Raw genomic sequence first — 1,146,716 nt, 5'->3', positions numbered from 1 at the left:
TCTCTATGAACAGGACGATCTTTGTATTCACGAAGGTGCAGGTTCTTCAGTCTGACAAAAGATCCCTGGACTGACCTGACGCTATAGCAACACAATGTGCATGGTGTATTTTGGAAAATCTGACGGCACAGGTTTTTCTTCTGCGTTATGCTGATGAAAAATGACCTTCAAACTTGCAGTAGAGTTTTGTGGAATATTTTACTACAGCTATTTTCTTCTCCCCTGTTTCTCGCCTCACATCCTTCCCCCTTTTTCTGCTTCTAAACTTTTAAATCATCTTCTATTAAACTATTCAACACATGATCGGCTTCCATTAAACTATTTGACACATGATCCACTTGGTCACACCATTTCCTCCTCGCTTCCGTGCCATTCTTCCAAACACTGAGTCCTTGTTAATGGTGTGAAAATTGTGATATTAAGTCAGAGACCCCGTGCTTCCTAAATGTCTTTCTTTTCCCCGCCTGCAGCCAACATCCAGAGAGCAGATAAGCAGACAGTCGGAGAGGGCCAATCTGTCCTGCTGGACGGTAAATGATGGACAGTAATTAAAAGTTAGCTAATAACCTCTTCACACCTGACATTTCAACAGGGAGGTCTTGGACACCATTATCTACATATAGATTAAACAGTATAATTGGCAGGGAGATAGGGTTAGGAGGATCGCGAGAGGAAAAGGAGCGAGAGAGAGAAAGAGAGAGAGAGAGAGAGAGAGAAAAAGGCCAGGCCATCGCCAAACCATTAAGCAGAATATCTGAGTGACACTCTGATTTTTCTCCTCTTGCTAATGCGACAGGAATTGAGCTGAACTAAAATGCTAAATGAATGAAGCCTATCTCGGCGTGGTTATTACCAGGGCAAACATCGGCCATGGAAAATAGCTTTAATTTCATAATAATTGCTGGATGGACGTGACTCGTTAGAGACACAATGTGAGAGTGAAAAGTGAGGGAGAGAGGGAGAGAGGGGGGGAGGAGGATGGGAGAGACTCTTTTGAGGATGAATGCTGTTAGTTGGGCTGCATCATTTCTGCTCCCACACACTGCAATTTACACAAACTCATTGATAAATTACACAGTGGACTGAGAAATTAGTCGACCAGCCATTACGATTGTGGAAATACAACATTTAGAACAAACATGCTCAAACAGTTTAACACTTTCATGTTTCCCACAGGTTTGTACCCAACAATAATGTGGCATTACACATGCATCACATAATAATGTACAAAAATCCTGGTGGCTTCACTGATGAACGTGTAGTTTAAGAACCGCTCACTCTCCCAGATCAGTGGAAACTGCTGTCGTGATGAGATTGATACCGCACTGTCAAGTTGAAACCGGCAGTCAGTTAGCCTAGCTTAGCTCAAACACTGGAAGGAAAGGGAAACAGCTAGCCTGCCTGGGTCTGTCAAAACACAACACCACGTCTAACCAGATCACTGCTGCCCTTCAAAACAGAGAAATCTAGAATGTCACTCAGGAGTTCACAGCCCCCTTATGAAACCACATTTAAATTCACTAGATCCCGATTTTCATTCTGATCTGCACTAAATTGCACACACTCATAAATATCAGTCCTCTGCAAATACCAGATTTTTTCATCAAGATCCGTGAATTATTCCCTGAGAAATCAAGGAAAATGTTGACAAAAAAGGTCCTGGATCTGCCGCCTGATCCGCATAAATGGATTCTCCCCTGACCCAGACAACATCCTTCCACCAAGTTTCATGGTATTTTGCGTAATCCTGCAAAAATGTATTCCAAAACAATAGTAGAGTGGAGTAGATCCTGCAAATCAGGAGAAGTTGAACAGATGGAAAGACATTGTTCATTCAACACCTCTATAACAGAGGTTGAGATTGTTACAACTCTCCTAAGGCAGGGATGTAAAAGTTGTAGAGAACTCTCTGACAAACAACTATCTGTCTTGTGCTTCTCCCAACAATAAATCAAGTTGACGTTGAAAACTGAACAATCAAGATGAAAGCATGCAGGTACTTGATCCCTATAAATGTGTAACACAGTTAAATGTAACCTTTAAAAACCTGCCAGGTCACTGCTGTGTTATTCTCTGACTCTCATTATTGTTCAGTGATGAATATAAACCCTCTCCACAGCTATACGAGGGTCATTTAGTCCCATTTTTGGACAGCCTTTGATTTTTGGTCAATTATTTTTTCCCCGTCTGAAAAGGGGCAATTAACCTACTGCTTGACGCAATTGCTTTTACCCAATCGTTCTTCTTTATATTTTTCTGCACAAGCAGTTTATTGAGGGATAATAGTCCCCCTCTACCTCCAACCTCCTCAAAAAGGGAGAGAGAAAAAAGTATTTCAAATTGCAGATATTTGCCACTTGCTCACTTTAAGAATCAGTTGCTATATCCCACGGTATATTTTAGTGGTCAAATGTGATTGGCGGGAGACAAATAATAAACAAATAACATAAAAACATCTGCTGCTTTGGTGGATTTTGAATTTGTAGGAGAAAAAGGGAAGATTACTGTTGAATTAATGAACTAAATGTCACAATCTCATCAGTACAGTGGCCCTGAAGTGCAAATCACAAAGCAAAACAACAAATCAAAAAACAGAATGGCAAATAACAAAACACATTTTGTTAGTATTTGCTTAACTGTTAAAAAGACATGCAGTGGGAGCATACGTCAAATCAGCAATGAGCATTGTCCATCGAAAGTCACTGCCATTTCCGCAAGTCAATGCTGTTGTGCTTTGTATTTGCTGTTGTGTTTTACACTTTAGGTCCACCGTACATCAGTATCCTATAATGAAATGAACATGTCAACACATCTACACAAAGATCGTGACTCTGTCTTTGATATATGTTCGTCTCTTGCTCCTGTAAAACTGACAAAAGATTTCAACAACTAAAGCTCACTATATACAGTGAACATCACATACAAGTGTTAGACCATTGGTGTTACTATATTCTCAGTTTAAGAACATTTGCATACACACTACTTAGTCAGCAGTGCTCAGTTTTATTAAATTGTGTCACAGTGAATGTAATACTTATCAATTTTTTATTTTTTATTTAAATGTCTATAACTTGTCAACATTTATAACAATACAAAAATGTATAACATTTTTAAAAACAGACAAAAATTTCATCTCTTAATCAGCTAAAATGTTGATATCCTCTCTAAATGTTAAAGATACTGTTTGAAACATGACATTTAAAACATTTGTTTGAGAATTTGGGATTAAGTTTCTACCAGTTGAGGAATGTGTCGTTAAGACGTAGTTACCCTCTCCACCACTAGATGTCCCTCTTGCTTTAGTCTGGAGGCAGCTGTGCTGGCCTTGTGGAGAGTGTATCTGAGCCATCTGTCCATGACTTGTCTCTCCAGACCTCGGGTTCATCCATCATGTCCAGAGGTGCTAGTCTCTCTGAAACCAAACAAGAAAACATTTCTTTATTCCTCGGCTTCATCTGTCCTCTCGGCTCTTTCCTCTCACATTCTCCACATTCTCTCTCCGCCTCGTTCAGTCTCCGTCTGTCTCTTTCTGTCCCTCCGCCTTCGATAAAAGGATCACTTTACTGTTTATACAAGGGGATTGGTGTTGTTAACAGGTGTAAGGTAATGGGATCCCGACTGGCAGCCAGGCACAGAGAGGGTCGCACCCCCCCCTCTCTCCAACACCAGCGATACTCCTCTGATGGATTGCACCCACCATTCATCTAAATTATGTCACTGGCAATGAGCTATCAGTTCAATCTGGCCTAAACGAAGCACAGGGTTTGTTTCTGTTGACACTTCCTCAGCACTCACTTCTCCTCCTGATTACTGTCAGGGCCTGTAGGAGTTACAGAGCTGCTCAGCCAAGTTCTGGGCTGGGTTCCTATACTCTGTGCGTGTGTGTGTGTGTGTGTGTGTGTGTGTGTGTGTGTGTGTGTGTGTGTGTGTGTGTGTGTGTGTGTGTGTGTGTGTGTGTGGTGTGGCCCCTTTTTACCCTTTTACGCTGAGAAAGGATGTTGGGGACAAGGATGGAGACTTTGAATTTGCGTTCAGCTTCTACAGTTTGCTGTTATATGAACACATGCAATTACTTTAGTTCCTGCTTTATCTGGTAAATCTGAAAAATAGATTTTATCATTAACGTCAACAAGTGCAGTTCATCTACCACGGCAGAGTGATCCGTCCTGTACCACATGGAAGTTGAACCAGGCTTACATGACTAAGTAAATAGTAAGGTGCTTCTTTACTTCTGCCATTTTAATCGGATCCAGCCATTTTGGATCCTGTGTTTCTCTTCTCTCCCAGCCTTCTCCGTGTGTGCCCTCCTCCTCCTCCTCCTCCTCCTCGTGTTTAATTCCTTTTTCTCCTGTTGACCCTTAGAAATACTCCCAGCTGCAGAACAGATGTTCAATATCTCTTTCTTGCTTTCTTTCTTTCTATATAACTCCCTGATGACCTAGACAATGACTGAATTGATCATTCTGACCACACAGCAGGACATACCAGGTAAACCATGATTACCATAAAGGCTGGAACATCATTTACACTTCTTACAATTTTGTCCTTCTCTCTCCTGCCATTTCTTACCATTTTAATTTCACTGGATGTTTCTCTCAAGTTTAGAGTTGGCCTATAGGAATTCCTCCCTCCTCCAGTTCGTGCTTTTGGGAAGAGGGCGAGTGCTGGGGGAGCGCGGACGGGAGTGAGAGGGCCCCGAGTGCAAACAGCGAAGTTTGGCTCTGCTCTTTCCTCTCATTGAGTAAAATTATTCCTAAGGAAAGAACGAGTTTGATTCATTGAGAGAATTCCTGAAGCTGATTATTTCACGTGAAGCTTGTTAAAGATGAAGTTAAGTCTCTATTTTCCTGGTGGTTAAAAAAACGCCTCATGGTTCAGACTTCTTCACTCGAGGGGTGTAGAAAAGCAAACAAGCAAAAATTGACAAAAGGGAGAATTAAGAGAAGGCGCCGCCATTACACTGGTTTTGTGATTTGCTGGTTAATTGAGCCTATCCAACACATTGTTAGCTTGTTATTTCAGATAAACAACCCAATAAATGTTCCCTGGATTACATTATTACAGCTGTAAAAATGTACCCAGGGAATCGGCTCCTCGATATAAAAAACTTGTGATCATGCCTCCCCCATACTCATTGTTTTTTATTGAGTTCTTCATCCACAGGAGCCAAATATAGAACTAAAGTCGCGCTGATAGAAATAATACGCAATACTTAGTTTTGAGTCTACACTCGCAAGCGCTTTAAAATGCACATTTTACCCATGCCTGACAGCAAGTTCACAAGACTTACAAAAGAAAGCCCTTTCACAACATTTGCGTCATTCTTTTGATGTCTAGACATTATATGTTTTTCTTTTTTTTCCCCTGAGAAACTAAAAACCCTCCATCTGACAGGCTAGTGTGTCATCTCCTAAGAGAGAGGTACTTGACTGAAGTCACTGTGTAGACAGTACAAAGCTCCAGCGTTGGTCCATATTCATGAAGGTGTAGCTATTACTGACATATTTTCTTATGGGAACAAATCACCACTAGGCCGGGAAGAAGCTGCGGTGTAAACCATATAGTCTCTGGAGCTTTGTCACATCCAGCTGATCTGAGTCCAGTTTTTGTGCCGTATTTTGCCGTCTGGGGAAGTTCCCATGAACGGGACAGTTTTCAGTCCCCTCTCTCAGCAGAGTCAGCGGGTGGATGGTAAGAGGGAAGAGGGGAGGCTGTGTGTGTGTGTGTGTGTGTGTGTGTGTGTGTGTGTGTGTGTGTGTGTGTGTGTGTGTGTGTGAGAGAGAGCAGGGGTTGGGCTGACAGGAGCGAGGATGTGAGGTGAAGATCAATGAGGTTTGAAAGCAAAATAAAGTGCAGAAGTCAAAGAGAACTACAGAGGGAGCATCTGTTGTGTCTTCTGTTCGCAGCAGTTTGGGGTTTTGGCCTCCAGTGCGTCAGGGTTCAATCTGAATCTCATGATCTATTTCTGGGGGGGGGTGGGTGGAAATGTCAAACGATGGGCTGTGATTCGCAGACAAAATATCTTCTTTTGTATTAAATTAAGCATGCGATTCTTTCTCTTCCTTTTGCAAACTACAAATTGTCACAACATTACGACAATAGAGGGATTACATCAGAAAACCTCCAGAGAGGAGACACACATTCACAGAGAAAACTTTTTTTTTCATTAATCTTTTAGATTACTCCTGCCATATTTATATAGTATTCTTTCTTTCTCCGTGAAGTTACAATGGTTAAACAGACAAGCTGCAAAATGCAGAGTTTCATTTGATTCCAGCAATTAGTCAGTACCAAGGGTGAGTTTTCACAATTGCACTTTGTGATTAATGCAAATAACCGACAATTTTAAGTGTTTGCTGACCACTTACAAACACATGACCTTAACAATGGTGCTATTGATCAGTTGCACCGATTGTTTTTCTTGTGTTTGTTGAGACCATTCCTCTCTTTGCCAATATCCCTCCCTCCTGCAAGATGACATTGAGCATGCGACGGGTTGAGCACACACGGGAGTGAGGGTTAGCAACAAGTCAATAACTAAAACACAGCAGAACAGTGAAGGTTGTGGAGGTGTTGTATGCACGCAGACTGCTAAGTGCACGTCTACCTGTGAGCATTAGTGCTCTTGCATGGCAGGCTTCTGTAGTCTGTTCCAGGGCCCAGGTATTCCTCCTCTACCTCATTAGTACTGATTTACGCCACGGCAAGGTGGAGGCAGGCAGGATGGACCTCCCACCTCCCCCCACTGTACGCAAACACACACACACACACACACACACACACACACACACACACACACACACATTGCCCTGTACTTCCCCCTCTCCCCCTTTCCCTCCCTTCTCCCTATCTCTCTCCTTCTCATTCTCCTGCCGTGCACAGACAATGGGGCCCTGGAGAATACCGGCTTGTGCTGAATTATTCAAATCAGCAGTGGCAGCAAGCCGGAGAGCAAAGGAGAGAGGCAAGGAGGTGGAGGAGAGAGAGAGAGAGAGAGAGAGAGAGAGAGAGAGAGAAGCAGACAAGAGAGAGAGAGAGAAAGAGATTGATAGAGAGAAAAGCATTGTAGAAGTGGTGGATCTCGTCTCTGCATGCAAATAGCCTCTTGCTCCTCTTTCGCTCCATCTCTCTCTCTCCCCCTCTCTAGTCACCCCCTGCCCTTCACTGCTTCATTAATACACATCTGTACCCCAGCCCTCCCATCTACCTCCTGCCTCTGCTCGCTCCTAGTGAGGAGGAGGAGAGAAACAGAGGAGAGGGGGGAAGAGGAGGAGGAGGTGATGGTGGTGGGGAGGGTGGGAGGCGGGGAGGCACTCGACAGCAGCAGCACGCTGTTGGCAGGAGGAGAATGCGCCGGTAATTAGCCAGCACCGGTACAGACGAGAGAAGAAAAAAAAAACAGGAAGGAGAAAGGAGAAGAAGAGGAAAGGAGAAAAAAAAGAGCAAAGCTCTGAAAACAAGTCTCCTGCCAGGCTGAACTCCCCAGAGGCGAGACCTGGACATGACGGTGTGCAGTCTGGGAACAAAGGGAGGAGAGAAGAGCTGGGAAAGAGATGGGAGGCTGAAGAGTGGGCCCATGACAGCACCTGCAGAGATGGAGAATGTGATTGTGTGTGTGTGTGTGTGTGTGTGTGTGTGTGTGTGTGTGTGTGGGAATGTAGGCACTATTTTCTTTCATTGTGTATGCCGCTCAGTGAAGGATGCTGTCAGATGTACAGATACAAGATTCATCACCAGAATTTCTTCCTCACACTGTAGGGTAACAACTATGTTTATTTGCCTCATATAAAAAAAAGAATCTCTTTTAAAAATTACAAAGATATTCTGCTGTCAGGATCTCCTGTCACAATCCCTCTAACGCTGATTGGCTGTCTGCATCCACTTCCACACCCGGCTTCACCGAGGCTGCACAGCATCACATATTTAGACGAAAAGCCAAGAGGGGCCAAGGTTTACATCTGTTATTAGTCAAGCCATGAAGCATAAGTTCATTTATAAATCATACTTATAATAATCTTAATATTCTCCCCAGCAACATAGCTGTTGAACGGGTTGCTGGGCAACATAGTGGTAAATGGTTTCTGGCAAAGCAGATCATATTTGAAGGGGGCTGTTTGTGAATTTACTTTAAACATGACTCAGGTAATCACCATTATTTATACAAACATGTAACAGACAGTTTTCTCTGCCTGGTGTTATCAAACGTAAATGAGCTTAAGAAGGTAATGAAGAGACTCTGACCTGCTCTGACTAATTTGCTAAAAGCCTCTACATTTTGCTGGTGATTTTTTTTTTATATATACTTTGAAAAATGAGAGTAAGTGGAGACAAAGTGTGTATGAGAGAGAGAGAGAGAGAGAGAGAGAGAGAGAGAGAGAGAGAGAGAGAGAGAGAAGTTGACCCCTGAGTCCTCTGTTAGCCTCATTAGTGAGAGGACTTGGTTCATTAAATGATGAGAGCGAGCTGTGTGGTCTAAGCTCAGATCACACACTGAGAGCCTGCGTCCCCATGTTTCATTTCAGTTCAGTTAGTTTGAAACTTCAGATGAAATATGATTTAAACAATGAAATCCTCACACCTGAGACCTGTTCTACAGAGAAAGTTCAAGCCTTTCTCTTTGTAATCTGGCTTCACTAAACCTAACAAACGCAATCAGGCTCAACTTCAGCTGCTTTCAGACCTTTCAGACTAAACTCTGAATATTCTCCTGACATTCTCTGGAGGGGCTGTATGTGTGAAAGCAAATGTCCGAGTCAGTTGCTCCAGACATTGTCAAGAGTTTCTCCTGCCAGCCCCCCTATAAAAACACTGCATAATATCTGAGTGAGCCCATGTGCAAGTGGCTGCGTTGATGACGGATGCAAAACTTCCGCTTAAAAGCGGTAGCATATCTGCAAATGTTTCCATATCATGCACATTTGGTAAACGTGCAGCTAAGTCCAATGTCCTTACACGGAAATATTACAAACACTAAGAAAATGGGAAGTGGAAGTCTGACATGTTTAATATGTCAGAAATCACATTGATCAAAGCTCCTCCCTCGCTATCATTGATGTGTGGTGGCCTCTCATGACTTGGCTGTGGATCCATTCTTCCCCTGTGCCTGAGAGCGTCCGGCCCTTCCAGCCGTGCAGAGCCCCAGGAGAGACTGGCTGTGGTTTGACGGGCTCCGTGCTTCCCTCCAGCAGCAGCCATGGCATGAGCCAGCCAGCCGGCCAGCCTGCCCGGCCTCCCCACACACCGTTTGGAGTGTCAGCCCACCGTGCTCTACTGGGACCTGGGCTTGGCAGTGATGGTTATAGGGCTCAGATGGGCGGTTGATGGGGCCTTCTGCCTGGCAGCCCCATGAGGGCAAGTAGAGGGGGTGAAGGAGACAGGTGTGTTTATGTTCCACTTGTTGCCCCTCACCCCACCCTCACCCCCTGGACAGATGCCCATAACATTGATTTTTGGAAGTCAGAGAAGTCAAAGACGGGGAGTCAGTCAAAGGAAAACAAAGGGAGGCATGGGTTGGAGGGAGAGAAAGGAAAACATGAAACGATGGCATGAAAACTGATCTAAAAAGCTGCTCAATAAAAAATCAATAGAGGAGTCCTGTAGAGTGTGGTTCTAGATAAAAGCCTCCCTCCTGTACATAGGCCTGTGCATACGATTTCCTCCGCTAACATATTCCCAGCCTAGGGCGAGAAACACACTTCCAGGAAATCCATTTTTCACAATTCTCTCTGGGCAGTTTGAGCAGTCCCTTCATGGTCATCAGAGTCTTTTAGAAAATTATATGAACATTACACCATGGTCTTGGATGAAGCATTATGCGGGGTTGACGACTGAAGCGGAGTCAAGCCGTTCGGCTCAGCAGGTTGAACGGCTTTGAGTAATCAGGGTTTGGGGATTTTAATTAGGACAATTAAGTCCTAATTACAATGTAAACACATTGTGCTGCCAAAACCCCAGACCCCCAGAGTGAGGCCTCTGTACCGTAGCCTCCCATTTTGCTCCTCTGTCTAAAGAACAGCATGGACCCCATATTGGACAGTAAATGCTGTAAAGAACCTGCGTGAAACTACCTACGAGGAGGACACTGAACCTGTAACGTTGAGTAGGCCATGCGCATGACATAGATTCATCTAATACTTGAATGAATCCTTAGTGGAGTTTTATTTTTATATAACTCAGTCTAAACTAAAAGCTCTTGTTGAGCAGGTTATGTGTTCTGTACTTGCTGCTTCAGTTAGTGGACACAATGAAAGTATTAAGATCTTGTGCTGTCACATGTTCATGTTTAGATTTAGCTTTTCCAAATGTGAATATTCTTAAAGAACGATTCACCACTGGACTCTTAACATTGTTTGACTTACAAAGAACAGTTTTTTAAATTTTTTTTGTAAGATCAAAGTCAATGCAGGAGAACCAGAGATTACATCTTTTTCATTTCATGTTTTCTTTTTTCCTTTGTAGCCTACATTACCTACTAACTTGAGGACTCTCTACAACTTTTTTCAGTTATGCAACTGTGCTTTCCAAGACATATAAAGAGACTTAAGCAGCTTTCAAACATGCACTGAACTCCGGATAATCTCCTGAAATTATCTGGAGGGGCTGTATGTAAGTACGCAAATGTCCGAGTCAGATGCTGCAGACATTCTGCTAAGTTCTTACTGCCATCCCCCTGCTAAAAACTCTGGACCTCATCTGAGTTAACCCATGTGTCAGTTAAAGATTTCTGAATTTGAAGGGACTGAAGAGTTAAAATCCATTGAATTGCAATTTCTGAAAGGATTTGAAAAATTTTGGAGAAAGTTTTTTGTTCTGTAAAATACTTGACAGTTTTTAGTTTTTATATTTAACATTTTTGCATATAATCATCCATTACATTACATTTCATTTAGCTGATGCTTTTATCCAAAGCGACTTACAATAAGTGCATTCAACCATGAGGGAACAAACCCAGAACCCAACAAGAATCAAGTGAACACAATTCTACAAAGTGCTACATGTAAGTGCCATATGAGTGAAGTTTTTTTTGTAATCCAAAGTGTAGTTCGAAGAGATGTGTCTTTAGTCTGCGGCGGAAGATGTGTAGACTTTCTGCTGTCCTGAGCTCGTTCCACCATTTAGGAGTCAGGACAGCAAACAGTCGTGATTTTGTTGAGCGGCTCCCTAGTGAGGGAGCAGCAAATATTGTTACTTAAACACAGAAGAAATAGTACTGTCATGTATTTATTTCTGCATCGAATACGGATATATTTGTATTATTCCTGTTCATTCTGTACATGCAGTATGTGTACTATAATGTGCATATACACAGATGCAAGATCAGCCTAGGGTGATCATCTTTCTTCCTCTCTTGTGTGTACACAGATGCATTGCTTTTGTTTGTCTTTCTCTGAATTAAATATTTAATCGCATTATCTTTCATCCTATGGTGACTGACAATTAACTACCTTTTATGCCCCTGGTAGTTTGTAATGTAGCTGTATGCATGTGCACACATGGAGGTGAGTGGAAATGTAGTGTCAGAGTGGAGTTATAGGCCAGTTTAGCTATAAGTCAGAGTGAAATACTATTTAAAATACTACTGATGTAATGCTAAATGTATTGATGTGAAATCTAATTTTCAGCGCAATACCAGATTTGAAAAAACATGCAAAGAACACCACTCCATGTGATGAAAGTACTTGTGGCTGCTGCTGAATATGAGCGAGGGGGAAAACAGACAGGACAGTGCCGGTTGTTCTCTCATCAGCTCTGGAGGCTCAGAGATGAGAAGGAGGTCCTCAGAGAGGGAGCAGGGAGGTGACAGGGTGTCAAGGTGCTGTCAACTCCCACAGTCCCACAATTCTTTGCAGTAGAGAAAAAAAGGTCTGTAGAGGTCAAAAAGCCACGATGTAAACTGTGACTGTTTGTCTTTGAGGGGAAAAAACCTATATCCTCAGGCTCAGATTCCTGTTGATTTTAATTCTTGCATCATCGTCGTTCTCATAATTCATCATTGCCTTGTCCTTTTTGGCAGCTAGTCCCATGTGGATGTAATTGGTGGTGGGCCTCAGTATGATGAGGCTGTAAAGTGTTTTCAGTCCCTGATGTTCCCCACAAACGAATTACCTCCGTCAAGCAGGTTATGTTTTCTTCTGGGTTTGTTTGTCTGTCTGTTAGTTAGCAGGATTACACAAAAACTACTGGACAGATTAGCAGGAAACTCAGTGGACGGATACGTTGTGGGTCAGGAAAAGACGCCTTCATTTATGGTTCAGATCTGGATCAGTGGGCAGCTCCAGGAATATCTTTCACTTTCTTTAAAATTGTGAGATACGGCATTATTGAAAGTTGTCTTGATTTCTGAGAATAATTAATTTATCTTGATGAAAAAAGATGATTTTTATGGGTGTGTCATTTGGTGCAGATCCAAATCTAAATCTGAATCTAGTGTATTTGAATGTGGTTTCATAAGGGGACTGTTGATAAAGGACAATGAAATGCAACACATTCTTCTAACTGCTGACTGGTTTACATTTGTGGTTCAAACCCCTGCTGTAGTCCCATAGGAGGAGATATGTTCTACTATTTGTTGCTGGAGACCTATCGTGCCAGTTTTGAATACAGCAGGGATCCTGGCTGCCCTTCCTCACCCAGCTCACCTCCAGAACCACATAAGCACCCTAATTGTCATGCCACTTCCTATTACGCATGTCATTCCTCATGCCACACTCCCGGCCAGCTGCTCAAAAGGGGGTGCAACACGAGGGCATGGGCAGGATGCATTAGTGATCCCATCAAGCTTTGGTGTTAAATGCACAATAATCTGTTTTGGCTCATTTTCCCCCACCCAACAGATAAAACTATTTGCAAAGATCTGTACATATTGTCAAAAAGAAGCTGTAATCACTTTAACATGCAGTATACGTCTCCAAAATGACCCTGTATTCAGGCAATGGTTTACTATGTGTAACAGTTGTATTGAAGTTTGTGGTATTTCTCTTGTGTATGGTTTATTTTAATGTTGGAATTCTCATTTTGGATGCAACTTCACAAATCCCACATTATGGTTTCACACAGAGTACAAATATGATCACTGTTGGTTCTCAGCCTCTGGGCAAAAAGCAGTGTTAAGTACATGAGGAACACATCTGAATAACTTGATATTAGACAGCTTTTGTTCTGTCTCATTACCTTTGCAAATGCAATCTAGGACTCAAAAAGTCGACCATCCCTTTGAGTGGATGTGCTCCCTGTGATAGTATTTCCTCGGTATGCTCCCTGCCTCCTGAAAATAGCCGGACCTGACAACTCCCCCGCCCCCACCTGCCACCACTTGGACAAAGCAGAAACTATATTCGGCAAATGAGGCAGGGAGTGGAGGCAATGGTTGACTGGTCCTAAGGTGAAGGCAAAGGCTGTGTCCAGAGGGGCGGGATAGAAGGAACCTGAAGCCTTCTCAAAATGGGACTATTTCACAGCCATCATCATGATCTCACTTCTCGCTGGGCACTGGGCAGGTCTTGTGGAGCGACCTGTGATATTGTTGCTGAGGCTGAAAGGCCCCGGAGGAACAGAAGTTCTGTGCTGTGATACGGAGATAATGAAACAAGAAATACACACAGACGCAGTAATGTGTACGTGCACATGACCACAATAAGGGGAAACGACATAAAAAATATTAAAGACACTTAACCTCATTAACCAGCCACCATTATTAAATCATTCTCACACTGTGTGTGTGTGTGTGTGTGTGTGTGTGTGTGTGTGTGTGTGTGTGTGTGTGTGTGTGTGTGTGTGTGTGTGTGTGTGTTTGTTTTCTCGTGGCTAGGAGACCAGTGAGATTGATGTGTGACTGATGTTAACTGCTGCAAATGCTATTATTACAATGAGCATTTAATTGCTGACTTGTTCATTAACACTAAATACAAAATATTATCTGTCCCTCATAATGAGGATATACTGGGTGTCTGTGACTGGGGAGCAAGATGTGGAGCAGGAAACTCCTCATTCTATTACGTAGACATTTTTACTTAAAATGATCATAATTTTCAGTTAAGTTAATAAGGTGGAGGCTGAAATGCACCTACTCCTCCATAATCTAATGCACATTCTTACACTAACTACGGAACACAGGACTACTTGTAAGTGAACAGAATTGTTAGTGCTACCTGCTAAGCAGCAAAGAGCAGGGAGCTAGAGGCCCTGTTCAGACCTAACAAGTGGCTCTGTTTAAGATCCGATCCCTCGTGAACTGGTTCGCATGTGGGCACATTCTTGCAACAGTGTGACCATGAATGCATCCTGGGCCACATCGAAGGAGTGCCTACTCAACAGATTTCCTCTGGCCTGATACAGTGTCAACTTTGACCACCACATATTGATTTTCAATTTTTTATTTTTTTACGATTTCAAATTAGTAAAATCTTATTTCATTGTAGAGCCCCACATATAAATTTGATTCGGTCAGCATCCCCTTGCTCTGCTCTCTCTCTCTCTCTGTCTCTCTCTCTCTCTCGCTCCCTCTCTCCCTCTCTCTCTCTCTCGCTCCCTCTCTCTCTCTCTCTCGCTCTTGCTCTCAAACACACACACACACACACACACACACACACACACACACACACACACACACACACACACACACACACACACACACACTCATATTGACAATATGGCTGTCTGTCATTGCTGGACTGGCTAAAAACAACTACACATTTGGTCTTTTCAAATGGCAATGATATGTATTTATTTGCATTTAGCAACTAAGAGACACTTATGTTCATGAGTAGGTAGAGACCATTGAGATATTAGGCTCACACTCACCAGGTGGCCAATACTGAATAGGCAGTTGTTTGCTATCATATTTTCCACTTCAACCTGGCAACAAAAGTGCTAATATGACAATGCTGTGTTGATAGCTTGTTTCCACTGCTCCCCAGTTGCCTCAAAATCAGTTATTATATGGTTTTACATCTTGGTCACTGCTTCTCTTCTGGTGAACACCAGATACACTGAAAGGGTTTGAAACAATGTATGTTTGATATTGAAATCAACATCGGTAAGTGCAGTTTGAAGACAACAATAAGTGTCACTAACGGAAAGTCGACATTACATGAACGTGTGGTCCTGTGTTTCACTTTTTTCTTGCCAAGTTTTGGGGCTCTGGTAAGGAATCTGAAAGTTTAAAGCATTTATCTAATCTCATTTTTTCAAACAAAAGAAGAACCCATTTTTTTCTGATTGAAACAGCAAGGTTGCATTGATTTGAGATTGTTCTGTGGCTACAGAGTACAGACATTTAAGTAAAGATGATTATTCTGCAGATCAGCAGTCGTGTTGGCTGCAGCAGCTCAGATCATGTTCAGGGTTTACAGGCCTTTTGTGTAACATCCTGTGAATTTATTCCTTCTCAGAAAGTTTCTGTATAATATTCAGCAATGCTTGAACATGACTGGGCTGTCCCTGCAGCTGGACATAAACTTTTATTCATCTGAATAATCATCTAAGAATCGTGGTTCATAAAACAAATTGTCATTATAAAAGACATAAAGACATTTTGCGAGCAGGTTGTGGAGTGAGAGCTGGTTGAAAAGGGAGCGGTGCCGTTGCCTTGTGTGCGGAGCCTTTTCTGTGCTGCTTCCTCTTTTATGGTCTGACCTTTCTCTTAATTGGCTGCCATGTCTTTACACTGAGATTCTGTTGGTCTCCCAGCCAAGTAATTTCTCCCCCTCTCCCAGCTAAAGCGTTTCCCTCTGACCCATAAATTGGAAGTGCTTTAACCTTTCCTGAGTGCTCACTTTATAGTGCTCTCTTTATTCTTTTATTATGCAGATGAAATGGATTTTCAAATTTCAAAAAAAGTGAGTGGTGTCACTCACACCTGCGTTTTTTTTAATAAAACCTTTTTTATCCTCAACTTTGGTTGCAAAGCTTGTTTTCCGAAGCGAGCACTTGACAGAATGACAGCAAAATGTTAATTAGCACAAAACAGTTATCTAATTTAAAACACAGAATAACATGACTGTATGAAGACTGCTGTATTGCATTATCCCCTTCTCTTTATAGTCAATAATCACAAATTTACCTAAATCAGCAGGCGTGAAATAATTCCCACAAAAAACTGATGCATGAAATGATAATGATAAGAAATGACAGCCTAGTTTACCCATTTCCTCCAGTTATCTATAAAAGCCATTACGTGTGCATTAATCAACTATCTATTAGGCTAAACAAGGTTCATAATATATCTGTAAAAGTGTATGTGTGTGCTCGGGGTGTAATATACTTGATGTATTGATATGTTTATTTCAATTTATTTCAAGACCTCATCCTGCGAGTCTGACCCCGAAATCAATACCTTCATTTATGGTCCACCACCTTCAATCAATTCTGGCCCTGTCTCCTCTCCACGATGGACTGCCTCTGACTGGACACATGTAAGCAGAGCTCCATAGCTCTCTCGCTCTCTCTCTTCTGTGTCGCTGTGCAGTGGGAGGTAACTGGTCGCTCAAATCCTAGATTGGCTGCCGGTCATCATCCCACAGCCTTTCCCCGGCTCCTTACTCCTTTCTCAGCATCCTCCTCCGGCTCTCACCTCCCTGCTTGCGCTCATGACTGGCAGCTATATAGCTCTGATTCATGATAAACAAAAGCACACAGCCACGGGCAGAATGAGAGAGGCACACGCGGAACAAATGCAAATGGCCCTTAGTTCTGTCATGAGCTGCTTCTCTCTCCACACTGCGCTCTCTGTCTCACCCATTCTGGCAGACTTATCAGCAGAAATGAATAATCTCATTCCTCTGAAATATAAATGCCGTGTACATGCAGATGTGCTTTGGCATCCCTTTGACCACACCACACAATTGTATTCCTACCAACTTAAAACGAAGCTGTTCAGGACAGAACGTCTGGGCCTTGCGAGGGAGATTTAGCCATTAAGCCAGGTCACCTCCTTTTATAAAGGCGTAAGGTTGAGGAAAGCCAGAAGGTTTTATTCTTCTTAAAAAGCATGCATGAGCTGGCAGTATTGCTCAAACCGCCTCCTCTGGATTTATTAGCCAATTTCCACTACCATTGTCTTTCACTTCAATCTCAGAAGTGAGGGTGCACCGGGCAGAATATAGGGCTGCAATCATCCGAGTGTGTGGCGACAAAACCCCCAGCACTTGCACCTGGAACTCAATAGATATTCATGAACATTCGCGTATTTAGAGAAGGAAATAACTTAATACCGACAGTGTCGATGGAATAATAGCCATTTCCTGCCTGACTTGCAGCCCCTCAGAAAATGAGATTGCGCTGGCCGTCATTTTTCTTGTCTACTGGGTGTTTCCACGCAGAGGTCTATGGCTGCAGCTATGCTCCCTGCATTGGCAATGAGGTACAGATAGAGAGAGCGGCGGGAGAGAGAGGGAGGGCGAGAGAGGAAGAGCGACACAGAGAGAGAAAGCGAGGGTGACTGAGTGAGACAGGCCGACTCCAACAGGAGACAGAGGATTATTGTCAGCTTTACTATGAATAAAAATGAAGGTTAAATAGAAAATAAAAACATAAAATGTGACAGAATCATAATGTGTGCCATTTTCTAAAACACCAACTTGGTGTTCCTCATACCAACCTGCTTTCCTAAAGGTAAAACAGCTCCTGGGCTTCAGTGTAAACAGGACAGAACTCGACTGAGCTAAGAGATGCTGCTCCCCGGCTGAACAAAGGGAAATATTTCATTTGTACCATGATTAAGACTGATTACTTTTGCGAGACATGGGGATGCAAGTGTGTCCAAACAGGATAAGAGATGGGGGAAAAAAACAAAAACGGGAGAAGAAGAAAAAGAAGATAGAGGAGGGACTTGAGTGACATAAATGGATGCCTGACCTGAGAGACAAAGGAATCTTACAAACTATTCCTTACCATTACTCGGCCTGTCACGTTACCCCCGCCACTGCTCTTATAAATGAACCATTTCACAGAGGAGCTCAATCCTGCAGCCCTCTCTCTTCTCCACAATTAGGTTTCTCCTCTTTGTAAGCCTTCCTTATCTCTTTGCTTTTACTCAGGCCTTCATCAGCGCGGACATATATCACGATTTTCCTTTCCATTCCATTCTCATTCAGACCTTCATCCTCACGAGTGCACAGCATACATCATGAGTTTAGAAGGAGCTTATAAAGATTCTGGTAAAGGTTGTTGCTATAACTGTTTCTACGCAAAAGCTACTGAAACTTAAAGGTAGTGTTGGTAATTTGCTTATTTGTTGAAATCCTCTTCACGACCTGATAGCCATCAATAAATAAAGTCGTCTGAAAAAAAAAAGAAGAAGGAATCTGTGCCCCTCGCAGAACTGTAATAAACAAGACCAATCATTTAATTTGGTCTGAATAAAATTATTTGCTGGTGTACCTTTTGGTCACAACCTACCTACCTGTACTCACCCTGCCGGTGCTCACCCTGCCGGTGCTCACCCTGCTGGTGCTCTCACTGCGCATGACCGGAGTCTTCAGCCAGAGAGACATTCTCCGCTGTAGTAGAGACGATAGCTAGAAGTTAGTGAACGTTTCACGGAAAATTTCTCTTCTATTAGTTGTCTGTCAGTGCATGTTCATCTGTTTTGGGGGCGTAGCTTTTTTACGAGGGGTCCAGTGTGAGGGTGTGGGATGTATCGGTTGCAATTTTTCCGAGTGTAGCCTGCTCTTTCTGCTGTAGCTTTTCCAGGTTTACCTACCCTGGCTTTAAATTTGTGGCGTAGCTGAAAGAAATGAAATCACTCACCACACATCTTAACATATTGGGGGCCTTGTTTACTGCAATTAATTTGGACAAGCATATAATTTTTTAAACTGTTGAAAGGACTTCCACAAAGAAAACAAATATTACATGGCATAAAAGAGCAACATTTTTATTTAACCTACAACAACTTACTTCAGACATATTGTCAGACACTGCTCTGGGTCAAAAAGGATCCCGGTGAGGTGCTATAAACTTTGCTCTGGCATCCCAGCAGGACTTCAACTGACCAGCACCCTAAAATCAGTCAGGAACCAAGTCCATGGTAGAGCTTTAGCACCTGTATGAGCTACTGAAAGAAAATGGGAAATCTCTTCTTTTTTCAAGTACGAATGAGGATGAGATCATCCCTGGATGATAGAATCAGCTTAAAATATTATAGCAATGTGCAGTGCTGTTGATGTTTATTTGTTCAGGTCCCAGTAAATAAAGGCCTTAAGACAACGCCTCAAAACCGAAAATGCACTTTTATATCATCAGTGGACTAGCTGAATCCCGTCTTTCTTCACGGTTCATCTTGACCTGTCATGTCAGCCTTTAGCTTTCTCTCCTGCTGAAAGACCATCAAAAAAAAGAAGAACTTTTGGTACGAGCAGGTATAACAAGATTGCACTGCTGAGCACACAAGAGGCCTGATTCCCTCAGTGAGTATCTACAGAGAGTTAGTAGACCAAATCCAGGAATGGGTGGCTGAGCTTTGGCCATTTCAGTGCGTAACTCACGGGGCACACAAACAGCAGTCTGAGGAGGAAAGTCTTGCTATTTTTGGCTGAGTTGAGAGTCTCCTCTGTGGATTGAGAAACAGGGATGAGCGAAAGTCTGTGAGTGAGGATTTTATGTGGTATAATAATATGAATTTGCACCATGAGGAGAGATTTTTCTTTAGAGAGTTCAGAGTTGCAATAATGGGGGGTAGGGACAATGAAAGATTATGCGGAGGAGAAGTGGTGGTAGTACTTGGGGAGTTGGACAGGAGGGTGGTGGTGGAGGAGTGGTGCTGTTTAAATTAATCTGATCTTGGATGCCTCAGAGACGGGGCCGGTGTGAGCTCGCCACGAACCCAGACAGAAATCTGAGCAGATTGCACCACTGCTTTGTATTCCAAATTAATTGGCCTCTGAAGATCGCCCTCCGCCCCTCACAACACTACTGATCCACATTTTCCTCCCCTCAATTAAAAGTGTGTACCCCTCCCGTAGCCCTCTCTGCTCATTCCCGAAGACTTCTCGCTCCCCTTGTTACCAAGAACAAACTGGACCCCTACGTCTGAGCTCAGCAGGACTGTAGGGAAAAAGAACAAACTCAAAGGAGGGAGTAATTATAATAATCCATCACTCTGAGTGTATAGTAATTGTCATTAATTGAGCTTAAAAGGTGAGGCTGTCTCTATTTTACATTTATATCCATACTAACAAGTATTAGCTGTTGTTTATTAGCTGTTGCTTATTCCTCTGTGCCACAGCAGTGTTCCCCCGAAAACTATAACACATGAATGAGCCACATTGTTGCACGGTCTTCATTACACTGTACATGAATACTGTTTATTTTGAGTTGATCCCACATACACCCTCCTGCTGCCTTGACTGCACACTAAAGGTAAAACTAAAAAACAGTTGTGTCAATCCTGAAAAATAGTTCACAACAATTTTTCTTTTCATTCTTTTGTAGATTCTGTTTAATAAAATCTACAGTACCCAGCTTTCTTGCTTCTAAAAAGGCCTATATGTAGATTTTTGCATAGCCAACATTAGCACTAACAGCTATTCACTTACCATTCTCACAACAATATGGAGATTAAAGTATCCTGAAATTAAACATAGTTGGTCATGTTCTTTTCATTAATTTGATGATGGTAATAAAAATATGAACTCAGTTTTTAACATACTTTATAGTAATCTAACCGTCAGAACTGCCTATTACTATTTAACTGAAAATTTGATAGTTTGGGTAGAGAAGGTTGTCTGCTGATCCTTGGGTTGGTGGGGAAGCACAACCAATAAAATATATAAAATATTTATATAAAATGTCTCTAAAAGTCTTCTGCTCATTCTGGCCTTATCTACTGCTATTTAAAAGTTTTACTGACACTAGGATAAATATATTTTTACAAATATCTAGTCTGCTACCAGGGACTCTAACAGTGGTCAGTGGCTGGTACTAAGCGTGATAAACATGGGCAGAGTCAGTTACTATCCTAATATCCTACTACTGGCCTCAGAGGAATTCAAGTCAACACAAGAGCATATTATCATCTTTTGTTTTCTATTCCAGGGATAATTAATAAAAAACTAAGAGTAAAAAAACAGTTGAGAACTCTTTTTACTTTCATCATAATTTGTTTTACATTTCGCTGGATGCATGACAGTGAATTGCAGTCAACATAATAGGCCTGATTGTTTGGTTGTTCTGTTTTTGCTGAACTGTGACTATAGTTCCTTGAGCAGCAGGGGGCCACATGCTATTATTATGCTCCCCCTTATAACTGAAACTCAGTCATTATACTCTCAAGGTAACAATACCAGCCATAACAAAATGGTGATGATAAACAAACAAAAAGAACCATGACTCCAGTGTATATCCACGTTATGTGTTTGATGCTTTATATCACATGTTGGGAGCCTTCTGTCTGTGAGCCATGAATGGCCCATGAGACATTTTGATCTGCCCCATGAATAAATTCATAAATACAAAATAGCAACAAAGAAATACAAAAGAATTGTGATGTCAGCAATTAGTTTTTGGTCTGTGATAAAAGAAAACATAAAACAGTAGACTAACATGTCCTACATGGTGGTCCCTTTTGGGCCTGTCAGTTCACGGTCAAGGTGAAAAGAAAAGTGGATGCAGAATGTTGGGCCAAAGACAAAATTAGAAATGATGTAGACAAGCCAGTGTGCATAGTTTGCACCGGCAGTGATGAAGAAGGCCAATTTCAAGTTTCATCACAGTAGCAACACACAGCTAAACTGGCTGAGTTGCAGGACAAATGCTTCTGGATAGAGTGAACACTCTCCAGGGGAGTTTGGGTGCCCAACAAGCACTATACCACAAAACTGAGACAGTGTCATACAGGCAAGTTGTGTATTGTTGCTGATGTAGAGCTGCGAGTATCAGTTTTCCTGGCAGGGGTGAATAACTGATATGGCATCAAAAATAAAACCCTTAAAGGACACCAAGACATTTAAAGTTTTCTCTGAGGCCTGTGATGAAACAACACACATAACACATATTTAAACAATGTTTACAGAGTTTAATACCGGGGAGGCTAGTCTAGATAGTGATGCTGACGCCACACTGTTTCCAACTTGACGTTATAATGTCCATTGAATTTGTGGTGGCTGACACGTAAGCAGCCATGAAGTTTGTTTTGAAATTATTTTTCACATTTTGGAAACAATTGGAAGTAGGTTTTTTCTTTATATCATGCAATATGCAACACTGGCGATACAGCGAGGTAAAACCAGCTGTAAGTATCATCATCATTGTCGTTTTTATCATGATCATCATTATGAACGTCATCATCTCCATCACTACCATCTGACGTCAGACACTTTGCCAAAGAGAAGCAGGTCCAGTCATAAAAAGGAATAGTTCACCCAGAAATGAAAATGTAGAGATATCAGTGGACATTTAGTCTTAAAACGATGTAAACATGATGAAAACAATGTAAATAACCTTGTCTCAGCCACGACATTCATATTTGACTCGAAGCAAGGTCATTTACATCGTGTTTTAATCCTAAATGCCCACTGATATCTTCCGACAATGTGCATTCAGGGACCGTCGGAAATGCTAACGTCTGCTAGCTTAGCCACTTCCTGTGGACATTTATGCTTATAACCCAGTGTAAATGACGCCATTTCGACTTGAATATGAATGTCGGGGCTTGCGGACACTTGGGTGACAACACATGAGCAGTATGGAGGCATGTTATGTTTTTTTCCTGTTGTTTTATTACGTCTAAAGAATAGCTCACAATTGACTTCAATTGTATTGGATTCTGCTGCAACAAAGTTTACCAATGGTACTCCTAAAGTGTTTTGTGGACTCAAACACTTTATCCACCCCTTCATCGGCATAGTGGTGAGTAGATGATGAGTGAATTTCATTTCTGGGTGAACTATCCCTTTAAATCGAGTTTAGTGTGATATATATGTTCAATAATTAAGTTTGGCCTGAAGAGGCTAGAAATTGAGATGGCTTTTGATTAGAAAAAGGTTTGCTGCTTCAAACCATAACCTTCTCTGTAAAGTCAAGTGATGGAAGAGTGATCCATCTTGTCGTAAAAATACTAAAATTGTGCTCACAACTGACATATTTATTTATGAGAGTTAAGAAGTTTTGGGGGGAAGTAAAAATGTCGCATGAATCTATTTATTGAACAAAGGACAGCAAAACACCACAACAAACATCAGGCGCAAACACTCAACATCCAAGATATTTCAGTCAGGAGAGATGTGAAAATGTTCTCAGAGGAGAATTGCCCCTGCGGACGACAAATGCCAAAACAACTCTGACAAAGAAAGAAAGGAGAAAAATATGAGCGAACAGAAGGAACAACAATTATTTATGTAAATAATGTGCCATTGCTGCTTATAATTAGTGGGAAAATTAAGCAGAAAAGAAAAGAGGGGGGAAAAAACATCACGCATGTCACCCAACTAATTTTTCTCATGCAAATTAACAATCGAAATTATAAATGGAAATGGTGTTGTTGTGATCGAGAAAGAGAGAGAGAGATGCCCTGCTTTTTTTCCCCTCCCTACTTCACACTGTTTGGAATTCATTATCATGGTGAAGCAAGCAGAGGCAGATGTAGTTTGACACAAAGGGTGAAGTCGATAGCAGCAGCAGGAGGAGGAAATAAGTTTGGATTATTGTTTTGGACAGAATGGACTTAAAAATAAAAAAAATTATGCAAGGGGGCAGACAGAAAAGAGTTGAGGGATTTTAATACACAAAGAAATCTCCATCCATCAGTCCTTGTGTTGATTGTTACACCTCAACATCTCTTTGACATCATTAAACCTTTGTCAGACACACAACTCAGCACTGTTTCTTTGGTATATTTGTCCTGTTTAGGTCCATCAGTACTGTCCCTTCAGGGTTAGCAGCTGACCTCTCCACTATTTTTCTCTGTACGTAACGCAACAGAGCCAGTGTCCACAGATCAGATGTGCTCAGGTGCTGACACAGTTATCAGACACCAAAATCCCTGACACTCTCTCAGCGAGAGGTGCTGGTTGCAGGAACTATAAAGGTGGTGTCAATGAGGGTGTGATAACTGTGAAAGTCTGTCTACATGTGTCTCCCGTGCGCTCGTCTCTCTCCACACACAGACACACACACACTCTGCGACCTGCTTTCTGCCTCCCCTCTGTCACTGGGAAGTGTTTTTAAAAGAAAGAGCCGCGATCAAACAAAGTCGGAAAATGCCTGTCTGGCGTTCATCTGACAGCCCTGCATCCTGAACCCTTTTAAAAGAGGGTGCGGAGGAAAAAAGGGAGAGAAAATAGGACATGTTTCGCACGATTTATGCAGCGTTAATTTTCCAGCCCCCGCGTCGACTGTTTACAGAGTCCTGTGCATCTCAAACCTCTCTTGTTCTCTGCGCCCCCAACGCACCCCCCTCATCACAAACCACAATTCCTCCTTTACTTTTCCCTCCCACCCCTCACTTTTTTGGCTTATGTTATTCTGATTTTTTTTCTTTCCTTCCAGTCTTTTTGTGTCACTAGTGAGGATGCTCTCCCTTGGGGTGGCTAAATTTACATCTCTCCATATGACAAACACAAACAAAGAAGCAAATAAATCAAATGTGAGGTAGAGAGAGAAAGGAGCAGCAGAGGAGGAGGAGGGTGAGAAGCAGGATGTTTATCAGTCTCAGAACATATACAGTATATGCCTATAGCAGCCGATTATAGTTGTGCAACGCTGTTTGGATAATGAAAGGATTGAACATTGCACGTGCACCATTCTTAGCTTTGTTTTTTGTTTTTTCATTCAAAGACGATGTGGATAAAGTACCGGCATTAAAACCCCAACTGTCTTCAACAATGACACCCAATGACAGTTGGCTTGACAGCTTTTGGATAATAAGATTTGAAATAAAAACATAGAATAGAAAAGTTAAAAATAGATATGTGTGTGGTTGTTTTTCTAAGGCCTTGAGTGTTTGCGAGAACAGGGAGACTAGACTGGGCAAGAGGAGCCATTACCTCAACACCAGTGTCACCTGTCATCCGTCTCCAGGGACCAGGCTGGATGTGTGTGGGTGGGTGGGTGCGTGTCAGAGAAGCCTGCAGAAACTAACCTCCATCACTGCTCCCCGCCGCCCTCCCTATACACCAGCTAGGTTTACCATAAAATTTCACTTATGAAAATTCATGCAGCGCAAACAAAGCCCCAAAAGAATCAGCCTGCATTTGCTCAGTTCCTATTTGTCGCTGCAAGTTTGTGCAGTAAGTGTATACATGCATGTGAGTGTGGGGCTTCAGCAGGATGGAGAATTCATCAACAACGGACTGTGCACAAGTGTTCAGACCCTCTCTCCTGCTTCTGCACCTAAATACGGAGAGGAGATTTGGGTTGGGGGCCTCTGTAGGGGAGAGGTGGCGGGACCTGATCAGTCTCTTCTCAAATGTGTGTGTGTGTGTGTGCGTGTGTCACTGCTTGTGACAAGCAGAGGAGCCCTGCTGTGTCTCAGTGCGTCCTCTCTGATACATTATTAATTAGGCAGCGTTTAGAGTAACGAGCAGAGCATTTGAGCCCCCCCCCCCCACCCCTCCACTGGTGACACGCTCCCTGGGAATCTGACTGCAGATCAGAGGAAGAGACAATCCGACACTGCATCACCACCTTCCAGGAATACCAGAGAGCCAGGCTCCCAGGGAGCTGGAAGACAGGAAGTATCACAATACATCCAGCTGTATCGCTCAGCTCACACACACTGGCAGTGGTTTGTCCACTGTCGTGTTGGAACTATCTTCTGCAGAGGTGGAAAGTACAAGATTTAAAGGAATTATGTGCTTAAATACAATGTTGAGTTGCTGTCACTTTATTCTATTTATTGATTTTTTTCTGCAATTTGTAAATCTTTATACTAATATGTATTCTAACAGTGATCAAGCATTTTCTGTTACCTCAAAACTCTGGAATACTTTGCCCCTCACTATTGGATTGCGTTGTGCATTTTCTACATAATAAAAATCTGGAGAGTCCGATTCCCTGGTCAAACCACTGAATATGTGTTGCATGTTAATAAATCATACTAAACACATAAGGATCAGTAAACTACTCCATTTGTTTATACAGTGCACTTCACTAACAAGTGTTAAACCCTTTAACAAGTCTGCTCCTTGCCCAGGTCTATATATATATATATATCCTGAATCCCTATCACAGAGTGGTAAAAATAACTAAGAATAAAACTCAGGTTAGAAAATAAAATACCTTTAATTAAATATTTTTACATTTTGATAAATTTGCATCAAGCAACATACTATGTGTACATAGGATTACTGTAATAAAACTGTGACATAGGTCATGTGCACATTTGTGCAATATTTGGTAGTATTAACTGCAATTTACCTGTTGGTTAGGTGCAACTTTACTCCATTAAATTACTACGAATGTATGCATGGTTAAATTTCAAGAGTTGTTGTTATTGCATTTAACATTTTCAATCATTTAAATGATCTATATTTTTTATAAAATGTTTAAATCGTGTCATTATATTGTATTTATTGTGTAGGCTTAGTAGCTACAGGATTATCCCACAATTGTCTGGTTTGAAAACAACAGATAATTTATCACATACATCTAAAATTACACTGAAAACTTAAATTGTTTTTTTTTGTGTATGTGTGTATGTGTGTGTGGAAAAATGGTGGGCAAGCTTAAAGGATCAACAGCATGAGCCTCATTGAGCCACAAATCCACATCTATCCTCTCCTCTCCTGATTTTGATAAATGAAGATTTGACAACACATCTTTCTGTTAGTATACACCTCTCCCTCTGATAGATACAAATTCAGTCATCCACATGCCTTTTTTCTCTCAGCTGTTAATTCTTTTATTGTTTTGCATGATTTCATGTTTTGGATCATAACCCCCCTCCTCCCTCCCCCAGGTGCATGTTCACATTATACTCATCTCTTTCTGCTACTGTCAGACTAATTCAATAATTTTCTCCCCCCTTTGTCATCCTTTAGCCCCCCTCCTTCCTTTGTCTCCTCCGACTGCCCTTCAAGTCTTGTGGGTCTGGCTGGGTCTCTGTTGTCTTCCTCATTACTGACTGTTCAGCCATTTGATTTTCTGAAACGGCTGCTGTGCAGCCATGCCGGGACCTTCTCATCCCTATTATTCCCCACAACACACACATACACGTTTTGTTGTGCTTGTGAGGACCATGACCCTAACCAATGTTGTGAGGACCCCCTCTCTCTGCTGATACTAGGAACATTTTAAAAATAGTTTTACCACCAGGTGGAGGTAGAAAGTCACTTCAAATGTTAAAACACATGATGTTCACACAACACCTGAATTTAGCAGGTGTTGTGAGGACCAAGCGGTTGCTAGGCAATATCTATTTTTCTAGGTTTTTGCAGCAATCTTGGATAGTTATTATCTCCTAAGAGGTGCCAATCCTTTATAAGTGCAATGGCTTAATTACTAATGACCATATTTACCTTATTCGACTTTATATCTGGTTATATTATAAATATTTACTGTTTATATTTTTTTACAATCATATTTTGTCCTAACATGCTCTCAATACTCTAGTGGTTTGCCAGCAATATCTGACATATCCATGCTTATAATAAACACTCAATGTACAGAACGCACATATTGTCCATATTACATATTTTATTTTACTTTCTAAATCTTATAAGCTTATATTTATAATCTTGCATGGAGCTATTGGAACAAACACAATTTCCCCCTGGGATCAATAAAGTATTTCTGATTCTGATTCTAATTCTGAAGTACCCTTCTACCTAATCTGATAATCTCAAAACAATTTCAACGTATGTATGCAGTTTTAATTACATTTTTAAAAATTGTCATGGTAAAACTCATAGGACATATTCATAGCTTCCATAAATTATTATAAACCATTCTGGCTGATGTCCTAAAACAGTGGTCTGCAACCTTTTGACATGAAGTGTAGGTTTGACATTTTCTTGTTAATTTGTGTGCCATATCAATATTATTTTTAACATTAAGTTTAATTATGAAACCACATCAACATTTCCAGACATGTAATTTTAGTCCATCCATATTTAAAGAAAAATATTTATCTCTTCATTATCTCTTTATTATCTATATTTATCTCTGTATGATAATTATATTTCTGTCATTAACCCACCAACCACACACTCATCTTCAGAATTTTAGAAATAAACACCTCAACCCACCCAAAGACTTTTCTGCAGACTAGAGGGCCAGGCAGAGAAAGTCAGCAGAATCCTCGGACGCTCTCAATCGGACATTTGCATTCACATATCACCAGTGTTAAGTGCATGTCTGAAAGCAGCTCTGGAGAGGCAACATTTTAATTAAAATACTGTTTCTGATTTTTAAAACCTTTATTCTATTTTTTTTTATGCAATAAAGGGAGTATTCACAGTTTCTTTTCGCATTTACACTACATTGGATCAGGTCTCCTTCAAAACCCACTGTAGGTAGACTCGTCACTAGATTATCCTACAGAGGCTAAATATTCATTAAAACACTATTTCTGAGTAAAAGCTTTACTTTTTTCATGAAATTATTAGAAATAATGATCAACCTTTTTTTAATTAACAATAATTCTGATTATTATACCGCGGCTATGTGGAATTTCCTTTTGTGATGAGTTCTTTAAAACCTGGAAAAACAATCAGTACTACGTCCACTGGGTGAAAAGGTGGCCCTATCTGAGCAGTCTAGATCCAGGCCTGGACCCTGCTCTCTCCTGCCCACCATTGGTCTCAATGCCTTCCCACAATTGCAAGTCACCTGACCAGCAGACATCATCCTCAATACCCCATGATTCAAAAACTTTATACTATAGACCTGCATGGTAGCCTTGTCATTTACCACAATGTGAATAATGTTAGTTGTGGCATTGCAGCCCTTTTGCTTTCATTGAATTTGTCTGCCTAAATTTTGTGAGAAACAGGTGTGGCATGTCTCTTTGTTGTTATTTTATTTTATCTTTACAAATAAATTTAATTTTCACTAATCTGAAAGTGGTTTTCAGACAGCATTAAGGCTTAATCTGAAATGTCTAACATGATTTACGAGAGAACCAGCTTCAAAAGACACAGAATCTGACACTCAGTAAGTTTCCCTTAACTTTCCCCCTTAATATCTTCAACTGGAGTCTTCAAAGTGAGTTATAAAGTGAAAATAGTGCTTGAAATATTAATTGATTTGGCCTTCATAATTCTGATCTCTATGTAGCCCCTGGTTAATTCCCCAGAGCTATGAGTGTCTATAATAATAATAATAAAGTAATGCAGTAGCAACACTATAGGGTATGTCACTTTTAGATGTGTAACCGCTCTATAGTTTGTTTTGGAGGTACATCTCCTAACATGTGGGGTGACACACTATCTTGCTTATTTGAGTTGTTAACCTGTATTATCTGCCTCTGATTTGTCAATATAGAGAGACATCACTTTTCTAAAGTTTGATTGGTCAAGAGGGGCAGGACTAAGAAAGAGCGCAGGTGGAGACAGGGGTCTTTTTCCACAGCAGCAAGGAGTGTGTGTTTCTCCTAATAAGGCACCTAGCTACAAAAAGTCAAGTGTAAAATGTGATTATAAACTTAGGAGTTAGGAGGTGTTAACATGACAACAGTTTTAGTGTTTGGACTGTGGGAGCTCAGTCCTGCCAACTGTGCTGTGTGTTAGCATTTAGCTTATGCCACTCTAGCTTGGATAAATGGATGTGGGAGCCAGACGGATCACCAGAGAACTCACTGTGTGACTGGAAAAGCATGGTTGCACCTCTGGTTTCGAAGGGAGACCAGCCGTCACCCTTCTTCATCGCCGGTGGGACTGTAGCTTTTGTCCGTCCCCTGTCTTCAGAGTAAGGAGGAGAATTAACTTTTGGTGCTGAGTGAGTAGCCGACTGTGTGATCGCATCTAGGAATGAGGACTCCATTACACTTACCTCACACGTCGTTCGCAAGCTACATTCAGGCCTGCAAAGGTTTTTTAATTGTGTTTTATTGCTGGATGTTTGGTTTTCATTTTCTATGTGGGCCCACAATAGTAAAAACATGGGGTTATTGTTTTAATCTGACTGTGTTTTGAAGTAACTGTTGTTGCTTAATGCTACTTTATACCTGAGTACATTTATTATCTGTCAGGTTAAAGACTATTCTTTGACATAACTAGCTGGCAAGGGCCACACATTTTCAGTTGTCTAGATTTAAAGGACACATACTGCAGTTTGATTTTGTTTTGGGTTTTATCTCGGTGAGTTAATCCTGTATTTATTTTTGGGAAAGAAACTGTGAGAGAGACTTACAATCCAACAGAAGGTGATCTAATTCATTTAATTTAAATTTTGTTTAATAAATAATTTATTTAATATAAATTACCTCTTTGTCAGTAAAAAATCACCCTTTCATCATCCCAACCCGTTTTCCCCACACACACGCCACCATATCCAACCTGCAAGGGAATGGGATGCCGATCGGCAGCGTGACGTATGCAAATTAGACATATCTTCATAACATGTGATGTCATTACGCAATCTAGCAACTTTTAGCTACATTTCAGAGAGCCAATAGCTACTTCTGGTGAGATTGTTTTGGCAACACTGGTTCTGCAGCCCACACGCGCTGCTTATGCAGCCAGTGTGGACTGGGCATTAAAAGGGCAGGTTAATTAAATTCACTGGTATATTTCGCCCACGCAAACCTATTCTCTATCTATCAGAGATGTTAAGTTATACGACCCTACCCACCCCACCCACTGATCTAACTATTAGTATATACGGGTATAAACTATTTAAGTTTAATAAGTAAAAAAAAGAGAAGTTGTTTATTTTTCGCTCATTTAAAGTATACAATTTAATAGTCTGGATGCAAGTACACTTAATTGTGCTGTTACATAAAATGATTTAGTATACTTAATTGGATTTATTCACTAGGGAACATTTTATTTCAGCATTGTTTAAGTGTACAATTGGAAATATTGAAATATAATTGTACTTTAACTACACAATTACGCTAATTTGATGATATAGTAATTTAAGTATATGCTTTTCAAATATACTTTATTATTTTTTACTTATGGTTCTCAAATCTTAACAAATGAATTAATGATTAAAGAATATGTAATAACTTTTTCATGTATTTTATATTAAAATTGAGTGCATTTGCCATTATTATATTTGTGATTAAAATTATAGTTTTCATTGTTGAAATTTAGCTTGTCACAGGCTGCTGTGTGCCACCCTGCGCCTGCCCCCCTCATCCCCCCTCCACAGTGTCACCAAGAGACTGAAATAACAAATCAGAAAATTCCCCAATGAGAAAGGTGACAGCCAATCAGAAACATCGCCAGATGTCTGATGCAGTACACGGGTGTGTACTATAGGGAGAGCCCAAGAGCACAGGAGAAAATACAAATTTCCATAATTGCTATTCATATGAGGACTTTTGCTGAAATTTACACCGCATAAGGTATAGGCCATCAGGGGGCCATAGCAGTATTATTTTTGTGAGGGCCGCCCAAAAGGTCCTCACAACCAAAACTGTCCTCACAGAAAAGGTTGTGTCACAATAGTTGGTCCTCACAAGTACAGCAAAACCAACATGCACACACACACATGCACAGGAACATATAAAGACACAAGCAGCCTCTCCCATTTTCTGCTATGATACATGCAGCGTCAATGAATATGTGGACTTTCTGTGCTTCTGTTTGCTGCATGCAGAGTGCCCAAACACCGGACAGTGTTGTAGTGTAGCGTAGCGTGATAGTGACAGCTAAGATTTAGCTTTTATTTTTCCAGGGCTACTCAGCAGAATGTAAAAAGTGCCTCCATAAAGAAGTGTATCTTAGAGCGACTGCCTGTGATTCCACACCACAGTTGGCGATGACACCACCATTTCTCTTGGTGACGGATGCACTGTTGTATCCTCCCAACTCTCTGCCCCACTGTGGTTATGAATGTTGCTGGCAAAGCGTGGAAACACTGGGGCAAGGCCTTATTTTTTGTCCGAGGCAGATTTCTAGTCAAAACCAAATCAGTAAAAAAAAACTCAAGAGCATTAACAACATGACGAAAATTAAACTTCAGTGTCACCCTCATTTAAACACATTTTTTATCCTTGGCTTGGACATTCGCTGATCCCAGCAGGCACAAACCCTTGCATCCTGCTGGACCACTGCATGGGACATCTCAACACCCCCCCACCAACCACCATCTCACGGCCAACAGCAGGTTACACTATCTATAGGAATTTGATGGCAAGCCCTTGAAGCATTGCCAGATCTTCCTTTACATGTTTTGCTTTTCTTATATTTAATTAGCATACAAATTAGGCTCAAGTGATTGAGCAGCGAACCACAGGTTTGAAGGCCTCTTGTCTTTCCCAGTGACATGAATTTGACATATGACAGACGAGGAATCCTATGTTCATGTCCAATATCCACCTGAAATTCTGTTACCAGATTTAACATTCCAATATATAATAATATATTCTAATAATAATATACTCTAAACACAATGTTCAAACGAGACCATTAAAGTTGGTATGCTGCCAAATGAAACACTAAAAACATTTTATATTCATATATGACCATGCCCCCATTCAAAGCTGTGTGACCCACCAACACACACACACACACACCCCTCCTGCATTCAGTCTATTCATTATCTAACCCCCTAAAGCGGTCCAGAGGGGCAAACTGTGTGGTCACTGCAAGCCAAACATGCTTGGAGGCTGCAGGCCAGAGCCAAATGGCTCAGGCTCTGGCCTGCCCTAGGTGTCAACAGGCCCCCTTGGCCCTAAGTGCCAGGCTTCCTCCTGAAAGAGAAGAGGAGATGGAGAGCCAGATAGAGCGCCATCTCATTACCTACTCCCCGGGGCTGCAACTAAGCAGGAAAGTGTGAGGGCCATGTCACCTCTGTGGATGGCCCTCATGAATTGTGTTTAATTGAAATCTGATATATCTGAGTCCCCACTTGGCACACTACCAGTCAAGCAGCAGGCTGGGTTTCATCCTGCCAAGCGAAGTTGGAAAAAAAAACTGGAAAGACCTCCATTTTTCACATTTTCACATCTTCCCAAGCTCACATTCTTGCAATCCACAGACTTATTGATTTGTTTGTGAGATGTGAACATGGTCCATCGTTGGCGGGGCTCTAGGATAGTAAGAGCTGATCATAGAGAACAGTTTGATGCTAACTTGGTGTTCTCTGTACTGACCTTGGCTGAAGTACACAATGTAGGCTTGCTGAAATCCCAGCCTCTCACAGAGGTGATGCCAGGTGGGGATACAGGCAGTGAAGATGCATCCACACAAAGAGCTGTTTAACTGTCCAGAGGCCCTCTGGGTACTCCACCTTTCACTTTACCCTTTTAATATTTCATATCCTGGCCCCAACCACGCTCTGGCCAAATGCCTCTGTATGGGTTGCTGGAATATGGATGAGAGTGCACATTTACCCATTTACCTGGATGTCAGTCGGAAGCAGCTCTAAACAATACACCTCTCCCCTCGCAACCTCACCTCTGCTCACCTCGCTGGGTCCAGAGCTCGCTTGTTAGAGAGAGTAGGAAGGATCGAAAGGCGAGGAAAATAGACAGAAAAATCCTACAAACAGGAGCCCCGGGGATAACAAATACACAAGTGTGGAGAAGATGTTGGACATGGAGAAGGGGGATTATACAGGTGACTAACAGAACTAATGCATTAGTGACTATAGCACTTTAAGTAACATTTTAGAGAGGGAGTATTTATATTTTATGCTACTGTATAGTTCTACTCATCTAGATCTTTTTTTTTGGGGGGGGGGGGGGGGGGTATTTATACTCAACTACATTTATCCTACAGCTACTGTTGTGAATTATTTTACAGATTTATATTTTAAGATAATAAATCACATAGACTTAGTTAAGTATAAATCAGTGGTTTACAAAGTTTTTGGGCTTGTGATTCTTTACAAAACAAGTCTCATATATACGTGAATATGTTCCTGTGAATTCCTCTTGTATAGCTTTAAATTCTGAATCCAGCACAGAAACTGTGTCAATAAATTCCTATATACTGAGAGGTAATTATTAAATGTAGATGTAGGACAAATACTGACCCATAAATTGTGTCAAATATGTGGTTAAAAAAACTATTTTAACCAATGATAATTCTGTTCCTTAAGAGGTGTGTCTGTAACTGACACACACACCTCTTGCTCTGTCAGCTTCTTTAATCGGTGATGGATATTTCTGCGGCTTGCATCGACCATACACTTCTCCTGGTTTGCCACCTCCAGTGCTTGTTCTCCTTCCTTATATTTCTCTGTAGCCATCTGTTGTGGTAAAATATCAAATATTGTTTCCTCCATCACGCGTTGTTTACTCCATTACTTGCAGAGGGCTGTGTGATGTGAACTTACTTCGCTTAGGGACTCCAACTCCTGGACGCGTGTTTCGAGTCTCAGGCCTGTGCTGTTTAGTTTTTCTTTCTCTTGGTCTACTTCTTCTCTTAGTCTCTCCAAAGTTTCTTGCTCCTGTGCCACAGTCATCTCCCTCTCTTTTACCTCTTTTACCTGCTAAAGACTTGCTCAGCTTCCTCCTCCTCTCCTTCTCTTGGACATGGAAGTGGGCCCACTCAGCCGCCAGCTTCCACCTCTCTTCTGCAGAGAGCTTTTGCTCCTCCAGTAATGCGGCCTGATGGAAAGAGCGAGAGGTGAGGTGGAGACGTGAGAAATCAAGATAGAGCCCTTGATCTACTACAGTATCTGCACTAACGTGGATGTTTGTGTTACCTTAGCTTTTTCCAGCTCCACTATCTCCATGTTCATCTGCTTGGTAAGGGAATGCCACTCTTCTTCCAGGGCTCTTTTTTTGTTGACTCTGCCTTGGCCTGCTCCTCTGTTACATTTCTGCGCTCCTAAGGCATACAGAGAAAAAGTTGCATCTTCAGTTTTCGAGGCGAAAAGCATCAGTTTTGGTTACAGGTGTTTATATACATTTATTCTGTCAAAGCAAATATTCTATTTTTTTAAGGTCTGTCTTTATCCTGACCTTCTTAAGCAGTTTGTGCTGCTCCCTGAGCTGCTTGTCCATCCTGGCAATGAATTCCTTGTGGAATGTTCTCTCCTCTTCCATTGTTTTCTGCTGCTGATGCATCCAGTCCTGCATAACTGAAAAGTACAATTAGAGAACAATTAGTACAACACTTGCATTTGGATACAACTTTGCCTTTAGAAAACTTGGGTCTTGACCCTGGTATACAAAGTGTGTGTGTGTGTGTGTGTGTGTGTGTGTGTGTGTGTGTGTGTGTGTGTGTGTGTGTGTGTGTGTGTGTGTGTGTGTGTGTGTGTGTGTGTGTGTGTGAAGTACTTTGAAACTGCTTGTCTGTCTGCTGAGTCCTCTCCTCCAAGCCACATGCCACCCGAGAGGTAAGCTCTCCCAGCTGAGAGGAGACTCCTTCATCTGCTCCATCACCTTTTAAGAGACCTAAATAAAGACAGCGGAAAAACATCAGTAGATAAGAAACATTTCTTTGAAATCCTGATCAAGGCTGGTCAATACTAAAAATGTGTTTGTATGTGACGAGTTAGTGATAAGAATAATTCCCTGACTCACTCTCAAAATAGAATGAAAACTATCTTGAGTTGTTTGCTCCTGCTTCACTTATACACATCAGCACAACTATTATTTCACAAAAAAGTAAAGAAAAACAATACACGCCATATATATCTAAATGTAACTTTGGAGACTTAACAGTGTCCTCTCTGCCCCTGGGCACCTGTGAAGTGACTTGTTTACTGAAAACAAGAGCAGGTTATAATTCATCAGTTTCTCTTGCCACTGTATGGTATTGTATTATATTGTGTTGTGTTCCTTCAATGGTACCTGAAAACTGACAGAGCCTCCCTGCTGCTCTCTTTTCCTGCTAACAAATCGTTGTCCTCCTCTTGGATCAGTTCCATTATGGACTTTTGCTTAGTCTCTTTTTATGGGGCTGGGGCATGTCTACCAGCCAGGGAGGGCTTTTTCTCCAACCAGGTAGAGGAGGCTGGCTTTTCAGACTCTGTTGAACTGTCGGTCTCATCCTCCTCATGGCTTTACCAGTTAACTGAGTTGTGGCGTTGAGCAGGGATAGTTGTGACGTAGTTTGGTTTCTTCTCTGTGGTAGAAACACTGTCATCCAGATTGGAAAACCTGATGATAAGAAGAGAAAGTCATATATACTGTGGTATCATGTGCATATTTTTGGGCAGTTCACGCTTGGACAACACACACACACACACACACACACACACACACACACACACACATACACACAAACACACACACACCTGAGAGACTTTGTGCGGGACTGTCTTCCAGAAGTGGTTCCACCCGAGGGCTGATAGGACCCAAACTGTAACCACCTAAAAGCAGACATGCGAACTAAATTAACTTAATTATTTATGAAATACTTTTTTAAATGATCCTAGCTCACAGCACAGTCAAGTCACAGTGTGTCAGTCAGCAGATTTGTTGTCAGTGAGGCAGTTGCATGCAGTACAAAGTTGACAAAAACTCTCACCTGTCATGCCTCTTCTCATATCTTTCAGTGACATAAATCTCTGGGAACAGCTTTGATTATCTAACTCATTCTTCTTTGATGTGATGCAGCAGGTAACTAACTGACTGGTGGGTGGACTCTCTGGTAGTGGGAAGCACCTGCTATAAAAGGCACGCCTCCTGGATGAGACACTCTCTCTCACTCACCTGACTTTTATACCTCGTCGTTGCTTTGTTTCCCATCCATTCAACATCCTCCCCGCACCACACACACGGTTCACTCATGCATCCATGCACCCTAACTACTGATTGCACTAATCAACACACATCATTGCCTTCTTAGTTTGTGTTTTTTTTCGTTGTCAGATTTTATTTAAATAAATTATTATTTTTTGTCTTTCAACCAGCATCTCCCTTCCTGTTGTCTAGGCTTCTGAGCCGGGTCGTGACATGGACTCAAACACTTGACCCACCCCTCCATCGGCATCGTGGTGAGTAGATGATGAGTGAATTTTCATTTTTGAGTGAACTTTGCCTTTAAGGCCTTTGTTTCGGGTTATGAAGTCCTCACCAATGAATGAGTCAGCTAACGTTTTCTCTTCCAAGAGATTGAACATAACATCAATACAATACAACATCAATACAATATTTTGAAAATGTAGATGTTATATTAAATTCGAATCAATTTCATTTGTATAGCGCCAAATCATAACATACATTATAAGGCACTTTATATAAAGTTGAGACCTTAAAAAAATAAAGAGAAACCCAACAGTTCCTACAACGAGCAAAAACCTTGGTGACTGTGGAGAGAAAAAACCTCCTTATTAACAGGAAGAGACCTCTAAAGGCCATAAGCCCCCCACCCTCACTGCCATGCACAAACTAGTTTAAGACTGGACACTACACTTAATGCTGTTAGGCTGTGGTTTAATATTTCGTTAATATCTATGGATAAAGCCAATGTGTTACATAGAGTAATTATAGCTAATGATTGCAGTGTGCGAGAGGAGCAGAAAGTGTGTTGTGTTTTGAAAGAAACCAGTGAATTCATTTTTGTCTAATAGACCTTTTTTTTGAATTGGTCCGTCCGCATGTGATAAGGGTGTTAAAAAATAATGATTTATAACTGTTGAGCCAGCAATTACATTTTAATTAGGCAGTAATTTATGATAATTTGTCTTCTTTCACAGCAGAACAGTTAATAATTATTAATTAGCCGTTGATGATTGGTCCTTTGAACATGTACCCTAATGGCCAATTCTCAGCCTATGAGCAGAGACCTCTGCAAGAACCGCCGAGTATGTGTATAAACACGTATGAGAAGACAGACGTGGAAAGAATATAGAAATATTAGACAAAAACAGAAAACAGAAACATGTCATCCCCATCTGTACTGGCACCAGATTTGTTCACGTTACCAGGCTGGCTATGTGTGCCTGCCAAGTCCATCCATCTATCTGTGCCTCAGTGTGCCAAGCCAACAGAGAGAGAAAGATGACAGGAATGCACACCAGGAAGACTTATGCCAAGTGGAGTAAAGTAGAGAAAATTTAAAGGCACAGGCAGAAAACAGGGAGTCACACCTTCCCCAGTCCTTTATCAACAACTGTTATTTGTCTAACAATTTCAAGTGGTTGAAATTATCTGTGTCTTTGGCTTTAGATAATGACCCCGGGCTACTTTCACTCATAAGTGCTAGCAGATTGCTGTTGGTGCTTTCCACTTCATGCCACTCTCTCTCAGTGCTGTTTCTTATTTGCTGTCTCCATTTCCTCACTTCCCTTCTTTGCCTGTGAACTTCAGACCCTTTGGATTTACTTTAATATACTTGCACGTCTTGACTTGTGCAGCTAGATTCCCACAGATAAAGGTAGGGAGGAATATTCATCAGCACCTTTTTTGAAGACGCACATCAGTGAGGTAAGTTACAGGGTAGAAAACTACAGGAGGGACTGTGGCTTTGGTTTTGCTGGACAAGTCGAGAGAGGACAGAGCTTGTCAAAACACTGCATGTACTGCTGGATTAAAATCCAGCAAAGGTGAAGTCAAGCTAACCCCTTTTAAACCCTCTCATTGATTTGAACTATTCATTCGTTCCACTATTATATTTGAGTCTTCAAAGGGGCTGTGTCAAAGAGGCAGAGAGAAGGGTGTTCAAAAGGCTGTGACAATCAGGAAAGTCTGTGGCTATGAAATAAATGTGGGTTCCTTTGTGCATCCAATCCCTCTGTTGGCTGCTTCGTTTGATAAGTAAAACACATCTTTAAGATATTTAGCACATATTAAAATTAATAACAGCATTTTCCAAGTTTTAGATATATTAAACATATTTTTAACTTCTCCTCCAGGACATCTCCTTTTGATTAAATATCTCTCTCCAGTTATTGCTCATAATGCGTGGCAGATATGTGAAATGGGAGGGAGAGGGATATGGTGACTTTACTGTATATTCTAAAGACGTCTGTTCGTAAAGCTGGTTGGATCATTAAAGACAGACATTGTGTGAGTGTCTCTGCAGCGTTTTTTCCCTATCTGCTGTCAACTCCTCCTCCACCTCTGGAACTCAATTTGATGGACACAAAATCTTACTCTCGTAGGAGCGTGTTCCTTAACGTAGGAACTAAGAGTCTTTCATTAATTCATATGTGCTCACTCAGTTGTCAGTTTCATCCCGTCTTCACACGCTCACACCTTGTCCTTATTTCTGCTTCTCACCATTGCACACATTGGTTGTTTGTCTCCATATGGTGCAATCTTTCCACTTGAGGTCACTGTGTTAATAGTACTCGTTTGTCCCTTTGCTTTTCTTGCAAGCTCTGAAGTAAACACTGAAGTCAGTATGGTCGGAAGAAGTAACTGCAATGAGAGGGCAGCACAACAGAACCCATTGAGACAATTATTTCAATGTATTCACCTTCTGACGTTCGAGAGTATTTTTGCTAACACACATTTTCACATTTTTTTATGTGCTGCAATCCTCATTTGACAGTTACACACCAAGCGTGTGTTTTTAAAAAGTAGCCCATAATTATATTTAAATTCTTCATGACGTTGTCTCTACAACTCCAGCAGCATGGAAAACAAGAAGTATCCTTTCAGATATTTCCTGTTCAAATAATGTTTACGGCACAGCAGTTTACTTAGGGCGGCTGTGGCTCAGGGCTCTGAGTGGTTCGATCCCAGTCTTCACCATTCCGCATGCCAAAGTGTGGTTGGGCAAGATACTGAAACCCAAATTGCCCCTTCTATGCACTGTATAAATGTGTTTGTGGGAATGGGTGAATGTGGAACTGTACTGTAAGGTACATGTAGTGGTCATCAAGAATAGAAAAGGGCTATATAAATACAGACCATTTACTGAGAGAGCAAACGGGAACTTTGACTGCAGGTCTGTGCCGTATTGGTTTCAAGTCTGAGACGCACTGTTCCTTCAAGTCCGGCTTTGTGGCCTGTGGTCCAAATACATATTTATTTGTTTCCGTATGTGCAGAATTAAATGAGGCTAATTATAGTGACACAGCTAAGTGTTGTCATATGATGTGCTTTATTGACTAGACTCCCATACAGCGGAGTAAATGCATCTTTTGGCCCTTTTTGTTTAAAGACATACCATAACCCTACGCACACAAGGCAAGGCAGCTGCTAATTAAATCAATATGAGATAATGAAGTGCAATTAGAGGCACTAGCTGGGCTGATCCTGTGCTGTAAGCACTGTTTCCCTCCCTTTGGGCTAGCGCCTCTTTAGAACCTGTTTTCCACTTCCAGGAGCCACAATCCCCACAGCAACCGTTTGGAGGAGTGATCACTGAGCTCCCGAGGCTGCCAACGCATTCTCACACTCAAACAGAGTTCTGCTCTCCATTTATCCTCACCTTCCTCTCTGCAAGAACAGAGCGCACACATGCTGTTTACCCCCCCCCCCCCCCGCGCCCCCGCTCCTTTCTCCAGCTTCTCACATTTTCACCTCTGCCTCTTCATGCTTCCTCTGCCTCCGTCTAACCTGGCAACTTGTTATGGTGCACATTTTTAGGATCAGTGAATTTTGCATTCCAGAGAGTCGTTATAGCGTTCAACGGTTTGAAAGATGACGAGACATGCTGTGCTCTGCTGCATGAAGTCAGACTGTTAAACACTTGTGTAAATTAAACACACCGCCTGTTTTAAATTAAATTACTGGATTTGCTATTTACCTAAATTACAGATTTATTAATTACAAAAAAAGGTACCATATCACTGCCCTCAATTCTTTGATTGAGGCCTCCTGTTACTGTTCATCATCATTATTATCACTTTACATTATCACAGTAATTATCCTCTGGGTTGCCACCTGATTCTTACAAGTCACCAGATGGCACTATTTAGCTTCCACAAACGGCGTAAAGGCCTCAACAGGAGCATGTTGATGGTCGTTTCCTCTTGTGCAGAACTCCAGCAGCAGCTTCCTCCCTCAGTCCGCGGTTGACCTCTGCAGCTTCAGGATCATATTCAACCCTGTGGTGTTTCTCTCTGAGATGGTATCAGGCAGAACAAGGTGAGCATTTTACCAGCTAAACATCTGTGTCACTCTACGAATGTGAAGAAATGTCAAACCCTGATGTGAGATTTGCTGCCACGCTCTTAGATATTTACCACATAAAGTGATCTGAAAAGTCAACAAACATATTCAGATGGAAGTGAGCGGGGGAGTTGGGGAGGGGATGGAGGTTCAGGTGAAAACAGGAACTGTTCTGCATCAGGTCCTTCTTCATGCTTTCCCTTTGGCATCAGGAGCACTTAGCAGTGGCATCTTCAGCACCACGTGCAGTGACGTCTAATGGGCTTTTAAGAGCTTCGCAAGGGGACTATTTGTGTACCATCAGTGGAAGCCTGTGATCGCTATGTGACAACAGTATTTTAAGCTGGCTCCACAGTGGCGGAGGATGAGTACCCTGAGCTGTGGCTTTCCCCAGGGGAGCGCTACTGCTACTGAGATCTAACAGCTCAACTTCTCTCCCACTTTCCAACTCAGGTGTCTTTTTCCAGCGAGACAACTGAGAAGTCTTGATTCCTCCCTTTCACCAGAAAAATGCATGTTTGTGAAGAAATAGAACAAGACTAAACAGGGCGTTTTCGACAACTGCTCCGCTGAAGACGGGAAAAGTTTTGATTTGTCACAGGAGATGTTTGGTTTTCCCCAGAGACTCAGGAGTTAGACTTGTTTTATTTTTTTCAATTGACTTCCCTATGTTGAACTACTTTGCAGGTTAACAAGTGCATCTCAAGGACTTTAAACATACTAAGGAGTGATGTTATTACAAAGTATAGCCACCACGCAGTGACCTCTCTTTAAGACAACAAACACAATCCTCTTATTCTCAAAGGTAAAGAAAACACAATTTACCTGAGCAGTGTGATCTTCATTGTGGAACAAATGTCTCCGCTCCTCAATGTTTGTAAACTAAAGCTTTTGTTAGTCACTTATCGAGCTCCATTTATTCTTTAAAGATATCATTTTAAAGACTCTGGAAACTGTGGTGGACATTTTCTATACTCTTTTCTGTCTTGTTATAGACCTTTTTATAGAACAAAACAAATTACAATAATTGCTTGATTTGTTTTGGTTTTTCCTAAATGATTTACTTACTGCAAAAGTATAATGGTTTATGTGTATACCTCTCCAAAAAACTAAATATCTCAATGACACTAACTAACAAGTGTCCTGGCACCTTCAAACTCACAAGTCAATCAGGAAATGAAGCAATGAATGTACGACATAGGTCTGTTCTAAAAGCAGCATTCAGGAAACCACTGAGAATCTAGAACCGTTTTCAGACATGAACTCCGTCTTTTACGGACTTTCTCCTGCCTTTCGCCCATGAACAACACAATGGGAGATTCTCCACTCAGACACGTTCACAACAACATAGAAATCTCCAGAGCGTTCAGGTGAGGGGTGGTGCAGCAGGCAGGATGTAACGTATTAATTCTGCTGCGGAGCTTTATCACCAAGAGCTCGCTTGTCATCTTCGTCAGTGTCTTTTACATCTATGACACCACTTTTTCATCCGCAGATATTTTAATTTTTTTAATTTTTGTGTCTGTCGTGTGTTAAACACATCATCAAGTCACCCACTTGCTCGCAGTGAATCATGCAAAGGATCTTCTGCTGTGCTCTCACATCGGCTCCTTCGGACATTCTGCAGACTTATTACCAGGGGGCCGGCCGGAGAAACTCAGCAGAATGGTGTGATGGTGACGTCTATACGCCCGCTGCTTTAAAATATTCCATTGCAGCTCAGTGGTTATGAATTCTTGAAAGCGCGAGGAGGTGGACTCGGGCCGGGTCTCAGATGAGAGCCAATCAATTATCACCTCCAACATTACCTCATCACAGGAGAGGAGAGGAGGAGTGAGGGATGCTGGGATTGAATCTGACACATTATAGGACTCTAAATTACTCAGCAGTGGTTGAATGATGTCTGTCTGAACAATTTATAAGAAGTGACTTTTCTTTTTTGACAAACAAAAATATTACATTGCATTGGGGCAACGCTGCTTGTTTTGTTTCTAGATGTATGTTAACACGCATTTAGACTAAAGTGATGAGCATTATGTTTTGTTGTTTCATTTGTTCAAAAGGTCTGAGCAGTTTTAACTGCAACATAAATTAGGAGAGTTATCTCAGTAGAATTGCTTTTTCTAAGAAAAGATGAGACTAAATGACTTTCTGAGATGGCTATTTTTTCCTTCTGGTGTAAAGTTTGTAATAGCAACCCAAGACATCAAGGAAGCTGAACGAGAGACAGAGAGAGAGATGGGAGGGAGATTAGCAGTGTAGAGTGTGGGATGTTATCTCAGCTGTGAATGAGACAATATAATTATGATATGGAAATGATGCTGAAAGAGGAAAGTTGAGCAGACTGGAGCTTATCTTGTTAGGATGGCGCTGTGCCTACCATCTCCAATATCAATTACCAATGTCTCAATAACAATTACAAAATAATTCATCTATCTGGGACTCTATTCTGTTCTCCAGTAATAATATTATATACTTGGAATCAATTTGCTGTGCTTCTTGAAACAGATAAATGAGTTTGATGCGATTCTTGCATTGTTTACTCCAGTGACAGCCAATAACGCAGATTGTGATTGGCGATACGAGAGTGAGATAGAAACAACCAAAGAGAGTTTCATTGAACCTCTCTCACCAGGGAGAACTTTTGGTGAGTGTGAGCGCAGAATACACAAATAGGTCTCCTCTCAATCTTTCATTGGAGAACAAATTCAAACTCTTTTCACCCCGCATCTTAACACACGCACACACGAGCAGGCATACGCACACGCACACACACACACACACACACACACACACACACACACACACACACACACACACACACACACACACACACACACACACACACACACAGTGAATCTGCCATTTAATAATTATGAGGCGTAAAATCCTTGCCGACGGCGAGCATACTGAAGGATGTAATTATGACCTCTTTCAGAGAGCCCACGCTCAGTGGCAATGCCTACATTTCCACCCAGAGAGAGAAAAACACTCCCAAGGAATGACGGGAAAACATGCCCTTCATTGCAATTAAGGACAATAATTCTCTGCAAGAAAATTGTTTCAATTGCTTTTCAGCCCAGGAGCAAAATGGCATTGATGGGGGTGATGGTTTGAAATGGGGGTTGACTGTGGGATGAGGACTGACATTTTAGGTGGTGAAACTGTTGGTTAAGTGTGAATTAGGATTTAAACTATAGGAGAGTTTGAAAAAAAAAAATTATGTTTGCACAGATAAATCTGTATAAGCCTGATATGTATATTCTTAATCCAGCAATCGGGCTCAGGAGAAGTAGAGGATCTACAATATGTTCCTCTGATAAATAAATAAATACTTCTGATTCTGATTCTGATTCTGATTCTGATTCTCTGTTCCATTAAACTGAAATTAATCTCTGCAATCTCTCAGTTTTTACCTGAGTTCTTTTTTTGACATTTGAATTATGTGTTGCTTTATTGAATTTCAATATATCTTTGCAAGGGACTGGAAAACATTTATTATTAAAGCTACTGAACAAATTCAAATATGAAAATCATGTATCCCGGTTGAAGATAAAGATGAATGCCCACAACAAAATGTACAGTTTTGAGAATGTAATTTTGCAGAGCTTTTGAGCAAACATCTAGCTGAATCATCCTTTGTGCTGTACTGGTCTGCTGCATTTCTATATCACCCAGTTGTGTTTAATACCACTAGAAAGTGGGGGGGAAATTCCTTAAGTTTCTTTCCAGTGCTACATAACAAATCTTGTTTAGTAACAGCCACAGTGTGGGACTGAAGGTCTATTCCACTGAGACGTTGTAAGTAGCGCTCATGCATGAGCTGATAAATAGATGTTGGGGCAGCAGCATGGCCTGTGAATAAAGAGAAAATCCTTCACAGAGAGAAACCATACATAAGCTCCGGCAGTGGCGATCGTCTTCTCTCTGAATCTTCTGTGAGAAAGAATCCTGAGTCCTCAAGCTTCCAGAGGCAACGAGCTGTGACTGGCCCTGACCTTTGCCCCTGCTGCACAAGCGAAAGGAGAAATTCCTGTAAAGATCAATAGAGTATTGCATATTTATTGTTCTACAAAGACCACTAAATACAATCCTGAAATGATTAGGACGTATGGGATATCAGATATAAATAAAACAGTCATTTACTGCATTTTTGTGACGTCCATGCTCTTACACTAAATGAATGATTGATTTACTGTAATCAAGTAATGTTTTAAAGCTGCTGACAATCAACCAGCAAAGAGCAAAAGCTATAATTTCATCTCTCAGCTAGCTCTTGCTACTTTTGCTGAGTCTGCATCTCTCTGGTAAGCAAGCTGCAAAAAAACATCTGGTTTCTCAAAAGGACTTTCCATCATACATTCAAGTCTTGAAATTTGTCTTAATCTCTTACCAAGAGCAAAAGTGTTGTCACTGTTTTCTTTAGAATGAAAATGGTTAACAGTGACGTTCTGCATTCTTCAAATGAAGTGTTTTTATTGTTTCTGGAAACAGGTACGATTTTTTTGATTGTACATTCTTCAAATGAAGTTCAATTCACCTCCAAAGCAGGACAGTCTGATTGGTTGAGATCACTGACTGTATGTAAAGATAGATGACACAACGGCTCCCCAAATGTGAAGCCAAAGCGACTTGATTGCCACCTGGTGGCTGGCTGCAATATAGGTCATGAACCTCCTCCATGTTACATTGGATATGGACCAAATACATTTTTCTCAAAGATGTTTTTTGTCATTTTAGATTTAGATTTTCTTATCACACAGACGTATGTTAAAGTGTTAATTGTTCCTCCAAGTCTGGTTTTAATGTTGATGCTATAAGAATGGCATGAAACATCAAGATTGACACCTGAGACGATTGGTTGTACGTGTGTATCGATGGTACGTCAATACCAAAGCTCTGGAACCAAATGACATCATTGTAGCAAAATGGCAGCATTCGTATCCGGTATGTTTTGGCTTAGTTTCTGGATAGTTGGAGAAAGTAGAGAGGTATCATTATGTACAGCCTACAGCTGGGATCTAGAGACCTGGGCAGGTAAAACCAAAACTATATTGTTCGTAATATGGACAAACTATTAGACCCTTTAATTTAACTTTTTGTAGCTTTAATTTGAAGTAAAAAAAAGATACTGTTCTATTCTATTTGCTTCTAAAATATATAGGCTATGGTGTTGCTCATAGAGCGGGTGATTAAACATTTAGAATCCAATGAAATACAATTATGAAACAGATCTGCTCCATCTGACGGGCAATTTCTTCTTCTTTCTTGAAATGTGACAGTATATAAAATTATTTCTGACATACTTTTATTCTATAAGTATGAGATTTACCTAAAGCTCAGGCTGCTCTTTACAGCATGATGGTGAGGACAGCTGGACTGTTTGCGGGGAGGGCTGTAGGCAGGGGATCTGGATGCTGTGTTTGTATAGGAAATCCTGCGGTGGGATTGCATCTGTGGTAGCTGGCGGAACAAAGGTCTGAATGAGGAGAAATGGGCACCGGAGGGAAATGGAAAGCAGCTTTAGAGGAGGGAGGCATGCACACACGTGTGCTGGCTGTTTACATTGGGCTGGGACGCTACACGCCGATGCATTCCAGCGCTCACGGTGGGCTCACCAGATCCGGATCCATGTTTTCACGCTTGACTTTTCTTCACCTAAATGTGTGCATATGTGTCTCAGGATTCTGCGCTCAAAGCAGAAGGCTCTGTAGCTTCTTAGCTGGAGAATATGTAGGAATCAGGGGCCTCAGGTTGTAACACTTTACAGAACTTTTTTCTTTGTTTCAGGTCATTTTTATGCAGCGTGTCTGTCATCCAGCTCTGGCTGTTGGTGGTTTGACAGGTAGCGGGCCCGCGGTTCGCAGTCGCATGCATCCCATATCCCTTTTCTGTCTCTAAACAGTTAACACAGCGCTTTCCCTCCCCTCTGCAGGCAGAGGGTCCTTTACTGCAATCAAAATTCAGAAGAAAATGGAATCCTTTATATGCAAAACAAACAATGCGGAGGAAATAAAACATTCAGGCGAGCTGTCAGGTCCTTTCAAGAATCAATATGAGGCCTTTCATCTGCATCCCAACCTCTTCCTGGTAATTATCCTGCATATTTTATGCCCCCCTCTATGCCTGCTTACACACAAACATATAATATACCACACACATGCACATAAACACACACGTTGCCACAGTCACCGAAGCTTTCAAATGCACAAACATAGCCTCATGTAAACAGATGCACATAAAAAAAACTAGTTTGCATAAATCTCTGTAATATTTTTGTTTACTGGTATTTGTGCATTTGTTATTATAACACAATACTAATTTGCAACAATTATAGTTGTGTAACCTCAGTTAATTATAAACCAACATATCTTGAATCTCACTCACATTAGGTCACATACAGTGAGAACGCAGAGCAGTGGCCAGTCCGACACCTTGATCAGGATTTAAGTGTTGTCAGTGACAGAGTGACGTGTCCTTGAACAGAATCACCCTTAAAGTGTCCTGTCATCACATTCCTGCCTCCCATTACCAGGGCTGGGGGGGAAAGGGGGGCTGTGGGACGACAGAGTGATTGGGCAAAGACGTCCCTCTCCTAACCAGGCATGAGCACCCCGCGATGTCCGACCAGGGATAAAAAGGAGGGAGAATAGATGAGTTCTTATTGGTCTCGTGGCAGAGATAGTTAAAAAGCTGTGGAGCTGAGTGTAAACCTGAGTGGCTGCTGGGTGAGGAGTCACAAGTGACCAACTGGCAGTGGTGAAGTCTCATCATGCTACTGCTCGATCTATACTAACATGTTTTTTATTATAAAGCAAAAATCTAGTTTTTATTATAAATGCGTAGTTACAGCAGATACTACAAACGCGAAAAAGCCAATGGTGGAAAGTAAGAGCGGGAATTTATTTTCTTGCTGAGGTGTTACTGAAAGTGTTTACAACATTTTGCCTTCACTGCTATTCATCAAGTTTTTAAACTAAAATGGGGCCAGCAACGTTTCCAGACTTACCCATTTTAGAAGTTTAAAAACTTGGAGTAGTTTGGACGGCCAGAGTAAAGGTAGTAACAGTGATGTGTTTTAAAACTGAAACATAGCAGTGTGGATGAAGCCTGTCTTCAAGAAAATATTAAACCCTTTTTATTTTTCATCTGTAATCTGCAACCAGCGAAGTGGGTCACATGACTATCTAGTGTTACTGTTAGCAAGCTAATCTGCTAGCATGTCTTTACTCCCGGCTGAGCTACAGGGCTAATGTTCACTTTAATCTAATGAACCACACTGACTGTAAGTTCAAAGCTATTACAGGAAATGTTTCAATGAACATGTTTTGATGAGAACTGATTATTTTAGATAATTAGAATCATAATTAGGAAGTCTTTACCTGAGTAACAGATCAACACAGAAACACCCATTATTATTACATAACATTATGTTGTGTTTTGTCGCCTATGATGGAGTGAAATTATGATTAACATAAGAGCAGCAAAGGGAGTTAGGTAACAGTAGCCTATAGAACGACAAAGTCTGCCATAGATTGACAAAAAACTGAATTTTCACACAGGGGACTGCTGTTCATTTCCTGTGTGAAACCCATAATACCATTAATATTGATTCTTTTATCCATGACCGTTCCACAACCACATGTTTATTATTGTTTGGTCGAACAATGGTATAATCCTTCAATCCCTTTTTTTCTCCTCTAGTTCCGTATGTTCATGAAGTGGATTCTTAAAGCTTGAGGATATAAACTAAAAATCTACGATCAAGGTGACATATTTTCAACTCAGGTGAACAAATCGTCGCAGGGAATTCACATCTAATCTAATCTTTCCATTGACTTTGTCACGCCATGTCTAAAATGCTCAAGAAGTATGGATGAACACTTTTCCTTCTGCTCGATTATATTTGCAATTGTAAGCTGATGTTACCCAGTCAACACTCAAATAAATCATTTCAGTGTAACACTGACAGAGAAAACAAAAGCGTTCAGCAACTGACAAACTGAGAACGGAGGAGAAAAACTGCGTTTCTTTCTTGTGTCTTTAGCTTGATTTTCGGGGGTTGAAACTGAAAATCTGCCCAATGAGGATCCTCTGAGACACAAAGCCCACGTTGGAGTGTGTATGGGCCTGGAAGGGTGTGATGGAAGGGCTGTAATGAGGCATAGCAGACAATGAAATATTAAAGTTTCTAATTAAATAGAGAGACCTCTTCCACTCTCGTCAAGGTTGTTTGGACCATTATCTCTGCCATGTGATCAGCAGTGACCCGATCCATTTAGGAGTTCCCATGTGCTGGAACTGAAAAGAGCAGCACACACACACACACACACACACACCACTCAGTTATACTGTACACACACACACACACACACACACACACACACACACACACACACACACACACACACACACACACACACACACACAGCTATCTTACTGAGGACACACATTGGCATAATGCATTCCCTAGCCCCTTACCCTAACCCTAACCCTAAACCTAAACCTAAACCTAATTCTAATCCTAATCCTAATCCTAACCCTAAAACCAAGTCTTAACCCCCAAACATTAAAGGGGGGTCACAATGTGAGGACCGGCCAAAAGATCCTCAATTTCCCAAAATGTCCTCACTCCGTAGGTTGTAGGCTCAAACTGGCCCTCACACAAAGATAGCTGTACAAGACCACACACACACACACACACACACACACACACACACACACACACACACACACACACACACACACCTATCACAAATCTCCATCAACCTGCTGAAGAGATATCTGCAGTCTCTTCAGAGACTTTCAGACTGTCTACACTTTATACAACCAACAATTTTTTTTTTGCATTGTGCAAGATGCAACACTGGCAAGACAGTGAGGTCAGAGGGCATCTCATTATAAGTTGCATTTGTGATGTCGAACATGACTATATCGGGGGAATAAAAAAAAAACAAAGGCAAACTCCTCTACTGGCAATGGGAAAGGAGTCAATCGTCTCTTTAGCAGGTTTATCTGTGTTTACAAAGATGGCATATACCTGTTACTTTTGGTGTAAAAGACGTACATGACATACAGACCCGTGTAACTTTATGTTGTTTTCTGAAGGTGTTGAATTTATAAAGGTGAAGTCTATCTGAGAAAGAAAGACAGACGACAGACTAACAGAAAGAAAGAAAGATGCTTTCAGGTGCAGTGGACTGGACTTCGTGGATGTCAGAGGTGAAGCAGCACTTCTTCTATAAAACTCTCCTCTGCTGTGGAGCATGCATGTGTAAGCAGCTTGTTTTCTCCAACCTGGTGAAAATGTAAAAAGACCTTGCTCTTTACAAGCACTGAGGCCTGGGACAAAGAGACCTGGGGCCTGCACACAGCTGTATATTAAGCAGACAGCCATTGTGTGTGGAATAACTACCATCCTTGCTTGAATTTTAATCATACTGTTTTATTAAGCTCACTGGGATTTTTCCTTGACTTAGTTTTAATGATTTGTCCAGCATGTTGTAACCATATACACTGTATAGGTCAAAGTCACAGCATAAATGTATTTCTCATACAAAAATTATTGGATTTGTTCCTGTATTGACTTTGCAAACCTTCACTATATGTATCACACATAATTGAATGTACGAATCCTTCATCATATGCTGTTTTATTTCATGTATCTCTACTTGCTAACCTGTTTATAACAAAATTAAAAGACATGATCATTAACCTGACAATATTATATCATACCTAGACTATGCAATTAACCTGCACACTGCAATTACACAATGTATAGTGTAAGAGACTCTAAAGTGCTGATTCAATATTTTTTGTTGCACTGCTCACTCGCTCTGCACCTTGCACCCTAACGTATGAGCACATACACAGCAGGGAGGAGGAATGTAGATATTACAGCCAACTGGGCACCAATAGGTGGCACTCTGTCCCCTGCAGGAGGAGTGCCCAACAACATGCACATTTGATTTAAGTGTCACTAAAAACAATGAGCTTCTCTGCAGCATGGACACGAGACACGAGGCCGTTCAATTTATTTTTACATATGCAACTAAACATGTTCATGTTTTTTAAGATGCTATGAAGCAGTTGGATGTAATTCCTCGTGGATCTTGGCTGTAATAGTGACATGAATACAGTCTCAGAAATGATAAAATATTGTAAAATTCTCACGGGATAAAGAAGAACGTGCCTGAATTTCACTACAACCATCTATCCATCCATCCTTTCATCTTTCCTTTCATTCATGAATTGTCGACTCTCGCCAGAGACTCTCCTCCCCATTCACAAAGTGCTGTGAAGCAAACAAATCTGATCAGATCCAAACAGAACCCTACGAACACACACACACACACACACACACACACACACACACCTTTCCTGTGAACTGTCTTGATCTTGCAGGCGCATGGCAGCATCAGGCACGCTAGACTGATCACCCGCTGCCCCTGAGCACAGCTCCAGTGGCTGCGATGGCATGCATGGACATATACAGTGTGTGTTAAGCTCCTGTTGCTCCCTTACTCTGTGCTCCTAACTTCACTTCCTCCCCCTCCTTCCCCCTCCGCTCTGTTCTCCCTCTGGAGACTTCAGCCTGATTGGATTCTGAAAGAGAGATCGAACATAGAGGTCAAAGAGAGCCTCGAGGACGGTCCTCATCTTAGTATGTGTGTGTGTGTGTGTGTGTGTGTGTGTGTGTGTGTGTGTGTGTTGCCATGGGCCTCTGGTCAATTCATGTGCACCTTGACAGGAAAAAAACACTGTTCCATATCTTTTCCATGTAAGATTTCCACCTTATGAGCGAGTATCTTATGAACTGGAAACTTATATGAGTGCTGGTTATGTTGGAGTTTATTGGCATGTAGGTAACTGCAGCATAATGAGCGCAAATTAAATGCATGCATGTACATTATTAACCTTTCGTTTACAATGTGTCATCAAGGTGCTTTGTCACCATGTGATCACCTTATTAATCTCACTGTACGGGACATCAGGACACGTTTTTTTTTTGCTGACTAGAATCGGGCCGCGTCCCTCCAATCTTGAGCTCTTGGAACATGCAGTACAATACTAATAGCGGCTGCCGTGCCTGGGTTAAACCTACGCTCAGCGATATAAGGACCGTGAAGTCAATTAATTTCTGGCTGCTTAATGACTTGGAACCTCGGTGGTGCAGACACCCCTCCCCTCGCCCACATCTCCAGATTGATTGAGTGGATTTCATGGACATGCTGCAGCATCCACAGAAATGCTGTGAGGAATGATCATATTCAGTTTTCTTATTACCTCCATGTTTAAATGTCATCAGGATCCTTTACTTGCACTTAAAAAAATATCGGCTGAATTAATACATTCACGTCCAAAAGGTGAATTTCAAATAGGTATATTTTGCTGTAGGGAGAGCCAGCCAATCTTGAGGATGTTTGTCATAACCTATAAACTATGATGCACATGACATGCAGGTATAATGTGAAGGTCACTGTGTACTCTGTGTACATGTGTGCACAGACTGGACTTTTTTCCCCCCTGGATATCATCATTCTAACTGCGCGATGCAAGGAGGCGAATAATTACGTCACTCAGAAAACCATCAGTCCTCCACGCTTGGGTCACTTCCTTGTCCTCCCTCTTCTCCCTCTCTACCCTTCTCTGTTCTTCTGCCCCGTCGCCGCATTAATGTCCCCTTGACGGGGAGGAAAACTTCATTTCTGCATACTGTCCTCTTGTTTCTTTCCTGTGGTTCCTGTGAGAAGCAAAAAAAAATGCACTGATCACTATCCCTGCTGTTCAAGGCTACTCGAAGGTTCTTGTCCTCTCTGTCTCTCCTGGGCAGAGAAGGACGGAGGGAGGGGGGAAAGGCAGGAGAGAGAGCGAGAGATTGAAAAAGATGGGGAGCAAGAGAGAGAGAGAGGGAAGAAAGATACGCGTGGTGCTGAGGCAGGTTGTAAGTGAATGAACGTGTGTGGGTGAGGGAAGGCGGGGTGGGCAAGCTGTGAAATTGCTCCAGCACCAGCGACACCGCTCTGCACACCGCTTCCACCGAGGCCTCAGCCAGTCTCCTGCACTGTAGGAACCCCCCTCTACTGCCCCCCACAAACTCTCAGCTCCCAAACCCCAGACCCCCCTCCTGTCTGTCTTTTTTTTTTTTTTTCAGGTCTGCTGCACACGGAGCGGAAAAGATCGTATTTATCACCTGTCAGCATTTGGCAGCCCTGAGTTACGCGACGCAGGACAGCATAAAATTATCATACACAGGCATGAAATTACAAAACCGCCCGGGGACCCCACAACAAAATTATTTTATTTTCCCCCCCCCAAAAACAGGATGGAGGGTGTTTGGTTGCGAGGTGAGGAGGTGACAGGTGAGAAGTGGGGGTGACAGACCGGGGGGGGGGGGGGGGGGGGGGGGGGGGGGGGAATACAGTGGAGAGATGGGGGAAGTGACAGAGAGGAGAAATCCATGAGGACATTTTGGGAAACTGTCCTTCACACTCATTGTGTGAAAAAACAAAGACTGGCTCAGGCTCAGTTGGTCCAAACAATGTCCGTGAGGTCTCCATGTGCTGCCCCTGTTTATCTTGCCTTAATCCTGTTGTACTGAGTTTTACCATAAGCAATCAAAACATATATTAAATGTCACATTAGTTATAGACTGCTAAATGTTTTGTGTAATAAGGACAATGTCTCAAATTGCAAATGCAAAAATATGAGAAAAACTGTAACTTCCACTTTGGCAAAGCACTATCATATTTCATCAAGCTGAGGGAACAGGCCTTTATCAGAGTCAGGCCTTTATTCCTAATTCTCTCTGTTTGATCTGTCTTTTGGTCGGGTTTTGGTGGAAAGGTTTGTTCCGATCCGCTCCAGTTTGCCCTGTAAAATGTACCACCTCCCGCTGCTGATACAAACTCAACTCTTCTTTTTATCTTTTCAAATTGAGTGTTTCAGTAGACAGAGACATTTCATTCCTCCAGCCATTGAAGTGTGTCAACATGTTGGACACAAGAACACACAAGTCATGTCATGTTATATGATCATCCCAGTAGGATTGTAGACTCCAGAGCGTGAACAAAGCTGGGAAAAAGTTGCAGCCATACCATGTGCAACTAGAATGGCATTCAGAAGATCCCCTTGACTTCAATTAAGCTGCAACTACTTGTTCACACTCATAGATATCAGTTCCCTAAATATGGGTGATCTTTTTCATCAAGGTCCATGAATTATTACCTGGGAAAGGAAAATAAATGCCTCATCTCCTGGATCTGCGCCCTGATGCCAATCTGCACCAACATTTAATGGGCTCTTCCCTGACCCATACTTCACCCTTTCAAGTTTCACTAATCTGTGAAGTAATTTTTGTGTAATGCTGCAAACCACACATAAACCCAAAGTAAATGGAAAAATACTTAAAATAATACTTTTTTAATTTATAAATACTAAATAACTAACTAACAACTAAATGTTAAAAATAGCCTTATTATGTTTTTATTCAGTCAACTTAAACAGAATAATCAACATTAAATTGAACAGGCCTTTTGTTTAACAGAGGGGCCGATATACACGTCTGCTGATTGGGTAACATCCCTGACACACACACACACACCCAAACTCAGAATTTGAGAAAAATGTATCAAAGTTTGTTGCGCATTGAGAGTAGAGTTTATACAATTTGTTCATGTTTTAAAAAAAAAACTTGTTTCTATTTTACCTGCAAAGGCATTTAAACTGACCTTTTCAATCTGCATTTGTAAATCTGCTTTCTTGGCACCATAATCCATCTATTGTGGATGTGTTTGTGTGCGCGTGTGTGTGTGTGTGTGTGTGTGTGTAGGAGGGGATGGCACTGACAGAGGGAGAGGTGGCTTTACATAGGTCCTTCATAATGCTGTGGGTATACTAAATGCTTCATTAACGCCACACACAGGAAATGGCGGGGTCAATATTTATAGACCCTGCACAGAGCACTATGTAGATATGGGATCTGTTGGCTTGCATTCCAGGGAGGAGAATCAAATTAAGTCAACGAGGGACAGGAGTTTTTCTCTCCTGGTCTCTCTTCCTCTATGAGTCAATTTCCCAACGATCGACGGTGGTGGCTGGCCACCGCAGGCTTGACCCCAAATGTGTGGAGAGGAGAAAGTGCCACACTGATGCAGAAGGTAGTAAAGGTGGCACTTAAGATAACTCTTTAGGATGCTATTTTTTCCAGTGAGACATTTATGACACAAAAATCACAGTCACTTTAAAATAATATTTCTATAATTCCTTTCCTTCCTCTACCTACTTTCTTTACTTTGCCAGTTTTCACAAGTGCATTTTACATACTTCGCACATCTGGCAAAAACTCACTTAAAGTGAAAACTTTATAGATAGAGGGGAAAAAAACAAAAAAACTCCAGAGCTTTGACTCCAGAGGGTGAAAATGTGCAATGTAAATAGCTTTGGAAGAAGAAGTAGAGAAGATGAGACTCTGTGTTACATTCGCACAAAGAGAGGGATTGGGAAAAGGAGGAGGGGATAGGGAGAGAGAGAGAGAGAGAGAGAGAGAGAGAGAGAGAGAGAGAGAGAGAGACAGAGAGAGAGTGAAGGTATTGCCATAATTCCTGTGTGTCGGCATGGCTGTTAGGAGCTCAGGTGGTTGAGCGTTTGCCCCGGCCAGGCCTCATCAACGTGAAGGGCGATCTCATCCTTTCTGCATCTCTCCTCTCCTCTGCTTGATTAATTGGGTTCCAAATACGCCGGCGGAATACGTAATGTGCCCCCTCACAACGGTGCGCCCACCCCACCGGAGCGCCCCCCCTAACCCACCCCACCCCACATCACCCTCTCCACCACCGCCGACACCCTTTCTCTCCCTCCACCTGCCTCCCAACCTCATTGCCTCACCCCCCCCCCCCCCCCCCCCCCCCCCCCCCCCCCCCCCCCCCCCCCCCCCCCCCCCCCCCCCCCCCCCCCCCCCCCCCCAACCCTTCCCTCTGTCTCACCTCCATCTCCCACCCCTCTCCTCACCTCAGACCCTCTCTCATTCTCATTCCTCTCTCTACCTCTCTCCATCTCTGTGCGCGCTGGCAATCTCCAAAACACATTAGCATACACTTGATATTCTGCAGGCAGGCCGAGGTGGGGGGAGAGGGAGAGAGAGAGAGAGAGAGAGAAAAAAAATGATGAAATATGAAAAACAATTTAACAATAATAATGACGCTGATGATAAAATTAATTATGCCCGGGGAACGGCGGATGAGGAGGGGGAAAAAAAGAGAAGGAGGCCTCGGCAGCAGTCGCTCACTTAATTTGATTCCCAGACGCTGGCGGATATCAGGTGCCATTTGACAAGTAGACACAATGAGCGTGTACTGCAAAATCTCTATATGCCTATAGTGTGTGTGTGTGTGTGTGTGTGTGTGTGTGTGTGTGTGTGAGTTGCATTTGAGCGTCGTTATGAAGGTGCCATCACAAGCGCCTACGACAACACAGGCGGTCGTTCTTTCTCTTTCTCACAGTATGTGTTCATATAGTGACACAGTGTATGACGGCACACCCTGCAGACAACACGGCTAACGTACGTGTGGGCATGCGTACATGTCAGCCCACCCACATCTCTGCCTGCACATCCCTGTTTCTTTTTTTTCCTCTTTTTTTTTTTTTTTTTGAGAAGGCTGCGAAAAAGGAAAACACATTCTGCTTTTCTACTGAAAAACCACATCTGTAGCCGGCACACAACTCTGCAAACATGTTGCAGTGAGTGATGTCGCCTCCATCTACCAAATGTAGATTTTCCACAACATGTTTTTATTTCCCTAGTCCTCTGAAAACACGCAGCTTCTCCCCCTGGGACTTTGACTGACACATACAGGCTTTAGGGGTAGGAGTCAAGCATGACTGGCTCTCTTGGGGGGGTGGGTTTAACATTTTAGAGTATTTTTCTCCACAACTATACTGCCGCACTGATCTGTTCCGTAGAAATGCTCTCTGGCACTGCTATAGTAACTCATCTCATTAGGATAAACGATGAGATCATCCTGGGTGGGGTCTGTTTCAATCTCCCTGCATCTCATGTTGCATTAACACGCCTGTCATCATGAATGTGCCACGCTGTGTCCCATTGTGTTATTTACACTGAGGCTTAACAGTTCCACTTTTTTTCCCCTCCACAATTCCAAAACTGCACCGCGTAGGAGCAGAGTAATAAAAACATCCTTATCTTCCTTATCCAGACAATCTTCAAGGTTTAGGCTCTCGCTCTCGGTCTTCCTCTGTGGGTATCTTTACGTCTGCGTGCGTGTGTTTTTGTGTTAGTGTGTGTGACAGAGAGAGAGAGAGAGAAGAAAGATGAGAGTGGGAGAAGGAGGGGTGGGCCTTGATAGAAGTGAAAGGGGGCAGAGACCGGTGGCTGCATTGATTTAATTTGCGGAGGTTTGCACGACGGCGAGGCATCCCTTTTAACGATCACTAAATTGTTTTCTGACAGAACCCCACCAAGCAATTTCTCCCCCCCGACATTTGATTTACATATGATCTTTAAACACCGCCGAGGCCGTGCTAGCTATTTGGTTATCATTCAAATCACTCTCCTCTGTGTCACACTCCGGGATAGGTCACTCTCCTCGTGGCGGCTCCTGAGACGAGACATCAGAGAGAGAGAGAGAGAGGAGGCGGGAGAGGAATAAAGAGGAATGTATAACTAATGAAATAAATTGATTAAGGGGCAAAATCAATTGGTTTGCAGCCCGCAATGAAGATCTAGTGCTTAATTCAGCATGGACCCTGCAAGCCGGGGCATTAGCAGCAGAAAGGGAACTGAAAATCTAATTGGTGCTAAATGAAGTAGTGTACAGTAATGGGCGCAGGGACACTAAGAGGGGTTCCCATCTTTTACCTTTTCAAGCTCCAATCACTATCTCAAAGCACTCAAAGCACACCTCAACTTTGATTCTCCCTAATGCATTTAATAAGCCTAGTTTACTGGATTGAAGGTAAAAGACAGAGAGCGAGCTGGGAGCATTTGCATGTCTTTGAAGAATAAAAGAAGAGCAGCCCTTTAACCCGAGAAGCAAGAACCTCAGAAATTTGAGCGCGCTGATGAAGAATGATTGCGGTGGATTTTTTTTCTTCTTTTGGTGAACACATGAAATATCAGGACAGAGCTGGGTAAATTAAAATGAAATGCGTTTCTGACTAACAAGGTCTGCATGACAGAAACCCTTGATTTCATTTTCCTCCACAGGATGGCATGATGCACACGCGTGCATCACGCTTCTTATACCGTCGCAGGGATCCACGGAGGCTTGCAATGATTTCTCACATTGCGTTGCTTTACAAAAGATCCATTTATAATGTCGTTTTGACTGCTGCTCGTAGGATGAAGACGCAGAAAGGTTAAGTTAAGTTTAAGCCAATTAGAGTCCCACTGAGGACGACAGGGTCTTCCTGCACACTGGCACAATTAAGGATGATCTTTAAGATGAGACACACTGCCAGGCAAACCACTCCCCGTCAAAATGGAGTTGCTGTAAAGCACAGCGACAAAATGACATTATCTGTCTGCTTGTTCTACACCCCGGCTAATGTAAAGTGAGGTTCTGACATTAAGAGGAGTCATTCTGAATGTGCCTCTGCATGTTCCACAGCGGCCTGCTTCATGCTGACTCTTTCCATTTATTCTAAATGTTAACACTAAGAGGGAAAACTACAAATACACAATTTGGATATGATACTTTTTTTCCTCAGCATTCGGCGAGACCAAAGATAGTGGGAGAGGAAGAGTGGGAGTGGAGTACTCCCTGCAATTTACTCGTTTTGAAGAGCATTTAAAAAGTATTCAGAAACTACTTCTAAAGATGACTGGAAAGAAAAACAGGAAATGTGCTTAATTATATTTTGATTGTTCTTCTCTTCTAAAAAATCCCAGATGTGCTGGAACATGATGAACCTCGTGACTTTCTTGTGCTTCAGTAAAGTGTGCACGCCAACTTCAACCCAACAGTGTGTTGAGACCAAGTGATCTGTCAATAAAATTCAGAGGTCTTCTATGAACGAACCTTTCCTTCCCTGGCCGGCTTTTTACAAGACAGGTTTTAGTGAGTCGCCATAAAAGCAATGAGGAGCTACTTAAGTGCACAACAGGGACAGAGCCCTGTAAAGATCATCAACAACCGTCCCTTCACTTCCTTTAGAAGAGAGAGTGCGGAAGGAGGATATCGGAATGTCAAAGAAAAAATAGTAAATAAGAATGAAAGTAATCGTGAAAAAGCCGTTTTCTAAATCCTGCTTTTTAGTGCCTCGCTGGTGTTCAGCAGAGTTTCTGCGTGGGTTTATTCACACACAGAGGCAATAAACCACCTGGATGTTATCTGAAGCAGACCACATGCAGCCTGATTGAAACTGCTGGTGTTTGTTTCCATCTTTTTTAGATTACAAATGCATTTGAAACTCGTGAATTGCCTCCTTTTATTGCTGTTTTCTTTATCCACACGTCTGTAGAGAAAGCAAATAATCGTAGATTTGGTGATGTGGACTCAGGCTGCCGGTTAGGACGACGCCTAATAAAACTTTTACTTATTTGCTTTTAATTAAACGACTGGCACTTTTCTGCTTCTTGATAGCATGTACGTCGATCATCATTGTGAAGGAACGAATGCTAAAGAACACCTGAAGTTGGTCCACACCAACAGGAAGTTACATAACAATTATCCATTCAGTTCTGCATTTCTCTCTGCATCAGTAACCAAGAATGGATGGTATTGGACATGCATTCATGCCCGCACGCTCCGCAATAGTGATTTAGATAAATTATGAATCGGAGCGTGCCGTCTGTCGGGTACAGGATTTGTACAGTTGATTGTAAGTGTCTTTACACATATATATTTATAGGAATGAAATAATGAATGGTGTAGAGGGTCAGGTCGAGCCATTGGGATGGAGGGAGAAGGAGAAAAAGAGATGGAGCCGGGCGCTATTGCGAGTGGCTCAGGGTAGGAGAGTTATCAAAGTGGCCCTATGCATGTGAATGAGTCTATTGATCGTGGCGCGGATCGATGCTGTATTTATAACACACGGGAAGGCTGAATCAATGCATACTTAATGTGTGAAGAGGCGGGGACGCTGGGGCAGGGGTGCAGGACGAGGGCAGGGGGACGGGAGGGGCGTGAGGATGGAGAGGCGGAGGCTTGTTAAATAACCGGCGTTTGCATTTTCTGTTTACTCAGCACTAGTGGGTCCGGGGGTTTGGAATGAGTTTAGTTGCGGGAGGTTACGCGTCCCTCACATCAGAGCTTGTTATTCTGAGGGGCTGTCAGTCAGAACTGCATGTGGCGATCCATGTGTGTGTGTGTGTGTGCCCTCGAAGCAGCAGCACATCACAAGTCTAAACTTCTACAGCAGCGCATGCATGATGCAAGATGAAAAATATTTGAAAAATGCACAAACACCTCAGACGTCCTCTCACAGAGTTGCACAGTCTCCTCCAGCTCTCGCTCAGCAGAGGCAACAGTAGCCCATGTCGGACGAGGCTGGTAAGAAAGCCCTGAAGACTCCCCGCTCCACATGCTGGTACCATACAAAACAATTAGCATTTTAATTGTTTGGCATTTTCTTTCATTTGTCCCTCTTTGTTTTCTTTCCCCCTGCATGGGTGTGTACCCGTAAGGATGCATAATCATAATAATATCCTCTGGTTAGAGAATCATTTCCTTTAAATGAATCATTTTTAAAAAATCAATTTGAATGACTGTGTGCAGCAAAAAAAAAAAAAACGATACATAAAGTAGATTTGGGAGAAAAACACACACACACTTATTATCAATATTAACCTTGTGTAAAGCGGAATTCCACAGACAGTCAACTTTAGTTCTCACATGTCTCCAATAAGACAGGAAGTGACGGATGTTACCGGCTTTCGCTTCCCCGCGGGCACATCGCATGTTGACGACTGGAGCTGAGCTCAAGCTTCATGTCGTGTTGAGGTTCTTCCGTTCAAAGTGCTCCCAGAGAACGCATAACATTTTACTGTTTTCTCCTGGCTGGGAAATTTTTTGGTAAGACGAAGACTCCTCTGGGTCTGCTTTGGTTTTTGACTTTTATAGCATCCTACTGAAGACTGAAGGAGCGGACTCACTCACTGCCTGTCGTAAACATGTGCGCAGGTGGACACACTCACACAGACACACACACACACACACACACAAACACACTCACATATGTGACCATAGACACGCAAGCTGTATTTATAGGAAGGACTATATGGACTGTTACCTATACCTTTGAAATACCCTGAAATGTCAACTTTATTATCAGTGGAAGGATACCATCAGTGTTAAAGGCTGTAATGTTTCCTACAGTGACCATGACCTGAGGCAAGAAAGTCATTAAAGTAGCAATGCATCCTGGTTAATTGAAGGTTAAGTCAATAGAAAAAACAGGCCTTGAAGCAAGTAGAGCAACACCTGAGAGCTTTCCCGGTTTAGACGGGTTAAGACACCAAATATGACAAACATAAACATCTGGATTACATACATTTACAGTATTTGGCGTTACTGTTCATCATAAAACAATATGATTGTAACCTTGACCAACATGTAATACGTCCAGAGCCGTTAAGGATATAGCATCAGGCGCGTTTTAGTTTGACCTGGAAGCAGAGAGCCACCTCTCATCGCAGGTCGTCACAGGCCGAGGCCGTGAAAGAGGTGCTCGGCAGTCCAACTACTTCCCAGAGATTTATGTCCCTGAAAAGCCACAGGGAGGGTTCATGGAGAGCTTACAGAGGTCATGGAGCTGATTCAGTTTCAGCTCAGTGTTAATTTCTTTTCATTTGGTCCATGTGGACCTGATCACATTCTGCCAGAGAAAGGGTAGCAGAAAGTTTAAAGTTCTCAAAGCTGTGTGCAGCTTTTGTGTGCATACAAATGAGACAAATGGTACAGGAGACAGAGCTAAGAATAGTTTAGCATTTTACTTTGATAATTTTTTGTGCTGTAAATATGAAACTTAGCTTTGCACAAAGTCTCAAAAGCCTGGTTCTGTCCAATGGTACAAAAACACTATCCTTTAAGTTTTGTATTTTAGTCTAAATTTGAGTTTTTCTAAATGGGGCAGAGCTACACCACATCAGCTTTTATTTTGAAAGTTTAAAAGTAGGCATTTGTGTGTTCTTCAGGAGCATCATATACAGTAGCTTGTGCTGTAAAATGTTACCATTGTCACAGAAGGTTCAGAAGAGGAGGGAGTGTAACTTAAACATGTGTTTCCAAAAAAAACGAGCAGCGCTGCATATGTGCTTATCTCACAGGCCTTGACTTTGAGACTCAGTTCTGGACGTATGCTTTTTATAGCTCTCCCCCCATTTGAAACTCACATCTAAAAAGCAAACATTTCTCTCCCTCTGTTCATGCGCACCATCCGGGTCCCTGGTCTCCTGCACATGTTGGCGCCGCTCCAACGCCAGCATCTGCTTTCTGCGTCCTGAGCCACGTCCAGCACCAGGAATCCCTCCTCTGGACGGAATGTTTCTGTTCATGGGAAAAACGGGGCCCTTGCAAACTCAGCGCTGGTATTCAGACTGTGTACAGCATCGCGACGCTGTAAGCTGTTCATAATGATACGACCTTTCACAACAAGGAGGGCTTTCGCACACTCAGCTGAATGTGAACTGGCAGGTTCAATAGGCCATTAGTGCAATACGGGGGGAAAAGCGGCACAAAACATGACATAAGAAGTCATAACAGCTCAATAATACTCCCTGTTATCATGATACATTACAAGCAGCTGATGCTTTCAGTCTGTGTTCTGACTGATGGCGGCTGAGCTGCCTGTTGTAAATTACTGTATAATATATCAGGTCCAGCATTATTATAAAACAAGCCTTCATTACAGCTTCCACAACAACCTAGTGAAAACAACAAAACACATTCACATTTCTCTTTGTTTAAATGCCTCTAAAAACAGTTACATGTGGTCTGAAAGGTCAGATTTGACTCTCTCTTTAATAATAATATGACAGCAAAACAAAACTTACAGTTGTGAAATTCTATAGTAATGTTGGGTAGTTATATTAAGTTTCATGACAGGGAAGCATATCAAAAAAATGTAATTCAACTGTATGGTGGCTCGCACCAAATTTGATCCCCTACAGCCACCCCCCCAACCCCCATCTGACCCACCCACCCAGCTAACATGGGGCTCAAAATCATAAATTTCAAAAGTATTACTTTCTGGCCATCCAGGCGACAATCCTGGAGTTTTCAAGCTCTCTGTTATTTTGAAAACTAAAACGTAAAACAGGGTTTTTGCAGGTTTAAGAGGAATTTTTAAAGACTTTTTTAAGTTCAATATATATTAAATCTAAGATCTATGTAATTCTTTTCTCTGAAAACCCTCCTAATTTGAAAGCACAACGGGTGTAGCGTTACATTAATGTTAACTAATGTTAATTAAGACCTATACCTACATATATTGAAGACCTAGTACGTGATATTTTGACATATTTTAAACTTTCTAAGACCCCGTGGAAACCCTGGTATGTGTGTGGATGTTGCCTGTATCTTGGAAGCTACACTATGTGTCTTTTTGCCTGTTGTCATGCTACTTCTCACAAGGAGCCTGTGCATATCACACAGAGGTAGACTCAAATATGCATGTACAGTAAAGCACAACTCAGCCCACCCTCCTACAGTGCACACACACACAACACAAATACACACACACACACACACACACACAATGCTGCTACGTGTAACAGCAAACATTACCTCTATAACTCAATTTAGAGAGGGATGTTAAAGTGAATACACAATGTGAAAAATGAGCACGCAGTTACAGTTGAAATATGGATGTTCACAGGTATATATATTTGTCTGCACCCTGAATCATTTAATCTCACCTCTCAGAGTCTGGAAAATCTTTTCACAAGTAAATTTATTCTGTGATTAATCCTGGAACAGCAGAAAAAAAATTATTCATGAATTTTTCAAATGTTCTAAACATTCAAGTCAGCGCGTGGAGAAACTTGTGAGATGTGCTCGGCAGGTCTGAGGAATATTGGAACGGACTGAATTGAACCCACACGGAACCTGCCTCTGATCATATACGTCTTTAATCATTCAAATTACCTGCGCATGTTAAGGGTGTTATCTTCAAACTCCAAGATACGCGGCAAATAGCCATGCACAAATATTTCTTTAATCCAGCCATGTTTTGAAAAAATGCTAAAGTTGAACTAATTTAATGGGCAAATTAACAAAAGGAAAACAGCCAGACCAGCAGCCACTACTTGTGGAAATAATTATCCGTTTAAAACATATTAAAACAGCAGGGGTGAACGGGAAGACTTGAAGAGCCGTGCGTGGCTGACAGCAGACGCCTGATGTATGGCTTAGCAAATTTCATTAAGGGTAAGAATGGCCCGGCGCTAAAGCCTCAGAAATATCACTGGTGTTTTTTTAATTTGTCAGGTAATTTGTTACAGTGTGATTGAAGAAACTGCTCATGTAATTGGAAAGAGTCAATCTATGAGGGAAGAAGGGGGCGAGGACGGCTGAGGAGAGGGAGAGGAAGAGAGAGAGAGAGAGAGAGAGAGAGAGAGAGAGAGAGAGAGAGAGAGATGAAGGTGGAGATGGGATGGAGGAGGCTGGTGGGGGGGAGAAGGTGGGGCAGATAAATTGGAGGCAAAGAGCACGTTTAGCTCAGACAGCAGCAGACTGAGATATAGAGGACAGAATAAGTGAGAGAGGGGAGATAAATAGAAAAGCCATAGACAAAGTGAAAGTGAATAAAAGCAGAGCACGGATAAATGGAAACTCATTTTAATTCTTAACTGCAGACAGCATCTTCACTATAATGCCTACGAGGAAGACTCCCTGATACTCGCTCTATATACTGTTAGGCAAACTTTACTCAGTGTGTGTGTGTGTGTGTATGTGTGTGTGCGTGTGCTCTACACATGTCCCCAGGCTGTTTGGATGTGGTCACTCACAAGACTTTGATAGCTGACGCTCTCTCGGACTTGAAACATTTACAGTGGAGCTGAGATCATGGCGGTCTGCCCGAGGCTCAGGCTGGGAGTGGGCCGCACACTGAAGGACCAACTAGACTCCACTGATTAGTCACATTCAACCTTTAATAAAAAATAAAAAAAAGAAAGAAAGCAGTAACTAGACAGTGTGTGGTGGTGATTAGAACATTATAAAGTGTATATCGGCCAGTGTCAGTGTGGATGCCATAAATTACACTCAGTACACGACAGACATGAGCATCTAAAATCATAAACATAGTGTAATAATATATTGTGTCTCTCCGGCTCCTGTGTCCTTCACTGTGAATGTGAAGAGGTGAACTGCTGTTAGTTAGTCAGGATATGGGGGGAAAAAAGATTTCTGTGACAGTCTGAAACTCTTTCAAAGTCTTATTTCTGTTATTTTCTGAATTCCTCAGGTAAAATGACAGGTGTTTTGCATCTAATTCTTTCCAAATGCCGTCGTCTGGATGCCACTGATTGTAATCAGAAGGACTGATGACGCCGGAGGCCTTTTTTCTTTCTGTAACTTCAGGGGATCTTTCCGGCAGCAGGAGGCCTGGATGTTCAAGTGCTTTAACCAACAATCAGACACAGAACAAACACAAACTAACGCAGTATAGAGCGTACTCATTTTAAATTTATGATTAGAAAACAGCTGTTGCATAGTCTGAATAAAACAGTGCCACACTCGCTGCCAGTACACAACAAAACATGTTTGTTTATTTCAGCAGATCAATTCATTTGAATCACCTGCAAGAACATATTTTTTATTCTGTGAATACATTTTTTGTCATTAATGTGTTTCTTGCAAAGTTAAGTGGAGGTCGGTTGTAAATCATAAAGACATATTTATACGCTCAATTAACAGATAGAGAAGTTTACCCTATCCTTTTAAACTGCCCTCACAACTAGCTTCAGATTATTCTGTTCAATCTGAACCAAAAGAACAGGAGATCGGACCAAAATCTATTCCAACCAAAAGAGATGATCTCGGTCAGGACCAAACTGACCCATGCTCCAGTTTGTTTAGTGTTCTTTTTTTTTTTTGAATAGTCAGGGACCAATCGCAGGAGGTTGAAACAAAATAGTAAAACCATAATGATATAATGTGATAACAAAATTAACAAAGGGAACTGATTAATACATTTTTTTCCATTCAAACTGAAAGACTACCTTTTTATCTATGGACCTTGGTCAAAAAAGATTAAAATACAGAGGCCAAATTGACAACATGCCGACATCACACACCTGTCTACACCTACAAATCAATCAATGTCAGATAAGGTAGACGCAGCCCACACACGTGATGATGACATGACAAACATATATCATACAAAAGTCTTTAGTCCGCTCGCTAAATTATAATGTGGGAGTGAAACTAAAAGGTATCAAAGACATGAACCCTGGTTTAGACTTTCAAGTGTGAAAATGCTCTCGATCTATTATCAGGGATAAGACCGAAGTACCAGGTACTTGTGGTTAAAACATCAGAATATAAAGGCACTTTGCAAAATGTTATTTTCCATACAGGGGTGTATCTCAAACTATTATATTTTTATATTATTATATTATATTTCATGCTTTCAGATGCAATGATGTGCATTAATTAAAAGTAAAACCATTTATCACTGTAACTCGTGACATGGTCGTATCTCCTCCCAGCTTTGAACCTGCGGTGGCGTATTTGACGTGTGACAGAAAAACTGAAATATTTGAAGCTGTGGCATTGAAGCACAGTTTGTTGCATAACAGGTCGGCTGATTTGTTATGTTTACCTGATGCTAATAAAGTGCAACTCCTCCATTTGTGGTGAGTCATGCTCGCTCACATAGTGTGCATACCATTACATTTGTTTGCAACTTAGGCGAACAAAAATGTTTGTGGTTATGGATGTTTTGCTTTTAAAGCAGCTACACTTGGATGGCAAAGAATCATTTATATAATAATTTATATAAAATAATGACATACAAACAGCAGTCAGTCTATTAGGCTACTTTGATATTTGACCACAGTGTATTCATACTGAATCTGTTGTTTTTGACAATACCTTGATGGGATGGGTGCATTTATTAGGTTTATTCAAAGACTTTACATCCAGGAACTGTTGATGCTGCACAGCAACAATGCAAAGCAGGCGGCTGGGGCTCCGGAGGAAGAGCGAGTCATTCACTAACCAGAAGGTCGGCGGTTCGACCCCATTCTGTCTGCTGAAGTGTCCTTGAGGAAGAAACTGGACCCCAAATTGCCGGTGACGGCTTTGCCAGCAGTGTGTGATGTGTGATACAGAAAGTGCTGTACATAGATGCCCTGATTGTGTGTGTGAATGGGTGGAAACCTTAGTGTAAAGCACTCTGAGTGGTCATCAAGATAGAGACCATATACCATTTTATTTACCATTCTGGAACAGCATGTTTTGGTCAAGGCTCTTCCCCGGGCCATAAGTCATCTCTAAATCAGTTTTGTACTCAGGGAAAGATAAAATATACACATAGATTTTTATTTTTTTCTATTTCACATTTTATTTCACCAAGGTCTCCCCTGGTTGGGTTTTGTGTCTTAGCAGAAAAATGCGAAGTCAAAAAACATGGACTGCACTGGCATGCAAACAGAGAGTGTTCATACATTCCAGGGGGCTTAATAGGTTGTGTCTGTCATTTAAGTGTATGATGCAGTGGTGGCGGTGTGATATGTTGCTATGGAAACATGGTGGCATATCTCTTGCTGTGGCGCTCTGCACATTTCATCACATTCACAACAGTAATAAGCATAATAATGTGGGTGGCGGGAGAGTATTTTAAAAAGGATCAGATCGCCTCTAAATTGATGTCGGTTCGATCACAATGGCAGCATCTATCCCAATTTGAATCAACGTCACCGCTGGTGAAAAGTAAAGGCTTAATGCGTGGTAAAACGACGCTCCAATCACAGAGGGACAAGTCTGTGCGTAAAAGCTGTTATTTAGCTGTGGCTCCAATTTCGTCCTTCGCCTTCTCCCCCCCTCCGCAGCTTATTGGCCTTGGCCACCCTGTAATGTGTGGTGCCTACACTGCCACAATTCCTCCTGGCTCTCGGCTGAGTACGTATCGATTGGTTGCTGGTGTGTATTACGCTGAGGGAAGGTGTCAGAGGGAGAGGGAGGGGAGGGAGGTGGCGGGGAGGGGAGGTGGAAGACAGAGTGGGAGTTAGGTGGAGGAAATGTCTTGACAGCTCACTCATATAATACGACAATAACACCTTCAGAACTTCTGTGGAGCAGCGCTGATCTGTGCTGGGTGTTTGGGCTTATCTGGTGTATCTTCATCTTTCACAACTGTTAATCCCTTTGCAGCCGGAAAGATTTTGTTTAAGAAGAAACCTGGTGATTAGAGGAATACATCCTTCATTCACTGAACCACACCACACAGGAGAAAATTAATTGGAGTTGTTAGCATCTCCGTCTCTGCGCTCTCTCTGTCCTTTCTAGTCCAAAGACAGAGATGAGTTCTCCATTTATAATTCAGTGATGCTGAATCAGGCTCTATCTCCATGCAGCCCCTCTGCTTTCCACCGGCCTGTGATTACCACTGACTATATATAGGACAATCAGTGTACGGGACTTCCCTCATTGTCATAAAGGTAAATGAGGCGTGGGGATGGTGGAGCCTTGGTACGCTCTGCACAGCTCAGCACAACCTTGCATGCACACACACACACACACACACACACACACACACACACACACACACACACACACACACACACACACACACACACACACACACACACACACACACACACACACACACACACACACACACAGCCAGAATGCAGATGTGGGTAAAGAGGAGAAGATTCAAAGGGATTCATTTTTTAGATGTAGGAACAGGTATGAATAATAACCTTTATATGTATAACACTTTTCAGAACACGGTTACAAAGTCCATCAATCTATTATCTATACCACTTATCCTTTGAGGGCCGGGAGGAGCTGGAGCCAATCCCAGCTGACTTGAGGCGTGATGCGGGGACAAGTCGCCAGCGTGTCACAGGGCCAACATACAGAGACAGCCATTCACACCTATATGGTCATTTTAGAGTCTCCAATTAACCTAACCCCAATCTGCATGTCTATGTGGGTCGAGGAGCCGGACTACTTGGAGAAAACCCCACAGACAAGGAGAGAACATACAACCCAACACAGAAATAACAGGATTCAGGAACCTTCTTGATGTGAGGCGACAGTTCTAGTTGTGCCAACCACCCGCCCACACGGCACACAGTCAAGATAAAAACAGCAAAACTTGGAAGATAAGACCACAATGAAACAGACTGTATAAGATCAAAGCCTGTAAAATAGTTGAAATAAAAAAAAAAAGATAGACGCCATATTCATTGTAAAAAAAAAAAGGACTTCCAGTAAAAGCAGGTTTTGAGGAGTGATTATTAGAGTCTTGTAGGTGGCAGGTAAACTTATTATGATATTACACACTGGTGGGTAAACAGCCAGAAATGCATACTTACTTATAAATGTAAATGAATGTACTGTAAATGAATGCATGGACTGTAACAAGTACTTTTTATGCACATATTATTTTAAATAATTTTAACTCAGGCAAGATTGTCATACTTGTCTAAACGTTTGTGCAAATGTGTCCTGAGAATCGATTTTCATTTATATGTTACAGATATGGCAGGAAAATCATAATAATAACTTAAATAATACACTGTATTTTAATATAAATGTTTTTTTCAGTATACATTTTTTCTTATATTTTTTTCTACCACGTTAATGACCCTGTATCGCGACAGTCATCATCAAAGTTCCATCTAATCTGATCTATTCTAATCTATTATGCTCAGCTATGCAGAAAAAGGCCTCTTTTCCTTCCTCCTGTCTTTTCACCTGGTGCCTTCAGACTCTCCCACGGCAATCCAAGCTACAAAACCCTCACCACAATCAACCGAGGAGAGTATCAGGCCATGAGTATCCCTATGCAGCACACAGCGGAGAGGGAAGTCTGATTCATAGTGGGCCACTCTGCTCTTCATCACTTTAATAAATGGCCCGGGGGAGCGGGGAACATTTTTGCCTGCTACAGAGGTATACTGATCAGAACGGGGACATTTAAGCCCTCTGTCTCTGCCACTCCTTTTACCCTGCCCACTTCCTTTTGTCTCTTCTTCTCTCTCTCTCTCTCTCCATTTCTAACATCCTTCCTGGCCATGTCTGTCTGGGTGTCTGCCTTAAACAGGATGGATTCTCTCGGTACTTTAAAGGATGGCTACATCAGAGGGCCAGCTGGCCTCACTCCTTCATCAGCGACACTGACCTTCTGCTTGTCACCGCTTAAGCGGCCGTCACATCCACTCCACAGGCTCATCGGCCACTGCCACAGGGAAAAAAAGCTAAAGAGCTACCTTAATCCAATACAGCATCTGAGAGCCACGTAAACAGCCAGTGTTTTATGTACTGGGCCAGACACGGTCTGTGTGCAGAGCTGTGTTGGGATGTGTGCTGCTGTGTAAAGGGCCAGCAGTGACTGTCCACCAGCCCTCTTGAGCAAGATCAAAATTTAGGACTGAACCAACCAGTTTGGGATCATTTCAAAGCACAGAGCGGAATCAATGTCTATTACTGTGGCAATAATACCAGGTTTAGTTAAGATAATGTAAAACGACACATTCAACAAAAGGTGCCTCCATCATTTTAAACAAGGCGACAGCACCTTCATCAAACTTTAACCTTGTGCAATGAAAGCCGTGGAAAAAAAAGATACTGGCTCTTTAACAACTCCTTCGCTTACAGTGCCGGGGCTACCCTGGCTCCTGAACACATACTGACCTAAAGATGCAGTGACACAAAAAGCTCAAAGATAATTAAATATTGATTTTTGTTTTCTAATCCTATATAAAAATTGTCCTGAGACTCCCAGCGGTAGTTTTCACCCTCAGTAAAAGAGGGGGAAAAGTCTGGATTGGCGGTTAACCTCTATTTCATGTAGGGGGGGGGTGTCGGTATGGGGGTGATGGGATGGGGGTGGCAGCGATGCCGATACGTTCTTGGCTCCAGCCTTGAACCTGGCCCGCACCATTACTCTCCTGCTGCTGATGACACTGATCCCCTCTCTAATCTTTCTCCTGGAGCGGACCATGGCAGGCTGCCTCTACGCTGCATGCCCGATTGATATTCTCCTCACCCAGCTCCCCCCATGTTGAATTTACACCACCCCCCCCCCCTCCCCCAATCCACTCCTCCTTTTACTACCCAGCCCTGATACCTCGCTCCATCTCTTCCCGTTCACAGAAGCAGAACTTTGAGGTGACAAGGAGCTCTCTCTCTCTTTCTCCATCTCTCTCTCCCTCTCTCTTTCTGCATCTCTCTCTCTCTCTCTTTCAAAGAAGAAAAAACCTCTCCTTCGAACGTTCTCTCTTTCTCTTTCACACACACTCAGCACAAAAACACCAAACAAACTAATTCACAAACGGGTGCCTTTGGCCATGCAGTTGGGACAATTAAAAAAAGTTGGCGATCAATAATGTAAATAAAACTGCAATAACATTAATTCACAGAATGAGGCTGAGGGAACCTGGAAGCAGTTTGTTACCAAGTTTCGTGGCAAAGCTCAATCAAAGACGTGATACAGGAAGGTTAAGCTGAATGGAAATATGAACATCATGACTGATCTTGAGCTACATGGTCAAGTGGTGTGAGTCTGTGTGTGTGTGTGTGTGTGTGTGTGTGTCATAATTTCAGGAAATCACAATGTAGTAGCACTTAATCAGCATAAAGATGTCCACGGCTTATGTTGTTAAATTTGTCTGTCAAGAGACATGGAAACAAGAACAACAAAGCAAAAACAAATCTCCAACACACACACACACACACACACACACACACACACACACACACACACACACACACACACACACACACACACACACACACACACACACACACACACACACACACACACACACACACACACACACACACACACGTTCAAAATGGATAGAGCATGCCCTGCAGGGGGCAGCAGTGGCCAGCACAGTCTTCTGCTACTCAGTGCATATGCATCAACTTTTTATCCCCTCCATCATGCATGCAGACAAACAAACAGTCCTCTGGGCTTGTGGGCCGATAATAAGTGATGTTATTAGCACCCCCCCCACCCAATGGGCTCACGGCAGCGTCAAACCTCCTTCCCTCGCCCTGTGGAACATACAGCGCAACCTGCTGTCACCACCAACCCCCCCCCCCCCCCCCCCCCAACCACAAACATACACCAACACATGCTCTGAACTCCTGTAGCACCACCTGCACCACATCGTGTGATCGACGCCATGCATCCGGATCCTCTACTTCATTAAATAACACTCCAGCACTGCCACCATGGCCTTCACTCGCTAAGTGCTCCCCCATCGCCCCTCTTAACCCTGCTCTCCTCCTGCGTGGAACTGAAAGGATAACCCAGTTAAGAAAAGAGGGAGAGAGGGCGAGAGAGAGAGGGAGAGAGAGAGAGAGAGAGAGAGAGAGAGAGAGAGAGAGAGAGAGAGAGAGAGAGAGAGAAGTCACAGCTCCGTGCTATTTAGTCCCAGGTAGGTCTGTCAGAAGGGGCTGTGAAGGAAGTGGCGTCTCTCGTAATAGATTATGTTAATGCCATGAATACAGTAAAAGCAGTGTGCCTGGATTCAGGCGACATAAACACTTTTAAAACATTTCTGCGAGTTGAGACATTGCATCTTTAATTGCTATGACATTTTTTTTTCAAACTCAAGGAGATGTTTATTCAAGGCAGCATGCACAAGCACCCTCATGTTTTATTTACAAAGCCACCAAAGTCAAAATTAACTTATGTGGAAAAGAGTTTGTACAGGCGCCAAGGTGATCTGGGATAAGAGGGTTCTTCAAATTTCAAATGTTGTCCTCATCATTAGACAATGGCTGCAAAGCACCAGCCATCATCATCTGTTTAAATGACAGTGTCGACACTATACAGCATGTTATCAAAACACAATCCTGAGTTTTCTGGTTTGTCAAACAGCAAAATTAAATAAATGTGCGTCTACGTGTGTTGGTTTTAGGGTCTGATAGCAATTAGTTAAGTTAGTTTTAAAGTGTTTCTGTATTTTAGTTAATACAATGTCCCCACTTTGAACATACACACAACAAAGCACATAAGTCAGGTGACACATCATGTGAATTTAATATGCATCACTGTAGCTCTGCAGGCTGCAAGTTACCCTATGGAGAGATAATTCAGCTTGTTAACTGCTGCTGTTCCCTGTACCTAAGATGCCATTATTTCTCTGTTACGCAACATGTGCTGATGGGATCATTGTATGGAATCCTGTGAAAACATTGCATCGCAGTAAATGTAGAGTTTACGGAGGTGACCATGCATGTGAAATGCTCTTCAGCCTTAGAAACAGATGATTTGCGTTGGTGGGAATAGTCTATTATCTCATGACACATGACAACCAGACTGGGGTTACTGGACTTTTTTTTTTGTGGTAATCTCAATCAATTTTGATATATTTCACAAACTTTTAAAATGGTTTATTCAAATACTATATCAATTATTGAACACATACCTCAGGTGTTAAGAGTATCATGACTTTATTTCAGCTCATCTGACACCTTCATTTTATTCAATTAAGCCTTCTATTCATTCAAATTCCTTTTTAACAAATCTCATTCAACAATGTTCTCTTATGTCTTTCTGAAAATATGCAACATTCATGTGGGTTATTCTCCATATTGTGACACTAATCAGTATCTTCTACAGCTCTCGCTAAAGGTTCAAGCCATTGTAGTTTTACATCAGTTAACTAACAATTGATTTGTGAGCATATCAAAAAAAAACGTACTTGCATCATTGAATGGTTTTGTCTTACTAAAATAAGATTCACCAACTAATTAATCTATTCATTTTCCTTGTATCTTAGCTGTTATCTTAGCTGCTGTAATTACTGACCTGTCTGAGCTGCTGTAACTGCCGCCCCGTGACTCACCTCTTCTGTCGAGCTGTGATGCTTAACCCACAATGTTCTAGGTCTAACAAGAAATACAGTTAAATGCTGCCAATATAGATATTCAATGAACAACAAAATGAGATAGTGTTGAGAAGGTTCATGCTCCAAGGCTGCATCTTTGGTTATTTGCATTATTACAAATGACAGTGTGTTTTTGAATGAGGTTTTCTTACTTCTGCAGCTGAATCCGTTTCCTTTCGGCTTTCTGCAGCGTCTTTAGCGAAGGATAATACGAAGGATGGGTGACTGACAAGACAAAAGGACGAGGAAGTGCATATAAGCATACTTTCACAATAAATTCAGTCAGTTTGACGACAGTGCAGCATTTGCAGGGTTTGCTGATGGACTCTGGAGTTTCAGATAATCAGTGATAAATTAAGAAAGAGAGGAGCAGAATTTAAGCATTAGTGTGACAGTGCTAGCTCAGAGTGTATGTCCGTATGACAACAAGATTGGAGCTGTGATTTGTTATAATTGTGCTGAATAATAGTATGCAGCTGTTGACCAGTCACAGAAGGCGTTGTCTAACACACAATATAGACAGTAATATATATACAGATATACGTAAATATTCTTTCTGTCTTTTTTGTAATGTCTATTTTTCTAAATAATAATGTCTTGTAAGTCTAATTAAGGCTGGGCACATTATGCCTGATACAGCAATAAAAATCAATCAATCAATCGTATACATAAACAAATAAATGGTAAAAACGTTTTGGGTGAGTTTATTATTAAGTTCTAAAAAGTCCATGAGGTATATTTAACAATAAGGTCAATAGATGCTCTAAAATACACAAGGTGTGTCGACTGTTTAAACAAACGCACAACGAGGGTTAAATCTCTTTATATTCATAAATGTAAACTTCTTAACCGCATAAATTATATTTTACAGTATAAGAGTTTTTTTTAAATAATTTCTCTTTGGAGGCTCTCAGTATTGTGGCGAGGCATCTATCTGCTCCTCTGCCTCAGCGTGACCGCAAAGACCTTGAGCATGTGCGCCTATTATAGCAAAAGTCTGACTGGATCCAAAATGAATTTGTACATGACAGCTCTGTCAAACATCCATACACCTCCCTCTACCCCCACCAGCAGCTCGCCCACTCCCACCCACCCACAGCCCCCCTCCAGACAGGCAGACAGGTGGACGGCACGCGCAGGGGCAGAATGGTTCTGGAGGGGGTGAGTGGGTGATATTGATTCAATGTCCACTGTACTTGGAGAGAGAGGGGGCCAACGGCGCTTTTCTTACAAGGCTAACTCTGGACCAATCTCATCACACATTCTCTCAGGGGACTTTTCTTTCTTTCTTTTTTTTACCTATTCCCTCTTTTATTTTCCTTCCTGCATTGCATTTGTTCTTTCTTTCATTTTTATTCTGTTAAAGGCACAAAAAAAAACAAGGTCGACAAAGGTTGTCCTCCCTGCAGTCAACAGAGGGAGGAGGAGGAGGGTACAGATAGCTCTCTAGAAGACAGGCCTGGGAGCCGAGATATCCCACAATGCAGCTGATAAGAAAGTGGGCCATATAACCTTTGGTGGGCACGTGACAGGAATGCAGACGGCGGACAGCTAGCGTTGTGAGGAGGATTGGGTGGGAAGATTCTGCTGCTGCTGCTGCCGCACTTGAAAGATGAAGTCAAAGTCGGGGGGAAGGAGGGAGGATGAAGAACGAAGGCGGCGATAAGCAAAAGAAGATGTTAGGTGCCAGAGAGAGAGAGAGGGGGAGAGGATGAAAGAGAGGAAAGATAGATAAAGAGAAGAACTGAGGGGATGGAAGTGCAGGAAAGTGGTGGATGTTATGTCTCACTGAAAAGCAAAATTGCAACTGGCTTGGCTTTATTCCAAAAAACGAAACACGGAATAAGCCCGGTAGACAGGAAGCTGGAAAGAGGTAAAGTGAAAACAACATTTGAAGTATAATTTTATTTTCAGCTTCATTTAGAGATGACTGCTTTTAAACTCAAATAGTGACAGTGAAGTAACACTAGTTCATTTTGGCAGCCACTCAAAGCATCTTTTACTAAATTATTTTTATCTCACATGATATATGATACTTGACTCTGCAGAACGCTGTATTTTAATCCCTTGTTCGTAATCAGACTGGCTGAATTAAATTAATAGACTGTTGCTTTTCGCACATGCACTACCGTGGATCATATCCATGGTAATGCTACATTCAGCAGCTCCCTTCCCTGCCGCACGCTAACACATATCAGCATGATTTGCTCCAACGTGGGAATAATTGACCCTGAACAATTATTACAATGAGAGCTCTCATTTTTCTTCTCCTCAGTTTGTCTTGTTTCCCTTCCCTCTCCGTTATATACCATGCCGTGCGTGGCGAAGGCTCCCCTTGGTCTCTAAACCGAGGACTTGCTGCGGCACAGCAGAATCCCGGGAAAGACGCCTCACAAATGAAGTTCTCTCCATCTCAGGAGACTCCGCGTCATTTGTTTTCATTATTTTGACAACCCCTTTTTAAAGAGCTCTCCTCTTCAGCCTCCATTCGCCTCTCTCTCTCTCTTTCTCTCTCTCCAACGTTGCTTCTGTGCCCCCATTCCCCCCCATTTATTTGGAGCTCATCCCGAGTGAGGTGCAGCGATGTGTTTCAGTCACAGCTCTCTGCCTCAGAAGACATGAGGAGGGGGCAGGCGGGGGGGGGGGGGCAGAGAGGCACTTCCTTACCTAGATAAATAGACACCTCCTATCTCTCTCTCTCCACCCTCGCTCCCTGTCTTTGCAGCGAGACGTTCTGAATCAGCTCCGACTGGGTCAGGTCAGCTCTCCCGCTCTGTTTCTGGCCTTTCAGCAGCTTTCAGAACAAAATCAAAAAGAGACAATATAAGCTGAAATTCACTTTGGGGGGCGGGATGGAGGAATAAACTAATTTCTGCCATTTCCCTCTCGCTCCAAACTCATTATTTACTTTTCAGGAAACGTCTCCATCCTGCTGGAGGTCATACCATTCTACCAATAAATGGAGAATATGTTAATCATCCTTTTTCAATGAATATTCAATGCAGGTCATATTATTCAATATAACCATTACCTTAATTGTACTGTAATCAAAGCTAAATTGACATGCTCTTTGTTCATGTGCACGCTAAGAGAAAAGCAGCCGAAAGGGTGGAAAATATAATAGGTTGAATCTGTAACTGAAACAAAGCAATGCCCTGTTGCACATTCCCAGACGAGCTCGTTTTCAATCCAACGTTTTCTTGTTAGTCCCTAAACTGAGGTACCCAAAGTATCTCAAACAGACTGATTTGTATATTCCTGAAACAAAGACCTCAAACATCAACACTTCATGGTAAACAAATCATCCTTTCTCTCATCTGAGTTCACCTCCTCCGTTTCAAAGCTGGTCTTGATTTGTCTTTGGTTTCAGCCCTGCTTCACTACCACACTAACAGAGCAATACATGAACTCCAAAGGAAAAGTTGAAATCTTGTGGGAGAACAGGCTGTTCACACATCTGGCTCACTGCTCTACAGTCCAGTAAGTACTGTTTTTTTTCTTTCTAGCATGCATATGGATGGAGTTTTACACATAGGACCGTGTAGAGAGTGTTCTGACAAAGGAAACCAATTGGACGTTAAATTAATTTCACTTCTTTTTAGCGGCTGACCTGACCTGCCTTTGCTCTCCAGTGTCAAGTGAGTTAAAAAAGTCTGTGGTGTTTAAGTCCACACCCCAGTTTTAGATATGGAAAAAGTTACATGCAGCATTCTTTCTTATTAAATATATTAATCCACTTTCACTGTAACACTTTTGGAGATCAGCAATGTCTCTAATGTTTCTGCGTCCACGGTTGTGTGTTTGATTTATTATCTTGAACTCCATCGAGGAGGTTAGATTTTTACCCCTGTCTGTATGTTTCCTCTGAAATGAGGTTAGTCAAAGTGTTAAGGACAGAGGATGTCACATCATGTAAAGATGGTTAAGTCCTATGATGCAAATTTGGCAAATTTGGATCCCTGCAAAAAATTGCTGGGTTCCTTCTTGGCCCATGTCCCGTCCTTTCACCAAGTTTCGTGGAACGCCATTGAGTAGTAAGAAACCAACCACCCAACAAACAATACAGACGGGAATACCTAACCTCCTTGACGAATACAATTAAGCAAGAAAGTTTTTCTTCATTCTCAATCTTCAGGATTAACCACAAGGCTTTGGTTTCGATCCATCAGGAAGAACTCGACTCCCTCTATAACAATCCCACAGGGAGGAATCCATCATAGAGGAGACAGAAAACCTCCGTCATAGACCCCACTGGACCTGGGAATCAGCATCATCGTGCATTCCACTGTTTCAATATAACTGCACTGCATTATTGCAATACTCTATAACCTGTTGTTGATGCAACAACGCAAATCATTATCCCCAGCAAACCCGTTCATATTGAAAAAACTTGCACATTGAGATTTACATCAAGAGTCAATCCTTCAGTGCAAGGAGTAGGGGGGAGAGGTGGAGAGTCTTTCCCAAACATCAACCAAGTTGACCAAAGAATAACCATACAAAGAAAAGACCACATGACTGTTTGAAGACAAGGGACAAAAAAAAAAGTCAATGAAAGAGGTGAGTCAAAACGAAAGAGAGAGAGGCAGAGTGGAGGCAAGACAGGGATAGTTTACCACCAGCGTTCCTTTGCTCGGCGATGATAGCCAGTGAAGCAGAAAAGTGAATTACCCCTCTACTCCAGCATTTCTTAATTTAATATCTCCGATGAGTGGCTTCACTTCTGGATTGGGCCAGGGTGTGCACATTTGTGCTGTGTCACAAAACATTAGACACTGTCGCCGCTATTCATTTCTGTATGGTAATTCTGAGGCACACCTCTTACTCCGGGCATCAGGGGACGTCTCTCCACATTTTCTATTTTGAGTATTTTATTGGGAGAATTATCATCCACTGATGTATATTTAGCTGCTTTTGGCCGAACCACAGAGGACTATGTAATGGCTGATTGAATAAAAGGCCGTACTTATTTCAATTGTTCATCTATTTTGCTTTCGTTTTTGTTTCCCCGGGAAGGAACTTGTGCTCGAGGGTAATAAAGCAATATAAGTGTGAATGAAACTAAATGAGTTTGAGTGTTAGTCACCACTGTTCTAGTTCATATAACAACACAGTTTTCATACATCTTGCTTTACTCTTTTTTATACTAGCCACCACATTACCAGCAGTTCTGACTTAGCAAGTCAAAACAGTGGCAAAGTGCCAGCATACTTCAACGGTCTAATGATTGTGTGAAAGTGAAAAAGTCCCATGGTCGATTCACTCATCAAGAGTTAGAGCAACCATGAGACACATCAGCATTGCTCTAAGGACAGTGGTGACATGGTGGTATCATTGTGGGTGGTGACTTTCTCAGCGCTGCGTGCTAAGTGTTGCTGTATGTGCTTTGGGTGATAGGGCACCCCATAACCTGCCCACCCGATCCCCCCCCCCCACCCCTTCCTCATAGCCAGGCAATTGGCAGGCAAACAGCTGCTTGGTCTAAGCGGGCTGCATATCAATGGCTCTAATTAATTGGATTAATGGAGAGGGTTCTGGGATTTGGGGAGAGGCTGGAGGAAGCATTTCAGCGGAAACAGAATTGCCGTCCCTGAGGGCAGGGGGGTCGTGAGGGAGCTGGGAGGGGGCACACAGCTGAATATGGATGAGGAAAAATTGAGTTAAAACAGAGGAGACTGCAGCATTCATTAGACCGCCCACCCTCTGAAGTAGCTGCTTAATATGCGTGCTATTACTATGCAAATCAGAGATAATGAAACGCAGAGGATTTTTTTAATCAGAGGAAGAACAAGCAGATGTTGGGAGGGCTTGGAAAGAAGTGCCATGAGTGTTTGTGTGTGTATTTGTGTGTGTGTGTGAGTGTGAATGCTGTGTGTATGGGTGTGAGTATGTGTCACTGTCTGTGAGAATATGTGAGAGTATGCACATGCCAGAGCTGGAAGGTGTCAAGTCCTCCTCTGAAAAGAAGTAAAATAATGCAATCAGTTCAGTCAAAGCTACTGTGCACAAACTCCATGTGAACACGCTATCTGGGGGCCTCACTCAGACTGATTAATCTTCTCTGCAGGAGCTGCATTAAGAAATCAGAATTAAGAACAGGTTATTTATTGGAGAGATTTGTGTTGGTACCTTGGGGAGAGATAAAGCTTGATCGACTCATACCCGACCAATCTCTGCATTGCCCATGGTGATACGGTAAATCCCTGCAGCAGTCCTCCCCAACTGAAGAGTCAACACTGGGATATACCAGCTGTGCTGGATGGCCTAGTCCGCCTGCTGGCAACAGAGCAGTGTGTGTGTGTGTGTGTGCGTGTGTGTAGCTGTGCAATGAACTGAGAATGATGCTATGTGTTTGTGGCATCTCATATACATCAGTGAGTGTATGTATGCTCTGGTAAAGACTCCTGCATGGAAAGCTTCTCAGTGTAAGTGGCTCCCCATGGCCCCTTGCTCTCGCTGCCTAATCAAGGCGTTTCTCTGTGGGCCTGTTACATTAAGTGTTCTCTCAGCACAAGTGGAGGAATCAGGCAGACTGGATGAAGTCATCGATCATCAGGCAGCTGCCTTTTTAGCTGTAGCTGCCCTGCAGCACTAAGTCTGAGCAAGATGTTGGATAGGCTCAGGCTGCATTGACAGACCAGCCGGTGGTGTCACTCATGGGTTTTATTTCCTTTGCCGTTCAAACGGATACATGCATCCTACAGTGTTAATTGAGACGAATTAAACAAGAAACAGAGGTTGATTTTATCTGGAAGGGATCAATACTAAGAGTCCTGTGGATAACAGCAGACAAGGGAGCCAACATTTGTGTTGAGATGGACTTCAGTGGTGCAGTGGTGCAGGACAGTTGGTTATATGTGTCGTTGATATGTACAGGATAGAAAGAGGAGGAAAGAGGGAGAGTAAACAAATTAATGTGTCAGCCCCTTTGCCTCAATAGATTGTTATCATTAGACAGAGAATGTCAAGTGGGTCCTCCCTAGTAGGCCATATAGAATATTACAGGAGTGAATCTCCATCCTGTTTGACTCCCCATGGCACAGTAATAACAACAATCTAATGATGCACAATACATCAGGTGTACTGAAGTCCCACTATCCCGGAGCCAGGCTGGAATTTGATCTCAGGCTTGATAATGAGAATGGTGATGATGATGAGGTGGCTGAGTGATGATGATGGTGGTGTCCCTTGTTAGTGTGTCTCGGTCCTAATTAGAGTGGGTTATTACAAGGCTGGATTTAAGAGCTACAGTAGGTAGACGAGGCAGAGTCAGGCGAGTGTCGCTGATTAACAACCCCTAAATAAAATCAATTTCTGCGGTGCAGGCTCACAGTGATTATGGAAAATTATTTTGCATGCCCAAAATTTCTTTCAGCTACAAATCAAATCAATGTGTCATCCTGCTTGGTGTCTGAACACTCTTTAACAATGTAAGGAAACGGAGGTCACACACATAATCATCATGATATTTATCATGATGATTCAGTAACTTGTGACATGTTCATTCATAGTGCCACAATCTATAGTGGCACTATTCACTATTTATGTACAGGACTCTAAGTATTGCCTTGCACCTGCACAGACCCACCAAAGACCACCATCAACCCAAATATATTGCAAGCCTAAAAGAGACAGATTTAAAAAAAAAAAATTCAAAATCATCATCAGTGGAACAAATTTAGAAATATCCTGGGTTTTGCACCCGCGTCACACAGAGTGCTTGTGCAGTGTGTGAGAGCTGCGTCTCTGATCTACTTTGTGTCTGCTGTGGAGTCGCTACGTGAGGTTTCTGGTTTAACTACTGTATTAACTTGAATAAAAGTACGGCTATGTACTCAACTAAGTGCCAGGACTCTACAGTATGAAGCTGTGCATCTTCCACTCCTGCAATAACAATAAAAACCTTGTTAGAACAAATGAACGGTTTCAGTCAACAGAAACGTAAGAGTGCTTTTACTTTGAAAAGGGTACAGGAAGTGTTGCAAATATTTATGACATATTCAACAGATGGACATTGAAACTGTGGCGAAAATCTATTTTGTTATGAACAGTGCAGTACATGAAAGAAATAGGCGAGGCCTGGACTCTCTCGAGGACTTGCTCGTCTCAGGCGGGCAGTGTGGCTGCTCTAACCTGATAATATGGGCACCGAAATGAAAAGCAAGACATTCTGCAACACACGAGCCGCTCATGTATCCACTGTGGCCCGGGCATTAGTCCATATGGGAATTGCATGAGGACCCAACATATGAAAAACTGGATACTATGATTCCCTTAATCCAATTCTGTAGTATCTTCCATTATATTTCCCCTGCATCTCCATGCACTCCACACTTCAACATTGTAAGGTAGGCTTTATGGTAAAAATCCAGAGTCTCTAACTAAAATAACCTGATAACACCAGAATAATTTGGGCAGGCTTAAGTGATACCTTCAAAAACAGACATGAGACAGCTGTTAGGGCACTAACACACTTTTGAGTAAGCTAAGAAATACTATACGATACCATTCATAGCTCTCAGTCTAATTGCATTGATTAGAATATGTGTTTCATCAACATGTAGATTACCAATCAAACAACGGCACCATGTGTGTGCCCGCTCTGATAGTGAGATTCAGTTTGCTGGTTATAATCTGTAAATGTCCAGTTTATATATGATTAATGGGAGCACAGTTTTTAAACTACCTGACATCTGGGGTCATGACCAAGTTGTAGAGGCTGAAAGTCCTGAGAATCAGCGATGCACTGCACTTATTACACTCTGAGAATGAGCCATTGAGCCACAGCATTAATAAGCAGCACTTTGACTGCACCTTGCAACACAGATACCAACTCATTCAGCCGAGTGGCTTCAGACTGTGAAGGTCAAAGAGGATAAACCCTGTTTCGCTCCATCGCCCCACAGGGATATGTTGGTATGTGTGTGTGCACGTATGTGTGAGAGGTGTGTGTCAGGTGCTAGAAGCAGCACATAAAATCATCACACAGCTCAGCACTCCGATATTATACGGAGTAACTCCTGCTCACATTTTCCACCGTCGCTACCTCCAACACACACAAGCCGTGTATTGTTTTTAAAAGTTGCCAAATCAATGACAGATATAGCTGCAGCCTTTTTTCCATCCACATGGCAATGTGTTACTGCACCTTATTTCCTGCTCAAATCTTACTGTATAGTAAGAAATCCAGCCTCAGAAATGTGCCAAAAGGTTTAAATAGCAGAAGAGTGCTGCAGTTTGTTGGTCTCTACCATGATCCAGGAGTTTATCTAATAGTTTCTGTGTTTTTCAGGGTGTTGTCACGAACACAAAATCTGTTTGGATGTGTGTCTGTGTGCGCTTGCCTCGGTTTTCCTTTGTTTGCATGTGGCTTTGGCATGAAGGGGCCGGGAGGTTTGGTCGGAGAGGCGCGGGCTGATGTCAGCTGGCCAGTGGGCACACGGTTCAGTCGCATCAGATTGCCATCACAGGCTGGTTTTGGCGCAACTCTGACGCTCTCGCACTCACTCTCCTGTCTCTACTCCCCATCCCCCTTCTCTCCTTATTAACTCCAGCCTCTTTGTCTGCCTCTTCGTGTCTCTATGTGGATTTGTGTACTGGTAATGCTTTGGAAGCAATTCGGGGCTCATTTTAAAATTACCTGACCAATTATTGCTGGTGTAATACCCAACTAATTCTGAGCAGTTGCACACAAAGCCACTGATCAAGCACATTATCTTGTGCGATGTGCAGGTGGTTCACAGTTCCAATTTCACACAAGCCAAAGTCTATTTACTTCCAGTTGAGCTTGTTTTTTTCTGCATGGGGGGAGCATGGACCTCCTTGATATCTATTCAGCTTCAATTAGCAACAGATGCCTCCTCGCAGAGCGCTAACCCTAATTGTACGTGATGAGCAAAGCTAATCGCCCTGGTGCTGCCTGACCTTCCTACAGCTGTGAGGAGGAACTACTCCCCGAGCCACTTCTCAGACCTCTGCTGAACACACACACACTTGCCGGCGCACCGACACACACACAGTGCTCCCCAATATTTAAAATCAAGGGTGGCTGGGGGTACTGGGAACGGGGCTAGCTTCGATGACCGCAAATTAGCTGCTGTAATTGCATATGCCTCCCTGTGCCCGTAATTTCTCAGGCCTATTTGGTGCAGTGAGGAGAGTCTGTTTGTTTTGGTGTCAAGGCGATTTAGAATCAAAATGAGGACCTCCGGCACACATGTGGACCCCCAAGCCAAATGGCAGTGGCACAGCCTTAAATAGCCCCACCTCCCCTGACTGCACAGTGCAGCCCAGAGGGGGACAGCAAAAAAAAGAGCACGAGGAAGGGAAGAACCAACTGTGTTCACTTAAGCATATTGCTCGACTTTCATGGTTTTTGCTGCTGGCTAATATAAATAACCAGGAGCGCTGCAAAAAATTCTGAGACCCCCTAAGAACAATTTAACAGCAGCTATGATGTAACACATATCTAAAAATACCTGGCATGGTGGAGGGCCTCATCCAGCTGTGGAACCCCTGAATCATTCAGATGGTGGTAGCTGTCATTCTGTATATAGTGTACTGCCACTGGGCCTGCTGTTTTTAACAGTGTATGGTGTATTACGTTTGCCCTTTTACTATGAACAAATGCAGAATTTGAAGTATTTTCTAAGTGGTTTCTCCTTGTAAAGTTATTCAAACACCAATAACATAGTCATCCAAGTTAGAGGGAAATTTGATCCTTGCCAAAATGGAATTTCACAAAGTCTCGAGCTTATGGTTTTGCATTAAACGTGGTAACTCTTCAGAACCCTCAGGCTTATTGCAGAGGCTTAAGCAGAGCTTACATAAGTGTGCGAGGCAGAGAAAAGCAAGCGTTGTGAGCTTGTAGACCACCGGGCGAAGGAGTGAGCCAGTGTTCGGCTCACTTGAAAAGTTCAATTTCTCTTATTTACCAAAGACAATGACTTGCAGATGATTTTTGCTCTCCTCAAAAATTTGCAAGCTAGCAAGCAACCAAACAAACATAAATCACATTAATTAGCTTTGCAGCTGTGGTGCAGTCCTGTTGATGCCTCAGTGGCTTCAGTGAGATAAGGAATCCTTATGCCATAGTGTAAATAGAAACAGCAAACCAAGATTGAACAACAAAGACCAATTAGTGCTTTGGGTTGATGATTTAGGCTCATATTTAGATTAATTATACTCTTGAGGATCTGAAAGTAAACATTTGATCTCATCCTATCTTAATCAAAGACACTAAATTACCTGAGTAAATCCTCTTTACTCTGTTCTTTAACTGGGATTTAATCTTGTTCAGTTCCTCTGCATTGGATTCTAAGAATAGATAGACAAACATTTAAAGGGTAAATATTTCTTTAAGCTTTAATTGTATGTGAATTAGTGTTAATATTACATGGATGTGTGCTCTGTCTCAGTTTGACAGTGCTTCCTCCGTTTGGATTACTATACCTGCAGCATGACAATCAAATAACAACATATTACATACATATACAGAATATGCACTTCACAGGGAAAATGGACAGTGCACTCTTTGCATAACACATGTTAACATGGACAAAATATTCGGGGGTTATGCCCTATTTCACATGAAAACAATTCAGTTTAAATGGCTAATGAAAATGAAAGTTGCATTATATGAATAAATACTTTGATTAACAGTCGGAGCAGCTTGTCCCAGTCAATAGAGGAGTTTTGTTTGTGGTCAGAAGTTTGAGCACATGCACATTTTAAAATAAACTTCACTCAAAGTTTAAGTTGCTACATAAAAACATGAGTAAACTCAACATCAAGATAAGCTTTGATTTCAACTCACAAAGTTAAGTTTTACAAGTTGTTTAATAAAGTATCTGTTACTGTTTGAACTTAAGTTTTGAATGTAATATATTTAATTTTTTATCCCTTATCTATATTAACTAATAATGGTAAGTTTGCAACTTTCCTTAAACATCACACTGAATAAACTATCAACTCAAAACTTGCAGATATCCAGAATTCCAGAAATGTGGGCTTCTCTTTTTAACATGCATCTCAGGCCCCAGCCTAGTCTAGCTGTTTTGTGTGCAACACAGAGAGCAGACCGTAAACAAGAGGCAGTGTTGCAAACTGCCATAAAAACACGAATTTAGATGCATATTCAGAATGAGCTCCATGTCGAAATAATGCTCTTAAAACCGGAAATATTAGCATATCCCGAATGTATTCATTGGAAAATGCTGAATTCAAAATATCCAAACTGAATATGCTGTTTACATGAGGTGTGTTCTACCCCAAATATCCTTGGAATATACCTGGAATCGTGCAATATTAATGTGCATGTACGTTGTATATGAAACTAACAAATTGCAACAATGGTCTCACAGACTTTTTTAATGATCAGTTTTTCTGACCAGTATAAACAGCATATAATAATATATCTTTTTATCATTATTATTTTCACACTAGTAGAAGATTTAGATGACTATGACATTGGTTGCATACAACAAGCCCAATTATGTATTTAACACTTCCTTCTTTAAAAATCCTTTATCAATAGTTAACTCAGAAAAAGATGTCGGTTTGTGTCTTTGTCTACATTCTGTCGTGTGCAGAAAAACACAATTTTCACAGTTATATTGTCGTCCGGTGCTGAAATCGTGGTCAAAGTTCAGGTCAAGGTTTTATGAACAACAGCTCTAACAAGTCTTGGTAGCAGCAAAAATCTCTGATTAACTTTTTTATCAAAGGCTCAGTGGCTGATTAACTGTTTTCTATGGTATATGTGTCGTTATTTCAGTGTATGGAGTCACTTATCCACCATCAGCCGTTACACAAGTCGAAACATTATGCACGTGTACTTATTACTTTATCTATACATGAAGGAACAATATATATATATTTTTTATTTGTAGCCTCGCATAAGAGTAAAAATACATAAGTGACATCAAAGCATGTCAATATCTTCAAGATGATTTCTGGGGAAGTCACTGCCAAACACTCAAGCTTTGAATGTTTGTCACTGAAGCTGTTGCCAGAAACCACAAAAACAAAAAATGTCATGGACGTCATTCTTCGCTTTAAAGAAGTTCAGCACCACCCAGTGTTTTCCTTTACTACCTAATGTTTTTGCTAGAATTTAATGGATCTCTTACTAAAAGCAGGGTGTAGCTGTGCAGGATTAACTCTTAACTGACTGACCTGGATGTGACTCCACACAGTGCTCACTGATCTGTGTGCCGTGATTAAAAAAAAGTGGAACGTAAATTCTAGAGCAGAGTTGCACTTGATCCTCACACAGTTTAAGCTGTGTGGGCGTGACTGCTGACAGTGCACTTGTCAAATGTCCAGTGCTTGACACACGTCGGGGGAATCACTCACACAGATGAAAGGTTTCCAGTGAACGCTCACATGTTAATGCTGGTCTCTGGAGCGAAATGAAGCCTGGGCACACACTGCTCATGGCCGTATCCCTTGGCCACCACAGTTAAACACCACATTGACCACTGGTGGTCAGGACTCCCACCACCATGGCCACGGAAAATTCTCAGTGGTCAACGTTTTCTCTTTTTGTTCCATTGCACTATGAAGCAAAACATATTTGCCTGTTCTGAAAAGATTAGAAGTTTACGAGAGCAAAAAAAAGCTGCAGTGAAAGTTTCACAGCACACAGCGTATCAAGTGAAACCACGAAGAGTATTTTCATGATTGTTGAAAGTTTGATGTAAATATTTTGATTTTGAAAGCAGCCATTTCTACCAATAAGCCATAGTTGTGGAGTCATCTCATTTCTGATATTTTCCTCATAAACCACGTTCTGTTGGCAGATGACTATCAGACATGAGGCTCCCATCGATGCACAGTTTGGAGTCTCAGCATCACATGATGGTAACATCATCTCATTCTCACCCTGATCTGCTCTCTGTGTTCGTGAGAAAGATGTAGCCCCAAAATCAAAAGTTGTTTTGAGCAAATGTTTTGAGTTAAATGAAAATTGAAGATTCACTTTACATAGATATAAATGTAATTTCTTATGTCTGGTATAAATAAATAAATAAAAAACCTAATTGTGATACTCTTTGCTGTAAATGTATGTGTCTCCTAAAAGTAATTTGAAAAATTGTTTGTTGTGTGTTGTGCTTCAAAATGTATTTCACTATTTATGAATGTGTGTAACCATGGATTGTGGTGTGATCTCTCCTTATGACATACATTTCTAATTACTGGTAGATGCATGTAAAACATTTTAGTCACATACTCTGTTAACATATAAATGAATCATTTTGTCATAATTGTGTATTATGATCAGTATATGACCTTTAAAACAAATTCTTTCAAATGTATTTAGATGTTCGTATACTACCAAAAATACTACCAGACTACATTTAATTAATATGAACCATGTTAATTAATATATTTTGCAGTAGTGTTGTGCCACATTAGAAAACAAGTTTGGAATATTATCGGTATTTATATTTCACAAAAATTGTGACAAGCAAAACAAAGACGTCAGGATGGACACTGATCAAAATATAAATAATTTGAGTTTTGTTTACATCGTTTTTTAGGTTTTACACTTTGGTTTGTTTTGATTGTGCCAATTTAATTTGAGACTCTCTAAGCTAGACTCGAAAAGCTATTAAAACACTCTTGAAGTAAAAGTGAAAGCTATTTAAAAAGTTAAATATCTCCATTAGTAATTTCCCCACTCTTTCTCTGTATTCTAAGGTAGACGGTGTTTATGAGGGGAAGTAATTAGTTGTGACTGTGTTATAAAGTGGTGACTGTGTGTGGTGGGTCATGTTAAAATGGGATTAACAGAGTGAATTTATAAGAATATTTCTTCATGAGTAAAGGGCAGATGACACCTTAAATCTTCAAGGTAAAGTTACCACATACTGTTGATGTTCCATGTTGTGTGTTGTTTTCTAACCAGCATGCGATGAGTCAGTGAAGGGCTGTGTTGTTCAGCCGTAGTGAAGAAACTGCTCTACGTGTGATTTACAGTGGCTCATAACAGTAATTAATACAGACCTTAATGATGTTGAGTGTAGCAAAGCTTCTCACACCCTTTGTATAATTCATGACCTCCGTGTCGTCATTCTTCTTCTTTTCCACTCGTCTTTCCCTCCTCTATTTGTGTTTCCTGTGAAAGTTGCCGTTACCACAGAGATGGAGCAGAAAAACACATTTCTCTGGAAGCAGCTGAGAAACAGATGAATGTTAAAGACTCTGCACCGGAGTCAGGCAACTTCTCTCGTTAACGCTCTGCATCTTTCTGTTTTTCTCCAGCCCATTTATCATTCTCCTTTTTTTGTATTTAAAATGAAAAATTGCAGAAGTGGGGTAATAATAAATATGTTGTTTTCCACTTTGTCTTGGAGGCACAAACAGCATCATGTGCTTCAGGGCATAAACACCCAAACAGATGTTGAATTTGTAAAGATTGGGAGCCAATAGCCTTCTAGCTTAGAGAACTGCAGTGATAATCACAAACCCGTTTGTTCAACTCCAAAACCGAGAGTAAATCCTAATCTGGGACGGAACTCAAAGAAACATTAAAAAAAGTGATCTCATCGTGCTAATGACGGCTGTAATAATTTTCTAAAAGTCCCCTTGAGTTCTGCCAGTGGTGGTGCCTGTGCTCTAAAAATGTCAGTCACACTGAAGAGGTTAACGCGAGCCCTATAAGAGAGCTGATGGAATATTACACAAATAGAAGGACTGTATCTGATCCCAGCTCAGCATGTTGTAAGACCGTCCCATTCCAATCTCGCCTCTCTCTGTCACCTCATTAAAAATACAAAGAGGGCAAAGAAGGGCCAGTCCTGAGCAATCTCTGTTAAAGCTGCCAGTGAATGCAGCGGCGTTAATGTCATTTAATGCTGTTTCATCTGAAAAGCCACATTAGAGTCAGATTCAGTAATCTGGGTTTGCCCATGCTCGTCTGTATGATGTCATTATGCTAAACTGACCTTTATAGCCAGATTAGGAGGGTTGCAGGGAATAGAAGGAGGCTTTGGAAAAGGAATTAACAAGAAATGAAAAATGGTGTATTTGGCATATGGATGAAGAAGTATTCAGCAGCATTTTCAACCTAAGTGCCAAATCAAAATGGGGGTGACAAAATGCCCCTTTGTGGTTTGATCAGCTCAAACCCATGTCTTTAAATTAATGTTTAGCTCTTTCAGGAATTCCTGGTGTTAAATATTGGTCTTTCTCTCACCTTAATAATCCACTGCACAAGAAAGATAATCGTGTATATACAGTATAAAACCTCTGGGTTTTTCTACATCCACTGCACTTTTTAAGTGCATTTGTTCCACTAAAAGGTTTTCGGATTATTTTCCGTCTGGCTGTTCTCCCTGCAGAATTATTCCTGTTCTCTTTATATTTGGACAACATCTATTATTATGAGCCGGCTGAGCTTCTCCTCATCCAGTACTGAGACGAGGAGGTGCAGCGCACGAAGCAATCCCTCACTTCCAGAGTCATGAAACAGGATCAAAACGTACACACAGTTCTCTTTGCTTTATACACTCAATCACAACAGGCAGACAAAAATGGGGCGGGAGTGAAAAAGGTTGTTTTTTTTGCAAAAAGATTAATAAAGCCATACTTAATCTTAAAGTTATGCTCCTATTGATCATCCAGAGTTCTCTGAGGCCTTGTCTGTGTAACTGCGCATGACCTTTGTTTTGAGAAACATCTCCACCAAGACGAGAACAAAAACGAGGTGACGATAAAGTCTACATCAACGATCCTTCACATACCAGAGAAGAACATTGTGAGCACGAGTCTATTCTCATTTGGTATAAAGTCGCCATTGTTGTTATTTTCTGGCGCATGCTAATGACACAAAGCAACATTGGGCATGTGCAAAGTAAGCTGTGACATCATCCTTTCCCGAATGTTCTGTTTTACATATACACACAGGTGCATAGAAACCATAGTTTTTGAAAATATTTGAAATGTTTTGGGAGGCATCCTTAAAAAGTGTTTTAGAGACACTTTAGAGTGTGTGGACGAGAGGCCCAAACACAGAGTAAAACATTTTTGCTTTGTAAAATATCCCAATTAGTTTGGACAGAGCTGGAGAGCCAAGCTTGGAAAGATGGATAGACCAATCAGCTGCAATCACTACTACCTCCACCCATCCGAACACTGGTTTAACCTCACACAGGGGAGGGAAAAAGAGATTTGCACATCCAATAAACACAGAGACACAGTGTGGGAGAGACATTAGATGTGACCCTGTTCAACTTTGGTGGGGTTGAATTACTGGGTGGTGAACTTACTTACTTTCCGTCCTTTTGGCACAAGGGGGGACTCTCCCTTTTCTTCTCTGCTCCTGGTGGCTGGAGACGGGAGGTTTCACTCTGATGGAGTTGTCTGCTGGGCTAAAGGGGAAGAAATATTGTGTTCTAGTGGAGCTTTGACACATCAACACCAGCATCACTCAAACAGCCCCAAGGTATTGGAGCAGAGGTGAAATGAATGAAGGAAGTGGAGGCAGAACAGTGAAATGTACATGTCCTCCTTTACTATGAATAGCAGTAAACACATTCACTTTACACGCCAAGTCCGTATGTTTTTTTATCCATGATCCAGTCAAAATTGTCACGCACAGAAACCTTGGACTTTGAGTCCAACGCGTTTAATTATTGTATTAGTTAAAAAAATTTGCAGTAGGATATAAAATGAAGTCATGCAGTGAGGAGGATTTCTTCCTGAAAAAAAAAAACATTAGCTCCATCCAATCCTGAGAATCCATCAAGTAACAAGGAGAGTTTCATCTTCTGATCAAGGAGCTGCGAAATTATCCCGATCGATTCCAAGTCTATTTCAAGATGTCAGTTTGAAAGGAAGAAAACAAATTTCCGTGATCCAATAGATCCCAAACATCAGCTGGCAGCATGTCTGAGATAAGGACACACACACAATGACACGGACGCAACAAGTACGGTGGCTCTGAGTGCTCAAACAACCTCCTAAAACGCCTTTGACAAATGCAAAATACACCGACTGCGAAAGTTGTGCAAAGACCTTAACTCTAAAATAAATGTCAAAAGTTTGGCACAGAAAAGGAGAAAACTCATGTTAAAGTATTGATTACAGTCACTTGATCAGGCACATGTCAACCATACATAAATGTGACACTTCACACACCTGACATATACCCATATTTTTGTACCTACAGACACTAAATGCATCTCTTGTCAGATCTGGCTCCTCCTCTGTTGACATGATAAACGTTTACTGCACAGGGGGCAGGTTCATCTTACACTTTCTTATCATATCATTATCACACTGTCACGTCATTATCATAATCATTATCACGTTAGGTGCTACCATGGAGAAAGTAAATGACGGGTCAGCTATATTCCTCTCTAAGGAGAAGGCACCACCTTGTTAGTGATCCCGGAGAAATTGCCCAGTGAGCATGTCTGTTGACTTGTCTGTGACCGAGGTGTGACCGTCACCACTGAGCGGGGACCAGCAGATGGTAACACGTTCGATTTGCGGAAAGAAACTGTAAAACATACTCAGCGCTTCAGAAGGGAAATGGCAAAACAGAGCAATTTCCCACAGACCACTACTGTGCAAGCATAAGAGATTCCAAGATCTGTTTACTTGGCCCTGTGGGATTCTGGGTAAATGGACCGCCACCATCCTCCAGCAGAGCCACACCGCCGTTCTATAATGGCCAATCTCCGAGTAATTTGGGCCTTTCTGACCTGAAGCTGGACCAAGATTCAGAAACTATCTATTTGAGGCTAAATCCATACTTCTAATTATTTACTTTTTTAAGTAAAACAATCTCCGTCTACACAAGTGTTTTAGCTCTGCATCCGATGCTTTGCTTAGCATTAGAAAATATCACAAACGAGAAAAAAAAATGGCAACGAGGTGGAACTGTGACTGTTGGTCGAGTCAGGACTAATGAGAACCAACCAGGAAATGAGTGCAGGTGACTGAGTCCACATCCACATTACCTTGCACCCTTGGAGTTTTCAAACAAAACAGCCCCGAACTTCAACTACATTTCTAAACTTTTCCGATACTGAGGACAGCGTAAACGTGGTAACAGTGATGTAAAACTAAAACGTATTGCGGATGACACTGTGGGTTGTTCATACCAGTGTGTGACGACTGATATAACATATCTGTGTAAATGTACATGATGTTTTGTATTTGTAGATGTAGAAGACAGAGGTTGAAGACAGGCAGGTAAAAGATGCTTTAGATTCTTACGCTTTGTTGCTACACAACATGATCCTGTTTGAGTCACAGTTTATTTTGTCATGCTAAGCCTGGATGTTCTCTGTCATTCTGTCTGCTGCACCAAAACAAACAGTAATGCGTTGTGGGAAAAAAACAACAACAACGTGTATGCTTCTTTTTTACCCATTTCTTTCACACCGCTTGTCAGAGATGCACTCGTCTAACTGTCGAGCCTCAGCAAAGTGCAGAGTGACAGAGACAATGACAGCAGGGGGAGTGACAGTTATGGGGACAGGAACACTCCCATGCTCAGTGCTCGTGCACTATTCCATCATTAGCCAATGAAGCCCTCATAAAAGTGAGTTATGTGCCACCAGAGGGGAGGTTCCATATGGCACAAGTGATCCAGAAAGGCAACGTGTCGCAAAAGACCCCTAGAGCCCAACAAGTCAGCTTTTACAGGGGCCTCCCTCCCCGTCATTAATTGATTTTAATAACAGGCTGCGAGGGGGCAGAATGCTCTCATTCATTGGGCTGATGGGGCTTTTCCCAGGTCCCTCAGCGAACACTGCAGCACTTAGAGCTGTTTGTTTGGATTGCCTCTAGTGTGTGTGGCTCTCAGACTGGCTCGGTTACTCAGTCAGACACATACTCAATGTCCCGGCCGCTCACTCGCTCGCTCGCTCAAACATTTGTTCATTTACCAGCTCAATAATTTCTTCACTCAATCACTGGCCCAGTCATTTATACACTCATTTATTCATTCCTCCTCCCCACAGGCTCACCAGGGCCTATCATGCTTTAAAGCAAGGTCCAAGGGGATGTGATTGGTGTTTTTAACAGGTCCTGTAACTTCAGAGACAGACAAGATCCATGTAGTGTCAAAATTTGTGGAGAAAAAGTCAAGAATACATGAACAACACTCGTACTTTCTTCTCCAACTGAAACCAGGCATCCACAATCCGGTGTGAGTTTATAGGAAGGTGAGTCCTTTCTTTACTCTTCCTCTGATCATGTCTTTGTCTCAGTCATTCCAGAGACTCAAAGTGAAAAATCCCTCATTTTGCATATTTTTTACTTTGATTGTTCAGCAGTCTGACTGAAGCTGGGTTTGGGGAGTGTGTGCCAGATGATGGGGAGGGATAGGGAGGGAGCTTGGCCTGTCATAACTGTATAATACACCCATTACTCCTGTGCAGCAGAATTACCACTGATGGAAATGGGATTTTGGAAGATATATGGAATGTAATTATTAAATACATATATGCATAGGCTTTTTTACTCTGAAAAGGAGCTTTGGAGTGATATTTTTTCAGGTGACAGTAGCTAGTGTGTGTGTGTGTGTGTGTGTGTGTGTGTGTGTGTGTGTGTGTGTGTGTGTGTGTGTGTGTGAGTGAGTGAGTGTGTGCATGTATACGCCATCTCTATTTCTGTGTGCATTGGAATGACTGTTACCTTATCTTGACAAAAGTGAAACCAGTACTTTGGCATGTTGTTTCTGTTTTTTGCCTATAAAAGATTGCCACAGTGCTTCCCAGTGTCTGGATCCCTGTGACCGGCTCGTTCAGCCTCTTGCCTCTGCGCCTCTGCAGCATCCTTCCTCCGGGGTTGACCCTGTGCTGAACATCTCCCAGGAAGCTGAGGTCTGACACTCCTAAACAGGCGGAGGGGGTCACGCTGACTCATTCCAGCAGTGAAGCTGTCTGAAGAGTTAGCCGCCTCCCGAATACCAATTTTTCAAGCTCTCTCAACCAAATAGCACACGCAGAGAAACCAAATTCCCCTGCAGTGAGTAATGCGAAGATAAGAAACAGAGAATATTTGCTCGCGTACGATCACTATCCACGTGAGCAGAGAAAAATATTACTTTTTCTTTGGATATAAATGCCATGCCGCGCGCTTCTGCCATAATGTCCTATACTGAGTTTCTGTATTATTCTAATGAGTGGGCTGCTGAAGCATGCAACACGACAGCAGGAACATGAGGCAGTGTGTATGGTTTTCTGTGTGGTGTACCTTAGGCGAGGGGCCTCTGCAGGAGGTTTTCTTTGGAAAGCCCCTGGTGTGAAAATAGGGCCTCCCAGTCTGGCCTGAGAGGCTGTGTAAACACAGGATCCAGTCGGGCCAGCCTGCTCTGGACTGGACCTCTCCAAACAGAAACCATGAGTCAGCCTCAGGAACCCATCCATATTCCTCCTTCAGGGATAATCAGCCAAATGCGGCCTGGAAAATGTTCACGCTATAGGAGTGATGGAGGAACTAGGCCGTATAAAACATGTAACTATTATCCATATAGACATTTTGTATAGAAATTTAGGATAGTGTGCTGATGTTGGACGTGATTTTAGACCAAAAAACAGGCCCCTCTCTCATATTTATTTTCCTTTTCATTGAAACCACAAAACCACCAAGCAAATACTTTTAGTTTTAAAAAAGAACCTTATGACTTCATACATGACAGCCACTGCACAAATTGAGTCAACTGAACAAAGAAGACTGAACTTTTTCTAAATCCAAGGAGAAAGCAAAGGAGTCTCTGCAGCCATCTTCACGTCAGTGTCTGAGTGAGTGGAAGACTTTATTAGGGCGTTCGGGCGTCTGAGCTCTGCAGAGAGGGAGACTTTCCCCCCTCATCTCCGGTCTGCGTGAGTGGAGGGGCCGGGGCCTCACACTCCACTAAAGAATATTTATCTTTCCAGCTGGTTAGATGGATTAAATGACCATCCCGCAGCGAAGGGAGAAGGAAAGGGAGTTTGAGAGGGAGAGAGAGAGAGAGAGAGAGAGAGAGAGAGAGAGAGAGAGCGAGAGAGGTGAGGAGACGGAGACGGAGAAAGTTTGGTGGAGGAAATGTGCCACAGGGAAAGAGAGCAGAAAGAGGGCGAGGAGTGGAAAGACGCTTTAGTCTTCTACTCAGAAGAGAATAAAACAATAAGAATGACTAGGCAAGTCACATTTACCCCCGACTGTGACAAATATGATTGTGACTTTGTCTTCTCTCTGTGCTGGAGGGGGGGCGAGACATGCAAACCCAAACTCACGCACACACACACTTGCAATTACAAATGTACGTGCACGCTCAATGACATACAAACACACAGAGCTAATTAACTTCCTGACACATTCACAGAAATTCATTTCAAAGACAGAACGCATATGTTCATGCAAATGTGATGAGAAACCGTTAAATGCTCAAATATCTGAAGCAAATGGAAAATATTTCTCAATCACACACCCCAGCATCAATTTGTTCTCGACTTGACTTTCCTTTTTTTTACATTTCACACTGAAAGCACACCTGCTGCTCCTCTGTGTTAAGGTCACCTTAAAGTCATACTTAATGATATTAATTGATTTGCTGTATATTGAAATATTTCTTTTATATTATTGAACTGGTAATTAGAAGAAGACTGGGACAAAAGGAAAGAAACACTATTGAAGAATATACAGATAACAGCTCCTCTACAAATACACAAGATAGAGAAGCTCAACCTCAACAAAGCAAGTTTAACAAATGTTTTGCAGGAGATAAAGGACTTCTGCCAAGTCAAACAAGACAATAACTGAAGAATATTAAATATAAGCTCAACAATGTTAAGCAAAGAATAAAGAAGACAGAGCAATTTATCGAGAGCACCGTCAAGACATCAGACTGGTGCTGAGCAAATAAATTAAGTGATGATACAATAAGAAAAGAAACGACTTGATGAAGAAGGAAAATTCTGACTCCGAGAATTTATGGATATATATATATATAATGATGCCGAGGGAAAGTAGAGGTTGACTACGGTGGAGTTTGTGGGAAAGTTACTGTAGGACACATCAGAAGCTCCCCCAGCTACAGAGCTTGACATCTAGAGGGCACAGTAGGACTTGCCCTGAGAACCTCCGAGGACAGGAAAGACAAGCCACAGTCAATAGAAGTCAGATTCCTCCGACTGAAAACTAAAAGCAGCCCAGCGTAAATTATACTTAAAGGTGAAGCTAAACCAGAAAAAGAAGAGAAGAGCTGAAGTTCTGGTTAACCTCAAAGGTATAAGCTTAGCAAAATCTAAAACAGATTGTAGTATATCAATATCAAGAAAGACATATTGTAAGATAGATTTTCTGCTATTTTCTTTACATTACTGCATTCATTCCAAAAACGTTGATGGAACAAACTTATTTTCTTTAGTCTTAGCTGAAGGTTTTATCCCTTAAAAATTAATATTTTGTTAAGATGTTACATCGTTTCGAGTGCGAGTGTGTAGGTTTTCTTTCAAAACCTTGCAGTTAACCAAAGATGAGAAAGGATGGGACCAACCTTCTGTTAGAGATTATCATTCTGCAGCACAGACAAAAGATGCTCAATGGAAAAACAGGTCTAAAGAGAAAATACCTTCCATCCCCATTCAGCCAATCGTAATCTTAATCATCAAAGATCATAATTCCAAAACATTACAATTCTTAAATTATGTGCATATATCTCAGTTCTATGCAGTGCAGGTAAAGAAGGAACACGGCTCAGTTTTCGAATGCCTAAAGGTATATACTTAGAAGAAACATGACTTTTATCAATATTTACAAATGCAACATTATGTCAATATGTAGGTGGAAAAATGTGAACCCAGGGGAAATACATGTCTAACAGAACTGTTAAGAGAAGCATGTTGGTCGTAGAATTATTTTACGAATCTATAGGGGTCTGATAAATCTACTAATAGGTCTTAAAGGCCTGATTTAATTTTGATAAATTAATTGAGAAAAAGATCACTCCTTTTCATGTGTAGATATATGACAAATATGAATACAAGGTATGTACATTCACTCTGATATCTATTTAAAAACTTGGAATATCTATATACACATAAATATTTACATTCAGACATATAAAATACATATATTTGTATTATGTGGAAGTAAATGTCAAGGTAAAACTACTTTTAAAAATGTGTGCCTCCACTTAATCGACCTAATAATAATCACCTGCTTAGTTTTATGCAAAAAAAAGTCTCATTACAAGGGTTTTTTATTTTCCCATTCATTCGCTCACTACTCCATTTAGCGCACTGGGCAGTGAATATAATCACCCCACTGATATAAGCACATGAACCACTAATAAAGGAGGGTAATAACATCAAAGGCCGACCCTGTGAAATGTGATGCCGGGGTATTCAGACAGGAATGTTGAATGGATGGCAGCTATGTGTGCGTGATTGTGGTTTTGCAGAGTGCAATCTAAGAGGAGAGCTGAAGTCATGGAAATTTCCCTGTGTAAAAGTGAAGCATGACAATGGATTTGGAGCATCAAGGCCCGTGGGATTATGGGGATCACATAAATCCCCCCCTCCCTCCTCGCCATAATTTCAGCAAACCACATCAAACTCCATGTTAAGGGTTAATAATCCAGATCCCCACCTCTTCCTGGTCCCCTCGCACCCAAACTCAAATCCCTAACATTAACACGTGTATCCAGATGTACACTCACAGATACACAAACATGGGGACACGCAACATAAACAGACCCGTGCTGGTATTCCATGCACAGGCGGCTAACCTGGCACCACAGTGAACCACACACGCATGCACACACAGCTATACACACATACTACGCCCCTCAGCCCCCACTCTGCTCCCTCTCCTCACAGTGTATCATCTGGAGCTCTGAGGTATAAGAGCAGAGGATTTTGTCGGAGGAGCCTGAAATCAATCGATGCGCTACAACAACCCCGGCTTCTCTCCACCCCTCCAACACTTCACTTAACCACGTGTGTGTGTGTGTGTGTGTGTGTGTGTGTACGTGCACATGTCTGTGTGTGTTTCACTTTCTCTCTCTCTCTCTATCTCTCTCTCTCTCTCTCAGTCTATGTCCACTTTAACATCTGTACTAGCAGTAATCAACACACACACACACACACACACACACACACACACACACACACACACACACACACACACACACACACACACACACACACACACACACACACACACACACACACACACACACACACACACACACAGCACTGCAGGGAGAGAGGAGCGTGCTATGCGGAGAGCTGCAGCTCCTTTCCTCTATTAGCTTGCTGTCGGAGGGAAGGCAGGGATAATATATAAGCCAACAGGATTAGGAGGCAACAAAGCATCAGGCTGAAGAAATCCCTCACAGCCTTGGGGTCCAACTGAGGCCTCTGCTGCTCTTCGGCCGTGCAGAGGCTAACCGAGCCTAGCCAACCAACACCCGCATGCGTGTCTCCAGCTGTCAACCAGTCCAGTTTTCCTGGACACCACCATCATCACTCCTACTTACCCCTCCTGCTCCAATCATGATCTCTGAATACCACACATGCTTCAAATAGGAGGTCAAACCCAGCATAGGCGGCCTTGTTTTCTGTTTCACAGACATGATTATAGCTTTGGGCCTTCTACCTGTGGGAATCACTTCCATCTGACAGTCTAAACTGCTGTAACCACGTACAGTGCATCTTGTCCAACATTTGCATTTCAAAGAAGGGGCAAGCACCTACATCATGAGCTTGATGGCTGCCTAACAGCAGCGTGGCTCCCTATATAAGGTGTTGAGCTGGAAGTAAATCCATGTGATTAATCAGGTCTGAAGCTAAAACATAATAATAACCCCCTTTATATTAATGTGCAGCTCATGGCTTGAACAGCTCCATGGAAAGGCCATTAGTCACCAGCTCCCTGCAAAGCCACAATTAAGCAGTCACATATTCCTCTCTCTCTCTCTCTCTTTAATCACAGTGCTGTCTCCTTCGTTATGTATTCTGTTCCTGGGTGATCGTGTCTCCGGGCGCTGACTTGGACAAGGAAATGATTTTATTTTCCTGTTTGTTAAGCTGCGTATTAACAGAAGTAGCACAATTTCCTGAGCAAAGGTGAAGAGACACTGGGTTCAACTTGTAGCTGCCATCAGAGTCACAGTTTGAGTTCATTCAATATATTTTGAGTTAAAAAGGTTATTAAAGAACCTAATTTATGTTTTAGTTAAATCATATCTTCTCTTAGTAAATATAAGTATAATTGGGACGAAAGGGATTTTTTCAATATTTCCATTGCAGAACTAATCACTGGCATGTAAATGTGAGGTTGGGGTTTTAATTGTTGCGACACCCTGTGCATGTATTCGTCACTTGGGGCAGGACACCTGTTGAATTGGAAGAAGATTCAGATTATCTGAAGAGTTGAAAAGTTTGGAGGTTTCTATTTTACTACCCTCAAGTAACGCGGCCAGAGAGGTATGTATTCATGTGTAATCATGCGGATTGATATTAACATGATAGCTGCTTGACACACTTTCATTTACAATGAGTGAATGAGCAGGCTAATCATATGTGAATTTGACTTCTTATTATGTAAGCAATATTTTCTGTTGAGTTTGGTGATCATTATCCTCCATAAGAATGTTCTGAATTTAATGGTCTCAATTTATAATTTTTTGCATTTTACTTTCATAAAGTTCTGATGGTATTTTGACAGCATTTTGATGTTTGTTGGAAATAAATGCCTGTAACCAAAAGAACGTTTCAACTGGAGTTGAAGTTAAGTTAATGCACCTTTCAAGGTCAACACGATCTGCAGGACAACACTGAGACTTTTTTTGGAATACCTTAAAAATACATAATTATAGTTATAGATATGATTTTAGAACATTTTAGTAGTGCACTTTATCACCCACTGTTCTTTCATTTGAGACAGTGGGTGTATGAAAAGGGGGAACTGACAGTTTTTATAATTGTTATAGAAATCTTATTTAAATTCAGGAGCTTACTGGGTTTTTTTCTTGTGAGGGACACTTTAAAAAGCTGTCATGCACACCAACCACAGGCATTTCCTCCTCCCTCCCCTCCCCTCTCTCCTCGGTTCTCCTTTTTTGTGATATCCTCTAATTTTGCCTGTGCCTCTGCAAATTTGTCGCGGCGCGTGGGCCCGTTTGATTTCATTAAACAGAATATTTAAGCATAAAAATTGTTTAATCGTCTCATGTCATTAGGAGATGGATTTCATTTTGCATACATTTGCATACTTCCCCCTCAAATTAAAGCAGGCAAATATGCAAATGCAGAGGCCCAGGTTATGGCGGAGGTGTTTATTGTCATCACTTCAGGCAGTTCCACACTGCGGCGCCTCCGCAGAACAGGGGTGACAGCAACATCTGGAGGCCTGGGGGTTGGGGAGGGAGGAAAGGGTAGAGGCAGAAGGTGTAGGTGTGGAGATGAAGGTGTGTAATAGGCTGCGGTTCCGTTTTGGCATTTTCAACAGCAGAACGCACTGATCCACCGCTGCAACTGCTGCAGCATCTAGTGCACCTAAAAAACTGAGTATCTGTCATCACACCATACTGGCTGCTCTAATTACCAACTTCATCCCCAGTGCTTTGGACGTCCCCGCACTAAAATGTATAGTGAGCCGATGAAGACATAAAACGCAGCACTGTTCTTTCAACTGTAGCCTCTGCATGTGTTTTTATCAGCTGTTCTGCTGCTATTGTCCACATGGCTAAGCACTGCTGCTAATGAGGCAGTAATTAGCAACAGCGTAACGCTTCTTCACCCGTGCTTAAGTCCTCACTCAATTTTTCTCCCCCCTGCACTGTAATTTTCTCATGCTGCAATTTCAGGCATCACAGCAGAATTTGTTCTGGCACAATAAAAAGGTTTAACTGCAGATATGAACGGGGCAGAACATTAGCACAAGGGATTGCAACTGCAAAAACGTCCGTCTGGATCAAACCTCATTTCATTTACCATCAGGACGAGGCAATGCTGGTGATCCAGAGGAGGGCGTCACCTTTCACCTTATATTCTATTCTCACTGTATCACACCCCAGTGTTGCTGCTTATTAAGAATGGAAACTAAAGGAGCGTGCCATTGTGTGCTGTGCAAATATATACTGTACACAGCAATTGAACATGATCCTGAGGAGGTTCACTAAAGACAAGGAATAATCATGAATGAGAATCTGGGGAGGAGGCACAACCAGTGTGTTTATGTATCTGGTTAATACCCATGTTGATGCACAGCTTGAAAAATTAATGAACAACAGGACTGTGACCTGTTTGTAAGACCAACCACAAGAAAGAGGGAGCGAGTGTCCAAATAGAAACAGACTAAACATACCTCAGCAGGACCTGCCTCAGAACGTACCCCCACAGCTTTATAAACAAGCTGCAGAGACTAATGACAGATTGATTGCTGTGTGTGTGTGTGTGTGTGTGTGTGTGTGTGTGTGTGTGTGTGTGTGCCACTCACTGAAATGGACATAATGCCATACTCAGCATCCCACATAATATTCCTCTTCATGTGGTGATAGAATGATTATCTACGTTAGCATAATGAATGCTTCGGCAACATTTGTGCAGGATGTGTGGACTGAATGACCCCCGCTGACTCTGTGTTGTAACCTTCACACGTCCGCTCTGCGTGCGCCGCCTCTCAGTCTGCAGTTACAGATGAAAAGAAGAAATAAAGATGCGACATACTGTGAGCAGCTCAAGTCTCTGCTTCATTCAGGACATCGCTGGGAGACGGATGCTTTGGCAAAGTTGTCATAGGTGTGATTTTGAGAGCCTTACCTAAAAGAGAAAGGGTTTATTTAATTTGTTTTTAGAATTAATTCTTTCCCAAGGTCTTTCTTACATTTCATTTATTAAGTAAACTGCTGATACTATGTCTATTTTCTCCACATATCAAAACGCTTGAGGAAGTGAGAGTTCTGGACTCTGGCAAGAAGAACATGCTTCAGTTGTTTGAGAAGCGTGAACACAAAGCACAAACCTGTCTCATGTTGGAAATGCTGGACAGGAGTTTTTTTTTAATTGTTCACACACTGACACTGGAAGCTACCATCTCAGTGAGATATGAACAATAACACACCAGGTGGGACTATGTGGCTTTATCTATTCATCAACAAGTAGTGAAAGTATTATACTGAAATTATCCTGTATTTCCTGTGCTGTAAACTGGGTTTGTGTCAGTTGTCTCTGCAGTTGCTGAGAGACTTTGACACCCTGAAGGACATCAGTGCTGTTCACTTGGACCTGAAGTCAGAGACTATAATGCTGGCAAGCCACCTGTGTCAGGCCTTCAGAGTGAAACCAATAGATTTTGGCGTGTCCTTCACTACCTGAGAAGAGACACAATTCCGCCTCTGGGTTACAGGTGTGGATTAAATCTGCAAAGCTTATCTTTCATGGCACTTTCACACCTACTTTATTTAGCCACAACCATAATAACAGGCGTGAAAGGTGCCTCGGACCACGCTACGGTCCATCAGGACAACATTTTTAAGAAGTGTGAACAAAATATTTTTGGACAGTTCTGACTTACGGACCAATTGCAGAGAGTTGAGACAGCATAAAAAAGTAGAGGAAGAAAAAGAAGCCTCCCTGTCTCTCCAGAAATTGAGTTGCCCAGGTTCACAGGATTGCCTAGTCTCAATGTAATGTTTGATTGACAAGGATGTTCAACTAGTGTTTGACCTTTGTGCTGCTGAAAGTCAAAACATAATGATATTTCAGTGTTAACGAAATGAACAAAAAGTTAATTCATTTTCTCCATTCAAGCGGAAAGACGTCTTTTTCTTAATCCACTTTATTCAGTAAATACAACACGCCAACGTCAGACACACGGCCGTCTACAAATCAATCAATGTCATGTGGGCATAGATGCAGTCCACAGAGGTGAGGACGACAGGACGCACGTTTGTCATACAAAAGTCTTTAGTGCGCTCCCTAACTTACAATCTGAAACCAAAACAATAAGAAGATCAAATGTAAACGATGTAACAAAGACATGAACTTTAGGTGCGGATCAATTTAATTATTGTGTGTGTGTGTGGGTGTGTGTGTGCGCGCGAATGTCTACCTATAATTATGAGGGCCAATTTAGTTGTGATTGTTAAGGTCAGGGTAAGGGGCTAGGGAATGCATTATGTCAATAAGTGTCCTAACAACTATAGAGAGGCGCGCATGTGTGTGTGTGTGTGTGTGTGTGTGTGTGTGTATGTGTGTGTGTTTGTGTGCGTGTGCTCTTTTACTACAAAACAAGTCTGTTACGATCAAAGAAAGGCGACACTGAGAGATTCTGACAAAACCACTAGCTCTATATGTTGCTATCTGCCCAGCATTACCTTGTTGTAACAGGTTAGACAACTGCAGAGAGCCGGAGCCCGACATGAGGTCTGGGTGAGAAACCAGGGCCCTGTAGTGACTGTGCAGAGTGGCAGAGGCCTGATGACACTCAGCCCCAGTGGCAGGGACTGGGGTAATAAATCATGGGCAGTGGCAGTCAGATAAACGGTGCTCCGAAGCTGATTGGGAGAAGAAACTATTGTGACGAGTGTGAGGTGGAGAGGAGGCATTGATGACCTGAGTGAATAAGGGTCACCACTTCGCGAAGGCAGACCCAAACAGCTCCCTGCGTCTTAATTTACCCTGAAAAGCCATTACAGCCACTCGGCTTGCTTCTTCCTGACCCTCCCCTCCGCTCTCCTTCTCCTCTCGCTCGCAGAGGAACAGTCATTCTCCGGGACCTCAATGGCCCTTCAGCACAAACTCTGAAATAAGCTCTGCTATCTGGAAGCAGACGTTGTTCCACACCGAGGAGCCGGTGTCTCACAGAGTGGTGGCCCCTCTGCTGGTCATTCAGGTACTTCTAGACTAATTCATAATGATCTCAGAGATTGTTTATTGGTTGTTTCAAGAGCTGCTTGCATTGGCCAGATATTTTTTCCAGCCCCTCAAATAAAATGTTGATTGCTCAGTTTTTCATGAAGATAAAATGTTGTCATGATTGTTGTTTAAAAACATGCTTTTATATTTAGTAAAATAAACTAGCCAATTTAATTAAGTATTTATTTGAGGCACTGTGTAAATGCCGTTTTTATACTAAAACATTACTTCAACTCAACTGCGTTAAGGATTAAATATTACACTTTTTAGTCGGTATATGCTACAAATTAAGATTTTGTAAACAAAACATTTGATGAGCTTATTTATATTATAGATACCGTAACATTCAGTTCAACAACCAAACACCTACATCAAAAAAAGTCAAATTACCCATTAATGCATTTAGGAACATAATTCCAATAAAAATATATCTAATATTATGATATTTACAGGGCCCATTTTTCTCATGAGTACTTTTGTTTTTGATACTTTGAGTAAACTTATATAATTACTTGTGTTTATAATAACAAACTTCACTATTAATAACAAAAGAATTCTACATTTCCTTAAGTAAATGGTCTTCCTTCATCCTTGGTTTTTAAAGTAAAATATATTTTTATAAGCACAAAAAACTGCAATAACATAAAGCAAGCAACAAGCCTTTTTTAATTGTGTAACCATAATGCGGAAAAGATGGATGATTTTACATTAATTAATATTATTATTATTATTATTATCTTTTTGTCAAGATGCTATCTTCCTCACTAAAAACAGCTCTACCTCTCCAGGCTCAGCTTGCTCACTGGTGGATAACTTTTTTCTACAAGGGGATAAATTCGATTTTTATGTTGTCCCTAACAGGTTTCAGTCACTTGTATTCTCTGGAATCGTATTTGAAAAATACATTTATTTACATTTAAAAATGAAGTTTTATTCCTAAGGAGTGATGTGTTGGCTGGTTGGCTGGTTCAATTTGGAGCCGACTCCTTGTTGTTGTTCAATAATTTGTGCGACTAAAAGTAAAACAGTTTTAAGCAAAGCTCCAGTGGCAGTGTAGAAATTACAAAGCAACCTTTATGACTCACAGTATTCATCGGAGCCAGCACTAACACAGGTGCTGTGTGCTGCTGTGCCACCTGGCCGAGCTAAAAACTACTTAGTAATCCTTCTTGATTATTAAAAAACAATTCAAAACTACAAAATAGCTCTAAGACTCTATTTGACCAGTAAATCAGTACTCCCACTTGATGTCATGAATAAAGGACACAGTTTCCAAAACAAAAACAGCTATTAGTCTCATAAGCAAACCACCTGATATAACAGAGAGGTGGCAAAGAGAGAAGCTGATGTCAAGTATCAAAAGATTTGTGTAAAACGATTTGTGCTTTAAAAACCTGTTGTGTTACCACATGATAATCCACAGTCATGGTAATATAATCCTCTCACAGCTGACAAAGGAGAAACCTCCTGCTTTTAAAGGAAAATGGTGAAACAGGTAAAAGGTATAATATATGTTATCATCCCACAGTATGCACCGAATAGTTTATAAAGGTATAAACTAAAACGACAATACACTTAAGAAATAACTGAAAAATGCATTGTTGTTTTTTTCGTAATGAAAATGAGCTAGAGACGAAATGTAAAGCTTTGATTGATCAGAAAATTGTTGCCCATCATATGATATATAAGATGTGACATCATGAAGAAATTACATAAGAAGTCAGACGATTACATCATGTATCCTTCAAGATTACATTTTTTCAAGGTATCTCTGCATCCTATTGGACAATAGACCTATAAAGAGTGAAAAAATAATTCATGATCATATGGCAGGATATCATCATGACATCATTATGAGGTAATGCATTAGCTTAAGAAAGCAATAAGATTACTGACACGACCTTAAGCTTAATTAGATAAACCAATCATCCATAATCATATGAAAAAGATGATATCATGATGTTGTCCTCATGAAATTACATTATTACAATATACAAAAGTTAGCATTTCCTGCTTGGAGTATATCCGCTGCGTACGTGTGCTGTATCACCCCTCTGATGGTTTTAATTATTTTTTTTTTGCTTTACTCTGCAGCTACTACGATAACATGCCCAGAGCAAAAGGAGTAAAAACAGATTTTTCTGTTTTACTAAATACTTTAATTACTGTTAGTCTAGTGAATGTTTCCAGCAGTCCAGTCCAGATTACAGTCCATCACTGGTCCATAACAATATGGGGACTGAAGCTTGTGTACAGCGCTGTGCAGAGGAGGAATTACAATGTTTGCAGTGGCTCATCCAACCAGCGCCCTGGAAACTCTCTCCCCTGAGTGACGCCTGTCAGTGACACTCTATCAGCTGCCTACATGCACCCAGCTCCCCTCTGCTCCACCCCTCTCTGAGTTCTTTCTCTCTGTTCCCTCTATGTACTATCTTGCCTCCTCTTCTCTCCTAGCATTGTTTCTCTCCTTTTCTGCTCTCTCTCTCACTCTCAATCTTTTTTTTTCCTTATGTGTTAACGCTCCTTCTCCCTCCTCTTGTCTTTCCACTCCAACTGTCTCTCTTTAAAACTCTTCCCTTATCCTCCTCTCCCCAACTTACTCCTTATCCAAGCTTTTCCTTCCTATTCCCCGTCTCATGATTAGATAGCACTGGTGTTTGTGCATTGGCTCCCAGCGGACAATCACGCTGGGAGAGAGGACGGTGGGGGGAATGCAAGGGTTCCATTTTCTATTAGAACAAAACATGCCTGTGGGGCCAGCAGGCGTCAACTGGAAATGCAATCTGGGCCTTTGAGCTGACACCCAGAGTGAGGTAGAGGTGTAGCGTGGGGAGCGGGTGCTGCTGTTGTGTGGTGGTACTCCAGAGTGAATGTTATCATTCTCTGGAGATCCAAGGCTGCCTCCCCGGGCCCCTCCCTCAAACCTGGACACCTCTGAGAAAAACTGGTCCCAGTGGCCTGCAGGGAGAAGTGCTAATTCTGAGCACGGTGCCCTCTAGCATTTCCCCTTTATCACAGCCACATGCAATGTTCAGAAGTGTTTATTGATCGCAGACCACTATTTGTTGAAAAATTCTCAGTTTATATGCCTATGTTATCAGATAGGAGTGTCACCCTCCACAGAGCAGAAGATAGGTGAGTGGAAATGTGTAGGAAGAGGAAAGAGAAGGACAGATGAAGGGAACATATAGGTGGTTGGTCTCAGCAGGGCTGGTGTGAATGCAGATAGGGAGTTCCTGGACATGCATAATTCACCACATGGGAGATAGGAGAGGTGGGTAGGAAGAAAGGGAATAGGAGGGTGGGTGGGTGGGTGAGAGAGAGAGAGTGAGAGAGAGGAGGGTGGGAGAGAAGGAAAGATGGAGAAAGGAGAAAGAGGAAAATGAGCAGTGCGTCTCAGGCAGCGTCAGCGTCTACAGTGAGGAGGTAATTAGGGAGCTGTCACTTGTTCCTGTCAGGCACCACTCCTGCTGAAACATTGAGCGTGTGTGTGTGTGTGTGTGTGTGTGTGTGTGTGTGTGTGTGTGTGCGTTAGGTTTCTCTTGTGGGGGAGGGCTGAGCTTGTGTATGACTGCGTGTATGTGTGTGTGTGTGTGTGTGTGTGTGGCGTGAGTGCATGAGTGTGTATGTTTGTGAATGCATGCAGGGTTGCATGTGTATATAAATTGTGTGGAAGCGAGTGGGGAGGGTGCGGCGCAAGTTGAATTCAAATGAGACAGAAACACCAGAAGAAAAACAGAATAAAGTAACAGATTTACTGTGAGGGAATTGTAATAATGGTGGATAAATATGACTCAGAAGTGCACAGCTGAAAGTATTAACAGAGGGGCTGTGGAAAGACGAACTATTTGGACGGGGACAAGGACAGAGAGAGAGATGAGGGCGGATCACATTTGATAAGGGATATTTGTGCCTACCATGGATTATTACACACACACACACACACACACACACACACACACACACACACACACACACACACACACACACACACACACACACACACACACACACACACACACACACACACGTGCTAAGTCAGGATAAAACCCCAGAGCAACAGCCAAGTGATTTGTTGTGGTAAACATATTCATATGCATGCATTATTGACACGACTCACACACACATACACATACTCAGTAGCCAATGTGTCTACTGTCACCCCTCTGCATGCTGATTGTAATCTCAAGTCAAAACAAAAAAAAACACGAATGTTTAAACAGTCTACTTGTCATATCAGTGTGGGCAACGAGCATATACTTGACAGATCCTTAAGGAAGAAAGACAGAACACGCAGAGGTAGGTACATAAACACAGACATATATGACACACACACAAATGCACAGTCAGTCAGGGAATGTGATGCATGGGTATTTAAAGCTGTGAATGCCTTTATAATCTGCAGCCCCTCAGGAGACAGTAGCTCGCCATATGAGTGAACCAGTGTGGGCCTGTCTGTAGAGTTTTCACTGTGACACCGGCACTCATACCACTCACTGGGTGTTCCAATTAAAACCCACCCCTGCCAGGAGAGCAACGGCTCTCCCACAATACTCCGCTCTCCGACACGCACGCGTACATGTGCACCGTGCACGCGCACACACACACACACGCCGCTGACAGACCACAAACACAGTCAGGCTGACGATGATGGATGGTGTGCATAACCTGGCTGGTGATATAGACTTTGGCTAAACAGCTCAGGCCTTCACCAGGGGTTTGTCCTCAGGCAGGTGGCGGGCTTCTTCCACACAGGTGGTTCACTAGTGATGTGGAGGATAATTATCTCACAAGGAAAATTTACATAGTGCGAGGAATGTTTTTAAGCGTTGGCATGCAGCACAATAATGCATCGTGACACCATTAAACTGTTAAAGTTTAGTAGGACTGATTTGTACTGGTTGCTGTTTTCTTTCTGGCAATAAATGCTGCTGATTATTACATGAGGTTACTAACAGGCGAGTTGGAAGACCACACAAGTTATCAACGACAGAGACTGTCAGCACAGAGTAAACAAGTTGATGAGACAAAACAAAACATGAATGCACGTTCTTTTCATGGGGCGCATGGAGAGGAGCATAATAACCCCGATAACAATTTGTAAGGACTTCTGTGCATTGGTTTTCTGACTTGCCGATTCTGTGTAAACAAGGCATATTGCGCGCTAATGTCACAGAAAGAGATGTGCCATTTTCCGCGGGCTGGCCCATAAAAGGCTCATTAGGGCACTTGAGACGTATTTGCTCTGCAAGGGGCTGCCATTAAACACATCACAAGGCCTAATAAATACATTATTTAAAAGCTGTGCTCCAATTACTAATTGATTAGAGTCGAGCACCTCATCAATAACGCAGAAGCAGCCCCTTCAAATCAAAACACACATGATTTATACATGAAAGGCTTTAAAACGGATAAGTTCTCTGCTAATCAGTCATAAATGTTTTAAACACCCAAAAAAAATTTTCCTCGCGTTTTGAAAAAAAATATGAAAATTGAGGACCTGTCAGACAGCTTTGTGTGTGTGTGTGTGTGTGTGTGTGTGTGTGTGTGTGTGTGTGTGTGTGTGTGTGTGTGTGTGTGTGTGTGTGTTAGGGGAGAGGTTCAGTGTTTGAAATGTGCACTACAGACAGAGAAACGCACACCTTTCCCATTGGGAATCAATTTCAATGAGGTGGAAAACATAGAATGAAGTAACCCTTCAGCCAAACATGACAAGTTTATATGAGACCAATTTTACTTTAATAAAATAAGATTTTAACAAGTGAAAAGTGAAAATGGCTATCATTTGCTTTTCGTTCCATCTGTATTAACATTAGCGTCCCTATAGGCAGAGTACTCCTGTCTTTGAAGGCAATTGTTCCATTAACACTAATGCAGTATTAATTACTAAATTATTTAATTAAACGTATGCTTACATGTGTCTTATACAATTGGAATGAATTATTTAATAATAGGCTCAATGACATTCATTAATAAACTATACATATTTCAATGTGACAGACCAACTGCAGCAGACCATGTCAAATAAATTGCTATGAATAATTTTAAGAATATGTTTGGTGATTTTTTTTCTCAATCTTGGTTTTGTGAAACAGTGCAGTATATATGGCGGATGATTATCAATGCCCTGTGGGAGGTTTTGCCATTTCAGTGTGCACAAAGGAAGGCTGGTCATCTTAACAGAGTATGAAACATTATATGAAGCACAAAAGAAAATTACCAAAGCAGCATAAATAATGCAATAGACAGTTTTTTGTGCTTCACCTTTCAAAGAGACATTGTTGTATATTTTTCCAGACATTTGAGCCCCTGTGCATAGCACTTGTTCTACGGCTGATCATAGCTGGGTAGCGTACCTGGAGGAAAGCAAGAGAGTACAAGCAGTAGTGTAATGAAAAACAAGGAAGTAATCAAAGTCTCCAGATGAGCAGGAGGCCCAGAGGGGAGCCCAGAAATCGAGAAAAAATGCCTTACTATGGATATCAAACAGAATACAATGTAAAGAGAGATTAACATGGTTATGTCATGCATGTAATTCTTGCATACATCCGGCCCTTCTGCTGCTCAATGTTATCATCTATAGTTGCTGATGACTGACGAGTAAAGAGTGTTTGAACAGGCCACCATCACATATGGTGTGTCAGTTAAATAGGCTGAGACAAGCTCTCAGAGAAGATGTACAACGGGAATACGTACAACTGAACTATGAGGATGGTAACAACTTTATGGACGATGGCAAGCATGCTGCAAATAGCGCTGCACACAGCTAGACAATGCAACAGAGCAATAAGAATTGTCTAGAAGAATTGGTTCTTTGTGAAACTGTGGGGGGACAAATTAGAATATGCTGGGCTGCCACAGTCTAGATAATTACTGAGAAACACTGGTTTGACATTACAAGATAGGAAATAAGCCTTGATGGAGGTATGTGTCCTCAGGACGACCTTCTAGCTTATTTATTTGTTTGTTCCTCTTTGTTAGCTCGCAGGATTACACAAAAACTACTAGAGGAATTTAGCCCGGGACGTTTTTTTCACTTTCCTTTACATTGTGAGACACTAAAGACAAATGCATTAATTTAGGTGAAGAAAATCTGGCAGATTAAGGGGACTTGATTGAATTGAACTGTTGGGCCTTGGTGGAGGTATGCGCTCTACTCAGTGTCATTCTAGTTGGTTATGGTCTTTTTATGATACTTATTGACGATATAATAAATTCCAACAAGTTTTGTGTTGGATGAAAGCTTTAGATTTGTGTGTACAGTGCATCCTTAGAAAAAAAGGTTTCACATCGGGTTTCCGTGGGAGAATCTAGTGTCAAGCCTGAAAAGTTTGATTTTGTACAAAGTCAATAAAACTGTGGCATGAAAGGCTTCCTGTAAATAGAAGATTACACGGGTATAGACAGTCATTGGGTTTTGTGTGAAAATAAAATGTTTAGAGAGTTTGATTGTTTACTCTTTATCACCTTTTCAGTAACCTAGAACTAAAGACTGGAACACACACACACACACACACACACACACACACACACACACACACACACACACACACACACACACACACACACACACACACACACACACACACACACACACACACACACACACACACACACACACACACACGTTACAGCCAGCAGCTATCTGATGCTCAACAAAGCATCCCAGAGAAATAGGTTAAGTCAGGTCATTCAGGTTCCTGAATTGACAGACTGGAAGGATGAAGAAGAAGAAGAGGGGAGGGAAGATGAAGAGGAGACAGGGGTCATGGAGCGGCTGAACCTTTGGGGGCCAGCAGACTGTGTACTTTACTGGTAAGAGCATTCAGACGTGAATGTCTCTATATCAGCCAACCTGAGTACACAAGACCAGTCAAATCCATCGCACCCTGTGAACAAGCTTTACATCAAGCTGCACCTGTCAGTCTGCGTGCGTTCAGACCAAGACGAGTAAGACAGCTCAGATCCTCAGGGTAGGTGTCATCGCTGATCAAATAAACTGCTTATGAGCACCACCACTGACTTTGCTAAATCATAAGGTACCTACTGTTTGGAGCCCATAAGAGGGTTAGCTCAGTTTTAATATATATAGTGAGTTGCTATCCTCTATGCTAATGAGGCTGAACAACTATTTTGTGTTTACTGCAGCAGCAGCGTCAACACTGATGATAATGATACTGGGATAATATCTGAAACTGCAAGTGATGGAGGATGTGATGATTATATAGCAATGAATGGTCAGGATGTTAAGATGAAGGGGAAGAGGAGGATGATTGTGATTATGTTGGTGATGGTGATGGAGGTTGGAGAACGTATCGCCACTCTGGAGAGTCAGAAGCAGCTGGTCCGAGGAATTGACGAGCTGAGCGCGGCGTGCCACGGGGGGTTGTCACTCTGCAATGAAGAGACAGGTCCATGCCTATGACGGAGTCTCCCAGCAGCCACCGCAGCGCCCCATGGAAGCTAAATCTAATCGCCTGCGCTGGTGTTGCCCCCCCCCCCACTGTCAGCTCACTGAGCTGGCTCCGCATCACCAGGGAGCTCCACATACACACAGACACACACACACACACACTGCCATACACTGACAGCAAGCGCAGCACAGGGACATACGAAGAGGAAGATGGTGGATGAAGGATGATCCTGTGGAGTTAGGATGCACATATTCACCAGCATGCATGATCCCCCATGTGTGTGCAGAGGTGTGTGTGTGGTACGCATGCTTCGCTGTATGCACATGCACATGCACCCACGCACGTTCACACATTTCATGATGACACTAATGTGTGATAGTACTTTAAACATAGGCATATCATTTGTCTGTTAATGAGTAGAGGGAGATGAGCATGTTGAATATGGTAATTTGCTGCCGTATTAGCCTCCAGAGGATAGCTTAGAAAGTGTGAGTGTGTGTGTGTGTGTGTGTGTGTGTGTGTGTGTGTGTGTGTGTGTGTGTTTAGTAGGTAATGTACATTGGCCTTGTTGCTCTTTGAGTCTTGATACTTGGGCTGCACCCCTTGTCTTCCCATGCTACGGGAACTGCTGGCTCATTATTCTGCTATCTACCACTGCCTCTGTTTGCTTATTTAGGATGAGACGCCGTGCTTGTGAATGTGTCCAAGGATGTCCCGTGATGTTTGCGTTGCCATGTTTACATGCCTGCCGCAGGGTTTATTTATCTACGGGTCTGCTAGATTTGTCTTATAGACTGCTTGTGTAGTTTTTAACTGGTTTATTTGAGTTTCAGCCCCGCCTGCATGCATGAGCTTTAATGTGAGAGTCTGGCTGTGCTCCAAGAAGTTTTTTTTTTTTATTATTTAGCACGGTGTTGGCCATTTCTTTTCTGTAAGCTTTTATTGCGCTTGAGCTGGAGAAGGTGACAGATTTATGAATTGTAACTCTCTGTTGTCAGCCATTGCAGCACCACAATAAATTTTTTGTTTGCTTGCTCATCAGCTAAAGAGTACAGGTTAAACACTGGTGGGCCATTGAAAAGATGCATTAGCTTTTACAGGAATTGTTAACAATCCATTGTACATCTCCACAACACTGTTAATTCTTACAATAAACGTTTGTTTTTCCCCCAAGTGACCCAACAGTCATTTGTCCAATTGCATTGTTTTTAAAAAGCTCAAGTTGGCACCAGAGACTCAAGCAATCTAACAAGCTGAATGGTAAGATGATTAGCAAGTGCACTGTCGTGTAGATACCATAAACAGTCTCTCTCCTCTTTTTCTCAATACAAACGACCTTGTGTAAAGGCTGTCACCCTGGAGGCTGAATTCTATGGATGATATACTTGTGTAGAACAGTGTCCTTGTCTGCAAGATGGAGCCTATGGTGGTGGTTCATATGGATGAGAAGTGACAGGGGTCGGGAAGTGAGGAGGTGTCTGTCATATGTGTCTGTGCCTTTGACCTCATGTTCTCATAATAAGGGGTAAGGACTCTGCTTTGTCACTCCCAGGTCAGGTGACAGCGTGGCAGGCTTGGCATGGGACAAGCAGACGGGGGTGAATCTAAACAGCTATGCAGAGACAGACACAGACTCACAAGGGTGGTGAGACATACAATATACTGCACACAAACACACACACTGACACTAAGAGCAATACAGATATTTTGCAAGTTGCTTTCCTTAATCCTCTTCCTTAAGACCCAAACGCCTGATGTACCCTTCCTCTTCTCTCCCCCCCCTCCCCATAGGTCTCCTTAATATTCCAATTGGAACACATTAAAGCAATGGCCGAGAAATGGAAGGATGCCAGGCGGCCAAAAGGAGCATTACTCATCAGGGTCATGCTCCACTGCACAAAACACAATCCCTCATACATCATCATAACTGCCACCCAGTGACAATTACAATTGAGATGGCAAGAACTAGGAAAGAGCTACTTAATTTAACATCCAATTATTACAAGTTATCACCCCTTGATCAATGTAATATAACAGACATTCAATGTTGCATGTGACACTAGAGGTGGAGGCCTGCACGGGTTGGTTGCATTAAGGGTGGTAGGTGGTAGAGCCGGTAGGTGGGGAAACATACAGCACCTCTAGGATAAATACGTTTCCTGTGATTCTTCTTATGAGTCAGTCGACACCCTTGGTGTGCATCACGTGACAAACAACGAGGGTGGAAGTCTATAAATAGGTATTTGACATTATCACATTTATGTATATGCATAAATGCTGTGAGCCAACTACCTTGGGAGGTGGTTTAAAAAACAAAGGAGTAAGTTAGGCAGGAAATAGTCGGCGTATATGATAAAACTTTAGCAGTAAATATAGCTTTTTCAAGATTCCTTTTGTATCCGTGGCTGCAGCATCTTCAAACACTTAAAACTGACTGCAGGTTGTTGGGAAGCACTTGATCATAAGACAGCGGCTTGTGATGGCTTTCTGTGTGATATTCTGCCCGTCATTGCGACGGCAGCGAAATCTTCCACATCCTCTGTAGATCAATCCAGAACAGGTCTGCAATAACATCCCAACATCCATGCTATTGATTATTTAGTGGCACAACAATAAACCGATATGACCTGTAGCCGAAATGCGTTACCACAAGAGATTAAGTCATAAAACAGCAGCCTGTGCCAATAAACTGCACTGTTTACTGGGTTGATATATTCAACGGAGAGGGAGACTTTTCCTCTGTTTCTAATAGGGCTCGACACGGGCGTGTATAGCTCCTCTGGATTACACATAAAGGTTGGTGACATATTATAGGAGGATCATCGTTACCCTAACTACTGTAACTAATGAGGCAAATTAGAATGATGATGTAGATGATTTTGAGGACGGCAATAATCATAAAGATGAGGAGGAACTGTAGGACGGGCTTTTATTGTTTCAAAGAAATGGGAAACCAGCCAAAATCCGGCAAAGTTTATCCTCTTGCATTAAATGGAGGATGTGAGTTCCTGTAAGCCTCTTTGAACATAAACTAAAACAAACATACTTGACTCACTGTGGCAAAGAAGAGTAAAATCCATTTAGTAAATCTGCATATCAATATTAGCCACTATTAGCATAGTGTATTAATGTTGAATATACAAATTCACATCCCCTTTTCAGAGTGATCCGAGGTTGGAGTCATAGTGGAATAATCAAAATAGGCCTTAAAGCCTTTTAAATCCTAATTCAAATATATATGCTAATTAATCTGGATTAATGTATAATTTATGTTAATTATGTATCTTCTGTTAGGATTGTGTCTGTTGTTTTTTTTCTTAGTAAATGTAGGCGGCAGCACCACTGACTGCACTGAGATGGTAAATGTTTATATCCACAAGTTCCCTTCCTTCTTCTTTGCCTTTTTTATTATAGCTGCTCCAATTTTTTAACTTCCTCTTTCTTTCTTTCTTTCTTTCTTTCCCTATGATTTTATCACCCTCACAACTCTGCTCTCTGAGCCCAGTGGCAGATTCCTTCAGCATTTCAATCAGGTGCTAAAAATAACCATCTTTTCTTTTATTCACACTGGCTTTGCTATAATGCAGCCACTCTGCACTGGCAGACTAGAGGTCAATCCATTATCTCACCAGTACCCATACAAGCTGCTGTCTGACTCCTCAGCGCCAAACACAGAGACAAACCTCGCCTCCCTCAGTCTGGTACACAATCTTCTCACAGATTTAGTATTTCCACAACCTTCTTCAAAGGCAACCATCGCCATATACGCCTTTTTAGCAAGAAACCATATGCAATTTTTCAATTCTTATCCACAAAGACAGTTTATTAGCTCTGTGTTTTGCAGCACCCTTAATATATTTTGCATTATCTCAACAACAAAAAAAAGATAATATGATTGTGCAAGGTTTCATGCGTGCCGCATTCACTTTGCATTCAAAATTATTGCTTCCTTTCTGTTGATTTAGCTGATAACCACAGCATGTACATTATTTATGTGGACAATGTTGCAAATCAGCTGATCCAGTTATACTTATTAGGGAGATAAAAGCTATTAATGTTCTGACATGTATTACTTTACGGCTGCATGCCACCGCTCCCTATGCTTTAATTTCCATATGGCTGTGGCACTTTATTCTCCATCTGCAATAATGTGATCCTTCCTCTGGAAAGATTAAAGATCAATATCCTCTCAGGCCTGTGAGTTAAGGGGGAAAGCAAGAAAAATAAGACCATCCACTTCATCCCTATTGATATATGTCATAGTAAGATGGTGTAGATGATAATGAAATTGTTGAAAATGTACAATTTATGTGTCAATGAGTTACCTTATGTGAGGTTTCCACCATACTCCCCACAGGCCATTGTCAAGCCCAAACCATTAGCACGTTCTGTGGGTAACATTAACCTTTCCACATAGGCTTACCAATATCTCATCACAGCCCAGGTCTCACTGCCCCGCACCTTTAAATACTGCTCGTTTATGGGACTGGCCGTCTCACGGGCCTTTAAAACATATATATGCATTAGAAAAATGATCATTGGTAAAGTCCATCATCTGCTGCTTTTTATGACAATTTCTTTGAGTTACAGCCGTTTGTCTGGCTTCCGCCTGCTCGTCTCCAGGGGCCTGGAGGAGTCAGGCCACTTTCAGCCCTAAGACACGGGGTATTTTTCCACAGCCATCAGCGAGGTGTCATTGTCTTTAAGAGCATGTTGCTCCTCATGTTTGGGTCAGGAGCTCGTCGGAGGGAACAATGAACAATGAGGGAAGAGTATTGATCTGTGAGCGTTTGGCTGCCACCAATTCATGCACGTTACCACTGGCTGGACAAGGTGAAGCTGAAACATCACATGCTACATCCTAAACAATTTTCAAAAGCTTTAAGGCAGTTAGAGGTTTCATTTATCAATATTCAATTCATTCATTTATTCATTTTTCAATTTTATTCTTCAATATTTTATTTGCATTCTTGTTATCTATGTAGTTAATAAAAATGGATTGTAACAATGAGTGACCAGTTTTATATTGAGAACCAGTGCTTATTTGGGAGTAGCTTACATGCCAGTAGGAACATTTTGCATTATTAGTGTGCTGTATGCTTGTGAGCCTGTGTGTCTGCCTTGGTGTGTGTGTCGGTGTGCGTGTGTGTCAGGAGGTTGATTGTTGTGGTGGTCGTGATCGTGGCTGCAGGGCTCCTAATGAAGGTGTGCGTAATAAAATCAGTGCACTGGGTCCTCGTCTGCGCCCCGCCTCCCTCAAACTCCATCTGATTGAAAATGGAACAGCTGTGATGATTTAATTTACATGTTAATAACCAACGGGCCTCCAGAAAATCGTCCAATAAATGCCTTTTTATTACCGCCTGTATCTCCTGCGACGCAGGGGAATGAGTGAGTGGGGGAGAGAAGAAGGAGAGGTGTATGGGGGGGGGGGGGGGGGGGGGGGGGGTGAGAAAAGGCGACTGTAATTAATTGTTTTAAGCGATTCTATTTAAACAAAAATTATCTGCTGGAGATGTGCGCGGAATGAACATGGACTAGTTGGTGGAGACGAGCATGCAGGGCTTGGAGAGCGGGGGTGGGGGGGGGTGGCGGCGCTGGTGATGGTGTGTGGGGGGTGGGGGTATGGGGGGTGCAACGGTGTCTCTTCTAAAGCTTAGACGTGAATTATTCTATTCTACAGATTTTCATGAGCTCACATTCAGTCTGGATTTTCATGATATCCTGCCAATCTGATTCCATCTTGTTGCCGAGGCTGAGACAGCATTAAGTTGTCAGCTTGAAGGGAATATAGACTTATTCACAGATGTGTGTGTACATACTATTATACACTTATTCAGTACGTGTCAGTGGTGGCTTCACAGCAGGATGTATATTTTTATGACATTCAGCAGGATGTTACAGCTCAAGTTTGAATAGTTTAACTGCACGTTACTAACATCGCCAACTTCATCGTCGTCACCATCATCATCATCATCACCATCGCAGTCTTTACACTTTCTTCATTAGGGAACTCAGAGCAACACTATTCAGTGGTTGCCATCCTGTTTTTTCTGGATCACCAGTACTTGCTATAGGAATAAATTCTTGACCAGCTGATTCAAAGTCTTCCATGGAGCTTGACTGGTGGCTAAATAATCCTCTGTCATTAACTTTTATTGGCCTCTGGGGCAAAGCTGTTACATCACCAAGGCTAAAACAGTGATAGAGAATCGGGATTTGTTGAAGTTCTGCCTCTTGTGTGCCTGTTCTCCTCTGTGATTTAAACCTCTTCCCCTCCCCTCTCCTCATTCCACCTTTCTCTCTAAAAACCACCCAGGGAACTGAGAATTCCTTCCCAACCACGGAGAATAGAGGACGAAGAAATAAGGGTTGAACCAAGGCTCGCTCCGCTCATCTTTCCCACCCCCTTTTCATTCTCTCCATCTTTTCTCCTCCACCTCCCCAGCCCCCTCCTCCCCCTGTGTCCCAGTCCTTGGAGAGGTGGCCCTTCCACCGTGGCCATTCATGTCATTGTCAGCAAAGCCACATGGTCGCGTCTCCCCGCTTCTCTTGGGACATGGGGGGCAACGGAGACAGGGCCCTCGCTGGGTGGGAACAGTAATTAAAGAATAGAAGCAAAAAATATAAAGAGAAAGAACAAAAGGCAAATGAACAAAAGGAATAACAGATTAGGCTGGGAGGGGAACGAGAGCAGGCTTGAGGTCCGTGGAAACCATTAGGGAATATTCCCAGGCAGTGTACAGTACTGCACAACAGCTCAGTGGTGGGATCTATTAATGATCCAAATACCTCCAAGCCCTTTTACCACCACTCACATAGAGTGCTGCAGGGAAGATACGTATGCAAAGGGTTTGCATCACTGCCTTGTGTTGTGTTGTAGAGAAACTTGGAATTTCATCCAACTGTCACAAGCATCCTTGTCACCACTTTGATCACTGGGTGTTCATTTTATTGACTTGGCTTACTGCTGGTGTGTGACATTAGAGAACACAGGTTGGCTGGGGTCCTCCCAGCCCTCTGAGATTTGACACAGTTAGAGCTGTAATGCACTTGGTGCCCTGAGGCCTTGTCATGCCAAGACGGAAAGCCAACCCACAAACAACACCTAAAGCTGTTTACCTTTCAATCCTAAAAGCAACGCGATCTGACTGTGACACTGCAGAAAGGCAGAGAAACAGAACCAAATTTATGCTAATAGAATATTGTTTAGTGGGCTTTAAAAGACATTCGCCTGCTATGTTGTGTTCGCAGTTGGGACTGCCAGGGGGAGAGGGATACAGACAGAGATACTGAAGAAGAAAAACACCGAGATAGCAAGGAGAGAGGGGAGGTAAACAGAGAGATCATGCCTACGTGTCGCACATTCCAATACAGATCGGAGAAAAGTTCTGGGGTGGTTCCCAGGAAGCGCTAACTTTGGAGAGGTAAAAGGTCACTGTATCTGGACAATGACGCCAGCTCAGCGTCTATTGACGGGGAGGGGCCAGGGGCATTGTGGGAAGGGCACAAAGTGGCTCTTACTGCCAGTCATGGTTGTGTAGTATTTGCATGGGCTGCCAATCACCTCAGAAAGGAATGCACTCGGGTCAGGAGGGTCAGGCAGGCGGAGTCTGGCCGAGAGTGAACACAACAAGCCCTGACGCATCAGGGATGATGGGCTGGAGTGTGTCTGCGTGTGTGTGTGTTACTGCTGCAGATAGTAAGAATAAAGGCATCCTATATACATGTATAGCTCTGAAAGTTCTCTATGTAAAAGTCCTATATCTTTTTTGAATATAATCAGTATTTGAAGGTAGGACTCTTATCAGGGTGGCCATACAACACCGGCACATCCCCTGGAAGCAAATTCTTTGCCCCTCCAGCTACTTTAACTCTGGCACCCATTTTAAAGTTTGTGTGACAATTCTAGCGGAGCCTGCAGCTCACCCTAACCATCCTCACCCCCTCTCTCTGACCGTGAGCAGTTCTGTGAAATGGAAGGAGGAAGAAAGCAAATTGTTTGTGCCGTGGGCCCTGACAGGAGGCAACAGCACCCCAGTATTAGCTAAGGATAAAAGTAATGGGATTTGTAGTGGTGAGGCAGCGTGTGTCGCAAGGTGCTGTTGATGGGTGATAGGGGTGAATCGCCGCCTTTAAAAGCTGATACGTATCTATGTGAGAGAGGGGACAGAGAGCAGGGCAGCCGGCAACAGAGCCTGCCGCAGATAAATACCGTTTCCTGTGACTACTCCTGTCTGTATAACTTGTTATCCATGTATTAGGATTTCTTCTCCCATCAGTGATTAAATTACATTATATCAAATTTATTTTTATCAGCGAAGACATGTTCAGTCCACCATAATTCTGCCAGTATAGAAATCTGCATTTCACTTACTAAGCCATAACAAAATGATTTTGTTGTCATTCAGAATTATTCATATACATTTTTAATCCTTTTTTGTCAGCTGCTATTCAGTTTATTTCTATACTTTCCTTTGTTACAAGCCTATTCACATTATAATATATTACAATATATTTATAATTACATCATTTGTTATTTCTATTTGAAATTTTTAAAAATATTACAAGAAACTTTCTTCCACAGACTACCGCCACGTGTCTAGTTATATAACAGCAGATAATCGTCTATCACATGGTGCTCTGTTATAACAACTACATACGGATTTATTATATAATGACACAATAATTTTGTTTTAACAGGTATATGTTCCATCATATGTAAGAATATAAAGTGATATTTGTTTTGATAGGAAAAGTTTGGGATATTATGTCATAAAAACATGATTTTGTTACATGAGAAATGTCTCAATGGCCGTGACTAGAAGCACCATTTTGTTTTCATGGGGGCAGCAAATACGTAAGCTGACGTAGGCAGCAACTCACAGGATTCACCCAAAAAGAAATCACAATTTGGTACAATTTAATTAAATTTAGTTTTTATTGAGTTGGTATCTTCTGTTTATGCTTCAGGTCTTTAGAGAATAGAGCTGTTGAATCAACAGATAAACAACATAATAGTACAGTAATATATATGTATAGTAAATCTGTCAGTTTGCACTGTTCTCTGACACTGTCTGCACTGAGTGTTTCCTCTCACACTGTAGCACTTCTATCTCAGCAAAGACCATAATACCACTCTGATTACACAGATGTGACCAAATATCCTGGAGGACGGGGCGGCGAGGTGCTGTCGAGCTGGGCGGTGAGTGCCGGAGTCAAAGCGGTGAAGTGAGCCCTCTGACCACCTCGGTGGAAAAGGGTCAGTGTTGGCCGGCCTGTGGAGTTCCACACTACAACCACAGCGGCTGCATCTGTGACTCCACAGAGCGAGAGCTGAACAGCAGGTGGAGGCATGGCCTGTATTCACTGCTACCGGAGCTGCTGTCCAACCTGCAAGCCAAGTGTGTCAGGTCAGGTGGCTTTCAGTTTGTAAAATGATTGTAAAGAGGAAACCTGAAGTTAATTGAAGTTCCTCTCATCAGCTGCAGATAGATTGTAAACTAAGCGAGGATTCATCAAACACTTTTTCTGCTTTTGAACTGAATGCGGTGCAGAGCAGAATGGCTGCAAAAACATGTCAAATATAAATAAATACTACAATTACTTTAATAATATCAGATGAACCTTTCCTCAAGTTTAATCAAACATCTTAATGTCTTGTGTTTATTTTCTCGGGACACCAGAGCAGCGTGTCCCCTAAGAACCTATCTCGCTACCGCTCGGCTTTTCTGTCAGCCACAAACTGGAAACATTGGTTCACTCCGCAAAAAAATCTCATCCTTTTTAAATTAAACCTACAAAAGAACCTTGAACCCATATACTTGAAAAATATACAGACATGTTATCCTTTGCATTCAAAAATACACATACTATCAGTGAATGTTTGGAGAGAGAGGTGAGGGAAGAGAGAAAAAAAAAGGAAAGGGAGCAGACTTTTTCATATTGACTCAGCGGGCGCTTCGCCACGCAATTAGTCTAAACTACGAAGAGAGCGAGAGGCGGGGGAGAGTGAGATAACCCAAAAAATAAAAAGCTGTCTGTGGAAAATTTGGAGCACTTCCCAAAATACACAAACTTTCCCGACGAGCACATTTCTTAGGTATGCTGTAATCTCATATGGCTGGCCTTTTCTGAGCCCCTCCGTGAGACTTCTCTCTCCTCTCCGCTGAGCTTTCCAAGCTCCCCAGCCCCCAGACCTAACCAGTCTACTTCACAGTCTGGCCTACTCTCAGGCCCCCAGTCCCTGCCTCCACAAAATCCCCTTCCAAAACCCACTGTCCACACATGGCAATCATTAGGCAACTCTCTTAAAGAGCAACACTATACCACCAATTGCAGCCTTGCATGAAATTTTGATCACTTAAAACCATCTTAAAGAGGCAGCAGCCACTTTCTGCTCCACAATCTCCTTTTCCCTCTCTCCATGAATGGCAATGGTAACCCCCTCTCCCTCATTGTACCAGCCCAACAAAGCCAAATGAGGCTTGTAGCCACTTAAAAGAATCAGCACCATTAAGGGACACTCTTTAAATAAACCTCACGAGGAAAAGAGAAAGAAATACAATGCTTTGTGATATGTGTCGGTTAGTTAAACTGCATTTTCTGCTGCATTTGCTGCCCTTGAAGTGGAATGCAAACAAGAAAAGAGCAGCTCCTGGTACAGAGGAGATGACTTTTTGCCAAATTCAAGCTCTAAAAAGCTAATCGCTATTTGCAGGACGTTGTCAAAATACCATATCGGAGATAATAGCATCGCGCTAAATGAGTAACAAAAGAATTGCGGGTATGCCGCTAAATCGGGCCTAAGTGGAAGGTGGAGAGAGAAGAGAACAACAGCCAAAAACCCTGCGGAGCTAACTCGTAAACAATGATTAAGGCACCTCAAGCGGTGGCATGCCCACTCTTTGACACTCACCTAACACCACCGGTTCATTAGCTCGGGCTTTTCCTTTACTGCTGGCTTTAGTGTCATAAAATTAACACATTTTGCAAAACAGCAGAAACAGGCTCAAACTGTGGTGAGGGTTTAACAAGCCTCTCCTTGGTGAACCGTTTGTCTCACATAGCGGAAAGGAACAGGGTCCCTGCAGGCCAGCAACTGCCATTTGTGGGGCAGGCGGAAACAGAGAGAGGAGGAGAGAAAAGAAAGATATAAAAGATGGAAAGGGAAAGGGAAAGAAAAGGAAAAAGGAAAAGGAAAAGGAAAGGACAGGAAAGGAAAGGAAAGGAGGGATGGGTGAAGAGGGGGATTAGGGCTCCATGTGGAGCCGTTTATCCTGAGGAGCACAGGGAGGAGAGATAAAGCTCCAGAGGGCCCCACACGGCCCCTCAGACAGACCCTGTGCCAGGGGAACAGCTTACCCTGCCTTGTGCCCAGCAGATGAATAGGATTTAAGCAAAAGTAGATTTTGCTGAACTCTTCCCCTTCCATTCATCTTCTGTCTAAAAAAACTTTCCCCATTCTGAAGGGGGAGCCACGGTGGAGATAATGCTTTGTTGTAGATGGGTCGGGGTGGAGAGGAAGACGTGGCCAGTTGCTTTACTGGTGGAAGGGTTCAACTGGCATGGCTGCCACATTGCAAACACATTACAATAAAACAGACTCATAATGAAACACCCAGTGTTAATATAATACAAAGAGTAATGTGAATCAAATGATGTTTTTTTTATTTTTATGTCTAACTGTAGTATTAATAGTGGAGCCTGGAAACAATAATTTTACCATCATCACTCTCAAGTCTAATTACTACACAAAATGAGCCTGGAGGAAACATGGGTTGTACAAAAAGAACATCTTAGCACAATTACATTCTATGGGTCTTCCACACACAGTACACACATGGATGGTAAGAAGGGCATTGAATACAATGACATCTAATCACTTCATATCTACACTCCGCTGCAGCAACACTAGCACCGGGCTTATCCTGCTTTAACCTGTTTGCAGAAGATTGCAGCACAGCTCTCAGCTTTAAATCAGATATTCAGCCCTTACTTGGCCTGTTCGATTTTCCCCGCTAATTTTTTTTTCTTGTGTGGCTGCATATTAAGAGGCACAACGTCGTTTGGAATGCTGGTTTCTATTTTTGAAATGTTCTGAAACGATGTTTGCATACATTTGCATAGCCAAGTGCAAATTGAGCCATGAATATGCAAATGCAGAGCTGATGTCTGTGGCAGCCTCCGCTCTGCCAGGTTTATAGAAGAATTCGTTTACACACACACATGCATGCATACACATGCACGCGCGCACCCGTGCACACGCTCACACACTTGCACATGCAGATTTTCTCTCACCCCTTCCAATCTCGGCACGTTTAGGGAGGACTACTTGTTTAAAACATGATTCTGAAAATCATTCATTTGCTCGTACTGCCTTATTAACTTGGTATTTTCTGTGTGCTGTTTTTCTGTTGATGCGTTGCCCTGTATGCTTTTCCATTGCCTCATTAAGGCGTGAGATGGACTGCGTGCTTGCATAAAGGTCCTCTAGCTGACACTGAGACCAGACGCCAGCTCATGCCTAGTGCAGCCGGCCCCTCAAAATAAAGTCTGACTTAATTTGTTTACTGTATCTGTGGGCGCTCACTCTGCCACCCTCTTAGCTGCCAAATCACCCCCCCCCCCCCCCTCGCCAATTCTTCCACTGTCTTTCTTCATCTTTGAACCTCTGAGCCAGTAGACGCACATGAGAGTTTTAAATAGAATTATTGCGAGCACAAAGTCTGCCTCCTGCTGAAGTTGTAGGCGTTGTTGTTGGACCTTTTGATAAAAAACACTTGAGACACGGTACGTATTATAATACCTCTTTTACACCAAAATTACCGGGTACACGTGGGTTTTTTAAAAGCTGGTAAACACGCTAAAAACGTCTTGCAAAATAAGCACATTCACCCGACTGTCACCTTTCCATCACTGCCGGTTGGAGCCGTAGCCAATTAAAACCTGTGTCTACTGCAGAGTCATTAGACTAAATGGGCATATCACAGAAATTCTTATAGGCTTTCTTTTACACAGTGAGATAAGGCGTTAGCCTGGGCTCTCTGAACGCCCTTCTAATTTTCTCTCTTAAGTAGTTGTGCTTTTAGCTTTTTAGAAATCTGACAAGTAATCATTCCCCCTCAACAATTTTCTCAAGCCTGGTTGCTGTGAAAATTTTGATCTATGTTTTACTACATTTTTTTATTTTAGAGACAAAATAATTTCAAACGTCTGCAGTCAGTCTGTAAATGTGTGTAAGCCTAATGAATCATTTCTTCTCCGCTTAGGTGGATTTTCAATGGCCCTCTGATTACGGGTGGTCCAACATTTGTAATCCTCCATCCAGCCCTTAATGGCTTAAGTTGCAGTTCCTCACTGATTGGCACCAAGTCTGTGCACAGTGTTATTGGATAAGGGGGAAAGACAACAGTTTAATTAGGGAATAGGGAGGAAAAAAACAAATCTTGCATTTAAGTTTTCAATTAACCCAATTAAGGGCAAATGGATGAACAGCCAGAGACACAATAGGAGCTGTGTTGCTGGCAACGCTCGCCTTTACTGGTGCACTTACGCTTCTGTAACATCTCGGAGGTTTGTCTTGTGATTCTGTGCTTCCATTTCAGATCTCAGTGGGGATCCCAAACAAAGCCGACGAAATCTGCACATGTACTCCAGAGAAATTATGCTAATGAAGGGAAAACAAAAAAAAGAACCTTATCATGACGCTCCATTCCCCTGAGCCCCAGATTAAAAACTCATTCATTTGTTAAATATTTGACACATCTATGCTTGAGCTTTGAGCCGAGGGATTTGTGGAGTACTTCATATCAACGTGTGTGGGAGAAATGCCCCCCTCTGACACTGGCACAGACAGCCTGGCACGTTTACAGAAGGCCAGACGAGATGCGTGCATGTGCATATGAACACAGAATCCACTATAACGCGCTCTGAGCTGCGTCGATGCAGACAATCCTTTGTTTACGGAAGCGACAATGTCTCGACTGTGTGTTGATTGTCTACAAAGTGTTGTCTCAATATTTATTTTAACATCATTATTCAAATTAATTTTTGTATGTGGTTGCTGAACATACAGACTTCACATAGGACATATTATGTGATGTGTTCTATACCTACAGGTTTTGACCTATAGTCCCCCTACAGTGACATTACCTAACTCCCTAGTTCCTTCATAGTGGGTGGTGTGTAAATGCTGCAACTAAACATGAGCAACTTCACCATTTGAAACACATCAGTTGCTTGTAGCTCAGGTTAGCATGTGAACCAGACACAGAGCTGCGCAAGCATGAAGGAGGGATGAGGAGAAACATGGGAGAAGTAATGCAGCAGGGCACAAAGCCATTACGCCTACCCCGAAAATAATTCACAAGGGACAAAGCAGCTTTACGGCTTCATTCCTGGATAAGAATAAAAGGAGGGGGTTAGGATTTTGTGTGTGTGGGGGGGGAATCAGGGAAGGGTAGGGAGGGGGTGGCATAATTAGATGATCACAAACTGTACCAGCGGCTCAGTTTTCAATCTGTGGTCCAAATTACAAACCGTCATATTTTTAAAGTCATGCTGACATTCTTTCGTTCCCAGCAGCTGCCAAGAACAACCGACGCCGGGCTTGTCTTGGCGCCGGATCAAAAAGAAGGACCTAGCTCCAGTCACACAGCAACTGAAAACATTTACACAGCTGGGACCCTCGAACCCTGAGGCTGCCCTGCCCTGCTGCAAGGACCTGTGCTGGGGCAAATGGGAGAGAATAGAGGGAGGGGCTGGAGGGGGGACCAGGTGCTTCTGGGGAATGTAGGAGGTCCGAGGATGGAGCAAAGGATAATGACTGCTATGAGCTCACTGTTACTCACCCGCTGTTCCCCCTTGTCCCAAAAGTCATGTTTATCTACGCCCCTGTTCTGATGGCGGTACAAAATACAGAGCGCGAACACAAAACAAGTGTCTGCAAAGACATGCACAGACAAGCACACAAGCATCCATGCATATTTATATTCTACGAACCAGTTAAGAAAACAGGTTTTGATAAGATTCTGCCATTAGTCCAGTAAATCTGTATTTATATTTATAAGCGCTCATGCATTAAATATACATTTGTGTGCTTGTGCTGAGATAAGGTAAGATTTCTTCCATTGCACTGCATGCAGTAGGTCCGTAAAGTGTATGCATACGTTCATAATTATACCAGATGTTTGCATCAATGCCATTTATGGAGGATTTTGACTCCTTCACATTGTTTTTCTGCATAATGTGAAACCATCAGGATGAAATATAATATTGCTTTGCTTTCCTCCCTGAACAGTTACATACGTACCGACACCTGTTATAATGAGCACTGAAAAACATGGGGCCAAAAGTGAGAAAGTCCCAGCAAAGCAAAATTGTATCCTCCAGTTCAGTTTTGCGGAAATTGTTCAAATTTGATTGCTTTAGCATATGAGTGCATTCTTAAAAGCCAAGCGAGGAGACATCCACAGGACCGTATTTGGATTTTTGCCTTGAAGCAGCCCTCCTTTTACCTGTCAGTCCTAAATAAAGAAGGGGGCTCAGGTTTAAGTCTGGGTTTAAACACTACAACCTTTGAATCCAATCCAGGTGAGGTGGAGATGGGTGAGGGGAGACCTCTGTATGAGAAACGTCTGGAGAAGAAAGGTAGTGTTTAAGTGGTAGTGGAGAGGAGGGGGCAGAGAGGAGCGATGAATCCAAGGTTGTGCTGACCCCTTGTGACCTCATCCCAGTAACTCTAAAACCCCAGAGGAACAATGACATCACTCCCTCATTCCAAGACTGAAAATCAAAGCACTGCGGTGATGAACCATCAGTCGGCGCATGCACACACACAAATACACACACACACACGTACACACACACACACACACTAAACTATTAAACCCAATTTCTAATGTGCGTATGTGCATGTGACCATTCACCGCCATGGAAACAAGAGACGAAGAGGGCGGGAACTTCTCATAAGTAGAACCAGATTTGAATTTTAGGCATTTATGCCCAACACTTCTTTTATGCTTGATCTCCCCCTGAAAGCTTCTCATGTGAAAAACATTTCTCAGTGAAAGGTTCAGACGTATAAACTGACACGACCATGACCTGTCGCTTCAAACACCTTAGAACTTTTCCCCCTTATCTATGTTTCCACAGTTAATCCTATAAAAACAGGCATACGGTGTGTGGTGATTTACGATAGCAAAAAGTGAGAAGACTTATATATCTCAACACCCCAGACCACCAGTCACCAGATAAGTTATGTATTGTTGGTCACTGTAAAACTATTCAACTGATTTTATCTTATTTTCATGTAATAATTTCACTGTTGTTTCTCTGCAACAGAGGAGTTCAGAGCAATTGTGAAATTGTGTACGCATATGGACCATTGTTAATGTGACACAGATGAGTATCATGCTGGGACATGAACCTTGAACCTTAACTTGTTATTTTATTTAAAGTTCATCTTCCCATCTTTAAATATGATCATACGGACGACAGTGTGTTTAGAAAATCTAGAAAACATCATTGTCTTTCAACTGAGGTATTTCATTCACAATTCCTATGTCAGTGTTTACTATGACACGGACACAATTAAATGGTTGAAGCAATGGACTTGTAGTAAATGTATTAGTCCTGTCCGTGTCTGAACACAAAAATCTCCACGCAAGTGTTCTGGCTCCTCATCAGTTTTAATTCCTGTCTGAAAACACATATCACGTGACCACTAACATACACTAGGCATGTGCGTACCAAGGCAAACAGAAATTACTCAAATAACAGCTCATCTCCTACACATGTAAGCAGTTGAATCAATGTAAAAAGCTGAATTTAACTACACAACAGCTGTTAGCAAAGACAACAGGTTCACCAACGCCTGTAATTGATCATTAATGTTGTTCTGCACAGGTAGATGACGCTAATGCTGGTTGTTTTCACCTGGAGAGGGTCATGTGATAAGAGCCTGACTAATCAGCAATGGCTACATCGTGACTGAAAAGACACAATAAGCAAACGCTTGTGAGTGTCTACGTCGTCGTTTCCAAATATTTACAAACGTTCAGCCTTTTCAAAAGTTTTCAAAATAAAACGGCGTCAGCAGCATTTAAAAACGTATCGGTTTTAGCGGCTCCTATACTCCAGAGTAGAGTGGACGCCAGGTGTATCCGTGGTAGAGTTAATGCGTTTTCAAACAAAAATGTAGTAGTTTGGATGAAGCCTAAGAGAAGTAGGTTTCAAGGTGAACAGGATTAAAAAAAGGTCTCTTAATTGCGAGAGTAAGATTAGAAGGATTGAAAATGTCTCACCTCTCTCCTTGCTTAGCTCCAAGGGATTTGGGCTTTTGGGGCGCTGGTTGGCGGAAACTTTGTGATAATTTCTGTAATTTCATATTTATCAGACAGATATGAGAGTCATTTCAGTCTCCTCAAATAACTCTTGGCAGGAAAGCAAACTAGGTATATTTCCCAAAATGTTAAACTTTTCCTTTGAATAAAAGGCCCTGAGAACACATCATTTAGGAGGCGAGTAGGAAGATGTATAGGAATAAAAATCCATAACCCCAGACATTTATTAAAAATGTCTGTTTCACAAATGTTAGTCTCAGTGCGCAGAAAAACACAGAATTTATCGTAGGTTTAACACAGACTTCGCTGGAACGGAGCAAACATTGTAACCCTACCAACACAGCATGCTGCACACGGCTTCATCCTCACCTTCAGTGGAGATGGTGTAGGCCTGTGACAAAGAGCCTTGCAAATGGCAACATGCTAATTGTCGTAAGTATCCGATTGGTGTAATAGCGCTTTACAAGTTATGTGGTGGGTAATAAAGTGACAGTGCGTTTAGCTCCAAATCATGCGGAAGACGCATGCTGAGCTGTCTGACGCTGGCAGAAAGGACTGCTCAATTAGGGAGCAGATTTAAGATGAGAGCGTTCATTCCCCAGCCCAATTAATTAGCACTAAGAGAGGAGAGGCAGCCAGAGAGCAGAGGAGAGATTTAGCCAGGAAGTGCCCACCAGGGACTCGCTCTCCTGCTCTTATCTCCTCACCCTTACTCTATTCCATGCTCTATTTCCCTCCGTGTCCTGCTCATTCTTTTATTCTTACACTCTGTTCCTTTGACTCCTAGCTCACCTTATGCTCCCCCTCTGTCATTAACAGTCTTATAGAGGTCCAACACACCAATATAATGGTCTGTGTTTGATTACACAACCATTGCAATTTCTCATTAGATCACCAAGTTAGGTGCATCTACAGACATTGAAGCTTTCTTCCAAAACCGCTCAGTCATTTTGCTGTCCCTGTAAACACATGTGATGCAAATAAAACATTCTTTAAGCTCACATTAATATTAGTTTAAAGGTTCAGTGTGTAGAATTTAGTGACATCTAGTGGTGAAGTTGCATGTTGCAGCTGATTACGTCTCATCTCACCCTCCCCTTCCAAACATGAAAGAGAACCTGTGGAAACCTTCAGTTGTCATAAAACTCAAAAGGTGTTAGTTTGTCAAATTTGGGCTACTGTTAAAAACATGGGAGCCTCCGTAGAGGGGACCTGCTCCCGATGTAAATATAAAGTATTTAAATATAAAGGGGCCATTCGAGGGTAAGGAAAATAACAATTTGTACAATTTAGATGAAACACACTAGTGAAAACATCACTAGGATTCGTTTATATTAATTTATTCATTTTTGTCAATAGATCCCTTTCACCTAAATCTTACACACTGAACCTTTAAGCTCTAGCCAAGCTCTAAATGCTCTTCAAGGCATCACATGGCCAAATTTACTAGAGATGTCTATAAAATCATCTAAAAATCTGCATCTAATGTAATGGCATATTGGATTGCCAGAATGTAAAATAACTTAAAATGACCCTTAGATATTTCACACAATATATACGCATATGGCTTGTGCTTCAGTGAAGTCCTGGCATAAGCAGACAGAGAATATATGTATATGTTAAATCAAACACCCACACAGAATAAAGTGTTTCAACTATCTGGCACCACTTAAACCTGCAGTAAATTATTTTATGGGCATCAAATTGATGTGTAACATGGCCATCGCAAAGAGGGGCTTATTCATACATCTACTCAGTCTGTCTGATAAATACAACTCCAATTACCCTCATCTCTCACCTCACTTTTGCTCTCCACCAACTCCAGAGGGAAGCGCGTGACTCCTTGTAAAGCTTGATTCTTCGCTAACTAGACTATGCAAAGTTGCTAACAGGTAGTGCACAGGGGAGTTAATCCACATCTGGCTGCCTGACACATGTACGAAAAAGACACCGATTGGTTGAAGAGAACCACAAAAGTTAAGTTGCAAAGTAAAAAAAAAAAGGAAAATGATCTTAATGCTCACCATAAAAAAAGACATTTGATCGGTTGTTACAGTGGTTAACAGCTTTTAACGTTACTTCAGTCACTAGGGATCTCTCAATGAAAACAATAACAAAAGAAGTATTGTTACATATTATATCTTTAAGGGGACACTGAGGTTCATGTTTTCACAGGGCCATGCGAGCAGACCCTAATGCCAAGGAAATACTATGAAAAAGTTTGTTTTTTTCATCTTCAAATGTTATATTTTAGCATATACACACACCATCCAATAATATGAAAAACTCCCTCAGTTGCTAGATGCACAGAATATGTAAAATGCAGTGGCACAACATATTTAATGGTTGTTCTAAAGTCATTCATGTCTTTGTTGTCAGAGTTAATGCAGGTTTCATCAAACCAGGCCATACATTTGTTATCATAATGCTTTTCAGATTAGTTTATGATGATGTCAGACCTTTCCCTTGGGCTGGTATTTCAACAACACACTGGAAACCGATTATTTGTGCCTAAAAGAAAAAAAAGGAAGAAGCATACATATTTATAATGGGACGTAGCCGATACCTGCGATGGTTTGTCAATAAGCAAGGGCTGTTAATATATTGTGTCTGGACCCGTGACCCCGCCTGCCTGAATGTCAGATAACTTACACTATTACTGCCACTGCCCACCGGCCATCTATCAAAACACAGCAAAACATCAATATCAGAAGCTCGTCCCAAAACTCTAAAAATTACCCTGGTTAGAGGCAGGAAAATAAAAACCAATCAATGTGTGGTCTGAAAGGAAGGGCCAGTCCTCACTGTGCTGTATGAATTTTTGATGCCTCTGCTGCTTAAGCTCCAGACTATCAATTACGAGATAAACAGGGTCTAGGTGATTGTTGTCATGGTGCACGGGGCTGCCATCCAATTAGATCTCGCACCGATTAATGTGTTAATATCTTACATAATTGGTGTTCGGGGCTATTTTTTTCTCCCTCTCTCAAATACCACGCTGATCCTTATAGAGACTAATATTACACCATTAGCACAATCTTATCTGGGCAAAGTAATATAGATGAAATATATAGAAAGACAGTGTATAATTCAAAAACCCATTCCGGTGGCTTGACAGACTATTTCTGCATGTTTCCTAATCATCACCTTTTTTAGGTCCCACTTTCTTTCCGATTGTTAAGCCAAAAATTCAATCAATAATATGAATATAATGTTCGTGCTGCAGATCACTTGATTGTTCACAGGAAATAAATTCTTATCAGTTTTATCACTTAGCTGTGAAAAGGCTCACAGATAAAACAACACCGGCTTTGTTGTCTGTTTTTTAGGGGGGAGGCTGGAATAAAAAGAGACAGGGTGAAAAAACATTTGGGACAGAAATAAGCAATGAGAGAGAGAGAAAGGAAAGAAACAACAGAGGAGAGAATATTTGAAAAGAGCCAAGGAAGAGTCCGAACAGAAGAAGGATAAGGGGGAAAAAAAGGAGAAAGAGAGACGAGAGCGAGGGATGAGACGGCTGCCTGGAAAGACAATTAGTATTCATGCGGCGTGGCGCTCCAGAGAGGATTAATGGACTCTGATGCCTAATATCCTGGAGAACAATTAATTTGCCCACAGTTTTGTCATGGTTGAAAGTCAAATGCTGGAACAGATCGATGCGCACAGCCGCCAGTGAAATCGCGGCAGCCCCTTCTGCCGGGCGCAGAATTTTAATTTCATCATCATCATTTTCCCCGGCTGCCACCCTCAACGAAGCTGTCCCTGACATGGCTGAGAGGGCCGCCACGTCCCGACAGGCACGGTGCACAAGCACACATAAAAAGCACAGTGCACACACACAAACACGCAGCAGCCACACGTGCACATGATCGGTGTATGAAACCCTCATGCATGCATACTCACAACCATACACACACACACTCCTTGATACAAACATCCACACAAACCCTTTTCTATACACTTTTGCATCAGAAATACAGACGCCACGTGCCACTGTGAATCTCTCCTTTGTCCTAACTGCATGGCTGAACAGACACAGCATATATCTTTTACTTTCATCCACCACAATTCTCTGAGACGGCCGAGAGTCTAACTATAAAACACAAAATCACACCACTGATTACTCACTCCACGGTTAAATGTAACTGACGTACAGTTAACAAAAGACATGGTGAAAAGAATAGAAAAAACAATGGGAATTGATAGTGGATAGTGGTGGAAGGTGAATGCTGTGTTACTGTGATGACATCAGTAGAGATGGGCCTAAGTCACATGGCACCGTCAAACGTCTACTGTCAAAAGAACAGGGCACCAAAAAAAAGGAAAACTCTCGGACAATCACATTGCAGTAAGAGTGACAACTAATAACCAAAAAGCGGCGTGAATCTAGATATTCTCCAGGAGCGGGCCTATGCTAATAACATCAATAACACAATCACATGTCGACATCACCATAGGCAACACAGCGCTGATCGCCACGCGCCGCCGCACCATCGTCAAAGGCGGTAAATATTTCATCAGGGATGCAGATGTGTCAATTAAAGATATGTAGAGACACAGCAAGAGCCCTCTTCTGACTCCTCGCTTTATTTGTCTTTTAGCTTCTCTGCCTTGCTCAAGGATATTCTCATTAGCACATTAATGCAACACAAATGAGAAGGACACAGGAAACAAGCAGGAAGACAAGTGGGAAAAAATAAAGATGTGCTTTTGGAGGATGTGCATCGCTTCCGATGAGCTAGAAGATTCACCCTGACTTCATCTGACCGGTGTAGTAATTAAATCTTAACTCAAGAGAAATAAAACATAACAACAACAATACACATGAATTATTTTAAAATGTAGTGACAATCTCAGAGAATATGTGGTTTCCAACCATCAACAGACCTGTTTTTATTTTTTCTTACTGGTGAGAGTCATCCTGTCCTCAGAACCGGCCGCTCTGCTCTGTATTATCATACGGTCCTGGTTTTCGCTTCCATGGTTTTTGTCACAGTTACCCTCCGAGGGGGAGAAAAAAAAACGTAGACATCACTCTATGAATTATTAAAGGCGCTGGTGCTAATTTATTTAATGAATTAAGAAGAGTCCAGTGGGGGGTATTTCAATAATGGAGCACTGTTAGTAGTGTTTTAATAAGGATGGCACACACTGATTGGGTAATTACATCTCAGCTCTCCCTATGCTGCTCCACTCTGGGGCCACGAGAGGAGGAAGCGTTGTGATGGTGGAGAAGTTGTCTGGCTTCTATATTTATCATAAAACACACATCCCGACACCGAGTCCTACTCACTGGCCTCCCATTAGAGATCGAACTGGGCTGTGCCCCACAGCAGTCAATTGAAAGGGTTATTGGATAGATGGGTGCAGAGCACAATCAATCAGCAAGCAAATGTTTGTGAACATGAGCTTCTATGCATATGTAGTGTATAGTATACATGCCTGTATTTTGTATATTAAGGGATAGGGTGAATGCTTGTTTGTTTTTGTTAATTTTGACAAGTGAAATATGTTTTAAGAACTATTTTTTTCCCTGTCAATCGACATAACTTAAAAATCTTTATCAAACATAAAAAACATTAATTCAAGCAGAAGAAATAAACATGTTTTTTTTTGTAAAATATAACTAAGCATTTTGTGCAGTCTAGCCTTTTAATTAATACTACCAATTTAATGTAATGGTGCATAGCGATGCAGCCCCATTGGTAATTTCTCCGTTATAACTATGAAATAATCACCGTCATTACAGTGATGTTCAATTTAACCACAATCAATCACAGAGGAAGAGTTCAGGTGAACCATGGAAATCAGTGGCACTAAAAGGTAACGTCAGATAACAAATCTTTACGGTAACTATGACTACCGTGCAACAGCTCACAATAAAGACACTCATATTGTGCTATTGGCCAGAACTCATAATGCTCATTGATGCATTATAAGTCCTGTCATAAAACATTAAGCATTGGTGACTTGAAATGTTTGAGAATAGTAATGCACTGTTCTAAGTTTTTTTTTCAATTTAAGATCTGTTCGGCCTCTCGTTATGAGCAGATAACAGATGAAATATAAGTGCACATACAGCTCAGCATCATGATTTACCACAGTACGAGTTAATCAGTTTAAATATGACCATCTTAAAAGTCTTTTTTTCTTGCTGTTTGCGATGAGATTTAATCTTTTAAAAAGGCAATGAAGAAACAAGAGTTGATGTGATGAAATAAATTCGCTGTTTCTATGTTTAGCTGTATTTCCATATTTATAGAGATATATTTATGTAACCATATTACATATGGAGATTAATTACATATGTATTATTTCCTTTGTTAAGAAAAGTAAATGTTAACAAGTTGCATATGTAATGTCAATGTGATGGTTCCACCTGAGTTTACCACTGTCACTGTGTGAAGAGGACCAAAGCACAGAAACATTAAAAAAATTATAATAATATTAATCTAAATGAAGTCAATAGTTTGCACACCTGACAACAGCGCTGCTGCAATAAAACACTTGTTTTAAATGGCAGGGGTAATAAAATAAATACACTAAGTGTTAAAATACACAAGCCAGAGGATTACAGTAAATATGTCTAACCTCATATAGGTCAGAAAACTGATCAATCCTGTTGGTGCGTGATTTTTAACACTTCTGCCACTTAAACCCAAAAAAATGAGAAAGATCACAAAGGAAAGTAGATGGAGGGAGGGAGGAAAATAATCATTTCTCAGCAAAAATGTCAGCCCCGGTTATGAATTTTTTAGAAAGCAATAAAGCCCACAAGCCTCGTCTGGCTCTTGTCTTACCGTTCAACACATTCAATAGCTCGCAGTGAGACACAGGGAAGGAGAGAGGGAGGAGGAGAGAAAGAAAGACAGAGACCAGCAGAGTGAAAGAGAGAGAGTGAAAGGGACTGTATATAATGGGGGCTTCATTGGTCCAGGCTGGGCCTGTAATGGGACTGGATCCCGATCAATAGAGACGCTCCTCAGGCCATTCGTTGGCGTAATGACTTTAGGTTTCTCAATAATTAAGATATTGTCACTGTGCTGACTGCAGGGTCAGCCAATCATTAACCCCATGTTAAATATGCCTTTGTTTTAATTGCTTTGCCTTAACTCCTCCAGATACGCAGGCAGGCAAATTAAAGGGACAGCACCTCTTTTCCCTGTGTGTGTGTGAGTCAGAGAGGGAACGGAGGAGAGAGATAGGAGCCCTGAGGCGTACTTGTATATGTACTGTTGAGGTGTCTGTGTTCCGCACATCACCAACCTATTAACTGCCTCTATTTTTAGCTTTCAGAATAGAATCTTTCTTCTAACAAAGGCATCAACTGTGCCGTGGCATATATTCCTCTTCTCTTTAAATATAAAGATTTACTTCTGGAGGTTTGACAAGAGAGGAACCAGCCTCTTTTATTTTCTTTTGAGCGCTCACTCTATTGAGCAAATTCTTATGGAGGCTGTGTCATTTGATTTTCATTTGGGTGTTTCAAAGATAATGCGAGCTCTAAACATTTCAAAATTCTAGGCAGCGAGGCTGAATGAGGAGCCGGGAGCGGCACAGCCTACTTAGACAGTAATATTCCTACCTCACTTCCCCCATCCCAGCAATCACTCCCACCCATTCCTGCCCCAGCTGGGTGATGAGAAACAATGAATTTATATCTGACGTGCTGCCATTCTTTTCTCCCTTCCACACAGAGTGCTGTGCTTCCCTCTGTCCCGTCTGCCGCCTTGCCATTGGCTGTTGGTAAATGGAGTAAAGCGCCACTCAATAGGCCGATGCACTCCGTGAAGGCGAGGGGGCTTGACCTTTCCTGGCGTGGGGAAACGCAATTCATATCGGCCCCAGACCAGCTGCCCGCTAAACGAACATCTATTCCAATTTCCAGACGCTTGCAACACAAAAAAACGGAGTGGGGTAGGGGGTGGGTGGGCGTGCATTGGGTGCTGGGGTAGGTGGGGTTCGGTTGGGTGGGGTTGAAGGAGAGGGGATTGTGAGAAGGGAAGTCCTGATGGATTTTAGATTGGTTTCTCAATTTCTCCTCACTCAAGAGAGGTGGGGGAGAGACGAGACAAAGAGGAAAAACAAACAGCAAACACGTGAACGTCCGCACACATGCACACAAAACAGCCTGAAAAAAAAGGAGCTAAAACTGACCCGGTGATTTACTGATTATTTATTTACTTGTCGAGGTGTTTATTATGCCAAGTTGTTAAATGATTTTATGGGATTTCACTTGATATATTTGACTGCATGCTTTTTTTTTAACCGAGGCTAAATCATCAACACCAGACAGACTATTAATGACGGACCACCAAGAGAGACGGTTACTGTGGAGACCGCATTCCCCCAGGACCTACTCATGACAAACACACAAACAAGTATGAACACACAACACAGGATCCCACAATCAGACACTCACCGAGTGTACGCACACTCACACTTTGGACGCTTGCAAACACACAAACTCTCACGCAACCATTTGCTGTATATCGGGAAGTGTTGTCAGCGTGTGCAGCGGTTCAGTCAACACTTGGCTGCTTTTAAAGCATGATCATTTATTAAATCACAGAAGTTGGTGCACGCTGCAAAAAGGCAGAGTAAATTAAACGTTGGATTTGTCATCATATACACATGCGACTAAGACAAGTCCATTCAGATGCAAGGCAAGCAAACTGTCTGAGAGAGAAATGAGCATCTGCCCTGAACACGGGTCTATTTTTTTTTGCAAGTGGGTGTCGGTGTGTGTGTGTGTGTGTGTGTGTGTGTACGAATGTGTGAAAGCAAGAACACCAAAGCAACACACACACACACACACACACACACACACACAAATTAAAATGAAAGTGGCTTATGCATTAAAGCAGTACTGTGGCCTTAACACTACATCACCACGTTGAGTCCCTTCTCTGTCTTAAGGATGGCTGCATTAATTGTGCTGCTGTCTATAAATATGTACTGTATAAATATATATGTATGCCTGTCTTCAGTTCCTTCTATTTTCCTTCTTACTGATTGAATATTTGACGCATCATATATTATTTATCAGACACTAGCTTCATTTATCGAGTGGAAATAATATGGTATACATTTCAGTTTTGCTATGGCTGATCTACATTTTACCATTCGCTGCAGGGGATGTAAGAGACCTTGGTGGCAGAGCTGGAGAGGGCTGTTACAAAGACGCCTATACTGAGGCATGCAGACAAATGCGCTTACGCATAAACAGAGACGTATAAACAAGCACACAAACACACGCAGGCACAAGGAGGTAAACAATTCCCACTTTTGAGAGCTGGAGTTATGCCTTGGGCAACAAACCAATCATAGCTCTGCTGTATGAGCATGTTTTTTAGATAAACAACTGGTATTGGTAATTTGGCACAGCTCCCTTGGACATAGCAATGTGTAAGCAGTGTGTCCTTAAACTGTGAGTACACCAAATGAGCCACACAGCAGCACCAAGTCAGATACGAGGACGCGGTGCCTGAGGTCTCTCGGGTGTTCTGCTTTTCCCCGTAGCCCTCTGTCTGTCTGGCAATGTCTGCATGGCATTGTAAGGCCTGGCCCAATTAAACCTATTTAGAGAGCCTTCAGCCTTGGGCTCAGCGGGGACTCAACATGTCATCCTACCTTCCACAGACATGTGACTTCCTGCCTGTAACAAAGACGGCTCATGCGGTATGATGTAACCATTCAACATTGTAGTGAAATATGCACTTTTCCACACTCGGAGTTAATGTTTGTTATTCTTATTCCTAAAGTATCAATGATACCTGTTTTAGCAACTCTCCTCGTAGCTCCCTTCATTCTTGGTGGTACTGATGGGTGGGATGTGGGTTGGCTACATGGACGGAGATCAGATTTCCTACACCCCACAAAAGCAAACACAGCTAGTCGGCAGTGTGTGCCGTGCATCCCTGGAGTCCAACTGCTGCTCTGAAACCAATTTAGCAGCCCATGCTGGATAGAGTAAACCTCAGCCCCCTCCCTCTTTTCTTCTATCCATCCATCCTTTCCCTCCCTTTCCTTCCCTCTCCCTTCTGTCTTTACTCAGTTCTCCTCTCCCTAAGCGTTACTCTTTGGAAGACACGATGAGGCCGAGGGAGAGGGAGGGAGGAGAGGGTGGGAGAGTTTTGGGCACAAGAAGGGGGAAAAAAGAGGGGAAAGGGTTCTCTTCTTTCTGAAATCATGCTCTGGATCAGTCTGGAGAGGCCTTGTGTGTTTGGATTGGCATGGCGGCTGGCAGACGACAGGGGGAGGTGGAGCTGGAAGAGAGTTATAAATAAACATTTCAACAGGGCTGGGGAGAGGTGTCGGCAGGCCTCAGGCCACGGACCTTCCCTGGGCTCCTTGGCGCCCCTCCAGGTCACATTACATGAGTAAACTGCTGCACAGCAACACCGTGTGTGTGTGTGTGTATGTGTATTCTCAATGAAGGCCTCACTATGCCAACCTCGAAGCTCTGAGAGAATTAGCATATTATTACACAAAGACAAAATGTTCCAGTCAAACTTCCTTGAGTGAAGTTCTGGGACTCTGGTGAAAAAATGTCATTCATTCATATCAAGATAATTAATAAATTGGAAAAAATGTGTTTTATGTTGGCTGTATATATCATTAAAAATTGATGTGTTCATAAAGTACTATTTTTCCTGATATAAAATGTGTTTATGACACTATTATTCAATGGTGCTCTAGGAAGGAATTTTTTTGTTGGTTTTGAAAATGATTTTTGAAAGGCCATCATCTTAGCAATCCACTTTGTGGTACCACACTTTACAATCAATCTGTATTAGGAGTTACATTCAATATCACTTTCCATATTGCGCCTTTGATTTCCATCGCAGACATCAGAATAATTAAACACAGCATAAACAGTCCTATGAAAAAGAGACAATGATACATTGCATTACTGTGTATATCAACATATGCACACAATTGCAAGCAGGAATTTTCTCTGATCCATCACTGTGTTGAAAAGACATAAGGTGAAAATGAAGACTCTGGCAGTTCTGCCAAGCAGCTAACAGGCATTTTGAAAGAAGCCGCGGGGGTAAAGTGCAGCACAGTGAATCCAATCCTGGGAACGAGAACAGACGCCCAGTACTTTGCCCTCCTCTGCCCAGGCTGAGAGCTGGAGTTGGGCACTGGGCTAAGAAACCCTTGGCAGCAACACTTTGCCCTGCTCTTACGTGGTTTGGAATGCCAAAAATTGGATATCAGACTGTGGAATGAGGAATGGTTACAGTTATGCGCTGTATCTGTGTCTGTATTTACAGATAGCACCTGTACACCTCACAAAACCAAAGGTTCCTGTAAGTATGTACCGTATGTGTAAGTATAAACTATGTTTTATGACTTTGGTGTGTAGATTTCTTTGTCCAGTATAAACTCACCCTCCCAGATGGTTTTCCACCCAATCAGGCCTCAGCACTCCCCTCGAGTTCCCCTGTGTAACTCAGGTTCACGCTTGATGGACAGATCCCACAGTTCTGTTATAGGAAAAGAGGCATTTTGGTTTCATGGTTACTTATTGCAGGCAGATTTTTATGGTTGTATTTTGGCATAGAGCACTGGTGCTTTTGGCTTGAGTTTTCCACATCTGTGCTCCACGGGGGTCATCTTGTGCCTTCACTGCAACCCCTCGAAAAGAAAAAAGGAGCATGGTGATCATATTTAGTTACATAGGTGTGGACAACCACCTACAGAATGGTGCTGTAGGACAAACTATTTTTTGTGACTGCACCATTACAGCAGCTAACTTTGGGACTTCTTGAACACATTAAGGCTCGGGTGAAAAATAAATCTTCCAACGGAGGGCAGAAATGATAGACCACAGTTTTTAAAGGGCTGAAACAAAGAAAACTATTAGGAGGAATGGTGGATCCAGCTGCATTTTAAATTAAGATGAAAGGGGGGGAAAGAGAAGGGAAAGAACTCTGAAGGAAAAAGAACTCAAAGGGAAATGTCGACCACAAAATGCTATGAAGTCAGAGCGAGCCTATCTCTTTTTAGTCAATTGTGGTTTTGCTCCACGATTTACTATAAAAACCTGGCAGTGTCCTAGGGGGCTAGTTAGCAGTTCCCATTGATATGACTGGAGCTGGGTGGCTTCACCACATGCTTGGCCAGGGGTGAAGTGACTCATAAACACTTGGAGGCTGAGGGGTGGGGGCTGTTGGGTGGGGGGGGGGGCATCCACCTGTGGAGAGACTACACAGCCTGTAGTCAAAACAGACACCACTGACCCTCTGTTTAGGCGGCAGAAGACTGGAGGGTTTCACATAGTAACTTTTATTTGTCGAGTATAATCATGATAGAAATCACTCATAACTGATTAACTGGCACTGAGAACAAACTTAATACAATGTGATAAGTTAGCAGTGACAAAACCAGTGACTCTCAAACAACTTTCCAATCGACTGCACTGTCTAAAGGCAAAAACAATCAAATCTGATTATTCCAATTCTGGTGATGAAAACTACTGGGTAAATACAAGCTTTTCTTAAACTATACAGTCTGTAACTGATGAATTATTATATAGCATGTACCAAATGCTTTTTCATACATGGACTGAAGTAAGTGTAAAAACTCAATATGTACCTTTGCTGTGTTTTATGGTCTGGGTCCATTTTTCCACACATACATGTTATTACATGTCTGTTTTTTCTCCTTTTTTGTTAATTCAGACAGAGAGAGGGAGAGAATTGGGGATACAGATAGGGGGAGGGAAAGCAGTGCAATACTATTACCATTTCCTGTTTCTGTGGAGCCAGGGGTCTTCAGGGAGCGAGCTGAGAGGAGTCCTGGCAGCCAGCCGCCTCCATTGGGCCAAGACACACTGTGGAACGGGGAGAAAATCGTGAAACCTGCCTGCAGAGAAGCTACTTTTAAATAATCCCAACACAAGGCTCGGAGCACTCATTATACACGACTACGACCTAATGAGAAATTAACCTAACATCAGATAAGCACTCAAAATATTTACAGGAATGGCTTCATAATGCAGCTTCTTAACTGTAGCCACATTTTCTGTGATAAATCTCTCTTCCTCCTAAATCTGGATAAAACTAGTCGACTAACGATATTTGCTCTCGGCATCTCATCTTCACAACAGTAAGGCAACTGTTTCTAATTAAATTTTAGTATCATTTTCTGGATAGTCTTTACCAAGAAAACATTCTTATAACTCTGAGTCTTTTACACTGTGGCTTTTCAATATAAACAGTCATAATAATACACCACAATTTTATTGCCGAAAGAAAAAAAGGGATGCAGAAATAGTAGCAGTGGAGTTCGGAGGAGGATAGTGAAGCATTAACCTACGTGCTCAAAAATACACTTTTGATGCAAAACTCCATACAGTTAATGCAGCAGTAGCGCTGAAGTTATTGCTACAGAGATTAGTATTTCATGCTTAGTCATTACACAGATATATTGAGTATAAATATTTCCACATATTATTTTGTTATAATACCAGCATTAACACAAAAAGTTGCGTTTTTTTTGTTTTGTTATTACAGCCCAGGGTAAGGGTTTATACACTGAACCATCAGGTAAATGTTTAACCTAAAAATATGTACTTGGAAATCTGTCTCGTAAGGGATCACTTAAGTAAACACATATAGTCAAATAAGAGGCAAATGTCGAAGAGCCCCCGAAACCCCTGGCCCACCCTGGAGGAGACCCCCTTTCTCCGGTGCTACCCAACACAACCTCCAGCCCTGCCAGCATGCTGTTCTCCTGACAGGCTCCGGCTCTGAGGCCTTAAGAAAACAAACTGGCTCTGATTGTGAAAATAGTGCCGTAGGGCCCTCCCAGTGCCCGCCGCTTATCTCACACAAGGCGGGCTTTGTGTACTGAGGGGGCTCCTTGATGGCCCTCAACCACCCCACCAGGTGGAGACTTCTAGGGCCAAACTTCTCATCCACCATCCACCCCCCATCGTTTTCTCTCTCTGCCCTCATGCATACAGTGCCGCCTCCTTAGAGACCTCTGTGTATATTTTTAAAGGGGAGCATCAGGAAATTGATCCACAGGCCCCACACTGGTCTGTTGGCAAAAACCAGTTCCTCAACAGTTGGAGATGATGAGACTTTCCAACCACGAAATGCCAAAACGTATTTCATATACAGATTATAAATAATAGATGTTTGATATCTAATCGCACTTACTGAAAATAACCATTAATAAAGCTCAGGATAAAAAGTGTTGGTAGTTATACTAAGTTTTTCACAAGTTTTTCAGTAGCATAGATATTTTTAAATTACCCTACCTAGCCTTGTAAAGAAAGTGATTTTAAAAAAACTAGATCTACGCCTTCATTTGGATCTGCATCAACATTGAATGGGTTCTTTATTGGCCCATGTCCCATCCTTTTACCGAGGTTCATGGAAATCTGTTAAGTAATTTGTTCGTAATCCTGCTGACAAATAAACAAACCAAACAACAAATGGACAGGTGTGAAAACATAACCTCCTTGGCAGAGGTAAAACTAAAATGTCTTTGTAACGCAGCAGCACGTTCATACAGAAGATCAAGTTATTCTCAAAACATTAAAAAGTTACTCCAGGGGACACAGGAATGATAAAAAGTTGTTTCAAGCTTTCAGTTTTACTTTAAAACCATCATCTGGAGTAGGCAAAAGTGATAAGGAAATACCAGCTGATTGCTTAGGTACATCTATTAGCCTCATGATGTAATGGGCTTACACAGCTTGTAAGATATACAGTAAAAAGACATATTATTTAGCATGGATATACTGTACAAGCATACACTGCATAATAAAAATTAATTTTATGACAATCATTCTCTATATGTATTTGCTTTTTAAAGGGTTTAACCTAAACCAGGTCCTACACCAATGATAGCAATCACCACATTCCTACAGGGTTAGGACCATACAGCTGTTAATATATTCAAGTTGTTATCGGATTGGTACTCAGTATCTCACAATACGCAAAGTCCAATAGATGCACTGTATGAATGTGTGTGTGAAAAAACTGTACTGCTTTGAGTGGTCATCAAGACTAGAAAAGCGCTATATAAATACAAACCATTTACTTCTGAAACATTTCGACAAAAAGAATAATTGAAAATTCGACAACTGATCATGTTTATAAGAAGAAGAAAGAAGAAATATTGTGAAAATGTGTCTCCAATCAACCAACACGGAAGAGCAAAGATGTTAGACCAGTAATACTCTAGCATTGCCACTGCGTTTGATGGGTATTTCTATTGGAGTGATATTTGACAACAATCGCACGGCTTCCTGTCCATCTGATGTTCAGCCAAGACAAATTGTCAGCATAAGAACAGATGCTCTAGTTCACTGGCTTCAGAAAAACTGGATGTGAAACTTGTATTAGCATCATTGGAAAGTCAATAATAACTCACCCACAGCTATGAGTGAAGTTTTCCCTGAGGTAACAAGCCAAGTCAAACTACCTGCTATGCCAAGCTGCCTGTATAATAATGTCCGTTACCCGAGGCAAATAGGTAACAACAAAGGTTTTTTTTGCCAGAAACTGATGAGTTTCCATAAGTTACTTTACATGCAATCAAATAAGAGTATCTATGACAAACACAACCCACTAGTTAACACACACGCGTATCACTTGTTGTAACATCAGGGGTGGAGGAAGAGAAAAGGTTCTGTTTCTTCTCTCTATTCGTAAGTATGCTAGTTCATAACAACAAAGCCTCTGTGAGAAAAATCACACATGGAAAGCCTGTTCTGCACATTTAGTTAATTGTGTGTGTTCTATTGGCCTGGGGAAGAGGAACTGCAGATTGGCACTTGGAAGTTTCAATCTACTCAGACAGTTTGTTTTGACACAATTAATCATATTCAAAAATTAGATCCATTTAGTAACTTCTGGCACTTCATTTCCAGCAGTGAATTATTGCAAACTACCAGAAACTGCTTTGTACTGGGGTAAACTTGCCAGGTGATGGATAGAGATTTTAGTTTAAAAAAGGTTTCGTATTTCTTTGTACAAGGGATGAGACAAGTACTGTAGCTGCAATACTTTGCATGCTGATGTTAGCATTTATCTCAAAGCTGTTTATAACCCAGTGTCATACTAGACTCACATCAGTGGACCATCACAAAAACCATAAAGTTTTTACCATCTGTGTCTCTCTGTTTACCAGCTCTCTCTCTGTAGTTCAGGGTGTTCATGAGTGCAAGCATGTCCCAGGCCTCCAGAGGTTTACTGGTCAGTCAAAGCCAAGTTTCAATGCAGCGTTGCTATACAGCTTTTTACAAAACCACCTGTCAGACTCAATGGCCCGAAACCATCCATAAGCTTAACCACTTGATTGATGGAGCAAGGTGTAAGCTGTACACAGTCTTTAAACAGGTTTGCATGTGGATGGACAGAGTTCTAACTGTTTGATAATTGAAGCAGTTGTTGGTGAATAAATTGGTGCGTTTTAAAAAGAATCTCTATTTGTGCTAGAACTACATTCCTATTTTTAATTAAAGCTCAGTGAGCAACAGTTTGGATATTGCGACAGAATCAATGGTTGCTAGCGCTACAAGAATCTTCAGATGCAAATGGTACCAATAGCTCAACCTTACCAGTACATGAGCTCACACAAGCCAGTTGTGAGCTTTCACTTGAGTATGAAAGTAGACAGCTCAAGTAAACAAGAGGCTGTTAATGAGTCAAACATTCTCAGCTTTATAACCAATCATATCCATTGGCAAAGACCCTCTTTTATCAGATACATGACTAATGGTCTCCACTAAAACAATTACCTATTTTGATATGAATGAAGTGGATCTTTATCTCTTCACTGCTAGTCTATTTGTGTTTATTTGGAAATACCAACTGTTTCTGTAAGCATGTGCTTGAGTGTTTGTGTTGAGTTTAGCCTCTGACTAAACTAAACTCACCAGATCACACTAGTTCGTCCTGCTATTTACTTCCAGTGTGCATCCCTCATTTCCATCTTGTGCCTGTATGTTAATGGGGTGGATTTGTGAAGCCCTGGGATACTTGTGAAGTTTCCACTTAAGTTAGGACATATCTAAGCTTACTTGCGTGCTTACCATTATGTTGTATTAAATTGTGCTGCCTCAAAAGTTCCCCTGAGCACACATTAAGGTCACATAATGACGACTGGGAAAAAAATCTGATTGGTCTACTTAGTGTCCATAAAGTTCAACTTGTTAAAAAAACATAATTCCTCCTTCAACGACATATTTTGAACATCCCTTGGATTCAGGTGGAAGCTCTGTCAACAGGGAGAAAAATCTGCCTCATAATTGATTTAGTCTAATAGCTGTGATTTAGCACAGCTGCCAGCTGTGTAGACACAGACAAAGAGCACAACACAGAGAGCACCTTCACTATTCACTTATCCAGTCAACTGCAGATACTGAAGTGGGGGTGGATAAAGAAAACAGCTAAAGATCAATGGCGAAGGCAAATAGTCTTTCTTTGAGGTCTTTGAAAAGTGGGCAGCAAATATATAAAAAAATAAAGGTGACACGTTATTTATTTTCTAATTCTGAGGAATCTTCCCATCTTATTCTCGAAAAATAACATGCAATGATGAAATTTGTACAATGGCATAAGGGGAAACTAATATCTTCCATATGGAACATAAACTGAGCCTTGTTTGAGGTGGATGCTGTTGCACCAACCATATTTCAGTTGGAATTCATTAGGAAGCTGGGGTTACATTTTTCTTATGGAAACCAAAAGAAATGAGAAATGTGGATGAGGTTGTTTTTTCCAAGGTCCTTGGAGAGCGTGTATGTGATCTGAGACACTCGGGGTGGCGTCTGGATGAGCATGGGTTTGGATCAGGACCCTGCATCTGGGGCACATGTGCCGTCAACAGGGACAGAGAGACGGGGATACAGAGCCAAAAACTCTCTCTCTCATTTTCTCTCCGTCTCTCTCTGTCTCTCTCTCTCTCTGTCTCTTTTCCTTTGTCTGAAAAAAACCTGAATGACTTTCCTGACGATGCCACAAAACTTTAAACTTCCTAATGTAGTTTTAAGGCTTATTATGTGAATACGATCAAATTAGTTTTGAACAACAGTCGTTATGAAACAATGCTATTGACACGGTCAATTGAAAAATGATCTCCGCAAAGAGCCGGTTTTCCCTGTGGTTGAAGTGGTTTGGTGGTTCAGTGGAAGCGCAAATCTGCTATAGACAACCAATACTACTAAAGACGAAAGGAGCAAAACTATAGAGCAGCGGTAAACAAAGAAAAGGCTGTGGTTGTTGTGGTTCCTTGGCTGAAGGAACCGCATCTAGTCCCCCCTTGCAGTTTCTTGGCATCTCCCAGGCTCGCCGTCCATTAGCAGCATCAGGAGGCCCGGGGCAGCCGACAGGAGTGTGACCGGAGATTATTGTCCTGTGTGCTTGTTTGGGTTAAGGCTTTAGATGGGGAAATGGGATTAGGATAGGCCCGGCTGGAGGGACACACACTAATGGGAAGCAGAGGAGCACTCGCCTGATCCTCCTCGACTCAGAGAGAGCAACCCTGTTATCCCACCTGATTGGATTAGCCCCCTGTTAAATGTGCTATGATAAGGGAGGACCACTGCTGAGACTCTCCTCGGTGCTGCTGGGGTGGGAGCGCACAGATACATGTACAGGGAGCAAATAGATTCCTCCACACGCTTTCGAATATGTGCTTCATGTTTGGCTCTGATTTGGTTGTGACGTGTAACTTGATTGTAGCATACGACCCTTGGACTCTCACTGCCCTGCCTCGTAGATTTGTTTTTTTCATATTTATATCATTTTTTGCTTTCAGATATGATAGATAACAGTTTTTCAACTACAACATCTTTCATGTACCGTAGCTGCTTGGGCGGACCACTGAAGTATATATAGCATCATTTACAGTAACCTCACCTTCCATCACGCATCTTTTTATATGTATGCAAATCTTTCGAGACTCAAACTTGCTAATTGCAGCCACTCCACCAATCAGACAGTAATTACTGGTATCCTGTCTGACTTTCCTTCCAATGGCTGAGCAGCTAATTTGAGCCGTGGTTTAAACAGCTGGAAAACAGCATCTTATGACAAAACCGGCGGCCTATGTTTGACTGTGCATGCATGCGAATGTGTGATTGTGTATCTGTGCTACTCTTTATGTGTATGCCACTTTTTGGTGTGTAAGGTATATTGAAATAAACTCAAAGTAAAATCTGCCTGGGCAGATGTGTGTAATGTAATATTTCAGCAGGATCTCCTTCATACCTGCAGCTCTGCTCCTCTATCAATATGTTAACTCTATCTGACCTACCTGCCAGATTAGTCCCCCTCTCCGTGATTGATTAACATTTTATTAATGTTTCCATTTGCCACAGGTTCAGGTGATACAGCATGACACACAGTGCCTACTCTAGGTGATGATTGGATTAAAAAGGTTACTGATCCCATAATTGCTTTTAAATTACCCTCCATGCGAGTGTGCGTCATTAATGTAATGATTATCCACATCAGACCAATGTTACCTCAGTGAATCTTTAGCCATTTAGCCTTGATAAGGTGACATGTCACACTCATCATCAAACACAGACATAATCTGCTCAGACAAAAAGATTCAGAAATCCTTTTCCAGAAAAGTGTTATGAAGAGTGAAAGCAGCGACCGCCAGTCTGACAATCATTTCGCCCACCTGGTCAACTGGTCATTTTGGTAAAGTACAACCCCACAGCCATACAACAGTTACAACAATTAGCCCAAAGCCCCCACATGTCCAGTTGACGGCTGCTTACCGAATTAGTCCTCTGTATATAGATCACTGTTACCTACTTAACTAAATTGTTGCTAATGGCTCGCTAATGGCCAAGCAGCTACAAATGGGTCTGATTGCTTGCAACAAAACAGTCATAACAAAGCCTGGTTATCAAATGTTTTTCATTTCACATTGTTTTTATAGCATCAAATAACTCATTAAAAACCAAACTTTACAGAAAAATTTGAAAGTTAACAAACATCATCGTGACAAGAACTACCTACCTAACATGGAGGAGGCGGGATTTGTGGCCTATCCTGCAGCCAGCCACTAGGTGGCGATAAAGATAGTTTGGCTTAACTTCTGGGGAGCCATCATGTCAACCCCCCTCCCCTTCCAAGCATGTAAGAGAATCTACAATGGCTTTCATGGCAAAAATGCGAAAGGCTTTACGGGCACCATGCTGGTTTCAGGCTCATGTAGAAGCATGGTGGTGCAACATACCAGACTCCATTGAACAGAACTCTCTCCAAATGAATGTATAAAGGGCTCATTCTAAGTGAACAACACTATAACAATTTTTTGTTTCAGGTGATTATACACCAATTAAAACATAGGTCTGAAAAACGAAATCCTCTTACATCCATTCTAACCCAGGAACTATGACTGAAAAGGGTTTTCTGTTTATAAACTGTGACCAAACAAGTACAACATGGAAATGAAATTGCTTGAGGCTGTACGCTGCTGTCATGTGGGCCAGTTGTGCATCAGGCGGTGGGCAGGATTAAAAAAGAAATGTTGCAGCCTTTCCTATTGCAGCAGAGCATTTTCCACCAGCTTGTGTTTTGTTCATCCAGTAAATTCTTGGGGTAAGAAGTGTTTCATGCTTATACAACTGGATGTGTCAGTGGAGTTTTTGGGCTCCGGTAGTCAAAAGAAATGGCTCAGGGTACAATTACTGTACTTGTATAATGACCCGGAGACTGTTCCGGTGTTTGGGTTTGACGTAAACCTAACTTGAACCCAAAACACACAGATAACTTGTTGAACAACCTGAACAACAGCTTATTCTTCACAAAATAGATGTAGGAAGATTGATAATACATATTGTCTTAGCAAGTGCATATTAAGACTAAATCTGTATTTATTAATATAGCAGTCAACATGGATTCCTTAGTTAGGAGGGTCAAGAGCCAAAAAACAACAACAGCCTTGCTTTTCTGCTTCAACGATGCCAGAAGACGTGCAGCAAACTCTTTCTGCTTCCCTGCAAACACAATCTCATTGGACGTTTTCCACTGGAACTAATACAAAACAGTTCTGTTTAACCTATGACTGTTTTCCTCATTGTTGTTGTTTTATTAAACTGGATAGTTTCGGATGCGAATGCTGAACCTTTCTGACACTTCACGAAATGTAAAGAAGCAAATGTTTTTTTTAAGAATTAGATGGTAGCGTAAGCATTTTACATGGGAATGTGCACAAAGATTGGCACGGAGGAGAAGCAACAAACATCTCTAACAGTGTTAAATGTAAAGTGTGAGTCATGCTGAGGTGAATAAATGATGGGATGTTTCTCGATCTATTTTGTGCAGTATATTCATAGTAAAAACCTCTATCTGCATCCAAATGTGTGTACCTGTGTGTTTGGAATGGGTGTGTGTTCATTCAGTGTTCGGTCGAGCTGCGTATGTGTGCGTGTGTGTGTCTGTGGGTCTTTCTCATCCAGAGCAAGTCGTGAAACCTAATTGCTTGCACATGTGGAGGATTTTCAAGTGTTTAGAATAAAGTTGGTTTCAAGAAGAAGAAAAGAAAATGTAAGGAGGGAGAGGGCGGGTGGGGGGGGGGTGAGCAGTCTTCTGCTAGAGACAGCCGCCCTGAACCCCTCCCTCTGCTGAAACCAATGCCTTTCTCTTTCTCTACTCACAGGAGTAAAGGTCAGGGGTCACGGGGGGAAGATCTCCGTGATTGGACACAGGCATGTAGTATCTAACATGGAGGACACAGTAAAGTTAGAGAGTGAAACGTGAGACTCGCTCGCATCAGATCAAAGTGATGTGAATGAAAAAAAAAAACACAGCTAAACTTCTACCTTGTAGTCACTAAATGTAAAAGTACATACAAAGCAAATGAGGCGAAAAAAGAAAAGGCACAGCAAAGGAAGGAAAAGCCTCACATACCTCGCCTCACCCCTCCTCTCACCCCTTAGTCCTTCTTAGGGGGGAGATAAAGTGTTCCAGAGACGGGGAACCCAGCACAATTTCAAAGATGTATCAGAGGGTAAAGATGGAAAAGTGCTTTTAATCTTGTGTAACCCTATAGGGCCCTAAATGGGAAGGGCTTCAGAGAAGGAATCCTTTAAAGAGGACATATAATCCTAATTAAAACACAGAGCAGAGCTACCACTTGATCTGCTGGGGCCTCAGATTGAGCTCGACCACGCTGTAGTTGGGGATCTTTTATCGTTGTTGAAGACACACTAATGAAATAATGGTCTATAGAAGCAAATCAAATGATCGTTATTGCTTTCCTACATCGCTCTAATGAAATACCTTTACTTTGCACAAACCGCTATTTGTAGCACACGCAGGCTTCAAAGCTCCAAGCATGAAAACAACTGCAATCTATCAGACACATTACGGTGAACATAATCTGAAAAGAGGCTTCATCTTTAACACAGCATCCAATGAGGTTTTTGTCCTCGTAATCTTTGGAATCCTATCAAAAAAACATACTATTGTCATAATTACCTGTACAGACTTTCAGTGAGGCTAAAAACTCTAAACTCTAAAACATAACGTTATGGCAAAAGTAATATACCCCCCCCCCCCCCCACACACACACACACACACACACACACGCACACATCCTTTAAACAATCTCTCCCCAACTCTCTTTTGTCTCATTTTTAACAATCTGTGTCCTTTCTTTACAGTGGTGAGTCCCCCCCCCCCCTTCCTCCCCCCCACTTCCATTGATCAGGGTAATTGAGAACAGTCATGTACCCCCACCCCACCACCACCCCACTTCTCTGCTGTCCTCATCCCCACTGCCCCTCCCCAGCCTCGTGAAAGCCCAGACATCTGGTCCACATACACCCAAAAGTCTTCACCCCCCCCCGCCCCCGTCACCTCCGAGCCCGTGTCCTTCTCGGGAATAACCAGACGGAGTCCCAGGACATTTGAGTGGAGAACAAGAAAATGTAGAAGAAGAAAAACACACGAATCCAACGAGGACAAAAAGATGGAGAAACCGAACACGCAAAAACAAAAGTGAGGCAGCAGAAAGCCTCACGAAACATGTTGGCATGGTGTACATGTAGATGACAGACCTAAAATAATTAGTTGTTTTTTTCTTATTACATCATTTTAATGTTAATGAAAATGCCTCCACTTCTTCCTCACAACGCGGACTGAGAAAACACCATATGAAAGGCGACTGAGAGGCCTGGTTCTCCAGCAGCAGGATCATTAGCCTTTATGCATATAATATGAGCATAAAGGCTATGGTGTTAGGTATTATGGGACTATAAAGAAAAAGTGACAATATCACCTATGAGAAAATATACTGTGCCACCCTGTAGTTCTTTTATGTTAGGAAATGTGTTTTCTCCCCAAGTCTGCAGTAGAAAATGTAATGATAGAAAGAGAAGTGTGGGATTTTAAGTTGTGTGTGTGTGTGTGTGTGTGTGTGTGTGCGTGCGTGCGTGCGTGCGTGTGTGTGTGTGTGTAGCGGTGTAAGTTACATGTTACAGATAGAGATCAGGCAGGGACAGATTTAATTAACAGATATCTCTCCTTAATGTAGATTCTTTTGGCTCCCTCAGATCCTCTTGTGCTTATCCAACCAGAAATAACTTATCTTGGCTCCACACTAGTCATAATGTATTTCTTACACCATTTAAGGGAACAGGGGCTTCGGCAGAGAGACTACACTTTCATGTTTACTCACAGCAAACGGCAGTTGACAAGATTAGCGCTCTGAGAATTGTCGCTAATATCTGCAGTATGTGTTACATTCACATACATTCCACATCCTATGCATTTCACACATTGTCTTTGGAGACTGTGTGTGTGTGTGTGTGTGTGTGTGTGTGTGTGTATTAATTTGCTCACCATAAACTAAAGCTAATAGAGATTTGCCCTTTTAACTATCTCTCAAGGTGACCAGATTACTGACATCAATTAAAGCAGGTCCTGCTGGCTGGATGCCCAAAGCACACGCTCACCCTCAGAGGAAGAGAAGAGATCATCATCCAATAAATCACACGAGGAAAGGAGGGAGGGGGAGAGAGAGAGAAAGAGGGAGGGAAAAAAAGTGAGTGAAACTGACAATACAGCAAAACAGACAGGGAGACTTTAGAGAAACTTCGGTTTCCTCGTAGAAGCTATTTGCCTGTTTCAATGATTCCTATAAAGTAAATAATGAAATAAAGTTTAATGCTTATGGATTTTATATACGGATTCTACACTAAGTACAGTCCTACTACAGCTGCCACAGTTCAGTGATCTGGAAAGAGTCAATGGGATGGAAGAGGAAGAGAAGGAGAAATTAAAGACAAGTAGATGAGAGTGTAAAAAAAAAGAGAAGGTCACAGACAGTTTCTTTTTATGCTGCACTGAAAAACTCAATTATCAACACAGTTGTCCATACAACAAATGTGTGTTTTTGTTTGTCTAAGGGCATAATTTCACATGCCATACGCAGCATGCATGGGTGCATTAATAAGTGTGATTATAAGAGTATATGTATGTTTATTGACTTACATTTGCTTACAGCAATCTCTGAGCCTATTGGCGACAATGAATCAGCCACTGGTGGCAAATATTTTGAGGTTTCTGGTTTAGACAACGGGTGTCCAGCTGTTCACTGAACACTGTTTATAGTCCAACTAGTTTCTTTTAATAAACGAGTCAAAAGTTGCTTCACACAAAACACAAACAGCATTTTTTGTGAATATTTTAGGTCCAGATGACATTTTGGCTCGTAAATTAATAGAGATAAATCAAAAAGGCTGATAGCTGATGCAGTTCAGTCAATGTGTTCCACCTCTTTTGCTCTCCACGCCAAAGCCTGCTTGAACGTGATTGGTCAAACTTGCGGTTCCAAAATCTTGTCTCTACAGATTCTTATATAACATATAGAATCTGTTCATATAGAGATTATGGTTATAGCTATTCACATGTAGTTCATGTGACTCTATGCACATTTATATGATGTTAGAAACATTTAGGAAATTTTGAATGTTTGTGTATGTCTGCATGCATGTGTGTCATTCTATGTGCGAGTGTGTGTGTGTGTCAGTCTAACTCTCCCCTAGGCATTTTTTCATGTCCGCTCATTAACACTTTACACCGAAAGTCGAGAGCTAAAGTTGCCTAAGCGTGAGTCAGATTCCCTCATCCAAGTCCACCGGCAGGCAGCCCGCTCCGCTCACTCTAAACTCTGTAGATTCAAAGTATTACACATCATTTTACAGGAATGTGAGGGCCTGTGGCTTAGTGGCTTGTTCAAGAGAGAGATCCACGAGTGGAGCTCCTGCATTCACCCCCGGTCTCTTCTTTTACAGTATTTCCCATTTGGCCGCTGGTGTAGGGTTACTTGAAACCAAATCAGTGCCTGGTGAATTCATTATGCAGGTGATGCAATGTCAACTTCTTTATGTGGGTGGGATAACTGATAGCAATCACTCCCTTAAGGCTATGTAGACTACTACATAGTGCTACTGCTGCGAATATATTACATTATGGAGCAACACATGTCGTTTTGTGCAAGATAGACGAATTTTAAAGTATCAAACTAGGCATGCACGCATCGTGTGTGTGCACCAAGTGATGATCTAAAATGCTCAGCATGTCCATCCGGTTACACCCACGTGCGCAGACACAATGAGTCCATCATTAAAAGGACTAAAATACAATCCAATGACACATAGCACTCTGTTTAAAAGCATACTTTAAGGGGGGGATGAGGAACTTTAATTAACCTGGGCTGCAGATAGGAGGGAAGGAGCAGTTATCCACTGGCCTCTGGCATGGTGCCTGTGCAGCCCGGAGAGGTGAAATATATTCTTATGGATCCGAAGTCAGCCCCGTGCAATATTCTCTGCCTTCACATACACATTAACCTTGCAGGTGCGAATGCGGACAAAGATTGGGACAGATGATAGAGAGAAGGGATACAAGAGATAAGAGAGTCAGATGAGAGAGAAAGAGAGAGGGAAAGGGAGAGGAGAGAAATTGCCTGATCACTTCACCGCACACCGTTAGCAATTTAATCAAGGGCCTAACAAACATGGGGTTATTTCTCTAACTGCATTGGAGTCTTCCGTTAATACAGTCGTCCCTAATTCAAAACAACGCCTGGCGATGCTGCAGACACGAGTATGAGTGAAAAGATAATTGATTGTTTTTAATCATTAAGACATTTTCCTTGCTTCAGTGAAACTCCCCCCCCCCCCCTGTCCTAAACTTGTCAGTTCTCAATGTAACACCTGCCCCTGTGGCCTATCCTGTCTCTGTACCCCCCTTTCTTCAAAACACCCCCCCACCCACTCGCCCTCTGAGTTAGTGACTCCGTAGACCTCGGGTCCAGCTTTCCCAGACGGTGATTTAAAATAACAATTGCATGCATATCAGGTTTCGGGCCTCTGAAATACATGTGAGATGAGGTAATGTGATCAGTCCAGAGCGCCATCCAAGCCTCTTACTCTCTCGCTGTGTGCATGTGTGCGTGCATGTGTGCACGTCTTAACTGTCTTTATGTGTATGTTTTGTTAAAAGGACTCTATGTATTTTAAATGCAGAATGTGGTGCAGGGAGAATAAATAGTGCACAGAACTTTAAAAACAGCCACTCTCCGTCATGCTGGACATTGTGTCGAGCGTGAGAGCTTAGTGCCTGTTTTCAATTAGATCCCGAGTTAAAATGGCATTAAACTCTTACATGGTTTCATTGAGTCAAAATTACAACTCAATTAATACCCCATAAAATGGTCACAGAGTTAACGATTGAGCAAAGAGACAGAGCCATAACGTTACCCATAACATTAAAATCAGAAGTCAGGGCTGCAGTGCCTCGCTGCACATGGAGAGGCACAGGACGCTTGTCGACCCAGTAAGTGCCAGTGAGTAAACACTAATAATAGCTTCCATAAACCCACTCATATGGCACTGTGGGCCAGGCCTACGGGGACCATTAAAAAATGCTGCGGCTTAGGGCATCCCTTGCAAAAAAGACCTGTGCAGAAGTATTGTGCCGCGCGTGACACTGGTGGATGGCGGCAGAGCAGGGTGATAAGAGCGACTCCTGGAAACAAAGAGCCGGAGGGACAGATACGACAAGCAATTAGAGAAGAGAATAAAAGCAGCCATTATGCAGGAAAAGAAACTACAGATGAATGCTCCGCAGTGATGGAGCAGCGCTCTGATTAACAGTAATACCAGGAGAATTGTTTTTGTGATTAGGAGCGACTGCAGCTTAGCATGGCAGTTCCACTCTCCGTATGATTTGTGGACTTCTCAACCAGCTTTGCATAAAAACGCTAACAAGCTACCTGGATGCAGTAAATAAAATATTAGGAAAGAAGGCAAAAACTACAAAGTTATCCAAAGAGGTAAAGCAGCATTTGCTTCATCCAGTCCCCGTACCACCCCCCCTCGAACATTCTCTATAATTCTCTTCCCTCATCTCTCTCTCACCCCCCCCCCATCTCTACATGGCTTTAATAAACACACACTCCTGGTTTAATCTCACCGCAACACGTTCATCTCACCGCAGAGACAGGACCAAAATCACTCACTCCTATCCTCCCCCACATGTCCCTTTTTTATTCTCCCCCAGCCCCTTCCCTCCCATGACAGGTACCTTTCAATCAGGTAATCACTGGTTAAGTAGCCATTTTCCATTTCTGGGCCTATTGAGGGCTGGCCATGTAGAAGAGACAGGGCCTTGTAGGTATGGCTGCTAATGGGGCAACAGACAAGGCCTCCCCATTCTGTCAAGGGGAGCTGAGAAGGAGAGTGTCTTATCAGCGAGCCACAGCCACCATCCCTCACCAAATTGGCTTCTCCTTACCATCTCCTCCTTTCTCCTCCTCTCTCTTTCTGCTGGCCACCGTCCCCACCTGCTTATCCGTAACTTCTTCCCACCCTTGTAACTTTGTATTTTGAAAAAGTCGCTTCTTTTTTTCCCTTCAGATCACAGCGCTGTATGAGGAATGATGACAGGTTACTTCACGTATTTCATCGCTGGCTCCACGTGTAATCCGCTGTGCTGGAGAAGGCCATCCACAAGCCTCAAGTCTCTCTCAGTGCTCCCTCACTCTGAGAACTACAGAAATGCACTCAGTAGTTTTCCATAGCCGCTTTTCTGGTTCTCATTTTTAATTCCTCTCCATTTTTTCTTTCGCAGATTCCAATTTTTAAGTGAAAACACTGAAACAACTTGTGCCATAATATGCAATCGACCATTACACATAGCTCCCTTTCTCTCAGCATTTTTTCCAAATATTCCTGCTCATTCCCTTTTATCCCGGGATGTGCGCAATTAAAGTGCAATCTCCTCTCCTGCTCCCCCCTCAGTCCCATATGTTGTTGAGTGGCGAAGCTGTTGAGAAAGAGAAGTGTTAACCTCCTCTCCAAACCGCAGGCAGAAGGGCTGCATTCCTCCCCGAGTACTCAACGTGCTGTTTATCTGCAACCATGCACTCAGTCGCCATGGCAACCCCAACCAAATACACTGGCCTGTTCAACTCTGTTTAATTTTTTCCTCCCTTTTTTGATTTCATCATTGGGCTCCCAAGCTCACTCTCTCTAAGATAAACAGAGATGGAGCCTGTACTTAGCCAAGCCTGCGTGAGTTTATTTTGAGTCTCCGCCCGGCTCGGTCCATGACGCTGTTTCGCCATCCCTCTCACTTTTTCACAGCTTGAAAATTGGAAAATGCTCAGCGCTTGTGGAGCAAAGGAGACCGGGGCTGCGGTTGGAGTTGGCCCGGCTCATCTGAGACATAACGCCCCAAATAGTTTCGGAGCAGCGTGTTCATTGCATGGCTTACGACATGTCAAACTCGGAGATGAGTCTCGTCTTATAAAACTGTGGCCTCTGGGAGCACTGAAGATTCATAATTTATCTGTTTACACACTGTCACCACCGACCGAAATAAACAAATTTTATCACTCGCTTTCATACGCGGAGCACTCATACGCAATCACACACAAGCTTGTCATATTCAGGAAATCAGTGAGATGAGCCCTAAAACTCACATTAACGGACTATAGCCTGTAAGACGACACTTTGTTCTCTTAATTAGCACTTCTTCTACTCCGTTCAGCCGACGTTCCAATGGTTGACTATTCCTTTATTAGGCAGGATTCCATCTCCAGCTTTCCAATAGGCACTTAACTCCTGTCTAATAGAGGATTTTCCCACACTTCCTCTGACAAGTCATTCAACTGAGAAGAGTTAATTTGTTTCTAATGCTTGGCTAATGGAGGATCCCGATGGCAGGAATTGAGTGCTGGATTTTTTGGGATTGACTTCCTCGCCACATCCTCGTCTAAAATGAAGTCTATAAGATGAGGATTTTTTTTCCCTCCTTCAAACCACAGAGTTGTAGCAAGAATCAGTTTACCCGAGGTCTTAAGAACGAGGGAGACGGAAAAATGGAAATGAAAAACTATAAGGGCTAAGTTACACTCCACTAAACATTAAGCTGAATTGAATGTTGAGCCCTTAGAGTCCAATCAGAAGTCACAATACTGCAGCGAGAAAGGACTGCCCTCCTGCAACGGTGCATACATTGTTGGTTTTTATTATTCTCTCTTTTTTTTTCTCACTGTGGATGTCAGAGGGGGACTCTGTGGGACTATCTCAGCCCTGCAGTGGCCAGTCAGTTAGCGTGTGAGTGACAGCCTGTGGCACTATCAGCTGTCCTGCTGCACAGCAGAAGTGTCAGAGAGGGAGAGAGCCGGGGTGAGGGTGAGGATGAAAGTAGAGCCATGCCAGGCACAGGGGATGAGGCTCACCAAGGGCTATCTGGAAATAGCACTGTGGCCCAAATATGGCTCCTCTAATCAATCTAATTCCGTCTGCAAGCTCTGGCCTTCTCTCTCAGACGTTTCACTGCGTCAAGATAACCTTATCTTAACCTGCCACATCCTTTACAATTAGCGCTCGTTCTATAGACACACACAATAGCACACACCAGCACAGTGAAAAACACACACAAATCTACAGCCTGTGTACTGCAGGGTAAATCAGCTTTTACCAATTTCGTTACTGCTTCATCTTTAGATATAGAACATTTGTAATTGAAAGTTGTGTTTATTAGATTTGCAAAACCTCACGTCACTACACGAATAATGCAAACCACGTGAAAACCCTCTTTTTCTGAGCTTTGCATGGTTTCATATCTTTGCTAACGTCCGTAGCAGCTGTCAGACATTTAACGTGATCTGGGAAGCGAAGTGCATCCACTGGGACGGTGCATGACAATAGCTTGAAAAAGCGAGCGTTGTATAACAGAAAAAAACTTCAGCTCTGCGCTGCTTATACTTCACACCTGTGTTCTGGAAGAGCGAGCGAGCGCTAGTGGGGCATCGTATGCCGGTGATACATGATCATCAGAGCATTTTGGTATGGCTAGTGTGGCGGAGGGAGGGGGTGACGATGAGGGGGGGGGTTGTTCAAAGTGCTGTGGGCTCTGTCACGTCATCTTAGATTGGGGGGGGTAGAGGACTATGAAGATGAGACTTTAATGAGCTAGCACTCAACATGGCGACACTCACCACACCTGATCAGCTCCTGATTGCCATGGGAATCCTCTGTTCCCTAACCTGCCGGGAGGCAAAGCAGAGACAGCAAATCCTGCTGGAAACATGGGCAGATCAAAGAGAATCTGCCAGAAATGAATATGTTTATGCTTGTGTGAATTAGCATAAGAGAGGGGAAGGGATTTTTTTTTCTTTCTTTATGAGCGTAACGATCAAGTATTGGAGTAGCTGCAATTCTTTTGTTCCATTTTAAACTTGCTCGGTGTTATCCGGGCCAATCTACAAAAATATCTCCACAGAAGATAAATCTCAGCAAGGTCAAACTAACAAAGACTTTACCTCCTCCCGGTTTTCTCTTCCCTCTGATAACTCTTTGGATTTCAAATACATTCTCTGCTGCCTTCCCTGAAGTCAGGGACACAAGCCGCCTATTGATCCGTCGCTCCGCTGTTTTATGTCTGTGCATTCAGTGTATGTTGGTGTCTGTGCCAAGAATATATGCATGTGTGCTCCTGTGTGCTCTTACAGCTCTTTTTGTGTCTGTGAAATCAGGACACACGCACACACACACACACACGAGTCAATGGTGACTTACCAGGATAATTAGGACTAGTAATGATGTGGTGGGTGGAGAGCCTTTCCCTCACCAATGCTGATGACCAGTGCCCTTGAAATCCATCATGGGGATGAAGGTGGAGAGATACAGCCTGATCAGCACGCAGTCAGTCACAAAGAAAACACAGCAGCTACACCACCTTACATCACGTTCAAAAGATGTTTTATCTTTTTACACTACATAATGAAAAGGAAATGATTAATCACGTCCTTTGCAGAACTAAAACTACAATGATTGCATATTGCTCTGAAACACTGATAATCCCTGCCTCTTTAACATTTCTATAACAATGACGTGATTTAATGGACAAGCATATTTGGAGCTGCTCACCTCTGAAGGGGGCAAGATTATTTGAAGACTCTTAACAGTAGCACAGAGAGCAAGAGAACCAAAGCGTTTAACCCACAGCAGTTTGCCCCTCATTTGACACCGCACCAAAGGAAAAAAAGATTAAAATAATTGATCAATTTACTCAGGGGCCAAACTGATCAATAAGATACATTATTAAAAGAAGGCTATTGATCAGGATGGAGGCAAGCCGAGTAAAATGTTTACCGCAGCAGAGAGGCCGGGATCAATTGTGCGGCCAATGCAGTTGAATAGAGCCCCATGTGGATCAATGCAAGATGGAGCAATAGGGCTTATGGATCTGCCCACTCTCCAATGTCTCTTTGTAGCAGGCTGGAAATGAAAAAGTGAAAGTTTGAGATACAGTAGAGATCAAGTCAGAGGCAGGACAGGCTCTGCCTTCTCTACTACCACAGCAGACTTTTTTTGTGAGGAAGAAATGGATTTAATGCAGAGCTTTTATTTTGTATTTGGTGAGCATTCTGTGCATTACGGATATTAGCATGACTTTTTTAGCCTCTGACATCAATGTTGATATCTATTTGAAAAATGAGTGTCCTACAATTGCATGTTGTATTATGGAATATGACAACACAATTCTTACAGCAAGAACTATCTTTCTCACAATATCTTCTAACTGCATTACAGTTTAGCGGCTAACTGTCACATTCTCAGATTTTGTCTGAGTCTAAACCAGTATTTACTGTAAATGCTAAATTAGTCAGTAGACATTTCAAATGAGTCTGCACTTTCAATTGCTTCACCACATAATGATGAGGTAACTTTAACAAATATAAATGGATTTCTTATGACAGTCAAGTTTCAGGTCTCTGCAAGTCGAAGGTGGGGAAATCCCACGCATCCGTTTGCAGCTATTACATGTAAATACATGTAAAAACAATGCAAATTTGGTCTTCAAATACATACATATAATGTTGAATAAATATATTTGACAAAGCTCTGTATGTATATACTGTATTGATATATGTACACATAATGACTGCATGAACTCAAATTTCCATGTACATTCCTATGTGTTATGTGTGCACACAGTACTGTACACTCCGTGTGTGTGTGTGTGTGCATGTGCGTGTGCGTGTGTGTGTGAGAATGTATGGGCTGTTGACTGTGGACAGGAACATTTTTAAAAAGTCAACACAGACCACTACTCCGCCATCAGTTCAAGGAGCTATTTTCCACACAAAAGAAAGCTTTGAGGAGAGAAAAGAGAAGGGCAGAAAAAAGAAACTGATTTTAAAATGTGCTCTAAAGAAAAGCAGACTCAAGGCTCCTCTCTTCGCTCCCTTCTTTTCTGGCTCCTTTCTTTGCCGCTATAGAAAGGAACAGAATGATTGTGGGGTGCAATCGGAGGGGGGAGGACGGGGGTTACTGAATAGACCTCAACGCTTTTACAGATTTCCTCTCTCCCCACCATGGAGGACATCTGACCTTTGAGGGGGAAGGATGAGGGAGACAGGGGGAGACAGAGATAAAGAAGGAGGGGTTGTCGGGAGAGAGGGGAGGGAAATCATAATGAAAAGTGGTAATTCCTTAGAGAGTGAGTGAGAAAGAAATGTCTAAGGGCCAGTAATGAGATCGTCTGACTAGCGGGTTGCTATAGCAACCACCACATTATTACTATACACTACACTGTATGAATGAGAGAAAGACCATCTATTGTTGTCACAAGTGGATGGGTCAGAGAGAGAGAGAGAGACAGACTATGAGAAAGGTGAGGAGAAGCAACTCAGAGTGAAATGGCTGATGCATTAAATGCCAATAATGGCAGAAAATTAATATAAATTGTACGGATACATTCTTTTGACCAAGTAGAGTCCACTATAATGTACTTAAAGTTATCTTATCTTATCTTAAATTGGTCAGTCACATTTAGGGCTGACTGCAGGGAGCTCCACCTCCTGGATGATCCAGGTGGAAGACAGTGACTGTGTGCCCAGTGTCCGCGGCGTCTAATTGGTCGGCCAGGGATCCAGGTGGGGGAGAGTTAACCGTGAGCAATTGTTTGGTTGGTTGGTCAGCGCTGCGCTGCGCTCCCCCAGCTCTGAGCTGAGCTGCAGATCTGATTACTGTGGTCTCTTTACAAAGCCCGCTTCCACCACCTGCTCCCACTCCACTCCTCCAGCCTCTGATAAACTATCATCACGGCAGATTGAGACAAATGATCTCCCTCTCCCTCGTAGTCCCACTGCCCAACTGTTTGTGCATGTGTCATTGTGTGTGTGTGTGTGTGTGTGTCAAAGAGAAAGAGAGAAGGGTAGAAGTTACAGCTATAAAGAGATAACTTAAGTTTTTAAAGTGAATTACATTTATGCCTCGCTGTGTGAATAAACTTGGAATAGTTTGGATTCCTGGGTGAAAGTGAAAATATATCCAGGGAGACGGCACAAAACATTTGTTTGCATACGCATTTTTTCAGTCAAACTTGCCTTTTTGGGTCTGCACGGTGGAGTCGTGTGACACTGGCCCGTGGGTAACGAACATTTCCTTCCTTGGAGGAAGTACTGGTTCATGTGAGCCCCGGAGACAGGAGGCGGTGCGGGTCAGCGATAATCATATTGAATGGACAATGCTGCAGATAGGTGTGGGCAAGCCAACACGCATGCCTGGTTTGACAGTGAGGGCCTGCAGGAACTGGCCACGAATACACACTCACGCTACGGGGTCAACAACATAACAAAACAGCCAGATAAGGAGCACAGACATCCCACTTCCATTTCTTTTTTCCGTTGGTTTGTGTGGGTATCATGGAAAAGGCACAAAGACATGGCATTTAGACAGAATGAGCAGGCATCATGTGCTATTCCTGTGTGTGTGTGTGTGTGTGTGTGATTTGGATTTATATCCCAGTGGGGATATTAACCTGAATACACACTAACCCATGGGAACGTGTGATACCAAGTGACACCCTCAAAAAGCAGTTTCCACTATGGCGGGCGGAGACTTACCTATGGGTACCGACAGGATTTTGAAGATTACGTTTAAGGTTTCATTGTGATGGTTAAGGTTAGGGTAAGGGCCAGGGAAAGCATCATGTCAATAAGTGTCCCCCACGGGGATAGTGAAACAAATTGTGTGTGTGTGTGCATGTGTGTGTGTGTGTGTGCGTGTAAGAGAGGGGTGGGGAAAGGCTCCAACCTGCTCCCTTCAGACAAATGTAATATTTAAATACCGGTCGAATGTTTCTCTCTTGTGGGAATGATTGAGTTTTTATTTGGAGTAAAACTTTCATCTCCACTCTCCACACAGACAAGCTACCTTAAACACAAGTTGAGTGGAAAGTCACACTCACCATATATGGCAAAACTGTAATCGACCACCTGGCATGAAATGTATTTACAGTTTGTATGCATATTTTGAAATTTTTACTCCAAAAGCGAGTCACACGAATTATAGCTGTTTGGATAATCAGAGTCGTATAATACGACAATATTGTCACAAAATAAGACATTTCCAGTTTTACATGTGGGAGGAGACGGAGAGAGGTCAGTGTGGAAGAATGGAGGGAAGAGGAGGAAGGGTGGACCAGCCACAGACACTGTCAGATCTGTAGATAGTCACACATATTTACTTCAGTAGGCCATTTTTTTTAAATAGAATGGCATAGTTCAGAATAATATATATAATGTTGATGGATTTTAACGAGTGTATTAATGGTGGTAGTAACCTTATGTATAGCAGTGTAGCTTGTGCATTTCCCAGAAGATCTTGCAGTATTGTCTTATCTTAATTTAATTTGATCCTTCAGAATTTCTACATTCACTGAAAAAAACATACTACTATGTATTGATAATCTGTAGTTTGACATAAATATAACAAATGTACCTGGTGTGGTAGCACGGTGCTATTATAAATTGTATAAAAGATCCTCTCTACTGTATTTTATAACTGGTATTCACATAAAAGTATATGGCTCTTAAATTGATTAACAATCATCTGCTGATATTGGTTTATAGGTCATGTTGTAACTGTAGAGTCATGATCCTCTTGATATTGAAAAAGCCGTACAGTGCTAACATGGAACCATTTGGACAGTAAGTGCAAGTGGTTCCATGTTAGCACTGTACGGCTTTTTTTACTGGATTTACACTAAGTATGACCTGCCAACCATGAAAAACCGTTGTGTAATTTTTCTAGACGTAATAACCAGTAGATTTTTTGTGGCACCCAGCAGTATATCAGGAGGTTCATCAACATTGCAGCAAATAAAGCAGTAATAAAGCACTGATCTTGACAGTTCAACATAATAAAAGTTAAAATTATGACTTTTATTAAACTAATGCTATCAGGTACAACTGGGTGCCGTCTATCTGTGTGTTATTCAAAAGGAACATGTTCGAATGTGGACAGTGTGCAACCACATCTCTTCGATATCTCGTCCTCTGTTAAGGGCCCCAGGGAGTGCAGTGTCTAATTTGGTGCAATTTGGACACACGATACATTCAATATTAAAAAATTTGAAAAATCATGCGACCAGCAGCGGTGGCTCCCTGGTTCAGCAGTCGGTTTTTACTTGCCGCAGCTCAATAACTGCAGGTCACTTTTGCAGTTTCAGAACGAAATCTTAGCATTACCACAGGGGCAGGAAAACAGTCCAATTCAAACAGGCAGGTTTAGAACTGCACTTGTTAAATATAAATACGGACCCCAAGGTTGCAAGAATAATTCTTCCTGCTGTTACACTTCTTGTCAATGCTGCCACCACACCATTGACTTAATGGAGGAAGATTGTCTCGCGCTACTCAAAAAGGCAGGCGGTGGAACCAGAGAAGAAGCACCAGTCCAAAAGCTACAATCTTCCATACAGTCCTAGTGGATGTCTCTGATGAAGTAGGCACAGTGAGTAAAGGGAGTGACAGAACCAGTGGAAAAACTAGAGGGATGCCGAAGTGTTGGAGAAAACTCTGTGAAGAAGGGCGGTTTTTCTATTTACCGGAAACGTTTGTGAGATATATTATTTTTCCCAGCCCATGGAATTGTTGGTCTTCCTTGTCTCATGAAACAAAGGAGCGATTTGGTGAGAAACCCATATTCTCAACCCCTTGGACATGTGATATAACTTTGGAGTGAACACTATCACTTGCTATTTGCCCCTCAACGTTCAATGAAACGGGTAACCACGGCAACCCCAGGATGTTTTGTTTCCCCAAAGCAGTGACAGGGACATAACTGCCATTTCTATCTATGCTCTTATCAGCCCTGGACCGGAGGACACAGACTGCCCTTCCTTGTCCCTGCGACTACAGCCTCTTTTAGGAATCTGGGGCCACCGCTTGCCATTGTGCTGTCCTACAGGAAGTACGGTTCACTGCTCACTCCCAGCATTCAATGGGTTTCCTGTGTCAGGTTACCACTTCCTGTGTTTATTTTCTTTGCTTTTTGTCTGTATCCACCCTATAGGACTTTTCTAACATCCACCAAAGCATACAAAGGGAGATGATGGCACTATCTCAGCATTTGGGAGGTGTTCCACACTGACAAATGTGTCTTTATCTAGTCAGGGATATACCTCTCCCACCACGATGGGCTCTGCCTTGTCTGACTGTGACCTGTCTTCTGGTGCGGCTTTAAATTCCCAAGTCTCTATCGGGTCTGCGGAAAGGAGTTTTTCCCCAGCTAAACCAAAAAGAACCTCAATCAATTTCAAATTAAGCAGTTCATTCAATGGACATTGTCTTTGACAGATAAGCTTGTTACACCTTGAGAAAGGGCTAAAGGAAAGACTTTAGAACAATCTCTTCAAAGTAATTATTGCTCTGCTTTGAGTTCTTTTTCTTTCTACTCCCCTAAAACAAACAGCTTTGGAAAACTTAGCTGGGTGTGATTGATAGAGAGCATGAATGATGTATAAAGTCTATTTTACCCAGATCGATAGTGAATTTCATTAGGACACACGTCTTGTGCGCACACACACAAACACACACACACACCTCCTTTACTGAGGACATTGCAGGGTTTTCATTCTTACAAGCCCTCCATTGTATTTTCATTGATGAACATAACAGGGCGAGTATGTGCCTGTTATCATTCCATATCACCGCCTCGAAACAAGGTGCCCTGTCTAATGCTGACTCTCTGAATTGGCTTGATATGGTTAGGCTTTCCACGTGCTCCCTGCAACGAGTTCACCTGCATGCTAAGCACTGACCTCTCAACCAAAGCAACACAAGCCTTTTTTTCATTTACCCCCGTGAGATTCCCCCTGAGGATATCTCACCTCTATTGTCCTTCCTCCAACTCCTCTGTATGCCCTCAGTGATGACCACGCTGATCCTACATTCACATCCCACGTCCACCGCGGTGACTAACATCCAACTTGACAGGAGGAGTGGAAGCTGAATGTAGGTGATGGATGTATAGGTGATTATATATTGCACCATACGTGCTGAAGTCTTGGATATACATGTCTAAATCTTTTCTCCCTAGAAAGTGTTAAACAAGGGAGAGACTAAACACGCATGGTGGACGGGGGGGAGCGGGGGGGGGGGGGGGGAGCGGGGTCTGGAAATCATTTCCTACTTAGTGTTTATATACACAGCCAGTGCTGGTCTTTAGATGGTGTTCAGACTCAGTACAGTGTTATGGGACTTCATACACCCTGGCCAGACACACCAGGGACACTACCGGTGACAGATGAGGACATGAGCATTGACTCTTTTTGGACTCACTCAAACAGTTTTTGCTTTTACAGAAACAGCATTTTTATCCAACGGCTCATTTCCTCTCGGCTTATTCCTGCAATTCACGATGGATGGAAGGATAAAGAACGCAGATCACTGAGCTCAGAGGGAGAGAAACCAAATCAGTGGCATGCTTACTCTAAAAATCTGTCCACACATAAAATGATCCGTCTACATAACACAAAAGAACAAGCTTTGAAAGACGCTCTTTTTAAACAAATAAATCAGAAAAAAAATTGCAATCTCCTGAAATATTTGATACACATGTGCTGAAGGGTAAATATTCCCATTTGGATGGTTCCACTTGCCAAAGAATATCAAACAAAATCGGAAACAATCACAAACATACCCCACAAAGACCCACATGGCTGCACTGTACACAGCACGCTGTGGATCTGTGGACAGACAATGTCTGAACATGCATTACACTTGGCGTTTTACGACAGAGGTCAATAACTCTGACCTCGGCAGGCCTGTATTTCATGGCGGGACACGGGCAGCGGACCGTGAGCTGCTGGTGGTGGTGGATGGGGTTTGGGATGTTACCACTCAGGATCTCATCTCCACGACTCCCAGTGGATGCTGGGCCAGTAATGAGAGATTTAACTTATTTTACATTGTGCTTGCATGTATGTGTGTAGAGGTGGGGGTGATGGGGTTGTCCACTCTGTTATGTCATGATAAATAATGACCTTGTATCTGTCGCTTGCCAAAATGCCATTTGAAAGAACATGGTGTTTTTCCTGCACCGTAAATCTCAAGCTTTGCTCCTTGTTTTTGGTGATATGTGACAAACAGTAACGGATGCAGCGTTTACAGTTAATTAAAGGAATTTCATACTTTTTAATTCAGCTCTTTTTAGGCAATTCTATATAATTAATCATTCTGTCCAGATAAAGCAGTGAAACAGCATCGTGACACACCATCAACCACTTGCATACCTTGCACGCCGTCTGCACAGTTTTTCTAGTTTTCTTACTTATTTCTCATCTTTAGGTTCCTTTTAGGTTCCTGTCTTTTCTTTGAATTACAGTCCTTGCTTCTTAATTTGCTTTATCGTTCCCCCTATTTTTCGATTCAATATGTTTGTTATGTATTAAACACTTGGCGATAAATCTGATTCTGATTCGGTTAAGCATGCCAGGGATGTTTATTGACAAAACACATTTGAATTAATATGGTTCAGTGTATCTCTTGGCGTAAAGGTTTTTTCATTTCTAGCTGATACATACAATCACATCCTGACTTAATTCGAAGCCTCGGAATAAGAGCACAGACACAGAGGGCAGAAATGCTGTAGGAGTCAGTAGAGAGCAGGCAAATGCATCACTGGAAAAAAAAAAAAGGGTGCCACAGCCACAGGAGTACACTCGGCTGCTCTTTCCGTAATGTTCACTTGTGTCTGCACACAAGCAAAAGTCTTGATCTAAACTCCATGACACCAGTTATTATATCTGTTAGGTAAGTATGCACAGAGGCGACAAAGCCAGTGAGGAAAGAGAGCAGAGAAGCCAGGGTTTACACACGTATACTCCAAGATCAGCTGCTCCACTTGCACTTTGTATCCCCCCCTTCTTCCTTACCTCCCTGCTTTCTGGGAGTTACATTCCACGCATAAAATATGCAACCCAAAAGCCTCTGGGCCCCCTAAGAAATAAAGAGGACAGTTACCGTGGCAACCTTGAACAACAGCCGCACACAACATCCCGCTGATGGACAGCGCGCTCCAGGAGGCTAGTGCACAGGTGCTATTTTCTTTCAAAACATAAAGAAAGACAGAAAGATCAAAAATTGCTAATGTTTTTAAATATTAAGAAGATTACCTTACCAAGTGCTCTATTTTTTATTACTTTCGCAGTTCAGATGTCTTGTGTCCACTGAACATTTGTGCGTCATCAGGAAAAGAAATCATTACTTTTCTTATCGCCGACCACAGATGTTCAGACTGTTTATACTTAGCAAAGCAAGAGTTTGGAAGGCTGTACTGTAAACTCGAATTATCAAACATTTCGGCAATCATTAGTTCTGTTGATTATCCAGGAGAAACAAAAGCGGTATTCATGTGATATTTCAACACCTTTCAGGTAAAAAAAAACATCCCTTGGCAGGCAGTAAAAATGTAGCACATGTCTCCAATGCGATATTAAAAGCAGATAACAACCCTAAAGGAAGTGTGTGAAAGATAAAGGGATGCAGAGTGGGAGTGGGAGTCGTGCTTGAGGGTTTGTAAATGGCATGGAGCATGGGTCCGGTTCCCACCAAACACTTGATCAGCCTAATTAAAAGAATCTTGGCGTGATGGGTTCTGAACAGTGGGGCGTCAGGCCACGTGCCAATTCTGCACTCACCTCCTCTCTCCCACACACTTCCAGGCGCTGCCTTCAACCACAACAACACGAGGAATTAAAGGAGAGAAAGTACATTCTGGCAAATTCTCAACATGCTCTGCTTAGTGATGCGGCGAACAGGAAAATGTATTTGAAGCACAGCGGAGGCTCACTGTCAAAGACGTGTCTGCTGTAACTGACCACTGGCTCTCCTGGTCGTCCTCTTAAGTCTGAAAAGAGCATTCAGAGTCCGTTGGACAGAGTATCCCGAGTGCTAAAGTGAGTCATCTTTGGCAACTCCTGGAAAGAAAACCAGCCTTTTGGAGCACTACTGTACATATGAATCAAACTTATGTATGTGGAGGGGCTGCCAGGACTTAATGCGTTGCACATTGCTGGAGCATGCAAACACATATGTACTGTATCCTAGCACACGCACGCACACACGCACACACACACACACACACACACACACACACACACACAAAGACACAACACACACACACAAAGACACAACACACACTCGTACAAACAGTTATCCATGTTTGTTTAAGCGTTTTTCTTTTTCTCCAAAATAGACACACCAGGGTTGCTACAACAGTAGGACACAATCTACAAAACAACCTTGCTCAGAAGAAGAGTATCGTCTTACATGGGGGGAAAAAATCTAAATTTTTATTGGGTAAGAAAGTGGAAAATATTAGAGAGGCCTCTGGACACTTTTTATGAGTTCAAAAGGAGAATCTTTTCATTTAATACTGAAAATGATAAAAAAAATATGTATATTAGGTTATAGCAATTTTATTTAACTGCAAGGCCATCTTTTGTCAACTATTAAGTTATTAAACATTATATATGCATTTTTATTGAATCAATACATTTTTAGAGGTTTTTAATTGATGTGATTCTGTTTTAACAGAATCTATTTAAATCATAAAATCTTCAGCCATGCAAAAAGAAATTTGCCGAGCAGCTTCTGGTGAGCTGTGCATCGGTGACACACAGTGCATCAGTGACACACGGTGCATCCATCCACTGTCTGACCTCCATTATCTCCACCCTCTACCTGTACCATGAAATCTCACCACACGGTTGTAATTTCAATGGTAAGTGGTTACACAGCAATGTATATTGTTCCTCGGCATGTCACCTTGCCCACAGCACCACCTGTCCATTTAAAGCCCTGTTCTTCCACCGTGCTGTGGTGAGGAGACAGCAGAGGACAAGCAGGTAATGGGATTGCCACACCCTGTTTGGGCTCAAAGACACAGATGCTCTCAGCTGTGGGACAGCACGCAGGGATGTGTCTGGGGAGCATCACCTGGATGCTGGAATCACTCAACCTGCACAAGCTCATTGTTCGCCGCTGTCTCCATCCATGTAGGAGAGGAAAACGAAAGGACAATGTAGAAGGAAAGTGTCCCCAAAAAAACAGTGTGTGTAAATGTATGTGCATACTAGCATGTGCATGTGCATGTGCATGTGCATGTGCATGTGCAATGTCATGACATGGCCACTTTCCCCTGAGTCGACTTTCAGGGTCTGCACCTTTGAGATAAAAGAGAACAGGAAAGCTTGTTGTTTTTTTTTCTGCCAGTTCTCTAATCCTTCACTTTAACTATTATTCCCCTTGCGCTCCTTGGGTTTCTCTATCTATAGAACAGAGGTTCTTACAGTTAAATTTCCAGTTTCCCAACAGCACTGAAGACCCTCGAGAATTACCTATGTTCTGAGATTAGGAGCCTATAATTCCTTTTATTGTTAAGGCTATAATGAATAACATAAGATGCTTATTTTGTGAGTATCAAGTCTGAAGGATAAGCATTTGGTCTGGGTGGGTTTTCTTCTTTTCAACCTTGCTTCGTTCTCACCCTGATACCCCACCTTCCATACAGCAATAAATCCAACAGCTCCATGCTGCATCCAGCATCGTTCTGTCCTCCCATCCACCTTAACTTAAAAAAGAAAAAGAAAAAACTTTTCCATCTTCCAAATCCCTTCATCCATGGCCTACAGGTTATCTCCCCCTACTCCAGACATAATCCTGGCCCCTCTGGCAGAAAAATAGAGGTAGAGTGAGTGAGAAAGAAGAGAAAAGACCATATAGAGACCGAAACAGCAAGACAACAACACAGAGACACAGAGGGGGAGACACACATAGAGACGGAGAGAGAGAAGTAGCGACGGGGAAGAAAGACAAGGAGAGGTAAAGATACAGAGAGAAACAAGAAGTATGAAGACAAACAGCAATGCTGTTAAGTCAGTGGAGCAACAAGAAAACGTAAACATCTTCCCTTTTCCAACAGCCTTTAGCAGAGGGGGGGTGGGGTGGGGGGGGGGGGGGGGGGGGGGGGAGGGTAGACCTGTCAACAATTGTTAACACATGTGTCCAGGCTTCCTCTAGGCCGTTTACTTGGAGACTGGAGGAGGCTCAGCACCAAAGATTTATGGCTCCCGGGGAATAAGTGGAAGTGTGTTATTGATAAGTTGCTGAGAGGAGGTGAGGGGCGCCCACACTAGTAATTAGACGATGAACTTGCAGCCCATTGATTGAATGGAGTCCTGGACAGACACCAGAGCCACTTCATACAGTACCAGAGTCACAGTGTGACCTCACTGTGGACAGGTGACCTCACCTCTGGGCTGAGAGTCTGAAGATGTGTATCGTCATAGATAAGGACCTAGAAAGTGTCTGATGTGTCTAGGTGTTGAGTTCGATCAACAAATGAGCCTCTACAGCTGGTGTTGCATCAGAACTTAGTTTTGAGCAGTCAAGCCCAAATCCGCCTTTATGCAAGCTTTAGAGTACGTGTGTGCATGTGGGTGGAGGGGGGAAGAGTGCTGCTTCTGTTAAAGCCTAGCATTATCCCAGCATTCACCAGTGTTTCCAGTGACCACAGCCTTGGAGGCTGGCCCAGTCCTTCTAGACACTGCTTAGCAATGGGACCCACCATTGTTTGATTTGGCTGCATATTCTAGTGTTTTCAACGTTGCCTGAAAGAGGAGGGGTCAGCTGAAGCAGTGAAGAAGTCTGGACTGAAAGCGGGAGGAGAAGTGAGGCTACAGTCTTCCAATTCCCTGGCTTTCCTAGAACTGAGGAAAAAAACAACAGATGCACGAGTTGACTTCAAGTTCTGCTTCTTTCCTTTTTTTCAAATCCTCCATTTGGAACCAAAAGTAATTCTCGGCTTGTTTCGATTGGCAGTTGCATCAGATAGGTTTACTTCATGAGATGACTAAGATAGTGAAAGATATCCTTTATCAAGGCAAAGTAATGCATTCCTGTGATACAGGCAATCATTGGGTTATACCATTTGCCAAAAGTCCCCACATGTATGGATTTCTGCTTGCTTGACTGTCCTGTTTGTCTTTGGGTTTGCAATGTATGCATTACATTAAAAGACTTCCACTAATAAATAATGAATCCTTTCTATTTAGTTTCCCTATTTTGGTGTGTCATCTGCATTGCTGATACTGTTTAAACAAGACTCACTGAAAGTGTTATTTATATTTTTCTAGAAGATTACCTACTTTTCATAGTAGACGTTATAGAGGAAGTGTTCCAGTGCCTAAAGAGTGCTCAGTTTGAGCTGTTCATTGTAATGAACACTGAAGAACTTCCAGTACACGCACCTACCTGAATCCTTTTGTCCCCCAGAGTCAACATTTTAACAGTGCAGAGCTCCCATGCGTAGCCAGGAGCTGCTCTGGAAATCTGAATCCCTCCATCTCATTAATAGTAGATGCCCTCTATCCAGGGTTCGAGATGCCTGAATAATTCTCTCTTGGGTTTTTATCATTCAAATGTATTCCACCCAATGAGACACCTGTTCTGCAACTTGGGTCTCCATGACTTCGGCATGAGCCTTCTTCCTGCAGCACCACAGGGACTGTTTTTGCTCACTGAGGGACCCATAGGCGAGGCAAACTTTTCTAAGGACACCTAAACATGCCTATGCTATTATAGGCCGTCTCTTCCTCCATCACAACCTGGAAGAAATCAGCATTCTGCACACAGCAGAACTCCTTCAGCAGGACCAAACCTGAATGAATCCACTCTGACTTTAAAATAGATTTCACTAACGGCAGTAACTAGAGTGTACTCCTTTAACCAAACACACCACCACCCCACCACCACACTCTCCGTAACTCCCACTCGCATCACGCATCCACCTTACCCTCCCCTTCTGCCCAGGTGAGTGTTGTTCAAGCTGCACCAGCAGTGGAATTACACAGGCAAGACGAAGAAAGCGGACAATTATCTTCAATATCTGTCAGACACATGACAGCAACAGCCCCCCCCCCCCACCTCAGCACCACCACCACCCAACCCACCCACCAACACACCAAACACACACGCTGACAAGCCAAGGGAAAGTACAAAGAATGGGGGTGTGCTGCTCTTTTGATTGTTCAGAGGCATAGAAATTGTCTCTCGCTCTCTCTCTCTCTCTGTCCCTCTCTCTCTCTCTCTCTCTCTCTCTCTCCTTCCCCCTCTTTCTCAGTGCCTTTTTCTGCTCATTACCCACCACATTTGCATGCAGGCTGCCAAAGAGCACGTAACGATGGGGAGGGAAATAAAATAAAAGGATTAGAACAATGGTAATCACTTGTGCTGTGTGTGTGTGTGTGTGTGTGTGTGTGTGTGTGTGTGTGTGTGTGTGTGTGTGTGTGTGTGTGTGTGTGTGTGTGTTTGCATGCGAATGTGACAGAAACTGAAGTATAGAGAAAGCACCTTACTTAAAAAAAGCATTTTGAACGATAAGAGAAAAAAGGATGAAAAGCTGCAGGTGTAATTAAAATCCGGGGTCAACTCCTCTTTTTGTGTCAAAACAACTCTAACACACATTATTTTCTCTAATTCGAAAAATTAGGGAAATTGTACATTAGATCCACAGTTTTGGTCTAAAAACTAAAAATTGTAAGTGTGAATGATTAACATGTGTAGCTAACCTTTCAATATATGGGTGAAGCAGAGGTACAGAAAAAGTTTACAGTTTGAAACATGCATAATTAGGAAAGAATTTATTCCGGGCTTCCCAGCACTTTACTGAGAATGTGGACTAAGTTATAATAATTTCCAACTTTTCAGTATGTCCTTGGGGTCTTTACCTTCCAGAGTTGCCAGCTAATGCCCTCTGGGCAGAGAGGCTCGGTAACTGACATGAGCTCAAGCATGCAGACAAGAGCTAATAGAGCTGGGCCATATCAGCAGGGTTGGAGGGATGGTAGGGACTAGCCATATCGCAGCCCTGGGTAAGACCTGCAGGAAAGACTCTTTCAGAACAGGGAAGGTCGATGAAAGACCCCCATGAGCCACAGAATGGATTATGTCTCCTTCCCTCTCAGCGCACTGATAACCACATCAGCTTCGAGGACCCCCTCAGGGCCAGAGCAGGTGAGGCTGGCTATCTCTCTCACTTACAATCATGAATCCTTGATGCATTAACTGTGTTTCAGATGCATGTGAATGTAGAGCGGTTCGAGCAAAAAGGAACAGATGGAGATAAAGGATGGAATGTGTTACTACGGAGGAAGTGGAGAGAGGAAACAAGAGACCAATCAGCAGACGCACAGCAGAGCTAGGGAATGCTAACCTTTGAAGGACTCGCAGTTTGAAAGAGGAGGGTGAGTGGGGATCTGTGATAATAGCACACACTTGATCACGCCATTACCTCGAATTAGGGATAATTAGCCTTGGTAAACTGGGCACGAAACACGCCTATGATGTTGGGCCCAGAAGGCATGCTGTGGTACCTTTTACAGCCCGGTGGCTGATTTTGGGCACACGCAACTGCTGCTTGCAGAACGGCAAGGAAGTGATAAAGCGAGTGGGCCCGGCTGGCTGGTAGCAAACTGGGAGCAATTATCAAAGAGAGCTTATAATCAAACATCCGAATCGCAAACACGGACTATAAAACCCCCTTTGGCTTACATCCAGGAGTCATTTTATCCAATTAGGTAAATGGCTGTAATGTGGGGGATTGAGGTGGGGATGAGGGGGGGGAGCTGAGGCAATAAGCGCATGGAGCTCAACAATTATACATGGCAGAAGATAATTGTCAATATTTTTGTCTTACAGTTATTATCTTGTTTTCTGTTGAAAGAGCAGGAGAATTAGGCAACTGAAAACCTGTTTGTCAGGTACACATTTTTGTCACTTCAAATCTGGCGGCTGCGGCTGCACAGCCACAATTGTTTTTGGCAGTTCCAAATAGCATTCGCTGTATTTGTATTTAATTACCAAATGTTACAGCAGAGGAAAAAGTCAATCAAACTTCTAGATTGTTTCAGATAAAAAGGTTTTTGGCTCCGGACAGAACAGGATTACACCCGGTCAAGACCTGCTGACCAGTGAGCAGATGCTGGATGATCCCTGTAGCCACATTATCTGGAGCTAAATTTAGTCTCCTTGAACACTATGTGTACATACAAATCACCATCAGCCATAAAACAGCTGAGTGGGGACTGGGAGGTAAACCAGTGACTTCAGCTCTCATTTGAAAAGGTCCTGGTGGTTTTGATGAACCACAACCCTTGTCATTCCCTTTAAAGATCAGTATTCAAACACTGATTGCGACAGCTCTCACTTTAAAGAGCTCTTGCCTCACTTACCTCTCTCCGTGTGAGTTAATTGGGAGCAGGATTGTTCAGTGGTGATGAAATCCAGATACAACCTAGTGTGTGTGTGTGTGTGTGCGTGTGCAACAACTCTCTACCACACCAGAGAGGAATGTACCAGGCAGGGTAAAGGGAGTAAAGATGCTGAACACGTGGCCTTCAGAGCTCCTAAAACCTGAAAGTCACATTCCACATCGTCTTGACACTTCGTGGGCTACTGAACGATCTGGGGTTCCCTCTCTGTGAGTGACAAGCGCTGCACTAAGGGCTGTTGCCATGCACTTGTTAACCCTGCTCTTCTTCCCTTCTGCCATTCAAGGAACAGCTCACACTGCAGCAATACTATGTTAAGAGCTATGCAAATAGCAATTTCAGACACCACAAGCGAGAGTGGGATATTTATGGAGAAGCGTCAGAGTCGCAGGGAAAATGCAGTTAACTGGCTGACATGGTGAGACCAATGTGAATGGACAGCACAAATGTGGGGATCTGGTTTCATTCAGGCTCATTTAAACTATACAAAGCATGTGAAGTTTAAATTTGACAGATGAAAGTTATATTCCAACATTTTGGGAGGTTTACTTATTTGATGTTTTACCACAAAAGTGCAAAGATCAATATTGATCTGCATTGATGTCTTAAGTTTTTATAAATTCCCCCCCCCGCTCTGAAAAAAATAATCTGGACAATTTAAAGGGGTGGACCAGTTTAAACAAATCTTCACTTAGATTATAATATACATAATAAATACTAATATATTCAGAATGATCTAAATTGAAATGAGCCTTACAGATTAAGAATACACCCAAAACAATAACCCTAAACAAAATATAATCACACTGAGGTAAATATGATACCGACAGGTGTCTGTTAAATATCAACAAAACTGCTGATTATGCATGAAAGTGATGATGTGTAACCAGTCACCCGAGGTTACAAATAGAATGGGAAGCAGACTGCAAAAGACAGGTGAGCAGTAATGAGAGAGAGCACAATGGTGTGTCTGTTTTTGTGTCTATGCATTCCCTTTAAGTGTGTGTGCATGTGTGTGTCTATCAGGGTTGAAACGGTACAAAACAAATCACGGCTCGGTACGTTTTTTTTGGTAGAGTAGAAACAATGATCAGAAAACATTAAACGGTTTTATTTATTTTTATTCAACCCTGGTCTTTCTTGCTCTATGTAATTTTTACAAAAGTAAAATAACAAAATATGCATTCTCTCAAATAACTACATTAATAAAAATATTAAAATAAATAAATCTCCATTAGGTGCAGCATGCAGAAAATGAATTATACTTAAACTGCACCGTTATTGTAATGTATAATTATCATAATTAAATAAATGTATTTTGTTAAATTTTTTCTTTTAAAAAATGTACTTGTCCACATAGTGTGTAGAGTGGGTTTAATTTATAAAGGGCTGGTGTGAGAGGGAACATCGTAACGGGGCTCGATTACTTTCAGTGTGTGTTTGAACCCTGCGTTCTCAACAACAGAGAATGGTCGCATGTCCGCTGCTATAAAAAAAAAAACATATGTCGCTCATTATTGCTTTGAATTATTTGCAAGCGGCAGCTTTAATGCCGCAGGGAGCTGGGATTACACAGAACTCGATTTTTCCTTGTCCCACTAATGTTAGTGCTATTCCCAATGTTAGTGGGACATCACTCTGGTGATGCCGTTTCAAACGAGTTGGCATGTTCGATGTGCTACCAGCTACATGTCCTATAGTAGCTGTGCAATGTCGGCTTTTGTACGATCCACTTGCCTTTGTCCGTCGTCATTATAGTGACTGCGACGCTGAAGTGTTCCCACACTGCAGACTTAAATGATGAGGGAGGGTCTTCACATTCCTGTTTGTCTGCGGTCGCTATGGCCACGAGCCTACAGCACATCCGGTCCTTCGCTTAAGTTACGCACGTGGACTCACTGCATTCGTTGGGTACACGTGCGTACCCAACCGAAAGGCCTGTACCGAAAAATTTCGGTTCGGATACATGTACCGTTCCACCCCTGGTGTCTATGTGTGTTTGTGTCAGAATGTGTGTGTGTGTGTTTCTGACAGAGAGGGAGTCTGACTCCTCCAGATGCGAACACCTATGCTCTCAAACTCCAGCTCCTTCACTAATAAACTGCAATATTAGTTACAGCCTCTAAACTCAGGAATGTGGCACTTTAACTCTTTCCCGCCCGTACAGGCTGCACTCGGCAGCCCTCCCAGCCCAGGGCCCACCAGCAGACTCACTCAGGCATGAGATGCTGGCTGTGCGTGCGTGTACGTGGCATGTCCTACATGAGCAGACACATACAGGGGCTGCTCAATAGTGAGGTGGCCTCTATCCCCCAGGGGGCCTGGACAGGCGAACACAAGAGCAACAGGGATGGTGTTTCCTGTAAACAACTTGGTGCTACAGTGAAGGTGTCATGCAGGAGGCAGAGCAACAGTGTGAGAGAGAGAGAGAGAGAGAGAGAGAGAGAGAGAGAGAGAGAGAGAGAGAGTGTGTGTGTGTGTGTGTGTGTGTGTGTGTGTGTGTGTGTGTGTGCCACTCCTTTCTTTATGCTCTAAGAGAAAAGAGGGGATTCTTTTTGCATAATGTTTGCAAGTAATGAAGATTCTTTGTTAAAGTCATTTAAAAATTTGTTACAAGTACAACATTTACCCTTAATCACACGTTCTCCTGGCTATACCGTACTGCAAGTTTTTTTTAATAAAAAATAGAGCAACACTAGATCTCTTCTGGTCTTGCATACAGTAGTTTGTGGTCATCAAATCACTTCATCTTTCTCCACACTCCATCAATTTGTCGTCAGTTGATGAAGAGGAGAGGCCCGAGTGATGATTGATGGGATTTACTGCATAACCTCAAAATATTAAATCACATCCTGCTTTAAAAAGGCATACAAGTCCTCTACAGCGAATAGCCACACTACTGTCCTATACAATTACTGGTGGCTGCTTTGGCATAACTGCGGGCACAGATCAGAAAACATGCATGTATCCTCTGTGCCATCACTCATTGGTTTCTAACAAGTTGTTGTCAAGCCTTGATGTTTATCGCTTGCCCCTGACATCATGGTGGAGCCACAGGAGAGCCGCAAAATCTAAATTTGGTTGAGAGGAAGGAAGAGTTAGCGGAGCAGAGGTCGGAGGAACAAGTGGAAGCCACCAAAACAGATTGTGATTGGGCGAACACATCACGTGAATCTGGGAAACTCAACCCAAAAACATGATTCTTTCTAAGGCTTAAAATGTCCTTAAAAACTACGACACACATTTTATCGACTTTTATCAAGAGTTTTTTTATTATCACCAAGGATGTTGCTTTTTCATTGCTGTGTCTGTTTGTTTATTTGTCTGACTGGCAGCAGGATTACGTAATAACTACTGAACAGATGGTTAATGTGTTTTATTTAGTTTTGTTCATTTCTAAATAAAAATAATGTAGAGATCTTGATGAAAAAAATCCGGCATAATTTGAGGACTGATATTCATGAGTGTGTGCAATTTGGTGTGGCTTGATTAAATTTAAGGAGACTGTCGGGCATTGGTGGAGTTTTGCGCTCGACTGAGTGTGACTCTTTATTACCAATTTTATACATTTCAGAGTTTATTAATGTATCAGTTTTCTGTGTATAATCCCATATTTGGAAAGGCTACGGCTTAATTTTGAAAGAGACATGTTTACATTCATGCTCATATCTACACATAAAGTATATTGTATATGAGCATTTAGCCTATGTATACACATTTGCAAGTAAATGATCCTATAGCCTAGTACACAGGGCTTTTTGTTTTCGTGTTTTTCTGTGTAAGACAATCAGGGCATCTAAAATAAGGTCATTGATCTGCACACGTAGGCAACAGATGCAATCGATGACAACTTCTGTAAGAACTGTGGAGGTGGGAGGAAGAGGCTGAGCGTGAGAGGTGGGAGATGTTTGGACATGTTCAGTATTATAAAGATTATTTATTAGATATGTTTGACAGGTAGTCTATGGGGAACAAATAGTCAATTTGATAGTCAGGGAATTTGATCTGCAAAAGGTCAAACAAATATTGCGTGTAGTTTTTTTCCCGGCTTGTTTCATGCTCATGTTTGCGTGCGTGTATCCACCTCTCTCCGAAGTGTGCAAGCGTATCACAGCAGATTTGTAAAAGCATGAAATGAGCGCTACACTGATATTGAAACGCCATTTCTGGTTGACATTCTTGAAACGAACCGACTCCACCCTCAGGAAAGGCAGAGGAAGGATGCTCCCGGCCCTGTTGCTTTAAAGAGAGTCACGTTATGATTCAGCTTTCGCTCCTTCAGAGGTGGCAGCCAATCTGTGGGCTGGTGGTGGTGTGAATCAGGACTGTTGCAACTCCCACTATCACACTTTGAGACTGAAAATGTGTCCCCTGGATATCAAGTAAGTGTGACTATCGATGCTTGAGTGTTTTTCATGTGGCCCTAATGTGACAATGGAAACACATTTCCGGGAAGCAGAAAAACATTCCCTTTAGAAAAACAGTGAAGTATTCAGAAGATTTCATAACATGTCTTATGTAATAGGAGAGACACAGAGGAATATTATGGTCCTTTTTCTTTGACGTGGACAGTATCTCCATTTAGTGTTAATGCCAGACTGTCCCACAGTGATATTCTAACTTTGGGGGTTCCTCTTCTGTTACGGCCCCGGTGCTTTAAGTGCTTGTTTTTGCTGCCTTTATGTCAAAAAAGAGATGAGTCATTTCAAACGATTTAATTCTTCACATGCCCTGTATGTTGGCATAGTTGTTAAGCAATGTATCCACTAGAGGGCAGCACAGAGTAAAGAGTTTCTGACAACAACAAACATGGCCGTGGTCGAGGAAGTTGTGAGGATGTAACTCTTAATAAAGAGGTAGAAACACACCATGTTTTTAGCCTAAATGTTCGCTGATATCTTCCTCGGAGGCGCGTTCACGTACGCACAGGCACACTGGAAACCAGCACACATTCGCCCGAAGTCACGCACGGGGTGCGTGTTCATGTGGCTATGTCCACTAGCATCGTCACTTCCGGTAGTGGACTTTTAGGCTAAAAACATGGTGTAAATGATGCCATTTCGAGTCGAATATGAATGTCGGGGCTTGCTGACACTTGGATGACACCACACGAAAAATATATATTTTTTCTATTGTCTTATTACATCTGAAGAAGAGGTCGCCTTGGCTGAAACACTGTTTACCCCTGAAACTCTTGAAGTGTTTTGTGGACTCAAACACTTCACCCACCCCTCCATCGGCATAGTGGTGAGTAGATGATGAGAGCATTTTCATTTTTGGGTGAAGTATCCCTTGAACCCAGCAGAGATCAATAGAATTGTTATTGTAATACCGGATCAAGAATTGCCATGTAGGTAAACAATCGGTTCAGACTTTCAGAGCTTGTTCATGCACCGAGGAGCACAGTGTGCATGCATGTATGGTGAGTGGGGATATTTGGGTGTCAGATGGACTGAATGTGTCCTATGGAGCAGGCTCAACATGTTAAACTGCAGGGCTGCAACAGGGCAGGCTGCAGAAGCATGACTGATCTATTGAGAGGAGCATCAGTGTGAACGCAACCATGGCTCCAATCAATATCTCCTTATTTGTTTGTGGGCATGCAAGTGTAAAATTGTGTGTTGTCTCTCTCTCTCCGTCTCTCTTTCAAGTCCTGTAAGTTAGGGCCTTGAATTTAGGGAGCGATGGCGGAGAGCTGAGAGCAACGAGGGGTGGAATAGAGAGATGGTTGGCATTTCAATGCCGCATAGAGCCAATGTTGTGGACAGTATTCACAAAATGAGCTCAGCTTCATTCACAAATACAAAAGCGACTTGCTCTCTCCGAGGTGACAAAGAGGCCAGCTCATTCTTTTGCATTTACCTATTTAGCATCTGGATTGTATTCCTCTGGTTTCCTTCTGCTGCTGCTATCAAGTGGTCTCTCTTGTGCCTCTTGAAGACTGAGGCTTTGAATGAGGATGAGCAGCCAGGGTGCTATAGCTGCCACCTGGGGAACCTTTAGTTTTACATCTGCTGAGGGAAGAGCCATATCCACATGATGGGTCTCAAGCCAGAGCAGTGGCCTAGAGAGACTACACACAAGCTTAACTAAAGGCTTTCTTCAGGCCACTCTTCAACCATAAATTGGATTAGAAAGAAAACACACATTACTTTGTTAAATAAATACTGCATTACACTATTTTCTCTCATTTACTGTAACACCAACCCAGGGCCTCAATTAAGTCTTCCCGAATGTCGTGAATATCAGGGACTTAAATGAATCCTTTGCTTTTGCCCGAGGCCCATGTCTAACAGAGACTCGTTGCTTGTAAGCAACATGAGTTCACATCTTCCAATGAGGTAATTTAAAACAATGGCCTTTTCAAGGTTGCAGTACTTTCATGAGGCACGCACCGTCACGAGGCAAACCCAATTATTCATCACAGAAATCTGATTTATTATATTATTTTTATTGTTACGGTGCAAAGTGGTAAATACAATAACTAGAATGGCACTCAGTAGAGCGCATACCTCCACCAAGGCCCAACAGTCCCCTTAAATTCAATCAAGCGGCACCAAATTGCACTCACAGATATAAGACTATCCTAACTGTTCCTGGTTTTTTTCATCGAGATCCATGAATTATTCTCTGGAAAATCAGAGGACATGTCCAAAAAAACCCCACAATGTTAAAGAAAGTGAAACAAAGTATCGTAAGAACAATGGCATTGGACCAGTAGTAGTTAAGTAATCCTGCTAACTATCAAATAAATAAGTGCAAATGAAAAAATAACGGCAGCGGTAATTATTTATTATTAATTTATAACATATAAACACTTATTGTGAATGTATGCTTTTATTTAATTCTTGTTTTTGTTTCTTAAGATTCTCACTAAGTCTATATATTCTTACTACACTGTTTAACAATCACTGATTTACTTTTACTTGTTGGTCATTTAACTTTTGAAGTTGTATAATTATTAGTTTTTTTATTTTATCAAACTTTTTAAATAACTATTGCTTAAAACAGTCTGGTGTCACTGTCTCTTTCCTGATAGAGAATCTAAACAAATGTAGTGTATCATACTGCCAACTTAATTAAAAAAAAAAAATTGTCATGATGTTTGTACCCATGCACGTATATAAAAACACAACAAGCATAATGTACACTTGTGTGCTCCACAAACGTACAAACGCACACGCACACAAACACACACACACACACACACACACACACAGCAGGTTACTATGCCATGATGTGCGACCGTGATGACAGCCCCGTGATGAGAGCGGCTCAGTGCTGTAGAGCACATGACAGTCAAAGGTAGTGTCCTGTCAGTCAGCCAGCGTTACAGTGGGATGCCAGGGCTGGGAGATGGCAGTTGGTGAACTCTGTGAACGACATGCTGAAACCTGAAGCAGGCCCCCTCAAGAGCAACTCACAGAAAAAAACAGGTGCCCTGCATCGGGCGCACTGACAGTGGTTTGGGGGGGTGACAATCACCCCCTATTCTCAGCATTATGCAATGTCACCGGGCTCATGAGCAAATGACCCCCTCAGGAATAGCTGTGAGCTGTTGGGACACAGTGTTCTGATGAAATAACATCATCTTATAAACTCTATGAACTCCAGTCCCTACAGACAGTGTCAGTGACTAACCTTTTCAGATGGTAGTATTTAAAGGCCACCAAAGTATGCATTGCTGCTCCGGACCATTTCAGTACGTTGACACAACCTACACTCAAGTAGCAGAAAGCAGCAGCCCAGCGTGCCAACACAGCCCCACAATGTGCTGTCAGACCCTCTGCTGTTTCCAGGTCTCTGATGGAGAAGACAGGTCAAAGGTCAGGGCTGGGCACACACAGAGGGGATCTCCCTGACCTGTGCACACATGGCCTCTCACCTCATTCACGTCACGGTAATACCAACAGCATACAACCTTACTGAAACATTCAGTGGCTATGAGAGAACTATTTCTGAGAATGATGAGGAGCATCTATTATTGGCGTAGTGGTTTGACCTTGCACCTGTTCCGTGTGGCATTAATGGAATGGGGGTTAGCTGTTCATGTGAGCGCCTGGCTGCGCACCCCTGTGTCTTTCCCTTTTATATCCTTGTGTATTTCACATAAGTGCATCTTGACACCGCATTTCAGAGTGCACCCATGCAGTACAGTATGTTTTTATGTGCATGTGTGTACTGTATGTGTGTGGTGCTCCCCCATCGGTAAAGCTTCACTACCACCGTCACCCCCCACCACCCCAACAGGGACAATGCAATCAGACATCACCACAGGAACCTGATATAATGATCGCTGTGGAGTGTGCTAATTAACACTGAATAGAGCTCATAATCGTGGTGCCTTTGCCAACAAAACCGTCGACAGAAGAGCACACAGGCGTTTTGTCAATGAGCCGAGCAGAGACAGCCCTGCACACAAAATCCAGCTCATTCCATGGAAAGTGCACTGGCACCTAACGACACATGTGCAGTACATTGAGAATACATGCTCCTTTATTAGGGGTGTAAACTGCATGACAGGGCACAAGACTTCGAGGGAATCGTGTCCTTATTCAAGTGCCCTTAGGCTGTTTTCACTCCCGGCTGCAGTAAACAGTATCATTATTTATATCGCCGATGCCTATGACGGTGTGTGCATACACGGGGAGAGCACAACACTAGCTGTTAGCACACAAATCCAAACGCACAACCGCTGGTCTCCTTTGAGATGTCAGCGATCTGCTCACGGTTTGGTGGAGCCATTGTTCAGAAGGGCTCATATTCTTTAACGGGGGGCCTTTGGTTGTTGTAAACAGCATGAATTTTTAATCCAGCCCAAGATTCTGGGCTGGTAATGAATGTGTCTCGGCAGCCAGTCTCTCTGGGGAGGGAGGCCCCTGGCTCCTGTTGCTAAGTTTCAGCAATGCCTGAGTTCTGGAGGAATCGGCCTGTTACGCCCCACCAATCTAACACACACACACACACACACACACACACACACACACACACACACACACACACACACACACACACACACACACACACACACACACACACACACACACACACACACACACACACACACACACACACACACACACACACACAGCTTATTTTCTATAACAAATACAGTATGCATTATACTTGTATTGTAACTTATAGAAAATGAGAATGAGCTTTAGAATGTAAACATAAACATATATATATATCCATACATATACACACATACATAGATACATAAATTATGAAGCTTATTGTAACTACACTGTAACAAATATACGTGTACACACAGGAAAAGATACATGTTTGCAGAAATAATGCCCTGACACACTCTAATTGTTGCCATCCAAAGAAAGACAGCCTCATTTTTCAATGAACTCCCTCCCTTTCTATTAGGTCTCTTCCTCTGGCCAAGCTGATTTGAAGAGTGGTTCTATGTTTTCGTTCTTCCAGCTTGCTGTTTTTTTCTCCTCAGAGGATCCATATCTTCGATTCTGCAGCGAGAGGCTGTCACTCATTTTATTAGTCTAAAGCCTGCTCGTTCGATAGTGTCAATTCCAAGCCATGGACATTGACCTGAAGGAGTTCCTCCTCAACACCCAGCCCCAAATCAACCACTTTCTCGGCAGAAATTCTCCCCCATCAAGCATTTTTACCATCAGCAGCAAAATGCCCTCAAACTCCTCCCAAACAGCTTCACTCTGACCTCAGAGCTGCGGCTTGAGGAAGAAGGAGCCTATTTATCTGCATCTTTGCAGAGTTACAGACACTCTTAGATTACCAATGATGACTGTGTGCAAGCTTGGACAAAAGCAGGAGCATAATTAAAAGCGGAAGTTCTAAAGTGGATTTTCTCATTTATGCCTTACTCTATCCCTGACACATTAGCCAAGTCTTATCTAAGACTGTAGAGATTGTGTGATCTTGAGACTGAAAATAGATGTGCTCCCATTGGGGCATCTCCTGTCATAGAGAAAAGCTTCAATAAAACTGAGAGATGTATATAATATGTCAAAGGGTTAAATCAAAGTGCTGCTTTTTTAAGTAAAAAAGCGGTGGAATTCTCTCGTCCTCTTTTTTTTCTGTCTCCCCCTCCTGAAGCGATTAAATTGCTGATTGATTTTTGTATCTCAGCTCAATTCCTTGCCCCTCACTCTCCGTCTCTTGCCATTGATCGTCACAAGGCTGCTGACTCCAAAGTCAGAGGACCCATCCTCTCTGGCCTCCGGAAATGAACTTGTTAGATGGGCTGTGCGATTTATTGCTCATGAGGCCGGGTGTCTGCGTGTGAATGTGTGTGTCTATAGGGGCTAGAGTGTGTGTGTGTGTGTGTGTGTGTGTGTGTGTGTGTGTGTGTGTGTGTGTGTGTGTGTGTGTGTGCGCCAAAGCTGCTTTCGCAGGGTTTAAAATTTATTGCATGTCTGCATTTCTCTGTACACCAGTGCATGTGCGCGTCCCTGTTGAGGGAGTTAAGTGTTGAATTTACTCCACAATGTGTACGTGTGTATGCATGTGTGTATGGATATTATTCATCTTTGACAACATTACATATGCCACACGACTTCAGGTTGTTTTCTGATATTCAATAAATCAGACCCATAATAAATCTTCTCTTTTTATGACAAGTTATGTCCCGTTTAACTTTCATTTTGCCTGATCTTCTGTTGTAGCAGTGTAACATCCAAAATGCAAAATTATTGATCATGTTGAGGTTTCGTTGAACAGTTTTCTGCTGATGCAGGATGTTGAGACTTCCTCTCAGTATTCCTCGGTGTCCTGCTCGCTGATCTACCCCGTCCACCTGTGTGTGGCGTCAGACACGGCCCTGTCCTCTGCGGCAGCCTCCTCTGACATATTGATTGGGTTCCATTTAAAAGCCCTGTTCTCCCACCGTTATTTACTCCAATAGTAAATCTTTACAATGCCGTAAAAAGACTGTTTTACACAGTTAGGTTATACAATCTCCCTGCTGCAGCAGCCAGACAGGCGTGTGTCAGGAGGGGAGAGGAGAGGAGAGGAGAGGAGAGGAGGTGTGGGCTCATCTCTCCCTATAGGCAGATGCAGTGGCACTAGAAAGGGCCTTGGCACTACTTTAAAGGGTGCTCCAAGAGAATGAGCTGCCTGCTCTCCCTCAACTTCCCTCTCCTCTCTCCAGTGCGCTTTGGCACTTCACCATCCTTTTGTTTTAAGCTGCTGATTTTTTTTTTTTTGTTGCTCTCTGTACTGTAGCATTTAATTTGATGTAAGTGCCAGCCTCCGTTATTAGTTTATTAGTTTGTATTCTGCAGAAACCAATCTTGCTTAACTGACCAAGACCTCAAATTGAAGTATTGTCTTACACTATCAAACTTACTGAAGGTTTTTTATGTGCACATTCACACCACCACCAATCATGAAAAGCACTCGAGTCTCGTTGTCTTTCCATGTTGATATTTTTGTCTGCATCAACCATGTGTATGACTCTTTTTCATACAGAGATATTTGTATTATTTTTGTTTGTTTGTTTGTTTTTCAGTTTTGCGTCCACAGAAACGTGGCACCCACTCGCTCGCAGTGAATCCTCCTGCTGTATTTTCACTTAGGCTCATTCCGACATTATCCAGGGTTCTTACTAGGGGGATGGCAGGAGATACTCTGGATAATGTTCACAGCTACTGACTCAGATATTTGCGTTCCCACATAAAGCTCCTCCAGACAATTTCAGGAGATTATCCGGAGTTCAGTGCATGTCTGAAAACAGCTGCTACGATGATGATTCATTTGAAATGTGCACCACAGTCTAAAGTCTAGAGAGACAACATAAAACTGGACTAAAGGACAGAATAATTAGTATTAGGACATGCGTGCCAGGCAGTGAGGAAGTCATGCACGAGCTTTGACTCATGAGTTCTCAGAGGTCACCATGCAAGCAACGTAAATCATTCGACTTGGATAAAGCCGAGGTCTTTATTTTTATTAGAGGACATATGCTCTGCTTGTTCCCACCAGCTCTCCTCACTGCAGACCCCAGGCCTCCAGCCCTGTCCAGGCGCAGTACTGCTGTGGTCCACAAGTCACACCAGAGGTAATAATTACTTAATTTAGGAGCAGGGAGGCGGGCCATGCCGCGGCGTTTATTGGTGTTGATGCCGAGCAGACTTCAAAAAGCCACTGGGCCCATAATTTATCTCTCTCCACGGACCCCGAGTGTTTCAGGAACAGAGCGAGGAAGACATGGAGTAAACGAGAGGAAGAGAGAGAGAGAGTGAGTGTCCGTCTTTCAGTGGGTGTTTAATGCTGCTTGGCTGTTGACTTTGGTGTAGTGATTCTTTGATGTCAGTAACATGATCATCAAGGATCTTTTCCCCAACCCCCTGCAGTAGTTTTGCACCAGCAGCCATGCGTTCCACCTCGCAAACTCATCCAAGTTGAACTTGGCTATCCAAATCATCTGCTGCCACGCGCTCTCACATGGGATACCCAAGCTGAAAGTGTACACTCGAAAAAAAAAAGATCATTTGGAATAAACAATAAATAATTCAGCAGAGCGGTTAAATAAGTAATAGTATGATATCTATTTCTTTGGTGGCACTATTGCCTTGCTTTATTTATTAATGGGCTTAATAGACACCGTGTCTTGCCATGAAGAGCAAAGTCTAAAAAGTCTACAGAGAGTCTCTTGAACCGAGTTCTTAAGGGAAAGAGAAAGTTACGGCTTCGTTTATCTTGTCTGTCCCTCCATATGCCTTTTTTCCTGTCTCTGTGAAGTGGCGAGACGCAGAGCGCAGTCTAGACTTTTTATTTTGTGGGGGAAAGGGTCAAGGAGTGACATGAGCCAGCTGTGGAATCCTGATCATAGTGGCTCCCCCAAATTCTTACCTTCCCTCCCTCACATCACACTCACACACACACAGGCGTATTCCCATTCCCAGGTCTCCTGTAATAGCCATGAGATGCTCCAAAAATACCCTCCCCCACCCCATCCAGAGAAGGGTTATCCACCCGACTCTGGGGAGATAGAATGTCTCTCTCCATATCTGGCAACCATGACCACAAATTAAGTGAGTGCTCCTGTGAAATATTCCCTTTGTGTGGCTCTGGGTTTATAAGTGCCTGGAAGGATACAGAAACTCCTGAGACTTGAAACAAGCATATGTGTGAACACTTGATCATCAATGCACAATTAAGTGATACAACAGCCTCTTCAAGCCCTCTCTTACTATAAGGGCTTACCGCCTGTGAGCCACCCAGCTTTGACTCACAAAGTTGGGATAAGAACATTGGGATGAATCCAGCTCGCCACACAGCACACCTCTGAGCTGAGCAGATGTGAGAAAACACTGTTACTATAATTTCTACCATGTGGGTCGAGACTTTAAGGGCACCAGCAAATTGTGAAAAGTAAAATGTGAGTAGTTAATGTTTTTTTCTTTAAAATATTAGAGGATTACAAATGAGTTCATTGAAAGCTAATTCATTCAGAATTAACCGCAAACCACAAAACGTAACCCTGCTTTTAGCACCTTCCCTAACAGGCTCCCCTCCCTGTAATTCTTGAGTTAATAAAGATGAAAGGGTGCGAGTAGCTGTAAACTAAGGTGGGTGGGCTGAGGGGCTGTTGTTCATGTGTTGACACCTTCTAATATGTTGATAAATGTGTGCTTCAGTGGCCAGTCAACAACTCGCTAATATACGGCCACAACACTTTCTGCTGCTGAGGAGGACTGAGGCGGGAGAGACTGTGGCGCAGAGCTGAGGAGTGTAAGCGTTTTAGCAGATAGGTGGACGAGAACATGCCGTCATCCTGAAACATGGCCGGCTGCAGCCAGAGGCCGTAAATCTAGCAGCGCCTGAATTTCAATGCTGGCTACAATGTGACCAGGCACCTGCAGTCTGCAATGTAGGTACTGCAGTAACCTGACGAACACACACCATAGATTACTGCATAGAAATATGCACATTTCTTTAACTCTACTATTATTCATGCACTTTAAGTTGTTGCACGGTTTGTGGCAACAAAAAAACACATGTTTGAGCATGTGCATACCTGCAAATGCATGCATGGATACTCAATGCACACATGCACTCACTCACACATGCAGACCCTCACCCTGTGAGATTACCTGGGGTGGAGAGAGGATAAGAAAACACAGCCAGGTCTGCCCCCTATGGCCTACGTCTGTTAGGAGAGGATGCCTCTCGACTCCCATTTCCCCTGGTCCACAGGAGGCCCATCTCCACACAGCCACTGACCCATCTGTCCCGCATGGCTAACTGGGCTCCTGTGTATTCACTGCAGCAGAGAAACACTGAAGGGAGGGAGGGGTGAGGGGGCCTACAACATCTGGGAACCATCAAGCCAAAAGAGCCTTAGATCCTGAGATTCCAGTCTCCGACCCTTCTCCTCTCCTCAGCTCCCCCCCTTGCCTCTACTCAACCCCTCCACCACCTTTCCTCTCCATCTGTCTCCCTCCATCTCTCCTCTCCTCTTCCACCCGTCTCTTCCTCTCCTCCCCTCGTCGCAGCTGCCCATCATTTCCATGTCTCTTCGGCAGTGGGCCTAATCCAAACAGATTGTCTAACTGTTTCAAAAACATACTCCCTTTCTCAGCCCCCTCTCCCTCTCTGTCATGTGTTCATCCCAAGGAACAGACACTCTCTTTCATAGCAGAGGAGGTGCTGGTGTCAGTCTGGCCTGGGTTAGCAGGTTACTGCTGCACAGAACCATTTCAGAAGGAATGATCCGGCCAGGCCCCAAAGCACTTTGGCAGAGCTCAGTTTAAAACTCACTCCTGAAACTTAACACAACATCCCTCTCCTCTCCCTCCACTTCCCCATTAGGTCTGTATAGGATCGGCCACAGCTGGCCTTATAGGCACACTGTGTGTGGTTCAGAGCCCATTGTCTCAGGCATATTGTCCAGCTCTGCCACCCTATTCCACAGGCAAATGCTGGGCCAGGGAGAGCCTTTAGGGGGAAAGCCCCAGTAGGGGGTTAGGGAGCTGGTAGGTATCCCTGGAGACCACCAGGCCTCCCACTGGGTAGCCTTTCTACATCAGAGGCTCCCCCTGCCAATGCCTGCTGAACTCCTGCATATTGTGTTTTGTTTAGAAGGAAGCTCCATCCCTATTTACCATAATTGAATTAAAAGGATTAACATGGTTCCAGTGTTGCTCACATCTGTGTTTTCTATGATTCCACCTCTTTCCCCGTGTCTTGGATTCTTGAGGGAGGGGGCTGGGGATTTGTAGCTATACTTCAACATTTTCCTGTGAAGGATTTTTAGAACCTGTTTTACGATGTGCAAAAGAGCAGCATGTGCTAAAACGCTTTATCAAAATCTAATTAAACCAATTAGGAAAACTTGATTTTCATAATTACTTTGTGTTCAAATATAAATGTGGAAGCTATTTATTCTATATAGAGACATTTTCAGGGATTAAAGACGGAATCAGTTACAAGGTGAGGAGTGAACCTAGCAGTCAGATTCTCTGTGTTGATTTTAGCCCTTTCGTGAAGCTGTCCCAATTGGAGCGGATGGATTGTGACTGAGGGTCAGGAGAGCAGTGGCCTGCAGATCAGAGGCTGGATTAATTGTTGACACTCTCCCAGTCCAAACAAAACCCTCACAACCCCCATTACAAACACACACACGCGCACACACACGCACTCTCTCCCTCCCAACTACACTGGGGTCCTGACAGACACTTTGATTTATGTCTAGCCACCAACAAAAAAAGAGAACAAAATCAATTGGCTATTACCGCACTTAGCACTGGGCTGTCACCACCTGGGAGTGGAGTGTTGAAAATAAAAGACAGAGTCCATACAACACTTCCATACCACTCCATATACTCATTCCCACTGGGGAGACCAGATCAGTGCTCAATCTCCATATACACAGCCAGTCTCCAAACTGTGTGTCTGTAACACTTGTGTTAAGGGGCAGCGGTAGCTCGGAGGTCAGAGAAGCTGGCTTGTGACTGAAGTGACGATGGCTGAAATTACCAGACGGGCTGTAAAACTATGGGTGGAGAAAGCAGCAACCGCTGCTACAACACCCCTGAGTAAGGTTCTGTTCCTCATCTGGACATTTCCAGGTGTCTGTAACTGTGAGAATATGGAACACAGTGCTGAAGAAACAGATCAGACATTCAACGTTTATATGAAAAATCCTGTTGCACTGAATCTGTAAAAGCTGTGAACTCCAGATGATGTCCAGACCTTCTTCAGAGTTTGCCTTTTACACATAATCAGAAAAGCAGGAGATTCTCCGCTCAGACAGTTCCACAACACAGCGATCTTCAGAGCATCAGGTGAGGGGTGGTGCAGAAGTCAGAGGCAGGACGTAATGTATAAATTCTGCGGAGATCAAATGTTTTTGTTTACAGCACATGGACATCTCGTCAGTGTCTTCTATGGCACTACTACTACACTACACAAAAATCTGTTCTGTTCCCTGACATAGTACAACCCTCTGAGCTGTGAATGAAACACCCTCTCCTAACTGTTGCTGTTCCCCTTCACCTTCCCGTGACCCTTCTGTCTTACACTCATAATTGTCCTGCTGTATTTAGATATTTTGATTCCCAATGGAAGCTATTCCAGACATGCATCACCCAAGCAGTAGAGGGATATTTTTATGGTTAAGCTTCGGGGGGTGGGGTGCAGGGAGGTAGAGGGTTAGCTGCATGGAAAGGCCAGGGATGTTTGATTTAGGGACCAATTTCGTTACAAAACTGAAATAGAGAAGCTCTCAAGCTGTGAAGCAAGTTGTATACAGTGGGAGACTGTGAGAAAAAGTGATCGCGACTAGAAAAAGTTTAAAGAGAGAAAGTGGAGAAGTAAAAACAGGCACTACAACACCTTTTTTTTTCTTTTTCCCCATATAGGGGCGTGTAAAATGGAGTACAGTTGTCAGCGGTAAAATGGGCCACACTGCATCACTATCTGCCCCCCCTCCATGTCATCTTGTCCCTAGCCAGCACAGGAACCATGTCTGACCCAACAACTGTGTGTCTGCCAACTGGAATGCAGACCAGGGTCAGTGGCGGGGGCCTCATGGCCTCCAAGGGACTATTCTGAGAGAAGGAGCTCATCTCTGTTCTAACCCTATACTGGCGTCTTGTGACTGTGGTTAAAAATGGCCCTATGTGCTCACTGACTCTAAAACACAATCACTCGCTCTCTCTAGTCCTCTCTCTTGCTCTCCCACGCACAGTCAGAGACACACGAATACACATGCATGCGCTCACACACAAACGAGACATCACTGGTGAGCGGCAAATTGGAAACTTGGGGATGTGAAGTCACAGACACTTCATGTGTTTCCCTAAGTGTGGATTATTCTACGTTTTTGCAGTGTTTGTCACAGGCATCATAAACTAACAATGACTGGGTACCAGGCTAATGATCATTTTGGGGGAAAAGTTCTATGATAATATCTTATCGTATGGTATCACTTGTACAATCAATCACAGTCAGCATATCTTCAGAGGTGTTAAGCCAGTACAGCTCGTTACTAGGTGTATGTACAGCTACAGACACGTGGACACACCCACACTTGTGGTGTGTGTTTGAGTCCAAGCACAGAAGCACATTTTCAGCCTCAGAGACATTACGCTCATACATGTCGCACAGTTAAAACTTACAAATCAACTTTGTGTCCGTCCGTATAGTACCAAGTACCAACCAACCCACTGACTATACACTGTAATCACTGTGTATTTAGCGTTATCTTTAGAGGGCTGGCCCTGTGAGTTCTCTTTACGACACTGTAAACTTTAACTGCCTGGGTCTTAGTGCTTTAGCTCCAGTCCAGCCACCCGAGGGAACCAGGGAGCTTACAGAGGGAGCTTATGGGATTGAATAGGAGAAAGCCACTGTTGTCCATCTCAACAGCAGCAGCAGCAACAGCAGTGGCAGCATGACAGCTCACGGCCAGCTATTCTGACACTGCCATGTAGTTTTTAAGGCGACCATTTTATTGGCAGCCAAGCATAACCAGAAATATATACTTGTATGACCGGGCTGACCAATATGGCAAAAATTCAAAAAAGGAAGAAGCATCAGTCGATATTGATAATTGTCAAGATCAATGTCAATTAATCATTTCAGATTTTTGCTCCTGAATGAAGGTTGAAGTTTTAAAAAAAATTTTATGAGCAGAAAATAACAAACACGTGATAAACCCCAAAATATTTACAAATCTGAAGAAGATTAATTTATGTGTTATGTCTCCTTACTATACTTGCATAGATAAGACTTACATCGATAATTATATTGCAAAAATTATTGATATTGTTTTGTCACCCAGCCCTCCATACACCTATTAACATGCAATAAGGTATATAATATTGCTTTGTTTCACTTTTGCACAATGAATCTCAATACATACAAAAGGACAATATGAACAGAAGAAGGAGTTAACTCGTTCTAACCTCCCAGACATGTTCAAACAACTACTACCTGTAATCTGTTCATACTGGATAATAGTGGATGGATAAACTGATGCCCAGTCCCATAAAATGATAGCTCAATGCCTCTTCAGCTCCAGTTGGCTTTTATTTCCAACTCTGCGTGTGATGAAGAGGCTTCTTGCTGTTAAATCATCTATTTCATGAGTTGCTGGCACTCCAAGGAAAAAAGAACCTCAAGTAGGCTATTAGAGCCTGGCTGTGTTAATGCAGCCACCCATTAAAAAATCCCCATAGAGCTGAGGAAAGTGGACTCATGCACATTATCTGTGCACATACCCACAGAATCACACTCTCGGAAAAATATGCATCCACGCGCAAAAACCTGCGCATATATATCATTACCTTTATAAATATGTGGAATCGCGGTCACGGTCCACTGCGTCCTGGTGTATAATTACAAACAATGCACTGCACAAAATATTCAAGAAAAATCTATATTTTGTTGAATATTTTTCTTGCACACTAGTGATTCATATATACGTTGGGAGTAAACAAAATCTGAAACAATGATACAGTACATACACACAGAAGTTGTGCAGCACATACCCATAGAGACACCTGTTGTGACACTCAGATTGCCACAGCCCCAAGATAGTCGGCCAACTCTGAGAGGGCTTGCTCATGTGAGTGACCTCCTGGGGGCTGGGACAGAGCCGCCTTCTGGTGCTATACAAACAGGACTTTTATAGGCATGTTTACGAGTGGCTTGTCGTAGTGTTTTGGGACAGGCTAGGCTGAGCCAGGTTGAGCCGAGCTTGGGGAGGGGGCAAGGTTTGATGTCAGGCAGGACAGTACAACCCTGTCTGGGCGTCTGGGTCATATACCATGGCCTCTGCTCTCTCTGGTTTCAGCTCAGGTTGCTGTTTCATGTGCGCTCTCCTGCAGGGGGACACTAACTATCAACATAGCTCCTCTGTGAAAGGCATAGGTCATTGCACACATGTGGTTGTAGGGTGTCTACTTGGTGCTCGCAATGGATCATGCAAAGAACGCACCCCACTGTGGAAATGAATCTTGTAACTAAGAGCTAAACACGCTGCAACTCGAAAAAAATGAGAAAACATGGCTATATTGCTTGGGTCGATGCATTGATGTCACAATGGCAGGTTTACATTCGAGGACAGGACGAGCTTTGAGCCAGGGCACAGTTACTTTCTAAGCCTCAATGTTGTGTAGTATTACCACAGCTGTGCTAAAGGCCAGATGAGGCCCTGACCTGTGGGCTGAAGAATCATTATGGGCTCATAAAGGGGCCCTGCGCCAAACCTCCACTCAGTAAGCCTGGATCCACATGGAGTCAATGCAGCTGATTAATTAGTCAAGCAATCAATGGGCTGTGCCTTCCATCTACTGATTTCCTCTAGTATTTTGCCCAGGTACTGCAGCAATTACTTCGCACGTAGAAACATACACACGCAAACACCCACGGACACACACACACTGTATGCAAGAAAACATGCATATCTGTAGACACACAAATGCACACGCAAGTCATCACATGCGTTTCCCTCCTTTACAAACACATACTTGCCTACAAAAATAATAATGAGACACAAAAACAAAGAAAAACACTTTGAATTGGGGATAAGGGGCGACAAAGGGAAAAAAGCTGTGGGAATAAGTAAGAAAGTTCTCACCTTCAAAGCAGTGAGAGCAGGCTGGCTGTCAGTCAGGAGAGGGAGGTGCCATTTGAAGGATCAGTCATCCTTGACAGTGCTGTCATGGAGAGCCTTAATTAGCCAGGATTACTTCCTCACTTAATGAAGCATGCGCTTCTTCGTCTCGGCCCGAATACCACTCTCCCCTCTCCCTATTTTTCCCTCCCTCAGGTTTTCTCCTCCGTCTATCTCCCTCACTCATCCTCTGTAGCTGCTCTGTGTGCTTCTCTCCAGGCAGGCTGCTCAAACCGCTCTTCATATTGGAGACTTCTCGCATCCCCTATCATAGACGCTCTGTCACTTCCACTAACCCAAGAGGGTGTGTTCACTCCCCCTCTACTCGCTTTCTCCCTCATGCACCCTGAATTCCTCCTCAAGTGTGGCTAAGACTTTGCCAGATTTTTCCTCCACCGCTGTCTTTGGACAGTCTGACTGGCAGACCAACACGTAGCCTGACTAACAAACTTATTGAATAATTAATTATGTGGTCTTTTCCAGACACTTCGCAGTGGTGTCGCACCAGGTGATGTCATCTTTGGTGAAACTTCAGAGGTTTCTATTGCCTCTCTCGTCTCACATGCCACTTCTTTTTTTTTTCACTTATAAAACACACATGCATTTCAATATGTTGAAATCATATGAAGTATTTAAAGCTGTAGGAGAGCAGAAGAAGATGTAACAGTTGAGTGTGAGGATGGTGTGGGAAGGGAGTTGAAAGTTGTGAAAGAGAGGGCTGACTAATAAAGTAGTGAGAGGATGGGCAGAGTATGAGGAGAGGAGCAGGAGGAGGAGGAGGAGAGAAGTGAAGGCGAGGTACAGGCTCAGAAGAGCAAGGAGAGCAATTTGCCGCCACAGCGCACACAATGTCCCCTCCATGCCTGTGGGCCATGTGAAGACTGCTCCTTCAATTACACTTCACACTGGTCAGGGGGAAAGAGATAGACGGAGAGAGACAGACAGACAGTGAGGGTAGGAGATGGAGGGAGAGACAAAAACAGATATTGGAAGAGAGATCTCAATGGAGATATAAACAATGAGCTTCCGATAAAACAAGGCTAAAAGAGCAGATCAGACAGGATGTTCCTGGGTCCAAATATAAAGTAATATTCTATGAATATTCAGCAGTTAGCATTGATGAATTAGCCTCGATGAAGATACAGAAATGTTTGGCTGTTCAGTTAACAATTGTCCAGACAAGAAAATCGGTCATTTGTTTTCCTAAATTCCGAAAACTACTGACAAATGTTACATGTGCCTGACAAGGACCTCTAGTGGCCATGCATTTCTGCTTTGATTTGATAGTGAGAGGTTTACAGCTTGTGACACAGGAGACGGCTAGAAGTCAATGTTTTCTTCTAACCACAATCGTAACTAGGTTACAGAGCTTGTGGAAGGCAAATTTAAGGAACCGACAGAGTAGGGCTCAGCAATATGGCCAAACATTATATCAAGATAAAAAATATTCATATTAGGTCTACATCGGTAATTATCACTGTTAATGTCACATTGTCATTTCTTTTAAGTTTAAGGACTGATTTTTGCTTCTAAGTGAAGGTTGTGGTTTTAAACTCTTGAAAAACAGCAAAACATTTTACAAATCTAAGGTAGATCAATTATGTGTTGCATAATGCATCAATAAATTTCAATATATGTTGAACTTTTGTTATATTGATGAAAATTAGATTTGCAATATTGTTTTATTGCCCAGCCCTACAACAGAGCACATCTTGAAGATAAGAGCATAAGATCAGAAAGTTCTTGTATTTGTTGTTTTGAAAGTTATTTAAAGTAATTAACTTATTTGATAGATACAGTGAAGGAGACAGTGAACGGGGTACAAGAGTTGGGGAGAAACACACTAAATGGTGCAGCAGGCAGGGAGTCTGCTGCTCAAGGTATATGTGCACATGTGGTGTACGCCATGATTATTGTAGTATTTTCTGTGTTGTATTTCAGCTTTTGTTTTGGGGGATTTCACTTCAGCAGGACCTCGGCACAACATACAGTCCTATAATTTTGGACTTAAAGGGGTAATTGAGCCATTTAGTATTGCACTTCCTTAAAGTCCAATGACATACAAGAAACAGATTTTTAAAAAATGGTAAAAAATAGATGCAATACAGACAAACTTTTAGTCGCTTGTATGGGTCACACTCCTAAAACAGCAGATACTATATTTCCCACAATGCAGCATAACTGCGTATTTCCTGCCAAATAAACCACCACATCTATCAAACTCTACAGGCCAAAAGCGTAACACAGATTTTCCGTTGAACATTTGTTGTCTCATAGCTCAAACCTGGTGACATCATCAGGGTGATTTTCTCAGACTTAAAAAAAATCTCCATGTGTGTGTCCTTTTAAAACAATATCTAGGGCCCTGATCATATCTAATATTAACGTTCCTGTTAGGTGATCCGTTCACTAAGTAGACGCTGGAATGTACAAAAGGTTAGAATGCATATGAGATCCAATTACTCATACCAATGCGCAGAGGTGATCTGGGATGTATTTGGGAATATTGTTATAGCAGTGTCAACACAAATGCTTCAACATTGAAGGACTGACTACTGAGCAGACGTCCTCTGGCCTGCTACAGTTTTGGATTATCTGAAAATAGCATTACACTTCTCAGTGTTTCACATACGCTGATTTATTTGTGGCCACTTATTTTCTCAGCCCCTCCTGGCTGAGAAGACCACTGACAATGGACACATCTGTATACTCAGACTGGCTCAAACATAATTTGGTCTTTGGGAACAGAAATTATATTAGTGTGTATTTGCATATAGAGCAGGGAAGTGAGATCTGATCACAAGTGATCACAGGAGACACTTGGAGAGGCATTGTAATGCCAGGTGTGAACTGACGTAATGTGTTATCAGACCACTTGCGATGTATGTTAATACCAGGTCGGAGCAGGGTTTGGGATTTGATTTCACCCAAATGCATCGTTCCCCTCTGTAATGAAGGAAACAGGACCACCCATGGTCCAACATGCTTCTACTGCATCTCACACACACAGGAGAGTGAGACATCCAGGCCACATTGGACAGGACAACAGGCACAGAGGGACCATGAGCAGGCTGCTGTCAGCAAGCCAGATGAAGTGATACAAGGACCACAGTGAGGTCGCTAACATGGCTAACAGATATGAAGCCAACAGAGTGGCTGAGTGAGGGTGACAGGAGGGCATGTTCTAATAGAGGCCACAGTCAAGATGGAGGCTGGCTCCCCGTCTTCCACCGCTCCCTCCCTCCTCAACACGTCTCCTCTAAAAAATGCCCACCAGGCATGGGCCAGCTGCTGAAGAAAAGGAGGAGGGATGTAGAGGGCTGGAGGGATTGAGGGATGGAGGTGGAGGTTTGGGAGTGTCGAAGGGGCGGGGGTCTGGGGGGTGTCTGTATCAATCAGTCACAGGCTGACAACTGACTCCTGTGCCCGCCATGGCCACGGGCAACTGACCAGAACCAGGCCAGAGCTGGCCAGCTGTGTGCGTGCATGACTGTTTGTCTCTCATACATACACACATACATACACAAGCACACAAATATATATGTCTCATCTTCCACCCAGCACTAACCATATCCTCGCCATCTCTCTACCTCACCCTGCTCTCCCTGCCTCCCCAACCTGTCCGTGACATCTTACAAGTCAATCAATCAGTTTCAGCGAGCTGGCATGAGAGCACTGCATTCATCCAGAGCACACCCTGCCTGTCATACTTGCTGAAGTATTTTTATTTAAACTGACCTTCAAACCAATCCACTTTTCTGCCTCTGTAGCACCTCAAGTATGTGCAGCAACATAAGAGAGTCTTCGGCGAGAGAAGAATGGCAGAGGGAAGGCAACATCTGGTGTCTTTCAGTTCCACCCTCAGCTGCTTTTTACCTGGGCTCCTGGTGTCTGAAAACCTGCTTCTGGTATGCCCTCAAAAAGTAAAACTATTGTTTCATCTCTATCCATGAGTGTGTGTGTGTGTGTGTGTGTGTGTGTGTGTGTGTGTGTGTGTGTGTGTGTGTGTGTGTGTGTGTGTGTGTGTGTGTGTGTGTGTGTGTGTGTGTGTCATGTTCAGATGCTCTTTGAAATTAAAGTGGTAAACCAAAGGGATGCTGCTTTGGTGGTTTGTCTTTAGTGTTGTACTATTGTGTAATGCCATATTACACACACTTATATGTATAGATATATAGACATATAGTCAAATGTTATGCAACAATAGGCAGAAACAGTGGCAGTTTAATTATCATAACTAGATGTTGCCTGCTGCAATTTGTCAGAACTGTCCACCTTACTCCCACTTCCATCGAGATTCTTGAGTTCCATATGTTTCATTGTTTATTCTTCGCTCTTTGCTCCAATCACACACACACACACACACACACACACACACACACACACACACACACACACACACACACACACACACACACACACACACACACACACACACACACACACACACACACACACACACACACACACACACACACACAGAGAGAGAGAGAGAGAATAGTTGCCCCCTTCCCATCCTCCCCTCAGATTTCGGGGGACCTTGTGATCCTCAAGTCTGTTTTTTGGCCTGATTTTACCCCCCCTCATCCCCATTCTTCAACAAACTCCCCCCCGGCCCCTCCCTGTCGCGCCCCCACAAGCCTCCCCTCCACCACCAACACCCCCTCCGGCTTCTGACAGTACCTCAGCGGGAGAGCGCAGCACTGATGGATGCCACAGATGGGCCTTTCCCTTGGAGCTCCCAGCCTCCGCGCAGTGTGTGCTCGGCAGGGTCAGAAGCCAGGCCTCCCCATGAAATGCATGTTGTAACAGGAAACAAAAGAAGGGTCCCCCCCATCCTCACCAGCAGCCATTGCAACCCCCTTTAGCCTCCTATCCCCCCCAAAAAAGAGGAGGGAAGCTGAGGAGCTGGTCAGGGAGGAGGGGTGCTGGAGGGTTAAAAGTCGGAGAGGGAGGGTCACGGAGAAAAAGGAGCGGCACTTTAGGATGAAAACAAGAGAAGATGTAAGAGGACGTTTTCAGCTGGGGTGTCGCATGGACAACTTTGCTCTCTCACATGGAGCTTTGTTTTTTTGGCTCTTTGTTTGGTGTAATTGTGTCCCTGCCACTGTGTGGGAGCACAGCTTTCACACTAATGCACAGAGTGTATTTTTAACTGGCCATCACCAAGTGTGTACATGTGCACTTGTTGTTTGTTGCACTGTGACATACAGTTGTTGTTCTGTTGGAAGTCCGCCCACACTCCATCCAGTCCTCAGCACTGACATTGCCTGTCAGTTTGCTGAATAGATACATTGAATGACATTGAGAGACAGGCCCTCAAAGTGCATCTCCTCCAGTGTGAAAGAAAAAAGCTTTTGATGCTTCGATGTAGCTGCTAGCAACACTTCACACTCACTGAGGGAAGCTGCTGGATAGAGCCTCGAAAGGATTATATAATTGCTCTTTACAATCTGATACTGTGGATTAATAAGATTGATTACTGATGGATACATGTAGATGGATGCATGGATAAATAGTCTAATATGCACCAGAAGAATCTGAGGGACAGTGAAAACTAATAAGTAATTAGGTAACAGGTAAATACACATACAGCCAATATTTTAATCATAAAAATAGTGGGGGGGGGGGGGGGGGGGGGGGGGGGTCTTGCACTCAAGTACATAGGTGTATGTGTGTGTGTGTGTGTCAGTACATCAGGTGTGCAGCCTCTGCTGCCGTTTGTAGACACAAAATCCAGAGAATTGGCGACGGAGTTTACTCGCAGTTTGCCTTTCACAGATCCACAACAAAACAGGATGTTCTACACAGATGCGTTCACAACTCTGTTCTTAACTCCGCTGCGGAGATCACGTGATTTTCTTTACAACACACAGACACCGTTGTCAACTCTTATCACTACAAACTCGCTTGACGAAGCATCATCAACCCCACCCGACTTGCTTGTGGTGAATCCAGTGGGGATCTCCTGCTGTGTTCACACATTGACTTCTCCTGGATTTCTAAACACATTATACTAGGAGGCTAGGCAGAGAAAGTCCACAGAAACTGTGGATCCTCTTACTCGGACAGCGCGCACACGCGCACACACACACACACACACACACACACAACCCCCCCCCCCCCTCTGGAGAACATACACTGGAACTACGGAGTTCAGTGCATGTCTGAAAGCAGCATAACAGTCATTGTGTGTTGTCAAAGGAGGGAGGCGATTTACTTCATTTGCTGGTGCATTGTCCATTTGCACATTACACAGATTGATGCGTACATATAGTGCATAAATGGACCTCCCACCCTCTCTCTATCTCTCACTGGGTGGGTGCACTGCGCTTTGTGTGTGTGTGTTTGTGCTGCATTAGGTTGAGCTAAGCTGATCCTAGTTAGATTCCAGCCTGTTGGAGCTGTGAGTCGCACCAGGCAGCATAGCCAGCCTCTGGCTATCCACTAAATTAAAGGCCTAATGCACAATCCTTCGTGCAGGCTGACAAACTAATGAAATGGAGAAGTAGGGGCCCCTGGGAGGATTGGGCGGCAGATGAAGACGGCTCCAATGAGGGATTCAACCCAGGAGCAACCTCCCCATCATGTCTTATCCATCCACATCTTCCTATCATACTCTTACTCTCTTGCTCCCTCTCTTAGTTGTTCTTTATTTTCTCTCTCACATTCTCTTGCATAAAGCGGGGGGTGTCAACAGCATGTCTCGGTGTACGGGTAAGGAGCAATACAGTTCTGCAGTGGGAAGCGTGTATGTTTGTGCGTGGACAGCACTGGATTTTCAACATGTGTATGATCATCCAGAGAGATGGGTAGGTGGGGCCGATTTTTTTTGGCAGCGGTCTGTTTTTTGCCACCAAACATGATGGTGTGCCCACAGAGGCCTGAACAGACTTAACCCACTAACCTTGAAAGAGGTGCATCGTCTATAAATAACTTCCACCAATTAAAGCTGTTTTTCTGAGTCCTCCCCACTGAGCCTGGCACCTCGGAGTCCCCGACGACTCATCTCTGGAGCAGCGCAGCACAGGAGCCACCACCCTGCTAATTAGAGTTGCTATCATTCACCTGCCCCTGTCTTGCTGCTTGGCCCTGCTGTCTCTCTCTCTCACAGACATACACACACACACACAGCTATTATACATGCACATGACATATAAATGCAAAATACCTGTGTTCACTCACAAAAAAAACACAGCTATACCACAATATCTGAGGCAAGGATTAGCCCTGAGGAGATGACTCAGTTCTTTGCCCACTTGTTCGACACGGCTGTTTTATCAAAACTGCCAACAACAGGCTACACTGAGAAATTTAACATTAAAAGAGGATGCGTCACAGGCCTCCAGTGCTTTTGGCATGTGAGAAAAGGCAAATGGAGGCAAGAGAGAGAGAGAGAGAGCGCTACAGAGGGAAAAGGGCTGCATTACGCTTTAATTGCCATCGCTATTAATTAGAAGTCTTGGAAATCTGTTGCGGTTTGGGTCTTTTCCCCCCTCCTTCCCTCCGGTTTGTCGTCCTTATGAAGCTATCTATTAACATCTTAATTGCCGCCTGGTCGGCCGTGTTGTGCTGTGGCAGCCACACTGAGTTAAACACAGACTCCCTGACATCCAATTCTGGAGGCTGGCTGACTTCTTTGCTAGACGACTGGCTGACTGGAGGAACTTTTTGGCTGGATCATTAATGCAAACAACAAACTATCTAATCAGCAGGCCTGCATGGTGCAATGGCTGTCTATAAGCAGAATGAGTGAATATTTGAGACAGAGAAATGTACTGAATGGGGTCTCCTAGGAGGTAAAAAGGGATAAAATGCCTCTCGCTTCGTTCATCCCTCCACTCATGTGTTTGTCATTGTCACGGGTGTGAAATTGGTCAGTCAGATGCTGATGATGAAGTGGCTGAAATGTAATGAATTCTATCTAGCCCATAAGTGGTTGACCTAGGGTTGATCAGAGGTTAACACCACTTCACCCCTAAGACAGGTCCCATTAGCAATTATATTGTGCATTAACAATCGCCGTGTGTGGGTTAATCTTACAGTTTGTGAATTGCCTCACATGTGTGTGTTGGAGTGTCCTTTTTTGGGTGTGTTATCACTGCATAACTTTTGCACAAATATGATGCCGGCTTCATGATTGAGCCTAAGCATGAAGAATGGTTTGTGTGTCACTGACACCCACAGACAGACCCCAGCCGGGGACTGTCAGTCAAACCCTATCTGTCTATCAGCGTCCCCTCACCAGCCTGCAGTCGGATGTGTTGTGCTAAATGGCATTTTTACACATTAATGCATTTGATTACACTGAGGGATGGATGGAAGGCTGTGGCAGCTACACAAGATGCTCTACCCCCCCACCCTCACCAACACCATGCACCACGCCCATTAACACACACATGTGCTAATAAGCCTTGCTTTGACATTTGAAGTAACATTATTAAAGGGCTCATTTGGAGCACAGAAGCCCCAGGCAGGAGGTTCTTTTCATCAGGTAGGCCAGGGCAGCTTGAGACTGGAGGGTCAGGTAGAGTAGGGGGCATAAGGAGGGAGTGGGGGGGGGTGGGCTTGGTGTCACCAGAGCCCCTGGGTTTGACATTCACAGCACAACAGACAGCAGAGCTGGATGCTGGGTAGCATTCCATCTATGCACGCATGACAGAGACCCTCCCTGCACACAGCCGCCTCCAATCCCACATATGACCTTTCCAGAAAACTGGGGTCAACTTCAAGTTTTGGTTGTTGTTGTTGTTGCTGCTGCTGCTTCAGCATCGACTCCAAAGAATAGACGACAATATCGTGGCTTTAAACTTTTGAGGTCGTTGTCCTCTCAGTAGATCTATTGACTTTTGGCTCCACCCTGGACCTGAGAGTTGGAGAAGTGGGCAGGCTGTCTGGATTAGTGCCGAGCTGCACACTTTTAGAACCAGTTCTAAATAGTGGCAACATGCTGGGTTGTGGGGATCAGGATCAAGGTAATCACCTCACTATGGCTCCCTGTCTTTTCCTGGTCTTAAATTATTGGTATGTTTCGCGCGCGTGTGCATTCGTGCGTGTGTGTGTGTGTGCGTGCGTGTAACAATCATTCAGGCAGGAAAACAAGTGTGTACATATTGTGTTGCTGCTGCATTTTGTGTATCCAAATGTGACTCTCCGAGTGTGTTTTCATGTGCCAGTGCATGTAGTGTGTGTGTGTGTGTGTGTGTGTGTGTGTGTGCATGTGTGTATACAGGTTAGATGGGGCTCACAGGGTCAGGAGATGCTGCAGGGCTCTGCTGACGGCTGCAGGAAACCAATCAACCTTGTCTGTGTATTCCCCGACCCGTCGTTTTCTTAATGACCTGCCCTGACAGGCCTGCTGCAGCCCTGGCCAAACCTCCCTGCAACGCTCAATGGATGACCGGCCCCCATCAGCAACATGCTAATGACCCAAAGAGAGGGAGGAGGGAGGGTTGTAGGGAAGTGAGAGGAGAGGAGAAGCACCCTGTATATACACTATATTACCATAAGCGGACCCGTTGTAATTCCGCCTACGCTTGCTTACACTGAACCAAACTAGCTTGCATATTTCCACCCCTCGAGTGTGATTTTAGATCGCATGCCAAAGTTCTGGAATCAGAGGCATGACACGTAGTGCCACGGCATCAGCGTGTGTCCCGCTGTTCTGGTTCTAGTTCTGATGTTCAGATCTTCCACGCAGACATTCATTCATATCTTTTATACAGAACGGCATAGTCTAACCTTGTAAATGTAGCTGTCAAATGATTTTCATTGTATGTTCCACCGGTTCAAAAGTTAGGGTTTGGATAACATGGCATCCTGGTGTCTTAATTACCTTCTTCTCAGAAAGCGCCACCTCCATCACTTACACACACTGTGTCTTCATCTATGTCTTTTGGATCTGGGTGAAGTGAAGAGATGATCAAACATCATGTCAATATTTATAAGTAGTAGTAAGTATGAAAGTAGAAACAAGATGAACTTGACTTCTTGTAACAAATTTAATTTCAAGGAGGTCAGGACGCTTCTATCACTGGTGAAGAAAACACTAAGGTGGGTCTACCTATCACAGCATTTCACTGTGAAGAAATGAAGGTCAATCATCAAAGCCCATAATTACTGCTTTTATATACAGCCACTGCCACTATAGTACATGCTTTAAGGTATTGACTGTGTGTTTTAATTAATGTCTCTCCTTGAAGTTGCCAATTTAGAAAACCATCATCTCTATGTCATTTGTTTTGATCTGTCCGTCTACAAATAGCACAAAGAGAAAGCACGATGAAGGTGAACTCCAGCCGAGGATGCAAGTGTAGCGGAGCCCAGAGTGCTAGTGACATTGTAACATCAAGACCTTCAGTATAACGGTACCAACCAAATCCAATGCTTTTTATAGTTTTGACAAGTTATAGGCTTTTAAAAATATCTGTATACAACGATAAGCATTGGAATATTTTTTTGTGTTTAGCGTCTGCTCTATAGGTCTGAATTCCTGCCTATTGTTATATAGGTTTATACCAGGACAGGGCTCCAGAGTGCGACCATTTTAATCGCTCATACGACCAAAAATCGGTGAAGTGCGACTAAACATTTTCCTTGGTCGCACCGGTGCACCAAACATTTAGCTGGTGTGTCTCTGTATTTGAACGAGTCGTGTGGCTTCCTCATCTCGTCTCCTCTTCTGAGTTTACACTCGCACACAGAGCAGACGCAGCGGTCAGTTTGTACCATGTCAGAGTCTCTGTCTGAGTGTCCTCCCTCCACACTCCTGCTGACCTGCACTCACTTTACACTTTAACAATAAACACTACCACTAGTCACAGGTTATCAGGACCTGAACAGCACTGAAGTTTACTCTGTGTTTGTTTGATTCGCTCCACAGTTCACGAGACACGTATTTAAACACATGGAAAAGAAGTCCATCATTTTGCGCACACTCTCTGCTACACACAAGACAAGATGCACTCAGCCAGGACATCAGTGTTAAAGTGACCAGAACGATCCGGATTAATGATGCGACAACATCAATTAATAACTAAATAAATGTGATTGTATGTGTGAAGAGCAACAGAGACGAGCAAACACAGACACAATCCTAGAGCAAACGCTGGAATACTAACCTCATCAAATTCTAATAAATCATAACCATCCTGTTTACTGTTTATGTTGTGTGAATAGCAAATCCACACATTGTTGCTGCATTGCTATCTTAAAGCAGTAGAAAGGGATTGCACGACTGACCAGCAAAAATCAATTGGCCCTTGTTTTCAAGTGCAATTAGCAAACAATATGCCATTATGACAGGTGCATATTATCCATACAGACAAGCACCACAACCAATTGCCAGGTGATGACGCACTGTGGTTTAGCAAAACTTGAAATCAACTTTTTTTCCCCTGGACAAATAGCCGACTGTGGTCGGGCTATTATGTCTCAATGTTTCAATGCTTTTATTCCCCTCAGTTTTATCTTTTGTCTTATGAAGCCTTCCGTTGTGGATTTTTATTTTATAGCCACAACCTAACATTTTCCAACAGGTGCCTCCATAGTGAACAATACCAAGCCATTTATATTGCTGCCACCATTAAGCATCTCCTATTGCGATCCCTCCATCCTTTCCCATGTCAGGGCATCTATCCAGCCAGCCAACGAACCAACCACACTGCTCTCCACTTTCCATACCTGTTCTGGGCTGTCTGGTCATTGAAGTCATTGACCTGAAATCTGATAGCAGTCAATAAGCCACCTAAAATCTCAATCCCGCTGCAAGCACACACACACACTTAATAATACTGTTTACATTAACAGCATTAACACAGAGGAGGAGAGAGGGCGGCTGGAGGGAGAGAGCGAGGGAAGTAGAGAAAGCATGACTGGGGATGAAAGAAAATCTTTATCCTTAAAAAAACCTTATCTATCATTGAACACGGAGATTTTTTCCTGTTGTACGAGACACAGCTGCGCATGCAATTCATCATCTTTTATTTAGAAGATGTAGGGAGACTCATAAAGCCAAGTAAGATGAAATGTGTCTCTGGAATAAATTGTGACTATTCCATGTTTTCTCTCAGTGATAGAACTGTATTTCACTCCCTGTCATTATGATGTTGCCAGAATCCCCTGGCAGGCACAGGGAGGTTTGGGACTTTTAAGCCGTTTGTTTCATCTCAGGTATTAACCCCAATTTTATACCTACGCAGTGAGATAATCATGGTTTCAAGCTGTTAGTGTTTTCTTCACTCACCAAATCTACACACTTTTAATCCCTGGAAACTAATTAAGATTTATATAATTATCATTTTCGCCAGTTTAGTTAAGTCAGTGCGTGTGTGCCTGAATTGTGTGTGTGTGAGAGAAAATCAAGGGAGAGGAAAAAGGAAGGACGCTGCATACGAAGAAACTGGGGGAAAAGCATATGGAAACCCAGCATCTTTGAGAGGAAAGTGAATGAAGGTAGAGCGTTAGACAAGGCTTCCTTTATGTGTTTTGGGAAGGCATCATGCTGCTGCAGTGCTTTGGGTGGGCACTGACTGACCACCCTCCTGACCCCCTTACCACACAAACACACTCACAGGTTTACGCAGCTATCCTTATTAGGACTTTGCATTGACTTCCATTCATTGTGAACAGCCAAACCACAACCTTATCCCTAACCTTAACCATGACCAATTCATGCCTAACCCGAACTTTAACCCAACCACAATTCAAATCTTACCTCAGAAATGACATTTTGCCTCATCCTGGTCCTGATAAGGTCAGTGTTTATACTAGAAAAATGAGTACTCACATAAATACCTCTATCTCTGTGAGGACATTCATTGACATAATCCATTCCCTAGCTCCTTACCCTAACCTTAGTCATCACAACTAAATGCCAAACCTCAACCATTGCTCTCACCCACACATTAAACAAATTCCATAACCGTAACCCTAAAACCATGTCTTAACCCTTCAACAGCCGTTTGAAATTGTAAGGAATGGCCCAAATATCCTTGCTTTCCCCAAAAAACCTGACTCCATGTCTCCACTCACATAACTCAAACTGGTTCTCATAAAGATACAAGTACAACTACACACACACACACACACACACACACACACACACACACCCCTGTCAGACCCTGGAAATACCTCACATTCCTTCCACTTCACTGACTGCTTTACGGCCAAGGAGAGATAACAAAGGAATGGGCAGGCATTGAATACAAGCCCGCAGAGTGGACTGAGAAACCTCATTTTTCCCGACTGAAACCAATGGACACCACACCGTATCTCGCCCATCCCACACAGTGATGGAGTGTACTGTACCGAGGTGGGGTGTACTGCACATCGGAATAAGCCACCAGCTTGGCTCACCTGTTAATCCTATTGAAGTGAAACCTCATCCTACTCTGAGCAGCATGTTGGCTCGTCCTCGTACCTGGGCTGGACTCATACCCGGCCTGACTCCAGTCCTACCACTCTCCCCTGGGATTAGGTTTTCTCTTGGGCTCAAGTTGCCAGCTCAGGTATCCCGGATTCCCTGGGTCTCACTCCTCCTGTTTCACCTCCTGTAACTAGCCTCCTTTCCTTTTGCCAGGCTCTGGTCATCTATACTATTCACCCCATGAGTCTTCATCAGGATGACAAAGAGGGATGGCAAACACATGCGGTGCTATTCATTCACTTGTATGTTTTGGTCCACTGATGCACAATCAAGATCAAATAGATGATATTGCTTGCACAGGAGACAGCAGATTGATTTCCAGGGCTAGTTCATTATAGTGTAAGGGGAGAGCTTCACAGTCAGGTGATGTTCCGGCTGAAGTCTCTCCAAACCTCTGCTGTACGTTGGCCAGAAAGCAGGACTGACAGTGGACGAGCACATAGCTCGGAGGTGTGCTTCCCTACGAAACTGGCAGGTGGAAATTCACTGTGATTCAACCATCACTACCCAGCTCGAGCTGTCTCTCATCCTCACTTCACTTTCTCACCCCTACAAGACATGTGCAGCCTACCTGGTCACCAATGAAACAGAACCACAAAGCACTGTCTATTTATATCTGTCTTTAACACCGATTATACTGGGATCAATTTTCATCCATCCATCAAATCAATCCATCCAAGGCACTTTCTAGTGTGTACTGTAAACTCCTGCAGGATCAGCTGCCCTATCAAGTCTGTAACTGCCAGTGCAACATGTAACCTTTACCTGGGTGGAGAATCTAAGCTGCTGATCCTGGGTTTAGTATCAAAGGTATCAATATCTCAGATTTTCTAAAATGTCTTAGAGAGCTTAGAGCTGTGTTTGGTTCCAGGTTTACTTGAATCTCTGGGTTCACTACATTTACTAAGTTTGGTAAAGAGAACACACAACCACAAAAAATACTATAAACATATTCTTTTAAAGGTTTTCTGTTCAGTATCATTTCTCTGGAACACACTATTATAAGATAATAGATTAAGATTAAATAAAGAAACCACATAAGTTTCACATACAAACACTTCATCCACCCATCCATTAACTACACCACTTATCCTTTAAGAGTCAGTGAAGCTTATCCCAGCTGGCATTGGGGGAGAGGCAGAGTACACTCAGGACAGGTCGCCAACCCATCCAGGGTTTCTGTCAGTATCAACAAGTTAAAGACTTTTTGAGACCTTTTAAATAGTTAATGTAAGAAATTCAAGACCTATGTCCAGAATTATTTGCACTTCCCCATTATTAAAGAAAAAGTGAAGTAGCCTGAAAGAGAATAACCCTGGAAACGCTACGTTATCTCTCAAACTAAAGACAGAGACACTCTGTCTCCATTGTCTTTCCCACAGCCAAGCCAAGTGTGCTCCAATAAATTCTGAAGTGTGCTCCAATAAATTCTGACCAGGGTGTTCGTAAACAGCCAGTTATTAGTTCCATATTGGTCTAGTTGATAGTTTTAGTAAAGCATGCCAATATCTGTTATCTCCGAGAAAGAGAACACACACAGAGCCATTACAAACCATGCATGCTGCCAAAGCATTTCTCTTGAAAATACAAAATTTAAGTGTGACGGAAGAAGCATTAAATGAACATTGACATATTTAAACCAATATATATAGACCAACCAAATATCTGATATTTTAATGTATTTAAGACTTTTTATGGTCAAAACTTCAGATTATAGATTTCTAGACCTAACGGAAACCCTGCCATCACAGGCCCAACACACGGAGACAACCCAATTCACTTTCTGAGCGAAACAATTCAATTATCCGTCCTCTCTTTCTTTTTACATTCCCTGAAGTTAACAGACTCAGGAAAAACAAGTGTAAATAAAATTGAATTCTCCTGAGTGAAGTGTCCTTTCACTTGTTTCCTACCTGTCCTTTGGACTGCAGGGAACATCCAGATGTGTCAGCGTCCAGACAGGATCCTCGAGCAGCAGTGATGAACCAGATGACAGACGAAGAAGAAGCTCTATGTTGAATCATACAGTTTTTTCAGGGTCACTGTTTATCATTATAGACTTTAACCCTCATGATAACTTTTATGAACTCCATTGTTCTATACTCCCCTGGTGTGACTTAACCTCATTCTAACACCTGGATCAACACACCTTTATTATTTCTTACAGTGTACACAAAATTATTATTATTATTATTATAAATAATCAAATGCAGGTTTACTAGATCTACAGCTGCAGGATATGTCGCACTTAGCTTAGCTTTCTAGGCCGCAATTAAACCAGCTGAGTGTAAAACAACTGAAGCTGATGAGCATGTTTACGTCACGTCACACACACATGTCCGCACTGCGTCTGCTTCAGAAACACGATATTCAGCTCTCAATGCGAAGCTTTGGGCCGCTGACTCACCAGGATGATCCACTTAGTCCGAAAGAAACGACTCAACGAGTTGGACTCAAACACAACTTCTGATCTGTCAACAGCGACTCCACTGCACGGTGAGGCGTTTATGGGACATCTGTAAATTGTAGCTACAGGAAAAAAAACGTTTTATATTGGAGGGGGAAAATCGGTAAAGTGGAGAAATGGGTTTTGTTGGACATTTAAGGAAACTTACTTTCTTGAGTTAGTTTTTTTATATATGTATATATAATAACTTAATTTTCAATAGTAGATATGAAATCAAATATAAGTGTAAAAACAATAATTTATGTTTTATGTCACATGACCCACCATAAAATGTCAAATTGTTATTTTAGCTCCTCATTGGTTGTTGTATGGATTAACCAGCCAGGCTAACTGTTTCTACCTGTTTCCAGTGTTTCTGCTAAGGTAAGCTGTAGTCTTTCTTATCCAACTCTCCACCATTTCCCAAGTTGCTGAACTCTTTATTAGTATGTTGAGTCTGTAAATGTCTCAAATCTCTTTGAGGAGAAATCAGCTGTTATTATCACAGAGAAAAATCTGAATTTCCCAACCTGGGGGACAGGACCCCCTTCAAGAGGTCTCAAGATAAATCTGAGGGGTTGCAAGTTGATTGGAAGGTAATACACAATTATATAAAAAAATATGCTAGAAAATCTGGATGGCTTATTGATTATTTTCATTAAAAAGAAGATTCCTCTTTGGTTCACTTGGTCAGAACAAGCAATTACAAGTCACAAGTAAGCAATACTTAATTTTAAGAGGTCACAAGCCAACAGTTTGAAAACCTCTGTTCTGTACTATAGTTATGATGATAGCCAATGTATATCATGAAATACAGAAAAAATGCATAATGTACAATAACAACAATACTTTCACACCAAGTCAAGAAATGTCACAAACAATTTCTTTGTGTGCACGAAAAATGTCATTTATTCGTGTTACTCATGTCCTCAGAAGATTTGAGGGGACAGACAGAGAGGAGGAGTCACTCAGATTTAGCAAAATTTGGGAGACGCATGAATAAATTGGGAGGGGGTTAGCACATCAAGTGGGGGCTGATCTGTGAGCCCAGCAGGAGGCCATGTCCCCCTGGGGAGGGGTTTCCAGGCGTGGCAAACCCTAGGGCCAGGCGCACAGAGCCACACAGGGTTAACATGATGGTAACACTGGCCGGCATCAGCCTTGCCTCCTCGCATTGCCACGTCCCTGTAGAACTGCCAGACCTTTGAGCTGGGTAGGAGTGGGGGGTTTTTGGTTATTTTTTGGAAGACAGTGGGTGGGTAGTGTGGTGCTGACGTGGTCTCGTGGTAATCCCAAATGGCACAGGCAAGGCCCCAGGAAGTGTATTGGGAGCGCAGTGGCGGCTCCGTGTCATGGCCAGCCGGGGCTAATGTGTCAGCTGGGTGTTTCCCCAAATCTTCCTCGTCGTGCACCAGGACAGCCCTCAACCACAGTGGACCGCTGAAGATGACATATGCTCAAGGCAGGGACTGACGCTGTGCGTTTGTGCAATAAGTAATCTGTGTCACTTCTCACACACATGCATGCCTACATCACTTTTTTTTCTCATAAATAGACGCATTTATGAACGTGTATATCTGTGTGTAAATATCTGCCTGCCTGCCTGTCACTGCATGTTTGAGTGTATACAGTGCATGAGTATGAGTGTGTGTGGACCCAGACGGATGGTGGAGAGAGTCTCATTGATGTTGATGCAGTCCAGACATCTTTATTTAAAGCTGATGTGGTTAAAGTAGCCTCTTAAGTCGCTCTTTCCATGCCTCTGTGCTCTAAGCCAATGTGAAGAGGTTTGCTAATCGCTCTGCCATGTCTGCGTGCAGGACAAGCAGAAGCGTTCCCTGTAGCCTGGCAATTTGATCACAGCTGATTAAAGCCTCGCCTATTGCCTGGAGGCGAACAGGTAGCGCTAGTAGGTTAGTGCTGAAAAGTATATAATAACAGAGCTGTTAGCTCAAAGGCAAAATGTGTCCTAAAATATACTTATAGTGCCAACCTGACTGAGCTGCAGTTGTGGTCCAGGACTGCAGAGCATTGCAAACATCCAGTGGGAAATCCATAGAAGTTTGACTTTTGCAGGAGCAGCAGCTCCTTCCCCTGCTCGCTTGCTCCTCTCCTGACAGAGCTGCTGCTCATCGGGCTGCCTCAGGCCTGTTGTGGCTGGATGCTGCCGTCCAAGCCTACATGTCAGTGTGAGACAGGCTCTCCCTGACCTCTCTAGCGCTGGGGGCCTCCCAGCCCCAAGGAGGGGCCCCCTGCTCCATCACATCCCTTCCAATTACTGACATCCTGCCGCCTTTGAACACACAGGAATCATAGTGAAGAATAGCAGAGGTCAGACTGCAGATGGAGAGGGGTGGAAACGGCAGAGTCTAAGTAAGAGAGAAAGAAAGAGAAAAGGGGGGAGAAGAGTGAAAAGCTATTTGTGTCATTGATGCCTCTGTAGCCCCCTCCACCAACCCTCCATCTTTTTCAAGGCTTCTGACTGAACCCTAATCAGGAGCAACTGTTTCAACAACAAAGACCAAGGGGCAGTGAGAGTTAAAAATGGCCCTCCGATCAGTTAAAACAGAGAAAACAAAGCACACTACATTCCTGAAAAGTGCGGGTCAGTTTAACTGTGCAAAACATCTGAAAGGAAAATTTGAGGATTTTCAATAAGATCCAACATTAGGCCCTCTAGAGGGGATAGGAAAAACTACTTATTGCTTTTTTTAATTAATATGAAATGACATTTCACAGAGTAGTGGATTATAGGGGTGGGGGGGGGGGGCATGTACTGTAAATAAGCAGTTTGGTTATGGGAATGACAAGAGACACACAAGCTGTGACTGGTTTCAACGTACAGTATGAATGAATGAGTGACTGTGCTCGGGGAAGCGAATGGGGGGGGGGCATGCTTGTGCATGTCTGCATGTAGGCTTTGGCATATGAGATTGGTTGGTGCGCCTGGCAAGGGCCCAGTGCCCTTAAACCCAAATTAGCCTTTCCAAACCCATATCCCCATGGCACAATGAAAAATCCCACTCATACACATAAGCCCACACACTCACCAATACAAATATGCACACACGCACACTCTTAAAAAAAAACACCAATGACCTCACTTTCCCAAACTGTGGTGAACACTGCCAGGCCAGAAATCCCTTTAAGGCCTCCCTTTCAGACAGTAAGCACTGTGCTGCTGAGTAGCCATATCAAGGGTCATATTGGGGTCAGAGTGGGCTGCTATTAGACTGCAGCAATTCAAGCATAACAAATGTGCATCGTATTTGTGGTAATAGCGTTGCATCAAAGTAGTTTTGACATGTTCACTGTAGTGTGGAAAGTATAAAAATAGCTTCCCTTTATGAAATAAACCTAACCATGTATGCTTTTTTGTATTCTTGCCTTAGCAAATTAGTTTTCGGTGTGTGTGTGTGTGTGTGTGTGTGTGTGTGTGTGTGTGTGTGTGTGTGTGTGTGTGTGTGTGTGTGTGTGTGTGTGTGTGTGTGTGTGTGTGTGTGTGTGAAAGTAGAGTTTAAAGAGTGTTGAAAACTATTAGCCTGCTGCGGAGAGGCACTGTGCAGAGAATGAGTGATGAATTATTGAAGTGGCGCTTTGGTGTGAATGAAGTGTTGAAAATGTCCATTGCCACGGAGCACTCTGACGTTCGTGCACACGGCTTTCAATAGCATGTGAGACGATTCATGCCTTGGTCCAGACAACGACCCTTCCACGCCTGTTTTTTTGGAACCCTCAACAAAACGCGTAAAAGTGGGTACCTACTCTTCCACCTCTTTCATGAATCTGCACTACCCTCTCCTCCTGTCATAACATTTCACTTCATTTCTTTGCCCTTTCTTCCTCCTTCTTGCTCCTCTCACTGTCTCTTTTTCTGTCTGTCTCTCTCTTCGCCCCGCTCTCTTCCAACAGGATCCTCAGAATTTCCTCTTGTTACAGCACATCCAGTGATCAGTCACAGCGATTCCACTCTTTCAAGTCTCCCCTGTTTCAAAGAGCCATTGCCGGTGGGGGGAGAGTGAACAGGAATTTGAACCAATGCTTCTCGACAGCAGGGCCGCTCCTGCATGTTACACCCCAACAGCACCAACGGAGGAGGACGGGAGGGCGAAAGAGAGAGGGAGGGGGAGGAGGAGGAGGAGGAGGAGGGCTCTCAAATACACATCGCACATGAAAGTCACCTCGCTCCAACCGGGAGAAATCACGGGCCCTGACGGAAAGGTAACAGCCGGCCGCAGGCACTGGACGAGTTGCTAGGAGACAGGGAAGCACTGTATGGTTGACGGGATGCGCGGGCAGGCTGGTGTGCTCACTCAGATGGAGCCCACTGACACGTACAGACACTCTGACGACATACAGCTAAATGTAAACACACTGACACATGAAGGGAACAGGCGTGTAACAGAAATACAGAACATGACAACCAGATTGCATTCCTGGATTTACACTGCACAAAGACTTTTTTTTTTTTATCATATGCCTTAATGTTGATTGGTTCAGCCTCCTGATGTATGTGTCATCGACTGAAGGTGAATACAAGGTGTTGATCAGCACTGTCCACAGAGATGCATGGGTGCACACATACAGGCGGCCCTCTTTCAAGTAGTAAGGTGTTTTATGGTTGTGGATAATAAGATGGCTGCCTGCCTCTCTCCTTGACCTGCCGCTGAACCTGCCATATTTGACAACTACACTGGAGAGATGGGAGATGGCAAGAGACCAGGCAACTCTACCTGACTGTGTTCAGTCAACAAGAAAGCTCCAGCTCCTGACTCATTCAAGCTCTTAATTTCAATCTCTCCCTCCGACCCAGAATTCCTTCCCCTCAATTCGACACGTTGGGTCCTGCGAGGAGAGCATCCTGGGGATTAGGCATGACATGATGTGTTTCCGATGATTTAGCCGCCTCACTCCGGTGGTGAGAGGTGCTCTGTGGAATGAGCCAGCCTGCCCACAGATAGTGCTCTTGGATGCAGCAGTGGGGAGGCTAACTAGCCTTATCTAAAGTATTTGGAGGGGAGGACACAGGCGCCTTCGCTTCCATTATATCATTATGTAAACACAAGGCTGTGCCACAGGTTGACGGGCTGTATTTCATAAATCGGCAGAGAACAAGCCTGTCTTGATTAAAGCAAGCTTACATCACTGGGAGAAATCAATCTATTTAATTGGTCCACTTTTGTCAAATATATTAGCTTAAGACCTGCATGAGACCATTATATTGAAGCGTGTAAATGAATATGCTTTCAGCCGATGCTGTTAAGATTCACTGAGCTTGTTGTTGAGATTTATTGTGCTTACTAAACACGTTCTCTCTCACTTGACCATAGTGCGGCTGACAAGGGAAGAAAAGATGAGAGAAAAGGTGTAAGGACCAACGCAACTCATCTTCAAAGTGGTTCATTTCATGATTGCAGTCATAATGATGCAAGATTGAGGAGTGTGGCAACACTGGCCCAACTGCATATCAAGGCTTCAAAATGTCAGAAAGTCTATTGTACGAGCTGTAAAAAAAAAACTCTATCACCTGTATTTGACGCATAAATCTCCCCTGGCCTGTTTTGCATATGATCTTCTTTTATTTTTTTTCAATGAATCAGACCGGGTTTATCTTCCCCTCCATGGTTGTGAAGTCATGTCAACCATTTTAGCATTCATGGCAGGCCACAGCAAGGCACAATAACAAGTGGTCTATTCAAATTAAATCAGTAATGGCATTGTCCATATTTCAGGCAGGTCATGCGTTTATATTTATTCAAAGAATGAAGACAGGTCGGTTCCTCTCACAATTATCTCTTTTCATTTAAAGAATGAATGTGCATGTCAGGGCTTCTTTTACTCTCTTTCTCTGTATTCTAAGTCCCCCCCCCCCCATCCTCGCTGCCCCCGCCATCACTGGGCGACAGTAGAGGTCGTTAGTGGAAGAGGGATGATGCCAAACTTGACTGGAGTCGGGCCTTATCTCTATTCTTTACACTCTCGCTTTTGTTTCAAGGGCTTTGTTTACACACGCCCCATTAATCACCTTCTGCCTTCCCACAATCCCACAGCATTTAAAGTGGGTGCTCGTCCGGGGGGACAATGTGCGGCACAGGTGCCAGTGTAAATCTCTCTTTCTTCTCCTCTTAAGGAAGGAAATGAAGATTCCCGGACCTCTGGTCACCTTCTCCTCTCAGGTTTCTCTATTATCTTTTCTTTACTCTGCCCTTGGCCTTGATCACTATCTCGACATATCTCTACAACTCGGCCCAAGAGAGTTCTGATTACCAAACATTTACACGCTGCGCAACTGTGCACAAGTCTATCGGGCCCACCAACGCCACCCTATGCGATGTTTAATTCAGTCTCAACAGCTGACTGACACTGCCCTCATGTCTTGACAGCCGAGTGTGAGCGTATGCAGACAGGATGTTGTTGAACAAACATTAATCACACCACAGGACGCCACAGGCAGAGAGGAAGATGGAGGACAGAGGAGGAACTGCCCGCCAGTGGCTCCAAGGACTGCAGGGTCACCTCTGTGAGACACCTCTCCGTAAAGTGCTGTAAACCCCAAACGGTGCAGACAGTCCTCCATCTGCCTCACTGTAGGATGGAGGCCACAGCATTGTCTGCCATGTTCCAAAGTGACCACATTTTTCCTCCCTGTCTTTTCAGGGATGGGAATAAGAGACACTCAGACCCCTGCATTCATTGCTGCAATGACTTTGATACTTAGAACATCAATGAATGTGTGAAAATAGGTGCAAACAGGAGGCCTTGTTATACCATAATGAGGATGGAACATGTGAAAATGTGTGAATAATTTTTCGGCGTGTGCTTCTTTGCAGATACATTGCTGAATTTGAATGTCGGTCTGCAAGAGTATATGTGCAGTGCATGTACGGGGGCTCAGTGGGAGCGCTTTAATGCATAGCCCCGTTTAATTGCATAGTCAATGCATTCATCATTCAGAATGCAGAGCCTGGCTAAAATGAATTGAATTATCTGGCGGGGAGAACAAAGAGATGTACATTGAGTTTGTCCGTAATTTATTGTTGCAGAGTGTAGCGAGCGGAGAGCATGAGAGGCTGGGAGAATTAGAGGCAGAGGGGAAGATAGAGAGACCTGGTGGAGGACAAGAGGGAGACAGAAAAAAAACCCGGGAGAGATGGGCAGAAGGAGAGAAGCAGTGACGAATAAATGGGAGGAAGGATAGAGGGGTCTGGGGGAGGAGAGAAGAGCAGAGAGACAGGGAAGGAGAGAGTGAGAGAAATGTGTAGGAGAGAGAGGAGATAGGGAGGCCGTAGAGGAGCGGAGGAGGAACAGCGAGTGAGAGAGGAAGGTAGGGAGGATGAGGAAGGAGGGAGATAATAGTGAAGCCCCGGAGGAGGAAGAGGAGAGATGGCGGGAAGAAGAGTGAGAGAGAGAGAAAGGGAGAGGGGCGCTTGTGTGCTGCACCAGAGATAGACCAGAGACAGACCTGACACCTTCCTCCAGATTCCTGAGGGGATAAAACATAAGCAGTGTGTGTGTGTGTGTGTGTGTGTGTGTGTGTGTGTGTGTGTGTGTGTGTGTGTGTGTGTGTGTGTGTGTGTGTGTGTGTGTGTGTGTGTGTGTGTGTGTCCATTCCCACATGCCTGCACAAGTATGGAATTTGACAGAGGTTTGTGGGAGATTTCTTGTGTTGTTATACATGTAAATGTTGAACGAGTGGTCGACACCTTTCCCAGGGTGAACACCTGGACGTGTACACCTACATGACCCCCTTCATTAAATCACTGCTTGTCCAGGGTCCCTCTCACTCAACACACACACACACACACAGACATTGGCACACATTTACTCTGCCAAGGCTCCATCTCCCTCCGTTGACTGTGAAGTAATTGCAGCGAGTATTGAAGGGAAAGCTTGTGCAGCCCATGGTGGTGGTGGTGGTGGTGGTGGTGGAGAGGGGCGGGGGGCGGACTGAGGAAAATCTATTTCCCAATACTATCTAACTGCAGCTTTCCTCCAATGGACTTGCATTCCTGGTACTGGCTGTGTCCCATTGATTCTTTCCCAACATCATCTGAAAATCTATGAGCATAAAGGGCAGCTCCGCAAAGTACAAAGCACATAAGTGCACATCATGTTCTATACCGGCCACTGTAGGAGGAGACTCTCACTTTCACCTTTCTCTCGTTCACTTGCTCTATGTTCTTCCTCGCTACCTCCTACCATTATTCTCACCCCCGTCCTCAAACGGTGGCGGGGGGGGGGGGGGGGGGGGCGGCGAGGATGGATCCAGACAGAAGAGGGGAGGAGAGGTGGAGGTGAGTGGGAGGGAGGGAGGGGAGGCACCGGGGGAAAGGCCGTATGGATTATTCTGCACAGGTTGTGACATCTCCTGACAGTGCATTATACGGCAGGGAGCTAAGAAATGCATTTCCACATCCTGTTTCTGTGGAATAACTTACTCCTGGAAACCGAGCAGATCAGATTTTTGGCTTCGAGACCGGCTGATTGTTCCGTGCTTTACTTAAACAATTCTCTTGTATTTCGCCGTCTAATTTTCTGTCTTCACGTTTCCAGATGAGCGACACGAAACACAATGGGTGCCTCTTCAAGCAGATATATGTGTGTGCTTCTTTTCTGTCAAGATGCTGTGTCTAGACCTAAACCCCAGAATATGATCGTGGCAGCGGTACAACATTCCTTGGACTGATCCATACTGTCCAACACACATTCACACGGCTGGAGTGTGTGCCAAGCAGCTCAGTGCTTAGACTGGGAGCAGACTACAGTTCCTCCCACTACGAGCACTTGCCAAGGACTTAAAATTAGACTGTGAAAAGATACACATTGTACTGCATGGTTTGGAGCCACGGCCCGAGCATAACACAACCTTTTGATAACACGGTCTTGAAGCAAACACTCGGAGAGGGGGCGAGAGTGAGGGGGTGCATTCATAATTCCTGGAAAATTGACGCCGCTCAGAGAGTGTTTCAAGGGACCTTAAAAAACATTGGTATGTCAATCAGAGGCACGGCTATTGATTGCCTATACCATGTGCTACCTAATGATGATTATTTCCTGACTGCAGGCTCCCTTTAAGGCATTATAGGGAAAATATAAGGAACACTCTAATATTTATGAGCTGTAGCGGTGGAATACCGCAGCTGTGTTCAGGTGGTCAGCGCAGCCCGTGTACACCTTTCATTTATTTCCTCAGGAAGGGTCATCTGATGTGCGCCTGGTTTATTAAAAGGTCGTAGCTCTCCCTCATTGCATGGTGCACTGTAAGCAAAATGCTCTTCACCTCCATGGTACTGAGGTGGCAGCAGAGAGGCTAATGGTACAGACCTTATCAGATAAAAGCAACATTAACTGTATGGCTAGATAAGTACGAAGGTGTTTTTATTCTTTGGAATAATGAACTGACCCTTTCAAGATAAGGTTTGATAGTAAAGGAAATATGCCTTTACACTTTCTTTCAGAGAGTTACTGCGTATGAGAAGATTAAAACCACTGTATGAAGTTACAGCCTGCAGCCTGTTAGTTCAGTTAGACTGGAAACAGGGAGGAACACTTGGCCCTGCTTGGGCCAGAAGGAACAGAATCCACCAATCCACTCAGCATCTCTAAATTTCATCAACTGAAAAAATAAAAAGATAAAACTGTATTTAGCCATTTTTCAAGGCCGTACATGCTGGACTATTGTTGGCTGAGACCAAGAACTTCTTCAAGGAGTTTCTGTTGTATTACTGGCAAACTCATAGACTGAATATAAAGATGGACAAAGGGTCTCCACTAGCCCTAACCCCACTATCCAGAAATTAATCCAAAATATCCCAGATATGAACAATGATAATAATAATAAACTTGATTTATGCAGCACTTTTCAAAATAAAGTTACAAAGTGCTTTACATAAAGAGGGATTAGGACATGTTAGGACTAAGGCAATTAAATTCAGGCAATTAAAACTGTGCTATCTCTGTGCATTTGGAGCCAAAGTCTGCACAGAAGTGATCATGGAGGGGAGCCACGGAAGCGGCATCCCGTCAACACACGCGCTCAACCAACCACGAGTCTTAGCTGTCAATCATGACGTTTCACCCGAATAAAAAACAAACTTACTCTAAAAACAGATTTTGAACATCAGTGCTATAAAACTTCCTAAAATGTTATAGACCAACTTTGAGAAGATTTATTTGATGTGTATTTATGGAACTTGTTTATTTTAGTCCATGTCCCATCCTCCAACATTTGTATACAGTTTATGTCCATCTTTGTATCCAGTCTATGGCACAAACTGCTCCCAGCCAATAAATAGTCTTATACATAAGCCCCTCTATTGTCATATTTAACTTACGATACACATAAAAATTAACTTTTTTCTTGTCTTTATAATTGTCTCCTTGCTGTAGCCTTCTATTTAGCACACAGACACTTTTGCACAGTTATGATGGGAATACATTATTCAAGGTGGGACACAGAATTTGTCTCCACCTTTACAGAATATGCGTTTTTCTGTCACTGCTAATTAGCCCATATGGGGGAGTCGGACATGCAAACAAAGGGGTGTATACAGTATGTACTGTATGGTATGTAAATATCACATGCCACTTAACTCACAAGCAGAGGAATAACAGACAAAGAGTGTGTACATCATCCTTACTCTGGCTCACCTCTGTTTGCTGCTTTACCCCCCAGGGGACATTACTGCCTCATCAGAGAAGGGAAGAGAATGACTTGCGCTAAAATACCCAGAGGCCAGAGGTCATTTGATGAACAGAGTGAGATTAAGATGCATGAGAGGTTGGAAGCTCAGTTGCTGACGGGTCAGAGTTCGTCAGCAGCGCAGGTGTCCGTGAGTCAGGAGCAGCCGTACAGGTGAGGTTGCATTCCCCTTCACAACAGGAAGCTTCCTGTGTTATGAGCCTGGGGGTAAACCAAACACTAAAAGGCAGTGTAGGATTTTGTGTGTTTAAAGGTGAGGACATGAATGTGTCAGTGTGTGGATGTGTGGGTAGTTACACGTGGTTACGTATCAGTATGTGTCATATGCACACAATGTTCCACATCCAGAGGTGTGGCTTCAACCCACTAAAACATCTAATTGAAGACACTCCCCTACGTCACATGATTTTAGTGAGTGAGCCTCTGTCTTCATACCTTGTTATATGTTCACTGTTACCGCTTCAAAAGTAAGAGTGATCCATTTTTACACCCGTGTATGCACATGAATGATATAATGAGTTTTGACACACCCAACATGCCTACAAAATAACTATCATGCCCGATGGAATAGTAACATTGCCCTGCCTCACACACACAAATACACACACACTCCAGGCACCGATAAACAACGTGCGACACGACCAAACCACCCCGTGGTGAACAAGCAGGCATGGAGCCACAGCTGTGTCCCACACGATCACGTCGACCAGGGGCCTCAAAGACAACATGTCCGCGTCAAAAAAATGACAAAGCAGTGTCATACATGGCTAAGAGCTGGAGCAGGGAGACGGGGGAAGAGTGAGCTCTTGTACAGTGACTTAAAGCTGCATGGAGGAGAGAAAGGGAAGATAAAACGAGATAGAGAGCAAAATGGAGAGAGGAGGTCAGTGGGCGGACAACCACCGGCCCTGTCAAAAGAGTTTAGTTAGACAACAGCGATCACACTGTAGGTTTAGGTTAGCCGTGTTTGGCTCACCGCTTGTGCAACTTATAGAAACAACTCTCCTGCAGTTTTCTCTCAAGGAAAGCTGGTGTTTTCAGAGAGGCTTAGACGAGCAGATGAATGGGGAGGAGAGAAAGAGAGGATCTTGGGCCCAGAGGAAGAATGCAGAGGAAGGATGAGTCCTTTCTAAGAAGATGGGGGACGGCCAGAGCCGGGCGCAAAAAGAAGATCCTGTTTGCTGTCCCTTGATACAGTATACACACTAAATAGTCTTTGCAGCAGATTTCAGAGACAGACCCTTGTCTTTGTTCGGCTAATAGGCAGACCACTCTAAATGGGCTGTTTTTCAACCCTCTGACACAAAGACACTTTTTCATGACTCCTCAGTGCCATCGTTTTCCTGCTCCTCTTCTTCAGATATCTGGAACAGAGCGCTCTCTGTGTCTTGATGTGTCGCTCCCACAGCACCGGAGCTTTGAGCAAACTCTCTCACACTGCTCGCCATTGCCGAGCTCACATCCCTATAGTAAAACCACACTGCACAACAGACACCAGCCAGGAGCTAGCGACTGCAGGCGCCCTTGCAGGGTCCCACACAGTGAATACGTGGACCATTAAAGGACCAAAATGGTCAGTCATAATACCCAATGGATGAAATCAACATTTTACTGCAGCCCATAAAGTTTTTGCTCATAAAGATGGAATCAATAGTAGAAAGTGATGTCCCCATGACAGCCTTATTATGTATTTGTACCATCCACAGAGTGGTTCCATGACATGAACCATCATTCTGTACAATCACGATATACATTTTAATGAGGTGTGTTGCCCTTTTCCGAGTCGGTCTGCACTCGTCGTCGTCAGCTGCACTGTAAACCTGAGAGTTGTGTTCCTTGACTGCTCTGAACCCTCAGGCTGCTTGGCACCTACCGGAGGTGAACTGAGTTCATTATCTAATAGCAATTCCCACCAGTGGTTTTCAGCTTCTATTCCTGCACGCAAACAGTAAACAGAGAAGCCCCCGACAAATACAGGTGTAGAAAAAGTCAAATTACTTACATCTATATATTTTTTATCTCCACTAGCACTGCAAGTAGTAACAGAGCACGGCTGTCAGGTACAAATCACCATTATATGTTGCTTTTCTTCCATTTCAACTTTGGATTTCAGAGGATTTCATGGTCCCCAGAGTCATGAAACCTGCTCCACGTATAATGAAATGTGCAAATATTCGACACAAGTAAAAACTATAAAACTTACTAAAAGTCAAGTTATGGGGGCTTTCCCTGACAACAGCTTCCTCCTCAGAAATATTCACTTGATTAACAAGTTGTTCAGTCTAGAATTAAGTCTGAAATGTTTTCACCGCCGTACATTTGTTGGTTGGTTGGTTTGTTTGTTTGTTTGTTTATGAGCAAGGGGACTGATCCATTTTCTTGAACATTGTGAGGCGTTTTTCAACATTTTCCTTGATTTTTCATAATAGAATTCATGGATCTTGATGAAAAAAATCAGACATGTTTAGTGAACTGATATTTATGAGTGTTTGCATTTTGGTGCACATCCAAATAAAAATTAATTTAAATGCAGTTTCATAAGGGGACTGTTGGGCCTTGGCGGAGGTATACTCTCTCTCTCTCTCTCTCTCTCTCTCTCTCTCTCTCTCTCTCTCTCTCTCTCTCTAGTTATTTCTACTGAAGTGATTCAGTTCATTAAATTATTTCATAAACAAGGTGAATTATTAAAGAGAAGATTAAAAAAAAAAAAAATCAAAAACTGCTGCAAAGATTATCAGCGTTGCTATCCACACTGTGCCGTATGAAGTCTTTGACCATCGATATGCTGTTTCCATGAGTTTGGAGTCAAATGTCACGCAGGCTGTCTGTGGACTTTGATAGATCAATCTCTCTCCCACCAGCCATCCCCGGGGCTTTCATCTGCTTATCTCTGACCACTGTCTGTCTGCCTGACCGCCTTTACTCATTCACACTCGGAGGCTTCCGCACAGCCCTGAAGCTCTCACTCCGAAAAGCCCACATACCACACTCAGTGACCACAGCTACCAGTGGAAGTGAAGCGTCCCCCCCCCCCCCCCCCCCCCCCCCCATCTTCACACTCTTTTGTGTGTAACCTATGTGGTATGAAGACATATACGTAAGCATGCCTCATTAAACGACTACTCATTGCTGTTGTTGAGCCTCCCTCAAGCCCGTTCATGTCTGTGACTGGAGTCATACGTGTATAAGCAATTTGTCATCATTTTTGCGGAAATTCAGCAGATTCCATGCTCCCGCTCCTTCGGGGCACATCCAATATTTTTGGCACCTTTATGGCTTTACTCTGCACTCATTAGGACCTAAGCATGTTTGCTTCATCTCTAATTTGTTGCGAAAACTTTGACTCATGACTTCATTTTGTTGCCGCTCCTTCTGAGACCCAGTTACTAAATGCAACACTTACTAAACTTACAGCCCCTGATCTGTCTGTATCCCACACTCGCTCACGCTTGCACCCAATGTCTCTCTTTTAAAAAAAAAAAGAGATTCTCATATAGACTTATTTACATATCCTACAGAGGCATATTCTACATGTGACTGCTGCTGCTGGAGGCTTTCCCGCCCACTCCAGAGGGTCTTTTCAGCCCCGGGGCTGCTGGAGTGATGGGATTAGAGGAGGCCTGGAGCGTGTCCACGTCTAGAGCCGAGCGGGACCGTGCTCCGACGACCCACCAACCTCAATGCTATTGTCCTGCTTCCCAGCGACCCACTCCAGGTGCCAGGCAATAGAGAAGATGCTCCAAACTTTCCCAGGAATGAGGCGGACTGACAAAAATAGTTCATTTAGCGCCGCAACCTGCGCTGCTCCCCGCCTCCCCCCTCCGCTTCCACCACCACCAACTTACTGAGAAGCTGAAAAGGAGAGTATCGTCAAAAAAGAGGCAGAGGGGATGTCTTTCTTGCTCTTTCTCTCTCTTCTCTTGCTTACTCCCTCACTCTTTTAAAACTAAATTCCCCTTTTTTGGTGGGGTGTGGGGGGCCGGTGGGAGGACAGTTGTTTTGTGTCCCTTCATTGGCTGATTTACATCTCCACAGCTTCTCTATCAAAGTGGCCATTGTCAGTTGTGACCTATGAAAATTACAGGGGACACTGGGGGCCTTTCTCCTTTGACAGGCTACTTGCTCGCACACAGACAAGCATCCGCACGCGCGCACACACACACGCATGTACACACACACAAACATAGACAAACACATTAAAGAAAACACACAACATACACCCTGTGCTTTCTTTTAATTTATTCAGATTTTACACTGCCAATAGCCATCGTCTCCACTCCTTTTTCTAAACATACAGAGGATCCAGAAAGGAGAGATGAAGGGAGGGAGGGAGGGAGGGAGGGAAGGAAGGAGGAGTCAGGTCATCCAGGAGTAAGGGAGACACATCCATTTGCACACCAATTGTTTTTCCTTCTCCCTGGGCCAGGGAGAAGAGAAAGACCACCTCTCTACCTCTGAGACCACCGTCCCTCCTCCTCCTCCTCCTGCTTCTCCTCCCCTTCATCCCTCCGCTCCACCCTCCCGCCCTCCCTCTTCTGTGAAATCAGCATGAATGGAGAGCCACATTCAGTGGGGATGAATGGGATGGGGTGGAAATGGGTAGGGGGTCATTCTGACCACCGCAGCCCTCCAATGCCAGAGCCACATGTGCAGCATATTAACATATGAAGCCTTGTCACTGCTGTGTCCACCCTCCCAACTGATCTCATTCACATTCACACACACACACACACACAAACACACACACACACACACACACACACACACACACACACACACACACACACACACACACACACACACACAGACTCAGAGCCATTGGGTCAGGTGCGATGCCGTTTTATCACCAGAAATCTCTCAGCAGCTTAGGAGGATTGGGCACAAGCGGTGGGGTGAACTTATGGGCGACAGGGACACAAGGGTGGCGGAGGGTGAGTGGGGCCAGGGTAAAGCAAGTGGGACTCTTGCCAAAAACATAGATTAAGGAGAAAAAAAACAGAGTGAGCCTGATAATGGCAATAAAAGACAAAGCTTCCACGACTGGAATTAAAAGAGGAACTGCGCAGCAATCTGCAAATCCGAAAACCATTGAACTGTAGTTAAGCAAATTTGAAAAACAAGTTCAAAAAAATGTGAGGAGAGGGCCAAAGAAAACGTACCTTGGGCCCTTGCTGCACAGGGACCTTTTTTAGACTGCCTTTCCTGTTAGACTTTCCCTCATCGAGACAGTGCGTCACACGCAGGGAGTCTGCGGGCCCAACAGATGTTAACCCTTTGCAAGCTAAACAGCAGCCTTTCCTGAGGAGAACTCCACAAGGCCTGTTCACACACTGTCTGCAGGCCGGGTCCGCAATGTTTGGACTGAGCCTCTCGCTACTCCGCCATACTCCCCTCAGGCTCTAATCTGTTTTACAGCACAGAGGATTTAATGATCATATTACAGCTTCTACCTCTCAGGAGTGCTTGCCTAGTATTTAAAAACAAAAAACAGGTTTGGATCCAACTGGCACATGTTGAGCCGTCGTAGCCCAAACAGTTGCATGGTAATATCATAATGCGGAAAAAAGTTGCACCCCTCACCGTTAAGTGTTGTGTATATGCATGCATGTGTGTGTGTGTGTGTGTGTACTGGTGGGGGGGCGAGTTATTAATCACTGCCTGAGAGCTGACATCAGGCAGCCAGTAAACGTTAATTAGGACCACCCAATGGCCGGGCCAGTGTCATTAGCTAATTGAGTTTGTTTATGTGTTTGTGTTTGCAGGGACAGAATAAAAAAAGAAAAAAATGAGAGAGCAAGTGTGTGGAGGGAGGAGGTGAGGGAGGGAAGTTGGGAGGCAGAGGGAGGAGGAAGGAGGGAGGAAGGAGGGAGGGAGGGAGGGAGGGAGGGAGGGAGAGAGAGAGGCTTGTCTCATCCAGTGCCCTGTTGTGGTGACATGTCCTTCAGCTCAATCCATAGGGAGAGAGACAGACAGAGGGGGAGAGAGGGATGGTGCAAAGGAGAGGAGGAGAGGATAGAAATACAGCCCCCCCCAACCCAACACCACCACCACTCCTCTGTCTCAGCAACCTGAGGCCTCAGCCACGACCGGAAACTTCCTCCTCAGGCAAGCCACAGAAAGAAAGACATAAAAGAGGCATGACAACACACACACACGCACACACACCCTGAAGTTCACAGAATCTTCCCAGATTCGTTGCGTTCTTGCCCCACTGATTTCCACAAGCATGCATGTTTGTGGAAATCAAATACATTCACACATAACACTGACGCACACACACATATGTGAGCTCACGCAGCCCCTGGTCTTCCCCTGGTGTGTGTTTCACACACTCTGCAGCCTCCCCAGGCTGTTTAGAGTGATGCTGTGTGCATAGAGCAGCCATGCCTCACTGCTGCATGGTCTCAGATGGCCTGGTGTGGCTGGCTGTGGTTACGCCTGTTGAGTCCGCCTGACCACCACATGATGAATCACATCCCCGCTCTGTCCAAAACGACACACACACACTCACACACTGGCCGACCCACCAGTGCTCAACACAGCTCAGAGCGGTCCAGGCAAGAGAAACAACTGTCCTCTTCCCTCGTCGAGCAAGGAGATTAATTTTAACAAGCCAAGTCGGAGCTCTCAACAGCAGTACAGAGAGCAGGAAAAGCAGAAAATCCACCAAGGAGCAAAGGGGAGGAGGGAAAAAGCTGAGCTGCAGCCCTCCGCTGTCAGGGTCTCTCTTCTTCTCTCGCTGTGATTTGTGCCCTTGGCCAGGTCCGATTCATGTCCCACAGATAGCTCAGCTCATGCCCCAGTAGGCTTGTTAAAGCAGTTGAATGAATGCCTACATGTAAGGATTTGGCCCAAAAGCTAGGACAAAAACAACAACAAGAAAGCAAATCCAGGCGGACAGACGACAAAGTGAGACATTGGCCAGTTTGTTTTGTAACTTTCTCCTGCTGCTTTTTATAGGCAGCACAGCGGTCATTGAGATTATTGTTGTCTGCTGTTGCAAAAAATAAAACACTTCCAATTTCAATTACAGTCTACAATACAAAAGAAGCGTGATAATGTGAAAGGAAGGCAATTCCAGGAAAGCATGACGTTTTACCACTGTGTTTTCAGGTGTATAACTTTTCTGTGCAGTTACCGTCAAACCAGTAAGAACAAAACTCACTGAAAGTAAAAATCACGTAACACAATTGTCTGTTACCCATTTGTAGCAGACAATGTTTGCCCCTATCCAAGTAATTTACAATTAATCTAAAAATCAGGCGCCAAATGTTGTTTGTCATCAAACTAAATTTTGAAAAATCAAATCAAATCACTTCAGTTTAAATTGATATCTCTGTGTTTTTGGAATCAGTGTCAACCATTACAGCTATTAGGGACAGAGACTCCTCTTTTCCACTGTTCGGTTATCAAGCATTTTATTTTGAAAGGTCTGTTTTATTCAATGACAACCGCAGCTCTTAATGTTTTACGTTCAAGGTAACAATGGTTTTACAGGGAACATTTCAGGAATCCTGTTTCCCATATCCTGCATAATTACACATATTGTGATTAATATTACTTTACAGCATTTTACCCTGTTAACTATCCAGGTTTAATGCTCACATCCATGCAAGTGTGTAAATTGTGTTTTACTTGTGCAACGGGGCGTCTTTCACTTCACTTTGTCTGACAGAGATATGCTTCTAACTGTTCACCAAACTATTTGGTGCAATAACTGCTTTTATATCACCAGGGAATCTGCTCAGCCAATCACCTGCAAGCATACACTCCTGTGTGGAGACTGTGTTGCACTCTTCCAGTGAACGGTAAAGAGGAAAAAACAAAAACAAAGGAGTAAAAAAATGAGAAAATCATCCATGAGACAGGTGGATTTCTGTTACCATGGCACCTTGGCATGGTTGAAGAGCACGGAGCTCTAAGCTAAACTGCCTCCACCTCACACCACCTTTTTCCAATGCTCCACCTTCCCTTCCCCCCAGCACACCTTCTCAAGCCCCAGAGGAGGGTTGGCGCACTCTATGGAGCACACATCCATGAGAGATGCTCCCGAGCAAGGACGGGAGGAGAGACACCTCCAGCTGGATGCTGGGATCCAGGGAAGAAGCTCTAAAATTAGCCCCAGCATGGGGTGTAAGAGCAGGGGAGCGGGGAAGGGCTGTGGGAGGGAGCGTGGAAGAAGAGAAGATAGAATGAGGGTGGGAAACTTGTGGAGGAGAAGGAATGCTGGGAGGTGGAGGGGGGCGGAAGGGTGGTGACAGCACACATCCACTGAGACGCTTCTCTGCACATTCACTCGGCTGTGGCAAATTAAATGTCTGAACTAGCACTTCATAAATATACAGGCATACACACACCTCTCCACACACAATTATGCATGTTCATAACACCGAGTCTCACACATCCACACATTCACTTCCACACATACACTTTGCACAGACAAGAGCAAAAGCGCTCAAATACCACACCATTAAACCATTTGCTCATTGTGAGATCACTACGCTGGAGCTTAAGCTCCATGAATGGTCCAGTGTCAATGGGCATCTGTGTCCCCATGTCCCACTTAGTCCCCTGCTGAGGAGCCCAACCTGCAGCTCAGTGTGGGAGAGCAGAGGGCAGATGGGTAAAGTCCGATTATAGAGTTGTCTGACCTCTCTCATAGGCAGCTCCCTGTGCTCCGTGCCCAGGGCCGGCACAGAAAGAGTGTTTGTTGTTGGTATTAGGAGCTAAACGGCTTAACGGTTAGCAGACGTGCTTGTAGAGGGTCGAGCACGTAGTTTTGACTTGCTGCCAGATTCTGGGAAACAAGGCAATTCAGGGTCGCTTCAGTGGGCTAAAAGGGGGAAAGGAAAAAGGAGACGGAGAAGGAGAGCCAGATGGAAGAAGGACTTAGAGGCACAGGTGTGTGTACAATGAATGTTGTTCTTCAGCAAGGGAGAAATACATTTGTCATTCATCATGATCATACAACTTACCAGCCCACTCACAGACGAGTGTCCAGCTACACAACTGTTTTATGATCTGTATATCACTGCAGAAAGACATGCAGTGTTCTATAAAACAGGAAACTATAAGATGTTCTGCCGCATCACCACTTTCTGCTGCGCCGCCTCCGTACCTCACTACCCCACCTGTCAATCACTCTACCGACTTCCTGTTAAATCCAATTCTCTGGATTTTACCCGGAGGTCATGTCTGAAAACGGCTCAATTGTGTTTGGGGTTGAGACATCAGATTCATCAGAGACAAACAAGGCTCGTCAGAGACAAACAAGGCTCATCAGAGACAAACAAGGCTCATAAGAGACGGCTTCTGAAGCTGAAAAACATCAGCTAAGTTGTGTCAACTTTTACTTCAGCTAAGCCAGTTAATCACATGTGTGCTGCATGTGGTTGTAGATGTTGATAATGTAAAATATAGTGCTTCCAAATATGCACTGATACCTGAACTTAACTTGACATTACCCAGAAAAGGTTTATGTTAGAACGTAAATGTCCAAATTAGTTGGACAGGACATTAGAATGACAAAATGTTAATGTCAGTTTTCAAATGTGAACTCTGGAAAACAACAGGAAAGAGTCCGGAACATTCAGGCGAGGGGTGGCGTCCGGGTAGAGCATGTAGGAGGCGGGACATGATGTATAATTTCTGCTGCAAAAAAAACTGTTTTTGTTTACGGCACATTGACACTAGAATCTGCAATTTATGCAAAAAAGCTCTCGAAGAACCAATGAGACATTTCAGTTGGCATCGTCTATGTGTTTGGCTCCTCTTTTTCACCCTGAGATATTTGTTTTCTTCCAGTTTCAAGTCTGTTGCGTGTTAGAAATGTCAACACTGGCTCGTTGTGAATTTTACTGAAGTTTTCCAGCTGTATTCTCACATGGGATCACTCCAGACGTTTTACTAGTGGACTGTGAGGAAAAGTTCCAGAAAACATCCCAAGCAGCTGACCTGGACATTTGCTTCCTCGCATCTGCTTCCTCACCCCTCCAGAAAATTTCGGGGAAATGTCTGGACTTCAGTGCATCTTATGTATTGTCTGACCAAGCTCATGTACAGCAGGTCATTCTGCAGAGACTTGACAGTGAGCTAAGGAGTGTGTTGGTGATGTAACTGGCACACAGCAGGAAGAAAACCAGCATCCGGGGGTGAAGAAGAAGGATCATCGCAGTGTTCCTTTTGCGTCACGTCCTGACTCTTGTAAACCAAACAGTGTTTCCAGAAGGTAAGAACATGTCTGACACAAACAATCTCCTGTTGCGTGCTGCAAGTGTGAAAGGGCAACTCAGGACAACATCCAGACCTGATTCTCTGGAGATTGTCCAGAAAAAATGTGAAAAAAAATGGCCTGTGTAGTGTGTGTAAATGGCTGGTTTCATGCCCATAACACATGAAACTGACTACGTCTGTTATTTCTGTGGATTTTGCTACAATTAAGTCTATGTACAAACATGGCTAACATAAGCACACAGACTAAAAAGTAAACTGCACTCAGATTAACTTGAAGTACTGCTAACAGACTGTGTCAACTGTGAGCGCAGGCCGAGATGAAAAGGCCTACAGTAATCCCCTCTAGCCTGTCAATTTCCCTAATCTCCTGCTTTTGTTGTTGCTGGAGCACAGAGGAGGGTGTGACGGGGTCAGGGGTGAAAGTTAAGAGCCTAGATGGATGGAGGAGGAGTGGACAGATGAGGTTTCATGTCCTGAGAAGACTCTGTGCCTTTGGCTGAAACCACTGCTTCCCCCTGCAGAACCCCCTGCTCTCTCTCTCCCCCACCACCACCAGGCTTGAGATAAGAGCGAAGGAGGAGGAGGGGGTCTCTTGGAAACACAAACTAGTTTCTGACTCACACAGGTCAAGGGTCAGTGGGACAACTTCCAGCAGTGAACACCTATCTGCATTGTACATCACACACATGCACACACATGTCCTCTGACTATGGGCTTTTGTCATTTCCTGTCTTTTGTTGAAGTTCTGTTCCAGAGAAAACTACACAGCTCTCAGGCTACATCCGTATGGTTACGTCTTCATCAGAAAACAGAGTTTTCAAGCCAGAACCTTCTTTGTCCTCACAAGTGTTTTGGCTCCATTTCAGTTTTAATCCGAGTCCTTACTAATTCTTGAAAACGCATGCATGAACACTGCACATGTTGGTGTCAACGGGAAGGCATGCGTGTGCCGGTGTTCACTCGAAATTGCTTGACAAATGGCTTGTTTTCAGCTGTTAGCAAAGACAACAGGTTCAGAAACGCTTGTAACTCACTATCCATGTTGCGTTCAGCACTGGTAGCCGAGGCTAATGTGATAGAAGCCTGACAAATCAGCAAAGGCAACATAAGGACCAAAAAGACCCAATCATCATGCAGTTGTAAGTGTCTCGGCCATTGTTTCCCGACATCTCAGTTTCTGTCAGTCCAGATTTAACGCAGCACCAGAGTTTTCAAACTAAAGCAGCCAGCAGCATTTCCAAACTTCTCTGTTTTAGCGTCTCTCAAACTCTGGCGTATTTGTGGATGCCAGGAGTATCTGCAGCAGAGTGGATGTGTTTCCAAACAAAACGTAGTAGCCTCAATTGTATTTACAGAGTGATTACACGTGTTTGGATGTTTTAATTTTCTTATATTTTGTCAAACTAGTTTCAAGCTTGTTGTGACAACCGTAGAGACAGCAGAGCTGCGAGGCAGAATCCTGGAAAGACTTTGACTGTGTCACTAGTTGTACTACCTGATAGAAATATCTCCTGAATGTAGACTAACAGGAAACAAAAACAGAAAAGACAAGCAGAATGACGTCTTGGCTTAAACACCCGCTGCAGGCACGCCCACACTCTTTTTCACCCTGCACCGTTTTGACAGAGGTGTGAAGGTCCCTCCCTCCAGCCAAATACCTGTGGGATTATTACCGTGCAGCCTGAAACACGTCTGGCCCAAAGGACCAACCCACAATCTGGGTAAAAACAACATATAAACCAGGGAGCTGGAGAAATCCCCGGCCTTTATGTGAGAGGCGACTGGAGGAGATGAGGTTGCACTAGCATGTCTTCTCCTCTCTGACCCCGGGGGGTGATAGGTTGAGAACAGTGGCTTGCATTGTTTGACTGTACCACCCCCACCACCACCACCCCCACCCCTGCCTCCTCTTCACCCTGTACCCCACCCAGCTGAAGATCGAGTTAACTCTTGCCTGCGGTCACTCCACCTCTCAGGAACCCAATCCTGCGCCGCTCTGTGTCTCTCTCCTGGGGCTGCCGGTGAGAGGTTAAAGCGTCAGCCCCTTTCTCTTATATGATTCATTACCAGCAGAGCTTCGCTGATGAGAATAAAGGCCGTAAGTGCGAGCTGCTGCACCACAGCAGGCAGATATCAATCAGCCGTGTGTGCTGATATTGTGCACTTTGAGCTTTGGCACTCCTGTGAGAGCTAATGCACAAACGTATTCCTTGGGCATTGTGTAATTATCAGTTTGCGTGTCGACGTCTCAGAGTTTGCACTGTGCGAACGTGCACCTACACTTATCTGTGGGTTGTTGTATGAGTGTGTGTGTCACATGTGTACAGAGGGAAGAGGTTCCTTTGTCTTGTTCCCGATGCTAAGGGGCAGAGCAGGGGAGCAGGGCTGGGCCAGTGGCTCATAAATCACAGGAGAGGATAGAGAGTAACAGCTCAAATTAAGATAAAACCCCCTTAATTATCAGCTAAACAGCCTGGTGTCCCCTCTCTCCCTGGGCTATCTGTCACCCAGCAAGCAGGCACAGTCACCAGGGGACAGACTTTAATGCTCCTCACACACAGAGTGGAGCTGCTGACACACGCACACACACACGCAACACACACGCAACACACACTGTCTCGCCTCTTCTCTTTACATCAGACACACATAACAGAAGCAAGGATATGACCAAAACTTCTTCCGTGCATCTAGTTCCACCCATATCACCATCCGACATGTGGCTGTCAATCAAATTAACTTGTAACGTATCACCTCTTTGCATCTGTTGGAACGCCCCCCCTCCCCACATCCACACACACACACATGCACATACTCTCCTCCGCCTTTTCTCTCTTTGCTTATTCACCGCGCCAATTATCATTACCCTAATGACTTCTCAATGGCCCTCAGTCCTCTCCCTTTTCAAAGGCTATCTCTACCTTGCCCTCCTCCTCTCTCTCAATTTGCAGCCCAATGAGATGTCCTGACATTCTTGTGTGTTTTCAGTGACACACACACACACACACACACTCATATACACAAGCAGCAGCTCCCCAGAGGCAGTAGGTGGGGAAGTTGGGCAGCCTGGGTCTACTCAAAGCTGGAGAGAGTGGTTGAGGCGCACTGAGGCAATGTGTGTGTGTGTGTGTGTGTGTGTGTGTGTGTGTGTGTGTGTGTGTGTGTGTGTGTGTGTGTGTGTGTGTGTGTGTGTGTGTGTGTGTGTGTGTGTGTGTGTGTGTGTGTTTCGGCACACATTTTTGTGTCAGAGTAAGTGCAAGAGAAAGGGGAGAGGAGGGTGGGTGGAGAAAAAAGGAGAGACCAAAGAACTCTTTTTTGGCATTGGTGGTGTTTAAATGTTTTTTGTTACAACGACTCTTCTTCTTCTTCTTTCCCCCCTCAGTTGTCTTGCAGGCAGCGTATTGATTTTATATTAGGTCTGCGCTACCATCTGGCTGCTTTTCATTCCTCTGTTTTTATAAAGCAAAGGGAACCGAGAGAGAGAGAGACAGATAGAGAGATCGAAAAGGCTGGGCACAAAATTCATTATGCTTTAAATAAGGACGGTGACAGAAAGGGGAGCATACAGATTAGTGTGTGTTTTTATGTGTGTGTGTGACAGAGACAGAGTGTGTTTGTGCTTCACCACATAGTTTATGTTTGTGAGCATTATATGTGTGTGTGTGTGTTTTATTCGTGCATGTGGATAAAGAAGGAATGGTGGCAATAGACAGCCAGCCTAACCAATAAAGTGCAAAGAGTTGAATTTGACAGCAGAGTATTTTCACTGAGGGACCTCTCCACACACACACACACACACACACACACACACACACACACACACACACACACACACTCATTCACACACCCCGACCTACAAGTCCTCTCATCCATTTCCTCATGGTTGCCCCCGTCCACTAAAAAAGAAAAGGGAAAAGAAAACAGATAGTCCCCGAGAGAAAAATCGGAGCCCCTGAGAGCAACAAATCTCTATCTCCCTCCATCTCTCCGTCTCTTTTCCCCCTCGTTCCCTCAGGAGCAAGGTGACTGGCCAGTCCCCCCCCCCCCCCATCATCCATTGATTTGTTTCATCAATGTGTGATTGTCTGTTGACAAATATTTAACATCCTGCCACCGTATTGATCTGAATACTGTGAGTGAAAAGGGAAGCGAGGACGCTGTTGTCCTCCATCACATGGTCAGACTCATATTTGTTCTCCGTCTATGGTACATTCTGTAAAATGCATGCGTGTTTGCCAGCTCATCGATGTAAAGCATTGGCGAGATGGGCTGCAAAGTTCAACTGATGCTGTGAAATGGTACATTTAGAATTTTATATCTATTTCAGATGCCCAGAAAATTGTTTTTAATGTGTAAATACCACAGATACCAGAAGGATTCAGTGTTCCTGGAGGAAAGAAATTTAGGAAACCTCTGGATGAGATGCAAAAGACAGATGAAATTCCTGTAATGCAAGATATAATAACTGGTTTGCTCATCTTGGATAAAGTAACTGATTTCATTTCTCTACAGCAAGTACATATTTCTTCGACAGATTTGAGCTATTAGTGACCAAGACTTCACGAGAGACACAAAAACCAAATATGTTGGCTATTGCATGGTCATGCTTTATACAAGGATGCCACACCGACATGCGGGGTGCTGATGCTGAGCAAGTTGTCACAGAGCGCCGTCGTCCGGCACTGAGCCTGCGCTGAGATCCGGGACTGTTCTGTGATTAATGGTAGGGGACGCGCCCCACTAATTGTGGTTCCTGACACAGGCACACGTCCCCAGACAAAGCAGGACAGAGCCGGAGCAGGGTGCCATGCTCAATCACCTTCCAGCAGAAAGCCTGTGTGCTGCTGCTCTGGTGGGGGGGTTTCGGAGGAAAGAGAGGTCACAAGAAATCTGGCGATGACAGTAGAGGAGAGCTCAGACGAGACTCAAGTATCCAACCAATTTCGGGAAGAGGGGAGAATGCTGAAAGTCTCGCCATAAGGCTGGGACGGGGATTTACTTGAGACAAACGGAAAAGAGGGAGTAACAGAAACTGTAGAGGTAGACCGTCCTGACATGGAAGAGGGAGATTTACTGTAGGCCCTACTTTATCCTCACTGGATTATCCTCATTGGATTTGAATTTAAGTCTGCTTCTGTGTAACTACATGCACCTGTTGCAGCAATTTTGTATCATTAGAGCAGTATTGTATTTGCATCATTATAAGTCTTGGAATCTTCAAAAATTATAAACATATTGAATTCATCTTTAAATATGTTGTTCTTTATGTTTTAGATTCTCAGAAGTCAGTGTTTTTGATGATGTACTTCAACTTTTACTTTAATTTTACAACATGAGTAAACTTTTTACTCAACTGACCAATGGACTCTGAAACGTCAGGATACCCCCCCCCCCACCACCATGCAAATGTCTTGTGCCTCTCTTCCACCTGCCGGCATCTTTTGAGAGCGAGGACAGATGGAGGTTGTGAATTGGCTGCAGCGAGGGACTCTTCACACTCAGCTCTATCAAGAAATCCCTTTATAGGGGGAGGGAGGCAAACTGTTTTCTTATTGTTGCTATCAGCAAAGAAGGTACTGGCCAGTTCCTCAGAAAGACAAGATCTGCTGAGTCGTTGTCTTCATCACCTCGGGACGTGTCATTGAAATTACAGCCTGATGATTTTTTAACATATTGATATATTAGTGTTATAAACAGCCAAACTTTTTACGTCAGCATTTATGTGTTGGCATGCGGCTACGAACGTTTCTTAATTGTACCTCGGCCTCTCCGCAGCTCTATCGTCCCTGGGTCCGAGTCATTCAGGCAGAGCCCCCCTTGGTCCCTCTTTGGCCCCTCAGGCCCCCCAGGCCCCTCTGAGCTTCCCACAAAAAGTCCACAATGCTATTCAAACAATAGGCCAAGGGACAAAGAGCACATTTACACAAGTGGAGCTTTCTTTGAAAGCATAAAGGCACTGTTTGGAAGATTTCCAACTAAACCCCCCAACACCCCCCCAACCACCCTAAAAAAAAAAACAGCCCCATTTGCCCCTCTACACCCCAACTCTCCGTTTGCGAGCTTAAAAAAAGTTCACCATTCTAGTGATGGAGACGTGGGAGCCAAGTATACTACACCAAGCCCAATCCCACCCGCCAATCCACAAGCACCCCCAATTTAGCCAAACCCCCTCTTTACAGGACAAAAGCCTTTTAGAGGCCGAGTGTATGTGAGGGGTCTGGTGGATACCATAGTGGCTTAAAGACCGTGGAGGCCTCTAAGAGACACTTCTTTTACTCCCAGTCTCCCTCCATTCCTCTCTCTCTCTCTCTCTCTCTCTCTCTCTCTCTCTCTCTCTCTCTCTCTCAGGCACTGAAAGGTTCAGCAAGGGGTAGAAAGAGTTTGGAGAAAGATGGGAGGGGGACAGAGGAGAAGGAGTGGGGGGTGTAGAGGGTGCTCTTATGTCAACATTGTGGTATTTTCCCAAAGATGCATATCGCCTCTATACAAATAGGAGATGTATTTATAGGAGTACATAGAAAGCTGCATGAGAGGAGAGTGTTTGGCCAAGCTTTCTGGCCACGGCCCCCATGGCTCCATGGATGGTCTTCATGGCTAGTGAAATTGTTATTCTTTAGATGCGCGTTGGCTGGGAAACACACAAGTTCTCAGGCGACCACACAGTACTCTCCTTCCCCAATATGGCTGCCATGCAGAGGAGGGACCATTGAAGGAAAATGTCCAGCACTATACATCTTGTCCGGAGTTAATATCACAAGGACTCTTTGTCACCGGTTACATCCACACTTCTATGTTTTCGTCTAAAAACACATTAACTCTGTTATGAACACACCTGGCGTCCACACTACTTCGTAGTTTTAGAGCCGCTAAAACTGAGAAATTTGCAAAAGCCACTGGCTGCATTTTAGTTTGAAAACTCCAGGGCTGCGTTTTGGTCTGGGTGGGCAGAAACGGAAACAATCACGTAGACACTAACAACCCCTTGATGATTTGGTCTTTTCAGTTACGACGTAGCCTTAGCTGATTCGTGAGGCTCCTATCACATGACCCCCTTCAGTAAGAAAACATTATTCTCAACTACCAGTGTACAGCGAAACATGGATAATCAATAACAAGTGTTGCTGACCCTGTTGTCTTTGCTAGCAGATGTTGTGTAGTTAAATTCATTGCATTTTACAATCACACAACAGACCACTTGCATGCGTAGGAGACAAGTTTGTACGCTTGTACGACACACCAGACAATGAATGGGCAAGTTGGGTCCAAAATAATTATCACATTCAGATACATTACAATAACACATTCTTAATGAGGCCGGTAATTGAGCAGCATGTAATTTTAGACTTTAATTCATTTCCATGAAAGCCTCACGTACACAACAACAATCTGCAATGCACAAACTGTGTGTGAGCATCAGAGACCTGTCTGCACAAGCCCTTGTCCTGCCATAAAACAGGTCAGCTAAACCAGACAGGCAGGTAATGTGTCACCACAGGAGTCTTCTGGCATAAACACATACAAACTGAGCTGATCTGACTGTATAAGGAAATTTAGCACCTTGGCATGAAAGCACAAAGCTCAGCCTGAGCATTAGTCAACAATAGCAGAAGCACTTGAACCCTTTTTGATCCCTAAACCCAACCTGGCTGTGAAAATAACAAAGCTTTTGATCCATTAAATGTTCGCTAGTCAGGCGTGCCGTTGCTATTGCTAAATACTAGTCAAACCAGTATCATCAATGACTGTGAGCTTGTGCGTTTGTACAATGTGTCCTCTGTGAACAATGGAAAGGCGACAGATCTAATTGTCGCATGGAATTGTGACCAAATGCATACAATATTTTGCAAGGATTAAGTGCTTAAACATATCTGGTAAACATAATCACATACACAAAATTGTCTAAACATAAAGGCACAAAAATGGCTTGCAATATTTTACTGATTCCGTGACTAAACCTAACAAAGAATCTCCGGCTTTAGTTTCACAGTGAGCAGTGTAATCAGCATTTATTCCCCTGCCATCTCCCACTTTCTCCCCCCGTTCTCCCTCCCTAAACAGACCCTCCCAGGTGACATGACAGTCTCTCATATAACCAGTCTCTGCTGTTTGCTAACGGTGCAGCTCTCTGTGCATCACATTCACAACAGGCTCTGCAATCCGACACAGCAGGCGCCCGCTACAGCAGCAAGCACAAATACACCTGAATAACACAGACAGGGTCCTGCAGGGAGCTCCTGTGTGTGTGTGTGTGCGTGCGCTTGTATCCTAGACAGCAGTGATGCAGGTTGATCACTAGCCCTGTTAGGTAGCATTGACGTCTCCACCTCAGAGTTGGCACACAGGGGAGTTATTGATTAGCATTAAGCATCCATGCAGATGGCCAATAAAGAGCAGGTGAGCCAAAGAGGGCCTGGGGAGTGGAAAGAGGGAGGGGTGTGTGTGTGCGTGTGTGTGCGTGTGTCTGTGTGTGTGAGAGAGAGTGAGTGAGTGAGTGCAAGGACTGAAGGTGGAGGAGGGGGTAGTAAGATGGTGCTTCGAAGCCAAAACCAGCAGAGATGATGAGGAAAACAGAAAAAGAGAGAAGACTCGTCATATTAAAAAAAAAAAGCCAAAGAAACATAACGATTTGCATTTTCATTTTGGTTTAACACTTCGCAGTTTGACTAATATTGTAATCATTATCTTGTAGTTAAAATTTGTGCCACTGCTTATTTATCGTAGACGCGGAGGTTTGGAGCAGAGATGTCAGAAAAGATTGGTGGATAAAATGCGACACCGGTTTCGAGCAGGAGAACATGGAATTAATCGTCTTGGTTCCCTAATCCACCAGGAAACTACTATTCCAGCCTTCTTGAAGTTGCGGCTTCCTTTAATATGGTGCAGGTACCTGCATGCTTGTCAGGTAGTGTGCATCAGTTCACAACATCCCTGTCATATCTGTCACTTGGAATATACAGTACAGTAGACACCTCTGTAATTCACAGATGATCCTCAGGGTACACAGGCTTCTACAGGAGTGACTATTTCTTTTGAGTTGTGCACAAAATAAAAAGCTACACAATGTTTGATTTCCTATGTGTGAATAATAACCAAGTAAACACAAAAGACACCTTTAACGTCATATTTATTGTTATTTAGTTACTCAATAAAACATATACAGATATATACAATATGCAGGAAAACAGACGACTGCACTTTACATATTATTAAAAAAAGAAAACAAAAAAAAACAAAATCAGTTTGTAAATTGCCGTCACAGTCCTCCATCTATTGTTTCAGAAATTCAAATTCAACAGAAGCTTTATTTAAAGATTACAAGATTGCCTAACACACAGCAAATTTTCTCTTATTATACATGTGCAATACCAAAAGTTTTTTTTTTTCAATTCCCTTTTAAAACGATCCCTTGACCTCCATCTTCAGTTCCCATTGGATGGATTGTATACGAGTGGTTGAGCTCATGAGGATGGAGAAGAGGAGAGAGGAGAAGAGGAGAAGAGGAGAGAGGAGAAGAGGAGGAGAGGAGAGGAGAGGAGAGGAGGAGAGGAGAGGAGAGGAGAGGAGTCGAGGAGAGAAGAGAAGAGAAGAGAAGAGATATTCTGGCCAATATTAAGAACAGAGAACTAAAATAAATCTTAAATGATAAAGTTTAACATTTTCTTTTAAAAAGAGGGGGAAAAAAATTGTTGGATTACATTCATGCATAATCATCCCTCTTCCCATCTTCCTCTACGTCTGCTTCTCTGGGGTCAGACCACTTCTAATGAACCAGTGGGCCTCATTAGAGATTGTGATAGTGTGTGTGTGGGGGGGGGGGGGGGGGGGGGGGGGGGGGAATCCAGATTTCTGTCAAATAGTAGAGTTACATTGACTGGGAGGTTTTATACATTAGAGCTGCAACCATGTAAAGTAAAAGTCATGAGATCACGGTCGCGTCACAAGACTCAACACTGGTATACAATCACAACCAGCGACAACTGGACAAAATCTTTTCTTCTGGTTTTCTTCTTCCCCTTTGACATTTCTTTATTTTTCTTCAACAAAGAAAAAACAAACCAAAAAAAAATATCGATTTGAGGTTTTCCAGAATTGGGCCTTGTTGAGTGGAGCCCAAGCTGTATTGTCCAGCAGTATGTGAGCGAGCTTCCTAAAGTGTGACTGCATGTGTCAGAAAAAACATGGTATTTTTGCGTGTGTGAGTTTGTTCTTGTGTGTGTGTTTGTCGTGTGTATGTGTGTGTTTGTATGTTCATGTTTGCATTTATGAGTGTAAATGTCTTTCTCTCCCTGAACAGGCATCATCATCATCATCATCATAAGCATAATCATCATCATCCTCTTCCTCATTGTCTTTTAATCTGTCATTCTTTTTATGTTGTAATCTTCTGTACTGCTTCCTGCTTGGCCTTCTGCTTCCTGTTCAAGTCAGGGCCGCCACAAATGTCCCGAATCGATTGGAGATATCAGAGTGGAGAGAGCGCCAGGACGAGACGGGGCCCCCTCTGCCCTTACTGTCCCCCAGCTCGTCTGTGCAGTGGACGGACAGGCACTGCAGGTGGTTCCCTCCGCTGCTCCCGCCACCGCCACCGCCACCTCCACCGGCGCCCGGGGCACCAACTCCAGTCTTACTCTGGGACAGCTCTGATTCTGTAAACAAGCACAGAGAGGAGAAGGTTAATTGAGACTGTGAGAAAAACAAAAATAAAAAACTTTAAGCAACTGTCATCCTGTGATACAGATGAACCACTTAAAATACAGACTTTTAATTCCCGTGTCATCTTCACATCCCACTCTAAATCTGCACTGTGAAATTTATTCAACACTATTCCACCCCCCCATCAATACAACCGGAGAAGGAGGCTGTAAGCAAAGTTTCCTCTCCTCACACTCCTCCTCCTCATGCCTCACATACACACACAAACATGCACGCATTCATTTGCTCTTGGTCAGGCGTGCAAATCAGGAATGCTCCTGCACGACCTCCAGTCAGGGGTCAAAGAGCGCAGAGAAAACTGGCCTTTGACCTTGCTTGACCCAATTTACTGGTATAATGGCCATGCCACGGCATCAACCCTGTGTCACAGAGATGTGGAGCCTCATATTAAATGGTTGCACCATGCTTCCAGAAAATCGATATACAGGTTGATTATACGTCATATTAAAGAGTTAATGCTGACGCCCGAGATGCATTCTTCACATATGGACAAAAAAAATCACTTTGTGCCATGTAACGAAAAATTTGTCAAGGGGAAGACTGACGAGGACAGGAAACGCTTGGCTAAACTATACATAAAAGCGCAGCGACACACTTTATCTGCCGAGGTACAGACAGACGCACGGGTGAGGACAAGAGGATAGAAATTAAGAAAAAATTTGAAGTAGACAAAAGAAAAATGCAGGAGGAAGCGAAGCACGGCAGGTCGGGTTAGGTATGACACTAGTGTTGCACTGTGTGCTTTTGGTAGTGCCTCCGAGCGAGCCCAGAGCAGAGAGAAAATACGTGTGAAGATGTTATGGATCCCTCACTAAAATCGGCCCGATTATTCTCCCATCTCCTCACCACACAGAACAGATCACTGCCTTGCTCCGTGTGGATGGTTGAAACAGATCAGTGTGCAGCACAAAGACACAGAGCTTTAAGGCGCAGGGACAACTCGGTGTCTGAGTGTGGAGACAGGTAGAAAACAGCTCTGACAAGCAGAGTTACGTGTGTCAGAGAGGGAAGAGGCTGTGATCGACAGTCTGGGCGCAGAGGCTGCAGATCACAACACTCCAGTCACTGTGCTGCTCACCTACGAGACAAGAGAGGTGCCACGCAGACCCCCACATCATCCACAACCCCCTTTCCCCTTTTTTTTTTTAGCTCAGCTTAAACTGTTTTTATTTTTTGCTTTGCTTAACGTTTCCACACACCCCCATCCCTCTCGCTCTCTCTGATTTTACAAGCCCTGAGGCAGCAGTGACACGGTGTTAACAAAACACAGCCAGGGAGGAGAAGGCCGGCAGCCCTGACCAGGCCAGGCCGAGCCGGGCAGCTATAGGACGACCAAAAGAAGCAAGCAGAGGCAGACATGCAGGCAGTGAGGCACGCTTGCCCCCCAGCCTGTCTGGGCTGCGACCACTGGAATGGAAAAGTGAGGGGGGGGTTTGGTAAAAGGTCAGGCAGCCAGTCCTCCCGTTGTTCCCTGTTTCGTCTCTCTCCGACTGTTGGTCCCGTCCCCCCCCTCTCACTGGAGACGTGGCGTAAGTGGGGGCTGAGGGGTGTGGGGGTGAAGGAGAAATGAGGATTTGGAGCAGTGTTGCGGTGGTGGTGGCAAGGAGATCTAACATTTGCCAGAGGGTCCAGTCACACACCTCAGCATGGCGGATCCCCACCCCCTGCCAGTATCGCTGCCCCCCCCCCCCCCCCCCCCCCCCCCCATTCTCCTAGCCCCCCCCAAAACCCACCCACTCACACTCCCTCTCTCTTCCCAGCGCTCTTGCCCTCGAGCACCCGCCGGCAGCTCATGCTAGCTGGGCACAGCAGGGTCCGCACCGGCCTGAATAGGCAGCCAAGCGTTCCCCTGGCTCACTGCTGACACACAGCAAACTGACAACACGCACAGCCAAAAAACACACAACACGCCAGCCACTGCTGCTGCTGTATGCCCACATCAGCCCTCAGCTGCTGCTCCACATGAGCACGCACGGCCACATGCATATGGACGCGGACGCAGAAACAAACACACACGGTCCCAGCTAGACTCATCACTCAGTTTCAATGCAAGGACCAGAGAGGGAAAAACAATCTACACATCACAGCTCTAATTACCAACACGCTGATTCTCTTTTCTGCCGCACACACTCACAAATGTATCACCTGCATAATCCCAGTATTCACTTTGAAGCTCAAGCTCATATTTGAAAAAAAAAAAAAGGTTTTGCATTTAGAACATAATTTAATAAATAATGTCTATTTATTTTGTTTTCGTTTGCTAATTATTTTTAATCACATCTTCAAGTGTACGACCTGCAGTCAACATAATTCATATTTGTTACGTTGCACTTTTTCATTAACAGCGCCTGTAAAATCCACTACTCTAAAAATAAGCCCAACACTTGACCACCAGAGGATTAAAATATCACCCACTATTACAAGGTAGCCGAAGGGGGGATTCAGGGAATGGGATTTTTATGGAAAAAAAAAAATCGAGACACTACAGTTAAATTGTAAGCATTATCCATGGCGGCGCATTCGTTCAAAAGTGGAAACGGCAGTGTGAAATTCTGCATCACACAAGTCTAAATCCCAAATCACCATGACATTTTACAAACAGGGAAATCTCTCCCTTTTTTTCTCCAATAAGATCTGCCTTGTTATGGCTGTTCATTGACTAACGTAGGATTCATATCCACGGTAATATCTCAATAATAGCCTATTCGTCTGAGGGGAACAAGTGCTTAGCATCAACAAGCGAGGGAGAAAATACCTAATAAAAAAGGAACAGTAGCAGCACAGGCAGCTGCACCGAAGCACGGATACACCTAAATATCCTTAACCACATTACAGCCAGAGAAGATTACCACAGTGATGTGTTAAGTAAATACTGAATTTAATGTGATGCACTTATATATCGCTGTATCTCTCGCCCCCAGTGCTGTACTTTGTTATTTAGTGTCTGGGGTGACGATTTCACACACAAACACCCACACACACACACACACCCACACACACACACACACACACACACACACAGCAGCAGGGTTTGGGAGCTGTCTCACAGACACAGCCAGAGACGATTTACAGAGATGAGTAGAGCTCCGAATGCCATGAAGGCAGGGAGCACGGCGCTCAGCACAGCTCCGGTTGTCTGGTTGACACCAATGTGTCTGGGAGCTGACGGCCTGACATGGGTTTACATGTCATACCACACACACTCAACACACTGGAAGCAGCGCAGGAAGGTAAACAATGGCTGCTCGCAGACTGCTTTTACTATCATTTTAATAATCCCTGCAATTATTTTCTCAATTAATCATAAAAAGAAGGGAAAAAAACGCAGTTCGTCACAGTTGAAAATTTAAATTTTTGAAGCTGACACAGATATTGTGAGTAATAAATTTGTTCCTTTAATGGCAGAGGAAGATTATTGAAAAGCGAGCCAGAAGGTTTGAATCTACGAGGCGTTGTTCTGCTACAAGTTCCTCGGAGCCGTCACACTGATTTCCCAGGCCCCACAATCCCATGCGGCAGGCCTCTGCCCTTTCTATCCCGAGCTCTATACTTCCATGACGACACTTCACCTTTGACCTTGTGCTCCCGGGGCCATGACCCCATCCTCTCTGAACACAAACCAGCCCAATCAGAATGCTCTGCTCGCTGACAAAAACACCCAAAGGCCTGCGCTCCTATGACAGTGTGTGTCATCAGGTCAGATTCCTTTAGCATAACAACTACCACTATGGCCTTGTGCGAGGACTCTGTCTTTGTCAGCACAAAACACCCGTCACAATTCACAGAGGAAAAGTCTGATTTAAAAAAATAAATAAAAAAACGCCACGAGAGAAGGTCTGATTTTAACCAGCAGGGATGCAGAGCCGGAGAAAATGTTTACTGTCTGGCTGAAACATAAGACGTCGAGGTTCTCCCCATGATGTCTCCCCTCAGTGTCAGCAGTGACAGGACGTGCAGGTCGGTGCCAAAACAATGATAGGAGGTAATTAAGACCCCCACAAAATCAAATAACATCCTTCAGCTACATGTGTGTGTTCAGGGAAGACTTCATAAAGTGCATTGGGACTAACAGGGGTATTAGCCATGTGTCTCATGCCCCAGGGTGAGCGGGGGGCATGTAAGGCTCCCCTGCAACCCCCGCCCCCAAAACCCACCCATGTGCCTCAGTGCGACCTTTCCCTCAGTGCAGGGAGCCGATCTGTGGAGAGCGGGGGGCACGTTTCTCAGGCGCGGGCGCGGGGCTTATTTAGGTTTAAATTCCCCCCATGTTCTCTGGCCTGCAACATACAGAGAGGTGGGGGGGGGGGGGAGAAAAAACTTGCTCAGGCAGGCATCGCCCCCAGCGTTCGTTACCTTTTTCTCCCGCAACACACCCATTCCCTTTGCCTCAAACACACACACACACACACATGAAAACACACACCCCTCTGGCCACAAGAAGTGCTTAGGAAACCAGACACAAATCAGAACATGGGAAGTGATTTAATGCCTCCTTCATAACTCACAACCATGTCCAGGACCTGTCCAGCATGTCATCCAAGTCAGTGACATATTGATCTACTACGCTGTCTCTATTTGGTTTCAGCACAGCACTGCACACTCTTGTTTCCACCGTTTTGGAAAAGGTCAACTGCACATGAAAACTGTGGCAATTTTCAGATCAGGAGCGACACTTTTATTCTGAATAAAATGATGTGTAATTATGAATTAAACTACAAAATATCGAACAAGGAACAAAGAGATCATTTTACACACGGTGATTAAATACATAACATTTAAAACTGATATTGTTGGATGACTTATTAAGAAAGGACATTTTAAAAAGTTATAGGCACATATATATATATATATATAAATAAATATGTTTATATCTTCTACATAGAGACGAGAATGAACAATAGTCATGGAGCATGAAAGTGATGGAAAAAACAGTTTTGAAATATATCATTTTCTCTTCCATAAATGAAAATGGTAGCTATTACCCAGCCACTCGTCTCATGTAGGAAACTACAGATGTTCTCTGAAGAGAGAAAAAAAACCTTCTCTCTATCTCTGTTACTTTCTCTTTCACTCAATCAGTCTCTACTTCTGTCTCCCGGGAGAAACAGCTCCAGTGTCATAACTCATTTGTCAGTTCCTCCATACAAATTAAAGGCGTCTGACGACTACCTGTATGGCAAATAACATAACCGCTGCTGGCAGCGTGACAACATCTGCACCTCTGAAAACCTGAAAACACACCCACACACACACCTTTTTAAATAGTGCACTTGCATCACTGGCAACATATGAACCCAGTAGCACCTCTCAGGAGCTGTGTGTCCAACTGATGCCTTTTTTTTTTTCTTTGACCGGCTTGGCCGGCTCTGGCAGACGCTCAACAAGACAGTGGACATTTGGAGGCACGTCACATACGTCCACAATCGAAGGTTTGGAAATCCGCATTCTGTGCATCTCGCAGCTAAATTCAGCTTTGCATTCGCTGCTGCATCCAAGCAGAATATTTACCACATGCTGAGACAAGTTTTATTCTATTCCAACACCCTTCCCCAGGGAAAACAAAACACCGGATGAGCTGCTATTTTGAAGAGTCGAGGATCCAGCAAAGCAAAAGGCCTGACACCTTTGTTCATCTTCCTCTCTCTTCATCAGTCACAAGCACGCTTCTTTAAAAGGCTTCTTTGAATGTCAGCAGTGCTCAATGTCTTGCAAAATCCCAGAAACATAGGGCACACATGCACACACACACACACACACGCACACACACACACAGACACACAGACACAGTAGCACATAAACAAACAGGATTGCAAACGCGCTCGCAAACACATGTCTTAAGATTCCAGACACTTTAAATGCATGATAGGCATTTTTCAGTCCTGCACTATTCACAAGTCGAGTAAATGCTCTTAAATATTTTTCAACACATTAGATTTAAGTGAGCGTGTTCCACCGAGCGAGACACCTGAGATCTGCAGGCTGAAGCCGTGAGCCTGACACCGAGTCTAAATAAATCAAACTTTATGTCTACAGCTGACAAATCCACACTATCAAGTTGCAGTGTCTACAAACCTGCCCTTCGTCACACGCTCACGTGCACGCCATGGCGCACGGATGCACGCAATCACAAACATACAGCAGGGAGGAAAAAATACAACGTGATAACATTAAAACGAGCGTCATTTTCTTTGTCCATGATTAGACAGGATCGTGTTGAGGAGGACATGAGTTTCTCGGATGCTGCTTTGTCACGACAGGACTATGTTGCTGAAACCAGCACTTACACACATAAGCCGTTCTTTGTGGCCCTGATGAACCCGTCAATAACCAAGTCAACTAACAGGAGTAACCTGAGGATGAATTATGACTTTTGGAAACAATATTACAGAGGCTAATTGCTATGATTATCATAATGATCATCATTACTGCAGCACAGGGATGTGCGAGAGGCTCGTGGATGTGTGATGTTAAAAATGTCGATATGAAACACCTTGTAATGACAGGTAAAGAACACAGACGGCCCCAAGCTGTTTTTTTTTCCACATTCAAGCACGTGCCAATCACTTTCTTCTTTTTTTGTGTGTGCGTGAAAGGAAATAGAAATTACTGGTGTGATTTGTGGGATTGTTGTCACACTGAAATGTCAAAGCCAGGTAGTCTCACAGGACTGTTCACCACGGTGGAATATCAATACGGTTCTTTCTGTGGATTTAAACGCTTTCTAGTGGCTGCGATAAGACGCAAGTTCCCTCTTTTCAAACCTGTCAAAGTCCCAGCGACGGAGATTTGATCATTATTAGAGCTGTTTAAGGCCTGATTACTGAGAGTGAGGAGTGAAACTATTCCACAGGGTCAACTGTGAAGTGTTTGATAAAAAATAAGTCACTCACAAGGAGCCAAAAGTAAAAATAAAAATAACCGAATCACTTCCTATGCCTGCTGGTTGCCTGTTATCAAGACTATGCACAAGTTTCCAAATGAACGGTCGACTTCTGGCTAAGATATACACGAGTGAAGGGAAGAGGAAGAGCGTAAGAGAAAAAAAAAAAAATTCTTAAAAAGGGGAAATAATATTAACTGACAACGTACAGGCAAAGTTGCTTGTGTGCACCTCAACTTCTCAGGGGCAGAAGATGCCGCGTAGCTCTGGAGAATCTGCCGGCTGTAAGATTTGGTAGGAGGCAGGTATGAGGAAAACTGAAAGTACGTGCTGTCACAGAGAGAGGAGGCCACAGAGGGCCACCGCTGCAGCTCACATCGCTTTACAACAGGCACACATGGACCGCAGAGAGGACGAGCTGGGCGGACGCACGCCTGCACTCTGAGGGAAATAAGCGCATGTTTCAGTTTTATTGGCTCCTCGTCTGCACATTAAAACATTCAGAGCAAGTTAGTGAAAAATATATAATGTTGAATTTCTGCGCTGGGTCTTATTCGTATCGTAGCGAGACCGGTGGCTCCGAAACCGAAACCATCTGGTTTCACTGAGCGATGGACACATTCACCTCATATGACGAGACTGACCCTTGACCCCTTCATCAGCTCATACTGAGGAAACTCCTGAGCATCACCAAAGTTCACCTGTTTCACTTCTCCAGCAGACAAACTAAACTTCATAAAGTACAAACACTAACTGTAAAAAAACCACAAATACTCAGCGTGTGTTATCTCTCGACAGAAACACATCATCTCAGCTGAATGTCTGACAAACAAAATTGAATTTGACTGTAAATAGTAAAAGTTCTCTTTATTATTATAATAAATTCAAATGCCTTTTCATCTAGTACATTTTCATTTTTCACCGTGCGTCTAAGATAAGGCAGTCGTGTGTATTAATTGCTGAACATAAATATTGAACGTAATAACTTCTGAGTGCCCATTGTTTAATAATGACGCAACTAAGTGAGAGAAAAAATAAGGCCCGTGTGTATATATATCAACACATATTTGATCTGCCTATGGTTAAGACGTATTTATGGTTCAGATAATTTCAGGTGATGTCCTCCTGTGGTGATAATTAAAATGTTAAATTCATCTTGTAAGTGGGAAGAAATTATTTCCGCTGCTGTTAGAATTACACCCATTAATTTCAACCTTATGAAAAACATCTTTTTCTTGACCACATTATATTTGAATCTATTGGACTAATGAATTTGCTTAATATATTTCAAACTAGAGTCACTGATATTATCCATTAGATTTTTGTTCAGGAGGACTGAACACTAGACTAAGGGGGATATTTTTTTGCAGTGTGAAAAGCCAGTGGGATGCTGGCTCTTCTGGAACTACACTGTGGGCTATGACTTTTCTTAAATTATTATGTTATTTTGCTCCCTTCTGTGTAGCCTAAGCATTAGATTCAATCTCAAAATCCCCCTCCCCTCCCAAATACACCTCCACCCTTTTTTCATCTTTGCTGTCTGAAGCACTCAAATGAGAAACTGTCAGGAGCCGTGATTTGTGCTAACTAGCTATCGATCGCTCCAGAGCTGCAAGCCTCCTGTCCATGTAGGGGGGGCTGAGAGGGAGCAGAGGAGACATGGAGAGGGAGAGAGAAGGAGGGAGGAGAGGAGGTGAAAGGAGAGCAGAAAAGACAATATTCTGCTTTTAAATACCTACTGTTTTTGTGAATTTGTACTGTCAAATGTGCTATCAGCCCCCAGAGATAGTGAGACAGTGAAAGCAACAGGGCGAGTGTGGCTGACTGCTTATCAGTGTTGGGTTTCCTCCTCAAAAGAAGACTCATTAATCATGATCAGAAGTAATGATGTTACATATCACTCCCTGGCATCACCCTTTTTTTCTTTTCCAGCAATCCCCTGTGCTCTGTTTTTTATAATATATTATTCTATATGAAAAACATATCTCAGTTACCTTTTTTGTTAATGACAACGGAAGGAATGACGGAAATAAAAAAGCCACAATGTTCAATGACCTTGTCATTTGTCTGTTAAATTAGCCGAGAGGACCAGAGGGGACAAGTCAAGAGGAAAACAAATAGCTGCATGAAGGAGAATCTAGTTTTGATCATTCTGCCTTAAATTAATATCTTCACTGATTCTTATTTTCTATTCATTCATACCCAGGATGAAAGCTGAGATGAGCTGAAACGGTCATTTACACACAGCTTCGTGTTCCAGCCTCAGTGTGACTCTGTGTCTGTCTTTTAGAAACAATGCGCCCGAGTCCAGACTCGGCGGTGCGCGCCCCCGCGCCTCTCTGCACCCGCACTAATCAGAACAAAGAGGCGCTCGAGACGCGCAAGGCGCTTTCCACAAATTATATATATAAAGATATATAGACATATAGATATATCTATACAATATATATGCATTTTAACTTTCACAGTGGGTTTAGTTTCAAATAATTTATAAATAGCCAACGTTAAAAAATGACAAGACAAGAAACGCAAGAGGGAAATAAAAAAACATATAAATCAATATATCAATTACTATATAAATAAATAAAACCAGACGACATATTCTGCTACATACAGCTACAAGGCTATTATACTTTTGTAACGTAAAATAATGCATTCGATTTTATATTACGAGTAAGGCATAAAATATAATATTAATAGAATAAAAATATAGCCAAATAATGTAGTCGTAATAATATTAATGATACATTATAATAATTTATTGTTTTATTTTTATTAATTATTATTATTATTATTAAGGCAAGATTCTGATCTGCAGCTGAACAACGTAACACTCAAATGAGTTGTATTTTGATTTAGAGTCACCATTAAAAACATTACAATTAATCTACACATAAATGTGCAGATTATAGTAATAATAATAACATCTGTTTCTAATAGAAAAACGGTCTTCTAGCCAAAAGATAATTTTTTTTAATTTTAGTTACGAAACCCTGACCTGTAAGAAACTCCCAGTTTACCCTGAGTTTGATAATAGTATTAATAAATAATTTAAAAAGTGACAAAAGTGACGAAAATAAATAATAACAAGTGTAACAATAAGCAAATACTTAATTATTATTATTATAACTATTATTATTTAGTATGGAGGGTTTTCTAAATGGATATTAAAAGTAAAAGTTAAAGGCTGTATTAATGTCACGGTGAAATTTTAATCCTAGCCAATCTAAAGCTCAGTCCACTCTCAGCAGCTCGGTACGATCCCATGATAATAACAAAAACAAACACGTAACAAGGCGAAGGAAGCCCCGCTGCGCAAACGCATATCCTCAAAAAGCTATTAATCTTCTCAATGTAGTTGTTCACCCTGAAAACCGAGATAAAGAACCGCAGGAAATGTTTACTTTTCTCCAGCAGGTCTTTGTACTGTGTCTCTACGACGAAGAAAACTATAAAAAATACACTGTCGAGGAGGCGCAGGCTTTACTGCGTTCACTCACTATTTAAAACCGTTCTGATCATCACTTTACTTCACTAACAGCGCAACAGAACAAGAACAAACAACAAAAGAATGAAAAAAATACATTTAAATCATTTTTTTTTTCCTTTTTAAAGACTTGAATGCCTCTCATCATCATTAAATTAATTATCATCCTATAGGTAAACCCCCTTAAATTCAAATAGCCCAGTTAAGAGAGACGGCTTCTCTCTGCAACGCACAATATGCATGAGGTCCTCTATTATCAGCTCTTTGTACCTGTGTGGTGTGACCATGCATTTCAGGTTAAGTAAAAAGCTTTTTTTTAAGATTTATAATACACACGTTTTAAAGGCAGAATGGATCCGTTAATGAAGCCTGAGCTGCATGTGTGAGAGTGTGAGAGACAGAGAGAAAGTAAAAGTCATATAACTATAAGATAATGAAAACTGTTCAATTACCTTCTTTACTGTTGTTTTGGCTCTTGTTTTTTTCCCAGGGTCCCATGGCCTTGTCATCCTCTGACCCATCCATCATGGCCTTGTCGCTGGGCACGTACCAGGTGGCGTGCTGCTCTGCCATGAGGGTGTCAAGGTCAATAGTGCCTATTGAGCCCTTCCCAGCATCCGGGCTGCAGCTCACCAGCTCATTGTCTCCATTCTGCGAGGGACAGTCACCATTCTTTTTGCCATTTTTAATGGCTAAAGGCTGGTCCTCAGAGATACTGAATTGCTGTCGCTGTAGCTGGATCTGGGCCTGCAGAATCTCCAGGGGATGGATATCTTCCTGGCCAGAGGTGCTGGATGGGGTGCGTACCTGCTCCACCCCAGGAGTGCCCGGGTGGCTCACCCCACTGGCCCCTGTGCCCCCACCAGCATTCAGTCCATAGCTGTCTGGTGTCGAGGTAGTATGATTGTTAATGCCCATGCTCAGGGCCTTCTGTCCATTTATCAACCCGGGGTCACTCCTCTGCATTTTGGGTGAGCCGGTGATCATAGGGCTGCGATTAGGCTTGGTGACCGGGGCCCCTCCAGCATCTGAGCTGGAGGACACCTCATCCTCGTTGCCATAGTGGGTGCTGACATCGTCAGGAAAGTCCACTCGTGGTGAGCTACTGTCAGACTTGGCCACACTTTGAATGCCACTGTCCAAAGAAGACATCAGGTCGGCCTGGTCCCCCAACATTAGGTCACCTCCTTTTCCCCATGAGGGTGACTGGAGGTGTTTTTCATGGGGCGTGCCCCCACCCCTCTCCCCAACGCCAGCTGAGGGGGTCTGCTGGCCTGGACTTACAACAGGGTTACCATTGTCAGAGGAAAAAAAAATTCCAGGGCTCACATGTCCACTGTCTCTTTTTCTCCTCCCTCTCCCTCTCCCACTCCCTGTTGTTGCCTTCCCCTCACTGCACGGGGTAGCGTCCATGTTGTAATTTGGGGAGAGGGCACTGGCTTCCCCCTGCACCGTCTGGCTTTGACTTGCAGGCTTAGAGTTGCTATTCCCGGTGCCAGGCATCTGGCTGTTCTGGGAAGTGCTGCTCTGAAAATATTCAGGACCAGCACTGCCAGTCCCATTAGATGTGCTGCTATTAATGTCCTGCTCTGTCTGACTCAGTTTTCGCTTGCCCTCATTTTGGTTCTTCTTGTTGAATGTTACGTTAAGATTGGGGGCCCCTAGGCTAGCGATCATGTTCTGGCAGGCCGTGGAAAGGGCCGCCAGGCAGCTCTGCCCGAAAACACTGTCTTTAGCACTGGTTTTGCTGAAGTTCCCAAGGGACAGAGCTCCAAGCTTACTAACAGACGACCGCTGGCCTGGGGGGAACTCAGACTGAGGAGGGTAGCTCCCTGGTGAGGTGCTCACCCCCTGGGGAGCGCTGTGGGCTGACCCCTGACGGTTGGCCCCCCCATAGGGAAACGTTGGCTGTGCTCCCATTGGAGGTGCAGGGAAGTCAGCAGGCCGCCTCTCTGTCGGTGCATTCGGATGCCCTGATCCTGCTCCTGGAGACTGCATTTGTGAAAGGTTACCCATGTTACCGCTGAACTGTGAGTGAATGCCCGGGGAATGGAGAGCCTGTACATGCCCATCTCCTGGTATCCTCATGGGCTCCTGCATGCCCATGCCTGGCCTAAACATCATCCCAGCCCCATTCTGCTGCAGACCCATGTCATGCGGCCCTGATTCATTTCCTGCTCCACCCATACGCCGTGACATCATCTCCCCAGGTGGGTGGGACCCTTGGAACCAGGAGTTCTCCTGAGTGACATGAGGATTTTGTCCATCAATGTTGGGCATCCTGCCACCAGCCTCTCTGTCGAAGTTGGGCTGAGGCATGCCCCCCACTGGGCCTCCGTGAGCCATCGGGCCAGGAGGCACTTCACCGTGGTGGCCTAGCTGCTGCAGACTAGGCTGCCTCATCCTCTGCTGCTGGTTGCGAGAGGCCATCTGTTTTATCATCATGGCTGCGTTCTGGCGCTGCTGCAGAGACTGCTGCTCAGGCCCAGGATGCTGCAGGGGACCTGGTGGGAAGCCTTCACTCACAGGTGGGGTGAACTCTCCAGGCAGGCCGGGGTACGCAGAGGGAGAGAGGTGGTTATCCATACCACCACACCAGCCTTCACCCCCATGTGCATTAGGGAAGTCAAATCTTGGCCTTTTCGCCATGTTCATATAAGGAGAGTCAAAGTGTTGAAGCCTCTGATTCGGGGGCTGTTGGGAGGGAGGAGGAGCTGGCTGTTGCATATTAAACATGGGGTCCCCATAGGGGTGCAGACCCCTATTTTCCAGTCTGTGAATGGGATATTCAAACTGGTTGTGTTGGCCAGGAATCATGACCCCTCCATCCAGAATGTTAGGGTTAGTGGAGCCGGGCTCAGCCTGAGGGGGTCGGGGGAGGCCAGGGGGGCATGAGTTCTGTCTGGCTATCAAGCTAGCCTGTTGTTGCTGTTGCATGAGAGGATGTCTTGTATTGACCCCCGGCTCCATTCCCACGGGCACCTTCCGGCCATTTCCAAAGCGCTCAAAAAACACTCCATGCTGAGGCTGCTGGGGTTGTGGCGGTGGCTGATGTCCCTTAGAGATGCCCTGCATACCTGGTGTCCGTGGCATGCCAGGGTTCCCTGGGAAATTCCCGCCAGGAACAGGCCTTCCTGGCCCAAAATGGGGTAACTGAGATTCTGATTCTGATGGGGAAAATACAGGTACATCAAAATGTCCAGATGGGGGCTCACTAGGGAAGTTATACTCTAATCCCTCCACAGCTCCCTGGTTTGGCATCCGCCGAGACTCCAGGCCATGAGACTCAGAGGAGGAGGATGAAGAGGAGGGGAGACCGTGGAAGGAGGCTGCTCTGTTAGGGGACTGATCGAGGGGTAGACAGGGAGCAGGGACAGCATGGCTGCCACTGGGAGGCCCGTGATGTTGAAAGTCAGGCATATTACCAGGCCGCTGCTGCTGCTGCTGCTGCTGGGGAAAGCCATCCCCTGCCTGTCCCTCAGCGAGAGGATCAAATCCTTCTCCAAAGCCCTGCTGTGGTCCCATGCCATTGTTGTTGAAGCCCATTAACCTGCCACCGTGCAGGCATGATGACCCTGGCTCTGGGCCTCCAAAATTCCCACTGAAATGTGGGTGATGTTGGTGGGGGTGAGGTTGATGGCCGTGAGGATGTCCTTGATGAGGTTGCTGGTTGTTAAAAAATCCATGCATGGGTCCTTGCTGCTGCTGCTGCTGCTGTTGCTGCTGCTGCTGCTGCGGCTGAAGTCCGCCGCCTGCATGCATGTCCGAGTGGCCCCGCGGGTGGAAGCCGCCGTACTGCTCTCCGTTCATGTTCATATTGAGCCCCAGCATTTGCGGCTCGCTCAGAGGGCCCATGCCGGGTTCTACTGCTCCCGGTGGGCCTCCAGCGTGAAAACCTGGGCTTTTATAGTGGGATCCCATGTTCAGTCTCTGTTGGTTTATGTTTCTCTCTGACTGGCCAGGGTTTCTGCTATTAATCTGAGAAGTGAACTGCTCCAGCCCAAACATACTCCCTTGCAATCAATCCCACATGACGGCCAGTTGGCCAGTTTTTCCGTCTGTCCCCAAAAAGAAAAACGAAAAAAAACATATACAAGAAACTATTCAAATGTTTGTATAACACTGGTGAATAAACTGCTTTGCCCGCTTTAAAATTTGAAACTCACCAGATAAGTTATCATTGTTGTGGATCAATTGTTTTTGTTTTTCCAACTTCTCCAAGTACGCGTCGGAGAGAGGGGACAGACTGTGTCCAAATACGCACGTAAAGTGTGTCTCTGTCCTCGTGTTTAATCGTGCACTTGACTGCTTCTCTTTTTCTCTTTGCTTAAACAGACAAATATAAAACAATTTTACTTAACTTGCTGCACGAGTGACTTATAATATTCCAAAGTTTTTCTGTGCGTATTTCTCCGGAGCGAACATGGCACTATCAAACTAAAAAAGGAGAGCGCTGGAGAACTGGAGCGATAGAAGTGGGAATATGAAAATTTCTGACAGCTAATTCATTATTCCAGTCCAAAGTCAAATGTCCCAGAGCGACTTTTTTTTATAAGGTCCCATAGTAGAAACAAGGGAAAAGTCCAGTCGCAGCCGTGGATAGTAAAACTACCTCTGCGCTTTTGAGGGGGAAAATCTTTCTTGGAATAAATACTGGCCACGGATCTCCTTCAAAAAAATCTCATCAACCGCTGAGCAGGCGTGAAACCAAAAAGTCCAGTGTGATGGAAAAGTCCACGGACACGGTTCTTCTCCTCTCCAGGTACCGGAGAACCGGAGCGTCCGTTTACGCGACCTGAACCCGGAGCGGAGCGGTGCGCACTACCCGCACTCCACAACCACGGATCGGCTTGACAGCATCCTCCACCCGCTGCCGGTCATGCGCTGAGCAGCGACGCGCGGTGCCTTCAAGTCCTCCCGGTGCGTGTCGCTCCTGGCGTGTGCGTCTCTCCGTTTACCGACTGCGGTCTGGTGCGTAGTGAGCGATCCACAGACTCTCTCTCTCTCTCTCTCTGCTCTGCCGCTCTGTGTGAGACCGACGCGTCCGGAGGAGCCTGCAACAAGTTTTGCATTTCTGCAGCCACTTCCATCCGCGAGGTCTCAGCCAATCAGAGCGAGCGGAGAGAGCTTCGAGGGCGGGACAAGCGCCTTTAAGGTGGTCCGCGGAGTGAATGAGATTGTATTGTGTCTGTAAATCTGATTTTTTCAAAAGACAGATTTCACTTTAAATGTAAAGTTTTGACCTAAAGAAACAGATGGTTTTGTTTAACAGTAAAAACATCATCAAATACATTTTATTTATTAATTTTAAGCCAATGCAGTAACCTTTTTTTTTTATCATCAACTCTAAGATCCTCCACTAAAATAAACAGGGCTTCAAGGGAAATTCTGCACAATCCGGTCGGAGCTGCTCTCGACCTCTTCACCTAACAAACTTTTTCCCTGCTTCCATGAATCCATGATCGGGGATCAGCCACAGTTGGAGTTGTATCACCATTGCATCATATTTACAACATCACAACAGTTACACCAATACAACGCTGTAATTGAACACGCAGCTGGTTGTTTATTGTGTGTTTAACTGAGACATGGTGGTTCCAGGTGAGTCTGTATCACTATGTATCTATGTACACACTACGGAACACTCATCAATGCTGCGCCCACATGCTGGATGTTAAATTTGTTATCCTGTGGTTGAACAGTCAGAATCGATGCAGACTAATGAAACCACACATCTGAGCGGATGTTGGGATGGAGGAATGAATGAGATGTATCAGTGTGTGCATCACATCACTGTCGCTGATCAAAAGTCTAAATCCCAAAAGGGGAAAAAATCCTCCTTAAAAGACCATCTGAACTAAATCATGTGGAGGATATTGAGCCCTGGTGCCGATAATCAATAGAGTTCTCTTAGTAATATGCTCACTAAAATGGAATATTTTGCCAGGCCAAATTGGTATAATTTACTACATGAATGAATTAACTGTATTGACCTAAATCAACTGTGTGTGGTGAAGTGGGGCTATAACATATCAGGTAAGACATGAAATAATTGAAAACAGCTCACGTGAAAACTGTTTCGTGTTCATGTGAAGTTTGAGAAACAAAAGTCCCATAATAACAAAATGTGTATATTCATATTTAAGAGGACAAATCACTATATTTGGATTTTATGCTTTTTTTTTAAATAAAGTTTTTCAGAACTATTTTTAACGTGTGATTATGTATTTTATATTTTCATGTATTAGCTTTTACTGGCTTTTTCAGTTTTTTAACCTGTGTCAAGTGTATTTGAACATTGTTAAAAGTGCTTAACATATAAAAAGGATTATTATAATGTCCGTTTGTTCAAAGGCATGTTCTTCTGTCATGGGTTCTTTTGATTTTTTTTTCATCTGTTGTCAATTTTGAGCGAGTTCATTTTCCTGCAGTATGGAACTTTATATCCACTTAACAAAAAGAAGGATGAATTTTGAAGATTTAGTGTGTGTGTGTGTGCGTGTGCGCGCGCTCCACGTCCAGCCCTCCTCTGAGCTTGGTGTAATTATTTGAAATGAAGGAAACACTTGCGATTAAAATGTACCACCATTGATATTTTCTTTGGTGAAAGCAGAACTCTATAATATATCTTTCCGACATTGTGGACAGTGCAGTGCAGTGCAGGGCAGAGAGAGAGAGAGAGAGAGAGAGAGAGAGAGAGAGAGAGAGAGAGAGAGAGAGAGAGGATCTGGTGTCAGACAGCAGCTCTGGTTGTGGGGGTTGGGGGTGGAGGCGGAGGAGGTGGTGAGGGACAAGGAGGACTTTTACCAAACAGACACAGTGCCACCTAGCGGCTGGCGTCAGTGACTGTGGAGGATACAGTTGAGACATAGTTTCATAAAAGGTTGCATGTGTCTGAAGTGGTGCATAAATACAATTATTAAATATAAACATGGTTCTAATGCAAACACATATTACACACTGGTTCATTCAGCATTTAAAATAATTATATTTAACATAATTTACCAGTAGTCCACTAACAGATAGTAGTAAAGCAGGACATTGTTATATTATGAAAAAATAAAAGATAATCAGATAAATCATGTTCCAACACAACAAAATTTGTCATGTTAATTTTAAGGGAACTGAGGGTTCAAGTGTTCACTACACACATTTCATTTTACAATTTCTTTAACCACCACTGTTGATGTCTTATTTTTGCACATATAATATCCTGTAGTCTACATGTCAGAACATTATCTAAATTACTTCTTAGTGTTGTGCATGTTTCAGCCAATGCATGGAGTATATAAGATAATAATTCTGGCAATAATGTGTGTATAAAGAATAAATAGCACACACCACTGTCTTACAGAAGCCAAACAATGCAGCCAGCCCTGCACCTCGAGGAGAGGGCTTTATGTCAGGGTTTGAGTCGGGAAACAGGTCAGGACAAGGCAGTGAGAGGTGCAGGGAAGTGTGTATATTTGGAATTTTGGGGGTGTGGATATGCACTGCTTGAAGCAGAGAGGACAGCAGCTCAGAGCGAGCGAGGAGGCAGGGATAGACAGTGATTGTGTTTTTAAGGAGACATGGTGTAAAGTAGCTGTCTTCCTGAGAGCGAAGGAGAAGCTTGTGGAGATGTTCTGAAGGCTGCTGTGCTTGTGTGGTTGTGTTGTGAAAAAAAAAAAAAAATAGATCACACTCTGCCTCAGTATCACCTTGGAGGACCGCCTCCATATCTGAGAGCCAGCTGGATGGAGCATCATTAGAGCTTTAACCAGACAAACACACACGTGTGAGCACATCAAACAGTTTTAGCTGCCTCTGCCATCACCGCTCTGTGAAGCCCCTTAGAAATACCACAACTCATGTTCACTCCTAAAATGATAAACGGGCTGTTGTATCACGGAACCCCATTAACAGCAGTGTACAAGTGTTCTGCAGCTGAGCAGCAGGAAACATCAAGATATTGTTCTGACTGTAAGGTTAATACCCCTGTGATAGAGATCCTGCAAGCAACGTCTCCAGTCTTCTCAAATGGAGACAGACAAGTTAAGTATGACAAACCGATGGCGTGGTCCCTCTCCCCCCCCCCCCCCCCCCCCCCCGAGTCCCCAGTGATGATAAATCCAGCTCAGAGCTGCTGCTCTGGCGACTTCATGACAATGGACAGTCTACAGGCGTTCAAGCGCTGTCACAATGCCACACTCCTCTGCAGTGATTTAGTGCTCAATTTGTCTCAATATTTTACTCAATAGGACAAGATAGCAGAAGTGGGTGTACTTCTCTGCTCTTAATGCGCCATGTTAAGCTTTTCCTCAGATAGACATTTATTACCAAGGGGTAGGGGTGGTGGTGGGTGGGGGGGTTGCCCAAAGAGACAGTTCCTTCCCTCGATGGGGTGAGGTGGTGGTGGGGGTCATCCTGTGCAGTTGGGGCAGTGTGAGGCACAGCCTCTGTGTGTGTGTGTGTGTCCTCTATGAGCCTGTCACTCAGCTGAGCCATCACAACTCTGTGGGTCAGGGCAGGTTAAACAGCATCTGTCATCCAGAGAAGCGCCATTGTATTAAGGGGGAGGGAGATGCGACACACACACACTCTCTCTCACCCACCCACACACCCACGCACACACAGTTGTCTCCACACCTCCTCCACCTCAGAACAACAGGAAGGACTGAGGAGAATCTCAGGGGCTAAAGTCGACCCGGGACCGAGAGGATGAGGAAACACTTGTGACATCACTGCTAACCAACGACATCCAGAAATAACTTTCCTCTCCAAGAAAAACCTGAGTGAACGTGGCCCCAGGGGAAGGTCACAGATGCACACAAACACGGTGGGGCCGGCCCAAACTGTGAGTTTAATCTTCACTGTGCCACTTCCTCCCTCTCACCCCAGTGTGTTGTCTTGTGGCAGGAAATGCAGCCATGAGCTGCCATAAACACTGGAACAGCTTTTTTTCCTTTTCTGTGTAGTCTAGGCCTTAACTGTAAAATCCATTTTGACACATTTAAGAACGCTGTGAGTCGTGCTTATGTTTTGAAGCAATGAGGCTGGACGTTCTGGCTCTCACAAAGTGTTTTCAGCTCTGAACATCAAGTCTTTCTGCGGCAACATGCCTGGATGTCCTGCTGAGTCTGGTCTTGAGCCTCCCTTTGGGATTTATTTCTTCTCTTCATCTGTTGCCTCATCTATTTAAACGACAGGGGCTCACTCATGACATGTCCCTTCATCTTCTGTGCGAGCGAGACACATGGATGGATGGATACATGCCGACTGTAGACTACTGTGGAGCTGCCACTTACCAGGAGGTGTGTGGGCGAGTCTGCCCATCTCCTCTTTTAGAAACAGCATCATTTGCTTGTTCTGGGGCAGATACGACCGGTTTCCTTGCAGCGGGCACATATGACCGTTCCTCCGCAAACAATAAAAAAAGGCGGATATCTCAGGCAGCAGACTGGCGGCTCTTCCTGCTCTTTAGCACAAATTCCGCTGTTATTGTGGGACTCCTCTGACCTGCGGGACACTGGAGGTGCAGTCCACGCCGGAGTCACCATTTGCAGAGGGATTGTTATTCTTATCTGATGTGCATTTTACAGTCGAAGAACTAAAGCTTTCGATCATCATCATTATCACTTCAACCTCCATCTACAATCAGAATCCGTTAGTGTATATTACAAGACAGTTACTTATACAGTGAAGACAGTTTAAAAAGCTTAGGTAGCTATTGCTAATAGATGCTCTGAGGCTTTACATGAGAAAAAAGGGACGACAACCAGTTTCAGTCTACATACCTTTATTATATCATAAGGCCATCAGAGTATACAAAAGCTCTCGCATTACCTTGATAAGCACCAGGTGCTGGATTGAAGTAGCAAAAAAACTTAAAACTATGTCCGAGGTAATGTTACAGGCACAGGCCCCCACGGATTGCTTATCAATTCATCTTTGAGTCCAAATGACAACTGGACAAAATTAATCTTAGTCTAAGTGAACCTTTGTGCCAATTTTGAAATGATTCCCTCGAGTCAATCTGAAGATAAAACTTTCTCAAGGCAAATTAGGGTCTGAGAGGTCAGTGACCTTGACCTTTGATCTCAAACTTCTAGTCAAGTCCTCCTAGAGTTCAATAAATGTTTGCCAGATGACCTTTGACCCCCGACCACTAAAATCTGATCAGTTTGTCCTCGAGTCCATGTATGGACATATCCGTCCTCAGGGCCCAGAGTCTCCAACAAGGAAACAATCAGACATGAGCACAATGTAAACTAGATAAACTTTTTATTTGATATTTAGATACAATAAGAAGATGGCACACAAAGATTGACAGAAAGAGAAAAGGCACAATATATCATACATTCACTACCATGTCCCCTGAATTTCAAAAAGCTGATCAGAAACATTTAAAAGCAAGCAGCTCAGAAATTAAACAATTGTAGATTTCATAAATTAGGATAAGACTGTAGAGTGGCTATGTGAACACTTCCACTCCCTAATTTCATCATCTTAAACAGATGGAAAACCACTGATGGAAGTTATTCAATTTAGCCACTGGGTTCTGTATTCAGCAAGAATCATTAAGATAGACTTGGAAACATGGATTTTATATTTTTACACTCTTTAAATGCATACTGCTCCACCAGGACAGTTACAAAAGACCAACTGACTGACGCATTTACTCCAACTAGACTGTATCACAACCAGGTCCTGTCATATTCAAACTATAGTACCACATTTCCCACAGTTAACTATGGAACGGTGAGGGAAGTCAGTGGTCTGGGGCAACTGATGAGCAGGAATATCAAAGAGATCCTTGCGCTGCATTGTTCACCTGAGAAGATTTGTTGTTTTGAAAAATGTTGCCTCAGACTGAAATTTTCCTATGTTTAAAACGGTGTACAGTTGCTGAATACATGTAAACATATCAGAAATCCATTTATGCTGTTTTGTACAAGCCAATAACCCATTACGAAAGGAAGTGATCGTATTCCCTCGCCAGAAAGAAAGAAATAAAAACATCTTTGAGCAAAGTATGGCTGCATCAGTGTCTTAAAAATGTGGATAATAGATCTCTATAAAAACAAACCCCAGATTGCTGTTGCACAACTGGAGACACACCAGGAAAAAAAAACAAAACAGTAAGAATGAGCCAAGGAAACCATTTGTACTGTATACAGTTATGTATATAACACTAGTGATGATCAACACTGTAGGCCAGTGCCACGAGTCTGAAGCCTAAGGGGAGAAAGTGCACTATGGAGTTGAAGTCGTGTCATCAAAATGGCATATCCATTAACATGGCTGGTTTGAGGCACAGAAGTAAATCAGCCCTTTGGAGCAACAACAGTGCACACTGGCTGTTCCAGCACAAACATACAGAGTTCTTCTTGCTGAAGGAATTTCATTTGCTCAGGCGCTGTGACACTTAATTAAGAAACAAGGGAATCACATGGCATTCCACACCCTGAAGAAAACAAGGAGTCATCACAAATCAACTTTGCTCTTGGAGCTCTGTGTGATATGATTTACTCCCATCAAGTGGCAGCTAAAAGCTACTGCTAACATTTAGTCGTTAGGTAGATTGCCCGTCAGAAATAGGGGAGGTAGCTAGAGCAATAGCTGGCAGCAGAGGTACAAGAGGTTTGATAGGTCCGATAAATATAAAAAGGTCTGGAGATCAAGGCAAGCAAGTGTGTGGTGCTGGCGTCGTGTGCACACTGGTAAGGCAATTATGAATCTGTAAACACATGAAAACAGAAGAGGCCATTTGGAGGTGGTTGTCCTCGGAGAACCACGTGCGGGACAGGCCTTTTGGGGGGGGGGGGGGGGGGGGGGGGGTTGGGGGCGCGACAAGCCGTGTGGTTTGATGACAAAGAGGCTGGAGGGGTGCAGCACCATCTGTGGCCGTTTTTCGATGCCTGTTATCTCAAGGGACATCAGTATGGAGGGGAATGCTGTGTTGTACGTTGTGTGAGAATGTCTTCTGAATATGGAGTGTTTGTGGAAGGGGGGGGGAAAAAAGTCAGCGTGAGCTGTAAACACTTCCAAAGTAACATCCTTTAGCTGAACAAGCTTGCATGGATCTGCCCAGTCTGAGCTTTTAGGAGATCAGTCACCACAAAGGCATCCGCACCTGCGAGTGTGTGTGAAAATGAATTCACATGTTTACCCTCATGTGCGCGATGTATGCGTGTCATATGGACGTGTATGTGGGGGTTTCTATTAAATCTGTATGGGAGTGGGAGCGAATACCTGTTCGGGCATGATTGTCAGTGCTAATAAGATGCAGTGCTTTGGTTAAAGTGGGGGGAGGATTGCAATGGGCCAAGGTGCCAAGGGTGTTAGTAATCTCTTAATGGAGGCTGTGGCAGGAAGGAACATGAGTATGACAAACAGACAGACTCATGCCAGGGAATGCAAACCACTGAACCACGCTGTGTACAGTTAAAACCAAGGAGACAAAGATCATCAAGAGAGGAATGTTTTGGAGGATAAACATTAGCAAAAAAGGAAGGGAAAAAGAAAAAAACAAGAAAGTACAGAGGACATTTTTGGTCCTACACCTGCCACTGTGAAATCAAACCAATGAATTGCTTTTGTAAAAAAACAAAAAAAAACAACACATCTCTACTGCAAGTAGCTCCTCTTCACATCTCTCCAGAATGTTGGGTCTCGTCAATAACATGGTGCTGATACCTGGCGTTTCTCTGCCCAGGGGATCAAAATTAACCAGAGTCTTATCAGCAGGGATCATGCTGGTTTCTAGAAATCAATTCCTCAGTGGATAGATTGTCTATGATTGGGTGCAAGCCAGGGATCCGCTCTATTGATTGCAGGTAGCAGTGCCCCCCTCCCCCCACAGCATGATCAGTTAAGGTAAAAAAGGCACCGAAGGACCATTGCTGCTGTCATCATGGGTGTTTAAGATCTGTTGCCTTTTCTTTATTCTGCAGCGCTGGTTCCTCGAACTTCACCCCGTCTGCGAAGCTGTGGGGGGAAATAAAAAGAAGAGCGTTACGCTTGTGTAAGCTGAACAGGTGAGGGCAGGTTTGGTGGATGTGTGCATTCAGTGAAAATCTTGAATGTTTGCTAGTAACGGTGCAAAGGGATTCTAAGTTTTACTTGCATCACAAACCATTAAAAATACAAGTGTATTTTTACAAGTTATAATCTAAAGCGTTTCCTCAAAATCTTCTCCGAAGTTATCAATCGTCTTGTTTGTAATCCAGCTGGATAAAAGCATCACTTTCCCATTCTCCCATCCTGAGGCTGATGGCTTTGGAAAGTCAATTAGTGCTACGATCTGATAGGCGAACACCTTAATGGAACAGTTCAAACCAACAGTGGCTCTAAACAGAGGAATAGACAGATCTGATGAAATGGCACGAGGATTCACCCTCCCACTTCCTCCCTCCCCTCTTGCTCAATCACAGCACAGATTCCTTCTCAACTACAGAATTCCATTTGTATGTTAATGAGGACAAGGGAGCCATCTTGAAGCCCCCCCCCCCCTTTCTTGCCCTTTTTCTCATGCCTCCCCCTTCTTACACCAACACCACCAGGCTGGTATATGCAAAAAGCCAACATGACTGCTGGTGCAACGCAGAGTTTCTCATTCACGCTCTGCCTTGTCAACAACCTGAATGGTCAAGTTTGTGCGTGTAGGCTTTGGCTGTAGTCACGCAGTTTGGTCCGAAACAGTCTCGACTGTGACCCTGCTAACCCTAAAGCCCAGAGGTTCAGGCCTCGTCGGCCTCCTCACCGCAGCCTTCTTTGATGGTAACCGCCTGTTTACTTACTCCAAGGGAAAATGGGAAACACATGCTGAATTGGGCGAGATGGGGGTGGTCGGCCCGAAATGCTGTATGCTGGTAGTAAGCCAGGAATGTTTGAGCCAGGTTCACTTTGGCCAGTCCGGCCTGGATTCCTCCCTTTTACTCCTTGTACGGCCAAACGCTGCCAGATTGATATTTTGATTTGTTCCAAAGAGCAAACCAGTGGTCAGACATTGCAGAGGCTGACTCACAGAAATTAAAGCCTGTGATTTAAAAAGAAGAACCACTTCTCTGTCTTGTGTTCCTCTTTGGGGAGGCTCTAGATTGCAGGTAACAGTCTTGAGCAGGTCTTCTGTGGATTTTTTTCTTCAAACTTCTGGGCCCCTCTTAAAAAATAGCATGTGTGATTCCAAGAAAGTTTGCCCAGATGTCTGGACATATCCAGAAGACAAGAACTTGCACACATGTACAACACACACACACACTCTCAGGCAAACCATTTTTCACTGGGTCGGCATAAGAGTGAACAACATAGCATATACACGTCATACATCTCTACGATCTGGTGTTATTGATTAACTAATTCAGAGCGAGTTATGGGGTTGCATGTGAAAGCATACAATCATACGCGTGCACATATAGACATAGATTAAAAGCCCTTTCACAACACCGAAGAGTAGAGAGTGAGAGCAACATAGACGTGCAACAACACAGAAACCCCATAGTGAGCAGAGATCGGCCTTTACCAGTGACAACTTAGAGAGCAACACTCAGTTTCTACCTGGCCTAGCTACTCGTCTGCAGGCTTTGTACCTCGCACAGAGCCCTTCTTACGCATCTGGACAAAAATAAGATACAGGAGATCAGGGACAGAGCAACGAGGAAGCCTGTGGTGGGCAGCTAGCCCGGTGCCACGCTACGTGTGGTTTCTTTTAGCTTGTTATGAATCCTAAAATTCTGAAATATAAAGATTTAACATTTATAGAGCAAAATGTAAAAAGAGAACCATTCTCATGCTTTATATTTTAATGAACAAAAACTCATATTTTGCTACCCACAGACAAGCTGAGAGCCCACAAAGCAAAAGATATAATGCATTCATAAAATATTGGTATTTACTATTGGCAGTACGAGAAATTTAGTTTTAATAGTTTTATGTTAAACCATAAATTCCACACATTTTAATGGATTATGCAAACGGAAACATGAATATTCATCGTATAAAATAGAAATACAAGTTATTTGAAAACAATGGCACTTTTACTATTGCTAAATTAAGAAATTTCATTAATATCTCCAGTATTAAAGGGTTCAGTATTTTCAAGATGTTTATTCAGAAAGAGGGTTTAGATAAAAAAAAAATAATTGTATACTTTAAGCAGGTTTTCTGTTTAACATCACTAGGACAACTCTGTATGATAAAAAACGGAGACCATGTCACACTTGTTCATCTGCAGCCTGTAAATGTTTTGAGCTCAGAGAGAGTTCCCTGCACAAAGCCCAACAAGTACAGGGTTTATTTGTAATTATGGGTCATTTTTACTCACGTCCTCCAACTCATTCTGCGTCTCTGCCTCCATCCGCCGGATATCCTCCATAGTCAGGTCCACCCATTTATCAATCCAGCAGAAGACTTGGCGGTGAAAGTTAGTGAAGATCCTCTTCTCTTGCTGAGGGAGACAGTGATGGACTCGGTTAGAGTTGGATGACATGAATAAAATCAATATCACATGATTAATTCGGCCATTTAGAAAGATAAATAATTACAATGCGGAAATTGAATGAAAAATTACAATAATAGACAATCAATGTATTTAACTCTGAGCATTAATTACAGGCAAGTCATTGTGGAATTACACTTGAAACGATAATACCATCATGATAGATTCTACATTCAACAATACTGACTCATCACCCTGCACTAGTATTGGTCAGAAGACCAAGAGGAGTAATACTTCTGCAAACTGAAGCTCCCAGAATCTGAATACATCTCATGTCCCATGATAAATAGACAGGGTGAAGTGTAAACCTGTCACTTACCTCATGGATTATGTTCTCCGCTTTGTTCTGCAGACCCCACCACTTGAACTTGACTGTGACCAGTTTGTAGGCACACATCTTTGGGCAGTCAGTCTGACTAACCAACTCTCTCTGTTGGGAGAAGAACAGCAGACTTAACAACCCATCACTTTTTAAAAAGCTCAGTATCAGAATAAATAACAGCAAAAACTTTCCAAGCAGAAAATAATTGTGGAAAACTGCAGCAGCAGACAGAGAATATTATTTTAGACTAATCGTGGCTGCATTCAAAGCTAAAAATCATTAATACATAATGCTTTGGGTATGGAGCTTGCTGAAATAATTATAAATATGAAGATGTGCTCTGCACAGATAAAAGTACCCTAATCTACAACACACTTTCTAAATCCATCTGCTGCTTGCACTCTGCCTCCCTCTAAAGAGAAGAAAAGGAAGAGGGGGGTTGGGGCAGAGCAAAGTGGATAAACTCCAGATAAAGGGACAATTTCTCTGCCTCCGCCCTGACAGCGACACCTTTCCCAACAGGCATGCCTTTGTGGCCACGGAAGGCAGATAAAACGCTGCTCGCGAAACGATAAGGGTGTCGCGGTGCAAAGCTGGTTACATTATTAACACCTAGGACCTGCTCGCCCCCAGAACACACACACACTCTCTCCCTCAGAGAACACCTGTTTAATTAATCACTTCATTCTGGCTCGGCATTCCAAGCGAAAAATGCCACAGACCCGCCTCAATCACCCTCATCCCACTGCCGTTTGATGCCGCGATCATGGTGGAGAGCGAGAGAGGGGAAATGAGAAACATTTCTAAATTTGCAGTGGGTTTAGAAAAGTTGTCATCGCTAAAGGAGAACTTCACATGAAACGGATTCTACATCAAAACATTTACGGTGACATTTCTTCTCTCCCTCTCTGTGCCCCACTCAAAGGAGAAGAAGTTTTCAGAAATACAAAGGGTACTGATATGCAAGCATGTGTGCATGCAGAGATAGACAAGAGTTTTATTGCTCTGAGAAGCTGGCAGAGATTGTGCCTCTGTTGTCACATAACTACTTCGTTTTTTTTCACCTTTTCAAAAACAGTCTTTTTCCCCATGTCCACAGCGGACGGGAAAGTGATCTAATTAAAAACACAAAATAAAAAGTTGTGCTTCTTTATTCATACTTTTTAAAAGCTGTTTGGCTGCCTTTGTTCTGTGAACATTCTTGAAGCAGAGGAAAGTTTCCCGTGGTGAACTTTGAGGGCTCCACTGCAGAACAGAAAATTCTCAGTGCTGTAAAAGTGAGCAGGACCCGTTTGTGAGGCTGTGGGTTGTGATGGGGTTTAGAGGGGAAGCAAAAAAAACTCCTGACAAAGTTACTCCGAGTGGATGAGCTCCGTCTTATTGACTTATTACTTTTAATCAAAAGTACATCAGTCTTTATTCAGAAGTGCTGCTTGTCAAATTTAGAATCAATGTCAATACAAACTGTCCCATTTCTGTCTTCATCCTCTGTCTCACACAAAGGATGGCAGACGGAGCTCAGAATAGAATCTTTATCTGAGCTGGTGACTTAACGTTTCTATTACGTCCAATTAGAGCGAAGAAAGAGGTGATTTGTCTTCATCAAACTGTAGCTACAGAGCTACGGACACCACTCCAACCTTCCACCAGCTCTGATTACAGGCACTAGTCTGTGTGAAAACCAAAACTACTATCTACAAATGAATCTAAATTAAATACAAGACAAATACTGTGCAAGTTCAAGTCTACATGAATATGTTTTTGCTACACTACAATTTAAAACATCTCCTTTTTCTTTGAAAAACTGCTTAAGTTCAGTCAAGTTTCATAGTGACCAGGACTGAAAACACTTTCCAAGTCCAGCCACAAATTCTTGATTTGATTGAGGTCTGGACTGTGACTCCGGAACTCCACAACACGAACATCATTTTGTGTTTAGGCATTTCCTGAGTAACTGAGTTTATTTTTGGGGTTGTTGTCTTGCTGGAAAATAAACCTCCCAAGCAGCAGTTCTCTTGCAGATCGAGCAGCCTTTCTTCCTTCTTCTGCTACATTACTTTAACCTGCCATCTTCATAAACCCTCAGAGAGTCAGTGCAAAGAAGCGTCCCCACAGCGTGATGCTGCCACCAGCAGAAAACAAAAACACAAAGCTCAGTGTTTGGTCTCAGACCACTGAACTTTCTTCTACTGTATTTCAGAGTCTCCCACATACCTTCTGGCAATGTCATGTGTTTTGTTTTCAAAAGTGTCTTTTTTGTTTCTTGTGGGTTTCTTCGATAGTTGTATGCATGTTGTCTCCCGACCCTGAAGCTTCTTCAGAGGTGGCATAGGCCTCGCTGCGGGGAGGACCTTCTGCTCTACACCGATTTATGGATGTTCGCTATGCTTACATCTTACTTTGACCAACTTTAGTTTATTCACTACCTTAAGAAACTCTAAATATTAAATTACAGATATGCTGAATTTTTCAGATGAAAAAACTCCAGCAACCATTTTTAAATCATGAGGAACTGTACAGAATTATCCAAGATCAGACCTGGGTCTAGTGTGAATGACAGTGACCTGGCATACACTTTTTATTTATTTATTTATTTTTTTAAACCATCCGAGGTGGTCCATGCCCCACCCTTACTCAACCTCTGATTGGCTCAGTCTTCTTGCCTGTATTAAACACAATCAGAGTCATGGTTGGGTCTTTGCCAACGTTATTTGGGTAAAAATATATGTATACTGCCTTCAAATAGTCTGGTATACAGGTTCTAGACATTGGTTGAATTGTGGGGCATTAATCTCTATTTGTGTGTGAATGTGATAAATTGAATTTCCACAGTTCACAAGTGCATTACCTTCCAGTTGGGCCCAAGAGGTCCTCTGCCCGTCTTAACCGACTTGAACTTGGTAGGATCCTCATCTGGCTTGTAGTCCTACAGTGAGAACAATTTATATAAATCAATCAATACAAAACATCACATATTACATTATATTAAACTGATAAACACAGTTCAATAAATTTCTGTATTACTGATTTTCGGTTATTCATGAATACTGCTGCACCATGAACAATTGGGTTCAAAGAAAAAAGGGAAAAAAAGAAAGAAAGTGTGATAAAGACATTTCTGTAATTTAGTTTCTCAGACAAAGCACTAAGAAAATTACATTTTTATTTCATTATAGCATTCAGTATGTCACTGAACTGGCAGCTTGGAGGTTACGACTAAGGGGCACTGATGCCACTGGCAATGTTTATTCAATTAAGGTGACAGAGGAGCCAATGTGTCTAAGTGAAAGTTTCTATCTACCTACACGAGTAATGCTTGTGTTGCTGTACTTTCAAGTATGCATGCGTTTGAGTCTACTGCTGCTCTAACTGCCACCGCACTATTTATTCTATACATTCAGTACAAACAGTAATGTCTTGTCAAACCCATTTTACTGAACAAACCACTTGGACCCTGGGGTCCCAAGGCAAAAAGATTTAAAAAAGCATTTAGAAAAATACAGTGACAGTGAGTGCATATGCCAAGCACATGAGCACAAACATGACAAAGTTGACTTCATAAAGCAGCAGAGAAATAATATACAAATAAATGAAATGGCTTTCAAATTATCAACAGCTCAAGGGCCCAGCAATTTCAAATAAATCATGATGCGCCTGCAGCTAAAAGCTACTTTTCAGGGCTATCGGCCAACAGGAGGGTGCCCAACGTGTGGAGAGAGATAGAAACCCACTCACACACACACACACACACACACACACACACACACACACACACACACACACACACACACACACACACACACACACACACACACACACACACACACACACACACACACACACACACACACACACACACACACACACACACACACACACACACACACACACACACACACACACACTAATTCGGCTGTTTTAATGCTGAGAGCTCCATCACTATAACAATACAGTGTGCTGCACTAATGAGGCCTGTGAATCGATGTGCCGTGGTAGACGAAAAGGAGCTACTCCTCGAGTTAAAGAGTGTGTGTGAAGAGCGCAAGTGTGTTTGTGTCGTGCGAGTGTGTGTGTTTGTCTAGTTCCAGCATACGAAGCACTGTGAGCTTTAATTACACTAACAAACTCATCTGTGCTGGCGGTGTGCCTCAGGCCCTGCAGCCATGCCCGAGGCTGAGGGCTGATAGGGCCCTCAGACACAACACACTGCTCCAGAAAGGCAAACACGTCCGCCTCGTTAACTACCCACCGCAAACAAGCACGTAGACACACACACACACACACACACAAACTAATGCTGCTTAGTCAAATAGCCACACATGCACACAAACACACAGCCACGGTGAAATGAGGCAATGGGATGTCAAATAACAGCAATAATGTGTAACATCTTCAAATAAGATTTCAGAGACTCCAAATTGAGTATTAAAACTCATTTATATTCTGAATTATTGAGGCAATTTTCCATGGTGTGTTAAATTTCTAAGATTTCTTGATACAAATTAGCTGGTATGCAACAATATTTACGAACATAAAACAGCGAGTGATTGTTAAGCTTTGTAAATATCAAGAATTTCATAAGAAAATAAGCTTAATTTTAAGTAGTCTACAGCTTTGATATGTCATTGTGACAAGAAACATACATGCACACACACACATTCATACATATATGCTATTGAATCAACATTTAATCAATGTAAATAGAAGTATGATGCTGTAGTAGGAATTGGCAGATACCAAAAATGAGATTCTTGTGATTACATCAATATTCTTTAACTGCTCGGTTCTAGCAATCCACTAACGATGTCAATATGGTATGTTTATTGTACTTCAATATGCACGCGCACACACACGCATGCCTTAGATCCACTCCAGTTCCACTAAAAAACAGCCCTAGTGGATATAAGTGATAAGTAGTAATACTCCGATGCATGGGCTCAAAGTCTAGATAATGACCCGATTTGTTTTTCGAGTTAAATTTGCTCACTCTACCAACTGCCCGTTTGACAACCATGGGATCTAGAGCCTTCAGCCACTCTGCTCCCCGCATCTGGAACTCTCTACCACCAGACATTCATAACGTTGACTCTCTCTCCATTTTTAAATCTCATCTAAAACCTCATCTTTTTAAAAACAGACAGTTTGATACATTGTTTTTTGTTGTGTTTTTATCTCTGCCGTGTAAGGTGACCTTGAGTGCTCTGAAAGGAGCCTATAAATGAAATGAATTATTATTTAGTTATTATTGGTCTTTTGGAACAAACAATAACTTACTCCAACAGTGGATCAACTGTGCATTCAAAACAACAATGAATTAAATGAATCAAATTGCTTACTTTTATGTCAAACATCTACAGATACTAGTTTCTCCATTGTGATGATCTGCAGGTTCAGAACACAAAATCTCTTACTTTTGAAAAGAACGAAAGTATTTTGTCTGTGGACGTTTTTTAAGATGTACTTAAAAAGGTAAATCACGGCTGGTCAAGAACATTTTAAACATTCATTGATTTCTGGATTAGGATTGGATGTTAGCTTGGTAGTGATCAGGATTCTCCACATGAAGGCGCCAATTTCTCTTGCACATAAAATGTGCTGATCGGATAGATTCTACTTACGGCAGCCTCCACTTTTAGATTGTCTGCGATGTCAATTGGCACGACAGTAACCTTGTCCCATGTGGCCTGGTCTAGTTTGTGCACCTTGAAAAAACAAAACAAAAAATGCAATAAGAGCATATAAACTCAAATCTGCTGGTGAGATTGATGTTTGATATTATGCAGAGGTGCTCACGTTTTCTTGAGTTCCAACGTCTGGTTTGTGCCACGTCTCGATTTTAATGAAGAAATTGTCTTTCATATACTCGTTCTAGAAGCATCAGGACATGAGTAATAATGTATATCAGTGGCTTGAGCAACCTGAGAAACATTAACTTAGTTACAACTACAATATTTTGACAATTTATGTAATACAAAGTTTATTTAAGGAGACCTACCGTCACAACTGGATCAAGGTCAGACATGAGCAAACAAGGGAAAAAACACCATTAAAAATGCATACAAACCACAAAAACAATAAATTCACACCAACAGAACATGCATGCAAGTAACACACGTGCGTTTAACCGTGGAGAGGACTAAAGGGTTTCAAGGATAAAGCAAAGGTAAATTGATATGGCAGGGGGACTCACTGGTTCTGCAGTAGGGGTAGGCATTCCAAGCTTTTTCATGGAATACCATGGCACTCTCTGGGGCCAAGTACCTGATAAGCCCTGGTACTCTACTGTAGGGTGGAGGGAGAGGATGGGTAAGTGCAGGTAGAGAAAAGGGAAAAGAAGACACATCACTACACCTATTAGTGTTTCTAGAGGAAAGACTGCAAAAGAGAAGGCTAATGAACTACTTGGAATGTTTCACAACAAAGCTTAGACAACACTGCCACTGCCTGGTGGCACAGTGCTATTGCACTGTGCCACCAGGCAGTTATGAGGTCAAATAATGAAATTTTAAAAATAAACGCACATACCTCTTTAAGTGGTAGATTTTATGTGTATACTGTCCTTTCTCTCCATCTTTTTCATAGGGCTCGTTCTTCAGTACCTGAATGCCCTCACCACCGCCTGTCTCATTTTTACTGGCCTCAGCCACAGAGAACAGCTGCCCCACTTGGTACTGTACAAACAAAATTAACATGAACAACTGTGTGCAAAGAAAATACATGAAAACTGTAACTTGCTTATCCTTTACATTCAATAAAGTATACAATGTGTTCTGAAACTGGACACAGCAAACAACGACCTTTGAATCACCAAACAAGTGAGATAAAAAAGTTTGAATAAGCATTTTTAATACAAGCTTCAGGTGGGAGCAAGGTAGGCGTCTTTTTTTATTATACTGCCCTATGAACCAAATAGAATAAAGGGCAACCTGGAGAGTGTAATGTGTATTTCACTCATCTGCAGACCAAATTAACTGCAACAGAAGGGTAGATGTTTGCTTATGTTATCTAGCAGAACTCAGTGTTTTTCACTGTAAGAGAACACTTGGTTTGCATTTATTCGGAATGAGCTTTAAAATGCGACACTAATGGCCAAAAGAAAGAAAGAATGAACTGTGGTACAAGTGGAAATAGTTTTAAAACTACAGTTTAGTGAAACTGAAATGAACAGACTACTTAATTCATAAAAATATCTTTACTCAAATGCAAGTGCCACTCTCCTGTCACCACACATGCCAGTTATGACGAGGGCAGACTGGTGAAAAGGCTCTAAAATTTATATAAATAGAATAGTAATTTTATCAAAATAATCATTAGGGAGATAAGAAAACAATTACTCACCTCCTCAACAGTACAGGGTAAAACCACACGGCTGCAAAAGAAAGTGAGAAGGTTAGTATAATTTTTTAAGTTACACTGTTCAATATTAAACAATTCTGCAAGATAACATCGGAATTTCTTTAACTCAGAATGAACAAGGTTAAGTGTAACCTTACACCAAAAGTAAATTCAACTATATTGTACTATACAAAATGTATAAATTAGAAAAATGTATAAATTGATCAAAACAGTCAAAACCCACCAATACCATAAATAGCACAACAAATAAAACTGAGAACTCATTTCTAAACCATAAAAGGTCTCCATATCGAGAAAGGTGAAACTTCTGTAAATTTTGGTTTGCTTTTCCATATGCATCGTGTATCTATACTCACCAACATTTACACAAAATCCATTATAAATGGCTTATTTACTTTAAATATTCATAATGATTGTGACCTGTTAATTGTCGGTTACGGTCCACATACTAGAAATCAAAACTCCATCACAGCATTAGAAATAACCTCCATAATGCAGAGAAAGATTTGAACTACGAACTAAGGCACAAAAAGCTGGTTGTGGTCACTCCCTAATACTACAGCCCAGTTCACCGTACTGCTGACTTCAGCAATAGGAGAGGAAACCAACATTAGAGCAGAGTGGAAAAGTTAGAGCTGAGAGAAGCCAGGTTTGGATACAGCCACACCATAAGGAACAGTCAATAGAAAAGAGGCGTGAGAGGAAGAGTAGTAAAGGAAAATGTGAGAGTCATTTTGGGCTAAAAATCACACACACGCACGCACACGAGGGCAAAGAAGGTTAAGGACATGGTCGCCCATATGTGAATGCGATGCGAATATTGCAAGTCAAAGTTCACAACAGTTGAACACACTAAGCAGAGCTATAATTTGCCGTGCCATAGGAAACAAATATTGTTTTTATGTGACTGGGCCCTAATCCTCACAATGACATCCATGATATTGTATCAGTCCGGGGGCCTCATCTATAAAACAGTTCGAGCAGGATTCATACTAAAAGTATAAATGCTAAAAAAAAAGAAGCAAAAGGGCATACGCAAAATAAATGTCTGATTATAACCGTGCGCACGCACACCTGAAGGCAAAGTTATCTTCATAGCTAACATACCACCTGCAACTAATGAATATTAAACAACCAGGGTGACCAATGGTCTTCTCTGGTGAATCATGGCATCAAGCGACCGACATTGAAGAGCTTGTGAGTGAGGTGGATGTGAAGAAAGACAGAGTTTGGTAGCCACAGCAGTGATATCATTAATAAAAGAAAATGCACTGAGTGCCGCGGTGACATGACAAAAATAAATTATTTTCATCGTCAGAATGTGAGGGGACTTCTTGTACTGCCTGTATGTATTTCAATCATCCCCAGGATTATTAAATTCAGAGACAGCCGCAATATCCCCATTATTGTGAAGAGTTAAATCAGCGTCACAGAAGGCATCCAGATAGGAACTCTTCTCTTTCAAAACAAACTAACAAACAGAAGAAACTTAAACGATGACACAATATATCATCTATACAATGGACTATTATCGAGCAGTATCAAATGGACTAACCATGCCAGGGCCACCCATGATTACAAAAAAGCAACAGAACAGGAACAGAGTAATCATTATCCCACCCCCACCCCCCAGTGCTACCTATGGATGTATGCCGAGTGGGTTGCGTGCCAGTTTTAAGGTGTTTTAGCCTTTCAAGTAAGAGATAAAGGTGTCCTCTCAAATTCCCCGGATTGGTTTTTGAGAACAAATCTAATGCTCTACATGAAGAAATGCACATAACATGAAGTGTGTATCATTTCATTTAGCCAATGTTTTATAGTGGGTACTTCTTTATTCTTCCAATAAAGAAAGATGAGCTACTTGGCAGTGAGAAGAAAAGAAGCATTGTTGAGACATCTGCAGTCTGCTCAGCCTTTCTGATACTCCTATGGGGATTAGTACCGGATCAGGTTTTAACTCCACCTCCAAATATCCCAATCCCGAAGTTCTGGAAATTAGGACATAGGGCGGAACTGTGTAATAGGGCGGATTCTGTTGAGCCACATTTATCACACTGTGCTGAGACATCCGGAAACAATCTCAGTAGTTTCATCTTTGAATAGTGCAATCTATGTAAAATCTTAAATTGTATTAGACCGTGACGTGCATTGACCGAGCAGGCATGAATATATCTCAGGCTTTTATCTCAGATATCCTACAATAGTTGTTCACCAAGCTCAACTTCCCATTCTGCCTTGATGGTGTGGGAAGTGGTCTGAGATATATTCTGCAAGGAATTCTAGAGAGAAGAAATTATATTTCAGACCTGGCGAAAAGTTTTAGACTGTGATCTAATTCATCTGGCCCTACTCTCTCAAAATCAGGGAGATGTGTCCTCACATAACTTCTGACCTGAAGATAATTAAAAAACTCCTGTTGTGGAAGGTCATGTTTATCTTTCGGAAAGATGCAAACGCCCCTCCTAGCTTATTCCCAAAGGGGCTTCAAGCCCAAAAAATGTTTACAGTGTAATTCGTATCAAACACATACCTGTCTGCTAATTAACAGTGAGTGAGTGAGTGACACACGCGCTTTAAGTTATCTTTTACAATTTAAGGTTCTTATGGAACAGTTGTCGTCCAAGGGCAACTAAAGTGGATCAATATTATGCTAAATAATCACCTTATCATCGCCACTTTCTCCATCTCCAAAATGTGTACGAATGGATTTAAGTTTGTGAACAAGTGCACAAATTCTCCCATAAACTTTCTGCTTACCACATTGCAGCTGACTGATGTATAACGCCAATATAATATTTTCACATCAGATAAAATAATAAAAACATTTATTTAACATTAATGCATCATCACCTTGACTAAAATGTTTTATTTGACAGTGAAAATGTGTATTATCTCTGTTTGCTTAAATAGAGCTGCACTTAACTTATTTACTTATTTTAAACTAGGTGTTAAATACACATTCATGGAAGTATGATATACAAAATAGGTCTACACAATCACTTAAGTGATTAGTATTAATGAATTAATAAATAATTTTAATATGCATTTATACAAGTAAGTGACTAAGTTGCATGTGTAGAGGAAACAAAAGGTATGGATTTAAAAGAAATACCGTATAGACAGTATAATAAAGTTCAAATGTCCAAATCAAACCACTGATTATTTGATCAAGTATAAATTGTGGTTTTCAATTTGAATGATTATACTAAATCATTTTCATCCCAACGAAAAGGTAAAAGTCACTGCTTGACAAACAGGTGAGAAGAAGTCTCTAACAAACTTCCTGTCTGCATTCAAACGACCACCAACTCATTTACTGGTGACGCCAAAGTTGAAGATCAGAAACCATTACCCCAAGGTACGAAGTAAGTTAACATAACTTTATAAAAGTGTTAAAGAGACCATTAGCTAAACACGTAGAATCAGGTCTAGTTGGATACACTCATGCTGTTGATGCTGGTTTAATGTCAACACGAGCATATTCTGAAACAACTTCATGACAACTAAAAGGTAAGTTAGCTAGCCTTACCTGGAAACTACCACCGCTAGCAAGCTAGTTTAACGCAAGCAGATCCGATGAATTTACATTATATTCAAAGTCTTATCTCAGGGGAGATTAGCTGGCGTCAGCACGGGTTTACGAGTCGATGTGGCCGAGATAACATGAGCGGCGCTGCAGACTTCCCGTTCAACTTATGCCTTCAGGTTAGCGAGCGTTAGCAAAACGAGAGCTAGTTCTTAGCTCGAGTCAGCTCAGGTTGTACAGCTTGAATGTGCTAATGTGAGCGCGGTGCCCTTTGAAACCCACAGCACACTCACGGGCTGACGCGCTGGAGAGCCCGCTGCTTGACGTGGACGTTAGAGAGGCAGTGAGAGGAGCGGACGTGTCTGTCAAAGCCGGTAGGCCACAGCTGCTCCTGGGCGAAGCCGAGCTCCCCTCGTGTGTCTGACACACACACACACAATAAGACAAGGTGAAAAGTTCCCATCAGCTTCCAGCCACTGGAATAACCCCCCCACCACAGTGAACATGTAGAAACCCCAGCGGGGGTCCGGACGGAGGCGGTTACAGGTTAGTTAGTTAGTTAGAAACAGGACTTACTACTCCTTGATGAGAGTCATCTTCTTCCTCTCGACACAACTGGCGCTGCCCCGCTACCTCAGCGCTGCTGACGTCATGAGCTGCTAAGAACTGCGCCCGGGCCCGCCCCTATGAGCGCTGATTGGTTAGAGGGAGGAACAGGGGAACTACGCGTCTGTATCGACCAATCAGGTCTAGATATATGGATAGACAGGCAGACAGGCAGATGGATAGATGGATAGATGGACAGACAGACAGATGGACAGACAGATGGATAGACAGACAGACAGAGAGATTGACGGATAGATAGATAGATAGATAGATAGATAGATAGATAGATAGAGAGACAGAGAGACCGAGAGACAGACAGATAGACAAATAGACAAATAGACAGATAGACAGATAGACAGATAGATAGATAGATAGATAGATAGACAGACAGATAGACAGATAGATGGATAGACAAATAGACAAATAGACAGATAGATAGACAGACAGACAGACGGATAGATAGATGGATAGACAGACAGGCAGACAGATAGATAGACAGATAGATAGATGGATAGACAGACAGATGGATAGACAGGCAGACAGATAGATAGATGGATAGACAGACAGACAGACAGACAGACAGATAGACAGATAGACAGATAGATGGATAGACAAATAGACAGATAGATAGACAGATAGATGGATAGACAGACAGACAGACAGATAGACTGACAGCCAGATCAGTAGGAAGATAGATAAATAAATCGGTGGGTAAGAAGGAAGATAGATAGACAGACAGACGGATAGATGGACAGACAGACAGATCAGTAGGAAGGTAGATAAGTAAGTGGGTAGATAGGTAGGTAAATCAGTGGGTAAGAAGGTGGGTGGATGGATTGATAGATAGATAGATAGTTAGATAGTAGGGGAGGTAAATCGGTGGGTAAGAATATGGATGGATGGATAGATAGATAGATAGATTGGTTAAGTGGGTAAGAAGGTTAGCGGATATGTGGATAAATAGGTAGGTAGATATCTAAATGGGTAGGCAGGTGGGGGGTAGATAAGTAGGTCGGCAAAAAAGTCGGAAGGTGGATAAGTAGGCGGGTAATGGGGTAGATAAGTAGGCGGGTAATGGGGTAGATAAGTAGGTAGGGATGGATGGATAGATGGATAGATAGATCACATTGTTTTCGGAAGACACAATCAAGGTCAGTAATACAAGAAAGCAAACATGATGTTTTTATTGAAACAGTTTACTGATAAATGACAGATGGTTGTCATGAAACTTTCAGGTTTAATCTAAAAAAATCATGGGCTAAAAAGTCATACATGGTACTTAACATTGAATAGCAAGAGAATCCATGCTTCAGAGCAGACAGTCAATTCACAAAGAAATCAGGCAAAGTGCCCTTCTGATTTCAATAAAAAATATTAAATCTTTTTTCCCCACTCTTTCCATCTTTACATGATACAGGTTTGTTCACTTTTTAATAATATAAAAACGCTTAATACTGATTGTGAAACACTGGAATTAATTTACAAAACATAATAATAATTATTATAATATTAATAACAATAATAACAATAACCATTCAAATTTAAAACAAAAAAATAGAATGGAGAAAACCAGTCATAGCTGTTGCATCTTGGCCCACACAAACAGTTTTGGGGGAAAAATACCAAATGGCATTTACATCTACCTGACACACAGTTACACACAACCACAGTATCAGGTCGTTGAGTATTTCTCATTGCCATTTACAGTGTTATGGGCACATAGACAAGACACACCAAAGCATTCATGTGCCTCTGCAGGATCGCACTCACTGACCCCATCTAATGTTTCTCACTGTCAGTCAAGCTTGGTGGGCCAATAGTGGTCCTGAAAAAGTTCCCCACTCCTCCAGCACACAGGATAACAAATTATAGGTAAAAGTATAGGACCATTTTAAATGTCTCAGCATTTTGAGGATGGGAAAAATCTCCCAGGTGACAGAAACTTGTATCCATTGCCAGCAGGTAGTCGGATAGAACGAGCACCAGGGCTACTGCTTGTGGAAATAGTGGGTGATGGAGCCACTTTTCTACTGTTGGAGCAGTGGTGTCCATTGGAAGAGTTCTTGCTGCCCCTGTCCAGTGACTGCAGCCCCAGCTCCCGCAGCTCCAGGCTGTCTTGGGTATCATTAGGGGAGCAACGGCGTGGCGAGAGGTTCAGAAGGCTCAGTACATCCCGACTGGCAGAGGCAAGGGGTCCAGGAGAACTGTGGACGGCTCTGACAGGACGTAGATGATGCTGATGCTGGGCTGCAGCGTTAGCCCAAAAGGTCTTCAGATTATGGATAGCTTGGACTTTCTCATCAATCACCCCTCTTCTTAGCCGGTCCAAGTCTGGGGGATCAGCTGATGTAGAGCAGGCAGAGCCTGTAGAGGAGTAGGACAGGGCAGGGGATGGAGCACTACCAACTGGGGACTGGTGACCCGAACTGGGAGACACATTACTCGGTGAACGCGAAATGTGGCCACTGTATGGGGAGCTTGGGTACTTAAGTTTCATTGCATTGCTGTCCAGAGTGGGCGAAGGATGGCTGCCCTCCTTTTGGGAAGACTCGGAAACCGCAGGACTATTGTAGCCTGAACTTATCTTCTGCAGTGAAGAGGAACGTGAGGGAGGTTTGGGTTTTGGGGAAGTCTGAGCTCGGCCACTAGCACTGCTGTTAGGACGGCTAAAAGCACTAGTTTCAGAAGATCGGAAGGCGCTGCTACGTGCTGAGGTTCCTCCAGCTGTGCCACCCTCTGCCCCAGCTCGCTGAAGGCTACCCACAGCCCGTAGATGGCTCTGAGTTTCCTCCAGAATCTTCTGGGCCAGCTCCTGAGGATCCAGAGGGACAGTTTTTTCTTCCTGAGACTTGACAGTGCTGTCGGTCTCAGTGCTGGACTGGTCAGATTCACCTGTATCTGAACTGCTCACCTTACCCACCTTCTGGAATGGTGAGTTTGGGCTGGGCACCAGGCTTGTTTTTACTGGGGATGTGGGGGTGCTGACACTGCCCCTTGATGATATTGACACAGTGTAGCCTCTCCCTGCTCCTGTGCCAGATCCACCGACGACCCCCCTGCCTCCACGGTGGTGGCGCTGGCTGTGGCCTGGCGGCAGAGGCAAGGAGTCACAGTGACTTCCCAGCGGCTCGCTGCTGATGATGGAAAAACCCTCATATTCCTCCTCATCCCCTCGGGCTCCTGCCACCGCAGCAGCTGCCCCATGAGGGGAGGAGCGACTGCGGGGAACGTGAGGGTGTTTGTGGATGGAGTAGTGTGCTGTGGCCCCACTGCGTTGCCGATGACTGAGGAAATCACACTCTGTCTTGGAGGCAAAGCTCATGGTAGAGGCTACAGAGCTGAGGCTATAGACAGAGATGGCATCTGATGCCTGATTGTCCAGGCAATGAGAAGAGAAGGGAAGGCTTGAGTATCCCATGGGCAGCGGGTTGGACACAGACTGGGCAGAGGCTAGAGACTCAAGGGAAGATGAGCTGTCCAGGCTCAGACGCTTGGGCAGTTCTGTGGAGTCTGTAGAAAGAGATGGAGAGTAATGGAAAATTGTCACATCGGAAAAGAAAATCACTAAAAAGGTTGCAGTGTCTGGAATTTTCTTATATACAGTCAAATAAAGGAAAATGTAACAAGGAAGAGAAATGATACAATGAACAGGAACAAATCAGTGTACTTACCGAACAATGCCAGCAGAGACTGGAGGGCAAAGTGCAAGGTGCGGCGGTTGGCTAGCTTGCCTGTCTTCAGCACCACTTCTTCTTGGCCGACCTCACATAAGTCAAATCCTGGACACACAGGAGGACAACAGTTTTTCAATGTGTCAGCATGTATGTGAGTCCACAGGCACACGTAAATGCTTTGGTGGGTTGGAAACTGAAAGGGAATCTGCAGTTTCATTAGTTAAAAGTTGACTCACCAAGAGCAGCCAGAAACTCATGGCATCCTGGCAGTCTCCATAGCTGCACACTAATGGACACCTGAATGGGCAGGAGGGAGAAATCCTGCTCCTTCTCTCCTGTCTGGAGTTGGACGAGCACCTGGTGGAGCTGCAGAAGAGGAGGGGAAGACAGATCGGACAAGATGCAGTAGTTAGGAATAACAAGCAATCAACAAACTAATGAAAATTAACAAAAACAACAATTTCTTTTTTCTATCATGATTTTGAATTATCCAAGGGCAAAGTTATATAGTTCTTTGCTCTCAATGAACATTTCCTTTTATCTATTTAAGTTCTATGATGTAATGCCAACCACATCAGGTGTAAATATGTTTCTTAACATGTTTGAGTCCTATTCATGAGCACTCAGGGCCACAGAACATCAAGCGGAGCTGAAAGGGGGTTTACACGTGCCCTGTGAGCACACTTGCCTGTTTTGTTTGGGGATTAACTGGTTTAGAACAGAGACACCTTTGTCAACTTGACGTAACAGTGCAGAAAGTAGAAACATGCCTCTTCACCACACTTCTTTATTAATTTTTAATTTTTTTTTTTACATCATAGCTCAATCGCCTCTACCAACCCCTAAAAATCCTTAGATACTCAAAATCCCTAAGATCTGATTGCAGGAACAAGAGATGGGAAAAATATGAACAGCACATTAAATGTTTTAGGCAAACAAATGCAAAATGACACGAAAACAAGAAAACTTGTAATGCAGGTTCTACACAAGAAGACAAGAAGTGTTTAAGAGAGTTTGACAGGACAGACGATGGAGAGTGAAGGAACAGGGCTGAATGGGATGGAGTGCAGGAAAGGTGAAGGCACACTTACCATTGCCACCATATTTTTAACAGCCTTCAGATCGCATGTTAGGGGAAGGGGGAGAGAGAATAAGCTTTTAATTGCATGCACACAAGCCATTCACAAAGGGTACAAGGGTTCAGGTCAACAAGAAGGATAACAGCAACAAGTAACATACGTTTATAACATATTTAACATATGAGTTTGATGGAATCAGGAATCATAGATTAGGTTGAGCATGTTTTCTGTTCTGTGCATTGAGACCAATATTTGCACGATGAGGCAACAAAAAATGCTAATCACCATTTAACTGGATGGCCTTTCACTTGGAGCATGTGACAACCACATGTTACACGTAAACAGGGATAAACCTCGGCAGCATAAGATTAATTCTCTGCTGTCACGAGTTTGGGTACAAGAGAACAGCACTCATTGTAGCTGAGACTTCTCTAGTTAGGCTTCAATGCAGATTAAGCTGCAGCTTAAGTTGCCAGTGAGTTAGCGTGTGTCCATTCCTGACATAACAGATAGTTATGCAATGATTTATATAAATATAGCAAGTGGTACAAAGAGGTACCTCTTAACACTAAATAATAGCAGTGATATTTGTTGATTGAGCCAAAGACCAATTTCTATTGACGGCATTAGATTTAAAAATACAGCAGCGTTTGGTCAGAGCATCTGGAGCCTACCCGGTTGATGAGCTGCTCTCCTGCCTCTGATGCTGTGATGAGTTTGCACAAGGCCTGGAGAGCTGGTGGCGGTAGACCTGAGGGATGGAAACAGAGGAAGTTCTTCATTATTCCTACACAAGGCACAATCTCTTTACCCCAAACTAAATAGCATTGTAACTAAAAAGGTGATATCATGTGAGCTGATATGAAACATGGCTGCAAACATCAGAGAACTGTGTCTGTTATATGTGGAAATCAATAAAGATTCATCTAAAATGAACAAATCAGTAAAACAGCAGATTCAGATTATACTTTAATGTAGAGCTTGTCTCAGGTATGTACCCAGTAGTGATTGTAAAGTAGTGCTGCACTGCTGAAGCCTGTCTCCTGGGTCTGCAGTGGGAAAGAAGACAGCAGCAGGGATACCAGGGCCTGCAGAGTCAAGACGGAAGCCCACCGCTGTCAGCAGCGCCTGCCAGCCAGGGATCCCCCCAACCTTGTTCTCCACACTCTGCTGGGATGTGTACATGGAGTTACGCTGGCCGTTCTGTATCCTCTGCAGAGACTTCTCGACCTGCAGGAAGCATGGCAGTGCTGTGTCAGTATGCCTGGTTGCAACATTTTGTGTGTGTGTGTGTGTGTGTGTGTGTGTGTGTGTGTGTGTGTGTGTGTGTGTGTGTGTGTGTGTGTGTGTGTGTGTGTGTTAGTGAATGTCCATGTCTCACCAGATGGAGTAACACTCTCAGAGCATCACGCACTCGGTCTGGAAACTGCAGAATCTCTGCCAAAGCTTGGCCGATGAGGGAAGATGGGCTGTTGAGCTTCACATCATTGCCAATCAGCATATATCCTGCACATAAAAAAAATGTAATTAAAACAGCTCCATTAAACAGACATATTTTTTTATGGGAATGTAGAATTAATATGTAAGTGAGTGGCATCTCTAACCTGCCCAGTTGGAGGGGTGTGAATACTGCTTGCTGCTCTGAACAGTCTTCATGGCATCTGCCAGTGCTGCACTAGCCTTGGTCCCATTGAGCAGGGCAGTGTAGAAGGCATGTACGAAAACCTTGGAGGCCGCGACAGGGACGGGCCACAAGGACACGAGAACACACTGAGCCCCAGCGGCAAGGAAGGCCCTGGTCAATCCCACGACACCGTCTGCTGTGACCTTGCTGCTGGACTCCTGGTATGAACTAAAGACACAATGACACACAACATGAGACACTGAGTAAGAAAACTATAAATATATGTACTTGAATAACGTATTTAATTTGTCCCCCTTGTCAGTCCACCTACCCCAGCACCACCAGCTTGACAGGCAACCTCAGGTCCAATATATCTGCAGCTGTAAGGAGGAACTCCTGCAGCGGTGGACTGTCACAGATACTCTCCACATCACTGCTGTCATCCTGCATGTGGAGAGACTCTGGGATGGTGTAGCTGGTTCCAATCGAGCCCTTCCTGCCTCTGCCACTGCTGCCTCTACTCCCACCTGCCCCTCTGCCCACAGTTCCCACTCCCACACTAGCACTTGCCCCACCATGCACGCCCTCAGGGTTTGGGGTGAGCACCAGAGCTGCCAATTTCCAAGAAATGTGGGTGGCAAAGTGGGCGCACTCTGCTTGTGTGAGGGCACTCATCACCCTCTCCTTGGTTGCGAAAGAGCCAGCCAAGGGTTGGCATCCAAGCAGTTCAGCCACCATCAGAGCTTCCTCCTCCGCAGAGGGCATGGGTCCCCACAGCCAGCGGTCCATCACAGGCGAGGGCAGGCGAGGGTTCCCCACCACTGCTGCCATCGAGACACCGCCACATGGAGCTGGTCCTGGGCGCCGAGAATGAGCCTGAGAAAACAATAATAAGGGTTAAATCCTTGCGCAGTTGTGATAAGAACAGAATTCCTCAACAATCAAAGAGAAGATATACATTATTTTTCAGTTATCTGAATGAGGAGCACAACCTTTAGATTGGATCCAAGGCCATGGATGGAGGGAACAGCGATGAGGCTGAAGCGTTCATACAGATATTCATTAGAGGAGCTTCCTTTTAGCAGAGCAAAGGGGATGAGGTACAGTTCTCCCTCCAGCACCATCACCAGTTGTCTGTGTCTGCCAACAGGCCCACTGGAGTGCATCAAGCCCTGGCACACAACAGGATTATTGTTAAAAACACATATATACAAGAGAGTCTTCAAAACGTGGTGCTTTCTATCTCATAACTGGATTTTCTCTAATGCTCGTCTATCTACCACAACTACATGAACAGGCAGGCGATGGCCCATAGAGGAAGTGCTCACCCCCTCCATAGGTGCAATCAGCAAATCATAAAGTGCCCGGAGTGGAGGTTTGCCGAGGTTGCTGGAGCGGCGAGTTAGGGAAGAGTTACCATCTTTGGCAGGAGACATGGTGTTACTGAACAGGCTGGTCATACTCTGGCAACTCCTGTACAAACACAGCACAAAGCAATGCATGTGAAAACAACACTTTCACTTTGTGCAGAATGCTGCAAAATCCTAAGGCAAACACACTGCATTTACAGAAATAACTCCAATACCTCCATATATATATATATATATATACTGCTATTTTCTGTAAGTTACAAAAATGACTTTGATCCTCCACATCTACAGATAAATAAGATCTCATAGTAAGTCTCCTTGAGTCAAAACCACTGTGACACTGTACAGATATTCTTCATGCCAAACCTAAAAGTCATTGAAATAAATTGTTTAATTTAACTTTAAGTTAGATACTTTAAAATAGGGCCTAGTGGGTAGTAATTAGTTTGAAAACAAATTATTATATTCTGAGAAGAGCATTTGAGATTGTAATACATTTTACATAGCGCTATTATTTCATCTCAAAATGTTCATATAAATACATTTTCACAAAAATGATTTCATCTTAAAATATTCCTTGGGTTCCTCAGTTCTGTTTTGATTTTTCCCTCCAGTCACCCCTGCAACAGAGATCTCGTGCATCAAACTGTCCGTTAACGCCAAACCGCCCTGCTGCTCCTGATGAGCTCTCCAGACAATGCTGGGAATGTGGTTTCAGAGCTCCATGCCTAACTTGCTGCGTAGTGTTACATCAGATATGTCTCTACCAAGACACTGTAGCTTCTGTGAGTTTGTGTGTGGTAGTGGCACAAAGCTGCAGCGGAGCAGAGTGAGCCATCACTCTCAAAACATAGAGGCTCATCTTTCTTTTTCTGACACACTCGCTCTCCAATCTAAGCATCAAGTACGAGGCAGATGAAGGCAGATGTGCCAGATGAGCTGCAATACCTCTGTGAACACAAACAGTCAGGGCCAAAGCTCTGAGACCACCAGAATGGGAAAGTGAGTATAATTTAACTCGACTTGAGACAAAACCAAAAGAATATCATGTCAATACATAGATCTACACTAGATGGCAGTGTTGCACTGTGGTAATCTGGACTTTACAGACACATGAAGTGGTGAATACCATCAGCCTGCCAGAATGCCAGCAGGAAGAGGAGGTAAGCAGGGTTTATCCCCTCTTTACAGGGACCTACTCTACATATTGTAAAACTCAAAGCTCACAGTTAATAGAAGAAGAGTTTGTGAGCGTCTTTGTTTCTGAAAAAAATGAAAAGAAAACAACCCAGTGTGTTTGAGGCATGTCTGCTGCGTGGCTGAGGTGTCAGCTCCCTGCTCAGGCACAGACTCACAACTGAGAATTGTACTAATGGTGGCTGAGGGGTTAGAAGCCCGCACAGCACCACACTTTATGGTTGTGCTTGCCACTGTATCCATCTGTTCAGCTAGAGTTTCTTCCTGCCCCAGCCAACAGACATCTCCCCTGCCCTTCTGGTAGCCCGAGGCCAGGCTACTGGCTTCCCTCCAGCCTCCCAACACTCTGTCTCTCTCCCAGGCCTTGGCATGAGCCTCCATGGGAAAGCAAACAATCATTTGTTAGCCTGACATGAAGAATGAGAAAGGAGGAAAGGAATAGGCCAAGAAAAGGTGAGTGTCAAGTGTAGCGGTAAACAGTGAAAAGAAAAGACTGAAAGCAGGGAGGCTGAAGGTGAAGAAGGCTGAAGGTTTAGTTTGGTCTGCAGCCGAAAGACTTGCTTTAAGTGTTATCTGGGGGGGGTGATACAAAGGTAGACAAGTTTGCCAATTACACACTTTTTACACCAGCTTTTTATACTGGCCTAATTTCCAGCGCTGATCTAAATTATTGCTTCAGCTAGTGGCCACTCAGCTCTTTTGATGCAGGGATCCTCTTCACTCTGTGTGTACTTCTTCGTTAGTGACAACTTCATCGAGATCATCAAACAATCTCATTATGCTATCACCGTGCATAAAAACGTTTCAATTACACACTGAGGGGATTAGACACGAGGAGACTTTCATTATCACCTTCTCGTAGTAATCCTTCAAAGCCCCCTGGTGAAGATTAGATCTCGGTGTTAAAATAGGGCAATCAATGATAACACCAAACGATGATACCGCAACATGAAGAGCAGACCTTTTAACGCTAGGTGTTTTGTTCTCGCACCTATTTTGATTTAAATGCCATTCATTTAGATTTCAATATAATTCACATAATTATGAGTAACTGTGGAAATATAGCAGTATTAGCTTAAAATAACGGTGATTAGGGAAAGGGAAGTGGAAGAAAGCCCTTGAAACGTACATACATTTACGTTATCTGACATCAAACCCCAAGATGTATGACTCAAAACGACAATGAGGTTTCCTCCCTTTTCTCTTGCTTTAGCATTGTGATAGACGATAGGCTCGAGCATGAGGAGCTTTATAATTCAGAGATTTTTTTTTTGAGACCCAAAAGAATGAGTGGATTATTACCGGCAACCCATTAAAGGGGCTTAATGAGCACCAAGACTCAATTAAAGCTGGAATTACCCTCTCATCAAAGAGCAGCTCAACTGTGGACGAGGACAGGGAAATATGACCCAGACACACACATGCACACGCACGCACACATTCTATTGGTATACATAACCGATCAGCACAATGTAAATTAATACTTTGCATAGTATTGTTGAATAATACTCAGAAGAAGCCACTGGGAGAGTCACAGAAATCTTTGCACACATAATTCTGCACAATAAACACAGACAGGGTAAACACCACAAGGGTCTCAGTGTCTGTGTCTGACAAACACACAAATACTTGCACACTGCACACACACACACACACGCGCACTGCACACACACACGCACACTGTGCACACACGCACGCACACACACAGTGGCAGTTGATAAGGGTTTCAGCAGCTTGGCTCTACTCAGTCTTTTTAATAAGAAGGATTCACATGCTGCCTCTGCGCTGGCTAAACAATGGAGAAAAGACTCCTTTCACAGATGAGCCACAATACCCACGAATCTCCTTACCCAAGCAGATATTTTGAATCTTTCCCTTTTTTCTATTCTTTGTGGAAAAAGTAGGTCTGGGTGACGCTTGTTGATTAGAGCTCTCTGCAGGAACATGCAGGTTATTTGCAACAAACTCGTACCTGTTGAACAGGTTGTTTCTGGACACCATGCGCAGGAAGCCTGTTGGATCGGTGACCGAGTTAAGCTTGTTGTTGAGCTCCTCGAATTGTTGGTCCAACAAATCTCCAGCCTCGCTCTCTGTCTCGCTGCTCGAACACCCTCTGAAAGAGAGAGAGAGAGATGCAAACAGAGAGAGAGATGGAATTAGAGACATGCGCTGAAATGTTGGCAAGAAAAAGGCACTTCAGCAAAGTAGACAATACACAGACTTAGATTGTTTCTCCGCGGATAAATCAGCCGCACACACACTCCTGATCTGCCCGAAATACACACCCACACACACTTGGCCTAATTTCCCAGGCTCGGTCCAACACCCTGATGGTAAGCAGAGTTAAATCCTTTCATTATAATGCTCGGGATGTTGATCCAGTCTGTGGGGAGTCAACCACTCCCACCACCACAATCATTACCTCGCCACCACTCTTCTCCATCTCTCTCCTCTTGCTTGAAGAACCCATATCATGTAACTATTATGTTAGCTTCTTGCTCTCATGGTAGATGAGAGCAAACTTACAACATGGGATCTCTTTTCACCTTGTCCTCCCACTACCACCATTTTTTTTAAAATCTTGCAGTATGCATCACTTTTGGTTTGCTAATGTTCATATACTATCAGACCTAGTACATAAAATCCATATATTAATGAATAGATTACACTGTCACAGCAGCTGCTGCCTCCCTTCTCTCTATATCATCATTGCTTTCACATGCATATACTCTCTCCCCATTCTTCTCAGTGCTGCCTCCCTCTCTCTGCACTATGGAGAATGAATGGCCTGGTAAGTGGTGCCATATTGTGTCCATCCAGGCGCGGTGGTGTGTGTGCAACTTCCTATTGGAGTAGTAAATGAGCTGCTAATGGGGCAGGAGGGCCCCGGCTGCTGGGGTGGCAGAGGCTGGCACTGGGCAGACCAGCTGGGCCCTATGGATCAAACACCAACTAGAGAAACAAGGCTAATAATGTGAAACATGGTGTACACCCATGGCTGTCAACGGGAGATATTCAGTCAATATATCTCACCCCATTTTCAGTCTCGTCCTGCAGAGTCCCTCAGGCTACGTACCCTGTTGTTAGGTCTTTATTCATCAGCCTCTGACTTTTAGACTTTCACCACCTCAACTCAATCTTCTTCCCATTCTCAGTAAACCCAATGCTCTCTTCCTTTACTCGTCAGGTTCGCTGTCTGTAAGGTAGGTTCAACTGCCTGGCTATCCTAAGAGCCATTATTCTGTCTCATTTATTCCCACAGGGAGAGAGTGGAATACTTCAGGCAGGTAGTGGAGGTCTGTCATCACAGGGTGCAATGGGGCAGAATAACACTCTGATACACACACACGCACACTCACTCACACGCACACGCACACGCACACACACACACACACAGGATGATAAAATAACCCTTCTTCAACTAACTTTGGGGAAATCCAGTTTCAGCCCAATGGTTTATCTTGTTTCTTTGTCTGGACCTCATTTTGATGAGGAAATGTTGTTTGTTGTGTTTACAATACCTTCCGATGACTGGTTATCAAGGACACTCCAAAAATGCTTCTACTTGTGAGGCCTGTTCTACCTTTCCTTCAATTTTCTGTCAGCAAACTTTCACAGATCACAACTAAAATATCAAGGAATGTGTGGAGTTTCACATTTATTTAACATCTGTATCATCATGGAAACAATGACCATAATGGAGGCAATGAATTCCTTTGCATGCAAAGAAAAAAAAAATGGAGCTGCCATAAGTTCTTACATTTATCAAAATATCTCAAAAGCAGATGTCAGTAGCACAAGCATGAAATACTTGGAAAAGAGCGTTGGGCTTTGTGAGGGCTGATCATCCAAAATGTCACCATCAGACAATGTTGCTTCTCGTGTCACTTCATTTATGGTGAATTCAATGATTCATATAACATGAGTGGCAGGGGAGGAGGTTGTTAAAAACCAGCAGTCACATCATGTATTTGCTGTAATATAATCCCCCAAAAAACTGATACTCTTTAGCACAGTTTCTATTAATTACTGATAAATAAGTATTTGACGATATGGATAATAACCTCATCATTCAAACCAAGAGTTTTCATTTCACTGTGACAGCTGTAAACATCTCACCGGCTGTAATAAGACTCCACTCCGAGGGCCTCCCGGGCACTGGCAATTTGCTGCTCCAACGATGAGCCGCTGACCACTCCACTGCCGCCGCCCTCCTGGAAGTCTGACCCTCCTTCTGATAAACCCTCGCCCAAGTACACCTCATGAAACTTCAGGATACCTGTGGAGAGAGAGTGAAAGGAGAAAACGTGGGCAAAGGTGACAACAGTTTTCAGGGTGATGAAACAACATTTTTAATAACACTATCAAAGTGACTAACCAACGCAAATATATTGAACCATTTTCTTTTTCTAACACATCTGCATCACTCACTCATGATGTCGTGGCTTAGCTGAAAGCTGTGAGTGAGGCCACGTGCAGCCGTACATGTGTGGAGCAAAATGAATAAAACAAATAATGTTCAATAAAAGATAAGAGTAGACTGCCTGTGCCATCTGCTGCCCGCCATGGGAGCTCCGCTGAGCATCGAGCAGGAACATCAGAGGGGGGCGGGGAAGTGTGTGTGTGTGTGTGTGTGTGTGTGTGTGTGAATTTCTGGGGTGTATCAGTGCTGTATATGTATTATAGACATGTAATAAATTATTTTAAATGGGCCAGAAATGTGATTCAGGAGTATATATATATAGGTGTGCGTGTCTGTGTTAGTTTGTGTGTGTGTGTGTGTTTGTGCACAATCACTAACTGAAATAATGAAGTAGTAACTAATAATTAGTAGCCCCTTTTGCTGATTGCAGGCTGTTTGGAGAGGGCCATGTTCACGTGCCAGCTGGATGCCAGGGAATGCCAGAAAGTGACAGACAGACGATTAGTGAGCAAGTGGCTCCCTCTTAGCCTGAGGCAATATTCAGCGCTTTGAAGATCTCCACTGGTGCCTGAACTGTTACTCCCCTCCGTAGGACTAGTGTTGGGGGGTCAAGTTCATGCTGTTGCCTGAGAGCTGTGTTTGATCAAATGTTCAGGTCTGGTGGCGGGGCACATGGGTCGTGGCTTTCTTTACAGCAGAGAAAAGAAAAGAGCCAAAAAACAACTAACAGCACTGTAGCTACAGGAGTCGTGTGACACACACTGTATTTCACCGGCAGCTCTGCCAGTTCTCTTCATGAAACTGGAATTTCACGAGTCATATACTCAAATAGCATCTCAACCTTTTTGCCTGCGTTGGTGTTAATCAGCGTGTCAACACAAGAGACAAAAAACGCTCTACCAAAAGAAAATGAGAAGAAAGGCAAAGAAACGGAGTCATTTTTTAATTTGGTGTAACGGCAAAGTGTTTTCCTGTTGGCATGTGTGAAGATGTTGCCTGTGTTGTTTGGCTGTGTCACTATCAATTAGCATGGTTCATTGGCAGATGCCTTCTGGGGGTGTGGAGCGAGGCAGGGGGCAAATCCTAACAGTGGAGTGGCAGGTGGCACTGCCACTTGGTGTTAAAGCTGGCCTTCTTACCCGGCAGCTGAAAACAAGCTATAGCCTCTGGGCCTTTTATCCGCTTTGATTCCAACAAGCAAATGTGTGTATATGAGTGAGTGCATTTGTGTGTATGTTCTTGTTGTTTCATTTCTAAACATAAAAGCTGCATAAATTCAGGAGGAAAATATTTTTTGCTATTTATGTCCATAAGGACCCATGCATGAGCGTGCACTGTTTGTCTTTGAATATGCTGTGTGCACAGAGAATAGATCAACTTAAAATTAGAGAAAAATGACTTTGCATTAACTAAGCCTGTAGTTTTAATGTGTTCTATAAAGATCATTGTGAAATAGAGGTAGGTCGTAGGTAAATGGCTGAAGTGTAAATTTGCCAGTCAAAGTGTCACAAAAAGGCCAAACGTTCTAACCGATTTTACCTGAGTAAAAGCAAATGATTCTAAATCTATCCACTAAGACATGATGCTTCCACAACATGTGAATTCTGACAGCAGAGAGATATTTTAGGGCAGAAAAAAAAGGACCACAAGACAACAGCCAGACATGTTCCTAACAAAACAGTTCACAGTCTGAGCGACGCACCAAGCAGAGAGTCAAATCTTACCTGCTCCTGGAGCCAGCAGCCAGCTGTACAAGTAACCAGCAGCCATGGAGAAATATAGCACCAAGGCCCTCTGGCTGTTGACATTGTCCAGGATGTGCTCAACTGTTACTGGGGTGTAGGGGTCTGTTTCCTGCTGGCCGGTCTGCCTCTCCACCAAGAGGTCTGCGAAGGCTCGTGTACGACCCCTCTCCGCCACCGCCAGGGCCTCATCGTGGTGACCTATGGAGTTCAGAGGTCATTGCTGATTAATAATCTACATTACAGGCCAAAATCAAAAGATGACTACAATGTAACAGCAGGAAGATTTGAGGATATGAGAAGTATGTGTGTGGACATACCTAGGCTGACGAGGACCCTTTGGAGTGCCTGGTAGCAGGAAGTTTGCAGGTCAAACAGGGAGAGTTTATAGTCTGTGCTGTGCTGGGCTTCATGGCGGATTGTTTCAAACAGTGCAGATGCCCGGTAGAGCTGAAGATAAGCAATAACATCAACAATCAGACACTTTCAGCTACATTTTACTTGTTGGTTTTACATGATTCTGCTTTTATTGAGGGTCAAGAGTGGTCCAATGCATTTTAAATGGTAGGGCATGACACTGGCAATGTGTCTATTGTATTCAAAGTGAGGAAGTCTCAATAAATAAGCAGTCGAGAGGCTTTAAAAATTTCACTTTGCATAAAAATGTCCACAAATGTGTTAGAATGAGATTAGATTTGAAGATTGAGGATGATTTTGGCCACTAGGTGGTAGCATCCCACCTCATGGTGATCATAGATCGCCCTTGCTGCCTTCCAATTATGTTTCTCGTTCACCGGAGGAAAATACTGTAATGTAACTTGATGAATCGCCACCAAACACAAGTAAACCTCTCTTCAGCTCTTATTTTCCTGGATGTGGGAAAGGGCAATGAGAGGCTAAACCATTACCTGGGCATCATGGATGGGCAGCGCCCAAGGAAAGACATGCTTTGTGGACTCAATAGGCCTGTCTGTGTTATTGGACCTTTCTATTCAGTGCCAGACATTGGATTGAGAGAAGGAGAGAGAGACAATGGAGAGGTGGGGCAGCAAGCAGTGTTGCACATTGGCCAGGCGGAGCCGGCCAGGATTGCTGATTCATGGGAGCCTTTATTGATTTCCTATTTCTGTCCCTACGACAGCCCTGTAGCTTGACTGGGGCTGCTATAGAGCCACTCTCCAGGAGCCCGGGGCCCAGCAGAGACGCTGAAGCACTATGCTCACACTGCTTGACCACAGTTCAAGACAAGACAAAGAACTGCAGAGGAGAAAAGGTTGCTGGTATGGATGAAATGGATTGTATCAGCACTGGGGGTTTGGTGAGAGAAAGAAAGGAGAAAGAGTGTGTGCGCACATATATATGCATACTCTGGAGCTCGTCTGGCATATCCCAAGGTCATGCAGGAAAAGTGTGTCATGGGGAGTGAAGGGGGAGAGCAGCGATCGGCAGAGAATCTGTGAGCTCTGCTGCATTAGTGCTAGTAGACGGAGCCCCTAGTCTCAGGCTGATTCTGCCGATTGGGCTGTGGGCTGATTGCTGCACTGCTAGTTTAATCTGTTAAACTTGCAGACATCCCTTTAAGAGTGAAACTAATTTCTCACAGTGCCTTTCCTCTGGCCTGAACCCTCCTGGCACAGATGAAAGGGAAACAATCCCAAATGTGCTGCGTCCGCAGTGACTTGCTTGGCAGCGGTAAAGGTAAAATCTGCTATATTCCTCCGCTGCTGTGCATTCAGATTGCACTATCATGTTCTAGAGTCACTGACACTGACATGGCTTTTATCTGACATGTTAAGTGAATGTCAATGTCACACTGAATTGGTAACGTGAGTGTTTGCTGCTTACACACACGTCTAATGATTTTTGGGGAATAACCTCTCTGGGGAACACTCATCCTCTGTGACAGACAATATCAGAGATTAAAGAAGTTACATCTACAGTCGACCACTGATATTTAAGATAACTGAATAGCTGATTAGAATCAGGACACATTCATAGACTGCATATAAAGATGAACGACATGGCGGCTCCCCATGGGCATGATCACACATATATACGAATGAAGCGGTAACAAACTTTTGCCTCCAGTTCACTTCCACAAATACACATCGTGGAGTTTTTGTGGAGTTCAACCTTTGTGAATGGTGATGTCACAGCCTCAACCTAATGTGTATGTGGCTGGCTCCTTATCACACTGATGTTTGTTCAAGTGGTCATGTTTCCAGTAAGTTTGCATCATATTTCTTATTTGTCATGATTGAAAGCTGAGACGGACACCTGATTGGTGGAGCGCGTGTGTCGGCAAGACTTTGCTACTGCAGCTCCTTCATACTCTGGTACCAAAGAGCGTATTTGGCGCAAGATGGCTGCGTTCTTATCCGTGATATTTCAGCTTTATTTCTAGACAGTGGTGGGAAGTGGTCTATTGACATATTTGGTGGGTGTGAACATCAGGATAAAAGCTGGGGCATTAAAGTACAATTGGGTTTAAATACATGCAGAACATAAGGAACATAAGGTCAAGTACAGAGAGTCCAGAGCTATGGATGTTTTCATGAATTTCAATACAAGCCAATACAAATGAGGTTTGAAGTGGGTCGAGGTATTTAACAAGGTCATGTGCAGCAACATGAATAAACATTTGAACCACACTCTGAGGACAACAGTGTCCCTTTTCACTTTCAACTCACCCTGGGAGCTTAAAGCTGACGTACAGAGAACAAATATTCTAACGAAGGTCTTTTGATTAAGTGTTAAACTGTAAAGTTGACAATATGTGGCATCAGCTCTTTGGAATAACATTTTTGAACCTAATTTCCTCAACATGACTCAGGGGCCTCAGCCCATGTCACCACCTCGGTTCAGTCTTTCTTCCCAAACTCTTGTTACAGATAATTGCAAACAGACAAAGTAACTTTTTTGAAATGTATGATGCAGGGCCCAGAAACAAAGCTATCTGGGTCACACAGATGTACGTAGTCTGCGTATGTCACAGCCGAAATGTTCTGCACTAGATTTTGGAAATGAAAGCATCTGAATAACATCCCTGCAGACACACGTGACAGCCACTGCTGCTGGCTGACTGTTCTCAGACTTGTATGTGAATAGACAAGCACAAGGGTAGGACAAAAATTCTAATCTTGAGCCAGTGCGGACAGACTGTAAAGAGAGATGTAAGGGGGATATTCCATGCTTGCCAGGTGGGCAGTGGGCTGAAGAGAAGTGGATGTGTGTGCGATGCAGAGGCTCGGCACTCCTGAGACCATGCACACAGATACAAAAAGTGATCTGTCGCCTGTCTGCTGAGATGACAGCATTCACCAACTCGACAGACTCCCCCAGCATATTGCCAGCAGCCGTGTGCAAGCTCTATAGCCACCTGTCCTTTCTCTTCTCCTGCGTTGTTCTCTCTCTAAAATCTTAAAATTCCTCTCCCGTGTCTTTGGACATCTATTTCCCCCTCTCATTTGTAATCTTTGCCAACCAACAGATGTGCGCTTATTGGAGGTCAGCTTTAACTACGAGAGGTGGATTCGCTGGAAGGAGTCCAGATGGAGGAGGAGAGGAGAGGAGAGGAGAAGAGAGGAGAGGTAGGAACTGGAGATACTTCACCTGATGTTGGGCTTCCTCCAGATTCCCACTGGCCCATAGAGAGAGCCCGAGACGGTGGCGGATCTTCGCCTCGTCCTCACGCCGAGCCAGCTGCTCCGCGAGCCGCAGGCCTGTCAGGAGTGGAGGAAACAGGAGCAGATGAGAGAGGGAGAGCAAAAGTTATTCAGAGCAGACAGACTCTTAGGTATCTTTCAGAGTAACAGATGTAAGCATAGCACGGCGCTGATTTTCTGACAGCGAACAGGTTTGGATATTTGGCCTCAGCTGTAAGATAGTGCTCCCACTGGGACTTAAAACCCCCACACACACACACACACACACACACACACACACACACACACACACACACACACACACACACACACACACACACACACACACACACACACACACTTCTGCCACAGAGAGAGGCCGTTAGAGCACTAATCGGACTGCATAGTAATCAATGCTAAGGATCGACTGGCTGAGCAAACACAAACACAAGCCTGATGCTTGCATAAAAGAAGCCACACAATAACATGAAGACATCCGCAAATATTTGCACACCCACACTGATGAGGTAATAATGGGCTGTATGCAAACACACAGTGCTTTGTGTTGTTTTGTTTGAGAGACTTTCCGATTTGTCAGGGAAGCCAGGGGAGGTTTGTGTGTGTGTGTGTGTGTCTAGGTGTGTATGCTCAGTTAGAGCGCCTGTGTCAGATCACCTGGCGAGCGCACAGTTTGTTTTTCACTTCCAATCCCTCAAGCAGTGATGCGTATGTCACATCTTTGCATGTGTCCTCAGTCTTCCTGCCGAGTACTTGGTTCTGCCCAATTACTGAGAAGAAAATGCCACTCCGCAGAGGACAATGATGAAAAAAAATTCGACAGCTGCTGCGCCACACACTGCCCACAAGGTGCTAAATGCACAGCAAGCAGTCTGCAGTTTTGAATGAGGCCATTGCTCATGCACAATCTCACTTAACACGGACTCTGCATTTACAAGTCTCTCCGCTCGCTTGTGTGGTTGTTGAGGGGTCTAAACATGCTTTTGGTCAGAAAGAGTAGAAACTGGGCCAAGCCACCCCTCGTTCGCTTTTCCTCGGCATTCCTGGAAAACTGTCTGTGGCTGGACCAGATAAGCCAAGAACAGAGAGCGTGACCCGAAAACAGCCAGCCGATTCCGCAAGACCCGGCACACCACGCAACCGTAGACTTCATGGCTCCTCCATGGCCACGCTAGCCGGCAGCCTTTGAAGCCTGAAAGTCTCCCTACTCTCCTTATCTTTCCGCACACCCCTCCCTCTGCCTGCCCGCCCGCCTGCCCTCTTCCCCCATGCATCCACTGAGCTCCTCTCTCCCTCTACCTCTGTATTTATTTTTTCATCTTCATGCCTCTGTCTCTGGCCCCCTCCACTCTCTCTACCTGTTTCATCTTGACTGTGGTGGCACTGCTCGCGGGGACTCGGCACTGCTTAGGGCTCATTAGGCGCTGGAGCAAGAGAGAGGAAACAGATCTAAATTATCCTTTTCATTTTCTGACATCCTCACCCCTCACTCATCTCAGCTCCAGCTCGGAGCCTTTCATCTGCACACACGCACAGAACATGTCTTTTTCTGGGCCGCACTATGATAGTTCTTTATGATCAAGCCTGAATGTCAACCAACTCTATGTTTTCTTTATTCTCCAGTTGACAGTGAAATAATACATCTGAGTTATGACTAATGCCGATCTCTGCCTCTCCCCTGCACCCGCCTTCCATCTCCTTTCTTTCTCTCCATCCCTCCTTCTCTCCCGAACTCCCTCATTCCCTCTGTTCTCCTGCTCTGTATCATTCCGTGTGTGTCACTGTCACCATGCACGCCTTTGGTGCGCCCCGCAGGCACAGTCACGTAGCAGCGGCTGACATGAGGATGTGGCCGTGGCTGGCTGCACCCCGAAGAGCAACTAGAGAACACTTTAAAGGCTGTTTGACAGCTGGGTGAGGGATTCTCTGCAGTCAAGAGGCCCAAGCACCTCTGCCTTCGGACACCAGCTTTACGTGCACACACCACATACACAAACGCGTTAGAATACAGGCATGAAATGTCACGGCCTGTGAAGGAAGTGCACGGTGCAATGAAAAAAATATCCTCACCCATAGACACAATTAATTCAGTGCCCTTTGATCATGACCACATGTGGAGAAGAACAGTGTGTCACATACAGCGAGATGGTGACATAAACACAAATATATATCTATAGATCTATATCTATAGATCTATATATATATACAGACAGACAATAAACCTGAAAACTGAGGGGTCCCTATATGATGATGACGACAGATATTTCACAGTGTTATACATATCACATTCAACTGCATTTAGTTTTATACGCCCCTAGTTTTTATACGCCCCTAAATGACTCTTCTAAAGCCTAAATGTTTTATTTAATTTCCTGTGATAATGCTAATCTTCTATTTAACATGAAAATATTTTCAAATTTAAATTAAATCGTTTTTATATAAATGTATATACTTAATATATGAACCTACAATGTTGGTCTGCTCTGTCTTACACATGATGAAAGCAGCTTTTTATAGATAAAACTGATATCTATTTATACAAGTTACAAAATTATATGATGCAGGTGTTCATTATTCTAAATATGGTTGATTTGCACATCATTTTGTATGAGGCACATATATAAGGAAGGATAACAAACATGTAAGCCACAATACTATAACTTACTAACACATAAACAAGAATATCTATAACAATTTTAGTATATACAGTATATTCCCTATTGATTTACAATAATAGATAAATATGTCACCTATTTATTTCTGGTTCACATATCAGGTGCATTCCTAACATTCCTAGCATGGCCTGCCATTGTAGGTCAATACTGTTTTTTCCATTAGTTGTTGTTCCATAAACTGAGCAAGAAGAAACTGTAATACCTCCATTATCTGCTACAATGACGACATTGATTTAATGACACTGTTGTGTTAATCATTTAAAAGTGCATCTCGGTGTGAAATGCCTCCCTCCCTGTCTCAGATTTAGACTTCGCTGTGAAATGTCCTTTGGTATAAAATTACAGGAAGATAACTGGGGAAGTGGTGTGAACACTTGAAGTGACAGAAATGATGACTTCCCATCAGCAGTTAATTGGTATCTCTGTGTGTCTTACACACACACAGACACATATGAATGCACACACACACACTTGAGTTGGAGGTCATGTTGTCAACAGTATCTGCACTAGTTTGGAGCTGCCTTTCTATCACTCCTTCCAATTAATCTTTTTCAGGAGACAAAAACAAAAAACAAGTGCAGCATGAAGAATGAAAAACACAAAACCAGCAGAAAAAATAGAAAAACTGAAGAGAAAAAAAAAACCTTGCCAACTTTTCGGTCTGGGTAGGTTGGCCAGAAATAATTGGCTGTCAGCGATAGTGAAGGCACCGTTCTTTTTTCGCAGCCAGACCAAGGAACAATACAAGGACAGTGCAGGGGACAACAGGAGGACAGGGTGGAGACAGAATGGCCTGTCGCCTTTGTTTCCATTAAAGCTCAACAAGCAGGCCGGCAGAGGCTGTATGGGTCACTGCAGGCCTGCCTAACTCTAATAAAGCGGACGGAGGAAAGATGGAAGAGAAGCATCCCTGTATTTTTGCATTCACTCCCTGCAGGGTGAAATATAGAACTGTCGTTTCACGCAAGCAGCAATTTTCTGGGATTCAAACAGGGTTTGGGTCGTCACACGGTGGGTGTGCCTGCACACAAGGTCTATCACTGGGCACATGCGAGGCTGGTGGCACGGACATTTAGCTCACATCCATGGATGCTTCCACTTATCACATCCTCGGCGACAAACACTTCCTGCACTGTCACTAACATAATGAATATTTGAGGGACCAAGCAGCAGGTTTTTATTTCACAGTAATCTGTAGGGGACAATGAATCGTGAGAGGCAGGAGTCTGTCAGCCGCCGTGTGAAAAGATCCTTTGGCAACTCACTGCAAAGAACCCTCTGAGGAAAGTAGATACAGGGGTGTGAAGAACAGCTAGCGGTAAACAGGAAAAATGCCTAGGCGTGCATCCTGATAGGTTTGCACAGACATACACACAAATGCTGGTATACCTTTACACAACAGAAGACAACACAGACGCATAATGCACACACAAAATCCCCCTGTGCACTCATAACACATACGCACAAAAGCCCAAACACACACATACACACAAGTACACTTCCTAATAAAAATGTGGCAAAGGCTTAGCAACAAATAGGCTCTGAATTTCATATTCATGAATTCACATACTCTAAGCCTATCAGCTCAGGCAACAAAGGCAATCCTCTCTCATGCTCCCCCCTGACTCACTCACCTTCCTGCAGGTACATGACAGCCTGTGAGTAGTTTTGCAGTGCATGGTGTGTTCTCCCCAGGCTGCCATAGGCCAGAGTCTTGGCAGCCAAGTCATTAGTCTGTGCTGCCACACTTAGGTGCTGTTCTTGGAACACGACTGCCCGCTCGTAGTTTCCTAGCGACTCATAGGTAAGGCCCAAGTTGCCGTAGGCGCGTGCCTGGCGTGTGGGGCTGCCCGTCTCCTCTGCAATCTCCAGGTCACTTTGGTGGCATCGCAGGGCTGTCTCATACTCTCCCATAGATTGATATACAACACCCAAACCGCAGCTTGCGTCCCCCTCCAGTAGTCGGTCCTGGGTGTCACGGGCAATGGCCAGCTGACGCTCCAGACAGGAGATGGCCTGCTCGTAATTGCCCAGTTGGCTGTGGAGAGCACCTAGTTCACCGTAGGCGTGGGCCTTGCCTCCGCACTCCCTGAGCTCGTGAGCCACCACTAGTCGCTTCTCAAAACACACCAGCGACTGCTGTAGGTGTCCCATGGCCCTGCAGACGAAGACAGAAAACCAATGAGTGTTAGAGTGAAGCAGATTAGGAGCTAGATGTGTGAGATAACAACCTAACAAGACAAACTAAAGGAAAATCTGTCATTGGCATTTCCTGTCCAATTGAACAAATTGGGAGGCATCTTACAAGGTGACAACATTCAAGAATTTCTCTGCTTATCTCATATGAATAAATTGAATATTAATATGGAAACTAGACACATACAGATACAAATCTAGTCCATACAACAGGGAAAGGACATAGCAGGAATACTTTCATTCGGGGGTAGATCCAGGGGTGGGGACAGGGGGGCACTGTCCCCAGCTGAAATCTGAATGGCCCCTGAAGTGCCCCTGTCCTGTCAGTAGACTTGTTTTTTTAAGAAACTGACAATATTAACAATTAATATGACAATTTGTCAAGTATACAATGTGATATTAATATATAAATTCAATGATGTGTGGCTTTCCTCAAAGCTATACATTTAACAGTAAATAAGGAATGACTTAAATGTGCACCTTACTGAATCAGGAATTGTTCACGGATGTATATCATATAATTGTCCCGTGTGTAAATTATGGCCCCTTTATGTCCCATGATTTAGAAAGATCCGAGATCAACCACTGGTTTCATTAAAAAAATAAAGACAGAAGTCCCACACATTACTGTTTAGCTGCTGTGTGTGAAAGGATATGAGAAATGTTTGAGCCATGATATTCAATTTTAAATTCAAGCTGTTTTTTCTGAAGGGTAACCGTTTTAACCACCCTCAAAAATACGAGATGGGTCATCTGTCAAAAGATCCGTGCCTCCATCCTCTTGTGTATGTTTTGACAGAGCGGCATTCATCCCATCTTGACGTTTTATTTGCCTTCACAGCCTTCCAGCAGACTTTATTCACATCCTCATGCATACCAACTACTGACAGATGCAGGTTCAAATGGGGCATTAAAAAGAATAAAAGCCTTCAGCTTAATCAGTCTTGTGTGATAATGTATGAGCTCGACTAAGAGCTGTCGGGAGACGAGAAAGGTTTTGGGTGTGATGTCTATTATTCCCCTCTGAACTCATGCACGGCTAATACTTCTGTGTGTGTGATTGCCGCGGTGCCACGCTGATGATGCACAATAAGGAGAAAATCATCTCTGAAATGAGGATTTCAGCAAGCTTTCCATGTTTTATTTTGCAGTGTGGTATCCGAGGATGCTATCGTCTCTCTGATGCACAGGCAGAAATAGAAGAGAGAAGAGATGCAAGACGTAAGAGGTTGCCTTGAAATAACTGTGCTTCCCCTCAGTTTCAGACATCTGTGTGCCAAAGCCTCTTTGCATACAGATAAGGCCAGGGCCACAAGGCTGCTGCTGAGACAGCGAGCACCAGGCTTACATCCAAGCTTTGCTCACCAGCAAGGTGTCTCCAAACTATGGTGGTCCTTGATAGTGAATGCAAGGAGAAAAATTATATGCAAAGAAGGATTACTGTGATTATTAGTAATACTCTGTCAATACAATTATCTGCTGTGGCAACGGCTGAGGGGAATTGATACCAGTGTGTTATGCAAAGCCTGAGAAGTATTTCTCTGACTTTATGAAATAGTGAATTTGAAATATAACGCCAGACTCACCTGTGTCCATTGCCTAAGCCTCTGTAGGCCTTCTCCTGGTCCTGCATGCGGTTGAGGCTCTGGGCCACTGACAGATATTGGTCATAATACTTGATGGCTTCCTCAAAGTCTCCCAGAGCCTCATAACAGTCTCCCAGGTTCCCATAGGCCCTGCCCCTGTCCATGACCGCCTCGTTGCCACTCAGCTGCTGTAAAGTGGCCAGCTGCTGCTCCAGGTAGCCAATAGCCTCCTCCATCACCCCTACATTCATTTTAGTGATGCCCATGTTCCCGTACACCTGAGCCTCCACCGCAGGATCTTTCAGCCTCCGCCCGAGCTCCAATTGCTCCTCGTAGCTCTTGAAGGCCATGGCGTATTTCCCCAGGGCCATGTAGACAGCTGCCAGGTGACCGTGGGCTTTGCACTCTCCAGGAACATCGCCCAGCTCTTGGTACACCTCCAGCTCCTGGGTGTGGTAGCCCAGAGCTTTGTCATATTTCTGCACAAGTCTGTAGGTGGCCCCCAGGGCGGCATAGGCACAGGCCTCCATCCTACGCTCCTTAACCTGAAACAAGAAAGAATTCCACAATACCCGCATGAGGGGCATGGGTGAATGATACCAAAATTACATTTCACATGACATATCCTATTTATATGATGAATTGTTCTAGAATACACACATACACACATACCTGGTGAGCTAAGGCCAGTTGCTGCTCATAAAACTGAATGGCTCCGGCCACATCCTTCTTACAGACAAATATGTCTCCCAGGTTTCCCAGAGCTCTGAAGCGGGCCTGTGCGTTGTTCAGAGACTGGGCCAGTGACAGGAGGTATTTCTGACACTCCTCTGCCTTAGTAAAGTCTCCGAGGGCCTTGAATGCCAAACCAAGGTTACAGTAAGCCTTCGCCTGACTCAGTTTGTCATGAAGGTCCTTGGCAAGAGCTAGGTCCTGCTCATAGTATTTGACAGCATCCTGATAGTTGCCCAGGCAGTAGTGGGCATAACCCAGATTGTGACAAACTTTCCCTTCACTCTCCATGTCCTGGAGGTCAGGGGACAGCCGGAGGTACTGCTCATAGTAGGGCACGGCCTGGGGGAACTCTCCTCGCGAGCAGTGGAAGTTGCCGAGGTTGCCCAAAGCCCGTGCCTCGCTCTGCACGTCTCTGAGCTCACGAGCTATGTTGAGGTGGTTCTGGTAATGCTGCAGAGCACGGTCGTGGGCTCCCAGGGCTTGGTATGCCACAGCCAGGTTGCCATGGGTGGATGCCTGCGAGGCCCGGTCATTGACCTCCATGGAGATCTGCAGCTCCTGGCGGTGGTAGCGAACAGCCTGGTCGAAGGCTCCCAGGGCGTTGTAGGCGTTACCCATGTTACCATATGCCCGGCCCTGAGCGGCGTAGTCGTTCAGCTCCTGAACAATGGCCAGGTGTGTTTTGTGGAGTTTCAGTGCGGTCTCATAGTCTCCCTTCATCTGGTGGATAATGCCTGTGGAGAGAGCGTGAGAAGATGGAGTTAAAGACCCATTGCGGGAAAAATTGTAATTGAGTAAAATTCAAGTGCCTCGTCAGCTCTTCATGTACAAAACAAGTCATTTGGTTGTTAAAATATGCTCTTTGCGCCATCTGTTCTCTGCTTACACGACACACTCTGCCACAAAATGATGGTAATTAAAATGTAGTGCCATTAAAGACAGTTATTACAACACCAATATTTAGTCTTTTAGTCTAGTAACGTCTTTTTGAGAGACAAAATCAGCAACTTTTCCACAGGGTTGGAAATAATTAAGAGAGAAGAAGGAAGAGAGACACAGGAAGTAAAAGTGAAGGCGACTGTGAAGTGCTGATGGAAAGCTCAGCAAACAACTTCAGAAAAATGAGATACGTGTGGAGAAACAATAAATAATGGCGAAGCCAGTGCATTGTGCGTATTATCTCAGATAAAATACCATCCTATGAAAAATAATAGCTTTACCCTACAGCCAGGCAACCATCTGGTGCACGCACACACACACACACACACACACAAATACACACACACACACACACACACACACACACACACACACACACACACACACACACACACACACACACACACACACACACACACACACACACAGTTGTGTCTCTATGACTTCAGAGGACATTGCATTGACTTAAATTCATTTCCTAGAGACATACTACTTAAACCATAACTAACATTTATCCTTAACTTAACCTAAACATAACCTTAAACGACCTTAAAACATGTCTTCACCTTAAATTGTAATGATTTACATTATGTGGATTTGCTTTCTATCTCCATAAGAACGACATCTCTCTACAATGTGAATGTGTAAACAGATTTTAACAGATACACCCACACACTCAAACACACTGATAAACCCACAGCGGAGACTAAAGAGCCATGACAGCATATCACAAGTATCTCTTCTCATTCCCTCCAAGATTCACTTCTAATCTCTGAGTCTCTCCCTCTGCTCTGCCACCCAGCTTTTAACAGTCCATGAAGACAAAAAACGGCTTTAGAGCAACTAACTCACTTCTCCATCCACCATACGGCCTTGCCGTCGCTGCTTTGCTGCATCAGCATGGAGACTAATAAGCTACAGTATAAGGTACTGGGGTGCAGCCACTGATGGGACACCAGGGATGGAAACAGTTCTGGAGCCAGAGTGGGTGGGAACCAGGGACGGCGAGGGGCTCTGTGGCTTGTGGCGAGTATGTGATGGTGCCGCCGGGATTAGTTACCGCCATGTGTGTTTTCCCATTTATTTCATCCGAAACCTGCCACATTATGGGCCTGAACACAAGCTACATAAACAGTGGGCCTGAAACTAAACAGACAGCTCAAACGACTGCAGATGTAATACTGTGATGTGGATATGCGTTCAAACGACGGCTCGATCAAAAGCAGCACTTTATGTCAGAGAGAATGGAAAAGAGATTTGGTGAAACTACAGTCTGGGTCACTTTACTGCATAATAGTTTGACACATTACCAGGTATGCAGTCTCAGAGCCCATCGGCTATCGTCTGATGGTGAATTAGCCTCTGGGGGCAACGGCCAATATTTTGGGGTTTCTGGTGTCGATGGTGGATAAGACTCTGATCTTACATATTTGTACACTGTATACAGTCCGACTAGTTTCGTTAATCAAACCAGTCGAATAACATTTCTCCACACAAAACACAATCAGTGTTTTTGTAGGTGTTTTAGGGCCAGACGATATTTTGGCTAATCTCTAAACAGCTATGTGGATATGAAATCAAAAAGGTGATGTGTGTTCCACCTCTTTTGCTCTTGACTGTTTATCTGCCGGCAACCAAAGCCTTCTCAAATGTGATTGGTCAAACTAGGAACAGAAACCAAAAGGCTTCCAGCTCATCTAGAAATTACCAGATATATATAACATATATATATACATTGCATATACTTTTCTAGGTTGATGGAGATGGAAAAAATACACATGGCCCATGAGTGTGAAAAGTGCATCACCAATATTTTTGCTCGACGTCAAGTCTAAATGAAATCATTAGTTTCTAAATTAACCTGCCTGAAGTGGTTGTCTAAACATTATACACAGACAAATAAAAATCCAAGTTCTCCGCAGATTGGATTTTGCTGGGAAAAGAAATCAAAGATCTTCTGCCTACCATTGTTCAGCCTGCAGCAGAGACCTTTAAACCTGATTTGCTCTTTGTTTTCTTCCTTGTGTTCTCAGGGTAAAGTGATACAACCTGAACTGACCTTGTAATCATCATGTCACTGCCCTAAGGCGTTGGTATGCAAGACGCACCACAGACAGAACACAGACAGAAGCAGTGTTGTCAGATAATACAGGAAGAATTCAGTTCACAATGAAGACTTTCAAAATGAGTGAAATCCACGAGGGTCTTTGGACCGTGCACAGTGCCATAAAGTGAAAGTGTTATTTTCTGAGGCCAAAATAAAGGAATGAGGCGAAGGTCATGACGCTTTTAAGTTCTGAGTTTCCACCTTGGACAAACCCCTCAGCTATGACTTTCCTCAGAGTGGGAGCATGTTAAGATTCACTGCAGGCTAGTTGGAGGAGCAATGACAGCTCTCGCCACAAAGTCACTCCCAAGGTTATGCTTTCCCCAACGGAGGCTGATCTTACTCCAGATATAATGCCTACTGATGTATTACTAGGAAACATGTTCCCTGCTGCAGGCTAAAAATGGATGAGGGGGCCAGGCAAGGGACGAAGGGGCGGAGGAGACAGCTCGGACAGAGGCTGGGGATGCACAGGGTTTAAGGTTGGGTTAAGAAGCTGTGGCCAAAATTGTCATAAGCCCTAGGCTATGCCTGGAGGCACACTTGAAGCAAGAAGATATTTTCTGTGCCCCCCCATATGGTAAGAGGATTATTGAACCCTCTGGGTATAAAATCCAGCAAGATAGTAAATAAAACCATACCAAACATGCTGGTAAACACCGCTGGAACACAGAAATTGGGAGTCAGAAAGGAGGGTTCTAGCTGGAGAGAACATTCTGTCCAAATCAAAATCTAAATGACCTCAATCAGGGATCAGTGTAATTTTAACGACACAGTGATTCTGTGGTGCATACTAAATTCACTTGACTGTAACATATTGAATAATATTGCTCATCTGTTTTCCTTTTGCTTGGAACAAAGACAGTGAGAAACCAGGATAAAGCACAAACACATCACATAATTCAGATGCTCTCTTACAGAGGCCCTATCCATCCAGAGCCCTATCCATCCCCCCATAACCAACCACATTAAAAGCATGGCGATGTGTTGTCACTTTTCATTACACGGCCGGCTGTACATAGAGGGATATGCTGCAGTGACGACTTTGAGGGATGGTGTCGTGTTCTGAGTAAATCACTGTGTCATTCTTCCAGAAGCTATAGGGAGGTCCAGAGCGCTGCTGCCGTCACTTAGCTAAGAGGACTTTTACCAACGATTCGGCTGCTGCTGCCACTGGGCCCGGGTGATACTAGAAAGAGAGTAACGTTGACCAGCCTGAGCCTGAAATGATGACTTGGGCGTGTTCCTCCTTTTTATTTGAGAGTGAAGTCAACATCATCATTTGTATTCATGTTTGAGAAATAAAAAGAAACAGAGCAGGACACTGGAATTGAGGCGATTATGGACATTTAGATGCTAATTTGAGTTTGACTGATCTCAGAAGGATATTTCAAAGAGGTTTACCGAAATTAATAAAAAAAAGAACTAAACCACAGCTAGCATGGGTAGTTTAGTACCTCTGAACACATTTTATATTTGTGTTCACCACTGTCCATTTGTTTGTTGTTTGGTTGGTTTGTTTGTGAGTGAGATTACACCAAAACGGATTTTCCAGGACAGCTTGGTGGAAGGATGCGGTATGGTCAGGCAACAACCCATTAAACTATCTTATAATTATTATTAAAACCCACATCAGTTGGCAGATCCAGTATTTTTGTGGTATGGCAAAGCATTTTCTAAAACATTTTTTTTTACGTTTTCCCAGAGAATAATTCATGGATCTTGTAGAAAAAACTAAATCACATTTAGGGAACTATTATCTATGAGCATGAACAATTTGGTGCAGCTTGTTTTGGGGACCGTTCGTCCTTGGCAGAGTTATACGTATTTGCCTGAAGTTTTTTCTCATCACCAGTCACCAACTGTTTCCTCGTTGAGGGAACTGTTGGGTCTCTATAACAGTGTAAGGTCCTGACCTCATTATGTGCCTTGAGATGATGTATGCTGTGATTTTGTGCAATACAGATAAAACTGAATTGAATCGAATGCGCTCTACAGAGTGTCATTCTAGTTTCTAGATAATTTTGTGAGTGTTGCAAGTGTTGACAAAACTGCTTGAACCAACTTCTGCTCAAAGAAACAGATTGAGGGCTATTACTTATAGATGCAATGTGTCTGACTGCAAAATCAGTTCTGTCACATTACATTACAGTGGTTTGGAAGTTGAAAGACTCCTTAATCATATGCAAAGTGATTTAACTGAGCTGTAAGCTTGCACGATGTAAAACAGTGTCTGGTAAGATCTGCTGGGGGGAGTAGTGAGCAGACGACACCAGATCCTCCTCTGGTCTGCAGGAAGGGGCAGAGTCAGCAGTCTGGGCTTGAGGTACCAAATCCCCACATGCAGACACAGACATCTACAGTCTGAGGGACAGCGTGAAAGGCGGACGGAAGATTGAAAACAACACATAGTATGGATAGATGGACACATGCTGAGTGGGTGTTCCTCCAACTGGAACACACGGACACAGCTGCACTTGTCGTCCTGCAGCAACAGCTGAGCTGCTCTCCTCTCCGCCCCAGCTGACCCTCAGCTGCCCTTCAGCTCACTAAACCAACTGTCGCTGCACTGTCCACACGCATGACATCTGATTCCTCCTACCACTTAAACCAACAATGTTCCGTCTCTATGTCTCAACTCAACTTTTCCTTTTTTGTGTGCACTGCACCGTTTAGGGACAGATCACATTTCATGCTGAATTTGCAGATGTGCTGAAAAAGGGGCACAGTTGCTTTATGCAGAAAAATGCTACACAGCTCTAATAGCTCTGCAGTGTGCAGAATAATGAATACACACAGTGAGCTGCTGAACTTTAGTGTAAGCACAAGCACCAGGAGAGTTTGTTTCACAGGGCCTCTAGTCCAGTTTCTGGCATGCTCCTCTGTTGGGAGATTGAAGGGGGCCGTGCTGGGGGAGGCAGCAGGCGTCTGCTCAGGTTTTCCATCAAACAGAAATTTCAGGTCAGGCTGCAAAGATCAACTTGCTAGTAAAAATCTCTCCAGGACGGTAAAACAAGCTTGACGTCCTAATAATTTCACCACAACTTCTTTTCCAACCATTGTTCCCTCTCTCCTCTTTTCTCCTTTCCGAAAGTATTTACTCATCAATGCACAGTTGAAGCTGTCACCTTTCCTCAGATAAATACAGTTTTTCCTGTACTTGTTTGGCTCTTTCTCCGTCTTCCTCCGAACAGCATTCTTTCATTCATCCTGTCTGGGCCATTAGGCTTGGTTAATTCCTCCGTAAATTCAGCGCACTGCTCCATTTCCTGGTCAAACTAATAACATATCTACAGTCACAGCAGTTTCCAAAGGCTTAGGACCAAAAGTGAATTATGCACTATGCATCGTGGCCCCAGGCCAGTCTGGTCCCTGACTTTGGTTTGCTCCTGCTGTGGGCAGTCAGACAACAGTACTGGAAAAGAGCAGGATGTCAACATGGACATTGGTTTAGTTATTGTGGTTTGATCATGTCACTGACAATGAATATATGTCATATTTGCTATTATTTGATTATTCTAAATATTTTTATGCCACTTAATCTAATTCCTCTCATAATCAGATGTTTATGAGCTCTCCAGTTCAGTGACACGAGTGACAAAAAGTGTGGCCGAATAAAAACACAAATCATATGCTTCCTCTGCTGCTGTCAGACATGTAATAAAAGATGGTAATCAGATGTCTGGAAAAGGCAGATTTTTCTGGACTGTAGATTCCAGCGCTCGTTCTCACATGACCTGCAATTGGAAAAAGCTGCATTTGCAACACGTGGGTTGATCATAATAAGGTCTGAAACTAATTTTGTACAGATGATTTTTGGCAAGCAGCGAGGAGGTTTGAATACAAGGCGTCGCACGTCGTCTGATTCTGTGTTGTCTCTTCTTCCTGTTGTTTTCATCTCTCTGTTGCTTTATTTCTGTGAACAGCAGGAACCATCTCTCGGGACATGGGATGAGAAAGAAGTGGGAAGAAAACGCTTAATTAGGACTTTTAGCCGCGGCCTCTTACAACTGACAATTGGAGTGACTTGACTGTGACACATGTGGTGTGCATCGAGACAAAGAACAGGCACAAGAGAGACCTGGCTTAAACTGAAATGCTCCCAAACAAACTTATTTAAAGTCTCTTTGATGTAAAATGAAAGGGAAAATAATACAATTTAGATTCTCTTTCATGAATACCAGAACTACATGGAAACCCACCGCTTCAGTCCTCTCTCAGATATTAGATACTGCTGACTAGGGGGTAAGTTAGCCAATTAATGAATAATAAATGCGGCTGGAATGCAACATTTTCATATCCTTTATAGGTCAGAGAAGGCTCTGCCAGGGCTGCTGGTACCGCTGGGCATCAGGATTAGATATTATGGTGATCTCCATACAGCTGTACCTCACAGCAGTGTCAGCTGCTGCTCCATCCACATTACACGCAACATTAACAACACGCTGAGAGGGCATAATAAAAGTTTGTTCCTTCCTTTTTTCTGCAACTTCTTCTTCCCATCTACCGAACACTGGTTGTTTCGCTTTTATCGCTGCTCGTTAATCTTCACTCCATCATCCTTCCCCTCTTTGTGCTCGGCGTAAAGGCGGCATTATTATTTTGAAGTGTGAATCAACATCCTGTTAGTTTTCGCCCGTATCTTCTTGTGCTAAGCAGGCTCGCGGATGTTGATGACGGAATAACAACGCACGTCTCCCTGCCGCAAACAACAACAACAACACCACAGACGACAACAATGGGGCAATTACAGCCTGATGCTCCTCAACCTCCTCTTCATTCTCTGTTATCTTCATTATTCAGCTCCTCTTGAATCAGCTATTAAAGGTAATTAAGCGATTCATCAAGTCAGTTTCAATTACTGGGAGCTTGACAGCTGCAGATTACAATCAGGAGGAGTGAGGGGAGAGATGGAGAAAGTGAGAGAGGGCGGCGTCAAAAAGTGAAGGAAGAGGAGAGAAAGAAATCAGACATGTTTTCAGACATGCACTGAACTCCTGATAATTCCCTGACATTCTCCAGAGGGGCTGTATGTGTGAACGACAATGTCAGAGCGAAAACAAATATCTCAGGATAAAAAAGCAGTGACATACACGTAGAAGATGCAGACGAAGATGTCAAAAGAGCTTTTGGTGAAGGGTCGACGCTCGTGTCCATGTGCTGTAAACAAATTCATGTGATCTCCGCAGCAGAATTAATACACTACGTCCACTCCTACCTGCTAAACCACCCCTCATGTTCATGTGTGAAAGGCAAACTCCAGAGAAAGTCTGGACCCAATTGTGCGGACATACTCGAGTCTGAACAACGGCTATGAAGGACCAGAACTGAGACAGACAGCGAGCTTCCCCTGCGTGTCAAGGGTTACCGTGAACAATGTCCAGGCTTCGTCTCATTTAGCTTCTGCTCCGTCACCAGCTGGACGTCTTTGACACTGCCTCAGCTACACTATCATTACTCTGCCACTGCAAACCTGTAATGTTGGAGCTGATAATGAATAAGAGTGCTCCGGCCTTCATAACAAACATAACACAGATAAGTATAAATTTGCCTGACATTTAGTGAACACTTCAAATAAAGCTCTCGTTTACTGTAGCATCGTAAAATGTTCTAATTTATGACTACCACACTTCGAAAATCAGGTGTGTGCTGGAGCTAAGAGCGACGCAGGATGTGCAACCATTAGGCCGGTCAAAGGACCACTTCAATTCACGTTTGGTTGATTAACCCCACTCTCTGCCTGCACACTTTTACGAATTGGGTTAAAGAATAATTCATCCGGAAGAAACTATTATGCCTCTTACTTGTCCATTAGAGTCAATTTTATTACTATCTTGATGGCCATCATAAGTCATCCGGCGTAGGTTGTAACGGCTGGACTAAATACAGGAGAAATGCCCACACCGTATATATCTCACAAAGGGTCTTGAATATCCAGGGACACTTTTATCCCTTGGCTTCTTTATCCCTAGGGTTTCTTTATCCCTAGGGTTCCTTTTGACACTATATCAGCAGAATCCACAAGGTTACTTGGATCATAATTTGATTTTAGCAGGATTTGCCTATAAAATACTGGTTTGTAAAATGGGACAATAATTACATTTTAAGTTTCAGTCAGGAGACCTGGTCGCACATTGGCTTTCCCCTCATCCCGCTTTTATTTATCTTCCCGCCGTTCTTCATCTCAAGAAATGATTCATTTCGAAGCAGTGTGAAAGTGAGAGCACAGCAGATTAATGTGGAGACATCTCCCATGAAAAATTATACATTTTTATGGGGTTTATTTACAATGTGTGTTATGTGCTTGCATCCCATCGCCATACATAACTTCCTCTAATCATGACCGTTGGCTCTGACGTGCACTCTTTTCTTCCCTGGGTGCAATGTAGAGGCCCTACACTCAGCTTCCTTATGCTTACATAATCTACAGGGTACGGTTCAATGTAGCACATGATGCAACCACTAACAATTGCATCACAAACAAGTTTATATAATGTAGTGTTGATGCAATAATGTACGACTGGCCTCTGTCTACAATGAACAAAACACCGTTTGTATCCAGTCAATGCAAGATTTCACATCATTGACAAATTCTCCGATATTGACACATCTAACAAATCTGAATTTATGTTGTTGACAACGTTCCTTTTCAAGTAGTGTAGTACCAGAAGAACAACTTCCTCCTCTAGCTTGTCTGATATAAAGTTTATTTATGGATTTAATAAATATATTTGTCTTTAGCTGTTACTCACAGTTATTCTTCTCTTTAAAAGGACAAGATGTAGCTGACTTGAAGTAAGAATCAAGCAACAGGTAACACAACTCCTAACTGTTTAAACAATTGTGAACTGAGCTGGGACTGTTCACAAACAAACAGGACCCTCCACAAATGAAATACTCAAGAAACACGTCCTGAAGCTGCTATGGTCCAATTAAAGCTCCTGAACCAAGCAGTGAAATTCACCAAATTCATCTCTCAAGGACCAGATCATCATCGCTTGATGTTTAACTTGCTTTTCCCGAGGTGTGATTTGTTTTGGTGGAATTTATTCACTAAATCACAACGCACTTAATGTCAATAGTCAAGTGCATCGAAATTCTCCAACAGATTATTCGCTATTTAATGCCATTATTTTGCATCGTCATTGATGTGCAAAGGCCTTTATGACAACAAACATCTATGAGAAGAACAATATGTAAACAGCTCATTTAAATGGAGACAAACTCAAAACTGCAGCCAGCAGAATTGTGAAAATACCAGAAGGAAGTAGAAGCTCTTTTACTGTTGATGTACCATAATCAACCAAAGAACACATGTGCTATTGATATAAGTGAAACTCAGTTTCATCATCTTATCTCACCTCCCTCGGTCAATCTTTAATTTATAGTGTAGCTTAAATAACACTTAAAATCCCTTTTGAAGCAATCATTCAGTTTGAAGATTTGGTACCATCTACCCACCGGGTGCCTTCTTATCTTGACACAGATTTATCCTATGTGCTGCTGGACATTAACCTTCACATTGTCCGCAGCTACAAGGGTCAAAGGGGAAACTCAAAGGAAGACATACATCCACCACCATACTGTACATGCCAAGAGTGGAATTCGATCTGAGGCGGTGGGATGACACCCACATCCCACCCACTCACCTCTGCAGAGACACATGACCAAAGTCAACCATGTGTCCCTGTGAGATACAGTCCAGTGATCGATGCTCACACTTAAACGGCGACAGTATTGACTGATAGTGTTCAACTGGCATATTAAGAACATGTTCAGACCAGCAATAAAAAAAAATAGACTGGGACTGTGCATGTGTACATTCCTGGTAGATTACTATGTATCATGGAGGACATACTTCTACAGTTTACCTTGTTATTTTTGAGACGGACAATAAAATGGCTGATGCTGTAATAAATCCAGAGTTGTAAAATCCAGTCTCATGACATCGAGAACCACTATGCAGTGTGTAACTGTCTGAAAAACGTATGGATGTACCACTCAAAATTTGATTTAAACTAACTGGCCACTGAAGCTACACACAGACTTATGGCTTAGTTTATTTCATTTTATAACTAGATTAGAAAGTACTATTTGATATAATTTCCTCAAATTTGAGTTAATGATATTTATATATCATTATTCAGCATACTTAAAATGTAATCACAGAGAGAACGTAATCTGCAAAGGAAGACAGACGTTGATGTCAGTGTTACTAAGGCCTTGTTTAGACCCGGAAGTAACATCCGTCCTGAGAGATCTGATCACAAGTGGACAGTGTTAAGTTTGTCTGTTCACACCTGGTATTAAAATGTGTCCTGAGGGTGTCTCCTGTGATCATCGGCTCTCACTTCCCTGCTCTATATGTAAATAACAACAACCCTTATTTAGGTTTGCAAAGACCAAATTATGTTGTTTTTACTCAGAGTTTACAGATGTGTCAGATGACAATATGTGTGTGTGTGTTTGTGTTAACACAAGCAAGAGAAAGAGAGCGAGCTGAGTGAGGAGGGGCCGAATTAATTAATTTATTACTCTTGTGCATCTATATGAAGAAGGATTTTACACATATGAAAAAAGTATCAGTCATCACATGTTGGTAAGTGTCGATACTGTGGCAGTGGCTACAAACAAATCAAAGTATGGTCACCATGAAATGTAAAAATACGTTTACACTCAGGCGTGACGTTTATACCAGGTCTGAACAGGGTCCAAGTTATCTTTTAGATTTGATGTTCTTTAGTACATTGAAGACATACCTAGATTGGAGGAGGCCCTTCCCTCTGCGGCCCTGTCCTTCAAACCCTCAGCTATAGACAGCTGCTGTTCATGGTACTGCTTGGCTCTCTCCAAGTCCTGCATACAGCGGGCTGCGTGGCCCAGTCCCGCGTAGGCTCTCATCTCAATGGACTTTTCCTCCAGCTCCTGGGCGAGCTCCAGCACATGCGTGTGGTAGGACATGGCCTTGTCAAAGTTCCGGTGGTAGTGGTAGGCACTGCCTAGGTTACTGTAGGCCCGAGCTTCCTCGCGTTTATTTTCCAGGGCCTTGGCGATGCCCAGGTGCTGTTCATGACACTGGACAGCGTTTTCAAAGTCTCCCATGGCGATGTAGACGGCCCCCATGTTTCCCAGCTCGCGCGCCTCAGACAGCTGATCCTTGGACTGCTTGGCCAGCAGGACGCACTGCTTGTGGCTGGCCAGGGCGTTTGGATAGTCTCCTATGGCTGTATATACATGGCCCAAGCTGCTCAGTGCCATCGAAGCAGCCTATAAATAGAGAGACAGAGAAAGGCGCAGTAGTCAGCAAATAAGAAAACAGCAAGGTAGAAAACTGCAAGGTAAAAAATAAATAAATCTCAAACAGCCCCATTAATTATACCCACATTGCATCAACAGTGAGTAATTTTGTTGCCTTTGCATCACAGATTCTCCACCCACAGTTAAACATCCCTTTAGTCAGAAGCACTGTACATCAAATGAAAAAAAATGAAAAAAAAGAGAAAAACCTAAATTCCCAAACCTCTTAGGAGGCTTATAGCTCCGAGACCAAACAGCAAACTAAACCTGATTTGATTCTGTCTTTGCTGAGCGAGGAGGGGGGTAAAGCCTGATGCAGATCAACACAGCAGCAGACTCGCTTTAAAGCCATCAGTTTGCCCACTGCAATCACGCTTCATGGCGTGCCACCACCAACGGAACAAAGACAATGCTAATCAGGAGGGGGAGCAGAGGGGTTTTAGTTTCACACCAAAGAGGCAGAAGAGGGGGGCTGACTAACTGGCTGCCCACAAGACCCCTAAAGCCAAAAATATTCAGTGTCTTCTCATCTGCTCTCCCTTCCATTTACTCAAGCAGTGTCTACTTGCAAAAAATAAAACTAAGGACAGTGATGGCTACAAATGCCAAAGGAGATGGAGAGTTTTTTACAAAATGCAGTCATGAGCTCCTATGTGACATATTCGCTGCAGCTATATTAGCTGTTTATACAGGGGATAAACAGCTGGGGATTGCGGTCAGCTGGCTTTGCGTGAACAGATGTTTGATTAATCAAGGGCCAGCTAATAAAGCATCTCCTTCCTGAGGTCCTGCGCTGCATCCTCCAGCCAGGAAGGAGGGTTGGATGGAGGCCAGGAGAGAGGACAGACACCCCGACAGTGAAGGCCACAGTGCCCACCATCGTGTCCAGCTTGGAGCCTGAGACGACATCCACACAACTATGTTTTACTTTGAAAACGCATCAACTCTTCTACTGATACGTCTGGCGTCCACACGACTCTGGAGTTTTACAGCTGCTAAAACGGAGAAGTCTGGAAAAACGCTGGACCAGTTTCAGTTTGAAAACTGGGGCGGCACTCCAGTCTGGACGGGCAGAAATGGAGATGTTTTGAAACAATGATGTAGAAACTCACAACTGCTTGCTGATTGGATCTTTGAATCACATGACCCCCTTCAAGAAGGAAACAAACGCCATTACCTGCAATGTGGGCAATCAATTACAAGAGTCGCTGACCCTGTTGTCTTTGCTAATTGCTGTTACACAGTTAAATTCAGCATTTTACTGTGCTACTACTGTTAGCATGTGTAGAAGATGAGCTATTATTTGAGCAATTTGCGACAAAGACCTTGACCAGCGGGTCGCGGCTGCCCTCCTGTTTACACCGGCACGCGTATATATGCCCAGTGTATGTGAGCGGTCACTTGATATGCGTGTTCGTATTGACGAGGGTTAAAACTGATACAGAGCCAAATCGCGCCGTGTGGTCATGTAGCCTGAGCTCGGAGCCTGAGCAGCACAGATGACCTGGCTCGTCTTGGGGCCAAAGGGGAAAGTCAGCTGCAGCCAAGGTTGAAATACACATTGTAGTTTCCAGTGGTTTTCATCGCCATGAGTCGCTGACTACAAAACCGGCCACTGATAAATGCATTCAGTTTTAGAAGAGTTGAAATTTACATAGATATTATTCCACAAATACATCAAGAAGAAATTTGAAGGAATGTGCCTACAGGGAAGAAGATATTTTTGCTCTCGCGCCAACATAATAATATTGAGCCTTGTGAATAAATGAAAAGCAAAGCATGTGGTTGGGGAAAAAAAAAATCAATACAACAGAACGCTCCCATACACACCTTTCTTTGAATCGTTCATACATTACTCTTCTAAATGCACATTTGCACCACACCTACCTATCTTTCCTTCATTTCACATAGCTGCCGATGCCTGGAACCAATTACCTGCTGACATAAGGACTTCCAGCAATTTGCTCAAGTTTAAAGACTCGACAAGGCATTATATGGGCCCAGGGAGGCAATTACCCTCCGTCACAACTGTTGCTGTTTCATGTTCCCAGATAGCCTATCTAGGGCTGCTCAATTACATGTGCCTTTTGAAGCTTTGCTCCATCTCGCCGACTCAAACTTCCACTTTTCGGAGCAGAAAACAGAGAGGATTCCTCATCCCTGTCTGTCGTCAAAAGCAGTGCAGCGGGAGGGAGAAAGCCAGAGGAGGGAGAGCACAATCTTTCTCCAGTTGAGATGAGTTGCTCTTGTGATCAGTGTCCCTCCAAAGTGAGACTGCAACGCTGCATTTTCTTCTCAGATGGGAGCCAAGATAGGCAGATAATGAGGAGCCAGCCTCGCCAGCTCACAGAGGATGCTCTGTGTTTGGCTCGGGGACAGTCACTGGGACCGTATCTCTCTCACTTCTGACTGCAGCCCCTCTCCCACCAGGCACTGCTCATTTTTCGACTCCCCAGCAGAATGGCAGAATAACAATCTGTCTGGGAGAGAAATAATTGCATACATAATTTCTGCCAAATTCACTTCATTCTAATTTGATTCCATTTCTTCTTTGCACTTATCTTTCCTCCCTCCCTGTTTTTACACCCCCCACTTCTCTCAATCCATCTGCAGAGTCGGATCTGATTGTGTTTACAGAGTCCAGCCCCTCTCCAGATGTGTGCTGATTTGATTAATCTTAACGCCGTCCTTTATAAACTGTTGATAAACCGCTGGCTCTTATCAGCAAACACATTTTGCACCGAGGGTCTCCTAATGAAAGGTAAACCAGTTCTGCCGAGGAGAGAGGGGAGACGGAGAAGGGAGTCGGCAGGGGAGGGCTGAGATGACACGTTAATCAGAAATGCCCGGCTCCAACAACATTATTCCATTTCTTACCTCTGACAAGGACACTGGTTTAGGGTTTCTTGCTGATTCTCCTCTATCATCCTCCTCCACTAAGTATGTTTATATTCTGCAGCACATTAGAGAAATGGTTGCTTTCATAGCACATGCTAGAGGTAATGTATTGTACTTAGCATAATTAGCCCCTGATGTCATACAGCAGTGATGGCTGGGCTCGGTGGTGTGCGGGTTTTGTGACTCTGAGCCCCTGGTGTGGGTTTTATTTCTCGCCCTAAAACAGCGACATGCTGCCCACCACTTCACTGCTGCGTTGAGCTGTGTGGTTTGGCCTCGCCTTGCAGCTGTGTGAATACTCCTTTGAAAATCCTCCTCATTTCACTTTGGCCCTATGAGCTGTGTGATGTACTCCAAACATCCAAGACTATCATCTCAAAGTGCCGGCACTTATGGGACATACCTGGTTGTCATGGAGATGTAAATAGTTGAATTATGGCCAACCAGGCCTTGTAGGTAAGACCACCACTATAAATTAACAGGGGTGTGTGGAACCTTCCTCTGTGTGAGCAGTACATAGACTTTATATAAAGATAAGATCAAAAATAGATAAATAATAATAATATTATTCTTTAATACAACATGTACTTTGACTTTTTACGTTTAGTTCATGTTGCATCCACTAACACGAAGGTGGTGGGATTTATGACCTATAATGCAGCCAGCCACCAGGTGGCGATCAAGACGCTTTGGCTTCATTTTTGGTTCCATATTTATATGTCGTCCATCTGTATATTAAGTGTAATGGACAGAAGCAGGAACATGTTTAAAAAACTTTCATGCAAATGTTCCTACATGTTTGTTCTTCAATGGTAATACCCACTGTTAGTAAGAAGTACTCTTCATAATACACATTGGTAGACAAGTTCACTGATCATTGCAGGGAAAACTGCAAGATAAGATACGTAACCAGTATTTTTCATAAAGATATTGGGGTTGAGAAAGAAAGAGAACAGTACTAGATGAGTGAACAGAGAGAGAGAGAGAGAGAGAGAGAGAGAGAGAGAGAGAGAGAGAGAGAGAGAGAGAGAATAGATCGGTGGAGTGTGTGAGGTGTTAAAGAGCCCACAGTTTGCCCTCTGTCCAAACTGCATGCCCTGCAGGGCAGACACTACTTCAGTAAAGTGCTGTTAATGGGATTATTCAGGAGAGGAGAGGTGTCACTCTGTCCTGACAAGAGGAGGAACACAGTGGATTGTATTAGCAGAGAAGTGGGAACAACCCCGTCGTCTACTGTACCAACACAGTTTAGCTTTTAGCCTGAAAATAAAAACAGTGCCTGTACCAGTGCAGACACATGCAATAAATGCATTGACCAGAATAAAGAAATGTATGAAGTTACATATCTATGTAACATCTTAATTAGAAGCACAAATATTCAACTCTGTCCGTTGGTTTGTTTGTTTGTAAGCAAGATTCTTTAACAGATTCCCCTGACACTTTGTGGAAGCATGAGGTGTGTGTCAAGGAATAACTCGTAAAATGTTGGTGCGGATCCGGATCAGCGAACATAAGATCTTTCATAAGATTCAAAGATTTCCTTTCAGTTTTTTTTCACATTTTGACAATTTTTCGAGTGTGAGTGGGAATAATAAATGGATTTTGAAATAAAATCAAATCTGTCATATTAAGGGAACAGTGGGAATTTTGGTGCAGCTTGATTGAATTGAAGTGGACTTTAAGTGGAATGTATCATAATTCAGAAGCTTGAAGGTGCTAATGTTTGCCCATAAATGACTAAACCAGTTAAACAAACACTTGATTGGTTATCCACACATCTCTGCCGATTAACTAATTTACATATCAACTGAAAACCAGCTACATGTTGGATTACATTTCACTGCTCTGAAGTGCCTGACATCAGAGACACACGCACACACTATGATACCAATCACTTCAAAAAGATGACTCATGTGGCCTAAAAAAAATCCAGCCCTCTGTACAAAAAAAACTACACACACACACACACACACACACACACACACACACACACACACACACACACACACACACACACACACACACACACACACAGCTGTCTAATTAAAAGGCAGTGCGGAGGGAAGGTGAGGAGGACCGTGCTCCAGTGTTTCCAGTAACGAGCTGGGCTCAGGCAGCAACAGGAGCTGGCTGGCAGGGAACAGAGCTGCACACTGGAGGGAGCTGGGTGTGGGGGGGTGGCAGATAAAAGGCTATGCGAGAGATTGTGTTTGAAGGATGAGAGAAGAGAACGCTGGAGACATCCCCAGGGCGAGAGCGTCTTTAGATGTGAATTCACCTGCAGAGATGAGTTTTGACAAAAAAGGAAACATCTCAACTGTAATAAACTCAGAGAAGGAAGCGAACAGTCAGAGACGCCCTCAAAGAAACATGAATGATGCCTTCAAAAGGTGCACGTGCAAAACAACATGTATGCGTAAATGAGAGCGAAGGGGGGGGGGACTAGTACCGAAGAGGCACACTGGTGATGCCAATGTAGAGGCAGGGGGCGGGGATGTATATGATAAAATATTCAGCTGGTTTTATGGGTGTATACTTCATTCTCTCTTCTCCCGCTGTGTTTGCACACACACATGAATCCTATGGGAGCCACCATTAGATCGGCCAAATGACTGCCTCTCTGCCATATCAAAACCTTCTGTTTTTTGAGCAGGCAAATGCTGTGCTCTGCCAAGCGAGGGCAGGTACAGCTGTGCCTGATTGCTCACACATTACACACACACACACACACACACGTACACACACGCACACACACGCACACACGCACACAAGGACTCAGTGGTCCACAGCGGCTGATAAGGCACAGGCCTAGCCAAATTCAACTTTTCTTCTTCTGCAGCCAAATTACACCCCCCCCCCCCTTTATTTTCCAAGCTTAAAAATAATATTAATGAAACTCATAACTCAGAATCACAAATCAATGCAAAACAGGCTGCGTCCTCAAACTCATTTAGCAAAAAAGGCTGTTTTCTATTTGTTTCAGAAGTAAACAACTATGGATTCGTCAAGTCACCGTGGCTGGTGACCAAGATCTCTAATGAATCATCAGATCTAATCTGATCTATCATCGGTGACGTGATACCACTGGAGCCACTTGTTTCTCTTTGACCCGTGTGACCTCCAGCTTGTAGATAAATGACGCCAGAGGGCCCGGAGCTTGATAATTCCTTTTGCCTTCACAGGGCACGTTCACAAAGGATTGATTGTCGCTTAAGGTCGAGTTACGGGTAAGGGCACTCGTGACAGCCCCTTCGCCGTCTGTCAGACTGTCTGTTGCTCAGACGGTCACACGCTCACACATCCACACATACTGTATAAACAGAATCCAGCACGTAGACACACGACACACCCGTAAAGCATCACATTAAGTGAAGTACGGATACAGATAACTAGTGAGAAAGCCTTTATTGTCAGTGAGCGGTGCACTGGTACCCGGCAAATGGTGGATTATTTGTGGTTACTCCAGAGACCCGGTGTATATCCACTCACACATCCTTACACAGAGACGCAAAGTAATCCACAAATACACCAAATATATCCCAGAGCTTTGTGAATTCTGTGTGTGAGTGTGAGTGTGTGTGTGTTTGCACATTAACACGAGGACATCTACGCTCTACAATGTGCCTGTGTGTTTGTTTGAGGCGACACTGCAGCGAGATGGTGGCAAACAGGCTGCAGAGAGGAAGGAGCACAAGAGGCTCAGAGTAAAATTGGATCTGACAGACTCTATTGGCGTTGGTGGAAAATTTGACTGTTCCCTTCAAGTGGTCTGGGGTTTTGATATTTCAAGCTCCCTCGCTCTGTCAATACGCTCGACAAAACCAGGTTTGCAGAAGTGGCCATATGGTGAGTGAGGAGAGGAGAGGGAGGGCGACGGGGGGGCTGAGACGGAGCTCTGCCCCACCTCTCGAGCCCCCACAGCCTCTGCCTCGGTCCCAGCGCTCGTCCCCTGTGACAGGATGTCAGCATTGTTCAAATGGAAAAACAGCCCTCCTGCCTTCTGATATAAACACATGAGTCTAAAGTCTGGTTGAGGAGGAAATTGAAGAAGTGGCACACGGGGGACGCAGGGCACTGTGGATGAATCTTAATGTACTCTAAATCAGAGCAAAGCCTTGAAGGGCTGCACAGGGCTGCTGTTTATTTCTGTACTAAAGTCAAATCTCCATGGGCATAGCTGTGTGATGCCTGCTGGTGCAGGGAATCAATTCTTGAGAGACCTTGTGGTGACAGAGGGGGAAATCACAGTGGTGTCTGAAAGTCATTCCAGGAGGGGGGTTGAGGTAAACATCAAGGTTTGCCACTTTGCAAGGCCTCGCAGCACGGCCACAGCAGAGGGAGGGACGCTGTCGACACTCACAGACAGCACTTAAACATTAATAGGGGTTAGTGGCAGTTAAAGGGACCCTGTTGAATGTGATCAGAAATTACTGTACTAATCCTGATCATGATACTTGTTGGCAGCAGAACTCCTTTGAGCCATGCCAAAGAATGCCACAGTTAATGCAGGTAGGATAAGCAACATGCTAACTGCTCTATTTTAACGATCTAAGCACAAGGTCTAAAGCACAATTGATTCGGGGCATGTCCAAATCTATTTTTTATTAGTTTAAGGGTGAAAATAAATTCTCACTGCATCAGGTGCATATTTCAAAATGGTTGTATATGGTTTCTTGATTAATTATGGGTGTGTTTAGGGGTTTAATGCAATAAAACAATCAGAAAACAAAAGATTTCTGGACAATGGAGATTCAGGAGATTCTCTAGTCTGACACATTCACTGAAAAATCCCCCAGAGCATTCATGCTTGGTATAGCATGCATTTTTCACACAAGCACACCATCTGTATGTGTGTAACTGCATTGCGCCCCGGCCTGTGTCAATATCTTCATAATGCACATATAAAATAACAGAGAGATTCTGCACCACTGACTTCAGACCACGTGTTTGTTGCCTTAAAGCACAAACGCTTTCCACAGCCTCAAGATAGTGAAACACAAACAATGAGCCTGACCACACCTCACTTTAAGATCAACACATTTATGACCGTTCAGACAGGCGCAAGTATATTTGCTATTTAAACAGCTGAATGAGAAAATGACAACCGCGTCAGTCTGAAACTAGAAAAGAAACTCGCGTAGTCATGCTTTCCGCCGCTTTGTGTCTGGTGTAGGATGCTACATCTGACACAACATCACTTTAAAACACTATCCATCAAAAGATAATTAGCGGTTGTTATGGCTTCCTGTTGGGTCTGAGGACACTGTGCCAAACATAGCATAGCTAGCAGGCCCCCACTTACATCTGAGAGCTTTCAGCAGGAAGTCGGGCAGCCGGTCCAAGGACGCAGGACTTGAGGGTTATTCAAGGGCATTTTGGAGGCCCAGGGAAGGGAGGCACCGTCCCTGTCAGCCCACACAGCTGGATAAATGAGGTCTGACATATGTGACTGCATAGTCCAGCCCTTTTCAATGGGTTAGAGGAGAGGAGAGGAGAGGAGAGGAGAGGAGAGGAGAGGAGACAGGCTAAGGTCTGCGAACCCAGATCAATATAATCTGACCAGGGCTGTTGCCTGGAGCAGCCTGACACAATGAAAGAAATGAAGAGTGACAACCAAACGTCCAGCCTCTCAGCACCTCGCAGTTGTGTTTGAGAGGGGACACAAAGCTTTTGTGTTGCTCTCGTCTGATCCATCTCTAACTGCAAGTGACTCACATATAATAGGGTTGGACCACATCATCAGATTTCTGTGGCAGAGAAGGATGTTTTCTCTCAATTGCTTTGCTTTTAAGTGAATTGTTTTGCTGTGATACAAAAAGATGAGATTGACCTTTTTTGTTTTAGTGTGAATATAAAGTAGTGCAAGTTGAAAAGAGTCAAGAGAGAAGGTCCGACTCTTGAGCTGATATCAGACATGCACTGAAGGAAAATGTGCAGAAAATTCACAGCGAGCGATGACACATCTAACACTACAAACCCGAAACTGGAAGAAAAGAAATGTCTCAGGATGAAAAAGAGGAGATACTGACGAAGACCTCAACTTGGAAAGACAAAGAGATTTGAGAGCTACTGGCGACTAGGATCAAAGCCGAAATTCTCAACCACTGCAGCTGAAATTATACACGGTGTCCTGCCTCCTGCATGGTTTACTCAGGCACCACACTTCGCCTGAATGTTCTGGAGATTTCCCTGCTGTTGTGAAGGTGTCAGACCTGCTGCGTTCTTCATGTGAAATGGAAACCGCAGACCGATTTTCCTGAGTTCTCAGTTCTGTTCGTGTCTAAGGAATATTTAAATATCTAGAGCTGCGGGCAGTAAGTGAGTGTTTGGGTCTGCAGTAGTGACAGTGCGGCAGATCTTTAGACTGACCTGTTCCCAACCGTTGCATCATGTACGCACGCCTGCAGCAGTGGTGAAACGCATGCAGGTGAGGTTGCTTTTCCTATTTCCTGGTTAAAATTATAAACTGGCGACTGCCACAGGCCACAAAGCTCAAGTCTCTCTGTAAATTATGAACTAGAAACAGTTGTTCTCCTGTGGGTGCCCTGAAGAAATAAACAGGTTGACTGTTTTGACACGCCTTTGTACTGTGCATGAGAGGAGGAAACTATATCTGCACAGCATCCCATTCCCATCAAGATGCTATAGATTTACTAATCAGGGATTTTTATATCGACAGTGCATCAAGTGATTATGTGTGAAAGGTGCTTCTTGCAGTGTCAAAAATACACAGAGTTGTCAACTAACTCTGCAGGTCTACACAGATTTTAAGCCTTTTTCATCTGATTGTTTTTGTTTCCTGACGCACAAAAAGCAGAGATGTCCCAGTTAAATTTTTTCCTTCCTGAAACAGATATAGAAACACTGATGTATCGGCTGATCCATACATAGATTTATGCACGATGATGCCTGCTGCAGCATTTTTGGAGACATTTGGTATCGGAACATCTCTACCAAAATCTCACTGCTGCCACCCCAGGATTTTGTGAATTCTGTCCTTTGTAAAGAAGCACAACTCCAAATAAGCACTAACATTCCTCTGTGTCAGATCGATGCATCTGTTTACGAACATGTTCAAATAGGTATTTCAGAAAATGTGTTTCTTCTTCTCAAATAAGGAAACTAGATGGGATAGCCTTTCTGAGGGAACAATATAAGTTTACAAATATATGTTCTGCATGCTTAAGAAATTCAAAGGTGGCTCTGAAAATTCAAGGCACACTCTCTATAATGTAAAAAAAGTTGTAGAAAAGTCAACATCGACTAAAAAAGCAACCTCCATGAAATCCGCCTCCCATCTCTCACCTGTGAGTTAAATAGCTAGCTCAATCATGCTGTACACTGACTCAGGTCCTCATATTCTGAAGTGGATGGTGAATAAATCCACAATGACATGCAGCTGAGGGAGTGAAAGGACCTCGTTATACCTCCATCCCAGCACACAAACCACTTAAATCCCTTCCTCCCTCTGTGCCTTTATTCCCTAAATGTAATTACAAGCCTGCTGAGGGTGTCTACAGTGGCCCGGGCAGCCTGCAGAACACAGCTTCATAGCACCGACGCTCGGTTGGATCCGAAGAAGGGGCTGTCCCTCCAAAGCACCTCTGTACCTCACTGCTCCACAGACTGTGGCTCTTCCAAGATATGCCAGACTAACCTCATGCTTTCAGCACCGCTGGCTCTTTCACTTTAGCCCCGGGCGAACAGAACTGGCGAGCCTGATAAAGACTTAAAAGAGGATCTTCCTACTGGGCTGTATTATCAAATCCATAAACACATTATGCACATATGCACACACACTCGCTCAGAAACACCCGTGTGCGCACACTGCCTCCCACTGCGAAGGAGGTTTAAGACCAGGAGGATGGTAAGCTCCCTCAGTGTGGCATGATGGAAACCAAATCCCAGGAACATTCCTTTCCATGTCCCATGCAAGACTCATCTGCCTCCTGGGGCGAATGCGCCCCTTTTCTGAATGTGTGTGTGCGTCTGTGTGAGCAAAGACAGGAGGATCAAAAACATAATTTTCTAATTAGCTTCCTTAAGTCCCAAATTTCCCAGGACAGTACAGCCAAGCTGCGTTGATGCCTTTCAAATGCAGGTAATATGGACTACTGACAGCCAGCCAGACGGAAATATAGAGATTATGGCAGATGAGAGATCAAGGGCGTGCCAGGCTGCGTATGGATGAGACGGGTCGGGGCGATCGGAAAATAATCATGGCTTTTAAGGCGTGTTTTCCAGAAGATGCAGGGGCCACCTGCTAGTGATGCCTCCAGCTGTGAGCACACGCCACAGGACTCTGATTGACAGGGAGGGTAAATAGTTGCTAGCAGGAGCCCTGATTGTATCTTTCGCCTCTGGCAGGATAGAAGCCAGAGTGGAAAGGTGATTGGCTTTTGTTACAGCCCTTCAGCCACAAATTAAGTTGGCAACTCGACCGAGCCACCCGAGATACACGTTTGCTGCTCTGCGCTCCTACAACCCGCGCCGTGCCCACAAACACACACATCTGTCTCTGCTCCTTTAACAAAAGCCTTCTGAGGAAATGGGAGTAACACATCCTAATGGACAATGATGCATGGAGGGAGAAGGGGTGTTCGGGGAATGAGGAGGCAGAGCTAGGCAGAGAGAGAAAGAGAGCAGAGAGGGGAAAATGTTTACCAAACACTCTGCAGGGACTGTGTTGGAATTTGAAGGCCTGACTTTTTTTTTCTGGGTTGCCTGTTATGTTGAGGTCACGCGATGTAAGAAGGAGGCTTTGTCAGAGTGGGAGGAACGCTTGGCTCTGCTGAACTCCCACACTGAGGACAAGCTGGAGCTCAAAGACGGTGCTCCAGGTGGGGGGAACTTTGTATGTTGAGCAAGAGTCAAATACCTCTTTGACACCAAAATTAAGGGAAATATGCAGGATTTAAAACACTCGCTAAAAAAGACGATTCCCTCCTTTCCCCAGTAGAGGAGTTTGGCTTTCTGTTTTTTCCCCAGTGAGTCATGTTCGACGCCACCAAAACAGAGGCGCTGTCTTGCCAGATTAGTATGTTCAGGTGTTGTTTCCATTACTGCTGATCATAGCTGATTCAAACCCTTGGCTACTGCAGAGTCATTTGACATGTGAGTGAATGCCGATTGCACCCATTCCCATTCCAGACAAAGGCCAGATGTTAACCCTCACCCTTTTTTTAGATCAATGGAAAAGGAGCTTAGGTGCGTCAACAGACACACGAGCACCCGTCGAATTCGACTTCCACCATTCAAAAGAAACAATGATAGGAAAAACACCAGTGTGGCTTAAAAGCAGATTACTGTCTGTGTCCGTTTGGCCTCTCCACACTGGAGAGCTCGAGCAATCACTGACCACTTTCGCACAGCGCCATTAAGAGAGAGGATGTAGGCTTTTTACAGCCATAACATTCGTCTACAGCCGCTGCTCAACAATAGCGAGCAGCTTTAGTTGAGAGGACCTGAGAAAAAGAGAGCGAGGAAAAAGGGGCGGAAATGAGTAAGGAGGGGTGGGAGGGAGTAGAGGGCTAGTAGTACAGCTGAGCCAACACAAACAACTATTACATGACTCATCCCACATCTGCAGCAGCGAATGGCTCAGGCCTAAACTAAGGTGGACTGTAACCAGAGCCGAGCGAGAGCCTGCTGAGCAGCACAGCCAGTGGACGCACTGCTATGTAGAGTGGAGACTAAATAAGACTTGACTCATAACATACATCCTCCCATACATTACATTACTCTTACCTGTCCAATAATTCTCTGATAATGTTCTCTTTAAATTTTGTTTTCTAGTGAGAGGTCTTCTAAATTTGTCGAGTGCCACACAAAGGAAGGTGGTTTAATGACACACTGACCCAGACATAAAATCCCATTTGTGCAGTCTTCTCTGTTCACTGTCTGCCTCAACGTACCACAGTGTGTATAAACTGCACGGTCTGCAATAAACAAGCAGACTACACACAGGAGACAAGCCAATACAGAACTCATCATCTCTGGGCATGTGAGATTCCAACACGGCGCGGATAACATCCATAAAGCGATTTCTCTCTCGTGCATCTCTTCAGAGCTGCAGGCGCACATGTGCAAACACACACAACACTGCGCGCACATACAGAGACAACACCGAAAAGGTCCCTTTTGTCTTCCCAGCGCTGATGAAAAGCTACCCACTGCGAACTTCAATCACGCCGGAAAATGAGTCGGAGACGTGCTGTAACCCCGACAGTGTCATTAAGCCTGTCAGTCAGTCCCCTGGAGTGTGTGGAGAGAGGGAAACCGCCATTGGCTTCCATCACTGTGCCGTGTAGCCCTGAACTAGACCCGGAGGTACCGAGAGCGCCTCCTGAGCTACTTCCGTGTCTGACACTGGCATAATGAAGCTATATGATTATGGATTCTGCATTGCGTGTCCATAAACCCCCACATATCAAATATCCAGACAAAGGAATCATACATATTCGAATGGTGTGGATGATAACAAACACTATCATGTGAGAAATGATAGTTGAAATCCCATCATATATGTTCCCACGCATTAAAACCCATGCGTTGAACACACACACACACACACACACACACACACACACACACACACACACACACACACACACACACACACACACACACACACACACACACACACACACACACACACACACACACACACACACACACACACACACACACAATACATAGAGCAAGATAAGCCCCCGCATGCTGTCAGAGGCTGGTGTATGATTGGCCTCTGTGGAGCTACTGCTTCTCTCATCATTAACTCTTCAGAGGATCACACTTCTCTAATCACACTAAGCCTCTCTGAATGGTGATGAAGTCAAAAACGTGCCCATGCACACATTCACAAATGCCCAACTCATTACGGACACACACAGGCACACACTCGCGCCACTTTCTGCATCACCGCAAGCACAAAACATAGTACATACAGGCAACTGTGTGTAGTCCGTGGAGCAATTCTGATACCAAACACTATATGAACCAATTATTCCTGAAATATTGCAGTATGGAGGGAATGTGTCCCCCTGCATTTTTTTTTTACTCTGCTCTTGCTTTTGCGTTTAATTTCTTCCCTAAAATCTCCAAATCATCTTCTCATACTGCTCAACTGCTAAGATAGACAGGATCACCCTGTTAACACTCTCATCTGAGTCACCCCTCATCATTAAACTGCACTCATACCTATAGGCTTTATGAGCAGAAATTAGTCGTTTTTGAACTCTGGTTTATTTTCCTCATAATTTTCCTTTATTACAGTAAAGTAATAAATTAATACTTTATTTATCATAATGTCTTGAACATGATGTAGAGTTAGTGTATTATTGATGAAGTAATTTCCACAGTATTTGTACTTATTATGAAGCCTTCGCCCTCGTCCAAAGTCAGTGAACAGCGCCTCAGTTTTTGTGTGTCTGCATTTGTGTGTACATGTGTTTGTGGCCCTGCACCAGAACCGTGTCCCTCCAACCTGAGACAACAACACCTTGCCACAAGCAAATGGCTGCAATTAAATCTGCTGACAGCATCAGCAATATCTACTAACTTCTCAAAATTGAGTCTGGCTACAATAAAATGCCAGAGCAGTCTTTACCTCTGGGCCCTCTAATGAATATTTTACAACCTGGACTCTACGTGGTCCCTTTCTCGATCTAAGACGGCACATTCAAGAGCATTTTTTTTCCTGAGGTTGATGTGTAGTCGGCTAAGGCCTGTCTCGACTGTTATTTAGAGACCATACTCTGTGTGCTGCAAGGTCAATTATAAACAGAACCCGTAGGCCTCCTTCCTCCTCCTAAGATGGAGTACTTTCATTTCACTCACTCGGGGCCTCGTATTTTCGCTCCATTTTATTGCTTTCTCTGAGAGCTTTCCACAAAGACACATTCCACCTCCTCATACAGACACAGGGCTCCTGTCCAAAAAAAGAGTGGGGAAGGTCTGGATACTGTGCCATAGGGACAAGAATGCTGACAGTGCTGTAACTCGGGACAAAAGCGGGAGATGAGAGTGGAGTGAGAAAGAGAAAGAGAGCAAGTCTCAGTGTATAGAAGTTGTTAGGAGGCTTGAGCCAAGCCAAACTGAGGAGCTATAATCCCCGTCTTTGGCGTGATGTCAGGGAGTCTTGCAGAAGATCATTTCCTCACTCTGCAAAAATGCTGTCTCTTACATCCCTGCGTGTGCCACAGCTATATATAATGCAAACATCAAACGCTTGTAGCTGCGCTGACCTCTCTCCCCCTGGAAGACCCCTTGTTCTCTATTAATACAGAAACCATTCCCCACACACACACACACACACACACACACACACACACACACACACACACACACACACACACACACACACACACACACACACACGGTCTGAAACTGCACCAGACCATCTGAATTTCACCTTATCTCTAAGGACAAGCTCATCTCTATTTTACAGCCGGCCGAGTGGTGAGGGCTAATCTGGTTCCTATCTTTAAAGGTCTGAGAAGGGGAGAGAACAGAAGGAGGAGGAGCGTTTCTTCACAATGCCTCCTCTTTCAGAAACAGGAGAAAGGAGGAAGAACAAAATACACTGCACCATGGGAATGAACTTACTGTACACTGTTCCTTTCTGTTACAATGTTTCTCAAGGACTGGTAACAGGAATCAAGACAAAGATATATCAAGATATATGATATGTCATCTCAGGGATGATACATTGCTTATGTGTGTCTTTAATTATTTATTTCTTACTTTATGTATATATATATTATGGTATCTAGGCAACATCAAAAGCCACTGAAAGGAAATAATTTATCAGAAATACATATATATGTGGTATAATCCACATAATGATCAGTAGCTCAGCTGACAGTGGAGAGGGAATGACATTTAATGTTGCTTCCTTTAAAGGAGACACATACTGCACATATTCAGATTCATGAATATATGCAGTATGTGCTTTATGCAGGGCATCGAGATGATGTTATGATGCCCAAGAGGTATCGGCCGGACTTATGACGCTTCAGGAGCAGTGTTTTCTGTGGGGGACATAAAAACCTAACACACCATAGTGGGGAAAAACTGCAAAAAGCATATGTCTCCTTTAAAACACTCATCTTTACACATGGTTTTGTTTTGGGTCCTTTGTAGGTTTTCAAAGTAAGTTTTCTCTCTGTTTGAATGTCAAAATGATGGGTAAAGCTCTGGCTGACAAGAGGAGGCATATGGCTCTGCATAAATCGACAATCATTTCCACAGTCGCACTGACTAATCAGGACCAGTAATTGCTCCAGTAGAAAAAAAGGCTTCGGCCAGGCCATTGCCCAGAGGACACGGCAGGTCCACACTCCTGGTTGTGCACAACCTGTGACCTCAGCTTCTAATCACCAATTAGCATGCAGCCTTTTCTGCATATTGACGTAAAAGCAAAAGGGAATCAGCTCAGAAATCCTATTAAACAGGCTGGAAACAAACAAAGTGCACCATCAACATGATCACAAATTAAATGTCTGCTCCAGAGGACATCTTCTAAATGCTAATGTACACGAGTCTTTTGATGCGAGCCAACGTGTTGTCGAGGGCAGCTGCGCAGGGAGTTGCCTTGGATTTGTGGTCCACCCTTGTCACAACAATATCTTTTTTACCACAGAGGAGCTGACATGATTCATGAGCCGGAGGAATTGATGTGGTGTTGGTGTGCAGGCCAGATGAAATCCCCTCAGTCCACTAATATAGGTTTCTGTGCTGGGCTGTGCCTTACAAGTTACTGTAGCTAAGGAGCCATTTCACACTGCTGAGCTAGAAATAGGTCTTACTGTAGCTAAATCAACCCAGTCCACCCCTCCTCAACCCCTGTCACTGGAGACAGTATTACACACACGTTCAATAAACACATACACACATTCCTTCTCTTTCCTTTTCTTCCCTTCCTTACTACCTCCGGTGGCCCTCTCTTTCTCCATGTACCTCTCCTTCCTTTGCTCCTTCTGTCTCCTTCATTAAAATGGACTTCCTAAAGCCTCCATCCGTCTTGCTGACAGCTCCACTATCGATCGGGCTGGGGAAAGGGGTGCAGTTCCAGAGCTTTAAATGGCCAGGCTGGATGAGGGCTGGACGGGGCCGAGGCCGGAGGGAAGGAGGAAGAGGGAGTGCCAGGCTTAGCCGGGAGGTCTGCCCAGGGTCTGGTCTCTGATGCTTTTTTTGGTCACTAGTGAATACAACTTAGATTGCCCTGGTGGCAGAGATCTGTATTTCAATGAAAATGACTCACCATCCCTGGAGTAAGGATTGCACTGATGAGATCAGATAATGAATTAATCACACAGGTTCAAAGCCAAGACATTATCCCGCCTCTCTGGACCACTTGTAAGCTTTCCTCAAAGTGAGAACTATGGGACCACTCAAAAATACTGGGCAAAAGAAAAGGAGGTGGGAGTGTTTCAGTTGGCTACACAGACAAGCAATTCATTTCAATCAAAGCCAGGTGAACACACATTCTGCCGGCTGACGCCTTCAATCAGGCTCCGTCCCTTACTGTCACCAGTTATGTGGAGAGGATGTGTTGGCACGTTCTGTTTTCATCCCGCTCATCGTGTGTCAACAAATCCCTCTGCCAAGATTAATGATTGGACATTTGATTGTCCTAATGATTACAATCTCTGTGGCGTTCTCTGTGTCCTGCGGTGCGGCGGAAACCTCAAGGAGCCGGCTGGATCCCCTCCTCCCCCTGATGAGCACTATCTAGGAGTCTGCTGGTTGTCATCTATAATCATATAGTGCACCGCGGCAGCGTATCGGAGAGCGAAGGAGTCTCCTGTGACCATGTCACTGTTTATTTGTTATCTAATCTGTCCCTCTGTATAGCCATTGATTGGAGCAGCACGGGGGGAAAAGATAGACAAGGTGTAATATTCCAGACAAATTACACAAAGTCCCAGATGTGAGCAGTTCAATCTACACAAAGCACTGCAGTGTTTAGAGTAAGGATTTGTTATGTGTTGATGCTTCATGCAGAAGTCCAAACCTCTGACAGCAAAGAGGCGTTTAAAACCGGACTGAGTCTGCTCTTCCTCAATGCCGTCCTCACACAAATAAACGGTGACACGGCCTGAGTTTCTGTAAAATGGAGAAAGAATGAGACATACAGGGACAGAGAGGAGAAAAATCAGATGAAAGGAGGGGAAAAGGAGATGTGGGGAGGGTGGAGGAGAGGAAAAGACAGGAAGCTGAGGTGATGTGGAAAGGAGAAATGGAGCATGGGGCAGTGAGGAAAGAGAGAGAGAGAGAGAGAGAGAGAGAGAGAGAGAGAGAGAGAGAGAGAGAGAGAGAGAGAGAGAGAGGAGGCGGCGGCAAAGAAGCAGAGCAGTAGTCGGTATAACGGCAGTCATTCATCTCTCTGACAGCCTTCCAAATGCTCCACTGGGGGAGACACAACGCTGCGTCACCTCGAATGCAGCACATGCACAGCGTACGTGTGCACAGCTTTGCATCTACATGTGCACACACACACACGCAGAGGAAATACATGTTTATCATCCCGGGTTTTCGCTCTGCACGCACACTCAGAGCTCCATGCCGTGGGTCAATGGTATGTTGGGGGACACGGTGAGTCAGTACATACACCATTACACTACAACCTGTGCAAGCACCAATCATAGCCACAGGCGCCAGACACTCACACACATGCATAAACACACACACACACACACACACACACACACACACACACACACACACACACACACACACACACACACACACACACACACACACACACACACACACACACACACACACACACACACGCACGCACGCACGCACATCTGCTGATTTGTTGAAACGTTGTGTATTCGCTGCAACAATCCAATCAAGAGTAGTAAATCTCAAGGGCAGTTCACACAAACATAAAATGTGGAAAACCATCTCGTTTTTTTTTTTACACAGATACGCTACATTATACAATCCTGCACTCCTCTGACAAAATGTGCTCAACGTGTCGTTGCAAACACTGAAATGTTCCAAGACAAACATACACATGTACAGGATATGACACAATCACATGACATTGGATTACAGGAACACAGATGGGTGTGTGGGAGTGTGTTTGTCTGTGAACATACACACACCCTTTTCCCCCAGCTCCGGTCATGGCCCATTGGCTGATGCCTGCCGTCCATCTCTCATGATTCATGGCAAAGCGAGCTGCTGTAGAGCAGTTCTAAACCACTGGGCCGAGGAGAGTCTGTGTGTCATTAAGGCACAGCGGGCTGGCCGTGCTGTTAGAGCCGCTGCACCGTGGACAGCTCTGTGCCCCGGTCTAGCACAACAGGCGGCGAGGAGGAAGCAGGTAGTTCTATATGTGGCACTACTGCTCATAGTGGTTTTACTGCAATATCAACAGCTGAGTGCACTCGGACACTATCTTGCCCTATTAAGTGTGCACAGTCAGCAAGTGTTGCTTTTTATTTAGTCGGACAGTGTTCTCCCTCTGGCCCCACCCAGCCTTTCAGCTAAATTAGCCCCTCTAATCATCCCCAAATCCTCCTCCTTAATCAGCAGTGGAGGTTAAAGAAAACAAGGACAAGGGTGCCGAGTCCCACCCTCTGCCCTCCTCTATTAACATGAGCCCCATGAAAGGCGGCGGAGGCACGCGTCCATATCTTAATGACTCCTTAATGATCCTCTGCTCTGCCCGAGTGCTGACAAGCACTGACAAACCCTGATCGTGACAAGAGGAACACCCACACTTCACCCTCTTCCTCACCCCTTCCTCATCTCTCAGCCCTCAGCCTCATAACACCAGCGACGGTCTGGCCGGGTCCATACGGCCCCAAACTAGCAGCAAGATAAACAGCCATGATGAAATAGTCTGTGTCACTTTCAGAGACAAAGGGGCAAAGTTTGAGTAAATTCCTTTCGGCAGATGGAGCGAGAGGGGCAGAGAGAGGATAGATAAACAAAGGCAAAGTTAAAAAGAGGAGCAGCAGGAGACAGAGTAGAACTGCAGAGCCTATGGAAAAAAAACTTTGTTTGTGTCCTTTTTACTTTTCCCTGATCGTGATTTCCACTTCAACTTGGGGTTGGGGGAGTCCGCGGCGGAGACTCTTTCTACATCACACGAGACATAATTACAGAGTACACCGCTGCCAGCCCGCCTCAGTTTCTCCTAAATACTCAACACCCCAAATTAGGGGTTACCTCCTTCTAGTCAAACCTACTATTTAAAAAAATGAAAAGTCACAGACAGAGGGGACAGCTAAGCGAGCGTGGAGAGGAAAGACCTAGTTGAACAGCTTTGTTCGAAAATGACAGAGAAGGCCTTTGTTAAAGATGGTTACTGGCAGGCCTTGGACAAAGCCAGGTGTGGAAACTGGGTCAAAAACAAAAATCGGAGAAGAGACACAGCTTGAGAGATTAGAGAGTGTATTTATGTTCTATGTGCAGTATATATGGCAGCTGAAACTCTGCTGAGAGTATTTCCAAAGGCAGCAAACTAAAAGAAAAACACTAACTTCACGTCAGGCTATGATCTCACTCGCTTGGACCGCAGTTCCCTGTCCCAGTCGCGGATGACAGAGCGCTTGCTCTTTTAAGCCTTTCCCCAGCCCGGCCTTATTTTCTTTCATGTTATCTTTTTTTCCAGTTCTTTGTCTTTTAAGAAGAGTGTCCTGGACAGATTCACAATGATTCATTACTGTCATATAGTCCGCTGGTCAGTGGCAGGTAATGGGCCAACACTGTGCCTGGCTTCTTTGCTGCACTGTGCCGTAGAGAGCCACAACAGAGATTACTGGAAGATGAAAAGAGATCCCATACATGGCCGCTTCACTGATATAACAGGACCCAGGTTCTGTACTTCCTCTTGATTTATAGAGAACACTCACCTCTGCCTTTTCTCTCTCTCTGCTCCTTCATCACACAGAGGCCACTGTTCAGCCGGCAGTAGAGACGAGTAGCTGAACTTTTGTGGGAAACCAGTGTTGAGTTACATCTCTACTTAGTAGTAGTTCTTTAATCACTATGACTATTACATTAGCAGACACTGATACTAAAGGTGCCTAGTAAAATAGTAAATGTTCTGTATTAGTTTACAGTTTTGCCATTCACCCATGCATTCAAACAGTGCATCTATGTCTGTTCTCTATTATACATCACCGACACACTGCCACGGTCAATTTGTGGTTCAGTATCTAGCCCAAAGACACTTGGGCACGTGAAATGGGGGAGACTGGGCATCGAACCGCCCACTCTATGCTTTGTGGATGACCCACTCCATCTGCTGAGCCAACACCCGGCCCATAGTGACAAATATTCAATTGCCTTTAAGGGATCAGGTGATATTCCAGTTTATTACAGGTGTGTAGTATTTTCTCTGTGTTTGCCATTATATGTTCACACTGATATAATGGGGAGTGATGAGATATTATCTTAACCCCCCCGGTTAGAGTCTAAAGGTGGATGCTGGAGTGGTGGAAGGACTGAATCAACAGGCACCAACCCTAACACGGGGCAGCAGAGGCATTGACAAGCAAAAAGGAGAGATGGGAAATCTTTGCAGTTTTAACAGACGGACAAATTGGGAGGGTGTGTGTGAAAGAGGATTAAGGAGAGTGAGGCACGTCACATGATTAGAGCGGTGTGGCCTGAGTTTAACTTGCTCACTAGCGTCACTCCATGATGTGATCTGGGAACATGGTGATAACATCTCAGTGACCACCAGTGTGGCAAGAAACATGAGCAATCAAATGATCTCAAAACATCATCCTCATCACAATTCTAAACTGGGGATGTAAGATATAAGTTAGATAATACCTGATTTGAGAAGCGCAAATAATTCCATACAACTGACGTGACTTTTCTTTTTGCAATTTTGCAAATCTTCAGATTCAGAAAGTTTTTCTCTTGTTCCTCGCTTAATATCAGGTTGTCGTCGATAACTGGCAGGGGCGGGGCTTGTGTTTGTTTGTTTGCATTTGTTTTGATTAACTCATCCTGAGTTATTGTGATTGGTGGTTCACTGTGGACGCAGAGCCTGCGTCTCACTCAACTAACTCCATGTATCCAATAACCATATCGGAGTTTTTAGTTATGTAATATCAGACAGACTTCTCTGTAAATTAGTCATTTTCCTTGTTTGAAGCACCAAAATGTTGCAGCGTGACATGTTTGAGTTAATCTGCCATAGTTGAGAATGCACATCCTGCAGTGTGACCATTAGACATGTTCACATCACAGCTGTTTCAATACATTATGCAGCTCTTTTACAAACCAAACCCTAACCTGGAGGTCAGTGTTTATTTAAAGAGTGAAAGAAGTTTCCAACAGACAATTAACATGATGAGTACAGGCTTATTGGAATAGATAGGAGTGATGTTCTGAAAAGACGGGTTACGCACACACAAACACAAAAACTGTATCAAGTTCATAGAGTTCAACTAAATGTTCCTGTTATCATCCTCCAACATTTTTTACCCACACAATCAAAACCTAAAGCTCAGCAGAATCAAAACCCACACCCCACGTCATATCAAAGCCACATGCTCCACCGGTCCATTTTATTGGATCAAACATTTCACTATGGTAATTCCCAGTAGCTGAAGTGCACTTTAATCAAACTTGTTTCAGTTGAAATTATGGCACAGATTCCTTCATCGCAGAGGAGCGGAATGAACACCTTCTGTTCAGGTGCCTGTTCTGTCTGCTCCACGCTCAGGGACTGTGGGCAGCACACTGGAAATCCAGTCAGAAAACAACATCCTGTCCCTGGCCTCTAGGAAGTGACCTCAGCTTCAGAGAGGCCAGATAAAAAGTCCACATCAGAAACAAAAACACAGGGCCAACCGTAATGAGCTATCCACCAGGCTCTAGTGTGTTCTGAGGGAGACCAGGTGGTGTGACACACATATGACTCTGATTAGGGGGCCTTCAGAGGAACAAGAGGGGGGGGGTTGAGTAGAGTGCAGGGCCAATAGGGGCAGTTTTGTATATGATGCAACTCTGTGGAGCTCAAGGACTTCAGCTGGGCACCAGCACACTCTGGCACTCAGGAGGGGGCCGTTTGCCATTTATGCAGTAAGTGTGGGGGAGCTGCAGTTTGGGTGTTATTTTCATTCATGAAGCAACATGTGAGCAGCACAGGCCTCGGTGGCTGAAAGTGTGGTGTACTGTGGATTACAGCAGCCTGATACTGATATAGTGATACGCCTCTGCAAAGTCTTAAAACGCCATTAAGTGCAGAAAAACTCATAAAAGTATTGGATCTGGTAGCAGGCGCGCAGTATAAACACTCGCACGCCAACTGGCAGCCTAAAACATCCAATCAGTCCATTATTGCTGCAGCCAACCTAGTAGAGGAGTCCAAGCCTCAGAGCAGACACTGAGGACCTTGTCTGTGTCCTCTCCCTTGTCTTAGCCCATCTCTCTCCCTAACCTCATTACATGACAGAGGTTTCTGGCACTGGCGTCTGTAGACTCATAATCATACTTCTGCTCAAACTGTGGGAGGGAGAGATGTCAGGGGGACCTCCGGCCTCATTCTTCAAGCGTCGGTTTCATCCCGGCACATTGTGTTTGGCGTTTGACTGGCCCGTTTGAATGTCTCCTGATATCAGGCAACACAAACAGGCAGCACCGTCGGCCTGCTGGGGAAGGATAAGGAATGAAGGGGAAATGGCGGCCATTCTTCTCCGCGTGTGACGGGAATTGTGTTGGAACAAGCACCTGTCAGCCGCCAAGCCCCCCCCTCCTCCTCCTCCTCCCTCCAACAATGACCACAGAGGTTGAGAGGGAAAGTAGGAGACAGAGCGAGGGAGAGAAAGAAGGCACCAAACAATACAGAAAAGTAGATCAATCCGTCTGACTCGTCTCTGCCTCTCCTTCACCTTTCTCCCTCCAACTCTTCTTTACTCTCTCTTGTCCATATTCAGACAACTTCCTCTGTGTAAATAGCGCCCCACAACAGGCATAGGTAGCACAGCCTCAGACTTACTGATATATGAACCGAATAAACATCTGCATAAAATCTACATAAACGGTTTGCATTGATAATAAGTTGATGCAGCTGCCGAGGCCGTCCTCTTGGCCTCTCCTTCACCTGCCTCTCTCTCTCCTCCCCATCATCTGTTCTCCACACCGCCTACACCTATTTCCTTTTGTTTGGGACAGACAAAGAGCAGCAGCATCTCAGTGTCCTTCACACTCCTCCTTCAGATACCCTCTAAATAGCCACAACTGAAGAATGCTGGCCACAGCACAATCCCACACCTACAACAAGATGCTCAGAGACAAAAAGAAAACTTTGTAACCTCAATTCGCCTTCCTCCGCAATGACAGTTAGCGTGCTCTCTCCGTTTTAAGCCTGCAGTAACCCAGCTTTCAAACCCAGCAGGTGTGTGTGCTCCTTACCTCTCTGTCCTTTAACTTCATGGCCAGAACCAGCTGGTTGCGATGGTTGGTCAGCGCTTCACGGTAGTTTCCCTTGGAGAAGAATGCCGAGCCCAGATTTCCATGAGCGCGGCATTCCCCTGTTTGGTCACCTGGAGAGGGAAAAACCCAAAACAGAGTATTAACAGAGCAGCCTACGTGATTACAAAGCAGCTGGTGTTTATTTCACATCATCCCACCACCACCACTGTTAAACTGTGATGTGATGAACCACATCTACGCCACCAACATGCCACTGCACCCTTAAAAGGGAAAGTGGCCGTTGGTTGCTCTCCACAGTAGAACGGCTTCCCTGACAGCTGGTAGTGGTGATCTCAATGCTCCAGAGGGTGAGAGGGGAAAGCCTTATTATTTCTGCCTGACAGAGAGGCCCCACAGAGAGGGCCAGAGTAAAGCGCCAGTGCTCTACCTGAGAACCAGAGCTCCTTATCTCCAGCTGCTTTGCCCAGTCATGTGTCAAACTGTGTGGGGGTGAGAGGAATGGAGCCAGTCAGTACTGCTCTCCGTTTTTTATTTTCTTTCATTTAGTGTCTTTTAAACCTCCTTCCCTCTTCCTATAACTCCCACATCTAACATCTAGTGTTCAGCTAAGAAATTGTTGCATTTTTTTATTTCTTATATGTACACAATGTTACACTGTATATGTTCTGTTTAAATTGTACATATTACTTTTCTATTTTTTATAGTTCCTTGTTTTAAAATATTTTTTATGTATTTATTTGTTGTAACATGGTATATTTCCCCATAGTGCCACTAATAAAGGTCTTATCATATCTAATCTTAAATTCACAGAAATCTTTGTGATTTTCTTGCATTTTTAAATCACCTTATAGTTTGATGCAAGATGCCTAAAACAGGGAAACACAAAGAAACAAAGGAATGATTAGTGAATTACTGATTAAAGTTTATTTCCCCTATGCTACATGGTTACGCTAACATGTATAATTTGCACTGGTATTCTGCTCTCACTGTGATACACAAGTACAAGACTAAGCATCTACAGCCTTGCTGGCAGCTTAGATAAAGCAGTGCCTTGACCTAAATGCGAGCGATAGCATGGCCACAATGATCCTGCAAACATGCTGATGATTAGCTGATGTAATGGTTACGATATTATTACCTCCAACAAGGAGATTATGTTTTCTGTTCCCTGACTGTTTGTTTGTTTGTTTGTTTGTTTGCTTGTTTGCTTGTTTGTTTGTCAGCAGGATTATGCAAATCTTAATGAATTCCATGAAAAATCCAATGGATTTCCATGAAACTCACTGAAAGAATAGGACATGGACCGGGAAGGATGCCCTTCGATTTTGGCGAGGATCAAGGATTCTCTTTCTTTAACATGCCGTTTGTTTTGACATTTTAATTCATTGATCTTTGCGTAAAGAAATCAGGATTATTTAGTTGACCGATATCTATGAGTGTGTGAATTTAAGGGGACTGTTGGGCCTTAGCGGAGGTTTCGCTCTACTGAGTGCCGTTCTAGCTGCCTTGGTTTAGTGTGGTAGCATGCTAATTTTGAGAAGTAGCAAACCAAAAGCTTTAGATGATGGTAACGACATTACTTAAGTGATACTTAAGAACCTGACAAATTAAGATTTCTAAAAAGTATACGCATGTGGATTAATCTTGTGATAAGTTTGTCTCTGTTTTATCTAATTCAAAATTCTATATCTTTTGACTCTTTGAATCTTGGTTGGACAAAATTAGCAACCTCAACATGACACATTTGGCTCTAGGACACAAAGTAAATGACTAAGTAAATAATGATTATTTCCTCTCCACCAGTTAGTTCCGACCTCTTACCTAAGGTCTTGGCCACCTCTAAGTCCTGCTGCATGTAGCCGGTGCTCTTCTCCGTGTTGCCCAGGGACCAGTGGGCGCTGCTGAGGGCAGAGAAGACGGAGCCGCGTAGCTTGAGGCTGCACGTGCCGATCTTCAAAGCCGCTTCCAGCACCACAACAGAAGCCGTGTGGTGGCTTGCTGTCAGCAGCTCCTGGCCAATCACAGACACCACCACAAAGGGACTCTTGTCCAGCTTCATCTTTTGCAGCTGCTGATAGGTGGGCTCGAGAGATTCTGCGAAGGAGGGACATGAGCAAAACCGAGATTAAAAACAGATTCCAAAATATGCTAAAACATGACCATGTGCTGACATGGCAACTGACAACAATGTCTGATGTTGATTGCGGTAACAGTGTTAGGTGTTTACCAACCCTGGCAAATATGACTGCCGTCTGAATTTAGATTCCACTTCTCTCCAGTAATGGGTGTGTTTTGTCTGCCTGGATAAGCATAGCCTGTAGCCTGGCTGAGTGACGCCTTTCACTGACAATAACTCAACATAGAAGCCATTTTTCTCTTCCATCCGCTCCGAACGGGGTAATCTCAGGCAATTTTCAACAGCGCTGCATAAAAACGGCACGAGTTTAGACCATTGTGGGCAACTGTCTTCGCAAACCGCAGAGCGAGATTACATTTCTGCCTTTCGCTTCGTGTCAGTTGATATGGTTGTTTGGGGGAACAGAGGAGGCTGAGTGGGTTTTGAGACAGACTTTAAAGAAAGAGTGACGGGGAAACTAATGCAGCTAATGCACAACAGTAGCAGCAGCAGAGGAATGCAGAGTGAAGGAGAGACACAAGGTGACCTTTGAAGAGGCTGAAAATGCACACAATGACATAAATCAATGGCGGGCCGCGGCGGGACTCAGGATCCACAGCCCCACCAGATTACAAAGCCCTCTGGCAGACACCGGCATCGAACAACAGGAAGGGAAGGCGAGAAAGGCACGCCCAAGTGTCCGTGTGTGTGTGTGTGTTTTCATGCATTTGTATGTGTCACTATATATTTGTATTCATGTATAGGGTGTATCAAGGGGATGCTTAATTCTCATGGGCCTCCATTTGCCTTGCGGAGTTGCTGCTAATTAGGTCAAAGCTCTTTACAGACATTGTACATTGTATTACTGTGCCTGCACGAACCTACTGTGTGAGTGTAGTAACTTTCATTTGTGTAGACAAACATTTAGCAGCAACAAGTGCACAGTCACAATATCTGAGCAAACTCAACGGTTCTTCGAAAACACACAAAGATGCTTATTCACCTAGAAACACACACATACACACACGCACACAATATGAGCTGCTTCCACACACAAGCACTCAAAAGCATAACTGATGATGCTCTTTCAAGAGCATCGCTTGTGTTCCAGCACTTGGCAGAATGTCGTGCTTACAGAGACAGCGTGTGCATATAATATCCATTCATAGCTTGTAATTGCCTTCAAAGTGACACGGAGAGCTGAGTCATAAATCAAACACTGAGAGAATGCTTTTTTAAAAAGGTGTCATGGCCACTGCATTCATAAGCAGGTAGTTATGACAACATCTCAGTGTGTTGTTTTACATGCACGCACACACACACACACACACACACACACACAGTCAAATGCTGAAGCTAGTGTTTACCGGGCCTTGTATCAAGATATAAAACAAGACTTACAACCTTGTATCTCATTGACATGCACACAGCAAATAGAGAGTCATAACAGAGATAATGTCTACCCTTTGTTTTGGAAGAGAAAATAAATATATGTACCTGTAACGTACCACACAGTTATTCTGTATTCTACCTTACATATCTTGTGAATTAGGACACAAGGCATGGAGTCTCCCTCCTGTTTATGAGGACGTATCCAAGTGGGATCAAGTCATGAAAAAAATAAATACTGCAAAACTTTAAATATTCTAAACTCTATCCCTGGTATTCATGCTAATTAATAATACTATAATTTCAATGACTTAAATGAACACCACCATTTCAACCTTTTACAATATTAATTGTAAGTATTATGTGTGGTATTTGTGTCTATGACAAGATACAAACTAAAGCTTGTAATATTATCTGTTGACATTAAAAATGTAAAATATTATCTTATCCTTTAACAGAAAATGTGACAACAAATTGATCTTGATGTCAGGGTTACAGGTTAGCAGAGTTTAACAGTAGAGCCCGACCAATACTGAATTTTGTCTGCAGCTGCCAATACCAACATTGGGGAGTAGAAAAATGTATAAATACCCACATTTTCTGCATTATATATTCTGTAAAAGAACAGTTTTCATATTGGTACATATTTGCAAACATGAACGCTGATCTGTCTGTGAAAGGCTCTTATTAGTGATGTTCTGGTACTGATACCAAAAAGGCCAGGGCGGGCAACGGCAAACTCTAGTTTCACCCACGTAAAAATGTAATTTACTTTTCCTGGAAATCCCTTCACCACTTCAACACTGTGTGCTTGTGTACTTTTTCAGTTACGACTGCCACACTAGATAATACAATAACTTCTGTGGCATTCATTCTCTCTATGAATTTGTTTTTCAAAGGGTTTAACCTGAGCCAGACCATACAACAATGAGAGCAATCATCACTTCCATAAAGGGTTAGTAGCATACAGATGTTAATATGCGTTGTTTAAATTGTTATTTTTTTAAATGCACTGGTAACAGATCAGTACTCTGTATCGCCTGATACACAATGTCAAGGGATTTCTATCGGTATCAGGAAGGGAAAATGCTATCAGAACATCTGTAGCTCATATTGGTCAGGCTCTGTTAAACAAAATCACTTTGCTCAAAGGCACCTCAGCAGGACAGATGCGATTAAACACAGGGTCCAGACCCTGCAGTTGAAAGACAATCTTTTCAACTGCAAATGATCAAGCCTGGGTCAATAACTGCGACGCTGTGAAACCATCTCCTCTATGGTTTATCTGGAGAGATCTGCCAGTGAAAACCCATTTTAGCATATGTGGGAAACAATTCAGTAATTAACAGCTAAACGACCCTTTGCATTCTCTCTGGCCCCAAGCAGATGAAGGGGAGACAGAGCTGGAGCAGGATGAATGGTAAGAATATTACCCATGTGAATACATCCATACTAAAACACAGCTTCCAATATACGAAAACTGTGAGAGGCAGATTTCCCACAGTGCAGTCTATGACACAGATGGAGAATGCTGATATCGGAGGAAAAACTGCTGCCAGCGTGATCGGATGTGGCAGACGGAGAGACACAGATACAGTACGGAGAGGGAGGTGAGGCCGCGCCGCTTTCCACTTTGTTGTGGGGAATACAGGGTGAGTCACAGGAGAGCACAACATCTGTGTACATCTGCACTAACGAGAACGAACCTTGATCTACTAGGAGCAGCATGTGAGTGTGAGTGTGTGTGTGTGTGTGTGTTTTGTGTGTGTGTCTGAAAGAAGTGGTTGAGTTTTATATAACACAGTAAGATTTGGGGAATTATATAATATTAAAGTCACTGTGGAAACAAGCTTTGATGGAGTCACAACACACTCAGTCCTTGAAGACATACGCCGTGGTATTGTTCTCTCAGGTTCATTATTTGTCTTCCTGTATCCTGAATTATTTATTCGCCTGTTTTGGTAGGAACGCAATCAGCTGGCTCGCTTTGCTCTCAGGCAAAAAATAAACACAGAGGTGCTCTGGGACGAGTGAGAACATCCCAGTGTGTCGAGATGTTTGGTGGCATGATAAATGAGTGAGATAAGTGAACACTGCAATCACAGCTTGATCAAATCGACTCTTTCTTGGCAACATGGCAGCAACATTGAGTTTATACACAGAAGGGAATAACGTGGTGTTTACAGACCTGCTATAAGAGATTTAAGTGTAATTACAAAGGGATTACAGGTTTTCAATGTAATTACAATGTCCTTACAAACCCCAAACAATCAGGTGAAAAACCCCTTTAAGTACAGTTGTATGATGTATCTGTGGGTTTGCTATATTTTTGCTTCAAAGTAAAGAACCACTTGTCCAAGTTGTCGGAATAAGTCTTGTTGGGCGTTGCTTAACTCCAATAAAATTAGTGGGAGAGCTTCTCAAAGAGCTGGATCCTGGCATGAGTGTGCAGTGGGATAAACAAGGATGTCAGGAATGTGACGCTCTTTCGCCTTGAAGGAGAGAAAGCAATGCTCGCCTACCTTTTACTTATCAGGGGACCTTGGCTGAGTAACACTGATTATCCTCCCCTGTTTGCCGGCGTAACATTGATTATCGTCCCCCTGTGCCAGGAGCCCTCTGAGAGGATCATTGCTCTTAATCCTTTGACCTAGCTACCTCTCCTCAACACACCTTGGATTAGGTTCTCTGATGGCTGCTTGGCACAGTGGGAAACAGGGTAAACAATTAAGAGATTAAATGGCTCGGGCTAAATGTTGGGTCTTCCCCTACTCAGAGGACCCATTCTGGTCCATAATGCACGGGCCTGGGCTCACACCCAAACCCTTTTCTTGTCTTGGTTCCAGTGACAGGCTTATAGTCTCTGTTGTGCTGAGATGGGCCCTCCATTCTTTTTTCTCTTTTCATAACTCGTTTTTTTCCCCTTCTGCATTTTAGCGAGAATATTCAATCAAAGAAAAAACAGATTCCTCACAGAACAAAGCCCTTCAGAGCGGCTGATCTCATTGTACAGTTCAGTAAATTTTGAATTATAAAACAAGGGCACATTGATTCACAGGCGCAGTTTTCAGCACGGTTTGGATTGGAAGACGACAAAGTAAGACAGCAGGATGACTCAGTCTGCGCTGGCAGTCGGTGCCCAGCCACATCTGAGGCATATTAAATCCTCCGCAGTGGTCATCTGAAGTGAAATTACTGCCAGGTTTGTTTTGAGGCTCATTAAGCTGGCCCATGCTGACTACTCATGGACAATCGGGTCAACGCAGTTGGCTGATACAACGGACGATAATGCATAACAGAAAAAAAAAAACATTTTAGCAACAATCCTGGCTTGAATGTGCCACTTATAAATCCACTCAGCTGTAGGAGAAAGGCTTACACAGGGGGGGCAGACAGACAATGGCATTAGTGTTGGATGCTCATTAAGATAACGGCCTATCTGTGCGTGTGATCGGCCCGACTGACAATAAGATATGCTGAAGCCGCAGGCGTCAGGCCTCAGAGTCCGGAGGTAAGTGCTTGACACCAGCAGTCAGTCACAGAGACAGAAAGAAGGACTGATGGAGAGAATGGACCGCCTGGCCACCGGGTGAAGAAAAAAAAATAAAGTGACAGGTAAAGTCACCCCGACACGCTTATTGACTGACTGAGTGTGAGGATTATCTATGTAACAGGCTTTTAGGTAGCTGGAGGAGAAAACATGTGGAGATGGTGCAGCAGAGAGACAGAGACACCCACACATGCATGAACACGCTGTCAACACAAACACAGTAAAAACTCAGTTTGGTATTTCAACCCCAACTGCTTGTTCTCTAAACATGGAGGCTTTAAAAATGTGTTTTGATTTGCAACTGCAATGTTGAAAAAATCCTATTAAAGACGTCACATTTCCACAAACAAATGCTTCTTTCCTGGTCATTCATCTATAGACATATTTTTTCTCTTCACGGATACTACATATGGAACAACAGAGACATTTTATATAAACACAAAACATTATTCTTGGAAAACTGGTTTGCATGTGGAATATATGAGGTTATCCCGCTCTTTTATTCTAGGAATTCATTGATATCATAATCTGAATTTCTATATAAATATGGACTTCCTACTAAAGAATATGCTTTAGTCTAACAAAGTCCCTTCAATGCTCCTTAGAAACTCTGTAGTCTCTGATTTGATGTTATTATCACTGGATCCTGGTGTTACTGTTGGACCAACCTATTTTTCTTCAAAAAAATGAATTTTTATGTTTGTTAGAGAGCAGGACTTATTGGTTTTTACGTTTTGTTCCCATAATGTAAAAAACTTTAGATCCTTGAGTTTGCTCGTCCATGGATCTGTTGGACTCCTGCTCCTTTTTCTTCAAGCACACCAATGGGAAGCCTGTGTACAGCTGAGGAAGGTGCGAGAGCATGAACCCGGTTAAAGTAACCGCCCGTAAGGGACTCTCAAAGACATAAAGCTAACACACCCACAGTGAGGGCGGGTATGAGAGCGAGCGCAGGGTTTTTAGCGAGAGCAACGAGTCCTGCTCCCAAACTGAGAAACCAGGCTCTGGAATTCAGAAATAAATTGATTCAAAAATATATATATAAAATGTGATATACATGTTTTTTTAAAAGATATAAAGGGAAAAAAGAAGGTCTCTGTTCCAAATACTGTTTCTTATTGGAATAACCTGATAGAAGATGTGGACTGGAAGAAAATCTGGTGCCTACCTTCCAAATACCTTGTTATAAATAAGGTTAAGGAAATTACTTTCAACATACTTCATTGATTTTATCCCTTTTCTTTTTTAATATATAAAAGGACATTGATGTGAACTGCTCTTTCTGTCATCTGACTCTAGAAAGTACACTTTATTTGTTTTGTTCTTGTCCCTGTTATAGCTTTGACAAGATATTTGTACATTTACTTCCATATATAGCCTCTGAATTCTTTATCTTATGAAAATATTTGTTGATAATATATAATATATAATATTTGTTTCCTTACTTTCCAACCAAACCAAAACCATACCATATAATGAATTTGATTGTGTTACTTTCTAAATCACATATTAACAAATTTAAACCTAGTAATTAAGCCACCCTTTATTATTTTTGATGAAATGAAATATTATATTAAACTAATTCTAATCTTTAAATATGAAAGTGATTAAACTCTGAAAGTATGTTCCCAATATGATATTTTTGTAAGACATGAACTTGTATGGCATTGACCCCTGGATGTATGTTGTATGTGTCGTGTGAGTGTTCTGAACATGTACTGTTGAATGTTCAATTTGTTAATAAGATAAATCACAGCATCTGAGTTTCTTACCTCGTAGTGGCGACTTCATGGCGGCTTCGATCATGCCCACCAGGAGCTGTAGGCTCTTGGGGTCTTGGGCCAGCCCGGAGGCGAAGGCGGCCAGAGCGTCGGCATGGCGACCAAGGTACTGAAGGGCAACACCCTGTCGGAAGTATGCCTGTGGAGGGAGAGAGGTAACAGGGAGTTAAAGAGTCATCGCGGCTCCAGTGTAGCGCCACAGCATGGGGCTTTATACAAACACATTACCAGACACACTCATTTCACGCCATTTGCATTTTTTCCACATGAGTAGTTTTCGGAACATGGCACCTCTCTCCTTTGTATTCCCATAATAGCGTGATCACTGGCTTTTTTGTACTTGTTAATTGGATTATAAGTTTTACATAAATGCACATGTTACACTATGGCTGGCTGCTTTCTCAGGAGCAACTATTGTTTTTCTATTCAATATGTTATTATTTCGGTTTGCTGCACACAAGTATAGTGCCTGGGTTTCTCTTTGGCTTTGTTTGGGGAAAAAAAGTCAAGAGGAAGAAAAAGGGAATGAGAGAGAGATAGTCAAGTCTGTCTGTAGCCCAATGAAAGAACACCCATAAATACTTCAGATTGTGCATTCCTTTAGTCGGGACACGGTGGTAGAATGATAACACAACTGGTCGGGCTCTGGTTTTGCCGTAGTTTTACATCTGATGTGCGCTGGTGTCATGTTTTGGATAGGTGAACGGCTCTTCAGGCAGGCAAACATGAAACACATTTGACATCCAGTCATTTATTCACAGAGCAGAGAAAGTCACATTGTTGCTGGTAAAAATAATTCAGTACAAGTGAGACATAAACTGCATGCGGCTGCTGACATACTGCATCTTTCTGTGGGAGACCCAAATGTTTTGGAGCATTCGTCAGATTGAAAGCTAAAACAGACGCTGTCCCTAGGATCCAAAGCTCCATCAATAACAATGTTCTTTTTTCTCTTCTTCTTCAACATGTCTGTTTGGATACTCCAGAAGAAGAAGAAAAAAGGTTTCAACCAGGCAAGTTTGTGACTCAATGTGTTTTTGTCTTAAGCCTGATCAGACAATAATCTGCTGTGAGTTGTTAAAACCTGACTCCGGTCCAGTCTAACAACAGCAACAAAGAGAGATGGAACTAGATCCGGCTCATTGTCCTCGATCCAAAACACTAAATCCAAACAAGAGAAAGCAAACTGTCTCTTAGAATAGTCCTAGCTGTGTTTGTGTGTCAGAAACGTACAATTACAGGAGCGAGGCGTGGGTGAAAATGAGGGATCAGCATTGTGTGAGGCTTAGAAACGACAGACTGTCTGTGGAGTTAAGAGTCCTGACCCCCCCGGTTTTGTGTGGTTGTGCATGTGTGTGTGGTTGTGTGTGTGGGAGGGGGCAGCAGAAGTCCGTCTGGCCACCTCCTCACACTCACAAGTTCCAAAAGTGACACAAGGGCCAATTTGCCATTAGTATCTAAGAGGCCTTTTCATTAGTCTTCTCTGTTAGCACGGCGAGGAAGTGAGAGGGGCGGGAAGGATTAAGGAAAATGAGACATGACATCGAATTTATAGAGACCAGTAATTAATTTTGCTTCCGTCCAAGCCCCCTGCTGACTACCAATCTCTCCAGACCTGCTGCCCCCCCCCCCCCCTCAACATCTCTACCTCCCATCGCTTGCATCACAACTTCATTGAAAATGACGAGGACAGAGATTAGATTCAAAGCATTAACCTTTGTTCTAACACTGTTATGATATAAGGGGAGTGCAGGCCCGGGTTTCCGCTCAATATTAATTGCATCTAGTGGCGGTGGAGTTTGAGCGGGATGCACTGGCGGGAGCGGAGAGGCCCACAAATGTTTCGCCCAAGGGGACAAAAGACATTTAAAAGCATTTCTGCCTTTGATTAGATTTAGCCTACAATATGACTGCTCTCCCAGAGGTCTTTCTTTCAATGCCTTAAGCAGCGTGCCCTGACTGAGATGACCAGGCTGAGGGAACAGATGAATAAAATAAAGCTCCCCTCAAAGAAAAATTGGAATCTTCTTTAATCCTTTTATTTCACCCTCTCCATTCCTACATAAGGCTGAAAGAGGAGACAGTGCGGAGAGTGCATTAAAATACACATGCTTGAGAATAAATGCATAAAAAGAAAGCGCCACGGCAAAAACTGACTGAAGCAATGTGCCGTAGAACATAATACGTTTTTTTCCCCTCCATTATTCTCCCACTGCCTTCAGAACACATCATATGTGGCTGCACACAGAAATACACACACAATATAACCGCAGCGTTTGCATAATCCAACAAGTCAATTCAACCAGCTGCACATAGAACAGAGGGTTCACTTGCATTTACATGACAGTGGTTGAATCCTAAATCAGCACAACACTGACAGTGACGGGCTCCACATAAACTGAGACTGACATATTTAGGTAAAAGCCTGTATAGCACCGAATGCGTGCGTACAACACTTGGTAGGTTGGCTATGCTATTGGCGAAGATTTTGCCACTCCAAAAAAATGTGTTTTAAAATTCACACTTAACAGGATCTTCTCTAAAAACACAGCAGCATCTGTTTAGAGCTGCTGCTACAGTGATTAGCACAGCCTCTAGCCACACAGAGAGAGGAACTGAGAGAGAGAGAGAGAGAGAGAGAAATGAGAGAGGTATAGTAAAGGGGTGAAGAGAAGGCTCCTCGGATTAACTCTGCCCGTCATCAGTAATAGATAAACAACTTGTGTGGTACAAAGTCAGAGCTTAATCTTTCAGCCAAAAACTATCTCCACAAACAGGATGCGTATTAGAGAATAACAAATCCAAAGGCGAAATTCGCACACAACACAGGTCCTTCTGATTCGTGATGCATCTGTTAGGCATCTTGTTCAACATGACGTCCACAAACCAAGACTTCTAATGACGTGTTTTGCCTGAAATTCTATCCGGGCTAAATTATTGAAACTTCCCGCATCTTTGCTCTCCCATCTGTTTAATGCAGCAATGTGCTGATGCCACAGAAGAGCGGATCGTGGTGGGAAGGTGTGTCGTTCTCACCCGTGGGTAAATTCTGGAGGTGCACATTATGCGCATGCGTGTCAGCAAATGTGTGTTTATGTGTGTGTGTGTGTGTGTGAGAGTAAAAGAGAGAAGGAGCAGAACAGAGAGGCTTGAAGAGACGTACGATTAAGAGAGAGGATAAAAGCTTTTCTTGTTTCTCGAACATTTTAATATTTCATGAATGCTTGTTTGATGTAGCTTTAAATATTCATGTTTTTATGCTTAGGAGGAAGAGGGAAATGATGCAAAAAAAAAAGTTATTCACTCCGGTACACTACACACTGTGGGGACCCAACATTCTCTGCGCACATATGCACCAACAAGCTCATGCACACCACAGCCGCATTTGCTCTCTTTCTCTCTAACGAGACACTTACAATGAAACATGGACAATTTTCTCCCAGTGACAGCTCTGTTGTTCACAATAAGAGCCGCAGTCGGAGCAGCTGAACAGAAAGTTGACAAGATTAAGACTGGGAGTTTGGAGGCTGCTTTCATATTAGCAGATTAATGCCTCAGCATATGTCCTTGCCCCCTCTGCAGTGCACTGTAGCCCCAGGGGTGTCCTAAGCCCCTGGGAGCATGTCTGTGTTTGCACTTGTCTCTCCGTGTTTGAGATCTGGGTCTAACAGGCTTAAAGGAGGGATTCACTCAAAGTATTTTTCAAGTAGATGTGCTGTTACACACCAAATGGAGATGAGGAATGGGGGGGTATGGTTCAGCATATGGCGATGTGGATGTGCTGTCAGTTGTGTCTCAATGCCTGTTGTGTCTGGCAAGGAGAAACAACTGACTGAAAATGGTTCCTAATCTAGCTTCACAAAAGAGAATGCACACTGAAAATAACACTGTCTCCCACAGAAACAACATGTTTGGTCAACAAGTTGTTGCACATTTCCATCTAACTTAATTTCCCCGAGCTCCACCATCAGATCTATGTAGCATTCCAAGATTAAATGCTTGCTAAATAATGTGTTATGCGTTTGTTTACCTGATTCTGGATCTGTCATTTTCAACGAGAAATCAAATTGCCAAGGTAATTTGTAAATGCTTTGTATCAAGGGCACTGGAGCTGGAAACCCGCCCATGTAGTCAGGTTGTTTACAGACAGTTGAGGCTGTTTTCTGCCACACATTCAGAGCTGTAGAATCCCAACCACGATGATGTCTCTCTAAACAGACAACATAACTCCTCGCCCTCAATGCAGGTGGCCTGTCACCGAACCGAGCGCTCCAGCTTTGCTCCAGTAGCCTAAAGCCTTGTGCGGCTTGCTGTGCCCTGAACGGTGATCAGCAATAATAGAGATGCTCTCAAATGTGGAAATCAATAGAAGCAGTGTAAGCTCCATTAAGGCCGTGCCACACCTTTCACTGCAATAGTGTGTTTAGGATACGCCTTCTGCAGATGGTTTCTGATCGCCCACTGGGCAGTTGGTGCCGGCACCACGACTCTGAGCAGAGCCCCGCTGGCGACATAATGGAACCCAAATCAGACCATCAAGCAGGGACAGCAGGCTGCAAATTCACTGCACACACACACACACAGAACACAAACTGAAGAAAAATACATCAATAACTCCTCAAGAAAACCACCCATCTATTCAGAGCAAACTGGTATTATTTCAAATCAGCCCTCCACACAGGCCAGGGGGCTGGGATCAGATTATTACAAATGGTGTGACCTGAACAAAGGGATCGCTGCTTCTCTTCCCTCTGTTTCTTGGCTCTTTAACCATAGTTGTTGTTGCCTGGTTTCCAGTGTGACCCAGATATGTCATGTGTTGACCAGGGTTTAAGACATGTGCCTCCGCCATCACTTGCACGTCTCTGCCACTACACTCTCAAGGTGACACACACACACACACACACACACGATTCGCAGGGTACACAAAATGTCAGCTGCTTAATTTAATATCCAGGGATAACTGTCGGCCATGACAAATTAGCTCGGGAGTACAGCTGGAGAAAAAAAAATACTGAATCAAATGATTGCCCTTCAACTTGACAAGCTGAAAGCCATAGGACAGCACAATGGAGAACTCTTTAATTAAATCTATTTCTGAAGCCAAATCTGTGAGTTTCAATTCATCTCTCTGCAGGTACGGATGTCTTTCCCCCAGGACCCAAGAGGTCTGAGGTCACTTCTCACAGGGGGCGGCAGTGGGGACATTACAGCCGTTCGCTTTGGGCCAAACATAAACCTCTGGCCCCGGGGTCACAGGGACAGAATCATGACACAGCTGCCTGTCTATTACAATCTCCCCAATCTAATAAGACCAAACCCTAAACCAGCAAATAACCCTGACCTACATCGATCAACTGTGTGTCCATCTGTGTGTGTGTGTGTGTGTGTGTGTGTGTGTTGTGTCAGTAAGAAAAAACAGTGACAGCCTCATTTTTCCTCACAGTGAGTGAGAGATTTCTGCCTTTAATCTAGCTAATCGATGAAAAATGTTGCTTTTTCAGGATTTTGTTTTGCCTTATATGCTTATTTGGAGGCCGTTTGTACAACAAGACCACTCGAGTCTACAGTGATTTTATGTTAACAACATAAGCCACATCAAAGGTGCGTGTTAAGCACTTATGCAAGTCAAATTGAGGCAACTTACAATCTGCATGTAGGTAGATGCAGTAAAATATTTATGATGCATTGATGTATTCCTCCCTAAGGGCGTTGTAGACTGTGGTGATTGCTGTTCCATCCAAAGCCCTTAATTAGCCCATTAGATTAGATGCCTTTAATGAGAGCAAATTAAACCGATCATTCTTTGTGGAACCGGCAATTAAAGGGTAAATGTTTCATTATTCAGTGAGCGGCGACAATAAAACCCAGGTAAAACCCAGGTTGCAAGGTAGAGGCCTCAGTGCGAAAGACGTAGTACTCTCTCGTGGCTGTGAGGAATCGATTAGCGAACTCACATCAAACTGGCAGCCAGCGCAGGACTTCAGATTGGAAAAGGTCATTGTCAGGTATGTGGAATCAATGCTGAGCACTCTGTATTCACTGTGTCTCGCATTATCTGGCTGGGGGAGGGTTTAACGTTTTCTAAAAACAATTACCAAAAGACAGCGAGAACCTTCAATGAAGAAGGTCAGGGCTTGTGATCGGGGAAGTGTCATGTGGTGAACATCCATTGTGACAGTCAGTGAAAAAGAAGATCAAACTGATATTGTTCATTTATCCCAAACAGATGAAACAGCACAGTAGCGGCAAGCTGTGGGGTTGTGACATGCTGTCACAATACACTGTTTAGAACAGGGAATTCAATTTTCTCTCTGCTACATGAGTATCCAGCAGAAATGACGCTTTTCACAAAAGAAACAGACCAATGGAAAGTGATTGACCAGCAAAACTGCAAAATGCCTGAGCTCATTCCACACATTTATTCCAATGTTAGGAAAACCCTGTCACACTCCACTGCTATGATTTATAGCACAATTTGTCACATGGATGCAGATAGCATACTCAGATTCTTATTAGCATCTTAAGAGTGTTGAGATGCGAGGCTGAGAGGGTCAGGATGCTAAACAGATTTCCGTGCCCCTCTCGACTAGATCCTTGGCTCAGCTCTGGCTCAGCGTCGCGCATAAACCCTGCAGCCACAGGGGCTGACTCTCAATTAAATTAGGCATTAATTACTTAAAGGAGCTTTAATCAATCAAGGCCAGATGGTGAACCTGAGAAAGAGAGCAAACTCTAGGCTACAGAAGTGCTTTCCATCCGGACCAGGCCAGAGCTGGCCATAAAAGGCTTTAAATAGAAAATACCTACAAGGCTAAAGCTTTCTGTAACCCCAACAAGGTTATCAAGACAAGAGCTGCGATATCCACTTGATCTTTCATGGTTTAATTGTCGCAACTGAAGCTCCCAATTATTAAAACCCATGTAATTCAAAAGTTCAACAAAAAAATCAAAATTTAAATTCAAAATTTAAGTCCTGATTATTTGTAGCCGATGGCAATTGAATGAGCAGCCCTGACCATATGTGTCCCTGATGTGTGTAGCCCCACTGTGATGGAGGAGGCTACTTGGCCCTGGTCCTGTGCTCTCCTGGCCTGAGGCACCACATCCTCTTCGATCTTCGTTTGTACTCCCCTAATTGGCTTTGACGGTGAACTCAAGCATGCCTGAAAAATACACTCTTTTGAGTAAACACTGGCTGAGAGACACATGTTCTCAACATGGGAAACCAAGCATCTCCATTAAGCATTACAATGGGTAGTCACGTCCAACCGGCCCCCTTCTCAGCACCTTCCCAACACATGACACTCTGAGCTTCACATCTCACATTACGTTGCTGCCACCTCAAATGACGGATTGAGCTTCTAATGGGAGGCTGAAGCTGTCGGGGTAAAAAATGCAACATCTTATCCACAAACCATTTTATGTGCACAAACTGAAATATGTTCAATCTGTCCTTCTCTGAGGATTCCCAAGATCCTAAAGAGAGACCAAGTCTACCAAGTCATTACCCCATGACACCGTCACACAGTAGGTACAGCTCCTAGTCAGTGTCAACACTTGAGAGTGGTTCATTTGGTTGCTCTAGCCTTATGCAGAGGTTGCTTCATCAGATAAGAGTCAGCAGTATACAGGCCGCCTGACAGTGTGGTTTCTTCAGAGCTGCCCTGCAACACTTCAAAAGACATACAGTCAGCCTTCATGGACGGCTCTAAGGAAGAGCATAGCACGAGCCCTGCTGCTTTTGATACGGCCAGTAAGGAGTCATACATGATTGAGTAGAGGCAAGCTGAATCACAGATAAGGTGCTGAAAGGCTGAGAGAGCTGAGGAGAGGAGAGGACAGGATGAGGAAAGACAATGGGGATGTAGCCCAAAGGGTTAGACATATACCACGGAGGAGGTGGAGAGACAGAGAGAGATAAAGGTTAACACGTCAAGGAGATGCCTCTTGCTATTCCTTACTTGTGTACTGTACATGTCTATTGCCATCCCGGCTATCAGAGCTCTTTATTGCATATGACCTGTTTCTCCTTCCAATCTCCCAGTGCACCAGCCGCATCAGTATACGAGGCTGTGGTGGCTGCAGCGCCATTGCTTTGCCATGCTTGTGGATGCGGAGATCTCCCCAGCGATTACCAGATAAATGCACTTCAATTCACAACACATGCGGTGCGGGTTTATATATAGACTCGCTAATTCCCCCACGGCCACACTGCAATATGAACTCCATGCTGCACCAATTTAAGTGTGAGATGAGTCCCACGTGGACAGGCTCCTCTGCTTATCATATATATGACATGCTCTGGCACATTGCAAGGCCAGGGAAAATATTAGAGGCTGGAAAAGAAGGATTACGGGTGTACCGCTGTGGATTTTCCATTATTAATGAGGAGAGTAATTTTCAGGGCTGCTTTCCCATTGAGAATTATTGGTCGATCTGATATGTAGTTGAGCAAAAGCCTAGTACCCATTTTCACAGGAGATATGTCACACCCACTGAGGAAGAACACCTGCATGGTACCGCAGCGTTTTAACAAGCACAATACTGCGAATGCACATTTTAGTAACAAGACCTCACTATTTTATCCTGCAGTTCTCACAGTCTACCCCCATTAATAGAGCTAATTGGCAGAGTTCTCCTGAAAGGAGGCGTCTGCCTCTGATAACACTGAGTGGTCCGGTAGCACATCTGCACAGACTCTGTGTTAGCTCATTAAACAGCTAGTTCCCTCAGTGTTCTTTGGCCATCACCATGCATCATTAATTGTGTCCGCCTGGTTATCACGTCAGCTGTGTTTCCCTGGCTTTGATATCTATCTCTACTGTATGCATGCTGCGTGACTTGATGGTCTGTCCAGTAATAAGATGAAGTGAACATACTGTTTTACAAGTGCAGTGCCTCAGGCTCTCGCTATGTTGACAGCAGTAGGCGATTTGTAGTGGGATAGGGGGGATGCCCCTTTAAACCAAAATGACCAAAAAAACACCTGTTCTGAAAACCTGAGTATTCTGCCATCCTCTGTCAGCCATCACATCCCCTAAAAGAGGGAGGGTTGCATGTGCAGATAGAGAATTTGTGTGAGCATCCTATTGTTAGTGCCACAGATTATTTTTTTAAAGATGAAAACGGAATGGCACAAAAGAAGAGGAAGACACCACTATTTGTCCACCTCCACCTCCCACACAAACATAGTGACCGTCTGTCACAGTCTGATTAATCATCAGCAGCAGATATTCTACCCATGTCACTCGGCGCTAAAACATCCATAAAGGTTTCACCGTCTTCTGCATGTAGGCAGGATTCAGCATTAACTCACTTTTGCGCTTTCACACGACAAGTAAATGGTTCTCTTCTGCAGGGGTGTCACCTGTCCCGACCACCCCCCTGGAGAAATTAACAAATCTCCTACTGGTTGACAGGTCTATCATTTTGGTGTCCATGTCAAACTTCCCCATGGGGACAATAAAGCATATATGCAGATCTAAATCCCTCTTCCTTACCACCTGTGGAAGCTTTATATGATAAAAAAAAGTAAAATATGTTAATCGAAACTCCTCTGGCAACTGGTCTCAACATGAAAGCACCACACCACCCAAATGCATACACACACACACACACATAAACACACAGCGAGCCAAATAAAGACACTCGCTCTGAGCTATGAGTCATACTGTGGGTGCCAACAATCCATGGGGCTCGCTGCACCCAGCTGGCTATAGTAGCAGAATGTATTAATTTTCTCATTTAGAAATAAACATATACAAATAGATTAATGGTGTTTGATCAGCTTGGCAGAGCGATGGCAATTAGTATGCATGGGTGGCAGGAGGCATGATGCATGATTTTTGTATGTGCTTAGCGCATGTGGCAGCTCTTAAAAATGAGATGGAATGATAAGCCATTTGACAAATATGTTCATAAGCACTATAGCTTCCAAGGAGAGGGCTGTACTACGAGGAAAAGAGTTAGCGATGCAGGGGAAGAAGAAAGGAAGGGGGAGAGGACAGTGGAGCCATGGGAGCTAAGAGAGAGGGAGCGCAAGCGTATAAAACCAGGGCGAGGGGAAAGCAGCCCTCATTTCATACTACACAGAGTTTGGCAATTACTGGTGACAGGGGCTCGCACCAGAATGGGGAAAAGATTGTTCCGGACAAGCAAGACTCTGTTTGCTTTGTTAAAAGTAATTAATCACTGTGGCCACAGAGGAATGGTGCCCTGAGTGTGTCGGTGTGTCTGTGTGTTTAGCCATATGTGAATACATGTCCGAAACAGCTGAAGTGAGAGAAGAGGAGGAGGCGTAGTGAAGAGGAGAACTTTGGGGAAATAAAAAAAGAAGTAGATGGAGGAAAGAGGGAAGGAAGCGAGGAACATGCGTACACTGCACCCATTTATTCACACCCATGCCCTCCAGAGAACCTGCAGAGCAATCCATCATAAGAGCCCAATCCGCACCCACTGAGCAGAGAACTACAGTAAACTGTGGATAAAGGAGGCAGACAGGGGGGAAAATAAGGAGGAATTCTCCTTCTTTCACCTTCACTTTGCTCTAAGTGAAATGAAGGTGTTACATCTTCTGCTGCAGGCGACTTACACCTCCTTAATATCAAACAACATTTGCTCTATTTTACACGTCTCTCCCTCTCACAAAGTTACTTCTCTCTAAAATGAAAAACAGAGTATTTCAGTGCAGTCCTCGAAAATTCTGTAATTCTCCATCCAAGATTTTAATTGCTCATACAACCAGATTTAATCTAAAAATGTTCTTGTTTTTATCACATTAGACACCCTACTCCTTCTTGTGATTACAGTGATTCTACAGATCCTGTGTAAACTCAAAGCTAATTCCTCTTCTACTGCTGGACAGTTATCGAGCTGGCAAACCAAGTGGGTCATAATTATGTTTTAATTGTGTTAAGTTTTGTTCTTGCAGCAAATATAAAAAAGCAAAGAGAGGAGAGAATTTAGACTGTGCCTACTGTAAATCCCATTAGGTCTCACACACACACACACACACACACACACACACACACACACACACACACACACACACACACACACACACACACACACACACACACACACACACACACACACACACACACACACACACACAGAGAGAGAGAGAGAGAGAGACAGATACTGCCCCGAAGCTTTCAGTGCTGTGAACCACACTCCTCCACCCCACCCTCCACACTGCAGTGATAACAACAGCAGGAGCCCAGAACCACAACCTTGATCAATAAGACTACACGTACACACACACACATACATACACACAGACACACACACACAGGGAAGTCCAGTGATCCCACAGTAGCTGGGGGTGTTAGTGAAATGGGTGTCACTGGGACGGTGGGAAAATTGGATAAGAAATTGTGAAATCACGAGTGGAGTAGAGGGAAAAAAAGATAGAAGGTTAGTGCATGAGAATACTATGGGTGTTCTCCAGTGTCATATTTCTATCCCTGAGCTAGAGAGTTGGAAGGGCAGCAGCTGCAGCAGAGAAATGGCCAAAGCTTTGAGAAAGCGCTCATTGAAGTGTTGGCTGTGCAGCCGCAGGCCTGGACACTAATAGAAACAGAAGCCAGGGACCTATCTGTGTCAGAGCCTCAGCTGAGCAGAATACTAAATCCTCCCCCCGTGCTAATGATTACCCCGAGCAAGGTGCAGGTCCTCAACAGCACTTTGCAAATCACCAAACCTGCAAATTCAAATTAGCACATTGTCCGGGCCCGCAGGTCTCCACTCGCAGCTCTGTGGTGCAATACCTCGAGGACTCCGTTTGGCTAATAAGAGCAATGATTATCGGGCTGAAGCCAAATACTGAAGGCTTTGTGTCTCCACACTGGGCTTCTTGCATCTCTGTAATGATGCAACAGTTTGCCTGAGCAGCGCCAGCCTGTAGGGTTGAGGGTGGGGGTTAGGAATACTAGTGGCATGATAAATGGTGAGAAGGTGAGAAGACCCCCCCCATTCTCCATCTAGAGTGTATGAATTACCTATCAGGCTACCCAGGGAGTGATGACCCCAGTCGATGTAGCCAGCCCCGCCGCCATCATTTACTGAGCCACTAGCCCCTGTTTCAGACCCGGCCATAACTTACAAACACACACACACACACACACACACAGACACACACACACACACACACACACACGACCATTTAAGGAGGACTCACTCTCATAACTTATTATTAGGCGCCACGGTGTGTGAGTGATGTTCTATTACTTAAGTACAATACAGATATTGAGGTATATTATATCACGCTTACTGTGGTAATTATAAAAGATGAGCAGAGGGTCCGTGCTCTCACATCTGCTACATTTAATACTCTGTTTACCTGCAGAGTGTGAGCCCATATTAGTCTTAATATGTCGGCGCACAACAAAAGCACAGTTACACACTTTCTTTTTTTTTTTTTACTTATATACTCCTCTCTACAAACTGTGGTGCGTCTCGCTGTGCTGGGAAATAGGTTACTGCACATTTCCTATTTCCTAACACTATCCTTCCTGTATCATTTATCATGTTGTGGCATTAAGATAACATCCTGCGTTAAGCCATCTTCTAGTGCTACTCTATGAATAAACTTTCTAATATCAGCCAGTGATGGCTCATTATGCTGGCCTATCATGCTGGGCCTCTTTTAAAGTGTTTTCTCTCTTGGGTAAAAGAAGAGAAAAAAGCTACACACGCTCCTATGCTTTTTCCATGCTGCTGGATTAAGCATCCTGTTTTAAACATTTTTCTGCTGCTTTTCCCCAGAGCCTGTGGAGATGAATAGAGCTTTGGAGTGTTGAGAGAGAATTTCATTCAACCTGTAGTGCTTCATGTTCCCCTGAGGCAGTTTCCCTTCCTCTGTCAGGGGTCTGAAACCTAAACAACCCTGAGGAGAGGGCCAGGAAACCACTCATCTACTGTACAAACATGGTAAGCACAGACATGGTGCAGCAGCACGCTGTTTACAAGCAGCTAGATCACTCCAGATCATTCTCTGAAGAGGTCTGATGAAGATATATTCATATACAGCAATACCATTAGAACATCAGGTTCAGAGATGCTCGGAACTTTCTTATAGATCAAAATCAAGATATACCTTTAAAATAAATGTTATGTTAAAATACTAATTGTGACAAATGGCTGCTGAAATAAACATCAGATTTAATGTTTTTTTTACTTTGTGGAAATATAAACCAATACTTAGAGCATGGGTTAAAAGAGAAGATAAAAATCATGTCTCTGGTGCAGTGCCCACTTTCAACTTGCCTGTTTGGAATGGGCTGATTGCTTGTCCTATGTGGTAAAGCTGGTTGCAGCTTTCTTTCTGAAACTGAAACAGTAACCTGCAGCAATTGTCCACAGAATCCTGAAGCTGCTGCACAAAGAGCTGTTCACCTTTTTATTCAAAGTTTAATAAAGCTCGAATTAGTACGCAGAGCCCCGAACTGGAGGATCAATTGTTGTTGCCATTAATCGACAACATCACTAAAGCTGATGAGTACCTGCTGGGGCAACTTCAGAGCGCAAGTCGCCTGTTTATAAAACTTCATATTTATATTATCGTATCACATGTCTAAATCGCACCAAATTTGACACTTCCTTTGGGCCCTTAACAACACACACAGCAATGGAGAAACTGATTAGATGAACAATTCTCAAGATATACACATATATTCCACAAACTTTCATTAATTAAATATTAATTAAAATCCTCTGTATCAAACACTACGTGACAAAAAGCACATGCTCCTAAACAAACTAAAAACCAAAACACAACTATGCAAATTATGTGGACGGATTTAAATGTGCGTGTGTGCATGTGCGTGCTCCCCTTTTATCGGTGAGTCGTCTTATTGAACCATCGCCTGGAGAGACCAGAGTAATTACCCCGTCCCTCACAACACCTTTTGGACGTTGGGCAGGATTCGATGTGCTGCTCCAAATGTCACACACCTCAGCTGGCAATTAAGCACCACTTTCTCTCATTCTCTGGTTTAATGGGCTTCCTCTGCTGAAAATAAAAACTGTGAGGTGTTCTCATATCACATTACTCAAAGGGTATAGTGATTTTATAGAGCATAATTTGCAGGTATTCACAGGTTATTACGCTCAATTAGTGCAAGGGGATGTAATTGATTGGTGGTAATTTAACATTCACCTGTAAATACGGATGGTACATGGCATTTTCTATTTGATTGGCATTTGTAAGCTGAAAAACGTTCGACTGCAATGAGAGTCTGAAGTCCCATCCAATATTTGTCCTGCAATAAATCATCAAGTTTCTAAAAGAAATCCATCCATCCATCATCTATACTGCTCATCCTTTTTTGAGGGTTGTGAGGGGAGTTGGAGCCAATCCCAGCTGACATTGGGCGAGACATGGGGTAAAGTCATGGACAGGTCGCCAGCGTATCGCAGGGCCAACATCCAGAGACAAAAAACGATTCACATTCACACCTACAGGTAATTTAGAGTCTCCAATTAACCTAAACCCAATCTGAAAAACCCATGCAGACATGTTAACATGTTAAACTCCACCAGATTTCTTGCTGTGAGTGACAACCACTGCAGCACCATGCAGCCCTTTAAAAGAAATACTAGATTTAAAAATGTTAATGTTGTTTGCTCACATTTCAAAGATTTTATGATTCTATTTTATAAAATAGAACATTCTGTCGCCTAAATGGTTTCAAAGGGTTATTGAAACAATTGGGTCACTGATGGAGAATTTGCATATCATGTTTGTCGCCAGAGCAGAAACATTAGGTGATTAATTGCCCACAACAAATCAAAACAGCAGGTCAGAGAGCAGCCACACTTAATGCAAACACCAGCCAGAGCAAAGTTTAACACCACTCTCCTGTCAATGCTCATTCAGGGAGACCTGAGTCACATCCACTGTACTCTAGTGAGGCTGTTCACCCCAGTGTCACCCTGCAATGTGTAAAGTCCAATTAATAGTGCTGTATATGCATGTGTGTCACAAAGGCAGCTGCCATACCCCCCCCTTCTTCCGGGGCATGCCTGCAACGGGTGCTCAGTGTTTATGTCACCTCTTAATTGCATTTTTTTCCCATGGTAGAGGTATGGCTTTGTGCAGACGCCCCGAGGAAGAAAAAGAAGGTCAGGCTGCCAATTTGGAGTTGGCAAGTCTAGAGTAGCGGCAGCACTTAGTTTCGCTTGAGAAGAGAATGGAGAGCTGCTGCTCATCTATGGAAACCAGGACAAACAAAAGAGATAAGTGAAGGGGAAAGGAAGACAAATCTCCCTCCTCTCTCTGCTGCTGTGAGGCTCTGGGGGGAGTGACACCAGGCTTAAAGAGAAACCCCATGTTGCCCAGCTACCTGTGAATGGACAGGGACAACACGGAAGGGACGGATTTTCAGAAGGACAACTTAAAGTCGCGTACCGCTGAGAATATACAAAACAAATAAACCAGAATATCTCTAATATCCATTTATTCAGAGTGTTCTCACAGAGGAATGCCCATGTCTCTCTCAATAGAAGCATAATTAGGTAAATATATTGATTCACTACCTGAAAAACCAATGAACTGTCTCATCTCTGGCCTCGAAACATGTCAACTTCATCGACAATGATGGTGATGCATCAAATGACAGTTGGTACTAAATCACAGCTCTTATTCTATGACCCTGACTTTATAAACATGACTGTGGAAGACCTAGAACTAACACCGGCTTTCAAAGTCACTTAAAGAACAAACAGGGAAGCTGAAGTAAATCATACCGGCACCTTATGATAAAATGTCATGTAGCCCAGAGGCGTTTTCATCTGCCCGGGGTGATTAATGGAATTCACTGATCTGTTCCTGTTCGAGACGGGGATGCTCTGTAACCTTAAATAGATTTTTCTTTGCAGAGGAAATAAATTCCCCCCAAAATCTCAAAGTGAGAGATAAAAAAAAACTAAAAAACTAAAAAAGGAATAAAGAATATGAGCCATGGGCACTGGCCTTCATTGTTATAGGTGGTGAAAGTGTTACAGTCATTAAAGACTCCACTGCAAGAAAATGAAATACAGTGCTTACACTGCCTAAATAACAAATGGCCTTTCAGCAATGTTAAGGGATGTGTGCCCCAGTTGCAACTTTGCCTTCTCCAACTTGAACGGATACGGTTTGACAAAGAGCCAGTGAACCCTGGACTTTTCGTTTCTTTCCATTTCAGAGTAATTTCCATTAAACCATCTCATTGTGGCAGGAGGGCGGAGGAAAGAGAGAGAGAGAGGGCGAGGGAGAATGAAAGGATAAGGGGCAAAGGTAGTTAAGAGGCAGCCGGTTTGGGACTGCATGCACACAGAAGAAAGGATAAGATTAGGGCCAACAGTGTACTCTATCTTTCACCACTGCACTCTGTTTGAGCCCCGCCAAAAGTAGAACCTAAAACTAGGGAAAAAGAAAGAGAATAATTTCCTTGTGACGAAAAAATCAGTTCCAGGGAAACTACATTTTGCAACATGAAAAGAAGAAAGAAGTCTACTCTATGACCAGGCTTCTCTCGCAGGGGTGACTTACACAACAAAGGACGGAGGCTATTTAAAAAAGCAGGCAGCATAATCTCCATAGATCCCCCTTTTTGCATTCCAGTGTGTCTGGGTCAAACTGTCGGTCCGTCTCCCGCTCTCGCAGACTGTCGGTCACAATCCAGAGTGTCACTGCGCCAAGTCAGGATGACATGGCAGCTCTGGTCAGGAGTTCATCATGGGTCAACAACTGGGTCCCACCCAAGGGGACATCGTGTTGTTTATGGAAAGGGAAAGTGTCTGCAGGAAGTCAGCCATGAAGACCTGGTCTTATTTATGCAAATATATCTGTATTACACATGGCGGAGGTGGTGGAATAATTGCCAACTGATACAATTAAAGCTTGATATTTTTTCTCTTAGGGTATACAAAGATACATCATCGGAGGTGAAGGATGGGACAGGTAGGTGGCAGGTGAAGGGTGAGGAAGTCAGGTCACTCAACAAAAACACAGCCATCACACCAGTGGTGACCCATCTGACCTGAATAATGTGCCCCCCCCCCCCCCCCACACACACACACACACACACAGCACAGTTACACTACAGCAGTGTCTGCCACACAGTTTCTGCAGCTGCCTCTGCCCTTCAGTCATGAACTAACATTCACTGAATCCAGACAAACAAAAAACTGAGTGGTTCCTGACACCCTGCTCAATTGCAGAGGTATATTTATCACAGCCCCCAGACAAACCTCAAACAGCAAAGCTCAATCCAAGTGCTACACCACAACTACTATCTCCTAGCAGCAGATGTGAATATGGCAATTACAGGGTAGTTATCCTCAAACAGCGCCACCTTAAAACCCCCTCGTCCGCTCATGACCCAAACCACACTCATGACCTTGCGCGGGAAAGGATACAGCCATTACTGAGAATCACCCTAAACACTTGGCTTTCAACTGGGCTGAAAATTGGTGGAGCCTTTGAACATTATGCCGCATGCTGAAAAAGAGCCTCAGTGCTGGCCCTGGGGGACCCCAAGGCTTGGCCTCACTCTCTCATGTTTTTCAAAACACAACCATTGACATAAATGAAAAGAAAATACGTTTGAGAGGGGAAAAAAGACTGCCAAGAGGAAAAGGACATGGCAGTAAAGGGGCAAGAGATTGCAATGACCCTAAGGACCTAAGTAAGACATTTGAGGTCATTTCTGAGCAGATATAAAAGTTATTAACACAAACTGAATAAATGTCTCTTACTCTTCAGTCTCTCAAGGGTTCCCTCCTCCCATGCAGCATTTCTTTCCTTATGGGAGCAAATCCCTTTCAGAAGTGCTCATTTTGATGATGCAGACTCTTCTTGGTCTCTGAGGAGCAATTACAGCTGCCCTGTCAAATACCACAATCCTCTAAAGGACCAGTTCACCGCTTGAGGGGCCCACTCGTACCCCTTGAAACCCTATTTTCAACCTCTGTGAAAGTTGGTGCACACTCACCCTTGAACTCAAATGAACACAGTCCAAGACAACACCAGGGCGATAATGAAAATAGCATCCTCGTCAACACTGGGATCCACCGCCATACCTCAACCTATCAACCCCTACCATGACCCCAGACCCCCCAAACCCCTGCAGGCACACCTTTCAAAGACAACCTCTATCCATTTTTTAACTCCCTGGTGAACAAACCCTTATTAGGGCAGGGAATCCAATTCTCTTTCCAAGGCAGACCTTGAAGTCCCCAGTAGCCCACCCACATCTGTTGAAGAGGGTTGCCATCATTGATGCCTCTATTCAATCAGCTCCATGGCTAGGAGGTGAGAGAGGGCGGCAGGCCAGATGGGTGGTATCTCCTCATCATTCCCGCTGTGTGTGGTTTCTCGTGGGCGTGAAGCACTGGCTGGCCCTCAACCTTAATTAATCACCTCCTGAGGCCAGAGTGGCACAACAGCAAAGGGTCCAAACTCAGCCCACCTAACACCAAAGCTCCCTGAAGGAGGTGAGAAGTGTAAAGCAGCACAGCCTCCATGCTAATGACAGTGTATGCAGTTGGCCGGCTGCAAGACCTGAACCCCCAGCCAATTAAATGCACCCACAGAGGGGGCTGCAATGAAATACTAGTTGCATGAATATCACATCACCATTGCTTGTCTGCTGCATGTCATTAGGTTCGATACTCATGTGGACCATCACCTGCCTACCTAAGGAGTCCATGCGAGTGGCCTTATAGTACGTAGCCGTCATAGCATCCTTCCAGAGTGGATATCGTCATTCTTTTTTGCAGCACTGCAGTGATGGAGCTAATTATCAGGGCTGATGAAAGACGAGGCTGGACAATGTTAACGTCAGTAGCATGAGAGAGAGGCTCTGAGCTCTCATCTGAATTGGGAGTACAGGGTACAGAGCCAGGCCCAGTTAAGTGAAGGTTAGATTACTTCATACACCGAGAGAGCTGAAACATTTAAACCACTGTCATCTACAATAAGGAGCCTTTGTCCAGTTTCAGCAGCTTCGAAGACTCCACCTCTGGATCTGGAGCTCTTAAACTCATGTGCTAAACCAAACAGAGAATTACATTTAAGATAAATTAGCATAATAGAGGTGGGCGATATACTGCGGCTTGTTCTACATGGGATGTAGTGAATGAATACATCATGAACATCAATAGTAGCATAATATAATATAAGCTGCTGGCATGAGACTGGCTTTTATGTTTTGCGTCTTGCTCCCTCTCTTTATTACATGTACCAACTGCTGCTGTGCGACAATGCTACTGTGCATTAACCAACTTGGATGCGATTGACCTGTGAGCCCAGTCTCAGTGCACACACAATACACTCTCATGCACACCCTGAATGATAGGCACACAGAGAGGGCCAGTACAGAGTAAGACATGGTGGGTAAAAAACATTATGGATTTTTGTGACGCCCCAAGGCCCACAGATGCACAGGCCCATCTGGATTTGTCTGAAAATGGCCACAGCTGAATCTGACCTCTCAGGGGACCTTTTGAAGGGGGCCTCTTACTTGACCCATGGGCCATGTGAACCATTTACCATTGTCACACAGTCACACCTGACACCCCAGTGCTCCCGCTACAATTCTACCTCCTTTAAAACAGTTGCTCCATCTGTCTTATAATACGTTGACCTGTACAGAACAGATTGAAACAAACAATATTTTCTATAGAATCTTCAGACAAGGGAATATTTTTGAATACTATATTTCAACATTAACAACAATTTGTGGAAATCATAAACTGATGTGATAACATATAACACAGAGCTTTTGGCTTATACAGGCTGATGATCCAGTATCTGCTCTTACACTAAGCATAGTACGTGTAAATTATAGGTGAAAATAAAATTAATAACATGATACAGCCTCAAAAATATCACAATATCATTTACCCCGCCATTTTTCAATCTTAACAAATTAATAAACAGCTATCATCAATGTCTTATAGGAAGCTAAACCTGTTTTTAATGGTGCTCTGATGAAGTTTTAATTGCACACCTTGCAATTCACTCACCATATCTCTGCACTTTCATGTTTCTGGCCTTGGCGAAGCAATTCTACACAGCAACATGTAACTGGCTGACACACCCATTGCAGCAGACCCTCCTCCCACGATGATGGAGAACCCATGTGTCTGTTTTCTGTTTCTGTTTTCAGGGATTATCTCAGAGAATATAAAGGCCATGACTAGATTTATAAAGTGTGCTTGTGGGGGGTGAGTAAATGTAGCCCCTGTGCTGTGTGTTTCAATCAGATTGAGCGGGTGCAAGCGCAGCACATTATTCTCCTCCTGCTCTGCATAGCGCTGTGCTAGGCTATGTCCTCCTGCTGTATTAGCGTGATGTATGACCCAAACGCTGTGCTGCGCCACACCACACCGCACACACTCCTCACACTGCTGCAAACACCCTCTGCGGCTTTTTCATTTCACCTGTCAGGCAGTTATTCATCTCTCCCTCTCTCCTCTCTCAGTCGCTGCCTCCCTCACACTTGCTTTATCTTTTCACCCAACCCTACATCTCTCTGCCTTATTGTATCCATCATTTTTACTTTGTCCCCATGAACATTTCCACCGCTTTGTTTTCCTCAAAAAGAGCACAAGATTGCACGTAGCTTACTGTGACTGTGGTGCCTGCATCAGTCGACCATGTTCCGGCAGCAGCGATGCCCGCCAAGACTTTGGATGCATGGTATAAATTACTGTTAAAAGTGAAGTGACAGTGATGTGCAATTCAAACAGGATCAAAGCACCAAAGGTGTTTGTCACATTTGTCCACTTTGCGAGGCCGCTCTGACAGCGAGTGACGACTCCTTCCTTCACTGCCACTGGAGTGTATGACAACCAGTTTAAGAAATAGTGCCTCTTAACTTCCGCAAAGTAACAGTGTATCTGAATAAAAGTACTTGTCAGCTCAATGCCGCTGTGCTTAAGAGAACTGAGGCTCCCTAAGAGGAGGAAGAAGGGAGGTGCAAAGGTTGGAAATGTAATCTGAGAGAGACAATTACTGTCACTTATGGTGTCTTTTGTGAAACAGGCCTGTTTTTATCAGTGACGCTAATTTATCTCAATGGTATTTACAGAGGACCAAGAGGACGGTGCAGCAGGAGCAAGAAACACAGAGAAAAGGCTGTCAAACCAATTCCCACCAACCCCCGCTTCCTTCATTATCTATGGCTGTTGGCTACAGAAATACTTAATTAGGTGGCTGGATGTATTCGACTGCTTTGTATACCTCCTTTGTTCTTTTTGTGTATAATAAAACAAAAAGAAAAAAAGATGTGAGGTGATGGCTCCTTTTGTTCTAAAAGACGTGAATTAAAAAAATATTTTGAGTTCTATTTACATATGTGTGAAAAATACATACAGGCAATGTGAAAGATTTATGTTTTACATCATAAATTCCCTCATGAGACAACATGGGAGTAATTACTTCATTACTCAAATGGTAGTGTCACTAGTTCAAAGACACTTTCCTTATTAAAAAGACTGAACACCAAAAGTATTTCCCTCGAAACTCCACTAAACCTGCAGCAGTCAAGTCTCCCACTGAGCGGCTTTGATCATGTGTTTGAGCAGAGACAGGTGCTCCAGGCTTCAACTGAGCATCGGCCAAGACGTCTCCCCTGAACTCCACTAAACCTGGACGGCTCTGCCAGAGCTGGAGAAGCAGCAAAGCCTTGCACAAGACACCCAGGGCCACCGTCTCCACATTCTTAATCACACTCTGGAACTGACTCAATTCATTTGGCCTGGGAGCAGATATGGAGCCATTACGGCCTTATTAACAGAGTGCGGAGGTGGAGCCACACCTGAATGCTCTGGAAATGGGCAGAGCGCTCAGCCGATTCCACCGCAGGAGGGACGCTGTGGAGGAGGACGGGAGGGAAGGGGAACCGCTATTTAAAGACAAGGGGGCTAAATTTGATTAATCCATGAACTGATTTGCTACGTCTGATAATGTGCTGGTAACACATCCACACAGGGACTGCTATGATTATATCAGTTATGGTTCACAGCCATCTGAGATAAGGTTAAGCTTGGGGCTCACAAGACAGAAGGGGCATAATTGAGTTAGCATTAGGTCAATACGATGATATGATTTAAACAAGTGTGTATTCAGTGTCACGTGTAGTTTGAGGATGAGCTGCCCGCTGTCAATCATCAGCCTTTTTGGTTATTCAAACCCAGGAAGGGAAAGAAGGAACGTTATCATTTCCTTAGTAACTAGACTGATTTCCTGGCTGTATTTTGCCTCCACCTCAAAGAATAATGCAGTCATTTTTATGCAAAACATTATGATGTAACAGTGAAACTGACATTTGACCTTGCGGATATAACATTTTGTCACATCATCATTATATCACTTTAGACATTTGTGTTAGATAATGTCATAGTAGCAGTATGAATACTTGAGTTGTGGCCAAAAACTTGAGTCCAAGGGGAGAAGTCAAGAAATTCCCTGAAGGTGTTCCTCAGATGTGAAGTTCACAAGAATAGGATGAATCAAGGGATGTATGAACAGAAGTACGGATTGACAGACAGCCCAAAACATAAAGCCCCTGGCAATGGCTGCTACCGTTGTGAATGCATAAGAATCTGACTGTGCAGTGTGCTCCTCTAACCTTATGTTTTTCCACTTTTAATGTTTTACATAGTTGAACTGGAGGGGTGCTGGGACATAGCACATACAGTACCTCGACACTATCTGGCCACGGTAAAGAACATTTATAAAATGTTGCCTGCTTATCTAGATCCACCGCGAAATATCATCGGTTCAGTAGATTCGATTTTCTGCTGACAGACAAACGTCGAATACATCTCCTTGGTGGAGATACAAGGAAAAAGTTGCTACTCTTGACTATGTAACAGAAAAAAACATCTAGAATTGGAAGAATTTAAAGTCCAATCTGAGCATCACTATATGATAAGACAACATAAACTGTTTCCTCCCCTGAAAGAGAATATACTGTATATATATATTGAGTGACAGTTATAAATAAGACAGGAGTAGATGGATAGAGCACAATATGGCAGCTGATCAGTTCCCTGCATGAGGGAGCTGTACACACATCACTAGACCTCAAGAGGAGGAGGAGCAGGAAGCCACTCCTTGGATTGGTGGCCAGAGACGGATCGCCAGGATGGTATTTCCGGAATGTTTAACCAAAGCCTTGGGGAGCTTGGATGCTGAAATTACACACTCCCGCTCACAGGCTGTATAAGTCTGCGAGCTGTTCAGAAGAATGCAATTTATCCATCTGTTTACTAACACAAGCACTTTGTTCTAAACCCCAGGAGGGTCACGTTCCTCCACCAAGTCAGTTTCAATTCCCCATCAAGGTAAATACTGTGTGAAAGTGTTCCCACACACTGGCACAGTATGATGGGAGCTGGTTTGAGTTTTCCACCCTGATCAAAGAGAGAGTTTGAGAGCGGAGTCTCTTCTGTTCCTACGCTCACATGATATGTGAGGCTTCACGGTTCACGGCGCCCCACATGCTGACGTCAGAGAAGCTCAACACATGGAGCAGAGGGGGACTCATAAAAACAACACAGGCATTACATCAGCTGCTCCACAGCAGACAAAGACTCTGGGGCACATATGCACGTATTTACCTGACTTTCTGCAAAACCAGGGGGACTTTGTTGTGTGTTTGGTTGTGTGGTGAACATTGTACATCCACACAAGTCCAAAAAGTACCGCTTTTTTGGGAAATAGGTCTTTGCGTATTTTTCGCATGCATTGTGTTAATCTGTCATTAAAAAAAATCATCACACACAGAAACCTTGCACACCGCGTCCAATTTATTATTATTCTATTCGAAGTAGGAGATAAAATGGAGTCGAAGAGTGAGGATGATTTCATAAGAAGAAAAATAAAAGATTGGGTCGATCCAATCCAGAAAGGCCGTCAGGGACAAGGAGAATTTCATCTTCTGATCAAGAAGCTGGGATATTATCTTGTTCACTTTCAAGTCTGTTTCAGGATGTCAGAGCTCCAGTTCGATAAGCTACTAGCAAAACTGACTAAACAGATTTCAGTGATCCAATTGATCCCAAAAGGCGGTTGGCAGTATGTGTGAGGTAACAAAACACACACACACACACACGCACACATGAGGCCTATATGTTGTGAGCCTTTATCAGCGCGACATGGCACAAACCGCACACAGGGAAATCTCAGTGAAATATCTCAAGTCAAATGCCAGACGGCGCAGGTACGGTGGCTCTGAGTGCTCAAACGACAGAACGCCTTTGGCAGATGTGAAAAATGCCAATCGAACCTGTGCCAAAAACTGTAATGAAGGACAAAAGTTTCAGAGTTGTGTAAACACGATTGACACAACATAAAGTTGTATTTATTTTCAAACGTGTGAAAATTTGGGACGAGAATAAAGACTTCTATGCAAAGACCTTGAACTAAGGAGAGCGAGCTTAGATCTTCAATTAAGATCTGAGCATCAACTAATAATTACAAGTTGTGAGATAAGAGGAGCAAACAAAGAGAACAAAAAGTGCATCTTTGAGTGTGAAAGGCAGCTACACCGGCACCATCCCCACCCACCACCCCTGCCGGCCTCCCTCTCAGACACATGTGTCATTAGCCATCCCTTCTCTCAGGCTTGATTGATGTTCCCTCTCCTAACACAGCCATGCGTCACTAATCATTTCATATGAGACTACACGCAAAAGTGGGAAAATTGACTAACCATTAAGAAACCATTTATTGCCAAAGGATGGCATTAACTGGCTGACATTGACTGGCGCTTTCATTTAAAGTTCACCCTCATCAACGGCCAAGGAGCTGGAAGAACATGTGCTGTGTATTTAGGGGAGGAATATAGAGATACCTCCGTCTGCAGTTGCTTTTTTTACTGTTGTGGAGGCTTTTCAGGTGCTTGACCAGTAACAACTGCCGATTACTGTATTTTTTGCTATTCATTTTGTCGTCCATACTATTCAGTGTTTTGTCTACCGGCGGGCATGATGTACACTTGAGCTGAGACAGTGCCCTCGCGTTCCAGTGCAGTTGCTGAATGTGTGGGAGAATGATAAGCTCAGACTAGGGGAATCCTGGGAAGGCTATGAGGCATTTTGTGAGTAATCTGACCCAGAGGGCAGGCTTAGGCCGAGCCATGTAGTAAAGGACAATGAGCCAGAGCAGTGGAGAAACTCATACACAGCGGCTTCCCCCCCCAAATGACTTTAGACACGCTTCCGTCCGCGGAAACAGATTATTGCTGTTTATCCTCTTTTCATTTGGAATTTTTACATGTGTGAATTGGAGTCTTTGGCCTGATAATGGCAGTTCTCCACACCTCCCTCTCAGCTATCGGCAGTCCAGACGCTCCTATGTGTACTTAAAAAAATAATAAAAAAAATCAATTCCTACAGCTGTGAGATGAGAGTGTAATACTGAATACATTTTGTGTTTCCCCCTTCTAATCTTCTCCCTCAACATGTCAGGCAAATTGTGCTGCCTCTGCCAAATCTAATATAACTGGCGCCCTTCTCCCCGCGATGTGTGCATATATATACACGCACACATACAGGAGGACAGACTGGAAGTGGAGAGAGATGGAGATTGACAATGTGGAGAGTTTGTAATCAAAGCCAAGAGAGGATCAAATATGGATGAAAATACCGTGTTAGAGAAAAAAGCCCATTCTTCCCACCCCGGAGGATAGAGCACGCATGTAATCTGTATGCCGTCTGTCCCCAGGTCCCCTGTGTTCCCGCTCTTCAAACTCATTCACCCACACCGGAATTATTTGTGTTTTTGTATTGAAAGATAACAACTGCCCACAAAGCATTCAGGATTCAACCATTCAATGCCATGCTTCCCCTGTGTCATGGTTAAGTCTCCCATCACATTTCGCATCCAATCGTTTATCCCCTCCCCCCCCTGAAACGCCTGCACTTCCCCTTTTTCAGCAAAACTGCATTTCCACCTCTCCAGATAAATCATGCAGGGATGTATCCCACCACATCTCATGACCACCTGTCATTTGGAGATAAAACTCTTAAACCCAACTATTAATCCGATGCAATTACCAGACGGGGGTCTCTGGTTCAGTCAGCATCTTAACACATAGCAGACTTCCACCTTATGACTGCACAAGCTGATATTATAAGCAGGTCTGCCGGTGCCCAAACCACTGACGCACTGACATAGATGGGAAGCTTGAGTGTCTCAGACCGGAATCAAAGAGGAACGTTGAGGAAAATGAGCCGTCACCAAAGCACGTGTGAAGGCTGCAGGTGCTGCAGACGGCCACTGGAAACACCGGGGTGTCGGCGTCTTTCTAATGACAGCCACGTTAATTGAAAATCCACCTCTCTGTCAAAGAGCAAAACATTCCAGTGTTGAGGAGCAGGCACTCAACTTGGTGGATCACTAGTTAATAATGAAACACCAGTGAGAGAAGGAGAAAAGGAAGGAAGCTAAAAAAAGAGAGGAGGAATGAGAAATGGAGCAGGTGGAATAAAAAGAAAGCAGAGAGAAGAAAGGTAATAAAGGAGGGCACAGATATGTTTGGAGGAGAGGGAGAATTACAGATCGGACTGAGATAAAGAGGCAAAATAATGTGAGGGTGCGAGGGGGGAGATGGAGAGATAGAGGGAGCGGGTGAAGAAAAGGGAGGAGGGGTAGGCGAGTAAAATCCAAGCTCAGCAGTCTTCCTCAGGCTCAATTTCCAGGACATGATTAGTTTAGAGTGATGACATGTAATGGGCGCAATAAGAAAAAAATAGGCTGCCTCTCCTACACACATTCCCTAACACTCTTGTTCTCTCAAAGAATCATTCTTCCCAAAATAGAAGGCTGCACAAAAAGCTTAAAAACTCCGGGGACTGGTAGCCTTCATTTCTCCTCTTGTTCCAGCGCTGCCATGCTTGTAAACCGCGACTAAAACAACCCACTAAGTATCTGTCAGTATCTCTGCGCCTTTCACTGGAAAGCACCCTCAAGTGGCCCTCGCCAAGTTGTTGTATCATCCCTTAATTCTCAACTTGAGAGCCGCTCCTAAAAGAAGTGTCCTCGCTGTTTGCCTTTGGCAGGAGAAGATGGCCACTTATTTTCAACCTGCACAGTCATCCGACCGCTGGCTGCTTGAACGACGCCTCTCATTTTCCCTTTTCTAAGGACAGCTCGCTCACATCGATTTTTATGGATCCTGATTAGCAATAATCACAGCAGTCTGGCTTGCCTGACCTCTTCAAGACTCATTTGTTCGCATTTGGACAACAGTAACAGGCCTTGTTATCACAAAGGGCAGCGTTAGGAGCCGGAATGCATATTGCTTTCAACAGGGATTGAGATTTAAAAATAGGGCAAACATTCAATAGAGCTTTTTCAGGGAAAAATGTATAAAATGGAAAATTGGTGTTGTCGTAACCTTTGGATAAATTGTGCATCCGTAATGGTTCAAAATGCTGCCTTGAAAGCATGATGTATCTATTTTCAAATGGGAGAATGCGGAGAGGAATAGATATCTGAGGAACACATAGAGAGACAAAGAAAGATTTGGCCACTTCCCCAGGGAATGTGATGGTTGGTTGACACAAACACAAGTCTTGCCTAGAAAAACACTACACCCAGCACCCTGCGGAGGACTTGGGACCGCGATAACCAAGCGAGGGAACGGAGAACAAAGAGAGAAGAAAATACATGAATATATCAGGAAGAAGGGCTAATTGACTTCAAAAAATTGCAAGGGCTTTTGAGTCTGTGAGCTCTCCTCACATGCCCTCCCTCTTCTCATTGTGCTTGTTTTCCGCAACTTATAACCAGAGGTGCAGTTCTATTTGTACCAGAGCTCCACAGTGCACCATGTGACAGGCGTGCATGCTCGCATTAACAGCTAATCTGCAGCTTGGGTATATAACCACTGTTCAGACTGTTGAAGTTTACATTCATTACTCAACTATAACCGAGCACGTAATCAAATGTAGGATGAAGTGGGTTTGAAGTAGCGTGGCATGAAGCAATATACGTGAATAAAGTAGTTTGTGTTTTAAATTTATTTTTTGTGAGCTGAGCAAATTTGGAAACATCCTTTCTGAGGAAAAAGTTGCAGTGCAGGAAGAGGTCAAGCTCGTCTAATAGGATAGTCTGTGAAAACGTAAGCTCTCATCCAGCAGGCGCTGCAGATACAGCACAAGTTGAACAGGCTGGATTTGTAATGTTTCTTTGCAAATGCAGATAACAAATAGAGAAACTGTCAGAAGAGTGAAGGGTGAATAAACATTTGTTTCACTGCCTCGTTATAGTTAGCTTTAGCTAGTTAGAAAAAAGTATTGAATTCACTGTTTAACTGTTGAAAGTAGGAGTAGGAGTGGAGTAGGAGTGTAACAGTACATGCATTTGAACCAAAATTTGGTATGGGCCTTTCCGCACACGTGTACCGAATGCAGCCACTGCACGTGCTGAGCTTTTTGTGTGTGTGGAACTCAGTTTGACACTCTGCTTTTCCAGGAGTGCAGTGCTGTTGTGTTGAGTATACAGGTTTTAAACACATGCTCAAAGCAATCGAGCTGCCCGTGTGAAGTACAGTCAAGTTTAAGCAAAGTTAATTTTCTAAATGCTGCACCTTCATCGAATATTTATTTTGATTTACTTTTGAAAATTTACTTTTTTATTAGTAGCACGCAGCCAGTTGCAGCAGTATTACAGACTTAGCATTAGCCTGTTCACTACACTTGGACCAGAGTTACATCGTGGTTCAATGTCCAATGTGTGCTGCCTTTTCTACATCACACTTAGTATCAGGCACTGAACCTAGAATAACCCACCTGTGCTCCTGATCTCCTTAACCTAGACAGACTGAACTCCGGCCACACTCAAACCCCCTGCTGCTGCAGCACAGTCCCAGACAGGGTGTCCTGGCTTGGCTCTGCCCAAGTGAGCAACAACCTGGTCGCAGCCCTGCACACCAGATTGACTCTGTCTGTGTTTGCACCCTGTGGCTACTGCAAATACAGTCCATCTGCTAATTCTAATCCATCCACCTTCAATTGAGGTACAGGCACAGACGCACATGCTTTTGCTTATGTGTGGCTGTGGCATAAACAAAGTCTGAAGGGATGGGATCACGTGCTATCTGATAGAGCGCAATACATGTGATTAATTGATAAAATCACAAGCATTATGAAGCCTTTGTGCATCCTATCACCCTATGATCAATGATAGTAAAATGAATGCCAAGCTGCTGTTGCAGAATCTTTGAACATATTCTTGGGTCCTGCAGGGCACACACGCATCAGCATCCTCCGAGATAACAACCTCCACAGGAATTGAAGTGCACACACGCAAACACACATGTACGCAGGTAGACGCACACATGCATGCACTACCACACGTGCAGAAACATCTACACATGCACTCACACAGGGCCTGAGGGAAAAACATGGAAAAGAGATAGAGTTAAAGTGTAAACATGCAGGGGGAGGGATCATGAGAAGTCAGCAGTTTGCGGATGCTAGGAGATTAGCTGCGGTTAAACTGAGCAGCTACATGTACTAAATATGCTGCAGAGTTGTTAAGCTAATCGCACACATCCTGGGGATTAGCCCATACACTTATGTTAAGGGAACCCTCGCAAGCCACTGCTGTAAACACATTAGTGGGCAGAGACAGAGTCAGAGGCAGAGGATGCACTGTCACTGCGAAGAAAGAAAGTCGTCGTCTCTGCTCATGAGGATGGAGCAAAACGCAGGGGAACGAGCCCCAATACACCGGGGCCTATGAAAGTAGGCCAAGTGTGCATGTGTGCATGTGAATGTGTAAGTGTGTGCAGCATATTTGCATCTTTTTTGTATATGCAAAATAGCTCACACTACATGAGCACATGTGCAGCAAGTGCGAGTGTGTGGATGTGAGGGAGTAGTTGGTGTGTGAGTGAAGCCCCTGACTTTCCTCATCTCACGCATGCTGGATGAGTTATTTCACGATAATCTCATTTAAATCCCCTTCACACACCATAATTCAATTCTCTCCTCTAGACAATGACCATGTCATCTTAATCTGGCAGGTAGATTATACAGCATCCCACACAAGACTGCTAATGCTGAGGAAACGGCTCTGGCTATTGTGCGCTCCTTCAGGGTTGGATGGGCTGCTATAGATTGCTTTAGAGGATTGCTTCTGCCACTCAGTTTGTTTTCCACCACTGGTTTCATGCCTTTAATCTGAAGAAGTGTTTTCCCCCTTCTTTCACCGTCTGGAAATCCCTAATGTTTTCTGTGGGTTTCACTGGTTTAACTTCAACAACCTTGATGGCACGCTGCTCCCAATACTTTTCTCTGCTCATCTATGTCCTTACATGTCTGAATATTCATTATCTTCAACAAGAAGCCCCCAATGCGCGGTCCCCTGAACACAAGAGTGGATCTTGTTCCAACACTACAAAATTTGAAAATCCAACTGACCAAGAAGCAGACCTGTTGTGAATGCTTGCAGGTGTTGAGGCGGGGGAGCTGTGCCGAGCTGCTGGAGATATCGAGCTGGCACAGCTCGCAGTTTACAAGCTAAAGCTCCCAGGAGAGAAGTGGGTAATTAAGACAAAACAAAACCAGCTAATAATCTGTATTTCTACAAATCCTACTTGATAGAGTCAGATATAATTAGAATTTTTTATTTCTGCCAGTAATCAGCTCGAACATTGAAATGAAATGGAGTGGCAGGTGTGAGTGCATTGGTTGTCTGGCTGAGGACTTGATGCCGCCCCATCGAGACTCCCCAGCCTGCTAAATCAGATTATAGCTAAACCATCCAGCCATAACAGGGCCTATAATGCTTCCTTCATGCCGTGACCACTTGATCCAACCAGCAAAGATTCCCAAACACTGGGCCCAAAATCCCAATTTTTAAGTTTAACTAGAAAAACTAAGCCAACTTTGCAGTGTACCACACATAAAATTAGAGCAATTTAAACATGATGCGTGGCAGCACACTTGCTACATGGCTCTGGCAGCAACAACATTCACCAACAGTTAGCTAGTAGCTACCTCAAACCGGAGTCAACACAACAACAAAATGCCTAAAGCTACACGATCAAAAGTGTGGCTGTGTTTCACGCAAAAGGATTTCAAAACTGCCACAGATATTTGAAAAGTATTGTGAAACCCTGTATTCACACTCTTTGTCGCCACAGTTCGACATTTACCAGCTTGTTCTACGCCTCTTCTCTATGTTTCACTTTCTGTTTCTGCCTGTGTGAGTGAGTGGGGCGGGGCCAGCCCTTTGTAAACTCTGCAGAGGAGTTGAGAAAGTGACACAACTCACATGACCTCACAGATTTTTGGTCGCATGTACATTTTACCGGTACCGTTTTGAAGGTAGCGATTTTCCACCGAAAAATAACGATACCCAACCCTACCAATCAGTTGTGTGGAGGCATTAACATATTAACAAGCACCCCCCGAGAAAGCCTTCTCCTGGCATCCAGTCCAGCTTGTTGCTGACCTCAGTCTAATGCTGGAGCCGCAGACTCAGGATCCTAAGGGACACTAACAAAGTGTGATGCAGGCCAGCGACATGAGATGCGAGACGGCATTACAATAGTCTACAGGATTTTTACCACTCCAATCCCTCTTAAATTACAGGTCACAATTTCCTGCTGCAGTCTGGCTAATGAAAAGCAGAGACTCAACAACATTCCTAAGAATGGCACAACAAACAAACAGATACCAGCGCAACCAAATAACCACACAATGAAAATAGCATTACAGTCCAACCACAAACCTCTGGAACATCTTATAACAGACAGTGGGTGCAGACAGTCATGAAATTTGCTTATTTTGTGTAAGACCACGAGAAGTCACACACAAATCATGAGTTTAGTTTTTTTCTGTCAGCACATAAAAGCCATAAGCTGTAGGCCTCATCACAGACTAGCCTGTTGACATGTAGCCACTCAAAAGCTCCGTGAACTGGAATTATCTGTTGAGTAATAATTCAAGGTGAAGCCAGCGAATACACACCAGCAGCCAAACACCACTGAAGCAGAGGCTGCTGGAGCACATGTCAGGCTATGATCCAAGCATCTACGTATATCATGTGGCATTACTGAGCTGAGGCAGTGATCACATCAGTAGTAGAGTCTACTTTCATCCGGGGAGCGTTTGTCTCTTCAGAAGTGCATTTGACTGTGGAGCAGAAGGTTCCTCCTGCCTCCAGGCTGTTCCTGTGGAGGTCCTCTCCTCCTCTGATCAATCCCCCGTGTCCCTTTGTGGGTCGTCCAACAGGCGAGCCAAGCAGCCAGCCTCAGTCAGACATGCTTTTCCCTTACTTTCGTCTTTCTCCCCGGACCACAGCGAATGCTCTCCAGCTGGACTAAGTTTGCCTCCCCTTTATCTCCCCAGTTGCAGGCTGCAGTTGTTTTGGGGTGACACACTGCGGGAATTGTCTTTGCCATGTGGATGTGAATATGGATGTGTGCGCTGGGGAAAGTGCCAGGGTGCTCAGTACATCGTAACCTCAGAGGAATGCATCGTGTCTCTGCAGAATATGCCTCTATGTGCAAGTCTCCATTGTGAGCTTCTCAGAACAATGTAGTCCGTGTGAGCCAGCGCCGTAAAGTGGTCTGTGGTGCGACCAGGTGTCTCCCGAGTATATCCCAGGGGTCCTGTGTCAAGATATAGATCTGATATTCTAACACCTCTCCAGTGCTACTGAGGAAGGAGAATATGGTAAGCAGGGGGCAGACTGGGCAACCTGAGAGGCCCCTGAAGACCACATCTCACCACAGAAGAATGCTAAACACACGGAAAGTCATCTGTTCAATTTTGCATATTCCGTGCAGCACTGTATTGTACAGATTGTACAGACTTTGTCTGTCACACAACACACTATATCTGGACACATCTTCATTCATTTAAATTAGCTACTGGGATTTATTCAATAGATTTGTATCAATATAAATGTGAATTACATTATTGTTATGATTACAACTGTGCTCTGCCTATAATACAGTCCAGTGAATACATGTGAAGAACATGCTATTTCATGTTCTGTTGCCAACGCTACGAAGCTAAATATGGTAACATCGCTGTCATCTCCGCAGAAGAAACTAGAACCTCTGCCAAGGCCCAACAGTCTCCTTAGAAAACCACATTTTAACTCACGAGAGCCAGATTTTAATTTGGATTGACACCAAATTGCACACACTTAAAGATGGGACTCCCCTAAAGATGCCAGATTTTCTTCCTCAAGATCCCTCTGTGAAATCAAGGGAAATGTTGAAAAACATCATATTTTGCAATCTGCACCAAAATTGAATGGGCAACTCCCTGACCCATACCACATCCTTCCACCAAGTTTTGTAGTAGTCCTTTCAACCGTTTTTGTGTAATCCTGCTTAAAAACAAACAAACAGACGGGGGTGAAAACATAACCTCCTTGGCAGAAGAAATTAAGACACTTCATCTACTAAGCAGCCAAAGAACTCAAAACGGATCTGAATAAATTTCACTTTCATTTATTGATATACAGAACCGGTTTCGTCCACATTCACTATAAAGCTTTATCAGCAACTGATAAATCCTCCTGCTTTGCCAGTCTTTTTCTCTTTGAGTGTGGACGAAGATGTCAGGTAAAGGGATCATGGAATTTGGTGTGCGAGCGGCTCTTTGATTTTAAGGTATTAATCCAGGCCGGACTTTGTAGTTGCGCCTTGCTGGTTTTTCCAGATGGAAACTGAAATACCCTCAATCTCCTTCCTTTGGAGCAGTTTTACTGTAGTGGGAAACACAATTTTTTTTATTTCAGTGTTTTAGTGTTTCAGTGTTCAGTGCGTCTTGTAAGAAATACAAGACGCACAGTTGTCTGCAGATAAATCTAAATTAGGTCTGTGTGCCAACCCAAGTTGGCATGTTTTATCCTCATCTAGGACAAAGCAAGGTTCTCATAGGAGGCAGGGGTCTTCTGTAAAGAGAGGAAACAGCTTTGTTTGGAAGGACGTGGCTAAATATAACGTCCCCTCTCACCTTTCATTCTGTGTCTGCCACCGGTTTTACACAGCTGAGGTCCCAGTTGTAGTCACGACCGAATAGGCAGCTGGCAGTCACTTATGTTCCCACACTTCACAGTGCGAACAAGGTCCCTCAGCACCTAGCAATGTCAAATGCACCATTCAGACATCCCTAAATATTTAATCAGAACAAGTAGAAGGCAATCTTCTACATCCACTAGCATTAAACATTTAATACCCGGCTGACATGATATCTAGTCAGCCGAGACTTAGTCAGGAGACACGTACAGTGGCGAGCCACAGACACTTGTTATTTCCTCATCAAATTACTCAAACAAATCCCACAGCAAAAGATACAGACAACACTCATAGGTCACAGCCACCAATCTGACACACACTTACACGGTCTAACTTGCAAAGGTAAATTTCTACACTAACACGTATCATCTGTGAGAGGTGGAGCAGATGGGTGACTTGTGAATCCCATCAGTCATGGCTTTAGGCTAAGGTTACGAGCAGGACAGAGCAGTCACTGTCAGTGCACGCAAACCGACCAAGGACAGAGAGGGAGGGCTGAGGGCAACATGCTGTACACGCTAAAGATATAACACAGCATATGCACACAAGGGCAGAGTCTGTTATAACGCTGGTGAATTACAGACCAGACATGAAGTTAGCCTTCCCAGTTAAAGGGAAATTCCTCTGATTTCACACATCAAAGTCTGTTTACAGGTGCTGGGAAGTATGACCTCATATGTGAAAAGTAATAAGTTGTATAAAACCTTTTTGTGGCTCTGGCTCTGGCTCATCTAAACATCTACATCTAAAAATATAAATAAGCTTGTATGAAACCTAGTCAGCCACAAGGATTTGTTTTACTGTGAAACCTTATGACCACCTCTGACCACTTCACTTACGTCAAATAACGTTGTATACCGACACAGAATTAGCTAGTGCATAAAAATGGATCAGATTAAGACAACAATAGCCAGTGGTGAATACGTACTTAGTGGCTTTACTATTTGTAAATAGTGCCACAGTGTATTTGCTTTTGATAGCTACAAGCTAGGCACACCATCACTTAGGAAACACACTGCAGGAGCTCTGATAATTCCAAGAGCACAGCTCAAACACCCATTTGATGTGATTTAATGTGCATGAAGCGTGCGTATTCTATCATGGGTGATGGGATAGATGCTGAGTCATATTATATTGGTTTCCGGGCGGGTCCAGATTTGACTTGGACATAATAACGGCTAATGGGTTGGGTTCGGTACGGAGCTTTGCGGGTGCTGGCGTGTGTGGGTTTTTCAAAATTGGACCCATGCAGGACTCTGCCTCTGTAGCCCGCTCCTTATCTCTGGCTTATCTAGGAGCTTGAGGCTAGAAAAAAAAGAATGTGTCAGATTAAAAAAGGACATCTTTAGATCTAATGGATTGATTTTGACCCATTTCACTGTGTTGTAAGTGAAACAGTAAATAGATGGAGCAAAATGCTGAGCTCTACATTGCGATAACTGTCAGTCACTGGTGGCCCAACCCCAGTCTGTATAAAACTGAATATTCAAAACATTCGTTTAGCTTGATAGAAGCAGGAAATTGAAATCGTCTTGCTTTCAGTGAGTCATGTAGCCTGATGTGGAGTTGACAGAGGAGTGGAGACACGGCTGTGGACAGTGACTGTTAACCTGTCCAGCAATGAATCATCTTTCCAGGACTCAGTGAATATATGTGGCAGTCAATTAATTACTCAGGCCCTAATTCTGAAACTGAGAGGAACACACAGGTTTGGATGCTGGTCTACAAATGGTAGATCTGGAGGAAGGTGGTGTGTGTGGTCCAAGTCAATACTATCGAAGTGGTATCACCTATGCTCATGTATATAGTTTACACTATACAGGGACAAACACACACACACACACACACACACACACACACACACACACACACACACACACACACACACACACACACACACACACACACACACACACACACACACACACACACACACACACAGAGATACAGATGCAGATACTGGAGGTGACCCAGTGCAGTGACAGGATGGGACGTGACTTGATTAAGAATGGTAAGGTAAGAGTGATAAAGTACCACCTAAATCCACCCACATCCTGTGACCCTGCAATAAGTCAAACACCAACGACAGGCACATACACCATAAATAATCCTGTCTGGAGTCAGGCTGCCGCTGCCCTCCCTCTGCTCAAGTTCAGATTCATTGTTTGACTAAAAAGAAGAAAACTTTATTCTCCTGAGAACAAACAAGAAGCAGATATATTCCGTAGAACAATAAATATGTTGGGCTCAGACTTCAGGAATTTCTGGCTGATTTAACCCGTCCCAATAATGATCAATCACGTTTGATATTTATGATTTAAAGTCGTGATGATTACGTCAGAAGTTTCCAAGGGGAACCACAGCAGCCAGTGTGAGAGGCCGAGAGAATGGAGATGCTGACGGTGTTGCCAAGCAATGGTGAACATTCTGAACGTAAGCTAGCATGCTACTGTAAACAGATATTGTAACCTTTATTGACCACGTCTCTTCGACCATTTTCTCATCCAGACTTGTTTAGCCTGGTGCATTTGTTTATTAACATTACACCAATGTCGCTCCACGCAAATCCCCATTTTGTTTATATCTGCTTCCCGATGAGGTCATGAGAGACGCAAGTTGGTGCCATAGTCCTAATAATATTCTGTAGTGTGTGATCATTATCTAATCTTGTAGTGTGGGTGTGTTTGAGATTGTAGAGAAGAATATTGTCAAGATACTCCTTATGACCGTGATGCAACCAGATTTCATAAAGGATAAGGTTTTCAAAACTCCTGTAGTCTGAGAACATCTTCAATGTAACTTTCGGCTTTCTATTATCCGGCCTCCTGGGTGACAAACACAAATAACACAACATGAATTCTATCACGTACTTGTGATAATTCCTGCAATCACACTCAGACACATGAACGCATCATGTGGGGTTAATAGAGCAGGTGTCCACTGCAGAGCCCTCTCTGCACCCTTGGCTCCAGAGCCAATATTCTGGGCTAATTTGAATAAAAAAAAATCTGCAAACATTTGCTGGACCATTCAGGCTAATGTTCAATCTGCTGCTCTTTGACACAGTGCCACCACGCATCTCATTTCCCTTCCTGAAGCCTAACCACAAACCTGCCAGCACTGCAGTGTCATGTGGTGAAAACAGAGAGGAAGAGAAACGGGGAAATGCGGAGAGGAGGAAAAGGAAAGAAGAAGGGAATGACATGTTTCTTTTTGTTTCGAGTAGAAGAAAATGCCTGAGTAGTCAGATTGGAAAAAGAAATGTCTCACACACACACACACAAACACACACACACACACACACACATGCCAGCAGCTCATCATCAAGGTCAAGGTAGAAAATAGAATTCTGTTTTTAAACATATGGTAAAGGTGCAAGAAGGTGCCAAACAAAAGCACAGATATTTGACAGAGAAGTAATGGTGTGGAAAATACATGAAATTGTCTGCGGAGAGCGTCTTGTGATTTGAGTAAGCACTCACCATAGGTATGGGCACTGTCAAGATGCTTTAGGAGAAACACACGCATACATACATACATACATACATAGATATATATATATATATATATATCCCAACCAATGTGTAAACGTTTTACATAAACAAGCTCACAACTCCCATCTCCCAGCCCATCTTCAATGAAAATTGAAACACAGAAGCGAACTGACAACAGCACAGCAGGATGGTCTCTTTTGGAGAAAAAAACTATAAATGAGGAAAGAGGATGGAGGCAGGGAAAATACGCTCCCATGACGATATACCACTCGCTTTTAGAGTTTCCACTCAATTTCCTCCTCTCATTTCAGCACCGTCCTGGAGATAATATCTCTCTCTGTCTCTTTCTCTGTTTCAAAGGCATGATGAGGGTTGCATAAAATTAGCTGCTTGATAGGGGGAACGTGTCCGGGGGCAACATGGAGGACCTTGTTTCCAGAGAGTCTCGACACACTCAGCTCAACCCCCCATATCCCCGAGTAACAACACGAGATCAGATAGAGGAGGGAGAGGCCTGTTAAAAAAAAAAAAAACGCACCCCACAGACACGCTTCTGAAGATTTCAACTACCAGCAAAAAAAACAAAAAAAATAACAGAGCATAAAATTATCTACGCAGCGCTGACATTTTCTACAGGCTTGGTCTGTCATGTATAGGCTTCTGCATTCCAAATCCATTAGGAATTAAGCGGATGTATTGTGAATGTTATGTTGTTTATCGTGGTCAAAATGAAGTTGAACCTCCTGTCAGAAAACCACAGAGGTGAATCTGTCATCCCGCACCCTTCATGCACTGAAAACAGACAGGTCGAAACCTTAAATGCTTCATCTACTCTCTGGTATCCCAGTCCAATTACATCTCGTCCCACCAAGCCCTTTCTTTCCACACTCTCACGGGCTGTCAGACTCTGATATGGAGGGCGTTGCAATATTGAAGGTCGGTCAGTCTGCACACTTAACCTCATTTCCCAACACTCTGCTCTGCCTCTCCCAGAAGAGCCTTTTGATTGGTGTCCATTTGAAAAGCGGGGCTTTGGGTTTGACGGGAGGGGTGCGGAGGGGTGCGGAGGGGTGCGGAGGGGTGCGGAAGGGTGAGGAGGGGTGAGGAGGGTAGCGGGGAGATCAGAGCAGCGTCAGCGCAGCCTGAGAAAGGAGCTTTTTGGAGCAAGACTCCTGACTGCAGTCGGTTATAATGGTTTTCAATTAACCAAGGGAAAAGACTGAGAACTAATCTGGGTTAGCGCAGGAAAAGCAGTCATGCAATATTCATGTACACAAACTAATGCAAGCCCAGATTAGCCTACATTTTTACACGGGGTCGTTATTGTGTCGTCCACACCTTTAAGGAGTCTGCTGCCAAGGGGAAAGAAAGAAACTGAAACAGAGAAAGGTGAGGATGGTTACATTGGGAAACGGAATGAGAAAGAGAAGCGATAATGGAGGGTGGGAAAGAGATCAAGAGGAAGAGAAATCAGGGGGAAAATGAGAGGTCAAAGGGACACCTGGAAGACCTTGAGCGAGAAAAGGAAATGGGATCATGAGATAAAGAGGTGAAGAAAAGCAAGAGGAGGTACGAATCCTCAAAAGAGATTAAGGATCATCTGCATTTTGCCTTTTCGTCTGCCTGCGCTGTAATCATCATCTGTCAGAGCAAAAACGGGGCCCCCCCCACTCAAAATGACACCAATCTGAATGAGTGATCTTGACAAATTGGGCTCCGAGAGAAAAAGAGGGTGCTTTTTGGGCTGAGGAGAGGGGCTGCAGACAGTGGGGAGTCTACGGCAGGACCGAGATATATCTGTAATTGCCTGCTACACTCTCCCACCCCTAATCTTCTACCAAGGAAAAGTGGGAACTGGAGAAAATGGGACGGCAAGCACGAAAAGGAATGCCTCAATGGCAAAAAACAGTCTGCGGACATGAGTCTCAATAATGTCTCAAATGTTATGTACATGCATCAGAACAATATGGGAAATTCACTCATAATCCTCAGTAGGTCACAAAAGACTTAGACGACTTCAAAGCTGGATTAATGTGTGACTGGACATACCAATTCCACACTGAGTAACTTCTTACCAAGCATTAACATTGTATGTCAAACAAGAAGCTAATCATGGGTTTAGTTTGAAAATATCCTTTGACCTTTTGTAGAGGTCTCAGAATTAATTTTATGCTCCACAGATATCTAATTTTATGCTTTTACGGACTTACACATTTTCAGAATAATGGAAATGTCCTGATATTTCTCTTCACTTAGGGAACCGCTGAGGCTGGCGTGCTGCAAAATGTTCTGTGCTAACTGTCTGCTCCTGTTTCATTTCATGACCAGTATATAAGATGATTGTGTGCACGTGCTGCCGGCTCTACAATGAAATGCAAAACAGGTTAAAAACTAGATTCCTGGCTGATTTGAGAGAAAACCCTCCCTCGTTTGTTTCAAGGACCCACGGAGACTAATGAATTCTGAGGCTAGCCGGTTCTCCCCCCCACTCATCTCTACCTGCCTCAACTTTTGGAAATGAAATGTGAGAAATGGGCCAATTTACAGCTGAGGGCTGTTTCTTCCTGAGAGACACTGAAGTAAAGATGGAGCACAGAGGATATGCAGAGGAAGATGGGGAGAAATGGGGGGGGGGGGGGAATTTAGACAGAGAGAAAAAAGGGAGGAAAAGATGCGAGACAGGAAAGCAAGACGTTGGCAACTCGGCACTAATATGAGTGTCATCTCCGAGGGTAGAGAGAAGTGCTTGAATTGCATTTTTGGCCTTTAACTAACTTCTCTCATACAAAGAGAGTGGAGTTGAAGAGCGTCTCTTGATCTTTCCAATCAGCTAGCATGACAAGAGCTGCTCAGATATTCAACAAGCAGAAACAAAAGAGGATGTCAGCATGAAGAAGTTCACTACACACGGAGAAGTTTGAAAGCAAAATATAAAGAAGTTGGAGAAGAGGCAGGCAGGGGAAGGACGACGCAAACGAATATGACAGGTCCTCCGCCATCTGCTCATAATTATGTCTGGAGTCCACGCTGCAGCTGAAAAACTCTGTAGCCCAACATTTCCTGGGGTTGTGCCATAGCTCGGTTACAATATCTAATCACAATGCTTTCATCATTTCCCTTTATAGCGAACAGCATGATGCAATTTGGGCTGAACTAGTCACGTGTGTGTGAATTCTTGCCTACAGACAACATGCGGAGGTGTTAGCAATCTGAAGGCACGTACAGAAAGCAGGTCATTGTTTCTTCCACACATAACTGTATTTTATTATAAACACATAATGATGAGATACCTAGTGTATATATGGTGGCCCAGGGAGCTCAATTAAAATAGAGACAACACATGCAAATGAACATGCAAATGAACATTCGTGGCAAAAAGAAAACGCACTGCAAATACACAAAGCTAAAAAAATACGCACAACACAACCAAATGCTCACAACCAAAACTACTCACAACACTACCCAAATACTCACAACACAACTAAAGACTCACAACACTACACAAGCCCACAGTACGCCTAAATACAACACAACCAAATACTCACAACACAACCAAATACTGACTAAAAAGTGAGTAACACGACTTTAGCCTGCCAATTCAAGTAATCTGATGAAATACACTTAATTAATTCCAGGCAAACTTTTTGTTAGCTAACTATGTAACATGCTAGCTTCATCTCTCTCATATCAACATGTAGTGTCTTTACTGTGCTGTTGTTGCACGTGTTGTGTCTATTTGCGTGTGTTTTCTTAAGTTGCAAACATTGGACATATAGAGGCAGCTTCATTGCGTTTGATGGAACACCATAGAGGCAGCAGAACGACAGAGACAAAGCTTTCTGATCACATCTGTTAACTCCTCAGTGGAGAATGAGACCAGGAGGTAGAGGAGTGGGTGGGTGAGTGGGCAGCTGGGAGGAGTAAAGTCACACCCACCCCCACCCCACCCCAATGGGACCAGTTACATTCTCATTTGATAGGAACTGGAAATCTGTAATAAGATTACACATAGATGAAACGAGGAAAAAAAAAATCTTTAGTTAATTAACTGAAACCATATTCTGATCAGGTTTCGTAACTCCCCCCTCCTCTCAACAACCTCCGATTTGAATCCTCTCACGAATCCCCCCCGGGACTCACCATCACACAAGCCAAGAGGAGACGGGCACTCAAACAAGATCATTTGACGTTCATTTCCCAAACAGGAAAGCACTTAAAGACACACTCTGATTGAGACAACTAGGCATGTGCATCAATACCTAATGAGAAAAGAGAAACGGAAGCCGCAGAATGCGCACTGGATGCAAGGTAGAAAACATCTTTCTTGTGTTGTGTTGTTTTGTGTACGTTTCCTGAGACGAGAGCTTCCTGCGCCAGGGCAACAGTTTCCGTCATCGCAGGAAACGAGGACAAGGAATTAAATGAGTCTCTCTTTTGTGGGAACTGGGACGAGGAGCTGTGATAGCAGTCAAAGAGGTGTCTCAGAAAGAGATCCGCCTGCCGCATTCACATTATCTGTCAACCTGCCAGTCCATCTGTCTGTTTGCCACGCGGTGCAAAGAGGACTGACAAACTCCATTTACAAAAGAAACATGTGTCACAATAAAGCTGCAATATTGCTGTTGTTCAACCTTTTTCATGTCAGGGTTTTATCACAATCCATCAGACGGATCAATCATGCACCAATTACATCTGTCTATCACTCTGACCAGGAAATCTCAAAAGGTTGAGTCACTTAGAATTTTTAGCATGATGACAAAATGAGAGAACAAATGACATTAAAACAAGAGATCGGATGTCAAACTGTTACTTCCAGTGCAGTCCCCATGAAACAATTAATCTGCATGTGGAGCAGTGCCCAGTACGTCTGCACAGATTTATACAAAATGCCTTCAGAATGAACCAACTTGTTGTTTATCTTACAAAAAATGCATTTACGCCGAGAGATTTGGTCAATTTCTATTCATTACGGCCCTGAACCATGTAACTCACCACCTGCAGCAACAGGGACAAACCAATTTACAAACCAATTTATTGAATTAGATTTTTAACACAGTGCCAAAACGACGCACTTCAAAACACCAATTGGCAAAGAAACACGCAGCATTGTCTACAGATTAGCAGCGAACAGGATTTTACCAGAACAAAATTGTTCCTATGGGACCAAGAGCACGCTTGCACACGGAGTACTGCTTTCATTTACAAAACACCTGCTCACTCCCAACTTGGACCAGAGAATACAACCAGCACAAAGCTTTTGTCCTCCTCCTCTTCCTCCTCCCCGACCAACAAACCCGGTCTGCCATTTCACTGAGAGTGGCACCGCGGCTGGCCCATCTCCCCCGAGTGTGCCCATGCATGTGTGTGTGTGCGAGGAGCCATCACAGCAGCCTGCACCTGCTCTGCCTCAGGCCCTGCTCTGCTGGCTACGAGCACAATGCAGAGATGGAGGAGTGAGGAGACGGAGGGATAGAAAGCTGGGGAGAGATAGAGGTGATCGTGTGAATGTCAACATTTACTTCAAAACTACTATAGTGCATCTGAGCAGCTAATTTGGATTCATATGAGTTTCAAGCTGAGAGGTGTCGAGCTTGTGTGCACTGCAACACTATAAATAATATAACGTCCCAGTTGTGTGGAGGAAAATAAAACCCAGGGCTTCCAGGTAAGACGTTTTGTGCGCAGGTTCGGCTGTGCGTCTGCTAAAGGCGAGCAGCTTAGCCTGTTTGAGGGCTGCTGCTGCTGCTGGTGGTCAGAGCCTGATGGACACATGCAGTCGTGTTCACTGACAGACTCGGCCACGGATAATAATTCACACGTCCAAGTGCCAGCCAGTATGGCTATGTTACAATAATGTCCCCTGGGCACTGTTGTAAAACTGTGCACTGCCCAGCAGCAACAAACGAGAAGCATTCAGTGTCTGTAAAGTATAATATATCCATTCATTATAGCACCAAGCTCAGCAGTTTGAGTCAGCACCCCAGAACCTGAGCTGTACCTTAGCTTCACCAACACCTAATGGGGCAGCTGAACTACACTGTACTGTCAAAGGTACTACTGCAGTGTAAGATACTAGCACAGCAGTCTGAGGCTTCTCTGCAAGTGGAAAAAGACAACAATGTTCACAGTAAGATAAAGACGAGGGGGCTTATACATACTCCCAAATGCAAATTGGGTGTAATTTTACACCTGAAGCATTGCACCAACTGTTGTGTGCCAAGTTACAGTCTTTTGTTCCAATGAGTGATTACATCTTTTTTTTTTTCTGCATCCCTCACTGGAGCAGCTGGAGCGAGTGCATATAGCATCTTTTTTATTGCAGAAGACAGAGTAGCATTCATAGGACTAAACATGTTGTGTTCAGCAGGATTTCATCATGCAGAACACCCAGACAGGTGGCACAGGCCGCAAACACATTTTACATGGCTATAAAGGAGTCATTATTTTAAATAACGCAAAAAACGTCACCCCGTACAAATTGTGAAGTGCCTGTCGAGCCCCTGTATCAGTGTTCAGCCTCTTACGGTGTATTTAAACAGCTAAGAAGCCGCTGATGCTTGAGATTTCACAGTGGTAACTGGAGCACTCTCCAGACTGCTGAACAATACGTGCTCTAATGTGGCCTCTCACCCCAGTCACAGGAATATACATCAAGAGAGAGGACTGGAGGAGGGGAAGGGCAGGCTGGGGGAGAGAGGGAGAAGATACAGTATTTTCACTATCTCTGATGGATGATAATATTTTACAGTTTCCATCAATCACCTCCTATCGGACACGAGGAGATCGCTCACCTGTCAAGATGAGCGTTTTCCAAGAGACTTCAAAAGGCACACAGAAAAAGGGCCTTTTAAAATGCACAGATACACACAGCATGTGGGATAAACAAGCTGACACATGCTGCAGATTCATGGGCGCACCAAAACAGATTGTTTTTCTTTCTACACAGCTCCTTTAAAGAAATGTGGCGACGCAACACACGGGAGGCAGGCAGGTGGGATAAGCATTAAGGTTCAAGTCACATCCACAAATGTAGGCTACAGACATCGGCGGAAACAAACAAACAAACAAACAAAAACACTTTTATGTTGTAGTCACAGACAAGCAGGAGAACCTGCGCGACAGGGGGGCAACACTGTTGGGGTGAACCCAGACAGGCCAGAGAGGAGCCACGGTGAAGGGGAGGAGACAGAGACGGCATTATGATGTAAGTATGGCTCTATTAGACTGCAATAGAACCCCTAGTTAAATATATAAAATCTATGAGGCATGACATCATTTGCGATACTGAAGCATGGGGGGGTGGACCACAGAGGTTTGTTCTGGGGTCCTCATTACTGAATCTCTCTCAGCATGCCTGTCAGTCACCACCTGTCTGTGTGCCTTGTTAAGGTAGCTGGAATCATGAATCTCCCTTAGGAGACCAGCCCACGGAGGATATGGAAGTGCTCCTGGCCCACATATCTTAGCAACTATAAACATATGCCTGACATAAGTGTCTCGGTATAAGCCTCATATAAATAACTCCAAACTTACGAGAGGGAACCGGCGGCTGAACCGAGCTTTGAGAAGAGGAAAGGGAAAAGGCGCAGTGGGTCGTGCTCGGCACCATTTCTCTTTTCCTTCCCCGCAAGATTTTTACAGCTGGCAGTAAAAAAAAACATTCTCAGCAGCCCTCACCGCATTCAGCATGGCAGGAAGAGTAAGTAGAGGCCGGACCGGAGAGGTCAGAGTGGCAGTGTGAGGGGAACTAAAACAATCTGCTCTGGGCCTGGTTGTTACTGTGACCCCTGGAGGAGCAGTTTGTGTCTGCTGCACCGTTTGACTACAAAAACACTGCGCAGCACCTATTCCTTTTCAAAACCTAGATGGAAGGGCGAGGCTCAGACTAATCTTGTTTGCTTCTCTCTTGCACTGTGTGTCATTTATACAAGTGGACAGAACGCAGAAGGATACAGAGGTTAATTGACTTTTTTTCTCACTCAATAATCATCAATAACCTACTCAAGAACCAAACACTGATCACTCAGGTGCCAAACCAGATGGTCAATCTGAGGAATGGAATGTCTAGTCCTGGCTACGCAAAGGCTAGAGCTAAGCCACGGACACACTCCTGGAAAATTGAGCCTTCAAAGAAGAGCTTATAAATCCCGTCTCTGACAAAAGAAGAGAGGGAATTAGTGGGATCTAGGGGCGTCAGTATGAGGCAGGCTGGTATTAGCCGTGCTCTTCACACGTCTCCGACCAGGCTGGATCACGGGCCGTCTTTAGAACACACTAGCAGCGAATGTCTGTCACAACATACAATGCTGCATTGGACTGAGGACAGCTGCAGGGCCTGAGGACTGAGCTGATACTATGCCCGGCCCACTGGAACCAGTCCAGTGCAGAGTTATAAAGGAATGTAGGAACAGCGGTTTTGGCAGCTGCACTCTGATAAATGTTGTGGAACAGAGAAAAGTATGCATGTTTTTCAGGCCATATGCTGAGGAGATGTGTCTCTAATGCCATTGACAGCCCCTATTCAAAACAGCCAGATTATGTCTGAAACACTGTCTCTCCTCAGTATACAGTATGCGAGACTGAGTACATAATACAGAAGCTTAAGTGGTGAAAAGAATGAAAAGAATAGGGCTCAAGTCCTGCACAGGACTGTTCCACCTCATGGAACAAGTAAATGTGTTCCTATTGATGTGGTCCATCAAGTCAGGTCTGTTTTATTCCCCGTGGAGGCACCGAGAGCCCAGAGAGCAGCTGACCACACCCCTGGAACAATGACCTCAATAAAATCCAACATGCCTCCATTTGCTCCAACAGAAGCACTGGGGGGTAGAGGAAAAGCCACAGCATATCAGAAATGAGTGCTCTGAGGCTCGGAGGAAAACATTGCAAATGGACCGCTCTACAAATAAATCAATCTTTGCATTTGCCACTTGCTATCCCAAAATCCATCCGCACGCTCACAGTGCAATGAGAAGGTCCGAGCAATGAGGATTAATGAGAGCAGGATGGCCCAGTCACCATCGTTTCCATTGTTTCTCCTGTTGTATTTTGACAGTGGACTCCCAGGAGAGCCTCACCGGGCATATGCCTGCAGTTTGTGCACACTGCAGACCACTGCATCACAATAAGAGCGAGCGGAGCCCTGCGTTCCAGGAAGCTCTTCCTTCTCTCCTCCATCTCTGTCCAGCACTCCCAATGGGAAGCTGCGGACTGGGATTAGCAGAGCGAGCGCAGCCCATACATTTTAGCAGTATTGCTGAGTCGCTGTACCACCCCCCTCCTTACCTCACCCAATCCCTTGCCCCCACAGTGTCTTCCCACACCCCAGGAGGATGGGCCGGGGGGCTGGCCACGCAGTCGCATCCCGTTGCACTCGGCATGCTGGGCGGTAAACACAGCATCAGGAACAGCAGGTGCATCACACCCTATCATTAATTATCCCTGCTGCATCCCTCCAGGGCCTCTCACTCCTAAACTCCAAATTTCCTGCACCATCTTTTATCCTTTAGTCTCCAAGCCCTCGCCCCATTTTCTTTCACTTTTCAAATTCCAACCATCTCAAATTCTATCAGGGGCGCACCGCTCTACAGCAATTCCATTTCTTCTCTTCGATATCCACCCACCTTACTTTAGTCCTACAATCTAGCCCCCATTTATTTGTCCCCTGATGTATGTCAGTCTTTGTCCAGCAATCTCGCTCACTCCCCTGTCCCCAGTGACAGCCTTTCCCACTTTCTTCTTTCCTCAGATGTGAATCCTCCACTACTTCTCCTCACATTCTGACGGCTTTTCCCCCTGCTGTAAATGTATTCCAAAATCTGCTGCCAGCCAGGAGACGTCACAGGGACTGACTGAGCACTGGGGGGGAGAGATAGCCCATTCCCCCCCCACAGAAGAGCTCATAAATAATACTGAATCAAAGAGGAGAAGAAGCATGAGAAAGTCCCTGAGGTGAAAAACCGGTGAACATGGTCAGAGATGTAAGAGTGTGCGCCCGCCGATAGTAAAAGTCAGAGCTCCCAGAGAGCCCGGCCTAGGAAACATGAGCGGAGTGTCCTGTCCCTCTCAGGTGAGAAGTCTTTATGTCAACTGAGTGGAACCCGTATAGAAACATCTGGCATGGCCGCAGAAAGCAAACAGTCACTTCCTTCTGGCTTGGTCACAGTGCCACGAGGCATAATGTGAGCTCTAAATGCAGAGCCTGGATTCGTAACATGAGACCACCCAACATATTAACAGGCTGCGAGCAGCTCGGCTCAAGATAACATGGGGTGATGATGACTAAAAAACACATCTGGCAGCAGAAAAAGAAGAATGGAATGTTTTTCAGCTGTTGCACAGAAAATTTGTGGACAAGGAAAAAACCACAGTCAAGAGACAAAGAAGTCACAAAGAAACTTGCCAAACCGCAGGAGTCCATAACCCACGTCTACACCACTTTGGACTTGCACCCATGTAGACACATAGACAAACATGTGAGGACACAGCAAACACCACAGGTTCCTTATCCTTTGAAGGCAAACTGGAGGCTTCTGTTCATCTCAGGACACTTTGAGGCACGCAGCCATGTCTGACCTGAGATAGCTTTCCCCCAGGACAGATACTGTCCATGTTTTCTGATGCTTACCCAGCACAACCAAAGAGGAGGGCCAGGGCTGTATGATATCTTTGTTTGCAGAGTATTGGTGCTATAGAGGTTGGTAGTTTTGTAGCACAGGCCACAAAGTTGTAGCATGTGTAAACATCTGTTACTGCAATCACAGGTAGTACAGTCCATCACCTTAAACAAGTATTTGACAAGCAAATGACTTGTTGCATTAAAGTCACAAAAATAGTGAATAAACAATACGTAACACAGCTTTTTGTTTCAACAACTGTTGTATATATGATCCACAAACTTAATAATTGCTCCAGAAAAATATAGGGGGAGGGGGTTAGAAGATCAGAGACAGGCTTGGGACTGGTGTGTTCAAAGTGACCAATCGAAGAAGGGGAGCATCAGCCACTGAGTTTGCTTGTTTCAACCACTTGCTCCCGGAACTGCAGTTGTGCAGTTGTACGGAGCAGAAATGCAATTTGTTGGTCACACGTGCAACATATACTGTATGTCCAACACTATACAGCTCTGCCTGCAGTGGCCGCCGCTGCACACCCACCCTACTCCACTTATCATGCACAGCAACAGCCATGTTTGCATTCCTGAGCTGCACAGACACAAAACAAAAAGTGTATCTTTACTTTAAAAGGGAAGGAGAGCCAACAGCGCATTGTTGCACTTAAGCTTTTAAGCCCCCTCCAAGAAAAGCTGTCTGTGCAAAAAACATTGATTATCACTGGGCCTACAGCCTTAAGAAACCATCTTCAGGAACCCAGGTCTATGGCGGCCTTTACTCATGTGCCTCCCCTTTTTTAACATTGTGTAACAGATGAGCTCAAGTGTTTAGAGCATCTCAGCCAAACTACAGGAAGTAAACGTTAATCACACAAATCACCTGAAAAAATAAAGAAATCTCTTTCTCAATCTGGTTCCAGAACAGAAACGCTATCTGTCGGAAGAACTATGAGGATTGATCTCTCATTTATTCATCGCTATAAATTTGAAATTGTGACTCATTAGTGTAATCCATTAAAGAGAGGTGGACTGGACACCTACACAATTACACTTTTTATTGATTCCCATCAACCTACAAGTGGAGTAAAGAGCCAGATTGAAAAGCTGATAAAGAAGAAGCGGGGGCGGGGAGGTTCAAGGACCTTTCCGCGACATTATTGTGTATTTGTGTTTTCTAAAGAGAGCGCTGGAATCTAAAGAAATCCCTTTCCTTGCAACGTGGAGCACAATAGCTGTTTCTTTTTCATTTCAACGTCCTGCCCGCTGCGTCAAATATCTGAGTCAGAAGACATCCTTGCCAATGAACAAGAGTTCAGGGTACAAGGAGAATGTCAACCACACACACAAACACATGCATACACTGTGTGGGAGGCAAGTAATTCAACATACTGAACACAACCCTGCAGCTTTGTGTCTTCTCATCTAAGTGCTTGTGGTCATACATATGCATCTCGCGTCCAACATCCCCAACAGGTTAATAAATTAACATCACACAACAACACAGGGTGACCATTCTTCCCCTTGAGGAGAGCCACCACCATGAGTGATGTTGTGCGCTCACCTCACTCTGATGGAAGGAGAATTTGCACATGAAGGACAGTGTTACTTTCAGCATATTTTCAGCTTGAGCACATGCACACGACTGCAGTGTAGCCGGGAATGAGTTCCTGCAGCGAGGAAAGGCTTTTAGTCCTCAAGGGGTGGGGGTCTCGTGGATGATTCTGGCAGATACACTGCACAGCTGTAGAAACCATCAGGGCACGCTCACAGCTTTTATTTTTCTCTGCTGATGATTCGACATTAAAGAGCTGGGTTTTGATCATTCACTTTCATCTCATCTTTCAGGATGAGATTATCCACGTTAATGATTCCTGAGGTGGAACAAATGACATAGCGAAATTAATTTTAGGCAAAGGGAGGCAGAGGTTAGTTAAACCATGCTCAGTGAAGAGGCTTTCCATGAAAAGCACTGACAGTGGTTGTGGTTACGCTACCTGCGAGAGGCAAAAATATCTGGGCCACCAAAGCTTGGTGTTTTGCCACTGTTGAATGGTCTTTGGGGAAAAATAAAGTTTAAAATGATGCAGTGGAGGAAAGAAAAAGAGTTGAACATCCTTTCATTTTTCTTTCCCTGACTCCAGACTCTGGGAGTAAAAGCCCACTCCTGCACAGGCTGGCTGCTTCTTGTCAGACAAGTGCCACCTGCTGGTAAAAATCCCAACCATAAGCATTTCAGTGCTACCAATTTTTTATAGACCCCAGATGAATCTCAGATATTTTCCATGTTGTAATTCTCAGAGGCCATGAAAACGGAGCACTAACAGAAACCAATAAGAGTTGAATTTAGGATAGAAAATGTGCGTCTAATCATGGAAACAATAAACTGCACACACATTCTATTGCTCACAGAGCTTTTCTATGAGAGATGGAGGTATTGGAAGAGAGGTGCCACTTCATTCTGAAACTTCGTGTGTAAATCTACAAAAGCTTGTTTTTCTGTTTCGACACAGGACTCAACATTGTCTGTCTGTGTATATGTGTGTGTGTGTGTGTGTGTGTGTGTGTGTGTGTGTGTGTGTGTGTGTGTGTGTGCACTCCAGAGATTCACTGCAGGGAACATTAATCACTGATGTCTTGATTAGTCCAGATTAACAATGTAGGTCTGATGCTGTTCAGAGGTGCAAGACACACAATGCACCGGGGTCACAGAATAAAAAAATAAATCAGCATAGCGGCATATTTATAAAGCTTGGGTGTGTAACATTAATATGTAAATATATTATAGGTGGCCTAGAGCAATGCACAACAGCTGAGTGCTGTGTCTCTCATAAGCAAATAGATGTGAAAACGCATAAATAGGGAGAAAGGTCCAAGTGGAAAGGAAACAGAAACTTGCTTTTTGTAATTGAATCTGCTTTGGTTGCAGTTTAGTGTAGTACAGTGTCATTCTGATTATTGCAACTGCATTAACAGGCTCGATCATATGTATTAAACACACAGAGAGAGGTCAGCAATCTGTATCGGAGCCCCTTCTCTCCAACTTGGCATTTACATGACAAACGTTATTTATCGCCATGATTGGAAATACTATGTACATGAGACCGACTCACCTTCTTCCGGGGCTGCCATTTCATCATATTTGTAAACCAAAATTGAACAGCATTAAGATATTATATGAGAAGGGAGTGTAGATTCAAAGAAATCCAGAGCGCGAGTCATGCCGCCTCCCGACTTCCTTCGCTCTTGCAGCAGATTTTCTCCAAGAAGCGACGCATGGTGATGTGGTGCTGGGAGTCTCAGCTTTGCGGCAATTTAACTGGGCAGACGGCGCAGTCCACAGGAACCACACGCCGGTTAAATCCACAGTTGGGCTCGGGGAATACAATCAGAGACGCATGCTGTCGACTGACAAATGTTCAGGGTGAAGGTTCCTGTGCGTAAATCCCCCCCAGAAAAGTGCGAGTCCGGTATGAACCCACTCTTCAGTCGACGCGCAGTGATCGGCGCCTCCAGGACCAATCCAGACTGTGTGTTAGGAAAAAATATATTCTTAAACTTTTCAAGAGTCGTCCTTGTGAGAAGGCTACACCGTCAGAAAGAAGCCGAGGCAGAGAAACAGTGTCCAATCTGTTCTCTTTGGTTCAGAGGAGACGCTTGAAGACTGTGCCGAAACGAGGAAATATTCATCACAGTGGTCTGAAACGTTGCCGAACGCACTTTTCTAAGCGTTGCTGGAAAAACAGAGTCAAACACAGCCCGACGGAGACATGTAGGGAGATTACTTCCAGGGACAGGAGAGGAGGAGAGCAGGAGGAGAGGAGGAGGGGGTCCAAGCACCAAAAAAATCCCTGGAATTCCTGCGAGGAGCTGGAAGGAAATCCTGAATCCTGCAACAGCGACAGACTGGACTACGGCTCCCTGATCACTTCCTTCCCTGCGCTCCTGCAGCCTCGCAGTTTTTACAGACTTGGAGCAGTCGAACTGAGCCGAGCTGAGCCGAGCTGATCTGAGCGGGCAGGAGGCAGCAGGGTCATAGCGCCGCCGCTCACACATCTGCTGAAGAGAAGTGCGCCTCAAGTTTACGCACAGAGCTGTCGTCCAGACGGAAGCAGGGCTGAGGTGTGACGTGTTGCTCAAGGACACTTTTCCAGATACTGAGCCTCTGTACAGGCTCTGTAGCCACATGTCCCCATGTCGGTCCTACACTGAACATGTGAGAGACATGTTTCATTCGGATTTGCAGCTGGAACGTGTTCACATCTGGATCAAAACTAGATTTGGTTACAAAGTGAACGCTGCGAGTAAACTTTACACATAATTGTAGTTTAAATAGCATTTCGATGACAAAACTACAAGTGTAGTGGGTCTTCTAATAAATCTGCTTCAAATATAAATCAACCATAATCCCCCCCCCCCCCCCCCCCCCCCCCCCCCCCCCCCAGTACGGGTCAGGAAAGAAGACATTGTGGGGTTAATCTGTATCAGCGGACGTGTTTTTAGAACCCTACGCTAACCACCAGGGAGGTTATGATTTTTTAACCCAGTCCATTTGTTGTTGTTTGTTGTTTTGATTGTTTGTCAGCAGGATTTAACAAAAACAACTGAAAAGATTTCCACAAAACCTGGGGGAAAGGTGAGATATGGGCCAAGAAAGAACCAATTAAATTTAGGCATGGATCCGGGGAAAGGGGGGGGGGATCAAGGATTTTTTTCTCACTATCTTTAACATTGTTTCAAAGAGAATAATTCATGGATCTTGATGGAAAAAAAATCAGACACATTTGGGTGACTCATATCCATGAGTGTGTGTAATTTGGTCCAGCTTGATTGAATCTAAGGGGAATGTTTGGCCTTGGTGGAGGTACAGTTTGTGCTCTAAGTTTCATTCTAGTTCAACATCTAATGCCCATATTTATTTAATCTGGTCCATCATCTCTCACACCATTACAAATTCATTTGACACCCCTGTAAGAAACGCTTTGCTAAAATTCTAACATACTTTTTCCCCTAAGATCAAGTGCAGGATTCTTACAGATCTTCACTTCAGTGCATAACATTGCAAACTTGACTGACAATAAGGTCAGGAGGTCCATCTGCTCAACAGCTCTATGTAAACCATGCAACAATCTCACCACAGTGGGAGATTCAAATAACCTCATGCAGCAGTGCTCAATAGAGGCTGTTGTCCATGATTGTCATTTTTGTGGTTATAATTTGGATTCCTCCATAAAACAGACAAAGGACTGAGAGCCCCGGACGCCGGAGACAACTAAAACCCTGTTTATGCACGTCCCCTCATTCCACCCAGCTGAGAGCAGCTGTGACACGGAGTTTACTGCAATAATTCACCACACACAGCCACAGATACATAACCTTGTTTTTTGGGGGGGTTGGCTGAAATGAGAAAATATCTGCAGCGTTTCCATTGTTAAAAACTGACTTTTCATCATTAATTGTGGAAGCGGGCGGAATCAAATTCAAAACAGAGGGCATGGTTACTCTGGTGAGAACCCACTCACCACAGTCACTGCCACAGTGACAGAATGAAAACAGTTTCAAAACAGAGCTATCAGCAGTTAAAACAGATCGACTGGTGCCGAGCCCGGCCGCTGCGGCACTAAACCATGAGTATTTAACCGTGACAGCATTAATACAGTAACTGCATTACTGTGGATTCACCGGGAATTATCCCAAAGTAAAAGAAAGGTGAATTAAAGGTGCAGTCGATATCGAGTGAGGTGAAATCAGTTTATACAATAGGCCTGTGATTTAAATTGGTTTAGGTAATGGACTCTATGGAGCTGCGAGTCGGTCAATAAACTGGCGTGTCTTCAGGGTCAGCAGGGCCGCAGTGCACCTACGGGTCACTCAGATAACAAAAGACAAGAAGGAGGAGGGTGACAGGCTGACATATGGCCTCATGGACAAACTCCTGCTGTGCACAGGGACTCCATGAGACACCCACTAATCCGCATGGATGAGCAGGAACAAAAATGTTTGACACTACCTCCAGAACCACAGCTGGCACCCAAGATGGATGACACACCGTGGTCAAGCGGCGCGATCAAAGGATGCGTTTGTAGTCAATCAGGAAGCGGTTATTGTTTCACTTGTGTTACACTATCTAGGTTTTGTTTCACTTGATAGTCGATGACACTTCATCACGTCTTTTTTCTCCCCTATGGCCGGCTGATTCCTGTTACACTATAGACACACACGGCACTAGAAGATACAATTTACATTTATGTTCTCTTTCAAGCGCACGCTCGCACTCAAGACACTTTAGTGGCAGCATCTAAAACAGGTTTACACAAGAGACGGCTTCATAAAAGGCCCGTGTGATGATCAATCAAAGGCCACTTCAGTGCGCTGTTCAGCGACAGTCTGTTCGTAGTGAAGCCTGTCATCTGGCATCTCCATACAGAAGCAGGGCTCCCTGTGCGTGCCTCTGCTTTCCCAATCAGAGCTGCACAGGAAATCGGACTCCGGCCTTCAGAGGGAAACAAAAACCCCCCTATTTCATTTTCCACAACTTGGAGCTGTTTGAAAAGTTTGTGCTTCTTTCTCTTGTTCTTGCCAATCATGCCCTAAAAAAATGTCTCCACCGTGTGTTCTGATCGGGGAGGAGGAGCCGGTTCCGTAAAGATACGTTACAAGGGACTTAGGGGTCAGGTTTGATTTAGAGTCATGTAAGTCAGACAGCTCCACAATAAATAACCACCGACTCGAGTTACGCAACAAGAAACGTCCCATCACCCCTCCTGCCAGCTATCAGAGCTGTGTTTTCAATGTCCTTCAGTGTCATTGAATGCTTTTTTTACGACTGACAAAAAGAGGAAAGCACGGCTGATTTTGTGGCGTGCTATAAATACTGTAGACCAGGCAACGACCAGGGAAATTGTTTTTAGAGGTACCAGTAATGCTTCAGGAATGCTACCGCCATTGCTTCAATGAATCACAAAAAAATTTCAGTTAAAGATGTCCTTGTAACCGTTAAATTTTCTCTGCTGGAATGAACAGAGGCGAGCAGCTAAGAGTTTGTCCGCTTTAATTCTCCGACACGTGGCAAATCAGTTTCACATAAAGGTAGCCGAGAATGTGTTTGAACTGAAATTTAACTTCATGAAATCATCCCCTCTGATGCGGGCCAATACAGTTCTCTGCACAGATGCTCATTTGCTTACACGGATCTGTCTGCTCGCCTCTTTATTAGTCCATATGATGTAAAAAGTGCATCACCCACATGTCAGTAACAGAGGCTGTTCGGAAGAGAAATGAAAACTGTCAGAAAGGCTTTTAAAAACAGGTGCAACCCTCCAAAAAGCTCTCCCGCCTGTCTGAGAGTAATTTAGACTCTCTTCAGTGGAGTGTCGCTGTGCGCTGTCTGTACCCCCCCCCCCCCCCCGTTTGAATTAGCAGCAGCCTTCTAATTACAAGGGCTTCAGTTTCAAGGCTCGAAATTCACAGAGTACAGAGATACAGCATGTACCCAAATGTAATATATGTGCAGAGCCATATGCAAGAACCTATGAGAATACACCATAGACTGTATACAAGGATGCACGACATGACTGCTCACAAAGCATCTACATCGCCCCATTTAATATCGCTGGGCGGGGGGGGGGGCCTCGCTCACCTCGCCACTTGCCTGGTCAGGTACCACACCTCATCGCTGAAGAGATGCATATTAATGAATATAATATTATACCATATATTATAACACCTATTATATATTATACTATATTATAGGGTATATTCAGCTTTATTATAGGTTGTATGCATGTATTTACTTATTTATCTTATTTTATTATGATCATTATTATTATTTACTTATTTATATTTGTTTTGGTAACATACATAAAATACCGTCATATATTTATAACTACCAGAATACAAACACCACATCCTTTCGTCTCTCCACTCCACATTCCTCACTTAAGACCACAGCTTGTCCCAGCCAATTAAACATGGACATGTACCATGGACTCACACACACACACACACACACACACACACACACACACACACACACACACACACACACACACACACACACACACACACACACACACACACACACACACACACACTATTTCATTTCTACTGAAGAAACTCTTTTTTCACTAGATTATCATAGATATCACTTTAACTGCATTATGTTATGTCTGTCTTATCTTTATGTACATGTATCTGTGTTTCTTGTCTATCTTGTATGTCACTTTCTGTTATCATCATTTCACAAATATTTAAAAAGAAAAAAATATACACGTATATATACGTATATAGGTATATAGGTCATTAACCTCCATGTTAGTGGATGGGACATACACCAAACCGTTGCTCCTACAGATAACACAACCGGCTGGGACCTGACCCGGTGCAGTACTCTGGCACAAACTCTATTTTGGCTTCACTTCTGCAAAGTGGGAGGAGGCAGAGGCGTGTTGTCCATCTTTGTGCGTACAGTCTTTTTTTTAAAGGCCTCAGTTGCATATGCTCCTGTGGACGATAGTAAACATATTAAAGATATAGACATTACAAAATCAATGGCAGTAATCCAACATTCGAACAAAGGAACCGGTCTTGAAGTCTCATTTGTTCTATTTCCAGCATGTAAATTCCCTAACATCAGATTCTAATTTACAGTGTTTGACAGAGTGCTTCCACAGTGAGACATGGCAGATGGATGAATCTGTTCTGAAATGCTTAACAACATTACAGTCATAAAAGTGTTAAACAGCACTGACATCCACCCTCTCCGTTGTCCCGTACATCACTGAAAACAAATAACCCTCATCAGAATTCATTCAGTCACCTCTTTTACACCGCTCTATTCTTGGATGATGTTGTGTCAGAATTTAGCCTGCTGTGGACTATGTGCACGGGGGGTGTGGGTGTGTGTGTGTGCGTGCATGTGCATGGGCGTGTGTGTCTTAGTTGGAGCTTGGTGTTGATTAAGTGTCTGGAGCCTGAGGGGGGATAATGAGAGCCTCTAATTAATGAGCCTGTGCATATCTCGGAGTCACAGGGCCCTATCTGCAGAGAACAACTCTACACACTTACACACACACGCACGCACACACATACACGTACACACCTCAGTGCACTGTGGGGATCTATCCGTACACTGCAAAGCATTTTCTCAAGGGAAGCCCAGCTGGGAGTGTGTCACTCCGGCTGCTGTCCTGATAAGTGTCCTCTAATCGGGATGGATAGGGGTTAGGGGGCCCTACTGTGAAAAGGTCACACGCACTGACCACCCAACGTGCCCCGAGCAAAGGCTGATGTTACGGGCCTGAAAGCCATTCCAAATCTTGTTTGTTTGCCGGGTCCAGTCCGCGGGGAGCAGAGCGGTTCATCTCGAGAGCAGGCTCCTGGCAGGAGGAAGAGCGACTCAAAACACTCACTGACACCAGGGTGAATCAGTCGGGATGGTGTTCAGCTGGAGGCATCACTACTCACTGTGCAGTTTAATAAACAGTTCAAACACTGTGCTGATTTGGTCCAGACTAACAAAAGGTCTCTTTTTTCAGTTCAGCCTCTGGTGGTCAGGTGGTTGTACTTTCAGCAGCAGGCAGAACACTGACACTGCCTAGAAGCACATGGAGGAACTGTCAAATAGCAAATATGACTGGCAGTCTTTCTGAGGGGGAAGTTGCTGCACTTGCTGTTTCCACTCTGGAACAGGAGTCTCTCAGCAAAGGAAGTAAATGTCTGCAGAGGATGTAGTTCAGTGCGGACGGATGAGTCGACATAATGTTCCACTTAAACACTACATATAGCTGTTCCTTACCTCCTACTGACAGTATCAGAAACTGTCTTTTAACTATGTTGTTTCTCATCCTTAACCAAGTGATTATTACTGTCACCATGACAACAAAGGTCCCCTAATAAACCAAATCAATAGCCCCCTTTGAACCAAGTCATGGTCTTTCTCCTACAGTGACCAAGATGTTTTAGGCGCTAACCCTACTGCTGTAATGGCAAGCAAATCGTTTTATTCTCAAACAGCAATGTCATTCAGACAAAAGTGGCATCAGATCAGAAAATACATCTTTTCTTGACCAACAGCATGTTCATTTGTGGATCATCTTGGAGAACTTGAGCATATGGCTTTCTACAGGTAGTTGTGACACAGGCTGCAGTACAGGAGGATTGGTGATACAAAACAGGAATTTAACAAAACATCTCCATCCATCCATCCATCCATCCATCCATCCACTGCTTATCCATGGTCACATGGGTAGTGGGTGGGGGGCTGATGGAAGAAGCCTGGAGAAAACAGAGAAAAGCCATGCATACACAGGGAGAACATGCAAACTCTGCACGGAAAGCTTTTGGACCTTCTTGCTGTGAGGCTACAGTGCTAACCACTGCACCACCATACCGCACAGACATGCTGTATAATTAAAACAATGATACGGAATAAATGTATCACTGTTAATCACTAAATTAATCAATCCGTTTCGGGTTCTTTTATTTCTTTCGCTCATGGTTGAGCACAACTCCAGGAAACAAATGAAGAAAAGGACGATTGCCACAACAGAAGAGGAGCTCGAGACATAAATCAATCTCTCATCTAGACCGCTTATCCTTCTGGGTTGTGAAGGTCCCAGCAAACATTGGGCGAGAGGTGGTGTACCCCCTGGACGCAAGACATAAATGATGAAACTATCTAAAAGATTTAATTTTAGCTGATGCCTAGGTAAATATATTCACATCATTTGTATAATTATCTGCACTTATTCTTCCTCATTACTGACAAATGTACTATTGGTAATGTCTAGACAAGAAAAATAATTGATGGAAGTTACAGAAATACTGACTAGTTATAATTTAATTCAGCTAGTTAAGTTTTCATTATGTCCTGATGAAGCCAAAAGTCAATCCTTATAGTTCGAAAGAAAAAGCATAAAAACCCTATCTGTGTTTTGTTAGGTTATAATGAAAATGCTATTGAAAGCTCGTTTCTTTCAGAGTATTACAGTGTTTTAACAGTGATTCTTCACAGCGTGATTAAGAGATATGATTATGATCTTTTTATTGTCTTCAAGTCCCATCCCCTAATTCCCCCTTATTTCCTTATTATTCTCCCAATTACACCAATGAACAAGAGCTTCTTTATCCACTGGAGTCCCTCACACAATGGATTTGCGTGAAGACATCAGGCAAAGAGAGGGACCTTTGCTTTAGAGACGTGTTTAATAATTCAGTGGTCTTGGACATGGATGAAACAGGCTCCAGCATATTGTTTAAATCAGGCCGACAGTTAAATAGGCGCTGGGGTTTGACGTCTGCGGCAGGATCAATAATAACAGCGTTGCCACATTCTCCGACGCATGAGACAGAGAGAGATCCTGTGTGGTCCTCCTCGGCCGACGCACTAAACATAGAGGTGGTTCAGGACAATGAATTCAGATGTGTTTGTGTCTGTCTGCTTCCACGAACACACACGAACACACACGAACACACACAAAATCATGCGGTCAGACCCACCCATCTCAAGGCCCTCATTTAGAAAAACCCCAAAACCAAACTCATGCCTCTCTTTTTCAATTACCGTTCTTCCCGCTGTCGTCACCACACCAAATTCATCTGAATTCTCCCACAGTCTCTCTTCCCCCCCCCCCCCCCTTTCTCTCTCATATCAAATGTATCCATGTGTTACCATCACAAACACACACCCACACCCATGCACACACACTGAAATTTGGTTATCATAATGAGCACTTTAAAGCATTAAAGCCACAGTTTATGACTGATGATCTCTGGAACAGGCTTCAATTAATAGCAAATAACTGCACAAATATTTAACTAGGTCTAAGATCCTCTGCAGCGCCTCGTTTGGTTTGCTGCGGTTGTTAAAATGCTGATTCATAAAAGCTATAAGTGTGGCTGAGCAGAAGCCAGACACAGTTTCCTTTTGCATTAAATAAACAGTTTTCCTTCCCTTCGATGATCATACTATAATAAATGCTCCTGGAGTATTATGCCAACCACAGCTCTTCATGCCCTTAATAATCTAACCCTGTGAGAGTGCATCAAATGTGAATTAACCCTTTTGAAGTGGAGTTAGGGGCAGGGGGAGTGATGCACAGAAAGATTCAGAAATGAATCAAACCCTTCGCAAAGTATCGAAGGAGAAGAAAATGAACACAGAGTTACACAACATACTGTAGCATGAAGCCAGACGCTCCATCGGGTACCTGTAGTTTCTGGTCGCCGTTGAGAAGGGATTAGGCCAGTCCACTCCTCAAAGCACTCGGAGTTCAGATCAAAGGGGTTAAAGCAGGATTAGGATTAATCTGTCTTGGTAGAACAGGTGTTAATCCTTTAAATTAGCCATGGAGCACAAGCAGGCCTCTCTTTCATCTCAACACCTGATTTATGGGTTGGAATATAGAGAGCTACCAGGAAGTACAGCGCTGCTGTTGCCCCATTAGAATTAGTTGTCCTCCCTCACCCTGGCTGCTCAGATAACAGGCCCCTCTCTCATGTAACAGCAAGATGGCTTCATTTGCATGCAGCCAGTGTGTTTTTGAGAAGGTGGCTGAGTCAAACAGCTATGCTCCCTGCTTCCTTTCAAACGAGGGTTACGTAAGGCGCACTTTATGATTTGTGATCCTTCATTAATGGGTAGCTTACAGGATGGCCTCGGGCAAGGTGCAGCGAACGCTTCCCAAGAAATAAGACAGCACCGTGCTATTGATACACGTCATGTAGCGGCTCAGGAGCTGATGTAGCGGAAGAAAGAAGACGCAGGAGGTTTAACTTCACTCCAAGGACAGAAACTCTCCAGTCCTTTCTGATCAAACTCTTCCAACACACGCCGCCTCTCACCCCCACCAGCTTCCTCCCCTGCTGTCAAACCTCCTCATCATCAGTTTGACTTTTCTAGTCAGATCATCTTCACCCCACCCCAGCACAGCCTCCTGTCAGCTATTAGTCTGCAAAGAAACTGTGTAAGAGCGCTGGGACCAAAACTACACTCACTAAACACTAAACACTAAACTGAGTCTCAGGCCACATTCATATTACTATTTTCTCGTAAACAATATCTGTCACCACCATCGTTTGGGCTCCATTTCAGTTTTAAATCCTGCCCATACTAACACACCTGAAAATGTATATCACGTGACCACTCACGTACACCGGTGCCGATGTCAACAGGAATTACTTAAATAATAGCGCATCTCCTACGCATGTAAACAGTTGTATCATTGTAAAAAGCAGAATTTAACTGCACAACAGCTGTTAGCAAAGACAACAGAGTCAGCAACGCTTTTAATTGATTATTCATGTTGCGTTCTACACTGGTAGACATGGCTAATGCCAGCTGTTTTCTTCTGGAAGGGGGTCATGTGATAGGAGCCTGACGAATCAGCAAAGGCTAGGTTGTGACTGAAAAGACCCAATCAGCAAGAAGCTGTAAGAGTCTATGGCATCTTCATTTCTGCCTGTCCAGACTAAAACGCTACACCAGAGTTTTCACACTAAAAACGGGGCCAGCAGCGTTTCCAAACTTCTCAGTTTTAGTGTCTTTGTCTTTGCTGAAATAGTGTAGAAACCAGACGTATCCATAGCGGGTTAGGGTTAGGGTTAGTAGTAGTTGATCTTTTTTTTAACAAAAACGTAGTAGTGTGGATGTAGCGTAAATATGCACTAAAGCTGAAGAATCCAGGACTGTCAGTCCACCTCTTCCCACAGAGCTGCTGTCTGCTGCTGCAGTCCCCAGTTTGGTCAGTGGGTTTTCCCCAGCCCAAGTCTCTGGTCCCAGCCTATAGACCCTGCCATCTGGCTGGTCTGGTAACAGCCGGCCCCTCTCCCCTGCTGTCCTGTTGAAGACAGGAAATCGACCCACGGAAGGTCAAGCCAGACTAAGATGGCCAGAAAGAGAGAAAGAGGGAGAGAGACCAGTAGATGGGCTACTGAGAAGGGATGAGGAGTGACAGATAAACTAATGGATGAGAAAGAAAGTAAGAGAGGGACTGCAAGAGACAGAAAGGACGCCGCTTCCTTTCACACTCGGTGTGACTCAGTGACTGATGAATCCTTCTGTCTTTGCCTCCATAGAGAGTGTGTGTGTGTGTGTGTGTGTGTGTGTGTGTGTGTGTGTGTGTGTGTGTGTGTGTGTGTGTGTGTGTGTGTGTGTGTGTGTGTGTGAAAGCACGTATACTGCATGTGAGCATGTGTGCACGCATGAATACAATCCCGCCTTTCTCAAACAGATCATGACAGCTCACAGCCGGAACGGAATCTTCATTTACCCACAATTCAGCAGTAATTTGCAGATTCTCAGCAGGACTTCCAGTATGGATGACCATTTGGAAGGTCATTAGAAATGTGGCACACGGGAGACGCTTCTGTTCTTCAGGCCACAATGAGAACACCAGAGTAATTAGGTTTCCATCACGATGACACTGTAAAGAATGTGAATTTGTTTAATCTTGGATCATCCTCGAAATAAGACTTAGGGAAAAAAGTGTGTGAATCACACCACCCGTTGAGTTCTTTCCATCCCAGCGTGAAACCATTCTCTTCATCTTGAATAGCAGTTCTCCTGCTCGTCCATGCATATTGGAAAGCATGAGAAATCAAGTAGAACATAAAACAGCGCTGTCTTGATTTCCTCTGGTATTTAGGTGCTATGCAAATCAAAGACCTCAAAGATCTTGTAATGTAAAAGTGTATATAGCCTAGTTATTTCATTTTACCTCACAAAATGTGTAATTGTTAGATATTGATCAAGACCAAAAGGTTCAATGCTCACTGAGATTCTTAGCAGAAGTCTCTCGGGCAACAAATCAAATGCAGCTTTGAACCGAGCTTTAAAGATTTATAAAGAAACCACAATGTCAAAGAGATATTTTGCTCCAATGAAAGTAAAATTCCTCAAAGTTCAAAAAAATATATCTTTATCTAAAGTTACAAAAGGTTTGCACTGACTTTTTCAAAGGGCCATCTACGTCACCACTCATACTAACACACAGCTCCTCCAAGGCCAAACAGTCCAATGTGTCTGTGGGAAGTCGTCAGATAATCTTCAGCAAACTGCTCAAACTCATAGATGTCAACACCACCAATGCACTTTATATATCGGCCCGATACATTATCGCCTCGTTAATGGGAATTTTATTTTATTATTTCTTGATCGGTTAATGAAATTATAGCCGATAAAACGTCCGATAAACACAGCATGTGAGGTCGTGCTCATGACGTCCTACATCCGCCCGTGTCCATAACAGCGAAATGTTCACGTCGGAACTGAAAAATAGCGGCGCCGGTGGGGAAGTTTTTCACACTTTCTGAGAGGGACTGTAGGATTGCAATTTGCAACAAATGTGCAGAGGTTCCGAGAGGGGGAAAAACATTTGCAAGTTTTAACACTACCAATCTCATAAGTCACCTTCAAGTCCGTCATCGCGACAATGATGTATGGCAAGAATACGAGGCGCTTGCAGCCAGCGTTAGAATTTTTTTTTTTTAAAAAGGCTAAAGCGAGTGTAAGTGCAGCAGTGCTTATCCAGCAGGCATTTGAGAACTGCAGGAAGTTTACTAGATAGAATTAATGACAGAATCGCGGAATTTATCGCTCTTGATGACCAGCTGTTTACCGTTGTAGAAGACGAAGGTTTTCGCCGGCTAATGGCACGTTTTGAGCACGGACATATGGACCTCAGACGTCTGTCAGTGAGTATGCTTAGTGTGACGGCTCAGTGGCTGGATGATGATTTTCAATATGTGCTGGAGTGTTCCGGCTCGCATACAGCAGCCTTTCATTTCAAGAGCCTTCATTTTTTAATGAAAGATCCACTTTATATTTTGTTTCAACTACTTGTGTTTAATAATTGACATTTCTGTTCAGAGATATTGTCAGTGGGTTTCATTTATTTAGAATTTGTATTTATTATTTCCAAAATCTACTCAGTTCATCCTTGGGTCCAAGTGAATATTTGTGCCAATATCGAAGAAATTCCCTCAAGGCATCCTTGACACATCCTGTTCACTGGAATGGGACGAACGGGCAGAGAACCCGAAAAAATAATGCCACCGGCATGTCTTTGGTGGTGGGAATAAAGGATTTACTGTTTTCACTCTTGTTAGTTAGCATGACATTTAAAATTGTCAAAGAAGTTCATCAACTTTTCAGCCTTTTTTTAAGCTCTGGAAAATGACCAGGAAACGGGGTCCAGCCTTTGTGCTGTTTGCCTTTCACAGAGGAGATTCTCCTGTCAGATGCTTTCACAACAGCACAGAAATCTCCAAAGAGATTTTCTTTTTGTTATTTATTTTTTTATTTAGCATCCATCAAAGCACCTACTCCCTCGTGGTGAAATAATGTCCTGCTGTGTTTTCACATGGGCCTGTTCCGATAATATCCAGAGTTTTTACTCAGGTGCCTCTGACTCAGACATCTGTGTTCTCACATGGAGCCCCGACTGATCATTTCAGGAGAATGTCCGGAGTTTAGTGCATGTCTGTGTCTTTTAGTCACTGTGAATAAAATACCAGAGATAGAAAAATGCTTCCAAATCTTAGGGTTGTGGTCAAAAAGTGACAAGCAGAGATTTCTGTGTTGCCAGTGTCTCCATTTTCTTTTCCATTGACATGTTGACCTTCACTGGTCTGACAGCAGTGATAGAATTCTTCCCTGATACACTCACCTGATATTGTCTGAGTAAATGCAGATTTAAGTGTGAAGCCAAAGCGCGGCACAGAGGAGCCAGCATCAGCAATTTTGAGCGCAGGTTAGTTTCTCTCTGACCCTCATTCTTTTCTTCACTCTCAGTCTCTCCATCTCTGTCTCGCAGTCTCCTTCCCCCCCCCTCCCCGAGCCGGCCAGGACTTCTCTGTCCTTCATCCTCATTCTATTTCATGCCTCGTCCTTCTCTCGCTCCGTCCTCATCCATCAACACACGCCCGCACGCTGTGCTGCATACCCCCACCCCCCGACACACACACACCACACCTAGTATCCAGCCTGGCCGGATACAAATACAGCCTTCACTGCTGACACACTCGTCTGTGACTCATCACTTAATCGGACTCTGTTTGGCATTCATCACATTACAACATCTCTGTCACTGTCCAGCTGAAACGCCATCAGCAAAACAGTGACTCAAATCAGACCTATTTTATTTCTTAACTCCATCATGGTGAGAACACGTGTGCTGACCCATAACTAAAGGCTGCACATTGTTATGATACATGCAGCGGAGGTTGATGTGAACAAAATCTACCATCACAGCTTTTTCCCAGCACGGCCTTCCTGATCCCTCCTCCCTCTTCTCTCTCTTCTCAATGTAATGAATCAAGCAAATGGGGGAGAAGGAGGGAGAGATTTCAGTCAGTCTCTTCTTCAAGGCAATCATTGTGTTGTCAACATGACGGACGCAGCAACCACCTGCACTCATTTGACTGGACAACTCAGTGGGAAGCCGGATGGCAATGTATTGCACTTCAGAAAAACTTGAGCTGGTTTCAATTGTGTTGTTTGTTTGTTTTGCTAGATACTCACGCTCTGCACTCTACTGTATATGTGCATTATTGTTTCATGCACTGCTATTGTCAATGTAAACATATAATTACAGTGCATAAATACTGTATGGGTCCGATTTTGATTCCACAGGTGCCAGAGAGCAGGAATACCAGGAAAACCAGGTCTCAGTGCAACCAGAAGCCCGGTGGAGCCCATCTACTGGCCTTTCCTGTAAACAGGCCTCGCCTCAGGACTGTTTGATGTGGTTGGAGGGGAGAAAAAGAAAAAGGCCACGGGATGATGTAATTCTAGTGAAGGCTGCGTTTGAGAGTTGCAGAGTTTCCAGGCCGCGTCCCGACTGCAGCTTCCCACACCCCAGCACCTCTCAAAGGGGCTGGGCATCCTTCAACTCTCCCCCTGAGGAGCACAGCAGCTGTGTAGATGCTCTGTGTGCATCAATTATCCATTGTCTTTCATCACGCTCACTACTCGCAGTGTGTGGTCCGTGCGGAGATAAGCAAAATGATGTAATGCGCGAGAGCAAGCAACTATAATCCCAATACTTTGTCGACTACATGCGCGCTATACATAGAGAGAACACAGTCATGAAAAACATACAATTATCAAGAAGATACAATCTGTGAAAGTTCCCTGTGTTTTCCTAAGGGTAAAAACAAAAATACAATAATAATTTATAAAACAGAACTAAACTAGGATTAGAAAATATACCTCCCAAGGAAGCAGACTAGATCTGATGATACAGAAACTGAATTTCACTGCCAAGTTAAAACTATCAGCATTACGACACCGTGTAAATCAGCATCTGGCCTTCACAACCCACACTGACAAAAAAAAAACAACCATCCGGCGAGTCGACTCTCCGAGCGCATTAAGAGTGGATTATCTGCTCATTAACGACACAAATTTTATTAACACTTGTGTGTGGAATCAAAAGGTACGATAACTGGCATCACAGCTTCACCCGAGAGGTGCGATGTTCATTTTCACCTTCCACTTGGGATGAGTGCTCCACAACAGGCTGAGCAGAAGTGGTGCTTGAGCAGCGATTACTACAGTAAATGGCATCTCAACAAGAAGTGGATTTAGGGATGAAAGGGGGGGATTTTCTCATCAAATGTATTCACCATTCAGGCTTTTCTGTTCCGTTGGCTTTATCAGAGACCCTCTTAACCGCAGAGAAATGTGAGTCGCATTGAGGCAGAAAGAGGGAGAAGCCAACGCTTTCAAACCAGCACCCAAATACTCAGTGATTTCTAAGAATGCGAACGTGCATTACACCTCTCTGAAATGTGAAGAGAGCGCACTGTCTGTAAACACTTTCATTGTTCAGTGTTGAGCCTCCATCAGGCTCCACTGATGAGCTGTGACCGAGGCATTAAGAGCAGGGAAGGTATTGGGACCGAGTGGAGTCTGGACGTGGCATGACTACAGTGACATGAAGGGCGAGGACCCCGATCACACCTGGGACTGACATCCATCCTGTGTGATGCGATATTATGTGGTCAGCGCTAAATTCAGGTCTGAGCGCACCCAAATGTGTCGGGATTTCCTACCACTCAAACCACATTCACAGGTGGTGTGGGACATGTGAGGCCACATTCTAATTGCTGTTTGGACGCAAATGCGTCCTGGGCCACATATGGGGGACCGTCCACTCAGCTGACGTCCTCTGACCCACTACAATTTCCCAATGAAACCGTGTCCATACGTTAGTTTGTTTGTGGCCACCACCACAATATCAACATTGATCAACACATTATTTCAGTTTTTTTCATACGCGTAATGTTTTTCTTCATAGCAGATCTGTGAGCTGCGTATTAATTCCTTCATTCAGTCCCTCCCGACTCCACTCGCTTTCTTAATGTTTCTCTCTCTCGCTTTTGCAGACACACGACAACACAAACACACACGACAACACAAACACTGGGACATCGGACACATCTGTAAACTCAGATTAGGTTAAAAACAACATTATTTGGCCGAACACAAATGACATGCAGAATTATTTGTTTCAGGTGTGAACTGACAAACTTAACTTAACTCCACTTGTGATCCAATCTCTCAGGACAGATGTTAATCAGACGAATTAGATGTTACCAGGTCTGAGTGATTGTGTATTCTCAAGTCCTGACTGTTGGACACTTGGAGACCATTCTGCCAGGTTATGTTTGTATCAGTGAGAGCTGTCAGCGTGTTCCCTGGTGAAAGTGGATATATGCATGTGGACCACAATGTGGAGGAGAGCAGTGATGTGTCCACCTGAAGTTTGGCTTGCATGCACCAGAGGTGGAGTAGCTTCTTGCTATGCAGATCCTCAACAGTTCTGTAAAGAGGATAACTGGCTTTGCAGCACTATCAGCCCATCCAGATGGTATACAGGGCAGCTTTGACAGTCCAGAACAAGCTCTCCAGCTGCTCTGCCACCCCCCAAATCTCCCTGACCTAAATCTGCTGCTCTCGAGCAGAGAAGAGAGCCGAGGAGTGGACCCCATAACTTCCCACTCAACACAGGGCAATTAAATCCCTCTCTGATGAAGCCTGAATAGACACTGCTGTCCTTTGACAAGTCAGATGAATGTATGTGATGGTAAAACTCACTTCTCTGTTTTACATTTTACAGATGAAATATACAAGTGAAGCTTGCTGGATAAAATATGCTGAAGTGTGGGAACCCCTTCGGCAAATGTTGGTTTTTGAACTGAAAAGAAGTAAATACAACCCCTGCAGCAAAGAGAAATTACAAAATTTACTTTTCTTGAACACTGCACATCTGCTGGGTAGAGAGGCGAATCTTCCTGCTGCGAAGGAGCTGTAGGAAGGTTTAGCTGACACAGGGGCGGTGATGTACTGTTCCAATGTGCACAAACAGAGTCTAAATGGAAGAGTCATCACAGGGAGACCTTGGCCGTGAGCTCATCACAAAAGTCAACACTTTTTTCCGTGTTTTTCTGTTTCAGACATGTCCACGGGAGGATCTCCAGAGAATTGGGTCTGGACTTTCTCCTTAGTTTGTCTTTCACACATGCACAAAGCACCTGAACACTCCTGCTGTGTTTTAACATTGGCTCCTCTGGATTTTTTGCAAACTTTATACCAGGGGGATAGACGGAGATAGTCTGCAGTAACTCTGGAGGCTCTCACTCGAACATTTGCATTCACACATACACCTCCTCCTGAGAAACTATAGAGGATCTCGGCTGTTCAGTGCATGTCTGAAAGCAGCTCAAATCAAGCTGCAAATCAATATCTAGCACAAATCAATAGAACAACTGATAAATGGGAAAAGGGAATTGGGGAGGGGGTCGGGTTGGAACATCAGGGGGGAAATATTCTGCTGGTTTCAGTGGAGAAGAAGGAACACTGTACATAGAGGGAAGACTGGATTTAATGATGTCAGCAAATTCTGGATACAAATGTCCTGAAGTCAGTCGAAAAAGTGAAAAGAGGCTGATTTCTACAGCAGGACATATAGAGGAGTTGTCTCAGAAAGAAAATTTAAAAAAAATCTGGTATACTTTAGCATAAATTGTCATCCTCATGCCATTAATCTTGTCTTGCCTGGACTCTTCATACTCTCTACAATGTGGACCACTTGGATCTTACACAATTATATCTTGATTGCAACATCTATTGCACTTCTGTCAGTCCTGGTAGAGGAATCCCTCACTTGTAACTCTCCCTGAGCATTTTGTTTTTCTTTAAAGTTTTTCTAACACTATTTGAGAGCTGAGGGTGTCAAGGATGTTGCACCTTGTACAAATTACAGTTACTCCCTATGAGGCCATTTGTGATTTGTGAATATGGGCTACATAAATAAAATGTGATTTTACTTTTGGCTGTTATCTGGTCTTACTCTGGAAATCCCTTAAACATATTTCACACTATTTCACCATAAACCTGTCAAAAACATGGAATGTCATCCCACTCGTGAACATTTAGCGTCAGGTTTTTGGAGCGCTTCGTAAATGTCTTCCTCATCTTATTCAAACTTCTGCTTGATTTAATGTGACGGGCCAGATGTGTTTGCTGCCCTCTGCACGACGAGAAGAGGCAAAATATATGATAATAAACCCAGAGCAGAAATTTGTAATTTATGTGCTCCAACTATTAAACTGAGAGCATAAATTATTCAATTGCGCACGCGGTTGTTTTTTTTCCTCTAGTAATAACCAACTGTGTATATATTATAGTATTATATTTATCAGTGAGATTAAACAACTCTGTCCGTAGTCTATGTTCATCCATCACCAACATTTTTAAAGAAGGCAAATTAAGTGGCTTTATTCTGTCAAGAGAAAAATATTATAAAACATATTTTCTAGGACACAGCAAAGCTAACAAAGTTCAGGTCGATTAATGAAATGCTAATTAAATTATTTCATCCTGCTTCAAGTGTAAAACTTCTACAGTTGTGCTCAGGAAGCCGCAGGTTAATTTGAAATCTGATTAATAAAGATAGAAGCTATACTCAGCTTTTTAAATCTAAGATCTTTTTAAGAGCATAATGAATGAAATGTCCGACCTTTGCAGTAACGTACGACAGACACGAAGGAATATTGGAGTCCCAGAAATATAATAACCCTTGATATTTATGTCTCCCAAAACAGTAAGTATTCATAGCCAACATTTCTCTTCTATAAATTTTAATGACAGACGTAGCATTAAATTAACAAAATTAAGACCCACCCAAACATATTTAAGACCTAAAATAGAATCTTTGAACTTATTTATGACATTTTAAATCTTGAACTATAGACTTTTTTAAGACCCTGCCAAAATCCTGTATAATGTGCCAAAGTCTCAAACTACAACAAATGACCCAGTCAAGGAGAGTGCAGAGCGAAAGTGTCAAAATATATTTGAAGCATCCATCTATACCAGCACTGCCATCTGACAAACACGTGCCTGGCACGGAGCCCAGAGGAGACGGAAAGACAACAGATGCCATCCAAAGCACACCATCCCTCCTCTGTGAGCCTGGCTGGGATACATAAAAAAAACAAGTGCACCCCCAAGAGAACAAACCCAAAACCAAGAGTCACCTAGTTAGCAGGGGTTTAACATAAAGTTCTGCACACACAGGCCCCAATACTGACTGTACACACGCCATTTCGGAGCTCGAGTCTCTTCACAAACACATGAAGGATGGTGGAATCTGGTAATTTTCGGTCACCTGCCTCTTCGCCTACGGAGCCAAGAGAAGGTTTCTGAGAGCATTATTAAGAGGGACTACGAGGGGACTTCAAAGCTGTACTCCAGCACAGTTTGGTGGGTGGAGACTGAGTAAATTAAACCATATGTTGTTGTGAGGCCACTGCACCATGTTCAAAAGGTAAAAACACATTTGTAGTTATGGTATTCGTAGAACCGTTTACAAGCAGTCATTTGTCCAGGCGACCAGACAAGAGGCCGATCACACAGACATGGATGAGATTTTGAAAGCAGAAACATTAAGAGACGTATGATAGACTGTTGTGATTGTTATTCTGCACACTTCATTTACTGGCACTTTACATATGTGGTCGGATTTTTCATTCAACGTGCTCTGGTCATGCAACAAAAACTGCATAATGGGATGCCAGCCTCAGCAGCTCCAGCGGAAAATAGTCCTTCTGCAAATGTAAAAAAAAAAGAAGTCATCTTGGCCGCTAAAATAATTTAAACACTCACCCCCCACTGAAAATGTGGAGTACTTTCAAATTGGAAATAGTGAGAAACAGAACAGATCCATTCAGCCGCCGCAATCCTGTGCAAATTAAGAGAAGTGGCGATGTGCAATTACCACCCCAATAGTCAGTTCAATAGCCACAATGGCACAGGCCCGGCTGTCACAGCTCGACAGAAGGCGCCTATGGAAGTCCACATGTGCAAAGACAGGACGGATGAAGCTAGAGGAGCGACTTTTAAAGCCCTGTGGGCTGACATAAGGCAGTTAATACACAGTGGGGGATAAAAACCACTGTTGGAGAAACCCTATTGACGTGTTTGACAGTGGCATCTGGGCTGATATTGATCAGCTATTGACTGCTGCTCCACTTCCCACTGTGTTTTTTTGCACATGCATTCAAAGCCCTTGTTATAATTGCACACACACAGAGGAGGAGAAAAATACAACGCTTAAGACTGAAAAGAACACGTTCTCAACAAACACACACACGTCCAGTGCAAATAGCGCCAGTGATCATCAAGCTACAGCACAAATATCTACAAGAGTGACTGAAGAGGAGAGGAGCAGTGAGAGCAACTCCTTCCACAGGACCGCCATTATCACTGGTGCACATGAAGTAACCCACAGATAAAAGCCTCTCCAGATAGATGGAGATATAGTCGGCACACTGTACTGCAAATAAAGTGCTTTCTCAGTAGCCGGTTGAAAGCACACACACACAGTGCCTCCTGCTGGGAAGCAGCTGAAACCCCTCCCTGGAGTGCCAGCCCCACAGAACAGAAAAAGACAGAGCCACCCAGGGACAAACACTCCTCTCACACAACGCTTCATTCATCTTTTCTGCAAGTTAATAAAGTGAACAGTGAAGGAAATATGATGTATCTACAGCAGGCACGGCCCCACATTCTTCCATCTTGTATCCATCAGGACCCTCGCCTTCGTACACCGGGGCTTTTACACGTCGCCCTCGGTGCGTTCACTGCTCACCTCTCAGGCGCAAGATTTTTTTCAACAGGAGACCGAGGCTCACCAAATGGCGCGTGAAATAAAATAGTGACACACGCCCCAATGAAACCTAATAAGACATCACATTACAAGAGATGAGAAACTCTATCATTACCATGGCAACTGTGAGGAGCACAGCCAGAGGGCTGGCTGGGTGACAAGAAAAGAAAGGGTGGAGGAGAAATGGATGGAGAACGAGGGGATTTGTAAAGAAATATGTATGAATGAAGAAATGGATATAATTGGCAGAGATGATATTGACAGAGTCGGCTCCCCCCAGAGTGATAAGTGTGTAAAAGATGGCATTAGCAGCCAGTGTCGTCTGTGTTCCCTGTCACATTATAACACACCAGTTCACTATTTATCCTTGACACCACCAATGCTAACCACTAATTAGTGCAGAGCATAATTCCAGTGTAAACCACTGCCATTCTCAGGCAATGTCCTGATGAGTGGCAGGATTAATTGGCGTGGTAGGCTCACATGACCCCCCCTCACTGGACCAGAAGGACTTCATGTGTGAGCGAATGTCAAAGTGAGAGCGGAAAAAAAGAGACGGATCCTTTACATCTTATCTGTGTTGTAGTAATTGGGCCGTTTTCAGGAGGCCCTGAAACATTAAAAAACCCCATCTGTGCCCCAACATTCGCTTCATTCATTATCTAATTCAAATGTGTCGAGAATAGCCTTTAGAAGGGAGCGCCGAGCGGATTCGGGTGTGCTGAAACTGCAGTAAATGTAGTTTAATTTTGTGCACGCTGCCCGTGAAGAAACGCCGACTGAGCGTCTATGAAATCCCAGCCTTTCAGTGGCAGCTGCGAGCAGTCTGGGGGAGCGAGGGGGGGGGCTGCAGTGCGGATGGCGTAATTTCTGAGCATCTGGAGCAGCAGGCAGCTCTGTACGCAACCTCCGACCCACCAGAGCAGAGTGGCACTGCCAAGCACAGAAACTAGTAGCCCTGTTTATTTTTAAACCAGCTGGTGACGGAACAGGAGGCTGGGCGAGGTGGCCAAGTCATTCACAGGCTGAACAATAAGTGGGAAATAGGGGGAGGAAGGTGAGAGTCTGTGTGAAATGAAGTGAAAGGGAGTGAAAGAGGCCGAGTGCCCTACATCCAGTTACAGGAAGCCAGAAAAACAATGGGCGAGTTGGTGATAGATGAGGAGCTCGGGGTGTACGTGGAGTAGAACATACTGAAACTAAAAGTAAGAGAACTAGTTTGAATTATTTATGTTCTAATGTGATGAATCAAAACGCTGCAGCTCCCAGACAGACGGTGGGGGCGAAGAGGCCAATACATTACATCACTGACCAATCAAAGTCAAAGGACAGTTATTATTGAATTCATTGATATGTTAAATAATGGAGTAGACATTTCTGGTGCTACATCGCTCCAGGGCTGCGGCACAACAGGGGTACGAGCACATGACACTTTATCGCCCGTGAAAAAAGAAGCCGCTAAAGCCGCTAACGTGACAGACGGATGATACGGAGGGGCTGGCAGGCGTGCGAGGGCGTCTGTCTCCGTGTGCACCGCTTTGCCCCACGTCAACACTCTCTCCGGCTAAAAACAAATACGAAGCAAATGCAAATGAAGCGAAGACGCTGAGAGGGCCCGAGGTAGGCAGCACTCTGTTTTGGTGTGAAAGAGTTTTTAATATGTATGCAAAAAAAAAAAAATGTTTACTGTGCAGATAATGAATTTCATATGAGGTCACAATGCATTACTGTGAAATGCATTATTGGCTGAGAAGTGAAATTCAATTAAGAATGTGAATGGCGCAAATGTTGAGAGTGAGAAAATGCAATTCCATCTTCTATATGAGAATTTGTCGACACGGTGCCGACCTCAGTCTACACAAATAATCCCATTATCAGTTACCTCTACGGGGATTTCTACAGCTAAATTCACCTCTAATACCCGAGACGCCACGCGTACAATGAAGTAGGCTACTGAGGTCAGAGAAATATTGTATTTTTTTCATAAAAACTTTTAATTGTTGAGTTTAAGTTTAAATACTACTGCTGATCCAGTAATGGAGGAAGCACTCAAACATTTCACTGATGTAATAGTAAAAAGACCAAAATGTACTCAAGTAAAAAGTACTGCATTGACTTTTCTACTTGACTAAAAGTAAGTACTTGCTTTTATATATACTGAAAGTATTAGAAGTAGAAGTACTTGCTGAGTTTAGCCTATTCGCTAATGCAACGTTCTACTACATCATTAACTGTAGCGTTGGTTACTGCAATCCAGTGCCAATCTGGCACCAGTCCTGCGTATTGTTTTACACTTAACTCTGTAAACAACACACTCTGCATGGCTCTGTCAGCACATAATGTTCGCCTGCAGTTAGCTAGTAGTCCAAAGTATTACATGCAATTCTGACGTGCAGCAGATGTCCGAGCTATAGCCAAGAGCCGGGATCTGGCAGCTGCTGCTACCGACACACAGATACATTTGAAAGAAGAGAGATGCTCCTTGTTTGAGAACTTGTGTGACCCCGTGTCAAGCACATCAGCTGGCAGTGTGGGCGTCCCTGGCCAGTGGGCAGACGAGTGAAGAGATTGGAGCTGGAGTATTTTTCTGTATTAAGCACTGGAACTGTTAGTTAGTCTTATTGTTGTGTGAATTTGTACAGAGTTTTGCACTTATTCATATTAGTGTATTTAACTTAAGTATACGTTAAACTGTGGACAGTTAATATGTTAAATTTAAACATCTAATTTGCCTTGGCAATGAAAAAGTCATTTTTATCATCAACTGTCGCACTGTTGTACTTAAGAAAAAAATGTAAATATTGCAGAGCTAAAAACAATGAAAATACTTGTAACTTTCATATAATAATTAGCTGAATCTGAGTGTCAGTCACTTCTGAATCCATTTCAAGTGTTCCTTCTTCACCAGCGATGCTGCTGCTGCAGGAGGCGGGGTCTAATGTGAACTGCTCTGCTCTGATTGGATCAGTGAACCAATTTCCCTCTCGTTGTCGGCTACTTTTGAGGAGTAGAATGTACAGTAAGGTCATTTTATGGGCCTTAAATCTGTGTGTATTTCTTGTATAGATTTGATGCTGCTATTTATGTATATGTTTCTTTAACTGCACACTCCTTTAGAACTGCTAAACAGATTTTTGCTGGTTTTAAACCAAAAAAAGAGCTATTCTAATCTATATCATGTAATATATTCGAAGTATAGATTAAAATGTACTTTATTACAGTAACTATGTAAATGTACTTAGTTTCATGCCAATACTGGTTGATACAATCCTTCACAAAAAGGATGAGTGAGTCAGCGACTAACTCAACTTTGTTCATCTTTAACACCGAGAGAGGAAAATGAAATCATGACATGATCTTCTCCCTCCGCAGAGCGTGTGAGGTTGTTGCTGTAACTGTTCTCGAATTGCATCATCAAGTGAGCAAAATTGTCCGTGGTAATATCAGCCGCAGAGAATGACTCTCCTACTGTACCCTCCTTTCAGCCACTGTTAAATTACACTCTGTGTTTGCATCAGCTTTTTGATCATCCTCTGCATGTCGCCATCTCCTTGTGCAACACTCTGCTTCCAGCGTTAAAGAGCAGATGCTTTGGACACATGCTGTACCAAAATGCTTTTGTCAAAAAAAAAAACACAAATCCCAAGAACATGATGTCAGAAACACCATAAAGTGATTATGACTTAGAGTCTTTGTGTTTAAACTCAGCTCTAAGTGAGTGTCGCTGCTGAAAATCATCAGCCATTTAAGACGAGAACATTTGCTTCCAGAGCAGGTTTGTATGTTGCTGCAAGTTTGTGTTGAGGTGGAGGTATCTTCATTTTTATTTGTGTCTACCTCAGGTCTTTATTCGAGCTAAGATGCAAGTCTTTGAGGTCAGTCACTGTCACAGCTCTGACAGCAATATTCATGGAACAAAATTTGTTTCAATGGAACCGCTGCAATGGGAGTAAAACAGCACAGAGCTTCCTCACAGAGTTGTTAGCTGCTCACACGACACACTGCAGCAGATACAGCCACAGTGTGTCAGCCAGCTTCAAGCACCATCTATTTTGAGGAGGTGCAAGAGAATTTCACTCTGCCACTTCCTGGCACTCGAAAGACTTGTGCCTGCCAACCATAACAATGACACAGCATTTAAACTCTGTGTTTTGATGTTTTACAGACACTGACAACAAGTATAACGTTTTAATAAAACTTTTATGAAGTCAGAGTTTGCACGAAACAATTTCTCTGATGAAAACATTTAGAATTTCAACACTCAACATTTTCATGACATCCTCTTAAAGTTTCAACTGCAAAGCTGAAATCGACATTGTTTACAAATATGTTTTGTTGCTAGCAGTTTCCCTGCCTCTGCGAACGCACTGATACTTTACTTTGATTTATATTTTTATTCTATTTTTTTCATACATTTTTTATCATCCATAAACTTTTAATTTTAAACATTGTATTTTTAATTCATTTTAAACTCATTTTAATTGATATAACCATTCATTATTTTAAAGCTGCTCATTGTATTCACTGTATTTTTGCATTGCTGTGCCTTTAAAACCATTGAAAATAAGTACCTCAATGTGTCTCCCGAGGTTTTAAATAAATAAATGATGATACGTATCTTGGTGCATAAATGCCAACTGTATATAAGTGTCCTCATTGTCCTGTCCCCCCCGGTGTCTGTCTCAGCTCCTCCACCCCGGCACTGGACGCTACAGTCATCAGATACCGGTCCATTCACCATCCCCTGTAGTAGCCTGACAACCTGAATGGGGACAGGGCATCAGTGTGGCAGCCCCCTCCCTCTGGATCTCATCACCTTAAAACCCACCTCTTCTAAAAGACTTAGGACCACTCGTTGTTGTTTTTTCATCTACAGCTGCATTTTCACTATTATCTTTCTTTCCTTTGTTTTATTTTTAATTCTCAATTCCTAGCTCTATAAAGCGGCCTTGGGTACTTTGAAAGGTGCTACATAAATTGTTTTTTATTACTTCAGCATTTTTATCAGCGTTGGTCCGCCTGGTAGTTAGAAGGGTTACGCCAAAACCACTGAACTTGGTAGAAAGACGTGGTATGTGTCAGGGCAAAACCCATTAAATTTTGGTGCAGATCTGGATCAGGGGGAAAATCCAATTTCTTTTACATTGCAAGATAAGGCGATTTTTGACATTTGCCACAAATTTACTAAGGAACAGTCCATGGATCTTGATTAAAAAAAGATTCAGGCGTATTTAGCGAACTGATATCTATGAGTGTGTATAATGTGGTGCAGCTTGATTGAATTAAAGGAGACTATCGGGCCTTGGCAGAGGTATGTGCTCTACTGAGTGCCATTGTAGTTAGTATTAAATTGATTTAGAATGACCTTGGAGCATTTAAAAGCAGAACTAAGTCCACAGAGACTCTATTTAATGATTTGCAGGTCAAAAGCTGGTGAAGTGATTTTAGATCACTAGGTTACATATAACCATACCAAGGAGGTGATGGTTTTAAACCTGTTTGTATTTGGTTGGCTGGTTAGTTAATTAGTTTGTTTGTCAGCATGTTTAGGTAAAAAAACTGATTTCCACCAAACTTGGTGGAAGGAAGTGACATGGGCCAAGAGAAAACTGATTTAATCTTAGCATCGGACAAAGAGAAGAATCCAGGAATGTTTTTATATCATTCTTTAGTACTGCAAAATGTTTCATTTGTTTTACATTTTCACTGATTTCCTTGGGATAATTCGTGGATCTCGTTCTCCTCGTTCGTGCTCAAGCTTGTGCAAGAGCAAACAAATTGGCATACGTTAAAACACAGCTCCACAGTGCTGCTAGTGGTGAGGAGCCCGACAAGGCAGCTTTAAGTTGAGGTCTGGTGTTTGCATGTATCTGTAGCCTATGTGTCCTACAGGACCTAATTAGACTCAAGAGTAGTTTAAAGTGAAATGCAGCCCACGACAGAGACTCCACATTTGCATCTGTCAGAATAGCAAGAACCATGTAAACTGCAGATGAGTGCTCCAAGTTCATGTACACAACCACAGGCACACACACACACAGGGAGGTAGCAGCCCTGCAACTGGGCGCTTTAAGTAAGGGAATCAAGATGAGTTTTCTGAGAGAAGGTCCTGCACTGCATCAATAATTCATTGGCTTGGTTATTTACTTTTTGCTGGGATGCTAACACCAGTTCATTGTTCAACAGGAATGGCTCAAACTGCATTTAAAAGACGGAGAATAAAGGGAGAGGAGGAGGAAAATGGTCCAAGGACAGTGCAGGATGAATAAGAGAGAAAAAAAAAAAGACAGTGAACATTTCCAAGACAAAACACTGCATTTAATCACCTCAGAGGAATGAAGCACTGATTCTGAGCAGACTCCGACTGCTCGCCTGCTCCCACCCTGGGGCCAACCCACACGTTGTAATGGCATGTTATTTCCTGAGATATATGTACTACAAAATTATGAGGTCTATATGCAATAATATGATGTATGATGCCCCTGCTCAGGAGACATATTGCATGTCTTGCTTTGCGGTGGGGAGGCAGAAGAGAGATGTGACATGGAAAGAAACATTATATAGAAGTGGCAGGTAGGAGAGGGGGCGGTTTGTGTGTGTGTGTGTGTGTGTGTGTGTGTGTGTGTGTGTGTGTGTGTGTGTGAGGGGGGGGGGGGGGGGGGGGGGTCATTCCCCAGCAGGCTGAAATGGAGTAGAAAAAGCTTTTTTTAAACACTTGACTGGAGCCGAGTGTGTTGTGCCACGTTTAAGGGTCATCTCAACCAGACCCCTTCTTTGTACTGGTGTCATCACTCTCCATTTCACTCTGGCTGTCATTCTGGCACGCTGTGACTCAGTGTTTGGACAACATGGAAGCTTATGATCTATCTGGTTGAACACCATGTCCTTGTGCCTGACCGAATATGAAGTCAGAGAGCTTCATGAATGAGTAATGGGCACATCTAACTGCTTGTATTTGTACTTTAGATGGAGGCAAAAGAGGAAATGAGAAAAGAAACGTTTTTTAGATTTTTAGATTTCATATTATGGAGACATTGACTTTTCCATGCTGACATAAAGCAGACTGTCTCCAGGTGAAGTGGCACCACTACAGATGCATTTATGCATAGTGTTTGGTATAATAATTTTTTTTAATTATGGCATAAAATGTTGCCAACACAACCCTCATCAAAGCCTATGGTCAGTAGTGTAGTGCAGGTTATACCCAGGTATACGGCATATACCTATTTATTTTTCAATCAGCACAGCATTTACCCACTTCTGAATCGCCTTTGGTGCACTTCATTCATTCTAAAATGAGCTCTAAGCCAACTCTGCCTCTGATTAGTTACTCCTCGTTGCCTTAGTTGGTTGGGTTTGGTATGAAGAGTGGCGATTGGTTAGTTAGGATAAGAATATTAGAGTAATCCAATCAGAGGAGGAGTAGGATGGGTCGTGTCTGTGTTTGTCTTTCTGGGAAAAAATATGGCCTGTCCTCCTGGTGAACTCACCTCATTAAAAAACGCAACTAAATACAGCTTTCAATGAAATTTAAACATGAAGGGAACTACCCAAGTAAAATATTCGTTTTAGCAGAAACAACCTGGTGTCGCTGCCTCTGTGCTGTCCGCCAGCAGCTCCAATAGTGATGGTATTCTAGCGCCCTCACCGGTCCACGCTCCGCCCCCCGCGCCTCCCACCCCCGTCACAGAGGAGGCTGATGGTGACAGAGATGCTGCCTCTTAAATAACAACTCAAAGTGAAGAGGTCAACCACAGGGAGCACTTTTTAGAACCAATTTAACATGCATTAAAGTTATTACTATTGTAATATTTATTTGCAAACTGTAATGTTTATACAGGGATATTTACAAACTGCCCAATGACAAATAATATTAATTTCATAATGGTGTCACACTCTGGCCACAAGTGAATTACATTTACATTAAAGTTAGCAAATTACATTAACACAATTTCAACTTGAAAAAACTAAATTTATTTGTGTAAAGTTGTTCAGTTAGATTATTTTACAGTTATGAGCCCAGTTCACTTAAAGGTAAACGATTGATATTTGTATCATGTAGTTTGATATGATTTGTCATCTTATTTAATTCCAGCTTGCCTTTCAAGAACTGCCTATAGACAACAGATATCAACCGACACAGCCAAGTCAGGCTCATTAATAGTAATTTTGTCTGTTGATCAAAGAGCACTGTCCTTATCAAATCAAATAAATAAACTAACAGTTGATCGCTGTAAAAGAAACTAATTAATTATGACAAAGCCTCACGCTGACTAAATAATTTACTGTTAATCAAAGATAAAGTTGGCAGCCACGACCATGTCCAATGTTGGTGGCCTTTGGGATAATGGGGAAACTATTTTATATGCTATATCTAATCAAATTAAAATGAACATCAGCTTTCTTTATGAGAGCTGTGGACATTGGACTGAGGTATTTAAAAAACGAGCACCGAACTCCAGACATTTTTCTGAAATTTTCCGGAGGCGCTGCATGTGAGAAGACAAATATCTGAGCCATTTGCTCTGAACATTTTCCAGAATCTCTCCTGCCAGCCCACTATGAAATGTCGGGGAAATGCCTGACTGAGCCCTTGTGAAATTCACTGCTAGCAATGGGGCATTTTGATGAGGTTTGTAACACACAAAAAAGAATACAACAATCTCAGAATGAAAAAGATGAGTCATACACGTAGAGGACGGCTATAAAGACACATGTGATTTCCCCAGCATGTATACACATTGTCCTGCTTCCTGCATGCTCTACCCAGGAGTCACAGCTCGCCTGATTGTTCCAGATATTTTCCTGTTTTTGTTAACGTATCTGATCCGGACAATCTCCTGCTGCGTTCTTCATTTGTGAAAGGCAAAGTTTGAAAAATGTACAATTTGTCTGAAAACAGCTTTACTTCACCATTCAGGTTTGTTCCACCACTCAACAACACTGGGTTGTGACCGACAGAATGAGTAAATGGATGAAACCTTGAATCATTTTTGCAGTTGGGTTGGAGAAGAGCCATCGATGGCAACAACCTGCCAGGATTGACTGGTGCTGCTTTAACTCCCTTTAATAGAACGGGCAGAGAATCACACAGCACAGCTCAAATGTAATCCTCCGCTCCCTCCTGCAGTGACACAAACAGCTCACTGTCGGCTGCAGACACACTTCTCACGTCTGCCCTCAAAATAAACACACAGGAACAGAGAAAACTAATCAGATCTGACTTTGCAAAGAGGAGGTATGTTCAATGATTGCTCCCATTAATGGCAACCTAAACCCCTTAACAACACTGAATTAATACACGATCATGAAGCGAATGACTGTGAGGGAGCAGGAGGCAGGTTGTATTCACAGTAATGCCTTGTACGTGCCTATGACCTAATGTGCCTTAACTACCATTCCTCTACTGTGTGGAACTTCATTATGACTGGAAACAATTAGTGAGAGCAACGTATGTAATGGGCTCTCAGCTTCCAACAGCATAGTCAATAGCCTGGAAATGGAAACTCTGCTCTAATCACTAATGAGAAAATTGTGGCGGGGCAAGAGGGAGGGAGAGAGTCCCTGGGGAGTGGGGATAAGACAAAAAAAATAATATAGAGCCGCTAGATAGTACAGAGGGCTGCGTGATAAAGGTAGTGTTATGTTAGGATAAGTCCTGCTTTCATCATCACAACATAGATCCATGTCATAATCGGATTTATCAACAAAAAAAAAGCATAATCATCTGACTTATTACTCCTCATCTGATCGTGATATCCCCGTGAGTAAGTCGTGCATCCACCGCCTGCTTTGTAGTTGACCCAAACCTTGCATATAGGGCATGACACAAATCAAACTGGCAATCAGCGCGGTAATAGATTAAGCCTATACCCATAACAGGGAGCAGTGGAAATGAGCAGCCCAAAAAACACAAGAGGGAACGCTTCAGTAGAAGAAAGCCCATAAGCACCTGTGGTGGAGGCTGCGAAAGCTGCAGCTAATGCGTGCAGTTCATCGGAATCCCTCTGTGTTTCTGTTTTTAATGACACTCCTCAACTCCTCCCTCCCATCCGAACACAAATCAATGCTAAGGAAACACTCGAGTTTCCGCCGAGCAATAGCAATTTCTGCCCCAGACAGCTACGGGGCGGGGAGGTGTTTTATGGTGGTAATGCCTTTGCACCACAGGCTATGATTGGAAATTTAATAAGCAGGCAGGGGGAAGCAGCCCCACGCTCTTTTGGGTTCCCCATACCGTTCATGCAGGGTTTATAAAACCAGAAGCCTCAATGCACCAGTAAATTAAACTCTCTGCTTGTGGGACACGAGCTGAAAAAACAGCGCCTTCGAAATCAATGCAATCATTACGCATTTTTATGGCCTCAATACATTTATATCGCTGTGAAATGCTGTGAAAATAAATAGCAGGGGCTCAGGGCTTCTTCATTTGCACGGTGCTTGGAGAGCTGTGCGTTGCTCGTATCGGTGTTACTCCCCTATACCTTCACATCCTGTTTCCCTAGCAATACTGTTGTGAATTATTGATGTTACCACCATGTCTCCCTCCCTCCCCCAGTCCCTTACACACCAGCCCTCTGTAAGGATCTCTGAGCTTGACTGAGTCTCATAGGAACACTCCCTGCACACAATCCCGGTGACGATATCCAATAAAGCGGAGCAGGGGGAGGGGCGAGATGCTCCCTGACATTTAAATCAATTGCTTTCTTACACCAACTCTATGATTTTTAATTCATCTTTATTACCATCCTCACTTGCAGCGCCTCAAGCTACTCCCTGCTTTCTCTCACGGTAGAGAGACACAGCAAACGGCTAAATGAATTCCTCAATATCTGTTGTGGTATTTCAGCACAGATGGCAAAAGCCGGAGTCTTAATATTAATATAACTTAGTGCGGTAAAGCTCCTTGTGTTGAAATTCAAACAGGGAGCTCTAGCTCTGGGTGTCACTTGTTTGTTAATGTTTCATCCTGAGATCTCTTTCTGCAAACAGTGTGTTTAACAGTGTGTGCTAAAGAAAAGGCACAGATGTGTGCGAATTCCCAAGGTCTCTGAATGTATGTTTTATCACTCTGCCTCACAGAGGCTGTGGAGGGGGGGGGGGCCTGCCACCCTGAGTGGAAAACAACAGTAGCTGCTGCTTCTTGCTCAAGTGTAGAGAATAACTACAACAACAAAAAAACATAACAACTGTGCCATTTATACAATATAATCAACTGTAAGTAATGTGTTGCAGCTAACTGTATTGTTTTCATGAAACATTGCATCTCATTAGTTAAGTGGAGCCAGATGTCAATGGTCACCAATGTCCCTGAAATCAATCCAAATGATATCCAACGCCTGTATCTGACTTGACACGTCCACTAATCCCTCTGACAACAAGACGCAGAACATGCAGGTTTTGAAATGTCGCCTGTATATATTTAACAATGGACGACGCATCACCACTTCCTCCCACTTCCCCAAAAATCCTCCTCCTGTCATTTGGACCCCGAGTCTGTGCAGTAGTGATTGAGATCCCGTCTACACATGAGCTCGCCCAAACGTGAGCCTTTCGCAGCTAAGTCAGTCAATCATGACATTTCAGCCCATTTTTATAGCATCAAGTAACTGATTGAAACCAAACCTAACAAAAAAAGTAACACTTGAACTAACATCTATGTGAAAGAAGACAGAAACAATCATAGTTGACGTGTCCTTTGTCTCGTCCACTAACATGGAGGAGGCCGGGTTTATGAGATATACTGCAGCCTGCAACCAAGAGGCGACTGAGATGCTGGTTTCACTTTTGAGGAGCAGTAATGTCATCAATGAAGATTTATGATGGTTGAAAATGTCAGCTCAGTTCAAAGTAGTATTACTAAATCCATTGTCTTATTATAAGTGGTCCTTCTAAAATGTCAGTCTTAGCCCCATTTAATATGAAGGAGCTCAGTATATTACCAAGCACCTGAACTGTCTGAACTATGTAATGATCTGGGTGACGCACCTGACTTAGCAAACTATACCGTATTTGGTATTTGGTGCATCATCAAAATCTGCAGGCTTCCCTTCCATTGCAGTATAATACTTTTGAATTCCACAGAAAACAAGCATAACATAAGTCCACATTTTCCACAGTTAACTAAACACTGTAACAAAAGAACTTCCAACAACACAGCCGTCGGAAAACCCTTCCCCCTTCCAAGTGAAACACCTGACCACATCAGTAAGGTTCCTCCCCAAGTACCTGAAGAAAACCTTTACTCCAACACGACACCTGGTGTAGGAGACTGTGTTGTTTCAGCAACATATGTGGCTCCTTTACAATATTAAATATGTGATTCAGATTTCGAACCTACACTCCATACACAGCTAGGTTTCATTTTCACAGTTTCACTACTAGTCGCATCTCCAGTGCGACTAGTACAGCTCAAGGAAGCTGTTTTTAGGACTTTCAGTGCCTCTGATTAAACATTGTTGTTACCTTCCTACAATTACAGCCAGCAGTCAGGTTACAACAAGTGTGTAAATGCAATCAGTGAGAGATGAAGGTCTGAAGCAAAAGCCTATTCTATCACTGTTATCATTTATTATTCATTCTTCTTGTTTTACGATGCTGTTAGCCAAGACAGTGAACAAAACATGGCCGGCATGCACACAGACATAACTTACGCCTGTGCTTTAATATTTGATGAAGCTGAGACAAATAGTTCCCCAGTGTGAAAACCAATAGACAACATTAAGGAGCCGGCTCAAACAAAAAAAGTGAAATGTTCTAATGGATGTGTTTGTTAATGGTAAGTGGCAGCTGATTTACACTGACAACTTGTGTCCGGGGTATATTGGCATTTATTCCCAGGTGGGGCTCCTTCTATATAACCTCTCCGGCAACCAGGCACTTTAACCAAATTGCTTAGGTAAATATCCAACAATATATATTGATCACACATAAAAAATGTGCACCAATTAGTTAACGTGAGATTCACACAGAAAAAGCATGAACAATGCAGAAACCTCATCCTGTGCCTGAGTCGAAACACGTAACACGTAGCCCGCTTTGTTGTCTGAGGTTTCAGAAAACGCAGCGCGTCGGTGGCAGGATGCAGACGCCGGTGAACATTAAAACAGGTAAGGCACAGAGGGAGAATCAAAAAAAGGCTTTATGTGCTGGAGCCCCATGGCTGTCGAAGAAAAACAATAAACCAGCCGCAGCCCGGAAAGACAGAAATTAATAAATGGACTCAAAGTTACAATCAGCGGGAGGGGTTAGTGCCGCAGTGACAACTCCACGGAAAGGAGACAGGGAGGAGAGGGAGAAGGTGAGATAAAGGAAGAGCAGAAAATGCACACAGCACATTAATTGTTCATGAGAGGCTGAATACAGGCAAACAAAGCGGTGATGAATGGTCTCATTTGTGGGATGAGAAAGGCCCCGCCCAGCTTGTCTGCGATCCAGCTCCGGCCCCCCTCTTTACTCAGGCTTATGCAAATACGGACCTCCATTAGCTGTGTTAACAGGTAACTGCTCGCAGGCGACCCCCTATTGACCAGGAGGTGATGGATAGTCCACCGATACTTGGTCACTGTCACTCACTTTATCCCCTCTTAAAAATCGGAGAGATTAAAATATGAATAATAACAATCGAGCACTTACAATAATGGTTTGTTAGACACGTACTTTTACTCTCACCCAAGAATCACACATAAACAAGAACACACACATAACCCATATCCTGTTGCAGGTTAACTTGAGGCAGGATTAAATTATGAATCATTAATGACATGATGATTCTCTCTTCCCATATCCCCCATACAGCAGTGTCTCTGCAGGGCAAATTAGGAACCCCTAATACTCCAGACCCAGTGTTTCTGCACCCGACGTGACCATATTAATAAGGAGAAATCAGACAAAGCTGTTTATTAAGGGAAAACATGCCCCGTGAGACCTCACTAGTGGAGTAATGGGACAGGAGTGTCTGCATAATGAGATGGAGAGGCAGAGATGTGTAGGCGACATACTTAAGACCAAAAAAAGACAAAGAAATACAAAAAATATGATGCTTTTACTTTTATTCTCATCTATTTATAATACAAAAAAAAATAAAATAACAGAGAATGAAAGGTAACAGGCATTATATAACCATTCTGTGCTCTATCAAAATTGGCAAATAAAAAACATGCAACTATTGTATTTTTAAATATTTATTATAACTTTTTATACTTAGTATTTTTAAAGAAATTTCCATTTTATCTCAACACAACTGAACAGCTCTTGTATGATGTTTTATTGTTATTGTTTAGTGGATGTTTAGAGGTCTTTTTACAACCCTAATTGCAGGATAAATAGAGGTTGTATTATATTGTGAGGAACAGCCAGGTCGCTGTCCTGCTTTTACCTCCAGATCTGCTGAGTTAACGAGTAAAATATGTGCCTAAACAGATAATTACCTCTAATTATGTACCACAATGTGCTCTAATTGTATTGAACAGACAATAATTTGATGCAGACGATGAGAGAAATCAGGTAAAATGGTGTCCAAATAACAGCAAAGCGATGAGAAAGCTCGTAATCCCCGAGCATCTGTTTGCACAGCTACCTTCATATATTATTGCAAGCCGCTGCACTGCTGCGGGAGGCCGCTGGTTTTGCGGTTGGAGCTAGCCGTCTTCTGAGCCGATGTCGCCAGGGGTCAGATTGACACCTGTGTCATGAATAATGCATGACCATGTAAAATAGCTTTTTTATAAATAACAGAGACACAAAGGGAATAGCCGGAGTGAAAATGCCACAAAAGCTGCAGCGAAGTCCTAATTAGTGCAACCCCCCTATGCCTGCACCCCCAACAACAACACCACACACTACAGGAAACAAGTATGAAACATGTATCACCACCGCCTCCGCTACAGAGTGAGGTGAACAATCCATGGCATTAAAAATGTGTGTCACATAGCCACGAGGCTAATAAGTCATGTGCACGCCAGCTCCACCAAATAAAGAAACACCTACAGTAAGATGCATACAGATGTGCACAGAGGCACAAAAGGTCCATAAGTGAACAAAGAGATTCTGGCTTAGTGCACATTGCTGCTACACCAGCATTTATTTATTGTTTTATTATAAAGGAACATTACCCAGTGGTCAACTGTTCCCTCAGTTGTTTTCTCCTGTGTCACAGGACTGTATAGATTTACTGAAAGCAATATGATCCGAGCACGGAATCTTTTCATAAATAAATCGAATGTGCACATTGCATGAACAACACATAAACAGGAACGTAGTAAATGCTACCTGGACATCATGTCTTCCATAGACTGTATATAAAGGTGGACGACACGTATCCCCTTCTTCCCACTATCCGGTGCCATCTTACTCATACGGAGTCTGCGCAGTTACAATTGGGGGATGGAGCAAGGTCCTGCCGATACCTGCGCTCAACCGTGAGTTTAACTTTGCCAATCACCCCATTTTTAGAGCCTCATATAACTAATTAAACCCAAACTTATTGGAAATAATGACCAAAACCATTCGTAAGTAAAAATGTATTTAATGTGTTTTAGCTTTTTTGTTTGAGTGGAGGAAGTAGGGTTTATGTATTTCAGCCAGCCACCATGTCGTCCATCTTTATATGCAGTTCTATGATGTCTATCTATGAGCAGTCTGCAAAACACAGCTTCTTTAAATATTGTCATGTGAAACATTATTACTGAAAGATGATTCATAAATGTATATAGTACCTATCATCCTACTTTATTTGATATACTATATAAAATATTTCAGGCTGAGCCCCATCAGTGTAGTGTTTATTATATAATAATATCAAAACGTTTCACATTACTATAAACATATATCCGACTCAATGTTATACTGTTATACTGTATATATTATATTCTCTATTGTATTTGCAATACTCTATATATCAATGAAAATGCAGATAATCTAAGTTATATTTTATAATCCAAACTGGAACTGCTTACAGCTCCATTAACATTCACTCTACTCATCTCATACTTATCTGCATCAATCAAAGGAACAACACAGGGGGATTTATTTGACATGTAAGAGTGATGTCTCTCTTTGCAATCTGATGGTTAGTCTCATCTTTTTAATAATGTGCCATGTGAGAAATGATATTTTAGAGTTATCTCTTTCATCATCACCCCTGGCCCTCCTGTACGTCTCGCCTCCTTCTCACACTCTGTCAGCACAGGAAGTGTTTCTCCGTGAGTGGCAGGGACACGGCGTTGAGACACTGTAATCCCAGTCCAGTTTTCCCCTCTGTCCCCTGAGGATTTGTGGAATCTGAGCCCGGCTCCATAAGATGCACATCTACCCTTGCACACACAGGGACACACACAAAATCCTATCCCTCCTCATCTACACTCTTATCACCAGCTTCGACCCTTCACCCTAACTCCAAAGCAAGACTCTTTATTAGTCTGTCACATCCAATAAGACCTATATAAGAGGATGAAACCCGCCCTCCCTTCCTGCTGCCAAGGGATCAGAGGAGGGGTTGAGACAGCTGTATCAGACGTTCTGCAGCCATATCATAGCACATCAAGATGCACTGAGAGGGTCACGTTGCTAATCACTCAGAAAGTAACCACAGACGCTTTAACTATACCCGGAGTGTAAAATACTTTCAAACATGAAATATCTTCACATACTGATAGTCTCCTGCTCAATTTAGTGACATACATAATTTAAGGGTTATTAGCAGATACATAAGTTATGATGTATTTACCCTCAAATTATCAGTAAGAATCTGCCTGCAGCCTTTTACCTCCAACAAGGAGGTTATGGGGTATGGGCCAAGGAGGAGCCCATTAACTTTTGGTGTAGATTTGGACAAAGGGGCACATGCAGGAATATCTAATCCCTTTCTTTAACTTTGTGAGACAGGGCTTTTTTTTTAACATTTATTACTCATTTTGCCAGGAAATAATTCATGGATCTTGATGAAAAATGTGGCATATTTAGGTAACTAATTTCTATTAATGTGTTCAATTTGGTGCAGGTTGATTGAACTGAAGGGGACTGTTGGGCGTATGTGCTCTACTGAGTGTCATTCTAGTTTGAGGACGTGTTTAGACTCATGTCATGTCAGTGGTTCTGAATGTATTAGGAGGTGTTAAGTGAAGAAATGAAGGGGTTGACAGTGACACTGACACCAGACATTTCTACATGGACACTTTATATTCCAATATTACCCGATTAAGAAGAATAGTTTCAAGTTTAATTCAAGTTTTATTGGTCATATGCAGTTAACACAGGGTCAACAGTACAAGGAAAGGTGTTGGACAATAAGAAACCGGTCAACTCTGCAGTGCAATAGTTGAATTAAAATTAATACAAAAGCAAGGTAAAGAGAGCTTACTATAAAAAAAGGCAAATACAATACAAATCTAAGACTATATACATTCAAAGGTGGAGTGTGGATGAACAATAATCTGACACTGACATGTAAACAGCACATCTTGATTACATTAACCCAAATAATGTCCTACTCACAGTAAGTAAAAATTGTATTAAGATATGTGGAGTATTCCGACCTTAGTCACATTATATGTCGACTTCCTAATCACATTAAGTGTCCTATTGGAGTTTTCACAGCATTCTGCAACATCGACATACGACAGTTAACAACTGCTTGACGACACAAGCCCCAAGTATAAACAAGTAGCAGGACATAATGTTGACACGAGTCATTATCCAACTATGCTCTGTAACATGTAAACAGGAATATGAAAGGAATATTCTATTAGTAACTCATGTTAACGCCATAATTGAAATATCTTATTTAGAATTAAGCCAATAGTCGTAAAGAGCTGTTCATGTAAACGTAGTCAATGAAAATGACTATTCTTCATCCTGAGGAGAAGAGGGAAGTGTGTAGCAACATTCATGGTCAAATTCATCCAAAAGTGGGAACATTTAATCTAAAGCCAAAAATGAAGGGATCACCGAGTCCATTGAGATCCGTCCTCTGGGGATGATGATTGTCTGTACAACCTTTATAGTGATGAACCGTCCAACCAGCAATTGGCATTGTCATCCTAAGAGTCACGCTTCAATAGAAATCACAAGGAGAGCACGATCACTCAGTAGTAGACTCATGGTCACACAGTATGCAAAAAAATACAAACAAGTATTGTGTCTTTTTGAAACCCAATCCGTTTGTGTGTCTGTATTTTGTTCCAACATTTCAGGCAAACGCAGACAGATGCCCCCCAACACACAAACTGATACACACAGATGGGTTACATTTCGCCCGTCATAATAGAACCATCTCTGTGAAATGGCACCAAATGGTCCAGGGTATTGACCATTACAGTGCAGCCGAGATAAAGATGAGAAACGGCGGAGCAATCAAACAATGAGTTACGATTTATCAAGGGAATAGATCAACAATGATCAGAATGAGAGCAATGAGACAAGAGCCTTTTATCCCAGTTATTGTCAGCGCTGGCAGCAAACCGTAGCCGCTTTGAGCTGCGCTAAAGCCGTTACATTCAATTATACCCACATCCATCAGAATTTTCTACCAGAGTATCACAAAGACCATCGTGAAAATGCTTGAGCCTGACAAGCAGGTCGACTCTTCTAAGTGAGTCATATGACACTGAAACTTCGTAACAGTCAAATAAAAATCCCGTCACACTTCTGCTTGTAATTAAATGTCACGTAATGTAGGGTTTCAGCTACAGGTGAAGGAGATGGTTTCATTATTGTACGGACTAGAGAAGAGTTAAAGTAATCCTTAGCACAATGTTCACACAGTCTCTGAGCTCCACAGTTCTCTGCGGAGTGAATAGCAGTGAAATGAAAGAGGAACATAACCTCCAGTGAATTATCAGTGGTGCTTTAGCCTTGAATTGCTTTAAGGCCGTCTTCATTTAGGATTTAAACCACACAATCGAAAGCCTTTGGCAATTCACCAGGGACAATGTTAGAATGTTCCATATTATAATTAATATGGCTTACACCGCTGTAAAACATACATTGAGATTTCTGAATGGGCACCGGATGATTTCAGCCAAGGTAGTAGTATTATAGTAAGAAGAGTGTGACATGCTAAAACAACGACGTACACTGTGTGATGACAATATTCAGATTCATACTGGTGCTGTGTTGACCTCTACAGACCCATCAAACGATCCCAAATGGCCAATTAAAAGTGTCAGACCAAAGAGATTCCCCGGAGAGCTGTGCACTGCCATATAAGCATCCCCTTAAATCATGCTTTTGTGTAATATCAACTGTGCCAAGGACTTACACAGGAACTAAAATGTCATTATCTAATTTAGTACCCAGGCAGCTGACGGACAGATGAGCACAAGCGCGTGTACTGTATGCAGAGAAATATGTAAAGCATTGGAGGGGCCAGTGGACGGGCCATGAAGGGTATATGTATGTATATGTATATACAACACACATGCACAAGTTCTTATTCAGTAGGTGCATGTTTAAATCTGTCCTTGTTTACTGTCTCTATTGCTTTAAGCAAAGCCACACATCATTAAACCTATTTTGAAAATTGTTCCTTGTTCAAGCACATTGTGTTCTTCAAAAAAATCATAACAAATTTTCATATTTATTGTTAGTATTGTTCGTATTGTCGGTTAATGACTGACTGACAGGACAGAGGCACTTAAGGGGCCCATTATATTTCAGCTGGTGCCAGTGCCCTCCTGGCCCCACCCCTGGATCTGCCCTTGGGAGGGGCGATGCATGACCTACACATTTGAATATGCATATACATCAGGCAATGCAAAATGTTATATATAATATAATGATGTCAAGTTATCATAATATTTGTACCACATGACAAATGATTAATCTAGATAAATTGTAGATTGTGTCTCTAATGTTATTGGTTGCAGAAGTTAATGCATTACTACACTATGAAGTCATTTTCTGGCTTCATACTGACATCTGTTATTTGCATATATTTCTTGAATAATACTGGTACTGACAAGTATTTATAATGGGAAATGTCCCTAAAGAGGCAACAAAAACAAGTACACACACACACACACACACACACACACACACACACACACACACACACACACACACACACACACACACACACACACACACACACACACACACACACACACACACACACACACACACACACACACACAGGGAGAACCATACCCTGATTCCAGCTACAGCGGCACACAGGGTAAAAATCACATAAAATGCACATTAGGACAGATACACATTTGCTTGTATTTAGCATATTAACCTGGGTGTTAATATAACAGCATGATATATTACATTAAATGACATGATATATTACCTACCCCATACCTCTGTCGCCCTATTTTGCCTGAAATGAAAACCAAATGTTTCCACAAACAGAGCCACGTATATAATGTAATAGAGTTTAACCACAGGCTGTAATGGTGAAATCTCGTGTGGTGTGGATGAATGTGTTGTGCCATAAGTGATGCTCGGGGAAATGAGAGCTGTGGTCGTACTGCGGATGCAAATATGCAATTACATGAAGTGCGCAGATGAAATAGAAAGGAGACTACATCATAAATAAACATGTCAGTGCTTAGGGTTAAATGTGTAATTTATTCTATTTACGAGTCAATGAAAACTGTGGAGGTAATTAGAAACATTCTGATGCTCCATACAAGTATATTTCATTATGAAACTCAGTGTTTGTGTGTCTGTAAACAAACTTTGGAAGGGATAGGACATAAACTACGATAATAGCTTTACATCCTGTGTGTTCACTGAATATCAACAGTGCGATTAAACCATATGAGCCTTTAAAGCAGATCAGTGCACAAAGTCATACATTCACATTAGTTCTAACATCCTATATGTTAACTGAGTATAGCGGATTTCAAACATTCAAACAGTTCTGGATATTTTCCTGGAGGGGCTGTATGTAAGAAGGGAAATTCCCCAGTCAGTTGCAGTGGACATTCTCCAGGGCTCCTCCAGCCAGCCCCCTAGTAAATACTCCGGATAATGTCCGAATGAGCCCATGTGAGAACACAGCGGTTGATTCTCTGGAGGATTCACAACGAGTAAGTTGATGAGGTTTCTAACATGTGACGGATGCAGAACTTGAAAAAGGAAACAAATATCTCAGATGAAAAAGAGGTACTAACGTGTCGATGTGCTATGAACAAGCAGAATTTATACGAATCTCCTGCCGTGTTCTTCAAAAGGGAACGACAAACCCCATTGTGCAGACATTCTCCAGTGTTCATGTCTAACAAGGGCTTATGTTTGAGTCTATCTAAACTCCTGAGTTCACTTTGTGTCTTGAAATACACACTCATTATTTTCAAGTGCGATGTTAGATGCTGATATTTGAAAATATAATCCATGTTTATGTTTTCAAGTTGAAAGTAAAAATTTCCTCAAAATGTTTTGTCTTCGTAAAACTACACAACCGTGACCCTGACAAACCAAACAGGGTCACTTCCGAGCTTTGTTGACAAACTTCCAGAGCAGTTTCCTGTTTTCAGCACATTGTTAGATATGAGTTTCCCAAGGACTGTGTGCACGGCGACGGCTCTGACCTCATTTTCATATGGGTCACTTCACACATGCTCTTTGATGCAACCGAGGAGACCATTTCATGTGGCACACCCAACCGAAAGAACTGCCTCTGCTCTGTATCACATCTCCAGTTCTAACGGGCGTAAATGTCGACACGACGAGAAGGGAGTCGATGCTGCGTGTGCGACAAAAACAGATGAAAACACGAGAGTGCTTCACCCCCTCGCGGAGTAAAAATAACTGCATTGCATTCGCTTTCACACACCGACGTGACAGGTGGGTTGTTTTGCTCGGCAGAGATTTCAGTGGCTGTAGCAGTTCTCTGCGAGCTGTGTTTACTGGAGCGCAACCTAATCACAATTGGTCGAAACATCTGACTGATTCCACCATTTAAGCAGCTGGAGCACGCGGCGGCGACCACATGCTGCTTCAATTACATCTGTGAGGAGGTCCTGTGCAGCTACAAAGGTCATGACAAGCAAATCGAGTTTTCTTCTTATTCTTCTTTTTGCAGCTTTCAGATTGTCTTACACAACCTTACATCATTTAACCAACATAGTCAGGAGCCAGGCACTAATTGGGTAGCATTAATCAATAATAAACAGAAACGCTGGAGCTCACTAGACCCCAATTATGGATGTAACCGTTCTGTGGGATTAATTTGACACACTTATTCCTGCAGCCTTTCAAATTAAGCTGTAACAAGCTCAAATGAAACGACTTAAATCTATACAAGGCACAACACAATCTACCTTTTTAATGGATAACAAAGCCCGAATTAAAATAGTGATTTGACATTAGTGTGGAAGATGAAGAGGCACAAACAAATGCATCCATCCGATCACAAGATTGCTTGTGAGGATTCAAATGGAAGCAGCACTTCAAGATCCATCTGTCCATTATCTCTACCACTTATCCTTTAAGGGTCGCAGGGTCTGGAGGCAATCCCAGCTGACATTTGGAGAGAGGTGAAGTACACCCTGGACAGGTCGCCAGCAAATTACAGAGACAAACAACAGTCACGCTCACATGCACACTTATGGTGAATGTAGAGTCTCCATTCAAAAGGTAGGGTTGGCAAGTTCTTTCACGTTTATTGAAATCCTCTTCACGTCCAAATAGCAATCAATAGATAAAGTGGACTGAAGAAAGCAGGAAAAAAGCTTGTGTATGTGAACCTTGCAGGACTGAAATTAACAACAACTGTTTCATTCAGTCTGAATGAAATGATTGACAACCTGTCTGTCACATATAAACATAGATGTAGATGTTTCAAAGGATGTTTTTCAATGGGTTTTTATATTCAATGACCAGAATTCAGTTGGACTACTGCTCCGCTGATGCTCTTCGGTGTATCTCTAGATGTAGGTTGACATTAGCATCATGGTCTTTCCCCCCACCTCCACTGGATTATTGCTTTAATTTCCACTGTAATGACATAATAGCATCGGTGTAACATGACATTTGCTGACTGTCAATTCACTGTTAACTCCATCAGCTGCTCCCACGGTCCAATGGGGAAACATTGTGACAATTACATGTGTGCAAACAATCGAGTAGATTCCCTCGGCAGAGATGCTTAACCTTTCCTTTCCTTCAGACATGACTAATGTACGGTGCCTATGTATTAAGTTAGACAGGAGAAACATGAACAGTAACTCAGCCTTTCTAATTAAGCAAAATATTATATCGGGATAGACAAATTTCTACTCAGTAATTTAAGATTGCCAATTTACAAAAGTAATTTTCCTCCTCATGTATAGCTGGTATATAGAGTTTCAGTGAACAAGGAGGATAACAGGGTATTTTATATCTGAGAAATCATTTTAATGGTAAAACGATTCTCATTCAGCATATTTTCATTTATGCATTTATTTCAAAATGTAATTTGCACTGATACTCTTGTCTACACTGTGTTCTAGCTGCCAACGTCTGCTAAGCATGGATTAAAGAATGATGTTGTTTTGTAATGTTTTCTTCTTTTGCTTCATAACTTAATGCTTTCCCTCTCATTCGCTCAAGTGGATTTTGGCACAAACAAAGGGAACAGAGACTTTTCAACACAAAGAAGTTTGCAAACAGAGGCAACGAGACTAAATGAGGTGGCTGTCAGTCGTCCAAATGTGGTTGCTTTGCCCAGGATGACTGGGCAATCATTAGTGATGAGGGCTGAACACAGCTATTATGGTTAAAGAGCTGTTGTGGCTCAGTCCAACACCCTGACAACCAAAAGCCTGGATTTACTTCATTTGTTTTGTTAGAAACCAGGAGTCAGTGATAAAATAAGTCTTTCACTGCAGGGGGAGGGTTTTTATGCTTTTAATCACTTGAAAATACAAAAAAAAAAAACGTCCCTGCATGGGAAGTGCAGAGGCACTATTTGCATTTGTATCCCTACAAAAGCAACTCCAATTCCACACTTGCATGTGAATGAGTTTGCAGAAATGGGTTTAAATTATTATTGAACAGACTTTGAAAAAAAGCATGATTGTGGGTTCCAGGAGGGACAGGTTTGAATGCTGCCAAGATCCCAGAGTGCCACCATTTTGGTTACACATTAGACCAAAAATCTGTCAAGTGTAACTAAACGTTTTCATTGGTCGCACCGGTGCTCCTGACATTTAGCAGGACCGTTTCTGTGTGCGTTATTGTTTTCCCGCCCCTTCTCTACTCTCTGATTGGCTCTGACCCTGATATTCTTCGCTGAATGTAGGTGGGGGGAATACAATTCAGGTGATTATGTGTGAAACTGTTCCAGTAATCCTTTTCAAGAAGACATATTGTGTTCTCTTCTGTGTTATATTTTCTTCTGTTCACGAGAAGAGAAGACGGGTTCATGAGACTGAGGAAGTCAGGCGATGTGATATAAAGAGCAACAGAGTCTGTCAGCAGGAGGTCGGAAACACAGGACTTTCAAATGGAAGAAATGCTCTTTATTTCCAGAGTGAAAGATTTTATACATGACAATTCAACAACTTTAACCAAGTGCTTATTATCACAACCATGATGATGAAGGTCCTCTAAACTAATTGAACTACAAAGTGTATGAGTGTGGACTGACCAGACCAAACGCAGCAGTACCACCAGAAAGCGTGGTTGGCAGTGTGGATGACAGTTCGAGCAAGAGGAAGGAAGAAATTTCAACAAAGGCCGAACTTTTTGAGAAGAGACTTGAGTTGATAAGTTGTGTTTCCTCTTTTACATTGTCACAACCTTCTCCACTGTCGAAATGTTTTTGATGTTGTCCGAAACTCTGCTCTCTAGTGGATGTATCCACTTTAACAGCTATGGCAATGAAGGGGACACATGGAAGTATTTGGGCAGGGACGGTCACATCGTTTGAAAGGGACGTTTATTTCATGCGTGAAGGCAGAATAAATGAGCCTTAATGGTTAACGAATACACACAGGTACTGATTGAATGATCGAATGATTTTGTTTAATTACACATTAAACACCGGAGATGAATTCAGTCGACCATCAACAGACGAGGAAAGCCAGATTCAGCACAGCATCACAAGGGAAGCTACAGGTGCCTCCACCACAGTGTGTGCCAGCGAGTATCACAGCCAAATACAAGACCATTGAGTGTGCTACAGAGATTTATGCTTTTTTTCTGGTCACTGAGTTTATATGTGATTGTCCAGCTCATTAAGACAGCAACACACTCGAGTTCTGTTGAAGACCACGTGTGGGTGATTCTTAACGCTTGACTGGAGCAGCTCAGCCTCTGGTCAAATGCTGAGATTATATCCAAGTCATTTATCAGCTTTGCACACATAAACACACCACCTGCATTCCATGGTTTTTGAGCTAATACATCTCCCCGGGCATTTCCATCTTGCTACTGTCGTTGTTGCTGGTGCGTTACCCTGTAAAACTCATTATGAGAGAGAGGGAGAAAAAAATCGGAGGGAAGTATCTAGGTAAGACACGAAAGTGCAGGCACTCAAACAGCTAATTGTAATAACCTGACACAAATGAGTAATTTAGCTGCCTAAACATGGGCCCTGATATCGAGAAGGAGCACTTTAGAGGCAGGAATTGAGCTGGAGGCCATTACACACCAAGACACTGAGACAGAAAGAGATGATCCATCTTTTACTGGGATGGATTTGAATATTAAATGCTCCTGCTCACCGTCTGAGGACAGAATCTTTTATTATCATCACAGAAGTTAACATAATATTGTGCATGCTGCATGTTTCGTTCCACACTGCCCCCACCAACTCCTGACATCCATTATTTATTATGAAACATCTATCATTAATCATCGATGACATGCCAGTTAATTGGGTAATAACTGGAAAAAATTGTGTCCACGCAGCTCTCACTTAACGGACAAAATTAGGTCATATTTAAACTTAAGCCTGATTACATTTCATGTTATGGTTCCACATGGGAGACGCTGATAAATAAGACTTTGTTTTCTCCTGATGTTTTAAGTGATGGCTTCTGAACGAAACAGTGACACATTGAAGTGACATATTATTGAACAAATGTGTTCTATTAATGTGCACCGACATTTTACACTGGTGGAATACGGAGATTTACAAAGTAATGTGGCCTGTTTCTATTTGCAGTAATGAAGAAAGATGACCTATAATCACTCTTTTCACTTAAATATACACTGTGGAGCTTTCAATTTCAAATGGAGGCTTTAAAAAAATACAGGAGTTTCCATCCAAATGGGCCACACATTGTAGCCTAATTTCATTATTTTTGCCGAGAGAAATCACTGATCGATACGCTCATGCTAATTAAGTAGTCGGAATTGGTTCGCCAGCATATACACTTGGAGGTGCTAATTCTCTCTAACACACTAAACAATTGCAGAAGAAGAAGGTGAAACAAGATGGAGTAGAGTAATTAAAAGAGCGACAGTAAAACCTCAAATGGTGAAACATGTAGTGGATGAATCGAAGGAACGTCACAGTCTCAAGCAGACACTATTTTCATGTATATGATGATTGCATGCATGGCTTCTGCACTAAGCCTGTTTCTATTGTACTTTGTTTTCGTCAATACAAAATCTTTTCCAAATCAGCAAAGCAGAAAAACCTTTTTGTGATCTTTCAACATGTTTTTTTTAATTTCCATCATTTTCACTCTGGTTTTGTTGATTCACTATGAGCAGATCAGTGTATTGTTTACATCATGTCCTACAACTATGCTCAAAACTCAGAAGCACAATATGAGCATGATGCTATAAGAGCTTCTGCAATCTGTCCCAAGGTTCTGCAAATGTATATAATTCATATTTAAGGCCAGAAATATGCTACTTGGGTCAGAGCCTCAATGCTTTGAGAAGGGCCACAGTCATTATTAAACTCACAAACAAACACTGTATTCAGTAAATTCCTACCCTTGAATCAACATTATGAAATTATTTGACCTTGAAATAATTTTTGATAATATTCTGACTTGGAAAGGGGGAAATTGTGCCTCTTTCATTTCCACTATGCAGCCAGAATGCCTGTTCACACAGTATGTAACTTAAGTGAGTAGGAACGATCTCTTGTGAAAGTGTGTAACTCTTATGATAGTCAGCAGCTTAAACCAGAATCAGGCCTAGCAAATGCAATTAAATTAAAAACCAGCATTTACCTCCAATATTCACAGGGGAAACAAAATAATCAAGAATTCTCAACAGAGTATGGAGTGTTTGTAAAAGTGCCTGCACTTCTGGTTCAGAAAGGCAGGGATCCGGACTAATATCCACCATTCAGCCTTGTTTCTGTTCAGTGAAATGGACTCGGAACTCCAGTCAAGCGACTGATGGGCTTTATTTTCTGGACATGAAATTCACTTGACCGCTCGGACTCTGGAGCACAACAGAATTAATTGTGCCTGCTAAGGCTGGTGTTCCTCAGCAAAGCGTACAGTGTTTCTTTGTAGGATATATAAAATGCATTTCACTTATTTCAGGCCATGAGCAATTTTGTAATCCCCAAGTCTGACATTGACGTAATAGGTTTATAATACTAGAACTGCACTCAGCAGAGCGTATATCTCCACCAAGGCCAGACAATCCTTCACATCTATGAGTATAATCAGCACCAAACTGTAACAGAGTAAATGTTTCAGATTTTTCCAAGAAAATTAAAAAAAAAAATCAGAAAATCTCCAATCTCACTATGTTAAGTGATTAAAATTACTGGAGCTGCACCAAAATATAAATGAGTCATCCCAGAACCGTGTCCCACCCGTCCACTAAGTCTGATGTTGATCAATTCAGTACTTTTAGTGTAATTCTGTTCACAACCCAACAAACAGACACGTGAAAACATTTAGGCGAATAACGTAAAATGTTCTTTTGTTTTAACCATTTTTAAATAATATAATACACAAAGCTAACTGGATGAGAATATATAACTGTGACTAGAAAAAAATGAAATATTCAGAACAGGAGATGAACCGAGGAGCAGAAAGATGAAAAGGTTTCCCAAACAAACACACTCAGGTCTTGACCCACTTGTTTCATTCATTTCAGGTAATAACTACTTAGAGCTACTGCACTGCTTCCGTCCAAAGATGCTATTCAGCCACCTGGAAATAAAATTAGTGGCACCTTTATCCACACCAATTTATTATTCTGGGAAGAACAAGGCATATGACTCATTCGGGGAAGGAGGTTACATCATGGGAAGGGGCCGTATGAAACATTTAAGAGAGGGACAATTTCAACTGAGATGGAAACACAGACCAAATTTTGCACCTTCGTAAAAAGCTGAAAGATATCAAATTTATCAGTGTAATAATTTTCCTTTATTCCAGTCTGCTTTGTTGTTTTTTTCGGTTCTTATGTGACAAACCTGCCCGCACTGACACATGAGACAAACGAGAGTGGACTCGTCACCTAAAGGTTAGAGGTGAAGACGGAATCAGGAAGCAGATCAGAGCCGGGGAAACAATACGCTCTACTATTCATCTTGCCGTGCTTATGCAGTGTGTACTAATGGGCTTCTTGCAGGTTGCTGTCTGCTCTACCCCATTCCCCCGATGGGAGTGCTTCCTCCCTGCAGCAGAGTCAGGCTGTGCTAATTCTGGAGACATCCAGGTCTGGGGCCCGAGCCTTTGCCAAGCTCCTCAGGTGGGAGGGGCCAGCACAATTTGAGGCTAACAGAAAGATGAACCCCTGCAAGGCGAAAAAAAACAACAGCATCTTGAACGCAAGGGGTTACATGCTCAGAGAATTGTGCAATTGTTTTCCTCATTTCCTCCGGCTTGTAAAGCTGATCCACTATCAACGACAGACTGTTATGCCACGAGCATGACAATGAGCCTGCTTTCTCTGGGCCGTTTGACATTTCTTGCCATGTAATAGCAAGCAAAAACCTATTAAGCCGGTAATCAAATGATGTATCCGCAGGGAGAAAAACATTCTGAGGCCACAGATGGTCTTTATCGTGATTGAAAGTTTCTAGTTTAAAAAGGTGCTTACCTCGGCTTTCATATACTTTATTTCTTCTGGGACAGAGAGACCACCGCATTTAATTTTCTGAATAGCTTATCTGCAAAATGGCACGACAAAACAAAGAGATTTATAAAAAACTAAACACACAGTAAAACCAAATTAGCAAAAAGAAAACAACAGAATCCACTCAATGAATTTGGATCCAGTAGTTTTTTGGGACGAAGACGGTCTTAAAATCCCGTCTGGACAGTAGGTGTTGAGAGGCCTGACAGATTATCATGTGGGTGACATCAGCACCCAGTTCTGACTCATCCATGGCCCCCGGGGGCAGTCTGGAGACAGACAGCTGTGAGGTGAGCGCGAGGTCATCACACTCACATCAAACCACGTTACATCATCTGACCCTGAAAACCTTTTCTTTATTAACTATTTAGGATACAGCAAGATAAAGTATATAATGTAGAGAGGTTATTGTTACTGGTAAGAAAGAAAAAGAAGACGACGGGCCAATTTTCATTTTTTTATATGTGTGTGTGCTCCTGGGGTTTCTTGAAAGCAGATAAAATTTTACTAAACACTACAATTTGGTGGGGCGCCTGGGTGGCAGAGAGGAAAACCACTTGGCCGCCATCGCAGCAACCCCGGTGAGCGAGACTTTAAAGACTGAAGAAAAGGAAAATATACTACAGACATCAACAGTATTGAGTTAACAGACTGAAAACAGCAGCACAACTCGGAGTATAAATTCCACCACTTATATCGCTGGCATAATTTACATGTTGTGCCGAGCTCTGTTACTCACTGACAATTCAACAGACGCAGAGGCAACAAATGGTGATGTGACCTGAGTGGGACAGTGTGTGTTGAATGTTGATGTGTCCAGTGAGTTCGGATGAAAGAAGGTCATTCATTAGGTGGATAACAAAACAGTAAATGCATGTTGCATATTACTGAATACTATCACTTGGGAATGGGATACAAAATACTAATCAGTAAGTCATGAAACAAGCCTCTTAGTAGAATTTCTTAGCAAAACTCAGATATGTAGTTTGGTGTGTGTGTGTGTGTGTGTCCGAGGAACTACTCATGTTGTGGGGACCCTCATTTGTTTACACAGTCACATTATGGGACTAAAGGAACATAAATCAAGTAAGATTAATGTCAAGACATGTTTTAAGGTTTGGTTTAGGATTAGGTTAAGGTTAAGATTAGGTTTAAATTAGGTTATGGTTAGGTTTAGTGTATGTTAATGTTTAGGTTTAGGTTTGGATAACGTTAGATTTAGGTATGGTTATGGTTAGGATTAGGTTAGGTTAAGGCTAGGTTTGGGTAAAGGTTCGATTTAGGTTGAGGTAAGGTTTAGGTTGAAGTTAGGGTCAAGGTTAGGCTTGGGTTTGGGTTAGGTTACTGTATGTTATGATTAGGTTTAGGTAAGATTTAGGTTTAGGTTAAAGTTAAGACTAAGTTTAGGGTGAAGACGTAGCACCCCAAGGTTACGGTTAAGGTAAGGTTTAGTTTGAGATTAAGTAAGTAGTAACTATGGTTAAGGTTAGTCTCCAGAAAATCAATGTAATATCTTCTGAAGTCATGAAAACATGAGTGTGTGTGTGTGTGTGTGTGTGTGTGTGTGTGTGTGTGTGTGGTCACTTTCCCTCCACCGTGGTCCGTGCACATGCGCGGCGCTGCTTCGCCACAACGGCACTCCAAAGGGGAAAATGACAGAATTTAACTGCTCCCGCTCGTTTCACAGATTTTTCCAGACAAATAATTTCAGGTTTGTGCCCACTAGCGCCAACCCTCTGTCCGTCCCGCTCTCTCTGGCCTATAATTACATGCCATTCATTTGATTTGTTCATTAGTCCAAGCCTCGGCTGGGTAGAAGCAAAGCGGAACCCTCTTATTAGTGGTTCATGACTGTACTCTCTCCATGGCGAGTGCTGGCGCTCTGGTGGAAAACAGCAGCGGAGCAGTGGGAAGAGGGGGGAAAGTGGTGGGAAGACCTTATTTTAACCCAGAGCACACAAGAGAGACAGTGGGGAATGCATACTGTCATAATAAGAGTATATCTGTAAAACCTCTTACATAAAAACTCTGCTGTGGTCTTCAAAAAGGTCAACAAACTCATGATCAGCACAGACTGAGATTATAGATAAAATAAAGTGAAGGCATCAACCAGCTTTATGAGAAGAGGCTCTATTTTCCATTTTATACAATCTGGTGTTTTCCAGACTAATCTAATCAAAGCAGTTTTAATCCACCAAATAAACAGTCACATTTCCATGCAATTCATCTGCATCCAGACTATTGCATATTATAGGATGCTGTATGCCATCAAAGATGATGGGTTTACTTTAAAAAACGTATAATTCTATAAATTCTCTACTTTATGCAGGTCATTTCTCGCTTTTTTTAAATTTTAGGGCAAAAAGATTTGTTTGCAATGAATATTTTTCGGGTTTTTTATGCATGGAACTCCTCCTATGTCAGCCTCAATGAATTTAAAGTGTCGGTAATTACATCTGACAAGCAGGAACTTCTGAAGGTTGTGCATAGATAAGTAGATGAGCTTCCTGTGCCCCATCTTTCCTCTAAAAATAATTTGAAAGCACAAAAAGGCAAAAACGAATACATCTGATTTGAGATTTCTACCTAGTGAGCAACTTTCTCTGCACAATATCATAATGAGCCTGGGCTGTCTGATGGGGGGGGGCTTGTGACTAACTATACGCATTCATATTTTATGACTGTCTTCTTAACCACAGGCAGGTATATATGCAGGTTGATGTCAATTAAATCAAACCAGATCGTGCTAGAATCATACATATGCATTAAGGGATATTTTAAATATGAATTAATGCATAGAATGGCCCAGATATAAATATAGAGTTCAGAATTCTGCTTTTCTATTTCAGAATCAAATAGGTATGATATGCCATTAGTATCTTTAAATTTGCTCAAGCTCTCTGAGGAAATATAATGTAACAGTGCTGTTAATGTACAGATTCAATTATTGCCACTGGAATCCGTAACAGCTCAAAACAGAGAGGACAGAGGAATGAAAATGAACTTGAGCCATGCTAAGTGAGCCTGCAGTTAGCCACAGTGGTCCTTCAACCTCACAGCAACATGCTAACAGTGCTAAGATTGTGATGTTTAGCATGTTCACAGGTTCACAATAAAAACAAATCACAGCGGAGGTCGATGGGAATGTTTGGCTGCTGACCAAATACTTGCTAAATTGGACAAATGAAAAATTCTGACTTGATTATAGCTGTAGATGAAAAGTCAGGGGATCCTAGAGGACCGTGAATGTCGACAAAAAATAAAAAAACAGTGGTGTTAGAGGAAAAGTCAAAGGATCTCCATAGTCAGTAGGATTCATCCTCTGAAGACATAGGCTGTAGATAAAGATGCACAACATTGGCTCCTCAAAAGTGAAGCCAAAGTGTCTTGATCATCATCGGGTGGCCGGCTGCAGTTTAGGTCATGAACCCCGCCTTCTCCATGATAGCGGATGGTACATGGACTAAATTTAAAAGTAAGGGTACACATCAAATAAATCTTTCTCAAATAAGCTTTCTCTCATTTTAGGTAGTTCTAATCACACTGATGTATATTTAAGTGTTATTTTTACGGTAAGTTTGGTTTTAATTATTTGATGCTGTAAAAACTGGGTAAAACGTTCTGTTTGACAGATGAGACCGAGTCCCGATCGGCTGAGCACGTGTATCACAACGACTTCGCTATTGCAGCTTCATCCTCCGATCACTACACCCTGTGGACTCTGGCTTCAAATGAGCAAGATGGCAGTGTTTGAATCCAGGATATCGTGTGGTCCATCTTTATATACAGTCGGTGTTGCATGTCAGAGATATTTCAGTCTGGTGGTCAGACTGGGATTACCACCCATAGAGGATGGATGACACCTTTAGAAGTGAAAAACTGATTCAGAGAAAATTATGTAAAAAAGACAAACATACATAACAGTAATACAAATGAAAATATAACTCAGTGTTCTCATAATGCATCAAAACAAACAAGCCACCTGATAAATCCTTCTGCTCTGCCAACACAAATACACCCATTTTTTAGCCTATTTTCTGCAGCCTCACTGTGAGGTTTTCACTTCATTATTCAGCAGGAGTCAGAATAACAGGACAGGTCATCAAAGAGGAATGAGATAAATATTTCAGATGGTGCAAATGAAAGCAACAAGAAAGGTACAAGAGCTGTAATCACTCTCCACACGAGATCAAAAGAAAGGTTTCTTTATTCTTTAAACACACCGAGATCAGATGAGAGCCAGTTTAATGCACTCTCACACCGACAGGGGAGCATTTACAACCCAGTGATTTTCACCCACATGAAAAGCCGAGCGCTACCGAGAGTGCCAAAAGGATGAGGTCTTCAAATCACAAAAGCAATTCTTCTCGTTCTGTTCCGCACACGGCGGCAGCGACAGCCGGTGTCATCGCCCCGGCTCTTCAAGGTGTCAGCATCCACTCGCTCACACAATTACTGGATATGCTGCTGCTGTAATTAAAGTCCCCTTTCAGCACTCCACACACAGTGACCTTTTCCAAACCAAACACTCATTGTCTCAGTTAAAGCCAAGGCCCCTCCGCTGGGATGTAAAAGGACATTTTTATGTTTGTGACAAAGGAGAATGTATACAAGCAACAGCATGCAACTGGAAAAAATAAAGACCCATCTGAGAAACTAAGCCTGATGGGTTTGTTTTTTTTACCCATCATTATGAATGGGCGTCAGCGTCAACTTTGGCAATTAACTCTTGAGGAGATGGAATACCCTTGATAGGCACCATCATAACCTATAATCAGAATATATGTAAATGATGGAGATGTTTCCCCTGACACTGCAATGCCAGTTGTCTTGTGGTTCCCTGGGAGCTCGGCTGTCAGCGCTCAGGCAGGAGAATGGGAGTGATAGCAGAAAAGGCTGTTTGTTTAACATGTCACCAGAACAGCCGTGCAGAGAGCGAGGGAGCAGATGGAGGCAGCAGAATAGACAGGGACACAATCAGAAACGGGTTTAGTCCCCTCAGTCACTCGTATACACCTAAAAAGCACAAACGCTCACTGCAAATAGAGGCTGGCAGTAGATCTCACAGACGTATGCCTTCAAAAAGACGTTTAACAATTTGCTTCAGAATCACTCCTTTTGTACTTTCAGGCACATAAAAGATTATACACCCCATTTTCCCCCACACTGGCTCATAAAGACAACGCACGACCAGACACACACGACCAGACACACAAAAGTGTGGCCCCGTGTCTATGAAACGACAACCTATTTTGTTCTCATTTAAGCTTTTTATATTCAGTAAGAGGGTGGCGTACAAAGGGGCCTAAAGCTGTCTTGGGTCATTAATCCACACATTTTCTTTCTTCTTTCACAGTGTGTTTTCTGGCAGGGGAAAGCTGACAGATCAGACAGGGGCTTCCTTCACAGGCTGCATGGCTGCGGGCTTCAGGAGGGTGGGCTGCTCGCTGGTGCTTGGGGCAGCAAAAAAAACGTTGCCTGTCACCGTTTGACGGGCCGGTCCAGAAGTGCAGTCATACTCGGGAGGTATGATTGATGATTTTGTGTACGAGCACTGGATCTGGATGCCAGCACACTGCCTGTGATTTAATCCCTGGTCCTTCATTAAACATCCAGGCTCAGCAGATGGACTGTACAACGCCAAAGTCTTTCCCTGCGGCCAAGGCGTTGAGTGTCAAGACCACAACCCTAATCAGGTCTTTGAGGCAGCACTAACTGAATAAAGGAGTTGTGATGTATCCAGTGTATAAAGTCAATTTGAAACTACAATTAGACAATTAGACAATTAAAAGACTAGTTTATTTTAAGCAAATTTCAGATTTATTTTTCTTGACATATTGGATGAATCTGTTGTGATCTCGAACTCCAACTGTGCATTTATCAAGTAGAAACACACTTCCCACTATATTCTGCATGATGTTCAAGCACATTTCTGCTATGAAGATGAAAGCCAGCCATGATGAATATTAACATTTCCCAGAATGCAGTCAATGTAAAAAAGAAAAAAAAGACCTGGAAACTGAATTGCTTAAATGCATTTTTGTCCTGTGCAGGCCCAACACGTGAGTAGAGCTTCTTCTTTGACAAGACTGACCCCTAGAGGTGATTCAAGTGACTTAAAACATGAGCATGCAATCCTCTGTATCAACTATAAAATTGTCAATTCCACAGACATAATAATCCCATTGTCTCGTATTACCGGGTAAAAAACAAGGGTCAGGCTATACACCAACACTGAGTCTGCAAGCACAAGCTTTAGCATGAGAGTCGAAGCTGTCAGCCGCTAAATCCTGGAATAAGCAGAGCTACACTGTCTAGATTAAGCCAAACATCCCCCAAGTCAGACCACAAAGAGTTCATTGTGCTTGGATAGCATTTAAAAGAGAAGAAAGGAGAATGATTTTGGCCGTGATTTACAGCTATAGTTTGGCTATGTCGGTCTCAAAAGTTTATGAAATCTCTCCCGAATGAACAAGATGTACCACTTAGATGCTGCAGAGTGAGAAGTGATGACATGAAGTGCAGGCTATTGTTTTCCAACTGGAAATCAAATGACAGAGAAAAGGCACTGTTCTGAAATACATGTAAATATAACATCAAGACAGCGAGTTTCATAACAACAAAAATATGAAGAACTACAGAGAACAATAAGTGCTGGCAGGATGAATTTTGTGGCAGATATTTGTTTGCATCTTTTATGTCCTTTTACCAATGATAATCCGATGGGGAAAATGCAAAAAGAAAACGACCTTATCTGTGTAATTACAAGTGACAGTGTTGGTTCCCAATGCAGCGATGCATGAGAGAGGTAAACCTACCTGAGCACCAAAGGTACAAGACATCAGATCAAAGAGAGGTGGCCACTGATGCATCATCGGTGGCGAACAAATCATCGTCAATACCACTCTACCACATTATCATCAATCTCTCTCTGAAACGACAAAAGTATCGCTCCACGCTAAATCATGGGATCAATGCGTTTCTATCACTGTGAGGAATTGGTCTCCGAGTGATCTCTGTGGCTGAGTAATGTGAAATCTATCGCAGGTTAGTCCACACGGCCTGGACAAGCTCAAAGACAAGACCCCAGAAAATTGTATTGATCGGCGACCACGAGAATGAAAACCGGAGGACTGAGAATGTGACGAGAATCTGAAACACAGAAATGTCACTTCTGAAAGCAACACTTTCATTTTTATCAACATTCAAGTATGTTTGTAAATGTGATTTCTCACGTCTTAATTATAGCAAGTCCCCATGTCAATCATGCAACTAAAAGCCTGGTTCACACCACACGATTTTCAGCCCAATTCGTCCCTGCGTCACAGGCTCAATCAGATTTCCAACCTGCTGAAAATCTAGTCATAGTCGGCTACAACTCCAACCAACTTCAGCCAAAAGGAGCACAGGACGGGGTATATGTGGTGAGACTGGGTAACACAAAACTCAACTTTTATAAACCTCACTGGGCTCGGGTTAGGTCCGGACAAATTAAATAAAAACAAAAAAACAAAAAAAAAGACATCAGTTACTTTTCTCTCAGGCTCGGGTCTGTACTCTTTACAAATGTGTTGTCCACTGAAGTTTTTCACCTCCTCCTGCTTGACATGTCCCTCTGTGAGCAGGAGGATCAGTCAGACTCACCGTGTCTCTTCCTGTGTGTGTTTTCATGATTGATCTGTCAGTCATGTAGTATGAACTCACAACAACTGCAAGACTCCCGATCATAAGAAAGGAAGTCGTGTAGTGTGAACTGCGCAGTGTTCCACAGTATGACCTCAGGCTATTGGTGCACTTAAGAAAATTCAATCCTTTCTGTCTTATATATGCAGCATGAAAAGATCAGAACGAGGTTGCATTGTTGCAACATATTATCTCTGGTTTCCGTGTATGCATAGTTTAAGCCTTAGACACACACTTACCTTGGGCCACTTGGGATTAAGCTCACAAGCCTTTTCAGCATCCTCCAGAGCCACTTGGTGTTGTCCCATTTTGAGAAGAGCTGCCGAACGGTTACTATACAGGATGCAGTTCTGTGGGTCGGCTCGCAGGGCCTCACTGTACAAATTAACCGCCGCCTCAAAGTCACCGCGCTGACACGCCTCATTGCTCTGCTGCACTTTCTCCATGAACTCTGCTTTGCTGAGACCATACCCGACCACGTCGTCCCCACCAAGACACCGGATCGGTCTGCCCGCTGCCCGAGAACTGAAGATTGAAAACTGGAGAAAGGAGACAAAGAAGAGTGAAAGATTGAAAGATCAATCACTGCTCTACTGGACCTTCACAATGTATAGAGATCATGCAGCTGAGAGGAGAAGGAATATCATAATAAATGCAAAGGGGGTTTGTATGTGTGGTCCAATGTGATAGTTGAGTTCAATAAACATTTTTGTACAACAGAAATATTGACATTTGATAGCAAAAGCATGGTGGTACTAGTAATGTCCAAATTCCATTTAGTTTTGCCAGTTTCAGGATCCTGGTACTGTGTGTGCCGGCTCAGTGAAACTAATCTAATAGAGCCATTGGTATTTGAACCTTTTTTTTTTTTTTCTGTTGACAAGTCAATACCAATGTCTGCTGTAAAAGAAGTAGAGTGGCACTCTGTGAAGGGAATACCTCCACCAAGGGCCCTTCAATTCAATTAAGCTGCATCTAAATTCACACACTCAACAGTTCCCTAAATATACCAGTTTTTTTCCATCAAGATTCAAGAGTCATAAATGATATCTCTGGGAAATTTATGAAAATATGGAGAAACAAACCCTATCTTGCAATGTTAAAAAATCCCGAAGTCCCCAAATTGAATAGGTTTATTCTTGGCCCACGTTCAATCCTTACACTAAGTTCTGTGGAAATCCATTCAGAAATGTTTTACACAATCCTGCTGAAAAACAAACAGATGGACTTTGCGATCTTTTGGGGTATATTCTGTCAGAACTACATTAAAAGAAGGTTTCCAAAATAAACCATTTCTCTCTCTAAGATTGCTGTTTTTTTTCTTTTACATCCAATTACTTCAAAATAAAGTCTGTGCATATACAGATTTTCACAGCTATTTACCTGCTACTCTTATACACAGAGGTTTCAATACAAAAGTAGTGTAAGTCTAATAGAGACATCTTGATCACACTGATAAATCTCCCACCACAACAAGATAATACCTGCCTTCAGGCAAGGCCATCAGCATTAAAGTGGGACTGAATCTATTATTGTTCCCCACTCATTTTCAACTTGTTACAGTCCTCAACCAAATGACTGGCAAACAATCTGAATGCAAAACAATTACCTTATTGATACAAGTCTTACTGTAGCTGCATCCAACCAATACAGTCTGATTGATTAAGCGGGTGAGCGCTGTATCCATTTAACATGGACGCTTTGCTGAGTATTAGCGAATCATGAAATTCATCTCGGGTTGCAATGTTTTTTGGGCCGGCTTCCATTATACCTCTTTCTCACCACACCTCCTCCTCAGACTGAATTCTGGGAGAGGGCAGGCTGGGTAATTACTTCCAGAGGCCCAGGGAGTTGTAGCAGCAGCAGCAGCAGCAGCAGCAGACATGAGCGCTGTGGGTATAAAGGAGATCCAACAAGTTTACACTGCCATACCGAGCTGTTGCTTTCTCGCACACCCTTTGACCTCTCCACCTTTTCTACTTCTTCTCTTTGAGATCATCAGTTATTATGTTTTTCTAGGACAAGACAATAAAAGATTAGAGGGGACTGACTTCCTGCTTTTCTTTGGCTGGACCTTTTAAGCGTCCACTCTTTCATGTTGTGCAGCTAATCACAGATTCAACGCCCACAGATTAGCAAAAGAATAATAATGCTGCAGAAATCACCTACAGTACGTGCCATGAGAGGTTCTCCCCACCCCTCAGGAAACAGACAAGAAGACTGAGCGAGTGAAGCCAAAACCACAACTGACAGCACCGTCATGCATACTGACATTCAAAGTCTTGATCTCAAAGAAATGTCAAGAAAAGCATCCATTATAGATCAGTGCATCCAAGGGCCCTGAGAGCTCGTAGGTTCACCCTTCAACCAGACGCTGGTTTCAGCTGGTTGGCAGAACTGCAGGTGGGGGGGGGGGGTGACTAATCAAGAGGGTCCGATCTGTGTTGTCTCATCTGCTTCAAAACACTGGGAGCTGCCTGCAGTATGCGGGCAGAGGTGGGGCAGGAAGGCTGGAGGGTGAGAGATAATGAGGGCCTTACACCAACACAGAGGACAGGACAACCCTACCAACCTAATCATAAGGAGAGAGAGAGAGAGATGAACTCAACTCTCCGGAGGCAAATATACTCTGGACTGCACTTATCTGTGGAGATCCTCGGTCATCCAGGTCATGGTTTCTTAAAGACTTGTACAAGTGTGCAAAGGACTGGACTTGCAAACGTTTCACCTCTCATCCAAAAGGCTTGATTAGTTCTAGACAAGTCCTCTCATACTCCCACAATAGTCGAAGGGAATTCGTTCCAGAGTGTGTAGCAACGTATCTGTGAAAGTTCTCAGTCATCCAGCTCGTGGCATCTTCAGGGGTTGTACAACTGCACATAGGCAACTGGACTTCTTGAGGATATTTCGCCTCTCGTCCAATAGTTGTGAAGAAGACCTTTTTCTAGAAGTGAAGAAGCCTTTTGGATGAGACGTGAAACTCCTCAGAGAAACACAAGCTACTCCTGAGGATCTGGACTGCACTTATTCCCAGTCTTGTGGGAATTCTGTGGATTTACTGCACACAAATTTACTGCCACTGTGAAAATCTGTGGCAGCTCAAGCTTCTCTGTTCCTGCAACAACTGAATAAAAGGTTGATGTAAGTTTGCAGACTGACATTAAATCTCAGTTAAGAGTTGTGTTTAACAGAAGAGCCCTCACACACACACACACACACAGAGAGAGAGCAGCACAGGGCAGTTTGCATGACTGGAAAATCGATAGAGCTCCTTTTTTTTTTAACGAGGTTTTCGCAGGAATGGTCATTTCGGCATTTCCTGTCAAGGAAAAGTTTTCTTCAGGAGGCAACAACGTGCCGAACGACCACAAACACGGCAGCCGGCTGAGCAGCGGGTTGTTTTCAGTGTATTTACCTTTCCTTTGAGAGTCGCTGGCTTCTCCATCCTGTCTGCCTGCTGTGGTTTGTGCTTCTTCTCGCCGCTCTCATCCCATCACCCTCCTCGTTGGCTTGTTGTTTGTCATCCGCTGTTTGCTCCGAGTGTCGCCAGAGAAAACACGTCCACGTTGTAGCGCGGACAAACAGCGAGGAGAAGGCGCCGAACCGAACGCAGCCGTGGTGTCGTTCAGGGGAAACTTTTCTCAGGGAAACTGCGCCATGTTGTCAAATCTTTTCCTTTTTTTCCCCTGCTCCCTCTCTTCCCCCTGGTGCCATAGCGGACTTTCTGAGCGAGGAGGTCTGAGGGAGTCTGAGTCAGGACTGTATGAGTTCTGCTGGGGAAGTTTACAAAGTTGCCTCTTGTGATTTGTTTTGTTTGTCAACTTCTTACAAGTCCTTCAAACAGTGGGATTCAAACAGAGGCGTTCATAGACTCTGTGAGGTCAGGGGCGGCGATGGAAAAGGGACACCTGTATAATTGGTGCACCAATCTGGGCTGAGCAACACCTGTACATTTAGACAAGTGGGGAAAACCGTTCAAATAATTTCATCCCAGAGGTGTAATTCCCAGTATGAGTCTAAAGCTGTTGGACAAAATCACCAACTCGTTCACTTACCCTAGTTTTACTATATAGTTCTCTATGAAGAAGACTATAAGCTCGTCAGCAAAATACATTTTCTCTGCGGCAGTAACTGTAGCAGGATTACAGTGTACAACAACAACGTCGGCCGGAGGAAAATGCCACAATAAATTTTAAATGTTTACTTTTTACTTAGCATTAATACTTTTAGATAAAAAACATGTTGAATGATCATCTTTAAATGTGTCTTAAAATCTGCTCTGCTCGTATTTTCATTTGTGAGACAGGTCGGGCTGTTCCTGCTGCCCTCTCTCTCGTCTCTCCGCCGCGAGTGCAATGCATGATGGTATATTTTGCTCGGTTAGTGGCCATCAGTTGTACACTAATACATAGTGATTAGTGAGTGATTTGGACACAGCCATAGATTTGTATATGACTTCCTCTTCATGACTGCTCACCGAAAAAGAGAAACCCAAGCATCTTGATCGCCCCCTGGGTGCCTGGCTGCTGTATATGTCATAAATCTTGCCTCTTTCATGTTAGTGGAAGGGACATGGACCAAACCAAAAAAAGTCAAAGCACAACAAAATTCTCTAAGATGGTTTCTGTCATTTTGGAAGTTTGGTTTCAATTAATTTGATGTTGTAAAAACAGGATGAAATTTTAGACTCTGGCTACAAATCTGCAAGACGGCAACATTTATATCCCACATATTTTGGCTTAGCTGGACAATGGGAGGAAGTGTAGATGTGTCATCCCTCTTTATATACAGTTTATGGCTTGGATCAGGAAGTTTGGATGGCCACTATCATTTGGTTAAAAAAGCCTTGTAATAATCCAATATTGATGCTAGTACAACCAGCTCGACTAATTTAAGATGAGCTACAGAAGGTTGTGTATGGGTTTAGTGAACAAATCACTCCAAATACATAACAAAGCCAAAGAACCTAATAGAGACTATATACTATATTACTGTGAGACTGGTATCGTCTTGGATTAATGCATCAACACTCATTTGGACAAATGACGCCATTGCACAAATGAATGATTCAGGCGGAAGTTGGTCAAAACATAGAGACACCTTGAAGCTGTATATATTTATATAAACAATATATCAAATGGCTAAAGTGGAGCATCTAACAGTTACGGAGCCAGATCCGTATTAACCTCAGCCGAGTTGGTGGAGACCAAAACAGAGCAAAAAGAGAGGTGCATGCTGTGCCTACAAAGTTTTCAGAAACATATTTACATATTACACTGAACTCCCCCTTCAAGGCACATTTAAAAATAATAACTGCAGCCTGAGTCTTAGGTTTAGCAGACACATCAATAAATGACTGTTCCTGGGCCCTGAAGCCTGAGACTTTTATCATAATTTGCAGACATTGTACAAACATAACCACAATGTGTGTCTCATAGTGACAGGAACTGTGGCAGACTGATGCAACCCAGGAGACAAACTGTATGTGCAGCTTGTCACCAGCAGATGGTGGAACAGTCCTTCCCAGAGAAGCCTCTGACAGCAGTGTCTGAACTCCCCAGGCTCTGAGAGAAAGTAACTCAGGTCTTGTAATAGGCCTTTTTTCACAGCAGGCACTTTCTTATGAAATAGCAGGAAGAACACACACGTAATTAACAGCAGTAATGATGGCTGAATTGCTGTTGTGCCATGGGGGGTGGGTTGCCTGATATTGTGCATGCTGGTTTATTGGATTGACTTTTAATGGGACATTTAAATGGAATGGATTCATTGTTAATGTTATTGGCCCCACATGTGCTTTTCCTGCTCTGACAAGTCAAAATGTTCACTCTAGAAAAAAGCCTATAGCTCTGTAGGTTTTAATATGTCACACATTAGTTATTGTTAAGTGTCAGCACTGAGGGGAGACAACCCCTTTTTTGAGTTCACCCAAAGGTCATGAAATGCTCTGATTATGTGTAATCTGCCCCCCCCCCCCCCCCCCCCCCCCCGCCCCATGCATTGTACTTTGTACAAAATATCATATTGATAACATGATAACACAACGCGATAACAACCTTTTGATTTTTCAACACGCACCACTGATTGCATAGATATGTAACTGCTCTTGTTCTGACTTTTTATGTAAGGCTCCTCTTTTGTATATTTTGATCTGTGACCGTGAGGCAGCAGCTCTGCTCCACCGGATCGTTCAGGTTTGAGCCGTCCAGGCTGTCCCCCGAGAGGCCGAATTAGGAAGTTGAAGATCTGGGCGAAAATAGTAGCGACTCTTTAGGTAATGTCCGCGGTGTGTTCCGGTTTAGATGCGAGAGTAAAATGTCAGGGGTGGTCTCCGAGGAGCAGAGCACATGGACCGTTATGTTGATACGTTTGGAGAGATGACACTTTAAAAGCTTTGTATCTGTGGTGAGGACTGAGTAAAGATATTAGTACAATATAATGTGCTTTATTTGATTTTCTGGGGCACAGCTCAGTCTCATCCGAGGACACTCCATTCGTCCTCGGCCCGTGTCATCCTCACGGACAGGGGGAGGGTCTGGGGCCGGGATGCCTGACGCTGATTGGTCCGTTAGTGGGCCTCCTTAGCCGAGCCCACAGCTCGAGCAGGTATATATGCACCTCAGCTGCAGGAGAGACAGGAGTGAAGAAGTGTGGGATCATTATTTACAGCACAGCGTGTCTTCCTGTCGTCCACCTGAGTCTGGTAAGTTAAAGCAAACATAAAAAAAACCCCATCTATGTTGCCTTTTTTAACTTTTGATGATCAGTGGATAATCAACAAGCAAACAGGAAATAGGCCATTTTGATGTGGACATTCATTTTTTTTGTTTGTTTTTAAGTATTTGGAAGTTTCTTGGATTAAAGACAGTCTGGGCTTGTCTTCTTCTTGGCAGTGAGATGAAGACCCAGCAGCCTCTCCATGTGGCCACTCCAGTGAGGCAGAGCCTTGCCCTGACCAAAGTGGCTGGTACCTCCATTTACCTCAAGCTGGACTCATCTCAGCCAACAGGGTCCTTTAAGATCAGGGGCATCGGGCACCTCTGCCAAACTGTGAGTCCCTTTCCCCTGATTTCATGACCTAGCTCTACTTTGTGTTGATTGATGTGTGGCTGAGATGATGGTAATAGATCCAGTGTGGAGCGCTTTGAGTTTCTCATCTCCAATCTGTCATTGCTGTGTTTACAACCTGTGATTTAAAGATTATTCACGGTATTATCTTTTGTTTTTTTAATATAGTGGGCAGAGCGAGGATGTGAGCGGTTTGTCTGCTGCTCAGGTGAGCACCAAAACAAAAAAAAACGACCCAATGCTCATCTTTGGCCCTGCTGGTGTGTTTGTGAGTAACCTTTGACCCTCCTGGTCTCAACAGGAGGAAACGCTGGTATGGCTGCAGCTTACTCTGCCCGTCAGCTCGGGGTTCCTGCCACCATCGTCGTCCCGAGCGTCACACCCAATCTCACAGTGGAGAGGCTGATGGACGAGGGCGCCACTGTGGTCATTCATGGCAAGGTTAGTTTCTTTCCGTATTATTCCGATTTTAAAATAAGGGATGGATTGTCTGACAAATGCAAGGCACCATTAGATATATGATGAAAAATAACACTGAATATGACTATTTGGATAATCAAATAGATTAATGGGCAAATACAGACGTACAGAAGGGATTATTAGGAATCTTCTATGTTCTTGAAATATTTTGAATACATCATATTAACTTAAGTTGTGGCTTGTCTCTGTCAGGCTCTAAATGAAAGCATTGAATATGGAGAGCAGCTCGTGGCCAACAACCCCGGCTGGGTGCTCATCTCTCCGTTTGACGACCCCCTTATCTGGTAAGGCAGTGTCAGTCTGTCTGTTACTGTGTCAGCATCACCATGTTCTCTTTGAAGAAATCCCTGCGTAGTCATTTATCGGTCATCGGGAGGGGAGGGGGGGGGGGGGGGGGGGGCTGGGGAGGGGGGGCTGGTAAGATAAGACACTTTCTTGTCGACGCTAAAGGAAATTGAAATTATTTTCAAAGGACTGATAGCAACACTCATATCTTACAATGTCAGTCGCACTCATGCACGGAGATGATTGCAGGGTGAAATGTCATTTCAGATACATTGTGTCTTATCACAGCGCTAACGCTAAGGGGGGGTCGACAGATAAGTCATCGGACGCCAGTCAAAGTGTTGAACTCAATCATAAATTACTTAATCATAAGAAGGAGAATGAGAAACTAGGCCACAGTTTGCACATTTAAAAAAAAATGTTGATATTGAATCTCCAGGAAACTTACAGGCAGACTGTGTTTGTGTGTTTCAGGGAAGGCCACACGTCTCTGGTGAAGGAGCTGGAGCGAGACTTAAGGCAGAAGCCGGGCGCCATCGTGTTGTCGGTGGGAGGTGGAGGCCTGCTGAACGGAGTGGTGGAGGGACTGCGGCGCGCCAACTGGGCTGATGTACCCATTGTAGCCATGGAAACCATTGGAGCACATAGCCTCAATGCCGCCATGAAGGCTGGCGAGCTGGTCACTTTACCTGCTATTACCAGGTACCTGATCACACATGTCGTTACACACAAACAATGACATTTGTGTGGATGTGACTCCTTCCTGACGTTTTATTTTACTCTCCAGTGTTGCAACCACTCTGGGCCTGACGCGTGTCTCTGCACAGACCATGAAACTGGTGCAGGAGCACACAGTTTTCTCAGAACTCGTCTCGGACCAAGAAGCTGTAAAAGCTGTGGAACACTTTGTAGGTTAGTACGACCCACCTGAACAGATGCACACTACATCTAATGTGGCCATGACACTGATCGATCCCCCCCGTGTCTCCTCTCCCTGCAGATGATGAGAAGGTCCTGGTGGAGCCGGCCTGTGGCGCGGCCCTGGCAGCTGTGTACAGTGGCGTCATCAAACGGCTGCAGGACGAGGGCAAGCTGGCGCAGAACCTGGGCCCCGTGGTCATCGTGGTGTGCGGGGGCAACAACATCAGCATGGGGCAGCTGTGGAAGCTGAAAAAACAGCTGGGTATTATCTAGCACGGCCGACTACCTCCTGACTTTCCTTCTATTCCTCCATCGGCTGGTCCCAGTCCCTGCATCCCACTGTTCATGTGCTCCACTGCCCGAATCATTCCAGACTGTGAAAACCTCCTGAGCGCTGACACATGTGAGGGGAGCAGCTGGAGGGATTTTTTTTTTTTTATTGTTTCAATAATGTTGTGATTGTGATGCTGCTCAGGTAGAGGTAGTTTGTGACTAGAGAGACCTCTATAGACCCTGGGGAGTTGACATTTGTATTTAGCAGGCTTGCTTTTTAACAGTGCATGTTTGTTGTTCCTCTGCTTTTGTACTTTTGAAATTTAACAATGAATAAATTATATTTATGACTATTCTGTCTGGGGAATCATTTCAATGGCAGTCTCTTATTCCTGCCTGCAGATGGCGTGTAAAACAAAGCATTAACTTGTATCAAGAGAAGCATGACTATATCATCAAACTTTCTTTAAAAAGCACGTTTCAAAAATGTAAATGCACGTCAAAGTGCTTCACATGTGAGTGACAAAACAGGCAGAAGGATAAAAAAGATGTTAAAAAATGAATTAAAAGCACTCAGCTTTTGAGACCAATGGAAACCAAAGCAATCAATTATAGAAAAGACGATAATATAGAAAAGTTATCATAGTGAAATATATATAATCGACACAAAATGTTGTAAAATAAGATAAACAACAATGATAAAGGAGCTGCAGCTTATTAACAATCTCTCCTGTACCATCAAGTTATTCAACAGTTCATTAACAGCCCTGGTCTCAGTGGCTGTCTTTCTCATTAAGCTCCACACACCTTCGAGGATTCACGGTGCCGTCAGAATTAGATCTGTGAGCAGCTCTGATCATTTGTGTACAACAGAGAGGAATCACAAAATTTCAAATGTATCCTCTAACTTTATATACAGCGGGTGACAGTCAACACAGACAGCTTGTTTCCTCTCCACCAAGAGAGATCCTTACATCACACAGTCGTGTGCTCCAGCAGGTCATATGGCCACTCTGCTGTAAAGATCTGTAGGTCAGGGAAGAAGATTTATGTGTCTGTAGTAGATTTTGCACAACCATAGCGGATGTCCCCACACCTTTTGCTGGACTTCCAAGCTCTTGATTGGCCGGGCTGTTAGGGATGTGGCACTTTTCGTGGCTGCACATTGGTCGGCGGGTCATTAACATGTGGGGCGTAGGGCCCTTATGTCAGAAAGAAAAGAGAGGGGACAGCTGTATGTATAGGACACATGACTGCTCCCTTTGAAAAACACCCGTGTCAACATGCTGGAGACATTCCTGAAATAACAACACGCTAATGGTCTAGACATGGTGTTAAAAATGAGAAACCTTGCTCTAAATATGAGGCTTTAAACTGATATATATATATAACAAGAAGAAGTAGAATTATACAAATTATAATAAAAACCACTGTACAGGGTTAGGGTTTTTGCTACCCATCCTATAGCTGGAGGAGCCACACACCCATAGGCCAGTTATTGGTTTTAATGTGGCTGATCTGTATATACGTTTATTATACATATATATTACATTTTCATCCGATTTTTGCTGAAGAAACTGTTTCAACATCGCTTCTGCATTTGCATACGATTCCCTTTGCATGTGGCACATAATGGAGCTGAAGGTATAGTGTGACTGAGTTGAGGAGCATGACTGGAGATCCGGCTGGAACTGGCCTGGTCCGGCACTTGCCCCTTTGAAAAGGCGTCTGCTTTACAGCCCAGTGACGTAACCAGAGCTGGTAACTGGGCCTTATATGAAGAGCATGTCCTAACGCAGACAAAAACAACGGTCACAGGAATCATTCATCATGATCACCAGTCTATATTGTCTGTGTGGACAAGTGACGGGAAGGTACACGAGGTCATGTCAAATGACTCCTTTTTAGGGCTCCTAAATAAATAAAATAAATCAGCTCCAGAAACTTGTTTTCTCAACTTCTCTGGATGTTTATCAGTTATATCTGATTAAAAACAGAAACATCCTGCAAGTGTCTGGGTCAAAAATGTAAAATACATAAAGCAGAACAGTCGAACGGTGTTTGTACATGAAGACATTTTCTTTATTGTGACACAGAAATCTCAAATGCCATTTGATTCTTTACATCTGTATAATCCATTTTAGATATGTTACGTTTCTGATGTGCAGAGGTAAGACAGTAAAATTTAAGTTAATGCAACCATAAATAATTGTAATAAATATCAAGTAAATGTACAGCACACGTTTTCGCAACACCTCTTTGAATGGATATGTCCTTTTTTTCTAACTTTATCTACTCCCCCAGAGGAGGAGGAGGAGGAAGCAGAGGAGAGCGTCCCCGTTAGCAGCGGTATATCACCCTTCAAAAGAACTGAACCAAATCCAAAACTCGCAAGCAGTTAAAACGATCCAGTGGGCGTCCAGTCGTCATGTCTGTTGTTTTTCAGTTCTATCCAAGTAAAATGGCAATTTCACTCACACAAGAAACATGTTTCACCATGAGTAGAAGAATTGAATCCATCTGAGTACAAGACAAAAAGGTGATAAGATTACTGGTATTTTCCAAAAGTTCATAAAAAATAACAACACAACAAACTGGATATCCAACAGACATCACCGAGTTTGCTCATTTTTAGAATCTTTTTCTTGCAGGAGTAGTGCAAACCGAAAATCATAAGGTGAAGTGAATTAGCAAGTAATAAAAACTGCAATCAAACATAACTTCAGACTATTTACATTTTTTCTCTATTTCATTTTTTACAAAGCTAAATGTTTGATTATGGATAAAATAAAAATAAAAAACAGCAGAATCCTGTTCATCGTTCGTCAAAGACTATGAAAAGGCAGAACTCAAGATGACGCACCGCCCCTTCCCCAGTGTTGTAGATTGTGTATGTTGGAGCAACAGGGGGAGTGGGGGGGGGGGGGGGGGGGGGGGATCTGTTGCACATTCAGTAGCAGTTTCACACAAACAATGTTGGAGAGCAGCTCATGAGAGCATCATCCTCTTCTCCAGTTTCACAAACCTGAAACGTAAGTTTATCAGAACCAGCAGGCCTCTCCGACTGTCAGCTGACCTGCCATGTGTCCGCAGCTACTTGGAAATCGAAAAATCAAAGAGCAATCCCATTAACTAATAGATGAATATGACTTTTTAAAATATGATAAATACCCTCTCTTCTGAGACTTGAATAAAATGTATTCCGTTTATATAGGCATAAGTTAGTTTGTCCTTTAGCAGTCATATTTTTTAAAACAGGCAGTAAACTACATAATATCCTGTACAGCACTCGTTCACATCTTCTGCCTGCTCGTAGCTCACGTGGTCTAAATCAGGCAGCATCACACATTGTCCTCTTGTCTGGTAGTAGTCGTACCTCTGTTTAAAATAACTCAGTGGAAGTTGTTCAGGGATTTTCTTTTCACTCACACAACCAGCGTCCCCCTCTAGAAGAGAGGCTCCTACCGTACAGCAAAGGCATGTTTCAGAAAAATCAGCCCCGCAGAGGGGAGACCGAGGGAGGCAGCTGGGTTAAGCATGAGGAGAGTAACAGGTTTGTTGCCTTTAACGTCACAACTCAGAGTAGAGATAGTTTAGCTGAGAACAGATTCTGGAGTTCAGTAGTCATGAATTGAAGAAGTTACAGCTGTAAAGATGAACTTTGTAAAGTTGTTGTATTCGCAGGAACCCTTTGGTTAAAGTGAAGGGAAAAGGCGAACATTACATTTAAATGGTGTCACAGTCGTTTCACTTCACTGCCATCCGCAAATTCAGTGCATCCAGAACAGACACTGGTTATAAGTGTCAGTGCTAATTCAGATTATCTTCCCTGAATTCCTCAAAAAAAAAAAAAAATACATCCAACACAATCATGAAGCATTTGTGTAAACGGCAATAAAAAAAAAAAGCAGGGATAAACATGCAAAGCATTAATAGCCTAACCTGAAGAAATGTTAAATGTGTGGTACAGTTGGAGCAGCTGAGCATAAAGGATCGTGGTCTGTCTCAGAGGAAGGTCCAGGGGTGTGGGGAAGGAAGCAGGGGGCAAAATAAGTGGGTGGGGGGCAAGGGGGCAGGTATATACGCTTGGGAAACGTGGGAGTTGTCGAGTCGTCTTAGCCGCTGAGAGGGTCCTCGCGGTAGTGGATGGCGTATCGTAGTTTCTCCAGCATCACGTCCAAGGAAGAGTACTGGGGCAGTTTCACCATGAACATACAGGTCTCCACGCGAATGTAGCGCGAGTCCGGCTGACCTGGAGAGCACAAACACACAGGGAGCTGGATTACAACCAAATCAACTAGTGCTCAGTCTCGTTATGTATGTTTCTCACCTAAGCTTTTCATTGTCCTGCAGATGGCCAGTGAGTTGTTGTTTAGCTTTTTTAGCAATAAAAGCCTTGTCTAGGTGATAAAAGTGAGTATCTTATCTGCAGTAAACCCTTATAACCCTTATAAATAAGGACTAAGGAAACTCAGGACAATCACACTTCTGTGTATGAGAACATCACATGTAGGAAATGTAACAGTGTGTCCTCCTGCATGGGCAAGCACACTTTATCACTATGATTCACTCTTACTAATTCAGAAAAGGCGGTCGAGCTGCAGTAAACAACATGTTCAAAGTGTGTCTTAGGCTGCAAGACAAGACGAGCTGCATTGATAATCAATATCAGTAGTTTCTGCACTGATGAACGTCACTAAGATGGACTTCACACTAAGATAGCATCCCTCATGTCCAATCACAGCGCTGTTGAGGCCGTGTCAGCCGTTACCTGCAGCACCGTCAGGAGGTGCAATCTTCATGGGGTACGGCGGAACGTGAGCAGTGTCAGGGCCCCCGTCCTTGCAGGGGCAGGTGAATGGGATGCGCTCCTGGTTGCACGCAAACTTGATGAACTTGCAGAGCTCCTCCTGAGTGAACATCTCCAGGGCGGTCCAGAAGAACTCGATGTGCTGGTCCGTCTCCATCAGACCCACCTGATACATGGTGTGAGCCTGCAAAGGGAAAGAAGCGTTGGGTGTACTGAGATCAGATTATAAAAATATCAAGTGTTTTCTCATCTCACAGGTCTGAGACAAACACGTCTGACTGAAGAAATGTTTAATCCCTATATAACAAATCCCTCCAATTTACTTAAGCTGTTTTCAGTACTTAAGTCTGGGCACTAAAATGTCCAGAAGTTAGTCTATGTGAGAATACAGCAGGAAAAAGTCCAGATAATTCATAGCAAGCAGGCTTGTTCATATGATGGCTGCAAAACTGGAAGAAAACTAATTCTAAGGAAAAGGACATGGACACAGATGTCTGAAAACAGCTGTACAATATCTATCATGTATTAACATTTAAATCTACAAGATCTTCATTAATGTGTGTTGTGTGGTTGGCCCAGAGCAGGGGTCTCAATATCACCGTTGCGTACGCACAAAACGGGGCCTGAAACATGCGTACGCCACTTCTCACGCAAACGTTGGGATTTATAAAAACAAACTTGACGGGAAAATTTGCGTATTTCCACGCAAACTCTGACCCATGCGTACGAACGTTTTGGAGACGGGAAAGTGGCGACGCAGACGTGAGGTGGTGAACTGAAGCCAGATTATTGATCCAATTCATAATTTACATTAAAACCAACAGCTTAGTTTTGCTCGCGCTACATTTCTGTTCCACACAAACCTTTTAATTTAAAAATATATAAAACAACTTACAGCAAATTACGTTTAGATTCCATTTAACAGTGGAGTTACGGAGCCGAGTCATTAATAGGTTTTAATAATATCTTCTAACACTGTGCGTGTATCATCAGATCACTGCAGTGAACGGGACTGAGCCGTTAGGCGCACAGAGCGACCTGGAGATCACTTACAAGAAATGAAGAAACTTTCCAAATAATATCCCAGAGTGGAGGTTAGGATCCACTGATGTGAGGGAATTGGTCCGATGCTCTAAATCAATAAATACTGCCGTGACACTGGTGCGGGGTTCTGCGTGATGTGTGCATGCGAATGGAAGGATGAGGAGGAAGCAAGGGTTCAGCGATGTCTGATCAGCTGATATAGATTCTATTGATCTGTGATCTGTGATCTTTTTTTTTACTTCAGGCTTGGTTCTTTCTATCGTCTCCACTCTCACTCGCTGTGTTAACAGCAGCAGCAGAGTATCAGTGTATTTTCTTTATTAGTGACATCACTGCTGTCCCATAAAATCACTCTTCACCTCCACCTCACTAACAAACACCTCGATGTCAGTGTCAGAAAGTTTCACTTCCTCTTCTCATCGCTTGATGCCGTGACTCCGTCATGACTCGCATGGAAACCCATTGGTCAGCAGCATAATTTAATATTCATGCCGTGCTTTGCATTGACCATTTATGGTTGAAAGTGGGCGTGTAGAGGGCGGAGTTTGAGGCAGATCCACATACGAACTTTTCCAGGTGGACTGTGATTTATAAAGCGAACAGTGCGTTCAGGTGTGCGTGCGCACGGTTTTATAAATCGGAATTTCCTTTGGCGTACGCCATTTCCGGCTTTTGGGCGTACGTACACTTTTAGTATGAATCCTACGCAATGTTTGATAAATGAGACCCCAGGTCTGTATCATACGTGGGGGGAGTTATAATGTAGCATAAACAGATTTCAGATAAAAGTAAGCTTTACCTTGAGGAACTCCAGGTTGATGTAAGGCAAGCCGCAAGTACGCAGCTCGATCTCTAGGGGGCTGAGCATGGTGAGCAGCTGCAGGGGAATGATGGAGGCCAGCCCTGCACTCACTGCTGTCATACACTCAATGTTCTGCAGCTCCCTGAGACGAAGGCTCCGCACCGCCCGCGCATACACATCCTTATTCTCCCAGCTAACACGCACATGAAGAAGAATACAACACATCCAGAGTGAACACAGACCAATGTACAAGGGTTTGTGGGTAAACCCAGTTCTATATCAACACAGACATGAAAATCAGCTGAGCAGGTTTCATGTACCTGACAGTGAGTCTGCGACCTCCCTGACAAAGCTCCACCTCCTCGCCAGTCATAGTGATGTAGGTGAAGGTGCAGCAGGGCCTGCTGGGAGAGTCCGGACTTTCTCCTGAGTGGTGCTGGGAGGAGATCTCTGCACACAGGCCCTCCAGCTCCGTCTCGTCACTCACCTGCAGAGTTTAAGAGCAAATAAAATCAAGTTGTCATGGCAGCAGGGAAAGGAGCCTAACATCAAAAAGCAACGATGCAGAAGACATCAAGGTAGCCCTTACATTTTCAAACTTTTTGACGTAGTTGAATGTGAGAACGTCAGCGTCTTGCAGGTCCTGCTCTGGGTCCAGGGGCTCGCCCACCAGACCCTTCCAAAAAGAGCCAAGTAGGTCAAGAGGAAGTGGGACGTCTGCACGGATGGCTATGCCCAGAAGTTGACCAAAGAAGTGCAACAACTGTTCCTCTGCATAGCTTATAGGGCATGGAGTCAGTATGTACTTGCCCTGAGGAGGACAAAAACACAATCATGACTCATACTACACTGTCGGTGATTAACTTTGTTGTGGCAGATAGGCTTCTTAGAAAGACTGTTGTTTGGATTGTGATATTCACAGAACTCTCCAAACTCCAAACATTTAATGGTTAAGAGGAAACTATGAGATTACAGTATCGCGCCAATCCACACAGCATATATCTTGTTTTGAAGAAAAAAAGTTTGTAAGCCAGGACAAACTGAAAACATGTCAGATACTAAAAGACGTTACCTTGTTACGGTTTGCTGCAGCACTGGGGCAGGGGAGCAGCAAAGAGAGGGCAGAGCTCTGTAACTCCTTACACACCTGCCACAGGAAGTGTCTGAAGGAGCCACCTAGAGACACAGATCCATAAAAGCATCAGTCGGGTTTGTAATAGAAACATTATCTTGACAACTAAGAAACTGTCAGATGGTGCAGAAGAAAGATGTGAAGGAGAAATTCTAACTTGTGCCATGAACTTCCTCTCCAGTGAAGCGGATGTTGAAGGCATAGGTTGGGTCGCCTCCGCTGGCCAGTTTCACACAAAGCTGGGACGACGGCACACATGACAGCTGGCGTGCGGCCTGACAGAAATACGTGTTCTCTGATGATCTGATCTCACCTGAAGGACAAACACCAGAGACACAGAGAATGTTTGCATGAACCAGTACGAGTGGTATGAAAATGTAAAAGATAAAACAGGCAAAAGGAACAACTACCTCCCACTATCTCTAGAGGGTCCAGTGTAATCTCTGGAGCGGCGTGGTCAGCTGTTCGCTGTACTGTGGCATTTAGTACTCTGTTCATTACTGTGACCTTAGTGTCGTAGAAGATAAGACCTAAGAGGACAGAAACAGTTTGTGTTGTTTTAGGTCAATACACTGTCACACATCACAACAATGGCACACATAGTAACTTAGCATTCTAGACCTGTGCTGAGATCCTGCTCACCTTTGGCCTCACACAGCAATGCTGCAATGCTGTTCTGATAGGTGCTAGTTTGTCTTAGCTCTACCAGCGGCAGGAAGAAAGTCTCCAGGGAGTTGTTGAGGGACTGCAGGAGAGCGAAACGCAGACGCAGGCTCTCCACAGGCACGTCTGAAAACACACAAACAGATAAATATATAGCAGACAAAACAACGAGTGAGAGTGTGGGCATGATTTACTGCACAGGACGGTTTCTTACTGAGCAGGCAGGCCACACGGGGATCAGCAGTGTCACTGGTGTCCAAGTAGACTTCATGGGGGTGTAGTCTGGCTGGTGTGATGGCCAGGTGACGGCACAGCCTGTTGATATACTGGACCAACGCCACATCCATTTCCAAGCTCCACTTCCTACAAGCCTTCTGGGCGTGACGCGTGTCTATACAGGTGCATCTGTTACAGAAGACAGCTGCTGTTAAACACAGATCTCTTACTCTTAGACATGTATACCCTCTAGAAAGTGAAAGAGTGTTTTTATGAGAACATAATTATATATATATCTTGTTAAGACGATCAGGATTTGGGTGAAAACATAAGCAAAATACAAAAATCAACTGCATTAGTTTACTTTGAGTACACTGCCATCTTAAAGTTTCTTAAGCCTCCTGTTGATATTCTCTCTCACTCTGCTCTGATCCAGCACATTCTGGTTTGGTTACTTTTCCCTGAGTTTATCCTTCTGCTTTGCTTTGCATTTGACATACAGCTTTTTCACTTATGCACATCATACAAAACTAAATTAACTGATTTACAAATCATTTAATAAAGCATGCTGTAAATGTTTATCATGGTGATGTCTACCTTTTTGTTCTGACCTCCTGAGCCAGGTCATTACAAATAACACAGCCATTAAATCTGACAAATCAAATATTACCATTTCCTTATAGCAGTGTAATTTCTTTCAGACATAAAATATACTATATACACTGCAGTTGTTGTAGACTGCTGACAACAATTTAAAATCATATTGACAATTTGTCTCTGAGTGACCATTTACTTATTGTTATTAATTACTTATAAAGCTAATTTAAGTTTTAAAAAAGGACAAAAGTTTTTGTTTTGAGTTTCCAGAGAGCCTGTGTGTGTACGACAGTATCTGGGTTACAGCAATCTGAGTGCTGGTTGACATTCTCACCTTTCAAAGTGGAGGTCATAACCACAAGCCAAAATTGCCCTCCAGACGCTGCGGATGTCCTGCTTAGCCCGGTCAACAGCAAATTTATGGAAGCCTTCCAGTGTCAGGTACTTCTCCTCTGGGACTGAAGGAAATACGGTGGTATGTGAGGCATGTTCACGGCTCCGGGTTCCAAAACAAGACTCTATTCTTGTTGGGTAGTAAAGCATCATAGTTTCTAAAAATGTAACCTCAACTACTGTAAAAAAAAAAAAAAAAAGAGGACACAATGGATTTGATGTCCAGTGATATTAAAACAAAGATAGTAGCAGAAAATTCAGACTTTTCTTCTGTTATTAAACCCTATTTTAAGCAACAACAAAACTTTAACCTTTGCAGAGAACATATTGTAAACACTACTTGTTAACCCCAGCATCAAACCATCCATCCAATAACATATTCTGTGATGTGTGTGATGACTACCAACCTTCAGTTTTCTTAGCAGGAGATTTCTCCACATCTTTCTCATCAGGTCTGCATTTCTCAGGAGATTTGGGCTTGAGGACTGTTTTCTTCTCACTCAGTGCCGTCCTGACAGATGCAAGAGACCAGGAAATTAAAATAAATTACTGTGTGTAAATAAGTGCTTCCTTTCTAAAGTGTTGTGTAGTAAATGACTCACCTGACACTGTTGAGCACAGACTTTTCCTTGGTGGGAGGTTTGGTGATGGGCCTCTTGGTGCTCACCACTTTGCCTTGATGCTGCTCTTTTCCAGCTTTACTGTATTTGTTCTTATTGGGCTTGGGGGTACCATACTTTCTGAGAATCTGAATAAGAACCAAATTATTGTGACACACATAAATGCACATGTAGTATTAACAATGGGATCATGCAATCCATCCACTACTGTACACCTTTTGTTCTGTACCTGTGTTAGTTGATCTTCGAGTACTTTCTTGGGAGGTCGGACATTAGTGAAGAAAGTATGCAGGAGGTTTCCAGGCGTCTGAGCGTTGATCTGCTCTTTGCTGAGATAAATGTCAGACACTTTCACTGGCTTGGCCGGTGTGAGGCTGAGCATCTGCTCCGAGTGCACGCAGCTCTTAAAGATGTCTGTGAGGACATCCCGCGCTCCAAGGACAAGCTTCTCACCTTCAAATGAGGTCACAGATCATTTAAGATGTTAAACTGCCAGAATAAATGTCACAGAAGCAGAAAATATCTGATCAGAGTCAAACACCAACCTCTGACGGATTTGTCCAGGAAGTAGTCTTCAAGGGCGGAGCTTCCCTGTGTGTCAAACAGGCTTTGGTTAACGCTGGAGGCTGTGAGGATCTCTTCATTGGTCAACTCCATTAGCTCCTCTTCACCTTCCAGACTGGACAATCCTATCAAGTCACTGCTGTTGAAGAGACTGGCACGGATTTTTTCCACTTTGGCCCGAGACCGAACCTATAACCCACAAAAGAAACATAGGCATATTTACCCAGAACAAAACAAAACTCAAAACAGCCAGGATTCATTATTGTGCTCTTAATTATCCCACCTCAATGACAGCATAGCCCTTGATGGGCCGAGCCATGACGGCGTTGCTCTCCAGTGAGGTGACTGTGTGCACAGAGCCCCCATCTGACACCGACGGTGTATCTGCGTTGTCGAGAGGCTCCCCCAAACTGCCGAGACTCCCCAGGCTTCCTGTACTACACAGGGAGGTATCGAGACTCTCCTGACTAGAAACAGTCTGGGGGTCTTGGGGGCCTTGCTGCGGGTAAGTAACAGCCGAACCTGCAGCAGCAGGAGTCAGAGGTTGGACAGCCTCCTGATCGACTGAGAGTTCACTGGCAGTGCGGGAGACTCCCTGAGAGGAGCTGCAGATGGATGTCTGGCTGGTGGAAGCCGAGGCGCTCACACTTAAAGCTGGAGTGGCGCTGCTGGAGCTGTCGGGACTCTCAGGACCTCCGTTGTTGGGGAAAGGGCGCTCCGGTTCAGGGCCTGCTTTGCCATCCTGAGGGCTACAAACCCCAGCTCCAGCTTTGGGCTTCTTGGGGTCCTCTTCCTGCAGAGGGATGAAGACTTCATCTTTGAAGAGCCCTCCATGTGCGTTGCAAGCCCTGCGGATAGCATTTCGAACCACGGCCTCCTCCAGGTGCGTGGGGATACCTGAGAGCACCAGCAGGCGACTGTGGGCAGTGGGGCCCACCAGAGCCTGGCAGGCATCTGTCACTGCGTCACTGGTGACACTTAAACCCTGAGGGTCCTTATTGGCAAGATGTCGTAGGATCATGAGGAGCGTGAGGCAGCGATGGAACCACAGCATGTCCTCAGGTTTACTGCCCGCCATGTTCAGCAGCGCACTGTCACTCTCTGACAACCGCGTACCTCCGCTCCCACGTTTCCCAGAGACTGCTGCTGCCACCGCAGCTGCTGCTCTCTCGCGCTTCATCTTTACCTTCTTGCGTTTGGAGAGTAGACTGGGGCTCTGTGGCGTCTGACCTGGGGACGATGAAGAGGACGAGGAAGAGTCACTGAGGTTAGGGGCGCTGGTAGAGGACAGGGCTCCCACTGAAGTGCCACCAACGTTGAGAGGAAGCGTCACCTCTGCGACAGCCAGACACACCTCCATCAGAGCGTGGAAGTAGGTGGAGAAGCGGCTCTGCTCTGCCCCCAGAGCCAATGCAATGCCTCCAGATGAGGAGCCCCCTGCTCCAGCCCCTCCAGCAGACCATCCCTGAGTCTCCCTGTCATAGAGCTTCCGCAGTTCTGTCTGCAGGGCCATGAGCACTGCGAGGCAGGGGTTAAGCAGCAGAGCGATGGAGCTGGAAAGACCAGCCGGGCTCTTCCTCTGCTCCAAGTGGTGGATCTTCCGCAAAACTTCAGCCAACAAGTGAAAGGTGAGTTCTTTGATGGAGGGAGCCAGATCAGTAGTCCAAAGCACACCACCTAAAACAATAACAACAATGACATAAAAAACACTGAAAGTTGTGATTCTGGAACACCTTAATGTATATTTGATGTAACTCACAAGCTTTCAAAATTCTTCAATAATTTATGGAGGTAGCAGCTAAGAATAATCAATATGTAGGTTGTGGAGTGATGTTCGAGCAAGGACTTGGTAACGTATCTCTATGTTTTTACTTCTGTGCTTTTTTAACATTTAGGAGATTTTAATTACAATGTTATAAAAATTCCAAACCAATAATTTAAGATTTAACAGTTTAAATCCACTTTTGTGTCTGTTGGAATGGTTATAGAATAGGATTTCACTATGGTTATATTATAATATTGTACTAACCAACTACACTAACAGGTTAATAGGTTAGACTTGTTAAATGTGGTAATAATGAGTGTTCAACCTACCTAGTAGTTCTACCACCTGCAGCAGCACAGACGAGGGCACGGTGTCCAGCTCATCCTCTGACTGATCAGTGCTGTCTCCCAGCTTCCACGTCAACAGCTGTTCAGCAAACGCCATGGCCAGAGGAAACTCCAGTGGCAAGGAGTGCAGCACCAGCACAGCACCAGGAGGGGGCGACACCCCTGTAATCAAGAACATGGGATATTTAATTTATTTGAATCCTGTCAGTAGAGTATTTTTTATGACAATTAAAGCAGCCTGTATGAATTTCCTTTTTGGAGTTACTCACCGAGTTTGATGTGCACCTTATCAGCGGGTATGATAACAGAGGGGTATTGATTGGTGGTGGGAGGGGGAGTAAGGCCTGTGTTGGTAGGTGAGGCATCCAGAGGATAACACACAGCCTCCATCAGATTTAGCTGGCCATTTCTGCGCACTTTGTGACCCTGCCCATACAGCATGACCCGAGCCCAGGGAGCCTTGTACAAGCTTGAGCTAATGGAGTGAAAAAGGTAAGAGAGAAATAAAAAAATTTGGATTGCAAGAAATCCATTTTCATAAAAAATTGCTGAGGTGATGAAGCAAAGTCACTCACTCTTTGCGGCAGCCTAGCTGGCTCTCCTTGCAGGAGACAATCACAAATGCAGCACCTGGAAAGCTGACATCCATGCTGACCTTTGACTCTGTCACAGGAAACTCCTCAGATGTAAACTGCTCTGGAGCATTCTGTCAAAATGAACACGTATATAAAAGGACTTTAGTGTCTTTGCAAAGTGGTATAAGGTTTATTAAATCAGGGAATTGATTAGCAGAGCTGACCTGGAGGAAACAGCAGATTTGCTTTGTGAGCTCCAGTAAGCTTTCCTCTCCTTGATGCAAGGCACGGGTGATGGCCACCGTCAACCACTCCCGGATGGGCTGAGCGTTCCCCTGATAGAACAGGTCTGTGGGAGAGCAGCTTTGGCCCTGGAGGTTATGAAGCAATGACTGGGCCAGGAGGATAGAACTAGAACTAATAGTGCCATCTGCAGGAAGAACAACATCACAGCATTTAGCACAGAAACAGAACAGAACAACTACATCACAATGAGAAATCCAATTCATACTTTACACTCACCAGGGAGGGGTGGAGCCAGCAGCTGATTGGACAGAAGCTGCAGGTGTTCCAAGGTGATGTCACGGATGGCAGGTATGTGGAAGAGACGGGTGAAGGTGTGGGGACTCTTGGGGGCAAAGATGTTGAGCAAGGCCATGCGGCAGTATAACCGAGCCAGTGCACTCTCACAGCGAAGAAGCTCCCTGAAGCAAAGTAGGAAGTTAGATGTGATTCGAAGCACAGTGTAGGAATATGAATCATCCTCATTAAGTCCATACGTTACCTATGAATCTGAATGTTGCTGCTGTCTAGTGACACTAAGCCGTTGGCCGCAGTGCGTCGAGATCCAGCAGGCGGGCGCTCCAGCATCTCAATAGGATACCAGTACCTCACCAGCACCCCCTCACTGCGCAGATAGGTCTCCACCTGCACAAGTTCATTCACCTAAAAAAAACACACAAATGCACGGAAACAAGTTAGTTTACTGATTAAAGTAACAGAGGGTAGTGAAGCATCCAGTACTGTACTTACAGAGTCCACATCCAGCACCACCCCATGCAAACCAAATGTCTTCAACATCCCCCGGATGGCAAACTTCGGCAGAGCTGTTCCCCCGGTCGTGCTGTTGGTGTTGTTGCTGTCTGGGCAGCGGATCACTACCGTCAAGCCTGTGTTCAAAAAGCAAGTTATTATGAATGGTTTTAATGCAGCTCTTACAATATTCCCCAAGGTAAGATAATTTCAGCTTCTACAGTAATGAAGGCGAGTTGAACCTTTGCGAACTTTGTCAATCGTGAACTTGTTGGCCTCATCCTTGATGTCTTCAATGGTCGGGAGATAGAGGTCACGAGGGATTCCACCGTTCTCTTCATACAAGAACTCCACGGTCTGTCTCGCAATGTCCACCATGCCTGTTTCCAATGAAACAAGCCACAGAGATAAACAATGTTAAAGCTTTTTAAGTTTAACCTGTATTAACACAATTTGGGGAAAAATTCTAAACTCAACGTGAATATAAAATATGCATCGACTCAGACTGGATATGGCATTCATTAAATAAAAGAGGCTTTTAACTTCTATCAGTTCATTTAATGTCATTTTTCATAAAGGATTTTTTTCATATTTAAAACTGTGCCCGTCTATATAATGTATAAGTGCACCGTCATTATTAGTAATAAACAGTAGAAAGCATTTCAACAGTACAAGCGTGACTCTGAAAATGGTGCCAACATGAAGTGGAGGTCCAAAATATTTTCAATTTCTATTCCATTTATTTCTATTCAATAAAAGTTCTGTCCCATCATATAATAGTTGCTGATGGCAACCCACTCAGGATTAGATTCAGACACAAAATGCTTTCACAATCTTTTTAGAAACCTTTTTAGTTTATGGATCTACTGAGCAATAATTCCTTGACTTAGTCATTAATGATAACAATGAAATTCTTTTATTCTTTACCCAGCTGCAGAGCTCCTTTGATTTGGTCCAGGCCAGATTTCCTCTCGGCCTCGTTACGGAACCTCCTACGAATGGTAGGAAACACTTTGGTCTCCCAGGCCTTGACCAGCAGGGCATAGTGGTCCTCCTAATGTCAAACCCAAAGCAGAATAATGAATAAAACATACAAGCACACAATGTCTTCTGGACACAGCGTGGAGAAGCGGGGACAGTCTTTACTCACCCTTGGGACATCGTCATCATCCTCGTCGTCACTCTCATCATCTGCTATAGGTGGAGGATGTGGGTCAGGCCCAGAGGTGACGAGGTTCTCATAGCTCAGCTCAATCTTGTAATGGCACGACAGGTCACTGTTGTACTCTGTACCAACAGGGAAAGACCAAGAGAAAATACAAATTTACCACAATAAACAATGATAAACAAGTGTAAAAAGTGAAATGCATATTTTTATTCAAACTGAGATGAAGATGATTGACATACGTTGTTGGGGAACGGCGACAGCAGCGATCCGACAAGGCGGTCCATGGGAGCCAGAGTCTGATGTAACACTTGCACCTGCGTCGTTATCGCTGTCTGAAGCCATGGCAAAGGGCAGTGCTTCAAAATTTGCACTTATTTCCTCTGCAAGGTCGACACACAAGTCGGCCGCATTTCTGTGTGCTTGCCCCTCTGCGTACGCAAACGGCCGGCTCCCAAAGTTGGCACGGATCCTTGAGTTCTACAAAACAGCAACAGTGAAGGCAAATTTTACAAGAGCTTAACAACAAAGGCTTTCAAAGTCATTTTAGTCAGCGGAAACTCACCTTCTTTTGAATGTGCACCAGGGGCCACATCCCGCCAGCTACATCATCAAGGATGGGGCTGAGCCTCTGGCCACAGTAGGTAAAGTAGACCCTGCCTTTAGGGGCCTGACCAGGGGGTGGAGGCGTGCCCTCAGAGCGTTCCCAGCCTATTCCAGCCACGTCACCTATGTTAATGCATACGTAAGATCACATCTCAAATATGACACTAACATACTTAAAAACATACCAACACTGGATATTGCTTGAAATGAAAACAGTATATGCTAAGGTTGTGTTGAAAAAGCAGCCAGTTAAGATACAATGGTCTTAAGGAGTTTCGCTAAAATCCATAACACACAGTACATTGAAGAGTTGACTTAATCAAACAACAGAGAAAGCCGAAAATGTAAATGTGGAAAAATCTATTTATCCCCAGTCTCACCAGGAAGTAGAGCCACATCCAGCCTAACACTCTTCCACTGCAGCAGACTGGAGCCATTGTAATGCACTGCCCTACCATTACTGACACACACACACACACACAGACAGGAGACAGACGCACAGAGATGGAACAACACAAAAGAGAAGAAAGCAGTCAGCACTCAGGTCAGAAACAGAGCAGTGAAGAAGAGATTGAATGTGCAGCTGAACATACTTATGAAACAGACATGTGCCGACTGGATTGGTCCATGCTCCGTCTCTCTTCTCTGCCTCAGTGGCAAATCCAAAGGACACAATCGGACCACTGTCCTCCTCAGAGTCTCCATAGGAGACAATTTCTATCTCCCAGTAAAAAGATGGGGCCTTCAGGGACAAAGAGAAGTAAATGAAAGAGTGTAGAGCGAAAGAAATATGATTGATTTAATTGGACTAATGACTAACTAACGAATGTTCAAACAAACATATGGAAATACCAATGCAGTACTGTGCATATTATTGTAATGTGAGCACCTGAATTGGAACAGCAGAGGTGGCGTAGATGAATGTGCCTCTAGGAAGACCTCCTCCAGCACTTGGATCAGCCAAGAAGGTGACAGAAGTCAGACGGGACGAGAACATGCACGCACGGACTGGAGGGAACACTCTGGACGGACACCAGGTGATCTCCTTGGGCTGGTGAGGCAAACGCATCAAAAGGAAAAGGACTGTTAAGTACATTAAAATGTTACTGAAGGTTTTCAAATTTATTATGAGTTAAGGCTTGTAGACAAAAAAGTCTACAATAAGATTTTTTCAACCTCCCTCCAAGATAAATGTGTATTTTCTGCTGCATACAGTCCATGTATGTTAAATGATGGGGGGGGATTTCTCTTATGCAAGAATTAAAGTAATAAAAACTAAAACTTTTCTATAAACTTGTTAACTCCCACCTGGCGTCTGTCTGTCTGCAGTGGTGGAGGCGGTGGTCGAGCACAGTCCCGGTACAGCATTCTCACTCTTTCACACTGAGCCTCAACCATGCCAAGACGCTCTCCTGCACAAGACGACAGAAATGTGTCACACACACACGCTACTGCCTAGTGTAGGGTGTTACAGACTCAGTACATTTTTATAAATGATTACAGATTTGTGTGAATAAATGCTCACCAGGGCTGCATTCCTGCGCAACCAAGTTGAGAACCTCAACAGCTGCAGGACACTGCTGAATGAACTCTTCACAGAAGGAGCTGTCCTCTAGGAGCTGTGCCATCACCAGACATGCCCTGGGGGGAAAAAAATGGGAACCTTGTGAAATTTGTATAATCTCTGGTTTTGTGGTTTTTTAAAGCATTTTTAACATGATTACATCACATTGACAGAGTTACATTTTCAAAGGGTCTTCTCAAAATAGGAACAGAGTTCTCCTTACAAAACTGAACTGAACAGATTTAATATGGATTCAATGAAATCTGCCACTTTGTCAAGAAATTAATTAAACCATTGTCAACTGACCTGGTTCTTATTTCAGCCAACAAGCGCACTGCAGCCATTACTGGGCTGGAGCCATCTCCTGTAGCTGGTAGAGAGGTGTGAATGGAGAGACTGCCCTCCTGTGGCAGAAGCATGGACTGCACTGCTTGCACCACCTTTTCAGTGATAGAGAGCTTATAGAGGGGCAGAGCCTGTTGGGGGTGAGTTAAGGTATAAAGAGAGACGCAGGTGAGTTTCAGGAAGATGAGCAAAACAAGGACCGAGACTGATGTCTGAATTCTTACCTCAGATCTTGGAGTGCAGAGGCGTGATATGGGGACTGTCAGGATGTCTGAGGCTTTACAAGCTCTCCTGTACTCACAAGAAGGAAACTTGACTGTAGCGATGCCCTCCTGCTCATTTATGGACATAACTATGCCCACGCTGCCCAGCACTCCCTTACCTACCACCTGCAAAGCAGAGGAAACAGAGGAAATGTGACAGCAGTTAACAATTAACTGCTTTCAATAAAAATAAAAAAAGAGGTACATGTTGACTTATTTACAATGCAAATTACAGCCTGTATAATATACTGTAAGCATAGCATTTTCACTTTTTTACAATTGTATCTCCTTTAACTAACCTGGACCTCAGAGCCGATCTTTATAGTTTCTTTGAAGCCTCCAAGGGCACAAAGAGCAGCTACAGCCTGTCTGCCAATAGCCTGCAGTTTAGCCAGTTTCCTGCCGCTGCTGCTGCCATTTTCCAGAATACTTTCAGCGTACTTCCCCAGCTGAGGGATAAACATTAGCGCCCGGGAGAGCACCTACCAAAACACCACAAGGAAAAAGCATTATGGTTTCGGCAAACAGCTTCATAAACTATCAACCTAAATATAGATTATTATAATGAACCTGTGGTAACATTTATAATATTTATAAATAAAGTTTATTATTGTTATTATATATTCATTGCTATGAAGGTAGAAACGGGACAATCATTTACTTTTTCAGCAGTGCTTGTCCAGATCTGAGCAGTGTTGGACTCAGGAGCAGTGAGCAGACTGTGCAGCAGAGCAATCACCTCGGCGGCCATACTGTTGGCAACATGGCCACTGATGAATGGCCTGACAGGGTCGGACCTATTGAAGGCAGGTTTAATGAAGAGACGTTACAAACACAATACAGACTGATGTTGTCACATGTTGAACAAAATATGTCAGCTCTCAAACAGTACCTGGCCAGCTCAGCGTTCCTGTCCCGACAAACAGCAGTCTGAGCAGTTTTCTTCTTGTCACCAGTGGTGATGCCTCCAGCAGCCTCCTGGACCAGCGTCTCCACAGGTGGACCAACGCTCACGATCAGACCAGACTGGGCCCACTTGTTCGCCTTCCTAAGGGCAGCAGATGCCTCCTCTGTGATCACCTCGCAGTTTCCACTCTAGGGGCGGATTCACATAGTATGGAGGTAAGAAAAGATGACAGTAACACAAATTGTCATAGGGAGAACATACACTGTTTTAATTTTTAGTCTTATCAACAGCTTTTACCTTTGTCATGTCTCTGTCCATCTTTACCACCTTTTCCATGTTTGCTCCAGTGCCAAGCCGAAAGGGACGTCCCTCTGAGCTGCTGCATTTCAAAGACATTGGAAGAACATTTGTGTCAGAGAAGCAGAGATTGGGCTTGCTGCTTTGAAGTAAAAACAACAATATTAGGGGCAAACCTTACCTGAGCAGTGGTTGTAGAACCTCATGAGAAGACTGGTCCTCTCTCTTGTGGATAAAGATTGAAAGCTTGCCGTCAACAGCCTCTCCCTCCTCCCCAACCTCGTCAGACTTCAGAGCTCCCTTGGAACTGGCTCGGGACAGAGATGTGTCCGGCTCAGAGGAGCTGGGAGAGAGCAGGGTCTGACAGCCTGGTGAAGAGGGAATATAGCAAGTATAGGAATTATCAGGAGAAAGCAACTTGTTTATCCAGTTTAGCAGATTCCCTATCACACACACATATATTTAGTACTCTGAAGGAAAAGAGACAAACCTGGTACTACATAGTCTGCTAGCTTGGCTAACAGCAAGGCAGCAATGCGTGAGGCAGGGTCACTTGCATCTTGCTGCTCAGCATCTAGCGTGTTAATAGAGTAGCTCCACGAGGGCAGGGCCACGTTACCACAGTCCTCCACACTCATGAGAGGCAGGGCAGCTCGGCATAGCTGCAGGATGATAAGTACCAGCTTTGGAGAGGGTCTCTGATCCAGTAGCAAAGACAAGAGCTTAGAAACACAGGCTGGCTGACTGAGGATAGCTTTTCCTATGTGGCTCCTGAAACATAAAACACAGGAACATACATTGTATGAATATCCACAAATATACACATACATGATATGCACACGTACAGGACATAAAGCTTTACCTGGAAAGGTCATTGAGCAGACTGAGCACATCCTGTAAGGCATCATTGCCAGCTGCCTGATTTCCACAGCACTCTGTGGCTCTGGCCAGGTGATTGGTCAGCAGGCTGGACACCTGCCGTGCCAGACCAGAGTGCACAGCATCTGTAGACCCACCTTTGAAGAAGAAAAAAAACCCATTACAACAAACAACTAATCATTTAATTTGATGGTGTAAAAAAGCCTCAACACCTTAAAGTGCCCTCATTCAAAGGGTACAACACTGGTGATTGTTCACACATGCTAAGTAACTTTTCTTACCTTCCACCTTCTCCCACTCAATACATCGGTTGGCCAGCACCTGGAAAGCAGCCCAAGCCATGGTGGCCACCTTCTGCTTTTTGGTCTGCTTCTCATTTGAGCTACATTCCCTCTGACCACTTAAACTACACAGACTGTCCATGAGCTGGACCAGGCCACTCCGAACCAGGCACTGCTCCTCGCTCCTATGACGACATGGACGATAAGTGAGGGTTAACAATCTGAGGGTCTAGCAATACTGGAATAATAAACGAGACAATGCAAGGTGGATTCTCTTGCCTGGTGTAGGGGATTGTGCAAAGTAAGCCAATACTGTTGGCACACGCGAGGGGATAGCGAGCACATAGTGACACTACAGACGTCATGGTCTCCCCAAAGGCTTCCTGCACCTGCTCAACCATTCCACCACAGGTCAGCTCCTCAATCCTGCACAGAGGAAACAGAAACAACCAAACACTGTTATTCTGTGCCATTTAATTTTTTATCATTTATATAATATGAGGGACAGAATCTTGTGTAGGTTCAGATTTTAATTGTGGTTCAGCCTCTCCTCTTACCTTGGGCCACCTTGCAGTACCATAGTGACAGGCCCCACCAGGTGGGTGACACCACCTACTCTAACAGCTGCAGTGAGCAACTCCCTCATATGAACCAGTGCCTGCTTCCGTGTACTGCCACGTCTCCAGCGTGTCTGTGCAGCAGACAGGAAACTGCTGCTTGACACCTACGGACATGACAGATATAAAATTATAGAATCCACCTGCTGATTCTCATGCAGCTATGACAACAAACAACCGGGTGTTGAGTCAGAAACCTACAGATTGATCAGGTGTCGTCCCGATAAAGGCAAAGAGCTGTCCCAGCAGCACACTGTATGTTGGCTTGTCTCGGCTGTCCTCTATAGCCAGAGACTGCAGCAGAGTAAATGAGGTGCTGCGATGACTGGTGGGGTGATGTCGCCTCCTATAGATAGAAAAAAAAAAGAAAAGGAATAAATTCCGCCATTCCTATGATTTTCTACTATGAAATCCATCAAACCAACACAGACCTTTGTGAAGCGTGTGTAAACTCCAAGTCTTGATTAGCAATCATCTCCAAGTCAGAGGGTGCTGACATGCTGCGCAGGAACACTGGCTGCTTCACCAACGGGATCACTGTCTTGGCATCTGACACCGACTTAGAGGCTGAGGCAAGAATGAGAGCGATTAGGAGAAAATCTAACTGGTCTCCCATCTCTAATGTCTCTGGGTAACAAACACTTGTAAATCATGCAGGAATTAATAACGGACAACTCATTCACCAAAGAAACAGAGTAAACGTGTTTACAGAATTTCATTAAGTCTCCCGTGTGAGTTACATAACTGTACCCATACATGTAATAAATCAAAACAAGGCTTAGAACATAGCAGCTGATTAGTGACACAAGAAGACACATACAAAGATGCGTACCTGGACCTGGTGTGCCAGCAGGTGTGGTGGTTAGGCTCCTGCAGTGTGGAGCGATGGTAACATGGAGCAGCAGCTCAGTGCGGTTCATTAGACTTTTTACCAGCGCCTTCGTTTTGGCGAGTGGGGTGCAACTTCTGCTGTGCGTGGTGTTGACATCCTGGAAGAACTTCTCCCTGTCGGTACAAATACATGTTAGATAGAACACTGCTTTACCTGTGACTGAGATAATGAGGTAATTTTGAATTACTTGCCTCAATGCAAGAACAACATTTTCCAAGTCACTAAAATCAAGTGGGACCTCCTTCAGGGAGCAGAGCAGCTCCAGCTCCTTAATTTTGTTCTGGTACAAAGAAAACATGTCATTAAGACCACAGCAAATATTAGAGGTAATGGTTTAATCTCTTGAGCAAAAGTTATAAATTGTGTGTATGTGTATGGTGAAGGGTACCTCAAAGAAGTGGTAGTCGTGGAAGAAAGGAGTGTTGTTCTCCAGCTTTCCCTGCTGGGCCTCCTCCACCTCATTCTGCCACTTTTGTTCCAATTCCGCTACACTCTGAAAGCAACACAGGACAAAATTGGCACAGAGACACAGTCTTCTTGGAACTTTCCTTTTTTTTTTTTATAGCTAAATTCAGGTCTCTTGTCCATCTAAATCTGGTCAATCTTATTTTAACTGATAACCTATTCTGCTGGTTTTAAAATAGTTCTCATACTTCCTAATGTTGTGGGTCATATTTAAGTATAAATGGCTAGTGTGTATAGTATTGCGTATAGAGCTCACCTGCAGCTGACGCTCCATAGCATTGATCTTCTTAAAGGTCTCGGCCATGATCTTACAGACCAGGTCATACTCCTCTGCATGATCCTCGCGGTACTGGTAGTTGACGAGTGACTGAAGGGCATCCACCAGGCTTAAATGTTTTATGACACAAGATATGATAACCTCCTCCATTACATCTGGTCTGATCACCTCCCTTACAGAGAAAAAAAATGGTTGAGTATTAATGTTATGGTTTGCTTTTGATAAGAAAACAATGAGAACTTTACTTCATAGTGTGTATGCATTCACGTCTGCAATATTGCTTCTATTATCCAATAAACACACAAAAAGCAATGGGATCATCAACCAGACTAACATGTTGAAAAACACCTTTGGAACAGAACAAAGAATTTACTCTATGAGCTGAGCCCCGTGGTTTACAAAATCCTAGATTGCTGGTCCTATTTTAAAGTTTAAAATGTCTGCCTGAGGAAAAATGTGATGATTGGTGGACTGTATTCAAATATTTATATTTAATGTCAATTACAAGAACCAGGATGATTGTATTTGCCACTTAGGGGATGCTACCACTGTAATTTCTCCATACAGTTCAGAGGTGACACATGCATACCCTCTATTACTGACACAACATGGATTTCTTACTTGATACTGGGGCGAAACTGTGGTCGAGCCCTTCCAGACACCTCTCGTAGCCTTCCCATGATGCCTGGAGGGAGGCGGATACGAGGCAAGTCAAAGTAGGACCCTGGCATCAGGCCTGGGGGTGGGATGAGCACATCAGCTGGGTAGATGAACTCCCGGTCCTCCTCAATGGTGAGAGGCAGAGGTGACGGGCTGGGTGTGAGGGCAGGGGAGATTGCACCGTTTGCTTCCACCTGCCACTGGCACCTAGAGAAAGAACAAAATCTTCCATCAGTCTGTCATTTCAGCTGCCAGCAGTCTTGCCGTCTTCAACTTCATACCACTTTAGTATAGTACAATGTAAGAGTTGGTACATATTCTTATCGCAGAGGACGTTTTGTGCAGCTTTCATTTAACTGTCACCTTTGCAGCAGCTTTGAACAGAGCAAATCGTGGCAGGCTTCCTCCTCCCTCGTCACTTCTGGTCCGTTGTACAGAATACGAAGCATTGAACAAGCCAGCACTGACAGACCCAGTGCAAGGTCTGCCAGGAAGGGGAGGCCTCCTGAGACATCCTCAGATGACTCCTGAACACAAAACCAGACAGCATCTTCCGAATTAGCTGATGTTCTTCATTTTTCCACACTGTCAGTATGACGACTACAGATGTTCCCACATTTTACCTGAGCTCTGACAGTGCAGGAGAACCCCCACATGGCTTTATCAGGGGTGTTGTGTTCACGTCCACTCCTCATCTCAAAAGAAAAAGTCACAGTGTCTCCTTCCACCTAAAACAGGGAACAGAAAAAAGTATTACTTTAAAAAACTGCTGTGTGTACTGTGTGTTTACTGTGTATGTTTGCACAAAAACAGCTTATTGTACCTTGACGAGGTCTTTGGGCCATCCTGTCCCCAATACACTGCGACTGCCGTATCCCAGAGTGTTCCCTCCGTACTCCGTTACTTTACGACTGTTCGTGTTGGGACCAGCATAGATCACCAACTAGAATTTCAGAAAATACATTTAATCAAAATCAATAATTAAAAGTCCCTAAACTAAATATCTGCTATAGTTTACACAAAATACATGTAATAGCTACAAAGAGCAACAAAATTGTGATGGTCATTACCTTGTCATAGTCATACTGTGATGAGCAGCGAGAATCAAAGCGCAGGTAGAGGCAGCGAGCTCCTGGGATGTGAACTGTCTCCTTGAACTTGTAATTGTCCCTTACAGGGTGCACTGTCTCTACGGTTTTCCCAGCAGCCCATGGGGCTGGGATCTTGAGTCCAGTCAGGAAACCTGGCTCCTCACGCTCGTCAAGAATTCTAATATACAGGACACAAAAAAGAAAGATTCAGAATACTGACAGTCAGCTGGCACTTACGTTATCATTAGTTCTGTGAACACAGTGAAATCTTACTGTTCTCATTAAAATGCTAAGTTATGCAGAAAATGTATCCAAGATATGATCAGATGAATTAATTTGTGAATTATGAAAAAAGAAAACGTACTTGTCATCAATGGTACATGCCTTCGCCCCCTGCCCGAGAGTGCCACACGTAGGTGGAGGCTCTTCAGTGAAAAGCGGAGACTGAGTCTTTAGTAACAGGGCAGTCTGAAATGCAGAGAGTGTAAATAAATACTTCAGTAAGAAAAACTTTTATTTAATGCAAAACTTGTCTTTGGATTTGCAAGATGCCGACCTGGCTGGTATAGAGGACCAGCTGCACCAACTGAGGCATGAGGGCATCGGCAAGAATGAGGGTCTGCAGGTTGGGGTGCATCAGAGAGGTGAGCAACACTGGCAGTAGGTGCCCAAGCATGGTGGCCTTGGTTACCTGCTCCAGGCCTTTCAACCTGAGGTTAGCAAGAAGGGAGAAGGTAAAAATGTATCTGTGTTGGATCCTCGGCAGAAAAATATGACAATTTTAAAAGCCTGCACCCATAAATGATTTCCCATGGCCTTTTATTCCTTTCAAGGAAGCTTCAGCATTACTCGGCTTTAGCTAAATCTTGTTTCATGGTGAAGTACGGCATTAGAGCCAACTATGAGAAAACCATGTCTGCTTTTTTTTTTTGATAGTTACATTATGGTTATACAGCTGGCACCAAAGTCTGGTCATGGATTATAATAAAATAGGTCTCAGGGCATCCATCCATCACTGCTGACCAAAAGAACATTTAAAAAAAAAAAAAAGTTCACCTTGTTTCTCTGTCAGGGATGTCACTGTTTATCAGGGCTGTGGTCACCTGCTGCAGGGTTTCCAGTACTTCATCACATCCCACCAGGATCTTAGTTGCCAGGGACAGTATGCTACCTTGCAGCTCCTGAGGACAACACACAGAATAGGAAAACACTTACGTAACCCTGCTTCAGTAACCATAAATAGAAATATTTAGAAATAAAACAACGTAAGTCAATACAACACTGTTAACTGATTTCATTAAAACTGCAGTAGGCACAAATTATTAAGCTGTGCTATAAACAAGAATTGATTTCTTGTTGCTCTGTTCCACCAACAAACACCCGAACAAACTCCATGTGCAGAGGTAGGGGTATTTAAAGGGGATGTTTACCTGTACCTTCATTGTTTCCCCTTGTATGGAGCTGTCACTGTCGTCATTATCATCTGGACGGATTAGAATGGTGTTACTGAGGAGGTGGTTCTGAACGGCCATGAGGTAGCGCAGACTAGGTGAGACCACCTAAGGAGAGAGGGATACCATTTTAAGTTTCTATCTCAAAAAAACCTGTGATCTTGGTCAGCATGAGTAAGTGTTTCTGAAAAGATATTCATACTGGTACAGTGGAGAGCAGCTTCTGGAAGTCATCTCGGGCGACAGTCTGACATTTGGTAATGACGAGGCAGGATTCCCGCACTACAGTCTTGAGGATACAGTGCAGCAGCTCATCATTCAATCTGAAAAACAGAGAGATTTCTACCCTTCAAAAACAAGAAGATACCCACAAGGAGCCAACTTAGGTTTGTAAACTAGGACATGATATCGTTGGAACAGTGTTGCCATTTACCTGTAGTGGTCGTCTTCTTCACTCCCAAATCTATTCTTTTGCAGCTGGTCTGCCAAGTTGGTGAGGATGACGTCCCGAAGCTGAGACAGGCCAGTGTTTCTTTCACCTGGGTATCACATACAAACACACACGATATGGGATTTATTGCCACAAAACAACAAAGGTGCCAGTTTTATTATAATGAGCATGTTCAATAATCACCTTCAGTTAGTACAAGTTTCAGTAGTTTGTTGAGTTCAGCCTCCCCATGATACAAAGTATTCAGGCCTGAGCTACAGAGACGGAGGAAGTAAAAAGAGACAAAGGGTTCATTTAAATATAAATATGATCAAACAACATTTTAACTGATTGGTATGTATAGTATATTGTGTTGTATTTGAGAATGATCACTTACCTGATGGCCATGCACACCTCTCTCTGAATCTCTGCTCCTATCTGATCCACTGGAGCCATGAGTAGCTGCCACAGGAGGAGGCCGGAGCGGCGCACACTCTCCCTATTCTGCTCCGACTGAGGATTGAAAAACCTAAACACCACCTAGAAAAGACAGATCGAAAAAATATATATATATGAAAAAACACCAAAAACAGTGTCAATTCTGTAAAAACATCCCAAGCTGCACCGTACCTGGAACACCACCAAGATGCACCGGATGATGCAGGTATCTCCGTTGACCATGGCCTTCTCCATAATGTCACAGATGCTGCTGAAGTGACGAGCCTCGATGGGATGTTGTTTACCCAGTAAGGCACCCAGAGGCAAGCTGTTGCTGGTGGCTGCCAGCAAGTTGAGCTGGTGGATACACATAGCACCAACATGATGAAGTAGCTGGTTGATCACCTCGCCAGTGGCCACTGTTTCCTCTGTGAAAAGACAGGTGTTGCAGATTAGCAAACTTTTAAATTTGACTTTATAGAAAGGAGCAACTTGGGGTTTCAGTGCGGTTTGTGTCTACCTTTGGGTTCTTTGATGACATGGCTGACACCGAGCCTATGGCACACATGATGGAAGGCTTGGTTCCCAGGGTTGCACCACTGATCTATGTAATCACTGGAGCAGGTCCATATCAAGTTGTTCAGTGCATCGTAACATGCTCCTATGGCGTAAAAGATTGCATAATTAAGTGTCGCTTACGCTGGCAATGCACTGTGTGACCATCTTCTGTGAGTTTTAAATACACCAGCAGAAAGTGACAGAAGTTGAGCTCACCTAGCCCTGCCACCTGGGCTCCCCTGCCGAGAGAACTGCCAGGAGCATCAATGAGGTCTGCGCGGCTGCTGAACTGACCGTCAGCCAGGTTAAACACCAGGCTGGAGGCTAAAACTGAACAAAAAAACAACAATTATGTTTAGTGAATAAACCCATAACTAACAATTCGGTACAAGGTGGTCTCTATTTAAAATCTATCTCTGCTCAAATTAAATGTAATATAGCTGTCCCTACCATCCCTCCTGATTTAAGACCTCAATTTTAAATAAACGTATATGGAATATTTGTTATCTGCTGGAACATGATGTCAAATGTTTGTTGTTGTTTTTTTTACTTAAGAATAAAGAAAAATCACAAGATAACTGTCAGATATTATGGGGAAAAAAGCAACACAATGAGGTTTTAGCCCTGTCTGTGTGTGCTCTTACTTTTGAGAGAGGACAGGCTGCTGGTACCTCCAAATAGCGAGCGTGTGGCAGAGCTCCCAGATACACCCGGAGGGGAGACCAGCATCACAAGATAGGTTCCACACACATACATTGGGGTCTTCCTCAGAGTCTTCAGAGGGAGTCCACAGCTGGTGTTGACAGCTATGAAAGAGGTAAGCAAAAAGCTTTTTAATGTATTCTCTGATCCAAACCTTTTTATGTATATGATCCATTTGATTTTCACGTTAAAAATCGTTTTTGCTGATGAATTACCTGACTGTTCCTCTTTGACAGTGTTGGTAATTGCGGAGCCTGTGAGAGCAGCCAATGTGGCAGAATGGGAGGCCCGGAAGCGTGACATTCGACTCAAGAGAAGTTCATTCAAGCACTTGGAAGACTCGCCTTCTTTGCGAGTAAGAATAACTCTCTCCTGCAAGATGTCTGCGACACATAATCCTGTCTGTGTCTGCACCATTCATAGGGAAAAGAAAAACAACAACAAAATCAAGATGCTATCCGATACATAGTGAATACAGCTGAATCTGCTGTATATATCAGCGGATGAAGTACTCACAGACAAGAGAAAGACATCCATGAAGACAGAGTGGCCTTTCTGCGTCTTCTCGTTGAGACTGGCCGGAGACCAGACCCAGTACAGGTAGGTTCCATCTGAGCAGAGGTGCAACGTGGTCATGCTGCTGCCCACAGGAAAGTGATGGGCTGGCATGGGCACAATCTGGCACACCTAAAAGTGAACATTAACATAAGCTATGGCCACGCACAAAGACGGAGCTGGTTGGATGTTTATGGCCACATTTTCACAGAATATAGATTTTATCTAGTGCCTGTCTCTGTATGAATTCATGTATGAATCCATTACAATTCCTCAACCTGCCTCTTCATCTCTTGCATTTGCTTTCCACCCTTTTTGGTCCACTTTAAGAGGACTGATTTCGGTTCATTTAAAGAAAACTATGTATGAAAACAGCCTAAATGACAACTACAATTATAATTTTCTGTGAACAGATCAGTAAATTCAAAAGGATTTACAATGTCAAAGGCACTCAATGAGGCAAAAAAATAGTGGAATAATGGAACCGTACCTGGAGAGTGAAGGGGTCAATGACCTGGCACAGCTGATGAGGCTTGGCATCGAAGGAGGAGGGACGGTGGAGGAGGCGACCGCTGCTGAACACCACCCAGCCGGGCTCCAACTCCTCATTTCGACAGTACACAAAACCTCTACACAAACACAGAGCATACATTACACTGGTTAGTGTGGATGTTTTAATTATTCTACTTTTATCTTGAAAGATCCAGAAGAGACACCTGGGTTTGATTAATTTAAAGACATAAATATCTCCAAACATCCAAACACAACAATACACAACAAATACACATTAGCTGCAATATGACGTATGTTGAAAAGTCTCCATAGAATAATTTCTACTATTGCTTACTCGACTGAGTGCTGACTACAAGGTACTGACAGCACGTCCTCTAAGAAAAGCAGTGGTGAGCTACTTCAAATCTATTATGGTCAAATCTACACAGATGTCTGGCATGACTAAGAATTGTGCTAGTAGCTATAGGTTATTCAATGGTGGCTCCAACTGTATTGGAATTCATTTCCCCTACAGAGATGTTTAGTTTGGTTATTATTCCTCACATTGGATTAACAAACCTTGGTACTTCTAAGTACAATTGGGTTATTCACAGGTCTAAATCTGACACATGTATCTTTTCTGGAAGTTATTCAGCAAGAGAAAAAAATGTACTCTTTGAATTCTAAAAACATATTGTGGAAGGAAGCTGCCCTCTACTTGCTAATAGGGCAATTTGCTGTAATTGCTTGGCATTATAATGCAGAGCACACATCACCTCTCTGTCCCTTTCATAATCAACCAAGTCAATCACAGATGGTCATAGAGGATGTGACGTGTACAACAGATATTGGTTTACAAATTGCCAGGAAATAACGTAGCACCACTGTTGCCTCGGGATGGGGTAAGTGATCAGGGATATTTTTAGTGTTTCACTCGCTCTTTTTGTCTTGCTCTCTCACTGTTGTCTGAATGCTGCAGATGAAGAAAGGCAGGAGGGGAAGAGTGTCACGTTACCTCAGTGTCCCATGTAAACCAGAGCCCAGCTTGCTGAGTCCTCTCCCAGAGGAGTTAGTGGTATACAGATAGAGCCCGTCTGTGGCGAGACAGCGCCCCAGGTCAGTGTCTGCGAGACCCAGGCACACAAAAAATAAGATTTAGCCGGAGGTTATTAACAGACACGTGACATACAGAAATGAACGATAGAGGGAAGTATCATCAGAAGAGTGGACGAATCCTGGCAGGAGAAACAAGGTGGAAGCATTTCGTTGTTGTGTTTCCTTATTGAATTTTAGAGATCTGGATAAAGCGGTCTAATATTGATCGAGTAACAGGTTAGCTTATCATATGCAAATCATGCAACTTGCTTTGTGGCTGATTAGGTCGTATAAGGACATATGCCCCGTCCAGCCTCCGTCACTCTACAAGGTCAGCTTATCGATTGCTGGAGAGTGAGACATCACTTTCCACTCCTCTGCTTTATCCCCTAAACTCTCTACGTCACAACTCCTGTCGTTAGTTTGAGCTCAAGCCCGATTGTCTCCACAGCATCTATGTTTATACAATGAAATGAGGCCTTAATGGACCCAGTGCTCAACAGCCTTTACTTTTACTGGCATTTCAGAGACTTAATGCATTTCGACTGAATGAAGGGCAGTATTATGATGGCAAGTGTGATACTCTCAGTCTTCACCACAATCTGCAAGCCAGAAAACTACATATGCACAAGTCATTATAGTCAAATGACAGAATTGTATCTACTATTCATACTCGTATTCAAATTTGTTTTACAAAAGTAGAGAATAATTACACAAATGTTTGGAGTTTTTTTTTTACCTTTGCTCTCTGCACCTCCAGCAGAATTATCTGGAGTGGGTAGCATGTCCTCAAAACCCCAGGACACACTGTGCTTGCCCCCCAGGAGGCAGGATGGAGAGCCTGGGCCTCCTTCCAGGAGCAAAAGTCTGATGCAGGAGAAAAACAAGCGTGGTCACAAGTTGGAGAAGTAGCTAATAAATCGATTTCAGATGAAGCAAAGTAATGCCCTCACCTGTACAGGACATCTGACACCGGGAGCTGGCCCAGATCAGTTTGTTTCTGCAGCAGGTGAACTGTGTGAATGAAGGTCTTCAGAGATCCCCTAGAAAATAGTTTGGCAGATTAGACAGGAGGCTTCAGCATGAAACACAAGCAAAAGCTCATTGTTAAGCATTTCTGGAGCTGTAAGTGGAATAATAGCTGGCAGATATTATAGAGAGGATCTGATGTAATCTGCTGAGAATTAATACATATTCTTCTTTGAATTTGGATTAAAGAACGCCAGATATATTATTTTACAATGCGACTATCTGCAGGGTGTAATAAGCAACCGACTTCAGTTTGTGCAGGGTTCGTTTGCTGCTTCTCCTCATCCAAGACTGTATCTATTAACTGAACACATGAAAGTAATTTTTAATTCAGGGAGAGGATCTATGCAAAGAGTGAGAGTGGTATTCTAGCATTCACTGAGGTTGGTGTCTGTAGCATTGGAAAACAGCCTGGACAGGGCATTTAAAAAAAAAAAGGAATGATAGATAACATCATGGTGAAACAGATTCCAATGTCTACGGTGATAACAGGTTTTTATAGTTGCTTGTATCAATTAATAGCAAGTGTGTGTTACAGCAGGGGGGTTATAAGCTAAAGAACTTGACAATCAGTTTATAATGTTGCTTTGAGACTCGGGTGATCCAGTGAAATCCTACAATGTGCTGCTGTACAATGTGTACGTTCGATTCAGTATTTAAATGTTCCGCAGACAACAGACAAAATAAATGTGTCAGCCTTTGTCAGTGTCCCCCCCTCTACACCTCACTTTGTAAACATCAACAGCTGATTTCAATGCACATGGATATGCAGTCTATCTGCTCAGTGGATTTACAAACCGACCCCACCAGAGGCGAGGGGGGAGTTAAGCTGATAGCTCTTTAATTAGCTCCCACTGTTGGTGAAAAAGCACCCGGGCTGGATGGTTCCCCACAACAAAGGCCTCTCAGCCTCTGATGCTGAACAAAGAGTGGAGAGTTCTGGTTTTGACAAGTCAAGATCATTTGTCACCAACAGAAGCCAGAGATCAGGCGCAAAATACAAGCACATTCTGCTCTGCTGTGGGCTCAGTGCCAAACACAAGATACATCAAAACAACTTACACATTTAACTTGTTTTCTTGTTACTGGGGTGTTTTTTATTTGAGCAAATGACAAGGCAAATACTGTCACCCCACTCTGTGCTCATACACACAGTGCATAGGGCCCTGTCTCTCCACACAAGCCCTCTGATACTCCCCGATTGATTTCACCAACTGTGGCTGAAGCTACAGCGGATCAGACGAAAACAAGCTCCACTTATTAACACTAGTTCGAGGTCAGAACATCAGAACACGATAATGACACTGAGCTGACAGCAGGAAAGTGTGTTTACAGCCAAAGGTTTAAGATAAGAATATATGTAAACGGCATGAGCATTCATGCTGCACTGAAGATAGAGTAAGGAAAAACAAATCAGTTTGTCAGTTATGTGCTTATTTGAATTATGGATGGGAGGAAGCAACTGAGTCACTTGTAGACTTACTGATGTTTTCACTAATAACCGCTTTACACCAAGATTAAAGTGTATACACAGACGATTGACTCCTCTCCTATTGCCAGCAGAGGAGTTTGCCTACCTTTTTGGTTTTTTGCAATGAGTCACATTCAATGTCTATAATGCACCATATACAAAGAAGCTCTCTCACCTTGCTGTTTTGCCAGTGATGCATCTTGTACGATATGACTTTTTTTTTTGCTATTGCGTGTTTTCTCAAAAACAAAAGGGAACAAAAAGGAATAGGTACGAGTGTCATGTTTTTCGATCACTACCGATTAAAGCCAGAGCTGATTAAAACCATTGTCGACTGCAGAGTCATTTGACCTGGGGGTGAATGACAATTATGTCCATTCCCATTGCAAAAAAATGCTAGATGTTAGTAGGGGGTTTTGACCAGGGAAAAGGGGCTTAAGATAATTTCCTAATAATGTTTATAATTATAACTTACTAATATTTCACTTAGAATGCTTTTGCTTTTCAATTCATTCTTGTTATTTGCTTAAAATATTACAATGGGCCTTCTGTAAAGTGTCCATAATAATTGTGATGGTGGGACAGTAAGAAAAGAGTGTAAGGCCTCACCTAGCACAAGCAAGTGCCACAAGTGCAGCAGCAGCATTTTCCCTCTGTCTGTGTGTGTGGAGGATCTGCATCTGAGGCTGCCCCTGCTGCTGACTTGACTCCTGGGCACCATCTTCCAACCAGGAGCAGAGCAGCCCCTCCAGACCATTGAGGCAATCAGCGGGCTCTTTGCTGAGACTGAGCGGCTGGCAGTCCCGGAGGCAGGCCAGCAGTACCTCTGCCGTGACACCGCAGAGCGCGGGGTCGCTGCGGGTCTGGGACTGCAAGAGTGGGAAGACCAGCAGCAGACCAACACGCGAGGTGAAGGGTGCCTGCTCAGGTTGCTGTAGCAGACCTTGTCTCTTGAGCAAGGCCAAGGTCTCCTCATCAGCCCCTCCAGTCCCCTCTCGCTCCTGCTGCTCCTCCAGGGCCAGCTGCCGCTGCGCCCCCCACAGGCCACGCAGTGCGTTGAGCCGATACTCCAGCAGACGGGCGTATGCATTGCTCTGATTCCCACAGACAGCACGCAGACGTTCAGCTAGCTCCACCGGGTTCTTTGTCTCAAATGTTAGAATCTGGAGTGAAGGACAGAGAATGAGGTAAAGAAGAGGAGAAGAGTGAACGAATTATAATGACAGTAGTTACAAGTGTGAGCATTTGTCTGGAGCTTTATAAAAGAAAAACTGAATTTGGGTTTGTGAGAGGTATCTCCAAAATTTCACTGGAGGGGATATATATATATATTATATCTTGTATGTTAATATGCAGTCAAGATCTTTGTTTAAAACTATATTATTTCTAGCATGCCTATAAATTAGATTGGATCTACAGTATTTCTGCAGTGTAACTATGAATCACTTCCACAGAACAAATACTGCTACCCACCGTTTCTGTGGACTATGTAATATAGGTTATAGATTGCAATGCACATTTGGGGTAGCCTATCACCAGTGAAACAATGTGCATCATGTGCACTTAGGCAGCATTTCTAATATTGATTACACTCTGTGGCCCACGAACCATGGGCTAGGAAAAAAAAATCCATTATACCATTTAGCAGGCACAATTTGTATTGATTCAATTTCAGAAAAGCTACTAGTGTTACAGTAACACTCCTTAACTGGATGCTGCTGGGCCTTCTCCACCTTGCTCTGCAAAACACTGCTGCAAGTGGATAAAAATAGTCAGCATCAGTACACCTACGAAAACAGCACTGAATGACCCAGTCAGTCTTAAGGCTGGACAGGGAGAAGGGTAGAAATGTAGAAAACCAGACACTAAAAATAAGACCACAGGCCTGGGTACTCATACAAGTCTCACCCACATGCATGTTACCATTTTTATTTTATTATCCTTGGGATCTGGTAGACATTATCATGGGAATAATGTATTATGTATGTAGTTATCACGCTTTATATTCAATAATGTATACGCAAAAATGTAATGATACATAAGGAAGGTACAGATTCTGATTATGTAACCTGTCATTTGCCATACTTTTCTGCACCTAATTAAGCTTCACAGTGTTTGGTACCGTTACAATTCTTACACGGTAGCAAAGTCAAAGATTAGACCATCCTCTGCATTTTCCAAAGTGAAAAGTCGGACTATTATTTATCATGCCTTCACCAGCATGGCCACATGTTTCTTCTTGTTCTAGAGCAGCTAAAACAAACAGCACAATTTCATAAGCTGGGTTGGTCAGTGTAGGTCAGATGTGGAGCTTAACAGACAGACAAAGTTTGAGGGTTCAAATTTCGAACTTGCACATTCACTTTCATTAATGAACCAATGGTTAGTCGAGTTGCCGATACAGTATATAGTTAGATCAGGCAGCTAAACAACAGGAAAAAGAGCCATCAGCACATCTTGTGTCTCCAACGCTAATCTAATAACATAATAGATACCTGATTATGGTCCTAATACTACCAGATACAATGTGGTATTGTGAAGGAAAGCAGCTAACAAACTGGTCATTTATAGGACCAATTACATACTTGGTCAAGAGGAAAAGAGGAGGTTATGTCATAGTAATACATCCAGTTGCATGCACCACACTCTGCTTTGTAAAAACTAAATCAAGCAGGCAGTGTCTGTTAATGAGCACAAAAGCCATTCACCAATCTCAGCATAGTTCTTATGCAAAATTAAAACACTTCCCACAATAAACTGTGGAAATTGCACCTCCTCCCATCCTACAGCTATGCATTAGAATATGAATTTCTTATGGATCATAGGCTAAAGCGCTGTTCATTCCCTTTACTAAAAGTCCAATAGTTGCAGAAAATTAAGAGATGGGCCGATAGTGTTTTTTTATGTGCCATCAAGTAGATATCCTGAAATGGAAATGTTGGTTTGAACTACTGTACAGATAATTCACAGTGAGTTGGACCAACTAGAGTTTATACTTCATTTAAAAAGAGGTTGAACCGATAATATTAATCAGTTTGATTAAGGCACATTCCTCATCTTCTAGAGACATGGCAAGAGTGCTGTGGTAAATGTAAGCCACTCTACAGATTTATGGGTAATGCTAGCACTAGTTTGTTTAGTGTAGATGTCAGTGTACAGAAATATGCAGGATGTAAAATACACATTGATATTGAATCAAGTTTCTTTCAACTCTAATATAAAGTTTTCACATCCTAACTATGGAGACACAACAGAGTTCCCAGATTTTGACAATAATATAATAATTGATTCAGATGTGTTAATACACATTATGTACATGAAACCTAAAAAAGTTGCAATAACTTATGCCACGCACAAAACTGAAATGAGGGTGGACGAGTTCTGAGTTAGGGGCTACTTAATGTAATCGTAAATGTGGGAGAATAGCCAAGTGAATATTAATACTAAAGATTTCTATCTGAAGCTTCTTTTTTTTTTTACTTCAGTGCTGCCCATTTCTACCAGGACTCACTGGAAGAAGAGATATTATATCTCAATGGGACTTCCTTTGATGGATGAATAAATTAAAATAAAGCTACTGAATACAAATACCCACCTTCTGTTTAAGACCAAGCACTGGACATAACTTTGCTTTGAGTTTAGAGACCAAAAAGCAGGACATAAACGATGGCATTACACCTGGCGCTAATCGGAAACAATTGACAGTATCTGGTGACGCTGCAGTTACAAAACTTCCCGAATGTTTACGTGATAGATGCTCACAAACGCTTGGTTTATAAAATACTGGTCGGCACTCTGCTGTGAGTGCATGCAAACGAATGTTTACAGTTTGATGCAACTTGAGTAGTTGTCTGCATAGGCAAGCTGCTGCTCTGGCATTACTAATAAAGTTGTGCAACTTGACACCCGAGGTAGAGGGACATCATGCAAGCGAGTGCAACACCTCAGATGCAAAAAAAGAACCATTTGAATAGAATATAAGGCTGCAAACGAACCATAGCTTCCACTGAACTTGTCATTAGATGGAATGATGCACTGACTGACCACACACAATCATATACTTTGTACACTTCTGCATGTATGATTAGATTGAAGTCAATTCAGTTACAAGGTGACACCAGTATATTAGCAGCAGTTCTGTGACAAGGCAGTGGACTTGCAAACGTGAGCGCGACCTTTGTGCCTGATGGTTTGCAGCAGCAGACACTGAAAACACATTTACATTAAAAAAGACACTGACACACACAGCTAGCACAGCAACGAGCGTGTGATTCTATGTACAAAACCTTTGTGTGTGTGTGTGTGTGTGTATATGTGTTTGAGCGAGAGATGGATTTCACCCACCTCCTGCTCGGTGTCCCCCTGCTCCGACACTCCGATTTCACTGGGCAGTTCGGCCAAGTCCGTGACCCGAATGAGTCCGTCGTGGAGGAAAATCGTCTCCTCCTTCACCGAAAGCCACTGGGACGAATCCACAGCCCCGGAGCCCATCGCTCTCTCCTCCGACAGTGATGCCAAAGGGGTCGAACATTAAAAATTCAGTGACGGGAGTGACAGAAACGCCCTAGCTAGCCGGCTAGCGAGCTACAATAACATAACCGGCGATACCGTCTCCGTGCTAACTGTCAGTCGTGTTTGAGGGTTGTGTGCTAACGGGGCGGGGGAGCTATCACACGGCGGCCGTGCAGTGAGCAGGCAGCGGCGGCGTCTCCGCTTCACATAATATCGCTGCTCGTGTCGTGCTAACAGCGGATGCTAGCTGTCTGGCTGGGTTAGCTTAGAGCTAACTTACCGTACGGTTATAACGTTACCGAGCAGAGTGGGCGTGACACCCGGGCTGAATCCGTTATCGCGCCGCTCTGTCGGGTTGCTCGGGAGGAGGAGGGCACCCGGAGCGAGCCCGTACCGCGGTGAGGGGCTGCGGGCAGACGGCTCGGCTCACGGTCCCGCCGCTGTGTCAGTGGCTGGAGCAGATAATGAAAGTCTCCCAGCTGTCAGCGCGACGCCATGTTTCCAAGGCCAACGAGCCGCTCCCAGCATGCACCGCGGGGCCAGGATGAAAGCTGTCAAAAATTCATGAGTTCATTGTGGTGTCTCACAGAAGTGACCACTGCAACAAGCATTCACAGACAACGCTGTTTCGTTCAGAACATTTCTTTATTTGTTTATTTTACTGTATATAATTACTGTATTTATACTAACTGTATTTAACTTATATAATATTATTTATAACTAGGGCTGAGAGCAGCACTGTGCGGGCCCCAGCACGTTGCGATCTGGGAACCTGATGCGGCCGTGGGGGAGGGCGAACAGGGGCCGGGCGAACAGGGGCCGGGCGAACAGGGGCCGGGCGAACAGGGGCCGGGCGAAGCGGCTTCGTGTTGCGTGCGTTTCGTGCATCGCGGGAAGGATAAACACGTCACTTCCTGCGTCCGTCACGCTGTGCTGGACCACTCCCACTAATCACGCGTTAGGGTCCACGCCATCAAGTGCGGACCATGGTCTACTGTAGACTCTACACTAATGGCGTGGACCATCAGGTGCACGACCATTCATTTTATGTAAATCAAATTAAAGTTGTAAAACGAGGCTTACCTCCCTTTGGCAGTAGGTGGTGCTATCATTATCATCTATAGATCAATAGATCTGTTCAGGTCAAAAACACTCTTGTTTCTCTTCACATCGTATAAATCTTTCACCTTTGCAACAGTCTAAGACATCGAAGGAATCTAGGACCACTGACACTGTGACATAAAATCAAACTGACAAGGAATTATTTGCTTAATGAATCCTTTGTAGTGTTCTTTTATATAAAACCTGGGTGGAGTTAAATTGTAAGTCACACACAAGTGTTATTCTTTCAGAGTAATCACCTGAACAACTAAACTCAACACTGCAGTAAATCGAGGAAAAGACCATAATGGCACATGAGATGAATGACCAACAGCTGATACATTTTCCGCTGTACCTTGCAGAACTGAGGGCAAAGGAGAATGAAGAGAAGAGCAGACAAGAACTGCAGAAGATGAAAGAAATGTTCATGATGTACGATGGCTATCAGGAGCCCAGTGAGGTGGTGAGCGGGAATCGGAACTCAGACAGGAGAAAGACAATCTGCTAAATCAAAACCTGGAGCTCTTTGAATTGCTGGTGAAGGAGAAGAGTTTCAGTGCTGACCTCAATATCCAGCTCGACAAAGAAGACTCTGCTGAGTTTACAGACAGACTGGATTTGATTCGATTACGATTCAGCAGTGAACGATTTGATTCCAATGTTCCTGGATAAATGGGGCGTCGCTTCTTCTGCAACAATGAAGTTAAAACCCAGCGTTGAGTCTCTGATCATGTGACAGAATCTTTGTGCTGATTGGACAATGCACAGAGAAGTCATAATAAATCCCTCTTTTTTGGCAATCATCAAAATTTTACGCCACGGTCTGACCGTGTGACATACACTAAAACGTTTAATCTCCAAATTGTTGAGATGACAATCACTGAATCTAAAGTTGATCTGATGAAATCTCTAGGAGGAGTTAGTCAAAACATGTGTAAATGGTCAATCCTGCTAACTAACAGGCAAACAAACGCAGATATTTTAAGATCCATGAATTATTCCCTTGGAAATCAGTAAAAATTTCCTTAAAAAAATCTTGTTCAAAGGTTAATGGGTTTTTCCTTGACCCATACCTCAGAATCGGTTTTGAAGTTTTAGCGTAATCCTTTTGAACAAACAGCAATGAAAACCAGAGTGAGGTAATGAGTGAAGATCCTTTTTTTTTATTATTCATATACTTCATGTATATTGAACCCTGAAAGTGTTCTACACTATGGTGCCCCCTAGATCTTGTAAATTTACCCTGGTAGTGTTTTTGAGAAGGTAGAAACCTGATGATTGTCCAGTTAAACAGGAATCAATCATTGATTTTGTTTCACATAAGTAATATAGCCATTTCCGATCTCTCTTATCTAGCAAACAACATGTCGAAAAAACACTGATGCAACACATTGTAAGACTCTGAAATGAAAGGGCAGATGAGGTGCACATTTTGCATCATATATAATGAGAAACAGGGACACAGTAGATCACACTGAATACATGTAGCAAGCAAATAATCATCACTCCTATAGTAGAAAGGTAAACCAAGATTTTGTTTGTTGTATAATAAGTTTGTGTTTTGTTATTTTTCTATTAAACCAGTGAACATAAAAATGCGTCAGCCACAAGATTTTCAAATAAAATAACAGAATAAATGAGTGCATTACTTTTTCATATAATTTGTATAACAGTTCTTCAAATATATATTACATTTACATCCATGGCATACTTACAATAATATTACCTTATTCAAGGGTTTGAGTCCTTTACTATTTTCATCAGACTTTTCTTTGTCACCATCAGAGAAACAGAATCTGCTGCATGAATTTAAAGCTTATAAAGTCATTGCCGGTGCTGCACATAGCAGCTTAGTCTGTAATCATGTGAGCTGTGCCACAATATCAGCTTCTCTCTCCAGCCTTAGGCATCGCTTATAAAGGCGAACAGGAATCCCTCTTTTCCTCTCATTGCCTGAATTTTGCACCCCGCCACTGTCTTTTCCCTCCATCTTCTTAAGTGTTCGAAGTAGGTCAGAGGCTTTAATGAAGCCTCCAGAACAGCTAGAAAACAAACACATAACAATATAAGAAACAGAACGCAGCCTATTCATCTTTTGCATAAAGACGAACTGAGCTACCACATCAGACCGGTAAATCTCTAACCAAAAGTTATCTGAGATAATCACGAATATTCATATCTGTGTTTCAAACCTTTTTCTGCGACGGCATTTGTTCTCTTTCGGCAGTTTGAAGCAGTATTGGGAGATGAAATCCATCAGCAGCGTGGGGAGAACCCTGGGCTGCTTGGAGCTTTTGATCTGAAGAACCAAGCTATAAAATTGACAAAAACAAAAACAGAGTTTATTTACAACCTTGCATACAAGGCAGTGATGAGACAATGTAGCAGGGTATGCATTTGTGTGTGACTCAGAGAGAGATGCACAGACAAAGAAGGAGAAAAGCTGCCTGTGGAGACAGGCCTTCCTCATTGTTTATAACATACAGTAGACAGGTTTGAAGAATAATGGTGTTACCATACATGCATGACGGTAGCCTGAGCAAGAAATGTTTTACACAGCAGTAGGCGGTATAGTCAATCAAATCAAATGAAATCTGATAAATGTAAGTATTCAAAAATTACAGGATCGTAAACCTGCCATTACTACAAGATCGTTTTTCCACAACAGCTAATTCAGTCAATAACAATAATGATGCCTCTGTTCCATTAGGTGTGGCAGTTAATCTATAGGTAGTTTTCAAGACCTTTTGACATGTTACAGCAGGAAAAGCAAGAATGTAAATAAAATTATGGATGGCTGAGTTCCATTTAGCTGTGTCACTACAGTTTTAGCTTAAAGGGAATGGTCATATTATACATATAAATAGATAGAAATAGATATCAAATAATATTCGTAGTTATACCTGTGTTAAAATGACTGCTGTAAAAAAAGGTCTACACCTAAACCCTGTTAAACTTCGATCACATCTAGTTTTCCTGCTCAGTCCTGCCAAAACTGTTGTTGTTTGAAACTAGGAAACAACTAGGGCAGTGCGGTGGTATAGTGGTTAGCACTGTCTCCACAAAGCAAGAGTGTTCCCTGTTCAAATCCTAGTTCTCCCTGTGTCTGTGGGGGTTTCCTCCGGCTACTCCGGCTTTCTACAACTCACCCCACAACCCTCAAAGGAGAAGCAGTATATAGATGATGGCTAGACAACAACTAAGACCAATTTATTAAAGTAAAATTCTGACAAATTTTTGACAGAAAGTTTTGACAAATGTGAACATTGCATTCCCCCAAACATTGAGAACATGAGCTTGAAACAATGCAATAATTGACAATTATTTCCAAAGGTGCAACTGTTCTTTCAATAAAACAAAACTCCTGTACTTCAGTCAAAACGTCAACATTATTTTATTTCATCCCACTGCAACTTGCAGGGGGGGGGCATGGAGGTAGCTCAGGAATGCAAAATATGGTCACAATGGATTACTAGTGGAGTAGCATTTAGTTTTGACTGGTTTAAAAAGCTGTATAAGTCTCATGTTTCCTAAGTTGTAAAGCTGCTTCGGAGGGGAGCCTAATGTCATGCTGAACTTTTGATATTGTGATCCCACCAGATAACACAAAGCAAAAAGTCCCACACATGTGACACTGCAATAGAATCCTCTTTCAAAGTTCTGACACTGTCAACAAATGTAATATTCATTTCTTAACATCTGCAGCTCTGCACTGTAGAACAGGGACCTATTAAAAGAAGTGGGATTAGAAAGTTGTAACAACGGTTCCTTAAATAAAAAAATGGACTGAAGAACAAGTTGTTTTCCAGGATTTACTCAGTGCAGTAATCGAGCTACTCTTTGCTTTGTGAAACAACCCCTGGCATAAATGTCAGAAATTACAAATACAGGACGAAAACTTAATGTTTACATACACTACCGTTCAAAAGTTTGGGGTCACCCAGACAATTTTGTGTTTTCCATGAAAACTCACACTTTTATTCATCAAATGAGTTGCAAAATGAATAGAAAATATAGTCAAGACATTGACAAGGTTAGAAATAATGATTTTTATTTGAAATATTAATTTTGTTCTTCAAACTTTGCTTATGTCAAATAATGCTCCATTTGCAGCAATTACAGCATTGCAGACCTTTGCCATTCTAGCTGTTAATTTGTTGAGGTAATCTGTAGAAATTTCACCCCACGCTTCCTGAAGCACCTCCCACAAGTTGGATTGGCTTGATGGGCACTTCTTGCGTACCATACGGTCAAGCTGCTCCCACAACAGCTCAATGGGGTTGAGATCTGGTGACTGCGCTGGCCACTCCATTACAGACAGCATACCAGCTGCCTGCTTCTTCCCTAAATATTTAATGTTATCTTCATTGAAAAAAACAGTGCTTTTCTTTGAAAAAGAAGGAAATTTCTAAGTGACCCCAAACGGTAGTGTATGTGAATACAAAAATACGGAGAACCAAAAAGTGACTAAAACACAAAAATGCTGTTGTGTTACCGGGTGGTGCAGTCACAGTGGTAGGCCGTCTTTGACTCCATGTTCTGCAGATCATACTTCTTCTCCAGAGGAGGGATTTGGTATTTACAGTCATCCAGATATCTGAGGCTTCCACACAGGAGCTGGCTATCTGCAGGAGCAATAAATAAGCTTGTATCATGACACAGGTTATATAACTGCACCCACATTTCTTTAATTACTAAGCAACAGTGGCCCATTGATGTTGTTATGCCCTTTAAAAGCTTATTTTCAGATTTTTTTGTGAGTTATCATTAGTGGTGTGAGTTAGCATTCTTTTCCACCTGTAGGGGGCGTGGTAGCTCCAAATAATAACCCAGGCCACATGTTTATCACAGTAATGTCACCAAAAGGTTTGTGTGCTCTTTCAAGGGCCATAATCACCACTTTTGTAGGACAGCAGCATGACTCATGTCCTAATGCTAATCTAAAAAATAAAAAAATAATTTTAACAGTGGTATTTTGTTCTTTTTGTCAAATTTGAAACATGCTCATTTATATGTAAAATGTTATCAAGGTCATTTAAGTAATTGTTGTTATAAGTTGTCAATATATTATATGACATGTAAAATTCTAAAAAAATTATATTAAAATGTTTCCAGCCCGAATAAAAAATGGTTCTACCTGACTTATTGACACTTAGTGCTGGCCCTTGATAATTATATATGGTCAATAACCAATATAGATAAGTTATAATCTAAACATTTGACAATTTGTACGTCTCATTATGTATCATAATAATTACTTTTGTGCAGGAGCCTCTTATGCAGCAAAAGTGTAAAAGTGATGGGAGCTGCATGCACTCACCTGTGACTGTGTTATTTTCTTTAAAGCTTATTCCCACAAGGGGACTTTGTGTTGTGTTACTACCCATGTGCTTCTGGCTTGTGTTATTCCCCAGTAGGTGAGAGTCCATCTGCCTTAGTGACTCTCCGTCCTTACGAAGCGAGGCTGTGGTCTTTAGTTTCGTTCTGATGGGTGTTGCAAATGTGGTTGTATTCAACTGTATTTTCAAATTGTCTGGTTCTGGTGTGTCTGTTCTCTCTCTTTGCTGTGGGTTCTGAAGTTTTGTCACTTTGTTTGGCGGGCCATCTGTAGTTGTTTCTTGCTCCAGACAACGTTTACAAAGCGGCCTTAAAGTGTCGGCCCTCCTGAATCCACAGCAGCGACTTTGCTTTCTACCTTTTTTGTGACTCCTCTTGGTTTTGGTCTCTGCTGTGGTGGCTGCTGTTGGATACAGTTGTTGCCTCCGTGTTACGGACAAGGAGCTTTGTGTTGTAGATGATGTCCGTGGATTAGAGTTTGTAGACGCCTGCTTTGGAACTTGGCGTCTCTGTGTGGTGGAAACCAACAGGCCCTTTCTGTTTCTCTTTTTTTTCCCAACTCTTTTTTTATGTGACACCACAGTGATAAGTTTAGTTGCATTTAAACGAGCTGTTTCCGTTGAAGGAGTAGTGGTGCGTGCCCTTGATATTGGGGCCATTTGAGAGGGTGCGACTGTTGATGGTATCCGGCGTGTTTTACATCTTCTCCCTTTTGTCCTGAGGTAGAAAGTGTCTCCTCTGGGTGGGGCCCTGGGGCCACATCTATGTTTTCTTTTGGGTGACTTTCTGCGTGGGCTGATCGCTGGGCTTTTGGTTACCTGCTGCCTCTCACTACTTGTTAAGTTGCTCCTGGTGGCACTGTCCCCATATTTGCTTGAAACATCAGATGTTTTGTATGGGAGTGGGCTTTTAAAGATGGCAAATGGAGCCTCTTTGGCTACTTTGCACCTATAGAGAATAAACATGCATGTTAAAACCAAGCCAGGGAAATTAAGAATACATTTTGAGCAAATTCCTTGCATATTTATTCATAAGAAGAGGTACTATTATGGAGTATTATATGTAATTTCAAGCACCTTTAATTTGTATTTTTCTATGGAGATAAACAAACCTTGAATTATAATCATTACAGAATGGTGTGTCAATACCTTGACAAAAGGTAAATCATGAATCATTTCATGTTTGTGTGACTATTTGTTAGAAGGCTGACAGTTAAAGAGGTGCAGAGCAGAGGAGTAGCACAATCGGAGTGGCATGATGCCTCTCATAATTTTAACAGGCTTTTCAGATTGTCAGACGTGTTTCAACAAGCTGCCGAGCTACAATTGCTGCTCCAGCTTCCCAGGTGTTCATACCTGCATTTTCCATTGAGCAAATGTCTTGCACCTATGGTTGTCTAACAATATAATATAAAAGTGTTTCTCTTACATTCCCCACCAGTACATCTGGGTGCATCGCTTCTGCTGTTTGAGCTCAAAGCAGGGAATCCGCAGGATGTTGAAAAAGCTGTAGCTCACCATACTAGAAATGGTGTCATTGACCTCAAGAAGACACTGTCGAAACCTGGTGAAAAGCGGAAGAAGAACGAGCCATGGTCAAGCAGCAGTCTGGCAGCATGGTGGGTAAATATCCATAAATAAAACAATGTGTAACAATATGTTACACATTCCAGCCGGGAGGTGAATTCCTAAATTGTGTGTCATTTACTTGTGGATGAACCCCGAGTGTTTGGATTGCAAACAAAATACACGTGCACCTGTCAGCACTGGATGTGAGAATCAAACGCATCTTTTCAGGTTTAAATAATAGATTGTGTAGGAGGAATGGAATGCTCAGCAATAGCTAAAATAATGAGCAGCATGTTCAGTCTTGACATTAAAAGTTTAGCTTAAGGTCTGATTGCATTGATGTATTTTTATTTTGAATTGTAACATAATTTGGCCCCAGGTTCTTCAACTTGAGTCGCTTTACATTTATTGGAATTGTAATATTACACTCAAATTCCAGACTTGAGGACGACTTTATGTGTAAGAATTGTAAGTCTCAGAAAGCACAGACTACCACCACACTTAATCTCTACTTAGATGCCTGCACTGAAACGCATCGCTATAGTTTCTATAGTAAAATTTCACAATAACTTTTCTGAGATAATTTTTCTGTCATTTATCACAGTTTAACTGTATATAGGAATGTATCATGGCCCAAATTCATTACAGCAGCTGACAGTATTTTTTCCACAGTAGAATGTTGTGTGTTCTGATTAAATATTATATTTTGAGATACTCCTCATTTTGAGTTTGTACGTCATTCTTTTTTATTTAGGAAGTTATTATCTATTTTGTCTTGGGTTAAAGTCATGTTCTTTAGTTAATAAGTCATTGTTTTTAGATACCAATAGCATTTCATGTGCATTATTCCTCTGCTGAGTCTCACCTTTGGTCACAGTCACAGTGTGAGAGCGTGTAGAAGTAGGAGTTGAAGACTCCATAATTCACGGTGAAAGAAGGGATGATGTGGGAGCAGTGGTCGTGTTCACGGCAGCATCTGTCTGCGTTCTCGAACATCCCTGTGCATGAGAGCAAGATCTGAATTCAATCACAGCAGATTCTTTGCATCAGTTGTAAGCAGAGATCTTTAATGTAATTTAAAATCAATAAGCTTCAAAGACAGTCATTTGAAAACTAAAAATGAAGTGGCCATCTTTAGACACATTTACCATATAAAAGCCCAGGAGCCTTTCTAGTTATGAATTTTGTGTAATGACTCCATGCACCCATGAGATAAAATCCCCAAAATGTTGAATTCTCTATTAACTTTGATTTTCTTAATGCTTTCGGGATAAAAAAATTAATTTAATACAACGAAACTCAGCAATAAAAGTGATCTTTGTTTGTTCCATAGCAAATATCTGTGCAAAATGATCATTATGGTTTATAATGCTTTATCTAGGCCTAATGTAAAAGGTTATGGGGCTTAAAAATACTGTATGCACCATACTTGATATTTTCATCTTCTAAAGAGTATTTCAAGAAACCTCTTAAGTTAGAGGTGCTGATGGGTTTAAAGGTTCAGTGTGTAAGATTTAGGTGAAAGGGATCTATTGGCAGAAATTTAAAATAAAGTAATCCTAGTGATGTTGTCACTCTAAATTGTACAAATTGTTGTTTTCTTTACCCTAAAATGGGCCCTTTATATTGAAATACTTTATATTTACATCAGGGGGGGGGGGGGGGGGGGGGGGGGGTCCTCTCTATGGAGGCCGCCTTGTTTTTTACAGTCGTCCAAACTGGACCAACTAAACACATTTTGAGTTTTTATGACAACTGAATGCTACCACAGGTTTTCTTACATGTTTGGAAGGGGAGGGTGAGGTGAGGGGTATATAGCTGCAACATGCAACTTCACCACTAGATATCACTGAATCCTACACACTGAACCTTTAAGGGCAAACAGCTGGAGGGGGGGGGGGGGGGGGGCTGAAATTCTTGCAGGCATCTGAGGGCCTATAGACTCTGGCTGTTATCTACTGTAACACTGTGATCTCTGTACCCGTGACCCAATCCATACCAGTCTGGCCAGCTGACCATGATGGAACCAGAGTTTTTGCCTCCTCACCTAACTGTTCGTATCTGACCGCTTCACTTCCCCTGCCGCACCACAGCGTCCCCGGAAATAACCATCCTCGCTTCCTCCGCACTTTCCCCTCGGTCCCGGTTCTTCTGGTGCGCCTGGAGACCTGTGGCGCGCCGGAGGAGGAGGAGAAAGGCGCGCAGGGAGAATCCGGGGCGGCCAACACACTGAAGTTAAACCTCCGGGTGAACTCCTCGTCCTGCAGCTGGGTGTCGCTCCTCCCGCAGAGAGTGCGGTAACTCTCCGTGGCCAGTGGGCTGCTGTTCACCTCGCAGGTCACCAGTCTCCTGTCCTCGGACCACAGGCTGAGGTACAAGGAGCGCGCGCCCCACGCGTCCTCTCGCAGGAACGTGACACGTGTGTGTCCGTCCCGGGCCGGACTCGACCTGAGGCAGGACTCACCTGAGTCCCCTGATCCCATCACAACCTCGGATAGAATGAGCGATGATAAGGTGAAAATAAGTCGACGGAGGAGTCTGCTATGCATCTCAGTGGGACAGTAAAGATTCCGTCCAGTTTAGGATCAGCTGAAGTGTTGGGATCAGTGTTGGTTCTGCACCGGCCGGTTTATCAGAGGCTTCTGACAGAGGTAGACATGTTTTCGGTGAAGGCGTCACCTGATTGGTGAGTCGACACGAGGCTCGTCAGAAATATGATCCACCTGACTTTATATTTTAGTTTGTGTCTCATGAGCGTTTGATCTGACTCCGACAGGCAGGAACCACGCTAGTTGTAAAGGTGATGAATTGTATCTCCCTTAGGAAATAACTTTAGATCTATAGGTTTTAGGAAGAAAAGTGCAGAGCTGCCCTAACAGGTTAGAGAAGATGCTTTAAAGTTAGTTAGTAAGTGATCATCTTGAGTGAGTGATTATCTTGAGTTAGTAAGTCATTTATTTTAGTTAGTGAGTCATTAGTTTGAGAAAGTAAGTTGAGTTAGTAAGTGATTATGTGGAATTAGTTAGTCATGGTATTGAGTAACAAAGTAATTTTATGGAGTTAGAGTTGGGTTAGTAAGTGATTAACTTGAGTTAGTATGTCATTATCTTGAGTTAATAAGTAATCAGCTTTAGTTAAAGAGTGAATATCTTGGGTGATCAAGTGATTATCTTAAGTTAGTAAGTCATTATCTTAAGTGAGTCATAATCTTGAGTTAGTGAATAATTATCTTAGGGTAGTAAGTGATTATCTCGACATAGTAAGTCATTATCTTGGGTTAGTGTGTCATTATCTTGAGATACAAAGGTATTACCAAGTTATTCTCTTAAGTAAGTTAGTTATTATAATGAGATAAATGCTGTAAAATAAAAGATAGATATTTTGATTTAATACCTACACTATGAATTAAAACCATAAGAAATGCAGTGGCTCCAAAAAAAGATTTTGAATACAGATGACATCACATTAACATTACAATAACATTTCCAAGCATTGGTGAGGAGGCATATATGTTTCCCTTTTCCTTTCATTCCATCTTCTGTGATTATCTTTACACACACACACACACACACACACACACACACACACACACACACACACACACACACACACACACACACACACACACACACACACACACACACACACACACACACACAGAGAGAGAGAGAGAGACTTGTCATTTTTCATTAGTTTTTATTGATCTGTGTAAACTCTCTGCAAAATCTTTACATGCAAAGTTATTTGCAAACATACATATTCCCATGCATGCACTATCTATTTACAATTACAGAGATAGAACCGAGAACATTCCACTGAACTGGCAGAATCAAGTAGAAGACAGATATAGGTTTAGCTCAAAGAGAAGCCTGTTCAAAAAATAAACCAAAAATATTGATTATAATTTATGCCGATCATCATCTGATGATGTCTAGCTGACGTAGTACAACATTGTATGTGTGGTGCTACTGGTGGTTGTTTTGATCTCTGCCACAGGGGGCAGAGTGGCTGTACAGAGAACACAAGACACAGGAGAGATTTGAGTGTGTATGTACATAAAGTCTCGTTCAAAGAATGAAGTTAATCTTAGCGTCTGCTACTGATAGAGTTGGATCAAGTCTGATCTTTTTGTCCATGTGCTTAGTTTATTATAACTCTATCCAGTGAATGCTATCAAACCGGATTATTCAGATTACACCAATAGTCATCATAGTCATGCAGCATATGTCCTCTTGTATTTAAAGAATTAACAGGAATGTTATGGGGAAGAAGTGTAAACATTAATGGAATTACAATAGCATTAATTTCTTACAAAGTATATATATATATATATATATCTTGAACCACAAGACATTTCATGCATAGGTTTTTTACTTTTCATCTTTGTGACGTTGGAATAACTTGCAAACAGCTGTATAAATTGAGGTCATTCCACTTTGTAAGGTGTGCTTTCCTTGGTTTGCTGTGATCAGTGAACAAATATACACTAAAGCCTTGAGTGATTGGGATGTGGCAGAGGGAAAGAAGCGCCCTGCTTTGTGCAAAGGATTGACGTAGAAGTGGGCCTTGGCCGCACCAGGCACAGTGCATGCAGGTAAAGCTGCACATTCTTTTGACATAACCTGTTCCACCTTCTCTCTTTGTTTAGCAGAGCTTCCAGGTTTTTAGTTTTCTATTTTTTTTTTTTTAAGGGAAACCTGTAAGAAACGTGACCATGTAAACACTGCAGTAGAAAACCGCCAGCTTCAGGAGAGAAGAGGTAGCAGGAGGAGAATCTGTTTTCTCCTGCGAAACCACAGCTGAGAGATAATCTGAAAAAAAGAACGTCGTCGTTCACGTTTCAGTTCCTCTAATCACACAGTTAATACTTCCCACTAACTTAAAATTCACAGCTTCAATAGACATACATTAAAACTCCTAATCTTTAACTAGGTGTGCTATAGTTTTTAAATCACAAATTAACAGCAACTGATGACAGACTCATCAAGCTCATGGTCCACTCATGTATGCATCATCTGTGCATCAGATGTCTATCCTAACCTGAGCAATGTATCAGTATGTAAACATTTCTTCTTCATGGAAATATACACTATGTTCAGGACAGTGGGCACAGTTGAAATATCTTAAGGTGCAGCTGCGTGTTTTCTTATGTCTGTGGCTTGGCATGCTTAACACAGTTCACTGAGCGTGATGAAATCACATGAAAAATCTAAAATAATACCCTGACAGTCGAACAAATTTCACTCACGAGCTTAAATGAAATTAGTTTTGACCTCAGACACCGAAAAAATATTGCTTTTCTTGTTCTGTGCCAGCGCAATTCAAACTCTTAAATACCTTTAGCGGAGAATTCATCAAGTTCGGCACACTATTTAAACATCAGGCATGATGGTCTTTATGCAGCTGTTGGTTGATAGATTTCTCGCTTACATTAATCAAATCTCGAATTCATTTCTGCCATGATTTGTCCCAGAGGCAGATTAGGTATCAGCACAGGCGGGTAAATTCGTTAATAAGGGGACGGGGAGTGAGTTTTCTACATCAGGGAGAAGGAAGGATGCGAGCAGTGCCTGTGTGATGGTCAGGTAGAGAACAAATAGATAAACACAACGAAATGAGGGGGAGAAGGTGCTTTAGGAGATGCCAAGTAGGGAGGAAAGGTTTTAGCTCATGCTGTGGATGGGGTGAGGCAAGTGGTTAATCGCTAGCGACGTGGTTCTCGTTGTACAGGGTGTGCCAGCGCTCAATCTTCTTGTCCTTGTTCTTCAGACACTCGTACCAGTGCTTCAGCCGCTCTCCTTTGGCGGTGATTCCCAGCTGACACCCGCCTGTCAGAGAGAAAAGTGAGGCGTGAAACAGCGAGGTGGTGCACAAGAGAGAATTTCATTTTGACGGCATCAAAGCAGTGATCATTTACCGATGTAGTCGTTGGACTTCCCGATGTCGTAATCCCACACAGAGATGTCTAAAGACTTTTTAGCCAGGTCACTGTGTTTGATGTCATAGCTGAATTCCTGAAATTGGATTTAAACAATTAATCATCACTTCCAAAGCCTCTTCAGAACTTTTTTCAAACCCGATTTTGAAATATGATTATATAATAATATCTTGGGAATAAGCTGATTTTATCATTGTCTTTACAAACCTCATTAAACTCTGGGTTTAAAGTTCTCTTTTTGATTTGTGTTTTGCTCTTGCCCTTCTTCCCCATGTCAGGTTTCAGACATCTGCAAATTATACACACACATAGAATCAGATTAATGCCGTCTCAAGAGTCATGTACAGTCACAATGTTCTTCTCATTCTGCTTCACCTACATTTTGACATAAGGGTCAGAGTATCCATTAGCATCCATGGCAGCCAAGTGAACGCAGCGCACGACACCCACAATGAGGCGGTTCTGCGGGGAGCTGTACATGAGGGAGATCAGGACCCGGCCACGCTCTTCTACCTCGCCGCCCTCTTTCCCTTGCTGAAACAGAGCAGAGGCAGAAAACATCTTTGTAGGATTCTTGGTAAGATTTATATCTACTTCTGGTGGAATCTGCCACGTTTAGACATGCTCGGGAAATAAAAAAGACTTGCCTCATCTTCGTAGAGAGCTATGCCTCTGGCCGCCCCTGCTGTTGCGGTTTTCTTCGTCTGCGAAGAAAGAGATCACAGCCGCTCAATAAGAGACTGAGACAAGGAGAACAGAGCCTGGTTTGCATGTAACTGGGTTTCACTCACAGGGATGACTCTTTCCAGACACACGTTAAAGTTCTTCTTCTGGTTCATCTTCAGTTTCTTCAGCGCCACTCGGGTTTCCCCAATAAATTCATTGTGCCCGAACTTGTCTTCATCACAGACGGAGAGCCTGAGGAAATCAAACAAGAGTCTTAAATCATGCAGGGTCAACTGCCGGCAGAGTTTGATATGTGAATGTAGGTTTGTTGCAGCTAAGTGAGAGTTAAGTATCCACCTGAGGGTCTTGCGCTGCATGTCCTCATCCGTCAGGCCGTGGTAGGTGAGCGTCTCATTCCATGCGGGGTTGCGGGTGTTTCTCAAGGTCTTTGTGCGCAGCTTGTTAGACTGATGCAGGTTGGATAAGGACAAGGAAATTGAATCATTTCGTGGCACGTTGCCACTGCACAAGATCACACACATCTGTGGTTTATGGTTTATGCAGCTCAGACCCGCCCCATTATCCACTCCACAAATGATATAGATATACATTTACTGCAATGTCTCCATGTATTTCTAGACATCATCCGTGAGTCAATTTTATGCAACGTGTTCATTTAAACCACAAGGTGTCAGGCTTGAGCTTGCAGAAAGGCCTCTCAGCCTCCAACAGGGTCTAAAATCACCACCCTTCCTGTTTTGCTTAGCAGGATATTAGGGTCATAAATCTTTCAAGAGAAGTAAAAGCTTAATGTAGGAAAGGTGAGTCTTTTACCTTACTAGCCCCCGGCAGCAGATGAAGCTTGACATAAGGATCTGCCAACCCGTTGGAGTCCATGGGCTTCAGTCCCTGAGGAGGGAGAGATCACAGTGTCAGTCACATCGTCGAGAACGGCAGCGAGCAATTAAGCTAAAGAGCCGCTCAGGAGCTTTTTAACATAAACCACTTGGCTGTAATGATTCCTTTGTGCGACAGAACGAGGAGGAGAGTGGTACCTTTCCTTTGAGGATGCTGCAGTGGAGGCTGTTGCTTTCCTGTTCGTAGTGCAGGCTGAACTCCAGAGAGCCCAGAGTAGCTGAAAGAAACACCCAGAGCAATCGTCACATTAGACTGCAGAGACATAGAAAAATATGCTCTGGAATAATTAAAACAAAGAGAGGGACAAAGGGGATATAAGCGAGAGAAGCTCTTCTAATTAAACACTCAACATGTGAATAGGAGTAAGAATTAGGCACCAGCCCGGAATGGACAAGAGGGATTGATAATGAATTCAACAAATAATTCTTTACCTTGACTCTTGTAAAACATCCATATGACACATTCACAGGTTTTTATTTACCTAAAGTAAACCTAATGTGAGCTGGAGAATCTCCCCCAGGCCCATGATGTAAAATAAATCAAATAACAAGTCTCAAAGGAAGACGTTCAGAAAGTAAGGTTCTGGATAAGAAAAAATAATTAGTGAAGTGCTGCCCACACAGATTTTCTTTGGAGGAGTTTCATTGCCTCGCATTTCTGTAGGGGACAAAATAATCAAAGGTCATTTGTTAATTTTTTTATGTAACTGTAACTTTTCTGGGCTGAGATTCACCACAAAACTCGAGAAGTTATAGCCGCCTGAGCCACTGAGACCAATCAGTTCTCATCATCACAATAGCCAAATAAGACCACTGCTATTTCTGCCATTTTCACTCCCAACACAAGGGACTGGATCCAGCACCAGGGGGAATCTAAATCCTGCTAGCCCTGTTGTATCTCAAATTATTTGCACAGCTCCATATTCCCAGATCTCAATAAAATAAATTAACACCCAGTCCCCCCGAGAGGGAATAAAGGCCGTTAGACGCTGCAGGCGCAGAACATGAAAATGGCTTGGCACCAATCTCATCATGAAAATGGGATACGGGATATATTTAAAAAATAAATAAAACTGCACAATTACACAAAGTACATTCAGAAAGTATGCAGACCCTGTCACTACATCATTTTTTACTGCCTTAAGACAAAAATGAAATGATTATTAAAAACATAATAATTTCCACTCAATACTTTCGAATAAGAGAATTTCCAAAGTTTAGTAAAAAGATAAACAGAAATATAATATTGACATAAGTATTCAGCCTCTTTGCAACCCCTGATGGTCCCTCTGGCTGAGCTCCAGAGATGCTGTGTGGGGATGGGAGAAGCTTCCGGAAGAACAACCATCACTGCAGCGCCGGGCTCCACCGAGCTGGGCTTGGCCAGACGGAAGCTCATCGACAGTGAGAGACACATGAGAGACTCAGACTTAGAGAAACCGACTCTCTGGTCTGTTGAAAGACTGAACTGTTATGTTCCCTGACTGTGTCAAGGGGAGGGGGGGGGGGCGACGACAATGTAATTTAATTTTGACCCAGGCAGAAAAAGAGAAAACGGAAACAGATTTAAATGGGCAAATTCAATTTTAAGTTTTATTTAACAAATAAAGCAAACAATTTATCAAATAAACCAAACAACCAAATCAAATCTGGATTAATTTAGGAACTGTAGCAACACAAAAACTTAATCATAAACCTCAAGAAGAACATCAACACAAATGGACAATTAACAACTAAAGATCACCGCGAGAGAACAACTTAATCCAACACTGCAATTAAGGGAAAATTCACCCTCCTTCTCAAAGGAGTAATATACAAAAAATACACCGCCTCACTCACAGCTCTGAGCTGGCAAATGGGCACTGGCCCTGTCTCTCCTGGTCTTAGTAGGTTTGCCAAATTGGTAAGTGGGTCCCGGTGTGCTAGCTCACTCACCAATGGAGGGAGGGGGGAGGGCGTGACCTGGATAGGCACAGGGGAGACGGTGAAACAAATGCACAAACAACACCCACCGCCATGACAAGGGCGGTTAGAATTGGTTGTCCTTCTGGAAGTTTCTGCAGCTCCACACAGGATCTCATGGTTCAGTTTTCTCTCTGCTTTGTCAGCCGGGAGACCTTAAATATGCCGGTGTGTGTCTTTACAAATCCTGCCCAACAGAAGGTGATTTGTTCATTTTTACCCCCTGCACACAACCAACTAATGCAACCACCTGTTCAGTACTGTATATTAAAGTACAGAGTCAACATGCCTTTGAATTTCACAAAACTACACACACATGGTCTCTATGTGCACATGCAGCACTTATAAGGGGTGGGGGGCTGGCTGAAAGGGGATGGCAGCATTGGCAGGATATTAAGGGGGATGGTCTTTGGGTCGTTTTGGTTTAAAGGGAATAGCAACTCCCCCCATCCTCCTGCAAATTGCCCACTGACGTCCTATCAACGTGCTGAGACGTCTCAAAGATGATGAGATGAACTAGGAGCGCCATAGCAAAGTGTCTGAAAACGTCATATTTCAGTTTTTCCATTCAAATAAATGAGTAAAAATGTCTAAATCCCTATTTATGCTTTGCCATTATAGGGTATTGATTGAAGAATGATAGAACTGTCCCTTCCTTGATGCTCTGTAGCTCATGTATCACATTGATTTAATGATTCTCATTCTGATACACACTTCCTCTGCATTAGATCCTCGGATATCGATTTTCATGCTTTCGACAACATATGGTGCTTATCATTTGTTATTTTCTACCCGGCTCAATCGACCCTGCCTGAACAATACTTGCTGTTTGCTCCGACTATCTGGATATTTAAAGCTATGAATTATTACCAGCAGACTAAAAGGGAGACTCAAGTATCAACGCAGAATGACCCAGAATCCCTGAGGGGAACATAAATGCTGCCAAATTAATGACATCAATGCCCAACAATGTATTCTGCATGACTATATTATGTTTCGCTTCATTAAAAGGAAAGAAAGGGGCTATTTACCTGGAATGGTTGAGAAGAAATCATTAATGTCAAACCGAACATGAGGAGAAATCAAAGCAGCCACATTCGTCTGTGAGAGGAGAGCAGTTGGTTAACTCACTGGCTTCATCAGAGTCGTAGTCGTTGGCCTCCTCCTCCTCCTCGGCTGGGGGAGCTTGCTGTCGGACAGGAGCAGAACCATATGTAGCCGGCTGCCTCCTCTCCTCTCTGACTCCAGGGGGCGCTCTCTGCTCTGGAGGAGCTGCAGCGGAGGAGAACGCACCTCCGTCTCCTGCCACTTGACCTATGACCACATTAAAGCAACCAAGTCAGCGGCTTCTTCCTTCGGAGGCTACATTTGAAGAACGATTACGTCACAGCGGAGAGACTAGGCGGTGCCTACTTGAAGGCTCCTCCAAACGCGGTCGACAAATGGGTCCTTTTATCCCCAAGAAATGAAGGCTCCAACAAGTGGATCCTTCCCAGCCAATGCCAGGATTAATTTCGCTTTGGTGACGAAACAAGTAATGTCGACGGGAAGCGACAAGATGTCCAATGCTTGTATATCACGCTTCAACTCAACTGAACAGCTAACGGTACAAACCAAGGGGCGTTAAAATGATCTCGTCCTTTCCAACTTCAGCTTTGTTGCCTGGCAACAGCAACAAGGGGCGGTACGAGCTGGTGACGCTAATCACGGAACACCTCCGTGGCCTAGGCCGTGAGATTTTGGCTCGGCCTTCGCAGTATATGCAGCCTACTTAGACTGCCTCTGTAGTGGGCCGGGTAGACTGCGTCCTCTGAAGGATGCAGCCACTGAACTGAGACACAGCTTCAGTCAAGTGAGACGGCACGAGATGACACCATCAGGGATTCAATGTTTGATTAACGCTTGTGACTTTCATAGGAAAGGGGGTACTGTCCTCGCTGTCTCTCACCCTGCTGAGCCATGGCGAGCGATGACGCCGGCTGCGGCCTGGAGCTCTGCACGGGAACCATCTTCTTCATCACCACAGGGCCACCCTGCCCCGCCTCCTGGGGGCCAGCCCCGCCTGTGGCCGTGTGCACCGCTGATGGTTTCGGGGCCACAGGTGGGTAACCAGCACGGCCCTGTGGCTCTGGGCCTAAAAATGAGCATGAATAGCATAATACAGTAAACACACAGACACAGGATACATGAGGGAGCCGCACATAATCACACCTCTCCAGGCTCCGACTGCAGTGGAATCTGTAATAGTCTCTCTGCATACTTTTGATGTTGCGGCTTTTTCATTGCGAAGGCATTGACCTACATACGTTACAACAAGCTGTGGCAGCTGACTACTGTACATGCAGCAGCTATATACAGTCTGTCTGTCTGCTCAAGCTACACTCTCTACTTGGACCCATCATGCCAGCACCACCTGGAGGCTCATCCCATGACACAGCATGCACCTTCCGACAGCTTAATTGAGCTCTTCATCCACCCTCCTCTGCAACAGTAGGTGGTGCTGCCATATCTGGGAAGCAAATAAAAGGTCTGATGTTTGGGAAAAGAGCAGCTAGGTGGATTAAAGTCAGACTGAAATAAAATTAATTTCTGCTGTTAAATTAACAAATACAAATCCTGGTGTTTGTTTTTTATAAGTGTGCTTTGAAAGGGGGAAAAGTTGAAAAACCCTCCTTGTATTGATGTTGTAGTGTACTCTATATATTATAATGTTCTGCTCTCAGGTCATCGGATCTTAGACCCTGTTCAGACCTGGCATTGACATCCGTCCTGAGGGATCTGATCACAAGTGGTCGGTGCTAAGTACGTATGTTCACACCTGACATTTAAATGCATCCTGAACGTGTCTCCTGTGATCATTTGGGATCAGATTTCACTTCCCTGCTCTACAGTGTGTTGTGCAGTTATTCTGCGAAGAAAGTATCAATTATTTTGTAGTGGTCAGTGATGATATTGTGGTGGTGGCCACAAACAAATCAACATATGGACACAGAGAAGCATAAAATATGTTTGATTCATTGTGAAACTGAAGCAGGTCATAGGACGTCAGCTGAGTAAGTGGTCCTTCATATGTGGTGCAGGATGCATTTGCGTTCACACAGTGAATAGAATGTGGCCACATGTGTCCAACCACCTCGGAATGTGGTCTGAGTGATCAGACCTCAGGACACATTGAGGATACATTTAGGTGCGTTCAGACCTGAACTTGTGATCTCAGGACGGATGTTAATACCAAGTCTGAACAAGGTCTGCCATGTTTCCATAATATGTCCTAATATGGTTTTATCCTATTATATTGCAAAACATTTAAGTATTTTGTGTATTTCCTTTTACAAAATAATAAAGAGAATTTAAATTTCAGATCAACTTTAAAAAATAACATGCAGCATTGCTGAGGATCAGTTTCTAGACGTTAAAAAAATTACCTAAATCTTGCTGCTCACAGGCAGGAGTCTGGGCTAAGAGATGTAATGTTAATCAACAGTTTGTGAGAACAATGTCACTGTCAAAAAAACCTGCTGGTCGCCTCATGTAAAGATTTAGATTCAAGAAGATTCAAGACTGAAAAAGAAAAGCTGAGTCTTGGCTTTGTCTACCTGCAGGTTGTGCTTGAGTTACTGCCGCTCTGGGCTTAGGGGCCAGCGGCCCCTTGGGCTCTGGGGCTCCGGCCTCTCTTGGTTTGGATAATGGCATCGGTGACGGCAAGAAATGTTTCGGAAAACCTTTGAAGAACCAGGCCCCAGACCTCTTCCACACCTGAGAAAAAAGAACAAAATATATGGGTTATAAGCTGTCAAACACATAATTGAATTCTTTTATTTGTTCACTGCAGTGAAGCGCTCACCTCTCGCTGCTCTCTGCAGATCTTGCAAAGCCAAACAGCACGTGGCCGACTGCCACACTGTGTACCACACTTGGTACACATGTTCTACATAACAGGAGAAAATAAAGATTTCCAGCTGGTTGTCATTTACGTTATTGTAAATAAACAGCTCATATAGGACGACCTTTCTCTGTTATTAACAGCAGTGTGTTAGTTTATGTCTTTATGTCCGGCTGACTCATTGCCCACCTTTTTGCAGTCCTCACACACCACTGAGCTGACCCCAGGTGAACCCAGCTGCTCCCCACACAGCAAACAGCGGGACAGTCCATCCCCACACACCGTCTTCTTTATGTCGTCCAGGCGGTTTATCAAGCGCCTGCAGCAGCACAGGGTGAACTCTTACTTAAAAATGTCACTGATAATTATCCCAGGTCCAAGTGTGTGCACGTCATCAGTTTTAACGGGCGGTTCTCTTTTCTTTTTGACACATATTTGGAGAAATTGCTGCATGTTTTACAATCCCTTACCCGATTCTCTCCTGCTCCATGGCCTCCATTTTCTCAGCCCGGGCAATCACGCTGTTTATAATCTCCTTCTCTTCATCTGTCAGGTCTGGATTGGAACCAGGGCCTGGCTGCATGGTCCAGTTGCCCCTGTCAGGCAACAAAGTGTCCACGTGAGATTACACTAGCTCTGTGGTTTGTATTCAAAGATACACAAACGGAGCAAACACAGGGAATGAGAGAACATGCATTTACAGAAACAAAACACGACACTGCTCTCTGGACAGAGATAGAGCAGAAACACAGTGTAGGAGATGAGAGAGGTGGAGTAGGAGCTGATCTACTTACTTCTCTTTTTCACTGTGTCACAGACGACACATCAGAGAGATGCAGATGAAACAAAGGAGGACACGGTTTAGTGTTGATGTCGCCATTAGAAATTGACACGAACAAAACCGTTTTGACCGTCATGCTTACCTAGAATGCATGTTCCTCTGTCTGTCGTTAGACATCCTCATCGCCGTGTCCGTCATGCTGCACAGTCACACTCTGCCAGGAAAAGAAAGACGGCGAATAATTCAGCCTAAGTCAAGCGAACTCAGAGATATCCTCTCTCTTTGTTTCATGCTTATGCAGCACTGACTTAACTGCAACTGTGGACAGTGCTGAGCTCATATTGGCAAAACACCAGACACACTGTCTTTAATTGCCACTCTGATTTAATGCTAAATAAAAGGTAGAATGACCCCACAGTCGCAATCATCTTGAGCGACTTCTTCAACGACCTCTAGAATAAACAGAAATCAATAAAAATTTCCATAAAGGTGATTATGACTCTAATTTTTCCCTTCAGCTCCTTTCTTCATATGAATTTACTGAAACAGCAACTAAATGTTAGAAGTGGCAACATGGGCACATTTCCTGTTGCAGAATCAGAGCCATCTCCTTTTGCCAAGCCATCAAATTCATACCACATACATATTCAACCAGAACCAGGAAAACATCATTAAGACATAAAGGCAAAGGATCTGTAAAAAACAAGCCTAGACTATGCTGACACATACTGGTTCTAATACCAATACAGATAATTGCTTAGTGTATGTGTGGCGGAAAAAACAGGACGAGCCCTCCTGTACGTTTGGGAGTGGTTCATGCTTATATCCAGGAAGAGGAGGTGAACATTTTTCTGAAAAAGGATAACCGAGTGTTTGTAATTGTTCATAGTATGTTGGTTGAAGCTGAGCTTTTTATGATGAGGGTGTGTTATGAGGAGGCTGATGAGCCATTTGTTAGATCTGTGGGAAGTTTAATGTCACTCAATGTGGTGAGAATGGAGACTGGAGCGTTTGTAGCTGAGAACAGTCTCTGAGAGGCTGCGTTGTCTGAGTATTTCTCCTACTTGATGTCAAGAGATAAGCTTTTGCACTCACTTGTGTGCAAACAGGCCGACGACGCATCCCCGCACTAACGATGACAGTGGGAAACAGCGAGCTGTCAGCTATTAGCTCTTATCCATACGATACAGCAGCAATCTAATTTACTCTCAGGGTGACATGGAAAAGATGGTGCAAAGGATGTCAACAGAAATCACTGAAGTCGGCTGAGTGTGTGTGTGTGTGTGTGTGTGTGTGTGTGTGTGTGTGTGTGTGTGTGTGTGTGTGTGTGTGTGTGTGTGTGTGTGTGTGTGTGTGTGTGTGTGTCTAGGTCGCTGACTTGGAGCTTTGTATCTGCCTGACAGCACCAGGCTGAGGGAACACAGCAGTGTCCTGAGGGCAAGTACCAGCAGCCGGAGACGACCGGCGGGCTCCGAAAAGGAGCAACAAGAGGAACAAAAAGCTCTGTGGAGCCTCAAATGTCGAGAACCGTGGTGGTGTAGTAGGAGGAGGAGAGTGCAGGCGCTGAACTGGAGAGAGATACAGTCAGGAATACGTAATGATCACGCTAAAAGGGAAATCAATAATTTTCGCTTGTCTTCAGCTTTTTTCACAGCAGTAAATTCCAGCACTAAAGAACCTTGGAGAAAGTGAGAGACGGGGGGTGAGGGAGGGGTGCGTGCGCCACCGTCTCCCTCGTTGGGCTGCTCGCGTTCTGCTGCGTAACATCAGGCTACATACCTTTTTCGAGCTGTAATCTGTTGCTGCACCGCCTGCGGGACTCGCAGAATAACAACCCATTTTCCTTGCTATCAATAGACACTCTGGGTGTGGGCCCTCTCCCTCTGATGCTGCTGCTGCATTCAGCCAACAGTGAAAACACAAGTCTTCAGGGAGTAGACGTTACTCTGACTTCACAGGGTGTATTGTAGACACCGAGGCTCTTGAGCGTGGCCCTTTTTTCACTTCACCAAAATTAATTATCCCACTTTTGTGTAACACGATTGTCCTGGATGAGGAGAGGCAAACAGATTGGAGGGGGGGGGGTCATTCAGACTTTGGGCTGGGTAATCACTGACTCAGACGAGTCCCAGCTCTCCGGTGCTGGGGACGGATGTTACTGCATCACATCGAAGTGCACTCTTTGCTCGGGTGACAATCCAATTAACATTCAGGAGGTAGAGTGTTGGAGGATCCTATCCACACTTTTTCTCATAAAGAGCAGTCAGCAGAGGCTTTGATGTGCGGCGTGGTTTCATTATTGGTTCAGTCGGCGAGGGTTTTACATCTCAAAGTGTACATATTCTAAAAATGTGCCGCAGGCCAATTATAATAGACTATCTCTCCCAAAATGCCATATTGATCTTTGTATTTCTGCAGTCGTGACACCGCTGTGACCCTCAGTCTGTCATCCTCCGTGCTGTTATGTTATAAATGCGGCTAATCTGCGTCATCCTCTCCGTGTTTTCCTCCCATAGATGATAATTCAGTCAGGTGGTGGGTTCTGCTCTCTCTCTCTCTCTCTTTCTCTCTTTTTTCTTTTCAAAATGTCATGACAAAGTGACGTGTCCCTGGGCAAAGTGGTGCCCAGGAGCATGACTAGGAACAGATCATGTGTGAGATGACAACAGCAGAGACCATAGGGGGAGCAAAGACTGGAGATAAGTCATCTTGCCTGATCATTGTAAGTCATCGACCCAGTGGGAGAATTTCACACGGAGGTGGTGAGGATCAATTTAGAAACCTAGCTGCGTCTCCTCCTCGGGGCCCGAGAGGACGAACCTGCATCTGTGCATCTCCAGGGACGTATGCATACACAACTCCGAGAGCACACCCTACACATTTTTTTTTCCATTTTTAGAAACACAGTCATGCGCTCTCCTTGGATACTTGAGAGTGAGTGTTTAGTATGAGTAACTAGCATCACGTCTCTTCAGACACCTGCACAAATTAGTGTTATTACATGACTTTCAACAGCAGATGTATGAGTCATTACTACAGATTTTATGAAGGGGGGGAATGTAGACTGGAATAAGAATACCTTATGGCCTGTCTTTTTATTTCAAGATTTTGGTGCTTACTTGTGGAAACTGAAAGAGGAGAAAGCAGGTGACAGCGGGACATTGATGGATTGATCCAACATGGATCATTATGGACACTGCGCTGAGAGCAGCAGAGCGGAAGAGAGCCCTCTCCCTTTTTACTGAGATCAGTAACAAAAACAATGTGTAAAAGGTTTTACTCCAATGTTTTCATGTCATTATCAAGCAATTTGTCCTATAACAACAAGTTGACATGTATTCACCAATATCGCATTAAATTTTGAGAAAAATGCCAAATATAAGCTGTTTCGGGGGATTTAAATGTTTGCTCATATTCCTTTTTTACCCTCTTTATATAATCATACACTGAATATATTTGGGTTTTAGGATGTGGGACTATTTTTGACTATTTTCTATTATTTTTACATGTTTAATCTAGCAGTTTTAAAAAAGTACACAGATTTATCAGTAATGAAAATCGGCTCTATGCAAAAAGCAATTTTTCTATCTATCAAACATTATATGTGCTGCTTTACTTAAATTCCAGGGCGACAATTCCCTCGCCATCCTGCAACAGGGACACCTCTAAAAATGGGTTAATGAGAATCGGAGATCAATGATTGCACGGCCCCTCACTTTAATTTATCTTTCACCAGGCCCCCATTTGTATCTTAATGCCTCTGGCTAAAACATACATAGCTGTAATGGAGGTCACCCTAAAGCACTGCTGTAGCCTGGCCATCGCAGTGTCCCTGTGGACTCAGATCAGCACTTTCTTCCAAACCATTTTCCAAGGTGCTGATGCTAAGTAGATTCCACGGTTGATATTCATATCAGTGCAGCATAGCCACCCTAGCAGTGATTTAATAATCCTGGTGAAACCAAACACATTGCTGTGACCATAAATGTTTCATCAGCTCCAACACTCTGGTTTCCTATTAAAGACTCAATATTCTTGCAACTCATACACATTTTTTCCCGATGCTGCAAGAATCCAGCTCAGCTATAAGATTTTTAAACACATAGTCATTACCAGGGTTATATTGTGTGACTTTTTATTTGAATCTTATCATGTTAGCTATGAACAACATGGTTACACCAAGCACAGCAAAAATGTTTCATCCAAACTGATCATTATTGTAGAGAATGAGTATGTGGTATGAGGTTAATGTTATACACTTTTTTTTTTTACCATACTGAAAAACGGGAAATCTAAAACTGGTGTTAAACTGAAATACAGTCTATATATTTTCAGGTTGAATGTAGAAAAATATCTTCATCTGAATAGCTGGCTTAAAGAAGAGAAGGAATAAATAAACTATTTTGTTTCATTATAATATTTCTCCCTCTACCATCTGGCCTGGCAGTCACTCACATTGTTTTATGTATTATGAAACACAGCCTGACATCCAGGAGAGTCTTGGCTCGTCCACAGTCTCAACTTAAGTCCTGTGGTGATCTGGAACATCACGTCTGAGCAGGGAAGACTGGAAAAAGTCAATATTTCTTCTTTTATAGCTCCTCTACATTCACATCTCTCTATCTAAGACAGAGCCAATCAGATGTAACCTTTTCCAATAAAAACATATTCTTGGACAGAGGAAAATTGCAATTACAGCTAATTGCAATTATAGCTGGATTAGCTGTTAGCCCACAAGTTCATATTCATCAATGCTACTACCTCAACCAAAAACAGTGCCTTACTGATAATTAGAATCACAAGACGTGTATGATTGAATAAAGAAATCAAAATAAAGGAACTTGAATCCTCTTGAGTGGAAAGTAAAGCCCATCAATGGTATTTTTATGTTGTTGTCAAATTATGAGTCATCTATAGACCTTCATTAAAATCTTCTAAGTAACATAGTGATACCTTGACTCACATGCAGGCTACATTTCATCAGAAAGTACCACCTCCACATTCTGTAGTGAAACGTGGGGGCTAGTGGGTGGTAGTTCTACAGAGAAAAAGAAATTCAAGGTCTGTGCTGACAGATTTCACAGACAGCACATCGTATCTTAAAACTGGACACAGCTGACCAAGCCAGAAACACACATGGAAAACGATAGACCGTTGGAGTACACCCAACTGAAAGGGTAACGAGAGGTGATCTGAGTTTCTAGTTGTTCCAGCAGCAAAAAAAACACAAGGTGAGGATTTGTGCATGAAGACCTGCCATGTTTGGAGGCCTGCAGAGGGAACAAATGCTTAGTATACGAAGAAGAGTCTACATATGTGCTACAACCACTCATACATGGAATCAAATGGCCTTAGATTATAGTTTGACTGCTCCTTTTTAGCCACACTCACTCATGGAGTGCCTCTATTGAAGGTATGGCCTAATGTTAGTCCACCGCTTTGGTCCAGACTAAAATATCTTTGACGGAATTGTCATGGGCAGACAGTCATACAGTATGTGTTGACTAGAAAATAAAAAACAAGTTTATAAAATATATATAATTTGTCAAATGGTTCTCATCTCAGCTTAAGTTTACTTTGTATTCAGCACTAAATTCAAATCAAGCTGCACCACATTTCACTCACTCATGAAATCAGTTTCCTAGTTTAAAAAAAAAAAATCAATATCCATGAATTATTCTCTGGGAATTAAGAGAAAATGTCCAAACGCCCTATCTCACATTGCGAGAAGAACGTGATAAAGAATTATTGGATACACACCTAAGTTCATTGGGTTTTTCCCTGAGCAATACCACATCCTTCCACCAGGTTTACTGATAATCAGTCCTGTAGTTTTTACGTCATAATGCGTACAAACAAACAAATGGATAAAAAACCCTCTTTGGCAGATGTGATAACAGATGCTAACACGCTAAACTTACCTGGTGAACATGGTAAATTTTGAACCTGTTAAGCATGTTAGTATTATCAGTGTAAGCATATTAGCATGTTGACTGAGCAGTTAGATCAATGCATCACATGCGCAGTAGAAACATTTTCAAGTTATTTCTTAGCTCATGCTCTGTATATGGTTTACGGAATTACAAGCATCATTTGAATGCATCATTGATTTCTCATACATCAACAGAAATAGATCGCAATAGATTTATTGGACGTAAAAAAAAAAAAACAGGCTGAGTGGGGGGGATGGGGCAGCTCGGACCAGAAAACACCGGGGAGTCACCCACTCATAGTGGAATGGCACAACTCCATCCCTCCCCCACAGAGGACTGCGAGATGCCAGCACACTGAGGGGCCGGGACCTGGGCAAGAGTGTAAAAGCACTGCACCAAGAAGCCCTCCACTGCAGGAGGAAAACATCACTCAGCATTTAATTATTTACAGCTCCCACCCACATTGCCTTTCACTGTTTTAAAGGTATTAGAACAAACTGTATGTACTCGCACCTCCTATCAGCAGCACGTACAGAACAGAGGGTCGGGACGGAAAAAGACATCAAGGCCAGAAAGATTGAGAAACTGACAGATGTCTATTTTGGGAAACGGCACGGATGTTTGTTGGTGTTTTAGGTCTGTGGCGGTCGACAAATTATCCATGTTTTCTCTCAGACAATGGTGTTGACAGGGACCATCTGTGGAACCATCTGTGAGGGCTCCTCACCTCTCCAATGTGAGAATGTTTTGCCATTTCAAACACACACCACTACGTCTACTGGGTAGGCACGGCTCCAGGTCTCCGCATTGTTGGAGAACAAACAGGAAAGACCATCCAGCGACCGACGAGCCACCGGGCTGTTATCCTGCTATCACTGCTGGTGCTCTCCAGCAGACCTGAGGGGGTTGGGTATAGTGTTTTTTTCATTCTTAAATCAACACACACTGAATGAGCAGTTGACCCTCTGTACTTGTCATTTTCACAGCAGAGAATGGCCCGCTGACCCACAATTTCTCATAAATTTCAATGTAAGACTTTGATATAAAACGACAGAATTAAAAAGCTATCGGACGTGGCGCACTCAATTAGCTGCACTCCAGCAAGAGCCTGCAGTGAGTCTTAGATTTGCTGGGCTGATGGTGATTCATCCTTCTATGCCCCAGAGGTAAGCGGTGGGACTTTGAGAACTGGCTGCTGATGCATTGAACAAGTCATGCTCCTTCAATTTCCTCCAATCTTATCTCGGGGGAAACAAAAACTACCAGACAGTGCCATTAAATCAGCGCAGTGAAGGTCTGTTATAAAGACACTCTGCGTCTTATTCCCTTAACCTGCAGCTGGTGGTCTGCAGAGATAAAGAACATGCTTCCTAACATATAAAGAAGCAAGTCTGGTCTCATCATCGGTGCATCATTGTGATTGGCCATTAGTCTTGTCTCTTTGTTGCTGTTGAGGATCTGGCACAGTTCAGCAGCTGGATATCTGACTCTCCCACTTGGCCCGGCAGCAAACTAGCAGGTACAATACCCCCGGGTGTTTTTAGCGGATGTCAGTTGGCAAATGAGAGCCTGTTCTCGTCTGGAAACACTGCAACTTTGGAGAGAAAAAAAAAAAATGCTGCTTGGAAGTTTGTCTATGGGAGATGCAAAGTTTGTTTATTCAGACGTCACTGTGAGAGTTTGGGACAAGAGCATTAATGCAGCTGCAACATGTGCACAGAAGTAATTATAACCAGCTAAATATAGCAGAGCCGGAGATCTAGATTCTTCTAAATCAGGGGCGATAAAGAGAAAACTATTTAAACAGAGGAGCCAGTAATTGTTTAACATCCATTCACAATTCCTGTTGCAGTAATGTGCACATTTAAGTCATTCCTTATTTACTGTTAGCTCTATAGCTTTGAGCAAAGCCACATATTAATGAATATATTTTGACAATTACTCCTTGTTCAAGCACATAGTGTTCTTCAAAAAAGCTTAGAAAATATAATAAAAATCATAACAAATTGACACATATACTAGTGATTTTTTTTTTTACATTTTCCTTGGCACTTCGGGGGCCAATCAGGTTTCAGCTGGGGCCAGTGCCCCCGTGGCCCCGCCCCTGGATCCGCCCTTGAAATATAGGTTTCAGAGATAATGAATCGCAGTGGAGAAGAAAGATATGTTGCTTTGTGGTTTACAGATTCGATCACAGCCTGACTCTGTTTTGTAATTTGATTCAATTTTTAAGCTCTTGGGTAACTTTGTGTAAAGGCAACATTAATTACATCTGTCTTTTCCAATATGCCACAGCGTTTCCTCAGATCTAATCACCAGTTTCAGACAGGCCGTGTGAATCGATTCTCAGCCATCGCGCTGATGAGAACTTAAAGACGAAGCCACTCCCTATTGAGGACTGGTCACAACAAATGGCGGAATAATGTCGCTGTTGCAACAAATCAAAATGAGTACACTCACAAGCAGGGAACAGAAAGCCACAGCCTATGTGAGTACAACCTAAGATTTGGGTTCTACGCTCCATGTATGGATTGTGACGAGCACAGAGGAACATGGAGTCATGCACCTTCACCAACTGTGGCCATGGAAACAGCAAGATCAGAAGATGAGAATCAGAATGATTAAACGCAGTGTGTGCATGTGTGGGTCCACCAGTGTGTGTTTGTAGTAGACTGTACCTGTGCCAAATTTCGGGCCATCGGATCACCAAGAAACATGGGCCGCATGGTCATGGTTGAAAAGACAGTACGGCTAGAGAGGAGGACAAGCTGAAGACGTGGGATTATGGGTACAGATGCCTCGTATTCTTCATCTTTAAATAATGCAGTTAGCATACAGAGCACTTACTCCATCCCTCCATCTTTTTTTCACCTTTTCCCTAAACACCCACATTCTCTCGTGCTCTCCATGTCTCTCGTTTTACGTAATGTGACCCAACAAACAATTTCCCTCTTTTCTGTCCTGCCTGATTCCATTCTTCCTCCGCACAGAGGACGACGTGAGGCTGGCGATCACACAGAGAAATGTACAGAGAGAGAGAGAGGAACCAGCAGAACATGGGTGTCGTCCAATCACTACTGTGGCTGCTCATGTGAGAGGAGGCAGCTGCAGATATCTCAGTACGTTCATTCAGTCTTTTCTCCCCTCCCCCATTTAATCCCCATGCTTCAGGTCTGTGCAGGAGGAGTTGGAGATGGTGGAACTGGGAGGCGGGTTCCCAGCTTCTTCTATTCTGGCCTACTTCTGTTCAGGCATAGGCGGGCAATGCACTGGACAGGTCCACAATAAGTCTGTTTACAACACACACACACACACACACACACACACACACACACACACACACACACACACACATGCTCTGACTATGCAAGTGTAATAATAACCCACTGGTACAGGAAGCGCCTGGCTCACCTGTCCTGTGAGCACAGCTGGAGTCAGGAGCTGAACCTGAACCTGAACCACATCAACATCAGGGGCATCACTGATGTTTTTCCTTCCTATAGTCTGCAGGCACATCAAGCCCCAGTGTGCACTCTAAAAATCCTGCAGCAACGCCCAGGGGCCGCAACCACCCAATCTCCCACATGACTTACCAGGTCTGTTTTCTGTTTTCTTATATCAGATCTGCACTCGTGTTGCAGTACAGTGCACCTCTCTTTTGTTTAACTCATCTTCAAGGGGGGGGGGGGGGATGAAAATCAGCGACATCAAGAGTTACATTCATCATTCATGAATAAACTGAGTGCACGAGGCATAACACACAAGCATGTTGTTGTAAACCACTGCAACAATTCAAAATGAGAGGCAACCTCTCTGCATGAATGGCAGGACGATTCTGCTGCAGAGGGATGTGTTCATTAAAACATGTTTTCCCCTAAAACAAAGGAATCACTCAAATGGTCATTTGCATAACTACTACCTCTCAAAGATTAATTAACAGCATCTCAATGCAATCTGAGTGCTGCTGCACACATTCACACATCCTCCCTTTTCATTCAAGGGACGCAGAGAGATAATAAAAATGAAATTAATAAATAGAGGCAGTGGAATATGGTCCCTCGTAACAGATCAATTCCACTTCCTCTCTCTCTCTTGTGAATGAAATGCTGCATTCACTCAACTTGTAAATGAGAAATTGTAATGCACCGAGCCACTGGCCAAACGCGCTAAGCTCTCAGTGATTTCATGTTGAGGATGTAATGTTTGAAGGAGAAACCTTCGAAGGAGATCGTAAAGCCTACCTGAGTATCCAGCCCTGTGTCTCTCTTCCTCTCTCCTCTCTCCTCCTCCTCTCTCTGGGAGCTGTCAGGGAATGATGCGGACTAAATATCTGTGCAACGCCTGGATCCTACCACAGAGTCACTCATTGCGCATGGTGCCTGTCACCAAAACCCCTCTCTTCTCTGTGCCTGGGCTGAAGGGGCGTTCTTTGGCCGGAGGCGCAGCGGATCTCCCTCTACGGTGCGTGGGAGCAGGTCCTCTATGATCCTGCGTGAAGGAGGCTGGAAAGCCCTTGGTACCCTGGGAAGGAAACCCCTGGATGTGAGGCGATAACAGGGATAAGTGGACAGTCATCACCTGATCCACTTGTCTGGAGAAAAGCGCAGTGGCTGGATCTGTCTCATCATGATCCTGTTGAGGAATCACCGTCGGTTTTATAGGATTATTGACTGTGGAGATTTATAACTGTGCTTTAAACACGTGCCTTACAGTAAGACATGGCTGCTCAAAGTTATGTTGACATTTAAACAGGCCTGCAAAGGTTTATTAAAGCATTGAGTTACTATTCAGATTTTCTATTTAAATAGTCACATTACTTAGTTTTTTTGGGGTAGTTTTTATTCTGTAATTTTTTTTGCAGACATTCTCTAATATTTGACAGGAACAGAAATACTGCGATGTTTCCCGGTGATGAATTTTGTTGTCATTTAAATGTTGTTTTACATCATCGATTTCATCCCCAAGAAACAACCGCTGATCATGAGCGTCTTCCCCACTTTCTTACTGTGGAGACACCGCGCCACCTAGCGGCTACAATATTAATCGCACAAAATAAAGAATGAAATGCTACGGAGATCAAATGTGCCAATTGTCTATGAATGTAGGGTTTATTACCATGTGACGTGGATGCAAACATACTAACAGGGGGAATAATCTGGATTTACTGTATTTTAAGCGTTTTTAGTGGTTCTGCTTTATGTTTGCCGCACCTACACACAGAAAAAGACTGCAGCTGCAGGGGGAGTTATCTCCTCGTACTTCCGTGTTCGTCTCTCACTTTAAGACTCAAAATGGTGAAAATACTCCTGGCACTGCTTCACATCTACAAAGAAAATGTTTTTAAAAAATGTAATCTTACCGATGGTTACAGTAATTTATGACTCATACATCCCATAAACTAGTTTTAAAGATGTGATTTATCAATAACCTACTGCGCATGCGTGTTATTTTAGGGGTGCAGCAAGTCAGAGGTTGAAATGAATCCTGCAAAAAGAAAAAGTAAAACACAATCATCCTGCTGTTTACCGTTATTTAATATAGTTTTCAGATCGTTGTAGGATGGTGCAGACTAGAGGACATGAGGTTTACAGAGTTATTTCAAAGAGTAACATTTACGAGTCTCCCGAGCTGTGCCGTGGTGTGAACTCTCTCAATCTTGTTTCATCTTTGGTCATGTGACAGCCTTGTAGCACAGTGGTCACATGACTCGCTGTGTTGCTAATAAGGAAAAAATGGCGGCCCACCTTTCTTACGGTAGAGTCAATTTAAACATTTTGAGAGAAGCGGCACGAAAAGAGCTTCGAGAGTTTCTGGATAAATGTGCAGGAAGCAAGGTAAAGAACACTCCAACATGTCGAACAGGGCGGAAACTGTGACAGCTACAGTGTGCACAGCCTCAACGCTAACACTTGTCATGTCATAATGTCGCAGGTTATATTAGGAGATGATGGGTTTTGTTTGTAAATATAGTTTAATCCTGACATAATACCAGGGTGTTGGGTTTAGTTTGGTTTTGGTGTTGTTGCTGATCAATTTAGCAGGGTAACCATTAGCTAAACCCTACATGCAGATGTTTATAAACGGTTTCCTGGTGCTTTTCAGGCCATTGTCTGGGATGAATATCTGACTGGACCGTTTGGACTCATAGCGCAGTACTCTCTCCTGAAGGTAAGTGCTTTCTGCTGCTTCTCTGTTCAGTTTCCATGTTTTAACCCAGTACACAAGCTCCAGGTAAAGTGTCAGTAATACACTATATGTCTTATTGTGTTAACTGAAGCTCCCTCATGTTTGTCACTGGGTATTTGTTAGGAACATGAAGTGGAAAAGATGTTCACCCTCAAGAGCGGCAGGCTCCCCCCTGCTGATGTCAAAAATATCATCTTCTTTGTCCGTCCCCGACTGGAGCTTATGGACATCATCGCTGAGAACGTATTCAGGTTCGTTTATGACCCTGTTCAGACCTGGTATTAACATCCGTCCTGAGTCATCCAATCACAAGAGGTTAGCAGAAACCTGATCACTCAAACCTCTTTGGGAAGTGGACTGGGACGCATGTGCCATATTCTTTTCCCTGTGTGAACGCACGTTTGTGACATATCAATATCTACATTGATCACTACATAATGACAAATTACTTTTGGTAAACATCTTTCTTTCTCCCCCCAACACAAACACACACAGACAAAGTGACATTGGAAACTTCAGTACTACTCGAACAAGTGCGAAAAACATAATAATTCGGTCTTTGCAAATCGAAATGACAGTTGGGATTATTTGCATATGGAGCAAGGAAGTGAGGTCCAATCAAACTTTTTCACAGGAAACACAATCAGGATGCATTTTAATGCCAGGTGTGAACAGACTTGTGATGGGATCTCTCAGGACGGATGTCTCTTTGTAAAGCTGTTTACCGTGTTTCACACTTCTTTCCTGTACTCTGCGCCTTCAGCGAGGATAAGCAGCATTCGTCACGAGACTTCCACATTTTATTTGTGCCTCGGAGGAGTATGCTGTGTGAGCAGCGGCTGAAGGAGCAGGGAGTGCTGGGCTCCTTCATCAACATTGATGAGTATATCCTGGACTTGATTCCGTATGATGGTGACCTGCTCTCCATGGAGTATGAAAGTGCTTTCAGGGTGTGTTCACCTTCTGCATACCAGACACACACCAACCACCCTACTGCTCTATGACGTATTTACAGGATGAGTTGTTATTAAATGAAGATTATATTTAAAGTCACTAGGTATTCAACCATAATAACACATGGACATATGGATTGTTGTCAGATCTCTAGAGGGAAATATATAAGATACATATATTATACACGTGACCCAAATTTGTAGCTCTAGTTTCTAATGGTCACAACATATTTTGACTCCCTTTTGTCTCTTTCAGGAGTGCTACCTGGAAAATGACCAAACAAGTCTTTACCACACAGCCAAAGGCCTCATGACCTTACAGGCACTGTATGGCACCATTCCACAGATATATGGGAAAGGAGACTGCGCACGGGTGAGTTTGGTGTGAGGTGGATTGAAATTGATATTTGCACATGGGCAGGTGCTCAGCAGAAAGATGATGAACACATTTGTTTGACAAAGAAATGCCACTGCTTGTTCTCAGCATGTTGCCAACATGATGCTGAGGATGAAGAGGGAGTTCGCAGGCAGTCAGAATCAGATCCTTCCCGTGTTCGACACCCTGCTCCTCCTGGACCGTAATGTTGATCTGCTCACCCCTCTGGCCACACAGCTCACCTATGAGGGTCTCATTGACGAGATCTATGGAATCACCAATGGTCAGAATAAACCTTTTGGATTTCCTCTGAATGCACAATTGCTCAAATTTTAACTGATGTCTTTATATCTTCCCACTTTATTGTGGATGTTGCTACAGTTTAAGGGCAAGAAAAGAGGTTGCCATGGGTAATGTTATACTTAAACAGAATAGGGGTCTTAGAATCACAAATATTATGGGCTACAGCTTATTGTCAATATATGTTTGCCAATATTTTACTTATTGATCATATATTTTTAATTTAAAGGTTAATTTATCTGGACAATTAATGATGGCTTCCTTGTTAACAGCATGAGTTTTTAATCAGATAACAATCTGACTTGACCTTAGACTTGAGTTTGTCTTTATTTGTATATTTCTTCAGGTATATTATAATAAAAGAGAATTCAATTCCTTTTTTGAAATTTGATTATTAGTCTGCTCCCGTATTTATTCATCACCAGTTCTAATTTGTATTCCCTCCTGCCTTACAGGTTATGTCAAGTTGCCCCCTGAGAAGTTTGCGCAGAAGAAGCAAGGTGAGGCGAGTAAAGATTTACCCACCGAGCCCAAGAAGTTACAACTCAACTCAGCAGAGGAACTCTACGCAGAAATCCGGGACAAAAACTTTAATGCTGTTGGAGCAGCACTCAGCAAGAAGGCCAAAATCATTTCTGCTGCCTTTGAGGTTGGTCTTGCTTCATCTCTTTCCATCCTGGCACACTAACCTGCTGTAAAATCCTAAAAACAATCCAGAAATCTATCTTACTGTGTTTGGGCCTGTCCTTCCATTTTTCTCATCGAGTCATTATTCATTACTCATAACTAATTACCCCCATCAGGCTATTTTTGTAACAATGACATGCACCAACAGGCACATTTTTAATGGGCAAAAAACATAGTTTTGTGTCTTAGAAATGTAGTTACAGCGCTTTGCACTTCCTGGGAGCTGCCATTGATTTCCTTCGGACATCCTTGCTAATTTGATATGATTGTAATCTCTGTGGCATCTTAGTGCAAAGATCCTAAAATAAATCTATAAGGTTAGAGAAGTGATGACAATCACAGAGAGATAAGCTAAAGTAATAATTGTTCCAGCAGAATGCCTAATGAGACCAAACATATCATCATACTATCTTCAGCTCAGAACTTGGATATGCTGATTTTAGTAAAAACTGAATTATTGGAGAGAGAATGTTAATAAACAGTGTTGTGCTGTGTCAGAAGCATCCTGACCCTGAAGGGGAGTGAGGTTGTGCAGGAATGGAAGTTTATAGGGAAGTGGGGTTTTGGGGAACTGTTTTGTCTTCAAATATATTAATATTAATGAGCAACAGCTTCCTAACCTTGTTTTTGGTACATTTACAGAGTGGCAGATGTGCCCACATGTGTTGTACATGTAATTTAGTTTACTGATGTGCTGAATGATTGACCTTTTGTGACTATTGATTTCATGATGTGAAAGTTTTCTTCTTAGCTGCACAATCAAATAGAATTATATCTCAGTAAGTAAAAGTGATGTTTTTTTGTCTCATCTCATAGGAACGCCATAATGCCAAAACAGTGGGAGAGATAAAGCAGTTTGTCTCTCAACTGCCTCATATGCAGGCAGCACGAAGCTCACTGGCTAACCACACTTCTATAGCAGAGCTGATCAAGGACATCACCAGTGCGTAAATAATTCAATGTTTTTTTTTAACATTTTATTGCATTTATTTATTTTAGATTATAACACCATATTTCGTAATTACAAAATAATGGTTTGTAAACGCTGCTGGTAATCAGTACTCTAATTAAAGAATCTATTGTCCCTCAAGTCTCTAACGTCTTGTTTGTTTATATTAGTGTAATTTATCTTTTTCTAATGTATCCCCCAAATGTAAGGATTATGATAATACTGTGTATTGTTTCCTTTTACTATTTTGTGTATAAGCTGACAAATACATTGAGATTGAACTAAGTCCTCTTCCCTGTTCCAGCTTCAGAGGCCTTCTTTGACAATCTGACAGTGGAGCAGGAGTTTATGACTGGAGTCGACACAGACAAGGTATTAATCTGTTTAACTGTTACTGATTTCCTGCAAAGCTAAAGAAGAGATATTTAGAATTGCTATCAAGAAATGTTGTATTGCATGTATGTATTTCAGCTCCTGCTCGTGTTTGAATGTAGGCAAATGGGGTATCTTATTTTTAGACTTTTATCGATCTATTATTCCATTCCTCAGGTGAACATATATATAGAAGACTGCATTGCTCAAAAAGATCCACTGATCAAGATCCTGCGCCTGGTGTGTATGCAGTCCGTGTGCAACAATGGCCTGAAGCAGAAGGTGTTAGACTACTACAAGAGGGAGATTCTACAGGTAAAGTCAAAGACAGAATTATTTGTTTATGACGGTGGTGTCTGTTCACACATTTTTCTTGCTTCAACAAAGAAAAATAGTGGAGCTCTTCTGTTTACTACTTTTTCTTTTTCGAGAATTACTCAGTTGCCTTAAATGAAAGCAGAATTAATCGGTAGGTGACTGATATGTTCAATAATGCTTTTTTCCTTTTTTTTTGTGAAGACCTATGGTTATGAACACATCCTGACACTGAACAATCTAGAGAAGGGGGGTCTTCTGAAGCCACAGACAAGCTCAAGGAATAACTACCCCACTATTCGGAAAACCCTTAAACTGTGGATGGAGGATGCTAATGAACAGGTACGACATTTCAGAAACAACTTTGAAGATTAAACGTGAACTTTTGTGGGTTTGAAAAGGACTAACACTGTGTTTTTTCCTCCTCAGAACCCCAATGACATTTCCTATGTGTACAGTGGCTACGCTCCATTGAGCATCCGACTGACCCAGGTACTGGCCAGGCCCGGGTGGCGCAGCATTGAAGAAGTGCTGAAGATACTTCCCGGTCCGCACTTTGAGGAGAGACAACAGCTGCCTGCTGGTCTTCATAAGAAACGTAAGGACCATGACAAACTGCTGTTTGCCCTGCTGCTCCCTGAACAGAATAAAAGTAAATAACCTCCTGCCTGCTGCTTGCAGATAAGACACAGGCTTTGTTTCCGATAAGTCAAATGCACAACAGCAGCAGATTGATGGCACCGAAGCTGACAACACCACAGAGCCACTGTCAGTGTTTGTTTGTCTGTTTCATCTGTGTTGGAGAGGAGGCTCGATAGAAACACACTATGCTCGATGTGACCATCAGTGCTTTCCTGCAGCTTTCCTTCATCTTTTCATATTGGCTGTAGTAGGTGTTACACTGATGTGAATAATGAATTTAATCATACACTCAATATGAAATGTGATAATCAGAAATGAGTTTGGGCATTGGACAGTGGACTTGTTACTACACGCCTGCCTAACGATGGATTGTAAAAGGTGATAATGGAGGACTGTAATCTCGGGGGAGGGTGATTGCTCAATCAGCGTTTTCACAGCTCCGTATTGTGGCCCTGTTTTATATTCAGTTGTGTTTCGTTAAAGTGAGCAATGGAAGAATCTTGATGGATTTACCATGTCAGAAACAAAGGAAAACGTTTATTGAAATCTGTCTGCTTCTATTTGGTTTAGCTTTGGCATTTTGTTTGAGTGACATGCATCTCTTTTTACTGCCATACAGGCCAGCAGGGGGAGAATAGGACAACGCTGGTGTTCTTCCTCGGCGGAGTGACGTATGCAGAAATAGCCGCTCTGCGTTTCCTCTCTCAAATGGAAGACAGCGGGATGGAATACATTATAGCCACCACAAAACTGTTAAATGGAACGACTTGGATCAAATCCCTCATGGATCGGCCTGAATCTCAGAGCCCCTGAGTCCCCTGCATGTACACCTGGCCACATCAAACACCCCATCCATCAGAAAACTCTCAGCTGTTGTTTTTATCTCCGTATCAGTGCACTGCAGGTGTTTCACTGATGTCTGCTGAATCAACAACCACTGGCTCTTTACAGGTGCCCTGTGGAGTTATGTTTACATTCAGTGTTACTGACTAAAAAACATTGTTTGTAACTTTCAGGCCTGGTAAACATGCTGATAGCAATTCCTTGCTGTGTGTCGCTTCTTTTTCTACTATCTTGAATCTTTCCATGTTCCACAAATGTCTCTTGCTTTACTTAGCTTCTTTGTTTGTTAGCCCCACCGACTGTTACTCAGTGGAATAAAGTGAAATTAACAGCTGGAATGTGTATTTTGTCCTCTGCAATCTCATGCATGTCCATGATACAAGCAAACTGTTAACCCACTTGTAGCCAAATTGCTCCATCGCACTTTTACTGGACACAAACTCCACAGGGTACCATCATTTTTTTTTACTAGTTCCTGATTTGCAGCCAGATAAAATGCAATTCAAAGCTGGTTTAGCACTGCTTATTGTCTCCTGGTTATCTAATATGGAGCTACTGTATATATGTATGTATGATTAAAATCTTCTCATGTACAAAATGATTAAAGTTGCACTTTGATTTGTGTTTTTGAAGGCTTTTGTTAGTAGCCGGGATAAAAATAGGTAAATTAAGAGTAAGTAAATTTACTCTTGTGTCTTTTGGTTATGCAGCGAGCCATCTTGACTTTTGTTTTTTTGTAAGGGCAGTCTGTGATGAGTGAGAGCTGAAGAGAGGCAGACATTGGAGTGTATCCGTCAGCAGTGGTCCAGCTCTCTGAAAGAGCAATTAGCGCAGTAACAGGCCCTCTGATCAGCCGATAATGGCCCTGTGCTGTCTGGAGAGCGCAGCCCACAGCAGCCCATGATTTGACAGCGCAGGACACTGATTGAATTAGGAGGCCATTTGCTCCGTGTTCCGGTCGAGGATATCTGTGCTGCATGAGGGTGTTTGATCTCTGTTTCAGTCAATACCGTCTCCGTGCCTTACACTATGAACATAGGGAGGACCTGCTGACTGCACTCAGATATTTTTGGTGAACTCTTCTTGGGTAAATCTATGTTAATTTCCTCCATTTATTGATTGTCTGAAATACAAATACTTTATTCTGTAAATATAGCTCAATGGCCAAAATCAGCACAGTACAGTTTCTCTCTTTGTGGAGCAGGTGCACTGAAGACTTAAACTCCCATTAGATCTCTCCCAGGAGATTCAGATCCTTGTGATCAGTTATTGCGTTTGGCTCCTCCTCTGTCATAGGGGCTTGAAACGCTCAAGGCAGCACACACCAACTTGGACTTCAGGGCTGGAAGCACAGGAGTCCCCTTTCTAACCAGCACCTGCCCTGCTCCAATAACACCAAGGTACACCAGGTATTTATCTTGTTTGTTATTCATGGTGGTTTAAGTTTTATTTGTCTTTTAAACCTCTACCAAGATATTTATGCTAAAATGTGGTATATTTATATCAGAATAATATATTCTGACTCCTCTAACATGGTTCATATATTCACTTTAACTCCTGTAACCTGACGAAGAGCTACTTTGTAGAAAACTTGAAATGAGCATGTTAGTGTTATTGAGCAAGTTGCATATCCTGCAGGTTCAGCATGTTTTCTCTGAAAAGGGTTTGAGACATCCTAAAAGGTGGATGCTGAAGATGTTCCACAGTTTGTCGTGTTCGATCGATACTGAACCCCCTTACTGTAGTTTACAGATACATTATTAACAGTGCTCTTGTGAAAACGCAGCCCCCTCAGCTCCTACAAGGCAAAGGACAAATCACTTTGCACATCTAACACAGATAAACACATTTAATAATACATAGCACTACAAATACTGTGTCGCAAGAATTAAATTGTAAAAAAGTTGCAATTTATATCAATGACTCACTTGCGAGCTTTTTTATATATATATATATATATTTTTGTTTTTTGTTTTTTGTTGTAAGAGAAAGTAATAGAAGTGTGTATAATCTTTCACATGGGCCACCTCGGTGGACATGACATTGTTACCTGTTGTATTTGTGTTTGCAGAATGGGCCGAGGTGAGAACATTGGACACCTGACTCCACCTGGTCGCAGGCAGAAGATGCAGCAGCTGCATCTGGACGTGGATCCCTTGTTCATACGCTTCCTCCGGACTTTCAGAGAAGTCCTCAAATTTGTTCTCTTCAGCTACACGGTGCTGTTCGGTGCCTTGCTCCTTGCCAGATGGACCACTTATTTTATGGTGGGGAAGTAAAAAAGGAGAAGTGACTGTTGAAGAATGAGCCTCTTCCCACACTCAGAGCTCATTGATGAAGTTGATCAGGCAGACCTTTTTGGGATTTGTGGCCTATGCAGTTCCTTTGAATTATTAATGTCCCCATACTCGGCTTGAGTATTCATGACTTTTTTGGGTTTTATTGAATCACTCTCTGCATTAGATCTCACAGCTTTAGTGGATTTTTAGACATTTAGAACCACTTAACTGTGACACTCATTTGCATCTGTTGTGTTTGTTGACAATGTGTTTGACTGCATTGTGCAAGTGTGCAATAAAGAAACTGTGATATCTGCTGAGCTGCAAAGTTAACACAGTGAAGCTATACAATATGTGTGTCTATCATCATGTAGCATACAAAAGCAGTATTGTGTTTTCATTTCATACATTTTTTCTTGGGAAGCACATGTAAAGTTTGACAAAGGTACATATAAATAAGACATATCAGCAGTCATGTTATCAGTGGGTATGCTTTTTTTCTGCTACGGTGGTCTTCAGGGAATTTGTCTGCCTTTCGGGCAAAATCATGTGTATTAATCAGCAGGTGGATGTGATGGGTAACTGCTATTATTATGATAAATGTCACATTATTATTTCTTGGAATGTAAAAACTGATTTGTGCTCCTGCAAGGTTGAAGTTTTAAACTATTCTTTCTGTGCAGAAAATGGCAAACACTTCAAACATTTAACAAATGTGAGGTAGCTCATTTATGTGTAATATATCTTGTAGCTGTGCTTACACAATGCATATTCCATACAGGGACGTATATTGAACTTTTTGAATGAACATTATATTGTTTTATTGCCCAGCCCTAACCTTTAGGCAACATCTGCAGTATCACCCAATCTTGAGGCCCTACCTTGCTCAGTTTAAACGTTTTAAGGCCTTGGTGACATTGTTACACTGATAGGATTTACAGGGGCATGTGAATATAATATAGTCATTTATGTGAAGACTCCCACTTGTGCTTTTCCTACTATGACAGGAATGAAGTATAAAAATGTCTGCAGTAAAAAAAAATACATATAGGGGCCAACCAGTATTTTGCTCTGGGGCTGTTTGTGGGTAAATCTGGGCCGGGCCGGGCGATGGGAGCAGTTCGTTTGTCGCTAGCTCTTCACATCTAGAAACTGAGGTGGACTTCATTAGACTGGTATTTAAACTAAACTGACTGATGTCTGGCAGGTGACCCCAGAGGTGCCTTTGTGTTCTGTTTATTTCCATATGTTGTCAGAACAATGAGTCTGGATGTTACTAATATCTGAGGCTTAATGAACAGCAAACATCCAACTTGATTTTGTTTTTGTCAAAGAAATCAATTGATCTAAAATGAATACTTAATTGAATTCAATCAATTGAACGTTATTTGAAACATTATGAATCGAATTCATTACATATGATGTGAGTTTAAATTAAAGTGAAATTAAACTATTTAATCTAGTTCAGTTTTCTCACTTCACTTTTGCTGAATTCACTGTGCGGGCGCGGGTGAGCTCGATTCTTTCCACTGCCACAACGCACACGGGCGGGGTTCAAGCTATTACAGGGTTTTCACCCAAAAAGTCCTTTTGGATTTCCATTGGGGTCGAAACGTGCAATAAATCAAGTGACCCGGGGGGGTTTCAGTGACAGTAATCCCCCCCCCGTGTTGTTGACGGTTTGAGAGCCAGCCGGGTTCAAATGTCCCGGTGCTCCCCCGCCACCGCTCCCTCACGGTGAAGGATGTTGAGCGCCGCCCGAGTTGCGCCATTTTGAAAGTGTGAACGCTGGGAGAGGCAGAGGCGAGGGAAATCTCAAAGTAGAGAGCAAAGTCTGAAAGCCACCACTCGGGTCTGTACTTTAGTTTCCTCGGTCGGAAACTGCTTCGGTACGTCTGTGTCGACCGGGGCCTGGGACTTGTGCGGCGAGCGGAGTTCCGTGCGCCACTTCCCCGCTTCATTCCTCCGCTGCTCCTCGGTCAGAACCGCCCAACCGACCCGGGTCAGCGGCACTGCTCTGCTCCGAGTCCAGGGCCCGAGCCCGCTACAGAGTCCCCCTCCGTCCGAGCCATGGCAGGTAAAAGCTCCAGAGTTCAGACGGTGATCGTGTCCGAGGTGTCGCTGTTATTCTGCTGTGTCCGTCCCGTCACGCACAGATGCTGGGTTTGTCTCCTGTGTTGTGGTTACCCAGCGCAGGCTAACTGACAAGCTAGGATACTTTCAAGATGCTAGTGCGCGTGTGTGTATGTATGTATGTGTGCGTGTGTGTCACTGTCAGCGTGAAAATGAGTGTTTTCTACAGCAAACAAGTTTAAAGTATCTCCCTGAATAGGTAGCTCGTCCAATGATAATATGTGATAAGTAAAAAGTTACACAGCGCCTTGTTCTGTTAGCATAAGTCATTTAAGACCTTTTTTTTATTAGCTTAGTTAGCACCGAGCTAACGCGTGTAAAGTTGTCCTAAACGGTGTCGTTGTGTTGAAACGTGTTGTTGTGTTGTGCAGGGGCCGGTGGTGGGAACAGTGATGTGCAGTGGTGCTTCTCTCAAGTCAAAGGAGCCATAGATGATGATGTCGCAGAAGGTAAGTCCATGTGGTGGTCACTGAACTGAAGACCTGCCACAGTGAGCTGTCTGTACGGCACCCTGTGTACGCCTCTGTTTAGTTAGCTTCAATGCTAAAGGGTTTGCGGTATTTATACATATGAAAAGCTTTATGACTAATGGCTATTTGTGAGCACCAGTCTGTCTGCACTGAAGTAAACGGGTCAGTGGTGTGTGACACTTGCTCATAGTCCGGTAGGCCTGTTTATAGACTGGTAAAACTTTCTATTTCTGACATAATTGCTGCAAACTGTCAACAGCCACTACTTTTATAATCCCCTGGTTTAGATTAGTCCAGTGTGTGTTATTTAATGCTTGCACGCTGGAGAGTGCAATGCATATTGGAACTGAAAAGTCACAGGTTTTAAACTCTGCAAGACAAGGACATTTTGCTATTTAGAAGTAAGTTCAAAAAGTTATTTGGTTGACTAACCATTTTACTTGACTTCTACTTCAGATTTGCTTCATAGTGCATGAATGTCCTAGAACTAAAGGGTCTGATCAGCCAAGTCAAAAGGAAAACTTTCCCTACTTGGATTCTGTTGGTATTTAGCCATGCGGTTGGAAATGGACATATACTGCAAACCCATTACAATAGAGGTGACTGGAACTGCAATGTGATCAAAGCATCACAGTATGAAATGAAAACCCTGGCAGGAAAGTGTCCTGACAGAATGTTTTGACCTAGTTCCTTGCAAGCAAACCTTCTTATCAATAGTGGATTTTGGATTTGATGCATTACAACCCAGGCTTAAACAGTTGTTTAGATTATTAACAGGAGTTCATATCCGCACAGATATTTTGAGCCGAAGTGATCCTCAAGCTTGCACTTATGGCTCGTCACACTCTACTGACCAGTCCATGCTTGCAGACATTATCTACAGCAATCAATGCTGTACTATGACCACCAACCTTTCCATGCTCATAATTTGCTCATGAAGTAGAAATGTATCTCCACAAGCTAGTTGAGTTTTTTCTTATATATGTGCTCATTGTAGTTTTTGTATCCATATTAGCATGAAGACCAAAAGTGAAAAAATAACTAATCACCCTTTATTCCATTGTCTAATTAGTAAATTCACAAATGCCCTATACACCTATGTTTACAGTACATGATGATGGCACAGTTGTTTACAGTAAGCTTTGCCTGAGAACAAATATATAAATGTGAGCCTCTCCTTGTGTCAATAGTATACATAGCCGTACATAAGCTGAAAACACGACAGTAATGTTGCAGTTTTTATTTTACTTCTACTGAAATAGTCTGCTTCACATTTTGTTTTTATCTGTGAGCTTGTGTGGAGTCAGGCAGTCCCAGGCACTTTGTTCTGTGTTACGAGAGGAACAACACCATAGTCTATATTAAGGCTTGCTCTAGCTCAGAATAGTGTGAGTCAGTAAACAGGGATTGATTGTTGTATTGTAGGATTTGATGAGAATGCTTGTCTTTGAGAGGCACTGAATAGCAGCAAAGTTTGTTTTCCACCTCATCTTCAAGTTTCATTGCACTACCACGTTGTAGTGTTTGTTTAGTTAAACATGTACAACACTGATCAGTTGTGTTCTCACCGTGGTTGACAATGTTTTCTCACCTCATAGGTTTTTAAAACAGCAGTAAACATACAATATTGATATATCTGCTGGAGGAATATCAGGTATCATTGGGAGGAAGTAAATCGTTCAACCACAAAACCCTTGTTAATCAGTGCGAAAATCTTTTCATGTCGAACACACCTCAGATTTACACAGTTGGTGTCCTTACTACAGTTGTAATAAAAGAAATTGACATTTAAAATTAGGGTAGATAAAAAAAAATAGATGATTTGATTGATTCTAATTTCTCAACTTTATTGACAGCTGACATAATTTCTACGGTTGAATTCAACCACTCTGGGGAGCTGCTAGCCACTGGGGACAAGGGAGGTCGTGTTGTCATCTTTCAGCAGGAGCCAGAGGTAAGTTTTGGTCACTCATCTGATTAAAGTTAATCTGTGATCATTGTTTTTCACATCAGATTATTCATACTTTGGTCACATAGGCTGCACATTTTATTTCATTCAGAATTTAAGAATGAAAGGCTGGTTCCTGCTGTCAGTAAAGGTCTTGAACTTAACTCTTCTGTTTTTCTTTTTCAGAGTAAGAATCAGCAACAGTGCAGAGGAGAGTACAATGTTTACAGCACCTTCCAGAGCCATGAGCCTGAGTTTGACTACCTGAAAAGCCTTGAGATTGAGGAGAAGATCAACAAGATTCGATGGCTTCCTCAGAAAAACGCTGCACAGTTCCTTTTGTCTACAAATGGTGATTAAACCACCGGATGCTAAGCAAACTGATTCACTGAAATAATAATTAATTGGTGATAATGAGCTATTCTTAAACTGCAATCTTTCCGACTGGCTGCTGTAGACTTCGTTTGGCAGCAACTAATCTAAATTTATACAGTTTATGTTATTTATGATAATATTTTATGATCTCTGCTCTTTGACTTTGGCAGACAAAACCATAAAGCTGTGGAAAATTAGTGAGCGTGACAAGAGACCAGAGGGCTACAATCTGAAGGAAGAAGATGGCCGCTACAGAGATCCCAACACTGTCACAACACTACGGGTGTGTATAATTTACTTTAACACTGTCCCAATAATGTTGAACATGTACTTGTTGTTAAACATGTTTTATATGTCGGATTTGTAATTAATAGCGACAGCAAAAATTATTTACTTGCTTCCCATCCATTCCTTAAAGCAGTAAATCAAGGTAGTGAATTAAAACTGTGATAATTTGCTTGGTTGCCAACTACATGAAAATAGTCATTGCAGCACCTTCTGTCAAAATTTTGATTCATGCTGAAATCCAGCCATCATTGCCACATGTTTAACTAATGCGGCCTTTTGAACGGAAATTGAGCGCTTGTGGTTATAATGTGGGAGGTCCTGTACAAGGTGTGCTTGGTGCTCAAGCTGTTAAATGACGACAAAGCTGCAAATCAACAGCAACATTGATGCTGTTATTAATGTTACTGTGGACGTCTGGGAGCCACAGAAGCAGTCGGGTAGTCTAATGTAGAGAAAGTAAAGGCTTAATGACAGAGGGTAAACATGAGGCCATGGAAAATATCAATATTTTGTTTGGACACTATGAAGTAAGACTATAAAGAAAAACTATACAACTAAAAATATAATATTAACTTATCCAATGATATATTAACTTCAGTTGCCTTCACCATTTCTGAAAATGTCAGCAAAACGTGTGAACTCAAAGTTCTCAGAAATTTCTGAGATTGTGAATGGGTGTCATATGGAGTCAGTTGGTGAAGTACGGTAAACTTAACCCCATTTGAAGGCAACATAATAACATTAACAATCCATTCATGGTGCTCCTGCACTGGAGCCTTTAATTGTCCACTCTGGTAAAGGTCTATTCCGCTCTACATGCACGTAACAGTTTTCTGTCTGGTCGTCATTTCATAAATTGTTCATCATTTATTTATTTAAAACCTCGGGAGACACATTGAGGTAGAACCCTCATTTTCAATGGTGCCGAGGTACAGCAATACACATCCAAACACATTTGATGATGATCCTAACCCTGCTCCTCTCCGTAGGTACCAGTGTTCAGGCCCATGGACTTGATGGTGGAAGCCAGCCCTAGACGAGTGTTTGCGAATGCTCACACTTATCATATCAACTCAATCTCAGTCAACAGTGATTGTGAGACCTACCTGTCTGCAGATGACCTGCGCGTTAACCTCTGGCATCTGGAGATCACAGATCGCAGCTTTAGTATCCTTTTGTTGTTTAATTGTATGCTACATCATCTTTTACAGATCACAACATTTTTCATGTTCTGTGGTGGAGATGATCATTCAAGTCTCTAAACAGTAGCCTCTTACTTGGAAATATGAATTTGTAGTGTCGGTATAAGTTGACTAAGAAAACATGTCAAACTTCTGGTTGATTTTACGAGAACATAAATAGCTGACTCACTGTCAGTTTATGATGTGACCTTGCGTACATCCGGTTCACCTACCCACCACACATCACACAGGATATAGTCAGACTGTCCCTGCTGCAAAACTGAACTTCACTGCATATAAGGACACCTTTTCTGATCCATGTCTGTAAATTCATCATCAATTCATTCATCAGTTTTATTATATAGACCATGCAAGCAATGATCCAATTTTTGTGTTATTGAAATATATTAATTGGTGTGATATTTAATAATACCACCAGATGTCCCCAAAGTAAGGATTTTTAAACTTCTAAACATATTGTAGTGACTCTATAGTTGAAATGTTGTATATGATTGACCCTGAAGAAGTTACGTTGTGAAAATGTTTTCCTGCATTGCCCTGACTAAAGATGTGAAGTGTCCTAACTCTCTAATGAGGGTAAAATGAATTATGCGATGGCCAAATGCTACCATTGTGCGTGCATTCCCAAAATAAGCCGGTATTGATGTTTGTACTGAGCATCTGTCATAGATATGATAGTAGACTAACTGAATACATGATCACAGGCAGAATTATTCAAACTTAATATTCTTATAACCGTATTGACCTCCAAAAATATGAATTATTGGACTTAGAACATGTGGGGGAAGTTCTGATTGCAGGTTGTGTGTACTAGCCCTGTAGCAAAACCTTTTTGTCTGATTCCTATTTTGGAAGTATCTCTTTAAGTTGTGTAAATGTCTGTTAAGCCACTTGACCTTAACCGCACTTCTTCAGATATTGTTGACATTAAACCAGCCAATATGGAGGAGTTAACAGAGGTGATCACAGCTGCGGAGTTTCACCCCAACCAATGCAACACCTTTGTCTACAGCAGCAGCAAAGGCACCATTCGTTTGTGTGACATGAGGGCATCAGCCCTGTGTGACAACCACGCCAAAAGTAAGCCAATTTATTTCATGCTGTGTGCCTGCAGGGGAGCAGTTGCACTCTGAGGTGTGTGCTGAAGGAAAATGGATGATACACAATGAAATAGGTTTAAATGTCTAAGTTCTCTCTCAAAGTGGAAATACTGTGCTTAATGCATATAAAGAGCCTAAACGTTCTTCATCAACTAGCTACTATTGCCTGGGAAGTTTTTCTAAACAACACAGTGGTCTTCTGGAACTTAGAGCCCTCAAACTATGGATTGACTTACCAGATGACATTGGACATGCCACATCTAAAGCTGCATTTAAATCCCTTCTTAAAACTTATTTTTTAAATTTAATTTATTTCAGAGTTTACATTTATTTAAATTAATTATAATTGTATCTTATTATGTTATTGTTAATGTGGTGAAGTTACATTGTAAGTGTTATAAAAGTGCTCTACAAATAAGACTTATTTTTAATTCTATAAAGGCATATGGCAGTATTATCCTTATCAATCTACATGCTTTCAAATCCCAGATATTTAAGTTGGGAAGTAGCTTTTATAACATTTCAACTACAACATTTGCCAAGAAAATGTAAGCTTTAACCAAAACTTCAGTTTCCTGTGAAGTCTTGTCACTCAACCACCCATTATCTTGGAGTGGAGAGGGAGGCATGGAAAATGATTGCACAAGGAGTGCTTGAGAAATTTACAATTTGAGTTGCAGCACAATAAACAAATAGAGTTTAAAAGAGAATGATGGGAGTGTCTTAGGTCTCTCTTATCACTGTTTGTTTGACTTTTTTCAATTTTATAAAAAGCTGGCTTGTAGAAACATGATGTTTATGATGGTATCCGTACAGTGCATCTTTACAATGTTTCTGCAATAAATTCTACACAGCTTTAAAAAAAATGTGTAGTCTGTTATTGTATTAAGTAGAAGTCAGGGTAAAATAATGTCATACATCCTTTTCTTTTTTTTAAGTATTTGAAGAGCCAGAGGATCCGAACAATCGCTCGTTCTTTTCTGAAATCATCTCATCCATCTCTGATGTAAAGTTCAGCCACAGTGGACGCTATATGATGACCCGAGACTACCTGACTGTCAAAATCTGGGATCTCAACATGGAGAGCCGACCAGTAGAGACATATCAGGTGTGTAACTGCTGCTGTGCCAAGACAAAAGATATGTTTACTGTTTCTCCACAAGAGAGGAGTGTTTCACTGAAGTCCTAATGTCAATATCCAGGTGTCTAGTAATGTTATTTTACGCTTGCACAACTGTTCTTTACTTTCCTTAAACAGGTGCATGAATATCTCAGGAGTAAGTTGTGTTCACTCTATGAGAACGACTGCATCTTCGACAAGTTTGAATGCTGCTGGAACGGGAACGACAGGTGAGCAACTTTTTTTTTCTTAGACCGATCTATCTCCACATCGCTGTCAGTGCTGGAGAATGCTCTGGTTGCACCCATTATCATTCTGCAGCAAAACGCTTTGGCTTCTTTTGTATTTCTTTAAATCAATTTACTGTCTTCTTGGGCAGGTCCCTTCCTAAATGGTGTCAGGGGAAAATAACTTGTTTCAGTTGAAGATTTGCACATGAATGAATGATTCAAATTGTCGTTAAAACTTGATGACAAAATAGCAATTACAGAGTAGTTTGCTAGCTTAAAGATTGTTGTTTAGAAGTGAATGGTATTTTGAAAAAGGCCGGAAGTTGAGAAGAATGCAGCATAAGACTTGTACCAGTCTACATCTGGTGAGTCAGACTCAGCTTCAGGAGAACTGTTTTAAGAATTTGAATGCATCATCTTTGGTTTCCCTCACACATTCAACATGTATGATGCATGCCCATGTTTTGGGCTGACCCTTATTTGAAGATGTACCCGGTGACGCTGGTCTTATCACTTACTGGGGTTATCTGTCCCCTGCAGAGCATAAGGCTGCCCAGAATGTGGTGTGAGTGGAAGGAGTATTCTGTACATGCTCTGAATAGTCTTGCATAAAATTATACTTTTGCCTTTTATTCAGTTTTCTTCATAATTGTAATTTTTGTCATACCTTGTCTCTCTGCAGCGTTGTGATGACGGGTTCCTACAACAACTTCTTCAGGATGTTTGACCGAGGCTACCGGCAGGACGTGACCTTAGAGGCGTCACGGGAGAACAGCAAGCCGCGATCGGTCCTGAAACCCCGCAAAGTAAGCACGGGTGGGAAGCGCAAAAAGGATGAGATCAGTGTTGACAGTCTTGACTTTAACAAGAAGATCCTCCACACTGCCTGGCATCCTTTGGACAACATCATTGCTGTGGCCACCACCAACAATCTATACATATTCCAGGAAAAACTCAACTAGCATCTGTTGAACTGCTCAGATCCCAGTTTCTGCTTGAGCCCCACTGCTCTGATACACACGCAAAACAAACATCCGTCTGTCTTTGACTAAATCCCCAAGTCTTGCTATGATCTGCCCGTAGTTATTTAAGTTTTGAACTTTTACAACAACAAACAGTGGCATTAACACAGTACATCCAAGCTGACCCCCACAAGCAAGTTTTTCATGTGTATTACATTAACCTTACATAAACATGCAGATCTGAGACCAGGCTTTGGGACTTGGTGTCAAGGGTTCCTCCACTAGAATCACTCCATTCACCAAGTTTCTGTTTGCAACTCCACTACATCCCAAACCAAAGGGAAAACGTGTTCCACACACACACACACATATTTGGTTAGTTTGTTCCCTTATTCTTTTGTGCCATTGTGACATGATTCATTTGTATGTCATAGCTACCAATTGTCCATTAGTTTTTTGTAGCTAACATGTTTTATTATTTTCAAAAGGAAGTTCTTCTGTTTATCTGTCACCATGCTCCTTTTCACACAGACCTGAAACACTGCTAATACAAGCTGCCAACACTCCATAGCCAAGTATTTGTCTTTTTGCCAAGTTCACGCAAACTTTATGTACACAAATGATGGCCATGTTTATTTGCATATAAAGCAGAGAAGTCAAATCTTAACTCAAATGTCCACAAGAGATGCATTCAGGATGATTATGTCAAAGTAATTGTTCTGTGGCAGTGCATTTGCAAGCAAGGAAACTAAATAATGAAAGAGTAGAATCTGCCTTTTGAATGCAGGAAATAATGAACTTCATTCAATACCTTTAATAACATGTATGTTTCAAAAAATGTGTCTCCAGGGTTAGAGTTTCTGACACAACTGAGATGCTGTAGTGAGTGTCCTGAACAGAGTCCGGTTTTCAGAACATTCCCTGGTCTCAGTTGCATTAACAGAATCTGACTAAACGTTCACTGAGAACTGGATTGGTCTATTTAAACTTGTGGACAGGAATGCATATGTAATTTCTTGTTAATGAGCTAGAACATTTAAAAAGAAGTCTTATGTAGTCCTTTTAACATAGACACAATAATGGTGTATGCTTGTCTGGCATTGTGTTTTTTGGAAGTTGAACAGGGGCTGATCATGCCAAAGTAACTAGTCCTCTACACTCTGAAGTTAGAATCGCTTAAAACTGTCTTTTAGAAAAGGTGCCGTCGGTCAGATCGCACACCCTCGCACATGTGGGGACCACCATTAAAGCTCAGGACAAAAGCTTATAAACGTGGCGTGCTGTGGCCTGATCTTCTTGTGGTTAGTGGCAACATCGTTGAGCGCCGCCATCAGCTTCCCCACAAAGAGCATGTCATATAGATTGATCGCTTTACCCTCTGGATCTTCTGTTTGTAGAGTTGTTTTTTTTTTAAATGATGTTTTGTACTGTACCTGATAAAAGAAGAATAACCACTATAGCTGATTTATTTTTGTATAAATGAAAGCAATAGGATTACAGTCTGATCACTGTAGTTTCTTTAGCTGTCTATCTCAGACTGATTGTAGGTGGAAGGTCACTTGACAGTCAGGTGACCTTTTTCGTATTGACTGTATGACTTTGGGACGTTTTGTTCATTCTGGCAGGTATTTGTTTTGAAAGCGAGAGACTTTTTGTGACATCGGGGAGGTGTTGTCGTTCCTGACATGGGATGTCCGAAGAAAAGTATTTTCAGTATCTCCGTAGTCACAAGCACTATAACAGTTTATTTTTTTAATTTGGCTGACTAACTGTTTGTAGAACTTATTTGGACTCTTCAGATATATATATCCTGAGATGATTAAGATCTTAATGTTCTGTTTCTGTGCCATGGTTCTGTTTATGAATAATTTTTGCTTGCTGTGAAAAGAATGGGTCCTTGTGGGGAAAGGCATTTTAATCAACATTTAATATTAAAACTGTTAAATCAAGCTCTCTCTAAAGCTAGTCAAGTCAATTGACTAGGTAGAGTTACTGATTCATGAAATGTCTTCTCTCTCCTGTGATGCAGGGGTAGCTCTCCTATACAAATGTGTTTATTTAAAAAGGAGAATTTGTGAAGCACTTAGTTTGCGGACAATTATTGTATCAAAGATGTCATTAACAACTGTACTGAGCAAATTAACTCGGCTGTTTCTCTGCTGCACTATGCTTCAGTCATATGCTGCCACTTTACTTTGGAACAACACTTTTCACGTCATTACATTGTTCTGGTGATTGCTTAAGCCATTGAATCAGGGCATGAAGGTCCACTGGACCACAATTATGTGTCACTCCTACAACGGAGAACTGATTTCCAAAATAACTACCCATCTCCAAATGTGGGGGTAAGCTACTGTCTCTCTCTCTCAGGGCTCTGGGTTACGTCCTCTGGTAATAAGACACTTGGATTTTTTAATTTTCTCTTGCGACCTTTTAAAAAAACTTTTCTTTATTTTCTGATGCAAGATTGTGTGAGGGTGGTTAAAGTTATTTGCCTCATGTCATATATGTAAAAACCTGTATAATGTGGCACCTTTGTCCCATTCCACAGTCAAAGATAATTCAGTCAGTTCGTCAACAATCAAAAGCTCTGGCCTGTCATTCATATAAATGAAGCATTTACTCACTCACTCACTATTGAGTAATTATTGTTCTAAACATCTGTTGTGAGAAATGTTTGAAAATGCAAAAATCTATACAGAGAGGTTACACAGATCAGAATTGAGGTTTCTTTTATTAAGTAAATATTCTCATTGGCTTTTCCAACATCCCATCTTTGCAGACACAGCGACAAAATAAACAAACCAATCTTTTTCACTTTCCCCTCATGTCTCCATAGCTTTTATTGAATGCTATGGTATAAACCACAAAGATGTTCACAACAACCCAAATTGCCTTTCGTATAGCATTAAAGAGGAAATATAATCAAGTATGTTTCTTGAACTTTCTGGCACGCCAGACACGAGACTGCTCAGGGGAATTTACTGCTGCTCCGTGATCAAACCTTGTACCTGCAAAGCCGGCAGCTTCTCAGGAAAACTGCCTTACTCAGGTAGATCATGGTAGATACTTTTTTTTTTTTTTTTTTTTTTTTACATTTAAGTTTTCTGTAATGGCTTTGGAACATGAACCTTGCCCTACATACAGTATAAAGGATCATTAAATCTCAAGGAAACTGTCTAAATTGGAGTAATGAGTTTTTTTATATACATGTCTAATGTATCACAAGAGCAAAATGCACTTTTCTTTTTGTGAATTTCATTAATTTGTATTGTTTATTTCTTTCAAGGGGCTCTTGAATAAAGATTGTAGGAGAGCTTTGGTGATCTGTTTAAATGGTTCATTGTACAGCTTGGTTTGTCTTTGTCGAATGGAATAAAGAACAATTTAGATGAAAAGTAAAAGAATTTCAAAGAACATGATTTCTGAACAAAATGAATGTTTCTCTGTGGTTTTTGTATAGAACTTAAAGTAAAATGATCAGATAAATACAAGCTTTACCAAAATTTGGGGCAGTAGGAGGTTTATCCCTCTGCGTCAGTGACAGCTGAGGCCAGACACGTTATGTTTTCAGGTTGTCTGTCCCTCCCATTCTCCTGAACAAGCTATTTCAGGAATGCCTTATGGGAATTTCTCCAGTGTTCACTTGGACTTGAGGTCACAAAATAATTTTGGTCCTGACTCACGAATGGATATGCTCATTATGACAATTTAAAGCAAATGTCTAACGGGATGAAAGAGGTAAAATTTGATGTCCAAAAGGTTGATGGCCGACTTCCCTGTGATGTCAATGTTCTGCTAAATCCCTTTTCTGGCCGTAATTCAACACCAACAGGAAGAGGAACACGAACACTTAGGAACAGGAGGGGAGATTATGACCACACTTCCTGCAACATGACAGGTTGGCAGAGGCACACAACTGTATGGCAGTTATCCATGTTATTGTTGGGCTTTGAATGACAAGCCTAACATTTAAAAAAATCTTTTCAAAAGATGGTTAGGCTTATTTTGGACCTATCTCATCACCAAGGCAGACAAAACATTTTCAAATCTCTGCAGTGGTGTCAGACAGTGCTGCTGCTACTAAAAAATGTTGACTCAAAATGTAGTTACAATTGCAAATCCCTTATTACTGCTTGTTGCTCCAATATATTCTGATCTCAACACCTGATGTGCATCCATCCAGTAGTTCTATCATGGTATATAGGTCTACAGTTGTTTTATGATTAGTCTGCATCTGCTCCTTTGACCCAATTGGGTTCAACGGGGAAGAGGCAGAGGGTCACTCAAGTGCTCTTCTTCTGTTCAGCTGCTCTGAAAGCTTACGAATATATGATCCACTGCCTGTTATTACACAGTACTGTGGAAATGCATCAGTTAATTTACCTAAATCAAGCTGTTCATAATGCACTAGGACACTTTGAATAAGCTTTTGGCGCAACCATGCACTCAGTGGATATATTTCAATCAATCAAATTTTATTTGTATAGCCCATATTCCCAAATCACAATTTTTCTCATAGGGCTTTACAAGGTGCAAACATCCTCTGTCCTTAACCCTCAACAGGAGTAAGGAAAAACTACCCAAAAACACTTAACAGGGGGAAAAGTGTTAACCTCAGAGAGAGCCACACGTGAGGGATCCCTTCAGAAGTGCAATATATGCAGCGTATAATAGAGCATCAGTAAAATAACAGTATTTACAACATTGATTTAGAAGATACAGTTTGCAACATAATAGAAAGGTGCGTCAATGTTTCAAGTATTCATACATAAGAAAATGTCTGGGAGCAGCAATGACAAATGAATTAAGGAGTTGTCAGTAATGGTAGAGGATGTGTGTGAGGAGTGAGTGACAGGAGAGGACTGGGGTCAGCTTTATTACTGTCATCAGGGCTCAAACCCTCCTCACACTGGGATGACTCGGACAGAAGAGCGGGTCTACTGGCCTGCTTGAAAAAGGTGAAATCTTTCACGTTTGCAATTGTCTAAGTAAAGACATCAAAGATCCCTTTGATCTATGACGTTATACAGAGCTCCCACTGTTGAAGAGACACCTACACTCTAGCGAAGCCCTCGAACAACGTGGGATTGTTCAAAAACAATAAACCCTGTCTCTGAAATAAAAACACCGTCAGAATCCCAAGACTTTGCCCAACGCACAGGTTAGAGTTAAGAACTGGGACCGTGGGAGCGAGTTAGAAAAGTATAACTTCAAGGCTCATTCCAGAAATGTTCTCTCAAAATTAACATTAGACTCAATGGAGAGGGCCCCCGGAGAACTAAAATTCTAAAAAAGGGATACAGCCAAAAGTTTAGCTCTGATATATTTCATAGTGAGATGTCTGCGAAGCTAACTAGTTTTCCTACGTTTTGATGTAAAAATCACGTATGACAACCTCCATTTGTGGCTTTGAGAGCAGTTTAAGCACAGAAAAAATGGCTGAAAATCGGTCATTTTCTCACTCGTTCCTTTGATAAAGGCTCCCATAGACTCCCATTCAAAAAAACCTGCTGTTTTTCGCAATTTACGAGCGAACCGTTAGGCGAAAGTCTTAGAATAGGCAGATCCCACCATGTGTGTCAAAAACTGCGGGACGAGTAGCGGGACGAAATTTATGGCAGAGGAACGAAGAATAATAATATATGTGGATTCATTGCATTACTGCTGACATAATGTTTGTTTTCTGGATCTATATTTTATGTCTGGTGTGGACTCTGGACTGACTCGGCGCATGCGCACTGTGCACTCTGCGTGTCCCGCAGCTGAGATGAACGCTCAGGCTGGTGGAGTCAACATGTCCACCGCTGCTGCTCAGCGAAACAACAACGAGGAGCCCGGGCTCCACGGTACGTAGCGGCTCCGCGTGTCTCTCCGTGCGCCGCGTCACAGAGGACACGGTGGCCGGCATTAAAAAGTGTCTGTTTCTGATCATATCCGCGTATTTTCGAGTTTATTGTAAAAGTTGCATCGCTAATGGAATTTCCTCTTCGCCTGGGAGGGGCGGAGGGTGTTGTTCAGCGTCACCGCGAGAGTCAGCCAATTGCGTGGCGAGAAACGTTTGATCGACGGCTCGGCAGCCAATCACGTACGCCAGACGACCGTTGGGTGGGCTCAGGCCAAATGAAAACAAGTTTGGGACAAAAGACCAAATACATATTGTTTTTATTCGTCGTTCTGTTTCTCATTTCTGGTAGAAGCTCTTATGATGCTGACGCCTTGTGTAGTCGAGTTGTTTTTTATTCAGCTGCCGTTCGTCTGTCTGTTTATTTAGATGCTAGTTTTAAAGGGAGACAACGGCACCATGTTAGCATAACGCCTGAACACCAATAGCACCTAAAATACATAAAAAACACACCGTACTGATTAAAGGGGATTTGACGATCAACATTTTAAGGGTGGAAACAAACGCTCGCAGAGAAATGTGTATTGTATATGTGACAAAACCATCAGAGCTGGAACAGAACAGCGACGTGCCTGGGCACATTGTGTCACACTGCTCTCCACAGTTATGCAAGAGCTCACATGAGAGCAGCTCTGACTGCAAACTGTGTCTGTGTCTGTGCAGCCGATCACACAACAGACAACATGATCGAGTTACACGGTTTTTATTTATACTCACTAAATCCTTCATAGGGGAAAGGGGAGATTTGTGCTGCAAGGTTGATGTTTTGTTTTCACCCATGCTCAGATTACATAACTCATTTAGAAAAAAATGTGCAAGCTGTTTGTGGGGCAGTGGCACAAAGAAATGCACGCGCTCATGGATGCAGTGCACATCCAGTGCACAGCGCCAGTGTTTCAGGGAACGTAGGTCAGCAGTTTCCTTATAGATAGAGGACGGATGCATGTTTCTGTTTGGTGCACAATCTGCTTTTAGGTTTGCACTTTAACACAACAAACCAAATCTCCCTTTCTTCCTTCCTTCCCTCCTCTTGACCTTCGTGTTGCCAAGGCTCTTGGGTGGAGCTGGAGCTGAATGGGAACCCAGGGACCACGGGCGTGCAGGAGCACCTGCACATGACACCCTTTGCTGACCAAATAAATGCAAACGCAGAAGCGAGCCAAACCCTGCAGACCTTGGAAGTGGTGCCCGAGAATGATGAAAACTTCATCGGAGGATTAGAGCATGTGCCGTCATCCTCCTCCATCCACAATGGAGACATGGAAAAGATCCTCTTGGATGCACAGCATGAGTCCAGCCCAAGCAACTCTGCCTGTGATAGGTAGGAATAAAGGGCATTACATGATATATGCATGGAGATAAAGTGCACTTTGTACTGTACTGTTAAAAAAAGGAGGTTTTGACTTTTCTCTGATGTGTTGACTCAGTCCTCACAGGCCTCAAAGTCCAGATCAGGATGAGGGTCAGATAATGTTTGATGTGGAGATGTCCAGCTCAAGAAGTAGTCAGGTAAAACACCATGATACACTCAGAAGTTTCAACCCTTGTCATGTGTTTTCATTTCATGTGAAAAATAATATTGCTTTACCCCCTTTTTTCGCAGTCAGAGGAAGATGGTTCAGAGAAGGACAGAGAGGAAGACATCCTAATGAACAAAGAAGTCGACTGGGTCGCTGACTGGTCCAGCAGACCAGAAAACATTCCACCAAAGTAAGTAGACTCTCATTTCCAGTATCATACTGCTAATTGTCATTCAGACCATTCTGACATGATTATTAGCATTAATTGGTTGACTGATTTCTCCTCACAGGGAGTTCCACTTCAGACATCCTAGACGTTCTGAATCGCTCAGTATTAGAAAGAGCGGCGCCATGAAGAAAGGTGGCATCTTCTCAGCTGATATCCTCAAAATCTTCATCCCTTCCTTACTCATCTCACACATCCTCGCTATCGGCCTCGGGTAAGTCTATATTCACGCAGCTCCGTCTTCACGGAAACCAAGGGTCAGCTTTGCAGTGGCTTGCAGTGGTTGGCCCAGACCTGGGGCCTCATTTATAAAACAGGGAAAGTGGTGAAGAGCAGACCCCAGCAAATCAATCCTCCTAATGATGCACCTCTGACCCACTTACTAATGAGCAGAATTTAGCTGCTTTCATGCGCTGAAGTCTGGACATTTTCCTGAAAGTTTTTAAAGGCGCTGTATGTGAGAACACAAAAAAGTCAGTTGCAGTAGACATTTTTCTGGAACTTTTGCTGCTAGCCTCCTTGTAAAATGTCAGAGTGAGAATACACATTTCTCTCGAAAATGAGTGAAAAGTAGATGTAGACGAAAATGTCAACTCAGACAATGAGATTCGAGAGCTTTAGGTAATAAGGGCCGGTGCAGAAATTCTAAAACAAGTTGCAGAGCGGGCAAGAGACAGTCAGCAGCGATTGAGGGAGGAGCTGCTGTCACCAACAAGTTAGAACTGTCATCTGAAAGAACGCGTTGGATTCAGAGTAATGAGTTGGCCTGCGTGCTTTTGAAAATGTGAACCTTATCATTTATTTATCACTGTGTTCAAAGCATTATTTTTAATCATCTCTTGTTTTTTCAGCTGCTTTATTTCCCTGTTTCATGGATGTGTGTGTTTTTGTTCTAGGGTGTACATCGGGAAGAGAATTGCCACAGCCTCCACCAGCTCCTACTGATGAGAGGAGGAAGCAGTGCCTGTGTGTTCTCCTGTCTCCAACCATCGTCCTGTGGTCAAGATGTCTCCCTGCACCTATTGTACACCCACACTTCCTCCTCCTCCTATCTGCATTCTGTTCCATTGTAGTTGTTATAGAAGTAAACACATGACGTTATGTGGTTGCACTCCAACATGTTTTGACACAGAGTAACGTTGTACCCTAGCAGTCGTCACCAACTTGAATCCCGTAGATAACTGATGCTGTTAGAGCTGGAATATATTAGTCATCTTTTTTCAACTCAAAATGAGTACGTGACAAGGATTTGATGTCGGACGGCTTCAGGGTTTTGTGTTTTTTATTTCTGAAATTTCCCCCAATTGTTTTTGATTTGATGTCACAAGTAATCTGGCCTCGTCCTGAGCTGCACGTCTCCTCTGGTGTCTCAGCAGGCAGAGTGTGTATGCGCCATATCCCAATACAAACCAACTGAATTGGCTCTGGGAACAGAAGGGGTCTTTTATTGTCGCCTTAACTTTTCATTCTTTTAGCTTAACATTCGCGGTGCAGTTAACTGAGGGTGGGCAACAAATTGTGCTACACAAGTGGGATTCGTTTTTCAATTCCACAGATTTTTGAGCATGGAATTTGAATCACGTTGACTCCTGAGCGTTTCTTTTAAAAGTTTTTAAGGTTGGAAAGCTTCAACACTGGCTCCAAAACTAGACAGTGTGGCTGTTTGAGTATATTATAATATTGGAACCAACGATTGATGGCAGTTTACCAAGCCATTTGCTATTATTATTATTTTTATTTTTTTTGCCTACATATCTTCTTTAATAATATAGCAGCAATGGCAAAGTGCCAAATTAATAATTTTCACCACCGCACATTGGTGATTTAAGACTGTTTCTCATATGTTTAAGTATTTAAAGATGTAGATGTGAAACTTAATTAAAACTGTGATCTGCCCCATGTAATAGACGCCTTCTTGATATTGTTTAATTTCTATTTACGTTGATAATAATGCATATTATAGCTTATGCATAGTGGCAGTGTAATTAACGTGTCCTTGCTGTCATTTAATTGCTCAAGTGTCAGTTGCAGAAACCACCGCAGAGGAAGGTGTTTGCAGGGGCCTCATGTACAAGTGTTATACAACTTTAATCTAGTTTTCACTGTGCAATCCTTTCACATAGTATGATACAATGAACAGCGCATATAGCGTGTTTAGAATGATGACAGAAACAGATATGTGAAGCATTCCCTGAAGAAGATGCATGTGATTGCTGTTTATTGACGCTGGTTGGAAGACTGGATGACTCTTCTGTCACTATTTGTGGATTGATGACATTGTAACCGTACAACCATAATGTACAGTACACTAGTTGTAGTGGCAGTTTTGGTTATCAAGCGCTCAACGTGCATTTAGGCTTTAATGCATCATAAGACATACTAACTTATAAATCATATCAGGCTTATGTACAGGTGATCAGTGTGCAATACATTTTGAAGTTGAATAAAGTTTGTACTGTATACAGTCGCTGAGATATAAATACTAAGGAAGTGAATAGAGCTTGATGCATTATTGAAGCCATGATAACTAATAAAATGCACATATCATCATTATGGGTTTTCTTACATCTGATTAGTGACCTTATATGGTTCTGTTGACTGAACACAGAGGCTGGGACATACAGTAAATTACATTTCATTAACATGATTAGAATAATGCGTTTAAAGGAGAATGTGTTGGATTGTAGCTTGTCCAGTTTTTTTCAGGATAAATCTCACAGGTTCCCGGCTCTCACTTTCTCCTCCCTGGTTATTTCAGGTATCACGGACAGTGTGTAAAAAGGCGTCACTTCTCCTGTACCCTCTATTACTCCCCTTCCAACTAATTATCAGTTCTTATCCTTCTAAAACGTAAGTTACTTACATTAGTAGCCAACATATCTACAAGCACTGTGGGACCCTTTTTGAATACAGGCAAGTTCCATCAAGACTGGACACCTGGAAGCTGCCGAGCACATCCACAGTATAGGTGCTACACAGTAATGGGTTCAGGTCTTTGCTCATGGGCTCCTCGGTGGTGGTAATTTGTTCCTCCTCTTGCTTGTTCGGGAATGGACCCTTTTCAACAAAGGTTCAGTTCGTAACTGTTTTTAAGCCACGAATACCCCAAGTCATACCTCTACAAAGCATCTATTTCCTTTCCTTTTATTTATTAATAACAGTGTAATGATGACAGAGGAGGACCCCACGCATTCACAACAAATCAATGACAAAACTTTTTTGCAACATTTTTCTGTGGTGCACAAATGTCTACCTGCTGTCTTCTTCCTGTGCTGGATGTGCCTTGATAAACAGGTATCTAATAGCTTTGCCAGTTACAATGACAACTAGGGCGACGTTGTAGCACTAAGGGGCCCGAGCACAGGCATTTTCAAGCCTGTTGCGGTTAGTGGAGAGAGCGATCAATGACCAAGCGCACGTCTCCACGTTGCACGCGTTTTGCGCACTGCGGCAAGGACAAACGCTTCACTTCCTGCGTCCGTCACGCGATGTCGATCCTTGCCTGCTAATTGCTCATTACGGCCCACGCTATCAATTGCACATCACACTGTGAACATTTAATGTAAATCGAATGATAGTTGTAAAACAAAGCTTACTTCCCGTTGCCAGACTAATAGATCTGTTCAAGTAGGGGCTCTGATGTAACGTGAGCAATTTTGTGTCAATTGGACAATGTAACAACAACTTAATTATCACACTGATCAGTAGGTGGCGCTATGACCCTGCACTAATATTAATATATGGAGCTGTGCAGGTCAGGATTGTGATTATAGGTCAGCATTTGGGGGCCGGTTGGATAATGCAGAGTGGATTCACAAAGTACTTCCTGTTTCATGGCAAATCAGTAGGTGGCGCTATGACACTGAGGAAATATTGACACGTAGAGCTGTTCAGGCTTGGTCTCTGATCATGAGACAGAAGTTTGGCGGTGATAGGACAATGCACACTGGAGTTATGACAACATCGTCTCCTTTGGCGAAGGATGAACCTTCGCCGCACCTCAATGTTTACACGGTTTGAGGAAATGTCACAATTCTGACCATGATCCAATGACTTGACTGAGCTCTTATGAGCTGTATATTGTAAAGCAGCCAGGAGCAGTTCATCAAAGTATAAAACATGTCACTTCCTGTAGCCAGCAGGTGGCGCTGTAATGATGAGTCAATATTGACACATGGATCTGATCAGGGCGGGACTGTGAATGTGTGAATGAGGTTTGAGGCTGATGGAACAATGCACAGTTATAAGAAATCCCTCTTTTTTAGCGAATCATCAAAGTTTCACGCCACGGTCAGACCGTGTAACATACACTTTAAAAATTATCAATTTACTCTTAATCATGAACTGAAGTTATCTCTCAACATTAATTGACACACATCAGTAAGTTTAATTTAGTTTCCAACATATTAACAATGTGTGAACAAGCTCTTCAGCCCTGGGGAAGAGAATTTGTGCCTTGGGCAAACCATAGTCTTACACTGCCCTCTAGTGACCAATATTGCAGCTGCAGCTCAATCATCTTGATTTGATTCATCAAACTTTAATGCCACGCCACGGTCACACCGTGTGATGAAATCAAATATACCAAGGTAGTTTATATCTCCATCTTGTTGAGATGACATTCCCAGAAGTTGAAGTTGATCTGATGAAAGCCCTACGACAAGTTCGTCAAAGTAAAAATGTCTAAAATGGTCAAAATGGCCACTAAAGCCAAAATGGAGGGCTTCCTGTTTGGTCTAGCATATCTATCCAAGAGACTTTTTTGTTTGTTATGAAAAGACACATTGATTTTTGTACATGTCGGCCAATCGTGGTGCCGGGGCTGCCCTTTAGGGGGCGCTATTCAGTTATTTTGCCACGCCCATTCCTTAAAACCATCTGAATGTCTGCAGGGGGGCTGTTGTTACACAAATGTAGTTTGAGGGAGGTTGAACCTCCAACACCGAAGTTTAGCAATTTCGTGTGTCACGGCAAGTGGATGAACTTTGACGCCACGCCACTATTATGGCGTTTGACGAAAAGTCACAGTAATCTTATGCCTTCATTAACAATGTCTTTGATTTGATACAGTTTGACATGGCTGCGGGCAGTGGGTGAGGAGGAATACCTCCAAGTGTAAGACGTTCAAAAAACAAGACATTTCCTGTTGCAAACAGGGGGCGCTGTGATTTTAAGTCATGATTTCTGTGTAGATGTCATCAGGCCGGGACTCTTGTCTTACATGTCTAGTTTGGACTTGATTGGACCAAATAAGAGATACAGAACCTCGTGTTTTGATGGCGTGTAATCAAACTTTGATGCCACGCCACGGTCACACCGTGTGACGAAAAATCGATCTTTGAGGTAGTTTTCATTTCCATCTTGTTGTGATGACACTCATCTCCATATGAAGTTGATCTGATGAAAGCCCTGGGACAAGTACATCAAAGTAAAAATGTGGAAAATGGCCAAAATGGCCACTAAATCCAAAATGGCGGGCTTCCTGTTGCTTTTTTCCCCATTGCACCTCTGATAATTTTTGTTTGTCTGGTCATGATACACCTGGGCTACGATTTTTGTGAAGATCGGTGAAAGCTAACTGAGGGGCTTTTCCTTAGATGGCGCTGTTGAGGCCTCTCACCTTCGGTGCTCGGGCCCTAATAATAAAAATCCTTTCAATTTCAATAGGGCCTCCCACCGGAGGTGCTCGGGCCCTAATAATAATAATAATAATAATAATAATCCTTACAATTTCAATAGGGCCTCCCACCGGAGGTGCTCGGGCCCTAATAAGAACAATTAACCGTCCATCAAATAAACATATGAAAGAAGCTTCCATTAAGAGTTCATGATGAGTATAGGTCGAGTTCAGATCAAGTGTGAGATTGTGTGTGTGGGGAGAGTGTTCAGGTACAAAACCGTTTGTATATAATATGCCATTCAGTTCATAATTCGATTTGTAAAGAGGGATATGTGTGTGTGTGTGGGGGGGGGGGGGGGGGGGGGGGGGGTTGTTGGAGAGGGGAGTTAGTGTCCAATGAAAAGGTAAAGTGAGGGAAATGTGTGTTCTTTATGGCGGTCCTTTAATCTCCAGGTAGAGGGAAGATGAGGGGTGAAGTTTCTAGAGGCCAAGGGAATTCGGTGAAGCCAGGAGAGTTTCAATAGGGAGACTTAGCTTGTTTGGTTCATCCAGGAAAGAGGGAATCACGTTCCAATCCGAGCAGGTTAGATGTTTTTTTTTTAAATCCACTTCAGGCTCCAGGGATCAGCTTTCTTTCCTCATGGTCCAGGACGATTGTGAAATAAATCCAGCCGGTTCTGGGATCATGCTTTCCAGAAACTAGTTTATCTTTTTTATGATCTCCTTCCTACATTTTCTCTCACTTCACATGCTTCCACTCCATGCTGCCATTGTTTGAATTTCCCTCTTCTCTCTGGCTCACAGGTGTGTCCCATTCATCATCTCCCTCGCCCCTCCTTTTCCTGTTGAGGAGTAAAGGGCCATTCTGTCTTTTTAGTTTTCTCCTTTTCTGCTACAAGGTCATTTATTTATGTTCTAGATGCCCAAAATAACCGAGTCAGAGATATGTGACCCCCATTATCCCAAAGGATATTTTAGCTGAGCTTGTTCACAAAAAATCTCCCATGTGCAATGTTTCCTGTGGTGCTGTAAACTGACCTGCTGCAACTGATGCTGTCACTCATCTGTCATAATCACCATGCATGGTTATTTACATGGTTTTATTCTAACAAGTACTTTTTTTAGCTTTTGGAACAATTATGGCTAAAATATGATATTGAGAATTGCATCTAAATTGTATTTGATGTCTGTAAATCACCTTGTGACCCTTTTGTGTCTCATTAAAGGTCATACTTCTTCTAACCCGTTAAAGGCCTCGTCCAGATCTTCACAGTCACAGCAGCATCCGTACTGGTAGATATCACACTCGCAGCAGCACATGGGATCATCTGGCTCCGGAGGCTTTAACTTCTCCCATTTCATTATGGCTTCCTGAAGTTCACAGGGCAACTTCGTTCTCTGGAGCGATGCACAAATGAACTACACCATTAAAACAAACTATTAGTGCAGGGAACATATCTATGGAAATGTACTGGCAGAATCTATAACACAAAAACACACACACATGATCTATAACTTTGAAAAAACACATATATACATACATATCAACATGAGCAATTATCGTAATTATAGAGGGTTTACTTTACATCTGAATTGGCAGCAATATTTCATCTATCTTACTGTCTATAATGATATAAAACCACTTATCAATTAAAAGCAACTAATTAGGGCCCGAGCACCGAACGGTGGGAGGCCCTATTGATCGCTCTCTCCACTAACCGCAAAATGCCTGTGCTCGGGCCCGTTAGTGCTACAACGTAGCCCTAGTTTTATATTTTTTTTCCCGTCCGTCCGTCTGTCCGGAAAGACGGACGTGTGTCTGTCTGTCCATATTATAATTTTTTTGGGACGGACGGACGTCTGTCCGTATTTTAAAAAAATAAATAAAATCCGTCCGTCTGTCCGTCCAAAAAAAAAATAATAGTGATGGAGCCACCGACTGGCAACAGGAAGTAAGTTTTACAACTATCATTCGATTTACATGTAAATCTCACCGTGTAATCTGCAATTGATTGCGTGGACCGTAATGCGCAATTAGTAGAGAAGGATCGACGTCGCGTGACAGACGCAGGAAGTGAAGCGTTTATCCTTCCCGCAGTGTGCAAAACACATGCAACGCGGAGCCGTGTGCCCGGTCGCCGATCGCTCTCTCCACCAACCGCAACAGGTCCCGAGTTGCGTGTGCTCGGGCCCGTTCAGTGCTACAACGTAGCCCTAGTATTTTTTATATTTTTTATATTAATATTTGTATCATTTTACGGCCCCTGTGTTGCTCTCAGTGTTGATAAGAGGCTGCGGTTACACAGAAAGCATTGACTATTTATCTAACTCTCTTTAAATGTGATCATGATAAATAAAAAGATCTAATATGACGCAGCCATTGGCGCTGAACTTGCCGCAGTGCGCGCGCCACCGCGCCTCCACTCGGCGTCGCGAGCTGTTTGACGGTTTCCAGGACAACGGAGGGAAGCGTCTGTCAATCAGGAATCAGAGCAGCAGCTGATCCGCAGAATCGAGTCTCCTGGTTTGTTTCCTCAGAGTAAGTTTGATAAGTTTGTTCCAGAGCAGCTATGGAGGAGGGATTTAGATTTTAAATGTGATGTATGTGTTTGTGTCTGAATATATCACAGCTATATAAGTGAGTGAAGCTAGTTTGACACAGAAAAGCCTCTGAATTCAGGTTAACTGTGTGTTTATGGTGAAGCTACATGCTCGTGTGAAACTTTACTGTGTTTTTAAAATCCACTGATTATAGAGTTGAACAGTGTGAAACAATCTTCTGAGTGACGTCTGTGAAGAAGATATGTGTAAAATGCTTTTTTCCGTGGTTATTTAAAGTCATTGTGGCTGACGTTAGCTAAACATCTGAGAAGAGAGATCCTTCATTGACCTGCGCTTGATGTTCATCCCGGTGGAAGAGGAACAGACTCAGGAATTTATGGTGCTCTCAGTGAAAAGAAGTCAGTTTGTCCTGCTAACAAGCTAAATGGTCTTGGTTTCCTGGACAACTGAGCAACATAAACCCCCCCCACTCTTTCTGACCGCCCAGTCAGCCGTCACCACTGGTGGATACTGGTCGTGTTGTCTGTGTGACTGCTGAACGTCTGCACATTTGTCTTAATGCAGCATGGCGGACAAACACCATGACAGAGCAGAGGCGGATGCAGAGGACACTGATGAGCTTCTCTACACTGGTCTGATCTTTTATACATTGTTGTAACATCTACTTCACACTAATGTGAGTTTAACCCTGATGTCTGACCCCACAGATCTGGATGTCAGCAGCAGGGTGTTGGACCTGGAGCCTCGGCCTCTCAGACTGGATCACTGTGACCTCCTGATGGATGCCATCGATGCTCAGCTCGGTCAACTGCAGGTTTGTGACTGTCACAGTCTGTCTGCTTCTCTGCATGTGTGTTCAGGAATACAGCTTTTAAGCAATAATGTGATTACCTCCAATTCCAGGTCCAGCCCCACAAACATCAGGACATTTTCAGGAACCATGACTGCCGCGATACCGGTAATTCATGTCATTATAAAACTTAATATGATTTTTATTTTGAATCTTTATAATAATCTGTGTTTTGCTTTTTTTCTAGCTCCTCTTCAGTGGAGTCGATCTCCGAGCAAAGACACAGGCCTTGGAAGTACAACTCAGACACATGACACACCCATGTCTTGTCTTGATTTATTACACACTCCGACAATGAAGCAAACATTAGGTAATATTTCAATATTGTTGCAGGAAAAACTGTTCTTTTAATAGTTAAGAGCCAAATTCTTCTAAAAGGATTTATCGGGAAATTACTTTTTTTTATCTGGTTGAATCTGCAAAGACAAAACAAGTGAAGTGAAATGAGTGAGATGTATACATGTATATACATGTATATACATATATATATATATATATGTTTATATTTAAGGCTTCTCTCCTTACTGCAAAAGAGAAAAGTTTTCCCTCCACAATAAAACAACACATCTTTCCACTCCTGTAACCCAGAGAGGAACACAGGCTGCCGGGGAAGTCCTGACACTCATGAGGACACTCAGAAGAGGTTGGACAGAAGAACAAGAGACAAAGAGGAAATGGAGTCTCGGAGAGAGGAGGTCATCTGGAGACTCGGGAGGCTGCTTGGGGACACTTGTGAGGAGGATACAATGACAGGGGAAGCACACCCTCTTTCAGACAGTGTCTGCACTGAGGACTTTGTCATGCGCTTCGGTGAAGAAATGGTTGAAGTGGCATTGCCAGAGAGTTATTTTCAAAATCAAGACATAGGAGAAGAGGCTGGGAGGACAGAGACATCTGACAGTGAACAAAAAGGACAAAGTGTTCTTCATGTTAAAAGACGAGGTTCTGCAACACAGGGGAAAAGCAGTAAAGAAGCAGTGACTGCTCACTATTCCCTGTTAAACAACCCAGTTCAACGAAAGGAAGTGGAGAAGTGTTTTTCAAATAACTTTGGAGTGAACACATCACATAGTGAGAAGGCTCCACAGAGGCTTGGTCACAATAGCAGCTGTAAGTAAAACCTTCCATCTCTTTGGAAGACAATAAAAGAGCTCCAATTTGAGATGTCTGTTAGGATTAAGAGAAAATGATTCATCTGTCTACTCGTACATTCATCCATCTGTCTGTATGTGTGTCCCACATTTTGATCCAGAGCAGGTTAACTCAACCATTACTTGACAGGCTGCCATTAAACATGTACTAATACTAGTATTAATGCTCCAGGGATGTTTCTCACCCACTTCGTCAACTCTAAATTGTCTTTAGAACAAAATGTATGTCAAAAGTCCCCTCCACCAACATTAACCAGGCATTTAAAAAATAAATCTTAATTGTAACTAGAACATTAAATCTAATGCACACAGAATTTCTCTTCCTACAACTAACTGAAAATCACTGAACACATTCATTATCCCCAGAGGATTAAAGCTTTCCATTTTGTACATGAGCTTGTTTACCTCACGTGGAGATTTCATCAAGAAACACAAAAGCTAATTGGTGTAATCACCTCCTCCACGGAGGTTATGTTTATACCGCTGTCCATTTGTTGTTATGTTTATTTGTTTTTTTGTGAGCAAGATTACACAAAAACAGATTTCCACTAAACCCAGTCGAAGTATGCACAATGGTCCAGGAAAGAATACATGTTGGTGCTAATCTGAATCAGAGGAAGGATCCAATTTTTTTTTCTCTTTCTTTAAATATATTTTTTTCCGGCAAGAATTCATGGATGTGGATTTTTTTCAGGCAAATTTCGGGGACTGATATTTATGAGTTGTGCAATTTGATGCAGCCTGATTGAATTCAAGGGGACTGTTTGTTCCAGCATGTTTGTTGTTATCGTTGCCTCTGGGCTCTGCTAACTTGGCTCTTGACTCTTGCTCATGATCCCATTACGACCCAGTTACACCTTTTGATTCTCTCACTTCCCTCTCAGTGTCTCACAGAACAGAGGTTGTAACAGAACGTGAAAACAAACAGCACAACAGGAGCTGTTCTCCTGAGGCCAGGTGCCTGGCAGGTACTACACACAGATTACACTGCATCTGCTGCACAGTCCAACTGATCATCCTGTACATCTGTTCACTGCAAACAGTGACTGGAGGTTGCATGTGTTTTACAGGAGTACCTGTGAGGAGTTTTGATTCTGTGTCCATTGCAAGTGACCTGGACTCAGTCAGCACAGAGCGAGTCAGACAGCACATCCACACACGGCCGGGTGAGAGACTGCAGAACCTGTGAAAACTAAACATTACAGGGGCCCTGGAGTGCAAATCACAATGTGAAAACACAAGAACAAATCACAAAACACAACAGCAAGTAAACAAACACAACAGCTTTAAAAAACGATGGTACCCGCCATCAACAAGGCTTGTCGCTGATTGGATGGAGGCACTGTCCGTCCAATCAATTTCCCTCCAATAGGAAAAGTTGACAATACATGTTTTGTGATTTTCTGTTGTGTTTTCTTATTTGTTGCCACATTATATACAAAATATCACCTGTACAAACTACTAAGAGCTAACAATGATATGTAGAAAATATTTAGAACATGAGAGAAAAAGATATGTATTAAATTGTAGTTAACATTGTTAGTGTCACCCCACCCCCCCAGGATGGCGCTCTCTCATTCAGTCTGTCACGGGCGTGGATGATTACTTTACTAACCAGAGTGACGATGACACACCCACACTGGAAGAAAGTGACCCTCAGTCTACATCAGGTAAAGCAAGAGTTCACTGTTTATTCTTTCATTCAAAGAGGCCGTGGAGACTTAAGAATAACTTCATCTCTGAATTTTCTTAAAATCAACATTGTATTCTTTGTTTTGCAAAGTCCACAGATCCTCATTTGGCAGTTGTCAAAAAAGAAAACTTCGGAAAACTCAGCATAAAAAGAGAGAAAGTTGCAAGTAAAGCAAAGGGAGCAACATTTTAAAACTGTGTCTTCTCTGCAGTCTTTTCATTCAAAGAATTACTTACACAATTTTTCAGTCTCATACACTGAGTATTTTTTACATCTCCCAGACTCAAGTTTTCTTTGGGAGACGACGACAAAGACACAGATGAGGAAAGTTCTGAGAGGACATCCGAGAAAATGCAGTGGACAAAAATGAAAGAGCAACTCACTAATCTCCGACAAGTAAGAATTTACTTTATTATATTATTTAGTGTAAGTTTTAAAAAAATATTTCCGATCAGCTTTCTAAATTCTTCCATGAACATGTGCATGCGAGTTGACATCATGTTTGTGTGTGTGTGTGGTTTAGAAATGTGAGAACGAGGAGGAGACACTCAGGTTGAAGAGGACTCAGTTAAAAGACGTTGAGCTCTGCCTTTCTGAACTTCGGCAGAGAAGAAAGGTAACGTGCTGCACCTTCAATAGAAACTCTGCATAGAAGTCTCACTCATAAAAACATACTCATAGGCTATGTTTTTTTCCCCCAGCATGCCTTGCAGGAATTAGAGCGAGTGACTGTACAGAGAGCACAGGTGGAGAAGGAGAAGAATACTATGGAGTCCAGTCTGAGAGACAGCAGGATAGAGAGAGACTCTCTCAGGTATCCCAATACTTTATACTTCTAATTTTAATAAACAGAGGCAGTGTGCGTTGAGATGGACAACGTCACACTGCACCAACAGGAGTCTGGTCTTAAATCAATCTTAGTTCTGTCAAAGAGTAACACAACAATGAATGTGTTGTAGTTGCCAAGTGGAAAAGTTGCAGAGACAAAGAGATTCTTGTCTCCATGAGATCAGAGACATGGAGGAAGAACTTGAAACTCTGAGTCAGAAGACTCTAAAGGATGGATCCTGCTCGAAGGTAATGAAACCTGTCCAAACCAATGGATCAACTGGTTCTTTGGTCAAGTCACATGTTATAATATGTCAGATTTATTGTTCTTCTCGATGCCCCACTGTTCCTCAAACAGAACAACGTCATCATGTCAGTGCTGGAGAGGGAGGAGATGGAAAGACAGCTGGACGGTGCAAAAACTCAACTGTTTGCTGAGCAGAGACGTGCACGAGAGAAGCTAGAGTCCATGCAAGAGGTGAAGTATCAAGGCCCAGTCATATACTTTTAACGATGTAAATTGTAATCCATAACTATTTTAATATTATTGAAGTAATTAAACCATTGCTTATAATGTAAATAACAACATAAACATGTTATAATACATCCAAATTTCTAGTTATAACATTTTGGTTTGATGTTAGTAAACGTTAGAAATAATTAGAAATAATGTTAGAAATAACAGTAATGGTTTTCTTTGCAGTAGCCATGATAATAAACTCATTTATGTATTTAAAGACTTTGAAGGTGTGAACGAACTAAATTCCTCTTCACAATCATGCAGCATCAGAAAAAATAAATGTTTTTGTATCAAAAGACCTGTCAATCAATTCAAGTGCAATAGCAAACTTTAAAAAAATCTGGATTCTGTGTTTTAAAATGTCTTTGTGTTTTCATGTATGTAATTGGAGCAGAAGTTAGAGCAGACTCGTGAGGAACTCCAGAGGGCCACAGAGGCAGAGAGCTCACTGAGGAACAGATGTGTTTTTCTGGAAGAGAAACAGATCCAGAAAAAGGAGCAAATTGAGGTGACACCTTCTTTCATCAGACTAATTATCAATTTGAATCTGTCAAGCCCATAGTTATTTGTAGGCCTCTGCTATCCTGTACTTCTTATTCTCCTCTATTACTCTCCTTAATATAGATATTTCAGTATTTCAGTGCCAGACATTTTGACATGAAATAGTAGGTAAACACTGATGTTACCTGAACAGAACAGATCCTTTATGCCATTAATGATCGTTGTCTCTCTTATTCTTAGGCACTTGAGGTTCAGGTAAGCGAGCTGCAGGTTGAACTGGGAGAAGGTAAGATCAGGGTGGGTGCTCTGGAGAAGAAGTTGGCCCAGAAGGAGCTGCAGCTGCTGGATTTCCACGAACAACATGGGGCCTTACAAACAGAAAGAGACGGACTGAAGGGGGAGCTACAGCACCTGAAAACCCAGCACTACAAAGCAGTGAAGGAAGCCGAGGAACAAGCCTACAGATCAATGGTGAGTGCTGAGGCTTTCTGAGGTTTTATTAATTCTACAAGTCACTTTTCTAACGTATAATTTCCAATATATCATCTTCAACTTCAGCAGCAAATCTAAAAGGTGACAAATTAGTCTGAAAAGTTAAAATCCTGATTCAACTAATTCCTCCCCAGGTTGATCAGCAGGCCGAGGAAGAGAAAGCAAGTGCTTTGAAAGAGCACACACTGGTTCTCACGCGATGCGTTGAGGCAATGCAAAGCTCCATTCAGGTCAGTGCGTCACCGGGAACATGTACAATTTTCTACGGCACTACAGTACATTACTCTGTCAGGAATCTACATATACTTGGAATCCTCTACTGGCGGTTAAACCAAATTTTTTTCTGTGTTGTTTTCATTTGTGTTATACTCTAAATACAAAGTGAGTAAAAACAGTACACATGGTTACTTTCAAAGTCCTCCTCTGTTCTGGCAGATAAAAGAAGAAGAGGCAAAGCAGCTAAGGATCTCTCTGGAGCAGCAGAGGGAGGAGGCAAAGAACCGCGAAGAGGAGCTGCATAAAGACGCCTCTGAAAAGGTATTCTGATAATCCATGTGCCTGAAATATGCAATCTTTTTCAGTACGATTACATGATATGGACGGCATGCTCTCATTTAGGCGAACAAAGCAATAGACGAGGAGAGGAGGAAGTGGGAGGCAGAAAGAGTGGAAGCTGTGCAGGTGCACTGTGGGATACTGGAGGAGCAGAACAAAAAGAGCCAGGAAAGCATGAGGAGTAAGATGCAGCGAGAGAAGAGTAGAGCACAAGCTCTTCAACATAAAGTGTTGGAACTAAAAACAGTAAGGGGATTCGCAAACATGAAATGCAACATTACCATCTTAAATAAATCAGAATACATTTTCAGTCTGTTTTTGCATGATTTGCTTTCTCTCTGCAAGAGGATGCAGGAGTTGGAGAGTGAACGTTGTGCACAGCAGAGAGAGCAGGAGTCTTTGCTGGCTGTTATTTGTAGATCGCTGAAAGAGGAGCACCAGGCTGAGCTGCAGAGGTTGAAGAAACAGATGGCACAGGTGGAAACCACAAAAATGAATCAATTGTGGGCAAAAGGAGACGCTGTTATAAAAAGGGTTATCATGGTGTTGTCTGTGGTCACAGGAGAACCAGAGGACGGCGCTGCAGCTTGAGAAGGCTGTTCAGCTGGCAAAGAAAGAGGCTGACAGGCTCCGGGTGACGCTGGAAGAAAGGGAGCGAGGTTACAACAGAATCACTGCTGAGCTGGACCGGCAGCACAGACACTGGGCCCAGGAGCTGGGAGCAGAGTGCCAGCATGTGCAACTCTTAGTGGAACAGAGTGGAGCCAAACAGAGAGCTGTGACGCTGCCTGCCTGGTATAATGTCCTGCTCCTGCTTACATCTCTATCTGGTTTAGACAGAAGTGGATACTTTGTAGGCCACATGCTGCATTAGCTTCTGCTGCTGATGCCTTTGTATTGTGCAGTCCTACAGTAGCTGAGGCTCTTACAACCCTGAGAGCACTGAGAGAGCAGCTGGAGCACTTGATTATCCATCTACACCAGGAGCTGGGTTCACAGAAGCAAACTACCGAGCAGCTGAGAAAAGACAAGGTACAGTTTGGGCTTTACATACTGCAAAGGGCCCGGTGTTTGCAAATACAGCTTTTTAAATGTGCATTTGTTTTCAGGAGCGAGAATTGAGCGCCCAGAGGCAGCAGCTCAGGGTGGAGAGAGATAGAGCCGTAGACTCTGTGAAGGAGCGTCTCATTCAGGTAACGCTATTCTATGTTTGGTCGAAAACACAACAGTTAAAGCGTCACAGCAATGTTGTGCCTCGTGACATTTGTGCAGGAGCACATTGAGGAATTGAGCAGCCTGAACAGGACTCAGCTGACTGATGGAGGAGCTGAAGGAGGAGGAGCAGCTGTATCTCTGCGCAAGCAGTTGAAGGCCAAAGACGTGGAGCTCAGGCAGGTTCAGAGGAGCATGGCTCAGTGGAAGCAACAGACTGCAGCTCGTCTGGCATGCAAATTTGAAGAGGAGCTGACCGCTGAACTGGAAAGGTAACAAGCTAAAAATAAAAACAACCTTCTACTATGTCAAATAACAGCCACATCATGTTGGACAATTTAAAGTTTGAAGCAATAATTGTCGATACTTTGTTTTCTCTTCATTTTGACATTCAGAATCCTATTGGTCCACACAATAGAAATCAAACAGTGCTCTAATTTTTGCCGTCCCACAGGTGCAAGGCAAAGTTGTTAAGAGGAAGGTAACTGGTTTCTGTGTGTGTGAAACATGGCTGACATACTAACTAGCTCCCTGTCCATGCAAGAGCATGATCTCACCTCGACTCACTGTGATATGCTATTTAGACTTTAGATTTAACAGTAACTAAACATAAACCCATCCCAACCCATCTCATGCTACCATTCCTCACCTGTGAGTTCAGGACCTTTCAAATGTAGGTTTGTGTGTTTTACAGAAAGATATCAGTGGCTCGGGGGGAGGACCAGAGAAAGTCAGAGAGGCCTGAAGGAGGGAAGGCTCTTAGTGTAAAGGTAAATGTTTGACTGTTCCCATGTGAGCATTAACGTAAATAATATCTTACACTGTAGGTACTTGCTGCTCTAATGTTACATCTCTGCCTGTGTGTCCCTACCACCAGGATGCCCAAACGTTGGTTTGCTCTCCCTCCCTCCATGTGGGGGACTCTGCAGCCTCCCACAGCCCCTCAGACGTGGCTTCATTTAAGCTCCTACGTTACCTCCAGAGCAGAGTGAAGCAGCTCCGTCTAGAAAACCAGGCCTACACCTGGAACTCCTCTCCTCCTGACTCAGGATCCTATCTTAGGGCAGTGAGTACATTCTTCTACTGGCAGAGTACCATTGGTTCTTGACTTGTCCTTTCAGGGTAACCACTTGCTCTGTGTGAAGAGGTGCTAAACAAGTGAACTGCAAACATTAGTACATGTACCTTAAGGCCATATGAGCCATTTCTGTTCAGATCGGTAATCCTCGAAGATGTGTTCCAGCAGTTGCAATAATAATAATCTTTATTTGTAGAGCACTTTTCGGAACTCAAGTTACAAGTGTGGTCACAAAGAGCAGCCAATTAAAACCACTGTCACAAGATTAGAGGTAAAACTAGAAGAGTGCATACCTCTGCCAAGGTCCACCAGTCCAATTAAATTCAATCAAGCTGCACCAAATTCACAAGTCATAGATATAAGACCCCTAAATATGCCTGATTTCTTTCATCAATATCCATGAATTATTCCATGGGGAAATGATCTGGATCTGCACCAGAATTGGAGGAGTTCTTCCAGCAAGTTTCGAGAAGTGCTGTTCCTCTAACAAAGTGTTTGGAATGCTCTAGATTCTAGAGTATAGAATATAAAACTGTTCAAGACCAGGGAAATACTACATCAGCATTTCATTATCATTTCTGTGCTTGTCATAATAATATCAGTTAATATTGGTCTCTCCTTCACAGATCGCTCATGGACAAGACAGTGCTGGAGCTCTGAGCCAGGCAGCAATCAGGACCGTCCCAAGTTAAAGAAAATGCTTTACAGAATGTGTCAATGAACGCCATTTATGAAACATGATTAAAGTCTGCGGACCACAGAGGTGAAACATTTACTGTCACACGTGCTTAAGATTGCAGATTAACAAGCAGGTCACGTTGACAAATGACACAACTGAAGAATCATGACAATCACCTCCTTCTGTATTAAGAAAGTCCACATTTTATGGTTGACGGTTACAGTGAACTGTGAATGAGTGATGAACTGACATTTTACTAGAGACGTGAAGATCATGTGAGTTATGTCAAATAACCTCATAAAGCTGACAGAGCTTTCTCGAGGAATCCCTTGTGTAACCATAAACCTCATGGGGAAGTTTAACTGCACAATAAAGTTCAGTAGGTTTCTGGTACGAAAATTGTCTGTAGCATCTACTATGCCTAATTTACATGAAAATGTTAAATCTTGATGTAAAACTGTGATGGACAATAAACTTTAAAATATAGTTTCTCCTTGACATTCGCTATCAAATGTACAGTATTTCATTTTCAATTTGTTGAAAATTACTTTTCCTAATATGCTGTATTTAACAATGAAAAAAGAAACTTTCACTAAATTCAAGCTTAATGTCTTCCCATAAAAAACGATACATAATCTTTACAATGACAATTTAAGTTTATTTAATATAAACAAATATAAAGTGATAATACTTAATGGCTGGCTGCAATTCTGGTAACGCATATTGGAAAATACAATTGAATCATAAAAAGGTGCATTTCCACGACTTCTTTACAAAACTCTGAAGGCTCACGGATAGCGTACTCGCTAAACACTGTAGGAAGATCATCTTTCTACCACAAGTACAAGTGCAAGCCATGCAGCGAGCTCACAACAACACATTTTAGTGTCTCGTTAATAAAGCCCACGAGCTGAATGTAAAAACTGTACAAATTCAGGGGCTGCACACTGATGTGTCACTCAGAACAAACTCATACTCATAATACATCAGTGGACAATGGCCAAGCTTTGGCAATATCCTATACAAATTATCTTATTTGTAAGGGTAAAGGGCAATTCTCTCAGTAATAAGAAACTGGTCATGTAAGGCTGTCATTGGGACTTGACCAAACTTACCTTGGAGATATAAATTCACTAATTCCTTAGGTAAGTGCTATTCTTACATGTTACATATGATTGCCTGGGATTCTAGTCAGAAAACTGAAAATGAGTCATGATACTGAAAATGAAAATACTGTACGTGTTGCACAAACTGTCCAAAACAGCACAATATTCATGTAAAGCCCAACATACTTTGCCAAAGTGACCAACTCAAAGTGGTTCTGGGTCCTTTATGTCTTTTGTGTTACTACAAGTCCCCTCTTTTACTTTGGTGTGGCTTTTAAAGTCATTAAACAGAATCACATTTCCATGTCCTCCTCTCCAGAGCTGTGGGCCACAGGAAAGCTGTACATGAGAGAGTGTGAGTCTGCAGGAGCACTGGGGGGACTCAGAGGACTGTGAGGCACAGGAGACGGACACGGAGTTGGGGGTTGCCGGGATACTGTCTGTTGTTTACGCTGTTTTTGTAAAGAGCCTTTTAGCCTCCGACAAAAGGGGTCGTCCGGTGGCCGCCACAGCACCAGCTCCATGCAGGAATGGCTCCTAAAAGTATGAGGAGGTGCCAGTGAGACAAATAGAACCAAGAAAATTTAATTTTTAAGTGCAAAATAAAGATTACATACACAGACTGGGCTACTTTGTGGGGGAGGATGTCGCTGATGCCGCGCTGCAGGTCCTCTTTCAAACTGTCTGACATCACCAGCACTGGCCGTCTTGGGGCAGGCTCCACGTCCAGATCCTCGTCATCGTCTTCCAGCGTTATTCTGTGACACATCAATATCACAGTATTCACTGAGAGGTAAAGAGGGGACAGTGTGTGTTGATGTCAGCTTTCAATGTGACACACATTCCCAAACTAATCATGATCCCTGAGAGGAAAATCAAACCCACTGTGGCTGAGAATAGAATAGAAGCCTTTATTGTCACTGCACAGCTGTACAACAGAATTTAGCAGATAAATGGGTTGAGCTGAAACCAGCAGATGTCTTGACAATGTATAATATACCAGGTCTTTAAACTGTATATAGAACAATGTTTCATGATCAACACATACTGTAGATGCACTGGATTTGCTTGTGATTAAAGTTAAGAATTCATAATCAGAAATGATCAATTTCTTTAAAACTAAATCCTACAATTAAACGATGCTCTCCAATATTTAAGACAGATGTAAAAGACAGTCGTTACTTATTCCAGCAGTGTAGTATATGGTTTTCATTCCATGTAAGCACATTACTGACAGATACTGACACTGTTTGTGTTGGCCAGTCGGTGGAGTGACTAACGACTTCTACGTACAATGATGCTACATTCATACCCTCTGCTGACACAGGAGGTCTATATAGTCTGGAATTACTGGGACAAGTAATATCTTTATATATATTATACCCATAAACAACAGGGTAGGTGGAATTGGGATCTCTCTTAAGGAAGTGTCCATCCAAAGTCTAATCCCGGGAGGCCTTTGTACACATTTACAACTTACTTACGACGACACCGTGACCCGGACGACTGAGAATTTCCCAACTGCATACCTGTCTTCGATCTCCTGAAGCTTCCTCTGAGCGGCCTCTACCTCCATGCAGGAGCTCTCGGCCTCCGGTCGGGACAGGGCAGCGGAGGGATGCGAAGGCGGGGTCCGCGGCTCTGGCTCCGGGCAGGGCTGTGGAGGTGCTCGCTCCGCAGACAGGGGCGGGCAGCTGTTTGCTGTGGGCCAGTCGCAGCGGGCGCTCCTGTTTGAATCCTCTACAATATCCACTTCAGCCTCCACCATTAGCCTTCTCCTTTTGGCACTGCATCCCCTGAACAAAACACACACTCCTGTAGTGAGTGATCCAGGCATTGGGTGAAAGGTCAAACTGTGCCTCTCTCTCTCTCTCTCTCACTTACTCATCATCCACTCTCCTCCTGTGCTTCCTGAGGCACCGTGTCTCCCAGCTGCTGTGAGACAGATGTGTCCAAACAGAAAACACGTGTCAGGCTAAGGCCAAACACAAGGGGTTAGCAAACCACAACCACCAGCTACCTACTTGTTAGAGGCTGATGCTCTCTGCAGGTGACCGGACGTGCTTGGAGGTCCGAGGTCAAACTCGGGCAGGCTGGTGGGGCCTGAAAACGAATACATGGCCGCCAGAAAGCCCGGTTCACTGCTGGAGGGAGCAGAGGGATGCATGCTGGTCATTGGAATTGAAAACACTGGGAGATCGACAGGACTCAGCTGATAAACTGGATGGGCTACATGACGCCACACAAGTTACACGTCTGTTCACACTGGGCTAACTCGCTGCTTGTTTAGCTAGCCACAACGCGAAGCACGTAAATGTGATTAAAACTACAAATATAACGTAACACGAACAAACACACAACGCACGCTGCCCGTCGTGTCTGTGGCGAATGACACGAGGGGAACTTCTAAAGTTGGTGTTGCAGTCCGACCTGTGCAGCCGTCCCGCCCCTCTCTGTGTCTGTTGTTGTTATGGATGTGTGGCTAGCTTCACTCCGCTCACTTCCCATTGGTTTCCATTGAGCTGTTAGCATTAGCACGCAGCAACATTGACACCATGACACCTCCTGCGAACACAGACATCCCTCTCAGCTGCAGGTGAGACAGGTTCGAGGGGAGAGCCGGGTTAAGATGACGTGAGCGAACTATTCTGGGGGGAAACGAGTCGAGCCAGAAGAGTCGTCAAAATTGTAGAAGTGCGGGGGGGGGGGCGGGGAGATCATGGGAGTTGTAGTTCCAGTACGTAAACGTCTTGTTAAGTCAAAACTCGTTTAGAGTAAAGATGCTTAAAGTTTTCCAAAGATAATTCACCTACTTGTACGAGATGTAAAACAACAGAAAGAACATTTATGCATCTGGTTTGGAAATGCAACCTGTTGAAATGAACGAATGAATGAATGAATGAATAAATGAATAAATGAATAAATGAATAAATGAATGAATGAATGAATGGATGGATGGATGGATGGATAGAAAGATAATTTAGGATTTCGATTCATTCTTTCACCAAATCCGTTTTGGAGATAGAATTTGACTTAAACCCTTGTGTATATGTATTAGATGTGATGCCTGGTCTCCATTTAGATGAGAAACAAAACGCAGATTATTGATTACAATGACAAATTTTGTGAAGAAATGCTAACTTTTACTATGTAATGAATCCCCTCAAACCTTTAAGCTGTTTTGGGATCAAATATCAGAATGTTATCTTACTTTGAAAACTTTTCTAGAGTTGATAAATGAAGGACATGGATAATTTTTGGACCCTAAGCCACTATGGGTATTGCACACCATAAATTATAGATGCATTATTGCAAATTGCATTTATTTATATTTGTCGCTCATTATTGTTATTATTATTGTTTTTTATTATTATTTTCCTCTTTCTTTGTGTTGTGTACCTGGGTGGTTGGGGTGTATGGAGGGGCTATAATTGACTCAGTGTACTTGCATGCTTGTAACCTGTTCACCTATTAATCCTGGCTATTGTAAACTTTTGGAAATAATAAAAGGAAAAAAAGAGAGAGTGAAGCAGAGTGAAGTCTGTGCGCATGTGTTCTCAGTTTAGTTTGAAAATATAAACAATAACATGCGTCAAACAAGATAGACCCCTGCCTTCCTCTTCTTACCAAAGACTACAAACTGCCAACAAGATAGTTCTCTCCCACTTCCTGCTCCTAGCCTGAGCCACAGCTGGATTAAAGGCTCCCGTTGCTTTTTTTTCCTCCTTCGCTTTATATCATGTGACTAGTCATGTGACAGTGAAATACTCGAAGCTGTTGTTTTCTAACTCGGCTCAGATTTCTCATACTGGAATCTCCATGAGGAGGTAAGGAGCTGCTCTTCACTCAAGAATTCAATATGTATACGAGCTAAATCCCTGTAATGCTACATTATTTGTAATTGTAATGTAATACAGATCCAGTAATATGTACATAACACGGGTGAAGAGATTATGTGTCTAATCCAAAAGTTTATTGAAATTATTTTCATATTTACTGTTTGACATCTGTGTTTCTTTCTCAACTACATAAAAACTTTAATACATTTTTGAATCTCTTCATTTTATAGTGTATTCGTGTTGTTGCTTTATCTCTTTACTCAAACATATTGATTTATTTCCTCTGTTTGTGTTATCCAGCAGGTTATCCACCACAATGCTGTCCTGGGTCATTACAATATGCCTGCTGGCCTTTGCCTCTAGCAAACCATGTGGTACGTAACGTTTTAAAATAAATACAGCTATCACCAGTCATTCAAAAAAAAAAAACTCACTGTCCTTTCTCAATCTGTGTCTACACTGGGGAAAACCTAGATTCCCAAATACACTGACTCACTGATCTGGACACTGGACACAATGTCTTTCATGTTGCTTGTTTGTCGACACAAGTTGTGAAATTGTCAAAATGCGGAGAATCATGATGTCTGTTCGGTCTTCAGTGCTGAGGAGAAATATTGAGCAACATTAAGATATTTGGATGTTGAACACGGATTTGAAAGTTATTTTCACTGTTAAGTCTCCACGGCCTTTATTTCCTCGTGTGTCTGCTGATGCTGCACTTCTGGTTTTGCAAGGATACAAAAGTTCAAGTTGGTGTCAGCGAGAAGCGAGAGTCACTGAGCACTTTCACGCTTGTTATCACAATGTCTGAGAAACATTTTCTTTCTTTTTGAAAAATGTTAATCCAGATAATGAAGGATCCAACAATGAGCTGTACCTGTCACTCAACAAGGATCTGCTCCGCTCTCTGGAGAGGCAGGAAGGACTCCCCAACCCCAGTGTGCACTTGGCTCTACGCATTTCTAGCTACCACAACCTTGCCAAGGAGAGCGAGCACCTAATTAGACTGAACACCCATTTGCACAATGACATACAAAAGTAATTCAACATTTCCAAATTCTTCAATTAGTCTTAAAACTATTTCATATATTCTTCTCTTGATGTTCTCACCTGACCCTTTGCCTCCTGTGCCGTCCTCAGCTCTCTCTCTAGCAGTCCGTCTGTGGTCGGCCTCTTGGCGCTGTACACTCTGGCTTTGAAAGCCTCCTGCTACGACCTCAACACAGTTACCTTCACCGTCAGCGACACGAGTGAGACGCTGCTGGCACACCTGAAGAAGCAGATGGAAAAAGAAAAAGAGCACCTTGCCTGTAAGTTTCCTTTGATTTTTTGGGAAGTGAACAATTTTCATAAAAGGTTCCTACCATAATGTTTTACACTGGGCCACACAATCCTCTGTAAGATATTTCTTGAAAAAGAAAATCCACTCAGCATTTATTGTTATGTAGGCTATTTATTAATGGCTGTAATTTAGCTTGTTAGCTGTAATGGCTCCTGTGTCTCCAGTAATACGTATTTGTTTGAGTTGTGATTGAAATCAACAGAGCAATTGGAGAAACTATTGACAAATTCTATTCTAAGTGAAATAAGAAAATGTTGTAATGGCACTGGAGAAAATAGAGGACCTAAACGTAAGTGGGAAGTCGTGATTTAATATAATTTGTTTTCTTTTATTTGATCACTCCTTTACACAGTCAGCCACCGCCCTTTGACCAACTATTACCAGTACTCTCTGGGTGTGCTCGCTCTGTGCACGAGTGGCATCAGGGTCAACAACCATGTCAGCAACAAACTCATCCAGGCGGTGGAACACCAGTACTTAGAACATGGAGAGGCTGAGTGCATCGGTGAGTGAAACTGGCCTATATTTTATATGTTGTATAAATGACTGTATATACAGGCAGGGATGTGTCTCAAATCTTATGATAAGAATCGTGTTTTCTCTGTTTAGAATTAGTTTGAGATACTATATTTTAAGTCATATTTTAGATGGATAAATTCCATGAAGTTGTGTAAGATTCTTTTTTTCTGTTAGGTCATCACACAGAGTGAAGGTTTAGTGTTCAGTTCTGGGAAAAAATGTAAACATTTTTAAATGTTTTGTGAAAGAAATCTAGAAACCTTACCTGTAACAGCTTAGATTCTCATGCTTTAAATCTTCCTATGTCGGCCACATTCACGTTTTATGTGAATCTCTCTCTCTCTCTCTCTCTCTCTAGATACCTATGCAATGGCTGGGATGGCACTTCAGTGTGTGAAGGACGCTGGCTTCCATGTGCGAAACGCTGCTGAGCTAAACACAGCCCTCGACAAAACCAAGCAGAAGCTTTTGGCCTCTAGGCGGGCCGATGGCCATATTGGGAATGAGTTCAGCACAGGTCTTGCAGTCCAAGTAAGAATCTTTTCCCGTATTATTTATTCAGCTCACTTTGTCTCTTTCACTGCATGAAATCCTGCAGAAAGAACTCTTTGTACCTTAAATCTACTTATTCAATGTGATCCAGGCCTGGTTGGCAATGGGCATCCCGGTTGCAGAGTGTTCAGCCTCAATGGAGGCCATGAGGACAGCCGCCAGAAGCAACACCTACAACAACCCCATGGCCATATCTCAGATCCTGCCAGCTCTCCAGCAGAAGTCCTACCTGACAGTTAAAAGCAAGGAGTGTCTCAACGAGGATGGTATGTGCAGCATTATTTCCACCCTCTGTGGTCACTGTTGTGTTCCATCATTGTTTTGTAATGGCATGTGCCCTCCTACAGACACTCTGGTGCTGGAGCCCATAGACCCTGTGGCGGTTTTACCAAGTGAGACCAAAGTGACTGTGATAGTGGAAGTGGTGACGTCCAGCGGGGAAGCAGCTCTTTACTCTGTCAATGTGGCGAAGGGCAGCTCTCTGTTGGAGGCCCTGGAACTTCTCCAAGGGAGAGAAGTTGGCTTCATGTGAGTTAATTTAATGTAACTCTATGGATTTCAGATTTGTTTTATATGATTGTCTATATCTAGTATTATCTGATGCTGTTGGCAGGTTTGAGATTGAGCCCAGCCTGTGGGGAGCTTTCTTAAGTATGGTGAACGGAGAGCAGGCCAGACAGAGTGACCGCAGATACTGGCACCTCTCCTCTGATGGCACCACACACAGTCAGGGTAAGGTCACGCACACACACACACACATATACTGTATATATTATACTGTGACTCATTAATATTCAGTCTCTTTGTTCATTTGATCTGTTGCTTTAAGTTCACTTTGGTTGAAAAATGCTGGTTTGCTCCTTCAGGTATCAATGACTTCAAGATTGAGGAGGCTCAGAAGATCACCATCAAAAACACCAGCTACTGAGAAAAATCTATTCACTCTTAGGTTTCTTTCCATCATTTCTCATTTCAACCAGTGATAATACTTCAATTGTCTCAGATATGCTGCATTTCAATTAACCTTGAATAAAACTGACTGAACAAACTTCTGTATGTAATTTGTCAAATGTTGTTCTTATATAATTTAGCTTTTTTTTTTTTTTTTTTAAGTAGTGATGGCTTTTTAAATAAAGAGTTTCTGGAGGTTTGTGGACTTTTTTGTTTTTAAAAATAAACTAATTATATATACAAGTGAAAGTTTCATTATTAACTCATAAGAAAAATGATCCAGATGAATCTGTGACGAGATGTAATGGCCAGTACAATACATAATAAATAGAGGGGAAATTTATATCATCTAATTTTGTGAAGATAAGAAAATATTTTTTTTGATTTTGTCTCCTGTAAATCTTATTCTCTGCATAGACTAAATAAAAACGCTTAACCTTGTTATCCATCTGTAATTAACTTCCGGTTTGTCAAACAAACGCATACTGTAAAACTGTAACCACGGGTAACCACCTTAATCTCTTTACACCACTGATTGTGTACAAACACATAATACACAACACAGTCATTGTATCACTATGTTTAGTGTGTCAAATAAAAAAACTATGAATTTTACCTATATAGTTAATTCTGTGTTTGTCAGGCGGCTTTTATTGTGAAAGTGAAGAACGCGTGAACCGGAGGTGCATGTGTTCGCTACTGTTTGTAGCATTTGAGCTCACTTCCTGATTAGCTTAACTTGACCAATTCTACCTGCTAACAGCAAATATACGAAACAACATAAAGTGGACGCCACAGGAACAACTTAACCATCCGATCGTTACGTGTAAATAAGTTATATTCACATAAACAGCAGTCACATGACTCTCTCAGTTTGCGTTGGACCATAGAGAGGAAGCTGCCAGGAGCAACTCAGCGGTAACTGCTCACTAACAGTAACAGAGCAGCATGGCGAGGAGTGTCCCTGTGTGTCTGTACCTGTGATCATGGCTGCCGGCCTGTGTCGATGCGTCCTGTTCAACCCTGTGTTTAACAAACACATCGGTTTGACACAGGTGAGGAGGTTCAGTGTTCTTCCTCCTCCTCCTCCTCTTCCTCTTCAGTGGAAAACACCTGGCAGCTTGTTACGAGCTGGAAACACACAGACAACTACCAACACACGTTCTGTGGCGAGGAAGGCATACATGATCAGTGCTTCTTGTTCCAGGAGTCTGAGTACAACCTCAACTCCAGATGCAAAATCCAAAGTGAAGAGAGTTTCTATTGAAGGCAACATAGGTAAGATCACACACCATAAAACAAAACACGTGTGCTTTAGTTTGGTGTTTATATGAAATGACTTTAGATAGTTCTGTATATACATAGGTATTCTGTTGCTCATAGTTAGGACCAGGGAATCGAGTAATGGTTTCATATATCTGATTGTTGTATTGTCAGGCAGGTTTGTGTGTGTCTTCTAGTCCTGTCCTGTTTATTTCATAATATTTTATTTTATGATGTAAGTTCCGACGTAGAAAGAATTGTCACACGTAAAGCTTTTGTGGACCCCAAGAAGAAAAGGTCCTGCTGAAGCAAATGAGAAAAAACTAAACTATAAACTCACTATAATCTTACACACCTCCATGACTTCAGAGGACATTACATTAATTTCCTGGAGACTTACTCTAACCATAGTTACTAGTTACATAATCCTAACCCTAAGCTAACCTTCACCTTAAAATGCAATGGTTTACGTTGCATTTTGTGCAACGTAAACCATAAGGGTGACATAATGTGTGTGTGTCGTGAGTAATACCTGGAACACACACACAGTTTGTGGCTTGGCTGTTTAAGATCCTTGCTTTATGTGATGTCATTTATTAGCTGTTGGAAAGTCGACTTTTGCCGGACTCCTGCAGTCAGCTTGTCCGGACTGGGAGGTGATGGCAGAACCCGTCAGCAAGTGGCAGAACATAGAGAGTGGGACGTCAAAGGTGGGCGCACTCTCCCTGAAATCCTTATCTGTTCAAAACAAAAGAACCAAAGGAGGCCAACCATCTCTGCCTGTGTGTTTGACAGGGGGCAGACTCGTCCCCCCAGACGACAGTCAGCAACCTGCTGCAGATGATGTACCAGGACCCCCAGCGCTGGTCCTACACATTTCAGACATATTCGTGTATGAGCCGACTGAGGACACAGCTGCAGCCTCCTCCAGCTCGCCTGCTTAGCTCGGAGGGAACGCCTGTCCAGGTGTACGAGCGCTCAGTCTACAGCGACAGGTGAGTGAGACCGAGCAGGACAGAAAAGTGTAAGTTTGATCCTGTTGGTGGAATTATAGTTCTGGGTCTTTCAGTTAGACAACACATTATCATTCATTATGGGTGTGAAGGGGTTAATGTCCTCTTTAACCCAAACTAGATCAACCCGGCTGAGTTTGGCAGCAATACACTCACTCCGCTGTCCCGAATTCAAACTATATTACCATATTATTATTGTCTTTAATAATTAGGATAGAACTAGTAGGACATGTATATATGAACTATTTCACCTAGAGAATACATTCTTTTTTATTTTGTGTTTATAAATGAACCCTGACTCTCTGTCCTGTCAGATACATCTTTGCCCTGAACATGTTTGAGTTGGGTTGCATCAACTCGACAGAATGGGCCGTTTACCAGGACTGGCACTCCCTGCTGGTGGAGCAGTTTGGACACCAGGTGGAGCTGGAGGGCATCATCTACCTCGCAGCTCCACCAGAGGTATGAACATTAAATATTCATTGTTCCAAACAGAATTATACGGTTAATATTTCCGTCAATTCACTTTTGTATATGTTGTAATTTAAATGTACATAATTGACAATTATGTAAAAACAATATTCAGTTTCATCATGAAAACAATACAAACACAGCAGTTGTGCATCTCTCAGATATGTATGGAGCGCCTGGCGAGTCGGGGAAGGTCCGAGGAGAAGGGAGTGGAGCTGGACTACCTGGAGAAGCTACATGTCCAACACGAGCGGTGGCTGGTTGAGAAAAGTACTGAGTGAGTAATGATCACGTGGCTGTCGTTTCCAGACCGTTTTGAATATTTTCCATCGACCGCTGAAATGTGTTTTTGAATAATCTAATCATAACCTCTGAGGTGCAACATTTAAAGGTACTATTATGGAGCTGAGCTCAACAATGTTCAGTCAACTTTATTATTTGTTGCTTCCTATGAATGCAGACTGCAAATCCTCCCTCCGTAATCTGGTTTGAAATGCTCAAATGAAATGAAATTTAAAACTGAAATCAAAGACACCAGCAGTGGCGCAGTCATTGTATTACAGGATGCTCTGCTCAGATTCCTGTTTGACAGTCTGTGTTCTACATGGCTGTCCTCGCAGCTGTTTGCTGCTCAGCTGTAAACAGATGACGGTCAGCAGTGTGTGGTCTGCTGCTGTGGTGAAGTGTCTAACTGGCTCGGCTCTGTCTTTTCAGAATACACTTTGAGAAGTTAAAACAGATACCTGTGTTACGACTCGATGCCAATGTGGAGTTTCAGAGGGACCCTGAGGTGCGGCAGCAGCTTATTACAAAGGTATGTGTTCGTTTAGTGGATCTTATATGTGCTGTGCCATCGTTAACCACATGGGGTCACTGTCATTTTTCATGTGCCTTTGGTTTAGTGAGAGCTCATTGCGCTGGTGCATTTGTTTTCTGATTGGATGTTTGATGTGTTTCCCGGTTCTGATCTATTGTGATCTTTTTATACACAGGTGAAGAACTTCTTCAGCTCTTTGTGAGGGAACAGTCTCCAGACAACATCAACAGACCAGCCGTCAGTCATTTAGTTAAATGACACATAAACGCATACGAGCCAATCAGAGTGAAGCAATTTTATTATATTATGATATAATACTATTATAAAGCAGACCTTATAAACCTCCATCTCTACATGACACATGAACGTTTTGTCTGTATATGAATGTTTGTTGTAGAGACTTTTACTGTTACATTTTTCAGCTTTTTATTGTTTATTTGATAACTTGTTTGTTAGTTAGAGTTTCGAGAACCATTTTTCTCCTTGACACAATAATTCACATATTCCTGTGATTAAAACACAGATCGGCGAATTTGTTTTGGAGCCAGTGTAAATTATAAACTAAATCTGTGTGATCACCACTGGGTCCATATGGAAATACAGTTTACTGAACATCACACAGTTTTTGAGCATGTTACAGTTTTATTCCTTCCTGACTCACAGGAACTAGTGAACGCGTGTGTTGTAGTGTTGTATTTATTCTTCATTATTAAATAAAGATTTATAAATTTGTTCATTTTTTTGTTGTCATGTATCATCCATTGAAACCTCACGGAACTTGTGCCACTGATACGAAACAGATAGGTGCTAATGGCTATACGAGATTTAAAGTGTTATTTGTTAATGGGTTTTTACATTTGAAAGGGAGGAGGCTGAATAAAAAAAGGCCGGGTCAGCTTGACAGGACAATGACCTTGGCTAAATGTTTTCTTGTCTGTGGCCCTCTGATGTGCTCCGGTGATCAGAGGGTCTGCTGAGATGCCTGGCGTGGTCAGGGGTCATCAAAGGGCAGCTGTCCACTATAAAGGGGCCTGTCTGGAGCTCCGTCTGCAGCCAGCGTCAGTTCAGCCTGAGACCAGCTGGAGGAAGGAAGGAAGGAGCTCTCACCTCTCTCTCTCTCTCTCTCTCTCTCGCTCTCTGTGAGTTTCAGTCAAAATGGAAACAAGAGTGCTGACAGTTTTCTGCACACTCCTCCTCGGCTCTTTGGGAAATATTTTCTCCGGTCGGGCCCACAGGTCTCGCGCCGGCATCGAGAGAAGTCTATCATTCAGAAACCTCTCAGTTAATCATCGCAGCAGATACCCTCTGTACATGATGCAGCTGTACCGCTCCTTCAGGACCGTCGATTCCTCGTCGCCAGTAGCTGTCAACGCCGTCAACACGCCAGCTGACAACCCATCAGCGTACAGCTCTGACTCTGTCCTAAGTCTGAAGGCTAAAAGTGAGTAAACACTTTATTATTATTTTTCGAATAAAGCTTTATTCTGGGCATGAACTAGTTAGACAGTGTATGTGTCTGTTTCTGTTTGTGTAGTCTCTGTTGTCCAGCAGCTCTTTGGCTGCTGCACTCTCTGTGTTATCAGACCCTCCCTTTTTACAACCCAGCAAGTGTCAAAATGCTTATTCCACTTTAAAGGCTTTCTCTGTTTTATGTGACAGGGTGTGTATATTAGCCCTCAGACGATCTTTGCACAGGGGGGTTCAATACACATCCTGTTCTGTTCACCCTCCCACTCCACTGTTTTGACATTTGTCCAGGGATCTGGTTTTCCCAGAATCCCCCAAACTGCTGACTGTTTGTGTGTGAGTTTGAGTTCTCATTTACACTTCTCTTTTTTTCTTAGGTTGCCACCAAGTGGGTGACAGATGGACAGTAACATTTGACATGTCAGCCATCTCTGCCAGCGAGCTCGTCCAGCTGGCCGAGCTTCGGATCAGTCTACCAGCCTTCTCTGCCTCCGAGCGAGCCACTGTGGATTTATATCACTCCCGGGAGCAGAGCTGTGACCCGGGCAGCACATCATGCCAGGACAATCACCTTTTCCTGGGGAGCTTTGGCACGTCGCCCAGCAGCACAAAGTCTTCCTGGAAGGTTTTTAATGTGACCGCTCTGTTGAAATTCTGGCTGTACCAAGGAGACAGAGTGTCAAGCCAGGAGGCCTCCGGAGAGGCTGAGACAGGCAGTGGGAGCGGTGCTGGGGAGGAGAGGCAGACAACTGACAAGTCCCTCTTCAAGAATTTGGGATTGAGGCAAAGAAAAATAAACCATTCAATAACAAACCGGGTCATGATGGTCATCTTCTCCAAACACAACCTGCCTCAGGAAGCCCACGCTGCATACAGTCTCATTCACACTGTGGAGAACTCCAAGTATGTGACCGTGGACAGAGTCAGCAGTGACAGCCAAAGTCGACGGCACAAAAGGAACCGAATGGAAAGGATGAGAGTGGCTGGTGGAGCTGCACCGACAGCGGAGCCGGTGCAGAGGCCGCTGTGTCGCAAGGTAGACATGTGGGTGGACTTTGACCAAATTGGCTGGGACGAGTGGATTGTGCATCCCAAGCGGTTCAACGCATATCGCTGTGAGGGAGACTGCCCGACACCCCTGGATGAGTCCTTCCAGCCCACCAACCATGCATACATGCAGGTAAGATGGAAGCTCTGGTTTTACTCCAATTGAGTTCTTTAGAATCTTCAGGTTTTTCTGAAGTTGTTTGTTTGTTTATGTGAATTCTTCTTCTATCTTTCAGAGCCTCTTGCGTCATCGCCATCCAGAGAGAGTGTCTTGTCCGTCCTGCGTGCCAACGCGGCTCAGCCCACTCTCCATGCTCTACTATGAGAACGACGACTTGATGCTGCGTCATCACGAGGAAATGATTGTTGAGGAGTGTGGCTGTCACTGAAGGCCCCCCCCCCCCCCATCACTGTGTGTTTCCCTGAGTCACAAGAGCGACTTCTGACAGAGCATAAATATGTTTCTTTACTGTTTTCATGACAACCTTAATGTTCAAATATTAAAGTGAGACTTCCGTTTCATGGCCTTTTCCAACAAATAATCAGATGAGGCTGAATGACTCAAAGTATATTTCATCCATACTGGGTGGTGCACAAATGTATTTTCTATCTTTGGTGTGGAGTAAGCTCCATTATACAAGTATTATATGTTGTATCTATTTATACATTGTAATGTATATTTTGTACATAATAATAAATAATAAACATTTTATTTTGACAAACATGGAGTTTTCTGTCTTTTCAAACACTCGGCTATTGAGAACTTGACTCATTTAAAAAAAATGGATACTCTTATTTTAGGTTTGAATGAATTTGGTGAAATTACAAACATGGAAACTACAAGTCAAATGTTTGAGAACACCTCCATTGTTGCTGAAGTTTGTACAGTGTAATGTCCCAATGTTTCTGAAAATAAAACATAGAAAACTATAAGAGCAGTCAGCAGAGCACAAACCTCCACCAAGGTCCCTTTACAGTCCCTGTAAATTCAATTCAATCAAGCTGCACCAAATTTCACATTCATAGATATCAGTTCCTTGAACATGCCAGATATTTTTCATTAGGTCCAATGAAAAGTTCCTTTCTGCCCCATATCGCATCCTTCTACCAAGTTTCATGATAATCCCTCCTGTAGTTTTTGTTTAATCTTGCATACAAATCAACCAACAAACAAATGGACAGGGGTGAAAAGATAATCTCCTTGGTGGAGGTAAAAATATATAAATAAAATAAATAAATTTGAGTTTGATTTACTTATAAGATAAACACATTTATGGTGTTTTCTCTGCAATGTAAAGTAAGAATTGTTTTTCCTGACAAAAACCTTAAGCTTCACTTTCACCTCCTGTCATCTCAAACCAGCTCGGTGGGTCTCGTGTCTGGAGACTGTGTTGTTTGTCTGTCTGTAGGTTGAGGCCCTGAACAACCTGTCTGCCCAACTTTATTTATTGGTCTTTTTCTTGCCATTCTGATATCAATACACAATATTACCTCCTGCAGTACAGTGTTGTTCCAATGATACATCAGACACTGCCTTTGGACAGGGAGACTTTGTTAGTTTGTTGTCACCAACAGAAGTCTGGGCACCTGTAGAAATATCTTCATTTTCTTCCACTGCTGCAGAAAACTTTAAATTCAGCAAAATCTTAATCTGTGAAAAAGGCCTGTTTTTTTATGAAATGTAGATGATTATCAGTTTTTTGACAAATATATATTTTTGTATCTTTTAGTGTTTGTCACAGGACGTCAGGATTCCGTCAGGCTGCTTGAACTCTATTAAAAAAGTGGAGAAAGGGGATGATCAAAAACATATACCTATACTGGGAATAGTTAGGGAAATTGCACATTTTATAAATATTCAAAAGAGTAACAGACCACATAAATGAAAAAGATGATTTTCAAAGTAAAATCTTGTGGCATCTAAGTTTCAACAAAAATAGAAAGGTATTAATTTGCTTAATCTGCAAGATTTAAAAACTTACTATTTTCTTCCATACACAATTTATTTGTTGAAAAATGAACAGTCTTCTGTCAGTTTCATTTGGAGCAATGTACATTCAACCTCTCAACTCCAGCTACCGTGCGTCCACACACCTTGTTATAAAGAATCCCTCTGTATTAACAAACTCCTCAGACCCTCAACCTGCTCGTAGATATTCATTCACATCTTAATCCCACTTGTCTTCTCTCCCTGGTTTACCATCAAACAGTTTAGTGTATTTGCCTTCCTCACCTCCAATCCACATCTCTGGTCCTCACAGTGCAAACACACACATCATCATCATCATCAGAGGTCATTAGCTGCTCTCTGGCCAGGCTTCTTTTGTTGATTGTGATCAAACAGGCGCACTGAGTGGAGCCACTCACAAAGTACACTGAAGCACGGATCAATGGGGGGAGAGAAGAAGCAGTAGCACTTGTTTGTTTTGGAGAGGCGGGGTGGTGGTGGGTGGGTATCAGGAAGCAGAGGTGACAAGTGGACCCCAAACAAACAGACAGCAGTGTGAGGGGAACGGAGAGAGTCAACGTCTGGATGCTGAGGCTACTGTGGAGGAAGGACAGGGCAGACTGGAACTGATCATCTGAAACTGTTCAATCCACACTGAGAGACGAGACACGTCCCGACTCAGCTCCCTCTGGCATTGTTTCCTTTTCTGTCCTTGCCTGTAAGATTTCCACCACTTTAGAAAGGTTACACCATCACAAATGGAACTATGAGTTTTCTATTTCTTAATTAAATAACAGTAGTTACACAGTCCAGACCAGCAGCACATTGAATAAGAAAAGAAAGAAAGAATAATGGTCCCAAATCTCATCTTAAAAAGCAGTTGAACACTAACCTATAGACTGGCAGTTTTATAGCTTTTATTTTCTTAAAGTTTTAATGTTGATCTTTTATCTGTTTTGTTTCACTGCAGTGCTGAGTATGATCTGGCTTTATATCCTCGCATTTGTATTTCTATTTTGTGAAGCACCTTGTAACTCTACTTTTGAAAGGTGCAATAGAAATATTCTTCTTCTTCTTATACAACACAGTAGATTGAGCTTGGCGTCATCGCCTCCAAATCATGTCCGGTCCTACTCATCCTGAACAAACATGGTCAGACCACGGCAATGGCTCACTACCGTCACCCAAAACATTTGATGATCACATTAAATCATTGAACATTATTTTATTGTTTTGTTTACTTTTATTGGAGTCATAGACATCTGAAGCCTCTAACATGTGTGAAAGGGAGATACCCTGGAAACATCACTAGTCCATCACAGGCTCAATATAACTCCTCACCTTCATACATTGGGAAAAATTGGTGTCCAGTCCCAAAGAATAATTCATGGATCTTGATGGAAAAAAAATCAGGTACATTTAGGGAAGTGATGTGTGTGAAATCTGGTGCAGCTTGATTGAGTTTAATTAGACTGTTTGGCCTGGTGAAGGTTTTAATAACATGTATACAGTAAATCAACAAAGGGCAAGCCACATACATGGAGGTCAAAATGTTGAATGGAAGGAAAAGAAGGAGTTTCTCCCAGTTATGCAGAGTTGTATATTGACCTCTCTTTATACAGTCCACTGACTGAGGTTATCAGGGAGCCGCTTGAGGAATTCCTGATTCCTAACTTGTGCTGAATCAGGGGAGCACAGGAAGTGCTACAGGCTGCAATGCAAGCCCAAGTCAAGAATCATCACTTGAAAATGTATATTAGGTTTTCACTCACTTTGATAATTGAAAAGCTAATAATTCAGTTTTCACCAAATCTTTTCTATTCATTTTATTCATGAAATAACCTAATGTGTCTTTTAAGTCTCTTGGATGGCACCAAGCAAAATAAATGTGTATTCAAACCAGTGAAACACTGAAGACATTGTTCAAATTATGTCAGTGGAAGGTATTTTTCAAATCCAACATGATAGTACGAGACTCATTAGTAGCACACACTGAACACACACACACACACAAAGTGTTGTTTGCTTTTCCTTTAATGCTTTTAATCACTCTTCAAACCGTGTGAAAATCTGTTTCAAAATGTCCTTAACAAAAATCTATTTTACATTCTCTGTATGACACTTCAGGTGAAGTACTTTTTCAAATTTTTAAGAGCATGATCCAACTGTACCTAAACTTATACAGAAACTTCAACATGATCAAGGCAACATCTGAGGAGAGGTGTCTAGAAATGTGTGGAAATAAAAGCACATCAAGTGACGGACTTCTCCTTCTGGAATGCACATAAATTCTGAAAAATCTTATTATTATTATTTTCTCTCTGTAACAAATGATGAGGCTTTGTTGGTGTTAAGTACTTCCCAGTGTTGATTTCAAACTCGTAGCCACTACAGGAAGGCACACTTGTTGTCACACGTAAATCAGGTTTGAGCTTTGAGGCCTGGTTTCATTACACATTTGTTTTGGGCAAAACGAGTAAACGAGACTGACGAAGACTTGAAGACCATAAGATGCTGTGGATACTGAAGGTGAACCTCTGTCTTCCTGGAATGGATGATGGGAAAGGTGCTCTGGAACCTTTCTTCACAGCATCACGATGGTTAGTCTGACATCTTAATACTCATTCCACCTAGATGTCCATTTCAAACTGCGCGTCGTCACCTTAAAAAGAAAGATAAAAACATATGAAAAATTGTGGGCCGTCCATTCACCAGAAGGATGGTGGTTTGAGTCCCAGTTCCTCCAGTCAGTATGCCAAAGTGTCGTGGGGCACGGCACTGAACCCCTAATTGCTCCTGACAGCTGTGCCAGTGTGTAAATGGTTTATGAGGAAAAAGCTCAATAATGTGAAACTACACAAATAATCTTTATTTCTCATCTTATTTTAGACAGCAAAGAGCGGCATTGTATGATCTGATGGTTGATTCACACGACAATAGGACTGAATCCCTCCGTCTGTATGTCACCCTGTGGTGTGTGTCTGACGTGTAAACATACCAGTGTTGCTGCTCTCAGGTGAAGCAACATTGTTGTTCAGTAGTTCTCTGTTTTTGGGGTCTTTGGTGGTAGGACTGGTCACCCCTGGAATGTTGGGCAGACCTCGCGGAGGCGTCTTGGCAGCCGGAGAGCTGCGACGCTCCAGCAGGAACTTCCGGTCATAGATGATCCTGGTACCTTTTGTATGAGGAGGCAGGAAATGTGAAGGATGACCACCAGAAACAGAGCACTGTATTCACTCAGATGGAGCACTGAGGTCACAGGCGCATCTACTGACATCTACAGCCATGCTACATATGTATGCAGGTGTCCAGTCTTTTTTTGACAATTGTCCCCAATAACTGCAATTAATTGGGAAATCAATCTACCAATTACTTATTGATTAATGATAATAATTAAATAAAATTATCATAATGATAGACATCAGGAAAATAATTTAAAATCATAGGGCATCACAATTAATCAAAACAGTTGCTTTTGATTTTCTGACACTAGTGCTGCTCTAGTCACTAAAATCTATCCAATCAATTAATGAAGTCTGACTATGAAACACTGAAAGGACAAATAGGTGAGGGCAGTAAAGAGATAATATATTATAGCATAAGATAATATATTATAGCATCAATGTGTTGTATTTATATATTATATGTATTTATACATAATTAAGTAATTTTGTTGTCGGAGACAGAGGTGGACAGTAAGAATCTTTTACACACATATTTCACTAATATAACCATTCGATAACTTCTTAGACTCCATTGAATGAAGATATATTGTGTAAATTGAATCTTGGTGTGAACTTTGACAGCAAAAATGTCATTACACATTGTAAAGATGAGTTGTATAACATTGAGTTCTTTGAAAACGTGATGATCCTGTACAGTTAAGTTTATATCCATAACTGCAGAAAGGCAAACAATACCCCCAACTTTACAGGAAATATATATATATATATATATATGAAAACTCTACAACTTGTAGACACTAAAACGTAACTGTCCAAATGTACAATGAAGTTATCAATGAGCAATACGACATATTCATTTGTCGACATGACTGTTTAAGTGTAGCTGGGTATTTTCCGCCATGTCTGTACACGTACAATTTTGTAAATAAAGTTGTATCAGAGAAAAAAGTGCCAGGATCAGCTGACGAAAGCCACAATTAAAAACTAAACACGCGTCCCTTTAAAATGAGAAATCAGTGATACAAGTACATATCACAGTGGTATAAGTATGTATTACTCACATGACTGTGACCGTCAGTACTTTATTGCCTCAGAGTCTGAACTTCATCGTGTTTATTGACAACCTGACACTTGCTAGCCACAGTTAGCTGTTAGCAGTTAGCTGAGGCGGAGCTAGCCCTGTGTGGTTTGACAGGAGCGGACCTCATGGAGTTAGCTTGAGCCACTGCAGCACGCGCGCGCACACACGCACACCACACACAAACACACTGCAGTAGTTTGAGATTATAACTCATGCGTGTCTAAAGTTTAACAACACACACACGTAAACACGATGAAGGGCACCCACCTCCAGGGGTCGTGCTGAACAGGGTTCCTCCCGGAGTAGTGCAGTAGTCGTGGGGCATGTGCTCCGCGTCGTTGACCGTCACCCTCCTGGTGGACGGGATGGCCTTGGCAGTGGTCTTCTGACAGTCAGTGGACATCTTCTCTCTGCGGCGACTGACTCAAACTAGTGGAAATGTACAAACACCTCACAGGCTCCGAGTCTGTGTCTGATGTGCGGCCACTTCAACGCTAAGAAAAATAAATACGTCTTTTTATCATAAGTGCAAACGAGGAAAGATTGTATCACACATCACAACACACACGTCTGTCTCGCACAGACACACACACAGCGTCCAGGCTCTTTGTTAAGCAGGAGCTGAGCACACGTTCCTCCTCTTCCTCCTGCACTCACTGCTGCGTGCAAACAAAACAACACACTCAGCTGCACACGGTGGGCTTACTGCGCCCCCTACTGGCACATTAAAGGGATGGTTCCCTTATCGGCCACATATCACTGAAAATATTTAGAAAATTGTTCCAATGTTGAAGAAAGTAAAAAATAAATGAATCCCCTGATCCTGATCTGCACCAAACTTTAATACATTCTTCCCCTGCTGCATTCCTCCACCAATTTTCTAGGTATTCCGTCCAGAAGTTTTTGCTTAATCCTGCCAACAGACAAATAAATAAATAAATCCAAATAAAAACATAACCTCCTTGTCAGAGGAGCTGTAACCTCCAGTAAACACAAGCAATACCTGCTGTTTTTGTAAAAATGCATTTCTTAAATTTATTCTGAAAATGGTGCATTTCTCATTTGACTGTTTTTCAGAAAGTCAGGCTATGTATATACTAGATTACATACTATACTACAAGTCGTATGTTTATATGACTTGTAGTAGACACTCATGCTTATGCAGAGTTTGAAAGAGTAACTCTGCTTGAGACCATATCATGTTTAACGTTGGATGAAAAGAAGAAGTTCTCCACACGATGCACGGGACAAAGCCTGTGGGCAGCTCAGTGTGTTTATAACAATTGGTCCATTCAAAGCTACAGTATGATCATCAGTAGCTGGGTGCACGTGGATTTAAGTGTCTCACACAATACACATACACGCTGTACACAAGGACATTTCATTTCTTTATTAATTTTGTAAATGTTGAGCTGGTGTACAGAGTAAATTGTCAATAGATGTCCTCGGATTTGATTGGATTAAAAGGCTTTTAACATGTGTATTTTAAATTCATGTTGGACTCTCCAGAACAATAAAAAAAAGCAAACAAAACAGGTTAAAATACCCACAAGACCCCAATTTCTCCCCAGGTTACAGGCATTACCCAGAACTCAACAGTCTCTTGGTAGCTACAGCTGTATGATGCTAAAAGTACATCCATAACATAACTAGAATCCCAGTTGACGAATAAGGGTGCATAGCATTCTAAGTAAATATATATATATTTTAATATATTTCATATATATATATGTATATATATATATATAGCCTTTTATGTTAAAAACATTTTCTGTGCATGTGCGCAGTTGCATTCCTTAGTATTGAGTAATATGCTATTGCGTTAATAATGTCTTCAATCCATTCTAAGGGAATATACATGTGTTCTCTAGTTTTTGCAACAGTTAATATTTTTGCATGAACTTGGTGCATGGCATCGTCTCAGTCGTCCCTCAGTGCAGGGCTCTCCATTGTTCGTTTCCTCCGATGTGACCACTCCTCCCTCTGCTTGCACTTAGTCCGACTCCTCCGTTCAGACTGTGTTCAAACTGTCACCACGTGGAGGCCTTAGAATGGGCTCAGTCTCGTGTTTGATAAGGGGGCAGAAATAGATCAGGAGTGGGCTGTGTTGAGTAAAAATGCTTGTCATCTCGAAAGACTAGCCATCGAAGCCACCAAGTTTTCCCACAATTCCATGCAGCTGCCCCCCCCCCACCCCCTCGCTCCAACCCTGACATCAGTTGTGCATTTAAAAAACAGCCCCCTGCTTCAGAAACCAAGCACACCATAATCATGAGCCCTTAGAGAGCAAACCATAAGACATGAGGGGTGCAACACCATTACACTGCAGTGTAATCTTCACTGACATCAAACCTTTTGTGGTTCATAGAAAATATAACAAAATATAAATTATATCTGATGAAGGGATATTTTGTTAAAATGTCAAAAAAAAAAACAGAGGCTCTTAAAATCTCTCTTCTTACATGATCTGTGTGCGTGTTTGCAATGAGATGACAATGAACTGACATGAGCAGATACTGAGTTGAAACAACAGAGTGAAATACTCTATCATCTACTAAAGTACAGAGCCAACACAGATGTCTACTTTATAACAAGACTTACAGTTTACCAAGACTTTACATTCATCATCTCTGGCTGTGATGCCAAACTAAACACTTATTATTGATGGGTGCTTATTGCAACGGTTTTGTGACTTGCAACTTTTCCCTTAATATATTGTTTGATGTCTACAGAAAATGAATGCATGTAATCAATATCATGTGAGATGATGTGCTTATTGAGGTAAATTAATGTTTAAAAAATATGTGAATTAGAATTACACGTCTATTTATATATAATCTGAGAGCTGCTGCTCTTTGTCCATTTGCAATATTACTTCCTGTGATATTATCACAACATTGACATGTCCCAATATCCAGGATTGAATACATGATATTAAAACCACACACACGCGCACGCACGCACACACACATGCACACACACACGGATTCCTTTCAAGGTGCATATGAATGTTATTAAGGTTTAAAAACCATGACCAGACAGACGCCGGGCACTTTGCAAATGGGATGGCTGGTACATAAGTCATACCGATACTTCTTAAGTGTAAAACTCAAGCGTAATAGTTTTCTTATCTAAAGAGGAAGAGTGATGAAATGCAGGATACTAATGTACTGACATCATTTCTGAGTGTAGTGAGGAGAAGGCTAAAGCTGTAGTGAACAGATCGTAAGCTATCAGAAGCTATGATCCTAAAATCCTCTTTCTCTCCGTCTCTTCGTCTGTCACACTCGAACACACTCGAACAAACAATCCTCTCCTTTTCCAAGCAGTTATTGCTTCTGCTGAAGTACAGTTAAGACAGTAAACCATGAAAAAATAAAAGACGTAAGAGGAGGGGAAGGGGTGAGACACGCTTCAGGAGGGGTCAGGCTCACAGTTGCGGGTCAGTATTACAGTTTCTCATCACAGTGATCGTTGACTGACTGTCTTTGCTACACTACCAAGGAGACAAACACCACAGCTCAACACGTCTGTGACCCCTTGACACGCGTCACTCCTTGTCTTCTACCCAGTCAAACCAGTGCTACATTATTATTATTACATTATCAACCATCATCTCAGCTGCTGCACCCTCATCAAGTCACACCTTCTGGTGGTGGTAAGATGGTCTGTGAGTGCACCTGATGGGTGTTGGCGTCAGATTCTGCACGATGAGGTCAAACAGACACTGCTACGAGCCGAAGGTGGGATCCTGCCCCCTGCTGGAGGGGGGCAGGACTGCTACATCTACTCTGAGAGGCTGACTGAAGGGGCGAGGGGGTGAGAGGTGGAGGTAGGGCAACATGGAGTGAAGAGAGGTATTGGGACTTTAGACAGACGTCGGATTAACGCAGACCTCACAAGGATACAGCGAACTGTGGACCAAAAAGGGTGGAGGGTTGGGATGGTAGGTTAATCTCTCATAATCTGTCATCTGTCACTATCAGACAGGTTCGCTGCAGAAACCTGCCTCCAAACGCTCAAAATCCAACATTACTGAGAGTCATGATCTACACTCTTCCCTCAACAGTTTGACACGTCCAAAGCAAAAGGGTGAACGCACATGAGAAGCACAAAGAAACAAACAGCCGGACACACAGAAATCTTGACATTTAAAAACAGGCAGAGCGACACAACATTTGTATGTTCTTGTACCCACAAAGATCTCGAGATATATAGAATAATACATAGGTTCAGACCAAACGAACCAAACGAGAAACGAACGAACAAAAAAAACAAAACAGGGAGGAATTTCTTATGTACCTGAAACAGCAGCATCAGTGGCGTCGCTTAGGGATCTTAACATAAACAACACACGTAACACAGTCACGCAGAGCATTTTAGTGCATAAGATATTATGTACAACACCAATATCCTTGTGATAATTGTAGCTTTACTGGACTTTGAGAGCACTGGGACAGGTTTGTGCTGCTCAGAGGAGTATGGCAGGTCGGAGGGGGAGGAACCTGTTGCCTAGAGATTATGTAATCTTCATTATTTTATTCATCTCCCTTTTTTTTTCTAAATTTTCCCCTGTTGGTTTAGAAAACGGGTCAGTGATTGACCATACCCTACAATGCATGCCTGTCCCATATACAGCAGTGTCTCCTCCCCGTCCCACCCCACCCTTACACCCACCCCTGCGTTCCCTCAGTATTTGTAGTTTAAGACAGGCCATGCGGCAGCAGTCACTCATGCTGATACAGATAACAGGAAGCACGTTTTGGTTGCTAGTTTTTTTTTGTTTGTTTGTTTTTTGTTTTATACGAAATCATGCTTCTAGCCTAGTAATAGATGTTTTTTTTACCCACAGTTTCTTAAAAAAAAGGAAAAAAAAGTAATAAAAACTACAGGTAAATCTGTATCCTTCTCTTCTGGTACGTGCTGATAGTCGGCAGAGCCACTGTGGTTGTCAGTAAGTTGTTGTCTGTAGCTGTTCGTTTCTGCCTGTCTGCTTTTTTTTTTTTACGTGTTCTTCCTCTTGCCAGCTGCTTCTGGTCATGTGTCCATATAGGATGGGTTTGGTGAAGGGGTTGAATCCTGCGAAGAAGTCTGTGGGGAAGGAGAGACAGGCTGAGTCAGGACGAGAGAAACGTTTGTCTCAACAGATCAGAGAAAAACTTCATACAAGGCAGGTGGCATGCAAGCTGCAGTGAGTCGGTGCAAAAGTGAACATGTTTAGCAGATTTTAACAGCTATGTGCATTATTTAAAAAGGTCCATCTGAAGTTGATCCAAATTTGTATCACTCACTGTAGAACTACAACACAGCACATTAGTTCTGCAAAAGCCATTCAAGCAAAATGGTTGGCAGAAGTGTTTTAACATTCACAAGTGAGTCGCCAGAAATATCAGTAATGTCACGGCCTTTACGTTAGAAAGGGCAAGTCTCACACACACACACACACACACACACACACACACACACACACACACACACACACACACACACACACACACACACACACACACACACACACACACACACACACACACACACAGGCTCCAGCGTAGGGAAACTGGCTGTGCAGCTGTGACCTTGAGATCCTTCTTGGTCGGTTGTTTTGCTGAGTGCACGTTGTGCCAACCCTTTTCCAGCTTGTTACGACATGCATGAAGACACCGAAGTGACCTGGTACCATTTATTGCAATATTATTTATCTATTTGCATCAAACTCAATCTCTATCATACATCTGTATGGAATTATATTTGTGTCTAATTTCTGTTTGCAAAATGTGACCATTTCAACAGAAATTTTGTATTCACCTAAAGAGAATTCAACAAATAATTTATTGGAGCAATCAAATTCTGACGCCAACACATTTAGATATTCACATATATATCTCCATACATATGAAGTAAACATAAAGCAGCCTGAATTTGTATTGCTTATCCAAATTATTAGATTCATAAAGACTGAAATAGGCTACTCTTAATACATAAAGTACCATATCAGGTTTCTATGGATTTATCTTCATATTGCCTGTAGTAATACTGACTAAATAAAAGATAACAATATCAAAATCAATTTCAAACTCAACATTGGTCATGAGTTAGCAGGTTCTTTTTCAGGCAAGTAGGGTTTTCTGATGTTTTTATATTTTGAGAATGATACATTTATCTTTCTTTGTGTCAATTCTATTTTAATTATTACTTAAAAGAACTATGTAATAGTCATTTTGCTGTGCCAGTCTCACATAACATATCATTAGTATTGAATTAAAGGTACATTCAGATGCATTTAATCCAAGGAGACTGGATTAAATGGTCTAGCCCAAAGGTCAGACGATGCACCGTGGCTCGGTCCCGTACCTGAGGGGACGCAGCGCTCAGTCTGCCTCACTGCTTAACTCTCCGCAGACTGGCGCATTTCACTATCTGAGCACCTTTCTTCACATCCACAGTATCGGGCTACATCGGGGGGAGAGGAGGGTGACGACAGAAAAGGTGCGGAGGAGGATCGAGGAGAGGTGGGATGACAGGAGCAGAAGAAGAGGGTGAAGGGATGTTAGTACAGGATAGTTAGATCAAGTAGAGGGGATAGAAAAAGACAGAGGAGAGAGGAAAGCAGACAGAGAAAATAGTGCCACAGGGAAAGAGAGGACAGTAAAATAAGAGAGAAATGCATCAAGGGAGAAGAAAGAGGGAAGAAAAGAAAGAAATCATGTATAAACAATGAGGCAAGGACAGAAGAGATGGATGGCAGTTGAAGATAAGATGGCATCAGAATCATCTACAGTATTTGGGAGTCAAAAATATTTGCACAGACATTTTTGATTTAGTTCCAAAGTGTTAGGTTTCACACTGAATGATCTTGATTTGTTAAAGCCCAATCCTCTGCTCCTTCCTGAACGTTAAATACAAAACCACTGTCTGTATATCATATTGGACCCAGCTCTAGTAGGTTTGAGTGACACAGCACACAGTCATAGTTGAGGGACTATGAACTTTAATGAAGGCAAAACAAAAAAAAGACAGAAAAGGTGAGAAAGCTGCCACAGTCAGTTCAGGAAAACAAACAGGTGCAGCTTAGTGATGACAAGAATGATGACACTGATGATGAGTGTGAGCACCTCAACCAAAGCAAGACATGGATATTTAAGTGTAGCTTAATGTTACAGAAGGTCAGCGACCAAACACACATCTCACCATCTTCTTCACATAATGAAACAAGGCTCTTGAACACAAACATTTCTCCGTCTGTCAGACTCATGCAGGTTAATCTACAGAGGGACTAATGGGGGGGGAAACCATGACGAGGTGAAACTATGAAGCTCACTGCAGCACAGAGTCCCCTGTTCAAAGAGACGACTAAATCAAACGGGGCCTCAGTCCATCGCTCCCTGCGCATTTCTTTAGCTACATAACAGAAGCCTCGGGTGTTGTGAGGCCATTGCGGCCGACAGAGAGCGGCCGGCAGATCAGAATCCCACCTTGCTGCTGTCCCGGCCCAGGATGGCGTAGCTCATGAACTGCTCAGCATCGACCTCCAGCTCATTGGTGTCCTGCAGAGAACCCTCCATGCACACCTCCTGAACCCCTTCCTCACCCGAGCCCTTCCCTCTGCGCACGACCTTACGCACAATCTATCACGTACACACACACACACAGCAGCACACAGGAGGGTGGGAGAGAGAGATGGATGAAAGGAGAGTGGGAAAAAGAGAGTGTTGGTGAAATACAATTTATTTTTGGGAATAAATCCACTGATGAAGGCTGAACTGAAAGTAATGATTATTAAGGTAATAATCATTGTGTGGTGAGATGCTATGAGAGTATTGTGACACTGACACAAGGAAAACATGTATGTTTGGTTATGTTCAAACTAACAGACTAACTGACCTTTTTTGTGACAATGTTTCCATGTTCATCCTCGAACTGTTCCTCGCTTACTTGCTCCCCTGGAAGATCTTCAACCTCATCGCCCTGTGGAAACATTTGGACCATTTAATAATATTGTTGCTTTAAATAATCCAAGAATACACTTCCCTCCTCAGCAAAGTCCCGATCTTAGTGGCAGAAAGAAAATTAGCACTAAATTATGGGCCTACAGTGTGTTGAAATAGTTGCCACAGCAGTGTAATTGTGTGCACACCGTAAATCCAAGCACCCACTAATCAGAAACCCAGAGGAGGAGATGAACGACAGATGGGTGAGGGGTGTGAGCATTGTTTTAGAAAAGCATGTCAGTCCCAACAGCTGGGAACATATGGGGCTCATGGATGTTTTTTTGTAACATTTATAATTACAGTTCGTGAAGTTCATGACAATGCAGTTATAGAACATGATAATTTGCAGCATGTGTGCACAGCTATTTTTAAGCTCAAACTAATTCCTGCAGCAAGTGAAGTGAACAAGAGTCAACTGCGCTGGTGAAGTTAAAATTCAAACTGTACCGACACCGATGATGTTTAAGATACATCTTTTCAGAAAAGATTTTTTAGACAGGTCCCGCTGAGCCCAAAACAAATTGACATCTGTTACAGCAGAGGAATCAATTAAGTCCCATTCTCATAGTAGTTTGATGGTATTTTCAAAGATCAAAATTAGATTGATAATGATTTGACTTATAAGTTATTTCCCAGTACATTTACATGCCCTTATTTACAGTGTCCTTTTTTAATCCTGACAGACATCTTGCTCACCATGCCTACATCACTACAGTAAAATCCTTTACGTCCTGCATCCCTCAACCTTCCACACAACAGATATTTTCCTCCCTCTCTTTCCTTGTTTTCCTGCCCGTTAGCTTTTTCTCAGAGTCTCAGCTTGACTCTCCTCTGCCCCCCCTCTGTGTACCTTGAGGATGACCCTGCGGCGCACCACCCTGGTGGTGACGTTCTCCTCTTCGTCTGCAACCCCCTCGACCTCCCCGAGTTCCCGGTCCAGCTGAGCGTGTATGTAGGTGAGCACGGACCGCACCGAGCCGCTGGCTATGTGGAGGACGTTCTGGCAGCTGATCACCAGGAAAGCCAGCAGCACGAAGCTGAAGAGGAGCTCAGTCACCAGGGCCCACATCGCCCCACTTTGATTCCCAGCAAATCAATCACGGCCTGCACACGACAATGCACGACTTCACGCCACCTCACCCTTCCACGGCTGCTGTATACCCACGCAGTACGTCTCTCAGCTGAGAGAGAGGGTAACAGCTGCAGTGCTCGGCCTCTTGTCACTTTGGTTTTGTGTCCTTTAGTTCATATCCGTCCTCCTCTTGCTGGGACTGTGGACCCTTTTCCCTGGTCTCTATTCCCTGACTGTCCCACTGTCCAGTGAGAAGTAACCACTCAATAACAAATCTAACCTTGGGAGGCTTCTATTCCCACCTCTCTCTCTCTTTCTGACCATGTGACCTTTGGGCTTTAAATACCTCTGGCTGCTCCAGTAGGGCTCTGTATGCTGGGGTAGGAGCACTGACAAACTTGCCCCCTCACTTTAAGCATACACTGGTTACTTAGTTGTCTTTCCCCATGATCCTCACAGCCTTGAAGGTACATTTCTCCAAAATCAATCATAACTCTACGCAAACACAACAATGGAGCACACAATACAGCCTTTGTGGACTTTTTAATCAGCTGTATGAGCTGGTTTAAGGTTTATCAAGACCACGGAGGCCCTAAACACAACACTCTATTTTTAGTTTTATTTAGAGTTTCATGGTAGAGTTTGTATTTTACAGTGTGAGGTGTCTGTGTTGTCCCAGAAAGTCAACACGTGGGAATGAGTGTGGTGGGGATCATGTAACATGGGTGGGACAGTGAGAATACGCGCTATATTTGGCTGGACATACTGTTTGTGCCCATCTTGGGCCCGAGACTGTGTGTGTGTGTGTGTGTGTGTGTGTGTGTGTGTGTGTGTGTGTGTGTGTGTGTGTGTGTGTGTGTGTGTGTGTGTTTACTGTCCAGTTCTAGTATCATTCTATCCATTATCTTTATTGTATCTGCAAAAACAACCTTGAAAATATGTGTTCAGCTGATTCAGTACTTTGTTTATTTCTAAAGGCAGAACAAACATTCCTCTTACTTTGCGTCGAAGGAGCACCACACTCACCTGGCCCTTCAGGCGGACGTCGTCCCAGGCCCTCAGCTCTGGTACCCTGTGTGGGAAGCCCAACCCCTTCTCGAACGGCTGGGTACCTCTGAAGTGACCCCGTAGGATCTCAGAGTGACCCATGTCCCTCACAGGCTGAAGCAAGGACTCCTGGGACATAGGAGATTGGTCTCCATCCACTGCGTTACGTACAGATGCCATCATGGTGTCCATGGCCTGCCTGGGCTGACTGCCCACCCAGGCCTGAGTAGGGTCAGTAGCAGGGATCCAACCCGGGCCTGCCTGTTCCTGCAGGTAGGAAATGAAAGAGCTTCCACCGCCTCCGTTTCCACCATTACCTGACCTGGAACGAGAGAACAGATCAGTGAGGACATCGTGCATGCACTGCTACTCACTGCATGGAAAGTAAGACAACTCTCATCAACTTTGGGGATTCACTTTCTCTTCACGGTATCATCGGAACATTATGAAGGGATAATAAGGACAGATTGTGAATTTGCAGGGGCAACTGAGGGGCAGACAGGGGTCTTACTCACCTGTCTCCATTTCGATCTGCAACACAGCTCAGACCAGGTGACTCACTCAGCCGAGCATACACCCTTTGTTGTCCTGCAACAAGAGAAATCCCTTCGTCTGAGCCCGTCCCTCCTCCTCCTCCTCCTCCTCCAGCTCCTCCACCACCAGTTGTGCTGGTGACTCCCGATACCTCCGAGCTTGCCTCTGACCCCTGACCATTGTTCAGACCGTTAAGATTGATTCCAGCGATGGTGCCCCCAAGCGAGGCTGGCGTGGCTGTGCTGAGCGATTCAACGCCCATCTCTGAATCGTCTTCGGGCAGCTCAATGGAACCACTCAGCACCCCACCCCCTCCACTGGCTGCGCTGGCCTGACTGGCCGGCCGACCCAGACTTCCATACGGCAGCCCCAGCAGACCTTCTGAATCGTCCGCATTGCTGCACTCCAGGGAGGAGTCCTCCACAGGCACCAGGGAGGGACTGTTGCCTGAGGGCCACACCTGCACATCAGACATCTCCATGAGGGTGTCTTCTTCTGTGGTAGCAATGGGTGCACAGTCCAGACTGGAGACTTCCTGCCAGTAAGGCTCAGCGCCCAGCGGGGAGGGCAGACTGTACTGCATGGAGGCCGGCGAGAGAAGCTCATCCTGCGCGAGCCCATAACCTGGAGCGAGACAGAGAGAGGCATACTGACACCCGGCCCCCCTACCTCGCTCCCCACTTCAACCCCACAGCACCGGGACCCTGGGAGGGGATAGGTACCCCTGCCCAGGAGCTGGGCATCTAGGGGAGGAGTAGAGGAGGCTGAAGGGACAAATGGGAGAGAAGAGGGGAGGGAGAGAGGGGGAGGGCCAAGACAATAGGAGCTGAAATAAAGGTGCAAGGAGCTTAGGACAAAAGAGGAAGAGGGGGTGTCAAGCTCGATCAGCCAGCGCTGACGGTGAGGACAGCAGCGGCAGCAGCAGCAGACACGGCCAGATGGACCGAGACAGAAACCGAGGTTCAAACCCAGCAATGACTGGTGCTGCTCTGCTGTCTGCCACCTACAGGGAGACGGACAGGAATTACTGCCTCTGCCTGAGGCTGGGACACACACCTGTCCAACAGTGACACACACTTTGTCACACGTACACATGCCGTAAACACACTCTCTCACTGTCTCATTCTTTCTCACACACACCCTGACTCTCATGTATGCATGCATTCAAACCCTCTCAAAAACAGGCAGGTTGATATCGTTGCCAGGCTGGATAGCATGCATGCAGGCAATCTCATTCTGTCCTCACACACATTGTCACACACATCAGCTCACGCCACACAGCTGCTGACTCTCTCTTTGACACATAGAATTTTCAAAATGCACCGAATAACACAGCTACACTTAGTTGGCAGTTTATCCAGTGAACTTACCAAAACCTAATGCAGTCTTACACAAACAGTCCTGTGTACATCCCTCCTTTGATAGAAGTTATTTCAGAGGGTTGTTGATTCAGCAGCTATGATAATTACATAGGCTGAAGAACGTTGTGCTGTTGAATTGTATTTCATTAAATATTTAGATGTGTTTCTGTCATTGATACAATGGGTGGACAATGACAAAATCATGTCCATGCATCACAAAACAAGTCAAACTGCCGCCTCCAAAATGACCATTTAGGATTAATAGCAGGACTTTTTGTATTAGACTGTATCAGTTTGAGGTATATGTACCCAATAAACTGCCAACTGAGTGTATTAACATATAATTAACACACATAGGCTAAAGTAGCCTCATGGTTGCTGTCTCAAAAATGTTTTTGAACATTTATTTCAAATGAAGCAATGTCACTCATCAAAACTGCAAACTGTTAATGTGCTGTGGACTCAGGTCACTCCTACAAGTGTTTCTTGAACACACGTTCATAACTCCTCCTGTTTGGAGAGGCAGATCTGATGTGATATAGCTCAATGTCACAGCAGCCTGGATTATTGTTTTGTAATATTTTAATATTTTACATTAACTCCAGTTGAAGTCTATGAAGAGTGTGCTTTTACTCTTTAAGCGAACAAATAATCTGCCTTGTATTTTTCTTACTGAGTTAATTATGCTGAAAATTACTGACTAACCTGCACATAGTTTATTTGAAACTTTTAATACTTTTGGCAATGTAGAAAAATCAAAGTGTGAGTGGTACTGTTACAGTATAGAAATATATTAACCAGAAAATGAAACAGGAGATTTGGTGCAGGACAAGAAGAGGAAGTAGAGGATACTCCCCTTCACGAGAGAGAGAGAGAGATGAAGAGAGAGAGAGAGAGAGAGAGAGAGAGAGAGAGGTGTTGAGAGAGAGTGACTGTATGTGTACAGTTTCCACTGAGGAGAAAGCTGTGCAGGGTGTAACATGACTCATGTTTAGCACCACTGCTGTTGAGCACTGCTGAGAGTGCAGGAGATATTTGTGACACCAAGCGGCCAAGAAGACGTCTTGTCCTACTTTCTGTTGTGTCTCTCAGCCTCTCAACTACTGTCATTTGTCTATAGAAACTGTTACTTTTAAATATCGTTTTTTTGCAAAGTGCATTTTCCCAAAAGGGATTTAGAAGGTTGAAAGAGTTGATTTAAAATCAGTTTTCACTGTATATTTCATGAAGATATCCTTATACAAACCTATTCTCTATATTTTGAATGACTTGTAGTCAGTTTTTTCAGTTGTTTTCTGACGAGGCAACAGTCAGAAAAGAAAGACCTTCGGAGAGGAAGAAATTAATGGAAGTGTGAAATATGAAAAAATGTGGCTTTTTGCGACCCCATCGATTGAAATAAATAAATACAACAACAAAGCAGTGAAGCTCACATAAAATACATATAAAGTAAATATAATCCTTTTGCACATAGACTTAAACACTGGCCACATATGTGAATGAAAGACACAAACACTTACAATTTAAAATAAAGATGCTCACACTGATAAACTCACACGGACTGTTGATGAGTTTCACATCAAACAATGAGCACGTTTACAATAAACCCACTCTTGTACAACACTCACAAAGACATTAAAAACATATATTTTAAATAACCCATCAGATGGACAAAGTTTACATAGAAACAACCGCAACATTCATACATGAACAGAGCAGACGCAGCTCACAAAAAAGGTTTGTGGCCTTTTTTAACCCCAACAGACCAGAGCCCTGAGGAGGAACAGAGACAGACTGTAGGATCATTATCTGTGTTCATGCCATGCAACAACACACGTCTGTCGGTCAAGCAGCATTAGGTTCCAATGCAGTGTTTGAGTTGTCCAACATGCCAGTGATACTCCTCATCCCAGTGTCACCATGCAAACACAGGGTGAAATGAGCGATGGAAGTCAGACTCCATGCACATGCAGTCAGGCAGGAGGGGAGGGAAAGAAGGGAGAGGACAGAGTCGGAAAGAGAGAAAAGAAAGGTAGCAAAAGAGAGAGAGAGGGAGAGAGGGAGACAGAGAGAGAGAGAGAAATATAAAATAGGGGGATGAACACAGAAACGGTGAGAGACAGAGAGGGTCACCTCCCCCCTCCCAGTGGGTGCTGAGTACACAGTCTGTGTGAGGGGGTCACAGAGCAGACACTTAAAAAGGTGGGGTTTTCAAGAATACAAGAAATAAAGAAAATGCACGACTGGTCGCAAAAAAAAAAAGGGAAAAAAAAGAGATAAATATGTGGGTCAGAGGTCAACATGAGGTCGGCATGAGGTCAGAGTTCGGAGAGGAGTGAGAAGGAGGAAGAGTAGGGCGGCTAGGCTGCAGATGACATGTCCAGAAAAACACAGAGAGAGGGACAGATTCACAGGGAATGAAAACAGGGCTCCCAAAAGGACATTCAGTGCACCAACATTAGCCCTAAAGAGTCTCACACTACTCCCCATGCAACCACAGGCAGACAGCACTTTAATCTCCTATTACAGAAGCCTGAAAGAAAGCTTCTTACTGTTTTATATCATGTATTTTTATCTGTTAACCTGGAAATGGTCTTGAACAAACCATAGAAATGTGCTTACCTATAATAGAGGTGCACTAGAACTATAGAAAAAAGACATGTAAAGATAGAATCAAGTCTGCAGTATAATTTACTTCTCCACTCTATTAGCAAATATGCAGGTTACTTCTTCAGCACCTCTAGATGTATGGAGGACTGAACCTGACTTAATTAAAATATAAATATATAGTATATATATAATTTAAAATCGGTGAAAATGTACCTATTTCCTTTCATGCCAAAGAGTTCAAATGCAGAGAAGATGGACACCACTGTCATCTCTGTAAGGTAAATATGAAGCCACCGCTAGCAGCTAGTTAGCTTAGCTTAGCATAAAGACCAAGCTCTGTCCTTTTTTTGAAAAGAACCTCTTTTTTGGACAGGTACTGTACCTCCATTTTTTTGGCAAGAAGTTAACATGTCAAGAAATACTAAAAGTACATAACCTCCCTAAAACCACAACTTGTTATCGGATTAAACAAACGATTATTACTTTAAGTCAGGCTCAGTCCTCCATATATTCTTGAACAGTCTCCTGGACAGAGCTAGGCTCGCAGTTTCCAGTCTTAATGCTAAGCTAAGCTAGCTAGCTGCTGTCTGTGGCTTCATATTCGTAATTTTTCGGCAAGAGAGGAAATTAGCATATTTTCAAATCTATTCCTTTAATATAAAGTGAATAAATTAACTCGTGAGACAAATTGAGAAATAAGAAAACTATAAAAAAATGTCAGAATAAATCTAATGCACAAGGAAATCAAGAATAATTTCACATTTTTATGTATTTTAAGGAGTTACTTTCAATTTCTTTGAGCATTTATGATTTATTTTTCATTTCTTTGCGTGTTTTATTCATCTATTTTAAGATATCTCATTCATCGGACTAATTATTTATCGATTTATTTATTTATTCATTTATGGCCTTAAAAATCAGGTTCGGACTCCTGCTTGGTAAACAAACTAAACTGGAACTGTAAGTTACGAATCTCTGAAAACCCGTCACTCTGAAATAAACAGAAGACACAATATCCTAGTATTCAGAGCGGCACAGCGTTTTTACATTAAATGTCAAAGCGGGAACGGCCTTTGGGAGGCAGATAGGCGGACAGATAGACAGACAACACAGATACACGCTTATCAGATTCACTGCAGCTGTGATCTGAACGTCTCCCTTTTTTCTCCCTTTGACACTCATGGTCATATCGGTATGCATGGTTACATCTCGGACTATTGCTCCAGTTTTCACAGAGAGGACCTTTCACCTGTCGGACGGACTCGTCGCCTGCACCAGAAGCTGCTCACACCAGTCCAGAGGTGAAAATGGAGTCAATAAAGATGTAGGTTATGCATGTGTGAAGGAAACCATGAGGAAAAGGAGTAAAAGACTGAGGACTGACAGTTGGTAAGAAGCTCAGTAATGCTAAGCTATACTTATGATCAACGTGGACTGATCATGTATGACAAAGTGTGGTTTTCTAGACAAAACATCCAAACTAAAGTTAAGTCCATCTAAATTAAAACGATGCTTAAAAACTAAACTATCAGCGGACTTATCTTGCTATTCAAAAGGAACACACATCTTTACCTCAACAATGGTAATACTAATAAAAACACTAATAAAACTATAACTAGTCAAAGTTTTAGGTTTATAAAATAATTTATTGATTTCTATGAGGAATAACTTAGATCTCGAGTGTTATGATCAATGGCGATGGAGTGCTGGATGACACCCAGGCATTCACCATTTACGTTTCACCTCCATTCACTATAACCCTTCATCATAATAAATAAATGCAGTGTCAAATGTATAAGCAGAAGAACTAGAGAGGCTGTAGTAGGAGTGTCCTGAGTCCCTCTGCATGTTGCTGGAGGTAAAGTCCTGCAAAAGTTTGACGTTTGTGGAAGCTTTCATACCCAACAGCATCATGGGGAATAAATAAGAACGACAAGGGGACAACACAGGAGAAATCAAACTTCACTTTACCTTCAGGGGATTTTAGGGAAAGAGGATTTGTTTTTATTGGAAAGGTGGCTCGGGGTTGAGGCAAAAAGGGACACAGGGACGAGGCTGCACTGGGGGAGGACCTTACCATTGGTCATACCAGGGGAGAGGTGTTCTCTTTCGTTGTTTCGGCGTCGGCTCAGATCACGGGAGCCTCGTCTCGCAGGCTGAGGCGGCTGGCCCTCCAACATGCTGACGATGTCCATGCGGTCAATGCTCTTCAGAGCCGTGTACAAGCTCTCCACTGCAGTAACGACACATGCCGGAGACACACAAGCAAAGCAAGGAAGAAGGGGAAGGAGGAGAGGGGTTCCCGGGAAAAACAGCAACAAAATTACAACACCAATCTGAACTTTGACTGGATTAAAAAGGCAGAACCTTAAAGAATATAGAGCGTAACCATGACAGCCCACTTTTAGAGTGGATCTGGTTCCGGAAGTAAACTTTAAACTTCCTTGACATTGTGAATAAAATAAGTTTTCAGAAAATGCACTTGATATCATACAGACTTGTGTCTTCTACAGGATTTTTTCATAGTTTCATAGCTTGTGGTAATTCTACCTTGGATGGTAACAATATTATGGCTGATCATCAAAATCTCTTTTCTTTTTTTCTTTTCTTTTTTTAAATGAATGGGATTTTTACTTCCGGATCCACGCTGTTGAGCTCTATCAAAATTTTAAACTCATGAACTCACTCTTGGCCCTCTTGCCCTCGCGGGTGGCCCACACGTTGAGCAGTGCAGAGCTCTGCTCCAGCAGCGAGTTGGGATTCTCCACACGGATCTTATTGATGTCGTCCACGCTGAGCTGAAGCTCACGTGCCAACTCTGTTTTTAAAAAAGTGAAGGAGAAGATCTGGATCAAGCAGGGGCAATATTTGTATAATATATCCTGTGTGACATGCTGTCGCAGCATTCACTGTGCTGTTCTCGAAATAGAACCCTGCTTCACAGGAGCTCTGACCAGACGAGAACAAATATTCTGTCTGTTAAAAAGCCACGGCTGGAAAACAGACAGTAATTAGTTTGAATGGCCGGTTGCCATGTTATAACTTTGTTTAATCAGCAACGAGCGAGGAAAGCTTGTCAGACATAAGGTAAACATGGACAGTTTACAGCACGCAGCCACGCACACACACACACACACACACACACACAGCTGTATATTACCAGCCCAGCTCAGTCCCAACTGTTCTGCAATCACAGCCATTTTCAGCTCAGTCCTCTCCATGGCACTCATTGATGCTGCAGAAATTAAAACACAACAGAAAGTTAAACATCCCTGTCAATTAAATGTAAAGTTGAGATTATCACAGAGTATAGTGCTGTGAATGGGGTAGAATGATGCTGTGGGACAATTGAAGTCTCATACCCATTGCAGGCTCATTCAGGGCACTGTATCTTTCTCTTAAAGCCAGCGGGGTCAGAGTTCTCCTCCGGTCTTCACTTCCCACAATCTGTCAGTCACATGCAAACCCCACAGAGGTCAGACATCTCAGGGGAAAAGACTGTAAATAAAGATGCCTAACATGTTGTGTTAATGTGAGCTAAACTTCAGAGCTTTACCTTGATGCATGGAGGCATGGTGATGTTGAGGTTACAGAGCACATGTTGACTGTCCTCATACTTGGTGGTCTTGCGCAGGAAGGACAAAAATCCAGTGGGCTCTTTACTGCTGTCTCGCACCTTAGAATCACAGACACGGGAGAGATCAATGAAGACACAGCGAGAGAGAGAGATTGGGAGATTGAGCTGGTGGTGTAATGGTTAGTAACAAAGGAAAATAAAATCCAGGAAAGATTTGTGAGAGAAAATGGAAGTACCTTAACAGACACAGGAAGTCTGTTATCTCTGAAGGCCTGGAAGCTGAAGCAGCGAGGCTGCTGGGTGGCCTTCCTCACCGGCACCAGATTTCCTGAACACTCCAGATGAAGCGGCATTCCCTCCATCACCTGCAACATGTGACGCAGACATTAGCCAAAGTGCCAATAGAAACCATAGACCGCATATAAAGATAGCCGAAACGACAGCTTGCCAAAGGTGAAACCAACCCGTTTGTGGCTGGCTGCAGTGTAGGTCATAAAATTGGCCTCCTCCATGTTAGTGGATGGGACATTGGCCAAACAAAAAGCTTTTCTTAAGATGTTTTCTTCCATTTTAGGAAGTTCTTATCACATTGATATATCTTCAAGTGCTCATGTTTCTGATAAGTTTGGCTTTACGTAGTTATGGGATGTTATAAATGATTGACAGCTTAAAATGACTTGTGATTGGTCGAGCGTGTGTATGTCAGCGGGACCGTGGCTCCATCCCCTGATCGCTACTGCACAGACTCTGGCTCCAAATGACATGTGCAAGATGCCAGAGTTCGTATCTGGAAAATGTTGGCTTTAATTCTGGATAGTTGGAGGAAGTTGAAACGCGTCGTCCATTTTGTATACACAGTCTATGGTAGAAATGCATGGCAGAGCAGTACCTATGTTCACCGTCATTGAGTTCAACATACTCAATGACGTCTCATGTGTTTGACAGTGGTTTTGAAAACTCGTCTCTGGACTGACCTCTATGTCTCTGCTGCGGGCCACCTCTGTGAAGTTCTCGTGCTGCTCCAGGGTTTTATCCATCTTGTCGTCGGTCATGCAGTAGCAGCGCAGGCGACCCTCGCGCAGCTCATTCATCTTCGCAAACACCACAAACTTGGCCATGTAGGGTACAGCTGACAGCTCTCTGTAGAGCAGGTTGGAAAAGGAGACGGCCTCGGCTGTCCGAGGACAGTCTGCCAGCCAGAACCTGAGAGGAAATAATGAAATGTAATCACAGCATTCAACATATATCTTTGTCTTTCATCATCAGATTGACCGGATAACTTGAGATGGCACAGGGACATTTAAACTTGATACATAACGGCTGATATTTTGAATGCGTTGTGCCAACTGAACTTACCGTGCTGATACATTGGTTGTGAAACCGGCACAGTCATTAGCATAGACAAGTTTGGTCGTGCCAGTGATGTCCTCCCATTGGGCCGGCGCTGTGCCACCTGGGAAACAGGCAGGGTGAGGAAGGTCAAACTGGTTAATCTAGCTTCAACACAAACAATAAAGAGAAAGTCTAATGGTTGTTCTAAGATAGAACAGAAACTTTTTTATCTAACGATGGCACTGACATCACTACTGCGAATCAGCAATGTTACCTCTCAACTTTCCTCGTAATCGAAAGAAACTGCCCGTCAAAACAGAGACACACACACTTACTCATCCACCCACAAAACTCCCAGTCATTGCATGCAGTACCTATGACGGAGCAAAGCAGACGCAGACTGGTGGTGTCACCCTCCCCGGCATCTCGGGGGCTCTCCTTCCAGGATGGGGGCAGGGGTATACGCAGGCCAATGGGTCGGTGGAATTTGCGCCGCCGAGGCTCCACAGTGACCACAGGGCTGAAGTTTGCCTGGCTACCTAGAAGCTTTGCAACCAATTCATCTGGAACTGGCTGGGCCTGAGGTTGAGAGTAAACGATGGGGAAAGGGGGAAACGTAACAAGGGCACAGGTTTGATGATGTGGAAGAAAGAAGTGATAAAATAAAATAAAAGATATGAGCAGGTAATTGAGATGTTTTGGGGATAACGTAGAATGAGAGATGGACGAGCAAAATGGGGTCAAAGAGAGGACAACCGAATGGGGAAAAATTAAAGATGAAGAGAGAGAGAGAGAGAGAGAGAAGTGAAGAGTGAATAATATTCCTCAAGGTTTTAATAAATACATTTGGAAAGACAACACACATTGGTTGTAGAACTTAATCATCATCTTTTATTGTGAAAAGTATCAGCGTGTGTTAACAAGAAGCTTTTACAATCATTAATACAAAAAGGACATCAAAGAAAAAGGCTCTGTGGTGTTTCATAAGGCCACATGATTAATCTACAGCAAGATTTAAGTTCAGCATAATGTGATTCTGAAAATGACGAAATGGTTAAAATAAAACTGCAGGATACAAATGCGTCTATTTTACTTACATTTGGTTATATTAACTATTTTCAGCTTAGAGGTAATAACATGTGTGGTATCTTCTGTGTTAGTTTCCAAGAAATATTTCACTTTTAATGAATTCATCTGTATGTCTAAAGTATAGCTGTAGAAGGAACATTCAAACTATACCATACTGTCGTTTTGGTTTAGAGAAAAATATTCTGACTTTGGAATTTAAAGTTTCTATGATTCCTGCTGATTAATATTAATAATTTGCACATCTGCATATTCATAAGGGATTTAGAATTTTTTTTTCAACAGTGTGGATTTTTAAACTGTCAAACAGAACTCAAGTGAACACAAATGGAACCTTGAGATCCCAAATCAGCAAATCTGTGAAAATGGTGTGTATTTAAGTAGCAAACATTTCCAGACTGCAAATTATTTTGACAGCAGAAAATATGTGATATTTATGGACCCTTTCACTTTTAAACCTTAATAAAGATTTGAAATTATTTCAAACTGACAATGGTAAAAGTGAAAGGTATCACTGAGTCTAAAATGACAAAATACTTGATTTTCGATTGTACAATCTGCAATTTAACCCTGTTAAAAAAAAATTCTGATTCCAAATGTTCTGATTTTGAATTTACAGCTGACAGTCCAATGAAAGTCTATTATTTTATGTTTTGAATGTGGGGACAAGACATTAGACAGCTAGCACCAACAGCTAGGCACGGTCACACAAGGGTAGCTAATACCGCGGGTCACAGTTCACCAAAGTTGAACTCTATGTGAAGCCACTGTGTGATTTGCCTTGCCTCAGGAAGCAATGGTTTTATTCACCCCCTCGCTCTTATGGACTGGAAGTGAAGAGGAGGGGGGGGGAAGGTTCGCCACTGAAACGTTTGTGTATGTGTGGCTGGGTCCTGTTGGATGGATGCTTGTGCAAAGAAAACTGGTTTCATGTGACAGGATAGGCAAAACGGTGAGATTGTTGAAAAGTGCTCATTTCATAGGTTCCTTGTAAATATGTCCTCTTATTAACAAATATTTGCTGTATATAAGTGTGATAAAGTTTACTAAAAAAGTGAATTCTCTTATCTTTGGTGTGTATATTTGAGGGAACCTGAACTTGACACTTGAATAGTGTTTGCTGTACAAACAGAGAAGGTGCTCGGGTGTGGGAAACACTTCAGTTCTTATAAAAAGGCTCTTTAGTACATTTTCAGACATTCATGATAACAAAACCATTGGACAGTATAAGTATAAACACAAACAGTTGTTGTACTGGTTGTACCATGAATGCAGATGCTTTCCCATTAGGTCATGTTTGAGACAGGCATCTCAAATTAATCTGTTAAATATACTAAATACAGGACTTCACCAGTGACATAAATGCATTAGTAAGAAAGACATCGCTGAAGATAACAATAACATATCAGCACTAAATGAGCAGTCTGTGTCATATAAAGGTGCCGAGTGCATGCACTGTGTGAAATAAAAGGAAAATAGGTCCTCTAGAAATACCAAAAGTAAAATAAGCAAACAGAAATAGAACGTCATATCAGGAAAACTCGGCTGATATGATCGGTTCATTCCAAAATCAATCAAAAATCCATCCAACATGCTTTTTCTTTTCAGGCAACACAGGCATTAACGATTCTGTCTCTCTTCTCCATCCTTTGCCACATCGTCCCATCTCACCTGCAGCCCCAGTCGCACTCGCTTGGTGACTGCCGTCTCTGGAAACGTGGCCTGGACCAGCGGCACCAATTTACTTGTCAGAGAACCTCCCTCCGGACCAATCAGATCGCTCTCTTGCTGGACGCGTGATACGACAGCAAAGTAAAGGGGGAAGTCGGTGGAGATGATTCTGCGAATTCGCTTCTTCCCGAGCTCCTCTTGACTTTCTAAGTCTGGGGAGAGAAGAGAGGAGGTTGTAGTTCTTCAGAATCGATACCAAGCACCATCAGTTTGAAATCAAGCATGACGCGTTTGAACTCTTACCTTCATCCATCCCGTTGAGGATTGTTTCTAGCACCTCATCACCGTAGCGATTGCGATGTTCTTTCCAGACAGAACCGTTCTCGCTCCTCAGCACCACGAGCTCTCGGTCGCCACGGCCCAGAGCGGCAAAGTGGGGGATCTCCACGATCACTGGTCTGAACAACACAAATGAAATTATTGTAATAATCAGGACTTTTCCAAGGAAGATAAAGAGAAGAAAGTTTTTGTCACTGCCCCCCCCCCCCCTTATAGGCAGTATTTACACGTAAGAAAAGGAACACGTAGATATAGGCGGCTCTAACGCTTCCTCACCCCAGAAACTGCATCCCAGCTGGACCCAGGGAGATGATCCTGCTGGCCAGCCCCTCTCCCTCCACCAGTGGAGGGGGGCTGGTCAGCTTCTGTGGCTTCACCAGGCGGCAGGTGATGCGGGTGGGGGCCGCACAGGTCCGCGGAGGTATGATGACACGCAGACCATTATGCCTGCTGCCTCGCATGGAGCCACCCCGAGCATCCACCATGAAACTGACTAGGAACCTGCCATCAGACGTGGGTTGTGATAATCAGCTGCCAGATCAGATATCAAACAGAGATTAAGTGAAATGAAATGTTTTATTTTTCTGCAGTACTGCTGTGCTGACCCTGTGTGTATGGGACTGGCGACCGGGCTGACATTATCCGACGTCTCAGTCGCTGGGCTGCTGGGAATCAGTGAGTCATCATCATATTCTTTGGGCAGTGGAAGTGGAGTGTGCTGCTACAACAGAAAGAAAATCTATTAATTCTCAAAGGAACACAGTTCAGCATCATCTTTTATAGGAACCCGAACTGTATTACTTACACTATCATCTGTGTATAGGAGAGGATATGGAGAGGGATATGATAAAGGATGTGTTTTTGAAGTGATCATTTTGACAGTGGATAGTGAAGATGAAACATCTTTTATCTTCAAATGACTGTCGATGAGGGATCCTCATCCGCAATGATGTCATATTACAAAAAATAGAATTTGTAAATGACTGGATCACGGTAAGTAAGTATCCTCTTTAGTTTGAATATCAAAAATATGTTTTTAGATTAAAGCCTCTCCACAAAATCACAACCCTCAATATATATTAAAAAAACATTAAATCCATGCATGCTGTGAAATTGTATTCTTGACTTTAGATAAAATGCAAGAAGTGGATGTTTACTCAAGGTCCACTCACTCCCTTGTTTCTGGGCTTTCAACTGCATCTCACGGTCCTTGTCTATTAGTTTTCATAGTGATTGAGACTTAAGCAAACTTTTTCCACTGAAGAAGATGGAGATTTGTTAAACTTTGACGTAGTAAGTGGACCTTTAGTATAAAGGGCACTCGGCTGATTTGAGTCATTTCATCTTGGGCTTGGACACTTTTATACCAGAAATTCTGCTTTGCAAACGAGTTGACAAGTTGGTATATGCCAAAATGTTGGCATATAACACTTAAGGAAGGTCTAATGAAAGATGCTACTTTTCATTATTTTATGGCAAATGAAGGATCCAGTGTTGGCATGTGCTGCTTTAATGTGAAAATTTTTTATTTTTAAATCTGTCTTTTCAGTCACCCACAATTACAGAGGAGCAATAGTAAATTGTTACTCCTTTAATATTGCCATGTTGCTGTATATTCATCATGCTGGTCAGTACAGTACCTGATCCATCTCATGTTCTTTCAGGTTAACAGTCTCTGGAGAGACTCGTGGGATCCTGGGAATCGCTGGCGAGTAATTTCTGTTGTATGAAAAGAGAAAAAAAACAAGTCAGATAAAAGAAGTTTGTCTACGTTTCACCTCCTCCCAAGAGCTCATCCCTGGTGTTCAGTGATTGTCGATGGTGTGCCCCCCTCTATCCATCCATCCATCCATCCACTTATTAGCCTGTGGCTACCAGCTCAGCTCTCTCCCCTACTTCCCCACCCAGCCCCCCTTACGCTGTGCCCAGCCCTCTCTCGTACTCCAGTGATTTCTTGGGGGAGAGGAAATCGTCATCATGGTCTTTCATGTCATCCATCTTCATGTACCTGGCCCCTTCGGTCCCCAAGAGCTCCTCTCCTTCAGAGAACATGCCAAAGAGAGCGAACAGACCGTGGTCAGGTGGGTAAAACAGCAAAGGGAAAGAGAAAGAAAAGAACAAGATGGTTAACCGCTGGTTAGACGGGTTAGAAAACATGATGACCCAGGATTTAGGTGATGGCTCTGTGGTGTGGACTGGTGAAATGAGCCATTAGTGATGATGATCTGTACACTGACCTTACTGCTCTTACCAAAGCAAAAACTGATATACATTCACTTCTACAGATCACCTAAAACACTTCAACAGTCCAGCAGGTCACTGTTTCAGGCTGCTGAATCTGGTACTTCAACACATCTAAACATCACTACATTGAAACAGGAGAGGACTCCTGGTAAACGTAGTCTGGGTAGTTGTGCACAGAGCAACATAATATCATTCCAGAAATCTGCTGTCTAGAGAACAAACAGTTATTGAGCTTTAGGTTTCAGAGGTATCGTCTGGCTCAGAGTGATGTGTGGGGAGATTTGCTCTAAAAAAAACACATGACTACAAACACAGGCACAATCACAACAGCATCAGGACACTACAACGCACACGACAGGAGCACAATCTGTTCCTTACTCCACTTTGAACGCACAGCACAGTATTATCCTGATGTGAGCTGAGGTGGGTTTTGGTTACTTACCCCCCGAAAATGGTTGTGATTTTCAGAAATTCACCAGCAACGAAAGTCAGTCTCCCCTGTGTGTTTGTAAATGTGACTGTATCAGCTCAGCCTGTGTGAGTGGGCGTCCGTATGAGCTGCAGCGCCAACGTGATACTGTAGGTGTCATTACACTATGAGTGTGAGTGCACTTCCCACAGGTTCGGTTTTGTGTACCAGGTATGTGTGCAACGTCGGGTAGGCGAAGCATTGCAATATGCTATATATCGTTTTACCATTCCGGATGTGAGATGTGTCTTTTAGAAGGCAACTCAGCTACTTTCTATATTTAGAGTAACAGTGACAATCTGTCAGCTGAATTATCAGGGGGTCTAAAAATATCAAGACACACTGTAAAGTCCTCCGACATCATTGCCTGTGGCGTTGTTAACTTCAGGCATTACTTAATTAAACTTACAATTATTGATCTTTTTGACCATGTGGGGGCAACAGAAACAAGTCGTTAACCATGAGCAGACATTATGGCAACATCCATACTAATACGTTTTCGTTTTAAACTGGGGTCTCTGAAGTATAACAATCTCTGTCGGCATGAGCGTTTTAGCTCCGCATCAGTAATGATCCCTGTCAGTACTAACACACCTGTACATGTAGATCATGTGTGTGCCGGTATAAAAAGGAAGCAGATTGTCTTCTCTGAAGATGGTTGCATGTTTACAGCAAGAACTACGAACAACAATCAGTCTCCTTTAAGCTGCTTTTGGTCTCTACCAACTCATGGGGGGAAATATCTGGCTGTTGAGCTACTAAATGCTACATGCTATATGTTCACAAAGTAACTGTAAAACGTGTCTGACTGCTGGGAAAGTAGAATACATTTGATTGTTCACATTTTTTTCTTAAAAAACAACTCCTACATTACAGGTTCGAAAACCCACAAAAATGACTGAAAGTCGCTGAAAGCCTCATTCTGCAGTGCTGAGGGTAACTGGCACTGGGTGATCCGAGCAACTCCTTTTATATACAAGTAATCACATATATTGTTTATATAAAAATACTGATTATAGCAATATATTAAATTACGATTCCTCCCTAATGTCAACAAACACAAATCACACTGATGCACAATGGAGACAGATTTAAAGGCAGACTCTACTTTAGACATTAAAAAAAAGAATGACTGAAGAATCCACTATGAACTAATAATGCTCACAAAGCAGTAAAATATTCAATTGATTTAAATGTGATATCGGTAACAATGATTATAGGGCTGATACTGAATAAAGCTATGACTGTAAAAACAAGAACTGCTGTTATATAACCTGGAGAGTCAGAGGATGAGGGTGTTATCAAAGGGGCGTTTAGAGGTTACAGACATGGGTGCTATGGGAGCATGCCAATGAGAAACCAGAGCCACCATCACAGTGAGCACCACCACAGAGGGGACGCGAGAGAGAGGCAGAGAGGTAAAGATGGAGAGAGTGCGCTTGAAATGGAGCCAAACACTTTATTACAACAACCTATGAATGCCGCACGAAGAGAGAAAGAGACATTCATACCTAATGTTAGCTGTGCAATTCCTAAAAAAGGGTAAAGGGCAAAAGAGTTGAAGAAATACATAAATGTATCTGACGAGTTTAAACATAATAAAATCAGACTAGTAATATAATGACAATTTTGTTGCTCTACCTTCATCCTCAGAAACGTCTAGTATCTCATCCACAGTTTCAGGGAAACTCATGCGATGTTTCTCTGTGGTCGTCTGCAGGGAACAGAAGAGAAAGAACCAGTTACACATACGACTTGATTTCTTTTTGTAAAAAAAGAGAAAAAATGTAGTATTTCCATGTGATTATCATGGTCACATAATGCTAGGACTGAACCGAGAGACGGTAATAGCAATTCAAAACTTCTCACCATGGAAACCGTCTCCTCTGTGACGAGCTTCAAGACGTCAATCACAGAGATGTAGCCCAACCTCTTAGCAATGGAGAGGGCCGAAGTGCCATTCTAACAAAAAGAGAGAGAGGCAGACTGATCAGATCACTGGCAACCAAACTTATTAAAGAGCTTGAGGGCAGAGATGTTGTGTTCATGCTCACTGTAGTGATCTCGTTGGGCTGAGCTCCGTGCTTCAGCAACAGCGTCACAATGTCTGTGTGTCCCTGCTGGGCCGCCTGGTGCAGAGGAGTGTAACCCAGCTGGACGAGCGACCAAAGACAATGCAAAACAAGCAAAATGTAAATGTCCACTTGTCGACCGGGCTGCAGGAACCTATGATGGATGCTTTTTCACAACTTTCTGAGATGAGCAGAAATTATCTTTCGGGCCAGACTTTCTAGAATAGACTATTTCTAATCACAACACATTTATCATCATATAGATATTAGTAAAAAACAACAGTTTATAACCACAACTGTTTTTGAAATGTTTCTGAAACAAACAGCAGATCATGTTACTCTGACCCTATGCATTGACGCGGTGTTGCTCTGTGCCAATTCTGTTGCAGTTTTGTTCAAAACCAGAAGGTGGCACTCACCCTTGTTTTGCTGTTGACATTGGCCTGTTGCTGCAGGAGGAACTTAACCATCTTGATGTTGCCATAGTGACACCCTACATGGAGAGGGGTGTAACCCATCTGAGAGTAGAAAGAGAAATAATAGAAACAGAAAATCATCAATGTCATACAGCATTATTGTCATTATGGATTTTTATTATCTTAACCACATTTTGATCCCATTATGTAGATTTGATCCTATTTGTGGTCACGCGTCTTAAATATTACATCAACTGATTAAATTTGAAAAGAAAGCAATAATAAAAATAACATTCAGAAAGAGTGGATCAAATTGTTTCACATTTACAGTATATAATAAAGTGCAATACAAGAGCCCTACAGCAAATACTACCACTTAAAATCCTATAAAAACCCTATACTGTCCAATAGGTGTCATTCTTTAATGCTGTAGTTTGTGGATCTGTTCTTCTGATAACATTATATAATTTAAGACATAAATTAATCATTACAAACTACTAATCTCAACTCTATGTCAATACACAGCTGTAAAACCAATGCACCAGGGGTGTGAATGATCTGAGTCTCACTAGGGTCTGCCTTGTATTGATGGTAACACGACCCTCTGCCGTGACATCATCAGGCTATTTGTGCTACCGGAACTAAGACGCTATCCGCTACTGAAGTATTTTCTACACTGATAACCCTGACCTCAGTTTAAGGTGAAAACCGGAACCGTAATAGGTCAAAACCCTTTAACACCACAAAGGAGGTTATGTTATAGGTTATGTGTTTATTTGTTTGTTTGTCTGTTAGTTGCAGAATTACACAAAGAATATTGGGCGGATTACCAGGACAATTATTGGAAGGATGTGTTAGCGGTCAGGAAAGAACCCATTCAATTTTGGTGCAGACCTGGATCAGGGGGCAGATCCAGGAATATTTTTTTTTACTTTTTAACATTGTGTTTTTTTTATGTTTTCACAAATTTGCCAGGGAATAATGTATGGATCTAGATGAAAAAACTCTATATGATATCTATGTGTGTAGCCTACAATTTTGTGCAGCTTGATTGGATATAAGGGGACTGTTGGGCCTTAGTAGAGTTCACTTCTGAGACCTCTTCTAGTTCTTCTTTCTTTTGTTTTGATTATAGGGCCATGAAAGGGGTTTTACCCGTGTGGCAGCGCAGACTGACGCTCCCTGCTTCACCAAGATATCAGCGATGCCAACATGTCCTTCCTGAGACACCAGGTGGAGAGGGGTCAATCCACTCTATAGGCGAGAGGAGTCAGAGGACAAATGTCAGACATTATAACAGTACAAATTAAAATAAATACCGGTTTCAATCATTCTTTCATTGTTCTTGCCTTGTTGCCGAGGTTGACATTGGCCTGTTTGGAGATGAGCAGGGAGACCATGTCGGGCCGTCCCTCCTGCGAGGCCAGGTGGAGAGGTGTGACCCCCTGCAGTGACTCAGCATTGGCTGAAGCTCCATACTGCAGCAGGCTGTTGGCGACCTCCACCTGGTTCTGCTTGGATGCAATGTGCAGGGCAGTGTAGCCGTTCTGGAGCGCACACATGACGAGTGGTCAGAAATAGAAACAAGCACTAAACATTCCGGATTGTGTTTGCATTTGTGTTTTTATTCTTTTACCCTGGCGGCACTGTGCGGTGATCCTCCCTTGCTGACAAGCAGGTTGACCACATCGAGGTTGTTGTGATGTACAGCAACGTGCAGCGGAGTCAGACCGTTCTGTGAAAACAGAATGAAACCTTCATCAGCATGTGTTACATTACATCCTTCCTCCCACACATCCAAGACCGTTTTGTTTTATTTACCTTCCCTGCAGCATTAGCGTTGGCTCCTCTCTCCAGCAGCAGCTCTGCTACATCCACCTTGCCGTACTTGGAGGCCACGTGCAGCGGAGTGAAGCCTTTCTGTAGAGGCAGCAAAGGGAACACAACGTTATGGATGACTTAGGTTCTGACTTTGGAAGATATTGCTTTGGGTGTGTGGAATATGCAGAATGGAGGCCTTACCTTGGTCATCTTGGTCTGCTGAGCCTCCATGTCCAATAGGATGCGGACGGTTTGTACATGACCTTCCCGGGCAGTGATGTGTAGGGGGGTGTGTCCTGCTGTGGTGGTGGAGTTGGGATTGGCTTTGTGCTCCAGCAGCAGCTTCACTATCTCCTTGTGGCCCATCCGAGCAGCGCAATGCAGAGGGGTTTGGTCGTCCTGGAGGAGGAGGAGAGAGGACTTGAGATGCAATGTAACATAGCCTAGTGTATTAGACACCTGAAAAAAGGTCTTCTATCATCCTGCTTAAATTTTCTTAGTGTCTTCACTGTCATCTCCACTACCAGTCAAATTGAGGCTGTGTTGAAACAAAGCTCTGCCGCATAAATCTTCAGGAGAGCAAAGGTAAGTTTTCATGGCTGTGGCTCAGGAGTTAGAGAGGGTCGACCACTAACCAGAAAGGCGCTGGTTTGATCCCTGCTCCAGTCTGCTTTGGGCAAGACACCGAGCCTTTAATTGCTCCTGACGGCTGTGCGGACAGTGTGTGACTGGTGTGTAATAGAAAAATCACTGCACATAGAAGTATAAATGTATGTGTAAATAGGGGAATGCATCTTGTACCGTAAAGCACTTTGAGTGGTCAACAAGACTGACAAAGTGGCACATAAATATTGTCCATTTTCCATTTATCAAAACTAGGCTTTCAGCACATTTATGATATGTCAGTGAGGAATCTTTTGCACGTGTCCATGGATACACAGATGGTGCTGTGTGAAAGCTCTACCTTGGCCTTGGCGTCCACCGGTGCAGCATTCTGCAGTAAAAACTCTGCCACCTCATGGTGTCCTGCCCGAGATGCCATATGGAGAGGAGTCTCCACTTTCTGCTCACACACACACACAGACAAACCACACAGTCAGAGTCCACACAAACAGCAACACTACAATGTCATTTGGTCATTTGTGTGGCTCTTGGAAATTCAGATGGGAACTGACCACGTTGGAGACGCTGGGGGAAGCTCCTTTCTGCAGCAGGATCTTCACAACGTTGAGATGACCCATAAATGATGCCACGTGCAGAGGGGTCAGGCCCGACTGTTCAGAAAGAGAGCAGCATTAGAAGAATTTTAGATTTATTAAAGCACCACCACACATTGAGGTGCTTTTACTTTGAACCCTTTTTTAGATAAATGATCCTCATTCCTTTTCTTCCTCCTGATCCCTCACCTCAGTCACAGCCTCTAATGATGCAGAGTGTTTGAGCAGGAGATCCATCACACGCATGTGGTTCTTTTTACAAGCAATGTGCAGAGGAGTGAAACCATTCTGTAAAAACAAAAGGAGCAGTTATCACCACTAAGACAATAAAGAACTGTGCATTAACTGTGTGTTAACCTCAGTGTCTGTCACTGACCAGTGCCCGAGAGTTGGGTTTGGCCCCTTTGTCCAGAAGTACTTTAGCCATGCGGTGGTGGCCACAGTGTGCAGCCACATGCAGAGGAGTGAGGTGGTCCAGTGTGACGTCATCAATCTCTGCATTGTACTGCAGGAGCTGCTTGACGCAGTCCATGTGGTCGCCCTGCGCTGACATGTGGATTGGAGACAGGCCGTTCTGCAAAAAAAAAAAGGAAAGCGTGTTGACTCTCTCATCCTTGGTAAAACAGGAAGTAATTTATCTTGTAGTGAAAACAAACAACAGCCTTAACAAACCATAACTTTAACTTACAATATGTAACCTCAGTCGGTAAGGGTCTCTGAATCAAAACAATAACTAAAGACAACAATTTTTTGTCCCATAATCCTCCTGTGTAGTAGAAGGTGATGAATATTAATCGTGATCCATTACAAGTCACCAATTAAAACAGTGGAAGGAAAAAATAGCCAGCTGACTAACTGGCTAGCAATGGGTTTTTCCTCCGTATGTCTAGTTTTTTTTTAAGACACGTTAACAAAGAATTGTTAACATATTATATCTTCATTACTTAAAGAGTAAAAAAACCAGTGAAGGAGTGAATCCTTTTCTTCATGTATCTACAACAGATGGTTTACCTTGGTCTTTGCCTGGATGGGGGCCCCATGGTCCAGCAGGATCTCTATAATCCTGACATGACCGTTTCTGGCCGCACAATGCAGAGGAGTCAGCTCATCCTGGAAAGAGACGAATGTCCGTAATTAAGTTAATGATGCATCGAAGGCATTAAGTGAATCAAAGAGTTTAGGAAACAGTGGGATAGGTGTCTGCTGTACCTTGGTTTTGGCATCTATCTGCGCCCCTCTGTCCAGCAGGAGACGGACCATGATCACATTCCCCCGTCTGGCTGCAATGTGCAGAGGCGTGATTCCGTTCTGCACAGAGATGCACATGCACTTAGACACACGAGAGCAAGGACAAGAGATTCACATTCTGTCAGTTATTCTCTACCTTTGGGGTGAAGTTGACATTGGCTCCTCTGTTGAGCAGCAGTTGAGCTACATTCAGGTTTTCATAGTGTGCAGCAATGTGGAGGGGTGTGAATCCAGTCTGCAAGGACACGTCAGGGTGAGTGCACGTCACTCTCATTACCTTTGCACTTTAGAAACACAAAGACAAACCAAACAAGGACACCAAACGTGCAGCGATGGGTTCTGTTCACCCACACACCTTGCTGAGCACATCAGCATTGGGGTCGTTCTGCAGAAGCACCGCGGCCGTGCGCGTGTCATCGTTGCGTGCCGCAATGTGCAGCGCGGGGAGGCGGACCTTTCCCTTGGTGCCATAGTTGATGAGCAGGGCTACAACATTTTCATGTCCCTGCTGCAGAGCCACGGCGAGAGGAGTAAATCCATCCTGAAGCACACAGGAGAGGAGGTTAGAAGACAGGTTCACCCAGGGAGAGAAAATTGGAGAGATGTGAGGAAAGAGGCTTTTGAGCACAAAACAGAATGAGAACACAGCAAGACCGGATCAGCGAGGATGGGGTTGAGGGGTTTAGAAGATTGCTCTTCTCTCAATTCTTTGATACCTCAGTTGGAATGCTCTGATTGGCTCCGTTCTCCAGAAGAAACTTCACAACCTCTAGATGGTTTTCTTGCGCAGCCATGTAGAGTGGAGTGAAACCCTTCTGTCTCAGAAAGACACAGACACACGCACGCACACAAACAGCAGCAGAGGGGACACAAGCACAGCAAGAGAAAGATAGGAGGACGGTCACAGATCCACGCACAAGGATGAACAGAGAAAAGAAACAAACAGAAATATAGGAACAAAGACCAATGTTAACTGATGGAATTGCTTCACAGTAAAGTTGACATAGTATTGACGCATGGCCTCAGTGTGTCCTGTGAACACCGCCACGAGAGCGGCGCTCAATCTCACCTGGGACTGAGCATTGACATTGGCCCCGTAGTTAACCAGCTCTGCGACCACCTGCTCCTGCCCCGCCAGGGCCGCAATGTGCAGGGCCGTGTTCCCTTTCTGTTCAAACACAGGGATGAGCACAACCATAAATTGAAAGTATTAAAAAAAAAAAAAAGAACATGCAAACTTGATGTGTAGATAATGTATGGATGGATGAATAGAGGGCCATATTTGAGCAGGTTTTACATGCCAAGTTTCAGTGTTTCACAGATTTTGATTCTCAGACAAATTGTGCTTGGTACAAAACAGGTAGGTAGTATTTTTTTTACCTTTGTGGTCGTCTCCAGAACGATTCCATTGTGGAGTAGCTCCAGCACCATTTTGACGTGGCCTTCTTTAGAGGCCAGATGCAGCCCGTTGAGCCCATTCTGAGTGAGAGAGCAGAGCAGACCTCACACTGAAGGGTCCGAAACACACTTGGAATACAAATATTCTCTCAACTCAAAGAAACAACCACATGTATACACAAACGCATGTAGGCCATGCCAAACGAAACAACTGGGCTTGTTATCACAGCGACTGAAGAACTCACAAAACATGGCAGGCAAATACTTACACCAGGCACCAGGCATGCAGCACTCTCAGAATCAAAGTGGTCATTAGCAAAAACGACATCTACGGGGATGAAAATCAGGATGTGAACATTTTCATTTGATTAATGATGGGGAGAGGAGGAGGAGGAGGTGGAAGAGGAAGAGGAGGACGGGAGGGGGATGGCAGGCCGCTGGTCTCGTGGCTGGGAAGAATACAAGCCGTGTGGAATAGGTCTGACCTCACACAGCCTTCCTTCAGCCGCACAGGACATGTGAGGTTGGACCTTTCCCACACCACTGATATTATTCCTCTGAGTGGGGGGAGACCACAGCACACCATCACTCTACTGCAGACAGAGGAGAGAAGGAGGGAGGGGAGAGAGGGAGGAGATGGAGGAGGGGAAGGCAAAAAAATAGAACAAAAAAAAATAGAACGGAAGGTGAGTTAGTAAACCAGTGACCCGATCGGAAGAGAGAGGGAAGTTGTGAGGGTTTAGAGGAAGAGAGAAAACACAGTCAGGGGAGGAGGAGAAAAGGCAGCGTGCTGGTGAGTGAACCATGGCAGAGGTCAGACATGTGAACAGCAACACGACCGCCACAGTCAAATCCACACACCACTCTGTACACCAGCATCAGGACAAACACAAACCAGTGCTAAAGTGACGGTCTGCAACTGTTTTCATGTGATTATCATGTTGCTCTGTGTCACCAAACAAAATGTGGACAGCGATAAGTGTAGAGCAAAAGTCTGTAGACAGAAAATAATTCTACAACTATTGTTTCAGTAGTTTTTAGTTTAGCTGGTTCTATATTTTCAGATGTAAAGATGTTTGATCATTTTTTTGTCTCGAAATTAAACTGAACAAAATATTTTTGGCCTGGACTTGATGGCCACCTTATTATTAGATTTTTTTTATGATTCATTGAGAAATTCATCTAAACCTTAATGATAATGGAAATCAATAGTTGCAGCATGTGGGTATTGAACCTGTGTTTTTAATTATAAAGTAAGAACGTGGAGATATATAAAATAGTATAGCCGACATTTACTGTCCTTATGCTGCAGTGAGCCGGGGCAAAATTTGTAAAATCCAAATTCTGCTGCCATCTGGTGGTGAAATCAAAAGACTGTAGTTTGACTGACAGCAACACAAACAGTAGACTGCACCAGTTTTCACAGTTATATTTTTCTATGAACAAAAAGCCAGCTAATATTTCAATTATAGGGGCTTGAAGTGCAAAACTGTAAAACAATATGTGTGCAAATGTGTATGTGTGTTGTAGACCATCACTTTAACCCAAACACTCAATTTAATATGATGGATATCATCAAAACAATGAAACCAAGAGAATTCATCTTGCATATTCTGGAATCATACTTTATGCATGTAATTCCATTTTTAATCCATGAGGTGTCTCCCATCACATTTCCCAACAACGGCCACTGTAGAGTCACTACAAATGAATTGTGACACCATTGCATTGTGGGGTCTGTTATGAGGCTTATGAATAGACCTCAGAGAAAACCTGACAGAATCATTAGCAGCAATAATAACAAAATTTTGGGGACAGCATTAGTGAATGCAAGGGAAACCATGACTAAGTTAGATTAATGAGCTACATGAATCTCTGTCACACACAGTGTTAGGCCTTGTTTCAGTAGCCTGAAGGCGGTGGTCCTAGCCCACTGGCGCTGCCTCCTCCTGGACACTCTGGGAACAAGTGTCAGAGTAAAAGAGGCAGGATGGAGGAGACGGGGCGAAGGAGAAGATCCTGCTCCATTTAACACCTCCCCCGGAGACTATGTACACTCCACCCGTCACCTCCAGCCACTGATTAAGTCTACCTGAGCATGCTCATGTAGTACAGTGCATGACTGAGTGCACAGGCAGATGAATGGGCACAGTGGTCAACTCAGACACATCATGCACACTGGACACTCAAGGCACATTTATATAGAAATACTGTTACAACAAATGGTGATATACATGGACAGTATATGAGCAATAGAAAACTGTTATTAACTAAACCCTTAAATAAATTATATATTTGTTGTATAACTTTTCCATGTGGAACAGATGTGGAAGCGTACTTCAGGTCATTTTTCTGATTACATCTGATCACAAGAGTGTAAAATGGCTCATCATTTCACTGTAAATAAATTAACTCCTCTTTCCTTTCACACATTGCTGTTCTTTTTTTCAATAAAAAGTGGGCAGCCCAGCCGCCTCCTGAATTTTGATTTACTCAGATTGGCAGATAGTGAGAAAGAAGACTAGATCCTGGCAGGATTCAATTGTGGGCAAAAGAATACTGAATATTTCTGTTTCTATTTCCGCTATGCACGAGTACAACTGAAGATCATTTTTGCAGATAGGCAAAAAATGAATATGTGAATTAAAAAGAGTGGTTCACTGGCTGATGAGTTTTCCAGTCACAGGTTATAACTTTCCACCCATTTCACTCTGGGGAGTGTGCAGCTCTCTCACCTGATTGGCTGTATTTATATCAATGCCGTTTTTGATATGGTCCAGGGCCTTGTCCAGGTTGCCAGAACGGGCCGCTCTGAGAAAACTGTTGCCAGCATCTGCCTATAAGTGAAACGGAGAGAGGGAACGAGAGGGGGGATAAGGGGTGTAAGAGAAAGTGAGAGGCACATAAAGTAGAGGAATAGAGAGGGAAAATGGAGAGGGAGACAGAGTTAGGTTATTATTTTTCTTATTAAAAACAGCATTTTAAGACTGAAAACGTTCAGTAGCGAGCAGTTAGCCATCAGTTTTCATCTCATTTCATTCCTCCCTGGTATTTTTGGTAGGCGCAGTTTGAGAATCTGCATTTGTACCTTGAGTTTTGCATGTTGTGGGGTTTGGTGGGCACGCCAGTGATGTAGAAATAGCACTCAGAATGTAAACTGGTCTCTTGTTTCCATAAAACCTCCATAAAATTGTTCCTAGGTTTATTTGATGCTCTTTATTCAGGCAAGTGTGATAATACCGACAGTCCCTGGTGTGTCGGTCTGAATGAAAGAGAGACACAAGGTGAATGGAGAAAAGAGAGAGAGAGAGAGAGAGTTTGGTGAGTCCTGGCTCACGGGCCGGCACATGGCACATTTTTTTCCCAGCGTTCTGATAGTGTCTGAGCGCTTCATGCCTCTCACAGGCAGCCAGGAGGGGTGCTGCTGAAACAGGATCACTCATGCGGCACAAGGGGGGGAGAGAAGAGGAGGGAGAGCGGGATCTGCCGAGGGAGAACCACAGGGAGAAACTCGACTGCGGCAAACCCTGCACCTTTTAATTTCATCTGCATAATCTCCTCACTCCTCGTCTCCATCCCTGCCCTTCATCTAACCAGCTATCTCAGAATGCTGGTCAGGAAAACTCAAACACCCATCCAGTCATTCAGCGGATGCTTTTATGCACGACTGCAGACATTAATGAATGGTTTTCTGATTCAAATGAAAAACAACAAATGCTGTCATCACACACACAGACACACACACACACACGCCAAAGAAACTGCTTTTCTCAGCTTCATAACACAGAGCTTTAAGCTGTGCTGTCTATTGTGACGGGGTTGTTGGTCGTCCTTTGACAGAGAGGGAATGAAAAAGAGAGAGAAAAGATCCACATGCCGGGAGTAAAGGCATAGCAACAAATGACACAACACACACTCAGCATGACACCAGTGGCAGAGCGCCGGGCAAAGAGAGAGGTCACTTAAAAAAAAGAAGAATAAAAGTAGGAGGCAATGGCAGGATCTGAATTTTAAAAGGAAAAGTTTCCTCCAGCTGACTGAAGTAGCAAAACAACCTCTGACAGTTTTTTTCTTCGTATCTGGGATGGCTATACATTTATAAAGTGTTCCCACTTATCAGATATAGTAGAACACGGAACATCTCGTGTGCAAAGTCATAAATCCTGAGCTTTTGTGTGAGAACATTGACTCATGTGGAGCCTCGGAGTCATTGTCTCCAGTAAACGTTTGTTTTTAGCTTCTGGTCACAGACAATTGAGAAGCATGTCATTCTGCAGTATAACACAAACACACACAAACACACACACTTTAAGTTATGCACTGAATAAAGATTTGAATGACAAAACACTCTTTACAGATGGTGACTGCAACTCTTTTGATAGGTGTGTGTGTGTGTGTGTGTGTGTGTGTGTGTGTGTGTGTGTGTGTGTGTGTGTGAGTCCATATAGCATTACAAGGGGGACCCACATGAAAAAAAAAATCTATTCCATAAGATTTGTATGTTCTGCAGTAGCCTATATAAGTTGGGCTATATGCACGTAGTCAATAAAAAATATTCTATAAATACAATACATGAATAGATTTTATGTTTCATAATTGAAACATTTGACCTTTTTCACACTGTTAACTCACTTGTGTTTGTTAAAGCTAAGTAGGAATATTAAAGGGCACAAGCTATGCACACTGCAGCAGATTGTTGCATGGGATGTTTGCACACTCTGCCATGGTGAGACAAGGAAAAACCCCATCATCAAAGCAGGAGCAAATACAGCTGACGCAGAGACACCCACAACTTCACATTACATACATGCTCTCAGCATGGTGGCATGGTAACACCGCACTGACCCCGACAGAGGCCCCTCTACAGGCGTCCCACCCCCTCTGCACTCAGACCACTGCAACCTGCTGTAGTTTACAAGACGACTCTAATCCCCCAGAAAAGACTCCGGGGAGAGGTTGCTGGTTACAGCAGATTTTCTTTCTCATCATGATGAGGCGTCCCCACTCGTCAAACCTGCATGTTTTTGTGTGTGTGCATGTTTCTGTGTGTGTGTGCGCGTGCGTGTGCTTGCGTCATTAAGTATGTGTGGTGTGGTGAGATAAAGATGCAGGGGAACCACACCCTCACTAACTCAGACGTAAACAGGTACAGTGCAAACGGAACATACCAGTGGAAAAACACATACAGAGCAGTGTAGAAAAGTCCTGTGGTAACCGCTCTGCTGTGTTTTGTCGGACTCTGGTATGATTTAGATGAATGAGCCCCTCTCTGATTATTGCCATAGAGAGCAGACAAGCTTCAGGCTCTGGGGGCTGAGCATGAAACGAGCGAGCACATTAATCATACTGTTTGCAACAATGGAAACAACACAATAACCTGTTAAGCAGCTATACGGTTAATAATAGCAATATCAACACAGACTGTCCAACGATTTGCATGCAACTGTCCTCAGGGTGAGACAGCACCAGGCTCCTCATCATGATGCGCTAACAATTACCAAGTAATGTTATTCCCCTCATCTCTTCACAGAAAACCCTCTCTTCTGAACTCTCCCTCTATTTTCATCCTTATCTCAGTTTTCCTTTCCTGTTGCCTTCTTTCCCTTCTCCATCCCGTGCCTCTTACGTTTCTCTCTCTTTCCCCCCTCGCTTGTCTCCTCTGCTGGTGCTGCAGCAGAGAGAATGACGTCACCGCCTCGCTGGTGGACTGCAGTGTTTGAAAACTCAATGTGTACATACAGCGCGTGAGGAGGGACGTCTGAGATCTACGTCCCGGCCACGAGGATCCACTGCAACGTACAGCTAGACCCGAAAGATCATTATTGTCACCAGAGGGTTCGATTGCGTGTTTGTGATGACTCTGAATGAAACCAGATTGAATGTGTGTGTTTGTGTGTGTAAAGGGGGAAGCGAGTGATACTGGATTGCAGAAACCAGACTGACGATCTTAAAACAGAGTCTGTGATCGGACTGTAAAGATCCGGATTTGAGGACAAGCTGTTCTATGTCCACACTGCAGTTTGCTATCTCTCCATCTGTATGAGATATAATATGTAAAAAGGGTTAGGGTTATATATTACATATATGAGGGTTATTTACTCAAGCCTATGACTATATTCATATGGATCAAGAAGAAGCTGTTCCCCACTTGCAGCTTGAATTTAAGTAATTTTTCAAGACATGAAAGCTTTGTCCAACAGAAATCTCTGAAACGAGCAGAAAGAGAGAAAAGTTGTAATCATTTAACCACTAAGACTTATAGGATCTACTGTTTTAATGTGTCCTCACAGTCTAGACAGGTCACATCATAGTCTAAATCTGCACCAGGTCTACTTCCAATAGACGATGCAATCGAGACACAAAGCCTGGAGCTCTGCCACCGAATGTCGATGAAGGAATCTGTCAGCCAAAGACCAGGGCGGTGTTTCTGGGATATGGATCTACGTTCTGCTTCAGAGAATCTCAGTGTTTCTATTAAAATGAACACAAATCCGCAAAACACAGAATCTCTCTCTCTCTCTCTCTCTCTGACACACACACGCACATGTACACACACGTGATGTTGCAGACGCAGCACCAGGTGCAAATCATAAATACTTTAAGTGCCACCACAGCTCTTTGTGCCGCCAACACAAAAGGTGAAAGTAAGGTGCGTATACGTGTGTTCAGCATGTCACAAATCCTGCTTGACTTGCAAAAATGTCCTGAACTTTAAATAACAGTAAATGAGAAAATGCACAACCCTCTGCCTGCTGTTTTTCTCTCCTAAACCTTATGTACTAATGTGTTTGAACTAAACGGCGTGATTTGACGGTTTATAGACATTTTAGGGGAACACCTAACAACGGATATGGAAATTTCCTGCAGAGTGCTTAAACAGCTATTTCATCACCCATTTCTGCTGACTTGCATTTTCTCTGGAAATTGATTTTCTGCTTCTCTGTCCTTTTCTTTCCTTAGGCCTCCATCACCGCATTCATCTCTGCGGCTGTTTGAAGAGGTAGAGCGGGCTGGGGCTGTTGCCGGATACGGAGATCTAGTAAGTGTAGAGTCGGTCCGACTGAGACCCCGTGGGACTGCTCAACCCTGGACACATTTACAGGAAGCGAGCGAGCGAGGCCACTGGGATGAAACTGTTACATTCCCCCTACTAAACACTATCTGTATGTAAATCTGTCTGTCCATCCCACCATTAGTCCGTCTGCCTCTATTCCCTGTATGAAGCATCCTATTTTTACTATTTACTTTCTCACACTCCCGGCCTCCCCCCCTCTGTATCCCACTGTTTGTCCCTGCCATACTCATTGTCTCTTTATATCTGGCCCTGCTGCAGCCTCGGCGCCTGTAGATGAGATTGTCATGGTTACTGTGATCTCTTGTGGGGATGACAAAGAGGGTGAAAGCCATAAGGTGGCGATAGTTTGAAACCTATGGAGCATGGGACCAACAAATTGTAAACATGCTGTTTTACTGCACAACAGTATAGTCATACAGAATAAAAGCATTTGTGGGGTCATAGAGAATAAATAAGAATATAACTTCTGTCAAAATAATGGACTGCTCTTAAATCTGTAAAACTTAATGTCTAGCTCTGAACTAAGTAAGTTTTACACACACACGAGGAAAGCAACTAACATTTTGAGATCTTGTACTTTGCTTAAATGCTTCTTTATCACATTTTAAAGACATCAGATCTATTCATTTGACTGCTATAAAGGCTCACTACTTTTTCAGTTTATGAATTTACCTATATAACATTCAATTTGTTCATAAAATACTGTCTATTATAAATGTCATCACTTAACAGTAAAACTAAAAGTAGTTGAAATTAGTGCCACCTACCCCGTTAAAGCATTAGTGAATGTAAAACAGGGCTGATACTGACAATCACTCTGACCATCTCATTAAGAATTTTAAGATACTGGAGTAAAACTTTAAATTAAATACCAAGACTTGGTTTCAAGACACTTCCCGTTCTTCTGAGTCATGAAAATACTGATGGAACTAAAAAAGGGAACTAAAAAAAACTATAAAATGCTATAAAATGCAAGAAATTAAGAGTTTGGAATAAAGTTTTCTGACAGTATTGTAAATTGACTGTAGTACATCCGCACACTGCTTCACTATAAACACGACAGAGACATTTCTACGAGTTGCATCGACACTAAAACCTCAAACAAACGGCGTCTTCCATCACCTCAGGTAAACTCCCGTTGACAAAAAAATTTGCTCATGTTCAAATCCACGTAGCGGGGCCTTGTGATCTCGTGCCCTGTGCTGCCATTACCTCGGCTGGTTCAGTAGATTAAGAAGTCTATAGTCTTTGGTGAAGCCACGCTGAAAAGCATCTCATTAATTGACCCGCTAATCAGTTTACTGACCTCTGGTTTACTTACCACAGCTAATCCTGGTTGACATGGTACAATCTGAACGTCAAACAGTGGAATGAATAAAGTCAAAAACAAGATTAAGGAGGAAAACAGAACATGATACACACCCACACCAACACGCACAAAACCCTAATCTTGGACGTGCACACATCACAACTTTCAGAGATACTCTCAAAGAAATTGAGCTCCCTCCCTGTGGGAGACGACGACTGAAGAGTTCGATCAAGTTTCTGTTTGCGTCTGTACACTATGGCTCGCTTTGTGTTTTTAATGCTCAGTCAATTTTTTGTGTTTTTTTAAATAGTACGTTAGTCTGCAATAAGAAAGTGACACATCACTTTCGTATTAAGCAGGACCAATGTCTGTGTCCATGACCTGCATCTCTTTTTTCCTGTCTTTCATTTATCTTTGCCAGTGTCAATCTGAGAAATGACGGTAAATTCAGAACAAATAGTCTCTAAAACAGTGGACGTGAAGGGACGAAAAACAAGAGTACTACTTGGTAAACAGATGGCAAACAGAGAGACACACTGAATAAGAAAAAAAGAGAAATATCAATACATTCATGTACGAGAGAGAAATCAAGTGATGGAAGTCTTGGTTCATCACTGTCTGATGTGGTAGAGACAGGAAGCACTTGCAGGTGCTTTACATCAGAAAAAAATGCAACCATGGATTTTTTTTTAGACTTTAACAAAAACAAAAAAAGACATCAACACAACAAGAGTGATGGAGAAGCTGATTGGTAGAGAAAGGTATATGAAAAGAGAGAGAGAGAAAGTGAAAAGGGAAAGAATGAGAGTGTAGATGGAGGAAGGTGAAGAGGAGACGGACAGCAGGAGAACAGCAGAGTTTGTGGTACTCACTCCAAAAGTGACGGTCTTGACTGGCATGCCTGTCGGCCCTCCACTCTCTCTTTCTTACGTTTTCTGTTTCTCTCAAACACACAGCTGTCTTTTCTGTTGCCCCCTGCGAGTGCTGCATGCGGGACCGGGCACGCAGACCCCCCGTCCAACGTAAACACCAACACACACATGCACACACGCCCAGACACACACACTTGAGTAAGCATGGTGGGTGGAGAGACCGGGGAGGGTGGGGGTGGAGGGGCCCATGGGTTTATCTCTGGAGGAATGCTGTCTGTATCTAAAGACACACATTTCACACACAGCCAAAAACAAATGGGTGCCCCACACTCGCACCACAGGTTCCCTGCCAACATCCTGGTTACTTTTTTCCGTTTTCCCTGGTCCTTAGTCGCCTTCTACCTCAAAGTCCTTTTATTTTTCCCTCCTCCATCTCCATCTTTCTTTCCTTCCATTCTCCACCACACTCTCCACCTCATCTGTCCTCTTCACGTTTTGTTACACCCCAACACTCTGTGTCACCCCAACTTTATCCCTCCTTTCTCCCGTCCCTTCTTCCCCCACTTGTCACACCCGTCTCTGCGTCCCCTGTATGTTTTGTGACACTCACACAATCATTTTTTTCTTCACGGACCAGGCAATACCAGAATAACCCGGAGTTACTGTGGAGAATGGGTTTGTTTTTTTTGAGTGGGTCTGTTTCGGTCTGTGAGGTGACTTACAGTGACAAAGCGCCTGGTGGAGGGGGTGGGGGCGGGTGGGGGTGCTGCCACTGCCCCGTGACAATGGGCCAGACACGCAGGGCGGGGGGAGAACGGAGGGGCCAGCCTCTGAAAAGGCCCTGCCTCTTTTAATAAAGCGTCCGTCATTCCCCGGTTGAAAAGGCCTCCTTTTCTCTACCTCTCCCCTCCTCTCTCCCTCTCCTGGCTAAATGCTGGGAAAAGCACATCGATGCCAAAACCATGCAGAGAGATAAATGCTCGTTGGGGAGGGGGAGGAGGGGAGGTGTGTGGAAAGGAGGCTACGCACTACTTAGTGCCATTGGACCGTGACCTGGGCAAAAACATCACGTGGGACATCTCTCCTGTCCACAGCATTGAGTTTGGACAGTGATGAGAGCTCCGCTGCCAAAGAATGTGAGGCATGGGTTTACAGGCACTAATGTCCATGAAGACATGACAAATTATCCCGCGGTCCTCTGTGGTGAGGGACTGCATGTCTTCCCCTGTGACATGAACCTCCTCTGGCTCAGCCTTCTTCTCGACTCCTCTGAGGAGACCTTATCAGGTCCCAAATGATAAGACCTTCTTAAGGTGTGGCACAATCGAGTGAGCGATGATGGAGGTTTTCTCTGGAGGTCTGACTAAAAGTCCTCCTCCAATCAAAAATGTGTTACTTCACCGCGATGATGCCAATGTACAGATGGGCTCTAAAATGTTGTTTTCACATCCATCTGTAAAAGGAGGGAGATTTCCCCAAGGTTTCTCTATGCTCACCTTGAATCTGAGTTTAAATTGTGTTTGCACAGGCATGAGTGTGCGACAACAACTATTTGGGGACTGGTCTTCACTGCAAATCAGTTTTGTAGTGAAAGACATCTTGGCTGGGTAGGGATATGTGTCAAGAGTCAAGTGCACATTAGCACATTGAAGAGGTTTATTCTTGTTGTATTCCCTGTGTTCAGACTCTTTATTCAGTTTGTCTGAGGCTAAGATAAGTGTTTGGCAAATGTACTAAAGAAGATACTTGACTTGTCTGAACTCAGCACAGAAACACAATTTGTAGATAGATTAAGCATGAAATTGATACTAATAGACTTTGGAATAAACTCTTTTGATCAACTTAAAGTGCCAACGACCAAACTAACTTCAGACACTGGAATCCATTGTTGTACAGAACATGGACTGTGTATTATGTTAGTTTGTTAGGAAGGGATCTTTTTAAGGTGAGTGTAGACAGGAGGGATGATTATAACAAGCAAGAAGTGCAAACACAAAACTAACCTTTAAACTTTTGAGATTATTCTTTTTCTATATTCCTAAATTTATGATTTTTCATGGCGAGAGGAGTAGATGACGTTCTAAGACATTTTTAGGCGACTAATTGCACATTTTTAAGGTAAAAATATCAAGCATAACATATCTTTCACAGAAAAACATGTGTATAAACCATTATAGGTCAGTGAACTGATATCTATTGGCATGAAGAAAGAAACCAGGGTTGCATATGATGCAGACTGGCTGCTCACAGCATCATCCCAGCACCTCAGCTGTAGCTCGGTGCCAGCATGGAGTCTAATATATTCTCTTGAATAGACGGGAGTCTCACTGTCATTCTGTGGCCCAGTGTTGTTTCAAGTCATTATAAAGTGCAGGCCACACTCCTGTCTTTTTGTAACAGGGTTGATTTAGTTTTGGTACAGACGTGCCCTCTGCACCCGGTGTCGAGCCCCTCTTGTTGGCAGGATAAAGGGCTCCAGCTTTCCACGTGTGCCGCTTGTGGCGGTTTATTGCCCATGTCCTGACGGTGGTGGTGGCGGGGGGGAGGGATCGACATAAACACTGACAGTCTGTCGGCTGTCTTTCTTCAACCTGTCACATTCTTTGTCCTCCTCTGGCCTCTATTCTCTTTGCCTCTAACACGCTCACATGATGCCTAACACTGCACAGATGAGGCAGTTATAAATTTAAGGTTTAAGCATCAAAAATCAAAGGGACATCTGGGTGGCACAGATGAAAATCACTCGTCCAACACCTGCACCTCAGAGTGTGCAGCAGGTCTGAGCTCAGGCTGCAATATTTCATGCCGTGTTTGACGCTTCAGGAAACCAATATAACAAAGTTCCTGGCTGAGATAATGACGCAGGTTGGTCAGTTCATCACTCTTCAGTGATGGAAAAGTTAAGGGAGGAATGCATGAACCTTATTGTGCCATTCATCCTGCTGGTTAACATCCTCACTGCCAGGTGAAGAGAAGTGGCTAAGGACATGTGAATGGCAGGAATGCAATATTCTACACACTCTCCAAGGCAACAGAGGGAATGAGAAACAGGCAGAGCAGGGAACATAACGCACATGGAACTGGATTTGATTCATTTGGACAAAAAGGGGGAAAATGTCCAGTGTATTGTGTAAACAGACGTGTTAACAACTCATTTAAAGATGCAGGTTCATAAAGCAGAAAACCGGTGTAGGATTATTAACTTTAAAACTAAATATTCTGTACAATATTCCTAGTTTTGAATTCAAATGTGTTAATGTTTCTAAATGTGAGATTGGCCAAATGGCCATCTAGTGGCTGTGTGATACTCTGCAGTTTTAGCCTGCAGCAGCTGCCAAGGGAAGTATGGGCTGGGCCGGACTGATTACTGCAGCCCTGGCACAAAACTCCCTCTCTCTCTCTCTCTCTCTCTCTCTCTCTCTCACACACACACAAACACACACACACAAACACACACACGCATACACACACTCACGTCTGGTCCCTGAACAGTCAGAGGCATAGTTTTAAAAGCAGCCGGTGTTAAAACACACCCACACGCACAGATGCATGCATGTGAACAGTCAGAGGTACAGTTTTTCAAGCTGCTGGTGGAAAAACTGCATTCACTTTGCATACAGTTTACATATCACACGTCAGAGAACTGCTTCTCAGCCACTTACAGTATATCATCATACATACGGTATATTAAGCAGCGTCAACAAAAGCACATGCGCCTCAGCGTGACAAAGGCAGACTGACCTGTGGGAGACAAAAACAGGGTGTTAGAAATGCTCGGACGAGGGAGAAGCGCTGAAAAGATGAAGGCAATAGAGGAGAATGACAGCGGCAATATGTCTGTGCAGGGTCAGGCTCCCATTCATCTTCATAAGTGGGAGAGGTAGAGATGGGGAAACACAGAGTGAAGATGTGCAAGATTGGAGGAGAGAAAGCATCGCTCTATCGTATTTGTATGCCTGAACACAGACTTTAAAACAAAGGCTCGGACCAACTGGGCTTGAATCAACGTCAGACAGGATCCGAGCAGCCAGACCATAATTCAATCAGTCTGGTTAATATACGCGGAGCTGAAGTTTTCAGACTCCATTCAGACTTAATTTACTGTCCTCAAACTATGAGTTTCAACCTGCCACTGACTGCATGACTCCGTTAACCTGGACAGATATTCTACTAGAAGTTACTCAAGACTCTCAACTGTACTTTTTCCTTTGAGGAATCATCTCTATGACATCTGACACTTTTGGGTCTCTATCAATATTGTTGATGTATCCAGCTTTAAAATAAAGATGAGGTTAAAACCCCTCACTCAAAACGTTGAAACAATTGATATGAATGTATCAGTGATCAGTAATCAAATCAGTCTGTAATATCAGCCTATAGCTTATGTATTGGTTCGACTCTGGTGCCAACACCTCAATGTGATATCCAATCAGACGACACCCGTCATCTGTGAGGGGAAAAAATATCTCAGAGTCTAACTAAACAAGAACTTCAAGGTATATTTAGTGACAAAGTTGCATGTTGCAGCTAAATACCCCTCATATCACCCTCCCCTTCCAAACATGAAAGAGAACCTGTGGTAGCCTTCAGTTGTCACAAAAACTCAAAAGGTGTTTGTCCAGTCAGGGCTACTGTAAAAAAAATAAAATAAACATGGCGGCCTCCGTAGAGAGGACCAGCTCTTAATGTAAATATAAAGTATATAAATATAAAGGCCCCATTCTATGGTAGAGAAAACAACCATTTGTACAATTTAGGTTATTACACACTAGTGAACACATCACTAGGATTATTTTATATTCAATTTCGGCCAATAGATCTTTTCACCTAAATCTTACACACTGGACCTTTAATGTTGGACCCATCGTCACCCACAGTCCTTTGCCTTTCTGCATCACATTGTTTACAGTGCAGCTGCTTTTGAGTCTGTCAGCTAACAGTGTGTTCATTTCTATAGTGACAGTGGTATTTCCAAACATTGGTGTGGACGTCACCAGCCTCATTTCTCACCATGGACAAGGGAGATAAACAAGCTGGGGAGGAACAGATGAAAGAGAAGATGGATGGAAAGAGCAGGAGGTGCATGGCTCAGCGGAGAGAGAAGGGTGGACGTTCTGGGCGCAGAGGTGAATGATAATAAATACATGGGAGCTTTATGGGTGTGTGTGTGCCACAGTGGGTGTGTGTGTGTGTGTGTGTGTGTGTGTGTGTGTGTGTGTGTGTGTGTGTGCGGCATCTTCTTCCCCAGTCTTGTCGACAGTATGATGGCAGCTTCATCGGCACAGTTTAGCTGAGTCAGATTCTGATCTCTCTCTCTCACACACAAGCACACTATCACAATGTTATCTGCAGCAAAGAGGCAGCCATTCAGACTACGGTGTACGGAAACCAGTTAATTAACAAATACATATTTGATGTGTCTACCATGCTGCTCTCCACTTGAACAGTTACTATTTGTTGCCTTGGGGGCCAGATGCAGAGCTGCCTGCTGAATCTGAGATTGACACGTTAATAAATACTGAATATATGCAATTAAGTGATCAATCAGGGCGAGGGAAGTCAAAAGCAAGATGATAAAACTGACGCCAAATAATCAACTGCCTCTATTCCAGTGCTGCCTTGCACAGACCCACAGATTCAAACACACGCTCACAAATGCACACTCACGTACGCATCAACACGCACACATCCCATCATCTACAGTGCAATACATGCAGATGCATAACACACACTCACTCATGGTCAACACACTGATATGCAGCTCACAGCAGCCTTCCATATGCAGGCATTCAGTCGAGGCAGCGGTATACTCAAACTGAACGAGCAAGTCCGACCATGTGGCTGAGTTAATGTTTGAAGTTTGCTGTTTAGGACACATGATGCTGCTGTGAGACGCTGGTCGTCAAAGAGAGGCAGGGGGCTAAGATATGAATGTTTCTGTTAGACACTGGAAATTGCAATCAAAGATTTAATTATACATTGTTGACAAAGTCCTGCTTTTATATCATCTAAACAATGTTTTCTTTAACAGAGACCTATTTTTGTCCCACTAACACTATCTACTCATAAGCCCTGGTTGCGATGCATCATACACTGTATATAAAGATGGGCGACATGGGACTGACAAAAAGTAAAGCCTAATTATCTTGATCATCCACTAGGGGCTAGCTGCAGAATAGTACATAGAAATAAACCCTTCTCCTCCGTGTTAGTGGATGGGACTTGGGCCAAACTAAATAGTCCAATCACAGCGTACATATCCGGGAGATTCTGGCTTTACTTCTGGACTGTGGGAGGAAGTGGAGACACATTGTCCATCTTTATATACAGTATATGGGCTATATACACCTTACAATTACTCTATATCAATAGCTTGTTCATAGCCACACCACAATCCACCAGTATTAACCAACATAAACCTTTTGTTTGAGGTTCAATGGTGTTCGACTGTTAGACAATAAAATACTATGATGCTTTGGAAGTTTTTGTTCAAACATGAGAAAACTGGACACGACATTTAAAATAATAAAGTAAAAACATAGTTCATACTAGTGTTGGCAGGTTATCATGGAGAGCTAAATGTAAATGTAAACCCTTAACACGTTCTTTTTTTAAAGTGCTAAATGTAAATCCTTCTTAAATCCTATAATCTATTTAAAACATAAAAATGTCACAGTGTCGCAGGTGCAGGGAGCAAAGATACTTCATGTTCCTGTTCTGGTCTGTGCTGAACATGAAGGTTTTACTTGAGAATGTTTTTCACACAGATTCTCAGTCTGTTCCACAAAGCAGATTCGTCCTGGTCATTGTTAGAGTTTCTTTTAGACGCTTCTGTCTCGATCCACCTCGCCAGTCAGTCGGGTCTTCATCACTGCTAATGCAGACGGTGTGGGAGCAGGAATGTGGAGAATATTCTAGAGAATTTGGATCTGGGCGCATCTACTTTACACACCTGACCAACCTGCAGCTTTCAGACTTTCCGACCAGCACTTCTTTTGGAGTATACATTCACCTTTGTCATGCACTCTGCGCATTCACCTTCAACACATGCACATGCACGCATGCATTCACAGTTTCGGTCAGTTTCTCTCTCGCTCTCTTTTTGTCAAATAATCACACAAAAACTGATAACTAAAATGCAATGGAAGTGAAAAAACAAATGGTGCTGTTGGAAGATTAATCAATGTAAAGCGGTCATGTTATCTGGTTTAGAAGTTTATAATGTCGGTAAACTAACATAAGTCATGAATGACCTGAAGTCAAAGCTGAGTTAAATGAAAATTGAAATAATATTAGAAATGTGAAATAAAATTATGAGTAAGGTGAAGAAAAAAGAAGGTATAACCTGATACTAGGAAAGTGAGAAAGTCTGGACATGGCTTCCATTAATCCTGAGCTAGCAGCTCCACACTGACTGGAGGGTTCAATGCATCGTCACGTGGATTTGTGACAATACAAATACTTTTTATTTTCTAATCTCTAACCTAAAGTCAGTTGATTGGATGTTGCTGTTGAGTTTGACCTTGTAATATCTGTACGACGTTTGTTCATGTGACAAAAGCCGCACAATTTCACATGTACTTGAAGTTGGAGGTATAAATAAACATTTCATTGAACTTGGCGTAACTATATTCACTCAGTTTTTCATCCCCTGCGACTTCTTGAGTTTGACATTTGCAACTTTAATGACTACTTATTTAGAAGTAAACCCAGCAAAGTGAGAAAGTGCTGTACTCAGTGGGTGTGGTCTACATTTATAAAGCCATTTAGGTTTTAGTTACTTTGGATGGCTCCATTGAAAGTGTTCTTTGTAGGCCATATTGTTCCCTTGAGGCATCTCTCTTTTGCAAAAAGCCAGAAAACATCAGTTTCTTGTGGGTCAGCAAGACGAGGAGAATCCTGCTCTCCCGTCTCCCTCCTAAACTTGGTATCTGGCCAACTGAGACATTATTACACGACTTTTGCGGTGTTGAACAATGGCAGCGAAGCCCCCTTCAACCTCTAATCTGAATTCTGTGAAGCTGGTATCAATAACCCTGGGACAAAAATGAGAGTTACAATATCTGAATACGCCGTGGCCTTTCACATGTAAATTAAACTCTGCCCCCCTAGCCGAAACAAATTACAGCCAACTGCTGGTGGCTGGACATGAATGGGCTTCCTAATGTAGTCTGCATCTACAGTGGGCCGGGGAGCAGCTGGGGCAGACAAACTGAGACGGGGGAGAATTTATGTGACAGTGCAGAGTGTGACAGTTTGTTTTTTTTTCATATTGAGACTGCCACGCAGCCGTACTGTGACGAATGGGGCTTGGCTCCCACAGCATCTGTCTCCGAGGACTCACTGAGGGGTAATTAGAGCTATGGGATGATAAGGGATATTCACCAGGCCCACTGACTATTAATGGTGGCAAAGGGGACGGAGCCTTTACACAGACCTCTGACATCTCACAATTCTGTTACAGGAGGGGGTGGGGTAGGATGGGGCGCTTGATGAAGCGTTTGATTTTTGTGTAAATTAAAATCAGCCCTCGGGGAGAGAGTCGTGGTTTGTGTGACCAGTTTAAGAGCTGGTGAGAGTTTCAATGGCTAAGATGCTGAGTGGACAATCTGCATGATACTAAATGCTTGAGGACTAAACCCCGTTCCCAAAGCTGAGAACAATAAAACTAAGCTGGAGGGAACTTATGGCGTATTACAACTTAGGTTTTTATTTATACAGCTTTAGTTGATATTCATTCATTGGTTGCTAAGATCTCTTAACTCCATCTTTCTCAAACCAGATTCAAGTGTATAACAAAACAGGTTGTAAACAAACTTCCTGGTCAGTCACCAAAACAAAGGCTGTTGGAAGAATCATTACCTAAAGTGTCTGTTAAAAACATAATTGTTTACAATAGATTATACATTTATGGTTTAAAAATTCAGAACACAAACATTTGTTGACTAGTTATTGCTCACATTTAGTTTTCACTCGTCACTAGCTTTACAGGTATAATCTTGGAAATGAAAGTTAATGGGGGATATTTTCTGTGGTTGAGCACTAGAACAAAGTGGAGTTTAAGCTTCACCAGTGGCACTGCACGCGGCTTTGTTTATTAATCCAAGCATACAGCCAACTTCCAACTGGTTCCCCCCCGATTTATGGTAAATGCTTTAGTTGTGAGTTGTAAATACAGTTTTGCTGTTTAGCGGCACTACGAGCACTGTAATCTATGGCTTTACTTCCGTTTTAAAGAAAGGGTTGGTAATCCCTGAAAAACTAGCAAGGGCAGGCTACACTTTTGAAACTCTAATCGATTCATCCCACCTCCTCCCATCGGCCCTGTCGTCGAAGCTAGGCCCCCAAAACATGTGAATGTGCACTGCCTGGCAACTGCTAGAAGACGCCTTTTACCTTGACTAGTTAACTTCTGGCTAGCGTCTTAGCTATAGTGATGTATGCCCCTCTGACGTTAGAATACCCTTGTCCTGCAAGGGCCAGAGACACCAGATATTTATTTTTTCTATACAACCATTTATTGATGGCTATCAGTATGTGAAGAGGATTTCAACAGATAAGATAAACAAGTGTTTCAGATACAACCCGCCAACCCCATCTTTAAGATGTTTAGATTATCAGGCTACTCTGTTAGCTTGTTTACAAACTGTCTGATCATTTGACCTTTCATGTTTGTTGGCTTTGTGTACCTAGTTTTTTTCAATTTTGCTGCATTCTCAGATTTAAATAACGTAGAGAGTACAACGTTTTCTGTTAGACTAGTTAAAATGAAAACCTTATAATGAACTGTTAGACGGCAGCACTGGGGCAGTGCATGATAAGGTTGAGAGGGATTAGGATTCAGTGTCAGTCTCTAGTAAACGCTAGTTAGAGAAGCAGACACCCTGTTGTCGGATCTGGATTATACTGCTGTTGTTTTCCACTGCTGTGTTGGCTCAGGGCCAGTGAGGGGGATCGGGCTCTTCAGGACGATCTATCACTGCACCACTTTTCCCCCCTCTGTCTCTGGACACATGCAAAGTGTGCGTCTCTGCTCCCGCCCAGCGATCGCCATATTTCCTTCCTAAAATGACACAGGATCACCTTACTCTATCTACGACCTTCTTGCTGACCTCCATGGACGTTTCCTAGACTGGTTCTGCAGTTATAACAGGATTATGTTTAAATTCCTGACTAATAAAGAAATTAAAATATCTTTCATCCATTCATCCAAAAGGGAAAAGAAAATTCAGAACAAAAGAATACAATTGCCCAATGCACACAGCGTCATGAGCATCACTGAGGGAAAGACGGTCCTCCATATTGTTGTGTGTGGCCAATGGCGGTTTACGTACTTATCCACTTGCCTTCTATGTGTTCTATTCATTTAGTGTTCAACCCATCTTTTTAAAGTCATGTGTTCTTTTCCTCTTTGAAATATTTTACCAGAGGTTAACCCAATGATGCTCCGGAGTGATTGGGAGCAATATGGAGATCGGGAGAGTAGGTTGAGGAATTTAACATGAGCGCAAAGGGAGAGCTAGGATCTGAGGGGAGGATATCATCAGGGGCTCGGGTCGTCTGGAATAAGTTTCCCAGCAGCTGTATTGCAGCTTAGATGATCTCCCCTCCATCGAGCAACACTGGATTCAAGATCATCTGTTAGATAGAGGTGCAATAAAACCTTTGGCAAACGTATCCCAGACTGTTTCAACTGATAACACCAGAGGAAACACAGGCACAGAACAAGACAAACACTGACATACACGGCAAATACACAAAACGGCCACAATACACAACACTGCACACTTCAAAAGGGTCGGGCAAAGACGAGGCAGAACCACAACATGTAGAGCACTCCACAGGAAATCCACACACAAACAGACTGAAGCACAGACACAACACAGACGGACACTTAAATCATATTTTGTGGTAAAGCCATGCAAGGACGGAGAGAGAGCATGCACACAAACACACCGATAATATAGAGGTCCCACCAGAACCAATCCAACACACACACACACACACTTCTCACACAGTTTCACTTTCAATCACTTTCTCAAACACTCACACACCTTGATTTTGTCCTAAACACGAACACAGTGGTACACGTGACACAAGCATATTCTATAAATCTGAAGAACCCACAGGAAAAATACTTGTACAACTACTATTAGTATTGTATATTATCACTACTATGAACCTGTGTTGCAAGAAATACTTGGTGAAGCAGGAAAAACGCAAACGTACTTGAAACTTGAAACTCGCGTCTATGGAAATTACATCAAAGCTATATTTTGCCCGTGGACTCTTGCCGTGTAATATGCTGCTTGTCAACATTAAGTTCAGAGAAAATCACAGACACCGATATAGATGTGAATATAGATACAGATACACACTCATGTCATATAGAAATGTGTGGTACGCAAAACAAAAAATAATCCACCAAATGAAGAAATTAAAATCAGCACGTTAGTACGATACATCGAGCAGGGACAGGAACAAAGAAAAAGCTCCAGCCTGATCCCACGACACCTGACTGAGTCAGCTCACAGCACAACAGCAACACTAGAAAGTCAAAGGAACCAGAACTACGATACCATAAGCAACACACAACGAAAACAAGAGAGATAAAGATAAAAAACAACAACAGCAGAGCAACAACAGTAACACAAACTGTAAGTGACAGGTACAGGATGGTCATAAATACATAAGATATATATATATATACATATAGATATATAGAAATAGGAAAAGCCAGATATACGTGTTGCAGATATTTACTTCATCATCAAAGTGCCATACTCCTTGGCCATCCGGCATCTCAGAGCTCACACTACTGTCCTGATCGATTAGCCAGCGATGCACGGCGTGGGCCTAAAAGGACATACGACATAAAGACAGAGCCCGGTTAATCGCAACAGTGAGAGACAGAGGGATGGAGAGACAGCACAGAGAGAGAGAGAGAAAGAGCGTGAGGAGTGGTGGGGCAGGAAAGAAAGAGGACAAACAGAAAACAATGGCAAGGAAATGAGAAGGTTCAAAGAGGAACAGGGTACACATTATTTTAGAGAAATAGGTAGAAAACAAGGTGGAAGAGGGAAGGAGAGGAGGAAGAGGAGCCATCCCATCCCACCCTGTCCCGTCCCACCCTGCTTTAACAACCCCCTCCCTCCCTCCTTCCCACCCTCCCCGAGAAATAAACTCTCTCTCTGCAGGAAACGGGTCGGGTTAGGATGAGTGGCATGAGTGTGGGAGCAATGGTGGGGCATGAGACACGAGAGCATCACGCATACAGTGGGGATCGCCGGGCGGCGCCACACTGATGGTGATGGAGGAAGATCTGTTGGAGGTGTGGATGGTTTGTGGCTCACGGATGAATCAGCCGTGTCTCTGTGGAGAGCCGCGACCTAGTGGATGGAGTCCTTCATGTCGCGTCGGTGCGAGTGGCATCCGGACACACTGTGTAGTGTACTTACCCACAACTGAAATGTGCAAACCACATGTGTGCAGTACAATACACACGACACAATCACATCTTTAAGTCAATAACACAGACAGAAGAAAAACATACAGCGAGGCCACATCTGACCTCTGACAGGGAGAAATTGAGAACCGATGTATGTGCTTCTGTATTCAGAAGAGTTTCATTGCAAAGAAACGTAGCAATTTTCCTCATAACATATACAGTGTACAGATGGACAGTGATGAATATACAAAAGGCACGAAAGGCAGCAGGACTTGTTGGAACAATAAAAAAAGGACAACAAAAGTCTGTGAGCACCAGAAAATAACCAGTGTACACGTATTTTTTCCCCAGATCAGCGAATCACAGACAACACAACACACAGATGTCACCCTCCAGACAGATACACAGACAGACAGACAGACAGACAGGCAGATCAAGTCTGCTTCGACTCCCCCAGCTGAGATTCAGATAAAATATATACACAGCAGCCAACTCTGGTCCCAGTCATCCTGAACACACACGAGTGTGCATACACACACACAACCATCTGTTACTCTTTGACTGTTGTTGTGTCAGCACCGAAAAACGACCAAACACAGCTCCTTTTCGTGACACTCGCTGCCCCGCTGCGGCAGAAATACGTGTCAGAATTTGCACAGGGGTAAAAAATAAAAAAAATCACAGCATCACAGGATTAATTACCCTGTCATGGCCACGACTGCACTATTTACTATTACTTTACGCCATCAATTTCCGCTCTCGTGTTATATTTTTAAGATGCAGCGATGCGGGCTGTCAAACGTTCACACTGCAGAACAACATTTATTTCACACTGAAGGACCATTTAGCACATGAGGGAAGGAGGGAAGGAGAAAACTGCAGATCGGCTTCTTTTACACAGAACATCAGTAGAGAGTATGGATATTACAAAGCTACTGCGTACCCAACCTTAGGGTCAGCTGATGAATAACGACATACAGTCCAACCACATATATTGGCTCCTTTAAACTGTATCCTAATGTAAACCAAATAAAAGTGTTAATTTCACACGTAATCCTAAAGCCTAACCTGAAAAATGATTTCAACGAGGTGAGGAACAGATCATGAGATTTTCCTCATTTTTCAACACATCTGATCCCCAGAAGGACAGAGACACAGGATCACACACAAAGAGGGAGAAGGGGCTTGTGGGTCCGGCGGTGTGTGTCGGCAAAGACAAATGCATTTGATGGTGAACACATTGCAGGGAATTGGAGGGCAACACACAGAAAGAGAACGAGTCACCTCAAGGGTAGAGTGAATTTGTTGGTGACAGCAGAGGCCGAAGCCTCTGTTAGGACGCCCGAAAATAGATAACACAAGCAGAAGGGGGCGACTAAATGCAGAACCAGAAAGCACTGTATTGCATGTGATCCTTTTTTAAACTTTCTAAGCATAAATTTGCACTTTGCACGACCTTTATCTGTGAGAGCTATTTGTAGTAATACTGTCTGTGCATGTGGCTGTGTGTGAGGAATGTATGTGTGTGTGTGTGTGTGTGTGTGTGTGTGTGTGTGTGTGTGTGTGTGTGTGTGTGTGTGTGTGTGTGTGTGTGTGTGTGTGCGCATGATGCACAGCAGCGTCAATCCCAAAAGAGTTTGTGGTGAGTTACAGAGCGTGTCAGCTTAAAAGAATAATTGGATTAAGTAGCAGACGGCTAGTGATGACAGGGAGAGAGGGATGAAGAGTTGGTGGAGGAGGAGGAGGGGTAGGAGCAGGGTAAGGCAGAGAGGTGCTGATAAGGGTTAACAGGCCATGTTGTGTGGAGCCTGTTGGAGCCTCTGGGCAGTGAACAGAGAAGCCGAGGGAACTCGAATGGTTACGCTGTAGATTAGAGGGATAAAAGGATAACACCCGACCTCTCTGGACAACTAACCAGCAGACTCTTGGCATCCAGGCACACTCTACATCAAACTCCAAGACAAGCACGAGACAACCAGTATGAGTCATGTACAGCAGAAAGGGAAAAAAACGCCACCTCATTTTGTCCCTGCTTGCTTTATGGGCTTTTAAACCTTCCCGATGGCCTCCGGAGTATAGGGCCACTTTGGAGGCCGTTATCGCGCCACATTTGCAGATTATCCTTCACAGTGTCAGGTGGAGAGGAGTGAGGACAGGAGGCGAAAGAGAGAAGAAGTCAAGGAATGTGAAAGTAGGGGGACTGGGAGAGAGAAAGGAATGGTCAAAGAGTAACCCACTGAGAAAGTGGCACTGGTGAAACGTCACATTGCAATTTCATGACGCTTTATTTGTCACAAGCATCATTTGTTCTATGCACGATGACTTCAAGGGGACCAGAGAAAATGATCAGAGTAAGAAAGTTACAATCACAAAAGTACTGGAACTCAATAAAGTGGTTTTACTGGATGAAACCATAGAACGTTTTATCACACTAGAATGGAACTCAGTAGAGCACATATACCTCCACCAAGGCCCAACACAACCCTTAGGATCTGCACCGAACTGCAAACACTCAAATATTAGATCCATTAATTATTATCTGTGAAATCAACAAAAATGTTGAATTAGCCCCTAGAAATATGAATGAACCCCTAGATCCAGATCTGCACTAAAAGTCAATGGGTCGTTCCTTCCTTCTCCACAACAATTTCATGGATATCATATCTGTTCAGTTGTTTATGTGTAATGCTGTTTATAAACAAACACTTTATTTTTCTTGATCAGTCACGACAAAGACAGTGTGTTACATCTACAACAGGTTTGTAGGTGTATTCAAAGCCGGCTCATCACAGACGGTTACAGTCAACACAATAATCAGCCCCTGAAAAAACAATACAACACCATAAAAACACGTGTCCGCATTAATTAGCCGTCCCTCAGTTACCCATTAAGAGACAAGTGTTTATTCACTACACAATGCATACAGGTGCTTGTTATAGTGCCACCATCAAGCAGATGTTTGTAAACAGCAACAGTTAATCAGACATGTTTGCTCATCAGTGATCAACTGCAAGATGCCAGGCTAATAATATATCACATCACATGGCAAGACTCAACTACAATTACCGCCCTGTTGTTGTATGCCTCCGTCAACCAGTGCAGTTTAGTCTACATGTTTTCTTCCAGACTCAAATGAGGTCACCGTGACCTTAACGTTTGACCTTTAAATGTAACGATGAGACCATGAGAATGTTTGTTCCTACTTTGAAAGGAATCCATGGAGGTGTCCCTTGGATATTGTGTTCACAAGGTTTAAAATGTGGTTTGTGAGGTCATAGCGATCTTTGACCATTGACCACCAAAATCTAATCAGTTCATTTCTGAGTCCAACTTAACGTTTGTAACAAATTTGAAGAAACTATCACAGTAATAGGACAGAGAGTCAAACCATAATGGCTCCGGCTACTGATGGCACAGAGGCTATACACCCACCGTAAGATACATAACATGATCCTCTACCAAGCAGATGTAAAACCAGTAATTTCATGTTTCAGTCACATACATTTTAAGTATGTTTTAGCGTGATCCTTAAATCCTGAACATTAAGGAAGAGAAATACGAACCTGTAAAACATTTTGTGAGGACAGAAAGAAAATGACAAATCCCAGTGGCCTGAATTAATACTCAATTTGATAGTTAATGCTTATTGATCATCCATTTAAAAATGGCCCATAGGTTGTCTGTGTTATTGACATTATGATTATCATCATTATTATTTGTGGAACACCAATATATAATTGGTTGAGCGACTGGGTTTCACTAAACTGAGAAGCGTTGTGCACAGAGCTTTCATTAGAGTAAGTGCTCCACAGGGAGGGACCAATGGACCTGCACTGTCTGCATAACTCACACTCGCTCTGTGAGAAACAATAAGGAACCGAGGAGCCGCGATACACAAATGACTGCAGCATTAACAACCAAGCACCTCTCTCAATCAGTCCAGTGTATTTTAGTCCTGCACTGCATCCACGTCTCCCTCCAGCTCCCTGTCCATAATCATCAAGTGCAGCACAAACATCAAGTAATGAAGCTCTGATGTCATGACTCAAACTAGGCCAATGCCTGGCTATACTTTGTGAAAGGCTGACACAGTATATAAACTAAATGGACCTCTACTAAATTATTCAACTCCTGAGAGAGGGGGGGGAAAAAAACACGGCAAGATAGAAACTTCACTAAGGTGCCAGGGCACAGAGAGAACGCTTCTTCAGATCACACCTGATTTATCTGGTCTGCAGTTCCGATTTCAACGTGAACAGGAGACGTTCACTGAATGTGAGAGTGATGGAAAAAAGAAATGTCAAAAGCAACTCCAGCATGGAGTTCGATGAGTTAAACAGGAATCATGGAGGTTAAACAGGTATAGAACTGTATTCTGGAGTATTTACATGTGCGAGGACTATAGCTACTACTCAACTGAGAAATAAAGAAAATTCTATTAGCCCTTCTCCTATTATATGTTAAATGCAGTATTTATGTATTTTTGTAAAATTCCTTTACTATCAAACTGTATCATTGATTCAATTTAAAAATCAATAATCAATTGTTCATTTTTGTTGATTGAAAGGTTGTCTGGTGTATTGTGTAACAGTAAATCAGTAAGTGTGTACTGTCTTGTGTGTGCTGTATTGTCAATTATTTCATTCAATACTATTGTCATATTGACACTTGAACAATACACGTATGAATGCTGATAATGATTACAGAGAAATCCCATAACCCAACACAAGAAATTGGTTGGCAGGTTTTACATGTAAGCAAGCAGGTGTAACTAAGTGCACATATAGACAAGGAGAGTAAAGAGACAACAGAGCGGAGATGAGGAGATCACAGCCTGTATAATAATACATGGCAGAGAGCTGCCAGCTCGGTGCCCAGGAGCAACCAGCCTGAGCTCCGTCAGCAGAGTAGAGGTGGCACAGGTGGAGCCGCCAGCTGGGATGAAAGAGAAGGACGGTGCAGCCACCTCCACCTATCACCTCTACAGCCTCCGTTTGTCTTCCTTTATCTGTCCAACTCCCCATCTGGGTTCACAGTCACTCTGTGGGAGCACGTGCAACCACGCTCTCCATCCTTTACAAGAACACTTTGCATTCTCCACTCATTCACTCTATGAAAACTCTGAAATACATATTAAAAAAGGATGTGTATCACATCACAATAAGGTTATAGTGACAAACCCACACGACTTTAATTCCTCACTGCCCTATGGAAGGTTAGCGCAACATTCAGCTGATTGTGTTTTTGGTTTTCTGCCACACGATTTTCACATTTCGATTCACTCTTACTTCTCTCACTGTGTTTTAGCCACATCAGGAAGCTGTATTCAGTCCAAAACCTCTTATAACACAAGGTACGCCTATTTCCCAGCTCCAAACAGCAGCAGGACCCAGTTAGCAACAAGCATGTGAACACATAATGTAGCATTTGGCAGCTAAAGAGCCAGATATTTGCACTCAGGAGTTGGTAGAGACCATTTGTCAAGTGGACATGCACATGCATAACTCGATTATAATGATAAAGTTGCTTCAGATCTGTTGGGATGTTAAGCACACTTGCTATCACATTCATCATATAAGCTTTAAACTGTTAAAATATTGTGTCTGCTGCTTTGCAAGAGGCAGAAAACCCTCTTAATGCAGGTTTAAGCAAAATCCAGGTATGATTTACATTTATTTTGTATATTTAGGGTCTTGTGATTTAGACCTCTGTTCCATTTCAAGTTTTCAGTTTTCCAGCCATGTAATTTTGTATTAAAAAGATGCACCATGATTTTAGACCATTAGACTTCACCAAATCTCTTTAAATTCCTCTATTAAACCTAACTCATTCCTCTCGCTCACTTTCGTAAGTTCATTTGCATTTGTGATAAGAGAAACAACATGGAAAAGACTAATGCACACAAAGTCAGACGAGTCAAATTAACTTCCGAACAAAAAAGACAAAGAGCTCATTAGAAAAGTGGAGAGCATGTCGACCCTCAACAGGATATTTGCTTAACAAAACCACAAGTTACAATCTCCTGTATTTCAACAACAATAGATTACACAGGGGTCAATGGATTGAACTGTACTCAATCCCTTCCCTATTCCCCCTGTTCCCATATTGTGCTCAGAGTCTGTGGAGGTCAGAGGTCATTAAAGCAGAAAGATTAACATCACGGCGCACAGAGGACACCCCACTTTGATGTTCACTGCAGTGCAGACAAAGCACAACCTCTTCTGATCCTCAGCTCTGTTTGCAGCTTTCTTTGTTTTTCCTCAGAGGATAGCGAAGGTTTGTTGAGGAGCGTGTTTCAACTCAAGAAGCTTTTCAGAGGCTGGGTACGAGTTTCTACTGACAGAGGTGCACTTCTTGTTTATATGGCTGCAGCAAAGTTACTGTAAGTAATCACAAGTCATTATCGGTTAGCCTTGATTAAAAAAGACCAGTCGATGAGATGAAACTGAGACAAACCAACAAAGGGATTTCTTTTGATTAATTGAAACTGCAACAATGAAATTTCAGTGTTTACTGTAGTTGGAGCTCTGTGACGTTTAACTATAACACAACATGGAGCGAACAATGTTTTTTGAGAACCCCTAGGACGTGTAACGTTTGGAGTAAAGCTCTGTATAATAAAGACGAGATGAAAAGAAAGAGACGGCATATAAATGAACAGTATAAGGGAGAGGGGAGCCAGTTGAAATTTCTTTATGTGTTTTATCAATGACATTTAGCTGTAGCCCCTGCCCCTCCCTCCTGTTTTTCTCCTTTTTCCATTGAAAAGCGTTGCTCTTCCACACCAGACTATTTTTATCCAACATTGCATTACCATAATAAAACACATGCATGAAAAAAAGATAAACTCAAAGAGACAGCACAGCCAAGAACCTGGATTTGAGAGGCTTATTTTCATCTTTCTTTCTTGTCTCCTATTCTTTTATGTTGCTCTTTTCTTTTCGCTCAGAGAAATGGAAAGAGACATGCCTTTTCTTTCAGCCCCTGCCTCATTATGGTGCTTTTCAGGTCTGCTCCTTTGTATGGGGCCAGCCCTGAGCTGTGCACGGGCATAACAGAGCAGCCGGTGGATTACCCACACTCACGTCAACACCCACGACAGAGCCACCAACCAGTCCAGCCATCGACCCTGCCAAGTGTAGCATGAACGTTACATGCTTTAATAAGTGTAGCCAAAGAGCCATGCCAGGACTAAACCAACAGGAACAGCTGCTGTGCTGCAAATATCAGCGTAGACAATACATCTAGGTCTTTAAACCAGGGCACCGCTATCATAGCTCTGGACAAAATATATTGCTGCCCACTGGTAATCAGCATGCAGTGTGTAGTCTAGCCGCAGAGCATCATGTCTCAAAACCGAACGCCAATAAGATTAGACGTTCAGAAGTGATACAAGTAATTGTTTTGACATAGAAAAGCCTGAGGTCATCGTCTGCTTTGGAAACAAAAACGCAACATGTAGTGTCGCTGCTTAACATTAGACCTGTAAAAAATAAGCCTTCAAACAATGCATGTCGGTACAAAAGGTCTGCATGTATTCAGAGGTATAAGAAATTATTCTGACAAACGCGAGACAAACACATCTGGTGGAGATTGTACAAATTTACATTTATTTTTCTATAAAATGCAACGGTTAAAAAAAGAGAGCGACCTCGAGCTAATTAAAGTCGCTTATTACCGCAGTATACAACATAGAATATTTACTGCCAAACTCTGCTTATATTCATAATTTTGTGGTTAACATGTGTTATAGTGTTAATTACTTTAACCCCATTAAGTAATGAGTTCAACAGGCTGCAGCAATGGCAGTAGGTTGGGATGTCACATTTCTGTGATCCTGTATCACAGTACATGATTGTAAGGTTTCATTTATTATTACTAGTATTACTCTAGTATGTATGAGTGTAATGTTCATGTGTGCACAACTGTATACAGTGTGTGTGTCTGTGCTCAGCAGTTGGCAGAACAGCGCTGCAGGGTCTGGTGGTCATCCATCAGAGCTGCATCCTCACGTTCTCCAGCTCCCATGGGACAGAAAGACTGATGCCACCTCTCTCACTGCTACATGTAGTGCCCATTAAAGCCCTATATATGCTGTGGTAGGAAATTGGTCCTCCAATCTCACCTGTATGCAGTTATTTAAACGCTCAAGCACAAGCACGTGCACACACACACACACACACACGTCGGGTTAATACGTAGTGTGATCCACGATCCAGTAGAAGGCGCCCACTGTCAGCTTGACATATTATTTCAAGCCCTCTTGACCAGCAAAGTAAGTCAGAAATGGTATTTTGCAACAAAATGGAGGACATTGGACGGGTTGGGGGGAAATTCAAATATATTCTTCTTGTCAAATTAGCTACTGAATTTCCTGTAAAACCCTTGTGTCAGATTTGTAAAGAGTATGCAGTGAGTAGCCTTGATGGCTGTAATAACGTCACAAGCACAGACGTAGGATCCATATCGTAGTATACCTCTATTTTACTATGATGTCAGGAAACTATTTAAATGAGACACCATAGACTGATTACAACTTCTAATACTAGCTGGCACAAAATCACCAAATGATCACATATTATTGAACGTACATCAGGCAGATCATATTAAGTTATTACCATGGCGACAGTGGCTACAGAGGTCTTTCTGACTCCACACCCACATATCTGTTTTATTTTCACACGTAAGCTCTTCAGCTGCAACCAACACTGACGCATCACAACAATATTCATATAAATAAAAAACATACCGTGATGTGTATGAGCGTTGGAGTTAATGTACCTGAAGTGAACCCTAACCCAATTAGCGTGGAATTTTTAAGAGGCAGCCCCGTGACCGTTCACACTGCAGTGCCATTATGTGGATGGGCAATAAAATAAATGGCTGCTGCACAGCTATTAAGAGAAAACGCCTTGATCCTTGATTAGATTCATAGCAGAGATATTGAAACTGAAGGGTAATATTCTCTGGAGGTGAAGACAGCAGCCAGTGAGCTGTGAGGGTGCGACGGGGAGGAGAGAGGCTGTCCCATCGCACATTTATTTCTTTAGGCAGAGAAAGGCCACGACACCTGCTCTGAGAAACGATGATGAGCAGAGGAAATTACATCTGAAGATCTTAAATGTACAGGCATGGTGGTGTGAAGTAATTAACGTTTGCACTGTAGTTGCCTTCTGATTTGCTAATTTGCAAGATAATGAAGTATTTTTATTTAGCAATGTTGAACCTTCACAAAGTGTCAGTGTTTACCTCAGTGTTTGCTTTTTACTTACTAGAGCTACACTGGATTCAAAGTAAGCTGATGACTTACCTGAATAAATACAGAATCTGGATATGATTGTTATCAGAAAGTATTGAGGACGAAAGATGGCAGCAGACTATTAAGAAAACACATATAAAGTGCTATTTATAGCAGAGGCCAGGAAAGGCGTAAAATCTGCTGTCGCTGATGTTCAGATTGATTCCTTGATTCCTTCCCTCCTGTTGTTGCTGACTCAGTCCCCAAGAGACTCCCCCATCCAGCCCTGGCTTGGTTTCAGTGAGGCTGAAGTACTGTTGCCAATGGTAAAGATTTGTATGTATGTATGTGTGTATGTGTGTGTGTGTGTGTGTGTGTGTGTCGGAGTATACACACTATATGGATATGCAAATGTGCTGTAGTGCGACGAGATTACTTTACAAAAAAAAAGCACACATACATGTTTTATCAGTTTGTCACACTGTGCAGTGTGAGAGAGGATGTAAATATGAAAACTGTGGACTGCCTCCACATCTTTACTGTGCCACCTTTTATAGACCAGACAATAACACAGCTGTGACGACATTTGCAATAAGTTTACATTTTAAAGGCCAGACATTTTTACATTTACACATTCACCATTACCCATCTTTTTCACTTAACCACAGTATTGACACACAGCACTGACACACTGACACACACACACACACACACACACACACAGCCATTACAAGCCAATACACCCCTCTTTCACTTGTCCGCAGTATTGACAAACACAGCACTGACACTCAATCTCACACACAAAGGTTTGCACAACTATCCTTATTAGGACTTTCGTTGACTTCCATTCATTGTGAACAGCCTAAAGTAAACCTTATCCCTAGTCTTAACCATGACCTTAAACTATAGTCACTATTCACATCTCACCACTAATATTAACCAGGCACTCAGAAATTACTTTTAGGACCAGTCTTAGTGTTTATGCTGGAGAAGGTCCTTAGGAGGCAACACACACACACAGTGTTGTTCAAAAGCCATTTTCTGCACGTTCATGAAGAGGGCACATTGAGTTCCTTACTGCAGCTCTTCCCTTATTCTGTAGTCAGCACTAACGGCACGTGGCTTAAACCTATACCCATGTGCACTACAGGACGGCAGCTAAGATAAACACGTTCACGAACACGTTTGTGAACACGTTCTCTCTCTCTCTCTCTCACACACACACACACACACACACACCCCGGCCATGCCTTTACATACACCTTGCATTAATTCACCGCTGCACATGCCTGCACATATGACCTACACACACAAACACACATAGAGGGGTCTAAGTAAAGAGAGGTTTACTCTCTCATGCACAGTCATACAAAGCAGCCAAGCTGAATGCATCTAAAAATAGCACCCCACTCTGGCACCCCCACTGCCATCATTATTCCTTTCATCGTCCTTATCGGCAGCATGGGCTCATTCAGTTGGTGGACAGTCAAGCCGCTTTCATGGAGCTTTCCTCACCTCCCCATAGACATTGACATCCCCCCCCCCCCCCTTTCAATTCTTGTCCTCCATCTCTCCTCTCTGAAATTTCCATCTCGAATCCCTAGGTCCCTTCCTCCCCCCCTTTTTGCTCTCTGCTTAGCGGGAAGCACCGATGAGTGACAGCCACTGCAGTGTGGAGAGAGAGATGAAGGAGGACCCACTGATACAGAAGATGTAATGACATCAACCACAACTAACAGCAGATGAAACAAGATGAAACAAGATGAACAAAGTGCAGAGATGAGATGATGAGGTGAATCCCCATAGTGCTCATCTGGAACACGCTGCAGTTGAAACCTGTAATAATAACGTCTGCATCACTACAGTATGTCATCTGTAAATCCTGCTATTGGCAGCAACCTTAATCAGAACACTTATTTCCATCATCGATTAATGTGCTCATTGATTTCTTACTTTAACACTTAATCTTTAAGTCAGAGATTAATCATACAATAGTGAAAATAGGGACATTCGTGTGACATTCGTTTGTTTTGGGTCCAGACCCAAGCACATTCTGATTATTTTCAGAAAGAACAAAGAAAAGCAGCATATTATCACCACTGAGAAGCCAAAACTATGTCATCCATCCATCAAGAGGTGGGGTACATCCTCGACAGGTCGCAATTATATCTCCAGAACCATTTTTCAGCCATGAACTCCAGAAAATGTCTGGGTCCGGACTTTCTTCTGACTTTGCCTTTGCAGCGTGTTCACAACAACAGGAAAATGTCCGGAGCATTCAGGTGAGAGGTAGCTTCTGGGTAGAGTGAGCAGGAGGCAGCACATCAACATCAGCATTGTTTCTTATCCACATGTGACACCTCTTCTACGTCCTGAGATATTTGTATTATTTTTGTTTTGTCCATGGAGTGTTAGAAATCAACACACTCAGTCGCTGTGAATTCCTCATGTTCTAAACATTTTACTCAGGGCTTGAAGGAAAAACACTAGAGAATGTCTGGAACAAGTGACTCAGATATTTGTGTTCTCACATGCAGCCCCTCTGGATTTCAGGATCCCATCGATGGTTAGAACCAGTAACCTGTTTGCTGTGAGGCAACAGTGCTAACCACAGTAGCACAGGGCAGCCCAGAGCAGTAATTGCTAATTAAAGAAAATGTCAGTTGACTAAGGCATTAATGGATGAATCCTTTCAGCTCTACACCTGAAAAGGAAGCACAACGGCCACAGAGACTTGATAGTCCTACGATTCATGCATGACTTGTTGGGATGACTTTTTCTTTAAAAAGGATCATAAATCAGACTGATGTGGTAATTAAGTGAGATCTATAGTTCGTTAAACACAGGTTATAATGACAACATACTATGTACACACACCTACACAGAAGCAAGGAAAATAAGTTTTAGTGACTTTATAATATCCAGAAGTAAGACATCGTGCTGGCTCTACATGTGAATGGGCTCTAAAAGTAGGCTGGTGAACCCTAATGATGAAAAATGAACTGACAAAAAAAGAATAGGCTGTTTTTGCCCTTTTGAGCAAGTTTACTTCCACAAAAAATGAAGAGCACCCATTTAATGACCCCGGAGCTGGAAGCTGAGAGGGAAGTCTAGGTGGAAAAAATGTTCCAGAAAACTGTGTCGTGCAGTTTATGAACATTCCGCGTTGACCTGCTGATTGCTTTATCTCTGTAGTGACCATTTGGGATAAATCCTCCAAACCCTTAACCCCCCCCCAATATCACTCAACATCTAAATTAACTTTCCTCTCACATCATTCAAACAAGAGGAGACACATACAATAACACCTCCCCACTGCTGCACACCTGTGGCCTGAGAAAAACACACTCCTGTTCTCACAATGCAAGCACAGCCCCCCTCCTCCTTTCCGAGAGAGACACATACCAACCACAGACAAGTCCCTAACCCTTGGCAAAGCCCTCAGAAACAGGAAGAGAGCACTCGAGCTGGGATTTGGGAGAGAGTGGCTCAAGGGGGTTGTCAAAGCCGAGAACAAACAAAGACGCGCACATGGAGAGGCTCGGGGTCAGTTCAAGGACTAAGAGAAATCAAAAGCAGGGGAGAGTACAAAAATGTGAGCGTTGTATGAAAGTAGAGAGCCGGAGAGGAACAGAGAAAAGAAGCACAAAAGAGAGAGGAGTGGAGAGAGCGGAAAGGTTTGGATGTGATGAGAGCGAACATTGTATCTGAAGCTGTGCACGGTGAGCGGGTCAAGAGGGAGAAAAAGCAGAAAGTGAAAAGGTGACACACTGTTGGTCCTGCTGAAGGAACATGTTTGTTCTGGGAGGGACAATGTGTGGGAAAAGAATCTGAATAAATTATCACCAGAGAGAGGTGAGCAAAAGAACAAATATTTTGGATTGAAGTGAGAGGGACGGACATATCAAGGATCTGCTCAGTCGTTTCTCTGCTCTGATTAAAGCACAGTGGAACAACTCAAACATCACTTTAGTGTGATAATCAAAGCAGGAGAGTCCCACTCAATAAAACTACTGAATGAAAGTAACACTATAATTTCTCCAGCAGAGTCGACATGTTACAATTCACTAAAACTATAATTACAGCCCTACAGTTGTACGCCTCCATAGACCAGTGCTTTTTCAGTCAATGTACATTTTCTTCCAGACTCATGTAAAGTCATTGTGACCTTTGATATCTGAAATCTAATCAGTTCTAAATGACCACTGGTCAATATTTGAAGATATTCCCTTCAGGCAGATTTGAGTTATCATAATCTTTGACCACCCAAATTCCAATCTGTTGATCCATGAGGCTAAGAGAAGGTTTTTGCCAAATTTGAAAGAATTCTCTCTTAATGGCGTTCTTAAGATAACACACTCAGGCAAACACAAAAGCTCTGTGAGGCCACAGTGACCTTGACCTTTGACCAATTCAATTCAAAACATCCTTGAGGCCAAGTGAATGTCTTTGCCAGATCGGTGTTCCTGATGTGTCACATTCACAAGAACATAGGACACCTTGACCTTTAACCTTCAGCCACTAAAATCGATTCAGTTCATTCTTGATATCAAGTGAACAATTCCCTCAAGGAGTTCTTGAAATACTGTGTTCACAAGAATCAGACGGATGGACGGAAAACCTGAAAACATAATGCCGCACAGCCATAAAAGTTAAGATGAATTTAACAAACTCTCCCCCTTACTGTACAGTGTTTCAACAGTCCAACAACATGAAGGACAACCCATTGTGTAAAGTATTGACTGCTCTATTCTTACCACAAAGGACAAGGGGACACACACACGGCTTGAAGAGTGCTGAATGTATAGAACCGCCTCAGAGAAACGGCTTTATCAGCATGTAAGAAAACAAAGTCTATAACCAGAAGCAATGCCTCAAAATAGGTTCAACCTCAGACAGCACATTGGCTCCCATTTTGAGTAAATGGAGCATAACAAAGGGATGAAGAGCCAAAAAAAAAGTGCAGAGCTGCATCCCCACCGTCCTGAGCCCACTTCAGTGCCATCATCCCTCTCTCTGTTTATTTCATTCTCTTATTCAAATGGCCACTCCGCCATGCTGTGTTATTAATCTCTGCCACACTCGTCCTTCTGCCAGTGATGCTGGACATGTGTTCTCTCTCACAGGTGCTCTTCACGTTTCAATACCTCCGTTTTCGGTTTCAGGTTACACACTGTCCCAGCTCACCACAAACCAACCTCTTTATACAGTACATGCAAAAATATATCGAATGTAAAAATCCAACTTAAAAGGTCAAGTCTGTCATTTTCTTTATATTTTTGCGGGGGTTTTCCAGCTGATCTCATCAAACAGGCAAAAGTAACAATTGATTGATTACACTAACAAGTGTGTGTGTGTGTGTGTGTGTGTGTGTGTGTGTGTGTGTGTGTGTGTGTGTGTGTGTGTGTGTGTGTGTGGCCAAAGCATAATGCAGTTATTCGTCCAAGCTCCATTGTTTTATTAAAACCACAAATAATACGCTGTTTCACTCCGTGACATCCTCCTTCATTATCATGCACGTGGGCACTGTAGTTTATTCTGAGACCATCTCACATTCACTCTCCTGCTGCCGGAGGAGCATCTAATGTGTCAATAAACAAATGCAACCATTTCCCAGCTCTTTAAGAAAACTATTTTATTTGCCATTACTTTCTTTATTAGTGAATCATTTTGTGAGACTGAAGCCTTCATTCAGTAGAGACTAACTGTTGATTTTGGACTATCTAAAATACAGAATATCTGGAAACTCAAATTCTACAGATGAGTTATCTTTTTTCCATCTAGTAAACCAGAAAGGGATGAAAATTGGACTAAACTACAAACGGACATGATCTATTAGCAGGTAGTGTCGTAATTCAGTTTCTATCTACATGCCTCACTTGGAGATTGTAAATATTTAGTGTGTGGGGGGGGGTTAATCTCTTTGCAACATTTAGATCTGCATTTGGTTAAATGTTTGCAATGACCTTTCAAACTTATATCACAGTAAAACTGAACCGGAAAGAGGAAAAGCCAAAAGATCTAAAGAATTGGAAAATGAGAGTAGAAAGAAGGAGGTGAAGAGATGTTTTAACCTCTAACCTTTCAGTGAGTGAACAATAGCATCAACACTTTTACTAAACGGACTAAGAGGCTGAATTGATGTCACGCGTGACCTTTTCACATGAACAAAGCCGTGTCCATGAATGTATATGAACACGCTCACTGGCTGCAGTCCATAAGTAACATGACCATAATGGTCCATGTTGGGGTCGTATTACCTACAACATAAGCTCAGGGTAATATAATATTCTTATCATGTGAGAATGATACTGTGTGTGTGTGTGTGGTTTGTACTGTAGGAAAATATTGATACGAGGAGTATTTCTGTAACATACTACTTAAGATTGTGTGCCTGCAGATCCTCCTCCGCCACGTTTTTTGTAACTTACATAAGTTTCAACCAAAAATGAGCGAGAATAACATCGACACAAGACTGTAGGAGTGAACTTGATAAACTGCAGCAACAGCACAGCGTGCGGAGCCCAGCTGAACACATATCATCATAAATATAACTGATAGAAATTTATTCAGAGTATCGATACAACGGTTGGCTCGGTCATGAAAATGAATCTGTTCTGCGGCACATAAATGCCTCTGCATCTTGAGAGCTGGAGGACGGCGCTCACCTCTTGTGCCATTAAATCATTCATGACCCTGCAGTGCTGTGGACCACACCGTGCCAGACCTGCCTCCACCAATCTGTGTCTCCACTCTGACAGTACACACACATCACTGAACACACTGTTTTAAGCTCTACACTAAAATCAGCCTCTGCAGACAGCAATTACAGATGTTCATCCAAGCGGGCACGCACACTCACAAACACTCAGCGTTTATTTGTGTCTCTGTGCACCTGTATCCTCCGCTGCCCTCAGTGGCAGCATCAATCCATGAAATATGTCTAAATCTCCTCCTCCACTGACAGTCCCTCTTTCCCTGCACCATAGATCAGCCACGTGTCCATATTCATGAGCTGCGCAGAGGGTCATGACAGGACCTTGCCTCTGCAGAGGGGGGGTTCCCTCGTCCATCGTCCTCCCGTCTCCTGTAAGGTCGTCCCCCTCCTGGCCCAAATGTTCCTCCACTTATTAGGAGCTAATGAACCTGCAAATTCCTGTTGCTCCTCAAAGATCTGCTCGATGACTTTGTTGAATTGTGTCCTCTAACAAGCAGCCAGCTTGAGAATCACCCCTGACCCATGTTATCTACGCAGAGATGATGGAGCTATTTGTTGGTTTTATGAGGCAGGCGCAGAGATGTCCATGCTTCATTGGCCCGACAGATGTTTCCCACATGACAAATAAATCATTATATGTTGCACCATCATCTATCTGCCCACCCTCTAAGTGTTTCATTAGGATAACAGTACGATCAGAATTCTTTTTTTAAGAGTAATGGGCTACATACACTGTTTCATTGAGGTTTTGGCAAAACGAAATCAGTTTTTTTAACCTCGTCACCCCTGAATTCCATCTCTCGGTCTATGAAGGCGATGACTGAACAAGTGCAGATATCCTTAATGAATAATTGATGACTCTGCGTAACAGTATTGCAGAACAGTGTTGAATTGCTGCACTAGATCACAGGGAGAGGCGGGTGTGAACACAGCCTGTGTGTGTACTGCACACTCGGCTGCTATCTGGGGCACTGTGCGACTGTGTGTCGGAGAAAGACGGAGTCCTCCAGGCATCCCACACAAAACAGCACTACACAACACAAGCAGCTCCCTGTGAAGGCAGTGTGAAGCTCTGTCCTCTACATTTCCTGTCCTCTCCCCTCCGACTCTCTCGAGGACCGTGTCTGTGGATGACCTTTGCACCAACTGTCAACCCGCTGACTGCATCATGCTGTGCTGTCAGCGAAGTCCCAGTCAAGTCAAATACAGATGAGATCACACCCTGCTCTGACCAGCAGAGGGAGCCAAGACCACCTCATCAGGCATCTATCAAACAATCCATCTTTAAAGGAAAGAAATACATTCATTCTGATATTTACCTGTTTTAAACACCATTTTTAGAGACATGCAAGAGTAAAGACTGATTGTTACCAGTCTCTCAGAGGACATTTTTGTTTTGACATCACATTCCTCTACTTACTCTTTCCAACTTCTACTGTTCCACTCTCATCCTCGCTCATCCCAGCTTTTAAGCATTTCTCTATAATATTCCGGTTCAGGGAAACACATGTCTGGATACCCAAGACATGAATGCTTCTTCCAATTCGTACAACTAATACTGACAGTAAAATGTTTTTCTTACTCTCAATTTTGCATCCACATCAGTTTCAGTTTGCTGACACAGGTGACGAGGGGCAATGAGGCCGTAAATGTTTAAACTTGTTTTATGGCTGCAGCAGACGACTCAACAGGACACATCTAAACTAACAGAGTGGATTAAATCTGTTGGATGAAATAAGGAAGATTTTCACTCAACAGAATGCTGCTGGTCGAACGTGCCAAAATGTCTCACTCACACATGCACCTCTGCTCAGTATCAGGATATTCTGAGCATATTACATAACAACCACAAGTGTGTAAAACCAGGCAAGTGAAACACAGAAATAACCCTGAAAAAAATGAATAACAAAGAAACCATATTAGTAGAATGTTCCCTGGAATGATAACGTGCACAACTAGATGAAATAAATGTGTTTACATTCAAACAATAAGTTCAAATTGTACGAGAGGTGAAAGCTGCAAAATAAACCTTTCAAACATTTACTGGTGTTGTGGACTGTATGCAATAAAGATTGTTTATACGATTACATCACCCAACTCTGCATGTAACTTACATTAAAATCATGATACACACAGCTCCTGTTAAATATGGTTTAGTTAATCCTGATGAAGATGACGTGAAGAATTGAAGATGGACTAAGTGAGCATGAGGGCTCACAGATAGGTGGAAATAAAAACTGTGAGTTAAGTGTTTAAGTGTATTCAGTTTCACCGACTCAGCAGGAAGCAAGAATAATGCAAAAAGGACTGAAACGGATTGACGTTGAGAGGATGTAGCGCAGGAAAACTGATGAATGATGGGAAACATTTTTCAAGGAAAGTTGCTTTAGTTGCCTCCTGACCAGGTAGAAACTGATCCCCTACAATCCTGTTTGCTTGAAGAGACAGAAGAGATTGTGTGTGTGATCTGAGCGTGGATGATGATGTTTTACATTTTATAATATGGGTTTTATTCCGCTAAAGAAAATTTACATGGTTGAAGGGAAGAAATGCCCATAAGGCTGTAAAGTATAAAACATCAGTGATATTTTCTCCATGGATACAGAAAGATGATTGAGACAGAGCATTTAACAGAACATCAACATGTTTAAGGCTGCAACTAATGATTTATCATCTATTAATATCCTGATTATCTTCATCAATCTCAGACACAAGAGTGATGTCTTTTAAAGTCCTCTTTTGTCTGCAACTCAAAGAATCTTGATTTGCTTTAAATTCATTCTTAAAATTTTAAGAAAAAAAGGTATTTCCTCACTAGTCGAGGGGTAAGAACAGAAGATGTGACACCATGTTCAGATCACTGAAGCCTATTCTAATATGCAGATATCTTCATCCATTAAATCTTATCCAAATTACATTAATTGATTGAACACAAACACACGTCTATTTATGTCAGATGCAGAAGCGTTCCACCAGTGTGTGTGTGTGTGTGTGTGTGTGTGTGTGTGTGTGTGTGTGTGTGTGTGTGTGTGTGTGTGTGTGTGTGTGTGTGTGTGTGTGTGTGTGTGTGTGTGTGTGTGTGTGTGTGTGTGTGTGTGTGTGTGTGTGTGTGTGTGTGTAATGGTCTGTGCCTACGGGGCTGCAGAGGCCAAAGTCACTGTGCTCTATGCTCTGACAAACATTTTCTTCATTACCAGCAGACTATCTGTCCCGCACCGCCTCTAGCTCTACTATCTATTCTCCGTCACTTAGTCTCTGTAGGGAGGCAGCGGTGTAAAGGAGAGTGGCGGCAGGAGCGAAGGGAGGAGGTGGAGGAGGTGCTACTTTATGCAAGAGTTGGAAAAAGAGCAGAAAAACAGATGAGGACATGATGAACACGGCCAAATGCAAAAAGGATCCAACTCCGGCCGTCAATAAAAATGAATAATTTACCAGGGGATCTTTCTGAAACTGTCAATCTGTCTACGATCCCTCTGAACAAACTGGATTGGAAAAAGATTGTTCTAAAAGAGGACGCAGCGCTCAAATGTGGTGACCTAATGTAAATGAGCTTCAAATGGATTTTTAGTGCAGCATGTGGTCATACAGGAAATCAAATAAGGGTGTGTGGGCATATATACCGTTTGTGTATAGGCAACAGTTAAAGGACAGTGTTTTTGAGGGGAGATAATTAGAGCTGGTGCTGGGACAGCTGTCAGGTGCTACGCAGGGTCAGGGTCGTGTGTATCACTCACACACACACACACACACACTCGTATGAATGTTTCTGTAAGTAAAAAGACGACATTATATATAGAGACTAATATTATTAGCGGAGAATCTGACTGTGGGAGAGAGGACACACACGAGAGAGTAAACGAGATGATGTCAGTGTTAAAGATCCTCTATGTCAACACTAGGTGGCGACATCCAACTCTCCCACAGAGCAGCACTGTGCTGACTAAGGACTGGCTGAGTGAGATGTGTGTGTGTGCCCACTCTACATACATGTGTGCTTACATGTGATGGAGTGCTAGGTAGGGTTGACCTTGTGAAGCTGCTGCATACATGTGGATTCTCATACTGTACATCCTGAGCCAATACCGCCCCAGTCCTCAAGGACCGACCCCCTCCTCTTCGATCGAAACTGATATAATGTGGAGGGGAGGGGGTGGAAATGCAGCTGAAACAGTATCTGGACAAATATCTGTTACATTCATCAAAAGATGTTTTTACAAAAGGTGGAAGTTGATGATTTCATATCTAACTCCTCAGAACTCCCATTTTGTTTTCTTTCCCTGCCAAATGAAAACATTGGGCTTGTGGAACAGTAAAAATGACTGACGCTCCATCCCCCCCCCTCCTGTCTCTCTCTGTTGCTCATTTAATCTCTCTAGTTTCTCTCTCTCGCTCTTTCGCTCGCTAAATGTGGATCCATAACGTTTGGTGCTGAGAGAGAAACGAGGGAGGTGTTAAGAATTGAAGGCATGATCTTGCAGTGTTGCAATGTGCTGCAAGTAACTGCGGCAGCAAGAGAGGGGGGGGGGGGGGGTCGGGTAGGAGTTCTGGTCTATATTAAAGCAGCAGAATTGATTATCGGACGAATGGAGGAATGTACGCAGGGAGAGGGAAAGGGAGAGGGAGGAAGGGGTTGGGCACCTGGCTCCGCATCGAGAAAAATCTCTGGGGTCAGCCAATTAAAGGCTGGGTGACACCACTATCCTCTAAGCTATAGCTAGTAAATCCTGCGCCACAAGACAAGCCACGTGCCTCTGTTCAATGAACGTGTGAGCTCATACTCAGACACACGGGGAATTGTAAAGACACACACACAGAAGAAAATGTAATTACACTGTGAGACTGGCGATTTTTAAAACAGGGACAGTTTAGGGTTTTAGTACCAGGGTCACCTGCTTTAATGGCAAAGAGGTAAATGGTCGTATGCTGTATCGTCGCTGTATTCAGTCAAAACTACTACACACCTACTACTACTATACTACACACACACACATCTGCCCACACGCAGTCATGTAAGAAGAACATTTTGGTTTTATCTTTTTTAGGTCTTGAGATCCACATCTCTTTCTGCCTCCACAACACGTATTGTGCTGTTATGCATTTTATTTGTAGTAGTCCGAAGTGAAATAAGAATTGCCCATGTTGCTCAATAACAGACTGTGTTTTTAAATCAAATAATTTAACTAATTTCTATCAAATAAATATTTCCTCAGTGACAAATATAAAATTTTAAAAAATACAATAATCAGCTCTGCACAGCAAACTGTGCAAGGTGCAATGATACTATGTGCAACATAGCTGAGTGCATACACATTTATAGTATGTTTTTATAATTATTTATTAAACTATAACGTGACTGCTTCTCTTTATGTATGTATCACCGGGACACTTTTCATTGTACACTGTGCAGTGACATTTCAAGGTATTGAATTGAATATGATCAAAAGCTTCAGAATGACTGCTGAGTGGACCTTGTGATGTTTTGGGATATTTATCTGGATTATCCAGAATTTCGTTTATAGAAATAAATGTAGTTTTCGATGTTGAGAGCATCACAAATTAATTTCTATTTACCTCCATTGTACTTAAGCCGAGCTCTGAGTGGTGTTGTACTTATGTTGTTTAAACAAATCATTACCAAGTTGAGACTCAGAAACAACTGACACTGAAGTCTACAGAAGGAAAATATAAGAATTTTTAAAAGCATGGTAATATTCCAGCCCAGGTATTTCAACAGCAATGTTTACACAAGATGTGGCGTGTTGATCAGACGAACGGATGAATGACTGAAGGCTTTAATATGTCCGGTGCCATGTTTTTTATCCTCTGATCAACATTTCATTGGCCGCCTTCCCGGAGAGCCGAGCATCTCGTCCTGGGTGGGATGAGAAGTGAAGAGGATCAAATCAAAGTGACACCACCTCTGGCTCCAGGGGATTCAGATGAACGGGTTCACAAATGGCTATAAGCTTTTAATAACGGGTCCATGATGCTACGACGCTGTGATGACACTTGACACAAGGATTAGATGACTCAAGAAATCCGCACTGCACTAAGTGTGATTTGTCATGAGGGATAACAGAGAGCAACTCAGAGGCACAGACGAAGGCCAAACTAGGACTCGGCGATATAACTTTATCAATAATTATCGCTATATAATTGACATCAATAGCAATACATTTCACTATAAAGTCCACTATTTATCAATATAATGCTTCTGGATTGTAAGTGCAGTGAAGAGGAATAACAGATAATTTTTTTATCTTAAGATTTCTGGCCATATCGCCCAGGCTTTAATTCAATATTATCATCTGTAAAGGACTGTTCCGATCTGAATCTCCTATTCAAAAGCTCCAGTAAACGGGTGCAACATATATACACACGCATTTCTGGACACCACTTTGAACTATGCAGGTTTAATTCAGTCAGGAAATTCCGACCCCAATCATGAACTCAATCTTCTCCAGCCCATCGCATTAAACGAATCAGACGTTCTCTCTATTGTCCGTACTCGGAGAACTGGAACTGAGAGTTACAGTCGGGAAGCCGCTGTGCTGCAGGATTGTTCTACTGTAATGCTGGGTTTGGAACTGAATTATTCCCCTTCCCTCCGGTAGACACAAAAGAAAGGAATCATGGCATCAATCAGGTAAATAAGACACCCGTCACCCAATACAAATGGGAAGGGTGCAGAGTCCCCCTGGGGTCACTCACTCTCTCCTGATATTTCAGTGCTTTTTGACGTCACTCTCCTCTTCTCTGGCTCTACCCCTGGGCTACATTCCTTAAGCCTGTGCAATCATCCTCACACCAAACACTCTCATACAATCACTGACACACACACACACACATGCAGTCCTACTTAAATACTCGCTCAACACACAACCACACACAGACACACACATTTGCAAAAATATAGAATTGCACCTGAAGAGTAAAGGTTGCCCACCGAAGAAAACAGAACTGAAGATTTATGCTTAACATTAGATACGTTTACGAAAACGGACACTTCCTTCTGTCCATACTTCATTTCCTGTATGTCTTCTAAACTATTACGGATATGGGCGAAACAGACAAAATGGAGCAGTACCACCAGGAATCCAGAGGGGGCAGTGTAGCCGACAGTTTAGTCAAGATGACCATATTACACACGGTGGAAATGTGATCAATGTCAGACATTTTTTGAGACAAGACTTTGCAAGCTGGTGAGAAACTACAGGCATCGATATGATTTGACTTTGCCCGCGGACACTTTTTCCTCTTTCAGGTTATCACAACCTCCTCCACCGACGCCATGTTTACTGTTATCAGAAACTCTCGACTCTGCGCTGCCCTCTAGAGGATGTTTTGTTTAACAACCATGCCAAAGTAAAGGACCTGTGGAAGTATGCGTTTGATATGGACATGTCTCTTTTCGTAGCATTGATGAGCCTTAAGAGTGTTCCGCCATGCAAACAACACTGTGAGACTGAACTTGTGCTACATCCACACTCCTACAATTTCATTCCAAAATGCATCCACTCTGCTTCGGATACACATGGTGTCCACACTACTCCCTTTTTGACTGAGGAAACATTTATTTTATAGAAATTAGTAACAATTATTATAGTTTGAAGCATGGTCTGTTATTGAGCATTAAATGTTCAACTAGTCTGGACCGACTGACTGACTGGTACTGCCATACCCAGAACCATGCAGCTGTAGCAGGCTCAGAAAAACAGCAAAGGTCTTTGCAAGCATGAATGAAAAGAAAACATATGACAGTGACAAATTCATAAGGTCAGTAAAAGTAATTGTATATTTCATTTTACTGTAGCAAATCAATATTTTAATTGGTAGGCTACACAACGATCGTATGGACCAGTGGGGGTGATGCTGCAGAGTCCAAGGATATCAAGGCAGGACTCCGAGTACCTGGACATCAAACCGCACCAAGCCCCCCCCCCCGCCATCCCACCTTTACTGTATGTCCTCTCCTCTCTCATCAGCCATAAGACGCTTTAAGGGAAAGACCTCAGGTTGGGGGACGGACACCAAAAGCCATCCTTCTCTCACAACAAGCTGTCCAGCAATGACCTATCAAATTCCTCTAGGAAGGTATCGCCTCATTCTTTCTCATTTTCTTTCACTCTGTCTCTCTCTCTCTCCCCCCCTCTCTCTCTTTTCTCTCTTATTTGGGCATGATGAGGATCCATTTCAATAAGCCTGATCTCTCAATTCTTGTTTCAGGGAGTTACGTAACAGCTGCACTATCAGAATAACAATTGGGAGGAGAGATTAGCACAAGCAGCCAAGGAGAGAGACGGAGGAGGATGATGAAGCGAGGGAGGGAGGGAGGCACTGGGAGGAAAATCTGAGGAAGCCCCTCTCAATGTGACACATCATTTCACGTGCCGTTTTAACCGTGCAGTGGAGGGACCGGCTCAGACAGATGCTGCTACTGTCACGGTCTTCCTTTTTTTTTGGGAGGTTTTCACAAACCTGTCTCGGAGATGAATGCTTTGCTTGAAGCACTGCAGTCCTACGTGTCGGTTCAGCTTCATTTACAATCATCGTCTCTGTCTCGCAGGCTTACGAGCAGAAGCAAAACAATGGATCCTTCTTTCATTACAGATACATTAGCAGAAAATAAGCAGGCGCGTGTGTGTTTAGAGCAAAGGAAGAATGAATCACCACATCTTCATCACAATGTAAAAATATCCTCAGGCTTTGGAGTTTTGGGGGAAGCCGAACCCCCACAGAGAAGGAGTGTCTGCTGGATGCTTGTTGCTATGCTGCTTGTTTATTTCACTGCTTTTTATATCTTAACAAATTATGGACTTTTCCTCTCAAATCCTAAATGGGTGGGGTATCTGCTCTGAAAAAAAAATATCACTCAGTCTCTGCTCGCTCATAAATAAATGCTGTTGCCCTGGTAAATGGAGGAGAGAGAGGTGGGGGTTGGCGGACTGGCCTCACGTGCACCTTCCATTCCCATTTTAATTACAGGAGATGCAGCTCCCGGCCAACCTGCCCCAGCAGCACTTACTGTAGAGCCGGGGGCCGGACTCACTGAGACTCTTTCTCAAGCTCCATCAGCATGAGTGAGTGCCTCAGCCAGGCTGCTGAGTCATCTGTCTGAGGGGTTCCACAGGGCCACCTGGGCCCATACACAAAAACACACAAATACAAACACACACACACACACACAATCCCAACTCTCTATACCAATCTTTAACCCAAGATCTTTATGGAAGTGCTATAAAATAACATAATATAGTTGCCACATTTTGGCCTAATAAAACCCCAATTTCACAAAGGTGTGAAGTTGGGCTTACTAGTTAGACTAGCTTAGCATAAAAACACCAAATCCCATTTCCTTTGTGTAACGTGGCTTTGAAAAAGACTCAAACAATACAGATACCAATATTAGGGAGGAAAACATTTCCAATACCTAAATATATTAAACAATATCAATATAAAGCCCTATTGAGAAATTAATTAAATTGAGGCTTGATATTTTAAAGTTAAACTATAAACCTTTTTACAAATAACTAAATAAAAAAGGGGGAAAAAATACAACAAAACTCTTTAGGTAAACATTTAAAAGTTTTCATAACAGCAATCACCTATGCAGATACAGTTATGTCCATACAAGGCTCGCATCGGCTGTTTTTTAAGAGTCAATCCATGAATTGGTCGGGCTCTTAATGTTAATGTATTTAGAGTTCCATCACTGAAAGGTGGTTTGGGCCATCATGCTCACACATTAATGTTTTTGAGTCAGCTCTATCCTCCATCCATCAAAACCTCATCTTACAAACACAGAGCTGAAACCAACCAAGACCAAACCTACGCTGCTGGATTTGGATGATTTGTTGACTTATTGATTGGTCAGACGAAAAGTGTAGAGTCAACACTTTTGATTATTGATTAATTGATGAAGCATTTGCATTTAAACATTTCCTCCTTTCGGCTTTTCTCCATTTTATGTCACTTTGAAATCACACAAAATTCTGGATTTTAATTGTTGCTCAGACAAAACAAGAAAAGTCAGACTTACTGAAAATCCATGTGCCAAACCCACAATGAGAAAAACAATGCAAACCTGCTGCCACTGTTTATTTATCTTGAGCGTGGAACAGAATGATAACGGCACTTTTAAAAACTAAATATTTACATGTTGTAGCAGCCAATGATAAAACCAATCATCATCTGCCAGTGGTTTGACCTGGAGAACGGTTCATTTAAAATGCATCTCTCTGATCACAGCCAATGAGGAGGCTAACTAGTGCTGGCTCCGAATGGGCTTAATCACTGCCGCATCACCCCTAATCCACTGCACCAAACCTGAGCACACACACCGAAACACACACACACACACACACACACACACACACACACACACACACACACACACACACACACACACACACACACACACACACACACACACACACACACACACACACACACACACAGCATCAACACCTCAACAGCACTACAGTACCAATCTGTCTCAGACATCGACACATTAGTCCCAGTGCAGGCTCCGCTTCTTGTTCAGGCGGGGAGGGTAAGAGATTTTGGAGGGCAGACGGAGACGAGGCTGGAATGCTGATCCAGTGCTGCCACTTCTGCTTTATGTGAAAACGGAGATCGCACTTCTGATAGTACTTTTAACATCGCAATGTTCGCCGGCAGCCATATTAGCTCCACAGTTCTGCACCATGGCTGATTAATTGCCTGAGCATCTATAGGACAGTTTTTTAAGTTTTAGAAAAGATGCCTGGTGGACTGTGGTCTGCAGACAGCAGCACCGAGGGCCAGACAATAAACAGCAACAAGGGAGACATGCAGTGCATCCTGATCCCGACCTATTGTTTGACGAGTCTGAAAATCAGAGCCACAGACCGGTCAGACCTCAGCTGCCATGACAAGTCAAAAACTAATAATCATCTTCTGGCCACAGCAAATACAGACTTACATTTATTGATACCAAATTATATATATTGGGGTTCTTAAGGCCACACACCCATTCACTTCAATGGGAAAGCAGCTATAGGATTAAACATTAGTTAACTGTCATAAAGTTTTATCAGATTTGAATTAAGTCCTTTTTAAGAACAATCACCAAACATCTGATGTTTTCGGCTTCTCAAAGGAGAATATTAAATTCCACAAAAAACTATGTCATAAGTTTTTTGTTTTACTGGAATTTAATATCCCTTGGTCACTCTGGACTCCAGTAAGTTGTGAAGGGTATTTATACTGTGCTTTGTTCTTTAATAGCCCAAATGTATTGATAGGTTTTGTTTCATAGATCAAATTATCGACTGGTTAATCAAAAAACAAACAAACAGTCAAGTTAAGTAGTAATAAAAAAGAATCCAGTTCTACATTAATATTTACTATTCATTGAAGGATAAAAAACATAATTGTAATGTGTGCAATGGGAGAAGCAGCATCTTCAGAGCAGGAACAATTTTAAGTCATTTGGGTGATTTTCAATTATGTGATCAACTAAAAATCAATATGCAACAACTTTTAAATGATTTAATATTTCTACTGAGAGAACCACTAGTAGTTCTTCTAACCCCATAGTTCCAAGCTTACTGCGCTCTGTAACAGAAAACATAACCATTCAACCAAATGAGCAAAAGGCAAATGACACCATGGAGAAATCCATATTATTGCACAGAAAAATACAGCTCTGTACATACGTCCTGACCCGGGACTATTGGATTTGTAAAACAGCCTGGGGCCTCACCAAATAACGATCCCCTATTGTCGCACTATCACAACCGGTAACAAGAGGAAGCAGATCTCTATACGATCATAAAGAGTCCAACTGAAATAGTTTTATGGCTTTTAATATCAGCTCCCAGACATATTTAGTTTATTATTAAAGAATTGGAATTAGATATTAAACTTTGAGTTGTACGGTTTTTAATTTCTTTTCTTGAAAACTGGGAAAGGTCTTTTTTTTCATCATAATGAGAAACAAAAGAGTTTGATCATATTGGCCTAGTTTTCTGTCTTTATACATTAGATTTTAAGCAGATGATTATCTTAAGAATGCACAGACAACAACGACACAAGTAAAACCGAAAAAACGAAATCATGTATCCGTGGATTGTTAATACATCTTCTTTCTTAGTAGATGTACATTTCCTGTGACCTTGGAACAATCTTTGATAAAGCAAACGATATGAGACCAACAATGGACCAAACAAATCACCACTTCATACTTCAGAGCCACTGTTGTCATGTTAACCACTTGACTCTGAAGCAGCTTCAGATGTGGACACAAACCAAAGGTGAAAATAGCTGCTGACTCTGAAAAAAAAGGTCTTTCTTCACATCCTGACAATGCTCATTTTTCAAGATGAGCCCACTCATCAATAAAAGTAATTTGAGGACAACATTATCCACTGCTCAGCATCTGCGCCGTATAATACCACTACACCATGAAGCCAATTAAACTGGCACTCTCAACCTTTGATGACGAATTGTTAGCTTTATGACTCTGGACGCTCATCAGCGGCCACTGATTCATGTCCCACAGGGATGGAAATAATCATGTAAAACACAAACCGCAGATTAAAGGGATTAAAACAATTAAGGAGGATCAGCAAATCAAGAAATGTCTTCAAAAAAGACCAAATTAAAAATAATTACTGGAATATGAATCAGACTTTTGACTCTAAAACAGCAGCTAGCATCCCCTAGAGGCCGTAATACTCATTAGACCGAAGTCAACCAGAGGAGATTAATCAGACAAAGGTTTAAGTAGCCGGCTGACCGAAAGACACAGCCATCCATTTAAGGGACTACTGCTGGGACCTGAGCAACAATAAATCAAGCACTAGAAGTTGAAATATTTGTTTGCAAAAGTAATTTGAAGATTAATAAATGAAGCCTCAGTGATTCTTCACATAACGAGAATGGCACTTAGAGACTGCATAACTCAGCTGACGCCCAACAGTCCCCTTATGAAACCACATTTTATTTTTTGATCTGCACCAAATTGCACACACTCATATATCAGTGCCCTAAACATGTCTGACTTTTCTTTTTCATCAAGATCCAAGAATTACTCCCTGACAAATCTCAGAAGATATTGAAAATTGCAATGTTAAAAGTGAAAGAAATTCCTGGATCCGCAGCAAAATGTATTGGATTCTCTCCTGACCCATACCACATCCTTCCACCAAGTTCTGTGGTAAACCGTCCGGTACTTTTGGTGTAATGCTGCCAACTCACAGACAGACAAACCTCCTCAGCAGAGGTAATAACACAAAACACATCAGATGTACACAATGAATGATTGAAATGCCTCCAGTGAACATGGGAAATGAAGCTTAAATAACAACAGCCTGGTTTCCCTGTGACCAATCACAAAACTGATGAGTTTATGAATGTGTGTTTGAGCAAAATGTATAGTTTGTTAAAACAATAAATGTGGCTTTGTCGTAAAAGGTGGACCTGGACAACACTACGAGAATGAAGACAGGCCGATACACCAGACATGTGATGGAGGAACTAGCTAAAATCAGGTTAACCAGTTATGAATTACAGTGTGTAGAATTTGTATTTTGTAGCTGCAGGCACCGCAGAGGAAACAAAGAGGGCACCAGAGAGATAAAGACGAGAGAATCCCCCCTGTATTAACATCTGCTCCAGAAACCAGGAATGGCTGTAAGCCGGTGTTTAAAAAAAAGGAGAGGGGTTGGGAGGGGGGTGAGCTGGAGGGGAGTCAGGAAGCTTATTTGAAAGACTTAAGCTGCATGGTTACGTAAGTGATATGGGATCCTCTGAAACCACACACTTCCAGTCTAAGTTGCCGCGCAAGTACCCTCCCCAGAAATCTCATCCCCTGCCTCGTCCATACTGTTAGGAGCTGCAGGTCTTCCCCCACTCAATTATGATCTTGCACATTTTACACACAGGCATCTATGTACTGGTTTTGATTCAAGCTAAAATGTAACATTGAGTAAAAATATGGAGAAATGTAAACTCAGGAGTTGTCAGTCATCACAGAGACTGGAAGCATGTAGGTGAATGTGTTGAAAGGAGTCTGACACGCCAAAACAAAACAAAAATGAGCCGAGGAGAAAATCCCTGCTGAGCGACAACCACCCGGGTACATCTGAGTCATACCACCTTTCCACCTCCTCCTCTTTCTCTCCTCTCTTTGATTTTTGCTCCAACACACCTTCTGACCTTCTTACTCCATTTTGTACAAGTACAACAGATAAAGAAAAATCTAATCCCTGCACCAGCCCTCTCTGTCCTGCCTCCGCTCTCCGGTGGAAGTGGAAGTGGTACTGTGTGCGTCTGTCCATAACAGTGTCTCCACTGCATCAGCATCAGATTGGTTTACAGCCAGCCTGGCACAGCGCAGCCTCACAGGGCGACTGGACTCGTGCTCGCTTGCTGAGGACCAATTTGCCGCCAATACACAACAGCACAATCTGCAGATGACTCATTGTCATTAATGAGTTGGAGTGAAATGCGACAAGCAGGGCCAAAAGGGATAAAGTAGACTTGATGACAACGTCCCCGCAGTCTGTGACTGGCGGAACAGAGATTTATTGTTTACAACCAGTCGCTCCAGCACAGCTCAGCTCTGCCTGGGACTGGTCAGACAGAGAGAGGGCTGCAGGTGCTGCTCTGCGGTCATTACAATGCCACGCAGAGGCAAAAAAGCTCACCGTTCCTCGTGGAAGATTACTGCTGTGGTGAAAATTTATATCGCTTGACACGATACCGCAGAGTGAAAACAAAGAGAGAGAGAGAGAGGAGACGAGACAGAGACAGAGATGTGAGGAGGGACAGAGACACGGTGAGAGGTAAAGTACAACGCTGCCTTATCAGACGACTCGGACAGGACAGTCAATAAAGCAGGTACAAAGCAGTCGAGGGGGAGAAGGAGAGCATGCAGTGTGTTGTACCGTCTCCCTGTGTTCTGTATGTGCGGGACATACATGTGTGCAGGGAGACTGTGAGTACACACAGTGGAAACACGCTCAAGACTGGGCTTTCCATGTGTGCCGCCAAACCCCCTGACCACAGCTTAGCATGACAGAGAAAGACCAGAAGGGAGGGGGGGCATCTCAACCGTCCTGCCCCCCCCAACCCATCCCCCCAAATCACCTTACCCACACCCCTGACTGTACCCCACCTGTGAAAGGGTCCCAGTACCTTGCGCTTTTTATCCCGCGAGCGACTCCTCTTTTTAAACCTCTCCTCCTCCTTCTCTTTGCGCTCCTGCTCTAGCTGGGCTTCTAAATCCTTGTTCTTGCGGAGATGTTTGGCCGCCTGTGCCATGGCGCTGGTGGCGGCGTGGGTCGGGCCGGAGTCGTTGTTGGCGTGTGCAGATCCTGAACGGCGGTGGGACTGCGGGGGGCTACCTGGTTCGGGCCAACAGTAGCGCTGCCGCTGCCGCTGCTGCTGCCTCTGCCGTGTGTTCCTGCGGAGTCTGCGAGCGTGCTCAACCTCTGCCTCCTCCTACTCCTCCTCCTCCTCTTCAGCAGTGCAGTCACACACACATCGGCAGTCCTCAGCCGTCTGCTGTGGGATGCTACTGCAGCGCAACTCTCTCTCTCCCTCTCTCTCTCTCTCTCTCTCCCCCATGCTCACACAGGCTCCCTCTCTCCATCGCTCATGTACACTTCGCTCAGTTACTGCTCTCCACTCCGGTCTCCCTCCCTCCTCCTCCTCCTGTGCGGAAGAAAATGGATAAACAACCCAACAAACAGGTTTCCCTTCTTATTCTTAAGTTGTTTCTCCTCTTTACATCACCCTCCTCTCCACTGCTTTAAAAAGCTGAAAATCTGCATCCAGCCCCCTGCCTCCCCATCAACAAAAATTAAAAAGGAATGAACTGACAGTGAGTTGAGGAATAGCCCGAGCAGCTTTAAATCAAAGTCAGCTCTCCATCCTCACATTCTATTGATTTTGTTTCGTTTTCCTGTATTTAATTTCTCAGTATCTCACATCCCTGCTGTGTGTCCATCTGTGGAGGATCTCTAGGCTGCACAGGGAACCCGACATCACCACAGCCAATCACGCCATCTCACACACATGCACATACACACACGCACGAGAGGAAATAAAAAAAAATCTAAAACATGCATGAGGGAAAAAAATAAAACAATACTGCCTCTTACTCGTTTACTCTCTCTCCCTCTCTCTCCCTCCTCCCTTTTTACTGTTCAGGCGCTGCAGCACACAGGATTGGTACCCGTGCAAGGATGTTGGTGCAGTGTGCTGGTGTATATTAGAGTGAGGCTGTGAGCAATAAGGCTGGTCCACAGCACTCCCTGAACATCTATTATAAAGTGTGATAGAGTAACATCAACAAAAGCTTTGCTTAATTGACTTCTGGTTTGGTCCCTTCCGTTCCTTCATCTCTCCTTACAGCTGTGGATACAATAAAAATACAACGGATGCTATAAACATAAATGTATGAATGATTTGTATGTCTTGTGCTCATGTACTCTATGGATGATCTATAATAAGGGAGATGCTGATGGAGCTGGCACCTGTTTACTGGTATTTCTCTCCTGTATACTCACTCTCTTTCCCTCTCTCTCCTCCCCTCCCTCCCTCTCTCCTCCTCCCTGCAATGCTGCTGACGCAGGCAAAAAAGATCCTGTAACATCTCTCTTTGCTTGGCTCACTATACATCACACGTACAGTTCACACCGAGACTCAAACATACACATACAGATATAGTCCACACGCATGGCCGGTCTTACACACACACACAAACACTCACACACATATACACACACAGCGACAGTTGTTGAATAGCTTAATTTGTGCCTCATTTTTCATCCATTAGTTATTTCAGATGGCCAATTTACGAAACGTGCAAGAACAGGCAGCGTATTATCAGAATCTGTAAAGTCGTTTCTGACAGTTATGTTGGACAAATTTTGATATTGAACCCAATTTGAATGAAAAAATGCAATTAGATGAATTCTAGGCTTTTTTATTTATTATTTAATATGAAAAAAAAACACCACCAAATTATTATTTCCATCTTTTGAGCTATATCCTCATTTCCATCATCATCTGCCACGGCTTTATGTCCATATCGCTGTATGTCTGTCCGTCTCTCTCCGTTTCTCCTGGCGAGAATTCCCTTCATCTGATGGCAGCCCTTTTCTGTCTGTGCTGCATCATAATGAATAGGACTGGTGATACTGCCGTCTGTCTGCAACGTTACTGCAAAAAATCCCGTGCTCATGTGGCCCCAGCTATGACACAAACAAACACAAATACTGATGGGCTGACAGCTTTGTGGCAAGAGATCCATCACAATATCGAGCTCCTGGGGAATGTGCCTGAATGAATCACCAGCGGTACTGACTGCACTGGTAATAAGGAGGCTTTTTGCTTAGCCAACTGCATTGGTCTTGTTAAGATACACTCTTGCTGAGCTAATGGAGGGGGGTAGTTATACAGTGGATTTTAAACACAGCCGGTGGGACCACTTATTGTAGCAAGATCATCTGGGGCTGAGCCTGGAGAGACCCTGTGGGGAGAGGACGTCCCACCACCTTCACATCACTGACAAACCTACAGATTCACCGGCGGTTCAAGTAAAGAGACGTTTTACCAGAACAACAAGGTTCAAACACCTGTAAGACATGAGTTTACTTGGAAGAAGTATTCACAGTATCAGTACGTAACTGTTACCATGTATTTGTGATGTAACTTCTGTTGTATTGTGATGCTTCTTACTGCTCCATACCCATTTAATGAAAGCCAGTGGCTGGTAAAACGATGTGAAAACATTTGTTTTGGTTTGGAAAAGGAGAGCAGCCACAAAAAGTTTACCAAAACTATTTCAACTAGAATGGCACACAGTAGAGCAAGGCCCAACAGTCCCGTCACCAAGTTACTCAAAATCATAGATATCAGTCCTCTAAATGTGCCCGATTCCATTTATCAACATCCATGAATTATTCTCTGCGAAAATGGTGAAATGTTGAAAAATGCCCCAATCTCACAATGTTAAAGAAAGTGGGGAAAAAAATCTGCCCCTAGATCTGCCCCCTGATTTCTATCAGCAACTAAACTTGACAGGGGTCGTCCCTGACCCATACCACATCCTTCCAGTTTCGTGGAAAACCGAGCCTCAGTTTTTGTACAATCCTGCTAACTAACAAATAAACAAACTTACCGCCGGTTACGGGTGAAAACAAGAATGTCCTTGGCAGAGGTACATAATGTAAGTAACTTTAAAATAGCGATATCACACCAGAAGATGAACCAACCAATGACTCTAGTTTAACTGGACAAATGTGTAAGAAGTTAGTTAAAACTGGAGACTTTGGAAATCACTAATTTAGTCGCTGATCTGTTTCATCTGATTGCAAAATTCAAAGAAGAGATTGATTCCTCTCAATGTCCATTTTGACTCATTTCACGAATCCCCCCCCCCAAAAAAATAAATCGCATTATAACTAATGTATTACTAATTTATGAGCATCTATCTTTGTGCAACGTGCCTTCGACACCATTAGAGATCTGAATGTAAACAGTAATCACATTTGTTTTGTTGCAACAGGCCTCAAACTAATATTTTGGATGTTAGAATTTCCATTTTATGGGTCTATTACTGTGACATTACATCAACTATATAGGTTTACTGCTTTGAGGACTTCTTAATGAACATCTTCAACACAATTAGAACATCTATAACTTCATGACAAGCAAGCAAACAACATCTGCTAATTAGGACCATGTGATATCATATGATCAAGCGCCAAAGATTATTTGTGAGCACTGTGTGTATGTACAGTAGAACTCAAATGGTGGCAATAGTCCTGCACGTTTTTGCGATAGCAAGTGAAAACACTGGAATCATCGCTAAAGACCACATGTAAGTCTGTTTTTGTGATTCAGAGTGCACCCAGTGTCCTGTATATAGACGGACCCTGGGGTGGTCCCTCCTGGGACACAAAAGGGACAGGTTGTGTGGACCTGAGGAGAGAAAGAAACACACTGCTACTGACGGAGCTCTCTTTAGCATAACAGCCAGCACATTAACCGCTCCGCTGCCCCTCTAAAAACAGTGGAGAGGACACGAAAGCGCACACACACACACACACACACACACACACACACACACACACACACACACACACACACACACACACACACACACACACACACACACACACACACACACACACACACAGTGAATAGAGGCAGAGACCTTCAACACTTGGAAGCATAACCACACTATCAAATCGAAAGCCTCAGGATAGCATCACAGTCACTCAAGTCGTGTAAGTGCAGCCGGAATCTGTGAGATGTCTCGGACTGAAACTTAAAGTGAAACATGCTGGTTTCAATTATCCAATTCCAAAAATCTCTGTATGTGGCTGGCATATTTCCGGAATCGTTCATCCTATCGGCTTCACACTTGGTGTGTGCATTTCTAAGGGCCCAAGTAGTGCAGCTTCGGCTGGGACTCAAACAAATGGCGTTGCCGATCATGACGTGCGACATCGACAACTGATTCTGAACAGGTGAACAGCTCTTTGTGCAGCAGCAGTGGTGCAGATTCAGAGTTCTGTAAATTGAGACCTGCATTCACTCTTTAGCTGCTCACTAACTACTGGTCACTTTTACAGAGAGAAAGATGCAACTCTAATCACCCCAGGTCAAACAGCCCATTCCAAACATGCATGTTTTGAACCGACACAGCACTAGTGTCTTGAAATGTCACATCCTGCACGTCTAGTGTGTTTTAACGGGTGAGGAGTTACAGGACATTTCCAGTCATTCATAAAGGCAAATGTTGGTTTTACACCTCATTTACACCCACACTACAGGTGACACTCCTGGGACAATATTCTCATTCCCATCTCTAATTTAGTCATTCGCCTCATCGGGGACACATCACATGGGCGCACAGGTCTGGAGAATATCCAAAAAACAAACACTTCGTTAAACAGAGTTAGTCATAATGACAGGAAAGCTAATAATGCACCTTATTGCTTTGCATCAATGGCATTCACACATCAGCAGCAGCAGCAGTGGCTCATGCACTGATACAGCCAACAGGAGCTCATATTGAATAACTTCAACAGCTCTAATACAGTGAGTCTCCAGTGTGTAAGCTGGCACACGTCCACAGTCTAAAGTGAGATACAGTATTCTGCAGGCCTGTGTCATCCTCTGCACCATCAACTGGGGCTCACAGCAGTGATTTCAGCAGCAGCGTTAGTTAGTGTCAGCCAAAATTAGATGATGGGTTGAAGGAAAACATTTGGCTCCATTTGTGCCACTACAGTGTGGATAAATACTGTGAACCATCAAGTGGATTTCAGAGGATAATAATACTGCCCTTATAACCACGTGAAACAGATTATGGTCGGTCGTCACAGAAGATCAATTGGAAAGGCAAGAAATGCCGAGCAGGGAAAAACAGAGGTCAGACAGCACCCTCTATTGATGAGTAGGATATACTGCGACAAACAAGTATGGGAACATAGGATGCATGGGGGTCTACAGTCAAACACGAAAGGTCTTGGTAATAACCTGTGAGTGGAATTAGCTCATTCAGAAGCTTTTGGTCATGAACAACCAGCTTAAAGACAAAAAGACATTACTCTTAAAACACAGAAGGTTAAAGCTGAGACAACAAGTGTGACAGGATCAGGATAGATAGAGACTAATACTAGCTCCTTTGACATCACGTTTCTCCTTTATTTTGCCTGTTAAAAAAGGTACAAACATGGACGGGGGGGGGGGGGTTGTTCTGTCTTAAGGCCGGCAACAGAGGTAGTCATAGCCGAATGAATGCCTTTATAAAAGCGAGAGCAGTCACGGCAGGACAGACATGTTAGATGCAGTCATGTTACACGTGACGTTGTTTCCAGAGCATGCTTTGTAATATCACACCTTTAGGTCGGCCTGTTCGGATCAATGCAAACAACTGAAGCAGACATAAAAATGTGTCTTCTTACAGGCACAAATTTGATTGATGTCTGAATAAAAAGGGCGTATTCATAGCGCCCCCCCCTAGGTAACTCTCACAGCATTTGAAGTGAGCGTACAGACAGTAAAGCTCCAACTGCACTGCAGCACAGAGCTGCTCTGATAAGAACACACCGCTCATATATCATCACAGGCCCAAATGGACAGGATGAAACTAATAGAGAACATAAGCTCTGATATCAATATTATCATTAGGGCTGAAACTATGTTTAATGTTATTTATAAAAGGCAATAAAAACTGAGAGTCACAGGTTCCAGCTTATCACATGATCAGATTTGTAGCCTATAATTGGTTAAATGGTATAAATGGAATATTTGAGTTTCAGACTGTTTGTCAGACAGAGTAGAAAAAGAACTGGGCTACAGGAAATTTATGGGATGGTTTTTTATGAGTATCTTTGATCTCTGGCACCGAGTGATTTATATTCCTTCACCCAAGTAGTGCATGCTACTTATGTGTTGTCTTCTGCTGCTGTAACATTGCAAATTTCCCCATTGCGGGACTAATAAAGGACTTCTTATATTATCTTATCTTATCAGCCAATGCCCAACAATTCCTTTAAGAAACCACATTTAAATTGACTAGATCTGAATTTGTATTTGTATCCGACGGTGGAAAACAATTCCTTGATCCACCCCCTGATCCAGATCTACACCAATATTTAATATGTTCCTTCCTGACCCAGACAGAACCCTCCAAGTTATGTGTTAATCCTTCCTGGAGGTTTTGCTTATGAGCAAACAGACAGAGGTAAAAAATAAAACCTTCAGTTACCCCGAAGGTAACTAAACAATTAATCAAAAACTTGAAAATGCGTTGAATGCAATGTAATGTAATGTATAGATAAAACTAAAAGTGTGTATTTCTGTTCACAAATGTCAACCCAGTCTGTCTTGATAAGCAGGACCACATCACACCAAGTTAGATAAACTACTGTTTGTTGGATGTCCACTTCAGGTAAAGTGTATTTTCAGGTGTTACTGCTGTCATTCTTCCTCTACTGACATCTGACTAGTTGTGAATAAAGGGACGACAGCACAGGTTTGGCTCTGAGACCTGAAATGCTCCTTTAGAAACCTCCCCCTCTCTCTCCCCCTCTGTGCTGGCACTGCACCACCAGAGAGAGAGCCCTGATTGGGAAAGCCATATGGCAGATAACAAACCAAGCGCAGGCTTCGTGTCCACACTGTGCCGCGGCCCAGGCACCCTGCCACCTCATCTAAAGAGCTCATCTGATTTGGCTTTGTGTTCCACGGAAGTATGTGGAACACAGCTCGGTGTAGACATGACACCAGCGCTGGTGACGGTGCACCACCACCACCACCAGCTCGCTGGTGTGAACAGCAGTTCAGCGTAGTGTCATATCTGCAGAGTCAGCAGTGAATAACACCGTCACACCAGCTGGGAATGACAATGGCTTCAGGCAGATTGATGATAACTGCTTTACAAAAGCACAACACAGCAGTGTGTATAAAAAAACTGTATTGGTTGTTAAAAATGGGCTTACCTAGTTATCATAACATTACATAACTGCAACATCTGTTTAGCCTATAAAAACAATTAATGACGCATTTCCACGTCCTCCCACTATACAGAAATGACCTCAATACCTCTCATATATGAACGCTGCTATCTCGCACATTTGGAGCCTGTGCAGTTGTATTCGGGGAACGGCGCATAATGAAGTCCCAGCGATAAACGCGCTGAACCAGTCAGTTCTAAATCATGACATTTCACCACGTTTTTAGTGGCATCATATAAGAACCAAAGTTACTGGAAGAAAGAGCACTCGGACATAAATCATTGTGATATAAGAACTGCCTAAAGTAAAACCATCTTTGAGAAAAATGTATTAGACGTGCTTTGATGTTTTAGTTTGGCCCATGTCCCATGCTCTAACATGGAGGAGGCACTAGGCGGCGATAAAGACGCTTTTGGCTTCACTTTCATGTCATCCATATACAGTCTGTTGATGGAACTTTAAAAACAGCTCAGAGTGAAATCCCTTGTTTTTGTAAATCATTCAGGTTCATTCAGTATACGCTGCCATCAGTGAAATACGAAAGCAGAACTGCAGGTTCAGCAACACAGGAAATACTCAGCTCTCCCAGTGTAGTCAGATGGGAACAGTGACGCTGTTTTATCTCTTACACTGTTGTCTAATATCAATACATTCCAGTCAATGAATAAAAACCTCTGGAGACAGATCTACAAAGAGACTCAGTCTGTAACACCCACAACACCTTGCTCACTCCCTGGTTCTCTCACTAAAGTCTCTGACCGACGAATGAACATTACAAAAAGGAAGGTAAAGATGAAGCTCGTGTTCATGAGTCCTGAGACAAATGAAGCTATAGCAAGGCAACATTTATCCAGTTCTCTTCTGCCATCTAGTGGTGTCACAGTGCACATGAATTCAACAGCAACTGATGACACTGAAGTGCTGAGGGATAACGTCTTCCCTCTGATTTAAACAGTCGTTGACTCATGGGTAAAATACTAAATGTGATCTGTCATGTAAACAATACTTTACTAGGCTGTTGTCTTTAAGTGGTACTGTATAAAAGAAAAGCCCTCAATTCAGACTCAAAAGCCCCATTGTTAAAAAAGAGCGGATTTATGCAATACAAAAATGTGTTTCAAGATTTTTACAGTAAAAACATATTTCTGAAACTGAAATTTCCTAACTGAGCCACAAAGTCCATGGGATTTGAGGATGCAGGAATGTAATGAGGACGGTGAGAGGAGAACACGAGGGGTAAAAGATTTACTACCCGAACGCTCGGCTGGCACCGAAAGGGAAAGACAACGAGAACCTGAAGGTCGGCTGCTCAGAATCACTGCAGATTATCAGGTGGACAGGTTTATGTGTTTGAGGGATAAATCACTGTCATCAGTTCAGTGGAAAAACAAGGAGACAACTTCTGCTTTATGCAGCAAATTGGTGGGGATTTCGAGCCATTTACTAAAAATGGTTTCTTTTTTAGATTATGTCTCCACCTCTGTCTGTTTGTGGGTTGGTTTGTATGTTTAATAGAAGGATAACACAAAACCAACAGAGCTGGTTTCCTTGAAACTTGGTGGAAGGATGTGGTATAGGGTCAGGGAAGAACCCATAAACTTTTAGTGTGGATCCAGGAATTTTTTTTCCACTTTCTTTCACATTTTGATACAGGGTGTTTTTCAACATTTTCCCAGGATATGATTTATGAACCTTGATGAAAAGAATTTATGCATAATTAAGGAACTGATATCTATGAGTGTGTAAAATTGTGTGGGACTATTGAGGTTAGCAGAGGTATGCTCTCTACTGAGAGTCATAATAAAAGAGTAATACTGGAGGTATGTCTTGTAATACCCACAAACGCATTGGCAAGACACAGAAATAATATCACTGCAAGCTTTATAAATCAATGGCTCCCTGGATTGAAGGAAATAAAATGCACAAAGTACGATTTAAACTATGTCCCACAGTCAGTTTATAAAACCACATTTAAATTCATTCCATCCATATATTTGGAGCATCTGCACCAAACTACAACAACTCCGGATCCATAAATTCTTCTGAGAAATCAACAAAAATGTGGAAAAATGTAGTAACTATGCAATGTTAAAGAAGGAGAAAATAATTCCTGGATCTGACCTAAAAGGAATTGGGTTTTTCGGTGACCTGCACTACATCCTTCAAACAAGTTACATGGTAATCTGTCCAGAAGTCTTTAAGTAACCAGTCCAACAATCACAGACGAAAACATAACCTCCATGGTGGACGTAATAAAGAAAAACGGTCAGTAGTAATCATTTTATATTATTAATATGAAACGTAATAAAAACTTTAAGGGTTAAAACCTGCAAAAACCTAGATGATCATACAGTATATCTTGTATTTATGGATTAACTGGGTTGACCTCAATTTTTAAAAAAGCCAAGATGTAACTAAGTGTGAAAGGAGGGAAGAGGGAGACTTAAGAGAAGAAAGGAAATGGAACAGGAAGTGCTGGGGAGGAGGTGGAGGAGAAGGCCGGAGGTTGTTGTCCATCCCCCTGAGTCCCATTCCCTTCCTCTCACTCCTCACTCCTCTCACTCCTCGTCTTCCTCTCCTGCCCTCTCTCTTTTCCTATGTGTTTTTTTTCTTCCTTTCATATGTTCTTCCATTAACTCCTTAATGAAAGAACGATTCCATCCTCTTCTCAGCACCATTCATCTTTTCCTCACAGGTGAACAAACAAAATAAAATACTCCCCTCCATTCTCCTGAGATCACAGACACCACTTCTCTGAAACTTGTTGGTAAGAATCTGTCAATATAGCAAATTTCTGAAATATCCAATTCACTTTAAATACATTTAAAAAAGGCAAAAACAAGAACATCTGGTGACGTTGTTTTCAAACCCAGGAGCATCAGAGTAGAGAATAGCCTCCGTGGACCGTTGGAGTAATTACTGGTTATCTTCTACAAGGTGTAACCGGAGCCAAGCAGCCAGTGTCTCCCCTCGTGACACCCAGCGACTCCTCACTTTGTCCCAATCTGTTCCTTTAGATGTACAGCCCCGCCTCCTTCCACCTGTCTCCTATTCTTCCTTTCTAATCAGGCGTCCCTGCCAATCAATTTGATCGCCATGACAACATTTAGCGCAACACCCCCCCCCCTCCCCTTCCAAACACAACCGCCGCCGCCGCCGCTGTCGCCACCCACTCTTATAAACAAAAACAAAACACACAAAAAAAAAGAGAAGCTGAATTCCGTCAGCTCGGGATTGATGAGGGGGAGTCCTGTCAAAGGACGGAGATTAGATCAGGACTGAAGCTCTCACACACACAAACAAACACACACACACACACACAGCTCCGAGGCAGCAGGTGCTTTTGGTTAAACCTTAATTACATGATCTCTGATTTCTCTAATTGATATGGTAATGACTAAGTAATTAATGCAAAAGCAGAAATACCAGCAGCTCTACTAATGAATGGATTTATTTGATTAGATTTCGTCCTGCATATTTATGCATGCTGCTATACAGAGGACTGCGAGACATTTAAAAAAAAAACGGTTGTTTGTGGTTGTTATCACAGTGTTGCTACTGCTGGCATGTCACAGCTACAACACGGCATGTGACAGAATCGAACGCGTCCAGTGACGTCCCAGAGGTTCCCATGTGGTCTCAGACTCTAGGGCAGCACCGTAACTGTTTGATCAAGTCACGCGTTACTTAAATACACGAGAAGCTGCTCGCAACAGATCATGACAAGAAATGCTTCAACTTCAGAGAAATGATTCTGGTAGAAGAAACCCAGCCGATTGAGGGAGAAGAAACATAAGCCCTGCTCACTCACAGGTAGGTGGCGCTATGGGGCTGCCTCTCACGCACACAAACACAGAGCCACAGTTTGCTGAATGAAGGTGATCATATACAGAGCTGATCCTCTCGGCTTTTGAAAAATATGTATTCTTTTAGATCATCATTATGAGTCTGAAGATGTTTTGGTTTGAAGAACACATGCACACTCACCCCCCACACACACACACGCACCCACGAACACATGCACCATCACACTGCACATACTGAGCTGTAACTTCATCACTGGCAAAAGGTCAACTGTGACAACTAGATGTGACCCAACTGCAATTATTCTCTGGCCCTGCAACACTCGCAGGGAGGGAAGAGGGCGGTAGTTATTTGGGGGGGGGGAACCCAGTATGACAAGTCCCCTTCCTGGGATGAGAAATCATTTTCCCCCGTGCTCACACCATAGCATCCCCACCGCTCACTGCACGTCTCCATATGTCTTCTCCCCTTGTGGAGGGACGTTTTTTGTTGGGAGGGCAAGTGAAAGCACATGTGGGCCCTGTGACCGTGTGTGTGGAGCACAGACCTACAGGCCGGTCCATCGCTCACTTATAGCAGCAACCACACCACCCAGACACTGCTCTGACAGCTGGACTGGACACTACCTGTCCCCCCTCGAAGTAACAGCAGTCCATTAGAAAATAAAGTGTTATTTGGCACATTTAGGAGACAATTTACGTATGTTGGACTAATCAATCAATTGTACAACTCCTAAATACAGTGGTGGAGGAAGTACTCAAACATTTAACTGAAGTAAAAGTACAAATAAGCCAAAATCTATTCAAGAAAAAGTAAAAGTACCACATTTACTTTTCAGCTTTAGTAAAAGGTGAGTTGCCTTTAAATAAACTTAAAGTTTTAAAAGTAAAAGTACTTACCTGCTTGCTCTGATTGGATCAATGGATCGATGCTCACTATTGATTACTTTTAAATATATACATTTCCCCTGTAAAAAAAAAAGTAGTTTTTTCCTCTCTAGTCAAGCGTTAGGGGCAGAGGATGTTGCAACTAGTGAAGCAATATATGTAGTAGTGGAAGAGTGAAAAGTTCCTGAAAATAAATCTACCTATAAGTACAAATACATGAAACACGCACTTCAATACATCTCACCACAACTTAAACGTCATGAGGAGGCTACAGTACCTGGGGTTCTCTCTAAACATTTGTCGTAATTTCATCTGCTGCTAATTTACATCCTGTAGATCAACATTACTTGTCACAGCTACACGTTGACTTATGTTGTGTACTACAATGTAACACCTGTACATGTTGTGTTACTTATATGTTGAGTCTACTTATGTTTACACAGGGTATCAGAGAGAAACAGCATTTCAATCCCGTCTATGTCCTGTGCATGAGGCAGAACGGACAATAAAGTTGACCGTGACCATGCAGCTGAATACCCCTCACCTCCCCCTCCCCTTCCACATAAAAAAAGAGAACCTGTGGCAGGCTTCAGTTGTCATAAAAACTCAAAAGGTGTTTAGTTTGTCCAGTTTGGGCTACTGTAAAAAACATGGCGGCCTCCTTAAAGATCGAGGACCCGCTCCTGATATAAAGTAAATATAAAGTATTTAAATACAAAGGGCCCATTCTAGGGGCAAGGAAAACTATTCATACAATTTAGATGATTACACACTAGTGAAAACTTCACTTGGATTATTTTATATTCAATTTCTGCCAATAGATACTTTTCACCTACATCTTACACACTGAACCTTTAAAGTGGACGTCCATAAAAAGAAAACAGACTTCTCTAATGTGGAAATCAAAGCTTTCCTGCTGTTCAAACTATTTGTTTTTCTCTTCAACAGTTGTAAATCTACCTGCACAAAGAATATCGGTGTGATTTCCGAGCCCAGAACCTGTGGAGAGAAGGATTTCCAGGGCTCGGTGTTGCTCCACGTGACTCAAGAGTGGGTGTGTTTGTTGGTGACTGGGCCTGGAAGCTGCGGTTAGCTGCACAACTACCAGGCCACGGGCGGGTTTTAAGTTATGAAATCATCACAACCAAAAGGACCGTGAAACCCAAACTCAAAAGCCCGGCTGTGGAGAGGCTGCCCGCTGCCTCCACGCGGCCAGGCGCACGGCTCGGGACGCGCCGGCTGCAGGAGGGACACAGCGGGGCAGCTAATAGCATTAATGAGTCTGTGGAGCGCTAGTTGCTTAACTAACTAACTTACCTCAGAATAATGTGTTTCTTACGGGGCCACTCGGGCCACGCTTGATGGATGGCCTTACAGAAGCCGGGTCAATTAGCCGGGCCGGGTCTCCCTGCGTGCCGGCCGCAGACAGCAGTGGGAGAGCCCCCTCCTCTGTCACCGGGGCCCGGGCTGTAATTAATCACCAGCGTGGGCCTCCTCACCTCACACCGCCGCGCGCGCACGAGCCGCCAACACACGCGCGTTTGGCCCAAATTACATCCCCCCGCTCCTCTAATCTGGCTAATTGTCAATATTGTACCCAGAGGAGGAGGAGGAGGAGAGGGATCAGGATGGAGAGAAACTCCACCAGCAGAGAGACCCGTCCGCAGGTACACTCCACAGTAGATGGAGATAAAAAAAAAAGTGAGATGGAGATAAACAAAGAGTGAAACCATGAGAAAGAGGGAAGGAGAATTATAAATGTCTAAATTCATAATTGGGAGCCACTGACCAAAGATAGAAAGAAATAAAGAGTGAAACCATGAGAGAGAGAGAAAAGTAAAATGATAAAATCCAAAACAAATGACTTAATAAGGCCAGACCTAATATACAAAATAAATAAAGAGTGAAAGCATAAGAATGAGAGTTATGTACAATTTTAAAAGTCTAAATTAATAAGTGGGTGCCTCTGACACAGAAATAAAGAATGATACCATGAGAGACAGGTGAGTAAAGTGATAAAAGTCTAGATTAATAGTTTGGTGTCACTGACTTCCTATCAAGGCCAGACCTAATATACAAAATAAGAGTGGAAGCATAAGAAAGAGAGTGAAGAAAAATGTATAAAACTCTAAATTAGTAATTGGATGCCACTAACTTGCTTTACTTAATGTTTATTTTGAACCCAACAGGCCACAGTTAGGCCCGGAGTTATGACCTCAGCACCAACACATAAAACCAAAATAATATGAACATGATTAATACTGATTCATGATTATTTCATTTCATCATGTACACTTAACATTTGTTCTATGGTATTATTTATTTAATCATTACTTTTAGTTAAACCGGTCCATTGCACTGCTGTATGTTGCACCATTGTATTGCATTGTGCGTTGTGTATTTTATCTATCTATCTTAGTGTATAATGTTTTCTATTGCTTTAATATTTGTTTCACATATGCATATATACCAGTGCTATGTCAAGTTATAATCAGAAACACATTGAGTTTTTATCTGCATTTGCTTGACTTAGATTATTAAGATATAAATGTTTGATCTAAGGTGACAAACTGAAATATTTGTCATTGTAAATCTTGTCAGGTTTTATAAAGTTTTCAATGTAAGATCAAAATCAAGATCTGAATGTTGTGAGAGGAACATAATCACTTTTACAGGGTAATTTGTCTCAGAGGCGTCATTCTAGTTACACCTCTCTACTAAAGCTGTGCAGTTTTGTCCCTCTCTCTCTTTCACACACAAACACACACACAAACACACACACACACACAGGTACACAAAGCACAGATTGAGAGGCAGGGACAGAGACATCACTCCGTGTTCACGGAACATACTCCTGAGGTTCGGACAAAAGCAGCAGGCTGACAGATGAGGTTTGTGTTTGGGGGCAGGGGGAGCTATGTGTTGCTGCTGCTGCTGTGCACAGTGTGTGTGTGTGTGTGTGTGTGTGTGTGTGTGTGTGTGTGTGTGTGTGTGTGTGTGTGTGTGTGTGTGTGTGTGTGTGTGTTGCTGCTTATGCATTTGTGCATGCATGCATGTCTGAGTATGTGTGTGTGCACCTATATGTGAATGTGTGTGTTTGCACGTGTCTATGTGTGTGTGTGTGCGTGTGTTTTGTTGGGGGGTGGTCTCATGGGGCAGCTCTGTGTCTGTCCCATCTGCCACCCCACTCTACTGACACCCAAGGGAACGGCAGAAGGGGTTGGGATTCATTTTGAAAAGAGGAATCGGGGTCCAGTGGTCTAATGGGCAACAATGCAGGTTTTACTGACGGGCCAAAGGCACAGGACACCGGCTGGGTGTGAGGAAACCAACCTACCAATCTATCTGACAAACAGTGGGCCACCCCTGTCAAGCCCTGCCTCTGTCTGCCTAATAACGCACGCACACCCCTGAAATTATTCCTCGGATGAGAAAGGCATCCACTATAGACACACACACACACACACACACACACACACACACACACAGACGTTACATACACCCGGGGCTAATGTCAGCCTAATGCATGTCCATGCTGTGGCCGGAGGGCTAATTGGGTATATAAACACAAACACATCCCTGGAGAGGTGAGAGGGGAAGGGTGCATTTTGTGGTCCACGCTCACCCTATTGTAAGGAAGTCCGTATTGTAACTTAAACAGGAAGGCTCATCAGCACTTCAGCCGCGTCGATAATGAAGAATGACAAGGTTTTTGCTCTCGTGTGCCCAGCAGCTACATGCTCTATTGAAGTGATGATGTGGAACGGCTCGGTGGCAGGTGGCACCATCTCATCCTGTCTTTATCTAAACTGTGATCAAGTAGACAGTAAATGGCGCCGCCGCAAACCACTACAGCAACAACAGAACAGTCATGTGGAAGAGGAGCATATGGCTCCGGCACCACTGGGCAGAAGGAGCACTGCAGCAAGATGAATGCTGAGGTGCCGGCAACAAAGCTGACTTTAACTTGTCAAATTAACGGCGTATCAAAAAAGAGGTTGAGGGGGGGGTGAAGAGGAAGAGGCAGCAGCCTCTTTTTTTTTTTTTAAGTGCTACTGGATAATACAACTACAAAGACGGCACAGACAGAAACAGTGACTTCCTGTTGAGGTCAGGTCACAGACGGACACTGTCACACATTGGAAGTCCCCATGTCGCTCACTGTCACCGAGCAGAGTTGTTGATTCACCGTTTGTCCATACATGTACAAATCCACACAGAAGACATGCAGCCGCTGGGCGCCATACCCTGCCCGCTCACAGCTTTGAGCGCCATGTTAATGAAACGGTTGCCGTTTCCTGGCATTACATTAATTACCCGATCAAAATAGAGTGGGTAATTAACTGCCCTTCTTTACCAGTGCTAATTACATTAGCAGAGAAGGGCCATTTCAGGGGAGCAAAGGAGAGAGAGAAAGACGGGATGAAGCGGTAACAAACAAAGACTGAAAAACAAGGCAGTATAGTGAGGCTCATGCCTACGTGAGAGAGAGAGAGCGAGAGCGAGAGCGAGAGAGAGAGAGAGAGAGAGAGAGAGAGAGAGAGAGAGAGACAGAGTAAAGGAGACCACGTTGGCGGGAGACTCGTGGTTCTCACTCGGGCCCCTGGAGGCTTGGTCCTCAGAGAAAAGTAGGCTTATTGGAGAGGAGAGAGATGTGTGTGTGTTTGTGTGTGTGTGTGTGTGTGTGTGTGTGTGTGTGTGTGTGTGTGTGTGTGTGTGTGTGTGTGTGTGTGTGTGTGTGTTGGGAGGCTGGGAAGGGGAGTGTTGTTGTTTATCTTGACATGCTCTGCTCAGTCTTTAACGCTTGCATCACAATTAAGATGCTGCGGCTCATCAGCTATGTATACAAAAAAAAAGAAATGTAGCAAACTGCACGAGCACACAGGTGATGGGCGCAGTCAGAAATAGATCCGGCAGAACCCTGAAATGTGGAGCTTTATAAGAAAATGTCCTGGAAATTGTTAGATAATACAATCTGTTGGAAAGTACTTACTTTTCTGCACACATGTCAAAACAGAAAAGCCACCGTGACACTTCAGAATTTAATGCATCGTTACAATTAAAACAACTGAAATCAGCGTCAGGGGTTTTTCTTTCTCTCACTTGTTTTATTTGGAGGACAAAATATAATTACAACTCGAGATATTCAAACCACATTTGCACCATTTTTTTGTACTGTTTCAAAGAAAAATAGCTTCAAAAAACATATTATTAAAATTGCTAATATTTTTTTAAATAAATATAATAAACCAAACTCAAAAAAAAAAAGAAAAAATACAATTTGCAAATGTCACCTACTCTTTGTGTTCTTTGTTTTCACGTCCTGAGTATGAAGTTTGTGTTGTAATGACAGAAATCATGGAATAAGAACAACGTGATATGAATTACTGATCACCGAACACGCCCACGTTCTTTACTACTGAGCAGTTGTGCTTTTGTTTACCGTTTACTGCATAGTGACTAGAGACCTGTACTGGGCTGAGACATTTAAAATGAAACTGTTACATAGGTAAGGTGTTGTCATATACATTTAAATTTGCAACATGGAATGAAATAATAACAGGGCATTGGTGTGACAAAGCATGCATTATAAGTGAAATCAAAAAGGATAAGGCTAACTAACATTTTTCCTTTACACAAGGACAATAACCTTCTTTAACTGTGGGCATAACATTTGGATTTTGTCATGAAAGAACCTGCAGGAGAGTTTTATCTTCTCCCATAAAACAAAACCCATAACCTCGGATCATTTACCGAATTAACTAGCAATTGCTGAGATAACTTCATTTCAGTAACAGTTGGAAAAAGGACCACTTTATAAAAACACATTTATATTATTCCCTAAACTAACTATAATAAGTTAAATTGCTTGTTTTTTTTAAATAAATCAATATATGAATTCCTTTAGTAATAACCCTTAAGACAAAGAGTTCTCCCTTGTAAAACCGTAGAGATCAGAACAAAAAATAAAGGGTCTATTTTATCTGGAATGTAAATTGTCTTCAAAAAAGTCTACTACAAAACAACCTCTCGCTAACTCACAGACAGTGTACACACACATGCCATTAAAGGTGTCCATACACAGACAAGATAGCACCCTGCTTTTTTTAGAGCTGCCACGTCATGTCAGAGTTGTCCGTCGTCCAACAGCACTCGCACAACGCACGTCTCTTGGCCGAGGTTCGGGCAGGTGTTAGAAGGATCGAACACTGCACGTGGCAGCAGGCCAGAGGTCGACACGGACACTTTAGAAGCTTGAGGTGAACGTGGGACCAGTTTTCCTTCATTGAACACAGTGCAGTATATATGGTCCAGTCTGGTGCTGGTAGCTAAGGAGCACGGTCTGTCTGTCTGTCTGTAGCTGTGGGTGGAGTAAACTCCTCCGCCTCTGGAGAAGATGGCTGGTCTTTGGACATTTTCATACCCCGTCCTGTTCATCCACATGGATGAGAAAGGGACTAAGAAATGGCGTTGGGGGGGAACGGGGGACTTGGGGAGGGAAGTTATACATGGTAGTGATCAATTTTCCATTCCCCCCCCGCCCTCTCAGTGCCAAAAGAGGGGCTAAGTGAAGCAGTGGTCTGGGGTAGATTGGGGCGGGTGCTTTGCTACATCGGGGGGACAACCAGGCCCGCCATCGCTGGAGAGAAAAAAATATACAAAGTCTATGATTCTAATCACTCAGCTCTTGCATTTAATGTACATCCAGCAACCGCTCTCTCTCTTGTTCAGTCATAGCTTTTCGAGGGGTTAGTACGAGGAGGGGGGGGGTTAGACTGCATTCGTGAGTTCAGACAGCGGGGTCAGATAGTGAGATGGGTGGCTACCTCTGAAGCTCCCCCCTGAGGCAGGGCAGGCAGGGGAGGGAGAGCCCTGGGGTCTGAGCACGGGAGCAAAAGCACTCTTCTGTTTAGCAGCAGACGGGAAGGAGGAGAAAGGCAAGAGAGACGATGAGGAGCTGGAGCTTCCTGGGATGGTTGGGCTGGAGGGCATGACTGTGGAACAGAGAGCAACAGTCAGTCTCGAGACAGGCACAACACAACCTGCACTATGAGGTGAAATATCCGCCTGTTTAATGTGACTTTGCACATGACGTAACATCCATATCTGGGTCCAAACCTTCAGGTCTCAAGCAAACAACAATGGCAGAACCTTTTCAATTTATCCATCACGTCATTTTTAGTGAGGCATCGGTTCGATGAAAAAGGAACTTAAATTAATCTACTTTATTTCACACTTCAAACTTGCTTCTGTGCTGCCCAGCTAAGTTTACGTTTGCCTACGCCGGCAAAAAACTAATTTTGTTTTGCGTCGTATTTAATCTATTCCACTATCTGAGACACAGCACTGCAGCATCCTGAATAAGCCTGAGCTTGGACCCAGAAACAGATGTCACACGTCACAACTTCACAACCGAATTGAGAGACTTACTATATGGAGAGCCTGTGGGGGAGGCACTGCTGAAACCAGGAGAACCAGGAACTCCTAGGCTGGTCATGGGAACTGTCCCGTAGCCTCCGGTCATCCCGCCGCTGCCGTAGCCTGACTGCTGAGGAGTGGAGGCTGATGGGTAACCCCTGGGAGACAAACTGCTGGAGTTTCGAATGTAACCTGGAGGGGAAATGAAAGTGCTGAGTGAGACTTGAGTTTCATCAGTGACATAAACAGAAGCAGTGATGACCTTCTGTCTCTTTCTGCTCACCTTGGCTGCTCTGCTCCCCGATGCTAACGCCTAGCTGAGAGGGGTAGGAGCCCAGACCCATGACACTGCCGTGGGCCGGGGAACTTGGCAGCGCCTGCAGCTGACTGTGAGGGCGAGGGACGCTGTAGAGAGCCTCGGCGATGTCAGCTGCACGTTTCAGCAGCATGTCCTGCAGGAGAGGAGATGCAGCAGTCAGCGATGGCTCAACGAAAGATTATGCAGTGTGGTTAGATGTTACCACGATTAACTCACACACTGGATCTTTGGCCCGTTAGAAGGGAATGAACAAGCTATACCCTATAATATATATATAAATATGAACTATGATACTGCTGACATTATTCTAAGTCAGGCTGGTGCATTAAAGTGTTTGTTATAGAATCCAACATCTGAGAACTGAGCGTCAGCTGCCAAAGTCATTTGGCTGCTACAAACTACCAGTGCAGCACAGTGTTTACATACAATGTTTTCATATTGTTTTATCTTATGAGCTTGTGAGTGTTCAGCAGCAGCTGAGTCAAACCTCAGATGGCGAAGCTGCAAATATTTAACTGCTCAGAGTGGACTTTTCAAATCTGGTCGATTTGATTCATTTTCATACTCGACTGAAATTAATAGAAGGCCATCAATCAATCTATAAACCATTGCTCAGTGCTGGAAACACTCAGGTGGCTCCCCCAGAAATAAGACATCCATTTTTATCGGTTTCAATTTATTTTCAAATGCATTAGTTAAAACTTTCCTTATTGTTTAAACCATTTTTATACACCAAACTAACTAACTAACGACTGAGAGGCTCTGATCAGAGCATTGTTATTGTCCCCTTTGCATTAAAGGAGGTTGGTTAAAAGGTTTTCATGCTTCATGATCCTTCCGATTGTAATAAGTTTACCTTTAAATATAATTTAGCTTATTCAAAGATGTTTTTTTTTCTCATCTTAAAACAAATTGCTTATGTTTTTAGAAACTAGGTCACCGTTCTGTGATTTTCATGACTTCCTATATTTCCTTCATTCCTGATTTATTTATAGATTGATCTTTTTTTCTCTCTACTGATTGTGTCCGGTCTGAGGTTATGACTTTCGTCTTTAGTCCTAAACTTTGTTCTCTTGTTTGTTGTTATGGTTTGTTTTGTAACTGTTATGTTCCATATTATTGTCGCTTGTACTGTTTTGTTTGTTAGTGTTTGGGCCCCCTTGAAAATGAGATGATACATCTCAAAGGGTTTAATCTCATGACAATAAATTTGGTATAGTTTGGTAATTGGTCAGCATAAGGAAGTATGCACAATTTACATTTAATAGGATCAAACCAAATCACAGATGTAGCCTTTTAGACATCTTCATGTTGTATGTGTCGTTTAAGGTGGTAAAAATCAGTCATCAGTATCATGTATCAAGTATTTGGTTCTGTTTACCTGATTGCTGTGTGGATTTCCATACAGCGCCTCCACAAGATCTGCTGCTCTTTTGAGGAGAATCTCCTGCAAAGAACACAATTTATTACCTTAACATCAATAACATCAAGAGTGGTGTGTGCACAGTTTCTTGAAAAATAATGATGAGAATGGTCAAATCAATAAAAATATTGAAGTATCTCACCTTGGCCAGTTTCTCTGGGTCACCGGGATGTCGGGGGATGACCTTCTGAAGACGCTGGAAGCCATAGTCTATGGTCGGCTCATTAAGGGCTAAAAAAATAAATAAAAAGAGGAATACAGCACATTAAATCTAATTCACAGTTCATTAAAAACTCCTCAAAGTCTATTTGCACTTAAAATGGCGACAACGCATTGTCTCCATACCTGTGTAGATGAAGCGTCCGGGAGCTCCCTTGCAGAACTGTTTGGATTTATAAGACAGTGTGACCTCCACAACTCCGGGGATGTGTCGAGGAGGCGTCTGGACGCGGATAGCGTGCGGTGTGATGAGCTGAGGACGCAGCACAGAAATCGTGTCTTGAAAACAGCAACAAACACTTCCTCCCTGTACCTTGTAAATATTTAGGCTAACACAGTACAGCAGAAAGATTGATTTATATAGCCTTCTCATAAATCATCTACATAATGAGACAAGCCATGTGCTATATATATATGGATATGCTATATTTGTAAATATGCTTAAGATGGTATCTTTAGTGAGATGTTTTGAAGACAATTCTCACCTCGCTCCACACCAGCATGCTGCCAAACACCACCTGCAGCCCGTCAAAGAAGTTCTCCCCGATGACGATGACCATGGCCCCGCCGGTGGTCCAGCCCTCACTGGGACTGATGGCTTTGATACACGGAGTGGCTACAAGAGGGAGCAAGGCAAGAGTTACTCACAGGGTTTCAACACAGGATGTTCAGGAATAAAAAGAAAAAAAGTGACGATAAAACATGGTGGTAATGAGTGTCGCAGGAGGAGTGTGTTGTAGGTGCTGATCAGTTTAAAGACAAATGTTCTTCACAGCTACACTAACTCAAAACATGAGGAACAAGGTGTTGGATGAGGTCCATAAAGGTCTGTATAAAGTGTCAAGAAGTCACATAACCTGAAGGCAGTTAAATTGGTGTTGAAAGAAGCATTAATCATTTAATTTGGTAAAAGTAACTACACAGTTAAAAAGGGTAAAAATAAAAGCAGTCTTACTTAAGTGAAAATAAAGGTATTAGAAGTTAAACAGGAGGAAAGTGTTATATTCTGTGTAGATCATATTATGGGATTATAAGTGTTAATAGTGCATGCAAAGATTTAATGATGTAGCAACCCAGTATGGAGTTATTTTGAACTACTTTATATTCCTATATTGAGTAATAATTATTATTATTATTTATCTTTTTTTATATAGCGCTTTTAACAATGCTCAAAGACAATAAAAGAAAAAAGAGAAAGCAAATAAAGCAAACAACTAAAATTCCAATCCAACTTGTTATTTATATAAAATATCATGAAATGTAACTACAGCTGTCAGATAAATGACAAGCACTAAATTTCCCTAAAAATGTATTGCAAACCAAAACGCTCCACAAAATGGGAATACTCAGGTAAATGTAATTTGTATTTCTTATTTTAGAAATAAACACAAGTTATTGACCTATAATTGGTTATGTTTAGTTTTAAATCAGATTTAAGATTATATATTATTACAATTATTTATTAATGCATTAATTAGCTCAGTTAATGAACTCAGTAGCATCACCAATAATGTTTGCTGTATCATGGTGATTAGAAATGGACGTTAGACGACTCGAGTACCTGCTGTTTAGTGCTGGATGAGGATGTCCTATATTTCTGATTGTGAATGACGAAGCAGACATGTAGTATAAAATAAAAAGATATATGTGGAGTGACATGGTGTAACAGTGTCTGTGTCTTACCATATTCCATAGTGTTCTCCGCAGACTCGCCCGGCTCCAGCCTGCGGGCTCTCCGACCGTGTTTTGAGTTGTTGTGCACAAACATGTTGTCAGACACTGCCAGGACGTGGCCGTCTACGCACACGGTGCTGGACAAGACCACCTGACGGAGAGGGAAGATACATGAGTGAAGATGCACGACTTGGACAGCACGCCGCGTGTCACAATATCTGGTTACAACGCCCAAATCCCTGGGCTACAATTTGCTTCAGCGCCCAGGTGACGGTCCTATTTTTCAATATGTAATGTGACATCTCTGGGATCTCCATAATACGTCTGCATTGTGGTGATGACACTGCTCCTGCACCCCTCCACTCCTCCATCAGGTCTCCATATGGCCTCTCCACTGCCTCTTGCCTAACTTTTTGATTCATACGGCATGCAGCAGGCTCATTGTTGTCTCCTCCTGATCCTTCAATGACACCAAACATATGGACCAAATCTCCCATTTTAGCCGCCCGTTAAAGTAGCGGATGATATATGGTGACCCTAATTTGATTTTCTGGCCGCAGCATGTGTGTGTCCCTTCCCACATCTGCCTCACATGGATGACACACAGATAATTAACGAGAGGAAACGTGTAGGTTCTTCGCTGCGGATATTTATGATTGTTGATGTGATAAAATTTCTGAACATGATAATGATTTAAAGTGTTTGTGTGTGTGTGTGTGTGTGTGTGTGTGTGTGTGTCGGTGTGTGTGTGTGTGTGTGTGTGTGTGTGTGTGTGTGTGTGTGTGTGTGTGTGTACGAGGGAATAAGTCAGGGAGAAAAAGTATTTTAAATTAAATAGTAAGCCATAAATATTTCATAATGTGTCTCTTTTGGAAATCAGGCAGTAAAGATCTTGAACTCCTAATAATCCATAAACACCTGGCAGTAATTTTTGCAGGTGAAGGAACTTCATGGAGGGAAAAAAGCACATGTGCTATAGGTGGTGGAAAGAAAAGGGGGAACCTCAGGGAAGATAACTGTAAATTATCGATCAAGCAGCAGATTCCTGTCCAGCTCTGATCACCTTTTAACCCAGAGATGAGAGTCCTGCGTGCTCATAACTTCTCAGCATGTGTCAGAGCGCAAGAGTTAAAGCAAACACGGCTGAAGGCCGGGGGAGCACAAAGACGAGGAGAAGGACAGAGGGGTTCTCAGGGAGAAGGCGAATGCCAGACAGGGGCCGCTGGTGCTGAAAGACGGCAGAGGAAGTGAGGCGGGAGCGTCCCCTGTGACCACTTCCTGGGTCACGGAGCATGACCTCCTCCATCTGGAGCCAATCACTCAATTCTTGACAACTTCCTGAAACACCTCAACCTATTTCCTGCACCCCAACGGCCGGGGCTCCCACATATCTGACTCCTTGCGTTTGTCTTTCCATCTCTCTGACTTCTCATGGATTTTTTACTTTCACCTCTGACTCCTTCCACTATGTCTTTGAATAAACTTTTTTTCCAGAGCGTCACTATATGAGAATTTGTGACAAAGGCTATAAGGAACTAATTATTAAATTAATCTGTTAGGAGGGTGGGGGGCATGAAGAGAAGGTGTTTGCATGACTGTAAAATAATTTTAGTTTACAATGCCAGTTTCCCACCTTCTGCTCACAAACACATTTTTTCTACATCTTCATACCTGAAATCTCCTCATATCCCTCGGGTTTCCTGCCGTCTTCAGACAATTCTGGTTACATTTCAGGAAGAACTTCAAGAAAAACCTGCAAAGGTAAATAAGAGGACACGTGTTTGTACATCAGCAACTGAAATCACATGAAAGAAACACGTATCTGATTATTTGCAACCCTTCATCACACTAGTCGGCGAGGAGGACATTCATTATTTTTCAGAGACAGGTCTTTTGGATGGTGAATGTGTGTGTACGTGTGTACGTGTGTACGTGTGTGTGTCAGCACGGCTATATGATTACAGCTCTGACATCAATCCCAGCTGTTTAGCTTAGCATTAAAGTCAATGTTATTACACTTTAAATCAAGTGATGAGAATATGAAGCACAGTCCAGTGAAAAGCGCTTCTGTGTTTCAAAGTAAACTGGAGACAGTGATGTATGCCAGAGGACTCAGGGGAGCACGGTATCCCGCAATGCTGTATTTGAACCCCCACATGGGAATGGAGTGGGAAACGAAGTAGAGACAACTACAGAGAAAGTGAAATGAGGAGGTGGAAAGAGGAAGGTAGTGACAGAGGCACAGGCGTTGGTATGGACATGAATTTTGTTTTCAAGTGAATGTGTCTCATTACGTATGTGTGCTTATACTTTTGAATGTGATAGACTTTGGAGGAGATGGAGAGAGAGAGGGAGAGAGGGGTGCTGATAGCCCCTGCCACACCAAAGAAAATCTGAGAGAAAGGTGGAATAAATAGGAGTGAGGGAGACTATGGAGAGAGACTCCAAATCCCAGGTGTACGCAGTTCGGCAACACGGCCCGCTGCCATGGCAACAAAGCTCTGCCGCAATCCCAAAGTCCCCATGCTGAGAGGCAAAGACAGCGATGGGAAAGAGAATGCAACAACAAGAACACATTCCATCACTGAAATACAGCGAGGAGGGAGGAGGGAGACTTGGCGAGGTGAGATGCAGGAAAGTATATCAAGAGTGCAGGTGCAGGACGCGGGCGAGAGGATCCACACAAATCTCACGGAGGAGAGAATTTGGACAGAGGACATGTGATAAAGCGAAAGAAAAGAAAAAAATGAGCATGAGAATGGTGCAGGGTTGGGATTTGATCATGGCGAATATTCAGGACGCAAACCAGATGTCCACTTCTTCACAGTCGACACAACTCTGTCCAACATGAAAAACATCACTAACTGATTAAACAAACAACAATAGTGCTGAAGAAAAATGCTGCAGAGGGAGGCGGTGGGCTGCATGTGTCGCTCCAATCCCACCCACACTGTGATCCCTGCGCATATAAGTCAACTTAATAGAGAGCTGTTGCGTGGAGAGGAACTTCATATTGGCCTCCAAAGCCCCGAACCCTCCCATCAAACGTTAACCTCTCCCTCATTCTGTCAGCCTCTGCTCGCCGTTCTTCCATCACTCGCTCCAGCTTTCTCCCTGGCGAAAAGGACCTGGCCTACACGAGCAGCTCTCGGTTCCAACAATGCGTCCAATATTTCTTGATTTGAGCCGTTTCGTCACTTGGACAATCAATATTGTTGTTGGCAGTGAGTGATTATAATTTATCAGCGAGAGCTTATGGACCTTCAACCTCGAAGCTGCACTAGACCTCAGGGCGGAGTGGAAACATGTAGACTAGCACATCTGCGCCTCTCCCACTTCCTCCTTCTATTTCTTTCCTCATCGACATCTGACTTTGTCCAGAAGTTGAGCAGGATTTAAATCGCTATATATTCGGTAAAAGTGAAAGTTACAGTTTGTTACTTGAGTCTGAAATAAGAAGTCAAAAGTGTTCAGTTTCATTTTACTGCCTCCTTTGAGGGTGATACAATATGTAAATTATATCCTGGGCAATGATTTTTTATATTATGGGACATATGTAGCAGTCGTACATAAGGGACTAACTCATAACAACATGGGAAGCATATTTTTGGTTTAATAACCATGCACTCTGCAGTTTGGCTGTGGTTTGGTGACTCCACTTTCCTTTCCATTTGCATTTTTGGCCACTCAGAGTTCATATACCCAGCCGTCATCACTCATTTGACTGACAGACACGATGAATCTAAGCGGTGACGACGCCTCCGATAGTGAAATCACAACCCTAATTGAGAGATTGACTACATCCATGCAGCACTTTCTGAGGGTTCTTGACCTTGTTTGTTGACTTCTCCTCATCACTCCCTGTTTGTATGACACCAGATGCCTCACACACACACGCGCAGAAACACACATTCACATGCATGCATGCACACTCTAATACACTGACACCCCCACCTTTGCCCCCTCCCAAAAACCCATTGAGTCAACTTTTCACCCCCCTCAGTTCGGACGCACACAGCTGCAAATGCTGAAATTAAAGCGAGACATTGACGCATATATTAGCATGCATTAGCCGCTTCCCCCTGCCCACTTAACATGCAAATCTCCCAGCCCCGTCGCCTCGCACCTTCTGCCACACATTCATTTGCTGAATTATAATTAGACTAATCTTGCATAATTAATAAGAAGTCGAGGGCCCTCTGTTTTTTATCCCCTCCTCTATTGTGGTTGCAAAAGTTTAATATTGCTGTTGTTTGTTTTTGTTTTGGTAATGTAATACACCCACACGCCTCCCCATCCACAGGGAAGAGATGAGGAGAACACGCAAAGAATCGGAGGTGATCTTCATGTCATGGGGAAATCGCAGAGAAAGGCTATTTTCAAAGAGCTCCGGCAGCTTTTTATACGTTTATCCTTGATGTGTGCCTTGTTCTGTGCAGTGACAAGATGTTACATTCTGTGAGGCAGGTGTAAAAGGGCCTTTCTGTTTGATTAGAAGTGGAATTAAACTAACAGGAGACACGTTTCAACTTTTGTTTATAATTGCTAGCAAGTAAATTTTGTAAAACTGGACAAGAATTAAAAAGGTTTTATTCTCTTAAAAATAAAAAGAGAAGTGGCATTGATTTCTAATAAATATTAGATTCAAACTTAATAAGAGCAATTTATTTGTGATTTTTTTTCTCCATATTGATTATAAATAAAATAATTAAATTTAAAATACGTCTGTTAAGGTCAGCCCCAGACACCAAGCTTTCCAACACTGAAACTTCACAGACGCACTTAAAACAGGAAACACAAACAAAACATAGACCCAGGTCTTAAACCTCGGGATCATTTTCCACTCCGGCACCGCGGGGAGTCTGTTTTTTTTCCCCCTTTTCTGTCTTCACTTCTGCATCTCTGTCAAGGCCTCCGATCCCTTTTGTCTGCATCTGCTTCAGTTCCCAAGACTAAACACAGGCCTCACAACACGAGGCGGCCGTCCCAGTGGTGACAACTTGCTTAACTAAAATTGGTTCAGCGGCCAAACCGCAAGTCATGGCGCTAAAAACAATAAAAGTTATGGATTTATTTAATTTGTTTGCTTTGCTCAATTTTTACTCCTCACTGCAGATGCTCAGTTTCACATTTCTCCGTCCACGGGGCATCTGTTACACATAAGTGTTACTCACTATGTTTTACATATGGATTTAATCATGGAGCGAGCACCTAAGCAGCACAGGCCCTCTAACAAAAATGTTCATAGGCATTCATCAGCACTAATCACTGTTGACATAAATTGCATTTTCACATAGACATAAAACACATCGCCCTCTGTGCTCATTGTAAATGAAGGTTTACTGGTAGCAGCAGCTCTTGAAGCATGTGAGCGAAAGGTTTAAAACCAGATTACAAGTCATTCAGTTGCGCAGCTAGAAAAACTTTCACTGCTCCTTTCCTCCTCTGGAGTTGCCTTCGGCCTTCCAATTTTGAGTTAGTGCATCACAGAAGACAAATGTATTCTTTGATAGAAAAATATGGAAGAAAAAAGAAATATGGAGTAGGAGATTGTCATCGTTTTTCACTAGACGGAGATGCCCTGCTGCTCAGAGAGACGTGAGGAGGAGTGAAGACGAAGAGGTGGAGACAGAGAAAAGAGCTTCTCTTCTTCATCCTCTTAATACATGTAACCCCTGATCTATTCTGTGAAGCCTAATAGCTGGTGGGTGTAGGAAATACTGAGAGACTGCACAACAGAGACAGAGAAGGAGACGGGGAATGTTGTCGTCCTGTATTCACGGCCATCACTCATCAGACATCCCCTCCATCACCCGCCTCCCCTCCACCACCATCACCCCTGAAAAAACAAAACAGTGTCCTGACATCGCAGCCGAGGGGAGCGGAGGGGAGGGCAGGGGTTGAGGGAGGGAGGGAAGCAGGGAGGAAAATTAGGAAACCAGATGTGAAGCATTAAAACATACTGACATGCTGAGGGCCTTCCTCTGCCACACTCACACACTGAGAGCACTAACTCATACAGCAGGCCCAGATTCATGCACGTATGCGTGCATGTGACTCACACACAGGCCGTGCAGGCCACACACACATGCATGACTTCACAGGAAAATACACAAAGACCAACAGCGACTTGCGAGCAACCATGTGTGCACAATCAATCATGCAAAATCATACACATTAGCAAAAACGACGCCTTAAAGACAAACGACTGAAAGTCACACGAATGTAAGCGAGAGCTGATTTTTAATAAAACATTAAGGTAATTGGCCAAAAACACGCTGTAGCTCATGGCTACGGACGAGGATTGGGATAAACCGCTGTTGACCTAAGAATGCTTCACGCCAAGGCAGAGATCTACAGATGGGTCATCATGCATCAATGTATGGATATGCATCCAATTAGTACATGTACTCGGGCCGAGGAGCGGCTGGGGGGGAGGGATGGAGGTGTTTTGTTTTCCTCCATGGGGAGTGCCGTGTTTGGGGGATGGAGTGGGGATGTGAGGGGGGGTTGGTAATAAATACCCCCGGACCTGGGTCCCCTGGCAGACTGGAAGCTAGACTGGTCACCAGGGTTAACACCCGGGGCACATGACCTTTGACACTGCTAATGGGGCACAGAAAACCCTCCACGAACTGATACCCCCTTTGTCGCATACCACCACAGGACCTTTCACACCAGCCTTCCCTGTACGACCCCCCCATCCTAAAATACAGGGAAATCTCTGGCATCAGCTGCACTCGCCTTTCACTATAACAAACGTCACGGAGGCAAACTGACTGTGTATTTTTGTAACAGCTTTTAAAATACTCCAGTCAATAAACACCTCCGGTTTGCTAGATCTCTACACGTTTATATTACATTTTAAACCTCCGCTGTCTCCACTATCAGCAAGTGACTGGTCATCACATTACCCTGACGTCTGAATGTCTCTCAGTTATATCAGCACTTGTAATCTGGGTAGTAAAAGTTTAAACATCCCACATGCAAGCATGCACCTCAAAACAACCAAGTTTATAGTATTCATATAGTTTACTTGAGTAAAAGTACAAATGCAAGCGTAGCACTACTACACTAGTAATACTCCACTACAAGTAAAAATCCTTCATTCAAAATCTCCCTCAAAAGCACAGAAGTATTATCAGACCAAGCACTCTTGCAAAGTTACAAAGATAACATGCGTCAAATTATTAGATTATAATTTTAGATACATGTGCAATAACCAATTTCATGTTCAGTTCATCTGAATTACTTTCTATAATGTTGATTCAGGCACAGTCACAAATAAGCAAGTGTACTTTCCGTTCACTTCTAATCTGTACAAGCACGGAGGTTAATAAAACATTCACTTCCTGAGGCGAAGCAAATCTGCAGCATATGTGACTTTTAATCTATAAAAGCTGAAAAAGTTTTATCAAGTGATTTTGTGTTTTGAATGTAAAACTATGTGTAACTCTCGCTTTCAAATTAAGTCCTTAAGCAGCCTAGTAAATGAGTTACTTTACCCCACTATTGAGATATCTCTGGTCACCTTTTACTTCTCTGAACACTTTCCTGTTCTCTCATTCTTAAATCAGATCATTTCTGATTTACATAATATATTTTTACCTTATTTTAAACTTCATTATAATCAGGTAAAGTTCTTTAATTGTGGTTTGTTTGTAGAAAAAATAACATTTGAGAAGAAAGAAATCCAACACCTACATCGAATCGATCAGTGGTGAGAGAATCAGTGAGTCAATCATCTCCAGGTAATTTCAGGGGGACAGTAAACACATGGGGGGGGGGGGGGGGGGGGGGGACTGGGCTCTTTATGGATTTGCCTGGTGAATTGGCCGTGCCCCTCTTGGCCCCGTGTTCATTGCCTCCCAGGCTGGCTTCACCCCTGCAACCTCGGCCCTGGCCCGTCCCGCCTCTAAACTTGAGAACTGTGACAAAGCCAAACATTTAAACCACTAGTGCTGATTTATAGAGCTTGGTCGTGCTGTAAAACCCTCCAGGCTTGCCACCGCAAAAACAGGGACTGAGGAGAGGAGGTGCTGGGCGGAGGAGAGGGGAATGATGGGAAGGGTACACCAGAGGCCCTTGAGTGTTTCGGCGAGGTTTCTCCTGGGTGCTGAAGGGTTTTACTGCATAACCTCTTGCTTTAGCTGCTAAATGTGTATTCCAACTATTTAGAATGAATGAATGTTTCAGTCTCCCAAGCTTAGCTCAGCCATAGATACATGCATACAAAGCTGGGCCACATGGGACGGTGGTCAGCCTGCCAAATAGATGGATATGGAGAGATATTCAGAGGCTGGAGAGCATGAATTCACAACCAGGACAGGGAATAGAAGTCCCATCAGTGGCCTGACCTCTCCCAGCATGCTCGGTGTGTCCTGAGGGACGAGGATTCAAAATATACTCTCATAACTGTCAAATGGAGACGCAAAGCACCCTCTACAACCGAATAGATTTCAAACATACCAGGAGGTCATCTGCAATACAACATCCCCGGGTTTCAAAACTCTTTCAATCAATCAGCCACGAATCAGAATTATCAATAACGTAGCGAATATCAAAGCTTCAGAACTTGAACCTTTTCTCAGAGAAGAACAATGAATCTGGGATGGATGCCACGGAGAGGCAGGGAGAGGGAAGAGAAGCAACAACAGAAGGAGAAGAGATATCTTCTTAATTAGCCAGTAATGATAAGATCTGACAAACAACATCTGTTTCCAGAAAGGCAGAGAAGAGGGGGGCGCAGAAAGGGGGAGAGAAGAGGGCGAGATAGAGGGATGGGAAGGAGGACGAGAGAGAGAGAGAGAGAGAGAGAGAGAGAGAGAGAGAGAGAGAGGGAGAGGGAGATGCCGCTGAGAAACCTGTGAAGCCTAGACTACAGGGACCTGCGTGTAAGAAAGTAAAGGGGGAGTGAAGGGGATGTGTAAGGGAGGGAACGCTGTGTAGCGTGACACAATGGAGGAACGGAGGATGAGAAGTATAACAGAAGTGAGAGAAAGACAGACAGGGGAGAGAAATCTGACAGGGTTGAGGGAGTCGAAGAGCCAGGACGGATATGACAGACAGAGGAGGGAGGAGAGCGGATCAAAATGAGAGAAAGGAGGGAGACAGACAGACGCAGAGAAGGTGAGCTGGATAATGGTGCTGCAGGGAGAGAGGGAGAGGGAGAGGAAGGTGGAACGTGCAAAGGGATGAGAATGGAATTGCTCAGAGGTCCAGGGTGCTGTAATTTACTATCCATGGCTAATACACAGCAAATGTGCGGAGCTGAGGACTGGGAGAGGAGAAGGGGAGCCGGGTTGATAGGGGGCCGAGGGGAGGGCACGCAGACGGTTGGGGCTCTCAGCAGGCATGCTGGGAGCCTGTCAGCAGTCACATCACCCCCTGCCCTCAGCCCTGACAGATTCATCAGGACCATTACACACACTCATACACACTCACTCACACAAACACACAATATGGTGACACTAAAATTGTTAAATTGCTGCTCCCATTTTTCTTTACTTCCACCATGAAGGAAAGAAAACAACGATTCAGGCAGCAGAACACCACAGAGACAGCCATGATTTCCGCTTCTCTTGAAGTTTATATCTGAGCAGCGTTCTGATGCTTAAGTGACCAAAGTGGTGCAGTCCAACTGAGACAGCTCATTACAGAAGATCATCCCTTTCTCTTACACACTTGGTTATCCCTGCTTTTATCTTGTCCAGGCTCAACTACTGCACTGCACTTTACTCTGGTATCAGCAAGAGAAACATGCAAAGATTACGACTTATACAGGCTGCCAGGCTTTCACGCGCTAAGAGAAGTGACCGCATCACACCAATCCTTCACTGGCTACATGTGAGATTTAGAATTGATTCTAAGATTTTACCTGATTACTGCCTGAGATCCTACATATACTCCTACTTCCTGCCTGGAGATCTCAGACAGGCAAACTCAGTATCTTCTTTAAATCTCTTTTTTGTGGCATATTCTTAACTATTGGCTGGTAATTTCTGGTGCGCTTGGGTTTCACTGTAAAATGGTAAGGTCTAGAACTTATATGTAAAGTGCCTTAAGAAAATGTATGTTGTGATTGGACGCTATACAAATTAAAGAAATGTATTGAAACTAGTAATTTATCTTGTCTCAACTTGTGTTTTGGATTTAATTACTTGCATCATCTGTTTTATTGTTAAATACTATGTAACTTTATATTGAAAGGTCTAACCCTAAGCCATAAATACATTATATGAATATTAGCATTAATAGTATTATTGTTATTAATATATATTGCAGTTCAGTACATATACCTCTGTTAGTAATTAAACCGTAAAAAATATATCTACACAATGTTATAGATATGTTTCTTTTAGGCCGCAGGAGGAAGAAGGATTGCCTCAAGCGTAAGCCAGTGGGGATATATCATCAAATTTAACTTAATACCACAAATGTGTAAATATTAGTGATAGGAAATGTTCTCAGAAAGTGAAAGAACTTTAAGAGAAATCTAACTCCTGGGAAAAAGTACTACACATTAGTACTGTGTGTGTCCAGATTCCAGATAAACAGACAGACAAACAAACAAGGTGGCTCCTGGGGCCGACCCAGCACCAGGGGGCATTGTTAAGTCATTAGTGAAATTTAAGACCTTAACTGGGGAGGATGACCAGGACCAGTCTCACACACACACACACACACACACAAACACAGTCACACACACACAAACACAGCCACACACACCCAGATCCACGGCAGCAGCACCCAGCCAAGGAAAACAGTCCCAGTTCCTGAATACCACTGCTAACTGGCCTCTGACTCCGCACAACCCACACACACATACACACAGGACCCTGATTACACTGATACAAGATCCTCTTCCCAAATATAAATGCCAAATGACTTTCACATGGAAAACAAATCATACAAGCAAACACAAAGTCACACACCCAAAAACCACACATCTCTCACTTGCTTGCAATTTGAAGTGGCTCTAAATCACACTAATCTGCCCCCTCCTGATCCTCTGAGTGGCCCTACTTAATCTCTAAACTGCTCAACCAAAGGTGAACCCTATTAGCGGCTGGACAAATGAGAGGGTTTGCCCCGGCTATACTCTGGGAGTGCGAGGCCTTTCAGTGCGCCATTGAGCTGCAACTCAAAACTTTTACCCCCTCCCCATCCCCTCTGCATCCCACCCACTCACACAAGTCCCCCTGCTGTTCCTCCACATTAGCCCATTGGTAGTCCGTTCCCATTTCCTGTCAAAACATTTCTTTGCTTTACTCCGTTTCCGACTGCCCCCTCCATAGGCTCTCAAAGAAAACAAACCAGGCCTACTTCTGGTGTCAAGGGTTCAAGCCACAACAGCCAACACCGGCCGAAGCGGAGCAAAGGTGACCAAACACAAACTCGGCTCATAACCCACCACTCATTATACACTTCCTGTGCAAACTACAGAGTCCTGGATCTTCCCAGTTCACATGAGACCACATCACTGGGAGCTCGAGGCTCACCAAAAGGTCCCATGAACTCATTTTCACCAGTCCAACTCCTGAGTGTGGCTCTCGCTGTTTAAAGCAGTACCTGTCAGTGAATTTGATATTCGAGACATAGCATTGTCTCTCCCTGTCTGTCTTTGTGTCATTTTCCCGCTCGCATCGCCCCAAGGGAGGAGCCATCCCTACAGTCCTGTGCCAGCTGCTCAGTGGTCCAGCCTGTGTGAGGTGGTGTGCACTGGAGCCTCAGGGCTGTGTCGCCACGCTGCCTGGCCCCCTGCCTGAGGGGCTCACTGACAGGGGGTCTGGAGGGACTGGACATTGCTCGCCCACCAGGGAGAGACCTGTGACAGCAGACTGAGGGGACCAGTGTCTCTGAGTTTGTCGCATGCATGTATGTGTGTGACAGACAGGTAATTTTTGCATATTAATATCTGCATCAATGTGATGTGGATCATTGTGAGTGCGAACCAGCAACTCTCCGACCTGTGCCGTGTTTTTCTCTCCGCAGTCGCTGAGTGATCATTGTGGGAACTGTTGGGTTTCTCTCAACCTTACGATGTAAAGTGCCTTGTTGTGGTTCGGTGCTCTACAAATGAAACTGAGTTGAACTGATCAGTGTCTTTAGAGTTAGCTAATGATATGGATAAGTGTACACAAAACCCAATATACATTTCTGATGTTTGAAACAAAGTGAGTATATTACACTATATTACACAGAATACATATATATCAGCACATGTTGTAAAGCTTTAGTATGTACTTCACAAACAGTCACACATTCTGAGACATTTCTTTCTCCAAACATCACTGTGTGTGTTGTTTTCCTTTTGCAAAGATATGCAAAAGTTAACCACTTTACTTTCTTTAATGTCTGGGTTCCTGATCATAAGGATTATTTAAAGATCTATCTAACTCTAATGGTTTTGGTCTATATCTCTCTGTGGAGATGAGACCCTCGCCAACCAGTCGTCTTCTTTGGTTACTTAGCTTTTCTCAACATTTTGTACTACTTCCTACTACAGTAGGACCCACATAACTACTTCTGCAGTATAGTATTGCCGTAACAATGCAACAGACACTGCCCTCATACAGACAGAGGGATTTAAAGTCATTAACAGAAGTTAGGGCACCTGTAGAAATTGTTTGCGTTAACTTTCAAAGCTTCATTTATTTCCATTGACGCAGGAAAACTGAGTTAAGCAACATCCCAATCCATGAATAAGTCTGTTTTCTATTAAATAAGTTTTCAGTTTTTGGTGACCTCAACCTTTTTTTTTTTTTTGGGCCACACAGTTTATTTTCAGTCCCTTCTCAAGTAAAAGCATATATCCATTTATATCCATCTCTATTTGATTTGGAGGCTTCCCTGCAACAGACCAGCTCTTCCCATCATAAAATCTCCAAGAATCTTACAAGCTATCACTAGCTTTTTCAGTCTGCATCAACTTTGCCAAAATCATCGGCAGATCATTCTGCAGCCAAACCAAGGGAAGAAAATGTTATCCTCCACATCTTGGAGAGGAGTGATACACAATTTACAGAGACCCTTTTGCTGCCAGTTGCGTGGGGTCGAACATCAAGTCCTTACTGATCATTTGTTTCAGGAAGAAAAAAAAGGAAAAAAGAGAAAATATAAGACTAAAGCTGGATTTTTATTTATTGACAAGGTGTGGTCTTATGATATATAATTAAAGTGTAATTGTGTAAATGAGAAATCCTCCAATCAGAGCACTGCCCCTTAGGATTTTTACCTCTTGACTAACCTTCAGAAAATCTATCTTGAAATAATGTGACAGAAAAGGTAACTGCAGTACAACACACCAGTATCAACAGAGAGAGAGAGAGAGAGAGGTGGAATCTACCTCACAGCTACAGGAGAATATAATATGGAGAGAATGAGCAACAATCTCCTAAAATGACAATGTTGTCTCACACATAAAACTCTCAAGTTCATATATGACGACCCAGTAGAGCGCGTTGGCGGCAGAGTTTGAGTATGCATCTGGGAGAGGGGAGGAATTCGACCCCTGACACAATACAAAAAATGTTGCTGCATTTATTCTTTGGCTGATAGTTTAATGTTCTTTTCCCAAAGACTTTTTTTCAGTTGGGGCTGAAGAATGAGGGGGCCGACATTCCCCAAATGCAAGGAAAAACGTTTTTTTCCCGCTGTATAAGAACAGGTTGACAGCAGTGAAACATGTCGTTCAGGAAGCGTCTAGGGAAACGGCCTCACTCGTCATTTCTTGTAATGTTTTGAGTTAGTTGAAAATGAGCAGGAATAAGCAGGTGTATGGACTAAGATGTAACAGATGGTCGGACTGCTTCTCAGAGACATCACAGTGGCTCAGACCAGACATACATGCAGAAACAAATGATATCTGAATAGTTTCTTGTCAAGCTGTCCAGAGAGTTAAACCGTAAAGAACTATTAAAAAGGAGTTTTACTGCACTGCAGAATTGAGTCTGTTTATGTCATTTCACAGGAAAATAGGATTTAGAATTGATATCAGCATAAAGAACTAAAAACTAATGACTGCATTATATGACAGTTTTTTCTTATAAATCTATTACAATATCCCAAAAAAGAGGAATAATAATTTTCAAATATAAGAAACAAACAAACCGCTGCACTGACTTGTTGAGAACAAACCTGTGATACATGCACATAACTAGAACCAAGACTACAAACAGATCAATACAACCCACAACCTAAGATTAAGAGTAATGGATTCCACTTGGAGCCAAGCATCTGAAGTCAAGCAATTGGCCGGGACAACTAATCATTGTTTAGATAGTGAAACTCAAGAAGCAGAATTAACTCTTTAAAAATAAAAGCAAAACACATAAAAGGATGTGCATTTGTGATAGATAGAATCTTGTTTTTTAACAAAATAAAAGCTGAGTGTGCCTGAGTCTTTGCGAGTTGTTCTTTTGAGTCTGGGGGAGGGAAGAGCCATATTGACAAGATTGGAAAATTCCTATTGATTATTCTTCTTTTCTCTGAGAGTCGGCTTGTTAAAAAAGACCCCTCTTGGAAACACAATCAATTAGCAAGATAGTGCTTGCCATTGATCACCCCAACCCCCCCCCCCCCCCCCCCCCCCCCCCCACCCACCCACCCACCCACCCACCCACCGCCTCATAAGGCTCAGGCCTTACGATGGATCCCTCCACAACATGCCTTATGACCAACTATTGATCTCAGCTTCCCAGCCAAATATAAAAGCACACATATACGCTCTCACACTGAGAGTTGACCCCCTCACATCCAAACCACATAGTCTAATACTAATACTGACATCTGCTTGTCTCCATTGTAAACCCATGGTTCACTCATAAATGCAGAGGCCAGCTTTGGCCCAGAACCAATATAGTTTCTCAGAGGTCGGAGGTCAGCGTGGCAATAATGCTGCCATTAAAAGATCTGCCTGGGTTAATACTGAGAACACTCAGAGTCACAGTGAAAGCAGCATATCAGTATTGTACATGGGGGTGGTTAGATATATATATATATATATATTTCATTATGTTGATTTCTGATAGGGAACAAGGACTAAACCCAGATGTGTGAAACTGAGGGAAGCAGCAAATCAAGATTTTTGTCATTTATAAGCAACTAACCAACTGATCAACTGATCATTCCTGTGAAAAAACATCACACAATTAGAAAATCTTGTGGCTGAAACATGAAACACAGCATGAGTTTGAAGAGTTAGTGAAGATTTATAGTAGTGAGCCGGGAGGAATCAATCCACCTATCTGTCTGTTGATCAATCATCTAACCAATCAGTGCACAGGCCAGTCCATCAGTCAAAGATAAGTGACGTTCTCCACACAGAGGAGTCACATCAGGACCGCGAGGGAAACGCTTCACCAGTGTTACAACCTTAAAGCTATTAGACACAGCGGGCGGATAGAGAGGCAGACAATTCTCTCCCAACTTTAGATATCTTTGTCAACGGCTGCCCTTGCCCTCTTCATCCCTCGGTCCCTCCACCCTTTACCGCTTCTCCCCTCCCTGTGGATCAGCTGTGATCTCCTCTCTCTCCTTTCACTCAAATCAGGATTAGGGAGAAGGGGAGATGAGGGAGGGGCTCACAGCAGCAGCAGCAGGAGCGGGGGGGGGTAGAGAAAACTGAAACAATATGGAAAGGAGATTAGAAAAGAGGGGGTTTGGGCCGTTTGGGGAATTGCAAACTCCCTTGTGCTTGGGTAGGTGTCCTAATGACACCGCCTAATTATGGCAAAATTAGACAGGCTAAAGGGAAGCTGGGGGGCGGCGGTGGAGGAGATGGTAAACGTGAAGGAAAAAGAAGCAGAGCAAGGGAATTAAGAAACGGGGAGCGGAGAAGTGCACGGGAGGAGCATGTGGGAGCAAATGTAAAAGAGCGAGAGAGGTGCGCAGAAGTACAGACACAAGTTGAGGCGGGGGGGAGGAAGGGAGCATGGGGCTGAGAGTGAGAGAAAAAAAGGAGGAAAAGAGGAAGAAAAAGGAGTAGAAAGCGGCGGCTGGGCGACTGGGGCGGGTGGGCCCCAGCACGCTGCATGTTAATTGGAGAACAGGTGTTGGGGCTGGGAGCAGGAGGCTGATTATTGGAGCCACAGAAACAGACCGTCTCCTCCACACACACACACACACACACACACACACACACACACACACACACACACACACACACACACACACACACACACACCAAACACACAATTGGACATAGGCTGCACACACACACATATATCCACGCATACACATGAATTATTTAAGAGCCAAACAGTGACTAGGGAAAAAGGTCAGAGTAGGGGTCATGCAGACACACAGACAATTGCACATACATCCATATACATCCATAAATAAACGTGCATGGATGCTAACACACACACACACACACGAAAATATACATCCGTTTGTATGCACACAAGCATTGAAAAACATACTCAGAACATACACACACATCTTGGCCTGTCAATCTTTCTGCTCTCGCTCTTGTTTTCAGTGTATGTTGTATGTACACACACACACACACACAAACACACACACAAATGAGAGAGTGCACATAAGGTGGGATAAAAGGGCACAGGGCCATGCAAAATTCCATTGGCTTATCAGAAATTAACTGGCTGCTAATAGGCTGCTCCCTGAGGAGAGGATTTCGCAGTCCAGTCAAGAGGGAGAACCCCCATCAGGACAGAAGCCCCTATCGGGATATGCCTGGTGTGATTAGAGAGTACAGTAGGTCAATGATTCCAGTTATATCAATCCTCTCTCTCTCTCTCTCTCTCTCTCTCTCTCTCTCTCTCTCTCTCTCTCTCTCTCTCTCACACACACACACACACACAAACAGAGTCAAACCAAGATTGACATCGTTCTTTCCACACCAGCACGCTGCCCAGCCACTTACAAACACATTTCATAGAGGTTTAGCCATGTTAGGAGGAAGTATAAAAAGAGCGCAGAGGGGTTATTGGATGAGAAATGTGCTACAGTAAACGAGAAAAGCAGCTGCTCCGAAGGTATTCTGGGAAAATTCAGAAGACAACAGCCCGATTTTTCCATTATATGAAAACTATCTTCAGCTGAGATCCTCTGAGACACACTGTCAACGGCCAGCCAGCTTGAACTGAGGAGGGGAAAGAAAAGGGTCCTTGACGTATATGAAGTGAATGTTTTCTAGACAGACAATCATAGGGAAAGACAGAAGGAAGTAAAGGGGGAGAGGAAAGCAGGGATTGAGGGAGGGAAAGGTGAAGAAGGTTGCATCCATGACATCACAGAGAAAGTATTTCACATGCGGTCCGCTTATGAGCATTCATCACACTAGTTAATGCCAGGCAGACACGCGAGACCTCCGAAATCCCTCGGACGTGAAGGCCCTCACACACGCTGATTATGGCGGTGGTCATCCGCCTTTAAGCCAGATAACTGGCTTTCAGGGTGAACATTCACTACATGTGTGAGCCTGTCTGATGGTATGAAAGATCCACATGCTTCGGATAAAAAGAAAATATATGCCCCTGACAGGTTTCAGGTGCAATGTCGGCTGTTAAACGTAATGAGAGGCCAAACTGAGACAGATCCCTGAAGGCCGAGGATAGATCAACAGATAAACATAAAGCTGAAGAGAGAGGAACACATGGGAGACAGACACATACTGTAAAGCTGCTTTCAGACAAGCACTGAACTCCACAGTCTGTGTGAACGCAAATGTCTGAGTGAGTTTATCCACCTGGCCTCCTAGTATAATGTCCAGGAGAAGTCGATGTGAGAACACAGCAGGGGACGCAAAAATGACAAAACAAAAAGAAAACAAAAATTTCCCAGTGAAAACGCATCTGTACACACGTAAAAGACACCGGAGAAGATGTCTAGAGAGTTTGTGGTGATAAGAGGTGACAACGGTGTCAGGGTGCTGTAAACATGATCATGTGATCTCCGCAGCAGAGTTAACAGGTCACTTCCTGTCTCTGTGTGCTGCACGTGGCGGGTAAAATCCGTAGCAAATTCTCCAGATTTTACCCGGAGGTGATATCTGAAAATGTTTTATGTTACAGCCTGACGCTGTTCTCAGTGATTGGTAAGATCTCAGCACAAGAGGCTTCATGATCACTGGCACTGTGTGTGAGTGAGTGTGTGGGTGCATATACACAAAGGAAGGACAATGATGTTTGAGGTGACGGCCACTGTGAGGGGGCATGGGTTTGATCTCATTACCTGTCAATGATGACGGGGTCGGAGGGCGTCTCGTTTCGGTTGCCGCAGCTTTTTTTCTCACAACAGCGGCTGAGTGGGCAGATAAAGAGACACAAAAGAGGAATGAAATAAGTTAGTGTTGGAGAAACAAACAAATTAAACAAGAGGAGCCATCATTTGTCTGGCCCATCCACATCCTCGGGCCCAGACTGCACTGTGCCTCGCAGTCGGCCAAGATCCAGCAGCACACAAAGGAGGCATGAGAGGGGAGGGGAAGGAGAGACAAAAGAATAGAAGAGGAAGAAAAGGTACAACAACACACCCTACAAACAGTGAGAGACCATTCAAAAGTGAAAAGCCAGCCAGGCAATCTGTCACATTGATTTCAAAATCAAACTCAACCCCCACACAGCCTTATTGCGTGCGCACAGATACACACACACACACACACAACATCCTACCATTCGTCAGCAGTCCTGTCCGAGGAGCCTGCTGGCCGCCCCCCCCCCTCCCCAAAGTCCCCTTCACTGCATAACAAAAGTGCCCCCACCCCTAACCATCTGCCACCCCTACACCTCGCCTCACCCCTCTCGTGTCCCAGCTTGGCCCTGCCCTGCCCCCCTCCGCCCCCCTGTCAGACGGCCTCACTCCCCAGCTGTGACGCTTGCCCTCTGCCTCCTCGGCTCTGTTATTAGCCAGCTGTGAGTCACATTCGGGCATCTGCTGGCTACACAATGGCAAGGCCCACTCCGTCTAAGCCCATTTCGCCCCGTCCCAGCCCCCTATCCTTTCCCCCTGCTGCCCCCGAATCCTGGGTCACTGCCCCACTTCCACACCACTCTCCTCAACTTCTTCTCCATCCATATTGGCAAAATTAGACCCATATTCTAACCCAAAACCCCTTTGGTCCTTAAACCATGATTACACTTCTTAAATTTGCTCTGCTAATAAAGGGACTTTCTGACAATGGCTGCACCAACACACTTGTTCAAAAGATGCAGCCTCGACTGGAGAGAGGTGCTACAGAATTGATGAGGAAAAGGTGGATTATTCCTCTTAAGTGTGTCTGCTGCCAGTCAGCTGAGGTCTATCTGAAAAACTCTGAAAAGCCAAAGAGAAAGAGAAAGATGGTCTGGGAAGAAACAGGAGCTGGATGGGAACACGCTGCGTTACAGCAGAAACCAGCAGGGGCCCACCACTGTAACAAGGGTGATGACGGACAGCCTTGACTTAAGGTTCAACCACAGTCTAGTTTTCAAAAACCTACAGAGCCCCAAGCGTCATCCCAAAACCACATTTCAAGCTGACTGAGACAGAGCAGAGTGAAGGAGAGTAATGGATATTTGGATTTGGTCCCTCAGGGTTGAAGTTTCAATGAGTGTGCGTGTGTTTCCTCTGCGTGTGTAACACTCACCTGCACATAACCTCGTGTGTGAGCAGAACTCGGCACATTTCTGGATTCTTGTTTTGTCCCTCGTACGCTATAGGCTGAGAAGAGAGGGAGCAATGGGACAGATTCAATTTCATGTAGAGACGATAACACGTCTATTTATGTAGCTGGAGGTGGAGTCCATGTCAAGAAGACTTAAGGAAAGTTTACTAACCTGTTTAGTGACAGAGTCGATGAGTCGTGCATAAAGATCTTGCTCCGTTCGAACCCCTGCACAAAGAAAACACAGAAATGAGTTGCTAATAAGGGCTCAAACTGTTTAGTATGGGCACAAGTAAGGTTTTTAATGTCAAATTATTATCTTTAATTAATTTTCCAAAGAAATGTAATATATGCACTCAGTGAGTAGATGAGAATTCAAGTTAAAAAAATACATTTTTATTGTGCAGATAAGCTTCACATCATTGAACCATAGTAAATTAATGCTGAGTGGCTTAAATCCAATCTGCAAAACATAAGTTGTTTCAGTCATGATAAAGTATCACCATAAAAGAAGCAGACGTATTTGTGTCTAAACTTGTTAACCCACTCAAATAAAGAGAAGTCCAATGCGCTGAATATTCTCAAAATGAAGTGGAAAGATTTATGATATAAATTTTTTTTAGGACAAGCGCTCAGAAAAAGCACTGAACTCTGTCCAGCAAACATGGAGGAATAAGATTGGCATGCAGTTCATATTTTCTCTCTGATGGTTTCTGAGGGGATTGAGAGTTATTTGATGTTTGATGATTATTACTCATGTTCTGCTTTGAGGACAGAATTTACAACCAGATTCTCACGATTTGTCAGACTTGTTATTTTTGTGGTTATTTCTGTGTAAACGTTTGTTTTATTGTCAGGTTCCGTTGACCGATGTGAGACCAGTTGTGCACCAACAGGTAAAATAGCAAACGATCAGTGTGTTGAGGGATTACATTTCTTAATTTATACTTTTTAGGCTTGTTTCTGACGTCTATGTGATCAGTGAGTGAGATTCCTAGAATCACCTGAACCTCTGGATGCTCTGGAACTTCCAACGTAAATCACACCGGAGAGGGAAACGACATGTAATGAATTGCTTCTTGAGAGAGGAGCGCATTACACAAGGAATTTTTATAGAGACTTTGTAGAGTATTGCTTTTAAAAATGTGTTCTCCTCATCAAAGTCTCGATTGAGATGCCTTTGATATTGCTTGGGGGAAGGGGATGAGAGGAGGGGATGTAGAGAAAGTGCTTTTGGTGCATGTGCTTGTATGTACGGGCATGTGTGTGTATGTGTGTGTATGGAGAGTGTATGAGGGGGTTGCTCTAGAACATGTCTTTTATCTTCTCTCCCATGGGTGCCAATGCGATGGCAGAGTAGGGGCAGCAGTGGCTCATGGGAACCAAATTTCTCTGTGTATCCCCCCGATCTGATGTTGAAGCACCATGGGGGGTTGGAGGAGTTGGGCGGCTGAGGAGGGGAGCGGGGTAGCAACATGTACCTCATTTCTCCGTGTACGTGCGAGCCTGGAAGCGGCTCCTCACACAGCTGAGCATTGAATTGTACAAACCCCAGTGATCATGAGCGGAAGGAGCTCGGAGAAAATAGTTGAGGAAGGAGAGGATGCAGAGGAAGATTACTTCGGAACGATGTGTGTTGGGTTGGCGCACCAGGGTCATTGGTGAACTGTATGTATACTGTATGTATGAATTTAGACACTTCAGAGGCCAAAGAATCGACCTGCAACCCATGAGCTCGTGATTGACTCTACTCACCGTTGCTGTAGAGGAGCTGCAGCTTGTAGTGCGTACCGTTGTTTGTCTTCTCTCCTGTCTGCTCCTTGATAGAGAGAATGGGGCGGACAGACAAAACGCAGGGCATACAGTTAGGCACATCTGTGGCACAGATAAGTACAGCTGGGCATCCCCATGCAGTGTTAAGCACATTGAGTCTCTCCTAATCCTGCAGCTCGTCCCTTCCCCGGGAGCAGCATCGAGATCAGAGGGTTGTCGGCTCAAAGCCTGTGTGGGACGCTGCGTTGTGCTCACAAGCTGCGTGTTTAACCTTGAGTGGGATGTTCTTTGTAGAGGTTGAACTATCATGTCTCACAAGAACTCCTAAAACCTTGCGTTTAAATTCAGGGGTCCTCAGAGCAACAAGGTAGTATAGGCAGGGTTACATGTGCATGTGAGTGTATGTGTGTGTGTGTGTGTGAGTGCCAAGTGTGTTCTAGTGTGGAAAGTACTGTATGTGAGACTGAGCAGCAGTCGAGCTTGACAGAAAAACTTCCTTTCTGCTATCCCTCCTTCCCCGCAGGCTCTCCACTAGCCATTCGCTTCTTCCTTCTCTCCCCCCTCTCTGTCTCTTGTTCCCCCTCTTTCTTTCTCCTCCTCTACCTCTCCTGGTCTTTCTAAGTGGTCTCAAAGGAATGCTCTCTGGTCCAATAACCCAGGAGGCTGGCATCGCAGAGACGAGAGCGAGAGAGCAGCAGCGAGAACGAGTATGTTGGTGGAGGAGGAGGAGGAACCAGGAGAAGGAGACAGTTGCAAGACGAAGGGGAAGGCGTGAGGGAATTAAGATGCAAGGAGATAAGTTGGAAAGTAGCAGAGCTCAAAACTTAATATCAGAAGCGAGAGTGAGACACATCAGGAGATAAATGGATGCCTGGCTTCATAAGTTTTTGTAAATATACACAGAGGAACATTTATTTCGCCTTGCCATCACTCTACCTCGCCATAATTACAAAGCAAAAACAGATGCCAGGGTAACCATGCAGAAAATGAACTCCTCCGCTGCCGCCATATCACTCTGCTCTGGCCTGTGTGGCACTGAGGGGAGCCCACTGACAGCTTTCAGGCCTGGCATTAGCGCTTCCATTTACCCTCCTTCAGAGTGGAACTATATTTGAACTTTCGGGGTTGGCGAACTCTTGTCTTTCTCACGGGGGAGAGATGTTGCCGCTTTAGGAGGGGTCCTCTCCGCTCACCACAAGGCAAAAACATCCATCAACACTGGGCATAAGGCTCCCTCTCCAGGCTGCCTCCCCTCTCCACTCTCTTTCTACCTCAACACTTCACCCCTTCCTTATTTTAGTCTTGTCCAACCTGAGGAATCCAGTTCCCCCCACAGCAGTATTTAGAGTACGGGAGGGGGGGGAAGGAAAAGACACTTTGATGATTAGTTCACTGTATAACTAAACAGGAGCGAGCACAATTTGCATTTTAAAAAGTAGTGATGTCCTCCTAATGAGGCAAGCTGCTAATTAGTCATTAGATATTCTTTTTCAATCCCACATCATCAGCTCATCGAGGGTAAAGCTTGTGTAAACATGTAGCCGTCAGCTGTTCGATATGCTTGGCTTTACTGGGGATGGGGAAGAACAAGTCGAGCACCTGGGTGCAGCTGAAATATCGCGTCTATCACCAACACGTCCCGTTGTTATTCACAGTTTTTCCTCATCATGTTTAAAACTGTGGAGATGACAGCTGTGTAGTGGGCTAATAAGATCCTGAGGTAAACACTGAGAGACACATTCACACACCTTGTCATGCTCAACAAAGTCCACAAACGCGGTCCTCTCCACCTCCACAGGTTGGCCGTGCCTGTCGTAGAGCGCCAGCACAAAGTGGAAGAAGTTGGACTTGCGCAGATTGGAGGGTGGCTGCTTCTCAAAGTGAGCTCTGGACAGAGCCACTCCACTGTTAACACAACAGAGAGAGAAAGACAGTCAGCTCACATGCACCTTCATGATATCAAAAACCATTCATGTAGTCTTATATAAACTACACTGCTGAATATAAAGGATGTCTTTGACTAAATTAGCATCTATCAATGCAGAGGCCTGCAATCTGTTGGCGGTTGAATATATTTAATCTAGATTAAACTAATTTAACTGAAGACCAGACATTTTCCTCTGCTGCATTAAATGATTAAAACTAAATTAACATGCATTTAAATTATGTTTGATTTACTGGCACTGTAAAGCCACTTATTGAAATATATAAATGATTTTAAAATCACATTGTTTCTAATTAATTCCAAAGTTTTCTCTCTCAAACTAATTATTAAAACATTTATCCATGCAATATTGTACTTAAAAAATACATTATTTATGAATACTTTGTTTTCTTATAACTTGAAGGCCTTTTTATCCCATCTATATAACAGCTTAATATGAACCAGGAAATTACACAAAGACCAGGAGGAAAAAGGGGGAAAAATAAGGAAAAGCAAAACTAAAGATTTAGCTAAAAAAAGAAGAAGAAAGGTTGAAGGTTGAATTAGCTCTTTGGATTGAGACAGATGTTGCAGCATCTTGTTTGAAAAGTGAGACACTGACTGTTGAATTAAAAAAAACACATTTAATCAGTGTTTTACGTTAGATTAACATGAAAGAACATGATTAAATCTGAAGGAGAGTCTTTCTGTAAATATAATTTAGGGTTTTATATTTTTTAGATCATTCATAGTTGAGTACATTATTGATTTTGTTGAGACAGCCACATTTCTTTTAAGAAAAAAAAAACGCATGGATTTTATTTTTTCATATAGAAACTGCAACAATTTACCTTTGTCAAATTACCTTAAATTATAACGTTAAGTAGAATCGTTTATATCAAATAAACGTCTTACAGTGCGAATTACGCCATAATAACGTTCTGTCATTAATTGCTATTTTATTATCATTAGTATTTATTATGATTAACTTGTTGCCATTTTTATTTCTCCTCATCATGCAGCGTTTTTATGGCCGATTTCTACACTTCGGTTTGTAGAATGAAAACACTGATGAATGTTTGCTGTAGAAATTAAAAATGTGAAGAGGATGATCGAACATCGAGTGAAATGTGAGAAACAGGATGAAGAAGAAGATTGATTCACATCTGCTGATGAGAAGAGATGTTAAGTGGCCGATGTTTTATTTTAGCTGGAAAACATCAGCAACATCAGCTGAGATCGCTGCTCGTAGGAAAATATACTGTGATGCTGTCACATATACCGAGACATTGGAAATTATCTTAAATGTAAGTGTATAAACTAAAAGTGTTAAACTGAGCTTTTGCACATCAGGAGATTCACAGATCCCATGACTTTAAATCAAAGTCAAAAGTTCTGATTATTAGTTTTACATTTTGCAACATGGGTCAACTTTCTTTATGTTCACAAAACCAGAGCTTTCTTTTAAAAATTTAAATAATAATAACAATAATAGAGACATGTTCTTCCATTCAACATCAAGCAGTTTAATTAAAGAGGACTCGTGTCATCTTTTGCAACAAGTAGTTTACGGTTCTTTTCTGACGCATGTTCACACGTTAAATATTCAAATAATATGAACTATATTGTGATAATGAAAATAACAGTTGTCAGGTTTGTGAAGAGCTTGAGTCTAAATGATGAGCCGCTGACATGTCAACAGATGAGCTGGTTTGTACTGTACCTTTGCGCCGCGACGTTCGCGTCCACAACCCCGACATTACGCACCCACGACCGGATCGGATCCATCTCCTCTCCAAGACTTCTCTCTTTTAATCCGCTCACTTCTCGTATCAGATGCTCCTGAATCCCGAACATTTAAACCCCGTCCGATGGCGTGGTGGACTTTTTATGAACTTATAGGGGGAAATGTAAAAACTGTGTTTGGAGAGCTGAAGCACTTTGGCAAACAACAGAAGGTCCACCCCAAGAATCTGCGCTCCTCCAGAGCGCCACAACAAAAACAGAGAGTGCACGCAGCTTTGAGGGATAAATGACCGGTGCTGTGGGATGTTTCACAGGGCGTCTCACAGAAAAAAGAATCCACACAGAGTTTCTTTTAAGGCTCAAACAATGATAATAAATACACTCCCCCACTGATTGCGAGCATTGTCCACGCGCAAATCTCCTGCGTCAGTTGGAGCGCAAACGATCACCTGCTCGGTTGGATGAACTCCTCGCACAGTCTCCAGCTCCGTCTCAGGATAATGTTTAAATATCAGTGTGCAGAAAGTCTCCCTTTGTCAAGAGGCCGGACCGGATCAAAACAGTTGATCCGAGGGCCAGGAAGCTTCGCAGTGAACCGCTGTCTTGAAGCATGAATGAGACCCTCTGCCGGGATAGAGCGTGGAGGAGGGGCCTTAGTGCCATATGGGGAACCGATTGTTGAAATGGATGCTCTCATTGGTGTAAAGTGCATCCGTTGTTTGGACTTCTGCCACATTCAGCATCCAACCGGTGACTCCTTCTGCAAACTTTTCACACACGTTAACTTCGAGCAGGGTGACCAGGCAGGGGGAAACAAATTGTTGACGTTTATATAGAGAAAGTGTAAACCCCAGATAGTCATTTAAGGAAGAAATATATATTAAAAGTACAACTATTATTGTTATTGTTATTATTGAAATTTAAATGTGAATAATGGGTGTGCATGTCAAGAGATGGGTTAAGCCTCTGCGATCAATAATATTCTCATTATTCAACATCACAATCAATGCGTAAAGCTCATAACGTGTGTATTTCAATCACTAATTGTTTTGTATTTACATCTATTTATTAATCCCAAAGCCACTTGTTAATTGTGGTTTTCATTCATTGCTCACCCAACCGGTCGAGGCAGGTGGCCGCCCACTTTGAGTCTGGCTCTAATAAAGGTTTCCTCCAGTTAAGAAGAAGTCTTTTTTCTCTAAGTGTTTGCCCATTGGTGGAAACGTTGCTCTATAACTTTTAAGGTCTCAGCCTCACTACATATAAAGTGCCTTGACATAATGTACGTTATGATGTGGCGCTTATATGCACATAAAATTGAACTGAATTGTCCTCGGCTCCGAACAGTGTCCGCAGCAGCAGCAGATCCTGTTTGGTCTTTTCACTCCAGTCAAGCATTCAACACAAGTGCGCTCTCGACGGGCGCGCATTCAGCAGCCCTGCCGTCTGCCGCTTTGAACGCACTGATTCCGCTGAGGAGGCATCGCATCAGTGTCAGCGGCAACAATGGACGTCTGGTTGCTCCATCAATCTCCGCCAGCAGCGCGCAGGGCCCCGCTCTGATTGGCGTCCGGAGCGCAGCCTGACAGTGGGCCCGAAATGAGCTCTTAATCAATACAGGAGAAGCGTCTCCTCAAATCCACACTGCTCATGAATTCAGTCAAGGGGCCACATATAAAATGTAATACATATATATATATATATTTATGGGAAGTGCTGTATTTGGATATAAAAGTAATCATTTGTGACAAAGTTAATCGAGCTGCTGATTTGGATCATTTCATGGAAAAGGTCTTGGAAAAATAATAAAATAAACTGCACTAACTAACTAAAAGTGTTTGCTACACAACCCCAATGTTTTCTTTTTTCAATAATGTAAATAAATAAAAACTAAATTTCAGACTTTTGTTCTCTAACTTTCTGTGGTTTCTTTTCAGCCTGAACAAAACGAAATTAAAGCTCCACCATGTTCTGGAGCATTTTTTTGCTGCCCAGAAATTAATTTCCGCTCCCGTTCGTTTGGTGTTGAAAAGGAAAGTTTTTTTTCTTCTCCATCCTTGGTTCCTCGCCCCTCACCGAGACCATTGTCTCTGTGTGGAGTTTGTGCTCCCGGACAATGAATGTAAATCTCCCCCCTTTGGATCCCGCCCCAACCCACCATCTGCCAGCTCGGGACAAAGTCAGATGTTCCCCCAATTATGAGAGCAGTCTTGGGGAATCCATGCTCCCGAGTCCCCGCCCTGTCTCCGTCCCTCACACACTTCCCCAAAAACATGATTGACAGCTCCATTTAACCGTGAAAAATCTAAATATGATGACACACACTTAAATATGAAATTCCTCCAGACGCTGCTAATCTTCTGCCGGTCGGACGTGCGCTCTCAAATTGCGCACATGTGTTGGTTCTTTAACAGGAGGAGCACCTCTTGAACAGTGCAGACAGCGCAAGGTTGGTTTAATGCCTTGTTGAAAAACACTCATCAATGGACGCAGAGTGGACGGACGTGTGCGCAAAATTGAAGCTTCCCCTGCAAAATAAAAGTTGCAGAAATTGAAGAGAATAGATTTAAAGCTGGAATTGAGCGGAATGCACCATTGCGCAGCGGTGGAGGCTTTAGAAACAGTTTTTCCAGCGTGTAAAACACAACTGATATTAGTGAGGTCATGGTGGTGAAATCCTGAGTCAGTTTGAAATAAGTCATTAATAGGTCGATAAGAAAGGTTTCTGAGATTGTTTTCTATCAAGAAGCCATTTGGACTTATCCCATTTCAGAAAAGGTGTATTCATCCATATATCCACTTTGGTTATTTATTTGTATTAACCAGGTTATGAATTAAATAAATTATAATTATAATTTAATTTGTCTAAAGACAAAGAGAGGGTTATAGCATTATGGCTGCAATCCATCTCAAGCTCAGACTCACAGAAAGTTTTAGATTTGGCAGAAAAAACTGGTAATGCAGCAAAAGTGAACAGAAGAAATCCTTCTCTCCTCTACAATGTTGTGTGTTTTGCAGTGGATGACAGTCTGTGGGCAGTCCACGTGTCTCTCCACAGGTGAGAGGGAGACACAGAGAGGATGCGTGCGCCCTGATCATCCACACAACCCGCCAGGACCTGTCCAATAAAAGTGTGTGGTTTTGTCTCATTTGGCGAAGCTGTGAGCAGCAAGGGGCGAAAATTAGGGGGGGGGGGGGGGGGGGGGGGAGATTAGTCAAACCACAAACGTCTTTCTAATCAATTTAACCCGTTGAGTCGGTCAGCCCGTGCGCTTCAGGGTGGAGGAGGTGGAGGAGGGAGGGAGAGGATCAGTGACTGCTTAACCAAACAATGGGGTATCGTGTGCCGCTCGTCCTCTCCAGCATTCCCCTGCTCCCATGGGACACCCGGAGCCACTCTCTGAGGATGGCACGGTGTCCACGGAGGTCAGAGGGGGGCGTGGCGTGTGTGTGTGTGTGTGTGTGTGTGTGTGTGTGTGTGTGTGTGTGTGTGTGTGTGTGTGTGTCTGTGTGTCTGTGCTTGCAGGGGGATGCTCTGGGGGCGCAGCAGCTGGTCCCCGTCCCTCCTCTCCTCCGCTGAATACAACAGAGCTGCTGCGGCCCACCACCCTCCCAATCGATCGCCATATATTGCTCTTGTTTTTGTTTTGTTTACTTACTTAGGCAAGGGATTCGGATCCCCTGGGGGAGCGACCACATTTAGCCTCATTCCTCAATACCCAAAAAACTAAAATCCACAAAACTCTTAACACACATTTGGATCCATCTCAATACAAGAGCTGCACTTAAATCAATTCCTCCAAGGGAAATACACAAGGCAGCTACATGAGAGGAGCCTGAAGAGGATTTGGTCAGAGTTATTGATGTATGATAAAACTTTCACTGTTGTACTTCTGAATATCACACGCTGTAAGACCTGCATTACTATTACAAGTGTGTAATGATTTTTAAGTTTTATAAAGTGAGACATTTTTGGTTTTCTGGAGAATTGGGTGAACATATTTTTTACCTCTAGCATCTGCTCGGCACATTATTCCAAACTTTGATATGCTGAACCTCTCACACCACACACTCCGTCTCATCACATAACATTAAAAGCACATGTGCAGTTAAAGACATTTATGATGTTTCCCCTTTTACTGAAGTGAGTTAAGTTATTCATTGTGTCATGCAAGTGCCCACTTGAATGTGCAAGACTCCAGAAGTACTGTCGAGAGGTGGTTCAGCATTTGTCTGACAGGAAACGAACTTCTTACCAATAAGCGTAATGTTATTGTCTACATAGTGTCCCAGTTAATACCAAGGCAGTGTTTTGCTACTAGGCTGCGTGTCATCTTGATTTTACTTGATGTGATTCAAGAGATGAGTAGTGCTGTTGCTTGTGAGTGAAGCAGCAACAAATGGGTTTATCGTCCTTATGCAGGTTTTTTATTACCAGGGTTTGAGTGCACACAATGGTCTGGTTTTTTACATTTCAGCATTTTTCTGTGGCAGATATCAATAGTTTGGATTGACGGTCAGATTTAAGTTTAACAATAATCATTTTGAGATTTTGCCCTGTTACGTTCTGGTCTTTGTTGTCCAAAACAACAAGTGACTCCATGTAAATCAGTCTGCGTTGTGAAGTGAACATTTGTTTTAAGAGGAAAAGCCAGTGTGTGGAGTTTGTCTGGAGAGACCCTATTGCATTTTTACGTTACCTGAAGGCCACTGTAGATTCTTCTACACACTTGGAAGGAGAGAAACACTGAACCTTTAAATACACATTCACAAAGTATTTATTTCTACACCTGCAAAAGCCTTTTACGCATGTGCAATTATTTCTCTGTTATAGATTCTCTATTATATCTCTCTGAAGTATGCAGAAGACGTTTTGCACAAAATATTACCTTTATTTGATATTCAACAGTGCTTACACTACAGTTTACATACATTCAAACTCTTAAAACAACTTCAACTGCCTCTTCACACATATTCAGGACATCATCAAAGTTTAGCTTCAGGTTTTACAAAAGGCAACAAACCCACTGCAGTTTCTTCAGAATTGGTATTTCCTACTAATTATTTTGTAATTAATTCATATCCTAGTTTGTAGCAACACAGATGTACTGCAGGTCAAATCCACCTATACTCATTATCATTATCATTTTGCTAAACTTTTCACCCACTTTCTGGCTGGCAAATACAGTAAATCCGTAAAACAGTTCTTCTTGACCATTTGTATACAGTGCAGCTTTAAATGATGCTTGTGCCAGCCTTGCTGTCCTTGTTAAATTGTACGCCACTGCCATCTGCTGGTCGGCCAACAGACATCGTCAGCTGGGCCTGCTTACAAACATGATCTTCCATTTGTTCTGTATCATCATAATTGTCTTTCAGATGCAGAAGTTAATCTCTACAACAAGAATGAATAATGTCCGGAATAAAGTGACTCAAAGTCATACCCTTACTTTTGGAAGAAATAAAACAGTGCCCCGAAAGATCAGCAAAAAATACAGCCTTTTGCAGTTTTAGCTTAATTAACTTATTATATTAACTTTTCAGATGTAACACATATCAAGTCAGATAATGTCATGTCTTTTTTCACATTCTTCCATAGACAAATAAACAAAGTAGTTATCACACATAAACAAATGTGTGATAACTACTGACCTCTTTTTTTTTTACATTTGACCATTCCATATAAAGCTTTTAAACTGTCTTAAACTTAAGCTTTTTTAGACACTTTGCTTTCTGTCAACAAAGTTCCGAACAGAAATTTGCAACTTCAACAAACTCAGCTTTGCTCTACTACACTCGAAGGTGCAGTGTTTTGAGGATGTCAAGGAGAAGCAGTTGTGTCAGCAGTCTCCGACTCGGTGAACAGCAGATGCCCTGAAAAGAAGCTGTCACTGGTCAGACCATTGCCATCATGGTTGGCCAACAGACAGACCTTGTCTCCCTTCTGAAGCTTAATATACGCGTTGCCACTTGCTGTGATGTAGCCGCTATGCCGGGTGGTGAATGAGTGCACAATCAGTTTTCCGTTATGAATCAGATCCACGCTCGCAGCTTTCTGGAAGATTGTGCAGTGGAACTGGAACTCATAGACACCTGGTTGCGCACAGGTGAAATACCCTGTCGATACATCATAGCTATTCTGTCCATTGTAGATTACCTCATGAAATGAAATTGGCATGCCAGCTTCAGGAAAATTGTTGCCCAGTCGTACAGAGAAGGCAACCTTGTTGTCAATGTGAGGGTGTTTAGTGGGTTTCGGGGGGGCTGGGACTCCTGTGAATAAAGAAATGGGTACAATCAAACCACAGAACTATTCCATTTTAAAATAAGGCATCTAGTATATCAATTTCAATATTTTTGGATTATCAAACAGGGAGTGGCAGATTTATTTGGTAATCAATGTGAATCTAAAGAAAATTCAAGGGAAGAAATCTGTTATCTCCAAAATACTTCATGTTGCCTTCGATGATCCTCTGTCAACTGTGACAGAGAGGACTCAACTCACCATCCTCATTCCATGGGCTGAGGTCAAAGGCAGGGATGTCCTTACACTGAGTGTATCCTGACCCACGAGGTCGGTACTGGAAGGGTCTTTTAGGTACCTCAGTGATACCAGTGTTGTCACAGATGATGCGGGCAAGTGATGTTTCCCTCAGGGACGCCCTCTGAGCGTCAGTGAAGACTCCGTTGTTCTCCCACCAAAGTCTGAAATTGGACACTTTGTTATCATTTTGAGTCTCTGGTTGTATAAATGACTATAAAGGTGCAGTTAGGTGAAGTTATGTCTACATAATTAGAAACATGAGTTAGATAATATACCGGTCTCCCTGGCGGATCTTCTGGAACTGAGTGGCAATTAGGCAGGCAAAGAGGGGTCCCACTCTACCACCACGGACAAACGGCTCAGCCACTCCTCCCATCCACACGTCGATGTTGTCAGGTGTGTGATAGAGATCCAGAAGTTTCTTGGCCATATCTGTGTTGTTCAAAACACTTGCCAGCTCTGTCAGATTTTTGGGTTGCGAGAGCCCGCAGTGCTTGCGCCATTTGTTGTATCCTAAAAAGAGCCACATGTTCAATTTGACACATAAGCCTTTACAAAGATGAAGGATACAAACTGTATAAAAAACCAATAAATACCTGGGAGTCCATGGTCTCTGCCTCTCTGCAAATTAAGAGCGGCCAGATCAAGCGCCAAATCACTGGAGAACTTGAACAACTTGTTCCTGAGCTCCTCAGGCATCATGTGTTTCTGTGAAGACAGCTTGGCCTGGTGGCCTATTAGCCCCCGCAGGATTGGGTCCAAACCACCTAAGGAACGTGGACAATCATTTCATGATCAGTTGAATCTCACCTCTCTTTAGGGAACAACTAAGAAGTCATGATCCATGAGTAGTGCACTGTAGATGACTGGTTGCAGCAGTTGAAGCCGATTGTTTCCACAAAGGCAGTAAAGTGGTTAAAGGCTGATTTTCCATTGAGCTGAATCATAAAAATTAGGGATCGTGGCCATACCTTCAAAGATCAGCCTCCATGGTGTGAAGAAGGCTTTGTGCAGTAGCGGGCTGGGATAATCACGGTGCTCCTGGTATTTCTCATCAAAACGGTAAATAAATGGCTGAACCATCAGGTGAGCAAATCTGTAGGCAGCTGTGGCAAACACATTGGAGATGCTGGGGTCCACATGTTCATCATAACCAGGGTAGGTGGACAGCTGCTTCGCAATTAAGTCTGGACCGACAATGTGGAGCAAGTAGTCTCTGTAGGTGAGAACCTGAAAAACAAAAGAGAAACTGAGTCAGTTGAAGCAGACATAAATGCAAGACTTGTGCTGCTCATGCCGCTAAGCTGTGACAACCCTCTCTAAGCTGGTGGCAGTCAGCAGCATTACATTTTGATATTGATATTGGTAATTGTAGTCACTATTTAAATTTCCTTTTTCATTTCTTTAAAATAAAATTATTTTTTAGTAACAGTTCATGTGTGGTCTTCCCTCCTTTGTGCAGCCTTGTGCTGGGTTGTGACTAAGCACCTGAAGGTATGCTCCCATGATCTTGCGGGCCTCCTGGTAGAGTCTCTCTCCGTCCCAGTGAGGGTTGGGTTTTGCCAGGGCACGTACCAGACGGTTGTGCTCACGCATGAACAGTGTGTGCAGAGAGGTCAGAGCGACGTTCTCATTGGTGCGTTCATCGCCTGGGAGACAAAGCATAGGAAAATGTTTTAATAATTACAACCACAATGTGTGATTGAAGCTTGCAATGCACTTTGTATGTCAAAGTTTTTGCTTCCACTCACCAGCCACAAAGCAGGGCACCTCCTCAGCATTGACGTTTTGAGTAATGCGGGCTCGTGTCGCGCAGATGTTGGCACCTGTGACGAAGAACGGCAGGAGCTCGCGGCCATTGTCTTTGTACTTTGTGTTGACCCTTAAAAGGCCGCTCTTTGTGGAAAGGTTACGGAGGAAGCGAGCTTTGGTATGATCTGAACCGTACACCTGGCCCACGTCAATGACAGCTGTGATAGCGTTCATCTGCTGACGAACATTGCTGGCACCGAAGAGGTGACCTGTGTTGCCAGAACCACAACCGGCTGCTGAGCGGAAGAAGGGCATGCATTCTTCTGAGTGATTGACGAAGCGTTGGTCTCCACTGGGGATCTGTTTTGATGACAAGAGGCCGCTATCATTTAGTGTGTGTGTCTGTGTGTGTGTGTGTGTGTGTGTGTGTGTGTGTGTGTGTGTGTGTGTGTGTGTGTGTGTGTGTGTGTGTGTGTGTGTGTGTGTGTGTGTGTGTGTGTGTATGTGTGTGTACTTTTGGGATAACTTGTCTCTTGTTCTGTACTGTAATGATACTGACCTTGATGGGGAAACAGGGTTCTGTGCGTTCGCAGCTCTTGTCACAGTTGACACCATTACTGAATGAGCTGATGGCAGGAGAATGAGGAGTGAAGGTCAGGTCGTGGTCGATCCATTGGCCGTACATTGTCACCATGAAAGTGTACAATGGGTCACTCTCCACATCAGCATTAGCTGTGCTAATAATACGGTTGGACACGTCCCTCACCTGCGGATTTGATGCAGACAATCAGCACCTTGGTGAAAATTTGTGACAACCTCTCATTTTTGAAAATACATTAAGCATCACTACAGATGTGATTACATTTTCAGTTTCTGCTTCCTTTCTTTACAGGAGCACTGGTCATCTCTGTACTTTCTACTACTTACTATTTATTTACATTTAAAATATATATTTAACCACAGTACCAATGGCAGCAAATGGTTGTTGATCTTCTGCTTAGGGTCCCATCCTTTGGGCAGAGAGATATTATCCTGGTACTCAGCAGGAAGCCAGCGGGTGAAAGGTGTGTTAGCAGACCCCCAGCGAGGGTGTTTTCTGAGAAAAAATAAATCCTTCGTTGTCTTTTTGTCTTTTACATGATTGTACCATATTTGACATGTAGGCTACCGGTCTTTGACATTACTGGTGCTATTTTTCAAAAGGAATGTTACTGCTCCAATTATACACAATCATTTTAATATCTGGATTTGGTAAATGAATTGAAGAAAAGGACAGAACTGGGAAGAAAGTTACAAATTGGCCCCAGGGGCAGAAACTAAGCAGTCAATTAGCTGAGAACATGTCTGTGATTTGCTCTCCCTGGGTCCTCCATGAACTACTCAGCAGCTGCCTCACCTGTTGTTGCAGACATTGCTCGCAGTGCGAAACTTGTCTACGTTTGGAGTGGTGCTGCAGGAAGGGGCACGATCCCGGGGAGAGCAGCCTGTCAGTTTAGCAATGACCTGCAGATCCTCTTCAGAGATCAGATCTAATTCAACGGGCAGAGAAATGGCAACTCAGCTCTCTCCGAATGGCAAATATTTGTAGGTGAAGTTGGAGAATGTGTGAAAGGTTACACACCTGTGGCGTTGATGGAGCGTTTTTGGCGTCTTTGCAGAGATCCCTTGAGCAGTGACACAGTGATGTCCATATAGTCTGCAGCCCGCACAGCATTGCGGGTCAGCCCAGCAGGCTGCTTCAGCAACCGCAGTATGTCCGAAGGATTTGCTGTATTCCTCCTCACACGTGCGATGCTCCTGTATATATTTCATTCAGAATATCGTCAGTGTCATTTTATAAAACTGATCGATGTTTATCAAATTTTTCAATTAGCGAATAATTGACAATACACAAGTCCAGCCAGTTTTTACACCTACTCTTTTCGGGAGGTCAGATAAGTATTGTCCACAGTGGCCTTGGCCGCAACCACAGCTTTCTCAATAACACTCCTGCTCAAACGAGATTCTGCAAAATAATAATGATGAGAAATGAATATAACAATAAATGAACAAATAAATAAAATACATTTTAAATATTAATGATAATGATTTAGTTACCATTATCACTGGCGTTTTAACATTTCATTCATGTCACAAAGTCATAGTATTTTACAAAACATTTATAGAAACAACTGAAGAACAAAACATTTGTGTTCAAGACAAAAATGAAGGAATAAATTGAGAATATTTAGATCAATAATGCATTTTTTTAGCTGTTCTGTGATAATAGAGGTAAAACTCACCTGCATTTACGTGACATTGCATGTACAGGTAAAGACCCGCAGCCAGCACACACAGAAAGTGATTCATCTGAAGAAAAAGAAAAGAAAAAGAAAAAGTATTCACCACATTATGCAGTCACTCGTCAAATTATAAAAAATAATTATTCAGTTATATACATATGTTTATATATAAGTATAATTTTCAGAATTAACGTTAAACAGCTTGAAAAATATAATGGAAAACACGTTTAATTCAATCTAATAAATTACAGCACATTTACTGTAGGCTATGAAAATAAACAACATATGTAAAAACAAATAAATAATAACCTTTGTAGTCAAGTTGAAGCTTGGGTCCTCTAATGGTGTGTGTATCATCCAGCTTGAGTGTCAGATGTCAGAGGTGTCTGTTTCTTTATAGTGGCTGAGTTTGACGTGACATCTCAGGTTCCTCCTCCTGAAATCCTTTTCTTCTTCCTCATTCCTCCTCTGGAGAAGAGACTGCAGTTGAGTAATGTGTTCATTACGGGAACAGGGCTGTGGTTGTGGCTGTAAAAAACATCAAAGTTATTAATACATCAATGATAATTACACCAAGCAAGCACGACTCCATTGTGTTGCACAAAACTTTTCATAAGGAGCACTTGTTTCTTATGTTACACTAAATCTTTTATGTTAATTATTATGAAGAAAATGGGAATGGAACCACAGAGCTTTTGATTAGTCGACGACCTGTGTACCCTTTACCTGTACCCTGAGCCATATTGTACCAGGAAATCTGTTTTTGTTCTCTAAAACCTCATGTCAGGAAAAGGCCTAGAATCAGACTAATGAAGCTAAGTCAAAGATCAGTCAGGAACCCTGTCTTCATGAGCAGGCCTCCATAGTCACATGTACAGTTCCCACTATTTCTAGGTTCCACCAATCTTGTTCTCAGTTTTTTTATTATATCACAATTTGACATGCTTGCCGTGAGCCAATCACCTGTATGCTGTTGCTGGGGCCTATTAACCAAAGTCCTCAGTTCACATCACAATACACTTAATTTCATCCAATTTAGTCATTTTTATTTGTTTTCCGTAAGTCTTTGCTGATGAAATATACACAGGGCTGCTGAATGCATGCGGTTGAAGGGCATCTTTTAATTACAGAAGCTAAAAAAAGAAATTTTGGTTGGAGGACTTCTCAATAAAGCATGGAGCACTTTAATGCTCCCCACCCAAAAGGGCAGAGTTGATACAGCAGTCTGAGAGAAAAAAGTATAGCCATATATTTTTTTTAATAATTGTTCCTATAAAAAAAAAATTGAATTATGGGAGAATGCCACTTCAGTTCTATGAAATTACTTTTTTGACTTTTCTATAGGTCAAGACTAAAACCTAAAGTGAAGCAGCTTTTAGTTCTTCTGCTCTAAGCTGTTTGAACAACCTGCCCAAGGATCCAGACGTCAACATCTTTAAATTTGACCTTTTACTCTTGGTAATTTCCAAACTCTGCATATGAGTTTCATTACAAATTACCTTGTTCCTCCAGCCTTTCATTAAACCCAGTGGGTAGAACCTGGCATGTGGCCTCTCTGGTTTTCTTTACTGGAAGTTAGCGATTAGATTGACAGCTTGTGTGTTGATTAAACATCAGACATAAAAACATTGGACGGGAGGTTCCCAAACTTAGATGAACAGTGTATCTTCATGTAAAAAGTATTGTTGTTGTTTAGGCTCAGAAAAACTAATGCAGAATAATGATTGTCAGTGGTAATAATATATAATTATTATTATTAACAGATTTAATTCCCATAAATTTGTTCAGATAACCTTCTTAATTCAATTAAAATGCTGTTGTCTTGTCAGTGATTGTTTACAGTGTTAAGATGATATTGTGCCATTGTCTGTCACAAAGATTAGTAATATGAGAACAAAATTTTGTGACGAGTGGTTTCCACGTGTAATAATTGCAGGGTGTAAATAAGACAGTGAAGTATGTAGGTGAAAATGTGTGCTATTGACAGCTCCTTAAAAGTTGTTGAGCATTAAATACTTAAAGCTGTTCACATCTCACCAGTGTCTTTATTTGTCATAAAGGGCTGAAATGAATTTTCAGCCTAGATGATGTTAATATGAATACTAGATGTTCAGTTTCCTCCTCTTAGTGGCATGGCGTTGCAGGAGACATGAACTTCATAAACTTGTATTAGTTCAGTTGAATATAGTTTATTGGTTTGAGTGTGGCTTAGGAAATGCACCACACACACACTGACTCGATTCGTTTGGCAGTGCGCATGAGAATGGGAGAGCCATACCCTGCCCCTACCCACTAAGAGGAGGGGACTGGCTAAGGGTGAAATGGGATTGGGCCTTAGTGTTGAGAGTTTCGCCATGTTTTCTGAGTACAAATTCAACCAAGCCCTGGTATAATATTAATAATAACAATCGTTTATTTTTTTATTATTATATTCTAAACGTGCCACACACAGACCAGCGCACACAGAAGCTGTAACCAGACGATGCTGAAGATACTTTTTAATGATACGTACATGTGCCATCAATGTAAAATATTTTTTAAAACAAGTTCAACAGCCCGGTTTGCTTTGGTAGAATAACAAACAGAACACCTGGTGACTTTGGCTTTCGGACAACACCTGTAGGCAGCACCAAAAACGAAACTTACTTGTTTGCTAACAATAACTCCTGCATGGCTCCCTGGGTGTCTGCGCCATTGACTCGCCATTCTTCTGACTCCGCCCTGATCAGAAATGAGCTTGGTCTGATCACATTCCAGAGGGGAGTCACCCGTTCTTGCTCCTATACAATTAAATCTAAAAAGAAAATGATCAGTGTGCAGGACTGTTGGCAAGTACAAGATCTAGTTAAAGGCTGAAGCAAAGAGAAGTGTTGTAAGTTTTCTTTTTAAGACATTCACTGAACTAGCTTCTCTGATATGTAGTGTCAGTCTGTTCCACATCTTTAGAGAGTAATCTACAAAAGCTGAATCTTAAATTTTCTTTCTAACAACTTGCTGCAGATGATCTCAGTGTTCTTGAGGGAACATACTGTAGTTAACTAGAGAGTCAGCTGTGTAGGCCCAGCCCATTCAGAGCCTTATGTGTAAGGAGGAGAACCTTAAAGTCAGTCCTGTGTGTTTCAGGCAACCAGTGCAGAGCAGCTAGAACTGGACTATGTGTATTTCTCTTCTTGGCTCTAAACAGCCAAAATTCTGTATTGCTATATCATTTTGGGGAAGGGCTGCTTAAAATGACTACAGAGCCCAGGTTGTCATGCATACTGTTGGTCTCCAAAGACTGTCTCACCTCACCGGCTTTTGGACGATCTTTTATGGCCTTGTGGCTCTGCCGGCCGTCAGCAGACAGAGTTCACCAAATCTGGAAGTGAAGTGCCTCACCTGTGTGTCAGTGTAAATCACATGTTGACAATTTTGAAGTCAAACGTTGAACGTTTTCTCCCAGGATATTATATTTGACCATACAGTTCCTCAAGGTGCAAGCTTAACTTATTACAGCTCTGCCCACAGCCTCCTGTCGTCCCAGGAAATAAATACAAATGGACACTGGAATAATGGAATAGGTATCCTCACTACAGTATACCGTAAGATCTTTGTAAGATCCTTACTGTTACCCCCTTATTCCACAACTTAACATCTCTTTCCCCAGAAACTACATAGAAGTACTGTAACATACTGTATTAGTACAAAAACTATTCCATGAATCCAGAATATTTACACTGTAGGCCTACATTCTGTGGTGTAGCGTGTTACCCTACAATCTTAAGTGACTTTGCCTTGTTGCTCCTTTTTTGATGATGTTGGACAACATTTTGAATTTGAAAGCAGCATTTACAGGATGTACAAGTATTTTTGCCTTTTTGAATTCTTCTCCACATTTGTATGACAGTAAACAAAGCAAGGTTTGCTTGGAAGGCAGTTATGTGACTACATTGTTTGTGATTATATGGTTTGGAAACCTTTCAGCTCTGATACGGTAAGTCTATAGTTAGTAGTCCCATCCATCACTGAAAAATGTTTGAAATGTGCGTGACTCTGTGTGATTTTAAGGTTGCACAGCCAGGGTGCAATGTAAACTATGAGGAACTGTTGGGTGCTGCTTTTTTGTCTCTTAACCCTTCCTTATGAGCGATGCTACAGTATATGTCTAGGGAAAAACTGGACATATACTGTAGCATAAATTTGCCTTCTTAACATATTTTATCCTAATTTGAAGATCCACATATGTACACATAAGATTTGCAATAGCTCGAGCTCTGGCAGAACAAGATCCAACAGGTTATCAGTCAACTTATTTTGATTTTACTTTTACTGAAAACATGATGATGATGACTGAATATATTATTTCAGAGTTTAGACATTGCAGATCTATGGTATGTCAAGAATTTCTCCATGGACTGAGGTCAAAGGCAGGGATGTTCCTGCATTTAGTGTAACCGGACCCTGTGGGCCGGTACTGGAAGGGCTGCTCTGGTAGTTCAGTGATACCAGTGTTGTCACAGATGATGCGAGCAAGTGATGTTGTATTGTCATTCAGGTCTGCTTACCCCCTGGCAAATCCTCTGGAACTGAGTGGAAACCAGGCAGGCAAACAGGGGTCCCACTCTCCCTCCTTTGACAAACGGCTCAGCCACTCCCTCCCATCCACACGTCGATGTTGCCAGGTTTTCCATAGAGAGCAAGCAGTTGCCTGGACAGTTTTTTTGTTTTTCAGCATTCCTGCCAGTTGTTTCTGATTTCCAGGTTGGGACAGCCCACAGAACTTACGGCATGTGATGTAACCTAAAAGGAAGCACGCAGTGTGAAAAGTAGGACAATGTTCTTGTCAAAAGCCAGAAAATGCTCAGATGGAACAACATCCTGGAGATACAAGCACCAGGCACTCCATGGTCTCTGCCTCTCTGCATGTTGAGAGCGGCCAGATCCAACGCCAGCTCAGTGGAGAATTTAAACAACCGGTCCCTCAGCTCATCAGTCATCATGTGATCCTGTGTGTTCAGCTTGGCCTGGCGACCCACCAGTCCCCTCAGGATTGGGTCCAAACCCCCTAAGGAACACAAGAGATAGGAACAATTTAATATGGACTATTTTAAAGCTTTAGTTACATTTGTGATAAATATTTGAGAATCTTGGCCGCATGTCATTGCAGGGTGTTTTTTTAGTTTGTTGGTTTTTTCAATACTTCCATCAAGGAACTTAATGAGCACTTAATTCTTGGAAGTCATGATCCATGAGTAGTGCACTGTAGATGACTGGTTGCAGCAGTTGAAGCCGATTGTTTCCACAAAGGCAGTAAAGTGGTTAAAGGCTGATTTTCCATTGAGCTGAATAATAAAAATGAAGGATCGTGGCCATACCTTCAAAGATCAGCCTCCATGGTGTGAAGAAGGCTTTGTGCAGTAGCGGGCTGGGATAATCACGGTGCTCCTGGTATTTCTCATCAAGACGGTAAATAAATGGCTGAACCATCAGGTGAGCAAATCTGTAGGCAGCTGTGGCAAACACATTGGAGATGCTGGGGTCCACTTGTTCATCATAACCAGGGTAGGTGGACAGCTGCTTCGCAATTAAGTCTGGACCGACAATGGGGAGCAAGTAGTCTCTGTAGGTGAGAACCTGAAAAACAAAACGGAAAACTGAACCACACAGGATACTACTCTTTCAACCGTTATCCAAGACTTGTGCTGTTCATACGGCAAAGCTTATCTCTTACCTGAAGGTATGCTCCCATGATCTTGCGGGCCTCCTGGTAGAGTCTCTCTCCGTCCCAGTGAGGGTAGAGTTTTGCCAGGGCCCTAATCTTTCCTGCACACTTAATTTTCTCACTGCCTTGTTTTAAACTATGGGAGAAGGCCACTTCAGTTCTCCTGAAGTGAAGCAGCTTTTAGTTCTTTTGCTCTAAGCTGTTTGAACAACCTGCCCGAGGATCCTGATGTCGACATCTTTACATTTAAATTTGACCTATCGCTGTCTTTCTGGCTTGTGCTTCATACCTTTCTGTTCCTTAAATGTTCTTACCCTTCTTTGTTTCAAGTAATTCTTGGTAATTTCCAAACTCTGCATAAGAGTATTATTACAAGTACAAGTTTCCTCAAAACCAATGGGTGGAACCTTGCATGTGACCTCTCTGGTTTTCTTTACTGGAAGTTAGTGATCAGATCGACAGCTTGTTTGTTTATCAAACATGGGAGTTCCTCATTGTGCTGTCAGATTCCTCGGACTCAGACTTATCTCATGCAATACTTTTTTATTTTCAAAGAGGCACACCCAGCTCTGTTTGCTGGTAGGAAGCAAAGGTGGGTATAAATGGGTCGAGCACAGGACTTAAACTCAGAGCACTTACAGACAGGTCTCCTGTCCCACAGCTCAAAAACATCTGTGAAACTACGACTGATGTGAAACTATGACGTTTTAAGAAAATGAAGTGGAAACAAAATAACAAAAAGAAACATACATAGGATACAGTTAAACAATAAGTGAAAGCTGTATCAGGAGAGAGTCACAAAGTTGAAGTAAAAAATTAATTTGTTTTTTCAGAATTAACAGGCTACAATTGGACAGAACATTTTAAGGAAAACTGTGGAACATGTGACACGTTTAACACATTTAACACAACCAGCGCGTAAAACCTAATGATGGCTGACTACTTTTGTGAATGAGTGTTCTCTTTTTCAACATATTCATGAATATAAAATCTCTGACACAGTTAAAGAAATTAATAAAAACTTGCAGAAATAGAAATATGCATTGAAACCGGCCTGTCGCTTTTAGTATAAAAATTATCCAATATTATTGTAGCCTGATTAAAAACTCATCATAAAACTGTAGATTAAAGAAAACAGATTATTTGGAGTGTGCATAGATTCTGTTCTTACCTAAGAACAAATCCCAGATAAGAAAACATTGATGAGTGTCAGACATCGGTGCTGTTGATGTCACACCAACTCAAAAAGTCTGCTGTGATAGCGGCTTACCAACTTACAGCTTCTTGTGGCTAATGCTGCCCTTATATCAGAGATATATTGTAGCAGTCAAGAGAAAGCATGAGTGACCAATCAGAGAGGATATGAGACTTTTTTCAGGTCGTGTTTGGTTATATAATATTTCACTCATAATCAGATTAAGACCAAAAACTCAACTCAATTCAAATACAAACTTCTTTACAAAATGTCTTGCATTAGTATAAATCTCTAATACACCTGGGTGAACGCTCCTTGCTCAAATCTTCCATCAGAAATTGGGGGTTAGGGTTAAAGTCTTTGTCATAAAATGTGCAACCTCCGTTTTGCCCTTGGCAAGCATGGATCAAAGACGCTTTCTTTTATTCATTATTTATATTTCAATCCATGCGGTTCATTTTTTTTCTTTACTGTAATGCTTATTATTATTTACTGTATTCTGCCTCTTTGAGTTTGAAAAGATTTTGAGCACTTGGTGAAGAGAGACTCCTGAACTGTTGGTCTTACATGTCAAAGACAGTGCATTGACATATAAACACCTGCATACAAGAATCAAATGGTTGAAATTATATTGGAAAAATGTCCTTTTCACTAAGTTAAAAGGGTATCTCAAAAAGGTGTAAAAAGGGCAGAGTGCAGTAGCATCATGTTCAGGCCCGGATCTAGACTGCTCAGATTGGGGGGGCAATAAGAAATTTGATGTGGGCACCTTTTCCCACAGTGAACTTAGAGTTGAGAGTTTTTCCAAGTTTCAAAGAATGCGTCGCAAAAGGAAATTCAACCAAGCCGTGGTGTAATGATAATTACAAAAATAACGATAATAATATTTAATTATTATTTTTTACACATGCCACACACAGACTAGCACCACTGAACGTTTTTGTGGGCATTGCCCACCCAAATTTCTACTCTGCCCACCCAATGGTCCGCTTTATTCTGTGCCATTTGAATCGTGTATCGAATAAGTCTTGTTTTTGGTGCTGCCTTCAGGTGCTGTCAAATAAAAAAAACACTACACAGAGGAAAACCAAGTCAGAGTGTCCAGGTGTTCACAGTTTGTTCTTTTACCAAAGCAAACCGGGCAGTTCAACATGTTTGTTTTAACATATTTTAAATCAAAGTCACCTGTGTCATCAAAACAATATTCAGTGCGGTTTCATTGTAGCTTGCTTACTGGAACTCATCACCTGCATGTGTGCTTCAGTGCAGGCGTTAAAAATGTGCAGTGGCGCTAGTCTGTGCATGGCACATCTAAAAAATAAAAAATAATTAATATTAATGATTATTATTATTATTGTTATTATTATTATACCAAGGCCTGGTTGAATTTACTAATGTGACGTGATCCTTAAAATTAGAAAAAACGCTCAACACCAAGTTCACTGTGTGAAATGTTGCCCATCCCAAATTTCTAATTGGCCCCCCCAACCTGAGTGGTCTAGATCCAGGCCTGAGTGAGGTGTTTTTCTGGTCCTGTCAGCATTCAGGCTCCAGAGCTCAGAGTCAGCTGATCCATCAGGTTGTTGGGTGGACCAGATTGTAGAGCATCCCAGTGAAACCTGCTCCACATAAAAGCATGCGTCAGTGATGTAGGGAGCAAACTAGGTCAATGCCCTGTGTGTGACCTCTGCTCTGCTGCCCTCTACTGGTCAGAGGTCTGCATGAAATGTTATTTTCACTTCACATATGAGTTGTGGACTCGAATTCAGTATTTATTACAAATTAGTTATCATATAGACAACGTGTAATGGTTGGTTTAGACATACAGCACAGGTCTTACCAAATTCCCGCCTGGTGGTCTTTGGAATGTTCCATCCTTTGCAATTATACAACTGGATAGAAAGCTTTTTTATTCACAAGTGCCTTCAACTTATTTTACAAGGTCATGCCATTATTGAATTTCATTGTATTTTTTAATTTTGCACATTTCTATCTACTTTATTTGTTTTAACTTTCACCCTCAACTTATAGTTAAATCCTTATACAGATGTACCCTGTTATAATTCTTTAACCACTTTTAATCTCTTCACCTCTTTTATTTTGCTTGTGTTTCAAACTGGGCGTCTGAATTTAAATAATTTCTTTTGAATCTTGTCTCTGTCATGTTTAATGTCCATGTGCAGCACCTTGAACCTACCTCTGTGTATTTGTGCGTTATATTTAAAACTGCCTTGCCATGTAAGTTAAGCCACCCAGCCTAATAACCTATGTCATTTCAGTTTTTATGTTTTTTATTTGTTTGTTTTTTAGAATAGTATAAATATCATCTGATCACAGTGAGGATTAGTTTAAATGTATATGTATTTATTCATTCATTGAAATCTTTGTTAGTATTCTTTGTTTGTTTTATTTAGAATGGGACAAACCTCACCTGATCACAGTGACGATCAGTTTAAATGTATATGTATTTGTTTATTTATTTATTTAGTTGTTGTTTTGTTTGCTCCATGGCGCCTGCGCTTCACAGCTCCGGCTCTGATTGGCTGAGACGATGGACCTGTATTTCCGGTACCACCCACACAGCCGCACTGATGTTTTTACCGTGACCAGAAACTGTCAATCGTGTTTTGCTCCCGCTCACAATGACCTCACCTGGGCTCGTGCTGGTGATACTCGCGCTGTCTCTTTGTCCAGGTAAGATATTTACGTCATCGTCCCGCATCATCAGAGGAGCGGCCTCCGCTCACATTCTTCGGTCATGATCAGATTCGTATCGCATTTTCTGATTGATGCGGAGATATGTGACTGTTTGTCCTGATTTCTCTGTGTGTGTGTTTTAAAGGAGACTGCAGGTTCATCACAGACACTTTGTCTCTCATCAGACAGGAAGCCCTGGTAATCTTCCTTATTTCCCGTATCTCTCAACATTAATTTCAAAATAATACATACAGGCAAACTCCTCCTCTTACAATCTCTCTCAAAGACATATTTTTATAGGTGGGCTTTCTCATAGCTCTGATCTTACAATCTACTTTGATCTTATTATGTTTTATTTTGTCTTGATTTTACTCTTTTCTCGTGTGTTGAATTTTGTATTTCTGTTTTCTTATTGTTTGTTTTTTGTAACCGTTTCCATTTTATATTTAGAATTTTTAACTTGTAAAGCACCTTGTGACTGTGTTATGAAAGGTGCAGTATAAATAAAGTGTATTTCTACTATTACAGTCCTCTGAAACAGAAAAATGTCAGTCTCACTACATTCTCCTGTTTTGCATGTATGTGTTTATTTCTTTTTAAATAGCAAAACTGTTAGAGATGGGTTTTTTTTATATTTACAGTCTGTCTGCTTTAGCAGCAAATATTTTGGTGGGCTCCTATTAAAATGTGCACGCGGTGACAAAACACGGACAATCTCATGCTTTGTTTGGAATTTAATTGTTTTAACATGACTGTACTTGGCCTGAACAATCTTCCCCCTGTGGCCTCTCCTCACCAGACACTGGACACGTGTTCAGAATGCAGACAGGTCGTCCAGCTGTCCGCTAACATGATCTCCAGCAGGGACACTAAGGTGAGGACGTCTGTGATTCACTTTAACTTTACTGATGATCACATGCGTTTGATTTGAAAGAATGGCAGCCACATCCAGCAGCTGGGGTCCCTGTAATATCCTGTATCCTATCTACTGTGCTTTTGCAGGAAACTGTGTATGAAGGCTTGCATGCTCTCTGCCAGCGCTTCCCGCGTGAACAGGCATCACAGTGCGACTCACAGGTGAAGACGTATTTGCCCAAAGTGCTGCATCAAACACCTGGTCACCTGGTGAGTTTAGCCTCTAGTCACGCTTCTTTTTAGATACATGGAAAAACAACAACCACAAATGCCTTCAGTGATACGACTATGACTTTTTGAATGTCATATTGTGTGTGTGTGTGTTTTTGTAGAAGCCAGTCGAGACTTGTGTGGCTCTTGGACTTTGTGCTGCCCACAAGGAGGAGGAGCTGCTGAAACTTCCCCACCATGCCGCTGATAAAGACATTTCCAGCTCTGCGCTTGGCACAGCCATCAGCAGCTATGTCAGTATGAGTCAGTAGAAGTGGGACACAAAAAGTATAAAAGTGAAACTTGTGTAAATGGCCCACTCACCAGCTAATCCTCTCTCTCTAGGAGCAGTTCAACCCAGCTTGCTCCCTGTGTCTGTTTGTCATCAAGAAACTGGAGACCCTTTTGCCTAAAAACATGACTGAGGTGACTTTTTCCCCATGTTGCAGTGTATTGACTACGGCGCGTGTCCCTCACTATGCATCACATGATGTAAATGTCACTGTCTGACCTGTCTCGCCCTGCAGGAAGCTTTAATGAAGCTGATGGGAGAGGTCTGTGACCTTCTACCTGAGAGCTACAAGGACCAATGTGATGAGTTCATCAGTAAATACGGCGTAGAGATAGTAGAGTTCCTCCTGTCGTCTGCTGCCCCTCAGACTATATGTACTCTTCTGCACCTGTGTTTGTTTGAGGAGCAGCTTCCTCCAGGTCAGTCCCAAAAAAAAAACACACTCACTCATAGTTTGTTTACAGGTTAATGTGTGTGGAACCATACACTTCCTCACTGTCACTAATTTAACACCCTACTGGTTTCACAGGGACGTTCCTCCCCTCGGACTGCGAGTCGTGCCGCACGCTGGCTGTGCTGAGCCGACTGCACCTGGCTCCTAACTCCACCGAACCTCAGACCTCGTCTTTCCTGCAGTCTGTGTGTGTCCTTCACCCCAATGCCATCCAAAAGGTTTGGCCCTTAACTTATACTCCCAATACTCTTTATACTCTAACAACAAAATTCACAAATCACTACAACATTAAAAGAGGTTCAGCCAGTCAACATGTTTTATCCGTGTCCACACTGGCATCTTATGTAGTTACCCAGCCTATAATGCCTCTACATATCCTGTTACTTCTTCTTTTGTCTTTCTGCAATAAAAACGATTTCCTCTCGTGCTCTTTTCAGTGCCAAGCTTTCACCCAAATCTATGGCTCCCGACTGCAGAAGGTTTTGGGAAACCAGAAGGAGGCTCCACATGCTTGTGAAGTAAGAACAAGCTTTTGTAAGGATAGAATAAAATAGAATGGGATCAAATTGAAAGCCGTTACCGACAGTGCTATACCTGGTTAGTGCATACAATTGAAAAAATAATAAACAAGTCAATAAAGTAAAAAAGATATAGATATAAATTAGATTTAAAAAATCGTCAGCAGATTGCTCAGTCCAGAATAGTTGATGTAGTGTTTTTTCATATTTATTTAGAGTTTGAATAGCTGTTGGGGGGGGAAATGATTACTAAGTTTTAAAAAGCGCCTCCCTGAGGGCAGAGGGTCAAACAGGTGGCGGCCAGGGGACAGGACGGATATGTACAATGGCCTACGTCAATGAAGGGAAGAAAATGAAACATGGCCAAAGAAGTATTATTGATGTGGTTTTGTAATAGTATAAGAGACTTCTTCGCCAGAGGTGAAATGACTATGAACAATCTTTATTTGACTTACTAACTTAATGTGTCACAGAATGATGAGCCCACATCCACACAACACTAGTCACAAAGAGTGTAACGTCTTAAATGCTCACACACTCACATCGTTGTGTCTCTTCTGATCTGCAGAGAGCTGATCTGTGTGTTGCCTTGAAAAAGACGGAGCCGCTGGGGAAGCGTCGTTGCACTGAAGGACCATATTGTTAGTTTAACAGTGATGCACAGGTCAGTCCCATTTTCTGAAAATTGCAGTGAAATACAGCTGAAACACATGCATGTTGTTCAGCAGCCACTAGCTGCACTGGTCACACATACAGCTGCACTACCTGATGCAGTTTTAAGTAGAATTGGGATTTTGTGAATAATTTGTTTCCCATATTTTATGTCTGTGTACTTTTGTCTTTACAGGTTTTCTGTGACAACACATGGAAGATGATTAAACCAAACTGTAGTTACATGTACACAAATAATCACTTTCTTGTATCAAATGATTCCACTTATAAGTTTTGCACTTTACTTTTTATTACTTTTGGGTAAATTATTCATCCCACTATTTCAATCAGCCATAAATATTCATCATGAACTATTCTGGTTTGCATGCTTGTGTCACGAGACCAGGGCCGGGATTCAGTCTGAAACGGCAGTTTAGTCAAATGTAATGCACAGTACAATATGTATGTCACTATGAATGTGAAAATGCTTAGCTGTAAGCTGAACCCTCAATATGTATTAAAGACAGTTTGGACAATTGATTTCTACTTATCCTTTTCTCTCACTGCTGTTCCATGACACCTGGTGCAAATGTCCAAATACATATAAAATATTAACCTATAATCATTAATTGCAAGTTAGAGATCGAACTTCATGTCTTCACTCGCTAAGAGCGGTCTCCAGCGGTGGAAAACAAACCAATGCTAACCTGTTTGGTTTCTGCTGAAGTAAGCATGCTTCCATGCGAACTAAAACCAGTTTGGACATTCCCAACGCGTCACTTTCCAATAGTGAGTCACTGTAGCTTCCAGGCTTCCCTGAAGAAGTATTGCTGTTCAGAGTCCATATTATAAACTCTTGTCCTGTAAACACACTTATGTCTGAATCTCTTGGCCAGCGACCGCCACCACTAACCACAAAGGAGCCACGTTTTTCTTCAAATTTAGTTTTTAAAATTCAACAGACAGAGACGCATGTTCTGGAGCTTGTTTATTTAGAAACTTCCACATAGTAAAAAGATAAAACAGTGAAAAAAACATGGAAACATTTACATGTATTCGCTTTTTTGTGACTATAAACACAAAGTCTTGACGCTCTCTCGCCACTCTTTTTCTATTTTGTTAAATTCAATCACTTAAATACCCAGTTCATCTCATAATGGTGACATCACTTCAGGCCAATCACAGTGAAAAAGAAAATCCTGGCTCGCTTACGCCTCTTTGTGGTTGTTTGTGTCATCGGCACACTCTTGTCTCTTCCAGATCTAGAAACGGTTAAAATTAAACAATTAGTACCAATAGGAGCACAAAACAAATCTGCAATCTAAGCTTCCTTGTTAAATTCAAAGACTATTTTTGATTCATAATCATTTAAAAACTTTGAAATAAGATTCAGATAAAAACCGGTTGCTATCAACATCTTTCTAGTGACACTAACAAAATGCATCATCACAAGTTTCACCAAGAAATTCTAAGTATTTCTCCCCACACTAACTTTATTGTTGTCAGAGGCTCTGAAATCACCAAGTTCATGGCTGAAACACCAGATTAAATAAATTCTATTGTTTGTTTACATTTTTTATTTGTATCTTTACAAAAGGGATGATTTCACAACAGTAAATTCATACAGATGAGGATGAATGAGTAAAGGGCTTATTTTTCATATTACATAGAATTACATCCTAAATAGTCAAAACTATATTCTGCAACCGTCTGTTCTCTACAAATTGAAAGACATACAAGTGTGATACTGTGAATGCCATCGGATTAAAGGGGATACCTGTTGCATAGAGAATTATGGAGTCACGGCACTGTACCATTTACATTCTCCAACACAAAACCACAATGAGTGGGAGGACTTGCCTGGATGTAGGCTTCCGACAACGTGATCATCTGGGGGAGAATGTCGATCACCTGAAGGTCCTGCATCTCGTACCACTTCCCAGTTCCCTGATTAAACAAAAAGACACTTCAGAACAGATGATCAGCAAAACGATGATCAAATCTAATGCTTTTCTTAGATTGTTTGTGGTTATTGTAACAAAGAAAAAAATTATAATATATCTCCTTGCGACCTACATGATGCAGAACATGTATTCTGTAGGCTCCCTCAGTGGGTTTCCCATCATGCACTACGTTGGCGACGAGGTCATAAGTTGTGCACTTCTCTGTAACTTGAGCTTCTTCTGTCAAGTACTCACGAAGGTCTACATTCCTGTATAAGAAATTGAAAAGTGATAACATAAACAAGTGCATATTTATACATGAAGACAAAATACACACAACCTATACATCACTATTTACAAGAGTTTATTCAAAGACAACCGCTGTACATCATAGTTACAGCAGTCACTTTAAATTAGAGCCTACAAACACCACCTGACAGTATATGTGCAGCACTTACGTGATGGGGAAGTTGACAATTGTTGGGTTCTTTTCCACAAAGAAGTTGTTCTTGGTGAATCTTTTGATGCAGAAAATGAGGTACGGAGGAAGTTTGGTCAACTGGAACCTTTTGAGAAAATTCTCTTTGTAGGTTTTGTATTCCTGAATATAAAGAAGAAAGGAAAGTGTGTAGATTATAATTTATAGGTGTAATATCTAAATTACAATCCAGTCTTAGCTCAGAATATCTTTTAGTAAAGACAACTGCATGGTCACATTGTAGCATTTACAATAGTCTGTACCTTCTCTGTGCTGCCGGTGAACTTGCCCAAGATGTGGAAGAGGGGGACCTGGGGGATGATAAGCTGCTCTTTCTCATCCTTGTACAGTGGAGCTGTTGGGAGGTCAAGTGTCAGAAACAGGAAGGTGGACTCAGACATCTGTTCCTGGTATTCCTCCGTCACAAGTAATGCCTCTTTCTCCTCGGGTGGCTGGGAAATAATTACAGTTACAATTAAATTGTATCAAAAAACATATATATAAATTAAATATTCACAGGAAGGTGGCAGGTGAAAAATAATATTCTCTCTGCCCCATGTCTTATATCTGCGCTTCAAAACTGAAGAACAATTTTGACTGGGCCTCTAATTTTGACAATAAGAGAAATAAATCTTTTTAATTTTGGTCAAGCACTTTGTTTAAGTAGTATATACATTACACACACACACACACACACATATATACATGTATATAAATAATCTGACTTCATTGATAACATGATTCATATGACAGTTAATTAGTTCAAATAATAGCAAACTTACTAAATCTGGGTGTGGAAGTTTCTTGGAGAAGATTCTCATGGAGCCTTGAAATGCTTGCGTAATGATTGCTATGAAGGAAGAAAGACAAAAGGCAGCATTTTCCACAGTATTAATTACATTTATGATGGAAATGGGGTGCACGCATACGTGCCCAAAGGTTGCTCTCACGTGCAATAGATTCCAAGTAACAGGTACACAGACAAAAGGGTGTGATGGAAATCTGGATATACAAGAGGCTGGAAACACCAGAGTTATCTACGTGTATTTTAATAGGGGCTTTCTGCAGAAAGGATCAACACAGAGAGTCACAAGGATCTCAGAGTGAAGATGCAGGACACGCAAATGCAAGCATCTTATATAGGAGAACTAAGGGCTGTCTCTCTGAACCAGTTCAGACTGGTTCTGTAGGCGCAGGAGAGAGAGGAATCTAAACATAAACAACTGATTTACATGTGTTTCCTAAGGAGATAAGCAGACATACATTCCGTTCTTTGGAGGGTAAATAAGTGGCAAAAGGGTCTGGCAGTTTTCAGGTCATCAACAGTTCAGACCATAAAACAGCTCAGGTCATAAAAGTCTTTAGACAAGGCTGCAAAAACTTACTTTCTAAATACAAATAGTTTGTCAACCATACTTAGTTAATTTTTCCACTACAAGGGGCACCGACAAGTTCACGTGTAAGAGAAATAAATGCATTGATGCCACATCTGCAGCGATCGCCGAACACAGCAGCAGAACAGCACGACCAAGCACACAGCAAATAGCGCTACACACACCAACTTAGAGATCTCTAATGTTATTATGAGAGATGTAGAACATGTTTTGGCACATTATGAAACTGTGGCTGGACCAATTAGAATATGTATGTACACAAAGTGTAGATAATAAATTGGAAACACTACATGAGGACAAATTAGCTACCATAGCAAAAAAAGAAATAAACTAATTCAATAGAAAATTGTATTTGAGTTTGTTCTTCCACTCCTAACAATTTACTATTAACATGACAAAAAACTGTTCATGTACATGAAACGTCTTTAATTCTCCTACTCACATGGCTTTTTCTTTGTGCCTCCAAGAGCCCCATGCAGAGCATTCAAGAACCACGTCATAAAGTCCACAGCATCTCCTGCAGAAACGAAAACAAACAATCAGAGCCACAACCTACCGTACTTCACTGTACTGGGATGCGTTGTGACACAAATCTTACCTTGCTTGGTAATTTGGAAGTTCTTCTTGCTGCACAACACCACGGCCTGCAGCATCTCATGGGGAGACACGTGGGCCTTGAAGTTTCTCGGATTCCAAAGTTTGCGCATCAGCTCCCCGAACCTCTGCACCAAGAGGAACATGATGTCCCCCGGTGGCCTGCGGATTCCTTTGTAGTTCTCCTCCTCCAGGAAGTAGTTTCGCAAAGGTGGAACGTTGGAAAAAGCCTAAGAAGAAGAAGCAAATAAAAAAAGGATGGGTTATTTTTAAGTTTATGACTATGCCCAGATAATGTCCACTGTGGCAGTTTTGTCATACCTGTAACACCACGTTGGCATAGTCATTAGCTTTGATGTTGTTGAGCCCAACAATGCCTGGTAGGTACGTCGTACCATCATAGGCTCGGTACAGTTTTCCTTGCTTGTCCAGTCCTGAAATGTGCTGCTTGGTGAAAGTTGGCTTGAGCACATACTGTAGAAAAAGACGTGCCAACAAATTAGTGACACAAAACTGAAGTTTGAAAACGATAAAATGATAAAACGTGCCAGTATTGACAATGTTATATTTTGAGAGAGACATGTTACAGTAACATTAATAGTGCTTTAAAATAATCTTTGATCAATGCTCTAACAGATATTAAAGCATGAGTGTCACAGCATTACATACATATACCAATCAGGTGCACTCATTTGACAAAAGACGCTCGACTGATTGCAGTGGAATCTGCCTTCATCTGACGAAAAATTGCCCCCCTCTGGGGGCAATGGCCGATATTTTGGGACTTCCGGAGAAGACAGTAGATATCTGGACCAAGACTTCATCTTCCATTTGCTAAACACTGTTTAGCAAACAGCTATCTACATTATGCAGATGAAATAAAAAGCTGATAGCCAGTGCATTTTGGTCAATGTGTTTCGCCTCTTTTGCTCTCCACACAATCTTGCAGACAACCAAAGCCTGCTTAAACGTGATTGGTCAGACAAGAAACAGGAACATGAAGGCTTCTAACCCCCAAATCTTGTCCCTCACCTACAGATTCTGCATATTCACATGCCGACTCGGTTTATAGAGAATAATTTTGGTGTGACCTTGCTGTGATGTAACCTTTCACACGAGACAATGGCAATATTTAAGCTGTATCCAAATATATAATGTATACATACCCAATCTCACAAATATACCCATTCATAGCATAATATCAGCAATGCACTATTTCATTTCTCCACTCTACAGTCAGTCTTTTTCACTGCGAGGTTTGCGTTAACTAAAAAATTTGCTCAATCATAAATGCAATTCAAGTTCAAGTAAAGAAAGCATCATCACTTGTGGTTGTACTTACAGTGATGTCCTCCAGTGAAGAGTCAATGATCTCATAGTTGTCTGGCAGACAGTAAAACTTGAGTGTGTGCAGATTGAGGAACACATGGTGGGTAAACTGGACGCTGTGAGTGTAGGCATGGGACTTCAGTCCTCTACCTGCAGTGAAGCACACATGAGTTAAGTCAGTCCCCGCACAACCAAGCGTTTCAATGTGGTGGACTCTCAGATCATTCACTCACCCTGGAAGTATTTCCCACATATGAGGCAGGCGTAGACGTTGATGTGGGACAGAGAGATGGAGCAGAGCTTCTCAAAGTCAAAGTCCAACACGCTCCTGTAGGATCAACAGGCAGAAGGGGAGATCAGCTGCAGGGCAATGGAGCAGGACTGAGCTAACTAGCATTTAGCACTAACATAAACAGTGAACAGTCAAGTGAACTTTCTCTTGCCTGTTTATGGTGTCGAGATACGGGCAGTGGCGACTTCTCCGGTCTTCTGCTACACGTGTTCGGCCTATTTTAACTGCCGCTGCAACACAAAAGCAAACAGTCAATACAGTTAATGCCCAATCAGCTGGGTGAACGCTAGCTAAACATGCTAAGCTAACCCAGGAGAGCGTGTAATATTTATGGGTATGGTGCTTTTGATACACGGGGTGCACTGAAAGGGCGGTGTTAAAAACGACAACGAAGAGATATCAAGCGAGCCGTCTCTGATGCTGGGCGAGCGAGTGATACAAATCCAACGCATGTTTAGCTAACTGTGCGTAAAGTAGCCACCTGCTAATCAAACGACGTGCAGACGTTAGCAGTAAATATATTTACCTCCGTCATCGCTGTCGTCTTCTTCGTCGTCGTCGTCCACCTCAGCTTCTCTTTCTCGTTTCAGAGAAACCATCATCGCTGTTATCTTGCGAATGTAAAGTCAAACTAACAGAGAAAGGCTCAACTTTGAGTGGGTCAGATGAATGAGTCGCACAACGTGTGCGTCGACGCTCGCGGTGTTTGTGCGTCGCCGTTCGAAAATAACAAAAATAACTATCCCGGAGTTTAGAGCCACATCGATCTTTGAGCTGCTCAGGGGCCAAAACCAACGTGACAACTAGTATAATTTTAAATATATAGTATTCGTTTTTATTGGAACCAATTTCAATGTTTTAATGTTGTGATGCGTTTGTAAAATTCAATGTAAAACAATGTTTTTGGTTAGGCTAGATTTACAAACTCCGTGAGTGTTGCGGTCGGCCAACGAATTACCGTTGGCTAGCATGTAGCTTTTTGTCAGTGCTCTGATTGAGACTTGAAGCAAACATTAGCGCCATTAGCTCCTAAATACTGTCCCAGTCTCAGGGCTGCTGGTTGAAATGGATATTCTGAGAGACGACGAAGAGGATGAGCTGAAATACAAGCGCGCGGGGCGCTTGGACATGAGCCACGGCTTCCTGCACCATATCCGGAGGAACCAGATTGCTAGGTGATTTCCTTAACTGCTGTTAGCTTGTGTTAGCAGAGAGCATGCTAGCCAGCTCACAGCATCCAGCCACAATATCTGGAGCTGAAGCTACTTTTATCGGATTTTAAATAGAAGTTGATGTGATCGCGAATAAAGATTCATATGTTTAAGTTGCATCATTGTTAAAACACGTCAAAAGTGAAAGTGCATGCAAAGGTCGCACAGGCCTATTGATCAAAGTTATGTTTAGTTTAAAATTCTGAAGTTAAAACAACATGAAACAGTTTAACTTGAAGAGCAGCTTGTTTTTAAAACAGTTATCATTATGTAAAGTAACACTAGAGCATGACCTGCTCGTGTTTAACCAGGTTAGAAGGTGACATGTGTCTTTCTCAGAGCAATAACAAAATGTTGATCCCCTGCCTCTTCCAGGGATGACTATGATAAGAAGGTGAAGGAAGCCAAAGAGCTGCAGCTGCGGAGGCACACCACAACCCCCAGACGACCCCGTCGACCTGACATCCAAGTGTACCATCCACGGCGGAGACGTAAGATCCAGCTGCCCATGACCTGGGCTCCTGCTGTTGATGGTGCAGCCACTGAATAAGAGTGAAGAGAGGGTTTGTGTGTGCTTGTTTTGCAGATGGATCAGAACCAGGGGCTGGTGCTGAGGCTGAGGAGTGGAACGAGAGTGGGTCGAGCACAGAGACTGAAACGCACGGGACTGAACTCTTCTGGCTCGACTATCAGGCCGACTCCGGTGCCATTACGTCCTTCCTTGTGCACAAGGTACCCACACATCCCCCTTTTTATCTGATGTTTCTTGCCTTTTGTGTGATTTCTTCCTCTAAAGTTTTGTTGGTTCAACATTTTTCCCTGTTTTTTTCTGTTTGTTAAGGATGATAAGCCTGAGATGGTAGTGGAAAGTGTTGCGGAAAAGAACAGCTTGGATTCAGCCATGAGGGCAGCTCTGGTGGCTCGGATTCGAAAGGAAATGGACAAAAGACGGGACAAACGCTGAGTGATATCAAAAGCAAGAATGTGATGTCAAAGGCACTACAGGCAAAGCCCTGTGGAATAATATTTCGTTCACAGTTCTGTGCTCTTCCGTGAGCGCTGTTCACATTGTTGGAGGAATAATGAGGAACTGGGTCCTGTGCAGCCGCTGTCAGCAGAGATCCCAATGTGTTCTCCAACAAAGTTTTCTGTTATTAAAGGAGAAGGAACCACAGTTGGTACAGACAGTGAGGTGTGGAGAGGTCACGTTCACTGCATTTTACACATCTTATACCGTTACCTCATACAAGGACTGAACACATTGTTGACTGGACCTATACATGTTTGTTTCAGAAAGGACTTTGACAGAACACTGTTAACCTTGATCCTCCACTGAACATGTTTGTGTTTCCTCTGTTTACAAAAATCTAGGTTTTGTATTGAAACTGTTTCTGGTAAAAAGTTAAGATCAGAATAGCAGCCTGTCACCGATCCTATGTTGTGAATGTGAGAGTTCAGTTTTGGTTCGTATTGAGTTGAAGAGTTTAGTGGATGTTGCCATGATGCTGTGTTTGTGTGGCAACTGTGTTTTGTTGTTTTCAGTATTATAATTTATTCAGGGTTGTTGAAAGACTTATTTTTGATACTGTAATATATTTGACAACAACTCTTTAAATGTACAGTGACATAAAAATCATTATTTACTGTCCAAATGTGACTGTGTCTTTTTCTCAATGTATCGCTGGCATATTTAATGTTAGAAGGAAAAATAACAGAGCAACACATTGTAAAACACTGATATTACACACCACGTTTTCAGCAGGTGGCGCTATGAATCCATTTTCAACTGCACATTCCTGTATAGCCTGTATTTTACATGAGCCTGACCTGCTGTTCTCATACTTTCAGATTAGATTGTATTGTCTCTAGGTGCATAGTAGCACTTTATCTGTATAAACATGACTATACAATGTCATTTCCATGTTATTTTGTGAAAGAAGGCGGTTCATAAAATATAACTTCAAACTTTTTCTTGTTAAGAATGTAAGGAAAAGACTCCAGATCTGAGGAGCTCTGATGGTCTGGTGCTGAACATGAACCATTACATCCCTGATCTGCGCATCTGTTGCATGTCAGTTCTCATCTGCCCCCCCCCCCCCCCCACCACTTATTTCCTGTCATTTCTCCACCATCAGTTAATTAACAGAGATAAAAGTGGTGAAAGGGTCACATTCCCCTTCAAAACTTCTCTGTAAGTTTTTACATGACGGTGTTTATTGCACCAAACATGTTTTCATGCCTGTGTCGAAAGGTAGATACGTCACACCTGTCTCCTGGCTGTGGAAAAAAAGGTTGACTTGACATTTGGACGGATTAGCTGTTGATCCAGTCTTTAGTAAGAGATTAGTTCATTGTTTTCGTAAATGCATAAACAGTTTGCACACATCACCCTCTGGCCACATGGCAGGCCAAATCCCCAGTGTTATGCAAAGGCTTGTCAAGGAGGAGCAGGTTCTGCCGGCCTATTGGTGGAGCAGAGACATTCCCCAGCAGATTGTCAACGCCTTGCTCCAGCTCACTTTACATTCCCCAATCTGCATGTGACTGACGTTTATGAGCAGAGAAATACACGGTCACCTACTCGGCTGTTTCACCAGCTCTCAATTGGCTCAGTGTGAACCAATCACAGCCCACACCTTCCCCTTTACCCCCTTTACTGTAGTATCACATTAACGAATTACATAATCTGAAACTGTACTTCTGTGAGTCACACAACAAATGTTTTGTATGATTTAAATGTGCAGTTTAATGAAGTACCTTTTGTGACTGGGAGTATTTCAGTTACTGTTTAATTAGAAAGACAGATTTTTTATCATTTTCTGCCAAACTGCATCTTAAAAAGTGTGTTACCATTGTTAAGCATCTATTGCTGTGCATTTGTATTAAAACTGTGTCTCACATTTGTAGATAATCATATACTCGTATAGAACAGGATAGAATAGAATAGAACTTTCGAAAATCGTATTCGACTCACCACAAGTCTTCACCGTTTGAAATTCCATTCACAAAGTCTGCCCTTTTTATTTATTGAGGTACTTAACTTTTCAGTACTTATGTAAATGTTGCAAACAAAGTTCCATTGTTAAACACAGAAGTGCAAAATATCGGCCACCCCTCTGTCTGTTTGGTTTGTGGCATTCTAGTTACTTTGATGGCAGAAAAATATTTATATTTATCCATTGTTTTCTCTTTTATTTATTTAGGTTATTTAAATGAGGCTCGAGGCGTCCTGCATCGTCTTCTATTGTCTCTTGAATTCTCTCTTTTTTTTTACTTGCTTGTGTGATTATTTTCTTTCTTAAATGCATCAGTAACCTACTGCCCCTTGACATGCTCATGATATTCAAATCATTTCGTAGTTTCCAATAGTATCAGCACGTCTACTTCTTTTTCACACTCCTGTTTTTGAATGTTTCACCTGCTTTGACTTTTCTCAACCTTTGAAAGTGATTTCAGAGACGGCTGTTACATAACCTGCTGTGGAATCTAGACAGGGTTGGGCATATTGACAAATTGGGTCTTATACAGCTTTGTCAAAAGTTAGGATCGAATTTTGGCACATCTCCAGAGCTACTGAGAACGATGTTGCATAACAGTGATGGTAATCGAGACGCAGGTAGACAAAAAGGTATGTGTGTCCTTGGATGCACATTTGTGACCTTCATAATATGGCAGATTGTTATAAGGATAAGGCCTTTTATTACTCCGCAAACCCAAAACACACATATACATTGCAAAGAAACTCACAACTACCATCCACACAAAAACAACACACTTGCATTCCATTCTGCTGTGGTATCAATGTACTCAAATAATTGTGAAAAAAAAACTAATATATGCACGGTTTATATCCTACATATAAATACAATGGTGGGAAAAATAGTTGGAAACATTTGAAGCAAAAACATCTTTAGTTTCTTTCTGTATGGTGAGATTCAAATTGTTCACTCTCCTTGTGAATCCGAATCAGTTTGAAGTGCACTAACATTTTGAAAGGAAATGGAGTCGATTATCACATGAGCAAAATGCTGAAGGAGCAATTCGTGGATTTCCCTTCCTGCAAGAGTGCAACAGCAAGCTCGTACATATATTGCATCAGCTGCCACCCAATCCAAAGAAGAAATCCCACTGCCCTCACTGTGAGAAAGACCTTATCTGACCAATAATATTTGGTCTTGACATTTTGTTTAAGAAATCCCTCGTGCGTTGTTTGGTCTCGTGTGTGAGCTGCTGCACAGTTGGTGACCTCGGAGCTCGTTGTAGTCTGAAGAATCAGCCCAGAGCCCAAATGCTCCAAAAAGCTAAAAGACCGCAGTGATGCAGTGCTCGAGGTGCCTCAGAAATGTGCAGGGAATGTGTTGCTATGCTGTCGAGGCACAGTCTCACACTTATATTATTGCTGCCCAGTGCCTTTCAGTATCCAGCAGTAGTGGTGCAGGGGTGAGGGATCTTGCCCATTCAAGGCTGTGGGACATAATCCTCAGCACAACCTGATCCCACCATTCAGAGATAAATATAGATGTTGGACTGAGCCAGTGTGGCAGAGGAAACGCACAGCTGCTGTGTCACTTCAACTGACTTAAGGTCCAAATATGATGACTTAGTAGAAATGAGTATCCATATCGTGATTTACAGGTTCTAATTACGGTTACGTAATTAGTTACATGAGGTACATGAGACGAGCTTTCAGAGACAAGGACTGCTTCCAGACATTAAGGTCATATAATACCAGCTTCCAGGAGAGAGAAATCTTAAAAAGTAAACTCTCATGACCCTCAGAGGATGGGCAGTGTAGATCATGGATGTGTATTTTGATATTTGTGATATAATAATTCTAGAAATCCACAGAGCACTTTATTTTTACTCTTTCTTGACATGTATTTCTTGTGCATAATGATAAAAAACTGAAAGTGGTGGGCAACACCACAGACTGCTCAGGTTTGATGGTATTATCTCCAATGCAGTTATTTAATTTTCCACAATCCTAGTGCAACGATCACATGAACAACCCACAAATCAACTCATTCACTCACAAAGCTGTCTGAGTCAATGTGGCAAATCCAGTTATACAGAAAAGGTTTGTTGGGTTCGCACTTCAGCCCTGAGCTGCCTCCACAGATTCTCTGCAACAACAAGATTTGATGCGAGAAACTCTGAAACTTGAGGAGTTTCAGTCAAGATCTAAAGTAAAGATAATTCAGGAACAAAGCAGTTCACCGATATTCCACTGTAAAAGACAGAATAAGGTTTGATTCGTTTTCACAGTTCCACGAAGCCCACAAATGCCAAGAAATACATCTGTAACTCTACTGGTCTAATTTATCATGCTCATACAGAGATTTGTTCTGATTTACACATCATGTCCCTTCTTCTTGTCACTTTAAAAAAAATCCATTAAGACACAATATCCGTCATTGTTGTAAGGTTTTGTTTTTTACATTATTCAACACTGAATAGCTGACAAACATAGAATACAACAAAAATAGAAACGTGAGGGCATCACAACAGGGGAAGTATAACGTAAAGAAAATAAATTAGTATAACTCATCGATGCTAAATCTAATGGAAAATTTGCCAAAATAAAACCCAATAAAAGATAATAGAAAAAAAAAAAAGTTAGGCAATGACACATTATCTAAAAAGATGTTCAATCATACCAGTCATGTCGGTTTTGATCATTTTTGTTTTGAGGTTTTATTTAACGAGAAGATGTCTTTGTAAATTACCAGTTACCCTGAAGCATCAGAAAGCTCCCGCAGAAAACAACTTCATTCATGTTCTTCAACTTGAATATTATCAATTCGGTGTTGACCCTGAATGACGGATTTAAGAGTGAGTCGTGAAGTGAGATTTTAACCCGAGGACATTTTCCCAAAGATGATTCCAGGCTCAGAGATAATGATTCAAAACCCGACTCACTATGTGAATGAGCAGGAAAAGATGAATAAGTTATTGATCTTTGTGATAAATGAGCCAAGGTGACATGAGGCTTCACTCCATGTGATTCCCATGGATTAGACAAGTCTTTGTTCATATTGTCCGTGACAAATTTTGTCCCTTAAGGACATGGAATACATCAGTTCAAGGTTTACACACACAGATAGAATATTCTAGTGAAGTCCTCCATGTTTGGTTTTCTATCTTCACACTTTCCAATCACTGTGTCAACATCAGAAGCATTGCTATCATGTGTTTTTGTAGCCACTGTGTTGGGAGACCTTCACAAATATGATTTACTTCTATATTACATTTTAGACTCATTTTTATTAATAGTTGAAGTTGTTTGGTGGTTATCATTTAATTACTGAATTATGCTGTGTTAACTGGTAATAACCGCGTCGTGATAATGAAATTATTGCACGTCCTCAGATGAAATTGATCATTGCCCTATTCCTGACTCGGTCTCTGTATATATATTCCGTACTGGGTAATGTAATGGTTACTGGCTGTTGTAACTGTTTATCTAACACTCTCTACTTGGGCTTTTGTAGCAGTACCAAACCAACATGATACAGAACGTCAAACACCTAATAACAAAAGCACAATAAAACATGGAAGCACTTTGAAATGCACCTTAAAAGGAAACATTTTCATCCCTCGCTATTTGATCCTTTACCGCATCTACATTTACATTGTTATTGTTTTAATACATGAACGCTTGCTTACAGCCAAACCAAGGCCTTCGAGATTCACCATCTCTTTGTGCTTGGGTTACAATGCCAATATGTCAAAGTTCAACGCGAGCTGCAAATGACCAGCCAAAGAGCGAGCGTGTTTATTCTGTTATGTCTAACCTCTGCTACTGATCCAAGGTCCGCTCTGACATGTGAATTCCTCTGGTAATCTAAAAAGGTCATTCAGATGCTGTCAGAGTAACCTTTTGAACATGACGGTCTTATTGACAAACAGTAAGTTAAAGCTCTTGTTAAAAGACACAGAATGTCGGTGCTGTTACTATTAACTGCTGTTACTATCTGAAAACCCTTTCACCGCTTTTAAAATAAATGCTTTTGTTAACTTGGGCTTCAGGATTCTCCATTTACTAACTTTTTAAACACTGGACTCTGATTATTGAAGAAAAGAATGATCATTGATGTAAATGCATGATGATTAAATACTTACTTCTGCTATAACCTCACCCAAGGTCTGTGTTATTAACATGACACAGAAGAAAATAACAAGTACTTAAAACCTAACTTTAAAATGAGCTCAATAAAAAGTAAAACCAGAATGACACTAAGTAAAATGCATTTACCTCCACCCAGGCCCAACAGTCCCCTTATGAAGACACATTTGTGTCTTTTTTTAGTTGGATCTGCATCAAATTGCACACACACACAAATATAAATTCCTTAAACAAGTCTGTTTTTCTATATTGAGATCTTTTAATTAAGGAACATGTTGAAAAACAATCCTATCTCATAATCTTAATCACTCCACAATGTCATGGAGCAGCAGAGTAGTTTTTCCTGTGTAACAACCTTTTTTTCCCAATGAATAAATAATGTGTGAGCCAAATGGCATGTGTTGATCGAGGGTGTTTTGGCCTCTGGGCTGTTGCTGGGATCAGGTTGAACACCTACAACTTTCACAATGCCAGCACCATGACAAATTTCATTCCTTGCACCAGCAGATTTGACCTGTTTTCAGGCTGCTGCCCGGGGCAGTTGTCTGTGCCAGTCATCCCAGAGCCATTACACCTGTCAAACCAGAATTAAACTGACCATTTTATTAGGTGCAGGCAGCTGTCGAAGGTTAAACTCTTGACGTCAGCATTGCTTAAAACTGCAGCAGATTGAGGAAGATGTTCAACCCACCTACATCCTGCAAAATCTTCAGATACTTCAATTGTCTTACATCCAGCACAGGGGAAATAAATGTTTTGACTGACTTTTAGAAGCACAATCATTTCAAAGTAGACTTGCAGTGGCTTTGTTGTATTCAATGCCTCCCAGCACTTTTCTACTGTTACATGTCAAAATATATTTAGTAAAAAAACAGCAAATAGGATTTATTTATAGTGGTATTTGGCTAAGGTGATAAGAATTGGTTAAAAACAGACTCATCACGACAATACCAGTTATTCACAAGAAAATATACGGAGCCACAGACACTTTTAAGGAGTAGTTGTTTATTACAGAGCATAAAGAAACTACCCATTTGACATGAAGCATAACAGTATGAGCTACTTGTTCCTCTGGAAGTTTAACGCATGTTGGTGGGAGGAGAAAAAAAGCAAATAAGGAGTAGAGGAAATAGAAAAGGCACTCTTAACTTACTGTAGCCAACAGGATGCTCTCGAGTGGTAAAAGGGAACAAAAAACCAACTCTATCCAACACATGGGGATGGCCATGTAAACAAGGCTGGTTTCTCTGTACTACACCAACCAAATGTTGCCATCCCGTTCGTGAGGATAGGCCAGAGCCAGAGAATTGCACCAGACATTCAGGGGATTTTAAACTAACCCACCTAAAAACAACATCTGTAGTCTAAAAAATAAAATGGTTGTAAAATCGTCATCAATGGTAGCCAGTGACCCTTTCTCTTGAGGCAGACCAAAGCTTTTCTGTAGTACACTCTGGGGCCCCAAGCAAAACACTGAAAATTGATCAAGTCAGGAGGAATTCAAGATTCAATGTTTTTAAAGCTGCCTTCTGAAATATCGGCTTCTCTGTATCCACGCCGCGTTTCAGAGAACAAATAAATAGACGAGGTTTGATTCCTAGCCAATAAGATCAATAACAACACACCCCTTTAAGGATACAGATGGGAGCCAGGTTTCTCTGTAGCTACACCTGCCATCTATATACATAGAGGGGTAAAAGGGGCTTTCAGTCAAACCATAAAAAAAGCTTGTGAAACTACATTTTAAAAAGGGCTCACTTAAAATTGAATTTCAATGCATAAACAATCCAATTTTACCATCGTCAAGTATAATCAATACCTCTGCAGACCAGAGCAGTGACATAGCAGCTTCTGACTTTTCTGTATTACGTCAGAAAACAGCAACGGTCTGTAGGGGCATCTGAGGTTTTAGGCTCATGTAAGAGCTTATATAATTACAATTTGGCGCACCCCATAGCCTGCAATGCACAGCATTTTTAGTGACAACAAGCAACAACCCTTTAATTTTAATTGTGCCATTCTAACATCCTCCACAAAGACGAGGGAATAAAGCCAACAAAAAAAAAGGAAAAAGAATAGTGGGTCAGGAAATTATTGTATCAGACTGACGAGGAGGAATGTTTAGAAAAAAGCTAAACTTGTTTGGGAAGATGCCAAATAACAGGATCTCCAACTTTCAAATTCTGCTTCTAAATGGACGAGAACATTTTAAGATGCAGATTAATTTTGTAGCACCAGTATATTACATGGGGTGTTGCATATTGCCCAATATGCTCCCGCCGTGACACTGATTAAAAGGCTGACACTATTGACGAGTGTGGAATGCCAAAAGAACACAGCTATTCAGGGCCTATCACAACGAGAAGCGAGGGAACCTCAAGACGTGGGAGAACATTAAGTACTACAGTGCATGGGTTCATGGAACCCATCCAATAGTTTAACAGATTCTGAGGCATGCCTCCTAGGACCCAGCAAGATACTGCGACCAGCAGAAAACAGAAACAAGACAAGGGAGGGAGGGAAGTGGAGTGAGAGGAAGGAGTCATGTGTTAAATGATACCATTACTATGAGAGATAAGGGCTTTTCACCCCCTGGAACCTTGGAGGCTTCTCTGTAGTATACACCAACAAGCCTGGGGGGGAAAAGCTTAACAGGTTTAGCATTTTAGTTTTTTGGGCACCTCCCATGGGAAGGAGTCTCGGCCAAAGTGGCCATACGCTGCGGTCTTCTGATACAAGGGCTTCTTCAGATCCAGCTCCCTGGAATACATAATCAACATATTTAGCAGCAGTCAGTGGGAAACAGCAGATGCACACGTTCATACTCACACAGGCATTACACTCACATTAGCCAGTGGGGAGTGTCAAGAGCCACCAAAACAAAAACCAGGGTTTACTAAAGCGGCTGGTAAAGTGGGAAACATGTGAAGCTTCGACACTTACCCTGCCAACCAAACTGGACACTGTAGCTTGCAGATGGAAACCGCCCTCAACGGAGAAAATGCTTATTTAACTAGAAGCTAGAAGGCTTCTTTAAGTCAGGCAACATTTGTATCTGCCCCAAATAATTAGACTTTAGCCCAAACTAATACCCATGTGAGTAACCTACTTTGCCATGTATTTAAGTAGAAAGGAATATGGCAAACTCAGCTTTCAATCAGAGGTGAAAGCACCGGCTGTAGCAAAGGAAAACATCAGCTGGGCAGTTTTCACAATAAATCTATCTGAATTTTAAATCAACTACCTAAGTAAAACTACATAAAAAAGGCAAATTCAAGGAACGGGAGAAAGTAGCGAGCCAGAAGCTGAGGTAGCAGCTGGTGTCGGGGGGTTATACATTACCTGACGATGACTCCAGGACGGAGATCAAAGTTCTTCTTCACAATGTCAAGCAGCTCCCTCTCACTCTTGTTGGATGTCCCGTAGTGAAAGATAGAAATGGAGAGGGGATGGGCAACTCCAATGGCATAGGACACCTAATACAGCACATATTTATTATATATCAAGCATATACAAAAATTGAAGAACTCAGACAGAAACTCTTGCAGCCCAACTCTCTAATATGAAGACAGGTGAACGGTGACAACCTCTTACCTGGACCAAAACTCTTCTGCAGAGCTCAGCCTTCACTAGAGACTTGGCCACCCAGCGTGCGGCATAAGCAGCAGAGCGGTCAACCTTAGTGTAATCCTTCCCAGAGAAGGCTCCACCACCATGAGCTCCCCAGCCTCCATAAGTGTCAACAATGATTTTACGTCCAGTGAGGCCAGCATCACCCTGTAATGGAGGGAACGGGGGTTAAGCAGGTAACTAACAGAGTATAAGCACTTTCTGAAAGACACACCCTCTGACATTTACCTGCGGACCCCCTATGACAAATCGTCCACTAGGCTGCAGGTGATAGATGGTGTCGTCATCCAAATAGATGCAGGGCACAACAGCTTTGACGACTTTCTCCTTCAGGGCATCTCTCATCTCCTCCAGGCAAATGTCCTCATCGTGCTGCACAGAGACAACAACCGTATGCACACGCACCGGGAGCATGGCGCCGCGGTCCTGGCGGTACTGCACAGTAACCTGGGAAGGATGCAAAAATGGAAATGAGCAACATTTCCCAGACAAGATAATTTGCAGTAGTTCAGCACAAGAGTGACAGCTCCACCTGTGTCTTTGAGTCTGGCCGGAGCCACGGAAGAGTGCCATCACGGCGCAGTTCAGCCATCTTAGCGTTCAGCTTGTGGGCAAGGACAATTGTGAGAGGCATGCACTCCTCAGTCTCATCAGTGGCATATCCAAACATCAAGCCCTGTAGAGCAAGCATCAAATACCCAGTGTTTAATGAACAAGACAGTTAACTCAAGAACAAACACGGCAGATCAAGATGTTTATGTCTCCGCTGACCTGGTCACCAGCTCCAATGTCCTCCTCATTGCGGTCAACGTGGACACCCTGAGCGATGTCAGGAGACTGCTGCTCCAAAGCCACAAGAACATTGCAGGTCTTATAGTCGAAGCCTGTGCAAGAGACAGCAGCCGATCAAGACACCAGTCATTAAGATAAATAATTATGCATCTTTAAATCTTAAAGAACAGAAAACATGCCATACCTTTGGATGAGTCATCATATCCAATTTGTCGGATGGTGTCCCGGACAACCTTCTGATAGTCTACAGTGGCACGAGATGTCACCTCACCAGCCAAAAGGATCATCCCAGTCTTGGCAACAGTCTCTGCCAGAAGAGAAAAATGTGAGAAGACATAAGCAAGAGACAAACCCCCACATGTAAACACCCGAGGTGAGCCAACAAACACAGGACGGACAGAATCGAACTTACCACATGCAACTTTGGCATCAGGATCCTGCTTGAGGTGGGCGTCCAGAACCGCATCGCTGATCTGATCGCAGATCTTGTCTGAAAAGAGCGAACACACATGACTGAACACCGGCGTCAATAACAGACGGCCACAAAAGACCCGATCACGAGGTGTGGAGATGAACTACGGCAGATTAGCGCCACCGGCTCGGTTCGAGCTCGGTGGGAGTGGCCCGAGCCCCTCCACAGTCGCCATTTCGGCATGTGCACGTGTGTGGAGGACGGAGGGAGCGCGGGCAACTAACCGGGAAACAGGACGGAAACGTGAAACGTCATTACGTTGAATTAATCACATAAAGCGATGTTAAAACATTAAGTCACCGAGTTCCATGTGCAGGATGATGTCTCGCCAGTCACCGGGCTGGATACGACACTTTTAAGATTACGTTCAATAAGCAATCAAATATAACGCGATGTGACAAAGCAGTAAATGTCGGGGACACACACACACACACGGGGTGGTGTGTTTATCACCGGTGGACCGGACACGCGGTAGCATCATCCAAGATTAGCTAGCTTACGTTAGCAAGCGGCGCGTGCTCCTCAGACCGAGCCAGCTACATTTTACGTAGCGGTTAAGGCCGTAACTCTCGACTGTGAATAGCGTGAACAGCGTTTCCCTCAGCCTGCAGTGAAATAACACGAGGGACAAACAGCGGTGAACGCGGCACATTTCGCCCGGACAGGCTCGCGTGAGGCCGGCGACTTACCGGGGTGTCCTTCCCCGACCGACTCTGAGGTGAACAAGAAGCAGTCCTCGTCAATGAGGGAGTTGTGGAAACCGTTCATCTGTCCGTTCATCATGGTTGACGGCGGCTTCTGGGCGCGTAGTGTGAATAGTGATATGACGCTGATATGCAGCTGCTTTGGTTCAAGTTTAATACGGACAAGTGTGTTTTTCTGTCCTCACTAGACGCACAACGACCTCACCGCGTTGATCCTGGTGCCTGAGCCTCATGGCGCAGAGCCCCTGTATTTATAACACTGCTCTGACGTCACGGCAAGGTGGCCCGTACCATCGAGTCCATCGGGGGGGGGAGCTAAAATACTGTAACCATAGACTGTATATACAAAAAAAAACTGTAACCCAGAGGGAAAGATTGGGCGATGAATAATAATAATTAATTTGTGTAGCACTATTCATTACAAGTGACAAAGTGCTTTACAACAAGCTCTATTAATATTGATAAAAAGCAGTTTGTGTATTTGGATTTATGTACTGAGATATGTGCTTTATCAACAGGCTACATTTTAATACATTCTAATGACCATGTTGTGCCCAAAGTACGTATTATTATTATTATGAGGGGAGAGGATGGTTTTGTTGCCACAGTCGTGAACATCCTTCTTATTTACTGATATTAGATCCACGTGATACTTCCTTCTGCCATCACTGTGTTTAATGACCACAGAACACATAGTTTGGACCAACAGTTCAACTCTTTGATGAAGTAGTGGAGGACACTAACTTCAATCCCAGTGACACTAAAATTGATCTTCAAAATTGCCTGTGCGATACACAGGCGACCTGTCCAGGCTGTACCCCACCTCTCGCCCAAAGTCCACTAGGATTGGCTCCAGCTCCCCCCTAAGACCCTCAGAGGATAAGCAGTATAGACGATGAAAGAATGTCAATGAGATGTAGTATTATCAGAATCAATACATTGAGTGTGCTACAGTGCAGAGTGGTGACCTTAGGCTGTTAAAATATTGCGCTGACTTGACACTCCTGTTGTTCAATCTGCATCTTTTATCTTAGCAATTACCTCACCGCCTCTGAAGAGTATGTCAGTGTTTGACGGTGGAATTGAATAATATTGTCATAAATCAGTAAAGGTGTTTGGACCTTGTGCTGTGTTGTGATTTCTCATCTGATGCCCAGGCTATAAACCCTACCATTCTTAAATCATAAAAGTTGTTATGAATGATTTTCATTTTCCTCGATGGCATCAGACGTCCACACTCATCCGTCTTGTATTTCTTCATTCTGTAGCTTTAATGTTGCATTGCTCTTTACAACGTCATATGACAAACACCTAATGTATTTGTGTGTGATGTGTTTTTGTATCACAGGTCTAAGTACCAGACTACAAATAAATGTTTCCCTGAAACCATCGTTAGAGTTTGTTATAAGCCAATACCGGTAAAACTAATCTGATCAGTTGTATTAATTTGAGCTATCACAGGAACATCAGAACATGTGCTCCCCTGGTGAAACAAGCAGATAGACCTGGAGATACATTTGCAACGAAGTGAAATGCAGAGAGTTGAGAGTAGGAGCAGGGGCTGGGGATATGAACTTGATTACACTTTACTCAAAAAGCTTGAATCCTCCTCTTCTGCTTCAGGCCCTGTTCTGCAATATAATCAAAATCTCTGATTGTGAACATGTTGTTCCTTTGTAGGCTGCAGATGGGTTTAATTTATGTCACTACAAGTACTGGTCTACCTGGGTTTTAGGACCATTTTAAACATCTAAGAAGACTTAACGTCTGAAAGTAAGACGATTATTTTTATTTTATATATTTTATTTTTCTATCTTCAGCTTAGGAATGCTGTTTTCACTAAAAGCACACGTTGGCTGTGTATTAGTCAATAAATATAGATTTCTCCAAAACTTAGAGCGTGTGTGACTCACACTGCTCCACCAACACAGCTTTTCTGCGTTAGAATATCTGACATCCAGCATCTATTAATTATAACACTTTTTGAAATTATCTCTAATCTGCATTCATGGGGTTAAAATCAAAGTGCAATGTTACATCATGAGGCACAAGGACCCGAGGTTCTGTGTGACCCCGAGGGAGGGGACAGAATACAAAGGTCTGATACTGTACCCAACAGAGGCTTTAAGGGGAATGTTTATAGTCTTCATATAAGATAAAAAGCAAAGGCGGCATTGATATCAAACACGTACACACACAGCGCATAGGTCAAAAATCAAAGGTTGCCCTCGGAAAACATACTGTCAATTTTGACTTTTTGTAATTTTGATGGAAAAATAAACATGACTGTTCACACTAACAGCTCATTTATATTATCAACCTGCACCATTATAGTCACTTCACTCACCAGTTTGTATACTTGGGCTCATGGTGTTTAGTGTCAGTTAACCAAGCAACTCAATCCCTGACCAGTGTTGCCTCAGAATGGTACAGTCAGCTTGAATTTGCATGGTGGACAATTTCTTTTCAAAGGGCAAAAGCATGATGCAAGATGCACCTGCTGTTGCCTTCTATAGGAGGTTTTGTCATGTTCACTGCCCACATTTATTCACAAAATAGCAAACTGCATCCACTGTATGCAATAATGGAGCACACCAATCTGACTGATAATAGACTAGAGGGACAATCGAATACAGGTAATATATGAGTGAAGTCAAATTAAAAATAATTAAATAATACTGTGGCTGATGAAATATTACCTCACAAACCCACATTATACAGTTTCCGTCTGTGTCGCACGCGACACAGATGGAAACTGTGAGTGTGCGCACACACACACACACACACACACACACACACACACACACACACACACACACACACACACACACACACACACACACACACACACACACACACACACACACACACACACACACACACACACACACACAGGAAACTCAAGAGACAAGAGACTCAAGAAACAGACAGACCACAGTTTGAAGGGGAGTATATATTTTTTCTTTGGACAGTGTTGCACTACTTCAGGGGTTGAAGAACAAAGCAAGCAACCCTTAAAAAATCCTCCTCACCGATCAGATGATTTCACAGAGATGAACCATCCTCATGTGCCAACAATCGATACCTCACACCTCGCTTGCTGTATTTTTTAAAAATGTATTCACGATACAAACACCTGTAGACTTAACAATCTACATTTCAGACATTAAAAGCAACATTTGATTTAAACTCTTCATAGTTCCAAATACAAAATGAATCAATATTTTTCTAATATCATTTTGACATTTCCGTTGAAATAATGCTCCCTCACTGGCCAGCAGAATTCAGGCTCATTGAACAGTTAAATAAGAAAATAAATACATAATTTAAGTAAAAATAAACTTTGTGGCATAGATTGTCTCCTATATAATGTTTTTTTTACCATACTTCATATGTTCATATATGTTTTCCTCTATTCCTCTAGCCACATAATTACATAACAATAACATTCTGTTGACAGAGCTTTTTTTTCATAAACGTTTCACAATATATAATCACGGGTCAGAGCTGCAGGACTGATCATACTTATCTAAATGACCTTAAGTAGGACAAGGTTCTTACAATCTTAATCTTTTTAAAACTTTACTCTAAACAAACGTAGATTATCCCTATTCAAAATTAATAAAATACATGAATGCACCATGAAATGATTCAAACAGCTTCAGATTTATGGGAGCATTAACTATCCTGCATTTTCTTTTACCTACATTTACACTGATGTTAAATGTTTATACTGTCCTTAACATGTTTCTCTAACAAGTGTCACAGCCACGTTTATAACAAAGAGGAGTCAAAAACAGCACTTTACTGCACAAAAATCACAGTACCGGAATGTACAGTATGTCCAGCAGCAAACCATGCCAACACAGTCGCACCCCATTCACTGCCAAGGCTACACACACGCGCACACGCACACGCACACATCCATAAAAACACATACACACACTGAGGTTACAGCTACAACAGTAAACACTGTCCTACGCTAACAGCCCAAAGGTACGAAGTGTCTACGATGGTGTATAAGAGGTCACACGGTAACATATCAACACAACTATTGTGACTGTTGTCGCTGTCAGCTAATCACCAGGATCCATAAGAAAGGATCTGAGCAAGAGAGACGAAGAACTAAAAAGTCAAAATTATACAAAAAGTAAAAGAAGTAAGGACCATTTCATAAACTTGTGATATTTCATGATAGTGGAACATGTCAGTTTTGTATTATACTACTCACAGTATAATACAAAGCCCTGTGGTAGCTCTACATAGTAGAGTTCATGTTCACATTTGTCAGAGACATCCAGATTGAAAATCAAGTCTTCCTCATGTTGAAATCATCACAGACAAAGTCAAAAATATGATTAAATATGCGAAATGGTATCAAAAGAAAAAACTACTAAAATGATTTTGGTGTCGTGGGTAAACTCATCTAAACAAAGTAACTTAACCTCCTCCCTGCCTTGGATGAGGCCCACTAACTCACAGAAAAGGTATTGTTGTCAAAAGCAATACATGTTGGAGCAGATATTGCTATAATTATCACTGGAGCAGGCCCAGCAGAGTTAGTGGCCAATAATTTATCAACTGATTCTGACGAGACAGCACCGTTCTGTCAGCTGACAGCGAGCTTCTCACACCAAACCACATCCACTTTAAGGCGCTTACGCCCACACTCCCTCTGGATGCTGACATGTGATCTGCTGCTGAGGCTGGTGGCCGAGCCCCCGAGACTCGTTCTCCACCTACATTGGCTCTCCTCTGTTTAGATACAGGCCAGAGCCACTTCTATCCCATTGGTGGATCATTTGTAATATCATGCAGAATTTCCAAAATAGTGAATATACACAAGAGTCAAACTGCATGCCCATATGCAGATTTATACAAACTAACAATACAATTTATTGGTGATGCTGATCTTTCCCTCTTTCTTTGTGGTCCTTTCGGGTTTGAGCAGATTTGTTTCTTAAAAATATTTGTTCTGCAACTGAAGCAAACGGAGTTATCCGTGAGTTATCTCTGCATCAAATATGTTTATCTTCTGTTGCTTGTTTGCAGCCTGCTGACATGACTGCAAAGGTAAGTGCAGAATTGAAATCCACTGTTGAAATAAAAGGGAGGACGGTTTCTAAAGAGTATGATGTAACCACTCTTATATTTTACATAACCAGAACTCCTTGAGTAGTTCCTAAAGCAAGGTGTCAGCTCCCTGTACTGTCCACACCTGAGAACGGACAAAGATACAAGAAACACAGAACAAAGTGAAAGGTTTCAAAAATAAAAAAATATACATACAATATGTGCACAGCTTAATAAAACAACTGAAGGCAAAGTGAGCCTTCTGGACGAGCCAGAGGGCCGTTCCTGAAAAAGGATGGCATCACAAACTGTATATTTTCACGACAGAAAACATACGGCGAAGTGGATGTATCAAATAAAACACACAACAGTTGGTTATGTGACCTGTGACAACAGAAGGACCTGGTGCATCACACTCCTGAATCCACTGGGTTTTGGTCTTTCTCAGCAGGAGCGGACGCCGGGCTGCTGCTGCCCTCTGCTGGACGCCCTGCGGACTCACTCTCAGCTTTGGTGCCGGACTTTGGACCACTCTTGGTGTGTCGCTCTTTCACTTTGACCTGTGCAGGACTGCCAGAGCGGCTGCGGCTGTGGGCGCCGCTGTGGGCGCCGCTGCGATGCCGGCGGTGTTTGCCCTTGCGTGGACTGGGACTGCGGGACCTCGTCTTCATGTGGACGACAGTGCCGTCTTCTTCTGAGCTGAAGTCAGAGCTGTCTGAAGAGCTGGCGTCAAGGCCTGAAGTGGGAAGCTGGATCTGAGGAGAGATGGAAAAAAAGAGGATAAGAGTGGGAAGGAAATGAGGAAGTAGAGCAGCAAAACGTCAGGAGAAGGAAAGAAAGAAAGTGTGAAGATGCAGATGGGAACATCAGAAATAACAGCATTCAACGCTTTTAATGTCATCACAGTTTTGATTACCTGAAATGGTTCTGTCACACCCACAATGGTGCTCATGTTGTTGCTATAGTAACCTATGATAAAGTCCCCTGAGCCTTTGGGCAGTTCCTCCTCGGTAAAGGTTACCTGGAAAACAGTTTGTCCGACATTGATTAAATGTGAAATAAAATCATCTGAGGAGAATTCAGCACGTATCCAGGTTACCTGTTGTTCCTGTCGTTGGAAATCAGTCTCCTCTTGCTTGGCCCACACGTATCCCACATAGTCCTTGTGGTGTTTGAAACCCACCTGTGAAGGCAGCAGCAAAATTACTAACTGTAACTACTTGATTAAAACTTGTTAATGCACAGAAATATTTGTTACACCTCATGGTTTTACACGGTAGACGTTACCTTGTACAGTCCGATCCAGTCCCAGGAGCTGCGTGCGAAGTTGGCCGTCAGCTTGAATTTTACTATTGCATCAGCAATGCAATTCCACTCATCCTCCACAAAGAGCGTGACCAGGGGAACATCCACCTTGTAAGGGAACTGCACAGAACATTTCTCATAAACATTCACAAAGTGCAAAAATATTGCAAAAATGACGAGGGCTTGGTATCGGACCTCAGAGTCTTTGAGTAAAATGTGTCCAGAGTGTCGATCATCAAAACCCGAACTGAAGTATGGAAAGTTGGCACATAAGTTTGGTCGAATCGGCTTGTAAATTAGCAGGATTACTGAAATATTAATTACTACAAAACTTGGTGGAAAGATGCGGTAGGGGTCTGGGTAGGAGCCAATTAATTTAGGTGCAGATCAGAATCAAGGGGTGGGTCCGGGAATTTATTACAGCAGTTTTTTTAATATTTTCTTTGAGAATAATTTGTGGTTTTTGATGAAACAATCTGACATGTTTAGGAGGCTGATGTTTTTGAGTTGGTGCAATCTGCTCAATTTCCAGATAAAAATCTGGATCTAGTGAATTTAAATGTGGTTTCATAAAGGAGGTGTTGGGCCTTGGTGGAGATGTGCGCTCCACTGAGTGCAATAAAATACTTAATAAATCAATACATAAAACTAGAAGTTTAGATTAACTCTACAGACAAAGACCTTTAACAATACCTTATTGACTTTACTACATATGATATTATCACATTAGTACAGAGATGCAAGCCCTCGTTATGGTTGATGGGTCTCAGTCCTCTTCACGTTGTACTCTGGTTTCTCACCTGCAGAGTAAAAATGGAAGAGACTGGTTTGTGGTCGCTGACGGTGAATTCCATGTGACTTCGGTAGCAGTGCTGCATCACTTTGGCCCCGCTGCTCAGCCCTGAAATGGAGGCGCGCTTCCCCTCGCCAGGTGCGGCAATGGCAGGCGCGGTGGCTCTCAGACGCCACAGAATCCGATCAGTCCATGCCGGCTTGCGTTTCTTTCCACTGGGACATGGACAGAAAGACAGAGATGGAGCAAGAGAGAGAAATTCCCTGAATAACATTTCGTTTAAAAAAATAAAATGAAAAAAAAGAGGCCCTTTCATGTGTCCCTGGGCAAGTGAGGACCTTTCAGAGAGTCAAGTTTACTGAGCACTGAGATATCTGGCCTAGAATTCACAACATCACCCTTGGCAACACCAACCTTGTGTCGTATGTGTTTGTTCCAACATCGAACTTGTATGTGGGAGGGAATTTCAGCGGCCCCTCCTGGAAACCCTCCAACACCGTCTCACTGTCTTTGGCCATGTTCAGCTGAAACAATAACAATCAACACACATCACTGAGGAGTTTGGTTTGAAAAGGACTAACAGCTCTTGTGAGGAGGTTTCTTTTATGCCCTCTAGTGCACACACCGACACAGTGCATGGTCCACCAGAGGAAAAGACATGTAAATATATATATATATATATATATATATATATATCATAGAGAATTGACAAGATTTCACAACCATTCTGACCTAAATTTTAGGGGTTTTGGGAAAATTTTAAACCTTGATTGAAAATTAACCAAACTGTTATGGAAATGGATGAGGTGACAGAGGATTTGTAACCGTACGCAGAGGAATCACATTCATTTTCACAGTCCTAAATATTGATACACAACCATTATTCTTACCTGATCCTTTTCCAACAGCATGGAATACTTGTTGTTGTCAATGGCTGATTTCACCACTTGCATATCCAGGTCATTAATGCGGAAATTGAGATCTCCCAACCAGAACACCACACTGTACACAAAGGAGTAACTTCATGAACTCTAAGTACTTTCGCAATTCAATGTTCAGACAGAATTCACCTGAGAAACCAGAAATACAAAATATAAGTCTTCTCACAGTGAAACACAGACTGTTTGTAAAGATGGGTGACATGACAGCTCCCCAAAAGTGAAGCCAAAGCGTCTTGAGCCGACCCTGGTGGCTGACTGCAGTATAGGTCATTAACCTCACCTCCTCTATGTTAGTGGATGGGACATCATTCATCATTATTCAAGGCCTCTTTTTTTCCCAGTAAGTTTGGTTTTGATTAGTTATTTGACGCTATAAAAACAGGTTGAAAAGTCGACTCCCTCCCCAATCACTACTTTAACAGTCGTCATGGGCACAAGATTGCAGGTTAGTTTACGTGGTATTTTGGCTTCATTTCTGGATAGTTGGTGGAAGTGGAGACATGTCGTCCATCTGTGTGTACAGTCGCATATTTTTCTTCTTATCCAGCAGATACATCAAACTATGCGTGTGCCACTGTGCGTGTGTTTATAAACTGCTGACATACTCGTGGTCGAGAACCCCGGTGGCAGCCTGGCCCTCAAACTGCTGCTGCTGCAGGATGCTCTCGAAGTCCTCCATGCGCTGCTCAGAGTTTTCCATGTGAGCCGGCAGGTGGCAGTTCAGGAAGCAGATGGTGTGACCGAACACTGACATGCGGGCGCTCACTCCACCTTTATTCCCCTGTGACACAGACCAAAACCAAGTTAAACATGAGAGCGACGGAGGCACGAACTGCTGTGAAGAGAGGGAAAGGTGACATTTTCTCTTAAGCAGCACTGGACAAATGAAGGAATGAATAAAATATGGTCTGTGATGGAGAGCGTCAGTGGTATGTCAGGTCTCACTGTGTTGAGTGCTGTGTTTCTGCCACAGACAGGAAGTTTACTCATTAAGGACCAATGAAAAAAACACCATCAATATTTAATGGTAAAAGACAAGTGCACAGTGGGGGGGACAGGATGTCTGTGGATTTCTTCCCACTCTTCTCATGACAGCTGTGACCCACTAAAACACAATCTCTTGTGTGTAAAATATGAAGAATGTGTGTTTATGTCTCGATATTCTTCAGGGAGGATAGAAGCAGGATTTCCCTTAAAACATGGAACCACAGAACCTTTCAGAAATCCCCCTCTGTCGTCTTACTTCTCTCTTGAATCCTGACATTTTAACATGTTGCAATTTGAGCTATTTCCAACATGTGAATGTTGGAGTTAAAATGAGTTAAAATAAGTGAATATGAGAATTTCCCCTCAGTCTGCAGGTTGCCCCTGGTTCACTTTTGTTATGCTTGACTTTCCAAGCATTACTAACAGCTCGATGAGAGATGCAAAAATCCATCTCTTTATCATAAAACCAGATGGAACATCATTTGAATAAGAAAAGCTGATAACACACACTAGATATCTAAAATACAGTTTGCATATTCAACAACCGCCACATCATCAACTGTTCACAAACCAAGCATTGTGTAAAAGCTCTGTCAGGTCGTCTGTTAAAGTCATGCAACAGTACACCTGGACACTCCCACAGAGAGGTACAGCGAAGCTTCCACAACACAGAGCGGGTGTCATGGCCGTCTCACCCAGTATCCCCCCAGGCCAGTGCGGGTGGTCTCGGTCTGGACGCCGCGGAGGAACGGCAGATGGAAATACTTGGCGAAGACCAGCAGTAGCAATCCCTGCATCCGCTGGGAGGTCACCTGAGACAGGTGAGGAGAAAAGGACAAGAGGACGAAGGCAGAAGATAGAAAAGATCAAGATAGGGAAACATTAATAGATTAAACAAATGAGGAGAAAGAAAGACCATATAAGTCTGGCTTTGCTGCATTCATTTCTGCTGCTCTGCTCTGCTTCCTCCTCTTGCACTCTTCATCTTTCTACCTCCTAACATTTTCACTCTGCCCTGTGGCTCAGCTCTGCCACTACTTTACATGAAGCACTGCACATTAAAGAGGTCAAAGCTCGTGGTCTGCCCTCACAGTGGAAACAAACCGCTTTATAGTGGAAACCTTCATGCTCAGACTTTTCCCTTCCCTGCGCCCTCCGCCATCATGCTGCTTGTGATGTTACTTAACAACAAGCTGATTGTGACAACTGTGGACTATTTTTGTACTTCACAAGAGGAGCAGGAACGTGAAGTGCATTTGTGAGTGGAGAAAGACGAGGCATTTGCATGCCGTATCAAGCCCCTCACCAGATATTTATGTTCACCCCTCCCTCTCTCCACTGGGCCACACATCCCAACCCCCAACGAAGAAGCACGATAACACCCTGCCTGAAATGTCCTGAGGGCAGTAATGGAGGCACACGTCTCCACGTGACAATAGACCCTCTTGCTTGTATAATAAATTGGTATTTAAACCAGTTTGTTGCGTAATAGATTCTACTGAACCGTGAAGTGGACCGAGTATATTTGTGGTACGTGTGCGGAAGCAATTCGTTTCTGTGTGAGCGCTCGGCTGAAGTCTGAGAGAATGTACCTTGGCCTGTGTCCTGTGGTCGAGAGGCATTTCTTATCAACATGAGTGAACACGGGAAGAGATCCTGAAGGCTGCCGAGCTACATTTAGGCTGGGAACGAAAAAAGACATTTAAGCTCTAGACAAGTGTGTGTGTGTGTGTGTGTGTGTGTGTGTGTGTGTGTGTGTGTGTGTGTGTGTGTGTGTGTGTGTGTGTGTGTGTGTGTGTGTGTGTCAGAGAGAGTATGTGTGCAGCAGTGTATATTTGACCTCGTGGTACACACAACTGAGGAAATAAGCTGTGAGTAACAAGTGTGATGTTACTAAAGCAGCCATGGATTTTAGAGTTGAGGGCAAAACCACAGCTTATTTATTCAAGTCTCTGATACCGACAAACACAAAAACACCAACATCCTCTTCTTCTTATGACACAGCATGTATATGGGACATCGTTTTCTGGATCAATTGATTTATTGACATGCAGAATGTATGTAAATTAAACATATTTAACTCTGCCCACTAGGGGTCTCCAGATCAAAACCCTAATAAAAGATTGGGGGTGCGGTCAAATAGTCCAGTTTGCTTAGGAACCTTCCTAACTGAATGAAATGACCTTGAAGTATTTCAGCAGCCGCCATTATGAGACCTGTTCGAATTCTGTAAAGGAGAAGGAGATTAGGAAAGGAGCTTCAATGCTTCCTAAATTATCTCCTTTAACATAGGTGACATTGGACCATCCTTTATGAAAGGATAATTTGTGCATCTAAAGCTGTAGCTTACTCCAACATAAATTAAGGTGACAATCAGGAAGTGTGGGGTGATTAGCCAGAAAATGTGTCAGCTACAATATGTTGCTAGAGTGAAGCGCTGATTTGAGAAAGCAGCAGGTTACAGAATGAATCTGACGAGTATCTCTGAGTGGAAAGAAAGTGCGTCGTGTCTTTTAACTACGTGTCCGTCCACCATGTCATGTCTGCTCAGATTCTCACTGACACCAGCGTCTATCTCCTTCTACTTCAGCTCTTGACACCCACTCCGACCAACACATTCCCCCCCAACATGCTCACCGCATCCATATCCACATGAAGTCCACTGAAAGGTCACATTGAGATGATTTTAACGAGGACTTCAGCTAGCGTAGCAGACCGCAAGATAACCGGGGGACAGCATCAGTCTCACTGTCAGAGGCCCATCAACACTGACAACAACGCCATCCAAAAATAAAACAGCACCCTGGGAGACATTTGTCTAGCTCCCTCAGCTCGACAGCTGATTCACGCTCTCTGGCTCACCATGCCGACCGAGCCAAGCATCGTTTTCACATGCAACCATTCACACCACGCCGTTTATTAAGAAAACAAACATTTTGTATGGCGTGCTTCAAATGTCTTATTTGAAGGGATATTTATCTGCTGTTTTTGAATGTATCCTCTCTGATTTCTTGGTGTACTACCTCTCCACACTGGGTATGTGTGTAGGCGTTGTGAAATAGAAAGATGGAGAAAAAGGGGACGACATTGCGGGCGTGAAGCCACACAGAGGGAGACTATAAGTGTGTGCTTTGCTTGACTTTGCATTATAAACTTGGCAGCAGAGGAAAGCAGATACGCCGACATTACACGCCTGTTATAAATTATCACCCCATCCGTTGCTCAGGGAACAAGAAGAGACGAAACAGCGGCAGGAAGCAGAGAATCATCAGCGATCACGTAATCCCAATGAATCTGAGTTGTTTAGCATTTTACTGAGTGCGTGCATATGTGTTTATAATAAGAGCCATTACTGACCAGCACATAACCAAAGGGGCTGAGTCTCTCCATGCAGACCTCGCTCCACTGGTCTGTGAAGAGGACATCTTTCAGCCTTTTGTTAATCATAGAGTTCACTTCCTGCAGCCTTGAAGAAAAAGATGACACACAACGAGGCACACGGGTCAACAGCAGACACAGATGTGAAGAGGAGCTCGGGAAATGTAATGGTGGGTTAATAAATGAAACGACAATCGTCGGCATAGGGAGGGGGAAACATTCAAAGCCGAGCACGGACGGCTCATTAGTGATATTGTGTGCAGCGTTAATGTGAGAGGAGAGAGCATAATGGGACACTTCAGCCTTTCTGTGGAAGAAACTGGATGACTACCGCACCGCAAGAACACACTCACCCGATAATGTACATGTCTGTGTTTCCGTCGCCCACGTTCAGCCCCAGCAAGGCGGTGATGTCATCAGGTGGAGTGGCCGAACCCACGTTCCAAGTGATGATGTGCACCCTGTTGGAACAAGGCGTTATATAATCTCCTTCACACCTCAGAGACAAAACCTCCAGACCTCTATGTTTTCATTGAAGAGATTATGTTTTTCGCCCCTGTCAGTTTGTTTAGTTTGTTGTTTGTTGGTGTGTTTGTTTGTAAGAAGGATTATGCAAAAAAAAAAACTGGTTTCCATGGAATTTTGTGGAGGGATGAGACATGAGCGACAGAATAAGCCTTTACGTTTTTGTGAAGATCAGGATGAGGGGGTAGATGCAGTGTTTTCTTTTTTCACTTTCTTTAACATCGTGAGATGGAGCATTTTTCAATATTTTCCTTTATTTCTCAGAGAATAATTGATGGATCATGAGCAATAAAATCAGACATGTTTAAGGGACTGATATTTATGAGTGTGTGTCATTTGGTGCAGATCCAAATAAAAATGAAGATCTCGTGAATTTAAATGTGGTTTCATAAGGAGACTGTTGGGCCTTGGTGAAGGTGAAGTGAAGTGAGGTGAGGTGAGGTGAGGTGAGGTGAGGTGTATTAAACAGCCTGAAAGCTCAGTTGTTAGCAATGTGCCGATCCAATCCAAAGAGAAACCAAGCAGTTTAGACAATTATTAAAACAACATTACATCCCAGCCTGTCCAATGAATATGTCACACATAACACAAAATTAATACAGTATTTGCTGTGTCAAATTAAAAAGCCAGTGTAATTATATTTTCCATGGAGAATGAACATTTATGACACAAATCATGATAACACAGGATTATTTAGGACATTTAGGCTGCATCAAATGTCTCTCATGTGTCTGTCAGCTATTTTCAAAGTTTTGCTGTAAATATTCAGCTCCCGAGTAAATTCCAAGAATGTTGTATAAAACATGGAGAGCTCACTATGAACACTTACGGGCTGTGTAAAGATTAAACATTCCCTTGTTTGAACATCCAACAGACCCACCTCACAGTAGATACTATAATTAGAGAAGCATGAGGTTTATTTAAGTTGTGAGCAGCTAGTTGTCTTATTCAGTAAATGATTTAAATCAGTTTTTAAACCATTTTATTACTAATACACTGTAATTTTCTATGATGTGGCCCTGACTTTGAAAATGTTTCCATCAGAACCAAATCTATATAATCTGTATATACCAGCACAATATTTTAATTTGCCCTTATCATTTATATCTCTTTATGTTTAATATCTTATTTTTTTGTATCTGAGTTTGTATTTGTACATCGTGATAATATTCTGGCCCAAAATTGTGTTGAAAGTCCCTGTACAAGGATCCACTACCAGCTGAACAGGAAACAAAAATAGATTTGAACCTGGAAGAGTAAAGGTAACACTTTACTTCCTCATTTAAAAGCAGTACACAAACATTTCATACATAATTTATAACACACTAAAATGTAGCTGTTAATAGCTCTGAGGGATTTTTAATGGATGTTAATGTGAGTATTTGTCAATATTTATTATGTCTGTTTGAAAACATTATATATTCGTACAACTGTGCTTAACTATTTATTATTACCTCTGCCAAGTAGGTTCGGTTTTCCTCTGTGTTTTAATGATATTTAGCAAGTTTACGCAAAAAACACAGGATGGATTTCCACAAACTGTGGTGGGCGGATGTGGTAAGGGTAAAGGAAGGAGCCATTCAATTTTGGTGCAGATCCAGATCAGGGGATTTTAATTGTTTTTCAATTTCATTAACATTGTGAGATTGGGTGTTTTTGACATTTTCACAGGGTATAATTCTTGGATCTTAAATATAAACTCTATATAAACTATGTTTAGGCAATTGATATCTATGAGTGTGTGAAATTTGGTGCAGCTTGATCGCTTATGGGTCAGGAGTTACACTTGTTACATTGTTACTTACATTGGCTATATTATAGTCTGTTATAAACTAAATTATATTAATTGATAAATGTTGGGTTGTGTAAACTTTGAAGTTAAAAACATAAATATTCCTGACGCTAAAACAAATAACTGGTGTGATACATATGAATAAGTACTACATGTGCCAGGGCTAATCTTCCTCAGCTCTCTGGAAACAAGACGCCCAATGAGACATGCTGAGACATGAACGTCACACACACACACACACACACATCAGGACACTTGCCTGAAGTCTTCCAGAGTCTGGGCCTGAGTGTCAGCTGTACCTGCGACAGAGAAGGCTCTCTGTGCATGAGGGTTCATGTGAGGAGGCACAGGCCTGCTCACAGGTGGGTGGGGGACAGAGACGGCCCTGACTGGGTGGTGCCCTGGGCCTTTGGGGCCAGTTTTGCGCTCTCCTAAGGGTTTGACTGCTGCAGAGCGGAAGGGTTTCGGGCGACTCTGCACAGCGCCGTCAGGGGTGCTCTCGTCCTGTTGAGCCTCGGGAGCGGGTTCAGCTTTGGGCTCAGCTTTAGGCTCGGCGATGTCAACAGAGCCCTCCACTCTGGCACTTCTCTGGGGTCGCCGAGGGCGGGCAGCGGCCGGGGCCGGGGCCCGGGGCGGGCCGGTAGGCAGATCTGAGGGTGGAGCCGCTGGATTTGATGCCGGAGCTGGAGTTGTTGTTGTTTTTGTCATTGAAGCTTCTGCTCCTACATTTGGGTTTTCTTCTTGAGTCGGACATTGGCTCTGATTATCTTGGTCCATTTTTTAAGATTTCTGGGATAAAAGGAAAGGAAAAATGTTGGAATGGTTCCACTTGCAAGAGGCACACTTGTATTTCAGGATTTTTAACTCATACTCTAGTGAAGCATCACATGGAGGCATTTATATAACAATTACAGCTGAAGCACAGTCTTCTGATATGATGATAAAATGTGATAAAGATAACAAATAAAAAAAAAAGGCACAGTGAGGATTTCTACCACTGAAACTGCAAAACATGCAGCCTCTGTCACAAAATGACGAGTCAACAGAGCCGATGAGTGTCGTGCGACCCAGCAGAAAAAACGAGTGAGTCAGGCTCCCACCATCGTGTTCAATTAACCTGTCTTCTCTCGGCCTTGAACGCAGCTGCATGTACTGACAGGAGAAGACGTTTGGAAAAAAAGAAACAACATACAAACAACTGAGAGAGGAGGACGAGACAAGAAGAGACATATTCTCCTGCTGTCCTCAACTCATAGAGCTTTTGAATGGAGCTTTGGTGGAGACGAAAAAAAAAAAATCCTGGAACACGGTTGATCATCTCCTCTAGTTCCGCCTGAGCCTTCCTCCAGTTACCAGGGAGATGCTCAGTCAGTTCATATCAGCTCAGAGCACCTGCCATACACTGAAATGAGGAACCGCTGCACGGTCCAGAGCAGCAACACACAGAATAAACAACAACACAGAGAGAGAGGGAGCGGCAGAGATCAGAGCAACAGCAGCGAGAATAGAGGAGGAAGATAAACCGACTGATTCAATATCCATTTAACTACCTCGTGAATAAATATCTACTTTACTTTCCCCTATGACTTACTGATAACACAACAGAGATGAAGCTGAGGATTTTGAAAAGCAAAATGCGTGAAACATTTTACATCAGAGGCAACTGCTTCAGTGACTGGATGAAGACTTTATCCGTAGTAGATTAAAACTTGGATATGAGCCTTTGACAAACATTTGTATCAGCGTTTGTCAGTGCAGAAAAGATTCAAGTTCTATGTATTTTGCCGTATTTGTGTTTTCTTTTTATTTATAGTTATTCATGGTAAAGTTTATAGTTAAAATGTAAAATATCAATCCTCAGTTTGGCCATATATCGGGTTTTTGACATTTTCTACTTCCTAATATCAGTATCGGCAAGAATCCCCAAAATCTGTATTTGTTGTCTAATACGTGTGAGTGGTTATGGTGAGATCTAACAGAGCTAAATAGAAAACTAGAAATTCAAACTGCTAAAATACCAAGTCACAAATCAAATGAAAGAACATATTTGGATCACTGTAGTTCACCAAGACAAAAACTGTCTCACTCGTCAACATGCTGACAAGGCGACCTATGAGAACTCAGACGTCTTTATAACATCATTACAGGACTACACACCACACCCATCTACAATCTCTGCTCGACTTTGACCTCAACTACACACTTGATTGAGTCCACGGACAGGACTTAATCAGCTGCAGTTGGTAACAAACAAAGATTTCTCAGATGTTAAATCTCCAAAATGAAAAAAATGCCACACCTCACAATCTATGTTGCTTGTGGACATTTGTCTGATCCTTAAAAGAGCAGATTTTAGGCAGAAAACTGTGGCAGCCTGACCCATCAATCTAATCAGTCAGTGGCTGAAGATGTGAGCGATGACCAGAAATGTCAATGTCTTATTTTTTTTTTGAGTAAGAGTAAAACTAACCTTGTGCACAGTCCTATCCTTCACCAATCTTTATCATATTTTATAGCTGAAATCATGTCCTGTACAATATGGACATATATTTAGTCGGTGAGGAGACTGGGTTAACACGTTAGGGACAGAGAAACAACAGAGCTCTCACCACTATTTCTCATGACCTTGAAGAGACGGAGGCCATGACTTTCACGCGGAGACGATAGCTGCCTCCGTGCTTCACATGTGCCATGAAACATGCTCGTCTCTCTCAGGCCACCAATACCCTGGCTGGGCATAATGTGTTCCTGGGGTCCATATATAGCACTTAGTATTTAGAGTGTATATGTGTGTGTGTGTGTGTGTGTGTGTGTGTGTGTGTGTGTGTGTGTGTGTGTGTGTGTGTGTGTGTGGACTGGGTTTGGCCACACATGGGATTGTGTTGGTGCAAAATGAGCTGAGAGGGAGCTGAGTGAGACAGCCCATTCAGTGACAACACTGTCTCTCCGCAGAACGTCTCTAAACTGATCCTCTCACACTTCCCTCTGGCACTATCTATTTTTCCAAGCTTTAATCCGTCTCCTCTGTCTTTCTCTCTCACATCGTCCCATTTCTATAATCCTCCCTCTCTCCCCATCTTCTCCCAGACTCTGTTGTTCCATCAAACCCACCTCCACTGCACGCCAATTGAAGCGCTCATCCCTCCTCCAGTGCAGTTTTCCCCTCTCGTGCATTTTTCCTTTCACGTTAAGCTGACCTCAAATTTTCTCCTCTCCTTGCCTCTGTTATTCCCCCTGCGCTCTGAGGTGACACTCCTCCTCCGACATGCAGGGTATTGTTTCCTTCAGCCAACCACCTCACAGTCGATGACGTCAACGTGCCTCCATCACAACAACCAGACGTGGATCATGATCAGCCACATAATATGCTGCCTCCGTGCTCAGTAACATGGAACAAACGTGACAATTAAATAGGATGTGAACATGAGAGCATCATCTTGTAAGAGAAAATGCACAATAGCTGTGAACAGGGAGATTCAGTGTGAAGGATTTTGTGAGCGTGATAACACACATGAATGCCGAAACCTAAGCAAAGTGCAGTTAATTGGATAAAAGTTCTGTTTTTTTATATATGACTGAGCAAGAGCCAAAAATTTGCCTTTCCGGGAACCGTTAAAGCCGACAACCTCTTCTTATTCCTCTCACGTCCGCAGAGGACAGAGTGGAATGATTTGATAATAACTAGTGTGTCATGGTGTTTACATGCACCCTCCTGAGGGGTGAGAGCCGAGAGAGCCAGGGAGGATGTAGTTTAACCCAAACAGCAGCAGACAGGAGCCAACCTTCTTGGATCCTGTGATGGAGGCGTTTAACAACACAGATTACTGAGTCGGACATATTTCATGTCTCATCTCTTTAGGGGACGCCATAAAGAAAAGTCGTCCACATCCTCAAACTGGATTTTCTTTCATCTCAAACCAACAGCTCTGCACGGCTGCATTCTGTTGAGATTCCAGCCACAGTGTTGATCACAGTCTCTTCACCTCTTCAGTGTTTAATGTTAAAATTACAGCCCCGCAGAGTGTTGGTGTCCGAGGCCTCCAGGGCCATATGCCCCTGTGACAGGGATACTAATGATGACCCGGACAGAAATGCCACTGCTGCCACAGCTGTAAATGGCTCCTCCAGGTCCTAGTGCCACCGCCCGTCTCTCCCCGTGTCCAGAGGCCCTCATCTTTCTGATCAGGTCACAGCCGAGACTAGAGGACGTTAAAATGATTCTGCTTTACAGTCTCAACATGTGCTGACAACCCACAGCGTAATGTCGGCGCTGCAACATTATGCAGCAAGTTGCAATTTCAGATTCTGTCAATTAACGATTACATAAATCGGCCAAACAGAAACATTCGCGGAGGAAAACCGTCGCCCTGTGGTTATCAGATGCGAGAGCAGCATCTAGTTTAGCAAATAATTCACATGCATACACACTGCACAGTGTCATGTAATGAAGATAAACACTTTCAGTCCAACGTTATTTGTAGGAAGCAGAAGTGAATTTAAAAACTCACAGAGCTTGGACTAAACGAAAACAGGCCCAGTGCCCAGTTGTGTACTGTAGACTCCCTGTAGTGAAGAGTCAGTTAATCGTCCACATGTTCCTTCCTGCCCTGTTACCGGTTTTCACATCGAAATAAGACTTAAGAAATACCCACAATGCTGTGTGTCCGCCACAGAGCTGCCACAAGTTGCAAAAGCAGAAGAGGTTGTGACTCCAGTAACAACAGAGAAAACCTGTTAGGGGAGTGAACATCAATGTTTCTGCAAGAAAATGAAATTACAATTTACAAGATTCATTTGGGAATTCAACGTAAACGCTACGAGATGCTAAATCCTCTCACTGTGCATCTATCATGCTACATTGCATGAGCAGAGAATCGGAATACTGCCGAGCAATGACATGTATGGCACTGTGAGGGTAAAGCTCTTATGGTTATTTATTCTGCACTATATGTTAGATGACAAATTTACAGCATGAGCTAGTGAGCCTGAAGCCGCCTCTGACAACCAAGGGGAGGCTTTTTGACAGGATGTGTCCTACGATATCTGACCCGGTCTATTATGTAAACAGTGGCATACAAGTTGGGGCAGTAGACACCAGTATTTATTGATATATATATATATGGGCTAATTACACTCCAGCTTCTTCAAGGACAATCATTTTTGTCCTGAAAAAGAGAGGATGAAGGTCGTTTTCATCAGATACTATGCACACACACACACACACACACACACACACACACACACACACACACAGTTGCATGTGGTTGTGTGTGCGTGTGTGTGCATTTCTAATGTGTGACTATGTGAAAATGAATCATCAGCATGGTTTCTGGCAAAGACAAAAAGGTGAGAAACGGTCTAATCATGGTGGTTTCACGTTACAAATGAACACTGTAACACACTGTATAAACATCCCTGCTCGTGTAAACCCATCCACAGCAGGAGGATCGTGTGTCAGGGATGTTTACAGCTGTGGCAACAACAGTAAACAACAACGTGATTTACCTTTTTGGTGGGGTGTTGTGCTGAAGCTGTAACGAGGATTGACAGGAGCTGTCCTGATTCACACACCGATAAATGCTAAGAATAACGCATGCGTGCAGCAGAAGAGTGATCACCTGTACCTGGGTTGGTTGGTCAGTGCTGGGGATGTGAACAGCAGGTGGATCTGGTTTCTGCAGAGGTAGAGCTCGGTCAGCGCGGAGCCTCGGTGCACGATGGGACTGTACCATTAACTAAAAACACGCGCAACTTTCCTCTCCAGTCGCCTCCCAGTTGAAACCATCGGCATCCCAGCGCCTTCCTTCCTTCCTCCTTCCTCCCTCTCTCTCTCTCTCTCTCTCTCTCTCTCTCTCTCTCTCTCTCTCTCTCTCCCTCCCTCCCTCCTTCCTTCTCCCCCTCCCTTCCTTGCTCCCTTCCTTCCTCAGCGGGGAGATGTGACAGAGATCCGGGGCAGGTTGCTTCAGCAGGGAAGCAGGAGACAGATGCACCGGGCAGACGTCTACATCTCACTGAAACACCAAACGTCTCCTGGTGCGTTCAAAGACACGGGCTGCAGCGGGTCCTTCGGATTTAACGCCGCGTCCACTGCCCTTCCGTGAAGCGAGAAGCCAGGACTGACAGCGAGAGGCTGTGCTGCTGATTACACTCAGCAGGCAGAGCTGAAACACATAGACACCGCACACCATGACACACGAACATGGCGGCCGTTCACTGCGATCAAAGCACAGATCAAAGCTCCACACTCCACAATTGCTTCAATTTTTTTTTCTACACGATTTTATCAAATTATGTGTCTTCATCAAGCATAAGACTGAATGAATTAAACTGTAGATTTCAAAGTGAACAGCTGTTCTATGTGGTTTAAAGCTATGATGAGACACTACTGCCGCCTAGTGGTTAGTAGGGTGAAGTACGTGGTATAATTAGAGAACAGCTGCCAGGGTTAAATGGCCTCACCTAATTACATAGAGGACTTTAAATATTATATACGTGTGTGTGTGTGTGTGTGTGTGTGTGTGTGTGTGTGTGTGTGTGTGTGTCGTCGTCGTCTTTGTTGCCTTTTCCAGTTGACCTCATGGGGACCAAAGCCTGGCCCTATTGAGGCAAAACCTCATTCCTGGGCTCCTGGTCAAGGTTAGGGGTAAGATATGGATTGTGGTTAGGTTAAGATTTGGGTTAGGCTTGTATTGGTTAAGGTTAGGGAGAAGGTTTTGGTCGGGGGTGTCCACAATGAATAAGAGTCAATACAAAGTCCGAATAAGGATAGCTGCAAACCTGTATGTGCGTGTACATATGGGTTATATTTTTATATTATTAAGTTAACCTTAATTTATATGTATATTTAATATTTTAATAAAGACTCTTATTTTCATTTGTACAGCTACAGAATATAAATCACGTGGCAATGTATTTGTAATTAGTAACGTAATCCACTGGATTACAAAAATATAATTGCATCTGAATACTTTTGTTTTACTTTTGTTATGTATGCTGGCTAATGCAGATTACAGGTAGATATAATCTGGGTTGATTGTATATTTATTTCTAATCTGATTATGTAATCCCAAGAACATGTAATCGGTCATAACCAAACCCTGCCAAACAAAAATAAATAAATAGAAGCACCTGCATCTATTGAATAACCCTTTTTAGTGACATTTACTTAATGTAGTACACAAATGAAATTTAGTCAACCATCCCACGGATGAATGACCAAGTGGGTTAACTACTGCCATAAATGCAAGTGGCCCCCTGAGCTCTCAGCTTCCTGGGCCTCTCTATGAAGTGACTGTTAATGATTCTTGTTTGGAAGCCATAGAGCTCAGTTAAAGGTCAGAACACAAAGAGAAGCAAAATGATCCAAAGGAGACACGAACAACCCTAAAGAGACACAAAAAAACCTACTACATTATTATGTGTCTGGGGTCCATTACTAAATGTAATATAGTTGATAAAAGCAGATTATTTATATCCCAGTTGTTATATTTTCAGCACACTTATAAATATCAAATGAAAAACATAGCAATTTAAAATCTTTGTTGTTGTTTGACACCACTTTATGTCCAGAAGCTAAAGCACCTCTACACTGAGCCAAAGCATGTTGCCGTGGCAACGCCTGAGGGCACCTCGTCACTCTCCATGACCTCTTTAATGCCTACGGCCTTTCTAAAATGAATGAGACAAAACTGTATCCCTGTGTGTGTGTGTGTGCCCTTCGCTGTGTATTACAGCAAATGTGATGAAAAAGAGGGTTTCCTGAAGCTACTGGTGATACACAGAAGTAAATGAAATACTGCAGGATGCTGTGAAAGTTTACTGCACAGTGCACACACACCCTGTAGCTGACAGATTTGCACGTGTTAAAGAAAAAAGGAGCACCAGCTGCTACACAAGCTTAGATCATAAATTAGTTATATTGATCGGTTAGAAACAAGAAAACTGCTAATTCTGATTCTAAGGATCTCTGCTCTCGACCCCGAAAGGAACATACAGGCAACAACTGGGTCAACATAAAAGAAGATCTATTAACTAATCTCAAGATGCACATTGGAATAAATGAACAATATGAAGTAAGTGATGAAAATACATTCACACTGTTCCCTTACATGCATATCTGTATTATACGTAGTGTACAATGACTGGAACCAACTATATATTTATCGTTATTTAAAAAAAATTTATAATCAACAGTGAGACTTTTCCAAAACTGGTATATAATAAAGTGAATGTATATAATATATAGAAAGCAAATAGGGAACAAATGCATATGCGCAACTTCCAAAGATGCTGTTTTTATCCAATTACTGGTAAGAAGTAGCTTATCGGGTGAATTCGGGCGATCTGGGACATTGGGGAATGTGGGACACCTCAAGCTTCAGTCTGTTTATTCCCTGTTCATACAAAATTTAGTTGTCCCACTTCATATGATTGTTAATGTGGGACAGCATGTTTTGTCTCAGGAGACAGTCATTTAGGTTCTCTCTAAATGGGGGAAATACACATCAAGGGACTTCCTGAAGTAAAAAAAAAAAAGATAGACTAAAGACATGTAGCATATGATCTGCAGTTGTCAGTCAGAAGTTAATGGTAATTAATTTGTCACCCCAATAGAATGGCAAATTACCAAATTAATTAACTGTTATTCTTACTGTTGATTGAATTTTAATTGATTAAAAAAAAAATGTGATAGCCCTTTAATAGAATGTTTTAAATTAATTAACAGTTTCTTTAAAATAGGACTTTTATATGTATTATTTATATGAATTAATGATATTTAGATGAATAATATACATTTTCTTATTCATCTTTCTGTCCTTTTTGTATAATGCTTGACATGAATAGAGCAGGGTGATTCAGGCTTTTTAAAAAGTCTGATACAAGTGTCCCAGATTACAAAGGGACTTGTCCCAGATCATCAAACTCAGGCCGGCAATTCTCTTCATTGGCACAAAGGACACTAAAAGCTGTGCCATGTCTCCTCTGAGTATGATACCTCCATTCTTTCTCCTGGTGTGGTTAGAAAACATCAATATGTTCATCTAATGTGTAAAACACAGATCTGAATAAATCGCAGAATTAAAAACAATGCCCCACATTAACCGAATTATATAACTAGAGGTTTACTAACCATAGTAACAATTATTCTTATCATTCTTATCATTCTTATCATTCTTATCATTTTTATCATTCTTATCATTTTTATCATTATTATTATTATTATTATTATAACATGAATAAGAAAAATCTATTTTAACATTTATAAGGATTAAATCTTTAAATCCTTCCTCTCTCTCTCTCTCTCCCTCTCTCCGCACTGAGAGAAGTGTTTGACGTGGCGAGAGATCCGGACGTGACATAAGAGCGCATCACCTCTCCCCCTCCTCCTCCTCCTCTTCCTCCTGCTCCTGCTCCTCGAGCTTCGTCCCCGTCACACTTCCACAGGTCCTGGGTCGTGAAGAAAGACTAAAGAGACCTGGTCCAGGAGCTGAACCGGGTCCGAGATGACGTGGCTGCTCGTGTTGGCCACTCTCCTCCAGTTATCCTCGGCCTATGACGTGGATGTGAAGAAACTGGACGGACTGGCTAAAGCGAGGGTGGAGGTACGTTCATCCTCCTTCATATTACCCTGAATACATGCAGGCAGGCTGGGACACATCCACAGTGACGCCGGGCACAGGTTTATAAGTGACCGGTTCCTGAATCAATCGTGCGTAAAAGTGTGAATGGATCAGGAATGGATGCGTGTTTTCCCCCCTTAAATGTCCGTGTTGGGCGCATGCGTCAGTGCCTCTAATGGGGACGCGGATGGAGCTGTAGTAACCTGAGTGCTTCTCCGTCTGTTTATGCCACACAGCACAAATTCAAATGTTATTATTGTGATTATTATATTTTTTAAAATGACTATAAATTGGTGTGGTGTCTATTTAAGGTGTGAAATTCGCTCGGGGGTGGGTTTCAGGAGGTTGCACAAAAGTTTCTGAAACTCAACCCCCTCTTTTTTGGTGAGAAACCATGCAGTTCTCCCTCAGGGTGTCACCCAGTCACCAACATGCCAGCATCACTGAAAGGGAAAAGACATGCTATCTGCTGCCTTTGTTGTGTTCGTGAAAACCTGCTACTTTACTGTAACGGCTCAAATTCCTGCATAAATTAGTTAGGCATCTTTCCCAGAGAGGCCTGCTTTAACCTGTGCACGGTGCAAACATGAGTTTAATCCAAATGAGCTGCCATAAAGGGAGAAATGCTGAAGGACAGATCACAGAAGCCACAACATGTCACTTAAATAATAATTTTCTTACTTCAGGTGATGCCTTCTTTTCTAAATATGACTCATGGGTGTAATGATGTCTCATCTCTCTGCAGACATGTGGTGGATGACAGCTGAACCGGCTCAGGGAGGTAAGTGCCCCTGCGTTATGTCATCAACAGGAACAAACAGAAAACAGCCAGTGTCGGATGCAGCCTGAAGCTTAATCCCCGTCTAAAAGTGTTTGCTGTCAGAGAGACATTTTTACAGCTAGTGTTTCACATAATCCCAGACAGATCTGTCACTGAAACCAGCCCTGAGTGAAACAACCATTAATCCCCCCCCCCCCCCCCTCTGTCTGCAGGTCAAAGCCTTTGTGACCCAGGATATTCCTCTTTAGTATCCTTCCATTCATCGCTGTTTCTTGTTCTTAAATGTCTGTTTATTTAATGGTTCAAAAGAAATCCAGCATTTTTGTCTGTGGGCTGATCCTTGACCATGACCCTCTCAGCCATAACCTGGTGATGAAGCACATTCCTGGGGCCGACCCTGAGCTTGTCCTCCTGAACCACTACTTTGAAGAGCTGGATGTAAGTGTTGTTTTCATTTTGTTATATTCAGTGTTTGCTTCAATAGAAGAAAACCCCTGTGTTAAAATGTAAACTATGGTGTCTATGAAATCAGCTTTTTTTGGAGGGTTTTAGGTTTTGCAGAAACTTGATCATTTCCCACAAATGAAATAAGATAAGACTATTGTATCAGAATATTGAACTAAAAGAAGAATATTGTAATTCAAAGCTACATTAATCCACTTGACCTGGGGGCAGACAATGATCCACATGAGCCATCACCTCTATTAAAGGTTGAAATGCCTGAATGTCTCTTTTCAGATGAAAGAGTTTTCATTTAGAGGCATAATATTCACTATTGTTTAGCTCTGGTTTGGTCTTAAACAGTTCCTGGAGGAAATATCTGGCTCTGTAGTTGATGAGAGAAGTTAAGGGTGAACCAAAACAGGAAGCTAAAAGACGCTAAAGTGCTCTGCAGAGCTGAGAGGAACTGTAGCATCAGGTGATAATTTATTGTTAGTTAATCAAAAACAAGCCACACCTTCACATAAAAATACTAAATTGTTCAGCTTTAACCTTTTTATATAATGTTTAATATACTATCATTTTAAACTCCTTATTAAAGAATTCACAGTCACATGATGCACTGACATCTATCATGTTTAATGTACTTTATATTTTCATGCAGCACTAACAGTGACATTGAAGTTCATTTACAGTGGACTTATCCTTTTAACCCGGTTTCCTCCACAGCGGATCGCCCTCTCCGACATGACCCGCTCCGAGATTAACGAGCTCCTGGGGGAACTGGGTTTCTACATGAAGGCTCAACTCGAGGACGAGGTGCCGGAGGAGTTTCGCTTCTCTCCCGCCAAAGACAGCCCGTTCAAAGAGGAGCTGGCTGATAAACCCGCCACTGAGAACGCCTCCTCAGAGAGCAACACAAAAGTCGAGCACACTGACCTATAACCCATCGGGAGTGACCAAAAGTAGGAATGTAACAGAACCACTCTTCCCCAGAGCTGCTCCACGACCAGGTGGTCACCGCAGAAATGATTCACTTCTGAAGGCGGCGGCCAGCGGATCATGGATCAGCCCTCGGGGAAGGACACAATCTTAGCATCAGCAAAAAGGCCTTTAAAGGTCCACAGTCTGAATTTGCACATATTGTTCTTGCTGTGTGTCTGTAGTGATAGAAACACGACAGACGCTTGGTGAGTTACTCTCCACACAAACTGGAAGTGTGCTTGTTATATTTAGTTTTTTGTTCATCGTGTTTCATCTCTCTCTCGAGTTCTCTTGTGTGTTTGATTTGCTTCCGACCTGCTGTGAAACTGAATGAAGCTTCAGGCTGAAAATTGTCAGTGGCCTGAGGTTGATGCTACATGTTCAGGTGGGTTGGACTGATACACACAAGAGGATTCTAGTAAAAGGTTGGCAAAAGAAGAAAATAAAGAAATGTGAGAAAAATTATCATCTCAGGGTTTTTTTTGTGGTCGGTGTATATTTCTAAAGGTTCTAAATTTCTCATAGGTATGAATACAGATGTGACACCTCATTGGAATAAATAGGTGTGGGGAAACTAAAATGTTTTACAAGACAATTCATCCATTATTTATACAGCAGAAAGCTGAGGCCAATCCGAGGCGGGACAGGTTGACAGCCTATTTTACGAGATATTCAGAGCAATAATCCCCCACAAACACTTTCATTTCTCAAATTGGTTTAATTGTTAATTCACATTTAACTGTGGTGCACAGAAACATGAAATTATAAAGTGTTGAAGCTCTTTATATACAACGCTCACTGCTCGGTGGTAGATCATTTTGTTTTTCAGTTGGCAGCAGTGGAAACTTGAAAAAAACCTTAATTTCTTTAAATCTACTGAAATAAAATTGAACCAAAATCAACTCTGAAACCAAATTTTAGACATCTTCTCCAAAAGGAAAATTTATTTTACAAGCGGAATAAAAATCCTTGGCTTCATGTCGTGAAATGTACACTTGGCAGAAAAGTTCAGTCTTGATTACTCATGTTGAAATTGAAAGCCGGCTTTCATCAGGCCCGTGAACCAAAAAGTGATGCCAATATTGTTTCACAAAACATGGTCATAGCTTAAGATTACTGACTTTACTTAAAACCATTTCTTTTAAGTAAAATGTACACACTAACAATTTAAAAAAGATATATATATATAAAAAAAAAATCTATCCAAGCATAAATAAGGAGCCCTCTGAATGAGCTGAGTGTGAATGTGTTTGGTTAAGTGTGGCAGTGATGCTGGTAGATGATGGAAACAACAGTTTCACCTGCTGCCAGTCGAGCAGAATGAAACATCAAGTAACGATACAGTTCAGTTCTATGACATCAGCTTGAAACCCACTCCTGTCTTCCTCGATTAAATTAAATAAACATGTTGAACTGCGAGCATTTAGAATAATCTGATGATGGTACAGTACAGGAGGGACGAAATGTTCAAAAAACTTAAACACGTTCTCAGTAGCACTACAGAGTTCAGAAATGTACGAAAACTCGGCACTGAACTCAAACACAACAACAGAAAGACAATGTTGGATCCGTTAGAACAAAGAAGAGAAAACATCCCTGTGCTCATGCATTAAATAGTTCTATGATAATTGGTTATGTCAACGTAAGAATAATAACAACAATAATTAAAATACTTCAAGCAACCAGACTTTGGTAAAAATTTGAAAGTACCAAAATGAAAACCAAATAATGCATCGTATATTGGACTGGGTGTATTTTTCGTCTTCAGTGGAATAACCAACAGCAATGCTAACAAATGACCATTATTACAAAAGTGGAGCAGAGAAACATGTCGCTTAAAATAATTTAAATGGTAAATGTTAAAAATATATAATAAATATTACATATTATATATACTGTATATATATATAATATGGAATATGAAATATTCTTTTTTTCTCTTGGTGTTTTAAAGTACACTAGCGTAGTGACACAGCTACTGTATGTTAAATATCACCTGACACAAAGCTGTGTTTCAGTACAAAAGGTTTTCAACATTTTAAAGCTTTAAAAGGTTGTCGTCTAACTCATAAAAACTTTAGCGCCCTCTAGTGTGAGGGAGATGTGTCCAGAGGAGAACAGAAAGATTGAATACACATCACCTCTGCCAACATAGATAAACCGACACACAAAAACACTCAAACACACACACGTATTTACACACACACATTATCCCCAACTTGTCCAATTGGAGATGTACAAACTCTGTGACCCAGCCCAGAGTGGAGACGGCCATCAGGTGGGGGTGGGACAACACTCGCTCACTGAACACACAGGTCAGAGGGCCGACCCATGGACATCTCGTATCTGCGCAGGTGGTTGACCAGAGACTGAACGTAGGTGAAGACGCACTTGGAGTCGGGTTTGTTGCCCATGATCATCATGTCCTCCACTTCCAGCAAAGGCATGCAGTTGACCCATGTCCTGAGGAAGAGGGACACGAGACAGTGAGTGCGAGACAGGGGAGGGTGAACAGAGGGGAGAGGACCACAGATGGAGGAGGGAGAGGGACACACATTTCTAAACCATCTCGTTCATGGCTTTGTCAAAGAAAAACACAAACGTACACACACGCACACAAACACTCACCCTATTAATGTTCACATTTTTTACTATCCTTTTTGTCTACATTAAACCCCAGAGTGCACAGTCTATAGATTCTGTAAATAAAAAATGGGAATGAAATGGAAACAAGTGTTTAAGTAAATAAACAATTAAAGTAAATAAATGACTTTTTGTGTTTATTGTTTTTGTCTGTTCTTTGGTGAGTTATGTTAAGTCACTGTTGTTATTAAAATTAAATAGTGAAAGTGGAACACTCTAAAAAGTTTGTAGGAATAAATTTCACCGTCACTGTGTATTTCAATGAACCCATTAAAGGACAAAGACCTCACATGAGATTCCAGCAGAGGGTGACCACAGGGTGGCGTTATCTCCCCATACTGTAAACCTTCTGTGACAGTCTACACAAACCAAGAGAACAGTGACAGAAAACACTCAAGGTCAAATGCCTAGCATGAGAAAAGAAATGTCAACAATATAAAATCTGTGTTGTTATTCGAGGAAAGAGGTCATTGTGCACTTTAGCGTTCTTTAAAAGGCTTTAAGAGCCAAGAGCATAAACACCTGTAAACTCACACTTGATGAAAAGGACAATATTCCATCCTCTGCTTTGTTTCTTAAGTCGTGTGTTTGAAACACTGTGATAGGGCAGATCCTTTTAAAGTGCTGAGCTGCAGATGCTCCTGGCTATGCAGAAATGCACACACACATGCACACAAACATACCATGTTTGGTACTTTAAAGGCCAGGGGCTTCAGAATAACATGAAGGATCAAATATTCAAAAGCAGCCAATAAATTGGTCTTATGAAACCACTACGTTTGACATAAATCCTATCTCTCACACACACACACACGCACTCACTCTCTCTCACACACACACACACACGCACTCACTCTCTCTCACACACACACACACTCTCACACACTCACACACTTCGTCTGTCAGAACCAGAGTGAGGTTCCGCAGCACATTCGTCCCCTCTCTCACCATGGGTTCAGTTTTAGGTGGGGTGCGACTCTAGGATGAGTTTTTGGTTTTAACCAGGCCCTTCGTCACCAGACCTCTGTAGAACTCCTGCAGGTACGTGTACACACATTTCCAATCCGGCTCTCGCATCTTCACCATGTCGTCCACATCCAACAGCTGAGGACAGTCCACTAGTTTCCTGCGCCCACGCCCGGCAGGGGGGAGATAAAAAAGGGGGAGGGTGGAGGATGGAGAGAGGAGAGAGGAAGGAAAGGAAGACACAAACAGAGAGACACAAAGAAGAGGACAGGAGGGATCAAGATAGAAGTACAGATAAAAGAGACAGAAGGAACAGGAGAGAGATAGTGGACAAAGTGTAGGAAAATAAAGAAAGAAAGGAAGGAAAGGAGGAAGGAGGAGCAGAGAAAAAAAAAACAGATAAAGCAGTGAGCGGCCAAATGTAAAAAGTTCATGGTGAGACGACAGAGGGAGAGAGAAAGGACACAAAAAGAAACAATGACATTACATTCTCTGTGTTCACAAATACATCCATGAGTTGACATGCTTCATGAACATCGTCTGTACAGTATGTGGCACAAACACACTCATACACACACAAACGAGTCAAAACAAAAAGTTAAATGAGCGCCAGGCGATGCTCATTCAGCCTTTTTGTTTGTTGTTGTTTTTTTCTGTGCTGGAGGACAAGAGACAATTTCAATACAACTACGCTGAAGACACGACGAAAAAAACAACAAGGTTTCTGCATTTAAACACAAGATTCAACAACCATATGGTGACTAAAGAAACACACTGGTGCACAGGATGGAGCGTCTGTGAACGTGTGTGTGTGTGTGTGTGCGTTGGGATTCCAGATAACAGCAAACTGTTGGAAGGGTCGGGAGAGGTGAGTGATGGGAGAGTGCAACAACACAAATGTGGGCAGACAGGGACTGTGGTTGGGTGATGGTCCAGTGATGAGAACATAAATCACAACTAATAACACCAGCATGGGCGTCATCCTACTGGGAGCAAGTGAACACACACACACAGTATGAGTGGTGGGGGGGGGGGGGGGGGGGGCATCACAAGTGAGAATGCCGTGATGCAGGAGGGATGAGAATGAGAAGAAAAAAGTAGAGAAGAGATATTAGGAATAAAGAAAAGAGGGATGAAGCGACAGCTCTTCTGTTGTTATAACCTGGTGGTTGTTTGAGGGACGGTTTTTGCTCATGGGTCTCTGGTTTACAGCAGACGTGGACAGATGGCGAGTGGAGGTTTAGAGGTGGAGTTATTAGAGTGGTAACGAGGCCCACTCAGCCTCTCGGGGCATGTGATACACCTGCGAGAGATCTGGGAGAGAGAGTTAACCCACGGACATGAGTCGAGGAGCTTCCACGTGGTTCTGGGTTTGTTTCTGAACGTCTAGCTCAAGTAAAAGTTGGTAAAGAGGAACATTGAGTAAAAGCTATTTGTGGATTTTAAAGAGAAATTAAAGAATGACGGGAAATTCTGCACAGCACAATGAAAACCACCAGAAAAACTGGCTTGGACTGTTTTTGTTGAATTTCATTGTGCGTTCACACCATGACAGCCTTCGTTGGACAGTAACGTTGATATCTTCAATCCATGGAGGAAAAACGAAGCCCGCACGAGCTTCTTCCGCTGGTTTCTCTGCATATTCTTCAAAAGATTTCTCCGCTTTTCTCCACAAAAATGAAGTTGGTTTCCCCAACAGAGTCCGCTGCGGCTCTCATTTGCAGTAAAAACTGAACAACATCCAAAACGATGTGGTTAGTGCACATGTTACGAGAACAAACATGTCTGTAAATTGTACTCACTCTGCAGCGTTGAAGGACACCTCAAAGTTTTGCCTGCGGTTGCTGGGGCTCAGCGAGTCGTAGTCAAAGGCATCGGGGAAGAAATTGTGCACCAGGGCACAGAACGCCATGCCGTTGCTCCAGCTGGATGAAAAGTTTTGAATATCCACGTGCTGAGGGAGAAGACATGCAGAATAGACAGAAAGGCATTGATAGATCAGTGATGGAAACATTTACAAAGTAGGAAAACATTATCTCAGCCCATCTTGTCTTCATCAGGCTCCGCTCCGGCGTCGTTGGCTGACATTAACAAAAAGCACAACACGCGGCCGGTTGCTGTGGCGAGTTGGCTAACCTCATATGAGCGTGTCTTGGCACGGCACCAGTCGAGCAGCATCTGCTTGATGGAGTTTGCGTTGGGCACACCAAAGCTGGTGGAACGCTGCACCTTGTTTACCTTGGCGACCGCCTGGTTTCCCGGACTGAAAGAAAAGTCAGGTTTGTGTTAATATTTACATGCTTTGATCTGCTCCTTTTCCTTTCTTTGGTATCGCTACATCTCTGTTTATCCTTACCTGCTTCCCTCCTTCTCCAGCTTCTCTATCATGGCTTTGCGGGCCTGCATGGCAGAAGTCTTGGGCAGAGTCTGTGCCCTCATCAGCTCCTTGCGTCTCTCCGCCTGCCGTCGCTCCACGGCGGCTAACCCTCCGCTGCCGCTGCGGGCCGATGTGTCATCCTCACGGTCGAAGACACTGAGAGGAGGTCATGAACAACAATTGAATTTGTGAAGGTGCTTGGATTTTAAATTTTGAGCAATTATGTCGCTGATGTTTTGAGACCCACCTGCCCACTTTTTTGCTTGTGTTGGAGGAGGAAGAGGAAGAGGAGAAGCTGTATGATTTTGACTGGACCGTCCCTCCTGAGATGTAGACAGATTGTGTCACGATAAATAAACACACGATAAAGTGAGATGATTATATGAAGCAAAATAAAGTAATGACTCACTGTCTGTTTTCTGCACATAACTGGCCTCGACGACAGTGCTGCGTGACGACCTGCTCCCATCATCTGACACACACACACACACACGGTTGCTGTCATTTTAACATAGTCATTGTATTTCTATTTTACATTCTGTCCTGTTTTCTCTCCAACATTGTTCAACTGTGACTTGGGAGGATGAAGAAATGAAAGAACAAAGTACCAGACTGGGCAAAGCGGTTCGTCTTCGTGACTTGACTCAGAGTGGAGCCATCTGCAGACTTCTCCACCTTCTTCATCACCACCTCTCCTGCTCCGACCCCGGCGCGACCTTTCTGTGAACGCTCCTCTCTCTGCTGCCGGAGGTCTTGCAGACGGGTCTCGCGCTCCTTTTCTCTTTGGTCTGAGGTGGAGGAGAAAAAAGAGGTTAGAGGCGAGGAGGGATGGACGTGTGGATGGGAAAGTGGAGCGATGATGTCAGTGGAAAAAGAGGAGGAGGAGGAGGAGGACACGAGGTCCTAAACAAACTGACAGCACCTCCTCTGACTGCCGCAAAGATGGATTCAAACAGGGCTGCCAAATTTGAGGCGATACATTTCAGGATTCTTTCCACAGTACTGTAAAATTTGTCAGAACTCACAAACACAAAAACACACACACACACACACACAGGTGGGAGACTCACTGCTGAGCCAAAGCTTTCAAGTGATGTGTAAACGCACAAACAACACAGATCAAAAAGAGCGAGCACATGTTCAGCTAGGCCCAGAATGACTTCACACAATGCACTGTCACCTCCAGTACCTGAGGTGTACGTGTATTTTAACACAACGTAAATGGACTGTATTTATATAGAACGTTTTTCTAGTGTGATCAATCACTAGAAGCTCTTTACAGTCACATTCACACAATGCTACCATATGCTGCACTTTTTCTATCACCCACGCTGCCGGTGCCGCCGACAGGGGAAATTTGGATTTCGGTGGGCTACAGCCTGGAGTAGCCGGGGATCGAACCACCTACTGGTTAGTGGATGACCCTCTCTACCTCCTGAGCAACAGCAGCCTCTGTATTACACTATAAGCACACTATACCATACAACACTATATCACACTGTACTCTTCTATACCATACTGTACTATACTACACCACACCATATTATTACCTTACTACACCAAACTATACTATATTATACTACACTACAAACAGCGTAGCCTCAGATCTGGGAATCAGGAGGTTTAACTGTCAGCTCAGTGCAGACAGCTGGTGAAACCACGTGGCGAGTGCTCACTGCAAGACGTCAACACACTCAACGTGGTAGATGTTTCAGTCATTATGTTGGGGCACACTGATGAACGGGATTCATGCACATTAAAAAAAACATGTCAAACATATCATCCACTGCAGAGATACACTGAATAAAAATGCTAGTGGTCTGACAGTGACAGGATGGTGCTCATCAAAAGTCAAACGCAGGCAAGTATCAGTTGTCTATGCACACCGCACACCAACCTGCCCTACCTATTTCCTCCTGAGTGCATCCCAGCATGGCCTCTGAGGGCAGAATGGATCGTTTAAATTTGGAAAAATAAAACAGATTTAAAAAGGCATGTGGTTGGTGTCAGATATTTTTGTTTCTTTTTGCAGTTACCTCTCTTTTTCTTGCGAAGGTCCCGCATGGCTGCACGGATCATCTTCCTCTCCTCAAAGTCTTTTGACTCATCGAGCTGTGGAAGGGAAAAAAAACAAGCAAGCACACACGCGCACGCACACAAACACACACAAACGGAAACAATGAGCGGTCATTCCCCACAAAGAGGCAAAGTGGCAGGGCTCCATTTATGTAAGCAATTCTAACATTGTGCATACACACACAAAACACTGAGCTGTGACTTTTACAAATAAACCGTCACATAGCTGCTGAGATTTAGTGTCGATACACAAACATTCTGCACGACTGAGGCTGCTGTAGTCCTTACAAAGAGGTGCTCATCCAGAATTGTAACTTGGGCGTGAAGTACCATTTTGTCAAGGAGCTCTTCATCCTCGATGGCAGCCAGCTGTTCGGCTGTCAGCTTTCCGGAGCGCTCGACGGGTTTGGCCTGAGTGCTGGAGCCGTTGGGGATGGCTGGGACTTCACACGGCACCTGGACAGACGGTCCAGATGAAAACACCGGCTCAGAGGCCATAACAGGCTCCGTCTCGATCTGCACAAAACACAAACCCACACACACACACACACACATACATCGTGAGCGAGAGAATACATATGCAGACATGCAGGAGGACAAAGACTTTGGAGGAACTGTGTGTATTAATCTTAAAAAATAAACATTGCATTGTCATCTGAGCGCTCCAGAATCCAAGTTTCATATTTATGAAACCAGGAGAGGGATTAAGAAAAAATAAAACACAATTGATGCTTGCTGACATATATGACTTAATAGGCACAAGAGGATTTTAGGTTGAAACACACTGCAGCCATAATAGGTCTGAGTTCACATCTTTCCTCCCTTCTAGTAATCTCTTTCTGTACTAAGACTGCTCATTCACCACATCTCATCATTTCTTCCATCCCCTCCACCTTCCAGCCGTGCAAGAGACGCGGCGAACAAATGAGAGCGAGAGAAACGCTGCCAAGTTACTGTGCACTCAGTTCATGGAGTGTGACTGACACAGGGTCTAAGTGATACCGAGCCGCTGCGAACCACGACTTTATGTGACAGGTTTGGTACACCGCTGCAGCTGCAAGACGGGAACAATGCATTAGCAGATATAAACTCTGAGGGGAAAACAATCGGAGCCATCCCCTCTGGTACGTGCACAACAGAGGGACTGGTGAGCATGCGAGCAGGAGTAAAGACGACGTAGAGCACCATGAGAACATTATGTGCCGTAAAACGGTTTACACTGCTTATTCCGAGTGACCATAAATCCTAGAGAAAACACCACTCCAGATATAGCTCAGACAGCTGGCCCCGTCCCTATCCACACCATCTCCCCTGTCGACCCTCCTCTCTGCAGGCCCCCGGGCCAGGACAGGTCTCACCGGGGAGAGATGCTGCCCGGCACAGCCACAGAGCTGTGGGATCACGGGTGGCCCCCGGTTTAAGGGCTTTTCTGGACACAGACATCTGACCCATGGGACAGACTGGACTGAGAGACACTTGACCGACCAGGAATGTTTTGGGACACAACACAGCCAAACAAGGGATGTAAGTCGGCAGGGAACCGGGGAATGTGTGTGGGGTGAGAAAATCCCAGTTAACCATAGTGCTCCAGTTGTGTTTAATTCCGATTCAGAATATCACTGTGACAAAATAAACATTGTGTCAAGGAAGTTAGGTCGGTCTGCCTTTTTTAGTTAGTAGAGATAAGCAAAAACTATTGGATGGATTTCCATGAAACCTGGTGAAAGGATGCGTTGTGGATCATTTTGGTGCAGATTCAGATCAGGGAGTGGATGAAGAACTTTATGATTAAATGTGGTTTCCTAAGGGAACAGTCCCTTCTCTCTTGCTTGTTTGTTTGTTAGTTAGCAAGATTACACAAAAACTGCTGAACCCATTTCCATCAGAATCCAAGGAAGAACCCACCAAATTTTGGAGCGGATCCAGATAAATGGATGCTGGAATTTGTTTTTATCACTTTCTTTAACAATGTCAGATAAGGTGTTTTTAGTATTGGATCTTGATGAAAATAAAATTAGACCTGATATCTATGAGTGTGGTAAATTTGGTGCAGCTTGATTGCATTTAAGGGAACTGTTAGGCCTCGCCAGTGGTTTGCACTTTACTAGATTAGATTACTACATTCTAGTTACGTGTTTCTTGTAATGAGAGCAGGGCAACAACCCTTTTGATTCACTGCTTAGACGTGTACAATGAATAGATGTCAGGAGAGAAAGAGCTAATGCTGCAAAAAGACAAAGGTAAAAGTGATCAAATAGGATCACTCCTCATTATCACAGTCATTGAAGAGAGGTCAGTGACTTTTACCAGAGCAGCTGACTGGCAGACGCAGCTGTCGTTGAAGGATTAGACAGGAATATGAACCCTAACCAGTGGAATAACTGAAGATAATGCTGCAAATACTCATTATCCCTCAGAATGTCACCAGAGCACGAGCACACACATGGAAAAGCAAACAATCCTACAGATGAGCGCATGTGCATTGATCTCTACAACAGGAACGTAAGACCTTAAATCCCCTTTTCTTGTTCTGAGGCCAGACAAGTAAAAACCTTTTCATTTATGGCTCCGTTTTTGAAAAAAAACCTCATGCTAACTTCACATTCCTGCCAAAGCTAATATCAGGGATGGTAAAATATAGGCCAGGGCCACAGTTACTGTTGAGCTGTGGTATTTTTTTTCCTCCACCGGGATGTGTAGCCACCCGACGTAACACTTGTATGCAGACACACAGAAGTAAGTGCTCGCCAGGAGACAATCAGAAACACATGCTGCTGCAGGATTGAAATATCTCCGTGACAGATTGCAGTGAAGACCTTCACATAAACACAATGTGATTGACAGCTGAGCTTTTTGAACAATGAAAAGAGGACATAATGCAAGATTGAAACCAATGGACAACTATGAAAGAACACCAGATGAAGGTGAGTGAGTAGAACATCTCGTCACTGACATGGCTTAGTCAGGTAGGGAAGGTAATATCAACACTAGAACAAAAGATTTATCTGAATTAAAAGAGGTCATGATCAGGACCATGAACAGAGAACAGTACCTTACTGTCGTGACAAGTTATGTTTGCCATCAGAGAGGGAGCAGAGAGGGAACGGCGGCTTGCAAAGGTGGGTGGGTGAGAAATTGGTGAAGGGTCTGAATTCTGAGGTATGCTTATCTCTGCAGAGTCTTGGGGGCATGATATACTATTTTCCTGGGGTATGCCTGATTGAGTATCCTGGAGAGGGCTGGTTGGAGAGTCCTGGGGTGCACTGGATGGAGAATCTCTGGGATTACAAGATGAAGTATCAACTAGTGCTTCAAATGAGGTATCCTGCGGAGTGCAAGCCGGAGCATCACTGGATGAAGTTTTGGTTTCACAGAGAACAGAAGGTGGGCTTTCTTTGCTAGACAGTTCATGGAGAGGGGGATCAGGTAGCCCCATCACCCGGCACAGGGCCTCCACTTGAGTCAACAGCCTTTCTTGCTGAACCCTCAGCCTCAGGTTTTCCTCCTGCAGCCTGACAATGGCCTCAGCCAGAGGAGTCACCTGAGCGGCTGCCTCCTCCAGACGGCCATTCACTCGCTTCCCAAAAGCCTGCAGGTCAGTGTGGATCTCCCCAACTGCACACCGCAGCGTTAATTCAAAGTCCCTTTGGCAAAACTGCTCCCCTTCTTTCTCAGCCTCCTCCTGAGCGAGCAGATCACCAATCACCTCCTCCAGGCCAGACTCGGCACAAGCACTGTCGGGGCTGTCCAACGCCTCTGGAGCCTGCGAGGCGGGGAGGAAGTCCAGGTTCACTCCAGGCATGGTTCGACCAGCTACACTCAGTTTTACAGTGGTCAAAGTTTGGATTCAGTTCAATCCACTGTCTCAAAACTGTAGTTGGGTTGTTAGACCAGAGAGGGTTTGTGGCCTTCGCCTCAGAGGAGTGGGTAGAGGGTGCCTCCCTGTCTGTCTGTCACAGACCTTTCAAAACAATGCCTGGTCTTTATACCCCCAGCAAATCTCCCCTCTATACCAGCAAACACCCGGACAGCCAATGAGCATGCAAGGAATCCTGTTTCCCAGGCAGCAGTGGCTCCACCCCCTTATTTCCAGGTGCTGTGGACATGTCTATTTATCTCCTGCCCTGCTATTATTCCACTGAGACAGTCAGTCCTGGGACACTGGTTGAGGCCAGAGGGGGAACGGGTGGTGGCAACAATTTAAAAAACTCAGCCCTCCCTCTTTCAACTTTCCTTTTATTTAGAGCCCTTGTCCTTCACACCTCCACTGGCGGGATACACTGGGTTTAGATCTGGCTCTGGACCAGGGCAGAGTTGAGACTTGCACATTAGTTTCACTCCTCTTAATATTGTCTCTTTTAAGTCCTGACTAATCAGGTCAGATGTGCTGCATGGCTGTGGTTCAAGGCAGACGTCCAGAGGGAAGATCCGTCCATGAAGGGCAGATTGTTTAGGGCAGTCTGGGTGGCCAGCGAGGACGAGCAGGCTCCAGGTCTTCACCAGCTGTGGGCGAGGATGTTTGGAGGCACATTGTATTCCATCCAAGATTTTGTTTAAGGTTTACTGACAAAGCAGCAGGTGTTTAAAGTCCTGTTGTTTTAAATTAAGAGCTTGTCACGAGTGTTGACAGATGTCTGTGTGTGTGGTTCATATTGCAAGATGGTCGACTTCATCTTTTAAATGCCTACTTGAGATTTACTGGCGTATTGTAAATACTGCACATACTTTATCTTGATACATTTTAATTAGAAGCATGAGGCTTCAAATGACACACTCTTCCACTGAGTTTCAACTTCTGCAGTTGGTAAGTGTGTCCCATATTCCCCTCTGGATCAATCAATCATCTAGAACTGTCCATGAATCCCTGTATCTCAAACAGGATTTTAATCAATACAGACAAATTCAAAGTAAATATCTTCACCTTAAATTTCAACGAATGAATGCAGAGACTCTATCACCCTTCTTTGCATGACTCTAAACACAGAGTGCATGAATCAGGACAGGCATTCACTGGAGAACAATGTGACAAAGGGCAACAGGTGAATCAGTTTCTTGGGGAAGAACCTGGCCTCAGTGCAGAGGGGAGAGAAACATGAGTGGCAGCAGGGAAAGTGGGTCAAACCCCAAGAAGGACATGACTCTGGTCTTATCATGTATCGCAGCTCTAAAGCTTCTTCTTCTTCAGTAAAGCAAAGAGATGTAGAAGACCAGAGTACGTACACACACTATTTTATGTTTGTGTATAGTTCTGTATTATTATGGCAGAATCTGATGTTAATTAGATGGAATTTGATCTCCTTTCTCTCTTATATCAGTTTGCAACCAAACTTAAATCTGTGACCCATGTGAACTGGTTGGGTAACCAGCATGTGTCACGAATCAGCCGCATGTTTACAATAGGGTCCTTGTTCCTCCGTGTGACATTAAAACGATCTGTCACTGACTGTGGGCCCGTGCGACCACGCTCATGCAGCAGCGGTGCGACCTGTGGCCTGGCCTCTGCGACCACAGGGAAGAGATTAACCGTCGTGTCATCGCCCTGGTTATGAAGCTAAAACATCATTTGTATTTGTGTTCAAGGCCGAGCTCAGTGGAACCAACAGCTGAGATGAGCGGGAGCAGCTGATGATCAGTCGGAGGAGGAAGCATCAATAATCAGCTGCTGTTCTCACCTGTCTGAAACTAGCTCTCATCACTGCGCTGAAACACGACATCATCCAACCTTGATCTTCATTGTTTGACTCTTTCCACTGTTAGTTCCAACTTCAAGGTTTGTTTCTGTTGATTCTCAGAGTGAGATTTACAGTACAATTTACAGGCAAGACTGTGCAAGAGCTGATACCATCAGCATTAACATGTTTTATTAGAATAAAAAAAAAAGGGGAACGTTTTGAAGCTAGACCACCAACCTGGATCACCCAACCAGATCAGAGTCACAGACAGGAACCACTGTGGTCAATAAACAACAATCAACAACGCTAAATAGCAATAGCTACAGTCACATTAACGCCACATGTTGCACACTCGCCGTGCTATAATGAACATGTAGTGTAGACTAATATGAGGGTTTTTACATGAGCGACTTTAATATGAATCCTCCCCTGACGTGTGTCACTTCCTCTCACACAACCTTGAACTTCAGAGAAACAAGAAAAAGTGGAGGTCGAGTTGATCTCAGGATCAGTCTGAAAGTAACCGAGCTGCCTCCTCGCAGCTGATGCTCACATCAATGTCTGTTTTTACATTCTCATTAACCAAATCACTCCGGTTTTGTCTGGCAAACCTGGCAGAAGACTATCAGAGTGAGGAAAAGAGAGAAAGAGGTTTGTAGCCTTGTGGTTTATCAATTAAGTTATTCAGGTTAAACCTATATAACGATGACGATGTGGTGTTTGTTACAGAGTCTAGTGGTGTAGTCACACAGGTATTCATTTTGCACCCAGTGATAAAACCTGTGGTATGACCCTTATCCCCGGTAGTAATGAATGACAACATAGTTAACAATAACAATTTAAAGATACAACTAGTGATTTATTGGCTTTAATCCATACTGTGCTGCTCAGATTGAAAAGAAACTATTTCAAATTGAGATGCAGGTCTATTCTTAGCATGATTTAAAATGCATAACATCATAACACATGTTAGCACTCACACGGAGACATTACCTGCATGTCGTTAAGGTGATGCTGTAACAGTCAGTCAAATATGAACTTCATCTCCTCCACGATCTTTGCCTTTTTTTGTGCAAAATCACTTTCTTCTCTGGAAGACTCTGCTGCAGTGTCTTAGTTTGTAATTGGCCCTGTGCTTCTACGTCTCAACGAGGATCCTAACTGATGGAAACGGTCTCATTCCAACACCCTAAATCCTCCCCGCAGCAACTTGGTGCCTCCTCCCAGCCCTAATTAACCAGCTCCCTGATCGCATTACCACGTTGCCGCTGTGCTCGACACGGGGGGGGGATACTCAGCCGGTAAAGAGTAAACAAGACAGCAACTCTCTTCACCCTCCAAATCCCCTGCTCTCCATTCATGAGGACACTTCCTTTCTTGGAGGAGCAAGTAGGCTAAGGAATGAGGCAGATGGGAGTGGAGATGTTCTTCTCAACCCTCAGAGCAAAGACAGCCCTCACCAAATCAGAGTGCACTTGGCGAAGTGACGAAGTGAGGAAGCACTTGCGTAAACATGCGTTTTAATGCAGCTGGACAGTAGCTGGGGTAGATAAGGAGAGACAGGTGTGATTTGGGAAACATTTCTCTGATAGGTCTCAGCGGGCATGGTCTGCTGAGAGAAAAGGAGGACTGCCCGGAGCACCTCCCTCCCTCTCCCTCTCTCCTTCACATACCCTACAAGGACAGATGTGACTGGCTACCCACTCTGTGTTTGATAAACACTGCGCTTCCCTCCTCTCACTCCGTTTCTCACACTCCGTCTGCCTTTCATTGTCCCGACTCGCATGCTTTTCAGGCCTTTATAGGTGATGGCTCGGATAGAGACGCAGCAAAAACACGGACGGAATTCAACTCGGGGATTCAGTGGGAAATGAAACAGTAGATGAAAACAAAGCATTTATCTCTAATTGGAAGGGACTGGAAACGGCTTTTGTTTAAAGTGTGTTTGACAAATTCTGTCAAGTTTGGGATCTTTGCCCAAGAAATCCTTCCTGAGGCAGAATGTACCTTGATGGAGGATCCAGAGGAGAGGCCGGAAGAGGAGATCTTGAATGGCGTTGCTCTGAGGCCAAGGGTCAACTCTGAAACAGACACAGAAAAGATATAGGATTTACTTGGATTTGAAATATTACACATTTCTTCCAAAAATAATGGTATTGATTCAATCCACAGCAACAGGATGATTTAGAACAAACTCCAACGGCCAAGAAAGGTCCTAGGGGCCCATATGCATGTGTACGGTTGATTTGTGTGCATGGCTTGGTACTGTGTTGGTGGTAGCCATAACTCAATTACATAAGCCTCCATAGTGTCATAAACATCAGGTACTCATGTCTAATGAGAGACAAGTGAGAAAATATATCACTGGTCTCACTTCCTTTGCCTCCAAGAGTACGCTCGTGCATTTTCCTGTGTAAAATCCAGGAGTTGTGTACAGTATAATTTAGGAGTCTTGCTAGGTGCAGGCAGGTTCCCAAAAAGGGAGCCCAAAACTATTAAAGCAAATTGAGCTGAAAAGAAAGTGTGTGACTCTCGCGGAGGAGCCCAGTGGAGCTGCCAGAATCTGGCCTGGAAGGGGAAGGGGGGCCGGGGTGGTTGTAAGAGGTGAGGAGGCTATAATCGCACAGGTTCAGCTCGAGTCTTAAATAAACAGTTTGGGTTGGAGGTCCCGGTTGCTGGGAAGAGCTGAAACCTAAGACGTCTTGTTTGGACAGACCGTAACAGCAGCTGTAGCAGCTTTGCTTCTGAAAGATTCACGTGATTCATGCAATTAATGAGTCCCTGCTGGTACTGTTTGCACTCTGAGTATGTTCTGTACAGAGTATGTACATTACGTTACAAGAACAGTATGTGATTGTGAGACTGGCCGACTGCTCAATATGTAGATGAAGATTTTAGAATATTGAAACTGAGACCATCTATTGATGACCCACTCAATACTTGTTCTCAGACACGTATATAAACTCTAAATATGAGTGTTTTTTTTTTTTTTAATCTAATTGGTCGTGACATGACATGTGGATTTACTAGGGCTTTGTGATATGGGCAAAAATTATATCAAGATAAAATGTTCATATCCATTGTTTTATAAATACAGGTGTGCTTAGCCACTAGAAGAACCGTACGCCACTCTATATTCATTTTGGTTAACACTAATTGTTACTCACTTTTTAGACAATACTTGTCAGATCCTATCGCTGAACATTGTGTTGCATGGAGCATCAGGTTAACTATTCTTTGTTTCTGTCAGGTAGACATCCGGACAGAAACGAACAAACGAGAGAATAACCTGCAGCAAAGGTCACTTGGGCTAATCCATCTATGGACGTGACTGATGTAACAGTGTGTTTAATCACAGAACCACCGGGTCATCCATGACTGGTAGTTTCTATTCTCTCATCTTTCAACAGCTCAAACTGACCAATGGAATGAATTCCCAAAATGTTTGTCTTCCTTTACGAGCATCTAACAAAATAAAGTAAACTGCTGCTTGTTCGTATAAAAGAAGCAGCACGTCTGACACGTCATCTACTGTGTGGGTTCACAGGCTTATTCAGCTCTACTGTAACAGTGATACTATTCAGCTTGGTCTGAGACTGTTCTTTTGTCCTGATAAACTCTCTGCTGTTGACTACTGACCCCCCCTCTCCACACTGCAACAACTTGCCCACGATATAACAAATCCCCTTCAGTGTACAACCATGCTGCTTCATACAGCTATCCCCACTCATCCATGGTGCTTTGATTCGGATCACTGAAACCATTGTCATCATCCCACTTCTGACCGAGTCATTGTCTCAGCCGTCTCCCACAGCGACTGGGATTCCATCATGATCCAAGTGTTGATATTAGCAAGGAAAGACATAAAGTGGCTTAACTAGGATCCATAGCTCCAGGAACAAGCTGCAGCTTCACATACTCTACCAGCTCCATAAAAAGCTTCAAAGTCAATGGAATTAAATTTGAATGAAAAACCTTTCGAGTTTTGAAGCTCAAACTAAAGAAATTACATTTAAATGTGCTTCAAACCCAAAAAGCTACACAATACTGCACAATGTTAAACTGGTTATTTCAGCACTTCCTGCTGCAATAAGGTTGATTCTCCTACCTGGTCTCTGCCCCAATGCATTAGGGGCAATGCGTGGGGTCATGTTGGTGATGGGGACGATGTTGCCCCCGGGGGAGGATGTAGAGGAGGTGGTGGTGCGCCCATCCTTGATCTCAATGGTGAGGAAAGTCTTCATGTCCGGGTCTTCCTCTCCCTGGGTGACCTGCTGTCCGGCTGCTCTCCCTTGGGTGCTGTCGTCCTTTGAGTTACTGTAGGCTTGCACATCTTTTTCAGCTGGATGCCTCGTCCCACCCACGGAGTTCTGCGATTGGTCAGCTGCAGACAGAGGTTTGCTAGCCCCTCCTCTTGGCTGAGGTGCAGCCTGACTTTGAGATGCGACAGATGTGTGAGATGTGGAGTCTCCAGATGTGAGGGATGCTGCTGTGTGTGTGAAGCGCTCAGTGGCTCTGGAGAAGTTCGTCTGGCCGCTGCTGCCGGAGGTGGTGCCGTTCCTCAGAGGAGCTCTCTTCAAAGGTGTGACGTTCGGGCTCTGGCCGGACTCTGTGAACTTGCGCATTCGATCACGTACAGAGTTGGTCTTGTTGAAATGTTCCAATACGGCTTCTTTCTTCTCAGGTGCTGCAAAGACATCACACAAATAAGGAGTTTAAGATGCAGGAAAACACTCAAAAGATTTAAATACATCACACACACAAAAAGCCTAGATCCACTCCACCATCTCCTTATTCTTTCTCCTCCTCCACCTGAAAAGCCCCCAAAGAAATCCCTTTCCTCTTTTCATCCTCTTTCCAGGGTTTGTTCCAGACCCTTTATTTTGGTTGACCAACCCCCTCCCCCCCATTTCACTGTCTTACAGTTGCTAGTTTTTGGACTTTTCAGGACATGTTTTTTCCACTCATGGAAATTTCTTTCATTCTCTGATCCTTAATACTGTCAGATACCGTGAACAAAGCTCAGGATTTGGCACGGACCGTCCAATGGAAAAAAAAAAAACCCCAAGTGATTAGAGGAGAAGATATTCACTGAGGTCATCCTAACAAAGAGGAAAACCGCAGTTTATAGTAGAGGTCCACTCTAGCACAGAGCGCTGTCTCGTAGAAAGAGAGAAAATGGTGTAGATTACAAAATGCTCTTTCCGCAGACCTATCTCTTGTGAGTGGCCCTACATGGTCACACTGATGACTGTGACTGTCTCTATATACTGGGTTACTACAGACTGTGAATCAACTGGTCTGACACTTACTAGAAAATAGAAAAAAATCCTCATACTTTAGAAGCTGGTGTTTTCCTTGATAAATGTCTTTACGGATTATCTAAATCATGTTGATTGAATCAGTTCAGGCTGAATAGAGTCAGACTAGTTTCTTACCAGAATCCTTTGCTTTGTCATGAGTGAGAGGAAGATCCCTGTTATCTGTTATCTATAAAAGGAAGAAACAAAGAAACATGGCAACACAGTGATTAGAGGAAGTGGAGAAGATTAAGGGTCAACGTGCACTGAGCCTGGATTGACGAGCACAGAGCTGCTCCATATTTGACAGGGCAGCAATGCACATTCATGAGGGTTAAGAGACTACATGGATGGCCATTGGGACACACACACACACACACACACACACACACACACACACACACACACACACACACACACACACACACACACACACACACACACACACACACACACACACACACACACACACACACACACACACACACACACACAGAACCGGCCAGTGGTGTTTTCATTATGTAACATTTGTGTATAGAGTGAAGCAGTGGGCCTCTGTTCTTTTTTTGGCAGCTGGGGCCATGATGGGCCCCAGAGTGTTTACATTACTCTCAGGAGACTGAGCATCGGCATATCTTGCAGGGAACAATAAAAGAAGTCCAGGGCCTGCCTTGGGTAAACACATTTAGATGAGCGACAAGATGGCGTCATGGTGAACCTGAGGCCCCCACCCTCACCCCCCACACAGTTGACAGTCAGCGCAGAGACGGCCGCTCTGTGCGTTTGTGGGGGGGGGTGTGAGGAGAGACAGACCCTCTGGCCCATAATGCTGTCTATCCCTCTCTGACAGCAGGTGAGGTTAACGTGCCGCTGAGGTTAAGCAGTTTGTTTGTGTCGCCAAGTAACAAAAGTTAAACAGGTCCAAACAGCAGCTGAGTGGGGTTTGTTTGTGGATGCTGATGTGACCTGTGTTTCACTGAAGAATGGAGTGACGGGGTTTCCTTGTCAGGAACTATGAAGTGGGAAAATAAAGGGGAGCGCATGGACTGTTGCTGCACGTGACTCAGGGCTGTGAAGCTCAACAACACACTCTAGTGGTGTAGTTGTGATAAAGGCTGTGTGTCGTTGTTACAGCTGGCTCTGGGTGTCCTGAGGTATAGTGTGCTCTAGACTCAAATACAGACATTCATCTCATACAAGGACAGCATATGCTTACCTTCTGTTTCTTGAAGTCGTTTAGCCCCTTCATGCTGTCACTGAGGAGCCCATTTGCAGGATTGCTCCGAGATAAATTGGCCCCATCTGGCTGCTCCTCATCATTGTTGCTATCCTGGCTGGACGGAGCGTTGAGGCTGGCGGGTTCCTGGCTTCTGCTCTCGCTTTCTGAATCTGTGCTGTCGGTTGAACCACTCATGGCTACCTCCACCTCCTCCCCTGGACCCCTCTCCTCAGACGACATACTCACGCTCAGGTCAGACGTCCTGGAGTCAGTCCGTTCCCTTGACAAAGGACCAATACTGTCAGAAGCCCCAGAGCCCAGACGGGGTCGGACGCCGGAGTCGGAGACATCTGAACCAAGTCTCTGTCTGACGTGGGACAGGGAGCTGACACTTTGCTCTGATGCCCCAGAGTCCAGCCGGGCACGCTGGGAGGAACCCAGGCTCCTGTCGGAGGCTCCAGAGTCCAGCCGGGCTCTGTAGGCTGAGCCCAGACTGTTCTCTGAGGCCACAGAATCCTGGTTGGACCTGGACAGCACCGAGGCCACGCTGCGATCTGAAGCCGAGGAGTCTGACCTCTGACGGTGAGACAGAACCAGGTCTGGCTCTGCGGTCATAGCCTCTCTCTGAGGCTGGATCAGCAGAGGTCCAGGGCCGTCATCCTTCACCAGGTGATCGAGAACCAACACCATGCCTGAGTTGGAGCCTGCAACGGAAAACATCAATGAAAGATGAGCAATGACTACCTCTGTGTACCATGTGCCTTTTCTGAATTCATTCTTCTTCTTACAGAGGTAGTAAACTAAAGTGAGGAGGATGAATGTGAGCAAAGAAAGTTGGAGGTGGTGAAGTAAACGACTGAACCGATGGAAATGAAATACTTCCGCAGCTCTGGGGCCCCATGAGAGGCTAGTGCTAGAAAATATCACTCGGGATCACAGAGCAGGCACGTGGAGACTTGAGAGGATGTAGGCATTTCCTCCAGACTGGCCTCAGTTCCTGAGCGAGATTACTTAGATTGTGTTGGTGGATGTGCATGAAGGAGGAGGAAAGGCCATGCGGTGTAGCCATAGTCATTGGGACAGAGTCCAAGGAGTCAAGGAGGAAGTAGGGTGAAATAGAGACCAGGAGAAGTACTTCCCCTTTCCCTCTGTCCAAGCTCCTTAACTACTCCTTCTCACCCCAGGAAACCACACTCCAAACAACACAGCGGTGCCCACATCCTCAGTCTGTGATCGTGTCTACCTCCAGCTCCCCATGGTGATATATCTGAGACCGTGTATGCAGCACAGATAATGAAATCAGAAGTTTATCAGATTCCCACATAACCTGTAGAGACGCAGACGCATGAAAGCACGTCCGTGTGACCCTTGTCTGCACCAACTCTTACTCTGCAACCAAGCGGAGGTTCACCAAGCGTGCATGGCTTTCATTTACAAAACCAAATCAAAGAGGAACTCCCGTCTGAGCGGCAGCCACGGCAAATTCTTTCAACTCTGAGCTGAACGGGATCAAGGCTACGCTTTCTCGGCTTCATTTAAAGCAGCTGATATTTTTCTGGTGGTTTTTTTTATTTTTATTCGTTATTGTGTAACACCTCCCCAAAAAAGACACATTGTGCCAAATTGTGCACAGTCAATTTATAGATGGCAGCGAGTTGTTGATTAGACAGACCAAGATGATTATGTAATATGGTCTGAATAGGAAACATGATTAAGAGAAACAATAAACTGCTGCTATGTGTGTCACATGTGACACTGAATGGTTCACCAGCAGCAGCGTCTACATCCAATGATGCACTCAACCCAAACTCAATTACTGGTCAACTGTAACTGAAGTGAGAGCCAAAACACAGCTTCTCCTACAAACTCATGTTATTGTTCATATCTCTTTTCTTTGCCATTCACTAACTGTAATGTCCATTGTGTAGCAATTTCTGGGAAAATCCCCCACTGCTGCTGGACTATAATGAGAGGTTTGCTTTTGGCTCCAGAAGAGCAACAAATGCTGAACTTTTAATATATAGAGAACAAACAAAGGACAAGGGTTTTCTTTATATATCTTTAAACTCAAGCAGTGACCAGAGAAAGCTCATGTTTGATCTCACTGCCAACGGATCAACACTTTGATCATGTGTCATGTGATAGTGACCTTTTGGTGCAGATCCAGTATTTAAGTCACTTTCTTGAACATTTTCACTTATTTCAAGTTGAATAATTTAATGGATTGATGGGGGGAAAAATCTGACAGATTTCTGTGTGTGTGCAGAATAATGCAAAAAATCCAGAATAGATTACCACAAAACTGGGTGGAAGGATGGGACATGGGTCAAGAAAGTTCCCATTCAATTTTGATCTGGATCCACATCATGGGACAAATCCAAAAATATATTTTTCAGTTTCTTTTGAAGATAGGGCAGGTTTTTTCCGACATGTTCACCAAATAGGCTTTGGTGGAGGTATACTTTCTACTAGTTATTGTTATGCAACCTCAGGTTTTATATGAAATATTGAAATATTTTTCAGTCGTTATTTAATGACATCAGTGGAGAGTGGTTGAGTAATTAGATTTTACGTTTTACACTGGGACAATAAAAGGTCTCCTACAGCTGAATGGTTTTACAGCTGCACACCAGGGTGTTCTGATTTATATGCATGACAAGCGGCCTGATATTTATGGTAATGCACAAGATGCTCTTGTGCTCGGTCCTGCGTAAATTTTGAATTTGTATTATTGTCCAACTCGAGCTAGATTCTGTTATGGGAACTTGAGGCGCACAGCACATTCCACTGAGAGTCTCTGCAAACATTTCATTTCCTAAATCATAGCCCTACCTGTTACAGTTTGCACAAGAACCCAGTACAGCTGGACATATGGTCATTGAGGTAAAGAATGTTAATGTGAGCCTTTTTTGTCCGAGAGGAAGAGGTACGCGTTCAATTTTCTGCTACTTTCCCTCTGCTGAAAACACATGAACCACGGGCCCACCCCGGCTACACTGTCCTGTCCCGACCACAAACGTCCTGTGTCTTGCTCAATTCGTGTCCTCCTTTGCTTTTCTACGGTGGTCTTTTTCTGGTCACCCCAGCTTCACCCTGGTTTAAATTGTAAGGCAGGGATAAATCAGGAACACTGGGAAGTTTCTGCGCCACGTCAAACCAACCTCAGCTCTGTTCTGGTATCAGCTTTATTTAGCAGAGGTGTGGCTGTTGGGTTTCCCTCCGTTGCTTCCCATAACCTCAAAGCCAACAGTCCAGGGTAAAACCAGGCCACACAGAATGACATTATCATGGCCGTCAACCTTCGGGCCTAATCAAGGTCAGCCCGGGCCTGAGCTTAGCTTAAAAGAGCTTAATTTTGTGTCCTATATGAAGGGGGTTGTCCAATTAATACTGAGGCGATTGAAATGTTACAAATTTCTGTCACCACATTTATGACTCGTCAACAATGCGTGTTTGTCATTTTACAAGCCATTCATCATCAGCTCTGGTTCATGCGCCTGCAAAGCTTCAAGGATCCCGGTGAAGGAAGCACATTCATTCCCTCCTGAAGGACTGCATTCATGCTACGTTATTAATGGTTGGTCTAACAGAGTGGTTAATGAAATTACCTCACAAGTCATTAAGCCTGTGGCTGTAAGTGACTCCAAACAGTTAATGAAGTCAGATGAAGGAGCTCAAAGAGTCTGAGCTAATATGACCTCTTGACCGACACCTCGGGAGAATGGCTCCTTTAGGCTGAATATTTTAACAGGCAGCGAGGAGGAAATTGCATCAAGACGGATGTATGCAGGCGCAGGTACACGCAACAGAGGTGGTCAGTGTTGGCTTCACGTCTGCAGTGCCACTTAACCAGATTAAATCTTTAGGCGACTGTTTACAGTATATACAAGCTTTTGTTGATCATTGATCCAGAAAGAGTAGCATGTCCAAACATGCTCCAAATGTCACGTGCAGACACATTAAGTATCAACGCAGCCAGTGGGAGGATGGAACAACTGCTCCTGGAGACGTCCCGTGCAGTTTGGTGCCGAGTGAGTGTTTCTCACCTCTTCTCTGCAACTCTCTGCTCTGCTGCGTCTGCTGGCCGTGCTGCAACTCCCGGATCTGAGATCTGACACGCTCTCGATCACTGTGATTCTCCGTCTCCTGTGAGGACAAAACAGAAAAAACAGTCCAAAATCAGACATGCTGAGTGAACCTCAATTCAGCTGAAAGAGTTGACCATGTCTTTTGTATATCATGCACATATTCTCATATTTTCTGTATATATTCTCTGTATTCTTTATTTAATTGTATTGTTAATATTCTATTTTAAGGCCTATTTTATGCTTTCACTTGTCTTATCTCAGATTACAAATGTCTTAAGCTATTTCTTAGGACAGCATCCAGCCACTTCCAAACTGCCAGCCCATTTCTCCAGAGTAAAGAAAATCATCTCTATGATCATCTGTTTGAGGTCAGCTGGTGATAACAACAGGTTTCATGTTGGAGGTCGAGGTCACATGCTCCAGCCATGATGAGCAACAGGTTTGGCCAGCTGGAAAAGTAAAGATCCATTTTATTTGTCATTGTATATGTCTGAGAGAGACGCCCTGGCAGTCAGAAGAGTCAACATAGATTCAACACATGGCTCAATGCTGGTATATCTTTGATTTATGATCTGAGTCGACTTGGGTAATTCCTTATTTCAAAATAAACTGCAGTCTAACAAAGTACTTCAGATGAAACAATGTATAATAATACATTTATTCCAAATGATATTCACCATATCAAATGTGCAACATTAACATTGAAGAAGGAAACCTTGCTAAAGAAGTCATTTCAGAACATCTTGATAATTCTGACGAGGGTAAATTAAATGTCAGTGTTTTCCAATGTTCAGTTACGGCTGACAGCACCTCCTGATAACTGGAATAAATCTTTAGCTCTGACACCACCTGCTGCTCCTTCCTCCACATTTTTACAACACACAACAAATGCTTGTTGCCCGCTGCACCTTCTCTTGGAGAATTGCTTACTCTGCTAGCTTTGGTCCACCATGGTAATTATGTTGATTAAATAACTGAAAGGGCACAACTAACCACTGGAAACTGACTGATAAATGTTTCATTCCTATTCTTTTACTATGCAGTAAAAAAAGAAAGAACCTTTTCTGCAGCATCTCGGTGCCACTCTGCTCTGATAGTCACAGCAGGAGGGAGACCTCAGAGGACAGGCAGCAGTATTTTGGCATATGGAGAGGAAACGGGTGAGGTGCGGTGGGGGAGGACGGAGAGGGTAAGATGAAGAACTGCTATTGGGCCTCTGGTGTCTGACCTTGAGCTGCTCCACAGGAGAATCAGCTGCACAAATAATTCTCCTCCGAGCACGTGTGCACACACTCTTTAAATCACTCCCCCACATATTCTTAATCCACAACACCCTGAGGACTTAGAAACTTTTCTATTAAAAGGGCAAAAAACTTGTGCGGAGCTTTAAGTGGTATGCATCATTCTGAACCGTATCAGGGCACATAATCTGCTTAGAGGTGTTTTACAAGAGGCATCTGAGTTAAGAATAGACCAGCACACGTTTGGGTGGATCCTGGGAAAACAGACGGGCCGTGACCTTACACAATGAAAATATAATTATACTTAGACCAGATTTACAGCCTGACATTAATGCAAAAAGCTTCTGAAAACACATTCACAATCTCTCAAGCAAGCAAAGAAAGCACACACCCACACCACGCAATCAGTTCTCCATGTGTCAACAAGGTTATCCTCAACAAGAGACTGGTACAGTTGTCAGCAGCAGCGTGAAAATCTTATAAATTGCACCTTTGTGTTTTAAAGGCTTCTAATCAATGCAGTGTGTGATCAGAGAGAGGCAGAGAGTCAACGTGGAGACCAAGCACAAAGCCTGTTCCAACTTTAAACACAAGCGAGAGGTGTAAAATGAGACAAGGCTTTCTGCTCCACTGACTGTGACCTTCCCCACCTTGAGCAGATTACAGGGCAAAGCAGCTCAATCACCGAGGTGAAAATGTAATCAGACACGGTCGCAGGAGACGGCAGCACAAAAAGGAAAAGGTGAAACTGCTCGGGTTAACAAAGACACATGATTAAACTTTCAAAAATAGTTGTTTTGCTAAAACTTTCCAAGAGAGAACAAGTTTCCTAAAAGGAACGATAGAGAAAACAAAAATCTAAATATGTAGGATAAGGTGCTCCACAGTGTCACTTTTCTTTCCTTCAAGATCCATGGATGAATGAATCTCTGGGAAATCAGAGAAAATGTCAAAAATGCTCTATCTCACAATGTTCTTCCCTGATGCCTCAGGAATAGATAAAATCGGCATTAACTGCAGGTCAAAGGAGAAATGAGTAGACATGGGTTTTTAGGGGCTCTGATGGCAATGATGGAAAAGTGACGCCCCAAGTGAACGAGCTAAATGACAAGACAGCGAGGTGAAAGAGAGCACCTCAGTTTTTGGAGCGTTTGTGACATTGAACACAATGTACCGGTAGAAGAAAAAAATCACAGGAAGGCAAACTCCTCTGCTGGCAATGGGAAAGGAGTCGATCGACTTTTTAGCGGTTTACCAAAGTTTAAAAATCCTGTATATACCCACTTATTTTAGTGTGAAAGAAGTATAGAAGCCAGAGAGTGGTGCTAGAGATCAGACACTGGCAGATACAATGTCATGTCCTCAGACCAAATATTGCCCTAAGATGACACCGCCTGGAAAATGCAAACAAGGTCGGCCCAAAACAACAGAGCGGCGGACAGTGACGGCCGAGCTGAAAGAGATGGGTCTGACATGGGGACAGGCCCAACACGGTGCCCAGGACAGACCCAGATTCAGGCAGGTAGTCGATGCCTTATGCCCCTCAAGGGACATGGAGGATTCCTGACCCATACCGACACTGTCCTTCCACCAGGTTTCATGGAAAACAATCCAGTAGATTTAGTTTCATCTTGTTAACAAACAAACAAATAGACAGGGGTGAAACCTAACCTCCTAGGGAGAGGTAGAAAAAAAAGAGGGCAGCACAGATTTAAGGGTATAAAAATGTCATTTCAGCTTTTCAAGACAATGGTAAAAGTTGCTGATGCAGTCTTGGAGACCGCAGGGGAAAGCGAAAACTTTTGTGGAATGCTCCTTTAATGAGTGATCCCAGTGTCTGATGAGGACACAGACAGTCCTCTGCAACAGCACCAAAGACTGGAGGCACTTCAGTGTTATAATGTGAGGAGGTCACACACTGAGGACACTTCTTTAGTGGAGTCACTCAAAGAGTCACCAGGAGATAATTGCGCTTCGGCCATAAACACAATTAGAGAGAACGAGTCTTTCCTCACCCGCTGCTCCTCTCCCTCTGCAGACCAGGAGTCAGACAGACAGCCGTCATTTCACAGCTCCCACCAAACCACAGGGAATATATTTCTCACAGACAGTGAGGCAGAGGGAAAAAAGGGAAGATAAAGTGGAACTGGAGACGCAGACCAGAACGCAGGACCTGCTGCCAGCCACCGAGCTGTCATTAGCGGCTTCGCCCTGGCCCCAACGTTCGGGGACCTGACAGAGTGGAACACCGATGCCGTCCCACTCCGACGCTCGCCCTAACCACTTGCCCCCATCTGGCATCAGGGGGCCTCTTTGTGTTGAGCTATAATTGCTAAATCTAAAACTCATAAACACAAAAACAACTGTCCTCTCTCTCGTGACCACAGCGAGGCGTGGGCCATCTGGACTCCTCTGAACCCTCAAAAATATAAAACAACAATGAGGCAGAGGCTGAGCCAGCGGTGAGGTTGCACACCTCCTCCACCATCGGTTCAGAGAGCCGAGATTAACAGCACATCGGAGTTTTAATGCTCCATTTTTCCATGAAAGGTAAATTCATCAGTCCCCATCACTGGTGAGGTCAGAATCATCTGAGGGTCTTCCACCATCCCTCCACGTGGAAGAGAGAAGACGAAACCTGGCAGCTCACTTTCCATTACTGCAGCCGGAGGAACCACAAGCTCGGCTCACCTCCAATAATTGAAATAAAGTAGCTGGAATGAAGTAGCAATCATCTGGGTATCTCTCACACACACACACTTACACACACAAACACACACACAGAGTCTGGAGTGAGGAAACCCACAGAAGAAGTCAGCACTAAGCCTCAGTCCCATCTTTACTTACTGCAAATCACCACATGCCACTCTCAGCTTTTCAAAGTGGATCTACTGTACTTTTTCCAAAGTCTGACCTATTGCAACGGCTTTAAGACAATTCAAGCTTTGCTCTTTCCTCAGGTCTCGTCTTGCAACACGTTTATGATGAGATCAGGGAACAAACAAAAGTCTGTCTGGAGCTGAAACACACGCCCAGCACGCAGCCTACCTGTGCTCTCCCAGAACACCCAGATGATATGCAGACCTGCAGCCTCAAAGAGATACCAAAATTACCAGTTACCAAAATACATTTAAATCCAAAAAATATAAAAAAATACTCATTAATTATCTCATTTTGTTTTACATTCTTTCACTGCATTATTTTCTGTAAAGTTGTCCAATGAGCCAGTTTATTATCATGCATCATTAAGGTCAGCTGAAATGAATAAAAGGTGAATTAACAAAAAAAAATAAAAATGTACATTATGTACACAAACCTGAGAGTTAAACAGAGAGGCAGGCACGTCCCATTATTCTTCAAACAGACAGAAACAGATGTAGCCAGATGTGGAATTATGTCTAACTGTTCTTTTAGTTGGAATAAAAAGAAGAAGAAAGTCAGAGAGGAGCTTTACGCCTGTGACACACAAGAGCAGGAAAATCAAAGTGACATTTACCTTCTCCTCACTGGACTGACTGCCTCTCTCTTGCTTCTCTCTCTCTCTCTCTCTCTCTTCTCTCTCCTCCCTCTCTAAGCAGTTACCCTATCGGAGTCAGGACGTTCACTATTCTGCCACTCTACTCCCTCAGCCACATCACACACACACACACACACACACACACACACACACACACACACACACACACACACACACACACACACACACACACACACACACACACACACACACACACACACACACACACACACACACACACACACACACACACACACACACACACACACACACACACACACACACACAAAATACCAACAAGCCACTCCCTTGACTTCCCCTCCCTCCCATTCTGTCTCCACAGGGACCTGACCCCCACCACACACACACACACACACACACCCGCACACACACACACAGGTTAAAAGGGTTGCCTGGTTGACTCATTAACTTCTGACAAACTGCCATTACTGTGACCAAATTTTTCTTTATTTCTCTAACTGCTCTTGTTAAGACAAAGATATGTTAATGTTTCAAATCCTCATTAAAATCATCCGATATTTATTTTTTTTACACGGTTTTATCCTGAAATAATTAAAAAAAGATCCCTTACTCCTATTGGCATTTCTTTCCGCTCTATACGTATAATTAAATTCTTTATAAGCCGCTAGAGTACAGTTTCCCCGAAAGAGCAAAAGGAAACTTTTACCGTACCTCAGCTATGACATGTCAACCGTGCCTATTAATAACAGTTCTTAAATTCTAATGGGAGTTGGATTCTGGTAAAATTCCACATGAATAACTACATTAGTACGTTAATAAACAGGCGCATACGCGATAAAGTTTCCCTCCTAAACGTACAATACGTAACTTCGGCTGTTTGGCGTCTCTCAATCAAAATAATTTGATGACATTGTGAAGCAGCATGGGATCATGAGGGTTGTTGTCTTTACCATCATTGCCAATCAAAATCTACCTGATGCGATTCAGGCACAAATCATGTTCTCAGATGAGGTAATGTATTTAAGTTTTATTCACGTTACACAGCAAACGACGATGAATAATCAGGATCCATTAAGACAGCCGACTGGCTAACAGTGTGTTTTTCCTTCACCATGCATCATTTGCCCGGAAGTTACAGCAGAGACAAGGAAAACCATGGGTAAAGAGGATATGATGCAATTTAAGGCGGCCAAACTGAAATGTACCATTGTTAAAAATATTTTCGATACTGTAAGTACACAAGTAGAGTGGCTCTTGGACATTTTAATGAAGAATTGTGACGTATAATAGCTTTAACTTTTTGTCACACAAGCTCTTGAGCTGGGGTTTGTCTCAGGCTGCCGTCATATTGCATGTTGTGTGTTTGGCTTTTGTGTGTTTGGCTGTTGTGTGTTCGGCTGCTGTGGAAGCCTATCAGGGACCTCCATCTGCAGAGAGACAATCGCTCTCAGCTCAAAGAGATCCGCTGCTGTGATGTGAGTGGAAGGAGCCCTGCTGCTGCTGCGGGCCGATGTTGTTTTTGGCCACGTACCCACTCCAGTGCAGACTAGACTGCTGAGACACAGCTGGTGGGGTCTGTCCACCCCCCCCCCACACACACACACACACACACTATCCAGATCTTCAACACCCACCCTCTCATCCATCACACCACCTGTGGTTCACAAACCCACCACCGTACGACTCGGCCGTCTGACAGGAAGTGAGGTAAAAGGCTTGAATGCCAGAGCATCCTGTGACGTCAACATCCTATCATCACTTCCCATCTGAGGAGAAAACACAAACACACCCGGGAATGCACGCAAGCGAAGCATACGAAAAAATACTATGGCGGAAAAAACGGTTTCTTACGCATGAACAACCAGAACATGGAGCACTGATAAAGCAACTGATTGTATTTTCTCTCAAAGCGTAGACAGTGTTGTAAGCGTTTCTTCACTTTAATCTCTCAGAAGCTTGGTTACAACAGCGGTGAGCGCACACAGTAAGAATTAACTTTGTTTTTTTCTCCATAGAGATCTCATCGACTGGAAACAGAGCATTCATTTAATAAAAAAGGAGAAATAAAGCTCAGTGATCAAACACACCCGATAAGATAACACCACGCAGTCAAGTCTCTTCACATCATGATCTCTGCAACAACCATATAATTCAATCTGTTGCAATGGAAGAGACAGACGAAAACACAGTCTTGTTTGTCCTCCTCTAGAGGGCCAATCAGCTGTGAGGAGGACGTCTGGCGTTACAGAGAGCGACTGCGGAGGGATTCACAGAGATGGTCGTCAAAATGTAATTACCTCCGACAATGGAGGTTAGGTTTTTGTCTGCATTTGTTTGGTAGTTAGCGGGAATATCCAAAAACTGCTCAGGCGATTTCCATCAAATTCTCTGGAGAGGTGGAGCATGAACCGAGGAAGAGCTCATTAAATTTTGGAATCCGGATCGGGGGGGGGGGGGGGGATACAAGATTTTTTAAAAACCTTTTATAACATTGTGAAATGTTTTTCAACGTCTTGGTTGATTTCTCAGAAAATAATTTATTGATCTTGATGAAAAATATCAGACATGTTTGTGGGGGTTGATATTTTTGAGTGTGGGTAATTTGGTTTAGTTTAGACAACATAAATACGAACTAAATATGTAAAATCAAAAGATGCATGTGGGGTGTAGTAGAAATCAGTGATGTCATTTATGGAAACTACACTGAAATATATCAATAAGATAAAACGCAAAACAACCTCAATACGCGTAGAATAAAAATTTGACTTATTTTAGTATGACGGAAAAAAATGCAGAGAGGGGAGAAAATATTCTTTATAGAATGAATAACAGACATATCATCTAAATAAAAATCCAGCACTAGTAAATTTAAATGTGGTTTCATAAGGAGACTTTTTAACCATTGATTAAACCCAATCACTCTCAATGCTTAAAGTAAAAGCCTGTGCTGACAGATGCAAGATGACAACGGCAGAGAGACTGTTCCTGTCAGAAGCTTTTCACTGCCTTCACTAAACTCCAGGCAGGTCAGAGTCAATTTTATCTCTCTCCACATACTCATCCAGAAACCAGGATAAGGACGTTGAAGCAAAACGCATTCCTTGCCTCGTGGTATAGCCTCTGCATGTATTTTCCTGTGTGTCTGTGTGTGCGAGTTGCAGCCGCATTAATGACACACTGTGTGACTCAAGTCACAATGCTTGTTGTTGTTTGCTGCATTCCTGGTTGTGGCAGCAGAGAAACCTCGGCGGTCTGCGTTACCATGCAAACAGACTCAGCACCCACAAATTGCTCCCTGCTCAGTTCATTCTTGCAAATGGAAGCTGACAGGAGTGCACGTTAAATCTGAGATAGTTTACCCATCAGCTGTAATGGTGGTGATGAACATAATGCATTTGCTTCTTGCTGTGACATTCAATCATCTCTACAATGATTACTTTATTAAACTCTGCTGTACTCACTCCAATTCCCATGATGCCCTGGGGCTCCACACTCTCAGGATCCAGGCAGCGACTGGGAGCTTTAACCCTCTCCACAGTCCCTAAAACACAGGCAGCAGTGCTCAGACAATAATCAGAATTGAATAGATGACAAACAAATAGACTATACAGGGTGGACGTGGCTCACATATTTGTGTGTGTGTCACCGTGTCAGTGCATCACAGTGTTTCAGACTGACAGGGGCCTCACACAGACCAGACAGGGCTGAGGAATGAAAGGAATCCACTATCTGATCCAGTATCATAGGTAGATCTACCACAGAGACGATGGCCACACCAGACAGGCTGCTGTCTGTCCCTTGTGATATATGCACACACGCTCAGTAACAATGTGTATTTATCCCCAGAGTTAAAAAAAAAAACTATATGTATATATTTATTTTGGAATAACTTCAAACCAGCCGTTAAAAAGTTTTGGCAGTTCACAGTAATTTCATCAGGCCAATCAGAGACAGACTTTGGTGCCAAAATAAATATAATCCCTGAGTTTAATGCACTCTGAAGCAGTGACATCTCGAATATCGCAACATATTAGGAATGTTTTTTTTTCCTTGTGGTGACACATTCTTAAATAAAATTCTAGTTATGGCCCATTTAATTCTGACATTGTGACCTTTAACTTTATTTTTAAAGCTTCATCTTCGGGCTTATTATTTTAAGTGTCAAAATGAATTGTCCTTAAAGTGGGGTCACATCCAAGTCAAAACATTTTGTCCTAATCAGTGAAAAGACTCATGAAGTGCGCCAACCCTCACATCAATGTTCTGGACATTTTCCTACTGTTGTGACACGGAGAATCTCCTGCTGCGTTCTTAATATGTGAAAATGCACACTGGAAAATGTCTGAACTCAATTTCCCATAGTTCATGTCTAAAAACGGTGATAATGTCACTGCTTGACTCGGCTTTCTCAAACAGCTGGACTCACCTTGCTGCTGTTCATCTCGGATCTGTCGGATGGCTGCTCTAATCATCTTCCTCTCCTCGTATTCGCCGGCGGCACGGAGCTTCATGCAAAACACACACAAGATCTCAGTCTACAGAGCACGAGGCTGCAGTGTCACCATGTGTTACTATTTTAGTTCATCAACACTCACCATTTTCGTGAGCTCGTCAATGTCCTGGATCGACTGGAGTTTTCGTGACAGTATGTCCAAGTTTTCATTAGATTCTGACCTGAGAGAAAGAGACGGTCAAGTGGTTAAATGGTTTTTATTATGAATGACCATAACTGGACAAGTGATAAGTTGGTTGTCATAGTATCTTAAAATAGCAGACTCTGATCTGAGGCTTCAGTGTATGTGTGAAAGGCAGCAGGAGACAGATTCAAGATAACACAGTTTTCTTGGCCAGAAGAAAAACCATAAGAGGAAAAACAGTGTGGAAAAAGTGATGCCGAGCCATAAGAGATTTGACAGCAGTGACACACAGCGCCTGAAAAAGGCTTCTCTCATCCATCCTCCATTCTTTCAGTCTCGTATTTCACCAGTTTCACTGCTTGCTTTAATGTTGGTTTCTATTACTAATACACTCCTCCAGTTCTCTCATTATCCTCGCTTCCCTCCACTCGTTGTAAACGGATGTGTGGCATGCTGGAATGGAATCTTTCACATTCCTCCACGGGAAAGGAGAGGCACGGGGTAATCCAACTTTCAGATGGGTCCGTAAGACTGTGTGTGTATTAACGTGTGTGCACGTGCATGCATTTGCTGCAGCAGGTAGGCCTCCTGTTGCAGCTCCAGTGAGGCTTCGCCTTTGTTATTGTAACACAAGTCATCCGAGAGCAGCGATGGATGGAAATGATTAGGCCTCTGTATTAATTCAGCCCAACCCAGCCACTGGTCTTAATAAGATTCAGTTACGGAGAAAGACGACTGCAGGAGGTCGGGTCTCCTCTTCATAACCAGTAGTGTTAAATCTTGACTGTGCTCCACACCAGATGTTGGGATTGTTCCACAGCTTTGAACTGGAGCCAGGTTTAAATTAACACCTGTAAAGTTACTCGGGCCGTCCCATTGTGAGGAGCTCAGGATTTCTTACCCACAGAGAGGAAACTTAAGACCATCAAAAGGTTCAAATTCCCATACCATATCATTTATGTGATTTTGTTGTTAACTATGTCTCAGGAGAGCCAAATGTTTTTGCAAATTAACTGTTAAATAGGCATTTATATAATGAAGCTAGGAGAGACTGTTAAATGTTTTTAATGTTACTCCCGTGACATGAATGCTGACTGATAATCTGACATAAGGATACAATTACTGTAAATTGTAAACATAAGATGTGTGAGTGTTTTCTAAGCATCTACAGTTCTACTCACTGTGTGCCGTTTGTCATTAGGACAGGTCTTAGTGTGTGTGTACATGGACTAGTACTCCCATTAGGGGAGGTCTGAATTATAGACCTTGTGCAGTTTGGACATTTTGGTCAGTCATCACATCTTTAACGGGCTGTTTGAGAGTTAAAACTTGGCTTTAAAGGTTCCGGTTAGATTTAGGTTTTATCTTAGGGTCATGATAATGGTTGGGGTTTGACATTTAGGGATTGCGCCATGTCAGTGAGTGTCGCAGAGACAGAAGTAGGTATAGAAGTTAAAAGACAGGAAAATATTCTGAATATTGGGTCTAGATGTTTTCTGGAGTTTGCCGTTCACATATGACATTTTCCTCCTGTATTCTCACGTGGACTCACTCGGACACTTTACTAGGGGGTTGGCAGGGAAATTTCAGGAAAGGGTCCAGACTCGAGTGCATGTCTGAAAGCAGCTCATGTGTATCTGTGCGTTTGTGTGTGCTCTTACCTGTGCTGGTTCTCCTTGTCCTCCTGCTGTTTGAGGCGTGTGGGTCGAAATCTCTTGCTGGCCAGAGCGGCTTCCATGTCCTCGATCTCCCTCGTCCTCAGCTCCCGGATGGCTGAACGGATGAGTCGTCTCTCGTCCAGATCCACGGTTCCATCCAGCTGCACGCAAAACACAAAGATAGACAAACACAAAACAGGACGTGAGACGAATACAAGTGTGCTATCACAGCAGGACGCCTCACAGAGAGCGAAAGATTTGGCTTGCTAATATGAGGTACTTGTCATTCTTATATTTGCATCCATGAGTGAGTGCACCACAAGAATCTGCTCCTAAAGGGTCACAGGCTTGTTCTCAGTGTAAGTACAGGGCGGTCAATAAGCTGAGCTGCAGGGTTCTTGGGTCAAAATACAAGTCGCAGCGAAGGCTTCTTTCAGATGCCCTCTGTAATTAACCCTGCCAAACAAGGACAGCAAGGCACTGGTTCACAAGCGGGGGCAGACTTTATCCAATGTGGCCTCACAAACACACACACAGCTGTCAAATAGAAAAACAGTGTCCTGAAAAGTTCAGGGATCCACCTTCACGTGAACTCCATTTGTCATTTTTAATTATGCCAGCTTAATCCGAGTCACTTCTGACAGATGATAAATGCGAACAGCAGTAAAGCATGTAGGACAAATCTCGGCTGAACCTCCCTGGCTTACTTTTAAATGTGAGTTACAGGTACAGCAGGGCCAGCGGACAGCTTATAGACAGGTGATGACATGTGATCCGACTGCGCTTATGTGAAAAGACGGGACCACCTGAGCGAGGAGCCGAGGATGAGAAACAGCTGGTGCTCGGCTACAAGAGAGAAGCGTGTTCTGCTCTCTAAGGTCGACTTATCAGCCAGGTGTCTTCTTCTCTGGCTGTTTTTCATCCTGGTGGAACAGTAGCTTTGTCGCAGGAGGCCTCAGACACACAGACGTTGAAGTGGCTCACTTTAAACACTCACTAAACCATGTCATCGCTCGAGTGACTATTACTTAAAGGGTTTACATTTTGTCAAGGAAAAAGAGGAGTAATTAAGGCTTGTGAGTGTGTGTGTAAAGCACGCCTGCAGACAGACACATGGATGCTTTCAAGTGAGCAGCTGCTGTGAACATATGAGGGTAGAGGGAGTCCTCTGCTGTCAAATGGGAGACGTCTCCCTCCTTTGGTCAACAGCGGGAACCTGTCATCACATGCAGAGATGAGCCGCTCTGCTGGCAGGCTTCTCTTATAAACCTCACCCTCAAACACACACACCCACACCCACACACACGTTAAGGTTCCCTGCTGCACCAGTTAAAACCTGCCGAGTTAAGACACAAACCTTTGTAATGCCTACCGCCTTCAAATAAAAGGAAGCTGGATGTGGTTGCTAAGCTGAGCCGTACACCCTGGTGAGGTGAAAAACGGGGTTGATGTGCTCCCCCTGCTGGGCCCAGAGGATGAGGAAGAGAAGGGAGGAAGGAGGGGGGTCTTACAACACATGAGGAGGGCCAGTGGTTTTTAAAGTCTTGCTGTGGTTTGTCAAAATATGCAGCCCAAGCTGCACTCGCTCAGAGGGGCTCTCCTATATACTGTAATTTGTGGAAATTTAAAGTGCTGAGCTGACTGAAAAGAATGAGTAAGAGGAGAAAGTGCTCAGGGGAAAAAAAGGCCCAAAGAAAAGGATATGAGAAAGGAGGAGGGGAGGAGAGAGCAGACAAAGTGAAAGAGGGGAAAAATGAAAATGAGTAGCTAGACCTCGGTATGCCTAAAAATGGGCAGATGAGAAATGGGTGGGAAAGGTCCGGGCCGCACTCAGGTCATTCCTCACATTCCTGCTGACTCACAAGGAAAGGAGTTGGAAGTGTAATCATCGTCTGACTTTGGGTCCAACCCAGCGGTGATGAGGTGATACGACGGCCACGAGCCACAGTGTCAGGTTTTGATTGTGATGCAAGAAGGTAACGAGAGGAGAGAGGAAATGTTCAGTCCGATCACTGTCTCTCTCACACATACACACACACACACACACACTAAACAAACACTTAGGGAGCCGTCTGTTATCACACTCCCAGGCCCACTACTGAACCAACGTCATGGTGCGATTACACTCCCCAAATGCTGCCAAGTTTTAGGACGGACTGATTTATGTATTTATACATTATTGAGATGTAAGAGAACAGCCTCAGGCCTGGGCCTCAGTTCAAAAACAGTAACTTCTGCTTGGCATATAATAACAGGCTGTGTTTTGCTGCACATATCAGATATATCCGATAAAAGCCAAAAGGAAAATGTTTTTTTTTTTAAATAAATGGACAAACTCAGAGCATGTGACAGATGGCAGAACTGTCCAGATCAGTTTCACTAATCTTTTCAAACAGAAGCAATTAGTCATGATGTGGTGATAAGAGATGAAAAACATTTAGCAGCACTTTGAAGCTTGCCTGCTCTAACAACTCAACCAGCAGCAGTTCATGTTTACATGTTTTTTTAAACGGACCAATCAGTGCACACATGGCTGCATCATGCATGTTGACTGATTTTGGATTGGCTGCAGGATTCATACACTAGATCCAACGGGCCAATCCGGCTGGCACAAGGCCAGCGGCTGTAACTGACTTTTCCTTTACGTGTTTGAAAAGGACCAATGACCACTAGCTCCACAGGAAAGTAACGAGCGGGTGTGACTCAAGCTAATAAACCACACCTTGAAGTTGGGCGCCTGCCAAAGAAAACAGAAGAACTGTTAAAGAGCCAGAGACGGAAACACACGGTCACCCGGAAACGGTGCGTTTGACAAAAGTCCCACATGACAGTGGCCTTTACAGTGAGTGATCTGTGCTCAGAGGAGGAGGAGGAGGGGGGCAGTAAAAATCAATGAAGTTACTCAGTGACAGCACCGTTCACCAAGGGCCGTTGCCCCAAAGGCATTTTTCAAACCAGCCCACAGGCGTCTGAGTATCCGAGTGCCACGGTGGCTCCAAATAACAACACCGTGACCCAGAGAGCAGCCGTTGTACCTAGACAGAAGCAGCTTTTCACGCAGTGTTGCTTTAGCTGCTAACAGACGTATGAGTCAGAAATCACACACATACACACAAGTGTTATGTTTTACAGTAAATACGCCGTCACTGAGACTTCGGCGAACTGTCAGCACCTGTAATGACGGCAGGGGAACGGTCATATCACGCTCTGCTCCGCTGACTGAAGACTCGTCACCGTCACACCTGTCGACCTCTGCAAAGTCACCTGACGCACTGAGACAGGACGGAGGAAGTGGATAAGATTGACGGGGTGAGGACAGATGAGGCAATCCTGTATAGAAACTGGGGAGGTCGCTTAAGAGGGGTATTACTTACTTACTGAATCAAGAGATGACCTTATTTGGCATGAATTCTACTGTGGTGAAAAGCAGGATACAAACTAAATTAAATGTTTTTGATGCATCACGGGCAGGCTTGCTAAGGCATGTGCCATGCCGTAGCTCCATTTGACTCACGTCCTGCCCAGCAGAGGCTTCCTATGAAGTCCAACCCACAAACCTATCTTAAGGCATTCGACGAAGAAGCAGCTCAATCAATCACGGCCAATTAGAGAGTGTTCGTGGTTTAGCAGTAATCCGACCAGCTGGCGGCGGACGCACTTCTGAGGACAGCAACTCTCTCTGAACTCCTCCGCCACACATGAGAGATGCAGTTTACAGATGCAGAGAGTTTAAAAAGGTTCAGTGTATTGTGCGTCAGAGGGAAACGTGGTAAGAATACAGCAGGAACTCAAAAGATCCTCCTCAAAACATACTGAGTCTGTATTAGTGGGTCCACACAACACACACACGCACACTGTACCTGTGGGTGCAGCACTGTAACAGGATTATGTTAAAGCTGTGGGAGTGAAATAAGACAGAGCACTCAGCTAAAGTGGCGTGCAAATAGAAAGAAAATACTGCACAAGCTCAGATTTGAATAAATCACAACCTTCTATACCGACTGATTCATTAGAGCATTATTCATGGCAATACATAGCATTACAGATTCTTTCTGAGCCGCTCAAACATGGATTATTGGTAATGAGACGATTATAACGTCCAGGCTCTGTCTTCTGCTTTTTATATGTGTCTGTGCACTATAGGCTGAGTAGTTAAACATGTTAGTTTACATGATATATGATCTGACTTTAACATCTAGTTTTTGTTTTACAAAAGATACACTCGTCACCGAGGATCACAAAGAGGATCACTGAACGCCCAGCCAGATTCTTTAATCGGGTGTTTTTGGATTTAATTTAATCTAATCTAAATCACGGTTGTGTAACCACCAAAGGCTGTGATCTAATTCAATCAAAATTGTGCGTGTGTGAGTGCGACAACCTATTCTTTGTTTGTGTGCAATCTGCTCATTATCCAGGGCCATAATAAAAGAGATGACCTATCAGTCTCTGTTTAGGCAGTGAAGCGTGTGCAGTGGTCAAATGACCGTCCGGTGAGCAGACCAGACCGACACGGATGCCACCAAGCAAGCTGACGCTGAACTGAAAAAGAAAAACACTACAAAACAATACCTCTGATAAAAACAATAAGTGATATTTCCAGTTAAGAAAGACAGTGAAGAGAAAACTGAAAACAAGCCTGTGAGCCAAAGAAAACAAATCAGCTGGGTTAGGCCAAGTCCTCTCAGAGAAATAAAGAAATCAATGACTCCATAAAGTACCGCTAAGTTATAAATAAAACAGTACTGTATGAATTTGGCCTTTGGAGTTTGTATGTCCGAGTTGAGACATTTCAAAATTCAAACTGTCTTTGATAAATAAACAAGTGGTCTCATGAGACCACTTGTTTATTATATCACATCATAAACTTTTTCAAAATAATCACTTTTACCAAATTGTGCTATTATCAAATAAAAATATTTTTCCTGTATTGCCATGACTTGAGTTTGTTTCAGTTTTTTTTTTCTACAACCACGTGATGTATATTTAGAAATTTAACATTTAAAAAGTTTAGCTTCATTTGTTTGATGACAAAAAGGGTTTGAAACATGAATATTCCTCAGACAGGTTTTTAGGAAAATCATACAAACAAACTAAGATGAATATCACAAAATTTCAAATAATAGCCCTACATTCTAGAGTGTCCCTGCCTTATGTTGTGTACGGTGTTTGACAAAGGTCATCACAGCCTTGTGTGCAGAAGACCGTCACCCCCCCCTCACACACCCCGGGAGCACAACGACCCCTCAGACCAAGCCCCGACCTTTTGACTCCCGGTGGGTGCACATGTGCTCCATGTCGTTTTCTGTTTTTGCACTTAACCCTTTCTTCTTTGTGTCAAGTAAATTTCCTGGCATAAATGGATTACATATACTTTGGGCAAGAATGTGTGCGCGCGCGTGCGTCCATGTGTATGGTAATGAGTGAGGGATGAGGGGGGGTAGCGCGTGTTAAAGCATGAAACCGGGGCTACAGTAATAATTTCCAGAGCGGGCTGACGTTAGAGTGCAACACGGCAGCATCGGATCAGTGCTTCAAACTCTCTTGTGTCAGGCCTACAAGGGAGTTTGCCCTTATAAGGACACGTGGGACACTCCTTTCAGAAGAGCTGAAGTGGATTACCAGCTGCCACTGAGGAAGGCAGACGAGTACAGACAGTGAGAGACACACAAATAAACAATTGAGAAGGACTATAAAAGGTTGAGAAAGTCCCACAAAAACGTTTCAAATCTCTTTATTGCATTTCTGTGGGGGGAGGGGGGGGGCAACTCCAATCAGAATCAGGTGGAAGGCTGTAAATCATTTCCCAACACCTGAGGAAAACAATGCATGCGTACACTAGACCCGGCACACAGACACACCACACCCACTGAAAAATGGAAATATAATCAGGATACACGAGAGCCCTGCAAGACAGGGGACTGCTTGTTTCTCAGAAGAGGGAGTTTCAGTGACCTCTTGGCGGAGAAATTAACAAAGAAATGAAGCGGAACAGAGGTGAAAACTCTTTGTGCTGCGGCTTTTATTGTCTGGTATCAAAAAAAGGGAAACGGTTCCAGCTAAATATACAAGCGAGCGAGGGAGAAACACAGATTACTGCGCCTGTGGCAACGTGCTCTGCGAGCGCGGCTCCACGTGTAGGAAAGCTAAACCTTTACTAATAACTGGAAGGTAGGACAAAGGCCGGGAGCAGACCTGAAAACAGTGTGCCCCTTTACACTTGAGGTAGCAGGCATAAAGAACAGACGCACTGGAGGAATGCATGTGGGTCAGAGGGGGGTATAAGCTTCAAAAATGTTGTATAGGAATTTAATGATGCACTGAACCCACACATGTGCCGCATGCTGACAGATTATTCAGCACTTGCACTTTATGATGGTCCACACTCTGATCTGAATCGTATAACATTGGCCTTTCGCTCCTGTGCAGGACCTGAAAAATGATTTGTAATCTCTACTCCTTTGTTGCATATCGCTCAATCACAAACAACCCTACACATCATCAGTGATATAACCCTGCCTGGCTTCATTGACCTGGCTCTGCTAGACATTTTGGCCCATTCCACTTGTCTGGCTTCACACTCTGTGTCCCTCATGAATGGGTTTCTCTTCAGAGAGGCAGTTCAGGTCACAGAGAGGGATCCAGGTCAGTCACAGCCCTGTTGGGACAAGCGTGCTTCACATTTTGGGAGCTGCTGCCTCATCAAAAGGTTTCGTATCCTCCGACAAAGGCAGGAGCTGTGCACTGTCCAGAGCCATTGTGATACAACCAGATGTACATGCAAAACCAATCCATTCACTTTGACAACAGTGTCTGCAGCTCCTGATTTCACTCCAGTGTATTTCCCCTGAGAGTGAACAGGAATGTGGGTCAAATGTTTGTTTGACAAGTTTTGTTTCAGGTTGAGTGTTCGATTTCCATAAACTCCAGTGTTTTTGCACAAAGAAAATCCCTATATTCAGGAAAATCAATGCAGAAACATTCTTTCTCATTCCACACTTTCTTCTGTGCTTGTGAGATGACAGATGTTTTTTGACATTTTCAACAACTTCTCTGGGAATAGTTAATGGATCTTGATGACTTAGGGAAATGATAGCGATGAATGTGTGAAATTTGGTGCAGCTTGGTTGAATTTAAGGGGACTGTGGGGCTTTGGTGGAGATATGAACTCTAGTAAATACTATTCTAGTATTTCATGTATTTGGATGCCAGGATCTTCACTTCCTCTAGTGCTGCTGCTTTGGATCTCTGAGTTTAACATCACACCAAATCATGCCTTTCCTCAAAAGCAGGAGTTTTTGGACATTAATCAAAGGAAACCGACAGAGGAAAGGAGCTGTCCGCACCTTGTTGGTTTATTGCCATTTTCGAATCGTGGTCATAAGAAGGTCTGATAAAGCATTCCGGAGAAGGAAGCCTTTAGAAATAGAGATTAAAAAAGACCTCATCTGTTGGCCTCACCCTGTGAGGAGAGGAGAGATAAAGCATGGTGGGTTTTCTCCAGATATGGGGGATTGCTGCTAAAAAGCACGACCAGCACTTTTGATTTAATGAGTTAAGAGTAACGGGACGTCCCACGGGAGGAAACAAACCAGGGGTCCTAGCACTTTGGGAGGCTGCAGCGCACAAACAGTTTGTTCTAATGGGTCCATGAGAGCCAGCCACGCTGACTCCGACAATCCACACTGACTATGACAATGGGAGTGAGAGTCACACACTGACAGACAGACAGAGCCAAACTAAATCCAACAGATCAGCTGTGTGGATCTCAAGAATGCCGTAACATTAACAACAGTGAGCTGGAAAGAAAAACATCAACATCCGCACGATTTTCTTTTTTGCAGATCTCAGGAAATGACATTCCTCCGAGAGTCCCTATAGAAAAGGCTTAAATCATAGTGTGTATGTTTGACGTGGACGATGTATTTATGTTTATTGCTCTCTCTTTCATCTGATATTTTTTTATTTTAAACCACACCGTGCTTTCCCAAGCTGGCAAGATGTGATATATTTATACATTAATACTGGTGTAATTCAGTGTGTTACTTGGCAGAAACCCTACATTTCTGATCCCACACAGCACTGTATGCGGCTTCCTGTATGCTCTTTTCCTCTATATATAGAGCTAAATCAATATAGAGCCGGAGATTGAGAAAGCTGTACCAAGGACCTGCTACGGTACCTTGAAGAAAACTTCAACTTGAGAATCTGAGTTGCGTAAACAAAGAAGGCTTCTGAAAAACAAAGCCATCTGTCAGTCATCTTCATAATGACGACGGCAACAATTTTCCTTTACCATGAGAGAAAACACAGTTCCCCCTTTTCTTCCTTTTTAAGTGTCATAATTTTGCACAAACTAAAACACACAGACACACCTCTTCAGTACGATGAGGTCTTATAAGGGTGAAAAATACTGTAAAGCGTCTGCTTGTATTGGGAAATAATAGATTAGACCACTGAACATCTAAAGCATTGTAAGTCAAACTGGGATTTCACCAGTCAGAGATACCTGGTGGTGGTGAAGGAGACAGAAGACAAAAAAAACCAACCAAATCCCTTAACCAGACCTTTTCCTTTTGGCAGGGTCATGATGCAGACAGATCAGCCACAACAACCCTCTCTGTTGGATCACTTACCAGACAGACTTAAACACCAGAGCAACTTGGATGGCAAATTGGTTCACCCCTCGGTTAACAGACCCATTTGTCAACAGGGAATACACTGCATTAACCTAGTTACTCTATACTGCACAGATATTTGATCTTGAAGTTACAACTCTTTTGTCTCCCTCTTAGTCCTGCTAGTCTGTCACATTATCAGATATATGTATATAAGCTCTTTCTATCAATGATGATCCAAATACTGTGTAACTAAACTCGAATGGAACCCTGTGGACTATTTGAATGTTTTTGCCATGATTCACATCCTGCCCTCCTACTCTGCTAGACATATAAAAGTTACAAGAAAAGAAAAAGTGCCGGGAAAAAGCGAGCTAAAGTATGTCCACATTGCATGATCTCAACTTTTATTTTAAAATCAGGTTTAATGCTGAAGCAGATGCATTCAACACTTTCCTTAGAACTCAAGGATACACACAATGTGTTTGCTGAATGTACACATTTGTTGTTTGTTTGCAAAATATACAAAGAACCTTGGTGAATCACATTCCCCCGTTTTAAGCTTGATTAAAATGATAGCGAGCAGCCTATAGGGGGCGCCATGTTTGTGAGTGGTCACTGTACATCGCACACTGTCAAATACAGCGTCTTTAATCCATAGACTGAACATAAAGATGGGCGACATGGCGGCTCTCCAAAAGTGAAGCCAAAGCGTCTCAATCACCCCCTGGTGGCTGACTGTAGTATAGGGACTGTAGATGGGACATGGACCAAACTTAAAAAGTCACGTCAAATTATTTTTTCTCTAAGATTATGTTCAAGTGTTAATATTTCCGGCAAGTTTTTGATGCTCGAGACTGGCTTGCAATTGGTCGAGTGTGTCTTGTATTGGCAGGACCTTGTCACCCTCGTTTCATCTCCCAGTCACTTATTACTGACTACTGCAGATTCTGGTTCCAAACAATGTCTTTGGCTCAAGATGGAAGGTTTCGTATGAGGGATATTTTGGCTTCGTTTCTCGATAGTGGGAGGAAGTGAAGATGCGTCATCCATCTTTGTAAACAGTCTTTTAATCCTCAAATACATCTGGACGATTTCCTGACTGAACTTACTGTCACAATATTCTATTCTCTTTAATAATAAAAATAAAATACTGCTCCTCATAATCAAATGGCAGCTTACGCTTCTCAAGTACCCAACTTCACAAAATGACAAAACAATACTAAGTATCCACTTTACTGAGGAAGTTGGTCAAAATGAACTAAATTTCAACTTTATACATGGAGTAAATGTTTGTTCAAGTAAATCTGAAGTTGTGTTAAATTCAATCTGAATTATTGTTCCACAAAAACAATCGACTTTATGGCCACAGACTAAAAATAGACTTTGGTGGACTTTGCATGCGAATGATCTCAAAGTTGAGTCCTTTCAGAGCCAAAATAGGGTGGGATATTTATAGCACTGTCCACCAACACATGTTTCCTGTTTTATCAAACAAACAAGAGGCCTCTTTTCTTATCTCTTTGCTCCCTGGCCGTGTAGTTGGATATTCAGAGGGTAAAGTCTGCTCTCGTTCGCTGTGATGGGCTCAGTCCTGTCACTGCAACAGTGTAGATAGCTTGTAAGCTCCTTCCAGGCATGACACTGAAGTTTTGCACATTTTCCTGACATTTTCGGAGGGGCTGTATGTAAGGACGTAAATATTCAAGTTAGTTGCTCTGGACATTTTCCAGAACTGTTCCGGCCAACCCCTTATATATTGTGCAGAAAATGTCTGGAAAATTCCCAGCGAGTGAGTGTTGATGTTTCTAACACGCGACAGATGCGAAACTAGAAGAATAAAAATATCGCAGGATGAAAAAGAGGAGTCATACACGTAAAAGAGCTTTTGATGTTAGGGGCCAACCGCGGTGATGTGTTGTAAACAAAGATTTCTCCGTCCAGTCCGGCCTCCTGCAGGCTCTGCCCAGGCGCCACCCCTCACCTGAATGTTGCGGACACTTTACCGTTGTTGTGAACGTGAATGACCTGGACAACCTCCTGCTGTGTTCTTCGTATGTGAAAGTCAAACTCCGAAAAAATGTTCAGACCCACTGTTCATTTTCCTCAGTTCATGTGTGAAAACTACTATCCTGTGTGTTTAGTAAGTGGAAAACTGTACTGAATATTGAACCGCCCGCAACCTGTTTCTTCATCTTTGAAACTTAATCATACGGGAAGCGCTTTGTGTAAATGTGAAGGGCATAAATACCTGTGAGAATGTTGACAGATTACAGGGGGGAAAAAAATCAGGTGTGCACTGTGTGCTTGTAGTTTATGGCCCCGACAACCCTTTTGCACAAACCCAGAAGTACCAGGTGTTATTAGCCGTCGGGAGCATAAAACATGTTTTCTTTACATGTAGCAAGAAGTTGGGGAAGCTTATTAAAAGGGAGATTTGCTGCATGCAGGAGCTTGTATCTGCAGATTCTTAGACAACACAGCAGTCAACTGTCTTTGATGAAAGAAAAATGGTTTTCAAGAATGTTGACAAGGTCTACAGTTTTATCATTTTAACCCTGACAAAATGAGACCAAATCAAAGAAAGAAGGTATTTTCCAACAAATACAGTCTGAGTAGCAGACAGAAGAAAAACACAGCGCATAAATCTAAAAACCTCCCAGACGACAGTTTAATGCATCGTAATTTTTCCGATTTATTCGTTCTTGATGATGAGGCTGACATTTCGGGCCATGCCTCTGGGGGATAAAGAGAACCTGGGGACTGTACTGAGAGACTACAAAACAAATGTATACTTCCTCTCCAACTGTAACCGTTGAACCCTTGTCAGAGCACAAAGGAGTCCAGAGAGCCATAAAACGAATCCCCAGGGGCCCAATAAATCAAAGAGGCCACGCCACAGAGTGAAATTACCCCATTTTAAACATGTGTGAATGCTTCTTGATCACCAGGGGAGAGCAGACGGTCACAGAGCTCGCAAGAGAAGTTACAAACTATTATGCAAGACATCCAGCAAGTGAAATCAGCCCAGCAGGCGTAGTGGACAGAAAGTCTCAGTGCGCTGACACCTGTTCAAAAATAAAAGGGCAGACTTTGTGCATAAGCAGACGACAAGCGGTGAAAACGATGATATCTTTACGCGAACATTGACGTTTTTAGCGATTTGTGAGCTTGTCAGAGTTCACATGTTGCTGCATTCCTCTTGTGATGTAGAGCAGCTGCGGGGGGGACGGTGAGGTGTCCGGAGATGATTAGAAAAGAGATGGTGATGTGGCTGACAGATGCCAGAGTCAAACATTATACTTAGGCAGGTGCACAAGTGCAACAACAGGAGCCGACACCTGTAGAGCAGGCTCGTCCTGCAGGTTTGACACACTGACTCACAGCAGATTCCGGCCTGTTATAGATGATAATCATCACGCTGGGCGCGGGCAATGGTCTGTTACAATCAGTTTTTATGTGACAGTGGTTGGAGTGGTTTAGCTGGAAAGAGCTTTTCTCCAACTGGCTTCGGCATCTCCCCCCGTTCTTTTCGTGTCCACAGACCTTAAGCAACATTCAGACAGACGACCCGCACCAAACGACCTTTCCAAAAGAAACTAGGACACCAACTGATTAGTTTTTTGTGGATATTTGAATAATCGTGGCGGCCGAGAGAAAGGAAAATGCTTTGCCTGGTTGCCATGGAGGGGATTAAATAAGCAATATAAAAGGCAGCCTGGGCTTTGAATAGGAGTGTAGAGATGGGATTAGTGGCGTTAGAGAGGCGGCCATATGACCTTCTGACTGTTGAGTTCATTAAGCGCAGCGGAGGCCTGGAGTTTGTGTTCCTTGTCTAACGGTTGTTGAAGAGCAGCTCCTCCGGCAGTTTAATTAAGCTGCAGTTCTTAAGTCCTAACACCCAAAGCGCCATTCGTGTCTCTGTTGAACAATTTCCATTTGAAATCTATCTATTGCTAAACAATTCTATCATGTCCTCGGAGCCAAGTTCACTGTGGAAAATGCTGACACTCAAGTCACCGCAAACATCATCAGTGCAGATGTGGGATCTTGGTGACCTTATCGCTGGTGGTCACATCTGAGGAGGAGGAGGGAGGCTTCGGTGGAGGGAAGCTTTGGAGGAGACGCTCTGTTCCATGAATCCGGCACAGAGGAGACGACGAGACATTTCAAATTGTGAATCCCATGAATCCCAGCGTTTGCGTGACACTGCTGCAGCTCTCCAGACAAAAGCAGCATTTTGACGGCAGGTTCAGGCAACACAGGAGGATTCAGAGGAGCTTGAGATGGCTTATAACAATGAGCTGAGGTTTGATGATGTTATGAGTGGGAAAACATCTCTGACATGTATTACTGCAGATATAAAAAAGGCAGCTGAGGGACAAAAGACTAAAAGTGGTCCAACAAAAAAGCTCCTCAGTCTTTTTCTCCGCCAATATTTGTGGTGAACTCTGATTCCTTCCTCTGTTGTTTTCAGTTTAACTACGTCTTTCCTACTCTGGCCTTCGATAAACAAAACCTATAAACTGAACGATCAACGCCATCGAGAACTAAAAGTAAGTAATTATAACAATTGATTATCTATGAAACTTATGATTTAAGTGTTGGCAGGAGCTAATCCCAGGTGACATTTGGCAAGAGGCGGCAGTTTATCACATGGCCGACATAAAGAGACAAACAACCACTCACACCTACTGTCAGTTTAGAGTCTACGTTCAACTTAACCCCAATATGCATATGTTCGGACTGTGGGGAACCCACGCAGACACGAGATAGCATGAAAACTCACAGGGAACGGCTGGGATTCGAACCAAAGACCTTCTTGTTGAGTTGCGGACTTCTACCGTGCCGCCCTAGTAAATAATTATAGTCAATAAAAATGTTCTCAGCCTACTCCTGTTCTCCAACTGTCATAATGTCACTTAAAGATTTGTCCTTTAGCTGATTCATGAGAAGAGAACGACTGTAGCTCGTGGCCAGATAGTTCCAGACTTTAAGGAAATAATGAATTTTGTTTAAATATCATCCCACTGGTCAACAAAACATTCCCAACATTTAATTCTAAGTCTAGATCCAAAGTAAACAATTTTCTTGTCAGGTTTACTGATCTTTAAGAACAGAAAATCAACTTGTGCGTCGGAGACTGTGGGAAGCCCACACAGACACAGGGAGGATATGTAAACTACACACAGAGACACCCCACCTGAATCGAGATTCGAACCAAGAACCTTATTGCTTTGAGTAAACAATGCAGGCAACCCCCGTAAATATTTATGCTCAAGGAAAATCGTATTTCCTCCGTGTACTCCTGTTTGTCATTTAAGTGATTTATGAGAAGCGAGTGACTGCAGCTCGTGACCAGATGATTCCAGGGAAAAACAATGGATCAGTTTAAATATCATCACACATTTATAACTATGCTTTGAATCCAAAGTAAATATCCTCTTCTATTCGGGTTTATTGATCTTTTAGAACAGAAACCAACTTGTCTGTTTGAAATGGCCTCTTTTAAAAAAGGTCTCATTCTCGGGAAAGCAGCTAGTGAGGATAATGACTTTAGAGCTCATTATCATAGAGAGAAGTGCATCAGTGATACCATTGTTTGAAAACCTACCACTTTAAATCAATACACAGCCCCCTGAAACAGCGAAGAGATAAAATAATAGACTTTTAAATGCACAACGTGAGAAAAGAAAGTCAGAAAGTCAAAAAGTCAAAATTCATGTTCATTTTAGTGCTGTTAGTGAGAGCTCTCCCCATTCACTGATCCAAATCTCTTGTTGGTTTCATGTTAGCAATAGATTATATAAAATGAAAAGCTAGTAAACACTTGTCTCAGATATTTCATGTACGACTGTTTCCTGTGTCTAACCGTGATTCAGGAAAACCCCGCATGACGTTGTCTGAATAAGGACAGCGTGACTCATGCATCCTTGTAAAAGTGTCAGTGTTACAGGTGTCATGGTGCGTGTCAGACAGACAGACAGACAGACGGACTGATGATGTCTCACCTTCCTGTGCCTCAGGAAATCACTGGGACATGACTAATACGACTGAGATCCAGAGAGACATGTAATGTAAACCTGTGAATCACCTACAATCAGAATGAATTTTTACGTCCTTCCACTGTTTTGTAGCCAAGTCTGTTGTGTGTAATCATGGATTCACACCGGAACTTCACAACAGTTCTTCAACCAACTATGACTTTCTTCACGGCTCAGTCTATTACTGATTTGATTGCTCAATGAATTGTTGAGTGTAAAAAGTGTTTATTTAAAACTAATTTATAAAAGGAACATCATCCGATAGTTGTTTTCACTATCACCAGCCCTGAGATATTGAATTTTACGAGAAACAAGAGCTGAATAAAAACAGGACTTACATTTGCGAAACTTAAAGTCAGACACACCTGTCTGTTAAACCGGCCACTGTCACTTTCACTATCCTTTAATCCGTCTATTTGCCTCAATTTATTGATTGATTATTCAATGAAATATTTAAAAAATGCTTTCCAAAAGTACATTTAGTAAAGTGAGATATAAACATGACATTAAAATGATGGTGGACTGGGAAGAATACAAAAACCCACTATGTTCACTGTGAGTTATAAGAGGGTTAAATTCCTCATAAGGGCTCACACCCATGTGGAGGAATGAACAAGATACAAGTTCAAATAATGCAGAAAGACTCAGACAGACAGAGAGACAGACAGAGAGAGACTGAGAGACAGAGAGACAGACAGACAGAGACACAGAAGGACAGACAGAGACACAGACAGATAGAGACACAGAGGGACAGACAGACAGGTAGCAGAGCATCTTCATCCAGCTTGTCCCTCACCAGAGCTCGCAGAGAGGACTCATCCAGCGCAGAGTAACTCTCCACCGACATCTTCCTGTTCTCCAAGCCGGCTGAGACGAGCAGGTCCCGGACTGTGAGTGTCTGTGTGTCCGCTTCAACAAACACGAACCACCTGCACGACTTCTTCTCTTCTTCTCTTCTTCTTCTCCTCCTCCTCTTCTTCTTCTTCTTCTTCTTCTTCTTCTTCTTCTTCTTCTTCTTCTTCTTCTTCTTCTTCTCTTTGTGTTTGGTTCAGTCTTCTGTCAGAGCAGCTGGCTCGGTGTCAGCGGAGGTAAACTGGTGTCCTGCTCGCGGAGGAGATCATGATCCACTGATCGTCTGTGGAGTCGCAGTGAAAACACACCACGCACGCACGCGCTGCTGTGCGGGAACGTTAGCAGCTTTTTGAACCGAGGATTCCCACTCAAAGGTGTAAGCCCCGCCCCCCTCTCGCTATGAACCCCCTCCTCTCCCGGAGGTCATTTAAAGCGCGCCGACGTGCGGAGGCACAGGAAACGACAACCCAGAGTGTGTGTGTGTGTGTGTGTGTGTGTGTGTGTGTGCTGGAATGTCCCCTGAAGTCACGTCGACACAACTCTGTGTGTGTGGCACAAACTGTATATAAAGATGGACGGCGCGTCTCCACTTCCTCTCAATATCCAGAAGTGAAGCCAAAAATACTCCTGATATAAACACTAATGATGTCATTTGTTGCCAGTCTGTACAGTAGCAGTCATGGGATGTAAACCCATCACATGTTATGTCTTCTACAATGCTACACATATAAACTTTTTTTAAATGTATTTTTGGGGCTTTTTATTATTTTTTTATTCGGAGAGGACAGAGAGCAAGCTGTGAGGGGGGCAGACAGAGAGTGGGGGAAGACATGCAGCACAGGGCTGCGGGTCGGAATCGAACCTGGGCCGCTACAGTTGAGGCCCAGCCTCAGTGGGGTAGCAGCTCTTCCAGGTGAGCTACACGCCTCCCCACATATAAACTTTTAAATGTAGATATTTGTGTGTTATTACCTCCACCAGGGAGGTTATGTTCTCATCAACGTTTACAGTTTGTCTGTTAGTTAGCAGGATTGCATGAAAACTACAGAACAGATTACAGCTAAACCTGGTTGAATGATGCAGTATGGGTCAGGGAAGAACTCATTAAACTTTGGTGCAGATCCTGCTCAGGGGGCAAATCCAGAATTATTATTTTTTCACTTCCTGAAGAATTGATAGATCGGTAATTTTTCAACATTTTCGTTAGTTTCTCAAAGAATAATTCATGCATCTCGATGAGAAAAAAAACAGGCATGTTTGGTGGACTGATATTGAGTGTGAGCAATTTGATGCAGATCCAAATCTAAAGCTGGGTCCAGTGAATTTAAATATGGCTTCGTAAGGGGCCTGTTGGAATCAATTCTATTTTGGTACCAAATCACACCATACATTATCTTTAGGCACTTCACAGAGTAAAGTCGAGACCTTACAATATGAGAGAGAGAAACCCAACAGTTCCCACAATCAGCAAGTACATGTTGATAGTGGAAAAAAAATCCTTTTTCCATTGTCACAACAAAACCTATGCTGGATCCTGGTGTGACAGGAATCTTCTCTATGCTTCTATGTTGCCACAACAAATACATAAAAATACTGCTCTGTTGTAAAAAATTATTTCCTGCGGCATTCATCACTACATATGAAAGTTAGCAGATGAGAAAGGAGAAGCTGGTCGAGTGGTGATGTGACTTTAAATATGGGAATGTAAAAACAAAGAACACAAAAACTGTAGAGGCATGAAGGAGACACAACAGAATAAAAAACCGGAGCCATGAACGACATTATTAAAACATTTAATAACCGTACAAGACAAAGAGAAGACAGTTGTTCTTTAACAGGTCAGCTGGTCATTTCATTTAATAGCCAACCCACACCGGATGATGTCACTGATTAGTCGCTGCTCTCTACTTGGTCTATTCGATCAGATGTCATTTTACTCTGATGCTGTCTTTCATTAGAGGGGAAGTGTGCAGACTCAACTGTCAATGGCACAAGGTTGCCTATTTGATACGTCTTTCTAAAGAGGACGAATAAAACACATATTATTAATCTTAAATCATAATTAAAGGAACAACACACAACATTTATACAGGCTACTTAAAAGAAGGTGGGACAGGATACATTGCTTCATAAGCCAATCATCATAACACAACGTCTACAGTTCTACAGATATGATTTAAAATATGACTGAAGAGTATTAAAGACAAATCTTTATCAATATAAAAAAAAAAAAAAAGTTAAATAATACAGTTAATGTTTTTTTCTTGGTCAAAGATGCATAATTTTATCAAATCTGTTCCTTAAGCCCTTTTTTAACAAAATAATCTATCAAAGTGCTTCAGGTTACAAAGAGATGCAGACGCCAACAGGAACACAGAGAAATGCCCAGAGAACAGGCCAACACGGGTGGAAACAACATGTCCTTGGCTGAAGTAACAAAGTAAAGATTAAGTCAAACGCACACCCACAAAGTCATGTGACTATGTTTGATGTCCTCTGTGTTCGTAGAGCCATGACGTTGTACAGTTAAAATCAAATCAAAGTTTACTGTGGGTAAAATTCAGTTTAGCTTAATGTTAGACATACAAACATTTGAAAGAAATTTGGAAATAAATCAGAATATGCGTGAATAAAACCCAAATTGCTTACTCAGACTTTAATAAAACTACATGATACCAATACTCACACAGGCACTTATCAGATACATATGTTGGATTTTCATAAGTGTGCAAAGAGATTCATGGAAAACAGAGTTGGAGATTTGGTTTTACTCTTTCTCCACATGTTCCTTCTCTCACTCGTCCTGCTGCTCTTCATTCTGCTTCTTGGGCAACTGCAGATGGAAAATAAATCATTTAACAGATGGAAAAAATATATGTTGGGAAAATCTGCCCTAAGCAGAATTGACACTGTGGTAATTAAATCATTCTGTGAAGAAAGTACATACGGTGGTACAGAACTATAAACTTCAGCTCTGGTCCCAGGAGAGTTTTCCTTAAATGACCAGGCAATAGCTGTTTATTTAAATATCTGCACTGCAGTTTCTCTCCACCTATCCTCAGCAAGCTTATATTTCTCATGGAAATAGATGAATATATTTTATAAAATTGTGTGTGTGTATTTCTCCTGAAGAAGAAACTTTCTTTCCCATACAGTCAACCCTTATGGTTGCACATTCAGGGCTTTCAGCAGGTTATAACCAGTTGAATAAAAGACATTTTAAGACCATAATGAATGAAATCTAATACTTAAGTCACAAACAGGATATATGAAGAAATACCGGAGTCCCAGATTTACTAACACTTCCCTATAGTTGAAGATAAGGTGAAGTAACCTGGTCGAGAATAACCCTCAAAATTTGACAATATCTCTCAAACTACAGGCAGCGACAGTAGCTATTCGGATTATTGAATTTTAGACTTTAAACCCTGTGGAAACTCTGACATTACCATTTCAAAAGTGAAAGTACTGCCATTGTCACCGCCTTCATGATGCAAAATCAGGCTCTATTTTTTTGTTTTTATGTTGAAGGTCAAGTAGAAGCAGAGGCGTCTTGCTTTGGTTTGTCTAGCTATTAACTTATGTGTTGCATTCATTACCTTTGTCACTGGATTACTTCTGTTGCCTCTCCCTTCGTTATTTTCTGGTGGAAGAGGTCTGGTGGACAAAATCAAATTATATTATTAATAACAAGTTATAAAATGTAATTACAAAAAAACATTATTTGATGAAGTAAGTCTATTCAGTCAGGCAGAACTAAAGTAATTCAAATTCAATTTTTAAAATGTGTCTCGAAAAGGACTTGAGAAGGTTTTTACCCCTTTAGAGATGTAGAGGCTGAAGCGTCAGAGTCACAGAAAGATGATTGAGCCCCTTCTGCTTCCCTGCTCTGCCAAGGTCTGTTCTTCACTGAAGCTTCACTGTTGGACGCGTTGCTTTGACTCGGCAGTCCGATGTAGCCTCTCTGCCAATCCCTTGGTTTGTTTCCCGGTGCGGCATCTCGGTCGAATCCAAAGTCCTCAGCCAAGAAGTCAGCTGTATGTTGACAGTATATAAAGTAAGTACATAAAACAAAACACATACAGACAGACCATAGAGGACCATAAAAAACCCTGCACACGTATCTACAGACCCTCTGTAATCAAATTCACATAAATCCTTTTGCAAACATGTGTTGTCTTCACAGATCGAGGTTTTAAACTGGATGCTTATTTGTTACACACACAAAATAAAATATATTACACACACTTTTCATGATAAATTTACAATATAAGCAAAAAAAAATGCCATGTCACAGTCAACTACAAGCTTTAGATTTTCAAGGGTAGGATTCATTAGTATTTCTTGCAGGGCAATTGTCTATAAATATTTATCTCGACTGACTATGAGACTGAATCGCCATTCATTTGAATTGATGCACTGATTACTATAGACTGTTCATCGCTTTAAACTGTTTGAAAAGCCGACAGCAATTGGGAGCTCTGGAACAAGGCTAATGGTTTGAAACCTTAAATCCTTTTTTTGGTTCCTACACATTGAGAAGTTATTTCCTGCTGCAACTGGAGACTCATCACCACAGTTTAAATTACACACGGTGTTCACATAAGATGAATAAGTCCAAAACACTCAACACATCTATAGTTTTGGAATGTTTCACTATTCTGGATACATTTTATAAATTACCTTGGTTCTTTACTCTCTGATCTGGAGACGTCTGCCCAAAGGTGTATTTATCAGGGCCCAGTGGTTTTCTGATGGAGGCTTTTGTTGTATTATTCAGGGGATGAGCAGTTTGAGGGCGCATGTCACATTTGTCCTGGAGGCAAAACACACACGAATATCACAAAACATGAGCATTTTAGATGATGACTGTGTATTTTTTTCCTGCTCTTGAATGTTTGATATTGTGCCACCAGCAACATACCTGATGGTGAAAAACGACAGCCTCCTCTAGAACAACGCCACAGAATTCACATGGTATGACCACATCGCCCTCTAGTGGACTGGCTGGAGGGCTGTAAGAGGCAGGGGAGATGGACCGAGGGAAAGTAGGGATGTTTGAAGCGAGCGAGTTAGGGAGGCTGTGAATCAGCCCTGAGGCATTCCTGCTCATCCTGTCCTCTTTGGGCGGAGAGGTGGGATGCTTGCTGAAAGACGCAAAAGCGGAGGCGGGGCTGCAGCCAGTCTGAAACAAAGAAGAGGGAGAGCACAAAAAGTTGTGTGATAGGTTAACTCTGCTTGAGATTAAGGGATTGTGTTCCTCTGAGATGGAGAAGAGAGACATGTTCAGACAGGAAAAGGCTGCAAAACACGGTGAAGCACAAGTAAAGAAAGGTATTCAAATGTTTGCTCGCCGGTGACATCTGACTGGATCTGAGCACTGACTAGATTTGTGCACACCCAGATAAATTTCTTAACCATTTGACTTTGTAGAAACATAATGGGGAGGTAAGCAGCCCATGAACACGTTTTACAGAAAATAGAGCAACACAGAAAAATGTGGGTCAAAGCAAGTGTTTGAGGCATCTCTGCATCCAATAGGACTAAAGGCCTAAAGCTCATATGGGTCAAGAAATAATTAATCATATGGTAGGAATGATGTCATGGTGATGTTAAAATGAAGTCAGACCCGACTGCCGTTGTATGCCTCTGCCATTCAGTGCAGTTTTAGTCTACATTAATTCTCTTTCCAGACTCATATGAGGTCACTGTGACCTTTGAACTTTGACCGATGAAATCTATACATGTTTGAGTCCAAATAACAACAGGCCAAAATATGAGGCAATTTCCTAAATGTAGACCTGAGAAATCATGTTCAAGAGACAACTGTGACCTAGACCTTTGACCATCTAGCACCAAACTCTTGTCAGTTCATCCTTGAGTCCATCTGGACTTTTGTACCAAATTTGAAGAGATTCTCTCAAAGCATTCATGTTCACAAGAATGGAACGGACGGATGGAAAGCCCGAAAACATGATGCCTCCAGACACTGGACGTCAAGTAGTGAAGAAAAGTCTTTTGCTACCAATAACATTAGAGACACAATCTACAGCATATATATAGATCATCATTTGTCATCATATGGTATAAATGACGTCATAATGAAATGGCATTTATTTTTATATATATATATATATATATATATATATATATATATAAAATGTGCATTGCCTGATTAGGGTGTATACAGCGCCACTGTGATGCTTTTTTGTTGTGGTGTCTTACATGCAGATATGATGCACTGACCTAGAATTACAAACTGTCCGCCCTCCTTATCTACAGTTATGTAATGTGGAGTGACTCAGCTGGGCAAGTTTTCTTTAAACATTATATCTATTATTTACTTGAATATGGACACAAAGACACAATGAGGTCATTGTTTGTTTAACATTTCCACAGTTTTCCTGGAGCAGATGATATGACTAACAAGGAACAACTAGTCAATCTGCACTCCCTTTTAGTCATTGGCCTTCTACAGACATGCAAATGTCAATGGGAACCACAAAAACACAAATTTAAACATTCAACAAACTAATTATTGTGCCCATTGTATTACTTTTTCTTTACTTCAACTTCTCTAGAAGACGATCAGCAGCTCATTTTCCCCTTCACTTTCCCCAAAATATTTTCTGTGCTGTCCCCATTGCAAAAGAATATTAAAATGTGTCTTTTTGCAGTAATTAAAACAACTTTTAAGCACAGGTGAATATGAAAGTTTAAAAAAACTAAATTAGTGTGCATTAAAGTTTGTCAACGGAGCAACTGAAAGATTAAAGTTCCATCTCACACCTGATGCAAAATGAGGTCCTCCTCTGGAAACAGCTCCTCACAAAACTCACAAGGCAGCATGGCATCTATAAACAAAATATTTAAAACCATTAATAACGTGACAAAAGAACAACTTTAAAATGTTTTAATCAACGCTAATTTACCTGTTTGATCGTGGTCCTGTACTGTACTTGTGCTCGTCCCTGTAGTGAAGTGCGGGTAGTTGTTGTTGGGCAGAGAGAGTGCAGAGTTCACCGAGGTGTTAGATGTCTTGTGATCCCAGATATCACTCCACAGGTTGCTGTCCATACCTCCGGCCACTGACTCTCCATCACTCTGCAGGCTGAGAGCCAACATGTAGTCCAGGCCTGATGAGTCCTCGTCACGTGTGTGATCAACATGGTGCCACGTGGAGCTATTCTGAAAAGCCCTCTGCCCCAGCACTAAGAAAAATGTAATGCACATTGTGTTTAAAAAAGGTCGGCATTGCTGGTAAGGCAAAACATTTCAACGGTTAGGATGACCCTCTACTGAGCAAACTCTCTAAATCAATAAAGACAGTTTTAATATTTACCACACTATTGATATTATATATTTTCCTGGGGCATCTACAACATGTCCTTTGCCAGTAAAACTTTTAAAAGACTTCAGTAGATAAAGGAAAAGCTGACAGTAACAGTCAGATATTTTTGTGTGGTCAAGATGTAAAGATTATCTCGAGCACTTTTGTGGGTCCCTGTTTTGTTTCTATCGTGCGGAAACACACACACACACACACACACACACAAGGCCGCAGGTGACACGATACCATTCATGCTGCTGGTTTGTGCTATTCCACTCGTGGGTAAAAATAACATGCAAAGTGTAACACGGCCCCCTCAATGGCAGGATAGATTACAGCCAGCAACAGAAGGTGAATGTAAACAAAGCAAGCCTTAAATATTCATTATAACCAGCTTCACAAATATTTTATGGGGGAGGTTACTGGATGTAAACAGAAAATTGAATAATGGATGGGTCAGAGATAAAACTCACGTTGACTAAATGTGTTTCTCTGTGAAGCATTCTCCCAGTCTTCTGTGCTTTGAGGTCCCCTCGTAATGTTATGCGCACTGGGATCAAACATACGGGGAAAGGCGTGTTGTTCTGCCGCACTGACGTTGTTATTCTTGGAGCCTTTTTCTTGGGCTTTTATGATGTTTCGGATGGAGTGGGCTTCAAACCATGTCCCTGGAGACGGTGGCTCAAGTGGACTGCGACTCATCCTGCTGTTGTTCCTCTCTTGGGGCGGTGTGAGGCTCCCACATAAGACTGGATGCACAGCTTGCTCCCTCAACATTACATTGCACTTGCAGTTTGGGCAGGGCTCAGTGCGGGTACCGCAATAATCTTCATGCTCTTTGGACTGACTGAAAACGAGCTCCAGTTCACAGTATTGGCACGGGACCAGACGCTGAGAACACTCAGAGCTCTGAAGGAGGCACAAAACAGGAAGAAGCACATTTAAATGATTTAACCACGATTATTTAATAACAAATACACAGGGAAGGCAACTATTCTTAAATACCTGGTGAACGTCAAAACGATTCTTCTCAATCTTCAAACCGCACTTGCATGTTATCTAAAAATGAAAGAGAAAATTATTTTAGAGAGAGATCCTTCAGTTTCAGTCTGACATTGTTTCATGTTAGTAATTTCATGTTAGTAATTTCCTTATAGTGATCATTTGAGGTCTGAGGTTTCCTTCAGTTTTGCTGAGGCTACATTAGGGAGCATACAGTTACTATATGTAAGAGAAGACTGCTTAAAGCATTGGTAATTATTGAAAATACATGGTTTGTTCAATCTGCAATATGGCACAATGAGGTGTCCTGAAACAGATCATCCTTATAAGACAGTCTCCCTGTAAGATATTAACCCTGTTGAAACTTTAACACAAATAACTTTGGGCGATCAAAACTGGAAAGTTAATTTGTGAGACATAACACTCACAAAAGCCAAAGGTTTAATGATGTCATGGTTTGGCAACAGACTCAGTGGATTGTCACATTTCTCCAGCTTGAGGCATTCAGCAAACCCTATAAAGTAGCTCCTATTTCAGCCATCACGTTGAAGTCTGCAGTATTTGTGTTGAGATGTTACCTGTGTATGTTCCTGCTGCATGTGATCCTGCAGATCTGCCCGGGGCACTGGCTCCTGACACACCCCACACAGGGCGATGTTTCTCTGACAGTGGATCTCATGGGTGGTAAAATTACCCTCTGGAATGTCGTGTTTGCTATATATAAAAAACAAAAGACGATAAACCCGTTTTCACCACGATAACAAACAGATCGATCCCTTCATGACACTTATTGCTACTCACCAATTGCCGCAGAACTGTGTATTTTCATCTGCCATGGCTGGACCGAAGCCTGAGGACAACGAGTCGCGTTAGATTGATCTGTTATGGTTTTATTTACTGCTCACAAAAGGTAAACATGCTTCGTTCGTAGCGACAGAAAGGAATCCAAGACCGATCGATCATAAGTGAGCGAGTTACGACGCGTTAAGTTAATTCAACTCATGTTAACCGAGCTAAATTATAAATAATCGTCATAAATCACCGTGAACACCAGTGCCGGTGTAAAGAGTACAGGTAGCTATCACTGTCGTAAGCAAGTGAAACTGACAGCTCTTCCGGTTCTCTTACCGTGTATCCAGGCAGGTAGGCTAACGTTAGCTGACAGTGCTAGCTCGGACTAGCAAGGAAATCCCCGTTTAACTTTAATCAGCGAGCATCTCGAGCCGACTCAAAGAAGCTGGGCGATGTCAGACGTGTTGGCCTCAGCTAACCGTGTAGCTTAGCATCAGATCCGCGGCACAGCAACCACCACGTAGCGCCGCTAACTTGATGCTAGCTAACTTTAACTTTATGTTAAGTGGCTACAGCGCCGGGAAGCTAACGTAGCGACGGGTTTCTGGTCTCCTGCCGCTCGGTGCAGGCCGGATGAAGACAGCTCACCGTCTATCAGCTGATTCCTCTCAGTATATGAGACTAAAGTGAAACTCGCAGAGGACAACTCACAATTTGACGCTAGCCTGAAAAAAAAATACTTCGGTATTTCCTCCTTGCCCTGTGCACACGGACCGAGATGTGTGTCCCGGGTGATGTCTCGCAGGAGGTCTACGTAGATCCCACTGCGACTCCTTCAACATTGGAACAATCGAGTCAAAAACTACAACAGTTTATTATCCTGCATCTGAGCTGAACGCACTAAATCAAGGGGTGATGGCGGGGGTCGCGAGGGAAGAACACAAGAAAGAGGTTATGGGTTAAAAGTCACTGCAAGTCCAAACTCGGGGCACTCATTTTCCAAACATCGCCAGGCTGGAATTTGATTGGTTGAATATTCAGGGTGTGCTCGTAAAAAAGCTCCGGGTGATACCACCGCTTTTACCTTCCACCCGATATGTGATATTTAAATGTCCTTTATTATTGTGATAAATGTATAAAAATATACATATTAGATATAAATACATTTGAGTACTACAGAAACTATCAATATACGTTTTCGATTATTACAGGTGTGACCTGAAAATGCAGTTCAAAGCTTATTTCACATTTGTTCACTCAGTATGTAATACAAATACATCTTAAATTCAGTGTATAATACAAATATGATAATAATATACGTACCATTTTCAAAAACGTCTAAATTGTCTTAAAAGGTATTTTGTTTGCAAAAAGAATAAAATGAATGAATAATAATAACCCAAGGCCGCTTTACAAACAACAAAAACTAATGAACAGTATGAATCAGTACTTCACTGTAGATCCAATGCATAAATGTAAGTCTGCCCAATCTTCCAGAGATTCAATGTACACAAAATGAAAAATCAACACAACATTGTCCTTTCAGCGTTTATTGAGTTTTTGTTCCACCAATACTGTCAATGTAAGACATTTTCGTAAGGCACAGTTTTGTTCAGATAAAACACTGATACTATTTACAGAAATGTTTTTTTGGGGGGGGGGTGGGGGTGTGGGGGTAGGGGTGGGGTGGACGCAATGCAAAAATCCTCACACGTCCTTCCAGTCAAAATGACCACCCAATGATTGGACCATTATTGAAAATATATATAAAACTTTTTAATTCATTTCAAAGCCCTTGTTCCTCATTTGAAAAACAATTTGTATTACAACGTTATATGAAATGTAACTCTGTGCCAGACGTTTAAAAACAAAATGTGAGGGGAAAAAAAGCAATACAGTTCAAAAACATGTGATTTGATTGAAAGAAAGGACGAATTGTATATTAATATAGAATCTGTAAAATAAATCGGTCTTGCAAATAAAATAATGTGCCCGTGGATGAGTAACCTAATGGATGCTGGCTTGATTTTTTAAATATTCAAATCAAGGAACTTGGGGGGCAAAGAGTGGATAAATCACACTTAGACGAGAATTAAAAAAAATTCTTTCAAATGAAATCAACACTCTACTGCACCTTATCACATTGGTTGGTTCCTGGTGATGCATTTCAGTTATCTAACAGCTCTTAATTGGTTATATGATTGTCTCATAAGAATTTAGGTCCAACATGAGGAAGATTATGGACTGATTTCCTTGCTCAAACTTTGCAAAAAAAGAACATTCATCAGAAATATTAGCTGCATCAGCTTTTAAAGAGGATGACAGTACAAACAGCCCCGCTGTTGTAGCCTGAGAGAAGCAGAGGAAATGACCACGATACATGCACCAAGACTAATAAGGCATCTGTCAAAAAACTACATACATCTCAGGTTACTCATCCTTACCGTTCACAGGTGCAATAGATATTGCTCCATTTTCCAATCCAGGAGAAAAATATATATATTAGTACCAGCATTGAAAGAACAAACATTAAGAGTTCCACAATTAATCGGCACTACAGAAATGAATTAAAATGACTGTAAAACTAAAAATTCACATTAGACTATTTTTGCTGTTGATGATTTCTACCATAGAGCTCCTTTATAGAGTCCTTATATAAGCTTTAAGCGGCTAATAATTATAAGTAGCAGATAAAAAATATTACTATAAGCACTATATCTCGCATTTAACTATTTTAATTAAGAAAATAGCTGAAAAAATGTGCAAAACACAATATTGCATGACCAAATTGAAATAATGCAGTATTATGCAGTCGATAATGGAGTTTTTTGTGGGGCAAGATTAAATGCACAATCTTTAACACAATACTGTGTCATCACTAAGCATCTAAATCGGAAGCATGTAAACACACAGTAGGGTCTGAAAGTCTAAAAAAACCTTCCCATTCAAGTGGTCGCAGACTTTTGGACTCCACTGTACGTGGGATATCAGATGTCAACCAGCTGGTGACACAGACCTATACAATATTTATCACTTCTTTTTTTGTCTGCCTTCATGTTGGACTGAAAATACCTTCTACACACTTTTATTGACAGATTAAAAATCCTCAAGACTTGTTTCATGTCACTACTTCTCTCGCTAACTTTTATGACAGACATTCAAAAAAATCGAATATTGTGATATTTGGTCAGTCAAGGTAATTACAATAGCTAAAAGTCAATAAAAAAAGAAAATTACCTAAATAACTAAACAGTTTTTAGACAATCAAAACACCTCTGACGGAGCTGGTTTTCACTTTAACTTCCAAAATGTCCTTGGTCCAATGTAAAATTCTGTAAGTTTCCCTTAGTGAGTCGCTAACCACACAGTCCTGTGAAAAATTATTTTCTACACTGCACTATTTATGATCTAGAGTGGCAAAACTGAAAAAAGGCTCAAAGACTGCATGAAAGACAACTGAGGGAATAAAAGGAGAAAATACATTACTAACAATGAGGAGATGAAAAGAAGGCACAGATTGTTAGAACTGAGACAAGAAGTTGTAGAGGTAGCAGAGGTCACAAAGACGAACAAAGGAAAAAAAGGAAACACTTGAAAAAAAAAAAAAAAGGAGATACTGTATGTGATGAAATGTCTATCTGTCCTTGGATCCAAGCTTCTCAATCAAGTCCTGCAGGGGGGCGAGCTCTCGCCTGTCGATGAGGTTGAACTCCTACAGGTCGAAAAACAAAAGTTACTTATACAAGTGTCAACACACTCAATCACTCTCAGATACTGATCACCTTCGAAAACACGCAGTCGGAGTCACGTTGAGGGGCGAAGGACGGCTCAGCTGGCCTCCACAAGTGACCTCAGTGTCATAGGGAACTAAAAATATTCAGTGAGTGTTCAGTCGGTGTTTACCATGTCTTGATCCTTTTTGTGGCCATCGCTACAATATCAACATTTTCTCTCTCTCTCTCATACACACACACACACAGTACAATGGACCCATCTGTCATCATTCAGATTGGATGATGCCGAATTTGGTGTTTGCAAAAAGAAATGACCCTCATGTGAGAGTGGTCACTCAGAAAGCATGTAGGGACACATGTTATTGCTATCTATGTACATAGAGCTGATCACTTGTAATTGGATCGTCCGAGACCCAGGTCTGAACGGGTGTTAGGCCCTTTTCAGACCTGGTATCAACATCTGTCTGGAGAGATTTGATCACAAGTGGTCAGCGGTCATTTTGTCTGTTCATGCCTGGCATTAAAATACATCATGAATGTGTCTCCTGTGATAAGATCTCACTTCCCTGATCTATATGCAAATCATCACATACATCATTTGTGTTCGCAAATAACTGATTTATTTTTACCCAGTCTGAGTTTACAGATGAGTCCGATGACAGTTTGTGTGTCGGTGTGTGTGTCGGTGTGTGTGTCAGTGGGTCTTTGTCGAAACAAGCAAGAGAAAGATAATGTATGAATGCACAGCTGCTATGAAAAATGATTTTACCAATTTAAGAAAAGTATGAATCATTATTTGGTGTAAATATCGTGGTGCTGACCACAAACAAATCTACGTATGGTCACTGAGAAGTTTGATTCAATGTGACCTGTTTGATTCAATGTGAAACTGGGGCAGCTCAGAGGAGGTCAGCTGAGTAGGAGGTATTTCACGTGTGGCCCAGGACAGATATGTGTTCACACATCGAAGAGAATGTGTCCACATGCCAGAACAACTCCTAATGTGGTCTGAGGGATCTGATCTCAGGACGCATTCATTACACATTCTGAACTGTACTTTGAGCCGACCACTTGTGATCGGATCACTCAGGATGGATATTAATTCCAGGTCTGGATGAGGTCTTGTAGTTGGATAATCACCTGAACAAAGAAAATGAAATGCTTGAAGGAGGTGTTGAGATGAGCTTCCTCCTGCAGCTGCATCACAGAGTCAAAATGCTGGTGGTAGATGTGAGCATAAACCCTGAACAGACGCTTCAGGATGGTTTTGGCCACAGACATGAAGTTCTTGGGGAAGGGAACTCCTGTGGGTCAGAGGGAGATGGAAAATACTGATGTCAGGAGAAGAGCAATATCCATTGAGGCTTTCAGCCTTCATTGGAGCACAATTATAGTCCATTGGGTCTTCATGGGAGACAAATAGTCAGCTGGACTGAAATCAGGAGACTGAAAATAACATTACACTGCTTTGCTTTGTCTGTATGTGTAGGGAGTCCTGCTTCACTGTTCTAAAAATGGGTGATGTTTGAAATGGTTGGTAAGTCCTACACAGTCTGAGGCGTGACTACCGACAAACACTATTAGAACTGAAAGTCAGCGAATTAACAACCCAATCATTGCTTTTTTCCAAATCCAATAAACCAAAATAGATCCCTCTTAACGAAACAGAAATCCTTTCTCACTGCACTCTTAATGCACGACAGTAAAGCCTGTACAGATATGTTTGGTGTCTGGTTGCAGAAGTAATGATGAAAAGCACATTCTGAATGGCTGATTTTCACTCACCACAGACAAACGTACACTGTATATCAAATGAAATAGAGACTTTTAGATAAATAGAAAGAAATAGTATGGAAAGAAGCAGAGATGGAAAACTTAAATCTTTGAAATTCCCATTTAAGTTTTTCTAACTTTGCCTGTGGGAAGACAACATCCAAATTAAATATAATTGCTGCATGTAGTGGTTTAGTCCTCTGCACAACAATGCAACTACACCATGTTTGTTTCTCTCTCCCTGCGCTTTACAGACACAGAACTTCTGCTGTGAAATTCATGGAGATCATACGCTCAACCCTGCAATCTGTATCACCACAAAAAGCCTGAACTGAAACAGTTTGCCAAACTGCTGGAAATAAAAATACTTCTTCAAATCGGAATCAAAACTCACCGATCTTGGAGGGGAACAGCGTCTCATCATCCAGCTGATCCTGCACCCAGGTCATCAGGTAGTCGATGTATTTGGGCGCAGAGCATTTGATAGGTTTCTTAATGTTGGTGCCATCTGCCCAGTGATACTCATACCTACAGAAAGAGAGCAAAATTAACTGACACTCTGACACGAATATAAAAAGCCCTACTTATAACAACTAAGGACAAGAAAACATCATTAGGTAGCAGATAAACTAAAAAACTAAGCAGAAGGGGGAAATGCAAAAGTGTCTACAGTCGCATTGTTGCTGGCAAATATGTCAACGGGAAGTGAACCCGAGTCTCTTCCTCCTGATTAGAGACTGAAGACAGTCTTGGCTGTAGAGGGGATAGAGGAAGTGCAGAATCTACATTCTAACTAAACAGCTTCTGCAGCGACTACATGCACAGTGTAATTCCTGTTTTCCTCATGTGACGTTCAGATGATGTCATCGAAATTCATTTACTTTGACCATTCAATTCCATTTTAATTACTAAGTGGTTGTAATCAAAAATTCAAAAGTTTCAGTCAGAGTAAGCTTCTGAGGTCAAGAAGAAGTCATCACAGCTTCAAACACTATAACAAGGAAAAAGTGCAGCTCTGATAACTCATTAATAAACTAACATGCACAACATTAGTTACTGTTAAATCCTTAATTTGTTCCATTACAGAGACACGGTACTGCATCATGTATAAAAGTGGGGAAATCTTCTAATAATACAAGGTATTTATAGCTGTATTAAGCTCTTTATAATTGTGCTGTTCTTTGATTATTGATTCGGACTGTTCCTCGTGCTTATGATGCAGAGTTAATCCACATTTGCACAGTGACGTAAAATTATATTTATACAGGCAGTGTATTCACAATAGTGTTTTTCACAGCAGACACTAGTCATAGTAAGCCTAGTGTAGATAATAAAATTACCAGTGGGGCTGTTCTACTTAAGTGTCTCAGTAAACCATGACCATGTGACAGCAAAGCAGCATCAAAACACAATTCCATTTGAAAGCTCTTCCTACTCTGGCATGTCACAATGTATTCTGAAAAAAAAAAAAAAGGCCTCTTAGAAGCCCTGAAGCCAAAAAGAAGCTCCAATACCTTGGTCCAGCAGACATCACAGAGCAGCTGGTCTCAGTGCAGAACTCAGTGATGGTGCCGTACAGCATGTTGATCTGGTTAAAGAAGTCCACCGCTGAAGGAATTGTAAACTGTTATTTTTTGTTCTCCAGTAATGACATTTAACACCAATGATACTAATACTATATAGTCATAAAAGGTTTTATTTAACCAGGAATCTAGTTGCTTTTTCACTCTGAAGAACGGAAAATGTGTCCAACCAAATTTTGGAATATCTTTTATGTCCTCTCTTTCTTCAGATTCTCAAGTACATTATCTTGGTTTTGAACCGTTTCTTGAAATTTTTCTGAAATGTTACCTGCTAGCACCCCAGAGTATGTGAGAATATAATGGAAATAATTCACTGTGAACAAGTGGTTGTTAATGACATTTCTAACACATGACAAACATAAAACTGGATGAATACAAATATCTCAGGAAGAAAAAGAGGTGACAGACACAAAGAAGACACCAACAAAGACGTCAACTTGTTTGGTGAGAAGGGCCAATGTCGTTATTAATGTTCTGTAAACAAAATTTTAAAAAGTGGTGTAACTTATACGTCATGATCTGCCTCCTGCACGCTTTACCCAGGTGCCACCCCTCGCCTGTAGGTTTCAGATATTTTCCTCTGGTTGTGAACACATCTGACCTGCACACTGTCCTGCTTCACTCTTCAAATGTGAAAGGCAAACTCCGGAAAATGTCTGGACCCAATTTACCAGACATTTCATATCTGACCACGACTTAAGTGATTCAAATGCTAATCTTAATCTTGTTGGGCTTTAATAAACAGTTGCCTGTGTACTAAGTTATCTTTTTGTTTTCTCTACACATCCACTCACTGTTGACAGCAATCCACTCATTGAGATCCTCTCCCTCTGGCAGCATGACTGCCTGCCTCAGGTTACCACTGCCCAGTGTGGCCTCAGCGTGTTTCAGAAGCTCATACTGGTGGGAGCCCTCCGGGATGTTCTTCTTGGGCTTGAAGGTCTTGGATGAGCGACTGCCACTGCAAAGAGACAAACGCAGCGGAGCTTAGCAGCTGTCTGTACATAACCCAAGACAAGTGAGACTTTTTAAAAGGCTTGTGTGGGAGCAGATACTGCACTGGGGCCTCCACATGTGATGATCCTTCCTGTCTGGTTTGTGCAATAGGCAGCAGCAGGAAGGATTTGTGGTGACCATCTATCACCGTGATGCTTATGCCAGGCCTATATGCTTGTTTTGATCTGTTTTCCGTGTGACAGATTGGTGACTGTGTCGTGTACATACCCGCAACAAACAGCAAAAGACAACAGTGAGAGTGTAAACAACAGTTCATGAGAATACTTGTCGATTAGTAACTGAGGTTTAACCACTCGAAGGTGCAGATGATGCCTAACATCAACATGTCTAGTCTTATCTGACCATAGACTGATTATATTAGCAAAGTTGGCAGCTTTGCCGTTAGCTTGCATTAACTACCAGGCTAGCTAGGTTAGCACGTAACTAGACTAGTTTAAAAAGTTATGGTTGTCATGGTTATCAGTTAGACTGGTAATATTGCGACAACGGGTGAAAACCCAACGTAGGAGAATGTGATTCAAGTTCAACTCAAGCTCGTGAGTCCGTCGGTTTGGTTTCTGTGACGGTGTCTAACTTTAAAAGCTATTTTTGTCTTGGTGGAAGTTCGTGGAAGCGAAGCTAACGTTAACCGCAACTGAGCTAACTTAGCTGCTAACTTTACTTACAACAGGAAGCTCATCTTGGCGAAGCGGTCGTTGGAGAGTTTCAGTCACAGCTCCGGTCCCAGGTTTTATTTAACGGAAATTAGTTTTTATGATGACACGGTGCGAGTCACTTGCTGCCTGCTAACAGCGACGTTTATGCTAACGAGCTGCACCCACAGCTTCTCTTCCTCTATCGGCTCACTGTGGAAGCTCCCTAAGGGACACTGTCGCCCCCTGCCTTTCACACGCAGTACTACCACTCCCCAAAGTAAACGTCCACTCAGCAAACTCAACTTTCTGTCCATCATTTCACTTCACACACACTTTAGAGTTTAACTTCGTGTGGTATATTCACATCATACCTCGGTTGTTTTTTTTTGGGCGGAAACACTTATCATTGTGCCCCTGAGCAAGGCACCTTACTCCCCAAACATCTGCTCCCCGGGCGCCATCCATGGCTGCCCAGTGCTCCGTGTGTTCACTGTGTGTGTTGTGTCCTGTGTGCTGTGTTCACCCAGATGGGTCAAAAGCAGAATGCATGAAGTGTGTGTGTGTGTGTGCATGTGTGTGGGACCAATAAAGGAATAAGGGAATAAGGAATAAGGAATAAGGAATAAGGAATAAAGGAAACTCATGGGCTCAGATGTTTTTTAGGGCCTAAATGTGCAGTGCTGCACCTATTCTTCGAACATACACTGCATTTTCAAGATACAGTATTTGGCAAGGAGGTTTGTTTGAGCGTCTAAACTCATCTCAACTTGCTGAACTTCTTCTGTGGAATTAGTCAGTTTAACCGTCGTCTGACTCATAACATAATCCCAGACTGATTTCACAATGTAGATAATCCGGGCTCTGCGAGGGCCACACCAATCTGTCTCTGTAGCTTAGAGACTCTGACTATACACTTGGAGGAGCGTTGTTGTTATTTTTATTCATATTGTGTAATGCGTAAAAATCCAAACATCAAAGCCAAAACTTTGCACTGAACTTAATGTATGAGAGAAGGACTATGAACCATTTGATGGACAAATGTAGCTTCTGATCGACGGCAGGGTGTGGATTGTTGGACTGCCAAAGTGGGTGATTCCCCAAAGATCCCCAGAAGCCAAAAATCCTAGGTTCACAGGTTTCAGGGCTCAGTTTTTGAAAATTTTACCATTTTCCAGGGAATAATTCATGAATCTTGATGAAAAACCATATTGAGGGAACTGATATCTTTAAGTACGTGAAATCTAGAGCATCTTGATTGATAGAAGAAGACTGTTGGGCCTTGTCGGAGGTATGGGCTCTACTGCGTGCCATTCTTTTTTTTTTTTAAGGTTGCTGCCCTGTTGTGTAAAGATACTTGTATCCATATTCAATTATTAAGACCTTATCTATTTTGTATTGTATGTTTAGTGAAATTACCAAAACCTAACTGACAAATATTGCAACTCGGGCTGGGTGTAATGTGGTGTGTGCAGTGTAAATAATTTAAATTTCCAGAAGACAAATTATAGAGTGGCTGCATGTGAGGCATTACTAATGGCTCAACAGCAAAAAACAAATCGCCCTGTCATGTCCGAACTGTTTTTTCTGGCCTTGTGACTAAGTATATTCTGCCAAGTGCTCTGTTTAAGAACGACTGAATGTTCAATTTCTTACCTAATACTTTGAACTTCATCATATTTATTTGCTACATATTTTTAAAAAGCCTATAGTACGCAATATCATAAAGTACTTTAAACTTCCCCACAGTTTATATGAAGTAGTGGAAATTCAAGCCAATCTCAGCTAAATGTTTCTTTTATATGTAACAGTAATAATAATATATTAATCTATAATAATACAACTCTGACATATGAAATAATCCTAGTGATGCTTTCACTAGTGTGTTTTATCTAAGTTGTATGAATTGATGTTTTCTTTACTGTGGAATGAGCCTTTTATATTCAAATAACTCATATTAACATCGGGGTCCTCTCTACGGAGTCCGCCATGTTGTTTACAGTAGCCCAAACTGGACGATTTAACACCCTTTGAGTTTTTATGGCAACTGAAGGCTGCCACAGGTTCTCTCTCATGTTTGGAAGGGGAGGGTGAGGAGGTGAGAGGTCTTCAGCTGCTACATGAACCTTCACCACTAGATATCACTAGATTCCACACGCTGGACTTTTAAATTACTAATTTTCCTTAATCTACCAATAACATTTCATCTGATGTAAAAGTGAATCGATCCTGGTAAAGTATCTACACAGCCCCTGATTTACTTTGACATAATACTTTACAGTACTGAACATTACAAACTGACGTGATGTTATAGTTTAGTGTAAACCCTGTTAGTGTGTGAAGTGGGTGGGTGCAGTGGATTTCAGTGGAAGCTTGTCAGTGTGACAAACGAGCGGCAGATACCAGTGACGCAGGCGGTGGGCGGGGGGGGGGGGGGGGTTGGCCCTTATAACCCGCTGCTCTCCTCCCTCTCGGCCACTGACGTCGCTCTGTCAGTCCGGGCTGTTCCACTCGTGTTTCGTAACCGGCCGCGGTGTCTCCTGTCTCCTCTCCCTCCGCCTCACAGACGATCAGAACATGGCCGCGCTCAGGACCCTCAGAAAGCTGTGCCAACTCTCCCAGCACCACGTCTGCAAACTGCACACGTCCGCTTCCAGGTGAGCCTCTACCCGCGGCTCTCTACCCTCGATCCGCTCCACACCACATGCTCGGCGCGCGTTTCTCTCCGCGATCAAAGCACAGATCTGTGTTTAGTGACTCGACGTGTAGCTTTTGTCCATTTTGTGCCACACTGTGTTTATATCGATAACATCGTGGGCGCTGGTATTGAGGATTTATTAGATCATCTTGTACTGAATGACCGCTATAGAGGCGCGCCCCTAGCGGTATGCCGGTAACATTGCAGCGGAGTGGCTGATGAAATCGGTGTGAGCGCTTGCACCCTGTGGCTTGAGGAGCCAGGTTTCAACTGGAGATCGAGGTGCTGGTCTGCGCACAGAAGGGCGGGACGGGCGAATGCATTGTGGCCATAAAGTTCTGGATGATGTTAGATTATTTAGAAGGTAAAATAACCCTAATTATGAAAATGGTGTTTCTCTGCAGCATCCCGTGTAGGTATTTATTGGGTACGTGCTGAGTGAAGCATGAGACTTGTAATAGGGCAAATGTCTCAGAAACCCAAACCTCGTGTGGTCCCTGCACATGACCTGCAGCTCCACAGTCATTAGATAGATAATCTAAAGCAAATGTCACTTTATGCACGAGTTATTACCACTTATAGAAACATAGACACAAAATTAAAGCAATATTAAATTACATCTGATACAAGGCTTTGCTTTAAAATGCACACAAGTAATATAATCATAATAGTAAAACTATTTATTTGTCTTATATTTCTATAGCCTTATCTAAACAAGGCTACAAATTGCTTTACAAAATGCATGTGAATTAAACAAGACAAAAACCAAAAATAACATAAAGGAAAATATAAAAAACTATTAACTTCAACATACAGAAGATAAAACCTGCAGAAAATCCTCCTAAGAGACAACTTTTTTCCGAGGTGGGTCTCCTTTAACATGGATATGTGCCCATGTGAATAGGGAAGTTCTCTCCTCAGAACACCAGCTTTGTATTTACATTTATGAGGCGAAAGAGCAGCTGCTCTGTAATCCCGACACACTTTCTCTGGGACCTGGTTCACTACTAGCCCCATGGCCTCACCCCACCTCGCCCCAAAGATGTGCTACTTTCCCCCCGAGGTTTAATCACTTTTGACAGAATGAAAAGGAGTGTTATGTCACCGTGGTTGCCTCGTTACTCCTCAGTTGTTAACCACTGCTCTCTGTGTTTGTTGTTACATAATCAAAACCATCGTGGCGCTTTTGTTTGGTAAAGGCAGGAGGGTGTGTTAACCCTGTCTGTGACTCGCATAATGAAGAGCTCGGCACTTCACTTTTAACCATTTAACCACCTCTTACTGAACTCTGTCCAAAGAGTCCCATTTAAAAAAGCTTTTCACCAGTCCAGGGACGGAACATCTACTATTTCCACACAAGTGCTGATTAAACATATCTCTCTGTCAGGTGGAGAAATGCAGGCTCTAAGGATAGAATTGGTGCGTTCCCAAGGTGGATGGTGGAGATAGATTACAGGTTTCTGGTGTCCTTTTCAATCAGAACATGTGCAGCAGACAGATGTCGCCTTTAACGTCCAAGAGGCCCGTTCCAAGAGCCAATGTAGAGAGCTGCCCCGCATACTAAATTCAAAGAGGAAATAGAAAAAAGGATTTCATTTTAGTTTGCATACGTAGAAGTCGTAAATGAAGACAAAGCAAGTTACTGAATTTTCCTCTGACCCTTTTGTTTTTGTTTTTCCGACTCTCAGGCAGGAGGCAGTGGTCATCTCAGGAAAGAAACTGGCCAGGCAGATTCGGGAGGAGGCCCGGGTGGATGTGGAGAACTGGGTTTCAGCGGGACACAAGAGACCCCATCTGAGTGTGATTCTCGTCGGCGAGAACCCGGCAAGTCACTCCTACGTCCTGAACAAGACGCGTGCTGCAGCTGATGTTGGTCAGTGAAAAACACCCACAGTCCTCACACACATAAACACAAGGCTTCTACAAGAAAATCACCACAGGGCAAATGCTACTTTGCGTTTTGAGTCATTTTCTAATTTCATCCTCCCACAGGAATTTCTAGTGAAACGATTCGCAAGCATTCGAACATCAGTGAGGAGGAGTTATTGGACCTGATCTACAAACTCAACACAGACCACCGTGTGGACGGGCTACTGGTCCAACTGCCTCTGCCAGGTACAGAGAAACTGGAACAAAGACTGACAGTAGTTATAGGAAGACCTTTATTTACAGAATAAAATCGCTGATGTTACAGCCGTGTGCAAGTTGTGCACTTGTCGTCCTGACTCTAACTTGCCTTTTTGTTTGTGACAGAACACATCGATGAGCGCGCAATCTGCAATGCAGTTTCTCCCACCAAGGATGTGGACGGCTTCCATGTAGTCAACGTGGGTCGCATGTGCCTGGATCAGTCCACCATGCTTCCCGCCACTCCCTGGGGAGTCTGGGAAATGATCAAACGCACAGGTAACTGGCGAGAACTGTTACTTCCTCAGGGCTGAAATGCTGCTGAACAAACTCCGAACTCACTGAAGTATCATTTAAAACTAAACCAACCAAAATTCTTGTCTTTCAGGTATTCCTACTCAAGGGAAGAATGTCGTGGTTGCAGGGCGCTCTAAGAACGTGGGCATGCCCATCGCCATGTTACTGCACACAGACGGGCGTCACGAGAGACCCGGCGGTAGGTTGTGGTTTGTGTGTGTGTGTGTTTGTGCTTTTTTGTGTTTGCTTTTGTGATATGTGTGAGAGGATACAGTTACAGTCTACATACTAAACCTTAATTCTGTTGCAGGTGATGCGACGGTCACCATTTCTCACAGATACACTCCAAAGGATAAACTTGGCCAACACACTAGGATCGCTGATATTGTTGTTGCTGCTGCAGGTTCGTGTCTCTACTTGTCCGATTCATGACCGTTTGCTAAACAGATTAAATTGTTCCTGTGGTTTCTAACTATACTGCGTTGCTGAATTCATCAGGGATTCCGAACCTCATTACCGCAGACATGATCAAAGAGGGCGCGGCGGTGATTGATGTCGGAATAAACAGAGTGCAGGACCCGGTCACTGGAAAGCACAGATTAGTCGGAGACGTGGATTTTGAAGGTAGGGCAGCACAGTGACCACGGTGGTGTGTCTGTAAAAGGTGCTACACTGTGTCTCAGGTGTTTTTAACCTTGATTTCCCCCCCCCCGTCCCTATTCAGGCGTGAGACAGAAGGCGGGCTTCATCACTCCAGTGCCCGGAGGTGTGGGACCTATGACTGTGGCGATGCTCATGAAAAACACTATCAAAGCCGCTCAGAACGTTTTGCTGTATCCACCAGAGAGGATCCGCATGGCGGCTTCATCTTATTGAGCTGGAGCGAATCCCAGCAGCAGTGACACATTCCGCCCACTCCAACACTACCGACCCCCCCCCCCCGTTTTTTTGGGGTTTTTTGAAGCAACGCGACCGGCTCCCCTTGCACACGGACTGGAAAGATGATAGCTTTAAGGCTCCGTTCCTGCTGACATCTTAAAACTCTCCTAACTTCAAGTCCATGTTTAGACTGTTACCTTCACTCATGCAGCTGAATGTTTTGTTTAACAGGTTTCTCAGTATTTATAATGTGCAATGTATTTCAAGGAATATTGAGAGACTGTTTTATTTATTGCTTCAGTGGGATCATATTTAAGCATGAATGGAGACAGGTTACGATAGTATTCCACTCGAAGCCATTTCTTTTCTTTTCTTTTTTTCAGTTAGTTTAGCCTTGTGCATCAAGAGTAATAAGGGCTAACATCATCAGGAACAAAGTCTGTACAAGCTTTAAAGATTCACAAATGCCTTTGTAAAAACTTTGAAATAAATAATACGGATATGTTCTCACATGTGACGCTTACTCTGCACACTATTGGTGTCTCCTTGTCTTCTTCTGAAATTAAGGGACCACGGTACAGTGTCCCAGTCATGTAAATGGCCTTATTCCAAATATAACTCATTACTCTGGAAGTGTTGCATTATATCATAGCACCGGTATCAAATAACCATCTATTCCTGCCTTCATCCACTGATCCAGCATTATGTAACTGACATGGAATCAGCCCCCCCCCACAGATCCAAATCTCTGAACCTGCTGTGAACTCACTTTTTTACATTTCTAACATAGCAGACATTTCATCTTACACCAATGTCCCCACCCTTTTTAAGAAAAAATCATATCCTGGATCACAAACTATCTCTCTACAGATTACTATCAAAGTTTAGTTCACTCTATTCCTTTAACTTGCTGGCCTTATTTTTCATGACATGGAAGCAAACTGACTCAATGTAACCTCAGTATTTAATACACCTGATTATTTTGGGTAGAACAAACTTTACCCTTCTCATACAAAGGTCATATTCCCCAACAAAGACTTTCTTTTATCTTTTGATAAGAAGCAGTGGACTTTTAGCAGTCACCTTCACACTTACACGATTTAACCTAATGAGTAGATAAACTGACACTTATTATTTGTCCTCTGTTTAATTTCCTTTTTTTTTTTGTAGGGATTGTTCTATTTGGTTGGTGAGGATGGTGAGGTGTCATTGAGTTTGTTGGTCACATAGAGATATACTGAACAGACATCAGCAATGTGCTCTACTTTAACTTTCCCTCTTAGAGCTGTACTAAAACCAATACAAATAAAATAAAAAATGAAATATCACCTGAGTGAAGATATTGAACCCAGGGATAATAATCATTTAAAAGTGTTTGGTGAATAACAAACATATTAAGCAGGAAAATGGGGTTTAAGATCAAGCAAGTTAAGACGAAAGCCCTGTAGTACAAACATATCCAATAAAATAAAACTAAATATATAAAATTAAAGGTAAAATATGTATGCAATACGAAGGTATGTGTAATATGTTACAGATTGTGCAGGAGATTTGTAGGGTAAGCAAATGGTCAATGGTGTGTGTGTTAATATAACATAATATCTATCTAATATCTGTTTTTATGGCACTTGTATATGGAGTTTATTCTGCACACTGAACAGGGATATTGCAGTTTTTTTTTATAAATAAGGAAAATACCTTTTGGTGCAAAATGAGCAAATGATCGCTGCACATTTCAAGTAGGAACCAGGAACCTTAAACGTTGTATTCCTCGAAGCCGCCGGACGGAAATTGAAGACGAACACGCTGGAGACGCAGGAGCTTGAATGGCCGCTGATTCTCGGCTGCTGCATTTCATGATCTTCTCCGGACTTTCCAGCGGTGATTTCTCTTCGTGGAGGTTCTCTGACGATGGGTCGCAGCAGGTCACATGACGGAGCAGACAGAGAGAAGAAGAAGAAGAAGAAGAAACGGACACGGTCCTCCTCCTCTTCCTCGTCGTCTCCGTCCTCTTCCTCATCCAGCAGCAGGAGCCGCGGCAGGTCGTCAAAGAAAGAGACGCACAAGAGCAAAGGTTGAGATCAGCTCCTTTGTGTGTGAACTCAGAGCCTTGGTTTATATATATTCATCTAAAATGGGTCATTAAAACAGAGTTGTTTTACAATTTGAAATATCTGTCAACAAGGGTCAGTTATGAGTTTTACTGTAGCAAAACTATTGACAGTCTCAATCCGTCTGTGTCATCAGATGTGTGAATATGTAAAATAATCTCCACATGTGCAAATCTGTAATTAGAATGTGTGTGTGTAAGAAAATGTACAGATTTGTCTTCACATTTACAGATAAAAATACACTTTATTCCATGTACACATTCAAAAATCTCATTACACATTTGGAGATTCTTTTACACATTCACAAAACGGATTGAGACTCACATTTGTCATTAGTTTTGCAACAATGAGTCAGTCAGGTCCTATTAAATTTCATATATATTTATGTCAACCTCCCTGTGCCTTCCATTAAATCCACCATTCTGCACACAAACATCTGTATCCTTGTCACAAACCTATAGTCATCAACACTGTGTAGAATTGAAACCCTGCAAATGACTTCTTCATTACAGACAATTGGTTATTGTTTGTAACGTTACAGAGAAATAACACCTGCGGTAAACCGTCACTACTCTCTGTTCGTCCCTCAGATGTGAAAACTGAAAGAAAGAAGCGTAGAAGAACCTCCTCCTCCTCTTCGTCCTCCTCATCCTCCTCGTCATCTTCGTCCTCGTCGAGTGACGAGAAGACAAAGAGGAAGAAAAGTAAATCCAAGAAAAAGAAGCTGAAGAAGAAAAAGGCGAAGCTGAAGAAACTGAAGAAGAAGGAGAAGAAGGAAAGGAAGGAGAAGCTGAAGAAAGAGAAGAAGGAGAAGGAAAAGGAGAAGGAGAAGAAGATCGAGGGACTGCTGTCCATCATTCCGGAAGAGAAACCTCCGGCTTACCTGGAGGTGTGGCAGAGTGATGAGGGGACGGTGGAGCCTGGACCTGGTGGGACATTTTGTACATCCCTGGTTTCTTTAGAACATCTGTTTCTTCCACCAAAGCAAACGATGCATGTGTAGTTTTTTAACTTTTGTCTTCCACTGCAGTCATGACCGATGAGCAGAAGGCCCGGCTCTCCACCAAGAGACCCCTCACCAAGGAGGAGTATGAGGCCAGGCAGAGTGTGATCCGCAGGATTGTGGACCCTGAAACAGGACGGACCAGGTAAGGCGGAGCCACGGAGCGTGCACCTACAATCCACAACGCAGAACTTTCAAAGAAGGCGTCCGCCAATTGACTTGTTTTGTTTCTCTGCTTTCTTCCAGATTGGTGAGAGGAGAGGGAGAGATCATAGAGGAGATGGTCAGCCGAGAAAAACACAAAGACATCAACAAGGTAAAAAAAAGAAGCGTTCAGCTGTAGCTTTGTGAAATGAACACGACATTACCTTGTAGTCGATTGAACCTTTGTTCCACCCGCAGCAAGCCACCAAGGGAGACGGGAATGCCTTCCAGAGGAAACTGGGGACCAACAGGTAGAAGGTGCAGTGGAGCCCTTCACCAACAAGAGGTTTCCCTGACAGTTCGACGGAGGATGACCACTTTTTTTAGATTATTGACATTTTTATATTTAGTATGTGTTTTATAAAAAACATTTGCCTGGGATGGAAGTGTTAACGTTAAACAAATGTCAAACACGTGCTCTTGATTTTCACTGAGTTTAAATCCAAGTCAAAGTCTTCATTGACTACTGATTGGCCTTTTTAAATGTAAACTGATCACAAAAGTGATTTAAAGAAAAACAGATTATGTTGAATTTAAATCTGGTTGAGTCCACTAACTCTATATAAGGAGCAGGAAGTCAACAGGACGTGGATAGTCCTAGAGCCCGACCAACATCCTCCAACATGCCTGGATATGAAAACTTTGATTTTACTGAATAAACAATGCAGGAAAGATTTTGTCTTTACATTTACTGTAAAAAAATGTTTTTCTTAATTCAAGTTCGATACATTTAGTTGTAGTTCTGTTTTCTTCATTAATAGCTATTGATAAGGTTTAAGATTAAACTGTAAAATATCAAGCCTCATTTACATACATCTTAGGAATCATTGCATTTAAAAAAAATGTACATATCTGCTGACATATCGGACATTTTTTACAGCTGAATATCAGAATCGGGCCCCAACAATCATTATCAGTCTGACACTGTTGCCTCACAGCTAGAAGGTTCTTGGTTCAATTCCCGGAGTCTTTTTGTCTGGTTTTCTCCCACAGTCTAAAGACATGCAGAATGGGGTTAGGCTTACTGTCAGTGATAGTGAATGGTTGTTTGTCTCTGTCAGCTCTGTGATGCGCTGGCGACATGTCCACTGTGTACTCCGCCTCTCGTCCTGTCTGCTGGGACTGGCCCCAGCCTTCAAATGATTTCTGTATCATATCCTATTTCAAATCAGCTTCACATAATTTCTTCCTAATGTCAGACACAGTGAGACGATTTTTTAAATGTTCTGTATTCTACACGACACATCAAACAGTTTTGCCTTTTTGTATTTCAGCTACATATCTTAAACCCACTCTGAGTCTTCGCACCTTCTATATCTCACATTGTGTGTCTCTGAATAAATCTTTATTTATGTTGGCTGATCCCAGAAAAATAAAAAGTTCGATTAGTGAAATGAATTCTGTTGAAATCAAGCTGAACTGTTTCCTTGTTCATATTCTTATGTATGTGGAAAAAAGGCCCAAATGACTTGGTTGTTCTTTATGTTCTTTATACACTGTACATAAAAACACAAGGGGATGGATAAAATGAAAATTATCCAAAATCTACAAGATACACACGCTGTACAATGAAAATATTTTCTAAGCTTAGTTTACCAAGGTTTGTTGTTTATGTATTTACAGCCTGTGAATGTGAACTGATGGGGAAACTGTTTGTGGCATTGCATTACCCGGGGCACAGAGCTTGAGAGTGGTGACTTCCCTAACATCGGTGAAATACGTCAAAAAACATTTCTTTTTTTTTTTTTTAACATTTCCTTTAAAGTGAAAACAAACCACATCCTTTTTAAGAAAATATAGCCTTTTCCACAAAATCAGGACTAACAGTCGGTCCCTTTCCATGAAGTCAGTTCGGGTGTGAGCAGCCTTCATTCTAGGCCTCGCGACACAATGGTCAATGTAAGGCAGAGAAGGGAAATGTAAGGCCTCTGGTAAAGTGTGTGTCGGTAGCAGAATCGAAGCGAGTGTCTGACCAGAGGTATCCAAACTTCACAGATAACCGCTTCGTCTTTTACATTCTCTGGATTGTAATAACCAGGCAATTCAAAGATCTCTGAGGAAGGGGAAATGGTTCAGTAGTTACCAACTTTACATGAGTGCATGTTTTTCCAGCGTTGCTTTTCTATGAACGTACAAACAGCCATTATTGAAATAGCAGCTTTCCTAAGAGTTGTTAATATGGCTTCAAACCTGATCTTGAAAGAGTCAGAATGCAGAGGGACAGTATGAACTAGGTCTTTCACCAGTATCAAAGAAACATGAGGGGGGGGGCTAGAGGTTCATTTACACTGGGACATTCACTCAGTCCTCTTAATATTCCTCACGGATTTGTGTAGTGGACGAAAATATTAGAAACTCTTTTCAATGGGACACATTTCAATCGACCACGTTTAAACAGTGAGCATATTTTCCTCAGCAATGATGTAATGATGTACTGCAGTGATCCAGGTTTCTAAGACTTTAAAGACTAACTTTTATATTTTCACACGTCACCAACTGATCAGCAACCGAAGAGACAACAGATCGTTAAAATCTGGACGAACATGGGGGCACGTTTCAAAGTTAAACAACATATTTGTACTGTTGCAAAGGATATATAATCCTTACCAATGATTCGGCTACAGCATTGTCCCACTTTCTTGCTGTTTAATACTGTAACCTGATATAGTGGGAAACACTTTTGAATTTTGAAATATCAATTGCACTTACATTTCTGGGGCACAGTTAATACAGCCTGGAAGTAAACTGCACTGGAATCAAGCTTGTGATCTAAATGCTCCTTCCAATGATTAAGTGCTTAAAACTAACTTTTGAGTCGATGTAAACGGTGAACATTCCAGTTAGCATTCAACCTTCTTGTAGCCAAGAGGACTGTTTTTCTATTAAGATGTCAATGCATCTTATGAGCTATCAAATATGTCGTTTAACTCTGAAACATGGTTTCATGTGCCTCCAGATTTGAACATCCCGACCTGAAGATGACATCAGACGAAAACGGCCGCAGTGTGAACCCTGTGCTATTAAAAACCTCATAAACAGTCTATTTAAGAGCACCATGAAGCGCAGCCCCTAAAAATGACCTTTCACTTGCATTGACAGTCCAAGAGCTGAACGTTGGTGTCGGGCTGACTGCATTATCTCTAGCAAGCCAAGTGTTGATATTCTGGGTCATTTACAGTCAGTGTTGCGTTGGTTCATGTGCTGGAACTGAAACATCACAACTAAATAAGACTGAGCATGTGTGCGTCCACAGGAGTAAACCTACTGGAATATCACATCAGTGAGACTTTACTGTGGGGAAATCTACCTTGGTAAATGTCCCCCATTGTGGGACTAAGGATTATCTTATATTTAAATGGGCATGCATGTGTGTGTGTGTTTGTGTCGACGCAGCGTGACGTCCGTAGAATATGTGCCTGTTCAACTGATTGTCAATGCACTGTGACATTTCTTCAACACAGTCAGTTTGATCTTGTGGTGTAGTTGAGTAAGATATTGCACGTTTCCCCTCACACTCGAGCCCATATTGGTCCACTGCAGTCAGCTCTGCACACGCCCACTGTCGGGGGGGACAGATCAACATCGTCCGGATGAATAAAACTGAAGTAAAATGGCCTACAGCATAAAGTAAATCTTTGCTCTGTTTTCCCACTTCTGACAGCATTTTGTACAGAATTTACACGGTGCAGATTTTCGACTTCCTCTTACGGCTCAGCAGAACAGGAGAACGAAACCTTAACCTCGGGAGGATTATCTATGAGCACCTTCAGCGCCTCATTTACAGCTTAGGGATAACCAGAGAGAAGCCATATCAAAAATTTCCAAAATAGATAATAACATACATACAATATATGACACGAGATAGCAGTTCCGTTGATACAATTCTGGTGATCTGCAGGATAAAATAATAAAAATACAATACTGTGCCAGGCAAAGACCTCTGAGTTGTGGCTGCTGCGACTGAAGTTTGGAAAAAAAATTAACACACACACACACAATATAGCTAAAGTAATCTTAAAACACATTTTGTTCACAAAATCAAGACATTTTAAAATATCTATAATCTTAAATAACAATAATTATCATCATCAATCAATAAAGTGTATCCTGAATGAGGCAGTTTTCATCCCCAAAGGAAAGAAGACACTTGAAACTGGTCTTCAGTGGACCAGATACCAGATCTGCACTGTAATATAACAATTATGTACAAGCCTTGTGAAGGCAAATCAACTACATACTTACACAATCTATTCCATTTTTACACGGGACACCCTCATCATATCATCTGTTCGTGTACAGCATATCATTCTACACTGTTTGCTTTGGCACATTAACCGTACAGTAGCAGGAGTTTTCCCTATAGCAGAGTCATACATTACGCATTAGGAAGGTGCAGCAGCGCGGCGCGGTGGGATTTTGGTGAAATGCTATAAAAACCTCAGGAACAGTTTCGGCTGCGACCACAGTTAAAGGGTAATTTCGCAGTTTGCTCCATGTGATATTTGGATGACTCCTTGGTCTGAGGGACGAATAGAAAACAAGCGAAACTGGACTGTACAATTTGTCATTGCGGTTTGTAAATGCTTCAATGCAAGACGTAGCAGCTCTGGATCAAATCTTTGCTCTCTGCTGTTTATAAATCTTAAGAAATCCTAGTAAACACTAATCTGGGCTAAATGACTGAAACACACTCAGTCCAGTTTGTCCTGATTCTCCGATCTCCTCTCAGACTACAACTAATCTGATTCGCTCATAAAAATGACTATTCTTCACAAACTGTATATCTGGAGTAATTCTTGTGCTTGCTGAGTCGTATCAGAATGCGAACCTGATACAATCTGTCTATAGTCTGGGGGGGGGGGGGAACTGACATGGTATTTAAGACCGATAAATATTTACTAAACAGTAGAAACAGTCTGTATTCCAACAACATCTGCTTTGTCTGTTTGTGTGCACGTTCTTTCTTCAGGAAGATGCTTCTTGAAATGCCTGTTGTGTTGTGTGTGTGTGTTTTATAATAAATAAAGCCGCAGCTTCTGTCCATGTGTGACTGGCATTAGTTTTTATAAAGAGTGGTTTGTAGCACCTGTGATTTTGCTTGTAGTAATAACCCGTCTGGTGCAAGCAAACTGTTTTGCTCTCTTTCCATTTATCCTAATGTCACGTGTCTCTTCCTCAGCACTGCATCTGTAAGTCACTCTCCTGAAGGAACTCTCACATTGTCTCTCCAATCTCATTTTGGGCTGAGAGCTCCTGGTTCCAACTTGGTGCTGCTGCTGCGGCCCCAGCAGCTCGCCGTGATGCTCATGCTGCGCTGGGTCGCTCCCTGACTGTGGGTGTGAGCGCGCTCCATCCGCTCCCTCTCCAGCCGCTCGCTGTCCGATTGGCTCTGCGTGCGCTCCGGCCTGTTGTGGATGCTGCCCGTCGGGGAGCTGGGAGCCGGCTGGGAGGAGATGGTGCGAAGCAGGTGGTTCCTCTTCCTCAGGAAGTCGCTGTTGGCGCCCAAGCCGAAGCTGCCTTTACGCAGCACCATGCGAGCGGTGCTGGACTTGGCTGGCCGAGAACGGTGGTTGTATTCCAGCTGGGACAAGTGAGCTGCATAGCCCTCTGTGATGAACTGGAGAGAGGATCAGAGCAGAGGCACACTGTTAAAGAAACATAGCATTTCACATCCTAACTCATTTTTGTTTGTTTAATTGTTTGTCAACTTGATTACTCATGATCTACATAATGGATTTCCACAAAACTTGGTGGAGCGCTGGGACACTGGAAGAAGGAAGTCATTCCACTTTCTTGAACATTACAAAATGGAGGGTTTTTTATACATTTTCAGGGAATAATTCATGGATCCTGATTTAAAAAATCTAGCTATTTTAGAGAACTGAGTGTGTGCAAATTGAAACAGCTTGATTGAATTTCAGGGACTGTTGGGTCTTGGCGGAAGTATGAACTCTACTAAGTGTACGACAGTATGATGGGCAGTATTATTTTAAAACACAGAGCTTTGTGTATTTAGTCTATCATTCTTGAAATGTCAAAACAGAGTATTTATTTAGAAAGAGCTTTGTGTAAAATGATCAGACAGCACCTGGCACTGCATCTTCTTGGAGGGTCTGCCGACGATGTATATTTGGGAGGAAGGCAGGCCGATGGCGGTGTAGACTGAGATGTCTTTGGTTGATCCGTAGCCGGCGAAAATCTTCAAGTGAGCCTGAAATGAGTGAAATGAAGGACCTTCGACATTAACAGCTGAACAAATATTTTTCACATAGTAACACCAAGTTAACATTGTGGTTTTAGTTTTCACAAATAAAACTGTATTCTTTATTTGACACAGACTACATGCTTGTAAAACTGCACGTAGACCCCCCCCCCCCCCCCCCCTCCCTCCCTCCCCCTCCACTCTTTTACATCTGACCTCTGTTAAAGTCTTGAGGAAATTGGCCTTGTGTCTGAGTGGGTCATGGACCAGGCCATCGCAGAAGGAGACGATGCCGTGAGGGAAGTTGTGCTGAGACAACCAAGCCACCACCCGCTGCTTCTGCATGTCTGGACGTCCCGTTACATAGATGATCAAATAACCCAGATCCTGCCAGTGCCTGCAAAGAGGAGCAACAAGAGAATGAAGACATAAGTAACATGCTTACATAGTTTAATCTGAAAAAACTTCAAGGTAAAAGAAGAAGCGCAGGTAGATACCTGACAACGTCCACAGCTCCTGCCCTCACTTTGGGGTCACTGCCCATGATTGACACACTGGCAGCAAAAGACCCGTCAATACTGAATACCACAAACTCTGTGCCGCGTGGAATAATTGTCAGGTAGCTGTCTGCAAACGTGTGGTCACCCCTGAGGAATTAAAAGACAGGAAAATGGAGAGAAATACATTTTCTTGAAATCCACTTTGAGGACACTGAAATATAACAACACAAAAATGTACAAAAAGCTTGAATTCAATAAACTAGACACATCATCAGGTCTTGGATATTGAAAAACTACCAAACTAATCTCACCTCACAACCATTTTAACTGGGTAGACGCCGACGCCCAGTCGCTTGTCTTCTGGGAGGATAAACGACACACGGCCGCTGCTGTTTGTCACCTCTGTGTTGAAGCACACCCACTCTCCTGATGGAGGCTGGGTCATAATGTGGAGGTCGACCTGGACAGGGGTTGAAAAAACAGAAAGAGATGAGCACAAGTTACACTGGCATCACTGACACCAGTCTGAGAGTTCACGAGAGTTCACCTTCTCCCCGGCCAAAGTGACCATGTCCAGAGGGCCGTACATGAAGCGACCTGTCACGAGCTGCTGACCGCCCTCAGTAAACACAGCATCGTTCACCCGGTGGTTGGCAGTGACATTCTGTCGCAGGAGAGAAAGAAACACGCATGAAGAAATGTCATTTTAAAAAAAGAATTGAACTATACCACAAGTTTTATGGGGTTCTTTTCCATTTGTATTCAAGAGCGTGGTCTTTCAGTTTGAGAGCAGAACTTCTTGATTTCACAAAACCCTGAGCATGCACTCAAATAACCCCTTCTTGTGCTCAAACGGAGCACCAGCTTCAGCTCGTCTCCTCGCACTCAAGTTGCTTCTGTGTGCTGTCTGCTACTGGATTTCTTTTTTCTGTGCTTGGATATTTCTAAGTCGGTCAAAATTACCCGATCAACATGGAGCGGCAAAAACAAGAGCAAGCAGAAGAAAATCTAAGCACAAGCAGGGTTTATTTGAGTGCTAGCGCAGGGTTTGAGTTAAAGTGTAATCTCAAACTGAGAGACCACACTCGATGCCAAGTTTCTTTTTCAATCGTGTTATTTTTTATATCTAAAGAACTTTACTTTGAATGATAAAAGTCTAGTATTGAACCCAGGATGCTGTGATTAGAATACATCATATTATGTGTTATAGAAAGTATCAACTCCAGCTCCAAAGCACCTTGGAACTGGCGTCTGATTCCTACCCTGATCTTTACAAGAGTCCTCTTGCGGAGCCACTTCTCTCGAGGTTTGGACGGGGTGAATTCAGACACTTCTTTCCCATCAAGCTCCAGGATGCTGGAGTTTTCATGCCTCATGACCTACAGGGGACATTTCAATGATTCATCCTGCGAGTTACATATTAACAGGCCATAAAGAAAGGCAGGGATTACAAGGTTTACTCACTTGTCTCAGGAGAAAAGACACAACATCGGTGGACTCCCAGTAAGATGCGTGGAAGAGGTGCGGTAAAGCCACTGTGGGAAAAGCGGTCAGAGCATCGGGGCAGTACAGGGCAAAGTCCAGCCGCTTTGTGCCCCACCAGCGTGCGGCAACTGTGAGTGGAATTGAGGGAATAGGGTGACAGAGATGTAAGATGACACTTCTAGTGGGAGGTGTGTGATGCCACGCAAAGGTGAAACACCCCTGAAGCTACAGCAGAGAGATTATTTCAATTTTTAACCACAATCATCACCGATCCCAGACGTTCTTCAGCTACAGGAGGGAGAGGAAGGAGTTTAGAACTGTTATTGACAAGAAGTCTTGAAGTGCTGGCATTCAAGTACAGAAAGAAGAAAAACATAGTTATTCGTGTTAGTAAAGGCCTGAAAAAAAGATAATGGATTTGGAAAGAAGGCGCAAGATTTGGATTTATAATTATCCCTCATTAGTGGAAGCGATTTCATTCTTTATGTATTCAATTTTGAAAGTATCCAAGTAAAGAGGAGAAGAGAGGCTTTCTGCAAGAGCAGCAAAAACAAACATTTTTGGATTTGGGACAAAGCATAGAGCAGCACACAGAAAAGACCTGTAGCTTCACGTTTATTTCACTCGTCCCCTCCATTAGAAATATACCTTGCTCCACTTCAGCCTGGGAGTCCAGCAAGACCAACTCAGATATAGCACAGTCCAGCCCTGCTGACAGGCAGTTGTCGTACTGGACAGTAGGACTAAGAGGTTCGTTAGTGTCTGCCTCAGCGTCCAGCTCTGCCACTAGATCTGCATCGGGAGATCCCTCCGCCTGGCCAGCCCCGGCATTCTTACGGCACTTAGGAGGACTTTTCGGGAAGAATTTATTTTGTGACGATAAGGCGAGTTGGGACAAAAGTCTGAACTTTTTGGACTGGTTATTTTGGTATGAATTGGCTATGGGAAGAGAAGAAAACAAAAAAGACGCCAAGTAAAATAAAATGCATTCATGTTGGCATCTGACAGTTCATGACAGTTTGAAGAACAATGTTGGGTTGAGTCCAGTGTCTGTGAGCTGCCTTAAACAGAGCTGTGGGTGTGAAAGCTGAGAAATAACAGTTAGTAACAATTAAGATGGTGGGGTAGAGGGATGCTGCTGCTGAAGATCTTCTCGTGTGCATCTTCCAGGTTGTGCTGTGGGTGCTCAAACGGCAGTATTCAGAAAAATAATGTGAAGTACAAATAAATGTTCTGTTAACAAAAGTGAAGGCGTGAGGGGGGGGGGGGGGGACTCTGGAGGACAATAAAACAAACAGGAAACAGAATACCAACTATCTTAGTAAACATCGCTGTAGGGAGTGGACAGTGCGGTGATGGCTGAGGGAGGCAGGTGTCTACATGCATAACAACATCAGATAAATGCAGCACTCATTCTTTGCATTTACATCAAGACAGTGGAGAAGAGAAAGACAGACAGTGGAGAGTGGCACTAAGCTCGCTCTTCAGGACTCTGCTCGGGACTTTTAACAGGAGGCTGACGAAGTGACCTGCCCGGGTCTCCGCTCGGAGCCGGTGGTAAGTCTGGCTAGGTGAATAGCAAAAGGAGCGGGGTATTCGTGCTCTACCTGGCTGAATCGTCTGCTTCAGCTGGAGTGCAGGGTGTGTGTGTGTAAAGTCAGAGGAACAGGGGTTGAGAGAGAGAAGATGTGGGGGCAGAGTTAAGGAGACAGAACGATAGAGAAAAGCTCGACTGAAAGAAAAAATTAAAAAAATTAAAAAATAACTCGTACCAGTGTTTGTGTGAGTGGAAGGAAGAGAGACTGGTTGGCGTTGAGAACACTTACTGTTGGCTACGTTGGTGGCAGTGTAACTGTCTGCCATTCCTGAGACCTGGCTGGCAATGCTGACCTCACTGGCCCTCCGCTGGCCCCGGGAGAGGGGGCCCGTTACGGGGGATGAGGGGTACGAACTGTCCATGAAGACACCACCATGAGACTGAACAACATCCGCTATTGAGCCGAAACAAGGAGATCCCATTAGACAAGAGACACAGGTACATGGAAGTTCACAGAGATGGGAGGTGGGAGATGTGGGAGGGGGATGAGACGGCAGGCAGCGTGGTTTCAGAGGACATGTGAAACCACGAGGCCGCCACATGGTAGCCAAGGTATGATCTCTGTCACTGACCAAGTGGCAACACGGAACATGAGTACACAAAACACTTAATGAAAAATGTGTTATAGTCAAGTCCATGTGTTTGTATTTCTTACGAAGGCTGGTTTTCTTTTATCTATTAGCACAGTGATATGTAAAAAAAAAATACTTGAATTATTTCTGGACATTTTATAAAATCAGATGACCTCTGACCACAATCACAGGGAGAAACATAGAGCACTCAGTATATTCAAGATGTTAAGATGTAATTAGAAACACGACATCGAGAGCGGCACAATACTCACATCAAAACCTGTCTCTGAAACACAGACAGCTATAGAAATACTCTCTGCTGACATCTATAATGATCCTGACACACTAAAGCCTGGCTCAAAAACCACAGCACAAACACAAATGTGTTTCCTACAAAAATCAAATGTGACACAAACGTATGAAGGCAAAGACAAACCCAAACACCACATGAGATGTTGCTCAGATTTCCAAGTATTTCCATGGCATTTTGATTTCAAACCATAGAATATTAATAGGCCAAGACTTCAGCCGGTGAAATAAACTGCCACTACAATGGAATTGAGATTAAAGACTGGATGCTACAAGGAGAGGTCTATATGCAGTGAATCTACAGGTCGATCAGAAACAAAGTGATGGTAATATTTGTTTAGACCCTGTTTAGATGTGGTATTAACATCCGCCCCGAGTGATCCCATCACAAGAGGTCAAGTGGGTTTAAATGTGTGCTCACTGAGATCTGATCACTCAGAAAGGTGTCTTCGTGTAAACTCAGACTGGGTAAAATCCACAGAATTTGGTCTTGAACAACACAAATGACATACCTGTTTGTTTGCATACAGAGCAGAGAAGTGAGATCTGATCGCAAGTGGTCACACCTACTTAATACTGTCCACTTGTGGTAGAATCTCTCAGGACCGATGTTAATACCAGGTCTGAACGGGGCCTTCGATAAAAATCTGAGCATCATGGACGAGACAGCAAGACAGCAAGACGGATGGAACGGACAAACAAAGGAACACGGTGAATGGGGGAGCGGAGACGGATGCAGGTGAATGGGAGAGGCTACACACACTCCATAGTGGCGGGTGTGGCTTTGAGGAAGCCCTCCTGCCAGTTTAGCACAGGCACAGGGATGCAGGTCTCACTGATGGTCTCCTGACAGCGAAGGGACAGGGGATGCCCGCTGTCAAGTAGCAGCTGAGCGTTGCTCTGGACTGTCTCCACTACAGAGGGAGGTGGAGGGGGGAGGGGGCAGAGGAGGGGGAGGCAGAGGTCAGGGGTGGGGGTTTCAGGAGGTAGAGAGCGGAGGTGTGCAGATGTGGGGACAGGAGGCCGAGAGGAGAAAGAAGACAGGGAAGACACATAAACATATGAAGCAAGAAGAACTGAACGTAAGACAAGAAAGCAGAGTCAAGCCCTTAGTTGAGCCCACTTATTGAAACTGCTTCATACTGATTTACTGTCACATCAAACTGTTTTAGATGCTTACTGTCGAAATATTTATGACAGAATCTAGTGTCTGTACTGAAAACTTTCTTAATTAGTTATACAAAGAAGACCTGAGGATATTCAGAGAAAACTCATTTGATGAGAATTATCACTTTTACGACTCTAATACACTGAAACCTTGACCTGAAGTAATTAAGAAACATCTTTATGCTTATTACCCAGAAGTCAGGACTTTCCACAAGGATACAGAGTATTGAGCCAGTGGGAAAAAGTAGGCAGGGGTTGTTCCAAAAATGCGGTTGTAAAAGTCAAAATTTGGTGTCCCTTCTGGCAACAATGGCAATTCTAATTGCCATTGTTCCTTCATAGACACTGATCTCGTCTACCTGATTGTTAACATGTAGGGATTTATAATGGAAATAATACACACAAAGAAAACTTGAGAATTAAGAGAAAATGAATTAAAAAGGCTGATGGAGATTATTAAACGCGCTTATTCTTTCGTGCGCCTGTGGCAATTGATAGTCGTTTATTAAACACCTTGTGCCTTGTAAAGGTGCTTTCCAAATATGCTTATTCACTTGTATGCACAGTGAAATATGTCTGATTGTCTAATTCTCTGTTTGAAAGTCAAACAGAGAATTTAAGGTCACAACAAGCCTTTAAGGCAGGGTTGGTAATCTTTGTTGAAATCCTCTTCATGTCCCGGGAGCTATCAATAAATTCAGTCATTTGAAATACCGGCTTGACTCCAATGAGCTGTCGGCTATTGATCTGACAGCCAGCGCTTGTGGAAAGCCCCAGTTACCCCTTATGTCCCTCTTTAATGAGCCCTGGTTCCTGGTTAGGAGGTGGAAGCTATTTCAAAAATGTTCTGTCCCTTTTCTTAAAGAATCTTTGATGGAGATTTGAGGCTCTAAGGGTTACTCTACTGTAACAACCAGTCTGGACAGAAACCACCAGCAGGACTATGACCACATTCAGATGAATAATCTGCTTCACAAGAGACTTTGAAGCACAAACAAGTAGAAAAATGATTCATTTTTCTTTATGAAAACTCTGTGTGAAAGAACTCATAGTGTGCTACTAAAGCATCTTCAAGGCATGTGTTGTCTATGGCATGCAAGTGTCAGCTGAAATTAAAACAGCCATTCATTTGAAGGGAAGCCTGCATTTGTGTCTGTGCTTGTGAATCCAAGCCGGAAATACACTGTAATTCATTGAGAAGGCTTTTCTACATCACAGGGCAGAGGGCTCACCCAGGAGGGCAGAGTTTCCATCACCCAGGGGAAAGCGTTGGTAACGGGGCACGTTGAAGGGAGGCAGGAGGTGGAACTTCCTCTCCAGCAGAGGCTCCAGGCGGGAGGCTGAGGGATCGGCGGGGTGGAACAGGTTGTAAACCTGCTGACAGGCAGGTCGCAGCTGGGCCACTAGAGGGAGACGGTGAGCCAAAGACACGAGAAAGGGGAAGGGAGGAGATGGAGAAGTTGTGCAAGATCCTTTTTGTTTAGAAACCTTATCTGTAAAACATGAGCTCTACTAGTATTTAAGTCTTGATCATATCAGTCAGATATACAATTAATATTGCTATGATGTAAATCTCTTTTAAAGTTAAGCCCTCGCAGGTCAGAATACTTACATCTCAACCTGGGACAAACCTTTAACTTTAGACAGTTGACCTGTTATTTTATCATGTAGCTATCATCTATTACACTGTGGTAACTATTGAATTCCTCTGTTCGAAGTAGCTTACCATCCAGCATAGGAATGACGGTCTTTCTCAGTGCCAGGACCAAGCCCAGTGGCGAGCCAAAGAGGAAAAAGTCGGACACCTCAAAGTCAAACTTCCCCAGGGAGCCTCCATCCAGCATGGTGCTGCTGCTTGACCTGCGTGAAACCGCATCGCTCCGCAAGACACTGGAGTGCAGGCTGGAGGAACATCACAAAGTCATTTCCTCCCAAAGACTTAAAAATAAATCTCACTCTGACAGGATATGAAACAAGGATTGAGAACTTCTTTATCTCCCAGATGTTTGTCATTACACACACACACACACACACACACACACACACACACACACACACACACACACACACACACACACACACACACACACACACACACACACACACACACACACACACACACACACACACACACACACCTGGACAGGAAGGCCTGGTGCTGTTTTATTGTGTCCATTTCATATGTGGAGGAGTCACTCCTCTTGCGCGGCAGTTGTCTCTTGGTGTCGTCTCCTGCACCGGCACGAGGGATGTCGATGTTGCTGCGACTGAGGTGGCGGCTGCCCTCCAGGGTCGGGGAGGATGAGCCGTGTCCGCTGTTGACAATGATTCCAGGAGAGAGGAGGTCCTGATCCTGCAGAGGAGATTCAGGTAGATTAGTTACGTTACATATCCCTAAATTAACTTCTTATATTGAATTCATTAATTATAGTTACGGAGCAAACCAATCGGCAGGAATTTAAGAACATATCAAAATGAGTGTTTTTTAGGTTCTGTCTTGTCTCTTACCTGGACACTGACGATGCTGCCCCTGCGGCTGCTGTTCTGACTTTCATTGACTGTCTGGTTGCTGCTGCACAGAGCATCGAATCCCAAGATTCCTCCCACACAGTCCCCGATGAGACAAACCTACAGAGGTCACGCATCAGAGACAATATTTTATGATTACACTATAAAATCATGGTCCCGGTTTACTTAAACTATTGATAGTCGGATGTTAACATAATAAAAGAAACTTGTGTTGGCATTCATTGATAAATTGGTGAGTCAGATAACATGGAATTGACTGACAGTGCTTTTATTTGTGTTATAATATTCTTTTATATAAGTTAATAACTAATACAAAATTACAGACCTGGATCCTATGATTATTCACATAGAGGTACTAATAACTTCACAGGACAGTGACTGACCTGGCCGGAGAAGGCAGACCCGTCATGGGACTTTAGAAAATCGGTGTACACCTGGTTGGCTCTGACGATGACGGTGGCCACGGCCTCCTGGTACTGTGGAGCAGAGGTGGCCAGCAGGGGCAGCGCTGCCAGTGGGATGTGGTCCTGGCTGCTGGACAGACATCCCTCATCGTAGCTATAAGGGCTCAGGCTGCCGAAAAAGACAGGAAAAGAAAAAACAATGAGCATATTTTAAAGCCCAGAGCGACCACAGAGGAGTTCGAAGAAATAAACATAGGAAGCGGGGGCGATGGTGATGAGCTGCACCTGGAGCTTTTCCATCACAAGCAAACAACAGTCATAGCCGATAAACAGAAACCTCTCATCATTATCAGTAATATTTGCATGCTGCAGAAATAATGTTGTGCATGTGTGCCCCCTTACTTGGACACCAGGGAGAAGGCCTCGGCACAGATGGCAGGGCAGGGCACCAAGCGGATGGCGATGCGTCCCAGCGCAGCAGGGTAGTGAACACGCATGACTGTGTCAAAAGCTGTGCTAATAGTGTTGACGTCCGCCTGCTTGCTGTTCTGGTCCCCTCCACCTGTGTCCAGGATGTTCCCTCCGTGCAGAACCAAGATCAGCACGTGGATCTTGGAAGGCTGCAGGCACTGCTGGGACGAGCTCTCCTGGAAAGATTTAAATAAAGGGTGATGGTGGGAACACTGAGGAAAAACAAGGAGGAGCATCCTCACAGACAGCTAAAGACCATGCTCGCCTTGAGTCATGGCTTGCGAGTACTGGTGTCCATCTCTTTAAGCGTGGACCACACAACAAACGTCTTCAAACAATGGTAGCAGGGACGGAGAACCACGAAGGGGAACAGAAAGGAGCCAACCTGCACTCCAACTGGACAACTGTTCAACTGACAGCAAACAATGACAATGCTTCCTGACGACAAGTCACATTTAATAGAACAGCACGATGTGTAGTTTTGTCTTACATGTCGGATCCAAAACTTCACATTTTCCATAGAAGCACTGTGTGTACAGTCAACACCACAGCTGCAAGTACACGGGTTGAACAGAGGCTGGTGAGGTTGAGGAGTAACAGCAGGGAAGAGGGCAGGGGGAGAGTGAGCACTGGGTTTGTTTCAGGGGGGGAGCAGGGGTCTCAGTGGAGTTGCTCAAGTCCACAGATCACTGGGGCCAAAATGTTTACTTACTGACTGGTGCCTTGTTACTGTGATGGTGGGAATGGGAGAGCTATCGGCTTGGCCCCTAACAGAGCCACGCATCTGAACACAAGAGGACAGAGAGGCCTCAGGGACTAACAGCCTTCCTCTTTTCCTCTGAAGGGGAAAAGTCTGACATCAAACACTCAATTAAAATCAAGTTTAAAAAAAAACTTTGGGGCCTGGAGCGCATTTCCTGTAAATGTTTTTTTCGGAACATTCATTGCCTTCGCCAAGGATGTTGTGTTTTCATCTGTGTTTGTCTGTCTGTTAGCTAGCAGGATTACACAACAACTATGGAATGGATTACCAAGAAACCATTAAATTAGGGTACAGTGTTTTTTTTTTTTAAATTCACTTTCTTTGACATTGAGAGATAACACGTTTTCAACATTTTCCTTGATTTCTCAGAGAATAATTCAGACATGTTTCGGGGACTCATATCTATTCAATTTGGTGCAGATCAGAATAATAATTGGGATCTAGTGCATATATATGTGGTTTCATAAGGGGACTGGTTGGGCCTTGGCTGAGGTATGAACTCTATGGAGTGATATTGTAGTTTCTGCATCAAAGCAGGCAGGTTAGAATTGTGCTGTGTACACACTCACCTCATCTAGTCTGTCCTCGCTGGTTCCTCTTTCATAATCCACTGTCATTTCCTTGTACATCTCACCTGAAAACACACAGACACACACAGATTCTTCACCTTGAGTATTACAGCAGTGTGACTGTCTAACGAAGTTCTTGTGATCTTCTTCATCATACCAGTAGTTTCCTCTGTGTCCGCCGCTTCAATCTTGTCCATGAGGTCGTTGGAGTTCCACTTGGAGATTTCCTTGGGGAAGACCTCCTCGTTGTCTGAGAGATCCTCTGCAAGGGCAACACGAGAGAAACCATCAACTGAAGTGCACGTGACAATCGTGGGTTAAAATAACGTGTCGTTACACCAACAGTTTAACCAACTTAGTTTATTAACTCATTCAGTTATATACTGAAACAGCTTTTCCCACAAGTTACAATATATCACTGTTTATCTGACGACCTGATGTAAAGCATCACTCACTGCAGTGACCATCAAATACACATTAGGCTGGATGTCTCTATATAACATTAATCTATGGCTGATGAGCATATATTATATATTAATATCAGTATCAAATGACAGGTACATGTGTGCTGGAGGCCAGGAGATGAAAAGTGGTGAACATCTATTACAATAATGGAATTTCAGCAAAGAAAAATGTCTATTGATAAAAGCTTTTAAGTGCGTGTGGGTCTTGGATTTATCTTAACATATTGATGGACTGTGTTCTCCATTCACACACATTTACCTGTGATTTTAAAAAGAGAATATCTGTTTTTAGCGCATTATTTCTTTCCTGGGACATTTTTTTTTGTTTTACTGCCAGTATCTTTATTTCTAAGAAACACACAGCCACCTCCTGTTCAAGTTTGTGTTAGCAAACTCAAAATAATATTGAACTTCTTACGTACAAATCTCACATTTTTCATTTTACTTGCAGATTAATAATAGTATAAATAATTATCTCAACTGAATCAATGAAAATCATTTCATTTCAAAGTGTCTTTGGTTGCAGCCAGTTTCTCAGAAACACTAACACCAGATTCAGTAATTAGAGACGAAAGTTTTGTTTCTAAATTCTTTTCTAGTTTGGTTATAGGTTTTTCACTGATAAGCAAAAGTAATGATCCAGTCTTAAACTAGAAAAACAATATGTCTCTATAAATATGATTAACTTTACAGTAGCTGGCACATTTGTCTGTTTTTATGAGTAATTGCTGCAGTTTTAGCCTAAAAAAACAAGTTAAAGGTGTATCATCATTCATAGATTTAAATAGATCTGATTAATTATATTATGTGTTCTCCTCCTAAAGCTTTTCTTTGTTTCACTATGAAGTACATTTGCTGTCTCACACACACACAGAGGGAAAACGTGACATACAAAAATAAACCTGGACACGTCTCCCACTGTGTGTGTTTATAATAGATGTTTACTGCAAGAAGAGCATAACAAACGTTAAAGATAGAAATCTAATATCGCAGGTCGTCTGAGCCAAGTCAGCTCGTTTCCATATTTAATATGCACACCTCCATCATGTGATTCATGCAGCCAGCACAGCACACACTTCAGTTCATATACTCCGTTATCTCCGGCTCATTTAGTTTCACCCATCTTATTAACTTGACTATATTTTAACTGTTTATTTCATGAGGTCACCTTTACAGTGTAATAACATCTGTTCATCATTAATAACTGATCACTGTACTAACTGTTACTGAGAGAGAGATTCACACATACTAATTAATAACAGTGCAGTCACAACTTGAATCAGTTTATTTGATGAATGTGATGTGCTTTGTCACAGTCATTAATCCACACAGACTTGAACACTGCAGCACATGAAGAATTATCGGATGTAAACACAATTCAGTCTAATGATTGGATTCAAGTTATTCACAAAAATAACACATGACAGCAACGTGCATGACTTTATTCATGTTGTATCATCAGGACTAAATCTTCTCACACAATAAGCACTGGTGAACTGTGTGTGTGTGTGTGTGTGTGTGTGTGTGTGTGTGTGTGTGTGTGTGTGTGTGTGTGTGTGTGTGTGTGTGTGTGTGTGTGTGTGTGTGTGTGTGTGTGTGTGTGTGTGTGTGTGTGTGAGGCACTAATGGGTAGAGAAGATCGATTTTATCGACTTGATGTCAGGGTGAGACACCTGGCCAGTCTCCTTGGCCAAAACTCATCCAGCAGAGAGCCAAAGGTTTTTATTGCACCGCACCCACCTACTTCATTTGTATCCCCAAAGCATGCTGGGTATCTGGGAAGCTTAAGAACTGATCTGTGGTTAAAGAGATGCATGTAGAGTGGGAGTGAGAGGTGGGAGCAAGCAGCTTCTAAGAAAACTAAACAGTAAACTTAAGATCTAACCTCTACCTGTAATCTGCAAACATGACTGTGTTTACCATGAGCGTCGAAGAACTCCTCGTCCGAGCTGTCGTCTGAGTCTCGCGCTATGCTCTGCATCCTCCACTCCGAGAGGCTGTGACGTGACGGGCTCACTAAAACAAACACACACATGAGCAAAAAATATCCACCATTAATTTGAGACATGTGTTTTAGCCCTTTGTAAAACACATACACACACGCACACAACAACAAAGAAATATTGTACAATCTCTCTGGGGCCCCCCCCCCCCTCACTACACACACACACACACAGTGTTATGTAAACATGCAACAGTCTCTGTGGTGCATTACTTCATCACAGATGGACTGCTTGGTGGTCAGGGGAAGTGTGTGAAAAGTGAGGCTCAATACAACACAAAAAAGATGCAAGGACAAGCACAACTAAATGCCAGCTGAGTAAAATGGCGATTCTAAAAGTCTACGCCTCATATAACATTAGTACGGAGGAAGAGGGGTGGGTGTTGCTCTGAAAGGCGGCTTGGGGAGAGATGGGGGGGGGCACACAGCTGTAGCTGTCAAAGCACCAGAAGACAACATCAGTGGCGAAGGGGGGGAGTCACAGCGAAGTGCGTCAGCCTCCTCTGGTCTGTGATGTCAGCACTGCTGCTAAAAATAGCCCCGGAGAGAACCACAGGGGGGAGTTACAGGGGTGAGACGAGGCATGCTGGATGAGAGTCAGGGTCCAGGTGGCAGCTACAGTGAGCGAGTGCCTTGAGGTAGGGGTGACACTGGAGATCAGTGTGCGTTCGGAAATATGGTTTGTGATGTCAGAGCTGCGGCTAAAAATAACCCAGGTAGGATCCACTGACTTGTAGGGGTTGAGGGGAGGGGAGGCTGGATCGTGCAGCGAACGTGGAGGCGTGAGTAAATATAGTCCAACGGAGTTAAAACATTCCAATTAACATCAGGCTCCGGACAGAGGAGCAGAGCGTGGTACAAAAGGAGAGTTTGCAGATTAAGAAGACGCTCCCAAGGTGTTTGACTTTATTCACACCGATGTAACTGTTTGAGCTCAGAGCTCCTCGTCGACTCTGATTCACTGAGCTTGAGAACAACACAGTGTGTGTGTGTGTGTGTGTGTCTCTCTGTGTGTATACACTTGTGTGCAGCTGAACCACAAATATACAATAACAAGTGCTTTGTATAGACAATTATGTCAACTGTAATGTAGTGTATAATCGGACTTTGGATTATAATATTATCATTAGGTTTTGTTAGCTTATGTTAACTTGTGTCAATTCATTTATCATATAGTTAAATCTTTTGAGAATGAAATGCCTGAAAAAGATGGCAGTTTACGTTTTTAGACTGCTCCTTCACCAATTCAACTCAAATTTATATTGGTTGGTGGTGGTACAGTTTTGTTTATATGCTACCTTTTGTGGAGGGACAGAGCTTTCACTTTTTTTCCCACAAAAACCCAAGGGGCTAAAACTTTCTTCTTATCATTTCCAACTGCATTTACTAAGTGACAGTGGCAAGGGCGGGACAAGCTGGTGACGCAGATCACAGAAATCCTCTGTAGACCAAACTGTGTCATTCAGGTCTCCTTCATTGGCCATCTAGACCACGTCCTTCGAAGGAGGCAGCCCCTGAATTGGGACACAGCTTTAGACTGAAGAAAGAATTCTGCTATAGAATAAGTCTGAGGAGTTAGGATCGAAATCCATTGTAACCCAAACCAATTCAAGTACAGCTGCAGGTCTTTACAAAAAAACAACTTTTTAACAGCGAAATTTCAACCTGACAGGACAATTATGAGTAATAACACTCAATTAGTATTACTTCGAACTACATAGAAGAGTAGTAAAGTGCTTTTTTGTTTATTTCATTTAGGACAAATTGTCAGTTCATCTCACGAAAGGTGGGAAGCAGTCAGGTGGCAGAGTGATGTGTATGAAGGGATGCAACATAGTGAATGAGGTGACACTAGTGAACATGCTTCTCACCTCCTCTCTTGGAGGAGCGAGACGATCGTGAGGAGGTGGACCACTGCTTGGTGAGCACACCTCGTGGCTGCAGAGTGTCTCCCCCTGAGCTGACAACCACATCCTCTGCTTCAATGGAGCTGATCGCTTCTTTGACTTCCTGATCTTTGTCTGGAGACGGAGCGCCTCCATTGGCCTCGGTGGCCTCATCTGCCTGGCTGAACTGGGCCATCTTCCTGGCCAGGGTCAGCTGAGTTTCCAGCTCAAGCTGCCTGATGTCCTCCATGGTCAGACCGTACCACTCATCCTGCCAGCACCAGGCCTGCCGGTGGGCACGGACCATCACCTTTCTCAGACCTAGAGAGATATGATGGGAGATGTTACAGAAAATCCTAAACTGAATAACCCACCGATCAAAGTATACTGTAAGTTTAAGTAAACTGTCACACATTAAATTAAAACGTCTTTGATTGTTTATTACTCACCAACATCATGAATGAAGCGCTCAATCTTCGACTGCATGCCCCAGTAGCGGAACTCCACCTTGCACAATTTGTAGGCACACATGATGGGGGTCTTCCCTGGGTTGTTGTTGTACTCCTCTATCCAGTCGTCTTGCAGGGGACCCCTCTGGGTCTTGTCGGACTTGTAGAGCCGTGTGTCCTCCTCTGCTTTGTACTCGTGAGGGGGGATGGGGTCAGTCACTATGTCAATTGGGTCTGACAAAAACAATTCATATTCAGAAGACAGTGACTCACACAGTCTGGTGTTTTGACTGTAGTGCACATGTTATGCACGCTAGTGGGCGGAGTAGTTGAACTTGTATGGGCTTGTGTGTACAGACTACAAATTCCTTTTATAACCGAATTTCTGGCTGAGAAATAGAAACATAGGATTGAGTGACTGATTCAAAACAATACAGGTAATGTTGTCACTGGGTCACAGCTCGAAAAACCATCCACTTCTGAGCACCGTCATCTTCATCAAACATGCACTCAACCTTTAGAAAGAAAATGGATGCAGTAACATTAAACTGCCACAAGTGGGCCTCACCTGCTACTTATGTTTGAGTAAGAAGAGGACAGACACACTAAAACCTACAAATGAAACCTGTAACCATGGATAACTATTACAAGAAAAGCGCATTACTTTCTGTATCGTTCCCTCATATTGCGAAATGGCAGAATACTTATTTTGAGTATTTGGACTTTAAGTGGCTGGATACACATGAATCAGTATTTTTAAATCTGTGTTTATGTTCAGAATTAACACCAAATCTTCTCACCGATTGTCCTCTGCCTCTTCTCTACTGCAGACATGTTAAAGACGTCTGCCTGGTTGCCTGTGTCAGGTTTGTAGTAGGTTTCAATGTCGATGGAAAACTTCTCAACGAAGGGACAAGTGTATCTGAAGGAGGAGAGGAAACCAAATTAAGCAACAGGCTTGGAACAAATGTCATGTAGCAAGAGTGCAATATGGGTTGACATCTGAGTGGCTAGTGATCGGGAACAATTTTATTAAAAGTGACAATACCCTCTCGCTGCTGAGGATAGAATATGTGCGAGCCGTACCCATCTGTTGCATGTGAGGCGTCTGGGAGCAAAGCTGTCACCACTTTAATGGACGCATCAACAGGCGCGTGCGTGCATTCTATCAATATCCAGACACGCCAGTCAGGGACACATCTCTTTTCAGCACCTTCACGTCTGTGTGTTTGCCAGGCCCCTCGCAGACAAACAGACTGACACAAATGAAAACGAGGGGCCATCGGCAGCCAACAGCCTGGGTGCTGGCAAAACACTGATCTGATGGTCTGCTGGTCGGAATATTCCAACAGTTTGATCTGAGGTCTTTATTTTCTTAATTTAATCCTTTTTACTGAGGGACATTAAAAGCAGGACTTCAGACAAGGCATTATCATATAATTTAATATGGACTACATACATTGAATATGTATATTTGAGTTTTCACATATCTTCCCAACAGGTGCAGGCAGTTTTTTTTTGTCTTTAAATGTGTGTGCACCTACCAGCTGCTCTGTATGCAGACCACATTATTAGATTAACAAATTCAGAGTTTACAGCAGAGTTTAATTTACTCTACATTCCAGCTCTGACAGGTTGTGGAGGTGGAGTTCACCCTCACCTGGTGCGGGTGTAAGGGTAGGCGTTCCAGGACTCCTCTTCAACCCTCAGCGCCGCTTTGGGCAGGATGGAGCGGAACCAGCTGGGAATGTGCATGCCAATGTGGTAGACCTTGTGGGTGTACTGGCCCGTCCCGCCCGGTCCATCTGTGTAGGGCTTATTCTCAAGGATCTCCACCCCACTGCCTTCACCACAGCTCTCCTCACGGCTTTTTTTCTGCGAGAAGAAGATTTAAAGTTGCAGTGAGTTGCAGAGGTGATTATGTTTGCATACAGTGTGTAGCAGTATAGTGCACATATAACATTTCCCCTTAATCTGAAACAAATATCTAAGAAGGAACTAAAACAAATGGTGCATTTTGCAAATAAGAATCCGAAGCGTTGGAGGCTGTCAGTTGTTAGAAGAGCAGGCGCAAATACAAATAGCTTCCTGAAAGCTCTATCAGCAGAGAATTGCAAATGAGAAGGCCCAAAAACCAGCTTGTGGAGCCACACCTTTCCCATATTTACATTCCAGGTGCACACTGTGTGGAAGACAGGCGGGGCGGAGCCTGCAGAGGCAGCTGCAGCGGCCAGGTGACTCTAAACCTCAAAGACAGGAATGTGTGACATGGCAAAGGAGGATTTTTCATGGTTATGAAACCAATCTGACAGCAAACCTCGACAGCAGAGCATAGTCCAAGTGCTGACGATATATTTAAACCACAGGGAGCAAGGGGCAAGGACCATAAACGCCAGAGATAACTGATGTGTCATCTTTTCTTTTTCCCTTATCAGCCATCGAGCAGTCTTACCCTATACACCTCAAAGTGAGTTTAACGCAGTATTTAGTGCAGCGTCGGGATAATAGGGAGACAGATTTCTCCTGTCAGTCCAGTGGGGGAGCCCGGCGACGCAGGCGAGGCAGTGAATCAGTGGAGTGGAGGGAGGAGGAAGCCGTGAGGCAGCCAGCACTCCGGACCTCATTACCTCTGACAGGTCATTCATTAGCCACCCGCTCGGCTCTCAACAGCCCAGACACGGCTCTGAAGACACAGCGCAGACGCCACAGCAGCCAGCAGACGAGACAGCACAGCACAGGCGATGTAAATGTCAAGTTTACATACACATACAAACAGTATAAACATGTATGCCAGCATGAAATCGACAAATAATTACTCTATCTAGATTTTATGCAATCGTGGGAAGGAGCAGTTTAACAAAAACACAATACAGCATATATTTATATTTAAATAGATTAGTTGGCCTTTCAAGTAGACTGATTACAATAAGATCATTATTGAGGAGTATTATTATTGCTGGAAGAAGAAATTGCTGCTGAGCAAATAGAATGGCACCCAGTAGAGCGCATACCACCGCCAAGGTAAAATAGTCCCCTTAAATTCAATCAAGCTTTAGCAAATAGTTCACACTAATCGATATCAGTCTCCTAAATGAGCCGGATTTTTTTCATCAAGATCCATGAATTATTCTCTGAGAAATCAACAAAAATGTTGGAAAACGCCTTTTCTCACAACGTTAAAGAAAGTGGGAAAAAAACAAAGTAAAGTCTGCAGTCCAGGTAAAATAAGCTTCACTGTGTTATGTGGTGGACTGTCCCTTTAATTAGCAGACAGGTGACAGCAGTCTGTCACAGGCAGCGTCCCTTCTCTTCTCCCCTGCAACAACAGATTATTCTCTCCAATACTACTAAACAGTGGACAGGGCCTCAGCTGTACTCCTGGGTGTAAAAATGTGGAAGTGGAGAAACAGATTATAGATAAAAGAGTGTTCTTTGTTCATTTGTGTACAGACGTAAACTATATGCAGGGGGAACAGAAATTAAGTAATCGTTTTTTCCAAGAGGATCTGCAAGTGTGTGAATTGACTTCAGAGGGGGGGGGGGGTTCACATTGAAAATGTTCTAATGTAAAGTATTTTTTGGCTCAGACCACAAAAACAAAGAGGCCACTGTGTTGCGAGTTCAAGTCCAGCCCTACAACTTTGTCACATTGTACGCATCCGGCTCGCTCCCTTGCTTCCGCTCACCTTTTCTTTAAACAGCCACCAAACACCAACAATAAAAGCCGTCAATGTGAAAGCCTACTGTATGTGTTTAGAGGAGACAGCTCCGACAGGATGGGAGTCACATCCTGGTTTTTTTTTTTTCTCTCGCCGTCAACTTAGTAAGGCTTGTTTCCTGTTTGACATGCTGCTATTCGAGTGAATGAGACACACTGAGATCCCAGTCATATTTAATTTCTCACACATTCCGCATTTGCAAAGTGCAAATCCCTATGTGGCGATGATAAATTTAAAATTAGCCATCAGATAAGATGGCAGAATTGTGAAGGGAGAGGAAGTGAGGGGGGAGAGATGAGGTGAGGCGTTGCCTGCTCGGGTGCAGAGATGACCAGAGTGTCCTAAGACCCTGGATTGGTCTGTGAGGCTTACATTGGGGATGGACTGCAGGTAGGCAGGTCGACGTGCTGCTGTTGCCCTGACAACATACAGCAATGAAGCAGGGGAATCTACAGACACCAGCAAAATCTTTGTTTCCTCTCTGCTCAGAATACAGCTTACTCTCTCTCACTCCCTCTCCTCTCTCGCTTTTCCCTCCACCCCCTCTCTCATTTTCTACCCCTCCCTCCCTACCTCCTTCGCAGTCTCTCTTTTTATCCTCCATTTCCTCTTTTTATTCACTCCCTCCCTCTGTCTGAACAAAAACCCAAGCACCGGCACGCTGCTGATGTCACGGGTTGCCATAGCGACAGAAGCCTCACAGCAACTGTGGCTGTGTAGAGAGGGTGAGGTCAGGGGGAAAGGTAACTATGGGTCACTAATGTAAGAATTCCTCTCGCTGATGATTTGTTTACATGCTTGAGAGCGTGCACACACAAAGCGATTCTTTCCAAAGACTGAGGCGTTGTGTAATCTGTCTTTGCACATCACATCAGGTTTTGCAAAACGTCCTGTGTGACAAATTCTTAGGAAGGGCATGCAAAGGATCTGTAAGCAAAGCAGATCAGAACAGACGCTATAGATACTGTGCACCCGTACCTGATTTGGTTAAGCATGTGCCATGTATTAAAGTTCAAGCTTACTGATGCGGCCCGAATTCAAATCCAGCCCGAGCCCTTTGCTGCATGCCCTGTCTCTGTCCACTTTCTCTCCGCTATCACTATCACAATAAAGGTAAAATATAAAAAAGATACTGTAGTTATGTGTTTCATATAATTAATAATTATCCACAGTACACCATCCAATACAGAAGAGGCCAACGAAATGATCCAGCGTGCAGAGGTTTGGCACTGTGACTAGTCTGTGCGGTCTCGAAACGTCTGCTTGCTTTGGGACATGTCCGCTGAGTCATGATCCCAACCATCTAGTTCAGTCATCTGAGAAGTCTGAGAACGACACAACTCTTTACGTACTGTTCTGTAATCATCAATTATCATTTCCTCTTGTGCAGACAGGACAAAGTTGTTACAATGACACATTACTACAGCTGAAGCTGGTATCCTGAGAATGTTAAAAACACAATAGAAAGAAAAAGGAGACTACACAACTGTAGCTTGTGCTGTAGCGCTGTTATGCCAGTGGGTGGTAATTAATTTTTAGACAAGTTTGTCAACATGCATGCTTATTAATTTTTGGTGTAAGATTAACAGTCGTGGGAGAGACCTCTCTGTGGGGAGGTCAACAGTTTGCAGGCATGCTGGGATTTCCTGACTCAAGGTTTTAATTTTTAACCTTCCTCAACGGAGCTGCTCCCTGAAGGCTGCAGCTCTATTGTTACCTCCACCAAGGAGGTTATGTTATTTGTTTGTTGGTCTGTTATTTAGCAGCATTACAGAAAAATTCCTGAACAGATTACCACAAAACTTGGTGGTACGGGTCAGGGAAGAACTACTTTAATTTTGGTGCAGATCTGCATCAGAGGACAGAATTTTCTTTTACTTTTACGTGTTTTTTTGACATTTTAACAGATTTCTCAAAACTTAAAAAATGGACATTGATATTATGGGACTATTAGTGTGTATAATTTAGTGCATCTTGATTCAGTTTAAGGGGGCTGTTAGGCCTTAGCGGACATATTGGCACAAAATACCTGGACCCTATGAAACCACATTTAAATCAACTAGAGCCAGATTGCCCACAGTCATCCATACCAACCCCCTAAGTATGTCAAATTTTTGTAATTCACAGAGAAATTCCTGGATCTGCACTAAAATGTAATGGGTTCTTCCCTGAACCCAGTATCCTTCAACCAAGTTCCATGGTGATCCGTCCAGTAGGTTTTGCACAATCCTGCTCACTAAAAGACAAACAAACGCAGATGAAAGCATAGCCTCCCTGGTGGAGGTGATGATTCCCTTCATTCACATTAACACCACAATATACGATCTTTAAAGAAACAAGACATTGAATCTATCAAAACTTGACCAAAACAAGCCCATAACTTCCACAGATGTAAAATCTCCACAAGTGCTGCACGTCACATAACCACACAGCTCATATCCCCAAGCAACGTCTAAATGTTGAGTGCCAAAGGTCAGTATGTGCCATAAATGATAAAAACTGGAAAAATACAACTAAATGTCTAAAGTCTACAATAGATCTAAACAACAAGTTACCATTGGCTGAATCATTGGGATTGTGCTACATGCCTCTCCTGTGCGCTGCCACTCTCAGTGCACCTGGCAGTACCAGTGGATTAAATAAATCCTACTTCATGTAAACATGCCAGAAGACGAGAACACACAGTCCCACATAGGATAACTAAAGTTGCATAAATCACCATTTTCTGTTAGCATCTGTAAACTATAAAGCTCTTACAGAAACCCACAGTTTCCAGCGGAGGACCTGGTTAAACAGATGAAACTATCAGACACAGACAAAGCATCATGTTCCTGTCCAATGTTTAGTGTGTGTGTGTGCACTGAGTTTCCAAAGAAAGCTACGTGCTCCCACCCTCCTCCTGAAGACGCACGTAGCCTGTGACGAATGGAAATAACCAGCTTCAGAGAGTTTAAATTGGATAATCTATCAGCGTACAAGCTCTCTTTGTTCCATTACTCCACAAGGGTCAGACACCATGTGACCAGTCATTTCATAATTGGGCACGCTGAGATCGCAATCCAAATCCTGTGTTCATTTATCTCCTCTTTGACTGCTTGTTTTCAAACACCGGCTTCTTCGTCACCTGGCCGTTTAGGGGAAATTGGTGGGCGACGTTGCGAAGTTGTGACCTCACCTGGATCATATAGAGCTGGGCGATGCGGTACTCCTCCACACTCATGGGCATGGGGATGCGGTACTCCTTGATGAGCATGGTGAATCGTGGAGCAGGGGGAAAGGGGGATAAGGGAGAAGACTGACGAGGGATGGGAGAGGGAGAGAGGTAAGGGAGGGGGAGAGTGGACAGGAGAGACTCCGCGGCTTCTATGCGAAACTCGTCAAACCACCAGCTGAAGTCCACATTGATGATTCCTGTGGGGGAAGAAGAGGGGAAAAGCGTTAGGTACGTAAACTGTGAATTTACTTAAATAAATACCGTCACGTATCCCATCAGCTGACGTTAGTTACAGTCAAAACATGATGTTGAGGCTGATGCTGGATCTTTAAAAATACTTCAGGATTCAAACAGGCCATTCAAGAGGCTTCAATCAACAACAAAATTCCTCATGAGCAAAAGATAGCAGCACAGAGGCTCATTTCAGAGGCGACAAGATTCCTGTATGTAACCAAGGGTAAACAGCTATTCTCATGGCTCACACACAGATGAAGAGGAGAAAATAGCCAGAGTGTCATTCAGAATATTTGCTCAATGTAGTTACAACGTCTGGTCCGAGCCTTGGCGTTGAGGACGAGCATTGCCGACTTCTCCGTCCAGCAATTCAGATCCAAGTAAGGCACTTCCCAGGATAAACTTCTCTTCTTATACACAGGTCACAGCTCAGTGTGTGTATGCGTGTGTGCGTGTGTGGGTCGGGTGGCCGGAGCCTACGGAGAGCACCCGTGCCTCGCCAACGGCCCCAGCAGTCACCCCTGTCCCTCCCAACCCTTCAGCACTGTCACATGGGGGGGCTCACTCAGCATAAGAGGGATTACAGTTGAGTGGGGGAGAATTACATAACATGGTAAGACACCCCCCCGCCCCAATGTGTGCATGATCGAGGTTTCACACATAGCGGTCTTAGAGTCACACGAAGCATTGTTTTCACACCACTGGGCAGATGGGGGTAGGTGTGGGCTATACATACGCAACGTGTGGGTGGCTTGAGTTGCTCGAGTCTCTGCTTTGACCGCTGACAACTCTCCGAAGCCGATGCGAGTACAAAACAAAGATCATGACTGTACAGCACTGAGCTGCGCTGGAGTGGGAGTTTATCTAAATTAAATATCACAGGTGTCAGCTGAGGTGACGCGTTCACTGAAGAGGAGTCAATAAGGAGAAGCGAGATATCCACACTAGATGAAAGGAGGCTTCTGTTGAAATAAGTGATGGAACGCACAAAGAAGCCCAACATTAAAAGTTCAGAAGTCCCCTCAGTCCCTTTAAGAGGAAAACAATTAACACGGTTAGTGAATTCTAGGTAATGTTGTGATATATTTAGTAAACATGGATATGTAGCATTTTGTAGAAAAATGCTCATTTCACATATGCTCACCATATGTCTGGTGGAAGCCGTGGATCTTAGTCACAGAGCAGTATACGGTACAGTATGTGTGAGGGAACAACAACAACACTGTCCTGGCACAGCCTGCGTTTGGCTGCCCAAATGTGATGCATTGCATAACCCCGATATTAGCTCAGTTCTGACCTATGGCAGCAACTGGACCTCCCTCTGGCACCTGGCCACTCTGTCTAATCACACTTACATTCCCACTGGGTCCAGCGAACAAAGTCCAGCTTAGGTGAGGGTCCTGGTGTAACTAAAGGGGTGGGTTAACCCCAACAACTGCCCGGTGAAGACACATCCCCCTAATGACTTAGGTTCCGTTCAGACCTGGTGTCAACATCCGTCCTGAGAGATCCGATCACAAGTGGACAGAGCTAAGTGTGACCCTTAGCGTCACTTGAGTTTGAATTTTTGGCCAGAGTTTAAAGATGTGTCCAATGACATTGTGTGTGTGTGTGTGTGTGTGTGTGTGTGTGTGTGTGTGTGTGTGTGTGTGTGTGTGTGTGTGTGTGTGTGTGTCAGCAACAAGCTAGAGAAAGAGGGTGAACAGAATCAGAAGGGACCGAATGAATCAATGTGCTATGAAGAAAGATCTTACCACAGTTAAAAAAAATAAAGCGTAAAAATGTTTAAACTGTATCGGTCAGAGACGTCAGCTGAGTATGCTGTCTGTCATATGCGGCCCAGGATGCATTTGTGTTCGCACAGGAAAAATGATGTGGCCACTATGGGGAGTGCAGCTCAGGCCATGTTTTTCTGTCCGAGCCAAAGATAACTAAACGAGCCCAACCCTCACCCGACAGGCATTCTGATTTTTGTGTCCGACCACAACCCAAGCCTGATTCAGTCAATAATGTCAGCTGCACTCAGGCAGCAGCTGATGTCTTATGCAGAAGGTTTTAATGTAGACTTGATGCATCAAGGAGACCAGAAGGGAAAACAATATACAAACGTCAACAGAGTAAAATGAATTTGGTGCCTCTCTGTCTGGCGCATCTGAATTAGATATGAAAGTCGCTAAGCGTAGACGCTACAATGCATTGTTGGTTGGCCCTTTATATTTAACATGATCCTTTGGTACTGCTTAAAGAGAGAAGGGAGTATCTGTGGAATTAGACAGGCACTATTCTCCTGCAGATATGTGTAATATACACTATATACATAATATATAGTGGCATATACAGTAATGTGTGAGGATGGTCAAAGATTCCTCAACAATGACCAACTTGACCCTAATATCATACAAATATTGTCCAAACTTGCAGCCTGGGCCAGGTGATTCCAAACACACTGGGAGGATAATATTGACCTCAACACATTTTTTTATAGAATGTTTTTGCTTTGCGCAGAAAAAAAATCGATGCATTGACAAAATCGGAGCAGAACGCAGCGTTTTGCTGAAAATAACCGCACTCTTGGGAAATGCTGGGATAAAACTAGGCTAGCTGAGAGAAAAGCTTGTAGCTCAGGGGCTTGTGGCTGTGAGGCCTCTGGCTATGAAAGGGGAAGGTCATCCTGGTTGGCAGTGCCGATAATAAACAGCTTCACAGTCTCCTTGAAGGACGGCACGATGTGGAAACAGTTTGATGCGGGTTGCAACTGATGCTGCAACAAACTTAGGAGTCCTTTCTGAGAATTTCCTCTTGGCCAGTGATTGTGTTCTGATTGGAAGTCCGTCTGCATCTGACGACAGACTTTCACTTGTCTGATTATGAGCCGGAGAATCGCCAAAGTGTGAATCAATAGCCCAGACAGCTGCCAAAGACCCAGCTACCCACATACAAGGAAATGACACCAGGAATGTAAAGAGAGACAGGAAAAGCTCCAGCCAGCATAACAGAGGGGCAGCCCGAGCATTACTGTGTTCAGCAGCATGTGTCAGAAGCCTGCAGTGATGATACTGCACACGGATCTGTTGTGATGCTGTTGTATGTGAAGTATTTGCACAACTGCCCAGCAGGATCAGGAAAGGTTTGCCATTTCAGCTGCAACTGAATATCGTCTTTATTGTTAATGAATCCGTTTATATGTCCTTTAAATTAAATTAGTGAAAAAGCAATATTAAAACTTCACAAAACCCAAGCTGATGTATTCAAATAGATTTTTGTCTGCCAGCAAATGTTGGGCATTTTTCCCCTCATATTGACTCTTATTTTATTTTTTTATTCTCTTTGTAACTCTTTTTAAATGCTTCTTTTTTGTATCGTCCACTGTTGCTTTTACAATAAGCCATGAGGCCTTTCATAGTTTAAGCAAAGCACTTGCTTTGTCTTAATATAATTAAATCTCTGTTGATCTATTAATCAACTAATTGTTTGAAAAAAGGATTATTTTTACTTGAATTTGTTTTTAGAAAAAACGAGTTTCAATGATGTTTTTTTGCAAATCAAATTTCTGTGGTTTGATTGAACAAAATCATATACACATTTATACATATATACACACAACTATTTGGCCTATGTCACCAAAATATATAAGGAATGTATGACAATTTGTTTGTATTTATTATTAAAGACAAAAACTTTTCCTATGTTTAGTTTCATCTTTCAGTAAAAAACTGTAAAACACATTTTTTTTCAGTATCTGGCTGGTGGGAGAAACAGCCAAAGATGGACTAAACCAAAATGACATCTACAAAAACCTGTTTGTTACATATGTTGTCTCTTTATCAATAGCGTCAGTTTGTGATGTGGATACATAACTACATTACAGCACATACATATTTACACATTATGGTTTAGATTGAGTATGCAATATCCCCTTTGATGACACACTACAGATTAATAGGCCTGGCTCCTCAACAAATATCATCGGTTTGTCTCGTCTGCTGCCGTATTGTAATGCTGTAACTCCCCTGATGGTTTAAACCTGATCCTTTTTCTCTCTGACTGATGCAGATGCTGTGCACACCAAAGGACCTGTAATGCACCATCCACCAGCAGCCTCGAGAGAGTACTGGCATCATGCTTGACCCAGAAAAAAGCCCTCTCACACGCCGAGCTTAAAAATAGCCCGGTCACAATAATCCTAGCATACGCAAGCAGAGTGCTTGACGTTGTTTGTTCAGAGAATATGCTCATTCCCTTCTAAAAATACCGTCTCTTCTTCCCTCTAGGCCGTGACGCAATAGCAGCACACGCCAATGCACAGCGCTCACAAAGCAGCCTCGATGTTCCTGCTCTTGTTTCCACAAAACTGAAGCCGGAGATAGCCACAGGATATTCTAAGCAGGACTGCGTTTTGCTCTTTTAACCTCGGCTTTCCTTTCCTTGCGAAATATGTAGCCAGTTTTTGGCCGGAGCGTGCACACTTATCTGTGACCCTCTCAGAGAGTGTGATGAAACATCGGAGGCACTGATCAGTCCCCCAGGAAGGAACGGGACTTTTTAAAATAACTGGGTATTCACGTATAAATCTGTTTCAAAACTGAATTAGACCGAAGCAGCAGCTCAAGGCTTCTTCAGAGGCGCAGGTGGGACATTAGTAAATCTGATGGATCTTTCCATATAACATGACACTTAATACAGCAGCAGCCACAAGGAGGATGCCTGCAAAAAGATCTACATCTGTGTGACAGCAAGAGCCAACATAAACAATCAAGGGCTCAAAGTTGTGCACATCTGCTCACCTCTAAACAGGGATAAGTGTCTCGACTTAAACAGATGAAACCTGCTTACTCTCCACAGAGCAGAGGCTGGATTATCTGTCACAGGCCGAGGGCTTTCGCTGCCACCTTCACATTAAATCTACCTTTTGCTCCGAGATCCGTTTTCCTTTGCCACCTCGGGCTGCTCTGTGTCATGATAATGGAAAGGGGCATCGCTAATTCTGTCCGAAGGAATAACAACATATCGGGCTGAAAGCTAACAGGTTGACCACAGGACAGGGAGCAACAGCTGGGTCTCGCTGTGGACACAAAGTAGAATACGGTTGGGTGGAGGGGTGGACTCACAGGGTTTTTTTCCCCCAAAGGCCACAATGGTAGTGCTTCTTTAAATTTAGCCCTGTTTTCCAGAGCACCACTTTGAGGCGGAGCGACAGAGGAGGTGATGAAACTCAAAAGGGGGAGGGAGGGTGACACGGGCAGGAGTTCCCTCATGACTGACCCGAGGCAAGACCCCTTTAAAACACAAGTGGAAAAAGTTAGCCCCCCCCACATAGCCTAAATTACCATAGATCCGTTTCACACAGAGCTGACTCTATGCTGCGGAGACCACTTCAGCTATGACAACCACTGCAAACACACACACCCACACACACACACACAGACAGCCTCAGCCTGCGACAAGAAGAACCCTAGATTGAGCTGATGGGTTTATCCAGCAATCCACTTAAAATGTCAAAGGGCTTTAGACAATGCTGTCCATGCTGGACCATGTGACCGGAGTTTACCGTCCACCAAAGCAAACAAGCCCGCTGTGCAAAGACGAGACGAGACTTCTCCGTCCCATTTTAGTATCTAATTAGGGAAAAATATGAAGCATCATTAATCAGGGGTTTAACTGTGATAAATATAAACTACTCGGTTCAAATTACTCAATACAACATTGATTTATAACCCACAAAACCTGCCTCACCTTAGGGCTTAATGCAGATTGGGATGTACGATTCTCCCTTCACTAACTTTTACGCTCATCTATAAATCTATCTGTATTACAGTTTTAAATGGTACTTAAGAATCGACAACTTTACTTGTACTACATTTGCAATTGTGCAGGGCATTAATCAAAGAATTTCACCTTCGATAAAGATGTTTTTTTTAATTCTCTAATCCTTTGAAATACTCACCTGGCCGGCAACATGGAGTCGTAAGCAGTGGTGTCGTTTGGGTGGAGGCTGTCTGACAAAGATTGTGTGGCTTCATTAAAGCACCAAAGGGGTGAGCAAACATTTATTTTCCCTCCGTATTTAAAAAGAGTGGTCAGGATTGTTTGCATGTTACACAACACGAGCCAAAGACAGGTGGAGCAGGAGCATGGGAAACATTCTGAGCGCCTCATTATTTAGTCTGCATCACAGACTCCATTTAAAACCCACTAATCACACATTACGGTCCACGCCATCAAGTGTAGACCACACGGTGAAAATGTTATGTAAATCGAATTAAAGTTGTAAAACAAGGCTTACATAATTTCTGCAGTAGGTGTTGCTATCACTATCACTACATACAGACTAATAGATCTGTTCAGGTCAAAAACACTTTTTCTCTTCGGATCATATAAATCTTTCACCTCTGCAACAGTAAAAGACTTCAAAGAAAGATATACGACCACATTACAGAACAAGGAATTCTTTGCTTAATGGATCCTTTGAAGGGTTCTTTTATATAAAGCCTGAGTGGAGTTAAATAGTAAGTCACAAACAAGTGTTATTCTTTCAGCTTAACACTTTGATTCACAACATGGGTCAAAAGTGACCCCAGTTTTTATATTCTTTATCTTTGCAGTGAATGAATTTCATCATTTAGTATTTCAGGTATTCCCCATTTAACTTGTTTTTGATCCTCACAAATCCTTATTTAAATTTTTCCTTTGTTACTTTTTGAATAAAAATCATTTCTGTATCACTACCCTTCTAAAGCACGATATGGCTAAAAAAAAGGACCCGTATTCATTTCCTGTGATATTTCATGTATGGGTTTTTCTTTGCTATATGTTTGAAATAAATGTATTGTATCATTTAATATTCTAAGTATTCATTCATTCATGCTGTTCATTCATTCATTCATGCTGTCCCGATCTTTAAAAGATGTTTCATGGAAATCTATTCAGTTATTTTTGTGTAATCCTGCTAACTAACAAACCAACCAACCAACAACCACACAGACAGGGGAGTGGGGAAACATAATTTCCTTGGCAGAGGTTAAGACCACCACAAAGGTATACTTCATCAACATGAGTTACCACTGACAGCAGCTGTACCATATGCTGAGTTTAATCATGTAAAAATGCAAGAGATAAAAAATGTAGAGCACAGCTGTGGTGCCTCATCTTGTGCCACATACTGTAAATACAGTAAGGTCCATGCACGATGCAGCCTGGAACAAGGCCATCATCTGGGCACAAGCTCCTCCACAGGCTAAGGAGGTGGGATGCACAACCTGCCCTTGTTCTTTTACTCATCGACGAAGTACAAGGGGAAAGCTAAAAATATTTCACACCCTGTGAGCATCTCATCCACTGCATTCCTCCTCCTTCTCCTCGTCCTCGTCCTCTTCCTCCTACAGCAGTGCTGCAAGTATAAGGCCTGCTTCTAAAAATGATCCTCGTTTACGTGCGGGAGAGGGAACGGACGAAAAAGAAGCACAGGCACGGTGGAGAAAGTGGTGTCATGAAGAAATAAGTTTGCTGAGAAGATTGCTACAGAAAACTGTTCATCTTCAAGTAACTTTGAGTTTTAGTCTGCATATAGATTAGGCAAGACGTTCATGTTTATGGCATAAGGTAAATCTAAGTATGTCACAGCTAGTCAAACTCAGTTATTTGCAGATGGACACTTTACTCCACTGCTTGGAAATGTTGCATGAAGCAAAACATGATTACAGAAGAAAGTAATACCCGTATGTAATATGTTAGAGCTTAGTCTTGACTATGACATCAAGTGGTGTGTAACTGCCGTGCATGGCGATGTCGCAAAATACTAAAATCAGACTACTCAAAATCATTGCTTATTCCGACTATGATCAGACAATGATGTTTACATGGCAGTGTGTTATTCAGACTATTGTCTAAATGAATTGGGTAAATATCCGATAGAATATTAGTGTCCATGTAAATGTGTGTAATGTTTGATAAACTTCCTCCTCACTCACGACAGATCAGTGAACTTCACACAATCTTCAGCCCAGTGGAAAAGAAGTGACGAATAAATTGGATGCCCCCAAAGCAAGTAATTAAAATTTGACAAAAATGAATCTGGTGCCCGGTGACTGCTGAGAACTTTAAGCTGCTTTAATAAGTGGGGTCATTGTTTTCTTATGCCTCTGCGGTGCTCGTCAGCCCACCGTTTTCCAAAACTAGCTCGTTTCAAACCAACTCTAATCAACGCATGGTCTGAAAATCAAAGTTAGATTACCTTATATGCAAATTACACTAGGAATAATCAGTTATGTACTGTGTCTAAATGAGGATCTCCCAGTGCTGCCATTCTCTCAGAGCGCTAAGACGGCCTATATCAACTTCGCACAGAGCGATCATATATAACTCCGGCAGAAAAGGAAAGCGTTGCTACCGTCGCATTTTTGAAGCCCTCTACTTCATACAGACATGTCATTGAGGGGCAGGAGAGGGTGTGGGACGTCTCTGAATGGTAAACAATTTGTATAAATATATAATGTCATGACATAGCGACGCCCCAAACGGTTGGAGCTTCGTAAGCAATATGGTTGGAAACACTAGCTGGGATTATGAGCCACGTTCAACCCAGAAATGTAGATTTGTATAAAAATGGCATTAAATGTAATTTTTAAACCAGCATTAATGTATTTCATCTGACTATTATAATTAAATCTAATTCAACTGTGCAGTGTGTCTTTATGAGGAGCTTGGTTAAATGTGATATATCTATAAGTTCTGACAGCAAACAGCTTGACACAAAGCTAAAACATGTGTAGCAGCCTAAAATGTTTGCCGTTATACATTTTAATGAAAAAGTGGCATAAAATCTAAAAGTAAATGCAAACAGAAAACCCTTTTCTGCCCGGTCTATATTTAGTCTCCCCACATAAAAATACATCAGCAGCATTCCAATAACAGTTAATCATATTTCTTCTTTTAAAATAACTACGTCAAAGAAGAGAAATGAAATGGATTAAACTCTACAAAATGTTTTGCCTGAGGCCAGAATGTATTGCCTTTTCTGCCCCTTTATCCTCTCCATCGTTGCTTGAAAGGGGGTTACCATGGAGACACAGAGGGCCGTCTCCTCATTGGTTTGCAGAGATGAAGTCAGAGTGACGAGGAAAGTAGAGCCCAGTCGCTGCTGGGGCTGATACTTCTTTCTCTGGTTTCTCCTGTTTCTCCTGTCTCCACTTTCACTTTCCTCTGTTTTTTCCCCCACCAAGCCAATTTGCACCAAACTCAGCAACACTTACTGCTTCTACCATACCGTCAACCCAAATATATTATGCTACTGTGTGATACATGCAGATGACAGTTCTCTTTATAAACACAATGCAGCTAAAAATTAAGTGGTGGGAGTGATGTAGAATAAGACATAAGCCTAAACACAGCTATGTGGGCTTCAAAGATCTAAAACGCTGCTTTAATGCTTATATTGTACTTTGGTCTAAAATGGCAAGATTTCCAAAACCTGCATCACTCTGAGGACTTAGGAAATGCTCTGTGCCATATGGAATTATGATGCAAGTTCATTCAATACAGTTTAAAAATTACCTCAGTAGATGACTAATAGCTCATACTCGAAATATCTAGCAGTGACGTAGAAGAATGAGAAATCAATATTCAGTTCATTGAAACCTTGGGGAAAAAATAATTCTTCATGCCCCAGTTTTCTCATTCTCTAGAAGCCGAGAGAAAATGGATCTGAAAAAAGGCAAGCATCAGCTGAAAAGTTATTACAGGAACAACAAGAATGGCACTTGAAGAGCTCATACCCCCGCCAAGGTGCCAAATCCCCAGAAATTCAATTAAACTGCACCAAATCTCACACACTTTTTTTTCATCAAGATCCAAGAAATATTACCTGGGAAAACTGTGAAAATGTCCTGGATCCGCGCCCTGATACTGCATCCTTCCAACAAGTCTCGTGGTAATCTGTCAAGTAGTTTCTCCACAATTGTGCTTACAAACCAACCAACAAATAAAAAGGACAGAGGACAGGGATGGGAACATAAGTTAATGAGAAACTAATGGGAAAGGGAAGTTTAAACGATGTTTAATCTGTGTATTTATTACACAGATAACATTGGTATAAACCCTTCATAAGTACAGTAATATAAGACAGTAATATAAGACACTCTTGTTTAACTGACGGCAAACCAATAAATTCATAAAGGAAACCACACGAAACACGACTCTGACCTCAACACCACCGAGTCTCAGCTCTTCTTTTTATGCTTTTGTCTTTCGTTCTGTCAACGGGTCAAGGACACTGTAGATCCAAGTCAACCGTCAATGATAAGAAAGCTGCTCATAAAAAAAAGCAGAAGCCACCCATCTGCCCTTTGATGAAATACCTCCAACTCTCTTGTGCAGCACGAATAATGCAGGCTTCCCAAAAGTGTTCTACCCAGTGACCGAAGACAGAAAGCCGTCTCTCACGCTGACCATAAAAGGCCATTTTCAAAGATGCTCACGGTCCTACGACTTTTGGCGAACATTTCCGCGGGTTCTGAGGTCAGGTTTCCAGCTCTGTGGAAAACCAGGCTTTACTGCACTGAAGATTTTCTCTATCAGAGACTATAAAAACCAGACAGACTTAATTAGTCTACTCGGACATCTCTCTCACGCAGACGCACCAAGCTGAATGGAGACGTGGTGCTTCGTCTGGCAAATGGAAGGAAAGAATGGGCAGAATGCAGGAAGACTCCATAATAAAAGCCTGTAAACCAGGAGGGGAAAAAATGGAAAGAGGTGAGGGGGCAGCAAAGAGGGGGGGTGAGTTAGGGTCTGAAGGAGTCTATTTTTAGCCTCTGAGAAACCAGGTGTCTGCGGCCAATAGAAAAGAAAAGTGGAGCGTGGGTAAAGTGACATGAAGCAGCGCTGTCACTTTCGTTTAACATGATCCATGTGAGTCAGAGAGCGCTGCAAGAGCTGGGGGGGGGTGTAACACAAACAAATGTAAAATGACATATACAGTCTATACGGACACAAAACATAAGAGGAATGAATTCAGTGTGAACACTGTGGGGGTGAACGATAATATATATCACACAAAATGTGATTTATGTTGACACACTGAAACATGGGCAGGAAGACGTCCACTAACCAGACCTTTGTCCAGTGATGGGCTGGTGCAAGCAGCATTTCTATTTCATAATAGAGTATGCTCTTTACAGATTAGATTATTAGTTACGAGCTCGACCAATCACAATTCAGTCTCAGTTGTCAATAATGACATTGAATCCTGTATTTATAGCATCAAATTAAAGAAAATTTAGCATTACAGCAACTATCAGTGTGATAAGAAATACCTACAATGACTGAAACCACCTATGAGAAAACTAAATTTAAGGTGTACTTTTGCTTTTTGGTTTGGTTGATCGTGATGCTTTAGCTTCACTTTTAGGGGGCAAAATATATATACACACACATTCACACACTTATACGAATGCCAGTGTAGGAACATTAGCAGTGATGTGCCATTCATCAGCTGGCTCGTCTGGAATGCGTGGGGACACGTTGTGCTGCTGTTGTCCCTGTTGACAGCTCAACACCAATATTAGCATCCAGGGAGCTTAGGTGGGAGGGCGGGGTCGAGAAGGACGGACTTGAAGGAGACCCAGAAAACACAATGTTCATTCAGTGCTTGGCTGGCACCCAGGTGCATGATGGGGGCTGATTTGAAATACTGTCATGATGCCTGATAATACAATAAATATAAATGTAAAAAAAAAAATATTGGACCTTCAGATAACCAGCCAGCTGGCAATGCATCCTTATTCTAAGATGAGATTGATCCCCTAAAATGAGATTGTAAGTGCTGTTTCTCCCTTTGGATGCACAAATGATTGAAAAGGCAACAATCAAAATATATTTCCACAAATATGGTACTGGTTAAAGAAAATTTTTAAACTTTCTTTGGGAGCCCTGAGAAATATTTTGCATCCCTTTTAAATAATGACATAAGATTGGAAAATTGTACTCTTAATTTTGAAATGCTGGTGTGGGTAACAGATGATGCTGACAACTGAATATAAATATGGACGACCCATCTCCACTTCTTTCCCCCTACCAGAAATGAAGCTAAAACATCCTGGATCTGAACGCCGCCGTCCTGTGCATTTGGAGTCTGCACAGTAGCGATCAGCGGATAGAGCTGCGGTAGCGTCGATACATGTGTTCGACCAATCAGTCTCGGCTGTCAATCATGACGTTTCACACCAAATAAGTGATAAAAACCAAACCAATGAAAAATAAACACTTGGGCAAAGTGTAATAATAACAACTACCTAAAATGACAAAAAACATGATTGAGAAGAAAGTATTTGATATACCAGCCACCAATGTGTATTATTTCATCTTAATACACAGTCTGTAATTCTGACAACCAGTCCATTGTTTCACAGTGAGGAGGGTCACTATACCTAACTGATCATTCAGGCCAGTCAAGTCACATTCATTTTATTTATGTGGCCCAAAATCAATAATCACAATCAATTAAATTACAACACCATCCATCCTTGAAACATGATCAGCACGTGTCTCTGTGCTGCAGTACATCTGTTTCAGCTGTGTTGAGTCATGACAGTGGCAGTAAATTAAACTGTGACATCGATGCCCAGGCAGATCAATTAGCTGTTAGCTTAGCTGTCTTTTTGTGTTAGGCAGATGTGCAACACAGGAACTGTTTGTTGCTGCCCACCACCACCACAGACAATGGCATAAAAAGAAAACAGAAGATATGGCTGAAAAACATTTAAACACTTATATGTCCAAAAATATATATATAAACAGCAATGTAATAAAATCAAGAACAATAGATGACAGAGAGAAAAGGAAATAAAGTTTAAATAATAAGTTAATAATTACTGTTACATCAGAGAGTTCAATATGGGACATAAGATACGTTACATAACACATGTATGCCCATATTTAAGCTCATAAATATACAATATAGTTAATAAAGTGTAGACATCTAACATTAAAGACATTCTACTATTTTTATATTTAAAAATACAGTTAATAATAAAGCAGTCTTGATTTATGTGCTTCCAAATCAATATCACAAACTAATGTTACACTCCAGTCATTAATCCTATGCAGATTATATTCATTATGATCATATTTATTTATTATTAAATGCTTCTTTTTTTGCTTTTATATCAGACATCAGTAGGTTCCCTGTCAGCATCTTCGTTTCCACTGTTTCCCAAAAGACTCAGAGAACCTGTTGTTGTGTCAAATAAGCCAAATTGTGGGTGTAGTGCAGTGAATAAAGAAACAGGAAGTGGTGTTTCTCATCTACTCATCATAGTCCAACTTCAAAGCAGACGTCGGGCTGATCACGCAATGTGTCCGCAGAGCACAGCAGACCCAGACAGTTCACGAGAGTGGAAAATTCCAGCATAAAAAAATCGTCACATATATTATCACCTTCACAGACTGTGAAATGTATCATCACCCTGAAAACCACTCGGTCGCATTATTTTGATCTGACCAAACAACCTTCAGCAACTGTTTGCCAAGAGTAACTCAAGGTACTTCCTGTTCCACCACTACCAACCAAACAAGTTAACAAGCCTGTCTGACAGATGATAACTGAAGACCAGAGGATATTAGATAAAGCTGCTTTGTTTACGAATAAACAATTTAAAATGGTCTTAAACAGAAAACCCACCCATCACTTGCTGAAGTCCCCTGATGTGCTGTCAGTGCCTATAAAAATCAGTCTCTATTGACTGTCAAATAAATGACTCAAGCATGACATGAGTCTTTGTACCCTGGAGTTATCAGCTGTGGGAAAAAATGTTTACACTATATACAAAACATGACGGACTCCTTGCGTATCCTGTTGAGTATGTTGCTGCAGGCTCATGTTACAATCTCCACATTACACTACAAACTAGTCAAATTAATTGACTTTTCTAATATCCTGAACACAGGAAAACCATATGAGCAATGCACCTTCTATGAGAAATGAACCTGAGAGAGATTATGAGGTACGAGCCACAGAATTTTCCACAGAACAGAAGATACTACATGAGGAATCTTAGTTGGGCACATGTTACATATGTATCTGCTCTATCATGTCTATTCAAAGTATTCTTATTTTATTATATTACAATACATTATTTTGTAAATTTAATTAAATTACAACAAAATACAAATGTTTTCATTCGTGTCTGTATGTTTGTTTATGTGTTATTTAGCAGCATTACACAAAAACTATAGGGCAGATTTCCATGAAGCTTTGTAGAAGAAGTATGCGTTAGGGAAGTGCCCGTTAGATTTTGGTGCGGATCTGGACCAGGTGGTTGATAAAGATAATTTTTCTGGGTATAATTCATGGATCTTGATAAATAAATGAAAAACTGGCATATTTAGGGAAGTTCATGAAATTGGTGTGGGTTGTTTGACTTTAAGGGGACTGCTGGTCCGAGGTAAGTGCTGTTCTGGGTGCCATTCTAGATATTACTTCATCTTATTACTTACCTAACTACCTTTTTGTATTGTATGAATGGTGCAACAAATAACACCTTGAATAATGAATCTATTATAAAACTTGAATGGCACTCAGTAGAGCTCATACCACTTAGTCCCCTTATTAAACTACATTTAAATTCACTAGATCTAGATTTTTATTTGGGTCATTAGATCATTACTACACTCATGGTAAACAGGGGGTGAAAACATAACCTCTTGGTGAAGGTAAAGAGGAAACCGTTCAACAGCTGTACAGCTGCTCTATCTGTGATACTACCCGCTGCATCTTAGTGACTAGTCTTTAAGATTATGCTGCCATGTTGTGTTGGGCGGGATTGGCAGTGACTGGGTATAAATGTTGGGTGGGTTACAAGATGCAGGATTCAACAGAAAATAGACCCATGAAGAAAATATCATATATTATTCGTTTAAAAAGCCTGTGTATCATTTTACTGTGTTTGTACAATAAGTTGTTTTGCTCTTCCTGTGCCACTGATCTCATCCGAGCATCAAATGTTACAGATGTGGAACCAAAAGATGTGGTGAGCAGCCGAGTGCGACATGCAAACTTCGAACTGACAGGAAGTGAGACTTTGTTTTCTTTCCCTGCCTTAAACATGACTACTCAATGGCTGTATACCCATTTGTCATTGGATTATTGAATGACACGTTAAGTCAACAGATGATTGTAATAGGAACATAGAAGACCTGTCACATGTAAGATTAAAAAAACCAAGATCCCACACAGTGCTATGAATACTCAAACAAGGCTGGGACACTCAGAGCTACAGGCTCCTCTGTCAGAAATTTTCCACTCCACAGTCACTCAGATATACGGCAGAGATTTACATATTCTCACAGTGTTTTCCCTCTGACCATCATCATAAGGCACTCCTGCAACTGTAGAACATCAGAGTGATGCATATTTTTAGCCTTACAGAGAGAGGCCTGTGTGACATGAATGAGCAAACATTCCCTCAGTATCTGAATGAAGTTGTTATCCTTATGTATCAAATAGGTCATCAAAAGGCTGTTTATTTTTTTTGTTTTTTTTAAAATTGCACCAGATCTGCTTTAATTCATAAAATACAACTTGTTCCCAGGGAGGATGAGAAGACTAATCACAACAGTAACGAACAGACAATCGACCAATTCATAATCACCTCCACTCTGTCGTGTGACAGTGTGTTAGATTCAACAGGGGCACCTGAGACTTTAAGAGCTATCAGGTTTCAGCCTCTCCACTACTGTCTTCTTCAAAGATTCCTCACATTGCCGTAGATACAACAAAACATTATCAAACAAATATAAGTCGAAACCAGACAATCATGTGCTGCTGTTGGTCAGTGGAGGATTGGCAAAATAATAATTTCATCGGGTCGTGCAGCGCCTGTGACTCTCTGGTATTTTTCCTTTTCCTGGAAATAACTCATTTAATATTTATAGTTCCCGAATATTTGAAATATATTAAACTTACTTGGTTACTATTGAGCTATTTTCTGAGGGAGCGATATCATCAATTCTAAATCAACTTCAATGTAGTCTAAACCAATTTAACGTAAATCTACTTTTAGGCAACATATTGCTCTAGGTGCATTTACATTTAAAGTAGAAAGGCATAACAGTTCCCTTAGATTTAATCAAGCTGCACCAATTTTCACACACTCATAGATATCAGTTTATAAGCTGGAGTTTATAACCAAGAACCATGAATTATTCAAAGAGAAATTGGTTAAAATTTTAAATGAAGAACTAATTAACTGAAACACTTTCAGATCTTGTGTCAAACTCCAATTTACGACAGAAAGTAGTTGCAAATAAACATGTCATGCTAAAGCTGCAATTCTTCATTTCCAGGAAATAATTTTTACAATATTTATGTCTTTGAAATCTAGTAAAATTACTTGGTTATTAAAAAAAAAAAGTATTTACAGTGAGTAGGTTATCATCCAATCTAATTCAACATCGACGTACACTCAACCAGTTTGACTTTAATTTATAAGCAACATATTGCTTTAGGTGCATTTACATTAAAAAACTAAAAATCACATTAAAAACAAGCCACATTATTTAGGCCTCAGGTCAAAGAAAAATGTCTTATCCCTTTAAGAGGAGCTAAAGAATTAAAAGAGGCTGATGCTGCCAATGAGATTGAAGAGTGATTACACATGTTAGGTTAAATCTGTCCAACAGCATGGCACAGCCCCAGTGTCTGCACTCGCACACTTGTAAATATACTCAGAGTATATTTATATACATAAGGAATAGGCAGAATGTGAAATCGGTGAGAGCTTGTTGTGAGCTCTCTCTGTCTCCAAGACCTTTCCAGCCCTACATGCACCTTTCTGAATGTCTGCAATGCTGCAGAACCTGCTTTAGGCAAGAAACAATTCATAGTGGCCAATGAACACAACATTTTATGAAACGAAGGCTTATAAGTCCACTTCCTTGCGGTAACAGAGTTCGGTTGACAACACCTATGTACTCACACATTTTCACTGAGCACATAGGTGATGTCAACTAAACTCTGTCAGCCCGGTTATTCAAGGACGACATTGGGACTGAGGCCCAGTCTGAACTATCGACTTTGTTTGAAAAATAATTAACTATTAGAGATGTTCCGATACAGATACCAGCATCAGAAATGCCTCCGATACTGCTAAAAATGCCAGGTCGGACCTCAGCGAGTGCAACATTCTATGCACCAACCTGATACCATATTTGTCTATTTGTTTCACCCAGATAAAACTGCAATTTACTTTTCCTGGAAATCACTTCTTCTGCTTCTTCTTCTCCAAAACTGCATTTGCGTTGGAAAGTGCTGTTTTTAGAGCGGCGAGTAAGTGATATCTGGTAATGTAGCGTTAGCCAGTGCTAGCTAAAATGTCAGTAAACACTATACTGTTGCCAGTTACAACACAAGCAATCTCAAACCATTTAAAGAAACATTGTTCGAAAGTGCACAAGGAGTTCACAGAAGCAAAGGGAAAAAACAAACTGCACCAGCAAAGGTTGGAAACCTCATTCAAACATCATGATAAATTCAACAATAACTGACAAACTTGTCGAGTTCATTGTTGTGTATCACTTGATTGATTTACTTTTCGTTCTTTTTGAATTATGGATGTCAAACTAGATAATAAGTTCTATGTCAGTCATTTTCTGCATGTATTTGTTTTTGTAGAGTTTAACCTGAGCCAGACCATACAACAATGATAGCAATCACCACTTTCATACAGGGTTAGTAGCATACAGGTGTTAAAATACGTTATATAAGTAATTTTTGTTTTGAATGCAGTGGTATCGGATTGATACTCGGTATCTCGAATATGCAAAGTCAAGGTGTCCGAATTGATATCGGGCAGGGAAAATGGTAGTGGCACATCTCTATCAACAACAGTTTACAATCTAAACTGTAGAAATAAACTAATCAAAGACAATTAAGAGAAATAGATTCGGCAAAAGCTTAAAGTCAATAAAGGGATTTTTTTATTTGCATTAGGGGCACAGTTTGCTTCAGAAAACTGGTTCGACAAATATCTCGAGGAGCTGCATGTGTATGTTCAAGGTTATAACAGGTGTGACTGGTAAAGACGTCAGTGCGTCCTTCCATGAGGTACATTTGAATTACAGGTCATCGGCGATGATGCCATAATCGATGGCCTTCACTTTCAAGCAGTCTGCCCTTAATTGTCAGCAGCACTTAAGTGAGTGAAGAACAAGCCGCAGTGAAGGAAGGGTGTTTATGTTGTAGCCCCTCGTGACACAAATGACTGGCATGAAAGCATATCCTGCGAATCACAGAGAGCTTTTGTCGGCTTATTATTACAATCAGCAACAAAAGCACTTATTTGTATGTCAGTTAAAAAAAAAAGGAGGAACATGTTTCAAAAAGAAAAAAAGAAAAGTGACTCAGAAGAGAACTATCTGTGTTCAGACCAAAAAAAGAAGTTTGTTTTATGCCTATAATTCAGCACAGGAAAGAATGCACAATCATCTATTTTTTGCAAACTGCTCTTGCAGTGAACTTTACCATCACAGTTTCTGCTTTCATGCTTCTAAGAAAATGTCAAAGCCAAGATCACAGAGCGGCTGATGCTGAGTGGATTACACAATCCAGACAACCGTTACGGCCTACATGAGGCAGCACGCAAGTTTTAACATGTCAAAGAGAAACTGCACCTTGTATGTGTAGTGGGACAATATCTTTCAGGCCCGGGAACAACGCGATAATCTATTTTCAGAAGGAGTCTCCTGCATTTTGTGCAGGCTGGAACTCGTTCTTATTCAAGGCTGGGTGGTGATCGATAGCACAGACAAAAAACTCTCCTCAGATTTTCAGAGACATACTGCCATGTTGTAAATAAAGCAGGGGGGTCAGAGCAGCCCTCGTACCACAGCCATCATCTGGACGACACTGATCCGACGAGTCAGCACGGCCTCAATGACTCACCCACCCAGGCCCAGCTGAGTCAAGAGGAATGACTTGATGCTGAAACTCATAAAATCATACTGATACGGAACCCGGCCTATAGGAAGACAAACACAAGCTCATGACATGCAGTTTAGGGCTGGGCAATAAAACATTTACCAGTAATTTTCGCAATACAATTTTGTATCAATAGCAATATAACAAAAGTCCAACAGATACGAGTGAGGTGGTATAACACATAACCCATCAACCTCAGATTTGAAGATGTTTGGTCATAAAGACGAGTTTAAAACCACAAACCATCCTCAGGAGCAAAAATCAGTCATCAAACTTCACGGAAATAGTAATGTGACATTCATCGTGGTTATCAATATCGACGGGTGTGAAATTTTGTATCTTGATGTAATTCTCAGCCATATCGTCCAGTCCTAGACTGCATCCTACACCAGGGCTCTTCCTATTATCCTCTTAGTCCTCCTGGCTGAAGTAAAACCATATCAAACATAGTGAAACCTGCAGTGGGGGGGGTTAAATAAATGCTCACACCTGGATAACACTGGGGAGATAATCATGCACCAACAGGGCAACAACATGGAGCCTGAAAAAAACCTGTAATTCCTGCAATTGCAGCTAATTGGAGGCTGTGCGTGATAACATCAGAAGAGCGTATGGTCAGGATAAGAGAGAGGAGCATTTAATCAGCTGGAACAGGCATGTCAGTGTCAGTGTGACAGCAACAGAGCCACAGCATGAGAGCATGTACAACATGTAGAGCGACTTCAGGCCAAACGACAGAGCCAGCCCTACCAACAAGACAACTAAGAAGCTGCATAGGGCCACGCAGCCACCAGGGGCCCCCCAAAGTCATCGGACTTGAAAATGTGATGATTTATATTGCATGTACTGTATGTGCAACAACAAGGCTAAAAGCATTATATTGTTGAAAAATGTTCAAAAGAAATTGACCATGTGAATGTTTTAATTATAATGAGTAAAGCTGCTTTCAGACATGCACTGAACTGTAGAGAACCTCCGGACATTCTCGAGAGGAGCTGCATGTGAGAGCGCAAACGTCAGAGTGAGAGCCTTTGCAGCTCTCCGGCCAGCTCCCTTGTCCAAATGGGCCCATGTGAGAACACAGCAGGGGATCCTGGGCAGGATTCACCATGAGAGAGACGGGTGACGTTTCTAACATGGGACAGACCCACAAGTGCAAAAAACAAAACAAACATCAACAAATATCTCAGGATGAAAATGTGGTGCCATACATGTAGAACGCTCCACAAATTTCTGTGTTGTTGAGAACGCGCCTGTGCAGACAATCTCCTGGGGTGTGCCGTTCATGAGTGGAACTCAAACGCCGGAGAAAGTCCAGCACCAACTCTGCGCCGCTGAAGCCTGTAGGCGGGGCCGAACATTCATATTTTGGCGTAGGTGTGCGTGAGCTACGCTGCAATTACACCGCTGAAACGCTAGTGGCGGTAGAGTTTTTATGCTGGTGTTGAGTGTCTTCCGATTTCTGGTCCGCCTATTTACAAATTCTCTGGCATCTCTGTTTACTTCAGAACAATGGCGAGTGTTACTAAGCGGCTCGTGTTGGGAGTTGGAGCTGATGGATGTTGGAGAGCAATTACTAATTACAAAGAACTGCAACAAAGAAAAGAAAGACGTCGTCCGTGTTCGTGCCTTCAACTAATTAAAAAAATGGCCGCGAGTCTGCCGGAGATGCAGCGCTACCAAGTGGACCAATCACAGCTCTTGTTGTCTGCGTTGCCTCTACGAGCAGTTAAGTTTATGTGGAGGTGCACGTCAGGGTACGGCGCAGGGCTCTGCGTAGGGTTACGTATGAATTAATAATGAATCGGGCTTAAGGGGTTCATAACACCTGGTCTATCCAGGGTCCCCAAACGTACCCTGCTGAGGGCCCCCAAATGTACAGGCCCGGCCCTGGAGGAAGGCAAAGTTTGAGCTAAGGTGTGGAATGATGGTGTTATTGTTCCTATGATCACTAAACGTGGCGGTGCATCCTCGGGAGTGGGTGATGATGAGGATGATGATGATGATAAAACTAAAATGAACTGGAGTAAACCCACCGCCAGTTAGTTACCTAGCAACACGGCAGCAGCACGGTAAAGACAGATTGATGGCTCCCGGTGCTCATCACATACCTGGACCTGACGCACGCCGATGAAGCTTCCCCCGGTGGCTGCAGCTCACTCCGGCTCCGAGTCAAAGTTCAGCGGCTGCTCTCTGCTCTCTCTGCGGGTCACTGCTCTCACCAGCACCGTGGGGGGGGGGGGAGAGGTTGTCTTTTTTTTCTTCAGCTCGAGGCAGCAGCCGAATCGACGAGCTGTGGAAACGATGCCATCCCTGACACGAACACGTCTGAAGTCAGCCGCTGGTTTCCGTCTCCCGGCCGTGTGTGTGTGTGTGGCCCGTCAGCAGGGGAAGGGGCGCGGGTACGACATGTAAAGATGACGCGAGGAGAAACATCATCAGCCGCGGAATGTTTGGTTTCTCTCTCCGCGGGCTTTCAGCCGCCGTTCCTGGACGTGTTCACTAAACCTGGCGACATCCTCGCGCCGGAGAAGCGCACGTTGGGTTTCCTCAACCGACAGAAAAGGCCAAAGTAGCTATGGAAACGTCAAAATGTCCTTGAATATATCCGGGCTGCCCCTCGCAGGAGTTGGCGGCTGGCGGCTCGTCCTGTGGAGGCGGTGAGGAGGAGGAGGAGGAGGAAGGGGGACACGACGCGGCCGTGAGCTCAGTCCAGCAGCAGCGGTCGCCTCCGTCCAGAGAACCGGGAAGAAGAGGGAGGTGCGGACGGATGAGGAAGACTCGCCATCGTTAAGTTGTGACTCCTCAAGTCTGCGCCGCTGCGAGACTCCACAGTCGTTTCAGGCGGACATCTGCCGGGAGAGCACCAGCGACACCAGGCTTCCGGTGCGGGCTTCAGAATAAAAGTCGGAGCTCGCCGCGCGTCTGCAGCGATGAAGTTGGAAAGCAGACCGGCTCTCGTTAGAGTGTATACCTCCGCCAAAAGCACATTTAATTCACTAGATCCACATTTGCCTCCTACACATGCTTGATTATTGTTCTGAACAAGGTTTATTTCTGGATACGTTTAGTTACGAAACTTGGCACCTACACCAAAAAAAGGGGAGATAATAAACAAGTAAATAAATAATGATATAATATAGTCAATTATATTATATTATTTATCATGACAGTGCTATGAAAGCCATGTCGCTAAGTAGATCAGACATCATTACCTCTATGCCTTATTAAACTAAACACTGTCCCCTTTTAGAACATAGGACAAGATGGAGAATATCCCTTGTATTTTCTACCGCCCTAATTAAGGCCTACCACTTGTAATAATAATCATAATAACAGTTTACAAAGGCATAGAGGTAATGGTGTCTGATGACAAACCAGTAGCCAGTCAGATTTACCTTTAGCCTCAGTGTACCCTCAAGTTCGGCCTGTATCATTGATTACAAGGCCAAAACACTTGATGACGCTAAGGTGCACAACTGAAGTTATGTCCCTAACATCTGCTGGTGGCCGCTAACACCTGCTAACATCTACTGGTAGTTGGTAACTTAAATTGTGCAGAAGACCTTCAAATGTACAAGGAATATTCACCATCTTGTCCTATGTCCTAAAACAAGTCAAGAGAGTTTAAAAAAGTTATAGACGGGTAAGTGATCATAAATTGAGCCTCAACAACAGCCCACAAAAGGACAAGAAGTCTAGATAATGGTAGAATGGGTGGTTTTAATTACTCATTAGATGCAATAAAAACTGAGTAAAAATGTCATGATTGACAGCTGAGACTGGCTTGCGATTGGTCGAGCTCCATCCTTGACCGCTTCGGCGTATAAGACGTCATCGGCACAAATGGCAGCGTCCATATCTGGGATATTTTGGCTTCACTTCTGGATAGTGGGAGGAAGTGTAGACGCTTCGTCCATGTTTATATACAGACCCAACATGTCTCAAATACAGAAAACATTTTGCTGTAAAAAATATGGTGACATTTTTTCTTTTTCAGAGCAGCACAAACAATATGTAGTATTTTATTCTGAAGGACTGCTCACTCGTTTTCCGGTTTTTGTCTCTGTTATGGCGGACTTGACGAAGCTCAGACCTGCACAGACATGCAGAGTAGTTTCAACAGTGGCGCGCCTCCTGCTGGTGAAGGAGTGTATGACGTGCACTGGCATCATCACGTATCTCTCCGCAGACATTGACATTATAATAGCCCGTAAAGTTATAAATTACAGTAGCCACCGCCTATCGTATATCATCTCTACTGACGGCTGTGTTATTAACCGTCATTCAGAGGAAGACAAACCTATAATTATCCACGTGCATATTTTAATGTGTGAAGGAACGAGTGCTTTGATATTGTACATTTACCTTCATCATGTAACTTAGTGACAAAGTGAATTAAATATTGTTTTTTTTTCATAGAAGTGGTCACAGATTAGATGTCATAACTTTCTGAGCACTGCATCAACTGTGACGGTAAATTCTACATGTGTGTACAATGTGTACATATTTCTCATCTGTGGTTTTCTCAACCTGCTCTGGAGGTTTTCTAAGAACTTAGCAAAAACCAGGAAATCTGTTTCTTTTTTGATCAAAATGTCCTCAACACTCAACCCTGATTTTATCTATTCAATACCATCTCATTTTACCATCATATTGACACCATAAACAATATATTTACATTTCTTTTAATTCAATTTTGTTAATACAACAACCATGGATGTACTTCTGTCTCCTTTCTATAATTCAACAAAATTTTTTGTAATTGTTAACCTATACATCTTACATAATATTTACTGCTGCCACACCTCAGACGAGTCTCTTTGAACAGTTTCACTTGTGTACAGCACAAGGACTCACTTCCTGGTTGTGACCTTACAGCTTCACACTGCATTGTGTCTGATGGCTCACCTCATGGCCAATGATCTAAATGTGAATACACCACAAAGTCATAAATTCTTGATTCTCGAAAAACCAGCCAACCACACCGCTGCTGTGACCTCGTTCCAAATGTCACAACAGTAAAAGATTAGAAGAAAATTAGACAGATACTCCACATGGAATTTACCGTTTAAAGGGGTTTGGTACATGGAGATTATTGTTTTGTATCACAAATGTATAAAACTGGTTTGATCTGGGCTGAAAGCAGGTTGCACATTACCGTAAAAGGTGTGTCTTTTTGCAACAGTCACATAAGAATGACACAGTCAAGGTTAAAATGTGCTAAAGGGAGGGTCAGTTTTAATGTGGGCACTGAAGATAAAGTTCATGTAATTAGAAATGCACCTCCCCCCTCACCCGCACTATCAGTGAGATGTCATCACAGGTCATCAGAGAGATTGTCTTTTCCCTGTGACCTACATGGTTTCCTGATTTACTAATTATAGTCCATGTCAAGGGAGAGAAGAGGAAGCGTTACATAACACTCCATTAATTATATCCATATGAAAAAATGTGTGAAACTAGTTTGCAATAAATGTATTTATAGCTTTAAATGGACATCAGTATCCTGCAGAACCTACAGCACAAACATGACAAAAGCTATTAAATTCAATAGTAATGTCTTTTGAAGTGTTAATGGAGAGTGTTGTACAATGTGAATGACACATAAATAATTTTTAAAAAGCAAGCAAACCTGCTGCACTGTCGAGTGAAGAGGTGATTATAAATCCAGTATTCCTGTTGGTAATCTGGTTGGTGTGAGAAAAGGACGGTTCCATGCTCTGCTGTACAGTTCATTTCATGGACCCTGGAGGCTGTGGTCATCTGGAGTTTACAGGAATCATAACTGATTTTAACCATAAACTTTAACATGGCACGACAAAGTACAAACATGTCCCAAGACACTCTCTGCATGTGATCAGATAGTCAAAACAGTATCAAAAGCAGATTTAATCGTTGGTTGGTAAATAATAATGAAAATAATAATATAGCATTGATATAGCTCTTTTCTTAATGTTACAAAGTGCAAAAACAAAAATGAATAAAAGTAAATAAGATGAATTCAAATTCATCTATAGAGATGACAGGGTTCAGCGATCAGATTGTGGCAACTACCCGAAGACCACTGAGTTGATCTAAGGTGACATGCAGGCTCATAAGAAGTACATAAATCCTTAATAGGATTTATGCCTTTTTACAGAAGAATTATGGACACGTCATCGCAGGAAACAAACTGTTGTAAAAAACAACAACAATCAGCGTCATACATGAATACAGTTAGAGTGAAGTACAGTATATCCAGAGACTATATGAATAGGGATCTTTATATATGCACATCACAGTCTAGCAATATACAGAGCCACAGTGTAAAACCTGTTGAGATTGGAACATCATATAATTCTACAAGGTTGTTGATACTATCATCAAGTATCTGCTCTTACAAGTGAACAAACAACACGATGAATGTAAAATATACAGAAGGCAACAGAAAGGGCGACTGCAGCAGGTTTCCTTCACACCTGATGATAGTTTGAAACCATCACAGAACTTCCACAAAGTTGACTATGAGGACCGTGCCACAGAAAACTTAAGAACGCTTCTACCCTTTGGACATTTTAGAAATCTGATCTTAAAACTTCCAACTTCCATTTGTAATTGTTTTATATAACATATATTTTTTGGGCCTAGTTATTTTAACTGTCATGTCTAACATAACTGTATTTCATTTGGCAATTTATTCATCCTTTTTACTTTAGATTGAAAAAAATCTGTATTTTTGGTAAATTGTTGAATTGTTAAATTAGTTTGCCCCTTTGTTGTTGTTGTTGCCCCCCCCTTTTTTTTCTGTCTATGTAATTTAACCCGATATCATTGTCAATAAGGATCACCCACTAAAATATTTCTTGAGTATAAATAAAGGTTGTACAGCACTTGTACATGTCCCTGCAATAAAAGATTTCTATTTTCATTGGTTTCATGTCCCTGCAATAAAATATTTCAATTTTACAACTTTCACAGACAATTACGTAGTGTGTTAGCCAGAAGAAGCCTTTAAAGAAAGTTAAACTTCACAAGTGGATCTTCAAAAACCTGCCAGTTTTGTTCTGACACACGGTGGCGGCAGAGAGTAAACCACATTACTGCTCTTTCGGTCACGAAGAAAACAGGCGGTGACTGATTGGTTGACACGATAGGGGCGTAGAAGAAGACGTGACCGGAAAAACAAGAGCACGAGAAACAGACTGAAAATATAAATACAGTAAATTTTGCGTGGACAGACTTCACCGGTGAGGGAGTTCATATTTCTGTTAGGTGACGTACAGCCTGATGTCATGACGTCGATCACTCGCTCCGCTTGAAGGAAATGTCTCGACTTGTCCCGCTCATCACCTCAGTGTCCAGACGGGTCTTATGGAGGAGGGGGTGTCCTGGTGTCTCCCCTCCTCTGAACCCGCTCCCTGGACTCACATGGGTGTCTGCGGCCGGTAAGAAGGACCTGGTGGACCTGCCTGTCCTGGATGAAGACGACCTGGAGGAGCAGTTTGTGAGAGGATCCGGACCCGGAGGACAGGCCACCAACAAGACCAGCAACTGTGTGGTGCTCAAACACGTCCCCACCGGGATCGTAGTGAAGGTACGTCCAGTGCCCTCCTCAAACACTGTCAGACTACATACTGAGGTCCAGCAGATTACTCCAGAAACTGAAAAGAATATGGCTCCTTTAAAGGTTCAGTGTGTAAGATTTAGGCGATAGGGCTCTATTGGCAGACATTCGAAATAAAATAATCCTAGTGATGCTTTCACTAGTGTTTCATCTAAAGTGTACCAATTGATGTTTTCTTTACCCTAGAATGGGCCCCTTATATTTAAATACTTTATATCTACATCTGGAGCTGGTCCTCTCTATAGAGGCTGCCATGTTGTTTACAGTAGCCCAGACTGGACAAACTAAACACCTTTTGAGTTTGTATGACAACTGAAGGCTACCACAGGTTCTCTTTCATGTTTAGAAGGGGAGGGTGAGGAGGTGAGGGGTGTTCAGCTGCAACATGCAGCTTCATCACTAAATTCTACTCACTGAACCTTTTAAAGGGGAAATGTTATGCTTTTTCCGCATTTCCCTTTCCTCTAGTGTGCTATATATTTTTGTGTCTATTTTCTCTGTGCCGTTATGTCACACATGTGCCCAGCGGCTAGTCGAGAAACATAGTATGGCACAAGTGGGAGTTTTGCGAAAATAAAAGATATGAGTTATACTATGTTCATATTTTGTTTTTGTACCATTCCCCCCTCAGTGCCATCAAACCAGATCTGTGGAAATAAATCGAAAGCGTGCCCGTGGAATCATGAGAGAGAGACTTGATGTTGCATATAAAGGAGAACTTAGTGAAGTGCTTGTAAAGAAGAAGGAGTTGGTGTTTAAGAAACAAGAGAAGAAGAAGAAAGCACATGAGAATCTGGAGAGGAAAAGACTGTTTAAAGAAGCGCTGGTTACAGAATCCACACATGAATGAAATAATTATTTGTAGAATATAAGAAGACATGAGTCCGTGAATGTATCAATATATTTTGTGTCTGTAAAGACTGATTAACAAAACCCGGACAGGTAATGTCAAGGGTATCCAATCAAATAAGCCTTTTATTTCTAGCATATTTCATACAAAGCCAAGGATGGAGAATTTAAAAAAAGAAATAAAGTTGTTTAAAATAAAAAAGTTGGTGATGTGTAGTGCATCTTTTGATATTTAAAGGATGTTTCCCAAATGAATATTTAGGGTATGTGCTTTAGGTACAGAACACAACGTTCACCTGTGGGTGTGGTTTGATTCAGATTCACACACATTTTTTCATGACATAATTTCCCCCTCATCTATTTCTAGTAAATTCAATGCGTTTCAAGAGTCAACTCTGACACACTACACATTGTTATATGACACCGTTGGCTCATTTCGTTTGGTGGAATTTGCTGTACAACATTTTACCCAGTTCACCACAAGATGTCTGCAAAACTTGATTGGCTAAATACAGAGAAGACTTGAGGTGAAGCCATGCTGCTGTCAGTGGTTCCTCATTGATGCCTACACCCAGAATCTCACTGAATGGAAGCTGCTGTTTTCACTTGAAATCAAGAGGTGGACCAAACCCTTGTATCGGCTACTTGAATGAGACCTTGTTTGGCATGGGGGGGGGGGGGGGGTAATCCACAGGCTCCTCTCTACATGATTTAGCTTTAGATTCATTCATGTTTTAAAACAGTTGTAAAGCAAGATATATTGCTGAAAGTGGTTTTAAATTGCATTGAGTCGTCTGTGCTGAGGCAACATTATAGCACATTTTTTTTGTTCTATTCAATCAAGTCCCCTTCCACTGAAAAATATGTGCTGGGGTTTGACACTGGTAGGTTTTCAAATGAATCTGGTGAAAATTAAAAAAGTTTCTCTCTCTTCATGTATCACTGACTCCAGAGCTGCAGGATTCAAACAAGTATTATTATTATTATTATTATTATTAGTAGTAGTAGTACTTTATGAACTGTTGCTGCTATCATAAATAACATCATTACATCCATAAGTATCCCTCTTATTGTTGTCATTATAACAACTTGTCTGTCAGAGCTGCAACCTGATGGAAAACCACTGTTCCTGGTCTCTCTCTCCTCTCTCTCCCCATTATTGAAATGGGACATGGAAACTTGAAGCCTGTATTGCAAATATACTGATCATATACATTCAGTGATGTAGGAGACTTCTTTTATCCAGTTAAATTTGAAATCAACAAATATCAGCCTATTTATAGCTTCTGTTCGTGATATGAGAAGCAGCTTTTAAAATCTAGGTGTACCTAATAAACTGCCAATTGAGCCTATACCAAAAAATATATATCTTCCTAATATTCTAATGTTGTTGAATATCATAATATTGAAGATCATTAGATCTGTTCTGCAGCACAGAGCAGAACAGCAGAGTTTTTAAATGGGACACGTTTCAGAATGGGAGCTTCCTTTTTTAAAAATGTTTGTATGCTGAGCTGCAGCCAATGAGAGCGCCGCTGTCATGCTCGAACTCCTCCCGTCGCGGCCAAACAGCCAATCAGAGCAGCCGTAGGGTTTTTAAATCCTCCACGCTCTCACCGAACCTCTCCACGGTGGCTCGCCGGTGCCAGTCGATTCAGAGACGGGGGATTTAAAACTGAGGCCGCGCTGAACCCACTCCTCGTCCTGTTGGGTTTTATTCTGCCGACGGACATGGCAAAAGGTGAACTTTGACAATGCTCTGTCGTTTCTGTGTCAGCTTGTGTTAAACATACAGCTGGAGTTGATGGGTAGCTAACAGCTAACGCTAGCTAGCCCAACTGGAGGGTCAACTTTGTTCAAATAAAACGCAGCTGGTGGTTAAAAATAAAACCCTGCGTGTGTGCGGACTTGTGTGACTCGGAGAGGCAGATTATCTTGACGTGTTTCCGTGTTTTTTTTTTTTTTAAAGGTAAGAAACACTTGCAGAGAACCGACGTAAAGCCCGAGGACAGCGTCGAATACCAAGTCGCTTCAGGGGAGGGGACAAAAGAAAACAAACCAGCTGCGAACAACAAGGTGAGTTTTTACTCTTTGGTTTAGCACCGACGCGTCTTCTGCGTTAACGAGATAAAACTGTAAAATCCAAGCTGCTTTTCACACATTGTGGTAAAGTTGCAGTGCCAGCGCTCCCGGCTCAGTTTAGCAACGAATATAGCATCCATTCACAAACTCCACTGACTACAGGAAGCGTCTTATCGTTACCCAGACACGAGCCTGTCAGGGAAACCCTCCATCAGCTTCTCTAGGACTTTTTATTAAAGGCTAAATGTTTTGGTGCAGACAGTAAGTTTACCCATATCAACAGTGCTGCAGCTCTGAGATGTAAACACTGTGAGTCACTGTCACTGGATAAAGTGGTGAGGCTACACAATGGAGCTGGGAAATAAGATGGTATCAATATTTAGAGCAATATAACACAAGACCGATGTGTTTCTATAATACAAGTGATCTATATCAGATTTGTAAGATGTTTTGTTGTTTATCAAGTGTTGGTTATTTGCTTTCCATAAATAGTGTTTTAAAAACCACAACTTTCACTCAGGAGCTAAAATCAGCCTTTTAAACGTTGGACATTTATATCTGTCTAGGATTTTTGGCTTTATCACCCAGAACTATACCTGTAGACGTTGTACTTACGGTTGGCTATAAGGGTTTGAAATTATGATCTATGCGGCCACAGAAAACCCAAAGTTTCCAAATTTCTGTGCAAGCAACAATGGTTGATCAGTGTTTTTATGAATATATTCAGAAACTCTAATACATCTGCCTATCAGAGATGGTGCTGTTACCATGGAGAGGAGCCACTCACAGCTGGAGATGACAGGCAGTACGATAAAGCCTTGATCAGCTATTCAGTGTTTTCAGTTGGCTCCGATCTGCTGTTTGACACTTTGGATTCTGAGGCTATATCATTTTTGAATGCTTTGGATTTTGCCAGCTTATGCAACTTTAAAAATGTTTACTATGCAAATGTTTGGCATCTTTGTTTGCAGCACAACATTGCCTATATAACCAGACAATTCATCTATATATATCTTTTCATCGAGGTAAATAATAATTCTTTTTGTAGGATTCCGTAGGTAGAGTTCCGTCAATTTTCCTGAGTCGACGGAGTCCTAGCAAACCTAGATCCCCCCTGAGCGACAGTTCAAGCATGCTGATCCAGGAGGGAAATGAATCTGATGCAGCTACTCCTGACGTGTCAAAGCTGAAAAAAGGTGAATACCTAATTAACCTTTTTAAAGAATTTGAATCAACTTATTTTGAAAAGCTGTTTTTAGATCATTTCTAATGCATGTAATCTCTCAGCCATTTTTTTCCTTTCCAACCCTGTTTGGTCAGCAGATCCTTGTGTGACACAGAACATTGTCCCACGCATGTGAATGGTAGCAGTGTTTGCTGACGTATCTTCTGACACAACTTGACTGTTTAGGAAGCGAGTGTCACTCTCTAAATGGTTAGGGCAGCTGTCAATTTCATTTTGTTTCTTTTTGTTTTAGACGTACCTAAAGAAACGAAATGTGAGAGTTTTGAGTCCAAAGAGCAGAAGCCAGAAATTCCTTCTCACAGTCATGGGATCAGAGAGCAGCTCGCGGACCAACCTGATCAGAAAGAGCCCACCACGCACACAAATCAGGTCCGGTCTGCAGCAGATGGCAAAAGTCCATCACCCAAACCTCGGAGTAAAGCCGGTCACAAACTCGGAGCAAAGAAGTGAGAGCACAAAGCCAACATCAGTGTCGTGGGGGGGTGGGTGGGCAGCAGACACGAGACATGGTCTAGTTACTCAATCATATTCTTGGATCATATGTGTGTTTTTCAGAACGGAAAACAAAGCTCCTCAAAACAGAAAGGTCACCGACTATTTCCCCATCAGACGAAGTAACAGAAAAACTAAAGCAGAGTTAAAGGTTTGTATGAAAGATGTTGTAATGAAGAGGGTTGAACATTTGTGTTAACAGTTAATAAAATACAATGTGAATTTCTTTTTGCTTTTTTTATTCTTAGTTTTTGCCTTGTGTGTCTATAAAGATTTTGCAACTCTACCATAACGTTTAACTTTGACCCAATTATTCTAACTGTCAACAGAGTGAAGAGCACAGATACATTGATGACCTGATAAAGAACGGCACTGAGGAAGGAATGCAGGTGACATTTAATGATTCTTCTAATGTCACTTTAGTTCGAGAACGTACTGTGTGCCGAGCACTGTGTGAATTTATATCTGCTGTAAATTCTGAATATTTCTTTTGTGACAAATGGATTTATACAGTGATTAAACAATTCCTGCATCTTTACTACACCATATAAGCTTCACACTTAATTTGCTTTTGAATGTTTACAGATCAAACACATAGAAGGAAAAGGAAGAGGAGTATTTGCTGTCAGGAGCTTCAAAAAAGCAGAGTTTGTTGTGGAGTACCATGGAGACCTCCTGGAACTGGCTGAGGCTAAACTAAGAGAGGCCCAGTATGCTCTGGATCCCCAAACTGGCTGTTACATGTACTACTTCCAGTACCAATGCAAAACTTACTGGTAAGTTTAAATGTCACCACTTCTTAATTCAGATTCTTTGTACAATTATCAGCTTTCTGGGATTGATTAATTTGCAAGGTCTCACTTTTCCATGGAACATTTTTCATATTTCACATCATCTTCTCTTGGTCTTAGACTTGATGTTTCTTAGACCCTGTTCAGATCTGGTATTAACATCCCTCTTGAGGGATCTAATCACAAGTGCTCAGCAGCAAATTCAGCCCTTGACGAAGCGAAATGTGTCCTGAGATCTGATCATTCAGACCACATTGGGAGGTGCTGAGGGACAAATGTGGCGACATTCTTTTCACTGTGTAAACGCTAATGCGTCCTGGGCCACATATGAAGGACCGCCAACTCGGCTGACCTGCTACAGTTGATAAACACTCACCACATAATGATTGATAGCAGAGCTGCGTATTCATTCAGCCCCTCCTGACTCCACTCAATCTTTCTCTTGACACACAAACATTGTCATAGGACACATCTGTAAACTCAGACTGGCTAAAAACAATTTGGTCCTTGTGAGCGCAAATTATGTTCATGATTATTTGCATATAGTGCGAAAGTGAGATCTGATCACAAGTGGACACAAGAGTTCAGGACGCATTTTAACGCCAGGTGTTATCAGACGGATTTAGAGCGGTCCACACTGATCAAATCTCTCAGGACGGATATATTGATACCATAATTCTCTCTTCTAATTAAAGTCTCAGTTAAAAAAAAGTTATTATTCCTTCTTTTCTGCCTGACTTGTAGTGTGGATATCTTGTTACATTAACAGCTCCATATTTGTGTTGATCTATTACAGTGTAGACGCTACAAAGGAAACAAGTCGTCTTGGAAGACTAATTAACCACAGTAAAGCCGGAAACTGCCAGACTAAGCTTCACGACATCGATGGATCGCCCCATCTGATCCTGGTGACTTCTCGAGACATCGAGGCAGAGGAGGAGCTGCTGTACGACTACGGTGATCGGAGTAAATCCTCCATCTCGGCTCACCCGTGGCTCAAAAACTGAAAGTTTGACCACAAGATTTTGTATTTGAGATGAATTGGTGCTCCCTGCTGTCCTGTTGGGTCTTTTTGTAAAATATGCTATAGACGAGCGGCCCTCACATGCTTTTTTATTAAGTATAAAAAAAATGATTTTGTTTTAATTGGAGGCTGAAGCTTCAACGTATGAAACATGTATTTTTGCAACAACCGTTTTTAATCATTGTTTTATATTTTTCTTATCCAACTGTAGCAGAGAGGTTTAAGCTTCAAGAGTATTTCTCCTGGATAAGTAGCAGATCCTTTTGTAATGAATATAATTCTGACTATCCAATTCTGCGATTGTAAATTATTACCTGTGCTGTAAATTGAGAAATAAACAGTTGAAATCTCAGGCCAGCTGTGAAATAGTTAATGGTTGAGATCTGGAAAACTATAAGATGCTCCGATACCATTTCCCCTTCCTGATACCAATATCTGGACTTTACTTATGGGCAGAGAATGACTGTTACTAATTTTATTATCCTGTTTGACAGGAAAACGCAACGCAACACTCTGCGAAACTTGGCACTGACATACCTTTCATGTCACCATTGTCCTTGTGAGACTTTCCAGTATGAAGTATTGCCAGATTGCTGATGTTAGCTCTGCCTAACGCTACACAATCAAATGATTTATTTGCTGCTCTAAAAACAGTAATAGAAAATGATTTAAAGAGGTGGTATCAGGCATCGGAACATCTCTTTTAAAAATAAATGAATAAAAAATTGCGCTAAAGTGAGAGCATTCCTCATTTATGGCCTAACAGCCCCTTATAAAACCACATTTCTACTAGAGCTTTATTTGGATCTGCACCAAATTATACACACATAAATATCAGTCCCCTAAACATGCCATTTTCCCCCACTAAGATCCATAAATTACTACCTGGGAAATCTGTGAAAACTAAATAACACAATATCTCGCAGTGTTAAAGAACATGAGAAGAAATAAATGGGATCATTCTTTGCTCATGTCACATCCTTCCCAGTTTTGTGGAAATCTGCCCTGTTTGTGTATATCCTGCTGTCAAACGAGCAAACTGAAAGAAGGGTGAAGACATGACCTCCTTGGTGACGGTAACTATGGCGCTCTAAGATGACACCCTCCTCCATTGTTTGAAATGCACATCGTGTTGCAGAAGAACAGAAACGTTGACATAACAGATATGTGCCACAAAACTTAGTTTGGTTCCGTTTTGCAACAAGTTATCTGCAGCGTCAAAGCAGAACAATGAGGAGGATTCAGATATAGTTAGTATTGAGGCACGTTAAGAATAAATTGAATCAGAATAAATCTGGCTCCTCTTTGCTCAATTCTTCCAATCAAAACAAATCTACACAGAGAAGTCATACATTAGAATTCTGGCTTCGGACTTGAATAACAGTCAATTATCAGTTGCCGTTAAACCTTGAACTCTTTACCGTGGCACTAATTTTTAACAGTGTATGCCTTCACGTGATGCTGTAGTTGTGTCCCCTGGGGTTTGTCCTAAATTAACATGGAATCAGATGAGAAGTACAACCTGTAACACCATGGAAAGTTATTAAATATTTAACCTGTGTGAAAAAAACACATACTCTTCAAAATGTATTAAAATTATTATTTTTAATGTTTTGGGGGTTGGGGTCCTCCTTCCTGTGTTTGACAGCTGAGTTCATGGAGTGTGTTTTAGATTACACATTCATTTCAAGCCTACAGAAAACTTAATTTTTAAGTTAATTCATTCAACATCAAAAATGATCTCCAACAGCACCCAGATAATACTTTTCCAGTTTCATTTCCTTCATCAAACGTTTCACGTAATATATATATTTCTACTACGTCAACTCTAATTGCATAAATCATCTCAGGTTAAAATTACCAGTATAAAACACAGTGCTTGTTAGATGGACAAATACACATTGTAAAAAAATCTTCAATATAAAAGTGGTTAACTGATGAGAAAAACTGTTCCGACAAATCCCGTTTGTCTTCTACGTGGTCCGCTCGTGTGAGCCTCTCTCTTATTTCCGCCTGAATGAAAACCTAGAAAAAGAAAAAGCCTGGTTAGTTTAAGCGGCTCGTACGTGGGACCTACTGCTGCTGGTGGGTGTACGTGGAACATTGAGGTGAAACTGGCCGGGGGTGAGAAACCCAAAATAATAACATTGAGTCACGGCAGATTGTAATTACTGACAGCAGTTTGGCAAACACACAGCCAGTTTCCAGCTTCTCTCTCTCTCTCCCACAAACATCCTCAGCATCAGCATGAATTCATTTGGTCACAAGTAAATCATTAGGAGCCAGGAGACGGGCCGTGAGAACAATCTTCCTCTTAGCTCACTTCAGCATCATGTGGTTGCTGCAGCAGATATTCTTGAAACCTTGCCATCAGAGGTGTACAGCTAAAGATAATGTTTTACTAGAGACAAATCTCATAATTGCGTTACGGTGCCTCTTTGTGATTTCTTCTGATTACTTATCACTGAAGGACTCCAGCCTGATACTCACAGTTTGCTTATGGTCGTCTTCTCCTCTTTTGCATCCTTTATCGTGGGTGGACGACGCTCTGTGGTTGCCGGTGTCTCCAGATCCACTTCCACCATGGCTGGTTCAGCCTGTGGAAGGATCCCACTGCGGAAGCAAGGAGTGATGGGCCTTTTTAAATCAGTCAGCTGATTCTTCGGGCTAATACTTGGCATTTTCACATCTATGGCCTATGTCTGCACTTACAAGGCTGATTGACACACACGCACGCACGCACGCACGCACACAAAAAAAACAACAACAATAGCAGCACAACAAAACACCAGCATAATATATCTGCCATCGATCGTGGTCAAACCATATCTGTTGACCTCTAGAGGAAAGTACAGATTTATGGTTACTGAGAATATTTTTGAGTTGACGGAATCAGCCCCATCAAGTTGAAGCTATTTGGGAAGTTGAACTGTGGCTGATATTTTTTATGTTTATCTGTAGTAGTAGTGTTGTAGTACTTACTACAAGTTAGTTATGCCTGTACTACCCAAAGATACAGTATAATTTTCTAACAGGGTCGGATTATACTGGATATTAGTGTCCAATTAACAAAATATCAGAAAACAACTCTGTTATTTATTAGCGTTAGACGTGTACTGATAATCACCTCCACCAATGAGGTTATGTTTTCGTCTGTTTGGTTTTCTGTTAGTTTACCGATTTTCGTGGAATCTTGTGGAGGGGAGGGTCACGACCGAAGGAAGAATACATTTTGGTGCAGATCTGGATCAGAATTTTCACTTTCTCCAACATTGAGAGATGATCATGAGGTTATTTATAAACATTTTCATTGATTTCTCAGCGAGTAGCTCATTGATCTAGATGAAAACAAACAGGACTTTTATTTATGAGTGTGTGAAACTTGCTGCAGATCCAAATAATAATCCAGATTTAGTGAGTTTACATGTGGTTTCATGAGGGTGCTGTTGGGCCTTGGCGGAGGTATAAACAAGTCAAACAAAGATGCACAATCCAGATGAACATTTTCACAGGCTCACAATCACAATCTCTTGCAGCACAACACAACACTACAGGCCTGCATCACATCCTGATATATGATCCTCACTGAGGCTGCAGTGATTTATTAGATTAAACTATAGAACGATGCTCTGATCTCATGTTTGTGGACAGAAAAGGACAGAAAAGAGCCTGGATGACATGTTTGGATGGATGCAGGCTCGGCTGCTCACCTCTTGTAGAGCTGCAGCTCCTCCTGAGCCACCATGAGCTGAGCCTTCAGCTGGTTCCTCTCCTGCAGAACCTCCTTCAGCTCCTGCATGGTGAACCGCGGCCTGTTGGGGTCCGTCAGGTCCACCACCAGCTGGTTGGGCCCCGCGGTTTGCTTTAAAACACAGGGGACAGGAATCATACACGGTGTTAGACCTGTGCGAGCTGATGTCCGGCTGACACTCGGCGGACCCTCACCGTGCCCTGGCCGGAGGATCTCTCCAGGACGAGCCGGTCCAGCTCCGTCTTCAGGTTGTCCCGCTCCATTCGCAGCTCCTCCACGGACAGATTGTACTTATTCACCAGGGTCTCGAACATCTCCAGCACGCGGACTATGCGGAACTGCAGGTCCGACACCTCGTCTCCCGTGCGGCTGACTTTTAACAGATCCCGGCCGATCACGTAAGAAATGTCGTAAACATCCTCAACCGTGAGCTCGAACGCGTCTTTCTCGAAAGCCAGAGCGGGAGACGACTCTTCGCCGAACTCCATGACGGAAGCGACGAGTTAACTCGGGGAAAGTTAACTTCTCTCCACCAGCGACTCCTCACGGGCTGAGTCTGCCTGCCTGAACCGGAGATGAGGACTTTTTCACAGGCAGAAGAAGGTGATCCACTTCCAGAGGAGCCGCACTTCCCCCATCACTCGTCCGCCGATGGCGTCACTCAGAGGAGGGCAAAGTATCCTAGCGACAGGTGAGCACAAAGATCGTCTGCGGGTCAAGAGGACTCCCTCCAACGCTCCTCCGCAGGCGCCCGGGGCCTCCTGTTTTTCTCGGTGCAGAGAGCCAGAGAGTCGAGTGTGTGGGTGACAGCTCTCAGTTTGTTCACCTCTCTGCACCAGGAAGTGTTCCTCCATCAGGTGAGCGAGCACGTGGTTTGTCCCCAGTTTTATTTCTCTCAGGTTACAGTTCATATTTTCAGAGTGACATGATCCAGGAGATATTCTGATACAAAAGATATAAAATTAAATACGGCACTGGTCGTGTCACTCTACTTATACGGTTTGCACTATTTATAACAGAAAATTACTTTTGCAAATTTGTGTTCATAGTACAAAGTGTTCATTTTTCCCCTACTTGCTTGTGTAATCACCCTGTGCCACCACACTTAACTTTATAACATTTCTATACAAACCACTGCAGTGAAAGGTGTATATAATGTACATACTCTTTTTTATATCTTTTATTATCTTGTCTACTTCATTCCAACTTGCCTGCTGCTGTAACAACTGAGTTTCCCCTGTGCGTGGATCAATAAAGTTTTATCTTATCTTATCTTGCTAACACAAAGTTAATAATGCATAGGCAGATCTAGGATTTTTCTAAATAAGGGGTCATAAATTGGCCACAAATTACACAGAGGGGCCAATACAGGTCCATGCACAATTCCTGAAACAGTAAGGTACATGTTTGTGTAATACCTTGTTTGCTGTTAGCTCTGTTGCTTTGAGCAAATCATTGAATGTATTTTGAAAATGGTTCCTTGTTCAAGCACAGTGTGCACTTAAAAAAAAGCATAAAAAACTACTGACAGGACAGGGGTGCTTTAGGGGACAATCAGATTCTGTCTGGGGCCAGTGTCCCCCTGGTGCCACCCCTAGATCTGCCCCTTTCATAATGGGATCATAAACATAAACACTATATCTCGCACAATTGTCTTGGGAACATGCATTTGATACACAGTCTGATACACAATAACAAATACAAAAGTTAAATAAAACTTTATTTCAGAACAAACATTCTTTTGCAGATGCACATACTGATAGTTGGGACATATTCTATGGTGGAACATATTTCCTCTGGGGCCTCGCCCCCTCAGCTCCATCCTCCAATCACTACTGCAAAGACTCTGGCTCCAAATGGTGGCATTCTTGTCCCACATATTTTAGCCTCTTTTCTGGATAGTAGGGGGGAGACATGTCGCTCATCTTTATATACAGTCTATGGTGTGGTGCAGGGCTGTAATACTGTACAGTTAATCACATACAGTGTTTTTAGAGGAAAACAGAGGAACATGGTCTTAAAGCTCAATTTCACTGAATGTTGAAACCAGACTCAAACAACTTGATAATACTTTGGCATCACAACATGTCCCATCACCAGGTCTCATGGCAGCTGGACCCATTTCTGACACTTGATGTTATTATGAGTCTGTGAATATTCAGTTTATACATTATTATGTAGCACAACGATTTCTGTGCCGGGAGAAAGTGAGAACATTGAATTCATTGTTATAAATAAAGTGATCCATTGACAGGTGGTGACTTTTTTTATGAAGTTACTAAACCCTTAGAGGTCACGAATACAAACAAGAGTTTCCAGGTTGAGCCCATTATCTAGTTTTTTAGTACTTAGGTTTACCAAGTTAGCGACAATGTTACCAAAATGTAACAGTAAAAATTCCAGAGATTTGGTTTAAAATCAGCAAGTAAAGCAGCAACTAAGCCAATTCTTATTAATGTCTGCTGGCAAACAGAGAGATGTATGAGGATTCTTTAAATTTACAGTCATACAAAGGAAAGTCTTCTGATTGGCAACAATGTGGGATCGTCTGTGATCAAACCAGCTGCCACCATTGGCATTATGGCGGTGAAGATCCTGTCCAGAGAGGAACATGGGAAAGAGGTTGAGGTGACACAGCAAGACAAAAAGCATCAGAAACATTGTTGTGATCAGTGTAATGCTTTTCAACCACAGCGACGCTCACTATTAACACATCACACAATATCAAAATAAGTGATATCTGATTTACTTATTGGAAAATTATATAAATGGTGTCACATAAGAAACTAAAACGGGGCAGAGAGGTGAACCTTTGTAAATAAAGAAATGTGTGTCATGTCAAACTCATTACTCACAAGCGCCGGATTCCTGATTCAGGCTGGTCAGTGGAAGTGGAGCGTGGTGGAGGAGGTGAAGCACAAACAAAGGGGCTGGTGTCATCCTCAGACTCGTCACTGAGGGGGATATGGAAGGGGTGAGCGTTAACTCTTGCCATCAGTGTTATGTAAAATTTGATCAACTTAACAAAAATAGACCTTTTGTAATACGCCAGGTCTTCCTGCAGCACGAACACTTGGGCCTTGAGTTCATTCCTCTCCTGCAGGACGTCCCGTAGCTCCTGCAGAGTAAAGCGAGGTTTGTCTGACTCCTGCTCCGGGCTGTCGCTCCGCTCCTCCAGCTCTGTGTCAGCTGGCACCTTCTGCAGACAGATCACATTTTGACCATTTCTCTCAGCGCAGTATGGACACAAGGACACTAACAAAGACGTGAGTAGCTGAGGAGTTCTGCAACAGGCAAACAATTAGAAGCACAATCCCAATGTTTGTTTCTGTAAATTGATTTTTCAACTGCCTAAAATAACTAAAGCAGAGAGCGCATACCTTCACCAAGGCAAAAAAAATTATATCTCATAATGTTAAACAAAGTAAAAAGAAAAAGCCCATTCATCCATATCCTCTCTAAAATGTAATGGGTTCTTTCCTGGGTCATGACCCACGCCACATCCATGAATTATTCTCGGAAAAATCAACCAAAATGTCAAATCAGATTCATGGCTATTTGATTAAAAAAACATTACCCTCTGTGAAAACTGAAAACATGTTGTGACAGGCCAGGACACACCTGCAGAGGTATAATGTTGTGTGTTGTGTTTAACAGTCATTTCGTGGACATCTGCTATAAGCACAGTAAGACTGTATATGTGGGAGACCTGAGGCAGATAACCAATTACCAATAAAAAAGCTGTCGCCTCCTCATCTTCGTCACCCTCTTCCTCGTGGTTTTCTCTGATAGATGACCTCTGGAGGATGGAGGGACGCTTGTCGCGCTCAAAGCAGTTTGCCATGAAGCCAGGGTCCCCTCCACACTCCACCCACACTGACTTTGGTTTGATGGTGGTGGGTGGCGCTGCCTCTGAGGGCTGGAGTTCGCACAAGACAGCCACTTACACACTACAGAAACAGCCAGATCGAATGAACTACAGCCAAAAGTAATTCCAACCTAATTATATTAATGTTGAAAATAAGCTTTTTCTTTTATGTACCGTCATCTGTGGTGACGCAGGTGACGACATTCCAGATTTTGTAAGAGAGGACCCTTCGACCTCAGAGATCTCTCTCTCCAGTTCCCAGTCTCGGAGCTCCTTACTCAGCCTGGTGACCTCCAGCTGCAGAGCCCCGACCTCCTGCTGCCGTGCCTGGGCCGCAGCCTGCAGCTCAGCCCTCTGCTGGATTAGTGCCTTGCCCTGCGCTTCCATCACTCCTATCCTGTGACGGAGGTCCTGGTTGATCCTTATCACCCGATGCTGCTGCATCTGGAGCTGTAGTCGAGGGAATTTCCGTTCAAGGATAAATCATCATAAACTTAATTTCCTATCAGGAGCCATTATTTGTGATGCATGTGGTGGAGAATTCCTCACCGCGTCAACATCCTCATTTCTCAGTGTGAGCTCATGGTCCTTCGCTCGGATGTCATCCCTCTGCTTCTCCACTAAGTCTTCCAGCCTCTTCCTCACACGTCTTTCTTTTTCTGACATTCCTGCAGGTATAATAGAATAAGCACTGACAAAATACTTACACAAGAAACAACAGGGCAAAAAGTTGTGGTTTGAATCTGTTTTGTCACCTTATTAAACCTATTTTTATACAATGCCATTCATGTAACCCCAATTCTATTTGATTATTTTTAATCATTTTATACTGTTATTCATTCTTTCTTTCTTTCTTTCTTTCTTTCATTTAACATCTTTTGGTTAATGATAGCATGACATTTCAACAGTTTTTAACAACCCTATTGTTTAAAAATGTGCTATATAAATATAGTTTGTAATTATATTGTGATGAGTATGTTTACAGTTATGAGTGTTTATTATTCAAATCACAAAATATTTTAAAAATCTATTCTGTTTGAGACTTGCAGGGAGTGTTTTTTAAAAGCTAAGCTATATGTCTGCGATTTGACCGTGGCCCTGAGAGGAAGTGTAGCTGCAGCCACCGTGCAGGTCAAAAACAAGAGCTATATTTTTGTCCGCTTCAAAAATAGTCTCCTTTACAATCTCCTGACTGCCTCTCTTCACAGCCTCCTCTTTCATGTCAACACACAAGCATTCTGCATGTCCACTGTATGTTGTACAACTCAGTGTGACTGCCCAGGGTAAATATGTGGAACATTCATTCACACATGTGGAACATATCAGATCTCAGCCGGGACCAAACGTATTTAGTCATCACAAGATACAGTGCAACACAACTTACAGGGCAAGACTTCCAAAAGCAACCAGACTACATGATGTGTTATGTTGTGTTGGTATTATAATTATCACACTCATTTCTATCTTATAAAGTTAGTAAACTTAAAAATGTTATGTTGCGTTTATATTTTTCACATTAGATTTTTTGTTGATTGACATTAGTGCATTTAATGCCTGGCTGAAAACCAGAAACACTGTCTCACTGTGGATTGGTCACATCATGGACAATGCTCAGTTTGCCTAATAAGGCTTTTCTGAAATTGTCTGTAAAAATGTAACTATGAGCTTGTGTGCACGTTTATGATGTTTCTACCACACAATGGACCTAAAACTGGAGGAATACAAATGTCTCATGATGAAAAAGAGGTGCCATGCACGTAGAAGATGCCAACAAAGATGTCAACGAACAATGACAACGAGATTCCAGAGCTTTTTATTGGCCGATGTGCTGTAAACAAAAAAACACTGCTTTTCACAGCCGCATTAAATGTCATGTCCTGCCTCCTGAATGCTCAACTCAGGTACCACACCTCGCTTGAATGTTCCAGAAACGAGTCTGACTCGGACTCTCTCCTGCTGTGTTTTTCATATGTGAAAGAAAAACTCCAGACCCAGCTTTTTCAGTTCATGTCTGAAAACAGCATCTAGCTTCCTCTGTCATATCAGATCAGTGCATCCCTATCGATGTATAATGTGAAAATTATAAATTAAAAGGAAAACATTTTGTTAGATTATTCTACTTGAAGTTTTTGAAAGAAACCTCAGGAAAAAAACAATGTTATAATAAATTTGTCAAACCCTGGTTGAGAAACATCGCTGCAGACGACCTACCCTCCTGTTTGTGCAGGTCTTCCTCTGGGACGGGCGACTCTTTGAGAGAGAGACTCACCAACAGCCTCTGGTTCTCCGCCTGAAGCCGAGTGATCTGAGGGAGCAGGTCCTGGACTTCACCTCTCCACACGTCCTCCACCAGCTCCAGCTCCTGAACACATACAGAAGATATTTAATCAAATTTAAAAACAACAACAACAACCTCAAAGTCATGGGCCTGCACACAGTGCTTGTGATCGATACGGATATATTGGCTGATTTATATTTTTATAAAATGAAAAATATTTGTGATATATAAATATATATATAATTGAGGCTTGATATTTAAATGTATTACCTAGCCCCTTACCCTAACCTTAACCATCACAACTAAATACCTAATCCTAACCTAAATACACACACACACACATTTGTTACAATGTTGCTATTGGAGACGATTTGATACATTTCAAACATTTTGCGGACTATCATGTTGTCAGGGTATAAAAGCAAGTAACTGGTGACTCCTCCAAATGTAAACAAACAACATAAAAAAACACAACATGCCTCCATACTGCTCCTGTGGTGTCATCCAAATGTCTGTAAGCCCCGATGATCAAATTTCGACTGGAAACAGCGTAATTTTTAGCCTTTTTTAATAGCTTGTTTTGCCTAAAAGTCTGCTAGCAGACGTAGCAATGCTAGCAGAATATGTGAAGCTAGCAGAAGTATCGATACCAAGGACAACATAGTCAGGAACACTTTTGTGTGCAGTTGTGGTTCAGGAGGTAGAGTGGGTCCCCCAGTCATGAGAATGTTAGTGGTTCGATCCTTGGCTATTCCAGTTTGAATGTTGACAGAACCCCAAACTGCCCCACAAATGAGTAGTAGTGAGAAGTGGTGTGTTAATGGGAGAGAGAGAGATACATGTTGTGGTGTTGATGTGGCGATGACAAAACACTAATTCCAGGATGCATTCGGGCACATTCAGATCTGCATCGTAGCATCGACCACTTGTGATTGGATCACGCAGGTTGGATGTTGATACCTGGTCTGAGCAGTGACTGAGTGATGCTCAAACCTTTACCCTTCATTCCACCCACAGCTATTCTCTGGTGTTCTCTCATTCTTAGTCTCCAACAACTTATGGAATCTCAGCAGGTCCTCACCCTGCACCCAGGAGGCCGAGGCCGATCCAAACCGTATTCCCCTGAGGAGGAGGCCTTTCAGCTCCACCAGGCCCTTTAGAATGAAGACACTCATCATTGAAGCTAATGTGACCTGAAGCGGTCAACATGCGTGTCCCCTACACTGGAGAGAGAGAGGTATCGCCTGAAGGTGACAGGTGATCTGTTAATATTTGGAACAGAAAGGTACCGTGGTGCCACAGGTAAACAAGAAAACACACTCATATTAATCAGTTCTTGTGCCACAGATTCAGTGTTTTTGTTAAAGAGGAGCCAGTGTTAATGTACACACACACACACTCTCTCTCTCTCTCTCTCTCTCCCACACACAGACCTTCTGGTGCCTCCTCTCCTGCTCGGACTTGTCGCTCCTCTCCTGCCTCAGTCTCTCCAGCTCCCTCCTCAGCTCCTGGGCCTCCTGTCCGGCGGCTCCCCGGCTCACCAGCGCCTCCAGCTGCTCCAGCACCCGAACCACTTTGGGCACCAGCGCGACCAGAGACTCGCAGCCGAACCTGTCGATGATCCGCTCGAACTCGTGTCCCAGCACCGCCGCTATGTCGTACACGTCCATGACCGTGAGCTCGGCGGCGGGTCTGTCCAGAGCGGACATAATCCCGCAGGTGTCCATGTGTGTCCTCTGCTTTACACCTCCGACATGTCTCCCTGTCCCCGGACAACACCCGTTCACACACGCTACACGAACCCTGTGAGTCCGTGAAGGCAACTTTGTTGACAGATGAAACTTCACCAGCGTCCCCCAGTCTGATGCTGCGTTTACTGTCCCTGCAAAAACTCGTATATGTCACTATCTAACATCAAATATTACCATAGTCTTCATAGGTCACCAATGTGCGGACCGCGGACCGGGTCCGGACCCAGACCTATTATTAGATTTTGACGGACCGTTTCTGCGCAGCTTTTCTGGCATCTACCGTAGTCTTATTTTAACCTGCGCAGCTTTTTTTATCCTGGCAGCAAACGGTAGAGTTTACTTCTCTCACTGAAGAGAAAGTGGGAACAGAGAGAAAAGTTAAAGCTGTTCAGTTGTTAATATTAATGGAGATTGTTTATATATTTAATGTAGTTATATATTAAGAAAAAGGAAGACAATGGGAAACTCAAACTGCATCTTATTTTTTTCTAAAATTAAGCACTTCATTTTAAGATGCCTTTTTCAAAAGCTCTTTATTTTACTTTTGAGTGCAAACCTTATTTTACTTATTTAACAAGAAAAGAAAATATATTTTATTATTATTTTAATGTTAGAGTACCTTCCAGTTCAATGTGAAAATTAATAATGAACATTGTTGAAATACTATTGAATTGTACTGTCTTTATTTTATTTGACAGTCAGTTTTTTACTTCATACAGACGACGATACAACTACTAGGCTATTTAAATATATATGGTACTGAATCATAACGCATGTTAGACACTGATGTTTTCGGACCTTTGCTTGAGGAAATTCTCTCACTGGACCTCTTTGAATAAGAATTTATTACCTCTGTGTTGTTAGTGTGTTTGTGCTACTGAGAGCAATAGGCAGGCAACAACAGGCAAATAAAGTATATGCAATATAATAGTACCCGCGGTAAAGACAGCTTATAATGAAAGTACATTTTCGACAAATTTTAATGGTTGATTTATTAAGTTGATCATTTTTTTCACAGTAATTATACCAGTTGTATTATACCAAATTATTCAAAAAAAACTTAAGCTGGGAACAGGATCCATTTACACAGTGGAACATTAAATCATTTATTGTTCATTCCTGTCACATTTACACTTCTTACATGGAGAAACCACCATTATCTTTACTAAAATATATTAAGAGATCTGAGTGTATAAAGACATTTCGTACAGAGGAAAAGGACAGAACATACACAGATGCATTTTTAAGACCCTGTAAGAAAAGCCCCCAAAGGCAAAGTGGACACGAACACCTTCGTTAACTAACCCTAAATCCTAATATTCAGCCTAAAATAAGCATTTGATAATTAGGGACACCTACGTCTGGTGTGTGTGTGTGTGTGTGTGTGTGTGTGCGCGCGTGCCAGAATCAAGTCTAACTATGTGTTTTATTAGAATATCCCAGTACTTTGCCAATAAAAGGACATTCAAGAGATTGCCGAGTGTAGATATAGTGTAACTTACACCATGTGCAGATCGCACACTTCTATATAGACCGTCATGTCAGGTATTGTTTCATTATTTAGTGCCGTACATATCAAGGCCTCTGAGACAATCTTGCACTGCCGAGGGAGAAAGCGGTTTTGCACATAAGAGGAACACAGTCCATCATGAAGGCAAAGCCGGAGGTATGTGACACCTTTTCAACAACGTGGACCCACACACACACCACGTTTCCCCAGTTTCCTTTGCCACCACAACATAAATAGCAAACAAGTGTACAATAAGAAATAAACATGTGATGTGCTCTGTAACCAACATCCAAAACAGTGTGCAAAAAGGTTTTCCAAAGCGTGATCAAAACAAACTGTTGACATAAAAGATAAAACGATTTGTGGTCATTATCAAGGTTTGTACTATAAAAGCAGGAGTGCTTAATCATCTAAAATTTCAGAAACAAATACTTTCAAACAGCATTAAAGTATAATAATAAGCTTTTTTTGTTCTTGATGCCAAATAGTAAAATTAAAAAAAGGGTTCTGCCAGGGGGGGTATTCATCCGCATTAAAAAAAAAAAAAGTGAGGGTAAAGAAGACATATTCCTTACTGGTATCAGAGGTCCTTTTTGGCAAAAACAAAAATTAAAAGAAAAAGATGAACAGTAAAGATGCAGGATGAGGAAGAGGATTGTCAGCATGCAACTTAAAGGGACACATGTTCACAAAAAGGCAATCGTTCTCTGGTCAATCCAAACATCTGGTCGTGGAGCGCTCTCGTCTTCTGCTCATTTACTTAAACTGCAACACACAGAAGAACATTTTAAAACGTTACCAACAAGTTTCAACTGATGGTCTCATATACAACACAGACTTTACTTCACAACTCTTACTGGATTTTTGGGAAGGGTGTTGGGTTTCTGGGCCAACATAGGTTTCTTCATGAGGGTGGGTTTGCTGGGTTTCGGCGACATGGACATAGGATGAGCCAGCGAGGAGGTTTCACCGTTCCCCTCGGAAACCGGCTCCGAAGGAACTCCCGCCAGATCGTAGTGCTTCTTCCTCAGCTCGCCCAGACGCAGCCGCTCGTTCCCCAACTGACTCTCTAATTCCAGTACCTTCACCTGAGCAGTGGGAAAAATTAAATAAGATGGTTATCTACGGGCAAAACTGATGCTGCTTCATTTATTTGTTCATTCAACTGATTTCAGAATGTCAATGCAGACGACAGCCTTAAATATGTTCAAATATTACATACTAAGTCTTAAATAGGCTTAGGTAGGTCTTTATTACGTTCATTTAACGATGTGTGCAGTTGGATCGGGGGGGGTTACAACAGCTAAAAGACAACAATCCAATAGATACGGAAGAAAACTATATTGAAAGTGTATTAAATGAGCCTGAAGCACAGCAGTGGATTACTTCTTTAATAGAAGTTTTGAATGACTCTGTGTTGTAGTTCTTTCTTAGCGCTACAGATATTAGCACGCTGTAAGAAAACTACAAACAAGACCAACGATAAACTGATAACTGACTATGGATACCTACTGTCTCCATCTGTAGTTTCAGAAATAACATGGCGTTTCGATGTTTACTCTCTACACCGGCTACCTCACCTTATCTCCAGTTGTGGGGACGTGTAAGTAATTGTGGGATCTCAATATTCCTTCATATCTGTTGTACTAGACCTGAGTCTTAAATTTAATCATTATAGTCTTAAAAAAAGGTCTTACATCTAAAACAGTAAAAAAAAAACTTTGTACAGTAGTGCTCGACTACTTGGATTGTTCAAAAAAGATTGAGAAAAATGTATTTCTCCAAAAAAAATTTAAAATGTGCGTACAATCAGAGAGCTTACTTACAGTGTTCATTTCAAATCTTTTTATACATGACAACATATGGGAAAAACGAATCATAAAGTTGTAGCCTACCACTGCAAGCTGTCACATGCCACTGCAACCTGCTCTTCTATCATACAGTAAGTTCACTGTGAGTGTGTGTATGTGTGTGTGCCATGTACTCTTGCACGGCATGTGATGTCTTCCTGTCCTCACACCACTGTGGCTCAGTGAGTTATTTTGGGTGTTGTACAGAGCGTAACAATCGTTCCTGCCCTCTAACAGCAGCAGAGTATGTTACGCGAGTGGATTGTAACACCTACACTAAGATCACTCTGACTTGGAGTAGAAAACGGCCACAACGCAGTTTATGCTACTTTATTATTAAATCAGTTAATAACAATGTTATTGATCTCATTACTTTATAAAATATCCAGATTCCTATTATTAATCTTCATTGGAAAATGTTTGAATCCTCTGCTTATAGTGATCAGTTTGACCTGAACAGCTGATAATGAAGCTCATCATAACACTGTAAATATGTATCTTCCTGAACTTTCAACATATACGTCACACAAATACAATATGACCAAATGTCTTGAGTTGAATTCAATTTAATTATTTAGAAAATATGACGCTCTTACCTGTGACTCCATTTCTTCTTTCCTCAGCTTGATGAGGGACAACCCAGAGAAGTCCATGGTTTCTGTAAATGAAAAGTGAATAAAACACAATTATTAAACTCACTTGCTCATAGTGTGTGTAATGGTTTAGTGCACATATCTAATGGACTCACCTTTCTCCTCCAGGTTCTCCTGGCCCGTCCTCGTCGACGCCACCACATTAGCTGCCATTTCGTTCACTTGACGAGACGCCTGCTGGAGAACTGTCAGCCTCTTACTGCCGCGCTCCGCCTTGACCTGAGCGAAGATGGCGCAAATTGGAGAGAGAGAGTTTTATGTTAACACAAAACAAACTGCGGCATCTGTCCTGTCAGTGGAACAGAAATGTTTATCAATGGTGCTTCCACCTCAGAGAAATGTGAAAAATGACAGTCACACTTTAACAATTCACCGTGGTACGTTTCTACAGTAAAACAGAGTAATGTGATTCTCTGAGAAATGAGAGCATTACCTTGGAGGCAGCGACCAGCTGTGCTGTGCTCGCAGCGATCTCATGAGAGCAGACAATCAGCTCCTCGTATTTACCAGTGTGCAGCACCACCTTATCAGCCGACTCTCTGAGGGTAAAGACACATAAACCACATGAATCCACCTCTGCAGACTAATAGATGTGTCATATAAAGATGCTACACAGAACATTTTAACATCAAGTTCTTTTCAAGTCAAGGAGCAATTATAGTAAATTAAAAGTCAGCAAGAAGAATACTTGCATCCTCTTAAATTGTGTAACAAAAATGTTCTTAAGATGTGAATTACTTCACTGAATTATTCAAGGAAAACAGGGTTAATATCTTTTGTGCTTCTGTGATGTTCTGGTAGCAGCGTGAAATGCCTGTAATACTGCTGAAAACGTTGTGTCGGGCATCGGCATGATCCAATACCTCATATCTAAAGTACATTAGTGTCACTCAGATACAACTGTAATTGCCTTCTCCTGCAAATCACGTCTTTGCCATTTCAAAACAGAAGTTGGGCTGCGTTGTCATTGGGGAGTAATGTTTTCAGAGTGGCGAAGATTTTCAGTAGCGTTAGCCGGCGTTAGCCAAAATGTCAGCAATTTGGTAATATTTCACACTGGAACGTCACAAATAAAACTGCCACGTGTACTGTATGCAAGACTTCCTTTGTGAGGAAGTAATGTTGTGTCGATTTGTTTTCTATTTGTGTATTTTGTTTAGGTTATGACTGTCAAACTAGAAAACAAAAGAAGTTCAGTGGAAATCATCCTCTGTATGTATTTGTTATTGAAAGGGTTGAACAACAATGACCACAAGTATCACTTCCATACAGGGTTAGTAGCATAAAGCCGTTAAAATATAATATACAAGTTATATACGTTAAGTCCAAGTATCCAAATTGAGTTGGTGGTCCTAAAAAAAAAACAACTACAAACTACATTTAAATATATATGAATATAAACTGGGATGTATAAATGAGAACCTACACCATCTCTGTGGCACCCCATCCCACAGCCTTGGCAGCAGAGATGAGTCCCTCAGTCCAGCGAGAGTTTCTGGCGTAGAACTCCTTGATGCTGGCTGCGCCCTGAGCAAGTACAAACATCAGAAGTGTTAACGGTCTCTCTGAACCACACAGAGCAGCTCACTCGGATTTCAGAAACAAAAGAAAAGAAAAGCTGTCCGTTGTGGAATCAGAGTTGGAACAGTGTGACTCACCCTCCCACCCTCAACAATCTCCTTCTGCAAATCTGTTGATGCTATGATTAGCATGCGGATGGCCTGAGGGGGAGAGGGATACACAATTAAAGAACAAGAACACAAAACTAAAAAACAAATGTTCATTAGGACATGAAATAAAAATGGATGTGCTGCACAGTATGGAGGGTTTAGTGAGATGTGTAAGTCTGCAACATACTACTAGTGTAAAGATGTCAAACTACTGTACCTTCATCAGGTCTGTGCAGCTGAAGAGAATTCTGTAAAAAGAGTGAAAGTGAGATTTAATGTTTACAGTTGATTGAATTTGCTGCTCTCAGACATTCCCTGAAATTATCCGGACTGTGAGAACACAAATGTACAAGTCTGCTGCTCAGGACATTTTATGGAACTTTTCCTGCCAGTAAATGTGCTGTAAACAAAATCATGTGATCTTCGCAGCAGAATCTCGACATCACATCCTGCCTCCTGCACGCTCTACCCATGCTGGAGACATTTTCCTGTTGTGACACATCTGATCCAGACAATCTCAAGCTGGGTTCTTCACATTTAAAAAGGCAAACTTCAGAAAAGGTCCTGACCCGTTTTCCTGGACATTTTACAGAGTTCATGTCTCATCTCAAATGTAAAGCTTCATGGATGATGCGTGTTGTTAGAAGTTAAGAAGAACAAACCTTTCATTGACCTCCAGCTTAACTCCTGATGTGTCCTTTCGAGCCTGATTCATCATTTCCTAAAGACAAAACCATGCGACATATTTAATATCTGTTCATTACAGATAATATCAGTATGATACATGTTAAACTAAGATTTAAAATACTTACATCAATCCTACGGACCGCCTCCTCAATAGCTGCTGATGTTGCAGCCATTTCTTTATCGACCAGATCTCCCAGCTCATCCTGACGAACGTCCATGCCTTTTGGCCGCAGCTCCTGGACATGACAAGTGAGAAAAATGATGAGTCATTATAAGAAAGGGAATGATACTGGAAATGACTCTGAATATAACTGATGATTAGAATTACAGATCTGCAGGTGTAATTTCAGTCTGTGAACATCTTATTTTCACACTCAGATCCTCTTTGAGGCAAAGTGAAAATTTGAAGAAATTCCCTAAAGACAGACTGGAGATATAGACAGAAAGAGGGGTTTTCTTCTCACCTGGCCCAGATTTAAGATCTTCTGTATAATGATGCGGATGGCGGCTGGGTCTGCCCTCGGGAGGGTGGTCTTGGACTTCAGTTCCTTCAAGTACTGCAGACTCTCAGTGGCACAGCCTCTGCAGTTCTCCGTCAGGCCTGCAGGGGGTGAAAGAGCAGAGATCAATGACTGGTTCCTGGTTATTAAAAGTCAGTATTGACGTTGCTTCTGCAGAGTTGAATTTAAACACAATACATGTCACTCTATACGTGGATGTAGAGAGTCTTACGGTCTGCGTGGTCGGTGGGTGCCATGTGTGCGGTGGCGCTGCCGTTAACGATCGTGTCTGCCGTCAGGTGGGAGAACTGGGTCAGAGCCCTCAGCAGCGCTCCAGCATCTGGTTAATGAGAACATACAATAAGAAACCAGCCACATCAACAGACACAGCAAACCAGCCACACAGAGTCATGGCTTCAGCAGGATCAAGTCAAATCACAAACAGAGAAATCTTACCGCCCATGTTACTCAGATAACCTGCGTGGCCCTTTTTCACTTTGTCGATGGAGCCCAGTGTGGCTTCGGCCCGACTTATGAGATAATCTGTGTTTGGTGGACAAACAGAGGATTGAAGAAAAAAAAAAAAAAAAGGTTTGTTTAAGTCTCCAGAACAGAAAGTTATACTGTATATGATCAAACAGCTACGATAATTGCTTTTAACTTGTTTAATTCTCACAATATTCACATTTCTGTTGTTAACCTGCTTATATACAGTGTGTTGTGATATAACAGGACAAAGTGTCGGACCTGGAGAGCTGGTGCAGCGGATGTGGAGAGGATCATCCAACTTATCAACAGCATCCTGGATGATGTTCTCAGCCTCTGTGATGGTTCCCTGCAGCAGAGCAAACTGCTCCTCCAGAAGCTTCTGCTTCAGCTGCTCCTCCTGACTCGACTGCATCCGTACACACATGAACACACAAGAAACACAACATACATACATGTTTATCTACATGATAAGAGAACTATACAAAAAAAATATATATATTCCATCTATTGAACATATCATCTGTCTTGTTTGAGCTGCAGCTCTATAAAGCTATTTTATGGTATCTGAGCATTATTTGCTTTAAGGTGACTTATATAATTTACAACTGAAGGACACTTATGTCTCACAAGCACAAATAACACTGATGCTTTTAACTTTCCCAGCTCCAAACTGTTTGTACGCATGCGTCAGAGTTCGTCCATCTTTCCGACCCCGTTTTGTGCGCACTGTTACGAATGAGTCCCGACTGACCTTCTCCTGCAGTTTGCCCTGCAGATCTCCCAGCTCCCTGCTGCTCCTCTCTCGCTCCTGCTGAAGTGATGACTGCTGCACCTGCGCAGCCTGCCGCAGAGAAGACAGCTCCGCCTCCTTCTCACTCACAGATCGCATCAGACGCTCCTTCTCCGCCTGCAGAGCTGTCATTGAGCTGTTCATGTGCTCTGATGTCTGACAAAAAAAGAGAGGGAGCGCTGAGGGAAGCCAGAAGAGGCAGATGGCTGCAAGTGACCGTGCGGAAATGTGCAACATGCCTCGAGCCTCCAAACACACTGATGATAACTGTGGAAACTAAATGATGGTGAATTCGCTGAACATCAAGGTCGTTGCTGCTATGAGGTGCGCCGCACTCACCATCTCGCTGCTCTGCAGGGTCGCCTTGATGCGCATCGCTTCTGCCATCTTCTCCTCCAGGTCCCTCCTCAGCTTCTCCACCTCAAACTTCTGCTCTTCCAGCTGCAGCGACAGTGAAACAGCATCGATCGCAAAACACCCACGACCCAAGACATCCACGTTTTCACAAGCAAAGCAGCGCGCCACCAACCTTCATGTCAGAATCCTGTTTTATCCGATCGATCTCAAACGACAGCTGGTGTTTGGTCCTCTCCACCTCCTCCTGGGTCTGCTGGGTCGCTGACAGCATCCTCACAGTGTCTGCACTCTGACGGCACATCAATACATTTACTGTTACCACACACACACACACAGACATTGAAGTTACCAATATCTCTGAACTGGTTTGCAGTCTGTACCTTTCGAAGTAGCTCAGCATGACTGGCAACCAGCTCTGTGTGCTTCTCCTTCAGCTTGTTGTACCGCTGCTCAGTGGCCTGTGCTTTCTCTGCACACACACACAAGACACGTGACAGTGTGATCTCACTGACTTGTCCATGATCTTGTCCCTGAGTTTGTGCAAGAGTTGCTAAAAATGTATCTTACTGTCTGCCTCAATGAAGGTGGTCTGCAAGCCCTCGTGTTCTGCGTTTCTGCGACGTGTGGCCTCCAGCTCCATGCGCAGCTGCTCATTTTCAACGAGAGCATGTTGTTTCTGAGCACGCTGTTCTTCCAGCTCTGCCTCCAAACTGTTGATTTGGGACTTGAGCTGTGTGATGTAGCGCTGAGCCTACGGGAGCAGAGAGGATAGGTCTGCACTTTAGGAGAAAAACCTGCCGGTGTCAGTGCAAATCCAGTTTTAGTTCATTAATAAACCTTGAATCGCTCTCACATTCACACCTATGGATAATTTAAAGGTTCCAATTCTCCTAACCCCACTCAACATGTCTTTGGACTGTGGAAGGAAGCTGGAGTACGTGGATAAAACCAGACACAAGGAGAACATGCAAACTCTACACAGAAAGATCCCGGCAAAATTGGTTGAACCAGAACAGTCTGGCTGTGAGGCAAAAATACCAACCCTTCCCATAATGACCATGATATGACAATTAAATTTTCTCCTCTCTTTTTACTTTAGGTGTGCTTTAACAATAACAAACAACATGGTCACAACAGAAAGAGAAGGGATGATATGCAAAAGAAAAACTAACTAATGCGAAAAGAAAAAGTTACAAGCAGGAATTGTATCCGTGACGTCAATGGACGCCCTCATCTCTCGTTCACAGGGTACTTGTCACATTCCACACGGCAGGAGCAGTATTTGCATCCACCCAACACATGACCCAGATTCCTTTGCACACAGATAATGCCTCGTAATGTCACATACACACAGTAAATAGTCCGACCCCTGATCAAAAGATTGTTCAGTCCCACAGGTCCTTACCTCTGCTCTCACCCTCTCCAGCTCTGCTCTCAACAACTCCAGGTCACGCTTGAGACTTTCGATCTGCAGATCCCTGTCGGACAGAAAACCCAGTGTCACTGAGAGATGAACGATCAAATCCATCTTACAACCACAGGTCACAGTGAAAAACATCCTGGCTCACCTTTCGTCAAAGCCTCCATTGGCAGGTCCAAATGTCTGATCGAATATGTCAAGTTGCTGGGAGAAAAAATGAATAAGGAAAGACAAATGAATGAAACATAACAAAAAGCTAAAAGAACATGAGGGGACTTTACTTGTATGAGTGCACCTGTGACAGTGGCGACATACCTGCGGCTGTGCCTGTAGGATGGGTGTGGAGACCTCGCTGACCTCGATGAGCGGCTCTGGGTCGTCATCGTCGTCATCTTGTTGCTCCGGTTCTTCCTCGTTGGCCATGACCACCACTGGCTTCACGTGTTTGGCCAGCGAGGCGGCGTGCAGGAAGTTTGGTGGGGACTGAGGGTGAGAAGGACAAAGAAGAAGACATTTGTTCAACCGCCATTTTTTAAAGATCTGCTGCTCATTGATTCATTCAACCCCTCCTGACTCTGCTCGCTGTCACACACACACACACACACACACACACACACACACACACACACACACACACACACACACACACACACACACACACACACACACACACACACACACACACACACACACACACACACACACACACACACACACACACACACACAATTATTTGCATATGGAGCAGGGAAGTGATGCCAGGTGCGGATCTCTCAGGACAGATGTTGATACCAGGTCTGAACTAGGCCCGAACCTGTTTGCCATTGTGTTGATGTGTTGTAAAAAACATCAGTATTATTGCAAAACGTTTCAGTGAAATTAACATAAGTGTCTGTGTACATAATAAGCCAGTTACTCCTGTTTGTGCGAGTATTTAGCTGTTGGCTGTGACTCAGCACTGAAGTCACACCACCTCTGCCCGTCCCCCTGTGCTCTTACATCAGGTAGCTTGGGGATCTGGATCAGTCTCTTGAAGTACATCATGTCTCTGGCTTTGTTGAAGAAGGTTTTCAGGCTGCAGGACAAAGGAAAAGACATCAGTCTTGATAGTTGATACCGCTTTGTGACATTACTATTTCTTTCTTCATATATTTCGAAATTTTATATCTAAAACGTTCATGTTTTATCCGAATATCAAATCATTTTTCTACAATACACATGAAGCATTGGGTTATACAGTTAATCTACATAATGTGAGATTAGTACTTTAACAAGTGAATCTAATGGCCACATCTCCCTCCGCCCCTGGAGACTCCTCTCTGATATAAACGCGCCTGTGATGGCGACACCACCACGGTGGACACATTTCCATAGTTTCAGTGTGCTGTAACGACTGGGCGAGGCAGGATTGTGTTGCACACTTCCTTTAGTACAAGAGAAATGTTCCCCTTTTAGACCGCCACTCATTCAGTCGCAGCCCGAGGCCTCGTACCTGTGGAACTGGTCGTGGAAACGTTCACGGTGACCTTGGAGGGTATCAGCAGGCAGACCTGAAAACCATGACACGATTTAAGCAATGCAGAGACATACAGAAAGAAAATGAACATCACGGTCGATATATTGAATTACTTAACGATGCATAAACTTTCTACACAGATTTTATAAGCAGAAACATATTCAGAATGACATTTTTTCTGGGTGATCACGCTTCTTACAGGCATGCAGCTTGAACAGCAGCTTGACGGTGAAGTGGTACAGGTGACTAGAGTCCTGGATGACTTGGATGAGCGGAGACAAGCGACACTGGCCTGATGTGAGGGTGGAGATGGCGATGGACGTGTTGAGCTGTCGGATCACTGCGGGGAAAAAAGTCAGAGAAACGGGCATTAATTACTCATTATATATATCACCCAGGTTTAACTGAACTTTTTCCATCCGCACAATTTCAATTTCACACATGTTCAATACTTTTTTGTATGTATTTTTTGTCACTTATTTATTAACTTTCTTTGCTGCTGTAACACTGTTAATGTCCCAATGGTGGAACTAATAAAGATCTTATCTTATAAGAATGTTCAGAATCCCTGAAGAAAAGTTAGGTCATTGACCAAATATTTGATTGAGTACTTTTATCTTGGAAATGTATGTGAAGGAGGTGCACATGGAGCATTATGATTCCTAGTCTAGTTCTGTGAATTCTGTTGGTTGAATAAGGTGCAAACTCTTTGACCTTGTTTACACTTGATATTAACGTCCGTCCGATCCCAGGTGGTCAGTGCACTTCAGGTCTGAAAGCCCCCAAATGCGTCCTCGATGAGATCCCATCCTTCAAACCAGAGGTTGGTCTGCAAGTGTGGCCACATTCCTTAGCAGTGTGTGAGACACGTTCAGGACTCATCTTAATGCCGGGTGTGAACAGAAGAACTTGGTGCTGACCCCTTGTGATGAGATCTCTCAGGACGGATGTTAACACCAGGTGTGAACAGGGCCTTTGAGTGACGTTACATCCTAACTGCTACATCTTCGTTTGTAAACGCATCAACTCCACTACGGCGTCCACACTACTCTGGAGTTTTAGAGCCGCTAAAATGGGGAAGTTTGTAAACGCTGCTGGCCCCGTTTCAGTTTGAAAACTCCAGGGCTGCACTTTAGTCTGGATGGGCAGGGATCATTTTAGTTTGAAAAAAAAAAAAAAACTGAAGAATGGATGCAGCCTGTGTCTGTTTCTGCTGCAGAATTCGTTTTCCCCACTTGCTTCTCTTGTTACATGAAGCCGACTGCTGAGGCACCAACAGCACACACACTCTCTGCAGAATTACAAGCAAACTTTGTTCACAGCCCAATTCGCAAAATTTGTTTAAGGCGTCGACATGTGATCCTGCGCCTCCACCCTGCAGGCCAGGGAGGAGGAGCACACCCTCACAGCTAAACTGGCAGAAAATCTACTTTATGTCTTCTCATGGCTGGCATTTCCTCATCAGTTAAAACAAACAGCAGGAGTCAAACACTGCAGAGCTTGAGTTAAAACTGGACCAAAGAAATGTGCAGCATGTTCACAATAAAACTTTCTTGCTCGTGTATAAATAGATAATGTCAGCAGGTTGCAGCCCTCGACTGAGGCTCGGGTTTCTATTCTGTGGAAGGTGGGAGGAGGGTTTTTCTTCGCTCACCTGTCTCGGCCAGCCTCAGCTCTGTATCCATGTAATCAAACACCTCCACTGTGAGCTGGAATCTGCAGGAGAGAAGTTGATACCAGCGTAAGAAAGCGAAGCGACCCCGCTCAGAAACAATGATGGTGCGATGCTGCAAAATTAAACCGTCAGCATGGGTTGTCGGTTTTATTTTATGTGTACGTATGATTGGCAGCTGCAGCAGAAGCGCTTATGATTTGAGGCGAAACAGAGACATGAATAAAGCTTCTTTTGCCTTAGGTGGATACTCACACATTATTAATGTCAGTCCCTGCAGTGCGCTCCAGGACTTCATCTGTGACCTCTAGGTTGGGTGGAATATCTGCATGCTGCGTCAGGATGAAAATGTTTTAGTACCAGGTGCCATTCAGAGTGAATTCCTAACATTTAGTTGAATATATCCACTGCATGCATCTAGAGCTGCTTTCAGACTCTGGACATTTTTCTTGACATTTTCAGGAGGGGCTTTATGTGAGAACGCAAATGTCCGAGTCAGTTACTCCACACATTTTCCTAAACTTTTCTGCCAGCCCGCGAGTACGATTTCTGGAAAATGTGTCCATGTGAGAATGCAGCAGGAGAATCACAGAAGAATTAACAGCGAGCGAAAGGGTGTGTTGATGAGGTTTCTAACACGTGACAAATGCAAAACTGAAAGAAAGAAAAAGAAAGACAAATATATCAGGACGAAAAAGAGGTGACGTACACAAAGGGAACGTAGACGAAGATGTCAACTTGGAAAGACAACGAATTTCAAGAGCTTTTCGTGATAAAGGCAGACGTCTACGTCGAAAACAAAAACACGCTATTTCCATGGCATAACTTATACATCATGTCTTGATTCCAACATTCCCGACCCTAACCCGCAACCCCTCAGCTGAAACTTCTTAAAATTGTCCTGTTGACCTGAAGAATCTCTTGCTGCGTTCTTCATATGTGAAGGGCAAACTCCGTAAAATGTGCAGACCCAATTTTCCAGATCTCATGTCTGAAAACAGCTTTAGTGTCAGTGTGTGGTGTGACATATGACAGAAGAGGCCCTTTACCTTCACGTGAAACTCCAGTTTTGTGCAGAGTAGCTTGGAGTATATATACACCAGTTGTCCGTATTTATCATGGAGGTTGCCCTGCAAACCACAGGAGCAGACAAGCGAGAGTTACAAATGTAAGTTAAAGCTTTTCTTTTCTCTTACTCTCGGCTTTACAGGAAATCCAGTAATCCACAAACTGCATTCTTGTGAAATTATTTTTAAAAGATGTAAAAAAAAAAGTGACTTACCCAAACTTGTCCTACTTCAACAAGAGAACTGTGATGTCTCATGCAGTCTTGTAGAACCTGTGAAGGTGAGCATCTGAATGAGCATCACTCGTATTGCTCAAATTCTGTTAAAATCACATTCACCCCTGTGTTTTGAACAGATATTATATTTACAGAATAAATCATGTGGGTTTCAACAGTAAGGTTTTAAACCAAGACTGTACTTTTGTTTTTAAATGGACGCTGCGTCTCAACTTCCTGTTACTATGCAGAAATGAAGCCAAAATATCCCTGATATGTGCGCTGACATCTCGTGCATTTGAAGCCAGATTCCAGGTGATGGAGCTGTGGTATCAGGGCCCATCTGATACACACGCTCGACCAATCATGTGTCAGTCTAAGCTGTCAATCGAAATTGTTTGGTCCTTGGAGGTGGGATTTATGGCCTTTACTGCAGCCAGCCACCAGGGGGCAATCAAGACGGTTTGGCTTCACTTTTGGGGAGCTGTCATGTCATCCATCTTTATATGCAGCCCACAGTTTGAACGCACTCTCAAATTGTCTGTGCCTTAGTGATCTCCCCTTCTTTATGACGACTTCACAAATTCCCGACCAACTGGCCTTTGGTTACACAACACCTCTTCACTTATATCATCTGAATGAATAATTCATAGACACTAAGGGAAAAGGACTTGGGGGCCTTACGTTGCGGTGGCCGTCCCGCAGCACTTTGTGTAGCACGTGGCAGAACTTCCAGCTGAGGATGGAGTTGCCGGCCAGAGGGAAGCCCAGAGCGTACGACCAGAAGGTGTAGGCTCCCTTCTCCCTGTGAGTCCCCAGGATGATTCCTGTTCAGTCTTTAAGGAAAGCAACTTTTATCACAGGACTGCTGGTTATTTTACATCGCTAGAGTTACATCGGGAGAGGGTCCTCTCTACGGAGGCCGCCATGTTTTTTACAGTAGCCCAGACTGGACAAAGTAAACACCGTTTGAGATTTTATGACAACTGAAGTCTTCCACGGGTTCTCTTTCATGTTTGGAAGGGGAGGGTGAGGTGAGGGGTGTTCAGCTGGAACATGAAACTTCACCACTAGATGTCATTAAATCTTACACACTGAACCTTTAAACTATCACACAGGGGGCGAGATATTATCTTCATGAGTCCTGTATGTTCTCTCTTGAGAACATGTTTTCTCTCGATATTTCACTATACATCTGAACCTTTATCTATGGTGTTCTATGACGCTCTGTATTTTAACATGTAACTAGACAAAGACACCTCAAGTATTTATGACGGCTATTTCACCTGTTATAGAATACCAACTATGGATGTGACATGAATTATATACATGAGTTTATATTATATCCAGGATTATTTATTTTCAGTTTAATGTCAGTGTATCATTCTCCTCATTAAACCTAATACTGTGATCAAAAAGGAAATGTATCTAACTGAATTTGTAACAGTTTCTTTGTAAGGATACGTCGTGCATGTTTCTCCTTCACAGGCGTCTCCGCGGAGTTGATGGCTTTGCTGATGCTGCTCAGCTGGAAAAAAAAAAAGGAGAGGACAGGAGTTAATCTTAGATCTTGGGCGGTTTGCTTCTCCACCCACGCACACAACCATCAGGCCTCACAATAGACGTAACGAGAAATACATAAATAAAGAGCAGGAGTCCAACAAATGAGAGCAGGCTGCACTGCAAAGACAGGAAAATCTGTGCAACACAGTCACTGTTGCAGATGGACTTTCGGCTTTCACCGTATGGTTGCATTCAGGATCAACTAGCTGCTGGATCTTTTGAATTTGAGTGTCATCCTGAGTTTAGTTTGACAGAGACAAAGGTGACCACAGAAAAATAAATGTATTTACCTTTTAATTATTTTATTGTTTATACAAGAGCTCAGGTCAAAGAAGACAAACCCCGGATTAAGTTAACATCTCTAATTGTCCTACAGATGATGAGCCTGCAGAGCGTCACCAGAACCACAGGACACACGGCGAGCCGCTGCAACCTGACCAGCAGGAAAAACAAGTGTGGCTGAAAAGGAACAAGGAGGGAGAGACAAAGAAACCCACACAGAGGTTGGATCAACCTACTGCAATGGATCTTGGCCACGGTAAAGCATTGCCACTAAGCAACACAATAACTGCTTGTAATATTACACTCAAGTGTTCTCATCATGGTCATCCTCCAACTGTACCAACACAATAAGGGCTCAGAGCCTGAGGAAGCAAAACCTCAGCTGGGGTGTTGACAGCATTTTGTCACTTTCTCTATGGGTTTAAAACATCAGATTCTACTGATGTTTTATTGAATCTAATGTGCAGATTCATTTGATTGCCATAAATCCTGAGACACTATTAAGCAACAACAAATACAGACATGTTCTGATACCTGCATTAGAAAGGCCTCCACTACAGCTGACTCGATCTGATACCACGTCTTTAAAGAATATTAGTTCCACTCAGGGAAAAAAAGGTTTTTTGGGTGTTGGAAAAATGTAAATTTGAGCTACTCAAATTAAAATAATTCAGGTATGTAGCATTTCTCTTTCCCTTCTTCCTGTCTTTTAAAAATTTGATTTGGATCTAAAAGTCCTGTTGTCATTTGAGGCCGACTCACAGCCGAGGATTGTGGGAGCGTCCCTGAATAAAAACAAACATGATGTTTCCTTCTGGGATTCTACAAGAGAGATTAAAACCATCCACTCATGCATGACAATTACATAATGATCAAAACTGTGGCAGTGGGATTACCCCGGACTACTGTGACAACACATCCATACATAGCTTCATTCAGGAGGTGTGTTGTGTCCTCGCCTTCATTCACAACTTTGTACTGTTGTGTTGTGTGTGAGCGAAGTGCCCTGAAAAAGTCATCGACGCTGGACGAGACAAAAACCTTGTTCTGCGGCTATCTGTCAAATCAACCAGACCTGCTAGTTTTTGTTAGGAAAAACCTGATGCAGCTTCCTGAGAGTAAATACATCTGATTATTCTAATAATCACAAAATGCATGTGTCACACAAACTATACATCTTGTGCTTTTTTAATGACATGCCCTGTGTCCTTTTGACACGTGTGTTGAGGACTGTAATATCTGTATGATGCTAGCAATCAGCTTCACCATCACAGTATTATGTAAGAGAATAATCCAACATCCAGCTCAAGCATTAAAGCAGCGACAACTTCAATCTCAGCCTCTTTTACCACAGTCTGATATGTAGATAGGTTTGTGACAATTATTGCAAAAACATTCCAACATATCTCGATATTTTGCTGATACATTGTGCAAGCAGATTTGTAAAATGCTTTGCTGTCTATCATTCTCTGCCAATAAAGAAGTGTTCAAATCCAATTTTCTTTTAAATAATTGTGGTGGTAATTATGGATATATCCATATTGTCCAGCACCTCATCATCAACATGTAGCAGAAGATGAATGCACCACCTTAACACAGAGGTTCTTTGGTCTTACTCTTAAACAAAAGGTTTAGAAATCCAATCTGGGTTTCAAACATGATCACATATCAGTGGCAGAGGCCCCTGATCCCGCAAAACCCTATAAAAGCCTCTTTAACAAACAAACAAACAAACACACACACACACACACGCACACGCACGCACACAGTAAAACATACATGGCCACACAGCAAAGCACAGAGGGGCTACTGTGGGTGGAAACTGGCGTTCAGAGTGAGAGAGTGAGAGAGAGAGAGTGAGAGAGAGATACCCTGGTTAGTAGGAGACCCCTCCCACACACCTCCACCCTCCACCGCCTGCTTCTAACGCAAATGAACCACTAGTCCCTCGTTTACACAGGGGCAAGTGCGGTGGGCTAGCATGGGGTGCCCAAGCGACAATGGTGGGTTTGTTTGGGGAGGAAGGCCGACAGCTGGGGTAGAAGATTGAATTGGACGGGGGCCGTGCTCTGGCAACAGAGCCTGGCACAGAGGCCTCAACAGATGGCTGCTGAGCAGCGAGGCTGCAGGGAGACTCTCCTGGTACATTCAGAGAGGCTGTCAGTCGAAAGCCACAGACAGGAGAGGTGACACGTGACCAAATACTACTAACAGCTTAGTGTCAGAACAAGCATGTGCTGCGTGGCTGTAACTGTACTGCAGGATTTTAGAAAACAGTCGTTGAATTCAGCGCCACTCAACGGAGCACTTCAGCGTACATTCCCTCACATGCCCTTGCTCGAGGCCGCTAGGAATGTAATGGGCACTGGCTCCAACGGGATCAGGCTAGCAATGCTTAGTAGCTTTGAAAGAGATAATTATTGTCCATATTGATTATATCGCTAATTATAATAATGAATTTATTTGTATAGAACTTTTCTAAACAAGGTTACAAAGTGCTTCACATAACCTTAACCCTAATGATTATTAATAAAAAAACTAATAAATAAAAAGGCAAAGGTAAGGTCATTACTTTTTAAATTAATCATTTGGTCAATCACACATCAGAACACTGTGAGAAATGTTCATCACAAAATCCTGGAGCTCAAGACGCGTCCTCAAACGTCTGGTTTTATCTAAAAGTAGCAGTGTTTTAAATTTAAGATGCTGGAATCGGAGAAATTATTAGATTTCTCACCTAAAAATGTAAATGTGCTGATATACTAATCAATTAATAGACAGTCATTGCAGCTCAAACTACTGCAGCGTCTCCAATTTCCACCCAACACTAAGTCTCACTATCAGGCCTGATGTCAGCCGACACACAGGTCACACGGTAACACACAGATACCGGCTCCTTCACGGCCCGGTCCAAAAGAAAGTCAGGTGAAATCCAAACCATTTACCAACGAAGCAATTGCGTCCGAGAGCTGCTGACATGCTGACCCCGTTGACTGTGTGCGTCTGCCCGACAACTCGCCAGTAAATCCCCCTGACCAGCAGGGAGAAGTGAGAGCGAGGGAAAGCCTTGACTAATCCCCCCCCACACACAAGGCCTGCCATAAGGTCTACTGCCAGCTAGCATTATCATAACCACACACAGACACACACACACACACACACACACACACACTCTCGAGCTGCACTTCTAGCTCCAACCTTGAGTTGTATCTGCTTACCTTGTCATCTCGGCCCTTCAGCAGCGTGTCCATGTGCTTGGACATGGTGGTGTGCGAAGCGTGCGCGAGGTTAATGAAGTCAAAGCATCAGCGCCGCACCTGAGCGGCTTCTCACTGGACATAATGCCCCGAGGCAGGAGCACTTAATGCACGTCCTTATCAGCTTAATTCAACAGTCTGCTGCTGCAGGAGATCTGACTTACAAGGTCAGACACACACACACACACACAGACTTTAACACAGCTCAAATCTGCTCAGGTTAGTTACAGGTAACACTAAGCACAACACTGGTGACAACAGTGTCACAGACTCAACTAAGAAAGACCCACAGTAGAGCTCAGAACTCCACCAAAGCCCAACAGTCCCCTCATGAGACAACTTTTAAATTCACTAGATCCTGATTTTTATGTGGATCAGCCATCAGTCCCCTAAATACTGTATATCTGGGTTGTTTCCCATCAAGATCCATTAATTATTCTCTGAGAAAATGTTGAAAAATGCCAAACCCCAGATCAGCACCAAAGTTCACTGGGCCCTCCCCGGGTCACGCCCCACTTCATGAAAATCTGTTAAGTAGTTTTTGGTTAATTCTGCTAACTGACAAACAAATAAACGGAAAGACATAACCTCCTTGGTGGAGGCAGCAAAAGAAAAATTCAAAGTGAACTATCCTTAACACTGACTCCAGAGAGTTTATGACGTTCCAATTTAAAATCCTTCCCCAGAATAAAAGGCTTTGAAGGGTTATTTTAGTTTTTATAATAACTCCATGTTGGGCAGCTGCTCTCCTCTCCTCCCATGTTGACTCTTGGGGCCTGACTGATTAAACCAGCACGCTCTCTCTCCCACATCAACACAGGAAATAATTTAAACTCACCCAACTTCTCAATGGTCCGAGCACACAAGAAACTGCACATGAGGTAGTTGTGCACATAAACACAAATAAAACATGTATCTGAAGTTCCCTCTCTCAGCCCAGAAACCACTCCCGGTGTTCATATGATGTTCTGCAAAGGAATTCCCTGCTCTCTCATCTCTTAATGCCAAAAATTAAAACTGAAACACCAGCAGCTCTCATCCAAAACATACACTCACACTAAATAGGATGTATATTTTGTTCTGAGAGCTGAAGGGACAGGAGAATATTTTGAAATATAATGAAAAGGTTTTAACAAAGGTAGTGTGAATGCATCACTTTAAAGAATGAATGAATCATGAATGGCTGCACAGACAGAGATCGTGTCTCATGACTCAGTTTTAGTCTAATCAAATTATATATCTACAGCATCCAATTAAATATGTCAACAAAAGACAAATTGTTTGTTAACAGGCAGTTTGCTGCAGCTGGCTGAGATAACTGGACACTAGCATGGTGTTCGTGAGCTGTTTAACAAAATATAAGCACAAGACATACACATCATAGCAAATAAACACTATATGGATTGATACATTGTGTTTAGGATTTAAACACGGGCATATTGTCAGTGAAAATACAAGGATGTCATCTGCATCTCATGTTTAGCCGGAGCGTTACATGAGCACTTTGTGTGATTACTGCTCTTAATGCTCGACTGTAAAACAAAGTGTAGTTGAAGTTCGGTTTTTAAACGAGAAAAAAAACAGAGGACTGCAGATTTCTTTCAGTAGAAACATTTTAACGGTAAAGTAAAATAAAATTCCACTAAAACAAGGGCTAAACCCAACACAACACTTACGGGCTTTTTATGAAAAAGCGTGAAACTGACTCCCACTCGGTGTTTACCCTCTCATATACTCCCACCATCCCCCTTCCCACTCTCATGGGCACTCACTCAGGCAACAGTTAGGGAAAGCAAACAGTACACTACATTACACACACACACACACACACACACACACACACACACACACACACACACACACACACACACACACACACACACACACACACACACACACACACACACACACACACACACACACACACACACACACACACACACACACACACACACACACACACACACACACACACACAGCACTGTGTGAGACATTTCACCTTGGTACCGAGGTCAACATAAAGAAGGCAGAGCTCAGGAGAGAGTGATAGTGGAGGAGTTTCAGCCAATGTGGTCGGTGGATGAATCAGCAAAACTGAGAAACTCAAACATCATTTCCATAGAGACATGTACAGATCTCCTCCTGAACACAACAGCTGAGTCTGCACAGCCACAGAACGAGTTGTAGTAAAACACTGATGAGGAAGTGGTATAGATTCATTCATTAGTTTCTCCTAAAATAAATGAATAAAAGAAAATTTGCCAATCAGGAGTTTTGGATTCCTCCTTCCACCAACCAATTAATTTGCATGTCGTGCCAGTGCATCCAGTCAGCTGACGTGTTCCCTCTGACATCCTGCATCCTTCAGTCAAGGCAAATTAACAGGAAACACCAGTTCAAGGAAGACAAGCTGACCAGTTTAACTCTTTTCTGCTGTTGTGAGTTTTAAACTTGCTCTTTGCACACAGCTTTGATTAGTCAGGCAATTACTCAGAACAACATCAAAACTAGTCAAAAGGTATCAGTAAACAAGGGAGATCAGGGCGTGTGAAATAAATAAAACCAGCAATATTACAAATACTTCATTCTGGCTGTTTTGTGAGGGGGAAGGTGGCAGAGGACAGCGGCTCCACCTCACGTGCTGGGAAAGCAAATAAACCACTGGGAGAGTGATGCACGCCCTGCACAGGAAAGAGCTCAGCCCATTTGAGATAACAACATACTGAAAGAGCTTTAGGTCTGAGCACCCAGAGGCTCCACAGCGTGTGCAGTTAACTCCACCTGCTTCTGTCTCCAGTGTTTCCCAGTCAGACTGCAGGGGCGTGTGCTCCACTGGAGACAGCAGCTTCCACATGACCTTGTGTACCATACAGTAGAGATGCTCCGATACAGCAGAAAATGTGAGTCTTTGTGCCTATACAATACCCCTTCTTTAAAGTCCATTAGGTTCATCCAGATAAAACTGCAATTTTCTACTCCTGGACATCACTTCTTCTTCGTCGCTCCAAAAAAGCACATCCGAAATCTTAGAGCAGCGAAGGAGTCGTGATTTCCAGGCGTGTAGCGTTAGCCACAGCTAGCTAAAAGCTCAGCAAATTGGCAATATTTTACACTGGAAAGTCCCACAAGTAAAACAGCGACGTGTAACATAAGGCAAGACTCAAGTTTCTAGTTATTTAATTGTTGAAGATCTATTTATTTATGTCCTTTTTCAGTTCTGTGGCATAATTCTGTCTATTCTCTTTATTTCTCTGTGTTTTTTAAGCCCTGTCTGTTTGTTGATTGGTTTATGTTTGTTTGTTTGTTTGTTTGTTTGTGAGCAAGAATACACAAACACTGATATCAGCCAAACTTGGTGGAAGGATGTGATGTGTCAGGGAAAAATCCATTAAATCTTGGTCAGCATCCGGATCAGTGGTCAGTGCCAGGATTTTATTTTTCCACCTTTCTTAACATTGTGAGAAAGGTCTTTTTTTTTTTCAAGGTCCAGATTCAACATAAATCATTATCCAGTTCCTCGCTGCTCTATCTGATAAATGAATATATGCCACTTCCAATTGTTTCAGGTTTGATTTACTGAATACTGGAATTTGTTATCTCCGCCAAGGAGGTTAATGTTTTCTCCCCGTTAAGAAATTGCTGACAGGATTTCCACGAAACTTGCTGGAAGTATGGGACATAAGCCAAGGAGGACTAAAAGGAAAACGGGGCGGATCCAGAAATTAGCTTTCACTTTCGCTAACATAGGGATACAGGCCATCTTGTCATTTTTACTACTTTCCCAGGGAATAATTAATGGATCTTGATGAAGATTATTTAGAGAACTGATATCTAGGAGTGTGTGCAGTTTGACGCAGGGACTGTTGGGCCCTGGTGGAGATAGGCACTCTACTGACTGCCATTTTCTGCTTTATCTGATCAGTATTGGAATCCAGGTATTGGAATCAGCATTTGGGAGGGAAAAATGGTATGGGAACATCTCTACTATACATATGAGGAGCACCACCAACACTGATGAATGCTTGCTATGCATACGAGTGACGCAAGAGCCAGAAGCCACAAAGCACCTGTTGTTGTCTGAAGAAAGAGAAGAACCTTCATTCCTTCAGCTGAACTCAAAAGACACCGAAACACATTTCTAACGCACAAATCCACAAGGGAGGTTTAATTCCTGTTTTCCCCTCCATGTTTCCTGAGTAGGAGATCCTACAGGGAGGGTGTTCGAAAACAAGAGAGGAACGTGCGTTTGGGAGGAGGGGTGGTCAAACAAGAAGGACGAGATCAGCACGACAGCAGGAGACTGTACATCCAGTGCTCTTGCTCAACAAGGAGAAGCGGCATTTAGTCACTATGCAGGACAGCACTGAAACCAACTGCCTGATGGTCTATACATTACACGTTTTTAAAATCTATGATTATATTCACAAATGCCCTTTAACTATTTGACAAAACCTAAGGTCATACCATCATTGGATTTTATCCTATTCTTATTTTACACATTTCTATCAATTTCATTTCTATTAATTTACTCCGACAAATGATCTTATACAGATTTGATCCTTTCTACCACTGTTAATCGCGTTACCTCTTTTATTCTAATATTTCTAGTCTACTTAATTAGGCTGGGAAAATGTTTTAAACTCTTTTTCAATTCAATGTTGTCTCTGTGTTGTTGTTGTTAAATGTCCCTGTACAGCACAGTGTGATATGTGCTTCACAAATAAAACTACCTTGTTAAAACTCCTCAACACGGAGGATGAAATGATGAAACTAAATCCCTCAGAAGTGACCGAGGCTTTCACTGTGTGCTGCTCACTGAGGGGAGGCAGGTCTGGGACAATGAAGTGGGGGAATAAATGAATTAAAAAGGTTTCTGCGGTGAAACAATGTCTTCAGATTCCTGCTGGATAATGAGATAATGAATAAATGATGATGATACAAACATTTTTTTGGGGGTGGGGGGTGAACACATGTCAAACACACAGTGTCTGAAGCCTCGTGTCTCTGCTGGACATGTGTGGACAGATCAAATTGCAGCAGTGCAACTCAAAAGACATTTCCAAGACATGCAATTCCCCGGTTGGTTAATCATTAAATCCAGGGTTTGAAGTTGGGAACGTGGCCTGTGCAGTGAAGTGCACTGAGCCACATCTTCAGGCCTGAAGGAAGCGCAGCCAACCCACCGACCTCCACTTATTATTGTACCATCACATTTCCTTTGGACGTCTTTACCTGCTGCTTGTCAAAATGCTCCCTCTCCGCTCCGAGGTTGGCCTCGGTCCGCCGGCTCTTCACCCGGGTGGGCACCTGCCTTATGCTGTTCATCCTCTCACTTTCCCCCGCGAGGAGGAGAAGAAGAATTAGAAGAAGCAGCAGCAAACACAATAATCTCCTTGAAAACAGATACAAAAATGTCCGGATGAGACGCGGCGATCAGCGGTGTCGTCTCCTCTCTGGGCTCCGGGCTGTGTCCCGGTGCGTCACGGACATGTCTCGGTGTCTCCCCGGGTTTCGTGGCCGGAGATGCGCCGCGGTGGAAGGAGGAAAAAGACGCAGCGAGCGGCGGAGCGTGTTTGCTCCGTGTTACGTAGACGGATCCTCCCCCAAGGTGGAGACAATCATCATCATCATCATCATCCTCATCATCATCATGTCCTCTGCCGCTGATCACACCCCCCCACACACACACTAATGTCCGGTTGTTGTTCACAGCTCAGGTGATGAGGGGTGAAGCGTTTTTTGAATCATGATTGTCTCTTGATTTGAGTCATTTCACTGAGATCAAAACCCACGAGGATAATTTTTTTCCAATTCCGTCATTGCCAAACAGTGACGACACAAACCAGGAAGTACAGTTCAGTTTAGAAACAGGGGCGGATCTAGTTTTTTTTTCAAATCAGGGGCCATAAAAGGGGGCCAACAGTGACTCAGCACCACTCAACAGCTGTGGTTCTAGTAAATTTCCTATTTATTTTCTCCACTGACGTTTCAGATAATCCTCATTAAACGCAATCCGACGAACTGAGACCATGAAACATTCGATTATGAGACATAATTATTTTCTAAGAGTGAAGGGAAGATCTCCACCAATCAGCGACATTGCTACTACAGCTGAGGATTGTGGGTAGTGTAGTACTTCTCCTTGAATAATGAATATACAAACTTGTACAGGAGCCTCTAACTCTGTTTAACAAGCTCGTGGCTTGTGGTGCGTCTTCTTTGAATGGTTACGACATTATGGCTGACAATCAAAATCTCAAATCAGAAAATTAATCTGGATTATTACTTTGCTGTTGAGTTTTAAATCCCGATTCAGTAGGTTGCAAATTTTTTTTCACTCCTTGTTTGCCATTAGCTCTTAGTCAAGTACATTGTGTACTTCAAATAAGCTTAGATTAGAAAAGTTCTTATCAAATTGACGTATTCATTGTTAGTATTTTTTGTAAGTGACCGGTTTATTAAAAAAAAAAAGACAGGGGGCACTTTAGGGGCCAATCAGATTTTAGCTGGGAGGCTAATGCCCGGACCATCGCCCCTGGGTTCAAATCACAGTATGTGCCGTCATTTGGGTACAATGCAATCTACACATAAACCCCAAAGCCACAGACATTGACGTCAAATGCACCTTTTGTGGATGTGAGCCAGAAACAATTATCGTGGCCCCATCGTTTGCACAATCAAAAGAAGAAAAAAAAATGGAAATATGTTGACAGATCTTAATCACAGCAGATTATGCATTGACTTGGACTGTGATAGGCACAGAGGGAACTCACATCATCGCATCTCACCGCACCATATTGAACCATATCATATCATATTGTACCCTATTGTATCCTATCATGTATCGTTACATATTTCTCTTCATCACCAAGTCAAAGATGATGGGTTTTTTACCACGATGACTTGCGACTCTCACTTTGCCCGACTTGACTCACCTTTGCTGTCAAACCATGTGACTATGGTATGTGGATAAACCGGATTTGTTCGTCTCAATCACTCCTTCCTTCATTTTTTAGCATAAGATAACTTCAGACAAAACTTTAAAACATTTTTTTTCAAACAATCAAGATACAAAGTTAGCAGTGATAGTCTAAATGTGTTCCATATAATTAGTTTTCATTGATTTCCATTGAAATATCAGTGTTCTTTTTTATGTACATTCAGGCTCCGTCTGTGTTCAGTCCTCCTCAAGGTTGCGAGACTGGAATTTCATCTTCATTGCGCCGGGTGGAGGCGAGGCCGTCATGTTTTTGTTTGCAGGTATGCAGGTGAAGGAAACACAAAGACTGATGGGACAACAGGAAAAGGGAACAAAAGGACACGTTAGCCCTGCAGGCCGAGATTCCTCTGACTTGGCGAAGCTGCTCGTCACATCCACATACGAACGACGTGATTGACGGCCGTGACATGATTGTGAAGTCATGTGAACACTTGCTTTTGTATAGCACTATATATAGTAACATTGGTCCAGCAAATACATGGCCCCTACAGCCTCTCCTCCTCACTCACCCTCCCACTTCTGAGCCCATGACTCTTGTATCTCTATGAGTCACTCTGCCTTTTAACTCAATATTTTTTTTTAATGTTTATGACAGCTCTTGCTTCACAACACAGTTCAGTAGTAACACAAGCTGCAGCCCCCAGATTGACACACGGTAGAGTCAACACATATTGAACGTTCAAACCTTCATGACAGTAAATGTGTTGTGATAGTTTTACCCAGTTTGACCTGATAAACTTCCAACAAGCTGTAAATTACCAGCAGCATTTTCAAATGCTATCCACTAGACAGCAGTAGATCACATATAATCAGAGGGAGCTTCCTCTTAACCCTTTTTTGTTGAGGCTTCCTGTCATTACAGGATAAACTGCATGAATGATCCTGTATGACTACTTGACACTGTTAATAACAGCAACAATAATATTAATAATAATAATAATAACTCTGCAGAACGTGTCCCATCGCTTTCTAAAAGATTAGTTTGTGCCGAACTTGCTTTTCACATATTTTGACTTTGCCTGATATTCAGACTGAACATTTCTCTTCAGTCCTTCTGTCTGAGTCGCTGAATGGAACTGAAACATCCGCTTTGATTCAGAAACTCTCAAAGTGAGTTACAGACTCTCTGTTGCAGATGGGATGTCCACCAACCAGAAAGTCTGCGGTATGTTATCCAATTCCTCTCGTCTGGGTTTTGCAGTTCCCTCGGGCAAATACTGATCCCCAAATTCTCCCTAACGGCTGTGCTGACAGTGTAAGAATGATGTGTGACCAAAAAAGTGTAGTTTGTGAATTTGACTCGTACTGTAAAGCACTTTGAGTGATCGACAAGACTGGGGAAGTGCAATATGGATACATTTCCATTTATTTACTCCTCGATGCAACACAGAAAGAATCTGGACAAATGAAATTAAACTATGATTTTTGCATTAGAGACTTTGTCACAGCTGCAACTCCGAAGCAAGGAGCAAATAAAGGCTGATTGATTGAAATATGTAGTGAAACCCTTTTCTCTCATGGGTTATTTCTGATGCTTCAAGCTGGATTTCCATATTTTCTCCACCTGAAGCTTTGCAGCTGTTCAAAGAGGAAGTGAATTACCTTATCAAGTACATTAAATACATATTTTAGATTTTTCATCTGGAACCAACTTAAATGTGTTAACTTCATTCAAAATAGAGTAGGTTTCTCGGAAGAGTTATATTTGAAACACTTATACTTGAAATGAGAAGTACAGTCGATTAAAAATACACCGACATGGCGTTTTTGTTCTGCAAATCAGGCTTACTCATTGTGTGAACGGTCGGGTTTCATTATACATTAAAGTCTCGACCTTGAGAAATTGTATGTTATGATTCGGCACTTTACAAATTAAAGTGAATTGAATAGAATAACTAGAATGGCACTCTGAAGAGCACATACCTCCGCCGGGGCCCAACAGTCCCCTTTAATTCAATCAAGCCACACAAATTTCACACAGACACAGATATCAGTCCCCGAAACGTGCCTGATCAAGATCGCTGTATTATCGTTTTAGAAATTTGCAAAAATATGGAAAAACGCCCCATCTTGCAAAGTTAATTGTTAACACACAAATACATTTTTCTTTCAACTTAAAGCGATCAATTGTGTTGATGTAACTTGTCGATGTTCATTGGAACAAACTCGAAGTTTACTTATATGTGTTAATCCAAATAAAAAATAAAGCTTTGAGGTATACAGCTCAATATTGATTTCTATACCAGGTTTAAGGTTAAATTGTTTTTCTCACATGCATGTGCGTGAAGTGATAATGTTGTTTTGCTGTTGGCCCGGCATATTCAGCCTAAAGCCTCTGAGTTATTAGAGATGTGTGAAAGCTGAAAGCAGAAGCTTCGTGGACTACTTCCTGTAAAAACCCACAAACTAGCTTCTTTTGAGAGATTGCACAGTCCCACAAGCGATAATCTCTTTGAAGCAGCCAGAGAGACAGCACACACCTCAACATGCAGTGCCATTTTAATGGAACTCTGCTGATCCGAGTCCTCCCTCCACTGTTGGTGACAGAGATCATTCTGGGGATCCTCGGCAATGGTCTGGCCCTCTGGATCTTCTGCTTCCACCTGAAGCCCTGGAAGAGCAGCACGGTGTTGCTCTTCAACCTGGCGGTGGCCGACTTTCTGCTCATCATGGCTCTGCCGTTCCGTGCCACCTACTACATGTACGGGCTCAACTGGATCTTTGGAGAGGCTCTCTGCAACATCTGCCTGTTCATGCTGGCTATGAATCGCAGTGGAAGTGTCTTCTTCTTGATGGCGATCGCCGTGGACAGGTACATGCGTGTTGTGCATCCCCATCATGCCATCAACTCTTTGAGTGTCTTCAAAGCCTTTCTAGTAGCACTTGGAATCTGGTTAGTCACCATTGTAATGACTGCACACGTCTTCATGTCAGAACATCTCATCCAATCTACCAAAGATACCAACAGGACGTACTGTGAAAGCTTCATGGTGGATGCCGACCACCTCAACAATATGAGCTGGCACAAGTTTGAGTTCCTCTTTTCCTTCTACTTGCCGTTGCTTGTGATTCTCTACTGCACCATCAACATTATCAGCCACCTCAGAGGCAGACAGCTGGCCCAGCATGCAAAGATCAAGAAGGCTCTGTGCTTCATGATATTGGTGGTGGTGCTCTTCATCACCTGCTTCCTCCCGAGCAACATCACGCAGGTGGTGATTTGGTTCAAGACCAGTGAGGTGGCCAGCACCCGCCCCAAATCGGAAGTCTGTGATGCCTTGGAGGAACTGACCAGCGGATTCTACATCTCCATCAGTCTGACCTATCTCAACAGCGCGCTGGACCCCTTGGTCTACTACTTCTCCATCCCTGCCTTCAAGAACATCTGCCGCAAAGCGCTTCACCTGCCCCTAGCAGAGCAGACTGAGAGCATAGGGAAGAAAACTCGAGACACCGGCTCCCACTCACTCAGCCAGCTGTGATCATGCAGAGACGATCAAGGAAATCAAAGGTTTTGATCAAAAGTCTCACATTTCTCTGTAAGTTATCACGTCAACAAAATGTAACTTTTACTTCTTATATTTATCAAATACAAATTGACTGCGCTTTTCTTTTCGACACATATGCTGATGTTAAGTTATGAAATAATTTGTTCAAGCAAAACCTCTGCTACAAGTCGTATTCTGGGGTAATTGTAAAAGATTAAACATTTTACAGGGGTCATGGAGAGGAGACTTTAATCATGTCTGTTACAGAACAGCATGGACTCACATCCACTCCATGAGCTTCTGTTCACACCACACCAAGTAAAACTGGCAGCAAAACCATGAATGTGTCAAACTGAACAATTGAACGTCTCATTTGTGATTTGTGAAAGGAAGATCATGTTATTTCATCTTCCAAACCTTACACAGTTGCTTGAAAAGATGTGAAGGCTTATTTCTCTATGTATTAACTGCACTTTAAAAAAAATATTTCTTCTTTACTGCTATGTGAAACAGTGAAATAATTCGTTTTGCCATATTGTCACCAAACTACACCTCAAACCCCCCAAAAGTTTGATTCATTTTTATGATCTCATATGAATTAAATATAATCTCGGCATTACAAGAAAATTATACCATAATTATGAAAAAACATTTAATTGTTATATATATATAAATATGACATATAAAGATTTTTGGTTTAAAAAACATCTGTAGATTTATTGTTTTCCTCTTTGGTCAACGAATTGTCCTTCGATGCTGGAATGAGAAATAAAGATTTTTATCCTCATCTTATTTTCATGTGGTTTCAACATGTAAGCGTTTATACAGACTAAATACACAGAAGTCACCACAAGAATTGAGATCCATAAACCAAATAAAACAAACTCACATTTAACTTGCATCCTGCTGTTACATTACATAATATTAGTATATTAGAGAAAAAAAAAATCTTAAATGTCCAATATAAAACTAGAATGGGAGTCAGTGGAGCATATACCTTGACAAAGAATCCAGCTGCCGACAAACTGATAACTGACAAGTTAAACATAATCTCCTTGGCTGAGATAAAAATAATTCTTTCAAAAATAAGTTTTTCCCTGGTTAGTTGTCATGCACTTGATTATATCAAGATAAATCTTTAATGCTAAGTGAAACAAATCCTCCTTAATAACTTGCTTCACATGAATAACACACACAGATGAAATGTATGTAGATGACTAATACTCCTTAGTTTGAGCAACTCCTTTCATTTTTAGTTTCCCAGAAAGGTAAATCCCAAATACAACCACACGAGACGGAAAACTACACACATCTTCCTCTGTGTCAGCAGAATCTGCTTTCACTGGTTTCATGAACTTGACAAGCCACAGACTAATGAGTTCAGTTAACTTCCGATCTGAATCAATGTGGTGAAATGGGAGACCCCTGCATGATGCGGCTGACAAATCTGCAGAAATGACAGTCATGACAACAGGAAGCAAAATGTCAAAGAAATGTTTTCACATCCTGTGGAATCCATGCTCCAAATAACTGAGCTTTTCAAAGCGATTGAAGGCTGTAGCCAGCAACAGTACTGAGTTCCTAATAAAGTGCTTATAAATATAAAACAGCCAGGAGCTGCTGCTGCTTCTAAACTTGTTTCAAGAATTTCTACACACAATTGTCATTAATGAAAGACATTTATTCAGATATTACATGAACAATTCAAAGATAAATGTTAAGTGCAAATATTGCGTCTCTGCTCCAGATGGACCAAGTAAATGATAAATGATACAATGTACAGCTGAAAGAATCGATCCAGCTCATCCTGAAACTCCATTCTGCATCTGGAGAAACTCCTGAAAACCAAAAGTAGAATCGCAGAATTATTTTTGTGTTTCACTTATCACTGATAATCACAGAGATGTGATCGTGGAATAACAGTGTTAATGCCACACATGAATAACAGTTTAATGTTATGGTCGTGGTGTTTGTCCCAGGTTAAACTGGCTCCGGTTACCTTCATGCAGCTTGGCGACGGGGAGCCGTTTGTCAGCGTTTTCCCTCCCTGATGCTCTCTGTGCTTCATGTACTCACGAACGAGCGAATCAGCATCATCCTGACTGAAGAGCAGATATAAAAAGAAGTTGACGTGCAGAACTCGCATCATACATTTGAAAAGGTCAGAAGCATAATGTAGGTTTTGTTCTGTCAAAGATCCTCAGACACCAGGTGTCAGTTTGCAGTCACACTTGACTAGAGCACCATTAGGTTTCAAGCCCTGTAAAACCCCAAATAAATTTACATAAAATTAAACCAAATATTTAAACATCATTATAGCTCAGTTAGAACTCCCAGAACACAGCTGGTACAGTTTTCCTTCCTTCAGGGGATAAACTGGTTGTAGAAGTGACAAAATTCAGTTTGAAAAACTGTGTTTGGGCAAAAGGACACATGTCCAAACTTTGTACACTGTCTGAACATTGGAGCAGGAAGTAAAGTTCCCCAACACTGAGCCACTGGAGACTAAATTAAAAGTATGCCAGATCAGAGATGTTTGTTGCTTCTCTGTGATATTTAGTGCCAGAGGGAGACAACATTTAAATAAGCAAAAAAACGTACCAGTTCTGGCTGATCAGGTGGTCCACCAGGTCTTTCACCTGCTCTGGGTGGCCACTTAACACCATGAGCTGCTTCAGGTGCTTGAAGTGTTTGGTCTTCATCAGTTTCTGGTGCTGCCCATTTTGGCTGATGAAAGTTAGAACAGTTTCCCTGATCTGAGGAGTCATAAAGACAATAATGTCATGTGATGTAATCATGTAACAGTTGAATTGAAATAAAAAGAAATGGCAATAAAGCTAGCAACAATGCAAATACATTTCAGGGCACTGGATGTCTCGTATCACTTCAGAAACACAAGCAAACACCCACTCACACAGACACACCTCTGCATGAAGTGTGGTTTTTAATTATACATTTTCAGAAACGAAAGCAGATTTTAGTGCAAGCAATAAAGCTAACACCTTCAAAAGCTTTGAACTGGGTTTCCTGTTTAACACCTACACAGAAACATGTGACGCTGCTATAGGCACATATGCAACATACTCTGTGTGTACTCTGAAACGGACAAAAATGTAAGACTTTTTAAGGCCTTTTAATTGTGAAATTGAATTTAAAACCTTAAAACAACTTTTAAGGCATTTTCTTGTAAAATTAAGACTTAAGGACCTGCAGTCACCCTGCTTGATAACAGTTGACATGTCGGTTCTTCTGTGGCACAAAGAGTCTAAATACACATGTAACCTAAATAAAGCTCAAACCTGTGAGGGGATTCCAGCCAATTCACCAGTGTTCATAAGTTCCTCCACCTGCTCAAGGACGGTGACTGGGTTGCAGACGGACAGAAAGCCCTGCAAGCAGCAAAAACACACAGGTGCTCAAAGTGTGTGTTTACATTTAAAAGTGAATGTTCTTCCAATCTGTTATTTCTAACATGTTGTACTGACATGGACGTACTCACCTGGATCTGCTGGGCCTTTTTATTGGCACAGGGGATGAGAAGGAGAGTTCCCAGGGCAAAGGCGGGCAGATTGAACTGTGCAAAGCGATTTGCAATTCCTATCAGGTCCAAATTCAACAGGAAGGGGCACCTTGGGAAGAAAGACGACAGCACAACTGGAGTAAATATGACACATTATTCAGGTCATCGCTGCCATGTTTGATAAATGAATAAAGGTCTCTTCCAAATGTTTCATGCAGCCAGGTTTGATATACTGGAATTTGTTAGCTCTGTTTTTGAAGTTACATTTTTCCCTGTCTGTTTGTTGGTTTGTTTGTTTGTCAAGAGGATTATACAAAAATTACTGAATGGATTTCTAGGAGACGTGGTGGAAGGATGACACATGGGTTGAGAAAGACCTGATTAAATTCAGGCAAGGATCCTGATCAGGGGGAAGATCCAGGATTAGTTTTGTTCCAATTAATTTTTTTACATTGGGAGATATAACTAACAGAACATAACTAAATCCTACTTGAGGAGGAGAACAAAGGTCCTGTAGAGTGTTGCCTGTTGATCAGGACTCAGGGGAACAGAAGCTGTCACCAAAATAAAAGAGATGACACAATGAGGAGCATTTCAGAGATTTACCAACCAGTGAAAACATTTACATTATCAAATTGAAGCCTAACAAAATTATGTACTTTTACCAGAATGTTGTACGATTAAAAAGTAAATCCATGTTGTTTGTCAATAGAGGTGAATTTAAGTTATAAATCTAGTACCTGAGACAAAAGGTGCCAGTATCATACTCCTCCAGGTCCTGGAGAAACTAGTTATCTGGGGCGAGAATAAAATAATTCAATAAATACATCAAAGAAACAAAAGGAAAAATTTCATAAAACGCTTGGCTCATCATATGTTGGAACAGGATATCCGGTGGTTTAGTGGTGAAGAAACGAGTTGTTGACGGCATCTTTCTTGGTTTCACCCAGGCCACAAAACCGTAATTGATAAAACAAACATATCCGCTCTAGGCAGGCGTATATCTGAGCACTGCTTCTGGTGCAGGTTGCGTCAGTTATGTTTCTTGTGTTTTGTTTTAGTGATAAGTCATATATTTAATATATACATTTAACATTATGTATGAAAATGAAAACAACATATGAGTTTTAAACCTTACCTCCCACAGTGCAGGCACAGCTACAACTGCCTCTAGCACCCTCTGGAGGTGGCTGATCTGAGGGGAGATAATAAATACATGAAAGTTGTATTTCACACCTAGAAACAAACTACAGACAGAGATCACAAATGAGTGAGAATTGAGTTAGAGTTAATATAAATCAAGGCTCATGAGTTTGTACCAAGTTGAAGCTGAGCAGCTTCTGGAGCAGACTGTTCCACAGCTGAGGGTCATACACCTGATACTCCAAACACAGGTCTGCCACTAAACGCACCGCCTGAAACCAGGTGGCACAAAGGTGTTTTAGGTTCTCTGCATACAGCCTGTGTGATGCTTGTAACATTTATAAAATATCGAATCTAAAAATGGAGAAAAGAGACAGTACCTGTGGCTCATGACTGTGATTCTTCCACAGCCCTTTCACTAAGCCTTCTTTGGGACTACTGAGGAAAGACTGCAACGTGTAGGGGATGTTTAATGCCTCCAGTTGAGAGACAAAGATGTAGCACTTCAGGTAAAAGCTGCGTGAGATATGAAATACAGAAGAATGGATGATTATAAACCTGATTCATATTAACTTAAGTTCATACTGATTAATAGCTATCATGGCCTCGTACTGGATTTTGGTCCTAGGGATCTGTAGCCGAGCCTCCAGCGTATCCGCATCAACGAGGCGAACGAGACAAAGCAGCGCTCGAGTCCGATGGCAGAAGGTCAAGCGAGGCCCAGAAGTGCTGAGGGGCTACAGGAGAAAATCCAAAATTAAATAGAAGCCACTTTCTCCAGAATCTTTAACTGTTACCGACTCAATTGTGATGTATTCCTCACCCAGGTTTCAGCAGATAGGATAGGATTTAGAAGACGGACGGCTTCATCCACGGGGAAAGAATGCAGCATGTACACCACCCTGAGGACATTTTAAAAAGCAAAATAAACTGAAGGGACACATTCTGGTCACAGACACATTTAGGTCTTTTAAAAAATTCAGTCTCTAACCTGAAGTACAATAAAATGCAAAGGCGAGTTTCATTCATTCTGAGATAACAAGAATTAAGTTGTAACCAAAAAAAAATCTAAATATGAAATACATTTTTTTAGGAAATAACCAGCAAGGACAACTTATGCTTTCTGGAGTTCCACTCCTTCTGGATCCAAAGTCCAACTAACTAAACTAAAAATCCTCTTTAAATATCTCACAGATGTAACAACGATAAGATCACAGTCGACCACTAACAAACATTTCCTCCTCCACCAAAGAGGCCATTTCCTGCAAGTCTGTGTGGTTTTTCGTCAGAATAGACTCAGTTAAAGTAGAATTTAACAAGAGGCTCCACATTCATTTTTTTAACACAGGCGACAAGCTGATCTTCTAATCTCCCTCTTCTAAAATGGCATGTGTCTTAAAATTACAACTTTATTCTTGTAATATAATAACTGTACTGATTTTTTCCCCCTTTAAGTGACCTTAATACTTTCAATTTTTAGTTCAATAAAAATATTTAACACATATTTACACTTTTTTGATAATAAACAGTAATTCAAGAGGGTAATCAGATGCAAAGTGCTGCAAACAAAAACGGGGATGTCATTACCTCATTAAGTCTGGGTCTTCCTCAATGTTGCTGACACATTCATGATTACCAATATCCTTTATTAAAGAAAACAATTGTCAAAAATGTACAAAATCTAAATTAAATTGTAGTAGTAGTGAATGAAACGTTGCTAAAGGGATGAGCTAAGCCTGTCAAACCTTAGCAACAACAGGGCCTGTTTTGCAGATCCACTTTTCCAGCATCATGTTTCGGATTTTCAGGAGATCCACGTTGTTGACTGCAGCTATTTCTTTAATCACAGTGTGGATGTCTGAGACAGAGACGAAGGATCCAGTTTAAAAAAGATCCCACATTGTTTATTTCCTCCTCCAGGTCACAGCATACCAAACAATTTCATCATGCCTTTTGAGGAAGTATGGTGCAGAGAGGTTAAGTGGAAAACTATTTATAGCTTATTGCAAACGGGTCAGTGCCATGGAATGCAGAAGAGCAAAATGGACTTAAAAAGACTTATGTGGGTGTTGAGCTCATAAGAGAATAAAGCTGATCACATTGTGGAACTTTACTTTAGCTTCTTAACTTAAGTGTACTCACCAGGATAAGTTTGACCTCCTGACTCTCTGTAGCGCAGATCCACGCTGCTGTGCTCATACAGGGCCACTATGAGCCTGGCCGGCATCCCGGTCAGTTTCAGATGCTCTGGGCTGTTCAGCTGGTTGGCAATCAACGTATTCTCAGTGGCCGAACGCTGGAACTGCAGCTTCAGCTTGGAAAGAAAGGTCTCCCCTCGGGCCCGCGCTGACTCCTGCATGGGATCCAGGGGAAGTAGATTAAAACAAACTAATGTACATGAATACATTTCCTAGATAGAGAGAGAATTTTCTCCAGGTGAAAAACACATACTGACCTCAAGGTTTGGATCTTTCAGCCATGCATCCCCGAGACCCAAACAGAACCTGAGTGAATGAGCCTTCTCGTTGCCTGTAGAGAGGAGAAAACAATTGAGTGCATATATACAAACATACTGAGCTGTGGAGCGTAGTGGCTGATCTGTAGGTTAGACCTGGTGGCAGTTCCTGGGTGATTTTGTGGGCGGTGGCAGCTGCCCACTCTGGGCTCTGGATGCAGTGGATGTACTTCATCATGGTCTTAGCCACCTTGAAGGTCTCCTTCTTGTAGCCTTGATTTTGACCTTTTTTCTTCTGCTCTAAGAGTAGAGGCTTCATCTTCTTCTCAAACACATGGTTCGCTGACGACATGTATAACTTGTCAATGCTCACCTGGAAAGAGACAGGAAGGTATGCATAAACTCCAAAACAGTCAAACCTAATGGACAATAATCTTAAAATTTTGTGATTTTTAAAGACTACATGTTAGGGGAGTGGGCTGTACCTTCATCAGTTTGCTAATCAGAAGAAGAGTGGGGAAGGTCTCCTCACTGAGCTCAGGACCTTAACAGAAAAGTAGTTTAGTTTCCTCAGGCTTAACACATCTCATTAACTAATAATACATTTAAATATTAACAATAAAAATAAACATCTTGTCATCAGAGGCTTGACAAAGAAGAGAAATGTTTAGAATCTATCTATCACCCACTTTAGGAACACAACTGCAGACTGATTTACCGGTGGTTAAATAAATTAGAAAGTAAGGAAGTAATTCTGACTTGATGCCAAGAGGTAAACAGAGCAAATCTAAAAACATCAATAGATTACTCATCACAAGAGTAATTTGAGTTTGTCAGCAATAATACTTGAGAATAAAAATAAGACTAAAATTACCGCCGTGTGATCGTAGGCCTCTGCCACTCAGTGCAGTTTCAGTCTACATACATTGTATATTTCAAGACTCATGAGGTCACTGTGACCATTGACCTTTGACCACTGAAATCTAATCAGGTATTCCTAGAAACCAGTTGAACGTTTGTGCCAAATGTAATGAAATTCACTATGGATGTCCCTGATATATCACGTTCACAAGAACATGAGGTCACTGTGACCTTGACCTTTAACCACCAAAATCTAATCAGTTCATCTTTGAGTCCAAGTGAACGTTTGAACCAAATTTGAAGAAATTCTCTCAAGGCCTTCATGACGTTTTGGGACAATGGGACAGACAGAAGGACGGACGACTACATTTTCTGACTCACAGATGATCTTCCAGTAATGTTTGGTCTGCATCAGCAGGTGGAAGGGCAGTCTGCTGTTGGAAAGGTGGTTTGGCAGGAGGTTGTTTTCCAGGAGATATGTGTTCTCCATGTCTGATGGAGGGGCGACTCGCTTGTAGGATTTCAGGTGCTGAAGGAGGGCCACGGCCTGGGCATTAAAAAATATATTGTTTACAACTCTGTGGAATAATAACAACAATGAACTACTTAATATAAAAAGTATATTTTTTTTACCTGACTTAAAGAAAAGCTGGTGACATTGTCATCTGCAGCCTGTATGATCTTCAGCACTACTTCAATCCTCTCATAGTTGTAAGGGCTGAGCTGTATGAGAAAGGCATTTTGTGAATAGCCATATTAAATTGTGTTTGGGAAAGAACAGAATTTAATATTACAACAGTTACAGTCTTGTGTTGCATCTATTTGCCATTGTGGATAATTGTATTTCTATATTTTAAAGAATGACTATTAATTAAATATGATTGTTTTATGTTTTTCTTGAATCAGCATCTAGGTGAAAAAAATAAATAAATAAATTCTATCCCAATCTTAAATTTGAAAACATTTCTCTCTTTAAAAATCATTAACTCACACCCCTCGCATCAATGAGAAGCTACTCTGAATATCCTTCTTCTAATTCCACCCTCTTCAATGCTCAAACCTTGAAAAGGGCAGCACAGAGACTTTCAGTCAGCTTGCTGGTGCTGTGTAACATCGGGATTATCTGCAGGACTCGCTCCAGGGCATCTGCAGGACACAGAGGCTGCACCTCCACCTGTCCCGCACCTGGGTCACCAGCACCTTCCTCGTCCTCTTGGAGCAGCAGTAAGGTGGTGATGTACTGGTTGATGACACTGTCGCGGTCCAAACCAAAAGTGCTGCAGATATACGCAAGAGACTTTTAGCACAGTCTGGACCCAAAAATACATTTTATATTCCACATTGCAATGAACTGAAAATATGACAATGCAGAGTGAGCTGCCTACCTGCAGTACTGGAGAATAATGTCTGGAGTAATTCTCCTGTTCTTCACCAGGACAGGGATCAGACTACTCTTCATCTCAGGCTGCTGACGGAACACTGGCTGGATGGAAATCTGCAGCAGAGTAAGGGTACACATGTTGATAAAGACATTAAGGAGGGCCAGCCCCTTGGGAAATACAAAATATATTGATTCACTAATTCTATAGAAACGTTAATTCTGATCAGACTGCCCTTGGCCAAAAAGTTGTATTACCTCAAATTTTCCGAGCTTGATGCCCCAGTCAGCGTCAGTGATGACCGAAAGAAACTTCTCTTGTTCCTCTGGCTCATTGTACAAGCAGCAGAGATTGGCTCCGATTCTTGCCACAGCCTGAAATAATCAAGACAGAGCCGCTGATTAGATTTGCAGAGTATAACAAGGATGGAGAACTGCACATACACATGCACATAAAGAAGAACAGTGAGCATCTGGCCTACCAGGATTTTGTCGTAGTTTTGCCAGGTGTTGTCAATAACCTTCCACAGTGTTTTGAAGACTTCTGCTTTGGAGAGCAGCGTACAGAGTCCAATGGCAAGATCACAATCGACCACTCTCCAGTTGAACACCTGCGGCACATAGAAAATACAGATATAGTTATTTAAAAATGCACAAACATTCTGTGAATATGCTTCTACTCTCATGACACTGGAAAAGAACACACCTTGTTCAACAGAGCCACAGCCACAGCATTTAGAGAGGATGTGGTTGACTTTTGGAGATCATTCAGGCATATATTGTACTTCTTAAGCTCTTGGGTATCATAAAGCTGAAAAACAAACGAGGATGTTATAAGGGTATAATAGCACTAGCATTCAGAGCACCACCGGACGTGTTGCAGTCATACCTGCATGCTTAGCTTTATGTCCATAACATTGGAGGTGACGTGCTGCAGGCAGCTGCCATACGAGTTGACCAGCACTCTGAGAGCCAGCTCCAGCTGACTGCACTCCTGCAACATCTGTAACATGTTGGCTAGAGGGCCCAGGAGGGGCCGCAGGTAGTTTGAACCTACATGTAGGACCAGACAAGACACAAGGTAAACATTCAAAACTACAACTTTAGGAAGAAAGAAAATGGAAGAATGTATTTGAATGCCTACCATCTTCAAATGAGCAGTGGGAAAGACAGGAACAGTCCAGTGGGTGAAGTTTGGCATCTGCAAGAAGGGGAAGCAACGGATTAAACCAGCCAGCTGCAGTATGCCTAAAGTGATGATATCCTAACAAGGACATTAAATAAATGATACATTTAAGCATCTTCCTACCCCAAGATATCGGCAGCAGGCAGTTGGTAATTTCATACTGGACAGGGAGCACCGACACTGGGTCCAGAACAATGCAGTCTTCGTTAAAAACGTCTTGGAAACTCCATTGAGAATGTGGATCTTTTTCTGCCTCCAAGGTCAAATCCTGTGATATGACACAGTTGAAATACAAAGTCAGCTGATTTGTGACAAAGAAACATTTATTGAATGTACTAATATGACATCATTTTCTTGCTGGTTTCTTTTTGGACAAATATTTAACTTTTAAGATATGTATATTATATTGCAAGTCTTACTGTGAATGCAGAAACTAACTCTTCAAATTCTGTCTAAATCCACCATGTCATAAACAATTAAAAATAAGTAAAACATTATGGTTGATTTAAAGAAAGTGCATAGACCGAAATAAATATAACCAGACTGAAATAAAGTAAAAGCAAAGTAACTTGTTATTCTTTGGGAAAAGATAAGATACTGACCTTTGCTATAAAGCCATAGTTGTCTGATAACTGACACTGGTGATAGACATCCATGGCTATCCGTGTGCACTTGCAAAGCTCAAGACAGTCCAGGAGCAAATCTGGAAGAGTGATTATATTTATGTCATTTGAAACTGAAGCAGTTTTCACTGCACGTGATTAAACCAACACCTTCAAAATCGGAACACCATCAGGTGGTCAAAGCTGCACGCACGCAGCCGCACGCACAACGAGAACATTGTTGTTATGTGTTCTTTACCTGAGTGGCACACTGTGATGGCCTGACCGGCCAGATCATGGATGATTGCTGGCAAGTCTGTGTTATCAGGAAGCACCATGGGCACATCTGCCTCAAGCATCTGACATAACGTCTTGGCAGCAGTGAACAAAACTTTCCCTGTGCTGGTGTTACAGTGGTGTTCATACAGCTCACTGTAGACACAACATAACAAAAAAAGAAACATGAGATTCTCCAAATACCTTGAAGCACTTTAAATATTATATACAGAAAACATAGGTGGAAAGATTACTAGCCCTAACTGTTTCCCACCGCCGCATTCATACTCATACTCATGGCGCAGCATCCACATGTGCAAACCTGAGGATCTTGAGGGCCTTGTCCACCTTGCCCACTCTCAACGCTCGCAGGGCCAAGTCAGACCAGAGCTCCTGTTCAGTGCGCTGCAGCTGTCTTCCTAGACGACGTAATCCAGCTTCTGTGGATATCGTCTTGGTTTTGCCATCTGGATCGTTAGCCACAACCGGAGTTGTCATAGATTTCCCCTTAGATGAACGGCGACCATGAGTGTTTTCATAGGCTGTGATGTGATGGTCCTGGATTTGTTTTCTGATGTTTGGATCCTCATAGTTAGATGGCGTGAAGAAAACATCAAAGTCCTCCTGATGGAGAAGTAGACAAAAAGGCTGCAGGTTAAACACAAAACGAAAGAACAGATAGAATATCATTTTAAAAACATTGCTTAACAGCAGGTCACCTGTAGGTCAGCGATCGCCTTGAACATGATGAGGTTGTTCTCACACTCCATGCTTTTAAGAGCATCATCTGCAGAAGACATGAAACAGATGTTCAGATCCACTTTTCTAAGATTTATTTCCCTAATTTTTGTCTGTAAGCTGTCTTGAGACAATCATTGCTGTTTTTATATCATTACAGATTACAGGAATACAAAAGGTGCTTTAAATAGCTTTGATGTTTTACTGCTCCAGATAGCAAAAAAAAAAACACGTTCCTAAAGCATCAGTATCAGTTATGTAATGATTAGGTTTCAAAGTGTGCCGGACTGTGCTCCCTGTGTCCCCCTGCTGTGTATGTTGAGAATTGAGTTGAGTGAATACTTACGTTTTTGGATGATGTGCAGGTATTTCAGAGCCTCCACCATCACCTGAGCTATGACCATCTTATGCTTCTTGTGCTGTTAAGGCAAGGCCAAGAGACAGTTCAGATGTATAAACTGCCAGAATGAACACTACGGTCACCATAATGCTGTTCTACTTTTTATGTTCACATCTTGAGGTGAACATTTCAAGTATGATCTACTTCCATGCATATTTGCGCTGTGTATGTGAACATGTGAGCACATGGGTTTTGTTTTATTAGATACACAGGAAAAATCCTGGTACATCAGATCAGATATCTGTCAGCCATAGCAGAGATGCCACATTGAAGTAACATTTGCTTCTGAGCAAGAACAACCTTAACCCTAACCCTTTAGTTTTATAAAGCAGCTTAAAAAATAACCAAGTATGAACTCAACTGTCTTTAAATTGAATCTACTTGAACAAAATTGAGCCTTGTATACATGTACTTAAAATGCAAATTAACTTTTATTTCAGACACAAACCATTGTCCCTCCCCTCACCTCGTCAGATATGTGGGCTTTGTCCTCCAGCTGCAGCCTGGCCCAGGACGTGAGACGCTCAAACACAATTTCTGCTTCTGCAGACGTCAGCCTCTTCAGGACCGTCATGCATTCCTCAGTCTGCAAACAGAAAAAAAAAATTATAATAAAACGTCCTACTGACATGCCAAGAATTAAAATAAAGATACACAATATAAAATGTGGTGATATCATTTTTCCAGACCGATCAACATACCTTGCCTTGACCAATCAGCTGGATGAGATACAAATAATTTATCTGCGAGGTTGGAAGTTTGTAAGCCTCCGCAAGTGTCAGGGAGTCTTCTAAAGACATCGGCAAGTCTTGCTTCAGGATGTATCTAATCAGTGTCTGGGGAAGATATATAGGAATCAGAAAATGTATAGTCAGGTATAACATAAGGTCTCATAATTAATTAATTAAATCAAACATACCAAAATTTGAGTGTTGTTAGAGAGGTTGAAGTTACGGATCCCGTAGCCACGGAGAAGTTTCCTTATCTCCATCAGACGGTAGCTCTCCTTTAGAAGCTCTTGTCTGGAGAGTAAATGAGACGGAGGAAGATCATATAAATGTATGTATAACATTTATAAATAAATGATGGTTCATTTGTCACATTAAAAGGTAACTATTTCAAGGTGAGAAGAAAACAAACATACTTTGGTCCATCCATCTCAAGGTACTGCTGAACCAGTTTTTCCACCACATTACTCCAGGGTACGACAGCTTTCTGCATGATCTCCAGCACAGCATCCACCATCAGCTGACAGGAAATACAATAATGTGAGATTTGGAACGTAAACATTTCTCTCCATCTTATTTCTGGCTTTTCTGTTGCTGTTAAGGCAGGTTTGGTTTTCAACTCAAATACCTGCGCTCATGAACCTTGAGCATGTTGTGAACTGTGTTGTAAGTGAAGTGTTATTGGGAAACCTACATCAGTATCTGTCATGCAGCCAAGTACAGCCACTGCTTTGGCTTCCCACTCTGTGAAAAGGGTTGTGGTCTGAGAACTGCAGCGCTCCAGCAGATCCTAGTGAAGATGAGATTGAGAGGAGAAAAAAAGGTGTCATTGCACACTAGGAAAATAAAAAGTGGAATCACCCGTTAGGCTGTGGCGGAGGTTTACCTTGATGTACTGCAGAAGTAGCTCATCAAAAGGAATGTCATGCTCTTCAGCATAGGGCAGGATGCTGTTTTCCACTGTGGCAGCGATCAGCTCTGGAGCCAGCACTTTGTCCAGCATGAAGAACGCGACACTCCGTTCACTTCCCTTTCAAATTCACAAAAGAAGAAAAGTTTTGAAGTAGGAACAACACAGAACTAACTTAAAATGTACTAAGAATATAGCTCCATTTTTATATGTGAAAACTGAACATTTTGCAATATGATGTGATTCATGGCAACAAGCTCGCATTTGATTTTTTGATTTTATGAAATAACATGGTAAAAACACATGATACAATTTGATACCTCTAGTCAGATGTTAGGGCTGTCACTTTTTTCAAAAATCAAGTTTGACTGAATTTGACATGAGGTGTTTGAATATGTTTTAAATGATAGTGAGCGCCCTCTGCTGGATTCTAAGGCAAATATACTTTAGATAGTCTGATGTATATTTACAGTTTGAATTTAAACTTTTCCCCACACAATTGGTTGAATGTTGGAAATTTCTAATAAAAGTGAAAGCCCCATCAGATGTCTACTAAAATCTCGAGACGCACATTATTTACTGACATAGTTTTCATTGCTATTTTATCCAGTTTTGTAAGTTTTGCTAAATATTTAATTGAAGCGCAGGTGTAATTAGATTACACCACTAATAAAAGACACACCTTCTCAAAGACCGAAAGTGAAAGCCTGCAGCTATATTTACGGTGAAGGTCCAGCAGCTGACGGAGGTTCGACACCAGGGACTTGAGATTCTCGATCTCCTCTGCATCGTAATTATCATCCTGATAAAAAAAATGAAACAAATTTAGTCTTGCTTATTCAGTTACATATATGCTCACAGGGAGATCATAACTGAGAGAGTACAAACTGTCATTCAAAGCACATACAGGAAATGTGGCCAACTTACAGATTTCATCCACGTCCATAAAGAGGGCAGTCCAAGCACAGCCAAGTCGAACCCGTTCTGTGGCCAAGCTCCCTGGAAAAACAAGTTACATTCATCATTGTTGTTTTGACTAAGGTGACTGACTCAAAGCTTTTGTGTTTTACACAACTCATTGAAAAAAATACAGTAATCTAGAAAGATTTGAACAACTGATAAACAGTATGTTCCCTTACTTCACTAATTATTATTATCTATGTTTTTAGCTTGCATTGCTATTCTTGCATCGTCCAAATCAACATGGATAATCGCTGCTGCTTTCTCATTTTACCTTTTCTGTCAGCTCCAGATTCCTTGCCCTCTGCTCTAGCCATCTTGCCAGGATTCTCTATGATAAAGACAATAAATGTTACTACTGAAAACATAGGAGCACATGGTGAAGACAAGTACTTTATGCTTGAAGGGACATATCGTACTTGTCCTGTTGGGAGAGCTCTCCTCACAAAGGGAACAACAACTGTCCTAAACCATGGACAGAGATCTTGGGACGTCACATCCTCTGGGATGGCACTGAGCACAGCTTCAAGCTGGCGCTCATCAAACTCCAATCCAACCTGACCCTGTCACAAAACACAACAGTAAACAACATCACAACTGACACAAGACTACAATGTTTCTCACAAAAAATTTGCTTTGTTTGTTTGGCCATTTTTATTGATGTAAGGATCGAATTTAAGCATCAGCATTATTGTTGTAGTGTATATACGCAACAATGATAATGGGGAACTTTGATCAGTCCTTTTGATGATTTAATCATTTATTACCTCATATCTGAGCCAAAGGAGCTGAGCACCCTTCATGTCTCCTTCTCTTAAGTGCGTCAGAATGTCTCCTAAAATGTCAGTGCTGTTCAGAAACTCGATCCAGGCAATGCCACTATGGGTGACAGAGAAGCATACGGAGGTCACAAATGAATGTGCATAAATGGACAAACTGCAATACAGACATTTTTACTGTGTAACATATGGTAATTGGACCACTTTCATAGTGATTTTTCAGTCTTATCCGCCCCTCAAAGAAGTAGTTTTCCCCCATTCACAGCCGCCCAAAAACAAACTGTTGGCCACTGAACCTACTTGAAATTGTCCGGGCTGTAGAGGCTACAGAACGTTGCCAGTCTGGCCAAGGCCTCTTGGATCTGTAAAGACGAGTATCGTGTGGCAGCGTGGTTCAGCATCTTCTCTGCTGTGTCAAAGGTTGGCCATGGCGCCTTGAGGCAGTATTCCACCACATACTGCTCATCCTAGGCATCGCAAAAAAGAACCTCTATTTAGAAGCAGGTTGATACTTGGCACTAATAAAATGTTCTGTATAATCAACACACTGGAACAGGAAACTGAGAGTAGATCAAATACTGAGACAACTCAAATAGAGCGATGTTACACTCACTGTGATCTTCATCAGGTTGGTTTTGGCCTCATCCACAAGTTCAGACCACACATTTTGTCCATATCCACCCACCGATGCAGAGGCCAGCTGCTCCAGCACAAAGTCGAGCTTCACCTTATAAACAAGCTGAACAAAAACAGGACAGTTTGCTGTGTGTAGCCCATGTTAGGCTTGGAAATGATCACCCACTGCACCTCTATTCTACAGTAATAATACTACTTGTAAAGTATTTCTACTTTAAAAATCCCACTTCTTTGGTCAAATAGTAAAAACATATATTACCCTAATGAACACTCAGGGACGAGGGCAAAAAGCCCCCATCACATGACTGTCACACTTTACAAGACAGACACACAAACCTCTAAATCCAGCTCAAATGTGATGGCAAACTTCTCAGCCTCTTCAAACATGTGTTTGTGAAGAAGTCTGCTTAGTCTGGGAATAATAGAAAAGTCAAGAAAATCAGATTACATCGGCAGTTACTGAAGCAATGTATGTGTCTATGTAGTAAAATTAGATACCTGTTTTCAGGCAACGCCTCTGTGAAGCATCTGACAACAACAGACGATATATTCTCTCTTTCGCTATTTAAAAAAAAAAAAAAGACCATTGATGATTTTAAAACATTTACCTTAACATGTGAGTTGTGGCTCAACTTCATACTAATCACGCAAAACATTTCCTACCTTTCTGGGTTCTGACAAATCCCCTCAACTAAATAAATTGTGTCCTGAAATCAGAGGACAAAGCAATTTAATTAAATTAACAACAATTTCAACAAAAAGAAATAGCACAAGCAAAATCCATACATATCATAATTCAATTATGTTTTTTCATCTACCATGTTTATCTTTGTCTGGACAAGACAAGAGACTGAGGAGACATCCAGAGAGTAGCAAATCGTCATGGAGGGCAGAAATCGAATTTGTAGCGAGTTGATCTAAAAATATTTTAAACCAGCAGATCAAGTTTAGAGTAATATATAAGACAATATTTACAATATTCATTAAACTTTCTTGAAAAGGAGGAGTTGTACTGATACCTGACTGCTGTCTTGCTTTGTCAGTGCGATCATCTTCATGCTGCCCTTGTCTTGGCTGTTACACAAACATAGTGATTTACTTCTTTTAGCGTTGTTTAAAAGGAGGCACTGCCCTCTGTATATTATCAACAGCAACAGTATGTGATTAAACACTGATACATACGCCACCATAGAAGCAGAGCCACATTCAGTGGTGAGTTCAAAGTCGTGAATGACAAGATCAGGCCAACAGTGAATCATGACGAGGAAATGCAGGTCCCAAAGACTCAGGACGTCCTGAAACCAAAGAAAAAACATTAGGAAATCTATATGTAAACTTCAAGTACTTTATGATTGAATAACATCTACTGGTATATCAAACAATAACATGGAGACACCACTAAACTCACCTCAGTGTCAAGAAGATACAAGAGATTTTCCACCACCACCATTTTTCTCACGCCTTTAAAACATAAAGAGAACATTGTTATATCACAACTCTGGCATTTAAATTTTGTATTTCTGTATTACTTCTTTCTTTAACCTAACACTTGAAATTGTAGTGCACATGTCAAAAAGCTGATTCCACACAATCATCATTTGTTGATTCCAGAAGAGAAATGTTAATATTATGATAATAATAAATATTCAGCGTCTCACAAAATGAAACATTAAAAATGTGTAGCCACAATATTTACTGAAGGTTACCTGGAATTAAGTTACTGTTGACGGATTGAGCAAGACTCATCTTGGCCTGATGAGGGTCCATCATCCAGTGAGTCACAACATTTTCTTTATCCCCCTTTGAAGATAATAATGTTACTGCTTTATGTAAGGAGTAAATACCATTCCGGTTTTTATACAAAGGTGAGCACTGCCACAGACTTTAGTCCAATATGAAATGCAGAGAAATGACACAGTATGAGCAGTGACTAAAATAAAGTGAGCAATAAATATTTGTAGTATCATGGTACAAGAAGAAGAATTTGTTGTATTTGTTCCTTTAAGAATGTTTTCATTGACATGTAACCAACATATAGGAACCAACATATAATGGCAGGATGTAAGTAAATTATAAAATCACTGACCCCAATCAGTAAGTGGATTTCATTGCCCACATTATACATCACTGCAGTACTGCAACCCTCATCATGGTAATCCTCAGTGGAGCAGAAGTCTATCTTGATGAGAGACTGAAGCTGCATAAAGGGAAAAAGTGATTATTTATGTGCTGTTCAAAAAGAAATGTAATTAACCATTATATAGAAAGAAGACTGTCATAACTTACCTCTTTCAAAGCTCCCAAATCCATTTTTTCAATGGCTAGGTTGGCAAAAGAAAAATACATTTTAATTAGGTCAAAAATCAAGTGGCTCCAAGAAAACTGTAAACCGACTGTGCCTAATATTTTGATACCTTTCTCGATCTTTGCCAAAGCAAGGTTTGTGATGTGGAAAAACCCATCCTTAATGAGAAGGAAAACATGGTACATCCCTGCCAACCAGAAAAACACAGTTCACAACTTTAAAAAAATCCAACACTGTACAACAGCTAGAGAATGAATTCCAAATTCCTTCATGTTTTCCGCACACATAATTATGCAGTCATCTGTAACAAAAGATTCTTCTCATAACCATTCATAAAATTCACCTAAGGATGCTTTGTCCTCTTCTATGATGAGATAGCGATATGTTTTCTTTTCTCCACTTGATGGATTCTCTACCAAAGCCTACAAACACAGAAAATCACAAAAAGGACAACACATAAGTATAAAATAACCTTAGAAAAAGACAGTTATCAGGGCTGTTACTGCTGACTATTGTACTTCAAGTGTTGAAGGTGAATTCAGTTAGAATGGGGATATAACAATATAAGGTCAGACACAGTGTAATCTTAGTGGGACTTATAGATATAAAAAAAAACATGCATACCCTGGTGAGAAGGATTCTCTTTTGGGGAACATAGATCAAATGAAGATTTCCATTTCTTTCACAGACCACCAGAAACTGTCCATCCAGACACGCATCAATAGCGTCCACATCAGTTTCTGAAAAATAAATCTTGGTTATTAATCAACAATAATTACTGTGAGATGTCTAATTGCTGGAAAGACATGCTGAAGCCTGGCATGTGCCTGAACCTTAGAATCATCAATAACAATATGATAAAGGTTTAATATCAATACATTACTTGCAAACACAGTTAACTGACACAGACTAGACCAACTGGACCCCCTTTTCACAGGATTTGGGGTTTGAGATGTTTTCTTTCAGGAAGTATATGAAATTCAGGACAGGCATGCCTTCACTCAGAGTTTTACGTATGGATGAAATTGTACTGAAAACAAATGATTTCCCTTTTTGCCGGGGACCCCTTGGTATTTCTCACAGAGCCTTCTCCCTTTGAGAGCCCATGGCTGTCACTGTCATCTGAGAAGTAACTATAGCTGTCCGACATATGTAACGCAGTAAAACAATTCCTTCTGAGTTGCAGTGGAGTAGAGGGAGAACGCTGCATCGATTGTCAACACTGATGTAAAGTACAAGTACATCTGTCAGATGGTAAACAGTGTGAGCATGCAGAAGGGGGTGTGAGCATGAAATCAATGATGCAGACCAAAGTGAAGCAGCAGCAGGATGGTCTGATAACTCTGGTCAAACAGGATGACTGTCTTGTCAGCAACAACGATGCTCCAGTTTGAACCACTGGAGGAGGAGAGGCAGGGATCCGTGAGCACCTGCGAGAGAGAGAGAGCATGTCCACCCAGTCATTGATCACTGCTTTATGAGGATAGGCTTTACTAGTGGAGTACAGTTCGTGTTGTAGTGGTTATGAGACGTTACCTCGTTGGCAGTGGAGATCTTGACCAGCGTGTCCACCTGGTACAAGCCGCTGCCACCCTCCTCCCGGGACACGCTCCCCAAACACCGCACCGTGCTCGTGTCCTCGCTGGTCAGAAGCTCCACGTCGCTCCACGTCGCCATTCTGAGCTTCACCTGACGCGGAAGAAAACGGAGCCGTTTCTTATTCCGCTGTTAAACTTGGAATGTGACTTGGAATGCTACATTGACAGGGCTAGCTAAGTTAGCATCTAGTGTCACAGTAGCGTTTGAGCGTCGACTCAATGTTGTGATAACGCTAATGCTAGCGGTTGAGACGAGAAGTACAAACCTACAGCATTGAAGACAGACTGTTGAGACCTGCGGGTAACGGTTCATATGCGGGTTAACGTGTAGGAACAGTTTGCAGTGACTCACCGTGAACACGCAGATAAATATGACAGAAACACAATCCTCATAACTCGACTGTGTTCGCTTTGTAATTTGGCGGGTTGTTGTGGGTCCGCGGTAGAAGTTTTCCCTCAGCGTTGCCTTCCAGCCGCAGCTTCCGTCGAAGGCTTCGAAGGCGGGTGCGTCTTTTTCACAAGGACAGACAGAAGTGAAGCCCGAGTAAAGCTTACTTTGTTAGTATCGATCTTTGATTTTATCCCGATATATATTATTGATCCGACATGTTTTGGCTGTGCAAGGTTTATAAATAATCTCGCCTGACAAGCAAAAATACGGGAATGAGTCGCTGCGCTCCACACAGAGGGGACGAGTTGTTTCAGAAATTTCTCGTGGGGTTGCCAGGTTGGATACCTTTCCGTCTGTTGCACTATTTTCTATGTGTTTTTAACGATCACTGTTCTTTCCTTCACCAACAATTAATTATTATTTTTTATTACTGATCCAACTTCAGAAAGAAATACCAGCGTAGTTCAATAATCTATTTTTATCAAACTCGCAAAACTCAGCCACCACAGTGGTACAAATGTAACACCGTATTATTTGTAGGTATTATTTAACTAAATATGAATAAACCGATTTTACTGAAGTAGAATAATCTTCGTTTATTTATGATTAAGTATTTCCTCTGCTTCTTGTTTGCGCCCCTCCTTCTGGGCTCAACAGCTGTTTGCGGTTTCCCTGAGTCTCGAGAGTCTAAACCTGGCAACCCAAGGTCAAATTAGCTGAGCCGCACATCGCAGTTAGCGGTTAGCTGCTAGCTGTAGATACCTCTCCGTGTCCGTGTGCACGGTCAACCAAACAGCGGCGTTACATACACGGTGTGTTTCAGAATCATGTCGGTAAGTACCATCACATGCACACAAACAAGACGCGTGTGACTGTGATCACATCCGAATAGCACCGCTGTCAGTTTATATCGATGTTAAAAAATATATTGTCACTTAAAGATGGCGGTTAGCATCACTTAGCTTAGCAGCCGAGCCAGGGCTGAATTGTTCTGTGTTGGAGGTATGAATGGTGGACGAAGAAGAAGACGTAGCTTATCTGGCTAGCTCGTTTGCTAACAGTGCATGCATGTTGTTAGACGGCATCTTTAATAGTCGTGTGTTTATTTCTGTTTTAAAGTCATGACACTTAATCCACCGTAAATCGTATTTCGATGTAGCGCAGCAAAGAGGAACCAGCAGCAAACACTTAACATTGTGAAGACCCTTCATTGTATAATAACCACTCATGCCCGTTAACTAAATTGTTGTAACTCTCGGTTTAAGTCAATGTTCTGTTGTTTAAACAATAATTCAATGATTTGACATAATCTCACATGATTTCCATTAAGCTGAAGAGAACTGATCGTCACTAGGCCGAGCGACGGACAACAAAAACTGTCTCCATATAGAATTCATAAATAAATAATTACTCTTCATACATCACTGCAGCCCATCCTTTTTAAAACCATTTCAATTTGATTCTTTTTTAATTTCAGTTTGCTGATGAGTGGTCTCAATGGGCCGAGTGGTGTGTTGATATAAATGCTTTCTAAATTACAGGTGTATTGGAATGAGGGGAAGACGTAGAGGTATCTTTAAACCCTCAGCATCAAACATTACTAAGTGGACACGCAGACATTATTAATCAGATAATTATTGAATCTGTTCTGATCTTTAAAACTCAATTGGTAAATGATCAGAACTACTTGCCATGAAACGCCCTATAAACATCAACATGAGCAAGTGGGAGTAAAAGAGAGAGGGATCATTTAAATCAAAAAGAGTAGTACTGCATCGAGTCGAGCGTGTCACAGGTCAAACAGTCCCCTCAAATTCAATCAGCTGCACCAAGTTTCATGCACTCATAGAGATCATTTCCCCAAAGTGCCTGATTTTTCTTAAATCAAGACCCATTAATTATTCCCTGGAAAAACCCCATGTTGCAACGTTAAAGAAAGTGAATAATAATAATAAAAATATATTGGATCCGCACCCTGATCCAGATCAGCACTAAAATACAAACCACCGGACGAGGTAAAAAAACATTACTTCTTTGGCAGAGGCAATGAGCAAATTTATAAACTTAGTAAATAAACTATTAATTTCTGAAATGGAATCAGATGCAGAGTAATCAACTTATTTCAGTACTAGGGATTAATACTAGTTCTGATTTAATTTGTTCAGTGACGTTAAAATACATCTTTACATATTCGTTTGTCATGATTCAACAACAAAATAAAACTTGCTGACGTCCACGCTGCCTTAGGGAGGGTATATATCACTGAGCATATTGCATTACACTGATTTGCTGACCATGGTTTTTCTCATTCATTTGTTGTAGGCAAGTGATGACTCTGTCGACATGACCAGAACAGGCTCCCCAGTTCACCACAGAAAAAAACGCAGCATGGAGTCATCAAGATCTCCCAGAAGCTCCAAACACCGCCATTCGCGGTCAAGGTCAAGATCCAGGGACCGAAAACGTTAGTATTCAGTAAATGTATCTAGACAACACTGAAAATGGCCCCATGATGGCATTTCTTACTAGTATATGCCGTTTGTGAGGTGTAGCATTGAAAGAAGATGAACCCTCTGATTTGGCCACAAAAATGAAAGCACACCAATATTTGGGAGGTGACTGTGGTTGTTTTATTACCATGCAGCTAAATTAACATGTTTCCGTATGATCACTGCAATTACTTGCACAAATCTCTCATATTCTTCTAGAATAAAGTGCACATTTAATTAGTGCACAGGATTGAAACTATTCCCAAATCTAGTCAACTAGCTGCTTCAAATACTCCACATTGAGTCTGTATTGTATATTTGTCCAAATGCACTCTTCCTAATCCTGCTTGTAAATATAAGTGTATATTTGTCAACAGTTGGCTTTCTACCTTTTTTAGGTGACAGAAAATACAGACGGAGTCGCAGCAGGAGCAAAGAGGTAAATGATAAGTCAATATCTATGATTAGAAACACATTTCATGTGAATTTGAAGGCCTTAGGTTTTAGCTTTAGTTAGTTTTAGGTCAAGGTGAGTATGTTTTTATTATGGTGGATATGTTAAAATAACCAAATTTTAGAACAAAAGAAATAGATGGAGATGGTCTTTTTTTACCCTCCTTATGCAGACATATCTCAATGGAAGCTTTCATCCTTGGATATGTGTCATTATTTGTAACCATATTAAAGAAAGAGTAGATTTTTTTTCTTTTTAGTTTTTTGTGACATCCTGTGTGTAGATCACATGATAACATTTCTACAATAAATCATACTCAGCGTGCTAATGCACGAAGAGACTGAACAGAAGACCCTGCTGACATAGCAAAATAATATGTCTACTACTGGGACAGGTAACTATCTGCCATTCAAACTCCTATTTGTCTCTCACTATTTGGAATTAACTCTTGAATCTAGGGATGGGCATAACTAATCAAATTAATCTTTTAATGAATCCAGATGGAATCCTTTTTTTTTAACCGTAGCCAATATAAAAAATTCAGTCTTGTAAAAACTAATTCGTTTTCTAAAGAGAACAGTAACAGCTATTTATCTCATAGGAACATGGTCTAAATTATGTTCACGTGAGATAAACAGTGAGGCTGCCTTTGAGTAGAATAAACCTGGAAACAAAATACATTTTCTAAATGCACATTTTTATTTGAGGAAGTTTACCAATGTGTTTCATGCTAAATTATTATTGTGTGATTTGGATGACATTAAGTAGAGAAGCTGTAAAAAGTAAGTTGGATGCCCATCCCTATTCCCACTTTACAGTAGGTTCAAGTTCAAAGTATTTAGGCCATATTGAATTGTTTATCCGGTTCAACTGACAAACTACCGTGAAGTCTTCCCTCAGAATCAGATCTTAAGGTTTGCATGCTCACTATTGAAACAAGCGAAGTTCCAAACATGCTGGTTAGATTAATTCTCTTTAATTATGTTAAAGTCAAATTTGTCTGTATCACAGAAATGTCCACAGTAGTAATCATGTTCTGAGAAAGACTTTCTTTATTTTTGACTTTTATATGTTAAAATGGAAAATGGATTTGAAATCATAAGTTGTTTTTTTTCAGCACTTCAACATTTTTACCTTCTGCTGTAGTCATGGTACTAACTCTTTTTGTTGCATTTTCTGAAAGAGACAACTTCTTCTTAAAACAGGCACGAAAGAGAGACTCCGAGAAGCCGTCAAAATCACAACGAAAAACAGATGAGCAGCAAGAACAAGAGAGACTGTCTTCAGAGAATGGAGAGGAGCGATCCAGACGCAAAGACAGGAGGCCCTCCAAAGGCCGGAGCTTGTCCAGGTCACACTCACGAGAGAGGTTAGTGTGGTCAGTAACTAAGTCTTTTGGCCTGTTAAATTATACAAAAGAAAAAATTATCGTGGTTCTGGTAGCATTTAATGGATAAAATAATTGTAGCACTTTAAATCCTTTCCCTAATGATTTAATTCATGTTGCTGAATCTTTTTACTTTCAGGCGGCATCACAGTAGAAGTAGGGACAAACGGCGTTCGAGGTCACGCAGCCGGGACAGGAAGAAGAAGGCACGGTCTCGTTCAGGTTCAAGGACCAAACACCGTCATCACAGTAGAAGTCGCAGTAAGAGCAGGTGGGATCAATTTACATTAGGAGCATGTGTTTGAACTTTTGTCCCCCTTGTTGACCATTCAACATGACATGAACATAATGTTCATTGAATTATTTGGGTTGTTCCAACAGGGAGCGGAAGAAAAGGACTGAAAAAGTGCGCAGAAAGAGCAGAAGCAGGTCTGTTAACCCACCTGTCTTGCGGGGCAGAAACACAGCTATGGATGCACAAGAGGCCCTGGCCAGAAGGTAAGGCAACAGCTTACAGGGCATTTACAATATAGATGACTGGTCATTCTGAACTGGCTGCTGCTGATGGTGGTTCCTGTTGCAACTCACTAATTGTGGCTGCAAAGCTTCTTTCTGTAGTTTGATTACGCCTTGACCTTTTGAATAAATTTGTGGCCAAGCAGAGATTAGGTAGCATTAATGGAACCAAAAAAACATAAACGTAAAGCTCATTGTCATCAGCAACAATCGAAGCATTCATTCTTCGAGTTACTCAAATAAGTTTCTGACCACTGGTTGTGGCTGTAATCAGACTTGTCATCTATGTTGCACATGCCAGAGAGCATTGTTGTTCATAAAAGGAAATTACATTGGTAGGAAAACAAGAACAAAAAAAGGGAAAATGATTTGTGATGTAGGTGTCTAAGACACAGACCATGTAATTTCAACATCCACAATTTGTCTCTGGCCGGGGAACTCTGTTGCACGTTGCCCTGGGGACTGTTGCTCCTCTCTCTCCCCTCACTTCATTTAAATTCTTAACTATACCTTGTTGAATAAAAACATCTTATTTAAATGTGATGTGGCTGTCAGTGGCTGATGGCTATAACATGTTTAAGTATGATTATTTTTGTTTGTTTATAGACTAGGTCCACACATATCACTTTTAAGTTCAATGCACTGAGCAAATTATTATCATAATCATTTGTAAACAAGCTGCGTAACATTCTTTTCATTCTTTTCCTTTCCAGGCTGGAGCGAGCCAAGAAACTACAGGAGCAAAAGGAGAAGGAAATGTCTGAGAAGCAGCAGGAGACACCGCAGGACATCACTGCAGGTGAGAAGTGTATGTTGTGTTGAAAAACCTCGAAATTTTGAGTTTAGTCTGCATTCAGGTATTGATTGCCTCCATGTGTTTTGTTTCCAGTAGCTGCGCCTATCGCAACAGCTGCTGTTGCTGCTTCAAACCCTGCCATCAATGTGGCGGCTCTCCTGGCCTCTGGGACGCAGGTCACGCCTCAGATTGCCATGGCGGCACAGATGGCAGCCCTACAAGCAAAAACTCTGGCAGAGACCGGTATTGCTGTGCCGAGCTACTACAACCCATCTGCTGTAAATCCTATGAAGTTTGCAGAGCAGGAGAAAAAGAGAAAGATGCTATGGCAGGGAAAGAAGGAGGAAGGAAGAGTAAGACTTGATTTTGCCATCAATTATCCCCCAGTGGAATGCAAGCCCAGTTTGGCTTCCTCAAGTTGTCTGAACAGGCTTATACTCTAGAAACTGATGTATTTTTAATTTTTAAGGACAAGTCCCAGACGACTGAGCTGTGGGAGAAGCTAAACTTTGGAAACAAGGACCAAAACGTAAAGTTTCGCAAACTAATGGGTATTAAAGTAAGTATTATAATGTCACTTTACTTAATCTCAGTGTGTTTGATACATCAGTGAAATCCTCAGTTATAACTTTCAGCATTCCAACCTGTTGCGTCTGAGTTAAAAATAATTTTCTGTCTCTACAGGATGAGGACGAGGCCGAAGTTGCCAAACCACTCAACGAGGACGGCTTGAAGACTCTGCAAAAACAGGAGGAGATGTTCCGGAACCTTGACGTACAATATGAGATGGCCCGGTCTCAGACACACACCCAGAGGGGAATGGGCCTCGGCTTCACGTCCTCATTCTCACGTGGAATGGATTCCATCTAGTGCCAAACCTAGACTGTCAGTGTCGCTCATCTGGTCATGTAGGACTACCAATTCATCGCTAGCTTTAAAGCTTGCATGGATGTTGCTCTGAATCTGTAATTTATTTATGGACAAACATCTCCTGTATTGGAACATTATTATAATGTAAATAGCCAGACACTGAGTTTGTCTCAGTGATGATTCATCTGTACATCTTCTGTAAAGGAAGCATCAGTCTGACTCGCTGATGCTAGTTAGAATTAGATTTTTGTTTTGAATGATGTGTTAGATTTTTTTTTTTAACTGAAATATATTGATATGTGATTGTTGGAACAAAAACTGATTATAATGTGGTTCAAGTGAAAACTATTTCCATCCATTTAGATAAATGCTTCTGAGGCCAGTGTCGTTAACAGAATGGTTTCATTTCTACTGACTGGGGAAAAACTAACTGTGGGCTGTGGTACGCATTTGTCTCAAGACAGCTGATGGAGGAAGGTCCAAGAAGAGTAATCACATTTCAGATATTCTTGAAATAAATTAGTTTTGTGTTGAGTAAGGTTTTTCATACCTCACCTCATTCATTTATTTATTGCCTGTGATGTGTATATGGGTCATTACATTTTTGGTTCAAATGAAGTTGGTTCTTTTGCAAGGGCTTGGCCTTGAGGATAAAACATTGGAATCAAATTGGTGTTGAATTAAGTATTTGTTATAATAAAAATTTAGTAGAATGACATAACACCAAAAATAAGTTTTTATTTAAAGTCAAATAATCCTACTTGTTACCAAACCAAAGTGAAATGGTATGTGCCACATAAAAGAGACTGTCTTGTAAATTTCACATACAAAATATACGTTTATTAGAGCACTGGAACTTGAGTTGAATCGTAAGTGTTTCTGTGGATGCCCACATGGAAATCGTCTTTATTTACATATAAGACTGGAGTACAGCACGTGAGCCACACCAGTGATCAGGTTGTGGTTGGCAAACTCCAGGATAAGGAGCAGGATTGGATATTCACTGTGCCTCTTCTCCAGAGTGGACTCCTCACTCAACCCCATCCAGTGAAGCAGCAGTGTCTGCATAGCCTCTGGGAATAGTTCTGTGGCTAGTTCCTCAGCAGGGGGCAAGTCACTTATTCGCTCAATATGCTGAACTTTAAAGCCCTCCACTTTCTGACTGATGCTACTGTTGGCTGCATGAAACTGCTGGCCCAGCCATCGTCCCATACAGCTCAGCAGGGAACTTGAGTATACAGAGCCCCAGTTTTTAGCCTTTAGCAGGGCCAACACCGTTTCGGTCACATCCTTTTCCTCTAGATTCCCATTTACGAGCCGATCAATGTTCTCCAAAAGTAGCAAGACAGTCTCCAGATGTTCTGTGTGGCTGTGAGTCTCAGAGGAGAGTTTGTCATCCAAGCTGTGCAATCTTTGCTTCACTGTGGATACAACTTGTTGTCTTTGCCCGGTTTGCAAGCTCTTCCTGGGAAAAGAGCAATAAGCGTGATCTGCTGATGTGTCACTGACTAATGTGTCCAGTTCCCTGCCAACCTTGCAATGCTGAGGTGGTGATGCCTCATTTCTTGACTCACACCTGCTGCTGGGTGTTGCAAAGTCGAGCAGGCTACTGAGGCTGTAACTCATTTTCAGAGGGCTGTCATTTATTTGCGATTTCCAAACGTCCTACGAAGGAAAGGACATAAAATAAATAAACAAACCATGTACACCACGCAGACACATGCATAATGTGAACAGTACTGCACCTGGAAGTTCTCGAGCACGGCAAGCTGCTCTTGCTTACTGTACATCTCAAAGGCTACACGAAAAAGCCCTTGAATACTGTAGAACCAGAGGCAGTTACTTGCAGCAGGTACCTTCAACCCTTGAAACCTGAATGCTGCAACAAGCCAGGATGGGAGACAACAGCGTTAGGTGTGAGAGGGCAGTGTATGTGTGTGCACTGGTGTAGGTCACATAGATAAATGTCATCTACCTGAGGAAAAGTGTATTTTGGTGGCCAGTCCTTTCTTGGCAAACTTGGCGTGGTATCTGGGATGGTTCTCTGTGCGGACGTCAGTGCTGGAGAAGACATCAGCTCCTAAATACAGAGGAATCACCGGAGCCTGAAACACACGTGAACTATGAGGCCACCTCCTTACGAAGTCTTCCATTAACAAGTAACTCTTATTAAAGGGATAGTTCACTCAAAAATGAATGAATTTAGGAGTTTCAGGGGTAAACAGCGTTGCAGCCAAATCCAATACAAATCCATAAGCCACATGTAAGATCACAGAGGACATTTGGGCTAAAACACAGTGTAAATGACACAGTTTCAAGTCAAATTTGAACGTCTGGGCTTTTGATCATTTGGATGACACCACAGGAGGAGTATGGAGGCATTTTATGGGTTTTTTCTGTTGTTTAAGTTTGAAGAATTGGTCACGATTTAAGATGTTGGATTTGGCTGCAACGCTGTTTACCCCTGAAACTCCTCAAGTGTTTTGTGGACTCAAACACTTCACCCACCACCTCCATCGACACAGTGGTGAGTAGATAATGAGTGAATTTTCATTTTTGGGTGAAGTATCCCTTTAAGTTACTGTTTGTGTAAATGACATTCATACCGAACAAAAAAACATGTTTTCAATATTCTGTGTGAAACTGACACATTTAGTCAAAATACAATTTCAAACCATCTGTTTTTGTTTTGGTTGGAGTTATGAAGATGTATGTTATGAATGTTATGAGTTAGGTTATGTTAAGTTATGTTATGAGTTATGAAGATGTATGTATCCATATAGCGCCCTCTAGCTGGGTGTGATTATAAAAACACATGTAGTTGCTATAAGAACAATAAGAGCCTGCAGTGTGCAGTTGTCTCACCTTGCGGGGACTCTCTGTCAGCCTGAACGATGTCACATCCACCAAGTAAATAAAGCGGATTCTCCTCGAGCCCCCGTCCCACTGCGGCAGCGTCAGGTGGATAGATGAGCTGCTGGACATTGTTGGAAGCAAACGATGCTTCACACCGACTCTCAGCTCTGCCCTGTTCCCCAGAAACACCGGGTATTTGGTCTGCACACTGTCAAAGTGCTGAAGTTAGGCGGCTGCTACAGACACAGCTCCATCAACCGTAGAAACCAGTCTATGGTAGAAACATGTAGAGAGATAATATTAACCCCTCAGCGTTGTCTTGCAGACCAAAGAGGAGCTCATGATGGCAGATGAGACATTCAAAACTTTTTGCTTTAGTAAAACTACCACCAACACTCTGCAAAACTGTGAAAGTGTAAGTTTAAAAAAATGTAATTAAAGTTATATCAAAAGTAAAGTAATCGAAAAATGTCTGCTGTGACTGATGCTGTTATAACATGTTTATTAGCACTGATACTTTAGGTCAATGCAAAATTGTACTTGATTGAGATGAAGCATATTGGCTGTGTGGTCTTCTTCTTGATAAAAATGTGGTGGAAATATGCGTGTCTTTAATTTTCTGTAGTTTGTGGAGATCTTTTGAAGCAGCCTGTATCCGCCTGTAGGCTTCATGTAACCTGGAAGACACCACTATGGGTAAACATCCCCACGGATTATTTGTCAAATCACGTTCACGTCTCCTCCACACGTGACACTGTGCGGACCAATGAATGCGCAGAGTCGCCGCTTTGACCTCTGAACTCCGGCCCTTCTGTAGCGGAGCTGGGGGAAAAATGGCGGACGTAGATTTCGGGGACAGTGAACTCTTTCAGCAGCTCGATGACTCCGCACCAGCGGTACCGACACACATTCGCTTCACAGATGACGACGATGAGCCGGAGGAGACGAGCCGGCTCCAGGGCAGACTGGAGGAGAGCGAAGACTCCATCCAGAGACTCACCGAGGAGAATATCCTTCTGTCCGATCCGCGCTGTGTGTGCTAGCTCTGTGGGTGTAGCGCTAGCGGGGCTCTGCTAGCACCGTTAGCCGTTAGCCGTTAGCCGTTGTGTGGGACCAAAACAGATGGTTTCCTCTTCTTCTTTGTCTCTTTTCCTTAACCCACAGCGCACATACCGTTTTAAGGAGGAAGCTGAATGTCCTCACACGGCCGAGGTAACGGACTGACACTTGGTTAATCGTAATACAAGTAAAGCTAATCACTCACCGCTAATGCTAATTCCCCTCTGATTCTACAGCGGCATCACAATTGAAGATGTCAACACCGACGGACCCCTTCTTCAAATCCTTTATGCGAACAACGGTATTTCAAAGTGAGCAATGTTTCAGTGTTATTAATCTACGGTGGCCCTGAAGTGCTAATCACGAGTACAAATCACAAAACACAATAGCAAATCCCTCTTCATTTATTTTCCTTTGTTTCTTGTCATTTGTGTTTTCTTATTTGCCATTTTTTTATTATTGTTTGTTTGTGATTGGCACGTAAGGGCTACCGTAATAACTTGATTTATTTGTTTGCATAGTGAACTTAACCATGTCTGTCTTCGTTCTGAATAAAGCTTTAAAGAAATCTTTAAATTACGTTATTCACAGCGATTTAAGTATTTTTTTTAAATTTAATGTTTGTTTTAGGTATTCTTATGATGACTAATAAGACTAAATGGCATCTTATTTATTCCCTTCCTGGACTGTGTGTGTGTGTGTGTTCCTCTCCGCTTATCCATTACTGAAACAAATCACTAGTAATCATTATAAATCTAAAACCACAACAATTTAATATGTCATTTAGGCAGTGTCGTCAAGAGATTGAAGATGGCATCTGTAATGTGATACTGAAGCACCAGAGACCAGGACATGAAAAGAAACAATCCCCCATTTATGTCAAACCTCAGGTATTTACCCAGAATTTGTTTTACTGTTATTAATATCCACAAGGTTATATATGTAGAGGAAAAAGGAAATAATTGTTCTTTCCTTTGTAAAGAGTTCAGCTATTGCTATGGATGAAGATCCACCGAGGTCATCCTCCAGCAATGTAAAAACAACAACGGATGCCTTTAAAGTGAGTATGTATGGGTATTTTTCAGAATGGTATCTCAGTGGTTTGAGTAATGCAACATATATAAAAAGATTTTTTGTTTCTGTCGTAGGTGGTTGGAAGTGTGTTATATTTCACTTCTTTCAGCGTTGATAAACTTGGGCAGCCTCTGGTCAATGAAAGCCCCCAGATGACAGATGGGTGGGACATTCCAACGTATCTTTAAGATGGTGCCGTGTCAAACATTGACTCCCTGTATTTGTTCTCCACAGGTGATTTCAGCAAGGGAGAGGAATATTGTAGTTTGGGAAAGGTGTCATTATTATTAATATTATTATTATTATTATTATTATTCATTTTAATATGTTCTTATTTTAAAATGTAGTGCTGCTGAGTCTAAGTAGACAATATAATTTGATATTTCATTAGTATGGGCAAATGTAATAAAATTTCCTGAATTATTGCAAAGCTATCACCAGGTTTTTAACCAAGTTGTCGGAACAGATGGACAGGAAATCGAAATGAAAGACAAAAGGTATGACTGGCATTAATAATAGAAGCTTAATTTAATTTCCATCTGGTGTTTATGACTTGCTTTGTCTAGTCGCAGTGTATAATGAGCCATTCACTGATCTTTTCATTCTAGATCCAAGTCCATGTGTTTCAACTGTGGTTGCAGCAGTCATCAGCTGAGAGATTGTCCCAAGGTGAGAGGGATGAGTCATTATTATGGCATTAACCCAGGGTTAAACTCAAGAGTCATAACTTGATTAACTATATTTTTATATGGTCACCTCCACAGCCTAAAGACATGGCTGCAATCAATGAGAGAAGAAAAGAGTTCAATCAAAACAGCAACCAGTCCATGCAGAGTAACCAGCGCTACCACGCTGATGAAGTGGAGGAGCGCTTTGCGAAATACAAGCCTGGAGTCATGAGGCAGGACTTTTACTTTGCACTGAACAGAAATGATCTTAATTGAATCACATGTAGTTTCTGTTGGAACAAGTAAAAGTAAATCTAGATTATTTAGTGTTTTCACCCTGTTGTTCACTTACAGCGAGGAGCTGTTGGCAGCACTGGGAATTGATGGCAACACCCTTCCTCCTCTGATTTATCGCATGAGGCAGCTCGGCTACCCTCCAGGTTGGCTCAAAGAGGCAGAGATGGAAAACTCTGGCTTAGCGCTTTACGATGGTAATGGTATTTTGTAAATCAAACTGACAACTGTGTTTCCAATGAGTACACAATAAACTACTGCAAATCATTTGGGTGGTGTTAAAATGTACGGAAATATAGCTTAATCTATGATGTTTTTCCTCTTTTGTAGCTTCAAATAATGGCAATACAACGGAGAATAGTAAGCCAGAAAACAACTCTTATGATGTTTCCAAACTACAAGATTTCCCCGGCTTCAATGTACCTGCACCAGACAAAATGAAAGATGTAAGTCCGACACCACGGTTCATTTCTCAAAGCTTTTGGGAATGTTTGATTTGCATTTATTTATACTGTTTTTATTTGTCTTATTTATTTTTTTAGTCACTTTTAAGAGTGCTATACAAATACAGATTCTTACTATTATCATTAACATTATTTCAACTTTTTTCAAATATTTTGCTTGAATGTATCACAAATTGTGTAAATCTATAAATATCAGCTATATTTACTGTATATTTTAGGTTATAATAATTCATTTTATTTATTTCTTCCTGTCAAAAAATTAAGAGACTTGAATTTATGGGCATTGAATAGAATAATTTTGTGTTACATGTCAGTATAAATGATTTTGTCTGTTAGAAGTGGTGGCATCATAAATGTGGTTTTAATGCATTTTCACAGCAGGACCTTTTTACTGTCAGAGTTGTGCACCTCACACTATTTCGTTTTCTTTCTGACCTCCAGGAATTCATGCAGTATGGTTCAATTCCAGTGCAGAGCAACCATATGAAGCAAAACTATGCAGCGTACCTGTCCAACAACTTTCCTATGGTAATTATCTTAATCTCTCTGTGGTTGGGTGTTTCCTCCTGGCTACCTGTATCAACAGCTTCCTATTTGAAAATCTGGCAAATTTAACCAAACGTTCTGGAATTTGCATGTCAACACTTGACAAAACACCTGGGATCTTGTTAGTCAGACCTACACTTATTCTCCACTGTAGTTACAATGAAAGACATGTTTTCAATAGAAACTCCAATGTTTGATAAGGACTGTAGGATTATTATATGTACATAATAGATATTTCAGCCATTTCTGTCCCTTTCAGACATGAATTCTGCTCTTGGTGCATTGTTAGAAAACATGGAAATAAACCATACAAAGTCAACAATTTTGCTTACTATATTGATATTACTCAAAATTACATACTGTATAGAAAATTAAGGAATACAATATTTATTAGTGTTCTTACCCAGCTCTTGTATCCGCTTGGAGGATAAAAAAGAAATTACACTTTATATGTGTGTGATGGGTAGACTCAGTCTGCCACTCTGTTTTACATAAAGGTCTGTCTGCATTCAGTGAATGTCCATTCACAATAATCCCACTCAGGCACCCAATCATACTAATGTGAATGCACAGTCTTGTCTGTCATTGTAGCCTCAATCTTGCTTACATTGGCACTCTATCAGATTAGGATTAGTGTGTGATGACTGCATTTTGGGCAGAGTCCATAAATAATCTCATTCCAAATGTCATTCTTCGTTGCCTACAGCCTGGTGCCACCTGCAACAAGAGGCGCCATGAATCGGATTCATCTCCACAGCAGAGGAAGAAGAACAGGCCCAGTCCTGATCAGAACTCCAGCAGAAGCTCAGATATGGATATTGAATCAGGTAACTGTTAATCTTAGTAACTTTTTTCAGCGGACATATGAGTCTTAAATGTCCAGAAAACAAAATTCAATAAATTAACAGTAATATGTAATTTTCTTGAGCTTTATTCCAAAATCCAGTGACCTTCACTTTTTATAGTTTGATCCACAAAATACTGTTTTGGTTTCCATTTAGTTGTTCCTTCACATAACTGTGTTGCAAGAAGCAAATATTATGTTTTAAGTTATATCTTAAATACAGATATACACAGAAATACTTCAATCCGCTGCTTCTTTGTTTGTACATATTTTAACCTTGTAATGACTTAATAAATCTCTTCTTTCAGATCCAGGAACACCATATAACAGTCGCAGAGGTGACTTCCAGTTCCAACCACCGCTGCCCCCTGGATCTCCTTGCTTCAGTTCACCTCCTCCTTTACCCATGGGCACCCCTCCAGCTACACCCACTCCCCCTCCTCTCCCGAAAGGTACGCCTCCTCCTACTCCCAACAACGGTTCTCCAGCTCTGCGAGGGCAGAATTGGGTTGTAGTTGATGATACTGTGGAGGGGACAGATGATGAGCTGACATTGGAGGAACTGGAGGAGCAACAGAGGCTGATTTGGGCAGCTCTAGAAAATGCTGACACTGCCACAAATAGTGACTGTGACACACCTACTATGGGAACACCTTTACCCAGTTCACCGAGCGTGTCCACGCCTGTGCATGTAGACACAGAAACAGAAGAGGCTGAAGAAGCAATGGACACAGGGAGACCTGTAGAAACTGGGCAAAGTAGTAAAAATCAAAGGGAACCAGAAAATCAAGAACTTTGCCCTCAGAGCCCTCGTCCAGTCAAAGCTGAGGAAGACAGCCCTCAGAGCCCTCGTCCAGTCAAATCCCAAGACGACAGCCTTCAGAGTCCTGGTCCAGACAAATCCCAGGACGACAGCCCTCAGAGTCCTGGTCCAGTCAAATCCCAGGACGACAGCCCTCAGAGTCCTGGTCCAGTCAAATCCCAGGACGACAGCCCTCAGAGCCCTGGTCCTGTCAAATCTCAAGACGACAATCCTCAGAGCCCCGAACCACTCAAAGTCCAAGACGACAGCCCTCAGAGTCCTGGTCCTGTCAAATCCCAGGATAACAACCCGCAGAGCCCTGATCCAGATTTCTCTAACAGGGGTGCTGACGATGACTCTTCTCTTAAGCATACTGAGAAGATAACAGCTGTTCCTCACCGCAGCAAGTTTGCTGCTGGCATTGTTCCATTTGAAGATACACCAGAATTCACTGAAGTTGCTGAAACCACAGGGACCTACCTTAAAATCAGGGACTTGCTTAAAGGTTCCCCTCGAAGTTTGGCAAAGAAAAAATAAAAGTTTACTGTCTTGATTTGTACACATGGATATGACTATTTTTTAACCCAAAAAATATTTTCATTTTCATCCCCAGCCTATCAAGCATGTCTTTTTTAGCAGTTTATTGTTTTGTACCAAGTTAAGTTAAAATTCATTCTAAACATACAATGTGGGAGGGGCAGTAGCAGATGATGCAACAGCAGTGGTTTGTAGATTTTGACTTATTAGTCTCTGATTTTTTTAAAGTAGTGGTGTAACTGCGGCTGTTGAATTTATTGTAAAATTTGTAAAATGGCAATATCATGATCTGTATTAATTTTCATATGTTGTTTAAAAGGCTTTTTCTATTTTCGTCCTACTTGAATTGCTTTAAAATCTTCAAGTAAACTTGCTTGCGTCAATGCTTTTTTATTTTGCTGTATTTTTGTGTCAGTGAACAAGTTGACCGTGTTTTTATAATCCGTTCGCTCCCTTGTTTTATTGATCATTGCACAGCATGCACATGAAACTGCATGTAACTGAAAATCTGCCTTGAAACAATTTTAATTTAGTTCCCATGAGGTTAAAAAGTTTCATCTTATCTTTGTCTTTAGTATAAAATTCATCACATTGGTTCATATAGCTGAAGTTACCTTCTTAACACTATCAACGCCATGAATTGTTCAATTATAGACTCAAATAAACTCATGACAAGTGTATTGTTTAGTGTTTAAAAGATGAGAACTCCCCCACATAGTGAATGTGAATCTGACTGTTCAGTCAAATTACTGGTACATACAGTGGACACTCCCATGCATGTAGAATATTTGCACTCTAGATTTGTTAATGACTTGTACATACATGATGCACACTGAATCACAGGCGCCCCCTACACACACCTACATACATATTTATGCAAATATAGACGCCTGCAAGTAGATATAATGCACTGTATGTCTGGGTGTGCTGAACTCTGACAATCTCAGAGAGACTGATATATATCAGTTATTTAACCTCTTACAAAGTCATGTGAAAATGATTATCAATACTCTCGGGCCTTTTGTTAAAAAGAAGTCTTTATTTCCTTTTCCGCCACATTTTGGAAACTGAATACTGGCAGAAGATGTATGTGCTTGTAAATGTTACAGATGTCTTGCAATCCCAAGAAGGGATGGACAAAAAGCATTGGCATGACATAAATAAAAGATATATGTATGTGTGTAAACTATATGTATGTAGAATATCTTATTCATAGCATATCCTCTTCCATCTCAGGATTTTTTGTTCTATTATATATCAAATTTTCTATATTGAAGATTTTTGTATGTTTTGTGTTTTTTTTATTTTTGGGTGTGATTTTCAACCCTAACTGGCTTCTCACACACCTCACACTTAATTTCATTACATTTCATTGTTTGAACTAAACTACAGTCTAAGCTACGGGTTACTGTCTTAATATTCAACAAGAGGAAAATCTAACTCAAAACTCTTTTAATGTTTCCCTCGGGAATTTAGTTCTGATTTCTAATGATTAGTTTTGTGATCGTAATGTTTGAATCCTCTCTGAAAAAATCAGAGCTGAATCATTGTTGGTTTTACACTTGGTCCAATCCGAAGAAAAAAATGTGTTTGCTCGACAGTTTGATCAACACGGTGGAACCAAACCACTCAGTATAAACTCCACCTGCGGAACAAACCAACACTTCAGCCAGTGCTTTTCCTCGTTTTGTAGCAGTGAAGTCCCCTCGTCTCTGGATTGTTCCGGGCGGGGTGTGCTCCATCTCACCGAGCATTTCATCTTTGGCAGCACCTTCCGTTGACGCTGGGCTCTGCGCTGGGCTGTGCCTGCTCGTGTGGGATTCGAGCCGCGGTCGTCGTTGCGGTTCTTCCACTTAGCCTGCTAGCTGTGGACATTTCTCTCTACCCCCCCAACCCCCCCGCCGGGAGACGAAAGCTGCGCAGACACATATCAGGTCGGTATTAGCTCCCGCCGCATTCCCGCAAACTTCCTCGTCATTCCGCTGCCGATACAACCAGGAAACGCCGCGTTTGGCCAGAAGTTGCTCCCGTAGTGCAGTCGTTACTTCGGCTAGCTAGCTAACGAACGAGCCCTTCTCCTGGAGCCTCACCACCGGTATCGCCCGGGCCTCGCTGCTAACGTCAGCGGACTAATCACGCCTGTTCCCTGCCGTGGTAACATTTAAAGCTAACGTTGAACTGTGGCTGCGCATCGCGACATCAGTAAACCGACAGGCCACATTGACAGGTGATCTGATCCGAAATATCAACGTGTTGTGCCGCCGCCTCCCAACTTGTAGCAGCAGTGTGCTCTGCTGGAGCTCCGGTGACATTGCGGAGACTTTTGGACTCGGGGAATTAGTTTGAGTCGCTAATCTCAGCGGCATTAAACAGTCTGCGGCTTGTTCTGAACATGTGGGTGTAGAGTTTGAATTCGTGGTTATCGGCGCAGAATCCGCTGATAAGGTGAGTTGAGCTGTCTTGGTCATGTTTTTTTTGTAAAAATTCAGACTCCCCTGTTAGCTGAAGTGCCACCTCATCGACAGCTCTCAGTCCGTTAGCCGGGGGGGAACGTGACAAGGCGGGGTAAAGTCGATCGACCAGTCCCTTGGAGAACCAGTCCTCTGGACAACTTGCTTTACTAGTACACAGTGTAATATGTCAGTGGACGTTAGACACTGGCTGTTTATGGTTGTGACTTAGTGCGTGTTATGATTCAGCCTTTTCTGTTTTGTTTGGACTGTGTGACATGAGCTTGATAGTCAGAAGTCTGACCTCCCCACGTTTGTATCTCTACTAGTCTACAAACGTCTTAATTATATATAAAGAACGACTCCCATTTGTGGGTAGGTCAGACAATCCTATAAACTTCACAGGGATATATAAATTGTCTACATACTTGCTTTAAATGAGTGGATTGCAGCCCACTGTTCAGTGTGTATGTCATTGCACTACTTTGTTCCCTTTCCGCACTACTTGTTCTGTTTGCAACATATAGAACCAAACCTACTCTCACGTCATCAGTGTTTCCAAGTATTTGCTGTATATTTCTGTACCATTCTTTAACTTGTTTCTTCAGTTTCTGTTGTGTTAACCTCCTTGTTGTGGCTGTATGTCCACTTCCATGTAAGTAGCTTATGCAAGGTGCGAGCACAGTGAGGAGGTCTAACATGTAATTGATCTACCTCAGATAGAATATTTAGCTGTTTGTCATTCTCTTGTCTTCTCTTTAAACGTAAAATAATTTATAGTGTGACTTTTCTCGTGATAATTATCGATATAGGCTGGTATGAACATTTTGATCTTGCTGTGATATTTGGCCATATCGTCCAGCCCGAGCTGCAGCCTTTCTGTTTTTTTAAGTCAACCAGCAGTTTAGCTTGTTTGGACTGACCGACATTAGCTTGATAGGCTACAAGTCTTATTAAATAGAAATGCAATATTACTTGAAAGTGTCACATTCCTTCTAACTTCTTAAAGAGGCAGTTGAAGAATACCTGTATGTGAAAGAATGGCTTACATTGTTGGGCAAGTAAGAGAAACCTGTAGTCTTCTATAAATTGTCCACATACCCACGGAACAAGAAACAACTTTGTATAATATTAAAATACATCTATGGAATAACAACTATCTGATATAGTTGAGGAGGCTTTATTACTTTTTGGAAGGTCTGAATTTTCGATTGGGGCTGCAGAGGAAACTTTGACAACATGTATTTACTAGTTCAGGTCTCTCTGCTGTGTCTGAGTGCAATAATAAGAGCCAGACACTGGTGTACAGGGATGTGTTGATATATGGGCCTACTTGCTGCAAAGTAGGTTCAATACCGGTTTTAGTCAATGAAGATTGTTAACTTCAAAACATTGAACACTGTGGATACAGGATGCGTCAGACTCTCATTCTGTGTTTGTGTCCTGTTGGTGCTTTTCTACACCTTCCTCTGTCAGTGCTAGCAGGGGCCTACATAATCAATCTAACAGATGTTTCCTCTAAGAGGAATTACCACAGCTTGCTACTACAGCCTTGGCCTTATGATGACAAAAGCACGAGTGTAGGAGTAGAGGTTGCGTCAGTGAATACACACTTCTGAAGACAAGGAGGTGTATTTTTTCCCCCATTTCTTTGAAAACTATTTGAGTGTACTCTTTCAAGGTCCCTGTTCAGATAAAAGATGTCCTGCTCGCTCTGCGTGTGAAGGAGAATTTCACAGGGACGCCTCAATAGCTAGGCTTGGTCAAAGCTGTAAAACATTTCAAGGAAACCATGTTTTTATTGCTTCAGTATTCTTGTAGTCATCGTGGAATGGAAGCCAATGACACTTTCCCCTCTGTTAAAAAATACTTTGGCTGAAATTGAAAGAGTTTTTACTGTTTTTGCAAAACATCAACACATGAACATTTTGTTTACGTCTGTATCATATGTGGTTTCACACTTGTGTTGTCAGCAAGTTATGCCTCAGTGAAATATGTGGGGTGGTAGTATCGTACCCTGGAGACTGTGGACAGTCAGTTAGTTAAATATAAGGGAGTAGATGTTCATCTGTTGATAGATTTTGTTTTATTCCCAAGGGATTATTTTCCAGCATACTTTTATGATAGAGGGTAGTGAAATCGTCAGTGTAGTTTTTATTTTTTTTGTCAATTGCTCAAACAGAGAGAGCATGTAAACTTTTGACATTATGAATATGGAAGTGTATTATATCTGTAATTTGAGAAGTTCTCAGTTCTGCTTTACAGGCTGCTATGTTTTTTCCTGTTTATCCATTTATATCAGAAAAAAATAAAACCAGACAACATGGGATTTGCATAAAACCCAGTACTGAAGTTTAATCAAGTTAAGAATCTTACTTTAAGATTCAGCAGCAGATTAATTATCTTAAACGTATGCAAAACATTAGCATTTGGCTTTTTTCCTGGATCCAGATTAGAGTGAGAGTCAGTGGTAAAAGATTAACATTACTGCAGTGGGAAAGTCTCCAGAATAAGTGGATCATTTTCGTCTGACTGCACCAGCTCACCAATCGGAGCTGAAACCTCCACTGTTCATGCTTTCAAGACAGTAACGCCAAAGCTCGGTGGTTTTCTCATTCCACATCTTTCTGCTGTTTAACGTTGGGTGGAAACAATGTGCCAAGTAACGCATATGATTCTTGATATCCTTTTGTTTTCCACCACACAGTCTTCAACTATTCAAGTGCTTTCCTTCTCAGGCCTCCTCTTGACCTGAGGGTACCAATGAGTATCATTCAAAGGCACAGCAGGGGAAAACTGGAGCACTATATCCAAACTAGGTCGTGTCTGCTGATGGCCACTCTTCATTCTCTGCTGAGAAATATCTTGGAGGGTGTTAAGAGAGTGTCGGTTCTGGGTTGTTTTGGTGGAGCTCCGTACTGTAGCTCTTAGGGCTTTTCAGGAATGAAAGGTATGTTTGTGTGAAGCCGTTGAACAAGTTCTATATTGAATTTCTACCCTGTGTGAGGTCAAGTGTCTCAGCTGACTCAAAATGGTTTGACTTTGCAGGGCAAGGACATATCGTCATGGGTTTGCTTTATAGATTCATTTCACAGTAAGAGGAATTTAAAGGGCTGGCAAATCCCCTTAAATCTCGATCAAGTTCCGTTTGTTTAGAAAAACATGCAGGACATTTTTGTTATTTCTTAAAGCATTTGCAAATACCGCAATAAATTCATCATGACTAATATGAAAACCTGTTTGTCTTCTGTACCTCACATACTCATTATCATATATAATGTTGTAATACAGCTTGCGTAAAAGTGTATTTTGTGAGCCTCCAGGCATTGATGACTACAACAAGAGTGCAGTTCCCTTAATAACTGTGGAGTAACCGTTGGGTCATGTGGTTGACAAAGTAGTACTTCCTTGCTTTAGGCTGCATGTGTGTAGTTACTTTTTACTGCTTTGAGTCTCGTCACACAAAGTTTCCTGTGAACCTTTCCTGCTGAGAAGAGATGATGCTACAGATCTGATAGTATATTTGCTCATTTGGTTTATTCAATGAAGGCAATAAAACCCAAACACGATGCCTCACTCAGCCATATCAGCACCTAACAACAGGGAGACTGTTCGAACAGCAGCCCTTCAGCCAATCGGTTTCTGTGGTGAGGAGATCTGACAGGATAATCCGCTGGTAGTCCTGGTAGTGTTTCCACTGTAATCTCATTTTAGAGAAAGCTGCCAGCCAGACTAACATGGTTTAATATATCATAATGATGGACTGAGTGAGAGAAAGTGTGTGTGTGTGTGTGTGTGGTACTGTCTATATTGTGGAAAAGGTCACAGATGATAAGCTATTCAGAAGATCATGAAGGCTTTAACATTGACAACATATTGGATGGCCTCTGACGGTATTTTTAGGTCTGTGAGTGTGACGTGTTGTGGGCTGAGGAGCTTGTTGTCATAACAGAAACAAAATGCCTCCATTAACAGAGCAACTAATACAAAGTCAGTGAGCTTGCCTTAAAGGCATATCTGTACTTTATATCATGTTAAATGTTATTTATGCAAAAGTCATCCAATAGTACATTTATTATAACAATGAATTAACTTGATTTAATAATGTGATTCTTCGTTAACTAGCTATAACTGCTTCTTAGGGTGCTGGGTTAAAATATATGAGTTGGTCTAAACATAGTCAAGTAATGTTTCTTTTTTTTCCTCTCCACACAGGGTCCTTTTTGTTAGCACCACTTCTTCCCCTCCTCCCTTTTCCTGTTTTTTCTTTTGGTTAAATACATTTTTTTTGTTGCCTTTTATTTATTTTTTGTAAATAGATTTTGTGCGGAGAGAAGGACTTCGCCATCACAGAACTGCGACCAGAAGTTTTGATGGTCTGGGATCAGTCTGTACCCACTGACGGACACAAGCCTTGTGGGTTGAACAGATCACAGGAGGAAACATGAGCACAGCTAAGGCCAGTGGAATCAAAGGGCCCAGCAAGATAGCCAGGCCACCTGGGACAGGAGCCCCCAAAACCAACCCCAGCGCAGGTATGTGTTCCGGTATCTCAGCTTCTTCATCTAATGGTGTGGCAGTAAAGTGTTTGCCCTAGAGATGTTCCAATGCAGTTACAGGCATCTATGTAATCCCGATACAACTGCACACAAAACGTTAGCAACGGTATCAGGAAGGGAAAAATCCCATATTTTTTATAATCTATGTGATCTCCAGTATTTAATCTGTCACAATATTCTCTCACAACATGCTTTTATAGAAAATATAAGATTGAAAAGTTCCCTAGCCCAAGTGATTAAAAACCTTTTTTTTTTATTTTTTTTTTTGTATCACCATTGCTTTGCAGGATGGAGCTCACAGTCTAATAGGAAGTGACTGTTTTGTGCTTGCATTAGGGAGGGCATCAAGGAGATCTAGGCATTGCAGCTTGTACATCAGTATCCTGCCAAAATTAGAGATCTGTGTCAGAACAGATTTTCTAATATTTAGTCTAGATTGATCTCACTGTAGAATTTTATCAGTTGTAAAACATAGCGACATTGTAAGCATGGTGATTGATTGTTGACTTTGGGAACACATAACTATTACAAGATAATTGTAGCCACTCAAAGTTCACAGATACTATCTTTTAAAGCTATATAAGGACATTAAAACATGACGGTTTAAACTACATTTGTCATTTACTTATTGGCTTTAAAAAATAAAAAAGCTTCTTTCTCTTTCTTTCTATTTCCGCAGGAGCTAAAGTTGCAGCTGACAAATCAGCTGGAATTGCCAGTGGAGGAGATGCCCAAAACGCTGAGGAGAGCTTCCAGGTTGGGGAGCGGGTATGGGTGAACGGGAATAAGCCAGGCTGCATTCAGTTTTTGGGAGAGACACAGTTTGCCCCAGGGCAGTGGGCTGGGATTGTTCTGGATGAGCCCATTGGGAAGAATGACGGGTCAGTGGCAGGGGTGCGCTACTTCCAGTGCGAAGCCCTGCGAGGTATATTCACCCGCCCGTCCAAGCTGTCTGGCACAGAGGGGGAGTCTAATGGAACTCTGACGGAACCGCCTTCCCGCGCCACATCACCCACGCCTTCCGTTGATAGCGTAGCCTCTCATACACCTGCCGCAAAATCCATGATGCCCTCTACTACCCCAGCAGCCAAGAAGCCCTCCACCACTACACCAGCGACACCAGCTACGCCAGCGACACCAGCTACGCCAGCTACAAACCTTGTGCGCACAAACAGTGAATCTGTCTCCAACCTCTCAGAGACGGGATCAGTCAAGAAGGGGGAAAGGGAACTGAAGATGGGCGACCGTGTACTGGTAAATATTTTTGCATTATTTAAGAGACACTTTTTACATGTACATATTTAAGCTAAGTGACAGAACTCTAAAGCTCTAGCGTTGTGTATTAGCACCAGTTGCATTAGTGAGAACAATGCTTGTATAGCATCACATGACTCAGTAAACCTTCCTCTCCTTCCGTGTAGTAAACTCAGAGAAACTCTCTCTTCTGAGTCAATGGAAGTACTGTTGCTAAAAATGTTGAGTGCAGTCACCATCCGGATGCACTCCTGATTATATCTTGATTAGCATCCCTCTTCCTCCTTACAGATTTCCTATTTTCTCCCTTTCTTTAGCCAGTAGGGTGTGTAACACATTTTAAAGAGGAAGTGTTACTCATGACTATTGGACTGCAGAGGAAATGTGCTCTCCACTTGCAAATATAGTATCATGTAAACCTTTGTAACTCTGTCTCACGTGTTGACATTCTGTTTCAAGCTTGCACATATTTGTTTCAGTTGCTTTGATGGAATTATCTCACTTAATTACTAGGCAAAGCTGATTACTCCTTAGGCTTCTCTTATCTGTTGAAGGGATTCAATGATGGCTAATGTTTACTATGTCCCTCTCAGGTTGGTGGTACAAAGGCAGGGGTGGTACGTTTCCTTGGAGAAACAGATTTTGCCAAAGGCGAATGGTGCGGTGTGGAGTTGGACGAGCCTTTAGGAAAGAATGACGGGGCAGTGGCAGGCACAAGGTACAAAAGCCACAGTTCTTTTAAATTACCAGAAGAGAAGTTGTTCTACTTGTCATCCACATGTGCACTATCACTTCCAGTATCAATATTGTGTTCAATTCTGTTATCCCCAGATATTTTCAGTGCCAACCCAAGTATGGCTTATTTGCTCCAGTGCACAAAGTCACGCGCATCGGCTTCCCCTCCACCACGCCAGCCAAAGCAAAAACTACAGTTCGGAAAGTAGTGGCCACACCATCAGGGCTGAAGAGAAGCCCCAGTGCCTCCTCCATCAGTAGCATGAGCTCCGTGGCATCCTCTGTCAGCGCCAAACCTAGCCGCACAGGCCTGGTGAGACACAGCCACACTCAAAGACAACAATAATAAAAGGTTGTATTCATGCACTTGTTTTGATCTTTGCTTTCTCACCTGTCTGGCTGTGCTTCTCTTCTGTCTCCCCACAGCTGACAGAGACATCATCACGGTATAATCGAAAGATTTCTGGCACTACAGCCCTGCAGGAGGCATTGAAGGAGAAGCAGCAACATATTGAGCAGCTCATGGGTGAGAGGGACATGGAGAGAGCTGAGGTCATCAAGGCCACAAGCCATGTTGGAGAGATGGAGCAAGAAATTAACCTGCTCAGGGATGACCACGAGCAGGTCAGCAACACAGTGGTTGATTAGAATCAGTTTGCATTAATCCCATGTTTAGAATTAGAGTACCTCTTTATTGCTATGTCATTTGTATAAATTTTGTATCCAATGGTCAACCTTGTTGTTGAAGATGGAGACTAAGATGGATCAGTTACGCACCTTGGTAGAAGCTGCAGACAAAGACAAAGTGGAGCTACTGAATCAGCTGGAGGAGGAGCGTAGGTAAGGATTCCCTGTGGTATAACAAGTCAAAGATTCATCAGATCATCCATGACATACTCTCAATTAGCCCACATTTTATAGTCAGTTTGCTGAGAAAGAAAATGACAGCTAAGATCATGTTGCTAGTTACTTCTACTTCGTCTTAATCTTTCTCTCCACAAATCAACCTGAAACAAAAACGAAATCTTATGACTATAACATCTGTATCCTGAAGGAGAGGAACGAGGTACGAGTCATAATGTATGGGTTAGCACGCCCTCGAGTGTCCTGACTGAAGACACCTCTATTCACGCCTTTCAAGCAACACTTTCCAGTCAACTACTGGCTTCTAGTCAACTACACCAACAAGAACATTAAAGCTAACTTCGAGCTGGCAGTCGCCTGAAAAACCGAGATAAGTTAGCCCAAGGTGAGGTGAAGAACGTAATAACTGAAGAAATACTGTCGGCGGACGTTTATATGTGCGGGAGGAGCCTCACATACGCTGTCACACGTCATCTTCCTTAAAGGCGTAAATATAGGTGTCTTCAGTCAGGACATGCGAGGGCGTGATATCCCAAATATTATGTGTTGTACCGAGTGAATCAACTAAAAGGGAAGAAGCTTGATTAAGGATTTTTTTTCCCTGCTAAATAGGAAAGTGGAGGACCTTCAGTTCCGTGTAGAAGAAGCTTGTATTACCAAAGGAGATCTGGAGGTAAATGCACAACACAAATTCACACCATTGCAACTTCCATATTGTGACGGATTTGTGTTTTAAATGCAAATGCATTATTATTGAATCAGACTGCAAAAAATACATGACTATTTTTATTGAATAAAAATAAGTATTTGTGTGCTTAACTTGACATTTGTTCCATTCATTTAAAATCCAAATTTTTATATTAAGTCAGAGGCAGCAGGTACTCCAGTCTCCTTGCATCCTGGTCCAATCTCAGGATTACAGTTCACATAACCTTTATTCTTTATCCCTGACAACAAAGTGGATTTTTTGGGCTTACATCTAGTGTTTCTTCTTGGCTGCAGGTCTAATAGAATTGAAGACAGCACAATATTTATTTGGGTATATCTAGTCACAGTGCTACAGTCAAGTCCAGACAGAGCATGATTTGCATTATCTCTCCTTCGTGTTAGTTCTAGAGAACGTCCCACTCTGCAGCGTATCTGCAGTGACAGTTTGACACTGACTTCATCTTGCATTAGATGATGTGCTGTCAAATGTATTGTGGGAGGGATTATGAGGCTTCATGTGGTCACCTAACCTATCTTGTTAATAGGGAATTATTATTCTCGTTTTTTTGTTTTTTTTCCCCAGGGAAGGACTAATGCAGATATATGTACAGGGAACTCTACCATTTTTTTTTATTGTCCAGTTGTTACGAAGGGGCCTGCGTATTGCTTTTTCCTCACATATTATTTTACAGTAATTTAACCCAGTAGACGCTGATTACTCTGTCTTGTTCTCAAGTGAGTCATAATCTCATAACAAGTTATGATATGCAGTTTATTAGGGCTCAGTGTTATCTCTGTTCATATTTGATCAAAGAATTTCTTATTTATTCCACAGTGCTACACAAGGGACCACCTCAATTACCACAAAGGCATCTGAGCTCAAAATAGATGTTCAAAATGAGGGCTACAGGGTTAGAGTACCCCTTTATCTTCTTGTCAAACACGTATACTAACAGTTTATTACTTACTCACAGCTGTGGATACATTCAAAACTTGCATGTAGCTTGAAATACACCAAAAACAACCCAAAACGCTCCAAACAGGCCAAACTCAAAAATGCTTTGTTGATTTCAAGCTGTTGAAGGTGTACTAATGTTGTGCTATAACCCTCAGTGCCTCTCTGTTCAGTGATGTGATGTCATTGCTTCTTCTTCCTTCTCGTCCTCGTCTTTTCATGTTGGTCCAGTGCTCAGAATGGAACCACTGGAGATGCTCCCTTGTCATTCCACTGCCCAGTCACAGACTTGATTTCAGTCTGCCCATCACAACTAAAGGGGAATAATACTTTAAAGGGAAAAATAATTTAAAAGTAAATTTTGTACAAGGATACATTTCCCAGACTACATTATGGTTTATAATGTAGTTTCACAGTTGGTGAATACAGGGCTAAAGCTGGGCTCAGACTGCAGCAGTTTTGAAAACCTGAGAGTGGAGCGGAGCGACAATTTGCTCTATTGTTAATAAACAAAAGCAGAAGGCTAAATGAGTCCTTATGAGAAAATGTCGGAGAGACGCGGTTAATAGGAGTTTTTAGGTCTAAGTTATAATGTCTGTCAACAGCAGTAGACAAGTTGGCGTTAGCCTCAGAATGTATATCTTTGCTTGGCAGCACCGTCGGCTGCTCTGTTCTCTCTGTCTCTCTCATTGACTTTTGCAGTTTCTCTCGTAAAGTACTGATGTAATCATCCCATGTTTAAATCCAAAATATGAAATATGTTTGGTCATTTTTTGGGCAGGCCCAATGATTCTGCGGACAGTTTGGTTTAAGAATGGCTCTGTAACCCCTCCCACTACCAGATAATCTGTAGTCTGAGCCCAGTTAAAGTCATTTTTACATTCAGAGTTCCCAAAAAATATAATGTACAGTTAAACCCAAATTTGATTTGTTATAGTTTTACAATCCAACCCTTCCGTGCTTCATTCATTAACCTCTTGAATGCAGTAAATCAGTTTTGTTGGACTATGTCCACTGAAGACCTCATACAAGAAAACCGAAATAACGAACATTTAAATAGGTGTTATTCCCCTTTCAATTTGAAACTTTAAGTTGACATACACTGGGTAACATGTAAGACGAGAAGTACAGAATTGGGGCAGGAAATGCTACATTGAGTTATCACGAGACCGTTATTTATAGCACACAATACCTAGAGGTCAAATGGGAATCCTTTCTATTTCTTGAGCCCCTCATGCTTCTGTGTTACTGATTGACTTTTGTAAAGTTTTTTTCTAAATCCTGCACGTGGCGGTCTGATAACTGGTGGTTTCCTATATGGTACTTACATTATACAGTGTGGACAATGGCCTTATCACCAAAGAGAGAAAACAGTTCTAATACTCATAATGTTGATAATAAATCATAAGTAATATATACGATATTTTGCTCAGTGCAGCAAAAAACTAAACCATGAATGAGGTAAAATGATTTAACAAATCCACAACATTAGATCACTCCTTTATGATATAATCCATTAACCTTATGTTAAAATATGAAGTAAAGGGCTCAAGAAACTACCATCACTGCTTTCTCTCAATGACATGGTGAAGTCATTATCCTGCACTTGCTGGCTTGAACCACAATATCAAATTTTCTATGTATGATAACAGTCAACATGCTTTGTTCACCAGGTGTCGATTTTGCATGGTTTACTTATAAAATGCCTCCATCAACATACTCATCCATAACACACATGCCTCCCTCTTTTGCTGCCTGTCTTGTTTTCCCCACCATTCCTGTCACAAAGTTCCTTATATGCAGCTGTTGATGGCTCAGCCTGAGAGCTCTGCATGGGGTATCTTCCCATTTCCACTCGTCCTCCACCCCTTCCCACCTCCACCCACTACCCTTTCCCCAACAGTCCCAAATACTCATACACAAAGACAGACACACACTATCACCACTGTCATCGTCCAAACCCTTCTATCCTCTCTCCCTGTGTCCCGTCCCTCCCTCCCTTCCTCCCTCCCTCTCTGTCTGTGTTGGGCTGGCATGTGATGGTGGCACTGGTGTGTTCTCTTCCTCTCCTCCTTGTTTACTAACAGACGCAGACCAGACTGGAGCATGCCCACATTAAGGAGCTTGAACAGAGCCTGCTCTTTGAAAAGACCAAAGCTGAGAAACTCCAAAGAGAGTTAGAAGACACTAGGGTAATGACTTCCGCTCTGCAGCGTGCTGCGTTCGAAAAGGCCTTGGGATAGTGGCCAACAAAATTTGCAGTGGCTACAGAGAGGGGCCGAGCAGTAACTGGAGCTATGCTTTGTATGGGCTGGTGGTGATGAACCCTTCAAATGCATTTTACCAGAAATCATACTCCTGCTTTGAAATCAAACAATCCAAATAATAAAATACATATGTTAAGTTAGTTTAAAAGCGCCGATCAAGTTATATTTGCAAATTCTGCATCGCAATTAATGCAGATTTATATTGATTCACTTAAAATTATTTTATGTTGAAAGCCATACATTTCAGTCATAACTGTCAAACAAATAACCACATGTATTTTCCAGCTTTCTTTTTTACTTGTACTATTCTCCAGTAAGTTACTCAACCTGAGCTCGCACTTGCTTTACTGGTATCACTGCTTAACCTGACAGACAAACGTCCCCCATATTCCCATCTATTCAGTTGCTATTGATTAGTTTGGTAATCCTATGTCTCCCAGTCCTACCCAGCATCCATTTGCCCTGCTTATATGGTGTTCCTGCATTTTGGTAGTCTTAAACTTGCTCTACCTGCCAGGCAATGCATCCATGTGTTCCCCTAGTGAATTATAATTTCATGAAGAATCAGTAAAATACGGTCTCTATAGTTTCATGGAGATGAGGGCCATAGTTTTTACGGGATCTGTTCTAACCAATCATAACCAAGCTGAAAAGTATTCCGTTGAAGCAGCTTAAGGAGATCCATGAGAACATTATTAAACAAGATTGAAAAAAAAAATGCCATGCTATTGCTCCCTGAGAGGCTTCTTAGTTCTCCTCAATCATGCGGCCAATAATGGCATTAATTCAATGATGAAGAGTTAAAAAAAATATCTTGCACAGTGCTGTAGCCCATACATGCTTGTCAGTGTTCACGTCCATTATTTGTACATTTAATTGCCACAAGGGGTCAGTATAACATGTTTTTTGTATCAGTAATTTATACTGTCATCAGTGAGTAAATAAATTGATCAATTTATGCCCAAGAATGATTAGTTTTACTGTTACCAAGCACTTTATTACATACTCCTAGCATATATCTTTTCATTTGTTTAGTAAACGTTAAGTATGTCTAAGTTTAATAACTTGCTTTTGTGCACACAGGTCCAGTATGTCATTGATACACATATTTAAATGCAAGATTTCTGCTTTTAAAGGTTGCTTCTGTGTCGGAAAGATCCCGTGTAATGTATCTTGAGAGGGACCTTACACTGCGTACAAGAGAGGTAGCTGACCTGCAGCTGCGCCTGGGAACCGAGCCGGGCTCTGGGGACTCTACTCTTTCTCCTCTCCTGGAAGAGATACACTCTCTGAGGGATCAGTTGGCTGCCCAAGAAGCCAAACAGCAAGAAGAGCTGGCTACATACAAGGAGAAGCAAGACGCTCAAGAGAAGATCCACAGTAAGGAAGTTGCTCAGCTTCAGGCCACATCTGTGAGGCTCTCTGGTGAAAACGAACAGGTGCAAATGCGCTTAAGCCAAGCTGAGAAGGAGAACGCCGACATCACTGAACTGTGGCGTTCCAAGTTGGAGTCTTCTGTTGCCTCTCACCAGCAAACCCTAGAGGAGTTGAAGGTGTCCTTCAGCAAAGGTGCAGGTGCCCAGACAGAAGAGCTTGTAGAAACCAAAAGTGCACTTGAGACACTGAAGTTAGAGCACAAGTTGGCTGTGGAGGAGGCGGGAGCCAAACATGATGCTAACACCGCAGCTTGGACTCAGGAGACACGGGCACTGAAAGCACAGCTGCTGTCTTTGACGGAAGACAAGGAGCGACTGGAGGAGTTGGTACGGTCCAGCGTTGACAAAACAGAGGAGCAGCACCTTGTGGAGATGGAGGATGTCCTTGGAAAGCTTCATACTGCCGAACTTAGGGTTAAGGAGCTTGAGGAGAAAGAAGAAGTGTTGGCACAACAGGCCCAAGACAAGGACAGACAGACCAAAGACCAGATGGCAGAAGTGGTGGCTCTGCGCAGCAAAATTGCACAAGGTAGCCAGGAGGTGGTGACCCTGAAGAGTCAGTTAGAGAAGGTTCAGAGCCAAGAAAACCACCAGGGTTCCAAGGTGGGTTTTACATCCTCCCTACCATTTTGATTCTCCGTTGTCATGTATGTCATTAGCCCCGTGGTTTCCTTTTCCTACTTCTCAAGTTAGTATGATATTGCCAGACAATGATTGTCACCCACTGTTTTGTTCATGTTTTAATGTACATATTTCTTCAATGTTTCTGTATTTTCTTTTTACAAAACGTGCTATAGGTTAGTGAGCTGAGCTCTCAGTTGGAGGGTCAACAGAAGGAAGTCCTCTCTTTACAGCAGACTCTGACCACTGTGAAGCAGGACAACGACACCCTCGAACAAGAACTTGGAGGCTTGGTGAGGCTGGTGGCTTAAATATGGATGTGGATAAAGTGTCTCATTTGCTTTAGGGTTCATTGGTCTTTTTTGATGTTCAGTGTTAAAACCAAGTCACTGTCTGTGTTTCTAAACTACCTAAATAATATCTTTGGCATTTCTTTACTTGTTTTGTCGGCTGAGGTATCATTGAACTAAAAACAGCTTGTTTGATGTATCAGTTGGACTTATGACTTAGCATATTTCAAATGCTGTACCAACCATTGAACCACACTCCTGAAATTTTGATTTGTAAATATTTAATTACTGAAACATCATATCTAAAAAATGTCCCCACAGAAACAAAAGTTGGCTGAAAGCACAGAGGGGCAGACAAAATCAGCTAAATCTATGCAAGGTAAATGATAAAAGCAATTTTTATTTATTCCAATAACCGTTGTTTTCTTCCTTCATTTTACCATCATCCCCGTCATCTGCTGCTTCTTTTAAACGTTTTTCTTCTTGCAGAAACCCTTGAGAAGCTTAATACGAAGGAAGAGCAGTGCACATCCCTGACCACAGAGTCAGAGTCTCTGAGAAGTCAACTCGCCGGTGAGATTATTCAGACTAATGTGAACTGGTTTTTTAAACCTTCAGACCCAACAAACTAACATCTTGTCTTTAATCAGGGCTAGAGAGGAAGCTGAAGGCTGCAGATGAAAAGCTGGAGCAGCTTTCAAAAGACAAAAGCAAGCTGGAAAAGGACATTTCAGAAGTGATGACGGCATCTGGGGACAGCTCAGTACAACTGACCAAAATGAATGAAGACCTCATACAGAAAGAAAGGTACCACACTTTATTATTCCCTGATCCTGTGCTACATTTCAGACCACGTGGTTTATTGGTGTCAGTGTAGATTTAAAAGACATTTGGAGCTTATTGAGAATAAACTGAATTTTGAAATTATGAGAAAGTGGTAAATTTACAAGAAAGAACTCAAAGATTCTTTGGCAGAATTCAATTTGCGTTTATTTAATTAACACACTATCATATGAATCCAAGGAGGCTGCACTGCTGACAGTTGAAGCCAAAAACAACACTAGCTTGAACTCTTGGACGTCAGAAATCTGAAGTTTCAACTGGGAAATTCCAACCTCTGGCTTGGAAAGAAACACACCATAGCATCACTTTCACCAAAAACAAATTTTGTCATATCATTATGTCATGTCACAATTGGACACTTACTAAAATCTCTTGCTTTTGTTTTATTCCATGCTGTAGTCCTTTTATTTTTCAGTTATCTAACCAATCATTAATCATCACCAACCATTTTTCAATCACTGTTTTTTTGTTGTCATTCAGGAGGCTTGAGGAGTTCCAGAGTCAACTTGCAGAGGAGAAGGAGAAGGTTGCACACTTGGATGAAAAACTCCAGCAGGAACTCTCCCGCAAAGAGCAGGAGCTGAAAGAGAGCAACGATGCACATAACTCTCAGATGAAAGACCTTCAGGAAAAAATTGATAGCTTGGTTAGTATTGTTGTGGACTAACAAAAAAGGTGTTTTAGAATTGTTGGTAACATTATGAATATTCAAATTTGAAATCCTTGAGTACTTAAAATACCAGGTGTGTACTTCAGTCACTATTTGCTTCAAAACACAATAAATGTTGTAATTTGATTAGTTATTGCCTTTTTGTTTCCTGCTTTCAAGGAGAAGACTGCTAAACAGGGTGCGACCCTGGTTGGGGAGCTGAAGGCCTCTCAAGAGAAATCCCTCTCTGAGGCCTCAGAGCTCCACGTGAAGGAACTTGACGTGCTGCAGAGTCAGGTGGAAACGTTGAAGCAGGAGCTCTCGTCCTCCAAAGACAAAACCCAGGAGCTGAAAAAGCTGGTGTCCGAGCTGCAGCCATACAAGGAACAGGCTCAGGTAAACACACGCTCACAGACACATTAGTTGAAGCATGATTTTAACTATCTGCAAAGCACTAGTGTAATGTAGGGATGAATATACCGGCATTGGCGATAACTGATTTTATTTTTTTTCAATATCAAATATTGATAAAATGTTTACAATACTCATAATATTGTGGAAAAAAATAACTCATTTCTTTCTGCAGTGAAGTAGTAATCAAATGGTAAATACTCCAACATCATAGTTATTATTTATGGTTATTATTATAAGTCAAATACTAAATTCATACATTAGTAGGAAATGAGGCAAACATCGTCATTGGGCTATCTGTGGCTCTGACCACCTTCCATCATGGAAATCATTGTATTTTGAGCACAAGATCATTTGAAATAGACTAATAGCATTATTTCTTTGTTTATTTGCTTTTTTATTTATCATATTTTCTGTAAATATTGTGATACTATTGTTATCAGGAATTCTTTTGGCCGCCATAATCATGTAATAACAATCTGATATTGTGCCAGCTCTAATTTAATGTAAAAATGGATGTCTTCTACATCACTTATTTTACATATGTTTGATCATTTAAATGATCAGGAAGAATGTCACCAATACATTTTACAGTTTAGATTTTCAAACACAGCCCAGATCTTATACTTTTAAACACAGAAAGCTCCACAGCAAAGTTATGGGGGAGTATTTGAAACTGTGTTACCATTACTGTCTTCATTTAACATCAGTGATGAATGTATATTTTCAACATCATTTTCACTTTTAATTACCATCAAAAACATTATTTGTGATAAGTTGCTCATTTTCCCCAAACAGTTAAGACAATAACTTTTTTTTCACATTCATCTTAGCTCTGTTTTGAATGGTGTATATGCTTGCAGGGGTACACCTTATAATATAATGTGTTTCCTGTATTTAAAAACAATTTCTGATTACTGGCAAGCCAAATAAACCCTTCACAGTAGGAAGAACATTGTTTTTGTTGTGGCTGCCAAATAGATATTTACGCACTAGGTATGATTCCTGTTCAGTTCAAACTGTGGCTACACACGACTACGTTTTAGTTTTAAATACTCCAGAGTTTGCGAGTGCCTAAAACCAAGAAGTTTGGAAAACACTGCTGGCCCCGTTTTAGTTTGAAAAGTACCTTGGCTGCATTGTAGTCTGGACGAGCAGAAACAGATGTTGACGCAGACACCAGAGCTCGACTACCAGAGGTGAAGGCAAAACGTTACCAACACTTAGACGTCGGTAACAGTTCCACGTTGTCCAATTCTCGTCAGTCCAAGAAAATAATTACCTCATCATACTTGTCACCATTGTTGTTTTTAATTTTCTGTAACTAAGCAACCAACAGCAGAGTAGACAATCTGCTTTCCTCTTCACATTGGCAAACATGTACGTAGTTGTGCGTGTACATGAATGGTCAGTTGTTTTAGTATGGACAGGGTTATTACTAATGCGAGGCTAAAACACTTGTGTGGATGGAGAACGTTTTAGTTTTAAAACTTAAACGTATTATTATTATTGATGTAGCCTGAGTTAACATTTACAAACTGTGTTCAGCTATTGATTAACATTTTCTGGTGGTAATCACTTCAACTATATGTACCCCTGCTGGCATTGCATTTACCTTGAAGTAGAACATTTTCACTTTCTAACAAACTAAGATTAGAGTTTGTGTCCGTTTATTTATAAAAGAAAATCCAGGACACAATAATACACATAGAAAATACATGTGGATCTTTGGTAGTTAAAGAAGTGCTGTATAAACTGGTGGAAGTTACATAGAAATCATACACTCTATGTTTCCATGCCAGCCATATTTGGCATTAATGTAATTAATATATGTAAAGTAAATATGGGCTGAAGTGAAAATGTTCGACCTTTTTGTTTTCTAAATCGTTTTGGTGTAAGCTGTGGTGTGGTCTTTGAGGTTTTTGATGCTTCTGCAGCTTAACCTTTTCAAATGCATATCACTTATGTTGATATCTGCTTGGTTTATTTTTTATATTCATCTTACTTTTCCCTGTACATATATTCCCCACCTTTTTCCCCCTTCATCCTAATCTTCTCCAGTGCCTTTCTGCTGAGCTTGACACCTGCAAGCATGATGTTGAACAATTGTCGAAAAAACTGGAAAAGCAGAGCCTAGATCTGGAAAAGGTGTGTAAGGAAAGTGAGGATGTTAAGGCTGTGAGAGGAAAACTGGAGACACAGCTTTCAGATTTGCAGACTAAGCTCTCTGCCCTTGAGGTTACTCACCAGGAGCTTTCACTCCGGAATGAAGAACTGCTAAAAACCAGAGATGAGCTCTCAAAACGTCAAGAAGAGTTACTCACCAACAACAAGCGCTCGGATGAGGAACGGGTTGTATTGAACAAAGAGTTGGAGAAGCTCAGAGATCTTCTTCAGCAAGTGCAGACTGAAAACAAGAACCTGACGCGTACTAAAGGTGAACAAATAGCCCAAATCGAGGAGCTTCAAAAGCAAAATGCAGAAAAGAACGACTTGCTCCTAAAGCATCAGCAGGACATTGAGCAACTACAGGCTAAAAAGAAGCAACTGCTTGAGGATTATGAAAAGGTCTGTAAAGAGAGGAGCCGGCTTGAAGAGGACGCCAATGAAAGCAGGTCAAAGCTCACGTGTGAGAAGGACGATCTCATTTTAGAGAGAGATGCTGCTAGAAATGCCAAAAAGTCTCTCGATGCTAAGAATGCTGAACTGCAGGAAAAACTCAAATCCTTGAACTTGGAAAAAGAAGATCTTACAATGAAGAATACCCAGCTGCAGGCACTCACAGAAACACTGACAAAAGAGAAAGTGGAGATGTCCTCTGAGATCAGTGCCTCTGTGTGCGATAAAAAGAACCTGGAGACAGTGAAGGAAGCGCTCCAGAATAAGCTTGCTGTTACAAAGAAAGACCTGGAGACTTCTATCCGTGAATGTGAAGAACTGAAGGCCTCAAAAAGGAGCCTGAGCCAGATGCTGGAGGAGTTCAAGACAAGCAGTCAGGTGACCGATTCTGAGAGAGTTCACCTTCTGCAGGAGAAAGAAAACCTGCTTGCGATCCAAAGAAAAGTCTGTAACGAGAAGGAAGAGCTCCTCAGAGAGATGGAAGAAATAAAGGAAAAGCTTCAAACCTCAACAGAACAACAGTTTCAGGCCAATGAGAAATTCAAAGAAGTATCATCGTCCTTTGAGCAAGAGAGGCAAGTGTTTCGTCTTCAGAATTCTGAAACTGAGATGTCTCTGCATGCTATTCGAAAGGAAAAGATGAGCCTGGATTCAGCACTAGAGCAGCAGAAAATGGATTATGAGCGTTTGGCAGGGGAGAAGGGAGAGCTGGAGGAGAAACACACCAAGGCCGTATCTGAGAAAAGTCTTCTTTCTCTTGAGCGTGATAAGCTGGCTAGTGATGTTCGTTTAACTAAGGACGAGATGGACAGTTACTCCAGATCTAATGCCGACCTCATTCAAGAGAAATCTCATCTATCAACATTGCTAGAGGAAAACAAACGGCAAAAAGATGAAGTTGAAGCGGAGGTGACCTCTTTGAAACGAGAAAAGGCTGAACTACAGAATGAACTGCAGAAACAAAACTCTGTTATTGAAAATCTTGAAAAGGGCAAACGTGAACTTGTTCAAGAACATGGTAAATTAAAAATGGATTTTGAGAAGACCAATTTAGAACTTGTGCAACAGCTGGATAACCTGACGAAAAATGGTCATCGTCTGCAGTCGCTGCAAACTGAAGCTGACAAGAAGGTGCAATCTCTGCAGAAAGAGAACCAGGGGCTGCTTCAGGAGATCCAAGAGTTTAAAGCTCAGACTGAATCGATGGCAGATGCAAAGCAGCTCCTTGAGACCCAGCTACAAGCTGATTCCAGTGAACGGACGAAAGAGATGTCCCATAAGGATGGTCTTTCCAAACAAATCGATGAACTGCAGAAAACATTGTCCAAAGCTACACAAGAAAATAAACAGATCTCTTCAAACCTTAAGAATGCTGATGAGCAAAACCAGTCTTTTATTGTGGATAAGGAGGCTTTGGAAACACAGTTGAAGCAGCGAGAGAAAGAAACCAGTCACTTGACGGAAGATAAAGAGCAGTTACTATCTAAGCTTGAGGAGATGGGCAAACAGATGACCCTCTTGACCACAGAGAAAGAGGACCTTCTAGCTGCACAGTGTAAAGTAGAGCAGGATGTTTCTTCTCTCCGTGCCAACAAAGAAAATTGGCTCACAGAACGATCAAGGCTGCTCGAAGAGTTGGAGAAGTTGCAGGTTAGCCAGAAACAATTGGAGGTTGACGTCAAGGCCCTACAAACCGATAAAGAAGTTTTGGATAAGCAGTACAGGAATGCCGTCGCAGAGGTATCAGCTTCTGCTGCAGTGAAAGAAGAGATTTCCTCCAGCGTCTCAGGGTTAACAGCCCAGAAGAATTCCCTGCAGGTGGAGAGAGATGAAGCCATCCAGGAAGTCAGGCAGCTCGAGTCCCAACTAAAAAATGTAATTTCTAAGCAGCTTGAGGTATTCCTCCTCCAGTAGTAATCACTGACACACACAGTTTAGAGTGGCTGGGGCTATGTCACCTTCTCACTGCACGCCTGCTAGTTGGTCTCCCTCTCCTCTATCCTTTTTGTTTTCGTGTCTAACTTTCATCTTCCATCTACTAACCACTGTCTGTTACCCCCTAGCTCCCAGCCTTTGCCTGTGGGCTTATAACGTGATCTAACGTTAGGTGAAATTCTTCTTGGCTACTTGAGTATGTAGATCTAAGGTGATCACACTCAACATTTAGCATTTCGTATTTCATAAAATGTTATAATTGAGGTTCATACACCCACTTAGAAAGGTAGATCTCAAGATATCGCTGATTTCATTAGTATTTGTTCGTAGAAATTTAAGCTGCAGGAATCGATTTACAGCGACATTCATTCATTATGTTTTTGGGCTTAAAAAATCTCCAAAACATTTTTGTCCTACCACCATTTTAAATTTGAGTGAATCCTACACAGACTGCCAGTTGTTTTTAGGCTGGCTCTTACACGAGTTACTGGGTTGATCTGGGGATCCGTTCTGAGGCCACAGGTTGTAGAGTATTGTAGAGCTTCTACTAATCATCGTCTTCATAGTAAAATTTCTATTGTTAACCTTCTGCTTCTGGTTGTTCTTAAAAAATTACAATGAACTGAGATTTGGATAAGTGATTGTAAATCAGTAATTCAGAGCAAATTTATTTAAGAATGAAGTTAATTTATTAAATGAGATCATTGGTTGAAATCAAATGATGAATCATGAGTAGCTTCATCAATTGAGCAGCAATGTCCTGGTCCTGATTTGTTGAGGATCGTAGGTGCATTTGCTGCTCTTACTGTGGAACTGTTGTTCTTATTAAACATGTTGCTCGTGCACTGTGTAGGCTACAGAGGCCTCTGGCACGACTGCTGAGGCTCTCGAACAGCTGGCTAAAGAGAAGGCCAGTTTGATTCAGGAGAAGAACGAGGCCACGTCTTTGCTGGTCGAGCTGCGCAGCTCCCAAAAGGAGACGGACACTCAGGTAGGAGAAAATGTTAATACTGTACATGTAAGATGAATGGAGTGAGGGGAAGTCTTTGCCGTGCCGTATTAATACGTTTGTGTTGTTCAGCTGGAAACACTGAAAAAGGAGAATTCCAAGCACCAAGAGGATCTGAAAGTTTCCAAAGATCAGCTTCACACAGAAAGTCAGAAGATCAAGAGTCTGTGCAAGGAAATGTGAGTGTATCCACAACATTGGCGTTTGAGACAAAAATCTGTCGGATAAAATTTTGAATAGTGTGATATATTTAGTGACTTACAGGAAATCAAGACACATGGGTGAAGGTGTTTCTAATATTTTGTATTTCTTCAGCGAGGAGCATAAAGAGGCGGTTTCTGTGAAGTCGCAGTCCCTGCAGACTCTGCAGGATGAAAACAACAAGCTGACTCAGGAGCTGGATAACAAACACAGAGACCAGAGTGATGTCTCGAAGGTATAACACTTTACGTCTTTATTTTAAACAATCACACACGAAGCTACAAACATCGGATCGTTTTGTGTTTCAGTCGTTCATCTGCTGGCTGTGACAGAATGTGAACAATGTTTTTCTTTTTCTCTTTCTAGCTCAAAGATGGGCAGACAAAGCTCAAAAAGCAGTTGGGACAGTTGAAGCAAAGGTGAGATGATGCACTGTCATCAGGTTCTCTGACGTCTGCATATTCCCAGATGTGTGAGGTTTTTTTTAAAAGCCTGTTCTATCTGTGTGACACTTGTTAACATACAATGCATCAGTAATCAAGCGATTGTTATGTCATGCTGTTCTTTTCCTTCAAAGCCTGCCAATTAATGCCTTCAGGTACTCTATGCCTTTTAATATTCTGTGATGTCAGTCATCATCATGTTAGGAATATTGGGGCAAAGCATGATATACATACGTACTTACGTTTTTGTCATCGTGCTATCACTATTTTAGCAATTGTACCAAAAATGTCTCTTCCATGCAAATTTCTGAATGTGTCGTCATTTTCATATCACAATGTCCCAATAATGTTAGTTTCAGATGGGCACTAGAGTTGTTGTGTGTCTGTATCTCTGAGATTTAGTTGTTATTGTGTATTTGACAGTGAGAGCACCTTGAAGGAGCAGTTGGACAAGGAGAAGGCCGCCCTCCAACAGTCCGTCCATAAAAACAGTGCCTTAATCTCAGAAAAGGACCAGCAGGTGGAAAACCTGAGGAGCGAGGTGAGAATCGAATGCATGATGGTATGCTCTTATTGTCCGTTGGTTTGGAAGGTTATTGACAAGACTGTGGGGCAGACACCTTGTCTTCGACTAATCCGGCTAAGTAGGGTATCTCACATGTCCCTCACCCCAGCCACACTTTCCAGCTCTTCCTGGGGGATCTGAAGCGTTGCCAGGTCAGGATGTGTTAATCCCTCCAGCCAGTTCTGGGTGTACCCAGTTCTTCAAGATTATAAAACTATGTTCACTTTGGGCAGCAACGCAGCCCCAACCCGGAAAGATCATCCACCATTTTCTGTCGAAGAGTTGCACTGAAACGTTTAGAGGGTGAAGCTTTACCTCCATAGATATATGTACTTTATTGATCCCAAACCGTGAAATAGTTTGTATGAACCCTCCTCTCTGATTTCTTCAGCTGCTTTCCCACGGCCAGTGACAGGATATACCTGTTTAAACCCACATGTAGCTTGTAGCGTCATTTCCTTTTCACAGTTGCTAAAGAAATGAAAGGACTATTGATCCTGTACATTTACCACATTGCAACAGCAACATCACTTCTAGGTCAAAAACACTGTGTCCCTGTTTCATTTTGAGTTTGCTTATGAAGGATGCTACAGCCTGTCTGACATCAAAGGGCCTTTGAAGGTTGTTGGAAAGTGTCACATCCACTTACACATGAATTTCACACATGAATCAGATATGTTTATGTTACTATTGTCTGTAATCGTCATTCAATGAGGGATTCCACTTTTCTGTCTAAGAAACGTAACCATTGTAGTGAGCAGCATGCGTTGTTGTTGTCTTCACAGCTGACTGCACTGCGCGGGGAAAGTGTCTCGGCTAAGGCGCTGCAGGGAACTATTCAGGCCTTGGAGCGGGACAAGGCCAATCTACAGGAGCGTGTTCAGAGACTGGAGAAGGACCTGGCTGCAGGGCCTGAGAACATCAACCACTCGTCAGGTGACACAGGGCTTAACTCAAGCCGACTGCAAATATCCCTCAGGGTTTCCGATCACCACCACTGCTTCAGCATTAGGGCAGACGCACATTCAGCCCAGTTATCTTGTACCGAGTCAGAGTCCCTCCCCACTTCCCCTCTGGTCTGCGCTCACTTTGCACATTAGCAATAAACAGAAACTCTAACTAGAAGTTATAAGGACATGTACAATACTACACACACACACACACACACACACACACACACAGGCTGCAGACGGGAGAGAAGTTGTTCCTGCAGATGATCACGCAGTGTTTTTTTTAACTTCATTGTTGCAGAAGAAGCATCACCCCACTGATCCAGGAACATAAATACTTATTCAGCAGGTTATTATGAAGATCAGTGATTAGAGCAGATCAGAGGAGCAGATTCACTTGTTGACTTGCACTGAGCAACGCACCTCAATGCAGGGGCGCTGCCAATGGGGGCAGGCGGGGCCACCCTGGTACAGTAAAGGCTCATCTGTTTTTCCAACAATTTTATGTGCAGCACACAAGCCTAAACTGTATGAATGTCAAATCAATGTGGAGACCCATCAAAATGGCTATTGAGGGGAGGGGGGGTTACAAAGACATGCCTAGAGGAAACACTGTCTGGTTGCACTAAGGTCATTTCTCTGAAAGGTGAATATTGAATTATCGAGCCTTCTCCTGCTTTTTACATATTCTTGTTCTTGATGTTTTTCCCAGGTGATGCTGCTTCGGACCAGTCAAGGGAGGATAAGGACACTGCAGACAGTCAGGTGCGTTTACTGCTGCACTAAACCTGAATAGCAATAAAACCAATCATAGGGCATGATGGGCTGTGTGTGTTTTTCATTTAATTTATGCGCTCAGTGTAAAGATGCTTTCCTGCCCTGCCCGTAGCTGTTTCTCTGCTTAGACAATAACCAGGTCTCCTTTTCATCTCTATCATATTTGGCGGCAGGTGCACGGAAACAGACTTCCTGACTGCTGTTTGTGAAATGACTGTGCTGCTTACGCAGTCATTTTACTAACAAATCCTGCTTTCGATGTAGCAGTAGGCTGGAGTTTAAAATACACTTTTGACTCAGCCGTTACAGTATAATGTTTTCACGGAGGTGACATGGGTCCAAATTGGAATTTCATTAAAAGCACATCAAACTCGTCACGGGGACGATCGAAACGACTCATGAGATGGTGTCACAGTTGTAGTGAAACATTTCAACCATCAGTCTCACCACCTTCATTCACATCTCGCCTCCGGACTGCTGATAATCATATGTTATACTGTATTATCTGTGTCAGTGATGACTTGAGTGTGCAGCAGTGCGTGGGTCCTAATTTGAATCTCGTTTGTTTTCTTCTCTTTCTTAAATACCAACTCCTCTCCTCTGCCCTGTCTCTGATGTTGGCAATGATACACAACCATCAGGCAGCGGTTTGTGGATGTTTTCCATCAGCTTCACTTGTGCATGTCTGTCACTGTCACTGTGGCTCTTGTGTTTTGTCTTCCAAAGATAAATCAAGCTTGATTTCTTTATACAATTCTCAGTGAAAATGTCAGCGATCATACAGTAGATGCTCAGCAGACATCACATCTGTTAAGAATCACTTTACCTCATCATGAATTTTACAGACTCTACTAATAACTGATTCCAAGCTTCCATTTTTCTTTGGTTGACAACTCACAATTATAATTCACGATCGTAGGTTAAGATTGGTTTAATTATTTGGGTGATATAGTGAAGTTATTATCTTTAGTCCTTGGCACATAACACAATTTATGAAAAAAATGATAAATGTGTAAATGCTGTATAATGGATTATGATGCGGCAGCAGCAACATTGATATTACTGTTCCACATCCCCTTTGCAGATTGAGTTCCTGAATTCAGTCATCGTCGACCTCCAGAAGAAGAACAAGGAACTCAAGGACAAGCTGGAGAAAATGGCAGAGGCTGCTCTCAATGGGAATAATCGGAGTGAGCTGGATAACTACGACGGGTAAGTCCACTCACTTCAGACCTTCTCACGCATAAGGCCTGTGCACATCAATGATGACGTGAATAAACATTACTAAAGTGTTCAATAAATCAACAAAATGAACTTTATATCCGACTGGATAATGGAGGAAGTCCTTCTTTTACTGCTGCTCCAAAATGTGACATTGACAATAACGCGAACTCTGATTGGTTCTTTTCTTTCAGCAACGGACAGGAACCCGTGAAGAAGAAGGTGCCCCCGAGGCTGTTCTGTGACATCTGCGACTGCTTCGACCTCCACGACACCGAGGACTGTCCCACACAAATGCAGATGCCCGACTCGCCCCCACACACCACCTACCACGGCTGTAAGGAGGATCGGGCCTACTGTGACATCTGTGAGGTCTTTGGCCACTGGACCGAATCCTGTACTGACGATCAGACCTTTTAAAGCCTTTTTAACCCTCGTTCGCACAATCACACTCTATTTGCACATGGTGTTAGATAACGCAGTCCTTTTGGGGTTTTAATTTGTGCGTGTGTGCATCTCAGTGTGCTTGTTTTTGCAAAGTGTCTTTGTTGTCCACACCAGCCCTCCAGCGGTCTTATAGGTGAACGGCCTCCTCAGTTTATCCTTCAGACATCCAGAAAAAAAACGTGTTTGTGAGTTTGGAGGAGAGAGGTTGGATCTCCTGGGTTTGTGTGAGTGACGGGATCTTGTGGGTGGACATATTATTGTGGGAGAAGCGATGGTCTACGGATCATTTAATTTATCAATATCCTAACATTGTTTGCACAGCTTGTCGGGGGGAGGGTGTTACAAAGATAATATACTATCATTAAAGGTCTTTATTTGAAACTGTAAATTACTTGATTAAAAAGAAGTATCAATTTGTGCAAAAAAGGGTGAGCTATAGTTTATTTTTTTATGCCTGGAAATACTACGTACTCTTTACTGGTTTGATAGTATGTGTCATTTTGTGAAAGGGGGGTTATTGCTCGGTCGTGCCTGAAGTGTAGAAGTGGAACCAATGCTGTTTGACTCTAAGAGGATGATGGGTAAGAAAGCACTTCTCACTTGCTGTCGGCCCTCAGCTCCAGTGAAATGGCCTTTTCCAAAGCGTTTCTTTGCTATTAAAAGATCATTTCTGTATGAAACGATAAAATACTTTCTTTAAAAATGTTTTGAATATCTGTGTAAAATAAAAGAAATTTATGTATAAATTAAAAATCAAACCTCTTTTAATTGTGCTCTGTGCGCGGCCTGTGCTTTATAGTTGTTACCCTGTTGCCTAGAAGTCCTGTCAAGTACTATGATCCCCATGCACTACATGTGACTTGGTGTAATATTTTACACCGAGACAGGTTTCTGTAGTAAACCCAGTGTTGTATGTAAATCAGTTTGTGGTTATTTGATTTAACATCTTGAAACATTTACACCACTTAAGCACAATATTACAGTGTCGAGGACCCACAGACTAAAGATAAGATAAAACTTTATGGATCCAACGCCAGGGAAATTCACTAGTAAAAACGAGGCAGACGATAGAATAAAAAGGCAATAGAATTAAAAAGGAAAAAAATCGAATAAATGTAGAGAATAAGAACATAATGTACTTTTCACTGCAGAGGAGATATTGTTTGTAGAGAAATGTACTTGAGTAAAGTACAGTGACACAATGATTGCACGAGTATGTAAACAGTATTTGGGCATTAGTACAAGGAAATATTGAAATAAGTATATGTGTGTATATATATATATATATATATGAGGTATAAAATAACAAAAGTATACAATAAACAGGACAATATAATTTTAGGAGATTGAAGTTTCTAAAAACAGCCTTCTAATTACTACAAACCGACCGACACATGGTGTTGTAGTAACCCTAGTAACGATCACATGAAAGTGAAGAGAAACAGGATCACAGCCACATAGCAACACATCAAACAAAGCATGATGCCATAAACACTGATGTAAAAGAGTACTTGTGTGCACATTCACTGATGAATGATGTTAACCAGTAGTACTCCAGGTTTGAGTAACAATTAAAAATCCCTGTTTGTCATTCTTCAGAATATAAACATTTAGTAGCTAGGATATAAAGCAATTGTGAGCTGATCTGTGCTGATGCAACTATAACACCTGTTTATCACTTATTTTTAACATTTTCCCAGAGAATAACTAATGGGTCTTGACGAAAACGAATCGGACATATTTCAGGGTGGGTGCCCCTTGGTAAAATTGAAGGGGACTGTTGTGAGGTATACGAGTAGAGCCATTCTAGTTTGTATATTCCAAACACAGTGAAATCAGATTGTGTGGATGCTCCTTTACCTTTCAGTTTTAGGCTAAATCATATGTATTTGCTTTCAATGAAGAGCTTAAGAAGACCAACCCATACACAAAGGTCTTAGGAGGACAACGACTGCAGCCCATTGTCAAATAGAACAGATTTAATATGGAATTCAATTCAACCCTCCGGTCCCTGCGCTTTTGGGGTTTTGCTTTGTGTGCAGGAGTCCGCGAGCTTCAGACTCAGACTCCCATTTCTCCAGCTCCACACTCAGCTCCACGGTCGCTGGCTGCAGGCGGACGCACACGGAGCTGCAGGCAGGGACCACGTCGGCCTCACGCTCCCTCCCGGCCTTTCCTTTACCTGCACAGCAACACACACAAAAAGGATTCAGGAGGTGAAGCAGACTGGAATAAAAACAGTTAAATGACCCAGGAAATAATGACTTTTGATTTGTCTCACATTTGTACCTTCTTCTCAATAATAAGAAGATATAAACCTTGTGTTATTTAATAAGGCCGACAATAGAATAACATCAGCTCTGATTCTTTAAGTGGTGAGATCTGGTGCTTTTTCATACATCTTTTATTGTTTTTTATTTAAAAATGAATCTTATCTAGAGGATTATGTACTCAACCTTTTGAAGATGCCGTGTTCTTCTGTGCTGTTCCACTGCCTCCTCTCCTCTTTGAGTCATTGTCCTCTTTCTTCTTTTCCTCTTTGAGTTTCTTTTCCAGATCCTACAGATGAGTGACAAACACAGCACACATGATGTCAGTCTCTGTGTCGGTTTAGAATCCTGTTAGCAGTTTGTTGTTGTCGTCGTTGGCAAGATTACACAAAAACTACCGAACCAATTTCCACCAAACTCAGTGAAAGGGATGAGGCCTGGGCCTGGAAAGGGCCTGTTGAATTTAGGTGTGGATGTGGATTAAAGGGCAGGCCAAGATTCTTCCCCCCACTTTCTTTACCTGTGTTTTATGATGAATACATTAGGTGAGCTCATCAGACCACTTCTTTTTTTCTGTTATATTTTTTCTAGAAGGAGATAATCATGTGTAGGATGGTTTGGCCTTGGCAGAGGTGTGTGCTCTAATACTTTCTGTTCCTTTCATAGACAGCTCTCTGTGTTACGTCATAAGTCCTATTTTACATGTAAACTTGCCTTTTCACATGTTGGTGTAGCTTCAACCACAGACTCTGCGTGCAGGGCACCGAGGTCACAGAGGACGTCGACCTTTCGATCTCCTCTGACCAGACTTTGCAGGGGGACGTGGACGGAGACGAGGCTTCTCCTGACGGGGGCGTCCTGGACCAGCTCCGATACTGACTTCCTCTTCTTGTCTTTAGACTTGTCTTTGGTGGAACCAGATTTGATTGGGGACTGACGCAGATACAAAAGATATGTGTCATCAATACGTTTGGATATAGTCTGAATTTATCACACACACACACACACACCACATGTAAAACAGTCAAATCAATCAATAGCACTAATATCAAAGCATTAGATGTAATGACTGTGGTCTTACTGTATGTTTTTGACCACATTTACTTCGGAACTTTACACATAATAATGAACATCATAATCATAATAATTAATAATAATAATAGTGCTTCTCAGGAAGATACAAAAAAACTCTAAAGAAAAAAAAAACATATTGGTTGCCATAGTATCAGATTTCTATGTGTCTGTTCACAGTGTCTGTTTGAGACTTATCATCAGGTCCATCAGCTCATGAATCTTTTATTTGTGATTCAGTAGAAAAACTAAACGTTGATCTCACTTCTCTCTCTTTCCCGCCTTTCTTCTCTTTGACAGGTCGGCCCGGTTTGGCCACTGCAACATCTTCAGAGGCCGCGGGCCATGACAGCACCTACAACATCTCATGTCAGAATAACAGCCCTGACACATTTTTTGAATCTTAATGTTTAACCCCCCAGTTTCTGAACCTTTTCTTCTTCAACCCTGAGGTAAAGTCCTCGGTTGAGGAATTTCTTCAAGCCTCCCAGGTCCCTGCCCATGTGAACGTGCGTGTCACTGAAGTCCATGTGCTCTGACCAGGTCAGCTTTGACGTGCTGTGTCTCGACACTGTGGAAGAGGAAAAACGTTCAAATATACGAGGAAAAACGTTTGCACGCAATACTGCACATATACAAAATGGAAAGTTACAAATGATAAAGCTGATAAGTGATCAGTGTAGTCATCAGGTTCAGGGTGGGTACAATTCTCCGCCGGATGTTCTGACTGTCTTTGAAGTTGTCAATTCTGTGTAAACTGATAAGAACAAAGTTACCATCCCAGTTACACGAATACGTGACCAAGTTAGATGAACCCAAACCTCATTCTGAAAACTTACAATTCTTTCTCTCCACCCTTCCTGATGACAAGCTCTGATCTGCTTCAGCTGTATTGGTGTTTGCGGTTGTGCAGTGAATAATTCGTCCGTGGGTCTGAAAGCTGCGCAGGTCAAATGAGGCAGGCGTTATTACCAGGTGCAATATCGCAGCAGGCCTCCTCAGGATTCAACTCTCCAGTGTCTGGTGCAGACTTCTCTCTTTCACAATTCTTATCTGATTGTGGGTCAGCGTCAATGGAGTCGTCCTCTGTCACGTGCTCTGTGTCACATTTAGACTCACTGGCAACTTTCTGTAAATTAAACCATGTAAAAAGAACAGATGTTTATTTCTGGGTATTTTAACTTCATTCCACTTCAAGTTCATTCCAAATCTAAACTCCACATTTTTCATATTCTACAGTGTTTTTAATGTTCACTGGAAGATCACATTTTAAACTAGAAATATTGCACAACGGTTTAGTGCCGCCACGAACCAGTGATGTTTCTGTCTGAATACAGTGGGGCAAAAAAGTATTTAGTCAGCCACCAATTGTGCAAGTTCTCCCACTTAAAAAGATGAGAGATGCCTGTAATTTTCATCATAGGTACACTTCAACTATGAGAGACAGAATGGGGGGAAAGAATCCAGGAAATCACATTGTAGGATTTTTAATGAATTAATTGGTAAATTCCTCGGTAAAATAAGTATTTGGTCACCTACAAACAAGCAAGATTTGTGGCTCTCACAGACCTGTAACTTCTTCAAGAGGCTCCTCTGTCCTCCACTCGTTACCTGTATTAATGGCACCTGTTTGAACTCGTTATCAGTATAAAAGACACCTGTCCACAACCTCAAACAGTCACAATCCAAACTCCACTATGGCCAAGACCAAAGAGCTGGCAAAGGACATCAGTAACACACTACGCCGCCAGGGACTCAAATCCTGCAGTGCCAGACGTGTCCCCCTGCTTAAGCCAGTACATGTCCAGGCCCGTCTGAAGTTTGCTAGAGAGCATTTGGATGATCCAGAAGAGGATTGGGAGAATGTCATATGGTCAGATGAAACCAAAATAGAACTTTTTGGTAAAAACTCAACTCGTCGTGTTTGGAGGAGAAAGAATGCCGAGTTGCATCCAAAGAACACCATACCTACTGTGAAGCATGGGGGTGGAAACATCATGCTTTGGGGCTGTTTTTCTGCAAGGGGACCAGGACGACTGATCCGTGTAAAGGAAAGAATGAATGGGGCCATGTATCGTGAGATTTTGAGTGAAAACCTCCTTCCATCAGCAAGGGCATTGAAGATGAAACGTGGCTGGGTCTTTCAGCATGACAATGATCCCAAACACACCGCCTGGGCAACGAAGGAGTGGCTTCATAAGAAGCATTTCAAGGTCCTGGAGTGGCCTAGCCAGTCTCCAGATCTCAACCCCATAGAAAATCTGTGGAGGGAGTTGAAAGTCTGTGTTGCCCAGCGACAGCCCCAAAACATCACTGCTCTAGAGGAGATCTGCATGGAGGAATGGGCCAAAATACCAGCAACAGTGTGTGAAAAGCTTGTGAAGACTTACAGAAAACGTTTGACCTCTGTCATTGCCAACAAAGGGTATATAACAAAGTATTGAGATGAACTTTTGTTATTGACCAAATACTTATTTTCCACCATAATTTGCAAATAAATTCTTTAAAAATCCTACAATGTGATTTCCTGGATTTTCTTTCCTCATTTTGTCTCTCATAGTTGAAGTGTACCTATGATGAAAATTACAGGCCTCTCTCATCTTTTTAAGTGGGAGAACTTGCACAATTGGTGGCTGACTAAATACTTTTTTGCCCCACTGTATATGGCAAATATATATGGCACTTACATGTAGCACTTTGTAGTTTGGCTTTCTTGAAGCAAATTGTACTCACTTGATTCTTGTTGTTCTGGGTTTGTACCCTCATGGTTGAATGCACTTATTGTAAGTCGCTTTGGATAAAAGCGTCAGCTAAATGTAATGTAATGTAAGGAATTGTCCAAAATTTGAAGAAAGTCCCTGAAGGCAGACTTGAGATACGTTCAAGAGGCCCAAACCGTGTTTGGTGAGGACCTTTGACCAAATTCTGATCAGGTCATCCTTGATTCCAAGTGAATGTTTGTGCCACATAATGAAATTCCCTGATTAGATTTCAGTCAAAGTGACCTCATATGAGTCTGGAAGAAAAGAGATGTATGTAGACTGAAGTGCACCGGTTGGTGGAGGCATAGAACTGCAGGGTGGTAATTCTTTTTCCAATTTATCTGAAAGCCTTACACACGTTCCCATGTATTCACTGAGAGAGGAGTGAGTTGATGTTATTGTTCTTCTCCAAAGAAATGAATTGCCAACACGTGGTACTAATGGAAGTGTTTGTTTTTTTTTACCCTTTACTTGCTGAAGGATTCTTTGGCAAAGAGTGAAATTCACACTTAAAAAAACTGTATCCTTGGAAGTTCGAACTCTGCTGCTTTTTTTTGCTTAAGGGAGGGATGTCTGCAAACCCCGTATAGACAAATGGATCAGTTATAACAAGTAATAAATGACTAATGAAATGTACATGGCATGTGAACATCAAGACATACAAAAGTGAAACTATAACATGCAGCCTGTGAATACTGAGAGAGACTAAGAGGCCGTGTAGGCAGCATACGTCACCAGGTCAACAGGGGTTTGATCAGTAAGGAACTCGTATGTAATAAAATAGCTGTAGGTGACAACAGGGAAGTCAGGAGCGTTTTCATCCACACTCATCAGTGGGTCTGGGATTCCCTTCACTCTGCCCACTCTCACTGTGACCGAGGCCTGGTCCACAGTCACATCTGTTCACAAGGAAATGAGCCAGACATAAACTGTAAGTAGCTGTTTACCGGGGAATCTAAAAAAGAAACAGGAGCCCATGTGAACAGCGACTCACCACTCAGCTTGGCCAGGCCCTTAAAGCGATGTCTTTCCTCAGGGGTGATCCATGAGTCGTCCAGACACGAGAGCTGTGGCAGAGTGTCCACAGTGAGGCCCGGGTACGAGAGCGCGAGGGTGAAGGGGTTTCCCTCCAGCACCAGCGTCTTGAGGCAGGGGAGCGTGGTCAGGGCGCTCAGCAGGGCCCTCTGGTCCTCAAACTCACAGTCACCGAGGTCCAGACACACCAGCTGTGGCCTGGAGGTCAGAGACAGGCACCGTCTTTACTGTGTGTGTGTGTGTGTGTGTGTGTGTGTGTGTGTGTGTGTGTGTGTGTGTGTGTGTGTGTGTGTGTGTGTGTGTGTGTGTGTGTGTGTGTGTAAACACCACAGAGTCATTGACGACTAGTTGGTTGACATTAAATTAATTGGTAGTTCCGATAAATCAAAAGCTTCTCCACATACCAGTGATAGTAAACTTAATATTCTTGGTTCTTTATATAATTATATATTTGGAAATATAAACTGACTACAACTGACTGACTGACTAAATAAATATGATATAAATAATGAGTTGCATGAATTTACTGCTGAGTTCATTCATTCATTCATCGCTCACATTTACTATGTGATGTTTTTTATGAATCTCGTGACTGTTTTTTATTAATTTATTTGTATTGTGTTGTTTTGTTGTTGCGTGTGTTTAATTGTTTGTTGCTGATTGTGAATGTTTATGGTTCTCACACCTCTCTTGGAAAAGAGATCTTGATCTCAATGTGACCGCCTGATAAAAAAAAAAAAAAAATTAGTTAAGTGCCTCAGTTAGGCATTGATGAACGCGCGTAGCGGTATTTTCATTTGACCTACTTTTGGTTTATCTCTCAAAAACCATCTTAGTTCCCGTATGTGAGTTTGCTAACCAGTGTCTTCCAGAAAGATCAGCGGTGTCTTGACAGGAACCGAGACGGTTTGAGCCGAGGCCGAGGTACCACAGGTGGGGGAGGGTGCAACTGGTGAGACTGTTCAGAGCAGACAGCCGGTTAGCACGTAGCTCCAAAACCTGTGAGAGAAAACAACCAAACATTTCATCATCACTACTTCACAACGATTTCAGACATTAACCACAGTCATGATTCTGTTTCTAATGACCATTGATTGACTTCTGCAGCAGAGACTTCATGTCATCTGATAAGCTGCAGAGAGCGTCGACACAGCTGCAGGACTGCGACTCACCTTTAAAGTGCAGGGAAGGTTGTCTGCAGGGATTTCTGAGATTCTGTTGGCACTCAGCACCAGCTCCTCCAGCTTTGAGAACTTCAACAGGCCGCCATCGACGACTGACACCTGCAGCACGAGTTTGTTCATTGTGTCAAAGCATTAAGAATGAATAACCTTTGCCCTCTGGGTTTTGAAGTAGATGGATGGAATCAGGTAGTTGCACAGAGCCCCTCAGCCACCAGGGGACCCACAGACAAGATGAAAATGTGATCTCCCAATAATATTTTAAGCGCTTGACCTTACTCTGTGTAAATGTATGGAGGGATTTAGCACCTCATAAAAATGTTTGCACCTAAATGTACATTTTGGTATTTTAGAGGATGCATTAACTAACAATTTGGGGTCATCTTAGCCAGATGTTTGGGTTTAGGAGCTGTTTTGAGATTGTTATAAACACCATTGGCGTCCTGGAAGAGCAAAGAAAAGCCTCCAGGTGTGAATAAGAACTGTCTGTTTATATATGTTTCTGTAATATTACTACTGTGACATTTTGTTCATGTTCCACAAGTTTCCACTATTCATCTGTGCATATTTCTGTCAGTATTAGGAGCACATTGAACAGATTGTAGTACCAAAGTGATAGTTACTGAGTAGACGCTCTACTTTTATCGGAATCCCCTTCAAAGTAGAAACTTTGGCTTGCCATGAGATTTTGGAGGGGGTATATCAAATCATGGGTTTGGGGATGAGGCAAGAATGTCAGTGTATATTAAAGTAATAAAATACTTTTTATTAATCTTTTAATGAGTCAATAGGATTTTCAAGAATGACTGAATGTAAAAAAGTCTTATTCATGTTTTAACAGTTTTTCTCAAATCCTGTGATAGTGCTTGAGGCCTGGTCAGATGAGAACAGGACAATGAACTGAATAAGAATGAATGAAATTTTGGGTTTAACTGTAAAAATCAACAGTTACTTACATCCTCGTCCACGATGCGTAGCGTAGTAAAGTACTTGTGAATGAAGTTGGTGTGGAGGCGTTCAGGTGAGAGCACGGCCAGTTTTCTCAGGGTCAGAGCTTGAGGGCTCCATGATGCATCGTGCCACCATGGAGAGTGAGGACAGATCAGCAGATCCAGGAGAGAGTCTGTCTCCTCTGTCTCTGTCTCCACTGCACCGTCCACCGTCTTCCTCTGACAACACAATCACCACGTCCATTGATATCTAAAATAAAACGCATGCTGCTGTGATAAATAGACATGCAACCAGGTTCCAACTGAAGAAACTCACCAAGCTGCCACGTCCACAGGGAAAGTCAGTGAGACACAGCTGGCGGATGTGCTTCTCTATCACAGCAGAGAGTGTGTGTGGACTCATCATCAGCAGTTGTTCGTCCCAGTATCTGCAGTACAGTGTCTGCGGATGGGTTCGGTTTGTCTTTCAGGAAAAAATGGGCCCCAGTGTTTGTGTGCTAATGGTTGTTGGTTGCCTGGTAACAGCTGTGGCCCACACCACTGCGTCCAGTCAGGCCTCAGTGTCTGCGCAGGTGAAAAACTTGTTCTGCTCCAGGGTTGTATTACACATGAAATATCTGCTCATTGTCTATCAGCATTAGACATTTTAAAGTATTTAAGATGACAAAAAGTAAATTAAAATGCTATAAATGTGAGGTTTAGTCAAAATATCATTTAAACTATTTCTACATGGCCAAAGATTTTTAATTTGACACCATCCACATTTTTTGTGACTTTAGCCTAATTTCACTCAGTATTCCATTAATTATTCTATCTTATTAACTACTTTTGTTATTTTTACATTGTTATTGTTAATATGAGTCTTTGATTGTGTTTAATGTTGTAGATGTGCTTTAGAAACATGTGAATACCAATTGAATCGCGTTTGCTCTGCAATGGCATTATTTCTGCTGTGGAAAAAATAAACGTACACTTTGTTTTTTAAAGGTGTCCAACTGAACCCATTTAAGTAGCTGGCACCCTATCCAATGCTATGCTATGCTATATGCCATAACATCAATTATTTTTCAGACAATGTAATAAACAAGCTCAAGAGTCTTGGGCTTTAAGCCCACATTTGTGCTTTGAGCTAAGTGCTAACATCACCAGGCCAGCATGCTCATCGTGATGCTAACATGTGGATATAGTGTTTACCATGTTTACTATATCAGTATTTGCATGTTAGCAGGTTAACACTTGCGAATCACCAAAGTACGAAAATTCATGCTGAAGGAGACATGTTGGAATCAAACGTGATGTCACTCCACCAAATAGTTGTCAAGATATTTTCCTTAAAAACCACAATTGTCAATCCATTGAATAGTTGAGACCTTTCAGTTCGGATGGAAGTGATGATCTTTGTTTAGGGGTTTGGACCCAAATAAAGCCACATTGATGTAACATTATTTTAAATACTAGAAAGGCTCATGCCTCTGCCAAGGCCCACAGTCCTCCAATCAAGCTGCACCAAATTTCACACACTCATAGATATCAGTCCCGTAAATATGCCAGATTTTGTTTTGATATAGAAAAATGCCTTATTTTCAATGTTAAGGAAGTGAAAAGATAATTCCTGGATCTGCACCAAAATGTAATGGGTTCTTCTCTAACCCATACCACATCCTTCCTCTCAGTTTCATAGAAATCACCTTAGTTATTTTTGTGTAATCAATCTTGTTCACAATCAAACAAACGTACAAACACACCAACAAACCACAGTAGTGCTACTTGACAGAGACAATCCGGGCATCATCAGTGTCTTCACAGGTCTTTGGAAACTGCAGAAGAAATACAGGAAATAGACAAAACCAGAGTTTTAATCTAAACACAATAGTGTAGGATTTGAGCAGGCTGCAGAGAAGCAATGTATTTTCAACATCTCATTTTAGAAAACATAGGCTGACTGACAGTGTTACCAAAGATTTCCTTGACTCACAAAGCGGGAAGTCACAAAGTGTAAAAGAGGAAAGTAAAATGATTCTGAAAGAAACAGAGTTGAGTGACATCCACCTTGAGGGTTTAACATAAGAGAGAACATGTGCTCTTTAAAAGTTTGACTGCATCATAACAATAATAATTTCCAGGACACCTCTGTATCTCAGGTTGTGTGGGTTGAACATTCTGGGGCAAATGACGCTTTACGGACACATCACACATCATATCAGATAAGACTGTGACAGTTTGCCCCACCTTCCCACATCAAACCTCTGTGGTGAACAGTGACTTACGATTGCAAAATAGAAATAATTACAACATGATTCCTTTGGATGATAATGCCACTCAGGCGTCATCTAACACCAGGTGGCATGCAACAAAAAAATCCCGTGTTTGGCTATATAAGCACAGTGAGTTAACGAAGGGGCACTGACTTAACAAAATCACACCATGTCTTTTGCTAAAGGTAAGCTGGTTTAACATCAATGCTAAATCGTTTAGGTTAGTTTTATTTTCTGGAGGGTAAGACATTTTTGAGGGATTGCAAATAAGAGTTTATGGAAAAGATTGAAACGTGAACATGTTTCTGCAGCTTGTTTGTCTGTGGCGACTCCGTGGGACTAAGATGTCCGGAGGAAAGCTGCCTCTTTTATTCTGTCTCAGTGTAATCTGGAGTTTTGACTCGATGATACTTATTCCACTTATTTGTTGAAGATTCCTGTTAAATCACTATGCAGATGATGACGCCGTCATATTTTTGTGCATTTTTCTTGCAGAGCTCCTGTTTTCCTGCATCGTCATGATGCACGTCTCCTTTGTGGTAATGCAACCGCTTGACAGGGCACTTTGTGAAAAGTTGGAGAACATAAGCTTACCTCTTGGTAATCTTCGTTTGGCCGAAGACGAGTATGTAAGTAAACACATCATACTTGGGTTCATCAAATTTGCAGTGCAGTGTAGGGGGCTCGGACGTTGAATAACCTAATCTTGTTTTCACAATTTTTTTAAATTCCATTTCATATGATGTGTATTCAGTGGTAAAATCAGTTATTGTGACATAACTTAAAGGTCAAAGCTTTTTGAATATTTAATATAGTATAATGTAAATTGTATTATACAAAATGCAATATTATGTTAACAAGCTTGATGCGTATTAGATTTACAGTAAATGTGTGAATGATCAATCACTAAAGCTACTTTCGGACATGCAATGAATTCCAGATAATCTCCATGTGAGAACACAGCAGGAGACGTGTTGATGACAGGCTAAAAAACGAAAAGAAAACAAATATCTCAGGATGACAATATCGTGCCATACACGTAGAAGTCATGACGTGCTGTAAACAGAAACTTGTGATCTCAGCTGTGGAATTTAAATATTCCATCCTGCCTCTTCCTGCTGCACCAGCCCTCACCTGAGCGCTTCAGAGATTACTGTGTTGTTGTGAATGCATCAGAGTTCTTCTGCATTGTTCATGTGTGAACGGCAAACTGCGGAGAAAGTCCAGACGCAATTCTCCAGAGTTCATGTCTGAAAATATCAGCTGCACCAAGGCAGTGGGGGCCCCCAAATTAAATTCAGCTTGGGGCCCCATTAAAGCATTGGCTGCCCCTAATGCTCTGCACTCTCAACTCTGTCATGCTGACTGTCGCTTCCTCTGCAGATCGAAGCAATATTAAACGGGGTTCCACCGATCGTATACACGTCAAACACTTTGGAGCTCTCTGATGGAATAACGTTTGGAAGCACCAGAGAAGAAATTCAGGCCTCCATCTGTGCCATCATCGACTACCTGGGAAACCACCTGCCAAATATCACCACAAATCTGACTAAGCAGTTCAAGTCTATCAACCATAACGTCCACGTATTTGTTCAGCAGTTCAAACCCGCTGTAAAAGCCGCTGTAAAAGCCGCTGTAAAAGCCGATGAAAAGGTGGAAGAATGCACAAAAAGAGAAATAAAGATTCCAGATGTTTACGCTAGGAAAGTAATGGGTCTCAGCATCCTGTACTCTTCCATGCGATGGGTGGAGCATTTCAGAAACTGTTCAAGGGACAACTGTTTTTTAATTTAAAGATTTCTATATCTATTATATGCTATTTATTTTATTTATAATAAAGGATTGTCTTCCATATTTTCTTCTCAAACCCTCAAGTTGTGACTGCAGATTATGCCTCAGTGTGTGTGTGTGTGTGTGTGCGCGCTCTTTCACGTCACTGATAGTCCTCATCTTCCTGTGCCTGGTCATTGCACAAGCAGCCTACGGACCTGTCGGGGCCTTAACATCCTCCAGTGGAGAGCGGCAAACTCTTTATTGACAGTTATCGCTTTGATTTTCAATGAAGTACTCTGCATCTTTTGGAGGAATAATTGCAGTTTACAGTTATTCAGTTTAGGCACCATCAGAAGGATGGTGTGTCTTTAGTTAAAGCCTGATACAGGTTTTATTAAAACGACCACCTTCCACTTTGTAGAGCATTGGTAAACTGTAGGGAGATACTTAGAGTCAGAGTATTTAATGGGACAAGGAACAAGTGGCTAACTCAAAATATTCACTTAGGGAATCCTGATGAATACTATGATATGAAATAGTCAATCACTTACAGATCATGATGTAGATAAGAGGTTGAGGATAACGTTAACTGCTTCATATACCGGGTGGATTTAGCCATTAAAAGAATTTGTGTTTTATAAGCGAATCATGTTTTTGTGTGTAAAATCTAAAATGGAGCCTACGAAGCACTTTGTTTCTCTCCCCGCCTCCTGGCTGTTACTCGCTGCTGGGAACTAGTCATAAAGTCTGTGTCATGCCGGCTGCACCAACATCTCCTGCCTCTCTGTGAAGGAGATCATGGAGCAGCCGCTCACCTCCCACCACCTTCCCCATTTTTTGCTGCTACATGTTAATGATCCATCACCTCAGCTGCCGTTGGGTAGCCAGTAGCCGGCCTACTCACCTCTGAGTATAGCACATTGACATGTTATACAAATACAGGTCTATACATACACACATACATACATACAGGTATGTGTCTGCTGCAGCTTCCAGACCAGTTGAGCATAGCAACCCTTTGATTTCACAGTGTGTTGTTACTCTAAATAAATAAATACAACTGTATCCCAAAACATCCGAAAAGGAGAAAATCCACACACCTACAGCACTAAACTCATTTGTCAGGGATGTTTGGAGACACAATCCATTTTGAACATATCATGTGATGTATCAGCAAGACCATAGTAGATATAATAATAAAATATACATAGAAAAATTATGTAGAAAATACAATGGCAACATGCAGATTTTCTCATGTTCTAATGTTTTGTTAATTCAGCAGGCATCAAACGATTTTTCTACTGGATGTGCTTTTTATTCCAATTATATAATGTTAATAGCCATAAAGTTGGTAAAAAACACATTTTTGTTGTGGAGGACACCTCAGGTTTCTTATCCACTTATCTGATCATCAGGACTATACACAAAGTGGTATTTATACGAAATTAAGAAATACGGAGTCAAAGTTGTCATTTGTTGTTGCTTTTATTGTGACTCAGATTTATTTGAGGCATCTAAAAAAAAAAATTTGGAACTATGGGGGGGGTGGGGGACACGACACATAATATGCAGGATAAGAAAATAATTTTACGTCTTAAAACACTATACTAAATTTGGAAAGAACTAATCTGCAGTGATACACACTCTGTAAATCACCTGTTACAAAAACCACCAGAGAGAAACAGCAAACAAACGTTGCAAATCCAACCTGGTACGACAAACATCATTGAATGATTTGAAAAGAAGAAAAAAAAAAGAATCACAAGACAAATGTCAAGCTGCAGTGGAACATGTTTGAAAAACAATCACAAAAAAGTCAAAAAACAAATATTTTAATTTTCAAACATGACAAGCATAGCTGCATTCAGAGGTGCATTGTGTTTTCTTACAGTAGTAATAAATAATTGTTGGTGAATATAACCTTTTATGATTTGATGGACTGTTTGCAATTGTGACGACTGCCTCCTCGGTGTGACTGTAAACCGAGCCGCCTGTACAACGGCTGCTAAATTATTTTTATGTTCTTGAGAAGGAAAACCTGATCATAAGACGCCTGGAATCCGCAATAAAAGACAGAACAAAATAAAAGCTGCACATTCGTCTGATAAAAGTGGCGCCTTCTGCTATGGTGAAGCTCGAGTGAAAACTAAGTTGTTCTGCGGAAAAAGAAAAGGAAAAGTCAGAAAGTCTATGTCTGCCTTGAGGAGCGCTGAGGAGATCACAGGGAAAAGGCACTTTGACCTAAAGGCTGGTGAATGTCACACACGCTGACTCAATCTGCACCGTGTCTGATTCTTAACAGAGCAAAGTGCTCTGTCAAACATGATGTCAGCAATGCGACAAATAAGAAGGTAAACAATGCTTTGATATGGCTTTTGTTTTTCAAGTGTGCTGTATCTTTTCCTGGTCTTTTTTCTCCTGTTACCGCTATAAACACAGACATTAGAAATGAGTGTAGCTATACACACCAAAAAAATGTAATGTGATATGTACCCTGACGGAAAAAAACGTCTTCCTGCCGAGAAAGAAACAGATTCGATTTGTTGATAGCTGAACGGGAAAATGAATACGCTCACCAGCGAAGCCCTGAGTGACCGACAAAGGAAAGAAAAGACAGCTACTGTGCGTTCAGATAGGATCTTGTAACACTAAACATTCGAATAGTCTATTTATAGCCTGTACTGCTATTTCACGTATGCTCCCTATGAGGGCTATAAGTAATATTGCTCCATTATGCTGTGACCTGCCCAGTAGAAACGCCGTGTTTTCAAAGTGACTGCTTTGTCTCACTCGAAATGGGCAGAGCAAGCAAAGTATGAAGGAGGAAGTTCAGCATGGACGGAAAAACCACCAGACATCCACGACTGTTAACTGGCAACACAACATTCACCTGAGAAAATCATCTCATCTCTCTTGGTATTGATTAGGTAAAGAGAAGCCCACGAGTAATCCGCTTGGTGATGTTTCAGGCAATCCCCTACATTCTGGTGTGGAGTCTCCAAAAAAAACTATAATACAAACTGTTCCTATTGTCTATACCCAAGAGCGAGGCCTTCAGTTTAAGAGCAGGACGTATTGATTTCAGGTTCAGATTTTATTACGCTGTTACTCAAAACCCTGCACACCGCTTGCATTGCTCCTGCTTGGATTTGCTCTGCTTGTGCTCAAACTGTGCGGTTGCACTCAGATTTCATGTGCGTCAGCTTCAGCTCTTCTCCTCGCACTCATGTTGCTTCAGACGTCTGCTCTCGGATTTCTCCTCTGCACTTGGATTTTTTCGTGTGTCGAATGTGTGTCTGTGAAATTCCCCATCTAATAGAATGCCACGTGCAGTGTTGACATATGGAATTGTCCATCCCTCGTTGTGAGTGTGTTACCATCAGTGCATTACAAAATTTGTACGTGAAATCAGTACGTCCTGCTCTCAAAGTGAAAGACCACGCTCTTGAATAAATATAGGAATACATCCCATATCATATCTACATACTTTCTATACATCTGAGAAAGAGCAAGAAATGAATCACTCAATATTTCCCTTTTTAATACAATGCTTTGTCTGCAAATAGTAAAAGAATTCAAATTTTAAAATATACTATTGTTCAAAAAGCAAAACCACAAGTACCATCTTTCGTTAGAGTATTTAGAAGCTCTTCACCTGAAGTAGGTGAAAGAAGTTGTAATTAAAGCCACAGTTTTTATGAAAGTGATGTTGAAAGCACGGCTCCTGTGTGAGTGATTCCCAAGAATCAATGTACAACAGAACAAATGCAGAAACCAATCCCAGGAGCCGGGAAAAGTAATTCAGACCTGGCCCGCTTTTATCACGGGAAGTCGTGGATCTGCGGAAGACGTGGTGACCTCGCTGCTGAGCGGCTTTAAGGCAGAGTAGTGACGGGCCACTTCGGTGACTGCTGTTGAAACAGTTCAGGTGGAGTTTAGGTCACCTCACCTCACCTCCTCTGAGAGAAAGCTACACATCTCTTTCTGTAACCGCCTGCATGGCTTTTTCAGGCAACAGGGACGGATCACTGAGGATGGACGTAGTTTTGCTCAGATGGCGAAGGGTATTCAGCACCACTGAAAGACAACAAATCACAATTTAATCCTTGTTCCCTGCCTGTAAAACACAGCATTTTCCAAGCTAACTGTCTTGCTATGTATCCTTACAGTGCTACACAATAGTCATGCACTTTATTCAGGCAGCTCAACACTACAACTGGGTGAGAGGTTGAAGTCTAATGTGGCACATGAGCAATGGTAGATATTTAAAAACAGGCTCTGAATCAAAGCTTGAAATAAAACCAGTTGGAAAAAAACCCCAGCTGTTCTGTTCTCTGTTCTATTTATAATCTCCAACTTTTTCAGTGCATGTTTAAAAGCTGCTATAGTCTTTTACTTACTAGGTCTGAGAGCCGGAAGCAAACAGTGACGATCCAGCCATTGCATTGTGGTCTGATACAGCTCTGCTCTGCTTGCAGTTGACACCATCTCATTGAATGACTCAAAGAGAGGCTTGATAATGATGCTGAACTGAAATCATCGACAGTCAAGGATCAATTATACTAAAGATTGAGACAAATGCAATGTTATTAAGAAGCAGCCGTTGTCAGAGCTCTTTCACAGAAGGATACGATCCAGAACTTCCAGTTCTGAAGAGTGCGGCTCTTCACATATTCATTGAACTTTTCCTGCATGTGGCTCAGTTGATGCCGCTTGACTGGCACCCCTGTTTCAGGCAGCTGCTTCTGACAAAGGCTGTGGTAAAGCAGTGACAAGAGACATATGTAAAACAGCTGTGTGTTGTGTATATCATTAAAAGAGTGAGATGTTTTTTAACGTACCTAATGGACGTGTCAAGCTCCTCTATCTCCTCTCGTAGTCTCCTGACTTCTTCCTGCAGCTGCTGTCTCTCCTGCTGGAGCTTCCCAACATGTTCCACCGTCTTCTGCAATGTGACTGCATTACTGATCTAAAGACAAAGAGTTAATACATATGGTAGGAAGTCAGATGATGAAACAAATATTTTCCCCGATACTTTAAGCAAATCCTGTGCATAAACATGGCCCAAAATGGGGATTTGCTGAATCTATTATGGATATTTTTATGAAGAGCACAAAGTACACAGACTTACATATGATTGCATCTTCAGAGTGGGAACCAGGCTGCAGAGTGTTTTAAAGCCAATGTTAATGTTTGATCGTCTCTTTTGCTCAGCAGATATGTGTGTTGTCCTCCGGCTCTGTAACACAACAGCAGTGGTAATATTACACAAACACTTACCTAGAGTAGAGTAGAGTATGGTCGGTTGTTGGGTAGCGAAGGGTGATGTATTGTAGGGTAGGGTGGGATGATGTGTTAGGGTAGGTTAGGGTGAATTGTTTGTATTTAGAATATGAGGCCTTAACATATAAAGTAATTTATAACATTCAAGTAATAATATGCTCACAAAAATATTGCCTTACCATTAGCAAACTGTTCAAATAAAGAAACACACAAACCTGATTTTGTTCGTTCTTAACCAGCCCTGTTCTGCTGGTGATAAGTGACTGGGGACTGGGAACTTGATCCAACACGCATGATGTCCCTTGACCTGGTCCTGGCTGACTGTGAACTGAAAAGAAAAAACGAAAAACACTTTTTTACGATGTGGTGGGTTCGTCGTCACGATTTACTTTCGGGGTAGAGTGAACTCTCACCAGCACTAGAGGAGGCTTCCTGATTTTTGGAGGTGGAAGAACAAGACTTTTGTTTGGGAACAATCGGTTGGGGAGACTTCTGCATCTGAGACACAACGTGAAATCCAGGAGGCTGAGATACACGGAAAGAACAAACAAGACAATAAATAAGACAAAGAACTGCTACAATAAAATATGACCTTTCTTCACTTTGTAACTGACCATCTCGGTTCTGTACTGGTTACTTTTAAGTATGGAATTTTAAGACCTACTGTGGTGTAAGAATAAAATGAAACAGTGAGAATGAAACTGATGGAGCAGAGAAAAGACGTACCCCTCCTAGATGAGAAGAAGCGATGACTACTCCAGTATTAGGGACCACATCTGCTTTCAGGCTTGGTGTGACAATTACAGCATTGGCATGACCTGAGTAAGGGGCTGAGGATGAACATTGACAGTACAACGCTACAGTGTTAGTTTTGTGTGCAGACATATAGGAACATCCACATATGAGCTATCGTTTTTGAGATTACGACCCCTGGGGTGTCAACTATAGATCGCAATAACTACACTGTTTGCTAAAGAGTTTATTTTCTCACTTTATACTAATACTGGTATAGTTCAATTTAAAATCAACCGGCAGATGTTTTATTTTGTGCTTGTCATAGCCTGTAGATAAAGCTGGATGACACATCTCCACTTCCTCCCACTATCCTGAAATGAAGCAGTAGTAATCAGGGATGGAGCTTGACCAATTGTGAGTCAGTCTCAGCTGTCAATCATGACATTTGACCATGTTTTTTACTGGAAAAATTAACATAGATTACTGTGTGAACTACCTGAAATGACAGGAAGCATCTATGAGAAAAATGTGTTTGACGTGTATTCTGACTTTGTAATTTGGTCCATGTCCCATCCACTAACATGGGGTTAATGACCTATGCTGCAGCCAGCCACCAGGGGGCGATCAAGATGCTTTGGCTTCACTTTTGAGGAGCTGTCATGTTGTCCATCTGTATCTACACTGACTCAGATATGCGTGGACTTCACTGTAAATCAATATAAGATATACAATATAACGAAAGGCTTCAGCTCTATGTTGTGTGAATTAAGTTAAAGTGACACAGCTCTGAAGCCAGAACAAAAATGTTAAAACGCACAAGTTCTCCAAACAATAAATCAACATGTTGATCTCGAGATCAGAAAAAGCAGACCTGTGAAGACGAGGTGGGGAGGGGGGAGGGTGTTGGCCGGAGCAATCCTTTGCACAGGGCGGACTTTGTTGGCACTGGATGACTGAAAGGGGCGAGGCAGGGCAAAAGTCTGAGGGTGCTGACCAGGAGTGGCAGGCAATGGAGCCAACGGCTGGAGCTGGGACGGAGGAGGTGGAGGTTGTGTGGATATGGAGCCATACTCTGAGCCGTGGCTGATGGTGGAGGCTCCGTCGCTGGGCGTGACAACAGAGGAGGCTATGTGTGTGATCACAGAGGGTGACACAGCCTCATCCAGCACAGAGGTGTTGTCCAAGTGTGAGGGGACCATGGGCTGCTCTGAGGCCATGCCCTGACCTGGTAGGCACTGTGACAGAGGATCATGGGATAATTGCTGAGAGACGGAAGAAACTACTGCTTGATCGCTGGGCTCCACCTGCCCAGGAAACAGGGGCATGTAGTTTTGAACGTAGGTAGCATCACCGCCACAACCACCTGGTCGACTGCTTTGACTAACCATGGGAGAGGGGAGGGGCAGGGGGCCAGGAGGGGAGATGTTGTTGGTTGCGAGCTGCATGGAGGACATTAACTGGGCCTGGTAAGGGACAAAAAAGTAAAAGGGAACAAACAATCATCAATATAATACTGAAGAGAGAAAGTTCTGTGTAAACTCATGTCGGGTTTTCTCTTTTGTGTTGATGAGAACATGACAGTTAAAGGTCTCAGATTCTACACATTCTAAACCTTTTATATGGTTTATTTCCTTGTCAGTATTAGAAGTATATTCATTATTCAACCAAATATTAATTAATAACTGACTTTTATGGCTGTACAATGACACTGTAGCTTAACATTTACATCTGCAACCTATTTTAGTAAATACTAGTTTTTCCTGATGAGACGAGCAGTGTAGAGAGTAGATTGGCAGAATTGTGGACGAATCTTGGGGTTGAACTAGCCTTTATATTTTAGATGTGTCTTTCTATGCACACACTTCAGGCAGAGCCTTCACACTGTTTGTTTAACAAATGAAATCTACAGGATACTGGATACTCACAGCAACAAAAAAACCACCTTCCAGTGATCTTTTAATCCACCTCCTGTCATCCCACTAAACAAATAAAGTTGTATGTACGAGCTGTTACTATTCCAGCACAACTTACACAAAGGTTTACTACTAAAGGCTCACTTCTTTGTTGTATTTATCATATTTATTGTGTTTACCTGTTTTAATTGTTTGACATGTGTCTTTGTTTTTTTAAACAATGTGCTCTGCTTTGTAGCCAAAGACTCATTTCGAAAAACCAATATAGATTTCTATTTAGGGTGGAAAAAAAGTTGGTATAGTGGTGGCATTCAGATAATTTATAATAAAGAAGCATAAATAAACTACTTCAAATGTACAGCACTTAAAGAGTAAATGTACTCAGTTACTTTCTTCCACTGAGAATTACGAGATAAATCATTACTATAAGTTCCTGTACTGGATTCCAGTGAACTGGAATAGATTTTTTTGATCATTCTATTAGGTAAAATGTGTCAATTAACAAGAGCGTTACTTCATCAACATCCTGTCAAAATAGGCGTTTGGGATGATAAACAAATAAATAGAGAGTTACTTCTACAAGGATGTATGCTCAAGCTGAAAAGAACAGAAACTCTGATATTATAATCAATGACTAATTATGTGTTCTGGGAGAACAGAATGACAGAGAAGCAAAATGATTGAGGCAGATTTTGTGTACATGTTAAATTATAAAGAGATCTAAATTTGATGTTAAGCAGATTGAGCAGTAAGTCATGTATGAAAAGTGATCCGTCACAAGTTTAGTAATATTTTAGTTTCTGTAACTACATTAAGACAGAAAGACGGCAGAAGATGTGGTGAAAATCTTCATAAATTGACCAAAACAACCAAGAAGAATAACACAGTCCTTGCACAAACGCTCATCATGGTGGTGTGTGTTAGGGACTGTCCCATGGGTCGGTGTTTACCTGTGACTGAGAACTGCTGCTGGATAGAGGGGTAACAGATGATGCAGTGAGGGAAACAGAGGGGAAGACGGGCTGACGGAGGCTGTGAAATAAGTCTGGAACAAGAGTCTCTATGTTAGCTAGAGGTTAGTAAAATCACACTACTGTTTTTGTTAGACTAAGCTGCAGCAAAGTTACTAGAACATGTGCGCTTGATTCCTGCACAATGTGCACCATTAGTGTGTGTGCAGTACTGCTGCAGCTAAGGTTGGTGCTGTACTTCTCTACCTTGCAGTGGATCGAATGAGTCCATGAAGTCTAGGTTGGGCTGTAAGGGGATCAGTCCCGGTTGGATCATGTCTGCGTTCCCTGCATGGGCTGTGAAAGTAAAAGAGACAGAGGTAGGGAGAGAAGGGAGATGACATATGCGATATATGTGTTTTGACAGACATATAACATATTGCTGGAATCCAGCCCCAAGCAGGGTTAATAATGAAAATCAAATCTGGACGTGATTTCAGATATGGACAGCTTATGTGTTCTCACCGATCTCCCTTGGATTGGGCCAGGCTAGGGGCTGGTGCGAGGCCAATGTAGAGAACAACGTGTCCGAAAACTCAGACATCAGAACATCCATATCAAAGAGGGTGTCCATCTCCATGGGCGCAGGTGTGTCCATGTGCTTACGAGGCACGCGGCGTGCAAAGGCCTCTTCATCCTGATAAAAGGAGACACGGAGCATGTCTGGAGAGACTTCCCCAAACAGCGATAACTGCTCCTCTGGCCCCTTGGAGTGATCAAGTTGCAACCAACAAGCCAGGCAATTACACACACACACACACACACACACAAACGCACACACAAACGCACACACAATCACACACACAATCACACACACAATTTGTTAGCAAGTCACAAGGTAATTAGACAATTAGAACATTAGGTGTAAGCAGTCAAAAGTGAATCAAGTACTAGGGCTACTTGCATTAAGATGTGGAATGTGGAGCATCTTGTTAAGTTATACTTTGTTAAGTTATACGCACAGCAGCACCATGTGATCGTGAGTATTAACGTTTGAAAAGATTATGCAAGAAACTTTGTCTTTTCAAAAGAAAGAACCACAGTCTTGGAGGAAGTTGCCTCTTTTGTTCGAAGGAAATGCTTGATAGTGCTCGACTGCTGGTACATCTGCTTACTGTTCAAACGTTGTTTCTTTTTCTCCAAATATAAATATTGCTCGTACTTGAGTCTCTTCATATTATGACTTTTTTCTCAATTAGAATTTTATTCTCCTATAATTACAACTATATTCTCAAAATCTCAGTCGAACAAAAGTACTTTGATTAAAAAGCACATCAATACTTTGAAGGTGACTGTGTTAGCATGGGTTATTTCCATTAGTATCAACATCCGGTTAAACATAAGCTGATCGTAATGCTTGTGATTATTTATAGCAGCACTTTTATGGGTTGCGCATGATGCAGTTTTGCTTACCTTGAGCAAGCTTGAGAGGTCATCATCCTTGTGCTTCTGCAACTATGAACAAAATTAACAAACCATTAAATAAACAGAACATATTCACAAAAAAACTAAAATACTACAATACATCAATAAAAAAACAAACAGAATAATACCCTTTTCTTGAAGTATGTCCTCCACTTGTGATACTCTCTTATCACAATTTCAATTCTTCTTTTCCAACACTTCCCTTCTGTGGCATTGGCCTGCAGAAGAAAGAGAGAGATGGGAACTAAACCAAAGTCCCTAACAAACACAGCATAAAGAAAAGGAAGTGACAAGTGAAACATAAAGCTAAAGTACAAGCAGTGGTTTGAGAGACTAAACATATGACAATCCGCAGGATGATTTGGGATCTTTTTCATCCACTGCATAGTTTCTGTCTTTACCTCTGCAGGACGATGGACATCCAGTTCCATACTTCCATCCAGGGGAGTCACAAAGTGACAAACAGGATTATCCCTCTTCTCCACATCTAGAGTAGAACAAAAGAGTCATTCACAGCTGAGAAATGCACTGTTCCTAAATTTTTATCCTGGTGACAAAGCTGGAATGTCTTTGCTGACATGCGGAACAGCAGGTCATCGGGTCATGAAAAACTTGACCTAGTTTGTGTTTATTTTTATGACAGGAATGAGAGTTGCTGAGAGTCACTTTCACATAACTGCTCGTGGCATGTAAACAAACCAGTACTACTGCAGCGAGTTTGAAACACTGTGTGGATACTTTCAGAAATTATATACTTTCAGAAATTATAAAGGTGACACATCGGGATCCGACGAGTGGGGCCTGGTTCGCACAAAAACTATGAAATGATATTTGGGTTCGGTCATGTTGGCTGGCCTATGTACTGTTTTTTTTTTTAGCTGCACGGCCCTGTAATCAGGAAAAACACTGGGCTCTGGTTGGGTTCAAACACACACTTTACTGTGACCTGAGAGGACATTTAATGCTTTGTGGCATCTGTCGTCATTGGCTGAAATGTAGACGTATGATTCTAAAAAACTACATCAGATTTATGACCCTCTCCCCTTCAGACAACAGATACTTGGGCTCTGTTCCTGATGTCTTCATGCATGCTGCAGTTTGATGGAAAGTCGAGTACTCAATTCAAGTCACTTTAATCGAAATACTAATCAAGACATGTGCACAATAAATGAAAGATACAGTATGGAACTTACACTGCATATACCAGGCTCTCCATATGGCGTTGTTGAGGCGGATCTTGTCTCTCCACAGCAGCTTTAGACCTTTGAAGTTCTTCCACTTGGGAGAAACCAACTTACCACTGAAAAGGCAAGATGAATAACAATGAAAATTACTTGGAGAGACGGGACATTTTGTGTAACAAAGGTGATAGTTTAACCCAAAGAAACATATCAGCAGTGTTTCAACAAGTAAACAATCAAAAACCCTCAAAGATAACAGGTCTCTCTTATCAGAGGAACAGCCCCTTTATTGATAGCATAGCTTGTACAGGATACAGACATAAATTTCTATCATGATATCTATATTTAGTGACTTATCACCTGCAGAAAGAAGTGTCAGAATCTTAACTAATGTCACCTTACAGACATGATTTGGGCATTAATACTGATGCTTGACCATGGCCCAAAGCCTGGATATTAAAATTTCACAGAGAGAAAAGTTTGTATAAATACAGTTAAATGATGTCTAACACCATGAATATGGAGACGATAAGTTCAAATAAATTAACAGAGAAGGATCCTCATTCCTCACACACGTGTGCCATGCAACTAAAATGTAAAACAACAGGACGTTGGAGGAAGTCATCAGCATGCACTCGAATGGCCAAAGGATGTGCAATTTATGATATCAGCACTCAGACATTCCTGGACAGTCAGTTCAATGACAGCAAATAAACAGTTCTGTTTTAGCAGGAGGGTCAACAGGAAATAATAAACAGCTGAGTTTGTATTAATGCTGCTGCCCTACAACAATAATAAGAACCGACTCTGAAAAGGTCAAATGACATGGATAAAGTCCATGTTTGTCACAACTCAAAGGCTCATGGCTTCCCTCTGTCCATCCTTCCTGTTCTGTCTTTCTCACAGTCTGTCCTTCCTGCCTTGGCTTTTCCATTTGTTCTTGTCATGATTCATTGTGTGCTTATTTCTGTAAAAGTACAGCGTGTGAGCAGATAAACCTGTTCCAATAAGTAGCTACGTGAGGAGAGAAGAGTCAGTGTTGTAAAGGAAAACTTTGCAGACGCACCGATGTTCCTGTGAGTGAAGTCTCTCTGGTGTTTAAAAATACCAGCCACTTCTTTCAGTATAAGTGACAACAGCAGTAACAGTAGTGGTGCTTTCCTGGTCTATAAAAAGTCTTTACGACCAGTCCAAGTTTGTGCCATTTGCTAAGTCATAGGGAATCCTCTGAACAACAGGCTCTGCATCAACACTTCAGCAACACTACGGCTGTAAACAGAGAACCATGGGTAATATGCACCTCATATTTCTGTTACAACCTACCTCTTCATATCTGTGTTTAGCATCTGCACATCAACTGCATTGAACCCAAATTTATTTGCAAATAGTTTATATCTTAACAATGTTACTGCTTTACCTTAATAAACAATGCAGAAAATATGTGCATTTAGGTTATATTTTAAGTTTTAAATGTTTATTTGGTTGTATTTGTGTTTTCTATGTATTCATAGTTATTTGTAATAAAGTTTGTGGTTAAACTGTTAAATATCAAGCCTCAATTTTATTTCTCTTGTCATAAGGGTTTGATAACGACATCATTACCAATCAAATACAAATTCTTAACATTTGCTGTGCAGCCTTTCAATGAAGTGCTCATTCTCTGAGTTTAACATAGTTATAGACTAAATATTATTACGTAGTTTGAGTAAAAGATTTTGAAGACATTCCTTTGAGTGCTAGAAAGTCTTTTATCTAGACTAAATGACAATAACAAAATTAAATTGACTGATTTAAATTGATCTTTATCTGTAACTATATCCATGTGACACATTTCCAGAGGAGACGGTAATTTGATATATTTGTGCAGGTGACCAGTCTCGGAAATAAAAAGAGTAAGTTTGGGATGTCCAGTGACAATCCTCTCTCACACACTCTAAAATTGAATTTGGACTCATGACCAAAATTCTCTAAATAGCTGGTTACACAGTGATGGAGAGATATCACTACACACGTCTGTTCACCTTCACAAGCTCAACAACAACAACCTCTGTTTCAATGTCACTTAACAAGTCTGGAGTTGTGCCTGCCGGCGATAACCGAGCACCGTTGTGAAACAAGACTATTTCCCCTGTCCTGAGAGAAAGAATGGTGTTGGATCTGTCTGATGAGATCACACACGGCCCACAGCAGCTTCTGCAAGGCACATGGGAACTCTCTTGGCGGCTTATTGTATCTCAAAGCTGCAGAAAGATTATACATTGATCCCAGTTCCTTGTTTAAATCATTCCAACCTAAGTTAGTACAAAGATCTGTATTTCAAGTGCATGTGTGAGCCGAGTCCACCAGGCCAAGTCCCACACTAAATGACTTGAGTGATGAATTGAATCTTTCCATTCTATTCAACTTTTGTTCCACTACATTTCAGAGGAAAACTTTATTACTGTACATGTATTTAAACTATTTATCATAGTTTACACGACTACTTATTTTGGGAATACAAATTGACACTCAAAATAAATGATCCGCTTATGAAACATGATGCATAATCCCGTGGTTTCCAAGGTTTTTAGTATGTGTACTCTGCATTGCACAATGAACAAGCGATGTATCAATATTTATCGGACCTGTGTTATCAAATGATATTGAAATAGTTATTGATATTATTTTATTGCCCAGCCCTATATTTTCGCCTTAAATCAGATGAGATTTTTAACTTCCCACGTAGAGATAAAACTATATCCTACCTGAAATTCAACAATATATTGCTTTATCTCAATGGTGAAATAATAAGCATAATAATCCTTTTCCTCTACTTCAGTGACATTTTGAATGCATATGTTTTGCTGTTGATGTGTTTTTGTCCCCACAGTGTGGTGATGGTATTAATATTGCTAATGCAATAATGTCTGAGTACTTCTCTCGAAACTGCAGTATTTTAACCAGGCAGGAAGTTAGAGGAAGAGACGACTCGTGACTGTAATGTCCCATGTCTGGACCCAGAGGAGAGAGAGTCGGTGTTCCTGTGTGTAGTGAGTCACCTGTAGGCCAGGGTCATGCACTCGAACAGCTTGGTGAGAGACGCGTCTATGGAGAAGTGCGACGTGCTCGCCTTCCCGAAGTGATACGTCTGACAGGTCTGTTTGTTGACCGTGTCGAAGTCGTAGCCTTTCTTCGGCGGGTGTTCGATGTGGGGCGACGACACCATGAAGTGTCCGCTGTGGATGATCTGGGTCTCCAGTCCGTCCGTCCTCCGCAGCCCTGGGTGGGTCTCCTCCAGGTCCGAGTCGTCGTCCTGCCCCTGCTTCGCCGGCGGGCGACGGTATTTCTGCCGCGGAGACACAGTGGCCATGTCGGCAACTCTCCAGACAAATAGCTAACGTTAGCCAGCGAGCTAGGACAATGCAACTATTCCGTTCATGAGGTGTGACAACGAGGCGGCGGACTCTTCATTCAAGGTCCGTCAACTTCCGGCCGTGTCGTGGAGTCCCGGTCCGGTCTCCTCATGCTTAAACTCCTCTGTCAGACATTAGTGCTCCAGCTCACTTGTTGTGCTGCGGAGGGTCTCAGGAACCAGCTGACTGTTCCTGTCCGTCCGGAGCAGGAAGTTCCTGTGCTGAGGCGTCTCTGATTGGTCAGCGTCAGAGCCCCACCCACCAAAAGACTCCAAACAAGCGAGGATCGACATGTCGTCACCGACAAGCTCAATGACCGCAGTGTACAAACTGTGCCCGATGAACTATTCACATCCTTTACTGAAGTACAAGTACTCCATTACAAGTAAACGCCCTGCATTCACATTTTTCACTTGAAGTAGAAAAGTAGCTTATCTGAGTATTAAAGGTTCCGTTTGTAAGATTTTTGTGAAAGGGATCTGTTAGCAGAGATTTAATATAAAATAATCCTAGGGATGTTTTCATTAGTGTGTTTCATGTAAATTGTACAAATTGTTGTTTTCTTTACCCTAGAATGGGCCCTTTATATTTAAATACTTTATATTTACACATGGAGCTGGTCCTCTCTACGCAGGCTGCCATGTGTTTTACAGTAGCCCCCGACTGGACAAACACCTTTTGAGTTTTTATGACAACTGAAGGCTACCACAGGTTCTCTTTCATGTTTGGAAGGGGAGGGTGAGGTGAGGGGTATTCAGCTGCAACATGCAACTTCACCACTAGATGTCACTACATTCTACACACTGAACCTTTAAAAAGTACTCAATGTGCAGTAAAATTTCCCCTGAAATATATGACTGGTATAAATTAAGAGACCAGTCCAGATTAGTCTGGTATTTAAAAGTTGTTTTGTCTCTCTTATTTAAAAAACAATGTTTCAGTGACTTTGCTAAGATGTAATTGATGGTGTTTATTTTTTTGTATGAAGAAATGAAATTGTAATAACCAATGGTGGGAAAAGTGTTCCAATCCTTAACTTAAGCAGTAAAACCAAAAACTCAGTAAGTGTTCACATTCTTACTTTAGTTTAAAATTTTCAGCTATAATATTTCTTACAAAAAACATCTGACTTAGTATTGATATTTTATTCAAAATCAAACACATAAAAATGCCAGAGTATGTATTAGGGCATGTAAGGGAAGGGAACAGTCTGAGGGTCGTCCTCAACACCACTTATTCTGAACGAGCAGATAGTTTGTTGCTTTCATCAGTGTGAAGACGAGGATCTGCCACTCTCCTCTATTGGGGATGAGAAGCCCAGGATGTGACTTGTGAATGTCTCCAATGATATCACTTCTGGAATTGCACACTCCAAAGAATATTCTGAATCGCCACCTGGACACACAGACACACAAACACACACATACACCGTAAAGTGATGATGTTTTTTTGCTGTTATGTGTATTATTAACTTTGGGGTAGTGGGGGACTTTTGTCTTTTTACATACCTTTAGATTTATGAATGTCAGAATGTTCAACTCCTCCTTTTCCTCCTCTTTTTTTTTCTTCTTCTTCTTCTTCTCTTTCTTCTTCTTCTTCTTGTTCTTGTTCTTGTTCTTCATCATCTTCATCTTCATCTTCATCTTCTTCTTCTTCATTGACACCTAAAAGTGTAGTGAAACACTCTGCCACCTCATCCTCTGTCATGTGTTCTCCTGTCAAAGATAGTATCAGAATTATGACTGTGTGGGACTTGAAGAAGAAACATAAGCTTTGTACATAGAAACTGTAACAGAGGATGGCTTCTTTTTTCAGTCTCGTGTCAGTGGCACAGCTGAAAACAGAAAAACAAACCCTGTTCAGAGGGAGGAGCTTGCAGCGTACCTCGAGCCTGCAGAAATTCGAGCAGCTTATGTCTTTGCAGAACGGGCCGTCCTGTACTGTCCTGGTTACCAAGGACATGGAAATCTTGGATGAGCTGATGTCTATCAATACCGAAGGCTGGCCGATGGTTGATATACAGTTTGATAAACTCCTCCAGGTCAATGTCAGTCACATATTTTCCTGTTTCTGCATACTTGCTGAACTTGACCTCATTTTGCAAGTCTTCTATCTGAGGGAAAATAAAACAGCAATCTGCAGGTCTGAGGTGTAAAACTGCATTTATGTGATGTTATTGTTGTCGGATTAATTTACATTGACTTTACCTCTTGCTCTGTAAGGTAATATGTCAATGCTCTCATCAGAGAAGGGACCTCAGACAGGTGGATTTTGGTCGACACTTGACGTTTCTCCATTGAGTCAGTGCCTTGATGACGGACTTGGCAGAAATAGAAAAAGTCCTCGATATCCTACAAATGGAAAAACGTAGAAAACGTAGAATCTGGGATTAAGATAGTATCAGAAGTGACTGTTATACACTCATAACTCGAGGAGAAGTTAAAATCACCTTTTCAGTCAACTACATACTTTTACACTTCCATGACAATCAATAATATAATTCTTCCACCAATCCACCCATCCATACAAATTAAAAGACAATTGCGCATGACAACGTTGAACTTATCATTTCACCATCAAAACAAACTGATTTGAAATAGTTGATGGAAGATTTATACAGGAGGTATTATACACAGGCACCACTGATCTGTCACTGTGTAGAGAAAACGTGCTCCATCAGCACTGGTTACTGATCTGTACAATCTTTTTAACGCTAAGTAAATCAACATGTGAAACAATATAATTCGTAACTTGATGACAATATATATCAGGGAATAGAACACATGCTTCTTATTTCAGGTAATCTGTTCACATATCACTCATCAGTTTAGAGAACAAGGTCAACGTTTGACTCACCCTGTAGAACTTGCCGTCTCTCCCTCCTTCTAAAAGGGTATAAAAAGGTGCCATGTCCTTTCCACCCAATGAGGCCGCTGCTTCCAAAGCACTGCATCACAACAAGAGAGAGGTCCCATTTTTAATGAAACGTGATTACACTGCTCATGCATTTCCTCTGGTTACCGTGGTTGGTATGTTTTAAATCTTACTTTAAGCTTATCTCCCATGATATTACAGTGCAGTCAGATCCGCCTGCAGTGAAGACAAATCGGCCGTCGTAGGAGCAGGCAAAAGCAGACACCCCTGACGAGTGGCAGATCCGAGCATTGGACTTGTAGGGGTTCCCGTCAACAGGCAAAATCTGGAGACCCACCTAGAGAACAGATATCACACTTAGTGATATTATCAGCTGTGTGAATTACCAGGATTTCCAAAACATTATCAAAATGATAAGTATGACATAAACAATGACTTGTCTGTGTTGATAAGATAAAATAAAAGCCTAAGTTTATTATTAAGGAGAAAGCTTGTCTTATTTTAGACTGAGACCCATGTTGATGTTTAAATAACTGGTTTATTGATAATTAATACAAACAGAATAAGGAGAGTGATAAATTATTACTAACAAATTCTAGCACTGACCTTGTCCTCTGTGATGTAAGCCAGGTAATATGAGTTTGTCTCAGATTCGTTCAACTTGGGAAGAACCATTGTTTTCTTAATGGGAGAGTCGTATGTTGGGCCAAGGAGAGTCTGTCTGTTTTTGTAGAACACAACATTTTCCATTAAATGCCAGTGACAACAGTCAGATAAGGAAAATCTTATTGTTACAGTATATTTGACAGACCTGCACATCCTGGTCGTGCTGTTGAAAAGCTTGATCTTGTACTGGTCTGAGGCAATGAGAAGAAACTGCTCTGCCGTCAACGGGGGGTACCAAGTCATGCACTTTGGCACAGCACTTTGCTCGACGCGCTCAGAGCTTAAAATGAGGAGATGGTTCACTTCAGAGTTTTCCAAGTCGTACTCCACCTATTATTCAGGTCCACAAAAGCACAGAGATTAGAAAACAGTATTACACAACACAAAGCTAGTCCACAGTCACAGCAGACTCACCAGGCGACGGTCCATCCCCAGAGATAGCAGTCTGGGTTGGGTGCTGTCCAGGTGAACCCCAAAAAGAAGGTCTATGATGGGCTTGTAGTGGGAGCGGTATCTGCCCAGGTACATCCAACGAGGTGAAGACCCTTCTCTAGCCTGCAGGCGGAACACTGTCACTGCTTTTCCAGCATCCTAACAGTGAACAAGAACATAAAACCTTATAAAAAGTCATAATTTTTGTTTACATATTTGGAATCCATAATAATAATTTCAAATACATTTTCTACAAAATAGGCCAGCACTTTATCATAAATTCTAGTTCACAACCGCTGCTGTTAACTACATTCTTGATAATGAAAAGGACTCACTGCAGTGGCAAGATACTTTGAGTCAGAGGAGAAAGTGATGTGAAGGATGCCATCTTTAGCAAAATGGAAACATTCCTCAGGATCACTTTTCAAAGTGCTGGGGTTCAGTATGTGAACGGCGCCGCTGCCAAAGCCAACAGCCAGGTAGGATCCTGTTCAGTGACAAAAAAGGGACACATTGTATTTTTGCAGAATCTAATGAAAAAAAATTGCAACTTCAAGCAGCAGCATGGAAACACAGGTTATATTTAACATGAGTTTGTTACTTGTTCTGCTAAGGAACTTATGTTGTTTGCTTGATACTGGATGTAATATCATGTAACTTGGTGGAAGGATGTGGTCCAGGTCAGGAAAGAACCCATTAAATGCAGCTCCAGATCAGGGGCAGATTCAGGACAGATTCAGGACCTTTAACATTGTGAGACGGGGCTACTTTTTTACATTTTCATTGATCTTTCAGAGAATAATTCATTGATCGTCAATGGAAAAATCGGGCATATTTAGGGGACTGATATTTATGAGCGTGTGAGATTTTGTGATCTAGTGAATTTAAATGTGGACTCAAGAGGGGATTGTTGGCCCTTGGCGTGGGTATGCTCTCAGTATTTCTAGTGACATTCTAGTTGCAAATACATTGATTAAGCATATGACTCACCTTGAGGATCAAAAGTAACACACTGAATCTGCTTCTCTGTCGCAAAGACCCTTCTGCAGATGGTCACTTTGTTGTTGTAATCCCACACTTTTAAAACGCCCATGTGGTTACCCATGGCAACAGCTGGCTGTTTGGGGTGACAGGCTACTGCGTGTACAGGGTCACAGTCCTCACTCAGCAGAATCTTTTGGATGCTTTTCTGTGTGTTCACATGTACTACTTTCGAACTGACTGTGGACACAACAAAGTTCCTGCAGAAAAGGAAACAGTCAGCTTGGATAAAATCCATAAAACAGTAGAGAGTAAAAACATATATTTGTTATTCTGATACCTGAAAATGAAGGGTTTGGCCTCCAGAGTGCAGGCCTTCAAATACCCCTCTGTGCACTCTTTGGAAAAGGAAATGGACACAATAGCATCCAGGTTGAATTCGTCGTACCACATGACAAGCTGGAATTCGCCATCATAAAACTTGATATCGCCTTGATTGTCACCGGTTACTATACAGCTATGAAATGCAAAGAGACCAAGTAAATACAAGCAACAATCAAAAGGTAGCATCATTGAGTATTTCGGTCTCTGGCTACCTGTCAGTTACGGCGAGAACAGTGATCGGATCTTTCTGAAGCCTAATGACCTTGACTCGGTCTCGAGGGACAGTCTGGTTTGCATTCATGTCTTTCATCACGTCCCAGACCACAAGGCCCCCCGCTGCAGTGGCAGCGAGGACCTGAGGCTTCCGACAGTGAAACACAGACCTATTCGGAAACCTGGCAGCCTTGTTGACAGTTTGAGAAATGTCAGCAGGAGACGGAGCTGATACAGAAGCATCACTTCCACCGGTGGCTGCGGCACAGATCTGCAGAAGTGACGAGATGAAACTGTAAAATATCTCTCAAAAAAAGTCACGGAAAAAATATCTATAACGATTCATTAACATCTTCTGTGTCAAATTTATATTTATTTTTACCTTCTTAAAATTCAGGGCAACGTATTGCAGATTTCCCTGAGCCTGAAAAAAGAGCAGATGATTTATTATGATGCAATAAACACACACATTTTTCACAGCCGTATTTTGTAGATTTCAATATAAAGAAACATCTGGACTTACTCTGCTGTAAAGTAGCACCTGGCTTTCACTGCTGGTGAGCAGCTGACTGCTATCGTTTTGGTTGAAAATGATGTGCTCCTGAAAAACCATCCAACATTTAACATTTGATCTTCAGAATGGCTTCTCCATTAAGTTATTATCCATTTAATGTTAGAAGAAGACAAAACGACTCACTTGAAAACCGTGCTTAGGATTGATTTCAGTAAAGCATAAAGGCTTTTCCGTTTCATTCGTCCAATCCCAAACACACAAACACTGGGAAAAGATTGTCAGAGGGTTAACACTTTATTAACAGATGTAGATTTTATTCAATAACATTTAATGTTTCATACTGTCGAATCCAACAAGAAACAATAATAATCTAAACTGTTTTTGTGCAGAGTGCAGTTCTGAGATGTCGACCATTTAATAGAAGATTACATGCTATCATTCTTTTCATTTTTAACACAAAATGCTATTAAACCTCGAAAATGCATAATGAATTCATGACATAGCATTTGAGTGAGATTAGAGTGTCTGGTTATAATATGTCATCAACAGGGGCGCTGCAACAGGATGGGGAGAGCAGGAAATCGCCTGGTGCCCCAAGCTGAGAGGGGGCACCCAATAATTGCAGAATACGTTAGTTACATTACACAGCAACAACAATTTAATGAGAAGCTCCTTAAATGATTTGTTTGGCTATGTACAGGAGAACTGCAATGACACCCCGGTCAGAAAACCCCCTGACAAGACCTCATCTTTTCTGCCAAAAGCCCACAAAGTCCCTTGAAACACTCCTGGTCATCAACAAAGAACACAAAGGATTTTCTTTTTAAATGTTCGATCGCATCTGTCCATTCAAACCTGCCATCATACTCACTTGAACGTCTTCAGCCCCGAGGGTTACCAGATGTTTTGTGTCCTTTGAAAACGCCATTGCAACGACACCACAATCAGGGTGGCAGTCAAACAAGGTCTGCACAGGAATTCTGAAATAATTATCATACATGTGGTTACCATCAAGAGCAAAGGTAAAATACACAAAACTACCTTAATGTAAGAATGATAAAGAGCTACCCAGAATAGGAGTCCCATATCATCACCAGGCTTTTCTGGCCCCGTTCTGTAGTTGCAACCCAGCGTCTGTCTTCGCTCACACACATGCATGAGATGGGGCTGCAGTGACCCTGAAAACATTATTACAGTAAGTATATAAACTGTTACTAACAACCTGCATGTTTCATTCATCAAAATATATCATTATCTTCCAAGATTTCTTGTGGTGATGATTCTGAAGGAGTTGTCTCTGCTGGAGATTTGTTGTACCTGGAGTGTGTGCTGGGACTTTGACGTGTGGTTGTAGATGATCCCGATATGAGCTCCAGCGTAGAGAATCACCAACTGATCGTGGTCTTGCAAACTGAAGACGGGAAGTGCAGGACTCATCCCAATGACCCATTCCAGTGACTAGATAGATAGAAAAAAAGCCTTTATCATTTTTATCTTTCGGGAAACCTTTTTTTGAAGTGGACATTTTTCATGAAACTTCCTTAACCTAGTATTTTAAAGGCTTTAAATTCAGACCTAAGTCCCAGGAGCTGAACTCAGCACACAGAACAATGTCATTGTTTTAAACATATTTAATTTCCCATAATTCATTTTTGCCATACGATTCTATGCCTGCTCTTTGTTTCAAATCTGTTTGCTGTGTTTTTGTATATTTGTGGTGTACATCTGTCCTGATATGAAACCCTTTTTTATTACAATGTCTCCCATTTAGACCAGGGCTCTGTGCAGAAGAGATATTGTATCTTAAATGGTCCTTAAAGGTTAATAAATAAATAAGTAAAAACAGACTGACCAGTGTATGTGTTCTGGTGTGAGGTTTTGAGAAAAGTGTGTCAGTGGTTGCACTGTAGACTTGAGACTGCCCAGTCATCTCCCTCTCCTCTCCCCTGACCCCTGCACTCTCCTCAGCTTCATCACTGCTGCTCCTCTCCTTCTTCTCTTCTTCATCATAATCATCACCATCCTGTGATTGTTGCATTTCCTCTCCGCAGCTTGTGAGGAGCTCCTCAGCTTCAGCATCTGACATAATGTCTGACCACACCTCACGTTTTAGGACTTGAATCTCTTGTTCTGTCAACTCGAGGTCGCTAAATTACCTATCCTAGTTACCGTTTGGTAAAGAGTCGTTAAACTACGATATTTATCAAATGTCACAATGTCATAATCTGAAATCACCTCTGTACAATAACAATAATTTTCCTATTTTCAGACTAAAGCTGAAAATAAAAGGCAGCTGCCTTTGATCTGCCACTGTTGCCACACTGTTTGGAGGCAGCTGCCTTTGTTGCCACACTGTTTGGAGGCATCTGCCTATGTTGCCACACTGTTTGGAGGCAGCTGTCACAGTTGCCACACTGTTTGGAGGCAGCTGTCACAGTTGCCAAACTGTTTGGAAGCAGCTGCCTTTGTTGCCACACTGTTTGGAGGCAGCTGTCACAGTTGCCACACTGTTTAGAGGCAGCTGTCACTGCTGCCACACTGTTTGGAAGCAGCTATCACTGTTGCCACACTGTTTGGCATCTGCCTTTGTTGCCACACTGTTTGGCATCTGCCTCTGGTGCCACACTGTTTGGAGGCATCTGCCTCTGTTGCCACACTGTTTGGAGGCAGCTGTCACAGTTGCCAAACTGTTTGGAGGCAAATGTCACAGTTGCCACATTGTTTGGAGGCAGCTGTCACAATTGCCACACTGTTTGGAGGCAGCTGTCGAAGTTACCACACTGTTTGGAGGCAGCTGCCTTTGTTGCCACACTGTTTGGCATCTGCCTCTGTTGCCACACTGTTTGGAGGCAGCTGTCACAGTTGCCACACTGTTTGGAGGCAGCTGCCTCTGTTGCCACACTGTTTGGAGGCAGCTGCCTTTGTTGCCACATGTTTGGCATCTGCCTCTGTTGCCACACTGTTTGGAGGCAGCTGTCACAGTTGCTACACAGTTTGGAGGCAGCTGTCACATTTGCCACACTGTTTGGAGGCAGCTGTCGAAGTTACCACACTGTTTGGAGGCAGCTGCCTTTGTTGCCACACTGTTTGGCATCTGCCTCTGTTGCCACACTGTTTGGAGGCAGCTGTCACAGTTGCCACACTGTTTGGATGCAGCTGTGACAGTTACCACACTGTTTGGAGGCAGCTGTCACAGTGGCCACACTGTTTGGCATCTGCCTCTGTTGCCACACTGTTTGGAGGCAGCTGTCACTGTTGCCACACTGTTTGGCATCTGCCTCTGTTGCCACACTGTTTGGAGGCAGCTGCCTTTGTTGCGACATGTTTGGCATCTGCCTCTGTTGCCACACTGTTTGGAGGCAGCTGTCACAGTTGCCACACAGTTTGGAGGCAGCTGTCACAGTTGCCACACTGTTTGGAGGCAGCTGTCGAAGTTACCACACTGTTTGGAGGCAGCTGCCTCTGTTGCCACACTGTTTGGAGGCAGCTGTCACAGTTGCCACACTGTTTGGAGGCAAATGTCACAGTTGCCACGCTGTTCAGAGTCAGCTGTCACAGTTGCCACACTGTTTAGAGGCAGCTGTCACAGTTGCTACACAGTTTGGAGGCATCTGTCACATTTGCCACACTGTTTGGAGGCAGCTGTCGAAGTTACCACACTGTTTGGAGGCAGCTGCCTTTGTTGCCACACTGTTTGGCATCTGCCTCTGTTGCCACACTGTTTGGAGGCAGCTGTCACAGTTGCCACACTGTTTGGAGGCAGCTGTCGAAGTTACCACACTGTTTGGAGGCAGCTGCCTCTGTTGCCACACTGTTTGGAGGCACCTGTCACAGTTGCCACACTGTTTGGAGGCAAATGTCACAGTTGCCACGCTGTTCAGAGTCAGCTGTCACAGTTGCCACACTGTTTAGAGGCAGCTGTCACAGTTGCCACACTGTTTGGAGGCAGCTGTTGAAGTTACCACACTGTTTGGAGGCAGCTGTCACAGTTGCCACACTGTTTGGAGGCAGCTGTCGAAGTTACCACACTGTTGGAGGCAGCTGCCTTTGTTGCCACACTGTTTGGCATCTGCCTCTGTTGCCACACTGTTTGGAGGCAGCTGTCACAGTTGCCACACTGTTTGGAGGCAGCTGTGACAGTTACCACACTGTTTGGAGGCAGCTGTCACAGTGGCCACATTGTTTGGAGGCAGCTGCCTTTGTTGCCACACTGTTTGGAGGCAGCTGTCACAGATGCCACACTGTTTGGCATCTGCCTCTGTTGCCACACTGTTTGGAGGCAGCTGTCACAGTTGCCACACTGTTTGGAGGCAGCTGCCTTTGTTGCCACACTATTTGGCATCTGCCTCTGTTGCCAAACTGTTTGGAGGCAGCTGTCACAGTTGCCACACTGTTTGGAGGCAGCTGTCGAAGTTACCACACTGTTTGGAGGCAGCTTCCTCTGTTGCCACACTGTTTGGAGGCAGCTGCCTTTGTTGCCACATGTTTGGCATCTGCCTCTGTTGCCACACTGTTTGGAGGCAGCTGTCACAGTTGCTACACAGTTTGGAGGCAGCTGTCACATTTGCCACACTGTTTGGAGGCAGTTGCCTTTGTTGCCACATGTTTGGCATCTGCCTCTGTTGCCACACTGTTTGGAGGCAGCTGTCACAGTTGCCACACAGTTTGGAGGCAGCTGTCACAGTTGCCACACTGTTTGGAGGCAAATGTCACAGTTGCCACGCTGTTCAGAGTCAGCTGTCACAGTTGCCACACTGTTTAGAGGCAGCTGTCACAGTTGCTACACAGTTTGGAGGCATCTGTCACATTTGCCACACTGTTTGGAGGCAGCTGTGACAGTTACCACACTGTTTGGAGGCAGCTGTCACAGTGGCCACACTGTTTGGAGGCAGCCGTCACAGTTGCCACACTGTTTGGCATCTGCCTCTGTTGCCACACTGTTTGGAGGCAGCTGTCACTGTTGCCACACTGTTTGGCATCTGCCTCTGTTGCCACACTGTTTGGAGGCAGCTGCCTTTGTTGCCACATGTTTGGCATCTGCCTCTGTTGCCACACTGTTTGGAGGCAGCTGTCACAGTTGCCACACAGTTTGGAGGCAGCTGTCACAGTTGCCACACTGTTTGGAGGCAGCTGTCGAAGTTACCACACTGTTTGGAGGCAGCTGCCTCTGTTGCCACACTGTTTGGAGGCACCTGTCACAGTTGCCACACTGTTTGGAGGCAAATGTCACAGTTGCCACGCTGTTCAGAGTCAGCTGTCACAGTTGCCACACTGTTTAGAGGCAGCTGTCACAGTTGCCACACTGTTTGGAGGCAGCTGTTGAAGTTACCACACTGTTTGGAGGCAGCTGTCACAGTTGCCACACTGTTTGGAGGCAGCTGTCGAAGTTACCACACTGTTGGAGGCAGCTGCCTTTGTTGCCACACTGTTTGGCATCTGCCTCTGTTGCCACACTGTTTGGAGGCAGCTGTCACAGTTGCCACACTGTTTGGAGGCAGCTGTGACAGTTACCACACTGTTTGGAGGCAGCTGTCACAGTGGCCACATTGTTTGGAGGCAGCTGCCTTTGTTGCCACACTGTTTGGAGGCAGCTGTCACAGATGCCACACTGTTTGGCATCTGCCTCTGTTGCCACACTGTTTGGAGGCAGCTGTCACAGTTGCCACACTGTTTGGAGGCAGCTGCCTTTGTTGCCACACTGTTTGGCATCTGCCTCTGTTGCCAAACTGTTTGGAGGCAGCTGTCACAGTTGCCACACTGTTTGGAGGCAGCTGTCGAAGTTACCACACTGTTTGGAGGCAGCTGCCTCTGTTGCCACACTGTTTGGAGGCAGCTGCCTTTGTTGCCACATGTTTGGCATCTGCCTCTGTTGCCACACTGTTTGGAGGCAGCTGTCACAGTTCCTACACAGTTTGGAGGCAGCTGTCACATTTGCCACACTGTTTGGAGGCAGTTGCCTTTGTTGCCACATGTTTGGCATCTGCCTCTGTTGCCACACTGTTTGGAGGCAGCTGTCACAGTTGCCACACAGTTTGGAGGCAGCTGTCACAGTTGCCACACTGTTTGGAGGCAAATGTCACAGTTGCCACGCTGTTCAGAGTCAGCTGTCACAGTTGCCACACTGTTTAGAGGCAGCTGTCACAGTTGCTACACAGTTTGGAGGCATCTGTCACATTTGCCACACTGTTTGGAGGCAGCTGTCGAAGTTACCACACTGTTTGGAGGCAGCTGCCTTTGTTGCCACACTGTTTGGCATCTGCCTCTGTTGCCACACTGTTTGGAGGCAGCTGTCACAGTTGCCACACTGTTTGGAGGCAGCTGTCGAAGTTACCACACTGTTTGGAGGCAGCTGCCTCTGTTGCCACACTGTTTGGAGGCAGCTGTCACATTTGCCACACTGTTTGGATGCAGCTGTCGAAGTTACCACACTGTTTGGAGGCAGCTGCCTTTGTTGCCACACTGTTTGGCATCTGCCTCTGTTGCCACACTGTTTGGAGGCAGCTGTCACAGTTGCCACACTGTTTGGAGGCAGCTGTGACAGTTACCACACTGTTTGGAGGCAGCTGTCACAGTGGCCACACTGTTTGGAGGCAGCCGTCACAGTTGCCACACTGTTTGGCATCTGCCTCTGTTGCCACACTGTTTGGAGGCAGCTGTCACTGTTGCCACACTGTTTGGCATCTGCCTCTGTTGCCACACTGTTTGGAGGCAGCTGCCTTTGTTGCCACATGTTTGGCATCTGCCTCTGTTGCCACACTGTTTGGAGGCAGCTGTCACAGTTGCCACACAGTTTGGAGGCAGCTGTCACAGTTGCCACACTGTTTGGAGGCAGCTGTCGAAGTTACCACACTGTTTGGAGGCAGCTGCCTTTGTTGCCACACTGTTTGGCATCTGCCTCTGTTGCCACACTGTTTGGAGGCAGCTGTCACAGTTGCCACACTGTTTGGAGGCAGCTGTCGAAGTTACCACACTGTTTGGAGGCAGCTGCCTCTGTTGCCACACTGTTTGGAGGCAGCTGTCACATTTGCCACACTGTTTGGATGCAGCTGTCGAAGTTACCACACTGTTTGGAGGCAGCTGCCTTTGTTGCCACACTGTTTGGCATCTGCCTCTGTTGCCACACTGTTTGGAGGCAGCTGTCACAGTTGCCACACTGTTTGGAGGCAGCTGTGACAGTTACCACACTGTTTGGAGGCAGCTGTCACAGTGGCCACACTGTTTGGAGGCAGCCGTCACAGTTGCCACACTGTTTGGCATCTGCCTCTGTTGCCACACTGTTTGGAGGCAGCTGTCACTGTTGCCACACTGTTTGGCATCTGCCTCTGTTGCCACACTGTTTGGAGGCAGCTGCCTTTGTTGCCACATGTTTGGCATCTGCCTCTGTTGCCACACTGTTTGGAGGCAGCTGTCACAGTTGCCACACAGTTTGGAGGCAGCTGTCACAGTTGCCACACTGTTTGGAGGCAGCTGTCGAAGTTACCACACTGTTTGGAGGCAGCTGCCTCTGTTGCCACACTGTTTGGAGGCACCTGTCACAGTTGCCACACTGTTTGGAGGCAAATGTCACAGTTGCCACACTGTTCAGAGTCAGCTGTCACAGTTGCCACACTGTTTAGAGGCAGCTGTCACAGTTGCCACACTGTTTGGAGGCAGCTGTTGAAGTTACCACACTGTTGGAGGCAGCTGCCTTTGTTGCCACACTGTTTGGCATCTGCCTCTGTTGCCATACTGTTTGGAGGCAGCTGTCACAGTTGCCACACTGTTTGGAGGCAGCTGTGACAGTTACCACACTGTTTGGAGGCAGCTGTCACAGTGGCCACATTGTTTGGAGGCAGCTGCCTTTGTTGCCACACTGTTTGGAGGCAGCTGTCACAGATGCCACACTGTTTGGCATCTGCCTCTGTTGCCACACTGTTTGGAGGCAGCTGTCACAGTTGCCACACTGTTTGGAGGCAGCTGCCTTTGTTGCCACACTGTTTGGCATCTGCCTTTGTTGCCAAACTGTTTGGAGGCAGCTGTCACAGTTGCCACACTGTTTGGAGGCAGCTGTCGAAGTTACCACACTGTTTGGAGGCAGCTGCCTCTGTTGCCACACTGTTTGGAGGCAGCTGCCTTTGTTGCCACATGTTTGGCATCTGCCTCTGTTGCCACACTGTTTGGAGGCAGATGTCACAGTTGCTACACAGTTTGGAGGCAGCTGTCACATTTGCCACACTGTTTGGAGGCAGTTGCCTTTGTTGCCACATGTTTGGCATCTGCCTCTGTTGCCACACTGTTTGGAGGCAGCTGTCACAGTTGCCACACATTTTGGAGGCAGCTGTCACAGTTGCTACACAGTTTGGAGGCAGCTGCCTCTGTTGCCACACTGTTTGGAGGCAGCTGCCTTTGTTGCCACATGTTTGGCATCTGCCTGTGTTGCCACACTGTTTGGAGGCAGCTGTCACAGTGGCCACACAGTTTGGAGGCAGCTTTCACAGTTGCCACACTGTTTGGAGGCAGCTGTCGAAGTAACCACACTGTTTGGAGGCAGCTGCCTCTGTTGCCACACTGTTTGGAGGCAGCTGTCACAGTTGCCACACTGTTTGGAGGCAAATGTCACAGTTGCCACGCTGTTCAGAGTCAGCTGTCACAGTTGCCACACTGTTTAGAGGCAGCTGTCACAGTTGCCACACTGTTTGGAGGCAGCTGTCGAAGTTACCACACTGTTTGGAGGCAGCTGCCTCTGTTGCCACACTGTTTGGAGGCAGCTGCCTTTGTTGCCACATGTTTGGCATCTGCCTCTGTTGCCACACTGTTTGGAGGCATCTGCCTCTGTTGCCACACTGTTTGGAGGCAGCTGTCACAGTTGCCACACTTTTTGGAGGCTGCTGTCACTGTTGCCACACTGTTTGACATCTGCCTCTGTTGCTACACTGTTTGGAGGCAGCTGTCACAGTTGCCACACTGTTTGGAGGCAGCCGTCACAGTTGCCACACTGTTTGGCATCTGCCTCTGTTGCCACACTGTTTGGAGGCAGCTGTCAAAGTTGCCACACTGTTTGGAGGCAGCTGTCACAGTTGCCACACTGTTTGGAGGCAGCTGTCGAAGTTTCCACACTGTTTGGAGGTAGCTGTCACAGTTGCCACACTGTTTGGAGGCAGCCGTCACAGTTGCCACACTGTTTGGCATCTGCCTCTGTTGCCACACTGTTTGGAGGCAGCTGTCACTGTTGCCACACTGTTTGGCATCTGCCTCTGTTGCCACACTGTTTGGAGGCAGCTGCCTTTGTTGCCACATGTTTGGCATCTGCCTCTGTTGCCACACTGTTTGGAGGCAGCTGTCACAGTTGCCACACAGTTTGGAGGCAGCTGTCACAGTTGCCACACTGTTTGGAGGCAGCTGTCGAAGTTACCACACTGTTTGGAGGCAGCTGCCTCTGTTGCCACACTGTTTGGAGGCACCTGTCACAGTTGCCACACTGTTTGGAGGCAAATGTCACAGTTGCCACACTGTTCAGAGTCAGCTGTCACAGTTGCCACACTGTTTAGAGGCAGCTGTCACAGTTGCCACACTGTTTGGCATCTGCCTCTGTTGCCATACTGTTTGGAGGCAGCTGTCACAGTTGCCACACTGTTTGGAGGCAGCTGTGACAGTTACCACACTGTTTGGAGGCAGCTGTCACAGTGGCCACATTGTTTGGAGGCAGCTGCCTTTGTTGCCACACTGTTTGGAGGCAGCTTTCACAGATGCCACACTGTTTGGCATCTGCCTCTGTTGCCACACTGTTTGGAGGCAGCTGTCACAGTTGCCACACTGTTTGGAGGCAGCTGCCTTTTTTGCCACACTGTTTGGCATCTGCCTTTGTTGCCAAACTGTTTGGAGGCAGCTGTCACAGTTGCCACACTGTTTGGAGGCAGCTGTCGAAGTTACCACACTGTTTGGAGGCAGCTGCCTCTGTTGCCACACTGTTTGGAGGCAGCTGCCTTTGTTGCCACATGTTTGGCATCTGCCTCTGTTGCCACACTGTTTGGAGGCAGCTGTCACAGTTGCTACACAGTTTGGAGGCAGCTGTCACATTTGCCACACTGTTTGGAGGCAGTTGCCTTTGTTGCCACATGTTTGGCATCTGCCTCTGTTGCCACACTGTTTGGAGGCAGCTGTCACAGTTGCCACACATTTTGGAGGCAGCTGTCACAGTTGCTACACAGTTTGGAGGCAGCTGCCTCTGTTGCCACACTGTTTGGAGGCAGCTGCCTTTGTTGCCACATGTTTGGCATCTGCCTGTGTTGTCACACTGTTTGGAGGCAGCTGTCACAGTGGCCACACAGTTTGGAGGCAGCTGTCACAGTTGCCACACTGTTTGGAGGCAAATGTCACAGTTGCCACGCTGTTCAGAGTCAGCTGTCACAGTTGCCACACTGTTTAGAGGCAGCTGTCACAGTTGCCACACTGTTTGGAGGCAGCTGTCGAAGTTACCACACTGTTTGGAGGCAGCTGCCTTTGTTGCCACATGTTTGGCATCTGCCTCTGTTGCCACACTGTTTGGAGGCATCTGCCTCTGTTGCCACACTGTTTGGAGGCAGCTGTCACAGTTGCCACACTTTTTGGAGGCTGCTGTCACTGTTGCCACACTGTTTGACATCTGCCTCTGTTGCTACACTGTTTGGAGGCAGCTGTCACAGTTGCCACACTGTTTGGAGGCAGCTGTCACAGTTGCCACACTGTTTGGAGGCAGCTGTCGAAGTTACCACACTGTTTGGAGGTAGCTGTCACAGTTGCCACACTGTTTGGAGGCAGCCGTCACAGTTGCCACACTGTTTGGCATCTGCCTCTGTTGCCACACTATTTGGAGACAGCTGTCACTGTTGCCACACTGTTTGGCATCTGCCTCTGTTGCCACACTGTTTGGAGGCAGCTGCCTTTGTTGCCACATGTTTGGCATCTGCCTCTGTTGCCACACTGTTTGGAGGCAGCTGTCACTGTTGCCACACTGTTTGGCATCTGCCTCTGTTGCCACACTGTTTGGAGGCAGCTGCCTTTGTTGCCACATGTTTGGCATCTGCCTCTGTTGCCACACTGTTTGGAGGCAGCTGTCACAGTTGCCACACATTTTGGAGGCAGCTGTCACAGTTGCTACACAGTTTGGAGGCAGCTGCTTCTGTTGCCACACTGTTTGGAGGCAGCTGCCTTTGTTGCCACATGTTTGGCATCTGCCTGTGTTGTCACACTGTTTGGAGGCAGCTGTCACAGTGGCCACACAGTTTGGAGGCAGCTGTCACAGTTGCCACACTGTTTGGAGGCAAATGTCACAGTTGCCACGCTGTTCAGAGTCAGCTGTCACAGTTGCCACACTGTTTAGAGGCAGCTGTCACAGTTGCCACACTGTTTGGAGGCAGCTGTCGAAGTTACCACACTGTTTGGAGGCAGCTGCCTTTGTTGCCACATGTTTGGCATCTGCCTCTGTTGCCACACTGTTTGGAGGCATCTGCCTCTGTTGCCACACTGTTTGGAGGCAGCTGTCACAGTTGCCACACTTTTTGGAGGCTGCTGTCACTGTTGCCACACTGTTTGACATCTGCCTCTGTTGCTACACTGTTTGGAGGCAGCTGTCACAGTTGCCACACTGTTTGGAGGCAGCCGTCACAGTTGCCACACTGTTTGGCATCTGCCTCTGTTGCCACACTGTTTGGAGGCAGCTGTCAAAGTTGCCACACTGTTTGGAGGCAGCTGTCACAGTTGCCACACTGTTTGGAGGCAGCTGTCGAAGTTACCACACTGTTTGGAGGTAGCTGTCACAGTTGCCACACTGTTTGGAGGCAGCCGTCACAGTTGCCACACTGTTTGGCATCTGCCTCTGTTGCCACACTATTTGGAGGCAGCTGTCACTGTTGCCACACTGTTTGGCATCTGCCTCTGTTGCCACACTGTTTGGAGGCAGCTGCCTTTGTTGCCACATGTTTGGCATCTGCCTCTGTTGCCACACTGTTTGGAGGCAGCTGTCACTGTTGCCACACTGTTTGGCATCTGCCTCTGTTGCCACACTGTTTGGAGGCAGCTGCCTTTGTTGCCACATGTTTGGCATCTGCCTCTGTTGCCACACTGTTTGGAGGCAGCTGTCACTGTTGCCACACTGTTTGACATCTGCCTCTGTTGCTACACTGTTTGGAGGCAGCTGTCACAGTTGCCACACTGTTTGGAGGCAGCCGTCACAGTTGCCACACTGTTTGGCATCTGCCTCTGTTGCCACACTGTTTGGAGGCAGCTGTCACAGTTGCCACACTGTTTGGAGGCAGCTGTCGAAGTTACCACACTGTTTGGAGGCAGCTGTCACAGTTGCCACACTGTTTGGAGGCAGCCGTCACAGTTGCCACACTGTTTGGCATCTGCCTCTGTTGCCACACTGTTTGGAGGCAGCTGTCACTGTTGCCACACTGTTTGGCATCTGCCTCTGTTGCCACACTGTTTGGCATCTGCCTCTGTTGCCACATGTTTGGCATCTGCCTCTGTTGCCACACTGTTTGGAGGCAGCTGTCACAGTTGCCACACTGTTTAGAGGCAGCTGTCACAGTTGCCACACTGTTTGGCATCTGCCTCTGTCGCCACACTGTTTGGAGGCAGCTGTTGAAGTTACCACACTGTTGGAGGCAGCTGCCTTTGTTGCCACACTGTTTGGCATCTGCCTCCGTTGCCACACTGTTTGGAGGCAGCTGTCACAGTTGCCACACTGTTTGGAGGCAGCTGCCTTTGTTGCAACACTGTTTGGAGGCAGCTGTCACCGTTGCAGCACTGTTTGGAGGCAGCTGCCTTTGTTTCCACACTGTTTGGCATCTGCCTCTGTTGCCACACTGTTTGGAGGAAGCTGTCACAGTTGCCACACTGTTTGGAGGCAGCCGTCACAGTTGCCACACTGTTTGGAGGCAGCTGCCTTTGTTGCCACACTGTTTGGCATCTGACTCTGTTGCCACACTGTTTTGAGGCAGCTGTCACAGTTGCCACACTTTTTGGAGGCTGCTGTCACTGTTGCCACACTGTTTGACATCTGCCTCTGTTGCTACACTGTTTGGAGGCAGCTGTCACAGTTGCCACACTGTTTGGAGGCAGCCGTCACAGTTGTCACACTGTTTGGCATCTGCCTCTGTTGCCACACTGTTTGGAGGCAGCTGTCAAAGTTGCCACACTGTTTGGAGGCAGCTGTCACAGTTGCCACACTGTTTGGAGGCAGCTGTCGAAGTTACCACACTGTTTGGAGGCAGCTGTCACAGTTGCCACACTGTTTGGCATCTGCCTCTGTTGCCACACTGTTTGGAGGCAGCTGTCACTGTTGCCACACTGTTTGGCATCTGCCTCTGTTGCCACACTGTTTGGAGGCAGCTGCCTTTGTTGCCACATGTTTGGCATCTTCCTCTGTTGCCACACTGTTTGGAGGCAGCTGTCACAGTTGCCACACTGTTTGGAGGCAGCCGTCACAGTTGCCACACTGTTTGGAGGCAGCTGCCTTTGTTGCCACACTGTTTGGCATCTGACTCTGTTGCCACACTGTTTTGAGGCAGCTGTCACAGTTGCCACACTTTTTGGAGGCTGCTGTCACTGTTGCCACACTGTTTGACTTCTGCCTCTGTTGCTACACTGTTTGGAGGCAGCTGTCACAGTTGCCACACTGTTTGGAGGCAGCCGTCACAGTTGCCACACTGTTTGGCATCTGCCTCTGTTGCCACACTGTTTGGAGGCAGCTGTCAAAGTTGCCACACTGTTTGGAGGCAGCTGTCACAGTTGCCACACTGTTTGGAGGCAGCTGTCGAAGTTACCACACTGTTTGGAGGCAGCTGTCACAGTTTCCACACTGTTTGGAGGCAGCCGTCACAGTTGCCACACTGTTTGGCATCTGCCTCTGTTGCCACACTGTTTGGAGGCAGCTGTCACTGTTGCCACACTGTTTGGCATCTGCCTCTGTTGCCACACTGTTTGGAGGCAGCTGCCTTTGTTGCCACATGTTTGGCATCTGACTCTGTTGCCACACTGTTTGGAGGCAGCTGTCACAGTTGCCAAACTGTTTGGAGGCAGCTGTCACAGTTGCTACACAGTTTGGAGGCAGCTGTCACATTTGCCACACTGTTTGGAGGCAGCTGTCGAAGTTACCACACTGTTTGGAGGCAGCTGCCTTTGTTGCCACACTGTTTGGCATCTGCCTCTGTTGCCACACTGTTTGGAGGCAGCTGTCACAGTTGCCACACTGTTTGGAGGCAGCCGTGACAGTTACCACACTGTTTGGAGGCAGCTGCCTTTGTTGCCACACTGTTTGGCATCTGACTCTGTTGCCACACTGTTTTGAGGCAGCTGTCACAGTTGCCACACTTTTTGGAGGCTGCTGTCACTGTTGCCACACTGTTTGACATCTGCCTCTGTTGCTACCCTGTTTGGAGGCAGCTGTCACAGTTGCCACACTGTTTGGAGGCAGCTGTCACAGTTGCCACACTGTTTGGAGGCAGCTGTCGAAGTTACCACACTGTTTGGTGGCAGCTGTCACAGTTGCCACACTGTTTGGAGGCAGCCGTCACAGTTGCCACACTGTTTGGCATCTGCCTCTGTTGCCACACTGTTTGGAGGCAGCTTTCACTGTTGCCACACTGTTTGGCATCTGCCTCTGTTGCCACACTGTTTGGAGGCAGCTGCCTTTGTTGCCACATGTTTGGCATCTGCCTCTGTTGCCACACTGTTTGGAGGCAGCTGTCACAGTTGCCAAACTGTTTGGAGGCAGCTGTCACAGTTGCTACACAGTTTGGAGGCAGCTGTCACATTTGCCACACTGTTTGGAGGCAGCTGTCGAAGTTACCACACTGTTTGGAGGCAGCTGCCTTTGTTGCCACACTGTTTGGCATCTGCCTCTGTTGCCACACTGTTTGGAGGCAGCTGTCACAGTTGCCACACTGTTTGGAGGCAGCCGTGACAGTTACCACACTGTTTGGAGGCAGCTGCCTTTGTTGCCACATTGTTTGGCATCTGCCTCTGTTGCAACACTGTTTGGAGGCAGCTGCCTTTGTTGCCACACTGTTTGGAGGCAGCTGTCACCGTTGCAGCACTGTTTGGAGGCAGCTGCCTTTTTTTCCACACTGTTTGGCATCTGCCTCTGTTGCCACACTGTTTAGAGGAAGCTGTCACAGTTGCCACACTGTTTGGAGGCAGCTGCCTTTGTTGCCACACTGTTTGGAATCTGACTCTGTTGCCACACTGTTTTGAGGCAGCTGTCACAGTTGCCACACTTTTTGGAGGCTGCTGTCACTGTTGCCACACTGTTTGACATCTGCCTCTGTTGCTACACTGTTTGGAGGCAGCTGTCACAGTTGCCACACTGTTTGGAGGCAGCCGTCACAGTTGCCACACTGTTTGGCATCTGCCTCTGTTGCCACACTGTTTGGAGGCAGCTGTCAAAGTTGCCACACTGTTTGGAGGCAGCTGTCACAGTTGCCACACTGTTTGGAGGCAGCTGTCGAAGTTACCACACTATTTGGAGGCAGCTGTCACAGTTGCCACACTGTTTGGAGGCAGCCGTCACAGTTGCCACACTGTTTGGCATCTGCCTCTGTCGCCACACTGTTTGGAGGCAGCTGTCACTGTTGCCACACTGTTTGGCATCTGCCTCTGTTGCCACACTTTTTGGAGGCTGCTGTCACTGTTGCCACACTGTTTGGCATCTGCCTCTGTTGCTACACTGTTTGGAGGCAGCTGTCACAGTTGCCACACTGTTTGGAGGCAGCTGTCACAGTTGCCACACTGTTTGGAGGCAGCTGTGACAGTTACCACACTGTTTGGAGGCAGCTGTCACAGTGGCCACACTGTTTGGCATCTGCCTCTGTTGCCACACTGTTTGGAGGCAGCTGTCACTGTTGCCACACTGTTTGGAGGCAGCTGTCACAGTTGCCACACTGTTTGGAGGCAGCTGTCGAAGTTACCACACTGTTTGGAGGCAGCTGCCTTTGTTGCCACACTGTTTGGCATCTGCCTCTGTTGCCACACTGTTTGGAGGCAGCTGTCACAGTTGCCACACTGTTTGGATGCAGCTGTCACAGTTGCCACGCTGTTTAGAGGCATCTGCCTCTGTTGCCACACTGTTTGAAGGCAGCTGTCACAGTTGCCACACTGTTTGGAGGCAGCTGTCACAGTTGCCACACTGTTTGGAGGCAGTTGTCACAGTTGCCACACTGTTTGGAGGCAGCTGTCGAAGTTACCATACTGTTTGGAGGCAGCTGCCTTTGTTGCCATACTGTTTGGCATCTGCCTCTGTTGCCACACTGTTTGGAGGCAGCTGTTACAGTTGCCACACTGTTTGGAGGCAGCTGTCGAAGTTACCACACTGTTTGGAGGCAGCTGCCTTTGTTGCCACACTGTTTGGCATCTGCCTCTGTTACCACACTGTTTGGAGGCAGCTGTCACAGTTGCCACACTGTTTGGATGCTGCTGTCAAAGTTGCCACATTGTTTGAAGGCAGCTGTCACAGTCGCCACACTGTTTGGAGGCAGCTATCACAGTTGCCACACTGTTTGGAGGCAGCTGTCGAAGTTACCACACTTTTTGGAGGCAGCTGCCTTTGTTTCCACACTGTTTGGCATCTGCCTCTGTTGCCACACTGTTTGGAGGCAGCTGTCACAGTTGCCACACTGTTTGGAGGCAGCTGTCGAAGTTGCCACATTGTTTGAAGGCAGCTGTCACAGTCGCCACACTGTTTGGAGGCAGCTATCACAGTTGCCACACTGTTTGGAGGCAGCTGTCGAAGTTACCACACTTTTTGGAGGCAGCTGCCTTTGTTTCCACACTGTTTGGCATCTGCCTCTGTTGCCACACTGTTTGGAGGCAGCTGTCACAGTTGCCACACTGTTTGGAGGCATCTGCCTCTGTTGGCACACTGTTTGAAGGCAGCTGTCACAGTTGCCACACTGTTTGGAGGCAGCTGTTGAAGTTACCACACTGTTTGGAGGCAGCTGCCTTTGTTGCCACACTGTTTGGCATCTGCCTCTGTTGCCACACTGTTTGGAGGCATCTGCCTCTGTTGCCACACTGTTTTTGGAGGCAGCTGTAACAGTTGCCACACTGTTTGGAGGCAGCTGTCACAGTTGCCACACTGTTTGGAGGCAGCTGCCTTTGTTGCCACACTGTTTGGCATCTGTCTCTGTTGCCACACTGTTTGGAGGCAGCTGTGACAGTTGCCACACTGTTTGGAGGCAGCTGTCACAGTTGCCACACTGCTTGGAGGCAGCTGTCGAAGTTACCACACTGTTTGGAGGCAGCTGCCTTTGTTGCCACACTGTTTGGCATCTGCCTCTGTTGCCACACTTTTTGGAGGCATCTGCCTCTGTTGCCACACTGTTTTTGGAGGCAGCTGTCACAGTTGCCACACTGCTTGGAGGCAGCTGTCGAAGTTACCACACTGTTTGGAGGCAGCTGCCTTTGTTGCCACACTGTTTGGCATCTGCCTCTGTTGCCACACTTTTTGGAGGCATCTGCCTCTGTTGCCACACTGTTTTTGGAGGCAGCTGTAACAGTTGCCACACTGTTTGGAGGCAGCTGCCTTTGTTTCCACACTGTTTGGCATCTGCCTCTGTTGCCACACTGTTTGGAGGCAGCTGTCATAGTTGCCACACTGTTTGGAGGCATCTGCCTCTGTTGCCACACTGTTTGAAGGCAGCTGTCACAGTTGCCACACTGTTTGGAGGCAGCTGTCGAAGTTACCACACTGTTTGGAGGCAGCTGCCTTTGTTGCCATACTGTTTGGCATCTGCCTCTGTTGCCACACTGTTTGGAGGCATCTGCCTCTGTTGCCACACTGTTTAGAGGCAGCTGTCACAGTTGCCACACTGTTTGGAGGCAGTTGTCACAGTTGCCACACTGTTTGGAGGCAGCTGCCTTTGTTGCCACACTGTTTGGCATCTGCCTCTGTTGCCACACTTTTTGGAGGCATCTGCCTCTGTTGCCACACTGTTTGGAGGCAGCTGCCTTTGTTTCCACACTGTTTGGTATCTGCCTCTGTTGCCACACTGTTTGAAGGCAGCTGTCACAGTTGCCACACTGTTTAGAGGCAGCTGTCGAAGTTACCACACTGTTTGGAGGCAGCTGCCTTTGTTGCCATACTGTTTGGCATCTGCCTCTGTTGCCACACTGTTTGGAGGCATCTGCCTCTGTTGCCACACTGTTTAGAGGCAGCTGTCACAGTTGCCACACTGTTTGGAGGCAGCTGTTGAAGTTACCACACTGTTTGGAGGCAGCTGCCTTTGTTGCCACACTGTTTGGCATCTGCCTCTGTTGCCACACTGTTTGGAGGCAGCTGTCACTAGTTGCCACACTGTTTTGGAGGCATGCTGTCACAGTTGCCACACTTGTTTGAAGGCAGCTGTCACAGTCGCCACACTGTTTGGAGGCAGCTATCACAGTTGCCACACTGTTTGGAGGCAGCTGTCGAAGTTACCACACTTTTTGGAGGCAGCTGCCTTTGTTTCCACACTGTTTGGCATCTGCCTCTGTTGCCACACTGTTTGGAGGCAGCTGTCACAGTTGCCACACTGTTTGGAGGCAGCTGTCACAGTTGCCACACTGTTTGGAGGCATCTGCCTCTGTTGGCACACTGTTTGAAGGCAGCTGTCACAGTTGCCACACTGTTTGGAGGCAGCTGTCACAGTTGCCACACTGTTTGGAGGCAGTTGTCACAGTTGCCACACTGTTTGGAGGCAGCTGCCTTTGTTGCCACACTGTTTGGCATCTGCCTCTGTTGCCACACTTTTTGGAGGCATCTGCCTGTGTTGCCACACTGTTTTTGGAGGCAGCTGTAACAGTTGCCACACTGTTTGGAGGCAGCTGCCTTTGTTTCCACACTGTTTGGCATCTGCCTCTGTTGCCACACTGTTTGGAGGCAGCTGTCACAGTTGCCACACTGTTTGGAGGCATCTGCCTCTGTTGCCACACTGTTTGAAGGCAGCTGTCACAGTTGCCACACTGTTTGGAGGCAGCTGTCGAAGTTACCACACTGTTTGGAGGCAGCTGCCTTTGTTGCCATACTGTTTGGCATCTGCCTCTGTTGCCACACTGTTTGGAGGCATCTGCCTCTGTTGCCACACTGTTTAGAGGCAGCTGTCACAGTTGCCACACTGTTTGGAGGCAGCTGTTGAAGTTACCACACTGTTTGGAGGCAGCTGCCTTTGTTGCCACACTGTTTGGCATCTGCCTCTGTTGCCACACTGTTTGGAGGCATCTGCCTCTGTTGCCACACTGTTTTTGGAGGCAGCTGTAACAGTTGCCACACTGTTTGGAGGCAGCTGTCACAGTTGCCACACTGTTTGGAGGCAGCTGCCTTTGTTGCCACACTGTTTGGCATCTGCCTCTGTTGCCACACTGTTTGGAGGCAGCTGTGACAGTTGCCACACTGTTTGGAGGCAGCTGTCACAGTTACCACACTGTTTGGAGGCAGCTGCCTTTGTTTCCACACTGTTTGGCATCTGCCTCTGTTGCCACACTGTTTGGAGGCAGCTGTCGAAGTTACCACACTGTTTGGAGGCAGCTGCCTTTGTTGCCACACTGTTTGGCATCTGCCTCTGTTGCCACACTGTTTGGAGGCATCTGCCTCTGTTGCCACACTGTTTGGAGGCAGCTGTCACAGTTGCCACACTGTTTGGAGGCAGCTGTCGAAGTTACCACACTGTTTGGAGGCAGCTTCCTTTGTTGCCACACTGTTTGGCATCTGCCTCTGTTGCCACACTGTTTAGAGGCAGCTGTCACAGTTGCCACACTGTTTGCAGGCAGCTGTCACAGTTGCCACACTGTTTGGAGGCAGTTGTCACAGTTGCCACACAGTTTGGAGGCAGCTGTCACAGTTGCCACACTGTTTGGAGGCAGCTGTCGATGTTACCACACTGTTTGGAGGCAGCTGCCTTTGTTGCCACACTGTTTGGCATCTGCCTCTGTTGCCACACTGTTTGGAGGCAGCTGTCACAGTTGCCACACTGTTTGGAGGCAGCTGTGACAGTTACCACACTGTTTGGAGGCAGCTGTCACAGTGGCCACACTGTTTGGAGGCAGGCGCCTTCGTTGCCACACTGTTTGGAGGCAGCTGTCACAGATGCCACACTGTTTGGCATCTGTCTCTGTTGCCACACTGTTTGGAGGCAGCTGTCACAGTTGCCACACTGTTTGGAGGCAAATGTCACAGTTGCCACGCTGTTCAGAGTCAGCTGTCACAGTTGCCACACTGTTTGGAGGCAGCTGTCACAGTTGCCACACTGTTTTTGGAGGCAGCTGTAACAGTTGCCACACTGTTTGGAGGCAGCTGTCACAGTTGCCACACTGTTTGGAGGCAGCTGTCGAAGTTACCACACTGTTTGGAGGCAGCTGCCTTTGTTGCCACACTGTTTGGCATCTGCCTCTGTTGCCGCACTGTTTAGAGGCAGCTGTCACAGTTGCCACACTGTTTGCAGGCAGCTGTCACAGTTGCCACACTGTTTGGAGGCAGTTGTCACAGTTGCCACACTGTTTGGAGGCAGCTGTCGAAGTTACCACACTGTTTGGAGGCAGCTGCCTTTGTTGCCACACTGTTTGGCATCTGCCTCTGTTTCCACACTGTTTGGAGGCATCTTCCTCTGTTGCCACACTGTTTGGAGGCAGCTGTCACAGTTGCCACACTGTTTGTGGCTGCTGTCAAAGTTGCCACATTGTTTGGAGGCAGCTGTCACAGTTGCCACACTGTTTGGAGGCAGCTGTCGAAGTTACCACACTGTTTGGAGGCAGCTGCCTTTGTTGCCACACTGTTTGGCATCTGCCTCTGTTGCCACACTGTTTGGAGGCAGCTGTCACAGTTGCCACACTGTTTGGAGGCAGCTGTGACAGTTACCACACTGTTTGGAGGCAGCTGTCACAGTGGCCACACTGTTTGGAGGCAGCTGCCTCTGTTGCCACACTGTTTGGAGGCAAATGTCACAGTTGCCACACTGTTCAGAGTCAGCTGTCACAGTTGCCACACTGTTTAGAGGCAGCTGTCACAGTTGCCACACTGTTTGGAGGCAGCTGTCACCGTTGCAGCACTGTTTGGAGGCAGCTGCCTTTGTTGCCACACTGTTTGTCATCTGCCTCTGTTGCCACACTGTTTGGAGGCAGCTGTCACAGTTGCCACACAGTTTTGAGGCAGCTGTCACACTTGCCACACTGTTTGGAGGCAGCTGTCGAAGTTACCACACTGTTTGGAGGCAGCTGCCTTTGTTTCCACACTGTTTGGCCTCTGCCTCTGTTGCCACACTGTTTGGAGGCAGCTGTCGAAGTTACCACACTGTTTGGCCTCTGCCTCTGTTGCCACACTGTTTGGAGGCAGCTGTCGAAGTTACCACACTGTTTGGAGGCAGCTGTCTTTGTTTCCACACTGTTTGGAGGCAGCTGTCACAGTTGCCACACTGTTTGGAGGCAGCTGCCTTTGTTGCCACACTGTTTGGAGGCAGCTGTCACAGTTGCCACACTGTTTGGAGGCAGCTGTCACAGTTGTTTGGAGGCAGCTGCCTTTGTTGCCACACTGTTTGGCATCTGCCTCTGTTGCCACACTGTTTGGAGGCATCTGCCTCTGTTGCCACACTGTTTGGAGGCAGCTGTCACAGTTGCCACACTGTTTGGAGGCTGCTGTCAAAGTTACCACACTGTTTGGAGGCAGCTGTCACAGTGGCCACACTGTTTGGAGGCAGCTGCCTCTGTTGCCACACTGTTTGGAGGCAAATGTCACAGTTGCCACACTGTTCAGAGTCAGCTGTCACAGTTGCCACACTGTTTAGAGGCAGCTGTCACAGTTGCCACACTGTTTGGAGGCAGCTGTCACCGTTGCAGCACTGTTTGGAGGCAAATGCCTTTGTTGCCACACTGTTTGTCATCTGCCTCTGTTGCCACACTGTTTGGAGGCAGCTGTCACAGTTGCCACACAGTTTTGAGGCAGCTGTCGAAGTTACCATACTGTTTGGAGGCAGCTGCCTTTGTTTCCACACTGTTTGGCATCTGCCTCTGTTGCCACACTGTTTGGAGGCAGCTGTCACAGTTGCCACACTGTTCAGAGGCAGCTGTCACAGTTGTTTGGAGGCACTTGCCTCTTTTGCCACACTGTTTGGAGGCAGCTGTCGAAGTTACCACACTGTTTGGAGGCAGCTGCCTTTGTTGCCACACTGTTTGGCATCTGCCTCTTTTGCCACACTGTTTGGAGGCAGCTGTCACAGTTGCCACACTGTTTGGAGGCATCTGCCCCTGTTGCCACACTGTTTGAAGGCAGCTGTCACAGTTGCCACACTGTTTGGAGGCAGCTGTCGAAGTTACCACACTGTTTGGAGGCAGCTACCTTTGTTGCCATACTGTTTGGCATCTGCCTCTGTTGCCACACTGTTTGGAGGCATCTGCCTCTGTTGCCACACTGTTTGGAGGCAGCTGTCGCAGTTGCCACACTGTTTGGAGGCAGCCGTCACAGTTGCCACACTGTTTGGAGGCAGCTGTCGAAGTTACCACACTGTTTGGAGGCAGCTGTCACAGTTGCCACACTGTTTGGCATCTGCCTCTGTTGCCACACTGTTTGGAGGCAGCTGTCACAGTTGCCACACAGTTTTGAGGCAGCTGTCACAGTTGCCACACTGTTTGGAGGCAGCTGTCGAAGTTACCACACTGTTTGGAGGCAGCTGTCACAGTTGCCACACTGTTTGGCATCTGCCTCTGTTGCCACACTGTTTGGAGGCAGCTGTCACAGTTGCCACACAGTTTTGAGGCAGCTGTCACAGTTGCCACACTGTTTGGAGGCAGCTGTCGAAGTTACCATACTGTTTGGAGGCAGCTGCCTTTGTTTCCACACTGTTTGGCATCTGCCTCTGTTGCCACACTGTTTGGAGGCAGCTGTCACAGTTGCCACACTGTTCAGAGGCAGCTGTCACAGTTGTTTGGAGGCAGCTGCCTCTTTTGCCACACTGTTTGGAGGCAGCTGTCGAAGTTACCACACTGTTTGGAGGCAGCTGCCTTTGTTGCCACACTGTTTGGCATCTGCCTCTTTTGCCACACTGTTTGGAGGCAGCTGTCACAGTTGCCACACTGTTTGGAGGCATCTGCCCCTGTTGCCACACTGTTTGAAGGCAGCTGTCACAGTTGCCACACTGTTTGGAGGCAGCTGTCGAAGTTACCACACTGTTTGGAGGCAGCTACCTTTGTTGCCATACTGTTTGGCATCTGCCTCTGTTGCCACACTGTTTGGAGGCATCTGCCTCTGTTGCCACACTGTTTGGAGGCAGCTGTCACAGTTGCCACACTGTTTGGAGGCAGCCGTCACAGTTGCCACACTGTTTGGAGGCAGCTGTCGAAGTTACCACACTGTTTGGAGGCAGCTGTCACAGTTGCCACACTGTTTGGCATCTGCCTCTGTTGCCACACTGTTTGGAGGCAGCTGTCACAGTTGCCACACTGTTTGGAGGCAGCTGTCGAAGTTACCACACTGTTTGGAGGCAGCTGCCTTTGTTGCCACACTGTTTGGAGGCAGCTGTCACAGTTGCCACACTGTTTGGAGGCAGCTGCCTTTGTTGCCACACTGTTTGGAGGCAGCTGTCACAGTTGCCACACTGTTTGGAGGCAGCTGTCACAGTTGTTTGGAGGCAGCTGTCACAGTTGCCACACTGTTTGGCATCTGCCTCTGTTGCCACACTGTTTGGAGGCAGCTGTCAAAGTTGCCACACTGTTTGGAGGCAAATGTCACAGTTGCCACACTGTTTAGAGGCAGCTGTCACAGTTGCCACACAGTTTGGAAGCAGCTGTCACAGTTGCCACACTGTTTAGAGGCAGCTGCCTTTGATGCCCCCAAACTGTGTGGTTTGGCCGCCACACTGTCTAAGAGCAACTAAAGCTGTTTGTGATTTATTCAATGAGATACTGGTTTATGAAAGTTTATTAGTTAGTTTGTTAGCTCTCCGGGGGTTGGACTCGAAATGAAAAGCTCCACATCTGTCAGATCCATATGGATGATCTTGGTGTCTATCAAAAGGTAAGAACTCAAAGTCTGTTTTCCCAGTTACAGTGTGACTGAGTAAACTGTGATAAACCAAAGGAGAAATGTACATTGTTATCCTTGCCTTAAATTCTACACAAGATTGTGAATAACTCCATGATAGCATTGATGCACAGAGATGCCACTGCTCATGTAGCAATGTATTGACTACAACTGTACCAAAGTAGGTGGAAATACCACAAAGGAACAAAGTTTTTAGTAACGGTAGGAAAAGGCACTCTCTCCATTTATATTTATTCTCTCTAGGTTGAATAAATGTATTCAGTGTTTTTTGTTACAAGACAGCAAAGAGAGACTCACACAATGTTACTTTCCAATTGCATAGAAACCATTTAAAGTTTTATTTACTGTCATTAGTTGACTTTGGCCCAAATGTTTTTATTATGCCAGGATCTCATAGGCATTCTCCAAGGACTCTTAGTTAAAAACATTAACATCCATAAGAACATTTAAAATAGACCTGTTGTTACTCCTTCAACTTCAAAATATTTTCTATGAGTTATAAACTTCTATAGTGTAAAAGCATCAGTGCATATACTACACAAATAACAAACAAAGCTCTACACAACAAACAGCTACTGACCCACAACTTTTTAATCAAGTTTTATTCTCATGTCTTCAGTATTTATATGAATTCAGTTAACTGACAATGACTACATGTACAGCAATATTGATACAAGGAAGTGCAGGAGTCATCCCAATGACCCATTCCAGTGACTGGATAGATAGAAAAAAAACCTTTATCATTTTTATCTTTCGGGAAACCTTTTTTTGAGGTGGACATTTTTCATGAAACTTCCTTGACCTAGTATTTTAAAGGCTTTAAATTCAGTCTTAAGTCCCAGGAGCTGAACTCGGCACACAGAACAAATCATTGCTTTTAACATATTTCTTTTCCCCGAGTTCATTTTTGCCATACAATTCTATGACTGCTCTGTTTTATAACTGTTTGCTGTGTCTTTGTATATTTGTGGTGTACATCTGTCCTGATATGAAACCCTTTTTACTACATTGTCTCCCATTTGGACCAGCGCTCTGTGCAGAAGAGATATTGTATCTCAAAAGGACCTCAAAGGTGGATAAATAAGTAAGTAAAAACATACTGACCAGTGCATGTGTTCTGGTGTGAGATTTTGAGAAAAGCGTGTCAGTGGTTGCACTGTAGACTGGAGACTGCCCGGTCATCTCCCTCTCCTCTCCCCTGACCCCTGCACTCTCCTCAGCTTCATCACTGCTCCTCCTCTCCTTCTTCTCGTCTTCATCATAATCATCACCATCCTGTGATTGATGTATTTCCTCTCCGCAGCTTGTGACGATCTCCTCAGCTTCAGCATCTGACATGATGTCTGACCACACCTCACGTTTTAAGACTTCGTGAATCTCTTCTTCTGTCAAGTTGAGGTCGCTAAATTGCTGCTAGTTACCGTTTGGTAAAGAGTCGTTAAATTACGATATTTATGAAATATCACAATGTCATTATCTGAAATCACCTCCGTATAATTGTATAATTTGCCTATTTCTAACAACTAAAACTACTTTTCCCGTTTGGTCTAAAACTCACAATCTGTAACGTGAACGTGAAGCGTCTCGTTGCCTAGTTACAAACCAACGGAGAACGGACGAGGCCAAAACGCAGTTTCCGGTGATTCTTTTCAAATTAAAAGCACCACTGAGCCAAACAAAACTTTTCCTTAATGAAAGTTTTCATTTAAAAGTTTGACCTAAAATAAATACCTGACTATTCATATGTTTATCACGTAAAAACAGTTGGCTTTCAACACGACTTAGCTTTACTGTACAGAGTATTAAAATCCTCTTTATTGATTCAACCGAAGAGTTTATATGACAAAAACAATAATTATTTCTAGATTTTCGACTACAGTTTGGTCACTGTATTTACCGGAAATCTTGCCATACTGTTACTGTCACCAGTAGTTATCAAATCCCTTATAACAAATATTACGATACCTATTAGTATGTTTCAATGGTTTTGTAAATGTTTGCACTCTGGAAATTGTCTACATAAAAACAAAACAATCTTCATTGTTAAAAAGCACACGTGTTTTAAATACATTAGGTGAATAAAAGGCAAGACGCTAGTTCAGACAGTGGTACCTGTCAGCTCAGGCTCAGGTTGCTGTGACAGAAGTTGACGTGCACATAAAAGATGGCAGCCGACAAAGAACAGTATGTAGGACGTTACCATTGCGTCTAAAGCCATGTAAAGGACACTATATTCAATATTTACAACATAAGACATATGCTCTGCAGAAAATCTATTTGGTATATGAGCAGTAAAATGACGGGCAAACCTGCTTTAAGTATAATATTGAAAAGTCTAATATAAACATTATAATACTGTTTAATATAATTGATACGGACACTTGTTAAAAAATGCCAATGGATAGATAAGAATATTAAAAATCACTATCGTACCACAATGGTGTAGTTACACAAGATGGCCACCAGAGCGCAATGTTTACAGGGTCAAGTTAGACTGCTTTCAAAATAAAAGTCAAATAAAGGTTTCGAATGAGCAGAATGCGGGACACTCGCTGTGATCACTGGATGTGATGTGGTACGTGTAACGTAGAGGTAAATGGATCATCGTTTATAAGTTATCGTGTTTGAAGCCCGGAGTCAGTTCTTCGTGTCGCGATACTTTTAATCTGAAAAGTCGTTACCGTGTGGAAACGTCGCTGGTGACTTGAACCAAACCTCCACACTGTTCCCGTCGCTCCGGTCTGAAAAGTCTACGTCACTTTTTCTCCCTTAGCGTTATACAGTCTATGGCTTTAAGCCGCTCAACTTTTTTTATTGAGTTGTTTTCCTCGACCTCCGTTTGACAACTGCTGTCACTCGCGCCGGGTTCACGGAGGTTTGGAGGATTATCCGCGTTGTTGCGAACATCACGAGGAGTTTGTGACGGTGACGACGCCACAAAACGAGGGAAACGTGTTTTATAGATGAGGAAGAAGCTGATGATGGTTTCACCAGCTGACGGGTGAGCTGGGTTTTTTTTTAATGGACGTGATCGTGTCTTTGTGAGTTTGTCGCTGTTGTAGCGTTAGCCGCTAGCTAACGTTAGCGACTGGTTCTTATCTCCAATCCCCTCAGCTGACAGTCAGCTGGGCTCTGAACAGGCTGCGACACAACACTCACACACAAACCGAGGGAACTTCACTATTAAACAATGACAACTTTTTAATTTGATTCGAGGCTCAACAGAAAAGTTCCAGCAAAAATGTCCTAATGGACGTTAAAAGCTTTTAAGCAGCTACATGAAAGATTAAGGGGAAGGATTGTGAAGTTTCCTTTAAAAAAACATTAGCAGTGTCTGAATTATTTGAGTGAAAATGTGCTTATTTTCTATTTTTTATTTAATTGGGTAATATTAACAAAAAGTGTTGACAAAAAGTATCAATATACAGATGATAATTCTATTTGTCAGATGTTTTTCATTATTGTTTACTCAAGCTGTAGTAGAATCTGTCAATATCTCAAAGTGAACAATTTAAACAACCATCAAAAGACACTTTTAGCTCCCTTTTCAGTCAAGTGTGTTGTTTTGCTAATCATAATAATATCATTATCACAATCATTCTTCGGGTTTGAAATTTAACCCAGTATGTAAAAGAAAAGAGAAAGAGAAAGAAAACCAAAAGGCAAATCTGTCAAAGTATCACAATGGCAGCCGTCCTAGTTATCAACCCCCCTGCTTCATATAAAAGCTCTACATAGTTTGGCAGATATGTTCACATTCATATATTCAAAGAATAGTTTCCACATCTTGATGAAGTAAGCAGTGTCAGACAGGTCATGAGGTCCAACAGGAAATGCTGCTTTATTATCCTGTTCCATCAAGTGAGTGTTTGAGCTCAACAGGAAGTCAAATTAAACCAGTTTAACCAAAAAAGCTTTTCCTCGCCTGAATGGAAACTAAAAGTGTTTTTTGGGACCTACTTTTATTAACGCTGACATGGCACCTGATAACATACAATGAGGTGTTTTGGATTTAATACAGTTGCTGCGTTATCAGGTACACTGAGCTAAATCTAATACAGTCTAATACACCTGTCCTACAATAAAGCCTCCATTATAATGTTCAGTTTAAATGTTTATGTTGTTTGAGAGGTGTTCTATTAGACTTCATTAGTTTAAGCCAAGTGTACCTAATAAACTGACAACTGAATGTGGGGTTTAGATAAGGAGAAGAAAAGCATCCAATGTGTCTCTGGTGGTGCGCGATAAGAGCAGTGACCCAGAAGATGGACAGATAAACAAACAAATTCAATAATTAACAACTTTATCTGGCAACTGAAGAAAATACAAATTAAATAAAAATCAATAAGAGCAGGCAGAAGGACAGACAACAAACAAAAATATATAGCAATCATGAGGTTAGGCATTGAAAATGAGTCTTCTTGGGTTTTAATGCTGTATTGCATTATTGAGTGTCCTTGTCCAATGTAAACATGCCAAGGTTATGTGCCAAATATAGCAAAACCAGGCCTTGAACACTGAGCTTTTGAGATTTCAGGCCCTGTAGTCAAAAACACATGACAACAAGGTCCCTTTTTAAACTCCAACTCTTCAGAGGAATTATATTAGACCTAAGTATATGGTATGTATATTTATGTGGAATTTATGGTAAAAACCTTTTTGTTGAAATATTATAATCCAACAGGTGGGAGTAGTATAAGTGAGTGCTCTATGATGTGGACCGACAAGCAAAGAGGAATCCGAGTTTCTAAGGAGGAGCTGCTCTGTAAGAGTGCCTGTGGGTATTATGGAAACCCTGCATGGCAAGGCCTCTGCTCCAAGTGCTGGAGAGAGAAAGCCCGTCCAGCTGGAGCCCAGAGACAAGACACAAGGTAAAACCACCACAGACCTCGACGTAATGGTGTCAGTGCAAAGTCGGATTCTTGTCACAGCATGTTAAAAAGCAACACATGATAGGGTATACATATCAATTAAATATATCAATGAGAAAATGAAAGTACAATAACTGTATAATGCTTTAATTTGAGTTAGTACTTTTGGCACCAACTGGATATGTAATGTCTACTATTGACAAAAAAATAAAAAAACATAGCTGATATATATGAACAGATTCATCTGTGATTCTTTGTTAATACAACTGTCTTCCTTTATTACTTGTAGGCCCAGAAATGACGGCACTCCTCTCACCTTCTCCAAATTCGAGGAGAAGAAAAGCATCGAGAAAGGCCATCGGATTAACACGATGAAGAGACTCTTCTGGGGAAGCCCATCGCCTCCAAAACGTCAAGGTACACATGACTCTGGAAATGAACATGCTAGAAAACATCAGGGACTTCTTCTACTCACATTGCACTAATGTACCGACAGCAAAATATGTCAAAGAGCTGTTGTGTCCCTTCATTATCTGATGTACAGCGAGGCTCCATGTGCATACTGTATATGTGGGTAGTGTAGCATCTTCATTACTGTATGTTCCCAAAGCAAAACCAACCTGTAGGTAATGCTGTAAACAAATGAACCAAGATATCTCCCCTCTTCATTCTGAACCACTCTGAGTACCATATTTCAGTTTTCATTTATTTATCTGGAGTCACATCCACTCTGCCTCCCTCTAGAGTCTTCTGAAAGCCAAACAAATGCGTTAAAAGCGTACCAGAGCCTTGAGCCTGGGGACTTCACCGGCTTCCTAAAAATACTACGGAGCCCTTCCTCCCAGCGCTTGCAGTCCCGATGCACAGCTTTTCTCAACACAGTGGAGGCTTACCATGTAAGTATCTGTTTAAAAGATTAACATTACACTTCTTCTCTTTGAAATGTCCGAGCTTTTATGATCACAGCTTCTCATCATCTTCACAGGATCTGCCGGTACAGAAACAGTCGGACCTCGTGCAGGATTTCTACCAGTCATTCGCAGAATATTTTAACAGTGAGTACAGTTCAGGTTCACACTTTTTTGGGGCTGTTAACTCTGAAAAGAATCTGAAATGGAGACTCCTGAATTGTAATTTTTTCTTTCAGGTCTTCCTGAGGCTCAGGTCACTCAGATAATGGAGCACGTAGAGAAGCTAATCATGACACGGTTGCACAAATGGGTTTTCTGTCATGACAGCTGTGATGATGAACAGAAGGACCTGGCTCTCCAGAGGAGAATACGGTAACTCTTATATACAAGTCAGTTCTGTTGTAGCAAAACATAAAATATGTGATGACTGTTTGACACCTAATGTCTTTACTCTGCAGCTCCTTGAACTGGGTTACGCCGCAGATGCTGTGTGTTCCTTTTCCTGATAAAAAGACTGCGGTTACAAGCGACCCCTTTCTGCCTGCTATAACAGGTGATACACAGTGTCAGTGCTGGAGGGAATAGTTTAAGGTCATATTAGTTTTCTGTTGGAGAGCTAGATGAGAAGATTGGTACTACTTTTATGTCTGCTTGTTAAATATAAGTCTAAGTAACTCACTGTAAAACGATGCATTGTCATTGTTATTAAGTAGTGAGCTTTAGAGGAGCTGGTTTTGTGGGTTTGACACAGCTAAGCTGTTTCCCCACACCCATGTCTTTGTGTTTAGCTGTGAGAGAAAGTTTCACATATGCTGGAAACATTTTGAAATGGTCTAATATGCTGTTTTTGACTATTTTCAACAGCCATAATTGAAATGGATGCCAAACGAGCACCACAGGACAAACTTGCCTGTGTGTCCAAATGCAGTCAGCATGTCTTCGAGGCACTCTCCAACTCAAGCAGTGAACCTGCTAATGCAGATGACTTCCTGTCAGGACTGATTTATGTGGTGTTGAAGGCCAACCCACCCCGGCTACACTCTAACATGCAATACGTGATTCGGTTTGGTCTCCCTCACAGTCTGATGGCAGGAGAGAGTGGCTACTATTTCACAAATCTGGTAAGTAGACAGCAAACTTGTGTTTTGACTTGGGAAGTAATCTCTGTCCATACTAACATACCTGAAAACGCTTATCACATGACCATTCACCTACACTGGGCGTGTGTGCTTGTGTGAAGTGGAAGCGGAGTGTCTACCCTGCAGTAGTTGCTTTAGATGGGCTCAGACTACAGGAATTTGGGGCGGATTTAACCATCACATAATCGGTGCCACCCTGATAATTATCAAATGAATAATAATAATTAGCTGAGTGGAACCAATGAGAGAGACGAGTCAAGTGTGAATGAATGGAAGTGAATGTGGGCGACTGAGTCATCATTTCCAACATCTCAGCAGTGTTTCTGTAAATATTGCAACACTGATGCATTTAAAACAGAAATGTATCGATGAGGAGCTAGTTGGTTGATCACACGCTCTCTGTTTCAGTCTTGTGCTGTGGCCTTCATTGATAAGCTGGATGGACCGGCACTAAACCTCAGTCCAGAAGAGTTTGAAAGCTACATGCTGAATCAGCGTGCTCCTTCTGGAGGAATCAAGAGGCAGCAGACTACCAGTGACACAAAACACCTCCTGGAGGAGCTACAAGGCCGACAGGAGAAGCTGCACCAGGGGATGGATTCTCTTAATGTTCAGCTTCAGAACTGGGTTCAAGCAGTTCATTCCCAACTGGATGAGGCAACAGCAGAGTTTGCTCTGGTACAGAAGGAGGTAGCAGCTCAGGCTGTGCTCTCTAACGTTTTCTCATCCACATCTCATGATGCGCCTCCTCAGGGGGATGACAAAGACCAGTCGGTGGTGGTGCTTGCTGATCTACATGCAGGTCCAAAAGATACCGACTGTTAGCAACAATAACAAAAACACCTAATCTGACACTTGACTCTTTTTTCATCATCAGCACTAACCTATTATGTAGGATATAAAACAAACATTTATATTCCAATGCCATGTTTGCACGGGTTTCGACTGTAGGGAGCTGGGATTTCTAGGCCAGATGAAGGAAAACTTTGTGAAGGAAACTTTTTTGCAATAGGTATTACAGGTGTTAAAAAATGATTTGTATTTGTTTGCTGGTTGAGGATGAAGGCCATTAAAACACATTCCAGTTTGTAGCCAGCACTCAGGGTACAGCACTTAGGGATGTCACCTAACACTTTAAGGGTTCTTATATAACATTCACTATGTGCCTATATATGAAGAAAAACTGCTGTGAAGTTAAAATTCTCTACAAGAAAAATGCTAGATGACAGTTGTTGACCACTACAAGTCAGGAGGTGTATTTTAATAAACCATGTTTTTCATAGCTGTGTAACTTTTCAATATGATACATTCACTGTCTGTTCATAGATGAAAAGAATGTGATACAAAACAATGTGTAACACATCCCACCAGATGTATTCGTGTGCAGGTTGTGGTTGTGTGTTGCTAACAACTGTTGAAAGGTGTCTGAAGAAATTTAGGAGTCTTATGGTATGATTAAATATTATGTCCAATAATAAAATAAAGTTGACTTGAAAGATGACTTTGTGTGTGTGTGTGTGTGTGTGTCGGAGGGTGATTTTTGGGATTCACTTGTTTGTAAAGACAACCAGGAGTCAAATAGTAAAAAGTTGGTATCGCAATTGTTAAATGCTCATTGCTTATAACTAATGAGCATGTGTTCTTGAGTAATGACTTTTTAGTATAAACATGTGAATATTTTATCATTTGATGGTGCTTAAAGTCCCCCTCAACTCAGGAATGTGTTGTATCTGCTGGATGTGTGTGCTATGACAAGTTATGAAGTTAATCCTGGTCCAATTTACATGAGTGTGATGAGGAAACTTGAAGCCTGGTTAGTGGGGTTTTCAGTGAAGGATGGGGTATAGATGTAAACAAAGAATTTCTAACTAGGTATTTTAATTTTTTTTTAAATTTGAAACCATATGTTAGATACATGATTTATCACATAACCAGTGTATTTTTTAATATATCTTTGAATATCTCTTTAAGCAGCAATAGCTGAAGTCAAATTGAAGTCAGTCGTTGCACAAGTGCTAAATACTCTTAAAACATATATTTTTTTAATTTTCTAATTTAAATTGTGCACGTAAAGAAAAACATTTTAGATTTCAGACTTTCTTTTTTTAATAGACCAGTTGAGGGCAGTACAGTATTAAAACTGCTATTAACAAGAAGAAGAAGAAGCCGCTCGCTCTTGTCCCGGAAGCTGCGTCACCAGAAGTCGCGCAGCCATGAAGATGACAGTGGGAGACACGTCTGGAAACTCTGAAACAACAATGGACGATGTGAAAAGCCTCATGAAGAAGAAAGACGACATCGAGGAGCAGATAAAAGCGTATTACGACGTGTTAGAAGACGTAAGTCCGCTTTTCAGACCAACTCAACGTAGCAACAAAGCTAACCCGAGGCTAGCTGAGGCTGTGGTTAGCTAAACCCTGTGTTGTTGTTCTTCTCTTCGCTGTGTGCTCACAGCAAGGTGTCGGAGTTGAAGGGCCCCTGATTGACGAGGAGGGCTTCCCCCGGGCAGATGTTAATGTTTACCAGATCAGAACAGCAAGACACAACATCTCATGTAAGCTGCTGCTTGTTTGTTGTTGTTTACAGTGTTTTCTGTGGCTGCAGGTGACAACCGGGTTTCCCATGGAGCAGCACAGCCCACCTGCCAACACAATCATAACATAACAATACTATGAAAGTGTGACGATCGTTTAGGCGACGGAGGCGTGGTTATCTGTTAACATCGCTCAGGTTGTTATCGTACAGGGTTTAGTTATAAACATGGACTGTATACAAAGATGGACGACATGCCAGCTCCCCAAAGGTGAAGTCAAAGCATGTTTATCACCACCTGGTTGCTGGCTGCAGTATAGGTCATAAATGGCGCCTCCTCCATGTTAGTGGATGGGATATGGACCAACCTGAAAAGTAAAGTACACCTCAAATACTCTTTTCACCGACGCAGCAGCAGCAGCAGCAATTTAAACTTAGCACAGACACCAGTACAACACTCAGCACAAATGGGGACAACACACCCATGACTTTTTATTTTCATATTTAGTTTTGACCAACCAAAACCCAAAGATTTTCAGTAATTTCAATAATAAAAATGAAGAAAATGACATCAGATTAGAAGCTTGACACGAGGGAGGTTCATCATTTTTGCTTGATGAATGACTGAAACCAGTTATTGACTCTGAGTACTTTTAATCTTTTGTTCAGTGATGAATTCCCTGATTATTGCAGCTCTGCTTTATTTAATTTCTCAGTTCATAAACAAACTTCTTCATGATTTCCTTTTGAGCTGCTGTTATTTTACAGGTAATGCCTTTACTTCCAGGCCTACAGAATGATCACAAGTCCATCATGGCAGAGATCGAAGAAGCCCTGCACAAGCTGCATGCTCGAGAGAAATCCAAGCGGGAACATGATGAGGTGGAGGCCCACGGGGAGGCAATGGATCAGCAGGTCACGCTGCCTTCTCCATTCGCACTTGTGGATGCTGTGACTCAAGGCTCACCTGCCTCTGGAGCTGTGAGTAATGCGATGCACACTTGTTTGTAGATAAACCATAAAAGGTTTTTAAAAAGTTAGGACTTCAAAAGTAACTGATCTGTTCCTGTGATTGAACAAATTGTTTCTTTCCAAAGGGGCTCAGAGTTGGGGATGAAGTCATCGAGTTTGGTTCAGTGACCACAGAGAACTTTCAGAACCTCCAGAATATCGCTGCTGTGGTACAGCACAGTGAAGGGGTAAGCTGCACAAGTCATCCACGGATTTTATTGTTCATTATAGAATTTTATAATGCATATTTATAAACCAGATTCTTGTCCTATAATGATGTGTGTAACACTTCAATTTTGTAATTGTGTGATACATACTTTTTTAAATATTTGCCAGCCTTATGTAGCACTGGCCTTGACTTGCCATATATTGACATGTCTTGCTGAACACTTTTTAACTAGAGTCTAAACTGCAATGTCATTTCCATCTACAGAAACCATTACGTGTCTCAGTGATCCGGGATGAACACAAAGTTCAGATGAGCCTGACTCCACAGCGATGGTCTGGCAGAGGTCTGCTGGGGTGAGTGTTGCAGACATTATCACGGTCACGTGCTTGGACTGGTACAGATGGAAGAGTCTAGTAGAGCAGCTGTGTTTATACGATTTGAAAACAGTGAGCACACATGATCGAGGATGCTGAAAAGCTTCCAGTGAAACAAACATGTTTCTCTTTCTGCACTGGTAAAACACTCTCGTACATTCTCCTTAACATGTTATAAAGAGCTGTATGTATTAGGAAGTATTAAGCGGTTCACGTCAGTCACAATCTTTTTCTTGTTCTTTTTCTTTCAGATGCAACATTGTTCCAATCCGTCGGTGATCACCGTGACATTGTGAAACTCTTCCCACCGCCTGTTACCACTTGATGGTTTCAAATGTTATTTGTAAATACCCCAGAATTTTCCATCTGCTTCAGTTTTCATCTTAATTATAACTTGAAACAATTTGCTTTACACAAGGACAGCTTTCAGATTCGGATATTTCAAAAAAAGAAGTGTTTCTGTGCTTCTGTTTGAGAATCAGTATCCTGAATAAATATAAACCTGAAAATACCTTCAAAGCTCTCCTACTGTCATCAATGAAGGCTTATTTTCAACTCTTAGTAAAGATATGAAACACCTGATGTTCCACAAGAACAACAAATCAGAGAATCTTGGTAAGATGAATTATTTCCAAAATGTCCAGTAATCTTCCTTCACCTGTTTGAACAATGAACCCAATTCGCTGAACTCATTAAGTCAAATACTTCCACCTCAACAGATTATAATTGATCTGAAAAGAGCCAAAGAATGCGAGCAGCTATTTATACTGACTGCATGATAATGGTAAAAAGAACTGCAACAAACATTAGAAGAATACACTTGTTTTATTTAAAAAGAAAACTAACATCACAAAAATGCACAATGTCACTTTTTTCCAAAGCATTAACTCAGTAAACTTGTAGACTGAGTGAACAGTTTGTGCATTTTAATAGCCGTCATTATAATACAATCACAAAAAGCAGAACAAATGTTTTAGATTCAAATGTGTGACTGATAGTTTTATGTGTTAAATATTCATAATGTAAACAAAGTGAAATATCTGTTAGGGTTGAACTTGATACTCGTGGGATAAGACTGCAATGATCAAGTATTGGCTTTCCTGTATGTGTACTAACAGTCAATGGGGGTCAAGTTGACATGTTCTATATGTTTGGGCTGCTTCAAAGACATTTCTAGGGCCTCATTGAAGCTCGTAACAAATCTATGCCAAACCAAATAGTACAATCTGAGTATAAAAACAGAAATGAACTCAGGGAAATCCCAGCAAAAATCATGACAGCATCTTGAGTTTCTTCTTTTTGGGCTTGACCATCTGTGGAAGTTGAATTTTGAAGGCAGTCCTACAAGAAAAGTATTTAAAATCCTATTAATGCACACAAATATAGGTTTGAAATCACATTGCATGATTCCCAGTGTATACAAATTCTATCCAGAGGAAATGTTTTGTATTAAAGATTTAAAGGTGGTGTAAATAAAAAACAACAATACTTACTCGCAGGTTGTACAGATGGGGCTGAAGTTGCAGAATACTTAAAAATAAGACAAGAGAAAACATCACCACAAAATCAAATGCTAACTGCAGCTTTTAGAGGAATTATAAAGTTTGTGGTCACACGTTCGTTTCTCGTGGATGAAACTTACTTGACAGACAAACGGAGCACACATAACCAATCTCGATGAGATTGCGATGACAGAAACACGCAGCTCTGTAGTCCACGTGAGCGCGCGGGGGCAGGACCAGCTGGGAACGCTGCTCCGAGTCAGGGAGGAACACCCACTAAGAAAACACCGTCAACAACACAAAAAGGGGTTTGTTTTCACATTTAAAAAAGACACTGTTCTCACTGAATTGTATAAAAACACAACTGTGTACTCACTAAAAGATACTGTGCCATGGCAACTTTCTGTGGTATCCTGAGGTACAATCCTCCTGTTATATCACAAGCCTGAAAAGAGCGGAACAGCTGAAGGTAAAATAAACTACTTTGTACAGATTAGAACAGATAAATACAGTCAAAACAGTCACATCATGATCACACCCCTGGTTTTCCTTTATAGGGAAGTGCTGGTCCTGAAACCGACTCAAACAGCTGGATCGTACATCTGTGATCATAGAGTCCATCTATTTTCTGTTTCTATCTACTTGTGTGTGTATGTTTTGCTAAGAGGAGAGCTAACATAGAATGACGGGACCTAAAAACAAAGGGTCAGCAGTTTGTTGGTAGTTCACGTTTGCTTTGCCAACAAAGATCCCGGTGTCCTGCATACAACTTATTGATTTAACGTTGGGATCAGAATCTGTCCTTCCCAGTGTCAGCTGATAACTAAAGGTATCATCACTGAAAAGGTTGGAATGGTGCATCTATTAGTTTACTCTTGTCTGGTTCAGCGATGGGACAGTATGTGGCGTTGTGCTTTAAGATTGCAGTGCGGCTGTAAAAATGTACCTGCTGAAGGAGACCTGAGTCTGAGTCCAATACACAGGCATCGATCAAGATGTTCTGTTTGAGAAAACAAAAACAAAGCCACTTAAAAATAAAGGAAACATGTATACCCACGAAATAACAGAGGCAAGATCTACATTTACCTGCTTTTGTGCAGCAAAAATCACATTCATGAAGTTCATGTACTGGAGGGCACAGTCCTCAGCGGCTTTTATCACCTGGGAAGTCAAATGAGCAGAGAAGCTGTTTTTCAGTGAGGTGAACAAAAGACTCATGTTTCATTAGACTATTTGAGGCTTACCAGTATTCTTGATTTGATATCCTGCACAGCTAATAAAAAGAAAAAATGAATTTCAGTGTGTTGAAGGGAAAAAATCTAATGAAGAGCAATGTTAGGTTGATATTTAAAAATAATTATTACCTTCCAGCTCCTTGGACACCCTGTGAATATCTGAATATTCAAAATGTTAAAGGAAAATTGGCAAACAGCTTTGCATCACTCAACATGCAGAAAAAAAATGCTGCTGTTTTTTCTAACTTGACAAGCCAAGTGATCTTCAAGCAAGGAAAAATCTGCATTTTTAAAAGACAACTCCTCCTCCGACACATACAGTACGAGCACATTTCAAATACAACCAGTGCAAGACACTTCTCAGCAACAATAGATCATAGACTTTACTATAAAAGACCAATTAATTGAGACCATTATATCACTGTTATATTCCTACTAACATAAAAAAATTATTGCTATCATGTAAAGCTGTAGTCAACAGTATTTCTTTTGTCCAAACCTTCACCCTTCAGATGAAAACTTAAATCTGAAGAGGTTTCAATGAAAGGATACAGCAGAGAGCTTTGGCAAGAGATCCAGCCAACATGGTGTCCATTGAATTCCCCTGCACTTCAGCTACAATCACACAAAGCGCCTCATGAGCTTTCACGGATCGGCAGCAGCTCACAGTGTCAGTAAACATCTCACAATGAAGATAATAGTACATTATGTTTGCAGCAAAGACATTTATTAAGTTATAATACTTACTTTTTGACATAACATTCTTGATCTCTTCAGCAATGAGGTTGTTGGCAACTGCAAGCAGTTCATATTTTCCATCCCCGCTGGAGGGTGCCTCTTCCCCACAGTTGTCCTCGCCTCTCCAGCTCTTACAGGGATACAGGAAGTGACTGAAATAAAGCAAGTGGGGCAGTTGAGTGTGTGAGCAGCGACAGGAGCAAAACATAACATTTAGGATGACAGCCTACACTTACACTTCAATCCTGGAAACTGGCAGTGGAAGAAGTCATATTCAAAACTATAAGTTAAAGTACCATACAACCATGTGAATGTACACTATTAGAAGCAAAAGTAGGAAGGAGAGTAGAAAAAACAAAAAAGCAAAACACTGCAAGTTCTGCCCTGGGTTGTTTTCATCTGCATTTGTTTGTTTGTTACCAGGATTCAGCAAAAACTAATAAAAGGATTACCATGAAACTTAGAGGAAGGCTGCAGTATGGGTCATGGAAGAACACTTTCAATTTGGGTCAGGGAGCAGATCCTGTTTTTTCCACTTTCTATTATATAGTGAGATGCAGCACCTTTAAACATTTTGGTTGATTTCTCAGTAGATAATTCATGGATCTTGATGAAAAAAACTCTGAGTGTGTGCACTGAGGGTGTGCAGATCCATATAAAAACTTGAATCTAGTGAATTTAAAAGTGGTTTGATACGGGGACTGTTAGGCGTTGGTAGAGTACACTCCTCGTTTTTACTTTAATAAAATGGAACATGGAAATACTCAAGCACAGTACAAGTACCTTCAGATTGTACTGAAGTACAGCTACTTCTCCTCCAGTGTGAAAGTTACCTGTCTTGACAGTGGCTTGCGATGACAGCCAGCTTGTTTGTCCTGGTCATGGCCAAGTGTGAGTTCCCCATCACCATGACTGCGTCCAAACACTTGGACAAGGTGAACTGGGCGGAGACAAGAGGAGGACAGGGGCTGTTGTTCCGCACTTTAACACAACACACACACATACACACACACACACACGTTTGTGATTTACAGTAACACACACACACACAGCTAACGGTATTTACCTGCGGCTCTCGTTGAGCTTGCTGGCCCCACCATATCGGATTCACGTCCACGACGATGACCAGCAGACTGGCTTCATCCTCTGCGGACACATGTGCATCTTAGCCGAGAAGCTCACTGACACTTTTAAATGCACAACACAAAACACACAACTTTACCTGAAGCCATCCCAGCAGGATGTTAAGTCTGGAACTGAGGGAGAACAACAAAGTAAAACACCGCCGTTGTCCTGGAGATTTATCTCGTGTTGGCCTTCATCTTTGATTTGAAGATTTACACGTTATACCTTTAAATTCCGACATTATAAGATCAACTTCATTACTGAACACACACTCAGTTTAGTTTCAAAATATGTTCCACACCTGCAGAAACTCTCTAGTATACTTCCGCTATTGTCTTCTTCTGCTTCTTCTTTTTTGTTTTGTTGCGTATGTCAAACAACGTTATTTAGCAATACCGCCACCAACTGGTATGGAGTGTGGACCAGGATCACTCTACATTGTGTAAATAAATCAATAGGTCTGGGGGGGATAATAAATAAAAAAAACTAATGTATCAAATCATCTCCATCATGCTAGTTCTCCGGACATATTGAAACAAATATAGTAAACTTATCTCCAGAACGTCTTCGTAAAACATCACAAAAATCCATATGGATCATATTTAGGACAAAAAAACGTAGCCCCTTCCCCGCACCAATGATACATCCGCAAAGTATTCTCCTAGAGTAATAAATAAATAGAAATGTATTGTGCCCTTTAAAAGTACTTATGTACATTTACCTGAATTTACACAGTGACTGACACATCTGTTTGGTTGTACAGGGCCTTGAAAGTTAAGGAATGTTTTGTAATATAAAATCTATAATCTATAATTCTAAATACACATTATAAAAATGCTTAACTGTAATATACATCTATGCAGATTATTTCCCCTCATTAATCAAAGAATTGTACACAGATTATAATTTACCAGTGCCTAAAGCAGCATCTTCAAGTTGTTTGTTTGGTCAACAGCTACAAACCCAAAGGGTTTCAACTAACAATGACATGTGAGAGTGAAAAGCAGGAAATCCTCATGTTAGATAAGATGGAACCAAAAACCACAATGAACCAGCCACAAACAAGCGGATCCATTTAGTCATTTCACTGCTCAAGAACACACAAGTTAATATGAACTAATGAAGAGAGTATTTCACAGGGAACTTTAATAAAGAGATTTTGTAAGGAGTTATGACAAAATCTGATCAGGACATCAACTATATAAGAGAAACTTGTGGTGGCATAAAAACAATCATAATTTCTATCAAAAATAAACAATATATTTCAAAATCATTTAATCAATACAAATACCAATATCCCATTGATAAATGCCAGACATTTATAAATTAAATATTTACAGATTTGATCAATGTCTGCAGTGTAAGGAGGGCGGTTCGTCACTAGGTGGAGAGGATCGACCACTTTCCAGAATGTGGTTGGTCCCATCCTAGGCTCCTCCAGTCGGCCTTCCTTAAGCAAGATACTGAGCCCCTGTGCCAACAGTGTGTGAATGGAGTGATAGACAAAGTGCTGCATATAAATGCTCAGTATGGGTGAATGCTACTTGTATTGTAAAGTACTTTGAATGATCCATAAGACTGGAAAAGTGCTATATTGTCCTTGAAACATTCAGGTATTTTCGGTTGTATATTCAGGTATTTGTGATTGTATAATCAATGACTCTTTCAGTATCTGGCTAGTTCTTGGGCTTGGGTTTTGGCTGGGCCTTTAACAAGACAGTCCTGTATCTCTCAGTCTGGTAGGTGTCTGACTCAATGGCCTCGATGGAGTCATCAAGCGTTACGTATACATCCCCGTTGACTTCTGTGACCTTGTGAATCCTCTGTTTGACACCCTTGGAGCGCCAACGTGTTCTCAGGGGTTTGACTGTAGGATCGTCTACAGCCTGGTACAGCCCTTCCCCTTCTGCCAGTGTGATCTTGTACTTGTGCCACGGACACACAATGCACAGTCGTCCATTAAACTCCTAATGGTGGCACAGACATATGGTGATAGTGAAAGATAACATTTAGTAGCATTCCAATATTTCAATATTCAGATTAGTAGGAAACTCACCTCAATGTCTCCATGCTGCAACGCACCACCTGAATCTGGAAAACAAGTGTCACTGTTCAATCAATCAATCAACCTTTATTCATATAGAACCTTTCAAACAAATCAAAAGCAATTCAAAGTCCTTTACAGGTGCATGAAATGTTAAAAATGTATTTAAAAGGAGTTAAACATTACAATTTAGAGACTAATGCAAATCAAACCGATCAATAAAGACAACAATAAAAGGAGGTTAAGATATTAACATATATATATATATATATATATATATATATATATGTAAACAAGCAGTAAAACATTAAAAAATTTAAAAGTACAACATAAAATAGATTATAATGAAAATATAGTAAAAGTTAAATACATTAAAATAAAAAATAATGAAAGAGTAGAATAAGATAAATAATAATCCCGAAAAAATAAATATAATAACAAAACCATAAAATTATAAAACACTCCATAAAAGCCAAAGTAAATAGGCATCAAAATTGAAAAGTCACACGCAAAGAAGTATGAGGATTGATATGTTAACACAAACAGAGCTCAGAGCTTAAGACTTACGGTAGCAGCGCATGTCCATAGCATGAAGTTGCCCCTGGTGGAACAGGACCAGTACATCTCTGCATCCATTCACAAGCTTGGTCACTCGTCCTGCCTTGACGATGTCCTCTTTCTTCCCAATGAAGTGAGACACGGAGGGAGGTGATGATGATGAGGAGGACGACGACGACAACAACAATGGAGGGGACGAGGAATTCCGACAAGTCTCCTCCTTAGAGGACATGGTGCTCACTTCTTACGGCTGGTTTCCTGTTAATGAATAACATTATAGTTTAAAGTAATTTATGATTAATCGCAAAATAGGAAGATTGTAGTGATTACGTTTATGCAAAAAAGTCTCAATCCTGCTCATTTCCTTCAGCTTCCTCATTACCACATGGCTTTAAAAAAAATGTAATTATGAAATCCCCCCTCCATAACTTACTATATGCATTTTTCTTTAATTTCAAGTATACAAAAGGTATGTATGTATCTGCAATATCAATTTAAAGTATATGATATACAGTTTACCAGTATAATGTTTCATTATGGAATGTTTGGAGATTTCAAATGAGTAAAATTGATTTACTGTAGTTTTGACAAAATAATCACATTAATAATACTGCAGCATGTTGGGGGGGGGGGGGATGGGTAAGGTCTCCCAGCATGCCTTGAGGTAAAACTGAGACTTGTATGTTCTGTGACGTGGATGTTCTTAGCATGTTCTTGTTCTATTTGTTCTATATGAGAGTTATTATCTATATTTTTAGTAGTTTGTGCTGTAGGAAAGTGTGTAATTTGGCACCATGGGTGAAGGAGGGTACTATAAACCGAAGAAGACATTTCCATGTGTCAAATGAAGTTGTAATTGTAATTAAATAGTAATTACTGCATGAATTCAATAAGTATAACAACAGTGTAGTTTAACGTCATGGAGAATTAAAGTGACGAATGAAAACACCATCAAAATATCACGTTAGATGAAGTCTCACTACATCTGTCACAATAACTAACTGTTGTTTACTAACATAACTCAGGAGACTGATGCTAAGCTACACCATAGCATAACATTAGCACTAGCTGAGTTCCTCGCTGAGACCAGTCACTATCACAGGCTTGATGTTATTAACTTAAGTTTGTGAATCATTGTTTCTACAAACCTCGTCTCTTTGAATGTTCGTGTTGTCCTCTCTGCAGAAACCATCCTGCAGGGTTCTTCTCTCCTGCTAGTTCCCAAAGAGACACTTAAAACCAAGCAGGAAACCCAGAGACGGAAACAGAGACCGCTCTCCTTCAGAGTAAAGGCTACTCGTGATAACTTCTCCCGGTATATCCGTGACTCTTATTTTGTAAAGAAGTGGAAGTGTGTGGTGTAAATACCACACTGTGGACACGTGTAAATAAAGTAAAGAGTTGGATTTGTTCAGACATAAATATTAAAAATTAAATAAAATATATTTTCTATAAAGTAGAGTTGCCCCTGTGACCCTCTAGTACGTATTTAATTGTTCATTCATCCCCAGATCATTTATTTGGATACTGGCTCAGGTGTTATGATAATTCCAACAAAAATCCTGTCAACGTATTAACCCTCCTCTCTCAGAACTAAAGGCCACATAGATAACTTTTTCCTACAGACCCTCACAAGTCACAGAGACATTTACAGTCACAATGACCGTTAAATATAAAGTATTTAAATATAAAGGGGCCCTTCTAGGGAAAATAAAACACAAATTCATACAATTTAGATAAAACAGACTAGTGAAAAAATCACTAGGATTATTTTATGTTCAATTTCTGCCAGTAGATCCTTTTCACCTAAATCCTACACACTGAACCTTTAACTTATAGAATGTTTGTTTGACATTTCCCAGGGAATAATTTGTGTATATAGAAGAAAAAGAAGTCAGGCCTGTTTGAGGGACTGATATCTGGGTGTGTGGAATTTGGTGCAGCTTCATTGATGATAGTTGACGGAGGTACACGTATTCTAATTAATACTCAAATGTTAATTATATATGCTTTTGACATCATCAGTGAAGGCATAGTCTCCTCATGCATATCAGCGGTAATATGATCACGCGGGGGAGCTGCTGTTAAAGTCGCCCTGCTGAGGGAGACAAATGTCTAACAGGGTTAGTGTGAGGAGGCTTTGTGTCTGTGGGCATTAAACCCTCCGAGGGATTATCTCTCTCTTCATGCTGAACTGGATGGTAAGCGACTGTTTGTCTCTTTACATTTAAAACGTCAGATGAGCTGCAGCAGGACGTGCGTTCACTTCACATGTGGGAAAACACAACTCCGGAACCGCTGTCGTCGCCATGGAGACCAACCGTGTACGGAAATGGTGATACCACTCAAGCTAACAGCTCTGTGAAAAATTAATGCTTCTTGTTTCTTCACTTAGCTCGTTCAAACACTGTCCACACTGTCCTGTGCTGCTGCTTTTAAACAAGTCTGCAGTGAATCTGGTAAGTTTTCAGTTTTTTAAAACCTTTTACAAACATTTTAGCCAGTTCATACTTAAAAACTATTTAGCTTTACTTTTCAGACGATTCAGGCAGTTACCTTTATCCTTTCTTTATTTTGTTTTTTTCTGGGTTATTTGCTCCAGTGACACTTTTGGACAGGTGTCAACAACAACTTCCCCTTTACTTTATGCTCTGCAGCCACTCTGTAATTCATTTTGGAGAATTGACATCAGACAGAGCATGAAATCCCAACAGGGAATTACCCACAATGACATGCCCTTGCTCTGTATGTGTTTTAATTCCAATGTGCTTGTAAAGTGTGAAGATGCTACTCTACAGTTTTCTGCTGTATTTTTTCATTTATTTTATATTTTAAACTGATATAGACTTACGTGTCTGAAATCAAGTTTAACTAACTAACTATCTAACTCAAATAAAAAAGCAGTTTAAAACTATTTTCAAGCTAAATAAAAGAGATTAAAAAGATTAGAATGAAAGAGGTAACTTTATTAATAGGGGCAAAATAAATAAAAAGGATCAAATCTGTATAAAATATTTAAAAAACATGTCATGATATAAAAAGGATCTCACTCAAGTTTCATGTGTCAGGACTATTACAGCTGCCAGCCAATCTACTGTAGAAGCCAGTGAAGCAACAGTTGCATGCCTGTGTCTGCTATATTTATCATATTTGCTAGGATACAGAAATGTGTGACATGACTGCACCCTGCTGCCCCGGCTCTATCCTTACCAAGTGTCAAATTTCAGCATCATACCAGTGTCCTGTGCCCCCAACGGTGCAGTGTGGTAGTTATGACACAGTGACCCCCCCATTGGCCATCAGTCTCTGACAGAAATCACTGAGGGAGGGAAAACAGCAAGGACACATGGTCTTGTGAAAAGTGGTGTGGCTGCTGTAGGGAGCTCGTGTAGTGTTTCTGATTTTATTTTGTTTTATTCAAGTTTAGCCTGCTGCAGAGAATCACTTAAGTAGCACTGTCAGTTTTTGCATGCTTCTTTTTTTTGTGACCGACCGATGGAGAGACTAAACCGACATGTGTGCCACTCCCGGGGTAGGTCGAGTAAAGACAAAGGAAAACAGAGAGAAAAGGAAGGGAAAGAAATAACACTTTGCCTGAATGAGTGTCTGAGAGCGGTTGAGCTGCAGCACCACTATGCCAGGTAAGAATACTCACCCACAGAACATCCAAAATGTGATGTATTCCCCTCCTTTGACTCTCCCCCTCTCTCTGCTGTCAGGTTTACCTCCATGGGGGTTTGCCGTGCAGTCCACCTTTCAGCACTGACCATGGAGGACTATCCCCTCTTGGGAATCCGAACTATGGAGGAAAGGACTCGACTCTTCCATCTGGTCCAAATGATCAAAACTCTCGATCTGGAGAGTCTTGAATATGAAGATGGTTATGATGATTTTGGTGCTGATGGTGGGGATGAAGGCTATGGTGTAGTGGACAGTAGTTTTACTTATGATGGATATGGAGGTCCCGTTCGCAGACGGCTTGATTTTGGTTGTGAAACCATTGATCATCATCAGAAGCAACTTTCTTATCCCAAAGGCTCTGTTCATGTCCGCACCAGTCATATGGGAAATGATGCACCAGTCCAGTGCAGAGGGTCAGCCACAACTCTGCAGCTTGAACTCGACAGTGGGAGAGCTGTGAAATGTGGCTGCAAAGAGAACAACAACCACAGGACAGATGCACATAGTCGTCCATCAAATCAACACACAAGGAGAGACACCATAGGAGGAATTGCAGTGCAGAACTCTGACACCCTATTATCACCAAAGTTTGTCTCCTTCCACAAACAGAAACCCAGGCCTGCACCAGTGGCATCAAAGACGTTTAACAGCAAACCAGTTGGGCACAAAGGCAGGAAAATAATCTCTAAGAAGGAAAAACTTCCCACAGAAATACACAGTTATGGGGCTTCAGGATCCATGGCTAAGAAAACACCCATTTATGAATCAAAGAGAACCACTGGTTACAACTACGGACTACCTCTGAGTTCCCCTCCTGCTCCAAACAAAAAGTGAGTGGAGGTGGTTTGTGTTGTCCTCACTGCTTGCTCCTGACTAGCAAATGAATGTCTCAGTGGAGACATGTACAGGTGCAGCATGTTAAATGCATTTCCTGAACATGAAAGTATACTAATGGCTCCAACACAAGCAGTGAGGAGAGGTTTCCTGTGCATGTTCAACTTTTTTGACGATTTACATACTGTATGTGATTGTGTCTCTTTGTTTTAGGACATTTGCACAAAGTTTGCATAAGAGCATTGTTTACTTTCGACATGATAATCCTAATTTTGACTGTGATTGGTGTGTGTGTGTGTGTGTGTACCAGGCAAGAAGGGAAGCAGCGGATTAGCGTGTGCGTGAGGAAGAGACCTCTGACATGTGCACAGAGCAGGAGAGGAGAAGCAGACGTTGTCACAACTTCAGGTGGAGAGTGTGTTACTGTTCATGAAAGCAAAGAAGCGGTGGATCTCACACATTACATACTACAGGTAGATGTGGAGATCATATATCCATTTTTTTGATCATATATCTATAGTCATACGTCAAATGGTAATGATGTTCAGTTTCATGAAATACTGAAACTGTAAGGGTGGATTATTTCGATTTTGTAAGGCTACCTTGCTGTGTTGTCCCTGTAGCACAGGTTCTACTTCGACCAGGTTTTTGGAGAGGAGAGCTCCAACGAGGAGGTGTATCAAGGAACAGCATATCCTCTGGTGCAGCACATGCTCAATGGGTAGGTTGGCACTGATGTAGTGCTACAACCTGAGGTGTATATGTTGTCACACTCAATTCCTTCCCACCCAAATGTCCTGAAGCCAGTTTTGTGTTTGCTTGCTCTGTGTCTCTGAGAATCTGTGCCTCCTAACCAAATTTATTTTTACTTTGTGCGTTCCACAGAGGCAAGGCCACTTGTTTTGCATATGGCCAGACAGGTGCAGGGAAGACTCACACCATGTTGGGTTCATCCGCCGGGGGACCAGGGTTGTACACACTTGCAGTCCGGGACATTTTTGCACACCTGTCCACCTCACACATGCTCTCTCCCCTGCTGGTGTATGTCAGTTTCTTTGAGATTTACTGTGGTCAGCTGTATGACCTGTTGGACCACAGGAAAAGGTTTGTGTGTACACTGATATATAATATATTTTGAAGGTACATATGAAAGTAACTGTTATTAGTTGCTTATTTGTGTTATAGCCACCATTTTCAATATACTTGTTAATAATGAATTTAGAATTTTCTATATGATTTTAACAATTAGTCTTCTCTTAAGGATAATGCAGTTTTAGCAGCATCATCATCATCATCATTTAAGGGAAACAGGATGTTCTCGTTTAAATTTTTGTAGTAATATAAAAAACTAATTTTATTCTTTCACCCTCGGTTCATCTGTCTCTAGGTTATTCGCCAGGGAGGATGGACAGAAGGTGGTTCACATTGCAGGGTTGCGTGACGTCAGGGTGGACTCGGTCAGCTCCCTGCTGCAGGTTCATCTCTTTCTTTAAAATAGCCTCATATCCCTGCTGCACTGTCCAGACCTGGTGCTCTGATCAGCACTCCATCCTTTAGAACACATGCTTTGATTCCAAAATCAGAGATCTACCATTTAATAAAGAAAAATAAAATGTCATGGCTGACGGTCTTGCTTGTGACAGAGGATCAAGAAATACTTGTTCTTCTAGGCTTTATTCGCATTCTAACTGATTTTTGAAAATGACAAGATTGCTTGTTATATTTTATTGCTTTAAATCACTCAATAGTAACGTATGTGCTATTCAGTGGATTAAATCTACCACATCAGGACTGCTGATCTGTGCCTGATTTTTCTTATTTGTTTGATATCGTGACCACCGCAATCTCTTAAAACATCTCAATCTCCCCCCTCTTCCTCCTCCTGTCTTCCTTAAAAAGGTGATTTCACAGGGTACAGAGGAGCGCACGCAGGGGATGAGCGGAGTAAATCCACTTTCTTCTCGATCCCATGCTTTGCTTCAGATTCAGCTCAGAAGTCCAAACCAGCAGATAAGAGGCAGGTTAGTGTCAACATCCCATGTGTTTTATCATATTGTGGGGTATTATCATGTACACTCTTTTCTAATTGCTTTTCTTTTCTCCTTAAACATTTTTTAATAATACGTTTATTACGTAGCAGGTTGAATTATTACTTTATTAAAATGTGTGTGTGTGTGTGCGTGCGTGTGTGTGTGTGTGTGTGTGTGTGTGTGTGTGTGTGTGTGTGTGTGTGTGTGTGTGTGTGTGTGTGTGCCTGTAGGATGTGGTTTGTGGACCTGGCCGGAAGTGAGAGGGCATCGGATACCAAAGACCCAGACAAGCAGAGCCGTATGGAAGGAGCTGAGATCAACCAGAGTCTGTTGGTTGTAAGCTACACACACAGACACATGCTGACACACTCAAGAGATCTCATATAAGCCACATTCAAAAATGTTCTGCACTCTGGATATTTTTTGGATAATTTTTCCTGCCAGCCCGCTAGTAAAATTGTGTGAAAATTCACATCAAGTAAGAGGATGTGTTCATTTTTAACACACAACGCACGTGAAACTGGAAGAAATACAGCTTCTCTTTTCTCGTCTTACACCAATGAAGATGTCATCTTGGACAGACAACATGATTTGAGAGCTTTTGGTGATAACGGCTTATGCCTGTGTCAATGTGCAATGTCCAGAATTTATATGTTATGTCCTGCCTCCTGCATGTAAACCCAGGCGCCATATACCTCACCTGCATGTTTTCCTGTTAGTTTGAAAATGTGTGACCCAGACAATCTCCTGCTATGTTCTTCATGTGTGAAAATGACATGTCTGAAGGTATTGCAAATGTATAGTGGGATTTTATTTTCCTTTCCATTAATACGTTTTTCTTTTGTTCCTCAGCTTAAAGAATGTATCCGGTCCCTTGATCAAGAGCAATCACACACACCGTTCAGACAAAGCAAACTTACTCAGGTAATAAGACCAAACTACAATATTTTACATTTCTTTATAGTGTTAATGATCGTGTGCTTGATGAATAAAACCCTTACTACTTTGTTCTCATTCTAGGTTTTGAAAGACTCATTTGTTGGTGATTCAATGACGTGCATGATTGCCAACATTTCACCTGGCAACTTAGCGACCGAACACACACTTAATACACTGAGATATGCTGATCGGTGAGTGTTGTGTGTGTGTGTGTGTGTTTCCTTTATCCTGTTTTACTTAAATTACATAGTGGTTTTAAATATAGTGTTTATGTCTCCATGGTTGTACCCAGGGCTATAGTGGTGATGAACAGTGACTAAAATTACTTGAGATGCTATATCTACTTCGTTTTTTAAAGGGTGAAGGAGTTGAGGGGACAAGGAGGACTAAGAGGAGGACTAAGAGGAGGAAGAAGGGGCAAGACGATGCCCTCCCCTAAACATAACCTGTCCAACAGCAGCAGTGGCAGCAGTGTTGGCCCACGAGGGAAAAGTCCCCCTAAAAAGCAGAAGTTAGGGAGACGACCAGAGGCTTTTGCTCCCACTTCACCAAACACCAGGTCGTCCACAGGGGACACAAATCTCTGCTCCACACCCAAGAACAGCAGATGGAAGGCGGAAACAAGTGCAATGGGCGGAGAAGGGATCGGACTTGAACATGTTACAGCGATTAGAGGCTGGCTGGGACCGGGCGATACGAGGCATAGGAGGCATGAAGCAAGTGAAAGAATTGTTAGGAGAAGAGAAAATGAAATGTGCGGAGGAATTAACGGACACTTGGGAGGCGACCATGATGTCCGGGCAGGGCTGGTGTTGGTACCGCCAACAGATGAGCAGCGTCACAAGAGGGAGGTGCAAAACTCTTTAACTCAAAGGGCATCTGGAAAAAGAGAAAAAGAGAACCAGCAGAGCCCTGTGAAAGGGGGAAGAGTGGAGGAAGGAGGATGGTTACAACAGCGAAGGCAAGTTGAGCGCAGTAGAGACATGGGTAGTGAAGTAGAAAAGCTAAGGGAAAGAGATTTACAGATGTTTGATGGAAAGGATAAGGAGAGGCATCGGCATCTGAGAATGTATCACCAGCAGCTACAGCAGTTTGCGTCCTCAGCTTCTTCCTCGTCTGCCAATCTCCTCTCACCGTCTGTCTCTCCATTATCCTCTTCTCCTCTTCCACAGGATTCCCAACTGTCAGCTTCTGCCCTCACATATCAAGATGTGGAAGATGTCTTAGATGTGTACCGAGCTGGAGTTCAGATTAGAGCTGATGCTAACAGAGGACAGTGGCCTTTTCCCAGTGGTGAGATTCACTTGCAAACTGAATTCTCTCCAAGCTGCAATAACAATCACGCCCGTGGTGAATCTGGTGGTGTTGGCGATCACTTGCTGGTATCATGGGAAGGAACAGAGGGAAGACTTGAACAAGGTGAAAGTGATAAAAGGAGGTCAGTGGAGCCAACAGGTGAAGTAAGGTTAAAGAGAGAAGTTAAGAAGCCAGCTGGGACAGAAGGGCGAGAGAGGAGGTGGGCCTGGTTGGCAACAGTGGAGACAGAGCAAGAAGATAGGGTCACAGGTGCGATGCCGACTGATGCAGGGGCACAAGTGACTTACAGCTGTTGTTCTGATGACAGAGGACAAAGGGGTGAGGAGGGACTCCATCCCACAGATGACCCAGCTGAGCGGAGCACTGATTGGGAAGGAGACAGCCCTCATCAGCGAGCTCCAGCAGAACGACCCCTCTCCCCAGCCTGTGAACAGGTCAACACACTCCCGACCCCACACAAACTAAGTGATCGCTCTCTTGAATCAATACACACCAGATGCATCTCCCACATCCCTCCACTACCTCTGCAAAATGGCCCTTTTTCAAACTCTCCTTCAACCACTCAACCGCTCTCTACCTCTATCACTCAGAGTAGATATAAAACAGCGGAGCCCCTTAACAAACTGTCTGAAAGTCCAGTTTACACTCAGGTACAAAACCACCCACACATCAAAGCTAAAATACCGTTTTTACCCCAGCATGAGACTGACACAGTTTCTCTCAGCTACACAATGGACCCCCTCAGCCTCTCGATGCTTCAGGTGGACCAACAGGCCGCGACATCCTCCTTCCTACAAGGGGAACAGAGCAACCCCTCAATCTGTGTGCTCAGGAATGAAATGGGGAAAAATACCAACAGGAAAGGGGGAAAAGAGCAACAGACATGTGCAGAGATGACGGAGAAGCTTGTAGAGGCTGAGGATGTAGATATTCATCTTTCTTTTTTGGAGCTGCCGCTAGCAAAGACCCGCTGCTCCACCACCTCTGACACCGTGACAGCTATCAATCACACGGATCGGACAAAAGACCCTCGTGGAACAGGTAAGTGTGAGCTCTCGAAGTGTGTGTAATAACTAGCGTTTAAAATGTTTATGTGAATATGTATTTTTTTGTCTTGTCCAGGTAGGACAAAACCTCCACTGCCTGAAGTTACGCTGCTCCAGGACCGAGAGAACAATCAGAAACTCCAAACCATGCCAGTCCTTAGCCCCAAAGCCCCTGCATCCCCACTTAAACCCTCTACATGTGCTTCGATGCAAACTCCGGTTGTGCAGTCCATCGCAACCTCTGTCCGGCACTCTGAGGACATTCATTCATCCAGCTCGCACACTCTAATCCCAAATGTTGCCACACAAATGCCAACAGAGCGTGCACACAACATGCGCAGCAAACCTGACTCCTCCACCTCAACACCACAGTCAGAAGGTGTCTTGGACCAGTGTCACATGGTACATTCAAACCCCTCCGGCGATTTAAACAATGCAATCCAACCAAGTCAAGAAAGTACGAGCAATCAGCTAAGTACACCCACAATCCATCCGTCTACCCTGAAAGACTTGAATCATGCACTGTAAGTAACACAATTCTCACTATTTCATTTTATTTTATTAAGGATATTGATGATGTAGTTCACACATCTTAGTCCTACATATGATTCAGACCTCTTTGATGACAGATGTAGAGAAGGTGTTGTGTATTCTTAATGCTGCATTGATCACAACCAAGAGATGATGTGTTTGAATAAAACATCTCCTCTCGAATCCAACTCCAGGTGTCGTGTTGTCCAGGCCCACTGGGAGCAGCTTGAAGAGATGGAGGCTTTATGCCATAAAGAGGGCACACTTCTGTTCCAACAACCTGATATGGTCCGAATAAATCAAACCCTCAATAGCTTTTTTCTAAACTGCACATTTTACAGTGACTACACATTTTTATATATCCTCACTCTTCATCTCTTTGTCTTACAGGCATTCGGGGAATACGTCAACAAGCTAGAAGAGATAATGGAGAAAAAGGCTCTGTGTGTTCATAGCATGAGAGCCCAGCTGCAGCCATATCTGATGCTCCGTCAGTCTAACCAAACACACAATCTATGAGGAGATACAAATATTCAGATTATCTGAATTAACTAAATTAAAAAGCAGGGATATTTATATTTATAAGTAAAGCCTGTACACTGAAGGGATGCGGGTAGTGCAAGACTATCATGGTGTTTACAACTGCACAACATATTTTTTACTGACAAGACTAAATTCAGTGAGTTAAATACATTATTAATGTTTTTTATTTCATATCTTGTGTGTGTGTGTGTGTGTGTGTGTGTGTGGTTTGTTTTTTTCTGCTTGGATGTGAGGTTATTATTTTACTCTTCCCCTGGGCTCTTGACATGATGATTCATATGCATATAGTATTTAATAGAATCTATGAATATTTGCTACTTTAAATCATAATTTGTTACGTTCATCTCTTGAGGGATATCTGTCACACTACTGTGGCTACTTGAATGACTGGTATTTTGAAACGTAGTTGTTTTGACAGCAGCTATTTATGTACTGTATGTGCTGCAACTTCTAAAGGGCGGTACTTTTTCAAGTCCAGTCTTGGTCCACTATTTTCCACTGATTTCTGACAGCTTTGATCATGTCTGTATTTTGTTTTTTTTGTTTTTGTTTTACTTGATCAAGGCTTTGAGTTTGCCTGGTTTGTGTCTTAATTCGTGCTGCACACCACCACAACCCTCTGCCTGGACGAAGACCAGCCCAGCCTGAGTAGGGTCGCTCTTCTGTTTAAGCTCGACTGGATCTCTGAAGCAGTGATACACTGAACCAAAGATACACAACTAATATTTTTCTTACCTGCAAACTTGAGCTCAGGTTGTCTGCTGAGCTGTTTACTTGACAGGTGGCTGTTTTCGAGTGCTACATTTGTTGTCTACAGATAAAAGATTGTGATACTTGTAAAGCAAATAGACAGTAGGTGTGTTTTCAGTTTACAATAGAGTATTTGAAAC

General features: G+C 42.9%; 51 protein-coding genes and 2 long non-coding RNA genes across 131 annotated transcripts; 23 read left to right on the top strand and 30 right to left on the bottom strand.

The window, feature by feature from the left end:
• Window positions 1-132,869: 132,869 nt before the first annotated feature.
• On the bottom strand, window positions 132,870-213,908 carry LOC117768417. 5 transcript variants are annotated; one of them, XR_004615065.1, is made up of 6 exons: window positions 213,821-213,908; window positions 213,327-213,423; window positions 143,495-143,583; window positions 142,139-142,234; window positions 133,392-133,419; window positions 132,870-133,250 (listed from the first exon to the last, which is right to left on the bottom strand). It is a non-coding gene; the product is annotated as an uncharacterized LOC117768417 (long non-coding RNA). The 5 variants fall into 5 exon arrangements; XR_004615062.1 differs by lacking the exon at window positions 133,392-133,419; XR_004615066.1 differs by lacking the exons at window positions 132,870-133,250; window positions 133,392-133,419 and adding an exon at window positions 140,494-141,007.
• Window positions 213,909-243,898: 29,990 nt separating this feature from the next.
• mn1b (meningioma 1b) lies at window positions 243,899-260,913 on the bottom strand. The gene is made up of 2 exons (XM_034595613.1): window positions 256,324-260,913; window positions 243,899-245,437 (listed from the first exon to the last, which is right to left on the bottom strand). The coding sequence occupies exons 1-2, from the start codon at window positions 259,877-259,879 to the stop codon at window positions 245,211-245,213; spliced, it is 3,783 nt and encodes a 1,260-aa protein (XP_034451504.1). The 5' UTR covers window positions 259,880-260,913; the 3' UTR covers window positions 243,899-245,210.
• Window positions 260,914-266,117: 5,204 nt separating this feature from the next.
• LOC117767422 (phosphatidylinositol transfer protein beta isoform-like) lies at window positions 266,118-283,236 on the bottom strand. Of its 2 annotated transcripts, XM_034595040.1 has the most exons (12): window positions 283,130-283,236; window positions 279,010-279,040; window positions 278,197-278,342; window positions 277,862-277,953; window positions 277,667-277,674; window positions 277,465-277,539; window positions 277,290-277,373; window positions 274,520-274,597; window positions 271,669-271,779; window positions 271,176-271,298; window positions 270,410-270,466; window positions 266,118-268,840 (listed from the first exon to the last, which is right to left on the bottom strand). In XM_034595040.1, the coding sequence occupies exons 1-11, from the start codon at window positions 283,147-283,149 to the stop codon at window positions 270,419-270,421; spliced, it is 816 nt and encodes a 271-aa protein (XP_034450931.1). In that variant the 5' UTR covers window positions 283,150-283,236; the 3' UTR covers window positions 266,118-268,840; window positions 270,410-270,418. The 2 variants fall into 2 exon arrangements, with proteins under 2 accessions (XP_034450931.1, XP_034450932.1); XM_034595041.1 differs by lacking the exon at window positions 270,410-270,466.
• Window positions 283,237-284,318: 1,082 nt separating this feature from the next.
• LOC117767421 (tetratricopeptide repeat protein 28-like) lies at window positions 284,319-467,430 on the bottom strand. 3 transcript variants are annotated; one of them, XM_034595037.1, is made up of 25 exons: window positions 467,041-467,430; window positions 463,865-464,164; window positions 354,608-354,755; window positions 347,602-347,874; window positions 345,760-345,890; window positions 320,928-321,435; window positions 309,060-309,856; window positions 308,388-308,932; window positions 306,240-306,763; window positions 301,881-301,990; window positions 298,589-298,718; window positions 298,251-298,469; window positions 296,223-296,382; window positions 294,076-294,216; window positions 290,865-291,009; window positions 290,529-290,708; window positions 289,868-290,412; window positions 289,517-289,764; window positions 289,294-289,418; window positions 288,911-289,142; window positions 288,587-288,663; window positions 287,925-287,948; window positions 287,070-287,199; window positions 286,831-286,938; window positions 284,319-286,669 (listed from the first exon to the last, which is right to left on the bottom strand). In XM_034595037.1, the coding sequence occupies exons 1-25, from the start codon at window positions 467,068-467,070 to the stop codon at window positions 285,060-285,062; spliced, it is 7,440 nt and encodes a 2,479-aa protein (XP_034450928.1). In that variant the 5' UTR covers window positions 467,071-467,430; the 3' UTR covers window positions 284,319-285,059. The 3 variants fall into 3 exon arrangements, with proteins under 3 accessions (XP_034450928.1, XP_034450929.1, XP_034450930.1); XM_034595038.1 differs by lacking the exon at window positions 287,925-287,948; XM_034595039.1 differs by lacking the exons at window positions 463,865-464,164; window positions 467,041-467,430 and adding an exon at window positions 405,885-406,809.
• A 2,830-nt stretch (window positions 467,431-470,260) lies between these two features.
• On the top strand, window positions 470,261-472,747 carry LOC117767713 (L-serine dehydratase/L-threonine deaminase-like). Its single transcript, XM_034595538.1, has 8 exons — window positions 470,261-470,328; window positions 470,519-470,675; window positions 470,862-470,901; window positions 470,995-471,134; window positions 471,366-471,457; window positions 471,933-472,160; window positions 472,246-472,370; window positions 472,459-472,747. Exons 2-8 carry the CDS (start codon window positions 470,523-470,525, stop codon window positions 472,650-472,652), a joined length of 972 nt encoding a protein of 323 aa, XP_034451429.1. The 5' UTR covers window positions 470,261-470,328; window positions 470,519-470,522; the 3' UTR covers window positions 472,653-472,747.
• A 3,730-nt stretch (window positions 472,748-476,477) lies between these two features.
• Window positions 476,478-510,790, bottom strand: LOC117768483 (probable E3 ubiquitin-protein ligase HECTD4). 6 transcript variants are annotated; one of them, XM_034596854.1, is made up of 76 exons: window positions 510,087-510,790; window positions 506,352-506,905; window positions 504,196-504,285; window positions 503,982-504,109; window positions 503,163-503,271; window positions 502,146-502,284; window positions 501,617-501,787; window positions 501,316-501,508; window positions 501,043-501,204; window positions 500,615-500,728; window positions 500,361-500,501; window positions 500,033-500,268; window positions 499,800-499,942; window positions 499,607-499,677; window positions 499,406-499,511; window positions 499,175-499,295; window positions 498,958-499,080; window positions 498,578-498,702; window positions 498,078-498,231; window positions 497,886-497,989; window positions 497,501-497,699; window positions 497,254-497,373; window positions 497,054-497,158; window positions 496,794-496,957; window positions 496,392-496,637; window positions 495,750-495,942; window positions 495,417-495,521; window positions 495,220-495,308; window positions 494,957-495,141; window positions 494,568-494,703; window positions 494,338-494,482; window positions 494,077-494,243; window positions 493,799-493,945; window positions 493,520-493,704; window positions 493,222-493,375; window positions 492,850-493,130; window positions 492,541-492,727; window positions 492,360-492,441; window positions 492,048-492,250; window positions 491,817-491,952; window positions 491,455-491,637; window positions 491,117-491,281; window positions 490,854-491,023; window positions 490,509-490,624; window positions 490,292-490,395; window positions 489,873-490,034; window positions 489,577-489,725; window positions 489,364-489,443; window positions 488,943-489,106; window positions 488,620-488,857; window positions 488,363-488,499; window positions 488,140-488,266; window positions 487,455-487,592; window positions 487,213-487,349; window positions 486,965-487,125; window positions 486,703-486,884; window positions 486,405-486,610; window positions 486,181-486,311; window positions 485,875-486,080; window positions 485,588-485,767; window positions 483,777-485,170; window positions 483,475-483,682; window positions 483,159-483,382; window positions 482,912-483,057; window positions 482,717-482,820; window positions 482,251-482,488; window positions 481,318-481,508; window positions 481,083-481,229; window positions 480,851-480,970; window positions 480,598-480,753; window positions 480,381-480,484; window positions 479,898-480,119; window positions 479,629-479,795; window positions 479,306-479,501; window positions 477,424-477,646; window positions 476,478-476,904 (listed from the first exon to the last, which is right to left on the bottom strand). In XM_034596854.1, the coding sequence occupies exons 1-76, from the start codon at window positions 510,231-510,233 to the stop codon at window positions 476,768-476,770; spliced, it is 13,473 nt and encodes a 4,490-aa protein (XP_034452745.1). In that variant the 5' UTR covers window positions 510,234-510,790; the 3' UTR covers window positions 476,478-476,767. The 6 variants fall into 6 exon arrangements, with proteins under 6 accessions (XP_034452745.1, XP_034452744.1, XP_034452747.1 ...); XM_034596853.1 differs by having other exon boundaries at window positions 498,952-499,080; window positions 510,087-510,789; XM_034596856.1 differs by having other exon boundaries at window positions 482,251-482,374; window positions 498,952-499,080; window positions 510,087-510,789.
• A 2,310-nt stretch (window positions 510,791-513,100) lies between these two features.
• LOC117767676 (group 3 secretory phospholipase A2-like) lies at window positions 513,101-520,743 on the bottom strand. The gene is made up of 7 exons (XM_034595478.1): window positions 520,308-520,743; window positions 519,126-519,258; window positions 518,121-518,255; window positions 516,676-517,640; window positions 515,851-515,980; window positions 513,548-513,667; window positions 513,101-513,397 (listed from the first exon to the last, which is right to left on the bottom strand). The coding sequence occupies exons 1-7, from the start codon at window positions 520,741-520,743 to the stop codon at window positions 513,217-513,219; spliced, it is 2,100 nt and encodes a 699-aa protein (XP_034451369.1). The 3' UTR covers window positions 513,101-513,216.
• A 1,198-nt stretch (window positions 520,744-521,941) lies between these two features.
• Window positions 521,942-542,945, bottom strand: LOC117768492 (rabphilin-3A-like). Its single transcript, XM_034596892.1, has 18 exons — window positions 542,582-542,945; window positions 532,550-532,621; window positions 532,421-532,432; window positions 532,097-532,222; window positions 531,816-531,945; window positions 531,588-531,671; window positions 531,340-531,499; window positions 529,692-529,877; window positions 528,875-529,057; window positions 525,920-525,999; window positions 525,699-525,773; window positions 525,222-525,331; window positions 524,990-525,116; window positions 524,846-524,902; window positions 524,578-524,732; window positions 524,406-524,487; window positions 524,178-524,274; window positions 521,942-524,088 (listed from the first exon to the last, which is right to left on the bottom strand). Exons 2-18 carry the CDS (start codon window positions 532,603-532,605, stop codon window positions 523,958-523,960), a joined length of 1,851 nt encoding a protein of 616 aa, XP_034452783.1. The 5' UTR covers window positions 532,606-532,621; window positions 542,582-542,945; the 3' UTR covers window positions 521,942-523,957.
• Window positions 542,946-544,029: 1,084 nt separating this feature from the next.
• On the top strand, window positions 544,030-550,581 carry vps33a (VPS33A core subunit of CORVET and HOPS complexes). The gene is made up of 13 exons (XM_034596893.1): window positions 544,030-544,174; window positions 544,443-544,508; window positions 544,650-544,777; window positions 545,290-545,476; window positions 545,736-545,852; window positions 545,964-546,138; window positions 546,611-546,804; window positions 547,659-547,785; window positions 548,096-548,163; window positions 548,341-548,478; window positions 548,683-548,820; window positions 548,908-549,076; window positions 549,740-550,581. The coding sequence occupies exons 1-13, from the start codon at window positions 544,043-544,045 to the stop codon at window positions 549,931-549,933; spliced, it is 1,833 nt and encodes a 610-aa protein (XP_034452784.1). The 5' UTR covers window positions 544,030-544,042; the 3' UTR covers window positions 549,934-550,581.
• A 3,390-nt stretch (window positions 550,582-553,971) lies between these two features.
• On the top strand, window positions 553,972-565,470 carry LOC117768497 (serine/threonine-protein phosphatase 2A 55 kDa regulatory subunit B alpha isoform). Its single transcript, XM_034596904.1, has 10 exons — window positions 553,972-554,319; window positions 554,747-554,824; window positions 556,702-556,799; window positions 556,980-557,145; window positions 557,339-557,451; window positions 558,446-558,623; window positions 559,574-559,738; window positions 560,697-560,866; window positions 561,017-561,108; window positions 561,791-565,470. Exons 1-10 carry the CDS (start codon window positions 554,313-554,315, stop codon window positions 562,068-562,070), a joined length of 1,347 nt encoding a protein of 448 aa, XP_034452795.1. The 5' UTR covers window positions 553,972-554,312; the 3' UTR covers window positions 562,071-565,470.
• Window positions 565,471-567,764: 2,294 nt separating this feature from the next.
• LOC117768505 (BCL2/adenovirus E1B 19 kDa protein-interacting protein 3-like) lies at window positions 567,765-572,271 on the top strand. The gene is made up of 6 exons (XM_034596925.1): window positions 567,765-567,919; window positions 569,026-569,296; window positions 569,403-569,484; window positions 569,579-569,685; window positions 569,786-569,935; window positions 570,618-572,271. The coding sequence occupies exons 1-6, from the start codon at window positions 567,772-567,774 to the stop codon at window positions 570,664-570,666; spliced, it is 807 nt and encodes a 268-aa protein (XP_034452816.1). The 5' UTR covers window positions 567,765-567,771; the 3' UTR covers window positions 570,667-572,271.
• A 5,489-nt stretch (window positions 572,272-577,760) lies between these two features.
• si:ch211-102c2.8 (myosin-11) lies at window positions 577,761-587,863 on the top strand. The gene is made up of 29 exons (XM_034596880.1): window positions 577,761-577,880; window positions 578,468-578,535; window positions 578,611-578,717; window positions 578,807-578,861; window positions 578,941-579,063; window positions 579,342-579,863; window positions 580,789-580,872; window positions 580,975-581,070; window positions 581,467-581,574; window positions 581,688-581,763; window positions 581,879-581,993; window positions 582,121-582,213; window positions 582,299-582,411; window positions 582,557-582,674; window positions 582,784-582,903; window positions 583,340-583,453; window positions 583,687-583,917; window positions 584,073-584,168; window positions 584,374-584,475; window positions 584,557-584,739; window positions 584,839-584,970; window positions 585,056-585,288; window positions 585,399-585,525; window positions 585,603-585,686; window positions 585,766-585,977; window positions 586,160-586,186; window positions 586,400-586,475; window positions 586,583-586,771; window positions 587,410-587,863. Exons 2-29 carry the CDS (start codon window positions 578,469-578,471, stop codon window positions 587,473-587,475), a joined length of 3,669 nt encoding a protein of 1,222 aa, XP_034452771.1. The 5' UTR covers window positions 577,761-577,880; window position 578,468; the 3' UTR covers window positions 587,476-587,863.
• A 236-nt stretch (window positions 587,864-588,099) lies between these two features.
• Window positions 588,100-593,648, bottom strand: ccdc117 (coiled-coil domain containing 117). 10 transcript variants are annotated; one of them, XM_034596920.1, is made up of 6 exons: window positions 593,518-593,648; window positions 590,593-590,712; window positions 590,453-590,503; window positions 590,098-590,364; window positions 589,186-589,326; window positions 588,100-589,105 (listed from the first exon to the last, which is right to left on the bottom strand). In XM_034596920.1, the coding sequence occupies exons 2-6, from the start codon at window positions 590,685-590,687 to the stop codon at window positions 588,862-588,864; spliced, it is 798 nt and encodes a 265-aa protein (XP_034452811.1). In that variant the 5' UTR covers window positions 590,688-590,712; window positions 593,518-593,648; the 3' UTR covers window positions 588,100-588,861. The 10 variants fall into 10 exon arrangements, with proteins under 10 accessions (XP_034452811.1, XP_034452814.1, XP_034452815.1 ...); XM_034596923.1 differs by having other exon boundaries at window positions 590,453-590,500; XM_034596924.1 differs by lacking the exon at window positions 593,518-593,648 and adding an exon at window positions 590,999-591,442 and having other exon boundaries at window positions 590,453-590,500; window positions 590,593-590,709.
• tcn2 (transcobalamin II) lies at window positions 592,323-595,873 on the top strand. 2 transcript variants are annotated; one of them, XM_034596905.1, is made up of 10 exons: window positions 592,323-592,395; window positions 592,708-592,781; window positions 593,256-593,445; window positions 593,548-593,717; window positions 594,102-594,254; window positions 594,627-594,799; window positions 594,912-595,086; window positions 595,168-595,348; window positions 595,434-595,552; window positions 595,687-595,873. In XM_034596905.1, the coding sequence occupies exons 1-10, from the start codon at window positions 592,388-592,390 to the stop codon at window positions 595,746-595,748; spliced, it is 1,305 nt and encodes a 434-aa protein (XP_034452796.1). In that variant the 5' UTR covers window positions 592,323-592,387; the 3' UTR covers window positions 595,749-595,873. The 2 variants fall into 2 exon arrangements, with proteins under 2 accessions (XP_034452796.1, XP_034452797.1); XM_034596906.1 differs by having other exon boundaries at window positions 592,346-592,395; window positions 592,711-592,781.
• Window positions 595,874-596,473: 600 nt separating this feature from the next.
• Window positions 596,474-600,074, top strand: dguok (deoxyguanosine kinase). Of its 2 annotated transcripts, none has more exons than XM_034596913.1 (8): window positions 596,474-596,661; window positions 596,693-597,049; window positions 597,635-597,744; window positions 597,830-598,029; window positions 598,362-598,509; window positions 598,680-598,795; window positions 599,233-599,332; window positions 599,511-600,074. In XM_034596913.1, the coding sequence occupies exons 2-8, from the start codon at window positions 596,758-596,760 to the stop codon at window positions 599,535-599,537; spliced, it is 993 nt and encodes a 330-aa protein (XP_034452804.1). In that variant the 5' UTR covers window positions 596,474-596,661; window positions 596,693-596,757; the 3' UTR covers window positions 599,538-600,074. The 2 variants fall into 2 exon arrangements, with proteins under 2 accessions (XP_034452804.1, XP_034452803.1); XM_034596912.1 differs by having other exon boundaries at window positions 596,474-596,664; window positions 596,696-597,049.
• A 416-nt stretch (window positions 600,075-600,490) lies between these two features.
• Window positions 600,491-602,703, top strand: spaw (southpaw). Its single transcript, XM_034596907.1, has 3 exons — window positions 600,491-600,776; window positions 601,180-601,982; window positions 602,086-602,703. The coding sequence occupies exons 1-3, from the start codon at window positions 600,491-600,493 to the stop codon at window positions 602,236-602,238; spliced, it is 1,242 nt and encodes a 413-aa protein (XP_034452798.1). The 3' UTR covers window positions 602,239-602,703.
• Window positions 602,704-605,813: 3,110 nt separating this feature from the next.
• Window positions 605,814-608,777, bottom strand: LOC117768511 (eukaryotic translation initiation factor 4E-binding protein 2-like). Of its 2 annotated transcripts, XM_034596933.1 has the most exons (4): window positions 608,643-608,777; window positions 608,331-608,557; window positions 606,796-606,972; window positions 605,814-606,459 (listed from the first exon to the last, which is right to left on the bottom strand). In XM_034596933.1, exons 2-4 carry the CDS (start codon window positions 608,464-608,466, stop codon window positions 606,428-606,430), a joined length of 345 nt encoding a protein of 114 aa, XP_034452824.1. In that variant the 5' UTR covers window positions 608,467-608,557; window positions 608,643-608,777; the 3' UTR covers window positions 605,814-606,427. The 2 variants fall into 2 exon arrangements, with proteins under 2 accessions (XP_034452824.1, XP_034452823.1); XM_034596932.1 differs by having other exon boundaries at window positions 608,331-608,760.
• Window positions 608,778-609,438: 661 nt separating this feature from the next.
• ank1a (ankyrin 1, erythrocytic a) lies at window positions 609,439-707,894 on the bottom strand. Of its 13 annotated transcripts, none has more exons than XM_034596860.1 (45): window positions 694,409-694,869; window positions 662,585-662,677; window positions 644,301-644,402; window positions 641,548-641,646; window positions 641,237-641,335; window positions 640,884-640,982; window positions 640,523-640,708; window positions 640,304-640,402; window positions 640,129-640,227; window positions 639,931-640,029; window positions 639,296-639,493; window positions 639,109-639,207; window positions 638,878-638,976; window positions 638,667-638,765; window positions 637,904-638,101; window positions 637,703-637,801; window positions 637,518-637,616; window positions 637,231-637,428; window positions 637,037-637,135; window positions 635,885-635,983; window positions 635,448-635,546; window positions 635,263-635,355; window positions 635,035-635,107; window positions 634,905-634,925; window positions 632,623-632,719; window positions 632,321-632,399; window positions 631,286-631,401; window positions 630,957-631,181; window positions 630,645-630,799; window positions 630,342-630,553; window positions 627,959-628,163; window positions 627,609-627,705; window positions 627,227-627,455; window positions 626,489-626,617; window positions 626,232-626,351; window positions 626,038-626,122; window positions 625,836-625,910; window positions 625,362-625,493; window positions 624,753-624,908; window positions 618,686-619,328; window positions 618,150-618,492; window positions 615,945-616,028; window positions 615,536-615,688; window positions 614,415-614,513; window positions 609,439-613,154 (listed from the first exon to the last, which is right to left on the bottom strand). In XM_034596860.1, exons 1-44 carry the CDS (start codon window positions 694,532-694,534, stop codon window positions 614,442-614,444), a joined length of 6,081 nt encoding a protein of 2,026 aa, XP_034452751.1. In that variant the 5' UTR covers window positions 694,535-694,869; the 3' UTR covers window positions 609,439-613,154; window positions 614,415-614,441. The 13 variants fall into 13 exon arrangements, with proteins under 13 accessions (XP_034452751.1, XP_034452752.1, XP_034452750.1 ...); XM_034596861.1 differs by having other exon boundaries at window positions 632,689-632,719; XM_034596859.1 differs by having other exon boundaries at window positions 632,599-632,719; window positions 694,409-694,868.
• Window positions 707,895-711,529: 3,635 nt separating this feature from the next.
• Window positions 711,530-743,156, bottom strand: ebf2 (EBF transcription factor 2). 4 transcript variants are annotated; one of them, XM_034596897.1, is made up of 16 exons: window positions 742,526-743,156; window positions 740,627-740,783; window positions 738,861-738,924; window positions 737,278-737,333; window positions 737,088-737,161; window positions 735,695-735,763; window positions 719,168-719,249; window positions 717,506-717,647; window positions 716,308-716,438; window positions 715,949-716,075; window positions 715,746-715,834; window positions 715,562-715,627; window positions 714,145-714,313; window positions 713,874-714,053; window positions 713,270-713,437; window positions 711,530-713,082 (listed from the first exon to the last, which is right to left on the bottom strand). In XM_034596897.1, exons 1-16 carry the CDS (start codon window positions 742,657-742,659, stop codon window positions 713,051-713,053), a joined length of 1,740 nt encoding a protein of 579 aa, XP_034452788.1. In that variant the 5' UTR covers window positions 742,660-743,156; the 3' UTR covers window positions 711,530-713,050. The 4 variants fall into 4 exon arrangements, with proteins under 4 accessions (XP_034452788.1, XP_034452789.1, XP_034452786.1 ...); XM_034596898.1 differs by having other exon boundaries at window positions 738,861-738,918; XM_034596895.1 differs by having other exon boundaries at window positions 711,530-713,437.
• Window positions 743,157-747,430: 4,274 nt separating this feature from the next.
• Window positions 747,431-753,534, bottom strand: LOC117768490 (eosinophil peroxidase-like). The gene is made up of 14 exons (XM_034596888.1): window positions 753,436-753,534; window positions 753,127-753,193; window positions 752,762-752,849; window positions 752,466-752,641; window positions 752,241-752,373; window positions 751,811-751,940; window positions 751,404-751,610; window positions 750,844-751,204; window positions 750,581-750,741; window positions 750,064-750,322; window positions 749,689-749,859; window positions 749,368-749,605; window positions 749,054-749,253; window positions 747,431-748,821 (listed from the first exon to the last, which is right to left on the bottom strand). The coding sequence occupies exons 1-14, from the start codon at window positions 753,481-753,483 to the stop codon at window positions 748,370-748,372; spliced, it is 2,691 nt and encodes an 896-aa protein (XP_034452779.1). The 5' UTR covers window positions 753,484-753,534; the 3' UTR covers window positions 747,431-748,369.
• A 4,352-nt stretch (window positions 753,535-757,886) lies between these two features.
• LOC117767675 (eosinophil peroxidase-like) lies at window positions 757,887-758,912 on the bottom strand. The gene is made up of 4 exons (XM_034595477.1): window positions 758,837-758,912; window positions 758,481-758,739; window positions 757,981-758,170; window positions 757,887-757,905 (listed from the first exon to the last, which is right to left on the bottom strand). The coding sequence occupies exons 1-4, from the start codon at window positions 758,852-758,854 to the stop codon at window positions 757,887-757,889; spliced, it is 486 nt and encodes a 161-aa protein (XP_034451368.1). The 5' UTR covers window positions 758,855-758,912.
• Window positions 758,913-762,554: 3,642 nt separating this feature from the next.
• On the top strand, window positions 762,555-766,295 carry sftpbb (surfactant protein Bb). Its single transcript, XM_034596911.1, has 11 exons — window positions 762,555-762,716; window positions 762,865-762,917; window positions 763,519-763,593; window positions 763,722-763,844; window positions 763,967-764,098; window positions 764,190-764,270; window positions 764,372-764,555; window positions 764,666-764,808; window positions 765,028-765,108; window positions 765,677-765,772; window positions 765,956-766,295. Exons 1-10 carry the CDS (start codon window positions 762,665-762,667, stop codon window positions 765,752-765,754), a joined length of 1,002 nt encoding a protein of 333 aa, XP_034452802.1. The 5' UTR covers window positions 762,555-762,664; the 3' UTR covers window positions 765,755-765,772; window positions 765,956-766,295.
• Window positions 766,296-766,732: 437 nt separating this feature from the next.
• On the bottom strand, window positions 766,733-773,359 carry usp39 (ubiquitin specific peptidase 39). 2 transcript variants are annotated; one of them, XM_034596903.1, is made up of 13 exons: window positions 772,316-773,359; window positions 771,941-772,019; window positions 771,731-771,825; window positions 771,511-771,647; window positions 770,490-770,642; window positions 770,173-770,398; window positions 770,017-770,091; window positions 768,963-769,030; window positions 768,444-768,632; window positions 768,161-768,303; window positions 767,836-767,971; window positions 767,620-767,706; window positions 766,733-767,021 (listed from the first exon to the last, which is right to left on the bottom strand). In XM_034596903.1, the coding sequence occupies exons 1-13, from the start codon at window positions 772,389-772,391 to the stop codon at window positions 766,968-766,970; spliced, it is 1,518 nt and encodes a 505-aa protein (XP_034452794.1). In that variant the 5' UTR covers window positions 772,392-773,359; the 3' UTR covers window positions 766,733-766,967. The 2 variants fall into 2 exon arrangements, with proteins under 2 accessions (XP_034452794.1, XP_034452793.1); XM_034596902.1 differs by lacking the exon at window positions 766,733-767,021 and having other exon boundaries at window positions 767,545-767,706; window positions 772,316-772,496.
• On the top strand, window positions 772,825-774,362 carry c9h2orf68 (chromosome 9 C2orf68 homolog). Its single transcript, XM_034596929.1, has 4 exons — window positions 772,825-772,964; window positions 773,376-773,491; window positions 773,587-773,732; window positions 773,842-774,362. The coding sequence occupies exons 1-4, from the start codon at window positions 772,855-772,857 to the stop codon at window positions 773,962-773,964; spliced, it is 495 nt and encodes a 164-aa protein (XP_034452820.1). The 5' UTR covers window positions 772,825-772,854; the 3' UTR covers window positions 773,965-774,362.
• A 6,750-nt stretch (window positions 774,363-781,112) lies between these two features.
• On the bottom strand, window positions 781,113-785,948 carry mat2ab (methionine adenosyltransferase II, alpha b). The gene is made up of 9 exons (XM_034596909.1): window positions 785,710-785,948; window positions 784,961-785,038; window positions 784,733-784,855; window positions 784,528-784,640; window positions 784,289-784,432; window positions 783,985-784,203; window positions 783,721-783,903; window positions 783,469-783,602; window positions 781,113-782,886 (listed from the first exon to the last, which is right to left on the bottom strand). Exons 1-9 carry the CDS (start codon window positions 785,801-785,803, stop codon window positions 782,784-782,786), a joined length of 1,191 nt encoding a protein of 396 aa, XP_034452800.1. The 5' UTR covers window positions 785,804-785,948; the 3' UTR covers window positions 781,113-782,783.
• A 2,710-nt stretch (window positions 785,949-788,658) lies between these two features.
• Window positions 788,659-806,362, bottom strand: inpp5jb (inositol polyphosphate-5-phosphatase Jb). Of its 2 annotated transcripts, none has more exons than XM_034596891.1 (13): window positions 806,024-806,362; window positions 800,778-801,307; window positions 798,555-798,662; window positions 798,181-798,289; window positions 795,519-795,635; window positions 794,442-794,617; window positions 793,786-793,897; window positions 793,310-793,419; window positions 792,903-793,110; window positions 792,085-792,222; window positions 791,897-791,980; window positions 791,714-791,818; window positions 788,659-791,552 (listed from the first exon to the last, which is right to left on the bottom strand). In XM_034596891.1, the coding sequence occupies exons 2-13, from the start codon at window positions 801,293-801,295 to the stop codon at window positions 791,208-791,210; spliced, it is 2,130 nt and encodes a 709-aa protein (XP_034452782.1). In that variant the 5' UTR covers window positions 801,296-801,307; window positions 806,024-806,362; the 3' UTR covers window positions 788,659-791,207. The 2 variants fall into 2 exon arrangements, with proteins under 2 accessions (XP_034452782.1, XP_034452780.1); XM_034596889.1 differs by having other exon boundaries at window positions 806,143-806,362.
• Window positions 806,363-809,849: 3,487 nt separating this feature from the next.
• selenom (selenoprotein M) lies at window positions 809,850-812,806 on the top strand. Its single transcript, XM_034596931.1, has 5 exons — window positions 809,850-810,120; window positions 810,884-810,919; window positions 811,132-811,166; window positions 811,279-811,357; window positions 812,090-812,806. The coding sequence occupies exons 1-5, from the start codon at window positions 810,022-810,024 to the stop codon at window positions 812,303-812,305; spliced, it is 465 nt and encodes a 154-aa protein (XP_034452822.1). The 5' UTR covers window positions 809,850-810,021; the 3' UTR covers window positions 812,306-812,806.
• Window positions 812,807-813,268: 462 nt separating this feature from the next.
• smtnb (smoothelin b) lies at window positions 813,269-863,564 on the bottom strand. Of its 7 annotated transcripts, none has more exons than XM_034596884.1 (22): window positions 863,410-863,561; window positions 863,179-863,343; window positions 847,724-847,881; window positions 846,021-846,099; window positions 845,852-845,930; window positions 844,887-844,966; window positions 836,644-836,743; window positions 832,595-833,301; window positions 831,517-831,568; window positions 830,187-830,765; window positions 828,086-828,159; window positions 820,737-820,922; window positions 820,367-820,442; window positions 820,237-820,269; window positions 818,939-819,118; window positions 818,740-818,802; window positions 818,578-818,653; window positions 818,310-818,486; window positions 818,090-818,216; window positions 817,756-817,907; window positions 815,936-816,113; window positions 813,269-814,807 (listed from the first exon to the last, which is right to left on the bottom strand). In XM_034596884.1, exons 2-21 carry the CDS (start codon window positions 863,227-863,229, stop codon window positions 815,966-815,968), a joined length of 3,177 nt encoding a protein of 1,058 aa, XP_034452775.1. In that variant the 5' UTR covers window positions 863,230-863,343; window positions 863,410-863,561; the 3' UTR covers window positions 813,269-814,807; window positions 815,936-815,965. The 7 variants fall into 7 exon arrangements, 6 of the variants coding, with proteins under 6 accessions (XP_034452775.1, XP_034452774.1, XP_034452773.1 ...); XR_004615075.1 differs by lacking the exon at window positions 813,269-814,807 and adding an exon at window positions 814,814-815,804 and having other exon boundaries at window positions 815,856-816,113; window positions 863,410-863,563; XM_034596883.1 differs by lacking the exon at window positions 815,936-816,113 and having other exon boundaries at window positions 863,179-863,339; window positions 863,403-863,564.
• Window positions 863,565-865,010: 1,446 nt separating this feature from the next.
• On the bottom strand, window positions 865,011-873,405 carry trafd1 (TRAF-type zinc finger domain containing 1). Of its 2 annotated transcripts, none has more exons than XM_034596899.1 (12): window positions 872,695-873,405; window positions 872,368-872,416; window positions 872,145-872,280; window positions 871,570-871,623; window positions 871,038-871,473; window positions 870,167-870,445; window positions 870,024-870,088; window positions 868,159-868,419; window positions 867,918-868,050; window positions 867,053-867,269; window positions 866,834-866,891; window positions 865,011-866,067 (listed from the first exon to the last, which is right to left on the bottom strand). In XM_034596899.1, exons 2-12 carry the CDS (start codon window positions 872,400-872,402, stop codon window positions 866,029-866,031), a joined length of 1,713 nt encoding a protein of 570 aa, XP_034452790.1. In that variant the 5' UTR covers window positions 872,403-872,416; window positions 872,695-873,405; the 3' UTR covers window positions 865,011-866,028. The 2 variants fall into 2 exon arrangements, with proteins under 2 accessions (XP_034452790.1, XP_034452792.1); XM_034596901.1 differs by having other exon boundaries at window positions 873,133-873,296.
• A 487-nt stretch (window positions 873,406-873,892) lies between these two features.
• On the bottom strand, window positions 873,893-881,330 carry mob1a (MOB kinase activator 1A). Its single transcript, XM_034596928.1, has 6 exons — window positions 881,131-881,330; window positions 880,243-880,409; window positions 879,380-879,473; window positions 878,260-878,393; window positions 877,233-877,396; window positions 873,893-876,070 (listed from the first exon to the last, which is right to left on the bottom strand). Exons 1-6 carry the CDS (start codon window positions 881,142-881,144, stop codon window positions 875,993-875,995), a joined length of 651 nt encoding a protein of 216 aa, XP_034452819.1. The 5' UTR covers window positions 881,145-881,330; the 3' UTR covers window positions 873,893-875,992.
• Window positions 881,331-883,521: 2,191 nt separating this feature from the next.
• mthfd2 (methylenetetrahydrofolate dehydrogenase (NADP+ dependent) 2, methenyltetrahydrofolate cyclohydrolase) lies at window positions 883,522-887,633 on the top strand. The gene is made up of 8 exons (XM_034596910.1): window positions 883,522-883,754; window positions 885,484-885,668; window positions 885,788-885,910; window positions 886,049-886,201; window positions 886,311-886,418; window positions 886,530-886,622; window positions 886,718-886,843; window positions 886,944-887,633. Exons 1-8 carry the CDS (start codon window positions 883,675-883,677, stop codon window positions 887,093-887,095), a joined length of 1,020 nt encoding a protein of 339 aa, XP_034452801.1. The 5' UTR covers window positions 883,522-883,674; the 3' UTR covers window positions 887,096-887,633.
• A 1,234-nt stretch (window positions 887,634-888,867) lies between these two features.
• Window positions 888,868-891,814, top strand: arl6ip4 (ADP-ribosylation factor-like 6 interacting protein 4). Its single transcript, XM_034596926.1, has 5 exons — window positions 888,868-889,172; window positions 889,800-890,138; window positions 890,240-890,357; window positions 890,459-890,528; window positions 890,615-891,814. Exons 1-5 carry the CDS (start codon window positions 889,010-889,012, stop codon window positions 890,669-890,671), a joined length of 747 nt encoding a protein of 248 aa, XP_034452817.1. The 5' UTR covers window positions 888,868-889,009; the 3' UTR covers window positions 890,672-891,814.
• Window positions 891,815-891,889: 75 nt separating this feature from the next.
• On the bottom strand, window positions 891,890-940,833 carry LOC117768486 (membrane-associated phosphatidylinositol transfer protein 2-like). 7 transcript variants are annotated; one of them, XM_034596875.1, is made up of 26 exons: window positions 940,034-940,833; window positions 918,680-918,915; window positions 913,446-913,660; window positions 912,586-912,707; window positions 911,786-912,019; window positions 911,382-911,657; window positions 909,369-909,464; window positions 907,142-907,246; window positions 906,982-907,049; window positions 905,584-905,831; window positions 905,161-905,350; window positions 904,757-904,876; window positions 904,387-904,601; window positions 903,975-904,150; window positions 903,481-903,651; window positions 901,843-901,995; window positions 900,430-900,594; window positions 899,252-899,542; window positions 898,583-898,731; window positions 898,381-898,497; window positions 897,666-897,782; window positions 897,430-897,578; window positions 897,116-897,265; window positions 896,835-897,015; window positions 896,505-896,627; window positions 891,890-896,033 (listed from the first exon to the last, which is right to left on the bottom strand). In XM_034596875.1, the coding sequence occupies exons 2-26, from the start codon at window positions 918,755-918,757 to the stop codon at window positions 895,650-895,652; spliced, it is 4,293 nt and encodes a 1,430-aa protein (XP_034452766.1). In that variant the 5' UTR covers window positions 918,758-918,915; window positions 940,034-940,833; the 3' UTR covers window positions 891,890-895,649. The 7 variants fall into 7 exon arrangements, with proteins under 7 accessions (XP_034452766.1, XP_034452764.1, XP_034452765.1 ...); XM_034596873.1 differs by having other exon boundaries at window positions 911,322-911,657; window positions 940,034-940,832; XM_034596874.1 differs by having other exon boundaries at window positions 905,584-905,828; window positions 906,985-907,049; window positions 911,322-911,657; window positions 940,034-940,832.
• Window positions 940,834-945,055: 4,222 nt separating this feature from the next.
• c9h12orf65 (chromosome 9 C12orf65 homolog) lies at window positions 945,056-946,579 on the top strand. The gene is made up of 2 exons (XM_034596930.1): window positions 945,056-945,498; window positions 946,160-946,579. Exons 1-2 carry the CDS (start codon window positions 945,229-945,231, stop codon window positions 946,376-946,378), a joined length of 489 nt encoding a protein of 162 aa, XP_034452821.1. The 5' UTR covers window positions 945,056-945,228; the 3' UTR covers window positions 946,379-946,579.
• A 1,374-nt stretch (window positions 946,580-947,953) lies between these two features.
• Window positions 947,954-952,365, top strand: kmt5ab (lysine methyltransferase 5Ab). Its single transcript, XM_034595167.1, has 8 exons — window positions 947,954-948,118; window positions 948,347-948,453; window positions 949,508-949,655; window positions 949,938-950,151; window positions 950,261-950,348; window positions 950,527-950,586; window positions 950,783-950,973; window positions 951,785-952,365. The coding sequence occupies exons 1-8, from the start codon at window positions 948,109-948,111 to the stop codon at window positions 951,993-951,995; spliced, it is 1,029 nt and encodes a 342-aa protein (XP_034451058.1). The 5' UTR covers window positions 947,954-948,108; the 3' UTR covers window positions 951,996-952,365.
• Window positions 952,366-953,598: 1,233 nt separating this feature from the next.
• Window positions 953,599-956,602, bottom strand: rilpl2 (Rab interacting lysosomal protein-like 2). Its single transcript, XM_034595168.1, has 4 exons — window positions 955,958-956,602; window positions 955,723-955,874; window positions 954,503-954,625; window positions 953,599-954,037 (listed from the first exon to the last, which is right to left on the bottom strand). Exons 1-4 carry the CDS (start codon window positions 956,249-956,251, stop codon window positions 954,016-954,018), a joined length of 591 nt encoding a protein of 196 aa, XP_034451059.1. The 5' UTR covers window positions 956,252-956,602; the 3' UTR covers window positions 953,599-954,015.
• An 862-nt stretch (window positions 956,603-957,464) lies between these two features.
• Window positions 957,465-963,713, bottom strand: LOC117767483 (RILP-like protein 1). Of its 5 annotated transcripts, none has more exons than XM_034595165.1 (8): window positions 963,343-963,713; window positions 961,843-961,993; window positions 960,181-960,299; window positions 959,806-960,081; window positions 959,461-959,682; window positions 958,799-958,964; window positions 958,619-958,717; window positions 957,465-958,358 (listed from the first exon to the last, which is right to left on the bottom strand). In XM_034595165.1, coding segments are annotated over exons 1-8 (1,329 nt in total). In that variant the 5' UTR covers window positions 963,637-963,713; the 3' UTR covers window positions 957,465-958,356. The 5 variants fall into 5 exon arrangements, with proteins under 5 accessions (XP_034451056.1, XP_034451052.1, XP_034451053.1 ...); XM_034595161.1 differs by having other exon boundaries at window positions 958,799-958,965; window positions 959,494-959,682; XM_034595162.1 differs by having other exon boundaries at window positions 958,799-958,962; window positions 959,494-959,682.
• LOC117767487 lies at window positions 963,549-964,691 on the top strand. Its single transcript, XR_004614893.1, has 3 exons — window positions 963,549-963,673; window positions 963,720-964,357; window positions 964,441-964,691. It is a non-coding gene; the product is annotated as an uncharacterized LOC117767487 (long non-coding RNA).
• A 61-nt stretch (window positions 964,692-964,752) lies between these two features.
• On the bottom strand, window positions 964,753-988,830 carry hip1rb (huntingtin interacting protein 1 related b). Its single transcript, XM_034595160.1, has 32 exons — window positions 988,391-988,830; window positions 979,521-979,584; window positions 978,741-978,883; window positions 978,057-978,113; window positions 977,824-977,904; window positions 977,030-977,106; window positions 976,757-976,818; window positions 975,302-975,442; window positions 975,079-975,136; window positions 974,586-974,661; window positions 973,902-974,069; window positions 973,735-973,790; window positions 973,572-973,644; window positions 972,734-972,917; window positions 972,547-972,635; window positions 972,339-972,455; window positions 972,149-972,250; window positions 971,771-971,965; window positions 971,278-971,425; window positions 970,987-971,073; window positions 970,763-970,870; window positions 970,495-970,631; window positions 970,156-970,266; window positions 970,006-970,064; window positions 969,561-969,591; window positions 969,332-969,394; window positions 969,100-969,200; window positions 968,107-968,212; window positions 967,769-967,892; window positions 967,617-967,678; window positions 966,028-966,258; window positions 964,753-965,935 (listed from the first exon to the last, which is right to left on the bottom strand). Exons 1-32 carry the CDS (start codon window positions 988,481-988,483, stop codon window positions 965,927-965,929), a joined length of 3,213 nt encoding a protein of 1,070 aa, XP_034451051.1. The 5' UTR covers window positions 988,484-988,830; the 3' UTR covers window positions 964,753-965,926.
• A 3,792-nt stretch (window positions 988,831-992,622) lies between these two features.
• On the top strand, window positions 992,623-994,315 carry LOC117768418 (hydroxycarboxylic acid receptor 3-like). The gene has a single exon (XM_034596731.1). The coding sequence runs from the start codon at window positions 992,645-992,647 to the stop codon at window positions 993,638-993,640; it is 996 nt and encodes a 331-aa protein (XP_034452622.1). The 5' UTR covers window positions 992,623-992,644; the 3' UTR covers window positions 993,641-994,315.
• A 991-nt stretch (window positions 994,316-995,306) lies between these two features.
• Window positions 995,307-1,015,193, bottom strand: kntc1 (kinetochore associated 1). 3 transcript variants are annotated; one of them, XM_034595179.1, is made up of 62 exons: window positions 1,014,474-1,015,193; window positions 1,014,060-1,014,212; window positions 1,013,833-1,013,953; window positions 1,013,148-1,013,263; window positions 1,012,867-1,012,945; window positions 1,012,633-1,012,710; window positions 1,012,505-1,012,539; window positions 1,012,305-1,012,415; window positions 1,011,925-1,012,018; window positions 1,011,627-1,011,679; window positions 1,011,401-1,011,513; window positions 1,011,238-1,011,292; window positions 1,011,037-1,011,135; window positions 1,010,882-1,010,925; window positions 1,010,717-1,010,779; window positions 1,010,555-1,010,630; window positions 1,010,196-1,010,321; window positions 1,009,883-1,010,049; window positions 1,009,571-1,009,682; window positions 1,009,223-1,009,366; window positions 1,009,078-1,009,134; window positions 1,008,771-1,008,842; window positions 1,008,526-1,008,645; window positions 1,007,820-1,007,963; window positions 1,007,628-1,007,723; window positions 1,007,350-1,007,453; window positions 1,007,125-1,007,227; window positions 1,006,907-1,007,041; window positions 1,006,672-1,006,791; window positions 1,006,152-1,006,224; window positions 1,005,787-1,005,854; window positions 1,005,390-1,005,691; window positions 1,005,051-1,005,223; window positions 1,004,792-1,004,892; window positions 1,004,313-1,004,457; window positions 1,004,148-1,004,204; window positions 1,003,893-1,004,056; window positions 1,003,710-1,003,814; window positions 1,003,486-1,003,614; window positions 1,003,262-1,003,378; window positions 1,003,011-1,003,120; window positions 1,002,686-1,002,902; window positions 1,002,259-1,002,348; window positions 1,002,007-1,002,172; window positions 1,001,250-1,001,308; window positions 1,000,921-1,001,137; window positions 1,000,765-1,000,838; window positions 1,000,452-1,000,662; window positions 1,000,055-1,000,167; window positions 999,897-999,952; window positions 999,133-999,211; window positions 998,922-999,046; window positions 998,690-998,825; window positions 998,486-998,581; window positions 998,305-998,361; window positions 997,907-997,961; window positions 997,657-997,720; window positions 997,146-997,275; window positions 996,946-997,035; window positions 996,248-996,402; window positions 995,646-995,748; window positions 995,307-995,484 (listed from the first exon to the last, which is right to left on the bottom strand). In XM_034595179.1, exons 2-62 carry the CDS (start codon window positions 1,014,198-1,014,200, stop codon window positions 995,449-995,451), a joined length of 6,651 nt encoding a protein of 2,216 aa, XP_034451070.1. In that variant the 5' UTR covers window positions 1,014,201-1,014,212; window positions 1,014,474-1,015,193; the 3' UTR covers window positions 995,307-995,448. The 3 variants fall into 3 exon arrangements, with proteins under 3 accessions (XP_034451070.1, XP_034451071.1, XP_034451072.1); XM_034595180.1 differs by lacking the exon at window positions 1,014,474-1,015,193 and having other exon boundaries at window positions 1,014,060-1,014,418; XM_034595181.1 differs by lacking the exons at window positions 995,307-995,484; window positions 995,646-995,748 and adding an exon at window positions 995,761-995,906 and having other exon boundaries at window positions 1,014,474-1,015,087.
• Window positions 1,015,194-1,015,202: 9 nt separating this feature from the next.
• rsrc2 (arginine/serine-rich coiled-coil 2) lies at window positions 1,015,203-1,021,558 on the top strand. 5 transcript variants are annotated; one of them, XM_034595186.1, is made up of 10 exons: window positions 1,015,203-1,015,345; window positions 1,016,835-1,016,976; window positions 1,017,400-1,017,440; window positions 1,018,661-1,018,824; window positions 1,018,982-1,019,113; window positions 1,019,224-1,019,340; window positions 1,020,072-1,020,157; window positions 1,020,251-1,020,503; window positions 1,020,623-1,020,713; window positions 1,020,839-1,021,558. In XM_034595186.1, the coding sequence occupies exons 1-10, from the start codon at window positions 1,015,340-1,015,342 to the stop codon at window positions 1,021,022-1,021,024; spliced, it is 1,218 nt and encodes a 405-aa protein (XP_034451077.1). In that variant the 5' UTR covers window positions 1,015,203-1,015,339; the 3' UTR covers window positions 1,021,025-1,021,558. The 5 variants fall into 5 exon arrangements, with proteins under 5 accessions (XP_034451077.1, XP_034451079.1, XP_034451076.1 ...); XM_034595185.1 differs by having other exon boundaries at window positions 1,015,204-1,015,345; window positions 1,020,248-1,020,499; window positions 1,020,622-1,020,713; XM_034595184.1 differs by having other exon boundaries at window positions 1,015,204-1,015,345; window positions 1,020,248-1,020,503.
• Window positions 1,021,294-1,024,686, bottom strand: si:ch211-110p13.9 (uncharacterized protein LOC562347 homolog). 2 transcript variants are annotated; one of them, XM_034595189.1, is made up of 5 exons: window positions 1,024,610-1,024,686; window positions 1,023,890-1,024,052; window positions 1,023,000-1,023,129; window positions 1,022,770-1,022,903; window positions 1,021,294-1,022,689 (listed from the first exon to the last, which is right to left on the bottom strand). In XM_034595189.1, the coding sequence occupies exons 2-5, from the start codon at window positions 1,024,007-1,024,009 to the stop codon at window positions 1,021,931-1,021,933; spliced, it is 1,143 nt and encodes a 380-aa protein (XP_034451080.1). In that variant the 5' UTR covers window positions 1,024,010-1,024,052; window positions 1,024,610-1,024,686; the 3' UTR covers window positions 1,021,294-1,021,930. The 2 variants fall into 2 exon arrangements, with proteins under 2 accessions (XP_034451080.1, XP_034451081.1); XM_034595190.1 differs by lacking the exon at window positions 1,024,610-1,024,686 and adding an exon at window positions 1,024,125-1,024,141.
• zcchc8 (zinc finger, CCHC domain containing 8) lies at window positions 1,024,683-1,030,538 on the top strand. The gene is made up of 14 exons (XM_034595183.1): window positions 1,024,683-1,024,888; window positions 1,025,050-1,025,092; window positions 1,025,176-1,025,250; window positions 1,025,727-1,025,829; window positions 1,025,922-1,025,999; window positions 1,026,088-1,026,191; window positions 1,026,445-1,026,510; window positions 1,026,622-1,026,682; window positions 1,026,778-1,026,914; window positions 1,027,036-1,027,172; window positions 1,027,306-1,027,421; window positions 1,027,881-1,027,967; window positions 1,028,692-1,028,812; window positions 1,029,138-1,030,538. Exons 1-14 carry the CDS (start codon window positions 1,024,714-1,024,716, stop codon window positions 1,030,166-1,030,168), a joined length of 2,334 nt encoding a protein of 777 aa, XP_034451074.1. The 5' UTR covers window positions 1,024,683-1,024,713; the 3' UTR covers window positions 1,030,169-1,030,538.
• A 6,295-nt stretch (window positions 1,030,539-1,036,833) lies between these two features.
• On the top strand, window positions 1,036,834-1,059,145 carry clip1a (CAP-GLY domain containing linker protein 1a). Of its 5 annotated transcripts, XM_034596518.1 has the most exons (27): window positions 1,036,834-1,037,153; window positions 1,037,857-1,038,431; window positions 1,039,025-1,039,149; window positions 1,039,263-1,039,479; window positions 1,039,593-1,039,790; window positions 1,039,915-1,040,006; window positions 1,040,643-1,040,703; window positions 1,043,781-1,043,885; window positions 1,045,097-1,045,999; window positions 1,046,194-1,046,310; window positions 1,046,629-1,046,686; window positions 1,046,797-1,046,880; window positions 1,046,958-1,047,114; window positions 1,047,631-1,047,796; window positions 1,047,980-1,048,195; window positions 1,050,272-1,052,725; window positions 1,053,618-1,053,755; window positions 1,053,846-1,053,952; window positions 1,054,089-1,054,209; window positions 1,054,341-1,054,393; window positions 1,054,552-1,054,572; window positions 1,054,841-1,054,958; window positions 1,055,768-1,055,918; window positions 1,056,645-1,056,697; window positions 1,057,351-1,057,356; window positions 1,057,794-1,057,921; window positions 1,058,125-1,059,145. In XM_034596518.1, the coding sequence occupies exons 1-27, from the start codon at window positions 1,037,063-1,037,065 to the stop codon at window positions 1,058,348-1,058,350; spliced, it is 6,741 nt and encodes a 2,246-aa protein (XP_034452409.1). In that variant the 5' UTR covers window positions 1,036,834-1,037,062; the 3' UTR covers window positions 1,058,351-1,059,145. The 5 variants fall into 5 exon arrangements, with proteins under 5 accessions (XP_034452409.1, XP_034452413.1, XP_034452414.1 ...); XM_034596522.1 differs by lacking the exon at window positions 1,043,781-1,043,885; XM_034596523.1 differs by lacking the exon at window positions 1,050,272-1,052,725.
• A 1,056-nt stretch (window positions 1,059,146-1,060,201) lies between these two features.
• Window positions 1,060,202-1,070,603, bottom strand: LOC117768296 (leucine-rich repeat-containing protein 43-like). 2 transcript variants are annotated; one of them, XM_034596532.1, is made up of 14 exons: window positions 1,069,775-1,070,603; window positions 1,069,392-1,069,454; window positions 1,067,963-1,068,210; window positions 1,067,653-1,067,865; window positions 1,066,688-1,066,798; window positions 1,066,375-1,066,514; window positions 1,065,475-1,065,713; window positions 1,065,216-1,065,379; window positions 1,062,691-1,062,847; window positions 1,062,150-1,062,289; window positions 1,061,973-1,062,073; window positions 1,061,362-1,061,580; window positions 1,060,834-1,060,936; window positions 1,060,202-1,060,559 (listed from the first exon to the last, which is right to left on the bottom strand). In XM_034596532.1, exons 3-14 carry the CDS (start codon window positions 1,068,050-1,068,052, stop codon window positions 1,060,467-1,060,469), a joined length of 1,770 nt encoding a protein of 589 aa, XP_034452423.1. In that variant the 5' UTR covers window positions 1,068,053-1,068,210; window positions 1,069,392-1,069,454; window positions 1,069,775-1,070,603; the 3' UTR covers window positions 1,060,202-1,060,466. The 2 variants fall into 2 exon arrangements, with proteins under 2 accessions (XP_034452423.1, XP_034452422.1); XM_034596531.1 differs by having other exon boundaries at window positions 1,061,984-1,062,073.
• A 2,316-nt stretch (window positions 1,070,604-1,072,919) lies between these two features.
• Window positions 1,072,920-1,086,856, bottom strand: mlxip (MLX interacting protein). 5 transcript variants are annotated; one of them, XM_034596530.1, is made up of 19 exons: window positions 1,086,260-1,086,804; window positions 1,083,234-1,083,340; window positions 1,082,442-1,082,527; window positions 1,082,169-1,082,258; window positions 1,082,029-1,082,070; window positions 1,081,081-1,081,321; window positions 1,080,823-1,080,912; window positions 1,080,556-1,080,650; window positions 1,079,076-1,079,155; window positions 1,078,564-1,078,931; window positions 1,077,684-1,077,787; window positions 1,077,371-1,077,482; window positions 1,077,173-1,077,285; window positions 1,076,806-1,076,913; window positions 1,076,516-1,076,643; window positions 1,076,306-1,076,429; window positions 1,076,075-1,076,204; window positions 1,075,584-1,075,751; window positions 1,072,920-1,075,532 (listed from the first exon to the last, which is right to left on the bottom strand). In XM_034596530.1, the coding sequence occupies exons 1-18, from the start codon at window positions 1,086,568-1,086,570 to the stop codon at window positions 1,075,645-1,075,647; spliced, it is 2,436 nt and encodes an 811-aa protein (XP_034452421.1). In that variant the 5' UTR covers window positions 1,086,571-1,086,804; the 3' UTR covers window positions 1,072,920-1,075,532; window positions 1,075,584-1,075,644. The 5 variants fall into 5 exon arrangements, with proteins under 5 accessions (XP_034452421.1, XP_034452418.1, XP_034452417.1 ...); XM_034596527.1 differs by having other exon boundaries at window positions 1,075,568-1,075,751; window positions 1,078,564-1,079,155; window positions 1,086,260-1,086,856; XM_034596526.1 differs by having other exon boundaries at window positions 1,078,564-1,079,155.
• A 764-nt stretch (window positions 1,086,857-1,087,620) lies between these two features.
• Window positions 1,087,621-1,119,520, bottom strand: cfap251 (cilia and flagella associated protein 251). 2 transcript variants are annotated; one of them, XM_034596525.1, is made up of 22 exons: window positions 1,119,378-1,119,520; window positions 1,118,809-1,118,830; window positions 1,117,801-1,118,039; window positions 1,093,995-1,094,135; window positions 1,093,746-1,093,855; window positions 1,093,549-1,093,657; window positions 1,092,861-1,092,941; window positions 1,092,687-1,092,764; window positions 1,092,546-1,092,587; window positions 1,092,163-1,092,434; window positions 1,091,907-1,092,083; window positions 1,091,576-1,091,826; window positions 1,090,921-1,091,072; window positions 1,090,568-1,090,744; window positions 1,090,299-1,090,483; window positions 1,090,094-1,090,208; window positions 1,089,661-1,089,824; window positions 1,089,470-1,089,560; window positions 1,088,821-1,088,964; window positions 1,088,498-1,088,726; window positions 1,088,122-1,088,328; window positions 1,087,621-1,088,008 (listed from the first exon to the last, which is right to left on the bottom strand). In XM_034596525.1, the coding sequence occupies exons 3-22, from the start codon at window positions 1,118,032-1,118,034 to the stop codon at window positions 1,087,881-1,087,883; spliced, it is 3,087 nt and encodes a 1,028-aa protein (XP_034452416.1). In that variant the 5' UTR covers window positions 1,118,035-1,118,039; window positions 1,118,809-1,118,830; window positions 1,119,378-1,119,520; the 3' UTR covers window positions 1,087,621-1,087,880. The 2 variants fall into 2 exon arrangements, with proteins under 2 accessions (XP_034452416.1, XP_034452415.1); XM_034596524.1 differs by lacking the exons at window positions 1,117,801-1,118,039; window positions 1,118,809-1,118,830; window positions 1,119,378-1,119,520 and adding an exon at window positions 1,094,530-1,094,773.
• On the bottom strand, window positions 1,116,547-1,136,193 carry LOC117768300 (Rieske domain-containing protein). 2 transcript variants are annotated; one of them, XR_004615040.1, is made up of 5 exons: window positions 1,134,915-1,135,137; window positions 1,134,360-1,134,394; window positions 1,133,883-1,134,270; window positions 1,129,686-1,129,687; window positions 1,116,547-1,116,557 (listed from the first exon to the last, which is right to left on the bottom strand). XR_004615040.1 is itself a non-coding variant. In XM_034596536.1 (4 exons), the coding sequence occupies exons 2-4, from the start codon at window positions 1,135,135-1,135,137 to the stop codon at window positions 1,133,980-1,133,982; spliced, it is 549 nt and encodes a 182-aa protein (XP_034452427.1). In that variant the 5' UTR covers window positions 1,135,138-1,135,163; window positions 1,136,054-1,136,193; the 3' UTR covers window positions 1,132,774-1,133,979. The 2 variants fall into 2 exon arrangements, 1 of the variants encoding a protein (XP_034452427.1); XM_034596536.1 differs by lacking the exons at window positions 1,116,547-1,116,557; window positions 1,129,686-1,129,687 and adding an exon at window positions 1,136,054-1,136,193 and having other exon boundaries at window positions 1,132,774-1,134,270; window positions 1,134,915-1,135,163.
• Window positions 1,119,424-1,125,116, top strand: LOC117768297 (rab5 GDP/GTP exchange factor-like). Its single transcript, XM_034596533.1, has 9 exons — window positions 1,119,424-1,119,697; window positions 1,121,381-1,121,567; window positions 1,121,857-1,121,984; window positions 1,122,312-1,122,463; window positions 1,122,553-1,122,622; window positions 1,122,715-1,122,850; window positions 1,122,937-1,123,031; window positions 1,123,343-1,123,599; window positions 1,124,026-1,125,116. The coding sequence occupies exons 2-9, from the start codon at window positions 1,121,407-1,121,409 to the stop codon at window positions 1,124,440-1,124,442; spliced, it is 1,416 nt and encodes a 471-aa protein (XP_034452424.1). The 5' UTR covers window positions 1,119,424-1,119,697; window positions 1,121,381-1,121,406; the 3' UTR covers window positions 1,124,443-1,125,116.
• Window positions 1,125,781-1,128,218, top strand: psmd9 (proteasome 26S subunit, non-ATPase 9). Its single transcript, XM_034596535.1, has 6 exons — window positions 1,125,781-1,125,956; window positions 1,126,072-1,126,171; window positions 1,126,937-1,127,130; window positions 1,127,247-1,127,348; window positions 1,127,594-1,127,682; window positions 1,127,955-1,128,218. Exons 1-6 carry the CDS (start codon window positions 1,125,831-1,125,833, stop codon window positions 1,127,980-1,127,982), a joined length of 639 nt encoding a protein of 212 aa, XP_034452426.1. The 5' UTR covers window positions 1,125,781-1,125,830; the 3' UTR covers window positions 1,127,983-1,128,218.
• gtf2h3 (general transcription factor IIH, polypeptide 3) lies at window positions 1,128,409-1,132,655 on the bottom strand. Its single transcript, XM_034596534.1, has 13 exons — window positions 1,132,401-1,132,655; window positions 1,132,245-1,132,324; window positions 1,132,012-1,132,118; window positions 1,131,188-1,131,330; window positions 1,130,993-1,131,055; window positions 1,130,570-1,130,599; window positions 1,130,450-1,130,478; window positions 1,130,292-1,130,366; window positions 1,130,152-1,130,205; window positions 1,129,582-1,129,650; window positions 1,129,346-1,129,481; window positions 1,129,197-1,129,233; window positions 1,128,409-1,129,044 (listed from the first exon to the last, which is right to left on the bottom strand). The coding sequence occupies exons 1-13, from the start codon at window positions 1,132,408-1,132,410 to the stop codon at window positions 1,128,975-1,128,977; spliced, it is 903 nt and encodes a 300-aa protein (XP_034452425.1). The 5' UTR covers window positions 1,132,411-1,132,655; the 3' UTR covers window positions 1,128,409-1,128,974.
• Window positions 1,136,194-1,137,274: 1,081 nt separating the features above from the next.
• LOC117767583 (kinesin-like protein KIF24) lies at window positions 1,137,275-1,146,455 on the top strand. 3 transcript variants are annotated; one of them, XM_034595349.1, is made up of 15 exons: window positions 1,137,275-1,137,364; window positions 1,138,442-1,138,546; window positions 1,138,625-1,139,416; window positions 1,139,731-1,139,893; window positions 1,140,044-1,140,141; window positions 1,140,306-1,140,524; window positions 1,140,808-1,140,895; window positions 1,141,320-1,141,441; window positions 1,141,681-1,141,786; window positions 1,142,303-1,142,374; window positions 1,142,471-1,142,580; window positions 1,142,748-1,144,747; window positions 1,144,997-1,145,276; window positions 1,145,478-1,145,571; window positions 1,145,674-1,146,455. In XM_034595349.1, exons 3-15 carry the CDS (start codon window positions 1,138,635-1,138,637, stop codon window positions 1,145,800-1,145,802), a joined length of 4,263 nt encoding a protein of 1,420 aa, XP_034451240.1. In that variant the 5' UTR covers window positions 1,137,275-1,137,364; window positions 1,138,442-1,138,546; window positions 1,138,625-1,138,634; the 3' UTR covers window positions 1,145,803-1,146,455. The 3 variants fall into 3 exon arrangements, with proteins under 3 accessions (XP_034451240.1, XP_034451238.1, XP_034451239.1); XM_034595348.1 differs by lacking the exon at window positions 1,137,275-1,137,364 and adding an exon at window positions 1,138,179-1,138,269; XM_034595347.1 differs by lacking the exon at window positions 1,137,275-1,137,364 and having other exon boundaries at window positions 1,138,169-1,138,546.
• The last annotated feature ends 261 nt before the right edge of the window (window positions 1,146,456-1,146,716 follow it).

Source organism: Hippoglossus hippoglossus, chromosome 9, assembly GCF_009819705.1.
Source record: "Hippoglossus hippoglossus isolate fHipHip1 chromosome 9, fHipHip1.pri, whole genome shotgun sequence".
NCBI classification, from domain to species: domain Eukaryota; kingdom Metazoa; phylum Chordata; class Actinopteri; order Pleuronectiformes; family Pleuronectidae; genus Hippoglossus; species Hippoglossus hippoglossus.
This window is presented reverse-complemented; position numbering and strand designations above follow the sequence as displayed.

Coding starts and splice junctions, on each gene's coding strand:
- mn1b (XM_034595613.1), bottom strand. CDS start 259,879: ATGTTTGGGCTGGAGCAGTTCACTTCTCAGATTAATAGCAGAAACCCT. Junction 245,438..256,323: donor CCAAAACAACAGTAAAGAAG/GTAATTGAACAG, acceptor GCTTGTTTACAG/AATCAGAGCTGTCCCAGAGT.
- LOC117767422 (XM_034595040.1), bottom strand. CDS start 283,149: ATGACTCTCATCAAGGAGTA. Junction 279,041..283,129: donor ATGACTCTCATCAAGGAGTA/GTAAGTCCTGTT, acceptor TTTCTTTTGCAG/CCGTGTGGTTTTACCCTGTA. Junction 277,954..278,196: donor AAAATCTACCACTTAAAGAG/GTATGTGCGTTT, acceptor TCCACCCTACAG/TAGAGTACCAGGGCTTATCA.
- LOC117767421 (XM_034595037.1), bottom strand. CDS start 467,070: ATGGAGAAGCCAGCGACTCTCAAAGGAAAG. Junction 290,709..290,864: donor TGATTGCACCTATGGAGGGG/GTGAGCACTTCC, acceptor GTTGTGTGCCAG/GGCTTGATGCACTCCAGTGG. Junction 286,939..287,069: donor TGAGTTTCTGGCTGCTCTTG/GTGAGTCAACTT, acceptor CTGTGTGTCCAG/GATTTGACTTATGTGAGGTC.
- LOC117767713 (XM_034595538.1), top strand. CDS start 470,523: ATGAAGACCCAGCAGCCTCTCCATGTGGCCACTCCAGTGAGGCAGAGC. Junction 471,458..471,932: donor TTTGACGACCCCCTTATCTG/GTAAGGCAGTGT, acceptor TGTGTGTTTCAG/GGAAGGCCACACGTCTCTGG. Junction 472,161..472,245: donor ACTTTACCTGCTATTACCAG/GTACCTGATCAC, acceptor TTTACTCTCCAG/TGTTGCAACCACTCTGGGCC.
- LOC117768483 (XM_034596853.1), bottom strand. CDS start 510,233: ATGGGCTCCGGGGCTGTGGATTCGTCCCAGTGGCTTTCGGTGAAGGAG. Junction 481,509..482,250: donor TATGACCTCCACTTTGAAAG/GTGAGAATGTCA, acceptor CTTCTGTAACAG/ATGCACCTGTATAGACACGC. Junction 476,905..477,423: donor ACCTCCTGACGGTGCTGCAG/GTAACGGCTGAC, acceptor TGTGCTCTCCAG/GTCAGCCGGACTCGCGCTAC.
- LOC117767676 (XM_034595478.1), bottom strand. CDS start 520,743: ATGGGATCAGGGGACTCAGGTGAGTCCTGCCTCAGGTCGAGTCCGGCC. Junction 519,259..520,307: donor GGTCAGATACGAACAGTTAG/GTGAGGAGGCAA, acceptor TCTCATGCACAG/GGATGTTCGAGAACGCAGAC. Junction 513,398..513,547: donor AAATGCCGTCGCAGAAAAAG/GTTTGAAACACA, acceptor TTTGTTTTCTAG/CTGTTCTGGAGGCTTCATTA.
- LOC117768492 (XM_034596892.1), bottom strand. CDS start 532,605: ATGACGGACACGGCGATGAGGATGTCTAACGACAGACAGAGGAACATG. Junction 525,117..525,221: donor ATGCAGCGCAAGACCCTCAG/GTGGATACTTAA, acceptor TGATTTCCTCAG/GCTCTCCGTCTGTGATGAAG. Junction 524,488..524,577: donor TCTGACCCTTATGTCAAAAT/GTAGGTGAAGCA, acceptor TATAATTTGCAG/ATGTCTGAAACCTGACATGG.
- vps33a (XM_034596893.1), top strand. CDS start 544,043: ATGACTCGCTGTGTTGCTAATAAGGAAAAAATGGCGGCCCACCTTTCT. Junction 544,175..544,442: donor ATAAATGTGCAGGAAGCAAG/GTAAAGAACACT, acceptor GGTGCTTTTCAG/GCCATTGTCTGGGATGAATA. Junction 546,139..546,610: donor GATCTATGGAATCACCAATG/GTCAGAATAAAC, acceptor CCTGCCTTACAG/GTTATGTCAAGTTGCCCCCT.
- LOC117768497 (XM_034596904.1), top strand. Junction 556,800..556,979: donor TCTTTCAGCAGGAGCCAGAG/GTAAGTTTTGGT, acceptor TTTCTTTTTCAG/AGTAAGAATCAGCAACAGTG. Junction 560,867..561,016: donor GACCAGTAGAGACATATCAG/GTGTGTAACTGC, acceptor TTCCTTAAACAG/GTGCATGAATATCTCAGGAG.
- LOC117768505 (XM_034596925.1), top strand. CDS start 567,772: ATGTCTGGTGTGGACTCTGGACTGACTCGGCGCATGCGCACTGTGCAC. Junction 567,920..569,025: donor CGAGGAGCCCGGGCTCCACG/GTACGTAGCGGC, acceptor CGTGTTGCCAAG/GCTCTTGGGTGGAGCTGGAG. Junction 569,686..569,785: donor CCAGAAAACATTCCACCAAA/GTAAGTAGACTC, acceptor TTCTCCTCACAG/GGAGTTCCACTTCAGACATC.
- si:ch211-102c2.8 (XM_034596880.1), top strand. CDS start 578,469: ATGGCGGACAAACACCATGACAGAGCAGAGGCGGATGCAGAGGACACT. Junction 584,740..584,838: donor AAGTGTTGGAACTAAAAACA/GTAAGGGGATTC, acceptor TCTCTCTGCAAG/AGGATGCAGGAGTTGGAGAG. Junction 585,289..585,398: donor GCTGTGACGCTGCCTGCCTG/GTATAATGTCCT, acceptor TGTATTGTGCAG/TCCTACAGTAGCTGAGGCTC.
- ccdc117 (XM_034596914.1), bottom strand. CDS start 590,744: ATGACCAGCATGCATCCCTCTGCTCCCTCCAGCAGTGAACCGGGCTTT. Junction 590,504..590,592: donor AGAGCATCAGCCTCTAACAA/GTAGGTAGCTGG, acceptor TCTGTCTCACAG/CAGCTGGGAGACACGGTGCC. Junction 589,106..589,185: donor CACAAAGTAGCCCAGTCTGT/GTATGTAATCTT, acceptor TCATACTTTTAG/GAGCCATTCCTGCATGGAGC.
- tcn2 (XM_034596905.1), top strand. Junction 593,446..593,547: donor TTGCACAATGACATACAAAA/GTAATTCAACAT, acceptor TGCCGTCCTCAG/CTCTCTCTCTAGCAGTCCGT. Junction 595,553..595,686: donor TGGCACCACACACAGTCAGG/GTAAGGTCACGC, acceptor TTGCTCCTTCAG/GTATCAATGACTTCAAGATT.
- dguok (XM_034596913.1), top strand. CDS start 596,758: ATGGCTGCCGGCCTGTGTCGATGCGTCCTGTTCAACCCTGTGTTTAAC. Junction 598,510..598,679: donor ACCTCGCAGCTCCACCAGAG/GTATGAACATTA, acceptor TGCATCTCTCAG/ATATGTATGGAGCGCCTGGC. Junction 599,333..599,510: donor GGCAGCAGCTTATTACAAAG/GTATGTGTTCGT, acceptor TTTTATACACAG/GTGAAGAACTTCTTCAGCTC.
- spaw (XM_034596907.1), top strand. CDS start 600,491: ATGGAAACAAGAGTGCTGACAGTTTTCTGCACACTCCTCCTCGGCTCT. Junction 600,777..601,179: donor CCTAAGTCTGAAGGCTAAAA/GTGAGTAAACAC, acceptor TTTTTTTCTTAG/GTTGCCACCAAGTGGGTGAC. Junction 601,983..602,085: donor CCAACCATGCATACATGCAG/GTAAGATGGAAG, acceptor TCTATCTTTCAG/AGCCTCTTGCGTCATCGCCA.
- LOC117768511 (XM_034596933.1), bottom strand. CDS start 608,466: ATGTCCACTGACTGTCAGAAGACCACTGCCAAGGCCATCCCGTCCACC. Junction 606,973..608,330: donor GTTCAGCACGACCCCTGGAG/GTGGGTGCCCTT, acceptor CTCATACAAAAG/GTACCAGGATCATCTATGAC. Junction 606,460..606,795: donor ACCTGAGAGCAGCAACACTG/GTATGTTTACAC, acceptor TTTCTTTTTAAG/GTGACGACGCGCAGTTTGAA.
- ank1a (XM_034596859.1), bottom strand. CDS start 694,534: ATGGCACAGGCGGCCAAACATCTCCGCAAGAACAAGGATTTAGAAGCC. Junction 662,678..694,408: donor CGCGGGATAAAAAGCGCAAG/GTACTGGGACCC, acceptor ATGTCCTTTTAG/GCCCACGCCGTGCATCGCTG. Junction 635,984..637,036: donor CAGTCTGCGCTGCCACACGG/GTAAAACCCCTT, acceptor TTCTACTCTCAG/ATGGGTTACACCCCTCTCCA.
- ebf2 (XM_034596895.1), bottom strand. CDS start 742,659: ATGTTCGGGATTCAGGAGCATCTGATACGAGAAGTGAGCGGATTAAAA. Junction 737,334..738,860: donor GCAGCTCCTCTACAGCAACG/GTGAGTAGAGTC, acceptor TTCTTTGTGCAG/GGGTTCGAACGGAGCAAGAT. Junction 715,628..715,745: donor ACCCAGAGAAACTGGCCAAG/GTGAGATACTTC, acceptor TGTTCTTTGCAG/GAGATTCTCCTCAAAAGAGC.
- LOC117768490 (XM_034596888.1), bottom strand. CDS start 753,483: ATGATACACACACCATTAGAGGACCCAAGCTTCAACTTGACTACAAAG. Junction 749,606..749,688: donor CAGAGACCATGGACTCCCAG/GTATTTATTGGT, acceptor GGCTCTTTTTAG/GATACAACAAATGGCGCAAG. Junction 748,822..749,053: donor CAGCCCATGGAATGAGGATG/GTGAGTTGAGTC, acceptor CTTTATTCACAG/GAGTCCCAGCCCCCCCGAAA.
- LOC117767675 (XM_034595477.1), bottom strand. Junction 758,171..758,480: donor ATGGAGGCTGATCTTTGAAG/GTATGGCCACGA, acceptor TGTGTTCCTTAG/GGGGTTTGGACCCAATCCTG.
- sftpbb (XM_034596911.1), top strand. CDS start 762,665: ATGACCTCACCTGGGCTCGTGCTGGTGATACTCGCGCTGTCTCTTTGT. Junction 764,099..764,189: donor GCACAGCCATCAGCAGCTAT/GTCAGTATGAGT, acceptor CTCTCTCTCTAG/GAGCAGTTCAACCCAGCTTG. Junction 765,109..765,676: donor AGGCTCCACATGCTTGTGAA/GTAAGAACAAGC, acceptor TCTGATCTGCAG/AGAGCTGATCTGTGTGTTGC.
- usp39 (XM_034596902.1), bottom strand. CDS start 772,391: ATGATGGTTTCTCTGAAACGAGAAAGAGAAGCTGAGGTGGACGACGAC. Junction 770,643..771,510: donor CTTCACTGGAGGACATCACT/GTAAGTACAACC, acceptor CTTTTTCTACAG/TATGTGCTCAAGCCAACTTT. Junction 770,092..770,172: donor CTTCCAAATTACCAAGCAAG/GTAAGATTTGTG, acceptor TCGTTTCTGCAG/GAGATGCTGTGGACTTTATG.
- c9h2orf68 (XM_034596929.1), top strand. CDS start 772,855: ATGGATATTCTGAGAGACGACGAAGAGGATGAGCTGAAATACAAGCGC. Junction 772,965..773,375: donor CGGAGGAACCAGATTGCTAG/GTGATTTCCTTA, acceptor TGCCTCTTCCAG/GGATGACTATGATAAGAAGG. Junction 773,733..773,841: donor CGTCCTTCCTTGTGCACAAG/GTACCCACACAT, acceptor CTGTTTGTTAAG/GATGATAAGCCTGAGATGGT.
- mat2ab (XM_034596909.1), bottom strand. CDS start 785,803: ATGATGAACGGACAGATGAACGGTTTCCACAACTCCCTCATTGACGAG. Junction 784,856..784,960: donor TGATGCCAAAGTTGCATGTG/GTAAGTTCGATT, acceptor CTCTTCTGGCAG/AGACTGTTGCCAAGACTGGG. Junction 783,904..783,984: donor TTGTCATAGGGGGTCCGCAG/GTAAATGTCAGA, acceptor CCTCCATTACAG/GGTGATGCTGGCCTCACTGG.
- inpp5jb (XM_034596891.1), bottom strand. CDS start 801,295: ATGGACCAAGATAATCAGAGCCAATGTCCGACTCAAGAAGAAAACCCA. Junction 793,898..794,441: donor ACCGGGGTTCTCGACCACGA/GTATGTCAGCAG, acceptor CTTTGTGTACAG/TGTGGTGTTCTGGTTGGGAG. Junction 791,553..791,713: donor GTGTGACAGAACCATTTCAG/GTAATCAAAACT, acceptor ATCTCTCCTCAG/ATCCAGCTTCCCACTTCAGG.
- smtnb (XM_034596883.1), bottom strand. CDS start 863,229: ATGTCGGTGGAGAGTTACTCTGCGCTGGATGAGTCCTCTCTGCGAGCT. Junction 819,119..820,236: donor ATGCACTCAGGAGGAAATAG/GTAGGGCAGGTT, acceptor CCTCCACCTCAG/ACCAAAGAGAAAAGGAGCGC. Junction 817,908..818,089: donor CCAAGACACGCTCATATGAG/GTTAGCCAACTC, acceptor CTTCTCCCTCAG/CACGTGGATATTCAAAACTT.
- trafd1 (XM_034596899.1), bottom strand. CDS start 872,402: ATGGCAGATGAAAATACACAGTTCTGCGGCAATTG. Junction 872,281..872,367: donor ACACAGTTCTGCGGCAATTG/GTGAGTAGCAAT, acceptor TTTTATATATAG/CAAACACGACATTCCAGAGG. Junction 868,420..870,023: donor AGGACCTCATTTTGCATCAG/GTGTGAGATGGA, acceptor TCTTTGTTTCAG/ACTGGCTGCAGCCCCGCCTC.
- mob1a (XM_034596928.1), bottom strand. Junction 879,474..880,242: donor TGAGTGGATTGCTGTCAACA/GTGAGTGGATGT, acceptor CAATTCCTTCAG/CGGTGGACTTCTTTAACCAG. Junction 878,394..879,379: donor GTGATGTCTGCTGGACCAAG/GTATTGGAGCTT, acceptor CTCTTTCTGTAG/GTATGAGTATCACTGGGCAG.
- mthfd2 (XM_034596910.1), top strand. CDS start 883,675: ATGGCCGCGCTCAGGACCCTCAGAAAGCTGTGCCAACTCTCCCAGCAC. Junction 885,669..885,787: donor GCGTGCTGCAGCTGATGTTG/GTCAGTGAAAAA, acceptor ATCCTCCCACAG/GAATTTCTAGTGAAACGATT. Junction 886,844..886,943: donor CGGAGACGTGGATTTTGAAG/GTAGGGCAGCAC, acceptor GTCCCTATTCAG/GCGTGAGACAGAAGGCGGGC.
- arl6ip4 (XM_034596926.1), top strand. CDS start 889,010: ATGGGTCGCAGCAGGTCACATGACGGAGCAGACAGAGAGAAGAAGAAG. Junction 889,173..889,799: donor AGAGACGCACAAGAGCAAAG/GTTGAGATCAGC, acceptor TTCGTCCCTCAG/ATGTGAAAACTGAAAGAAAG. Junction 890,139..890,239: donor GACGGTGGAGCCTGGACCTG/GTGGGACATTTT, acceptor CTTCCACTGCAG/TCATGACCGATGAGCAGAAG.
- LOC117768486 (XM_034596873.1), bottom strand. CDS start 918,757: ATGCTCATCAAGGAGTACCGCATCCCCATGCCCATGAGTGTGGAGGAG. Junction 897,016..897,115: donor GGAGCTGTGGACGTTGTCAG/GTATCTACCTGC, acceptor TCCTCTTTGCAG/GCACTGGCAGGATCTGGGTT. Junction 896,034..896,504: donor CCAAGAAGATGCAGTGCCAG/GTGCTGTCTGAT, acceptor TCCTCTCTCCAG/TTCATCACAGAGGGCTATGC.
- c9h12orf65 (XM_034596930.1), top strand. CDS start 945,229: ATGTCTCGACTTGTCCCGCTCATCACCTCAGTGTCCAGACGGGTCTTA. Junction 945,499..946,159: donor CCACCGGGATCGTAGTGAAG/GTACGTCCAGTG, acceptor TTCCCCCCTCAG/TGCCATCAAACCAGATCTGT.
- kmt5ab (XM_034595167.1), top strand. Junction 949,656..949,937: donor CGTGTCAAAGCTGAAAAAAG/GTGAATACCTAA, acceptor TTTTTGTTTTAG/ACGTACCTAAAGAAACGAAA. Junction 950,974..951,784: donor TACCAATGCAAAACTTACTG/GTAAGTTTAAAT, acceptor GATCTATTACAG/TGTAGACGCTACAAAGGAAA.
- rilpl2 (XM_034595168.1), bottom strand. CDS start 956,251: ATGGAGTTCGGCGAAGAGTCGTCTCCCGCTCTGGCTTTCGAGAAAGAC. Junction 955,875..955,957: donor GATCCTCCGGCCAGGGCACG/GTGAGGGTCCGC, acceptor TGTGTTTTAAAG/CAAACCGCGGGGCCCAACCA. Junction 954,038..954,502: donor AAGACGACCATAAGCAAACT/GTGAGTATCAGG, acceptor TTCTTTTTCTAG/GTTTTCATTCAGGCGGAAAT.
- LOC117767483 (XM_034595161.1), bottom strand. CDS start 963,636: ATGGACACCTGCGGGATTATGTCCGCTCTGGACAGACCCGCCGCCGAG. Junction 959,683..959,805: donor CTGCGTCACCACAGATGACG/GTACATAAAAGA, acceptor TGCGAACTCCAG/CCCTCAGAGGCAGCGCCACC. Junction 958,966..959,493: donor AGGCGACAGCTTTTTTATTG/GTAATTGGTTAT, acceptor GTGATCTGTCTG/CAGAAGGTGCCAGCTGACAC.
- hip1rb (XM_034595160.1), bottom strand. CDS start 988,483: ATGAACAGCATAAGGCAGGTGCCCACCCGGGTGAAGAGCCGGCGGACC. Junction 970,871..970,986: donor TTATCTGAGTAACATGGGCG/GTAAGATTTCTC, acceptor CTCATTAACCAG/ATGCTGGAGCGCTGCTGAGG. Junction 967,893..968,106: donor AGCTGGTCGCTGCCTCCAAG/GTAATGCTCTCA, acceptor ATCTTCGCTCAG/GTCAAGGCGGAGCGCGGCAG.
- LOC117768418 (XM_034596731.1), top strand. CDS start 992,645: ATGCAGTGCCATTTTAATGGAACTCTGCTGATCCGAGTCCTCCCTCCA.
- kntc1 (XM_034595179.1), bottom strand. CDS start 1,014,200: ATGGCGACGTGGAGCGACGTGGAGCTTCTGACCAGCGAGGACACGAGC. Junction 1,012,019..1,012,304: donor AAATCCACTTACTGATTGGG/GTCAGTGATTTT, acceptor TTATCTTCAAAG/GGGGATAAAGAAAATGTTGT. Junction 1,009,683..1,009,882: donor TACAGCCCGGACAATTTCAA/GTAGGTTCAGTG, acceptor TGTCACCCATAG/TGGCATTGCCTGGATCGAGT.
- rsrc2 (XM_034595184.1), top strand. Junction 1,016,977..1,017,399: donor AAGATCCAGGGACCGAAAAC/GTTAGTATTCAG, acceptor TACCTTTTTTAG/GTGACAGAAAATACAGACGG. Junction 1,020,158..1,020,247: donor ACCGCAGGACATCACTGCAG/GTGAGAAGTGTA, acceptor TTTTGTTTCCAG/TAGCTGCGCCTATCGCAACA.
- si:ch211-110p13.9 (XM_034595189.1), bottom strand. CDS start 1,024,009: ATGTCCAGCAGCTCATCTATCCACCTGACGCTGCCGCAGTGGGACGGG. Junction 1,022,904..1,022,999: donor CAAAATACACTTTTCCTCAG/GTAGATGACATT, acceptor GGCTTGTTGCAG/CATTCAGGTTTCAAGGGTTG. Junction 1,022,690..1,022,769: donor CCGTGCTCGAGAACTTCCAG/GTGCAGTACTGT, acceptor TTTCCTTCGTAG/GACGTTTGGAAATCGCAAAT.
- zcchc8 (XM_034595183.1), top strand. CDS start 1,024,714: ATGGCGGACGTAGATTTCGGGGACAGTGAACTCTTTCAGCAGCTCGAT. Junction 1,025,251..1,025,726: donor GCGAACAACGGTATTTCAAA/GTGAGCAATGTT, acceptor TATGTCATTTAG/GCAGTGTCGTCAAGAGATTG. Junction 1,028,813..1,029,137: donor AGATATGGATATTGAATCAG/GTAACTGTTAAT, acceptor CTCTTCTTTCAG/ATCCAGGAACACCATATAAC.
- clip1a (XM_034596518.1), top strand. CDS start 1,037,063: ATGAGCACAGCTAAGGCCAGTGGAATCAAAGGGCCCAGCAAGATAGCC. Junction 1,039,150..1,039,262: donor GGGGCAGTGGCAGGCACAAG/GTACAAAAGCCA, acceptor TGTTATCCCCAG/ATATTTTCAGTGCCAACCCA. Junction 1,054,210..1,054,340: donor ACCAGAGTGATGTCTCGAAG/GTATAACACTTT, acceptor TTCTCTTTCTAG/CTCAAAGATGGGCAGACAAA.
- LOC117768296 (XM_034596531.1), bottom strand. CDS start 1,068,052: ATGATGAGTCCACACACACTCTCTGCTGTGATAGAGAAGCACATCCGC. Junction 1,065,714..1,066,374: donor GATCTTTCTGGAAGACACTG/GTTAGCAAACTC, acceptor TCTGACCTCCAG/GCCACAGCTGGTGTGTCTGG. Junction 1,060,560..1,060,833: donor GAACACGGCATCTTCAAAAG/GTTGAGTACATA, acceptor GTTGCTGTGCAG/GTAAAGGAAAGGCCGGGAGG.
- mlxip (XM_034596527.1), bottom strand. CDS start 1,086,570: ATGGCCACTGTGTCTCCGCGGCAGAAATACCGTCGCCCGCCGGCGAAG. Junction 1,082,528..1,083,233: donor GAGAGCCTGGTATATGCAGT/GTAAGTTCCATA, acceptor GTTCTACTCTAG/ATGTGGAGAAGAGGGATAAT. Junction 1,082,071..1,082,168: donor GGACATACTTCAAGAAAAGG/GTATTATTCTGT, acceptor TTTTGTTCATAG/TTGCAGAAGCACAAGGATGA.
- cfap251 (XM_034596525.1), bottom strand. CDS start 1,118,034: ATGTCAGATGCTGAAGCTGAGGAGATCGTCACAAGCTGCGGAGAGGAA. Junction 1,092,435..1,092,545: donor TTGCCCTGAATTTTAAGAAG/GTAAAAATAAAT, acceptor TCACTTCTGCAG/ATCTGTGCCGCAGCCACCGG. Junction 1,088,329..1,088,497: donor CGAATTTCTGCAGGCTCGAG/GTACGCTGCAAG, acceptor TATCTTTGACAG/GAGAACACATGACAGAGGAT.
- LOC117768297 (XM_034596533.1), top strand. CDS start 1,121,407: ATGATGTGGACCGACAAGCAAAGAGGAATCCGAGTTTCTAAGGAGGAG. Junction 1,121,568..1,121,856: donor GCCCAGAGACAAGACACAAG/GTAAAACCACCA, acceptor TATTACTTGTAG/GCCCAGAAATGACGGCACTC. Junction 1,121,985..1,122,311: donor ATCGCCTCCAAAACGTCAAG/GTACACATGACT, acceptor GCCTCCCTCTAG/AGTCTTCTGAAAGCCAAACA.
- psmd9 (XM_034596535.1), top strand. CDS start 1,125,831: ATGAAGATGACAGTGGGAGACACGTCTGGAAACTCTGAAACAACAATG. Junction 1,126,172..1,126,936: donor AGCAAGACACAACATCTCAT/GTAAGCTGCTGC, acceptor CTTTACTTCCAG/GCCTACAGAATGATCACAAG. Junction 1,127,349..1,127,593: donor TGGTACAGCACAGTGAAGGG/GTAAGCTGCACA, acceptor TTCCATCTACAG/AAACCATTACGTGTCTCAGT.
- gtf2h3 (XM_034596534.1), bottom strand. Junction 1,130,600..1,130,992: donor TCTTGCCAAAGCTCTCTGCT/GTATCCTTTCAT, acceptor TTGAATATTCAG/ATATTCACAGGGTGTCCAAG. Junction 1,130,206..1,130,291: donor TTTTTGCTGCACAAAAGCAG/GTAAATGTAGAT, acceptor TTTCTCAAACAG/AACATCTTGATCGATGCCTG.
- LOC117768300 (XM_034596536.1), bottom strand. CDS start 1,135,137: ATGTCCTCTAAGGAGGAGACTTGTCGGAATTCCTCGTCCCCTCCATTG. Junction 1,134,395..1,134,914: donor TATGGACATGCGCTGCTACC/GTAAGTCTTAAG, acceptor CTTGTTTTCCAG/ATTCAGGTGGTGCGTTGCAG. Junction 1,134,271..1,134,359: donor TGCAGCATGGAGACATTGAG/GTGAGTTTCCTA, acceptor TGCCACCATTAG/GAGTTTAATGGACGACTGTG.
- LOC117767583 (XM_034595347.1), top strand. CDS start 1,138,401: ATGGAGAGACTAAACCGACATGTGTGCCACTCCCGGGGTAGGTCGAGT. Junction 1,140,896..1,141,319: donor CGGTCAGCTCCCTGCTGCAG/GTTCATCTCTTT, acceptor TTCCTTAAAAAG/GTGATTTCACAGGGTACAGA. Junction 1,145,572..1,145,673: donor TGTTCCAACAACCTGATATG/GTCCGAATAAAT, acceptor TTTGTCTTACAG/GCATTCGGGGAATACGTCAA.